This window comes from Eubalaena glacialis, chromosome 7 (genome assembly GCF_028564815.1).
Source record: "Eubalaena glacialis isolate mEubGla1 chromosome 7, mEubGla1.1.hap2.+ XY, whole genome shotgun sequence".
NCBI classification, from domain to species: domain Eukaryota; kingdom Metazoa; phylum Chordata; class Mammalia; order Artiodactyla; family Balaenidae; genus Eubalaena; species Eubalaena glacialis.
This window is the reverse complement of record NC_083722.1, coordinates 46,445,775-47,599,207: the sequence shown is the minus strand read 5'-3', so window position 1 is coordinate 47,599,207 and position 1,153,433 is coordinate 46,445,775. Positions and strand designations below refer to the sequence as shown.

The 1,153,433-nt window shown below is 36.9% G+C and overlaps 2 protein-coding genes and 4 pseudogenes across 2 annotated transcripts; 2 read left to right on the top strand and 4 right to left on the bottom strand.

The window, feature by feature from the left end:
* Positions 1 to 34,330: 34,330 nt before the first annotated feature.
* Positions 34,331 to 36,888, bottom strand: LOC133095289 (nucleolin-like; annotated as a pseudogene).
* Positions 36,889 to 96,600: 59,712 nt separating this feature from the next.
* LOC133094580 (malignant T-cell-amplified sequence 1-like) lies at positions 96,601 to 97,148 on the top strand (annotated as a pseudogene).
* A 235,046-nt stretch (positions 97,149 to 332,194) lies between these two features.
* On the bottom strand, positions 332,195 to 1,045,662 carry KHDRBS2 (KH RNA binding domain containing, signal transduction associated 2). Its single transcript, XM_061195202.1, has 9 exons — positions 1,045,488 to 1,045,662; positions 941,169 to 941,296; positions 818,457 to 818,573; positions 731,232 to 731,378; positions 630,115 to 630,242; positions 624,548 to 624,746; positions 400,220 to 400,302; positions 356,830 to 356,888; positions 332,195 to 332,292 (listed from the first exon to the last, which is right to left on the bottom strand). Exons 1-9 carry the CDS (start codon positions 1,045,576 to 1,045,578, stop codon positions 332,195 to 332,197), a joined length of 1,050 nt encoding a protein of 349 aa, XP_061051185.1. The 5' UTR covers positions 1,045,579 to 1,045,662.
* LOC133094896 (SS18-like protein 2) lies at positions 513,457 to 513,753 on the top strand (annotated as a pseudogene).
* LOC133094577 (CAP-Gly domain-containing linker protein 3-like) lies at positions 653,859 to 655,582 on the bottom strand (annotated as a pseudogene).
* Positions 1,007,097 to 1,008,380, bottom strand: LOC133094576 (rRNA methyltransferase 3, mitochondrial-like). The gene has a single exon (XM_061195201.1). It carries the CDS (start codon positions 1,008,378 to 1,008,380, stop codon positions 1,007,097 to 1,007,099), a length of 1,284 nt encoding a protein of 427 aa, XP_061051184.1.
* Positions 1,045,663 to 1,153,433: the final 107,771 nt, after the last annotated feature.

Sequence of the window (1,153,433 nt, the reverse complement as noted above, 5' to 3'; positions counted from 1 at the left end):
CAGCATGGCAATGGTTACTAATGTCATGGTCCATTGTGTCCACTGGATGTGCAATAAGAGAGTCAGAAACGCCAGGGGAATATGCTGCGTGATCCCACTGGAAATTGAAGCTTCCTGGGAATGTTTATTTCCTCTTTGGAAAGTGGAGAGTTGTGGCATCAGTGTTAACTGATAAACACTGTTATTGCCCATCTTCTCTTCATTGCACAATGGTCTTTGTGAGGACAAGTTATTTTCCATGAAACAAAACTTGGCTTCCAATTCCTGCCAGGTGCTCATCCCTCAGCAATTGTTAGTGAATAGGCCAACCACATGGGACGACTGGCCTCAAGCTAAGGTTCTGTTTTTCTCAACACAGAGGTAGGCAGATGGCAGGTCCAATGCAGCTTTTGTCAAAGCGGTGCTTTAAGACTAGGAAGCATTTCTGGTGTCTTAGGACACGCAGGTCCTCACTGGGATCCAAGATGTACATGAGGGACTGCCAGTCTCTTCTGGGACTTATGAGCCATGTTCATTTGAGGACAACTATATGCCGAAAGAAGGGCAGTGAAAGGCGTCTTTTGTTCAACCACTAGAATGCGGCAAGTTGAAACAACTCAAGTATCTCCTTTCTATGCGCACTTTGGAGGTGCAATAGAGTGACAGAAAGAGCAGGGTAAACTCTCTGTGGTTCCTTTTGAAAATAAGCCTTGAAGGGAAACTTTATTTTCCTCATTGGGATTTAGAGAGTTGCGAGCTCAGTTCTCCCTGATAAACACTGATGTTGCACACCTTCTCTTCATAGCACAATTGCCTTTGTGATGACACGTGAGTTTCTAAGAAAGCAACTTGGAGGTTGCCATTCCTTGGTAGGTGCTCATCGTTCGGTAGTATTCAGGGCATGGGCCAACCAAATGGGACCTCTAGCCTAACGCTAACTTTCAGGTTTTCTCATGAAAGTGGCAGGCATGCAACAGTTTCCATGCAGCCTTAGATCCTGTGGTTCTTCAACTCTAGGAATCAGTCAGGTCTCTTAGTCCTCGCGGGTCTGCACTAGGTTCCAAAACGTACTAAAAGAACTGCCTGTGTCTTCAGGGTGTTGTGGGCATTCCATCTTTGGGAACAACTATATGCCGAGTGATGGGCAGTGACGCACTTCATTGGTTAGACACCTAGATTGCGATAGCTTGAAAGCAACACAGTTATCAACGTTCCATGCCTCCCTTCATGCAAAGCGTGTCTGCATTCCTCAGGAAACCTGAGCTGGCCTGAAAAATACAATGAGCCTACCATTTCTTCTGGGAACTATTCCTTGAAGTCTGTCTACCTCACACGGCAACTACACTTCAGGTTCAGCTTCAAAGATTACAGGTTTTCCCTTAACTGCTAGGTGTTGGGGAGATACATTGTCACCTAGGCCTCACTAAGCCATGACCTTGATATCCTTACACCACAATCATGACTCTCAGCATGACAATGGTTACTAATGTCATGATCCATTGTGTCCACTGGATGTACAATAGAGAGTCAGAAACGACAGGGGAATATGCTGCGTGGTGCCACTGGAAATAGTAGCTTCCTGGGAATGTTTATTTCCCTCTTTGGAAAGTGGAGATTTATGGCCTCAGTGTTACCTGGTAAACACTGTTGTTGCCCATCTTCTCTTCATTGCACAATGGTCTTTGTGAGGACAAGTTATTTCCATGAAAAAAAACTTGGCTTTCAATTCCAGCTAGGTGCTCATCCCTCAGCAATTTTTACTGAATAGGTCAACCACATGGGATGACTAGCCTCAAGGTAACGTTCTGTTTTTCTCTTCACAGAGGTAGGCAGGCAGCAGGTTCCATGCAGCATTTTTCAAAGCTGTGCTTTAAGTGTAGGAAACATTTCTGGTGTCTTAGGATACGCAGGTCCGCACTAGGATCCAAGATGTACACGAGGGATTGCTAGGCTCCTCTGGGACTTGTGAGCAATGTTCAAGTGAGGACAACAATATGCCGAAAGAAGGGCAGTGAAGGGCTTCTTTTGTTAAACCGGTAGAATGCGGCAAGTTGAAACAACTCAAGTATCTCCGTTCTATGCCCTCCTTCATCAAAGCGCGTCTGCTTCGCTGAGGAAACCTCAGCTACCTTCAGAAAACAATGGCCCGCCATATTTTGGCTTACTCACACGTGACATTTCGGTACCTCAAACGGCAAGTAGTTTTTAGGTGAAGCCTCTAAAAATACACAGAGTCCCATAACTGCCGGGTATTCGGGAGTAGCAGAGACACCTAGCCCTCACTAGGCCATGAGTTTAGTAATCGTTTCTCTGCAATCACGAAACCCTGCAACACAATGTTTACTCATCCTAGAGTCCAGTGTGTCCCTTGGAGGTGCAATAGAGAGACAGAAACAGCAGAATAAATGCCCTGTGTTCCCTTTTGAAAATAAGGCTTGAGGGGAGACTTTATTTTCCTCATTAGGATTTAGAGAGTGGCGGGCTCAATTCTCCCTGAGAAACACTGTTGTTGCCCATCTTCTCATCATAGCACAATTGCCTTTGTGATGACAAGTGAGTTTCTAGGAAAGAAATTTGGAGGTTGCCATTCCTTGGTAGGTGCTCATCCTTCAGTAATCTTCAGGGAGTGGACCAACCACATGGGACCACTAGCCGCAAGCTAATGTTCAGGTTTTCTCATGACAGGGGTAGGCATGCAACAGATTCCATGGAGCCTTTGTCAACGTGGTTTTTGAACTCTATGAAACATGTCAGATCTCTTAGGACCTGCGTGTCTGCACTAGGATCCAAAACGTACAAAAAGGACTGCCTGTGTCTTCTGGGAGTGTGAGCAATGGACCGTTGAGAACAATAATATAAGGAGTGATGGGCACTGAAGGGCTTTGTTGATTAGAAGCCTAGATATCGATAGCTTGAGAAAACACAGTTATCCACGTTCCAAGCCTTCCTTCATGCAAAGCATGTCTGCATTGTTGAGGAACCAGAGATGCACTGAAAAATACAATTGGCCTACCATGCTTCTGGGAACTCATACGTGATGTCTGTCTATCTCCAGCGGCAACTATTCTTCAGTTCCAGCTTCAGAAATGACCGGGTTTCCCTTAACTGCTAGTTATTGGGGAGATACATTGTCACCTAGGCCTCACTCACCCATGACCTTGGTATCCTTTCACCACAATCACGACTCCCACACGGCAACGGTTACTAATGTCATGGTCCAGTGGGTCCACTGGATGTGCAATACAGAGTCAGAAAAGACAGGGGTATATGCTACATGGTCACGCTGGAAATTGAGGCCCTGGGGAAGTTTATTTTGCTCATTAGAAAGTAGAGCTTAGCGGCCCCAATGGTCCCTGCTAAACACTGTTGTTTCCCATCTTCTCTTCATTATCTAATGGTCTTTGTGAGGGCAAGTGATTTTCCAAGAAAGAAACTTCTTCAAGGTTGCAATTTCTTGGTAGTTGCTCATCCTTCAGAAATCTTCAGTGAATTGGCCAACCACATTGGACCCCTAGCCACAGCTAACATTCAGGTTTTCTCATGACAGAGGTAGGCATGCAACAGATTCCATGCAGCCTTAGTCCTTCATTAGATGTTGAAGGCATGTTCCATGCCTTCCTTCATGCAAATCATGTCTGCATTCTTGCAGAAACCTGAGCTGCACTGAAAAATACAATTAACCTACCATTGCTTCTGGGAACTAATCTGTGAAGTTTGCCTACCTCATGCGGCAACTACACTTCAGGTCCAGCTTCAAATATTACAGAGCTTTTCTTACCTGATAGGTATTCGGGAGATACATTGTCACCTAGGCCTCACTAAGCCATCACCTTGATATCCTTACACCACAATCACGACCCCCAGCATGGCAATGGTTACTAATGTCATGGTCCAGTGGGTCCACTGGATGTGCAATAGAGAGTCAGAAAGGAGAGGGGTATATGCTGCATGGTCACGCTGGAAATTGAGGCTCCTGGGGAAGTTTATTGTGCTCATTAGAGAGTGGAGGTTTGCGGCCTCAATGTTACCTACAAAACACTGATGTTGCCCATCTTCTCTTCATTGCACAATGGTCTATGTGAGGACAAGTGATTTTCCAAGAAAGAAACCTCAAGGTTGCAATTCCTTGGTAGTTGCTCATCCTTCAGAAATGTTCAATGAATGGGCAAAGCACATTGGACCCCTACCCTTATGCTAAAGTTTAGGTTTTCTCATGACAGAGGTAGGCATGCAACAGATTCCATGCAGCTTTAGTCCCTGTGGTTCTTCAACTCTAGGAAGCAATCAGGTCTCTTAGGCCTCGTAGGTCTGTACTAGGTTCCGAAACGTATTCAAAGGACCGCCTGTGACTTCGGGGAGTTGTGAGCAATCTACCTTTGGGAACAACTATATGCCGAGTGATGGGCAGTGATGGGCTTTGTCGGTTAGACACCTAGATTGTGATAGCTTGAAAGCAACACAGTTATCAACGTTCCATGCTGTCCATCATGCAAAGGGGGTCTGCTTCTTGAGGAAACCTGAGCTGCACTGAAAAATACAATGAGCCTACCATTGCTTCTGGGAACTAATCCATGAAGTCTGTCTACCTCACGTGGCAACTACACTTCAGGTCCAGCTTCAAAAATTACAGGGTTTCCCTTAACTGATAGGTATTGGGGAGATACATTGTCACCTACGCCTCACTAAGCCATGACCTTGATATCCTTACACCACACTCATGACTCCCAGCATGGCAATGGTTACTAATGTCATGGTCCATTGTGTCCACTGGATGTGCAATAGAGAGTCACCAACGACAGGGGAATATGTTGTGTGGTCCCACTGGAAATTGAAGCTTCCTGGGATTGTTTATTTTCCACATTGGAAAGTTGAGAGTTGTGGCCTCAATGTTACCTGGCAAAAACTGTTGCTGCCCATCTTCTCTTCATTGCACAATGGTATTTTTGAGGACAAGTTATTTTTCATGAAACAAAACTTGGCTTTCAATTCCAGCTAGGTGCTCCTCCCTCAAAATTGATAGTGAATAGGCCAACCACATGGGATGACTGTCCTCAAGCTAGTGTTCTCTTTTTCTCGTCACAGAGGTAAGCAGGCAGCAGGTTCAATGCCGTGCTTGTCAAAGTGGTGCTTTAAATCTAGGAAGCATTTCTGGTGTTTTAGGACATGCAGGTCCGCAGTAAGATCCAAGATGTACACGAGGGACTGCCAGTATCTTCCGGGACTTGTGAGCAATGTTCAGTGGAGGACAAGTATATGCCGAACGAAGGGCAGTGAAAGCCTTCTTTTGTTAAACCTCTAGAATGCGGCAAGTTGAAACAACTCAAGTGTCTCCGTTCTATGTGCTCCCTCGTCACAGTGCGTGTGCTTCCCTGAGGAAACCTCAGCTGCACTTAAAAAACCCTGGCCTTCCATATTTTGGCGTACTCACATGTGACGTCTCCCTACCTCAAACGGCAAGTAGTTTTTAGGTGAAGCCTCTAAAAATACACAGATTCCCATAGCTACCTGGTATTCAGGAGTAACAGAGTCACCTACACCTCACTAGGCCATGACTTTAGTAATCCTTTCTCTGCAATCACGAGGTCCTGCAACACAATGTTTACTCTTCATAGAGTCCAGTGTGTCCCTTCGAGGTGCAATAGAGAGACAGAAACAGCAGGGTAAATGCTCTGTGGTCCCATTTAAAAATAAGGTTTGAAGGGAAACTTTATTTTCCTCATTGGGATTTAGAGAGTGGCGGGCTCAATTTTCCCTGAGAAACACTGTTGTTGCACATCTTATCTTCATAGCACAATTGCCCTTGTGATGACAAGTTAGTTTCTAGGAAAGAAACGTGGAGGTTGCCATTCCTTTGTAGGTGCTCATCCTTCAGTAATCTTCAGGGAATGGGCCAACCACATGTTAACACTAGCCTCAAGCTAACGTTCAGATTTTCTCATGACAGAGGTAGGCATGCAACAGCTTCCATGGAGCCTTTGTCAACGTGGTTTTTGAACTCTAGGAAGCAATCAGGGCTCTTAGGCCTCGCGGGTCTGCACTAGGTTCTGAAATGAACTAAAAGGACCGCCTGTGTCTTTGGGGACTTGTGAGCAATCTACCGTTGGGAACAACTATATGCCGATTGATGGACAGTGAAGGGCTTCATCGGTTCGACACCAGATTGCGGTAGCTTGAAAGCAACACAGTTATCAATGTTCCATGCCTTCCTTCATGAAAAGCATGTGTGCATTCTTGCGGAAACCTGAGCTGCACTGAAAAATATAATTAGCCTACCATTGTTTCTGGGAACTAATCCGTGAAGTTTGTCTACCTCAAACGGCAACTACACTTCAGGTCCAGCTTCAAGAATTAATTCAAAAGTTAAGGGCTTCCCTTAACTGCTAGGTATTGGGGAGATACATTGTCACCTAGGCCTCACTAAGCCATCACCTTGATATCCTTACACCACAATCACGACTCCCAGCATGGCAATGGTTACTAATGTCATGGTCCAGTGGGTCCACTGGATGTGCAATAGAGTCAGAAAGGAGAGGGGTATACGCTGCATGGTCATGCTGGAAATTGAGGCTCCTGGGGAAGTTTAGTGTGCTCATTAGAGAGTGGAGTGTTGCGGCCTCAATGTTACCTGCTAAACACTGTTGTTTCCCATCTTGTCTTCATTGCCCAATCTTCTTTGTGAGGGCAAGTGATTTTCCAAGAAAGAAACTTCAAGATTGCAATTCCTTGGTGGTTGCTCATCCTTCAGCAATCTTCAGTAAATGGGCCAACCACATTTGACCCCTAGCCTCAAGTTAACATTCAGGTTGTCTCATGACAGAGGTGGGCGTGCAACAGAATACATGCAGCCTTAGTCAATGTGCTTCTTGAACTCTAGGAAGCATTTCAGGTCTCTTAGGACTCACGGGTCTGCACTAGGGTCTGAAACGTAAAAAAGGACGGCCTGTGTCTTCTGGAATTTGTGTGCAACAGACCATTGGGTACAACTAAATGCCAACTGATGGGAAGTGAAGAGCTTCGTTGTTTAAACACCTAGATTGCGACAGCATAATAACAACACAGTTATCACTGTTCTATGCATTCCTTCATGCAAAGCGTGTCTGCTTTTCTGAGGAAACCTGAGCTGAACTGAAAAATACAATTGGCCTACCCTTGCTTCTGGAAACTCATACATGATATCTGTGTACCTCAAGCAGCCAGTAGACTTTAGGTCCAGCTTCAAAAATTACGGGGTTTTATTTAAGTGCAATGTATTTGGGAGATACATTGTCACCTAGGCCTCACTGAGCCATGACCTTGCAATCCTTTCACTACAGTCCCGGCACCCTTCATTGCAAAGTTCACTCACTAAGGGGTCCAGTGCTCTAGTGAATGTCTAATAGGTAGTCAGAACCTGCAGGGTAATATGCTGTGCAGTCACAATGGAAATTGAGTTTATTTTCCTAATTGGAATGTAGAGAGTTGCGGCCTTAATATTACCTGATTAACACTGTAGTTGCCCATCTTTTCTTCATTGCCGATTAGCCTTTGTGAGGACAAGTGGGTATAGATGAAAGAAACCTTGGATTGCAATTCCTTGCTAGGTGCTCATCCCTCAGCATTCGTTAGTGAATTGGCCAAACACATGTGACCACCAACCTCATTATAACGTCCTGTTTTTCTCGTCACAGAGGTAGACATGCAGCAGGTTCAATGCAGCCTTTGTCAGAGTGGTGCTTTAACTCTAGGAAGCATTTCTGGTCTCTTAGGATGCTCGGGTCTGCACTAGGATTCGAGACGTAGACAATGGACTGGCAGTCTCTTTTGGGACTTGTTAGCAATAGACGGTTGGGAATAAGTATATACCGACTGAAGGGCAGTGAACGGCCTCGTTTGTTAAACAGCTAGAATGCAGTGACTTGAAACAACTATTTCCGTTCTATGCGCTCCTTCTTCCAAAGTGGGTCTTCTTCCCTGAGGAAACCTCAGCTGCACTGAAAAACACCCTGGCCTTCCATTCCTTGGGGGATGCATACGTGACATCACTCTACCTCAAGCAGTAACTAGTTTTCATGTCAAGCCTCAAAAGTACAGGGATTCCCTTATCTGCCAGGTATATGGGAGACACAGAGTCACCTAAGGCTCAGTAGGCCATGACCTAGTAATCCTTTCACCGTAATCATGACTACCTGCATCACAATGGTAACTCATCTTAGAGTACAGTGTGTCCCGTGGATGTCCAATAGAGAGTCAGACATGGCAGGAAAATATGCTGTGTGGTCACTTTTGAAACAGAATTGATGGGAAATTTTATTTTCCTCATTGGGATGTAGAGGTTACGGGCTCATTTCTACCTGATAAACACTGTTGTTGCACATCTTCTCTTCATAGCACAATTGCCTTTGTGAGGACAAGTGAGTTTCTATGAAAGAAACCTCAAGGTTGCCATTCCTTGGCAGGTGCTCATCCTTCAGCAATCTTCAGTGAATGGGCCAACCACATGTGACCACTAGCCGCAAGCTAACGTTCAGGTTTTCTCATGACAGAGGTAGGCATACAACAGGATCCATGCAGCCTTAGTCATTGTAGTTCTTTAACTCTAGGAAGCATTTTGGTCTCTTAGGACTAGCGGGATTGCATGAGGATCTGAGACTCACACGATGTACTGCCAGTCTCTTGGTGGACTTGTGAGCTATGGACCATTGGGAACAACTATATTCCGACTGAAGGGCAGTGAAGTGTTCATTGATTAAACACCTAGATTGCGACAGCTTGAAAACAACACAGTTATCACCGTTCTATGCATTCCTTCATACAAACCGTGTGTGCTTTTCTTAGGAAACCTAAGCGGAACATAAACTACAACGGGCCTACCACTTCTTCTGGGAACAGATAAGTGACGTCTGATTACCTCAAGCGGCTACCAGGATTTAGGTCCAGACTCAAAAATTGCAGGGTTTCCCTTAACTGCTTGGTATTCGAGAGACACATTGTCACTTAGGTCTCACTAGGCCATGAAACTGTAATACTTTCTCCACAATCACAACTCCCTGCATGGCAAAGTTTACTCACTAAAGGGTCTAGTGTGTTCCGTAAATGTCCAACCAGTAGTCAGAGACTGCAGCATAATATGCTGTGTGGTAATGATGTATATTGAGGCTTGATGGAAAAGTTTACTTTCCTCATTGGAAAGTAGAGTGTTGCAGCCTCAGTGCTATCTGATAAACACTGTAGTTGCACATCTTCTCTTCATTGCAGAATTTCCTTTGTGAGTGCAAGTGAGTTTCCATGAAAGAAACCTCGGGTTGCAATACCTTGTTTGACACTCATCCCTCAGCAATTGTGAGTGAACGGGCCTACCTCATGTGACCACTAGCTTCAAGCTGAAGTACAGTTTTTCTCTTCACAGAGGTAGGCATGCAGCAGGTTCCATGCCACTTTTGTCAAAGTGGTGCTTTAACTCTAGGAAACATGTCAGGTCTCCTAGGAAGCCAGGGTCTGCCCTAGGATCCAAGATGTACTTCATGGACCAGAAGTCTCTTCTGGGTTTTGTGAGCAATGGACCACTGGAACAACTATATTCTGAGTGATGGTCAGTGAAGGGCTTTGTTGGTTAAACACCTAGATTGCAACAGCTTGAAAAAGACACAGTTATCACCATTCTATGCAGTCCTTCATTGAAACCGGGTTTGCTTTTCTGAGGAAAACTGAGTGGCACGAAAAATAGAATGGACCTTCCACTTCTTCTGGGAACACATACGTGACGTCTATCTACCTCAATTGGCTAGTAGGCTTTAGGTCCAAACTCAAAAATTACAGGGTTTCCCTTAACTGCTAGGTATTCAGGAGATACATTGTCCCCTAGGCCACACTAGGCCATGAACTTGGTAATCATTTCATCAAAATCACGATTCCCTGCATCTCAAAGTTTACTCACTAAATGGTGTAGGGGGGTCCTGTGAATGTCCAATAGGTAGTTAGAAACTGCAGGGTAATATCCTGTGTGGACACGTTGGAAATTGAGGCTTGATGGGAAATTTTACATTCCTCATTGGCATGTAGAGTGTTGCGGCCTCAGTGTTACCTGACAAACACTGTCGTTGTCCATCTTCTCTTCATTGCAGAATTACCTTTGTGAGCGCAAGTGAGTTTCCATGAAAGAAACCTTGGGTTGCAATTCCTTGCTAGGTGCTCATCCCTCAGCAATCGTTAGTGAATGGGCCAACCACATGTGACCACTACCATGAAGATAACGTTCTTTTTTTCTCATCACAGAGGTAGGCATGCAGCAGGTTCAGTGCAGCCTTTGTCAAAGTGGTGCTTTAATTCTAGGAAGCATTTTTAGTCTGTTAGGAATTGCGGGTCTGTGCTAGGACTTGAGACATACACAATGGACCAGTAATCTCTTCTGGGAAATGTGCACAATGGACCTTTGGGAACAAGTATGTGCTGAGTGAAGGGCAGTGAAGGGCTTCGTTCGTTAAACAGCCAGAATGCGACAGCTTGAAACAACTCAGTTATCACCGTTCTTTGCGGTCCTTCATCCAAAACGGGTATGCTTCCCTGAGGAAACTTCAGCTGCACTGAAAAAACACTCACCGGCCATATTTTGGGTTACTCATACGTGACGTCTCTCTACCTCAAGCGGCAAGTAGTCTTTAGGTCAAGACTCACAAAATACAGGGATTCCCTTAACTGCCAGGTATTCGGGAGATACAGAGTCACCTGGCCTCACCAGGCCATGAACTTAGTAATCCTTTCACCACAATCACGACCCCCTGCATCGCAATGTTTACTGATTAAATAATCCATTGTATCCAGTGGATGCCCAATAGAGAGTCAGAAACGGCAGGGAAATATGCTGTGCGGTCACACTGGAAACTGAGGCTTGATGGGAAATTTTATTTTCCTCATTGGGATGTAGAGGGTTGCGGGCTCCACTCTACATGATAAACACTGTTGTTGCACATCTTCTTTTCATACCACAATTGCCTTTGTGAAGACAAGTGAGTTTCCAAAAAGGAATCTGGAGGTTGCAATTCCTTGGTCAGTGCTCATCCTTCAGCACTCTTCAGTGAATGGGCCAACCACATGTGACCTCAAACTAACGTTCAGGTTTTCTCATAACAGAGGTAGGCATGCAACAGGTTCATTGCAGCCTTAGTCAATGTGGTTCTTGAACTCTAGGAAGCATTTCAGGTCTCTTAGGACTTGCGGGTCTGCACTAGGATCCGAAACTTACAAAAAGGACTGCCTGTGTCTTCTGGGAGTTGTGAGCAATGGACTGTATGGAACAACTATATGCCAAGTGATGTGCAATGAAGGGTTTCGTGGTTAAACACCTAGATTGTGACAGCTTGAAAACAACACTGTTTTCACGGTTCTATGCATCCCTTCATGCAAAGCGTATCTGCTTTTCTGTGGAAACCTGAGCGGCACAAAATATACAATGGGCCCACCACTGCTTCTGGGAACCCAAACGTGACATCTGTCTACCCCAAGCGGCCACTAGACTTTAGGTCCACCCTAAAAATTACAGGGTTTCCCTTAACTGCTAGCTATTCAGGAGATACAGTCACCTAGACCTCACTAGGTCATGACCTTGTAATCCTTGCATCACAATCACAACTCCCTGCATCGCAAAGGTTACTCATTTAAGGGTCCAGTGTGTCCTGAGGATTTCCAATAGCCAGTCAGAAACTGCAGGGAAATATGCTGTGCATTCACATTGGAAATTGAGTCTTGATGGGAAACTAAATTGTCCTCATTGGAATGTAGAGTGTTGTGGTCTCAATTCTACCTGATAAACACTTTAGTTGCCCTTCTTATCTTGATTGCAGAATTGCCTTTGTGAGGAAAAGTGAGTTTCCATGAAAAAACCATGGGTTGCAATTCCTTGCTAGACGCTCCTCCCTCAGAAATCGTTAGTGAACAGGCCAACCACATGTGACCACTAGGCACAAGCTAACTTTCAGTTTTTCTCGTCACAGAGGTAGGCATGCAGCAGGTTCTTTTCAGCCTTTGTCAGAGTGGTGCTTTAACTCTAGGAAGCATTTCTGGTCTCTTAGGACTCGCGGGTCGGCACTAGGATCCGAGACGTACACAATGGACCACGTGTCTCTTCTGGGACTTGTAAACATGAACCGTTGGGAACAACTATATGCCTATGAAGGGTATTGAAGGACTTCATTCTTTAAACAGCTAGAATTCAACAGCTTGAAACAACTCAGTTATCACCGATCTATGTGTTGCTTTGTCCAAAGCTGGTCTACTTCCCTGTATAAACCTGAGCTGCACTGAAAACCCCTGGTCTGCTATTCCTTCTGAGATTCATACCTGATGTCTCTCTACCTCAATCGGCAACTAGTCGTTAGGTCAAGCCTCAAAAATTACAGGGATTCCCTTAACTGCCAGGTATTCCAGAGATATAGAATCACCTAGGCCATGACATTTGTAATCCTTTCACTGCAATCACGACTCCCTGCATCACAGTGTTTACTCAGTATAGAGTCCAGTGTAGTCCCATCGATCTCCAATAGAGAGTCAGAAACGGCGGGGAAATATGCTGTGTGGTCACGTTGGAAATAGAGGCTTAATGGGAAATTTTATTTTCTTCACTGGGATGTAGAGAGTTGTGGCCCAAATGCTACATGATAAACACTGTTGTTGCACATCTTCTCTTCATTGGAAAATTGGCTCTGTGAGCACAGTGAGTTTCCATGAAAGAAATCTCAATGTTGCATTCCCTTGCAAGGTGCTCATCCCTCAGCAATCATTAGAGAATGGCCCAACCACATGTGACCATTGGCCTTAAGCAAACTTCAGTTTTTCTCATCACAGATGTAGGCATGCAGCAGGTTCCATGGAGCTTTAGTCAATGCGGTGCTTTAACTCTAGGAAGCATTTCAATCGCTTAGGACTAGTGAGTCTGCATTAGGATCTGAGACGTACACAATGGACCGTCAGTCTCTTCTGGGACTTGTGAGCAATGGACCATTGGGAACAACTATATTCCGAGTGAAGGGTACTTAAGGGCTTCATTGGTTAAACACCTAGATTGCGACAGCTTGAAAACAACAGAGTATCACGTTCTATGCATTCCTTCATGCAAAGCATGTCTGCTTTTTGTGGAAACCTGAGTGGCACGAAAAATACAATGGGCCTATCTCTGCCTCTGGGAACTCATACGTGACATCTATCTACCTCAAGCGGCTACAAGGCTTTAGATCCAGACTCAAAAATTACAGGGTTTCCCTTAACTGCTAGGTATTCGGGAGATACATTGTCACCTAGGCCTCATTAGGTCATGACATTGTAATCATTGCACCACAATCACGACTCCCTGCATTGAAAAGTTTACTCATTTAAGGGTCTAGTGGGTCCTGTGAATATCTAATAGGTAGTCAGAAAGTGCAGGGTAATATGCTGTGCGGTCACGTTGGATAATGAGGCTTGAAGGGAAATTTTATGTTCCTCATTAGCATGTAAAGTGTTGCGGCCTCAATGCTACCTGATAAATACTGTAGTTGCCCATCTTCTCTTCATTGCAGAATTGCCTTTGTGAGGACAAGTGAGTTTCCATGAAAGAAACCTCGTGTTTCTTTGCTAGGTACTCCTTGCTAGGTGCTCATCCTTCAGCAATCTTCAGTGAACGGCCAACCACATGTGACCACTAGCTTCAAGCTAACATTCAGTTTTCTTGTCACAGAGGAAGTTATGCAGCAGGTTCAATGCAGCCTTTGTCAACATGGTGCTTTAACTGTAGGAAGCATTTTTGGTCTCTTAGGACTCGTGGGTCTGCACTAGGATCCAAGATGTACACAATAGACCTCCAGTCTCTTCTGGGACTTGTGAACAATGGACATTTGGGAACAACTATATGCCAATGAAGGGCAGGAAGGGCTTCGTTCATTAAACAGCTAGAATGTTTCAGCATGAAACAACTCAGTTATCTCCATCTATGTCCTCCTTCTTCCAAAGAGGGTGTGTTTCCCTGAGGAAACATGAGCTGCACTGAAAAAACACTGGCCTGCCATTCTTTGGGGGACTCATACGTGACATCACTCAACCTCAAGCGGAAACTACTCTTTAGGTCAATTCTCAAAAATTTCAGGGATTCCCTTAACTGCCAGGTATTCCGGACATACAGAGTCACTTAGGCCTCACTAGGCCATGACCTTAGTAACACTTTCACCGCAATCACGACTCCCTGCATTGCAATGTTTACTAATTAAAGGATCCAGTGGATATGCAATAAAGAGTCAGAAATGGCAGGGAAATATGCTGTGTGGGCACGTTGGAAATTGAAGCTTCATGGGAAAGTTTATTTTCCACATTGGAATGAAGAGAGTTGAGGGCTCAATTCTACCTGATAAGCACTGTTGTTGCAATCTTCTCTTCCATAGCACAATTGTCTTTGTGAGCACAAGTGAGTTTCAATGAAAGAAATCTCGAGGTTGCAATTCCTTGGTAGGTGTTCATTCTTCAGCAATCTTCAGTGAATGGGCCAACCACATATGACCACTAGCCTCAAGCTAACGTTCAGGTTTTCTCATGAGAGAGGTAGGCATGCAACAGGTTCCATGCAGCCTTAGTCAATGTGGTTCTTGAACTCTAGGAAGCATTTCAGGTCTCTTAGAAGTCGGGGATCTGCACTAGGATCCAAAACGTACAAAAGAACTGCCTGTATCTTCTGGGAGTAGTGAAAAATGGACTGTTGCAACCACTATAGGCCAAGGGATGAGCAATGAAGGACTTCGTTGGTTAAACACCTAGAATGTGACAGCTTGAAATCAACTCAGTTATCACCGTTCTATGCATTCCTACATGCAAATGATGTCTGCTTTTCTGAGGAAACCTGAGCTGCACTGAATAATACAATTGGCCTACCACTGCTTCTGGGAATTCATACGTGAAGTCTGTCTACCTCAAGTGGCAACTAGACTTTAGGTCCAGCTTCAAAAATTACAGGGTTTCCCTTAACTGATAGGTATTTGGGAGATACATTGTCACCTAAGCCTCACTAAACCATGACCTTGTAATCCTTTTACCACAATCACGACTCCCTGCATCACAAGTTTACTCACTAAAGGGTCTATTGGGTCCCGTGAATGTCCAATAGGTAGTCAGAAACTGTGGGGTAATATGATGTGCAATCACGTTGGAAATTAAGGCTTGATGGGACGTTTATTTTCCTCATTGGAATGTAGGGATTTGCCACCTAAATGTTACCTGATAAACACTGTAGTTGCCTATCTCTCTTCATTTACAATTGACTTTGTGAGGACAAGCGAGTTTTCATGAAAGAAACGTTGGGTTGCAATTCCTTGCTAGGTGCTCATCCCTCAGCAATCGTTAGTGAATGGGCCAACCACATGTGACCGCTAGCCTCAAGATAACGTTCTGTTTTTCTCGTCACAGAGGTAGGCATGCAGCAGGTTCAATGCAAAGTGGTGTTTTAATTCTAGGAAGCATTCCTCATCTCTTAGGACTCGCGGGTCTGCACTAGGATCCGAGATGTACACAATGGACCACCAGTCTCTTCTGGGACGTGTGAGCAATGGAACGTTGGGAACAACTATATGCCGAGTGATGGGTAGTGAAGGGCTTCATTCGCTAAACAGCTAGATTGTGACAGCTTGAAAACAACTCAATTATCACCGTTCTATGTCTTCCTTCATCCAAAGTGGGTCTGCTTAACTGAGGAAACCTCAGCTGCACTGAAAAATCCCTGGCCTGCCATCCCTTCTGATACTCATATGTGATGTCTCTCTACCTCAAGTGGCAACTAGTCTTTAGGTCCAGCCTAAAAAATTACAGAGATTCCCTTAACTGCTAGGTATTCGAGAGATTCAGTGTCACCTAGGCCCCACTATACCATGACCTTGGTAATCTTTTCACCACAATGACGACTCCCTGCATTGCAATATTTACTCATTAAAGGGTCCAGTGGGTCCCGTGGATGTCCAATAGAGAGTCAGAATTGGCAGGGAAATATGCTGTGTGGTCACGTTGGAAATTGAGGCTTAATGGGAAATTTTACTTTACTCATTGGAATGTAGAGAGTTGCGGGCTCAATGCTACCTGATAAACACTGTTGTTGCACATCTTCTCTTCATTGCAGAATTGCCTTTGTGAGGACAAGTGAATTTCCATGAAAGAAACCTCAAAGTTGCAATTCCTTGCTAGGTGCTCATCCCTCATTAATCGTTAGTGAATGGCCCAACAACATGTGACCACTAGCCTCAAGCAAAGTTCGGTTTTTCTCATCACAGAGGTAAGCATGAAGCAGGTTCCATGCAGTCTTAGTCAATGTGGTGCTTTAACTCTAGGAAGAGTTTCAGTTCTCTTAGGACTAGCGGGTCTGCACTAGGATCCGAGACCTGTACAATGGACTGCCAGTCTCTTCTTGGACTTGTGAACAATGGACTGTTGGGATCAACTGCCGAGTGAGGGGCAGTGAAGGGATTTGTTCGTTAGTTGAGTGTGGGGCAGGGCCTCTGCTTAGGACCTGTGTGGAAGGGGAGAGGCATCACATCGAAAGGAGGGCTTCTGGAGTGTGGGGTTCCGGAATTTGGAGCGAGGGCCCTGAGTGAGGGTGTGTGGGTGGGGTTTAGGCCCAGCTTATTGGAAGGGGTCTCTGAGTGTAGAGGTAGGGCCCTGGGTGGGGGTATAGGGGCAGCGCTTGGGCTCTGCACTTTAGGAGGAAGGCTCCAAGGGCAAAGGATTAAGCCCAGGAGCCCAGCAGGCTCCCCGGTGCCTAAGTTGACAGGGAAAGCACTGGCCGTGTTCCCTTCCGTTCCTTCGTGCCCCTGCCCCACTGTCTCTCCAAGGGTCTCCCCCGTTGCCGCTGGACCCCTAACCGTGGGTGGGTCCCGCTGGGTGTAGGAACTCCTCCCTTCCCCCAGCTACCCCTCAGGACTGTGGGTCCTGGAGGTCTGGCCTTTATTTTTGTTCCCCCTTTCCTCCCTCCCACTCCCTCAGGACCCGCATGGCTGGAAGGGGCCTCGGTGAGCAGAGGATCAAGCCCAGGATCTCAGCAGGTTCCTGGGGGCCCAAGTGGGCAGGGGAAACTTGGCCACGCTCCCTTTTGATCTTCTGCCCTCCCAATGATTCCCCAATTACCCCCCTTTTGGACGTGGGATCCCTTCCCCTCCCCCAGCCACCCTTCAGGGATGCCAGTCCCGTTCTTCCTCCACTTCTCCTCCCCCTTCACTCCCCCCATGCCCCACGTCCTACCAGATCACTGGGGGTTCCTCCTATCCCCTTAGGTGTCCGTGGTCCCCCACTGGTGCCTAGTAGATCCCCCACTGGTGCCCTAATTGTGAGGAGACGTGAACTCCGTATCCTCCTAGTATGCCATCTTGATTCCGCCCCCCAACATATTAGTTTTTTACTGCATATTGCTAAATGATGCTCCAAAAAAAAATGTTTTCATCCACATTTTTCCAAGAGTAGCATCTAAGAATGCTGACTACACTGTATCATCACCACCTTGACTTTAGCAATTTTTCTGAGTCCTTGCTAATTAGATATGCAAAACAATATGTTACTTTCAATTTTGGATGGAATGTTTATGGAGATTCCAACTAATGGAAAATTCTAAGGAGAATTTTCTTCTCTAAGGAGAAGTTTTTTTTTAATTTAATGCAAAATAAAAAATGTAATTTTATTTAAATGTAGATATTTTCTTCCCTGTAACATTATTTGGTGGGTTGAATATAGATGTGTGCCTGTTTTTACCTTCCTCTTGAGGTTTGAAACATCTGCCTGACACCCTGCTGCACCCACCTGGTACTTTGCTCTTGTCATTACCTGAAATGTTGTTTGTTGTGCTTTCCTTGTTGAGTATGTCTCTGTGCCTCTGGAATGTCAGGGACTGGTGTGTCATAGCTGAATCCCTGTTCCCTAGGACATAGTAGATGCTCAATCAGCATTTTGGAATGTATATGGCAGTCACATATACCCAAGGAGGTCAACTCTACCCAAGGAGGGGGTAAGGTGGAAGCAGGAGGCCAAAGCAAAGTGACTTGCACATGTTATAGTGTTGTCCAGAGCAATGTGTGCCTGGCATAAGCATGTAAGCAGACATTAAGGCAAGAAGTTTACAGAAGCTAGAAACTTGGTTCAAACAAGGGCTCAGCTTAAATGTCACCTCCACAGAGACACCTTCTCTGCCTATGCAATGTAAACTAACATCCTCCACTGCACTAAATCTCCCCAGCCATACCCACCTTGCTCCTTCATAGCATTCAGGGCCTCTTCCCCTATTTGGAACCTGACTATGGTTCCCCCCACCCACAGAAAAAGTCCTCACAGGACTGCAGATCTCCTCTCCCACCAGTGTCCTCTCTAGACCTACTCCATCCTCATTCCCTCTCTCCTGATTTCCCTGAGCCCTGCTCTTTTCTCCATAGCACGAAGCCCTTCTAACATGTTGTTTTATGTTTATTGTTTGTTTTCCTTTCATAGTGTGAGATCCACAGGAGCAGTAGCAGTTTTGGGGGGTTTTTTGGTACTTGTTTTTGCCTGTTTTATTTTTTTTTTCAGTGCCTACAACCTAGGTCAGTGTCGGGCTTATAGTAGAGACTTGATAAACAGCAAATGAACAACACTTGTCACTACATGAAATGTTCTTTGTAGTGTTTTCCTTGTTGGGTATGTCTCTGTGCCTCTGGAATGTCATGGACTGTGATGTGTCATAGTTGAATCCCTGTTCCCTAGGACATAGTGGATACTCAATCAGCATTTTGGAATGTACATGGCAGTCACTGTGCTTAACAGAAGGACCCAACGATGATAAAGCTTGCTACTGCCCTCAAGGGACCATTAAAAACAAGAAAACAGGCCCCAAATGGAGTTGCTTATGGTAAACTTCATGTCACCAAACTGAGACTTAACCTGAATACAGTTTTGGCTCCATCAGAAATGGAATTTTGAACCAGTCAATCAGGAACCTTCTCATCAGCACTAGTTAAGTAACCAGCATGATAGATCCTACCATCCCCTAAAGGAAAGTAACCTTGCAATAACCAACCCACTTTTTTGGCCAAGAACAAGAGACCAAGACCTTCAGCAGGTTGTCCTTCTGACCCCTTCACTCTAGACCTAGGACAATGCTCAATGACATGCAACTGTCCTCACTACACAGTGTTAACTTACCCAGTACACATTCACTGAGGCTCTACTGTGTGCCAGGTCTGCTCCAGTCCCCAGGGCCCAGCAGTGGATGAAGCAGGAGGAGGGAGGTCCCCATTCTCATTCAGCTGAGAGATGCATATTGGAGACAGAGGAAAATAAATGAATAAAGTGTACACAAAATGAGGTGGTGATGTGTACCATGGGGAAAAATAAAGTCAGGAAGGATATTTGAGCAAATTCCTAAAGGTGGTTAGCAGGCAACCAATGCAGAGGGCAGAGTGTTCCAGACTGAGAGAAGAGCAAGTGCAAATGTCCTGAGGCCACAGTACGCTGCAGGTAGAGAATGATAGTTTTTGTGCAGATTCTTAGTTTTCCTGCTAATCTGTGTTTTGCTTTTATTTTAAACCTTGGTTTCACTTTCCTAGCTAATTCATTTGAGTTGGGTCACCAATCTGTTGAATTCAGCAAATTCAGTTCCAGTAATTCAAAGTGGAGACAGAAGTGAATTTGGGTCAAGTCAGCACATTTTTACTGAGTGACCTCCCTGGGCCTGTAAATGTGTTAGGCACCAGGAGGCTGTGAAATGAACATGATGTGTCTTCACCTTGAGGACCACATAACAAACTTCCTCAACACCCTTCCCTCCATATCTCATCTGAGTTACAAGCTCCAACCCTCACTCTCTGTCATACCTTTGTCCTCTACATCCAGCTCCTCCCAGACATCTCTGACCTCAAGTTACCCAAGATTCTTAAAGTCACTGAGCTCCAATCTGAGTTCATCCTTTGCTCTTTTTCTTGCAGCCCCCATCAGTGAGGGAAGCCACTAGTGACCCCATCCTCAAGCTCCAAGGCACAGCCTCTGCCCACCCCACCCCTCCCATATATCCCACCCCATGAATCCACTGCTGCAGGACTCCCTGTCATCCTCTCCTTCCACCTTTTAACCACAGACTGAACATCCTCCTCCTCCTCTTCACAAACCCCCTTTGAGGTGAGAACAGTTGCAGATGGGAACACAGAGGTCGCACAGGCAGGTATTACTGGGAACAACAAGCATTATCCCAGGTCAGAGGACAGACAAGGGCTCCCTGAGCAGCCAGAACACAGGCTACTGCAGCAGAGATGCCCATACAGGGGATCAGGTAGGTATCACACTGCAGCTCCTCCCCACTGTTCCCCCAGTGCGTCCTACATTTCTATGCATTGACCTTGGAAGGCTGCCCCTCCTAGTGCTTTTTTAGAGGGATGCCTATTCATTCATTCACTTATTCACCATCATGTATTTGGTTCCTGCTCAGTTCCAAGCCCTGGCTAGATGATGGCTTGACCTTGAAGACCCAGTATAGATGTCTCCTCTTCCATGAAGACTTTAATGATTCCCATCCCTTCTTGCTGTCTCTGGCCTCACCTGGGATCAACCCACCCACCCCCACCCCCACCCCCAGTGCTGTGATGATGCTTTGATTACATCTCCAGCCTGTGAGCTCTGTGAGAACACTGGGCCAAATAGAGAAAGGTGCTCAGAAAAATGTAATGCTGCCTAAATGACTGAATAGTGAAAGGATTGAACAGGCCATCTATAGGTCAAATTCACCAAAGGTCTGTTTCTTCTCCCCCCTCCCTCCCTCCTTTCAGGGCCAGGAGCCTGAGGGACTTTTTATCTCTAAAACATTGATGAACCTCAAAAACATGACTGTTAAGTGTAAGAAGCCAGACATAAATGTTCACAACTACACAATCCACTTACTTGAGATTACACAGTGGGCACAACCATAGGGACAAAAACATACAGTTGCCAAGGGCTATGGGGAAGGTGGAATGGGAAGTTTAATTGGTACTAGGTTTTTGTGAGGTGATAAAATGTTCTGGATCACATAATGATGATGGTTGTACATCTTTGTAAATAGAATCACTAAATTGTACATTTCTCAAAGGGACAATTTTATGGTATGTAAATTATATCTCAAATTTTAAAATAGTGATTAATATTTTTTTTAAATAATATGAGAAATATATACTGAGTTTTATTTGGTTCTCACTCTACTAAGCTCTGTAGACATGAACAAAGACTCCCAAATGAGAACAAGAACTATTTTTTCAGAACTTCTCTATACAAGGGAGTCAGCCACCACAATTTGCATGAGGTGAGAGTCAGGGCAGACACAGGAGTGGGAAAGCTTTCTGGTGGCAAAAAAGGAAGGCATGTCCTGCTCAGAGCTTGTGATGTGGGGAAGCTAGAGGCAGGCTGACAGGAAGCAGGGCAGCCTACTTGATTGCTTAGAGAAACAGATTTGGCTTTCCCCTATTTTGTTCTAAATTGAAAATATTATAAATGAGGAAGCTGTCATTCATTGATCTCGTCCTGACACTTGGCGCCTATTGCTGCAGTGGTTGGGGTCTGGCTTTCCAGCTTGGTTGCTGCAGGTTGTGGGTCAGGACTCATGGGTTGTAGAGACAGGTTCCCCTGCTCTTAGGCAGATTTGGAAATATGATAACTCCTCTTTGATCATTTTCAATCAATCAGTCACTGTGTGGATAAACTTTATTCAGTTTTATCATCAATTACAAACAATTACAGTAATGTTCATCAACAATGGTAATTTTCATTACTATGTATCTCAGGATTTCTTATTTCACTAGTGTTTACATTGCAGTGAATCTGTTACAACAACAACAAAAATTCTCAGTTCACTGAAATTTGTTCTTGCCTTAACATGGTTGTCTGGCCACCTGTCGACCTTGTTGCAGAGGATGCCAGGTAACAACCACAGGGTGCAAAAGCTACTGGGACAGATCTGGGTCTCAGGACTAAGAAGACACACAGCCAACACTGGCACTCGTCCCCCTCCATGTCAACCATAGATTGCGTTTCTCACCCCGAACCACAGGTAGGTTCAGAGGACGTTGTGGGAGAGATCAAATTCCCTGGGAGAGCCTCCAACAACTGCACCCCACCCCAGTCGGCAGCCAGGTTCCGGTCTCCTCCCCATCATCACTGGATGGCCTATATCGGTCCCTGTTTCCCATTTGTTAGGTGCCTTGGACCCATGGGCCCCAGGTGGGACTATGGCCAGGCCCTGAGCAACCTACTCGCTTGCCTCAGACAATGTGTGTAAGTCACTCGCCTTTGGGGGGACCTGTGTTTGTGGTGGAAACCCAAGGCCTTGGCAGAGGTGAACAGAAGAGTGAGGATGGCCGGCATTCCCCACGTACATGCCAGTCAGATCTGTGGAGAGGATCTTGTCGGCAGAGATGTGTCCCATGACCCTGACTTGGCACCGAGGCCAGATCCACCCCTGTGACCACTTTGTGCAGAATCCAGAGAAACTAAAAAGTGGCTGACAGAGAATGCAGCACCAACACTGCAATGGCACAAGGGCCGACCTGGGCCCCCAAGTCAGCACTGATGCACCAGGCCACCTGCAGGCCAGGTCCCCTCCCCTCGATCCCCTGGGAAGAAGGGTGGGGAGTCCTGAGTTCACCCTGCAAGTGCCTCCTTCTTTTGGCCATCTAGACCAGGCCCCGCTCAGGGGAGAAACATAACCAGCAGGACCCATGGGGGAAGGCTGGCTTAAACCTGGAGCCTTCCAGGTACAAAGGATACTTAAGACCACCTCCAGCTGAGACTTGGAAAATGGGAAAGTACGGTCACATGGAGGACGACATCGGGTAGGGCACCCTCTTCTGATACCCCATAGCAGGCCCCGGAGGTCCCCACGGGCAGAAGGGCACCAGGGAGTGCTGGTCAACATCCCACCCCCTTCAAGACCACGTCACCCCTCTGCAGGGAGCTCAGCAGAGAGCTCACTCCACATAGCCCTGCACGTTCAATCTTGGGCGACAGCAGGACACGCAGACGACCCGGTCAGACAAGGACGTCACCGCCAGCGTCACCGGCCTTCCAGAATTCTGCCTTGGGCCGGCGGCTGAGTCTCAGCCCTCGAGAAGGTCGCCAAAGCTCCAGAGGGAAGGGATGATGTACAAGCGGCTGCTACGTGGCGCCTGACAACCGGCGCAAATGTTCACGGGACAGATCTTGATCCTCTGCCACCGAGGACGCAGCAGCGCCGGCCGTTCAAACGCCCGAGCTCGTCCAGGGGCGTCATCCTCGGAGCAACTCCCGGCTCGGCACCTCCGGCATGACACGACCCCGGCTGTAGAGGGAGGGGGGGCGCCTCTGGGAAGATCTGGGCGGGTGGCTGCCCTGTAGGAGATGGTTTCCCCACGGGATTCCTTGGCGAACGTGGAAAATTGTGCAGGGGGTTCGACTGTGTGAGCTGTAAACAGAAGCCAAGAAAGTACTTGTAGAAAACATGAATGAATCATTTTACTCTATAATTTCAGAGTGAATATCTTACCGAAGCATAAAAATCCAGGTCCAAAAGACATAAAGGAAACATGACCACCTAATTGATCTTCACATATTCCACAGGCAAAATCAAATGACAACAAAGTGGTGTGTGCGGAACATTTGTGCAAATAAATACATTTGTAATAAGAATATTGATGGGAGGGAGGGGCAAGATGGCGGAAGAGTAAGACGCGGAGATCACCTTCCTCCCCACAGATACATGAGAAATACATCTACACGTGGAACTGCTCCTACAGAACACCCACTGAACGCTGGCAGAAGACGTCAGACCTCCCAAAAGGCAAGAAAATCCCCACGTACTTGGGTAGGGCAAAAGAAAAAAGAAATAACAGAGACAAAAGAATAGGGACGGGACCTGCACCAGTGGGAGGGAGCTGTGAAGGAGGAAAGGTTTCCACACACTAGGAAGCCCCTTCGTGGGCAGAGACTGCGGGTAGCAGAGGGGGGAAGCTTCGGAGCCACGGAGGAGAGCGCAGCCACAGTGGTGCGGAGGGCAAAGCGGAGATTCCCGCACAGAGGAGCGGTGCCGACCAGCACTCACCAGCCCGAGAAGCTTGTCTGCTCAGCCGCCGGGGCGGGCGGGGCCTGGGAGCTGGGGCTCGGGCTTCGGTGCTAGCTGGGAGGGAGTCCGGGAAAAAGACTGCAGCTGCCAAAGAGGCAAGAGAATTTTTCTTGCCTCTTTGTTTCGCGGCGCGCAAGGAGAGGGGATCCAGAGCGCCGCCTAAATGAGCTCCAGAGACGGGCGCGAGCCGCGGCTATCAGCGCGGATCCCACAGCAACAGGGACGCAGAGGGAAAAACGGAGAGATTCCCACACAGAGGCTCGGCGCCGAGCAGCACTCACCAGCCCGAGAGGCTTGTCTGCTCACCCGGCGGGGCGGGCGGGGGCTGGGAGCTGAGGCGCGGGCTTCGGTCGGATCTCAGGGAGAGGACTGGGGTTGGCTGCGTGAACACAGCCTGAAGGGTCTAGCGCACCACAACTAGCCGGGAGGGTGCACAAGAAAAAGTCTGCAGCTGCCGAAGAGGCAGGAGACTTTTTCTTGCCTCTTTGTTTCGCGGCGTGCAAGGAGAGGGGATTCAGAGCGCCACTTAAACGAACTCCAGAGACGGGCGCGAGCCGCGGCTATCAGCGCGGACCCCAGAGACGGGCATGAGACGCTAAGGCTGCTGCTGCTGCCACCAAACAGCCTGTGGGCGAGCACAGGTCATTCTCCACACCGCCCCTCCCAGGAGCCTGTGCAGCCCGCCACGGCCAGGCTCCCGTAATCCGGGGACAACTTCCCCGGGAGAGCGCACGGCACGCCTCAGGCTGCTGCAACGTCACGCCGGCTTCTGCAGCCGCAGGCTCGCCCCGCCTCCTCCGTACCGCTCCCCCCCCCCGGCCTGACTGAGCCAGAGCCCCCGAATCAGCTGCTCCTTTAACCCCGTTCTGTCTGGGAGGGGAACAGACGCCCTCAGGGGACCTACATGCAGAGGCAGGTCCAAATCCAAAGCTGAACCCCGGGAGCTGTACGAACAAAGAAGAGAAAGGGAAATCTCTCCCAGCAGCCTCAGAAGCAGCGGATTAAAGCTCCACAAACAACTTGATGTGCCTGCATCTGTTGAATACCTGAATAGACAACGAATCATCCCAAATTTAGGAGATGGACTTTGGGAGCAGGATATATTAACTTTTCCCCTTTTCCTTTTTTTTGTGAGTGTAGATGTGTATGCTTCTGGGTGAGATTTTGTCTGTATAGCTTTGCTCTCACCGTTAGTCCTAGGGTTAGGTCCGTCCTTTTTTTTTTTTTTTTTTTTTGGCTTAAAAATTTTTTTTTTCCCTAATAAATGTTTTCTTAATAATTTTTTCCTTATTTTCTATTTTTAAAAAAATTTTTAATAAGTTTTTTCATATTTTTTATTTTAAAAAATTAAAAAATTTTTTTTCTTAATAAATTTTTTCTAAATAATTTTTTTCTTATTTTAGTATAAAAAATTAATAAATCTATTTTTAAAAATTAAAAAAAAATTTTTTTTCTTAATAAATTTACTCTTAATAATTTTTTTTCTTATTTTTTATTATAATTGCTTTATTTTATTTTATTTTATCCTCTTTTTTTCTTTCTTTCCATTTTTTCTCCCTTTTATTCTGAGCCGTGTGGATGAAAGGCTCTTGGTGCTCCAGCCAGGCATCAGGGCTGTGCCTCTGAGGTGGGAGAGCCAACTTCAGGACACTGGTCCACAAGAGACCTCCCAGCTCCACGTAATACCAAACGGCGAAAATCTCTCACAGATCTCCATCTCAACATCAAGACCCAGCTTCACTCAACGACCAGCAAGCTACAGTGCTGGACACCCTATGCCAAACAACTAGCAAGAGAGGAACACAGCCCCATCCATTAACAGAGAGGCTGCCTAAAATCATAATAAGGCCACAGACACCCCAAAACACACCACCAGACGTGGACGAACCCACCAGAAAGACAACATCCAGCCTCATCCACCAGAACACAGGCACTAGTTCCCTCCACCAGGAAACCTACACAACCCACGGAACCAACCTTAGCCACTGGGGACAGATACCAAAAACAACGGGAACTACGAACCTGCAGCCTGTGAAAAGGAGACCCCAAACACAGTAAGATAAGCAAAATGAGAAGACAGAAAAACACACAGCAGATGAAGGAGCAGGGTCAAAACACACCAGACCTAACAAATGAAGAGGAAATAGGTAGTCTACCTGAAAAAGAATTCAGAATAATGATAGTAAGGATGATCCAAAGTCTTGGAAATAGAATAGACAAAATGCAAGAAACATTTAACAAGGACGTAGAAGAACTAAAGAGGAACCAAGAAACGATGACAAGCACAATAAATGAAATTAAAAATACTCTAGATGGGATCAATAGCAGAATAACTGAGGCAGAAGAACGGATAAGTGACCTGGAAGATAAAATGGTGGAAATAACTACTGCAGACCAGAATAAAGAAAAAAGAATGAAAAGAACTGAGGACAGTCTCAGAGACCTCTGGGACAACATTAAATGCACCAACATTCGAATTATAGGGGTCCCAGAAGAAGAAGAGAAAAAGAAAGGGACTGAGAAAATATTTGAAGAGATTATAGTTGAAAACTTCCCTAATATGGGAAAGGAAATAGTTAATCAAGTCCTGGAAGCACAGAGAGTCCCATACAGGATAAATCCAAGGAGAAACACACCAAGACACATATTAATCAAACTATCAAAAATTAAATATAAAGAAAACATATTAAAAGCAGCAAGGGAAAAACAACAGATAACACACAAGGGCATCCCCATAAGGTTAACAGCTGATCTTTCAGCAGAAACGCTGCAAGCCAGAAGGGAGTGGCAGGATATACTTAAAGTGATGAAGGAGAAAAACCTACAACCAAGATTACTCTACCCAGCAAGGATCTCATTCAGATTTGATGGAGAAATTCAAACCTTTACAGACAAGCAAAAGCTGAGAGAGTTCAGCACCACCAAACCAGCTTTACAACAAATGCTAAAGGAACTTCTCTAGGCAAGAAACACAAGAGAAGGAAAACACCTACAATAACAAACCCAAAACATTTAAGAAAATGGGAATAGGAACATACATATCGATAATTACCTTAAATGTAAATGGATTAAATGCTCCCACCAAAAGACACAGACTGGCTGAATGGATACAAAAACAAGACCCATATATATGCTGTCTACAAGAGACCCACTTCAGACCTAGAGACACATACAGACTGAAAGTGAGGGGATGGAAAAACATATTCCATGCAAATGGAAATCAAAAGAAAGCTGGAGTAGCAATTCTCATATCAGACAAAATAGACTTTAAAATAAAGACAATTACAAGAGACAAAGACGGACACTATATAATGATCAAGGGATCGATCCAAGAGGAAGGTATAACAATTGTAAATATTTATGCACCCAACATAGGAGCACCTCAATACATAAGGCAAATACTAACAGCCATAGAAGGGGAAATCGACAGTAACACAATCATAGTAGGGGACTTTAACACCCCACTTTCACCAATGGACAGATCATCCAAAATGAAAATAAATAAGGAAACACAAGCCTTAAATGATACATTAAGCAAGATGGACTTAATTGATATTTATAGGACATTCCACCCAAAAACAACAGAATACACATTTTTCTCAAGTGCTCATGGAACATTCTCCAGGATAGATCATATCTTGGGTCACAAATCAAGCCTTGGTAAATTTAAAAAAATTGAAATCGTATCAAGTATCTTTTCTGACCACAACGCTATGAGACTAGATATCAATTACAGGAAAAGATCTGTAAAAAATACAAACACATGGAGGCTACACAATACACTACTTAATAACGAAGTGATCACTGAAGAAATCAAAGGGGAAATCAAAAAATACCTAGAAACAAATGACAATGGAGACACGACGATCCAAAACCTATGGGATGCAGCAAAAGCAGTTCTAAGAGGGAAGTTTATAGCAATACAAGCTTACATCAAGAAACAGGAAACATCTCGAATAAACAACCTAACCTTGCACCTAAAGCAATTAGAGAAAGAAGAACAAAAAAACCCCAAAGCTAGCAGAAGGAAAGAAATCATAAAGATCAGATCAGAAATAAATGAAAAAGAAATGAAGGAAACAATAGCAAAAATCAATGAAACTAAAAGCTGGTTCTTTGAGAAGATAAACAAAATTGATAAACCATTAGCCAGACTCATCAAGAGAAAAAAGGAGAAGACTCAAATTAATAGAATTAGAAATGAAAAAGGAGAAGTAACCACTGACACTGCAGAAATACAAACGATCATAAGAGATTACTACAAGCAACTCTATGCTAATAAAATGGACAACCTGGAAGAAATGGACAGATTCTTAGAAATGCACAACCTGCCGAGACTGAACCAGGAAGAAATAGAAAATATGAACAGACCAATCACAAGCACTGAAATTGAAACTGTGATTAAAAATCTTCCAACACACAAAAGCCCAGGACCAGATGGCTTCACAGGCGAATTCTATCAAACATTTAGAGAAGAGCTAACACCTATCCTTCTCAAACTCTTCCAAAATATTGCAGAGGGAGGAACACTCCCCAACTCATTCTACGAGGCCACCATCACCTTGATACCAAAACCAGACAAAGATGTCACGAAGAAAGAAAACTACAGGCCAATATCACTGATGAACATAGATGCAAAAATCCTCAACAAAATACTAGCAAACAGAATCCAACAGCACATTAAAAGGATCATACACCATGATCAAGTGGGGTTTATTCCAGGAATGCAAGGATTCTTCAATATACGCAAATCAATCAACGTGATACATCATATTAACAAATTGAAGGAGAAAAACCATATGATCATCTCAATAGATGCAGAGAAAGCTTTCGACAAAATTCAACACCCATTTATGATAAAAGTCCTGCAGAAAGTAGGCATAGAGGGAACTTTCCTCAACATAATAAAGGCCGTATATGACAAACCCACAGCCAACATTGTCCTCAATGGTGAAAAACTGAAACCATTTCCACTAAGATCAGGAACAAGACAAGGTTGCCCACTCTCACCACTATTATTCAACATAGTTTTGGAAGTGTTAGCCACAGCAATCAGAGACGAAAAAGAAATAAAAAGAATCCAAATCGGAAAAGAAGAAGTAAAGCTGTCACTGTTTGCAGATGACATGATACTATACATAGAGAATCCAAAAGATGCTACCAGAAAACTACTAGAGCTAATCAATGAATTTGGTAAAGTAGCAGGATACAAAATTAATGCACAGAAATCTCTTGCATTCCTGTATACTAATGATGAAAAATCTGAAAGTGAAATTAAGAAAACACTCCCGTTTACCACTGCAACAAAAAGAATAAAATACCTAGGAATAAACCTACCTAAGGAGACAAAAGACCTGTATGCAGAAAATTATAGGACACTGATGAAAGAAATTAAAGATGATACAAATAGATGGAGAGATATACCATGTTCTTGGATTGGAAGAATCAACATTGTGAAAATGACTCTGCTACCCAAAGCAATCTACAGATTCAATGCAATCCCTATCAAACTACCACTGGCATTTTTCACAGAACTAGAACAAAAAATTTCACAATTTGTATGGAAACACAAAAGACCCCGAATAGCCAAAGCAATCTTGAGAACGAAAAATGGAGCTGGAGGAATCAGGCTCCCTGACTTCAGACTATATTACAAAGCTACAGTAATCAAGACAGTTTGGTACTGGCACAAAAACAGAAATATAGATCAATGGAACAGGATAGAAAGCCCAGAGATAAGCCCACGCACATATGGTCACCTTATCTTTGATAAAGGAGGCAAGCATATACAGTGGAGAAAAGACAGCCTCTTCAATAAGTGGTGCTGGGAAAATTGGACAGGTACATGTAAAAGTATGAAATTAGAACAGTCCCTAACACCATACACAAAAATAAACTCAAAATGGATTAAAGACCTAAGTGTAAGGCCAGACACTATCAAACTCTTAGAGGAAAACATAGGCAGAACACTCTATGACATAAGTCACAGCAAGATCCTTTTTGACCCAGGTCCTAGAGAAATGGAAATAAAAACACAAATAAACAAATGGGACCTAATGAAACTTAAAAGCTTTTGCCCAGCAAAGGTAACCATAAACAAGACCAAAAGACAACCCTCAGAATGGGAGAAAATATTTGCAAATGAAGCAACTGACAAAGGATTAATCTCCAAGATTTACAAGCAGCTCATGCAGCTCAATAACAAAAAAACAAACAACCCAATCTAAAAATGGGCAGAAGACCTAAATAGACATTTCTCCAAAGAAGAGATACAGATTGCCAACAGACACATGAAAGAATGCTCAACATCATTAATCATTAGAGAAATGCAAATCAAAACTACAATGAGGTATCATCTCACACCAGTCAGAATGGCCATCATCAAAAAATCTAGAAACAATAAATGCTGGAGAGGGTGTGGAGAAAAGGGAACCCTCTTGCACTGTTGGTGGGAATGTAAATTGATACAGCCACTATGGAGAACAGTATGGAGGTTCCTTAAAAAACTAAAAATAGAACTACCATATGACCCAGCAATCCCACTACTGGGCATATACCCTGAGAAAACCATAATTCAGAAAGAGTCATGTACCAAAATATTCATTGCAGCTCTGTTTACAATAGCCAGGACATGGAAGCAACCTAGGTGTCCATCATCGGAGGAATGGATAAAGAAGATGTGGCACATATATACAATGGAATATTACTCAGCCATAAAAAGAAATGAAATGGAGGTGTTTGTAATGAGGTGGATGGAGTTAGAGTCTGTCATACAGAGTGAAGTAAGTCAGAAAGAGAAAAACAAATACAGTATGCTAACACATATATATGGAATCTAAGGGAAAAAAAAAAAAAGAGGTCATGAAGAACCTAGTGGCAAGATGGGAATAAAGACACAGACCTACTAGAGAATGGACTTGAGGATATGGGGAGGGGGAGGGGTGAGATGTGACAGGGTGAGAGAGTGTCATGGACATATATACACTACCAAATGTAAAATAGATAACTAGTGGGAAGCAGCTGCATAGCACAGGGAGATCAGCTCGGTGCTTTGTGACCACCTAGAGGGGTGGGATAGGGAGGGTGGGAGGGAGGGAGATGCAAGAGGGAAGAGATATGGCAACATATGTATATGTGTAATTGATTCACTTTGTTGTAAAGCAGAAGCTAGCACACCATTGTAAAGCAATTATACTTCAATAAAGATGTTTAAAAAAAAAAAGAATATTGATATCAGCAATACTTAATATAATAACAACATTTGGACATCATAGCTATTAAGAGGGACTAGGTAAGTAAATTTCTAGTACATTCACACAGTACAATACTATCAATTTCTGTTTTGGTTTATTGATGGTTTTTAAATGAGATATATATATGTGTATATATATATATACACACACACACACACACACACACACATATGCATTTATCTTTAAAAAAAACTTAAATTGAAAAGTAAAGAATTAGAATAGCTAAAGCAATTTTGAAAAACAAGAATAAAGTCTTCCCTATAGCCTGGTGCAGGAGCCAGAAAAACAAGTGTCTTCAGAAACAAAGATGGGCCACACCTCCCACTTTTCTGCCCCCTCCTATTAGAGTCTCCAGACAGGCAGCTGGCATCCCAGCCCTTCAACCTCTCTGCTCCACCCAGACCCAGAGACACCCACAGGCAACTAGAACCCTGAGTCTGCATGCCTGGGATCCCTGTGTCCACAGTCTCTTCCCTCATATCAGGGAATTCACTTGGTTTTTCCCAATCGTCCATGCCCAAGACTGCTAGCCCAAACCTACACCTGTGCAGCCCTTCTCTCCTTTAAGCATTGAGCTGATTTCCCAAGGGAAAATCATTCCCCTTGCAAAGCAGGTATGAGCCAAGGAGACAACTGGAAGTTCACACCTGGACCCATCATACAAACTTTGTGTGCACTCAAGTCCCAAAGACACAAGAGTGACAGAGGGTCCACTGTGTTGTTTGTATGGCATGGCCATTGCTTACTTGAAATATCCAGGCTCACTTAGCAACTCCAGGTGTTGCAGGAAGAAAAAAGAATTGCACACACACACACACACACACACACACACACATTTCCGGAGCTAATCCATACTCCTGCCAGGGCTGGCAGTGATGAGAGCAGAAAAGAGATCATTGTTGACACTTCTTGGGTCCCCAGGGCTGACAGATCCTGGTTGTTTTATTCATGTCACTGTGGGGGAGTGAGAGCTCGGAGTTTCCTTGTCAGTTGTTTGCTGTCCAGTACCCTACATTTTATTCTGTCTATTAGACCCTTTCTACTCAATACACAGCCACAATTAAGAAAATAATAGTCTGCATATATTGCATTCAATTTTCAAGTTTGAACAAAGGTTATGATTACAGAGGGAAACTGAGTTATTATGAAGAAGTTTGATAAGGAAATTTATCTTCTTTTGTAGCTATGCAAATGTTCAAATACAGTCTTTAAAAAGTTAATATTTTTAAAATTAGGGAAAGTAAATAATTCCTCATTACTCTTTCTTGCCCGAAACCCACCTCCACCCCAGCACCTTTCACACAGGATTCACCCTGGTCTCAAAACTTCTTTCACTCACTGCTATCACCTGTATTCACCACATGTCAAAGGCCATTGTAACATTTACAAGGTAAATTAGAGAATTTTTCTCTACTGAGCCTAAGAATTGTATTTTGTTTTAAATGAAAACCTCTACCATCTGTTCTGTGAAGTCACAGCTTAAAGTAGTCTGGAACAAGTGTGTGAATGACAGAAGAAGATTGTTTCCACATCAGTCCCTAACCTTCCATATGCCTAACAGGGTGGTGAGCATAACTGGCATTAATATTTCCTGGATGTAGTTGGAAGATCCAGGCCAAAAGGAGAAATCTGGCCCTTTGGCAAAAGATGGATCAATTCAGAAATGTGAGTGGGTACCTCTCACTCATCGTTTCATTGTCACACACTCAGCCATCACCTGTCCTCCTCTGTATTCTTGTGCAGGGACAGTTGAAAAACTGAGCAGATAAAGCTGAGGAAAGAGAAAACAACCATGAGAATCCAGTCTTTTAAAGCATTGCTAGATACACCAGGCATGAATCTCCAACCACGCCCCTGGGAGTTACCCTCCTCCCACCAAACCACAGGCATGCACAGATACGGTGAACTCTCTTCTCTCCAGGGTCAAAAGTAAGGCAGTGTTGGCTACTCTTCACATAATCAAGATAGTAATATTTCCATTTTACACATAAAAAATAAAAATTGCGGGGTGTTATACTTTGATTAGACCTATTTGCTCAAAATTCTTTCATTAATAGTAAATTCCTAGGATTTATACCAAGTCCCAAGAAACCCTCTCAATGATCACTTGGGGAGACTTGTCCCCACAGCAAGGACAGCACTGCCAAACGTTGCATTAAATAATTCTTGGTCAAATGCACCAGCATTTGTTCTCCAGTACCCACCCCAGTGCTTTAGAGTCCCCCACCCTCCCTCCCTGCCCCCACCATCTAAATGCACTTGCCCTCAGTCACCTTGGCTCTTCCACATGTGGGCATCAGGTGACATCAGAGCCTCAACCCTAGCTCTGCCCTCCATGGCCTTGGACATGTGACCAGGCCACTCTGATCTATTTAATGGAGGGTGAAACAATCCAAGGACTCATGTCTTTTTGGAGGGTCAGTGACTCTTGTCAGAGAAATAGGCACTAAAAATCCCTTGCACAGAAAAGAAGCAGGAGTATGTACCTCATAAGTCCACTGTTGGTAGCACAATTCCCATAGGGCAGACAAACTCATCAAATACAGAGTGAAGTTAATTTTGGGGTGAAATTTAGTTGACTCTTTCAGATACCTTAGTGAAATGGTAGATGGAGTTCTGTCCTACTAAATATCATTGGCAGAAACATTCTTCATTTCATGATTTTTGTATAAGAAAGTATTTGTAAACTGTCAAGTACTACCTAAGTCAATGTTAATCATCAACTACTGCATGGACACCTACTGATAATGTGTCAGGAACAGGGGTGGATCACAGTCATTTGATCCTGAAATCCTAAAAAGAGAAAACATTTCTGGAGTATTAATTGAGAACCTATGATTGAGATTTACCTGTATTTGCTCATTTAATCTTTACTACAACCCTGTTACTTACAGATTAGTTACCTTTTTTTTTTTTTTTTTTTTTTTTTAGAGTTTAGGACTTTTAATTTGTCCCAAAGTTGCTAAAGCAAAAATCATGATAAAACATTCTGCTTTCCTTTATAACCCACCAACGCAAAAAAAAAACAAAAACAAAAACAAAAAACCAAAACCAAAAAACTCCGTAGGAAAAAAATGGTTTTGTACATGGGAGGAAACAATATAAATTCAAAACTTACAGATAAGGGTTAGCTCTATCACTCATCTCTTTAAAAAGTTTTTACGAATATCCAGTCAACACCAACAGGGTTATCTCCTTTGAAATGTTATCTATACGGATTTCCAAGTAGACCACAGGGCTGTATACTGTCTTGGAATGTCCTCAGAAGGCTCCGTCATTGAGCAGGTAACAGAGTAAAAACCTCAGAGTCCTTTCTTTCAAATGGAAGAGGGAAAGACAGGGATAGAAGAAACTATTCAAATTTCATCTTCTTTCCTTGTGGCTTGTGGTCTCCTCCTCCTCCTCTGCCTCCTCGGAAGCCGCCTCGCCCTCCAAAGCCTCCCCGGCCTCTGCCACCAAATCCACCTCGGCCACCTCTGCCACCACCTCTGCCACCGAAGCCACCTCTGCCTCCTCCTCGGCCACCGAAGCCACCTTCACCCTTAGGCTTGGCCCAGTCCAAAGTAACTTTGTTTCCATCAATTTCACCATCTTCCATGGCCTCCTTGGCAGCTTTGGCCTCTTCCTCACTGTTGAAGTCTACAAAACCAAACCCCTTGGAGGATCCAGTCTCCCGGTCAGTGACTATCCTTGCACGAATAGAGCCATCAAACGACTCCTTTAATGTCTCTTCTGTAGTATCCTCAGACAGACCTTTGACAAACAGAGTTTTGGATGGCTGGCTTCTTGCATTAGGTGATCCCCTGGGTCCTTGCAACTCCAGCCTGATGGCTCTGCCCTCAATTTCCCTTTTATTACATGAATTTAAAGCTTCTTTAGCATCTTCAAATGACGCAAATTCTATAAATGCATACCCTTTAGATTTGCCATTCTGGTTCTGGGGCACTTTGATAAACGTTGCCTTCTCAAATACTTCCTGAAGAGTTTCTTCCGTTGCACTATAGGAGAGGTTGCTTAAAACCAGGGTTTTTGATTCACCACTCCAAGTGCTATTCTTTCCACCTCTATAGTCTTGACTTTGACCTTTCTCTCCGGTATAGTACAGGGAAATGGATCGCCCATCTATCTCTGTTCCCTGCTTTTCTTCCAAGGTTTTCTCTGCATCAGCTTCTGTCTTAAATTCAATATAAGCAATCCCTTTACTCTTTCCATCCTTGCTGACTAATCTGATCTCCACAGCATCTTCAAACACTTCTTTTAATTCTTCCTGAGTAACTTTATAAGGAAGATTTTTAGCCAAAAGTGTTCTCACATCTCGATCTTTCTTACTGTCTTTTCCCTTTGGTTTTTCTAGTTTAATTTCATTGCCAAAGACTTTTAAACCAGTGAGTTCCAAGGCTTTTTCCAGGTCTTCAGCAGATTCAAAATCCACGTAGCCAAACTTCCTAGACACACCAATTCTGACATCAACAACTGCAAGATCATTTTTAGCAAAAAGGTCACTGATACCCGTTTTCAATTCAGGAGCAGATTTACTGAAGTTCAGGTTTCCAACAAAAAGATTGAAAGATGTAGTTGGTTCTGTGGCTTCCACTTTCTGTTTCTTGGCTTCAGGAGCTGCTTTTTGTTTGGTCATTTCCTTCTTTCGTTTTCCAGGTGCTTCTTTGACAAGTTCTTCCTCCTCCTCGTCATCCTCTTCCTCCTCCTCGTCTTCATCCTCCTCCTCCTCGTCATCCTCCTCATCCTCATCGTCATCCTCTTCATCTTCATCTTCAGCAGTGCTCTTTGCCTTCACAGGAGCAGCTTTTGCTGGAGCTTTCTTTCCTTTGGCTGGTGCAGTCTCCGTAGCTTCTTCTTCAGAGTCATCCTCGTCATCCTCATCCTCCTCGTCGTCGTCTTCATCGTCATCTTCGTCCTCGTCATCCTCATCATCTGAGGCAGGAGCAGCAGTTGCTTTCATCACCGCTGGCTCGAATTCATCCTCCTCCTCCTCTTCATCATCCTCATCCTCCTCTTCACTGTCGTCTTCATCTTCCTCATCACTGTCTTCCTTCTTGGCATTCTTGCCGTTCTTTGCTCCCTTGGCTGGAGCGGCTGCTCCCTTCTTACCAGGGGTTGCTACCAATGCTTTGCCTGGTGTGGCTCCCTTTTTGCCAGGTGTTGCTACTGCTTTGGCAGGTGTAACCGTCTTCTTGGCTGGCATAGCGGCTGTCTTTTTGCCAGGGGTGACAACTGCTTTCTTTGCCGGTGTGGCAACTGCAACCTTTTTTGTTGGGAAACCATCATCTTCTTTGCTGGAGTTGTGGTAGCCTTTTTGCCTTTTTTCTGAGGAATAACAACCTCTTCTCCACTGCTATCATCCTCTTCATCTTCTGACATTTCCTCATCTTCACTATCTTCTTCTACCTCCTTTGGGGGAGGAGCCATTTTCTTGGGGTCACCTTGATTTTTACCGGCCTTTGCAAGCTTTACCATGATAGCTGCTATGACTGCGGAGTGTGTGCCGAGCGAGTGGCGCAGATGAGCCCAGAGGAAACGAAGCAACGTCGATGGCGGCCGCTGATCGCAGAGCTCGTACGCTTGGCTGCCAGCTAGAGCTCGAGACTGAGGCGAAAGCTAGTTACCTTTTAACAAGTGACATAAGTTGGGTTCATTGCTTATATGAGAAAATCATGTGGCTAGAAAATGACAGAGATGGAATTTAAACTTAGCTCAGCCTGTTTCTGAATCTCAAATTCCTAAATATTGAAGGTGGTGCCCAGACTCAAGTTTTACCTGGATTTGTCAGCTCTCATATGAGTAAATGGAATCCTCCCTCTTATCACAACCTTTCCCCTCCAGCCTCTTCACACAATGACTTCCATGCCCAGGTGCTCCCACCACAGGAATCCTCCAGTGTACTGACCCAACCTCTCAAATCAGCCCCACCTCTCCTGAGTTTTATGGATCAGTTTCACCCAGACGAACAATTCCAAGGCCCCTCTGACCTCTCAGCACACCTGATGATCAAGACCCAGATCACAGATGACCACAAATTTCTCCCCTTTTATGGCTGCATCTGTCATACATACATCACAATGGATTTAAAAAATATCTGGTATCCGACCAGGACATGATAATTAAATCATTCTCCCATGCTTTGTATATACTTCAGATGTTCCCCTTGTTTTTTGAATCCCTAAAATCCTCAACCTTCCCCCTCACTTTCAACAGTGGCCTCAAATCCTACTACGCGGATGAATTAGATAATCTGAAGAAATGTTTCAGCTCTCTGCCATGAAATCTACAAACATTCCCACATTTCCACCCATTGGTGACACCTTTCCTGTTTAAAATGAAAGTCATTTCTACCTCCGGATAAAAGTCCATTTTCTCAGATGTATCCCCTTCTCTCCTGCTCTCTGGAGAACGTTTTATTATTGATTGTGAACTGAAGCTCAACAAACGAATGGCAGTTACCAACAAACTGCCCATTCGTTCCTATCCATTCCTTTTAAACTTTTTCAGTTTCTTCATTCTTGAAATAAAAAATCTCTGAACAAATTTATCTCTAGTTCCTGCCCAATGTATTTCCTCCTTTCCAAAGTAAACTGAAAGAGCAGTGCAAGGTTAGTTATAATCTCCGAACTCCCCTCCCACAATTTGATTTACAAAGGGTAATCTCCCTGTTAATATTGATATGCATATTTATAAATCTTTTTTTTAATTTCTTTTTTTTAAACATCTTTATTGAAGTATAATTGCTTTACAATGGTGTGTTAGCTTCTGCTTTATAACAAAGTGAATCAGTTATACATATACATATGTTCCCATATCTCTTCCCTCTTGCATCTCCCTCCCTCCCACCCTCCCTATCCCACCCCTCTAGGTGGTCACAAAGCACCGAGCTGATCTCCCTGTGCTAAGCGGCTGCTTCCCACTAGCTATCTATTTTACATTTGGTAGTGTATATATGTCCATGACACTCTCTCACCCTGTCACATCTCACCCCTCCCCCTCCCCATATCCTCAAGTCCATTCTCTAGTAGGTCTGTGTCTTTATTCCCATCTTGCCACTAGGTTCTTCATGACCTTTTTTTTTTTTTCCTTAGATTCCATATATATGTGTTAGCATACTGTATTTGTTTTTCTCTTTCTGACTTACTTCACTCTGTATGACAGACTCTAACTCCATCCACCTCATTACAAACACCTCCATTTCATTTCTTTTTATGGCTGAGTAATATTCCATTGTATATATGTGCCACATCTTCTTTATCCATTCCTCCGATGATGGACACCTAGGTTGCTTCCATGTCCTGGCTATTGTAAACAGAGCTGCAATGAATATTTTGGTACATGACTCTTTCTGAATTATGGTTTTCTCAGGGTATATGCCCAGTAGTGGGATTGCTGGGTCGTATGGTAGTTCTATTTTTAGTTTTTTAAGGAACCTCCATACTGTTCTCCATAGTGGCTGTATCAATTTACATTCCCACCAACAGTGCAAGAGGGTTCCCTTTTCTCCACACCCTCTCCAGCATTTATTGTTTCTAGATTTTTTGATGATGGCCATTCTGACTGGTGTGAGATGATACCTCATTGTAGTTTTGATTTGCATTTCTCTAATGATTAACGATGTTGAGCATTCTTTCATGTGTCTGTTGGCAATCTGTATCTCTTCTTTGGAGAAATGTCTATTTAGGTCTTCTGCCCATTTTTGGATTGGGTTGTTTGTTTTTTTTGTTATTGAGCTGCATGAGCTGCTTGTAAATCTTGGAGATTAATCCTTTGTCAGTTGCTTCATTTGCAAATATATTCTCCCATTCTGAGGGTTGTCTTTTGGTCTTGTTTATGGTTTCCTTTGCTGTGCAAAAGCTTTTAAGTTTCATTAGGTCCCATTTGTTTATTTGTGTTTTTATTTCCATTTCTCTAGGACCTGGGTCAAAAAGGATCTTGCTGTGATTTATGTCATAGAGTGTTCTGCCTAGGTTTTCCTCTAAGAGTTTGATAGTGTCTGGCCTTACACTTAGGTCTTTAATCCATTTTGAGTTTATTTTTGTGTATGGTGTCAGGGAGTGTTCTAATTTCATACTTGTACATGTACCTGTCCAATTTTCCCAGCACCACTTATTGAAGAGGCTGTCTTTTCTCCACTGTATATGCTTGCCTCCTTTATCAAAGATAAGGTGACCATATGTGCGTGGGCTTATCTCTGGGTTTTCTATCCTGTTCCATTGATCTATATTTCTGTTTTTGTGCCAGTACCAAACTGTCTTGATTACTGTAGCTTTGTAATATAGTCTGAAGTCAGGGAGCCTGATTCCTCCAGCTCCATTTTTCGTTCTCAAGATTGCTTTGGCTATTCGGGGTCTTTTGTGTTTCCATACAAATTGTGAAATTTTTTGTTCTAGTTCTGTGAAAAATGCCAGTGGTAGTTTGATAGGGATTGCATTGAATCTGTAGATTGCTTTGGGTAGCAGAGTCATTTTCACAATGTTGATTCTTCCAATCCAAGAACATGGTATATCTCTCCATCTATTTGTATCATCTTTAATTTCTTTCATCAGTGTCCTATAATTTTCTGCATACAGGTCTTTTGTCTCCTTAGGTAGGTTTATTCCTAGATATTTTATTCTTTTTGTTGCAGTGGTAAACGGGAGTGTTTTCTTAATTTCACTTTCAGATTTTTCATCATTAGTGTATAGGAATGCAAGAGATTTCTGTGCATTAATTTTGTATCCTGCTACTTTACCAAATTCATTGATTAGCTCTAGTAGTTTTCTGGTAGCATCTTTAGGATTCTCTATGTATAGTATCATGGCATCTGCAAACAGTGACAGCTTTACTTCTTCTTTTCCGATTTGGATTCTTTTTATTTCTTTTTCTTCTCTGATTGCTGTGGCTAACACTTCCAAAACTATGTTGAATAATAGTGGTGAGAGTGGGCAACCTTGTCTTGTTCCTGATCTTAGTGGAAATGTTTCCAGTTTTTCACCATTGAGGACAATGTTGGCTGTGGGTTTGTCATATACGGCCTTTATTATGTTGAGGAAAGTTCCCTCTATGCCTACTTTCTGCAGGACTTTTATCATAAATGGGTGTTGAATTTTGTCAAATGCTTTCTCTGCATCTATTGAGATGATCATATGGTTTTTCTCCTTCAATTTGTTAATATGATGTATCACGTTGATTGATTTGCGTATATTGAAGAATCCTTGCATTCCTGGAATAAACCCCACTTGATCATGGTGTATAATCCTTTTAATGTGCTGTTGGATTCTGTTTGCTAGTATTTTGTTGAGGATTTTTGCATCTATGTTCATCAGTGATATTGGCCTGTAGTTTTCTTTCTTCGTGACATCTTTGTCTGGTTTTGGTATCAAGGTGATGGTGGCCTCGTAGAATGAGTTGGGGAGTGTTCCTCCCTCTGCAATATTTTGGAAGAGTTTGAGAAGGATAGGTGTTAGCTCTTCTCTAAATGTTTGATAGAATTCGCCTGTGAAGCCATCTGGTCCTGGGCTTTTGTGTGTTGGAAGATTTTTAATCACAGTTTCAATTTCAGTGCTTGTGATTGGTCTGTTCATATTTTCTATTTCTTCCTGGTTCAGTCTTGGCAGGTTGTGCATTTCTAAGAATCTGTCCATTTCTTCCAGGTTGTCCATTTTATTGGCATAGAGTTGCTTGTAGTAATCTCTCATGATCGTTTGTATTTCTGCAGTGTCAGTGGTTACTTCTCCTTTTTCATTTCTAATTCTATTAATTTGAGTCTTCTCCCTTTTTCTCTTGATGAGTCTGGCTAATGGTTTATCAATTTTGTTTATCTTCTCAAAGAATCAGCTTTTAGTTTCATTGATTTTTGCTATTGTTTCCTTCATTTCTTTTTCATTTATTTCTGATCTGATCTTTATGATTTCTTTCCTTCTGCTAGCTTTGGGGTTTTTTTGTTCTTCTTTCTCTAATTGCTTTAGGTGCAAGGTTAGGTTGTTTATTCGAGATGTTTCCTGTTTCTTGATGTAGGCTTGTATTGCTATAAACTTCCCTCTTAGAACTGCTTTTGCTGCATCCCATAGGTTTTGGATCGTCGTGTCTCCATTGTCATTTGTTTCTAGGTATTTTTTGATTTCCCCTTTGATTTCTTCAGTGATCACTTCGTTATTAAGTAGTGTATTGTGTAGCCTCCATGTGTTTGTATTTTTTACAGATCTTTTCCTGTAATTGATATCTAGTCTCATAGCGTTGTGGTCGGAAAAGATACTTGATATGATTTCAATTTTTTAAAATTTACCAAGGCTTGATTTGTGACCCAAGATATGATCTATCCTGGAGAATGTTCCATGAACACTTGCGAAAAATGTGTATTCTGTTGTTTTTGGGTGGAATGGCCTATAAATATCAATTAAGTCCATCTTGTTTAATGTATCATTTAAAGCTTGTGTTTCCTTATTTCTTTTCATTTTGGATGATCTGTCCATTGGTGAAAGTGGGGTGTTAAAGTCCCCTACTATGATTTTGTTACTGTCGATTTCCCCTTTTATGGCTGTTAGTATTTGCCTTATGTATTGAGGTGCTCCTATGTTGGGTGCATAAATATTTACAATTGTTATCCCTTCCTCTTGGATCGATCCCTTGATCATTATATAGTGTCCTTCTTTGTCTCTTGTAATAGTCTTTATTTTAAAGTCTATTTTGTCTGATATGAGAATTGCTACTCCAGCTTTCTTTTGATTTCCATTTGCATGGAATATCTTTTTCCATCCCCTCACTTTCAGTCTGTATGTGTCTCTAGGTCTGATATGCATATTTATAAATCTTGATAACATTACAGTTATCTCCTCATAATTAAATCCAATGAATATTTCTCATTTTTTAATTTGGAACTAAAGCAAAATTGGACTATGACCTCATTCAGGAACTTTATATTTCCTAGGACTCTGTGACATTGCAAACTCCCCACTGCCTTTAAACTAATCAATTCTTCCCAGTGTCCTGTGCAAGGTCCTCCTCAAGCAATACTACTTGAACACAAGGCTCCATCTTAGCCCTTCTTATCTTTTACTATACACTGTCTTCAAAAACTCATGTGAGGAATAAAGACGCAGATGTAGAGAATGGACTTGAGGACACGGGGAGGGCAAAGGGTAAGCTGGGATGAAGTGAAAGAGTAGCATTGACATATATACACTACCAAACATAAAATAGATAGCTAGTGGGAAGCAGCTGCATTGCACCCGAAGATCAGCTCGGTGCTTTGTGACCACCTAGAGTTGTGGGATAGGGACAGTGGTAGGGAGACACAAGGAGGGGGGGATATGGGGAATATATGTATACATATAGCTGATTCACTTTGTTATACAGCAGAAACTAACACAACATTGTAAAGCAATTATACTCCAATAAAGATGTTTAAAAAAGAAAAAGAAAAAGAAAAAAAGAAGAAAAGACTCATGTGATTACTCAATCTTACACTGTTACTTCCATGATAAAAATGATGTCTAAAAACTCATGTCTAGATTTGATTTCTGAAATATCATCTATACCTGAATGGGAAACAGGCACCTAAAATGAAATGTATATCCAACTGAAGCCAGTAACTTCCTCCCCAAATAAAAACTACTTCTCCTCTAGTCTCCAATCTTAGGTAGTGGCTCCATTATATTCAGGGTTCAATCTTTGACGTAACCTTTCAAAACTACACAAACACAATCAAGCATTGATTTTATCTCTACAGTGAGCACTATTATCTTTGTTCATTTCCACCCTGTTATCCACATACATACTTCTAGCTACATTTATACTGCTTTAGTTTCAGGTTATATGTCAATCTCTCAGAGATTCCTTCTTGAAGTTACTACCTAAGTAACTTTCCCCTCCCTCTTGTCTTGAATATAGTCTACAGGCAACACGTCTAATTTCTCACTATATCCTTATTCATCTGGATTTTTCTTTATTTATTTCCTGTATCCCCCACTGGACAAATTGCAGAAAAGTCAACTGCAGACTCATAAGGCAGGTTTCTCTTGACTGTTACATGTGAATTGTATATCCACAGAAATTCCATGTACACAATAACCTAACCTGCTCTCAGATGTCCTGTGACCAAGTCTTTAATAAAAAATCAATAAAATGATCATCATTAGATTAAAAATTATTTGACATGATGACTACTTTGGTTCCTCCTGGGGAAATTTTTCTCCAGCAATTACCAGAAACAAAATGGATTGGAAAACTGAGTTTGTGTCTTTATTGAGTTGCAGTCTCCACTCTCCTGACTTCAGAGCTTTATTCTCTCTCTCAAGCCAGGCATATAATTGTCTGTGGGCTCCATTTTAATAGATACAATAACCTCATCAGTTTTATAATCCTAAAGACAGACCTCTTTTAACCTGGATGCAAATCAAGATAAATCTAATCAAGGAATAAGTTCCTTAACACAGGCTTTTCCTTCTCAATTGGTTAACCACTCAGATACCTGTAAGAAAAATGTGGGAAATCCTTTAATCCTGGTAATATTCTAAAAGCCTCCAAAATCAACCTTGATGCCTTTGGCCAGAGACCTCACTGTTTTGTGGATTGTGGCCAGTTCTGGGAAGTACTGAAGAGAATTTGCAGCAAGAGAATCCATCTTCATATGAATGGGTTTAATCTACAGTCTGTCAGGCTGTGAGTTCAGTGTAGCTCTACATAAGGAGGAGTGTTTTTTGATGATATCATTCAAGGAAGATATTTTCAGGGTTATAAAATGTTCATATTTTAATACCAAGGTAAATAACACTTAAATTATAATGAATTATATGAAGTTTCCAAGGACACAGGAGAGAAAAGGTATTATTGGAGAAACTGGGCTTGGTCAAGAAAGAGAAGATTCTTTAACCTTATTATGTCCTTAGGAATAAACAATGGGTATGGGTTCAGGAATATTTGTAGATATTATGACAGTGAGCTGAAGAATTTCCTTAAATTATCTGATTTATCTATGTAGCAGAAAGTGATTCCTTTTGTGAAAAGTGAGGGAAATGCTGAGAATGTTTAAAAATGGAAAGATATGGAGAAGGCCTGAAATATTTGGAGGCATAGAATGACTTATTTATCTAGATATGATACAATGGCCAGGGATGTTTGAAAGATGTTGGAAGATTTGTGAATCTCATCAGATTTAAGATCCTAGTTAGTTTCAACTAGGGAAAAAGCAGGTATTTGAGTCATCCAGGAATGGAATCTTGATCAGCAGATGTGATAAAAGGTCAGAGAAATATGAAAATTGTTGGTCTTCATAATTATATGTTGAAGTTACTTAGTTTGATTACACTTGGCATAAAAATGAAGATAGGTTCGCATAGATGATTACGGGAGTGAGGTCAATGCACTGGAGGTTCTCTCAGCATTTGAGGTCACAGAAGAAACTGAATAACTTTGAATATTATAGGTTAATTATCTTAAAAACTCTATGATTTTTATTTCCTTATAAGTAAATTTGGGACACTAATACTTCCCTTATGAGAAGGAGTATCCAAAGCCTTCTTAGTTTTGACCCTGGAAAGCAAGATTTCTCCCCTTTTCTCTTATACCACGTTTGCAGGTGGGGTGGTTGTTCACTCCTAGGTAAAGGTTTACAGATTCATGACTATTAGGTCTGAAAACTGTAGATAAGACTCAAGTCTCATAACTTCCTTCATTTCCTCAGATTTGCCAGCTTAGAGTACACACTGTCTCTGAGAGAGAATACAGAGGGAAACAGCTAGCAGCTAAGTTCTTGGAAATGCATCCCGAAGTGACTGGGGACTTGCTCTTTCTCCTGAAATGATAACTATGTTTCCAGTGGATAAAAAGGTGTCACCTCTTGGACTGAGTCTTCTAAGTGTATCCAGGATCCATTCAAGGCTCTGAGCACTAGTCCTGTCGTCCTGCATCTCTGTGAGGATTGTGGGATGGGGCAACTGCTAATGCAGCAATAGTCTCCTTTCCAACATTTACAAGAAAGTGTTCCAGACTCCATGAAAGCTGTGCTTGTAAAGAGGGCTCATGAGAGGTTATATTTCTATCACCTTAGCCATGGTCATGAGGGGGATGTGACTCACTCCATAACCGAGTCTGTGATGCAGTGAGCTCTGTCATGTGATGGAGACAAGTGGAGAGATGAGTAAGAGCAGAAGTTCAAGGTCTGGTAGAGGAGATGGTGTGTCAGTAGGTGAGTTCAATCAGTCCAGGGTTACAGGTGCTGTCGGGAGAGCTGTGCTGTGCAAGATTGAGGGAGCAGGAGAAAGAGAAGAAGCACTTCTATAAGACTGGGCCCAAAGGGCAGTATTGAGTCAATTTTGCTTTTTTCCCCCAATTTTAATCTGTTTTCTTACAAAGCAGTTGAACGTTTTGAAAACTCTAAAAAGTATAAACAAAATACTCCCTAACTTTCTTTTTCCAAACCACCCATTTTCCCCTTTATAGGTAACATTTTTTCAAAAACTGGTAGCAATTTATAGGAATTTTTTTTTTGGTATATTGAGGAAAAGTATAGTAGGTAGAGTAAAATTTAGAAAATTCTGGTCATTTTTTGAAGCACTGGAAAGACCTGAACCCATCAAGAGTCTCCTATTACTCTGTAAGCACGGAGACAAGATGAAGCTACAGGAGAAACAATGATAATCAAAGCTGTGAGATCCCTGAGAATGTAGGAGGGAAAGAGACACTTCAACTTACTGGAAGGGTCAGTTGAGGATCATCCTATAGTTCGGCAGCCCGAGGACCATTGGCTTGTGAAGTTAAACCTGTCTGTCCTCACATCTGGTGATGAATGGATGATATCTGTTGAGGTTAGAGAGGCAGCAACTGCTGACCCCAAGTTATATATACAGTCTGTTCATTCACACAATATAGTGGGCATTGCATCAAGGTTCTCTGACTTTTTATTGAATAATACATATGTAGATTTTATTTATTAAATTTTGTTATGTACGAACAAACATGTTCCAACGTGTTTTGTTAGCTCAGTTAATAACTCAACTTGGTCAAGAGGTTATTAAACTATTTCACACATGAGAATAGTGAGGTTTATATTGGGAAATACCTTGCCCATAGTCACAGCTTATAAGCTGTAGTTTTAATTTAAATTAGTGGGGAGCAGGTACAAATTCCCAACTACAAATTTTATAATTGCCAGTCAAGAGCTTAGAACTTACATTCTTTTGTGGAACACCCAGGTTATCTCACACCACACCTCATGTGATATTCCTTTATAATGAAGGTTGTTGTGTACTCAGAGTGTGCATATCTCTGTGATGAATCTGAAAGGCATATGCCAATTCAGCCCAGAGGAACATTTGGCTTGACCTGAAACAGGGTTTGAGCTTTTGTTACACACATCTGCCTTTTCCCAGGGCTGTCATCTTCAGCCATCACCTCTGGACATTTGGGGGGGATGGGGCAGCCAGAACCAGAATGTCCGCTATGTTTATAGGAATCAGTAACCTTCAAGAGATGTGGCTGTGAACTTCACCCAGAACCGGGGTAATGCCAACTGCAGATTTCCTTGAGGGAATAGTTTCTCTGACATCTTGTTGAAGTCAGCGTAGAAATATTCCTCCATTAGTGTCATAAATCTTCGAACATATCAATTTTTATTAGTCTAGACTTCTGTATATTCCTTGGCTTTAGAGAAAAGGATGGTTGTCTTGTTATATTCGAGCTAAACTTTCACAAAACAGTTTATGAGGATGAACTCCAGTTGTCCATACTAGAAACATGATATTGGAGGAAAAGGAATTCAGCAGAACCACCTGACTGAAAGTAGAATTAAACATAAGTGCTGTCCCAGCAGAAATTTTTGAATAGTTTACACTTTGGAATGATATTGCCCTGAAGTCACACTGTACCCTGAGTTTCAAAAGGACAATTGCTTAAATGTAGCTCATGTATATAGTGTTTATAAATTAAAGAAGACCTAATACTTAATAAGAAAACTATACCAATAAGAGGTTACAAAATGGAAAATCTATGTGAATTCAGCAAAGTAAGAATCTATGTGAGTATAACTAACATGGTGGGGGGGTGTAAATTGAGACCGTCACTGAGGGAGCAACCTAGAATTCACAGGTAGAGAAATAAATAAATGAATATTATGTGAGCAAACTTTTAACAGCCTCTCCTTTCCTTGTCAATAGCAGAGACTTCACATTGGAGAAGAGCCCAATGAATGTAATGTATATGAGGAGATTTCACATAGAACTCAACTTTAACTCCACATGAGTTAACTCACACAGAACAGAAATCCTATGCTTGCAACCAATTTGGAGGAGCCTTTAGCCTTTATTCATCATTGAATAAACATAAGCTAATTTATACTGGAGAGAAACCAAGTAGATCTCATCAGTGTGGGAAGGTGTTTAGTCAAACCACTAACCTTAGATGACACGAGAGAACTCATCTGGAGTGAACCCCTGTAAATGTTATTAACGTGGGAAATAATTCAGCTGGAACCCTTGCATTTATATACACCAAAAAGTCACACTAAATAGAAATCTTATAAACATAGTGAATGTGGGAGACATTTAGGCAGAACATTAATTTTTTGTTGTTTTTTGTTTATTTTAAACTTTATTTTTTAAACATCTTTATTGGAGTATAATTGCTTTACATTGTTATGCTAGTTTCTGCTGTATAACAAAGTGAATCAGCTATATGTATACATATATCCCCATATCCCCTCCCTCTTGCGTCTCCCTCCCACCCTCCCTATCCCACCCCTCTAGGTGGTCACAAAGCACGGAGCTGATCTCCCTGTGCTATGCGGCTTCTTCCCACTAGCTAGCTATTTTACATTTGGTAGTGTATATATTAGGCAGACCATTAATTTTTATTCTCAGTAATTAACTCATATGTGTGAGAAGCCCTATATCTGGAAACACTGTAAAATCTGGTGCTTCAATTATTCTATTCCTTTAAATTTTTATTTAATATTCCTTCTTTTACCTTGAAAGAGAATTATAAATACATGTAATTTTTCACATCGGTGCTAGTCCTGGAGAATTGTGTGTACACAGGCAGGAAAATCCCAAGAGTTCAGTCAGGCAGTGGTTCAATCCCTACATTAGAATTTTGTAGCCAAAGTTGTTATTTTGTTGTTGTTGTTTGTTTGCTTCCCCACTGAGGAGAGTAGAACAGATAGATATATCAGGCCTGAGAAGGTGGAAGATCATTGCAGACATGGGGAGTCCCATTTTCAGATTATTTTAGAACAGCAGGGGCTATAAGTACCAATTCCTGGAAACATAAAACACTGCCTCTCAGGTATTTATTTGTAAGTCTACCTTCCAATGATCTCTTTGCTCTAGACAGATTATCCTAAAAAGGAAAGTGCTGGGAGAAAGATCAGCATAGAGAGAATGCTTATTTTGTAGAGTTAAATTTACAGGAGGGCTAGTTAAGGGAAAGGGTAGGGACTACATGACAAGTTCTGGCCACTCTTCAGATAAATTGCTTTTTCTTTGTTGGCCAAAACATTCATTCTAACCCTGAAGTCCATTGATGTCTGATGGGTTAAAACATGGTATTGTAGGGGTGTCTAAAGCACATGATGTTGCCTGCAACACATGTATGTATGCACACAACACACACACAAACATGCAAACAAAAGAGCGGCTATAGCATCCATCTGATCCTAAAGGAAAAATGTGACTCTGAAATCAATGGCATAAATGTGTCATTGGGAGAAAGATAATCTAAGTTACCTTATTCATTCATTTATCAAATTTTCAATTACTAACAAATATTTACTGAGAGCTTCCAATATTTCAGAACTTGGATTGTTATGAAGATTAAGTTATAAATAATACAGTGTTCTCTTCTCCATAGAATTCTACATTCTAATGCAATCAAAATACACCATAAAATAAAATTTCTGATATTAAAAATCAAACATACATAAGGGTTTACAAATTGTATAACTACAAAATGTTAACTTCTAGTTTAAAAGAAAAGTTGATACTAATGCAACATTGTAAATCAATTATACTCCAATAATAATTTTTTAAGAATCTGGAATCATAAACACCAAATTAAAAAAAGTTGATACTTTATAAAATAGATTTGATGTTCAAAACATTGTCATTATAGAACTTTGGAAGGCCAGAAAGTTTAAGAAAGACTGGGTTATTAAAATTATATTTAAATTAATTAAATATATTAAAATATGTTTTACATTTCATGTTATTACAAGATATTGAATATAGTGCCCTGTGTCATACAGTAGATCCTTGTCGTTTACCTATTATATGTATGTGTGTGTATATACATATATATATATATATACATATATATATATATAAACATCTGTCAAACCCATAGTCCTAATTTTTCCGTCCCCTAAAATGGAAAAGAATCTGAATATGTATATGTGTGTATATATATATATACACACACACACACACATATATATATGAATCACTTTGCTGTACAACGGAAACTAACATATTGTAAATCAACTATACTTCAACAACAAAAAATAGAAACCATCTAAAAAATTCTGTCTTAACATCTAGTGGAGTAAATATAAATATATGTAATTCAGATAATCAAAATATTTTGATATCCTCAATAATTTTTAACAGTTGCAAGAGTTCCTGAAACCAAAACTTTTGAGATCCACTGTTCAATTTTGTTTTTTAAAATTGGTATTATCTGTACTTTGTTATTTTGTTTTGGTTTTTGGTAACCTGTGTAATAAATGATACTAATTAGAGATAGGGAAATATTTTTATTTATAAGAGATTCTCCAAAATACAGAAAAAATTTTTAAGCAGATTTTCTTTTTATTTTAGAGAGTTTGTGCTATCTGCTCAATATACATTATTTATTTTTAGTGAATCAAAAATAAAACTCTTTCTAGAATTACATATATTCTGAACCCTTGAAAAACTATACTGGAAGATTTGGGAAGAGTAAGCTAGATTTCCATTCCTAACCGCCGAGATACCTGTTCACAGTATTATGCAATAAGTACTTTTAAAATTAATTGTTTCAGGTATAAAAAGGATAAAACATTTAGAACATTTAATGTAAACTACTGTTAATAGATTAAAAGATGAAATATTTTTTATTATCTCAATATTTACAGAAAATGGCACATGAAACAATTTAACATCCTTTCATAGTAACCAGAATAACAACATAAACCTCAGCAGACTAGAAATGAAAAGATACTTATTTAACTTGATAAAGACAAAGTCAAAAAACAAAACAAAATAAACATTATACAGGAAGGTGAAGTGTTTAAAACTTTTCTTTTAAAATTGGGAACATGAAAATAATGCCAACTGTCACTGCGCTGTTCAACGTTGTGTTAGGACACCCTTGTGTTAAGACAAGAAATGAAACTATCATGTATAAGAATTATAAAGGAGGAAACAAAATCATAATTAGCAGTAGATAATCATTAGGTGTTGATTCTTAATAAATATTCTGCACACCAAACCACATCCTCAGCAACTACTTCCAGAGAACCCAACCAGTGAAAATGGTTGCTTATTGTATTTTATGATATTTTCAAGCCACCTGGTTATGACATTCTTAAATACCCCTAATCCTACTGGCTTCCAAACTTCTTGTCTGACACTCCCTCTTCTGCCACCTTATACTCTTACCTATAGGTGTATCCAGGTTAAACATTATATTTTCCACAAAATCTCTATTTAATACCCCTAAATTTCCTTGTTGCATGATCTTCCACTCTGCTTCCAAAGTACTTTATTGTGATATGTAAGTTAAATTTATGAAGTAATAAAAATCAAATAAAATTTTAATTACCATAAAAAAATAAAATTAACTGCATTCCACAATACATTTTTGAAAATCAGTAAGTGTTTTTATTAGAAATGAAAAACTGTCATACATGTCTTTTAAAATTCAATTTATCATCCATTTTATTTGAGAAGTAATGTGGTATCATTTAATTAACTAATTAATTTACTTACTTATTTACTTATTTCTTTATTTTCTTCCAGTTTATTGAGATGACAACTGACATACAGCACTGTATACGTTTAAAGTGTACAGCATAATGATTTGACTTACATAGATTATGAAATGATTATCACAATAAGTTGAGTGAACATTCAGCATCTCATGTAAATACAAGATTAAAGGAATAGAAATATTTTTCTTGTGATTAGAACTCTTAGGATTTACTTTCATGACAACGTTCATATATAACACATAGAACTGTTAATTATATTTATCATGTTGTACATTACATCCTTAGTACATATTTATCTTAAAACTGGAAGTTTGTATCTTTTGACAACCTTAATTCAATCTCCCCACACCCCCACCCCCATGCTCTGTCTCTGGTAATCACAAATCTGATTTCTTTTTCTATAAGTTTGTTTGATTTTTTTGTTTTTGAAATACAACTGACCTACAACACTATGTTAGGTCCTGTTACACAACATAATAATTTGCTATTTCTATATATTTCAAAATGATCACCACAATATGTCTATACACCATACAAAGATATTATGTAGTTATTTACTATATTCTCCACACTGTACATACATAATCTATGTCTAATCTGTATACATAATCTATGTCTATATATGTGTTTATTTTAAGTTGCTGATCTCTTAAGTTCAAATACATTTTAACAACCTTGCATTTTTACCCCCCCAAGTTTACTGTTTTTGATATCATATTTTACACCTTTTTGTTTTCTGTATCCCTTAACAACTTATTGCATATATAGATACTTTTAATACTTTTCTCTTTTAACCTTTCTGCTAGCTTAATACATGGCTTATTTACTACTTTTACTGTATATCTGCCTTTACCAATGAGATTTTTCCTATAATAATTTTTATGTTTCTAGTTGTGGTCATTTCTTTTTTGCTAGAGAAGTCCCTTTAACATTTCTTGTAAAGCTGATTTGGTGGTGTTGAACTTTTTTAGCTTTTGCTTATCTTTGAAGCTTGTGATCCCTCCATCAAATCTGAATGAGAGGTTGCCAGGTAGAGTGTTTTGGGGTGAAGGTTTTTCCCTTTCATCACTTAAAATATATCATGACACTCCATTCTGGCCTGTATAGTTTCTGCTGAAAAGTCAGCTGATAGCTTTATGGGAATTCCCTTGTATGTTACTTGTTGCTTTTCCCTTGCTAATTTTAATATTCTCTCTTTATCTTTAATTTCTGCCATTTTAATTACAATGTGTCTTGATGTGGTCCTCTTTGGGTTGATCCCTCTTGAAACTCTGTGTTTCCTGGACCTGGATGTCTGTTTCCTTTCCCAAGTTAGGGAAGTTTTCAGTGGTTATGTCTTCAAATATGTTCTCTGCCCCTTACTCTCTCTCTTCTCCTTCTGGGCCCTCTATAATGTGAACCTTAGTACACCTGATGTTATCCCACCAGTCTCTTAAAACTGTCTTCATTTCTGTTTTTAGTTTTCTTTTTTCTGTTCAGCTTCAGTGATTTCCACTACTCTTCCAGCTTGCTGAGCCATTTCTCTGCATCATTTAATCTACTTTTGATTCCTTCTAATGTAATTTTCATTTCAGTTACTGTATTCTTCCTCTCTGTTTGGTGCTTCTTTATATTTTCTAACTTTCAAAAAACTTCTAAATTCTCACTCTGTTCATCAGATCTTCTTCTGAGTTCTTTAAACATCTTTATGATCATTACCTTGAACTCTCTATAAGGTAAATTGCTTATCTCTACTTCACTTAGTTCTTCTGGGGTTTTATCTTCTTCCTTTGTTTGGAAACTGTTTCTTTGTCACCTCATTTAACTTAATTTTCTGTTTTTATTTCTCTGTCTCTGGTTATGTTTTCTGACTTTGAAGAAGTGCACCCCAGCAGCACATTCCCCTCTGGTCACCAGAGCTATATGCTCTAGAGGTGCCCTCTATTTGGCCTGCTTGGGTCCTTCTGTTGTGATGGGCTGACTACGTGGGTGGCCTGGAAGGTGTGGCTGGCCTCCAGTCTGGCTGATTACCCAGCCCTGCCTTGTGTGGAGGCAGCCTGCCACTGGTTTTTGGGGCCCCAGGGAGCTTGAGGCTAGTGCTGACCTACTGGTGGGTGGAGCCAGATTCTAGAGTGGGTAGTTATGGGGCCAGGGGTCCCAGATCTAGTGTTGGCTTGCTGGTGTGCAGGACCAGTTCCTGACATGGCTGGCTGTGGGGTCTGGGGAATTCCAAAGCTGGTGTTGCTTCACTGGTGAGTGAAGCTGGATCTCACTGCTGGTGGCTGAGGGTTTTGAGGTGGTATCAGCCTCCTGGTGAGTGGCATTGCGGCCCAGGGATCCCAGAGCTGGTGCCTGTCCACTGGTATGTGAGGATGGGTCCTGGGTCTAGTGTCCACCCACTGGTGGATGGAGTCTCTGGCTGAAGGGTATGGTGATCCTGGAGCTGATGTTGGCTCACTGGTGGGCAGGGCTGAGGCCCAGAGGGTCCTGAGGCTAATGCTGGCTCACTGACAGGCAGAGCTGGGTCCCAGGTTCTCTGGTTACAGGGCCCAAGGGGTCCAGGATCTATTGCCTGTGCACTGGTATGTGGGGCCAAGTCCCAGGCCCTCTGGTAGGCAGGGCCATGTTTCAGGGCAGCAGTGGGCTCAGGAGGTCTTAAGAAAGGTGGGGCTGTGTCCCTGCCTGGCTAGTTGCTTGGCCTGAGACGTCCCATTACTGATGCTGAATGGCAATAGGTAGGGCCAGGTTAAGGCCAGGTCCTGAAGCTAATAAGGTTGAGGAAAATTTCCAAAATGGTGCTTGCTAACCACAGTGTCCATCTGGTAGAACAACTCCCCCAAATGGCTGCCTCCAGTGTCCATGTCCCCAGGGGAGCTCCAGTTGCCTCCTTTCTCTCTGGGAGTCTCTCCAAGATCAGCAAGTGTGTCTGACCTTGGCTCCTTTCAAATTATTGCTTCTTCCCTGGGTCCCAGAGTGTGTGAGATTTTTAGTGTACCCTTTAAGAATGGAGAATCTATTTGTCACAGCCCTCTGGCTCTCCCAAAAATAAGCTCCAATGGCCTCTAAAGCCAAACATCCTGGGGGCTTGTCTTTCTGGTGCAGGACCCCAGGGCTGGGTAACCCAATGTGGGACTCAGATACCTTACTTCTCTGCAATTGTGATTATCCTCACATTTGTGGGTCACCCACCTGCAGGTATGGGTCTTGACCATACAGCAACTCTGCCCCTCCTACCCCATCTCGTTGTGGTTTCCCCTTTGTATCTGTAGTTGTAGAAGTTGTAGAGATCTTTTCTTTTGGTCTTCCTGTTTTTCTCATCAATAGTTTCTCTGTCCATATTTGTAGTTCTGGTGTGCCTGTGGAAGGAGGTGAGCTCAGGGTCTTTCTACTGCACCAGCTTGGCCCTGCCTCTAGCTGGTACCATTTTAAAGCATGCTAGAGAAAAGGATCTCTATTTTGATCACTATATTGGGCTCCTAATTGCATTCTAATTTAATTTCCTCATATAAGTCAAAATACTCCAAAATAACACATTATTGCCATGTAAACTTGCATATCCCCAAATGTGCTATAGGCTACATACACTACTCATAAAATTTTAAATATAAATTTATAAATACATAAAAAATACAAAATGTATTTTCTGTGTGTTGTTATTATGCAATAATGGACTTTTAAGAATGTATATATGGTATACCATATATGGTATACCAGATGCAAGAATACCTGGTAGTTGCATAGAAATGCTTTGCATTTAGTAACAGAATATGATGTAATTTTAGTAATTGGTTATTTTTATAAGCATATGTAAATTATGTATTTATTATTTCATCAACGTGACCAGTTTTATAGTTTTCTTTACTCCAAGTGTAAATTAGAACTCATTAGTTTCTGATAGTTTTCTATCAATAAATTATTATTTTAAAACATTTCTATATTCAATTAACTTTGCAAAAGCTCCCACAGTCAAAAGAGATGTCTCCAAACCATACTTGAAACTAAATACTTTTATGGTTTATGATGTACCATTTTAAGGTCAGCAATATCTGGCTGTTTTTGTAGTTAAAGTTAATTCAGATAGGTGCTAGCTTTCGGTTACACTGAATTGTAATTATTTCTTAGATGAAAGAAGGCAGCAAGTGGATTCCACTCTCCAGTGCAGTAATATTTGCATATTTGGTGTCTTAAGGTCTATTATGATGCTACTGAGAGTAAAGTAACCAGTTTTACATTTACTCAAAAGAGCTTTATTTCAACAGGCAAATATCACTAAAATATAACCTGTATTTCAAGTAAAACTCACAGCATTTAGTGTTAAAAAATACCACTTTTCTAGAACAGGAGCTGGCAGATTTTACGAAGGGTCAGATAGCAAATATTTTAGACATTGCCATACAACTTCTGTTGTATCTACTCAACTCTGTCATTATATTTAAAAAGCAGCCACAGACAAAATGTAAATAAAAGAGCATAACTGTGTTCCAATAAAACTTTATTTATAGACACTGATATTTGAATGCCATATAATTCTCATGAGTCACAAAATAATATTATTTTTTTAACGTTTAAAAATTTTAGAAAACTATTCTTAGCTTGCATGTTCCACCAGCACAAGCTGTTGTCAGAATTTGGCCCATGGGTTGCAGAATGCTATGGTCTGTTCTATAGAGCAACAGTGAAACCATCCCTCCTTAAAGATCAGCATTCAAAAACAAGCTGATTGCACAAGACATGTGTCAGAAAATATAAAAATAAATAAATAAACCAAACAAAAATGACCAAAGTATGACCAAGGTCTGAAGGAATCAGGTCCTCACCAGGATTCCCACCACCTCTGCTCCTCCATGGCCACCTCTTTTTTGTGTTCCCACCCACCAAAAGTGAGTGAAGGTTTTCCAGACCTGGTGCTTACAGTCCTGCAGCATGCAGGGTGCCCATCTAGTTATGAGCAACATTTACTAGCTAGTTGGTCACAGTTCATTGACCATCAAGTCACCACTACGTACTGTGGCTCCCAAAGGGACAGAAAGCCACCTTTCCATCCCCACCAGTAGTTGGAGTCCAGCCAGTAAGAGTTCAGCTTCTCTGACTGCTAATGGGCATGTGCTCTGTGTACCCAAAGGGGGTTGGGGGCTGTGGCCTGCTCTTGAGCTCACAGTCAGCACCTGTGAATTACTCTGGCATTTCAAGTCATCAAACATCTTATTTTGACAGGGGACAGACAGCCTTCTACAAAATAATTTTATAGAACAAATTCTACCAGGATGGGAAATCTGGACCCTTTCACACCAGAAGAAAGGATCAAAGAAGGGGCACATTGGACCCGCAAGCAGGCAGAGCAAGAAGTTGAAGCACTCCTAGACATCACGGGACCCAGGCCAGGAGATCCAGATGGTGCCTATGCAAGCTGTGGCTCCAAAGGCTAAGGTTGCAGCTTGACCAGCAAGTCCAGGAAGGAGCAGTAGAACTCAAATCATGGCCCTCAGCCTGGGGCATCAATCACCAGTCAGAGCCCTTCTGCTCCAGGCTCCAGGTCATCAGAGTGCCTGCACTCAGGCACTCGAGCTGCTGCTATCACCTCAGGTGCTTGGCCCCAAAACTGGAAGAGTGGTAGGAACCCTGGAGCTAGTGTGAAGAGGAGCAGCATGGCTGCCAGGGTCAGGAGCTGCCCTGGGTAATTGGTGCACAGAGGAAGCCGAAGGGGCAGGGAACTCCACAGGTGATACTGTGGCTCCTCAGCCCAGCTGAAGGCCTTCCCCAAGGCCAGCTCAGCACCAGCTCCGCAGGGAATTGCACCCGCTTTTTGCACTTGGTTCAGACGCTGGCTGTATGCAAGTACTGTGTGGGGTCGCAGTTCCCCCAGCCCAGCCCCAGGGTATTTGCTGCCACTGCTGCAGGAGCTTGGTGCCTGCAAGATAGGTCAGCAGGCAGGGGAAGGAGAGTGCAGGACGTGACACTATTCCAGCAGCTCTTCTGTGCCTGAACGCGACTGCTTCATCTGGGAATGGAGACCAGGGCACGAGCTTTTCAAGGTCTCAGATGTGCATCACCATCATCATTATCCACCTCTCAGAGGAACCCAAGGGTGGGCAGCTCTAGCTCAGCAGTGTCAGGGTGTGAGAAGAGTCTCCCAACAATGTAGTACCTGTACTTCCAAATTCACCAGTTGGGCCCCCAGGGTCTCTATGACACCTTCTACCCTGGACTTTGTAGGGATTGCATAGCCCCAGCTCAAGAATCCTCATTGCAAGAGGGCTTTCGCTCAGTTTCCTTACCAGAGAAGCATGAAAACCTCCTGGTCAGGTGGCCATAGAGTGTGGAACACTACCCTCTCGTTCTCTTCCTTCCTCTGCCAACTTCAGGGCTCCCAGGCTCCAATTACAGAAGCATGACCTGATCCCACGTTCTTGTCTCTCAGAGCTTCTGAAAATCTGAAACCTGAGCTGCCAATCTCACTGGCAACTGAATAAAATGCACAGCGTGAGAGTTTTGAATTAAGTTTTATTTGGGGGCAAAATGGGGACTATAGCCTTGGAGAGAGCATTTCAGATAGCTCTGAGAAACTGCTCCAAAGAAGTAGGGTGAAAAGATCAAAATATATGTGATTTTGGTGAAGGGGGAGTACATGTAATCTCAAGCATATATTTTTTTTGCAGAAGGTTGCTGCTAGTCACGAGGAGCAGATGTCATCATGCAGGATTTTAGTGCTTTTCTAGATACTAGGAGATGCAAGAATTGGGCTCATAAAATCTTTTTCTGAAAATATGTAACTATCTAAAGACCTGTTCTGCCAGTTTTTCCCAGAGTACAGAGTGCTTCAATCTTGATCTCCATACTGAACTCCTTTCAGGGGGTGTTGAAGGTCAACAGCTGTAGTGGCTCATAATTTAATCCTTGTAGAGGTAGATGGCAAGTGCCAATTTGTAGTTGACAAGGCACTCCCTCCCTCACATGGTCATAAATGTGACCATGATTTGGGAGGCATTTCATGACCATTTCATCCCATGTTGTAAGGAATGCCCATTCCCAGGTCTGGCAAAGATTTTGTTGATAGGTCACTCAATGTGCTGTTACTGGACTTGGCCTTAACGGTAGCTGAAAGTCTCTGGACCACCTGTCTTACTAGTCTATTATGGTCCGGAAAAAATTCCCTCTTGTTGCATCTTCCCATATCTAGAGTTACACTATTACAATTATTGATCTTATACAGAACTATATATTTTTGTCAGAGGCTCAGTCACATATTTGGTAATGCAAGAAACAACAATCTTGCAGGCAAAATACAAATAGCATAGCTATCAGTATTAGTACAGTTATAAGTAAGAATCAAGCCAAGAACTTCCATTAGGTTCAGCCCAGTATATCCCCAGGTCTTCTGACTTAGTCTGTTCTGTACCAATCCTTATCTTACAGGGAAATTATTCAATATATATTGGCACTGTCCATAAGGTTCCCAGCCCAATCTCCTAATATTACTAGGCTGATTATCCTTAGTATGATTTAATTGTTCCCAACATACAGGAGCCTTTAAACTTAAATTACTATAGCCTGGTGTTAACCACATAAACCCATCCCATAATTGTGGAAGGTTTCCTTCTAATAAACGAGAGGTTACAGGGGTTTTTTTCAATTTCCACTTAATCCCTGTTTTCAAAATTCTTTTTTTTTAAAATTAGAGTATAGTTGCTTTACAATGTTGTGTTAGTTTCTGCTGTACAGCAAAGTGAATCAGCTATACATATACATATAGCCCCTCCTTTTTGCATTTCCTTCCCATTAAGGTCACCACAGAGCACTGAGCAGAGTTCCCTGTGCTATACAGTAGGTTCTCATTGTTATCTATTTTATACATAGTAGTGTATATATGTCAGTCCCAATCTCCCAATTCATCTTACCTCCCCTTTCCCCCCTTGGTGTTCATACATCTGTTCTCTATGTCTGTGTCTCTATTTCTGCTTTGCAAATAGGTTAATCTGTATCATATTTCTAGATTCCACATATATGCATTCATATATGATATTTATTTTTCTCTTTCTGGCTTACTTCACTCTGTATGACAGTCTCTAGTTTCATCCATGTCTCTGCAAATGGCACAATTTTGTTCCTTCTTATGGCTGAGCAATATTCCATTGCATATATGTACCACATCTTCTTTAGCCATTCCTCTGTTGATGGACATTTAGGTTGCTTCCATGTCCTGGCTATTGTAAATAGTGTTGCGATAAACATTGGGGTGCATGTATCTTTTGGAATTATGTTTTTCTCTGGCTATATGCCAAAGGAGTGGGTTTTTTTGATTGCAGCTTAGCTCATTGCTCTGACTGACCTTGAGTAACCTTAGAAGAAAATTCATATTTATGGCCAGGTGAGGAGATCCTAATTAGTAATATTAATAGTGGCTTGAACAAGACCATAATTTCTTTCTTCTAGAATAAATTTCCTAAGATCCAACCAGTTAGAGCTTTGGAATGCAGAAGTACACCAAGGTAACCCAGAAGTACTAGACACAGGCAACTGGCCACAAGCCCAACAATTGGATTGATTTTTAAAACTAGCATAAGACCGTGCCTATGAGAGAAAATCATTTGATTCATACACAAAGGTCCAAGAAGTCAAGAAAATATCATACAAGTCCAGGGTCTTGGGCCAGCTGTCTACTTCTGATGTCATCATCTTCTCATCTTGGTATGAGTATAGTTTGTCTTGTGTTTGAGCATTGTTTTAAGGTGAATTTGAGGTTAGCAGTCTTCTTTATAGACCAGTCCAGTGCAGGGGCCCTTTGTGAGTGGAAATTAATCCAAGAGTCAATTCCCTTCAGTTTCACCGTGCATTAGCTAGTTAAGGGTACCTGATAAGGGTCCTTCCATAGGTTGGAGATAGTCCTTTGAATTATGTTTTTTTCCAGTATGTCTAATCCCCTGGTTGCTGGTAGTGTGGTATCTGCTCTTCATCCAAAGACAGATTAGTGAGATAAGCTTCAGAAACAAACTTAGAGTATCCTTTTAAAAATTCAACTAAACTTTACATGAATATAACATAGCAGGAAGGAACTATCTGGGACGTGAGTCTTAGTAAATATAGACCTCCATTAACAAAACTGGAATTTAATATTCATTGAAACATAATCTTTTTTCTCTCTAAAATTATTCTCACTTCTACCAAATATAGCCAAATTAAGACTAATTTGTTTGCAAAATAAGTCTGGTCTCAATAAACTTGGCCTGATGATTTATATAAGTGTAATTGATCATATAGGCTTTTTTTAAAATAAATTTATTTATTTATTCATTTATTTTTGGCTGTGTTGGGTCTTCGTTTCTGCGCGAGGGCTTTCTCTAGTTGCGGCAAGCGGGGGCCACTCTTCATCGCGGTGCGCGGGCCTTTCACTGTCGTGGCCTCTCTTGTTGCGGGGCACAGGCTCCAGATGCGCAGGCTCAGTAGTTGTGGCTCACGGGCCTAGTTGCTCTGCGGCATTTGGGATCTTCCCAGACCAGGGCTCAAACCGATGTCCCCTGCATTGGCAGGCTGATTCCCAACCACTGGGCCACCAGGGAAGCCCCTAGGGTTTTTTTGGCTTTGCTGAAACTTTTATAAGGAGTCTCAGACTGAACTTTTAAAAGACTTCTCAGGGCTGGGAAAGTCATGCCAAGGGCTTGCCACAGATTTTGCCTAACACAGTTAGGTGAATTCCTCCCTTTTGAAGGTCTCCAAAATACCTTGAGATTCCTGCACCTGTTAGGAGGTGGCCTCCCTAATTTATTTGATAAAGTCACTGGGAACCTAAGAGTTTCCAATTTCTGGAGGAAGCAAACAGAGAGAAAAGATAAATATTTCAATTCTCCTTACAGTAATTTAGTAAATTACACCTTTGTAAGTCATAATCAGTTTGAGGGGAAGCACTTCTTTATACCTGGAGAACACAGTTTAAACCAGTAATTTTTCAGATAGAAACCATAAAAATTATAACCATATTCACCAGTTCATTCAGGCCTATGTAACTAATCCTTTTTGTTAACAATTTTATGAAGCCATCAGTTTCCTCATTAGATTAGATTTTTTCAGTTTCCTACTCAGTTCAGCATTATGGTCGGGAAGTCAAAAACTCATATTTTTTCCAAAAGTGCTTTCTATAACTCTGCATGAAGAGGAAGCATTTTTGCAAAGGTGTCAGAGTAAGACCATAACTGTATATAATGACAAAAGACTTAAAAATGCACGTTTAGAATGTGATTACAATGCAATTGACAAATAAACTTGGTTACTGTTGTGAAACACAACACTTTCAGCTAATAACTAGAATTATGACTGATAACATTTTACCAGGACACATCAAAATTTTAGGAACTCCATAAAATTTCGAGAATATCTGTATTAGTAACATTTACAATACAATATAGCCTAAGATTTATTACTCATTTGACAATACTTCCTATGTAATTTAACATACCAAATGAACCTAACTAGTGTAATATCTCTCTTTGGGATGTTTCAGGGGCCCTTTGAAGCACCCTGAAGTTAGCTAGAGGTCAAGAGGACTTCAGTAGAATTTGATTTAGAAAGTTTTGTCCAAAAAAATGTCAATAAAGTTTTAAAACCCTTGGTCAGATAGGGTCATAGGTCACTGTGAAACATTAATTATTTATTTAGCTGAAGTGACAATAAAAAATTTCAAAAGCAAGTACAGAACAGATCACTTAAAAGGTAAAGAAACTTAAAATCTGTTAGCAAAGGCAGTTCAACATTTTAAGAAAACTTGTCCTCCTAACAGAGAGAAAATCCAAATTCAAGTTTTGCACAAGCTTACTTTTAAAATTCATTTACTCAATTAAATTCATCTTAAACTTAGCCAGTCCTGACCGCACAGAAAATTCTTTTCTCAGGGTCCACTTCCCACAAACCTTCCATCACTTTCTGTATAATTTTTTTCCATTCAGAAACACCCAGGTCTTACTTTCTTTTCCTTTAATAAAATTCAATCCCATTCCTTATACCTTCTTTACTGAAAACACACATCCTACTTTCCTACTGTATACTGAAATGTTTCTTTTATTATTTCTTTTAGCTTTAATTATATGTTTAAATTAGAGTCTTCAACTCTTAAAAATATTAATTTCCAGTGAAAACTAAGAAGTAAGCAATTATGAATTGTCCTTTACATTAGCATTCTGCAGATTGGTGGACATAAATACCCTTGATAATTTCTAAAAACATGTGCTTTCTTATAGAAAATATCTCAGTATGGCACCAAACATATTTATTAATAGGTCTAAACCTTTAATTTCTCTGTAAATGGAAGGCAATGTTCAGTAATTAATGTTTCAATATCTTATTTGGAAATGACCTAGCCATTCAATAAACTTCCATCATTTAATTTAAATTTAACACAACTCTAAAATTTCACATTACCAAATATCAGAGAGATTATTTTTAAGTAGATATTCCTAAAACAATTATTCCTAAAGACTTCACCCAAAGCTCTTATCTCATTTACATTTAATTTACTTATAAAAAATTTATTGTACCAAGTTATTTTTCTAGTTGACAAATTTGCAACAGATATAACAAGATTTTATTTAACTTATATTAAACCTAGATGCAATAATAGTATTATACTTAATGTTGATGACTCTAAAGACATGTCTATATTAATTAGATCAACAAGCTTGAACATTAATACCAGATATTAATTTAATACTGAATATTTCCCAGATCAGGTGAATCTGAAATTAATTCTGGCCAGGTACCTTCCATATTTTTGAGAATTTACATAAATGCTTAATTTTCTTTAAGCCAATTAAGTAGAGCTCACTTGCAAAGTAATTTTGATAATACCATTCAAAGGTAAAAACAAAGATAATGCACACATAAACATAGAGACCGACACAATGAGAGATGTCATAGCTTCATTTTCTAAACCTAGTTATGAATCAGGTATCACAATATAAAACTCACTAGTTGTAAATAACAGTTGGATTAAGTTAAATTTAAAGATGTTTTTCCCTACTTTCTCCACCCCCCCACCACAGTATCAGGAATTGGAGATGGTATAGGTAAAATAAATGTTCCTAAGAGCCCTGTTCTCAAGGCACAGGGAGGGAAAATCAAATTCTTGTAGTAGGACTTGCTCCCTCGGGGTCAGAATTCTGAAAAATATTTTTTCCTTCAAGCTAGTTTTCTTTATCAGTTGGGAATTAAACAGTGTTGGTTAATCTTCAACTCGCACTGAGTACTTACTTGGTGCAATTAAATGTTCATAACTTTTGTAGTTATTCCCTTTTATTTCTTTTTTAATGGTTTTGAAAATTTGGTCAGCCAGTGTAACAAGAGCATTTGCATGTAATGCAGTACAACCTAGATTATGTCTTTTGACTAGAGTAGCCAAATCCTCATCTAAGCCTTCTAAAAAGGCAGAATTAAGCAAAGGATCATTTTGGTGGTTAGAGAATGATTCAGGTGTCAAACCAGAATGCTGTTTAAAAGTTTTTCAAACCTTTCATAATAGTCCAGAATAGATTCATCTGGTCTTTGCTTGCACTGCTGAATCTTTGTCAAGTCTACAGTTTTTGGAAAAGGCTCTGGGGTAAATTCAAGTAATTTCTGAGATAATTCCTTGCATTCAGTGTGAGCCTGTGGAATACATGATTCAAAATCCATTAAGGGGTGTTTCCCTTCTAATTTCTCTATCCATTCCCTTGCTTTGCTTTCAGAAACTAATAACTGTATTAATTGATATAGATCTGAAAACCCCAGCTCATAGCTCAGATGGCTAACTCAAATTCCTTAGCAAATCCCAATGGATTCTGACTTGGATCAGGAAAATCCTTAGCCAAGGCTCTAAGTCTCACTAGGGTCCAGGGTGTATACGTAAGCACCGAGGATGGTTCACCTCTTCCAGTAATAGGTTTCTCCTTAAAGGGAGCTATAATCACTTCTGTTTTTTTTAATCCTCCTTTACTGGGGAAGAGGGAGTAACAGGAGGCAGAAGAGTTGGAAGAGAAAAAGAGATAGCATCAGGGCCAGGCAATTCAGATAGAAGAGAATACGTGGGAGGAGCAGAGGGAGAGACAGAGTCAGTGCTAGTGACCTTTTTTAGTTCTGATATAGTTCCAAACAATTTTTTGTTCATTTCCTGCAAAGTTACTCTATCATTTCCTCTTTTAGAAGCTTCTGAATACCAATCAAAGTAAGCATTCCATTCAGTCTGTTTGATCTTACAGCAGGCTTTTGCTAGCTGTGCACACAAAATATCAATTTTGGAATGTCAAAAGAACCCCAATTTGGCCATTTTAGGTTGAGCTCTCCTTTAGTATAATTTACCAATTAAGTAGGTCCTTGCAAGTATGAGCTCTGTACATATTGTAAATGAATCTGGCTGGGGTGTTATTTGGAGGTTGTTTTTCTGACACTCCTCATGTCTCTGTTTGAGAAATCCTATTTCTCATTTTAACTTGAATTTGTCAGGTATAAAATTTACTAATGAAATTGTGTGGTGGGTCAGTGTGCTGCTTGTGAGCTTAACTCCTCTGGGTTTCACCCTAGAGTTGTTTCAGCCCCTCTTATTTGTCTCAGTTTCTCCCTTTGGTGGTCTAAGACCACCATAGTTGCTCAGATCACTGAATGGCCAATCCTTATGCATGCCCCTGGATGAGCAAGTGTTTAATTAATGAGTGGGTTTCCCTATGGGACAACTGTATGATATGAGGACTCTGTCTCCACCACTCCTGTAAATTTGTCAGTTGCCTGAGAAAATCGAAACCAACCAGGAGGAGTCTTGTCCATTTTCTTCTGAGCAAGGCTCTAATGTAATATCTTCACTTTTATCCCAACAAATTCTATTAAGGCAGCCGAATTGAGGAAAAGCATCAGATAAGCCTCTTACCTAACCACTCAGCTCAGACCATTCAGTCTCCTTTAACTGAGCAAACCCCAGTATCTTTCAATCAGCCCCACACCAGTATAGTGCAACTGGGGGACCAGGTACCTGTTACCACTGCCAAATAAAACTCAGGATCATCAACCAATATAGGAGATCCGAGAACCGGGAGAGACTCACCCAACTTCGTCTGGACTCTCCGAGGAGGCAGATGGGACCTCTGCTGGTACCAAGGCTCCTGTTCCTTGTAGAGTTCACAGAAGGAGAGAAGTCCACTCTGGGTCCCTTCATGGTCACCATAAACTGTCTACTGAAAAATATTGCACAGAATGAGAGATGTGTTAAGTTTTATTTCAGGCAAAATGAGGACTATAGCCCAGGTGACAGCATTTCAGACAGCTCTGAGAAACTGCTCCAAAAAGGTAGGTTGGGAAGGTCCGTATATATGTGATTTTGGTGAAGGGGGCGTACATGCAACCAAGCACATATTTTTGCATAAGGTCGCTGGTAGTAACGAGGAACAGATGTCATCATGAAGGATTTTAGTGCTTTTCTAGATACTAGGAGATGCAAGAATTGGGCTCATAAAATCTTCTCCTGAAAATATCTATCTATCTGAAGATCTGTTATGCCAGTTTTCCCTAGAACACAGAGTGCTTCATTCCTGATTTCCACCCTGAACTCCTTTCAGTGGGTGTTGAAGGTCAGCAGCTATAGTGGCTTATAATTTAATACCTGTAGAGGTAGATGGCAAGTGCCAATATGTAGTTGACACCACCCTTAGGAATCTTATTCTGGTGAAAATTAAAAACTAAACAATTATATACTTTACATTAGCATTCTGTAGATTGACAAACTTTTTGTAGTTTATAGAAACGTGCTTTCTTAGAAAATTTCTTAGTGTGGCACCAAACATGTTTACTAATTGTTCCAAATATTTTTAGTATCTCTGTAAATAGAAGTTCTTGTTCATTAATTAATGTTTCAGTATCTTTTTTGGGAATAATCTAGATAGTCAATGAATTTAACTTAACTCATTATTTAGCTTAATATAACAAAATTCTAAGAGTGTAAAATGTTACCAAAGAGATTTGGGAAATTATTTTTAAGTAGACTTCATAAAACATAATTGTTCTTAAAGAGTTCACCTAAGAACTCTTATCCCATTTACATTAAATTTACTTATGAAAATTTCATCATACCAAGTCATTTTTCTTGACAAGTTTTGTAACAGCAATAACATGAGCTTACTTGACTTTTAGTAAACCTAGGTAAAATAAAATTATTAAACTTAATGCTGACAATGCTAAAGACTTGTATGTATTAATTAAACCACAAACAAACTATATTTAATACTGAATATTTTCCAAGGTAAAGTGACCCTGAAATTTATTTGGGTTCTTTTCTTTTTTTTCCTTAACATCTTTATTGGAGTATAATTGCTTTACAATGGTGTGTTAGTTTCTGCTTTATAACAAAGTGAATCAGCTATACATATACATATATCCTCATAGCTCCTCCCACTTGTGTCTCCCTCCCACCCTCCCTATACCACCCCCCCAATCCCACCCCTCTAGGTGGTCATAAAGCACTGAGCTGATATCCCTGTGCTATGTGGCTGCTTCCCACTAGCTATCTATTTTACATTTGGTAGTATATATAAGTCCACGCCACTCCTCACTTCGTCCCAGCTTACACTTCCCCCTCCCCGTGTCCTCAAGTCGATTCTCTACGTCTGCGTCATGATTCCTGTCCTGCCCCTAGGTTCTTCATAACCATTTTGTTTGTTTGTTTTTTATATTCCATATATATGTGTTAGCATATGGTTTTGTTTTTTGCTTTCTGACTTACTTCACTCTGTATGACAGACTCTAGGTCCATCCACCTCACTACAAATAACTCAATTTTGTTTCTTTTTATGGCTGAGTAATATTCCATTGTATATATTTGCCACATCTTCTTTATCCATTCATCTGTCGATGGACACTTAGGTTGCGTCTGTGTCCTGTCTATTGTAAATAGAGCTGCAATGAAAAGTGTGATACATGACTCTTTTTGAATTATGGTTTTCTCAAGATATATGCCCAGTAGTGGGATTGCTGGGTCGTATGGTAGTTCTATTTTTAGTTTTTTAAGGAACCTCTATACTGTTCTCCATAGTGGCTGTATCAATTTACATTCCCACCAACAGTGCAAGAGGGTTTCCCTTTTCTCCATACCTTCTCCAGCATTTATGGTTTGTAGATTTTTTGATGATGGCCATTCTGACTGTTGTGAGGAGATACCTCATTGTAGCTTTGATTTGCATTTCTCTAATGATTAGTGATGTTGAACATTCTTTCATGTGTTTGTTGGCAATCTGTATATCTTCTTTGGAGAAATGTCTATTTAGGTCTTCTGCCCATTTTTGGATTGGGTTGTTTGTTTTTTTGATATTGAGCTGCATGAGCTATTTGTAGATTTTGGAGACTAATCCTTTGTCAGGTGCTTCATTTGCAAATATTTTCTCCCATTCTGAGGGTTGTCTTTTCATACTGTTTATGGTTTCCTATGCTTTGCAAAAGCTTTTAAGTTTCATTAGATCCCATTTGTTTATTTTTGTTTTTATTTCCATTTCTCTAGGAGGTGGGTCAAAAAGGATATTGTTGTGATGTATGTCAGAGAGTGTTCTCCTTATGTTTTCCTCTAAGAGTTTTATAGTGTCTGGCCTTACACTTAGGTCTTTAATCCATTTTGAGTTTATTTTTGTGTATGGTGTTAGGGAGAGTTCTAATGTCACTTTTTAACATGTAGCTGTCCAGTTTTCCCAGGACCACTTATTGAAGATGCTTTCTTTTCTCCATTGTATAATCTTGCCTCCTTTATCAAAAACAAGGTGACCATATGTGCATGGGTTTATCTCTGGGCTTTCTATCCTATTCCACTGATCTATATTTCTGTTTTTGTGCCAGTACCATACTGTCTTGATTACTGTAGCTTTGTAGTATAGTCTGAAGTCCAAGAGTCTGATTCCTCCAGCTCCGTTTTTCTTTCTCAAGATTGCTTTGGGTATTAGGAGTCTTTTGTGTTTTGATACAAATTGTGAAATGTTTTCTACTAGTTCTGTGAAAAACGCCATTGGTAGTTTGCTAGTGATTGCATTGAATCTGTAGATTGCTTTGGGTGTTATAGTCATTTTCACATTGTTGATACTTCTATTCCAAGAACATGGTATATCTCTCCATTTGTTTGTATTGTCTTTAATTATTTTCATCAGTGTCTTATAGTTTTCTGCATGCAGGTCTTTTGTCTCCTTAGGTAGGTTTATTCCTAGGTGTTTTATTCTTTTTGTTGCAATGGTAAATTAGAGTGTTTCCTCAATTCTTTTTCAGAGTTTTCATCATTAGTGCATAGGAATGAAAGAGATTTCTGTGCATTAATTTTGTATCCTGCTACTTTAACAAATTCATTGATTAGCTGTAGTAGTTTTCTGGTACAGTCTTTAGGGTTCTGTATGTATAGAGTATCATATCATCTGCAAACAGTGACAGCTTTACTTCTTCTTTTCCAATTTGGATTCCTTTTACTCCTTTTTTTTCTCTGATTGCTGTGGCTAAAACTTCCAAAACTATGTTGAATAATAGTGGTGAGAGTGGGCAACCATGTCTTATTCCTGATCTTAGTGGAAATGCTTTCAGTTTTTCACCATTGAGAACAATGTTGGCTGTGGGTTTGTCATATATGGCCTTTATAATGTTGAGGTAAGTTCCCTCTATGCTTACTTTCTGGAGGGTTTTTATCATAAATGGTGTTGAATTGTGTCAAAAGCTTTTTCTGCATCTATTGAGATTATCATATGGTTTTTATCCTTCAGTTTGTTAATATGGTGTATCACATTGATTTATTTGCATATATTGAAGAATCCTTGCATTCCTGGGATAAACCTCGCTTGATCATGGTGTATGAACCTTTAAATGTGCTGTTGGATTCTGTTTGCTAGTATTTTGTTGAGGATTTTTGCGTCTATATTCATCAGTGATATTGGCCTATAGTTTTCTGTCTTTGTGACATCTTTGTCTGGTTTTGGTATCAGGGTGATGGTGGTCTCATAGAATGGGTTTGGGGGTGTTCCTCCCTCTGTTATATTTTGGAAGAGTTTGAGAAGGATAGGTGTTAGCTCTTCTCTAAATGTTTGATAGAATTCGCCTGTGAAGCCATCTGGTCCTGGGCTTTTGTTTGTTGGAAGATTTTTAATCAGAGTCTCAATTCCAGTGCTTGTGATTCGTCTGTTTATATTTTCTATTTCTTCCTGGTTCAACCTCAGAAGGTTGTGGTTTTCTAAGAATTTGTCCATTTTCTTGGCATATAGTTGCTGGTAGTAATCTGTCATGATCCTTTGTATTTCTGCAGTGTCAGTTGTTACTTCTCCTTTTTCATTTCTAATTCTATTGATTTGAGTCTTCTTTTTTTTTCTTGATGAGTCTGGCTAACGGTTTATCAATTTTGTTTATCTTCTCAAATAACCAGCTTTTAGTTTTATTGATCTTTGCTATTGTTTCCCTCATTTCTTTCTCATTTATTTCTGATCTGATCTTTATGATTTCTTTCCTTCTGCTAACTTTGGACTATTTTTGTTCTTCTTTCTCTAATTGCTTTAGGTGTAAGGTTAGTTTGTTTATTTGAGATGTTTCTTATTTCTTGAGGTAGGATTTTACTGCTATAAACTTCCCTCTTAGAACTGGTTTTGCTGCATCCCAGAGGTTTTGGGTCCTCATGTTTTCATTGTCATTTGTTTGTATGTATTTTTTGATTTCCTCTTTGATTTCTTCAGTGATCTCTTGGTTATTAAGTAGTGTATTGTTTAGCCTCCATGTGTTTGTATTTTTTACATTTTTTTCCCTGTAATTGATATCTAGTCTCATAGCACTGTGGTTGGAAAAGATACTTGATATGATTTCAATTTTCTTAAATTTACCAAGCCTTGATTTGTGACCCAAGATATGATCTATGCTGGAGAATGTTCCATTAGCACTTGAGAAGAATGTGTATTCTGTTGTGTTTGGATGGAATGTCCTATAAATATCAATTAAGTCCATCTTGTTTAATGTGTCATTTAAAGCTTGTGTTTCCTTATTTTCATTTTGGATGATCTGTCCATTGGTGAAAGTGGGGTGTTAAAGTCCCCTACTATGATTGTGTTACTGTCAATTTCCCCTTTTATGACTGTTCACATTTGCCTTATGTATTTAGGTGCTCCTATGTTGAGTGCATAAATACAATTGTTATATCTTCTTTTTGGATTGATCTCTTGATCATTATATAGTGTCCTTCTTGGTCTCTTGTAATAGTCATTATTTTAAAGTCTATTTTTTCTGATATGAGAATTGCTACTCCAGCACTCTTTTGATTTCCATTAGTATGGAATATCTTTTTCCATCCCCTCACTTTCAGTGTGTATGTGTCCCCAGGTCTGAAGTGGGTCTCTTGTAGACAGCATATATATGGGTCTTGTTTTTGCATCCATTCAGTCAGTCTATGTCTTTTGGTTGGAGCATTTAATCCATTTACATTTAAAGTGGTTATCAATATGTGTGTTCCTGTTACCACATTCTTAATTGTTTTGGGTTTGTTATTGTAGGTCTTTCCCTTCTCTTGTGTTTCTTGCCTAGAGAATTTCCTTTAGCATTTGCTGTAAAGCCGGTTTGGTGATGCTGAATTCTCTTAGCTTTTGCTTCTCTGTAAAGGTTTTAATTTCTCCTTTGAATCTGAATGAGATCCTTGCTGGGTAGAGTAATCATGGTTGTAGGTTTTCCCCTTTCATCACTTTAAATATGTCCTGGCACTCCCTTCTGGCTTGCAGAGTTTCTGATGAAAGATCAGCTGTTAACCTTATGGGGATTCCTTTGTATGTTATTTGTTGTTTTTCCCTACTGCTTTTAATATCTTTTCTTTGTGTTTAATTTTTGATAGTTTTATTAATATGTGTCTTGCCATGTTTCTCCTTGCATTTATCCTGTATGGGACTCTCTGAGCTTCCTGGACTTATTGACTCTTTCCTTTCCCATATTAGGGAAATTTTCAACTATAATCTCTTCAAATATTTTCTCAGTCCCTTTCTTTTTCTCATCTTCTTCTTGGACCCCTATAATTTGAATGTTGGTGCATTTCATGTTGTTCCCGAGGTCTCTGAGACTGTCCTCAATTCTTTTCATTCTTTTTTCTTTATTCTGCTCTGCAGTATTTATTTCCACTACTTTATCTTCCAGGTCACTTATCCTTTCTTCTGCTTCAGTTATCCTGCTACTGATTCCTTCTAAAGAAGTTTTAATTTATTTTTTTATGTTGTTCATCATTGTTTGTTTGCTCTTTAGTTCTTCTAGGTCCCTGTTAAACGTTTCTTGTGTTTTCTCCATTCTATTTCCAAGATTTTGGATCATCTTTACTATCATTACTCTGAATTTTTTTCAGGTATACTGCCTATTTCCTGCTCATTTGTTTGGTCTGGTGGGTTTTTACCTTGCTCCTTCATCTGCTGTGTGTTTGTCTGTCTTCTCATTTTGCTTAACTTACTGTGATTGGGGTCTCCTTTTTGCAGGCTGCAGGTTCATAGTCCCCGGTTTTTTGGTGTCTGCCCCCAGTGGGTAAGGTTGGTTCAGTGGGTTGTGTAAGCTTCCTGGTGGAGGGGTCTAGTGCCTGTGTTCTGGTGGATAGGCTGGATCTTGTCTTTCTGGTTGGCAGGACTTGCCTGGTGGGGTGTTTTGGAGTGTCTGTGACCTTATTATGATTTTAGGCAGCCTCTCTGCTAGTGGGTGGGTTTGTGTTCCTGTCTTGCTAGTTGTTTGGCATAGGGTGTCCATCACTGTAGCTTGCTGGTCGTTGAGTGGAGCTGGGTCTTAGTTTTGAGATGGAGATCACTGGGAGAACTTTCACCTTTTGATATTACATGGAACCAGGAGGTCTCTGCTGGACCTATGTCCTGAACTTGGCTGTCCCACCTCAGAGGCACATGCCTGACACCCGACCGGAAAACCAAGACCCTGTCAGCCACATGGTTCAGAAGAAAAGGGAGAAAAAAATGAAAGAAAGAAAGAAAAAATAAAATGACATAAAATAAAGTTATTAAAATAAAATATTAAAAATTATTAAAAATAAAAAGTAATAAAAACATGAAAAAAAATAAAAGAAAGAAAGAAAAAAGAGAGCAACCAAACCAAAAAACCAATCCACCAATGATAAGAAGCACTAAAAACTATACTAAAAATAAAACGAAAAAATACAAAAACGGACAGTCAGAACCCTAGGGCAAATAGTAAAAGCAAAGCTATACAGACAAAATCATGCAAAGAAGCATACACATAACACTCACAAAAAGAGAAAAAGGAAAAAAAAATATATATATATCATTGCTCCCAAAGTCCACCACCTCAATTTTGTGATGATTAGTTGTCTATTCAGGTATTCCACAGACGCAGGGTACATCAAGTTGATTGTGGTGATTTAATCCGCTGCTCCTGAGGCTGCTGGGAGAAATTTCCCTTTCTCCTCTTTGTTCGCACAGCTTCTGGGGTTCAGCTTTGGATTTGGCCCCGCCTCTGCATGTAGGTCACCTGAAGGTATCTTTTCTTCACTCAGAGAGGACAGGGTTAAAGTAGCAGCTGATTAGGGGCCTCTGGCTCACTCAGGCCAGGGTAAGGGTGGGGCGTGGAAGGCAGGGGGAGCCTGTGGTGGCAGAGGCTGGTGTGACATTGCAACAGCCTGAGGCATGCCCTGTGTTCTCCCTGGGAAGTTGTCCCTGGATCATGGGAGCCTGGCAGTGGTGGGCTGCACAGGCTCCTGGGAGGGAATGTGTGGATAGTGACCTGTGCTTGCACACAGGTTTCTTGTTGGCTGCAGCAGCAGCCTTAGCATTTCATGCCCATCTCTGGGGTCCATGCTGATCGCCACAGCTCCCGCCCATCTCTGGAACTTGTTTAGGTGGTGCTCTGAATCCCCTCTCCTCACACAGCCTGAAACAATGGTCTCTTGCCTCTTAGGCAGGTCCAGACAGTTTCCCAGGACTCCTTCCCAGCTAGCTGTGGCACACTAGCCCCCTTCAGGCTGTGTTCACACAGTCAACCCCAGTCCTCTCCCTGGGATCTGACCTCCAAAGAATCCGGAGCCTCAGGTCCCATCCCCCACCCGTCCCGGCCTGCGGGTGAGCAGACAAACCTCTAGGGCTGGTGAGTGCTGGTCAGCACTGATCCTCTGTGTGGGAATCTCTCTGCTTTGCTCTCTGCACCCTTGTTGTTCCACTCTCCTCTGTGGCTCCAAAGCTTCCCCCACACCACCATCCCCCCACCCCCCCTTTCCACCAGTGAAGGGGCTTCCTAGTGTGTGGAAACTTTTCCTCCTTCGCAGTTCCCTCCTAGTGGTGCAGGGCCCATCCCTATTCTTTTGTCTCTGTTTTTTTCATTTTTCTTTTACCTTACCCAGGTAGGTTGGGCGTTTCTTGCCTTTGGGGAAGTCTGAGGTCTTCTGCATGTGTTTAGTAGGTGTTCTGTAGGAGTTCTTCCACATGTAGATGTATTTTTGATGTATTTGTAGGGAGGAAGATGATCTCCACGTCTTACTCTTCCACCATCTTGAAAGTCTCTCCAAATGTCAAATTCTAATTAAAGTTCTTTTGACCTCCTTTGGGGACCTACCATTGGGGTGCTTCAAAGGGCCCCTGGAACATCCTAAAGAGAGATCCTAAACTAATTGAGTTTATTTAGTATGATAAATTACATAGGAAACATTATCAAATGAGTACTAAATCTTCTTATGTTGTATTGAATGGGTAAATATTATTAATTCTAGTAATTATATGGAATTCCTGAAAATCTGGTATGTCGATAAAATATCATAAGTCATAATTCTAATTATTATAACTAAATTTCTTTGTCAATTGCATTGTGATCAGATGTTTAACCATGCCTTTTAAGTCTTTTATCATTCATAGACTGTTAAACTGATGCTTCACACAATTGCTTCATCTTCAAGAAGATTCATAGAAAAAACTTTTTGACAAGTACAGGTTTCTGGTAACTTTCATATCATACCACTGAATTGGGTAAACCTGATGGCTTTATAAAAATGTTAATTACATGAGATTGAGTAAACTGATGGATATGGTGATAATTTTTCAGTTTCGTTAATCTCTCACCTCACTTTATGTCCAGAAATCCCCAATGATAATTTTTTCACCTCCTGGCTTTTGAGTCTTGAACCCTGTGCTGCCTTCCATAATACCCATCTCCAGTTTCTCCAAGGGTTGCTCTTTACATCTATCGCACTCCCTTCACTCCAGGTCTTGGCAGCTTATGCACTGCTATGGACAGCCTATTGGGTTGACCATTATCCAGAAACCCACATTATAAACTTTGTAGTTACTCAGTCTCAAGGAATACAGCCCAGTGTAGGAAGACTTGTTATAGGACATAAGCTCTGTAGACAAGAGATCTCTCCTAAAGGGAATCCTGGTAACTGCTCTGCACTCATACAAATGCCCTCTCCTGGTAATAGGGGGTAGTGGGTGGCAAGGGCGCCTTGCACAAATAATTTATTTTGACCAGAAATGTCTGGTTAGGCAATGGGAGAGTAGAAGACGCTCAAAACCCCATTTGGTTCTAAGGGAATTCTGGGGACCCTCTGAACCCTTCAGGTTAAAGCCTCTTGGTGAATATTTGCAGAACACCAGATTCCATTTCTGGGAGAGCTCTTTTGTTCTCAGTTGCAGTTTGCTCAACATGGGAGGATCCCCTTCTAAGCCAGAAGGAACACCTCTGGAGTGTATCCTTAAGAAATGGAAAAATTTTAAGATAGGTGGGCTAAGAAAGAAAGACTTAAATTTTACTGTAACACTGCCTGGCCTTTATATAGGTTGAGAGATGGAAAAAAATGGCCTGAAATTGGGTCTCTAAGTTATAACACCATCTTGCAATTGGATCTTTACTGTCACAAGAATGGAAAATTGACTGAAGCTCCCTATGTTCAAGCCTTCATGGTCCTTTATCAAAATCCTTCTCTATGCCGCTCCTGTAATCAAAAGCCTGGGAAATCAGAAAACACTCTCGACATTTTAGATGATCCAGTTCTAACATTCCCCAACTCTCAGGGGGAAACCAAGCCTCCCCTGCTTTTCCAGAGCCACCTACTTCTCCAGATCCCTCTGACCAGTCCCAACCTCCACCTCCCTATGTCCCTTTATATCTTTCATTACCCCAGGAAGGAGAGACTAGTCCCTCTGGGATAACACATAGTGGAACTTCCTATCACCCAGGATCAGGAAAAATATGCACTCTTAAGGAAGTGGCAAATGGAGAAGGGACAATCAGAGTACATGTGTCCTTCTCTTTAACTCATTTAGCTCAATGCAAACAGAGACTGGGCCAATTTCTGAAGACGGTAGTATGTTTGCTGAAGGGTTTTAGGCCCTAATTCTAGCCTTTGATTTAACTTTGAAGGATGCCCAAATAGTACTATCTACTTGCTGTACTCCTGAGGAAAAACAGAATTTGGGCAGCAACCCAGGGGCACAGCGATCAGCTTGCCAGGGACCAACTCCAATGTTTTGTTATGGGTGCAGATGCAGTCCCAGATAAGGAGCTTCATTGGGATTATAATTCCCTGCAGGGAACAGAGGCCAGGAACCACATGATCCAATGTGTATTAGAAGGGATGAGAAAGCATATTAAAAAGCCAGTTAACTATGTAAGTTTAAAGGAGTGACCCAAGAAGAAAAAGAAAATCTAGTCCTCTTTCAGGAATGGCTTGTGGAGGCTTTTAGAAAATTTATTAACATTGATCCCTCTACTCCTGAGGGTCAGTTCCTGCTGGGACAACATTTTATCAGCTAGTTTGCCCCTGATACTAGGCAGAAACTCCAAAAATTACAATTAGGCCCATGAACCCCTATGCTCCAACTCCTAGTGGTGGCCTTTGGGGTATTTAATAACTGAGATCAAGCTGAGGAGGAAGAGAGAACCTAATGTGAAAACAGGCAGGCCAGAGCTCATGTTAAACTGATAGCCATTGCTGTCAGACATGCTTTGCAACCTTAGGGCAACCCAAGGTGGCCAAGAAAGTTTAACCATCCCCCTGAAAGTAAAAATCATCAAGGGGGAATGCTTCAAATGCAAGTCAACTGGCCACTGGGCCCATAAATGCCAGAAAGAGCCCCCCGGCCCACGCCCAGCTTGCAAACAAACAGGTCATTGAAAGTGGGAATGCCCTCAGTCCCAAAGGGAAAGGGGGACTCCTGCTCCTGAGACGGTCATGCTAGATGACTGAGGCAGCTTGGGGATTCTGGTGGCTCCCCCCGACTAGATGTCTATCTCCATTGAGTAGACCCTGGTGGTCCTTGACACTTGAAGTGGCAAGTAAGAAAATGATTTTTTAAATTGATACAAGAGCCAGTTAATCTGTACTGATCTCTCATGCTGGACCTCTTTCCTCCAAAACCTGTACAGTGACCAGTGTCAATGGAAAGCCTCACACATTACTTCACTGGGCCTCTCACTTACCAATTTGAACAAGGCTTGATCTCACATGCTTTTTTAGTTGTGCCTGAGTGTCCTACCCCAATACTGGGGAGAGACCTTCTTGGCTCCCTCTGGACCATGTTACAGTTAGGAGGCCCTGAGAATCCCCTTTTCTTGACTCTGACTAAGACAAATCAGCTGGAAGAACAAGGGTCTATTCCCAGCCATATTCTACATGCAGTAAACCCTGCAGTTTGAGACAAAGAAATCCCTGGGAAGACTATAGATGCCCAACTTTTAAAAATGAGCCTTAAGCCAGAAGCCACTTACCCTAACAAGAGACAATACCCCGTAAAGTTGGAAACAAAAAAGGGTTTACTCCTCATAGATAAATTCTTAAAACATGGCCTCTTGGTGCCCTTTCAGCCTCTGTGTCAATACTCCTATTTTGCCAGTTGTTATGCCAAATAGGGAATATCAAATGGTACAAGACCTTAGATCAGTAAATGATGTAGTGGTCCCTATACATACCCTTGTGGCCAATCCTTATAATATATTAGTCCAGGTTCCTGGAGATGCCAAATGGTTTACCATCCTTGACCTCAAGGATGCCTTCTTTTGCATCCCAGTTCATCCTTTATCACAGTATCTATTTGCCTCTGAGTGGACTAACACCCACTCGGGCCAAATACAACAAGATAGCTGGACAGTATTGCCTCAGGTGTTTCAGGACAGCATACACTTGTTTGCACAGGTCCTAGGAAAAGAACTAAGGGAAATACACCTAAAAGAAGGGGCTATTCTACAGTATGTAGATGATATATTAATATGTAGCCCCACCATGGAGGCCTCAGATCATAATACCATTAAAGTCCTAAATTTCCTTGGAGCCCAGGGCTACAGGGTCTCCCAGAAAGATACAAATCTAAAAACAACAAGTTAAATATCTGGGATGTATTATAAGCCCTGGAAGTAGACAAATACCTCCAGATACAAAACAAGCTATATTAGGCCTAAGCACCCCAAAGACAAAGGAACATCTTCGTACCTTCTTAAGAAAGGCAGAATTTTGCAGAATTTGGATTCCAGGATTGGGCTAATGGCTAAGCTCCTATCAGAAGTCACTAAAGGTCCAGATACAGAACAATTACTTTGGACTGGGAAACAAGAGAAGTGTTTTAATAATATCAAACAGGCCCTCACCAGAGCTCCTGATCTGGGTAGCCCCAATTTTAAAAAGCCATTCATCTTGTACCTAGCTGAAAAGCAGGGGACAACTCTGGGGGGTTCCTATACAGAAGCTAGAAGAAGTTACTCAACCTATAGGTTATTTTTCCAAACAACTAGATTCCATGGCCCAAGGTTGGACTAGCTGCCAGTGTTTTTTTAGTGGAAGAAGCTAACAAGCTTACCTTTGGACAGTCCAGACCCCTCATCAAGTTTTAGGGATTCTGGAGATTAAAGGCCACCACTGGCTAACTGGAAGCCACCTTACTAAGTACCAGGATTTGCTCCTTGACTCCCCAGAGGTAACCCTCAAAACTTGCCACACTCTCAACCCAGCTACACTGATGCCTGCTGAAAGCCCCAAACTAACACATTCCTGCCTCAAAACCCTTGACCAGGTTTGTGCATTTAAGCCTGATCTAACAGACCAGGCTATAGAAAACCCTGAGGAGGAATGGTTTACTGACAGCAGTAGTGTATAATTAACCACCAGTCCTTGTTATTCAATATGGGTGGGAAATTGAGAACTTGTTCCCTAGTTTGTTATTCCACAAGGTATAAAAAACTTTCTGACAGGATGTTTTCATTTTCTCATAACCTTTCTCTTTTCAGTTATACTGATTTATGTTATATTTCACCTAGTGCTCTATTGTCTTCCGTACTGTTGTAAATCTGTGACTAAGACTTTTTGTTCCAAAGAGACCTAGGACCAACAGGCTCAGACCTTCCATTTTAAAACTAGAAAAACATGTTACATTTTACTCTGAGATTTAACTTGGTTCCTTTCCTTTCTAAGCCATTTAGTGGAGATTGTTCTTCTTCTCCTTTTTGGTCCTTGTTTGTTTAACCTTTTGGTTAAGTTTGTGTCTTCTAGGCTCCAAAAGTTTCAAGTGAGGATCATGATGGCTCAAATAATTCAGCCCATTCCCGTGGATGGTGGCCCAGGTCCCTACAGGTCCTTGGAGCAGTGAGCAAGAGACTTCTACACCTTTAGGGTAGGCTAGGGTCTGCAGGCCCTATCCAGCAGGAAGAAGTTTCAGAAGAGACCTTTGGCCCCTTACCCCTTAAGAATAAGGGGTATAACATCCCTCGGGGGCGGGGAATGAAACAAGCTGGAACCTGGGACCTGGGATGCCTTGCTGAAGTGTTTGTACTTGGATAAATGTGTCCTCAAGCAACAAAATACAAAGAAAATATAAAGGACGAAAAATCACTTTGTGCATGTGCAGTTGGGACAAATTATGAACAATAAAATACAAAAAGACCAAAACCCCAACTGCAACTTCTGAGGAGCCAGGAGCAAAAAGAGGGTACTGGGAGCAAAAGCAGGGTACTGTTCATGCACCCTGCACATAGCACCACCAAGGAGGTGGGCAGACCACCTAAGCCACCTCTCTGGCCAGACCCCTGGACCCACCCCTACCCTCACCCCATATAAGGAACCAGCTTGCCCCCTCTCAGAGAGTGAACAAGGGACCCTGTTTCTTGTTTTTTCTCCCTCCTGTTGCAGCAGGAGCCCCAATAAAGCATTGCATGAATTTCTTGTCTGGGCTCTTATCAATTTCTATTTGTTAAGGAGGCCAAGAACCCAGGTCGGTAAAATTCTACTGTGAATTTTAGTTGCAGTCTTTGAACCAGGAGGCCATTATGTAGACCAGCCTTCCTTAAATGTATTTATTTTAAATCTCATGTCTACTTCTGCTAATAGAATATCCCCTTCCCCACTGCTTACGCCTCCTCCAATCATGTTACATACAGAAGGCTTTACCTGTAAAAGTAGGATATTTTTTCTACAGAGAACTATGGGTACATTTTCTTTATAGGAAAGGCCTTTTAAATCACTTTATTCCACTGGATATTTTCATAAAACAAATGAACAAAACAATAATTTCAACCTTTGGAACTAAAAGATAAATTCATAAACTTAGTCTTTCTGTTTGAATTTAAACTTGTTTGAATCCAGCAGGAACAGAAAGCTTCAGACTGTGTCTCTGTCTCTATTAGTGGCCCCAAATCACTCAGGTTCCCAGGCCCATAGCCTGAGAATCTCCTCCTAGACTCCCTCACCCCAGACTCCTCACATCCAAACAATCACTAAGTCCTATTGATGTGTCCCTCCTGATGACACAATTTGTCTTCTGAATCCCCTGACATGAAGCCACTTTCTCTCTCTCTCTCTGTCTCTCCCTTTCTAACTTTCATACTCTTTTGTTCCTAATGTTCATCCTATTGGGCTCCAGAGTCTTTGAGCCCCTGATCTATAGGGCATGTGATGCTTATTTTTCCAGTACGAGTTATCAAAAGGGAATGACTTCTACTCTGAAGATGTTTGTGGAAATGGCTCCACAAAGGAGACCCACAGTTTGGACCAAGTTCCTTTACCCAAGCTTTGGTTTGCTATGTGACCTTGAAAAAAGTAATATCTTTAGATGTTATACTAGGTGTTCTCTGCATTAGTTGGCCATTGCTTCATAACAAACTATCCTCAAACTCAGTAACTTAAAAAAAAAAAAAAACCAACCTGGTTATTTAGCATAGGTTAAAAGTTTGGCTAAAATTGACTGACACAAACCAGACTTGGTTGGGAGGCTCAGCTGGACGATTTTGTGCATCTGCAGGTCAGATCATCCAGGCCAGGCTCAACTGGAGCATCTCTCCCCACACGTCTCTTGTCCTCCTTGTCCAGCTAAAGCAAGTTCTTCTCAGGGTGATGTCGACTCTACTTTCTGTCCCAACTGTCACCCCCCCCAAGTGAACTCACCACCATCTCTTGCCTGAATTATAATGCCCAATTTTCCCTTTGCTCCCCAAAAGTTGGTCTCCTTCATCTCACCACCCAATCTGTTAAATGTGATCTTTTAAAAATACAAACCTAATCCGGCTTAAAACTTCAATAGTTTCTCATTTTCATGAGGGGCAAGGTCACAAGACCTTCCACAAATGGTCCCTACCTTTCTCTTCATCCTCGCCTACCAGCCATCCTGGATTTTAGTTCCTTGCTCTATATTTTCCCCCAATTCAAGGTTTTGCATATGCTCTTCCTGCTGTCTGGAGAACTCCTCTCCATATCCTTTGTTCAACCAACTCATCATTTTATCTTCATGTTAGATATCTCTTCTTCAGGGAAGCCTTCCCTAACCCTTCCCATCAGCTTCTAGAGCACCTGTATTTGCCCTCTGTAACATCTATCAGACTTGTCAGTTCTTATTTAATTTCCCTGCTGGACTTAAAACTGTGAAGACAGGGCTGCGTCTTGCTCATTGGTTTCTTCCTGGCACCTGGCACTTGTTGGTTCTCAGTCAATACTGAATGAATGAATTGAAAGATGAATGAAAGGGGTGTGGTGGAAAGGGCCTGCCTCTGCGATGATCCAGAGATGCTGCATATCTCCAGAGGATTTGGAGATTGGGTTATATAACCTCTAATGTTTGTCAACTCTGACAGGTTTTAATCTTTAGACTTAAGCACAGTCTATCCATTTTGCTCCTGGATTTGGGTTGACCATCAGTTTTACTGAGTGACTTGAGATGCTGCATGAGGCTATGAATGAGAGAGTTAAAAGTGACAGCTGTTTCATTGAAGGTAAGTACTTACCTAAAGCAATCTACATCATTTCTGTGATCTTATTTCAGTTCTATAGTTCAGAGAACAATAGCCATCAGAACAACATAGTCATGCACTTGGCTATATAGTTTCCTGAGTATTAAAGCACTATAGGTCGAATGTGGCTTTATTCAAAGCTTTCAACCTTGGGTCTTCTGAAATGGGGAATATCCAGGGCAAGACTCAGCCAGCCATACCTACACCTAAAATCTCTGAGAGGCTTAAGCCCCTGTTTGTGGTTTTATACGTGACAGAATTCTCATTTGTATCTGTCCACAGATTCCCAAATGCATAGTTAATGTTACCTGAGTCACAGAAATTAGCTCTATATTATCAAGGATTTGGACATGTTTAAACCCATTTCTGTAGTTTAATTAACATGAAGCAGCCACCTCTTAAAGGCCTGCAGAACAAGTTAAGTCTTCTTGGTCGACTGACTCCGTGACTAAAACCTGGGAGAAAGTCTCTAAGGGAACTGTTTTCCTGCTGGCCATTTGATACTTTGAGGGAAGAGGTTCAAATATAGGCTTGTGTTTCCAATTAGCACTTGCTTTAATTAATGAAGTATAAATCAAAGTTAAGATCCATTAGTATCTTTGTGGGAAACAGAGTCGTTACTGAATGACCACATATTCTACGGATGCAGTGTGGAAAGTGCCCCACAGTGCACACACCAAGGCTGAGAGAATCTACCCCATGACAGTCAGTTGAGGAGGAGATTACATTTCCCACATCACCAAGTTTATCATCCACTCAATGGTCATTCTCACAAAGCAGCCCCAAGACTGCTCATGGACGGTTTAGAGGGTAACAGAACCAGGGCCTACAAAGACCTGCACTAGTCCTGCAGGTGCATAGACTTTATCCAACAGCAAAAGCATCCTGATGTGAAAGTTGCATAGCCCAGTAGAATAACTACGTGTTTAATCTATTTTGAATATACCCTCACAACAAAAGCTACAAACTATGGATGAGCCAGCAAACACTATCTTTCAATGTGTGCATGAGAAGGATGTGAACCCAGATGGCTCATGCTTGACTCACATGACTGTGAGAATTAAAATGACATAGAGAGCTGTTCAGTAGCAGGTCAGCTACACATTCAGAGATATTTTAGTTTCTCTGAATATTTATATGAGCCTGTTCCAAACCTTAACACACAAATAACTAATTGACTTAGTAGTGCTTACAAAAGGAAACAAGAAATCACTCTGATAGTGTCTAGGTATCTCACAATCTCCCCAGAAGTCAAGTAAGTTATTCAGTACATTATTTGCATATGCTTTGAAAGAATGTGATTCCAGGTATAAAAGAATATAAATGATGTCTTTATTACTTTGGACATACTCAGAGAGCATAGTCTTCAGAAATGGCTAAACATTAAATGCACTTGGAGAACATATATATATAAATTATTGTGCGTCACCCCTCACTACTGGGTCAGAACCTGAGAAGAGGGAAGTGCCAAGAAATTTGTGTTTTTGAAAGTTTTTAAGAAACTTCCCAGATGATTCTCATGACCACTCAGGTTTTGGGATGCAGTATGAGGGCAGCACTTCTCCAACCTCAATGTGCAGTGGAATCACCTGGGGTATGTTAGACTGAAGATTCTGAGTCACACAGTCTGGGGTAAGGCATGAGATTCAGAGTATCCATGAGCCGCCTAGGTCAGGTCCTAGGTGAGGCCGGAAAATGGTGTGGGCAGAGGCGGAGATCAAGAAAAGCTTCATGGACCAGCTGATATCTGAGCTGGGTCTCCAAGGGTAAGTTATTGGTTAGGCAGGGCCCGGCTCTGAGTAAGACTCAAATACATGATGAATGAATGAATGAATGAATGAACATCTCCCCCAAAAAGAGCAAGCTGGGGCAGTCTGTCCAGGCCAAAGCTTGGAAACACAGGGCACACTGGGGGAACAGTGGAGGGAACAGTGAAGAGACGCTCTGGCATGACGTTTGCCTCACCCCCGTCATGGCTGTCTTGCTGACTCAATAGCATTTATTCTGGCTGCTGAGGAGCCCTTGTCTGTCCTCTGCTCTGGGACACTGCTCATTAACAACACCCAACTCAGTGTTCCCATGTGCAATTGCACTCACCTCGAGGGGGTTGTGTGAAGAAAGGAAGGTCAGTGTGCAGTTCAAGGATGAAAAGAGGAAGGAGAGGATGCTGGAAATTCCTACAACACTGGGGTCATGGGTTGGGAGCCTGGTGGGGTGGGTAAGACAGTTTTTGCAGCTCAAGGATCCAGCTGGTGGTGGCTTTCCTCACAGAGAGGGATATCAGCAAGAGAAGACCGTCATGGGTAAGGGCTGAACTCAGTTTGGGACAAGATGACTTTGAGAGACTTGGGAGACATGGGGCAGAGATGTCTGGGAGGAGCTGGAAGTAGAGGATAAAGGTGTAACAGAGGGTCAGGGTTGAAGCTTGTAACTCATATGAGATGTGGAGGGGTACAGTGGAAGGGATCTGAGGATGTTGAGAAAGTTGCTTAAGTGAGGTCCTCAAGGTGAAGACACATCAATGTTCATTTCACAGCCTCCTTGTGCCTAACACCTCCCGGCTCAGGGAGGTCACTCAGTAAACATTGACCCAAATTCACCTATATTTCTTTGAATCACTGGAATAGAATTTGCTGAATTCAACAGATTGGTCACCCCAACTCAAGTGAATTAGCTAGGAAAGTGAAATCAAGGTTTATAAATAAAAGCATATATAGAGACTCAAACAAAACTAAGACTCAGCATTAAAAACTAAGACTCTCAACCTCATAAAGTAAAAACTAAGCCCACTGTAGTAGTTATATATTTAGTTTTTTTAAGGAACCTCCATACTGTTCTCCATAATGGTCGTACCAATTTACATTCCCACCAAGAGTGTAGGAGGTTTCTCTTTTATCCACACCCTCTCCAGCATTTATTGTTTGTAGATATTTTGATGATGGCCATTCTGACTGGTGTGAGGTGATACCTCATTGTAGTTTTGATTTGCATTTCACTAATAATTAGAGATGTTGAGCATCTTTTCATGTGCTTTTTGGATATCTGTATGTCCTCTTTGGAAAAAATATCTATTTAGGTCTTCTGCCCATTTTTTGATTGGGTTGTTTTTTTGAAATTGAGCTGCATGTGCTGTTTGTATATTTTGGAGATTAATCCCCTGTCAGTTGCTTCATTTGCAAATATTTTCTCCCATTCTCTGGATTCTCTTTTCATTTATTTATGGTTTCCTCTGCTGTGCAAAAGCTTTTAAGTTTAATTATGTCCCATTTGTTTTGTTTTTTTTCTTATTAGTCATCAATTTTATACACATCAGTGTATACAAGTCAATCCCAATCGCCCAATTCATCACACAACCACCCCCACCACCCCACCGCTTTCCCCGCTTGGTGCCCAAACGTTCATTCTCTACATCTGTGTCTCAATTTCCATCCTGCAAACTGGTTCATCTGTACCATTTTTCTAGGTTCCACATATATGCGTCAATATACGATATGTGTTTTTCTCCTTCTGACATATTTCACTCTGTATGACAGTCTCTAGATCCATCCACGTCTCAACAAATGACCCAATTTCGTTCCTTTTTATGGCTAATATTCCATTGTATATATGTACTACATCTTCTTTATCCATTCATCTGTTGATGGGCATTTAGGTTGCTTCCATGACCTGGCTATTGTAAATAATGCTGCAATGAACATTGGGGTGCATGTGTCTTTTTGAATTATGGTTTTCTCTGCGTATATGCCCAGTAGTGGGATTGCTGGATCATATGATAATTCTATTTTTAGTTTTTTAAGGAACCTCCATACTGTTCTCCATAGTGGCTGTATCAATTTACATTCCGACCAACAGTGCAAGAGGGTTCCCTTTTCTCCACACTCTCTCCAGCATTTGTTGTTTGTAGGTTTTCTGATGATGCCCATTCTAACTGGTGTGAGGTGATACCTCATTGTAGTTTTGAATTGCATTTCTCTAATAATTAATGATGTTGAGCAGCTTTTCATGTGCTTCTTGGCCATCTGTATGTCTTCTTTGGAGAAATGTCTGTTTAGGTCTTCTGCTCATTTTTGGATTGGGTTGTTTGTTTTTTTTGATATTGAGCTGCATAAGCTATTTATATATTTTGGAGATTAATCCCTTGTCCGTTGATTTGTTTGCAAATATTTTCTCCCATTCTGAGGGTTGTCTTTTCATCTTATTTATGGTTTCCTTTGCTGTGCAAAAGCTTTGAAGTTTCATTAGGCCCCATTTGTTTATTTTTGTTTTTATTTCCATTACTCTAGGAGGTGGATCAAAAAAGATCTTGCTGTGATTTATGTCAGAGAGTGTTCTTCCTATGTTTTCCTCTAAGAGTTTTATAGTGTCCAGTCTTACATTTAGGTCTCTAATTAATTTTGAGTTTATTTTTGTGTATGGTGTTAGGGAGTGTTCTAATTTCATTCTTTTACATGTAGCTGTCCAGTTTTCCCAGTACCACTTACTGAAGAGGCTGTCTTTTCTCCATTGTATATCCTTGCCTCCTTTGTCATAGATTAGTTGACCATAGGTGCATGGGTTTATCTCTGGGCTTTCTAACTTGTTCCATTGACCTATGTTTCTGTTTTTGTGCCAGTACCATATTGTCTTGATTACTGTAGTTTTATAGCATAGTCTGAAGTCAGGGAGACTGATTCCTCCAACTCCGTTTTTTTCCCTCAAGACTGCTTTGGCTATTCGGGGTCTTTTGTGTCTCCATGCAAATTTTAAAAACTTTTGTTCTAGTTCCGTAAAAAATGCCATTGGTAATTTGATAGGGATTACATTGAATCTGTACATTGCTTTGGGTAGTATAGTCACTTTTCACAATATTGATTCTTCCAATCCAAGAACATGGTATATCTCTCCATCTGTTGGTATCATCTTTAATTTCTGTCATCAGTGTCTTATAGTTTTCTGCATACAGGTCTTTTGTATCTCAAGGTAGATTTATTCCTGGGTATTTTATTCGTTTTGTTGCAATGGTAAATGGGAGTGTTTCCTTAATTTCTCTTTCAGATTTTTCATCATTAGTGTGTAGGAATGCAAGAGATTTCTGTGCATTAATTTTGTATCCTGCAACTTTACCAAATTCATTGATTAGCTCTAGTAGTTTTTTGGTGGCCTCTTTAGGATTCTCTATGTATACTATCATGTCACCTGCAAACAGTGACAGTTTTACTTCTTCTTTTCCAATTTGTATTCCTTTTATTTCTTTTTCTTCTCTGATTGCCATAGCTAGGACTTCCAAAACTATTTTGAATAACAGTGGTAAGAGTGGACATCCTTGTCTTGTTCCTGATCTTAGAGGAAATGCTTTCAGTTTTTCACTGTTGAGAATGATGTTTGCTGTGGGTTTGTCGTATATGGCCTTTATTATGTTGAGGTAAGTTCCCTCTATGCTCACTTTCTGGAGAGTTTTTATCATAAATGGGTGTTGAATTTTGTCAAAACTTTTTCTGCATCTATTGAGATGATCATATGGCTTTTATTCTTAAATTTGTTAATATGATGTATCACATTGATTGATTTGCGTGTATTGAAGAATCCTTGCATCCCTGGGATAAATCCCACTTGATCATGGTGTATGATCCTTTTAATGTGTTGTTGGATTCTTTTTGCTAGTATTTTGTTGAGGATTTTTGTGTCTATATTCATCAGTGATATTGGTCTGTAATTTTCGTTTTGTGTAGTATCTTTGTCTGGTTTTGGTATTAGAGTTATGGTGACCTCATAGAATGAGTTTGTGAGTGTTCCTTCCTCTGAAAATTTTTGGAAGAGTTTGAGGAGGATTGGTGTTAGCTCTTCTCTAAATATTTGATAGAATTCACCTGTGAAGCCATCTGGTCCTGGACTTTTGTTTGTTGGAAGATTTTTAATCACAGTTTCAATTTATTACTTGTGATAAGTCTGATCATATTTTCTGTTTCTTCCTGGTTCAGTCTTGGAAGGTTATACCTTTCTAAGAATTTGTCCATTTCTTCCAGGTTGTCCATTTTATTGGCATAGAGTTGCTTGTAGTAGTCCCTTAGGATGCTTTGTATTTCTGCAGTGTCAGTGGTTACTTCTCCTTTTTCATTTCTAATTTTATTGATTTGAGTCCTCTCCCTCTTTTTCTTGATGAGTCTGGCTAATGGTTTATCAATTTTGTTTATCTTCTCAAAGAACCAGCTTTTAGTTTTATTGATCTTTGCTATTGTTTTCTTTGTTTCTATTTCATTTATTTCTGCTCTGATCTTTATGATTTCTTTCCTTCTGCTAACTTTGGGTTTTGTTTGTTCTTCTTTCTCTAGTTTATTTAGGTGTAAGGTTAGATTGTTTACTTGACATTTTTCTTGTTTCTTTAGGTAGGCTTGTATAGGTATAAACTTCCCTCTTAGAACTGCTTTTGCTGCATCCCATAGGTTTTGGGTCGTCGTGTTTTCATTGTCATTTGTCTCTAGGTATTTTTTGATTTCCTCTTTGATTTCTTCAGTGATCTCTTGGTTATTTAGTAACGTATTGTTTAGCCTCCATGTGTTTGTGTTTTTTACGTTTTTTCCCCTGTAATTCATTTCTAATCTCATAGCATTGTGGTCAGAAAAGATGCTTGGTATGATTTCAATTTTCTTAAATTTACTGAGGCTTGATTTGTGACCCAAGATGTGATCTATCCTGGAGAATGTTCTGTGCGCACTTGAGAAGAAAGTGTAATCTGCTGTTTTGGGATGGAATGTCCTATAAATATCAATTAAATCTAGCTGGTCTATTGTGTCATTTAAAGCTTCTGTTTCCTTATTTATTTTCATTTTGCATGATCTGTCCATTGGTGTAAGTGAGGTGTTAAAGTCCCCCATTATTATTGTGTTACTGTTAATTTCCTCTTTTATAGCTGTTAGCAGTTGCCTTATGTATTTAGGTGCTCCTATGTTGGGTGCATATATATTTATAATTGTTACATCTTCTTCTTGGATTGATCCCCTGATCATTAGGTAGTGTCCTTCCTTGTCTCTTGTAACATTCTTTATTTAAAGTCTATTTAATCTGATATGAGAATTGCTAGTCCAGCTTTCTTTTGATCTCCATTTGCATGGAATATCTTTTTCCATCCCCTCACTTTCAGTCTGTATGTGTCCCTAGTTCTGAGGTGGGTGTCTTGTAGACAGCATATATATGGGTCTTGTTTTTGTATCCATTCAGCAAGCCTGTGTCTTTTGGTTGGAGCATTTAATCCATTTATATTTAAGGTAATTATTGATATGTATGTTCCTATGACCATTTTCTTAATTGTTTTGGGTTTGTTTTTGTAGGTCCTTTTCTTCTCTTGTGTTTCCGACTTAGAGAAGTTCCTTTAGCATTTGTTATAGAGCTGGTTTCGTGGTGCTGAATTCTCTTAGCTTTTGCTTGTCTGTAAAGCTTTTGATTTCTCCATCAAATCTGAATGAGATCCTTGCCGGGTAGAGTAATCTTGGTTGTAGGTTCTTCCCTTCATCACTTTAAGTATATCATGCCACTCCCTTCTGGCTTATAGATTTTCTGCTGAGAAATCAGCTGTTAACCTTATAGGATTTCCCTTGTATGTTTTTTTCTTTTTTCCTTGCTGCTTTTAATAATTTTTCTTTGTCTTTTTTTTTGGCAATTTGATTACTATGTGTGTCGGCCTGTTTCTCCTTGGGTTTATCCTGTATGGGACTCTCTGCACTTCCTGGAATTGGGTGGCTATTTCCTTTCCCATGTTAGGGAAGTTTTCAACTCTAATCTCTTCAAATATTTTCTCTCTCTCTTCTCCTTCTGGGACCCCTATAATGCGAATGTTGTTGTGTTTAATGTTGTCCCAGAGGTCTCTTAGGCTGTCTCCATTTCTTTTCATTCTTTTTTCTTTATTCTGTTCCACAGCATTGAATTCCACCAATCTGTCTTCCAGGTCACTTATCCGTTCTTCTGCCTCAGTTATTCTGCTCTTGATTCCTTCTAGTGTAGTTTTCATTTCAGTTATTGTATTGTTCATCTCTGTTTGTTTGTTCTTTAATTCTTCTAGGTCTTTGTTAAACATTTCTTGCATCTTCTCGATCTTTACCTCCATTCCTTTTCCGAGGTCCTGGATCATCTTCACTATCATTATTCTGAATTCTTTTTCTGGAACATTGCATATCTCCACTTCATTTAGTTGTTTTTCTAGGGTTTTATCTTGTTCCTTCATCTGGTACATAGCCATCTGCCTTTTCATATTGTCTATCTTTCTGTGAATGTGGTTTTGTTCCACAGGCTGCAGGATTGTAGTTCTTCTTGCTTCTGCTGTCTGCACTCTCTCCCATTTGTTTATTTTTGTTTTTATTTTCATTACTCTAGGAGGTGGGTCAAAAAAGATCTTGCTGCGATTTTTATCAGAGAGTGTTCTCCCTATGTTTTCCTCTTAGAGTTTTATAGTATCCAGCCTTACATTTAGGTCTTTATTCCATTTTTAGTTTAGTTTTGTGTATAGTGTTAGAGAATGTTCTAATTTCATACTTTTACCTTGTAGCTGTCCAGTTTTCCCAGCACCACTTATTGAAGAGACTGTCTTTCCTCTATTGTATTTTGCTGCCTCTTTTGTCACAGATTAGTTGACCATAGGTGTATGGGTTTATCTCTGGGTTTTCTATCCTGTTCCATTGACCTATATTTCTTTTTTTGTGCCATTACCATACTGTTTTATGACTGTAGCTTTGTAGTATAGTCTGAAGTCAGGGATCCTGATTCCTCCATCTTCATATTTCTTTCTCAAGATTGCTTTGGCTATTCAGGGTCTTTTTTGTCTCCATACAAATAGTAATTTTTTTTGTTCTAATTCTGTGAAAAATGCCATTGGTTGTTTGATAAGGATTCCATTGAATCTGTAGATAGCTTTGGGTAGTATAGTCATTTTGACAATATTGGTTCTTATAGTCCAAGAACATGGTGTATCTTTCCATCTGTTTCTGTCATCTTCAATTTCTTTCATCAGCATCTTATAGTTTTCCGAGTACAGGTCTTTTGCTTCCTTAGGTGAGTTTATTCCTAGGTATTTGATTCTTTTTCATGTGATGGTAAATGGGATTGTTTCCTTAATTTCTCTTTCTGACGTTTTGTTGTTAGTGTATAGGAATGCAAGATATTCCTGTGTATTAATTCAGTTTCCTGTAACTTTACCAAATTCATTGATGAGCTCCAGTAGTTTTCTGACAGTGTTTTTAAGATTTTCTATGCATAGTATCATGTCATCTGCAAACAGTGACAGTTTTACTTTTTTTCTGATTTGGTTTCCTTTTATTTCTTTTTCTTCTCTGATTGCTGTGACAGGACTTCCAAGACTATGTTGAACAAAAGTGGCTACAGTGGGCATCCTTGTATTCTTCCTGATCTTAGAGGAAATACTTTCAGTTTTTCATCATTGAGAATGATGTTAGCTGTGGGTTTTGCATATATGACCTTTATTATGTTGAGGTAGGTTCCCTCTATGCCCACTTTCTGGAGAGTTTTTATTATAAATTGGTGTTGAATTTTGTCAGAAGCTTTTCCTCCATCTATTGTGAGGATCATATGGTTTTTATTCTTCAGTTTGTTAATGTGGAAATGTGGACCCCAATGTTCATTACAGCACTATTTACAATAGTGAAGAAATAGAAACAACCTAAATTTTTATCGATTGAACAATGGATAAAGAAGACATGGTATGTATATATATAATGTGCTATTACTCAGCCAGAAAAAAAGAATGAAATAATACCTTTTGCAGCAACATGGATGGACTAGAGATTATCACACTAACTGAAGTAAGTCAAACAGGGAAAGTCAAATATCACATGATATCATTTATATATGGAATCTATTAAAAATGATACAAATGAACATATTTACAAAACAGAAACAGACTCACAGATATAGAAATTAAACATGATTATCAAAAGAGAAACATGGGGGGAAATGATAAATTAAGAGATTGGGTTTAACCTATACACACTACTATATACCAAATGCATAACAACTAATAAGGACTTACTGTATAGCAAAGGGACCTCTACTCAATATTTTGTAATAACCTATATAGAAAAGAATCTGAAAAAGAATATATATATATATATATCTTATTCACTTTGTTGTATACATGAACCTAACACAGCACTGTAAATTAACTATACTCCAAAAATTTTTTTAAAAACATCAATAAAAAAAAACCCCCAAAGCAAAACAAAACTAAGCCCACAATGGCACTCAGGGCCTTTGCACTTGCTGTTTTCTCAGTCTGGAATAATCTGCCCACTGCATTTCTTGATTTCTAAACACATTCTGAAATTTGCTCTAATGTCCCTCCTGACTTTATTTTTCTCCATGGCACATAGCACTGCCTGACTTTGTGTACATTTTATGTTTTTCTCTGGTCCCTCATGAATCTGTCACCTGCATGAGAATGGGCACCTCCTTCCTCCTGCTTAACCACTGCTGTGTCCCAGTGTCTGGAAAGGGCCTGGCACATCGTAGGGCCTCAGTAAATATATGCTGGTTGAAGGAACACTGAGCGTGTAGTGGAGACAGCTGGATTCATCAAACATTGTCCCAGATCAAGAATGAAGGCATCAGAGGACAACATGCTGAAGGTCTTGGCTTCTTGTTCTGGAAATGTCTCATTGTTATTGCAAAGATGCAGCATCAGGCCCAGGAAAAGCAGCTGCTCTGTGTTTTGCACAGTCCTAAATATAATAACCCGCTACCTCCCACAGCTGGAATCAGAAGGCTGGGTGTGTTGTCCAAGGCTCTCAGAGACATTTTGCATCCTCCCATTTTCTTCTGTCATTTCCCTATGAAACTCTCATGTCTCAGGACACCTCTAACAAATACCCTTCATTTGGTGGGAGCTGGTGCTGAGCTGTCAATATTTCCAGCCTAGAATGACCATAGCCTGTGCTTTGGAACATGGAAAACCTTCCCCTCTATTCCCAGCCCAACCAAATCTCAACTGTTCCTCAGCTCCTGCAGCCCACAGATATTTTCCGAGTCTCATTCAGCAGACGTGCTCCCATAGGTGTTGGGTACTGAGGCTCCTCCAGTCACCATAATACACCCAACCCTACATGAAGAGTCCATGGTCCTCTGTGTGTGGAGGGGCCCCTCCCATGCACTTCTTCTGGGACTGTTGCTGGACCTCCTTCTTCCTTGAACCAGTGCAAGGAGCTTGACTTCTCCATGCCTGTGAGTGTGGAAGGGTAGGAGAGGACAAGTGGCTAAAAGAGTCCAGTCCATTCTGCATCATGTGAGCCCATGATCCTGGTGAGTGGAAGCAAAGTGGATAGTTGGAACATTGGGTCGGGGGGACTTGGCCTGCTTAGTGAGTCGGGATTTAGGGCATATTCAAATGGAGGCTGAACCTACTGGAAAATGTTGATGGTCAACAAACTCTTTCTGCATCTCCATATATAAACACTCTTACTTCTGGCAACAGGAGAAGGGCAAATTATGTTCCAGGAAACTCCTCTCTAACCTCTGGGGAACATTTTGACAGTGTCTATGAAGATGCAACAAACCTCTGCTTTGGTTAAGAAGACATTGGATGATTTGAATATTGGCTTCAAAGGTACATTTTGGTAATGTACTACAGTATTTCCAAATTAAATCCTATTTTATGATTTAGAACCTACTGTACTAAAAGGACTGATAAATTATTTAATTCAGGCATTGGTAAAAATAAAAGTTAAGAGCTGAACAGTTTTAACATCAATTTCTATTTTTATAAATTTTACATTTTAGTTTACAACTGGGGCATGCATATCTATTTATCTATCTACCTTTCTCCCTCTCCCTCTCTCTGTAGTTTTAAGACAGGTGTCACTATTTGATAGGTGCCAATTCTCCTGCAACATACAGACTTCATTCTTTAGGAGAAGTTATAATATTTGTTCATAACTGGGTAAGCAAGGAAGTGATGTATGGGTGGGCTGGGGTCAATGTGATGTGGTGAAAGAAGGTAGGGAGTTGGCCAGGGAGGCTGGGCCCTGGCCTCTGGGCTCCTGCTTTGCCTGGACACTTGGGGCACCCTGATTCACTATTGATGCAGTAACGGGGATCAAGAGGAGCAGTGTGAGCAGCCCTAGCTGATGTCTTCCATATACTTCTCTCCATTTACATCATGGGCAAGGAGTTCTCTCAAAGATCTTAAAAGTTCTGGATTCTTCTGTTTTCCTTAGTCTTCATTAGTCTTCTCGCCAAGGATGTCACTAACTTAATCAGTCTATGTATTATTAACATTAACATATATTATTGATATAAATGTTCTATTAATATAAAATAGCATATCATATTTTATATACTATTTTACATTTTGTATACATATATACATATTGTATTAAGTTGGTATAATAAATTAAATTAATAAATATAAATTAATTAATATAATAATGTTAATATGTATTACACCTGTGAGTCAGGCCTTTGCCTCATGTGTGGTCAGCTTCTGCCCAATGAGCCACAATTTCTTTGTCTGAAAAAATGAAGACTTGATGCCAAAGTGAAATGGGAGGAGGGGGCAGGCAGAGAAGACCTTGCAATTACAGTGATGACACCACAACTGAATCACTCACGTGAAACACGAAGTATGTTCTCAAGACCAACTTGAACTACAGAGTCTTAAGGTAGTGGATGCAAACCACCTCGCCCTCCCCATGTACCCCATCTGGAGGGGGGAGTGAAGAGGAGGAAGCATCCTTCAGGTATTTCTTCTCAGGACCCTCTCTGCCCTTCCCAGTCATTGTTTGAATGTTATGTTTTGCCATCTGGAGATCAATTTACTGCCCTACCACTGTTCTCCTCTTTCTTGTCTCTCTTTTATTTCCTTTCCTTGATTTTCTCAGGTCTGATGTCAGTCAGGCTCGGGCCCACAGCCAATCTTAAGAACCCTTCTTTCAAGTCAGCAAGCTGTCTATGTTGTCCATCTTCCTCCTTTCAGAGCCTGGCTGCTCAGTACCTTCTGTGACTGCAAAGTCTTTCCCTATTTTAAGTTTCCTCCCCTCCAGATCATCAGATCTGCAGGAAAACTAAGAGCATTTCTGAATTTACCTGAGTATGAGTGCTAGAGTGGATTAGAGGTTGTTAATGCTTTCCACTTAAACATGGGCAGTGAAATAAGAAAAACTCCCTTAATAAGATTATCATGATTAAATATATTCAAATTTGAGTGAGCCTATTCTCATATACTCAATTATCTATAATTTTACAATAAGAGAGTTCTAACTTCAGATCTGCAAAGATTGGCCATTGGGAAATTTATTAGATGTCATTTTTTCAGATGACACACTAAACAAAGGACTTAATGTAAAGAAACTTGCAAAATACCTAATTTGGTGAAAATTGTCCACCTACTTTTAAAGTGTTATTGTGTAACCATCTAGACAAATGTGAATTGCCAGAGGAAAGTCAAATAGAGACCTCTTTTTGTTCAGCCGAAAAGATGACAGTAAGAGGTAAGGTGAGGAAGCAGGCCCAGTGTGAGTGGTGGAATCAGGCAGTTTCAAACCTTATGGAGGAAGCAGTGGTGACAGCTTTGCCACTTCCTCCCCAGTGCTGGTCTCTAAGACCCCCACATGGGCAGGTTTTCTTGGTAAACTCAGGGTAATTGTATCTGCCATTCATTAGGCACTTCTTTAGCTTCACCCATGAGCTTCAAGGTTCACAAATTAGAGCCTCTGTCAATCACTAAGCTGTGCTTTGTGCTTTCCTCAACTGAGGCTTATTCTGGTGCTTACACTTCCCGAGTGTACAGGTTGACAGAGGTATTACTTGAGACTGGGCTGTGACATTCCTGTGTCTGCATATAGCAGGCATTCCAAGGAAATTTACTGGGGACCAGGAGGGCTAAATTGTACAAACATATACTCCTAAGCTGATTTGCATAGCTTGTGACTGCAGCATAGCTCCAAAGATCTCTCTCCCTGCAGTGGGCACTATAAGCTCTCACAGTTTGTTTTATCTGCATGCACTTTTTCCCTCTGATAATAACATTCATGAGAGAAATTGAATCATTTGGGTAGTAACTTTCAACAAGAGTTGTCTCAGTGCCACTCATCTCAACATGTTTATTCACTTTCTGCATAAATGTTTTAGTCAAATACTCTGTTTTAAAAAGTACAGAATTTACATGGTCTAAAATTAAAACTATTTGCTCTTTCTCTAGAAGAGCAATTTCTCCACCTGGACACTAAAGACATTCTGGGCTGGATGATATTTTGGTATGGAGGCTGTCTTATGAGTTGTGGGATGCTGAGCAACACACATGGTGTCTATCCACTAGCATATCCTCAGTTGTGATAACCCAAAATATCTCCAGACACTGCCACTTGTTCCTTGGGGGTGGTGGGTTAAGGCAGGATTGCCCCAGTTGAAAATCACTTCTTAAGTGACATCAGCAGATTGCAAGGAAAAGCAAAACTGTGACAGGTGGAAAAGCAGTGATGCAAGAGATTTTGGAGCTACACTGCTCCCCATTTAGCTGGCAACAAGAACCTCTTCATGGGCTAGGTGGAGTACCCATAGTGTCTGAAATAGATGGTGGTCCAGCTGCCAAAACTCTCACAGATGACACGATAGTAATTGCTAGTCACCACCGAAACAAGCAGAGGGGCTTCCAGGTAGAAAGAAAGCAGAAAAAGCTGAAAACCACACCCTGACCCAGGGTTTATTAGTCACAGTAGCCAAGCTCCAAGCTCTACACAAAGTTAGTCACCCACCCACGAGATGTCTGCTAGGCTGTGGGAGGTTAGGGATGCGAGGGAGACCTTAAAACCTGGTAGAGGAATTCAGGTGGATGCCTCTGAACTTTGAACCCCAGACTTTTCTGACCCCTCTGAGCCTACATTTGTTCAACCATCCCTATTAAGAACAGGTGCTGTCCCTCCATTCTCTTCTTGCAACTAGAATGATTGCTCCATCTCTTCATCTTTTCAACTTCCGCCCTGGAGAGAAATTGGTAACCACAAACAGCCCCCAAAAGTGCCGCAGTGTTCACATGAGTAGTCAAAGGAAGTAGTTGGAGGAGCGGAAGTAGTCAGATTTCCCTAGAGGCCCTAAACTGTGGCCAGCTATCTAACTTCCAGATAACAACAGCAGCTGCGACTATCCCTTTGGCATTCCAGGTGTAGGGGGTTTGCTGGGCCTTTACTAATTCTATTTTTCCCCATTCCCAACTCTTCCCTATCTTTATCCCTTCACCTTGAATCATGTTCAAGAAATGTAGTAAAAAAGAAAATGTGTCTAATTGCATCCAGTTTAAAACCTGTTATTAAAGGTCTTAAGAACCAGTAGAGCAATTCCTAGGCATTGAACCATGCCTTAATCAAATCACGCCTAAGGAGGATCTAGTTAAAGTAGTGGGATGCCATGTACATATAGAAATTCTTATGGTGAATGGAGAGTTACTTTATTTAGAAAAAGAGAAGGACCTTTTTATCCAACCCTAAGGTTACTTCACAAATAGAGACATAAAATCCCCTTCTTGCTACACCAGCAGGTTGATAAAGGAGCCATAAAGTTTGTACTCAGAGGAGCAGACATCGTGTGTCTAGGCTTAACTTCTCCAGGAGCTAAGCTTTACTCTGCTGCAGTAGATATGATTGTTGCAATCATGGCAGAAGGAAAATAGCTTGCTCTGTGTGTTGAAATCATGAAGATGTCTGCAGATGATACCGTGAAAGTCAACAAGGGAATTGACATTTAAAATATCCATTATTTAAGTGATGGGCTGTGGCATATGAAAACATATAAATAAGTCTCAGAAGGAATACACTTAGGCTCAATATGGATAGAGCACAGTATCTGTGTTTGTGTGATAGCATGAAGACAATACCTCTGTGATTATGCAGAATAAATTCAACAGATGCTAAAAAGAAAACAACAAGAAGTGTTGCCACCTTGCTTGGAGACAATGAAGATGTTTCTCTGCAAGACAATATCCTTTCCTTTAACACCTGTCCCTGTCTCCTCTCCTGACCAACAGGTTATAACTCTCCCAAAAGAGTTTCATGACCCAGCCAGAGTGTGCTAGTGGGAGCTGAGAGAAGACAAATGGGACTGAATTCTAAGGCTTGATGCAGGGCCAGACCACAAAGTTGAACAGGAGAGTTCACTGATTTGTGTGCTCTCCCAAGATACAAGATTTAACACCCTGGCACATTCCCCAGGAAATGATGTGACCTTGTTACTGATATGGCTCCAAGAAACATGGAGAAAGTGATGGCCTAGGCCAAGTGAAGCTGAAATGCCAGAATTACCATGGCTTACAGTGGAGGAGGAGGGACAAGAGGCCATGTGGAGTCGGTGGTATGTGCCAGAACAACGATCACAGGTCAGGTCCTTGGGGTTATGGAACAAGGCCATGTTGTCACATCAGAGGAGTATGTGCCTTTACAAAACCAACTGCTGGAGTTCTTATTGGGCCCTGGTAGAGAGAGAATGCCTGTCCATGGGACACCAAGCGACCATGCATTGGGAAAATACATCATGAGCTGAGTTCTATCAGAACCACCAAGCCATAAGGTCAGGAACCACCAGTGGCAGATACACTGTTGGAATCAGGCACAAACACCAGAGGGTACAGGCAGCTGCATGAGCAGGTGGCCCAGACCCCCAAGTTACCTACCCCTACTGCACTAGCACCCTGCCTGAGCCAACATCTACTGTTGTAGGGAGGATTCCTTATTAACAACCTTGGCTTATGGGTGGGCTGGTTAAATTTGTGGGTGTGCAAGCCAAAATTCAGATGTCAACTTCACTGGAGCCTCACTCAGCAGTGTCTGCAAAAGACAGTGATGAGAGAAAATGCTTCCCAATTGGGGATTTACCAGGTCATCAACCTTGTGTAGAAGAAGTGGGTCAGGGTTAAATACTTACTGACCCATGAGAGTTGTGAATTACATGGTTTGCCTTCAGAATTCTGGAAGTTTGGGAACAAGGTCTGAGCTACTGGTTTGTGGTTGGATGACCAGGAATGTGTGCAGATTGTTGTGTCATATTCATGTCCACCAGAGAGGTCCCAAGGTCCCAGAACAGAAGAGGAAATAAAGGACTATGTAGGACAGATGATGTTGGCCAGTCTTGGTCACAGGCCACCTCCGTGCTAACAGGATGGACACACGAGCCGAATGGCTACAGTGTGAAAGATGGAGCTCAACAATATGTGCTACTACTGATTAAGGCTGATTTAGCTACTGTCATTGCTGAATGTCCAGCCTGCATGCAAGACAACCATCCTGAGCCACCTGTAAGCATCACTCTGAGGAGACCAGCAAGATACTCACTTAGCTACAAGCTGACTATTTCACAGAAATAGACAATTACTCTGGGTTTGAGTTTGCCTTCCTGCTTGCAGGGACTCAGGCAGCACCACTCTCTGAGGCTTATGGAATGTTCCACTGGTATGAGTGCCACAGAGCACAGCACCAGACCAAAAGAGCCAACCCCACAACAAAGGAAGTGCAGGAGTGGGCTCTTGACCCAGGACCCTCTGACTGAGTCACACACAGCATCTTCAGTAGCTGACAAAGTGTTGGGATGGTCTGTGGTTTCGGTAGCCCCGGGTTGGAAGTATGCTCCATGAGGATGGGCATCGTCTTCTGATTCACAGTGTACACTCGGTACTGAGAATAACAATCTGGAGGCTCTCTGCAATTCAGCAATTTGAAAGCTAAAGCAATTTTCTCTGAAAATCATAACTAAACATCTAAACAGTGTCTCCCCACCCCAGACACTGACACAACAGGTCATGCATTATTTTGGAGGGGAGGAGGTTGAGGAGGTATGGGGGGTGAGTGTGTGAAGAATGGGGAGAGGAGGGGTTCAGTGTTTAGCAGCTCACAAATCCTGCTCCAGCTGCTGTTCTCAAGGGCTCTGCACCATCAGTGCTGCTGACCTCAGCACAGGGGGTCTCTCAAGGCTAAGGTTTGGGGCATGATAATTAACTCATTTAAATGAATGAACTCACTAACTTTCTCAGTGAGAGAGCCTGAGGATTGTTAAAAAGACCACACTGGGTTTTAATGATACAGAGTCAAAACAACATTCTAAGCAGACTTTTGGAATAGGAGGAGACAACCTACATGATGCTACTTCAGTTCTGCCACCTTTAAAGTATTGGAGGAAGTGACACATGATGGAAATGCATTTTCTATGCTCAGGTACTAATGACTCTTGAAAAGGTAACTGTTGAATTATCTCCACAGTATAGAGGAGGTGTTTTCAAATTCTGTCTCCCCAGGTGCCCTGGAGCAGATCCACTTTCATCTGCCTCATATGAACAAGGGGAAGTAGAAACTTTTCCACTGTTAACATCTGGAGATCTTTGAAGGAGTCGTGAAAATCAATGAAATAATGTAATGATTCTATAGAGTAACATTAAAAGGAATAAAAATGAAAACACATGAAGGTTCATATGTGCCCAATGCTACATATTAAATTTCAATTTCAGTTTCTTCTGAATTGTTTGTGAACTGAGTTGAAGGTTGTGTTGGGTATGACAGGGAAGGAAAGAGATAATATTGGCCACAGATTGTTTAATTATGTTCTAAAGACATAATTTTTAAAAAATGAAAATTATCTCCAATCATTAGAAAAACACTTACTAATTTACAAACATTGCCCCAAAGTTTAAAAATTCTTTAAGAGTAATAATCTAGGGGTTGTTTGGGGAAGATGAAGCAACAAGGGTCTGAAGTTTTAATAGCCAGTTCAGGGACACTTCTCAGCTGAGGTCTCCCTGCATGTGAATGTCTGGAATAGGACTGAGTGGGGAAGAGGTCAGGTTTTCAGGGCACATTTACTGGCTCACTTTGTTCTCTCCCCACACTTCTGCCTACTCAGAGCTCCCCTCTCACTCTTTCATGTTAGAGAGGGGAGACAGAGGAGGCTCCTCAAGCTTCTACACACAGAGAGGCAGCTACTGGCTCCTGCAGGCTTCAAAAGCCTAATGTTATAAACTGACTCATAATAACTTTGTTTTTATCATTAATGTGCTGGATATTTTTATTACAATTAATCTGAAAACTGGTTATTACCACCAATTTCAGTAATAGAATTAGCTGCAGGAGATACTTGACAGCCTAAAGTTTAACCTAAACTTCTGGTTTTCTACTTTTCTTTAAGAAACTTGTTACAATGAAGTTTTTGCCTCAAAATTTTAAGGAATTCAAGACAAGACTAGAATATGTTAAGATAGCACAGAAGCTGCCTGGTGACTGGGTTTTACTCACTTTAAATAAAATTCATATCTGAAAAATTAGAAACTTTCAATAATTATGTGGTTTTAGGTAAAGCTTTTTGCCCTGTTATGATATAGCAGTAGAAAACCCCAAAACAGGAAATGGTGATACCTCAAAGTCATGCTGTTTCATGAAAAAGCAAGTTGCAAAGTAACACATAGAATTTATTTAACAGAACTAAAAATGAATCTATATTATCTGTGTGTGTAAATAAATATATATTTGAAAAAAAATTAAGTTGGAGGAATTTATACAAATGACATAGGTATACCTTGACGAAAGAGAAATTTTACTTTTACTCATCATTATTTAGTTTTTTGTGTATTTGTAACTCTGGATGAACTTGAACGAGAGTGTACACTGTTCATATTTTTTAAAAAGCAACTTTACATGTGATTGTATAGAACTACCGTGTCATAAAGCCAGCCGATGTATTTCAGAGTCAAACAAATGGTAAGTTATGTGGAAGACAATGGATCTTTATTTAAGGATTAAATACAGACCATAGTCACAGCACAAATAGTGAAACTCTGGTTACACACTATTGTATACTCTAGTTTTTAGAACATTCCTTGAACACTCCCTGGGTTTAAGCCAGCCTTGAAATCAGTTATTTGCCCAAAGCAAGTCATAATTTATGCCAGGTTCATAAAAAACACGTTTTAAACTAATTTGGCTACGAGTATCTCTCAGGGGAAGAATACGTACATTTTATTCTCAAAATTTGTTTGGGCCTGTTCTATCATGGATTGTTTCATTAAAAACAAAACACCCAAACCAACATTAAAAAACACCACTTTTGCATACCTGAAAACATCCGCCATTTAGTGCTTTCTCTTTTTCTGTCATCTGTCAAACACCATATAAAATAAATAATAAAGTCGACCCCACAGAAGAAGATGAAGAAGATCTAGGAATAAGATAAAATATTCTGAAGAGGTTGGAATCAGGGCATTTAATCTTATCTGAATAAAATCTTGTGCACACATACATTTTATATGTGACTTCAGGGATGCCCCAGGAAACTGGAAGCTCCCTATGCCCCTCAGATTAATACCTTCTGGCCTGGGAGGTGAAAGAACACAAAGGTATTTCTACCATCCTCCTCATTCAGACCTCTGGTTCCATCATAGCCACACCCATGAGAAGGAAGATACCCACTCAGCACACACATACTGTCCCAACTTCACTGCAGTCATATGTGTTATAAGGAGCAGGCCTGCCAAACTGCGCCTCTGCTTCCTACCTCCTGCTGGGCATTGTGAGATGGCCCAGGAGATTTAGAAAAAGCACAAAGGAGAGCCCCAAGTCAGCAGAGCAGGCCCAAAGCACAAGGGAGTGAAGTAACAGGAAGCAAGACTCGGCCCAAGGAATGACACTTCTGATGGTCTTGTTGCTAACAGATGTGAGTGAAACCATCCTGCTTCCTGCTTACAACATCTCTGTATCTGCAGGCACATTCTGTTTGCCTGAAATGCAACTGCTTGTCAAAAGGTGGATCTCAACAAGTACGTCAAGAATACATCTACAAATGGAACTATTCTCACAGAGTATGCACTGAACTCTAGTGGAAGACCTCAGACACCTAAAATGATGAAAAATCCCCATACAACTGGGTAGGACAAAAGACAGAAAAAAGGAAAGAGGAAGTGGGAAGGGATCAGCACCTCTGGCAGGAAGCTGAAGGAAAGGAGAGGTTCCCACACTCAGAGAAGCCCCCTCATGGTGGGGAAAACAGGTGAGGCAGAGAAGGAGATCAGAGGGGAATGCAACAACCAGTCTGTGGAAGGCAAGACGAGTAAAATCTGCACACATGGTCTGTGCCACAGCCCTGCACATCCTAGTGTGTCTCCTCATGTGTCTCCTGGTGTGGAGTGGGGCTGGGTGCTGGGAAGTGGGGTTTGGAGGGCAGACCCAGGGATGGGACAGCTGTTGGCTGTGAAGAGACAGCCTGAAGGGACAGGAATAAGGAGCTCCACCACTGGAAAAGTTTGCAGAAAAAGCCTGGGCCACCATAGAGGCAAGGAGCCATTGGTGAGTGACGTGCAAGGAGTGGGGCCACCATTGTAACCACCTTCCCCACCAGCAGGTCCCTTCCTCCATGAGCACTGGGAGGGGCATCCATCTGAGCAGGCTTGTCCACCCCTCAAGCCAAAGCCTCCTCCATCCATGCAAGCTCTGGGGTCCTGAGCGCTGTTTCTGCCAAAGCCTACTTGGTAATCAGCCCTGGGCACCCCAGCCTGAGATGGGAATCTGCTAATGCTGGTGGGGGCTGAGTGCTAAAGCATGGAGTTAGGAGAGTGGACCCAAGGAGAGGAGAACTGTTGGCTGTGCGATAATGGCCTGAAGGGACAAGAGTGAGGAGCTCAACTGCACAGAGACAATCTGAGGGGTTGAGAGTGAGGGGCCCCATGGCCAGGAATGCTCTTGGAGGAAACGTAGTCTGCCTTGGAAATGAAGCACCATTGTTGAGTCGTACACAGGGGACAGGGCCACAATCACCGACTCCCTCCCCACATGCCAACGTCTGCCTCCACAGGGACTGGGAAGGACTCCCACCAGAGCGAGCATACCCCATTCTGTTGCAACTTCCTGATGGTCTCCGCTGCTGCAGGCACTAGAGAGGGATCCCATCAGAGTGAGTGTGCCTGTCCCAGTTGTGGCCACCTTATCCCTCCCTGGCCTGAGCAAGCAAGTGTGCCTCAGTCATCTGCTGCATTTGCCCCCTCTCACCTGGGTAGGGAACAGACTCCTGTGGGTGTCCCACAAGCAGAGTTGGGGCCAAAATCAAAACTGAGCCCCAGGAGCTGTGCGATTAAGGTATGGAAATCTCTCCATGCAGCTGCACAAGCTGGAGATTAAATCCCAGTGATCAGTTTGGTAAACCCTGCATTTGTGGAATATCTGAATACACAATAAGTGTTCCCACAGCTGATACCCATCTAACTTCAGCAGCTGTGGACTTTGGGGACAAGTACACTTGGGAATTGGGCCAGGTCAGAGTCTGAGCTGCCACCACAGTGCCCACAGCAGGTCTAGAGACCTACCTAGAGGTACTGGAGGGCCTCCTGGGGAGGCAGAGGTTGGCTGTGGCTCACTGTGGGGTTAAGGACACTGATAGCAGAGGCCCCAAGAAAATTTTGATTTTCTTTTGTTTTGTTCTGTTCTTGTTTTATTTTTTTATTATTTTTTATTTATATTTTCTGGCTTTAAAATTTTTTTTAATACATTTTTCTATTTATTTATTTTTTGTGTGTGTTTCCTTTTTGCTTTGTTTTGTTTTGTTTTTATCTTTTTTTATCATTTTTGTGTTTTATTTATTTAAGTTTCCTTTCTGTTTTTGTTTTTATTGTTTGTTTTCACTTTGGGGTTCTTTGTCTGTTTGGTTGGCTTCTCGTTTTCTATTTTCTTTGGGATTATTTTGCCTTTTTTTGGTTTGTTTTTGTTTGTTTAGTTTTGTTTTTATCATTTGTCTTGGGTTTTGTTTGTTTTCTTTTCCCTTTTTTTTTGGCTGTGCTGTGCAGCTTGCAGGGTCTTGGTTTTCCAGCCAGGGGTCGGACCTGAGCCCCCAAGGTGGGAGTACCATGTACAGGATTCTGGACCACCAGAGAATTCCCAGCCCCAGGGATTATTAACCAGCATGATCTCTCCTGGAAGTCTCCATCTCGACACAAAGACCCAGCACCACCCAACTGCCTGTAGGCTCCAGTGCTGGACGTCTCAAGCCAAACAACCAGCAAGACAGAAACACAGCCAAACCCATCAGCAGACAGGCTGCCTAAAGTTGTACTAAGCTCACAGACACCCCAAAACACACCCCCTGACACCGCCCTGCCCATCAGAGGGACAAGACTCAGCTCCACCTCCCAGAATGCAGGCACCAGTCCCTCCCACCAGGAAGCCTACACAAGCCCTTGGACCAACCTCACCCACCAGGGGTCGGACACCAGAAGCAAGAGGAATTACAACCCTGCAGCCTGCAGAAAGGAGACCATAAACACAGTAAGTTAGACAAAATGAGAAGACAGAAAAATATGTTGCAGATGAAGGAGCAAGATAAAAACCCACAAGACCAAATACATGAGAAGAAATAGGCAATCTACATGAAAAAGAATTCAGTGTAATGATAGTAAAGGTGATCCAAGATCTTGGAAATAGAATGGAGGCATGGATCAAAAAGATACAAGAAATATTTAACAAGGACCTAGAAGAGCTAAAGAACAAAAACAATAACTGAAATGAACAATACACTAGATGGAATCAATAGTAGAATAACTGAGACAAAAGAAAGGATAAGTGAGCTGGAAGACAGAATGGTGGAAATAACTGCCAAGGAGCAGAATAAAGAAAAAGAATGAAAAGAAATGGGGAAAGTCTCAGAGACCACTGGGACAACATTAAACGCACCAACATTTGAATTATAGGGGTCCCAGCAGAAGAAAAGAAAGGGAAAGGGCCTGAGAAAATATGTGAAGAGATTATAGTTGAAAAATTCCCTAACAACATGGGAAAGAAAATAGCCACCCAAGTCCAGGAAACACAGAGAGTCCCATATAGGATAAACACGCCAAAACACATATTAATCAAACTGACAAAAATTAAATTCAAAGAAAAATATTAAAAGCAGCAAAGGAAAAGCAACAAATAACATACAAAAGAATCATCATAAGGTTATCATCTGATTTTTCAGCAGAAACTCTGCAGGCTAGAAGGGAGTGGCATGATATATTTAAAGTGATGAAAGGGAAAAACCTACAACCAAGATTACTCTGCCCAGCAAGGATCTCATTCAGATTCGATGGAGAAATCAAAAGCTTTATGACAAGTAAAAGCTAAGAGAATTCAGCACCACAAACCAGCTTTCAACAAATGCCAAAGGAACTTCGTTAGGCGGGAAACACAAGAAAAGAAAAGACATACAAAAATAAACCCAAAACAATTAAGAAAATGACAATAGGAACATACATATCAATAATTACCTTAAATATAAATGGATTAAATGCTCCAACCAAAAGACACACACTGGTTGATTGGATACAAAAAGAAGACCTGTATAATATGCTGTATACAAGAGACCCACTTCAGACCTACAGACACATACACACTGAAAGTGAGGGGATGGAAAAATATTTCCATGCAAGTGGAAATCAAAAGAAAGCTGGAGTGGCAATACTCATATCAGACAAAATAGACTTTAAAATGAAGACTGTTATAAGAGACAAGGAAGAAGAGATGCTACATAATAATCAAGGGATCAATACAAGAAGAAGATATAACAACTGTAAATATTTATGCACCCAACATAGGGACACCTCAATACAGAAGGCAAATGCTAACAGCCATAAAAAAAGGGGAAATCGACAGCAACACAATAATAGTGGGGACATTAACATCCCACTAACACCAATGGACAGATCATCCAGACAGAAAATTAATGAGGAAACACAAGCCTTAAATGACACATTAGACCAGATTGACTTAGTTGTTATTTATAGGACATTTCACCTGAAAGCAGTAGAATACACTTTCTTCTCAAGTGCACATGGAACATTCTCCAGGATAGATCACATCTTGGGTCACAATCAAGCCTCGGTAAATTTAAGAAAATTGAAACCATATCAAGCATCTTTTCAGACCACAACACTATGAGATTAGAAATCAATTACAGGAAAAAAACTGTAAAAAATTACAAAAACGTGGAGGTTAAACAATATGCTACTAAATAACCAATGGATCACTGAAGAAATCAAAGAGGAAATCAAAAAATACCTAGAAACAAATGACAACAAAACACGACGACCCCAAACTTATGGGAAGCAGCAAAAGCAGTTCTGAGAAGGAAGTTTACAGCAATACATTCCTACCTCAATAAACAAGAAAAATCTCAAATAAACAACCTAACCTTACAGTTAAAGCAACTAGAGAAAGAAGAACAAACAAAACCCAAAGTTAGTAGAAAGAAAGAAATCGTAAAGATTAGAGCAGAAAGAAGTGAAATAGAAATGAAGAGATCAATTAAACTAAAAGCTGGTTCTTTGAGAGATAAACAAAATTGAGAAACCTTTAGCCAGATTCATCAATACTAAAAGGGAGAGGACTCAACTCAATCAAATTAAAAATGAAAAAGGAGAAGTTACAACTGACAGCACAGAAATACAGAGGATCATAAGAGACTACTACAAGCAACTCTATGCCAATAAAATGGACAACCTGGAAGAAATGGACAAGTTTTTAGAAAGGTACAACCTTCCAAGACTGAACCAGGAAGAAATAGAGAATATGAACAGACCAATCACAAGTAATGAAATTGAAACTGATTTAAAACTTCCAAAATAAAAAAGTCCAGGGCCAGATGACTTCACAAGTGAATTCTATCAAACATTTAGAGAAGAGTTAACACCTATCCTTCTGAAACTCTTCCAAAAAATTGCAGAGGAAGGAACACTCCCAAGCTTATTCTACGACGCCACCATCACGCTGATAAAAAAACCAGACAAAGATATTACAAAAAAAGAAAATTACAGGCCAATATCACTGATGAACATAGACACAGAAATCCTCAACAAAATACTAGCAAACCAAATCTAACAACACATTAAACGATCATACACCATCATCAAGTGGGATTTACCCCATTGATTTAAGGATTCTTCAATATACACAAATCAATCAATGTGATACACCATATTAACAAATTGAAGAATAAAAATCATATGATCATCTCAATAGATGCAGAAAAGTTTTTGGCAAAATTCAACACCTATATATGATAAAAACTCTCCAGAAGTTGGGCATAGAGAGAGCATACCTCAACATAATAAAGTCCATATATGACAAACCCACAGTGAAAAATTGAAAATATTTCCTCTAAGATAAGGAACAAGAGAAGGAGGTCGACCCTTGTCACTATTAGTCAACAGAGTTTTGGAGATCCTAGCCAGAGCAATCAGAGAAGAAGAAGAAATAAAAGGAATCCAAATTGGAAAGGAAGAAGTAAAACTGTCACTGTTTGCAGATGGCATGATACTATACATAGAAAATCCTAAAGATGCCACCAGAAAACTACTAGAGCTAATCAATGAATTTGGTAAAGTTGAAGGATACAAAATTAATGCACAGAAATCTCTTGCTTTCCTATACACTAACAATGAAACATCAGAAAGAGAAATTAAGGAAACAATCCCATTTACCATTGCAATGAAAAGAATAAAATAAACCTACCTAAGGAGGTGAAAGACCTGTACTCAGAAAACTATAAAATACTGATGAAAGAAATCAAAGACAACACAAACAGATGGAGAGATATACCATGTTCTTGGATTAGAAGAATCAATATTGTCAAAATGATTATACTTCCCAAAGCAGTCTACAGATTCAATGCAATCCTTATCAAAGTACCAAAAGTATTTTTCACAGAATTAGAACAAAAAATTTTATAAGTTGTATGAAACACAAAACACCCTGAATAGTCAAAACAATCTTGAGTTAGAAAAACAGAGCTGGAGGAATCAGGCTCTCTGACTTCAGAGTATACTACAAAGGTACGGTAATCAAAACAGTATGGTATGGAACAAAATCAGAAATATAGATCTCTGGAACAGGATAGAATTCCCAGAGAAAAACCCATGCACCTATGGTCAACTAATCTATGACAAAAGGGACAAGAATATACAGTGGAGGAAAGACAGTCTCTTCAATAAGTGGTGCTGGGAAAACTAGACAGCTATATGTAAAAGAATGAAATTAGAACACTCCCAAACACCATACATACGCCAAAAATAAACTCAAAATGGATTAAAGACCTAAAGGTAAGGACAGACACTATAAAAGTCTTTAAGGAAAACATAGGCAGAACACTCTCTGACATAAATTTCAGCAAGATCTTTTTTGACCCACCTCCTAGAGTAATGGAAATAAAAACAAAAGTAAACACATGGGACCTAATGAAACTTAAAAGCTCTGCACAGCAAAAGAAACCATAAACAAGATGAAAAGACAACCCTCAGAATGGGAAAAAATATTTGCAATTGAAGTAACTGACAAAGGATTAATATCCAAAATATACAAGCAGCTAATGCAGCTCAGTAACAAAAAAAACAAACAACCCAATCAAAAAATGGGCAGATGACTTAAATAGACATTTCTCCAGAGAAGACATACAGATTGACAACAAACAAATGAAAAGATGCTCACTATCACTAATTATTAGAGTCTTGATTTTAACAAATCAAAACTATAATGAGGTATCACCTCACACCAGTCAGAATGGTCATCATCAAAAAATCTACAAACAATAAGTGATGGAGAGGACATGGATAAAAGGGAACCCTCCTACATTGTTAGTGGGAATGTAAATTGATACAGCTGCTATGGAGAACAGTATGGGGGTTCCTTAAAAAACTAAAAATAGAACTACCATATGACCCAGCAAGACCATTCCTGGGCATATACTCAGAGAAAACTATAATTCAAAAAGGTACATGTACCATAATGTTCATTGCAGCACTACTTACAATAGCCAGGACATGTAAGCAACCTAAAAGTCCATCAACAGAGGACTGGATAAAGATGTGGTACATATATACAATGGAACATTGAAAAAAGGAACAAAATTGTGCCATTTGCAGTGACGTGGATGGACATAGAGACTGTCATACAGAGTGAAGTAAGTCAGAAAGAGAAAAACAAATATTGTATAATATTGTTTATGTGTGGAACCTAGAAATACGGTATAGATTAACTTATCTGCAAAGCAGAAATAGAGACACAGATGTAGAGAACAAATATATGGATACTAAGGGGGCTTGGGGGCTGGGATGAATTGGGCGATTGGGATTGACACATATACACTATTATGTATAAAATACATAATTAATGAGAACCTACTGTATAGCACAGGGAACTCTACTTGATGCTCTGTGGTAACCTAAAAAGAGTGGATATATGTACCCATATAGCTGACTCACTTTGCTTTGCAGCAGAAACTAACACAACATTGTAAAGCAACTATACTCTAATAAAAATTAATAAAAAGAAAAATCATAAAGAAGGTGAATCTCTTCTGTCATCCATAAATTGCCTTTTCCTGGATGTCACTCTTGTAGCCTATGACTATGTTGTTTATTGCACTGGCTGCTAATACTTCTACTAATGGAGATATAATTGCCAAGAGTTTGAAATCCCAGGGGTCTGTGAGGTCCCACCACCAATTAACTCCTAAGAGTCATCTCTGAATTAAGTGAAAATGCTCATTACAAACTCAGGTTTGAAGGACGCAGAATAAAATTAGAATCTTTAGAAAGTCTAATTTTAAAGGTATTTGCTTCCTTTAAAGTCTGATAAGAAAATTACCCTCTTGTTTATCTTAAGAATAAAGATGGAAAAGTACTTACTGAAAATAAGCTAAAAAGTTTGAGACTTTGAAGAATGGAATTAAAAGAGAATGGCTCTCATGCAGAGTACCTAGTCTGGATTTGAGAAGTTGAAAGGGAAAAGAACACTGTTTCAAGAAAATATCTTATTATTAGAGCTGGGACCATCTGTCATTTAGTCAAATTTCTTTTTTCCAAATGCAAGATTGACTTGTACAGACACACGGATACAACGATCATATCTTTGGATCTACAAAGGGGTGTCGTAGCCACCACTTCAGACCTTCACCTTGCAGGGCACTCAAGGTACTCAGGATTCTGTCCTATGCTTCCCTGGGAAGTGACTCCCATAAGGTCTATCCAATGGTCCTAGTTCTTCTATGTTTTCAAACAGTCCTTAAAATCACTCAAGACAACTCTCTTCTCTCTCACCACATAAAATGTCCCCTCATGTGTCACAAATAATTATCCTCCCATCCATATGAATTATCTAAATATTATCTCAATTGGTAATGAATGTACAGAGCCTTTGGATAGGGAAAAAAGGGAAAGAAATGTAAGGAATATGGATCAAGCTTAACTAATAACATTAGAAGTGGTAGATGTTCTTTGAGGGGAAAAACATAAAGAATTATGAATTAGAAAACTGTCTTCCAAAGTGAAATAAAGTGAGCAAAAGCTACCAGAAAATTCTCATGAGTGGACATTTTAGGGAAACTAGATAATCTTTGGTAAAACAGACTTGACTTTCATTCAGCTGGTAGAAATAGTGCTATAATTTTAATCTTTAGAGGTTTTTAAAAAAGTTAGTCTTGAAATCTCTGAGAAGGTTATAATACAAGTATAAGATTCAAGAACCTAAAAATATTAAATACTTTATTTTATATTGTGCCTCTCACCCCCTTCATTCTTGCTCAGGACCCTCTGTTTTCACAGTCAACCACTGTGGTTGGTTTCCCAGGTATCCTTCCGAAGTGTCTGTTTATGTATATACAAGCAAATATGAATATCTCTTTATCCTTCACTCCCCATTTAAAAACATGCATGGTAGTATACTAAGCACAATGTTTCATTATATCTTGTTTATATTCAGTTGACCGTACCTTGAGAAAAGTCCTCTATCAGATCACTGTTTCCTGCAAAACAGTCCACCGAGTGGATGATGCACTATAATGTACTTTACCAATTTAAATTGAAATAAACAGTAATATTCAATGACCTCTTGACATTACAAACAATGCTGCAACAGATAATCTTGAAGTATGTTATTCCATTGCTGGAAAATGTATAGGAAAAGTTTCTAAAGGATTTGTAACCTGAAATATTTCTAACTGAAATAGCATTTGATAAGATGTTACCAGTAAGATAGCATGTTACTAAATTCTTCTGATGAATCTAGCAATGATCATTTATCTTTCTTTTAAACTCAACCTGTCCTCTACCAGATTTCTCCCCGATCTGTGTTTTAAAACGTTCTCCAGTCTCTTATACCCTAGTAACTTAAATCTTAAATCTGCTCTTCTTCTTAATGCTGTCCTTCATTCTCATTCCCATCACAGCCTGACTTGGTCTGTGCCTGCTGTCTCCACTTCTCCCTTTGTCCATCATTGCTCAACGCACCCGAATGGAGATAGAATCAACATGGCTAAGTATCTTGTTGAGTATAGAAAAATGGACCATGGATGATCTTGAACCATTGAGCCAAGATGAGAGGAGACATCCACAGAGGAGTTTAAAGTAGCTGGGGAAGAAGGAGAAGAGGAGAATTTAGGTTTTATCTATGGTCACCATTCATGTGAAGATGCTACTGTGCCCTGACATAACAGCAGGAGAAGACAGGGTTGGAGACAAGTACTTGGGATAGTAGTCCAGAAATTACAGCTGAATTGATAGGCGGGGACTCCAAAGGGAAGAGTGAGGGAGAGTCTGCTGTGAACCTGCTGTGAATGCTGGGCAAAGACAAGCATGCGGCCAGGAGGCAGTAAAAAAGTAGGAAGGCAATAATAAGCTTCCCAAAGGAAGGAGAGATTGTCATGGTAATGATGATGTGTCTATAGCAGCATATGTCTCAGAGATGGAGGAGAATGGAAAAGAGGTAATGGGAGGGGAGATTAGAGGTCATTAAAAAGTCCTGCAAGTTGTTTCATGAGAGGCTTAAGTGCAGAAGCCAGACCATAGGATACAGTGAAGGACAGATAAAAACTGATAAATAAAAACCATACATGTTAAAACTGAGAGTTTTCATTTGTTTGTTTAAATGCTCTTTCAAGGAACATAGAAATGCAATTGCAAATGAGAAGACATTGATACTTAGGTGACGACTCACAAGAATAATTTCCCTGCCTTAAAAGAGATCCCATCAGGAACAATTCTGTGCAGAGGCAAGCAAGGAGGCCGCATGACACAGTGGTGGAGTCAGATGTGGTCAGGTGGAAACTCTGAGCCTCCTGGGGAGGAGGGTGTTTGTGCATATTACACATGTCATGTGCTGATAATGTCAAGTAGGAGCTATCTGAGTCTTTGAGAGTTACTTAACATGAATTGAAGTTTTAATTGGAGCTATATAAAGCATAATAAAACTGATTTCAGCAACATGGGGAAGGAATGTTGAGAGCGGGGTACACATCTTCCACCAGAACAAAGCCTGCTGCATTTGGAGAAGCCCCTTCTATTTCTGAACTGCACTTGCTATATAGTGTCTTTTTCTTTCTCTGCTTAAAATCCACATTTCTTAAACTCTCCAAACAGTCATACTCGTGGCTTTCTTCCATGGAAGTAGAATTTCTGGGCTAAGTATTCTATGCAGCCTTTCTACGTGAACTTCAGAAAAAGGTGAACATTCTGTTTGAGGTAATGATTCTGGAAATTTAAAACTGAATATATTTCAGCTCATATTGACCAAAAGTGCTGTACCTGGCCTTCAGCCTTCTGTGTCCTTAAGGTCCTGTGATCTCTCTAGTGCCTCAACCACTGCAGCATAACTGCTGGGACTCTCTGCTATTCCCCTATGTGGGCATGTGAAACTTAATGTGCACTATTAGGATAGAAATGCAATTGCAAGTGAGAAGACATTCTCAGGATCACAGACTGCCAGCAGTGATCTAGGTCCTGACTCCTCCCCTTTCCTCCTCTTCCTGCCATCATTTATGGCACTCACTCATTACTATAGAGCCACCATGTTGCTTCACCATCCAGATTTGTGCCAATCTCAAGACCTTTGTATGTTCTCTTCCCTGTGCCTAGAATGCCCTTGCCCTAGAACTTCAAATGGCTGATGTCTTCTGCTCATTTGGGTGGCAGCTCAGATGTTAGCCCCTCAGAGAAGACTTCTTGGACCACCCCATCTAACACTGGCCTTTCCCTATTACTATTTTACATTATCCTGATTTGTTTCCTTCATAGCATTTCTCAAAGCTATTTTTTATTAAATTTTTATTTATAGGTGTCTGTGTGCTCCACCAAGCAACAAGCAACAAGCAGCACAAGAGCAGGATCCCTTTCTGTCTCATTTATTAATGTGTCTCCAGTGATTATAATTCTCATATTCAATAAATAATAAGTATTTATTGAATAATGAATGGAAGGGACTTTAAAGTCCCTTTAATTCAAATCCATTGATTAGAAATGAGAAGGTAGACTGGTGGATAAAGATAGAGGAGGAGTAGGACATGGAATTTACCTTCTCCCCACAGATATATCAAAAATACATCTACATGTGGAATGACTCTCACAGAACATCTACTGAATGCTGGCAGAAGAGCTCAGACTTCCAAAAGGGCAGGAAAATCTCCACATAACTGGGTAGGAAAAAAGAAAAAAGAGAAAAAGAGTGAGAGAAAGGAAGCGGGATGGGACCTGTGCCCCTGGGAAGGAGCTGTGAAAGAGGAAAGTTCCCACATATGGGAAGTCCCCTCACTGGTGAGGAGATCAGCCAGGACAGAGGGGAAGCTTCAGAGCCTCAGAGGACTGTGCAGCAACAGGTTTGCAGAGGGCAATGCAGAGAGAGACCTGCACAGATGATCAGTGCTGACCAGCACTCCCCTGCCTGAGATGATTGTCTATTGAGGTGGGTGGGGCTTGGTGCTGAGGCTCGGGCTTGGGAGGTCAGACCCTAGGGAGAGGACTGGGGTTGGCTGTGCAGAGACAGCCTGAGAGAGCTAGGGTGTGGTGTGCCACAATGGAGGGAGTCTGGGAAGAAGCCTGGGACCACCAGAGAGGCAAAGCACAATTGTTGAGGAGCACACAAGGAGAAGGAAAGGCCCACCTTAGGAGCTTCTTTCTTCGTGCTATTGAGGAGGGCTCAAGCTGCTGCTGCCATCTCAGACTCCAGAGGAAAGTGTGGATCCCTGCTGCTACTGAGGGTCCTGTGAGGGGTTGCAGGTCACTGCCCCCAACTTTCCAGGAGCATGTGAGGCCTGCCAACACCAAGGGTCCTGCAACATGGTGTCAACCACTGCCCCTGCCACCCTGTGGGTGAGTAGGGCCCACCACCACTGCCGAGTGTCCTGAGACCTGGTGCCAAACACTGCCCTTGCCTCCTAGGGAGGACATGCAGCCAGCTGCCTGCTCTGAGAGACCTGCATTCAGGAGTCAAATGCTGCCCCCACTTTCCTGAGAGTGTGTGTGTGGGCCATGCACCTGCACACCACCTATCAAGAGGATAATGGCCAGCACACACTGAGGAAAGAGATGGCAAGCATCCAAACCAAAAACAGCCCTCACACCAAAAAAATATTAAACCCACAAAAGTTACACAGGGATGCCTCTAAGACTACAGTAGATATTTGTTTCTCCTAATGTCAAAGAGTAAGAGAAATGTAAGCAAAATAAAGAAGCAGAGGAACCACTCTCAGTGAAGAGACCAAGAGAATTCCCCTGAAGGAACAAACAATAATACAGACCTCTTCAGTCTAATAGACACTGACTTCAAAAAGGAGGTAATGAAAATACTCAAGGAATTAAGAAAGGCTATCAACAGAAATGCAGATTACTGTAAAAAGGAACTAGAAGCTATAAGGAGGAGCTAAGAAAAATTAGAAAATTCATTTGCTGAGATGAAATCTGAGCTCAAGGCAATGAATAGCAGAATGAATAATGCAGAAGAAAGAATAAGTGACCTGGAAGATAGAATAATGGAAAATACCCAATCAAAATAGCAGACAGAAAGCCAAACGAAAAAAAAAAATGAAAGCAATATAAGAGACATACAGGATAATATATAGTGGGCCAAACTATGCATAATAGGGATTCCAGAAAGAGAAGAAGGAGCAAAGGGGGTTGAAAATGCATTTGAAGAAATTATGGCCGAAAACTTCCCAAACCTAAAGAAGGAAACAGATATCCAGATACAGGAAGCAGAGAGGGTCCCAAACAAGATGAACCCAAATAGACATACACCAAGACATATCATAATAAAAATGGCAAAAGTTAAAGGTAAAGAGAGAATTCTAAAGGCAGCAAGAGAAAAACAAAGAGTTAATTACAAGGGAACCCCCATAAGGCTATCAGCTGTTTTCTCTACAGAAACACTGGAGGCCAGAAGGAAGTGGCAAAATACATTCAAAATTTTGAAAGAGAAAAGTCTGCAACCTAGAATACTCTACCCAGCAAGATTATCATTTAGAATAGGAGGAGAAATAAAGAATTTCTCAGACAAGCAAAAACTAAAAGAATACAAGCCTATCATAAACATATCTGAAAAGAAATATTGAAAAGTCATCTCTAAATAGAAAAGAAGCAAGAAGATATAAGGAGGAGGAAATCAAAATTGGAAAGTAAATCACTTAAATTAGCCAGTATACAGCTCAAAAAAAAAAAAAAAAAAAAAACCGAAAAACAAAAACCCTATTTAGGAAAGCAATGATAACCACAAGGAAGGGCAAAAGGATAAAAATGAAGATGTAAAAATGGACATCAAAATCATAGAATGGGGGGAATGAGAGTAATAAAATGCAGATTCTTTTTCTTTCTTTCTTTCTTTCTTTCTTTCTTCCTTCCTTCCTTCCTTCCTTCCTTCCTTCCTTCCTTCCTTCCTTCCTTCCTTCCTTCCTCTTTCTTTCTTTCTTTCTTTCTTTCTTTCTTTCTTTCTTTCTTTCTTTCTTTCTTTCTTTCTTTCTTTCTTTCTTTCTTTCTTCAATGTGTTTGAGCCTATATGACTATCAGCCTAAAGCAAGCAGATATAGGAAGGGGTTAACATACTTGAAAAACAGAGCAACCACAAATCAAAAACAACAGATTCACCAAAACCGAAAAGAAGAGAAGACAAGCATAAAATAAAAAGAGATCATCAAACCACAAAAAGAAAAACAAAAAGAAAGGAACAAAGAAGAAACAAAGAATCAACTGGAAAACAGGTTTGATACGGCAATAAATATATATGTATCAGTAATTACTTTAAATGTCAATGGACTGAATGCTCTAATCAAAAGACATAGAGTGGCAGACTGGATTAAAAAAAAAAAAAAGAGCCTACAGAATGCTTCCTACAAGAGACCCACCTTAGGGCAAAGGACACACATAGATTAAAAGTGAAGGGATGGAAAAAGATATTTCAGGCAAATGGAAATGACAAGAAAGTGGGAGTTGCAATACTCATATCAGACAAGATAAACTTTAAAGTAAAGACTATAAAGAAAGATAAAGAAGGACATTATATAATGATAAAAGGATCAATACAAGAAGAGGATTTTACACTCATCTACCCATATGCACCTAATATAGGAGCACCCAAATACATAAAACAAATACTAAAAGATATAAAGGGAGAAATTGTTGGGATTACAATAATAGTAGGAGAATTTAACACCCCAGTCACATTAATGAACAGGTCTTCCAGACAGAGAATCAATAAGGCAATAGAGATCTCAAATGATACAACAGAATGGTTAGATTTAATTGATATTTTCAGGACATTACATCAAAAAAAAAAAAAAAACCCAAAACAGAATACACATTCTTTTCAAGCACATATGGAATATTCTCTAGGATTGACCACATACTAGGGCACAAACTAACCTCAACACATTTAAGAGTATAGAACTTATTTCAAGCATCTTCTCTGACCACAATGGCATGAAACTATAAATTAACCATAGGAAAAGAAATGAGATTAAAAAAAAGACTACATGGAGACTAAGCAACATGCTACTAAAAAACCAATGGGTCAATGAGGAAATCAAACTGGAAATTAAAAATACCTTGAGACAAATGACAATGAAAACACAACCATATAAAAATCAGCAAAAGCAATTCTTAGAAGGAAGTTCATAACAATACAGGCCTTCATCAAAAAACAAAAAATATCTCAAGTAAACAACATAACCTACCACCTAAAAGAATTAGAAAAAGAAGAAGAAACAAAAGCTAAGGTCAGCAGAAAGAAGTAAATAAAGATCAGGGAGGAAATAAATAAAATCAAGATTAAAAATCAATAAAAAAAATCAATAAATCCAAGAGCTGGTTCTTTGAAAGGGTAAACAAAATTGACAAATCTCTGTCAAGGCTCACCAAGAAGAAAAGAGAGAAAACCCAAGTAAACAAAATAAGAAATTAAAAAGGAGAAATCTCATCTGATACCACAGATATATAAAAAACCATAAAAGAATACTATAAAGAACTATATGTCAGAAAATTTGACAACCTAGAAGAAATGGACAAGTTTCTAGAAACATACAGACCACCAAAATTGAATCAAGAAGAAATAGATGATTTGAACAGACTGATCACTAGCAGTGAAATAGAATCTGTAAAAACAAACAAACAAAACAAACTAACAAACAAAAAAACTCCCTACAAACAAAAGTCCAGGACCAGATGGCTTCACAGGCGAATTCTACAAAATATACAAAGAGGAACTTCCACCAATTTTTCTCAAACTCTTCCAAAAGATTGAAGAGGTGGGAACACACCCAAAGACATTCTATGAAGCTGCCATCACCCTGATACCAAAATGAGAAAAAGACACCACCAAAAAAGAAAATTACAGACCAATATCTTTGATGAATATAGATGTCAAAATTCTCAACAAAATATTAGCAAACTGAATCCAACAACACATAAAAATGATCATTCACCATGACCAAGTGAGATTCATCCCAAGTTCACAAGTATGGTACAACATTCACAAATCAATCAATGTAATACATCACATTAACAAAAAGAAAATACAATGGAATACTACTCAGTCATGAAAAAGGAATGAAATAATGCCATTTGCAGCAACACGGATGCAACTAGAGATTACCATACTAAATGAAGTAAGTCAAAAAGAGAAAGACAAATACCATATGATATCACTTATATGTGGAATCTAAAATATGGCACATGGGGGCTTCCCTGGTTGTCCAATGGTTAAGACTTCAAGCTTCTACTCCATTGGGGCACAGTTTCAATCCTTGGTTGGAGAACTAAGATCCTGTATGCCACATAGTGTGGCATAAATAAATAAATTAATTAATTAATTAAATGTGGCACAAAAGCCCCTATCTACAAAAAAGAAACAGAATCACAGACATAGAGAACAGACTTGTGATTGCCAAGGGGAAGGGGGGTGGAGGAAGGAATGACGGGGAGTTTGGGATTAGCAGATGTAAACTATTATATATAGGATGGATAAACAGCAAGGTCCTACTGTATAGCACAGGGAACTATATTCAATATCCTGTGATAAAGCATAATGGAAAAGAATATTAAAAAAATGTCTATGTGTGTAAAACTGAGTCACTTTGCTGTACAGCAGAGATTGGCACAATATTGTAAATCAACTGTACTTCAATTAAAAGAAGAGAAGAGAAAAGAAAAGAAAAAGAAAAGCAAAAAGAAAAGAAAATGAAAGAACAAGAGGGAAAAATAAAGAAATGAGAAATTAAATGAACTGCCAAGTGTCACCCAGGTGGCTACCTCAAGCCAATCCAGAGACAGTAAACTCTAGACTTCAGAGTAGAATCATCTACTAATGACTGAACAAGAAAATAAACCCTGAGATTCAGGAAAAAAATGGTGTCCACAATATAAACTGTGGGAAAATTTAGTGTGACTCACAAACCAACAGCTCTTATGAAAACAGGAGCAAATGTTGCTGCAGTGAACTGACAGTTCCTGAAGGATTCAGTTTCAGAGGTTCCTATGTCCTTATCCAAAATTTGTTGGCATAAAGTTCAGCTAGGAGAAAAATAAAGTATTTTAGTGTGCTTCCTGGTGTTTGTTTTTCTTTTAATATGTTCAAGAGGAAAACAAAACAAAATACCTTCAAACATGTGTGGTTAAATGATTTAAGATTATTGATACAAAAACGTATAATTTTCTCTAAAAATGAAATGTGACTCCCACTTTCAACTATAAAAGGAACAGTGTCTGGGCTCCCTCACCTACCATTGGTAATAGAAAGCTGAATAAAATGCATGAAACTGTTTTCAGGCACTGGACACCAGGCAGTGCAGGATTATGTTCCTAGATTGAAAGTCAACACACAAATCAGCTTAATGACCCATGTGGCATTCTGCCTTCTGGCTATTTCCACACTGCAGATGCAGGAAGGGGAAACCCAGATATAGCCCAGCAAAAATCTGAATTGATTACACAGACGACTTGGGGAGGCCCAGGAGGCTATAATTTGTGAAGCAAGGCATCAAAAAGAGGAAGCTACTCAGAGAGAAATTTCCACAGTTGCCTAATGATCCATTTGCGTCTTTGTTGACTACTAATCTGAGCACACACAGGTGAAATTCCACAAGGCTGGGCAGGAATAACTTTTGAGGAAAGAATAATTACTGAAGACCTGTAAATTGAACAATTCCCAAAGTTCATATACGGCTGGGAATCCTCACCAACAAGAGTGGAGAAACCTCCTTGAATATATAGGTCATTCAACTGAAACCCCAGAAAACACCATATTAGAGGTGGAACTAATCACAAACCTTATAATGAAGGATCCTGTAGAACTATACTAACAAAACTTCAAAATAAGCCTTGAAAGGCTTCAACTGATATGCAAGTAATAATTTCCTGCCAGAAAAAATAATCTATCATTTTTTAAAAACATACAACATAAAACAAGCAAAAGACACTTCTATCACCCAGGAAATTCCAAGTGTGTTAGGATTCCTGTGTCAGACACTAGGTCATATATATATATTTCTTATTATTTCATACCCACCTACAAAAATGAATATAAACCTCTTTATATGCACCACAAATACATTAGGATATTCAAGAAATTGACTACTTTCTGGAAAAATACAAATTCTCAAGACCAATATCTAAAGCAACTAAAACAAAAGAAAAAATAAGCAAGGAAGAATATAAAATAATGTTTTCTCAAGAATTACTTCTGCAATATTTTGTAATAACCTACATGGGAAAAAACCTGAAAAAGATGTATCATTTTGCTGTATACATAAAACTAACACAACATTGCAAATCAACTACAATTTAAAAAAATAAATTAAAAAGAAAGAATTACTTCTGAAAATCACGTATGGACTATGTAATTAAAGGAACAGCTGACTACAAAAGTAATGGATAGTTTCAGAGAGTCAAGAATAGAAGGAAATCTACATTTTGTGAAGATAATTTAACACTGCTTTAGAACTTGACATAGATGACACAAAACAAAAGCAAACATCAACTTTACTTGCTACTCTTAGCATCAAAATTGTATTTTGCTAAAATATGAATTAATAATATATGAATAGTTGAATGCTAAAGAACTTTTTCAGATATTATGAGATTTCTCAATGGTTAATGAAAAGGCACTTAAAACCCTTAAAAATATGACAGTTCACAGGGCAAGAATCATAAAACATAAAATAATTGATTTTCTACTTTCTAGAAAGTACTTAGAATATATATATTACATATAATATATATTATAGATATAATCTCATTCATAAAAGCAACTAAAATTTAAAATAAATATAACCTTTAAACAATATACAGCATGAAATAAATAGAAAACAAATCAAATTTACTGAGGACTATTTTTAAAAGATCAAAAAAAGAAGGAAGAAAATACCATGATTATGAGAACACCAAATATTATAGAGATAAGTATCTTTCTCAATTCTAACTCTAATAGAATTCCAATCAAAATCCCACTGTATTTTTGAGAAAGTGATTAAGGTTTAGCTGAAAGTCAAGCTATAATTTTCTTGAAAAGAATGCATGAAATGTACCTTACTAGTTATATATATATAACTATATAAAACTAAATAAAGAGTATGGTTCTAGCACAGAAAAAAAAAATTTAACTGGAATTAGCCTAAATGTAACTTCTAGGATGACAACATATATGATCAAGGCATTACAATCAGTATAAGCCATTATGAACCATTCACTAAGTGCTGATGAAAAACTGGGTAGTTTAAAAACAAAACTATTTATGTCTTCACTCAATACCATACACAAAAATGAATTTGATGTAAAGTTAAAGTGTTTAATAAAAGCATATAATCATATATGTGCATATATATATGCACATATATGATTATATGATTTCTAATGGGAAAACATGCATAAAAAGGATAGAAGAAAAATTAAAGGAAAAATTAACTACATAAAAATGGAAACCTTCAACAGGTTAATATTTGTATAGGTTAATATTTTTAACATTAAAACATTGATACAAATTGACTTAAACACAAAGAATAAAACAGATCTGTTACTCAAGCTTGTATCCTTTCAATGCATTACTCCCAAAATTACATATGAAAGAAATAAAATTACATATATATGTGTGTGTATATATATATATATATGGAGAGAGAGAGAGCGAGAGAGAAGAGTCAATAATATTTACATGTGAGTTTATTAGGAATGTGAATATATAAAAATGTTAATAGCTCTTTCTTGGTGATAGAGACATGCATAGTTCTTGTTTTCTTGGTACTTTATAAATTTTGACAATACATTACTCACATAATCAGAGCAAAATAATTATTTATGCCAAAGCAACCAAAATCTAGATGAAAATTTCTGGGATATTATTTTTAATTAGGTAAAGAGTTTTTGGTATTCCTTGGAATGCATTTATTTTAGAGTTGTTTAATCAAAAGTACGTTGATGATATTGTGAAGACAGTGTGGGTCTTAACCATAAGAAAAGTTCAAAAACTGGTTTTAACCATCTCAGATATTTATGGTCATTACTTTCTTTAGTTTAGAGAGCAGGGACTATAGTGACTACAGAATTATTAATCCTCCTTTATAGATTTTAACATTTCAAAATATTGTTCTCCACACCTATTGAACCTAATACTATGTTAGTATTATATAATAATATTCTACATTTAACTATACAAAAGCCTATTTTTTTTAGATTACATAATCTGAGAACTGAATTCAGTAAGAGAAACCTTTTCAAATGAACATGGAAGTCAAGGTAGTACTCCTTTTTTTCCATAATATGTTAAATTAATTATTTATAAATAATTATTAAAGTCCCTTTGCTCCAATTCCTTCAATTACAGTTCCTGATCTATAGGGATCACCAGATTTAAGGCTATATATGTTCATTCTTAGCCATCTTGGAGAAAGACATTAATATATTGTCAATGCTGCAATAAGGTTTTGCTCTAACATGCTTGACATATAGGGGAAAATTTGAATATATTCTGGATTTCACTTGCGTTTACATGTAATTTTGTCCAGAGAAACAGTTGGTGAATGAATGCACAATTGCACCCAACTGAACCTAACCACGCAGGAAAACACAAAACACACACTTCATGTACCTAAAGTAGCTACTCCATTCACATCAGGTATTACAGTTTTTGGGGGGCATTTCAAATCACCCTCTTCCCACTGCTTCACAATCATCCACAGCTGCAATCCTTCTGATACCTACATTAATCAGAAAACTGCAGGCCCTTTTCAGGATAAAGTGCCATATTTGTTGTAGTTAAATGTTTAACCATTTAACACATACAATTGTACTACCATTTTTATTAGGGTCTGTCTTAGTCAGTTTGGACTGCTGTATCAAATATACCATAGACTGGGTAGCTTTGACAACAAACTTTTATTTCTCACAGTTCTGGAGGCTGGGGACTCCAGGATTAAGAAGGCAGCACTTGTCTGGTGAGAGCTGCTTCCTGGATAGATACTCTCTGGGTGAAGAGCAGAGAAAGTGAGCTCTCTGGTGTCTTTTTATAAGGGCACTAATCCCATTCATTAGAGCTCCAACCCCCTGACCTAATTACTTCCCAAAGGCCCCACTTCCAAATAACACCACATTGAGGATTCAGCTTCAACATATTAATTTTCACAAGCATTCAGTCCATAGCAAGATATTATCCTAGTTTTTAAACGTACCAATGACAGAGTTTTTGCGTATTGGGTCCTACCCCATCTCCCCACAAGCCCTGTAGTTTTGGTTTCGTTGTTGTTGCTTTTTCATTTTAAAATAGATTTTAAGCAGGTTTTTCAGCTTTATTGTGGTATGATAGAGGAAAGTCCATACTGTTTTCCATAGTGGTTGCACCAATTTACATTCCCACCTACAGTGCACAAGAATTTCCTTTTTCTCCACATCTTTTGTCCTTTTAAGGACAGCCATTCTAACAGGTGTGAGGTGATATCTCACCATGGCTTTTTTAAAAATTGAAATCAGTTTATTTTGAAGAAAGAACATTTTTCTTTTCACTTCCAGAGATTCAAAACTTTAGGTATTATGCATGCAATTTTATTAAAGATTGATATTTATTTGATTAAGAATTGATAATTATTCACCTAGAAACTGTAAAAACTTACTTTTATTGAGAGAGTATGTTAATGAATGATTTTCTCTATATCCTGATAATTTTTTATAACCCTCTGTTGAATTTCTGATACAATTTATCTTTTGAGATAGAGGATAACAATGTGTAATTTGGTTCTACAGGATTAGTTTATTATTTTTCTTCTACATAGAAGCCTCAGTCACTGTGACTTTGATTTGCATTTCCCTGATGATTAGTGATGTTGAGCACCTTTTCATGTATTGTTGCCCATTTGAATGTCTTTGGGAAAATGTCTATTCAGTTTCTCTGCTCATTTTCTAATGAGATGGTTTTTGTTTTTGTTGTTGTTTTGCTATTGAGTCATGTAGGTTTTTTATATTTTTGCATATTAACCCTTTATTAGATATTGGCAAATATTTTCTCCCATTACATAGTTTGCCTTTTCATTTTACTGGTGGTTTCTTCTGCAGTGCAGAAGCTTTTTAGTTTGATGTGCTCCCACCTGTTTATTTTTGCTTTTGTTGTCTTTGCTTCTGGTGTCAAATCCAAAAAATCATGGCCAAGACCGATGTGAAGGAGCCTATGCCTTATGTTTTCTTGTAGGATTTTTATAGTTTCAGATCTTAAATTTGTCTTTAATCCACTTTGAGTTGATTTTTGCATATGACGTAAGATAAGGGTCCAGTTTCGTTCTTTTGCATATGGCTGTCAGTTTTTACAACACCATGTATTGAAGAGATTATCCTTTCCCCACTGAGTATTCTTGGTGAACTTGTCAAATTTTACTTGACAGTGAATGCAGGGGTTTATTACTAAGCTCTCATTTTTGTCCTCCTGATCTGTCTATTTTCATGCCAATACCATATTCTTTTGATTACTATAGCTTTGTATTATAGTTTGAGAGCAAGAAGTGTGAAGCCTCCAAACAAAGTTCTTTTTTCTCAGGATTGCTTTAGCTAGTTGGGGTCCTTTGGAGTTCCACACAAATTTTAGGAGTTTTATTTTTCTATTTTTGTGAATAATATCATTGGAATTTTGATAGGGATTACATTAAATCTTGATTGCTTTGGGGGAGTGGAAATTTTGCCAATACTCTTCCAATCTATAAACATGGAATATCTTACAGTTTATTTTGTAAACATTTGTACATAAATTTTTTTCAGCATCTCTGATTATTTTCTTCATGTAAATTCCTAGATGTAGAATTAATAGATCAAACACCACAAACATTTTACATTTTTAAAAAATTCATATTGCCAAATGATGTTCCAGAAAAAAAAGGACCATCTACATTTTTCCAAGAGTAGCATCTAAGAGTGCTGGTCTCTCTGTATCCTCACCACCTTTACTTTTGCAATTTTTCTGACAACTTGCTAGTTAGATATGCAAAACAACAACAAAAAAAAACTATGTTACTTTCACATCTGGATGAAATGTTTATGGGTATTCTGACTAATGGGGAATTCTCAGGTGTAGAATTCTAAATGTTTAGATGTGATTTTACTTAATTATAGATATTTCCTTCTTACAAAATTATTTGGGGTGGTTGAACAAATATGTGTGCCTGTGTTTATTTTCCTCCTGGAGTTTGAAGCCTCTGCCTGACACCCAATTGCTTCCCTTCAATACTTTACTTTTATTCTCTCACTTCCTTGTCCCTTCACCTCCCCTGGCCAGAGACACTCAGAGTTAGTACCACCATCAATTAGCTGGAGTTCCACCAGCAATTTGCAAGCAAGTCTAATGAAAAGCACTGACTAGCCCACTATTTTCAGCTAGTTCCTGAACTATGAATTAATGCAATTTTCCTTATGGACAAATTTTCGTAAAACATGAACTCTAAGTAGGGAGAGTGGATGATGATAGAGAACATTGAAAAAGAGGTGTGGCAGAGACATCCAGTTGGCTCCTAATAGCTTTGCCCACTTCCCTATTAGAGAAACCTAACACTAGATTTTTAAGTGAGAATGTGGCTACCCAAGACTACAGAAGTTCCCAGCCTCCTCTGCAGCTAGGTTATTTGTGTGACTAAGCTCTCCCTCTAGGATAGAAGGAAAGCAATTTGTGTAACTTCTAGAATATTTCCTACAAGGAAGAAGAAGGCCTTACTTTCTCTTTCTCCCTCTGTCCTACTTTGGAAATGTGAACTCTGGAGCTAGAGCTCTGTCATGGCCCATGTCCACCCTGGATGAGGCCAACCCCCCTAGGATGACAGAGCATCAAGGATGATAGAGAAGCTTCCTGTAAGTAGCTCTGCCAAACCAGCCTGGGCAGTCTGCCTCCAGATCAAAATATGACAGAGATGAAAATTTCTATTTGCCATAACTATGTGGGGGTTTTGGTTACAGCAACTGAACCTTAACCAGTACAGGAGTCTCTGAAGGGGCTTTTCTGTGTAGTGCCCTTGGATCAGGCTGCTCCAAGAAAACACAGTTCTCTGATATTTTCAGCTTTTCCATGTGGTGACTGCCAAGCTCAGCTGAAATCCACTCTACTCTTTAAGCAGTTCTATGAAAAATCTAAGGTGTGAAGATTAATTCTCTCACTAGATGTATCTGGAACTAAAAATATTTTCCAGGGATGTGGTCTTGTTCTTTCCTCCTACATTTGTGCACCCCACTCCTCTGTCTCCTAGAGACATAGCTTGCTTTGAAACATGCTGTGCTAACTCTTTCCCTGCTGATATCTACAGGTTCTAAATAAATAACTCAGGGCACAGACCATCTCATGTCTGTTGTAACTTGATTATTGCTAGAACGATTATTTTAGAAGTGATAAGTTCTCTGCTAAATGAGTACATTTATAAGCTTAATTTGAAAAAAGAAAAACAGAAAAATTCCAATCATAGTATAGAGCCAGAAAGTGAGACTTGGTTAAGCCTTGGCCTGAGTTCTCAGTTCAAATGCAAGTATTTAGGACTTCCCAGATGTATGGTCTCCTCCATGTAATTTCTCATATACTCTCCAGCCTTATGAAACCCACAATTTTATGGGGAAAAGAAGCTCTAATATACAAAAAAAGTTAAACTGATTGAGAACATTATTTTAAAAGTTGCATAGTTCATTTGTTCTTCATCTGTTCATGCTTAATTATCTACAGAGTGTCATTTCATTCAAGGCTGGTTTAAAATATAGTGTATTAATAGGAAATCTGAGGCATAGTAAGGCCAACAGATCAAGAGATGACTGCCATTGAAAAAAAAAGTTGATAACTTACAGTTCCGAAAAGTAGGGCACAGGCCACATCATAAGAGGACACATGGGAAAGTACCAGAATTGGTCAGGAGGAAGAGAAGGGAGGGGAATTTTGGACAAGCACCTTTATTTTGTTTTCCTGAGGAAAGAACAGTGGAGTGGAGTAAGTAGGTTCAGGGTTGACTAGTATGTATAGTTTCAGAACTCTGAGGCATAAGAGCTGTCCTTGGTTGTCTGGTACCTGGCTCTGGGTGATTATGGGAGAACAATAGTGGCCCAGATTGTGAGAGCCATAAAGGAAGTATCTGGGGGGATTGGCTCTGAATTGGTTGGTTTTTATTTGAAAAGCATGCCCTGGAGTGAGGTAAAAAGAAAGCAGGCAGCCAAGACAAGGTGACTCAGGCATGTCATATGTTTGTGATTGTCCAGTTCTCCAGAACTAGGCGTGTCCAGCCTATTCATGTAAGCAGATGTTAAGTCATCAAGTTTACAGAATCTAGAAACTTGGTTAATACAAGGTCTGAGCTTAAATGTCACCTCCTCAGAGACACATTCCCTTCCTATGCAGTCTACAGTGACAGCTTCTTCCACCCAAGTCTTCCCAGCCATTACCCGCTTCATTTTTTCATAACATTCAGGAACTTCCCCTGTTAGCACCCTGCTGTGGGTCACCCACCCAGAGGAATAATCCTCACAGAGGTCACAGACCTGCAAATCTCTCCCACCATTGTCCCCTCTCTCTGCCCACCCCAGCCCTACCCCCACCCCTGCTCTCTTGATTTCCCTGAGCCCTGCCTTTTTCTCCATAACATTAATCCCTTCTAACATGCTGTTATGCTTATTGTTTGTCTTCTCTCCACAGTGTCAGCTTTACAGGAGCAGCAAAGGGTTTTGTTGTTGTTTTTGTCTGTTTTATTCTCTGCAGTGCCTGCAGCCTAGGTCAGTGTTGGGCACATAGCAGAAGCTCAATAAACAGTGAATGAAAAACTCTTATCAGTACCTGAAATGTGGGGGTTTTTATGTGTGTTATTTCCTTGTTGGGTGAGTCTCTGTCTCCTCTGGAACCTTAGGGACTGTGATGTATCATTGCTGAAAGTCTGGCTCCTAGCACAGGCCTGGCACATAGTATATGCTGAGTCAGCATTTTGGGGACCAAATGTGCCAGTTACTGTGCTTAACACAAGAAACCAAAAATGATAAAACTTGTTGCTGCCCTCAAGGGACTGTTAAAAACAAGACAACTGCCTCCAAATGGAGTTGCTTAGGTTAAGAACCATGTCATCAAACTCAGACTTAAATGCAGTTGGGGCTCCCCCAGCAATGGAATCTTATACCAGTCAATCAGGAACCTTAGCAGCATTAGTTAAGTAATCTGCCTGATAGACCCCTGCAATCCCTTAATGAAAATTAACTTTGTAATAACCAACTTCCTTCTTTGCCTAGTACAGCTTCCTTGATTTTGCTCCCTTCTGCCTATAAAAGTCTTTCATTTGTACAGGTCTTCAAAGCTTCTTTCTATTGGATGCTGCCTGATTTCTAAATATTTAAATAAAGCCAATAAAATTTTAATCAGTTGGATTTTGTTTTGTTTTGTTTTATAGGACTTATAGTTTATTTTAAGATTATATTTTGCTTTTAAGAAATTATTATAGAATCAGTAGGGTTTATTATTGCTATGTAACAAACTATTACAAAACTTAGTGGTTTAAAATGTAATTTATTATTAGCTCTCATAGTTATGTGGATTGTTGGGCTTAGTTCCATGGTTCTTGCTCAGAGTTCTTCATGCTGCTGCAGTTGGATGGCAGCCGGGGCTGTGTCATCTGGAGGCTCCACCAGGCTACCTCACAGGGCTGGCAGGTGACACTGCTGGTTGTCTGGAGATCACCTTGCCATTGATCAGAGTGTGCACATGATGTCTCCATGTGGCTTGGTTTACTCACAGCAGAGCCTGTGTTTCCCAGGACCATGGCACATGAGCAAGAGTCTAAGTAAAGAAAGTGGCAGTTGCCAGTCCTCTTAAAAGTCAGGTCCAGTACTGGCCCAAAGTCATTTCTGCAATTCTCTATTGGTCAAAGCAGTCACAAGCCAGCACAGATGCAGGAGGCTGGAGAAAGAGACCCCTTGTCCCTCAGGGTGGGGTGTCTTATATATGAAGGGAAGGAATTGAAGGTGGCTGCCTTTTTTATATAAGCCACCACAAAGATTTTGTGATGAAAGCTACAATTTGGCAATAGATGCTGTGAGCCATTAGTCTAGCTATGCTCTGGGAGCTCACAGTCCAGAAGGGGAAGCACATGAAAAAAGATCATTCCAAAACCTTCCGTAAAGGAGGAAATGGTGTGGGACTTTTCCTCACTACACACACCTAGAAACTGGACACAATATATGAAACACCTTTTTTTTGGTCATTGGAAAACAGGCATCATAGGACAATGGGACTGGTAAGGACCATAAAGGGACAAGACTGGTATTTCTTTGGGGCCATGTTGCTGAGTGCCTTGGGAGTCTAACCAGTATTTGAGCTTTGTCTAATAGGCAAGAGAATCTCTGTGTTTTTCAGAGTGAGGGGAGCGGTGGCTAGGTAGGTAGCATAATCAGGACTCAGATTTGCAGGGTTCATATCTTAGGACCACAAAAAGATAAGAGGTTCCCAGTAGTCCCAGAAGAGGCCCACAGGAGGAATCTCTGTCCAGTCACAGAGGACCATGGAATTGGCATGTGAGATTTGGGTGGATCATGGTGTCTGGATGAGCCTCAGCATCTGACACCTAGTGGGTGCTCATCTGCTGAATGAAGACTCAGAAACCCTCCTGGAACTGTAGGAACTGAGAAGTGGGTGGAACTTGGATGGGCTGAGGGTGAAAAGAAGTGTTTTTCAATTTCTAGGGAGAGGAGTAAGGTCTTTCTTGTCTAGAAATGCTGATAGTTCAGTCCCAGCCTCCATCAAGTGGAGGGTATTGGTCAGAGGTGTCCTGACCATGGAGTTTCTCAGATCGATGAGAGGAGATATTAGGAAGATTTGAAATGCCTCTGAGACACTTGGACCTAACACCCACCCATGTGATCTCAGCTCCGGGAAGTAGCAGAATATTATTTAGGGCTGTTCCCAAATCAGGGCAGCAGCTGTTTTCCCTGGGTCTAATTTTGCATCATTACAATAACAATGAGACATTTCTAGAAGAACAAGGGACGAAGACTTTCAGCAGATTGTCCTTCTGAACTGATCTATGACACCCAGCTGTCCTCACTACAAACTCACTGTACACTTACCTGAGACCCTACTGTGTGCCAGGCCTGAGCCAGACACCAGAGGACAACAGTGAGTTAAACAGGTAGAGCTAGATCCTAATTCTCATGCAGATGACAGATTCATGGGGGAGACAGAATAAAAAAATGAAAAAAAAAATGTACACAAAGTCAGGAGGTGATATGTACCATAAATAAAAGTCAGGAAGGATGCTTGAGAAAATTCCTGAAGGAGTTTAGGAAGCAAAGATGTAGAGGGCACAGTGTTCCAGGCTGAGAGAACAGCAAGTGCAAAGGCACTGAGGTCACTGTAGGCTGCATTTTTGACAGTCTTAGTTTTTAGTCTGAATACAAGTCTTATGTTGAGTCTGTTTTTGCTTTTATTTGTAATCCTTGGTTTCATTTTCCTAGCTCCTTAACTTGAGCTTGGTCACAACAACCTGGTAAATTCTGCAAATTCTATTCCAGTGATTCAATGTAGAAACAGAGGTGAATTTGAGTCAAGTCAGCTCCTTGGACCCAGCACTTTGTTAGCAATTAGGAGGCTGTGGACTGAACACCCTTGATGACTGCAGTTAATAAACTTCCTCAATGTCCTCAGGCCCTTTCTACTTAACTTCCTCCCCATCTCACCTTCATTTCCTATGTGTAGCTCACTCAGACTTCTCTGCCCAAAATTCTCCGAAGCTTCTCAAAGTCAGTGGGTACCAAACTGAGTTCATCCCTTGCCTCCTCTTCTTAAAGTCCCTATCAATGAGGGAACCCATTTGTGGCCCCAACCACAAGCTCTAAGACATGACCTCTACCCCTCCCCACAACTCCCATGCAACCCACACCATGATCCCACTGCTTCAGGACTCTCTGTCATCCTCTCCTTCCTATCTTGGGCTACACAACAACCTCCCCCTCTTCAATAAGCCCCTTTGAGATGAGCATAATTACACATGGGATCACCAAGGCCACATAAGCAGGTGTTGCTGAGAATGACAAGCAGCATCCCAGAGCAGAAAACAGACAAGGGCTCCCTGAGCAGACAGAACACAGGACATTGTTGGCAAGACACCCATAAAAGGATTGGGGCAGGCATCATGCAGCAGCCCTTCCCCACTGATCCTCCAGTGTGTCCTGTGTTCCCAAGCTTTGGCATTGGAGGGCTGCCACTCCTTGTCTGTATTAGGGGGATGCCCATGCATTAATTCATGTATTCATTCACTCACTCATTCATTCATCTTGTATGTGGCTCCTGCTGGGTGTCGGTCTTTGGCTAGATGAGAACTCATCCTTGGAGACACTTCTCAGATGTCACCTCCATGAAGCCCTACTTGATCAACATCCCTTCTCCTGGCTACTTCTGGGATCCCTGTCCCCCAAAGTGGTATGATTGCTCTTTGATTACCTCTTCAGCCTGTCAGCTCTGTGAGGACACTGGCCCAGAGAAAGAAAGGATCTCAGAAAAAATGTGATGATGAATAAATAACTGAACAAATGAAAGAATTAAACACAAGCCATGTGTAGGTCAAATTCATCAAAGGTTAGTTTTCTCTTCCTCCTCCCTCTCTCCTTCCAGGACCAGGAGCCCAAGGGACCTCATTTCAACCTCACCTCATGTAGAACGCTAAGGATCTGAATGATTTTTATCTTTTGTTTAGTTTTACACTTTGAAGACATTTCATGACTGTACCCCTCAAAATTGAGAAAATTATCACTTGAAAGGCAAGGATTCTTTTGTGGTGTCTGAGCTAAGACAGGACAACTTGGGAACACAGGATACAGAGGAGGAGATGGCTTAGTGGCTGGGCCTCTATGCAGCAGGAAATAGGAAAACAGAAAAGGAGGAAGTTTCCACTGCCTTCCCCACCATGACATTCTTGTCCCTCTTTGTACTTAACCAATCTGATTGTGATAACCTGGGAATTAACATGTCTCCTGGTAGATGGTGTGACCTTAGGAAACAGCATTAGAGGCCTCCAGACCTCAGTTCTAAGCCCTCTGCATGACCTAGGACAAGTTGTCTGTGTCTTGGACCCTCTGTTCCTACCCCTAAGGAATGTGATAGCGATGCTGCATAATATGAGCATCCAGAGGTGGGGGAGGTTATGGGTGCCTGGCATTGGTCACTGTGAGATGCTGCAGGTCTGTTAAGTGCTGTCTCTGAAATCCCAGCCTGGAACATGACTGTGTTTGTGGAATATTTGAGTGAAGTAATGAAGGAGTCAATAATTGTCAGGGCAGCATTGAATTACAGAGGACTGGTCTTTCCTCCAGTCACTTCCAGCTGGTCAGGCCTTGTTGCCACTGGCCGTGTACCCTGAGCATACACAATCTCCTGGAAACTCAAAAGTCACAGCCTGATGACCTGGTCCTCAGAGGGCTGAAGGAAGTTTCAGGAACAGTTTGCCCACAGGAGGCTGGGGACCCCGGGGCTCTGAAGTGGGCTGGTGAGTGGAGCCTCACATGGCTGGGCTGCACAGCATGGGTTATTGGAGTACCTGGTCTGGGCTGCCATAATCTATGGCCACACAAACATGAAGGGACCTAGTAGCTTCTGAGCTCAGAAGCTAAAGCAGAGTTAAGCCTGGTTAATACTTGGTTGGGAGACCAACTGGAATACCAGGTGCTGTAGGCTTTTGCCAGTTTTTTTGCTTTTTGTCTCTCTCTCCCTTTGCCACTTCACCACCACATCCCCCCTTCTTGCACAGGTGCTCTATTCTTTGGCCACTGAGATGTGGCACACATTGGTGGAGTCCTGGTCAGGGTGGGTGGTGTGGGGGATTCTGAGAAAGGGCAGCATGGCTGGGCTGGTGTCCTCTGTGCTTGCTGGTAGCTCTGGGTTGGTTGGGAAAGTTGGGGTCCTGCAGGAAGGTAGTACTTTATGCCATGGAAATATATGCATAAAATGGGTCTAATGGAAATTTTTATACTCTGTGTATTTTCCACATTAAAAGAAATGGTAGTATGTTTGTCTGTGTGTCCATACCTTAATGACTTAGAAAGGAAAATTCTAAAGCCAGAGGAATGAATCACATGATAAAACATGGATGAGCCTCAAAAAAATAACACTGTGTAAGAAGTCTGACATAAATGGTCACAGTTGTATGAATCCAGTTACTTGAAATATACAGAATAGGCAAATCCATATGGACAAAGACCATGCATTTAGTTGCCCAGGGCTGTGGGAAATGTGGAATGGGAAGCAAAATTTTAATGGGTACTAGGTGTCTCTGTAGGGTGATAAAATGTTCTGGATCAGATAGTACTGATTGTTGGACAACTTCATAAATAGACTAAAAATCACTAAATTGTACACTTTTCAAAGGGAGAATTTTATGGCATATGATTTATATCTCAACTTAAAAATCAGTGATTAATAAATAAATGTTTTTTTAAATAACAGGGAAAACACATATTATTCTCAGTGCTTTGATTCCCACTCTACTAAGCTTTGTAGATGTGAACAAAGCCCCCCCACCCCAAATGAGAACAAGCACCGTTTATTCAGAACTTGCTCTATAGACAAAAGGAGTCAGCCACCACAGTTTGCATCAGGCTGAGACTCAGGGCAGACACAGGAGTGGGAAAGCTTTCTGGTGGAAAAAAAAACCAGGAAGGAGTGTTCTGCTCAGAGCTTGTGATGTGGGGAAGCTGGAGGCAGGCCGACAGGAAGAGGGCCATCCCATATGATTGCTTAAGGGAACATATTTGGCTTTCCCCCATTTGGTTTTAAATTGAAAGGACTAATAATGAGGAATCTGTGTGTCTCAGCACAGACTCAGCACTGACCCTTGGGGGTCTATTGCAGCAGAGGTTGTGGTCTGACTTTCCAGATTGGTTGCTGCAGGTTGTAGGTAAGGGCCTCATGGTTGAAGGGAGAGGTTTCCCAACTCCCAGATGGATTTAGAAAATTCTGCATTCCAAAACCCCTTTTCCGTCACCTTCATTCAATCAGATACTCTGTGGATAGAGAAACTTTAATCAGTGCTTTTAAAATTAACTGCAAACAATGGTAATTACAGTAATGTTGAGTAACAATGACAATGGTACTTTTCATTACTACAAATCTCATGATTTCTCATTTCACTAATGTCCACAATGTAGTGAATCTCACTTATGACAACAAAAAATTCTTTAATTCATTTAATTTTTTCATGCCCCAACACTGACTTGTGGCCATCTGGTTGACCTCGCCCCGACAACCAAGTGAAGCACAATTAGTGTAAACCTCAGCAGGATGAATCTGGATCACAAGCCATTGAAGGGCAACAGCCACCACCCTGAGACCCAGCTTTGACCCAGTCCAACATCCATCGAGTTTCTATGCCTGGGGCATCCTCCCATCCTCCCATGTGCTTGGAGGCCACTCCATGTCTCCAGAGAGAGACCAAATTCCCTGGTGAAACCTCCGACAACCGCGCCCCACCCAGGACCTCGGCTGGGCTAGGATGTCCTCCCAACCGTCATTGGGTGGCCCAGGCTGGTCTCAGTTTCCCAAAGAGTCAGAAACATTCGTGAGTGCCTACAGCTACTGAGCCCAGGCAGGACAGCGGCCGGGCCCCGAGTGCCCTACCCTTGCCCATAACAGTCTGTGTGGGTCACTTGCGGTGGCCAAACCTGTGTGTGTGGTCAAAACGCAAGTGCTGCATGGACAAAAAGAGAAGAGTGGGGACAAAGGGTACTCCCTGTGTATATGCCAGCCCAGTCTGTGGAGTTGATCTGGTCTGTGGAGCCCCCACGATCCTGCCTCAGCACCAGGCTCAGATCCGCCCCTGTGAATGCTTTGTGTGGAATCTGGAGAAACTAAAGTGGCCATGAAAGAATGCAGACCCACCACTGCCATGGCACGTGGGTGGACCTGGGCCTCCAAGTTGGCAAGGACTCACCGCCCGGATGCCTGTGGGCCAGGTCTTCTGGTCCTGTGGGAAACAGGACAGGGAGGCCTGGGGTCAGCCTCCGAGTGCTTCCTCATTTCGGCCATCCAAGCTGGTCCCCACTCCAGAGAGAAACTTGTAAAAATTTGGGGATCAGGACGAATGTGATCTAAGGGAGAACACTTGTGAAATCCTGGCATTGTTCATGTATATACTTGCCATTCCTCACCTCTAGGCGAGTGGGAAAAATTGAGAAAGTACGGCCACCGGGACGCCTGGAGGATGACATCGGACACGAACACCATGTCCTGTTACCCTGGTCAGTCCTGTGGGGAGAGGGGCACCAGAGCATGCTGGTCAACCCCCCCCCCGCACCCCAGACCACCCCAACCACCTGTGGGAAGCGCAGCGTGGGCCTCACACCACACAGAACTGCATGCCAGATCTTGGGCCAATAAATGACGCTCCCCGCGCCTGCGCGACTGCGATAGTTGCCATCACAGCTGCTGGCCTCCCAGAACTTTGCTTTGGGTTGGTGGCCGAGTCCCATTCTTTGCAAAGGTCGCCGGAGCTCCAGTGGGAAGGGGTGATAAAAAAGTGACCCCCCCCCCCAGAAGGCGCCGGACAACAGGCGCGAACGTCAGCCGGACGCATCCGGATCCCACGAGGGCGCAGCGCCTACAGCCTAAACGCCTGAGCTGGTTCCCGGCCGTTTATCCGCCTGCCTCTGACCTAGCTCACTCTGGTCATGGCAAGGCGCCACGTGATCCCGGCAGGAGATGGGGTGCTGGGAAGATCTGGGAGGGCAGCTGCCAAGAAGGACAGAGACTGACTAGGTGATTCCGAGGCCGGGGCATGCGCAGGTGCTGCCCAGAGCATGCTGGTGGTTTCCTGCTCCTCCGTGGACTTAGAAATTTTGCGGGGGCTTGGACGGCATGGACTGTAAAACTGAAGCCACAAAAATATTCGTATAAAACATGTATGAATAATTTTTATTCTGTAATTTCAGAGTGGAGTCCTTGTAAAGCATTTTTTTCACAGTCCAGAGCCATAAAATAATTGAACTTGACCACAGACTGATCTTACATATTCCGCAAGCAAAGTCAAATGATAACATACAGGTTTGTGGGGAACATTTGTGCAAATATATGTTTAATAAGAATATTGATATCAGCATTATTTAATATAATATCAGAACATTTGGAAATCATAGCCATTAAGAGGGACCAGTTAAATAAAGTCTAGTACATCCACACAATGCAATGCTCTCAATTTGTGTTTTGGTCACTGGTGTCTTTTAAATGATGTGAACCTATAGGTACTGACTTGGAAAGATTTTGATGATGAATTGTTAAATGATAGTAACAAGTTTTAGAACACCCAGTGGTGTTAACAAAAAAAAACAACAACAGTATATGCATTTATCTTTCAGAGAAACTTAGATAGAAAGGCAGAGGAATTAGAATAGCTAAAGCAATTTTGAAAAACAAGAATAAAGTCTTCCCTATATCCTGGGGTCTGGAGCCAGAAAGGAGAGTGTCTTCAAACACAAAGATGGGCCACACCTCCTGCTTTTCTGCCTCCTTCTATTACAGACCCCAGACAGGCAGCTGGCATCCCAGCCTCTCAACTTCTCTGTTCCACCCAGAGCTAACAGGGGGCTGGTGTAATCCTGATTCTGCAGAGCTGGGCTCCTCAGTCTCTTCCCTCATACTGAGAGCCCCAGTCATCTACACCAGGGGTTGCTGGCCCCAAACTGCATAGGTGCTGTCCTCTCCAAGAGCCTTGAACTGTTTTCCTAAGGGAAGGACATTCCTTTGGCACAGCAGGTGCAAACCAAGGGGACAACTGAACTTTTGCACCTGGACTTATCATACAAACATTGTGTGCAATCAACTCAACTACTGAAGACACAGACAGAGAGAGGTTTAGGCCCCTTAGCAGGGCATGTTCATTGCTTTCATGAAATATACAGGCTCTTTGAGCAACTCCAGAAGTGGAAGGAAGAAAGAAGAAGCACACACACACATACACACACAAGGGGGAGAGACTATAGCATCCATCTCATCCTAAAGGGAAAAGGTGACTCTGGAATCAACCACATAAATGTGTCATGCAGGGCAAAGAAATCATCTTATTCATTTATCAAATCTTAAATTATTAACAAATGTTTACTGAGAACCCCCTATATTTCAGAACCTGGATTGATATGAAAATTCATGTTTAAATAGTACAATGTCTTTACCTTCATAGAACTGTACATTCAAATGTAGTTAATTAAATTACCCTGTGACAAAAACAGACATACTGAACAATGTAACAGAATAGAGACCCCAGAAATAAATTCACACACCTACAGTCAATAAATCTTCAACAAAGGAGGCAAGAATATAAAATGGGAAAAGGATAGTCTCTTCAGCAAGTGGTGCTGGGAAAGATGGACAGCTGCATGTAAAGCAATGAAGTTAGAACACACCCTCACCATGCGCAAGAACTCAAAATGGCTTAAATACTTAAACATAAGACATAAAACTCCTAGAAGAGAGCACAGTCAAAACATTCTCTGACATAAATCATACCACTGTTTTCTTAAGTCAGTCTCGCAAGGCAATAGAAATAAAAACAAAAATAAACAAACGGGACCTAATCAAACTTACAAGCTTTTGCACAGCAAAGGAAACAAACAAACAAAAATAGACAACCTACAGAATGGGAGAAAATATTAGGAAAAATGGGACCAACAAAGTCCCATATTTCCAAAATATACAAACAGCTCATACAACTCAACAACAACAAAAAACAAACAGCCCAATCGAAAAATGTGCAGAAGACCTAAATAGACATTTCTTCAAAGACATACAGATGGCCAATAGGCACATGAAAAGAGGCTCAACATCACTAATTATTAGAGAAATGCAAATGAAAACTACAATGAGGTACCACCTCACACCAGTCAGAACGGCCATCATTAAAAATTCTACAAATAAATGCTGGCGTGGGTGTGGATAAAAGGGTGTGGATAAATTAGAATTACCATGTGATCCAGCAATCCCACTCTTAGACATATATCCAGACAAAACTATAATTCAAAAAGATACATGCACCCCTATGTTCATAGCAGCACTATTCACAATAGCCAAGACATGGAAACAGCCTAAATGTCCATCAACAGATGAATGGATAAAGAAGATGTGGTACATATATACAATGGAATACTACTCAGCCATAAAAAAATGAAATAATGCCATTTGCAGCAACATGGATGCAACTAAAGATTATCATACTAAGTGAACTCAGAAAGAGAAAGACAAATACCATATGATATCACATATGTGGAATCTAAAATGTGACACAAATGAGCCTATCTATGAAACAGAAACAGACTCACAGACATAGAGGACACACTTGTAGTCTCTGGGGAAAGGGATGGACTGGGAGTTTGGGTTTAGTAGATGCAAACTATTACATATAGAATGGATAAACAACAAGGTCCTACTGTATAGCACAGGGAACTATATTCAATAACCTGAGATAAACCATAATGGAAAAGAATATAAAAAAGAATGTGTGTATGTATGTGTGTGTGTGTGTGTGTATATATATATATATATATATATATATATACACACATATATATGTATATCACTTTGCAGTACAGCAGAAATTAACAGAACATTGTAAATCAACTATATGTCAATTAAAACAATCTAAAAAATTACCCTGAAAAATAAAATTTCTGACATTAAAAATCAAATGTAAATAAGGGTTTACATATTGTATAATTACGAAATCTTTGCTACTAGTTTACAAAGAAAAGTTGGCACTTTATAAAATAAAATTGACATTTCAAACGTTGTCAATTCATGATCTTTGATAAGTTATATATTTTCAGAAAGACTGTGTTATTAAAGATATGTCTAAAATTCTGAACATTGGTAAAGCTATTCTACAAGATTTGGGAGGAGTAAAACTAGATTTATTTTCTTAAGAGCCAGGTTTCCTGTTTTCTATATTATAAAATAAGTACTTTTAAAATGTTTGAATTCCAAAATAAACTTTTGAAAATCAATAATGGTTTTTACTAAAATAGAAAATCTGCTGCCCATGCCCCTTAAAATTTCATTTATCTTCAATTTTATTTGAGATTCAGTGGGGTACCATTTTAAAGAATACTATACAAGAGGATCTCTATTTTAATCATTATTTTGAGCTCCTAATCTCATTCTAACTCAATTTTAGATAATCCAAAACTATGGAAAATAACACAATATTGCCATATAAGCTAGAATTTCCCAAAATGTGCTATAGGCTATATATACTATTGATAAATTTGAAATAAAATGTATTTATAAATACATAAGAAAAATATAAAATTTTCTCTGTGTTGTTATTCTGCAAGAATGCACTTTTAAGAAAGAAATGGTATACCAGATGCGAGAATATCTGGAAGTTTCATGGAATGCTTTTTTATTTAATTACAGAAAATGATGTAACTCTGGAAATTGGTTATTTTTGTTATAAAGTTTTCATACTCATATTCAAATTATATATTCATTATGTCATCAATGTGACCAGTTCTATAGTTTGCTTCACTCCAAAGTGTAAATTGGAACTCATTAACTACTGATAGTTTTCTATCAATAAATTATTATTTTATAAAATTTACATATTCAATCAACTTTGGCAAACACTGCCACAATCAAAAGAGATGTCTCCAAACCAGGGTTCAAACTGAATAGTTTTATGGTTTATGATTCTCCATTTTGAGGCTCAGAAATACCTGGCAGTTTTTGTATTTGATGCTAATTCAGATAGGTGCTGGGCTTTGGGCAGACTGATTTGTGATTATTTACTGAACGAAAGAAGGCAACAGGTGGATTGCCCTCCCCAATAATAATTGCACATTTGGTGTCTTAGTGTTTTTTCTAATTGAGATTACTGAGGGTAGTGTAACCAGTTTTACGTTTACCCAAAAAAGGTTTATTTCAAATAGCAAAATTCACTAAAAGTTTACCTGCTTTTTAAGTAAAACTCTCAGCATGTAGTGTTTAAAAAAATACTACTTTTCTAAGCAGGGAATGGGAAACTTTTCTAAAGGGCTAGATAGTAAATATTTTAGACTTTGCCATACAACTTCTGTTGCATCTACACAATTCTGTTATTGTAGCAGGAAAGCAGCCATAGATAAAAGATAAATGAAGGAACATGGCTGTGTTCCAATAAAACTTTATTTATAGACACAAATTTGAATGTCATATAATTCTCATGTTTCCAAAAATAGCATTATTTTTGGAACTTTTTAACATTTAAAATTACAAAATCCACTCTTAGCTTGCAGGTCCTGCCAGCACAGGCTGTGAGCAGGATTTTGCCCATAGGTTGTAGGATGCCATGACCTGTTCTAGAGAGAAACAGTGAAACCAACCCTCCTTAAGACCAGCATTCCAAAACAAATTGATTGCTCTAGACGTGTGCCAGAAAATGTGAAAACTAAAACCAAAACAACACAAAATATGAAGGGCTGCCCAAGGTGTGAGGGAATCAAGTCCTCCTCCAGGATACCCACCAGCTCTGCTCATGCATGGCCACCTCATCTTGGCATCCCCAGACACCAGCAATGAGTGAAGGCTGTTCAGACCCTGTGCCCCCGACCTGCCACATGCAGAGTGCCCATTAGTAATGAGCAGCAGTTATTTGCTGGGCACAGTTTATCATCCATCAAGTCACCATTAACCACTGTGTCTCCAGAGGAACAGAAAGCTGCCTTTCCAGCCCCACCCCGGGGCTTGCAGTCCAGCCACTAAGAGTCCTGCTTCTCTGACTGTTAATGGCCAGTTGAGTCCAGCCGCTATTTTGTGCTCAGTGTACCCAAAGAAGTTTGGGGCTGTTTAGTGGCTCAGAGCCAATGATTATAGATTACTCTGGCATTTCAATTCACCAAACACATTTTGGCAGGAGACAGAATGCCTTCTACACAATAATTTTATATAACATTTTTTTTTTTTTTTTTGGTCCAGGATGGTAAATCTGGGCCCGTGCACATCAGAGATGAGGATGAAAAGGGCATGCGGGGAGCAGCGTGTAATTGACCCTGCGTTGTTGTCCCAGAATTGTCCTTGTGCGCAGCAGTACAGACAACTATGGACCTGGAGCCTACCTGTCTTCCAGCTCCTTGGGTGTCAGGCCCAAAAGCAGGCAGAGCTAGAAATGTAAGTGCTCCTGAATCCCCAGACTTAGGTCAGGCTCGGGCTGCAGCTCTGCTGACAAATCCTGGAAGGAGCGCCCCTCGGTGCAGGTGGAGTGCACTGCACGTCCTTGGCCTGGGACAGCCAACACAGGTCAGAGCCCTTGTGCTCCCTCCTCCAGGTCGCTGAAAGTGCACAAGCTCCCTGCATTCGCGTTGCCATCACAGGCGCTTGGCCCGGGAGCTGGAAGAGCAGCGGCCAAAGCCCTGGAGGGGGCTCAGGGAGGAGAGGGGCGGCCTCCAGGCCCACGAGCTGCTCTGGTCCTTGGCACGCAGGCGAAATGGCAGAGGCTCTCAAGCTTCACTGCGGCTCCTCAACCTCGCTGAAGGACTTCCCACTGGCCAGCTCAGCCCCAGCTTGGTCATGAACCTTCCTGCTTCTTGCACTTGGCGCAGCCCTCTGCTCTGTGGGCACGTCCTCCGCCTGCTCGCCGCTCTCGAGCTGATCCCATGTCCCTCTGGCGCTGCTGCAGGAACTCGGCGCCTGCAAGATGGGTTGGTGGGCAGGGAAAGGAGCTCGAGGGCGGTGGCGCTATTCCAGCAACTCTTCTTGCCCCCAGGATGCGGCCGTTTCTTCCTGGAACAGGGACCTGTTCCGGGCTCCATGCCTCAGACATCATCATCCTCATCAATCTCCACGCAGAAGAACCCAGGAGGAGGGCGTCAGCACCCACGGTGTCAGGATGTTAGAGGAGTCTCTGTAGCACTTAGGTCCAGATGCTTACAACCTCACATGTGCGCCCCTAGGGTCTCCATGACACCGTCCGCCCATGGACTTGTTGAGATCTCCCAGCCCGGGCTCCAGACGCCTCTGGAGTCTTAACTCCTTGGGCATTGAAGGAGCGATCCCACAGATGCTGTCTCAGTTTCTTGCCCAGAAGATGCAGCAAAATTGCCAGGCCATGCGGCCCTAGAGAGTGTAGTGCCTCCCTCTCGTTCTATTCCTTCCTTCCTAAACTTTAGGGCACTCTGGCTCCAAACCCAGAAACTTGACCCCAACCAGTGCAATGGCCCCTAGGCTTTTCTAAAAGTAGGTGGCCAGAACTGCAACCCCCACCTCCAGGATTCAGCTAAGTGACTTTTGAGCTTCAGAGAGTCTGAGGTGTTTTCAGGGCAGAGGAATGGACACCACCTAGGAACAACTGCCTGAGGCCACTGGCACCTGACTTGGAAAACATCCCTGCTCCTTGCACTTGTTCCATCCTGCATGCCCTAAAATAAATGTGGGATTTACTCATGACCTTTGTTTCTCCTTGACCTTAGTGAGTCAGGGCCTCCCTCTGTGGGCCCCAACACGCTGCTGTGTTGTGTTCTTTTGTTGAATGGACTCTAGATCAAAACATCACTAGATGTTAAAGAGGGCAGGGTACTTTCACAAATAACTCAAGTGGGAGCCTTAGCATCTCAGAAAAACCCATATTTACAGCTACATATGGCCAACCCAGCCCATCAGTCCTAATGTCTTGGTCTCCTCCTACATAAACCCTGCAGCAAGACAAGCTGTTCACTTGATTCTGTGCCTGTGTTCACTGGGGTCCTCTCTTGGCTCATCCCTGGGGTCCTCTCCTGGTTCATCCCTAGCTGTGCAGACCCCACCTGCCCTTCCCCACCTCCTCCTTCATGAAACTGGCCTGACAGGGTGTTACCCACATAGTGTGTTCTCCTTGATTCTTGCTGGTGAAAAATTAGGAAAACATTGCTCTAGATCCATCTCTTATGAACCACACTGCCCTCATTGTTTTATTATTTGTAACTTATATTTTAGTAGTTGATTATATTCTGAACTGTTGTGAAAAAAAATTTAATTGTGTAAAATAATGTTCTTTCAAGTGGTGCAGAAAGGTAGTGTGGTCGGCAGAAAAGTGGCCTCTCAAAATTGTCCAGGTCCTAATCCCCAGAGTGTATGAATATCTTAAGTCACATGGCAAAAGGGACTTGTGTGGGTGTGATTAAATTAAGGATCTTGACCTAGGGAGACTCTCCTAGATTATTTGTTTGGGTGCAAAGTAATCACAAGGGTCCTCGGAAGTGAAAGAGGAGGTTAAGAGCATCACAGTCGGATAAGGAGATGTGAGGACACAGACAAGTCAGGAGTGAAGTGGTTGCTGGCTGAGGCCTGGAGCCAAGGAATGTTGTAACCTCTAGAATCTGGTGAAGACAAGGAGCAGACCTTCCCCTGATCCTGCAGAAGGAACAGAGTCCTGCCAACACCTTGATGTCAGCACAACGAGACCCATTTTGGACTTCTGACTTCCAGAAATGTAAGAGAATGAACTTGTGGTAATTAGTTACATAAACAATCAGAAACTAATACAGTTAGGGAAATGCATCTTTTTTAAAAAGCAGGTTTATTGTAACACAGATAAGTAAAATTTCCTTGTATTGGGGAGTTAGAATGAGGAATGGTCACACTGATACTCTTTCCTCAGAAAATCAATTAAGAAGACCGTCTTCTGAGAAGAAAGAGGGGGAGCTGTGGGCAGATGGTATACTCGATGCATTGCAATAATCTATAAGGAAAAAGAATCTGAAAAAAAAAATCTGAATCACTTTGCTGTACACCTGAAACTAACACAACATTGTAAATCAACTATACTTCAATAAAAAAACAAAATATACTGAAAAATAAAATTTCTGATATTACAAATCAAACATACATATGGGTTTACAAATTGTATAACTACAAAATGTTTGTGACTAGTTTACAAAGAAAAGTTGACACTTTATAAAATAAAATTGATATCTAAAACATTGTCATTATAGAACTTTGTGAGTCCAGACATTTTTAGAAAAATTGGGCTGTTAAAATATATTTTAAATTATAGCTTATTAAAGGATATTGAATATAGTCCCCTGTGCTATACAGTAAATCCTTGTTGTTTATCTATTTCTTTTTACCATCTTTATTGGAGTATAATTGCTTTACAATGGTGTGTTACTTTCTGCTTTATAACAAACTGAATCAGCTGTACATATACATATATCCCCATATGTCCTCCCTCTTGCGTCTCCCTCCCACCTTCCCTATCCCACCCCTCTAGGTGGTCATAAAGCACCGAGCTGATCTCCCTGTACTATGTGGCTGCTTCCCACTAGCTATCTATTTTACATTTGGTAGTATATATGTCCATGCCACTCTCTCACTTCGTCCCAGCTTACCCTTCCCCCTCCTTGTGTCCTCAAGTTGATTCTCTAAGTCTGCGTCTTTATTCCTGTCCTGCCCCTAGGTTTTTCATAAACATATTTTTTTTTTACAATTCTATATATATGTGTTAGCATACAGTATTTGTTTTTCTCTTTCTGACTTACTTCACTCTGTGTGACAGACTCTGTGTCCATCCACCTCACCACAAAAAACTCAATTTCGTTTCTTTTTATGGCTGAGTAATATTCCATTGCATATATGTGCCACATCTTCTTCATCCATTCATCTGTCAATGGACAGTTAGGTTGCTTCCATGTCCTGGTTATTGTAAATAGAGCTGCAATGAACATTTTGGTACATGACTCTTTTTGAAATATGTTTTCTCAAGATATATGCCCAGTAGTGGGATTGCTAGGTCGAATGGTAGTTCTATTTTTAGTTTTTTAAGGAACCTTCATACTATTCTCCATAGTGGCTGTATCAATTTACATTGCCCCCAACAGTACAAGAGGGTTCCCTTTTCTCCACACCCTCTCCAACATTTATGGTTTGTAGATTTTTTGATGATGGCCATTCTGACTGGTGTGAGGAGATACCTCATTGTAGTTTTGATTTGTATTTCTCTAGTGATTAGTGATGTTGAACATTTTTCATGTGTTTGTTGGCAACCTGGATATCTTCTCTGGAGAAATGTCTATTTAGGTCTTCTGCCCATTTTTGGATTGGGTTGTTTGTTTTTTTTGATAATGAGCTACATGACCTGCTTGTATATTTGGAGATTAACCTTTGTCAGTTGCTTCATTTGCAAATATTTTCTCCCATTCTGAGGGTTGTCTTTTGGTCTTATTTATGGTTTCCTTTGCTTTGCAAAAGCCTTTAAGTTTCATAAGGTCTCATTTGTTTATTTTTGTTTTTATTTCCATTTCTCACGGAGGTGGGTCAAAAAGGATCTTGCTGTGATTTATGTCATAGAATGTTCTGCCTATGTGTTCCTCTACGAGTTTGATAGTGTCTGGCCTTACATTTAGGTCTTTAATCCATTTTGAGTTTATTTTTGTGTATAGTGTTAAGAAGTGTTCTAATATCATTCTTTTACATGTAGCTGTCCAGTTTTCCCAGCACCACTTACTGAAGATGCTGTCTTTTTTCCATTGTATATTCTTGCCTCCTTTATCAAAAATAAGGTGACTATACGTGCATGGGTTTATCTCTAGGCTTTTTATCCGGTTCCATTGATCTGTATTTCTGGTTTTGTGCCAGTACCATACTCTCTTGATTACTGTAGCTTGGTAGTATAGTCTGAAGTCCAGGAGCCTGATCTTCCAGCTCCGTTTTTCTTTCTCATGATTGCTTTGGCTGTTTGGGGTCTTTTGTGTTTCCATACAAATTGTGCAATTTTTTGTTCTAGTTCTGTGAAAAATGCCACTGGCAGTTTGATAGAGATTGCGTTGAATCTGTAGATTGCTTTGGGTAGTACAGTCACTTTCACAATGTTGATTCTTCCAATCCAAGAACATAGTATATCTCTACATCAGAGAGATACGTATCTCTTTAATTATATTAAAGAGATATGTATCATCATTAATTTCTTTCATCAGTGTCTTGTAGTTTTCTGCATACAGGTCTTTTGTTTCCTTAGGTAGGTTTATTCCTAGGTATTTTATTCTTTTTGTTGCAATGGTAAATGGGAGTTTTTCCTTAATTTCTCTTTCAGATTTTTCATCATTAGTGTATAGGAAAGCAAGAGATTTCTGTGCATTAATTTTGTATCCTGCTACTTTACCAAATTCATTGTTTAGCTCTAATAGTTTTCTGGTACAGTCTTTAGGATCTTCTATGTATAGTATCATGTCATCTGCAAATAGTGACAGCTGTACTTCTTCTTTTCCAATTTGGATTCCCTTTATTTCTTTTACTTCTCTGATTGCTGTGGCTAAAACTTCCAAAACTATGTTGAATAATAGTAGTGAGAGTGGGCAAACTTGTCTTGCTCCTGATCTTAGTGGAAATGGTTTCAGTTTTTCACCATTGAGGACGATGTTGGCTGTGGGTTTGTCATATATGGCCTTTATTATGTTGAGGTAAGTTCCCTCTATGCCTACTTTCTGGAGGATTTTTATCATAAATGGGTGTTGAATTTTGTCAAAAGCTTTTCTGCATCTATTGAGATGATCATATTGTTTTTCTCCTTCAATTTGTTAATATGGTGTAACACATTGATTGATCTGTGTATATTGAAGAATTCTTGCATTCCTGGGATAAATCCTACTTGATCATGGTGTATGATCCTTTAAATGTGCTGTTGGATTTGGTTTGCTAGTACTTTGTTGAGGAATTTTGCATTTATGTTCATCAGTTATATTGGCCTATAGTTTTCTTTCTTTGTGACATCTTTGTCTGGTTTTGGTATCAGGGTGATGGTGGCCTCGTAGAATGAGTTTGGGAGTGTTCCTCCCTCTGCTATATTTTGGAAGAGTTTGAGAAGGATCGGTGCTAACTCTTCTCTAAATGTTTGATAGAATTCGCCTGTGAAGCCATCTGGTCCTGGGCTTTTGTTTGTTGGAAGATTTTTGGTCACAGTTTCAATTTCAGTGCTTGTGATTGGTCTGTTTAAATTTTATGTTTCTTCCTGGTTCAGTCTCGGAAGGTGGTATTTTTCTAAGAATTTGTCCATTTCTTCCAGGTTGTTCATTTTATTGGCATAGAGTAGCTTGTAGTAAACTCTCATGATCCTTTGTATTTCTGCAGTGTCAGTTGTTACTTCTCCCTTTTCATTTCTAATTCTATTGATTTAAGTCTTCTCCCTTTTTTTCTTGATAAGTCTGGTTGATGGTTTATCAATTTTGTTTATCTTCTCAGAAAAACAGCTTTTAGTTCTATTGATCTTTGTTACTGTTTCCTTCATTTGTTTTTCATTTTTTTCTGATCTGATTTTTATTATTTCTTTCATTCTGTTAACATTGGGGTTTTTTGCTCTTCTTTCTCTAATTGCTTTAGGTGTAAGGTTAGGTTGTTTGTTTGAGATGTTTCTTGTTTCTTGAGGTAGGATTTTATTGCTATAAACTTCCTTCTTAGAACCGCTTTTGCTGCATCCCACAGGTTTTGGTTCGTCATGTTTTCATTGTCAATTGTCTAGGTATATTTTGATTTCCTCTTTGATTTCTTCAGTGATTTCTTGGTTATTAAGTAGTACATTGTTTAGCCTCTATGTGTTTGTATTTTTTACACATTTTTTCCTGTAATTGATATCTAGTCTCATAGTGTTGTGCTCGGAAAAGATACTTGATACGATTTCAATTTTCTTAAATTTACCAAGGCTTGATTTGTGACCCACGATATGATCTATGCTGGAGAATGTTCCATGAGCACTTGAGAAGAAAGTGTATTCTGTTGTTTTTGGATGGAATGTCCTTTAAATATCAATTAAGTCCTTCCTGTTTAATGTATCATTTAAAGCTTGTGTTTCCTTATTCATTTTCATTTTGGATGATCTGTCCATTGGTGAAAATGGGGTGTTAAAGTCCCCTACTATGATTGTGTTACTATGATTTCCCCTTTTATGGCTGTTCGCATTTGCCTTATGTATTGAGGTGCTCGTATATTGGGTGCATACATATTTACAATTGTTATATCTTCTTCTTGGATTGATCCCTTGATCATTATGTAGGGTCCTTCTTTGTCTCTTGTAATAGTCTTTATTTTAAAGTGTATTTTGTCTGATATGAGATATGCTACCCCCTGCTCTTTTGATTTCCCTTTGCATGGAATATCTTTTGCCATCCGCTCACTTTCAGTGTCCCTAGGTCTGAAGTGGGTCTCTTGTAGACAGCATATATAAGGATCTTGTTTTTGTATCTATACAGCCAGTCTATGTGTTTTGGTTGGAGCATTTAATCCTTTTACATTTGAGGTAATTATCGATATGTATCTTCCTATTACCATTTTCTTAATTGTTTTGGGTTTGTTATGGTAGGTCTTTTCTTTCTCTTGTGTTTCCCGCCTAGAGAAGTTCCTTTAGCATTTGTTGTAAAGCTGGTTTGGTGGTGCTGAATTCTCTTAGCTTTTGCTTGTCTGTAAAGATTTTAAATTCTCCATCAAATCTGAATGAGATCCTTGCTGGGTGGAGTAATCTTGGTTGTAGGTTTATCCCTTTCATCACTTTAAATATGTCCTGCCACTCCTTTCTGGCTTGCAGAGCTTTGCTGAAAGATCAGCTGTTAACCTTATGGGGATTCCCTTGTATATTATTTGTTGTTTTTCCCTTGGTGCTTTTACTATTTTTTCTGTGTATTTAATTTTTGATAGTTTGATTAATATATGCCTTGGTGTGTTTCTCCTTCGATTTATCTTGTATGGGACTCTCTGCACTTCCTGGACTTGATTACCTATTTCCTTTCCCATATTAGGGAAGTTTTCAACTATAATCTCCTCAAATATTTTCTCAGTCCCTTTCTTTTTCTCTTCTTCTTCTGGGTCCCCTATAATTCGAATGTTGGTTCTTTTAATGTTGTTCCAGAAGTCTCTGAGACTGTCCTCAATTCTTTTCATTCTTTTTTCTTTATTCTGCTCTGCAGTAAGTATTTCCACTATTTTATCTTACAGATTACTTATCCGTTTTTCTGCCTCAGTTATTCTGCTATTGATTCCTTCTAGAGTATTTTAAATTTTATTTATTGTGTTGTTCATCATTGTTTGTTTGCTCTTTAGTTCTTCTAGGTCCTTGTTAAACGTTTCTTGTATTTTCTCCAATTTTTTCCAAGGTTTTGGATCATCTTTACTATCATTACTCTGAATTCTTTTTCAGGTAGACTGCCTATTTCCTCTTCATTTGTTTGTTCTGGTGGGTTTTTACCTTGCTCCTTCATCTGCTGTGTGTTTCTCTGTCTTCTCATTTTGCTTAACTTACTGTGTTTGGGGTCTCCTTTTTGCAGGCTGCAGGTTCATAATTCTCCTTATTTTTGGTTTCTGCCCCCAGTGGCTAAGGTTGGTTCAGTGTGTTGTGTAGGTTTCCTGGTGGAGGGGACTAGTGCCTGTGTTCTGGTGGATGAGGTTGGATCTTGTCTTTCTGGTGGGCAGGACCACGTCTGGTGTGTTTTGTGGTGTCTTTGACCTTATTATGATTTTAGTTAGCCTCTCTGATAATGGGTGGGGTTGTGTTCCTGTCTTGGTAGTTGTTTGGCATTGGCTGTCCAGCACTGTAGCTTGCTGGTCATTGTGTGGTGCTGGGGCTTCCTGTTGAGATGGAGATCTCTGAGAGAGCTTTTGACATGTGATATTACGTGGAGCCAGGAGGTCTCTGGTTGCCCAGTATTCTGAACTCGGCTCTCCCACCTCTGAGACACAGGCCTGACACCCGGCCGGAGCACCAAGACCCTGTCAGCCACATGGCTCTGCAGAAAAGGGAGAAAAAAAGAAAGAAAGAAAAAAGTATAAAAGAAAATAAAGTTATTAAAATAAAAAATAATTATTAACAATAAAAAAATTAAAAAGTAAAATAAAAGGAAAGAAAGAAGAGAGAAACCAAACCAAAAAAACAAATCCACCAATGATAACAAGCTCTAAAGACTATACTAAAATGAACAAGCAAACAAACAAAAAAACGGACAGACAGAAGCCTATGACAATTGGTAAGAGCAAAGCTATACAGACAAAATCACACAAGAAAGCATACACATGCACACTCACAAAAAGAAAAAAAGGAAAACAAATATGTATCTATATTGTTGTTCCCGAAGTCCACCGCCTGAATTTTGGGAGGATTCACTGTCTATTCAGGTATTCCACAGATGCAGGGTACATCAAGTTGACTTTGGAGATTTAATCTGTTCCTCCTGAGGCTGCTGGGAGAGATTGCCCTTTCTCTTCTTTGTTCGCACAGCTCCTGGGTTTCAGCTTTGGATTTGGCCCCACCTCTGCATGTAGGTTGTCTGAGGGTGTCTGTTCTTTGCTCACACGGGATGGGGTTAAAGTAGCAGCTGATTATGGGGCTCTGGCTCACTCAGGCCAGGGGGAGGGAGGGGTATAGAATGCGAGGTGAGCCTTTGGCAGCAGAGGCTGACATGACGTTGCAACAGCCTGAGGCACGCCGTGTGTTCTCCCAGGGAAGTTTCCCTGGATCACGGGAGTCTGGCAGTGGCAGGCTGCACAGACTCCTGGGAGGGGAGGTGTGGATACTGACCTGTGCTTGCACACAGGCTTCTTGGTGGCTGCAGAAGCAGCCTTAGCATTTCATGACTGTCTCTGTGGTCCGCACTAATAGCCGTGGCTCGCACCCATCTATGGAGCTCGTTTACATGGTGCTCTGAATCCCCTCTCCTCATGCATCCTGAAACAATGGTCTTTTGCCTCTTAGGCAGGTCCAGACTTTTTCCTGGACTCCCTCCCCACTAGCTGTAGCACACTAGCCCCCTTCAGGCTGTGTTCACCCAGCCAACACCAGTCCTATCCCTGGGATCTGACCTCCGAAGAAGCAGGAGCCTCAGGTCCCAGCCCTCACCTGTCCCGACTGGCAGGTGATCAGACAAGCCTCTCAGGCTGGTGAGTGCTGGTCGGCACCAATCCTCTGTGCAGGAATCTCTCCACTTTGCCCTCTGCACCCCTGTTGCTGCACTCTCCTTTGTGGCTCTGAAGCTTCCCCCTCAGCGTCCCCCATCTCCACCAGTGAAGGGGCTTCTAGTGTGTGGAAACTTCTCCTCTTTCACAGCTCCCTCTGAGAGGTGCAGGTCCCGTCCCTATTTTTTGCTCTGTTTTTTCTTTTGCCCTACCCAGGTATGAGGGGAGCTTCTTGCCTTTTGGGAAGTCTGAGGTCTTCTGCCAGCATTTAGTAGGTGTTCTGTAGGAGTTGTTCCACATGTAGATGTATTTTGATGTATTTGTGGGGAAGAAGGTGATTTCCATGTGTTACTCTTCTGCCACCTTGAAGGTTTCTTTCCTGTTTATCTATTTTACATGTAGTGGTGTGTACATCTGTTAATCCCATACACCTAATTTATTCCTCCTCTATAATGTAAAATAATCTGTATATGTGTGTGTGTGTGTATTTATATACATATATGTACATATATATATATATGAATCGCTTTTCTGAGGAAAGAGGGGGAGCTATGAACAGATGCTAAATACCCTCCCCCGAGAACAGGAGGAGACTATGAGCATAGGAGCCTCAGGGGGCCAATCAGGGAGAAGATATAAGCCCAGGACCTTACTGAAGAGTTCTGAGGGCATCTGAGCTGGGAGAGGGAGATGTTGAAGAGGCTTTCCTGAGGTCTTTACATCTGCACCATAACCAGCAGCTGAGCACCGAGTGTCCAGATGAAAGTATGGAGGATGCCCACCAGGGAAGAAATGAAGTTATCCATGGGAATTAATTAATTAACTAATTAATTAAAGTATACTTATTTAAACTTAATTTTATTTCTCTCCCTTATTGTACTTAGTAGAAAGTGACAGCAGTATTTTATTTAATCTTAAATACAATTATGTATTTTTGATACCTCTTTATTAGAGTTTAACTGCTTTACAATGTTGTGTTAGTTTCTGCTGTACTACAGAGTGAATCAGCTATATGTATACATATATCAATATATCTCCTCCCTCTTCAGCCTCCCTCCCACCCTCCCTATCCCACCCCTCTAGGTCATCACAAGGGCACCAAGTTTATCTCCCTGTACTATGCAGCAGTTTCCCACTAGCCATCCATTTTACATTTGGTAGTGTATATATGTCAATGCTACTCTCTCACTACATCTCCACCTCCCCTTCCCCCACTGTGTCCTAAAGTCCATTCTCTATGTCTGTGTCTTTATTCCTGCCCTGCCACTAGGTTCATCAGTACCACTTTTCTAGATTCCATATATATGCGTTAGAATACGGTGTTTGTTTTTCTCTTTCTGACTTACTTCACTCTGTATGACAGTCTCTGGGTCCATGCACCTCACTACAAATAACTCAATTTCATTCTTTTTATGGCTGAGTAATACTCCATTGTATATATGTGCCACATCTTTATCCATTTAACTGTCAATGGATATTTAGGTTGCTTCCATGTCCTGGCTATTGTAAACAGTGCTGCAATGAACATTGTGGTACATGTCTCTTTTTGAATTATGGTTTTCTCAGGGCATATGCCCAGTAGTGAGATTTTTGGGTTTTATGGTAGTTCAATTTTTAGTGTTTTAAGGAATCTCAATACTGTTTTCCACAGTGGCTGTATTGATTTACATTCTCACCAACAGTGCAAGAGGGTTTCCCTTTATCCACACTCTCTCCAGCATTTAATGTTCCTAGATATTTTGATGATGGCCATTCTGACTGGTGTGAGGTGATACCTCATTGTAGTTTTGATTTTCATTTCTCTAATGATTACTGAGTTGAACATTCTTTCATGTGTTTGTTGGCAATCTGTATATCTTCTTTGGAGAAATGTCTATTTAGGTCTTCTGCCCATTTTGGATTGGGTTGTTTGTTTTTTTGATATTAAGCTGAATGAGCTGCTTGTAAATTTTGGAGATTAACCTTTGTCAGGTGCTTCATTTGCAAATATTTTCTCCCATTCTGAGGGTTGTCTTTTGGTCTTGTTTATGGTTTCCTTTTCTGTGCAAAAGCTTTTAAGTTTCATTAGGTCCCATTTGTTTATTTTTGTTTTTATTTTCATTTCTTTAGGAGGTGGGTCAAAAGGGATCTTGCTATGATTTATATCATAGAGTGTTCTGCCTAGGTTTTCCTCTAAGAGTTTGATAGTGTCTGGCCTTACACTTAGGTCTTTAATCCATTTTGAGTTTATTTTTGTGTATGGTGTCAGGGAGTGTTCTAATTTCATTCTTTTACATGTAGCTGTCCAGTTTTCCCAGCACCACTTATTGAAGAGGCTGTCTTTTCTCCCTTGTATATTCTTGCCCCCTTTATCAAAGATAAGGTGACCATATGTGCATGGGTTTATCTCTGGGCTTTCTATCCTGTTCCATTGATCTATATTTCTGTTTTTGTGCCAGTACCATACTGTCTTGATTACTTTAGCTTTGTAGTATAGTTTGAAGCCAGGGAGCCTCCAGCTTTGTCCTCCAGCTCTGTTTTTCTTTCTCAAGATTGCTTTGGCTATTGGAAGTCTTTTGTGTTTCCATACAAATTGTGAAATTTTTTGTTCTAGTTCTGTGAAAAATGCCATTGGTAATTTGATAGGGATTGCATTGAATCTGTAGATTGCTTTGGGTAGTATAGTCATTTTCACAATGTTGATTCTTCCAATCCAAGAACATAGTATATCTCTACATCTGAGAGATATGTATCTCTTTAATTATATTAAAGAGATATGTATCATCATTAATTTCTTTCATCAGTATCTTGTAGTTTTCTCCATACAGGTCTTTTGTCTCCTTAGGTAGGTTTATTCCTAAGTATTTTATTCTTTTTGTTGCAAGGGTAAATGGGAGTGTTTCCTTAATTTCTGTTTCAGATTTTCATCATTAGTGTATAGAAATGTAAGAGATTTCTGTGCATTAATTTTGTATCCTGTTACTTTATCAAATTCATTGATTAGCTCTAGTAGTTTTCTGGTAGCATCTTTAGGATTCTCTATGTATAGTATCATGTCATCTGCAAACAGTGACAGCTTTACTTCTTATTTTCTGATTTGGATTCTTTTTATGTCTTTTTGTTCTCTGATTGCTGTGGTTAAAACTTTCAAAGCTATGTTGCATAATTTTGGTGAGAGTGGGCACCCTTGTCTTGTTCCTGATCTTAGGTGTAAATGGTTTCAATTTTTCACCATTGAGAATGATTTTGGCTGTGGTTTTGTCATATATGTCCTTTATTATGTTGAGGTAGGTTCCCTCTATGCCCACTTTCTGGAGAGTTTTTTTTTTAAATCATAAATCACTGTTGAATTTTGTCAGATTTTTCTGCATCTATTGAGGTTATCATATGGTTTTTATCATTCAGTTTGTTAATATGGTGCATCACATTGATTGATTTGTGTATATTGAAGAATCCTTACATTCCTGGGATAAATCCCACTTGTTCATGGTGTATGAACCTTTTAATGTGCTGCTGGATTCTGTTTGCTAGTATTTTTTTTTAAGATTTTAAATTAATTAATTAATTAATTTTTCAATTTATGGCTGTGTTTGGTCTTCGTTTCTGTGTGAGGGCTTTCTCTAGTTGTGGCAAGTGGGGGCCACTCTTCATCGCGGTGCACGGGCCTCTCACTATCGTGGCCTCTCTTGTTGTGGAGCACAGGCTCCAGATGCACAGGCTCAGTAACTGTGGCTCACGGGCCTAGTTGCTCCGCGGCATGTGGGATCTTCCCAGACCAGGGCTCGAACCCGTGTCCCCTGCATTGGCAGGGAGATTCTCAACCACTGCGCCACCAGGGAAGCCCCCAGGGGTTTGTTTTTTTATAATTTAGTAGCCTATATGGTAAATATACCAAAATCTATCCTATGTATTGTTATTTAATATTTGGATGTTTCCTGCCCATTACTATTATGAAAATGGTTCACATGTGTCTGCTCTATGCCTTGGATAAGAATTAATAAAACCTAGGGAATATACAACTAGTTGTACAATATAATCACAATTTATATTCCCATTAACCAAGAATGACAATTCCTGTTATTCCACATCTGAGCCAATGTTTTTATTGCAATTTTAAAACATTTGCCCAATTGTGGAATGTGAAAAAGTGTTTGATTGTGATTTTAATTTGTATTTAATTTATTACCAGTGAAATTGAGCATCTTTTAAATCTTCATTGGATATCCATGTTTTACCTTCCATGAAATGCCTGTATATATTTTGACATTTTTTAATATTTATATGTGAAAATTCTTTATACTGATTGCACCTATAACCTACTTCATGTCTTTTCTTTTCCTTCTTTTTATGATGCCTTTCAGTGAGAAGTTCTTAATTACAACATAATCATATTTATCAACCTTTTTCTTTATGATTTCCATTTTGTGTAAATTTTTAAGAAGTTCTTCATTCTCTGACATCATAAGAACATTCTCTTATGTATGCTTCTAAAGATTTTATGTTTTTTTTTTTTGTCTTTCACCTTGAATTTGAATTTACCTGGAATTGATATTTATGCACTGTTTCTGAAGGAAAGCACCTCCTCCTCCAGCAAAGCCTTTGGGGAGAAGATGCTACACCACCTCTTCCTCACATCTCCCTTCACCCACAGCCCCCACTTGGGCTTAGGTTCCCACCTCTGGAGGGTGTAGGAGATACAAGAAAATGTAGATTAGAACAAATGGACAGAGAAAGAGGGGGGCTGATATTTTCCATGAGAGGTGTGGAAGTTTTCTCTAAGTAAGAGGCATTTGAGTAGAGACCATGAAGATAGTGAATAAATGAGACATTTATTTCTGAAGGAGTAGCACATTTCAACAAGCCAGAAAAAAAAGGAAATGCTCTGTGGCAGGAGGGTGCTCAGAGATTTCAAAAATGACAAGGAACCCAGTGTGGTCAGAGCATGTGCATGTGCATGTGCATGTGCATGAGGAGGAAAGGGACACCAGGATCCTAGTCTATTTTTACAAGCTTCTACCCTTCAGATTAGCCCAATTCCCCTACCTAATTGGAAAACTTCTTGTTTTTAAGAAAGCAACTTGAACATCCTTCTGACTCCTAGGTTGGGCAAGTGAATACTCCACTGCATTATGATGGTCTTTTACTTTCTGTTTCACCACTAAACGATCAGTTTCTTAAGGGACAGATTTTATCTTGTCTTATTTTCTTGTTCTTAGTGATTGGAATGGTCACTGCTCAATAAATATTGAATAATGAACAAATAAATGCAAATGAGTGATTGTAACATTTTCTTCTGACTTCCCTTTGGCCTAGTAGAAACTAGGTGGAGTAGGAGCCCAGAACCACTGATAAACAGAATCTAGACATGGTCACTTCTGCTTTTTGCCATGTATAAGAGTCTTAAGAATGAGTCTCAGGCCACAGCTTCCAGCCATGTCCCTTTATTGAGAATTAGTGACTGGCTGATTCTTTTTTTTAAAAATACACTTAATTAATTAATTTCTTTTTAAACATCTTTATTGGAGTATAATTGCTTTACAATGGTGTGTTAGTTTCTACTGTATAACAAAAAGAATCAGCTATACATATACATATACCCCCATATCTCCTCCCTCTTGCATCTCCTTCCCACCCTCTCTATCCCACCCCTCTAGGTGGTCACAAAGCACTGAGCTGATCTCCCTGTTCCATGTGGCTGATTCTTCTGTCTCTCTCTATTCTAGTCAGTGGGTGTTGGTGTTTGCAGGCTCTGTGGGCTGACCTCTTGCCTGGCTTGACTCTCCTCTGTCCCCTAAGCTGTCCCTGATTCACAGGTGCCTACCTGGTACAGGAAACTGAAAATCTGAAGTCACTACCTGCTGTGGTTTGGAACACAGGACCCGGTTAATTTGCATTTGCTTCAGCCAACAGTGGTGTCAACCTCTACCTATACAGAGGGGCTGGTCATGTTGCTCTGGTCAGCTTTATCTCACAGGCAACCTCCTGTCATTTCACTCTGCTTATTCCCTTGACTCATTGGGACATCCTACATGTCACAGCCACTGTTTTTCCTCACCCTAAATCAGGAAGTATGTAATTCTGCCTGATGCTGAGACTCTCTGAAGCAGTGAGTTATGTGTCCAGCCCTGGCCTCAAGGCCAGTGATGAGTAGCAAACTGGCCAGAATATTCATGTAGTCATAGTTGGCAGAGTGGGCAAAGGTGCTTGTGACCAGAGAAGTTATACGACATATGACCTAAGGACCAGGGTGGAGAGATGTTCCCTAGAGGTCCAGGATACCAAGAGCAGACCATAGCCTCAGAGAAGGAAAGCCTTCAAAGCAGATGGAGAGAAACAGTGAAAACTGGATCTTGAGTGTGAACAGAATGCAGTGAAGGCAAAACAAGAGGAAAGAAAGATAAGAAAAGAGAAGCAACACACAGAAAGGGCAGAGTACAAAGCACCTGTGGTGTGTATAGAAGAAGTCACATCAGAAAGAGACTGGAAGTGGAGAGGACAGAAGAGGGAGCACCCGGACAGCAGAGGTCATGCAAGTTTCCTGGCAGAGGAAGCCACACCCTCATCCAGTCTGCCACCTGTGGAGTAATGAAGGGTAAATTATTTGTGTACCAAGGCAGTATACTTCAGATTTAAATATACTTAAAAATTAATAATACTTAAAACTTAATAATACTTAATCCTTGATTAATGAAATTCTTAAGTAAGTCCATTGTTTTAAAAATTCCATAAAGTACTTACATTCAGATGATTCTTTTTTCCATAAAGATGTGAACATTGATGGACCTCGTGTCCTATCTGGTAATGTTTAGAATTAAAGACAGACTTAGGTTTGAATCTAAGCTCTGCCTCATGGTAACTGTGACTATGGCATGTCCCTTGCCCCACCTAAGCTTCAGTACCCTTATTTGTAAAATGGGACATGATAATATTGTCCTGATTATTAAATAAAAAATTGCATGTAAAATTCTGCAGTGCCTTGGATATGATAAGAATGTAGTCATCATACTTATTATTTATTTTATATTTTCAATGTGAAATTAGAGACACCTTTCTAAGGGCATCCTGACAACTGAACTGAGCACGTAAACGGATTGTCTTTACCTCACTGGGATGAATCCCTACAAGTAGTCTCACTCAATCTTTATTTTTATCAATCTTGGCTTGCATTCTTGGTTCTGTCTAGTTCCCCTCTCCTTCCCTCTTTTAGATGTTACCAATGTTGGTATCTTTCAAGTGTTGAGTTTTGTCTCCAGTTGTGGCCAATGTGAAATGTCAGTCCAGTGGGAATACCTGACCAAGATTAACAAAGGTAGGGGCTATCCATCTTGTAAACAGGGAGGTTTCAGATCTAGTTTACAGTTGATGACATATCTCAGACCATCGAAAAAGTAAAATGGAGTAACTATACTTCAGTTATCCAAATAGAGCCAGGTGGCCATTGTGAATGTGTTTTCAGATACTTGCCTGCATCACTGAGAAATTGAATTTTCAGAGCTATATCAAACTCAAGGACACCACTAGCCATTTTCCAAACAATATCTGCTAGCAGTTGCCAGCTGCGACCTTGTAGTTTCAAAATTCCCCACCTTCAAAGCTGTATATTCATTGTGAACTCAAACAAATCTTTGCTTAACAAGCATCTTTATGTCTTGCTACCTTCAATCCTAATTCTTGAAAAACAACTTATGTAGCCTTGTGTATTTTTGCCTTTGTAAACTTTTCCCATTTTGTAGCCTGACAAAACACAATTCAAGTGCTTCTTGAATCTGTATCTCTTGCTGCAGTCCTAACAAACCCTGAATAAATGCCTCTTTATTTCAACCACGTCTCCATTCTTGGAATTATTTGTTAATAGGGTGCTACTTTTTCTCTCTGCTGCCTGTAGCATTTTCACCATTCAGGGGGCAGAAGTTTACACTCCATTTCTTCACAGGACCCATACTAAACCATCATTCATGTAAAACCTAAAGATTCTTCAGCAGATCAATTTAACATTTAATATGTAGCTATTTCACAGGTCTTTTCTCATATTACTTATATAACTTGATGCTCTATACCTTGGCAAATCATCTGAATTTCTTTCAAAGTGTTACAAAAGCAAAATTCAACTGAGTAATTTTAAAGAGCTTATTGACTTTATTCCGTGATTCATGAATCTGGAACCATACAGTCTATCAAATAGAAATGAGCTCCAAGAGCTAAAGAAGGCAAGAGATTTTATAGGCAAAAGGAGTGGGAACAAAGAAGTTGCACTAGGCAAAAAGCTGGTTGGTAACTGCAAGTTTACTTTCCTTTAGGCGATGGTAGGGGCTTCTTGGGCAGATGACCTAACTAGTCCTGATCAGGAGATTCCTAACTGAATGGTTTAAGATTTAATTTCTGGGAAAGAGGAAACTGTATGTAAGTTAATTCTCAGTTTGGTGACATGACGCTTAACATAAGCAACCCTATTTTAGGCCTGTTTTCTTGTTTTTAACAGAGGGTAGTTATAGAAGATACATTTTTAAGACTACAGAAATTGACATTCAGACTTGAAACATTTCATATGGTGACTCAATGACAGAACAAATATTTGAACCAGCATTTGTTACCTTATCATTTTATTCTGGAAAATCTCAAATCTTCTCCTGGTTGATCTATAAATTACATCATTGATACACACACACTCTCTCTCTCATTGCAGTGCAGCAGCCCCTGCTTCCATCCATAAACTCTCTGATATTGGTGATCTCCTCTCATTCAACAGAGTGAGTGACATTCTCAGGTTAACCCTACATCTTGCTAGAAATTTGGAGGATGAACCATATTCTCACAGGTAAGACCAGAATGAAAAAAATAAAAAAATAAAAAAGTTTATCCACTTACTGATGGTGAATCCTTGAAAGTCTCAAAAAAGCCATTCTTGGTTATAATTGCTTACTATTGAACTTGCCCATTAGTGTTTCCTGGTTCAAATTGTTTTCTGCTATGATGAATTGATTATTAAGTGTTCCATCCAATGTACTTCACCATGTGCAGGATTTTCACTTTGGTTTTCTCATAATGATCAAGTAATGAGAAGATTAAACAAGCCTGCTTGATTTATTAAAGATTGATTCTATATAGGTTTTCTCATTAAATTTCAGCCACATAACTAAAACCTAAAATATGTAAAATAAAACCATAGTTCTGACATCACTGTTCTGTTTATTTCTATAGTTTAAAATAAATATCTTGATGAGAGCTTCCTTTTCAGCACATGCCATAATTGGAATGTTTGTTGCCATGGTGATGGGCTGTTGTGGCTCTTTATACCATAAGGGTCACAATTGGAGGTTAGCCTTTCTGAACAAAGAAAGAATTATCCAGGCCCGAAAGAAACACGTTATCCTACAAAAGTATATCCCATCTGTTCCTGGGAGACACTAATTTCCTGTGGTGATTAGCTTTATATACCAGTTGTATGGGTTTAGTTTAAAGTCAACCTTCTACCAATAAATAGATCCATTTTGTGTATGATGTCAAATTAGGTTGTTCTAAATTGTGAGACTGATCAGTCCCATTATCAATTTCCAAAGTGAATGGATGCCATCCTGTAAGTCTTCTGGGTTCATTGCCTGCTGCACCTGATCTATTACTGGTTGGGAGTATTTTTCTATGACATGGAACATAACACACAATGTAGTGATGGCTCTTAAAAAGAAATTATAATTTTGGGGAAATTTCAGAGTTGCCTCTGATATTACATCTATGAAAAAGTCAAACTCATACAAACAGAGAGTAGAAAAGTGGTTACCAGGGTTCTGGAGTGGAGGAAATAGGAAGAGGTTGGTAAAAGGGAAAAATGTTCAGCTATAAGATGAATAAGATCTGAGAATCTAATGTAAAACATGGTGATTATAGTTAATATGTTTTGTATAATTGAAATTCAATAAGAGGGAAATCCTAAATATTCTCATGAAAGAAAAGAAAGAGGAAGGAAGGAAGGAAGGAAGGAAGGAAGAAAGGAAGGAAAGAGAAATATGTGAGGTGATGAATGTTAATTAACTAGTTGGGGGAATCCTTTCACATTGCATACATATATCAAATCACCACAATGTACCTTTAAATATCTCACAATTTTATGTCAATTATACCTCAAAAAAGCTGAATTTTTAAAGAGATATTACATCCATGAAAAATGTAAGATTAATTGTGTTTAGCTTGATAACATTTAGGAACATAGAACATGAGTGATCAAAAAAATCTCCCTGGCTGATAGAATGTGGGCAAGTTTTATTCATTACTCAATTCTGAGTTGTCATGTTTACCAGGATTGTTGTCTTAATGCATAATTTATAAAGAAGCACACACTGGAAATGCTCCAATGGGTTTAATCCTAGTCTCTCAAAGTAAAAAGTTGTATTTAGAGATTACATACACTTTGTGTGGACTCCCTTGTTTACAATGGATTGTAAAAAGTTATAGTGAGATATCATACACTAATTTTCTCTGTTTTTCATTTTAGCATTTCCTTCAAGATGAGCCTTCCTCTAGTTAGTAAAAGGTATCCATGTTAGCTTGTAGCGAGTTAGGTTGTTATCATAAAAATGCAAATAAAAACAATCTGGTGTTCTGTTTTTTTAATATTTTCAAAATAGAATTTTTGAGTCCAGATTAGAAGTGGTTGTTTTGAAAGGCAATTTTTTCAATTTGAAAGAGTTGAAATTTACTGAATGAAGACAAGGCCCTAGAAAATAGGAATGATGGGACTCCAACAGAATAGTAGCACATTGGTAAACTACCAAGCAATAGGAGGAAAGAGGATGGAGAATGACACAGAACACCTTGTCCCAAGAGAGGAGACAGATTCATTTTTCCTAATGAGTGGGAGTGTTACAGAATCCAAGCTCAGTCTGCTTGCTGCACAACAGGCCAATAATTGGGAGATAAGGTGTTGAGGCAAGGAATAGTGACTTTATTCAGAAAGCTAGGCATCCAAGAAGGTGGCAGACTAATGTCCCAGAGTACCATCTTATCGGGGTCTGGATGCAAGTTTCTTTTATAAAACAGAGAGTGGGAGGAGATGAGGAAGTAAAGTAAAAAAGGCCATTAATCTTGCAAAATATCTCATGGCTTGACCTGCTTCAGGGAGGGGATGTGTTAATTTCTTCTTTTCTGCAGCCATTCGCAGATGGACAGGGTCAGATTATCTCCCTGTGAGCTGAACAAAGGCATTTTAGTTTAACATTCAGGCCATTATGTATGCTCAGGTTTCCCTGAGGCAGGCCATTATGTATGCTATGACTATAGACAACATCCTTTTAGTGATTATAATAACAAAAGCAACGAAAAGAAAAGATTAAAGTAAAAGAAACAGATCCAACATGGAGTCAGATTTTGCTCTTCCTTGTTACAATTCCCCACTCTCAATGTCCATTTCACAATCTTGTGGGAAAAGGGGCAGAGACCACTCTAACTGCTTCCTGCTGTGTAGGGGCGATGAGGGGTGATCATGGAATGGAATTGATCAGCCTTGGGCAGGGAATAATTCTTAGAATTTTTAGTAAATAGTGCAGCTCTCAATTATTTGAACCTGTTGCTGTGTTGTTCAGTAGAACAGGATTAAAGTAGATTGATCCACTCTTCTCCAGCTGTAAGGAAATTGCAATCTCAACACTTATCCTTTTTGAAGAGCAACCTTAAGCCTTCTAAGGGTTCACAAACCCACTGCTCCCTAAGACTCTCAGGAGTTGGGTCGTTTTTTTATGATGGTGGTGCAGCTTTAATCCCAGTGTGATGAATACAAGGTTTTATCCCAGCCAATTTGACAGATGAATGTGTGCTGAGTAATACCACATGTGGTCCTGTCCACCTTGCAGTCAGCTGGTGCTCAGGCCCTTGATCTCTCCAGGTTTTTTTTTTTTTTTTTTAAATCAGTGTTCAGGTGTTCTTTTTTTAAAATTTTATTTATTTATTTATTTTTATTTTTGGCTGTGTTGGGTCTTCGCCTCTGTGCGAAGGCCCTCTCTAGTTGCAGCAAGTGGGGGCCACTCTTCATCGTGGTGTGCGGGCCTCTCACTATCGTGGCCTCTCTTGTTGCAGAGCACAGGCTCCAGACGTGCAGGCTCAGTAGTTGTGGCTCATGGGCCCAGTTGCTCCACGGCATGTGGGATCCTCCCAGACCAGGGCTCGAACCCGTGTCCCCTGCATTGGCAGGCAGATTCTCAACCACTGCACCACCAGGGAAGCCCTCTCCAGGTTTTAAGGAGGACTCAATCTCCAGGTCGGAAAGGATGTAAGGCTACTTCAGTTGGACAGACAGACCCGCTGGAAGCAAACTCATTAACAAAGGTTAGTATAGTGCCCAAAGCTTTAACATAATTAGCAACAGCTAGGTCTTTCAGAGCATTTACTGATTTACCTGTCCAGGCAGACACCTGGATTGGCCTACCATACTATATTTCAAAGTGATTTAATTTAATCCTACTTCTGGGAGCCACTCTGGTCCGTGGCAAGGCAATTGGCAAGGCCTTATCCCAAGTTAAATTAGTTTCTTGACATATTTTAGCAATGCTCCTTTTCAATGTATGATTCATTTTCTCATTTCTTCCTGCTGATTGTGGTCTCAAGGATGAATGTAACTTCCAATTAATTTGCAGTGCTTTAGACACTTGTTGTGTTATGCTAGAGACAAAAGCAGGTCTGTTATCACTCTGAAGGGTGCTGTTAGATAGTCCAGACAGGGGAATAATTTCCTTAGGAGGACTTTAACCACTTTGGAGGCTTTTTCTGTCCAGGTGAGATATGCTTCTACCCATCCTGAAAAAGTGTTCACACACACCAGCAGGTATCTGAATTTTCCTGCAACACGAGGCATTTGAGTAAGGCCTATTTGTCCATCCTCTTTGGGACAGGGCCCTTTTTGCTGGGTCTCCATCTGGGGAGGCCTGACAGCAGTTTGGGGGTTATTTTTAACACAAATCATGCAATTCTGAGTGACTCACTGGATGGCCTTTTGTAAGTGAGGTCCCATTATATACTTCTGAATCCATTGCAGGGTGACGTCTCTCCAGTAATGGGTACTGTCATGAATGTGCTTCAGCACAGTGTCCAAGAGGGCCTTAAGAATCAAAACAGTTCCTTGTACATTATATTTCCAACCAGGTGAGTTATGGTCAAGAGTGAAATCCCACTCTTTGGCCCTCTCCTTGTCCTTTTCTGAAAACACTGGCTGATATTTTGACAAGTCAATCTGCAGAAGAAGTGACCCTATCATTGCTTGATAATCACCTTCCTTTGCTGCTTTCTTTGCAGCTTGGTCAGCTAACTGATTGCCCTTTATTATATGAGTCTCTCCTTTCTGGTGGCCTGGGCAGTGCATTATGGCCACTTGTGAGGGCTTATGGACTGCTTCTAATAGTGACAGGATTTCAGAAGCATGTTTTATATCTTTATTTTGAAGTGAGAATTCCCCTTTCTTTCCAGATTGCCCCAAGAGCATGTACCACAGAGAATGCATAGAGGGAGTCTGTGTATATATTTACTCACTTCCCTTCAGCAAGGAGCAGGGCTCTTGTCAGAGCAATGATTTCTGCCTTCTGAGCTGAGCTCCCTGGAGGCAGGGCTTTTGCTTCAAAAATTATTTTAAGTGTTACCACTGCATACCCAGCACGTTGCCTACCTTTGTCCATGAAGCTGCTTCCATCAGTGAAAATTCCATATCTGGCTCTGCCAAGGGTTGGTCCTTTAAGTCTCGTCTGCTAGAGTACACTAGCTCAATGATGTGGAGGCAGTCGTGCTCTGGGGATGGTGCAGCATCAATTGGGAGCAAAGTGGCTGGATTTAGGGCTGAAGTGACTTGAAGTCTTGCATTGGGATTGTCTAGGAGAATGACTTGGTACTTTCTCATTGTCCTGGAAGTCAGCCAATAGCCCCCTTTCTGTTCCAGCAAAGAAAGGACATGGTGAGGAATATACACACTGGTGGGTTGCCCCAGGGTAAATGTCTCAGCTTCCTGAAGTACATCACTAGTAGCTGCTACAGCTCAAAGGCAAGGGGGTCACCCCTTAACAGTCTGTTCTAGTTGTTTTGAGAAGTAGGCAACAAGTTGAGGGATATTACCCAGAGTTTGAATTAACACCCCAAGACTTATGCATTGTCTCTCATGTACATACATTTTGAAAGGTTTCTTTAAGTCCCGTAGTCCCCAAAGCTGGGGATGAAACTAACTTCATTTTTATTGTTTCAAAGGCTGTTTGGCCCTCTTTAGTCCAAATAAGGGGCTCAAGATTGTGTCCCTTCAGTGCCTCATAGAGGAGCTTTGTTATGAGCCCACAGTTTGGGATCAAAACCCGAAAGAACCCTGCCATTCCCAGAAAACCTCTCAGTTGTCTGTGGGTCCTGGGTGCTCCCAATCCTGCAATTGCCTGCTTTGTTTTAGGCAAAAGATCCTGCTGTCCTTGGGAGAGGACAAAGCCCAGATACATGACTTGCTGTTTGTAAATCTGAACCTTTTTCTGGGAAACCTTATATCCACAATTGGCCAAATAGTTCAGGGTTCTGATTGTATTTTGTAGACATTTATCATATGCAGGGCTCACTATGATCAAGTCGCCCACATATTGGACCAAAAGTCCTTTGTCCAATATTAACTTTCTAAGATCTCTAGCCAACATCTCCCCAAACAAAGTAGGGGAATTCTTAAATCCTTGAGGCAGGACTGTCCAACAATACTGTTGGACTGCCTGTGTTTCTGGGTCCTGCCATTCAAAGGCAAATAGCTGCTGTGTTTCTTCTGCAATAGGAATGCAGAAAAAAACATCTTTCAAGTCCAGGACTGAGAACTAGCTGTATTCTCCTGGAATAGTTGTGAACAGAGTGTATGGATTAGACACCACAGGGTGTACTCTTGGGTTACTTCATTAATAGCCTTCAAATTTGGACAAAACAATACTCTGCTGAGTTTGACTTTTTGACTGGGAGGATAGGGGTGTTATATGGGGACCTGCAAGATTTAATCAGTCCTATTTTCAAAAACTTCTCCAGAATTGGCTGAATTCACTTTTTGGCCTCTTGTCTCAGAGGATATTGTTTTAGATTAGGTGTCCCAGCATCCCTTTTTAATGGGATTTGTATTGGTCTTGCATTTTTGGCCTTCCCTGGAGTGCTGTCAGCCCACACTTTGGGCCTTACCTTTTTGTAGACCTCAGTGGGAAAGAGCTCTGGCTCCTTTTCTGGGGTTTCCATGAGCACCATTTGTAGGCTTAAAGTGTGCTCCGGTGGGACCCTGATGTCAAGCTGTTCTGGTGAAAAAGTTACTTGAACATTTAATTTACAAAGGAGATCTCATCTCAAAAGGGGGACTGGACACTCTGGCATATATAAGAAGCTATGTTTCAGGGTGAGGTCCCCTAGTTGGCATTCTAGAGGTTGTAAGAATGAACAGTTTTCTACTTCTTCAGAAACTCCTGTGACCAGGATAGACTGAGATAGTTTCTGTGCCACCTTGGTATTTACCACAATATGTGGCACCCGTATCTATTAGAAAGCCAATCAACTTGTTCTCCATTGTCAAAGTTACCCAGGGCTCCTGTGGAGAAATTAGAATTGGACGCCTCAAGTCCAAGGGAGTTCCTGGGCCTCTTCATTCACTATCAGAGTGTTCCTCTCTTTCTACCAAATGAGAGGTTCCTGTCTTCCTTCTATTATTCTACTTCCTATTTTTACTGTAAGGCAATCTTTTTTCCAATGCCCTTCCTCTTTGCAGTAAGCACATTGTTCCTTCCCCAATGGTGGCTTACCTTCCTTTAGGTTACTCGCTTTCCAGGAATTCAATGCTGCTGCCAGAAAAGCTGCCTTCCATTTTGCATCTTCTTGCTTCTGTTGTTGTTCCCTGTTTCTGAATACTTAAGCAACATGTAAAAGCACTTGAGAAGGGTTCATTCCAAATGCACCATCTAACTTCTGTAATTTTATACTTATATCTGGGGCACTTTGCCCAATTACGGTCATATTTACCATTCTTATGTTCTCAGGGGCCCCAGGGTCTGCATCTGTGTAGCACCTATAAGCTTGATAAATACTTTCTAGAAACTCTGATGGATTCTCATTTGGTTTTTGTTTTATCTCCTGAATTTTGTATAAGCTCTTTTGTCTAGGTACCCCCTTTTGAAGACCCACTGAGACAGATCTCTTATAATGTTCTAAAAGTGGCCTGCCTCCATTATTAGGATCTCCGTTAGGCTCAGCAATGAGGATTGCCAGATTTGTTTCTGGAGTTCCATTTGGACCCACTAGATGGAGCTGGTGCACTTCCTCTCTAGCCTTGTCAATGACCATCCTCCTTTCATACCCAGTAAGCATTATATTCATGAGTGTGAATGTCTGCCCAAGTGGGATGGTGAGTGGCAAATACGGAGGTGAAAAGTTCAGTCATATGGAGTGGGTTCTCTTGGTAAGCAGGGTTGTGGTTTTTCCAGGTAAGCAAATCTAAAATTGAGAATGGATTGTGCATCCATAGAAACCCAGTTGGTTGGCCATTTGCATTAAGGCTTCGTACAGGATATCAGTACAAGGGAAATTGCCCTGCTGTGGGAAGGGGCTCCCAGTCCAAACTGGGTGCCTTGTCAGGTCTTAGATGGTGATACTAAACCAGGTCCCTGAGCCCTGTGTGTTAACAGAGAAACTTCTATTCGATCCCCATGGGTAGGGGAAACAGGAGGTGGTGAAATGAGTGAATATGTTGGCGGCGTAGTGGGGGGACATTGGAACAATGGCTGGTGCAGCATGTTTGGCCAGTGGGAGAGTTGGATAGGCCAGAGGGGGTTTTAAGTTTTGAAGTAACATGTCCCCACTCTCATTTTATCCCTCTTCCCCTTGTAGAACAGGTTCCCCCTTGGGTTTCCTTTCAGACTGCTGCACCATAACATGGCAGCCCTCTCACTTCTTTTACTCCTGATGCAATAGCATAAATGCTTCTACATATGGAATCTCATCTCTTTCCCTTGCTCTTTTGCAAAACACTTCTAATTGTGAGATCATATAATAATTGAGTGAGCCATTCAGGGGTCATCGCTGTTCTGATCCTAACATATACTGAGTCCACACCCTATTACAATAGTACACTATCTTTTTCTTAGTCATAGGCTCATGGCTACGTTTTGCCCATTTATCTAATATACGCCCCAAAGGGCTTTCCTTTAGGATAGATGAAGTATTTCCCATTTTTATAAGTTTGATAACACTGAAACACAAAAGACTCAAACAAATTCCTACACAAAAAGCACAAATTCCAACATTGATGCACACAAAACAGAAGCCAACAACCTGGTTCCCAAATCAGGTAGAGTACAACAACAATTCCCCTCTCCAACAGGGCACCCCAATCAAACAAACTGGCTGGTCCCATAAAGGGAAAGCCCAAAATGAGGGGGGAATTTGTTCCTGCTTGTACACACCAGAGCGAATTACCCTACTAATCAAGTCCACCGACTCGCAGAAGTTTGTCAGTTCCTTGCTTCAACTGCCAAACACTGGGGTAGCTGGTGCCACTTCAGGGAAATTTGAAGGGAAGATACTCAGGACAAATGGTCCTGGCAGCTGCTAAAGCCTTGCCCCCAAGTTCCCTCATCTTGGCCAGTTAGCCTCAAACAGCAAGCCTCGTGGCTGGCTCGCCAAATTTGCGACCAAATTCAAGCTTGGTCTGCTCGCCACATGACAGGCCAATAATTGGGAGACAAGGTGTTGAGGCAAGGAATAGCAACTTTATTCAGAAAGCCAGGTGTCTGAGAAGATGACGGACTATTGTCCCAGAGTACCATCTTATTGGGGTCTGGATGCCAGTTTATTTTATAAAACAGAGAGGGGTAGGAGATGAGGAAGTAAAGTAAAAAGGCCATTAGTCTTGCAAAATATCTCCTGGCTTGACATGCATCAGGGAGGGGGTGTGTTAATTTCTTCTTTTCTGCAGCCATTCACAGATGTGCAGGGTCAGATGGTCTCCCTGTGAGTTGAACAAAGGCAATTTAGTTTAACATTCAGGCAGAGGGGCAGGGTTCCCTGAGGCAGGCCACTATGTATGCTTACAGCTATAGACAGCATCCTTTTAGTGATTATAATAACAAAAGCAACGAAAAGCAAAGATTAAAGAAACAGATCCAATATGGAGTCAGATTTTGCTCTACCCTGTTATAGGAGAATTATTCAAACTATTTTGGGGAAGGGGTGGGATTTCCAAGGTATTGGACCACTGCCCAATTTTGGCTCTTTATGGTCAGCCTCGGAACTGTCATGGTGCCTGTGGTTGTACCATTTAGCATGCTAATGTAGTACAATGAGTATATAATGAGGCTCAAGGTCTACAGAAATCAAATCTTCCACCATCTTGGGCTTAGTTGGTTCTAAAATTTTTGTTGTGTACTTTTTCTTTTCCTCCATGGCTGTGTCATTCTTTTAAGGGTTGTGCCCTGCCCCCTTCCTTCTTGACTTAAAACCTAGTTTTAATACCTAAACTAATGGCAGTTTTCACCTTCCCTAGAAATGTAATCTTAATCAACCAGTCTGAAATTTTCTAGCCAGCAACACTGAGTTAATCTGCTACTTGTCTCTCTCCATCTCCCAAAGGAAGAAAATAAAATCTGCATGATAAAACCCACCCCATTCCCTTCCCCAAAGAAGATGTCCTGGCCTATAAACAATTCTTTCTTTTCTTTTGCTAATAGTTTCCTTGACCCAACCTTCTTCATATAAAGATCTTCTATTATGTACAACCCCTCAGAGAACCCATGAAGTTGCTAGATGGGATGCTGTCTAATTCATGAATTTCTTAATAAAGCCAATTAGATCTTCAAATTTACTCAGTTAAATTTTGTTTTTTAATAGCTTCCAGAGAGCCATGTGCTGTTTCTCTTGTTTTTGAGACCCTGTCTAGACACCAGGAGAACAAACCTGGGTTATCAGCTGGATGATGAGGAAGATGGATTTGTCATTCCCTGTTGCTCCAGATGACAATTAGCCAATCCTCTGAAGCAGAATCACCTCTGCTGACCCACAGCTTATAAGTTTGTGTGAATGTATCAGTAAAGATAGGAGGACTGACCAGCTGAGTCTAGCTGAAAATACCAACTCACAGCATCATAAACTAAATAAGTGTTGTTGTTTTATTCCAATAATGTTTAGAGATTTTTATTTTTTGCTGCTTAGCAATAACAAACTGATAACTAGAGGTTGGATGCTGCCATAACAAAAGTCTAAAATATGTGCCATTGGCTTTAGGACCAAGCGTCAGGTTAAGTATGGAAAAGTGGTGGGGAAATTGATAGCAAAAACATAAAAAAAAAAAGCAAGTAAACTGTGATTAAGGGATGGAAAAATAATTGATATTGAAGACTGTAGAAAATAGGTGACACATTTTGTAGTACAAAACAACTGGCAAAAATGCTGTATAAAGTAATTTAGAAGATGGACAATATATACATTTTTGGATTTGGCCAAAGAAATACTCAGATCTTCAGAATGTTGAAAATGTCAGGTGGCAGGACCTGGGTTGTAAGATAAAATTGTTTCTCTTCTCCAGTCTCCAAAGATAGTAAAATTCCTCAAAATACAATGAGGTTTAAAGGTAAAGATCAAATTAAGGTGTGGCTGGAAGACTCTTTGATAAGACCTAGTAGAATTTTTTTTTGGTAGATCCTGTAAGCCAGATGAAAGAGCTTCTAGGAATCTTAAGGACATTATCACTCAGCAGACTGACATAGAATAGAAAAGTAACTATAAATAAGTCTAGAGCTGTACTGTCCAATATAACATCTATTCACCACATGTGATTTTTAAATTGAAATTAATAAAAAATGAGTAACACTTAAAAATCAGTTCCTCAGTTGCACTAGATGCATTTCAAGTGCTCAATAGACACATGTGGCTAAGGGTTTTTGTGTTGACAGTGGAGAATATTGAACATTTCTATCATAGAAACATATTGGATATTGCTGGTCTAAAAAAAGAAGTATGTCTCAAGCACAATTGTGAGTGTGCTTTTTTGAGCATGAAATGAAGTATAATCACATAATTAGGAATCATTCAAAGATTTTAACATATATATTATATTATGTATATATGAAAAAGTGTTAAAATCATAATATGTAAAGAACTTATACAACATAATAGAAAAAATCCAATTAAAAATGGGCAGAGGAACCAAATAGACATTTTTCAAAAAGACATACAAATGGCCAACAGGTACATGAAAACAGGCTCAAAATCACTAATCGTTAGGAAAATGCAAATCCCAAACCACAAAGAGGTATCACTTAACAACTGTCAGAATGGCTATTATCAAGAAGATTTCTTAAAAAATAACAAGTGTGGACAAGGGTGTGGACAAAAAAGAACACTTGCACACTGTTGGTGAGAATGTAAATTGATGCAGCTATCATGGAAAACAGTATGGAGGTTCCTCAAAAAAATAAAAATAGAACTACCATATGATCAATTCCACTACTAAGTACTTATGTGAAGAAATTGAAATCACTATGTCAAAAAGATATCTACACCCCCATGTACATTGCACCATTATTTACAATAGTAAAGACATGGAAACAGTCTAAGTATTCATCAATAGATGAATGGGTAAAGAAAATGTGGTATACAAGTACAAAGAAATATTATTCAGCTGTAAAAAAGAAGGAAATTCTGCCATTGCAACAAACATAGATAAACCCTGAAGACATTATGCTAAGTGAAATAAGTCAGACAGAGAAATACAAATACCATGAAATCTCACTTATATGTGGAATCTAAAACAACAACAGAGGAGGAGCTTCAAGATGGAGGAAGAGTAAGACACGGAGATCACCTTCCACCCCACAAATACATCTACATGGGAAATACATCTACATGAGAAATACATCTACATGTGGAATAACTCCTACAGGACACCTACTGAATGCTGGCAGAAGACCTCAGACCTCCCAAAGGCAAGAAACTCCCCACGTACCTGGGTAAGGCAAAAGAAAAAACAGAGACAAAAGAATAGGGATTGGACCTGCACCAGAGGGAGGGAGCTGTGAAGGAGGAAAGGTTTCCACGGACTAGAAGCCCCTTCATGGGCGGAGACTGCGGGTGGCAGAGGGGGGAAGCTTCGGAGCCACGGAGGAGAGCACAGCAAAAGGGGTTCAGAGGGCAAAGCGGAGAGATTCCCGCACAGAGGATCAGTGCCTACCAGCACTCACCAGCCCAAGCGGCTTGTCTGCTCACCCACCGGGACGGGTGGGGGCTGGGAGCTGAGACTCGAACTTCAGTCGGATCCCAGGGAGAGGACTGGGTTTGGCTGTGTGAACACAGCCTGAAGGGACTAGTGTGCCACAGCTAGCCGGGAGGGAGTCTGGGAAAGTCTGGAGCTGCCAAAGACGCAAGAGACTTTTTCTTGCCTCTTTGTTTCCTGGTGCGCGAGGAGAGGGGATTAAGAGCACCGCTTAAAGGAGCTCCAGAGATGGGCGTGAGCCGTGACTATCAGCACGGACTCCAGAAACGGGCATGAGACACTAAGGCTTCTGCTGCAGCCACCAAGAAACCTGTGTGTAAGCACAGGTCACTATCCACACCTCCCCTCCCAGGGGCCTGTGCAGCCCGCTACTGCCAGGGTCCCGTGATCCAGGGACAACTTCCCTGGGAGAAAGCACGGTGCGTCTCAGGCTGGTGCAACGTCACACTGGCCTCTGCCACCACAAGCTCAACCCGCATCCATACCCCTCCCTCCCGCCGGCCTGAGTGAGCCAGAGGCCCCTAATCAGCTGCTCCTTTAACTACGTCCTGTCTGAGCAAAGAACAGACGCCCTCAGGCAACGTACATGCAGAGGCAGGTCCAAATCCAAAGCTGAACCCCGGGAGCTGTGTGAACAAAGAAAAGAAAGGGAAATTTCTCCCAGCAGCCTCAGGAGCAGCGGATTAAATCTCCACAATCAACTTGATGTACCCTGCATCTGTGGAATACCTGAATAGACAACAAATCATCCTGAATTGAAGAGGTGGACTTTGGGAGCAACGATATATATATTTTTTCCCCTTTTTCTCTTATTGTGAGTGTGTATGTGTATGATTCTGTGTGTGATTTTGTCTGTGTAGCTTTGCTTTTACCATTTTTCCTAGGGTTCTGTCTGTCCGTTTTTTTTTTACTTAAAAATTTTTTTTTCTTAATAATTATTTTTTATTTTAATAATTTTATTTTACTTTATTTTACTTTATTTTATTTTATCTTCTTCTTTCATTCTTTCTTTTTTTCTCCCTTTTATTCTGAGCTGTGTGGAGAACAGGATCTTGGTGCTCCAGCCAGGGCTCCAGCCAGTGCTCCTCAGGGCTGTGCCACTGAGGTGGGAGAGCCAAGTTCAGGGCAGTGGTCCACAAGAGACCTCCCAGCTCCACGTAATATCAAATGGCAAAAATCTCCCAGAGATCTCCATCTCAATGCCAAAACCCAGCTCCACTCAACGACCAGCAAGCTACAGTGCAGGACACCCTATGCCAAACAACTAGCAAGTCAGGAGCACAACCCCATCCATTAGCACAGAGGCTGCCTAAAATCATAATAAGGCCACAGACACCCCAAAACATACCACCAGACATGGACCTGCCCACAAGAAAGACAAGATCCAGCCTCATCCACCAAAACAGAGGCACTAGTCCCCTCCAACAGGAAGCCTACACAACCCACTGAAAAAAGCTTAGCCACTGGGGAAAGACAACAAAAACTATGGAAACTACGAACCTGCAGCCAGAAAAAAGGAGACCCCAAACACAGTAAGTTAAGCAAAATGAGAAGACAGAGAATCACACAGCAGATGAAGGAGCAAGGCAAAAACCCACCAGACCTAACAAATGAAGAGGAAATAAGCAGTCTACCTGAAAAAGAATTCAGAATAATGATAGTAAAGATGATCCAAAATCTTGGAAATAGAATGGAGAAAATACAAGAAACGTTTAACAAGGACCTAGAAGAATAAAGAGCATAGAAACTGTGATGAACAACACAATAAATGAAATTTAAAATTCTCTAGAAGGGATCAATAACAGAATAACTGAGGCAGAAGAACGGATAAGTGACCTGGAAGATAAAATAGTGGAAATAACTACTGCAGAGCAGAAAAAAAAAAAAGATTGAAAAGAATTGAGGACAGTCTCAGACACCTCTGGGACAACAGTAAGTGCACCAACATTCGAATTATAGGGGTCCCAGAAGAAGAAGAGAAAAAGAAAGGGACTGAGAAAATATTTGAAGATATTATAGATGAAAACTTCCCTAATATGGGAAAGAAAATAGTTAATCAAGTCCAGGGAGCACAGAGAGTCCCATACAGGATAAATCCAAGGAAAAACACACTAAGACACATATTAATCAAACTATCAAAAATTAAATACACAGAAAAATATTAAAAGCAGCAAGGGAAAAACAACAAATAATACATAATGGAATCCCCCTAAGGTTAACAGCTGATCTTTCAGCAGAAACTCTGCAAGACAGAAGGGAGTGGCAGGACATACTTAAAGTGATGAAGGAGAAAATCCTACAACCAAGGTGACTCTACCCAGCAAGGACCTCATTCAGATTTGACGAAGAAATTAGAAGATTTATAGACAGGCAAAAGCTAAGAGAATTCAGCACCAAGTAAGCAGTTTTACAACAAATGCTAAAGGAACTTCTCTAGGCAGGAAACACAAGGGAAGGGAAAGATCTACAATAATAAACACAAAACAGTTGAGAAAATGGTAATAGAAACATACATATCAATAATTACCTCAAACGTAAATGGATTAAATGCTCCAACCGAAGGACATAGACTGGCTGAATGGATAAAAAAACAAGACCCGTATATATGCTGTCTACAAGAGACCCACTTCAGACCTAGGGACACATACAGACTGAAAGTGAGGGGATGGAACAAGATATTCCATGCAAATGGAAAACAAAAGAAAGCTGGAGTAGCAATTCTCTTAGCAGACAAAATAGACTTTAAAATAAAGACTATTACAAGAGACAAAGAAGGACCCTACATAATGATCAAGGGATCAATGCAAGAAGAAGATATAACAATCGTAAATATTTATGGACCGTACATAGGAGCATCTCAATACATAAGGCAAATACTAACAGTCATAAAAGGGGAAATCGACAGTAACACAAGCATAGAAGGGGACTTTAACACCCCACTTTCAACAATGGACAGATCATCCAAAATGAAAATAAATAAGGAAACACAAGCTTTAAATGATACATTAAACAAGATGGACTTAACTGATATTTAAAGGACATTCCATCCAAAAACAACAGAATACATTTTCTTCTCAAGTGCTCATGGAACATTCTCCAGGATAGATCATATCTTGGGTCACAAATCAACCCTTGGTAAATTTAAGAAAATTGAAATTGTATCAAGTATCTTTTCCAACCACAACACTATGAGACTAGATACCAATTACAGGAAAAAATCTGTAAGAAATACAAACACATGGAGACTAAAAAACACACTACTTAATAACAAAGAGATCACTGAAGAAATCAAAGGGGAAATCAAAAAATACCTAGCAAAAAAGACAATGAAAACACAATGACCCAAAACCTATGGGATGCAGCAAAAGCAGTTCTAAGAGGGAAGTTTATAGCAATATAATGTTACTTCAAGAAACAAGAAACATCTCAAATAAACAACCTAAACTTTCACTTAAAGCAGTTAGGAAAGAAGAACCAAAAAAACCCAAAGTTAGCAGAAGGAAAGAAATCATAAAGATCAGATCAGAAATAAATGAAAAAGAAATGAAGGAAATGATAGCAAAAATCAATAAAACTAAAAGCTGGTTCTTTGAGAAGATAAACGAAATTGATAAACCATTAGCCAGACTTATCAATAAAAAATGGGAGAAGACTTAAATCAGTAGAATTAGAAATGAAAAAGGAGAAGTAACAACTGACACTGCAGAAATACAAATGATCATGAAAGATTACTCCAAGCAACTATATGCCAATAAAATGGACAACCTGGAAGAAATGGACAAACTCTTAGTAATGCACAACCTTCTGAGATTGAACCAGGAGGAAATAGAAAATATGAACAGACCAATCACAAGCACTGAAATTGAAACTGTGATTAAAAATCTTCCAACAAACAAAAGCCCAGGACCAGATGGCTTCACAGGTGAATTCTGTCAAACATTTAGAGAAGAGCTAACACCTATCCTTCTCAAAATCTTCCAAAATATAGCAGAGGGAGGAAAACTCCCAAAATCATTCTACGAGGCCACCATCACTTTGATACCAAAACCAGACAAAGATGTCACAAAGAAAGAAAACTACAGGCCAATATCACTGATGAACATAGATGCAAACATCCTCAACAAAATACTAGCAAACAGAATCCAACAGCACATTAAAAGGATCATACACTATGATCAAGTGGGGTTTATCCCAGGAATGCAAGGATTCTTCAATATACGCAAATCAATCAACGTGATACACCATATTAACAAATTGAAGGAGAAAAACCATATGATCATCTCAATAGATGCAGAGAAAGCTTTCAGCAAAATTCAACACCCATTTATGATAAAAACCCTCCAGAAGGTAGGCATAGAGGGAACTTTCCTCAACATAATAAAGGCCGTATATGACAAACCCACAGCCAACATCGTCCACAATGGTGCAAAACTGAAACCATTTCCACTAAGATCAGGAGAAAGACAAGGTTGCCCACTCTCACCACTATTATTCAATATAGTTTTGGAAGTTCTAGCCACAGCAAACGGAGAGGAAAAAGAAATAAAAGGAATCCAAATCAGAAAAGAAGTAAAGCTGTCACTGTTTGCAGATGGCATGATACTATACATAGAGAATCCTAAAGATGCTACCAGAAAACTACTAGAGCTAATCAATGAATTTGGTAAAGTAGCAGGATACAAAATTAATGCACAGAAATCCTGCATTCCTATACACTAATGATGAAAAATCTGAAAGTGAAATTAAGAAAACACTCCCATTTACCATTGCAACAAAAAGAAGAAAATATCTAGGAATAAACCTACCTAAGGAGACAAAAGACCTGTATGCAGAAAATTATAAGACACTGATGAAAGAAATTAAAGATGATACAAATAGATGGAAAGATATACCATGTTCTTGGGTTGGAAGAATCAACATTGTGAAAATGACTACCAAAAGCAATCTACAGATTCAATGCAATCCCTATCAAACTACCAATGGCATTTTTCACAGAACTAGAAAAAAAAATTGCACAATTTGTATAGAAACACGAAAGACCCCTAATAGCCAAAGCTGTCTTGAGAAAGAAAAACGGAGCTGGAGGAATCAGGCTCCCAGACTTCAGACTATACTACAAAGCTACAGTAATCAACACAGTATGGTACTGGCACAAAAAACAGGAATATAGATCAATAGAATCAGATAGAAAGCCCAGAGATAAACCCATGCACATATGGTCACCTTATTTTTGATAAAAGAGGTGAGAATATACAATGGAGAAAGACAGCCTCTTCAATAAGTGGTGCTGGGAAAACTGGACAGCTACATGTAAAAGAATGAAATTAGAACACTCCCTAACACCATACACAAAAATAAACTCAAAATGGATTAAAGACCTAAATGTAAGGCCAGACACTGTAAAAGTCTTAGAGGAAAACATAGGCAGAACACTCTATGACATGAATCACAGCAATATCCTTTTGGACCCACTTCCTAGAGAAATGGAAATAAAAACAAAAATAAACAAATGAGACCTACTGAAACTTAGCCTTTGCACAGCAAAGGAAACTACAAACAAGACGAAAAGACAACCCTCAGAATGGGAGAAAATATTTGCAAAGGAATCAACGGACAAAGGATTAATTTCCTAAATATATAAACAGTTCATGCAGTTCAATATTTAAAAAAACAAACAACTCAATCCAAAAATGGGCAGAAGATCTAAATAGACATTTCTCCAAAGAAGACATACAGATGGCCAAGAAGCTCATGAAAAGATGCTTAACATCACTAATCATTAGAGAAATGCAAATCAAAACTACAATGAGGTATCTCACACCAGTCAGAATGGCCATCATCAAAAAATCTACAAACCATAAATGTTGGAGAGGGTGTGGAGAAAAGGGGACCCTCTTGCACTGTTGGTGGGAATGTAAATTGATACAGCCACTATGGACAACAGTATGGATGTTCCTTAAAAAACTAAAAATAGTGTTACCATATGACCTTGCAATCCCACTACTGGGCATATCCCCAGAGAAAACCATAATTCAAAAAGACACATGCACCCCATTGTTCATTGCAGCACTATTTACAAGCCAGGACATGGAAGCAACCTAAATGCCCATCGACAGACGAATGGATAATGAAGGTGTGATACATATATAGAATAAAATATTACTCAGCCATATAAAGGAATGAAATTGGGTCATTTGTAGAGACGTGGATGGACCTAGAGACTGTCATACAGAGTGAAGTAAGTCAGAAAGAGAAAAACAAATATCGTAGATTAACACATATATGTGGAACCTAGAAAAATGGTACAGATGAACTGGTTTGCAGGGCAGAAATTGAGACACAGATGTAGAGAACAAACATATGGTCACCAAGGGGAGAAAGTGGCAGTGGTGGTGGTGGTGGTGTGATGAATTGGGAGATTGGGATTGACATATATACACTAATAGGTATAAAATGGATAACTAGTAAGAACGTGTTGTATATATTTTTTAAAAAGTCCTTCTATAAATATCCTGTGTCCTAAATATTTTACACTAGTCATACAGAATTGCAATTTTTCTTTGGACACTCTATGTCCGTTTAAGACTAGCTTCTGAAATAAATACATGGTGTCCTGCTGGCTGTTTTTCAAACAATTTGAACAAGCGGCAAATCATCTACATATTGTATCAAAACTGACTTATGAGGAAAATCAAGGTCATCTAGATCAGTTTTTAATATGTGGGAGATGTAAGTGGGGCTTTCAGTATAGCCCTGTGACATTTTAGTCCATGTATATTGCCGTTCATTCCAAGTAAAGGCAAAAATATACTGATCATCAGGATGTACAGGTATACTAAAAAATGTGCTACAGAGGTCTGTCACAGAGAATTCACTGTTTTTAGGAATATAGGACAGTAAGTTATAGGGGTTTGACACTACAGAATGTCGAAGGATAATAATAGCATTGATAGATCTCAAGTCCTGTACAAATCTCCAACCTTTGCTATTTGGTTTTTTAACCAGCAAAATGGGAGTGTTACAAGGGCTGGTGCAAGGCACAATAAGCCCTTTCTCAATGTAAGCTGATATGAAAGGTTCTTATTCCTTCTATGGCCTCCTGCCTTAATGGATATTGATGAATATTGGGCAGGGACTTATCCTTATCTATAGTAATTTTCATGGGGGATGCAGAATGTATTCTTCCAATGTCAGTAGAATCAGGTGCCCATAATTCCTTCAGGTACTAAGCCTATCAGTTTGTCTTGTTCAGTGTCATCCTCATCATGAGTCACAAACATTATATGATGAAGGAAGTCTGTTTGATCCTTTAGAGCTAGAAACATTTCTCCCTTAGGAGTAAAGGAGATATGGCCTTCATAAGCTTCTAATAGGTCTCTACCTATCAGGTGAACAGGAGCACTTTCTACTAGAAAAAAAGATTGTCTTCCTTTAAGTTCCCCCTAAGTAGAGTTCTAAAGGTAATGATTTAAGAGCCTTAATAGGCACATTAGAAACCCCTACCATATGCACAGAAGTATTATTCTGAGGAAGAGAGCCCTTAATTTTGTTAGCTTTCAAAACTGAAAAGGTGGCCCTTGTGTCTATTAGGACTTTAATTGTTTCTCCTTGTATAATCATTTCTACTTCTCCCAGGGTATTAGAGAGGAGAAGAGGAAAGATTCCCCATGTTCTCCCAGAGCAGCCCTATTCTTGTTTAACTCAAAATTCCAGTCTAAAATCCAGTTTTCCTTCTAGTCTTCTCTTTCTTTTCTTACAGTTCATTTTCTGATGCCCTGGTTTTCTGCAATGGAAGCAAACTTTTTGTTTTTCTCTCAGTTGAGAATTAAATGGGGATCAGTTCACCTTCAACTGGTGTTGAGTACCTAATTGGCACAGCTGAAGGTTCATGATTTTTGTAGATACACCTTTTTCTTTCTTTTTAATGTTTTTGAAAAGTTGGTCAACCAGTGTAACAAGGGCATTTGTGTGTAACGTGAACCAACCTAGATTGTGTCTTTTGACCAGAGTGGCCAAATCCTTATCTAAGCCTTCTAAAAAGGCAGAGTTAAGTAAAGGATCATTTTAGTGGTTAGAGAATTCAAGTGTCAAGCCAGAATATTGCTTAAAAGTTTTTTTCAAATCTCTCATAATAGTCCAGAATTGATTCACCCAATCTTTGCTTGCACTGTTGAATCTTTGTCCAGTCGACAGTTTTTGGAAAAAGCTCTGGGATAAGTTTGAGTAATTTCTGAGCTAATTCCTTGCATTCAGTGCTAGCCTGTGGACTATGTGATTCAAAATCCATTAAGGGGTGCTTCCATCCTGCTTTCTCTGTCCAGTCCCTTGTTTTGCTTTCAGAAACTAATAGCTGTATTAGTTATAGATCTGAAAACCCGGGCTTGTATGTACGGATGGTTAACTCGAATTCCTTAACAAATCCCAATGGATCCTGACTTGGATCAGTAAATTCCTTAGCTACGGGTCTAAGTCTCACTAGGGTCCAGGGTGTATACGTAAGCACCGAGGAGGGTTCACCCCTCCCTGTAATAGGTTTCTCCTTAAAGGGAGCTATAATCACTTCTATTTTTTATTCCCCTTTGTTGGGGAAAGGGGAGCAGCAGGAGGTGGGAGAGTTGGAAGAGAAAAAGAGATAGCATCAGGGCCAGGCAATTCAGATAGAAGAGAATACGTGGGAGGAGCAGAGGGAGAGACAGAGTCAGTGCTAGTGACCTTTTTTAGTTCTGATATAGTTCCAAACAATTTTTTGTTCATTTCCTGCAAAGTTACTCTATCATTTCCTCTTTTAGAAACTTCTGAATACCAATCAAAGTAAGCATTCCATTCATCTGTTTTATCTTACAGCAGGCTTTTTCTAGCTGTGCACACAAAATGTCAATTTTGGAATGTCAAAAGAACCCCAATTTGGCCATTTTAGGTTGAGCTCTCCTTTAGTATAATTTACCAATTAAGTAGGTCCTTGCAAGTATGAGCTCCGTACGTATTGTACATGAATCTGGCTGGGGTGTTAGTCGGAGATTGGTTTTCTGACGCCCCTCGTTCCGTGTTTGAGAGATTTTATTTCCCATTTTTGAGTTGAATTTTTCAGGGATAAAATTTACTAGTGAAGTTGTGTGGTGGGCCAGTGTGCTGCTTGTGAGCTCAGCTCCTCTAGGCGTCACCCCAGAGTAATTTCAGCCCTCTTGTCTCAGTTTCTCCCCTTGGTGGTCTACGACCACCACGGGTGCTCAGATCACTGAATGGCCAATTCTTATCCACGACCCCTGGATGAGCAAGTGTTTTAATTAATGAGTGGGTTTCCATATGGGACCACGGCATGGCATGAGGACTCTGCCTCTGCCACTCCCTAAATTTCCCAGTCACCTGAGAAAGCCGTAACCAGCCAGGAGGAGTCGTGTCCCTTTTCTTCGGAGCAAAGCTCTCATGTAATATCTTCACTTTTATCCCGACAAATTCTATTAAGGCAGGCGAATTGAGGAAAAGCATCAGATCAGCCTTTTACCTAATCACTCAGCGAAGACCACTCAGTCTCCTACAACTGAGCAAACCCTGGTACCTTTCAACAAGCCCCCCCCCCCCAAGTATCTTTCACCTGGGTTGGTATTTCCCTGGTATCTTTCAACCAGCCCCCTTTCGGTATCTTTCAACTGGGTGGGTATTCTCTGGTATCTTTCAACCGCCCCCACCCCGAGTGTCTTTCAACTGGGAGGTCAGGTACCTGTTATACACCGCCAAATAAAACTCAGGATTATCAACCAAGATGGGAGACCCGAGAACCAGGAGAGACTTACCCAAATTTGCTGGACTCCCTGAGGAGGCGGGTGGGCACGAGGTACCTCTGCTGGTACCAAGGCTCCGGTTCCTCGTGGAGTTCAGGCGAAGGAGAGAAGTCCACTCTGGGTCACTTTGTCGGTCACCATAAAACTGTTGGCTTAAAAAAAAATTGCACAACATGAGAGTTGTGAGTTAAGTTTTATTTGAGGTAAAATGAGGACTGCAGCCTGGGAGACAGCATTTCAGATACCTCTGGGAAACTGCTCCAAAGAGGTAGGGGGGAAGGTCAATATATATGTGATTTTGGTAAAGGGGGAGTACATGCAATCAAGCACATATTTTTGCAGAAGGTCTCATGAGGGTTACTGCTAGTCATGAGGAACAGACATCACCATGGAGGAATTTAGTGCTTTTCTAGATATGAGCAGATGCAAGAATTGGGCTCATAAAATCAACTCCTGAAAATATCTAGCTATCTGAAGACTTATTCTGCCAGGTTTTCTCAGAGCACCGAGTGCCTCATTCCTGATTTCCACCCTGAATTCTTTTTTTTTTTTTAAACATCTTTATTGAAGTATAATTGCTTTACAATGGTGTGTTAGCTTCTGCTTTATAACAAAGTGAATCAGTTATACATATACATATGTTCCCATATCTCTTCCCTCTTGCATCTCCCTCCCTCCCACCCTCCCCATCCCACCCCTCTAGGTGGTCACAAAGCACCGAGCTGATCTCCCTGTGCTATGCGGCTGCTTCCCACTAGCTATCTATTTTACATTTGGTAGTGTATATATGTCCATGACACTCTCTCACTCTGTCACATCTCACCCCTCCCCCTCCCCATATCCTCAAGTCCATTCTCTAGTAGGTCTGTGTCTTTATTCCCATCTTGCCACTAGGTTCTTCATGACCTTTTTTTTTTTTTTTCTTAGATTCCATATATATGTGTTAGCATACTGTATTTCTTTTTCTCTTTCTGACTTACTTCACTCTGTATGACAGACTCTAACTCCATCCACCTCATTACAAATACCTCCATTTCATTTCTTTTTATGGCTGAGTAATATTCCATTGTATATATGTGCCACATCTTCTTTATCCATTCATCCGATGATGGACACCTAGGTTGCTTCCATGTCCTGGCTATTGTAAACAGAGCTGCAATGAATATTTTGGTACATGACTCTTTCTGAATTATGGTTTTCTCAGGGTATATGCCCAGTAGTGGGATTGTTGGGTCGTATGGTAGTTCTATTTTTAGTTTTTTAAGGAACCTCCATACTGTTCTCCATAGTGGCTGTATCAATTTACATTCCCACCAACAGTGCAAGAGGGTTCCCTTTTCTCCACACCCTCTCCAGCATTTATTGTTTCTAGATTTTTTGATGATGGCCATTCTGACCGGTGTGAGATGATACCTCATTGTAGTTTTGATTTGCATTTCTCTAATGATTAATGATGTTGAGCATTCTTTCATGTGTCTGTTGGCAATCTGTATATCTTCTTTGGAGAAATGTCTATTTAGGTCTTCTGCCCATTTTTGGATTGGGTTGTTTGTTTTTTTGTTATTGAGCTGCATGAGCTGCTTGTAAATCTTGGAGATTAATCCTTTGTCAGTTGCTTCATTTGCAAATATTTTCTCCCATTCTGAGGGTTGTCTTTTGGTCTTGTTTATGGTTTCCTTTGCTGTGCAAAAGCTTTTAAGTTTCATTAGGTCCCATTTGTTTATTTGTGTTTTTATTTCCATTTCTCTAGGAGCTGGGTCAAAAAGGATCTTGCTGTGATTTATGTCATAGAGTGTTCTGCCTAGGTTTTCCTCTAAGAGTTTCATAGTGTCTGGCCTTACACTTAGGTCTTTAATCCATTTTGAGTTTATTTTTGTGTATGGTGTCAGGGAGTGTTCTAATTTCATACTTCTACATGTACCTGTCCAATTTTCCCAGCACCACTTATTGAAGAGGCTGTCTTTTCTCCACTGTATATGCTTGCCTCCTTTATCAAAGATAAGGTGACCATATGTGCATGGGCTTATCTCTGGGCTTTCTATCTTGTTCCATTGATCTATATTTCTGTTTTTGTGCCAGTACCAAACTGTCTTGATTACTGTAGCTTTGTAATATAGTCTGAAGTCAGGGAGCCTGATTCCTCCAGCTCCATTTTTCGTTCTCAAGATTGCTTTGGCTATTCGGGGTCTTTTGTGTTTCCATACAAATTGTGAAATTTTTTGTTCTAGTTCTGTGAAAAATGCCAGTGGTAGTTTGATAGGGATTGCATTGAATCTGTAGATTGCTTTGGGTAGCAGAGTCATTTTCACAATGTTGATTCTTCCAATCCAAGAGCATGGTATATCTCTCCATCTATTTGTATCATCTTTAATTTCTTTCATCAGTGTCCTATAATTTTCTGCATACAGGTCTTTTGTCTCCTTAGGTAGGTTTATTCCTAGATATTTTATACTTCGAGTTGCAATGGTAAACGGGAGTGTTTTCTTAATTTCACTTTCAGATTTTTCATCATTAGTATACAGGAATGCAAGAGATTTCTGTGCATTAATTTTGTATCCTGCTACTTTACCAAATTCATTGATTAGCTCTAGCAGTTTTCTGGTAGCATCTTTTGGATTCTCTATGTATAGTATCATGTCATCTGCAAACAGTGACAGCTTTACTTCTTCTTTTCCGATTTGGATTCCTTTTATTTCTTTTTCTTCTCTGATTGCTGTGGCTAACACTTCCAAAACTATGTTGAATAATAGTGGTGAGAGTGGGCAACCTTGTCTTGTTCCTGATCTTAGTGGAAATGTTTTCAGTTTTTCACCATTGGGAAAATGTTGGCTGTGGGTTTGTCATATACGGCCTTTATTATGTTGAGGAAAGTTCCCTCTATGCCTACTTTCTGCAGGACTTTTACCATAAATGGGTGTTGAATTTTGTCAAAAGCTTTCTCTGCATCTATTGAGATGATCATATGGTTTTTCTCCTTCAATTTGTTAATATGATGTATCACGTTGATTGATTTGCGTATATTGAAGAATCCTTGCATTCTTGGAAAAAACCCCACTTGATCATGGTGTATAATCCTTTTAATGTGCTGTTGGATTCTGTTCCCTAGCATTTTGTTGAGGATTTTTGCATCTATGTTCATCAGTGATATTGGCCTGTAGTTTTCTTTCTTTGTGACATCTTTGTCTGGTTTTGGTATCAGGGTGATGGTGGCCTCGTAGAATGAGTTGGGGAGTGTTCCTCCCTCTGCAATATTTTGGAAGAGTTTGAGAAGGATAGGTGTTACCTGTTCTCTAAATGTTTGATAGAATTCGCCTGTGAAGCCATCTGGTCCTGGGCTTTTGTGTGTTGGAAGATTTTTAATCACAGTTTCAATTTCAGTGCTTGTGATTGGTCTGTTCATATTTTCTATTTCTTCCTGGTTCAGTCTTGGCAGGTGGTGCATTTCTAAGAATCTGTCCATTTCTTCCAGGTTGTCCATTATATTGGCATAGAGTTGCTTGTAGTAATCTCTCATGATCATTTGTATTTCTGCAGTGTCAGTGGTTACTTCTCCTTTTTCATTTCTAATTCTATTAATTTGAGTCTTCTCCCTTTTTCTCTTGATGAGTCTGGCTAATGGTTTATCAATTTTGTTTATCTTCTCAAAGAACCAGCTTTTAGTTTCATTGATTTTTGCTATTGTTTCCTTCATTTCTTTTTCATTTATTTCTGATCTGATCTTTATGATTTCTTTCCTTCTGCTAGCTTTGGGGTTTTTTTTGTTTTTCTTTCTCTAATTGCTCTAGGTGCAAGGTTAGGTTGTTTATTCGAGATGTTTCCTGTTTCTTGATGTAGGCTTGTATTGCTATAAACTTCCCTCTTAGAACTGCTTTTGCTGCATCCCATAGGTTTTGGATCGTCGTGTCTCCATTGTCATTTGTTTCTAGGTATTTTTTGATTTCCCCTTTGATTTCTTCAGTGATCACTTCGTTATTAAGTAGTGTATTGTGTAGCCTCCATGTGTTTGTATTTTTTACAGATCTTTTCCTGTAATTGATATCTAGTCTCATAGCGTTGTGGTTGGAAAAGATACTTGATACGATTTCAATTTTTTTAAATTTACCAAGGCTTGATTTGTGACCCAAGATATGATCTATCCTGGAGAATGTTCCATGAGCACTTGAGAAAAATGTGTATTCTGTTGTTTTTGGGTGGAATGTCCTATAAATATTAATTAAGTCCATCTTGTTTAATGTATCATTTAAAGCTTGTGTTTCCTTATTTATTTTCATTTTGGATGATCTGTCCATTGGTGAAAGTGGGGTGTTAAAGTCCCCTACTATGATTGTGTTACTGTCGATTTCCCCTTCTATGGCTGTTAGTATTTGCCTTATGTACTGAGGTGCTCCTATGTTGGGTGCATAAATATTTACAATTGTTATACCTTCCTCTTGGATCGATCCCTTGATCATTATAAAGTGTCCTTCTTTGTCTCTTGTAATTGTCTTTATTTTAAAGTCTATTTTGTCTGATACGAGAATTGCTACTCCAGCTTTCTTTTGATTTCCATTTGCATGGAATATCTTTTTCCATCCCCTCACTTTCAGTCTGTATGTGTCTCTAGGTCTGAAGTGGGTCTCTTGTAGACAGCATATATATGGGTCTTGTTTTTGTATCCATTCAGCCAGTCTGTGTCTTTTGGTGGGAGCATTTAATCCATTTACATTTAAGGTAATTATCGATATGTATGTTCCTATTCCCATTTTCTTAAATGTTTTGGGTTTGTTATTGCAGGTGTTTTCCTTCTCTTGTGTTTCTTGCCTAGAGAAGTTCCTTTAGCATTTGTTGTAAAGCTGGTTTGGTGGTGCTGAACTCTCTCAGCTTTTGCTTGTCTGTGAAGGTTTTAATTTCTCCATCAAATCTGAATGAGATCCTTGCTGGATAGAGTAATCTTGGTTGTAGGTTTATCTCCTTCATCACTTTAAGTATATCCTGCCACTCCCTTCTGGCTTGCAGAGTTTCTGCTGAAAGATCAGCTGTTAACCTTATGGGGATGCCCTTGTGTGTTATTTGTTGTTTTTCCCTTGCTGCTTTTAATATGTTTTCTTTATATTTAATTTTTGATAGTTTGATTAATATGTGTCTTGGTGTGTTTCTCCTTGGATTTATCCTGTATGGGACTCTCTGTGCTTCCAGGACTTGATTAACTATTTCCTTTCCCATATTAGGGAAGTTTTCAACTATAATCTCTTCAAATATTTTCTCAGTCCCTTTCTTTTTCTCTTCTTCTTCTGGGACCCCTATAATTCGAATGTTGGTGCATTTAATGTTGTCCCAGATGTCTCTGAGACTGTCCTCAGTTCTTTTCATTCTTTTTTCTTTATTCTGCTCTGCAGTAGTTATCTCCACTATTTTATCTTCCAGGTCACTTATCCGTTCTTCTGCCTCAGTTATTCTGCTATTGATCCCATCTAGAGTATTTTTAATTTCATTTATTGTGCTTTTCATCGTTGCTTGGTTCCTCTTTAGTTCTTCTACGTCCTTGTTAACTGTTTCTTGCATTTTGTCTATTCTATTTCCAAGATTTTGGATCATCCTTACTATCATTATTCTGAATTCTTTTTCAGGTAGACTACCTATTTCCTCTTCATTTGTTAGGTTTGGTGTGTTTTGACCCTGCTCCTTCATCTGCTGTGTGTTTTTCTGTCTTCTCATTTTGCTTATCTTACTGTGTTTGGGGTCTCCTTTTCACAGGCTGCAGGTTCGTAGTTCCCGTTGTTTTTGGTATCTGTCCCCAGTGGCTAAGGTTGGTTCCGTGGGTTGTGTAGGTTTCCTGGTGGAGGGAACTAGTGCCTGTGTTCTGGTGGATGAGGCTGGATGTTGTCTTTCTGGTGGGCTCGTCCACGTCTGGTGGTGTGTTTTGGGGTGTCTGTGGCCTTATTATGATTTTAGGCAGCCTCTCTGTTAATGGATGCGGCTGTGTTCCTGTCTTGCTAGTTGTTTGGCATAGGGTGTCCAGCACTGTAGCTTGCTGGTCGTTGAGTGAAGCTGGGTCTTGATGTTGAGATGGAGATCTGTGAGAGATTTTCGCCGTTTGGTATTACGTGGAGCTGGGAGGTCTCTTGTGGACCAGTGTCCTGAAGTTGGCTCTCCCACCTCAGAGGCACAGCCCTGATGCCTGGCTGGAGCACCAAGAGCCTTTCATCCACACGGCTCAGAATAAAAGGGAGAAAAAATGGAAAGAAAGAAAGAAAGAGGATAAAATAAAATAAAATAAAGCAATTATAATAAAAAATAAGAAAAAAAATTATTAAGAATAAATTTATTAAGAAAAAATTTTTTTAATTTTTAAAAATAGATTTATTAATTTTTTATACTAAAAAGAAGAAAAAAATTATTAAGAAAAAAGTATTAAGAAAAATTTTTTTAATTTTTTAAAATAAAAAATATGAAAAAACTTATTAAAAAATTTTTTTTAATTTTTTAAAAATAGAAAATAAGGAAAAAATCATTAAGAAAACATTTATTAGGGAAAAAAAATTTTTTTTAAGTAAAAAAAAAAAAAAAAACGGACGGACGTAACCCTAGGACTAACGGTGAGAGCAAAGCTATACAGACAAAATCTCACCCAGAAGCATACACATATACACTCACAAAAAAAGGAAAAGGGAAAAGTTAATATATCCTGCTCCCAAAGTCCACCTCCTAAATTTGGCATGATTCGTTGTCTATTCAGGTATTCAACAGATGCAGGCACATCAAGTTGTTTGTGGAGCTTTAATCCGCTGCTTCTGAGGCTGCTGGGAGAGATTTCCCTTTCTCTTCTTTGTTCGTACAGCTCCCGGGGTTCAGCTTTGGATTTGGACCCGCCTCTGCATGTAGGTCGCCGGAGGGCGTCTGTTCCCCGCCCAGACAGAACGGGGTTAAAGGAGCAGCTGATTCGGGGGCTCTGGCTCAGTCAGGCCGGTGGGAGGGAGCGGTACGGAGGAGGCGGGGCGAGCCTGCGGCTGCAGAAGCCGGCGTGACGTTGCAGAAGCCTGAGGCGCGCCGTGCGCTCTCCCGGGGAAGTTGTCCCCGGATTATGGGAGCCTGGCTGTGGCGGGCTGCACAGGCTCCCGGGAGGGGCGGTGTGGAGAATGACCTGTGCTCACCCACAGGCTTTTTGGTGGTGGCAGCAGCAGCCCTAGCGTCTCATGCCCGTCTCTGGGGTCCGCGCTGATAACCGCAGCTCGCGCCCATCTCTGGGGTCCGCGCTGATAGCCGCGGCTCGCGCCCATCTCTGGAGTTCGTTTAAGCGGCGCTCTGAATCCCCTCTCCTTGCGCGCTGTGAAACAAAGAGGCAAGAAAAAGTCTCTTGCCTCTTCGGCAGCTGCAGACTTTTTCTCGGGCTCCCTCCCGGCTAGCTGTGGTGCGCTAGTCCCTTCAGGCTGTGTTCACGCAGCCAACCCCAGTCCTCTCCCTGGGATCCGACCGAAGCCCGCGCCTCAGCTCCCAGCCCCTGCCCACCCCGGCGGGTGAGCAGACAAGCCTCTCGGGCTGGTGAGTGCTGCTCGGCGCCGAGCCTCTGTGCGGGAATCTCTCCGTTTTTCCCTCTGCGTCCCTGTTGCTGTGGGATCCGCGCTGATAGCCGCGGCTTGCGCCCGTCTCTGGAGCTCGTTTAGGCGGCGCTCTGAATCCCCTCTCCTCGCGTGCCGCGAAACAAAGAGGCAAGAAAAAGTCTCTTGCCTCTTCGGCAGCTGCAGTCTTTTTCCCGGACTCCCTCCCGGCTAGCACCAAAGCCCGAGCCTCAGCTCCCAGCCCCTGCCCGCCCCGGCGGCTGAGCAGACAAGCCTCTCGGGCTGGTGAGTGCTGGTCGGCACCGCTCCTCTGTGCGGGAATCTCTCCGCACCACTGTGGCTGCGCTCTCCTCCGTGGCTCTGAAGCTTCCCACCTCTACTACCCGCAGTCTCTGCCCACGAAGGGGCTTCCTAGTGTGTGGAAACCTTTCCTCCTTCACAGCTCCCTCCCACTGGTGCAGGTCCCGTCCCTATTCTTTTGTCTCTGTTATTTCTTTTTTCTTTTGCCTTACCCAAGTACGTGGGGAGTTTCTTGCCTTTTGGGAGGTCTGACGTCTTCTGCCAGCGTTCAGTGGGTGTTCTGTAGGAGCAGTTCCACGTGTAGATGTATTTCTACTGTATCTGTGGGAAGGAAGGTGATCTCCGCGTCTTACTCTTCCGCCATCTTGCCCCTCCCTCCCCTGAATTCTTTTCAGGGGATGTTGAAGGTCATCAGTTGTAGTGACACCTGATTTAATCCTTGTAGTGGTGGATGGCAAATGCCCATGACAACTGCCAATTTATAGTTGACATAAATTATTTAGCATGTTCTAAAATATTTAAGTGCTAATTATTTTTATACTTTGAGAATCTGAATTCAAAAGTTTTTATTTGAAATTTTAAGTGTGAAAAATATATTTTCACTAGACTGGCATGCAAATGCATGAAGAACGAGTAAATTCCTTCAATTAAGAGCTTAATGAGTTGAAATTCTTCTCTCTTTCCTCAACATACTAGAGATGAATAAACCAGTATATAAAATCTCAAGGATTTTATATAAAAATCCCTAACTTCTCAGGTTTCTTCAAGAATGCATTGTGAATTGGGAAAAAGACCTAGAGTCAATGGTAGTTGCTTGAGTGTACAAGTTTACCCCATCATCCATTAGCATCACTGTGGTTCCACACAGTGGACATCAAAATGAAACCTAGCAGAACCCTACGCCCTCCATCCCCACAGTTGACCAGAAATTTATGGCTCAGATAATATTCTGACCACAAGCGAGACCTGATGGCTACTTGCAACCCTGTGATCAAGACAATCATCTGTGAAAATGGCAGATCACCCCCTCCTCAGCACATAACCCTTTCCTCTTTTGGCCCTAGAGCCCTAGTTATACTTTAACCTCTAACCTCTACCCTAGCTAAATTCCAGGAACCTTAGGCTTCTGTATACTTTCCAAGGCCTTTGTTCTGCTTTGCTTAACGTGTTGATTCTTTTCATAGACTAAAGGAAGGGAAAATGGCAAGTATGCGATTAGAGGATAACCAGACCTTCCCTCTAGCAGTCTTGTGAGTAAGCTCTGTGACCAAGATAGCATCAGAAAAGAAGAACAATGTTACTGGCCAGTCTGCACACAGTGAAAGATAACAAAGACTCTGATCCCCTTCCCAAATGATTAACTGCGATTAACTTCCCCTTTCTCCATTTAAAAATTTTCATTGTCAAGCAGAATCTTCAGAGTTTGTTCTTGGACATGAGCTTGCCTTCTCCCCAGGTTGCTTGCCTCCTAAATAAACTAATCTTTCTTTTCCAACCAACACTTGGCTCTAGATTATTGGCTTTTGAGTGGCAAAGAGCTGAACCTGATTTTGGTAACAAAGAATGAGAATCTGGGAAGCCTGCAGGATGACTCTGGTTCTGCCTCCAATTAGCTGTGTGATACTAGAAAGTGAAATTTTTTGGGTCTCCAGTTCCTTCACAAACAGATGTCAGGATACAAGAGAAGGCTCCATTCTTGGCTGTGCTACTTATTGCTTGTTTGCCCTTGAACGGTCACTTAGCACTTAGCTTAGCCAGAGTTTCCTTGTCCATGAGATGCATAGAATAACAAAATTGTCTATCTTACAAGGTCATTTGGAGGATTAAATGAGAGAGCCTTATAAAAGGAAAACTTAGTGAAAAACTTAGTTGTATGAAAGGATACATAACTGGCGTAGAAGTATGTTAAAATCTAATCCTAGTCCAGTCCCAACCTTTCACTGAGGGTACACTCACCTGCTCTGTATTTCTAGTTTTGCATCTCTGAAAAGGGGATAAAAATCCTATATGTTTATCCCAAGATAAAGTCTAAGAAATTTGTCATAGGCCTGCAGAGATATTACTTGATATGCTCTTACAACATTATAGACTGGGAGGTAAGGAATAAAAATATATGTGTAGAGGAAAACATAGGCAGAACACTCTATGACATAAATCACAGCAAGATCCTTTTTGACCCAGCTCCTAGAGAAATGGAAATAAAAACACAAATAAACAAATGGGACCTAATGAAACTTAAAAGCTTTTGCACAGCAAAGGAAACCATAAACAAGACCAAAAGACAACCCTCAGAATGGGAGAAAATATTTGCAAATGAGGCAACCGACAAAGGATTAATCTCCAAGATTTACAAGCAGCTCATGCAGCTCAATAACAAAAAAACAAACAACCCAATCCAAAAATGGGCAGAAGACCTAAATAGACATTTCTCCAAAGAAGATATACAGATTGCCAACAGACACATGAAAGAATGCTCAACATCATTAATCATTAGAGAAATGCAAATCAAAACTACAATGAGGTATCATCTCACACCGGTCAGAATGGCCATCATCAAAAAATCTAGAAACAATAAATGCTGGAGAGGGTGTGGAGAAAAGGGAACACTCTTTCACTGTTGGTGGGAATGTAAATTGAAACAGCCACTATGGAGAACAGTATGGAGGTTCCTTAAAAAACTAAAAATAGAACTACCATACTACCCAGCAATCCCACTACTGGGCATATACCCTGAGAAAACCATAATTCAGAAAGAGTCATGTACCAAAATATTCATTGCAGCTCTGTTTACAATAGCCAGGACATGGAAGCAACCTAGGTGTCCATCATCGGATGAATGGATAAAGAAGATGTGGCACATATATACAATGGAATATTACTCAGCCATAAAAAGAAATGAAATGGAGGTATTTGTAATGAGGTGGATGGAGTTAGAGTCTGTCATACAGAGTGAAGTAAGTCAGAAAGAGAAAAAGAAATACAGTATGCTAACACATATATATGGAATCTAAGGAAAAAAAAAAAAAAGGTCATGAAGAACCTAGTGGCAAGACGGGAATAAAGACACAGACCTACTAGAGAATGGACTTGAGGATATGGGGAGGGGGAGGGGTGAGATGTGACAGAGTGAGAGAGTGTCATGGACATATATACACTACCAAATGTAAAATAGATAGCTAGTGGGAAGCAGCCGCATAGCACAGGGAGATCAGCTCTGTGCTTTGTGACCACCTAGAGGGGTGGGATAGGGAGGGTGGGAGGGAGGGAGATGCAAGAGGGAAGAGATATGGGAACATATGTATATGTATAACTGATTCACTTTGTTATAAAGCAGAAACTAACACACCATTGTAAAGCAATTATACTTCAATAAAGATGTTTAAAAATTAAAAATATATATATATGTGTAGGAACTAACATTGTATAATATTTTTAGAGTTTATAAACCACTGTTACAGTTATGATCACATTTGGACCTCACAATCTCCCTGTAAGGTAGGTATTGTTGAGCCCACTTCATCATGAAGGAACATCAGACTCAGAGAAAACGATGTGAAACTTTATCAAAGGCACAAAGCTAGTGAGAGGCAGAGATGAGACTTGAGAGAACCAGAAGCTTAATGGAGGTCTCTTTATTCCACATCTACATCCTTTCCCAGAGCAATGTAGGTTGGTAGACTGGGACCCTTGGGGGTCTCAGGACAGTGGTAAAGAGGATGAAAACAAACATTTTTGTAAGTTCAGAAATTATTGTTTTAGGCCACCATATTTTGGGGTGTCTTTTATTCAGCATTACCGTGGACATAGTTAACTGATACATTAGCAAATTACCATACCTAGTTCAAAATTCAGCTTAGACTTTATTTTCTCTAGGAAGACTTTTCTGAGACTCAGCTGGGCCAAGGATATCTCTCCGGCTCTCACACAGAACCTTATGCATATATAGAGCTCTGCACTTAATATATTATCATGACTTTCTTTCTCTATAAGCCTGCCTTCCCCAACAAACTGTCAGCTCCTCGAAGATAACAAAGGAAAGCTCAATATATGTTCATTTAATTTAATCAAACAAATATTTGTTGCATGAATAAATGAATAAATTTCCATTTTATCTCCCTGATAGATGAGTCACTTTTTCAATCAAGGCACCTATTCTAAAAAATAGGTCATGCATAGTAAACACAGAGGATGCGTGATGGCGTGAATTTTGACCAGAAGGACACATCATGTTAATTATGCTACAGATATTTTAGGGGCTCTCAGGCTTTAGTCCTGAAGAGTACTTAGATTGTAATAGATTCCTAGATTCTGCTCCATTGTCCAGCTATTATTGATGTTTAATTGCATAATATATTGAGGTTACATTGTTTTCTAAAAGGGATATCTTAGTTTGGATCCCATCTTTCCCTCGTCCATTTTTAGAGAGATCACCCCACTGTTAAATCGTACTTCCTGAATGTAGTTATTGCCCTGATGATTTCATAATTTGCTTATTGTATCAACCATGCTAGCCCCTGATGATGCTGGAGGCAGCAGTAAAACTATGACGACTGGTTGTTGTTAGGGTTACTTGACTGAGATAGGACCACGTAGCTCAAGAAAATTATTAAAGACAATTTAACAAGATAAATTGGAGACAATATTGCGCCAAACTTAGCCATATATATATGGCTAATTTTACATATATATATGTAAAATGAACCAATCTGCCAGGCTAATTTATCTGATAATATTCTAATTTATTCATATTTACATACTGCCTATTGTTCTATCAATTCACAGTCCACTGTAGTATGGAAGGAATCTAAAAATAATTGAATTAAAAGACTTGCCATCCCAAGACTAATTTAATACATGGCTTAAGCTACCTGATTAGGAAAAACTGCTTACCTTTAATTCCACTTCAGGCTTTCAATTACAAAATGTGTTTTTTTCTCTCTCGGGCAATATCTAAAGTCAATCCATCATTGGTTTCCTACTGAATAAAGACTAATGTTTTTCTGAAGAGATTGTTTTAAAACTTTCTCTGATGTTTATAGTGTGTGTCTTTGTTTTTCACATTACTGTAAACTTCAAAATAGTATAGACTGTACTGTAGGCTTCAAAATAGCACAATTCTCTTTCTTCTATCCCACACAGCTGACTAGTCTCCATGTCTCAGTAATTTTTTTTTTTTAACATCTTTATTGGAGTATAATTGCTTTACAATGGTGTGTTAGTTTCTGCTTTTTAACAAAGTGAATCAGTTATACATATACATATGTTCCCATATCTCTTCCCTCTTGCATCTCCCTCCCTCCCACCCTCCCTATCCCACCCCTCTAGGTGGTCACAAAGCACAGAGCTGATCTCCCTGTGCTATGCGGCTGCTTCCCACTAGTTATCTATTTTACATTTGGTAGTGTATATATGTCCATGCCACTCTCTTACTTTGTCACATCTTACCCTTCCCCCTCCCCATATCCTCAAGTCCATTCTCTAGTAGGTCTGTGTCTTTATTCCCGTCTTGCCACTAGGTTCTTCATGACTTTTTTTTTCCTTAGAGTCCATGTATATGTGTTAGCATACTGCATTTGTTTTTTTCTTTCTGACTTACTTCACTCTGTATGACAGTCTCTAACTCCATCCACCTCACTACAAATAACTCAATTTTGTTTCTTTTTATGGCTGAGTAATATTTCTCTCAGTAATTTTTTTAAACAACAGAAATAACCTCACAATTCTGGAGGCTAGAAACCCACAATCAAGGTCTCAGTAGAGTTAGTTTCTTCTGAGGTCTCTCTCCTTGACTTGCAGATGGCTGTTTGCTCTCTGTGTCTTCTAATGGTCCTACATGTGTGCATCTGTGCTCTAATCTCTTTTTTTTTATGTTTAAATTGAGTTACAATTAACATGCAACATTTTATTAGTTTCAGGTGTACAACAGAATGATGTAATTTGTATATATTGCAAAATGATCACCATAAGTCTGGTCAACAACTGAGACCATATATAATTACAGATTTTACATCTTGGTAATTTTTGTCTTCTAAGTATGTCTTCAGTTTCCTCCTTTATTGTTATCCCTGATACAATTGTCATAGTTAAAATTTATCACCTTTCCCTTGCAGTAATCTGTCACTCGATTTTTTGTGCCAGACTCAGTTTACATTCATTCCCACCACTGTATACTCACCTCTTTTCTGCTTTTCTCAAAGCTCAGCTCAGTTATCACATCCTCTAAAGAGCATCCTGGGCACCCCAGGTTGAATTGGGTGTTCCTCTGGGTTCCCATAAAAACCTCTTATGGATATTATTGTAGGTACCTAATTATAGTATAATGCCTCTACACTACAAATTCCTTGAAGACAGGATCACTCTTTAATTCCCTCTATATTTCCAACATAAATTTTTATTTCCAGCATCACTTTTCAATGTTGTTGAATTCTGTCTATGGTTTCTAATGGAATTAAGATAACGTTATCTGAGTCCTTATCTGCCTAATCTCAGTGTTGCTACCAGTAAAGGTGAGATATGTGAAAGTTCAAACGCCTCTGTAACAGTGAGCTAGAAGCTGTTCTCTTTTAAAAGTCTTTCTAAGATTGGGTAACTACAGCTGAAATGCATTTTAATGATCTAAAATGAAAATATTTCTTGAAAATCAAATATTTATCCATATAACATGGGTCATAATGTCACTTAGAAGATGTTACTACTTCAATATACAAATATATACAATATACTAGGAAAAATTAGAATGACACCTAATTGTTTCAACAAGACTTGCATATGAAATGTTTGATGAATAATTTGCCCCCTCCTTTTCCATTTAATTACATTTTCCATTTAATTCATAGTTCAATTAACTAAATAAAGTTGCGTCTTCAAATTCTGCTATTTTGCTATATTTTTATCTTTCATTTTGTCCTAAATTGAACAAAATCTTTTCTTATTTGATATCAGCATGTCTAACCTACAATTTCTACACTTAAGCTATATATACATATATATCTTCCCCTGATGGTTCCATACATCTTCCAGAGTGATTTACTACAACATATATCTGTCATGACTCAACCCTCCCTAAACATTTTCAGTGACTTCCCTGTGCCTACAGGATGCAGTTTACATTTTGGCCTGGCATTGCTGTACTTCAAATCTGTCTCAAGTTATCTTCACAATTTTATGTCCTGCCATTCTGTAGCACACACCTTATATGTGCTGCAGGAACTTTGGACCACATACACCCTCCCCTGGGTGTGCCATGACCTTTCACATGCTCACTTCTGCTTACTCATACTTCTCTGTCCAGAAAGTCGTTCCCCTGGTCTCCTTCTGTAAAAGTTCTGTTCATCATTCAGACTTGCTCCAACCTCTCTGAGGTGCCCCCTCCATTATCCCCTGCCAAGTAAATTTATTCTGTTTCCTATAACTTTTTGTTCTTTTCATTAGTCATGTATATTTCTACTTTCTCAGATCCATTGGGAGCCACTCAAGTGCAGTGAGACATCCTATCTGAAGTTTCCAATACTCAGTACAGATTACTGCTGGTAGCAAATATTCATTCAGTGTTTATAGCTTGACTAATCTCTCTACACATAATAACTTGGGTCATATATCTTATGGCTGTTTAATACACGTATGCAAATAATTGATTATAATTTGATTTTAAGTCGATTTTAAATGTATTATTTACAGAAAAAAACTGTTAATTTGGTGATCTCATGTTAAATAACAGTAACAAACATATCGAGCATGCCTATGTGTTAGGTGATTTGCTGAGTGCAGTAATACATTATCTCATTCAATTAATACAGACACTGCTTTCATCATTGGCTAGGATGAGAGAAGCTGTAAAGATGAAAGAGTGATTTTCAGAGGCACACTATTAACTGTTGCACTTGTTCCTAAACAGTGTGAACACCTGGATTAGTTCAAATGTGATGGGAAATATCTCAATATTTTTTCCATATTTGGTGGAGTTCAGAAGAGTTGGAAACCTAACTTAAAACATTTTCACCTACATTTAGTTCAAGTTTAGGAAATTTCATTGTAGTTTTTTCCAGATTGATGAGGTATAGATAAATACCAACAAAATTCTGTACAACTTTGAGGATGTTCCATTAGTAATTCAGCTTTATAATTTTACTTATGTAATCCCTGTGATACTGAGCATAACTAAATAATTTTTCTATAAAATGTTCAGATTTTTTTCTATTTCTATTTCTATATTAGTTTGTAGTTTGGGGTTTTTCTTTTGCTTACAATACATTTATTATAGAACAGAAATAAGTGATAAGAGAGAATATCATACACATAAAATGCTAAAATAAATTTTTTCAAAATGTTCCCATTGAAAATGTTCAATGTTTTCAAATGTGAAAGTTACAAGTGTAATAAAATGATTTAAGTCTGAAAGCAGACACTCAATGAAATTAAAAGGTTAGCCTGAGATTAGAGGATAAGTTGGCAGCAATACATTTCAAATTTTTTTTTTTTGGCAAAGAAAAAATCTTCTACTTTCAACTCTTTGAATGTGAGGAAAAAACAGCTATGAGTCTTGGGTTCAAGACTCAACAACAGTCTCAAAAGATTGTAATTTGCAATATGCAAGGTGGCACTGATTGTAACTTCCCACATCATTTCTAATTTACTGCCCAAGTGTGTTACGTAGACTACTGGTGGTTTTCAACAGTATGAAGCTAGTTCCCCCAAATCTGTCATACTCTGACTCCCTAAAGGCTCAGGCTGCATGTATGAAGTTTGGCATAGCCATTGCCTTTACCAGTAAATGCAGAGTATAGGAGGAGATGGTTCTCAACACTCCCTGTGCATGATTCTAGTGAATAACTGACTAGGATGATTCTAGTGAATAATTGACTAGCTTGGGAACTTCCTTCCACTGATTATTTACTTTTATGCACCCATATATCTTCATTAATGATTTTATTTCCTCTCAAACACTTGTCTCCAATTTTCCCTTTGTAAGTTACTTTCCCCTGGTTTTGAAGTTTTAGATGCACTCTTTCTCTACACATGCCAATGCTGACCACAAATTCCTATTGCAATAAAAGTTTTACTCTTTAAATTACTCTCACTATTGAAACATGACTCAATGTCATAAAGTTTCATATTGACATCATTAGTTTAGGGTATAAACAAATGGAAATTAACCTCCTGGTCAACTATTAAGACCCTTCATTAGAGAGTTTTTTGGTGTGATGATACTTATCAGTCTTCCCTTGCCAAGGACAAGTTTCTATTTATATAACTGAACTAAACAAGTCAACTAAAAATAGTTTGGCAGAGAAGGTTTGAGTTCTCACATTCCAAAATTATTTTTTAAAATGTTCAACAGCCAATGTATATTTAATTTTCTTTTCCTCTAATTTTGTTTCAGAAATGTCGACATAAAAATAATGAAGATTATTTTATGTATGCTTTTTAAAATTTTAAATATACTAGTGATCATTACAGATCTTATGTCATGATTTTTTGTTATGCACTGAATTTCTATGCTTATTGATTTCATTAAAGATTAATATTATTAGTGAAGAAATCAACACATGGTAATTTCTGAGTTTATTCTTCTTCACCTTTTTCTGATGATGGAAATTATGTTGTCAGGATTCAGTCAGTTATAAGAGTTTTTGTTTTTTGGTTTGGTTTCTGTTTTTTGGTAAGAAGTGGACTTATTTAGAGAGAAACACACTCCACAGATGGAGTGTGAGCCATCTCAGAAGGCAAGAGGCCTTGGGAGAAATACACTCCACAGACAGATTGTGGGCCATCTTGGAAGGTGAGAGGCCAGTTATAAGAGTTTTGAGAAATCATTGCAAGTTAATTTTCTTGACTGATTTATTTACTATCCTAGGATATTTGTCATTCAGATCAATTGCTTAATATGTGTTTCCATATTTTCCAAGCATTTTCTCAATTTTCTTTGTAAATAGCAATTTCAAATTCTTTAGTTCCTAATTGTATCTTCTTTGTTACACTTGCTAATGACCTATTTTTAAAAGAGTCATTTTTTCCCTACTATTTAAGAGTTGTTTCCCTGTTATTTTAAAGTTGTTATACTTTATTACAGGATTTAAATTATCCAATGTGTTTTGCTTTGGTTTGGTTTTTTTTTTTTTTTTTTTTTTTAATTTGTATGTTTAGCACAGTCCACAAGTAAAATTAGGTATTTGAGGGAAGTTTTTTTTTTTTTATTCTGTAAAAATCTCTTGTAGTTACAGTTCATCTACATCTTGTTAAATAAAATGAGAATTAAACTAATTCAACTGCCAAATTGTTAACTCACTCAGCTTTCATTTTAATCATATTTTATTATCAGTGAAAGAAAGATGGTTGACTCCAGCATCCATCCTCAAAGTCTTTCTTGCTAGTCCACCACCTCCATTGAAAAGTCAATCCTAAGTAATGACATTTTAATTCTTTAAAATTTACTTAGGTAATTTTTGTCTCAATGGATTTTTGTCTTTTGTATATTAATTTCTTTCTTTTGTAGCTGTGGTCCATATTTCTTAATTGTAACATTTGCATTCAAATATGTTCTAGTATAGTAAAAATTAAAACACTATATTCTAAATTTAATATATGTTTGTAAAATTATATTTTCCCCTTTGCTCCTCTTATGAGTGTCAAAGACTTATAAAGTCAGACACTCATTAAAGTGGTTAGGACAGATTTTAAACAGTAATAACTATTGCAATGGGGAAAGGTGTCCAGCATGAAATGAACTCAACTTCACTTTGGCCTTTTAAAGGGAGAATAAGGGAATAGAGAGGGGTGAGTGGGGGCTCAGTAGAGTCAGAGAACAGAAATATTACAAAAAATGGGAAGAGGAATTAGTCCATGTGACACCATCTGGGTTTATTAACTAGGGCTTCTGGATGAAAAATGTTGCCTGCCATATCAGTAAACAAAGGATTTTGCAGCCATCAAGCCATAAGTCACTGCAGCAGCCCTTGACAGTGCATCCTGAGGGGATTCAGGATGAAGAAAAGCAGGATACTGGCCCTAGGTAGTTAGGGTGCGTATCAAAGGAACGGTTTCAATGAGATCAAACTCTTTCATCTTCCCATACATATAAAAGCACTAAATTCATTAACTTCAGATGTCTGTTTTTCTTTAATTAACAGTAATATTTTGATGTTCTATCTGTTTTTTGCTGCAAAACCTCCTATATATCCCGGCTCCTCCTTTCCATTTTGGGAGGAGTCCCTCAGAGCTATCTGAGAGGCTGTCTTCTGGGCCTAAGTCCTCAGTTTGTCTTCCAAGTAAAACATAATTCTCAACTTTTGGGTTGCACATTTTCTTTCAGTCAACAGGCTTACTAAAGTTACGCTCCTACCACCCCACAGAGGCTGGAAGACAGGGGCCCTACTCTCAGGCATTGACTGGAACAAACTGCAAACTCTTTTGGCAGACTTGAGTTTTGTGAGGTAGGTAATTTAAGGGGCAGCTAGGATTTTCTTAGGGATGCAGTCTTCAGCTGTTAGAAACTCTGTTGGTGTTCAAGTTTTATAGACCAAGGTTGAGGTGTAGTAGAGAACTGGGCTCATAAGGGCTTGGTTAGAGTTTGATCAAGGAGAGAATCTTTGTCATGAATCTACATTATAGGGAGCAAGTTTGAATAATGTCTGATTTTCACTTCTGAAGAAATAGCCTCCAAAATTTCCTACTACTAAGTCCAGGGGTACTCAAAAAATAAGTTTTTGAGAAAGTTTGGAATAGTGTTAATGCTGATATAAAACATCAAACCCCACCAACACTCAGTAAGGAAACCAAGAGAATCCTTATTCATATTAATCTCTAACTCTAACCACCTGTGAATAAGGAGTTTAGAACCACTCTTGATTCTGGTAATTATCCAACTTTCAATTTCTGACCTACACTGACCAATCTGTATTACTGGCAAGACTTCTTCCCTCTTAGGGCCTGAAGTTAACCCCTTTTGGGCTGTGAGTCAAATACAATTCTCAGCTGGTGTTTTGCTGTTCACAAAGACATCTTCTCCATTTATATTTGCTCCAGTGATGTCCAGCATTGGCCCTTCCTCACCCTCCATCTCTTTCCTACCCTGCACCAGTTTCCACCTGATTTCTTCTGCTCATGTGCCCACATCTTCTGGCCTGAGTGCATTCCTACTGTCTCATCTGGAATATGCATTCCACTTCTCTCACAGCTTCTCTCAGAATTGACAGTTTTAATAAAAACAAACAAAAACCCCAAAATTAAAAACAAAGCTACTATCTGCCCTCATAGACCCCAACCCCAACCCATCAGCCAGTCTAAAGGCCCCTCCTCTTGTTAGGATCTTTTTTTTTTTTGCAGACACCACAGGAATACATAATTGTTTTGTCCAGCCATCACCAGAACCTGTGAGCCCCCTCATTTTCTCAGTCATTCACTCAACAAACACATACCAAAGAGATTCTTCAAGCCCAGCATTTATATGAGAATACAAACAGCCCCTTTCTCTTCTTTGTGTGACCACTGCCACCTTGAACTCGAATTTTTCAGGTTGGCACAAACCACAGTCCTGTTCACCAGAGTCTTGACAACACATTGGACACTCAGAGAGAAATCCTCTGTGGTGAGATGTGTTTCTGTACCTGCAGGTTTCACATCTTTGCCTGGTCTTGGCATTCTGCCACTTCTGTGGAGCTACTGCAGCTGCTGGATTGAGACTGATGGCCAGTTTTCTTCTCAGATTTCCTTCTGAAATCTATTTTCTTTTCTTAATTTCTCATATCTGTGCCCAGTTCAGCTAAGTCTCCTTTCATTCTCCTCACACTTGTCAGTGCTCTGCTGTTCCTCAGGAACAAGGGCTCTATGACAGTAGGAATGCACTGATGGCTGGTGAATGCCTGGATTCCATGGCCACATTCTCAATTTGCTTCCAAAATATGGAACCAGAAATGTTGGTTAGTCTGGTAGCTTAAAAAATACACATAGGCAGGAGGTGGCTTTCACTCTCCTCATTTTAGAGCTTTCAGTTTTCACTATTTATTTTGATCAAGGTTGCCTGTTAGTAAAGCTTGATGCTCTGGGTTCAATGCTTCTAACACAGAATCATAGTGATTTGTGGTGGGGCCAATCCTTCCCTGGCAGTGGAGAAGTGTGGTCTGTAAAATGTTCAACACCTATTTTATGGTAAATAGCATGACTCAGGTGGAAAACAGGGATAATATTTTGATTTGTTATTAATATCCTAGAATGGTTGTCAGGTGCATTATTTCCACATATAACATGGGGTGAAAAGTGAGGTAGGTGCATTTTAATGCACATACTAAATGTTAATGTTACTCTAAAATAAAAAGCACTGTTTGTGATGAAGAATAAAATAGTACAAGATGCAGCGGTTAATGCTACCTGGGATAGTGTATAATGTAATAAAGAGCTGACTCTTCATAGAAAATGCATTCTGCATTACAAAAACAAATCCAAAACAATTAACAAAATGGCAATAAGAACATGCAAATTGATAATTACCTTAAATGTAAATGGATTATAAAAAGAAATGAAATTGAGTTATTTGTAATGAAGTGGTTGGACTTAGAGTCTGTCATACAGAGTGATGTAAGTCAGAAACAGAAAAACAAACACCGTATGCTAACACATATATATGGAATCTGAAAAAAGAAAAAAAGGTTATGAAGAACCTAGGGGCAGGACAGGAATAAAGACACAGATGTAGAGAATGGACTTGAGGACATGGGAAGGGGGAAGGGTAAGCTGGGACGAAGTGAGACAGTGGCACGGACATATTTACACCGCCAAATGTAAAATAGATAGCTAGTGGGAAGCAGCCACATAGCACAGGGAGATCAGCTCAGTACCTTGTGACCACCTAGAGGGGTGGGATAGGGACGGTGGGAGGGAGATGCAAGAGGGAGGAGATATGGGGATACATGTATATGTATAACTGATTCACTTTGTTATAAAGCAGAAACTAACACAGCACTGTAAAGCAATTATACTTTAATAAAGATGTTAAAAAAAAAAAGAAGAGTTAGAAAAGAAGCAAAAAATTGAGAAGGACGAGAAGCATCAGAGGGAAGGAAAAAGAAAGGAAAGATTAAGAGAAAAGGAGAAAGAAACTAATATATTCATGGGGGTATTTGCTCCGTGCTTGTTAGGCAACATCGTATTTCTTTAACTAAATAAAGAAATTTAAAAGGACGTGGGAGACAGAAAAACCATGGCAGGTCATATTGTGGTGAGAATCCTCCAGCTTCATTTAGGCTGCACTTTTCCCCAGGTGTCTGGCTGAGGTGCGTCTCCTAGACAGCCGTGTTTGGTGATGCCATATATACACCCCTTTAATGAGATTTCATACTACCTACTTGAAGAGAGGGATCTTAAAATGCAGTAGGAAGGATTTATTAGTAATGTTGTAAATAAAATATGTTTCCTGTTGCTTGAATGGAAAAAAATGTAAATGGATTAAATGCTCCAACCAAAAGACATACACTGGCTGAATGGACACAAAAACAAGACCCATATATATGCTGTCTATAAGAGACCTACTTCAGATATATGGGCACATACAAATGAAAGTGAAGGGATGGAAAAAGGTATTCCATGCAAATAGAAATCAAAAGAAAGCTGGAGTAGCAATACTCATATCAGACAAAAAGGACTTTAAAATAAAGACTATTACAAGAGACAAAGAAGGACACTACATAATGATCAAGGGATCAATCCAAGAAGAAGATATAACAATTGTAATTATATATGCACTCAACATAGGGGCACCTCAATATATAAGGCCATAAAAGGAGAAATCAACAGTAACACAATAATATTGGGGGAATTTAACACCCCACTTTCATCAACGGACAGATCATCCAGACAGAAAATCAATAAGTAAACACAGGCCTTAAATGACACATTAGACCAGGTGGACTTAATTGATATTTATAGAGCAACCAAAAGCAGCAGAACACACATTCTTTTCAAGTGCACATGGAACATTCTCCAGGATTGATCACATGCTGGGCCACAGAATGAGTCTTGGTAAATTTAAGAAAATTGAAGTCATATCAAGCATCTTTTCTGACCACAAAACTAAGAGATTAGAAATAAATTACAGGAAAATAAAACCTATAAAAACACAAACACGTGGAGGCTAAACAATATGTTACTAAACAACAATTCAATCAGTGAAAAAATCAAGGAGAAAGTTAAAAATACCTAGAAACAGGTGAAAATGAAGGCACAATGATCCAAAACCTATGGGATGCAGCAAAAGAGGTTCTAAGAGGGAAGTTTGTAGCAATAAAATCTTACCTCAAGAAACAAAAAAATCTCAAAAAACAACCTAACCTTACACCTAAAGCAACTAGAGAAAGAAGAACAAAACCCAACGTTAGTAGAAGGAAAGAAATCATAAAGATCAGAGCAAAAATAAATGAAATAGAGATAAAGAAAACAATAGGGATCAATGAAATTGAAGTTTGTTCTTTGAAAAGATAAACAGAATTGATAAACCTTTAGCCAGACTCAACAGGAAAAAAAAGGGGAGAGGGCTCAAATCAATAAAATTAGAAATGAGGAAGGAGAAGTTACAACTGACACTGCAGAAATACAGAGGATCATAAGAGACTACTACAAGCAACTATACGCCAATAAAATGGACAACTTAGAAGAAGGCAAATTCTTAGAAAAGTACAATCTCACAAGACTGAGCCAGGAAGAAATAGAAAATATGAAGAGACAAATCACAATTGAAACTGTGATTCAGAAACTCCCAACAAAGAAAAGTTCAAGACCAGGTGGCTTCACAGGCGAATTCTATCAAACATTTTGAGAAGTGTTAACACCCATCCTTCTCAAACTATTTCAAAATTTGCAGAGGAAGGAACAATCCCAAACTAATTTGATGAGGCCAGCATCACCTTGATACCAAAACCAGACCAGAATACCACAAAAAAGAAAATTACCAGTCAATATCACTGATGAACATGGGTACAAATATCCTCAAAAACATACTAACAAACAGAACCCAACAATACATTAAAAGGATCATACAACACAATCAAGTGGGATTTATCCCAGGGATGCAAGGGTTTTTCTTTTTTTTTTAATTTATTTATTTTTGGCTGCATTGGGTCTTCATTGCTGTGCATGGGCTTTCTCTTGTTGGGGTGAGCGGGGGCTACTCTTCATTGTGGTGCATGGACTTCTCATTGCGGTGGCTTCTCTTGTTGTGGAGGCTCTAGGTGCACAGGCTTCAGTAGTTGTGGCTCATGGGCTCTAGAGTGCAGGCTCAGTAGTTGTAGTGCATGGGCTTTGTTGCTCCGCAGCATGTGGGATCTTCCTGGACCAAGGATCGAACCAGTGTGCCCTGCATTGGCAGGTGGATCCTTAACCACTGCACCACCAGGGAAGTCCTGCAAGGATTTTTCAATATCTGGAAATCAATCAGTGTGATACACCACATTAACAAATTGAAGAATAAAAACCACATGATAATCTCAATAGAAGCAAAAAACTCTTTTGACAAAATTCAACTCCCATTTATGATAAAAACTCTCCAGAAAGTGGTCATAGAGGGAGCATACCTCAACATAATAAAGGCCATATATGACAAACCTACAGCTAATACCATATTCAATGGTGAAAAGCTGAAAACATTTCCTCTAAGGTCAGAAACAAGGCAGGGATGTCTACTCTTGCCACTTTTATTCAACATAGATTTGGAAGTCCTAGCCATGACACTCAGAGGAAAAAAAGAAGTAAAAGAAATCCAAACTGGAAAAGAAGAAGTAAAACTGTCACTGTTTGCAGATAACATGATACTATACATAGAAAATCCTAAAGATGCTACTAGAAAACTACTAGAGCTCATCAATGATTTTGGTAAAGTTGCATGATACAAAATTATGCAGAACTCTCTTGCGTTTCTATATACTAACAAAAAAAGATTAGACAGAAATTAAGGAAACAATCCCATTTATCATTGCATCAAAAAGAATAAAATACCTAGCTAAGGAGGCAAAATACCTGTACTTAGAAAACTATAAGATGCTGATGAAAGAAATCAAAGATGACACAAACAGATGAAAAGATATACCATGCTTAGAGAGAATTCCACAGAGAATTCCAAAGAAGCCACCAGAAAACTACTAGAGCTACTCAATGAATTTGGTAAATTTGCAGGATACAAAATTAATGCACAGAAATCTCTTGCATTCCTATACACTAATGATGAAAAATCTGAAAGAGAAATTAAGGAAACACTCCCATTTAACATTGCAACAAAAACAATAAAATACCTAGGGATAAACCTACCAAGGGAGACAAAAGAACTGTATGCAGAAAACTATAAGAAAGAAATTAAAGATGATACCAACAGATGGAGAGATATACCATGTTCTTGGATTGGAAGAATCAATATTGTGAAAATGACTATACTACCCAAAACAATCTACAGATTCAATGAAACTCCTATCAAATTACCAATGGCATTTTTCACAGAACTAGAACAAAACTTTAAAAAATTTGCATGGAGACACCAAAGACCCCAAATATCAAAAGCAATCTTGAAAAAAAAAATTGGAGTTGGAGAAATTAGGCTTCCTGACTTCAAACTATACTACAAAGCTACAGTAAACAAAACAGTATGGTACTGGCACAAATACAGAAATATAGATCAATGGAACAGAAAGAAAATTTAGACCTAAACACACGCACCTACGGTCAACTAATCTATGACAAAACAGGCAAGAATATACAATGAAGAAAAGACAATCTCTTCAATAAGCATTTTGGGAAAACTGGACAGTTACATGTAAAATAATGAAATTAGAACATTCTTTAGCACCATACACAAAAATAAACTCAACATGGATTAGAAACCTAAATGTAAGACCAGATATTATAAAACTCTTAGAGGAAAACATAGGAAAAACACTCTTTGACATAATCCACAGCAAGATCTTTTTTGACCCACCTCCTAGAGTAAGGAGTAAGGTGGGTTTTAATAAAAACAAAAATAAACAAATGGGATCTAATAATGGAAATAAAAACAAAAATAAACAAATGGGACCTAATTAAACTCAAAAGCTTTTGCACTGCAAAGGAAACCATAAACAAAACCAGAAGACAACCCACAGAATGGGTGAAAATATTTGCAAATGATGTGACAGACAAGGGATTAATCTCCAAAATTTACAAACAGCTCATGCAGCTGAATATTAAAAAACAAACAATCCAATAAAAAAATGGACAGAAGACCTAGACATGTCTCCAAAGAAAACATACAGAGGGCCAAGAGGCACAAGAAAAAATGCTCAGCATCACTAATTATTAGAGAAATATAATGCAAAACTACAATGAGATATCACTTCACAACAGTCAGAATGGCCATCATCAAAAAGTCTACAAACAGGAGGCCCTGAACCAAGATGGTAGAGTAGAAGGATGTGCTCTCACTCCCTCTTGTGAGAACACCAGAATCACAACTAGCTGCTGGACAATCATCAACAGGAAGACACTGGAACTCACCAAAAAAGCTACCCCACATCCAAAGACAAAGGAGAAACCACAATGAGATGGTAGGAGGGGCGCAATCACAGTAAAATCAAATCCCATAATGGCTGGGGGTGTGACATACAGACTGGAGAACACTTATACCACAGAAGTCCACCAACTGGAGTGAAGGTTCTGAGCCCCATGTCAGGATTCCCAAACTGGGGGTCCGGCAATGGGAGGAGGAATTCCTAGAGAATCAGACTTTGAAGCCTAGTGGGATTGGTTTGCAGGACTTTGACAGGACTGGGGGAAACAGTGACTCCACTCTTGGAGGGCACACACAAAATAGTGTGTGCATCGAGATGCACGGGAAAGAGCAGTGACCCCAGGGGAGACTGAACCAGACCTATGTGTTAGTGTTGAAGGGTCTCCTGCAGAGGCAGGGGGAGGCTGTGGGTCACCAGGGGACAAGGACACTGGCAGCAGAAGTTCTGGGAAGTATTCCTTGGCGTGAGCCCTCCCAGAGTCTGCCATTAGCCACACCAAAGAGCCCAGGTAGGCTCCAGTGTTGAGCTGCTTCAGGCCAAACAACCAACAGGAAGGGAACCCAACCCCACCCATTAACAGTCAAGTGGATTAAAGTTTTACTGAGCTCTGTCCACCAGAGTAACAGTCAGTTCTACCCACCACCAGTCCCTCCCATCACGCCTCTTAGATAGCCTCATCCACCAGAGGGCAGACAGCAGAATCAAGAAGAATGACAATCCTGCAGCCTGTGGAACAAATCCACATTCACAGAAAGATAGACAAGATGAAAAGGCAGAGGGCTATGTACCAGATAAAGGAACAAGATAACACCCAGAAAAACAACTAAATGAAGTGGAGATAGGCAAACTTCCAGAAAAAGAATTCAGATTAATGATAGTGAAGATGATCCAGGACCTTGGAAAAAGAATGGAGGCAAAGATCGAGAAGATGCAAGAAATGTTTAACAAAGACCTAGAAGAATTAAAGAACAAATAAACAGAGATGAACAATACAATAACTGAAATGAGAACTACACTAGAAGGAATCAATAGCAGAATAATTGAGAGAGAAGAACGGATAAGTGACCTGGAAGACAGAATGGTGGAATTCACTGCTGTGGAATAGAATAAAGAAAAAAGAATGAAAAGAAATGAAGACAGCCTAAGAGACCTCTGGGACAACATTAAATGCAACAACATTTGCATTATGGGGGTCCCAGAAGGAGAAGAGAGAGAGAAAGGACCAGAGAAAATATTTGAAGAGATTATACTTGAAAGCTTCCCTAACATGGGAAAAGAAATAGCCACCCAAGTCCAAGAAGCGCAGAGAGTCCCATACAGGATAAACCCAAGGAGAAACATGCCGAGACACATAGTAATCAAATTGGCAAAAATTAAAGACAAAGAAAAATTATTGAAAGCAGCAAGGGAAAAACAACAAATAACATACAAGGGAACTCCCATAAGGTTAATAGCTGATTTCTCAGCAGAAATTCTACAAGCCAGAAGAGAGAGGCATAATATATTTAAAGTGATGAAAGGGAAGAAACTACAACCAAGATTACTGTACCCGGTAAGGATTTCATTCAGATTCGATGGAGATATCAAAACCTTTACAGACAAGCAAAAGCTAAGAGAATTCAGCACCACCAAACCAGCTCTAAAACAAATGGTAAAGGAACTTCTCTAAGTGGGAAACACAAGAGAAGAAAAGGACCTACAAAAACAAACCCAAAACAAGAAAATGGTCATAGGAACATACATATCGATAATTACCTTAAACATGAATGGATTAAATGCTCCAAGCAAAAACACAGGCTGCCTGAAAGGATACAAAAACAAGACCCATATATATGCTGTCTACAAGAGACCCACTTCAGGCCTAGGGACACATACAGACTGAAAGTGAGGGGATGGAAAAAGATAGTCCATGGAAATGGAAATCAAAAGAGAGCTGGAATAGCAATGCTCATATCAGATAAAATAGACTTTAAAATAAAGAATGTTACAAGAGACAAGAAAGGACACTACATAATGATCAAGGGATCAATCCAAGAAGAAGATATAACAATCATAAATATATATGCACCCTACTTCGGAGCACATCAATACATAAGGCAAATGCTAACAGCTATAAAAGAGGAAATCAACAGTAACACAATAATAGTGGGGGACATTAACACCTCACTTACACCAATGGACAGATCATCCAAACAGAAAATTAATATGGAAACACAAGCTTTAAATGACACAATAGACCAGATAGATTTAATTGATATTTATAGAACATTCCATCCCAAAATAGCAGGTTACACTTACTTCTCAAGTGCGCATGGAACATTTTCCAAAATAGATCACATCTGGGGTCACAAATCAAGCCTCAGTAAATTGAAGAAAATTGAAATCATATCAAGCATCTATTCTGACCACAATGTTATGAGATTAGAAATGAACTACAGGGAAAAAAACGTAAAACACACAAACACATGGAGGCTAAACAATACATTTCTAAATAACCAAGAGATCACTGAAGAAATCAAACAGGAATTCAAAAAATACCTAGACACAAATGACAATGAAAACACGATGATCCAAAACCTATGGGATGCACCAAAAGCAGTTCTGAGAGGGAAGTTATTAGCTATACAAGTCTACCTCAAGAAACAAGAAAAATCTCAAATAAATAATATAATCTTACACCTAAAGGAACTAGAGAAAGAAGAACAAATAAAACACAGAGTTAGCAGAAGGAAAGAAATCATAAAGATCAGAGCAGAAAGAAATGAAATAGAAACAAAGAAAACAATGGCAAAGATCAATAAAGCTAAAAGCTGGTTCTTTGAGAAGATAAACAAAATTGATAAACCATTAGCCAGACTCATCAAGAAAAAGAGGGAGAGGACTCAAATCAATAAAATTAGAAATGAAAAAGGAGAAGTTACAACAGACACTGCAGAAATACATAGCATCCTAAGAGATTACTACAAGAAACTCTATGCCAATAAAATGGACAACCTGGAAGAAATGGACAAATTCTTAGAAAGATATAACCTTCCAAGACTGAACCAGTAAGAAATAGAAAATATGAACAGACCAATCACAATTAATGAAATTGACACTGTGATTAAAAATCTTCCAACAAACAAAAGTCCAGGACCAGATGGTTTTACAGGTGAATTCTATCAAACATTTAGAGAAGAGCTAACACCGATCCTTCTCAAATTCTTCCAAAAAATTGCAGAGGAAGGAGCACTCCCAAACTCATTCTATGAGGCCACCATCACCCTGATACCAAAACCAGACAAAGATACTACAAAAAAAGAAAATTACAGACCAATATCATTCAGGAATATAGATGCAAAAATCCTCAACAAAATACTAGCAAACAGAATCCAACAACACATTAAAAGGACAATGCACCATGATCAAGTGGGATTTATCCCAGGGATGCAAGAATTCTTCAATATATGCAAATGAATCAATGTAATACACCATAATAACAAATTTAAGAATAAAAACCATATGATCATCTCAATAGATGCAGAAAAAGTTTTGACAAAATTCAACACCTATTTATGATAAAAACTCTCCAGAAAGTGGGCACAGGGGAAACCTACCTCAACATAATAAAGGCCATATACGACAAACCCACAGCAAGCATCATTCTCAATGGTGAAAAAGTGAAAGCATTTCCTCTCAGATCAGGAACAACACAAGGATGTCTACTCTCACCTCTATTATTCAACATAGTTTTGGAAGTCCTAGCCATGGCAATCAGAGAAGAAAAAGAAATAAAAGGAATACAGATTGGAAAAGAAGAAATAACACTGTCACTGTTTTCAGATGACATGATACTATACATAGAGAATTCCAAAGAAGCCACCAGAAAACTACTAGAGCTACTCAATGAATTTGGTAAAGTTGCAGGATACAAAATTAATGCACAGAAATCTCTTGCATTCCTATACACTAATGATGAAAAATCTGAAAGAGAAATTAAGGAAACACTCCCATTTTACATTGCAACAAAAACAATAAAATACCTAGGGATAAACCTACCAAGGGAGACAAAAGAACTGTATGCAGAAAACTATAAGACACTGATGAAAGAAATTAAAGATGATACCAACAGATGGAGAGATATACCATGTTCTTGGATTGGAAGAATCAATATTGTGAAAATGACTATACTACCCAAAGCAATCTACAGATTCAATGCAATCCCTATCAAATTGCCAATGGCATTTTTTATGGAACCAGAACAAAAAATCTTAAGATTTGTATAGAGACACAAAAGACCCTGAATAGCCAAAGTAGTCTTGAGGGAAAAAAACAGAGCTGGAGGAATCAGACTCTCTGACTTCAGACTATACTACAAAGCTATGGTACTGGTCCAAAAACAGAAACATAGATCAATGGAACAAGATAGAAGCCCAGAGATAAACCCACACACCTATGGTCAACTAATCTATGACAAAGGAGGCAAAGATATACAATGGAGAAAAGACAGTCTCTTCAATGAGTGGTGCTGTGAAAACCTGACAGTTACATGTAAAAGAATGAAATGAGAACACTCCCTAACACCATACACAAAAATAAACTCAAAATGGATTAGAGACCTAAATGTAAGACCAGACACTATAAAACTCTTAGAGGAAAATATAGGAAGAACACTCTTTGACATAAATCACAGCAAGATATTTTTTGATCCACCTCTTATAGTAATGGAAATAAAAACAAAAATAAACAAATGGGACCTAATGAAACTTCAAAACTTTTGCAAAGCAAAGGAAACCATAAACAAGATGAAAAGACAATCCTCAGAATGGGAGAAAATATTTGCAAATTAATCAATGGACAAAGGATTAATTTCCAAAATATATAAACAGCTCATGAAGCTCAATATTAAAAAAAACAAACAACCCAATCCAAAATGGGCAGAAGACCTAAATAGACATTTCTCCAAAGAAGACATACAGATGGCTGTGAAGCACATGAAAAGCTGCTCAACATCACTAATTATTAGAGAAATGCAAATCAAAACTGCAATGAGGTATCACCTCACACCAGTTAGATGGGAATCATCAGAAAATCTACAAACAACAAATGCTGGAGAGGGTGTGGAGAAAAGGGAAACCTCTTGCACTGTTTGTGGGAATGTAAGTTGATACAACCACTATAGAGAACAGTATGGAGGTTCCTTTAAAAACTAAAAATAAAATTACCATATGATCCAGCAATCCCACTACTGGGCATATACCCAGAGAAAACCATAATTCAAAAAGACACATGCACCCCAATGTTCATTTTAGCACGATTTACAATAGCCAGGTCATGGAAGCAACCTAAATGCCCATCGACAGATGAAAGGATAAAGAAGATGTGGTACATATATACAATGGAATATTACTCAGCCATAAAAAGGAACAAAATTGGGTCATTTGTTGAGATGTGGATGAATCTAGAGACTGTCATACAGAGTGAAGTAAGTCAGAAAGAGAAAAACAAATATCGTATATTAACACATGTATGTGGAACCTAGAAAAATGGTACAGATGAACCGGTTTGCAGGGCAGAAATTGAGACACAGATGTAGAGAACAAATGTATGGACACCAAGGGGGGAAAGCTGCGGGGGGGTGGGGGTGGTGGTGTGATGAATTGGGTGATTGGGATTGACATTTATACACTGATGTGTATATAATTGATGACTAATAAGAACCTGCTGTTTAAAATATAAATGAAATAAAATTCAAAAATTAAAAAAAAACAAAAAGAATGGAAGATGTCATTTACAGCAACATGTATGGACCTAGAGATTGTTTTTATAAGATTTTTTTTTTGATGTGGACTATTTTCAAATTCTTTATTGAATTTGTTACAATATTGCTTCTGTTTTATGTTTTGGTTTTTTGGCCGTGAGGCATATGGAATCTTAACTCCCCAACCAGGGATTTCACCCACACCTCCTGCATTGGAAGGCAAAGTCTTAACCCCTGGACTACCAGGGAAGTCCCGGATCTAGAGATTATTATACCAAGTGAAGTAAGTCAGAAAGAGAAAGTCAAATATCATATATCACATGTGGAATCTAAAATATGATACAAATGAACTTATTTTCAAAATAGAAACAGACCCACGGACATAGAAAACAAATTTATGGTTACCAAAGGGGAAAGGTGGTGAGGGATAAATTAGGAGTTTGGAATTAGCAGATACAAACTACTATATACAAAATAGATAACAACAAGGTCCTTCTGTATAGCACAGGGAACTATATTCAATATCTTGTAATAAACTGTAATGGAAAAGTATATGGAAAAAGAATACATGTACTGTATTCTGAATCACTTTGCTGTACATCAGAAACTAATACAACATTGTAAATTAACCATTTATTTTATTAACTTCAATTAAAAAAATAATGTAATCATCTAAAAAAAAAGTCTACAAACAATAAATGCTGGAGAGGTTGTGGATAAAAGGAAAACCTCTTACACTGTTGGTCAGAATGTTAATTGGTACAGCCACTATGGAGAACAGTATGGAGGTTCCTTAAAAAGCTAAAAATAGAGCTACAATATGATTCAGCAATCCCACTTCTTGGGCATATATTCAGAGAAAACCATGGTTCAAAAGGATACATGCATCCCAATGTTCATTGCAGCACTATTTACAAAAGCCAAGACATGGAAGCAACCTAAATGTCCATTGAAAGATGAATGGATAAAGAAGGTGTGGTACATATATACAATGGAATATTACTCAGTCGCTAAAAAGAATGAAATAATTCTATTTGCAGCAACATCAATGGACCTGGAAATTTTCATATTAAGTAAAATAAGTCAGACAGAGAAAGATAAATATCATATGATATCACTTATACGTGGAATCTTAAAAAAAAATGGTACAAGTGAACTGATTTATAACACAGTCACAGACTTAGAAAACAAATTTATGGTTACCAAAGGAGAAAGGTGGGGAGGGGGAGGGATAAACTGGGAGTTTGGGATTGACATATACACACTACTATATTTAAAATAGATAACCAAAAAGTACCTACTGTATAACACAGGGAACTCTACTTAATATTCTGTAATAACCTAAATGGGAAAAGAATTTGAAAAATAATAGATATATGTATATGTATAGCTAAGTCACTTTGCTGTACACCCAAAACTAACAAAACATTGTAAATCAACTAGATTCCAGTATAATAAAGAAAAAAGAAAATATATCCTGCTCTGAATGTTATCAGGAAAACTTGAACTAGCTCTGAAATCTATTGCCTTGATAAATATCTATGTCTGACTGGTATGACTATGTGTAATGGTCTAGTGGGAACTATGTGGATTGGGCAGGGTGAGTATTATTTTGACTGCCCAGACCCTCTGAGCCTTCCATTACCCACATGTTCCTTCATACCCACATGTTTGCTAAGAATTCCAGGTTTGTCAGTGATCAATGAGAGAAACCTGAACTGAATTCTTGGACCTAAGAAAGGCTCTCTCTCTATGATCTTAAGGAAGGATTATCTGTGAACAGAGTATGTGGTTCATGGCTAAATCCACTGTTGTCCAATAATCTTGACATGTTGGGCACACCTCAAGAATGTTGTGTGTGTGTGTGTGTGTGTGTGCATTAAGCCAATATGTCTGGTAAAGAATTTAGCCTTACCCAAAGAGAGGTATGGTCTTTTCTTTTGCCACCTGGGAGATAATCTCTGTCCTGTCTGATAAGAATGTCTTTTTATATCTGGGGGCCTTTGGCCATGCCAGGTAGTCTACCGATGTGATTTATGGTAGAGGGCTTTGGATCATGAGGTATCTGCTCCACCTTCAGTGGGGATAGAAATAAAAGTTCAGCCATATGGTTGATGTTTGACCATGTATTTCTGATGAAGTTCCAACTCTAAACAGCAAGGTCCATTTGGACTTTTTGGTTGGCAATATTCTGTGTGTGTTGCCACACATCAATACTGGGAAAGTTTATGCTGTTAGCAACTCAGCTGGGAAGAGAACAACTAGAAGCTCTGTATTTGGAATGCTCCTGGTCTCTGCCCCATATCTGTCTTCCTTTGGATGACATTAATCTGGATTCTTCTACTATAATAACATGTACTTAAGTATAACAGCTTTCACTGAGGTCTGTGAGTCCTAACAAATCATTGAACCTAAAAGTGCTCTTGGGGACACCCAATCTTGTAATTCTTATAATGCTGTAAATCTTGTAATCGTGTAACTTCACACAACCGTATTGTGCTTCTAAAACATTTTGACCTTCTTAGACCATGCCTGAATTGACATGCAGTGATAATATTTAAGCATCACATTGAAGAAGAACAGCTTTGTTCTTTATCCTGCATCTAGAGAAACTCTTGCCACGCTAGAAATTGCCCAGATACTTAGAGTCACTCTAGCTCCTGAAACTGCCAGCAACAATGTGGACAATCGTAAGACTAAGAGCACGTGATCCTCAGGCACTGAGTATGCTTCTCATTTTCTTTCCTTGGAGAGACAGCAACTAGGATTGGCTCTTGGATCTGAGGAGACCCAGGGAAGGTTTTCATTTTTCAGGGAAGAAAGATATTCTCACAAAAGAAAAGTTAGTGTTGAGAAAAACTTAATCTGAATAGTAAATGTATTGGTATTTTGTTGTACAGCTCAAGATATATCAATGGCAAAATAATTCAAATAATTTGTGCCTGACTTTTTTTTCTTATATGGAACTTACCAGAGAAACCAAGTTATGTTATGAAACAACCCATGAGATTTCTGCTTCAGTATTTTGTTCTAGCAAATTTTACAAATATCTTCACACTAAACCTGCTTTACCAAAACCTTTATTAATCTAGACAATCAAATTAAATTGGACCAATTTTTTTCTCCTTTAATCACGATGAAAAATGGCAAAAAGGAAAATATATAGCTTCAAACATTCCTTGATCTATGTTCTCAAATGATTTCTTCAGGGTTCAAGGTTCTTTGTTGTTGTTTTCCCATTTCTTGCCTCTGCCTCCCATCTCATTTATTCTCAGATTTCAAGTGGTGGCTCTCAACAGTCCTGAGCTCATATATTCTCATTCTAGTAGATGTGAAAACATGCTTCTTTTACAGTACTTTCAGAGCAAGCCTGTGCAGTCGACTGACCATGATTGGATCACATACCTATTCCTGAATCCATCCTATGAGCAGACAAATGCAGGGCAGACATGAGGCACACACCAACCATGGCACTGAAGATGGATTGGAAATGAGGGAGGTGTGACTTTCCATAAATAATGGAGAGTATTACAAAGAAAAAAAATGGAAATGAATGTAAGAGATTGTTTCCCTACCCCATCCCAAAGAAAAGAAAAAAATGTCCACAAATATCCAGAAAAAAACAATAAACTTTGTTTTCCAAATAGAGAGTATTATGGAAATTTACAACAACTTTTCCCACTATAGTTATTAGAGAAATCTACTTTACAGTGGAACTTGGAAAAAAAAATTTATTATCTACCTCCATGAAAATAACTTTATATAGTATGTTTTAAAACATCAAGTTTTTTATTATTTCAATTGTAAAAGCTTTCAAAGAATTACAGCATAAAACAATGCATAACAAATAATGTGTATTGCAACTGACACAACCCAAATTTACAAAACTGTGACAAGAACACAGTTGGATGAGTGAGGTTTAGTCAGACAGTCTGGGTTCATGTTCTGCTTCACCTGTTTTCTTGCTGAATGACCCTGGGCAAGTTACAAATCTCTCAGCAGTTTAGTTCTTCCATGTATAAAGGTGGGGGGCATCCATACCTATCCCGAGGGTGCACTGATATTATTAGATGTTAAGAAACTTAGTGCTAAGATTTGAATATCTTCTCTTCTTTTTTTCCCTGTTTTTCCTTTATTTTCTTTCCCGTTTTACCATTTTGTTTGTCCTTGCTGTTCCAAATCTGCCCTGATCTTCCCCTTTCCTAGTGACCAGAAATTCAGCTGACTAGAGGTTGGCTAAGTCAAAGAGGTCCATTATTTTGCAAATATTGTGTTATTCCTTCCCCAGATCTTCTACTAACCACGGAAAGTGGTAACACCCCTCATTGTACTCCTTTCTCCAGTCTAAGATATTTTATGTTTGTAGAAAAAAATTGTGAAAATCAGGATATTAAACAATTCCAGTGATAATTAAATGTGGTTAATTAAAGCAATGTGAAGAACTCACTTTATGGCTTATGTGTCTATTCAAGTCTCAAAACGTAATGTGCTCAGAGTAGATACTATAATTTGTCATAGAACCACTTAGTGTTTTTGTCGCAAAGGATCTGAATGATAATCGGATCCAAGTATCTCATTTTACAGATGAGAAAACTGAGACCCAGAGAAGTGAAGACACATGTTCCACATGGCAAATCTGTTAGGGCTATTGTTAAGAGATCTGAATCCTGATGGAGACAAGCATTTATTCCATAATCTTGGGAACATGACCTTTCTGGAAATAGCTGTTACCCACTTTTGGTTCCTTCTTGTTCTAAGTGATAATTGCTCTAACCATCACATTTTAGCCTCTCTTGAGCTGGGTCTTCTCATGAGCTGGTGGCCAGTAGCAGCATCTTTTCTGCCCTTCCGACCTCCCACTCATGGGCTCAAATTTCAGACAATTTGCCAGAGAATCTAGACAAATAGAAACTATAAGGCATACCTCAACTGGACCTGTTTATTCTGAAAATGTCCAAGGTCTAACAGATGGATGCAAGTTTTGCTCATGTGGTGTATGTATGACCCTTCCCTTTCCCCAAATAATGGCTTTCTACCTTTAACAGGTAACAAATAGTTGCCCATCTGATTATTATTAATTATTAGTAACTAATAATTACCTATATGATGCTGTTGCTGTACAGAATAATTGGAATAAATATGGAAGTACAGTACAATGAAAGCTCTCTGACACTGTTTGTTTTTAAAATTCATGCATTAATTTCTGCAGATCCTTCAGTCAAATCAATGTATAACATATGAGCTGTTTATATATGTTGGATATTAACCCATCATTAGTCATGTCATTTGCAAATATCTTCTCTAGTTCAGTAAGTTGTCTTTTTGTTTTGCCAATGGTTTCCTTTGCTGTGCTAAAGCTTTTACATTTAATTAGGTCCCATTTATTTATATTTGCTCTGTTTCCTTTAATTTAGGGGATGGACCCTCCAAAAAATATTGTGTGATTTATGTCAAAGACTGTCTGCCTATGTTTTCCTCTAGGAGTTTTATAGTAGCCAGTGTTACATTTAGGTCTTTGCTCCATTTTGAGTTTATTTTTGTGTATGGTGCTATAGACTGTACTAATTCAGTCTTTTACAAGTAGTTGTCCATTTTCCCCAGCACCACTTATTGAAGAGACTGCCTCTTCTCCATTGTATATTCTTGTCTCCTTTGTCATAGATTAATTCACCATAAGTGTGTGGGTTTATTTCTGGGCTCTCTATTCTGTTCCAATGATGTGTGTGTCTGTTTTTGTGCTAGTACCACACTATTTAGATTACTGTGGCACTGTAGTATAGTCTGAAGTCAGGAAACAAGATACCTCCAGCTCTGTCTTTCTTTCTCAAGATTGTTTGGGCTATTCAGGGTCTTTTGTGTTTCCATACAAATTTTAAAGTAATGTTCTAGTTCTGTGAAAAATACCCTTGGTGTTTTGATAGGGATTGCATCAAATCTGTAGATGGCCTTGGGTAATATGGTCATTTTAACAATATTGATTCTTCCAATCCAAGAATACAAAATATCCTTCCATCTGTTTTTGTCACCTACAATTTCTTTCATCAGAGTCTATTAATTTTCCTAGTACATGTCTCTTACCTCTTTAGGTAGGTTTATTCCTAGGTATTTTATTCTTTTTGATGTGATGGTAAATGGGATTGTTTCCTTAATTTCTCTTTCTGATAGTTCATTGTCAGTGTACAGAAATGCAAGAGATTTCTGTGTATTAAGTCAGTATCCTGCAACTTTACCAAATTCCTTGATGAGCTCCAGTAGTTTTCTGGTAGTGTTTTTAGGATTTTCTATGCATAGTATCATGTCATCTGCAAACAGTGACAGGTTTAATTCTTCCTTTCAAATTTGGATTCCTTTTATTTATTTTTCTTCTCTGATTGCTGTAGCTAGGATTTCCAAAACTATGTTGAATAAAAGTGGTGAGAGGACCATCCTTGTCTTGTTCCTGATCTTAGAGAAAATACTTTCAGCTTTTCACCATTGAGTATAATGTGAGCTGTGTGTTTTTCATATATGGCTTTTATTATGTTGAGGTATGTTCCCTCTATGACCCCTTTTGGAGAGTTTTTACCATAAATGAAAGCTGAATTTTGTCAAAAGCTTTTTTTTCATCTACTGAGATGATCATATGGTTTTTATTCTTCAATTTATTTAATGTGCTGTATTACACTGCTTCATTTGAAAATATTGAAAAATTCTTGCTTCCCTAGGATAAAACCCACTTGATCATAGTGTATGATCTTTTGGTTTATTGTTGGATTCAATTTGCTAAAATTTTGCTGAGAATTTTTGCATCCATATTCATCATGATATTGGCCTATAATTTTCTCTTTTGTGATATCTTTGTCTTGTTTTTTGGTATCAAGGTGATGCTGGCCACATAGAATGAGTCTGGAAGTGTGTTCCTTCCTCTGCAAGTTTTGGAATAGTTTTAGAAGGATAGGTGTCATCTCTTCTCTAAATGTTTGGTAGAATTCACCTATGAAGCCATCTGGTCCTGAACTTTTGTTTGTTGCCAGTTTTTAAATTGCTGAATCAATTTAATTGGTCTGTTCATATTTTCTATTTCTTCCTGGTTCAGTCTTGGGATATTGTGCCTTTCCAGGAATTTTTCCATTTCTTCTAGGTTGTCCATTTTACCAGCATGTAGTTGCTCATGGCAGTCTCTATATCATCTCACACCTGTCAGAACAGCTATCATCATAAAGAACACAAATAACAAACACTGGTGAGATGTAGAGAAAAGGGAACCCTTTTACACTTTTCATGGAAATGTAAATTGGTGCAGTCACTGTGGAAAACAGTATGGAGGTTAATCAAAAAACTAAAAATTGAACTACCATAATACCCAGCAATTCCAGTCCTGGGTATATACTCTAAATAAAAACACTAATTCTAACAAATATGTAAGTCCCAATGTTCATAGCAGCAGTATTTACCATAGTCAAGACATGGAAGCAACCTAAATGTCCATCAAAAAATGTATGGATAAAGAAAATGTAGCATACATACATATTTATATATATATATATATATATATATATATATATATATATATGTGTGTGTGTGTGTATGTATATGTATAACTCAGCCATAAAAAAGAATGGAATTTTGCCATTTTCAAGAACATGGATGGAGTTGAAGGGCATCATGGTAAGTGAAATTGCAGAAAGAGAAAGACAAATACTGTATGATATCACTTACATGTAGAATTAAAAAAAAATACAACAAACTAGTGAATAAATCAAAAAAGAAGCAGACTCACAGATATAGAGAACAAACTAGTGGTTACCAGTGGGGAGAAGGAAGGGGGAGGGACAATATAGGGGTAGAGGGAAAAAGGGTTATTGTGGGATTATATGAAATTATATGTGTGAAATTTTGAAAATTGTAAAGCACTATAGAATTTAAAGAATCTTTCATTTAATAAAGAAAAAAATGAACTGAGTTGAGAAATAGAGGAAACTTATATAAAGGTTCTGGAGTTGCTTTTAAGTCTTTTGTATCATCTATAATGAAAATTGACAAGAATTTTGAGAAGTAAATGTTTGTTGTTTAAGCCAAAATAGGAAAAAATGAATATTATGTTAAGTGAAATAAGCCAGACAGAAAGGAAAAATGATATGTTCCCACTTATATGTGGAATTTTAAAAAGTCAAATACATAGAAGCAGAGAGTAGAACAGTGGTTATCATGGGAGGGGAGGTGGAGGAAATAGAGAGATGTTGGTCAAAGGGTACAAAGTAACAGCTATGCAAGATGAATGTCAAGAGATCTAATGCACAGCATGACTGTGGTTAATAATACTGAGTTGAATACTGGAAATTTGCTATGAGAGTAGATTTCAGGTTCTCTCATCACACACACACACAATAAATGGTAACTATGTGAGAAGAAGATATGATATTTAGTTTGACTGTACTAATCATGTCACTATACATATAAAATCAACATGCTGTACACCTTAAATATATATATTTTATTAAAACTTTAAAAAAAAAAAAAAGACAAAATGAAACGCTGTTTTACATGCAAAAGAAAAGGGTGTGTAGAGTTTAGGCCCACTGCAAAGTTAGAAAGAACAGTCTCTAAGGTTGCCCTCACTTCTGACACCAAGTGCAAGCTCAGTGGATTCCCTAAATCACCCTCAGGTTTTATAATTCACTGGAGGAACTCACAAAAATCACTGAAAGCTGTTAAAAATCATGGTTATAATTTTATTACATGGTTCATTACAAGGAAGGGATATGGATTCAAATCAGCTAAGAGAGGAAGCACCTAGGACAGAATCCAGAAAATTTACTAAATATGGGGCTCCCGTTGCTTTCACTCCGTAGAATTATAGATGTGTTGCCTTTCCAGCAGTGGTGAATGACACTTTCCAATTCATTTTATGAGGCCAGCACTACCCTAATACCTAAAGCAGGCAACAATTTTATAAAAAAATAAAAATACAGACCAATATCTCATAAACATATGCAAAACTATTCAAAAAATATTAGTGAATCAAATCCAACTATGAATAAAAGAATTATACATTATGGCCAAGTGGGATTTATTTCTAGTATGCAAAGTTGATTCAATATTCAAACATCAATTACTGTAATCCATCATGTGAACAAGATAAAGAAGAAAAATCATATGATCATACGATTATATCTATTGATGAAGAAAAAGCATTTGACAAAATGCAACATCCATCTATTATACAAAATGTTAGCAAACTAGTAATAGAGGGTGACTTTCTCAATTTGATAAAGAACATCTACAAACATTGACAACTGGTGAGGAAGTGAAGCTACAGGAACACTCATTCACTGATGGTGGGAATGCAAAATGTTACAGCCACTTTGAAAGACAGTATTTGGTAGTCAAAAGAAAAAAAAACTAAACTAAACTAAACTGAATACACTTTTACCACATGATCCAGTAATCATGCTCCTAAGTGTTTACTCAAATGAACTGAAAACATGCCCACACAAAAACCCTCACATAAATGTTCATAGTAGCTTTACTCAGAATTGGCAAAAATTAGAAGTAACTAAGATGTTCTTCAGTGTGAAAGGATAAATAAATTGTAGTACCTCCATAACATGGAATATTAATAGGCACTAAAAAGAAATAAACTATCAAGACACAAAAGACATTCAGGAACCTAAAAAGCATATTGCTTAGTGAAAGAATCCAGTCTGTAAAGCCTGCATACTATATAATCCCAGCTATATGACATTCTGGGAAAGATAAAACTATAGAGATATTAAAAAGACTACTCTGTCAGGAGAGAGAGGAACGGTGAACAATTCTTTATGATGCTGTGATGGTGGATCCCTGTAATTATATATTTGTCAAAAACAGAATTTTCTGTACAACAGAGTGAAACCTAATGTAAACTATGCAGTTTAATTAGCAGCAATGTATTAACATTAGTTCATCTATGGTAACAAATGCACCATGGTAATGCAAGACCTTAATAACAGTAGAAACTGAACATAGGAGAAAGGAGGTATATGGTGACTCTCTGTATTATCTTCTTAATTTCTGTAAACTTAAAACTTCTCTAAAAAATAAAGTATATCAGTTTTTAAAAATTATGGGGATTGTAACTGTTGGTCTCAATTTTTGCCTAAATTGAAAATTTTTGTGTGTTTTTTTTTTTTTTTTAAGTAAGTAGAGGTCTTTCTGCATTGTTTAGTTGGTTTTACTTGGAAACTTCATGATGTAGAAGTGGACATTTTTAATGTGTTTAGTGATATTTTACAGAATATCTAATGATTTGTAATATGCATTTACTAACATTCATAATGAGGTCATCATTAGATCCCAAAGTAGCTACAGCAAGTATCATTGCCATATTGGCCACCAAGCATAATGATGAATGCCATAAAACCACAGAGATAATGCTAAATATCTGTCTTCAATAGCTTAGACAGCATTGTATTTACTTTATTATATTTAAATAAGGCAAAAACCAGTCCTACCACACCAGGATTTCTTTTAAACCTTAAAAAAACTAAATCTACAAACATGCCACATATATTCTTTAATCTATCCTCAATGTTTTATAATTCGCACACAATCAAGTATTAAACAGGAGAGCTGTAATCTTAGCCTGTGCATAGTATATAATATTTTAACATGGTTTCTCAAGAGGTTAAAAGTCTGGTCATGGATACATGTATATGTATGGCTGAATTCCTTTGCTGTGCACCTGAAACAATCACAACATTGTTAATTGGCTATACTCCAACATAAAATAAATTTTTTTTTAAAGTCTACAAATAGCAAGTGCTGGGGGAAAAAAAGCTGGTCATGAGAATTTAGTGTATTAAACCAAGCTTATCTTCAAAAGCCTAAACTTTAGCTTCTTCTTGAAAATCTGTTAAATAGAATCTTTAATTGAATCCAAATGTAAACCCTATAAATTTATTACTGTCTAAAAAATTGTGAATGGCAGTACCTGAAGAAATAAAATCTGCTTTCTTTCCAAAGGCAAAGACCACAGAAAAATCTACTCAATAAAGATTTAATGAATGCCTGCTATTGGGAAAGAATCATTTTAGAAGTTGTTTGGATTCCAATGTTTATTAGGTAAATCAATGGCAACAATGCAGTCACTTTAATTTTATATATAAATCGTCAAACTCTAAGCTTAATATCTAATAGCTACCAGATTGAGACAGGCACTGGGGAATTAAAAATAACAATAGTGACAATACTAGTAATGATACAGCTATCATTTGTTGAGAGCCTTCTCTGTGTCAGACACTGTATGAATATATTCCATCTTGTTTTATCCCATTTTTTACTTGAAAACTTTACCATATGCTTAGATAAATTAAGTATCTAATACAAATATTCAAATCTACTTGCAGAACAGGTAACTAAATTATCATGTTTCCCTCAAAAGGTCCTCAACTACATCATACTACTTCTCATACAAAGACATAGAAGATAAACTTGCTTTCCTTGAAAGGTCACAGGTAATAAGGTGATGTTGACATATAAATTGTTATAAAACAATGCAGCAATTGCTATGATGAAGGGACACCTGTAACATAATATGCAGCAAAGAAGGGAGCTTCTAACTTCCTCATGGGATCCATTCACAGAGGACATGATGACAGCCATCTTGAGTCGGAGGGTGAGTCAAGAGTAGCAAGGCATATGGGTAAAGAGAAGAGGAAAATTAAAGTATTGCATGAGGGAAGTGCATAGAGTTTAGTGAGGCTATTTCACAGAATGAACTTGTAGAACTGAAAAGGAACTATGCTAGACGAACAAGCAGTTTGAGATTATGAAGAAGATTAGGTATGAGTTGCTGAGAAGGTCACAACTGATTCTGTAAGCAACGGGAGAAATTGACACAGAGCAGTGAGCCAATTAAGCTCACATTGAGAAATAAGCAACTTAGAAGTGGTGACGGTAATGGGTAAGAACAGAGCATGACCAGAAACAGGAAAACCAGCTGCAGTATTCCAGGAAGGAAATAATGTAGACGAAATCAAGAGACCTATTGAAAAGGTATGCCCCCTGGTTCTGATTTGAGTAACCAAGTAGAGAGTGATATCACAGAGTCTGGGTATACTAGAAGTGGAGGAAGTTTTAGGAGTGGTGTGGTTATGGTGAGTTTAGTTTTAAACATGGTAAAATGATCAGAAGTCCATGGATGTCTGCAAAAGAGAAAATGATGTGTGGCATTACAAGCAATATAGGTAATAACTGAGTTTCTGACCTCAGTTGAAATAATCCAGAGTGAGTGGAGAATAAGAATATGAAGCAAAGGTCATGTGAAGACCCTGACTTTTAAGGAGAAGGAAATTATGATAAACTCACGGAGTACAATAATAAGGAGGTAAGACGAGGGAAGTGCTGTCATGGAAGCTGAGGATTTCAGACCAGCTCAGTAAAAAGACAAAACTGAGCCCTTTTTATGTTCCTGCTCTCTGCTGGGAAATGGATACCTGACAATGACGAAGACGTGGTTTCTGTTCTCAAGGAGCTCAGAGAATAGTGAAGGGGAGAAGATTAAGTAGGAAATGGACAGAAAGGAATCTTTGATTTGGCTGTTAAGTGATTGGTCACTGCATGGGAGAGCACCTTGGGGATGGTAGGCAAGTAGGCAAAGAGGTAAATGTGGAGTGTGTCAATGAGCTCATATGAGGGACATTAATTTCTAAGAAAAAAATTTGATTTGTTTTCCACCTATAGTTTCAGAATACTGGAATTAAGTTCTTGTCAACAGTGTGAGATAGGAGTTAGCTCCATTTTTTTCCTTTATGCAAACCCAAATATCCTAATACTGTTTATTAAAAAGACTGCTATTCCTTCATGCCTGCGAAATACCATCTTTGTCACAAAGTATTCAGATACACTGAATTTTCATATTATGTTCTATTTCACTGATATATTGGTTCATCCTTGCAATGAAGACCATAATATTTTGATTATTGTAGTTTTATCATAAGGCTTGGTAACCTGGATGAAGTCTTGCTATCTTATTCTTTTCCAAGTGTGTCTTGAATATTCTTCACCCTTCAAATATTCATAAACATGATAGAATCCACTAGAAAAATTCCACTAAATAATTGGAATTATGGTTAGGATTACTTGAATCTACACATCAGTTTGTAGAGAATTGACATATTACAATATTAAAAATACTAACGCATGAACTTGGTATGTTTATTCATTTATTCAAGTATTATTTAATTTCTCTTAGCTACATTTTAATGTTTTCTATATAAAAGTTTTGCATTTGTTAGACTTTCCCCTTGATATTTGGTATTTTTGACACTTCTGAAAATACATTTTTAAAATAAACTTTTATTGGAGTATAGTTGATTTACAATGTTTTGTTAGTTTCTGCTGTACAGCAAAGTGAATCAACTATACATATATATATAAATATCCACTCTTTTTTAGATTCTATTCCCATATAGGTCGTTACAGATTATTGGGTAGAGTTCCCTATGCAATACAGTAAGGTCTTATTAGTTATCTATTTTATATATATTTTATATATTTATATATATATTATATATATTTAATATAATGCGTATATGTCTATCCCAGTCTCCCAATTTATCCCTCCCCCCACCATTCACCCTTGGTAAGAATAAGTTTGTTTTCTACATCTGTGACGCTATTTCTGTTTTGTAAATAGGTTCATTTGTACCATTTATTTTTAGGTTCCACATATAAGCAATATCATATGATATTTGTCTTTCTCTGTATAATTTTACTCAGTATGACAATCTCTAGGTCCATCTGTGTCACTGCAAGTGGCATCATTTTGTTTTTTGTTTTTTTATGTCTGAGTAGTATTCCACTGTATTGATATACACAATCACATCTTTATCCATTTCTTCGTCAATGCACATTTAGGTTGCTTCCTTGTCCTGGCTATTGTAAATAGTGCTGCAATGAAAATTGGGGTACATGTATCTTTTTGAATTATGATTTTCTCTGAATATATACCCAGGAGTGTGACCAAAAAAATTCTCTTTCTGTTTCTTGCTTGTATACAGAAATGAAATTCATTTCCATATATTGAGCTTTAATCAAACCACTTTGATAAGCAAATAACTTTTGATTCTAATAATTAATATGAATTCTTATTGGATTTCCTATACACAGTCATCTATATGTAACATTAGTATCATTTCTGGGCTTTAATCTTATAATTGATCTTTATATACAGATGTAGATATGGACATAGAATTTAATCTGCATTACTTAATACCTCCAGTATACCACTGAATAGTAGCGGTGACAGTAAGCAAACTTTTGCTATTGCCAGTAACAGAAGAAATATGTTCAACATTTCATCTTTTTTATTCTTTTTCTTTTTTAAACACCTTTTTTTGAGTATAGTTGCTTTACAATGGTGTGTTAGTTTCTACTGAATAACAAAGTGACTCAGCTATACTTATACATATATCACCATACCCCTCCCTCTTGCATCTCCCTCCCACCCTCCCTATCCCACCCTGCTAGGTGGTCACAAAGCACCAAGCTGATCACCCAGTGCTATGCAGCTGCTTCCCACTAGCTATCTGTTTTACATTTGGCAGTGTATATATGTCCATGCCACTCTCTCACTTCGTCCCAGCTTACACTTCCCCCTCCTCATGTCCTCAGGTCCATTCTCTACATCTGCATCTTTATTCCTGCCCTGCCCCTAGGTTCTTCAGAATCTTTTTTTTTTTTAATTCCATATATATGTGTTAGCAGATGGTATTTCTTTTTCTCTTTCTGACTTATTCACTCTGTATGACAGACTCTAGGTCCATCCACCTCACTACAAATAACTCAGTTTTGTTTCTTTTTCTGGCTGAGTAATATTCTGTTGTATATATGTGCCACATCTTCTTTCTCCAATCATCTGTCGATGGACACTTAGGTTACTTCCATGTCCTGGCTATTGTAAATAGAGCTGCAATGAACATTTTGGTACATGACTCTTTTTGAATTATGGTTTTCTCAGGGCATATGCCCAGTAGTGGGATTGCTGGGTCATATGGTAATTCTATTTTTACTTTTTTAAGGAACTTCCATACTGTTCTCCATAGTGGCTGTATCAATTTACATTCCTACCAACAGTGCAACAGGGTTCCCTTTTCTCCACACCCTTTCAAGCATTTACTGTTTGTAGATTTTTTGATGATGGCCATTCTTACTGGTGTGAGGAGATACCACATTGTAGTTTTGATTTGCATTTCTCTAATGATTAGGGACATTGAGCATTCTTTCATGTGTTTGTTGGCAATCTGTATATCTTCTTTGGAGAAATGTCTATTTCAGTCTTCTCCCCATTTTTGGATTGGGTTGTGTGTTTTTTTGATATTGAGCTGCATGATTTACTTATATATTTTGGAGATTAATCCTTTGTCAGTTACTTCATTGCAAATATTTTCTCCTATTCTGAGGGTTGTCTTTTCATCCTGTTTACGGTTTCCTTTGCTGTGCAAAAGCTTTTAGGTTCCATTGTTTATTTTTGTTTTTATTTCCATTTCTCATGGAGGTGTGTCAAAAAGGATCTTGCTGTGATTTATGTCATGGAGTGTTCTGCCTATGTTTTCTTCTAAGAGTTTTACAGTGTCTGGCCTTACATTTAGGTCTTTAATCCATTTTGAGTTTATTTTTGTGTATGGTGTTAGGGAGTATTCTCATTTCATTCTTTTACATGTAGCTGTCCAGTTTTCCCAGCACCACTTATTGAAGAGGCTGTCTTTTCGCCATTGTACATTCTTGCCTCCTTTATCAAAAATAAGGTGAGCATATCAGTGTGGGTTTATCTCTGGGCTTTATATCCTGTTCCAATGATCTATATTTCTGTTTTTGTGCCAATACCATACTGTCTTGATTACTGGAACTTTGTAGTGTAGTCTGAACTCAGGGACCCTGATTCTTCCAGATCCGTTTTTCTTTCTCAAGGTTGCTTTGGCTATTCGGGGTCTTTTGTGTTTCCATACAAATTGTGAAATATTTTGTTCTAGTTCTGTGAAAAATGCCATTGGTAGTTTGATAGGGACTGCATTGGATCTGTAAATAGCTTTGGGTAGTATAGTCATTTTCACAATGTTGATTCTTCCAATCCAAGAACATGGTATATCTCTCCATCTGTTTGTATCATCTTTAATTTCTTTCATTGGTGTCTTATAGTTTTCTGCATACAGGTCTTTTGTCTCCTTAGGTAGGTTTATTCCTAGATATTTTATTCTTTTTGTTGCAATGGTAAATGGGACTGTTTTTTAATTTCTCTTTCAGATTTTTCATCATTAGGGTATAGGAATGCAAGAGATTTCTGTGCATTAATTGTGTACCCTGCTACTTTACCAAATTCATTGATTAGCTCTAGTAGTTTTCTGGTAGCATCTTTAGGATTCTCTCTATATAGTATCATGTCATTTGCAAACAGTGACAGTTTTACTTCTTCTTTTCCAATTTGGATTCCTTTTATTTCTTTTTCTTCTCTGACTGCTGTGGAAAAACTTCCAAAATTATGTTGAATAATAGTGGTGAGAATGGGCAACCTTGTCTTCTTCCAGATCTTAGAGGAAATGGTGAGGAAACGGTTTCAGATTTTCACCATTGAGAATGATGTTGGCTGTGGGTTTGTCATATATGGACTTTATTATGTTGAGGTAAGTTTCCTCTATGCCTACTTTCTGGAGGGTTTTTATCATAAATGGGTGTTGAATTTTGTCAAAAGCTTTTTCTGCATCTATTGAGATGATCATACGTTTTTCTCCTTCAAATTGTTAACATGGTTTATGACATTGATTGATTTGCATATATTGAAGAATCCTGGCATTCCTGGGATAAACCCCACTTGATCATGGTGTATGATCCTTTTAATGTGCTGTTGGATTCTGTTTGCTAGTATTTTGTTGAGGAGTTTTGCATCTATGTTCGTCAGTTATATTGGCCTGTTATTTTCCTTCTTTGTAACGTCTTTGTCTTGTTTTGGTATCAGGGTGATGGTGGCCTTGTGGAATGAGTTTGGGAGTGTTCCTCACTCTGCTATATTTTGGAAGAGTTTGAGAAGGATAGGTGTTAGCTCTTCTCTAAATATTTGATAGAATTAGGCTGTGAAGCCATCTGGGCCTGGGATTTTGTGTGTTGGAAGATTTTTAATCACAGTCTCAGTTTCAGTGCTTGTGATTGGTCTGTTTGTATTTTCTATTTCTTCCTGGTACAGTCTCGGAAAGTTGTGCTTTTCTAAGAATGTGTCCATTTCTTCCAGGTTGTCCATTTTATTGGCGTATAGTAGCTTGTAGTAATCTCTCATGATCCGTTGTATTTCTGCAGTGTCAGTTGTTACTTCTCTTTTTTTCATTTCCAATTCTACTGATTTGAGTCGTCTCCCTTTTTTTCTTGATGAGTCTGGCTAATGGTTTATCAATTTTGTTTATCTTCTCAAAGAACCAGCTTTTAGTTTTATTGATCTTTGCTATTGTTTCCTTCATTTCTTTTTCATTTATGTCTGATCTGATCTTTATGATTTCTTTCCTTCTGCTAACTTTGGGGGTTTTTTGTTCTTTCCTACCTGCTTTAGGTGAAAGGTTAGGTTGTTTATTTGAGATGTTTCTTGTTTCTTGAAGTAACATTATATTGCTATAAACTTCCCTCTTAGAACTTCTTTTGCTGCATCCCATAGGTTTTCGGTCATTGTGTTTTCATTGTCATTTGTTTCCAGGTATTTTTTGATTTCCTCTTTGATTTCTTCAGTGATCTCTTGGTTATTAGTATTGTATTGTTTAGCCTCCATGTGTTGGTATTTTCTACAGATTTTTTCCTGTAATTGATATCTAATCTCATAACATTGTGTGGGAAAATGCTTGATACGATTTCAAATTTCTTAAATTTACCAAGGCTTGATTTGTGACCCAAGATATGATCTATCCTGGAGAATGTTCCATGGGCACTTGAGAAGAAAGTGTGTTCTGTTGTTTTTGGATGGAATGTCCTATAAATATCAATTAAGTCCATCTTGTTTAATGTATCATTTAAAGCTTGTGTTTCCTTATTTATTTTCATTTTGGATGATCTGTCCAGTGGTGAAAATGGATTGTTAAAGTCCCCTACTATGATAGTATTACTGTCAATTTCCCCTTTTATGGCTGTTAGCATTTGCCTTATGTATTGAGCTGTTCCTATGTTGGGTGCATAAATTTTTATAACTGTTATATCTTCTTCTTGGATTGATCCCTTGATCATTATGTACTGTCCTTCTTTGTCTCTTGTAATAGTCTTTATTTTAAAGTCTATTTTGTCTGATATTAGAATTGCTACTCCAGCTTTCTTTTGATTTCCATTTGCATGGAATACCTTTTTCCATCCCCTCAATTTCCATCTGTATGTGTCCCTAGGTCTGAAGTGTGTCTCTTGTAAACAGCATATATGCAGGTCTTGTTTGTGTCCATTCAGCCAGTCTGGGTCTTGTTTTTGTATCCATTCAGCCAGTCTATATCTTTTGGTGGGAGCATTTATTCCATTTACTTTTAAGGTAATTATCGATATGTATGTTCCTATTACCATTTTCTTAATTGTTTTGGGTTTGTTATTGTAGGTCTTTTCCTTCTCTTGTGTTTCCTGCCTAGAGAAGTTCTTTTAGCATTTGTTGTAAAGCTGGTTTGGTGGTGCTGAATTCTGTTAGCTTTTGCTTGTCTGTAAAGATTTTATTTTCTCCATTGAATCTCAATGAGATCCTTGCTGGGTAGAGTAATCTTGGTTGTAGGTTTTTTCCCTTTCATCACTTTAAATATGTCCTGCCACTCCTTTCTGGCTTGTAGAGTTTCTGCTGAAAGATCAGCTGTTAACCTTATGGGGATTCCCTTGTATGTTATTTGTTGTTTCTCCCTTGCTGTTTTTAATATTTTTTTCTTTGTATTTAATTTTTGGTAGTTTTATTTATATGTGTCTTGGTGTGTTTCTCCTTGGATTTATCCTGTATGAGACTCTCTGTGCTTCCTGGACTTTATTGACTATTTCTTTTCCAGTATTAGGGAGGTTTTCAACTATAATCTCTTCAAATATTTTCTCAGTCCCTTTCTTTTTCTCTACTTCTTCTGGTACCGCTATAATTTGAATGTTGTTGTGTTTCTTGTTGTCTCAGAGGTCTCTGAGACTGTCCTCAATTCTTTTCATTCTTTTTTCTTTATTCTGCTCTGTGGTAGTTATTTCTACTATTTTATCTTCCAGGTCACTCATCCGTTCTCCTGCCTCAGTTATTCTGCTCTTGATTCCTTCTGGAGAATTTTTAATTTCATTTATTGTGTTGTTCATCATTGCTTGTTTGCTCTTTAGTTCTTCTCAGTCCTTGTTAAACGTTTCTTGTATTTTCTCCATTTTATTTCCAAGATTTTGGATCATCTTTACTATCATTACTCTGAATTCTTTTTCAGGTAGACTGCCTATTTCCTCTTCATTTGTTTTGTCTGGTGGGTGTTTACCTTGCTCCTTCATCTGCTGTGTGTTTACCTTGCTCCTTCATCTGCTGTGTGTTTACCTTGCTCCTTCATCTGCTGTGTGTTTCTCTGTATTCTCATTTTGCTTAACTTACTGTGTTTGGTGTCACCTTTTTACAGGCTGCATGGTCGTAGTTCCCGTTGTTTTTGCTGTCTGCCCCCAGTGGCTAATGTTGGTTCAGTGGGTTGTGTAGGCTTCCTGGTGGAGGGGACTGTTGCCTGTGTTCTGGTGGATGAGGCTAGATCTTGTCTTTCTGGTGGACAGTACCGTGTCTTGTGATATGTTTTTGGGTTTCTGTCACCTTATGATTTTAGGCAGTCTCTCTGCTAATGGGTGGGGTTTTGTTCCTGTCTTGCCAGTTGTTTGGCTTAGGGTGTCCATCACTGTAGCTTGCTGGTCCTTGAGTGGAGCTGGGTCTTAGCATTGAGATGGAGATCTCTGGGAGATCTTTCACCATTTGATATTATGTGGAGCTGGGAGGTTTCTGGTCAACAAATGTCCTGAACTCAGCTTTCCCACCTGTGAGGCACAGGCCTGACACCCGACTGCAGCACCAAGACCCTGTCACCCACACTGCTCAGAAGAAAATGGAGAAAAAAACAAAGAAAGAAAGAAAGAAAGAAAAAAATAAAATGAAATAAAATAAAAAGTTATTAAAAATATTTTTAAAATTATTTTTAAAAATTAAAAGTAATAAAAAAGAAAGAAAAAAGAATGAAAGAAAGAAGAGAGCAATGAATCGAAGAAGCAAATCCACCAATGATTACAAGTGCTAAAACCTGTACTAAAAAAAAAAAAAAAGGAAAATATACAGACAGACAGAACCCTAGGAAAAATGGTAAAAGCAAAGGTATACAGACAAAAATCACAAAAGAAGCATACACATACACACTCACAAAAAGAGAAAAACCTAAAAAAAAAGTCTATATATTTAAAAAAAAAAGGGAAGAGAGCAACCAAATCAATATATAAATCTACCAATGATAATAAACTCTAAATACTAAATTAATATAAACCTAAAACCGGAAACCAGTCAGTTGCATACAGCAACCCCCAAGTGTACAGTTGCTCCCAAAGTCCACCACCTCAATTTTGGGATGATTCATTGTCTATTCAGGTATTCCACAGATGTAGGGTACATCAAGTTGATTGTGGAGATTTAATCCACTTCTCCTAAGGCTGCTGGGAGAAATTTCCCTTTCTCCTCTTTGTTCGCACAGCTCGTGGGGTTCAGCTTTGGATTTGGCCCCGCCTCTGTGTTTAGGTCGCCTGAGGGCGTCTGTTCCTGCCCAGACAGTATGGGGTTAAAGGAGCAGCTGATTAGGGGGCTCTGGCTCACTCAGGCCAGGGGGGCAGGAGCAGTATGGAATGCTGGGCAAGCCTGTGGCAGCAGAGGCCAGCATGAAGTTGCAACAGCCTGAGGTGTGCCGTGTGTTCTCCCATGGAAGTTGTCCCTGGATCACGGGACCCTGGCATCGGGGGGCTGCACAGGCTCCCAGGAGGGTATGTGTGGATAGTGGCCTGTGCTTGCACACAGGCTTCTTGGTGCCTGCAGCAGCAACCTTATCATTTCATGCCCGTCTCTGATGTGGTGCTGATACCTGGGGCTCATGCCCATCTCTGGAGCTCATTTAGGTGGTTCTCTGATTCCCCTCTCCTCACGCACCCTGAAACAATGGTCTCTTTCCTCTTAGGCAGGTCCAAAGTTTTTCCCGGAATCCCTCCCGGCTAGCTGTAGTGCATTAGCCCCCTTCAGGCTGTGTTCACGCATTCAACCCCAGTCCTCTCCCTGGGATCTGACTCCAAAGCTGGAGCCTCAGCTCCCAGCCCCCACCCACCCCAGTGCATGAGCAGACAAGCCTCTCAGGCTGGTGAGTGCCAGTCGGCACCAATCCTCTGTGCAGGAATCTCTCTGCTTTGCCCTCTGCACCCCTGTTGCTGTGCTCTCCTCCATGGCTCCGAAGCTTACCCCCCGCCCCCAGTCTCTGCCAGTGAAGGGGCTTCCTCGTGTGTGGAAACTTTTCCTCCTTCACAGCTCCCTCCCTGAAGTGCAGGTCCCATCCCTATTCTTTTGTCTCTGTTTTTTCTTTTTTCTTTTGCCCTACCCAGGTATGTGAGGAGTTTCTTTCTTTTTGGGAAGCCTGAGGTCTTCTCTCAGAGTTCAGTAGGTGTTCTGCAGAAGTTGTTCCGCATGTAGATGTATTTCTGATGTATTTGTGTGGAGGAAGGTGATCTCCATGTCTTACTTCTCCACCATCTTGAAGGTCTCTCTACCCAAAGCAGGCATTTTAACCATTCATTGGAGCCTGAGAAAATTCAGTGGTACAACACTGCACTAGAGTTCCCTGTGTGTCTGACTCACTGCTTATGACTTTCTTTTTCTTCACAATGCTTCACATTGTAACATATGTGTTTCCTGCGACTTGTAAGAACATCTAGAGGAAGGTTCTGTGGAATGAAGTCTTTACATGCATACAGAAAAGCCAATTCATAGATTCTATTTTAATACTAGAGTTTTCCAGCATCAAAGCTGTCTTTAAACAAGGTTGTTCCTTTCTTATGTTCCCTGCATTACTATACTCTGGGAGTGAAACTAATTTTAGTGAGAATATATTATGCCATATTATGTCTTTCCAGTAACTTGTACCAAAAGACCATCCTTCTAATGGGAAACCAGACTTTCCCTCTAGCCTGAACCAGTGGTGAAGTTTTTGTTTGTGTTCAATGAGGTAGCCCTTTTGCTGAGTCACTGGAACCTGAGGCAATTCAGTGCCAAAACACCGTTATACAGTTCACCACTAGCATGACTAACTGAGTATCAGTTCTTTCAGTCATAGACCATGGAGTACCCAAAGTCTTTGAGTCACAGAGAGATGAAACGCTATATACTACAGTCTTTTTAAAGCTATATTTTCCCCATTTCAACCTGCCTTATAGACACAGTTGTTGACTTTCTTACCTTAACTGCATGCAGCAGACAATGAGCAAAACTTACTTTCATAGAAAAATCTGTGCCCTTACTATTTTGGTCTGGACCTTCTACCAAAGTTGAAGTATCTAATGGGGAAACAAAACTTTAAAAAGGTTCTGGTTTTCTGTTATAAAGCTAGGCACTTTACTGAGTCAACATGTCTTTAGAAAATCCAGTGCTAAGCCAGTTATACTATTCATCGGTGGCATGACTTATTGAGTACATTCTTTTTTTTTTTTTTTTTGTCTCAAAAACCTTGTGTAATCAATGTCTTTCTTATACCTAGTAAGGAACGTTGAATTACAGATGCTGTGTGTCACTTCTTTACAAGCAGACAGAAAAGACAAGGCCAACATGCCCATTTTTAAAGCTTAGATTTTCACATCCTCAAAGATGCCTTTCAAACACAATTGTTGCCAGTCTTACTTTCACTGCATTTGATAGTCTCTAAGTGGAACTACATGTACTATTAAAACTTGTGCCTACTCCATCTTTCTAGGAGCTTGTTCCAAACTTCTATATATCTAAAGACTTTACCTCTAGCCTGAAATAATGGTACAGTTTTTCTCTCTTTTAAAGCTAGATGTTTTAACCATTCATTGGAGCCTGAGAAAATTCAGTGGTAAAACACTGTACTAGTGTTCCTTATGTGCCTGATTCACTGAGTATGACTTCCTCCCCCTGGAAGCACACAATGTATCAACTGTGTTTCCTGTGCCTTGTAAGAAACATCTAGAGAAATATGCTTTGTGATCAAGTGTTTAAGCGTGGATAGACCGGTCAATTCATAGATTTTATTTTCAAAGCTAGAATATCCCAGTGTCAAATCTACCTTTAAAGTACAGTTGTTTCTGTCTAATGTTCACTGCATTGCTATGCACTTGTAGTGAAACTACTTACACTTAAGAGTGTTCTTTCCAGATATTTGGTAACTTGAATTTTTAGAGTTGTGCTAGGGTGGGTTGGATGATGTGGGTTCTTTTTAATATCTAAGTCATTTCCTGGTATAGTAGGATACTGAAATATTAAGTACTGAACATTGACTTTCTTTTTCAAAGAAGCTAAAGGTGTCTGGGGCTATGTTCAGTACCACACTGATGTTTTCTTAAAAAAGCACATGTTTTTAGAAATCATTATTGGTATTTATTTGCCAATGTAAAGAATGTTAATAGACAGTTTATAATTGCTTACTCTGTTTTTCACTAGAAATTAAGGCTTTTAAGAGTTGAGGATTGTAATCTAAATATGTAATTAAGGCTACTAAAATAATAAAGGAAATATTTCAGTATACAGCAGGAAAGTAGGACATATGTTTTGAATTTTTTAAAAAAAGGAGTTTTATACATGGTTGGGCTGAAATTAGATTAAACTTAATTAGGTAAATGGATTTTGTTATTAAAAGTAGGCTTATACAAGACTTGATTTGGTCCCTCTCTGCTATGAGAACAAGTTTACTTAAAATTCTGCTTTTGATAACAGATTATGTGAACTTCCTTGCCTTTAAGTGATCTGTATTTCCTTTTGAGATCTCTTCTCACATTGGTTAAGAAATATGTATCTTACAGTGACTTATGATCTTATTTTACCAAGTTTTTGAAAGTTCTTGACACATTTCCCAAATGTCAAATTTTAATTAAAGTTCTGTTGACCCCTGGGTGTCTTTGGGATGCTTTAGAGGGCCACTGAGGCATCTCAGAGAATCATACTTAACTAGTATTATTTGGTATGTTGAATCCCACAGAAAGCATTGTCAAATGAGTGATAAGCCTCTTCAAATTATATGGTATGGATAAATGTCACTACTATAGCTATTCTAGAAATTATATAAAATTTATGAAATTTTGATATGTCCTAGTATAATGGTATCAGTCATAAATCTGGTTGTCATCTTAAAATGTTGTATATCACAGCAACTTGATCAAGCCTCTTTGTCAACACATTGTAATCAGTTCTTTAACCTTGCCTTTTTGAGTCTTTAATAGACGGTTAAGCTGATGCTTTGCAAGTGCTTCATCTTCAAGAAGATTCATAGGAAGGACTTTTTGACAAGTGCATGTCTCTGATAAATTTCAGATTATATCACTAAACTGGGTAAGTAAACATCCTAATGGAAACCTGATGACTTCCTAAAAGGTTAACAAAAGGGTTGGTTACTGAGTGAAGTGGTGAATATGGTTATAATGTTTATGGTTTCTGTCTGGAATATTACTGGTTTTGATCTGTGTTTTCCAGCTATATGGAAGCTCTTCTCCTCAAGTTACTCATGACTTACAGCAATTTGATAAATTATACCTCTGTGAGTAAACTTGAAATATTTTTCTCTTCTCTCTGGCTGGTCCCTCCAGAAACTGGAGACTCATGGGTTCTGAGCAGCCTTATCAGGTGAATGGGGAAGACTGTTTCCTGGCATCTCAATATTTGGGGAACTGAGAATTCCACTGTGGCAGAATCTGATGGCAGGTTTTTGGCATGGATTTCCTGGCCTTGAGAGAGGCCTTCTGGGAATTCAGTCTGAGACGTCTGAAGAGTTCCACCACAGCCAGTTTGGAGAAGCCTATGTAGTCAATTGACCAGATTTATTTTACAAACAAATTAGTCTTGATGTGCTGTGTTTGTGGAGATGAAGGTAATGTTTTAGAGAAAAAAGATTATGTTTTAATAGACATTGAATTCTAGTTCTCCAGTTTTTGGAAGTCTGTATTTATGAAAATTATTGTGTTAGCCACACTTTTACCCTGATATTCAGTAGGAAAGGAAAATTATCTAGAGGAGTTGTCACAGAGTGTAAGCGGAGTTGTCACAGAATGTAACTACTCATGATGTATCACTGCCTTCTTTAAGTCTATTGCTAAAAGCACATGTACAGTGCTTGTGTGACAATTAGGTATAAGTGGTAAAATGTATGACTTACAAAGTGTTTCCCCATTAACATACCTCTGAACCTCTTGACACTATCTGATCAGTTTTCCCCCAATGTGAATATCTAGGCAAATATAAGGGAGGTCTAGCACCAAGGGACAAGATCTAGACCCAGGGCAAGCAGCTAAAATACCCTGGCATTGAAGGGCATATTTTGGTCTGTTAAATGATTTTTAATCAAAAGGGAAAATGATGGAAAAATCTGCATATATTTTGAGGTATGGTGAACTCGTTCTGGCTGATACATGGTTTAACTTGAATTTTACTGACCAGAGTGGCTTTTTTATGACTGTTTGAACATGCATTTTCCATCTGCTTTGGCCACTGAAGAGGGTATTACATTTGAAAGTCAAAAATGGAATAACTGTGGTTCAGACATCCAAGGTAAAACTAGGTGGCCATTGTGGATGTGATTTCAGATACATTCCTGTATTTCCGAGAACTTGAGTTTTCTGAGCTGTGTCATACTTTGGATGCCACCAGCCATTCTCAAAGCAATGTCTGCTGGCAGATGGCAGCTGCGACCTTATGACCTCAAGGTTTCCTCTTGTAACATTTAAATTTTTAAACAATAAAGTTGTTTTAGATTAGATGTCAGCAGAAAAAGATGTGTTGTGTCCAATAGCTCCTGTTATCCATATGTTAATACCAAATCAGAAGTTAAAACCTACTTAGATTAAAGTAGACAACTGGCTACCTGGCAACAAGTGTCCCTCAAAGTGCAAGGTCCAGACTGGTTTTCAGGCTTATTCTCCTGAATTCCTCAGGGGATGAAATCTTTAGTATACAAAACTCAGACCCAGGATTTGGAACTTGGAAATATTTCCCACTTGATGTCCACTCACCAAATCGAGGTAGGACTACACCCCCATTTCAGCAGGAAGTAGCCAGAGCAGTTGTTACCCCATTCCCTGAAAGAGTTGGGGAAGGATGAAACAGGATTGGAAGTTGAAACTGAGTCCCTCTAAAATCAAGTTCCTCTGCCAAGTTTATGATTAACCTCTCTATCCGAAACATTATTCCCCTTCTTGTCCAATACCTGTTCTCCTCAAGATTGGGGAGTATCAGAGAAAAGGAGGCATTGTAATAGGGAAGAAATCTGACTCCATATTAGATCTGTTCCTTTTACTTTAACCTTACTTTGACCTTTGTGCTCTGTTGCCTGTGCTTAGTCATGCTGGCTCTGTACCTTTTGTAAAAGAATGTTGCCTATAGCTTGAAATATACAGGAACATCATGACCTGAACGTGACCTGAGCTGAATAGAGAACATCATTTGTCTTGTTGGAGGTTTACACAGGAATGTCATGACCTGACCATGACCTGGTCCACATGGTCAACTGCAAGAACAAAGAATTTTACACTAATAAGTTTGAAACAACTAACTACACCCCTCTTTCACCTTGCCTTTAAAAGGGCTTTGCTGAAAGCCTTCAAGGAATTCAGGCTTTTTAAGGCATAAGCCACCTCTCTCCTTGCATGGCCCAGCAATAAACCTTCTCTGCTCCAAATTCAACATTTTGGTGTTGTTTAACCTCCCTGGGCATTGGACACACAGACTTGCATTCAATAACAATTCAGTATTGAGATATATTTAATTTCTGATAAAATAATATAGTTCACAGATTAAATGATCTAATTTAGTACATGGCATAGCTGTCTCATGGCAAGTGGTCAATCAATGTTTTTATTGTTAACATCATTGACATAACCTTCAAGAATCCAAAATAGCTTCATTAAAAGAGTTACTGCAAAAAGCTAGTAAAAAGTTAAAGAAAAAATGATAAAATGATAGGTCTGACTTGACTGCTACTGCTTCCCTCTTCCCTTTTAACCTGAATACCCATGTTTTACCAAGTCTCTGTCTGAAATTCTTTTCTACTGTGAAGAGGCTATTACTACACAGTAATCATTTAAAATAAAAATAAGTTTACAGACAAACCCATTAAAGTGTCTTTCACCCTTGGTCAAAATAACTTCTAATTGTCCCACATTGCATCCCCCTAAAAGACTATTATCAAAACGATGGTCCAAAGATAAATGACTCAAGTGGGACAATGGAAAAGAGATTGCCCTCAAAGTTCTTTGGCTTGCAAGTCTGTTAACCACTAGAATTGCATGCATCACAAAATGGATATTACTTGGGATCACTTAAAAATACAGTGTGGTATGCAGTTTACAGGAAGAAGGTAAGAAAGACTTTCTTACAGTTTTCTTAACACTACATTAGGCACATCACAAAATGTTTACCACCTGCATTCACAGAAGGAACACTACATAGAACTCAGTTAGCAATTAGCTTCTAAAGCACATTTGCTTATAAATCATGTTAAATGCTTCTCCAGGAGTATCACAGATGGGTATTGCTTGCATTCACAGAAAGAACACTGTATGGGATGCCGTGGAGGAGAGTGAAACTTGCCTCCCCCAAATGTCTCCTTGCATGTGGATTATTTTGAGCTGAAACTATCAAGGCCTAAAAAACTAAAAAAGAAACTGACTTTCCCCCAATTGCCAAAAGAATTTACATAGAGAACATGTTCCTGGAATAGAGATATCACCAGAGATATCTGCAAAGAATATGGATTAGGTATAGTGGAGGAAACTCAACAGGGCCTATAGATTAGAGTCCACTGTGTCCCATTGTCTCTGTTTGGCCCAGCAAACATTTATTTATCAAACATTTGCTTTTCGCTTCCATATTAGTTGCCTTCCTTCCTCTTTGAGGTCCTAGACACTGACCCCCAACATCTTCTTTTTTCTTTAGCTGAAAATGGTATTTAAGATACATTTTTTCAGCCATTTTGGTGAGTTACTCTCAGTTTTCCTGGATCTCTCTCTCCCATGTATACATGTTATTAAACTTTTGTGTGATTTTTCTCCTGTCAATGTCTCACGTCAATTTAATTCTTAGACCAGCCAGAAGAATATCCTTTATAGTTACTCTGGTGGGACCCATCATTACTAGCTAGACACTACTTGCACCAAAGCTGCTGCAGTTAAGAGATCCTGGGACACCTTATAAAAACCTTCAGGAGGTGATAATTCTTCTTTTTTTTTGGATGCACCATGTTTGAGGGGGATATTAGTTCCCCGACCAGGGATCGAGCCTGTGCCCCCTGCAGTGGAAGCACAGAGTCTTAACCACAGGACCACCGGGGAAGTCCCAGGAGGTGATAATTCTTACCATGTCAGTCAGTCTCCAGAACCTCTGCCTGCAAGGTTTGTCAAAAATGAAAGTGGTAAGATATTTTTTTTTCTTTTCTAAAATTATGTCATCAGGAGAAAATATTTGTGGTACTAGCTCCTTGAACTTGGAGACTCTTGGTTTGTTGATCTTTTTTCTCCCAGAGATGCTCACTGTTTTTCTTTGTCTCTGTCTTTTGTGTCCATTGTCATAAGGAGGGAAACCATTGGTCTGATTGGTTTTCCTTTTGTCTTGTTCTATATCTTGAGAGCCTGACTTGTTAACCAGTCTCTCTAGTCTCTGCCATCCAGAAGGTACACATACTGATGTAAATTTTACAGCCAGTCAAATAGACTGGAATTCAGAGCAGTCAATTTGTCTGGCCATGCCAACTCTCAAAGAAATATGTTATAAGGGGTCTCAGTCCTAAGGGATCTTCATTGTCTCAACTTTTCTTGCTTTATTAGTTATGCAACAAAGTCTTTACTTTCTTACACTATTTTTGGAAATGAGCCTTTGGATCATGGGGGTTATATCATCTGTGCCCTCACCAGGGATGCCTCTTGGGTCCATGGTACTAAGCCTGGAAACTTACCTCTGGGTCTTTCCATAAGTAGGTTTATTGGTTTGAGTCACTATTAATATCCTACTGGTCAATGGCCAGACAGTGGATCCTTTGAATTGAAAAAACTTCTAAATTGGTAAGAATTTTAGAGAGCACTCATAATAAACAGCTGTTTTACTAGTACTGATGGAAAGATCAAATTAAAAGGTAGATACAGAGAAATATAACAGCTTACCTTAAGAATGCCTGTAAATTAAAAAAAAAAAAAAAAGAAGTTTGGGAAACCTTATTGAATTTGTGGTCTCAGTTTCCCCTCAATGGGTCTATGGGTGCTAATAAAACCATTAGGTTAATTAACAAGAAAATAGGAAGAAAGTGAGTGGAAAGTCAAGAGATTCTTCTCAACAAAGTGGAAGTTCCAAAGGGTTATTTTTTAAAAAGGTAAATAAAGCAAATATTAAAAGTGGCAAAATAAAGAGGAATCGAAAAGGGAAGGATCACAGAACTTATCCCAAAAGGATGGAAATATTCAGATAGTTAAGAAATGAGATAAATAAAACAGACATTTATAAGGTTAAAACAATAGTTTTAATACAGCCATAACTATGATGGAGTGAGCCATCATTTGTCCCTCTAACGTTAAAAGGCCCCAGATGTCTGCTCTGTTTACCCCAGTTTAGAAAACATTTTAAAGTCAAAAGGAAAAATTACATTGGGAAATCTGACCAGCAATTGTGCAGTTGCAACATGTAGGCAAATTAATCAAGTTAAGGATTGACAAAGAGATCTGGGTCCCTTGGCTTGACACCTCACCTGGGACCCAAAGCCTTTTACACAGGACTGGGTAAAATGGCCAGGAGATTAAAAGAATAAGATTCTGGAACTCCTTGTAAGACTAAAACTTGTTGATGTGGCCTTAATGGATGCGATCATTAAGAGGTAAAAGAGTTAATAGAATTTAAGTGAAAATTTATAAGAAACTTGATGTATTTAAATGGGCTTTATAAATGATTGCATCTCTTTTTCCTGATTGTATTGTGGAAATGGACATTGGGGAATATTTCCCCTGCATGTATTGTAAGACAGAGTATGTAAATTCTACCTTCAGGCACCATTAATTGAACATGCTAAAGGAAGCAAATAGGGTTGCCTGAACCCAGGCAAATGTAAAAGTTGGGGGCTAATATGGGCAAGAGTGGAAGTTTTTTGTCCTTAAGTTGAATTGGTGTAGAGTTACTGTGTGTGCTCAGAAAGAGGGCCTCCATGTCCTGGCTATTGTAAATAGAGCTGCAATGAACATTGTGGTACATGATTCTTTTTGAATTATGGTTTTCTCAGGGTATATTCCCAGTAGTGGGATTGCTGGGTCATATGGTAGTTCTATTTTTACTTTTTTAAGGAACCTCCATACTGTTCTCCATAGTGGCTGTATCAGTTTACATTCTCACCAAGACATGGAAGCAACCTAAGTGTCCATCAACAGAAGAATGGATAAAGGAGATGTGGCACATATATACAATGGAATATTACTCAGCCATAAAAGGAAATGAAATTGAGTTATTTGTAGTGAGGTGGATGGACCTAGAGTCTGTCATACAGAGTGAATTAAGTCAGAAAGAGAAAAACAAATACCGTATGCTAACACATATATATGGAATTTGAAAAACAAAAAAAATGTTCATGAAGAACCTAGGGGCAAGATGGGAATAAAGACGCAGACCTACTAGAGAATGGACTTGAGGATATGGGGAGGGGGAATGGTAAGCTGGGACAAAGTGAGAGAGTGGCATGGACATATATACACTACCAAATGTAAAATTGATAGCTAGTGGGAAGCAACCACATAGCATAGGGAGATCAGCTCCGTGCTTTGTGACCACCTAGAGGGGTGGGATAGGGAGGGTGGGAAGGAGGGAAATGCAAGAGTGAAGAGATATGGGGATATATGTATATGTATAACTGATTCACTTTGTTATAAAGCAGAAACTAACACACCATTGTAAATCAATTATATTCTAATAAAGATGTTAAAAAAAAAAAGAAAGAGGGCCTTTGTTGAATGCCACATGCAAATTTTTTGAAGGCATGATACATTGAACCCGCGAAGTTCTAGAACACAGAAATCTAGTTGGAAATCTCCCTGACATAAAGAAGCAAATTAAAGAAAGTGTAGTTGGGCAGATCAATCTTTTGATATTATTTAGTTGGCAGCCCAGTTCTTTGGAGAATTGAAAGCAACTGTCTTTGTCTTCCAAATCTCTGCAAAATCAGAAATGTAAACACAGCCCACAATGGCCTAAGACTGAGACAGGTGGAACATGAAACCAAGTGGAAAAAAAGGACAGAAAGAGGTATTTTTAAAAGAACAACTGCTGGAAAGTCTCCTTCACCCAAAATACAATTCAAAGATTCCTTAATGGTTTATCAGGGACAAATACAAATCTTAAAAGTGTTTTCCACAAATAGTAAAATTCCTTAGCCATCTCAGTTGGTAAACGTAACTTATTCCAACTGTTACTTATAAGCTAGTGAGTTCTCTATTGCAATACCTGGTTCATGACAAGTTTTAAAATGAAAGCTGTGAGATCTCAGGTTATGTTTATCTGTATGTATGTATGTACATTATAGATATCACATTTTTCTACCTCTGGATAATATTACCAAAATTAATTTGTAAAAGAGCTCTGTTTAATTGGTTTAAGAGTACATGCTTATGAATTAAAAATTTTGAAACATAATAGAAACTAACTCAAATATTTCTCAAGTTCATGTGATGTAGGATTAATATTCAGTAAATAAAAGTAAATTTAAATTTATTGGTTAGGGACTTCCCTGGTGGCACAGTGGTTAAGAATCTGCCTGCCAATGCAGGGGATGCGGGTTCGATCTCTGGGCTGGGAAGATCCCACATGCTGCAGAGCAACTAAGCCCCTGTGCCACAACTATTGAGTCTATGCTCTAGAGCCTGCGAGCCACAACTATTGAGCCCATGTGCCACAACTATTGAGGCCTGCGTATTCTAGGACCCATGCTCTGCAACAAGGGAAGCCACTGCAATGAGAACCCTGCACACCACAATGAAGAGTAGCCCCCACTCGCCACAACTAGAGAAAGCCTGCACACAGCAACGAAGACCCAATGCAGCCAAAAATAATAATAATAATAAAAAGATAAAATAAATAAATTTATTGATTAAATTAAAATAAGCATGTCTTTAGAGTTATCAGCATTAAATATAAAACTTTTATTCTACCTACTTTTACCAAAAATCAAATAAGTTCAAGTTATCTCAAAGAGAGATATCAAGCTAATTAGGCTATTTGGTATTTTAAATTATACAGTATGCATTGTCAAATGAGTAATGATAAACCTTAGGTTACATTGTATGGGTAAATGGTATTACTATAAGTGTTCTGGAAATTATATGAAATTCTTAAAATGTGGATATGTCCTGACATAATGTTATCAGTCATAATTCTAGTTATAATCTTAAAAACTTGTAAATCACAGAAATAACCAAATTTATTTGTTAATTGCACTGTAATTAGATCCTTAACCATGCCATTTTAAGTTTTTTTCCATTTATGGACAGTTATTGTTTTACTCTGATGCTTTTGCAAAAATGCTTCATCTTCAAGAAGATTCATAGAAAGGACATTTTGACAAGTACAGAATTCTGATAACTTTCAGATTATACCACTGAAATGGGTAAGAAATGACAGAACTCTAATGGAAAACCTGGAGACTTCATAAGACTTCTAACAAAAGATCAGGTTCAACAAACTAATTACATGGGATGGAAGGAACTGATAAATATGATTATAATTTTTATGACTTTTTGTATGAGATACTGGCAATTTAACTTTTGTTTTCTAAATATTAAAATATATTTTTAAAATTCTTTACTCTTAAGCTATGATTTACAGCAATTTGGTAAATTATACCTTTGTAAGCATAATTGAAACACTTATCTTTTTTCCCCCTACCTGATCCCTCCAGCCTTTGGAAATTTTAGTGAGTATTCTTATTTTCATGGCAATATATTTACATAAGTTCACTAAGAACCTGTTTTCCTTGTAACAGGACACAATTGGAAACATTGATTATGTTACTGTTGTCTTGACTTGAATGTCATATTTGAGAGGAACATGCAGAGTCAGGTTAAGGAACTAGGGTTGATGTTATGGAGCCAAAAAACCCCTTGGAAACATAGGCTGGTATTTGTTTACAGCGTTCCCAGCAGCCTTGCCAGGTGATTTGTAAAGGTCGCTTCTTGGTAAATGCAATAAAACTCAGGATATTTTGGAGAACTCAAGAAAAAAGGAATTAACCCAAATCTATAGGTATTACAAGTGAGTCAGTTGGAAAGTTTTGCTCTCCTACAGCGTTAGCCATTAGCTTGCAAAATAATTTTGCTTAAAATTCTTGTTAAACACTTTACTTCCATGTATAATAAAACTGGGTATGGCTTGGATTCACTTATACAACACAGTATAGTATGACACTTACAAGTGGATTGTAAGAAATATTTTACTTCAAGTTTTGTTAACACGACCTGGACCATCACAGACTGGGTATTGCCTGTAGTCACAGAAAAAACACTGTATAGAATACAGTTAGCAATTAGGTTCTGAATAACATTTGCTTACTAGTATGGTTAAACACTTCTCTAGGTGCATAACAGTTTATTTTTTTTAAACATTATTAGGTACATAACAGGATGGGTATTGCCTGCATTTACAGAAAAAACACAGTATAGGATGCAGTTAGAAATTAGCTATTAAAAATTATTTGATTACAAGTCTTGCTAGACACTTTGGTTCCATGTATTTCAGAATAGGTATTGCATGTTTTCACTTGTAGACCACAGTGTAGTATGCAGTTTGCAAGTAGACTATAAGAACCATTTTACTTCAAGTTTTGTTAACACTTTACTAGGCCCATCACAGATGGGTATTGATGCATTCACAGAAAGAGCACTGCGTACAATGCCGTCAGCAATTTGCCTTTAAAACACCTTTTTCACATCTTGTTAAGCACTTCACTTACACATATCGCAGAATGGGTATGATTTAGATTCACTTATAGAACACAGTGTAGCATCCTGTTTAAAGATAGGTTAAAAGAAACATCTTATTTATTACGTCTTGATAAACATTTTACTACCATCATCACAGAATGGTTACCCTTGGGTTCACTCAATACAGTTTGCAACTACTTTGTAAGAAACATTTAAATAGAAGTCCTGTTAACAGTTAACTACATGTGTTGCAGAATAGATAAAGGCTGCATTCATTGAAAGAAGACTGTATTGAATGCAGTTTGCAACTAGCATGTAAGAAACATTTTCTTACACTGGAGAAAAACTTCACTATTCACATCATACAATGAGTATCACTTGCATTCCCAGAGAGGTCTGTGCAAAATGTAGTTAGCAATCAGCTTCTAAAAACATTTGCTTGCAAGTCTTGTTAAATACTTCACTTACACATATCACAGAATTATTATGGTTTAAATTCACTTGAACAGATTTTTAGAAATATTTTATTTCAAATCTTTTTAACATTTCACTATATGCATCACATAATGTCTATGACTTGGATTCACTTAAAAACACAGAGTAGAATGCAGTGTGCAACTAGAATGTAAGACATTTTATATCATATATGGTTTTTCACTACACACATAACAGTGTGTATTGCTTGCATTCATTTGAAGACACAAAATTTAGTATTCAGTTAAGTATATTAAGAAACATTTTACTGTAGGTCTTCTTAAATACCTCATTACAAGTAACACAGAATAAGCATCAGTGATTCTTATTCTGATTCCTATCCCTAAGAATAGGAATCAGTATAAAATGCACTTTGCACCTATATTGTAAGGAAAATTTATTCAAAAGTTTGTTAAACTCTTAATTACATGCCTCACAGAATGGGTATCTCTTGGATTCACTGAAAGGACATTGTGCAGAATTCATTTAGCAACCAACTTGTAAGATACATTTTGTTACAAATCTTGTTAAACACTTTACTACACACATCTCAAAATGGACATCACTTGGATTGACTGCAGGAGGCAGTTTGCAACTACCTTGTAAAAGACTTTTTATAGAAGTTTTCCAACACGTCACTACATGCATCACAGTATGTATATATAACACTTGCATTCACAGATAAAACACTGTAAAATGCAGCTAGCAACTAGCTTCTAAAATCATTTTATTAGTGGTCCTGTGAAACACTTCATTTTACACATAACAATGAATAGCACTTGCATTCACTTAAAGAACACAGTGTACTATTCCATTTGCTTGTAGATTCTAAGAAACACTTTCTTACAAGTATTGTTATTTTGCTACTCCAATCACAGAATGGTTACAGTTGCAGTCAGAAAGAACACGTGTAGAACTCACCAATTAGCTTCTAAAAATCATCTGCTTACAAGCTTATTAAACACTTCCATAAGCACATCACAGAATGGGTATCAATTGCATTCACAGAGAGATTATATGTAGAACACAGTAAGGAATTTATTTGTAAAAACTTTATATTAGAGGTTTTAAAAAATCTTTACTAAATGCAATAGGTACACTTCACACAAAATGGGTATCTCTTGGACTCATTGCAAGGATATTGTGCAGAACGCAGTTTGCAAACACCTTTTAAGAAACTCTCTATTCAAAGTTTTGTTAAATACTTCACTATACTAGGGGAGCAAAATTTGCCACCCCTAAATATCTTTTTAGCATGTGGATCATTTTGAGCTGAAAATAATCAGGGCCATCAAATCAAAAAGACATTTTTACCATCCCCCATCTGCCTAAAGAATTTAGGTATAGGACCTTTTCCAGGAAGGGACGTATCACCATAATTAACAATAGTTGAATTAGATATATAGACGGGGAGGAACCTAGCAAAGTCTGTATTAAAATTCTTCTGCGTTCCATTGTCTCTTCATGACCCAGCAAAAAAAGAACTGTTTACCAAATATTTTCTTTTCCAGCTCACATCAATTGCCTTCCTCCCCTTTGTGATGTTAAACCACTACAACTAACATCTTCTTTTGTCTTCAGCTGAAGATGATATCTAAGGTTAGGGTTTCAGCCATTTTGGAAATTTACCTAGTTTTCCTGGGTCTCTCCCATATATACAGGTTATTAAACTTTGGTTTTATTTTCTCCTGTTAATCTGTCTCATGTCAATTAAATTCTAAGACGAGCCAGAAGAACCTAGAAGGACAGAGGAAAATTTCTTCTTTTTCTACAATACACTCACCATAGAATGGGTATCACTTGCATTCTTAGAAAGAACACTGTGTAGAACACAGAATTTGGCTTATGAAATATTTGCAGTCTTATTAAAACTTTACTACACATCACAGAAAGGCACGCACTTGGAGTCACTGAAAAGACATTATGCTGAATGCAGTTTGAAAGTGTTATGTAAGAAACAATTTCTTAAAGGTCTTGTTAAATACTTCAAGCATCTCAGAATACGTATCACTTGGATTCACTGAAAGAAGCCAGTTGACAACAGAGTTTGCAATTAGTCTGTAGGAAACTATTTTATATATGTCCTGTAAAAGAGTTAGCTACACACTTTGCAGAGTACATATCATTTGCATTCACTGAAAGAACACTGTGTAGAAAGCATTTAATAACTAGCTTCAAAAAAATTTGATTAGAGACCTTTTAAACACTACACTACAAGCATCACACAATGGGTTTCATTTGATTTCACCTTAAGAACAGAGTAGAATGCAGTTTTCAACTAGTACAGAAAATTATATTGCAAGTGATATTAAACACTTCAGTACATGCATTACAGAATGAAAATCACTTGCATTCACAAAAAGAAAACTGTTGAAAATCTTTAGGAATCAGCTTTTAAAACCTTTTCTGAAATGTCTTGTTAAACCTTCTATTACATGCTTCACAGATAGGTATCACATGTATTCACTGAAAAAAAAATGTAAAAAATGCACTTAGTAACTAGCTTGAAAACATTTCATTAGAAGTGGTCTTAAACTCTTCACTGTATACACATCACAGAATGGGTATCACTATTATTCACTTAAATAACACAGTGTAGAATGGAATTTGCAAGTACTAGATTGTGAGGAACACTTTATCAGGAGTGTTGTTAAATTTCACCACATGCTTCACAGAGGGATTATTGCTTGGATTCACTGAAAGTACCCTGTTCAGAACCCAGTTTGCAATAGCTTTTAAAAACATTTTGTTAGAAGTTTTTTGGGTTTTTTTTGTTTTTTGGTTTGTTTTTTGACAGCTTACTTACACAGAATGAGTATTAAATAGATTTACATGAAGAACAGTGTAGAATGCAGTTTGTAAGTCCACTGTAAGAAACTTTTTATTACAAGTGCCATTAATCACTTTACTTACACAGAAAGAGTACCACTTGGATTCATTTAAAGTGCACGTTGTAAGAAATATTTTATTACAAGTTCTGCTAATCATTTTACTACCAATTAGCAGAATGGATGTTGCTTGGATTCACTTAAAGTACACAGTATAGAATACTATCTTCAAGAAGATTTAAGTAACATTTTATTACAAGTCCTATTAAGCACTTCACTACAGGAATCACTGAATGGGTTACCCTTAGATTCACTGAAAGACTGTGCAGAACACGTTTTGCAACTAGCTTATAGGGAATATTTCATTAGAAGTCTTGTTAAACCCTTCACTACTCACATATCAAAATAGTTTCAGTTTCACTGATAGAAAGAACACTGCATAGATCAAGGTTAACAATTAGCTTCTAAAAAAACATTTGCTTAAAGGTTTTGTTAAACACTTCACAGCACACTTCACAAAATGGGTATCCCTAGCATTGGCTAAAACAACAGCATATAGAACACAGGAAGCAACCAGCTTGTAAAAAGGTTTTATTAAGAAGTTTTTTTTTTAACTTCACTACATGTCTCAAGGAATGGGAACAGTTGGATTCACTAAAAGTACAATGTGCAGAATGCAGCTTGCAACTAACTTGTGTTAGTTTGGGGAACAAAATTTGCCACCCCAAAATGTTTCCTTGGCATGTGGATTATTTCAAGCTGAAAACAGTCAAAGTCCAAAAGATTCAGGAAGAAACTGTGACCAGTTTGTAGATAGAGGATTTTTTCCAAGAAGAGAACTATCACCACAGATAACTATAGTATGAACAAGGTTTGTGAACAGGGAGGAACGTAGTAAAGTCTGTTTGTTAAAAGTCTCATTATCTTCATATGGCCCAGCAAACATTTGTTTACCAAACTATTGCTGAGTTTTCCTGAGTCTCTCCCATGTTATTAAATTTGTTTGATTTTCTCCTGCTTACCTGTCTCATGTCAATTTTATTCTTACGCCAGGAAGAAGAACCTAGAGTGTAGAAGAAAATTTCTCCCAACACTTGTAAGAAATATTTATTTACAAACTTGTTAAACATTTTGCTACACATATCATAGAATGGGAATGACTTAGATTCACTTAAAAAACCCAGTGTAGAATGCAGTTTGTAAGTAGATTGTAAGAAACATTTTATAAGAAGTTCTGGTAAACACTTCTCAACATGCATCACAGAATAAATATCCCTTAGATTGAATTGAAGCACGCTGTGCAGAATGCAGTTTGAACTAGCCTGTAAGAAATATTATATTAGAAATTCTGCTAAATCTTTAATATACCCATCACAGAATGGGTATCCCTTGGATTAACAAAAGGACGTGGTGCAGAATTATGATTGCAACTAGCTTAAGAAATACATTTTTACAAGTCTTGTTAAACACAACATGTATCTCAGAATCAGTACTGTTTGGATTCACTGAAAGAACACTGTGTAGAAAACACTTTGCAACTAGTAATAAATATTTTGTTACTTACAAGACTTGTTACTTCACTGCACTCATTACGGAATTGGTATCATTTGCATTAAAGGACAGAACACTGTAAAACACATTTAGCAACTAACTTCTAAAACATTTTGTTAGAAGTCTTTTTTCCCCCTTATTTCTTTCCTCCCCCTACCCCCTGCCCTTCTGGCAACCAGCTGCCTATGTTTTCTTCTAGATGTTTATGGTTTCAGTTCTTACTTTTGAGTCTTTAATCCATTTTGAATTTATTTTTGTGCATGTTGTGAGAGAGTAGTTCTGTTTGATCTTTTGCATGTAACTGTCCAGTTTTCACACCACCATTTATTGAAGAGGCTGTCTTTTCCCAATTGTATATTGTATATTAAAGTCCCCTATTGTTATTGTGTTACTGTCAATTTCTCCTTTTATGTCTATTAATATTTGCTTTATGTATTTAGGTGTTCCTATATTGGGTGCATACATATTTACAATTGTTATATCTTCTTCTTTGATTAGTCCCTTAATCATTATGTAATTACTTTTTGATATCTTGTTATAGTCTTTATTTTAAAGTCTGTAAAGTTTCGTATGGAATATCTTTTACATCCCCTCATTTTTAGTCTGTGTGTGTCTTTAGATCTGAAGTGAGTCTCTTGTAGGCAGCATATAGACTTTTTTTGTAATCCATTCAATTATTCTATGTCTTTTGATTGGTGCATTTAGTCCATTTACATTTAAAGTAATTATTGATAAGTATGTTCTCATGGCCATTTTGTTAATGGTTTGAGGGTTGTTTTTGTTGTTCTTTTTTCTTTCTTTCTTCTTCTTTTGCTCTATTCCCTTGTGATTTGATGAGTATGTTTACTATTATGTTTTGATTCCTTTCTCTCTCTCTCTCTTTTTTATTTTTTTTGCTTTTTGTTTGTTTATCTATAATAGATTTTGATTTGTGGCCACTGTGAGTTTTATATACAGCAATAAATAAATATATATATATATACACACATATATATATTATGTGTATATAATGTATATTTGGTTATTTTAATTTGTTGATCTCTTAAACTCAAATACCTTTCAACAATCTTGCATTTTTACACCCCTTACAATGTTTACTGTTTTTGATGTCATATTTTACATCTTTTTGTTTTGTGTGTACCTTAACTGCCTATTTTGGATATAGATGATTTGACTCCTTTTTTTTCTTTTAACCTTCCTTCTAGCTTTATTAAACACTTTATTACCCACATCACACAATGGGTAACATTTGGTTTCACTTTAAGAACACAGTGTTTATTGTACTTTGCCAATAAATTGTAGAAAACATTTAATTAGATGACTTGGTAAAACATCACTATGCACAACACAGAATGATCATCAATTGCATTCACTGAAAGACCCTGCATAGAACAGTTTTCGACTATCTTGTAAGAAACATTTTATTAGAAGTCCTGTTAAACACTTCACTGCATGCATCACAGAACTGATATCACTGGTATTCACAGAAATAACACTGTGCAGAAAACAGCAATTCTCTTCTAATAAACCTTTGCTTACAAGTCCTGCTTAACACTTCATTACAAATATCACAGAATTGGTATGACTTGGAATCACTTAACACAGTGCAGAATGTATTTTGTGACAGGTTTCTAAAATATATTTTACTGCAAGTCTTTCTAAAGACTTGACTATACCCTTCATTGAATGGCTACTGTGTAATACCTGTAAGAAATGTTTTCCTAAAAGACTTGTTATATACTACATATATTTCAGTATGAGTATCCTTTGGATTCACTGTAAAAACCCTGTGCAGAATAACTATCTTGTAAGAAATATTTTCTTTCAAGTCTCTTTACTTTATGCACATCATAGAATGGGTATTGAGCACTCATTTAAGAACACAGTGTAAAAAAAATCTAAAAATTTGTATGGAGACACAAAAGACCCCGAATAGTCAAAGCAATCTTGAGAAAGAAAAACGGAGCTGGATGAATCTGGCTCCCTTACTTCAGACTATACTACAAAGCTATAGTCATCAAAGTTGTATGGTACTGGCACAAAAATAGAAAAGTAAATCAATGGAACAGGATAGAAGCCCAGAAATAAACCCACACAGCTATGGTCAATTAATCTATGACAAAGGAGGCAAGATTGTACAATGGAGGAAAGGCAGTCTCTTCAATAAATGATGCTAGGAATACTGGACAACTTCATGTAAAAAATGAAATTAGAACATTCTTTATTACCATACACAAAAATAAACTCAAAATGGATTAAAGACCTAAATGTGAGTCTGGACACTATAAATCTCTTAGAGGAAAACATAGGCAGAACACTCTCTGACATAAATCCCTGCAGTATCTTTTTGATCTGTTGCCCAGAGTAATAGAAATAAAAACAAAACTAAACAAGTGGGACCTAATTAAACTCAAAAGCTTTTGCACAGCAAAAGAAACCATCAACAAAATGGAAAGACAGCCCACAGAATGGGAGAAAATATTTGCAAATGATGTGACCAACAAGGGATCAGTGTCCAAAATTTACAAACAGCTCATGAAGCTTAATATCATCAAAACAAACAACCCAATCAAAAACTGGGCAGAAGAGCTAAACAGACATTTCTCCAAAGAAGACATACAGATGGCCAAGAGTCACATGAAATGATGTTCAACATCACTAATTATTAGATAAATGCAAATCAAAACTACAATGAGATATCACCCCACACCAGTCAAATGGCTATCATCAAAAGATCCACAAACAATAAATGCTGGAGAGAGTATGGAGAGAGGGGAAACCTCTTATGTTTTTGGTGGGAATGTAAACTGCTACAGCCACTGTGGAGAACAGTGCAAATGTTCTCTAAGAAACTAAAAATAGAGCTACCATATGATCCAGGAATCCCACTTCTGGACATATATCCAGAGAAAAACATGGTTCAAAAGGATACATGCACCCCAATGTTCATTGCAGCACTCTTTGCAATAGCCAACACATGGAAGCAACTTAAATGTCCATTGACAGAGAAATGGATAAAGAAGATGTGGTACATATATACAATGGAATATTACTCAGCCATTAAAAACAATGAAATAATGCCATTTGCAGCAACATGGATGGACCTAGAGGTTGCCATACTGAGTGAAGTAGGTCAGACAGAGAAAGACAAATATCGTGTGATATCGCTTACATGCAAAATCTAAAAAAGAATGATCCAAATGAACTTATTTACAGAACAGAAATAGACTCACAGACTTAGAGAATGACCTTATGGTTACCAGTGGGGAAGAGTGGGGGGAAGGGATATTTAGGGAGTTTGGGATTGACATGTACACAATACTATATTTATTAAAAATGGATAACCAACAAGGACCTACTGTATAGCACAGGGGAGTCTGCTCAATATTTTGTAACAACCTAAATGGGAAAAGAATTTGAAAAAGAATAGATACATGTATATGTATAACTAAATCACTTGCTGTACATCTGAAACTAATACAACACTGTTAACCAACTATACTCCAATATAAAATAAAAAGTTAAAAATGAACACAGTGTAGAATGCAGTTTGTATGTAGACTGTAAAAATATTTTGTTTTGTTAAACCTTTAAGTGCAGGCATCATAGAATGAGCATCACTTGGATTCAATAAAAGAACTCTGCACGGAATGCAGTTTATATCTAGCTTCTAAGAAACAGTTTATTAGAAGTCTGGTCATGCACTTCACTACATGAATCACAGAAGAGTTATTACTTGCATTCACAGATAGAACACTGTATAAAACACAGCAATTGTGTTAAAACATTTTATTTGAAGTCCTTAAAACATTTAACTACCTGCATTACACAATCAGTAACACTTGCTTTCATTTTAAGAAAACACTTTATAATGCAGTTTCCAAATAATTTGCAGGAAGAACTTAATTAGAAGACTTTTGAAACACTTCACTACATGTATCACAAATGGGTACCATTTGCATTCCCTGAAAGGACATAGTGCTGAATGTAGTTTGCAGCTAGCTTTTGAGAAACATTTTTTGTAAGTGTTGTTACTTCACTACATGTGTCACAGAATGGATATGACTTGGATTCACTTAACACAGTGTAAAATTCGATAATTAAAACATTTTATAAAAGTTTTTTAAACACTTAACTACAGGAGTCACAGAATGAATATTGCTTACATTCAATGATAGAACTTTATGTAAAACACACTTTGCAATTAGCTTGTAAGAAACATTTTATTAGAAGTCTTGTCCAGCACTTTACTATATGCATCAAAAAAGAAGTATCACTTGCCTTCACTGTGTAAAATGCAGTTAACAACTAGCTTCTAAAACATTTTATTAGAAGCCTTTTAAAAAGACTTTATTACTTGCATCACAGAAAGGGCATTACTTGTATTAATAGGCAAAATATTTATAAAATGCATTATTAGAAATCTTCTTAATCACTTCACTACATGCATCACTGAATGGGAAATATATTGGTTTCACATTAAGAATTATCTATATAATGCAGTTTGCAACTAGCCTGTAAGAAACATTTTATAAAGAGTCCTAATGAACACATGAGTCACAGAATGGGTATTGGTTGGATTCACTGAAAATATATTGGGGAGAATGCAGGAGGAAACTCGCTTGTAAGAAATATTTTGTTACAAATTATGTTAAACACTTCCCTGCACACGTCACAGAATAAGTATCACTTGGTTTCATTGAATAAAGCCTGTGCAGAATGCAGTTTTCAACTACCTTGTAAAAAAACATTTTATTAGAAGTCTTGGCAAATACATCACTACATGCATCAGAGAATGGGTATTACTTGCAGAGAGAAGACTGTGTAAAATACAGTTAACAACTAGCTTCTAAAAAAGTTATTAAAAGTCTCGTAAAATTCTTCATTACATGGTTTATAGATTGAGTACTGTTTGGATTCACTAAAAGTACCTTGTGAAGAATGAAATTTGCAACTTTCTGGTAAGAAACATAATCCAACCAGTCTTGTTAAACATTACATGTATTTGAGAATGGGCATCACTTAAACTCACTGTAAAAACGCTGTGCAGGATGCATTTTGCAACTACGTTGTTAGAAACATTTTCCCACATGTCTTGTTACTGTACTACACAATAACAGAATGGGCATTACCTAGATTCATTTAAAAACACAGCATAGAATGCAGTTTGCAAGTACATTGTAAGAAACATTTTATTAAAAGTTTTGTCAAACCCTTAATTAGAGGGATCACAGAATGGGTATAGCTTGGATTCAATGATTGAACTTTGTGCAGAACATAGCTTGCAACTAGCTTGTAAAAACATTTTATTAGAAGTCTTGTCAACACTTCAATTCATACATCACAAAATGGGTATAACTTGCATCCATAGAGAGAACACTGTGTAAAACTCAGCTACCAATCAGCTTCTAAAAACATCTTATAAGAGGACTTGTTAAACATGTCACTACATGCATTACACAATGGATGTCACTTTAATAGACTGAAAGAACATGTGTGCACCAGTTTGCAACTACCTTTTAAAATATTTTATTAGAAATCTCCTTAATCACTTCATTACATGCATCAAAAATGGGTATTTCTTGGATTCTCTGAAAGGACATTGTGCAGAATGCTGTTTGCAACTAGCTTGTGAGAAACATTTTCCTACAAGACTAGTTAGATTATTCTGGCGCATCACAGAATGGGTATTGTATCACCTGCATTCACAGAAGTACCATTGTATAGAATACAATTAGCAATGAGTTTCTAAAAAACATTAGCTTACAAGTCATGTTAAAATTTCAAAAACATGTATCAAAAAATAAGTATCGGTATGACTTGGATTCACTAAAAGAATACAGTGCTGTATGCAGTTTACAAACAGATTATAAGAAACATTTTTTTACAAGTCTTGATAAACATTTCATTACAGGCATCAAGGAATGGTTATCTCTTAGATTTACTAATAGAACCCAATGTAGAATCATTTTACAACTACCTTGTAAGAAACATTTTCATAGAAGTCCAGTTCACACTTCAGTACACCCACCATAGAATGAGTAATGCCTGCATTCACAGAAAGAAGCCTGTGTGTTATGCAGTTTGCAACCTGCTTGTAAGATATATATATATATATATATATGTTAACAAATGGGTTAAACACTTCACTTACACATATCTTAGAGTGTGTTACTTGCATTCACTTAAAAAGAAAAAAAACCTGTGCAGAATGCAGTTAGCAATTATATTCTAAAAACATTTTCTTACAAGTCTTTTTTTTTTAACATCTTTATTGGGATATAATTGCCTTACAATGGTGTGTTAGTTTCTGCTTTATAACGAAGCGAATCAGATATACATATGCATATATCCCCATATCTCCTCCTTCTCATGTCTCCCTCCCATCCTCTCTATCACTCCCCTCTATGTGGTCAAAAGCACCGAGCTAATCTCCATGTGCTACGCAGCTGCTTCCCACTAGCTAACTATTTTACATTTGGTAGTATATATAAGTCCATGCCACTCTCTCACTTTGGCCCAGCTTACCCTTCCCCCTCCCCGTGTCCTCAAGTTGATTCTCTAAGTCTGCGTCTTTATTTCTGTCCTGCCCCTAAACTTGTCTTTTTTTTTTTTTACATTCCATATATATGTGTTAGCATATGGTATTTGTTTTTCTCTTTCTGACTTGCTTCACTCTGTATGACAGACTCTAGGTCCATCCACCTCACTAAAAATAACTCATTTTCATTTCTTTTTATGGCTGAGTAATATTCCATTCTATATATATCCCACATCTTCTTTATCCATTCATCTGTTGATGGACACTTAGGTTGCTTCCATGTCCTGGCTATTGTAAATAGAGCTGCAATGAACATTGTGGTACATGACTCTTTTTGAAATATGGTTTTCTCAGGATATATGCCCAGTAGTGGTATTGCTGGGTCATATGGTAATTCTGTTTTTAGTTTTTTAAGGAACCTCCATACTGCTCTCCATAGGGGCTGTATCAATTTACATTCCCACCAACAGTGCAAGAGGGTTCCCTTTTCTCCACACCCTCTCCAGCATTTATTGTTTGTAGATTTTTTGATGATGGCCATTCTGACTAGTGTGAGGTGATACCTCATGGTAGTTTTGATTTGCATTTCTCTAATGATTAGTGGTGTTGAGCAATCTTTCATGTGTTTGTTGGCAATCTGTATATCTTCTTTAAAGAAATGTCTATTTAGGTCTTCTGCGCACGTTTGGATTGGCTGTTTGTTTTTTGTTTTGTTTTTAAAGCATTATTCATTTTAATTAATTAATTTATTTATTTATTTTTGGCTGTGTTGGGTCTTCATTTCTGTGCGAGGGCTCTCTCTAGTTGTGGCAAGCGGGGGCCACTCTTCATCGCAGTGCGTGGGTGGGCCTCTCACCATCGCGGCCTCTCGTTGTGGAGCACAGGCTCCAGACGCGCAGGCTCAGTAGTTGTGGCTCACAGGCCTAGTTGTTCCACGGCATGTGGGATCTTCCCAGACCAGGGCTCGAACCCGTGTCCCCTGCATTTGCAGGCAGATTCTCAACCACTGTGCCACCAGGGAAGCCCTGTTTTTTTGATATTCAGCTGCATGAGCTGCTTGTAAATATTATAAATGTTTTGTCAGTTGCTTCATTTGCAAATATTTTTTCCCATTCTGAGGGTTGTCTTTTCATCTTGTTTACAGTTTCCTTTGCTGTGCAAAAGCTTTTAAGTTTCAGTAGGTCTCATTTGTTTATCTTTGTTTTTAATTCCATTTCTCTAGGAGGTGGGTCAAAAAGATCTTGCTTTGATTCATGTCATACAGTGTTCTGCCTAAGTTTTCCTCTAAGACTTTTACAGTGTCTGTCCTTACATTTAGGTCTTTAATCCATTTTGAGTTTATTTTTGTGTATGCTGTTAGAGAGTGTTCTAATTTCATTCTTTTACATGTAGCTGTCCAGTTTTTCCAGCACCATGTATTGAAGAGGCTGTCTTTTCTCCATTGTATACTCTTGCCTCCTTTATCAAAAATAAGGTGACCATATGAGTGTGGGATTATCTCTGGACTTTCTATCCTGTTCTATTGATCTATATTTCTGTTTTTGTGCCAGTACCATACTGTCTTGATTACAAAGCTAGGGGACTAGCTTTGTAGTATAAGACTGGGAACCTGATTCCTCCAGCTCCGTTTTTCTTTCTCAAGATTGCTTTGGCTATTCGGGGTCTTTTGTGTTTCCCTACAAATTGTGCAATTTTTTGTTCTAGTTCTGTGAAAAATGCCATTGGTAGTTTGATAGGGATTGCATTGAATCTGTAGATTGTTTTGAGTAGTATAGTCATTTTCACAATGTTGATTCTTCCAATCCAAGAACACGGTAAATCTCTCCATCTGTTTGTGTCATCTTAAAATTCTTTCATCAGTGTCTTATAGTTTTCTGCATACAGGTCTTTTGTCTCCTTAGGTAGGTTTATTCCTAGGCATTTTATTGTTTTTGTTGCAATGGTAAATGGGAGTGTTTCCTTAATTTCTCTTTCAGATTTTTCATCATTAGTGTATAGGAATGTAAGAGATATCTGTGCATTAATTGTGTATCCTGCTACTTTACCAAATTCATTGATTAACTCTAGTAGTTTTCTGGTAGGATCTTTAGGATTCTCTATGTATAGTATCATGTCATCTGCAAACAGTGACAGCTTTACTTCTTCTTTTCCGATTTGGATTATTTTATTTCTTTTTCATCTCTGATTGCTGTGGCTAAAACTTCCAAAACTGTGTTGAATAATAGTAGTGAGAGTGGAAAACCTTGTCTTGTTCCTGGTCTTAGAAGAAATAGTGGGGAAATGGTTTCAGTTTTTCACCATTGAGAACGATGTTGACTGTGAGTTTGTCATATGTGGCCTTTATTTTGTTGAGGTAAGTTCCCTCTCTGCCTAGTTTCTGGAGGGTTTTTTATCATAAATGGGTGTTGAATTTTCTTGAAAGCTTTTTCTGCATCTATTGAGATGATCATATGGTTTTTCTCCTTCAGTTTGTTAATATGGTCTACCACATTGATTGATTTGTGTATATTGAAGAATCCTTGCATTCCTGGGATAAACCCCATTTGATCATGGTTTATGGTCCTTTTAAGGTGCTGTTGGATTCTGTTTGCTAGTATTTTGTTGAGGATTTTTGTGTCTATGTTCATCAGTGATATTGGCCTGTAGTTTTCTTTCTTTGTGACATCTTTGTCTGCTTTTGGTATGAGGGTGATGGTGGCCTTATGGAATGAGTTTGGGAATGCTCCTCCCTCTGCTGTATTTTGGAAGAGTTTGAGAAGGATTGGTGTTAGCTCTTCTCTAAATGTTTGGTAGAATTCACCTGTGAAGCCATCTGGGCCTGGGATTTTGTTTATTGGAAGATTTTTAATCACAGTCTCAATTTCAATGCTTGTGTTTGGTCTGTTTATATTTTCTATTTCCTCCTGGTTAAGTCTCAGAGGGGTGTGCTTTTCCAAAAATGTGTCCATTTCTCCAGGTTGTCCATTTTATTGGCATAGAGTTGCCTGTAGTAATCTCTCATGATCCTTTGTATTTCTGCAGTGTCAGTTGTTATTCCTCCTTTTTCATTTCTAATTCTATAGATTTGAGTCTTCTTACTTTTTTTCTTGATGAGTCTGGCTAATGGTTTATCAATTTTGTTTATCTTCTCAAAGAACAAGCTTTTAGTTTGATTAATCTTTGCTATAGTTTCCTTCATTTCTTTTTTATTTTTTTCTGATCTGATCTTTATGATTTCTTTCCTTCTGCTAACTCTGGAGTTTTTTTGTTCTTCTTTCTCTAATTGCTTTAGGTGTAAGGTTAGGTTGTTTATTTGAGATATTTCTTGTTTCCTAGGTAGGATTGTATTGCAATAAACTTCCCTCTTAGAACTGCTCTTGTTGCATCCCATACATTTTGGGTCGGCATGTTTTCATTGTCATTTGTTCCTAGGTATGTTCTGATTTCCTCTTTGATTTCATCAGTGATCTCTTGGTTATTTAGCAGTGTATTGTTTAGCCTCCATGTTTTGGTATTTTTTACAGTTTTCCTGTAATTGATATCTAGTCTCATAGCATTGAGGTCGGAAAAGATACTTCATACAATTTCAATTTTCTTAAATTTACCAAGGCTTGATTTGTGCCCCAAAGTATGATCTATCCTGGAGAATGTTCCTTGAGCACTTGAGGAGAAAGTGTATTCAGTTGTTTTTGGATGGAATGTCCTATAAATATCAATTAGGTCTATCTTGTTTAATGTATCATTTAAGGTTGTGTTTCCTTATTTATTTTCATTGTGGATGACCTGACCATTGGTGAAAGTGGAGTGTTAAAGTCTCCTACTATTATTGTGTTACTGTTGATTTCCCCTTTTATGGCTTTTAGCATTTGCCTTATGTATTGAGGTGCTCCTATGCTGAGTGCATAAATATTTATAATTGTTATATCTTCTTCTTGGATTGATCCCTTGATCATTATGGAGTGTTCTTCTTTGTCTCTTGTAATAGTATTTATTTTAAAGTCTATTTTGTCTGATATGCGATTTGCTACTCCAGCTTTCTTTTAATTTCTATTTGCATGGAGTATCTATTTCCATCCCCTCACTTTCAATCTGTATGTGTCTCTGGCTCTGAAGTGGGTCTCTTGTAGACAGCATATATACATGTCTTGTTTTTGTATCCATTCAGCCAGTCTATATCTTTTGGTTGGAACATTTAATCCATTTATATTTAAGGTAATTATTGATATGTAAGTTCCTATTACCAGTTTCTTAATTGTTTTAGGTTTGTTATTGTAGATCTTTTCCTTCTCTGTGTTTCCTGCCTAGAGTAGTTCGTTTAGCATTTGTTGTAAAGCTCGTTTAGTGGTGCTGAATTCTCTTAGCTTTTGCTTATGTGTAAAGGTTTTAATTTCTCTGTCTAATCTGAATGAGATCCTTGCTGTGTAGAGTAATCTTGGCTGTAGGTTTTTCCCTTTCATCACTTTAAATATGTCCTGCCACTCCCTTCTGGCTTGCAGAGTGTCTGCTGAAAAATCAGCTGTTAACATTATGGGGATTCCCTTGTATGTTATTTGCTGTTTTTCCCTTGGTGGTTTTGCTATTTTTTCCTTGTATTTAATTTTTGCTAGTTTGATTAATATGTGTCTTGGCATGTTTCTCCTTGGATTTATCCTGTATGGGACTCTCTGTGCTTCCTGGACTTGATTGACTATTTCCTTTCCCATATTAGGGAAGTTTTCAACTATAATCTCTTCAAATATTTTCTCAGTCCCTTTCTTTTTCTCTTCTTCTTCTGGGACCCCTATAATTCGAATGTTGGTGCATTTAATGTTGTCCCAGAGGTCTCTGAGACTGTCCTCAGTTCTTTTCATTCTTTTTTCTTTATTCTGCTCTGCGGTAGTTATTTCCACTCTTTTATCTTCCAGGTCACTTATCCCTTCTTCTGCCTCAGTTATTCTGCTATTGCTTCCTTCTAGAGAATTTTTAATTTCATTTATTGTGTTTCATCATTGTTTGTTTGCTCTTTAGTTCTTCTTGGTCCTTGTTAAACGTTTCTTGTATTTTCTCCATTCTATTTCCAAGATTTTTGATCATCTTTACTATCATTACTCTGAATTCTTTTTCAGGTAGACTGCCTATTTCCTCTTCATTTGTTTTGTCTGGTGTGTTTGTACCTTGCTCCTTCATCTGCTCTTTGTTTCTCTGTCTTCTCATTTTGCTTCACTTACTGTGTTTGGGTTCTCCTTTTCCCAGGCTGCAGGTTCATAGTTCTGATTGTTTTTGGTGACTGCCCCCAGTGGCTAAGGTTGGTTCAGTGGCTTGTGTTCGCTTCCTGGTGGAGGGGACTAGTGACTTTTTCTGGTGGATGAGGCTAGATCTTGTCTTTCTAGTGGACAGGACCATGTCCAGTGTGTGTTTTGGGGTGTCTGTGAAATTATTATGATTTGAGGCAGCCTCTCTGCTAATTGGTGGGCTTGTGTTCCTGTGTTGCTATTTGTTTGGCATAGGGTGTCCAGCACTGTAGCTTGCTGGCCGTTGAGTGGAGCTGGGTCTTAGCATTGAGATGGAGAACTCTGGGAGAACTTTCTCTGTTTGGTATTACATGGAGCTGGGAGGTCTCTGGTGGACCAACATCATAAACTCGGTTTTCCCACCTCAGAGGCACAGGTTTGACACCCGGCCAGAGCACCAAGACCTTGTCAGCCACATGGTTCAGAAAAAAAGGGAGAAAAAAAATAAAGAAAGGAAGAAAGAAAGATAAAATAAAGTTATTAAAATAAAAAAATTTAAAAAATTATTAAAAATTAAAAAGTAATAAAAACAGAAAGAAAGAAAGAATAGAGCACCCAAACCAAAAAGCCAAACCAAATCTACCAATGATAACAAGTGCTAAAAACTATACTAAAAAAAAAAAAAAAAAAAAAAAGGACAGACAGAACCCTAGGACAAATGGTAAAAGCAAAGCTAAACAGACAAAAATCACACAAAGAAGCATAGACATACACACTCACAAAAAGAGAAAAGGAAAAATATATATATATCTATATTTAAAAAAAAGGGAAGAGAGCAACAAAATCAATAAACAAATCTACCAATGATTATAAACTCTAAATACTAAACTACAATAAACATAAAACCAGAAACAAATTAGTTTCAGAAAGAAAACCCCAAGTCTACAGTTGTTCCCAAAGTCCACTGCCAAAATTTTGGGATGATTCGTTGTCTACTCAGGTATTCCAGAGATGTAGGGTACATCAAGTTGACTGTGGAGATTTAATCCGCTGCTCCTGAGGCTGCTGGGAGAAATTTCCCTTTCCCTTCTTTGTTTGCACAGCTCCTGGAGTTCAGCTTTGGATTTGGCCCTGCCTTTGTGTGTAGGTCGACTGAGGGCCTCTGTTCTTCACTCAGATAGGACAGGGTTAAAGTAGCAACTGATTAGGGGGATCTGGCTCATTCAGTCGAGGGGGAAGGAATGCAGGGCGATTCTGCAGTGGCAGAGGCCGGCGTGATGTTGCAACAGCCTGAGGTGTGCCAAGTGTTCTCCTGCTGAAGTTGTCCCTGGATCACGGGACCCTGGCATTGGCTGGCTCCACAGGCTCCTGGGAGAGGAGGTGTGGACAGTGACCTGTGCTTGCACACAGGCTTCTTGGTGGCTGCAGCAGCAGCCTTAGAATTTCATGTTCATCTTTGGTGTCCATGCTGATAGCCGTGGCTCGCGCCCATCTCTGGAGCTCATTTAGGTGGTGTTTTGAATCCCCTCTCCTCACACACCTGAAAGCAATGGTCTCTTGCTTCTTAGGCAGGTCCTGACTTTTTCCCAGACTCCCTCCCGGCTAGCTGTGGTGCACTAGCCCCCTTCATGTTGTGTTCTTGCAGCCAATCCCAGTTCTTTCCCTGTGTTCTGACCTCTGAAGCCCAAGCCTCATCTCCCAGCCCCCACCGGCCCCGGTGCATGAGCAGACAAACCTCTCAGGCTGGTGAGGGCTGGTTGGCACCAATCCTCTGTGCAGAAATCTCTCTGCTTTGCCCTCTGCACCCCTGTTGCTGCACTCTCCTCCATGGCTCCAAAGCTTCCCTCCCACCCAACCCCCTCTTTGCCAGTGATTCCTAGTGTGTGGAAACTTTTCCTCCTTCACAGCTCCCTCCCAGAGGTGCAGGTCTCATCCTTATTCTTTTGTCTCTGTTTTTTTCTTTTGCCCTACTCAGGTACGTGGGGAGTTTCTTGCTTTTTGGGAAGTCTGAGGTCTTCTGCCAGCATTCAGTAGGTGTTCTGTAGGAGTTATTCCACATGTAGATGTATTTCTGATGTATTTGTGGGGAGGAAGGTGATCTCCACATCTTACTCCTCTACCATCTTTTTTTTTTTTTTAACACACACACACTGTATTTTATTTTTACAAGAGATAAATAAACTGACACCAAGCATTATAAATGGATGACCACAACAAAAGCAACAATGATTGCAATTACCAAACACGAAACACACTCATACTATGTCATAATATTGACATTCAGTCCAGTAATCCTCCACTGTAACAGGTCCTTTACTCTGCAGTGAAAATTGATTTGTATATTTCTTGCCTCTGAGTCCTTGTGGGATTTTTTTTTTATTCAAACAAAAAGTCACAAAAATTATAATCATCCTCATCAGTTCACTCAGTCCCATGTAATTAATTGTTTTTTACCTTGCTCTTTTGTTAGCACTTTTATGAATTCATCATCCTCTACCATCTTGAAGGTCTCTCTCCTTACAAGGTTTGTTACACACTAAACTTACATTTGTCACAGCATGGTTATGTCTTAGATTCACTTAAAGAACACAGTGTGCTATGCAGTTTCTAAGTAGATTGTAAGAAACATTATTTTACAATCTTCTGAAACATTTATACCAGAATCACAGAATGAATATCACTTGGATTCACTGATAGAGCTCTGTGCAGAACAGTTTGCAGCTTCTTTGTAAGAAATATTTTAATACAAGTTTTGTTAATCTTCACTGCACACCTCAAAAAATGGGTATCACTTGTATTCACAGAAGGAAGCCTGTGCAGAATGCACTTTGCCAGTATCTTATTAGAGACATTTTCTTACAAGGCTTGTGAAAAAATCCAGTGAGTGCATCTCAGAATGGGTATTGTCTAATTTTACAGAAAGAAGCCTGTGAAGAATTCAGTTAGCAATTAGCTTCTAAAACACATTTGCTTACAATTCTTGTTAAACACTTCACTTACAAGAATCACATAATGGGTATGACATAGAATCATTTAAAGAGAAGAGTGGTCTGCAGTTTACAACTAGAGGATAAGGAACATTTTCTTACATGTTGTGTTAACACTTCACTAGGCCCATTACAGCATGGATATCTCTTGGATTTCTTCATAGAACCTATGCAGAAAGTTTACAAGAAACATTTTAAGAAAAATTCAGCTCCCACTTCAGTTCATGCACCACAGAATGAGTGTCTTGCATTCATAGAAAGAAGCCTGTGTAGAACACACTTTGCAGTTAGCTAATAGGAAACACTTTCTTAAAAGTCTTGTTAAACACTTCACTACACTCCTCTCAGAATGGGTATCACTTGGATTCACTGAAATTACATGGTTCAGCTTGTAGTTAGCATGTAACATCTAAAACATATTGTTAGAATTGTTATCAAACATATTCTACACTCATCATAAAACTGGGTATCACCTGTATTCACAAAAAATACCTCTGTGTATAATGCATTAGCAATTAGCTTAAAATTTTTTTTCTTAAACATTTTGTTAAACTCTTAACTGCGTTTATTACAGAATAGGTATATCTTGGAATCACTAAGTACCTTGGGTAGAAAGTACTTTGCAACTAGATTTTAGGAAATATTTGCTTATAAGTCTTGTTAAACACTTCTCTACTACATCACAGAATATATATCATTTGGATTCACTTAAAGAACACAGTGTAGAATGCAGCTTGCTGTTACACTGTTAAGTCCTGTCAAACACTTCACTACGTGGTTCATAGCATGGGTATTGATTGGATTTGCTAAAAAACACTGTGCTGAACGAAGTTTGCAACTAGCTTGTAAAAAACTTTTTCTTACAAGTCTTGCAAAAGACTTCACTACACAATTCACATAATAGCTATTGCTTGCATTCAGTCAAAGAACACTGGCTTGTAAGAAACATGTTTACTAAATTCTTATTATACATTTTACTACATGAACTACAGAAGACATATGGTTTCCATTCCCTGAAAGAACATTGTGCTGAATGAAGTTTGTAACTAGTTTATAAGTTTATTCATTACTGGATTTGTGAAACTGCTCAGTGTATGTATCATAGAATCAGTATTACTTTAATTCCCTGAAACAACACTGAGCTGAAAACAGCTTGAAAGTAACTTTTAAGAATCATCTTTATTACAAGTTGGTTAAGTGCTACACTACATGCATTATAGAATGAGTATAACTTCCATTCACTGAAAGTTAACTGTTGAATGCAGCTTGCAAGTAGCTTGTGTTAAACAAAAAAACACAGGTCCCAAATGGCATCTGTGCTAAAACTCATGATACCAAACTTAAACTTAATGCCTAACCTAACTAAAGTTTCAATCTTCACCAGAAACATAAACTTAATTAACCATTCTGGAATTTTTATGGTCAGCATTAATGAGGTAATCTGCCAAGTAGGCCCTCTCCATCCTCCAGAGGAAGAGGCAATCTGCATGACAAACCTATGCCCTTCCTTTCCCCTTAAAAAGATATCCTGGGCTAAAAATAAACCCTGTCTTTTGTTAATAGCCCCTACCCTCCTTCCTGTAAACATCTTTCTTTTTGTATAACCCTTTAGAACACCCTTCTGGATGGGATGCTGCTTGATTCATGGATCACCTAAAAAAGCCCATTAGATCTTCACATTTGCTTGGTTGATTTTTTTTTTTTTAACAGATTGGCAGCAGCAACAGATGCAAAGTGAACTTCTGATGGCATGTTAGGGCAACAAGAAACACAGTTCACTCTCTTTCTCACCATTTAGAGGGCTTTTGATATGTATCTCTCAGTTGAGCTCCACTGTTTTTGTGTCTAGTTCTTTATCTAACTGGCTTTTTAGACCACAATTCCCCAGTGTAGAACCCTAGTCCTTAGATCTGTCCCTGGATTCCATTTTCCATCTGTGTGGAATACTTCCCCTGATACCACATTGGGAACTGTTTGTGTGTCAGCTACAGTTTTTCAGCTGTGTGGAATCAGTCTTAAGTTCCTGTTCTTTGATGTCTGCTGGTTTAACCCTTTCCCCCAGTCCAAAGTTCCATGGGAACTGTTGGTGATTACCAGCCAAAGTTGGACTGGGTCCAACTTAAGAACCAAACTGGGTCCAGGATTGAATGGGGTTTCATTTGAGCTGGACTCAGCCCAGTGGGAGTTCTCAGTTGGATATTAAATAAGGGATAGCTGCTACTGGAAGTCTCGGATACACCTGGGAGCTGATTAGTTTGGCTCCAAGAATCCCAAAGGTCTAGCTAAAATAAAAGACACCCTTTATATCCAAAGAATTAAACACAACACCCCGGCACAACTGCTTATTTTATGTTTAGCAATTATAGTTGCAACTATCTAACAAGATGGCAAGATTTTGCTAAAAACAACCTAGAATTTCAGTGGCCCCTATGGGGATCAAATGAAAATTTTTTTTAAGAAGTGCACTTGAGAGTAAGAGATCCCAAATTGTAGAGACATGATAAATGGAATGCCTACTTTAATTGGTAGACAGACACTTACAAAAGGCAAAAGAGTCTAAAATAACTTCATTAAATGACACAAAAGGACTTAAAACAAAGCATGATAGGAATGATGTGACCCCTTCTGCCCCCCACCTGACTTTTTCACCTGAGTACTCATGTTTTACTAATTCTCTGTCTGGATTGCCTTTCTATTTTGAAGAGACTGTTACACAGTTAACACAGTTAAAATAAAACTACTCAAGGTTGCAGACAAACCTTTTCTGGTATTTTTCACTCCTTGGTTAAAGACTGAACTAGGAGTTATAGTTAAAGAACTTCCTAAAGCTAGGTAAGAAACTCAAAAGTTTTTTGAAGAGTTTAGCCTTGTTTTGGAGGCCTATGACCCCAGGCTGCTAGATCTTTGTCAGCTTGTGCACACATTACTAGGACCTGGGAGCTTAGAAATTCAGTGGAGAGGGAAGTCCATCACAATTAGTGGAGCTGAAGCAATTCACCTTGTTATCTACTTTTGGGAGAAGAAAAAGTAAGCCTGGTGTGAAAACATCACAAATCCTTGGGAAGAGGCCATGGCCTAGGACTGGAAATGGAAAGAATTAGAAGTAGTGAAGACAAGGAGGTCTGAAGTAGAAGTTTGTGGAAGATTTTTGTATCATAATACAATGCCAACAAGAAATCCACTGTGGAAGCACAGAATTATCAAGTAGACAAAATGATTTGGTTAATGACTTTAGCCATCCCAGAACTGGCATAATGGACATATGAACAAAGTAGTCACAGTAACAGAGACGGAGGCTGTACACTGGCCCTATAGCAGGGTTTCCCATTTACCAAGGCTGATCTGCCACCTCCGAAAGTTAAGCTCCCAGAAACAGATAACAAGTGAACACTTGTTGACAATTCAATTACACTGGGGTTGCTCCATGCTATAAGGGCCAGGATTTCATCTTCACAAAGATAGATACCAATTATGAGTATTGGTATTCTTATGGGTTTGACTTTCCTTTCCACAGAGTTTTAATCAGTACCACCATCTGGAGGTTTACTAAAAGTCTGATCCACAGGTATGGAATCCTTCATAACAGCATCCAACAGGAAAACCACTTCACAACAAATGCAGTATAGATAGGCCAATGACCCACTGATCTACTGATTGAATGACATCACTCACCATTCACAGGTAGCTGGTGTCACAAAATGTTGGAATAGCCTTCTAATGGTGTAGCTGGATCACTAACTTGATGCCAATACTGTGCAAAGATGGATTGCCATACTTCAGGAAATAATATACACACTAAGTCATAGGTCTAAACAGGAAGAATATATGGGCCCAAGAAGCAAGTGGTAGGAAATGAGTCATGACACTTACCATCTAGTATTACTCCTGATGATCCACTGTGGGACTTTGTGCTTTCCATTAGAGGTCCTAGTCTGAAAAGAGGCAAACTTTTGCTAAAGGAAACAGTAGAAGTCCCATTAAGCTACAACTACAGCTGTCACCTGGATAGTTTAGATTCTTCATGTCCAGAAACCACCAGGTAAGGGGAGGCATCACCATCTTTGCAAGAGTGATTGAATCTGATTTCCAGAATGAGGTAAGGCTGCTTTTGCCATAAGAGGGGCAGAAAGGAATACGTGTGGAATCCAGGTGATCCAGTTTGATACTTTGTGATATTCCCTTGTTTAATTTATATAGTGAGTGAACATATGCAGCAATCCTAGTTTGATAAACGTATGATTTCCTAGTGCTTAAACCCATCTGGAATGAGTTTTGAGAAACCTACACTTATCACTCAAAGACTGACTGTAGAGACAGGACTAAAATTTGTCCTCCTAATGTCCCAGTTTTAAAATTTCTCTCAGCAAGAGACATAGACAAAAATGATGGGATACTTCCTGAAAATCTCTGGAGGAGAGACTTTATGAGACATACAAAGGGTAGGCTGTGATGGCCATGGAGGTGTACACTCAGACATCCCTTCTAGAAAACCTGCTGCAAGAAGAATAGTTGGCAAATAACCTCTAGTTCCTACACATTTAAGATCCACCATAGTGTTCATGCTCTCCCTGGGCCTCCCCTGGCCTATAACTGAGCACAACAGAGGTACTAGATCTAGAAAATTCTTGCCTTTTGTAGCACTCTACTTATGGGAAATTTTTACTTTAGCACCGTACAGCTCTCCTACCCAGCTTGCTTTCTTCCTTCTCTCCTTTCACAGATGTCAGACATATATCAGAATCTGCAGGCTTTTTCTGCTCCTTCTTTTCCTCTTTATCCTCTGCAGTCATTTCTCCCAAAAAATAACTTATGCATCTAATTCTGTCTTGTCATCTGTTTCTTACAGGATTAAAGCCGAGACATCAGATAATGTCTGTGGAAGTTCAAATCATTGTGATTCAAACTAAGCACACAAAAATGTTTTAGGAGAATCAAGATGGCAGAGTAGGAGAACACTGGGCTCACCTCCAATCATGAACACATCAAAACTACAACTATATATAGAGTGACTCTCACTGAAATCAATCTGGGGACAAGGGAACAGCTCTTCTACAACAAAGGCGGTAAAGAAAGATCCACACAGAGTCTGATAGGAAAGGAGGAGAAATGATCTGGTCAGGACCCACACCACTATTGAATATCACAGGTGTAGCGATTCTCCCTGGGGAATGAGATGTTTGAGGCACAACTTAGGCATCCCAGCCTTGGGACCTGACACTGGGAGGGTGAGCACCCTTAACTGGTTTGAACACCAGTGGGGCTTACTGGAGAACTGTAAGAAACCAGACACTCTCTTGAAGAGCACATGCATACACTTGCTTACTCTCAGTCACAGTGCAGAAGCAGCAGATTGAAAATGGCCTTGGGCTCTGGCTGGCTTGCCAGGGCTGCCCCAGCATGGCCCCCAGCATGCATAGGGACCCTGCTCCAGGGCCTCTAGCTGCTGTACTGCTCCCCACCAAGGCAGAGGCTGCTGTTACCAATGAGAGTGTGTACACTTGGATAAAACAGGACTGGCTTAGACCCAGGCCCTGACCTTGACAAAGGGCAGTGGCAAGTATTGCCAGCTCATGCATCCCTGCACACCCTCCAGAGGGACTGAAGGTAGCTCCAGGGTGGAGATTACCATTACCAGAGGGCAGGTCCCTGTGCACATTTGGGAGAGAATGGGGCCAGCTCAGTGGTGGTGTGGCACCTAAATCCTCTGTCCCAGACCCAGCCTCTAACCAAGATGAACACACCAGGGAAAAAGTGAAAATAACACAGAAGTGCAGTACCAAGCCCTAAGGCCCTGTTCACATAGCAAACCAAGGTGGAGACTGCCATCATGCTTAGGAGAAACTCAACTCCCTCAAGGCATATGTTCTAGCCCTTTGCCCCACCCCCACCCTCACCCCTAATAGGACGGTGACAAGCATTGAGCACAGGAGAAGCCCCAGCTTCTACCTGACTGTGGCTCTAGCCCTTCCACTTCCAGCCTTACCTTCCACCAAAGCAGTGGCTGCTAGCACAACCAGGGAAAGATGCAGACTGTGTGCACTTCAGATCCAGCTCTCCCAGCAAAGCCACTGAGACATGAAAATGACATAGGGATGCTCCCATACAAGGATATGCCTTCATGGCTGGGAGAGGTAACTGCTTCACCTAATTTCATAGAGTAACATAAAATGAGAAAACAGAGGATTTCCTTCAAACAAAAGAACAAAAACAACAACAATGAAAAACCCTGAAAAAACAACTAATAAAACAGATAAATAATTTACCAGATAAAGAGTTCAAAACATTAGTAGTAAGAATGCTAGCTGAATTTGGGGAAAGAATATATAAATACAGCGAGATTTTAACAAGAAACTAGAAAATACAAAAAGAACCAGTCAGAGCTGAAGAATACAATAACTGAAATTGAAAATACACTAGAAGAGGACTCCCTGGTGGTCCAGTGGTTAAGACTCTGCCCTTTCACTGCAAGGGACACAGGTTCGATCCCTGGTCAAGGAACTAAGATCCCTCATGCTGCATGGTGTGAGAAAGAAAGAAAGAAAGAAAGAAAATTAAAAAAAAATAAGAAAATACACTAGAAGTAAATAACAGTAGACTAGGTGATACAGAAGAATGTATAACTGATCTGGAATATAGAATAATGGAAATTACCCAATCAGGAAGGCAAATAGAACAATTAAAAAATAAGAACAGTTTCAGGAACCTTTAGGACAACATCAAGCATACTAACATTCACATTATAGGGGTCCCAGAAGGAGAAGAGAGAGAGAAGGGAATCAAAAATGCATTTGATGAAATTATGGCTGAAAAACTCCTAAACCTGAAAAAGGAAACAGATATCAAGGTACAAAAAGCACAGAGTCCCAAACAAAATGAACCAAAAGAGACCCACAGCAAGACATGTCATAATTAAAATGGCAAAACTTATTGAAAACCACAAGGGAAGAGAGTAAAAGAAGAAAAAAAGAATGGAGAAGAATTATGAAAAACAACCAGAAAACAAATTTTTAAATGGCAATAAGTACATAACTATCAATAATCACTAAATCACTAAATTTAGTGGACTAAATTCTCCTATCAAAAAGATATATGGTGGCTGAGAGAATAAAAAACAAGACCCATCTAGGTGTTGCATACTAGAGACTCACTTCAGGGCAAAAGATACGCATAGACTGAAAGTGAGGGGATGAAAAAAGATATTCCATGCAAATGGAAATGAAAAGAAAGCTGGAGTAGCAATATTCATAACAGGCAAAGAAGACTTTAAAAGGAAGTCCATAGTAAAAGAGAAATAAGGGACTTTTTACTCGTTAACAAATATGCACCCAATACAGGAGCACCTAAATACACAAAGCAAATATTAACAGCCATAAAGGGAGAAATTGTCCATAACACAAAAATAGTAGGGGACACCCCACTTACATCAATTGACAGGTCATCCAGACAGAAAATCAATAAGGCAACACTGGTCTTAAATGACATAATAGACCAGTTAGATTTAATAGATATCTCAGGACATTCCATCCTAAAAAAGCAGAAGACACATTCTTCAACAGGGTATGTGTGATTTTTCACTTATTTGTTTGAATCCAAATTTTCGCACCTGAATCTCCAAAGTCAACAAAGGTTCACATTTCCCACTGTGCAACTAAGCCAAAAGTGCACTTGCAAGCATAACAGGGCAGCCTTCACTGTTTCTAAACAGGGAAGGAACCATGTCTCAAACATTATTTAAGCAATAGAACATTTTAGGCAGTTTACAATCCTTAATTAGGCATATCTTCTTATCTTACCCAGTGCCCATATATAATTGAAAACTAAATATTGGCATTCTTTAAGTTTCTTATTTTGTGGCAAAGAGAAGAAAAACAAGATTCCTACCTCAGTAATCAAAAATTATACACAATTCAGCATTCATTTAACAGAGAAGAAAATGGCTTTGGGAAGAAATAGCAATTTTGTGAGGAAAAAAAAAAACCTTAAGAAACATCAAATCCTAGAAGTGACTGCAGGGAGCTTTCTAAGCCTTTTGGGCAAATGGGTTCTGAGACATTAGGTCTACATTTATTTTAAAGAGGTTTGTATGTTCTGAGACAATACTGCAAAACTTGGTTGTTATAAAGCTGAATTTTAAAGTACAGCACATAAAATTTGTGAATAAAGATGAATATGCTTGAAAATAAAGATAAAGGGAATAGTGAAAACTTACTTCTCTGAAAAGTATTATCTAATAAATTTCAAATTTTTATATAAGATTCCATATTATTTTTACTCACAGTCAATAGAAATACATTTTCACAGATCTTGCTTTGTCAAATATAGTCTTGTAGTGGTTCCATATTTCTAAACCTGGGTTAATGATTTCTCTCAAATAGTACTTTCATTTACAGGTCTGTGGGTCAATACACATTAAAAATCACTCAGCAGGATTTTAAAAAATTAACTTCCATCAACTCAAAGGGATAGCAAAACTATATAGTGATATAATGGTCTATAAAATGAGATGGTGACTGAAACGTTCAGTTATTTTTACTTTCTTAATCTTGCCCCTTTAATTAGTGTTAAGCATTATATTGAGCTGGTAAGAAATCAGACTAGTAGAAAGAAACATAGACATGTACATACTTTAAAAACATGTTTATTTTCAAATTTTACAGATGTATGATACTCTCTGGTAAATAAAGATCATACATGGACAAAAGTTAATTTTAGCAGTAAAAGACAGAGCCAAAACAAAGGTGAATGACTGCTTTCTGGTGAAGGTCCCCAGCTCCAACTACTGAAGGTTCCAATGTCTTCCATGGTGAACATGATTGTCTTTAGAGGAAAGTACCTGGAATCAAACCAGAAGTACATGATTGAGAAAGGCTTTTTGGGGAATTTCTCACATGCAATAAAGGGTTGAATTGTGGCAACAGTGCTGTGTATGCTTACGGGTCAGAGTAAATTCGGAAATGACATCTAAAGTGAGGAAGTGTAGAATAGATTCCAATGCAGTGTGTTTTCTGTCTTAGGGGTCCTTGGGCATCAGGTGAGAGAACAAAGTGGCCAGGAGACAGTGGTAAGAGTGGTGAGCAGGAAACAGATTTCATCATATCACCAAGAGGGAAGAGCTGGAGCTCTATATATGGGGAATAAAACTGTCCCAAAGAATGACATCTTGGAGTTTGGTGCATGTTTCTAGGGCTGAGCTGAGTGATGAAGTCTTATGTCAGGATTCTGCATATACTGCCTATTTATCTCTTTTGATTTTGTGGCTTTTTAGACTCTTTAAGGAGAGGCAGTATTGCTTTAGAAACAAATTATTTTGATTCATGTTGGGATCCCCAAGTCACATCTCTTCCTTTCTTTGAAGAATATCTGAAGTTAAATTTGAGGTGGGACGAAAGATAAAGAAAGAGAAGGAGGGAAAGGCAGCATTTTTGGCATCAGAAGTACAATAATTCAGTAAATACCTAATTCAGTAAATGCCATTCATTCAACAGTCATTTTTGAGCATTTCCTACATGTCAATACTTTGGTAGACATTTGAGCTATAAAGATGAATAGAACATGTTTCTGCCCACAAGAAACTTATATCCTAATTGGGGATATGGACAAATAAGCAAAAAATGACAGTACGGTATGCTCCTTTCTCTGATGAATTTGCTGGAGGTACTCTGGAAGGGGAGGTGTACCTAACCAACCCACATAAGGGACAAGGGAGAAGAGTCAAAAGTATTTTTTAAAAAGGAGTGGCTGAGCCAAGTTTAATTATCAAATATATATGCTTGTGACCTTCTTTGTGTAGAGGGCTATCAATTGAGTTGTAACAAGTAATTATATCAATAGTATTCAAAGATGAGTTAGTATTGGGCCTTGAATGTCAAACTGGGGAAATTTGATTTGATAGAAATAGAAGATCATTTAAGTTTTAAAGCTGGGAGCAAAAATATGGCAGAAATTCTTTTAAGGCTTTCTGCCAGTAGGGTAATTAAGTGAAAGGGGAGTGGAGGTAGGGAGGTAAGCTGGTAACTTGTTTTGTCAACAACTTATGTGTGAGGATATGGCCTGAATCTAGGATGGTGGTTATGGGGAAAACACACATTGTCAGAATGTGAATCTGGATTCTGAGATTGTCTCAAATGTTTTTCCTCATGAATGGTCATTTGATTGAAACTAGAGGAGAAAAGAAAGCCATAAATCAATCAATAGGAACACCCAACTGCTAACTGGTTCAAAGTCTATGAAACTCTCTTGAGTGGTAAACACAGAATTTGAAAGAAACATGGAAATAGATCTAAATAGAGAAGAAGACAAAAATTGGTTCCCAGATGCAGGTATGTGTCAACTTAAATGCCCATTTACTCCTTTAACAGTGCCGCTGCAGTTTTTGTTTGTTTGTTTGAGCATTATGAAAATAATTTTCTAAAAGAAAATAGGAATAACTATGTTTCTTAAAACCTGGCACCAAATAATGTGAGTATGGCCAATAGAAATTTGTCAGTTAAAATAAATTTTAATATACCTAGTAACTGGTAGACATTATTTTAATACCAAATGACCTTTAGAAGAAAAGTGTGTTATGTGGCACTAAGGATAGTCCTAGTATGTGAATTAAGCCAAGTCAAAATAATCTATCATGATAAATATGGAGGAAAGGAGGAAGAAAATACTTAATGAGTACTTATGATATTCCAGACTTTGTGCTAGCTGCTCTACTGCAACAAACTATTTCTTGAATTAGAATGTGTATATATCATATTTTATATTTTTAGTTGGGAAAGTTAATGGTATGATATTAGTTTACACTAACAAATAAGATTATAGCATAAACAATTTTGAAAAATAGTTTAAAGTCAAATGTAAATGTTCAGATCAAATTGAAAACTTTTAGGCAATTGATTCTGAATGGCATATTCTTGACTATACAAATTTTTTACCTTAGTTGATGAGGATGTGAAATTTTGTTCTCCCTGTTGGTAGAGGGACCATTTTTCTGACAGGGCCATTTTTCTAAGGGATCGAACATCCCAAATTCATCGTTGCCACAAGAAAATGAACGAATCAGATACCTTACAATAATCATCTCCATATATGAAGGGCAATGTGCAATTGCACAAATATAAGTAAAAAGCAATATTCTTCTTCTTTAGACATTCTAATTTATATCTGAGTTACCTTTTTTTGAACTAATCATGATTTGGTGTAAATAAAAAAAAAAAAAGAACTAAGCAAAAGCTTACTTAGAACAAAATAAATTACCCTTTGATATCCAGTGCAGAAATCTAATATTTCAGAAAAACAGAACTTCACAAAAGTTTAATATATTAAGCATTGGACAAAGTGTGACCAATTTACTGAAGCAGAAAATGCACCACAGGTTTTTCAGTGTTTCTTTTTATTTCTTCCAAAAGCAGATAAATCATATTTACCAGCCAAAGAACAGAGCTGCTTCTAGACTTACTTATTTAGGGGAAAAGTGGGAAAGAAACAGAAAAAAAACAATAACTTTGATTGAGAAAAATACTCCCTAAATAAAATGTGGTGGGTTTTAAAAGATTTCATAGGAATGTCAAAATATGGGAAATATTTTATGAATTTATGTAAAGGAAACTAGTAATTAGTGTAGATGCTTCAGGCACTTTAGATGCTGTGAGGATATTGAACAGTTTATAAAAGCCTCATGTTCACCTTGCACTTTTCATAGGAAACTTCTAAGATTCTTATCAGGATTTTAAATATACTGGGAAAAGAATAGACAACATTACAATACAAAACCCCTATTCTGGCTTATGTATTCTCCTAGACTGTCAACTCCTGGAAAATGGGGAGCTCTGTCTTATACACCCTCATGTGCCCAGTCCCTTGCACTGCACTTAACACATAATGTATCAACAAATGTTTGCCAAATGTAAAAATGAGGAAAAAAATATTGGAGCCCATGGTCAAGTCTTTAAAGAGTATATATTAATGTATAGATTGAGATACTTTTAAATTAATCAAGTGTTTAACATAGATGAATATGGTCACTGATTATGTTTAAATATTTTTCCAAAAAGAACTTACATAAAACTCATTTTTATCACCTAACAGATGATAAAACGCTCTCTCACTTTGTCCCAGCTTACCTTTGGTAGTGTATATATGTCCATGCCACTCTCACTTCGTCCCAGCTTACCTTTTGATAAATGAACATCTGGATTATTGTAGCAGTCTCTTAACTTGTCTCACTTATTCAAGTTTCTTTTGATTATTATCCATTTTATATCTAATTGCTGAAAGAAAAAACCCCTCTTTTTAATTTCCACCATATTTAATTCCCTTTTATAAAAAACTAGAGTTTGATCATTTAATGAAATCAAAATTCTTGTATGCCTGAGATTATATTTTCTCCATCAATTTCCCAAGGTTCTCATTTATTCAGAACCAGTTAATCTCTTTTTACTTCACTGCATCTGTATTTTTCAAAAAATACATTTTAATTGCCTACCAAATGTAGTTATCTTAGAAATATAAGTTTAAGTATTTCTGAGATAAATATACTAGCCTGTTGGCAAACAAAGAATAGAAGGTCTCTGTGACTTCAGAAAATGCCCCTTTCTTGGATCCAGGTCAGGGGTGACTTTGGGCAAGAATGGAAGAAGATGTGGGTGTGAACAGGTCTCTCTGACGTTACCTCCTTTTCTCCCTATTTTTAATACCATATCATCTGTGCATGCAAGATTTTAATGTTCAAAGAGATAGTAAATCTTTTCAGAGCAAATGAACAGTGTAGTTCAAGAGTACATATTTTAACCCTTTAGATGGTGTTTTCAGGGGTTTTAGTATTACATTTGTATATCACATGAAATTGAATTATGTTCTGTCCTAACATTATATGTTCCAAATGGAGATAACATTAGATCAAAACTCTCAAAAGTTATAGGAAACGTGAAAAGACATTTAAAGTCTACTTGTGTGGTGAGAACCTCAATGTGGATAAAAGTCATTCAGCAGATAAGTAGTGAACACTTTCTCTGTACCAGGCCTTGGAATTTAAGTTGATTACTTTTCTTCAGCAAAATTATTTAAATTCCTTGATTCATAGTTTATATGTCACTGTAGTTATTTTGAGAATATCATCTTTGTCTTCACAACTCTGCAATATCAGTTACAACTTTCCAGTTCAAGGATTCCAGAGAATGGGGGCACATCTGCCAATCAGCTCTATTATGAAGTGTCCACTCTACTATGAGAAAACAATTTCAACAAAAATTTATGAGAACAAACACAGAAACAAGTTATAGAGTTTACTTCTTTTCTTGATTTTCCTCTTTCATCCCATGTTGGGAAAAACATATCTCACAAATATTTTCTCCAATTTCTGCCAAATTATGTCCTTAACCTAGAACCAGACCAAAAATAGACTATCTCATTTGTCCAAGTCATTCTTCTCAGAACTGTCATACTAACATTTCCAAACTGATACTTTTTTCATTTCACCTACATGTTAAAATGGCATCTCTATGAAATGAAAAACATTCTCTTTGTTTTATATTCAAGGACCTCTATAATTTGATTGCTTTTTACTTTATCAGTTTTTTCTCTACTAACCATCTCCTGATCACCACATGCTATGTGACCCTTGAACATAATTTATACTTATATTCTTGGCTTTCCATCTCCAGGTTAGCCCCTTTCTCATTATCTTCTCTATCCTTGAAGTATTCTCCTCTTCTACACTTACTCATATTAGCTGCCTGCCCCTCTGTGGACTTACTTTGGTTTCTCCAACTAGAAGTTATTTTCACTGGCAAAATGCACATGGGACTGTCCATCTAATACATTGGTTCAAAACTGCAGGTGATTTTTCACTGAGTCCTCAGGGGACATTTGGCAGTATGTGGAGATATTTTTGGTTGTCACAACTGGGGTGGTGCTATTGGCACTTAGTGAGTAGAGGTCAGGGATGCTGCTAAACATCCCGCAATAACGGGATGACTCCTTACCATTAAGAATTATCTGATACAAAATGTCAATAGTGCTGTTGTTGGAAAACGCTAACTTAATCCACTTTGACACCTCTATTCTAATCCTGCCTATTATTTTACTTGTATATGTATATGTTTAATTATCTGTACTAGAATATAAGACTCTGCAATACCAAGACCACATTTTATGCAAAATCATATTCCCTCAAAGGTTTAGTACAAGGTCTGGTATATGTGGGCACTCAAAAGTATTTAAAAATATCTATGCTATGGAATACCTGGATCACCATTTATTAAAGAATAAGTATGCAAGAAGAAAATACTTACCAATCAAACTGCATTAAGTTTGATGTATACTTTCTTGGAAGGGTTTGGTAATTCAGCTCTCATGTGAGGATATTTAATGATGAAAATCAATTAGCATTGTGCTGGTAGAGAGAAAATTTATGTGTCAATATACATTTATTGTTGATAGGCAACAAAACAGACATATTACAAAGTGTATTTTCATAGTAGATGAAAAACATGGATATACACACACGTACATGCATATATATATATATATATATCTTTAATAGAGTCATCTTCTATCTCTCTTATGGTAGATTTGTTGAGTTGTGGTTATTGTTTTATACTATGCTACAAACAATTATTCTTGGGTTATGAAGGTCTCTCAGTTGCTGGGTACTGTGTGTTGGTTAAATAAGCTCCAATTTGTTTATGTTCCTCTAAGTGGAGCATCTAATTTTTGGGCAAAATGAAACATTAGATTATCTTGCCAACTTGCTATAAATATTTGAAAATGATTGTTATTGAAATATATAAACAGTTAAGTTTTCTTATGAAGTGAGCTGATGCATTTTGCTTACTAGTAGAATATCTATGTTTATGTCATGTTCAACAGTCTCCTATATGTGGAAAAATGAATGGAGTTAGTTAGTGGCTCCCTGCTCTGAGGACAGTGTTCAAGCTACTCAGTCTACCATTCAAAATCCTTCCAAATCTGTCCCTACTTACCTGAATCTGTCTCACAAATGTGCTTCTTCAATTGAGTTATTTCACTTATAATCCCTTGAACGTATCTCTTACTTTCCTCACCTCTAAGGTTTATGTTATTTTTTTCCAAGTTTTTCTGTTATATAATGTACTCTCTTTCTTTACCCCTTTCCCAACTCAACTGCCTCTTGAATCACTTGTCACTGCAAACCATCCATCTCACATGCCAACTTCTCTAAAAACACTCCCTTCATCTTCCAAACCATACCTCTGCCTTTAAAACTATAGCATTTTATACCACTTAATTAACTTCTTTTGCAATGTTGTTGTGTATTATTATTTTTCTTTTTCCTCCAGATTGCAAAGTTTTAGCAGTAGAGACCATGATTTACTGACATCTTTGAATCACACTCAGCACCACCACACTGTCCTGTACATAGTAATTGTTCATTATACAGTAGTTGAACAAATGTTGAATGAACTGTGGTTTTGCTTTAGAAGTAGAAAATATTGTGGCCACCTGGTTATAAAATATGAAATTTGTTTTTCCAATAAACGTCAAGAAAACGAAAGGAGGACTGTTAAAGACATGATAACCAAAAGTGATGTGTGGACCTTGTTTGGATATTGGATACTGATTTGAACAAACTTACTGTAGAGGAATATCTTTGACATAATTGGAGAAATGTGTATATGGAATGGGTAATAGATGATATTAAGGATCTAGAGTATGACAAAAGTATGCTCATTATGTCAAAAATTGTTATCAGTTAGAAATGCATACTGAATTATTTACAAATGGCATGTTTGATATTTGATTTTAAATACTCTAATAAAAAGTATGAGAGATAATTTAAAATGTTGGCAAAATTTGGAAAAACACTGATCATGATTGAAGTAGAGTGATGGATACATAGTCTTCATTATACATATTATATAAAGAGATATTCAGTGGAAGTCTTTTTTTTTTTAAGTAATAAGTTTGAAGACATATAAAGTGCTATACGGAAATAACCTTTCAGTCATTCTTACAGTAGGAAAGTAATCTTTCAGTGATTTAATATATTAACTATAAGAGACTCTATTCACTTAAATAAATTTTCATTTTACAGTGTTTAACTCAACACTTAGAAACAATTCAACACGTAAAATATCACTTTAGTTGTACAATGTCCTACCCCCTTGTATTGCACAGAAGACTATTGGGTGCTTAGTGAGTCTGGCTTTTTCCACTTCTCTAGGAACCCATTTTTTATTATTCATAACTGTCTAGCTTGAAGGAAGTTAGAGTCAGCATAATAGCCAGCCACTGACCCAAAATATCTTACTCTCTTATCCTGAGAATGGCCAACAAATCTGTAAAAAGCAAAGAATACTTTTTGTTTTCTTTGCCAACTGAACTGGATCCACTCATTCTCAATGTCATGGAAGAGAAATAAGTGAAGAAAACTTTCCTTTAATAGACATACCAGGTATTAGGTAAATAGATATAGAAATTGTGGGCATGACCAAGTCATAAATACCAAAGAAAGATGGCAGTCATAGACAGAAAACAGATGGATTGGTGATTTTAATACTAGACTTTGCCATTGTCATCTTTCTCTCATACTTTTTCTTGTTTTTCCATCTTCGTTGCCATTTTCTTAAACAGGCTTCTCTTTACAACTCCTTCATGTGATGATTCAAAACTTCTGACCTTGGTTACCTCCATTAACATGCCCAAAACCACCCCCAAAAGCGTAAAATCTAAGTTATATTCTTGTGCGTGTTAAAGTGACACAAGCTCCAAAGAAGTCCTCTCCCATCCCAGCTTTCAATCACCCCGCCTTCCATTGTCAAAGGTGCACTTTCATTTCCTTGTGGGTTACTTCAACAGCTTTCCTATTGCTCTTTTTCTTCTATTTTTTTCTTTCTCCAATAAAGGTGCTTCCAGATTAGGTTTCCTAAAATATGGCACTTATCATACCACTCCCATGTTCAAGTTTTCAGTGGCTCACTACTTCCTATCAAATAAAGTCCATTCTTATTCACTCAGCATTTCAGGCCTCACAGTCTGTCTGGAGTTTACATTCTAATTGTGACTTCTTTTAAGCCCTTGAAAGTATAAACCAATGGATCTAATTTCACTTTCCTGAAAATACTCTATACTTTTGGATCTCCATTCTTTTAACTTATTAATGTTCCTATTATTTTCAAGCATCTCTTTACATACATTTCTACTTGAAACCCCTCCAATTCCTCTTTCATCATCCCTTAGCATAAAGTCTTTCCTGGTCCTTGTTAGAATCAACCTCTTTCTCTGTAAGGTTTGGCAGTGCTTCATGTGTATCTTTCCTGAGATGTTTCCTCTCACCAATTTTGCAACATGGTATGAGCTCCATTTATCCAATCAACCATAGCTTTTGAGAACACAACTTATCTATTTCATCTTTGCATCCCTAATCTTTGGCTCCCTAATCTCTGTACTTAGGATATGTTTAGTATACATTGGTTAAAGTGTTGGTAGAAATGATACTAAAGCTCTATGCAGAGACAATTAGAGATCAAGGCAAAACAGTGCTTTCACAAATTTAAAACATTATGTTTTTTATTTAAAAATTATTTTTTCTCATTTTTATTAGGAACTTCTTTTTTTTTAATTTTTATTTATTTATTTATTTTTATACAGCAGGTTCTTATTAGTTATCTATTTATACATATTAGTGTATATATGTCAATCCCAAATTCCAAATTCATCCCACCACCACCCCTCCCCCCACTTTCCCCCCTTGGTGTCCATACTTTTGTTCTCTACATCTGTGTCTCTATTTCTGCCCTGCAAACCCATTCATCTGTACCATTTTTCTAGATTCCACATATATGCATTAATATACGATACTTGTTTTTCTCTTTCTGACTTACTTCACTCTGTATGACAGTCTCTAGGTCCATCCAGGTCTCTACAAATGACCCAATTTCATTCCTTTTTATGGCTGAGTGATATTCCATTGTATATATGTACCACATCTTCTTTATCCATTCATCTGTCGATGGGCATCTAGGTTGATTCCATGACCTGGCTATTGTAAATAGTGCTGCAATGAACATTGGAGTGCATGTGTCTTTTTGAATTATGGTTTTCTCTGTGTATGTGTCCAGTAGTGGGATTGTTGGATCATATGGTAATTCTAGTTTTAGTTTTTTAAGGAACCTCCATACTGTTAACCACAGTGGCTATATCAGTTTATATTCCCACCAACAGTGTAAGAGGGTTCCCTTTTCCCCACATCTTCTCCAGCATTTGCTGTTGTCGATTTTCTGATGATGCCCATTCTAAACCAGTGTGAGGTGATACCTCACCGTAGTTTTGATTTGCATTTCTCTAATAATTAGTGATGTTGAGCAGCTTTTCATGTGCCTCTTGTCCATCTGTATGTCTTCTTTGGAGAAATGCCTATTTAAGACTTCTGCCCATTCTTTGATTGGGTTGTTGCTGCATGAGCTATTGATATATTTTGGATATTAATCTTTTATCCATTGATTCGTTTGCAAACATTTTCTCCCATTCTGAGGGTTGTCTTTTCATCTTGTTTATAGTTTCCTTTGCTGTGCAAAAGCTTTTTTAAGTTTCATTAGGTCCCATTTGTTTATTATTTTTTAATTTCCATTACTCCAGGAGGTGAGTCAAAAAAGGTCTTGCTGTAATTTAAGTCAAAGACTGTTCTTCCTATGTTTTCCTCTATGAGTTTTATAGTGTCCAATCTTACATTTAGGTCTTTAATCCATCTTTAGTTTATTTTTGTGTATAGTGTTAGGGAGTGTTCTAATTTCATTCTTTTACATGTAGCTGTCCAGTTTTCCAAGCACCACTTAATGAAGAGACTTTCTTTTTTCCATTGTATATCCTTGCCTAGTTTATCATAGATTAGTTGACCATAGGTGCATGAGTTTATCTCTGGCCTTCTATCCTGTTCCATTGATTTATATTTCTATTTTTGTGCCAGTACCATATTGTCTTGATTGCTGTAGCTTTGTAGTATAGTCTGAAGTCAGGGAGTCTGATTCCTCCAGCTCCGTTTTTTTCCCTCAATATTGCTTTTGTTATTTGGGATCTTTTGTGTTTCCATACAAATTTTAAGATTTTTTGTTCTAGTTCTGTAAAAAATGCCATTGGTAGTTTGATAGGGATTGCTTTGAATCTGTAGATTGCTTTGGGTAGAATAGTCATTTTCACAATATTGATTCTTCCAATCCAAGAACATGGTATATCTCTCCAACTGTTTGTGTCATCTTGGATATCTTTCATCAGTGTCTTATAGTTTTCTGAGTACAGGTCTTTTACCTCCTTAGGTAGGTTTATTCCTAGGTATTTTATTCTTTTTGTTGCAGTGGGGAATGGGAGTGTTTCCTTAATTTCTCTTTCTGATATTTCGTTGCTAGTGTATAGGAATGCAAGAGATTTCTGTGCATTAATTTTGTATCCTGCAATTTTACCAAATTCATTGATTCGCTCTAGTAGTTTTCTGGTGGCATGTTTAGGATTTTCTATGTATAGTATCATGTCATCTGCAAACAGCGAGAGTTTTACTTTTTCTTTTCCAATTTGTATTCCTTTTATTTCTTTTTCTCCTCTGATTGCCGTGGTAAGGACTTCCAAAACTACATTGAATAAATGTGGTGAGAGTGGACATCCTTGTCTTTTTCCTGATCTTAGAGGAAATGCTTTCAGTTTTTCACCATTGAGAATGATGTTTGCTGTGGGTTTCTCATATATGACCTTTATTATGTTGAGGTATGTTCCCTCTATGCGTACTTTCTGGAGAGTTTTTAGCATAAATGGGTGTTGAATTTTGTCAAAAGCTTTTTCTGCATTTATTGAGATAATCATATGGTTTTTATTCCTCAGTTTCTTAATATGGTGTATCACATTGATTGATTTGCATATGATAAAGAATCCTTGCATCTCTGGGATAAATCCCACTTGATCGTGGTGTACGAACCTTTTAGTGTGTTGTTGGATTATGTTCACTACTATTTTGTTGAGGATTTTTGCATCTATATTCATGAGTGATATTGGTCTGTAATTTTCTTTTTTGTAGTATCTTTGTCTGGTTTTTGTATCAGGGTGATGGTGGCCTCATAGAATGAGTTTGGGAATGTTCCTTCCACTGCAATATTTTGGAAGAGTTTGAGAAGGACGGGTGTTAGCTCTTCTCTAAATGTTTGATAGAATTCACCTGTGAAGCCATCTGGTCCTGGACTTTTGTTTGTTGGACGATTTTTAATCACAGTTTCAATTTCATTACTGTGATTGGTCTGTTCATATTTTCTTTTTCTTCCTGGTTCAGCCTTGGAAGGTTATACCTTTCTAAGAATTTGTCCATTTCTTCCAGGTTGTCCATTTTATTGGCATAGAGTTGCTTGTAGTAGTCTCTTAGGATGCTTTGTACTTCTGCGGTGTCTGTTGTAACTTCTCCTTTTTCATTTCTAATTTTATTGATTTGAGTCCTCTCCCTCCTTTCCTTGATGAGTCTTGCTAAAGGTTTATCAATTTTGTTTATCTTCTCAAAGAACCAGCTTTTAGTTTTATTGATCTTTGCTATTGTTTTCTTTGTCTCTATTTCATTTATTTCTGATCTGATCGTTATGATTTCTTTCCTTCTACTAACATTGGGTATTGTTTGTTCTTCTTTCTCTAGTTCCTTTAGGTGTAAGTTTAGATTGTTTATTTGAGATTTTCTTGTTTCTTGAGGTAACATTGTATTCCTATAAACTTCCCTCTTAGAACTGCTTTTGCTGCATCCCATAGGTTTTGGATCGTCGTGTTTTCCTTGCCATTTGTCTCAGGGTATGTTTTGATTTCCTCTTTGATTTCTTCAGTGATCTCTTCGTTATGTAGTAACGTATTGTTTAGCCTCCATGTGTTTGTGTTTTTTACATTTTTTCCCTGTAATTTATTTCTAATCTCATACTGTTGTGGTTGGCAAAGATGCTTGATATGGTTTCTAATTTCTTAAATTTACCAAGTCTTGATTTGTGACCCAAGATATCATGTATCCTGGTGAATGTTCCATGTGCAATTGAGAAGCAAGGGTAATCTGCTGTTTTTGGATGGAATGTCCTATAAATATCAATTAAATCTATCTGGTCTATTGTGTCATTTAAAGCTTGTGTTTCCATATTAATTTTCTGTCTGGATGATCTGCCTATTGGTGTAAGTGAGGTGTTAAAGTCCCCCATTATTATTGTGTTACTGTCCATTTCCTCTTTTATAGCTGTTAGCAGTTGCCTTATGTATTGAGGTGTCCCTATGTTGGGTGCATATATATTTATAATTGTTATATCTTCTTCTTGGAATGAAACCTTGATCATTATGCAGTGTGCTTCCTTGTATCTTGTAACATTCTTTATTGTAAAGTCTATTTTATCTGATATGAGTATTGTTACTCCAGCTTTCTTTTGATTTTCATTTGCATGGAATATCTTTTCCCATCCCCTCACTTTCAGTCTGTATCTGTCCTTAGGTCTGAAGTGGGTCTCTTGTAGACAGCATATATATGGGTCTTGTTTTTGTATCCATTCAGCAAGCCCGTGTCTTTTGGTTGGAGCTTTTAATCCATTCACATTTAAGGTAATTATCGATACGTATGTTCCTATGACCATTTTCTTAATTGTTTTGTGTTTTTTTTTGTAGGTCCTTTTCTTCACTTGTGTTTCCTACTTAAAGAAGTTCCTTTAACATTTGTTGTACAGCTGGTTTTGTGGTGCTGAATTCTCTTAGCTCTTGCTGGTCTGTAAAGCTTTTGATTTCTCTGTCGAATCTGAATGAGATCCTTGCCAGGTAGAGTAATCTTGGTTGTAGGTTCTTCCCTTTCATTGGTTTAAATATATCATGCCACTCCCTTCTGGCTTGTAGAGTTTCTGCTGAGAAATCAGCTGTTAACCTTATGGGAGTTCCCTTGTATGTTATTTGTTGTTTTTCCCTTGTTGCTTTTAATAATTTTTCTTTGTCTTTAATTTTTGTCAATTTGATTACTATGTGTCTCGGTGTGTTTCTCCTTGGGTTTTTCCTGCCTGGGACTCTCTGCACTTCCTGGACTTGGGTGGCTATTTCCTTTCCCATATTAACGACGTTTTCGACTATAATTTCTTCAAATATTTTCTCGGGTCCTTTCTTTCTCTCTTCTCCTTCTGGGACCACTATAATGAGAATGTTGGTGCGCTTAATGTTGTCCCAGAGGTCTCTTAGGCTGTCTTCCTTTCTTTTCATTCTTTTTTCTTTATTCTCTTCTGCAGCAGTGAATTCCACCATTCTGTCTTCCAGGTTGCTAATCTGTTTTTTGCCTCAGTTATTCTGCTATTGATTCCTTCTAGTGTATTTTTCATTTCATTTATTGTATTGTTCATCTCTGTTTGTTTGTTCTTTAATTCTTCTAGGTGTTTGTTCTTTAATTCTTCTAGGTCTTTGTTAAACATTTCTTGCATCTTCTTAATTGTTGCCTCCATTCTTCTTCTGAGGTCCTGGATCATCTTCACTATCATTATTCTGAGTTTTTTTTCTGGAAGTTTCCTATCTCCACTTCATTTATTTGTTTTTCTGGGGTTTCATCTTGTTCCTTCATCTGGTACATAGCCCTCTGCCTTTTCATCTTGTCTGTCTTTCTGTGAATGTGGTTTTTGTTCCACAGGCTGCAGGATTGTAGTTCTTGCTCCTGCTGTCTGCCCTCCAGTGGATGCGGCTATCTAAGAGGCTTGTGCAAGCTTCCTCATGGGAGGAACTAGTGGTAGGTAGAGCTTGGTGTTGCTCTGGTGGGCAGAGCTCAGTAAAACATTAATCTGCTTGTCTGCTGATGGGTGGGGCTGAGTTCCCTCCCTGTTGGTTGTTTTGCCTGAGGTGACCCAGCACTGGTGCCTGCAGCCTTTTTGATGAAGCTAATGGCGGGCTCTGGGAGGGCTCACACCAAGGAATACTTCCCAGAACTTCTGCTGCCAGTGTACTTGTCCCTGTGGTGAGCCACAGCCACCCCCTTCTTCTGCAGGATACCCTCCAACACTAGCAGGTAGGTCTGGTTCAGTCTCCTATGTGTTCACTGTTCCTTCCCCCTTGGTCTTTATGTACACACTACTTTGTGTGTGCCCTCCAAGAGTGGAGTCTCTGTTTCCCCCATCCAGTCAAAGTCCTGCAATCACATCCCTCTAGCCTTCAAAGTCTGTCTCTGGGAATTCCTCCTCCTGTTGCCAGACCCCCAGGTTGGCAAGCCTGACGTGGGGCTCAGAATGTTCACTTCAGTGGGTGGACTTCTGTGGTATAATTGTTCTCCAGTTTGTGAGTCACCCACCCAGCGGTCATGGGATTTGATTTTATTGTGATTGCGCCCCTCCTACCATCTCTTTGTGGCTTCTCCTTTGTCTTTGGATATGGGGTATCTTTCTTGATGATTTCCAGTGTCTTCCTGTTGATGATTGTTCATCACTTAGCTGTGATTCCGGTGCTCTCGCAATAGGGAGTGAGCGCTCATCCTTCTACTCCATTGTCTTGAACCAATCTCCAAAACATTATGGTTTTTAAATTCTAGTTATTAAATAAATTATCAGCATTTAATTAGGCATTAGGTTAGTGCATTCTTTACATTGTCACATTGTCTCAATTCAATAACTTTCTAGATGAGGAAAGTGAGACTTAAAGAGATTTGGTAACTTCTTTGTACATGATTTTTCTGGTTCAAATTCAGGTCTACTTGCAGTTAAACCTCATCACCTTTCTATTATTAAATGTTTCTGGGAAACCCTAAGGTTTAGAATACATAATCCAAGGACACCTCAAGAGACGAAAAACAGACTCAAACAGATGATACTCCCCTTCCCCATTCCCTCCTTCAATATCAGAAGCTTCTCTGGCTTTTTGTTTTTTGTTTTTGCAGTGAATGTTTTTATATTTTTATTTTTACCTACAAGGTGGGACACTCACTTTCTTATTTTCATTATTATCTGTTTTCTTATACCCAAGGATTTTACATATTTAATTTGCTTGAAGGTATTAAATATATAACCCTCACTTAATGTAACAAGTTGTATTTACTTCCCCAAAGTAGGCAAGTCATGAGCCTACATGCATATTTAATTCCATCATATTCTAATACATATGTTCTAATCCACTTTTGCAACTGTTCTCAGAACCAGTTTCTAAGTCTCTTAAGAAAATCAATTTTATTACTTGATAGTCTCAATTTCAACTTGCTCCAAAGTGTTTTGATACATTCCAGAAATTCTTCAACCCTAAAAGGATGAGAGCATCATGAGGATTCTTAAAACGTATTTCTTATTTATTTATTTTATTTGAGATATAATTGACATATGACATATTAGAATCAGGTAAACAACTTAGTATTCAATATTTGTATATATTGCAAAATGATCACAGCATGGTAACTATAATTAATAATACTGTATTGCATATTTGAAATTTGCTGAGAGTAAATCTTAAACGTTCTCATCACAAGAAAAAACCATAGCTATGTAAAATATAGTTCTTTAAACTTTAACTTTAAAGCCAACTCCAAAAAGAAATTTTAAAAATTATGTGGGTGATGCATGGCTCTTCATTGGTGGCCACTTAAAAGAGACCTCATTTGAATGTGTAAATTCTGGTGTGTGTGTGTGTATTCTGATATGTATACATATGTACATATGTATATATGTGTATATATATATTTGAAAAATATATAGTATTTTTAAAAGTTCATATTTCCCTGGTTACAGTTATATCATAAATATCAACTGACTATTTTATATCAGAAATTTAAAAAATGGTTTGAAAAAGGAAATTTCTTCTGGGCATAAGGGAAACAGGAATGTTTTCATGAAGGAAATGTGGTACTTGAGTAGGCAATGGAGCTTTGGCATAGGTGGATGAATAACCTTAGGATATTTCAAAGTTAAAGTTTTCCAAAGCATTTCCTGGAATGCTCTCCCCTTAAGATGCTATTACATGCAGAGGGTGGCAGAAGGGAGAGCTGTGATCAAATGTGTTGGGAAAACTACATCCCCTCCTGGACACTGATGGAGTGTATCAAAGGTTCAGAAACACTTGTCAGGAAAAAATGTTTAACTTTTTGTTTCCAATTCATTTGATAATGCATCACCCATATTTTCTTATATAACCTTTGATAACACCCCCAATATCCCATGTAAGCAGAACTGAGCTACTTAAGCTGAAGATTGTGATATTCCTTCCAATAAACATACATGTTTTTGTGCCTTGAACAATTTCCTGTGTTTTTATTCAACTTAATATTTACAAGTTGTATGATTATGGAAAGTTATTTGATCTCTCTGAGTCTCAGTCTCCTTATTGGTAAAATAGAGATAGCATAGTACCTATATCATAATACCTGACCTATTGAAAAGGTTTTGAGAGGACTGAATGAGTCAGTCCCTGCAAAGTGCTTAGCACCATGTTCAGTCACTCAATAATGGCAATGATATTGGGTGATTCCTGTAGACCAGCTAGGAAACAGTAATTCCATACAGTCATAATCTTTCCTTTCGGTAGTTTCCAGTTACAGGAATGTTACGTAAATGAGCACACAGAGCTGTAAATAGAGGTATTATTTCCTACAATGCACACTGAATAAGCTCCCAGAGCATCAAGTGCCTTGAAACAGTTTTTATTTAGAGGAGAAGGCAGGTGTCTTCAGGGCCAGAAGTGCACAGTGTCTGTGCCTCAGAGGATGACTATCCTTTTTCTCCTTTCTGTGGGTTAAAAAAAATACATGGACTTCTTCTCACCTCTGGAAGGTCATTTATTACTCAAGAAAACAAGAAATTTATGTGGGCATTATTCTGGGTATGCAAAAACTATAGTATTTGAAAAATTACAGAGAAATAATGCAAAACATATTATTGATTTGCCCATTATTAAGAAGATAATTATTCTGGTTTCTTGAATTTATAATGTTGTGGCCTTTGTAATCTGACATTCACATACATTCAGAAAAGTCCCCGAGGTTCCTTGGCAACCATAATTCCACCTTCACTTTCCAGAAAAACACACTTCATTTACCTATGCAACCGAAAGATTTATTAGGTATTTGGACTCTTTTTAAATTTTTTATCAAGAAAGAACAAGTAGAAAATGAGTATTAACATGTGCAACCTCTATTGCCTTTATAACCTGTACAGTTTTGGATCTAAGGATAAAATAAGAATGCTGAGAAATGATTGCAAAAGGATTCTGTAAATGGAAAATCATTATGAAATGTGTTTACTGATAGCAACAATAATAATTAGTGTGTGGGGATTTTCCTACTTAAGTCTTTAATTTTACTTGTGGGGATTTTCCTACTTAGGTCTATAATTTTACTTATTTTATATCAAAGGAGAGATCAACCTCAGTCAATATATTCACAAACAGATATCAATAAGTAAATAAAACACAATGTTTATGTAAGTTAATATGTAATTACTTACAGTTATATATAATCATAGATAATTACATAACATAAATACAGAATTCTGAAACATTTTTAACCATTGCTTCCTTCCATAGAAATGAATTCAGTTCAGTAGTCAGTTGTGACTCACAAGGGTTTTTTGGGGTTTTTTTTTTTAACATCTTTATTGGAGTATAATTGCTTTACAATGTTGTGTTAGTTTCTGCTGTATAACAAAGTGAATCAGCTATATGTATACATATATCCCCATATCCCCTCCCTCTTGTGCCTCCCTCCCACCCTCCCTATCCCACCCCTCTAGGTGGCCACAAAGCACCGAGCTCATCTCCCTGTGCTATGCAGCTACTTCCCACTAGCTATCTATTTTACATTTGGTAGTGTATATATGTCAATGCTACTCTCTCACTTCATCCCAGCTTACCCTTCCCCCTCATCGTGTCCTCAATTCCATCTTCTATGTCTGCGTCTTTATTCCTGTCCTGCCCCTAGATTCATCGGAACCATTTTTTTTTTAGATTCCATATATATGTGTTAGCATTCAGTATTCGTTTTTCTCTTTCTGATTTACTTCACTCTGTATGACAGACTCTAGGTCCATCCACCTCACTACAAATAACTCAATTTATTTTCTTTTTATGGCTGAGTAATGTTGCATTGTGTATATGTGCCACATCTTCTTTATCCATTCATCTGTCAATGGACACTTAGGTTGCTTCCATGTCCTGGCTATTGTAAATAGTGCTGCAATGAAAAACTGTTCTAAGACATACTTATTCAATTTAAAATTTTGAAATCAGGGTGCTTCTCATAATCAATGTCCAAAAATTGTTGCTGTTTCTCTTTTATACTGAAAAGCTTTCATGAATTTTGTTTCATAGTTAAAGAAGTAGAGGATGTTGTACCACCACATCTAGAGGACTTTTGTGGATGTAATTTTATATTACTTGATTGGCCTCCATGATCTTTTATACAGTCTATTTATTTTTTCTATGAAGTACTTATGAATGCTTATTCTACCTTGGTCATTAAGTTCTGTGATGTAGAGGTCACAGACATTTCTAATACTAGTTAGTCTTTTTTTCCAAAGGCCAAATTGTGAATGATGAATATGTATCTTAGTAAAAAAATATATGGAAACAATGATCTAACAACTCCATACATTCTTGAACCAGCCTTGTGCCCTTAAATGAATGTGAAAAGCTAAAGCACTGAAGTCACAAATAGAGAATTTAATGAGAATGGAAAATTGTCTCAGAGGTGACTCAGATTCAGATCTTATACAACGTGACCTAAAATGCCAGTATTTCTTTAAGTTTCTCTAAAGAAGTAAAACCACATTAATATAATGGTATTATAGGATATACTTTAAACTGGCCCAAAATATTGTGCCATCTTGAGTTTTTAATGGAACTACCTGCATTTCTAATTACTTGAAATGTTTTCACATTACTCCTTTATGTCTACATATGGGTCCTATGATACAATACATATGAGCCCTATGTCTTTACTTAGGGTAAGAGTTCAATTAACTTCAGATGGAGAAACAGGAACAGACAGCAGTACCATCATCATGAAATGAAAGACGCCAGGCACGGGAAGTCCTCTGTCACCACAACATGAGCATCACCCTTTTCACTCTAATACAGTCAGATTATGTGATTTGTTCCTTTGTTCAGTCATTATTTAGAACATATTTATTGCTATGTCAGGTGCTGTGGTAGATCCATGGAATTTAGAGATGAACACATGTTCTGCCTTCAAGGACAGCCCCCTGTGGAGACAGATGAATAATAACCAGATACAGTCAACAACGTGTGGTATAGCAATAATATAGAAAAACCACAGGAGCAGAAAGAAGTCAGTCATTCTAGCGCAGCGTGGCTTAGCAGGGGAGGAGGCAGGATTTTGTCCTAGAGGAAACAGTTTCTGGCCTTGTTGCTGAAAGCCCAGCCTCTGTTAACCGCTGCCCAATAGAAACGCAGAGACAGGGCTTTGGAGGAGTAGAAAAGAGTAGCTTTATTGCTTTGCCAGGCAAATGGGACCACGGCAGGCTAACACTCTCAAGACTGTGCCCCCCTTCCTGGGAAATAGGAAGGGGTCTTGTAGTTTCAGGGTGGAAAATAGGGCCGTAGATAAGGATCAGGGCTGATGTAGTCTTGCATTCTTCTTTCCTCCTGGAGACATTGAGATCGCCAGGGTTGGCGTCAGGTGGTTCCGGAACAGGTTCTGGTGGTCCCTGAGGTTATTGTTCCAAGACCTTCTTTCTGGAATGAAGAATGCTCACAAAGGACAGGAGTGTTAAGGAGTGTGCTTAGTTAGCTAGAGGGCAATCATTTTCAGAGTGCAATCAAGCAAGAAAGAAAGGGGGAGAAAACATCTGTAGGAGACCAGTTGAATGGGCGGAAAGAATAAGGGCTGAATAAGGGCTAACATAATGGCGGTGTCTCAACTAGTTTCTGCTACAGCCTGAGTGACAGAATACAAGAAGGAATTGACCAAGTGGTTACATTTGTATGTTTCCTACCCTTTACCAGATCTCATATTTTGTAACTTCAGATTTAGTTCTGGGCCCTCCTGCCTTATTTCTATATACTCCTCTTATAATAGTATCATTGAGTCTCATGGCCTTAATGCCATGTCTATGCTAATTATTTCCAGGTAGACTTCTGAAGGCAGATCTTCCCTTTGAGCTTCTCTAGGGGGTTGCAGGTAATTTTGCAAGGAGATGATAGATATGACAAGAGAGATAGGACAAGGTGGCATTAGCACACACAAACTTTACTGGGAACTGCTCTGACAGTTTCACAGATGAGGAAGTCCTTCACAGCAGGAGTCTGTCCAGAGAAGAAGGCTCAGGGCTGCTACTCAGAGGAAATGGAGTCAAGGGAAATCCCAAGACACAGGGTGCTGGAGAGGTGCTTCCGTGTGTGGGTGGTGTCACCCAGCAGCGCTGCAGGCAGTCTCTCTCAGTCAGAGAGCTCAGAGGGCAGCAGTGTCTTGGTGTCTTTATGGCTCTTTTAGAGCAAAGAAGATGGAATAAGCATGATTTTCATCATTAGGTATTTAAAAGGTATAGGAAGGAAACATCTATTGGGGTAAGAATTAAAGAAAAACTTTATTAAGAGGACATAACAAAATCCTAGAATCTTGACTTTCTACTATGCCTTTTGCTTTTTCTAATGCACCTATGACTATATTCCCCTTTCATACTTAATGTTATTTATGTGTACATTCTCTATTTTTCCCTTGCTCAGTCTTAATGAGAATTTATCCATTCTACATTAGAAGCAAAACTGCCTTAATTTGGATATGGTGGCAAAAATAATAATACAAAGAATAAGAATATGATTAGTTAACATTTATGAGTGTTTTTTACATGTGAGGCATTATGCTAAGGACTTTACATGTTCTAACTAATTTAATCCTAATAAGTTCAATGATTTAGGTACTATTATCATCTCCTTTTTACAAATGAAGAAATAGAAACAAAGCAAGATGACCTAACTCTCCTGTGATCTCAATGCTAGAAAACCGTAGAGCCGGGGCTTGAAACCAGGCAGTCCGGCTCACAGTCCTTGTCAATTCCTGCATTCTGCAGCTACTTCTATAGTTATGTCCCACTCTTTCTTTGTAGACATCAGAATTTTTATTTAGGAGAAAGACATGCACATGCTATAAATGTATTCTAAAGATTATGTTTGTGCTCATAGAGAATAAATAAAAGTAAATAGTAAAGCATCCAATTCATTTATTGCTACATTATTTGGAAATCATTAGCTTTTTGTTAAAATATCAGTAGTTTTTATTAGTGAGTAGCATCAACAATGGACAGCAGGGCTTCCCTGGTGGCGCAGTGGTTGAGAATCTGCCTGCTAATGCAGGGGACACGGGTTCGAGCCCTGGTCTGGGAAGATCCCACATGTCGCGGAGCAACTAGGCCCGTGAGCCACAACTACTGAGCCTGCACGTCTGGAGCCTGTGCTCCACAACAAGAGAGGCCGCGATAGTGAGAGGCCCGCGCACAGCGATGAAGAGTGGCCCCCACTTGCCGCAACTAGAGAAAGCCCTAGCACAGAAACGAAGACCCAACATAACAATCAATCAATCAATCAATCAATCTTTAAAAAAACAAAAACAAAAACAATGGACAGCAGAAAATGTCTTGCTTTCCTCTTTTTTCCTCTGTAGATAAAAACAAACTGAGAAATCTGAGAGCCTCTTTCTCATAGGAGACATTATAAACCTATGAAATTTTGGAGTAGAGACAAGAATATTGACTTAGTTCTCTCCTCTTTTCACTTTGTGGTCAGTAAACTTAAGATCTGATGTGACTAAGATTGGAAATAATTATTTGCTTTCATATCTTCATTTGGAAGTGAACATTCACATATTATTTATTCAACAAATATTTATGAGTACCTACGAGATATGTCAGGTTTTGTGTTACGTTTGGGTGTTAAGCGGTGAAGCAAGTCATGGAGAAGAAAATCTGTGGGGGTAAGAAAAAATGAAAATACAAAACACACATGTATGTACACTCACAAACATGGGTGTTTTTGTATATATTACTTGTACATATATATGCATATATTTTATATCTACTATATATTTTACAAATTTATGTAAATTTAACTTTATTTACCTCGTGTGCTTATTCTACACATACTTCCTATTGTACTAATTATCACAAGTACCATGAAGGAAATGAACAAGTTCAGTGACAGAGAACAAACTATGAATGGTGGGAGAAGTAGCTTAGGGACATTCCTGGTTCCTGGTCTAAAGAAAAGTGGCAAAGGATCTTGAGGTCTTTGTGTGCCCAGCCCACAGATTCTGGTATGGAATGAAGGAGCCATTCAGAGCTGTGTCCTATGTGGGTGACTAAATGCCCATAAGTCCAGCCGCACAGTGAGCACACCAGTGTTTTCATTCAATGAGGAGCTAAAAATATTAGCACAGATATTGATGAAATCAGGAAGACATTTAGTCCACAAGCCTACATTGTGAACATGCTGTGAGGAGATGGAAAAGAAAAAGTACCTCCCTCTGCCAAGCTCTGAGTCTAATTGGGTAGAATAAACAGCTGCCTGAGAAATGACACCAGAGTCAATGGACCAAAATGTGCAAAGAGAACCACTATAAATTGAATAAACAGAGCACAGTTGAGCTCCTTTTCAAAGGAAATTAGTTAGAGACACGGTATTTACTTAACTGACAGTGGAGGCAATGGGAATATACTTAGATGGACACTGAAAATAAGGGCTTAAATTTAGGAAGACAGACACAGAAAGAGGATGCAACTTCTAGTGAAGGAGAACATAAACAAGAGAAAGATTTGAGAAGTTTTGTTCTAAATTTGTTAAAGTGCTATGTTGGACTTCATGGGAAGAAACAGTACCAACCTCCTACAAACTTGCATCTTTATTAAGTGTTCTCATACATGTGTAACTGCATTTGGTGCTTTGTCTCAGTTTTAGACAATTCCTCAATCTCCTTTTCCAATTTATATATATCCATAATATTCTTAGCATTCTCTTCTTGGAGAATTCAAATCATTTCCCTAGCTATCAAAGTTGTTCAACAAAAGTGTAAGTACTTCCATATGTGGGGCACAAACACTAGGCATTTTGTGAAATAACCCCTGGCTGTTTTGTGTTAGTAAAATAATCCTAGTATAAAAAACAAAGCAAACCTTCCATTCCAAGATCCAAATATTAATTTTTTGTCCAGCATGAGAAGCCTTGGAACCTTCAGGGTGCTGTTCAGAAATGGTTAAATATGTTTTGAATAATTCCTAAGTACCAAGGAAGTTACAGAGCACTAGGTCTACAAAGATGAAACATAGTCCTTTCATTATAGAGCTTAAAGTCTAACTGGAGATAGAGACATAAATATATTTCACACAGATCCTTTTGGGGCATGAACAGGGGTCAAGTGAGTAGGAAAGTTCAGAGAACACTCCTGGAAAGATGGTTATTTGATTGAGAATTCATAGAAAAACAAAAGAAAATAGAAGGAAAAAGAAGATCATTTCAGGAAGGGGGAGCAGCACAGGCAATGCATTAAGACGGAGTGTAGGGAAACATGTGAAAAATATTTATAAAATATTATTTTTAGAAATTCAGCATTAAAGTATGTTTCAGAGTCCAAAATAAGTTAAACAAATGCATGGGCATATAACCCTAGCTTGATACTTTTGGATTAAGAGTATATTTATAGAGCTAATTTGAACTCCCTAAGACCAATTTAAGTTATGGAGTTGTTTTGTGACCCAAATTTACTTCCTTGAAAAGAAAGCAAAAGGGATATAATTTTAGAATGGTAACAACTCACAGATCCATATTCTAGTCCTATCATCACATACATGGAAACTATCTGGAGACTCTGTCATCCTTTGTGGCTTTCTAGGAAGGGTACTAATATCTGAGAGAACCACCACCCATAAGAGAATTTGAGGGGTGTGGCCTGAAGAAGGGGCAGGCTAGGCTAACAAGTGTAATGGCTGAGGGTCTTGTGACTCTGATGTTAGCAGAAACAAAGAAAATTACTTTTTCTCTGCCTCCATCTCAGAGATCTGGCCCAGAGCAGGCTCGAAGTAGAACGGTCATTTAACTAAAGGGGAAGAGCTACAAAGGGAACAGTGATTGCAGGAGTTCATGCTCCAGAAGGGCCTTTGAGACCTTTGTGATGGGTGCAGAGGAACTGCACTTTCAACAGTGTCACATGCCTGAGAATTCAGTTGAGCAGGTGGCCTGTGTTAGATCTTGGGCCAATCAGGGTCCAGCCAAGATGAACAGGATTCACCTGGAATACTTAAATGTTGGCTTCTCATGCAGGGAACTGATTAAAGCACAAAATGTGCTGAAAGGGATGGATGAAGCCAACCAGAGAAAAGTGAGGCAACCCAGAAATTAGCAACAGGGGCAAGCCATAACCAACCCCAAGCTGCAGGGACACAAGGACCAGGAGGTGCTACCGCAAAACAGGAGCCTTGGGTTACCTGATGACAGCTGCAACCGTGGCGGGCTCCAGGAGTGGGAAGTAGAGCATGGAAGAGACATAGCTGCTGCCTGAGAAGGCACAGGAAGCAAGCTGGCTGTTGGGAGAAACAGCCTGGCTCCCCCTTCCCCCCAGCCTTTAGTCTTGCACCATCGCCCCAACCCCCAGCCCCATCAGCAGAGCCAGCTTTGGGGGAGAGGAAGCCTCAGGGATCAGATCTCCCTCCCCATCATTGAGCCAGGGGATCCAAGTGCAAACCCACCCAAGACTCAATGACGAGAGATCACAGGACTATGTGGCTGAAGAAAGGAAGCCTGCACTCCAAAGACTGGGTTTCTTAGAAGTTTTGAGTGTAAGAAAATATATTTAAAACAGGTTTCCTCTCTTTTTCTGCAGTGCTTGGCTAGAAGGTCAACATAAAATGGGAACATCTGCATGTACACCTCAAAATTAGTTTTAATTTGACTGGAAACAATCATCAGAAAAGACAAACTAATTTTTTTCTCTAAAAGAAATTGCATTTTAATATTCTATTTTGCAAAACTTAGCCTACATGTAAGATTTTCTGTTTGTTGTGCTAGTGCATTCTACAAATCAGAAGATCTTTGAATTACCAAACAAAGGCTTATTTGCCTAAATTACCATGCTGGCTTGACACTGAGATGTGATTTGATTTGATTTGAGTCTTTGTACATTTAGTGACCTGTGGTATTTTGATAAATGCCGTTGCCTAAAACTATTCAGTAGGAGGTTTGGGCACCATCTGTGTTTGTTTCTCTAGGAGCAGTAACAGCCTAGAGAAAAATCTGATGCTCATTTCAAAGATGCAGTATAAACAAAATTCAAGATGATGCCTTTTACATAATTATTCCACCTTTCATTGCATAGTGCTTTATGCATTTCAAAGTGATTTGATGTGCTTTCATTTAACTGATCCTCACGAAATATTTAGAAGGTGGGTATGGGCTTCTAAAAGATATAAAAGCTCAACAAAGAAAATAACACAATTTAGGCAGCCTTTTATGCGAGGACTGTAAACAATCATATAGTCTCATCTCCTGTTAATACTAATAGAAAATACTTATTGAGCACCTTCTCTGTGCTGGGCATTTTCTAAAGTGCATCACATATATTAACTCATTTAATCAGCAGAACAATTCTATGAAGTAGGTATTATAATGTTCTCATTTTAAGGGTAGGAAGACTAAGACACAAGGAGGTTAATTGACGGCTAATAGCAATGTGAGCCTTGGCAGTCTAACAAAATACCATCTCTTTTAGGCAGTGTCTTTAAATATTTACCCAGCAAGCAATATTCTTAATTACAAAAACGTGTGTTTATATTAGGTCTCTTCTAAAATGTGCATGTAACTCAGTGGTTTGCTGGTTAACTGTCTCAGTGGCTCTCTACAAAAGAAAAATAGAAAGCCCTGATTTGCAGAATGCTATGGTCTGAATATTTGTGTCCCACCCCTGCTAAGTTTACTTATTGGAATTCTAATGCACAATCTGATGGTGTTAGAAGGTGGGGCCTGTGGGAGGTAATTTGGTCATGATGGTTGTACCTTCTTGAATGGGATTAGAGGTCCCACAGGGCTCCTTAGCCCCTTCCACCACATGAGGATACAAGAAGTTTGCAACCTGGAAGAGGGCCTGCACCTGACCATACTGGCACCTGATCTCAGCCTCCAGAACTGTGAGAAATAAATTTCCGTTGTTGATAAGCCACCTAGTCTCTGCTATTTTGTTGTAACAGCCCAAAGGGACCAAGACATCCCATTTGCCAATTTCTGTGGTATAAAATTCCCACCAGGGTCCACTTCAAGCTACCAAAGTGAGGTGACTGAAGGTCTGGTTGAGGAAAGATGCATGTATTTGGATGTCATGGACCTGTGGCTCCAGCACACCCCTGTCTAATGAAAATTACTGGTGTACTCAAGATGACATGTAGGCCATGAATGTGATGAGCCACCCTTGAAATATTATTAAAACATAAATTCATTTTACTTTCAGCTGTTTTGTGCAACTAAATGTGAATTAAACAGTTTAAGATATATTCAGTTTCAATCCTTATAAATAATTATGTAATCATATTTATTTTTGATATGTTTTTCACTGATGACAATCAGGCTTGTCTGGGATAAGGTGATCATGAGGCAGCTGGAGGGGCCAAAAAAGTGCAACAGTATGATGTCCAGTAGCTATATGACTTGAGCCAGGTACCAGACATTTTCAAAATCATAGTTCCTGAGTTCATTTTGCAGCCAGTATAGTTACTAAGAGTCCAGTTAGTAATTTGGAAGTCTTGAGTTTTGGTCCAACTAAGAATTCCACGTGTTTGTTATATTGATAGAATGTAGTCATATCAAGAGTTCATTCAATAGTTCCTTAGGGAAAAGTGGCCATTTGTTTAAGCACCTCCAGCTTAGAGCCATGTCAGCTGAACCATAACCAGTCAATGGGACAACCTGGACTTCTCCTGAATGGCACCAAGGCTGAGCTCACAGGCATCCTGTATTGTGACAGCTGCTTCTGCCCAAGCTCCCTCTTCTGGATGCTACTCCTGCTTTCTCTAATACCAGCATGAGTGTCTATCCTTATTACTAAAGCTGTCTCACACTAAACATATTTTACAAATACATGTCCATAACTAAACACTGTATGATGCCTTCCATTTTCTTCCCCTTTATTCTCCAAAACATGTATATGAATAATAGAATCAAAGTCTTCTGTCAACAGCTTACCATACTCTTTTCCCATCTGTGTTTTGTTTTCTGTCCATTCTTTCTTCTTCTTCTTATTTTTCCCCCTATGAAATTGTTTCCAAAATCATTTATAAAATTACACTGAGGAAATATGAATATCTTCTGACATTTTTTTCTATAACAACAATGGCACCAAGGAGATGTAATGCAGCAAGATATTCTTAGTGACTTTTCTGGCTGTCATGCCTTTACAATTCTATTAACAATCCAAACCAAAACAATGACAAAATTGGGCAAGCTGGGGAGGCCTTGCTCCTTCCCATTGACAGGTTGGTGACTTTGCTTGCTCCTCCCTCTGGAGAGACTGGTCTGAGGAGAGGGTTTTGCCAGCTGGTGTAGGCATACACATGGATGGAGAACTCCCCTGGTGTTAGGATGCTTGGAACTCTTTTGCCTTTTCCACTTTTCTTCTTTCTCTTCAGTCTTTTCATTGGGAAAGAAAAAGCCTAAAAGCTAATGGTTGTTGAAAGTCTTTGCCAGCTCATTGGTTCTGGATCAAGAAAGAAACAAAGAAAGCAAAACCTTTATAGGTAAAATTCTTGATCTTTCAAATGGAGGCTCTTGAAATCTGCCCCACAAACAAGGTGGAATGAATAAACCGAGTAAATCCTAATATTTAATTCATTCAACAAATATATGTTATTCATCTTCTAGATACCAATCCCTATGTTAAAGATCTAAGAATCCAAATTTGAATAAAACACCAAAAGGCAACTTGTAGTCTAAAATGCATTTACTAATTGTGATAAAATTTTTGAAATTAAGATATTAATGCTAATCTATAGAAATTTATGAGCTTTTAAGCAAGACTTTTACCTGAGTTTCATGTAACCATATCATGGATATATTACAAGATAATTGAACATTTCCAGGTATTTATTGTTATAAGTTTTATTATCTATTCTAGATCAATCCAATTAGGAATCTGAAATGTAGAAAAAATCCTTAAAGGCACTTTTTTATTTTGAGCTAAAAAGTAAAAGAAAAACGTCTGTTTCACCTACCTTCTGTCATATCTCATCTTTCATTCAAATCTCATCTTTTCTATGAAGCCATCTTTTAAAACCCAGCCCAAATGAACCTCTTCTTTTTTAATCTGCATAATTAACATATTAATGTTAATCCAGTGGTTGTTATTCATAGTGCATTTTGGAATCACCTGTGGAGTTTAAAATTATACATTTCCAGGCTCCAACCTTAGAAACTTATTTGGTCAACACATGTATGGTCCTGGCATCTATATTTTAAAAACACACCACACATAACATATTCTCAGTTAAAAAGCACTGTTCAAATTACACTCTACTATTTGGGATTTTATAATAGTACCTAATCTATATTTGTGCATTTATATTCTTATATCCCCACTGAACTGTGACCATTGTTTGGGTACAAGCACAGACTCATATTTGCTTTCTTCTCTGCAGCACACAGAACTTACTCTGCACTAGTGAGAATTTCCACACTACTTCTTTGAAAAAGTAGCCAAGAATTTCCTTTCAACAACCTCTATATGATACTATCACATCTGTTTTTCTATGCATGCTATTTATGCAGTGGTGGAACAAATTATATCATGACCAAACACTATTTATTCATTTACATTTAATATTGATTTTCAGAAAGGTTCCTAAATTAGGGCAAATGCTAGAGAGTCAGAGAAGGATACTTTCTCTAGCATAGTGGAGTTAAATTTACATTGGTTCAAATTCAGATTCTCTTATTTGTCTTATGGTGAGGAGAAAAACAAAAGAAAAAATAAAAATTTGTAAAATGCATTCCCCTAGTAAGCACTCAATACATGATAGCTAATATAAATATAAGGTGTCTCTGCTCCCAAGAATATCCCTCAGCATCCAAATTTTATGCCTTATATACTGATAATCAGTTACTCCCAGAGAATCTAATCTAGTTAGAGTTGGAGAGGCCTGCTGAAATTATTTAATCCCCCAGTCTTCATTTTAAATCTCCAAACCAATTTTGGGCTAAAGCAATTCATACACATTCATGGGGTACAGATGTTCTGTCTCACAGAGCTGTTTTAAGGGTCAGTGAGAGAACACAGGGAAAACCCCATTTACAGTGCCTGGCATAAACTAGTTACATAACAAACCATTATTATTATCACTAACTTAGTAATAGTAGTATGCTGAACTACAATCCAGCTGACTTTTAGTTCATTTTGGTACTCTTTTTCTGCCTCTTAAAATGAACAGTAGTTATAAAGTATGTTTATAACAACTAGGAAGTATAACAAATTAGAAGTATTGGTAATCTTTGAATGTATTAAGTAAAACCAAATTAATCATATCAACCAGCAAATAAGAAGATAGTATATCATCTTCTGGCATATGTTGTTATAGAATCAGACCTTCGTCTGGTGTCCGGTTTGCCTGCTATGGGAAGAAGCCATGCTATTTAACTCTATCCATGCTTTATCTCATTGTTTCCTCAACTGTGAAAACCTCTTTTACTGGGTTATTTCAAAGAATTCATTACACATGAAAGCATTTCAGTCTGACAAATAGCAAGCTTCCAATAAAGGTTATTTTATTAACATTTCATTATTATTTATAGATAAAGCTACCATAATTTGTCATCTCTACTGGGATACCTCTGAGAGTGAAAGGTGGTGTTATTAATAATTACACTGGGACAGGATGCATGGTCACCTTATCTACAATATATTTTCTAGCTCAGAACAAACTTCTAAAAGAGTGTTACATTATGCAGGAAGATTTACATGAGACTCTTTAGAAAGATGTTATGTCTGGGTCAGATTCAAGATGGGCACAAAATATGGTGCTGCCTCCTTCCAAACTCCTCTGAGACATAATGGAAGGAGGTGGGATAGTTCTATTGTATTTATAACTTAGCCTTTCCTTTTTATAGCTTAGTCTTTCCTAGGGTATCTTTAAAGGTCAGGTCTTGGGAGATACACTTTAATTTAAAAAAAATTAAGTACTTTCAATGAAAATTTCTGAAATCTTCTTTACAATTTCCTGCCTCACTAAACAAACTTACTATAATTTATACTTTCTAAATAAGTTATTTTTTTAATAAAAATATGTATAAAGAGGAAACAGAAACTTCTATTTTGAATCATCTGTATCACTGACCACTCATCCAACCATCTATTTACTTTTCCTTATTAATTTTTAGAACAAATTAGGCTTTTATGAGGGAACAAATATGCATGGTCTTCATCTATCATGTTCTTTTCCACTCTGCTCCATTCCAACCCATTTAATTCTACAAACATATATTTGGAAGCACACTATATATTGACCCTCTCTCCAATAAAACTAAGCTTTCCCTCTAATACAAAAATGGCATATTGGGAAGGATGACTATAATAACTTTTTAAACAAAGGCTCCATGAATATCTATCAGGTATGCTGGATGAAATTTCCTCTCTTCAGGAACTTTTTGTCTCCTACCACCCCTTATTATCAGAAATAGTGTGAATATTCATCACATTCTATCAAAAATATATTCTTATTATTTTTTTGTTTTTACTTTAATACAGAAATTCATAACCTCAAGTTCTTGTGATTAAGACATATGAAATCATGTGCATATAAGAATCAATACATTACTGCCATGTTGCTACAATGTAGAATAAAACTAAACGTTTCTCACTTGTTTGACATTAATTTAATGTCCCATTTATCTTCTATCAGATATAAAGAGATGCTTCATCCATTTAAGCATTTCTTTTTGGGTCCATAATGAAGTGTTCAGTACCTGTCTTGTAAACAGAGTGCATACATGAAATCACAAAGTGATAAGGGGACTCACCTCCACTGTCAAAAACATTGGACCTCCAAACAGTTAGTGTCAGAATTATTCCAGCTTTTGGTTTTTCTATCACACATCTTCACCTATATTCCCAGATGAGCAGAACAACTTTAAAGCATCATGCAATCACACATACAGGCATCTATTCCCATATGGAATATCAATTAGGTTCATGGCAAATTTGACAAGAGTAGCAGTTGTCAAACATACTCAAAAGAAAATAAATTATTCATCCAACTTCTTGTACTAAGTGCTTTCTATATTCTGGCTTAGAAAACCAGTTTAAGTAGTATTCTAGCTATGATTGGTCTCTCCTGATGAAGTATTTTATGAGATTGATGAAGATAATGACAAACATCAGTCACTGACATTAGCATAAGGCATGAGGCACACTACAATATTAATAAGCAGCTAAGCCACGACAGTCAAAATATGACTTCCTATACCCCAGGCAGGCTTCTGAGCACAGCTGTCTGCTATTCTGTGAAGTGTACATCTGGGCTCAGTCTGGTAGGAACACAGTTGATGGCATATTCATCATAAGACCTAATTGTTTTCGACCACAGGGTCCTTTATCAGCCAAAACCAAACAATCTTACTGCTTAGTGGTTGTTGAATTAATTTTATGTGCTACTTTTACACCCTGTATTATTTGATGGATAAACTCTAAGAAGCTATTTGAAAAATAGGTTTAATGGAACCTCAATTATTATTAAAAATTTCCAGGTTCTAGAGTAGCTCAAACTATCAACTAGGGAATATAGAACATACATAGATATTCAAAAATCTTCTATTTTCCTATAAGAATGACAAGTAAAATGTTTGGAAGGAAATGATCCATGTAGCTTGAGCCTTGCTGCCTTCAAATTGAAGATCAAAATAGGGTTAGAATAGAAATGACCCAGTCAAACCAAGTCAAAAGGTGAAACTTTGTTATACTAGAAAGGCTCAGCTTTTGTATTTCAATTGCTTTCTTAACTTTTAACTTCACACCTATCATATAAGACTTAGCAGAAAACACTATTTGTTTGAATGTATTAATTCAACACCCTTCCTTTGGTAGAAGTTTTGTAAAATTACTGAAAATATATTTTCACTGAAGGATTGTCATTTTTGAATTTTTGAGAAAAAAATGACTTCTGGCCTTTGTAGTTATTTGAATATAGCAGTATTATATTCCTTCACTATTTTTCATTCTAATATAAGAGCCCTGATGTCTCTGACACAAGGGCAATTAATTAGTAGTGTCCCTTATTGTCCCAAATTAGTTGGGTACCACTAGACACAAGAAAAAGAAAGAAAGGTTCAAAAAAAAAAAAAAAAAAGAATTGAGGAAATGAGAGACATTGCACATTTCCTATTGGAAATTAAGGGTCCTTTTATTCCATGCATGATATTTGCAAATGCTGATGTATATATTTTAATAGAGCTGTGGCTGTCCTCTCCTTCCTGTCCTACAGTTTAACATATCAACATGAGGTTCATAAGTAGGGATAAATGAGATAATAAGTTTAAAAAATGTCAACTGTTCTTGACAACTTCCCATTAAGAACAAGTGAGACACGACAAACTTGCCACCTGGTTGGTTGAAGTTTAAAGCTCACTGTTTTTGATTGTAAGGTGATGAATCTTTGATTTTTTAGCTTGTGATTCTTAAACACTCCTTCACTGAAATGTATGTAATTGAATTGGTTTGAACTTGATTATTATTGGTAATAAATAAAGGTGGCTCTATGGTGTAAAAGCACATTAAGAAACATTTTAGCAGAGCAATCGATTTATTTTCATTATCATTTAAAAATGTATCAGTACTTGATATTGTAACCAAATTTATTGCAACTTAACTGGATACATTTTTCTAATTCTACATATTGTTAGATACTAACTAATATTCTAATTAATGTCTAGTTTAATTTTGAAGCTACTGAGCATGTGACAGAAGTAACATGTGATGTAAAAATTTGAATGTGTTGGATGGGCTTTAGGTAGATAAATGATTATGAATGAAATAATAAATCCCAAATTTTACTTCCAATTAAAAATCCATATGGTATGTTTCCCAGTTATTTTATAGCTGATTTTCATATGTCAAAAATTCGAGTAGAGGAAAATATTTTTGGAAATAGAGCAGTAGGAATAAGTCTTTGGTGTTATTATGTTAATATAAGACATAAATCATTGGTGTTAAGTGCAGTCAGAACTATTACATGATACTTAAGTGTTTTGTGTTATACATATTTTCTGTTAACTCCATTATAAGGGTATATTTTGAAATGTGAGAGGAATTACATCACTTATAAATAATGCTTACATTCTCCACAAATGCTAAGTGGAGAAGAGAGTTGACAGCTTGTTGGGTAATTTTGGCAAAAGTCCTATTTTGGATGGCTTATCAGTTCAACAGATAATACTTATTTCTAAACTTCATTGTTTTAAAGCAGAAAATAAAATAAACTTTCTGAATTGCTCGATTAATAAAATTGGAGGCTGGGTAAGTATACAATATGGAAAATAAAAAATGTACACAAATTCAATTAAAGTCTGAAATAAGACTCATCTATTTACTTAAGTTCTGATAAGATCTGAATGTCTTTTGAAGGAACAAGTATACCCAGAATTAAAGATATTGTAAAACTGATATTTTATACAATATAAACAAGACTTTATTTTGTTATTTTTAAAATCCTCAAAGATGATTCATAGCTTATTTTGTACTCCAGTAATTTGATTTTGAAATTTAATTTCATCATAATACATAGTCATTGAAAAATTAACAGACTGTGCTTGTCCTAAAGTTCTGCTCTTAAATTCTGCTTTCTTGTCTATTTGTGAAGCCAAATCTGGCCTCTGTACCCGACACTGAATTAAATCTCAGAGACAGAGTTTTGGGTGAAGTAGACAAGAATAGCTTTATTGCTTTGTCAGGTAAAGGGGACCACAGCAGACTAATGCCCTCAAAACTGTGTCCCAACCCAGGGGGGTTTGTGAGGAATTTTATAGTCAAGGGGCGGGGTTGCTGATAAGGAACAGGATGCATGAAGGGCTCACATTCCTTCAATCCAGAGATATCTGGCATCAGGTGGTGATGGGCAAACTATGACCTTCTCTGGAATGAAGAGTGCTTCATCAAATAGTTAACATCTTCCATTTGGTGGGGGTTTTAATTCTGCAGAAGAGCTCAAACATACTGTTATGTATATCCCTTGAGGGGGGAACCAGGACCCTGCCCCCAAGACTGCAATATTGTTTCTTGACTGCTCCTCCTTTTTCTCCACCTCCCCTCCCTTCCCTGCTTAGCAACTGTTTGAACCTGCCCTTTGGAACTCAGGGAAGGGAACACAGAAAGGCTTTTTTGCCCAGGAGCTTCACAGGGTCCTGCTCTGTTTCAATACCCTCTTTTCTCTGATACTCCTCAATCTTAAAGAGAACAAGTGTTGGACAAGAAAAGGAATAATCATTTTGGATAGAGACATTAATCATAAACTCAGCAGAGGAACTTGGTTTCAGTGGACATAGTTTCAATTTCCCCCCATTTTTTTTTAACCTGCTCACGTCTTTCAGGGAATCGGGTAATGCTTGCTCTGGTTATTTCCTGCTGAAATGGGACGTAATCCTGGCTAAATTTGGGGAGAATGGATACTGAATTAGAAATATTTGAATCCCAAGTCCTGGATCTGAGTCTTATATGATTAAGGTCTCAATCTCTTGGTCCACCAATTTTGATGCAGCAGATCCAGTTAGAAGTGGTTGGAGAAATGACAACTGGAACTTTAAGAGACAAAATAAGTCTCATTCCCTTAGTAATTCAGGAGAATAAGCCTGAAACCTAGTCTGGACCCGGCACTTCAAGGTAGACTTGCAGCCAGGTAGCCAGTTGTTTAATTTTACCTGAGTAGGTTTTAACTTCTGATGTGGTATCAACATGTATAACAGGAGCTATTGGCCACTACACATCTCCTCTTTTTGTTAATATCTGATCTAAAGCAATTTTATTGTCTAAAAATTTAATAGCTGAGAGGAGACCTTGAAAATGTAAGGTTGCAGCTGCCATCGCCAGCAGACACTGCTTTGAGAATGGCTGGTGCTCTTCCCTGGCCTGACACAGCTCAGAAAATTCGAGTTCTCAGCAATACGGGAACGTGTCTGAAAATCCACAATGGCCACTTAGTTTTACCTTGGATGTCTGAACCACAGTTAACTCCATTTTTGAGTTTTAACTGCATTTCTCTCCTGAATGGCCAAAGCAGATGTCAATGTTAATGATTTCAGTGCTTTTCTGGATATGAGAAGATGCAAGAATTTGGGCTCATAAAATCTTTTCCTGAAAGTTTCTAACTACCTGAAGGCCTGTTGTTCCAGTTTTTCCCAAAGCACAGAGTGCCTCCTTCCAGATCTCCACCCTGAACTCCTTTCAGGTTGTGTTGGTCAGTGGCTGCAGTGACCATTGACTTAATCCTTGCAGAGGTAGATGACAAGTGCTAATTTTCAGTTAGCAGGACCCCTTCAGGGTCATAAATTTGACCATGGTGTGGGAGGCATTTCACGGCCATTTTGTCCCATGGTGCTAGGAATGCTCATTCCCAGGTCTGACAAAGATTTTATGGATAGGTCACTCAATGTGCTATTACTGGACTAGGCCTTTTTAACAGTAGCCAAAAGTCTCCAGACCACCTGTCTTACTAGTCTCTTATGGTCCAGGAAAATATTCCCTCTTGTTGCTTCTTCCCATATTTAGAGTTACACTATTACAGTCACTGATCTCATATGGAACTATATATCATCATTTTATCAGGGGCTCAGCACACATTTGGTAAAGCAAGAAACAGCAATTTTGTGAAACAGGCAATATAAAAAATAATATAACTAGCAGTGTTAGTAAGGTCATAAGAAAGAATTTAAGTCAAGAACTTACATTAGGTGCAGCCCAGTATATTCCAGGTCGTCTGACTTAGTCTGTTCTATACCAGTCCTTATCTTTAAGGGAAATTATATATTGGCATTGTCCATAAGGCACCCAGCTTGCTTTCCTACTGTTATGAGGCTGGTTATCCCTAGTATGGTTTAACTGTCCCCAACATAAGGGAGCCTTTAAATTTAACTGATCATAGACAAGTGTTAATCTCCTGGTTGCAGATCATGGAGCATCTGACATTCATCCATAGATAGATTGCTGAGTTAAGTTTCAGATACAATTTTAGAGTGTCCTTTCAATAATTCAATTAAACTTTGCAACAATATAACATAACAGCAAGGAACTATCTGGGAAGTAAGTCTTACTGAATACAGACCTCAATAAACAGAATTAGAATTTAACATCCACTGAAACATAATATTGTTCTCTCTAAAATTACCCTCATCTCCACCAATCACAGCTAATCAAACCTAATTTGTTTGCAAAATAAGTCTGGTTAATTGCCCATATAGGCTCTTCCACATTGGCTGTGGTGGAATTCCTGAGGAGTCTCAGACTGAATTCCCAATAGGCCTCTCAAGGCCATGAAAGCCATGCCAAAGACCTGCCATCAGGCTCTGCCTTGGTGGATTTTTTCTAGAGGTCCCCCAAATATCGAGATTCCTGCACATGCCAGGAGACAGTCTTTCCCATTCAACTGATAAGGCTTCTTGAAACCCAAGAGCCCCCAGTTTCTGGAGAGCCCAGGTAGAGAGAAAAGAAAAATGCTTTAATCTTACCCACAGGTGTAGTTTACCAAATTGCTATAAATCATAAGTAACTTGAGGGGAAGGGCTTCCCTATATCTGGAGAACACAGATCAAAACCAGTAACATTCCAGACAAAACCCATAAACATTATAACCATATTCACCAGTTCACTCAGTAACCAAATCTTTCGTTAACATTTAATGAAGCCATCAGGTTTTCCCTTAGGATGCTTTAATTTCTTACTCAGTTCCCCAGTATAATCTGAGATTTATCAGAGTACAACGATAATTGCCTATAAATCACAGAAAGACTTCAAAGGTCACAGTTAAACATTTGATCACAATGTAATTGACAAAAGAAACTTAGTTATTGCCATGACATACATTTTAAAATAACTACAATTATGACTGATAACATCTTATCAGAACATACTAGACTTTTAGGAATTCCATGCAATTTAACATGCTAATTAAATATTTCTCTTTGAGGTGCCTCAGGGGACTTCTAAAGCAACTCAAAGTTAGCTGGAGGTCAAAAGAACTGTTAGAATCCATGAAAGGATTTCAGAAGCAAATACAAGTCACTTAAAGGCAAAGAAACTTAACATCTGTTATCAGGGACCACTCAACATTTTAAGAAAACTTGTCTTCTTAAGTGATAAAAGCCAAATACAAGTTTTGCACCAGATTACTTTTAAAATTCATTTACTCAATTAAATTTATTCTAAACTTAGCCAGTCTCAACCATACACAAAACTCTTTTCTCAGGGTCCACTTCCCACAAATCTTCCATCACATTCTGCATCCATAGTAGCCTGTCCCCCATTTTTCCACCCCAAAACAAACAACTCCAAGACAGACTCACTTTCTTTTTCCTAAATGCAATACAGTTCCATTCCTCATACCTTCTTTTACTGAAAATATGCATCCTACTTTCCTTAAGAAACCATGAACTGTCTTCTGTATCAACACTCTGTAGATTGGTGAACATAAATACCAATAATTTCTTAAAAATATGTTCTTTCTCATAAAGAACATCTTAGGGTGGCACTGAACATATTCATCAATAGCCCTAAATACCCTTAATTTCTCTGCAAAGAGAAGCCAATGTTCAGTAATTAATGTTTCAGTATCTTATTTTATTTGGAAATGACCTACATATTTAATAAACTTCCATCATTTAACTTAATTTAACAACCCTAAATTTTAAGTTACCAAATATCTGGGTAGATTATTCTTAAGTAGACATTCTTAAAATAGTTATTCCTAAAGAGTTCACCCAAAAGTCCTTATCTCATTTGCATGTGATTTACCAATAAGAATTTCATCATATCAAGTTAATTATTTTTTTTTTCTTTCTGCTGACAAACTCTGCAACAGGAGTAACATAAACTTATTGAACTTCAGTAAACCTAGGTACAATATATATTAATTAAATCAACTAACAAGACACCTTTTAATAGCAGATATCAATTCAGTACTGAATATTTCCCAGATCATGTGGGCCTGAAACTCATTTCAGCAAGTTTCCTAAATAATTATATTAAATTTGTAACCACTTTTAAGTCAATTAAATAGAGTTCATTTACAAATTAACCTCAGCAATATTATCCAAGGCAAAGGTACACAACCCCACCCATCAACAGAGAGACTGCCTAAAATCATAATAAGGTCACAGACACCCCAAAACACACCACCGGACACTTTCCTGCCCACCAGAAAGACAAGATCCAGCCTCATCCACCAGAACACAGGCACCAGTCCCCTTAAACAGGAAGACTACACAAGCCAATGAACCAACCTTAGCCGCTGGGGGCAGATACCAAAAACAATGGGAAATATGAACCTGCAGCCTGCGAAAAGGAGACCCTAAACACAGTAAGTTAAAAAAAATGAGAATGCAGAGAAACACACAGCAGATGAAGAAGCAAGGTAAACACCCACCAGACAAAACAAATGAAGAAGAAATAGACAGTCTACCTGAAAAAGAATTCAGAGTAGTGATAGTAAAGATGATCCAAAATCTTAGAAATAGAATGGAGAAAACACAAGAAACATTTAACAAAGACCTAGAATAACTAAAGGTCAAACAAACAATGATGAAAACACAATAAATGAAATTAAAAATTCTTTAGAAGAATCAATAGCAGAATAACTGAGACAGAAGAATGGATAAGTGACCTGGAAGAGAAAATAGTGGAAATAACTACCACAGAGCAGAAGAAAAAAGAATGAAAAGAATTGAGGACAGTCTCAGAGATCCCTGGGACAACATGAAATGTACCAACATTCGAATTATAGGGGTCCCAGAAGAAGAGAAAACGAAATAGACTGAGAAAATACTTGAAGAGATTATACTTGAAGACTTCCCTAATATGGGAAAGGAAATAGTCAATCAAGTCCAGGAAGCGCAGAGAGTCACATACAGGATAAATCCAAGGAGAAACATGCCAAGACACATATGAATCAAACTATCAAAAATTAAATACAAAGAAAAAATACTAAAAGCAGGAAGGGAAAAACAGCAAATAATGTACAAGGGAATCCAAATAAGGTGAACAGCTGATCTTTCAGCAGAAACTCTGCAAGCCAGAAGTGAGTGGCAGGACATATTTAAAGTGATGAAAGGGAAAAACCTAGAACCAAGATTACTGTACCCAGCAAGGATCTCATTCAGATTCAACAGAGAAGTTAAAACCTTTAGAGATAAGCAAAAGCTAAGAGAATTCAGCACAACCAAACCAACTTTACAACAAATGTTAAAGGAACTTCTCTAGGCAGGAAGCACAAGACAAAGAAAAGACCTATAATAACAAACCCACAACAATTAAGAAAATGAAAATAGGAACATACATATCAATAATTACCTTAAATGTAAATGGATTAAATGCTCCAACCAAAAGAGATAGACTGGCTGAATGGATACAAAACCAAAACCCATATATATACTGTCTACAACAGACCCACTTCAGACCTAGAGACACACACAGACTAAAAGTGAGAGGATGGAAAAAGATATACCACGCAAATGGAAATCAAAAGAAAGCTGGAGTAGCAGTTCTCATATCAGACAAAATAGATTTTAAGATAAAGACTATTACCAGAGACAAAGAAGGACACTACATAATGATCAAGAGATCAATCCAAGAAGAAGATATAACAATTGGAAATATTTATGCACTCAACTTAGGAGCACCTAAATACATACGGCAAATGCTAACAGCCATAGAAGGGGAAATCGGCAGTAACACAATCATAGTAGGGGACTTTAACACCCCACTTTCACCGATAGACAGATCACCTAAAATGAAAATAAATAAGGAAACACAGCTTTAAATGATACAGTAAACTAGATGGACTTAATTGATATTAATAGGACATTCCATCCAAAAACAACAGAATACACTTTCTTCTCAAGTGCTCATGGAACATTCTCCAGGATAGATCATATTTTGGGTCACAAATCAAGCCTTGGTAAATTTAAGACAATTGAAATCGTATCAAGTATCTTTTGTTACCACAACGCTATGAGACTAGATATCAATTACAGGAAAAATCTGTAAAAAATACAAACACATGGAGGCTAAACAATACGCTATTAAATAACCAAGAGATCACTGAGGAAATCAAAAAATACCTAGAAACAAATGACAATGAAAACATGACGACCCAAAACCTATGGATGTAGCAAAACAGTTCTAAGAGGGAGGTTACAGCAATATAATCCTACCTCAAGAAACAAGAAGCATCTCAAATAAACAACCTAACCTTACACCTAAAGCAATTAGAGAAAGAAGAACAAAAAAACCCAAAATTAGCAGAAGGAAAGACATCATAAAGTTCAGACCAGAAATAAATGAAAAAGAATGAAGAAAGCAGTAGCAAAGATCAATAAATCTAAAAGCTGGTTCTTTGAGAAGATAAACAAAATTGATAAACCATTAGTCAGACTCATCAAGAAAAAAAGGGAGAAGACTCAAATCAGTAGAATCAGAAATGAAAAGGAGAAGTAACAACTGACACTGCACAAATACAAAGGATCATGAGAGATTACTACAAGCAACTATATGCCAGTAAAATGGACAACCTGGAGAAATGGACAAATTCTTAGAAAAACACAATCTTCCGAGCCTGGACCAGGAAGAAATAGAAAATATGAACAGACCAATCACAAGCACTGAAATTGAGACTGTGATTGAAAATCTTCTAACAAACAAAAGCCCAGCACCAGATGGCTTCACAGGCGAATTTTATCAAACATTTAGAGAATAGTTAACACCTATCCTTCTCAAACTCTTCCAAAATATAGCAGAGGGAGGAACACACCCAAACTCATTCTACGAGACCACCATCACCCTGATACCAAAACCAGACAAAGATATCACAAAGAAAGAGACTACAGCCCAATATCACTGATGAACATAGATGCAAAAATCCTCAGCAAAATACAAGCAAACAGAATCCAACAGCACATTAAAAGGATCATACACCATGATCAAGTGGGGTTTATCTCAGGAATGCAAGGATTCTTCAATATATGCAAATCAATGGGATAAACCATATTAACAAATTGAAGGAGAGAAACCATATGATCATCTCAATAGATGCAGAAAAGCTTTTGACAAAATTCAACACAAATTTATGATAAAAACCCTCCAGAAAGTAGGTATAGAGGGAACTTACATCAACATAATAAAGGCCATATATGACGAACCCACAGCCAGTATCGTTCTCAATAGTGAAATACTGAAAATATTTTCTCTAAGATCAAGAACAAGACAAGGTTGTCCACTCTCATAACTATTAGTCAACATAGTTTTGGAAGTTCCAGTCACAGCAATCAGAGAAGAAAAAGATATAAAAGGCATTCAAATCAGAAAAGAGGAAGTAAAGCTGTCACTGTTTGCAGATGACAGGATACTATGCATAGAGAATCTAAAGATGCTACCAGAAAACTACTAGAGCTAATCAATGAATTTGTAAAGTAGCAGGATACAAAATTAATGCACAGAAATCTCTTGCATTCCTATACTGTAATGATGAAAAATCTGAAAGAGAAATTAGGCAAACACTCCCATTTACCATTGCAACCAAGAGAATAAAATACCTAGGAATAAACCTACCTAAGGACACAAAAGACCTGTATGCAGAAAACTATAAGACACTGATGAAAGAAATTTAAGATGATACAAACAGATGGAGAGAATTACCATGTTCTTAGATTGGAAGAATCAACATTGTGAAAATGACTATACTACCCAAAGCAATCTACAGATTCAATGCCATCCCTATGAAACTACCAATGGCATTTTTCACAGAACTCGAACAAAAAATTTTACAATTTGTATGGAAACACAAAAGACCATGAATAGCCAAAGCAATCTTCAGAAAGAAAAATGGATCTGGAGGAATCAGGCTCCCAGACGTCAGACTATACTACACAGCTACAGTAATCAAGACAGTATGGTACTGGCACAAAAACAGACAGATAGATCAATGGAACAGGATAGAAAGCCCAGAGATAAACCCACACACATATAGTCACCTTATTTTTGATAAAGGAGGCAAGAATATACAATGGAGAAAGGACAGTGTCTTCAATAAGTGGTGCTGGGATAACTGGACAGCTACATGTAAAGGAATGATATTAGAACACTCCCTAACACCATACACAAAAATAAACTCAAAATGGATTAAAGACCTAAGTGTAAGGCCAGACACTATCAAACTCTTAGAGGAAAACATAGGCAGAACACTCTGTGACATCAATCACAGCAAGATCCGTTTTGATCCACCTCCTAGAGGAATGGAAATAAAAACAAAAATAAATAAATGGGACCTAATGAAACTTAAAAGCTTTTGCACAGCAAAGGAAACCATTAACCAGACAAAAAGACAACCCTCAGAATGGGAGAAAATATTTGCAAATGAAGCAACTGACAAAGGATTCATCTCCAAAATTTACAAGCAGCTCATGCAGCTCAATATCAAAAACACAAACAACCCAATACAAAAATGGGCAGAAGACCTAAATAGACATTTCTCCAAAGAAGATATACAGATTGCCTACAAACACATGCAAGGATGCTCAATGTCACTAATCATTAGAGAAATGCAAATGAAAACTACAATGAAGTATCACCTCACATTGGTCAGAATGTCCAGCATCAAAAATTCTACAAACAATAAATTCTGGAGAGGGTGTGGAGAAAAGGGAACCCTCTTGCACTGTTGGTGGGAATGTAAATTGATACAGCCGCTCTGGATAACAGTATGGAGATTCCTTAAATAACTAAAAATAGAACTACCATACGACCTAGCAATCCTGCTACTGGGCATATATCCTGAGAAACATAATTCAAAAAGAGTCATGTACCACAATGTTCATTGCAGCTCCATTTACAATAGCCAGGAGATGTAAGCAACCTAAGTGTCCATTGACAGATGAACGGATAAAGAAGATGTGGCACATATATACAATGCAATATAACTCAGCCATAAAAAGAAACGAAATTGAATTATTTGTAGTGAGGTGGATGGACCTATAGACTGTCGTACAGAGTGAAGTAAGTCAGAAAGAGAACAGCAAATACCGTATGCTAACACATATAAATGGAGACAAAAAAAAAAGTTTCTGAAGAACGTAGGAGCAAGACAAGAATAAAGACGCATACGTAGAGAATGGACTTGAGGACACGGGAAGGGGGAATGGTAAGCTGGGACAAAGTGAGAGTGGCATGGACATATATACACTACCAAATGTAAAATAGGTAGCTAGTGGGAAGCAGCCGCATAGCACAGGGAGGTCAGCTCGGTGCTTTGTGACCACCTAGAGGGGTGGTATAGGGAGGGTGGGAGGGAGACGCAAGAGGGAGGAGATATGGGGATATATGTATACGTATAGCTGATTCACTTTGTTATAAAGCAGAAACTAACACATCATTGTAAAGCAATTATACTCCAATAAAGTTGTTAAAAAAAAAGAAAGATCAACTGCTGATCTGTTTAATTTAGATTCAGATCATCTGGAATCTTTTCCTCAAAACAAGGTGCTTGGTGTCGAATTAGGAAATTTCAGTGACTTTTTTGGTCTTTGCAAACCAAGTCAAAATTCGATTTTGAAACTCGCATGGCATTTACAAATCTCAATTATCCAATATTCATAAAGTCCATTTTCTAAAAAAATTAAGATGGATGGATGATAATACGCTAATTCTTATCTAGTGGTGGAATAATTACCTATTTTTTTGTATTCAAGTTCTTAGAATCAGAGATGCTAAGGAACTGGAGTCACAATCTTGATGTATTATAAATAAAAATTAGAATGCTTCTATTGATTTTTCTTAATTTCAATCTATCCTCTTCCAACTAAAATCAGAAAAATCATTACTTCATTTCAATATTACCAATTTACTGTACACTTTTTTATCCATTAGGCTCCTGATTTTGAGTAATTTCATATGCATCACATACCAATATGCTGTTTTTTAAATTATTTAATATTATGGCATGTTTTTAGGAGAAGGCATCTAACTGTTAATTATTAAAGTTCTGAGTAAATATTTATATATATGTAAAAGTAAATCTCAAAAATTTTGGTTAAGTTAGAATGTGTTTTATTAAAAGATGCTTAATAATTACTTCACATGAGCAGTGTCCTCTCTCATACAACCCGATCTCTCTTCCACCACTGGACACGACCACTAACAAAAATGAGATGGTTAGTTATTTCGGAGAGGTTAATATTTCAGACCAAGTCATATGGTTTTGCACAAACCTCTTAACCCATCGAAGTTTTATTTCCTTATATTTAAAATAAGAATAGGAAAATTTGGTCTGTTTTCTTCATAGAGCTGTTGTGATAATTAAATCAATATTATCTTAATTTTTTTTAAATAGCAATGCATATAAAGGTAGGTAGATATGCATATGTATGTATGTACATATAATGTCATACACAATATTAGCATTTTACAAATAAATCAATATAATTTCCATATATCATAAATAGTACATAAGAAATATGATTAGAAAAATATGGAGGCAAATTGATATTTATTCATTTAGTTGTATTTGCTAAATGCCTCTCATCTATTTTGGATCAATATACTAGATTGATCCAAAGATTAAAAAGTTAAGCCTTTTCCTACGAGGGCTCCAATTTTTGCTACAAGAGAGGTAAAGCCTGACTGTTCTTTCCCAAAACATTTCTTGAACAACTTCAAACCAGGATGCTGCACTTGATGACAGTTTTTCTTTATGTGGCAGCTAACAATGCACTTAGCTCAGTGGACTATTTGGCATTCACTGAATATGTTTTAGCCGTAAATTGTCATAAGGCCACTTTCTTTTGAACCTATTTCGTTTAGTCACAGGCTCTCATTTCTAGTCTCATTTTCAGGTAAAAGTGTTTCCTTGAGGGATATAATTAACTGGTAGATTTAGAAATGGAAAACTATGTGGATTTGGTAAGTCATTTGGATATTACTAAAAATACAAAAACACCTTGGACTTAAATCCTGAAAGAATTAAAACGGTCTTCTCCTACTTCTGAGCAATCAAATCAACTCATGACCAAGTTTTACTTATTAGTAATTAACGTTTATGGTGTCCTATTTTAGATATCTCCCTAATAATCTCAATACAAGAAACAAACAATTCTTATTGAGAAAACATATGCTTCCAACAGGGTCTATTGTTTTACTCATAGTATAGTATACCAAACTACAGATTTCTTAAAATATAGGTTGAAAGACAGTATCTCTCAAACATCAATATGTTTGAGAGCAATGTGATAAAACTATTTTGGCATGCCCTTGAATTATAGATTTAGTAGTCCTATTTTTTAAATATCTCTGAACAATTCTAAAGCTCCATATATGTAATTTGTAATTTTCTAAAAGCACAAACTGGTACAAATTTTTGTTCTTTACTCAACATTGGACATGTAGAAATTTTCCTGAAGTGGTAAAAAAAAAAACTCTGCTGGTGGAAGTGAAGGGAAAATGCAATGGTCCACAAGAGTGACTGTTCTGAGACAGACAACAGACATTTCAGACACATGCAATAGCTAAGTATTCTGTATTTGCTGTAGAAGCAAGGCATGTTTTTAATTTCTAAAGTTATTGCCTTATGTGATAAATTGCACATGATTGTGACTTATGAGAATTTTCAGATGTCAAGACACTCCATTCTTTAAGGTTATAAGGGGTGGGTTATCTTTTGTTTTTCATGTTGTTACCTGTTTTGTCATAGCACTTCTAATGGGTCTTTCTCAGCCTTTCAGCTACATTTCTTTCTAAATCTATGTTTTCCTTATTCTCATGTTCACTTTCATTTTGGTAACCTATTATTAAGTTTAATAAAATATAAATACATTATACATTTAAATGGTATATATCCTCTATATAGGACAAGACATAGTAAAGGAAAACTACATTTTATTTTTGCAGTCACACAGATTGAGACAAACCAATACAATAGAGCATGCTGTTAGTAAACAAGTAAGTGGCCATGACTATTTTTCTAGACATATATTTTTCCAGTTTATTTTCATTTTTCATTGAAGTTTTATGTCAACCTTCATGAAGGCTACATTCTATACTTAGATACACATAACTTCCATTTAATCAATGGTAAGATGTGCAGATAAATATAGTCAGGCACAACCTATAGTCAAGGTTATTATGCAAGACACACTTTCTAGATTATTCAGGAAAAAGAGATATTCTGAATATTTTGGCTTATGCATATAGAGACATTCAGAAATTTATCATCAGACTTCAAATTTAGTACTGATCTTGGCAGTATTCATAGTAAAAGGGTTTATTCTAATTCCTTTTTACTAGCTTGATGAATGAATTACATATCTGCATTTTGGTTTCCTCTAAAATTTAGTTTACTACATAAAATGTGATCAAAGTCAGAAGGGACAGTAGAGTGTAGGAGTTGAGGATGAAGTCTCTGGGTTTAGAGTCCAAGCCATTGGCCAGTGTGACCTTGGGTGAGTTACTTTGCCTCTCAGGCTCAGTGTCCTCATTCAGAAAATGAGAAAGCCCTAGAACTTATATCATAGGGCTGTTGAGAAAATATATGAAGTAATTCCTAAAAATACAGTGTTTGACGTGTATTATGTATCCATTCCACTTTTGCAAATACCTCTTTATTCACATTATTCTTACTATTGAAACAGTTATACAAACATGGCTAGTCTTTTGTTTTTAGCTGTATTTCAATGTGAGCAATATATGTGCAACATTATTATAAGATTCTTGTGTATAAACATGTAATACATGTTATGAAGATACCCAATACATGCTTCCTTATGACTATAATGATGAGCATTTTTAAAACTGTGTTCTAAAGCCTACATTATCTGGTTTCAGTAAAGAATATTTTTAAAACGTCTAAGCTGCAAATTGATTTCAGTAATATGAATATATTTATGGATTAAACTAGCTTCTGTTTACACATTTGATACATACCATGAAGATACTTTAAAGTTAAAATTTTTAGTCAAGGAAAAATACCTTGGGAAAGAATATTAACTAAATTTGGGGAATATATACATATGATTTTTCTTTACATGCCTCACAGTTCTATGAGTAGGTACTATTTTTTTTTTTTTTTACCCATTTTACCTACAAGAAAACTGAAACTCAAAAAGTGAAAGTAAGTTTGCTTACACTCTAGAGCATGTGCTGTGGGTTAACATTTCATAGTGTAACAATACAACTTAAATTCTCCACACAAATCAACCTTATGGAAATGGGTCACTTTTTCACAAAAGAACAAAATTCATCTCACCTCTGAAAATTAAAATGGCACTTCTGGATAAAGCAGAATCTCACTGCAAATGAATAAATAAGTAACAAGCAGTTGAGGAATGGAGGAAGGAGAGAAGGGAAAGAAGATGAAGAAAATCAGAAGGAATACAAACCAACATATTAACAGAGTTATCTCTGAGGAGTAGGATTATAGAATTTTGATTTTTACATTACATATTTACATTATACAGTATAATTTTTTAACTCTGAATATGGATTAATTTTGTAACTTAAAAAAGGAGACAGTATTTAAAAAAAAAGAACCCCTTCCCCCAAATTACCAATTCACTGGCAATTCTGCCATATTGTAAGACAACCATTATTTGTACCTGAATGATTTACTCACAAGAAATGAAGAAAGGTCTTTAAGAAGTTAAACCAATTTGTACTTTGTTTGAGGTTGTCAGTAATTAAAGGGTTTCAGAGAAGTTTACCTGATAGATTACTTATTTTAAAAACTATTGCCTTAAAAGAAGGCAACATACCTAATATTTGTTCTAAATAAGTATTGGCCAATAAATACATTTATATTCTTAAACCTCCAACAAGAAAGTGGAAAGAAACAGTTTAAAAATTCAACATTAATTCCATTATGAAGATTATCTTTATGCAACATGTAAATATAATCTTCCCTGCTTAAGGACATTTAAAACTGGCTTCCTTCCAGTCACAGACACTATGAACTGATCTTTGTGAATTCCATTAAGAGGATTATTTATTTATTATTTTAAGGTTTATATTTTGGAATAGAGAACTTAGACTAATTGAAGACATTTTCTTACCTATTGCATCGCCTTATATATTACAGCTAAGAAATCAAGATTTTGTGACCAGTAGGTTATACATAAATGTTATTATTTTTCTGTTTTAATTAAATGTGATTTTGTTTTCTTTTCATACTTTATGGTTTACAATGAGCATGCATTGGTTTAATAATCAACACAACATTTTTTAATGTGGGGGCCCTGTTGTATAGATTGGACAGCACTCCCTTCCTTAGAGTCATCAATTAATTGTTTTTCTCTTTGTCTTCTCACATCCCATGTACCGTTGGGAAAATGACAGAGACTTTGAGAAGGAAGGGGTGAGATGATATCAGAAAAGGTTGAAAAATGTCCTGATGTCAAAAAAGGCAGGCTGTAAGGTCAGAATACAGGAAATGCAGTGCCCCTTTGTGAGGGCAGACAGAGACTGAGACAAGAGGGAGGGAACATTTTCCTGCTGGTGGAAGTCATCCTGAGAGGCATCAAGGTGACAGGAAAACCGTGTGTAGTGGTGACATTTGCTTCCAGAGAGGTTCTAAGAGGAGGATCCAAGAGTCTCCAAATTTCTCTTGGAAATAGATCATTCTCTATATCCCACTGTGAAGTATAAAATATGGTGAAACAGAAACTTGAACAAAATAAGTGTTTGGCAGTTTGTTACCAATTTTTAAGATGGCTCATTCTGTACTTGTTTTTGGTAAAGGCAGAGAAGCTAGCTATTGTTAAGACATCCAGTGGTGTATGAATCAGACAACCTCCTCTCCTATTTTCTCAATTTCTCTCACAGTAAAGTGTAAGAGACTGAGATATAAAACAGCATATCAAGCAGAGTGACCTTATTACCCACTGTAAATAATCTTTTGAGTACCAATTAATCAATTCTAAGTAAAGAGACTAGAAAATTAATCTTCATGATGGATATTGAAGACCCATGCCTGCCAGTCAACAAGAACAACTATCTTACTGTTAACTCAGATATTTTAATAGAAAACTAGAATGTCCAGGCAAATGCCACACATTATATTGACAACAGGAAATGCTTTGTTTTAAAATATTTAACATTGAGTGATAGCTTCACTCTGTGTTCTTAACACATGACTGCATGGTTTATACAAAGATATTTCTGATTTGAATTGACTCTCATACTTTAAAGCAGAGTTCTGATTTACAGACTGAAGAATAAAAGCTTGAAATTTCTTTTATGCTTATTTAACCACGTGAGGGTTTTTTTAACGTTAAAATATAACTTAGATTATAAATGAATCCATTTGTTCTACAAAAGACTCTAGCATTCACCTCTATTTTCTATGATGGAACTTTTGACAGAATGACAAATTTGAGGAAAGATCAAAGTAGATGAACTTCAAGCTAAAATATTTTATCATATATTTTTTTTTTTTAGTTAGGATTCATCAAGTTGTTGATGAATTTATGTTATGGCTACCTGAGATTTTAGATTCACTTTTTTTTTTTTAATACATCTTTATTGGAGTATAATTGCTTCACAGTGCTATGTTAGTTTCTGTTGTACAACAAAGTGAATCAGCCACATGCATTCATATATCCCCATATCCCCTCTCTCTTGAGCCTCCCTCCCACCCTCCCTATCCCACCCCTCTAGGTTGTTGCAAAGCACCGAGCTGATCTCCCTGTGCTATGAGTCAAATTCATTAAAAGTTGGAAATCATGATAGCATTTTGGAAAATGTATGGGTTATAAAATTTTGTTTTAAATATTGGTTTTCCTATATACTAGTAGTGTGACATTAGCTAAGCCTCTGAACTTCAACTTCTTCTTCTGTAAAACAGGGTTAACTGTACTTCCTTTGAAAGCTTGTTGTAAGGATTACAGGGGTTCCATGTATGTCTTTATGTGAAAATTCTAGTACCTTGCCTGGTAGGTATGCTCAGAAAACTGATGGCTTCATTATTATTATTGTTGTTATTATTCTTTGGCCTCATACAGAACACAAATAATGTAATCAGTTTTGTAAATTACCATTCAATTGGATATTTGCAATTATTCACTGCATAATTTTTTGCAGTAAAAATTAAACCTTTCAATGGAATCTGCAAGAGTGGCAAACAGATGAAGTTTTCAGTTAACAGTTTTTTGATATTGAAAAAATACTTGATATTCAACCAACTTGACAGATTACTGATCACTGTTTTCTATTCCCTTTAAAACCCCCAAAAGTAGACAAACTTCTATATTATATTAGCCAAGAGACAAAGAGATAAAGAAAATGCTATATAATTAAAGGGTTACATTTTTAAGGGACATTTGTGGTTTCAAAGTACAAGCCTATATACTTTTAAGTGAAAAACTAAAGAAACAAGTGTAATATTTTAATAATATAGTTTAAAAAGCAATTTACTTTAAAGGAATTCATGAAAACCTTTAACATGTCATTCTGTGACAAATTTATTTAAAAACTGTTAGTGCTTCAATTGTTATTAAGCTAAATGGCCTTAGTTCCATTAATATACTGAAAGTGAAAATCATCTAAATATTAAAAATAAGACCTAAAAGTAGTTAAAAGTACTATTTGGTCTCATAAATGGCATCAAACTGATTCTGATTTAATCATACTGGAGTGTAGTAAAACTTTTTTTGGACATATATAAGCAGGTATAAAGACTTTCTTACTCATTAATGTCTACTGTCCAAACTAGCGACCTTTGTTGAGTTCCCTGTTGTCATAGGATCATTATAGTATACCAAGAGCTACAGCATTATCTGAAAGAATGTCTGGAGTATGCACATGAATAACGTCAACTGTAATTTAAAAATCTTATACCATGTAACTTGCACAGATGAATGTCAGACATGAGAATAACTATACAGACACTGGCTCTAGAACTGGCATGGTACCTGTTTCTGCCATCTTTGGGAGCCAGCATTTTGAAATTAGTTAGAGGGGACATGATTTCATGAAGGGATCCAATGGGACCAGTGTCACTGACAAGAGAAGAAAGCTCCCTCCAGCTGGGCAAATGTTCACTGTTGGGGCCACACTGAACAGTTTTCATCCTATCAAAGGTTTCTGCTGAGAGGCCACTAACTTAGGGAAATTCTCATTCCCTGTTGCCAGAGAAACCTACTGTATTCACTTCTGATTATTTTATGCATTGGGAAAGTTATGTAATAAATGACTGCAATGTATACATAATTATATTTTTCTATACCTCAACTTGATTTCAATCTCAAGTCCCCATACTGTCAGTGGAGAAAAATTATCTCAACCAGTTCAGATTAATTTTGGTCACGGGTTCCCTTGTCAACTCAGGAATTTATTTTCCTCCTCTCTTTTTTTCTGGGTTGGATTTAAATTTTGGAGGTGTTGGTAGCAGGGAGCAGCTTATCTTCTCACCCCTCCACATATACATCTGCATTCTTGTTGGTCAGTGTTGGTCCAAGCTGATGCTACTGCTCCTTTCCCTGCCTTCCTGCAGAGGTGACTGTGAGTGGCTCTCTGCCACATCTGCTCCACTCGTGCCAGCATGGGAAAACATTCTATAGAAGCATTTTTCTACAGGATTGCACCTAGAACACACTGAGGTGGGGGAATTCAGTGAGGCCTCCCCAGGCTCCACTTTAGACAAATATTCCCTCTGTGTTCTAAACCTATGGGAGGCTCTTATTGGATAATCGATTTAGTGTACAGACTCAGACTCAAGACCACACTAATGTCTTACACTAATATCTTAGATATTGTTACCTCTTGAGCTTTCTTCTCAGCCTGAACAATGTTTATCTTGTGGATATATGGAGGCATGTGGACAGGAGTCTTTATTTATTTATTTTTGGATAGGAGTCTTTTAAATCTACTGTTTTATGTCCTACTCAGAACCTGCTCAAAATACAAGCTTTTGAAACTCAAAATCCCCTTTCTCACAAATCGTTGTTATTGAACTTCAAAAACTCTTAATTTAAACTCAATAGCCAAGAATGTTCTCTTCTCTTATTCAGCACTGGTGTTTCTGCTGTGATAGCCCTGCACTTAGTTAATGCATTGAAAGATCGAGTCTGAATGGTGAGAGACCCATGGGTTATAAAGCAACAATAACAGCAATGATAAAATAATTACAATGGACACAAAAACATATAGATTAATATATCAAAATAGTAACAAACTGTGACTGATTTCTCTGTCAATGCTATACAAGATCAAGCTTATTGTTTAAAAAGGATCAAAGGAGAATAGTAAGCAGGATACCTGGATTACAGGTTCTTTCTCCCCTTGGAGCCTGCTTCCTGAACTGTTTGGACTCCAAGACCTGACTCAGCCTGTTCTCTTCCCCAGGCAGCCCTCCCCTCCACCTCCATGCATAGGCTGCCCCTCTCAGTCCATGGTTCCCTCAGTCTCTGGCCTCCCTCTAGTCATGAGGAATATCCAGGCTCTCTCATCTCTCTCTTATGGCATTTGTTTAACTCTACACTGTATCAGGGATATCTATGTAGTGATAAGAGGACCAAACCTAGAAGGAGAAAACTTGGATTTTATCCCTGTTTCAAACATCCTGGCAAGACCATTTCAATTCTCAAGTCTGTCTGTGGATCTCATAACTGCCCTTGCATTGTTTTCAGTCTGAGGTTTATTGGCTAAAGTTTTCAACTCCTTGTGTATAGAAATCAAGTCTCAATTTCCAATAGTGCTTTGTACTTGGTAAATATTTGCTGAATCAAATAGAATGGCAGATGAGAAACAAAGAGTTTACTGATAAATCTAATGGGATAAATGGGGAAAATAATGGTAAGTTTATTTTAGTTGACTAAATAAATATCATCTTACTGACAGAGGGTAGGCAAGGGGTTGGTTATGGGGCTCCCTTTCCCATCCCCTCCATCTCAGTCAACAATTGTGATTTCCTTTTCTTATGTCTGCAGAATAAAAGTTTTAAGACTCTTTCTCTGCACAATTAAGAAGAGGTAATATATAGTAGTAATATAGGTAATATAGTAGTTCATTGCAAGGAAAAGGGCTGCAGATTAACTATGAATTCACCTTTCTGAATAAGCTCAGAAAGCCTTGCCAGGTAAATACCAAGTTAGATCATTTTCTTTAAAAGAAGATACAAATAACTCAGTTTCTAGACAACAATCTAAACCTTTTTAGTATTTCAACAAGTGGCATTTGGTGTTTTAGCTTACTACATAGCTTCATGTTGCTAAAGATTATCTATCTATGTCAAGATAAAAATAAGCTTACCTCTCTCATTCTTAGCCCATCACACCTGCTATTCAATTATGTGCTCTTTGCTTGTCGGTACCTGAAATAGTAAGAAAGAATAGAAAACAAATTAAATATAACTCAATAGCATTTTGTGAAAGGCAAATATTACAAATTTACTTGATGACAGACACACACTTCATAAAACTATTAGCATGCAACTCCAGCTGCAAAAACTGAACAACAATATGCCTAAACTGGTTAGCAGCAAAAAAGTAAACCAATTACATTGACAAAAGCCACCATAAACAAAAAAACTGTATTTAAAAGATGAACAGTTTTGGCATTCATCCCTACCATCGAGTCTTTCACTTTCTTTTTTCCATCAAAATTTAGCTTACGTTTGATGTTAGCAAGAATTGCATTACTATTATTGCTAATTTTAGTTCTGTTTATTACCTTGAGGGTTATATATTGTAAAATAATTTTGGTGCCTCTAGTTAATGTTAATTAGTTCTTTTAATAACCTATAGACCTATTTGTTATGTTTTTGTAGGTTTACTTTTTTAACTATCAGGAACTTAATAACTGAGAATATTTAACATTACTGTTGCATAGGCAAAATTACAGAGTTACTATTAGTGTTACCTGTTTAACGTTTAGTCATCCTTTGAGTCCTGCGACATATTTCCTTAACAATCATCAGCCATCAAGTCTGATAGTCTCAAAAGAATTATCAGCCCTCTAAACTGCCTTCAAGGGCGGTGATATTTAGCACTGAAAATTACAAATAAAGTTTTTGAGGTTGAATAGCAACAACTGGCCAGTGACACTGATGATTTGTTTGTCAAAACAAATTGTTATAAACTACGCAAATGAAGTCCACACACTCCTTTGAGTGAAAATAAAGTGAATCTACGCAATGCTTACATGTTGGATGGGATATTTAATGTGCGGGAAACTCAAAGGTTGAAGAACTAGGCATTTAGACAGTGGTAAGTGGTAATCTTACCTCTTTATACTCCATTACTCTTTCTCACGAGAGACAGGCTAATGCAAACAAGTCAACCAGAATTTGTGTTTAGCAAGATAAAGCTTAGAGGATAGTTTAAAATCCATTTATTATTCTAAATCCATTTTTTTCCATTAACATGTTATACATTAGTGTTTACTAACCATGATTCATGTAACAGTTTAGTTTGTTAACTTTTAAATTATTTAACAACCATAAGTTATTAATACACTTTTAAAGTATTACACAAATATCTTAAAACAGGTTTGGGTTCATTTTTGTAATTTTTAAATAGAAAACATTTTAGGCATCTCTTGAAAAAGAAATAAAGCAGGCATTTAAAGCTAGAAAACAAGTAATTCCAAATTTAGTTTTTACAAAAGTTTTCAGCTTTATTGACAAATTATGGCAAACATATTTGACAAATTGTGGTTTCCTATTTAGAGAAGCTTACACATGGAACTTTATGTGTGTGTTTTTTTCTTTTTTAACAAATACAGGTTAAAACACTAAACAAATTCAGTTAGCTACATACATACAGTAGCTGCTTGTTTTCAACCCCATTAAAACAGCATTTAAAATTAAATTTACAAACTTAATATCAAACAGCTTCATCTAACTAACAGATATTAAAAGACAGGTTAAAACATCTTATCTACAACTTTATTATAGCTAGTTCAAATATCATGTTACAGTTTTTTAGCAACCCTAAACAAAGTTTTTGCTAGTTGATTGAGACTCAAAATCTGTTAACAGATTCATGCTCTTTCTTTAAAAAGAAAGAAAGAAAAAAAAAAAAGATTACACACAACAATGAAAACAACCAAGAGAATATCATCCTACTGAATGGTTTATAGACAATGCTTGCCAATGTTTTTTTTAGTCTGTTTTATAAAATAATACTAATGTCAGTGTCACGCCAACAGTATCAGGGCAATACAAGAAATATATGGGAGCAATCATGAGCAGTTATCCCTAGAATAGGAACAAAGAAAAGGACTATTACTTGTCATGTTGCTGTTTATGTGGAGACCACAGGCTATGAATTGTCTTTGAGGTGAGGTCACAGGCGAGGAGAACCCTCAGTATCTACTATAGGGGTGCTCCCTGTATCCCCCTCGGGCTGACCTTGGTGGTGGTGCCTTCAGGCTGGAGCGGGTCATGGCCCATTCTTCTGGTGCTATGAACAAGAGAAAGACAATAGCATTCACTTGGCTTCACAGTTATCAAAAACAGTTATTTAAGATGCAATAGCCGAAAAGAGAATAAAAGATCTTAACACTGAAGGCTCTAGACTTACTACATTTTCCATATGGTGAGATCATACAAAAAAGTATATATTTTGAAATACAGCCACTTGGAATTGAACTTGCAGGGCATTTTTCAAAGCAGAGAAAGTTAAAGTCCATTTATTATGTGCTAAATAGAAAGAGGAGCATCAAGGTAAACCGCCCCTCCCTAATCCTTTGCACAGACTCCTAAAAGAAACTGGATATAGGAAACCAGTGGTTCTTAGCCCTTGATTAACATAGGAATCACCTGGGAATCTTGAACCCAAACCAAACCAAACCAAAAATGACTAATGCCTATTCTCTATCTCCCAAACCAAATGATTAGAAACTCTACAGGGTGAGACCTAGGGTTTGGTATTTTTTCAGTGCTTCCCTAGATGACTCAGGGTCCAACGTTGAGCTTCATTGTGCTAAACTATCCAAGTCAGTGAGAGAGAAGAAGATATTGAGTAAATTTTCAGTAGCAAAATCAGTAAAGAAAAATCTTCTATCAGTTTTTCGAAAAACAAGTTGAAAAATAAAGAGGTATTAGTACTCTAGGAAAATTCCTCATTTATCTGTTAATCTGACTTCCAGTAACCTCAATGCTCTGGGACCTGGCCAACAGACAAGAAACAAGCAGCCAACCTTTTGAGTGTTGTGGAAAATAGCTTTTTTAAAGTCTATGTACCCAAAAGGGAAATGTAGTGCTCCTTCAAAGGGCCAAGGGGTTTATGGTGACTTAAGTGGTTCCAGAAACTAGGTTATCTGGGTCTTTCAATCAGAAAGAATTCAGTTCTTCATTAGACAGCAGATTTTATGCATTGGGCTATGGAGGGAGGAAGTATGGATATAAGAAAAGGGATTACTAGAAATAGACACACTGACATTGATAGCTGATATACAAGATGGTGGTAATGGAAATAACTGGAAAATCACTTCAGATTGAGGCCACTGATATAGGGCATATGCCCCTGGATAGCTCAAGTGCCTCTAAGAATGTTTTTAGCAAAAACAATAAGAAAAATTTACATTGTACTTACTATACTATAAGGAAAGGAATAATCATCTATAATATAGAAAAATGAACAAAAGTTGGATCAATGTAGGGGAAAATAGCATTAAAGGGGTGAACATTAGGTTTCTGAGGATATCCTTCATTAGGATACCTTTATTACAAATGATATCTGATGAAAAATGAAAAATTACATCTCTTTCACTATTTAAGGTACATGCTTATGATTATTTCAATATATGATAGGACACAAAATAGAAGTGAGATCCTAAATAAATATGAGAATTGTTACCTTTGGTCAGAATACAGATTTACCTAGATCAGGGGTTGGCAAACTAAGGTCTTTGAGCCAAATTTGGCCAGCTGCCTGTTTTTGTAAATGAAGTTTTACTGGACTACAGCTATGCTTACTTATTAACATATTGTATGTGGCTGCCTTCACTCTACAAAGGAAGACTTGAGTAATTGTAACAGAGACCATACTGCCTGCAAAGCCTAAAGTATTTACACTCTGGGCTTTTACAAGAAAGCTTTACAGGACCTGCTCTAGATCATGTTGTCTTTTTTGGTGGGAGATTGTAGATGTTGGTCTTTTTCATGTGATCTCTTGAAGACAGCAATTTACCACCAAGCTGCTAGACTTTCTCAACAGAGACATTTTGGAGAAGAATTTTATGTATGTACTTGACTGGAAATAAAGAAAAGTTTCTTTGATGTACTGGAAGGGAAAATGGATCTTGTTTGCAAGCTAGAAAGTGCCTTGTCAGCCTTATAGAATATGAATTTTACACTTTGTCTATGAATAATCAAGAATATGTCAGTGCCCTCATCCTCTGGAGGTAAAATCTACCCCGTTTTATTACTTTTTTTTAGCAAAGGGAATGCACCACTTTTTGCTTCATTTGTTCTAGAGTGTTAAAGATCCCTGGGTTGCAATCTATGGGCTTTAGGAGCTGCAATAATATAGGTTTCAAGTTTTCCCAGGGGATGGAAGTCCTGGATTGTTTCTTAGATGCTGAATGTTCCTGCAAAACAGTGAAACAAGAGCAGGCAGAGTGACAGCCATACCTGCCACATTTACCCCCAGATTTGTCGGAACTTTTAAACTGGCATAATCTTGGGGACTTGCCACAGAGCAAATGTGTTTAATGAAAACTCACTGACTTGGTTTTATTTGACTTTATCTAAAACTCCAGGGCAGCAAATTGATGGACTAAAACCTTACATTTTTTGTTGACCAACATTAAAATGGGGAGTGACACTGTTCGCTGCTGTATCCCCAGCACCTGGAAAAATATGCAGTGCATAGCGGATCACATAATCCACTAAATGTGGGAACTAGGAGGCATAAAGAGCTTCCAGTGACAACCTTAAAAACACTAACAGTTGAGCTGAAGAAATTCAACATTAATTTTAAAAGCTCTATAAATAGGAATCTTATATACTTGTTATAAAGTCAGACTTCTTACTCACGAGGGTCAGTTAGCTAAGTATCAAAAGTATTTCACTATTAGATTCAATGAAACAATCATAGCGGAGTCCTATTACAAAAAAGTGTTAAAACATTTTCATTGCACAAAAATATGCTCTTTCATAATTCTCTACTGGTATGTGAATGAATACCATGCTCTTTCCTCCTTGCTGAAGGCTAGGAAAATGGGAAATACTATTAGCCCAGCATAATAGTGATACTGAGCAGGGCCCTGTGGGGCTCCTGTGCACAAAAGCCTTTTGTGTCCCCCATTTCTTTGACTACAAGAAATAGGCTTCATTCAGCCTCCATGGCCTTCACTGAGTTCCAAAGGGCAGATTCAAGCAGTTGTTAATTAGGGAAGGGAGAGGATGCAGAGACGAGGGTGAAATAGTCAAGAGAAACAATAGTGCAGCTTTGGGGCAAGGTCCTAGTTCCCCATCAAGGGATACACACAACAATATCTTTGAGCTGTTTTGCAGATACTGAAACCCCCACTAGGTGGAAGAAGTTAATGGTTAAAGATGGTATGCTGCCCACAAGCACATAGACCCCAGACCAGTTGGAACCTGAAGGTTTATGATGTTGACTCCTACTTACCTCACCACCAACCAATCAGAAGTATGTCCACAAGCTGATCACTCCCTCTTGGAACCATTACTATAAAACTTCTCATTACCCTCTCCAAGTTAGTACACACAGTTTTGAGGGCATCAGCCAGCTGTTGCCCCCTTTGCCTGGCAAAGTGATAAAGCTATTCTTTTCTACTTCACCCAAAACTCTGTCTCTGAGATTTAATTTGATGTTGGGGTACAGAGGCTGGATTCAGCTTCAGTAGTAACCAGAAAGGCAGCTAAAATGAATTTCTAACCAGGAAAAGTAAGTTTTAGATTTTCTAAGATTCCTTACCATTAGCAGAGGAAATCAAGGATTAATTTCACTTAATTCAGATCTTGGGCCCATTGTTTACATGTTCTCAATAATAATTGAGATCAGGGAAATACTATTTCTATTTGTGCCAAATTTCCTTGGTCTATATTTTTCCTAATATCATAATGTTTATATTTAGACACACATTTAGTCACCACATTACAATACAAACCAGATTCTCTCAGTGAAGTTATGGTCTTTGTATCTGGACTGGAGAGCACTGACTTGAATGTTTTTCCTTTGTCATGAATCATATAGTGTGCCATTGAGCCTTGTGTGGTCAGCTTCTGCTCACCAGAAGCTCTTGGATTACTTCAGAGATAGAAGTGATTCTTAGAAATCCAGAGGGATTCTAACTTGAGTCCATCATGGAACCTTGTACATAGGAATAGACAAATCATTATAAAGTCTTAATGATGGGAATTCTCTAAAATGTGAAGTTATAAAGGCCCAGGAATGGACTTAGAATTTATCTGTCTTCTTGGGCTTCGACTATTCAGCAGATAAAGTAGATTTAAATGTTTTAGGACTTCATACAAATTTTGGAGCCCTGGCCAAGTGTTTCTATTCCCATGAAGGACGTCATTAAAAAAATCATTACAAACAATAAGGTTTTTACTTTTGGAAAATGATAAAGGAAGTAAGATTTTCTCAATATCAGGATGATTGTCATCTGAGCGGCACTAGGTAGTCTACGCATGTAAACAGAGCAAATCAATACATTATTCCTTAGAGAAGGTGCAAAATAAATGTTTGTCAAGTTGGACATTACTGGAATGGTTTACAGAATTGTGGATCTGGAAAAAGCAAATGAAGATATGAAAAATAGAGTTCAACTGACTTGATTGAATTTCCATTTCTGGGTTTCCCAGTCCAGATTTTAATGTACCATATGGTATATGAATAGGAAGGAAAGGGGTCAAATAAAGCATTCATTAGATAACATTTTCTTGTTTTTTCTTCACTAAAGATCTCCTATATGCCAGTCCTTGTATTAAACCCTGCATATGAAGATAGTTTAAGGAGCCTTAAGGAGATCACAGGACAACACTAACATGAAATGTCATGGATTACAGCACAATTGTAATTGATATTTGAAGAAAATGCTGAGGAAAGCGTAGAGAAGGGAGCTACTAACTTCTATCATTCAGTTGAACTTGGATAGAACTCTAATACTGAATCATTTCAAAGAAGTAATTTTCTGAGCAAATATATGGCATAACTAAGAATTCAGGTACTGTTTAACCTATTTAAGAGAACTCACATTCTTTAAAAACTTTCCTGTATTAATTATTTTGTATCATCTGGCCTGGTTTTTTAAACTGGATTCTAAGATCTATGAAAGGAAAGACTTTCTACAGTGACAAAGAAGTAGTAAGGACACCATAAATATCTGTACGCTACATATAAATAAATGATGTTATTAACTAAAAAGGAATTTAAAAATCAGTTATGCAAAATAAGTAAAACAGGACTCATTCAGAAACACATTGTTAGAATTAGGTTATAGTGTTTTATATATTTGAAATATATCAATATTTCTTTTAAAAAATTATCCCATCTCTGGTTTTTTAAACTCAGACTGATTTTTTTTACCCAGTTGATTCAAGTTTTACAGAATGCATAGTGTGTAATCTCCATTACATGTTAATAAGCATCATTGAGGAACATTTTACTTTGATAAAAGGGTGTAAATTACCCAGGTAACTCTTCTTGTGCATTAAATGTTACTCTAGTGACTTATAAAGCTATTGCATCTCAAATACTCTGTTCTCAGCAGAATCAGGACTATTAAGTGGCATTTATTTCTCAATGTTCTCTCATTCCTGCCATGGGACTAGGTACTTTGGGGAGTATTCAGAGTGGGAAAGAAAAATCTTCATGATTTTTAAACTTGCAAAATGGTGTTCTCTGAGTGCCCCAGAGATACTATAAACATTGAGGTTGTTGGGGGGAAAAAAATGAAGCACAAGAACAAGGCACCAATTTATGCAAAGTTGGCATTATTTATCTGGAAAGTAAACTTTTAGTGCTTATCTGTCTCTCTGGAAGTAGGTTTAACATGCCACCTTCAAAATAAACTAACTTTAGAGAATAGTTCAGAAAGGACATAGGGTGTCATAAAGATTACCGAGGACATAGCTCTTATGCTCACACTTTGCTAGACCTAGATAGCTAGTTGTTTATATTTCTGAGATCTGAAAAAGAATCTCAAAAAAAATTTTTTAATCACACTACAACAAAAAAGGACAGCTCTTGCTATTTATTTTTCGTATACTGTAAACCAATTTGCAAAAAACACAACTATTGTAAGAAATCTAAATTAATCTCTACTATTACAAGCCACTAGTGTCTTTGGTTTTAATCATTTAAGAGCATTACAACAGGTTGATTAAAGTTCACACTGGCTCTGAGCCACTCAGTTTGTTGGGCTCAGTTAGGTTTCTCATTTCTTAGAGGGATATCTTTCTATTTAAAAGCATATTTCAAATATTTAAGTACGTGTTGCTTTATGGCTATTTATTCCCAAAGAGAATATGTTAGGTTAGATGTTTTGTAGTTGCTGTTGTAACTCACTAAAATAACAATGTCCATTTTTTTTAATTTTAAAATACTTATCCTACTAAAAAAATGAAGATACTTACTACCATTACACCTTCTAGGTGTCAAGCATAGTGCTAGGCATTTTATGTGTATTATTAGCTAATAAAATTTTCTTCCACGATGGATGCTAATGTTGTCTTCCTTTTAAAGATGAGAAAACTATAGCTCAGAAAGTTTAGTTGTTGGGAAAACCCAGAATTTTTATTTGTAATTGTCTCACCATCTTTCCACTACCCTTTTTATCTGAAAGAAGCTCCTGATTTCCACTCTCTTTTTCCTTTTCTTTTCTTGGCTAGAAAATAAGACCATTTATTTTACTCCCTTCTGATTATATAATAATTGGTGATTCCAGGACTTCTCTGGTGGGGCAGTGGATAAGAATCTGCTTACCAATGCAGGGGACATGTGTTCGATCCCTGGTCCTGGAAGATCCCATGTGCCACAGAGGTACTAAGCCTGTGCACCACAACTACTGAGCCTGCGTGCCTAGAGCCTGTGATCCACAAGAGAAGCCACCGTAAGGAGAAGCCCGAGCACCACAACGAAGACCCAACACAGCCAAAAATAAATAAAATTAAATCTTAAAAAAATAATAATAATAATTGGTGATTCCAACAACAAACAATTGATTAGCTAAATGAGGAGATTGTAGCTTTAATTTTGTTAGCAAAAATGTAGGCTGCTTGAAGTGAATTTGCTAAGGTGCAAATCTAGGTGTTTAAAGTGGAAGGCAGGGTTAACTGATCTGCTCTGAGCATTTTTAGATATTAATGGAATATTAGAACCTAATGGTTCAACAATTTCATCCACACAATTTGTATTGTCACTATATGTAATTGCAGAGTTTATTGTTTTAAGATGCAAAGGGTAAAACAGAATAGTACTGAAGGAGAAATATGGATGATCAACATTTCTTTTCAGAGATGAACATAATGAGTTATGTTCTAAGAAGAGTGAAATTTCAGTTCTCTATCATTTATGCTCTCTGGAAATTCAGGCAGCATCTGGGAAGCAATTACAGCTATTATCACTGTCACAAATTTTTAATTAGACATTCCCTGTTAGAAACAAGTAACACTTGAGATAACCCATTTAGAGAATAATAAAGGACTGTACTCCATTCCCAACTCTGGAGTTTTAAGACACACATGACAGGTACTCAGTAATTACTTATTGAATAAATTAATTAAATTTAAATATTTTACATCTTCATTTTGTACCCAGAAAGAAGCCATAGACCTCCCTCAGATGGATCCCTTCAGTTTGAATGGAAGTCCCATGAGTCCTATAGCCAGGCATGCTTTTGAGTTCTAGTTCTGCCTCTTTCTTGTTGAAAGGCCTCTTTGGCAAGTCAGCAAGTCTCTTCATCTACATACTGATGGCACATTTTAATTGTCAGAAACCATTCTGAGCTTCTGACATGCATATCTAAATGCCTGTGAGACATTTCCTCAAGTGTCTCAAACTCAACTTTTTTCAAAACTAAACATCTTTTCCTCCATGCTACTTAATACTCTAAGTTTCCTATTTCAGTGAATAATGCTATTACCTACAACTTACCTAGTTATACATCAAAAACCCTTGACATCTTCTCAATTTTGCTCAATAGATCTAAGCAATCATCAAGCTTTTTCTTTTCTTCCTTAATATGTGTTTCACTCACCCATTTCTTCCTATCTCCACTAACACTATTCCATGGCAAGCCATTATCCTCTTTGCCCAGAGTACTCAGCTACCTTGTTATCTTTTGTGTTTTTCCATGATTTTAAGCATATATACATATATATGTATGTATATATGTATATATATGCCATAATGTATATGTGTTCTATTGCACATATGCATATATAAGTATATATATATTCCCTACTGTGTGTGTGTGTATATACATATGTGTGTATGTATACATTCCCTACTCTTCTCCACCTTCTGGAGAGAGGAACTTGTCCAAATACAATTGATTAGGCCTGTTCAGTTGCTCTTGTAGCATACTCAAGATCAAGTCCAAATTTTTTAACAAGGAATTCCACACAAGGCCTAACATGGTCTGAACCTTGACTTCATTTTAGACAATTAGAGTTGATGACTTTGGTGATCATCTAAAGTACAAGTATTCTATGTTGTTTATTGAAAAAAAATTCTTGTGTTTCAAAATACAAGTAATGTTGCTGATAAATTTAAGACTTTAAAATCTTTTTCTCAAAAGGAAGGTCATCTTATTTTTGCATGGAAATGGGCCAATTAGGAGAAGGTACCAGTAAAACAAACCAGTTTAAGGTTTCAAGTACAAAGGCCCAAACTTTAGATACCTGTTAAATTTTGGCAAATGAATGATTTCACTTTGTTTAATATACTGAGAAAAAGGTTACATTTTCCCTAACAATGAGTAAATGCTTATGGATTAGATTTTTTGATCACTCACTATTTTGATTCATTTTAAGAATGATGATGATTTCTGGTAGTGCTCCCACAAGCCAGAGACAGGTTGGGTCTTTGGGACTTTTGAAGTGCTTCTCTTGGTTACTGGGGAACTTGTCCTAAATACCAAAATTTTCCTCGGAAGTGGTGAGATCCATTTTAGTCCTTGAAGATGTTCTTAGGTGAAGTCCCTAAGTGGCTTTTGAAAGTATGTATTTCCAATTGGCTATCTGGACCATGAAACTAATAAAATCTATCTCCAAAGTCCAAACTTAACATAAACAACAAATATGAATGTTTAAAATGTGGTACATATTGAAAATATAAATGGGTAAATTCAGAAAGACAGCTGAAAAATATATGAATAATCTATAATGAGGAACATTGTAGAAACTTTGAGAAAAAATTCTGAAATACATTTGTGGCCCAATAGTTCGTGCTTGATATTTCTCTATTAACTTAAATTCAGCACAATGGAATGTGTGTCTGTGGCCATGGCTGGTTTTTATAATATGAGAATTAAATCCTCTTCCAGTTTCTTTTTTTCAGTCTAGATATGGAAATCCTGGGGCCATTTTTCTTAACTTTACTGCATATTTATACATACCCTTGTTTAGTACCCCCAAACTTACTTCATGTATATACCTAATTTCCAAATAACAGTGCGGTTTTGCAATTTTATCTCCTGTGACTAAGATTAAGTTATTTGAATTACTGCTATTCTGTAAGCTCCAGGTGGGTTAAAAAAATGCCCAACAAACTTAAGGCTGTGCCAAGAAAGCATTCCAAGTAGTTTAACATGCAATGAGTGTTTTTTACAAGCTTGTATGTTCCCCGGTGAGGCCACCACGATTTGAAATAAGACTCACACTGTAATTTAAATATGCTGTGATTAGTATAACTCTCCTCTCTTTGGTGGTGGTGCTATTTTTTTTTATTTTATTTTTTAATTTATTTTTTTACTTTTTATTTTATATTGGAGCATAGTTGATTTACAATATTGTGTTAGTTTCAGGTGTACAGCAAAGTGATTCAGTTAAATGTATACATATATCTATTATTTTTCAAATTATTCTCCCATTTAGGTTGCTACATAATATTGATCAGAGTTCTCTTTGCTATACAGTACGTCCTTATTGGTCATCCATTTAAAATATAGCAATGTGTACATATTAATCCCAAACTCCCTAACGATCCCTCCCCCGCACCCATCCCTCTGGTAACCATAAGTTCACTCTCTAAGTCTATGAGTCTGTTTCTATTTTGTAAAAAATTCATTTTTATCATTTTTTTAGATTCTGCATATAAGTGATATCATACGATATTTCTCTTTCTCTGCTGGACTTACTTCACTCAATGTGACAATCTCTAGGTCCATCCATGTTGCTGCAAATGGCATTATGTCATTGTTTTTAATGGCTGAGTAATATTCCATTGAATATATGTACCACATCTTCTTTACCCATTTCTCTGTTGATGGATATTTAAGTTGCTTCCATGTCTTGGCTATTGTAAAGAGAGCTGCAGTGAACATTGGGGTACATATATCCTTTCAGACCATGTTTTCCTCTGGATACATGTCCAGGAGTGGGATTGCAGGGTCATATGGTAGTTGTATTTTTAGTTGCTTAAGGAACATCCATACTGTTTTCCATAGTGGCTGCATCAATTTACATTCCCACCAACAGTGTAGGAGGGTCCTCTTCTCTCCACACCCTCTCCAGCATTTGTTGTTTGTGGATCTTTTGATGATACCCATTCTGCTGGGGTGAGGTGATATCTCATTGCAGTTTTGATTTGCATTTCTCTAATAATTAGTGATATTGAACATCTTTTCATTTGCCTCTAGGCCTTCTGTATGTCTTCTTTGGAGAAATGTCTATTTAGGTCTTCTGCCAGTTTTTGATTGAGTTGTTTGTTTTTATGATATTAAGCTGCATGAGCTGTTTGTAAATTTTGGAGACAAATCCCTTGTCGGTCACATCATTTGCAAATATTTTCTCCCATTCTGTGGGTTGTCTTTTCATTTTGTTTATGGTTTCCTTTGCTGTGCAAAAGATTTTGAGTTTACTTAGGTCCCATTTGTTTATTTTTGTTTTTATTTCCATTACTCTGGGAGACAGATCAAAAAAGATATTGCTGTGATTTATGTCAGAGAGTGTTTTTCCAATGTTTTCCTCTAAGAGTTTTACAGTATCCGGTCTCACATTTAGGTCTTTAATCCATTTTGAGTTTATTTTTGTGTATGGTGTTAAAGAATGTTCTAATTTCATTTTTTACATATAGCTGTCCAATTCTCCCAGCACCATTTATTGAAGAGACTGTCTTTCCTCCATTGTATAGTCTTGCTTCCTTTGTTGTAGATTAATTTACCATAGGGCATGGGTTTATTTCTGGGCTTTCTTTCCTTTTCCATTTTGGTGCCAGTACCATACTGTTTTGATGACTATAGCTTTGTAGTATAGTCTGAAGTCAGGGAACCAGATTCATGCAGCTCCATTTTTCTTTCTCAAGATTGCTTTGGCTATTTGGGGTCTTTTGTGTCTCCATACAAATTTTAAGATTTTTTGTCCTAGTTCTGTGAGAAAATGTCACCGGTAATTTGATACGGATTGCATTGAATCTGTAGACTGCCTTGGGTCGAATAGTCATTTTGACAATACTGATTCTTCCAATCCAAAAACATGGTGTATCTTTCCATCTGTTTGTGCCATCTTCGATTTCTTTCATCAGTGTCTGATAGTTTTTGGAGTACAGGTCTTTTGTCTCCTTAGGCAAGTTTATTCCTACGTATTTTATTCTTTTTGATGTGATTCTTTTGTTTCCTATTGAAACAAACAATAGAATTGTTTCTTGAATTTCTCTTTCTGATCTTTTATTGCTTTTGTACAGAAATGCAACAGATATTTGCATATTAATTTTGTATCCTGCAACATTACCAAATTCATTGATGAGCTCTAGTAGTTTACTGGTAGCATCTTTAGGATTTTCTATGTATCGGATCATGTCATCTGCAAACAGTGACAGTTTTACTTCTTTTCCAATTTGGATTCCCTTTATTTCCTTTTCTTCTCTGATTGCCAGGGCTAGGACTTCCAAAACTATGTTGAATAAAAGTGGTGAGAGTGGACATCCTTGTCTTGTTCCTGATCTTGGAGGAAATGCTTTCAGCTTTTCACTGTTGAGTATGATGTTAGCTGTAGGTTTGTCATATGTGACCTTTATTACATTGAGGTAGGTCCCCTCTATGTCCACTTTCTGGAGTTTTTATCATACATGAGTGTTGAATTTTGCCAAAAGCTTTTTCTGACTCTATTAAGATGATCATATGGTTTTTATTCTTTGATTTGTTGATGTGGTGTATCACACTGATTTCTGGTTATTGTGAAATTCTTGCATCACTGAGATAAATCTCATTTTATCATGGTGTATGACCCTTTTAATGTATTGTTGGATTCAGACTGTTAGTACTTTGTTGATGATTTTTGTGTGTATGTTCATCAGTGATATTGGCATGTAATTTTCTTTTTTTGTGGTACCTTTGTCTGGCTTTGGTATCAGGGTAAAGGTGGCTCATAGAATGAGTTTAGGAGTTTTCCTTCTTCTGCAATTTTTTGGAACAGTTTCAGAAGGATGGGTGTTAACTCTTCTCTAAAAATTTGATAGAATTCCCCTGTGAAGCCATCTGGTCCTGGACTTTTGTTTGTTGGGAGTTTTTAAATCACAGTTTCAATTTCAGTGCTTGTGAATTGTCTGTTCATATATTCTCTTTCTTCCTGATTCAGTCTTGGGAGATTGTACCTTTCTAAGAATCTGTCCATTTCTTCCAGGTTGTCTGTTTTATTGGCATACAGTTGCTCATAGTATTCTCTTATAATCCTTTGTATTTCTGTGGTGTCTGTAGTAACTTCTCTTTTTTCATTTCTAATTTTATTGATTTGAGTCCTCTCCCTTTTTTCTTGATGAGTCTAGCTAAAAGTTTATCAATTTTCTTTACCTTTTCAAAGAACCAGCTTTTAGTTTCACTGATCTTTGTTACGTTTTCTTCACCTCAATTTATTTCTGCTCTGATCTTTATGATTTTTTTCCTTCTACTAACTTTAGTTTTTGTTTGTTCTTCTTTCTCTAGTTGCTTTAGGTGTAAGTTTAGGTTGTTTATTTGAGATTTTTCTTCTTTCCTGAGGTACGGTTTTATTGCTATAAACTTCCCTCTTAGAACTGCTTTTGCTGCATCCCAAAGGCTTTGGATTGTTGTACTTTCATTTTCATTTGTCGCCAGGTACTTTTTGATTTCCTCAGTGATACATTGTTGTTTAGTAGCATATTGTTTAACCTCCACGTGCTTGTGATTTTTACATTTTTTTATTGTAGTTTATTTCTAATCTTATAGCATTGTGGTCAGAAAAGTTGCTTGATATGATTTCAATTTTCTTAAATTTACCAAGGCTTGCTTTGTGACCCAGCATGTGGTCAATCCTGGAGAATGTTCCATGTGCATGTGAGATGAATGTGTATTCTGCTGCTTTTGGATGGAATGCTCTGTAAGTTAAGTCCATCTGGTCTAATGTGTCATTTAAGGTCTGTGCTTCCTTACTGACTTTCTGTCTGGATAATCTGTTCATTGTTGTAAGTTGGGTGTTAAAGTCCCCCACTATTACTGTGTTACTGTCAATTTCTCCTTTTATGGCTGTTAGTATTTGCATTATATATTGAGATGCTCTTATGTTGGGTGCATAGATATTTACAATTGTTATATCTCCTTCTTTCATTGATCCTTGATCATTATGTAGTGTCCTTCTTTGTCTCTTGTAATAGTCTTTATTTTAAAGTCTATTTTGTCTGATATGAGTATTGCTAGTCCAGCTTTCTTTAGATTTCTATTTGCATGGTATACATTTTTCCATCCCCTCACTTTCAGTCTGTATGTGTCCCTAGGCCTGAAGTTGGATCTCTTGTAGACAGCATATACACATGTCTTATTTTTGTATCCATTCAGCCAGTCTTTGTCTTTTGGTTGAAGAATTTAATCCATTTATATTTAAGGTAATTATCAATATGTATGTTCCTATTGCCATTTTAATTGTTCTGGGTTTGTTTCTGTAGGTCTTTTTTCTTTCCTTCCTCTCCTCTCTTGTGGTTTGATGACCATCTTTATTGTTGTGTTTGGGTTACTTTTTATTAGTGTGTGTGTATCTATTGTAGTTTTGGGGTTTGCTGTTCCCATGAGGTTTTGACATAGCAGTCTATATATGTACAAAGTTTTTTAAAGTTGCTGGTCTCTTTCCCACCTAGAGAATTTCCTTTAGCATTTGCTTCAATGCTGGTCTGGTGGTGCTGAATTCTCTTAGCTTTTGCTTATCTGTGGAGCTTTTGATTTTGCCATCAAATTTGAATTAGAGCCTTGCTGGCTAGAGTATTCTTGGTTGTAGGTTCTTCCCTTTCATCACTTTAAATATATCACCCCACTCCCTTCTTGTCTGCAGAGTTTCTGCTGAGAAATCAGCCAATAATCTCATGGGAGTTCCCTTATATGTTATTTGTTGTTTTTCCCTTGTTGCTTTTAATATTTTTCTATGTCTTTAATTTTTGTCAATTTGATTGCTATGTGTCTCGGCATATTCCTTCTTGGGTTTACCCTTCCTGGGACTCTCTGCTTCCTGGACTTGAGCAACAGTTTCCTTTCCCATGTTAGGTACATTTTCGGCTATTATCTCTTCAAGTATTTTCTCAGGACCTTTCTCTCTCTCTTTTCCTTCTGGGACCCCTATAATGTGAATATTGGTGTGTTTATTGTTGTCCCAGAGGTCTCTTAGACTGTCTTCATTTCTTTTCATTCCTTCTCCTTTATTCTGTTCCATGGCAGTGATTTCCACCATTCTGTCTTCCTAGTCACTTATCCGTTCTTCTGCCTAAGTTATCCTCCTATTGATTCCTTCTGGTGTATTTTTCATTTCAGTTATTGTATTGTTCATCTCTGTTTGTCTGTTCTTTAGTTCTTCTTGGTCTTTGTTAAATATTTCTTGAATCTTCTAGATCCTTGCCTCCATTCTTTTTCTGAGATCTTGAATCATCTTCACTGTCATCATTCTGAAATCTTTTTCTGGAAGTTTGCCTATCTCCTCTTCACTTAGTTGTTTTTCTGGGGTTTTATCCTGTTCCTTCATCTGGAACATATTCCTCTGCCATTTCATTTTTTCTAACTTTCTCTGATTGTGGCTTCCATTCTGCTGGCTGGAGGATTGTATTTCTTCTTGCTTCTATTGTCTGCCCTTTGGTGGATGAGGCTATTAAGAGGCTTGTGCAAGCTTCCTGATAGGAAGGACTGGGAGTGGGTAGAATTGGGTCTTGTCCCTCTGGGGGCAGGGCCCTGCTCAGTAAAACTTTAATCCACTTGTCTGCTCATGGATGGGGCTGTGTTCCCTCCCTGATAGTTGTTTGGCCTGAGGCAATCCAGCACTGGAGCATGCAGGCTGTTTGGTGAAGTTAATGGTGATCTCCAGGAGGGCTTACACCAATGAGTACTTCCCAGATCTGTTGCTGCCAGTGTCTTTGTCCCTGCAGTGAGCCACAGCCACCCCCCCACCTCTGCAGGAGACCTTCCAACACTAGCTGGTAGGTCTGGCCCAGTGTCTTATGGGGTCACTGCTTTCTTCCCCTGGGTCCTGGTGCACACAAGACTTTGTGTGTGCCCTCCAAGAGTGGAGTTTCTGTTTCCCCCAGTCCTGTGAAAGTCCTGAAATCAAACGCCACTGGCTTTCAAAGCCAGATTCTCTGGGGACTCCTCCTCCTGTTGCTGGACCCCCAGGCTGGGAAGACTGATGTGGGGCTCAGAACTTTCACTCCTGTGGGATAACTTCTGTGGTATGTTTTCTAGTTTGTGGGTTGCCCAACCAGTGGGTATGGGATTTGATCTTATTGTGATTGTGCCCCTCCTATCATCTTGTTGTGGCTTCTTATCTTTGGATGTAGGGTGTCTTTTTTTGGTAGGTTCCAGCATTTTTTTTGTCAATGGTTGTTCAGCAGTTAGTTGTGATTTTGGTGTTTTTGTAAGAAGAGGGTGAGCTCACATCCTTCTACTCCACCATCTTGAGCTAATCAGCTGGTGCTATTTATTTTTAAACTGTCTAGTCTGTTTAACCCCTACTCTGCACATTTTACATGTTATCATATTTAATAATAGCTTGATTCTATGTGTTCTATTGCATTTCTAATTATCACCCTTTGATTATCATCCCTTACAAATTGCATATGTAGTTTGAAATTTTAACTTATATTTTATTCTTGACTCTGCTGTACAATATCTTGCTACTGTAGACAAATAAAGGTAAGCTCTCAATATTTTAAATTAAATATGTAACTTTCTTCTCTCTTTGGAGTTAAAATCCCATCTAAATAAAAAGGAAATAAATAACCCAGTTAGAAAGATTTCCAAAAAAACAATGGCGAATGATAATTGGACACAATGTAGAAGCTTCTCTGACATGTGCCAAAAACAATACTTCAATTATTGTTCAATAAAATTCTGAATCGATCAAAACCTGCAGAATTCGGTCATAGACCTTTTCTTTTGAAATGCATGTAAGGGATTTATGAGAAATAATGCAAGGAAGAATAAGAATGATGATATAAAATAATATTTTATGATCCTCTTCTCAAAGAAGTCCAATAACGTCTTTAATTCAGTGAAGACAGTGGGCTTGGTGGCATACCTTTGTAGACAGAGACTGAACCTGTAGTTTCTGGATTTCCTTATACACGCCAACCCCCACCCCCACTCACAACATCTGTCATTTCTATACTTGATAATAGAAATGAGCCCAGATTGTATTCTCAGACCAACTACAAGTTTTGGGAGTTAAAAATACAAATCAGACTTTAAACTCAGCAGAATGCTACCTTGGCTGCTTGACCAGCTCTGGCTCCCTCTGATTTTGCCCCACAAGCCTCTGCTTGCTTTCTCAGATTGGTGCCCTCATCTCAACACCTGTGTGAAAACAATTTTGGCCACCTTTGTCCCTGGTTACCACAAGGTAACCTTTAAACTTTGGAATTTCCTAGAGTAATTGGAGTGTCTTGGTTATGAATGGTGGACTCCTCTGACCACACCTGACCTGATAGTTTATGCTAACAAGATGACTCAGGATGGAGGGTGGTCATGCTAGAAAGACCAACTATGAGATTAGAGGGTTTGGGCTTTTACCATGTGATACCAGCCCACCCTGGGGAGGATTGGAGGCTGGAGATAAGATGATCTAATCATTCATGCCTACATAATAAAACAATGATAAAAAAACTCTGGGCACTAAGATGTACATAAACTTCCCTGGTTGGCAATACTTTTGATTGCTACACATCAATGTTGCCTGGAGGATAACACTGCCCTGAAGGTTTTGAAAGCTTCACATTTGGGATCCTTCCAGACCTTGCCCTACGTGTCTCTCCCTTTGCTGCTTTTGCTCTCTATCTTATTGTTATAATAAAGTTAACTGTAAGTATATCACTTTCCTTAGTTCTATGAGTTATTCTGGCAAATTATCAAACCTAAGTAGGTAGTGGGAACCTCCAAATTTGTAGCCAGCTCGTCAGAAGTAAGGGTGACCTGGGGTAACCCAAACTTGTGTCTGTGTGTAAAGTAAGGACACTTTTGTGGAGAACTGTGCCCTTAACTGGCGAAGTTTGGCCTGATTCTGGGCACCCACTCTAGTCTCTTTGTTTGCTCTTCCTGATCTTCTCAACAACCTGAATCTTAGCTCTCTGCCCATGACTGGACCTATCCCTGCTGGAACTTCCAAACGCTGAAAGCCTCCTGGGTGTCTGTCAGTCCCCTGGGACTGAGGGGGCTGCCCCTGAAATCTTCCTCGACAATGACCAGACACCAGAGAGATTGACCTAATTTTTTTTTCTTCTTCTTGGCACATCTTACAACTGAGTTAAATGTTTGATAAGGTACCAGTATAAGTAATTTGTTCAAAATAAAAAGACATCAGTTATTAGTCATCAATAATTATAATTACATTTTCAACTGGCATAGTTTTTCAGTAATTCATATATATCAGTTCCCATTGAGTCATTCAATAAATTATGACATATTTGATAAATGAAGTGTAGCACATTTATTTCAGAACAATGTATCTTAGTCTTTTTTTTTTTAATCCATGCCCTCTTTTAATAAACATAAAATCTCCCTAAACTCTGGAAATTCTATGAAGGTACACTAAGGTGGCATAGCTCCTGTATATATATCTTCCTAGTTGGTGTATTTCCACGTTGGCAAGAAAATGTTCTCCCAGCTTTTAATTTTGTACTCTATACTTTGTGTTTCTTAAAAAAATTATTTTTGTACATTCAAAATACAAATCTATATCATATTGAATATATTTTTTGTACATGATCAGTTCATTCCAAGATTCTGACAATAAATCACTCAACTTTTGCCTCCCATTCAGTTAAAATGATTGTATTATTAACTAAGCAGAAAGTTAAGTAATGAAAGAACTTTCCTATGACTTGTTTTATTGGCTCATCAAGAGAGTTGTTAAATGCATGTGGATTATAATTTTTTGTGGACTTTCGATTGGGTGAATTTTAGACAAAATCAAATTTGAGATTTAACTGTTTAAACACACTTGTTCAAAAAGGCACTAAGTTTGTTCAAAAAAGGGCTAAATTTTATTTTCCATTATTTAAACTTATAGTTGTTTTTTTTTTAATGAATTTAAAATGCCTGGTTCTATAACACAATGTTTATTTATAAAATCTCCACTGTTCTAAAAGTACACTGTACATAACTTGTGTGTTGCCTTCAAGAATGCAGATGGCTGGCACAGTTTTGACCTTTCATATTAAGACTGTAGGCCGCTTATCAGCATGCTCCCATGTATCCATCTAAAACTTATTCTCAACCAGAGCATCCAGGAAGTTCACCCAGGAACTTTTAACTGATGCCTAGTTCTCATCTTCAAAGATTATGATAGAGCTGAATTGGGATGGTAACTGCACACTGGTATTTTTTCAAAATTCACCAGGTGATTTGAAATGTATAATTAAGGTTAAGAATCTCTGATCTAAAATACTGAAATGCCGGTTCCAGTATTACCTAAAATTGTTGAACTCAAGAGTGCATGATTCAAAATAAAATTGAAACCACTGTTAAGTACATCTAACTTCAAATGAGCAATGCAAGCAGTGAAGTGGTGGTGCCTTGCTCATTTTGGCTGTTTCTTGCTGAAGCAAGATGATCTGAATTTATTATCAAAACTAGCTGGATTAGATATCCATTTCATTGCAACCTCTGAAATAGTAAATAGCAGAAAATTAGCTTCTCCTTAAGGTAAGTTTACAACTGGATATTAAAATACTTCAGAAGCACAATTTCTTTAGTTCTTCTTTCATTAAAAATAAAGTTTAGGGCTTCCCTGGTGGCGCAGTGGTTGAGAATCTGCCTGCTAATGCAGGGACACGGGTTCTCACCCTGGTCTGGGAAGATCTCACATGCCGCAGAGCAACTAGGCCTGTGAGCCACAACTACTGAGCCTGTGCGTCTGGAGCTTGTGCTCCGCAACAAGAGAGGCCGCGACAGTGAGAGGCCCACGCACCGCGATGAAGAGTGGCCCCCGCTTGCCGCAACTAGAGAAAGCCCTAGCACAGAAACAAAGACCCAACACAGCCAAAAATAGATAAATAAATAAATAAGATTTCATTAAAAAAAATAAAAAAATAAAGTTTAAAAATCTATATTAAAAGTTAAATTGAATAAATCACAGTGATATTTTTCTCAATATTTCTCAATAACAACTTCGATATTAATCCTATGATAAATACTTTGTATACACTACTATTAAAAATGACTGATAAATTCTTGCCCATATTAAGAAAACTCATCTCCATTTGTAAAATTAATTTCCTCAAATTTCTATTTCTATTTACTATTGCAAATGAACTGTGTTTGCTCTTGAATAACATGGTGGCATGATTGCCAGGTAGCTTCATTTTCCTTTGCTGTTTTCACAGCTTAATCAAAGCAGGGCTTATTTTCACATGGGGATAATAATCATTCCAGCTCCTCATCACAAAATGAATGCATTTGTGTTCTGCAATCAACTTGAAGTGAGGCACTCAAATGCCCTAGAATAGGGTACAAAAATTCTTTTTGCTTTCATTCATTTCAAGACAGTGTATTAATATTACCCTCCTTGATTCCACACACCTGTCATCTAAAATGTCACTACAGAATAGACCCATAATTAGCTCTTCAGTTCATACATTAAATACATTTTAATAAACAGCTCTCTTCTCTGAGAAGAGAATATTACTGTCCATTCTTAGCTATCAATCTCAGATTAGAGGGTGTTTCTTATTTGAAGTATTGATAAGACAAGCTGATCTGTGCACCCTTATTGAATTATGAGCTATTCAGACTTATCCAAAACAATTATAATGACTCTGATAAGGTAGGAAATATTTTAAAACTGCAAAAACTGATTTGGGATTTCTGTAAGTCAAATATTCATGTTCCAAAAAGAAGTTTAAGTTATCAGAAATTTAATATTTAAATATTAATTTAATAATAATTTAACATCAATGAAATGTTTAATAATCATAATACATTAAATAATATAAGTAAATTATTATATATTATATTGTATATATGAAGTAAATATAATTGTATCGTATTTTCATACTAATATTTATTTAAAATACTTAATATTTAAAATTTTATATTTACATCATTGTAAGAAAATGGTTTAATATTCAATATTAAATTGTACAAAAATAACTTGAATAATTTAATTGCAATGAAGCCCAAAGGGATACATGATATTCACAGAAGTCAGCGTATTTGTTACTTCACCATGAATTATGGGCCCAAAAGAGATAAATACAATTTCAATCTGGTGACACATGAAACATGATGTATAAAGATTTAGATTGAAGTGTCACACTGAATGACTGGATTTTTACTTCTACTGGTTTATTTCAAACTATTTTTGAAGGAATCCTGAATGAGAGATTCCATCCATGAGTCTTTTGTAGGCAGGATACCGTTATTCTGGAGAGCATTCCCTGTTCCTCTCCCACAGCTCTTTCCTCAAGCCTGAGCAGCAGAGGAGGTTCTGGGACAGCTGATTGTGAGCCTCCTCACATACTGTCTAAGTCTGGGTGTTGTCAGGAAATTGAGAATTGGGGCTGTTTGTTTTATAAAAATACAGATCTGTATCCATGACACAACCAAAGTGTAGCAGAGAGGAATTAGTAATTCAAAATATAAGTGAATAAGCAGAGATGCAAGATTTACATTTTGGAGTAAATGTTATTAATTTAAAAGATTGTGCACAGTTCATTAAAGATAAGCTACAAATGGATACTTGTTAACACGTGAGGTATGGAAAATTAGTGAAAAACATCAATCTATAATTGACATGAGTGGGTCCTCAAATCACTGCTCCACATGCATATTTAAATGTTATCATCTGTCCATTTGGACGTGACAGGCTGAGCAACCTATGGAGCAAGAATCCTGAACTTAAAGTTCCCTTTACATAATCACCTAATACCAAAATCTGAGGGCATATAATGCATATTAATTTAATTAGGCTTTATGATGCTGAGCTCTTACTATTTCTCATCATTTGACTTAGTCCTTTTTCTATTTTCTGTATAGAATATGGGAACATGGACACTCCCCAAATTTAAACCTCATGACTATATGGATTGACATGCAAGCAGTTTCTTTATTTTCTGGTCATATAAAAGGAGTGTCCCTTTTCAAATATACATATTTATGGTTAATTATAATGGCACATATGAAAATATATTAAATTCTGCATTTTGTCAAGGTATTATCCTAATGATTAAGAACTGAAAAAAAAAAACTTATTTTATGGTGGAAAAATCTTATAGGAATTTTTATAAAGCAGTCTATATTGTGTTTTCTTTTTAAATAAGATGTGTATCATGATGGATTTAAAAATTGGTAAAATATATAACAAACAGTAAAGAATGAGTAAATATAGGAGTGTAATTTAAATTTCCTTTTTTAACCTAAATTTTCTATAGTGTATGTGTATTATTTTTAGAATAAGAAAAAAATAACATTTTTAGATTAATCATACCTATGTATCTACTTAGATTTCTTAACACTTGTGGCAAAAAAAAATTAAAAAATTCTAAAAATATATAATTACTTTCACATGTGCATCATTTAAAACAGTCGCTTTTGTTCAGAGTTCCTGACTGCATTCTGTGGCCCAGTGTAGCAGAGATGAGTCACAGTGAGCAGAGAGGATTATGGGGCAATGGAAGGGGCTCTGGGCTGCTGGTGGAAGGGGCCCTGACTTGTGAGCAGCCTCCTTGCTGAACTCCACTGTTTTCTATGAGCTGCACCATGAAAAAATGTTGCAACGTGTTGGTTAGATTTATTTGCCTCTGTCCCTGGAATGTCACCTCCTGACCCCAACAAAATAAATAAATAAATTCTTTCCTGAATAATTACCCTTCTGACATGAAAATCAAGAAGCGCTTTCCAAATCAGAATGCATAGAGGGCTGATATATCAACATTTACAAGCAAAGAATGAAACCATCTTGAATGTGAAGTGTATTCTTGAATTAATGCTTGCTCAATGATGCCAGAAAATGGCAACAGATCCTGGTGGCCAAAGAAAAAGTCAAGACCCTAAAGCGAAGTCTACTTGTAGGCATAAATGTGTCTAATCTTTCAACATTAAGAATATGGCCAATTTGGCTGAAATTTTAGGTAATAAAAGTTATTACTTAAAAATTCCTGCCTAATATAATTCTTACTCTGTCCAGACAGTCAAACCACTATCCACATTTTATTCATTACTTTATTGAAAAGATTTATCAACTGCTTTCTGTGTGCAGAGAATTGCTTGTTGGTAAATTTTAATTTAACCCAGAATGAAAGCTAGTGCTTATGAGCAGGTGTAGCTTATAAAGTGATAGAGGTTGTTTGTCTCTAGACTTGGCAGCAGCAGAAGAGCTAAACACCCAGGAAAGCACACAATAGGTAACAGAGGTGAGCCCAGCTCTCCTTATGATGACTCCTGCATCTCCATTAGAAGGTCTGAGAAGTAATAGTTTGTATTCACACATTTTTCCCTATTGCCTTAATTACATGGCATTAACATTTTAAATGTAAATAATTGAGAAATAGTTGGCCTACATGGGAAAAGAATCTAAAAAAAAAAAAGAGTGGATATATGTACATGTATAACTGATTCACTTTGCTGTACACCTGAAACTAATAAAACATTGTAAATCAACTATACTCCAATAAAAATTTTTAAAAAAAACAAGAAAGAATAAAGAAATATGACAACTAAATGCAATGTGGTACTCTGGATTGAACCGTGGGACAGAAAGAAAATATTGATGGGAAAAGTAGTAAAATCTAAATAAACTCTGGAGTTTAGTTAAAAAAATAAAAAAAGAAATCTCATACCCTGTTACCAACTATGCAGTCAGATATCATCAAACTCATCCCTGCCATTGATTTCAGTGCATGTAATTCTGTAAAGTAAAGCTCATAGGGGATTTTTCCTCAAATTTATGTGCCATGTGTAAAAAACAATGACTGTATTTTGCAAATAAAAATTCCATTTAAAAAAGTGATTTATAAATAATAATATATCTTCTCATTAGAATGTAAGCTTTAAGTGATTGTTCACTGCAGTATCTCCAGGATTGAGAACAATGACTTACATGTGTTAGCCATTAAATAAATATCTGTTACGTGAGTAATGTTCTCTGACCTTCTACTGAATCACATGGTTTATAGTCTGGCACAATTTTTATATGTAGGAATACGTTTCTCAACAGTAGACAGCAGGAAGCAGGGAGGGACAATATCTATCGTGTACACCATCATATTCCGGGAGACTGACAATACCTTTGTGCACAAAAGACAAAAGTGCATTTTTACTATAAAATGGAGATAAAATACTTCAAATTTCAATATATTATAAAGAAAAAAATAAGAAAATATATGTAGGTACTCAGCTTATGGATAGCAGTGATTGTGATGGTGGCTTATTTTTATGCTCCTACTTCTGAGTTGGCCTCATGAGAGTCACCAGAGAAGTGACTTGATTTGGTACCTCTGGTTCCAAGGAGGGTGCACTTCTTTTTCTCTGATGTCTGGACCTTCCCTTCCCTGTCCTGATGGAACACTACACCTTCATCATGTGGAGCCCTGAACACAGGCAAAGTTCATCATCTCCTTTACTGCTCCTCATAAAGAGGAACAGAGTGGCCTTGGTATTATTTTAATAAAAATCCAGGAAAAAAAAAAAAAATCCAGGACTGGGAACATTTAAATGAGTGTTATTTTTCAAGGCAGTCAACTGATGATACTGAACATATATTTTCAGGAACCAGAAACTACACTTCTAAGTGATGTACTATATTGATATATCATAGGCACTCAACAAATCTTACTGAATTGTTAACTTTAAGTGGTTTTTAAATTAAACAATGTAATTTTGAAATTAATTTTATAGACTGATATTTTTATTGACTATTAATTCTTATGAATCAATCATTATTTGGCACTTTCAGGAACTACACATGCTATAAAAATAACTTAAAAGTTACAATTTCTGCCCTTCAAAGTTTTTAAATCTTTTAACTGTATATTATTCTAATGATCATCGTGATAGCAGAAAGACAGCATTGCTGTCATATCAATGAGTCAGACAATGGACACAGTGAAACATGTAAGAAAGACACTATTCTTAATGTTCACTGTTTCTGTTGAAAGTTTTCTATGATTGTGATTAATTACTTTTGAAATTTTGATCAAAATGGATCTGTCCAATTTTCTGGCACTGGCTCTCTACATCAAACCTCACCCTGGAATTACATAAATCAATGTAGTCTGGACTTCTGTAAAAACTGGGGGGGGGGGAGAAAGATAGAAGTAATTTCTGAGTTGTCAGTGACTGATGGATGTTTTGATTTCACAGTTTTAGTAAAGTAAAGGTCTTACCGTAGCTGTCATAGGCATCCTCACTTACTCCATGACCATAGTCATAGTACTCAGGCACACTGCAATAGATTTAGACAGCGATCAATGTTACTGTATTCAGGAGGAATCAACCCAAAAACTCATATGGAATTTGAATGCAAAATGTGTGCTAAGGTAATATCCCAAAAATCTCTAGGCATAAATCACATATTTGAACATAAATAATAATAGAATAATATTCATCAAATAATAGAATTCAAAGAAGAATATTCAGTAAGAAAAATACAGGTTATTGACAAAGAGTGCTATGATTTTCTCACCCCACCTCAGTACTTTATCTTTATCCTCCATTACATAAATCAAATTTCCTCTAAAGCACAAGTATGATACTTCAAGAGAAGAGTTATAAAAGGCCTATTTCCAAGAAAAGTGCTACACAAGATGACAATCTAGTCAATTTGGTGTGGGTTTTAATGCAATTACCTTAAGAAATATACAATTTCATCTTCACTTCCAAACACTGAAATTATATTTATACTGCCTTCCAACTCTTCCACAGTATGTCCCTAGGCTTCTCAAATACATAAGCTATTTCTTCTCACTTAATATCTTGCTAGATGCTTAGCCTAATGTTACCAAGTCATAATTTTTAAAAACACTATACAAAAAGTGGAAATTATTTTAATTTAGCTTAGTATTTGGATAATTAATGCATATTTTAATTTTATTTAGGGATCTACAAATATTTGTGATACACTGTATTTTTCACTCAAATAAGCTCCTTCATTTAAAGTTCTCTGCCTCATCTATACAACGGAATATTACTCAGCCATAAAAAGAAATGAAATTGAGTTATTTGTAGTGAGGTGGATGGACCTAGAGTCTGTCATACAGAGTGAAGTAAGTCAGAAAGAGAAAAACAAATACCATATGCTAATACATATATATGGAATCTAAAACAAAAAAAAAAATGGTTTTGATGAACCTAGGGGCAGGACAGGAATAAAGACTCAGACATAGAGAATGGACTTGAGGACATGGGGCAGGGAAAGGGTAAGCTGGGACGAAGTGAGAGAGTAGCACTGATATATATACACTACCAAACGTAAAATAGATAGCTAGTGGGAAGCAGCTGCATCACATGAAGAGATCAACTTGGTGCTTTGTGACCACCTAGAGGTGTGGGATAAGGAGGGTGGGAGGGAGATGCAAGAGGGAGGGGATATGGGGATATATGTATACATTTAGCTGATTCACTTTGTTGTACAGCAGAAACTAACACAACATTGTAAAGCAATTATACTCCAATAAAGATGTTAAAAAAAAAAAGGAGATGCCTCCAATGGAATAAAAAGAAAATGTTCAAATTCTTTTACAAAGTAATTAAAACAATGAATCAAAACCTGACGAAACTGCAAAAAAAGAAAAGGATGGTTCAAATCAGAAACTGATCATATTATTGAGTTCACTGGACTATCTGAAAATAAGATGAAAAGATGCTTAGTTAAATTTCACATCCATTCTTCTTTTACTTTACTTTTATTTTTTTCTAGGTTTATTGAGGTATAATTGACAACTAAAAAATTTTCTAAATGTAAGTTTTACATCATGATGTTTTGATTATATATACATATATATGTTGTGAGATGATTACCAAAATTAAGCTAATTAACATAGAAAAATAAAGTTCTCTGCCTGAACCTTAATTTATAAGCTATATATTTACGTATATAATTTGTATATATAAATTTATAAATTATATCAAGATATACTAATTCCTCTAAGTATATAAAAGTGTGGCAAGAAAACGACTTGATATCAAATACCAAATTTCATAAGGGCTGAGGGTGGGTGATAGATGACAAGGCGTTAGGTTGGAAGGAAGAAAGAAAGGCCTAAAATTATTTGGTTGTTGTTATCCTTCAAGGCAATCCCATAGGTCTCATTATATTAAATACTTGAGATTTCATTGATAGTAAGGAAGGAGAAGCAAAAAATAAAATAAAAGTCTGTATATTAGAGATGAAAAGAGAGATGGACAGAAGTTTGGCTATTTTTATCTTTCTGGGAGGCAATTGATAATGCACTAATTCAATTTCAGTGTAATGTAGCTGGGATAAAAAAAGATAACCTAGATTTCATTGCCTAGGATAATTATATACAAATTCTCTAAGAAAAATGTGGTAGTAAGTTTTTCTCCCCATCTTTCTAAGACTTGAGATTGTAGAAGTCTAAAGTCATTGGCTGGTGGCTGGATGTTTATCTTAATAGAAATGATGCAACTCAGTTGAGAACCCTCACATATGTATAGCAAAGTCCTGAAAGTTTTTTCACTGATTTCCGGGATGATCAAGAATTGGCCGTCATGAGAATGTGATTAACAAGCAGCATTCCCATGTATCAGGATGAAGAGAAAATGAGGGCACTGAGAGCAGCTGTTCCCTGCCTTCCTCACAATCAGTAAATTTCTCATGAGTAAGCTTGATTATGTTTCCCAAAGTGTGTTGTATGAAGACCAGTAGCAACAAACACTATCTAGTAGCATTACTATGTTTCTAAATGGATTTCAATTTTGATTTCAATTGATGAAGCTGAGAGGGAAAAAGAACAGTAGTGACAGAGACCATGACAGAGAAGCTGAGTTATTGTCTACCATAAATGATACATACACACCAAGAGGGAATTTTAACTTTCAAAACTCTAAAAGGGGAAAATGAAACATACAAGACATTTGTAAAATAATGGATAATGTAAAATAATGGAAGAATAATGGATAACAATCTTAATGGACTCTTCCAGAGTCCATACCTTTGCTTATCCAAATATTACTTCTCATTTCTCCCAGAAGAAAATATTTTACGTGGACAAATGGCCACACTGTGAGTGAAATATACTCCTCAGCCACACTTGCAGCTAGCTTTTCCCTTGTGGCTGTGTCAGGAAACACGGGATGTGCACAGAAGTGAGGGTATCAACCTTGAGTTCATTTCCAAATGAAGAACAAGCTCCTCATCTTGGACTTGTTCACAGTCACCTCCTCAGATGGTAAAATGCACTCAAAGTGATGATCTAGTATCTACCATGCAAATACACATAATGCTAGGAAGTCCTGCACTGCAGCACGGGAGGAACTTGTGTCTAAATGATCACATTGGAACAGACTTACTCTAAATCACTGCCTACCTCAGGGATTGTTATGAGGGAAAGAATAACTTTTTCTCTTTTTTGAGCCACTGATTTTTGAATCTCTGTTACAACAATATAGTCAAAAATAAAAATAAGTATGTAGGAGTGTAGAACTGCCATTAAAAATCTCAAAATATGGGCTATTAGTTCACTGAGAGGGTGGAAAGTGTAAGGAAAAAAAATACTGTAGGATGGAAAGCTGATGACCCTTGTTATGCCATCACCAGTGAAAACCTGAATGGCAGGCTATAAGCCTAGATATATTTTGGCACTACGGGAAAAAGCTGGACAAAGCCCAACTGTTGATAATCCTTGCTGCTTTTTTAAAAGGTTTAAAGAATTTATGAGGTCAAATAAGAATGGGCCATTTTTCCAGAAGAAACAAAATTGAGTAGAGCTTTGCTAAGGGAAGTTATCTCTACCTAATTTATGTGTTAGTTCTATAATTTAAAAATGAGAGAAGGTTAAGAAATTTAGGGCTTAACAGGATTAGAGAAGTCAACTGTTTCTGTATTCCAATAGCAAGAGACAATGAGTGTTGCTCAAAGATGCCCTTACATCTTCCCATTAGACTTTGCTACCATATACAATCCCAGGGGCAACCCTCGGGTCCTCAGACATGTTGCAAAAATTGTGAAGTCCCAATGAGGGCATGCTCTACTTTAATCATTTCAGTTATGCCCAGAGATAAGACCATTTATCCATAAGGATAAGGAAGGACCTTCTGCTAAATCTGGCTTAACTCCCAGAAAAGAGAACCAAGGTTGCCAGATGCACTCACCAAAAAACTTATTTCAATGTTGTTGCTTAGATGCCTCTTAACCTCTGCTTAGCAGGATTTTGTAATTGTTATTGCCTGTGGAGTGTTTCCCAAAGGACCTTTCTATTGTAGTTATTCTGTTCCTTTTACACTAATTTATATTGCATATTTTGTATGGGGAAGAAAGTCAAGAACAAGAAAGATATTCTGTCTATCATTTTATAGGTTGTGAGACTTCAAAGAACCATATGAAGACCTAATCTTCCCAGACTCCAGATTTTGATCTGGTTGCAGTAATTGGAATTGAACTTGGATTTTCTCTCTTAGGCAGAAGGTAGGTATTTTTTTATGTTTGTTTGAATGAGAAGATGGGTATTCACTCATATTTGGATGATGAGAAGGTTGGGCCACAGAAGACTTCAAGCTGTTCCAAAATCCATTTGGCTCTTCTTTCAATAAGAGAGACTGACAATCTCAAGACTACATTTCCTAGTCTTCCTTACATTTGAGTGTGGCCATGTGCAGAGTTATGTATACAAATTCTTCATGATTTGCATAAAATTAAATTCACTGTCCTCTACTTCTTTTCAGCTTTCATGTAACTGGCTGCAAACGTCAATGATTGGAGCCACTTTGGAAGACATTAACGATGGTGTAATGGACGGTATCTTAGTATTTCCCAAAATTTATTTGTTGAAATCTCAATCCCCATTGTGATGGTATTAAGAGATGAGACATTTGGGAATTAAATTAGATCTTGAGGGTGGAGCCCTAATAAATGGATTAGTGCTCTTAAAAAGGGGGACCCCCCCCCCCAGAGAGCTCTCTTGCTCTCTTTCTACCATGTGAAGATACTAGAAGACAGCAGTCTGCAACCCAGAAGAAGGCTTCACCAGAACCCAACCATGCTGGCACCTGACCTGGGACTCCCAGCCTCCAAAACTATAGGAAATAAATTTCTCTTGTTTATAAGCCACCCAGTCTATGGTATCATGTTATAGCAGCCTGAACTAAGACAGGTGGCATTCCACTAGCCTGGAAGCCTGAACGGTGTCATGGAGCAAAGCCCACCTACCTGCCTTGCTTTATTATGTGTGAAGGAGATAAATGTTTCTCTTGTTTGGGCCACTGAATTGTGGATCTCCTTATAATGGAAGCTTAGCCCATATCCCAAATAATAGAGTTGGCAATTAAAACAATCCCTTGAAGATGAACAGTTATTCAGTAAATATTTGTTCAGTGAATAAATGATTAAATAAAAGAATTCAAAATAATAGAACATTTTGCTAAAATATCATTATAAAATTTTGTGTATGCTTCAGAAGTGATGTCTACTTACATCAACAACAATGGGAACAGTAAAGAAGAAAAACAAGCCACAGGTACAATAGCCAAGATATGGAAGCAACCTAAATGTCCATTAACAGATGAATAGATAAAGAAGATATGGTATATCTATGCAATGAAATACTACTCAGCCATAGAAAAGAATGAAATTTTGCCATTTGCAACAACATGAATGGACCTGGAGGGTATTATGCTTAGTGAAATAAGTCAGACAAAGACAAATACTATGTTTTCACTTATATGTGGACTCTTAAAAATTTTTTAAAAAAACAAACAAATACAACAAAACATGAACATACTCACAGATACAGAGAACAATCTAGTGGTTACCAGAGAGGAGAAGCATAGGGGTATAGGCAACATCAGTGAAGATGATTAAGAGGTACAAACAGATGTAAAATAAGTGTAAAATAAGTTACAAGAATGTAGTGTTCAGAAGATGGAATACAGTCAATATTTTATAACAACTTAAATGGAGTATAATCTATTAAAATATTGAATTACTATGCTATATATAAATTGAAATTAATATTGTAAGTCAAATATAATTCAATAAAAAAAGAAAAATAATCACTCTTATTTTCTGATATGAATGAAATTCAGGTTAAAAGTTTAAAAATATTGTAACTGACCTATGCATGTGTAATTTTTATATTATATTATTTTTCAATTTTAAAAGCATATATGACTTGGCTAGAAAAAGTAAACTATGGTATTAGCTCTATGACTTTCATTTCATTATTTCGGAAATCCATATTGCATTACTTTTGTTTTAATTTATCATGTTATTTAATTATGTTACATACAAGTTAAAAGTGGACAAATGAATTCAAACACAACAAGGTTATTTAATTTGAATGGACATTATTATTCCATCTTATATTTTAGAAACTATAGCAATCAAGGTTTGTAAACACACTGTTACAATTAGGGAGGTGTTAATTAAAATTATGACAATTATTGGTGGTTTGGAATATAATTACTCTGGTTGCTAGAATGGATATAATTTTCCTAGGAACTGGTGTATATATATAAAATCAGGATAGAACACGTTAGCTGCATTAACTCATTAATCCATGTCTAGTTATTTGTAAAAAATTCTACACAACATTTTGGCTTTTTGACATCAAGACTTAGACACTAATAAACATTTGGAAAAAATAAATAAAAGTTTTGGCATAAAAAAATACCAGATTAATTAATTAATGGTTGATTGTAAAATTTGAAAAAATCAGAGATGGAAATTTTCAGTTCTTTTTTGGAAGAAGAGCATTTTACCTTAAATAGGTTATGTTAGCAGTTTACTAAGACAACTAATTAAATGGAAATGAACACAATAGAAAAAATTAGGATGAAATTTGGTTTCTAGGAAACCAAATAATACCTTCACCATAATCAAGCTATTTTTGAAGCAAGTGAGTCCACCTGTGCCATGTTGACACTGTCATTTCCATCATGCTTCTCATCCAGCACTTGGTGCTCATGTTCCTGTGGTCAGAGCACTGATGCTGGGACAGACCTGTTCACAGGTCGGTCAGACTAACGAAGTTTGTAAATGAAATCTTTTAGATGTTCAATTATTGCAAAAAGAGATATTGGCAGTAATATAAATGAGATCTCTGTTCCATAGGATGTGTTCATATAATCAAACCAGTTAGACCTGTAAAGTGGGGGGGGGGGAAACATAGGAGGCAATTTGTTAAAAAGCAACAATTTGCTTAATTTTTTTAACTATCTACTTTGGTAGGATATAAAAATTATCAGAGATGATTAAACACTTTACAAATACACCAGAGATGGTTTTGGCCTGGTAAGATTAAAACTCTCACATTCATAGTTCCCAGTTTATTTTGTTTACTCATTGTGTCCTTCATTTCAACCTTTTTCTGATTCTTGACTAAGCTGTAGATTTTGGGGTATGAAAGTAGGACAAATGGATGAGTGTGAGTTTCAATTAAAGCTTTATTGATTATTTTCTGAATTGAGGAGAAGTAAAAACTACAAAATAATATTTCAGATGAAAGGATAAAGGGATTTAATTAAGGTATTAATATGAAGGAAACATAACTACCCAACTATTCTTAACACTTAAGTGGGTTCTCTTAATGTTTGTTCTCTTAAGCATTTACTCTGCAACTTTGTTATATTGTGCATTTACACTGTATTTCCAGAGGTATTTGTTAAGTAAAGATAAATTTACAGCCCAGCCCCCACCCTCAAATTGCAAATTGATAGTTCATTTTTAAAATCCATTTATATGATGATCAAATCCTTCTGTTAAATTTCATAAGTCTTCATGAAAGTTCCATTTACAAAGCTGGGAATCTAGTGTGTAGATTAATGAGGGCAACACACAGGTTCATGAATCAGTTCTCACCACCAATGACAACCTCCCTCAGTGTTATTCAGGACATTAACCAAACATTGGTGGGAAGGAGGCATGAGAGACCCTTCACCAAACAGCTCAAGACTCCACAACTTTCTTCAATGTCATGTAACCTACTAATTCTCATAGCTGTTCCCAGATCTTCCCTGGGGGGGGGGGGGCGGGGGACATCTCCTATTATTTCCAGCACTGAAGGTGAAGCTTACCAAAATAGGATCAACTTTATGCTTTCATTAGAGAATATGACCTATTTGCAAATAGGTTCTTAAAAATGATTTTCATTTGTCCATATTTTCTAGAACAAACCTTACCTTCCCACAGAAACTAGCTGCATTGTCTCTCCTCTCTCACTTCTCAATATATTCTTTCATTTTCATTATTCCTGGCTACACATGTAACAGTACAATAACCACTAAAAAACACAGCAGCTACATATAGATATTCAGTCTATTTTGTAAAACACTAAAAATCAAACAGGTGGCACTGAAGCAGCCCTCATGGAAATTACAATCAAGCAGAAAAGCAATTAAACAAGAGATAAGGAGTAACTCATTAATTTTTTTTTCATTCATCAAACCTAGAAAAGAAAGAGAAATTAACTACTCAAGTGAAATGGAATGAAGAAGACTGACAGGTATGGCATCAGCACCAATCAAGGCTCAGAGGCAAGAAAAAGCATGGCCTGAGCAGCTACTCCTTCAGAGCGGGAGGGGGTGAGTGTGAGCGAGACAGGGCTCAACAACAGATTTGAGAAAGAGGCAGGGGTCACATCTTGAAGGACCTTTATTAGTCATGGTCAGGAGTTTGGATTTTACCTTACAAGGCATTGAAGACAAGGAATGATTTAAGAAGGAGACAGGAGGAGCTTCAAGATGGCAGAGGAGATCACCTTCCTCCCCACAAATACATCAGAAATACATCTACATGTGGAACAATTCCTACAGAACATCTACTGAATGCTGGCAGAAGACCTCAGACCTCCCAAAAGGCAACAAACTCCCCACGTACCTGGGTAGGGCAAAAGAAAAAAGAAAAAACAGAGACAAAAGAGTAGGGATGGGACCTGCACCATTGGGAGGGAGCTGTAAAGGAGGAAAGTTTTCCACACACTAGGAAGCCCCTTTGTGGGTGGAGACTGTGGGTGGAGGAGGGGGGAAGCTCCGGAGCCATGGAACAGAGGGCAGCAACAGGGGTGCAGAGGGCAAAGCCGAGAGATTCCCACATAGAGGATCTGTGCTGACCAGCACTCACCAGCCCGAGAGGCTAGTCTGCTCACCCGCCGGGACGAGTTGGAGGTGGGAGCTGAGGCTCGGGCTTTGGAGGTCAGATCCCAGCGAGAGGACTGGGGTTGGCTGCGTGAACACAGCCTGAAGAGGGCTAGTGCACCACGGCTAGCCGGGAGGGAGTCTGGAAAAAGATCTGGAACTGCCAAAGAGGCAAGAGACTTTTTCTTCCCTCTTTGTTTCCTGGTGCGCTAGGAGAGGGGATTAAGAGTGCTGCTTAAAGGAGCTCCAGAGATGGGAGCAAGCCACAGCTATCAGTGCAGACCACAGAGACGGGCATGAGATGCTAAGGCTGCTGCTGCAGCCACCAAAAAGTCTGTGTGCAAGCACAGGTCACTATCCACACCTCTTCTCCCGGGAGCCTGTGGAACCCGCCAATGCCAGGGTCCCATGATCCAGTGACAACTTCCTTGGGAGAACACACAGCACACCTCAGGCTGGTGCAACGTCATGCCAGCCTCTGCCATCACAGGCTCACCTCGCACTCTGTAACCCTCCTTCTCCCTGGCCTGAGTGAGCCAGAGCCCCCAAACCAGATGCTTCTTTAACCTCATCCTGTCTGAGTGAAGAACAGATGCCCTCAGGCGACCTACATGCAGAGGCAATGCCAAATCCAAGGCTGAATCTCAGGAACAGTGCGAACAAAGAAGAGAAAGGGAAATCTCTCCCAGCAGCCTCAGGAACAGTGGATTAAATCCCCACAGTCAACTTGATGTATGCTGCATCTGTGGAATACCTGAATAGACAACGAATCATCCCAAATTGAGGAGGTAGACTTTGGGACCAACAATATATATATATATTTTCCCTTTTTCCCTTTTTGTGAGTGTGTATACATATGCTTCTGTGTGTGATTTTGTCTGTATAACTTTGCTTTTACCGTTTGTCCTAGGGTTCTGTCTGTACGTTTTGTTTTTTATTTTAGAATAGTTTTCAGTGCCTGTTACCATTGGTGGATTTGTTTTTTGGTTTGGTTGTTCTCTTCATTCTTTCTTTCTTTTTTTTAAATTACTGAAAACAATTTTTTTTAATAATTATTTTTTGTTTTTTATTTTAATAACTTTTCTATTTTATTTTATTTTATCTTTTTCTTTCTTTCTTTTTTGTTCCTTTTATTCTGAGCCGTGTGGATGACAGGCTCTTGGTGCTCCAGCCAGGCATCAGGGCTGTGCCTCTGAGGTGAGAGAGCCAAGCTCAGGACATTGGTCCACCAGAAACCTCACAGCTCCACGTAATATCAAACGGAGAAAATCTCCCAGAGATCTCCATCTCAATGCCAAGACCCAGCTCCACTCAACGACCAGCAAGCTACAGTGCTGGACACCCTATGCCAAACAACTAGCAAGACAGGAACACAACCCAACCTATGAGCAGAGAGGTTGCCTAAAATCATCATAAGGTCACAGACACCCCAAAACACACCACCAGACGTGGACCTGCCCACCAGAAAGACAAGATCTAGCCTCATCTGCCAGAACACAGGCACTAGTCCCCTCCACCAGGAAGCCTACACAACCCACTGAACTAACCTTAGCCACTAGGGGCAGACACGAAAAACAATGGGAACTACGAACCTGCAGCCTGCAAAACGGAGACCCCAAACACAGTAAGTTAAGCAAAGTGAGAAGACAGAGAAACACACAGCAGATGAAGGAGCAGGTAAAAACCCACGAGACCTAACAAATGAAGAGGAAATAGGCAGTCTACCTGAAAAATGATTCAGAATAATGTTAGTAAAGATGATCGAAAATCTTGGAAATAGAGTGGAGAAAATACAAGGAACGTTTAACAAGGACCTAGAAGAACTAAAGAGCAAACAAGCAATCATTAACAACACAATAAATGAAATTAAAAATTCTCTAAAAGGGATCAATAACAGAATAACTGAGGCAGACGAACGGATAAGTGAGCTGGAAGATAAAATAGTGGAAATAACTACTGCAGAGCAGAATAAATAAAAAAGAATGAAAAGAATTGAGGACAGTCTCAGAGAACTCTGGGACAATATTAAATGCACCAACATTAGAATTATAGGGGTCCCAGAAGAAGAAGAGAAAAAGAAAGGGACTGAGAAAATATTTGAAGAGAGTATAGTTGAAAACTTCCCTAATATGGGAAAGGAAATAGTTAATCAGGTCCAGGAAGCATAAATAGTCCCTTACAGGATAAATCCAAGGAGAAACACACCAAGACACATATTAATCAAACTATCAAAAATTAAATACAAAGAAAAAATAGTAAAAGCAGTAAGGAAAAAGCAAAGAATAACAAACAATGGAATCCCGATAAGCTTAACAGCTGATTTTTCAGCAGAAACTCTGCAAGCCAGAAGGGCCTGGTAGGACATATTTAAAGTGATGAAAGGGAAAAACCTACAACCAAGATTACTCTACAAAGCAAGGATCTCATTCAGATTTGACAGAGAAATTAAAACCTTTACAGACAAGGAAAACCTAAGAGAATTCAGCATAACCAAACCAGCTTTACAACAAATGCTAAAGGAACTTCTCTAGGCAGGAAACGCAAGAGAAGGAAAAGACCTACAATAACAAACCCAAAACAATTAAGAAAATGGTATTAGGAACATACATATTGATAATTACCTTAAATGTAAATGGATTGAACGCTCCAACCAAAAGACATCGACTGGCTGAATGGATACAAAAACAAGACCCGTATATATGCTGTCTACAAGAGACCCACTTCAGACCTAGGGACACATACAGACTGAAAGTGAAGGAATGGAACAAGATATTCCATGCAAATTGAAATCAAAAGAAAGCTGGAGTAGCAATTCTCTTATCAGACAAAATAGACTTTAAAACAAAGACTATTACAAGAGACAAAGAAGGACACTATATAATGATCAAGGGATCAAGACAAGAAGAAGATATAAAAAATGTAAATATTTATACACCCAACATAGGAACACCTAAATACATAAGGCAAATACTAACAGCCATAAAAGGGGAAATCGACAGTAACAAAATCATAGTAGGGGGCTTTAAAGCCCCACTTTCACCAATGGACAGATCATCCAAAATGAAAAGAAATAAGGAAACACAAGCTTTAAATGACACATTAAACAAGATGGACTTAATTGATATTTATGGGACATTCCATCCAAAAACAACAGAATACACTTTCTTCTCAAGTGCTCATGGAACATTCTCCAGGATAGAACATATCTTGGGTCACATATAAAGCCTTGGTAAATTTAAGAAAATTGAAGTCATATCAAGTATCTTTTCTGACCACAATGCTATGAGACTAGATATCAATTACAGGAAAAAATCTGTAAAAAATAAAAACACGAGGAGGCTAAACAATACACTACTTAACCAAGAGATCACTGAAGAAATTAAACGGAAAATCCAAAAATACCTGGAAACAAATGATAATGAAAACATGATGAACCAAAACCTATGGGATGCAGCAAAAGCAGTTCTAAGAGGGAAGTTTAAAGCAATACAATCCTACCTTAAGAAATAAGAAACATCTCAAATAAACAACCTAAACTTACACCTAAAGCAACTAGAGAAAGAAGAAAAAACCCCAAAGTTACCAGAAGGAAAGAAATCATAAAGATCAGATCAGAAATAAATGAAAAAGAAATGAAGGAAATGATAGCAAAGATCAATAAAACCAAAAGATGGTTCTTTGAGAAGATAAACAAAATTGATAAACAATCAGCCAGACTCATCAAGAAAAAACGGGAGAAGACTCAAATCAATAGAATTAGAAATGAAAAAGGAGAAGTAACAACTGACACTGCAGAAATACAAAGAACCATGAGAGATTACTACAAGCAACTCTATGCCAATAATGGACAACCTGGAAGAAATGAACACATTCTTAGAAATGCACAACATTCCGACACTGAACCAGGAAGAAATAGAAAATATAAACACACCAATCACAAGCACTGAAATTGAAACTGTGATTAAAAATCTTTCAGCAAACAAAAGCCCAGTACCAGATGGCTTCACAGGCAAATTCTATCAAACATTTAGAGAAAAGTTAACACCTATCCGTCTCAAACTCTTCCAAAATATAGCAGAGGGAGGAACACTCCCAAACTCATTCTGCGAGGCCACCATCACCCTGACACCAAAACAAGACAAAGATGTCACAAAAAAAGAATACTACAGACCAATAACACTGATGAACATACATGCAAAAATCCTCAACAAAATAGTAGGAAACAGAATCCAACAACACATTAAAAGGATCATACACCATGATCAAGTGGGGTTTATTCCAGGTATGCAAGTATTCTTCAATATACGCAAATCAATCAATGTGATACACCATATTAACAAATTGAAGGAGAAAAACCATATGATCATCTCAATAGATGCAGAGAAAGCTTTCAACAAAATTCAACACCCATTTATGATAAAAACCCTCCAGAAAGTAGGCATAGAGGGAACTTACCTCAACACAATAAAGGCTATATATGACAAACCCACAGCCAACATCGTCCTCAATGGTGAAAAACTGAAACCATTTCCACTAAGATCAGGAACAAGACAAGGTTGCCCACTCTCACCACTATTATTCAACATAGTTTTGGAAGTTTTAGCCACAGCAATCAGAGAAGAAAAAGAAATAAAATGAATCCAATCGGAAAAGAAGAAGTGAAGCTGTCAATGTTTGCAGATGACATGATACTATACATAGAGAATCCTAAAAATGCTACCAGAAAACTACTAGAGCTAATCAATGAATTTGGTAAAGTAGCAGGATACAAAATTAATGCACAGAAGTCTCTTGCATTCCTATTCACTAATGAAAAATTTGAGAGTGAAATTAAAAAAACACTCCTATTTATCATTGCAACAAAAAGAATAAGATACCTAGGAATAAACCTACCTAAGGAGACAAAAGACCTGTATGCAGAAAATTATAAGACACTAATGAAAGAAATTAAAGATGGTACAAATAGATGGAAAGATATACCATGTTCTTGGGTTGGAAGAATCAACATTGTGAAAATGACTATACTACCCAAAGCAATCTACAGATTTAATGCAATCCCTATCAAACAACACTGGCATTTTTCACAGAACTAGAACAGAAAATTTCACAATTTATATGGAAACACAAAAGACCCCGAATAGCCAAAGCAATCTTGATAAAGAAAAACGGAGCTGGAGGAATCAGGCTCCCAGACTTCAAACTATACTACAAAGCTACAGTAATCAAGACAGTATGGTACTGGCACAAAAACAGAACTATAGATCAATGGAACACGATAGAAAGCCGAGAGATAAACCCACACACATATGGTCACCTATCTTTGATAAAGGAGGCAAGAATATACAATAGAGAAAAGACAATGTCTTCTATAAGTGGTGCTGGGAAAACTGGACAAGTACATGTAAAAGTGTGAAATAGAACACTCCCTAACACCATACACAAAAATAAACTCAAAATGTACTAAAGACCTAAATGTTAAGACCAGACACTATAAAACTCTTAGAGGAAAACATAGGCAGAACACTCTATGACATAAATCACAGCAAATCCTTTTTGACCCAGCTCCTAGAGAAATGGAAATAAAAACAAAAATAAACAAATGGGACCTAATGAAACTGAAAAGCTTTTGCACAGCAAAGGAAACCATAAACAAGACGAAAAGACAACCCTCAGAATAGGAAAAATATTTGCAAATGAAGCAACTGACAAAGGATTAATCTCCAAAATTTACAAGCAGCTCATGCAGCTCAATATCAAAAACACAAACAACCCAATACAAAAATGGGCAGAAGACCTAAATAGACATTTCTCCAAAGAAGATATACAGATTGCCAACAAACACATGAAAGAATGCTCAACATCATTAATCATTAGAGAAATGCAAATCAAAACTACAATGCGGTATCATCTCACACCAGTCAGAATGGCCATCATCAAAAAATCTACAGACAATAAATGCTGGAGAGGGTGTGGAGAAAAGGGAACCCTCATACACTGTTGGTGGGAATGTAAATTTATACAGCCACTATGGAGAACCGTATGGAGGTTCCTTAAAAAACTAAAAATAGAACTACCATACGACCCAGCAATCCCACTACTGGGCATATACCCTGAGAAAACCATAATTCAAAAAGAGTCATGTACCACAATGTTCATTGCAGCTCTATTTACAATAGCCAGGACATGGAAGCAACCTTAGTGTCCATAGACAGATGAATGGATAAAGTAGATGTGGCACATATATACAATGCAATATTACTCAGCCATGAAAAGAAACGAAATTGAGTTATTTGTAGTGAGGTGGATGGACCTAGAGTCTGTCATACAGAGTGAAGTAAGTCAGAAAGAGGAAAACAAATACTGTATGCTAACACATATATATGGAATCTTAAAAACAAAAAAAAAGTTCATGAAGAACCTAGGGAGAAGACGGGAATAAAGATGCAGACCTACTAGAGAATGGACTTGAGCACCCGAGGAGGGGGAAGTGTAAGCTGGGACAAAGTGAGAGAGTGGTAGTGTATATATGGACATATATACACTACCAAGTGTAAAATAGATAGCTAATGGGAAGCAGTTGCATAGCACAGGGAAATCAGCTTGGTGCTTTGTGACCAGCTGGAAGGGTGGGATAGGGAGGGTGGGAGGGAGGGAGACGAAGAGGGAAGAGATATGCGGATATATGTATATGTATAACTGATTCACTTTGTTATAAAGCAGAAACTAACACACCATTGTAAAGCAATTATACTCCAATAAAAATGTTAAGAAAAAAAAGAAAAAAGACAGACATAAGTATATTTTGCCTTAAACAAATCCTTCTGTTGGTGGTGTCTTTTGTTTTAGTTGCAGTATCATCAGCACCACCTACAGTATCAAGCACATAGTAGGTACTCAACAAATAATTATTGGATAAATGAATGCCTGTAGAATGGATATTTCTCTTCACAATTGCTGTCTCCCTTGTGTTTTTCCATCTCTATTTCCTTTATATCCACGAGCTTGGGCTTTTTTGTTACATTAAAACATGTGTGAGAAATTCAGATATTAGGATAAATTATTTGAACATAATTCACAATTTATTTCATTTCATTAGATGTCACATTCAGTATCTGCAATCTGCAGTCTGAACTGCTAAATGCCTAGTTTTTTTTTTTTTTCTTACAACTTTGTAGAGATTAAAAGGAAAGAAAAGAGGATAATTACAGGTTAACTTCAGTCAGCAGTTTAAAAAAGTATTTTGGAATATTTGGTGGATCTTGAGAGCAATACGTAAATTAAATTGGATGTTTTGGAGACCCAAACTCAAATGCATAGATTATAAAGTAGCATGATTTGCTTAATTCCCTTTTTTGCTAATGTTTTAATAACATTTGCAGTGAAAGACAGAATCAGCATCTATTAAATGCTATCAATATTTCTTTATTGATTTAAATCTTCTTTTCTACTTCCTCACCGCTTCCATAACCTGATTTTTAGAACTGAGACATTTAAAATGGAAACGGGCCTTAAACAAGAAATTAGATCATTTGTCTCTTTGAAATTCTTCTCCTACCTCTCCCTCCCAGAAGCAATAATGACTCTAATAACCATAAAAATATACATCTAATACATTTGTAACACTTAATACATTCCAAATACTGCTAGGAGTTTACATACCTTGTCATATTTAATCATCACAACAATTTCTGAGTTGGTGGTATTGGGCAAAATACAGAATAGGAAATCTAGGTTTATCTGATTAAGTTACTTGTCCTAAGCTAACCAGGTCTTTGGGGGTACAGTTGGAATTTGAACCTTGGTGTATCTGATGACAGATCTCATGTCCATTATATCTATTCAAATAATCATTTTCAACTTTATCTACATAATACCAGACAAAAAGAAAGGAAATAATTTACTTCACATCATTTTGATCTTGAATTAACTGTGATTAGGAAGATCAGATGAGCTATGAGCACCCCTCTACATTTACCTGTCCTTCTTCTCAGAAAAATCCCAGCTATGGTCAAGAACAAGAGCCTGACCCAGGCACACTAAATTCTTGATGCTCTCTTCATCCCCTCCTCAATTATTTCCTCCTCTAAGAAGCCTTCTCAGATCCCAAATAACCCTACAATGTGTTCTCACAACTCTATTTACCTCTCACATATAGCACTGTCATTTTTGCAATTTTACTTTTATATGTGCTTTTATTTACTTGTCTGTCTTCCCAATTAAGATATGATTTCCAATATTCAGGGCTATTTGGAATATTATGTATTTACAGGGAGTAACCCAGTGCCTGACTCATAGTAAATGCTCTAGAAATGTTGGCCAAATGAGTGAATTGATGTCTTGGAACTGATGAGCTTTATCTTCATTCCAATTTAAACAACTACCTTCTAACAGGTAGGCATCATCCAACAATCCATTGCATTGGTTACCATCAATCATTCCCTGTGTACTCACCCCTCGACTCCCCTTTCTATTTTTGACATAACTTCGATTAGAGTTTATCTATCTATCTATCTATCTATCTATCTATCTATCTATCTATCTATCTATCTATCTATCTATTATCTATCTGTATACCTAAAGGTTTCGAGAGGTTTGTATCAGGAAAAGTAGATTCGGTGTTTACTTAGAAAACTTCTAGGTAGCAGAATAAAAGATTCTACTCACCTACAAAAGAATAGAACACAGGTCAGGGGGCCTTAGATATGATGACTTTAAGCCATGCTAGTCAGTATGAGCCTGGGGTTTTAAAGTATAGAGATTTTGAGTTTATTATTCTTCTTTTCAACTTCTCATGGGACTGAGGATCAAAAAGTTTGCCTTCTATTTACCTAGAAAATTGTGACTCATGAAATCATTCAATAAATATTTATTGAGCACCAGTACCATCCTGGGGATACAAAGAGGAAAGTTACATTAACAAATGACTTAGATATGTTGGAATAATAAATATAAGCACTGCAAGAAAGTATGAATAGATCAACACTGTGGATATTTTCAACCTACTTTCTCTCCATTTATCCAAAAAAATCTACTGAGAACCTATCATGTACCAGGTGCTGTTCTAAGTGCTAAGGAATACAGCAGTGAACAAAATAGACAAAGAGGCCTGCCCTCATGGAGTTCAGAAGTAAAATAAAGGCTAAGTTAAATAATTACAAGTGCCAAGGAGAAAAGACTAAAGTGGAAGAAGAACATCAAGTATTTGAATAAGGGATAGAATTATAGTTAAAGTGGTCAAAAAAGGCTTTACTGATACATCAACATTGAACAAACACCTGAAGGAGATAAAGGAGCAAGACAGAAATTTAGGGGAAGAGCATCTCAAACAATAGGAAAATATAAAGACCATGAAGTAGGTGTGTGCTTAGGGCATTTGAGGAATGGCAAGGCAGCCAGTGTGTCAGGGCAGAGGCAAGTTTCAGGAGATGAGGTGGGAAGGAACAGGTCCATACCCGCCCCTATATGTGGTCCTTCCTAAGGCTGTCTCCTAAGCTCACTTCCTTGCTTTCTACATTCTTCACTTTTACTTCAGATCCATTCCCAGGACTCCACTGATCACAAACTAAATAATGTCTATAAAGAAATTCCTAATATAAAAACAGCGATTGTTAGAATCTCCACATTAACATCAAGTAGCACGACTGTTTTAAAGTATTAGTTATAATATTGTAAAGGTTAAGATGTACATTTTCATCCAAATATTAAAAGCTAAATGTTTAATTTATATGTAAAGTAACATAGTGATTTAGAGAAGGCATTATTTGAAAGCAACCAAATGTGCTTGAATTTTGATAACAAACTGTATAAATGAGTGATGGTCTTGGAACTCACTGTCATGAGTAATACTATAAGTAAATAGGAGTGAAGACATAATATTTATTGCATTGCTACCAACTAATTTCAAGAGTTTAAAAATGAAATACTCTTAATTATTAGAACAGATGTATATAAAACACAGTTTGATACATTCAGTCATAAGGCAAAAGAAAGCATAGAAAAGAAAACATACACCACATGAAACTGAAAATTATGAGTGAATTCATATATAGTTCAAAACTCTTAATCTCATATTTTTAGAATTAAAATCACAGGTACCAATATCATTGGAGTTAGTAAGAGATTTAAATATGAAAATTGTAGAGTTTAAATTACTTAGCCACCATTATGTGTACATATTTTATACATTTCATTTTCCATTCAAGAATTTTTCGACTTAGAAATTGGCCTTCATTCTGAGGACAACAGGAGAATTAAAACATACAAATTAACCTTTCTGATACTAGAAATTTGTGTTCACAAATATGACTCTTTTCTTTGTTGTGAATTCACTATCAAAACTTGGTATAAATATAAACCATATCAAACCCTTAAACTCTTCTGCATAACTTTTATTTCATACATTTCTAGTACAGAAATAATCAAAAAAGATTTTTCAATGAAACTCAAAATATTTTTATTCAAAAATTGAAACATGTTGATCATTTTGTGTGTGTGCTCAAAAACATTAAATGAAATATGTTCCTTTTTGTATGTCTGTGTTTCAGCTAAAATGCAAATACCCTTTTCCACATTCTAATATCATTCTAATTTTCACAGATTTCTAACATGGGGAAAGATCAATGTCTTAGATACTATATTTCTAAAATATCTTTGAAAATCCATCAAGATTCCATAAATAGTTTTAAGTATCTTTGAAATTTCCATTGTGTTATTTATTTGTTTATTCATTACATTCAACCAATAGTGTTACACAGAAAGCACTATTATAAAGCAGCCATGTTTGTGTATAAATATAGTATAAATTTGTGTCTTCTAAAATTAATCAGTAAACTAAATACATTAAACATAGATGTATAACACATAGATAGATAACACAAAAAAGCTCTGCAGTTGTTTTTCTGACCAGTTTGTTTTAAGAAAGTCAAAGCTATAAGTATGCCACTCAAAGGTAACCCATCATGAGACAGAAAAAGTCACCATTTCAAGAGTATAGAAGAGTAAGGTATCCATTCTCTGATCCATTTGGAGGAAAATCAGTATGTCTTATCAAAAATGATACAGAATACAGAAAAATAAGATATTTGAACTTCAAACTGAGAGCTGCTATTTTTCGTTCTTATTGAGTGTGTCATATTGGACAAGTCAGTTAATCTCTTTGAACTCCAGTTTTTTCACCTTTATGGCAATAATGATATTTACCTCAAGTATTAATAAGAACCTGTGACAGCCCCATGATAAGTGCCTAGTACATAGCAGGTGCTCAGTAAATACTAATACTGTGTGGTTGTCCAATCAATGAAGGCATAGACATAAAGCTCCTCTTTTTCATATTCGTAAATGTTACACTGCTGATAGAGATTCCATCTTCTTCAAATATGCTGAAACAGGAAATAGCCACATATACCCTCTTAAGTTTCAATTGATGGTATTTAATGTTCACAGAGTAAAATATAGGATGATTATTCATGAAGGAAGTGACATATTTGTTCTGCTCGTAGGTTAAGATAGATGATATATATAAGGCATCTAGTGTAGAATTATGATCAGTTTTGTAATGATCCTTTATAGAAAATGGATCTTTATAGATCTTTTATAGATCCTTTATAGAAAATGAATCTTTTGAGAGTGCAGCCTCATGCCCCAAATGAGAGAGAAAAACATTTAGATATTCTTTTATTTTCATGATTCCGCTCTGTGCATAAATTTGTGCAAATGGTCTTTTTTATAAACACTCTTTAATCATTTCTTTTTCTAATTCAGCTTATATTTTTGCTTACTTTGACCCTTTATTACATAAATGAGGGGTGAGAAATTTTGTAAAAAAAAATTAATCTTCTGTTTTATTGTGTGGAATTATCATTAGAACATAGCAATTATTTTCTATAACTAAGACCTTCAACTGACTAATTAATTCGGCTCAGTGGTACATGATATTAATAAATGAACTGTTATATTCTTTTGGTACAAATACACAGAAGCTATGGAACCCTAGCTTGAAATGGACATAATTTTCACTGTATACACGTATGTTTTGGTTGAATCATACTTTGTGAATATCAGTAAGATTTCAGTCCTGTAAAAATCAGTATAATTTCTAATTATTTCAATTCTTAATCTAGTTGACTGAGACTGAATTCATTGGTGTAAGCTGCACTATGGTTATGCATTAACGGTAATTTATATTCTTCTCCACTCAAATCACAAATGAAATAGTACTTGTTTTGTGTAATGTTCCAGGACAACTTGTTACTTATTAAAGGGTTATTTTCATGCACCAGACCTTGGAAATTCAAATAAGTAAAAGAATCTGGGGAAAGACTATATGAATTGATAACAAGGATTCTACTTTTACAAGTCTTTTCTTTACATGAGGAAGCAAGGCCACATTAATCCAGAAACTCTAAGCGTATAACATAAGTCAGGTGCTGTCTCCATGCACCATCAGTGTGGCATGCTTTAAATTAAATTGTAATTATGTATTTTCATGTCTTCCTATTCTCTAATTCTTAGACTGTATGTGAATGTTAATTCCTTAGCACAGCACACAAGTCCATTTTCTATCTATGTTCTAATGATCTATGCAGCCTGTTCCCTATTACCATGTCCCATAATCTGACATGGTGGAGTGTCTCCCAAAGTCACAAATCTTTTCAGGACTCCATGCCCCTGACCAGGATTATCCTTCTATCTAGATGAAAATTCCTCTACTCCTTCACATAGGAAAGTATTCATCCTCTTCCTGGGATCCAGTTCAACAGTCAACATCTTATTAAAGCTTTACTCAAACTCCCAGGCAAGGTGTCAGCCCTCTCCAATTGCCTTCTGTAAGACCTTGCTCACATCTTCATGTAGAACAACTCTCATTGTGCCAGAACTCCTTTTTTTATCAAATCTCTCTGTTTCTTCCTCTAGCACTATGGTTCTCAATATCTAGTGTGCATAAGCATCACAAGGATACTGTGCTAAAAATGTACAGTATGAGCATATTATGAGCCCCATTCTTCATATTCTGAATCAGCTGGCCTCAGCAGGGGCCCAGAAATCTGTTATTTCACTTATAGGTGTTTCTGATGCAGAAGTCCAGGGTCACACTTTGTAAACAAACAAAGAAACAAACAAAAAAAAAACTACACTAATTGTGAATAAATCAACGTCTGAACAATGTTATTTGTTCTGAATACATAGTTCCAGAAGAGTAATGTTTAATGACTGTTCATTGAATAAATGAATGAGTAGTTTTAAAATACTACATAATTTCTTTGTGAATAATTTGTAAGGTACTTGACAATACAGCCATGTAGTTTCGTGACTATGTCTACAATTGTTCTCATGGAGTTTTAATTAGTGGTCAATGTCAACTTAAAGTGTTACTGAATTTTTGTCCTTGGCACCGTATGTTTTTCCAAATTTTTTTTGAAAAGTACTTAATAAAGAAATACAAGGTGTGCTAGGAAGTATAACTAATATGCTGGCTTTAAGAATTAGTATTCAAAAAAGTAGCTAAAAATCAACAACAGAAGGCTAAAAGCAAGGTGAACAGTCTCAGAGATCAATGTACATTTCTGCATTTATTTAAAAAAATTAATTCCAAAGATGCAGGATGGTGTTAGAACTGGCTCAACAACAGTTCATTTAGAAAGAACCTAGGTTTTTAGTTGAAAACAAATTCAATAAAACCCAGTAATGTGACATAGCCACTTAGGAAAGCCACATGGTGAGACGATGTTGAAGAGCTTTAAAGCAAGAAGCACAGGATATAATAACATCATTTCTTGGTACCAGTCAACTCTCATCTAATAAAATGTACCTCAAGATCACTGTGCCACACTTTAAGATGAACACTTGGACAACAAGAATGTTTTCAGAAGAGAACAACTAGGGTATTTGGTGAAATGAGAATCATGATACACAAAGAACAATTGAGGAAACCATGCCTGTGTGGTGGGCATTCACCCTGGATACTGGCGTGTTACTGGTACAATAATATTGCTTAACAAACAATCACAAAATGTTAGCTTTACACAAAAATAAGCAATTATTTAGCTCTTGTGTTTTGGCTTGGCTGGAGGTTTGCTGCCCCTAGGCTGGGCTTGTTGGGGGCTCTGTTCCAAGTTGTGTGTGGCGCTGGGCTTTGCCTCCCTGAGGTCTGGGCTGTGTGTGTTCACTCTGGAGCTCAGACTAAGGGCACAGCAGTTACCTGGGGAAGCTCTTCTATCGCAACAACAAGAGGGCAAGTGGGAAACACACAGTCCTCTTAAGGTCTAGGCTTAGAAAGGTCATTATTCTACTAGTCAAAGTGAGATACATGATGGTGAGGAATCAGAAAAACATATTCTGCCACTTTTTTGAGAAGGCCTGAAAAACCACACAGCAAAGGGTGTGAACACAGGAGGTGTGAAGAACTGTAGTCAAGAATGCACTCTGCTACACCCTGGATTGGATATCATTAGAGGAACGTTATCTTCATAAAGAAAGGCTGAAATGTGGAAGAAAGCTAGATTCACTATGTGTAGCTTCACAAAGCCAATTAGTGATGAATGAATATAAATAGAGATTACAGGATAGGAGATGTTACTTCAGTTTAAGAGTTTCCTAATAAGCTGAAATGTTTAAAAACAGGGAGATAAAGGGGAACAATATGGCATTAGTATAAGGGCCCAGTCTTTGGAATTGGACAGGAATCAGTTCAAAACTTGGATCTTTTGACTATTAAGCTATAAAGTCCTGGGAAAGGTAAACATTCTGAGTCTTAGTTTCTTTATTTACAACATGAAGATAAAACTATCCACCTCATTCACTAATATTTATGAAGTACCTAATATAGGCATCTGCATATAGCAACTGCTCTGTATTGTGGCTATTATTATTATTATTAGAGTCTTACTATCTTTAGAAATGGTCAAGTGTTCCTTGACTAGCCCTCTGGACTCCTCTCTTGCCTCTTTCCCACATCTCCTATAATTCAATATTACTAAATATTATACAACATAAGAATACAAGTCCAAAATTACACTTGAATTCTAAATCCAAGAGCTTTGACATCAAAATTTTTTTTCTTTAATTGGGTGTGTGAAATCATTAGGTAACAAAATTCTGACCTAAAATAAGAAGCTATTTGTAGTCATTTATATCCTGCTAAGTTTAGTTATTCATATTTCAATACAATAATATATTTTTGGCCTAGATGTCACTGGGGGTGATATGAAATATATAGTACATGCACTGTATTGCCTTTTTAAAATACAAACAATTCTGAATATGAAACATCTGGTTCACAGTATTGCAACTATAGGATTGTGAACCTGTATTTAGGTGCACCAAATTGTTTACTATTCTACTTCCAGCACCTAGAAAACAGCAAGTCCTTAATAAACACTAATTTAATGAAACAGTAAAATAAGATATTGCAAATACTATACTAATTATGAAAAATGAATAATATCTATATCTTATTTTAACTCTATTTCACATGCATCTGAGATAAATTCTATTCCCTTTTCTGAAGTCCTTCCAGGATCAAAAGTGTTTTGTTTTTGGTGTTCCCACCCTTATAACTTAAAGTTCACAGATCCACATTTTTTTATCTTGACCATGGTATTACAAGAAAAATATCTCCCTTCTTTCATTACTAGTGTGCAAGTGCAAAAGATCAAGACCTGGAAGGTTTTTGTTTTTGTTTTTGTTTTTGTTAGGTGCAAATTGACTAAGAAACCAAAGAAAGCAATGAAAGAACACAAAGGTTTTACAGGAAAGGGACAAAATAGCAACAAATGGAGAACCTACTGACCGCAAACGACCAAATCAGCCTGATGCGGGAAAAGGATGACCATAATTTTCTCCAAAGATGACTAACTTCTAGATTTGATGACAACCTCAAATTCTATCCAAATACAATTCTTTTCTTATTTCTATGTGCCATATCCAGGCTTTCCTGTTCCCTTTCTATCATATTAGCTAAATGCCCTGCCACTCCCAACTATTTTATAATCTCACCTGAAGGACATGTGATCCTTTACTAATAAATCATATTTTCATTTCTTTGTCTTTGCACACAAGGATACACTTGCCTGGATAAAATTTATTTCCCTGGTTAAATGGCAGCTTGGCATCAGTTTTTCTGAGAAGATTTTTGATACTTTTTCTTAAGCCTACACTTATATGGCCTCCTATGTACTCTCAAACCCTCTGGCACATCCTTCTAGCATAGTACTCATTACATGTTATGCATTTATTTGCATGTCTGTCTTCCCTAATTGTCTCCAAATAGACCACTCCTGGATTTTAGAACATCTGTGAACAGACCATATAGTGCTCTCAGATAGCCGTTCTGAAGGACTCCATGTTACCGTGCCCTTGGAAGCATTTTCTGGATATGACTTCTTCTCTATCTTGATTATTTAGCATAGAGCAGAATTTAGAAAACATGGCCATGGCTACCTAACACTAGTCTCTAAAGTGTTTAATTTAAAAACATTAGTTGTCAGCATGTAAAAATTAGGAAAAAATGATGTGTCAAGCTATATTTTCTGAAAATGGCCACAATAAAATTTTTCATCCTTGAACCATGCCAGTAACCATTGTATGGTGATGTCTAATACCCCTTCTCTTGAATCTGGCTGGACTTGTGACTTGCTTGTAACTAACAATTAACAAACAAGGATGAGGCTAAGTCATGAAAGGCAATGTAACTTCTATTTTGTTCTTTGGGATACTCATATACGCTGCTCTGAACTGCCATGCTATGAGGAAGCCTATGTGACGTGGAGAGCACTAAACATGAGTATTCCAAACAGCAGTTCCAATTAAGATATCAACTGACATCTAGCATCAACTGCTAGGAGAAGAACCTCCAGATGATTCCAGCTCCCAGCCATTGAATTAACCTTACCTTTTTAGACTTCCCAGCTGAGGCCCCAGACATAGGAAAGTAGAAAAGGTCACACTTATTGTGCTTTTTTAACTTTCCTGATGCGTAAAATCCTCAAGCATAATGAAGATGGTTAACTTGTACCACTTGGTTTTGAGGTGGTTTGTTATGCAGGAATAGTAACAAGAAAAGCTAGATTTCCAGATTTTCTTTGGGGGAAAAAAAAAAACACTACTAGGCCCTTTACCGTACGTGGACTACATGGCTACAATATCCTAAAGTTGAGCAGAAGATAGTTGCTTTAGTCAGAGCACACACTTTCCAGTTTACTGCAGGCTTATTGTAATACCTTGATAGTTACATACATTCATGAACATTCCTGACCCCTTAAGTATGTTGATTAACTATCTGTTAAATATATTTCTTTCTTTTGGTGGAACTAAATTCTTTATCTACCATGGAAGTCAGAATTTCATGTTGGGGTCTTTAACTCACTTTAACACTAGGCCTTTTGCAACACGTCAGGTCCTTCAAGAGTCTTAGGTGATCTAATACTACCCATTTCTGAAGCTCTGATTGTATGTGATTTGCCTAATAATTTCCTGTTTCCTGTTGAGGGGTGTCTACAGATCTAAACGAATTTACTGAGGAGAAATACTGTCATGTCCTGATCTCAGTAAATGATTGAGCAGGTTTCAGTTACTAACTGGACACTTCTTTAAGTTCTTTTTTTAATGTATTAAAAAAAATTCTTTATCGAATTTGTTACAATATTGCTTCTGTTTTATGTTTTAGTTTTTTGCTGTGAGGTGTGTGGGATCTTAGCTCCCCGATCAGGGATGGAACCTGCACCCCCTGCACTGGAAGGTGAAGTCTTAACCACTGGACCACCAGGGAAGTCTCCCTTAAGTTCTATTGGGAAACTTGTCATTCAAATGACCAGGGAAAATGATTTTTCTAACTCTTCTTATTAGAGTCTTACAAAATGTACCTTAATGTATATTTTTATTTTTTACTTATTTATTTTTAATATCTTTATTGGAGTATAATTGTTTTACAATGGTGTCTTAGTTTCTGTTTATAACAGAGTGAATCAGCTATACATATACATATAAACCCATATCTCCTCCCTCTTGAGTCTCCCTCCCACCCTCCCTATCCCACCCACCTAAGTGGTCACAAAGCATAGAGCTGATCTCCCTGTTCTATGCAGCTATGCGGCTCTGTGGCTGCTCCCCACTAGCTATCTATTTTACATTGGATAGTGTATATATCTCCATGCCACTTTATCACTTCATCCCAGTTTACCCTTCCCACTCCCCATGTCCTCAAGTCCATTCTCTACGCCTGCGTCTTTATTCCTGTCCTGCCCCTAGGTTCAACAGAAGCATTATTACTTTTTTTTTTTTTTAGATTCCATAAAAATGTATTAGCATATGGTATTTGTTTTTTTCTTTCTGACTTACTTCACTCAGTATGACAGACTCTAGGTCCATCCACCTCACTACAAATAACTCAATTTCGTTTCTGTTTATGGCTGAGTAATATTGCATTGTATATATGTGCCACACCTTCTTTATCCATTCGGGAGATTAATCCTTTGTCAGTTGCTTCATTTGCAAATATTTTTTACCATTCTGAGGGTTGTCTTTTCGTATTGTTTATGTTTTCCTTTGTTGTGCAAAAACTTTTAAGTTTCATTAGGTCCCATTTGTTTATTTTTGTTTTTATTTCCATTTCTCTAGGAGGTGGGTCAAAAGGATCTTGCTGTGATTCACGTCATGGAGAGTTCTGCCTATTTTTGCTCTAAGAGTTTTACAGTGTCTGACCTTACATTTAAGTCTTTAATCCATTTTGAGTTTACTTTTGTGTACGGTGTTAGGGAGTGTTCTAATTTCATTCTTTTACATGTAGCTGTCCAGTTTTCCCAGCACCACTTATTGAAGAGGCTGTCTTTTCTCCATTGTATATTCTTGCCTCTTTTATCAAAAATGAGGTGACCGGGCTTCCCTGGTGGCGCGGTGGTTGAGAATCTGCCTGCCAATGCAGGGGACATGGGTTCAAGCTCTGGTCTGGGAAGATCCCACATGCCATGGAGCAACCTGGCCCGTGGGCCACAATTACTGAGCCTGCACATCTGGAGCCTGTGCTCCGCAACAGGAGAGGCCGCGATAGTGAGAGGCCCGCAGACCGCAATGAAGAGTGGCCCCCTCTTGCCACAACTAGAGAAAGCCCTCGCACAGAAATGAAGACCCAACACAGCCATAAATAAATAAATAAATAAATAAATAAAATTTTTTTTTAAAAGTAGCTTGTTTAAGAAAAAAAAATGAGGTGACCATATGTGCCTGGGATTATCTCTGGGCTTTCTATGCTGTTCCATTGATCTATCTGTCTGTTTTTGTGCCAGTACCATACTGTCTTGAATACTGTAGCTTTGTAGTATAGTCTGAAGTCTGGGAGCATGATTCTTCCAGCTCTGTCTTTCTTTTGCAAGATTGCTTTGGCTATTAGGGGTCTTTTGTGTTTCCATACAAATTGTGCAATTTTTTGTTCTAGTTCTGTGAAAAATGCCAGTGGTAGTTTGATAGGGATTGCATTGAATCTGTAGATTGCTTTGGGTAGCAGAGTCATTTTCACAATGTTGATTCTTCCAATCCAAGAACATGGTAAATCTCTCCATCTGTTTGTATCATCTTAAATTTCTTTCATCAGTGTCTTATACTTTTCTGCATACAGGTCTTTTGTCTACTTAGGTAGGTTTATTCCTAGGTATTTTATTCTTTTGTTGCAATGGTAAATGGGAGTTTCCTTAATTTTTCTTTCAGATTTTTCATCATTAGGGTATAGTAATGCAAGAGATTTCTGTGCATTAATTTTGTATCCTGCTAGTTTACCAAATTCATTGATTAGCTCTAGTAGTTTTCTGGTAGCAACTTTAGGATTCTCTCTATATAGTATCATGTCATCTGCAAACAGTTACAGCTTTACTTCTTCTTTTCCAATTTTGATTACTTTTATTTCTTTTTCTTCTCTGATTGCTGTGGCTAAAACTTCGAAACTATGTTGAATATTAATAGTGAGAGTGGGCAACCTTGTCTTGTTCCTGATCTTAGAGGAAATGGTTTCAGTTTTTCACCATTGAGGATGATGTTGGCTGTGGGTTTGCCATACATGGCCTTTATTATGGTGAGGTAAGTTCCCTCTATGCCTACTTTCTGAAGGGTTTTTATCATAAATGGTGTTGAACTGTGTCAAAAGCTTGTTCTGCATCTATTGACATGATCATATGGTTTTTCTCCTTCAATTTGTTAATATGTGCATCACATTGATTGATTTCCGTATATTGAAGAATCCTTGTATTCCTGAGATAAATCCCACTTGATCATGGTGTATGATCCTTTTAATGTGCTGTTGGATTCTGTTTGCTAGTATTTGGTTGAGGAGTTTTGCATCTATGTTCATCAGTGATATTGACCTGTAGTTTTCTTTCTTCGTGGCATCTTTGTCTGGTTTCCGTATCAGGGTGATGTTGGCCTCGTAGAAGGAGTTTGGAAGTATTCCTCTCCCTTCTATATTTTGGAAGAGTTTGAGAAGGATAGGTGTTAAGCTTCACTACATGTATGATAGAATTTGCCTTTGAAGCTATCTGGTCCTGGGCTTTTGTTGTTGAAAGATTTTCAATCACAGTCTCAATTTCAGTGCTTATGATTGGTCTGTTTATATTTTCTATTTCTTCCTGGTTCAGTCTTGGAAGTTTGTGTTTTTCTAAGAATTTGTCCATGTCTTCCATATTGTCCATTTTATTGGCGTATAATTGCTTGTAGTAATCTCTCATGATCCTTTGTATTTCCGTAGTGTCAGTTTTTACTTTTCCTTTTTCATTTCTAATTCTATTGATATGAGTCTTCTCTCTTTTTTTCTTGATGAGTCTGGCTGATGGTTTATCAATTTTGTTTATCTTCTCAAAGAACCAGCTTTTAGTTTTTTTGATCTTTGTTATTTGTTTCCTTCATTTCTGTTTCATTTATTTCTGATCTGCTCTTTATGATTTCTTTCCTTTTGCTAACTTCAGGGTTTTATTGTTCTTCTTTCTCTAGTTGCTTTAGGTGTAAGGCTAGGTTGTCTATTTGAGATGTTTCTTGTTTCTTGAGGTAGGATTGTATTGCTATAAACTTCCCTCTTAGAACTGCTTTTGCTGCATCCCATAGGTTTTGGGTTGTTGTGTTTTCATTGTCATTTTTTTCTAGGCATTTTTGATTTCCTCTTTATTTCTTCAGTGATCTCTTGGTTATTTAGTAGTGTATTGTTTAGCATCCATGTGTTTGTATATTTACAGATTTTTTTCCTGTAATTGTATCTAGTCCCATAGCATTGTGGTTGGAAAAGATACTTGATATGATTTCAATTCTCTTAAATTTTCAAAGGCTTGATTTGTGACCCAAGATATGATCATCTATCCTGGAGAATGTTCCATGAGCACTTGAGAAGAAAGTGTATTCTGTTGTTTATAGATGAAATGTCCTATAAATATCAATTAAGTCCATCTTGCTTAATGTGTCATTTAAAGCTTGTGTTTCCTTATTTATTTTCATTTTGGATTATCTGTCCATTGGTGAAAGTGGGGTATTAAAGTTCCCCTACTATGATTGTATTACTGTCAATTTCCCTTTATGGCTGTTAGCATTTGCCTTATGTATTGTGGTGGTCATATGTTGAGTGCATAAATATTTACAAGTGTGATATCTTCATCTTGGATTGATCCCTTGATCATTATGTAGTGTCCTTCTTTGTCTCTTGTAATAGTCTTTATTTTAAATCTATTTTGTCTGATATGAGAATTGGTACTCCAGCTTTCTTTGATTTCCTTTAGCATGGAATATCTTTTTCCATCCCCTCACTTTCAGTGTGTATGTCTCCCTAGGTCTCAAGTGGGTCTCTTGTAGACAGAATATATATGGGTCTTTTTTGGTATCCATCCAACCAGTCTACGCCCTTTGCTTGGAGCATTTAATCCATTTACAGTTAAGGTAGTTATCTATATGTATGGTCCTATTACCATTTTCTTAATTGTTCTGGGTTTGTTATTGTAGGTCTTTTCCTTCTCTTGTGTTTCCTGCCTACAGAAGTTACTTTAGGATTTGTTGTAAAGCTGGTTTGGTGGTGCTGAATTCTCTTAGCTTTTGCTTCTCTGTAAAGATTTTAATTTCTCCATCAAATCTGAATGAGATTCTTGCTCAGAAGAGTAATCTTGGTTGTAGGTTTTTCTCTTTCATCCACTTTAAATATGTCCTGCCACTCCCTTCTGGCTTGCAGAGTTTCTGCTGAAATATCAGCTGTTAAGCTTATTGGGATTCCATTGTTTGTTATTTGTTGCTTTTTCCTTGCTGCTTTTACTCTTTTTCTTTGTATTTAATTTTTGATAGTTTGATTAATATGTGTCTTGGTGTGTTTCTCCTTGGATTTATCCTGTATGGGACTCTCTGTGCTTCCTGGACTTGATTGACTATTTCCTTACCCATATTAGGGAAGTTTTAACTATAATCTCTTCAAATATTTTCTCAGTCCCTTTCTTTTTTTCTCTTCTTCTGGGACCCCTGTAATTCAAATGTTAGTGTGTTTAATGTAGTCCCAGAAGTCTCTGAGACTGTAGTCCATTCTTTTCCTTCTTATTTCTTTATTCTGCTCTGTGGTAGCTATTTCCACTATTTTATCTTCCAGGTCACTTATTTGGTCGTCTGCCTCAGTTATTCTGCTATTGATTCCTTCTAGAGAATTTTAAATTTCTTTTATTCTGTTGTTCATCATTGTTTGTTTGCTCTTTAGTTCTTTAGGTCCTTGTTAAACATTTCTTGCATTTTCTTCATTCTATTTCCAAGATTTGGATCATCTTTACTATCATTACTCTGAATTCCTTGTCAGGTAGACTGCCTATTTACTCTTCATTTGTTTAATGTGATGGGATTTTACCTTGCTCCTTCATCTGCTGTGTGTTTCTTACTCATCTCATTTTGCTTAACTTATTGTGTTTGGGGTCTCCGTTTCACAGGCTGCAGGTTTGTAGTTCCTGTTGTTTTTGGTGTCTGCCCCCAGTGGCTATGGTTGGTTCAGTAAGTTGTGTAGGTTTCCTTGTTGAGGGGACTGGTGCCTGTGTTCTGGTGGATGAGGCTGGATCTTGTTTTTCTGGTAGGCCAGACTGCATCCAGTGGTGTGTTTTGGGGTGCCTGTGACCTTATTATGATTTTAGGCAGCCTCTCTGTTAATGGGTGTGGTTGTGCTCCTGTCTTGCTCGTTGTTTGGTATAGGGTGTCCAGCACTATAGCTTGCTGGTCGTTGAGTGGAGCTGGGTCTTAACATTGAGATGGAGGTCTCTGGGAGACCTTTTGCCATTTGATATTTCATGGAGTTAGGAGGTCTCTGGTGGACCGATGTCCTGAACTCAGCTCTCCCACCTCAGAGGCACAGGTCTGACACCTGGCTGGAGCACCAAGACCCTGTCAGCCACATGGCTCAGAAGGAAACGGAGAAAAAAAGAAAGAAAGAAAAAAATAAAATAAAGTAAAATAAACTTATTAAAATAAAAATTTAAAAATTATTAAAAATAAAAAAAATTAAAAGAAAGAAAGAAAGAAGAGAACAACCAAGCCAGTAAACAAATCCACCAATGATAAAAAGTGCTTAAAAATTTACTAAAACAAAAAAAAGAACAAACAAAAAAACCGACAGACAGCACCCTAGGACAAATGCTAAAGCAAAGGTATACAGACAAAATCCCACAAAGAAGCAGACACATACACCCTCACAAAAAATAGAAAAAGGAAAAAAATGTATATATCTATATATATAAAAAAAAGGAGAGCAACCAAATCAATAAACAAATCTACCAATGATAATAAACTCTAAATACTAAACTAAGATTAACTTAAAACCAGAACAAATTACATGCAGAAAGCAAACCCCAAGTCTACAATTGCTCCCAGAGTCCACCGTCTTGATTTTGGGATGATTCGTTGTCTATTCAGGTATTCCAGAGATGCAGGGTACATTAAGTTGACTGTGGAGATTTAATCCACTTCTCCTGAGGCTGCTGGGAGAAATTTCCCTTTCTCTTATTTCTTCGCACAGCTCCTGTGGTTCAGCTTTGGATTTGGCCCCACCTATGTGTGTAGGTCACCTGAGGGTGTCTGTTCCCACCCAGACAGGATGCATTTAAAGGAGCAGCTGATTAGGGGGCTCTGGGTCACTCATGACCCAGGGAGAGGGAGGGGCACGGAATGCAGGGCTAGCCTGCTGTGGCACAGGCCAGTGTGACATTGCAACAGCCTGAGGTGTGCTGTGTGTTCTCCCGGGGAAGTTGTCCCTGGATCACGGGACCCTGACAGTGGCGGGCTACACAGGCTCCCAGGAGGGGAGGTGTGGATAGTGACCTGTCCTTGCACACAGGTTTCTTGGTGGCTGCAGCAGCAGCCTTAGCATTTCATGCCTGTCTCTGATGTCTGTCCTGGTAGCCGCAGCTCCCGTCCATCTCTGGAGCTAGTTTAGGCAGTGCTCTGAATCCCCTCTCCGCACGCACCCTGAAACAATGGTCTCTTGCTTCTTAGGCAGTTCCAAACTTTTTCCCGGACTCCCTCCTGGCTAGGTGTGGTGCACTAGCCCCCTTCAGGCTGTGTTCACCCAGCCAACACCAGTCCTCTCCCTGGAATCTGACCTCCAAAGCCGGATCCCCAGCTCCCAGCCCCCACCTGCCCTGGCAGGTGAGTAGACAAGCCTCTCAGGCTGGTGAGTGCTGGTAAGCACTGATCCTCTGTGCGGGAATCTCTCCACTTTGCTCTCTGCACCCCTGTTGCTGCACTCTCCTCCGTGGCTCCCCCTCCACCACCCCCCATCTCCACCAGTGAAGGGGCTTCCTAGTGTGTGGAAATTTTTCCTCCTTCGCAGCTTCCTCCCAGAGGTGTAGGTCCATCCCTATTCTTTTGTTTCTGTTTTTTCTTTTTTCTTTTGCCCTACTCAGGTACGTGGGCAGTTTCTTGCTTTTTGGGAAGTCTGAGGTCTTCTGCCAGCATTCAGTAGGTGTTCTGTAGGATTTGTTCCACATGTAGATGTATTTCTGATGTATTTGTGGGAAGAAAAGTGATCTCCACCTCTTACTCCTCAGCCATCATGAAGGTCTCCCCTTAATGTATATTTTTAAATACAAGTTGACTATTTAGGCAAGCAATTAAGATGTCATCAAAATTAACCTTAAATTAACAAAGGATCAACAAATACAATGAATGCCTAATGAATAATTTGAAGAAACCCATTGTTTCTTTCTAAAACTAACAGTTATCTTAGATACTTAAAACAAGTATGTCAAATGAGAATAACAAAAGAATAGTGTGTATCAAGAGCTGAATTCCCACTCTGTTAAGGTATCTTCAAACAATACCAAATCCACTATTTGTGCAGAGGTCTGTGGATGTGTGAGAAAGCCACAAACTGAACTAGTATATTAACTGTGGGAAAATATCTCACATCCAATAACCATCTGTAAATTCAATCTCATCATTGACTATAGCTTGAGACATAAGAGAATTGAATTACAAAATGAGGGTGAATCACTTTATAGCAAGTTGTGACACTTAAATGAATAGGACAAGATGTTTTATTACAACTTTTATTAAATTACTGGGTAACTGCAGTGCCTTATATGTAAGTTTTCATTAGAAGTGTTTTTGTAGACTCTTAGTATCAAATACAAGGGCTCACATTAAACTTATCGCCTAAAATAAATAGTTAAGTAATTTCCTTTTTTTTTTTTCCTGCCTAGACGTATCCTTTGGTCAGAGCCCTTTGAAAAGCATGCAGATAACTCACTACATTCCTGTTACATTATATTATATCCCCTCTGGATTGTTCAGGTATATAACAAGTCTGTTGAATCAATAAATCTATTTAGATTTTTCAGACAGTATTTATTAGTCTTTAAGTCTGAGGCCTCTGGAGTTAACAAATGTGATTTTGAAGCCAACGTTTACTACTTGAATGAACATGAGAAAGTCATTTAATATTTTTAAGCTTCAATTTTTCTCTGCCTCAAATGTTATTGCAAGGATTAAATGAGATAAATATCCTAAACAATTAGCATAGCAGCCAGCACAAAACTAATGCTAGTTACCATGAAATCATTAGGGCCAAGCAGCCTCTGAACAACAGAGCAGTGGTCCCCACTGTGGGGGCTCTGATCCTCAAGGAGCTAATTTGTGCCAGGGTGTCCAAGAAGTTATCTCTTCACAAATATATATTTATATTTTCATGTATATTGTAACTTTTTTTAGTATAAATGTTTTCTCATTAATAAAATACAAATTAATTTAAAAGCACTGCTGTTTCCATAGCAAATGTATGTCATTTTTTATATCTTCAAGCAACTGACACTAATATGTACAATGACTGGTCGCTGAGGTTTGATAATTATTTTGGATGTTGTGCAGGACCTCTTTCCATTTGCCTTCCCACTTCCACCCTTTTCTCCAGCCTGCTCTGTACCTGGGATGACTAACGGCAACTCCTTCTACTCAGTTTCTTGTCCTTTGCCTCCTAATGGGTTCAACCAATGGGAACAAAGTGAGGTCCGGGTATTAACTCCTGAAATTCCTCTTTGTGGGCTGGCCTCCGCTACGATTCTGTTTCAAAGGAGAGGCCTCTTTCTCTGTCAGAAGGCCTCTCTGACAGCTTTCTATCTTCCTTCCATTCCTAGTTTTTGGTGATAAACACATTGCCCCAGGGATACTAGCCCTGCGCACTACATTTTCCCTTGTGGTTTCCTTATACTCTGAAAAGAGTTCCATTATTAAACTCTCTTCAAATTATCTTAATTTAAGAGTCTCATTTTTCACCTGCTGTGTAGACCCTGACAATTACAGATATTCCAAGAGAGTCTTCATTCTAGAAAACTTTGGGAACTACTGCCTTATATACGAGACGGACCTTTATCTTTCCTCCCCTAGCACATTCCTCCATTAACCTAGAGAAGAGAGGATTATTTTCCAGGTTGTGTGAGTCACACACCTGATTCATGTTTTGAGGGAAGTGAAGCCTTCCTTTTTGATATTTGCCTATTACAAATCTGCAGTTAGAAATTTACTTTGGAAAATTACAAATTCATATTTCACATCCAAGTTAAAATCCTGTAAGAATCAAAGATCAGAATTGGTCTTTTGACTTCCATTTGCAATATTACTATTTGTCTCTAAGTAGATGAAAGTCACTTTTTTCTACGTTTATGATTTGGATTGGTGTAGAGTCTTGCATTGAAAAGAAACAATTTGTTGGTAAAGGCTTGAGAATTTATGTGATTTTAGAAGATTGATCTCTGAAAATGTTAATGAATTTGAGCAGTACATAAAAAAATAGGATATCAGAACATGAACAGAATTTAATATTTGGTCCAATTAAAGGTGTTGATCACAGAATGTAACTCGTCATAAGCCAAAGACTGCCCTGCAATTTGAAAGTTGCATAATAAACTCATCAGTCTATTTCTTTACTTTTTCTCCTCATAGACACAGAGCAAGAGAAAAAGATGGTCAGAGACACCTCATATCATTGTCATCTTTACCAGTCCTTAATGTGTCATTTAGTTGAGCTGCCTCCTAAGGAATTTTAAGCAAAATCCCTTTTCTGATCCATTTGAAATTTTCCACAACTATCAACACCTTACAAGACAACTGGGGATTAATTAAAGTTGTTATAGTTTCTGAACTCTAGGTGAACCTTTGTAGGGTTGTTACCTTGTGAACTTCCTTTAGACTCTCTATTAAAGATGAAATAATTATTCCATTTAGGCACCTGTCAGATCCTACTTTATAATTTCCACAAATTCTGTATTCACTTGTGCTGACAAACTAGTCATTTAAAGTCCCTTTTATCTAAACCTTTTTCCTTTTATCTCAGTTCTGCTAAGTCACACAAAACCTATTGGTTTACCTTCAAGTTTCTAAATCAGCATTTCTTCTGATTTGACCACTTCAATGTCGAAATAATACTCACATTGTTTGTAAATGATGGAGACGTTTTATGTTCACATATTTCTCTTTATTTCACTTCTTTAAAAGCTTTCTCCATTTCCCTCCATAAGTCCAAATAATACTTTAAAAAGTCCAATTAAAGAACCATCACTTGAAAAAGAAAAAATTCTATACTGATTCTTGTAGAAAATAAACGTTCTCTCACTTCTAATTCCTAATACTTGATTACTCTATAGTAGTTGTTTTACTTAATTTAAATATACATGCAGCTTGCATATATGACTCCTCCACCAACAAATTATTAGGAGAAAATGTTAAAATATATTTAAAAATTGAAAAATATGTATTGTGACTGTATGGTGAGCATACTCTCTAGCACAAGTAATCATTTAATCAGTGCTTATTTAACTAAACTGTTATTTTTATCTTCTGTTGTCATAGTTGGATCAATAGAAGTAATCTAAAAGTAGATATTTAATTCATTATATAATAAATTTTCTCAGTGTTTATCCATTTCTATTACAAATCAGTATTATATTTAAACATTTTTCCTCACAGAGTTTTCTGAAATAATAGTGCTAACTTCATTCATTCATTAATGCATTCATTTATTTTTTATTCATTTATTCAATAAATATTGAGAACCTCTTGCATACCAGACAGTATCCTAGTATTGAGTATATGTTTTTACCAAAATAGGCATCTTATAATTATTATAATATAGAGTATTAGTATTATTGTAACTAACTTCATGACCTTCTTTCTTTATCCCTTCTGCTTTAGCACTAAGATACCTCAGAAATAAATATATATTTTGTCAGTAAAAATGATACATAAAATTCTGAATATTGTATTCTCTTTGAGCAATGAGGCTCTTATTTTTTTATCCCCATCATGTAGTACATATTAGGTCTGACATTCATGCAGTCAATGATCATCTGTTCAGCACATACCCTATGAAAGCCTCAATGTCAGGTGCTGTGAGGGACATGAGGGTGTATCAGACTAGGATTCTGGGCAAGTTAAGGATGACAAGGGACGTATACACAAATGATCCCAACACAAGGCAGAAAAAGAAAGTGCCATAGAGAAATAAAGATATGATGCCGTTGGAATTCAGGGTAGAAACAGATTATTCACAAATATAGGATTAAGGAAAGACTTTCAGAAGAGTTGGTTTTTAAGGTGGGTTTAGGAGGATGGGAAGAATTTAGCCACAGAAAATTGAATGGATAAGAAAGGGAAAAGAGAAGGTAGCAGAGTGCATAGAAAATATACTTTTACATATAAATTATACTTCATTAAATCAAGATAAAATGGGTTTTCCATATTATTCTATATCACCATTAAATTTTATACATAATTATGTTCAATTATCCTAGTATTCACTTTTCAAATATTCAAGATAAGTTATTGTAATCCCCAATTTTTTCTTAGGGTGAATCAAACCCAATTAATCTAACCAGAATAAAGATGCAGAAAATTCCTCACTTTCAGAAAATTATTCCCAAATCTCTACAAATTGAATGTAGCTCTAAAGCTATATCAAGAAATGATTTTACTCTATTCTAGCAGTGCTTGTAGAGTGTGATAATTGTGTTTCTGCCGAATAGTTTCTGAAGCAAGTTACAAAACTTTATTATCACTATTTTTATGCACTAATATACAATGATGAGATAGAAATTTGATTGAAAATATTAGCAAATGTTTTAAATACATAGCCAATTTGCATACAGTACTCTATTAGTGTCTGTGATGTGATGCAAAACTTTCCTGCATCCTAAGTAACTGTGCTGTGTTCCAATATGTAACTGGAACACTTAAGAGAGCAGAAGCTCTTGGCTTATGATGTCTTTTTTATTTACCCTACTACAAAGTAACCAAAGACTCAAAGTAAAATGTTCATTTCCATAATGATATCTTAATTTATGCTGAGCTTTAAAGGTGTCTGTTCACATGAGTTTTTTTTTTTTTTTTTCTAATTGCCTAGGTTTCCCTAAATAGAATTCCCTTTCACCCCTTCCACTATGCTGTCCCTCAGGCCATGAAAAAATCACACTCATGCAATATGACATGTAGATGTCCTACACTCCATAATGACCTTAAAGTGGTTTCTTTCTTTGCCAGTTCCCTCCTCCAAATATTACTTAATGCATTCAAATCTCTTTGGGTGGCAATAAGTTGATCAGTAAATGGTCAATGCTATGATTTTGTTTTTGTGACAATTAGTCCTATTGGTTTCTGAGAATCACATATAGGGGAGAATCATTTAACTAATTATCACATGGATTCCTTTCCTATGAACTGTGTAACTTATTTTCAGGAAAAATACTTAGGCAATTGATTTTTCTAAAGATGTATTTGTTTTATGCCAACTTTATTCATAATAACAAAATATAGTAATAACTCAAATGTCCTTCAACTGGTGAATGAGGAAACTGTGGTACATCCATACAATGAAATGCTACACCATAATAAAAAGGAACAGAATACTAATACACACAACATGAATAGATATGGAATGCATAAGAAGCCAGACTGAAAATGCTACACTTTGTAATGCTTCTACTTATATGACATTCTAGAAAAGGCAAAACTGTAGTGACAAAAAGTGAATCATGGTTCCCAGGGCCTGGGGTGGAGAAAAAGTTGACTCTAAAGGGCAATAAGGAAACATTTGGGGCTGATTAAATAGCCCTATATCATATTTTTGGTGGTGGTTACATGATAGTTTGTATTGGCCAAACTTATACAACTGTATCCTAAATGGGCAAATTTTACCATATGTAAATTATACTTCAATAAATCTAACTTTTAAAAAGTAAAAATTCATTAATATCACAAATTCTGAGTCTATATAAATTTATCCAATAATCTCTGAGATCCATCAAGAAAGGAAAGAAAATTTTTTTTTGCTTTTTTCATTTGTAATTCGCTTTTATCTTTGATGATCCTCCCCCACCATTTCCTTCATACCATATTTTATGAAAACATTTTGCTTCTATATAAGGATTGCAGGTGGTTTGAACTCAAAAGTGAGGAAGAATGGCTTGGAGAAATATGATTTTTATAGACTGAATGTTTGTGTCCTCCCAAATTTCATATATTGAGTTTGTAGTTCACTTAAAAAATTTTTTTTTTATTTTCTACTGGAGTAGAGTTGATTAACAACATTGTGTTATTTTCAGGTGTACAGCAAAGTGATTCAGTTATACATATACTTATATCTATTCTTTTTCAAACTCTTTTCTCATTTAGCTTATTGCAGAATATTAAGCAGAGTTCCCTGTGCTATACAGCCTTGTTGGTTATCCATTTTAAATATTACAGTGTATACATATCAACCCCAAACTCCCAATTTGTCCCTCCCACCCGTCCCCCCTGGTAACCGTAAGTTCATTCTCTAAGTCTGTGAGTCTGTTTCTGTTTTGTAAATAAGTTTGTTTGTATCACTTTTTTTAGATTCTGCATATAAGCGATATCATATGATATTTGTCTTTCTCTGTCTGACATACTTCACTTAGTATGATAATCTCCAGGTCTATCCATGTTGATGCAAATGACATTATTTCTTTCTTTTTAATGGCTGAGTAATATTCCATTGTGTATATGTACCATACCTTCTTTATCTATTCATCTGTCATTGGACATTTAGGTTGATTCCATGTCTTGGCTATTGTAAACAGTGCTGCCATGAATATTGGGTTGCAAGTATCCTTTCAAACCATGGTTTTCACTAGATATATGCCCAGGAGTGTTGCTGGATCATATGGTAGCTCTATTTTTAGTTTCTTAAGGAACTTCCATAATGTTATAGTGGCTTCACCAATTTACATTCCCACCACAAGTGTAGGAGGGTTCCCTTTTCTCCACACCCTCTCCAGCATTTATTGTTTGTAGACTTTTTGATGATGGCCATTCTGACCTGTGTGAAGTGATACCTCATTGTAGTTTTTTTTTTTTTTAATTAATTTATTTATTTATTTATTTATTTTTGGCTGTGTTGGGTCTTCGTTTTTCTGTGTGAGGGCTTTCTCTAGTTGCGGCAAGTGGGGGCCACTCTTCATCGCAGTGTGTGGGTCTCTCACTATCGTGGCCTCTCTTGTTGCAGAGCACAGGCTCCAGATGCGCAGGCTCAGTAGTTGTGGCTCATGGGCCTAGTTGCTCTGCAGCATGTGGGATCTTCCCAGACCAGGGCTCGAACCCGTGTCCCCTGCATTGGCAGGCAGATTCTCAACCACTGTGCCACCAGGGAAGCCCCCTCATTGTAGTTTTGATATGCATTTCTCTAATAATTAGTGATGTTGAGCATCTTTTCATTTGCCTGTTGGCCATTTGTATGTCTTCTTTGGAGAAATGTCTATTTAGGTTTTCTGCCCATTTTTTAATTGGGTTGTTTGTTTTTTTGATATTGAGCTGCATGAGCTGTTTGCAAATTTTGGAGCTTAATCCCTTGTTGCTCACTTCATTTGCAAATATTTTCTCCCATTCTGTGGGTTGTTGTTTCATTTTGTTTATGGTTTCTTTTGCTGTATAAAAGCTTTTAAGTTTCATTAGGTACCATTTGTTTATTCTTGTTTTTATTTCCCTTACTCTAGGAAATAGATGGAAAAAGATATTCCTGTGATTTATGTCATATAGTGTTCTGCCTATATTTTCCCCTAAGAGTTTTATAGTATCTGGTCTTACATTTATGTCTTTGATCCATTTTGAGTTTATTTTTGTGTATGGTGTTAAAGAATGTTCTAATTTCATTCTTTTACATGTAGCTGTCCAGTTTTCCCAGCACCATTTACTGAAGAGACTGTCTTTTCTCCATTTTCTCCATAGTCTTGCCTCCTTAGTTGTAGATTAATTGACCATAGGTGCATGGATTTATTTCTGGGCTTTTTATCCTGTTCTATTGATCTATGTTTCAGTTTTTGTGCCAGTACTATCCTGTTTTGATGACTGTAGCTTTGTAGTATAATCTGAAGTCACACAACCTGATTCCTCCAGCTCGATTTTTCTTTCTCAAGATTGCTTTGGCTATTTGAGGTCTTTTGTGTCTCCATACAAATTTTAAGATTTTTTTTAATATTGATTCTTCCAATCCAAGAACATGGTATATCTTTCCATCTGTTTGTGTCATCATCAATTTCTTTCATCAGCCTCTTATAGTTTTCTGAGTACAGGTCTTTTGCCTCCTTTGGTAGGTTTATTCCTAGGCAATTTATTCTTTTTGATTCAATGATAAGTGGGATTGTTTCTTTAATTTCTCTTTCTGATCTTTCATTCTTAGTGTATAGAAATGCAACAGATTTCTGTGTATTAATTTTGTATCCTGCAACATTACCAAATTCATTGATGAGTTCTAGTAGTTTACTGGTAGCATCTTTAGGATTTTCTATATATCTGATCATGTCATCTGCAAACAGTGACAGTTTTACTTCTTTTCCAGTTTGGATTCCCTTTTCTTCTCTGATTGCCAGGGCTAGGACTTCCAAAACTATGTTGAATAAAAATGGTGAGAGTGGACATTCTTGTCTTGTTCCTGATCTTGGAGGAAATGCTTTCAGCTTTTCACCATTGAGTATGATGTTAGCTGTAGGTTTGTCATATATGGCCTTTATTATGTTGAGGTAGGTTCCTTCTATGCCCACGTTCTGGAGAGTTATTATCATAAATGGATGTTGAATTTTGTCAAAAGCTTTTTCTGCATCTATTGAGATGATCATATGGTTTTTATTCCTTAATTTGTTAATATGGTGTATCACATTGATTGATTTGTGTATACTGAAGATTCCTTGCATTCCTGGGATATACCCCACTTGATCATGGTGTATGATTCTTTTAATGTATTGTTGGATTTGCTTTGCTAGTATTTTGTAGAGGATTTTTGCATCTATGTCCATCAGTGATATTGGCCTGTAATTTTCTTTTTTTGTGGTATCTTTGTCTGGTTTTGGTATCAGAGTGATGGTGGCCTCCAGAATGAGTTTGGGAGTGATCCTTCCTCTGAGATTTTTTGGAATAGTTTCAGAAGGATAGGTGTTAACTGTTCTCTAAATGTTTGATAGAATTTGCCTGTGAAGCTGTCTGGTCCTGGACTTTTGTTTGTTGGAAGTTTTTAAATCACAGTTAAAAAAGGAAAGGAATTCTTGATTCCATATGTTTTAAGAATTTTCTTCTTTTCAGAGCACCAATAACATTTCCCTAGCTTTTGTTTTAAAAATGAAAATTACGTTTCTGGGGAAAAAATCCACACTGAACAAGTGCCTTGTTTTTATTGTTATCTTAATTATGAATTCACTAAAATAATCTCTAAAAATAACAGTATTTTTATTAAATACAAGCTTGTTCAATGAGTTGATTGGTTATGATAATCATCTAGTCTTAAAAGAACACACTACTATTTCATTATTAGCAATTGCAAGATTATTATATTTTACCTCTCACAGTCTAGTAAGCAACTGAATAATTCAGAAGGACAATGAATAAACCCAGTGCTAGAAACTTTCACATAATGTAACTGATATTCAGATACAAGAAACAAAATAGCAGAATTAGAAATCATCCTGAGAAGGATGTGTTAAACAACGTATACCTTACCTTTGTGCTTGAGTGGCATAGCTATTGTCATAAGTCTCATATGTCTGGTCATCGTATTCACCCCCATAGCCATCATCATAACCCTGAGGCAGAAAGTGGTAGAAAGATGGATTAGCAATCAATTTAAGTAACTATGATCTGTTTTTGATTAATGAGATCTTATATAAGGTGACCTTAATTTAGTTTTTATGTGTGGTTACTCTGCATCATATTTTACTAGATTAACAATTTCCATACAACATTGAATAAAATTTCATCTATCAGATTTTAATATTTAATCATTAAACTCAGCATATCATTGAAGTAGCAATACCTACTGCTGGATTTATTTAGAATTTTGAGCAATACTAATGAAAACAATTTTAAAATTTCAAAATATAGTTTTTTGAAAAACTATGAGTAGATAAGAATAATTATGATAACCTAATGGTGATACTAATCTATTTGTTACAAACCTACTGGGATTTTTTTCTTCCTTAATAATAATCATAACCATAATAAGATTGTAACTAAAATCTGGATTCCTCAGTAAAGAAGATGTAGTAATTATTGTTTGAAAAAAAGAAAGGGAAAAAGTAAAGAAGAAAAGAAGGAAGAAAGAAAGAAAAGGGAAAAGGAAGGAAGAGAGGAAGGAAAAGGAAAAATAACTGAAATAGACTTTTTACTTTGTTGTGCATTCTATGGCTTTTAAATCTCATGAGTAAAATTATGTTGTGTGGTGGTTTAATTATCTGACTAAATTCATGCTAACAAAGTTAATGCAGATTTGTGATTCTAGAATGTGCAAGCAAGGTAGCAAATATACATTCCAGTTATACATTGCTCTATGAGTGATTTAGTTTTATTTCCCTTTGTGGTCATCAACTTTATTCTACATCATAGCCATCCATCTTGATTACTCTCACCTTCTGAGAAAACCTTTAGCTTTTCTGCTTCTGGATCTTTGCTGCTGTATTGCTTTCCTTGGAATGTACTTCCATCCCACCCTACCAATTCTATAACTCCATTTCAGTCTGGAGGCTTGCAAATCTCTCTCCTTATTGTGTTCAGAAATTTAAACAGAAAAAAGTGCAGATGTGAAAGTTTCCACATTAATTTTGACTAAGACTTTTGAGTCCATTTAATCTGAAGACAAATATTTTTCATCAACTTAAGGAAGTTTTAAAAATATTACTTCTTTATTACTTCCACATCTGGTTTACCCATTATATAATGCTATTTTGAGATTTTCTGTCTAACCTCATTTTCTTGTATTTTTCCATTAATGATTTCCATTTCATCATATTTTTGCTCTGCAGTATGGAACAGTTTCTCCATTTGATCTTTGAATGTTCTAATTAAGTTTCTATTGATTTTTTAAAAAAATAATCTAAAGTTAATTTTTGTATATGAAAATATTGGATACAGATTATTTTAAAATAGTACTGAAAGGTTTATGTCCAAAAATCAGCAGCTACTTGTCTTGTCCCTCTCCAACTTCCAGTTCTCATTTAGCATTTTTATCTATTATTTTAGTAGTATTTTAGCATTTATTTTTGTGTTATTAAGTAATATGTTTAAATTTATGTTGTTTGATTTATGAATTTTAGTGGTCTTTCTATTGACTGGCCATTCATGTTGTGAAGGATTTAGTTCTATTGTAGACTCCTCCCAATATGTCTCCCTGTAACTGTCTTCCTAATATAGTTTCATCATAATTTTTCATTAACTAGTAAATGTCTACCTTGTTACTGAGTAATAAATAATTATTATTCATAAATAATCAAAATAGATTAGTATAATTCTGTTTTATTTTCATATCTTTTTGTTTCTCCTAAAGTTAGTAGGAGTTAGTGCTCATTCACTTTATTATTTTTTTGGTTTTCTATATTAGAATTATTTGTCTTCTATTGTCCCAATAGTTATCCTAATCTATCAATAATATTTCCAAATATTCCAAAACATCAGATAATCTCTCACTTCCTTTTGTGCTTCACAGAGACCAACTCCCACAGGAGTTGGTCTAGACTGGTCTAGACTGCTGAACTCCTAGGCCTGAAGGCAGAGTAGTTTTCTCAAACCTCCCACCCACCACTGTTTGCGTGGAATTCCCTTTTACCAAATTCCGTCTTCTGCTTGTTCTCATTTCTTCCTGAAACATCTCTTCCAGTAAACTCTATTAAGAGGTATATTGGAGAGAAATATTTACATTCTCTCTCTCTCTCTCTCTCTCTCTCTCCTCTTTAGCTTCACTCTCCCTCCATACCTAGATTTTATATTTTACCTTTATGGATGAAGAATTTAAATTATATGGAAAAGTTAAATAATAGTACAATGAATTCATCTACTCTTCATCTACATATGCCAATTTTGTCCCACCTACATTATCTCACTATATATATGTATGTATAAATATATGTGTGTGTGTATGTATATATATTCTAAGCCGTGTGTAAGTCTGCTCCAGAAATATATTTCATCACTAAATAGCTCAACTTGCATCTCCTGAGTATAAGGATATGCTCCTACATAGATACAATATTATTACTCCCTCAAAAAAGCTCACAATAATTTCATAATATCATTTACTGCGAAGTCCATAGTTAAAGTTCTGTTATTGTCAAAAACAGGACTTTTATAGCTATTTTTTTAATTAATTAATTAATTTATTTTTGGCCGTGTTGGGTCTTCGTTGCTGCACGCTGGCTTTCTCTGGTTGTGGTGAGTGGGAGCTACTCTTGGTTGTGGTGCGTAGACTTCTCACTGTGGTGGCTTCTCTTGTTGTGGAGCACGGGCTCTAGGTGCACGGGCTTCAGTGGTTGTAGCTCATGGCCTCTAGAGTACAGGCTCAGTAGTTGTGGCGAAGGGCTTCGTTGCTCTGTGGCATGTGGGATCTTCCTTGACCAGGGCTCGAACCTGTGTCCCCTGCATTGGCAGGCGGATTCTTAACCACTGAGCCACCAGGGAAGCCCCTATTTTTTTAAAATCAGAATCCAATCAAGATTCATGCATTGCATTTAATCATTATATCTGTTTAGTCTTTTTGGAACTAGCATAGTCTTCCAGCCTTTTATTGCTTTTCATAACACTAACTTTTTGAGTAGTCTAGACCAGTCTTTTTGCAGACTGTCCCACATTCTGAATTTGTCTGATTATTCTCATAATTACATTCCCACTGAATAGTTTTGAAAGAACACTACATATGTGATATTGTGCTGAACATTTACAAATTGTAAAATTCTAGCTCCACATGACTGATTGGTTGAGTATAACAGTTTAGGCTGAAAATTATTTTCAATCAAAATTTTGAGGGCTTTGATTCAATGTTTTCTATCATTACATACCTTTGGTCTTGAGAATTCCTGCTACTTGTATGTGACCTAGTTTTGTTTTGTCTCATTTTATTTTTTCCGTTTCTAGATGTTTTTACATTTTTTCTCTGATGTTTTGAAACTTCCCAATGCTGTGCCCATGTGTGTGCATTTCCTTTTATTCCTTGTGCTGGGTACTTAATAAGCTCTCTCCTTCTGGAAGCTTATACTCTCCATTTCTGGGAAGTGCTTCATTTTTCTTCTCACTTTCTAGAACTCTCACTAGTGAGATGTTGGATCTTCTGGATTGGTGCATTAATTTTATCTTTATGTCCTATGTGATATCTCTTATTTTTTATTTTACTAATGGGAGAATTCTATAAATTCATCTTCCAACCAGTCTATAAAATATCCACACATATGTTCTAATAACTATTAGGGTGTGGAGAGGAGATTTCCTTGTATCAGCATCCTATCCTCATCCCAAGGCCTCATCTCCTCTCGGGTAGAAGAAGAGTTAACATAGCAGTTAGAATTCTCAGTGCTGCAACTGGCAGTGCCTGTTCCCAGCTCTCTTTCCTGGTCGTCCACCTGGCTCTGTAACTGGGGGATTAATGATATTTGCCACACCTGTCTCTTTTCTAACACCCAGGCTATTGTTCCTCTGCCAAGTTTGTAAAAATTTAGCTTCATTCATCTCCACGTCCTACTCAGGACTCAAGAGTTCTAACTTCCAACAGGAGGCAAGCAAGTTTTGTTTTGTCTTGTTCCTTTTTTTTTTTTTTTTTTGCTGTGTGTTTGTGTTCTATAGCAAAGGGATAGAATAGCCATGGGGTGGCAGGTGCAGGTCTTTGAGACCTTCAGCCTCCTGAATTCCCTTCCTTTCTCCTATTTCTATCTGTTAAAATGCTACTGGTTTCTAAAGGCCATTTACATTACATGATTTCAGGAAGATTTTCCTGCTTCTACCAAGCATAAGGTAACCCTCTGCCCTCTGAATTTAATAGCCTGTTGTTTTCTTCTCACTGCTACCCAGAATGTCTAAACATATACCATATTTATTTTTCTATAATTTTCTCTTTTTAAATGTATGCTCCTGAAAAGCAAGTTAGTCCCTTTTTGGTGCCTTGTGGTGCTTAGCATAGTGTATTCCATAGAGTATTCATTCAATAAATATGTATTGAATTGTTAAATTAGTACAAAGGAGACTATTCTCATCCAGTGTAGATATGGATTGACTCAAATCAATCACCACTAAAAGGGGAATATTACAAATGATGAGTAGAGAGTAGTATTATCTCTATTTATGAAGAATAGCTTTACCGTTTGGTCTGTGGAAGACTATTATATTTTCTTTCCTCATTTACACTTTCACTTTTCAAAAATATTAACACAGAAAATCCACAGAATAGATAGAAATCTTTCCTGACAACCCATAATTTCCTAAAGCATATAGTGAAGTTGTCCATAAATACTTGTACTTTTGTAAAAGAGAAAGTAAATGTGGATACTTATACTTAATCTATTATTGTTTACTACAAGTTGATGTAAATATTTATGCGGTTTTCTTAGGACAGGTAAAAATATAGATCATGTTGGTGATGTTCTAAGATAAATCACTAAAATAGATATGCTTCCAAAATGACCAGTCAGTATCTGCAAGAGATTCAAATTAAATAAGGGTATTCAACTAAAATCTCAAAATATAAAAGATCAAAAATTCTAAAAATTTTTCCCACTTTTGCTCCATTGTTTCTGCTGTTTCTTTTGAAGAAATTACCCAGCCTATTAACACATTTGTACTAATAAATTAAGACTATTTTAGAAGTTACTTATCCTATCACAGTCTCAAAGAAGAATTTCCTAAAGAATAAAGGGTACATCTGATGTCCCAGTAAAGGAAAAACCTCCCTCTACAACTAAAAGCTTTAACTCTATTTCCTTCTAGCTGAAGACAGATGATTTGGCATCTCTCACAAAAAAGAAAATGCTCAAGGAGATAAGATTCATTGCTTTTGGGGACATGAAGAATATCCCTTTTACCTAGAATTTCTTCATATTTGTGAAGTTATAAATTCTTTAGTTTTCTATATTTGCGCCGAATAAAAGCAGATCCTCATTGGATTCTTTAGGAAACACAATCTTGGCTATTTTCCAGATCTTCACCAGGTCCTGTGCAATTTACATTAAGGTACAATATAAAATGTAGACCTGACATGAAGGCGTGAGAAATAATGAAAGAAGAGGACAAGTTCTCTGCACTGTCCTGTGAATTTTAGATCACTTTATACATCTGAGTACTGGGCACAGCAACATACAGGATACATGCATATTACTATAAACACGTGTTTTACAAATCCAGCCCTTTTCAAAGCTACTTTGGAAAATGTATTTCTAGGCGCAAATATGCCTACTAATTTTTTTAATTTAAGGAGGTCATTTTGATCTAAACATCCCTTCCTGAACTATAATTTCTGCACAAATTTTGGGTTTTCAAAAGTAAATAATATTGGCTCAACAATAAGCTTAAAATAATAGTAATTCATCAGTTATAAATATTAACCACTGAATTACCTATTATTCCTAGCAATAGAGACAAAAGAAGAATAAGACATAATTCCTGTCTTTTAGACATTCTCAACCAGTGATGTTTGAAAAAATTGTATGCACGTGTATGTATGTGTGTGTATAATGTTATTATAAATTTTAGTGACATAAAGCACAGTATTTACAAATAAAAACAAATACATTTATTTTATATTTAAATAAAATTTATATTTCATTTACATTAAAAATAAAATTTATAGCACTCAATTTAAAGATAAAATATAGAATTTATTGTAACTTCTGTACAAATATAACTTCAGTGTGACTTGCTGTTTCTTGAAAAATTCACTATCAATTTTTGTAATTCTGTTGTTACAATAACACCACTATAAATCACAGCACAGATAAGATAAATAGTTGATTACTCTTTGATTCATCAAAGACAGCCCTGTATTGATGAACATGTATAAATCTGACATTAATGTCACTTGAAATTTTCATTTATGTTGACAAGCAAAATGAAAAGGAAACCTCAAATACACATGTCAGAACTTTACTCGTTTGCCATTTTTGTGAGCAACTTTGTTCTGAATTGGACAATGGTTTTTACACACTAGAAGAATATTTCCTCAATTTTGTGTTCTGGTCACAACATAAAGGCTACAGACATAACAGACTTTTAAGTTAAATCTGCTTTATTAACATTTTCTCCATCGTTTTCTTGTCTACATAATCACTATAACAAACAATCAAGTCCTGGCTTTTAGCATTTGCCAATATCTGTGGTGTAAATACTCTTTCTATGGCTGATTTCAAGATAGCAACATGATATCCTTAAAAACAAATTTAGGAAGAGGTAAACAGTAGCACACCATATATTATTTCTGCCATACAGAACAACAGACATAACCTTAAGCATAGAGTGTAATGAAACAATTAGATAATAATGAGTTTTTAAATATTAACCCTTTTTCTTTAATATAATTTATTTAATTTTAAGCTTATAAAATTTAATTTTTAATAATGGCTGTGTTTAACAACCAATTCATGAAATTCCTGGAAATTTTACAAGGGATCTTGCGAGCCAGCACAAGTCAGCTCTAGCACACCACTGCTCTCGGCTTACTGGAGGAGAGCAACAGGTATATAAAAAAAATTGAAATAGAAGTGGAAAGTGCTTCAATAGATTATATAATAGGGGCTATGAGATCACATTGGAAGGAATTCATAAATCTGTCAGGATTTTAGGTGGAAATTCTCAGGGAAGGCCTTATTTGATATGGTTATTTGTGGATAAATATATTTTCTAGAGGGACAAGTGAGTAGTGTCAGAGCATTCCAATTTCCAAGTGTGAATGCATGGCAACATGAAAGAAAACACTGTTTGGTGAACCACTAACGGATCTAACTAAAACACAAATGCCTAAGAAATGGTAGGCAGTTGGGCTTAAGAAGTAGGTAGGAATCAGGTCTGAAGTGCTTCCTATGACACAGTAAGGATTTTATTTTTATCCTATAAGCAAGAAAGCCATGGAAATATTTCAAGCAGTGGAATGACAATACATAGATCTATCTGCATTTTGTTACATTCATTTGACTCTTAAAAAATTCCAAGTCTTTTGGGACTAGGCTCCATTTTTTCCCTCTACTTTCTTGACTAGGTTAATCATAGTTACTAGAAAACCCCTGGATGATAACGCTAATGTCTGAATCACTTGTGTCTTTATTTTTCCTCTTGGTTTCCTCATGCCTTATAATTTTATTTACTGAATTCTTGATATTGTCTATGGAAATTTGTGAAGTGTTTTGCCTGATAATATTTTCTTCCAAAGAGGATTAAGTGTTCCCCTGGCAGGCAGTTAGGATAGCAGCAGATAACCTTGATGTCATGGAGAGATGGTTTTAGGCAATTGGATAGAGAAGTTTGAAGCTTAGGCAGTCTGGGCTAGAGATATAGCTCTGGAAGTGATCAACATAAAGATGACAGTTGAAATTACAACCACTGTTCAGGGTGTCTACTGAGAAGAGAAATTTAGGCTACACCATGCTCTACATGAAGCCAGTGTTACGAGAGCCCCCCTTCCCATGTTTAATTGGCCTTTATCTCACTAGGAAATGAAGGCACAAGCTGTAATAAATATAATCCTGTTTTCTTCAAGAAGATCCCACTTTAAAAAGAAAATCAATCTTGAATTTATAAAAAGATGATATTTCTCTAAAGGCCTGTTGTAAAATCCCCATGCCAGTGTATGTTTTGAACATTAACCTGTAAGAATCTCTGGCTGTTCCTGGGTATACATTACCACCCCACAGATACCGATCAAAAATTCTTCCAAAAATGGAAAATTAAACAGAATATGTATTAAATTTCCTCTAGATATGGAGTTTTTCTAATCAACATGCATTTATAAAGTTTTTGAAGATTTCATGTAACTAAGAGAATCATCACACAAAATAGTTCAGAACATTTCTTACCATATATTTTGGAAAATGCACGTTTCCAAAATATTATGTTACTGAGAGTTTGGCTAACTGCTATTGTACTGGATTTACCTATATTAAAAGTTAAGTTGGATCATATAAAATTGTCATTTTTGTAGGTACAAAAAATATGTATTTGAACTGTAGTTAAACCTAATGCTAACACTAGAAACTATAAAACTGACATGTTTTTGTCAACTAAAGAGAAGCAAAAATATCTTGTGATGCTAATAAGTTATTGTGGCTTTCAGAAGAAAATCTTTTTTGAAATTTAAATAATATGAAATGTCATCCTGACTCTGCTTTGTGCCCACAGTTTCTTCAAAGACTTTTCAATTTAATAGGCCTTGGTGACAGGTTTAGAATTTGGTCGTTATTTTCATTTTGGGCTTTATTTCTGTAAAAGGTCAGTGGGTATTAAAAGAAAATAAAAGAAAATAATGTGAAATTTTCTAATAAAATTGAGAATTCAGTGGGTATTAAAAGAAAATAAATGAAAATAATGTGAAATTTTCTAATATAATTGAGAGAAAAAGAAAATAAAGTCGAACATGCAATCAAGAACCATAAAATTTTCCAGAATTAAGTAATTTAATTATGAGGGTCAAGATCATAAATTTGTCACCAAACTCTAAAATTCTAGGCACAGAAGCAATTTGCAAATGCTGCCCTTTAATGTTATTGAATATAATTAACAGGTCATATGAGAACTTGACGTTTAACTTTCTTTATGAAGTGTGGTTAATTCTTATAAGCATATGTTCCTTTCTGGATGAGTTAAACCATAAAATGCATAGCATGTCCACTTCATATATATTTCTTGTTATTACAAAAGCACTTCATGGTAATAATTCAAATTAAAAAACATATCATGGAATATTAAAATAAAAACTATACATGAAATGCCAATATTTTAATAGTCAATATTCTCTTAGGATGTAAATGATCAGTGTTTATGACACGTATCTGATTGATCATGGATTTTTATACTTTCTCATGTTTCTTTTCTTAAAGGTTTTATTTTTATGTGAATATCTCCCTACATTTTTATCATACATTCTCTGCTTGATATACGGATGCGTTTCTTATAAAATAGAATGATTTTAATAGTATCTCCCATCTCTTTTTTCCACTAAAAGAATAGCTTCCTATTATGGATTGCTGGCTTGTGTGGAACAGCGTGGCAATGGATAACCGCCCCCCCCACCACAGCTTTTGTTACTGATGCAGCTTGCTCACTCTCTGTGGGAAATCATTATCTGTTCAAAACCATCCTAAGCCTGAATGTGTCCACACAGCGAATGGGGAAACACTACACCTAATAGTCTAGCTTTACAATGTGGCAATACTTAATTTTCTGAAAGTTTTATATGGAAAACAATAAATAAGTCTCTAATAAATGGGGAATGTATTCTATTATAGCTTCATCTGCTATGAGGTTGCAGATATGTGTTTTATATTGCTATTTTAGGCTACAAGAAACCAAAGCATGAAAAGTTATTAACATCATCATAGCTATCTCATTCAACCTGTGCATGGCAGGGATAAATTAGAAAAACAAAACAAAACAAAACAAAATAAAAAAGAATCCAGTAATTCAACTTCCCATAATGACTCCTGCCACACTTCTTGGTAATATTATTTTTGTTGCTGAAACAGGGATTTTATAGTTTGTGCAAGACTATGATGGCATGATGTATCTATTTAATATTTTTCAATATTTCTTTCCCAAAGTATCTTTAGTGACACTTTTCAGTTAGAAGGCAATTTAAGAATCCATCATTTACGTTCATAAATAAAACAATTTTGGCATTTTGTTTTACATAATTATCATTTTCTAATAAATTATGCATCAGGCAAATGCATATCAAAATGAAATAATAATTTCATATAAACCAGTTGAGTAATCTTCATTCTTACAATGGTTTTTCTCCCTGTTATATGGTACCATATATAACAAAAATTCCTTTATTGTCCTGAGAGGAAGGCATTTCTGATCTCTTTGCAATTTCTATGATTAGAAAATACTAAGATATGACAATGCCCTTTATTCATCTTTAACCTTTTGACTTACAAGTGAAAAACATGAGTTGTCTTTTAAAACTTGGTCCTGCACTGAGTCATGACAGCATTACTAATTTTATTTTTCTGGAATGTTTTATTTCAGTAGTGCTTAGTTTCATGGAGAAAATGTAAGTATTCCAGTTAACTATGCCATTAATAATGGCGTTAACATTGTTTGAATAGGAAGGGGGTCTCATTGCTAAATTAGGTTTAGTTCTGATTTTTAATATTCTTCTTTTGAAACTATTCTCTCCTACTCTAGCCAGGGCCTGCTTTATTTGTTTGTTTGTTTGTTTTCACATAGCTCAGGCTCTCCCATGGAGCTGGTGACTCAGGGCTTCCTCTGAAACCAGCAGCCCTGGAGGCAGGCCGTATGAGCATGGAGGGGTCCTTCATCTCTACTGCAACCACACAAGCTATAGTTTAAGTTTACATGAGACTTATTTGAAAAATTTAGTCTAAAAATGTTATAAATGTGTTGGTGTACAGCATTCAGCATTATTAAACAATTTTACATGTTCTATTATTAAAACTACCAAATGTAAGCTATTGAGGCCAGAAATATCAGTTTGCCATATAAAACCCCAAATTTCCATCAAAAGATAATTCAAATTGCCATATTATTCTATTAACTATTCATTTTCTCTGTGGTGATTCATTTCTTTCCAAATTTAATATTGTGTTGGCTTATAATGTTATAGCTCTTATTGTATTTCCTACGTGGAGGCTTCATACTTACTAGGGCCGTGCAGTCCGATAGATCTTTCTGTGATGATGGAAGTTTCCATGCTCTGTGCTGTCACTGGTCAGACGTGGCTTTTGAGCACTTAAATGTGGTTAGGGTAACTGAGGAACTGAATTTTTAATTTAATTTAATTGATTTAAATTTAAATTTAAGTAGCCACATGTGGCTGTTGGCTACATGGATGCTGAAGCACTTGTGAATAAACATATATGAAATACTCAGATTTTTCACATGTCTTTTTTTTCAGTTTGAGACAGGCTGGGACCTGGGACCCTTTGTTTGCACCTGGACAAACCTCTCCTCAAGCAACAAAATACAAAGAAACTGTACGGGACTAAAAGTAACTGCATGCATGTGCAGTTGGGCAAATTATGGACAAAAAGATACAAAAAGACTAAAAATACTCAACTGCCACTTCTGAAGAGCCAGGAGAAAAAAAAGGGTGTTGGGAGCAAAAGCAGGGTACTACACATGCCCCCTGCACACAACACCACCTAAGGGGTGGGCAAACCACCTAAGCAATCCCTCCAGCTCAACCCCTGGACACACCCCTACCCTCACCCCATATAAGGAACAAGCTCACTGCCCCGCCCAGCGAGTGAACAAGCAAGGGAACCTGTTGTTTGTTCTCGCTTCCCCCTTCTGCAGGAGGGCCCCCAATAAAGCCTTGTCTGAATTTCTTGTCTGGCTTCTAGCCAATTTCTATTGCTTGGGGAAGGCCAACAACCCTGTTTGGTATCAGATTTATGGCACCCAATGTGGGGCAGTTGTCCCCTTCTTGGGAGAGGATCTGGGTACCTCCAGGACCACCAAATACAGCTTCCCCATGGGTGACAAATGACCACCTGAACCTCTTGTTTCAGTGTCACTGGACTTGGTAAGTCTGCCTTCCTGCTCCCTGGGGACCTTAGTACCCTCATTCAGACAACACTTTCCCCTCCCCCTTGTCTTTTCCCTCTCCTGAAATCTCTCCACTTCTCTCTCTGTCCTCTTCTCTCTCTGTCCTCTCCTTCTGAGAGACTGGACATTGGCAGCTAAAGCCTCACTCCTCTCAGCTTGTGAGACCATGCTCCCTCTGGCCGGCAATGGCTCCCCTTGATAGGTGACAGAGGTGGGAGAGGCGTGCCTCACACCGTGCAGACCCTGGTCCAGCAGCCTCTCCCTGACAGGAGATTTATGAGAGTGATAGAGGGTTAAACCTCATATCATGAACTGGCTGGATGTCCTATCATCCCAGTATTCTCACCTGTATTTTCCTTCTGTCTCTTTCTCTTTTTCAGTCTTTTCTGTCCCTCCCCCCTTCCCCCTCCCTGGATCCTTATACCTAAAGTTTCTGCCAAAATTGTGGGCATGGTGGAGCATTTAAACCTTGAAATACAAATGCAGCGCACTTTCCCTGAGATTCCAGGCTTGGCTTACTTGGTGGGATTTTAAAGAACAAAAAAGAAAAGAAAGGAGCTTGCGTTTTTCCCTCCTCTGCTTTTGCAGTGTAACTATTCTTTCTGCCTGAGCTCTAGGGTCTTGCATCTGTCTCTTCTGCCTTTACAGTGTAACTATTCTGCCTGGGCTCTCAGGAACTACCTGATTCATCTGTAGTCTCCCAGACCAAGGAAAAAAAGGGGCCGTTTTAAATTCAAGTGGGAAACTATGAGGTCTCTGGTTCTGTCTGTCTTTATGGAAAAATTAACTTGCAAATGATCTGTATTTAATTGGCTTAAGGAAATGGAGTGCTTATACACATTCTCAGAAATATAAAGGAGGCTCACCAAAATACATTTTGGGTTAATGTGATCTGGGAAATATGCAATATCTAATTAATCTCTGGTATTAGAGATAGCTTAAGCTTGTGGGTTTAATTAATGCAAACCTGTCTTTAGAGTCATCAACATTAAGTATAATACTTTTATTGTACATATGGTTACTGAAAGTCAATAAGTGCATATTGTTTCAGTTATAAAATCTGTTAATATGGAAAATAACCTGATATGATTAAACTTTTAAGTAAATATTACTGAGATAAGAGCGTTTTGGTAAACTCTATAGGAATAATTATGTTTTGGAAATGTCCATTTAAATGGTCTCTCCAAATTTTGGTAACTTAAAACTAAATTAAGTTAAATGATAGGAATTCATTGAATATCCAGGCCATTTCAAATAAGATAAAATATTGGGAACATTAATTGCTAAACAGGTCTAAATTTACCTACTTTTGTCTTCTTGTGAGAGAGAAACTAAAGCTGTTTGGTGTCACCTTGAGATGTTCTCTACCAATTTATAGAATGCTAATGTAAATGACAGTTCATGGTTGCTTAAGGAAAGTAGGATGTGTGTTTTCAGAAAGAAATGTATGAGGAATGGAAATATATTTTGTTAATGGAAAAAGGGTGAGTTTGTTCCAAAGCTGGTTATTTCTGAATGGAAAGAATAAGGGACTTTCTGGCTACAGAAAGTTGCAGAAGGTTTGTGGAAGAGGAACATTGAGAAAAGAATTTTGTATGTGGTCAGGACTTTCTAAGGTTGGATTAAATTTAATTAGGTAAATGGATTTTATTATGAGTAGGCTGATGCAGGACTGGATTTGGTTTCTCTCTCTCAAAAGAGAACAAAGTTTTCCCGGAATGCTGTTTTTGATAACAGATTGTATGAGTTTCTGTGCCTTTAAGTGATCTGTATTTATTTTTGAAATCTTTTTTTTTCACCTTAGTCTAGGAATAATTGTTTCACAGCCACCTATGATTCTATCTGACCAGGTGTTTGTAAAGCTTTTTGAAATTTTTGACAGACATCCCAAATATCAAATTCTAATTAAAGTTCTTTTGACCCCCCCAACTAACTTTGGGGTGCTTCCAAGGGCCCTTGGAGAATCCCAAAGAGAGATCCTAAACTAATTGGGTTCATTTTGTATGTTAAATTACATGGGGAACATTGTCCAAACTCGCTGTTCCTTGTGTCAGATGGAATCATCAGGCTTTCCCCAATTTTTATCACAGCCACCAAACAAAAAGGAGATAGGGTTTTGGGTTCTTCTGTTGTCTAGTCTCTCACCTTACTCTATGCACAAAAAATCCCCTGTGGGAATACTCCTATCTCTAGGCCCTCAGGTCCTGACCCCTGTGGCATTTTCCATTGTGCCCAACTCCAATTCCTCCAGGAGTTCCTTTTTGCACCTCTAGGACCCCCTTCACTCTAGGCCTTGGCAGCCCATACCTCATTACAGACTACCTATTGGGCTGGCCACTTCCAAGCAGCCCACATCCTAGGCTTCACAGATGCTCAATCTCGAGGAATACACCCCAACATAGGAAAAATTGTTATAGGACATAAGCTTTATGGACACCAGATCTCCGTCAAAGAGAGTCCTGTCAATGCACTGGCACTGGTTCAAACATCCCCTATCGGGGCCCCCTTGTGCGAGGGACTGGGTCAACCAGAGATGTCTGGTTAGGCAATGGGAGAATAGAGGGCCCTCAAAATCCCATTAGGTAAGATGAGAATTCGGAGGACACTCTAATCCTCTTCTGACAAAAGCCTCCTAGTAAATGTCTCTGGGATGACAAACTTCATTTCTAGGAGTGCTCTTGGTTGCAGGTTACTCAACATAGGAGGATCCTCTTCTAAGCCAGAAGAAACACCTCTGGAATATATTCTTAAAAATTGGAAATTTTAAAAAATAGAAGGGCTGAAAAGAGAAAATTTTTAACTCTACTCTAACACTGCCTGGCCTTTATGTAAGTTGGGGGATAGAGAAAAATGGCCTGAAAATGGGTCTCTAAATTACAATACCATCTTGCAATTGGATCTTTACTCTCATAAGATGAGAAAATGGACTGAGGTTCCCTATGTCCAAGACTTCACAGTCCTTTACCAAAACCCCACTCTATGAGGCTCCTGTAATCAAAAGCCAGGGTAATCAGAAAACACTCCCAACATTTTAGATGATCTCCTTCTAATCTTCCCCAATTTTCAGGGAGGGGGGAAATCAAGTTTCCCCTGCTTCTCCAGAGCAACCTGATTCTTCAGAGCCACCTACTTCCCTGGAGGCACCTACTTCTTCAGATCCCTCTGACCAATCCCAAATTCCACCTCCCTATGTCCCTTTATACCCTCCATTACCCTAGGAGGGAGACACAGGTCTCTCCAGGGTAACTCATAGTGGAACTTCCTATCACCCAGGATCAGGAAAAATAGGCCCTCTTAGGGAAGTGGCAAATGGTGAAGGGACAATTAGAGTACATGTGCCCTTCTCTTTAACTGATTTAGCCCAAAGCAAAAGAGACTGGGCCAATTTTCTGAAGACTGTAGTATGTTTGCTGAAGGGTTTCAGGCCTTAATTCAGGCCTTTGATTTAACTTGGAAGGATGTCCAAATAGTCCTGTCTACTTGCTGTAACCCTGAGGAAAAACAGATTTGGGGCAGCAGCCCAGGGGCATGGTAGCCAGCTTGCCAATCTCAACATTTTGTTAAGGGTGGAGACGCAGTCCCAAATCAGGAGCCTTGTTGTAATTATAATTCTTGGGATGGAACAGAAGGTAGGAAGCACATGATCCAATGTGTATTAGAAGGGATGAGAAAGTGTATCAAAAAGCCAAAGGGTAAAGGAGTGACCCAAGAAGAAAAAGAAAATCCAGCCCTCTTTCAGGGATGGCTTGTGCAGGCTTTTTGAAAATTTACTAACATTGAACCATCCACTCCCCAGGGTCAATCCCTGCTGGGAAAACGTTTTATCAGCCAGTCTACCCCTGATATTAGGTGGAAACTCCAAAAGTTACAATTAGGCTCACAAACCCCAATGCCCCAACTTCTAGAGGTGGCCTTTGGGGTATTTAATAATCGAGATCTAGCTGAGGAGAAAGAGAGAACCTGACATGAAAACAAGCAGGCCAGGGCTCAAGCTAAACTCATGGCCGTAGATGTCAGCCATGCCTTGAAACCTCAGGATAACCCAAGGGGGCCAAGGAAGTTTAACCATCTGCCTGGAGGTAAAGCCAGCAAGGGGGGATGCTTCAAATGTAAGTCAACTGGCCACTGGGTCCAAAAGTGCCAAAAAGAGCCCTCTGGCCCATGCCCAGTCTGCAAACAAACTGCTCATTGGAAGTGGGAATGCCCTCCGTCCTGAAGGGGAAGGGGGGGTCCCGATTCCGAGATGGCCATGTTGGATGACTGAGGTGGCTAGGGGATTCTGGTGGCTCCCCCCCATGAGATGTCTATCTCCATCAAGGAGCCCTGCATGGTCCTTGACGTGGCAGGTGAGAAAACAATTTTTTTAATTGATATGGGAGCCACTTACTCTTTCCTGGTCTCTCATGCTGGGCCTCTTTTCTCCAAAAGCTGTACTGTGACTGGTGTCAACAGAAAGCCTCGCAGCCATTTCCTCACTGGGCCTCTCACTTGCCAATTTGAACAGCGTTTGATCTCACATGGCTTTTTGGTTGTGCCTGAGTGTCCTATCCCACTACTGGGGAGAGACCTTCTGGGCTCCCTTGGAACCACATTACAATTAGGAGGCCCCAAGAAGTCCCTTTTCTTGACTCTGACCAAGACAAATCAGCTGAAAGAACAAGGGTCTATTCCCAACCATATTCTACACACAGTAAACCCGGCAGTTTGGGACAAAGGAATCCCTGGGAAGGCTATAAATGCCTAACCTGTAAAAATTAGCCTTAAGCCAGAAGTCACTTATCCTAACAAGAGACAGTACCCCATAAGGTTGGAAGGAAAAAAAGTTTGCAACCTCTCATAGATAAATTCGTAAAACATAGTCCCTTAGTGCCCTGTCAGTCTCCATGCAATAACCCCTATTCTGCCGGTTATTAAGCCAAATGGGAAATATCGAATGGTACAAGACCTTAAATCAGTAAATGATGCAGTGGTCCCTATACATACCCTTGTGGTCAGTCCTTATAATATATTAGTCCAGATTCCTGGAGATGCCAAATGTTTTACTGTGCTTGACCTCAGGATGCCTTCTTTTGCATCCCAGTTCATCACTCATCACAGTATCTGTTTGCCTTCGAGTGGACTAACCCCTGCTATGGCCAAATGCAACAATATATCTGGACGGTATTGCCCCCAGGTGTTTTAAGACAGCCCACACTTGTTCGTCCGGGCCCTAGGAAAAGAGCTAAGGGAGGGAGGGGCAAGATGGCGGAAGAGTAAGACGCGGAGATCACCTTCCTCCCCACAGATACATGAGAAATACATCTACACGTGGAACTGCTCCTACAGAACACCCACTGAACGCTGGCAGAAGACGTCAGACCTCCCAAAAGGCAAGAAAATCCCCACGTACTTGGGTAGGGCAAAAGAAAAAAGAAATAACAGAGACAAAAGAATAGGGACGGGACCTGCACCAGTGGGAGGGAGCTGTGAAGGAGGAAAGGTTTCCAAACACTAGGAAGCCCCTTCGTGGGCAGAGACTGCGGGTAGCAGAGGGGGGAAGCTTCGGAGCCACGGAGGAGAGCGCACCCACATTGGTGCGGAGGGCAAAGCGGAGATTCCCGCACAGAGGAGCGGTGCCGACCAGCACTCACCAGCCCGAGAGGCTTGTTTGCTCAGCCGCCGGGGCGGGCGGGGCCTGGGAGCTGGGGCTCGGGCTTCGGTGCTAGCCGGGAGGGAGTCCGGGAAAAAGACTGCAGCTGCCAAAGAGGCAAGAGAATTTTTCTTGCCTCTTTGTTTCGCGGCGCGCAAGGAGAGGGGATTCAGAGCGCCGCCTAAACGAGCTCCACAGACGGGCGCGAGCCACGGCTATCAGCGCGGATCCCACAGCAACAGGGACGCAGAGGGAAAAACGGAGAGATTCCCGCACAGAGGCTCGGCGCCGAGCAGCACTCACCAGCCCGAGAGGCTTGTCTGCTCACCCGCCGGGGCGGGCGGGGGCTGGGAGCTGAGGCGCGGGCTTCGGTCGGATCCCAGGGAGAGGACTGGGGTTGGCTGCGTGAACACAGCCTGAAGGGTCTAGCGCACCACAACTAGCCGGGAGGGTGCACGAGAAAAAGTCTGCAGCTGCCGAAGAGGCAGGAGACTTTTTCTTGCCTCTTTGTTTCGCGGCGTGCAAGGAGAGGGGATTCAGAGCGCCACTTAAACGAACTCCAGAGACGGGCGCGAGCCGCGGCTATCAGCGCGGACCCCAGAGACGGGCATGAGACGCTAAGGCTGCTGCTGCCGCCACCAAACAGCCTGTGGGCGAGCACAGGTCATTCTCCACACCGCCCCTCCCGGGAGCCTGTGCAGCCCGCCACGGCCAGGCTCCCGTAATCCGGGGACAACTTCCCCGGGAGAGCGCACGGCGCGCCTCAGGCTGCTACAACGTCACGCCGGCTTCTGCCGCCGCAGGCTCGCCCCGCCTCCTCCGTACCGCTCCCTCCCCCCGGCCTGACTGAGCCAGAGCCCCCGAATCAGCTGCTCCTTTAACCCCGTTCTGTCTGGGCGGGGAACAGACGCCCTCAGGGGACCTACATGCAGAGGCGGGTCCAAATCCAAAGCTGAACCCCGGGAGCTGTACGAACAAAGAAGAGAAAGGGAAATCTCTCCCAGCAGCCTCAGAAGCAGCGGATTAAAGCTCCACAAACAACTTGATGTGCCTGCATCTGTTGAATACCTGAATAGACAACGAATCATCCCAAATTTAGGAGATGGACTTTGGGAGCAGGATATATTAACTTTTCCCCTTTTCCTTTTTTTTGTGAGTGTAGATGTATATGCTTCTGGGTGAGATTTTGTCTGTATAGCTTTGCTCTCACCGTTAGTCCTAGGGTTAGGTCCGTCCGTTTTTTTTTTTTTTTTGGCTTAAAATTTTTTTTTTCCGTAATAAATGTTTTCTTAATAATTTTTTCCTTATTTTCTATTTTTAAAAAAATTTTTAATAAGTTTATTCATATTTTTTATTTTAAAAAATTAAAAAAATTTTTTTTTAATAAATTTTTTCTAAATAATTTTTTCTTATTTTTAGTATAAAAAATTAATAAATCTATTTTTAAAAATTAAAAAAAATTTTTTTTCTTAATAAATTTACTCTTAATAATTTTTTTTCTTATTTTTTATTATAATTGCTTTATTTTATTTTATTTTATCCTCTTTTTTCTTTCTTTCCATTTTTTCTCCCTTTTATTCTGAGCCGTGTGGATGAAAGGCTCTTGGTGCTCCAGCCAGGCATCAGGGCTGTGCCTCTGAGGTGGGAGAGCCAACTTCAGGACACTGGTCCACAAGAGACCTCCCAGCTCCACGTAATACCAAACGGCGAAAATCTCTCACAGATCTCCATCTCAACATCAAGACCCAGCTTCACTCAACGACCAGCAAGCTACAGTGCTGGACACCCTATGCCAAACAACTAGCAAGACAGGAACACAGCCGCATCCATTAACAGAGAGGCTGCCTAAAATCATAATAAGGCCACAGACACCCCAAAACACACCACCAGACGTGGACGAACCCACCAGAAAGACAACATACAGCCTCATCCACCAGAACACAGGCACTAGTTCCCTCCACCAGGAAACCTACACAACCCACTGAACCAACCTTAGCCACTGGGGAGAGATACCAAAAACAACGGGAACTACGAACCTGCAGCCTGTGAAAAGGAGACCCCAAACACAGTAAGATAAGCAAAATGAGAAGACAGAAAAACACACAGCAGATGAAGGAGCAGGGTCAAAACACACCAGACCTAACAAATGAAGAGGAAATAGGTAGTCTACCTGAAAAAGAATTCAGAATAATGATAGTAAGGATGATCCAAAGTCTTGGAAATAGAATAGACAAAATGCAAGAAACATTTAACAAGGACGTAGAAGAACTAAAGAGGAACCAAAAAACGATGACAAGCACAATAAATGAAATTAAAAATACTCTAGATGGGATCAATAGCAGAATAACTGAGGCAGAAGAACGGATAAGTGACCTGGAAGATAAAATGGTGGAAATAACTACTGCAGGCCAGAATAAAGAAAAAAGAATGAAAAGAACTGAGGACAGTCTCAGAGACCTCTGGGACAACATTAAACGCACCAACATTCATTATAGGGGTCCCAGAAGAAGAAGAGAAAAAGAAAGGGACTGAGAAAATATTTGAAGAGATTATAGTTGAAAACTTCCCTAATATGGGAAAGGAAATAGTTAATCAAGTCCTGGAAGCACAGAGAGTCCCATACAGGATAAATCCAAGGAGAAACACACCAAGACACATATTAATCAAACTATCAAAAATTAAATATAAAGAAAACATATTAAAAGCAGCAAGGGAAAAACAACAGATAACACACAAGGGCATCCCCATAAGGTTAACAGCTGATCTTTCAGCAGAAACGCTGCAAGCCAGAAGGGAGTGGCAGGATATACTTAAAGTGATGAAGGAGAAAAACCTACAACCAAGATTACTCTACCCAGCAAGGATCTCATTCAGATTTGATGGAGAAATTAAAACCTTTACAGACAAGCAAAAGCTGAGAGAGTTCAGCACCACCAAACCAGCTTTACAACAAATGCTAAAGGAACTTCTCTAGGCAAGAAACACAAGAGAAGGAAAACACCTACAATAACAAACCCAAAACATTTAAGAAAATGGGAATAGGAACATACATATCGATAATTACCTTAAATGTAAATGGATTAAATGCTCCCACCAAAAGACACAGACTGGCTGAATGGATACACAAACAAGACCCATATATATGCTGTCTACAAGAGACCCACTTCAGACCTAGAGACACATACAGACTGAAAGTGAGGGGATGGAAAAAGATATTCCATGCAAATGGAAATCAAAAGAAAGCTGGAGTAGCAATTCTCATATCAGACAAAATAGACTTTAAAATAAAGACAATTACAAGAGACAAAGACGGACACTATATAATGATCAAGGGATCGATCCAAGAGGAAGGTATAACAATTGTAAATATTTATGCACCCAACATAGGAGCACCTCAATACATAAGGCAAATACTAACAGCCATAAAAGGGGAAATCGACAGTAACACAATCATAGTAGGGGACTTTAACACCCCACTTTCACCAATGGACAGATCATCCAAAATGAAAATAAATAAGGAAACACAAGCTTTAAATGATACATTAAACAAGATGGACTTAATTGATATTTATAGGACATTCCACCCAAAAACAACAGAATACACATTTTTCTCAAGTGCTCATGGAACATTCTCCATGATAGATCATATCTTGGGTCACAAATCAAGCCTCGGTAAATTTAAAAAAATTGAAATCGTATCAAGTATCTTTTCCGACCACAACGCTATGAGACTAGATATCAATTACAGGAAAAGATCTGTAAAAAATACAAACACATGGAGGCTACACAATACACTACTTAATAACGAAGTGATCACTGAAGAAATCAAAGGGGAAATCAAAAAATACCTAGAAACAAATGACAATGGAGACACGACGATCCAAAACCTATGGGATGCAGCAAAAGCAGTTCTAAGAGGGAAGTTTATAGCAATACAAGCCTACATCAAGAAACAGGAAACATCTCGAATAAACAACCTAACCTTGCACCTAAAGCAATTAGAGAAAGAAGAACAAAAAAACCCCAAAGCTAGCAGAAGGAAAGAAATCATAAAGATCAGATCAGAAATAAATGAAAAAGAAATGAAGGAAACAATAGCAAAAATCAATGAAACTAAAAGCTGGTTCTTTGAGAAGATAAACAAAATTGATAAACCATTAGCCAGACTCATCAAGAGAAAAAAGGAGAAGACTCAAATTAATAGAATTAGAAATGAAAAAGGAGAAGTAACCACTGACACTGCAGAAATACAAACGATCATAAGAGATTACTACAAGCAACTCTATGCTAATAAAATGGACAACCTGGAAGAAATGGACAGATTCTTAGAAATGCACAACCTGCCGAGACTGAACCAGGAAGAAATAGAAAATATGAACAGACCAATCACAAGCACTGAAATTGAAACTGTGATTAAAAATCTTCCAACACACAAAAGCCCAGGACCAGATGGCTTCACAGGCGAATTCTATCAAACATTTAGAGAAGAGCTAACACCTATCCTTCTCAAACTCTTCCAAAATATTGCAGAGGGAGGAACACTCCCCAACTCATTCTACGAGGCCACCATCACCCTGATACCAAAACCAGGCAAAGATGTCACAAAGAAAGAAAACTACAGGCCAATATCACTGATGAACATAGATGCAAAAATCCTCAACAAAATACTAGCAAACAGAATCCAACAGCACATTAAAAGGATCATACACCATGATCAAGTGGGGTTTATTCCAGGAATGCAAGGATTCTTCAATATACGCAAATCAATCAACGTGATACATCATATTAACAAATTGAAGGAGAAAAACCATATGATCATCTCAATAGATGCAGAGAAAGCTTTCGACAAAATTCAACACCCATTTATGATAAAAGTCCTGCAGAAAGTAGGCATAGAGGGAACTTTCCTCAACATAATAAAGGCCGTATATGACAAACCCACAGCCAACATTGTCCTCAATGGTGAAAAACTGAAACCATTTCCACTAAGATCAGGAACAAGACAAGGTTGCCCACTCTCACCACTATTATTCAACATAGTTTTGGAAGTGTTAGCCACAGCAATCAGAGACGAAAAAGAAATAAAAGGAATCCAAATCGGAAAAGAAGAAGTAAAGCTGTCACTGTTTGCAGATGACATGATACTATACATAGAGAATCCAAAAGATGCTACCAGAAAACTACTAGAGCTAATCAATGAATTTGGTAAAGTAGCAGGATACAAAATTAATGCACAGAAATCTCTTGCATTCCTGTATACTAATGATGAAAAATCTGAAAGTGAAATTAAGAAAACACTCCCGTTTACCATTGCAACAAAAAGAATAAAATACCTAGGAATAAACCTACCTAAGGAGACAAAAGACCCGTATGCAGAAAATTATAGGACACTGATGAAAGAAATTAAAGATGATACAAATAGATGGAGAGATATACCATGTTCTTGGATTGGAAGAATAAACATTGTGAAAATGACTCTGCTACCCAAAGCAATCTACAGATTCAATGCAATCCCTATCAAACTACCACTGCATTTTTCACAGAACTAGAACAAAAAATTTCACAATTTGTATGGAAACACAAAAGACCCCGAATAGCCAAAGCAATCTTGAGAACGAAAAATGGAGCTGGAGGAATCAGGCTCCCTGACTTCAGACTATATTACAAAGCTACAGTAATCAAGACAGTTTGGTACTGGCACAAAAACAGAAATATAGATCAATGGAACAGGATAGAAAGCCCAGAGATAAGCCCACGCACATATGGTCACCTTATCTTTGATAAAGGAGGCAAGCATATACAGTGGAGAAAAGACAGCCTCTTCAATAAGTGGTGCTGGGAAAATTGGACAGGTACATGTAAAAGTATGAAATTAGAACACTCCCTAACACCATACACAAAAATAAACTCAAAATGGATTAAAGACCTAAGTGTAAGGCCAGACACTATCAAACTCTTAGAGGAAAACATAGGCAGAACACTGTATGACATAAGTCACAGCAAGATCCTTTTTGACCCAGGTCCTAGAGAAATGGAAATAAAAACACAAATAAACAAATGGGACCTAATGAAACTTAAAAGCTTTTGCACAGCAAAGGAAACCATAAACAAGACCAAAAGACAACCCTCAGAATGGGAGAAAATATTTGCAAATGAAGCAACGGACAAAGGATTAATCTCCAAGATTTACAAGCAGCTCATGCAGCTCAATAACAAAAAAACAAACAACCCAATCCAAAAATGGGCAGAAGACCTAAATAGACATTTCTCCAAAGAAGAGATACAGATTGCCAACAGACACATGAAAGAATGCTCAACATCATTAATCATTAGAGAAATGCAAATCAAAACTACAATGAGGTATCATCTCACACCGGTCAGAATGGCCATCATCAAAAAATCTAGAAACAATAAATGCTGGAGAGGGTGTGGAGAAAAGGGAACACTCTTGCACTGTTGGTGGGAATGTAAATTGATACAGCCACTATGGAGAACAGTATGGAGGTTCCTTAAAAAACTAAAAATAGAACTACCATATGACCCAGCAATCCCACTACTGGGCATATACCCTGAGAAAACCATAATTCAGAAAGAGTCATGTACCAAAATATTCATTGCAGCTCTGTTTACAATAGCCAGGACATGGAAGCAACCTAGGTGTCCATCATCGGATGAATGGATAAAGAAGATGTGGCACATATATACAATGGAATATTACTCAGCCATAAAAAGAAATGAAATGGAGGTGTTTGTAATGAGGTGGATGGAGTTAGAGTCTGTCATACAGAGTGAAGTAAGTCAGAAAGAGAAAAACAAATACAGTATGCTAACACATATATATGGAATCTAAGGGAAAAAAAAAAAAAAAAAGAGGTCATGAAGAACCTAGTGGCAAGATGGGAATAAAGACACAGACCTACTAGAGAATGGACTTGAGGATATGGGGAGGGGGAGGGGTGAGATGTGACAGGGTGAGAGAGTGGCATGGACATATATACACTACCAAATGTAAAATAGATAACTAGTGGGAAGCAGCCGCATAGCACAGGGAGATCAGCTCGGTGCTTTGTGACCACCTAGAGGGGTGGGATAGGGAGGGTGGGAGGGAGGGAGATGCAAGAGGGAAGAGATATGGCAACATATGTATATGTGTAACTGATTCACTTTGTTGTAAAGCAGAAGCTAGCACACCATTGTAAAGCAATTATACTTCAATAAAGATGTTTAAAAAAAAAAAAAAAAAAAAGAGCTAAGGGAAATACACCTAAAAGAAGGGCCATTCTACAATATGTAGACATATTAATATGTAGTCCCACCATGGAGGCCTCAGATCAGAATACCATTCAAGTCCTTAATTTCCTTGGGGCCCAGGGCTACAGGGTCTCCCAGAAAAAAAAAAAAAAAAAAGCACAAATCTCAAAACAACAAGTTATATATCTGGGATATATTATAAACCCTGGAAGTAGACAGTTATCGCCAGATAGAAAACAAGCTATATTAGGCCTAAGCTCCCCAAAGACAAAATAAAACTTTATACTTTCTTAGGCATGGCAGGATTTTGCAGAATTTGGATTCCAGGATTCAGACTAATGGCTAAGCTTCTATACAAAGCCACTAAAGGCCCAAATACAGAACAATTACTTTGGACTGGAAAACAAGAAAAGGCTTTTAATAATATCAAACAGGCCCTCACCAGAGCTCCTGCTCTGGGTCTCCCCAATTTAAAAAAAAGCCATTTGTGTTGTACATAGCTGAAGAACAGGGAACAGTTCTGGGGGTCCTTGTACAAAAGCTAGGAGAAGTTCCTCAGCCTATAGTCTATTTTTCCAAACAACTAGATTCCGTGGCCTGAGGTTGGCCTGGCTGCCTCTGGGCAGTAGCTGCCACTGCTTTATTAGTGGAAGAAGCTAACAAGCTTACCTTTAAATAGCTGCTGAAGTCCAGACCCCTCATCAAGTACAAGGGATTTGGAGATTAAAGGTTAACTGGAGGCTGCCTTACTAAGTACTAGGCTTTACTCCTTGACTGTCCAGAGGTAACCCTCAAAACTTGCCACACCCTCAACCCAGCTATAGTAATGCCCACAGAAAGCCCAGAACTAACACATTCCTGTCTTGAAACCCTTGACCTGGTTTATGCCTGCAGGCCTGATCAAACAGACCAGGCCATAGAAAACACTGAGGAAGAGATGGCAGTAGTTTTGTTAAAGATGGAGTCAGGAGGTCAGGGTGTGCTATTGTGAGTGTTCATAGTGTTATGGAAGAAAAACCTTTGCCACCCAACACTTTAGCCTAGAGGGTTGAGCTAACAGCCCTAACTTGAGCCTTAACCTTAGGGAAAGGAAAATTATAAATATATATATAGACTCAAAATATGCCTTCCTTGTTTTACATGCCCATGGAGCTGTCTGGAAAGAAAGAGGAGCTTAAAATGCAAAAATTCCCCTTTAAAATATGGGCTGAGATTTTACATCTCATAGAAGTGGCTCAAAAACCAGAACTAGTAGCAGTCATTCACTGCCATGTGCACCAAAAGGAAAATTCTCAAATTACCCAAGAGGACAACAGGGCAGATGGAGAGGCAAAGAAAGTAGCCCTGATGCACATACCATGTAGAAACCAACATTGACAAAATTCAACAACAAGCCACTTGGCTTCAGCAGACAATTAATCACCAATCCTCGCTAATCAATATGGGCAGGGAATTGAAAATGGTTCTCTAGTTTGTTTTCTTGGAACCCACAAGGTTTAAAAAACTTTCTGACAGGAGGTTTTCATTTTCTTATTACCCTTTTCTTTTCAGTCATACTGATTTATGCCATATTTTTTCTAATACTGCGTTGTCTTCCCTACTGTTGTAAACTTGTGATAAGACTTTTTGGTCCAAGAAGGAGACCTGGGACAAATAGGTCCAGACCTTTCATTCTGAAAATAGAGAAACATATTAAACTTTAACCCTGAGATGAACAAAAATATATACCAAAGCAGAATGGCTTCTTGGCAGGAGTAACATCGCCTCCCCTGTCTTGTCAACAGTTAAGGAAGCCCTCCCAAAGTTAACCTGGTTCCTTCTCTTTCTAGGCCCTTTAATGGTTATTGTTGTTAGTCTTTTTTTTTTTTGGCTGTGTGGCACAGCTTGTGGGATCTTAGTTCCCCAATCAAGTACAGAACCCGGGCTCCCTGCAGTGGAAGCACGGAATCCTAACCACAGGACTGCCAGGGAAGTCCCTTTAATGGCTGCTGCTGTTCTTCTCCTTTCTAGCCATTGTTTTTAACCTTTTTATTGAGTTTGTGTCTTCTAGGGGCTCCAACAGTTTGAAGTAAGGCTCGTGATGACTCAAGGAATTCAGCCCATTCCAGCGGAGAGTGGCCCAGGTCCCTACAGGTCCTTGGGACAGTCAGCAAGGTACTTCTACACCTCTGGGACAGGCTAGGGTCTATGACCCCTGTCCAGCAGGAAGAAGTGTCAGAAGAAGAGACCTTCAGCCCCTTACTCCTTAAGAATACGGGTGTAGAGCCTCTCAGGGGGGAATGAGACAGTCTGGGACCTGGGACCCTTTGCTGCAGTGCTTGCACCTGGACACACCTCTCCTCGAGCAACAAAATACAAAGAAACTGTATGGGACTAAAAATAACTGCGTGCATGTGCAGTTGGGACAAATTCTAGACAAAAGATACCAAGAGACCAAAAAACCCAACTGCCACTTCTGAAGAGCTGAGAGCAAAAGCAGGGTACAGCACATGCCCTCTGCACACAACACCACCTAAGGGGTGGGAAAACCACCTAAGCTACCCCTCCGGGCTGACCCCTGAACACACCCCTACCTTCACCCCATATAAGGGACAAGCTTGCCCCCTCAAGGAGCAAGAAAGCAGGGGAACCTATTGTTTGTTGTCACTCCCCCTGATGCAGCAGGGGCCCCAATAAAGACTTGTCTGAATTTCTTGTCTGGCCTCTAGTCAATTTCTATTGATTGGGGAAGGCCAAGAACCCTGATCGGTATCAAGTTCATAACTTAACCATAGATAGAGAAAAAAAACAAAGGACTTAGATTTCATAAATGATGTCATTTTGAGAGCAAAAGGAATATGTATTTTGAATCTGCCATCCACTCCCCCTTTATCTTTGTCCCCTTGTGGGAAATTACCTTTGATTTTTTCTTTTGTGATTTTGAGTGATGTTGCTTTCCAATGAATGGGAAGGACTGGGAGCCTGGAAGGCATTTTCTGTAGACTACTTCCTTGAGAGTATTTGAAAATACAATGAAGAAACCATTAATGTCACAATAAGCTTTAACAGTTCTGAGAAAATGCCAGTATGCAAACGTCCAAACAACAGTAATGAACAATGAAATTAGGTAAAATAAAAAATACTTCTTGACTCCGCACTTATCCTTCTTATTATCATTTTAAAGAATCAACAAAGGACCCATATGCCGGAATCTTTGATGATTTAAAAACTGCTATTTTAAAGTAGAATCTTATGTTGTCAGTTCTGCTCTATTCCTTATTGTTTTTTTATAATCTAACAAGTGACCTCTGGGCTTTATGCTTAAGGAGGCTTTCAACACTCACAAAAATTGATCATGAAGAGTTATTTTAAGAATATACAAGATTGCTGTGTGGAAAAGGGTAGAAGACACCAGAAACATTTTATGTGTGATTTTATCCTTTTTTTTTTTAAAGAACAACAACAACATACAACATTATTGTCACAAGGAGTAACTTAAATATAGGAAGAAGAAAAGAGGGACTTAAAAAAGCCTCACAAGAGATGAAAGGTCAGTGTTTCAAAGTCTGTGGTATCCTTAAATCTGAGGTCAATGAATAAAGACTTACTTTTGTTCCAGTGACAAATGCTAACAGAAATGAAAGAAGCAGAATGACGGTGGTGAGGCTTATACACAGTCAATACAGAGAAGCACAAAGGGAACAAGCCACAGTCTACAGGTTCAGGCTCTTTCTGCTTGGATTTCCATTAACCTTCCTTGGTTAAGACTCTTCTAGCATGCAGTACACTGTGGGCTTTGTCTTTCTGAACTTATGCTGTTCTTCACTGTCAGTTACGCCACTCACCTTGCTAATCCACCAGTGGTATTCTGCTCACCATCTCTACCTCACCTCTTTGGAAAGCAATCAAGTGTCCCCAGACAAATCCCTCTTGTGATTCTAGCTCTATCGCTCCTTTCTAAGCTGTTAATGTTTCGGTATTTCCCTCTCTCATATTTTCCTTGTTCACCAAAAGGTAACTGCGTCTCTTCTTCTCATTTACGATCAAAAGAGGAAAAAAAAAAAACTAAGAGGCAATAAATCGTTACAGGGATAGTCCAATTTGCCAAATGTTATAGTTCTTTCCAGGGTCAAATTCCTATGTTTCTGATTTTATCTTGAGTAGCATTGCATATAAATTGTGTAATAATATGTCTGTATCAAGATCAAGGTAAACAATGATATTAATTATAATGTTTTTGCTATTATAACCATATACAACCCAAAATATACAAATATATAATTTTACATTATGTCATAGTATAGTAAACTAATTTTGAGTGACATATTCTGGGACCTGTGCAAACACTTTACATAGATTATTCCATTTATTGTTAGGAGGCAGCCCTAAAGATGCAATAAACACACCATTCATGTCCTTCTTCACTCTGTCCCCCTGTCTCTCTCTGTCTCTTCCTTTGTCTTCTGCTCTTTCAATTTCTCATCTCTCTTTGTCTTTCAGGCATCTCCACTCAGCAGAGAACATACCCACCAGCTGCTCTATGGTCACATTACTTAGCTAATTGGCTAACCAAAGAGAGAAGAAAGTTTCTCTCTCAGCTTCAGCTTTCAAACTCCCAAAGAAGAACTGTGATCAGCATACATCACATGGTCCTCTTTGTACCTTTCATTATTGCAGGGGGAGGGGGTAAGGGGTCATGACTTGAATGATTTGACACCCCGCAAACTACATGAGCACTTCTCAGAAAGAAGAGGGTGATATTTTGGACAGGTAAAACTGTCCAGTAAAATGGATATAAACATCTTTAAGCAGAGAAAAAATTGTAACTCATGGTCAGCCCCACAGTCAATAATGGTTATGCTAAACAAGCTATGGATTTTTTGCTTATATGTGTGTAGTGTTGGGACTTTTATTTTCTTCCCCAGGATTATATGGAAAGAGAAGAAAGTATGGAGACAGGAGGGAGGATGGTGATAGAGCAGACATGCAGAAAAGGCTTCCAGTCTGTGATCTAGCCCTACACTTAACATGTTGTAAAATGGTGTGGTAGGCTGCTAATGCCCAGAGAGATGTCCATGTCCTAATCCCAGGAATCTGTACATGTTCCTTCATTTGGAAAGAGGACTTTGCAGAAGTAATTAAGTATCTTTGAGATCAGGAGATTGTCCTTCATTATCTGAGTGGACCCTAAATACCATCACAAGTGCTTGATAGAGACAGAGGGAAATCACAAACACACACACACAAAGCAGAATATGATGTGAGCAAGGATGCAGAGACTGGAGTGATGCAGTCACAGACTGAGGAATGCTGGCGGCCACCAGAAGCTGGAAGAAGCAAGGAAAGATTCCCCCCCAGAGTTTCTGGAGGAAATGAAACCCTGCAGACTTCTGGCCTCTAGAACTCTTGAGAGAATGAAGTCCTATTGTTTGAAAACACCAAATCTACAAACTACCTTCCACAGGACATTGCTCATGGTTTTTACAAATCTTTGTAACTGATCATTGGAAGACTCTTTTCTTCAATGTCTCACCTGTTGTTAATAATCCCATACAGTTTGTTTTTCATCTTACATTTTGTAATTATCATATCTAGAAGTTTGATTTATGTCTTTTCTTGTATCTTTCATGTCTCCACCTTACATTTTAAACAACTATAATTTAGTTATAACAATTGTTTTAGTGTCCTTATTTACAATTCTAATGTGTCAATTATGGGTAAGTTTTGATTAGTTATTCTCTTTTATTATGTGTCATGTTTTCCTACTTCTTTGCATACTTGGTATTTTGATTGGATGCCATGCATTGTGAATTTCACATTTTTAGATATTATGTATTTTTGTTTTTATGTAAATGTTCCAGAGCTTTGTTCTGGGATTTTAACTATATTAAAACCATTTCTTTTTCTTTCCTCTTGCTTCTAGTATTTGTTAGGTGGGACCAGAGAAGTGCTCAGCGTAGGGCTAATTATTCCACATTACTAAGTAAGATCTTTGCATGTACTCTACTCAATGTCCCATGAATAATAAATGATGTTTTCCAGTATGCAAATTGGGAACAGGCACTATTCTTGTCCTGTTTCAATGTTGACACTATTACCACTGATGCTTTTTTTTTTTCTTTTTGTCCACATTGCACGCCATGCGGGATCTTAGTTCCCCAACCAGAGGTTGAACACAAACCCAGGACCTCAGCAGTGAAAGCATGGAGTACAAACCACTGGACTGCCAGGGAATTCCCAATCACTGATGCTTTTAGGTGGTGATCTTCTTCCCAAACTCAGGTATTTCTTCACACATACATGCTAATAAATATCCTGTGGATTCTAGAATTCTCTGTGCATCTCTCTCCTGTCCAGTACTACTACAATCTCTGGCTGCCTTGGTCCCTCCAAACTTTCAGCTCTGTCTTCTCAGTTCTGGGAGTTTTCTGAGTTCCCCTGAGTCCCTTCTCACCATGTCACAGCCTGGAAACACTCTTGAGGCTGTGAACCAGGGCAAGTCAGGACTCAGCTTATTTTTTCTCTATTTCTCAAAGATCACTGTCCTTCACTCCCTAATGTCCAGTGTCATGAAACTGTTGTTTCATATATTTTGTGTGCTTTTTGTTGTTTTAGATGAAAAAGTAAATGCAGTTCATGCACACTCCAGCTGGTCATGAGCATGTGCTACCTGAACTACATTCTGCTTGTAAGTAGAATCTTGTATCTCTCTCTTTCACAAGATCATGAGTTTTGACAGGTAGATTCTTTGTGGGTTTTCATCTTAATCTCTGCCCCTCATTGTTAACACAGTGTTTTGTATATATTAAGCATTTAATTAATATTTGCTGACTTTTGAACAGCTAAACAAAGCTCCAAATTGGGATTTGTTGAATGTTGTAATGTTTCCATAAATTAGAAAGATGGAAATTTAGCTTCCCCCACCCCTTAGCCTCATTTTATAACTATGGCAGATATGGCCCACAAGGGTTAATATCCTTTCTAATACTACTTAGAGTCCAACATAAAATGCAGTCCTGTGTTTGACTTTAAGGAAATTACTTAATCAGCCTGTGGTGGATGGTTTACATCCATCTATAAAATGGATATAATAATAGTGGCTGTAAATAAATGACTGTTGTGTGGCTAAGATGAAGACTCAGTTTGTGGGTAATAGAGTACCCTCAGCAACTTTCTAAAATATTAATGAAAACAATAATTTTGCATATAAATAGTTTGAGCAAAGGATTCAAATGCTTTCAAAGAATTCAAAGGAAAAAGCATAAGAGAATAGTCACTATTTCTTGTTCAAATGGAAAACACAACTTTCTTAACTAAATATCTGCTGTATATGCAGGTCAGCAATGTTTATAACTATGATGATGATATAACCAGCACAGCTAACATTGCTACCCCAAAAGACTCATACTCCCACACTGCTGTATCCATTTTTTGTGTGTAACTCCATCCGTTATGTGCTTCTTAAAAACACAAAAGTTAAAATGCTATGCCCATTCCTCTCATATAGTACTTTTCTAAATACATCACAAAAAAGCAGTTTTAATAATAATTCTTACCTTCTTTCAGCTCATAATTTAAAATATTATAAAAATATTATTAAGGGGCTTCCCTGGTGGCGCAGTGGTTGAGAGTCTGCCTGCCGATGCAGGGGACACGGGTTCGAGCCCTGGTCTGGGAGGGTCCCACATGCCGCGGAGCAGCTGGGCCCGTGTGCCACGACTGCTGAGCCTGCGCGTCTGGAGCCTGTGCTCCGCAACAGGAGAGGCCGCGGTGGTGAGAGGCCCGCGCACCGCGATGAGGAGTGGCCCCCGCTTGCCGCAACTAGAGAAAGCCCTCGCACAGAAACAAAGACCCAACACAGCCAAATAAATAAATAAATAAGTGAAATTCTTTAAAAAAAAAAAATACACTGCATTTAAAAAAAATATATTATTAAAATGGACTTACTGTCCTAATTCTCTTTTTTCAGGTTTTTTTTTTTTTTTTTAGAGATAGATAAGAATTTTGTTTAGTCTGCTAGTATTTACAGGTACCCCAAAAGTTAGCCAGCTCTCCTTCTAAGTACAGATGAAGTCACTAAGCCACTTGCTCCAAGGTAGTAACTTTGGCATTTCTAAAACACCAAACTATTTTGGAAAGTATAAGAGCTCTTTCATTTCCCCTGGTAGTACACTTCAGCCTCAAGTTATGATAAACAGGCAGACAACAAATTAATGGGCATTATAATGTTAGGATTTGGCTAATCAGCAAAAATTAAATGAACACAAGCAGCCTAAAGGAAGCAGAATGTGTGCAAAGGATTGTCATTTCAGCTTTAATTAACTTTGTCTTCACACAGATCATGCTGTTTTTTAAACCTGGCCAAACTCTTTTAAAGGTCTGAAGCTTTGGGCTGGCTCTAAATGGCAAACCTGATTTACTGGAGAAGATTTCAGTTCACTTGTACTTGTTTACTTATTCAGAAAATAAGTTGAAAAAAAAATAACATGCACATACATTTTTAAAAAGTCCTAATGTTGAACTTCATCTAAAAAAAAGATGAGCTATTTAAAATGCATGTTATATTATTTTTAATTGGAAAATTCAATTATACATGGTTTGCTTAAACATTCTGAAGTTATTATAGGTGAGAGAAACTCAATAAATTTATACTTGTTTTTCTGAAGGCATTTGTATTGTTCCCTTAGAAAAAGTTTGTAAACAAGTGTGGAAACAACAGAGAATAAGGCCTCAAACTGTTCTTGATACCAGTAAACCAGTACTCTGGAGAGGACGATTTCTGAAGGAAAAGTCATTACTCACAGAATAGAAAATCATAACTTTTAGGACTATCTTATGACACTCCTGGTTTTAACTTATTTGATATATGGAAATAAGGAATCACGGAAATTTATGGAAAAGCAATAATTTGGCAGAGCACCTCCACAATAAGTATAAAATCTAACTATGTTGACAGATATAACACAAATACTTACCAAGTGACACCTTGGGAAGTGCCATGGAGAAACGCTTGAGTAGTTTTAAAATTTTCTTTGATAATTGAGGAGCAAAGATTATTGTTTTGGATCATATGTTATTTATTGTTAATATTAAAGATAATTTGGTGGTGAGATTCAGACAAATGGGGTTGAAAGGTGCAAGAAATGAAATTTGCAGCAGCTTTGCTTTCAGAATATTTTTCCTAGGTGTATTTTTACAGTGGACCAGTTTCATATGCTGTCAGAGAATAGCTACTTCTGTTGTCTTTTAGGGAAGGCTTTCCAGAGAAACTGCTTTTAAGCTTTAAAATGTGTGGCCAGTGAAAAGATGAAATGTCCGTATGATGCAATAAGGATGCAGATTAGAGAAAGATGTTGTCAATCACAGTGGCTGGCCTGCTTTGGGATTAATCAGGCTGGTTAGTTTTGAATTTAACTGACATTTTGACTGTTACGTATTTTAGAAAACAAGTACATGTCTGCTTAGCAATTCCTATAAACACCTATTTGACTTTTGTGCCACTGACACAACAGTATTTGTTTATGTTTCTATTATAATAATAACATGCTGGTGATACCAGCTTATAAAATTCTAATGGTTCATTTTAATCTGTAAGATTTTGTATATTCCAACTAAGTGGTATATATAAAAGTGTCCCTGAATACCTAAAAAACAATTTTTCAAATCATTACATTAAGGTATTTGGAACTATTTGTCTGAAGACTAACACTGTAAGTGTCAAATAAATATTACCTAGCACAGATTCTTTCAACCTGTTGATGGAAATTCTATGAAATAAATGCATATTTAAATGGAACTATCATCGCACATGCAGATTACAAAAAGTTTGGAAGATTAGCATGATGTACTAGAAAACTATGACTTTAAAGGCAGATTAACTGTTTGAAGTTTGGTTGTAACATGGTTCCATTTTGCCAAATGGTGATACATTGTATTTTGGTGGGGGGACCTCACTCACTACTTTTTAGATTCAGGTGGAAACCTTACACCATTTTATGATTATCCTTCCAAGATAAGTGCAGATTAGAATTTCTACACACAACTGGGTGGATAGAGACTGTCTTTTTGTTCATACTTCTACATCATAGTCCAGGTGTGCCTTGGTTTGCTTAAAAAATTTCAAAAACTTAAAACCTACATTAAATTTAATTTTCAAAACACTACATTAAATATAATTAATAAAAAGAGTAATTTAACTTTTTTAAAGTTTGTAATTTAACTTTTTTAAATTACAAAAGTTATTTCTCAGTTGTCAACAAGAGTACAGAGAATTTAAAATGGTGATCTCATTGGTTTTAAAATTTGACTGAACTAAAGAGAATTTAGAAGGAATCTAATTTCTTTTAAATTCAAAGTATATATGTTTCATTCTCCTCTGAAAGTGAAAGGGTCATATTGCTGAAACTCTCCTTTCTTCAGTGTCTTTGGTTGTTTTTATTTATAATGAAGATAAATGCTCCTATAAAGAGCATGCTATATGTAACCATTTTTATAGTTTGATATATTTCATTTTAGGTTGATGTTAAATGGAGGTCAACCTAAAATATTTATGATTTAAAAACTATACTGGGTTTGATAAAATATAAATTTCTAGCTTTATTTTTAGAAGAGGACCTGAATAAAGGGAGGAAGAGTGTATTTTGCCATGCTGCACTGTTAACCCACTGACAAAGATGGGTTAGAAGCTGTTGACAACACAGAAAGAGAGTAATGAAGTTGTTTTGCTTCTTTTGCAAATAAACACTGAAGCAGAGAATGCTGAGAAACCATGGGAAACTATTTTTTAAAGTTTATTCTATTACTTACTCAATTGGGAAAGAACAGAATGGAATTATAAAGTGACACACAATGAAAGTATCCAGAGAGATACATGTGCAGAGGAAAAGAAATTACCTAGGATGTCTATGCTTTCTCGTGATAGAAACCTCAAAGGAAATACCCTATTCAATTTGGGAAAGAGCATCACAACATATGTTTGGTATCTTTCTGAGATTTCAGCTTTCTTATATTAAGGGAATGAAATATAATAACACACAGCTGTAAAAAGAAAGGTTGTATTTAAATTTTATATCAACTGCCATATTGTTTAATACAAGTCATTTGCCAGTGTATGTCTTTGAGACAATGAATAACTATTAACATATTGAATATACTAACACCAGCTCCAAAAGTCAGATTTTTGAAGATTTCTTTAACTTCATGGACACAGGGCCTGGCACTAAGGCAGCTGGGTTAAGTTGGTACTGCCTATTGTGCCTGGGACAATGCGAGGTGGTTTCTCATCCTTCATCTCATGTGTAACGTCCTATCATAACTTGATGAAACAAGTTATTTCTTCCCTCAAATTACAGCTGAAGAAATTTAGAGAAGTGGTGATAATTTACCCCAGACCACACAGCTGGGTAATCTGACAGTGAATTCAAATGTCTCTCCAAACAGAGTGAATATGACTTACAGAAGAGAATATTATAAAATAAAATGGGCAGCTAAAAATAAAACATGAAAAACCAGATTCTATGGTTGGAGATGTCATATCTCTAAAGGACAGTTTTCTAAAGTCAGACACAGCACAGGCGACACCTCTTTGCCGAGACACAGCCCTACCTGCAACAAGTTGCTTTTCTGTGTGTTCCTTCACTCCACTGTCAGTCCTAAATGAAACACTCCACCCCCTCATGTCAAGAGGCATTAGATTATATTTTTGATCTCTTTGTTCAATCAGCTTAAAGGACAAGATGTCAGAAAGATTGGCTATTGACTGGAAGCCCAAACCTTCTGCCTTGATTTCAGACCTTTAGCAGTTTGGTTCCACTTATTTTTGTAACTGCACTTCCCAGTGCTCTGCTCACCAACAATCTACCACTCATTTCCTGACTAACTCCTATTAGTATCAGATTCATTTCCACATTGATGTTTCCATTCCCCCTGTTAAGCTCATTACCCACATGTGCTCCAGCTTCTAACCGCTTTAAGAAGGAGAAAGGGGGTGCTTAGTTTACTTGGCAGTTGGGATATTGGTAGACATATTCTCAAGCACAACTTCAGCATCTAAAAATATCTACCCATCCATCAACAAGAGTAGAACAAATTCCTCTGTTTAATAACACTAATTTAAATATATAAATGTAATGTGAGAATTCTTTTTAATTTATTTTTTATTGAAGTATAGTTGATTTACAATGTTGTGTTAATTGAGAATATTTTATTTTAGTGACACGAAAAATATTTATATAATCTTTCTTGAGTTCACTTCCTAGCACCCCACCCACTAATATCTCACTAATATCTAAAATCCCCCAACTCAGAACTCTCCTCCATGGGGACCATAAGAATTAGACTATGGTGTGGCATAATATAATAGTAAAAGCTAGAAATCTGTCTTAATAAATATGTAGCAATAGGGACTTCCCTGGTGGCCCAGTGGTTAAGAATCTGCCTGCCAATGCAGGGACACGGGTTCAATCCTTGGTCCAGGAAGATCCCACATACCGCAGAGCAGCTAAACCCGTGCACCACAGCTACTGAGCCTGCGCTCTAGAGCCCATGAGCCACAACTACTGAGCCAGTGTGCCAAAACTACTGAAGCCCACCTGCCTAGAGCCCGTTCTCTGCAACAAGAGAAGCCACCTCAATGAGAAGCCCACGCACTGCAACAAAGAATAGCCCCTGCACAGCAATGAAGACCCAACGCAGCCAAAAAAAATAAATAAAATATAAATTTATAAAATAAAATAAAATAAATGTAGCAATAATATAAGGATGAAGACAGTATGGGAACACCTGAATTAAAAGGGCTGAATTTTAGATGAGACAATTTTAACTAGCATCACAAGAAGAAAAAAACAGGGTAATCTGTAGAAGATAGTGGCAAACAATAATTTTTTTTAAAAAACATTTATTTATTTATTTATTTGTATGTTTATTTATTTATTACATATTTGGCTGTGCCGGTTCAGGTCTTAGTTGCAGCACATGGGATCTTTAGTTGTGGCATGCAGACTCTTAGTTGCAGCATGCATGTGGGATCTAGTTCCCTGACCAGGAATCGAACCCAGGCCCCCAGCACTGGGAGCGCAGAGTCTTAACCACTGGACCACCAGGGAAGTCTCCAAACAATACTTATCTTGAATGGATTAAATTGGGAAATAAATTAAAGAGTAATTGACAACAACATTTTACCAAAAAGTTTGTAAAATGCTTTATTTTTTAAACCACACAATGGCAGTGCAAATGACAAGTGAATTAGACTTAAAATTCATATTAATACTAATAAAAACTAACATTCAATGGATATGATGTTCCAGGCCCATTGTTTAACTATCATATTTTACATTAACTATCATAATTTATTTTGACTGTAACCCCAAGATGTAGGTACATCCCCATTTTACTCATCATAAAACTGAGGCAACAAAGTCCAAAGCTACACAGCTAGAATGTGTGCAAGCTAGGAATTAAATCCACGTCTGTCTGACTCTAAAGCTGATTGCTTAGTGTTCATAGACAAAACCCAATTATAAAATTCTATTGAGAAGAAACTCACCAAATTGTAGAACTTTATTTCCTCTCCTGGGTTACATTTCAGTACACTTACTCCCTGTACATCTTATAATAAGAGACAACATGTTAGAGGTGTTTTTAAATGCATGATGTAGCCTCAGCCCATTTTAATCTATAAAATAGAGAATTTTATTTAATCAATGTGATGGAACCTGTTATGAACTGACTTTAAATCCTCTTAGTGTCCCACTATGGAAACTTTTTCACATCAGGGAAAAAAATTAATTTTATCCAGGGAACACATACATGATACTGAGCACTAAGAATTCCTGTGTGCCTAATTTAAGAATTTTGGACCAATGTTGGGAGGGGCACATTGAAGGATGTATCTCCAGGAAGGGAAATTAGAAAGTGTTTTTTGGTTGGTTGGCTGGTTGGTTTGCCTGGTTTTTTGTTTTGTTTTTATTTGTTTAATTTTTTAGAGTTGAAAATACAGAGTCTCTATCACATATTAGGAAATCAAAGTCTCTGGCTACTATTGGTTGTGCTGTTTGTCTGATAATATTTGGGCCAGTTGGGTTGGGTATTGTATAGATAACAAGCTGCCTCTGCTTGTTTTTCCAGGAAGTGGTCTTGCTGTCTAAACAAAGCATCAATTAATCACTGTTTTGGCAGGATTCAGATTTGTACCTCTGTCATCAGGTTGGGTGGCCATGCCAGAATTTTTCACCTCATGAGTTTCAGATAAATCAACTGATTTTAGTTGCTAGTTTTATTCTGTTATATACTATGAAAGGCCATTTCTGAAGAGCCCCAGTATAAGCTTTCTGCACTAGAATCTTTGTTTTTTTAGTGCCAGGGGAATTATGTGAGAGTTTAATATAATTTATAAAAATTTAGATAAATCCAATTCTCAAAAAGATATTATTTAAAGTTCAGATAAAGTTCTTTCCTCCATTCAGAAAATTCGTGTTGACCACCAACATGGCAGCACTGGCACTCAAAATTGTGTATTAGTAGATATTGCTGCATTATAAACACCACAGAATTTCAGTAGATACAACAATAAGCACGTGTTTCACTCAGTGTCCATAAGCTATCTGCATGTGGGCTGCTCTGGTGGGCATGGCTGGGTTTACCCCAAGCTGAGGTTTGTGTCCACATGTCTCTCATCTTCCTTGGCCCAGAGGGCTATTCAGGCCGTATTCTTCTCATGGAAATGGCAGAAGCATAAGAGAAGGTAAGCACATTGCATGCCTTTTCTTACTATATTTCCACTATATCACATTGGCCAAAGCAAGTCACATGGCCAGGGCCATAGTCAAAAGATGGAGAAGTATACTCTGTCCTCTACACTGTGGCAAAAATATGGATGTATAATGCTACTACAGGTGAGTGAAGATTGAATACATAACTTGAGAGAGAAATGAAATTTCTACAAAATAAAAATAACTTTGTTGGAGAGAATAAAGATCCTCAACCTTCATCGTCATACAATTTGTTTGTAATCAACTTCTTCCTATCACTCATTTCCTGTTCATTCTGACACCTGGCTCTTTCTCCTAGAATGTTTTGCTTCCTCTTCTTAACTTGATATATTTTTACTCATTTTTTAAGCTCAACATATGCATCATCCTTTATTAGCAAGTAAATTCTGACTGTTCTGGTTGAGGTCAGGTACACATGCATGCTCCCCAGCACAGCACTTACCATGCTGCACTGTGATGATACATATGTCAGACTCCCCAGAAGGCTGAGAGCTCCTTTAAATCTTTTGATTCTAACATTGCATCTAGGATGTAGCAAGAGCTCATTATACATTTATTGAATGAAGACAAAAAATGAAAACAAAAGAAGAAAAGACTAAACGAGTCTCTGCCTTCAAACTTCTGTCCTATGCTCTAAAAATACGTATTTTCTCAGTAGTTTTATGCAAGTGAATTTGATTTAAGAAACTTATATTCTTGCTGAAATGAAGTAACATAACTATTACATTCCATTTACTGTTATCACCTTTTAAACAATGCAACATGTATTTATTCTCTAAAACTAATTGCATTTTTGTTGTACATACAACTATGTGTAAGAGATCAATAGGAGTAGGCATTACATATACAAGTTTGGGCTTGGTTACTAATCATATGCAAACAACTGAATTGCTACACTGGAAAAAAAATACAACATTTAATTATTATGAGTGGCTGTTAAGGACTACTTGATAATATCAGGCATCACTCTTTTAAATTATAAAATGGGAATCATTGAAGCAATTAAATCAAAGTACTCAAAACTCATTAAAGAAGTATGAAAACAAACCTTAGAATGACTCTATCAAGTAAGTTTCTTTTATTCAGTAAACAAAAACAAAACAAAACAAAACAAAACCTGATATTAAATCTAGCAATAAGTATAGATTTCCCAGCTAGGAATAATTTTTGAAAATAGTTATCTAAACCAGAATTACGTTAGTATTTAGTCCCAGAGATTTACTAAAATATGAATCATGGGAGGGAAGTAATGGTACCAGGTGTGAACGTCGGTCTGGAGACATTCAAGATGGTGGAGTAAGACAGGAGATCAACGTCCTCACCACAAATACATCACAAATACATCTACATGTTGAACAACTCCTACAGAACACCTACTGAACACTGGCAGAATACTTCAGACTTCCCAAAACATATATTTTTTTTTCCTTTTTCTCTTTTTGTGAGAGTGAATGTCTATGCTTCTGTGTGTGATTTTGTATAGCTTTGCTTTTATCATTTGTCCTAGCATTCGGCCTGTCCGTCTTTTTTTTTGTTGTTCTTTTAGTATAGTCTTTAGTGCTTGTTATCATTGATGGACTTGTTTTTTGGTTTAGTTGCTCTCTTCCTCCTTTCTTTTTTATTACTGCTTAATTTTTTTTAATAATTATTTTATTTTTTATTTTAATAACTATTTTATTTTATTACTTTCCATCTTTCTTTCTTTCTTTTTCTTTCTTTCTTTCATTCTTTTTCTTTTTCTCTCTTTTCTTCTGAGCCTTGTGGCTGACAGGGTCTTGGTCCTCCAGCCATGTCAGGCCTGTGCCCCTGAGGTGGGAGAGCTGACTTCAGGATATTGGACTACCAGAGACTTCCCAGTTCCAAGTACTATCAAATGGCTAATGCTATCCCAGATATTTCCATCTCAACGCTAAGACCCAGCTCCACTCAACAATCAGCAAGCTACAGTGCTGGACACCCTATGCCAAACAAATAGCAACACAGGAACAAAACCCCAACAATTAGCAGAGAGGCTGCCTAAAATCATAATGAGGTCATAGACACCCCAACACACATCACCAGACGTGGTCCTGTCCACCAGAAAGACAAGATCCAGCCTAATCCACCAGAACACAGGCACTAGTCCCCTCAACCAGGAAACCTACACAACCCACTGAATCAACCTTAACACTGGGGGCAGACACCAAAAACAATGGGAACTACGAACTTGCAGCCTGCAAAAAGGAGACCCCATACACAGTACGTTGAGCAAGATGAGAAGACAGAGAAACATACAGCAGATGAACGAGCAAGGAAAAACCCATGAGACCAAATAAATGAAGAGGAAATAGGCAGTCTACCTGAAAAAGAATTCAGAGTAATGATAGTAAAGATGATTCAAAACCTTGGAAATAGAGTGGAGAAAATACAAGAAACACTTAATAAGGACCTAGAAGAACTAGAAAGCAAACAAACAATGATGAACAACACAATAAAAGAAATAAAAGAAAGTCCAGGAAGTGCAGAGAGTCCCATAGAGAATAAATCCAAGGAGAAACAAGCCAAGAGATATTAATCAAACTATCAAAAATTAAATACAAGTAAAAAATATTAAAAGCAGCAAGGGAAAAACAACAAATAACATACAAGGGAATCCCCATAAGGTTAACAGCTGATCATTCAGCGGAAACTCTGCAAGCCAAAAGGGAGTGACAGGACATATTTAAGGTGATGAAAGAGAACAAGCTACAACCAAGATTACTCTACCCAGCAAGGATCTCATTCAGATTCAACAGAGAAATTAAAACCTTTAGAGACAACCAAAAACTAAGAGAATTCAACAACACCAAACCAGCTTTACAACAAATGCTGAAAGAACTTCCCTAGGCAGGAAAAACAAGAGAAGGAAAAGATCTACAATAACAAACCAAAAATAATTAAGTAAATGGTAATAGGAATATACATATCGATAACTACATTAAATGTAAATGGATTAAATGCTGCAAGCAAAAGACATAGACTGGATGGATGGATACAAAAACAAGACCCACATATATGCTGTCTACAAAAGACCGACTTCAGACCTAGAGACACATACAGACTGAAAGTAAGGGAGTGGAAAAAGATATTCCATGCAAATGGAAAGCAAAACAAAGCTGGAGTAGCAAGTCTCATATCAGGCAAAATAGACTTTAAAATAAAGACTATTACAAGAGACAAAGAAGGACACTACATAATGATCAAGGGATCAATCCAAGAAGAAGATATAACAATTGGAAATATTTATGCATGCAACAGAGGAGCACCTCAATACATAAGGCAAATGCTAACAGCCATAAAAGGGGAAATCGACAGTAACACAATCATAGTAGTGGACTTTAACACCCCACTTTCACCAATGGACAGATCATCCAAAATGAAAATAAATAAGGAAACACAAGCTTTAAATGACACATTAAACAAGATGGACTTAATTGATATTTATAGGACACTTCACCCAAAACAACAGAATACCTTTTCTTCTCAAGTGTTCATGGGAAATTCTCCAGGATAGATCATATCTTGGGTCACAAATCTAGCCTTGGTAAATTTAAGAAAAATGAAATTGTATCAAGTATCTTTTGAGACCACAACACTATGAGACCAGATATCAGTTACAGGAAAAAATCTGTAAAAAATACAAACACATGGAGGCTATACAATACACTACTAAATAACCAAGAGATCACTGAAGAAATCAAAGAGGAAATCAAAAACTACCTAGAAACAAATGACAATAAAAACATGACAACCCAAAACCTATGGGATGCAGCAAAAGCAGTTCTAAGAGGGAAGTTTATAGCAATACAGTCCTCCCTCAAGAAACAAGAAACATCTCAAATAAACAACCTAACCTTACACCTAAAGCAATTAGAGAAAGAAGAACAATAAAACCCAGAAGTTAGCAGAAGGAAAGAAATCATAAAGAGCAGATCGGAAATAAATGAAACATTAATGAAGGAAACAATAGCAAAGATCAATAGAACTAAAAGCTGGTTCTTTCAGAAGATAAACAAAATTGATAAACCATTAGCCAGACTCATCAAAAAAAAAAGGAAGAAGACTCAAATCAATAGAAATAGAAATGAAAAAGGAGAAGTAACAAATGACACTGCAGAAATACAAAGGATCATGAGAGATTACTACAAGCAACTGTATGCCAATAAAATGCACAACCTGTAAGAAATGGACAAATTCTGAGAAAAGCACAACCTTCTGAGACAGAACCAGAAAGAAATAGAAAATATAAACAGACCAATCACAAGTACTGAAATTGAAACTATGATTAAAAATCTTCCAACAAAAAAAGCCCAGGACCAGATGCCTTCACAGGTGAATTCTATCAAACATTTAGAGAGGGGTTAACACCTATCCTTATCAAACTCTTCCAAAATATAACAGAGGGAGGAACACTCCGAAACTCATTCTACGAGGCCCCCATCACCCTGATACCAAAACCAGACAGAGATGTCACAACAAAAGAAAACTAGAGGCCAATATCACTGATGAACATAGCTGCAAAAATCCTAAACAAAATACTTGCAAACAGAATCCAACAGCACATTAAAAGGATCATACACCATGATCAAGTGGGATTTATCTCACATATGGAAGGATTCTTCAAAATACGTAAATCAATCAATGTGGTAGACCACATTAACAAACTGAAAGATAAAAACCATATGATCATCTCACTATATGCAGAAAAAGCTTTTGACAAAATTCAACACCAATTTATGATAAAAAACCCTCCAAAAGTAGGCATAGAGGGAACCTACCTCAACATAATAAAGGCTATATATTACAAACCCACAGCCAACATCATTCTCAATGGTGAAAAACTGAAACCATTTCCTCTAAGATCAGGAACAAGACAAGTTTGTCCACTCTCACCACTATTATTCCATATAGTTTTTGAAGTTTTAGCCACAGGAATCAGAGAAGAAAAAGAAATAAAAGGAATCCAAATCAGAAACGAAGAAGTAAAGCTGTCACTGTTTGCAGATGAGAGGATATTATACATAGAGAATCCTAAAGATGCTACAAGAACCTCTTGCAAGGTTCCTTAAAAAACTAAAACTGGAACCACCATAAGACCCAGCAATCCTACTACTGGGTATATACCCTGAGAAAACTGTAATTCAAAAAGAGTCTTGTACCACAATGTTCATTGCATCTCTGTTTACAATAGCCAGGACATGGAAGCAACCTAAGTTGCTTTATCCATTCATTGACAGATGAATGGATAAAGAAAATGTGGCACGTATATACAATGGAATATTTCTCAACCATAAAAAGAAACAAAATTGAGTTATTTGTAGTGAGGTGGATGGACCTAGAGTCTGTCATACAGAGTGAAGTAAGTAAAAAACTGGAAAACAAATACCATATGCTCACACATATATATGGAATCTGAAAAAAAAAGAAATGGTTCTGAAGAACCTAGGAGCTGGGCAGGAATAAAGACACAGATGTAGAGAATGGACTGGAGGACACGGGGAGGGGGAAGGGTAAGCTGTGACAAAGTGAGAGGGTGGCATGTACATTTATACACTACCAAATGTGAAATAGATAGCTAGTGGGAAACAGCCACATAGCACAGGGAGATCAGCTCAGTGCTACGTGACCACCTACAGGGGTGGGATAGAGAGGGTAGGAGGGAGACGCAAGGGGGAGGAGATATGGGGATATATGTATATGTATAGCTGACTCACTTTGTTCTAAAGCAGAAACTAATACACCATTATTAAGCAGTTATAGTTCAATAAAGATGTTAAAAATAAATAAATAAATAAAATTTATATGGAGAAAAAAATAATTTAAAAAATTAAAAATAAATAAAAATAAATATACTTTCACAGCACCATCCAGATATGTTTGACCAAATACCTGGATACTATGGCCTAGCCAAGTTGACACATACTATTAACCCTCACAATAGCTGAGCCATAAAAATTAAATACCGTTGGCCACATTGGGAGAGAAAATTGTGCTGAATAGGAAGGAAAGATTTGTTAGAAAATGCTTAACATTTCAGAACAAAACTTTAACCATGGTGATGCCTCTGATTTACCATAATTAAAACTATGTCTTAGGTATTATATTTCAATTGTTCTTTTCTCCTAAGAATCTTGAATTTACCCCAGTGTAGTCATACCAAATGTGTATTGCTCTTTGTTTTAAAGGTCATTAAAATGAGTATATTGCTTATAAAAAAAAAATATGAATCATGTAATTTAAAACCATATATATGTAACCCTAAAGATTTTCAGTGTTTTAGCAATCTTAGCTTCATGTTCTTTGTCATAGCTTCTTATTAAGAATTTGAAAAGTATTTATTACTTTAATCATTATAGTAATCAAATAATAACTTTAAAATTATCTATTTCATTTAATGACTTTATCAACAAATGCACATTGTCATTCAAGTAATTCTATGAAGATTATTTCTGTTCAATTATTTTGAAGTAATAAAATTTAAAAAATCTATACCAAGAGTATACATGTGTGAAAAATAACTCAAAATATAAGTGAGTTTTTTTTTATTACAATATGATTCCTTTCATCACATACCAATTTTGTTTTATGAATTGATTTAATCTAGAATTTAGCATGGTGTGTGTGGTACATCTTTCAGGTAATAAATGGTGTGAGTATTTAACACAATTAAATGGGTATATATTAATTGTTTCACATTAATACTTTTCATATAACTTTTGTTGAATATATTAGGTTGAACCATATGAAGTTGACAGTATCTGTTGAGTTTTTTCACCTACAAAAATGACAATTTTACATGGTTTAACCTATAAAAATGTGTATTATTAACAGAACACTTTACGTGTATGTATATCCATACAGGAATGTTACTGTTTCATTTTTTAATTATTACCAATATCAGGATTTTTAAATTATTATAAATTTTATAAGCTTTAAAAATATATGCATCAACAGGCAATCAAAGAAAATAAACTATAAATGCATGTAAGAGATGCTACTCTAAATCTAATATTCAAAGAAAGACAAATTTTAAAAAATGAGAAATCATTTTTATTTGTCTTTCACATCAACAAAAATTGCAAACAGCTTTTACTATTCACGATGTAGGAAAAGTAATATTCCTTTTCTTCGACTGTGGAAGTACAAATTTGTATAACCATTTTAAAGAGTTGTTTGGCAACATTTATCAAAATTTAATATTGTGCATACCCTAGGCATACATACACCTAGATATATCTATTTCACAACTTTTATTAAGGTGAAAGTGCAATTGGACACTTTTTTGGAAAAATAAAATTTGTGTATATGTGTATACATAAAAAATTCAGAAAGATGTAAAAACTGTTAAAACTAATGTTCTATGGCATTAGTATAGGGAAGAAATTTTCTTTTTTAAATTATATATTCCAACCAAAAGAGAAAATATTAGGATCATTTAGTTTCTTACTTTTCTGTGTATGTTTAAAAAAAGTTGTCTATATTAAAATTGCTTTAGAACATTAAAAAAATTTTACCCATCCACCAGCTTCATAGGCAAAAAGGGAAAAGAAGGGTATATATTTTGTGACTATATAATAGCAGTAACAGTATGGACTGAGCTTCCATTATCTGATGTGTTGAACCTGTTTCTCTTCTCTCAATTTTATTCAGTTGAACATATTCAGGTAGATACAACCACTAATTACTTATATTTGTTCTCCTGCTGGCTGTATTGATAAAATCAAACAAATGCACACAGACAGACACACATTTGGAATGAGTACTTTGCCACAGAATTGTTTAGCACAGAAATAGGAAATTATTTTGATTTATCTTAATTCCACAATAAAAAAAATCCCAATAAAATTTTTTTTTTATTTTTTAAAGCCTGAAACATTTATATTAACATATTTCCATATAAAAAACCCAAAGAAAGTTTAGTATTAGTTGTTTTTTCTGTTTGTTTGTTTGTTTTTTTATACTGCAGGTTCTTATTAGTCATCAATTTTATACACATCAGTGTATACATGTCAATCCCAATCGCCCAATTCAGCACACCACCGTCCCCACCCCACCATGGTTTTCCCCCCTTGGTGTCCATATGTTTGTTCTCTACATCTGTGTCTCAACTTCTGCCCTGCAAACTGGTTCATCTGTACCATTTTTCTAGGTTCCATATACATGTGTTAATATATGATATTTGTTTTTCTCTTTCTGACTTACTTCACTCTGTATGACAGTCTCTAGATCCATCCACGTCTCAACAAATGATTCAATTTTTTTGCTTTTTATGGTTGAGTAATATTCCATTGTATATATATACCACATCTTCTTTATCCATTCGTCTGTTGATGGGCATTAAGGTTGCTTCCATGACCTGGCTATTATAAATAGTGCTGCAATGAACATTGGGGTGCATGTGTCTTTTTGAATTATGGTTTTCTCTGGGTATATGCCCAGTAGTGGGATTGCAGGATCATATGGTAATTCTATTTTTAGTTTTTTAAGGAACCTCCATACCGTTCTGCATAGTGGCTGTATCAATTTATATTCCCACCAACAGTGCAAGTGGGTTCCCTTTTCTCCACACCCTCTCCAGCATTTGTTGTTTGTACATTTTCTGATGATGCCCATTCTACCTGGTGTGAGGTGATACCCCATTGTAGTTTTGATTTGCATATCTCTAATAATTAGTGATATTGAGCAGCTTTTCATGTGCTTCTTGGCCATCTGTATGTCTTCTTTAGAGAAATGTCTATTTAGGTCTTCTGCTCATTTTTGGATTGGGTTGTTTGATTCTTTAATATTGAACTGCATGAGCTGTTTATACATTTTGGAGATTAATCCTTTGTCCATTGATTTGTTTGAGAATATTTTCTCCCATTCTGAGGGTTGTCTTTTCGTCTTGTTTTTGGTTTCCTTTGCTGTGCAAAAACTTTGAAGTTTCATTAGGTCCCATTTTTTTATTTTTGTTATTTCCATTAATCTAGGAGGTGGATCAAAAAAGATCTTGCTGTGATTTATGTCATAGAGTGTTTTTCCTATGTTTTCCTCTAAGAGTTTGATAGTGTCTGGCCTTACACTTAGGTCTTTAATCCATTTTGAGTTTATTTTTGTGTATGGTGTTAGGGAATGTTCTAATTTCATACTTTTACATGTACCTGTCCAGTTTTCCCAGCACCACTTATTGAAGAGGCTGTCTTTTCTCCACTGTATATGCTTGCCTCCTTTATCAAAGATAAGGTGACCATATGTGCGTGGGTTTATCTCTGGGCTTTCTATCCTGTTCCATTGATCTATGTTTCTGTTTTTGTGCCAGTACCAAACTGTCTTGATTACTGTAGCTTTGTAATGTAGTCTGAATTCAGGGAGCCTGATCGCTCCAGCTCCATTTTTCGTTCTCAAGATTGCTTTGGCTATTCAGGGTCTTTTGTGTTTCCATACAAATTGTGAAATTTTATGTTCTAGTTCTGTGAAAAATGCCATTGGAAGTTTGATAGGGATTGCATTGAATCTGTAGATTGCTTTGGTTAGTATAGTCATTTTCACAATATTGATTCTTCCAATCCAAGAACATGGTATATCTCTCCATCTGTTGGTATCATCTTTAATTTCTTTCATCACTGTCTTATAGTTTTCTGCATACAGGTCTTTTGTCTCCCTAGGTAGGTTTATTCCTAGGTATTTTATTCCTTTTGTTGCAATGGTAAATGGGAGTGTTTCCATAATTTCTCTTTCAGATTTTTCATCATTAGTGTATAGAAACGCAAGAGACTTCTGTGCATTAATTTTGTATCCTGCAACTTTACTAAATTCATTGATTAGCTCTAGTAGTTTTCTGGTGGCATTTTTAGCATTCTCTATGTATACTATCATGTCATCTGCAAACAGTGACAGTTTTACTTCTTCTTTTCCAATTTGTATTCCTTTTATTTCTTTTCCTTCTCTGATTGCCGGGGCTAGGACTTCCAAAACTATGTTGAATAATAGTGGTGAGAGTGGACATCCTTGTTTCCTTCCTGTACTTAGAGGAAATGCTTTCAGTTTTTCACCATTGAGAATGATGTTTGCTGTGGGTTTGTCCTATATGGCCTTTATCATGTTGAGGTAGGCTCCCTCTATGCCCACTTTCTGGAGAGTTTTTATCATAAATGGGTGTTGAAATTTGCCAAAAGCTTTTTCTGCATCTATTGAGATGATCATATGGTTTTTATTCCTTAATTTGTTAATATGGTGTATCACATTGATTGATTTTCATATATTGAAGAATCCTTGCATCCCTGGGAAAAATCCCACTTGATCATGGTGTATGATCCTTTTAATGTGTTGTTGGATTCTGTTTGCTAGTATTTTGTTGAGCATTTTTGCATGTATATTCATCAGTAATATTGGTCTGTAATTTACTTTTTTTGTAGTGTCTTTGTCTGCTTTTGATATCAGGGTGATGGTGGCCTCATAGAATGTGTTCAGGAGTGTTCCTTCTTCTGCAATTTTTTGGAAGAGCTTGAGAAGGAAGGGTTTTAGCTCTTCTCTAAATGTTTGATAGAATTCACCTGTGAAGCCATCTGGTCCTGGACTTTTGTTTGTTGGAAGATTTTTAATCACAGTTTCAATTTCATTACTTGTGATTGGTCTGTTCATATTTTCTGTTTCTTCCTGGTTCAGTCTTGGAAGGTTATACCGTTCTAAGAATTTGTCCATTTCTTCCAGGTTGTCCATTTTATTGGCATAGAGTTGCTTGTAGTAGTCTCTTAGGATGCTTTGTATTTCTGCAGTGTCTGTTGTAACTTCTCATTTTTCATTTCTAATTTTATTGATTTGAGTCTTCTCCCTCTTTTTCTTGATGTGTCTGACTAATGGTTTATCAATTTTGTTTATCTTCTCAAAGAACCAGCTTTTAGTTTTATTGATCTTTGCTCTTGTTTTCTTTGTTTCTATTTCATTTATTTCTGCTCTGATCTTTATGATTTCTTTCCTTCTGCTAACTTTGGGTTTTGTTTGTTCTTCTTCTCTAGTTCCTTTAGGTGTAAGGTTAGATTGTTTACTTGAGATTTTTCTTGTTTCTTGAGGTAGGCTTTTATAGCTATAAACTTCCCTCTTAGAACTGCTTTTGCTGCATCCCATAGGTTTTGGATCATCGTGTTTTCATTGTCATTTGTCTCTAGGTATTTTTTGATTTCCTCTTTGATTTCTTAAGTGATCTCTTGGTTATTTAGTAATGGATTCTTTAGCCTCCATGTGTTTGTGTTTTTTACGTTTTTTTCCCATAATTCACGTCTAATCTCATAGCGTTGTGGTCAGAAAACATGCTTGATATGATTTCAATTATCTTAAATTTACTGAGGCTTGATTTGTGACCCAAGATGTGATCTATCCTGGAGAATGTTCTGTGCACACTCGAGAAGAAAGTGTAATCTGCTGTTTTTGGATGCAATGTCCTATAAATATCAATTAAATCTATCTGGTCTATTATGTCATTTAAAGCTTCTGTTTCCTTATTTATTTTCATTTTGGATGATCTGTCCATTGGTGTAAGTGAGGTGTTAAAGTCCCCCGCTATTATTGTGTTACTGTCCATTTCCTCTTTTATAGCTGTTAACAGTTGCCTTATGTATTGAGGTGTTCCTATGTTGGGTGCATATATATTTATAATTGTTATATCTTCTTCTTCGATTGATCCCTTGATCATTATGTAGTGTCTTCCTTGTCTCTTGTTACATTGTTTATTTTAAGATCTATTTTATCTGATATGAGTATAGCTACTCCAGCTTTCTTTTGATTTCCATTTGCATGGAATATCTTTTTCCATCCCCTCACTTTCAGTCTGTATGTGTCCCTAGTTCTGAGGTGGGTGTCTTCTAGACAGCATGTATATGGGTCTTGTTTTTGTATCCATTCAGCAAGCCTGTGTCTTTTGGTTGGAGCTTTTAATCCATTCACATTTAAGGTAATTATCGATATGTATGTTCCTATGATCATTTTGTTAATTGTTTTGGGTTTGTTTTTGTAGATTCTTTTCTTCTCTTGTGTCTCCCACTTAGAGAAGTTCCTTTAGCATTTGTTGTAGAGATGGTTTGATGGTGCTGAATTCTCTTAGGTTTGCTTGTCTGTAAAGATTTTGATTTCTCCATCGAATCTGAATGAGATCCTTGCTGGGTAGCGTAATCTTGGTTGTAGTTTTTTCCTTTTCATCACTGTAAGTATATCATGCCACTTCCTTCTGGCTTGTAGAATTTTTGCTGAGAAAGCAGCTGTTAACCTTATGGGAGTTCCCTTGTATGTTATTTGTCGTTTTTCCCTTGCTGCTTTCAATAATTTTTCTTTTTCTTTAATTTTTGCCAATTTGATTACTATGTGTCTCGGCAGGTTTCTCCTTGGGTTTATCCTGTATGGGACTCGCTGCGCTTCCTGGACTTGGGTGGCTATTTCCTTTCCCATGTTTGGGAAGTTTTTGACTATAATCTCTTCAAATATTTTCTCCGGTCCTTTCTCTCTCTCTTCTCCTTCTGGGACCCCTATAATGCGAATATTGTTGCATTTAATATTATCCCAGAGGTCTCTTAAGCTGTCTTCATTTCTTTTCATTCTTTTTTCTTTATTCTGTTCCGCATCAGTGAATTCCACCATTCTGTCTTCCAGGTCACTTATCCGTTCTTCTGCCTCAGTTATTCTGCTATTGATTCCTTCTAGTGTAGTTTTCATTTCAGTTATTGTATTGTTCATCTCTGTCTGTTCTTTAATTCTTCTAGGTCTTTGTTAAACATTTCTTCCATCTTCTCGATCTTTGCCTCCATTGTTTTTCTGAGGTCCTGGATCATCTTCACTATCATTATTCTGAATGCTTTTTCTGGAAGGTTGCCTATCTCCACTTCATTTAGTTGTTTTTCTGGGGTTTTATCTTGTTCCTTCATCTGGTACATAGCCCTCTGCCTTTTCATCTTGTCTATCTTTCTGTGAATGTTGTTTGTGTTCCACAGGCTGCAGGATTGTAGTTCTTCTTGCTTCTGCTCTCTGCCCTCTGGTCCCAATAAAAATTTTAAACAAATTTCATTACTCACATTTTCTTTACATAAATCTGTATACATTTATATATAATGGGTATATATATATATATATATATATATATATATATATATATATATCAAGCAAGCTATTTTCCTTTTTTTTTTTTGCAAAGAAATAAAGGTTTAATTGGGGTCTGATAAATTCAATTCAAGTTGGAGTCAAAAATGTATTCCAAGGAGGAGAGATATGTCAGGAGTTTATAAAGGCAAAAAACTGCAACACTGAAAATCTTCTTTTAAAAGTTGGTGCTGGCAAGCCAATGCTATGCTTATCTGTATATGGTTGGTTGCTAAATGTTATCACTAGAGGGAGGTGGAATTCCAGTACTGTGACAAGTTGCAGGTGTTCTTGAGTGTCCTTGGCATTGTTTTTCTTCCAGTGTTATTGAGATATAATTGACATACAGTACTTTTTAAGTTTAAGGTGTGCAGCGTGATGATTAGACTTACATACATCATCAAATGCATTGTCTAGTGAGTATTCATCATCAAATATAGATGCAAGATTAAATAGATAGAAAAAAAATTTTCCTCGTGATGAGAACTCCTAGCATTTGCTCTCTTAACAACTCTCATATATAACACACAGCAGTGTTAATTATATGTCTCATGTTGTACATTACATCCTGAGTACTTATTTATCTTTTAAATGGAGGTTTATACTTTTTGACTACTTTCCTCAAATTCCCCATCCAGCCACCTCTTGCCTCTAGTAACCACAAATCTGGTCACTTCTCCTATGAATTTGTTTGTTTGTTTGTCTTTGAAGTATAATTGACCTACAACACTAGGTTACTTCTTGATACACAGCATAGTGAGTCAATATTTCTATACATTTCAAAATGACCACAATGATAACTCTAGTTATGATATGTCACCATACAAAGTTATTACATAGTTATTGACTATTTATATTCTCCACACTGTACATTTATACCCATGACTCACTTATTTTGCAACTGGAAGTTTGTACCTCTGAAATCTTCCTCACCTATTTCTTTCTTCCTCTCATCCCCCTCCCCTCTGACAACACCTGTTGCTTCTCTGTGTCTGTAACACTGTTTCTCTCATGTTTGTTCATTTGTTTTGTTTTGTATTTGTCTTTCTCCATCTGACTTATTTTACTTAGCATAGTGTCCTATAGGTCCTTCCATGTTATTGAAATGGCAAGATTTCATTTTTTATGGCTAATATTTCATTGTATATCTATACAACATTTTCTTTATCCATTCATCTACTGATGGGCACTTAGGTTGCTTCTGTATCTTGAGTATTATAAATAATGCTGCAATGAACATAGGAGTGCATATATCTTTTCAAATTAGCATTTTCAGGAGTGGAAAGAATAGACAGAATGGTAGGCGTTTTTTTTTAAAATATTTTGGGGAACCTTCATACTGTATTCCACAGTGGCTACACCAATTTACTTTCCCACCAACAGTGCATGAGGGTTCATTTTCTCCACATCCTCACAAACACTTGTTATTTTATGTATTTTTGATAATAGCCATTCTGACAGATGTGAGATGATATCTCTTGTGCTTTTGATTAGAATTTTCCTGATGATTAGAGATGGAGGGCATCTTTTCATGTGCCTGTTGACCATCTGTATGTCTTCTTTGGAAAAATATGTCTATTCAGAAGCTATGCCTATTTTTTAATCAGTTTTTTTTTTTGATGTTAACTTGTATGAGTTCTTTGTATATTTTGAATATTAACCCCTTATCAGATATATCAATTGTAAATATATTCTCCAATTTAGTAGGTGGCCTTCTCATTTTGCTGATAGTTTCCTTCAGTGTGCAAAAGCTTTTTAGTTTGATTTAGTCTCATTTGTTTATTTTTGCTTTTGTTTCCATTGCCTGAGACATACAAAAAACAATATTACTGATACTGAAGTCAAAGAGTTTTCTGCTTATGTTTACTTCTAGAAGTTACATGGTTTCAGGTCTTACTTTTAAGCTTTTAATCCATTCTGAGTATACTTTTGTGTATGGTGTGAGAGAGCACTCCAGTTTCATTCTTTTGTATGTAGCTGTCTAGTTTCCCCAACACCATTTATTGAAGAGGCTCTCTTATCCTGATTGTATATTCTTGCCTCCTTTGTTTTAGATTAATTACCCAAATAAGTGTGGATACATTTCTTGGCTCTCAATTCTGTTCCATTAACCTATGTGCCTTTGTTCCAGTGGCATGATGTGTGGATTACTTTTGCTTTGTAGTATTGTCTGAAATCTGGGAGCATGGTAAATCCAGCTTTGTTCTTCTTTCTCAAGATTGCTTTGGCTTTTCAAGGTCTTCTGTGTGCTATACAAATTTTGAGTTTTTTTGCTCTAGATCAGCAAAAAATGCCATTGTAATTTGATGGGGCTTGCATTGAATCTGTAGATTGCCTTGGACAGTATGGACATTTTAACAATATTAATTCTTCCAATCCATGAACAATCCATGGTATATATTTCCAACTGTTTATGTCATCTTCAGTTTCCTCCATCAATGTCTTATAGTTTTCTGACTACAGGAATTTTACCTCATTAGTTAGATTTATTTCTAAGTATTTTGTTCTTTTTGATTTAATTGTAAATGGGATTGCTTACTTAATTTCTCTTTCTGTCAGTTCATTGTTGGTGTATAGAAATGCAACAGATTTCTTTATTTCACTCTTGTATCCTACAGATTTACTGAATTTATTGAGTTCTAGTAGAATTTTGGTAGTGTCTTTATGCTTTTCTATGTATAGTATCACATCAACTGCAAACAGTGACAGTTTTACTTCTTCCTTTCCAATTGGATAAAATTTATTCCTTTTTCTTATCTAATTGCTGTGGCTAGGCCTACTAATACTATGTTGAATAAAACTGATGAGATTTGGCAAACTTGTCTTGCTCCTAATCTTAGAGGAAATGCTTTCAGCTTTTCACCATTGAGTATGATGTTAGCTGTGGGTTTGATATATATGGCCTTTATTTCATTGAGGTATATTCCATCTATGCCTACTTGTTGAGAGTTTTTATCATAAATGGATGTTGAATTTTGTCAAAAGCTTTTTATACATCTATTAAGATGATCATATGATTTTTATTCTTCAATTTGTTAACGTGATGTGTAACATTCATTGATTTGCACATATTGACCCATCCTTGCATCCCTGGGATAAATCCCACTTCATCATGCTGTATGATCCTTTAATGTATTGTTGGAGTCAGTTTGTTAATATTTTGTTGATTTTTGCATCCATGTTCATCAGTGATATTGGCCTATAATTTACTTTTTTTGTGATATCTTTGTCTGGTTTTAAAATCAGGGTGATGTTTGTCTCATAGAAAGAGTTCAGAAGTATTCCTGCCTCTGAAATATTTTGGAATAATTTGAGAAAAATAGATGTTAACTCTTGTGTAAATGTTTGGTAGAATTCACATGTGAAGCCATCTGGTTCTGGATTTTGTTTGTTGGGAGCTTTTTTTTTTAATTACTGATTCAATTTTGGTACTGGTAATTGGTGTGTTCATATTTTCTAGTTCTTCCTGGTTAATCTTGTGAGGTTGTACATTTCAAAGAATTTGTCCATTGCTTCTAGGTTATCTACTTTATTGGTGTATAACTGTTTGTAGTAATATCTTATGATCTTTGTATTTCTCTCCTGTTGGTTGTAACATCTTTATGATCATTACCCTGAACTCTATGTCAGGTAGTTTTCTATCTCCACTTCACTTAGTTCTTCTTCTGGGGTTTTATCTTGTTCCTTTGTTTGGAAGATATTCCTCTGTGGCCTCATTTTGCCTAAATTGCTTTTTTTTATTTCTATGTGTTTGGTAAGTTGGTTATGTTTTCTGACCTTAGAGAAGAGGCCTTTTATGGGAGACACCCTATGCTTCCCAACAGTGCACTCCCCTCTGGTCACCAAAACTGTATGCTCTAGGGGTGCCCCCTGTGAGGGCTGTGTGTGTCCTTTAGTTTTGGCAGACAGACTACTATGGGCAGTCTGCTAGGAGTGGCTGGTCCCCAGTCTGGTTGGTTAACAGCCCTTGCCTTGTGTGCATGTTGCTGGCCACTGATGGGCAGGGCCAGGTCATGAGGAGGCAGGCTTAGAGGTGTTTAAGATAGTAGGCCTGCTAGTGGGTGGGGCTCTCTCTCCACCTGTCTCATTCCTTAGCCTGAGTCATCCCAGTACTTGTTCTGACAGAATGGTGGGAGGACATCGGTCCTGGCACCAATGAGCTAGAAGGAGGATTCCAAAATGGTGCTTGCCAGCACCAGTGTCCTTGTGGCAGAATGAGATCTACAAAATAGTTCCCGCCAGTGTCTGTGTCCCCACAGTGAGCTCCATTGCCTCTTGCCTCTGCAGGAGACTCTCCAAGATCAGCAGGTGTGTTTTACCCTGGGTCCTGGAGCATGTATGGGATTATGTATGCACCCTTTAAGAGTAGAGTCTCTATTTCCCACAGCTCTCTGGTTCTTCAGGAAGTTGAACTCCCTGGCCTTCAAAGCCCAACATTCTGGGGGCCTGACTTCCCAGTACAGGACCCCCAGGCTGCAGAGCCCAAGGTGGGGCTGAGACTCCTCATTCCTAGGGGAGAACCTGTGCAATTCTAATTATCCTCCCATTTGTGGGTCTCCCACCTGAGAGTATTGATCTTGACTATACCATGAATCTGCCCCTCCTACCATCTCATTGTGGTTCCTTATTTATATCATTAGTTGCAGAACATTTTTTCTGCTAGTCTTCTGGTCTGTCTCATCAATAGTTGCTCTGTAAATAGAAAATTTGGTGTGCACATGAGAGGAGTTGAACTCAAGGTCTTCCTACTCTGCCATCTTGACCACTCCTTCCCTGTTATAATTATTCTTAAATATTCCTAAAAATATACTATTTTAGTGCATATAGTTGTGGTGTAATTAGGAATGTACAATGATTTATTTTACCAGCCCTTTTTTATTAAACATTTAGTTTGTTTTCAACATTTGGTTATTATAATAATTCTATAAACAACATCTGTGAATATAAATCTTTGATCTTACCTCTCATTATCTCCTTAGGATAGATTTCTACAAATGAAATTAATTGTCAAAGAGTGGATTTAGTATAAAATTATGACTGAAATTATATGTGATACCATGATCATTGTTTCAAATCTCGTGTAATTTTTGAGAATAGTACATGACAGATGCTATTACGGACAATGAATAATTTACCCATTTTAGTTCTTGTCATTTTTTCATTACAGATGAAAAACATGGATTTTCTTTAGAAAGTGATTGTTCAGCTTTTATATGCCTCTCATTAAAAAAAAAGAAAAAGGTAGTATATTAAGCACTACATCCTCCCTCTTATTAAAGTTTTTTGGTTTTTGTTTTATTGATTTGCTTATTTTGTAAATTGGTCTGATGTATTATCAATCCAAAAAGCTCATATTCTTCACGAATGTCAAAGTTTTAACCTGTATTCTGGACTGATGCCAGGCTTTCTTCCAATCAGTTTCATTTGGGAAATTTACTCATATATTCCTCAGAAATTTCCAGTGTAATGCTACTTTTTCTGTAAGGGTATGAGTTTTTTAAAGCAGACTAGATTTTAAGAAGTAAAGGTTTACCATAATCTGAGTTCAGTTCAGGAATCTGGCAAAGTAAGTTTGTCCCCTAAAACTGCATGCCTCTAAGAAGTTGCTTTTTGTATAGTTCTGAATAACAAAACATTGGTGTGCACAGTACCTCATATTTTAACATTGTTAGAGACACTCTAATCTATTATCCAAGTACAGTATTTTAGTAATATTGCATTCATATATTTGTTGGATATTTTTCCAGGTGTATTCCAAATCAATGCTGGCTAAAAATTTGTGTAGTTTTCTATTTACAGTTATAAGCAAAATAGTGAACTCATAATATATATTAAAACAAAATCTTATACTAAATATTGTTGGGAAAGAAAACCTTACTGACTTTCATGTTCTGATATATTTGTTGTTTTTGACTCTGGCTTATGTCGTGTATGACCAAAGAAAAAATATTGGGGAACACAACCTACTGTAAACTTGAAAAGAGGGATCAAGATGGCAGAATAGGAGGACATGGAGCTCACCTGTCCCAACAAACACATCAAAAATACATCTACATTTGGAAAAATTCTCACAGAAAACTAACTGGAAACTAGTAGAAGACCTCCTATACAACTAAAGCTGCAAGAAAGATGTCCACGTAAATGGGTAGAAAGGAAAACAAAAAGGACATAAGGTCAGGACCAGCATCCCTGGGAATGATCTGTAAAGAGGAGAAGGTCCATATGGGCAGACCCTCATCTGGGGAGCCCACTTGCCTGCTGGGAAATCTGCTGGGGCAGATTGAGGGGCTGGAGAAACCTAGATTCTACTCCTGAGGAGTGTGTGGGTGCCAACTTGCTATCTCAATTAGGGCGGGGAGACCTGTGCTGGTGCCTGCTACCTTGCTGCACTTCCCAATCTGAAGGGGTTGACACCCCAGCCCTGCTCACTCCACACCACAGCCTGGCCCAAGATCAGGGCAGAGATTTGGTCTAGCTATGAAGACAGACTGGGGCACCTGGAGTGTGATCAGGGTGGAACCACGGAAACCATTGTCAGCACATGCATGGGAGCAGAGAATTGAACCAGACAGACATTATCCATGAGAAAAGTGGGCAGAACCACAAGAATGTGCAGTGGATAAGCAATGAATCTCAGGCAGACAGGCCCTGGGAGAAGACTTGGTCTAGCTGCATGGAGACAGCCTGGGAGTGTGTGGTCAGGGGGAGTTATGAAGCCCATCAGTGTGCACATAACAGTGGCAGCTCTAGCCATGGAGCCCATTGTAAGCTTGCACATGTCAGAGGTGTGTCTCTGGTAGACAGGCCCTGGGTGGGAGAGTGTGGTGAATCATTTCCCAGTGGGAGCACCCCAGATCCATCCACTCCACATCGGAGCTTGGTGTTGGCTCTGTGGCAGACAGGTCCTGGGAGAAGTTTGCCACAGAGGCAGTCCAGGTCCCAAGCAGCAGCATAGCCACCTTGATTCCTGTAGCCATTGTGCCTCATCCCCAGCCTGAGCCTTGCAGTAGGTTTGGGATGAACACAAAGGAGAATGGGATGCGACCTTGTGTTGCTTCTGGGTGGAACTGTGGATGCCCGCATGGGTGGCACATAGGTTCACTGTGTCTGCATGTGCTTCACTTGTTTCAGCTGTCACTTCCTTAGGGACAGGGCATGCACTCAGTGACAATGGAGTTTGATCAACCCAACTCTTGGGGCTTCTACTCCAACAACTGGAGAGAAGACCCCGACCCCAACAGGGCTGTGACAGCCATGGATCAAAGGGAAAAGCCCATCTCACATCCAGCACAGGCTCTGGACACCACAACATCAATCACACTCCCTATCAAGGAGATAATGGCTACTACACTCTGAGGAAAAACATGGCTGGCATCCAAAACCAAACCAGCCCTCACACTAAAAATATTGGATACACACAGTCTACACAGGGATGTTCCCCCATAAAATCACCATTTCAAGACCACAGTCGATAACTGTTCCTCCTAAATTCATAGAGACAGAGAAAGTTAAGTAAAATGAAAAAGCAGAAGAACTACTTCCAATTAAAGAACAAGAAAAATCCTCTGAAAAAACAAATAATGAAACAGACCTCACCAGTTTACTTGACCGCAAGTTCAAAAAGGAGGTAATAATAATGCTAAAGGAATTAAGAAAGATTATCTATAGAAGTGCAGATCACTGTAACAAGGAACTAGAAATTATAAAGATGAACCAATCAAAATGAGACAATTTAATTGCTGAGATAAAAACCAAACTAGAAACAATGAATGGCAGACTAAATCACACAGAAGAACAATGAACTCATCTGGAATGTAGAATAAAGGAAATCACCCACACAGAAAAGCATGCAAAAATACCAATAAAAGAAAAAAAAAAAGAAAACAACATTCAAGATCTATGGGATAATATATATTGTGCCAACTGACACATTATAAGAGGCTCCAGAAGGAAAAGGGAGAGAAAAGGGGATTCAAAATGTATTTGAAGAAATTATGGCTGAAAACTTCCCAAACCTAAATCAGGAAACAGATATTCAGGTACAGGAAGCACAAAAGGCCCCAAACAAGATGAACCCCAAAAGACCCACACCAAGAAATATCATAATGAAAATGGCAAATCTTAAAAATAAGGAGAAGATTCTAAAGGCAGCAAGAGAAAAACAAAGACTCAGTCACAAGGCAACTCCCATAAGGCTACAGCTATTTCCTCTGCAGAGATTTTCAGGCCAGGAGATTTTCAGGAGTGGCCTGATGTATTCAAAGTCATGAAAGGGAAAAATCTGCAACCTGGGATATTCTACTCAGTTAGATTATCAGAATAGAAGGACAGATAAAGAATTTCTCAGACAAGCAAAAACTAAAATAATTCAGCAATACTAAGCCTACCTTTAAAGAAATATTGAAGGATCTTCTCTGAATAGAAAAGAAGCAACAATCCATAAGAAAGGGAACATCTCAGTAAGAAAGGCAAACATATAAAAGGACTGAAGAGCACTTTAAAAAGCCAGTAAACAGATTAAAACACAATAAAAATTGTAAAAGCGATTATAAGTAAAATTAATAGCAAAAGGATAAGCATGAGGATGTAAAATAGGACATCAATATCACAAAATGTGGGGGAGGGAATATAAAAATGTAGGTCATTTAGAATGTGTTTGAACTTGTCTGATTATCAGTTTAAAGCAAGTAGATACAATTATGGGTCAACATTTTTGGACTCCACAAATCAAAAACAGCAATAGAGTCACACACACACATAAAAATTATCAGACCATTAAAAAAAAGAAGAAATGAAGCAAAAAGAACTACAAAACAACTGGAAAACAAGCTTTAAAATGACAATAAGTACATACCCATCAATGATTACTTTAAATGTCAAAGGACTTATGGAATAAATGCTCCAATCAAAAGACATAGAGTGGCAGATTGGATTAAAAAAAACAAAAAGTTACAATATTCTGCCTACAAGAGACTCATTTCAGGATGAAAGAAACACACAGATTGAAAGTGTGGGGATGGAAAGAGATTTTTTTTCATGCAAATGGAAATGAGAAGAAAGCAGGGATAGCAACACACATATCAGACAAAATAGACTTTAAAACAATGACCATAAAGAAAGACAAAGAAAGACATTGTATAATGATAAGGGGATCAATACAAGAAGAGGATATTACACTCCTTAGCATATATGCACACAATATAGGAGCACCTGAATATGTAAAACAAATACTAACATACACAAAGGGAAAAATGGACAAGAGTACAATAATAATAGGAGACTTTAACACTCCACTGACATCAATGGTCAGATCTTCCAGACAGAAAATAAATATGGCAACAAAGGTCCTAAATGACTCAATAGACCAGTTGGACTTAATTGACATCTATAGGATACTATATCCAAAAAAAACCCCATAGAATACACATTATTTTCAGGTGCACATGGAACATTTTCTAAGATAGACCACATACTATGTCACAAACCAAACCTCAACAAATTTAAGAGGATAGAAATTATTTCAAGCATCTTTTCTGACCACAGTGTTATGAAACTGTAAAACAACCACAGAAAGAAAAACAGGAAAAGAACGAACACATGTAGACTAAACAATACATTATTAAAACACCAGGGAGTCAATGATGAAATCAAAGAAGAAATCAGAAAATACCTCAAGACAAATGAAAATGAAAACACAACCTTACAAAATCTATGGGATACAGTGGGGGACCTTCAAGATGGCGGAGGAGTAAGACATAGAGATCACCTTCCTCTCCACAAATACATCGAAAATACATCTACATGTGGAACAACTCCTACAGAATACCTACTGAATGCTGGCAGAAGACCTCAGACTTCCCAAAAGGCAAAAAACTCCCCACCTACCTGGGTAGAGCAAAAGAAAAAAGAAAAAAACAGAGACAGAAGAGTAGGGACGGGACCTGCACTTTGGGGAGGGAGCCGTGAAGGAGGAAAACTTTCCACACTAGGAAGCCCCTTCACTGGTGGAGATGGGGGTGGGTGGGGGGAAGCTTCGGAGCCATGGAGGAGAGTGCAGCAATAGGGATGCAGAGGACAAAGCGGAGAGATTCCCACACAGAGGATCGGTGCTGACCAGCACTCACCAGCCTGAGAGGCTTGTCTACTCATCCACTGGGGAGAGTGGGGGTTGGGAACTGAGGATCGGGCTTTGGAGGTCAGATCCCAGGGAGAGGACTGGGGTGGGCTGCATAAACAAGCCTGAAGGGAGCTAGTGTGCTACAGCTAGCCAGGAGGGAGTCTGGGAAAAAGTCTGGAACTGCCTAAGAAGCAAGAGAGCATTGTTTTGGGGTGCGTGAGGAGAAGGGTATCAGAGAACTGCTTAAACAAGCAGAGATTTAAACATCCAGAGATGGGCGTGAGCCACAGCTATCAGTGCGGACACCAGAAATGTGCATAAGATACTAAGGCTGCTGCTGCAGCCACCAAGAGGCCTGTGTGCAAGCACAGGTTACACCACATCTCCCCTTCCAGGAGCCTGCACAGCCCACCACTGCCAGGATCCTGTGATCCAGGGACAACTTACCCAGGAGAACACAAGGTGCACCTCAGGCTGTTGCAATGTCATGTCAGCCTCTGCTACCGCAGGCTCGCCCTGCAGTCCGTAGCCCTCCCTCCCACTGGCCTAAGTGAGCCAGAGCCCCTTAATCAGTCTCTCCTTTAACCCCTTCCTGTCTGGGTGAAGAACAGACGCCAGAGGGTGACCTACATGCAGAGGCAGGGCCCAATACAAAGCTGGACCCCAGGAGCTGTGCACACAAAGAAAAGAAAGGGAAATTTCTCTGAGCAGCCTCAGGAGCTGCGGATTAAATCTCCACAATAAATTTGATGTACCCTGCATGTGTGGAATACCTGAATAGACAACGAATCATCCCAAAATTAAGGTGGTAGACTTTGGGAGCAACTGTAGACATGCGGTTTGCTTTCTGCATCTATTTGTTTCTGGTTTTATGTTTATCTTTGCTTCGTATTTAGAGCTTATTATAATTGATAGAATTGTTTATTGATTTTGTTGCTCTGTTTATATATATATATACTTTTTTCATTTTTTTTTTGTGAGTGTGTGTGCATGCTTCTTCGTGTGATTTTGTCTGTATAGGTTTGCTTTTACTATTTGTCCTAGAGTTCTGTCTGTGCTTTTATTGTCTTTTTTTTAGTATAGCTTTATAGTGCTTGTTATAATTGGTGGATTTGTTTATTGGTTTTGTTCCTCCCTTCTTCCTTCCTTTTTTTAATTACTTTTTTATTTTTAATAATACTTTTTTATTTTAATAACTTTATTTTATTTTATTTTTCTTTCTTTCCCTCTTTTTATTTTCTCCTTTTCTTCTGAGCCGTGTGGCTGACAGAGTCTTGGTGCTCTGGCTGGGTGTCAGGCCTGAGCCTCTGAAGAGCAAGAGCTGAGTTCTGACATTGGTCTATCAGAGACCTCCTGACCCCACATGATAACAATTGGTGAGTGCTCTCCCAGAGGAACTCCATCTCAGCACTAATACCCAGCTCCACTCAATGACCAGCAAGCTCCAGTGCTGGAAATGCCATGCCAAACAACCAGCAAGATGGGAACACAACCCCACCCATTAGCAGAGAGGCTGCCTAAAATCATAATTAGTTCACAGAAACCCCAAAACACAGCACCAGACACAGTCTTGCCCACCATAAAGACAAGATGGAGGCTCATCCACCAGAACACAAACACCAGTTCCTGCCACCAGGAAGCCTACACAAGCGACTGAACCAACCTTACCCACTGGGGGCAGACACCCAAAACAACGGGAACTACGAACCTGCAACCTGTGAAAAGGAGACCCAAAACACAGTAATTTAAGCAAAATGAAAAGACAGAGAAATACACAGCAGATGAAGGAGCAAGGAAAAACCCACCAGACCAAACAAATGAAGAGGAAATAGGCAGTCTACCTGAAAAAGAATTCAGAGTAATGATAGTAAAGATGATTTAAAATCTAGGAAATAGAAGGGAGAAAATAAAAGAAATGTTTAACAAGGACCTAAAAGAACTAAAGAGAAAACAAACAATGATGAACAACATAATAAATGAAATTAAAAATTCTCTAGAAGGAATCAATAGCAGAATAAATGAGGCAGAACAAGGGATAAGTGACCTGGAAGATAAAATAATGGAAATAACTACAGCAGAACAGAATAAATAAAAAATTATGAAAAGAATTGAGGACAGTCTCAGAAAGCTCTGGGAAAACATTAAATGCATCAACATTTGAATTTTAAGGGTCCCAGAAGAAGAAAAAAAGAAAGGGACTGAGAAAATATTTGAAGAGATTATAGTTGAAAACTTCCCTAACTTGGGAAAAGAAATAATCATTCAATACCAGGAAGTGCAGAGAGTCCCATACAGGATAAATCGAAGGAGAAAACGCCATGACACATATTAATCAAACTATCAAATATTAAATACAAAGAAAAAACAGTAAAAGCAGCAAGGGAAAAGCAACAAACAACCTACAAGGGAATCCCAATAAGGTTAAAAGCTAAACTTTCAGCAGAAACTCTACAACCCAGATGGGTGTGGCAGGACATATTTAATGTGATGAAAGTGCAAAATCTAAAACCAAGATTACACTACCCAGCAAGAATCTCATTCAGATTCGATGGAGAAATTAAAACTTTACATACAAGAAAAAGCTAAGAGAACTCAGCACCACCAAACCACATTTACAACAAATCTCAAGGAATTTCTCTAGGCAGGAAACACAAGAGAAGGAGAAGACCAACAATAACAAACCCAAAGCAATTAAGAAAATGGTAATATGAACATACATATTGATAACTATCTTAAATGTAAATGGATTAAATGCTCCAACCAAAAGGCATAGACTGGCTGGATGGATACAAAAACAAGACCGTATATATGCTGTATACAAGGGACCCACTTCAGACCTAGGGACATATACAGACTGAAAGTGAGGGGACGAAAAAAGATATTTTATGCAAATGGAAATCAAAAAAAGCTTGAGTAGTAGTTCTCATATCAGACAAAATAGACTTTAAAATAAAGACAAGAGGCAAAGAAGGACACTACATAATGATTAAAGGATCAATCCAAGAAGAAGATAGAACAATTGTAAATATTTATGCACCCAACAGAGGCGCACCTCAATACACAAGGCAAATGCTAACAGCCATAAAAGGGGAAATCGACAGTACCACAATATTAGTTGGGGACTTTAACACCCTACTTTCATCAATGGACAGATCATCCACAATAAAAATAAATAAGGAAACACAAGCTGTAAATGACACATTAAACAAGAGGGACATAATTGATATTTATAGGACATTACACCCAAAATCAACAGAATATACTTTCTTCTCAAGTGCTCATGGAATATTTTCCAGGATAGATCATGTCTAGGGTCACAAATCAAGCCTTGGTAAATTTAAGAAAATTGAAATTGTATCAAGTATATTTTCCAACCACAACACTATGAGACTAAATATCAATTACAGGAAAAAGTCTCTAAAAAATACCAACTCATGGAGGCTAAACAAAACGCTATTAAATAACCAAGAGACCACTGAAGAAATCAAAGAGGAAATAAAAAAATACCTAGAAACAAATGACAATGAAAACACGATGACCTAAAACTTTTGCGATGCAGCAAAAGCATTTCTAAGAGGGAAGTTTATAGCAATACAATACTACCTCAAGAAACAAGAAATATCTCAAATAAACAACCTAACCTTACACCTAAAGCAATTAGAGAAAGAAGAACAAAAAAACACAAAATTTAGCAGAAGGAAAGAAATCATAAAGTTCAGATCAGAAATAAATGATAAAAAATGAAGGAAACAATACCAAAGATCAATAAAACGAAAAGCTGGTCCTTTGAGAAGATACCATATTGATAAATGATTAGCCAGACACATCAAGAAAAAAGGGAACAGATTCAAATCACCAGAATTAGAAATGAAAAAGGAGAAGTAACAACTTACACTGCAAAAATACAAAGGATCATGAGAGATGACTACAAGCAACTATATGCCAATAAAATGGACAATGTGGAAGAAATGAACAAATTCTTAGGAAAGCACAACCTTCCTAGACTGAAACAGGAAGAAATAGAAAATATAAACAGACCAATCACAAGCACTGAAATTGAAACTATGATTAAACATCTTCCAACAAAAAAAGCCCAGGACCAGATGGCTTCACAGGTGAATTCTATCAAACATTTAGAGAGGGGTTAACACCTATCCTTATCAAACTCTTCCAAAATATAGCAGAGGGTGGAACACTCCCAAAAACATTCCACGAGGCCACCATCACCCTGACACTAAAACTAGACAAAGATGTCACAAAGAAAACTACAGACCAATATCAGTGTTGAACATAGATGCAAAAATCGTCAACAAAATACTAGCAAAAAGATTTCAACAGCACATTAAAAGGATCATACACCATGATCAAGTGGGTTTTATCCCATGAATGCAAGGAGTCTTCATTGTACACAAATCAATCAATGTGATAAATCATATTGACAAATTGAAGGATAAAAGCCATATGATAATCTCAATAGATGCAGAAAAATCTTTGAACAAAATTCAACACACATTTATGATAAAACCCCCCAGAAAGTTGGTGTATAGGGAACTTACCTCAACATAATAAAGGCCATATATGAGACACCCACAACCAACATCATTCTAAATGGTGAAAAACTGAAACCATTTCCACTGAGATCAGGAACAACACAAGGTTGCCCACTCTCACCACTATTATTCAATGTAGTTTTGGAAGTTTTAGCCACAGCCATCAGAGAAGGAAAAGAAATAAAAGGAATCTAAATCAGAAAAGAAGTAAGAAAACTGTCACTGTTTGCAGATGACATGATGCTATACATAGAGAATCCTAAAGACTCTACCAGCAAACAACTAGAGCTAATCAGGGAATTTGGTAAAGTAGCAGGATACAAAATACATGCACAGAAATATCTTGAATTCCTATACACTAATGATGAAATATCTGAAAGAGAAATTAAGGAAACACTCCCATTTACCATTGCAACAAAAAGAATAAAATACCTAGGAATAAACCTACCTAAGTAGACAAAAGACCTGTATGCAGAAAACTACAAGACATTGATGAAAGAAGTTAAAAATGATACAAATAGTTGGAGAGATATACCATGTTCTTGGATTGGAAGAATCAACATTGTGAAAATGACTATACTACCCAAAGCAGTCTAGATACAATGCAATCCCTATCAAACCACCAATGACATTTTTCACAGAACTAGAACAAAAAATTTCACAATTTGTATGGTAACACAAAAGATCCCGAATAGTCAAAGCAATCTTGAGAAAGAAAAACGGAGCTGGAACAATCAAGCTCCCTGTCTTTGGACTATGCTACAAAGCTACAGTAATCAAGACAGTATGGTACTCGCACAAAAACAGAAATATAGATCAATGGAACAGGATACAAAGCCCAGAGATAAATCCACACACATATGGTCACCTTATCTTTGATAAAGGAGGAAAGAATATACAATGGTGAAAAGATAGCCTCTTCAATAATTAGTGCTGGGAAAACTGGAGAGCTGCGTGTAAAAGAATGAAGTTAGAACACTACGTGTCACCGTACACAAAAATAAGCTCAAAATGGATTAAAGACCTAAATGTAAGACCAGACACTCTAAAACTCTTAGAGGAAAACATAGGCAGAACACTTTATGACATACATCACAGCAGGATCCTTTTTGACCCACCTCCTAGAGAAATGGAAATATAAACAAAAATAAACAAATGGGACCTAATGAAACTTAAAAGCTTTTGCATAGCAAAGGAAACCATAAACAAGACGAAAACACAGCCCTGAGAATGGGAGAAAATATTTACAAACAAAGCAACTGACAAAGGATTAACCTCCAAAATATACAAGCAGCTCATGCAGCTCAATAGCAAAAAAACAAAGAACCCAATAAAAAAATGGGCAAAGACCTAAATAGACATTTCTCCAAAGAAGATACCCAGATTGCCAACAAACACATGAAAGGATGCTCAGCATCACTAATCATTAGAGAAATGCAAATCAAAACTACAGTGAGGTATCACTTCACACTGGTCAGAATGGCCATCATCAAAAAATCTACAAACAATAAATGCTGGAGAAGGTGTGGAGAAAAGGGAACCCTCTTGCACTGTTGGTGGGAATGTAAATTGATACAGCCACTGTGGAGAACAGTTTGGAGGTTCCTTAAAAAACTAAAAAAGAGCTACCATATGACCCAGCAATCCCACTACTGGGCATATACCCTGGGAAAACCATAATTCAAAAAAAGTCATGTACCACAATGTTCAATGCAGCTCTATTTACAGTAGCCAGGATATGGAAGCAACCTAAGTGTCCATCGACAGATGAATGGATAAAGAAGATGTGGCACATATATACAATGGAATATTACTCAGCCATAAAAAGAAATGAAATTGAGTTATTAGTAGTGAGGTGGATGGACCTAGAGACTTGACATACATAGTGAAGTAAGTCAGAAAAAGTAAAATATATACCATATGCTACTACATATATATGGAATCCAAAAAAAAAAAAAAAAGGTTCTGAACAAACTAGGGGCAGGACAGGAATAAAGACGCAGATATAGAGAATGGACTTAAGGACACAGGAGGGGGAAGTGTAAGCTGGGATGAAGTGAGAGAGTGGCATGGACATATATACACTACCAAATGTAAAATAGATAGCTAGTGGGAAGCAGCCCCATAGCACTGCTATGAGATCAGCTCAGTGCTTTGTGTCCACCTAGAGGAGGGGATAGGGAGGGTGGGAGGAAGCTGCAAGAGGGAGGGAATATGAGGATATATGTATACGTATATCTGCTTCACTTTGTTATACAGCAGAAACTAATACAACATTATAAAGCAATTATACTCCAAAAAAGAAGTTAAAAAAAAAATCTATGGGATACAGCAAATCCATTCTAAAAGGGAAGTTCATAGCAATACAGGCCTTCCTCAGGAAACAAAAAGAATGTCAAATAAACAACCTAAACTACCACCTAAGAGAATAAGAAAGAGAGGAGTTAACACAGTGGAGGAGTAGGAGGATGTAGAATTCATCTCTCTCCACACATCCATCAAGAATACATCTACAGATGCAACAATTCTCACAGAACACTGGCTGAACACTAGCTGAAGACCTTGGACACCAGAAAGGACTATAAAGATCCCTGCATAACTGGGTTAGGATGAAAAAAAGAAGGTAGAAGTTGTAGGTGAGGAAGTGGGACGGGACCTACACCCCAGGGCAGGGAAGGTGAAGCAGAGGAGAGATTTGCCAATTTGTGGAAACCCCCTCTCTGTCAGGGAAATCGATTGTGACAGAAGGGAAGCATTTGAGGTAGTCAGAAGAGGGTGAAGCAGCCGATCTGTGGGAGATGGGGCAGAGTGAGAAATACACATATGGTCTGTACTGTGGTCCTACATGTCCTAGACTGGGACGTGTGTTCACAGGTTTGCAAGGGAGCTGGGAGCTGGAGTGTGGGGATTTGAGAACAGGCCTGCAGTAAAAACTGCTTTTGGCTGTGGGGAAAGGGACTGAGGGGACAGGAGGGTGGAAATCTGTAGCAGGGAATGCCTATAGAGGACGACCTGACTGCCACGGAAGCAGGCCCTATAGCTGAGTCACACACAGGGAGAGGAGCCACTATTGTAGCCTCTCTCTCCCCACATGTCAGCACCTGCCGATGACAATAAAAGAAGCCCTCTCATGGCTGGCTTTCATGTGCCAGCTGCCAAGCAATAGAAAAAGCCCCCTCAGGCTGGCTCTCACACGCCAGTCACCCAACAATAGAAAAAGCCCTCTCAGGGCTGGCACTCACATGCCTGTTGCTGGGTGCTGGAAACAGCCCAGCCAGGGCTGGCCCTCATGCACCTTACACCAGACACCAGAAAAGGCCCTCACTAGTGCCATATCTCTTACATCCAAGGCTGCCAGTTTCCCTGCGCATTTGGTGCCACCAGGGCTCCCACCATCCAAGCAGTCATGCCACCTCTGCGCCCTGTCCTCACTGGGGCAAACTCAAGAACTCCAAGGCAGCCTCAGGACTAGAATCCTGTGGGTGGACCACACGGAGAGGTGGGGATAAAACCAAAGCTGAACCCCAGTAACAGGGAGACTAAGGAAGAGGATTGAAAATCTTTCCATCAGCTGCACAAGCTCCAGATTAAATCCCTGTGATCAGCTAGACCCTGAGTCTATGGAATATCTGAGTAGACAATGAGTGTTCCCACAAATGAAAATGGTCTTGCTTTGGCAGCTGTGGACTTTGGGGGCAAGCACACGCAGGAATTGGGCCACATCAGAGTCTGAGTGGTGCCCCAGGGCCCACAGCAGGTCCAGAGACCAGCCCAGAAGCAGAGGAAGACCACTTGGGGAGGCAGAGGTGGGCTGTGGCTCACGGCGTGTGCAAAGACACTTACAGCTGAGACCCCAGGGAAACATAATTATAACTATTAATTTTATTGTTTTTTGATTCATTTTGTTGTTGGTTCTGGCTTTTTGTTTGTTTTGTTTTTTGTTGTTTTAGTATTTTTTTTATTTGGTCTTTTGGGATGTTCATGTTTTATCACATTTTTTATTCTTTTTTTTATATATTTCTCTTTTTACATTGTTTTTCTGTTGTTCTGTATTCTTTTCCCTTATTTTTTCTTGAACATATTTTAAAATTCTTTTATATTTCCATTTCTAATTTGCTTTTCTGTTGGTCTGTGTTATTTCCCTTTTTATTTTATTTTTTTAAATCATTTATATCAGTTGTTCTGTTTCCCTGCTTTATTCTTCAGTTGCCACACTGCTTTGGTTTTGTTTTTAGGTTTTGTGTCTCTGTTAGTTTTGATTCCAATTGTTTGATTTCATTTTTGCATTCTTCTGTTTGTCTGGTTGTTCTCTTGCTTTTTGTTTTATTTGGTTCAGTTTTTTTTTTTTCTTTTGCATGTGTGTGTGTTTCCTTGTTTCTGTTTTTGTTTGTCTGATTTTACTTTTTACCATTTTTCTGGGGTTTTGTTAGTCTTTTTTTTTTTTTTAATCCCCTTTATTGCTGGGACAAGTGACTTGTGGGGTCTTGGTTCCTCGACTGAAAGTTGGGTCTGAGGCTCTGGGGTGGGAGCACCAAGTCCAGGATGCTGGACCTCTAGAGAATTCCTGACCCCAGGGAAGATTAATTGCTGAGAGCTCTCATGGAGGCCTCTACCTGAATCCTAGACCTGGGTCCACACAAATGCCTGCAGCTCCCAGCACTGGACACCTCACACCAAACAACAAATAAGACAGGAACAAAACCCAACCATGAGCACACAGAATACCTAAAGTCATACTAAGCTCACAGACATCCCAAAACAAACCACCTGACACAGCCCTGTTCATCATAGGGAAAAGACTCAGCTCAACCCACCAGAAAACAGGCACCAGTCCCTCCCATCAGGAAGCCTATGCAAGCCACTGGACTAACCTCACCACTAGGGGCAGAGAACAGATGCAAGAGGAACTACAACCCTGCAGCCTAGGGAAAGGAGACCTCAAATACTGTAAATTAAACAAAATAAGAAGACAGAGAAATATCTTGCAGGCAAAGAAGCAAGATAAAAACCCACAAGACCAAATAAATGAAGAGGAAATAGGCAAACTACCTTAAAAAGAATTCAGAGAAATGATAGTAAAGATGATCTAAAATCTCAGAAATAGAATAGAGAAAATACAAAAACTGTTTCACAACGAACTAAAGAGCAAACAAACAGTAATGAACAACACACAACTGAAATTAAAAATACTTTAGAAAGAATCATTGCAGAATAACTGAGGCAGAAAAAAGGATAAGTGAGCTGGAAGATAGAATGGTGGAAGTTACTGCCACAGAGAAGAATAAAGAAAAAAGAATGAAAAGAATGGAGGAGAGTCTCAGAGACCTCCAGGAAAACAATAAGTGCACCAGCATTCAAATTATAGGCGTCCCAGAAGAAGAAGAAAAAAAGAAAGGGTCTGAGAAAATATGTCAAGAGATTCTAGTCGAAAAGTTCCCCATTATGGGAAAGGAACTAGTCAATCAAGTACAGGAAGTGAAGAGAGTTGCATACAGGATAAACCCTAGGAGAAACACACTGAGACACATATTAATCAAACTAACAAAAATTAAAAATAAAGAAAAATATTAAAAGCAGCAAGGGAAAAGCAACAAATAACATACAAGGGAATCACCATAAGGTTAACAGCTGATCTTTCAGCAGAAACTTTGCAGGCCAGAAGGGAGTGGCAGGATATATTTAAAGTGATGAAAGGGAAAAACTTACAACCACGATTACTCTAACCAGCAATGATCTCATTCAGATTCAATGTTGAAATAGAAATCAAAAGCTTTACAGACAAGGAAAAATTAAGAGAATTCAACAATACCAAACCAGCTTTACAACAAATGCTAAAGGAAACTTCTCTAGGCAGGAAACACAAGAGAAAGGAAAGACCTATAAAAACAACCACAAAACAATTAAGAGAATGCAAATAGGAACATACATATCAATAATTACCTGAAATGTAAATGGATTAAATGCTCCAACCAAAAGACTTAGACTGGCTGAATGGTTACAAACACAAGACCCATATATATTCTGTCTACAAGAAACCCACTTCAGTCCTAGAGACACATACAGACAGAAAGTGAAGGGATGGAAAAACATATACCATGCTAATGGAAATCAAAAGAAAGCTGGAGTAGCAATACTCATACCAGAAAAAATAGGCATTAAAATAAAGACTATAACAAGAGACAAGGAAGGATACTACATAATAATCAAGGGATCAATCCAAGAAGAAGATATAACAATTGTAAATATCTATGCACCCAACATAAGAGCACCTCAATACATGAGGCAATGCTAACAGCCATAAAAGGGAAAATAGACAGTAACACAATAATACTAGGGGAATTAAACATCCCATTTACATCAATGGACAGATCATCCAAACAGAAAAGAAATAAGGAAACAAAAGCTTTAAAAGACACATTAGACCAGACAGACTTAATTGATATTTATAGGGCATTCCCTCCAATAACAACAGAATACAATTTCTTCTCAAGTGCACATGGAACATTTTTCAGGATAGATCACATCTTGGGTCACAAATTAAGCCTCAGTAAATTTAAGAAAATTGAAATTGTATCAAGCTTCTTTTCCAACCACAACACTATGAGACTAGATATCAATTACAGGGAAAAAAAAAATGTAAAAAATATAAACACATGGAGGCAAAACAATACACTACTAAATAACCAAGAGATCACTGAAGAAATCAAAGAGGAAATCAAAAAATACCTAGAAAAAAATGCCAATGAAAACACGATGACCCAAAACCTATGGGATGCAGCAAAAGCAGTTCTAAGAGGGAAGTTTATAGCAACACAATCCTACCTCAAGAAACAAGAAACATCTCAAATAAACAACCTAACCTTACACCTAAAGCAATTAGAGAAAGAAAAACAAAAAACCCAAAGTTAGCAGAAAGAAAGAACTCATAAAGATCAGATGAGAAATAAATGAAAAAGAAATGAAGGAAACAGTAGCAAAGATCAGTAAAACAAAAATCTGGTTATTTGAGAAGGTTAACAAAATTGATAAACCATTAGCCAGACTCATTAGGGAAAAAAAGGGAGAACACCCAATCCAACAGAATTAGAAATGAAAAAGTAGACGTAACAACTGGCACTGCAGAAATACAAAGGATCATGAGACTACTACAAGCAACTATATGCCAAAAAAAGGACAACCTGGAAGAAATGGACAAATTCTTAGAACAGTGCAACCTTCCAAAAGTGAACCAGAAAGAAATATAAAGTTTGAACAGACCAATCATAAACACTGAAATTGAAACTATGATTACAAATCTTCCAACAAACAAAAGCCCAGGGCCATATGTCTTCACAGGCGAATTCTATCAAACAGTTAGGGAAGAGCTAATACCTATCCTTCTCAAACTCTTCCAAAATATAGCAGAGGGAGGAACACTCCCAAACTCATTCTATGAGGCCACCATCACCCTGACACCAAAACCAGACAAAGATGTCTCAAAAAAAGTAAATTACAGGTCAATATCACTGATGAACATAGATGCAAAAATCCTCAACAAAATACTAGCAAACAAAATCCAACAGCACATTAAAAGGATCATGCACCATGATCAAGTGGGGTTTATTCCAGAAATGCAAGGATTCTTCAATATACGCAAATCAATCAACCTGATACATCATATTAACAAATTGAAGGAGAAAAACCATATGATCATCTCAATAGATGCAGAGAAAGCTTTCGACAAAATTCAACACCATTTATGATAAAAGCCCTGCAGAAAGTAGGCATAGAGGGAACTTTCCTCAACATAATAAAGGCCGTATATGACAAACCCACAGCCAACATCGTCCTCAATGGTGAAAAACTGAAACCATTTCCACTAAGATCAGGAGCAAGACAAGGGTGCCCACTCTCACCACTATTATTCCACATAGTTTTGGAAGTTTTAGCCATGGCAATCATAGAAGAAAAAGAAATAAAAAGAATCCAAATTGGAAAAGAAGTAAAACTGTCACTGTTTGCAGATGACATGATACTATACATGGAAAATCCTACAGATACCACCAGAAAACTGTGAAGGTTAATCAATGACTTTGGTAAAGTAACAGGATACAAAATTAATATACAGAAATCTCTTACATCTGTACACTTACAATGAACTATCAGAAAGAGAAATGAAGGAAACACTCCCATTTACCACTGAAACAAAAAGAATAAAATACTTAGGATTAAACCTACCTAAGGAGACAAAAGATCTGTATGCAGAAAACTATAAGACACTGATGAAAGAAATCAAAGACGATACAAACAGATGGAGAAATATACCATGTTCTTGGATGGGATGAATCAACACTGTGAAAATGGTCATACTACCCAAAGCAATCTACAGATTCAATGCAATCCCTATCAAACTACCAATGGCATTTTTCACAGAACTAGAACAAGAAATTTTACAATTTGTATGGAAACACAAAAGACCCCAAATAGCCAAAGCAATCTTGAGAAAGAAAAACGCAGCTGGAGGAATCAGGCTCCCTGACATCAGATTATACTATGAAGTTACAGTAGTTGGAACAGTATCATACTCACACAAAAACAGAAATATAGATCAATGGAACAGGATAGAAAGCCAAGAGATAAACCCACACATATGTGGCCACCTTGTCTTTGACAAAGGAGGCAAGAATATACAATGAAGACAGTGTCTTCAATAAGTGGTCCTGGGAAAACTGGAGAGCTGCATGTAAAAGAATGAAATTAGAACACTCCCTACACACCATACACAAAAAGAAACTCAAAATGGATTAAAGACCTAAATGTAAGGCCAGACACTATAAAACTCTTAGAGGAAAACATAGCAGAACACTCTATGACATAAATCACAAGATCCTTTTTGACCCACCTCCTAGAGTAATGGAAATAAAACCAAAAGGAAACAAATGGGACCTAATGAAACTTAAAAGCTTTTGCACAGCAAAGGAAACCATACACAAGATGAAAAGACAACCCTCAGAATGGGAGAAAATTTTTGCAAACGAAGCAACTAACAAAGGATTAATTTCCAAAATATGCAAGCAGCTCATGCAGCTCAATATCAAAAAACAAACAACCTAATCCCAAAATGGACAGAAGACCTAAATAGACATTTCTCCAAAGAAGATACACAGATTGCCAAGAAACACATGAAAATATACTCAACATCACCAATCATTAGAGAAATGCAAATCAAAACTGCAATGAGGTATCACCTCATACCAGTCAGAATGGCCATCATCAAAAAATCTACAAGCAGTAAATTTCAGAGAGAGTGTAGAGAAAAGGGAACCCTTTTGCAGTGTTGGTGGGAATGTATATTGATACAGCCAGTGTGGAGAACAGTATGGAGGTTTTTTAAAAAACTAAAATAGCACTACCATATGACCCAGCAATCCCACTACCGGACATATACCCTGAGAAAACCATAATTCTAAAAGATTCATGTACCACACTGTTCGTTGCAGCTCTATTTACAATAACCAGGATATGGAAGCAACCTAAATGTCCATTGACAGATGAATGGATAAAAAAGATGTGGTATATTCCATATACCATGGAATATTACTCAGCCATAAAAAGATATATAATTGAGTTATTTGTAGTGAGGTGGATGTACCTAGAGTCTGTCATACAGAGTGAAGTAAGTCGAGTACCATATGCTAATGTATATGTATGGAATCAAAAAACGGTATTGATGAATGTAGTGGCAGGGCAGAAATAAACACACAGACACAGAGAATGGACTTGAGGACACAGCGAGGAAGGGAAAGCTGGGACGGAGTGAGAGAGTAACATTGACATATATACACTACCAAATGTTAAATGGATGGCTAGTGGGAAGCTGTTGCATAGCACATGGAGATCAGCTCCATACTTTGTGACAACCTTGAGGGGTGGGATAGGGAGTGTGGGAGGGAGGTTCAAGTGGGAGAGGATATGTGGATATATGTAAACATATAGCTGATTCACTTTGTTGTACAGCAGAAACTAACACAACATTGTAAGGCAATTATACTCCAGTAAAGATGTAAAAAAAAAAAAAAATAAAGAGGTATTTTATGAAGCTAAAAAAAAAGAAAAAGAAGAATTAGAAAGAGAAGAACAAACACACCCAAAGCCAGCAGAAGGAAGAAAATAATAAAGATCAGAGAGGAAATAAAAAAGAAATGAAAAATAACAAAATAAATAATCAAGAAATCCAAGAGTTGGATGTTTGAAAAGATAAATGAAATTGACAAACATTTGGCCAGGCTCACTAGGAAGAAAAGACAGAAGATCCAAGTAAACAAGATAAGAAATGAAAGAGGGGAAATAACAACTAATACTGCAGAAATTTTTTTAAAAAAGCATTAGAGAATACTTTGAACAGTTATATGCCAAAAAAATTGGAGAACCTAGAAGAATGGAGAAGTTTCTAGAAACATACAGCCTGCTAAAACTGAGTCAAGGTGAAACAGATAATTTCAACAGACTTATCACTAGAAGTGAAATTAAATCTGTATTTTTTTTTAAAGTTCCCTGTATACAAAAGTGTGGTACCAGATGGCTTCAGTGGGGAATTCTACCAAACTTTCAAAGAAGAATTAATACTGATCCTGCTCAAACTATTCCAAAGAATTGAAGAAGAGGGAACACTCCCAAATTCATTCTATAAAGCCATCATCACCATGATACAAAAGCCAGACAAGGACACTACCAATAAGAAAATTACAGACCAATATACTGATGAATAAAGATGCCAAAATTCTCAAAAAATATTAGCAAACAGAATCCAACAACACATAAAAACTATCATACACCATGATCATGTTGGATTCATTCCAGGGTCAGAAGGATGGTTCAACATATGCAAATCAATCACAGTGATCCACCACACTAAAAAAGGGAAAGGCAGAAACCATATGATGATCTCGTTAGATGCAGAAAAAGCATTTGACAAAATTCAACACTTATTCATGATAAAAACTCTCACCAAAGTGGGTACAGAGGGAACATATCTTAACATAATAAAAGGCATTTACAACAAATCCACAAGTCAACATGATATGCAACAGTGAAAAGCTGAAAGCCCTTCCACTAAATTCAGAAACAAGACAAGGATGCCCACTCTTACCACTTCCATGCAAATAGTAATGGAAATCCTAGCCACAGCAATCAGACAAGAAAATGAAATAAAAGTTATCCAAACTGGAAGGGAAGATATTAAAATGGTCACTATTTGCAGATGACATGATACTCTATATAGAGAGTTCCAAAGTCTCCAGGCAAAAATTGTTAGAACTAATAAATAAATTCAGCAAGGTAGTAGGATACAAGATTAATGTGTAGAAATTTGTTTCATTTCTTTACACTAATAACAAAATATTGGAAAGAGAAAGTAAACAAAAAAAATCTCATTTAAAACCACACACACAAAAGAAAATACCTAGGAGGAAACATAACTAAAGTGAAAGACCTGTACCCTGAAAACTTACGGAACTTAACATCTTATGGAAAAACCTGAACGAACATTTTGGCCAGCCCAATATAAAACACAGATAAAGGAAATTGAAGATGATTCAAAGAAATTGAAATATATCCCATGCTCTTGTATTTGAAGAATTCATACTTTAAAATAATAATAATACCCAAAACAATCTACAGATTTAATGCAATCTCTATCAAAATACCCATGACATTTTTCACAGAAGTAGAACAAATAATCTTAACATTTATATGGAACTACGAAAAACAGAATTGCCAAAGCAATCCTGAGGAAAAAGAACAAAGCTGGAGGCATTAACCTTCCAGACTTCAGACTATATCACAAAGCTACAGTTATCAAAACTGCACAGAATTGGCATGAAAACAAGCATATAGATCTATGGAACAGAATAGAGAGCCCAGAAATAAACTCACACTCCTACAGTCAATTAATCTACTACAAAGAAGGCAAGAATATTCAATGGAAAATGATGTCATACCTTATATTTAGGTCTTTAAAACATTTTGAGTTTACTTTTGTATATGATATGAGGGAGTGTTCTAATTTCATTGGTTTATATGTAGGTGTCCACCTTTCCCAACACACCTTGTTGAAGAGATTGTCATTAAAACATTATCTGACATAAATCATTTCAATATTTTCTTAGATCAATCTCCCAAGGCAAAAGGAAGAAAAGCAAAAATAAACAAATGGGAGCTAATCAACACAAAAGCTTGTGCACAGCCAAGGAAACCATAAACAAAATGAAAACCAATATACAGAAAGAGAGAAAATATTTGCAAGTGATGCACCTGACTAGGGGTTAATATCCAAACTATACAAAGAGCTCATACATCTCGACATCAAAAAAAGAAAAAGAAAAAAAAAAAAAGAACCCAATCAAAAAATGGGCAGAAGAACTAAATAGACATTTTCCCAAAGACATACAGATGGACAACAGGCACATGAAAGTATGGTCAACATCACTAATTATTAGAGACATGCAAATCAAAACCACAATGAGGTATCACCTCACACTGGTCAGAATGGCCATCATCAAAACAATCTACAAATAATAAATGCTGGAGAGGAAGTGGAGAAAAGGGAACCCTCCAAGTGTTTTGGTGGGAATGTAAGTTGGTGCATCCACTATGGAAAACAGTATGGAGGTTCCTTTAAAAAACTTAAAATAAAGCTACCATAAGATTCAGCAATCCCACTCCTGGGTATGTATCCAGAAAAGATAAAAATCTAATTTGAAAAGATACATGCACCCCGATGTTCATAGCAGCACTCTTTACAATAGCCAAGACAAGGAAGCAACCAAGTGCCTGTCAAGAGATAATTGTTTTAAGAAAAAGTGGTATATGTATACTATAGAATATTACTCAGCCATAAAATAAGAATGAAATATTGCCTTTTGCAGCAATATTGATGGACCTAGAGAATATTATACTTACTGAAGTAGGTCAGAGAAAGACAAATATTATATGATATCACTTATATATGGAATCTAAAAAATAATATAAATGAATCTATATACAAAACAGAAATGGACTCACAGACATAGAAAACAAACTTATGATTACCAAAGGGGAAAGTGGGGGAGGAATAAGTTAGGAGTATTGGATTAACAGGTACAAACTATTACAATTAGAATAACTACATTCAATATCTTATATTAACCTATAATGGAAAGTAATCTCTTTCTCTCTCTCTCTAAAACTTGATATAAAAAGTATTATACATATATAAAACTTAATCACTTTGCTATGCACCTGAAACTTACTCAGTATTGTAAAACAATTATACATCAATTAAAAATAAAACAGTAAAATCCTACTACTTACAGCTGTTAGATGAGATTCAAGTATTATTTCTAGTCATTATCATTTGAAACAAATCTTTTGCCTAATACCTTTGTATTTTAACGAGAGTGGGAGAATAGTTTTTTTTTTTTTCCTGTGCTGGAGCTCAAATGTTGCTTTATTTTACTGTGAAAAATATCAGCATGAGAACAATTTTTTGGTATACATTTGACATCTGTGTGATATTTAAGTAGTATCTCAAACACATTTCTATTTTGCTTTTGTAAAAGAGTCTTGCATACTTTATGCAAATACAATATTCCCTTGTTCTAAAAAATAGACAGTACATATCTAATTAAGTAAAACTCTATTATAGATTAAATTCAGATGGGATAATTTTATTTAAATTTAAATATCCCAATTTATTTTTTTTTCATAACCTTGCATGCTGATTCTAGGAGAATAATTTTCAGTTAGAAGTTTTACTAAAATCAAATTGCCTGGAGTTAATACAAAATATCCCATTCCTAATAAGCAAAATGTTCATAGATTATATCTGTAGAGATCATATATCATGATGTTTGAAAAGATGCACGTGAAATTTTCCCTTAAATATATTTTTACATATTAAACACAATATACATGCAAAATTTGTGAAGATAAATTAGAGATGCAGCAAGTTGAATTTAAGAGTGGTGTTTCTAAACTCAGAATTCTTGGTTCAAGTCACAGATACCACTTAGTTACTCAGCAAGTTCTTAATCTCTCTATGCCTCAGTCTTCCTAGCTGCAAAGTGGTTAGGGAGTAGTGTTTTTTTTTTTTTTTTTTTTTGTAAGTTATATAAACAGAACAGTGCTGGGCGTCTAATAATCTTCAATAAATTATGTTACCATATTAGTAGTAACTTATTTTGAAAAGTTGCATATTCAGTTATTAGTTAATATTTGTTGAAAACCCAAAGTATAGAGTATTGTAGATATCAGCAATTTACAAAGATACACTGAAAAGGCAAATCTTGAGTATGTAAGATTGAAAAGGGTAGTAGGAGAAACGCATGGGCATAGTGAGAAATTAGATAAAGTTATTAAAGCAACTGTCAGTGAAGGCAAAATTCAAAATTATATAACACAGGCATTTTATTAAATATGAAAGATTAAGGAAATGAATTTAAAAAGTGAAACTGCTAAGCACACAAACATGGAAAGAAGGAAAATACAGTGTCTTAGTATTTTGAAAGGAATTATCTGTATAGGCAGGTAACATATGTTTTGAAGACCTATGTATGATGATTAGACAAAAGAAAACTCAAAAGAATCAAATAAATTAGAGACCCTGGAAATTATGTTTCTAACATTTTATTTTGACACACAAAGGCAGGCTTTTGGACTGCTCTTATAGGAATGGTGCTGGTTTGCTATAATTTCTTTACTCTTAAATGTGATGAGGAGAATAATTTTCAAGATAGTTCTTTGGGGTTAGAGTTTCAGTTTACTTAGTTAATGGATGCATGATCACATCTACATCAGTAACCAGTGAAAATTTACTTAAACACATTTATCTCACATGTATCTGATAAAGGCACCATTATGCTTATTTTATTGTGGAGGAAACAAACTTGTTTTCTTCATGTGCTCAAAGCCCCAAAGTGGCGAAAGAAATATTCTGAAATCCTGTCCAACTTCTAAGTTGATCCTTTTTCTCTGGAAATCACACTATCTCTATAAAACTTGAGGGAAGACATTGGATAGCATAGATACCATAGGGAATTAGAAAGGAAAGGGAAAAGGAAAACATTGACGGTTTTATAAACAGTGTTCATTTGAAACAAATGCATAGATAAAAAAGCAGGTGGTGGAGGCACATTTTTTTTGAAACTCTGAAGAGAGAAGGAGAGTGTTAAGACAAACAAACAAAAAATGCAGCCAACAAAATATTTTAGTCATCATCCACTTCCATAAAACAAAAAGAGTAGGTCCCATTGTTAATTAAGAGTTGTAAACTTCCATGAGATTATTACAAAGTTAATTGAAATTCTTGAGAAATGATATTTTAGAAAGAGGGAGTATGAATAATTATCTATCATTAATGTTGGTCTGGGTATTACTGAATTGATTCAGGCCTATATCAATACCTTTTGTAAAATCAATGGCATTTCATATTCAGAACAAGACTATAGATTTTACTGACCAAAGTGAGTAATGCACTTTCCATATTAAGGGTGCTTTCAAAAAATATCTTTATTAGAAACAAAATAGAAATACTTGTAAAAGTAAAATACTACCAGGATTCCCTCAAGAGGTGCTCTTTATCTTTTCCTCTTATTATTTTGAAGTTTTTTGCCCTTTAGTTTCATCAAGATTTCTAATCCATTATATTTGAAAGATGCTTAGATGAGTGAAATGTAAAGCAGCAATTGCTAAAGAAATTAATCAAAGCTCTCATAATACCCCTTACTTGTGCTAAGAAAAAAAAAAAAAAGGCAGAAACAGACAACAACAGCCTGAACCAGCAAGAATATTTTTTTTAAAGTTTTTTTGATGTTGACCATTTTTAAAGTCTTTATTGAATTTATTACAATATTGCTTCTGTTTTATGTTTTGGTTTTTTGGCCAGGAGGCATGTGGGATCTTAGCTCCCTGACCAGGGATCAAACCCACACCCCCTGCATTGGAAGGCAAAGTCTTAACCACTGGACCCCCAGGGAAGTCCCAAAAATAATTCTTCAACAGCAATTCAACTTAAAAAAAACTCTTCTTCTGCACTGTTCCACCTAGTCCTCAAAATAACTCCAAATTAATAATTTGAATTTTTTCCTTTAATCTCTTCTTCAGATGAGTTCATTCATTGATTTTTAAATTAAACTATTCTGTGTTCTTGGGATAAACCTAATTTTTCCATGGTACATTTTATTTTAAGTTACTATTATCATTGCTACATAGTTTACTGATATTTTGTTTAGGATTTTTTGCATCTGTGCTCCTCATGTCAACAGTCTTCAGTAATTTACCTTTCATGCATTGTCCTTTTCAGGTTTTGGTGTCCAAGTTATGCAGCTTCAAAAGATAAATTCTTGAATAGTTTCTGAATTTCTATATTCTGGAATAGTTTGTGTAAACATTGACATTTGTTCTTTGAATGTTTCATATAAAACACCAGAGGAGGCATTATATTAGAGAATTTTCTCAGCAGCTTTCTACCAACTGGTGCTCTTGCAATGCTTTTTTTTTTTTTTTTTTTTGGTCGCATGGCATGTGGGATCTTAGTTCCCCAACCTGGACCAGGGATCAACACTGGACCACGAGGGAAGTCCCTATTTTTAGTTCTTGAGCCAATTTTGTCACATTATACTTTTCTGGGAATTTGTCATTAATGTAAAATTTGATATTTACTGACATGGAAGTTGTCAATAATATACTTTTTTATTGGCATATTTGTGAGTTTTGGTAATTTGTGAATTTTCTCTTTTTTTATTCATTATTTAAATCAGAGACTTGCCAAATTTATTACCCCCCCCCCTTTTCTTTTAAAAGGATTAATTTCTGGCTTTTTTGTTTTCTTTTGAGCCTCTCTCCCAAATGTTTCTACTTCATCAATCTGTTCTTCTTCTACATTTTATCTTGGGAATATTTTTCTTTCCTTTCTCTCTATTTTTTTTTTTAATGTTTGCTTGTTCCATTAAATTTTAGCCTATACTCTTTACTAATATGTTTTTAAGGTTCTACGTTTCTTTCTAAATACTGCTTTAATTACATCCCCAAGTTTTAATTTGTAGCATTTTCATTATCACTGTCAATGAATTATAAATATATTTTTTAATTTTTATGATTTCTTCCTTGAAACATGGATAAATCAAACACATTTCATATTGTTTTGTAGATTAAATATAGTGATTTCAGAGAAAATTCTCTGTAGGTTCAGAGTTCTTTGAAGTAGAATGGATTTGTTTTAAAATCTTTTTGCAATAAATTTTTGTATATAATCTCATGTGTCTAAAAATAATGTAATTCTGCAGTGGTTGAATGTAATGCAAAAATTTTTAAATCATTACAACTTACAGGTGTATTGATGCTTTTATTAAGTTACCCTGTCTCTAGTAGTTTTTTTTTTAACCTGTCATTCTGCTCAGATGTTAACATAACTGTGTTTTCTTTAATAAAAACAACTTATATATATTTCCATCCTTTCCCTTTATGATATTTGTCTTTTAGTCCACTTATAATTATTATAATTATTAATATATTTGAATTTAATTTCTACCATCCTATATTGTTTCTTGATTTGTGTTCTGTGTGTTCTTTTTTCTTCTATGTTAAATCTGCAAAAACATTTTTTTCTCATTCCATGTTTTACTCTCTACTAGTTTGGAAATTAAATTGCCTGCTTCTAGTTATAAAGTATTTAATTTGTCATAGTGTACTTAATTCATCAAAGTCTAAAGTTAATAACTGTATAAATTTCTTTAAAAATTGCACATAAAAAATTTTGTTTCTGTCCACTGGTCCAATGTCCTGATGCATATGATACTCATTTAACTCATTTATATAAAAATTTATATTTAGATTTAAACATTATACATTATTTTTATTCACATAAGATATTATGTCTTACATAGTAAAATTTATTTGCCCTCTTTTTAAAGCATATTTTAATATTTTAACCATTCTTGAAATTAATTTCCATCTGGAATCATTTTTTAATATTATTCCAAAATTTTATTTAATGAGGATCTGCTAGTGGATATATTGATTAGTTTTCTTTGTCTGATAATTTGGATCTCACATTTAAAAGATTAAATTTGAAATTTTATACAGTATATATAGGGCATATAGTTCTATACTGACTGTTTTTTACTTTTGGCACTTTGAAAGTATCATTCCTGTCACCTCACTTGCATTGTTTCTGATGAAAAATCAGAATGAAAACAACTAATTAGAAAATGTAGTAAAAATTTAAAATACTCTTCCCATATCTATAAGCTATAATCTATAGCAAGGAGTAAGTATGAATGTAGTATAGAAAATTCTAAATGAAAAAATATATAATGTTCCTGAATATAAATATTCAATATCATAAAGATGTCTGTCCTCCTTAAATTAATCTATAAATAAAATATGATTTTAATCAAAATTCTAAAAGGTTTGCATGTATCTGTAGGTAGATCCTGAAATTTGCACGGTGGTATAAACAGACAATAATAGCCAAGAAAATTTTGAAGAAGATTAAGAAGAGTAGTGTGGGGTTTTCTCTACTTATTTTCAATATTTATTACAAAATTTGGGTGATTGATGTCTTTGAATTTTTATAGGGATAAAAAGACCTGAATACATTTTTTCTGAAATAATGAAGGCTATCATATTCTACTATCATAGAAGCCATGAATGTGAGATTGTTCAAAAGGAAGTGAAGGAAAAAGAACCAATGACATAGTCTAGTGGCTAAGAATATGGAATTTGGAATAAGTGAGAATCTCAATTTTTGCCACTTTTAACTGTGACCTCAATTTTGTTCCTCATTTGGAAAATGAAATTATTAATAAGGTTGCTCTAAGATTAAATAATATTTAAAATCCCACTTTCTGGAACATAGAAAATACTAGTATTTCATAATTTCACTAATTTACTGGGATCCCCATAATTTGGCTTTTTATTATTTCAGAAGTGGTGTTAGACAAATAAGTAAGCTTGAAACATGTTATTCAACTCTTTTCCACTAGAATAAATAGAGAGTTGGCTTTCTTTGCAGGGTCTGAAGAATTTTCAAAATATGTAATAATTTTTAAATGTAACCTATAGCATTCAACATATATCTTTCAGTGTTTCATTTATTCAACAAATATTAACTGAGTTCCTATTATCAGCCAAGCATGATTCAAATGATGAAACTTGGTATTAAACAAAGCAAGCATAATTTTATACTTACAAAACTTGCTTTTGAGTCTATTCCTCCTAAAGTTTGAATTAAAACAACATTGTAAATCAACTATACTCCAATAAAAATTTTAAAAAAGAAGATGAATTGGTGTATATTTATAGTGAAATACTACTCAGCTATAAAAAAGTGAAATAATGCCATTTGATATCACTCATCTGTGGAATCTAATTTTTAAAAATGATATAAATGAACTCATTTACAAAACAGAAAGACTCACAGATTTTGAAAACAAACTTATGGTTACCAAAGGGGAAACATGGAGTGGGGGATAAATTAGGAGCTTGGGATTAACATACACCCACGACTATATATAAAATAGATAACCAATAAGGACCTACTGTGTAGCATAGGGAAGTCTACTCAATATGCTGTATAACCTACATGGGAAAAGAATCTGAAAAAGAATGAATATACCTATCTGTGTAACTGAATCACTTTGCTGTACACCTGAAACTAACACAACATTGTAAATCAACTATACTCCAATAAAATTTAAAAAAATAGAAGTCATTAGTGAGCAGTTTTATATACACAAGTAAAATAGTTTTATAATTTAAAAAATAATATTGTGTATAATGACAAAAGAATCCAGACAAATGCTTAAGGAATTTGAAAAAATTTTAATACATAGCATGGCTATAGTTTGGGTTATGTACAAGATTACCTTTATACTTAGAAAGCATATTGGTTTTATTTAAAAGGGGCCAATGTAATCAATTGCCATAGACTTTTAAAAAATATACCTTAACACCGTATATTGTATGCTGCAGTAATAGTTTATAAGAACAGATGGTCACATTTGAAAATATGTCATGGAGTATGAGGACTTCCCATTATTTAATGAGAATCCTTCATTACTCTATAAAATGCAGATAATGACCTTGAATTTCCAAATTACCTATATTTTATGTTTCCATATAAACATATATGCAATATAAATATGCAGAAGAAAATCACTGAAGCTTTCTAAATCATATAAGTGATAATAAAGAATAAAACTAAGAAGTTGGTTTTTATAGAAAGAAGCTACTGCTTTAATATTACATCAGATGAATTCATAAACTGTAAAGTAAGAGAAAATTAAAAATAGCACAAGGGGGGGACCTTCAAGATGGCAGAGGAGTAAGACATGGAGATCACCTTCCTCCCCACAAATACATCAAAAATACATCTACATGTGGAACAACTCCTACAGAACACCTACTGTATGTTGGCAGAAGACCTCAGACTTCCCAAAAGGCAAGAAAATCCCTACATAACTGAGCAGGGCAAAAGAAAAAAGAAAAAACAGAGACCAAACAATAGGGACGGGACCTGTACCTCTGGGAGGGAGCTGTGAAGGAGGAAAAGTTTTCACACACTAGGAAGCCCCTTCACTGGCAGAGACAGGGGGTGGGTGGGGGAGGGGGGAAGCTTCAGAGCCATAGAGGAGAGCTCAGAAACAGGGGTGCAGAGGGCAAAGTGGAGAGATTCCCACACAGAGGATCAGTGCCGACCAACACTCACTAGCCTGAGATGCTTTTCTGCTCACCCACCAGGGTGGGTGGGGGCTGGGAGCTGAGGCTCATGCTTCGGAGGTCAGATCCCAGGGAGAGGACTGGGGTTGACTGCGTGAAGACAGCCTGAAGGGGGCTAGTGCACCACAGCTAGCTGGGAGGGAGTCCAGGAAAAACTCTGGACCTGCCTTAGAGGCAAGAGACCATTGTTTCAGGGTGCAAGAGGAGAGGGGATTCCTTCCCTGTCTGCCCACAGAAGGCAGAGCACCGCCTAAACAAGCTCCAGAGATGGGCACAAGCCACAGTTATCAGCTCAGACAAAGAGAGGGGCATGAAACCCTAAAGCTGCTGCTGCAGCCACCAAGAATCCTGTGTGCAAGAACAGATCACTATGTACACACCCCCTTGCCCCCAGGAGCCTGTGCAGTCCACCACTGCCAGGGTCCCATGACCCAGGGACAACTTTGTCAGGAGAACACATGTGCTCCTCAGGCTGTTGAAATGTCAGGCCAACCTCTGCCACCACAGGCTTGACCCACATTCCAATTATAACTACCATAACCCTCCCTCCCTGCGGCCTGAGTAAGCCAGAGCCCCCTAATCAGACGCTGCTTTAACCACCTTCTGTCTGGGTGGGGAACAGATACCTAGGGCAACCTACATGCATGGGTGGGTCCCAAACCAAATCTGAACCCCAGGAGCTGTGAGAACAAAGAAGAGAAAGGGAAATTTCTCTGTGCAGCCTCAGGAACAGGGAATTAAATCCCCACAATCAACTTGATGTACCCTGCATCTGTGGAATACCTGAATAGACAACAAATCATCCAAAAATTGAGGTGGTGGACTTTGGGAGCAACTGTAGACTTGGGTTTTGCTGTCTGTGACTGATTTATTTCTGATTTGTATGTTTATTTCCGTGTAGTTTCTAGTGCTTGTTACATTGGTGGATTTGTTTATTGATTTGATGGCTCTCTTCTTTTATTTGTTTTAATTATTAATAATTTTTATTTTCTTATTTTAATAATATATTTTAATATTTTTAAAATTAATTTTTATTTATAATTATTTTTTCTTTCTTTATCTCTCCCTTTCTTCTGAGCTGTGTGGCTGACAGGGTCTTGGTTACTCTGGCGGGGTGTCAGGCCTGAGTTCTGAGGTAGGAGAGCCGAATTCAGGACATTGGACCACCAGAGACCTCCTGGCCCCACATAATATCAGTCAGCAAGAGTTCTCCCAGACATCTCCATCTCAATGCTAAGACCCAGCTCCACCCAATGGCCAGCAAGCTACAGTGTTGGAAGCCACATGCCAAACAACTAGCACGACAGGAACACAACCCCACCCAATAGTAGAGAGGCTGCATAAAATCATAATAAGGTCACAGACACCCCAAAACACACCACTGGACTCAGTTCTGCCTACCAGAAAGAGAAGATCAAGTCCCACCTAACAGAACAGAGGCACCAGTCCCCTCCAAAAGGAAGCCTGCACAAACCACTGAACTAACCTCACCCACTGGGGGCAGACACCAAAAGCAACAGGAACTACAAAACTGCAGCCTGCAAAAAGGAGACCCCAAACACAGTAAGTTAAAAAAAATGAGAAGACAGAGAAATATGTAACAGATCGAGAAGCAAGGTAAAAACCCACAAGGCCAAAAAAATGAAGAAGAAATAGGCAGTCTACCTGAAAATAATTCAGAGTAATGATAGTAAAGATGAAACAAAATCTTAGAAATAAAATGGAGAAAATACAAAAAACGTTTAACAAGGAGCGAGAAGAACTAAAGAGCAAACGAACAATCATGAACAACATAATAAAAGAAATTAAAAATTCTCTAGAAGGAATCAATAGCAGAATAACTGTGGCAGAAAATGGATAAGTGACCTGGAAAATAAAGTAGTGGAAATGACTGCCACAGAGCAGTATAAAGAAAAAAGAATGAAAAGTATTGTGGACAGTCTCAGAGACCTCTGGGACAAAATTAAATGCACCAACATTTGAATTAAAGTGGTCCCAGAGAAGAAGAGAAAAAGAAGGGACTGAGAAAATATTTGAAGACATTATAGTTGAAAACTTCCCTAACATGGGAAAGGAAATAGTCAATCAAATCCAGGAAGTGCAGAGAGACCTATACAGGATAAATCAAAGGAGAAACATGCCAAGACATATTAATCAAACTATTAAAAATTAAATACAAAGAAAAAACTATTAAAAGCAGCAAGGGAAAAGCAACAAATAACATACAATGGAATCACCATAAGGCTAACAGCTGATCTTTCAAAAGAAACTCTGCAAGCCAGAAGGAAGTGGCAGGATATATTTAAAGTGATGAAAGGGAAAAACCTACAACCAAGATTACTCTACCCAGCAAGGATCTCATTCAGATTCGACAGAGAAATTAAAACCTTTACAGACAAGGAAAAGCTAAGAAAATTCAGCTCCACCAAACCAGCTTTACAACAAATCCTAAAGGAACTTCTCTAGGCAGGAAAAAAAGAGAAGGAAAAGACTTACAATAACAAACCCAAAACAATTAAGAAAATGGTAAGAGGAACACACATATTGATCACTACCTTAAACATAAATCGATTAAATGCTCCAACCAAAAGGCATAGACTGGCTGGATGGATACAAAAACAAGACCCATATATATGCTGTCTACAAGGGACCCACTTCAGACCTAGGGACATATACAGACTGAAAGTGAGGGGATGGAAAAAGATATTTTATGCAAATGGAAATCAAAAAAAGCTTGAGTAGTAATTCTCATATCAGACAAAATAGACTTTAAAATAAAGACAAGAGACAAAGGACACTACATAATGATCAAAGGATCAATCCAAGAAGAAGATATAACAATTGTAAATATTTATGTACACAACATAGGAGTGCGTCAATACATAAGGCAAATGCTAACAGCCATAAAAGGGGAAATTGACAGTAACACAATCATAGTAGGGGACTTTAACTCCCCACTTTCACAGATGGACAGGTCATCCTAAATGAAAATAAATAAGGAAACACAAGCTTTAAATGACACATTAAACAAAATGGACTTAATTGATATTTATGGGACATTCCATCCAAAAACAACAGAATACACTTTATTCTCAAGTGCTCATGGAACGTTCTCCAGGATAGATCATATCTTGGGTCACAAATCAAGCCTTGGTAAATTTAAGAAAATTGAAATCATAGCAAGTATTTTTCTGACCTCAAGGCTATGAGACTAGATATCAATTACAGGGAAAAAAATCTGTGAAATATACAAACACGTGGAGACTAAACAATACACTACTAAATAACCAAGAGACCACTGAAGAAATCAAAGAGGAAATAAAAAAATACCTAGAAAAAAATGACAGTGAAAATATGATGACTCAAAACCTATGGGATGCAGCAAAAGCAGTTCTAAGAGGGAAGTTTATAGCAATACGATCCTACCTCAAGAAACAAGAAAAATCTCAAAAAAACAACCTAACCTTACACCTAAAGCAATTAGAGGAAGAAGACCAAATAAAACACAAAGTTAGCAGAAGGAAAGAAAGCATAAACATCAGATCAGAAATAAATGCAGAAGAAATGAAGGAAACAATAGCAAAGATCAATAAAACTAAAAGCTGGTTCTTTGAGAAGATAAACAAAACTGATAGACCATTAGCCAGACTAATCAAGAAAAAAAGGGAGAAGACTCAAATCAACAGAATTAGAAATGCAAAAAGAAAAGTAACAACTGACACTACAGAAATACAAAAGATCATGAGGCACTACTACAAGCAACTATATGCCAATAAAATGGACAACCTGGAAGAAATGGAAAAAATCTTAGAAAAGCACCAACTTCCGAAACTGAACCAGGAAGAAATAGGAAATATAAACAGACCAATCACAGCACTGAAATTGAAACTGTGACTAAAATTTTTCCAACAAACAAAACCCCAGGACCAGATGGCTTCACAGGCGAATTCTACCAAACAATTAGAGAAGAGCTAACACCTATCTTTCTCAAACTCTTCCAAAATATAGCAGAGGGAAGAACACTCCCAAACACATTCTATGAGGCCACCATCACTGTGATACAAAAACCAGACAAGGATGTCACAAAAAAAGAAAACTACAGGCCAAAATCACTGATAAACATACATGCAAAAATCCTCAACAAATACTATGCTCAAGTGGGGTTTATCCCAGGAATGCAAGGATTCCCCAATTTACATAAGTCAATCAAATTGATAAACCATATTAACAAACTGAAGGATAAAAAACATATGACCATCTCAATAGATGCAGAAAGAGCTTTCAACAAAATTCAACACTGATTTATGATTAAAATCCTCATGGAAGTAGGCATAGAGGGAACTTACCTCAACATAATAAAGGCCATATACGACACACACACAGCAAACATCATTCTCAATGGTGAAAAATTGAAAGCATTCCCTCTAAGATCAAGAACAAGACAAGGATGCCCACTCTCAACATTATTATTCAACATAGTTTTGGAAGTCCTATCCACAGCAATCAGAGAAGAAAAAGAAATAAAAGGAATACAAATTGGAAAAGAAGAATTAAAAATGTCACTGTTTGCAGATGACATGATATTATACATAGAGAATCCTAAAGATGCCACCAGAAAACTACTAGAGCTAATCAATGAATTTGGTAAAGTAGCAGGATACAAAATTAATGCACAGAAATCTCTTGTATTCCTATACACTAATAATGAAAAATCTGAAAGAGAAATTAACAAAACACTCCCATTTACCACTGCAACAAAAAGAATAAAAGACCTAGGATTAAACCTACATAAGGAGACAAAAGACCTATATGCAGAGAACTGTAAGATACTGATGAAAGAAATTAAAGATGATACAAACAGATGGTGAGATATACCATGTTCCTAGATTGGAAGAATCAACATTGTGAAAATGACTATACTACCCACAGCAATCTACAGATTCAATGCAATCCCTGTCAAACTACCAATGGCATTTTTCACAGAAGTAGAACAAAAAATTTCACAATTTGTATGGAAACACAAAAGACCTCGAATACCCAAAGCAATCATGAGAAAGAAAAATGGAGCTGGAGGAATCAGGCTCCCTGCCTTCAGACTATACTACAAAGCTACACTAATCTAGATAGTATGGTACTCACACAAAAACAGAAATATAGATCAATGGAACAGGATAGAAAGCCCAGAGATAAACCCACACCCATATGGCCACCTTATCTTTGATAAAGGAGGGAAGAATATACAATGGAGAAAAAACAGCCTCTTCTATAAGTGGTGCTGGGAAAACTACAAAGCTACATGTAAAAGAATGAAATTAGAACATTTCCCAACACCATACACAAAAAGAAACTCAAAATGGATTAAAGACCTAAATGTAAAGCCAGGCAGTATAAAATTCTTAGAGGAAACTACAGGAAGAACACTCTTTGACATTAATCACAGCAAGATCTTTTTTGACCCACCTCATAAAGAAATGGAAATAAAAACAAAAATAAAGAAATGGAACCTAATAAAACTTAAAATCTTCTGCACAGCAAAGGAAACCATAAACAAGACAGAAAGACAACCCTCAGAATGGGAGAAAATATTTGCAAATGAAGCAACTGACAAAGGATTAATCTCCAAAATGTACAAGCAGCTCATGCAGCTGACTATCAAAAAAATAAACAGTCCAATGCAAAAATGGGCAGAAGACCTAAATAGACATTTCTCCAAAGAAAATATACAGATTGCCAACAAACATATGAAAGGATCCTCAACATCACTAATCATTAGAGAAATGCAAATCAAAACTAGAATGAGTTATCACCTCATACCTGTTAGAAGGCCATCATCAAAAAATCTACAAACAATAAACGCTGTAGAGGGTGTGGAGAAAGGGGAACCCTCTTGCACAGTTGGTAGGAACGCAAATTGATACAGCCACTGTGGAGAACAGTATGGAGGGTCCTTAAGAAACTAAAATAGAACTACTACACGACCCAGCAATCCCACTACTGGGCATATACCCTGAGAAAGCCATAATTCAAAAAGAGTCATTCACCACAATGTTCATTGCAGCTCTATTTACAATAGCCAGGACATGGAAGCAACCTAAGTGTCCATCGACAGATGAATGGATAAAGAAGATGTGGCACATATACACAATAGAATATCCCCGCACCTTTAAAATAAATGAAATTGGGTTATTTGTAGCGAGGTGTATGGACCTAGAGACTGTCATACAGAGTGAAGTAAGTCAGAAAGAGTAAAATGTATACCATATGGTAACACATATATATGGAATATAGAAGAAGAAAAAAATGGTTCTGAAGAACTTAGGGGCAGGACAGGAATAAGATGCCAACATAGAAAATGGACTTGAGGACCTGGGGAGGGGGAAGAGTAAGCTGGGACGAAGTGAGAGAGTGGCATGGACATATATACACTACCAAATGTAAAATAGATAGCTAGTGGGAAGCAGCCACATAGCATAGTGAGATCAGCTCGGTGCTTTGTGTCCACCTATAGGCTCAGTGCCGTTTATTGCAAGAAATGAAAGAAGCATGAGCATGACTCTTTATAAAGAAAAATGGTAACTGATCTTTAAGGTTCAATCATGTTCCTTCCACACACATATTAAGGCACTTGGCAAGCACTGGACATGTTCCCAAAATATACTGTGCTCTTTCCTTTCCACTGCTGCTCTCTGAACTGTCATGGTTCATTTTAGGAAATGCCAAGTCCCTCCCTCATTTGTTAAACCTCATATGCATTATCTAACATTGCCCCGTTTTAACATAATTTTATCCTAAGTAAGAACAGCTCAATGACCTCACAAAATAATCTGATGATAGCATGTCAGTAATGGACACACACACACACATACGTAACTACTTAAGATAAAAGTGCCTAAATTGGTAGAGGAGATTTCAGTCTTTTCCCTGAAATAAGAAATATCTCATGCCTTGAGTAGGGAAAATAATTCCAGGCAAAGTGTTCATTTTTTAAAATTGAAATATAGCATTGTGTAAGTTTAGGGTGTGCAACATGTTGATTTGATACATTTATATATTGCAGTATGATCACCTCCTTAGCATTAGTTGGCACCCCCATATCATCAAATAATTATCATTTCTTTTTTGTGGTGGGAAAAATTAATATCTAGTCTCTTAGCAACTTTGAAGTTTATAACAGAGTACTGTTGACTATGATTATTATGCTCTGCATTGGCTCCCCAGGACTTACTTATCTACTACTTCTCAGTTTGTCCCCTTAAACAACCCATCCTCAATTCCCCCACCCCCAGCCTCTGGTAACCACCATTCAGCTCTCTGTTCTTATGAGTTTGGCTCTCTTGATTATACATATTAAGTGATATCATACAGTGTATGTCTTTCTCTGTGTGACATCTCACTTAGCATGAAGTCCTCAAGGTCTATCCATGTTGTTACAAGTGGCAGGATTTCCTTTTTTCTTGTGACTGAATAATATTCCATTGTGTAAATATACCACAACTTTCTAATCCATTCATTCATTGATGGACACTTAGGTTATTTTCATGTCTTTATTGTAAATAATGCTGCAATAAACAAGGGAGTGTATATAGCTCTTCAAACTTCTGTTTTCATTTCCTTTGGATATATAGCCAGAAGTGGAACTGTTGGATCATATGGTAGTTTTATTTTTAATTTTTTTGAGGAATCTGTATACTGTTTTCCATAGTGGCTGAACCAATTTACATTCCCACCAACAATGCTGCCCAAGTGTTCCCTTTTCTCCACATCCTTGCCAACACTTGTTAACTCTTCTCTTCGTGATGACTGCCATTCTAACAGGTGTGAGATAATATCTCACTGTGTTACATGTTGGCCATTTGGATGTCTTCTTTGGAAAAATGCCTATTTAGTTCCTCTGCCCATTTTTAAAAACCAGATTGCTTATTTTATTGTTATTGAATGGTATGAGATCTTTATATACTTTCTATATTAACCCCTTATCCAATACACGTTTTGCAAATATTTTCTCCCATTCTGTAGGTTGCTGTTTCATGTTTGTAGGTTGCTGCTTCTTCATAGTGCCTTTTGCTATGAAGAAGTTTTTAATTTTGATGAAGTCTCACTTGTTGAGTTTTGCTTTTGTTGCCTGAGTTTTCGGTGTCATATCTGAAAAATAATTGCCAGTCCAATGTCAAGGATTTTCTTCACTGTTTTCTTCTAGGAGTTTCATGGTATCAGGTCTTATGTTCAAGTCTTTAATCCATTTTGAATTATGTTTTGTGAGTGGTGTAAGATGGGGGTCCAATTTCATTTTTTTGTGTGTGGTTATCCAGTTTTCCCAACACCATTTGTTGAAGAGACTCTCCTTTCCCCACTGAGTGTTTTTTTGGCTTTTCATTTGTTGAACATACATGTGGGGGTTTAATTCTTGACTCTTTATTCTGTTCCATTGGCCTTAAGGTCTACTTTTATCCTGTACCATATTGTTTTAATTACTATAGATTTGTAGTATACTAGTTTGAAATCAGGAAGTATGATGCCTCTGGCCTTGTTTTTTCTCAGGATTGCTTTGGCTTATTTGGGATCTTTTGTGTTTCTATACAAAATTTAAGATTGTGTTTTCTATATCTGTGTTAAATGCTATTGGAATTTTGATAGGGATTGTATCAAATCAATAGATGGTTTTGGGTAGAATGGACACTTTACAATATTAATTCTTCTGATCCATGAACACGGTATATTTTTCCATTTGTTTGCATCTTTTCAATTTCTTACATCAAGGTCTTGTAGATTTTATTGCATAGATCTTTTATTCATTGGTTAAATGAGATCTTAAGTATTTTATTGCTTTTGATGCTGTTGTGAATGATCGATGAGATACATTTATTTATTTAATTTTTGCTGTTCCTTTGTTAGTGTATAAAACCACCACTGATTTCTGTATGTTGATTTTTATATCCAGCAACTTTACTGATTCATTGATTAGTTCCAAGTGTTCTGGTTGAGTCTTTAGGATTTTCCATATATAAGATCACATTATTGCAAATAATCACAATTTTACTTCTTGCTTTTCAATTTGGATTCCTTTTATTTCTTTTTTTCCCCTAACTGCTCTACCTAAGACTTCCAGTACTATGTTGAATAAGAGTGGGCATCCTGATCTTATTCCTGATCTTAGAGAAAAAGATTTGAATTTTTCACCATTGAATATAATGTTAGCTGTAGATTTGTCATATATGGCCTTTATTATGTTGAGGTATGTTCTTTCTATACCCAATTTGTTGAGGGTCTTAATCATGAAAGAATATTTTATTTTGCCAAATGTTTTTTTTCTGTATCTGTGGAGATGATCATATGATTTTCATCCTTTATTATTAATGTGGTATATCATGTTGATTGATTTGCATATTTTGAACCATCCTTGCATCCAGGGATAAGTCTCCCTTGGCCATGATGTATAACCCTTTTAATGTGTTGTTGAATTAGGTCTGCTAATATTTCTGAGAATGTTTCATATTCATCAGGGATATTGGTCTATATTTTTATTGTAGTGTCCTTATCTGGATTTGGTATCAGGATAATCTGGCCTCACAAAATTAGTTTGGAAGTGCTCCTTCCTCTTCAATTTTGGAAGGGGTTGAGAGGGATTGGTGTTAATTCTTCTTTAAACACTTGGTAGAATTCACCAGTTAAGCTACCTAGGCTTTTCTGTGTTGAGAGGTTTTTGATTACTGATTCAATCCCCTTCTTATTATTTGCTTATTGTGCTTTTCCTTTTCTTCTTGATTCAGTCTTGGTAGGTTGTATGTTTCTAGAAATTTATCCATTTCTTCTAGGTTATCCAATTTTTTGGCATATAAATATTCACAATAGTCTCTTAAGATTCTATGTATTTCTGCCCCCTCCCCCTTCTGGGTATCTGGAAACCTTGGGCCCAGGAGCCAATGCTTGCAAGGGATGTGGGCCCAGGCAGCTGCAGGAAGCCAAGGATAAAGCATTATATTTAGTCTTCATGTCTCCATAGGCTCCTCTTGGCTGTGACAATTTCTCACACTTTCCTCATTTTTGAAAACCTCGACAATGTTGAGGAGTACTACCCAGTTCTAAAGGTTCAGAGTCTTCTGCTTCAGTTGACAGAAAGGGAAAGAGACAGTGGAGGAGTCACTTCAGATTAATAAAAACCACATATTAGAGGTAAAGATCAAGATTCTCCATATGAATAGTCAATTATTTCTCTGCTGTTAGTTGAAAAGACTTTCCTTCCCCCCATTGAATTGAATTTTTGCCCTTGTCAGAAGTCTTTAGAACATATAAGGGAGCTGTCCATGCTTTTGTATTTCTGGTATGGAGCGAAGGAGATCTCCTCTAGCACCCAGGGCTAAGGCAACATTTCCGATTTGAATATTCCATTGGTCAGGCTGCTGCAGGTGGCCTGGCTTTAGGAAGACCTGCCGGTGGCAGACAGAGTCTTGGTTCTCCAGCCGGGTGTCAGGCCTGAGCCTCTGAGGTGGCAGAGCTGAGTTGAGGACATTGGTCCACCAGAGACTACCCAGCACCACGTAATATCAAACGGCAAAAACTCTCTAAGAGATCCCATTCTCAAAGCTAAGACCAGGCTCACTCAATGACCAGCAAGGTACAGTGCTGGACACCCTATGCCAAACAACTAGCAAGACAGGAACACAACCCCACGCATCAGCAGAGTGGCTGACTAAAATCATAATAAGTTCACAGACAGCCCAAAACACACCACCAGACGTGGTCCTGCCCACCACAAAGACAAGATGCAGCCTCATCCACCAGAACACAGGCACCAGTCCCCTCGAGCAGGAATCATACACAACCCACTGAACCAACCATACCCGCTGGGGGCAGACACCAAAAACAACAGGAATTATGAACGTGCAGCCTGCAGAAAGGAGACCCCAAACACAGTAAGTTAAGCAAAATGAGAAGACAGAAAAACACACAGCAGATGAAGGAGCAAGGTAAAACCCATCAGACCAAACAAATGAAGAGGAAATAGGCAGTCTATCTGAAAAAGAATTCAGAGTAATGATAGTAAAGATAATCTAAAATCTCAGAAATAGAATGGAGAAAATACAAGAAACGTTTAACAAGGACCTAAAAGAACTAAAGAGCAAACAAACAATGATGAACAACACAATAAATGAAATTAAAAATTCGCTATCAGGAATCAATAGCAGAATAACTGAGGCAGAAAAGGGATAAGTGACCTGGAAGATAAAATAGTGGAAATAACTAATGCAGGGTAGAATAAATGAAAAATAATTAAAAGAATTCAGGACAGTCTCAGAGACCTCTGGGACAACATTAAACGCACCAACATTCGAATTATAAGGGTCCCAGAAAAAGGAAAGGGTCTGAGAAAATACTTGAAGAGATTATACTTGAAAACTTCCCTAATATGGGAAAGGAAATAGTCAATCAAGTCCAGGAAGTGCAGAGAGTCCCAGACAGGGTAAATCCAAGGAGAAACATAACAAGACACATATTAATCAAACTATCAAAAATTAAATACAAAGAAAAATAATAAAAGCAGCAAAGGAAAAGCAATAAATAACCTACAAGGGAATCCCCATAAGGTTAACAGCTGACTTTTCAGAAGAAACTCTGCAATCCAGAAGGGAGTGGCAGGACATATTTAAAGTGATGAAAGGGAAAACACTACAATGAAGATTACTCTAAACAGCAAGGATCTCAGTCAGATTCGATGGAGAAATGAAAACATTTACAGACAAGCAAAAGCTAAGAGAAATCAGCACCACCCAACCAGCTTTACAACAAATGCTAAAGGAACTTCTCTAGGTGGGAAACACAAGAGAAGGAAAATGTCTACAATAACAAACCCCAAACAATTAGGAAAATGTTCATAGGAACACACATATTGGTAACTGCCTTAAATGTAAATGGATTAAATGCTCCAACCAAAAGACACAGACTGGCTGAATGGGTAAAAAAACAAGACCCATATATATGCTGTCTACAAGAGACCCATTTCAGACCTAGGGACACATACAGACTGAAAGTGAGGGGATAGAAAAAGATATTCCATACAAATGGAAATCAAAAGAAAGCTGGAGTAGAAATTCTCATATCAGACAAAATAGACTTTAAAATAAAGACTACAAGAGACTAAGAAGGACACTACATAATGATCAAGGGATCAATCCAAGAAGATATAACAATTGTAAATATTTATGTACACAACATAGGAGTGCATCAATACATAAGGTAAATGTTAACAGCCATAAAAGGGGAAATCGACAGTAACACAATCATAGTAGGGGACTTTAACACCCCACTTTCATCACTGGAGAGATCATTCAAAATGAAAATAAAAAATGAAACAAAAGCTTTAAATGACACATTATATAAGATGGACTTAATTGATATTTATAGGATATTCCATCCAAAAACAACAGAATACACTCTCTACTCAGGTGCTCATGGGACATTCTCCAGGATAGATCATACTTTGGGTCACAAATCAAGCCTTGGTAAATTTAAGAAAATTGAAATCACATGAAGTATCTTTTGTAACCATAATGCTATGAGACTAGATATCAATTACAGGGAAAAAAATCTGTGAAATATACAAACACGTGGAGACTAAACAATACACTACTAAATAACCAAGAGACCACTGAAGAAATCAAAGAGGAAATAAAAAAATACCTAGAAAAAAATGACAATGAAAAAACGACAACTCAAAACCTATGGGATGCAGCAAAAGCAGTTCTAAGAGGGAAGTTTATAGCAATACAATCCTACCTCAAGAAACAGGAAACAGCTCGAATAAACAACCTAATCTTACACCTAAAGCAATTGGAGAAAGAACAAAACAACCCAGAGTTAGCAGAAGGAAAGAACTCAAAAAGATCAGATCAGAAATAAATGAGAGGAGAAGGGGCAAGATGGCGGAAGAGTAAGACGCGGAGATCACCTTCCTTCCCACAGATACATCAGAAATACATCTACACGTGGAACTGCTCCTATAGAACACCCACTGAATGCTGACAGAAGACGTCAGACCTCCCAAAAGGCAAGAAACTCCCCACGTACCTGGGTAGGACAAAAGAAAAAAGAAATAACAGAGACAAAAGAATAGGGGCGGGACCTGCACCAGTGGGAGGGAGCTGTGAAGGAGGAAAGGTTTCCACACACTAGGAAGCCCCTTCGCAGGCGGAGACTGCGGGTGGCAGAGGGGGGAAGCTTCAGAGCCACGGAGGAGAGTGCAGCCACAGGGGTACGGAGGGCAAAGTGGAGAGATTCCCACACAGATGATGGGCACCGAGCAGCACTCACCAGCCTGAGAGGCTTGTCTGCTCACCCGCCGGGGTGGGCGGGGGCTGGGAGCTGAGGCTCGGGCTTCGGTCAGATCCCAGGGAGAGGACTGAGGTTGGCAGCATGAACACAGCCTGAAGGGGTTAGTGCACCACAGCTAGCCGGGAGGGAGTCCGGGAAAAAGTCTGCAGCTGAGGAAGAGGCAAGACTTTTTCTTGCCTCTTTGTTTCGTGGTGCGCAAGGAGAGGGGATTCAGAGCACCGCCTAAACGAGCTCCAGAGACGGGCGCAAGCCGCTGCTATCAGCGCGGACCTCAGAGATGGGCACGAGACACTAAGGCTGCTGCTGCCGCCACCAAGAAGCCTGTGTGTGAGCAAAGGTCACTATCCACACGACCCCTCCTGGGAGCCTGTGCAGCCTGCCACTGCCAGGCTCCCGTGATCCAGGGACAACTTCCCCGGGAGAACGAACAGCGCGCCTCAGGCTGCTGCAACGTCACGCTGGCCTCTGCCGCTGCAGGGTCGCCCCGCATCCGTACCCTTCCCGACCCCGCGCCTGAGTGAGCCAGAGCCCCCAAAGCAGCTGCTCCTTTAACCCCGTCCTGTGTGAGCGAAGAACAGACACGCTCAGGCGACCTACACGCAGAGGTGGGTCCAAATCCAAAGCTGAACCCTGGGAGTTGTACGAACAGAGAAGAGAAAGGGAAATCTCTCCCAGCAGCCTCAGAAGCAGCGGATTAAAGCTCCACAAACAAATTGATGTACCTGCATCTGTTGAATACCTGAATAGACAACAAATCATCCCAAATTCAGGAGGTGGACTTTGGGAGCAGGATATATTAATTTTTCCCCTTTTCCTTTTCTTGTGAGTGTATATGTGTATGCTTCTGGGTGAGATTTTGTCTGTATACATTTGCTTTCACCATTTGTCCTAGGGTTCGGTCCATCCGTTTTTTTTTTTTTCCTTAAAAATATTTTTTCTTAATAATTTTTTCTTATTTTTTATTTTAAAAAAATTTTTAAAAATTTTTTCTTAATAATTTTTTTTATTTTAAAAAATTAAAAAAAATTTTTTTCTTAATAAATTTTTTCTTAATAATTTTTTTCTTACTTTTTATTATAATAGCTTTATTTTATTTTATTTTATTTTATTTTATCCTCTTTCTTTCTTTCTTTCTATTTTTTTCTCCCTTTTATTCTGAGCCGTGTGGATGAAAGGCTCTTGGTGCTCCAGCCAGGCATCAGGGCTATGCCTCTGAGGTGGGAAAGCCAACTTAAGGACACTGGTCCACAAGAGACCTCCCAGCTCCACGTAATACCAAATGGTGAAAATCTCTCAGAGATCTCCATCTCGGCATCAAGACCCAGCTTCACTCAACGACCAGCAAGCTACAGTGCTGGACACCCTACGCCAAACAACTAGCAAGACAGGAACACAGCCCCATCCATTAGCAGAGAGGCTGCCAAAAACCATAATAAGGCCACAGACACCCCAAAACACACCACCAGACGTGGACGTGCCCACCAGAAAGACAAGATCCAGCCTCATCCATCAGAACACAGGCACTAGTCCCCTCCACTAGGAAGCCTACACAACCCACTGAACCAACCTTAGCCACTGGGGACAGATACCAAAAACGATGGGAACTACGAACCTGCAGCCTGTGAAAAGGAGACCTCAAATACCGTAAGATAAGCAAAATGAGAAGACAGGAAAACACACAGCAGATGAAGGAGTAGGGTCAAAACACACCAGACCTAACAAATGAAGAGGGAATAGGCAGTCTACCTGAAAAAGAATTCAGAATAATGATAGTAAAGATGATCCAAAATCTTGAAAATAGAATAGACAAAATGCAAGAAACATTTAACAAGGACGTAGAAGAACTAAAGAGGAACCAAGCAACAATGAAAAACACAATAAATGAGATTAAAAATACTCTAGAAGGGATCAATAGCAGAATAACTGAGGCAGAAGAACGGAAAAGTGACCTGGAAGATAAAATAGTGGAAATAACTACTGCAGAGCAGAATAAAGAAAAAAGAATGAAGAGAACTGAGGACAGTCTCAGAGACCTCTGGGACAACATGAAACGCACTAAGATTCGAATTATAGGGGTCCCAGAAGAAGAAGAGAAAAAGAAAGGGACTGAGAAAATATTTGAAGAGATTATAGTTGAAAACTTCCCTAATATGGGAAAGGAAATAGTTAATCAAGTCCTGGAAGCACAGAGAGTGCCATACAGGATAAATCCAAGGAAAAACACGCCAAGATGTATATTAATCAAACTATCAAAAATTAAATATAGAGAAAACATATTAAAAGCAGCAAGGGAAAAACAACAAATAACACACAAGGGAATCCCCATAAGGTTAACAGCTGATCTTTCAGCAGAAACTCTGCAAGCCAGAAGGGCCTGGTAGGACATATTTAAAGTGATGAAGGAGAAAAAAACAATCAAGATTACTCTACCCAGCAAGGATCTCATTCAGATTTGATGGAGAAATTAAAACCTTTACAGACAAGCAAAAGCTGAGAGAGTTCAGCACCACCAAACCAGCTTTACAACAAATGTTAAAGGAACTTCTCTAGGCAAGAAACACAAGAGAAGGAAAACACCTACAATAACAAACCCAAAACATTTAAGAAAATGGGAATAGGAACATACATATCGATAATTACCTTAAATGTAAATGGATTGAACGCTCCAACCAAAAGACATCGACTGGCTGAATGGATACAAAAACAAGACCCGTATATATGCTGTCTACAAGAGACCCACTTCAGACCTAGGGACACATACAGACTGAAAGTGAGGGGATGGAAAAAGATATTCCATGCAAATGGAAATCCAAAGAAAGCTGGAGTAGCAATTCTCATATCAGACAAAATAGACTCTAAAATAAAGACTATTACAAGAGACAAAGAAGGACACTACATAATGATCCAGGGATCGATCCAAGAAAAAGGTATAACAATTGTAAATACTTATGCACCCAACATAGGAGCACCTCAATACATAAGGCAAATGCTAACAGCCATAAAAGGGGAAATCGACAGTAACACAATCATAGTAGGGGACTTTAACACCCCACTTTCACCATTGGACAGATCATCCAAAATGAAAATAAATAAGGAAACACAAGCTTTAAATGATACATTAAACAAGATGGACTTAATTGATATTTATAGGACATTCAACCCAGAAACAACAGGAGACACATTTTTCTCAAGTGCTCATGGAACATTCTCCAGGATAGATCATATCTTGGGTCACAAATCAAGCCTTGGTAAATTTAAAAAAATTGAAATCGTATCAAGTATCTTTTCTGACCATAACGCTATGAGACTAGATATCAATTACAGGAAACAATCTGTAAAACATACAAACACATGGAGGCTACACAATACACTACTTAATACCAAAGTGATCACTGAAGAAATCCAAGGGGAAATCAAAAAATACCTAGAAACAAATGACAATGGAGACACGACGATCCAAAACCTATGGGATGCAGCAAAAGCAGTTCTAAGAGGGAAGTTTATAGCAATACAAGCCTACATGAAGAAACAGGAAACATCTCGAATAAACAACCTAACCTTGCACCTAAAGCAATTAGAGAAAGAAGAACAAAAAAACCCCAAAGCTAGCAGAAGGAAAGAAATCATAAAGATCAGAGCAGAAATAAATGTAAAAGAAATGAAGGAGACAATAGCAAAGATCAATGAAACTAAAAGCTGGTTCTTTGAGAAGATAAACAAAATTGATAAACCATTAGCCAGACTCATCAAGAGAAAAAGGGAGAAGACTCAAATCAATAGAAGTAGAAATGAAAAAGGAGAAGTAACAACTGACACTGCAGAAATGCAAACGATCATGAGAGATTACTACAAGAAACTCTATGCCAATAAAATGGACAACCTGGAAGAAATGGACAAATTCTTAGAAATGCACAACCTGCCGAGAGTGAACCAGGAAGAAATAGAAAATATGAACAGACCAATCACAAGCACTGAAATTGAAACTGTGATTAAAAATCTTCCAACAAACAAAAGCCCAGGACCAGATGGCTTCACAGGCGAATTCTATCAAACATTTAGAGAAGAGCTAACACCTATCCTTCTCAAACTCTTCCAAAATATTGCAGAGGGAGGAACACTCCCCAACTCATTCTACGAGGCCCCCGTCACCCTGATACCAAAACCAAAGATGTCACAAAGAAAGAAAACTACAGGCCAATATCACTGATGAATATAGATGCAAAAATCCTCAACAAAATATGAGGAAACAGAATCCAACACCACATTAAAAGGATCATACACCATGATCAAGTGGGGTTTATTCCAGGAATGCAAGGATTCTTCAACATACGCAAATCAATCAACGTGATACATCATATTAACAAATTGAAGGAGAAAAACCATATGATCATCTCAATAGATGCAGAGAAATCTTTCAACAAAATTCAACACCGATTTATGATAAAAGCCCTGCAGAAAGTAAGCATAGAGGGAACTTTCCTCAACATAATAAAGGCCATGTATGACAAACCCACAGCCAACATTGTCCTCAATGGTGAAAAACTGAAACCATTTCCACTAAGACCAGGAACAAGACAAGGTTGCCCACTCTCACCACTATTATTCAACATAGATTTGTAAGTGTTAGCCACAGCAATCAGAGAAGAAAAAGAAATAAAAGGAATCCAAATTGGAAAAGAAGAAGTAAAGCTGTCACTGTTTGCAGATGACATGATACTATACACAGAGAATCCTAAAGATGCTACCAGAAAACTACTAGAGCTAATCAATGAATTTGGTAAAGTAGCAGGATACAAAATTAATGCACAGAAACCTCTTGCATTCCTATACACTAATGATGAAAAATCTGAAAGTGAAATTAAGAAAACACTCCTGTTTACCATTGCAACAAAAAGAATAAAATATCTAGGAATAAACCTACCTAAGAGGACAAAAGACTTGTATGCAGAAAATTATAAGACACTGATGAAAGAAATTAAAGATGATACAAATAGCTGGAGAGATATACCATGTTCTTGGATTGGAAGAATCAACATTGTGAAAATGACTCTACTACCCAAAGCAATCTACACATTCAATGCAATCCCTATCAAACATCCAATGGCATTTTTCACAGAACTAGAATATAAAATTTCACAATTTGTATGGAAACACTAAAGACCCTGAATAGCCAAAGCAATCTTGAGAACGAAAAATGGAGCTGGAGCGATCAGGCTCCCTGAATTCAGACTACATTACAAAGCTACAGTAATCAAGACATTTTGGTACTGACACAAAAACAGAAACATAGATCAATGGAACAGGATAGAAAGCCCAGAGATAAACCCACGCACATATGGTCACCTTATCTTTGATAAAGGAGGCAAGCATATACAGTGGAGAAAAGACAGCCTCTTCAATAAGTGGTGCTGGGAAAACTGGACAGGTACATGTAAAAGTATGAAATTAGAACATTCCCTAACACCATACACAAAAATAAACTCAAAATGGATTAAAGACCTAAGTGTAAGGCCAGACACTGTCAAACTCTTAGAGGAAAACATAGGCAGAACACTCTATGACATAAATCACAACAAGATCCTTTTTGACCCACCTCCTAGAGAAATGGAAATAAAAACACAAATAAACAAATGGGACCTAATGAAACTGAAAAGCTTTTGCACAGCAAAGGAAACCATAAACAAGACCAAAAGACAACCCTCAGAATGGGAGAAAATATTTGCAAATGAAGCAACTGACAAAGGATTAATCTCCAAGATTTACAAGCAACTCATACAGCTCAATAACAAAAAAACAAACAACCCAATCCAAAAATGGGCAGAAGACCTAAATAGACATTTCTCCAAAGAAGATATACAGATTGCCAACAGACACATGAAAGAATGCTCAACATCATTAATCATTAGAGAAATGCAAATCAAAACTACAATGAGATATCATCTCACACCAGTCAGAATGGCCATCATCAAAAAATCTAGAAACAATAAATGCTGGAGAGGGTGTGGAGAAAAGGGAACACTCATGCACTGTTGGTGGGAATGTAAATTGATACGGCCACTATGGGGAACAGTATGGAGGTTCCTTAAAAAACTAAAAATAGAACTACCATACGACCCAGCAATCCCACTACTGGGTATATACCCTGAGAAAACCATAATTCAAAAAGAGTCATGTACCAAAATGTTCATTGCAGCTCTATTTACAATAGCCAGGACATGGAAGCAACCTAAGTGTCCATCATCGGATGAATGGATAAAGAAGATGTGGCACATATATACAATGGAATATTACTCAGCCCTAAAAAGAAACTAAATGGAGTTATTTGTAATGAAGTGGATGGAGTTAGAGTCTGTCATACAGAATGAAGTAACTCAGAAAGAGAAAAACAAATACAGTATGCTAACACATATATATGGAACCTAAGGGAAAAAAAAAAAAAAGGTCATGAAGAACCTAGTGGCAAGACGGGAATAAAGACACAGACCTACTAGAGAATGGACTTGAGGATATGGTGAGGGGGAGGGGTAAGATGTGACAGGGTGAGAGAGTGGCATGGACATATATACACTACCAAATGTAAAATAGCTAGTGGGAAGCAGCCGCGTAGCACAGGGAGATCAGCTCAGTGCTTTGTGACCACCTAGAGGGGTGGGATAGGGAGGGTAGGAGGGAGAGAGATGCAAGAGGGAAGAGATATGGAACATATGTATATGTATAACTGATTCAGTTTGTTATAAAGCAGAAACTAACACACCATTGTAAAGCAATTATACTCCAATAAAGTTGTTTAAAAAAAAAAGAAAAATAAATGAGAAAGAAATGAAGGAAACAAGAGCAAAGATCAATAAATCTAAAACTTGTTCTCTGAGAAGATAAACAAAACTGATAAAGCACTAGTCAGACACATCAAGAAAATAAGGGAGAAGACTCAAATCAATAGAATTAGAAATGAAAAAGTAGAACTAACAACTGACACTGCAGAAATACAAAGGATCATGAGAGATTACTACAAGCACTATATGCCAATAAAATGCACAACTTGGAAGAAATGGACAAATTCATGGAAAAGCACAACCTCCCAAGACTGAGACAGGAAGAAATAGAAAATATAAACAGACCAGTCACAAGCACAGAAATTGAGACTGTGATTAAAAATCTTCCAAAAAATAAAGCCCAGGACCAGATGGCTTCATAGCAAATTCTATCAAGAATTTAGAGAAGAGCTAACACCTATCCTTCTGAAATTCTTCCAAAATATAGCAGACGAAGGAAAACTCCCAAACTCATTCAACAAGGCCACCATCACCCTGATACCAAAATCAGACAAAGATGTCACAAAAAAAGAAAACTACAGGCCAATATCACTGATGAACATAGATGCAAAAATCCAACAGCACAAGAAAATAGTAGCAAACAGAATCCAACAGCACATTAAAAGGATCATACATGATCAATTGGGGTTTATCCCAGGAATGCAAGGATTCTTCAATACATGCAAATCAATCAATGTGATACACCATGTTAACAAGTTGAAGGAGAAAAACCATGTGATCATCTCAATAGATGCAGAGAAAGCTTTCGACAAAATTCAACACCCATTTATGATAAAAGCCCTGTAGAAAGTAGGCATAGAGGGAACTTTCCTCAACATAATAAAGGCCATATATGACAAACCCACAGCCAACATGGTCCTCAATGGTGAAAAACTGAAATCATTTCCACTAAGATCAGGAACAAGACAAGGTTGCCCACTTATTCAACATAGTTTTGGAATTTTTAGCCACAACAATCAGAGAAGAAAAAGAAATAAAAGGACTCCAAATTGGAAAGGAAGAAGTAAAGCTGTAACTGTTTTCAGATGACAGGATACTATACATAGGAATCCCAAGATGCTACCTGAAAACTACTAGAGCTAATCAATGAATTTGGTAAAGTAGCAGGATACCAAATTAATGCACAGAAATCTCTTGCATTCCTATACACTAATGATGAAAAATCTGAAAAAGATATTAAGGAGTCACTCCCATTTACCACTGCAACAAAAAGAATAAAAGACCTAGGAATAAACCTACCTAAACAGCCAAAAGACCTGTATGCAGAAAAGTATAAGACACTGATGAAAGAAATTAAAGGTGATACAAACAGTTGGAGAGATATTCCATTTTCTTGGATTGGAAGAATCAACATTGTGAAAATGACTTTACTACCCAAAGCATCTATACATTCAATGCAATCCCTATCAAACTACCAATGGCATTTTTCACAGAAGTAGAACAAAAAATTTCACAATTTGTATGGAAACACAAAAGACCCCGAATAGCCAAAGCAATCTTGAGAAAGAAAAAGGAGCTTGAGGAATCAGGCTACCGCACTTCAGACTATACTATAAAGCTACAGTAATCAAGACATTATGGTACTGGCACAAAAACAGAAACATAGACCAAGGGATTACAATAGAAAGCCCAGAGAAAAACCCACACACATATGTTCACTGTATCTTTGATAAAGGAGGCAAGAATATTCAGTGTAGAAAAGACAGCCTCTTCAATAAGTGGTGCTGGGAAAACTGGACAGCTACATGTAAAAGAATGAAATTAGAACATTCCCTAACACCATACCCAAAAATAAACTCAAAATGGATTAAGACCTAAATGTAAGGCCAGACACTATAAAACTCTTACAGGAACACCTTGGGAGAACACTCTATGACATACATCACAGCAAGATCCTTTTTGACCCACCTCCTAGAGAAATGGAAATAAAAATAAAAATAAACAGATGGACCTAATGAAACTTAAACGCTTTTGCACAGCAAAGGAAACCATAAACAAGACCAAAAGACAACCCTCAGAATGGGATAAAATATTTGCAAACGAAGCAAGCGATAAAGGATTAATCTCCAAAATATACTAGCTGTTCATGCAGCTCAATATCAAAAAAATGAACAACCCAATCCAAAAATGAGCAGAAGTCCTAAATAGACATTTCTCCAAATAAGATATACAGATTGCCAACAAACACATGAAAGGATGCTCAACATCATTAATCATTAGAGAAATGCAAATCAAAACTACAATGAGGTATCACCTCACACCATTCAGAATGGCCATCATCAAAAAATCTACAAACAATAAAGGCTGGAGTGGGTGTAGAGAAAAGGGAACCCTCTTGCACTGTTGGTGGGAATGTAAATTGACACAGCCACTATGGAAAACAGTATGGAGGGTCCTTAAAAAACTAAAAATAGAACAACCATATGACCCAGCCATCCCACTACTGGACATATACCCTGAGAAAACCATAATTCAAAAAGAGCCATGTACCACAATGTTCATTGCAGCTCTATTTATAATAGCCAGGACATGGAACAATTTATGTGTCCATCGACAGTTGAATGGATAAAGAAGACGTGGCACATATATACAATGAAATATTACTCAGCCTTAAAAAGAAACGAAATTGAGTTATTTGTAGTGAGGTGGATGGACTTGGAGTCTGTCATACAGAGTGAAGTAAATCAGAAAGAGAAAAACAAGTACCGTATGTTAACACATATATATGGAATCTTTAAAAAAAATTTTTTTTTCCTGAAGAACCTAGGGGTAGGACAGGAGTAAAGCTGCATACTTAGAAAATGGACTTGAGGACACGGGGAGGGGGAAGGTTAAGCTGGGACGAAGTGATAGAGTGGCATGGACATATATACACTACCAAATATAAAATAGATAGCTAGTGGGAAGCAGCCGCATAGCACAGGGAGATCAGCTTGTGCTTTGTGTCCACCTAGAGGAGTGGGATAGGGAGGGTGGGAGGGAGACGCAAGAGGGAGGTGATATGGGGATATATGTTTATGTATAGCTGATTCACTTTTTTTTTTAATAGACTTTTACTTTTTTTTTTTAAAGTATTTGTTTATTTATTTATTTATGGCTGTGTTGGATCTTCGTTTCTGTGCGAGGGCTTTCTCTAGTTGTGGCAAGCGGGGGCCACTCTTTATCGCGGTGCGCGGGCCTCTCACTATCGCGGCCTCTCTTGTTGTGGAGCACAGGCTCCAGACGCGCAGGCTCAGTAATTGTGGCTCACGGGCCCAGCTGCTCCGCGGCACGTGGGATCTTCCCAGACCAGGGCTCGAACCAGTGTCCCCTGCATTGGCAGGCAGACTCTCAACCACTGTGCCACCAGGGAAGCCCTGATTCACTTTTTTATACAGCAGAAACTAACACACCATTGTAAATCAATTATACTGCAATAAAGATGTTTAAAAAAAAAGATTCTATGTGTTTCTGTAGTAACAGTTGTAATGCCTCCTCTTTCATTTCTGATTTTATTGTAGTCTTCTCTTTTTTTCTTAGTTTAGCTAAAGGTTTGTCAATTTTGATTTTATTTTTATAAAAAACAACAGCTCTTAGATTTGTTGATTTTTTTCTATTGCTTTTTCTGGTCTCTATTTCATTTATTTCTGCTCAGATATTTGTTATTTTATTCCGTCTGCTAACTTAGGGGTTCGTTTGTTCTTTTGTTTCTAGTTCCTTGAGGTGTGAAGTTAGATTTTTTAATCTGAGATCTATTTTCTAATTACATGCATTTATCACTGTATACTTCCCTCTCAAAACTGCTGTTTGAGACAAAAACTTATGGGTTTTGTATACTGTGTTTCCACTTTCATTGGTTTTGAGATTTTTAAATTTTTGGTTTTGATTTTTTTCCTTAATTCATTGGTTGTTCAGGAGAGTGTTAATTTCAACATATTTGTAGATTTTCCATCTTTCTTCTTCTTGTTGATTTCTAGTTTCAATCCATTGTAACTGGAAAAGATACTTGATATGATTTCAATTTTCTTTAATTTCATAAGACTTGTTTCATGCCTTATTTTATGGTCAATCCTGGGGAATGTTCCAAGTGCACTTGAGAAAAAACTGTATTCTGCTTTTGTCGGATGGATTGTTCTAAAAATGTCTGTTGAATCCATTTGGTCCAATGTATGGTTCAAGACCATCGTTTCCTTGTTGATTTTTTGTCTGGAAATGATGTATCCATTGTTGATAATGGGTATTAAAGTCCCCTACTCTTACTATATCTTTGTTTTTTTCTCCCTTCACATCTGTTAGTGTTTACTTAGCATGTTTAGGTGCTCCTATGTTGGATGTATATATATTTACAACTGTTATATCTTATTGATGGATTGACCCCTTTATATTATATGATGACCTTCTTTGTCTCTTTTTACAGTTTTTGGCTTAAAGCTTAATTTTTCTGATATACGTATTACTATCCCTGCTTTCTTTGGGTTTTCACTTGCATGGAATTTTTTTTTTCACCCATTTCTTTGAGCCTATAAGTGAGTCTTTTGTAGGAATTTTATATTTGGGTTTTGTTTATTATTCCATCCAGCTGCTTTGTGCATTTTGATTGGTGAATTCAATCCATTTACATTGAGTTTCTATTGATATGGGAGGACTTACAAATGCCATTTTATTAATTGTTTTGTATTTTCATTGTTTCATATTTTCCCTCTGTTTCTGCCTGTCTTTGTAAATTGGTGATTTTCTGTGCTGGTATGATGTTTTTTCTTCCTTTATCTTCTATTCATCTGTTCTAGGTTTTTGCTTTGTGTTACCATGAGGCTTACAGAAGATATCTTATAGATTAAACAGTCCATTGTAAGCTGGTAGCAACTTAACTTCGACTGTCTATAAAAGCTTTACCCATTTAGCTGCTGGTCAGCTCTGGTCTAGATGCTCACAGGTCTGCAGGGCCTGAGGCCAGGTTCTAACCTGTCAGTGACCTTCATACTGGACTGGCTGAGAGGCAAGGCAGAAGTTAATCAGGAGACAATCCAGCAGCTCCTGGAGGAGAATGACTAGCTGTATCATGATACTAGCTGTATCATGATCTGCTGTATCATGGAGTATCAGAACAAGGGTCTGGTGAATGAGTGTGTCCAGTACCAGTGTGTGTTACACAAAAACCTCATTTATTTGGCTACCATCACAGATGCCAATCCAACCAGTGCTTCAAAAGCAATGGAATAATCTTCCAGTTGGCTGTTATGAGGAGTAATTGAATGTAATCTATTTCTTATGAAATGGGAACAAGATCTTTACCAACTCAACTGCTTAGAACGTGAATGGAATGTCTGTGGCTCTCAGCATAAATATTTATTTTAATAATTAAGTGGATTCCCTCAATTAAGTTGACTCCAGGTGCCCTCCTTCCTGAAATAAGTGTGTTTGGATAGCAAAGACATCACAGGCATCCTCAAGTCTACCTTTTTAGTTTCAACCTGAAGAGGAAACTGAGCAAGTATTGAGCAAGCCTCTTGACTGACACTTTGTCAAATGGACATGTAACTGTACTCCCTTCTATCAGTTTGTGGTTGTAGACCCCCAGACTGCTCTTTTCAGGTTGCTTTGGCTTGCCTTTCCACAAAATAAAAAAAGCTTCACCCTTTTCACCCTTTTACTCTGTCCCCCCCCCTTTTTTTTTTGATGTCTTATTTACCTCTTTTATATTATGTATTCATTAACACATTATAGTAGCTATAATAACTTTGAATACTCTTTTCTTTTGACCTTATACTACAGCTAAGTGGCCATTGTATTACAGATTTAGAGTTTTCTACATCTGACTGTATGTTTATCTTTACCTGTGTGTTATAAACTTTCTTATATTTTCATGTTGCATATTAACATTGTTTGATTTCAGCTTGAATGACTCCTTTTAGCATGTTTTGCAGGCAGGTCTAGTGGTGATGAACTCCCTCGGCTTTTGTTTATCTAGAAAAGACTTTATTTCTCCTTCATATCTGAAGGATAATTTAGTGAAATAGTGTATTCTTAGCTGGTAAATTTTTTTCTTTTTTTCTGTTCTTTGAATATGTTATTCCTCTTTCTCCAGGCCTGTAGGGTTTCTGTTGAGAAATCCACTGATAGCCTAATGGGGGCTCCTTTGTAGGTTACAAGATTTTTTTTTAGTATTTTGCATTTATCCTTGATTTTTGACAGTTTCATTATAACCTGTCTTGGAGAAGGTCTTTCTGCATTGAGATAATAGGGTGATCTACTGGCTTTGTAAATTAAGATGGCCAATTCTCTTCCCAGGTTTAGGAATTTAACAGGTATGATTTCTTTAAATACATTTTCTGTTCACTTCTCCATCGTTTCTCCTTCTGAAATCCCAATTATTCTAATGTTTTTAATTTTGATGAAATTCCATATATCATTTAGGCTTTTTTATCCTTTTTCATTCTTTTTTCTTTTTTTCTCTTCTAACTGGATTATTTCAAAACCCCTGCCCTCTGTTTCACTTATTCTTTCTACCCTTTGCTCCGCTCTACTTCAGATTCTCTTTATTGCATATTTTACTTTATTCATTGAGTTCTTCAACTCCAGAATCTCTGGTTCTTTTTTATGATTTCTATATCTTTGGGAAAATCTCATTTCAATCATGTATTTTTCCCCAAGATTTCATTGTACTGTCTTTCTGAGTTTTCTAATAGCTCATTGAGTTTCTACAACACAGTTATTTTGAATTCTATCAGTGACATTACAAAGTTAGCATCTTTGAGTTTGTTTATTGGAGAAATATTATTTTCTCTTTGTGATGGCATGTTTCCTTAATTTTAAACATTCTTCATAGTTTTGTGCTGCTACTTTCACATCTGAAGTAGCTGACCCCCTCTTAAATCTTTGCTTGTTGCCTTCAGATGGGGTATTCTATTTGGTGGTGTCTTTATTATATGGGGTTGTACTGTATTATATAGTGTGTTGGTACACCTGTTCTACTATACTTTCTCTCTCTTTTGGCAAGATCCTTAAGTTTTTATAACTTCTCTCGGTCTTACAAGTCACCAGGCAAGCTACTGCAGACCTCTCTTATGTTTCAGAAGATGGTTTCTCCCTTGCCCACAGATCATGGTCTGTTTCCAGTTGCACTCTCTGTCTACAGGAGCTCTTTTGCTGCTGCACTCAGGAAAGTAGGCTAAGAGCCAGCAGCTGAATAGGGGGAAGGGCAGTGTTAGCCACCTGAACCTTGCCCACAGGCCTGTGGAGTCAGTGGGGTGGTACCAGGCATGGTACTCCCAGAGGATCATGGGTGGATGTCTTGCTGAGTACAGTCAGCAGGAAGCAAGTCCCTTATCTGCCTCTTTCCAGATCTCCTCCCTCCCCCCAGTCATGGAGGTCCCACCTCAATACTCTTGGTACTGCTGGAAGGAAGTGGTTTTCTCCAGCTGTGTCCTGCACACTGCAATAGCCAGGCAATCACTGACTGTTCTCCTCTTCCTCTGCCGGAGAGGTCAGTGCTGCTAGAGAGCAGTCCAGTGCAGTTTCCCTGGGCGAGGGCAGCACTGGGAATGTTTCTCTTACTACTGCCTCCCCTGTGACCAAACTCACATATTATTTCCTCCAGGGGTGTGCTGGAATCTCCCCTAAGGAAGGCTGGATTTCTGCAAATTCTCCATCATGTGTGGGTATCTGCTCAGGTCAGCACACTCCAGGTTTTTATTTTCCCCAACCTGGATGAGAGGGCTCTGGACATATTCACTCTCTCCCCTGTTTCCACACTTTGTACTGAGGTCTGTCTGCTTATTACTGGATGCATAAGTGAGTGAGACTCCTCCCAGGTCCCTTGGCATATATATGGTTCTAGATCCCACAACACCCACAAGGACACTTTTGTTTGTTAAAAAAAGGGGGATAAAAAGGAAAAATGTCTTACATTGCCATGATGCTAATGTCATTCTCCAGAGTGGTCATTCTGACGCATCCCTACCACACTATTACAAGCCTATGTGCACAGCTCATTTTGCATATGAGTAGAAACATACAAATGCAGAAACAAAGATCCCTGTAAAATGTGAATTATTTCATCTTTATGTTTTCGAGCATGAAGGTGCTTAATCTGTTCTCTTATTACCAAAACAGCAAAGAAGATACAAGGTCACACTTTGTATCAGTGAAATTTGTTTAAAGCCATGTAACATCATTAGAAAAGAGTGATTAATTATGTATGGTTAGTTTGGTCAGAGAATAGTATAGTTAGTCCATAAGTATAAAACATAAATTTTTTCAGTATGAATGCATTTTATTTTGTCTGTTACAGTAATCTTAAAAAAACTACAGAACTTTATGATATTAGAATGAGTTCTAAATTGTAAATTTTACAGTTCTTCTACTTGGTACTGCAATCATGATAAAAACAAATAATTATCTTTTCTTTCTTATTATGTTAATGTATTGGGCAATGAAGCATTTTAGCTTATTTAATATTTAAAAGATAAAATTGGAAACTATACTTTTATGGTTTTCAGTTATTATTCTGTAGTTTTATCTTAAACAAAAAACTCTATACATTTTGTAGTATTATATACCTGCAGTGTATATAGACATATACTAATGTATGTATAAGACCAAAAAAAAGGTATTCAATATATTTGTTTAATAGTCAATAACTATAATGTTAAACTGTTAAAATTCACTGAAAATGAATAGAAGGATGAATTGACGATGAAGACTGATACCTTACTCTCAATTTTTGTGGAATATTTGAAGCCATCAATAATAGAGTCAAAGGACAAAGTGGAAAACTAATCTGTACCTGAAACGTTTTCTATGAGACTTGGTATTCTTTTACTGGGCTTTGCAGCATCTATCATGAATTACGGTACAGTAAGTTTTTAACACTACAGTATTTTGTTCCCAAAGTATCTTTTCTAAGACACTATACATTTTTTTAAAAAGCATTAAATAAGCAGTCGGAGATATAAGGAGTCATAGATATAAGCTATAGAAATGTTCCTTTTTCCTTTCTTTTCAACATTTTGAATATCTTGAGGGCTTTTCATTGCAGATTCCCACTGCTCTAACCTAAAAAAAAATACTTTTATTTCTAAGCTTACTAAGTATTTTTCTTTTTCATGGTTCATGGTTTTATGAATAATGTATATATTAAATAAGATAATCAAGAGAGAGTACTATCATTATGACATCTTAAAGAAACAAAGCAATGACTTAGAATTTCCAACATGAAATCAAACATTTTTTAAGGCACATAATCACAAAACCTCTTTTGGTTGATTATCTTTCCATTAATTCCCTTCCAGTTAGAGTTTCTCAAATAAATCTCTTGACATATAAATCCAAAGTGTTCATCAGCACTACTATGATTCAATATCTTTATACTTTTATATCCATTCAGGCATGGAATGTACTAATATAATCTTAGAAGGAAAAAATAGTTGAATAGGCAGTAAAGATGGTTTTAGTATATAATCCTTATTTTGTTCATCCCTCTACTTCCATCTCCTTCTCCTTTCAACACTTTATAATTCCGTTGTGGCTCAATACTACTATGAAAATGTTATTTATGAGTGTTGATTATTGCCTGTGGAAGTTATAAAGTAGTAAGTTATGTGTATTAATCAAAACATATCAGTATCTAAGTTATGTGTATGCCAATATATACACACACACCTCCAAGTAATAAGATTTCCTTTATAATTTACCTATAAGAACGACGGCAAAAGGGCATTTTTAATATCCTGAACTCAAGTTCAGAATTGTGCTGATGCTGCTTGGACTTGTCCTAAAGAACTAGGACAAGTTCTTTATCCTAAGTCTCTAAGTTCTTTATCTTTTGAGATAAGAAACAGAGTTCTTGGTCCCTGATTAACCTTGGCATAAACCTTTTACAAAGGGAATGATTAAGAGGTTAATTTAATGTTTTTGTGATTCAAATCCTATTCAGATGAACTGCACACAACTACATATTGTATTGTTAGAATAGAAAGTCAAGTGATCTTGTCTAAAAATATGTTTTAAAGGCAGTTTCTCTCACCATTAACACAAGGAACTTCAGTGAGGTGATCACAACTGCTCCTTCCCACTGGGTCTTTTCTCCCCAGTTCCTTCCCCATAAGCAGCAAAGTAAATGCTACCTGTGTCTCAGAATCCTTATGTTCAAAATTAACCTGGTTCTACACTGGACAGTTATGGAATAGTAGTGTAGGCTGTACTGCATTTCCCTCCTTTAACATTAGTTTTAATTGGAAAAATTCTTACTCTGATGTGCTGCTTTCAGGACCCTTCTGATTCTGGACCTTTCTCAAATTAACAACTGGATCTACTACTTTCTTCAGATATGGGGCCCGTCCTGGCTGTAGGTAGGGGACAGAGCTCTCATGTGTCCACCCTTGTTGCTGACCTAGGCATCTCTGTCCCATATCCTGGTATGGAAGTTCATTTTTTAAATTGTTCACCCTTAGGATTGGGACACCATCTTTTTCTTGCCAGTCCCTCACACTTGGACAGCACTCCTGCTTCTAAACACCTGTAACTATGGCCCTGCTTCCTGATGCAGATTGCTTTCATGGATATCTAAATATCATGAGCTCCTAGATTCTGTGTTGCCATAGCACACTCAGCTGCCTGTTAGGACATCCTGGGTGCATGTGCTGGATTTCCTTCATGTCAACTACTTGTCTGCAGGAGTGCATCTATTTAATAATTTAATAATTTCAGAGCATGTTTGCTCTGCCAGGACATTTCCTGGGAATGATAGGCATTTTTTTTATCCTTAAGGAGTTCAAATGCTACTTGGAGAACAAAATATGTTAAAAGCAGATGGTCCTAAAAGAATACAAGTGTTCCCGAATTAAGATGGGATAGAAGAAAGGAGGAAATGGCAGTAGAGCTTGCTAGAGGAGGTGACCGCACTTATGTTGACCATTAATGATTATTATTTAAAACAATGTCCAGTGGAATTATATCTGCCTCCATGTTTCTCTACTTACACTGATAATTCAGAGACATTATATCTGATAAAGAAAGAACACCAATGAGCAGCTCTTTAGTCTTATTCAATTTGGCTGCATTTCAGCCAAAATTGATTTAAGGTGTCACTGCTCCGCCTCTTCTCTTGGTGATGATAACTGTGATGACAACAATGGTGATGATGATGAGTGTTCGTATATTCCAAGAAGTTTTCTAAATGGCTTTATAGCCTTCCATACCAGATCCCAATTGGTCCTTGGAGTGGGTAGGATTTTAAGATGGCCTCTGATTCCTGGTTGCTGGTGTACACAAAACTTCTCCCAATATTCAATCAAACACTAATCTTGGTACTGCCATGAAGGGATTTTGCAGCTGTAATTAAGGTTTCAAATCAGCTGACATTAAGATAGGGGTATTATTCAGGTGGGCCTGAATTAATCATATGAGTCCTTTTTAAATCTGATCACAGACACAGGAAGCCAGAGAGATCCAAAGCATGAAGAGGATTCACTGCTGGCTTTGAGGAGCCACATGGTAAGGAAGTGGGTGACCTCCAGGATCTGAGAGTGACTCCTGGATGACCATCAGCAAGGAATCAAGGGCCTCAGACTCTACTCAACTGAAAAACTAAATTCTTCCATGACCACATGAGCTTGAAAGAGGACTCTGAGCTCCAAATGAGATCAAAGCCTGGCTGATACCATGGTTTTAGACTTGTGAGACTCTGAACAAAAAACATAGTTGAACCCATCCAGGCTTCTGAGCTACAGAACTGTGAGATAAGAAATGGGTATTGTTTGTTTGTTCTTATTCTTTATTAGGGTATAGTTGTTTTACAATTTTGTGATAGTTTCTACTGTACAGAGAAGTAGAGTTCCCTGTGCTCTACAGCAGGTTCTCATTAGTTATCTATTTTATACATATTAGTGTATGTATGTCAATCCCAATCTCCCGATTCATTCCACCCCCTTTTTCCCACCTTGGTGTCCATACATTTGTTCTCTACATCTGTGTCTCTATTTCTGCCTTGCAAACAGGTTCACCTGTACCATTTTCCTAGATTCCACATATATGCATTAATATGATATTTGTTTTTCTCTTTCTGACTTACTTCATTCTGTATGACAATCTCTAGGTCCACGTGTACAATCCATGTCTCTACAAATGACCCAATTTCATTCCTTTTTATGGCTGAGTAATATTCCATTATATATATGTACCACATCTTCTTTATTCATTCATTTGTCGATGCACATTTTGGTTGCTTCCATGACCTGGCTATTGTAAATAGTACAATAGTACTATTACTATTGGATATTAACAGCTGATCTTTCAGCAGAAACTCTGCAAGCCAGAAGGGAGTGGCAGGACATATTTAAAGTGGATGAAAGAGAAAAACCTACAACTGAGATTACTCTACCCAGCAAGAATCTCATTCAGATTTGATGGAGAAATTAAAACCTTTACAGAGAAGCAAAAGCTAAGAGAACTCAGCACCACCAAACCAGCTTTACAACAAATCCTAAAGTAACTTCTGTAGGCAGGAAACACAAGAGAAGGAAAAGACCTACAATAACAAACCCAGAACAATTAGGAAAATGGTAATAGGAACACACATATCGATAACTGCCTTAAATGTAAATGGATTAAATGCTCCAACCAAAAGACATAGACTGGCTGAATGGATACAAAAACAAGACCCATATATATGCTGTCTACAAGACACCCACTTCAGACCTAAGGACACATACAGAAAGAAAGTGAGGGGATGGAAAAAGTTATTCCATGCAAATGGAAATCAAAAGAAAGCTGGAGTAGCAATTCTCATATCAGACAAAATAGACTTTAAAAAAAGGACTATTACAAGAGACAAAGAAGGATACTACATAATGATCAAGGGATGAATCCAAGAAGAAGATATAACAATTGTAAATATTTATGCACGCAACATAGGAGCACCTCAATACATAAGGCAAATGCTAACAGCCAAAAAAGGGAAAATCAACAGTAACACAATCATAGTAGTGTAATTAAATACCCATTTACACCAATGGACAGATCATTCAAACAGAAAAGAAAAAAGGAAACACAAGGTTTAAATGACACATTAGAACAGATAGACTTAATTGATATTTATAGGACATTCCATCCAAAAACAGCAGAATACACTTTCTTCTCAAGTGCTCATGGAACATTCTCCAGGATAGATCATATCTAGGGTCACAAATCAAGCCTTGGTAAATTTAAGAAAATTGAAATTGTATTGAGTATCTTTTCCGACCACAATGTTGTGGGACTAGATATCAAATACAGTATAAAATCTGTAAAAAATACAAACACATGGAGGCTAAACAATACACTACTAAACAACCAAGAGATCACTGAAGAAATCACAGAGGAAATAAAAAAAATCCATAGAAACAAATGACAATGAAAACACGACGACTCAAAACCTATGGGATGCAGCAAAAGCAGTTCTAAGAGGGAAGTTTATAGCAATACAATCTTACCTCAAGAAACAAGAAACATCTCAAGTAAACAATCTAGCCTTACACCTAAAGCAATTAGAGAAAGAAGAACAAAAAAACCCCCAAAGTTAGCAGAAAGAAAGAAATCATAAAGTTCAGATCAGAAATAAATGATAAAAAATGAAGGAAACAATACCAAAGATCAATAAAACGAAAAGCTGGTCCTTTGAGAAGATACCATATTGATAAATGATTAGCTAGACACATCAAGAAAAAAGGGAGCAGACTCAAATCACCAGAATTAGAAATGAAAAAGGAGAAGTAACAACTTACACTGCAAAAATACAAAGGATCATGAGAGATGACTACAAGCAACTATATGCCAATAAAATGGACAATGTGGAAGAAATAAACAAATTCTTAGGAAAGCACAACCTTCCTACACTGAAACAGGAAGAAATAGAAAATATAAACAGACCAATCACAAGCACTGAAATTGAAACTGTGATTTAAAATCTTCCAACAAACAGAAGCCCAGGGCCAGATGGCTTCACAGCCGAATTCTATCAAACATTTAGAGAAGAGCTAACACCTATTCTTCTCAAACTCTTCCAAAATATAGCAGACGAAGGAAAACTCCCTCACTCATTCTATGAGGCCACCATCACCCTGATACCAAAACCAGATAAAGATGTCACAGAGAAAACAAGATGCCAATATCACTGATGAGCAAAGATGCAAAAATCCTCAACAAAATACTAGCAAACAGAATCCAACAGCACATTAAAAGGATCAGACACCATGATCAAGTGGGGTTTTTCCCAGGAATGCAAGTTTTCTTCAATATACACAAATCAATCAATGTGATAGACCATATAAACAAACTGAAAGATAAGACCCATATGATCATCTTAAGATATGCAGAAAAAGCTTTTGACTAAATTCAACACCAATTTATGATAAAAACATTCCAGAAAGTAGGCATAGAGGGAACCTACCTCAACATAGTAAAAGTCACATATGACAAACCCACCACCAACATCGTTCTGAAAGGTGAAAAACTGAAACCATTTCCACTAAGATCAGGAACAAGACAAGGTGGCCTACTCTCACCACTATTATTCAACATAGTTTTGGAAGTTTTAGCTATGACACTCAGAAAAGAAAAAGAAATGAAAGGAATCCAAATCAGAAAAGAAGAATTAAAACTGTCACTGTTTGCATATGACATGATACTATATAGAGAGAGCCCTAAACATGCTAGCAGAAAACTTCTACAGCTAATCAATGAATTTGGTAAAGTAGCAGGATGCAAAATTAATGCACAGAAATCTCTTGCATTCCTATACACTAAAAATGAAAAATCTGAAAGAGAAATTAACAAAACACTCCCATTTACCACTGCATCAAAAAGGATAAAATACCTAGGAATAAACCTCCTAAGGAGACAGAAAACCTGTATGCAGAAAACTATAAGACACTGATGAAAGAAATTAAAGATGATACAAACAGATGGAGAGATATTCCATGTCCTTGGATTGGAAGAATCAACATTGTGAAAATGACTTTACTACCCAAAGCATCTATACATTCAATGCAATCCCTATCAAACTACCAAAGGCGTTTATCACAGAAGTAGAACAAAAAATTTCACAGTTTGTATGGAAACACAAAAGACCCCGAATAGCCAAGGCAATACTGAGAAAGAAAAACGGAGCTGGAGGAATCAGACTCCCTGACATCGGACTATACTACAAAGCTACAGTAATCTAGATAGTATGGTACTCACACAAAAACAGAAATATAGATCAATGGAACAGGATAGAAAGCCCAGAGATATACCCATGCACATATGGTCACCGTATCTTTGATAAAGGAGGCAAGAATATACAGTGTAGAAAAGACAGCCTCTTCAATAAGTGGTGCTGGGAAAACTGGACAGCTACATGTAAAAGAATGAAATTAGAGTGCTCCTTAACACCATACACAAAAATAAAGTGAAAATGGATTAAAGAACTAAATGTAAGGCCAGACGCTATAAAATTCTTAGAGTAAACTATAGGGAAAGCACTCTTTGACATAAATCACAGCAAGATCCTTTTTGACTCACCTCACAGAGAAATGGAAATAAAAACAAAGATAAACAAATGGGACATAACCTAATGCAACTTAAAAGCTTTTGCACAGCAAAGGAAACCATAAACAAGATGAAAAGACAACCCTCAGAATAGGAGAAAATATTTGCAAACGAAGCAACTGACAAAGGATTAATCTCCAAAATATACAAACAGCTTGTGCAGGTCAGTATCAAAAAAACAAACAACAGAATCCAAAAATGGACAGAAGACCTAAACAGACATTTCTCCAAAGAAGATATACAGATTGGCAACAAACACATGAAAGAATGCTCAACATCACTAATCATTAAAGAAATGCAAATCAAATCTACATTGAGGTATCCCCTCACACCAGTCAGAATGGCCATCATCAAAAAATCTACAAGCAATAAATGCCTGAGAAGGTGTGGAGAAAAGGGAACACTCTTGCATTGTTGGTGGGAATGTAAATTGATACAGCCACTATGGAGAACAGTATGGAGGTCCTTAATAAACTAAAAATAGAACTACCATATGACACAGCAATCCCACTACTGGGCATATTACCCTAGGAAACCATAATTCAAAAGATTCATGTACTGCAATGTTCATTGCAGCTCTATTTACAATAGCCAGGACATGGAAGCAACATAAGTGTCCATCGACAGATGAATGGATAAAGAAGATGTGGCAAATATATGCAATGGAATATTACTCAGCCATGAAAAGAAACGAAATTGAGTTATTTGTAGTGAGGTGGATGGACCTAGAGACTGTCACACAGAGTGAAGTAAGTCAGAAAGAGAAAAACAAATACTGTATGCTAACACATATATATGGAATCTAAAAAAAAAAAATGGTTCTGAAGAAACTAGGGTCAAGACAGGAATAAGATGCCAACATAGAGAATGGACTTGAGGACACAGGGAGGGGGATGGGTAAGCTGGGACGAAGTGAGAGGGTGGCATGGACATATATACACTACCAAATGTAAAATAGATAGCTAGTGGGAAGCAGCTGCACAGCACAGGGAGATCAGCTTGGTGCTTTGTGTCCACTTAAAGAGGTGGGATAGGGAGGGCGGGAGGGAGACTCAAGAGGGAGGAGATATGGGGATATATGTATAGATATAGCTGATTCAGTTTGTTATACAGCAGCAACTAACACAACATTGTAAAGCAATTATACTCCAATAAAGATGTTAGAAAACAAAAGAATCAAGCTTATTCCCAGCACCCCTTCCAGAGAGGCCCTGAATACCTAAAACATCCTTGCAAGGAACAATATTAAAAACCTGCTAACCCTGGAGCTACAATGCTGATTTAGACACACTACCTATTATCAAAAATACTACAGACAATAAATGCTTGAGAGGGTGTGGAGAAAAGGGAACCCTCCTGCACTGTTGGTGGGAAAGTAAATTTGATACAGCCACTATGGAGAACAGTGTGGAGGTTCCTTAGAAAACTAAAAATAGAATTACCATATGATCCAGCAATCCCACTACTGGGCATATACTCAGAGAAAACCATAACTCACAAAGACACATGCACCCCAATGTTCATTGCAGCACTATTTACAATAGCCAGGTCATGGAAACAACCTAAATTCCCATCAACAGATGAATGGATAAAGAAGATGTGGTACTTATATACATTGGAATATTACTCAGCCATAAAAAGGAATGAAATTGGGTCATTTGTAGAGACGTTGATGGACCTAGAGATTGTCATACAGAGTGAAGTAAGTCAGAAAGAGAAAAACAAATATTGTATATTAATGCATATATGTGGAATATAGAAAATGGTACAGATGAACCTGTTTGCGAGGCAGAAATAGAGACACAGATGTAGAGAACAAATGTATGGACACCAAGGGGGAAAATGGGAGTGGGATGAATTGAGAGATTGGGATTGACATACAAACACTAATATGTGTAAAATAGATAACTAATGAGAACCTGCTGTATAGCACAGGGGACTCCACTTTGCTGTACAGTAGAAACAAACACAACATTTTAAAACAACTATACCCCAATTAAAAAAAAATACTACAGACTCATATATGTTTATACTTTCAAGCTTGGACAAATAAAGCTGAATAATTATAATAGCAGCCACTTAATTGTGCTTACTATATGCCAGGCACCTGCTCATGGTAATTGTACACGTATCATCTCATTTAGTCTTCATAACAACATTATTGCATAGGCATAACTACATCCCGTTTTAGATAATGAGGCAGTGTGGTTCAATTTGTGCATGGTCATGCTGGTAGTTAGTGCTGGAGCTGGGAACACAAACCCAAGTAATCAGGCTTCAGAAACTGTGCTCTAACCACTGATGCTGACAGAATTTATTTTCCAAAGATGTTTGCAACAATATTTCATATCCAACTTGTTTTTCTTACAAAGCACTATTGGCGTACTTCCCCTTAGCCTATGCTACTTTTTCTTAAATCTGAGCAAGTTTGGGACTAAGTTAGAAATGACACTATAATATTCAAGGCCATGTAATAAAGCTTTCCTGATCCTCTGTTGAGCTATACACTTTTGGAGCCCTGAGCTGCCATGTAAACAGTCTGACATCCCTGGGGTCAACACGGTGTGAAGAAGCCCAATTTCATCAAGATGAGAGACCATGAGTCTTCCTGAAGATGGAGAGATGCCCAGGAAGCCTCCAGTGGCTTCAGTATCTGCACTACTGTAGCTCCAGCCACCATCTGAATTCAAACATATGTGAGGCCTGAGGCAGAACTGCCTGGCCCAACCATTCCCAAATTTCTGACCCCAAAAGCCTGAGAAAATGAAACAATTGTTGTTTGAAGACATAACATTTAAGGTGACTCGTTATATATCAATAATGACTGAAACACTCTTTCTATAGAAGATAAGTGGACTCAGTTAAAAATGAAGCCCCTGTAATTACTATATATACTACTTAAAAATGTGTTTTAATTGTAAGTTTACATCTTGGTATATGTACTGGTTTCTCAAATAGAAATAGTCTTACTATGATATCAATTTTAAATTAATAGTATTAAAAATTTTTATTTTATATTGGAGTATATTTGATTAACAATGTTGTGTTAGTTTCAGGTGTACAGCAAAGTAATTCAGTTATACACATACATGTATCTATTCTTTTCCCATTTAGGTTGTTACAGAATATTGAGCAGAGTTCCCTGTGCTATACAGTAGGTCCTTGTTGGTATAAGTAGTGTGTAAAACTTGTGTGGAGACACAAAATACCCTGAGTAGCCAAAAGCAATCTTGAGAAAGAAAAATGGAGTTGGAGGAATCAGGCTCCCTAACTTCAGACTATACTACAAAGCTATAGTCATCAAAACAGTATGGTATGGACACAAAAACATAAATATAAATCAATGGAACAGGATAGAAAGCCCAGAAATAAACACATGTACCTATGGCTAATTAATCTATGACAAAGGAGACAAGACTATACAATGGAGAAAAGACAGTCTCTTCAATAAATGGTGCTGGGAAAACTGGACAGCTGCATGTGAAAGAATAAAATTAGAACACTCCCTAACACCATACACAAAAATAAACTCAAAATAGATTAAACACCTAAATGTAAGACCTGATACTATAAAACTCTTAGAGGAAAACATAGGCAGATCACACTTTGACATAAACTGCAGCAACACCTCTTTCAATCCGTCTCCTAGAGTAGAGGAAATAAAAACAAAAATAAACAAATAGGACCCAATTAAACTCAGAATCTTTTTGCATGGAAAAGGCAACCATAAACAAAATGAAAAGACAACCCACAGAATGGGAGAAGATATTTGGATGTGACTGACAAGGGATTAATATCCAAAGTTTACAAACAGCTTATGCAGTTCAATATAAAAAAAAAAAAAAAAACCCAATCAAAAAATGGGCAGAAGGCCTAAATAGACATTTCTCCAAAGAAGACATACAGTTGGCCAACAGGCACATGAAAAGATGCTCAACATTGCTAATTATTAGAAAAAATCAAATAAAAAAAAACTACAATGAGATATCACCTCACATGGGTCAGAATTACCATTATCAAAAAGTCTACAAACAATAAATGCTGGAGAGGGTGTGGAGAAAGAGGAAACCTCCTACACTGTTGGTGGGAATGTGACTTGGTAAAGCCATCATGGAGTTTCCTTAAGAAACTAAAATAGAGGTACCATATGATCTAGCAATCCCACTCCTGGGCATATATCTGGAGAAAAACATGGTTCAAAAGGATACGTGCACCCCAATGTTCATAGCAGCACTATTTACAATAGCCAAGACATGGAAACAACCTAAATGTCCATCAATGGAGGAATGGATAAAATAGATGTGGTACATATATGCAGTGGAATATTAATCAGCCATAAAAAAAGAATGAAATAATGCCATTTGCAGCAACATGGTTGGACCTGGAGATTATCATGCTAAGTGAAGTAAGTCAGACAGAGAAAGACAAATATGATATTGCTTATATGCAGAATCTAAAAAAAAAAGATACAAATGAATTTATTTATAAAACAGAAACAGACTCACAGACCAAAGGGGAAAGGTGGGGGGGAGGGATATGATATCATTTGAATCTCAAAAGTTGGTTTGGTCTAATTTCCAGTTTTGTTTTGTCATCTATAGTAGCTAGATTCTAACAGTTCCAAATTTTAAAATAAATATAATTTACCTACTTGCTTTCCTATGTCAAATCATTTATTCAGGATGAAAGTACTCTATATACCTGAAAAATATCTCTTTTTTGTGAAACATATTCTATTTTATGAATAAGATACCACAGATCACTATAAATAATCCAGCCAGAAGACTCCTACTGGATAACAATATTAAATCAAGTGTCCTATTAAGGGGAGATATGAAGAACAAATTAAATTCCCATTCAGTCACTCAAATAAAGAAACTGCTTGAATGCTCACCCAGTAGGCATCATCACATCACTCTGTGGGCATCTTATTTGAGAAGGAATATCCCACTGGCAAACCTATTTACTTCATGACTTTAAATATATATGTCAAATAAATTGTGGGAACATGAGTAGTTTGATTCATCTTAAATATTTGAGGATAGAAATCTTTCCAGGGGACAATCACATTAAGTACCTAGTTTTGGTGTATGCCTGGTAGAAAGATACAGAGAGTGATATTAATACATTAATATGAACTTGGAGTATTCTAATGGGCCCTAAAATAAAATATACCACTGAGATTTTACATGATGTTAGTTATAAACATGAAACAACATCCAGAATTCTAGTTCTAGTTCCATTAAACAAGTTTTTATACTAGAAGTCAATGTAATTACAATGAAATGGAACTTCAGCATTATGTTTCTAAAGAAGTACTGACCAAAGGGCAAATGTGATTTCTCTCAGTGACATGATCTATTTTCTCCTAAATGTAACTGTAAAATGGCACCAAAGGAGCCATTGTCAGATTCAGATCTTTGGAGTGTGTGTGCTCATTAAGGATAAAACACTGAACAAACATAAATGAGAAATGCATTCTTTGCAAGATTATGTTGGATATGAATTACAGTCTAAATTTCTATATTTCAGTTAGTGTAACTCTAACTAGAGGAAAAATAGGATATTTTAGGGTTCGAAATGAGGTAAGAGATTACAGGAATGTGAAAAAATATCCAGACTGCCATTTTAAGCTCTTTTTCTAATTAAATTCTATTTTTTCTCTTTTGATGTTATCTATATAGATTCAAGCAACATTACAAATTGCTCTTTTCTAAAAGGAATGAAGGAAAGAAAAAGTAGAAAATTAAATATAATTTAATTAAATTTAGCATAAAAACAACTTGTTAAATGCAACATCTATTTCTTCATTTCCAGGACTGAAATAAAAATAACCTTTTAATAATGATTTCCTGAATATGTTTCTTATCTAAGTTATAGCTAGTAGATTCCACTGGGAAAAAAAGGTAAACTATCAAGCAACTGTGTCACATTTAATCACTAGCCTCCGTTTACTATATTTGCAGAAGTCAAAATGTACTAATAACAGACAAATGTTCTGTAGTCCCTTCATGTAGTTGGTGGCAGAGCAGGCATAATAAATCAATAGAGCAAATTGTCACAGAGGTAATGTGGCTTCTGTTGTTCTGCTTTTCATTAAAGACAGTGGCAATTGAAGAAAAGCTATTACTGCATCCAGAATTTTTAATGAAGTTTGCTACCAATTAGTTTACTGCCCAAGTATATGCTTTGACATTTGCTTAGCTAGAAACTTGGATAACTTTTCATGCAAAAGAATATTACTACACATAAGCCTGAAATACTTAGCTATTCTAATGTCTGAGCCAGTTATAGAATAACTACCTGCAAAATATCTTAAGAAAACATTGACCATCAAACTCCACTTACTTCTGAGCTGATGTCAAATGAGTAAAGAAACTTAAAGCCAATGTTATATTGATATCTGAACTAATAAGGTTTGCACACACACAAAAAAATTTTTAAGCTTTGCAAACCAATCTCAGGTTAAACTTTTGTACCCAGAAAATGTCAGCCTCAATACATTGTCTGACAAATGTGATGGAGCTTCTTTGACACATTCTCATAAAGACCCTACTCTGATACCTGCATCTTTCCAAATAATTGTATCAATTTTTACACTGTAACTAGGATTTTAGCTGTATAAATCATGGGGGAAATGCTGGTGTGTTGGTCATTGAATACTTTTAGTTTTATCATTATAAAGAAAGATTTGTAATGTAAAGAAAATTTTGTAAAATATCATACAGAAAAATCTATAACTTACAGGTCTCAAAAAATCATGCTAAAATGAATACTAATGCTCATATACATGAGATTTTAGATAGATTATTAAAAAGATACTGTTTATTACACATTTAAATAAAACATAAAGACATGGCAAAAATACTGACTAAAGAAGAAAAAAACCTTCTAAAACATTTAGAGTGTTTGAGAGTTAGATAAAATAAGCTACTTCAGAGGTTGCTTTGTGGAAGAGGGGCTGGAAGAAGTTGCTGCTGCAGGCAGGTTGGCTTTAGGAAGACCAGACATGCAGAACAACAAAAAACTTGAGTAGCCTGACATGGATGTTTCCAGCTGAGGTTGAACAAGGTGATGCTCTGCCTTCTTATTTTACCTCTCATATGGTAAATAATTTTACCATCTAAATTTATATTCCTGAGAGACCTTCAAGATGGTGGAGGAGTAAGACGTGGAGATCATCTTCCTCCCCACAAATATATCAAAAATACATCTACATGTGGAACAAATCTTACAGAACACCTACTGAATGCTGGCAGAAGACCTCAGACTTCCCAAAAGGCAAGAAACTCCCCATGTACATGGGTAGGGCAAAGGAAAAAAAAACAGAGACAAAAGAATAGGGACGGGACCTGCATCTCTGGGAGGGATCTGTGAAGGACGAAAAGTTTTGACACACTAGGGAGCAGGGGGTGGGTGGAAGGGAAGCTTTGGAGCCACGGAGGAGAGCACAGCAACAGGGGTGCAGAGGGAAAAGCGGAGAGATTCCCACAGAGAGGATTGGTGCTGACAAGTGCTCACCAACCTGAGAAGCTTGTCTGCTCACCCACCAGGGTGGGTGGGGGGTGGGAGCTGAGGCTCAGGCTTCAGAGGTCAGACCACAGTGAGAGGTCTGGGGTTGGCTGCATGAAGACAGCCCGAAGGGGGCTAGTGTGCCACAGCTAGCCGGGAGGGAGTCTGGGAAAACGTTTGGACTTGCTGGAGAGGCAAGAGAACATTGTTTCAGGGTGCTCGAAGAGAGGGGATTCCTGCTCCGTGTGCCCACAGAAGACAGAACACCACCTAAACAAGCTCCAGAGACAGGCGTGAGCCATGGCTATCAGCTCAGACCTCAGAGATGGGCATGAACTGCTAATGCTGCCGCTGCTGCCACCAAGAATCCTGTGTGCAAACGCAGGTCACTACCCACATCCCCTGGGAGCCTGTGCAGCACGCCACTGCCAGGGTCCTGTGATCCAGGGACAACTTCCCCGGGAGAACACATGGCCCACGTCAGGCTGTTGCAATGTCATGCTGGCCTCTGAAGCTGTAGGCTCGACCCACATTCCAATTCTGACTACCATACCCCTACCTCTCCCCAGTGTGAGTGAGTAAGAGAGCCCTAATAGACTGCTACTTTAACCCCCTCCTGTCTGGGTGGGGAAGAGATGCCTGAGGGTGGCCAACATGCAGAGGTGAGGCCAAAACCAAAGCTCAACCCCAGGAGCTGTGCAAACAAAGAAGAGAAAGGTAAATTTCTCCATGCAGCCTCAGGAGCAGCAGATTAAATCCCCACAATCAAATTGATAAACCCTGCAGCTGTGGAATATCTGAATAGACAACAAATGTTCCCAAAATTGAGATGGTGGACTTTGGGAGCAATTGTAGAATTGGGGTTTGCTTTCTGTATCTAATTTGTTTCTGATCTTATGTTTATCTTAGTTTAGTATTTAGAGTTTATTATCATTGGTATACTTGTTTATTGATTTGGTTGCTCTCTTCCTTTTTTTTAATGTATAGATATATATATATTTTTCCTTTTTCTCTTTTTGTGAGTGTGTATGTGTATGTTTCTTTGTGTGATTTTGTCTGTTTAGGTTTGCTTTTACCATTTGTCGTAGGGTTCTGTTTGTTCGTGTTTTTGTGGTGGTGTTGTTTGTTTTTTCTTTTTATGAGTGCATGTATGTTTCATTGTGTGATTTTGTCTGTTTAGCTTTGCTTTTGCCATTTGGTTTGGGGTTCTATCTGTCTTTTTTTCCCCTTCTTTTTCTTCCAAGCCGTGTGGCTGGCAGGGTCTTTGTGCTCCAGCTGGGTGTCGGGCCTGAGGCTCTGAGGTGGCGGAACCAAGTCCACGACTTTGGGCAATCAGAGACATCCCAGCTCCAAAGAATATCAATCAGCAAGAGCTCTGCAGACATCTCTGTCTCAGCACTAAGATCCAGTTCCACCCAATGGCCAGGAAGGTCCAGTGCTGGATGCCCCATGTCAAACAACCAGCAAGACAGGAACACAACCCACCCATTAGCAGAGAGGCTGCCTAAAGCCATAGTAAGTCCACAGACACCCCCAAACACAGCACCAGAGGTGGCCCTTCCCACCAGAAGGACAGGATCCAGCCCCACTCACCAGACAACAGGCACCAGCCCCCTCCAATAGGAAGCCTACAAAAGAAACTGAACCAACCTCACCCACTGGGTGCAGACACCAAATACAGTGGGAACTACAAACCTGCAGCCTGCAAAAAGGAGACCCCAAACACAGTAAGTTAAACAAAATGAGAAGACAGAGAAATAAGCAGCAGATGAAGGAGCAAGGTAAAAACCCACCAGACCAAACAAATGAAGAGGAAATAGGCAGTCTACCTGAAAAAGAATTCAGAGTAATGATAGTAAAGATGATCCCAAATCTCCGAAATAGAATGGAGAGAGTACAAGAAACGTTTAACAAGGACCTAGAAGAACTAAAGAGCAAACAATGATGAAAAAGACAATAAATGAAATTAAAAAATACTCTAGAAGGAATCAATAGAATAACTGAGGCAGAAGAATGGATAAGTGACCTGGAAGATAAAATAGTGGAAATAACTGCTGCAGAGCCGAATAAAGAAAAAGAATGAAAAGAATTGAGGACAATCTCAGAGACTTCTGGGACAACATTAAATGCACCAACATTCAAATTATAGGGGTCCCAGAAGAAGAACTGAAAAAGAAAGGGACTGAGAAAATATTTGAAGAGATTATAGTCAAAAACTTCCCTAACATGGGAAAGGAAATAGTCAGTCAAGTCCAGGAAGCACAGAGAGTCCCATACAGGATAAATCCAGGGAGAAACATGCCAAAACACATATTAATCAAACTATCAAAAATTAAATACAAAGAAAAAAATATTAAAAGCAGCAAGTGAAAAGCAACAAATAACATACAAAGGAATGCTCAGAAGGTTAAGAGGTGAACTTTTTGCAGAAACAATGCAAGCCAGAAGGGAGTGACAGGACATATTTAAAGTGATGAAAGGGAAAAACCTACAACCAAGATTACTCTTCCTAGAAAGGATTTCATTCAGATTTGACAGAGAAATCAAAAGCTTTACAGGCAGGCAAAAGTTAAGAGAATTCAGCACCACCAAACCAGATTTACAACAAATGTTAAAGGAACTTCTCTAGGTGAGAAACACAAGAGAAGAAAAAGACCCACAAAAACAAACCAAAAACAAATGGTAATTGGAACATACATATCAATAATTAGCTTAAATGTAAATGGAGTAAATGCTCCAACCAAAAGACACAGACTGGCTGAATGGATACAAAATAAGACCCGTTTATATGCTGTCTACAAGAGACCCACTTCAGACCTAGGGACACATACAGACTGAAAGTGAGGGGATGGAAAAAGGTATTCCATGCATGCAAATCAAAAGAAAGCTTAACTAGCAATACTCATATCAGACAAAATAGAGTTTTAAGTAAAGACGATTACAAGAGATAAAGAAGGACACTACAAAATGATCAAGGGATCAATCAAAGAGGAAGATATAACAATTGTAAATATATATGTATGCAACATAGGAGCACCTCAATACATAGGCAAATGCTAACAGCCATAAGAGGGAAAATTGACAGTAACAAAATAATAGTAGGGGACTTTAACACCCCACTTTCACCAATAGACAGATCATTCAAAATGAAAATAAATAAAGAAACACAAGCTTTAAATGACACAATAGACCAGATAGACTTAATTGATATTTATAGGACATTCCATCCAAAAACAACAGAATAACTTTCTTCTCAAGTGTTCATGGAACATTCTCCAGGATAGATCATATCTTGGGTCACAAATCAAGCCTCAGTAAATTTAAGAAAATTGAAATCACATCAAGTATCTTTTTCGACCACAATGCTATGAGACTAGATATCAGTTACAGGAAAAAAACTGTAAAAAATACAAACAAATGGAAGCTAAACAATATGCTACTAAATAACCAAGAGATCACGGAAGATATCAAAGAGGAAATCAAAAAATACCTAGAAACAAATGACAATGAAAACATGACCACCCAAAACCTATAGGATGCAGCAAAAGCAGTTCTAAGAGGGAAGATTATAGCAATACAATCCTACCTCAAGAAACAAGAAAAATCTCAAATAAACAACGTAACATTATGCCTAAAGCAATTAGAGAAAGAAGAACCAAATTCCCAAAGTTAGCAGAAGGAAAGAAATCACAAAGATGAAATGAGAAATAAATGAAAAAGAAATGAAGAAAATAATACCAATGATCAATAAAACTAAAAGCTGGTTCCTAGAAAAGGTAAACAAAATTGATAAACCATTAACCAGACTCATCAGGAAAAAAGGGAGAAGATTCAAATCAACAGAATTAGAAATGAAAAAGGAGAAGTAAAAACTGGCACTGCAGAAATGCAAAGGATCATGAGAGACTACTACAAGCAACTATATGCCAAAAACATGGACAACCAGGAAGAAATGGAAAAATTCTTAGAAAAATACAATCTCCAATACTGAATTAGAAAGAAATAGAAAATTTGAATAGAGCAATCACAAGCATTGAAATTGAAACTGTGATTAAAAAGCTTCCAACAAAAAAAAGCCCAGGGCAAGATGTCTTCACAGGTGAATTCTATCAAACAGTTAGGGAAAAGCTAATACCTATCCTTCTCAAACTCTTCCAAAATACAGCAGAGGGAGGAACACTCCCAAACTCATTCTACGAGGCCACATTCACCCTGACACCAAAACCAGACAAAGATGTCACAAAAAAAGTAAATTACAGGTCAATATCACTGATGAACATAGATGCAAAAATCCTCAACAAAATACTAGCAAACAAAATCCAACAGCACATTAAAAGGATCATGCACCATGATCAAGTGGGGTTAATCCCAGGAATGCAAGATTTCTTCAATATACACAAATCAATCAATGTGATACACCATATTAACACACTGAAGGATAAAAACCATATGATCATCTCAATAGATGCAGAAAAAGCTTTTGAGAAAATTCAACACCTATTTATTATATAGACTCTGCAGAAAGTGGTCATAGAGGGACCCTACCTCAACATAATAAAAGCTATACATGACAAAACCACAGACATCATTCTCAATGGTGAAAAACTGAAACCATTTCCTCTGAGATCAGGAAAAAGTCAAGGTTGCCCACTCTCATCACTATTATTCAACATAGTTTTGGAAGTTTTCGCCACAGCAATCAGAGAAGAAAAAGAAATAAAAGGAATCCATATCAGAAAAGAAGAAGGAAAGCTGTCACTGTTTGCAGATGACATGATACTATACATAGAGAATCCTAAAGATGCTACCAGAAAACTCCTAGAGCTAATGAGGGAATTTGGTAAAGTAGCAGGATACAAAATTAATGCACAGAAATCCCTTGTACTCCTATACACTAAAAATGAAAAATCTGAAAGAGAAATTAAGGAAACACTCCCATTTACCATTGCAACAAAAAGAATAAAATACCTAGGAATAAACTTACCTAAGGAGAGAAAAGACCTGTATGCAGTAAACTATAAGACACTGATGAAAGAAATTAAAGATGGTACAAACAGATGGAGAGATAAACCATGTTCTTGAATTGGAAGAATCAACATTGTGAAAATGACTATATTACCCAAAGCAATCTACATATTCAATGCAATGCCTATCAAACTACCAATGGCATTTTTCACAGAACTAGAACAAAATATTTCACAGTTTGTATGGAAACAAAAAAGACCCTCAATAGCCAAAGCAATCTTGAGAAAGAAAAACGGAGCTGGAGGAATCAGGCTCCCAGACTTCAGATTTTACTACAAAGCTACAGTAATCAAGACAACAGAGTAGTTGCACAAAAACAGAAATATAGATCAATGGAACAGGATAGAAAGCCCAGAGATAAACCCACGCACATATGGTCACCTTATTTTTGATAAAGGAGGCAAGAATATACAATGGAGAAAAGACAGCCTCTTCAATAAGTAGTGATGGGAACACTGGACAGCTACATGTAAAAGAATGAAATTAGAGCACTCCTTAACACCATACACAAAAATAAAGAGAAAATGGATTAAAGAACTAAATGTAAGGCCAGACACTGTAAAACTCTTAGAGGAAAACATAGGCAGAAGACTCTATGACATAAATCACAGCAAGATCCTTTTTGACCCACCTCACAGAGAAATGGAAATAAAAACACAAATAAACAAATGGGACCTAATGAAACTTAAAAGCTTTTGCACAGCAAAGGAAACCATAAACAAGATGAAAAGACAATCCTCAGAATGGGAGAAAATATTTGCAAATGAAGCAACTGACAAAGAATCTCCAAAATTTACAAGCAACTCATGCAGCTCAATGTGAAAAAGACAAACAACCCAATCCAAAAATGGGCAGAAGACCTAAATAGACATTTCTCCAAAGAAGATATACAGATTGTCAACAAACACATGAAATGATGCTCAACATCAGCAATCATTAGAGAAATGCAAATCAAAACTACAATGAGGTATCACCTCACACCATTCAGAATGGCCATCATCAAAAAATCTACAAAAAATAAATGCTGGAGAGAGTGTGGAGAACAGGGAACACTCTTGCACTGTTGGTGGGAATGTAAATTGATACAGCCACTGTGAAAAACAGTATGGAGGGTCCTTAAAAAACTAAAAATAGAACTACCATATGACCCAGCCATCCCACTACTGTGCATATACCCTGAGAAAACCATAATTCAAAAAGAGTCATGTACCAAAATGTTCATTGCAGCTCTATTTACAATAGCCAGGACATGGAAGCAACCTAAGTGTCCATCATCAGATGAATGGATAAAGAAGATGTGGCACATATATACAATGGAATATTACTCAGCCATAAAAAGGAATGAAATTGAGTTATTTGTAGTGAGGTGGATGGACCTAGAGACTATCATACAGAGTGAGGTAAGTCAGAAAGAGAAAAATAAATACCATATGCTAACACCTATATATGGAATCTAAAAAAAAAAAAAAAAAAAAAAAAGGTTCTGGAATACCTAGGGGCAGGACCGGAATAAAGACACAGAGGTAGAGAATGGACTTGAGGACACGGGGAGGGTGAAGGGCAAGCTGGGATGAAGTGAGAGTGGCATGGACTTATATATACTACCAAATGTAAAATAGCTAGCTAGTAGGAAGCAGCCGCATAGCACAGGGAGATCAGCTCGGTGTTTTTTGACCACCTAGAGGGGTGGGATAGGGAGGGTGGGAGGGAGACACAGAGGGAGGAGATATGGGGATATATGTAGATGTATAGCTTATTCACTTTGTTATAAAGCAGAAACTATGACACCATTGTAAAGCAATTATACTGCAATAAAAATGTTAAAAAAAAATCTGACATCGTTTGCAATCAATAGGGTTTAAATCCCTGGTAAAACATTTTATGCCTATCATCAAATATCATATGTGCATATAAATGTACTTGGGTGAATTTTGTTTATAATCCAATGTTAATGTAAAAGGAAATGAGAAAGAAGTGAAAATTACAAGAAAATAAAATCCGGAAATAAATGAAGAATTTAGAACCGAAAAGACGTCATATTTTGAGAATGGCATAAAGGAGGAAACAAAAGATGATCCAAGATGAGTAGGCTGGAGTTACTTAAGTTAATGAGGCAGTTACTACTCAGATGAAATACTCTTTCACTGTGTGACAATATTTTGCTTATAATTATCCTTGCCATTATATTATGAAAGCCTATGATTAGTAGGCATTCAACTGTAGTCAAGCAAAATTAGGTTCATTAAGCTTGTTGTTGCAAGGGTCACTACATATCTAGGCAAACCACTGAACTGGCAAGTATTAGAATTTGTAAACTAAGGAATTACTAAAACCACATGAGTGTGAGAAGTTAGTTTTCAGTCATTTTTGTATCTGAATGAGCTGATTTAAAAGAATTTGATCTTGTATAGTTTGTCTTCCATGTCATTATTTGGTACAGTTTAATCTGTTTTGAAAATCATAATTCAAACTTTCAAGGTGGTTTCTATTTGAATTCTTAGTCCCTTGCTCATCACCTAGCTACAAGCAGAACTGCTTTTACTTTATTAATGAAAGAAAGCACTGAATTTATTTAATTTTTTATGGAGATCTGGCTGAAAATTTACACGAGCAGACCTTCAAGTTCCATTCAAATGAGAGTTTCTATGATTCTTTGAAGCCTGTGGCAAAATATGTCAAATGGATTCTTCAGGGTGAAACTGTTGTTTACTTATTCAACAAAAATCAGAACTTTGAACTGCTATTGCTTTCTATAATAATATAACAATCCACCATGATTGAAATTAAAATAAATGACTACACTCCAGTCCATAGGCTAAAGTAAATGAGAACTATTAAAAATTGTATGCATAATGCTAGTACAATTTAGCCTTACCTAAAATTTGGAATTATAAGTATTTGTTCAAGAGACTGTGGTGGAGAGTGAGCATAAATAACATGATGAAGCCTCCAAGTGCCATTAGTTGCCTGTAAGTAGCTAATTACTTTAACTTGTAATTTTAACAAAGGTTATGGATTCTTGCTGATATATTCATATATTTACAGTGGCCTCATGACTTATTCTGCATTTGCAAGAGGTTGCCTGGGATTATCCCCAGGGTCAATGGCCATGGACATGAGAGAAAGTGTCTGGTCCCCAGGGTGACCAATTCCATGACCTTGGTGTTACTAGAAGACTGGTGTGGACTTGATATCCATAAACACTTCTGTCTCTGAAGTAATTATTGAGGGAAATTTTTTTCTCTTGCTTTTAATGAGAAAACGTGAAATCAATCTACTCAACATGTAAATGAGTTCTGCACTCTCACTTTAGGGGCCTTCTTTCTCCTTGGTCAGTTTACATAAATTCTAGGCTTTGTAAGACTTGCCCTGGATACCCACCCTGAAACCTTATCTGATGATAACCAGCACCTTGAAAATTCCTGCTAAATGTATTTTTAATATGTTCTAGTGGAATATTTGTTCATCAGAATCAATAAACCAAACACAGATTTTATTATAGGAAGGACTTTTCAACCATGCTCTTCAATTAAGCAGAGCTCTCACAAATATTGAAACTTCCTCAGTGAACCAAAATCTCACCTTCCCCCACTTAAATTCAAGATGATGAAATAATGTATCTTTCAGACTTCTTATCACTTGCCATAACAATAAATGAATTTCAGTTAAATAATTATACTTAAAGCTTCTGATTTGGAAAACACTCCCACAAAACAGTTGTTGTGGGTTGAATTTTGTTCCCTCAAAAGATATGTTGAAAATCTCACCCCTGGAACCTGAAAATGTGACCTTATTTGGAAACAGGGTCTTTGCAGATGTCATCAATGTAAGATGACGTCATTAGGGTAGGAACTATTCCAATATGGTTATAAGAGAATCCACAGGGAGAATTGCATGTGTCCACAGAAGAAGAGATAGAAGTGATGTGGCTGCAAGCCAAGGAAAGCCAAGGACTTACAGGCACCGCCAGAAGCTAGGAAGAGGTGAGGAAGGATTCTTGCCAGAGTCTCAGAGGAAGCGCAGCCCTGCTGACACCTTGATTTCAGACTTCTAGACTCCAGAACTATGAGAGAATAAATTTCTATTGTATAGGGCACCCAGTTTGGGGTATAAAAAAATTTGCCAAAGAAAGACTAGTTTGCTCTTGAAGAATAAATCTATTAAAATGTGGAATGCCATGATCTTATTTAATGAAATATAATTAACTCACCATATTCATAAGCAAAAACATTTAGAATCCTCCCACATGAATTTTTAATACTAATATTTTTATGTGCAAATATTCTTCTTCAATCTATGGAAGTTGTCCTAATTTAATCACATATTTTCTACAACTGATATCAGCTAGAAGTTAGTAGATTTCAATTATCATGCTACTACTTAAGACAATTTACCTGATATTTCTGTTTAATGTAACGAAAACCAGCATTACTGATGACGGTGGTCAAGTTTTTTAAAAAGACACTTATTTTGGTGAACGATAAGATGAAAATCAGGGCTTTATGATTTTATCATGCCTGTGTAGCAGCCTAGAACTATTTTCATGCACATTAGCCTTCTTTATCCCCTACTTGTCACTTCTGTTGTCAAATATTGCATTAAATGCATTGTGATAGCACAGAAGAAGAATGACAATTACAGAAATTCTAAGCACTATATTAAAAATTTCACAGTGTGTCAAATATCCACTGGTATATAGACTTTTTTTTTTTTTGCTATAGAAAAAATCTAAATAGGTCTTCTGGAAGAAAAAAAAATACATCTGATTTGAAAAATAAAAAGCTATGTTTTTAGATAATAATAAATACATATGGTTTGGGGGAAACTTCAGTTTAGAAAACCTCTTTATTTTTACCAGGAACTGTGGCTTTCCATATATACTAGTACCAAGTCAAAGCTGTGGTTTTGTGCACAACACCCTGAAAGCTCACCCTACTAACCTTTACATAGACTACAAGACACTGGTGCATAATAAGTATGGCCTCCACTTAATGAAGCTAGATCTTTATATTTTTAACACTCATTTGGAAAACCAATTAACTCTAGCTCTGTTGAACAAATTGAATAGGAAATAAATCAAATGTTAAAACATTGGTGATGAACCAGACTTTCTGTAATTAGATTGCTGATATGCCTAAGGCTGGAGTTCTATATTTTGATTGACACCTTCCACAGACTAAAGGTATTAATTTTTTTTTTAATACACTGCTGCTATGCCCCATCGTGGAACCCAGAGACCTGAATTACAGGAAAAGAAAATTCCTAAAAATGCCACACAATTTACAACAGGAATTTCACTTACTATTTCATAATCATCTTGCCAAGATAATATCTACTGTGATAATTAATGTGCAACTGTTCTCATATCAGTACCAATTCAGAAATGACATTTTGCTGCCTGGTTTAAAAGACATCCCCATTGTTAAAATCAGAATATTAGGCAGGGAAATCATGTTGAAGTAAAAGAACGAGACAGCAGGCAACAGAAAGATAAGGGATGAAGAAAAGGATGAAAGAAAGAAGGATTTGGGGGACACTTAAGAAGGTGTTAAAAATTGGCATAAGATGAGAAGGAGAAGGATGACTAAACAGAGAAGTGGAAGTTCCAACAGTAAGAACCAGCGAATGTGAACTCTGCACTGCTCTTGAGAGTGTGAGTAACCAGCATCCAGCAGATGGAGGACCACAGTCTCTGGATGGGTGTATATGGCTTGGGCTAAATGCATATGGTTTTATCAGGGTCTAGATGAAATACACTTCAAAACTGTATACCTAATTTTGCTGGTGTTCCATCTTCACCAGACGATTTTGACACTGGACAATGGAAATGATGTGATGATCATTGAAAATGTGTGCCTCCTTTTGTAAAGTACTAAATTGACACTTATATGTTCAGTCCTTTATTGTGGGTTTTGTTACTCTAAGCTACTTCTCTAGAACATGGGAAGTAATAGAAGGGTAGTAAAACTGGGCTTCTAGATGCACAAAGTGAGCAAAATAAGCATAAAACATTGTACCATGCAGTGTTGTCTCCTTCTAATAATTTTTCCTGTTTGTTTTAGCAATTGTTGTCTGAGATAATGTCTCTATAGTCTCAAAGAAAATATACATCATTACATATGTTACTATGAATTCCTTTACTAAACCCCATAAGGTTTGGGAAAATCTATAATATCCTTCATAGTAAATTTAGTACATAATTGAATTAACTACTTCCTCTAAATTTCTCCCTTAATTTTTCCCAATATCTTTTTCTTTTAAAGATGTTTATTTTAGCTCTAATATTTTAATGCATTTTAACAATTGAGAAACCTTTAGCCCTTTTCTAAGCCAGGCAGTATTTAATTTGTAAAATGTAAAATGATGGTTTCATTCATACAAATGATCTGAGGGAAACAAATGTAATCGATGAGGCCATTAGAGGGCATAAGGTAATAAAGAATTGAAGGCAGACTTTTCTCATCCTGTTTTCATGGGTAATTTAAATAAAAACTTTTAAATATTAATTCTTCAAAATATTGTCTAATACAGTGTAACTTAAGCAAATAAAACAAAATCCTGGAGCTCACTTTGTCCCTACTGTGATTTTCTTCCTCTTTCTCTCTCCTTCTTGAGAGATATCCAAAATTCTGGGTTTGATATGTCTCCTCTTCCATGCTTATGCTAGATACAGATATATCTATAAATAATATCAACATTGTGTTTTCAACATTTTGTTTTGGTTTTCCTGATTAGTAACTGAGGGCACTGTTTTTCTGTGGATTAAATGAGATCCACAAACACTCTTCTTTATTCCAAGTAGGACTTCACAGTAAATTTGATTCCTGCCTGTCAGTACTATTTTTGGTATTAGGAAAAGCAAAGCTTCTACTCCCCTAGGACTTAGGTGAAGAAATATAGGAAAATAAACAAATGAACATGATATTTACTGATGAGGTAAATAAGCAGGCTGGTGAGGGAAGATATTTCTGAGGGGCTGACTTCCAACTGAGACCAAATGATAAGGAGGAGATGGTCAAGCTAAGATCTAGGAATGAACACTCATGGTAAAGGAAACAGCAGGAGCCAAAGTCCTGAAGAATGAACAAATGTGAGCTTTTAAAGAAACAGAAAGCATTCCCAAACCCCTCTGAAGTACATTCCATTTTATCATTTATTTTCAGGTGAGGTGCAGGAAGGTTCATTAACTTGCCCAAGCTAGAAAATGGTAAATCATAGAAAATGCAAGCCTAAACAATCCACCTCCAGAAACTTGCAATTAATATACATACAGCTAATAGGCTGAGCAAGCAAGATAATTAATGGACACTTGTAGGAAAGGTAGCAGACGGCCTTGATTTGCTGGGAAAGGATGTTGTGTTTTGTTTGTTTGTTTGTTTTTTCAAATTGCAAGGGGAAGACATTGAAGAGTTATAAGCAATTGAGCTATATCTGATTTAGGTTTGAGAAGAATGATTCCTGCTTCTGGGAAAAATTAATTATTGGAACAGGTTAGAAGTGAAAGCCATTAGAAGACTTTTATGGAATTGTAGGCAAGAAGTGATGATGGCTCAGATCAGGCTACACAGATGGGTGTGGAGGGAGATGGGGAGGTTCAGGATGTTTTGTAAATGTAACCAACACAACCTTCTGATAGATTTGATGTGGGAGGTGAAAAAAAAGAAAATATATGGAGACTACATTTTTGGCTTGAGAAATGGGTGAATGAAGTTACTATACAGAACATGAAGAATACTGGAAAAAGGATAGGTTTGACAGGGCTTGAGGTTGTAGAAGAGAAATTCTAAATTAGCTATTTTGACCAGGAAGCTAGAGTAACAAATCTGGATCTTGGGGAGTGTTTAATTTTGGAAAATCAATTTAGGTTTGATGAAAGAGAAACTATTTAGAGGGTCAAACCAATCCATGCTTCCTGTCAGGAGTTATTTTTGCCCTTATGGACTCTCTGGCATTCACATTTGTATCTGTAACTGTTTGGGTAGAAATTTGTGTATCACAAACTTATACAATCCATTTATGCAGAGGGATGATCTTTCTTTCTTTCTTCATTGAAGTATACTTGCTTTAAAATGTTGTGTTAGTTTCAGGTGTACAGCATAGTGGTTCAGTATTTTTGCAGATAATATTCCATTATAGGTTATTATAAGATAATAGGTGTAATTCCCTGTGCTATACAGTAAATCATTGTTGCTTATCTATTTTATATATAGCAGTTTGTATATGTTAATCCCACACTCTTAATTTTTTTCTCCCCCATCTTTTTTCCCTTTGGAAACCACAAGTTTATGTTCTATATCTGAGTATAATTCTGTTTTGTATATTCATTTATTTGTATTACTTTTTAGATTCAACATACAAGTGATATCATATATTTGTCTTTGTCTGGCTTATTTCACTTAGTATGATAACCTCAAGGTCCATCCATGTTGCTGCAAATGGCAGTACTTCATTCTTTTTTTATGGATGAATAATAATCCTTTGCATATATATTCCACATCTTCTTATTCCAGTTGCCTGTTCATTGGCACTTGGGTTGCTCCCATGTCTTGGCCATTGTAAACAGTGCTGCTATGAACATTGGGGCATGTGTCTTTTCAAATTAGAGGTTTCATTTTGTCCAGATATAGACCCAGCTGTGGAGTTGCTGGACATTATGGCAGTTCCATTTTTAGTTTTTTAAAGAATCCATAATGTTTTCCATAGTGGCTGCACCAATTTACATTCTCACCACAGTGTACAAGGGTTCCTTTTTCTCCACACTCTCTCCAGCATTTATTTTTTTGTAGATTTTTTTTTTTTTGTAGATGTTTTGATGATGGCAATTCTGACCCATGTAAGTTGATACCTCATTGTAGTTTTGATCTGCATTTCTCTAAGAATTAGCAATGCTGAGCATCTTTTTATGTGCCTGTTAGCCATCTGTATGTCTTCTTTGGGAAAATGTCTAGTCAAGTCTTCTGCCCATTTTTTTGATTGGATTGTTTGTTTGTTTGTTTTTTGATATTGGGTTTTGTTAGCCATTTGTATATTTTGGATATTAACCCCATGTCTATTGCATCATTTGCAAATGTTTTCTCCCATTCCATAGAGTTGTCTCTTCATTTTGTTAATGGCTTCCTTTGCTATGTAATAGTTTTTAAGTTTAATTAAACCCTTTTTGTTTATTTTTGGTCTTATTTCTTTTGCCTTAGGAGACATATCCAAAATAATATTGCTACAATTTATGTCAAAGGCTGATCTGCCTATGTTCTCTCCTAGGAGTTTTATGGTTTCAGTTCTTACATTTAAGTCTTTAAACCCCTTTGAGTTTATTTTGGTATATGGTGGGAGGGAATGTTCTAATATCATTGTTTTGCATGTAGCTGGCCTGGTTTCCCAGCACCACTTATTGAAGAGACTGTGTTTTCTTCATTGTTATTCTTGCCTCCTTTATCATAGATTAATTGACCATAGATGCATGGGTTTATTTCTGGACTGTCTATTCTGTTCCATTGATCTATGTCTGTTTTTGGGCCAATATCATGCTGTGTTGATTACTGTAGCTTTGTAGCATGGTCTGAAGTCTGGGAGCATTATACCTCCAGGTTTGTTCTTTTTTCTCAGAATTTCTTTGGCAATTCTGGGTCTTTTGTGGTTCCATATAAATATTAAGACTATTTGTTCTAGTTCTGTAAAAAATGTCATGGATATTTTGATAGAAATTGCATTAAGTCTGTAGATTGTTTTGGGTAGTGTGGCCATTTTAATAACATTAATTCTTCCAATCCAAGAGCATGGGATATCTTTCCAATTCTTTGAATTGGCTCTCTGAGTGTACCAGGTTGGTAATGAATTCTTACAGAGAATTGCTCTCCCATTCAGACTCTATCTTCATCCTCCAAGCTATGACATGGGCTTTAATCCCAACCTGCAATGTTCCCTTTCCTATCATCTAAGAGATCAGTATCTCTTTCTATGTATCCATGAGAGCTTGTGTTATTTCCATTGCAATCCTTGAAGCAGTCTACTATAATTAGCTGTTTGTGTAACTCTGTATTCCACCAGTTGGTCAGCTGCATGAGGACAGGCACTATTCCTATTTATTTTTTAACTTTTTCACTGTTGTATCTCTGGTGCCTGAAATCATGCCTAAGTTAAAATATATGTGCTGAATGGGTTTACTGAGCTGAGGTAGATTCTAAGCCTCTAATGAGTCAGCAGTTGCAGTTGGCAAAGGGGCAATGAGGATGGATTAGCCATGTCTGCCATGGATAAGAAGGTAGCACTAGTGAGACGTACACCACACAGTTGCCATCCCATAGCTCTCACTAAGGGTTCCTACCAGCTCCCTAGGGAGAAGAAATTAGGAATTTATATTAGAATCCTCCATGAGTGGGACTTCCATGGTGGTGCAGTGGATAAGACTCTGCGCTCCCAATGCAGGGGGCCCGGCTTCGATCCCTGGTCAGGGAACTAGATCCCACATGCATGCCGCAACTAAGAGTTCACATGCCACAACTAAGGAGCCTGCCTGCCACAACTAAGGAACCCGCCCGCCACAACTAACACCCAGTGCTACCAAATAAATAAATAAATAAATATTTAAAAAAAAGAATCCTCCATGAGTTGTACATAACTTTTGATATTAAGCTAAACTATTTTAAATAATTTTTGATAAAGCATGTGAGTTCAGTCTTCATCATTGTTATTCTTTATAAAATTCTTATTTTAAAAACACTTTTCTAGATGTAGAGATTGGTTAGAACTTCTCTGATGGTTACACATAACAGCCCAATGCCCCAAGAGAGCAAACTCAGAAACAGAATGATGTCCCTTCCAAAATGTTGTCCTAACAAAGGTATTTCTCTCAGAATGTGATGCACAGTAGAAGCAAACTAATTAAATGATTGTATTCATCAATGGGTAATTGTGTCAAAATGGTTTTCCATTACCTCTTTCCCTGACTAATGAGAGGTACCTATGAAAAGACACTTCCTCATGACACAGTTTGCTTCCAGAGTATTTATATGTGCTTTAGTTGACTTCGTGTTGGATGTAACTGTTCCAATACAAAAATAAGTGGCTACTACAAAATCTGGAGATTACAAATTAAAACTGAGAAATTTGGGGTTAGGAAAACATGTATATGGGTCTCTTAATGAAGAAATGGTGCCTGAAATAACATGTTCCAAAATGTCAGATCTGTAATCCAATTTAAATATGTAGATATGTTTACTTTCAATCCTTTCTTAATTTGGTGATATGAAAAGCATTTAGTTTTATCTTGAAAGTTTTCCCAGAAGGCTTTTTTCTTCCTTATTTTAATAATACAAGAAATGCATGACTTTAAAAGTCCAAAGAGTATTTTAAGAGCATCAAGCACATGGGTTTATGGCAATAAAGTTCTGAATTGAGAAAAGCTTATGCTCCTATTTTTACTTATCTTGTCTAAGCAACTATTGAAAGCATAGGACTCCACTTCATACTAAAATCTGAGCACTGGAAGATATGCATTTTAGAAATTCTACTTTCAGATATATCAGGAAAATTAAGGTGCCTGAAAATTCATACAACAGATGTAACTGGGAAGGAGATCTGATTTTGAGTTTTAATAGTAAGACATTAAATCCTTTATTTTTTTTTTCTCATTAATATTAAATACTTTAAATTTTGATTGTTTACCAATATATATCTTTAAAGTTATATTCAAATAAAATCACATTTTATGATAAAAATAGCTTTCTAACATCATTACTAAATGGAACAATTGGGATAATTTCAGTTCAATTACATTCAAAATGGATTCTAATACATCTCTATAATTCAACTAACTTAATATATAGCTTTTAAATTAGTGTTTGTTATTGCATACAATGTTGTAAATGCATTAATGAAAATAATGGAAACATTATAAAGTATTGAAGGTTGCAAGATATATTATCAAACCATTCCAGATGGATAAAATAGTAATTTTATGTGCTACAAATGGCAAAATGCTAATAAAAACAATTGTATTTCCTTGAGCCAAATCATTACTAAAGCTCTGCAAGCAAGATTTAAATATATCATTTTAATGGTGCTGATTATCTTTAGATTTGTAGCTTCTCCCTAATGATAAGAACAATATGCATGACATCTTTCAATAATAATTATAAAAATACTACTAATTATTACTAACATATATTAAGTGGTATGCCAGGCCCAGCACTAAGTACTTTATATTCATAATTTAATCTAATTCTCACAATAACCATATAAGATAGGCACTATTATTTAACGTATTTTTCTTTGAATTTTATTTTATTTATTTTTTTATACAGCAGTTTCTTATTAGTTATCTATTTTATACATATTAGTGTTTATATGTCAATCCCAATCTCCCAATTCATCCCACCACCACCCCCACCCCCACCCTGCTTCCCCCCCCTTCATCTCCATACGTTTGTTCTCTGCATCTGTGTCTCTATTTCTGCCTTGCAAACTGGTTGATTTGTACCATTTTTCTAGATTCCATATATATGTGTTAATAGACAATATTTGTTTTTCTCTTTCTGACTTACTTCACTCTGTATGACAGTCTCTAGGTCCATCCATTATGTTTGTTTTAAGTGATACTATGATGTGGTCCAAATTCGTTGTTAGATTGTCTGCAAATGACTGCTTATGTAAATTGCTAGACCTTTACTGGAAACCTACACTTCCTAAAAATAAATTTACTACCTATTTTTAAAATGAGGTTGATGCATTAATCATAGTCATGTCATTCAAATGGTTGATTGTCCACTTTGCCAATATCAAAACTGGGCAGATTTATTGTGCTGGGGATTTTAAATCTATAATTTCATAGCTCTTATTTGGAAAAAATTCATACAGACTCATTAATTTATTATAAATTTAAATCAGTGTTCACTTTAATATTCATTTTATTTTAGTTGAAATCATAGGATAAATTATTTCATTAGCCAAGAGCATGTGGAAACGGATATAACTTATGTTCTGAAAATTGAATTTATTTATATTAAAAGGGTATTTTTATAAAATGTCATTGAGGTCTTTAAAAATTATATTTGTCAATAATTTTCAGATGACAATGCTAGTGCTTTCTTTCTTATGAAAATCAACGAATTATCAACCTAAAATAGTGTTTCCATAGTGGGAAACACATTCTGAGTCTTTGGGATTGACGACATACATGTTGGATTTGGTCATATTAATAGCTTCTATACCTCTGAAAATTATGAAAAGGGGAATGCTCACTGGTAAAGGCAAAAACAATAAAGGTAGAATAGCATCCACATACAAACTACTAGGAAGGTTAAAAGACAAAAGTAGTAAAATCATCTGTATCCATAATCAGTCAGGGGATACACAAAAAAATTAGATGTAAAATATGATATCAAAACCAGTAATTGTGAGAGGAGGAGAGTAGAGGATGTTTAAAATGCATTTGAAATTAAGAGACCAGCAACTTAAAGCAATAATGTATATGTATATACTGCTATATCAAAACCTCATGGTAACTGTAAATGAAAAATCTATAATCAATACACACACAAATAAGAAAAAGGAATCTAAACCGAACACTAAAGAAAGTCAACAAATCACAAAAGAAGAGAACGAAAGGGGAAAGGAAGAAAAAACCCACAAAAACAATCCCAAAACAATTAACAAATTGGTAATAAGAACATACATATCGATAATTACTTTAAATACAGATGGATTAAATGCTCCAGCCAAGAGGCATACACTGGTTGAATAGATACAAAAACAAGACCTGTATATATACTATCTAGGAGATACCCACTTCAAATCTAGAGACACATACAGACTGAAAGTGAGAGGATGGAAAAAGGTATTCCATGACAATGGAAATCAAAAGAAAGCTGGAGTAGTAAGACTTATATCAGAAAAAAAGTAGACTTTAAAATAAAGACTGTTACAAGAGACAAAAAAGGACACTACATAATGATCAAGAGATCAATCCAAGAAGAAGATATAACAATTGTAAATATATATGCATCCAACATAGGAGCACCTCAATATATAAGGCAAATGTTAACAGACATAAGAAATTGACACAATAATAGTGGGGGAATTTAACACCCCACTTACATCAATGGACAGATCATCCAGACCAAATAAATAAATAAATAAATAAGGACACACAAGCCTTAAATGATATGTTAGACCAGATGGACTTAATTGATATTTATAGAGCATTCCATCCAAAAGCACTGAACACACATTCTTCTCAAGTGCACATGGAACATTATCCAGGAGAGATCATGTGCTGGGCACAAAGCAGCCTCAATAAATTTAAGGGAACTGAAATAATATCAAGCATCTTTTCTGACCACAGTGCCATGAGATTAGAAATCAACTACAAGGGGAAAAAAAAAGGCAAAAACCACAAACACATGGAGGCCAAACAATGTGATACTAAACAACCAATGGATCACTGAAGAAATCAAAGAGGAAATCAAAAATACCAAGAGACAAATGAAAATGAAAACAATGATCCCAAAGTTATGGGATGCAGCAAAAGCAGTTCTAAGAGAGAAGTTTATAGCAATACAAGCTTACCTTAGGAAACAAGAAAAATCTCAAATAAACAAACTAACCTTACACCTAAAGCAACTAGAGAAAGAAGAACAAAAAATAACCCAAAGTAGAAGTTAAGAAATCATAAAAATCAGAGCAAAAATAAATAAAATAGAGATAAAAAAGTAGAAAAGATCAATGAAACTAAAAGTTGGTTCTTTGAAAAGGTAAACAAAATTGATAAACCTTTAGCCAGATTCATCAAGAAAAAAAGAGAGAGGGCCCAAATCAACAAAATCCGAAATGAAAAAGGAAAGGTTACAACTGACACCACAGAAATACAAAGGACTCTAAGAGACTACTATGAGCAACTATATGTGAATAAAATGGACAACATAGAAGAATTGGACAAATTCTTAGAAAGGAACCATCTCCCAAGACTGAAGCAGGAAGAATTAGAACATATGAACAGACCAATTACCAGCACTGAAATTGAATCAGTAATTTAAAAACCCCAAACAAACAAAAGTCCAGGACCAGATGGCTTCACAGGTGAATTCTACCAAACATTTAGAGAAGAGTTAACACCTATCCTTCTGAAACTATTCCAAGCAATTGCAGAGGAAGGAACACTTCCCAACTCATTCTATGAGGCCACCATCACTCTGATATCAAAATCAGAAAAAGATACTACAAAAAAGAAAGAAAGAAAGAAAGAAAATTACAGGCCAATGTCACTGATGAACATAGATGCAAAAATCCTCAACAAAATACTAGCAAACTCACTGCAACAATACATTAAAAGTATCATACACCATGACCAAGTGGAATTTATCCCAGGGATGCAAAGACTTTTCAATATTTGCAAATCAACCAGTGTGATACAACACATCAACAAATTGAAGAATAAAAACCTTATTAATTTATTTATTTTATTTATTTATTTTTGACTGTGTTGGGTCTTTGTTGCTGCGTGCAGTCTTTCTCTAGTTGTGTCAAGCAGGGGCTGCTCTTCATTCTGCTATACAGGCTTCTCACTGCAGTGGTTTCTCTTGTTGCAGAGCACAGTCTCTAGGCTTTGCGGTGCACAGGCTTTGTTGCTCCATGGCATGTGGGATCTTCCTGGACCAGGGCTCGAACCCGTGTCCCCTGCATTGGCAGGCGGATTCTTAACCACTGCACCACCAGGGAAGCCCCGAAGAATAAAAACCTTATGATCATCTCAATAGATACAAAAAAATAGCTTTTGATATAATTCAACACCCATTTATCATAAAAACTCACCAGAAAGTGGTCATAGAGGGAACATAACTCAACATAATAAAGGCCATATATGACAAACCCACAGCTAACATCATAATCAATGGTGAAAAGCTGAAAGCACTTCTTCTAAGACCAGGAACAAGACAAGGATGTCCACTCTCACTACTTTTATTCAACATAGATTTGGAAGTCCTAGCCATAGAAATAAAAGGAGACAAAGAAATAATAGGAATCCAAATTGGAAAATAAGTAGTAAGACAGTCACTGTTTGCAGGAGACATGATACTATACATAGAAAATCTTAAAGATGGTACCAGAAAATACTAGAGGTCATCAATTAATTCAGTAAAGTTGCAGGATACAAAATTAATACACATAAATCTGTTGCATTTCTCTACTCTAACAACAAAATATCAGAAAGAGAATTTAATGAAACAATCCCATTTACCATTGTATTAAAAAAGAATAAAATGCCTAGGAATAAACCTACCTAAGGAGGCAAAAGAACTGTACTCTGAATACTGTAAGATGCTGATGAAAGAAATTGAATATGGTACAATCAGGTGGAAAGATATACAGTGGTCTTGAACTGGAAGAATCAATATTTTTAAAATGACCATACCACCCAAAGCAATCTACAGATTCAATGCAATCCCTATCAAATTACCAATGACATTTTCACAGAACTAGAACAGAAATTTTTAAATTTGAATGGAAACACAAAAGACCCTGAAAAGCCAAAGCAATCTTGAGAAAGAAAAGTGGAGCTGGAGGAATCAGGCTCCCTGACTTCAGACTATACTACAAAGCTACAGTCATCAAAACAGTATGGTACTGCACAAAAACAGAATTATAGATAAATGGAACTGGATAGAAAGCCCTGAAATAAACCCACTGACTTATGGTCAATTAATCTATGAAAAGGAGGTAAGACTATATAATGGAGAAAATACAGTTTCTTCAATAAGTGGTGCTGGGAAAAGTAGACAGCTACATGTAAAAGAATAAAATTAGAACATTCTCTAACACCTTATACAAAAATAAACTCAAAGTGGATTAAAGACCTAAATGCAAGACTGGATACTATAAAACTCCCAGATGAAAACATAGGCAGAACACTCTTTGACATAAATTGCAGCAATATTTTTTAGGATCCATCTCCTAGAGTAATGAAAATAAAAACAAAAATAAAAAAATAAGACCTCATTAATTATAAAAGCATTGGCATTGCAAAAGAAACCATCAACAAAACAAAAAGACAACCTAAGAAAAGGGAGAAAATAATTGCAAATAATGCGAACACCAAGGTATTGATTTCCAAAATATAAAAACAACTCATACAGCTCAATATCAAAAAAAAAAAAAAAAATCAAAAAATGGGCAGAACATCTAAATAGACATTTCTCCAAGGACAACATACAGGTGGCCAACAGGCACATGAGAAAATGCTCAACATGACTAATTATTAGAAAAATGTAACCAAAACTACAATGAGGTATCACCTCATGTGGTCAGAATGGCCATCGTCAAAATGTCTACAAATAATATATACTGGAGACGGTGTGGAGAAAAGTGAACCCTCCTACACTGTGGGCAGGAATGTTAATTGATACCACCACTATGGAAAACAGTATGGGGGTTTCTTTAATAACTAAAAATAGAACTACCATATGATCCAGCAGTCCCACTCCTGGGCATATATTTGGAAAAACCATAATTTGAAAAAATACATGTACTCCAGTGTTCATTGCAGCATTATTTACAATAGCCAGGACATGAAAGCAACCCAAATGCCCATTGACAGATGAATGGATAAAGAAGATGTGGTACCTATATACAATGGACTATTACTCAGTCATGAAAAAAAATGAAATAATGCCATTTGCAGCAACATGGATGGACCTAGCAATTATCATACTAAGTGACAGAGAAAGACAAATATCATGATATCACTTATAAGTGGAATCTAAAAAAAAGTACAAATGAACTTATTTACAACACAGAAATAAACTCACAGACTTAGAAAACAAATTTATAGTTAGTAAAGAGAAAAGAGGGGGAAGGGGTAAACTAGGAGTTTGGGGTTAACATATACACACTACTATATATAAAATAAACAACAAGGACCTACTTTATAGTACAGGGAACTATACTCAATATCTTGTAATAACCTATAAGGGAAAAGAAACTGAAAAAGAATATATATATATATATATATATATATATATATATATATATATATATATATATATATAACTGAATCACTTCACTGTACACCTGAAACCAACACAACATTGTAACTCAATTATACTTCAATAAAAAATATTAAAAAATACAGTTTGAAAGCTAAAAACAAAAAGCTGTCATACCTTTGCGTCTAATCACACTTAATCCTCCAATGTGCCTCTAAAATCTGTAGCTCTGACAAACAGCAACTGATTTGTGCGAACTTACATCAGAATATTCTTGAATAGTTTTTGTACTTGGTTTGACTGTGAGTAGAAAATGCATCTTCTCTAAAGTTCCTACAAACAAGTCATTATGGTAGAGAGGGTTGCGAAAATTCATGGTCAAAAAATCACCACCTCTGATCTGTTGATATGGTCATCCATTTAAAATTTATTTGTACTGGGAGTTTGGTCATGGAACAAGTCCCCCATAAAAGTGGTGACACACTGTGGGGTTTAGGAGCATGGACACTGGAGCCCAGAGCTGTTTAAGGGGCAGCTCCACCACCTCCTGTCTGTGTGAACTTGGCAAGCACTTCATTTCTTTGGGTCTTAGTGTCCTCAGATACTGAATGAGGACACGTCGCATTACCATATGAGGATTAAATTAAATAAGTCAGTATTTGCAAAAAATTTTAGAGCAGCACCAGTCACATAATAAGCACTGTAAAATCAATTGTAAATTACATTTTAAAGAAATAGTGCTAGATTAGGATGTCACTAATTAAAAGATTTCTCTCCCTTCCAAAAATAGGAGACAGGACATCCTTAACCTGACAAAATAATGTAAAAAGCATGCAAACAATGAAAGAGGGATTTTTTTCCCAAATGTTCTGCTTCTTTCCCAAATGATCCTAACTTATCTTCAGACTTGGCTCCAATCTTCATATAAAGAATTCTGGCATTTTTAGGGTTATTCTGACAGTTATTTTTGTTTGCCTTCCCATACCACTACTTTTGCCTTCTTCATTCTGTTCTGTGCCCCAGGAGGCTGACCTCTACAGGCTGTGTCTCTCAGGCTTTCTTGCCACCTGGTTTTCTCTTGGGTTAGGCCCAGGGGAGGCACTCACAAGAAATCAGAGGACAGAAAGAGAAAGAAATGAGGATGTTCATCCCCATACCCTGCTCTCTTCTGCTGGACCCAGGTTTGACAGTGGCTCCTGTAGGAAGCCCCTTTCACATTGTGTGACTGCTTTCATAGATTCCATCACAGTGTCTTCTATTTGCCCCTTCAGGGTAGGGTTTTAAAGACTTCAAGCTGTTACACACTGAACCCTTGGCTGCTTCACCATCCCTAGTTGAAGTAGTCCCTTCATTGTGTTCTCTTGAATTACCTCTGTGAGTGCGTCATCTGGCCAATACTGGCAACCTGGCCCATACAGGCAGTATTCATACATTAGTTATAAATTTTCCCTTTCTAGCTTTTAAAGAAATTCTTGTTGAATTTTCAAAGTAATTGAACAATCTGCATCGAAATGCTTATTTACATAAAAATTCAGTGGTTCTTTGTGGTGATATTTTCTACCTTTTTACAACATTTAACTTAAAATTTGGAAAGTTTTTTGAAAGCAGAATAATTTCATAATTTTTCTAGTGTGAGTCACAGAACCCAAAGTAATTCTAAAAGTCTTTACTTAGAAAAATAGAATCAAGGAAAGATAAATTGAAGAAGCTTAGAAATCAAAAAGATCAGATGAAAGAAAATACAGTAACTGTATTTATTAAAATGTGTTTACCTATGGGTCTATTAAGCACTGTGGCAAACAAAGTTGTATAGTTATATTATAGGTAAGGTCAGAAGCAAAGTAGAAAATGGTCCACATAAAACTTTGGAGGCTAGAAGGGAGTGGCATGATGTATTCATAGTTGTGAAAGGGAAAAACCTGGAACCTAGGGTATGGTACCCAAAAAGAATATAATTTAAAATAGAGAGATAAAAAAATTTTTCAGACAAAGAAAAACTAAAAGAATTTAGCAATACTAAACCTACCTTAAACGAAATATTGAAGGATCTTCTCTCTATAGAAAAGAAGAATCTATAGGAAAGAGAACATCTCAATAGGAAGGGCAAATATATAAAAGGATTGAAGAGCACTTTAAAAAGCCAGTAAACAGATTAAAACAATAAAAAATTGTAAAAGTGATTATAAGTACAATTAACAGCAAAAGAATAAGCATGGGGATGTAAAATAGTACATCAAAATCACAAAATGTGGGGGAGGAAATATAAAAATGTAGGTCTTTTAGAATATGTTTGAACTTGTCTGACCATCAGTTTAAAATAAGTATATATAGTATAGGTCAACATACTTGGACTCCACAAATAAAAATCAACAAGCGATTCACACACACACACACACACACACACACACACAAAACCAGAAAAAGGAATTCAAGCATACTCCAAAAGAAAATTATCAGACCACAAAAGAAAAACAGAAGAAATGAACAAAGAAGAACTACAAAAACAACTGGAAAACAAGCTTTAAAATGACAATAAGTACATACCCATCAATAATTACTTTAAATGTCAGTGGACTAATGGAATAAATGCTCCAATCAAAAGACATAGAGTAGCAAATTGGATTAAAAAAAACAAGAAGCTACAATATTCTGCCTACAAGAGACTCACTTCAGAGCAAAAGACACACACAGATTGAAAGTGTGGGGATGGAAAGAGATTTTTTCATGCAAATGGAAATGAGAAGAAAGTGGGGATAGCAACACACATATCAGACAAAATAGACTTTAAAACAAAGGCCATAAAGGAAGACAAAGAAGGACATTGTATAATGATAAAGGGACCAATAAAAGAAGAGGATATTACACTCGTTAGCATATATGCACCCAATATAGGAGCACTTGAGTATATATAAAACAAATACTAACAGATGTAAAGGGAGAAATGGACAATAGTACAATAATAATAGGAGACTTTAACACCCCACTGACATCAATGGACAGATCTTCCAGACAGAAAATCAATACGGTCACCAAGGTCCTAAATGACACAATAGGCCAGTTGGACTTAATGGATATTTACAGGATACTACATCCAAAAAAACCCTCAGAATGCACATTATTTTCAGGTGCACATGGAACATTCTCTAGGATAAGACCACATACTAGGGTAACAAACCAATTCTCAAAAAATTTAAGAAGATAGAAATTATTTCAAGCAACTTTTCTGACCACAATGGTATGAAACTGCAAATCAACCACAGAAAGAGAAACAGGAAGACAACAAACACTTGAAGACTAAACAACATGCTACTAAAATACCAGGGGGTCAATGATGATATCAAAGAAGAAATCAGAAAATACCTCAAGACAAACGAAAATGAAATCACAACCTTACAAAATCTATGGGATACAGCAAAGCAGTTCTAAAAGGGAAGTTCATAGCAATACAGTCCTTCTTCAAGAAACAAGAAAAACCTCAAATAAACAACCTAACCTACCACCTAAAAGAATTAGAAAGGGAAGCACAAACAAAACACAGAGTCAGCAGTAGGGAAATAATAAAGAACAGAGAGGAAATAAATAAAATAGAGATCAAAAATTACAATAGAAATGATCAAGAAAATCAAGAGCTGGTTCTTTGAAAAGATAAGCAAAATAGACAAACCTCTAGCCAGGCTCACCAGAAAAGAAAGAGAGAAGACCCAAGTAAATAAGATAAGAAATGAAAGAGAGGAAATAACAACCAATACGGCAGAAATACAAAAAATCATTAGAGAATACTATGAACATTTACATGCCAAAAAATTTGACAACCTAGAAGAAATGGAGAAGTTTCTAGAAACATACAGCTTGCCAACACTGAGTCAAGAAGAAACAGATACTTTTAACAGACTGATCTCTAGAATCTGTAATAAAAAATTAATTAATTAAAAAGAAAAAAAAAAGTTGCTCCAAACAAAAGTGCAGGTGTAGATGGCCTCACTGAGGAATTCTACCAAACATACAAAGAACTAATACCTATCCTGCTCAGATTATTCCAAAGAAGTGAAGAAGAGGGAACACTTTCAAATTCATTCTATGAAGTCACCATAACCATGATACCCAAACCAGACAAAGACATTACCAAAAAAGAAAATTACAGGCCAATGTCTTTGATGAATATAAATGCAAAAATTCTCAATGAATCATTAGCAAACAGAATCCAACAATGCCTAAAAAAGATCACACATTATGATCAGGTTGGATTCATCCCAGGGTCACAAGGATGGTTCAAGGTACACAAATCAATCAATGTGATACACCACACTAACAAAAGGAAAGACAAAAACCATATGATCATCTCGTTAGATGCAGAAAAAGCATTTGACAAAATTCAACATCTACTCATGATAAAAAACTTCTCATCAAAGTGGGTATAGAGGGAACATATCTCAACATAATAAAAGCCATTTACAATAGTACCACAGAGAACATACTATTCAATGGTGAAAAGCTGAAAGCCTTTCCACTAAATTCAGGAACAAGACAAGGGTGCCCACTTTCATCACTTCTATTCAAATAGTTTGGAAGTCCTAGGCACAGCAATCAGACAACAGAAATAAATAAAAGTTATCCAAATTAGAAAGGGAGATGTTAAAACTGTCACTATTTGCAGATGACAGGATATTCTATGTAGAGAACCCTGAAGTTTCCACACAAAAAACTATTAGAACTAATAAATGAATTCAGCAAGGTAACAGGATACAAGATTAATATGCAGAACTCTGTTGCATTATTTTACACTAATAATGAAATAGAAAGAGAAAGTTAAAAAAATCCCATTTAAAATTGCATAAAAAATAAAATAAAATACCAAGGAATAAACTTAACCAAGGAGTTGAAAGACCTATATGCTGAAAACTTTAAAATATTGATAAAGGAAATTGAAGATGATCCCAAGAAATGGAAAGACATCTCATGTTCTTGGATTGGAATAATTAATATTGTTAAAATAACCATAATACCCAAATTTAATGTAATTAAAAATTTAATGATTTAAAGATTACAGATTTAATGCAATCCCTAGCAAAATACCCATGACATTTTTCACAGAACTAGAACAAATAATCCTAAAATTTATATGGAACAACAAAAGACCCAGAATTGCCAAAGTAATCCTGAGGAAAAAGAACAAACCTGGAGGTATAACACTCCCAGACTTCATACTATACTACAAATCTACAGCAATCCAAACAACACAGAACTGGCACAAAAACAGACATATAGATTGATGGAATAGAAGAGAGAGCCCAGAAATAAACTTACACAACTACAGTCCATTAATCTATGACAAAAGTGGAAGAATATACCATGGAGAAAAGACAGTCTCTTTAACAAGTGGTGTTGGGAAAGCTGGCAGCTGCATGTAAATCAATGAAATTAGAATACTCCCTAACATCATAGAGGAAAGTAAATTCAAAATGGTTTAAAGACATAAATATAAGACATGACACCATAAAACTCCTGGAAGAGAACACAGGCAAAACATTTTCTGACATAAATCATAGCAGTATATTCTTAGTTCAGTCTCCCAAGGCAGAAGAAAGAAAAGCAAAAATAAACAAATGGGACCTAATCAAACATAAAACTTCTGCACATCAAAGAAAACCATCAACAAAACAAAAAGACAACTTAAGGACTGAGAGAAAATATGTGCTAATGATGCAATCAACAAGGGATTAATATCCAAACTATACAAACAGCTCATAAAACTCAGTATCAAAAATAAAAAATAAAAAAATGGGCAGAAGACCTAAATAGACATTTTTCCAAAGCCATATAGATGGCTAACAGGCATATGAAAAGATGTTTAGCAGTGCTAATTATTAAAGAAATGCAAGTCAAAACTACAATGAGGTATCACCTCACACTGGTCAGAATGGCCATCATCAAATCGTCTAAATATAATAAATGCTGGAGAGGGTGTGGAGAAAAGGGAACCCTCTTACACTGTTGGAGGGACTGCAAATTGTTGCAGCCACTATGGAGAACAGCATGGAGTTTCTTCAAAAACCTAAAAGTACACCTACCATATGATCCAGCAATCCCACTCCTGGGTGTACATCCAGAAAAAATGAAAACTCTAATTTGAAAAGATGCATCATCCTAGTGTTCATATTATTTACAATTGCCAAGACATGGAAGCAACCAAAGTCCCCATCAATAGACAACTGGCTTAAGAATAAGTGGTATGTGTGTATATATATATATAATGGAATATTATTCAGTCATAAAAAATAATGAAATATTGCCATTTGCAGCAACATTGATAGACCTAGAGAATATTAGTGAAGTGAGTCAGACAGAGAAAGACAAATATTATATGGTATCATTTATCTGTGTTATCTACAAAAGAATACAAATGAATCTATCTACAGAACAGAAACAGACTCACAGACATAGAAAAAAAACTTATGGTTACCAAAGGGGAAAGGGAAGTGCGTATGGACAAATTAGGAGTATGAGATTAACAGAAACATGCTATTGTTCATAAAATAGATAAACAAGAGTGACTTACTGTATATCACAGGAAATTATATCAATATCTTATAATAACCTAAAATTATATCAATATCAATATCAGGAAAACATAGGCAGAACATTCTATGACATAAATCACAGCAAGATCCTTTTTGACCCAGCTCCTAGAGAAATGGAAATAAAAACACAAATAAACAAATGGGACCTAATGAAACTTAAAAGCATTTGCACAGCAAAGGAAACCATAAACAAGACCAAAAGACAACCCTCAGAATGGGAGAAAATATTTGCAAATGAAGCAACTGACAAAGGATTAATCTCCAAGATTTACAAGCAGCTCATGCAGCTCAATAATGAAAAAACAAACAACCCAATCCAAAAATGGGCAGAAGACCTAAATAGACATTTCTCCAAAGTAGATATACAGATTGCCAACAGACACATGAAAGAATGCTCAACATCATTAATCATTAGAGAAATGCAAATCAAAACTACAATGAGATATCATCTCACACCGGTCAGATTGGCCATCATCAAAAAATCTAGAAACAATAAATGCTGGAGAGGGTGTGGAGAAAAGGGAACATTCTTGCACTGTTGGTGGGAATGTAAATTGATACAGCCACTATGGAGAACAGTATGTAGGTTCCTTAAAAAACTAAAAATAGAACTACCATACGACCCAGCAATCCCACTACTGGGCATATACCCTGAGAAAACCATAGTTCAAAAAGAGTCATGTACCAAAATGTTCATTGCAGCTCTATTTACAATAGCCAGGACATGGAAGCAACCTAAGTGTCCATCATCGGATGAATGGATAAAGAAGATGTGGCACATATATACAATGGAATATTACTCAGCCATAAAAAGAAATGAAATGGAGGTATTTGTAATGAGGTGGATGGAGTTAGAGTCTGTCATACAGAGTGAAGTAAGTCAGAAAGAGAAAAACAAATACAGTATGCTAACACATATATATGGAATCTAAGGGGGAAAAAAGGCCATGAAGAACCTAGTGGCAAGACGGGAATAAAGACACAGACCTACTAGAGAATGGACTTGAGGATATGGGGAGGGGGAAGGGTGAGATGTTACAGGGTGAGAGAGTGTCATGGACATATATACACTACTAGATGTACAATAGATAGCTAGTGGGAAGCAGCCGCATAGCACAGGGAGATCAGCTCGGTGCTTTGTGACCACCTAGAGGGGTGGGATGGGTAGGGTGGGAGGGAGGGAGATGCAAGAGGGAAGAGATATGGGAACATATGTATATGTATAACTGATTCACTTTGTTATAAAGCAGAAACTAACACACCATTGTAAAGCAATTATACTTCAATAAAGATGTTTTAAAAAAATATATCAATATCAATTCAATATCAATATCAATTATATCAATATCAAAATTATATCAATATCTTATAACCTAAAATATCTTATAATAACCTATCAATATCTTAAAATAACCTTATAATAATCTGAAAAAATATATATATCTATAAGTGTGCACTTTGCTATACACCTTAAACTAACACAGTATTGTAAATCAACTAAAATTCAAAAATAGAAAATGATCCCTATAAACTTACATACCAAATCATTTTAGCAAGAGTCCATAGCAATGCATCAATTTACAACTGGAGTCATACATGATATACTCAATGTTTAGTTCAATTAAAAATGGTCAGAGCAAACATTCAACCCATAGTTTGGGATCTTAGAGAGATTTCAGCCAGAGTGAAAGAAAAAAAAGCTGCTGGGACTGGATGAGCCCAGCTGGGCAGCAACGTGGAAGTTAGGACCCAAATTTTAACATCTGCTTTAATCTCTTATTTCCTATGCCCACTCACAAATTCCAGAGAAATTTCAAGGGGATTTCTTACAATTTCTACCTAAGTTGACTCCTAGTCTGAATCTGCTCTGGGTAAGTGGGGGAAAAAAAAGACATGTTTATGCTGCATATAGATAACATCTTAAGAAGCTTGAAGGACAAGAAATATGGAATATATGCAATGAGAAACCATACTTCCAAGTCCTTTCTAATTAAATTCTTGAAGCAGATAATACAAGAAGCTTGAGTGTATATTTGTGAGTGTGGAGCCAGTTCTTAGGATATAGGAATGTGGACTCCACCTCAGCCTAGTCAGGTTTTGAGTAGTTTTTTTTTCCTGCTTAGGGAAAGTCCACAGTGAAGTACAGGAATGATATACTGAGAGCAATAATTTCAGGAGTTGTTGTTAGAGATCTGCTCTAACACCTATACAAGTCCTCTCCAAATTTGTCCTTCCTCAACTCACTTTTTGAAAGGAAATTGAAAGGAATAATTGGTGAGCAATAGAGAATTTTGGCAGCCTATCTGCAATTTTTCCCTAAAGTGATGGAGAGAGATGTGAATGCTGAAATCTCCATTTATTATTGAATTCTGCATTTCTGTATCCTGTACAGAATTTATTTTTTGAAGCTTTTAATTCTGTTCCCTTTCTCTTCTTGTTGACATAGAAGCTGACAGTACAGCCTTTCTCATCAGTCTGTCTGCTTTAACTTGGCACTTGTGGCTCTGGCTTCTCATTTGCAGGTCTAATGTCATGACATGGGTCCCCGTTAAAGCTTGCTTGCCATTCAACCTCTGAGCCAAAGGGTAAATAGGAGTTGAAATATATGCTTATTAATTAGTGACAATATACTCTAAAGGCTTGTTATTAGTTTCATTTCATTTCATTAGTTTGTTTCATTTCATTAAATAAATCTAAGGTAGTTATAAGATAGATCATAATTTTATGTACCATTAAGGAAGAAAAAAAATGCTCCAACTCTTGACTCTAAGATGAACCTCTTTTCCAGAGATATTAGAACATGAAAAATATGCATCTGAAAATTTGAGCAAAACTGTAGTTGGATCAGATATTTTTTTTTCTTAACATACTTAAAAAATGCACTGAACACAATGACAGGTCAGAGGTTCAGTGATTTCCCTCTTTTTAAATTTGGTAAACCTCTTTTATTAGCCTAAGGCTCCTTAAACCGTTGTATGACATGTTCTGGAGTTTCTATACTGAATGAATTCTTAGCCTTAAAGAACATCTAGCAATATCATTTTGCTGTTTTAATTCTGGAAGATTATCAAATTACTGGCTTGTAATTAATATCTTACTACATTACAGACTAAAAAAACACAAATAATGAACAAAAGTGACATACCTATTTACATTTAACTTATCACCAGTTGTGCAATTCCTGAAGGCAAAAAGAAGGAAAAATATGTGTGTGTACATTAGGGATTAGAATGTACCCCTAGTTTTAATTTACAAAATATTATAGGTTTCTACCAATTATTATTTATTTTGTTTCCTTCATCTATACTGACTTAAGAGACCCTTGAAGGGTATCCTGAGATCCTAGCCAATATTTCTGATATTTTCCAAAGAGAAGTTGAATTCCAAGCAACTGATTAATCCAAGAAACTTTGTAATATAACTCAATTAGAAGTTGGGAGATTCCTGTATTTTTACGAATGTAATTAATAGATCAGTGCACATTAAATGTATATAATATGGTCAATAGATTTATCTATAATTTCTCAAATATCTTTTTAAATCTTATAGTGTTGATATAGTTTTGTTAACAAAAAATTCCTTATTGTCAAACCCAAATGAAATTTTATAGCTATTCAAAATACATCAAAATAAAATAACTTAAGGAATAATTTAATTAAATAATAATTTTCCATACAATTTCCAAGGGCAATCTTAATCATAATTAACTATAAACATATTCTAAGCATAATTAGGGATAATAAGTCATTATATGAAGTGAATATATTTGTACACTAATAAAGTGGGAAAATATTAAATGTTTTTAATTATTTCTAAATATTATGAATAGATACTTCACTCAGGGCTGGCTTTAGAAATAAGGCCACTTAAATCATGATTTGGAGTGTGGCATGAATGCCTTCTTATTTAAAAGTCTCCTCCCTCTTGTCTTCTTTGTGTGTCTTAAATCCTCAAATAGCTTCAAAAATGTTAATAATATGATAAAGTAAATAATGGCTACAATTTGACATCAGGAAATCTGAATTCAGCTGCCATTTCTGCATTGGAAAACCTCCAGTTTTGTTTTTCTCAAACCAGATAATCAGAATACTCATCTCAAAGTATTGCTAGGAGGAACAGAGGAGAAAACGTTTACAAGAGCCTGTTTTAAACTGCAAAGTGTCATGTTCAGCAACTAGCACTTTGTAAGAGATTAGGGGCAGCTGATGATAACCAAGCTCCATTAGAATGATTCCAATCGAGAAAGACAGTCATGAACTGGCTGCTGCTGACCCTTGGTATATTTGCAACCTAAAAGACCTGTGGGACAGAATGGGAGTCCCACAGTCTTCTGTAGCTAAATGGGTTTGTATGATTGAATCGTAACATTTTTGGATTTAAATCTATAGCAAAGAATATAATTCTTAAATGTTTTTGAAGATCAGATTTAGGTTCCATATTTTTATCTTTAAAATAGCAATTTGAAATTAATAGCAATTTAAAATTAGTAAATTAGGAAATAGTAAGTTGAAATTAAATTTTGTTCATAATAAATTATAAACATCTAGATCAGATATATGCAATATATGCTGATCCTCATTTATATACACTAGTCACAACTTGACAGTTTCTTTTTGTTACCACTTTCCAATAGAGCACCATCTCTTCTTTAATATTTCAATGGATTTACCAGAATAGATGCTTAAAGGACAAAATGGGCAGGCCGTTTGTATTAGATATCTCGGTATACCTATGAAATTACAGTTTGTGGGGCTATTATTGACATTAGTATGAATGATGCCTGTAGCACAGCCACGAAAATTTGTTACCAATGCTTTCTGGCCTGAGAGACATTTTTTACATTATCTACATTCTTTATCCTGGAGTCTTTTCAAAGCTCTTACTGTTGATTAAATTCTAGGCCAGGCAATTGCTAACATCTCCAAAATGTAATATTTCTGAAATAGCTTTGAAAATGCTATTTCATTCACACATTCTGGAAGAGCTTCCTTTTCTATATAATACCATATGTTCAGCTTCTATCATATATTCCCAATTCAAAAAACCTACTGTCTTATGATATGTCATATCAATCAACAAGGTATTTATTTGGAAGACATTTGGTCGTGAACTATAACATTCCTTCCAGAGACAAATTAAATGAAACCCAGCATACAGCTCTCCATCATTTGTCATTGGAGGTAGTTGGACAAGGCAGGCTTTAATGACTTGAAAAGCTCTTCCAAGGGCAAGTGCAGCTCTAAACATTTTGGTGTGAAAAACACTATGGTTACACTGAATTTGTGCCCAGTTTCTCTCCAGTAAAATATATTTCTGGGACTTTTTGAGAAAACCTATTGAAAGAACAGAATATCCTGAGCAACTCTCAATTTCTTTAAAATTAAAAATAAAACTCTCTCTCCATCTCTCTCTTTCTTCTGGCCTCCCTCCCTCCCTCTCTATTTTTCTTTCTCACCTCCCTCTTTTCCTCTACTCTTCATTTGAACTTTTTCAAATGATTGTTACAAGTGTTTCTATACAACAACCATTGTTTGGCTGAAGATTATACATGGACATAAAATAGAAATGGACAAACATCTGATAAATACCGATGACTTGATCTATACCTGTTGGTAGATTTTATAAATGGAAAATCATTTTACTTTTCTGTGCAGGCAAGCTTTTGCTTATACTGCCACTAACCTCAGGAGTATTTCTGTTTTGCTTTTGTTTACCAATCATATTATTTCTGTATATATTACTAAACATTAATAGCTTTGAAAAAAGAAATGCTCTTGTGGTAGAATTAATCAAACAAAGATTATGTGCAACCAAATGTATTCTCCTAGATTTTGGAACTGAAAAGTTTTTTTGATATTGTTATTTAAAAACAAAAATATGTGCTTAATCAGCATATGAAATATAAGATACAATGAAACTACATAATGAAGAGAACATGTGAAAGTAATCACTTAGCATCATAAAACTAATTAACAACAGAGAGGATGAGATTTTTTCACCTTTGGTAATTCTGATTCTGTTTTAATTTTCTTTATCATAATTGCTGTAAATATATTCTCCAAAGTTAATTCCTTTTGGTTTAAGGGCATCTCTTGTATTTGCATTCTTTATGTCTATTACTCTAGATGCAAATACAAAGATGTTACTATGTTAACATCTTAGCAGATGAGAATCATAAGGTAGAGTTGGCTTCTCAGGATTGTTAGTAGAGTTTACCATTCAATTCTTCTTATTAGGAAGAGTATACTGAAAACAAGTCTAGTTGATTCAATCTCAGTGCATATGTGTCTTTTTGTAAAAAAATTTAATAGAAAAAGTACAATTCTATTCTATGTTTACTTATAAATTTTATTCATATTTACTTATCACAATTACTTATCACATATTCCTTCCTTCCTTCCTCCATCTCTCAGTCTCTCTCCCTCTTTTTTTCAGTCTTCCTTCCTTTCTTTCAAACATTAAGCTCCCACAATCAGGAAAGCAAAGGGATGCAAAGTGCCTCTTTATTTAACAAGGCCTCTAACTGGAATTCTTTCTGCCAGAATAATGCCTTCACTATCACAGATTTTACTCTCATCAGATTTTTAAATTTGCCAATTTGATTAGGAAAGTGAGAAAAGCTTGAGCTTCATCTTTCGAATATTTGAGATTTTAAGTCTGTAGAGATACAGCCAAAATATACTGCTGACATTTTGTTTAAGGCAGATGGAGATAACAACTTCAGACTGTATCAGTTGCAGAAGGTTCTCTAAAAACACTCCTTTTATGCCTGCCTGTTACTTCCATATTAAACGTTTCTTATTAAAGTGTTTTAGATGCAAGAGCAGTGAGGTGTAAGAAGAGTCATTGAGTAAGTGTCAGGGTCTTTTACTAATCAGTTTTGGTGTGAACCCTGGACACAGCTCATTAATCACCGTGCTGCATTTCTCCCATGGCACAGAGACACTACCATCAGCTAAGCCCTCTCACAGTGTCATTACCAGGATCTACTGAGATAATGAATATGCAAAAGCTTTGAACGGGACAGCCAACTGTAGGAAGACAAGGACTTATTATTTCAATAAGAGTATACATGTGTGTAGATTGTATGTGTACATGTAAACCACATCCCCCCTTAGAATAAAATAACATTTGTATTGACATCATTTCTAGATTCCAAAAATATAGATGTAAATGTCAGTCACTGCACGTAATATATATAATACTTCTAAGACAAACCCTATTAGGAACAGTTAATGCACTAAGAAAATTAAGAATATACTGCAGGCTTATCAATGAATTAGTCAGTTTTGCAAATCTAATGACCATCATTTATTTCCTAAGCCCTTCATGCACATACTGAGAACTTGTTTATCTCATTATTTTTTTCCCAGAATGACAACATTGATTGTGAGCAACCATCTATGTTAATCTGTGCCCAGTTCTAAAGTGGTCATCCTGAGGTTCATGAAGGATTCAGTGCTACACACAAGGTCACCTGACTCAGTGAGAGTAGAGCTGGAATGATAATGTCTTCTGATTCTGAATTTCTTTTTCCTTTTCACCATCTTTCATATGGAATCAGAACTGTTTAGGGGATTAGGTGTTTGCCCGATAATATCAGCTAGCATCATCTATTCTCTGCCACCATTTTGTTTGATGCACAGTGGCAGTTCAAACTACTCTGGAATCTTCTTCTCTCTGTGTAGCTGTTTTGGTAGGCAATGTAGGATCTTAGCTCATGCGTTCCATACATATTCCCAGATTTCCCTTACACACAGAGTCCACATAAGGCCAAGTTTTGTATTTTTTCTGCATGAGACCTGGATGCATCTTGGATGGAAGCATGCACCACACATGTTGACAAAATGACAGGAAGATCAGACAGCCTGACTTTTTTTTCACTTTATGAAATTTTTCATGTTTTATTATCTATCTACTCAGATAAAATTAGGTAGGACACATTTTTAATGCTTCCAATAAATAAGAAAAATGTGCCTGCAGCATGAAAAATCCTGTGACTGCCTTATTTGCAAAAGATGAATCTGATTTATATTCAGACATCAGTGCTATAACTAACTAGAGAAATAAAATAGATGTCTATGACCTCTCTTCAATTATTTAGTAAGGATGAAGTGTCAATTGGCTAAAAATAATGATACTGTAGCTATATTTAGTGTTACACCTATTAGATAGAAATTCAAGATGGAATGTGCATATATACACACAAATACATAAAATAGATTAATAGCACCAAAGTTTAAGCAATCACCATATTACTTTTAGGAGACCAAAGTATTTATACTTTAATTAGTTGGTGTTGACAAGAGGCTTAAAATTCTTCTATCATATTATGCAGATAGAATTCTATTTTTTCTTTAAATATTTATATATTAGAAAATACATTATTGAAGTTTAAGAATTTACCTATTGAGCAGTAGTAGCAGAATGCATTCATCCATGACACAGTCCCACTAGACCAGGGATATAAGGAGTCTTACAAAGATCTTAAATGTATAATAAGGTGGACTAAAGCAGATGGATGGAGAGTACCATTCTGGGTTTACCCTAAATGCAGGAACTTTTGTGTCCCATACACATTACCAGATTTTCCTCACGCACAGACTCCGTGTAAGGCAAGTGTAGTATTTTTGAAACTTTCTTGTATCATTGGATTGTAACTTTTAAGTTGCAATAAGAAAATATAATTCACAAATCAGAACATGCTTTATTCTATCACTAACTAAAGACAAAGCATTAGTATTTGAGTGTCACATAACTATTCAACATGTCCAACATTGTTCCACATTTTGGTAGCTACTGAAATAATAGGGAATGTGTGGAATATAACTTTAACACAGGATTCTGCATGCCTTCCTGCCTCTGTTGTCACCAAACTTTTTTCCTCTAGAGACCACCCCTTCCTTAAGCACCAACAGCTAAGACACCAGTTAGCTACTCTTTCGGTGGAGGAGAGGGTCACAATAAAACCCAAAATCAAAGGCAATGAATCCATGACTCTGGAGTGAAGAAAGCAGCCAGACTTAGTGTAAGATAGAAACAAGAGTGAATATTCCTGCCCTGTTTCCTCTTTCCTTCAATGTTGTGATCATATGATTGGTGGGAACATGTGAGGAGTGACCATATTGGCAGGGATGACTCCTGACTCAATTATTAGTAGGGTCACGTGCCATTTTTCACCAGCACTAGAGACCATATGGAAACTGTGTTAGTGACCAGTTATAACTAGTTTTTTCTTCTGGTTGGACAACAAGTTAACAGCTTGCCTGATGTACAGGAACACCCATTCTGACCAATTTCTGTGAAAAACCCTCATTCAACAACTCAGACAATCTATAGCACCTGTCTACTATCTAAACCACACATGGAGGTGAAGAACCTGGACACCCTTAGGAGTAGAATGAAGCAGATGCCCTGTCAGCTGACCATGGAGGGGAGAACTCCCATTAATCCTAGATAATGGCAAAAAGATCCTCTTCTGGTACAAGAGTCAGAAAAAATTTAAACACAGTATACTTTTCTTTAGAACTAAGGAAAGGGAAGAAGAACAATTTGCAAAAGGCAGAAAGGACTCACACTAATTTGACCATATTTTTTTCTCCCTGTATGTGGTTTTTTCCATAAGAATTAATGACAGATGGTCTTGGTTCAGTGTTGACATGTAATACTTCTATTAAGTTACACTTGTATTTGAGTAATGCCTGTCAAAGATACAAAAAATTAAAGAAAGGACTATCATATGACTCATAAACAAAGGACATGATATTTGTCTTATTCTTAATGTTATTCCATATATCTTTGAAATGTTTCTTCTATATACAATTTACCTCAAAAATAATTATATATACCATTGTCATAATACAATAATGAAAACACCTTATTGTTTCTTCTAAGAAATCAAAGCTATTTAACTTATATTTATTTCTTCATCTGTAGATGGTGTAGAATGCAGGAAAGATATAAAGGAGACACTAAAACCTAGAATGATTTGTGATTTATTCCGGCTTCTGTGATTGCTTTTAAATAGAAATATACCTGAATCCACCTACTTTTCACCATCTCCATCATCACCACAGCAAGCCAAGCTACTACCATCTTTCACTTGGACTACTATCATGGGTTCATAACTGGTCCCTATTTCTTCCCTTGCTTACCTCCAATTCATTTTCTATGCTGCAATTAGGGTGGTCTTTTAAAAATCCAAATGTGTTCATATATTCTCTTGATTCAAAGTTTTCTTATTGCATAAGGTAAAAACAACAGCAACAACAAAAACTTCAACGTGAATAAAACTGGCTGACTAATCTAGCTCTGCCTACCTCCCCAGGTTCATTTCTCACCACTCTCCTCCAGGCTTACAATGTTCCAGCAACTCTAGATTTCTTTTAATAGACCAACCCTTGCCGACCTGAGGGATCTTGCAGATGCCTTTCCTTTATCTGGAATGGTGTTCCCATTGCTATAAATGGCTAATTTTTCATATCCTCCAGATCTCATCTTAAAGCCCTTTCCTCAGGGAAAAAAAAAGAAAGCTTCACTGAGTTTCCAGTCTAAAAGAGTCACTCATATTGTCTCATAGCAATATCTATCTTTCTTACATAGCAATTGGATTATAATTTGTAGTTATGTGTTTATTTCTGTGATTATCTATGTGATTTCCCTATCACCTCACTCTACTTTGTGACCATTTTCTACTTGCTTTGCATTGGATACCCTGTGCCTAGCAAGGGCATGGCTAGAAACAAAGGAATAAATATAACTATTTGTAAGAGAGTGAATAAATGACTGAAGAGATGGACAAGTGGATGAATGGACAGAGCCCAGGGCTAACATCTAAGGAGGTGAAAGTGTTTAATCATCAAGTGTACATGGTCCATTGTTGTTGAGGTTTAAATCTCAGCTTTGAGGTGGAGTCAAGATGGCAGCAGGGGAGAACATGGAGTACACATCTCCCCACAGCTGGGGCACCTGCCAGATGATGGTGGGGGACCTTGATGCCCAAGGAGATGGGAGGAACCCCCAAGTGACCAGGTAGGATGTGGGGGGAGTGAGGGGGGAGGAGAAGGTGGGGGCCAGAAAGGACTGGTGCCCCTGAGAGGTGGCTGGGAGGGGGCAGGGTTCCCACTCCTGGAGGGACCTTCCAGGGGGCTTGGAGGATCAAGGTGGAGTGCGCCTAGTGTTTCCCCTGCCCAATCAGCTCCAGGAAGCCTGCAGGGCTCCTGGACCAGGTCCTCTGCCCTCCGAGGCCCCCTACAGGCTGTGTTGGTCATGGGGCATAGGAGGGAGGCAGTGGGGGGGGAGAAGAGGAGAGGCAGGTGGGAGGGGCCCTCCAGGATCAGAGGATCAGGGGAGGCGTGGAGGGCGGGAAACTTGCTGGGCCCCTGGACCTGGTCCTCCATTCTCTGGGGCCCCCTCCGGCCTTGTGGGTCCTAGGAGTGTGGGAGAGAGGGAGGAGGGGAAAAGAAGAAGAGAGGCAGACTGTGGGAGTGGGACCCTCCAGGATCAGAGGATCAGGGGGGAATGCACCTAGCATTTCCCCTGCCCACATGGGTCCAGTGAGCCTGCTGGGGTCCTGGGCCTGGGCCTCCACCCTCCAAGGCCAGAGGCACTCGTGGGCTGCTCCTGCTGGAGCCTAAGCTCCTGTTGAGCCTAAGCCCCATCCCTCATGTCCCCAGGGCCTTTTTAAACCCTGTGGGTCCTAAGCATAGGCCACAACCACAGCCTAAAACCCGTCCCTGCCTAAGCCTGCCCTTTTCTAGCTTTTTTTTTCTCCTCTTTTTTACCTTGTGGTTCTGTTTTACCTTCCGATTGTTGTTTCATCTATATTTTTATTTTTTTAATTCTTTCTAACATATCTGTTGGTTTTCTAATCCTATTTTATTTTTTACTTTTTGTTATTGTTCTATTCCTTTTTTTTCCTCTGCCACCCTGCATGGCTTATGGGATCTTGGTTCTCGAGCTGGGGGTCAGGCCAGAGCTCCTGCGGTAGGACTAACAGAGAACCTTGGACCCCAGGGAATATTCATCAGACTGAGGTCTCCCGGAGGTCCTCATCTCAGCACTAAGACACAGCTCTACCCAACAGCCTACAAACTCCTGTGTTGGAAGCCTCAGGCCAAACAACCAGTAAGACAGGAACACAAACCCACCCATTAAAAAATAAATAAAAATGACACAACAAAAAAATATATCACAGATGAAGGAGCAAGGTAAAAATCTACAAGACCAAATAAATGAAGAGGAAATAGGCAACCTACCTGAAAAAGAATTCGGAATAATGATAGTAAAGATGATCCAGAATCTCGGAAATTGAATGGAGGCACGGATTGAGAAAATACAAAAATGTTTAACAAAGATCTAGAAGAACTAAAGAACAAACAAATGGAGATGAACAACACAATAATTGAAATGAAAAATACACTAGAAGGAATCAATAACAGAATAACTGAGGCAGAAAAATGAATAAGTGAGCTGGAAGACAGAATGGTGGAAATAACTGCCGAGGAGCAGAATAAAGAAAAAAGAATGAAAAGAATTGAAGATAATCTCAGAGACCTCTGGGACAACATTAAAAGCACCAACATTCAAATTATAGGGGCCCCAGAAGAAGAAGAGAAAAAGAAATGTTCTGAGAAAATATTTGAAGAGATTAAAGTTGAAAACTTCCCTAACATGGAAAAAGGAAATAGCCGTCCAAGTCCAGGAAGTGCAGAGAGTCCCATACAGGATAAACCCTAGGAGAAACACACCAGGACACATATTAATCAAACTAATAAAAATTAAATTCAAAAAAAAGAATTTAAAAGAAGCAAGGGAAAAGCAAAAAAAAACATGCCATGAAATCCCCATAAAGTTATCAGCTGATTTTTCAGCAGAAACTGCAGGCCAGAAGGGAGCAGCAGGATATACTAAAGTGATGAAAGAGAAAAACCTACAACCAAGATTACTCTACCCAGCAAGGATATAATTTAGATTCGATGGAAAAATCAAAACCTTTACAGACAAGCAAAAGCTAAGAGAATTCAGCACCACCAAACCAGCTTTACAACAAATGCTAAAGGAACTTCTCTAGGTGAGAAACACAAGAGAAGAAAAAGACGCACAAAAACAAACCCAAAACAATTAAGAAAATGGTAACAGGAACTTACATATCAATTTTAACCTTGAATGTAAATGGATTAAATGCTCCAACCAAAAGACACAAACTGGCTGAATGGATACAAAAACCAGACCCATATATATGTTGTCTACAGAGACCCACTTCAGACCTAGGGAAACATACAGAATGAAAGTGAAGGGATGGAAAAAGATATTCCATGCAAATGGAAATCAAAAGAAAGCTGGATTTTGCTGTGATTTATGCCATAAGAGTGTTCTTCCTATGTTTTCCTCTGAGAGTTTTATAGTGTCTGGCCTTACATTTAGGTCTTTAATCCATTTTGAGTTTATTTTTGTGTATGGTGTTAGGAAGTGTTCTAATTTCACTCTTTTACATGTAGCTATCCAGTTTCCCCAGCACCACTTATTGAAGAGGCTGTCTTTTCTCCACTGTATATTCTTGCCTCTTTTATCAAAGATAAGTTGACCATATGTGCATGGGTTTATCTCTGGGCTCTCTATGCTGTTCCATTGATCTATATTTCTGTTTTTGGTGGGATAGGTAGGGTGGGAGGGAGACACAAGAGGGAGGGGATATGGGGATATGTGTATACGTATAGCTGATTCACTTTGTTATACAGCAGAAACTAACACACCATTGTAAAGCAATTATACTCCAGTAAAGATGTTAAAAAAAAAAAGAAAAAAAAAAAAGAAACTTGGAGTTGCAATACTCATATCAGATAAAATAGACTTTGAAATAAAGACTGTTACAAGAGATAAGGAAGGACACTACATAATAATCAAGGGATCAACCCAAGAAGAAGATATAACAGTTGCAAATATATATGCACGCAACATAGGAGAACCTCAATACATGAGGCAAATGCTAGCAACCATAAAAGGTGAAATTGACAGTAACACAATAATAGTGGGGGACTTTAACACCCCAGTTACACCAATGGACAGATCATCCAAACAGAAAATAAATAGGGAAAAATAAGCTTTAAATGACACAATAGACCAGATAGATTTAATAGATATTTATAAGTCATTCCACCCGAAAGTGGCAGAATACACTTTCTTCTCAAGTGCACATGGAACATTCTCCAGGATAGAAAACATCCTGCGACACAAATCAAGCCTCAGAAAATTTAAGAAAATTGAAATCATATCAAGCATCTTTTCTGACCACAACACTACGAGAATGGAAATCAGTTATAGGAAAAAAACAGTAAAAAACACAAATACATGGAGGCTAAACAGTGTGCTACTACATAAACAAGAGATCACTGAAGAAATCAAAAAAGAAATAAAAAAATACATAGAAACAAATGACAATGAAAACCCGACAACCCAAAACATATGGGACACAGCAAAAGCAGTTCTAAGAGGGAAGTTTATAGCAATTCAGTCTCACCTCAAGGAACAAGTAAAATCTCAAATAAACAATCTAACCTTATGCCTAAAGCAACTAGAGAAAGAAGAACAAAGAAAACTCAAACTCAGTAGAAAGAAAGGAATCATAAAGATCAGAGCAGAAGTAAATGAAATAGAAACAAAGAAAACAATAGCAAAGATCAATAAAACTAAAAGTTGGTTCTTTGAGAATATAAACAAAATTGAGAAACATTTAGCCAGACTCATCAAGAAAAAAAGGGAGAGGACGCATATCAATCAAATTAAAAATGAAAAAGGAGAAATCACAGCTGACACTGCAGAAATACAAGGGATTATAAGAGTCTAGTACAAACAACTATATGCCAATAAAATGGACAACCACGAAGAAATGCACAAATTCTTGGAAAGGTACAATTTTCAAAGACTGAAACTGGAAGAATTAGAAAATATAAACAGACCTATCACAATAATGAAATGGAAACTGTAACTAAAAATCTTCCAGCAAACCAGGATGAGATGACTTCACAGGCGAATTCTATCAAACATGTAGAGAAGAGCTAACATCTATCCTTCTCAAACTCTTCCAAAAAATTGCAGAGAGAGGAACACTCTTAAATCTGTTTTATGAAGCCACAGTCACCCTGATACCAAAACCAGACACAGACACTGCCAACAAAGAAAATTACAGACCAATATCACTGATGAACATAGATGCAAAAATCCTCAACAAAATACTAGCAAACAGAATCCAACAACACATTAAAAGGATCATAAACCATGATCAAGTGGGATTTACCCCAGGAATGCAAAGATTCATCAATATATGTAAATCAATCAATGTGATACAACATATTAACAAATTAAGGTATAAAAACCATATGATCATCTCATAGATGCAGAAAAAGCTTTTGACAAAATTCAACACCCATTTATTATAAAAACTCTCCAAAAAATGGGCATAGAGGGAACCTACTTCAACATAATAAAGGCCATATATGACAAACCCACAACAAACATCATACTCAATGGTAAAAACCTGAAAGCATTTCCACTAAGATCAGGAACAAGACAAGGATGTCCACTCTCACCACTCTTATTCAGCATAGTTTTGGAAGGCCTAGCCACAGCAATCAGAGAAGAAAAAGAAATAAAAAGAATACAATTTGGAAAAGAAGAAGTAAAACTACCACTGCTTGCAGAAAGCATGATACTATAAATAGAAAATCCTAAAGATGCCACCAGAAAACTATTAGACTAATCAATGAATTTTGTAAGGTTACAGGATACAAAATTAATGCACAGATATCTCTTGCATTCCTATACACTAACAACGCAAAATCAGAAAGAGAAATTAAGGAAACAATCCCATTTACCATCGCAACAAAAAGAATAAAATACCTAGGAATAAACCTACCTAAGGAGGCAAAAGACTTGTACTCAGAAAACTATAAAACACTGATGAAAGAAATCAAAGATGACATAAACAGATGGAGAAATATACTATGTTCTTGGATTGGAAGAATCAATATTGTGAAAATGACCATACTACCCAAAGCAATCTACAGGTTAAATGCAATCCCTATCAAACTACCAATGGCATTCTTCACAGAATTAGACTAAAAAATTTTACAATTTGTATGGAAACACAAAAGACCCTGAATCGCCAAAGCAGTCTTTTTTTTTGTCTTCCTGTGACTGGTTTATTTTACTTAGCATAATGTCTTCAAGGTTCGTCCATGTTGTTGCATACTGCAGATGTTCTTTTTTAAGTTTGTATAGTATTCCATTGTAAGTTTATACCATATTTTATTTTTTCTTTTTTTTTTTAACATCTTTATTGGAGTATAATTGCATTACAATGGTGTGTTAGTTTCTGCTTTATAACAAAGTGAATCAGTTATACATATACATATATCCCCATATCTCTTCCCTCTTGCATCTCCCTCCTTCCTACCCTCTCTATCCCACCCCTCTAGGTGGTCACAAAGCACCAAGCTGCTCCCTGTGCTATGCGGCTGCTTCCCACTAGCTATTGGTTTTACATTTGGTAGTGTATATATGAACATGCCACTCTCTCACTTTGTCCCAGCTTACCCTTCCCCCTCCCCGTGTTCTCAAGTCCATTCTCTAATAGGTCTGCGTCTTTATTCCTGTCCTGCCCCTAAGTTCTTCATAACCTTTTTTTTAGATTCCATATATATGTTTTAGCATACGGTATTTGTTTTTCTCCCAAAGCAATCTTGAGAAAGAAAAACGGGGCTGAAGGAATCAGGGTCCCTGACTTCAAACTACACTACAAAGTACAGCAATCTAGACAGTGTGGTACTGGCACAAAAACAGAAATATAGATCAATGGAACAGGATAGAAAGCCCAGAGATAAACCCACACACATATGGTCACCTAATTTATGACAAAGGAGGCAAGAACATACAATGGAGAAAAGGCAGCCTCTTCAATAAGTGGTGCTGGGGAAACTGGACAGCTACATGTAAAAGAATGAAATTAGAATACTCCCTAACACCATATACAAAAATAAACTCAAAATGGATTAAAGACCTAAATGTAAGACCAGACACTATAAAACTCTTAGAGGAAAACATAGGAAAAACACTCTTTGACATCAACTACAGCAAGATCTTTTTTGACCCACCTCCTAGAGTAATGAAAATAAAAACAAAAATAAACAAATGGGACCTAATGAAACTTAAAAGTTTTTGCATAGCAAAGGAAACCATAAACAAGACGAAAAGACAACTCTTAGAATGGGAGAAAATATTTGTAAATGAAGAAATGGACAAAGGATTAATCTCAAATATATACAAACAGCTCATGGAGCTGAATACCAAAAAAACAAACAACCCAATTAAAAAATGGGCAGAAGACCTAAGTAGACATTTCAACGAAAGAAGACATACAGATGGCCAGGAGGCATGTCAAAAGATGCTCAACATCATTAATTATTAGAGAAATGCAAATCAAAACTACAGTGAGGTATCACCTGACACCGGTCAGAATGGCCATCATCAAAAAATCTACAAACAGTAAATGCTGGAGAGGATGTGGAGGAAAGGGAACCCTTTTGCAGTGTTGGTGGGAATGTAAATTGATACAGCCACTATGGAGAACAGTATGGAGGTCCTTAATAAACTAAAAATAGAACTACCATATGACACAGCAATCCCACTACTGGACATATACCCTGAGAAAACCATAGTTCAAAAGGACACATATACCCCAGTGCTCATTGCAGCACTATTTACAATAGCCAGGAGATGGAAACAACCTAAATGTCCAACGATAGATGAATGGATAAAGAAGATGTGGTACATATATACAATGGAATATTACTCAGCCATGAAAAGGAATGAAATTGGGTCATTTGTAGAGATGTGGATGGACCTAGAGTCTGCCATACAGAGTGAAGTAAGCCAGAAAGAGAAAAACAAATATCATATGTTAATGCATATATGTGGAATCTAGAAAAATGGTACAGATGAACCTATTTGTAGGGCAGGAATAGAGACATAAATGTAGAGAATGGACATGTGGACACAGGGCGGTAAGGGGAGGGTGGGAGGAATTGGGAGATTAGGTTTGACATAAATACACTACAATGTGTAAAATAGATAGCTAGTGGGAACCTGCTGTATAGCACAGGGAGATCAGCTCAGTGCTCTGTGATGACCTAGATGGGTGGGATGGGGGGGTGGGAGGGAGGTCCAAGAGGGAGGCGACATAGGTATACATATAGCTGATTCACTTCATTGTACAGCAGAAACTAACACAACATTGTAAAGCAATTATACTCCAATAAAAACAAATAAATAAATAAATAAATCCCAGCTTAGCTATTTATTTTCTTTGTGAGATTGGACAAGTTAATAAACTTTCTAAGTCTTTTTTTTTTTTCTTTTAGTTTATGATTTTGGATTTACTGTGATAGTAAAATTGAAATGATTTGTTGAATGAGAAAGTTAGCCAAGAGATAAAAGTAACAAAGATATAGAAAAAAACTGATATATTAGTAAGTTACTGAAAGTCAGTGAAAGATCAAGAACACAGGTGTTTGGATAGTCTTACAGTAGAAAGAAGCAAAAATATTGCCTTAAAGGAGGACGCAGCATATCATATGGATCTTGAAAGAAGGAGGTAAGTGTGGATGATGAAGAACATGGAGAAGGAAAGAAGTGTAGAAATTCATTACTGATGCTTCTAGTTTTGCCATTTCTCCTCTGCTGGAGAGAATATTTATTTAAGAATGAAAATATCCACATATTGTTTGTGCATTAATTTTAAACAAATATTTTCAGTGAAAAAAATCTATCCAGGTTTGTGTTATCTTTACATAGTAATATTTGTCCTCAATTATTACTAGGGCAAGAAAAAACAAATATCGTGAGTAGAAACAAAGGGCCATTTTCACTGAACTTTCAAATGAGTGTTGCAACACTGTTTTCAATTCAAATCGGTAGAAACTTGAACAAAAAAACCTAAATTTACATTGCAAAATGACATTAAAATAGCTTATATTTAAGTATATAATGTTTGTTATGTCAAACTAGTAGCAAGGGATCTTTTTTTTTTCTACAGTGTTACAAATAATGACTTTTGACATCGTAAAAGTAGACAGTAGAAATATGATTTTGTTTGGTTGCTTGCAATATCTCAGTTCATGTAGTACAAGATTCAACTGTAACACACAGTCCAGTACCTTTAAATAAAAGCAATATTCTGTTAAAAATTGATGTAGCAAAAAATAGTTAAAGCTACCATCAGTTCTTTGGACATGTGCTTCCTAAAAACAAACAAAAAACAAAAAAAAAAGGAAAGGGGGAACAGTTTGAAGCTTAAAATCCTCTGCAACAAAAACAAGGAGCTAATAGATAATGATAAATACATGAGCTGATTCTAACCAGTTTATGCTGAGCTGGCTTTCTCGCAGAAGTCCTGGGCACTAAGAGAGACAAAAACAATGATGGGTGCTCACAGAGACGGAGGGAGAAGTCACCTTCTCATCCGAGGTGGCAAGGCTGGTCTGGTCATACTGGCAGCTTCTGCTCCCACCTCATTCCATCGTGAACCCTCAGCGTTGGCACCCCAGCTGAGCTCATTAAGCTCAGAGGTTTGACCCAGGGAGAAATGAAATTCTCATCCTGCTTCTTTGTGGGAGGAGAAAAACAGCTAACTCTGTCTAAGCTCCCATCTTTCATTGCCTGATGACATAGAAAATGATCTTTATAAACTGAAACAGACATGCAGCCCAAACAATAGTCCTCAGTGACTCTTGGGGACCATCTGTTTCATATGGGTTTATTATATTCTGGAATTAAATTTGAGAGTTAAAATTTTTATCAAAATAAATCTGAATTTGTGCCTTATAGTAGCCCTTAAAACAACTTACGGTCCAAAATCTCAGGGCATCTGAGTTCTGCTAGTACTAATCACAAGAAATGGTAGTTTTCTTATTTTTAAGGTAAACCAAGCATCTAAACAAGCTTTCACTGGAACTAACCAGTTTCAGTTTTGAATTTTTTTCTAGCTTACTCTCCCTTACTGCTATTTAAAAACTCTGAAAATAGGTAATAAAATAAATGCACAGGCATCGTTTTGCATGGTTTCTAGCAGGATCCATGTCTTTAAATTTATCTCTTTCCCTATAATGGTGGTTTTCATATGGAAACTATTCAGTAAATACTTCTTAAATACATTTATAACACAAAAGAATTGAACCTTTAAAATTTTCATTATTATGTTTAAAATAAAGCAGCAGATTAGTTATAGATAGTAAACAAGATCAAGAAGATTAATTTGGCTTTACAAAGATTAATGTTGCTCTCTGATTTTGTAAACAACCTCATTAATAAATATTTATTGTGTCCTTACTGATGACAGGCCCGGGTCTTGGTACTATGGATTAAACTCTTGCTATTTCCATGCACTCTGCTGGGACAGGATTGACTGCATCTTTCCAAATGAGCCCCACACTTGCATCTTCCTGGGAACAGTATGAATCATTTACAACAGTTAGCACTGAAAAGCACAGTTGATGTGGTAGCATTTATTATAAAACATACTCATTTGAAGTGGTAATTATTCTGCTACCAGGGCACAACCCTTTATAAAATCACTTAAACAGTTTTTTTATGAAGATGGAACTTTAATTTTTTCAGCAGCTATCAAGTGCAATGCTTGAGTACCTTTCCTCATTTGTTTTTCATCATGTATCACTACCCAGAAGCAATCATTAGCTAATTTGCTGATTTATGGTTGCAGTTTATGAGCTTTAAACAGTGCTAAACCATTTTTGTTTCTTCCTCAGTGCATTGGCAGGTGAAGAATGTCCATCCTTTATATTCTTGGCTGTGTAAAGAAAATTCACCTCACCCTATGTGTTCTTGGCTTCTATGACATCTGAAATTGCTGTCTTATTACTTTCCTGCTTGATCTTAACCAAAAGCAGTGTTTACCTAGCCACCAATGTTAAAGCTGCTAAGGTATTTCGTGCTGCCACCTATGACAAAACAAAGTCAGAACACCAGGTTAGCACAGGAATCTAACAGCTATTACTTATGCAGTTTTCTAGTGACATACATACTGAAAAGAAAAATTGGTTACCACTGTGCAGGGGGACAGGGCCTGGCATCCAAGCTGTGTGAGGCATGGTTTCGTTATTCAATGAGACACAAACATTCACATTTAACACTTGTTTTGAATAATGACAGTCTACATTACCTTTGCATGTGTGACCCAAATTTCACAGTAAAGAGGGGAGAGATTTTGAATGCTTCCTGATATTGACCTGGTGATTGTGTCTTACATGTCTAAAGAGCTAAAAAGACCACAGTGTGAAACAGCATAAGCATGCTTCCAAATTTGCTGACAAAATACACATATTAGCTGGACAATTTCGGTGCTGGCAAGGATGCGGAGTAATTGGAACCCTCAGACATTGCTGGTGGGAATATAAAATGGTGCAGCTGCTTTGGAAAACAGTTTGGCAGCTGCTCAAAAGAGTTAAACACAGTTATAATATGACCCAGAATATACCCAGATAATCGAAATCATATGTTCACACAAAAATTTGTACACAGATGTTCATAGCAGCTTTATTCGTAGTATGTGAAAAGTGGAAACAACCCAAATTTCCATCAACTGAAGAATGGATAAACAAATTGTGGTATATCATTACAATGAAATATTGTTCAGACGTAAAAAGGAATAAACTACTGATACACAGTACAAACAGCATGAACCTTGAAAACACTATACTGAGTGAAAAAGTCAGACACGAAAGGCCACAGATTACATAATTCCATTGTTATGAAATGTTCAGAATCAGCAAATCCATAGAGACAAAAAGTAGATCAGTGTGGGCCAAGGGCTGGGGGAAGAGCAGGTGGAGAATGACTAATAACGGACACAGAGTTTCTTTTTGTAGCGAGAAAAATGTTCTGGAATGAGGTTGTGCACAGCTCTGTGAATATACTAACATCCACTGAATCATCACTTTAAAAGGATGAAAGGTATGGCATTTGTATTATATCTAAAAAACTTCACTTATTATTATTGACATCTCCATGTGATATGCATCTTCTTATTAGACATTATTAGGCCATTATATTTTCCACAAGCAAATAGAAAGCTTATTTGGATGACTTTCTTTTAAGAAGAGTTTCAATTATAATAACCATGGTTCTACATTTTTATCAAAAAGCCCAGGATTTATTTTTTAATATATAATTGTCAGTGTATCAAATTATCATTTGACCTATCATATTTAATATTTTCACTTCTCTTTTCATTGAATGAACCCTTAATTCTCTTTTTTAAAAAATTTCTTTAATGTGTTTAATGTGTCAATCTTTTCTGTTTCAAATAATGAGAATTAAGCCATTGTTAATATTCACACTGGTTTAAAATCTGAGCTGTTTTTGAATTTCTCCTATTGCCTTTGGGTAAGGGGATGAAGGAAGGGAATGATGCCATTTCTAATTTGTGATTCTACTTCTAAAAGTCTACTGGATATAGAGTGCTATCCCTCAGACAAAAATAAATAAAGGCTTGAAATCACCATATTTATCAAAATCTTTTCCATGATTTCAGATACTTTATTACCTTTCACTTGGACTATAAAAATGATCTCAACTAGCATCAGCAGACTCTGGCCCCACCTCTCTCATTTATCATCACATTTAATCCTCACCAAAGCACCTTCTGTTACAGTGTTCCTCTCCTCTAAAACCTTCAGTAAATACCACTTTCCTATTGATCCTACTGGTGTTTCAACTCCTCTTCTCACCTTAAATTCTACTAATTCCTGTATGTACCTTACACTCCAGCCAAATAGTTTCCTTCCTATTTCCTATTTTCTCACACATTTTTGCCAGGATCCTTGGATTTCCCACTGCCTGGAATGATTTCACTTCATTTACCCTTATTGATACTCTATCCACTTCTTAAGGCTATAATCAATCACATGTAACAGGGAAATCTCCTAAGAGCAGGAAATTTGTCTTGTTCCCTAGTTTAACCCCGGTGACCAGAACACTGCCTGCACAAAGTAGAAATTCAAACAATAAATTAGCAAATAAGTAAAAATAAATTTACACTTAAATGAAGGAATGAATAGCTTCTGTATACCTTCCTGATATCCCAATTCTCTCTCCTTCTAAAATCATGTAAACCTTTTTCATTGTACTCAATATCCTGTTGTACATTTATTTGAGTATTTATCTTTATATTCCTTGTCTCTTATTCATTTCTGCATTTTATTATATCTCACCTTAAAGCTTAGTCTCTGTTCAGTCAATACTGGCTGAATTAAATCAATCAACAGAGCCCAATATCCCCACTTTGGAAACTGTATCTGCTTTGCATTTTTCCCCGGCAGGCTGGTTTACATAAATATTACATGCTTAGAAAGAGAAAAAATTTACTTAACAATGAACAAGGAAAATTCTCGGAATTTTAATTATTTAGTTTTTATTTAAAAAGATACACATCATGATATTTTCGGGGGAGAAATTTTGAATTTTTATAGAATGTGTCTTTTTTTAATTTTTAATTTTTATTTATTTATTTATTTTTGGCCAAGCCACACGGCTTATGGGATCTTAGTTCCCCAACCCAAGATTGAACCTGCGCCCTCAGCAGTGAAAGTTCAGGGTCCTAACCACTGGACCACCAGGGAATTCCCAGAATGTGCCTTTTAAAAATAAGTATACTGACATATGAGCCCATGTAAATAAAATCATTCAAAACACTTGTGGCTTTTAAAGGCAAACATGGATATTAAAAGCATTTTCCTACTTTACCAATAGTCTGATGTCAAAGATTATCATTTCCCAATTCTGATTCACCTCTGAGATCAGAGTTGATCCCAATGGAATTTTAGAACATTTCTCACTAACTGCTACTGGGAGGTTGTGATGATGGTGGACATGGGGAGACTAAATCTGAGAAAGCCTCTCTATCTACCAATCTCTCAAAGAAACATAGTATTTCATAGAAGATGTGCACCCTCATTTCCCTACTATTACTTTAATTACCATATTTAGACAAAGGCAATATAGACCAAATTACAGACTATGGATCAAATTACATTCTGAATGAAGACTATTTTGTATATCAATTTATAAGTCAATTTCTGATATAATGGAGACTCTAAACCACAGTTGCTACCCTTATTTACCCCAAAGTGGCTACAATTTCCATAGAATAAGTCATATAGACATGTTGCATACATGTGTACTGACTTCCTGGTTGGTCACAGTGCATGACTGGTGTCTACCTCTTGGCAATGAGGTCAGAAAAATCTGACCTGAGCTGGGTTTTGCTCTATTTTAAATATTTCTCTATTTGAGTATATTTCCATATGAGAAACTATAGTTAAAACTTTAAAATATTAAGAATAAATTATTTGCAAATACAGTTTTCTCTATCCACTAAGAAGTCCTGTAATAATTAGAGATTTATAATTCAATTCTCAAAATTAGAAGATATTCCTTGTAGGCTTTAAATTGTTGCATGAAGTAATGACTCCAAAAATAAACACTGCAGAATCTGGTGGTTCTAAAAATATAAGATAGAGCCCTTGCAGAAAAATATACCTGATAAGCATAATTTATTACATAATAACAGTAAAAGATCTTTTACATTGCATTTATAATAAATTTTCCTTCAGTGCCTTTTAAAAATAGAAACCAATGTTATAGGTATATCTCATTTTATTCTTTTATTTTATTGAGCTTTCCAGATATTGTGTATTTTACAAATTGAAGGTTTGTGGCAACCCTGCGTTGAACAAGTCTATCAACACCGTTTTTCCGACAACACTATTTTTTATTTAAGGTCTGTACATTGTTTTCTTAGATAGAATTCTATTGCACACTTCAGAGACTATAATATAAACATAACTTTTATATGTGCTGGGAAACCAAAAATTTCATGTGACTCTCTTTATTGTGGCATATGCTTTATTGTGGTGTTCAGGAACCAAACCCACAATATTTCTGAGCCGTACCTATATTTTGTTCAAGAAAATGATAGTTATGACAATTCATGTATGATGGTTTTCAGTGTTGTAAAGACAGAGAATAAATAAATTATAACTATCATAAATTTTCCTGAGAAATGTACTTTTGTCATAAATTTACTGAGTAAAAATTTTATTTTATGTAAAATGTATTGTGGTCATTTAATACAAACCACAAACATTTACCTACCTGGAGAAAGTGGTTCTAATTTTATTCTGGGTATGCTCAATCCCTTATATAAAATGGTGTAGTATTTGCATATAACCAAGGCACATCCTCCTATATAATTTAAATTATCTCTAGTTTACTTATAATACCTAATACAATGTAAATGCTATGTAAACAGTTGCCAATGCATACTAAATTCAAGTTTTGCTTTTTGGAACTTTCTGAAATTATTTTTTTTCAAATATTTTCGATCCTCAGTTGATTGAATCCCCAGAAGAGGAAACTGCAGATAAGGAGGGCTGAATAAAATTTAGAAAACTTGTGATTATAAGCACTTTCTCCTCTCTTTGAAATGTATATAAATCCTTTTGAAGACTAGATAGGCCTTTTGTCAGCTTTATGACCTGAAGATGTCTTTTTCAAAGACTTGGAAGCCATCTCTTTGAAATGCAAGCATCAAGATAGATAACACCCTTACCTCCCAGTTTCTGTTGGGAGGTAGGAGCCTAAATTTGGTAGGGGCCTTGCTCCAGGTTGTAAAACTACTTCCTGTCATAAATATATGGGTTTTTTTCTCCTCTGGATAAAGCCAATTAGCCAATACAGATGGTTACCCCAATAACCAGATAAAGTTAGGATGAACTCTGTGTGACGAATGATGCTGTCAAATCCTCTTACTTGAGGACTAGCTATTGTCCATCTTGAAAATGTATGTGGAATGGGTTGTATTGGTTGTATATAAAAGGGTAAGATTACTTTCTGGTTTTATATTCTTTTAGTGGTTTGCCTGTGTTGCACATATCATTCTTGTTTAATGCTTATTCAATAATAAAACTATTTTCTTTCTCTACTACGTTTGTGGAGAGGATTTCTGGATTGGGAGAAGATTTTGCTTTTAATTATATTTCCCCAACAATTTGTAAGTTATTTACATATATAGGTATGTTATTTCAGAACAATGAATATAATCAATTAATTGTATTTTACAGGTTAGAATATATTTGATAAAATTCTTTAAAAATGATTGCTTCTGCTTAATGTTATAAACTGATGTTATTGTTGTTAAACTGAGAAATCACTGCCTTTCCATAATTGATATTTGTTATATACTTTTGCATTTCTCTTCTCCTTGGTTTCCTCACTGGCACACTTTTGGTAATCTCTAATCCCTTAGTGAAACATCTGTTACCATACTAACTCCTAAAGTTCAGTTTAGAAAGTAATTGCTTACATATCATTATGTGCCTGACTATACACAGGGACTGTGGGTACAAGACAAGGCAAGGTGGTCATAGGGAAGTGGCTTCAGGAAACTGCCTTTTAAACAAGCCTCTTAATTCTGATGCAGGTGATCTGGAGCTCACACTTTATGAAACACCATTTTTGAAACTGACTACCCTGCTTCTATTTCCTTCCACATCCAAACTCCAAAAGCTTAACATATCTATAGAAAATTGCTTAATATATATACAAGTGAACAAGCAGGTCACAATATTATATGCACAACATTGTATAAAACTCCCCATATAGAAATGAAGATAGAAGGAAATCCACCAAAAATTATATACTGAGAGAGATAGAAGTATATTTTCTTTTTACCAGATTCCATGAGTCTCATACGTCTTATCTGTTCTTCAGTGTCACCTCTTTAAGGAATTTCCCTGATCACCAAGACCTGAAATCCCTGGCCCACTTCAGAATCCTACCATCACTCATTCATATATCTTTTATTGCATTTATTATAATACATTGTATACCTATTTATTTCCCTTTTATACTGTAAACTATTTGCAGACAGGGAAATTTTCTTATTTATATTTTCAGCCTATGTTGAGATGAAAAGTAGACACACATATATAATTTTGAATACTTAAGTAAAGGTATCTGCACACAAATTTGCATTTAAGCATTTCATTGCCAGAAAGATTATTCAAAACTTAGAAAAAAAGCAAAGAGATGGGCAGCATCATCTTTAAACATCACATAGGAGCAACAGCTACCCAAGGATTGTCCAGGGAGGAATTTGGTTCCTCTCATTGTTACTCTTCATTAAAGGTCCCAGACTTTGCTTGCTAATTTGTATTCAATAGATTTCCTCCAGTAGAGATGCAAATTATTTCTGTCTGGTGGAACAGATAACTATAATGATTGATGGCCTGTTAGATACTAACCAGTTTGTATCTAACTAACGATTTGTATACTATCTTAACATTTCTTCATTAAATTACCTATAAGTACCCTAATTTCCTAAATGCTCCTTGAGCCAATCACAGTATCACTGCTTCCCTTGTTAATTAATGGGTTAAATAGAATCTTTGACACAGATTTCTGTAATATTTGCCTGAGAGTAATGATTTTACCTCTTTGAAAATTGAGCTTTAACAGTAATACTTTTTTCTATTAAAAGAACTATTTCTGTTTTCAAACATCACTTAGAAGTTATTTACATGTTAATAAAATCAGGCTATTTTGAAATAATTTCCTTAAAAAAATAAACTAAAAAGTATACAAACTTAAATTTTATTCAAACTAAAAATCTCTTTAATGTGCTCTAAAATTGAGAATTTAGCATCCTTCTTAGGATTATCAATAATGGGCTTATTTTAATCACCTAATTGCCAAGTCTAAGATAACGTACCTGCCCTCAGCGTTGACTTTGGACGTCAATGTCCTGACAAGTAGTGTTCCTCAGAGAAATGAGGTATTTTTTTAAACTAAATCTTTCCCAAAGACACAGAAGGAGCTTTCAATGAGATTCATAAAATGTTATTAATTGGCACATCGTTGTAAATCAACTATACTTCAGCTAAAAAATGCAAATATGAATCATAGACCATGATTATCATCTTCAGAATTTTATAGTGGATAAAGATCTCTTAAGCGTCCCCTTGTGCTTAAAGGTTTATTAGAACTAATCTTAACCTTACGGCAGAAACAGGGACGAGCATGCTGCAATGCTTTCGCTGTGGTAGGACCTACGACTCACTGGCTGAGGTGGCAGTGCTTGTACCCACGGGCCATCTTAATGTAAATAAATTTACTAGCATCTCAGTTAATTTAGTCTGTCTGAACTTTGAAAAACAAAAGAATGTTCAGATATGAATGCTTCCTAAAATCAAAGCTCATCAGCAGGGCAGGGTAGGCTTTGTCACCCAGAGACCTCAGTCAAATCTAGGCCTTGACGCTTACTAACTCTTCATCCTTGAGCAACCTTCAGAGCCTCAATCTCCTAACAGGACGGATGCAGATACAAACCTGCATTTCATATCATCAACTCACTAGCACAGAGTTCCTGTCAGTCCAGCTTATGCAGTTGCTGAGGGCAGGCTGAGGCAATGCTCCTTAAGGGAGTGTGGGGGCTCTGGAGGGGGGGAGCTAAGAGGACCCAGGACAGCAGGGATGCTTTAGAACTTTGCCTTTCCACCATATCATTGTTGTCACAGCCACCATAGCCAAAGGGTTTTGTTATATCCTCCAGGCCTGTTCTTGTTGGAGAAGGTTGTAAATAACTTGTCTAAGAATCAGAAAATGTTTCCTGAATAGTCCTCTTGCCCTGTCTGCTGGCTACAACATGGTTGAGAACCTCAAGGTTACCTTCCTAGGCTGTTCCGAGAGTCTTCCAGCTGGTGGCTCATTTCCATTTTTTCTCTAATCCAGCCTACCTTCAACAATGTTGTTAGGATTAACTATCCATGAAACAAATATTATTTAAACTTCTTTGTCTAGAAACCTCTTCAAGAAAACTGAGCAAAAAGTATCCCCTACTTGCTTTACAATGTAAATCCCATCTTTCAGCATTTGGATATTATAAGCTGAATTATTTCTCCACAAAATTCATATGTTGAAGTCCTAACCTGGCCCAGTACCTCAGAATGTGAATGTTTTTGGATACAGGGCCTTTCAAGAGGTAATTTAGGTGAAACAAGGTCATGGGTGTGACCCTTATCCAATATGACTGGTGATCTTATAAGAAAAGATTAGGATACAGACAACACCCAGACTGAGGGGTGAACATGTGTGGACATGGAGAAGAGGTGACCATCTACAAGCCAAGGAGAGAGGCCTCAGAGAAAGCCAAACCTGCTGACAACTCAGTCTTAGATTTTCAGCCTCCAGAACTGTGAGAAAATAAAATTCCTGTTGTTTAAGCCACCCAGTCTGTGGTATTTTGTTAGGGAAATCCTAAGCAAACTAATACACATGTCTTAAAAAATATTCACTAAGTTTTGTCCCTTATGTACTACTGCATAAATGAATTGGATTGCAGTATGTGTTTGACAGATAGGCAAAGGATATTAATACACAATTTATTGAAGAAGAACTGAAATTAGTATATAATTGTAAGAAAATATCTACTTTCTGTATTAATCAAAGAAATGTAAATCAGAATAACACTGATTTTGTCACCCATCAAACAAAGATTGTTTTCCTTTTAATTATTTCTGATAATACCCAGTGTGATTAAAGAAGAAGGTCAAATCCATTACTGGTAGAAGTTTTATTTGCTAGAACTTTTATGGAAAGTGATTGAGAAAATTTTATAAAGAGATTTAAAAAAACATAAAATGGACTGTGGCCCAGCAATTCCATTTCTCCTAAATGATTCATGGAAGTAATCTCAAAAATCGAATGCGTGTGTGTGTGTGTGTGTGTGTGTGTGTGTGTGTGTATGGGGTTATGTTTACTTTTCTTTATTGAAATATCATTTATAAAGAAAAATTAAAAGCCACTCACAAATGTGACCATGGTATATTAAGGATCACTTTCATCTTAACTCTGCCTGCCACACCTAATCACTTAAGCAAAAACCTACTGGAATGCCAAGGCCCTGTTCCCTCCATCCTTGTACCCATGCACATGCACACACACACACACAGGCACACACATTTTTGGGGGTACTTATCTGTTAGGATCCTGCCCTTGAGCTGTGAGCTCCTGGCTGTGACCACATCTTGCCTTGCCGTTGGCCTTTACAGAGCTGGTAGTGTTTGATGGTTTTATGTTCTTTGGCTGTGGGTTCCGCCCTCCTCTATAGATTCAGCCTTCATATCCTCTGCTTCTCAGGCTGTATGTTGTTCCAGTGAGTTCTTACTACAGCCATCTAGAGTCTATCCCCATATCTGGTCACTGAGTTTGTTGCCTAACAAAGTTATTCTTACAACTTCACACTTTATAACCTTTACATTTACTTCCCATATACTTTAACAACTTATAGCCATTAAAATTTATGTGTTAAGACTATGTAATACCATAGAAAAATAATTTAAAAGTTGAGTAAATATAATAACAATTATGTGACTAAAAGCCTAGTCATTGGAAAAAGACGCAAAGGAAATAAACTAAAATATTAACAATGATTTTTGTCTCCTACTTTCTTTCATCCTGCATCAGTTGGGAATATAAAAATGTCTTGAAAAGCAATGGCTACTCAGGGAACTTCATATACATATATATGTGTATATATATCTCAAATGTAAACCAATATATACACTGATCTATATATCAAATATACATCAAGTATATGTGTGTGTATATATATAAATGCCAATTGATATAAATCTGCAGCAACAGTAGCAACACTTCATATTTGCTGAATTTTTTCTCTATATCCAGTAGGATTAGGTTCAGCGGCAGGAAACATAAAGCCCCAGAGATATTTTAAATATTGCTCTTTTGCCTAAAAGTCAAGGTGGATGGTTTAGGTTTGATGTGGTTTTCTAAATGTCAGCCCCTTCTATTATTGCTGCAGGACTTTGACCCCAAGGTCTACTAGGGGTGGCATCTGCTTTTCTGAGAGCTGGCTGAATGAAATGGAGAAGAAGAGACAAAGATCTCATATACTGTCTTAAGAAAGATTTTTAGAAACTCCCATAGAATATTCTATACTGGCCAGAACCTATTCACAGGTTTCCCCCTACCTGCAAGGATGTCCACGGTCCCAGCTAGCTATCTCTTCTATGAAACACAGAGAAGAGTTATTGAAAAGAAAACTCAGCATTTCTGGCACAGTCTCAATAATTCTGCAAATTTCAAAGTATAATTGTTGAATTCAAGTTGTGGAATATTCTTCTCTCCATGGCAATTTTACTATATGCTCTAATTTTTCTTCTGCCTCCTTATTCTATTAATATCACCTTTGGCTTATAGCATCTTGATTTGAATTTGTTAATTATTTTAGAATTTTATTCATTTTCTTTTCTCCTTCTTTAAAGTATGCCTTTTGTAACTTAAATATTTGCTCAGAACCAGACATATATGGCTGAGTTTTGGTTGTTGCTGTTTTCTCCTGAAACCTGGGGAAAGCACTTGGTCCACACAGGCACTCAGGACTCTGGGGACAGCATTTCATACATTGTCCCAACCCCCCTTTCCTTTGGTGGGATGTCCCTGAGGTGTCTTCCACGTGGCCCTGTAGAGGGCGCCAGTGAGAATGAGCCACAATAGTAACCAGTTCGCAACACACCTTTTATGGCTTTGTGTCCTCTTTTCTTTCAATCAGCCTACTCCTTAAATTTTGGTTATTGGGTAAACTACCTACACCTATATCCTCGTAAATAAACCATCTGTAGCCAACTCCTTGTTTCCAGCTCTGGTTTTGTCAGAACAAAAATTAAGAACAATATTACCATTCTCGTGTTCAGTCTGAGCTACATCTGAGGTTTCTGTCCACCACCTTCCAGTCTCACTGCCTTTTCCCTTCTCTTGTGTATAGTGAGTTTTTACCCAGTTAATTTTTCCCATCTCTCTCATGTTTGATGTTAAATTTTCACTTTGTATTTTAACTCTCTATTTAGCATTTTAATTTCTCTGTACCTCTCCTTCCTGGCCCTTTATTACACTCATGATCCACGCTGGGATACCTGACACTCATGTTCACACCTTAGTGTCTGATCTTCACCGCTAGTGCGGTGAAGAGCAGATGACGCTGATTCAACCGAAAGCTGGTGGTTGGCGTATTGCCCTGCTAATAACAGAAACAAAGCCACCTTCATTTTTACTTCTTTGTGATCGTCATAAAGGGCAGACGACTGAGTCTGAAGGAAGTTCCCCACTCTTTATAAATGTTTTTAAATGCCTCCTGGTTTTAATTTACCGGAAAATAGAAGTATATTGTGGGGTATGATGAAAAGCCCATGTTACATTCACTTTATTTTGACAGATAATTGTGAACTATTTCTTATTTTAGAGGTAACTTTTATTTTGAAGAGTTTCCTTTCCTTCTTATGTTAGAAGATCGATCTAGAAGATTCCTTCCCAGGTTATTGAGTTAGTGTGTTGTTTTGTGAAACCATCATTTTTTCCTTGTGCTTTTCCCTAGGTGTATACATGTATTTTCTGCTGATACTTCAAGAGCAGTGCCTTTTAAGACTTGCAGGTGCTTGAAGAGGTCCAAGCACACTCCTGGGATTTCTGAGTGAGGCCAGCAGTACAATGCAGTGTTTGTTCATCCTTCTGTGTTTTTGCAGTTTTTCTGTCCAGAATATGAGAACAATCATGAGAGGCAATAACCTGGTCTCCTTCAAATATTGTGCTGATGAGCACAGCTCTAATTTTGCTTTGGGATACATTTAATAATACAATTTAGTAATGATAATATTGTCAAATAGACTTTCATTAAGTGACTAGCCTTCCTGGAGTTGACTCCCCCACCTTATTTTTCTTTAAGACTCATGGATTCCAGTAACTTTCTAATTATGTCTTTCAGAAATACATGGAAAATGTATGCTAGATGAGTCTTGGATATAATAGCACACTCATTTCAACTTATGAAGTGAAATACATAAATTGACTAAAAAGAATTTGAAAATATAACTTTCACTATATAGGTTAAAAGAATGATTAAAATTTTCTCTTAAATTTCCATCACTTTTTCATGGTGTCCCTTTTTGTATGTCATCATTTAACTATAACTATAGCTTAAAAATTGTCACAAATGATCAACTAGCATTCATGATAAAGAATAGGCACTCATAGTGAAGAAAGAAAAACAAATCAAGGCTGCATAACAATCTGATTTTCCTCTGGAGCCTGACAGAATCTATAATCAATCTTTCCATGGATAAAGGAAAACACAACCATTTATTACACATTTAAAATAAATAACAATTGAAATTGTCACAGCACCTTTAAGAAAAAGCCATGTTAGTAACATACTGCAGGTAGTTTACCCAATACCAGAGTGAACCCCAGCAACTTATATACATGGAGCTTCCCTTCATAGCTTTTGGAATTGATTGAATGGTATGATCTCATAAACCTCAAGCAGGGCAATGCTGACGAGATTATAAATCATTTGTGGCGACTCCTGCTCTCTGTAATACTTTGAAATTCTTGGTGTCTGATAACCTCTTTTACTAAAAATAGTACAACATGACATGGAGATTTTACTGTCAGAAAATAGCACACGTCTATGTATATGACAATTCTATTCAACTTGCTAAATGTATTATTTAACTTTGTACTATGTTAAGTCTTATTATGATACAGTATGTCATATTTTAATATATCAAATCATATCATACCATATTATATTATAGTTGTATAAATCTGAAAAATTCCAGAGTCAACCAGTACTCATAGGTCAAGTAACATGTACTGACTGTGCAGAATTAAATGCACTCAAGATTGGCATCATGGCATGGGTTTAAACTAGCCATATTGCCAAATAACCAGACTTATTTTGTTGATTTTTCTATCTCTGAAACAACCGAATGAGCACTTCAGAAGCATTTATTCCTACTTGGTATTTTACATTCCCTTAATAGACATTTGTATTTGAGAAACTTAATATTTCACTTCCAAGAATCTTCCTTTCCATTAAAAAAACAAAAAAAGATATGATGTAATACAACAGTTTTGTTTCTTTATAATCTGTAAAGGCTAAATTTACTCATAAGGGAATATATGATTCAATATTGAATCTTATTATTTCACTTTCTATTTTTATTAATTTTGTAAAAATTACTAACTTTGTAATATTATATATAATGGCTAGTTTCTACGTAAGAGCTGTATATTGACCAGATTCTCTAAGAACCTATGCAAGTGACATAATCTATTTGATCAATACTCAACTCATCATATATATTGTAATGTATACATTTAAAATTATGTATAGATGTGGATAAAGACTTTTAAAAAAAGGAAAAATGAAATTTATTTCCTTCTGGATACTGGATACTATGGATGAGAAATTCAGTAAAAGCTTTTTAATATTTTAGACCTAAACATGAGGGACAAAATATATTTTAAAATATTTTAAAATTATATAAGTGAGTAGATATAAAAATAAAGGAGCCTCAAATGGTTAGAAAATGTGATTTCAGAAAAGTTAAAAAGCTCTGTGGCCAAAGGTATGGAGGCAACCTAAGTGCCCATCAACAGGTGAATGAATAAAGAAGATGTGGTACATATATGCAATGGAATACTTCTCAGCCATAAAAAAGAATGAAATTTTGCCATTTGCAGCAACATGGATGGACTTGGAGGGCATTATGTTGAGTGAAATAAGTCAGACAGAGAAAGACAAATAGTGTATGACATCACTTATATGTGGAATCTAAAAAAAATATAACAAACTAGTGAGTAAAAAATAAAAGATGCAAACTCACAGATATACAGAACAAACCTGATGGTTACCAGTGGGGGAGGGAAGGGGATCAGGGCAATTTAGGGGTAGGGGGAAAAAAGGTTTTATTATGGGATTATATGAAATCATGTGTGTGAAACTTTTGAAAATTGTAAAGCACAAAAGAATTTAAAGACTTTTTCATTCATATTAAAAACAAACAAACAAACCACTATGGCCAAACTTTTTCCTTGGACAATCTACTTACACATGCTGCCTAATGCTTGATTTTCAAAAGCCTGCATGCATGCCTGGGGTAGGAGATATAGTACCTTTTAGGACTAGAAAGGTAAAAATCAGGTAAAAAAACTGAAAAATTTTTAGGACTCCTTTTAGGATGACACATTAGTTGGTAGGTAAGGGAAAAAGAAATCATCTAACAGAGAAAACCAATGCAAATACCTTCCTGAAATGATGTTATCTCTGAGTGAAAGTGAAAAAAAATTTGCCATTCATATGGGATTTGGGCTATATTCATAATATCAATTGGCCCAAAGCCCTTCAGTCCAAAAATTTGGTTAACTCGTCCTGTTTGGCAGTGCTCCCAGAAGCCTGGGAAACATCTTTGGCCTCAGTGTAGTTCCAAGGGTTCTGAGCTCACACTTCATCAAATGCATGAGAGAATAAGCCATCGTGAGTATGAATCAACACAGACATCAAAGAGCAGAATGATCTTCAGAAAGACTTCAGGTATCAGATTTGCAGAAAGGGTGTATGTGTGTTCAATACGTTTACATAGATAGAAGAGGGTAACTGAGAAGTAGAAGGCAATAGAATCTGACTGGATTGAAATATAGAATGTTTATAAGTTAAAGATATAATTACTAAAATAAATCAAATAACATTAAATGAAGTAAACTCAAAGAAATATCTGTGAACTTACACAGATTCATGCAAATGAGAGGAATAAGGGACAATATTTAAGAGCCACAGTAAAAAAGAATGAGAAAATTCCATATATTATAATCAGTGTTTGAAAATGACATAACAAATGGAATAAGAAAAGGACATTTTTGAAATTACAAGAGCTTCTAGAATTGTTGAAAAAATCTAGTCCACACATTGTAAGTCTAAAAAATCTAAAGTAGAATACATAAAAATAAATCCACATTTAGACACTGCAGGGTAAAAACAGTAGTACATCAAAAATGAAGAGAACATCTTAAAAGCAACCAGAGAGAAAGAGATTCCCTACCAGTCAAGGCTGACTTCTGAATAACAACTATGGAAGCAAGCTGAATATCTTCAACATAATGAGAGAAAATATTTGGCAACACAGAATTCTATGTCAAGTGAAAGTATCTTTCAGTGAACAAGGGTAAAATAAAAACATTTTAGACAGATAAAAACTGAGAGAAGTACTACTAATAGATTGACAAAATTAGCTTCTAAAGAATATATTTTAGACAGAAGGAAATTTATATTTTAGACAAAAGTTTTGAGATCAAGAAAACATGAAAAATTCAGAAGTAAACTGATAAATTACTGGAAAGTAACATAGGATTTGAGAGGGACATTGGAATTAGTTAATTCTGCATTCCTTGTGTTATTCAGGAGGAGTTTTAAAACATTGAGAGACTGTATATTTTATTAAGTTAAATGTAATGCACACAGCTCCAAATTTCTAGGCCCAAAGACTCTTCAGACAAATTATTAGAAATAGGAAAAAGTTTTGTATTATTGCTGGAAATTATGTTACTATACAAGATTTAATTAAATTGCTATACAATAAAAAATCATTTAGAATAATTTAAAATTTAAAAATTTAACATGTATTATATAAGCCTAAAAGATGGTAAAGACTAATATAGAAAAACATAAAACTTTTTGAAGGAAATTAGGGCAAAGTTAAATAAATGGAGAGATATGCCATGTACCGAGATAGGAAACTCAGTCTCATAAAGATGTTAATTCTTTCCCAAATAATATATCAATCCTATTTATATGAAGGAAAACAGGCTCAAAGGAATCTAAGATGGTCCTGAAGAGGGAACAAGAGGACTTGGATGACTACATGTTAGGACTCAATGAAAAAGTTATGAAAATAAATTGGTGTTGTATAGGCTTGCAGAAAGAAAATTAGGAACCAGAGAACTTGGAAAAGGATCTGCCCATATGTATACACAAGCCTGACACATGATAGCGTCGGTATTGCACACATGTAGGCAAAGAACAGACTGCTCAATATATTGCACTGATTTAATTGGTGATCATGAAGGGGAAAAAATCCTCTTTACATACCATACATAAAATCTGTTGCTGGGCAATCGATTTGAAAGAAAAACAATATCATTTTTAAAAGAAAGCTTATGGGAAGATTTTTACTATCTCAGAGTAGGAAGGATTTCTTATATAAAACACAAAAATTATATTCTGTAAAAGGAAAACTAATAAATTCTACCACATTCAAATAATAACCTATATTCACCAAACATCATAAAAGAGAATGAAAAGATAAACCACAAACCAGGGGATGATTTAAAGAATAAATATAAATGACAAAAGGCTACTAACTTATATATAGAGAGAGAATTCTTACAAATAAATGCAAAAGACAACCCAAGAGAGGCAAAAATCATGCAAACATTACCCAAAAGAGAAAATAGCAAGTCAATAAATATACAAAAATATAACAAATCTCATTAGTAGTCATAAAAATGAAAATTAAAACCATAATAAAATCTGATTTCATTTTTGATTAGTTGGCAAGAATGTGGAATAATAAGGACTCTAATAGTATACTGGGTAATTTATCTCAAAAAGTTGAACGTTCCCTATGCCACAGCTCCAGGAAACAAGCATAAGAATGTTCATAAAAGCAAAAAATGAGAAACTATCCAAATGTTTATACATGGTAAAATGAATTTTTAAAATTCTGGTATATTCATCAGTGAAAATGAACCTGTATCAATATAAATATACCTTAAAATTAAGAATATGCATAGTCTGTGTATAAAGTTTAAAAAGAAACAAAACTAAACAATACATTTTTTAATACATAAGTGAATAAGTGACAAAGGAAAAGCAAGGTAATGATTATCATTCAGTTCAGCCTAGTACATGTGAAGGGGGTATGACTGGATAGAGATGCATGTGGAGCTTGTAATGTTTCATTGTTTCAGTCTCTGTGTTTTATGTGTATTTATTTTATGAATAATGTTATTCTTTAAACTACACATTAATGATAAAAACTCATATGCATAAAAATTTTCACAGAAATAAAGAAAAATAAAAGCAGTTTAGGATAATGGGATTATTGCATTTTTAATTTTTGAAAACTGCCTTTGATTTTATAATGCTGTCTTTATATTAAATACCAGAGGAATTGATTCATTTGTGTGATATTTTTTCAGATAAGAAATAGTGGGGCTTCCCTGGTGGCACAGTGGTTGAGAATCTGCCTGCCAATGCAGGGGACACGGGTTCGAGCCCTGGTCTGGGAAGATCCCACGTGCCGCGGAGCAACTGGGCCCGTGAGCCACAACTACTGAGCCTGCGCGTCTGGAGCCTGTGCTCCGCAACAAGAGAGGCCGCGACAGTGAGAGGCCCGCGCACCGCGATGAAGAGTGGCCCCCGCTCGCCGCAACTACAGAAAGCCCTCGCACAGAAACGAAGACCCAACACAGCCAAAAATAAATAAATAAATAAATAAATTTATTTAAAAAAAAAGAAATAGTAACTAACATTCATTACATGTATACAGGAAACATAACTTTAAAAATAAATGTCTTCACCAAAAATAAATGCTGATAAGTAATATTTTCTAAGAAATCTAATAATTGAACCCTTTTCCACAAAGTGCTTCATTTAAAACATTTGTCAATATCCCATATAAGAATTCATACTGATTAAACAGAATAGCTGGCAAAACAAACAAAAAAGTAGTCTCTAATTTACATCAGGAATTAATTGATGTGATTTAGCCCCCTTCTACCTAAATGTCTATACTTTTTATTTTCCTCCTTCTCCACCCAAACCAGTAATTACTACTAAGAAATACTTTACCTAATCAGTAACTGGTCTAAATATTTGTTCGGTTGCCTCTTTATTATTTATACCTGCACCACAACATTGACTCTGCTAGAGAAAATGGTGTCTTACAAGTATAGCTCAACACCAGTGACAGGATGAGCACCTCATCTAGATGCATCTGAAGATCTCAGGGATGAGAGTCAAACACCCTCTGAACAATCGAAGAAACTTGGTAGAGGGCAGCCTAGATGTATATGGCCCAGCCTTTTCCACCACACCTATTCCCAAGTCAGTCCTAGAGTCCAGTCAGAACTCCTGATGCCACAGTTTAAAAGCCTCTTGGGATTTTTACATCATTTTATCCCCTCTCTGGGGTTTCACATCTCTTTTCAACTGACTGGCTAGATTGATAAAAGTCATTCGTTTAATTGATTTTTTTTAATTGACCACTTATTATTTGCAAGTAGTGTAGGAAATAAATGAGAATAAGCCCTACACTGTCCTCAATGGGGCTTACAATCTAGCAGAAGAGATGCGCAAGTATGTAATTAATTATATTAAAGGCAGATCGAAACAAGCATCACTTTTTAAGGTGCTAGTTAAAGGAATGCTGGTGTGAATTCTGAGTTGAGAACCTGAAAGTTTGAGTAGACCTTGTCATGTGTAAATGTTTGTGTGTGTGTGTGTGTGTGTGTGTTTGAAAGGTAGAAAGAATTACATACAGAGTAAATGCAGGAGGTGTGAAAATGCATATTGTGTTCTGGGGCAGTAAATAGATCGGGATGAAGCTAGGGTTTATAGAATCAAGATGCAGGGGAAAATGAAGCAGGAAGTCAATCTTACAACGAAATCCCAGATCCAGGGTAAACAAAAACACCTTATCATATAAGCCTGTAACAGGTGCCAATAAGTAAAGTCCTTCCAATCTGTTTCACTCAGACCCCACTCTTGCTTGAAGGTGACGCTCTTCAGAAATTTGCAATCTACACTGTCAGGACTGATTCAGGCTTAACTTTGAGAAATTGGTTGCAATTACATCTCTATAGCTGCCTGTCCTTCACAGACCACAGGGAGCCTTGAACAAGGAACTTTCCACTTTTCCACAAAGTATTACTTCTCTCCTTCCATTGACTTGTGTCATGACTATTACATGTGCCATAAAATCAAGCTTCTAACAGGCATCAAGTACAAATATGAATTTTTCACCCTCTCTTGTCAACTTGATAATTATTTTAATCTCCACGCCCATAATAGATTCTATATTACTTTATTTCTGAAGTCAAACTAGCCTATTTTGTTATAATTCTCCAAATTTAAATTTAATTAAAATCATCTTATTGTGCTTATTTATTAGGTTATTATATTCTTTTAAAAATCATTTGCTGCATGATTCTGTGTTTTCCTGCTGATCCTCTGTTAAGATGGAATAATCTTAAAAGACTCAGGTCTATTCCCCTCAGATTAAAAAAAATGCCAGAAAGGAAGACATTATTTATTTATTTGTTTGTACATGTGGAGTACCCTAGAGCAGGAGCAGGTGACAAATAAATGACCAACTTGAAAGATTAGGTTTGTAAGCTGTTCCAATTTCTCACTTTATGGCCTCAGAACTATTGCCTTGAAATTCAGTTGTCCCCTCTCTGCCTTACTGATTGCTGAAGTCTCCAAGTGGCCTTAATGTAAAATCTAAGGTTCTAAATTTTATAACAAGATCAATTTCCACAACATTTTTATTGCCAAATACATTTTTTAAAGGATGCATTAAATTTGAGTCTGTCTGAGGTACAATGGCGAACAGGTTCTTTCAGGATAAAACAAGTAGTGCACTTGTATGAATATTTATCTGACTGCAGCTTACAATACTGGATTATTACAAATAGCGGGGACATAGCACCACCAGTGAGGTGACACAGGAGAATTTATCATCAGGAGTAGGTAGCTTTATAGAATATTGGTATTACTGTACCTACATTCTTCTAAAAAATATTTGGATCGAAGCTCATTTATCATTTAACAAGACACTCACCTGCACAGTGTCTCCATGTCCCCACCTTCAGAAACTGCTGAAAATGAGATTTTTTTCTTTAGTGGTATTTAGCTGTTGTTGTGAGCTTTTTGGCAGTGTGCTACATCACACTTGCATCTTTAAAAGGGCAGGAGGGGCTTGAAATGAAATTAATTTTATGCAAACCACCATCTCTGAGAACTGATGGAGTAAATTCTATATGGTTTGATGTAATATCTTACACCTCCTCTTTGGCGTGCAGCTCCTATGAGAACAGGAGTGGCCTCAGGTAATTCACATAAACTAAAACTCCAGGATCTTCTTTTTGCCACCATTGCAGAAATATGTTTCTTGTAAATTTGGTTCTGACATTTGTCATGGGATAAATACAAAATGCATTGGATGCTATACATTAAGCCCATGGGCCAAATCAGCCCTGCCACCTATTTTTGTAAGTTTTATTGGAACACAGAAGTCACTCTCACTCATTTGTGTGCTGTGCATGGCTGCTTTTGTGCTACAACAGCAAAATTGAGTAGTTGTGACAGATACTGTGTTTCTCGCAAACCAAAAATGGTTACTTTCTGGCCCTTTATAATTAGAGCTTGCTGACCCCTGAGTTGGACCAGCTCTATTGTGTACTGTCTAGATGTCCCAGTGGTTCTGGCTGAAGGACCTGAAGGAACAGAAAGAAAGGTAGGGAGCCAGAAGGAATGCAAATGCCTAGAAAATACACTGGGATAAAGACAGTTCCACAATCCCTAAACATTGAAATGTTCTCCTCAGAGTAGAAACAAAACATAATGGATGTGATGTGGAAGAGGAAGGGGGTCTTTATTAGTCATCAGAAAGTGCTGTCTTTCCTTCCCTCCCCTTCCTCACCCACATCACTTCCTCCCTCAGACTGAGCCCTGTTCCTCCCCTCAGAGGTCACTGATCGCCAGCCCACACCACCCCCAGAGGGGCTGCAGAGGCTCTGCAGAGAACTGACCTCTGACACATAATAAAGATTAAGCTACTAAACAGAACTAAACAAAACAGAAAACTCGATATAGGTCTGGGCAAGATGGCGGAAGAGTAAGACGCGGAGATCACCTTCCTTCCCACAGATACAGTAGAAATACATCTACACGTGGAACTGCTCCTACAGAACATCCACTGAATGCTGGCAGAAGACGTCAGACCTCCCAAAAGGCAAGAAAATCCCCACGTACTTGGATAGGGCAAAAGAAAAAAGAAATAACAGAGACAAAAGAATAGGGACGGGACCTGCACCAGTGGGAGGGAGCTGTGAAGGAGGAAAGGTTTCCACACACTAGGAAGCCCCTTCGCGGGCAGAGACTGCAGGTGGCAGAGGGGGGAAGCTTCGGAGCCACAGAGGCAAGCGCAGCAACAGGGGTGCAGAGGGCAAAGGGGAGAGATTCCCGCACAGAGGATCGGCGCCGAGCAGCACTCACCAGCCTAAGAGGCTTGTCTGCTCAGCCGCCAGGGCGGGCGGGGGCTGGGAGCTGAGGCTCGGGCTTCGGTGCTAGCTGGGAGGGAGTCCGGGAAAAAGACTGCAGCTGCTGAAGAGGCAAGAGACTTTTTCTTGCCTCTTTGTTTCGCGGCGCGCAAGGAGAGGGGATTCAGAGCACCGCCTAAACAGCTCCAGAGACGGGCGCGAGCCGCAGCTATCAGCGCGGATCCCACAGCAACAGGGGCGCAGAGGGAAAAACGGAGAGATTCCCGCACAGAGGCTCGGCACCGAGCAGCACTCACCAGCCCGAGAGGCTTGTCTGCTCACCCTCCGGGGCGGGCGGGGGCTGGGAGCTGAGGCTCGGTCTTCGGTCGGATCGCAGGGAGAGGACTGGGGTTGGCGGCGTGAACACAGCCTGAAGGGGCTAGCGCACCACAGCTGGCCGGGAGGGAGCCTGAGAAAAAGTCTGCAGCTGCCGAAGAGGCAAGAGACTTTTTCTTGCCTCTTTGTTTCGCGGTGCGCAAGGAGAGGGGATTCAGAGCACCGCTTAAACGAACACCAGAGACGGGCGCGAGCCGCGGCTATCAACGCGGACCCCAGAGGCGGGCGCGAGCCGCGGTTATCAGCGCGGATCCCAGAGACGGGCATGAGACGCTAAGGCTGCTGCTGCCGCCACCAAAAAGCCTGTGTGCGAGCACAGGTCACTCTGCACACCGCCCCTCCCGGGAGCCAGTGCAGCCCGCCACGGCCAGGCTCCCGTGATCCGGGTACAACTTCCCCGGGAGAACGCACAGCGCGCCTCAGGCTGCTGCAACGTCACGCTGGCTTCTGCTGCCGCAGGCTCGCCCGCCTCCTCCATACCGCTCCCTCCCCGCGCCTGACTGAGCCAGAGCCCCCAAATCAGCTGCTCCTTTAACTCCGTTCTGTCTGGGCGGGGAACACACGCCCTCAGGCAACCTACATGCAGAGGCAGGTCCAAATCCAAAGCTGAACCCCGGGAGCTGTACGAACAAAGAAGAGAAAGGGAAATCTCTCCCAGCAGCCTCAGAAGCAGCGGATTAAAGCTCCACAAACAACTTGATGTGCCTGCATCTGTTGAATACCTGAATAGACAACGAATCATCCCAAATTCAGGAGGTGGACTTTGGGAGCAGGATATATTAATTTTTCCCCTTTTCCTTTTTTTGTGAGTGTATATGTGTATGCTTCTGGGTGAGATTTTGTCTGTATAGATTTGCTCTCACCGTTAGTCCTAGGGTTAGGTCCATCTGTTTTTGTTTTTTTTTTTACTTAAAAAGTTTCTTTTTCCCTAATAAATGTTTTCTTAATAATTTTTTCCTTATTTCCTATTTTTAAAAATTAAAAAAAAATTTTTAATAAGTTTTTTCATATTTTTTATTTTAAAAAATTAAAAAATTTTTTTCTTAATAATTTTTTTCATAATAATTTTTTTCTTATATTATAAAAAATTAATAAATCTATTTTTAAAAATTAAAAAAATTTTTTTCTTAATAAATTTATTCTTAATATTTTTTTTCTTATTTTCTCTTATAATAGCTTTATTTTATTTTATTTTATCCTCTTTCTTTCTTTCTTTCTATTTCTTCTCCCTTTTATTCTGAACTGTGTGGATGAAAGGCTCTTGGTGCTCCAGCCAGGCATCAGGGCTGTGCCTCTGAGGTGGGAGAGCCAACTTCAGGACACTGGTCCACAAGAGACCTCCCAGCTCCACGTAATACCAAATGGCGAAAATCTCTCAGAGATCTCCATCTCAACATCAAGACCCAGCTTCACTCAACGACCAGCAAGCTACAGTGCTGGACACCCTATGCCAAACAACTAGCAAGACAGGAACACAGCCCCATCCATTAACAGAGAGGCTGCCTAAAATCATAATAAGGCCACAGACACCCCAAAACACACCACCAGACGTGGACGTGCCCACCAGAAAGACAAGATCCAGCCTCATCCACCAGAACACAGGCACTAGTCCCCTCCACCAGGAAGCCTACACAACCCACTGAACCAACCTTAGCCACTGGGGACAGATACCAAAAACAACGGGAACTACGAACCTGCAGCCTGTGAAAAGGAGACCCCAAACACAGTAAGATAAGCAAAATGAGAAGACAAAAAAACACACAGCAGGTGAAGGAGCAGGGTCAAAACACACCAGACCTAACAAATGAAGAGGAAATAGGCAGTCTACCTGAATTATTCAATATATTCATTATATTCAATAAAGATGATCCAAAATCTTGGAAATAGAATAGACAAAATGCAAGAAACATTTAACAAGGACGTGGAAAAACTAAAGAGGAACCAAGCAACGATGAAAAACACAATAAATGAAATTAAAAATACTCCAGATGGGATCAATAGCAGAATAACTGAGGCAGAAGAACGGATAAGTGACCTGGAAGATAAAATAGTGGAAATAACTACTGCAGATCAGAATAAAGAAAAAAGAATGAAAAGAACTGAGGACAGTCTCAGATACATCTGGGACAACATTAAACGCACCAACATTCGAATCATAGGGGTCCCAGAAGAAGAAGAGAAAAAGAAAGGGACTGAGAAAATATTTGAAGAGATTATAGTTGAAAACTTCCCTAATATGGGAAAGGAAATAGTTAATCAAGTCCTGGAAGCACAAAGAGTCCCATACAGGATAAATCCAAGGAGAAACACACCAAGACACATATTAATCAAACTATCAAAAATTAAATATAAAGAAAACATATTAAAAGCAGCAAGGGAAAAACAACAAATAACACACAAGGGAATCCCCTTAAGGTTAACAGCTGATCTTTCAGCAGAAACGCTGCAAGCCAGAAGGGAATGGCAGGATATACTTAAAGTGATGAAGGAGAAAAACCTACAACCAAGGTTACTCTACCCAGCAAGGATCTCATTCAGATTTGATGGAGCAATTAAAACCTTTACAGACAAGCAAAAGCTGAGAGAGTTCAGCACCACCAAACCAGCTTTATAACAAATGCTAAAGGAACTTCTCTAGGCAAGAAACACAAGAGAAGGAAAACACCTACAATAACAAACCCAAAACATTTAAGAAAATGGGAATAGGAAAATACATATCGATAATTACCTTAAATGTAAATGGATTAAATGCTCCCACCAAAAGACACAGACTGGCTGAATGGATACAAAAACAAGACCCATACATATGCTGTCTACAAGAGACCCACTTCAGACCTAGAGACACATACAGACTGAAAGTGAGGGGATGGAAAAAGATATTCCTTGCAAATGGAAATCAAAAGAAAGCTGGAGTAGCAATTCTCATATCAGACAAAATAGACTTTAAAATAAAGACTATTACAAGAGACAAAGAAGGACACTATATAATGATCAAGGGATCAATCCAAGAGGAAGGTATAACAATTGTAAATATTTATGCACCCAACATAGGAGCACCTCAATACATAAGGCAAATACTAACAGCCATAAAAGGGGAAATCGACAGTAACACAATCATAGTAGGGAACTTTAACACCCCACTTTCACCAATGGACAGATCATCCAAAATGAAAATAAATAAGGAACACAAGCTTTAAATGATACATTAAACAAGATGGACTTAATTGATATTTATAGGACATTCTACCCAAAAACAACAGAATACACATTTTTCTCAAGTGCTCATGGAACATTCTCCAGGATAGATCATATCTTGGGTCATAAATCAAGCCTTGGTAAATTTAAAAAAATTGAAATCGTATCAAGTATCTTCTCCGACCACAACACTATGAGACTAGATATCAATTACAGGAAAAGATCTGTAAAAAATACAAACACATGGAGGCTACACAATACACTACTTAATAACAAAGTGATCACTGAAGAAATCAAAGGGCAAATCAAAAATACCTAGAAACAAATGACAATGGGGACACGACGGCCCAAAACCTATGGGATGCAGCAAAAGCAGTTCTAAGAGGGAAGTTTATAGCAATACAAGCCTACATCAAGAAACAGGAAACATCTCGAATAAACAACCTAACCTTGCACCTAAAGCAATTAGAGAAAGAAGAACAAAAAAACCTCAAAGCTAGCAGAAGGAAAGAAATCATAAAGATCAGATCAGAAATAAATGAAAAAGAAATGAAGGAAACAATAGCAAAAATCAATGAAACTAAAAGCTGGTTCTTTGAGAAGATAAACAAAATTGATAAACCATTAGCCAGACTCATCAAGAGAAAAAGGGAGAAGACTCAAATCAATAGAATTAGAAATGAAAAAGGAGAAGTAACCACTGACACTGCAGAAATACAAACGATCATGAGAGATTACTACAAGCAACTCTATGCTAATAAAATGGACAACCTGGAAGAAATGGACAGATTCTTAGAAATGCAGAACCTGCCGAGACTGAACGAGGAAGAAATAGAAAATATGAACAGACCAATCACAAGCACTGAAATTGAAACTGTGATTAAAAATCTTCCAACACACAAAAGCCCAGGACCAGATGGCTTCACAGGCGAATTCTATCAAACTTTTAGAGAAGAGCTAACACCTATCCTTCTCAAACTCTTCCAAAATATTGCAGAGGGAGGAACACTCCCCAACTCATTCTACGAGGCCACCATCACCCTGATACCAAAACCAGACAAAGATGTCACAAAGAAAGAAAACTACAGGCCAATATCACTGATGAACATAGATGCAAAAATCCTCAACAAAATACTAGCAAACAGAATCCAACAGCATATTAAAAGGATTATACACCATGATCAAGTGGGGTTTATTCCAGGAATGCAAGGATTCTTCAATATACGCAAATCAATCAACGTGATACATCATATTAACAAATTGAAGGAGAAAAACCATATGATCATCTCAATAGATGCAGAGAAAGCTTTCGACAAAATTCAACACCCATTTATGATAAAAGCCCTGCAGAAAGTAGGCATAGAGGGAACTTTCCTCAACATAATAAAGGCCGTATATGACAAACCCACAGCCAACATTGTCCTCAATGGTGAAAAACTGAAACCATTTCCACTAAAATCAGGAACAAGACAAGGTTACCCACTCTCACCACTATTATTCAACATAGTTTTGGAAGTGTTAGCCACAGCAATCAGAGAAGAAAAAGAAATAAAAGGAATCCAAATCGGAAAAGAAGAAGTAAAGCTGTCACTGTTTGCAGATGCCATGATACTATACATAGAGAATCCTAAAGATGCTACCAGAAAACTACTAGAGCTAATCAATGAATTTGGTAAAGTAGCAGGATACAAAATTAATGCACAGAAATCTCTTGCATTCCTATACACTAATGATGAAAAATCTGAAAGTGAAATTAAGAAAACACTCCCGTTTACCATTGCAACAAAAAGAATAAAATATCTAGGAATAAACCTACCTAAGGAGACAAAAGACCTGTATACAGAAAATTATAGGACAGTGATTAAAGAAATTAAAGATAATACAAATAGATGGAGAGATATACCATGTTCTTGGATTGGAAGAATCAACATTGTGAAAATGACTCTGCTACCCAAAGCAATCTACAGATTCAATGCAATCCCTATCAAACTACCACTGGCATTTTTCACAGAACTAGAACAAAAAATTTCACAATTTGTATGGAAACACAAAAGACCCCGAATAGCCAAAGCAATCTTGAGAATGAAAAATGGAGCTGGAGGAATCAGGCTCCCTGACTTCAGACTATATTACAAAGCTACAGTAATCAAGACAGTTTGGTACTGGCACAAAAACAGAAATATAGATCAATGGAACAGGATAGAAAGCCCAGAGATAAGCCCACGCACATATGGTCACCTTATCTTTGATAAAGGAGGCAAGCATATACAGTGGAGAAAAGACAGCCTCTTCAATAAGTGGTGCTGGGAAAATTGGACAGGTACATGTAAAAGTATGAAATTAGAACACTCCCTGACACCATACACAAAAATAAACTCAAAATGGATTAAAGACCTAAGTGTAAGGCCAGACACTATCAAACTCTTAGAGGAAAACATAGGCAGAACACTCTATGACATAAATCACAGCAAGATCCTTTTTGACCCAGCTCCTAGAGAAATGGAAATAAAAACACAAATAAACAAATGGGACCTAATGAAACTTAAAAGCTTTTGCACAGCAAAGGAAACCATAAACAAGACCAAAAGACAACCCTCAGAATGGGAGAAAATATTTGCAAATGAAGCAACTGACAAAGGATTAATCTCCAAGATTTACAAGCAGCTCATGCAGCTCAATAACAAAAACACGAACAACCCAATCCAAAAATGGGCAGAAGACCTAAATAGACATTTCTCCAAAGAAGATATACAGATTGCCAACAGACACAGGAAAGAATGCTCAACATCATTAATCGTTAGAGAAATACAAATCAAAACTACAATGAGGTATCATCTCACACCAGTCAGAATGGCCATCATCAAAAAATCTAGAAACAATAAATGCTGGAGAGGGTGTGGAGAAAAGAGAACACTCTTGCACTGTTGGTGGGAATGTAAATTGATACAGCCACTATGGAGAACAGTATGGAGGTTCCTTAAAAAACTAAAAATAGAACTACCATACGACCCAGCAATCCCACTACTGGGCATATACCCTGAGAAAACCATAATTCAGAAAGAGTCATGTACCAAAATATTCATTGCAGCTCTGTTTACAATAGCCAGGACATGGAAGCAACCTAGGTGTCCATCATCGGATGAATGGATAAAGACGATGTGGCACATATATACAATGGAATATTACTCAGCCATAAAAAGAAATGAAATGGAGGTATTTGTAATGAGGTGGATGGAGTTAGAGTCTGTCATACAGAGTGAAGTAAGTCAGAAAGAGAAAAAGAGATACAGTATGCTAACACATATATATGGAATCTAAGGGGAAAAAAAAAAAAAAGGTCATGAAGAACCTAGTGGCAAGATGGGAATAAAGACACAGACCTACTAGAGAATGGACTTGAGGATATGGGGAAGGGGAGGGGTAAGTTGTGACAGGGTGAGAGAGTGTCATGGACATATATACACTACCAAATGTAAAATAGATAGCTAGTGGGAAGCAGCCGCATAGCACAGGGAGATCAGCTCGGTGCTTTGTGACCACCTAGAGGGGTGGGATAGGGAGGGTGGGAGGGAGGGAGATGCAAGGGGGAAGAGATATGGGAACATATGTATATGTATAACTGATTCACTTTGTTATAAAGCAGAAACTAACACACCACTGTAAAAATAAAAAATAAAATAAACAATGTTATACATGTCAAAAAAAAAAAAAAGAAAGATGACATCCATTTTTTAAATCAATGCAAATGTTTAAAATAAAAGATTAAATTGTGCCTGGCAAAAAAAAAAAAAAAACAGAAAACTCTTTCCCCACTATTATGCAACCAGAGCAGGGGCTAAAATTGTCTTTGACAGATGGGTGCTCTAAAAAGAATTAGTGTAAAAACCGTGGTGTTATAGTAATGTTATGTTTAAAACATCACTTTAGAAAGTGGTTCAAGCATTTGGCTGAAATGAAATCTGTAGTCATTATAGGACTACATTATATTATTTTACTTATAGTAAAAAAATGAATATCATTTTTCTTTTCTAAATCTCTTTTCTAAATATCATTTAAAGATTGTGGTTTTCATAAACAACTGTCTAAAATGTGTCCTAACTGAAGCTTTTATCACAATGTAGATAAATTGGAAAGCAAGATTTATAGTAAAAAAGGGTGACAAAAAATAATATTGAGGGTGGGGAAATGGGAAGATGTTGGTCAAAGGGAATAAACTCCCACCTAGAAGATAAATAAGATTTATGGTCACTATAATTAACAATACTGTGTTATATACTTGAAAGCTGTTAAGAAAGTAGATCTTAAATGTTATCACCATACACATAGAAATATTGTAATTACGTGAAAGGATAGAAGTGTTAACTAACCTTATTGTGGCAATTATTTTGCAATATATACTGTATCTAATCATCACATTGTACACCTTATACTTGCATACGTTTTATGTCAATAATATCTCAATAAGGCTGGAAGAGAAACTAATTGCCATATTTATAAATTTTGAAGAGACATTTTCTATAATAAACTACTTTCAAGGTGAAAAAAGGAAAAGAGAAATAATATTGAATAACATTTTATTTTTGGATTACCTAAAATGGTTTGCAAGACTGAAATTCTGGAATTAGTTCCAGAGTTCCTAATTATTTACTATGTCTTTCATTGTCCCCTCTTTTCTATTCCACTCCTGTTGAGATCATGACATAAAGCTTTTCTTGGTGCTTCCTGCCTCTGGTGTCTGCCTGCCTCAGTCCCTGCCGATGTGCACAGCCACATTAATCCTCGGATGTCTCAGAAATGGTCAAGCAGTCCCCACTAACAATCAACTTAAATACTACATTTTCTTCCATGTGAGGCATTTTCTTCCATGTGAGGCACATTTCCCAAATGTGAGGCATTTTTCTCACAACTCATTTTATTATTTTGCTCCAACTCATGATCAAGCCTTCCCTCCTCGCCCCATCCCCCACAAGTCCTTTATTTTATTTGTTCACTATAGTCCCGGTGGATTTACTAGGTGGTTTTTTGAAGTATTTCACTCATTTCTTTTCCATTGGTATCATTTGTAACTAATTTTTCAAATGATTTTTTTTTTTGCTAGCTTACCCAGAGACATCAGAGCAAGGTGAGATGGATTGGAGCCAGAAGGTTTGAAATCCCAGCTCTGTTTCTGATTACCTGGATGATGTTGGTCCAGCTACTCAATCTCTCCCTGCATGTAAGCTTTTATTTCTAAGAAAGTAATAGTACCTAACTCATAGAGGTGCCAAGAGGGTAACTTGAGTCTATGCATGTAGAGTACTTAGGGAAGTACCTGCTGTGTATTAAGTACAATGTTATAGCTTGGAGAGTATGAGCACTACCCTTGTACTTCTATGAACCCTTGCACTGTTGCTTACTGGCCATGTAACTTTGGGAATACTACCCACCCTCTTTAAACCTCAGTTTCTTCAACTGTAAAATGGGAATAATACCAACCTAATAAGATTGTTGTAAAAATTCAATATTGAAGATGAAAAATTTTGCGTAGTGTCTGGCTCATAATAAGTACTTAATTATATTAGTTGTTTCTTCTGTGAGTATCATCATTATTTATTGCCATCATTGGGCTTTTTTGCTACTTTTAGTATTCTATAGTTCCAAAGAACTTGAGGATGTGCCTAACTGCCCTAGTCTTTTCTATCCTACTACTATAAAGTTGAAGATTATTGGTCACGTTCCCCCCTAAATTTTTTAATTTGCACTATATCAAATAGATAGCATTAGAACTAATCAGTTCTTCAAACTTTCTGAGTGGAAGAAAAGCAAATAAAAAATTACAGGTATGTTTAGTTAATGGGATTTCCAGCAGGTGTCATAACTACTTTAAACCCAGTTTGTGAAGTAAGTCAGGAAAATATTAGCATATTTCTCACAATGAAGTCTTGAGTTCACTCTCACAAATTATACTCTGCCCTGAACCTGTGAGTTTTGGGGGTTTTTTTGTCCAGGTGTGTTATCTGTTGCCCTTTTAAAGCCAGAAGCTTTGCCTTTTACCTATTCATATCCAAAAAAGATGTTAATTTTGAAGACAGAGCTGTCTGGCTCTGCTGTCAGACAGGTGACTGATGGATTTCTCTAATCCTCTGACCCCACAATTCCCTAATGGAAAAGCAAGGATTATACCTCTTACCCTTTATTATTGTTGTGAGATTAGGTATCTAAAAGTCCTAAAATACAACAGCCACTTATTAAAGGTAACTATATTTTTTTATCTCTCATTGCCTCTTCCTGTGGAAATTCACATAATATAAATGGGCATTCAGTAAATGATAAGTTAAATTGAATCAAATAGCACAATACATTTTAATAGACTAAGAATTATAAAGATGCTGATAACTGGATTGGCTACATAAATTTAGAATTTTTCTCTCTTGCTTGTTCATTTATTTTATTCATGGTCAAAATCTCATTTGAAAATGAAACACAGTTAATAGCAAGTAAGCTCATAAAACTAAAGTACTTCATCTTCTAATAAAATTAGGACGTTGGAATTTTATTCTTCAGGCAACAGGGAGAGATTGATGTTTTCTAACAAAGAAGTGACATGATGAATTTAGTATTTTAGGAAAACAAACCTGAATTTAGCATTTAAAACAAAACCAAGAAACAAAAGATGAGTGTATATTTTTTGATGTTCAACTAAATAGAAGGAGACAAATCAGGAGGAACCCTAACTGGGGAGACACTGATGAATGGTTTAGATGTGTGGGTGTAGGAAGAGAGGTAATGTCTGAATGGAAAAGTCCACAAATAGTTGGAGCCTCTCAAACAAGTAGGTCCATAGCGACAGTCAAGGTTTAAGATAGTTTTGGAGATGAAAATTGAAAATGTGATGTTATTATAGCCTTGTAAGGCGCTTAGAATAGAAAAAGGGGAATACAGCTAGATGAAACTTGGTAGTTTGGGAAGAAATTTTAATGGAGATTTTTTTAATGGAGGAAGGGGCTTTGGTAGATTTAGTTTGGAATGATATTTGCTGCCTAAGTTACATATGAAAACTATCATACAATATGGTTTCATTTAAAGGGAAATACAGTTTCCCATCTTCAATAATGAAGAGAAATTACCTTAATTCAAATAATGAGATTATTAAAATTTATTGCAAAGAACATTTGTAGCTTCCCCAGTAAAAGCCTTTAGCTCATATGACAAAAACTAATCACAAAAATCTGTAACTGATGGAAAGATTTAGCAGCCACTACTTTCCACTGAATGAAGAATCCATAATGGAAGATAGCTAAAATATGGACAAGGACTTAATGCAATGTAACCATTTCTATTTGGAATATAATAGGAATGGTTACACTGGAAAAATGTTACATCCAAAAAACCATTATTTGGAAAAGACATTGAAAATCAAACTACCCATGCAAGTCGTATTTAATTAAGTTTTCTTTGACAGAAAATTATGAGAGAGGTGTTGGCAAAACACATAAAACAATGTTTTTCAACCAGCAAAAGAAAAAATGAATTTTGGGATTCTTAGGTATGCTTAGGTATTTGTCACCCTATACTGGGTCTTAATTTTTCAGTGGGCATATAATAGGCAAACTCATAATCAACTCAGAAGAAAAAAATGATATAGAAACTATTAACTTGTACCCAGCACAGCCTTTTAAGAACATACCTGTAGAAATAAAGTAATGCTTAACTCACTTTCATTATTAATCCTTAGGCCATGCTGTATATAAACCATAGATAAAAAAAACCTAATATATACTAATAATGTAAAAAACAAGAGAATGGTAGATCTCCTTAAGGCTGAGGTGGCAGTTTTTGCTCTCTTCCCCCTTGTCTATAGCAGACACTACAAAAAGATCACAGCTGCAGAGCCTGGAGGAAACTTCAAAATACATTGTGATATAATATTTTCCATCAGCTAAAATTCACCTTAAAAAAGCTTCAGAGAGAAAACCTATGTTCATCCTTGTAAGTGTTAAAAAAAGACCTTAGTCATCATGGTAATTATAAGGTACAGATTTGGATACAATCGTAAGTGTGTGGCCAATAGAAGAACCTGCACCTGTTATAAAATGGCTTAAACATGTAAAACACAATGCTAGAAGAAGGATGGCTTAATCAAGCTTCGACTTTAGAAGAAAAATACACACAATTTTAAAAGACAGCATCTTATATTATTTGGGCACATAATTTAATATTTTAATAGTGTTTAAATACCACTAACTTTCTATGAACATTTGAACCACAGTAGTATTATGCCCATTCTATAGTTTCAGAAAGTATTTCATTAACCTTACATGTTTTGGTTATTGTAAATATTAGTTACATTTCACAAAACAAAATCCTACAACGCATTCTGGTAAATTAGTCTCTGCTAAGAGGAGACTTGAGCATGAAACTTAAACAAGAACGTTTAATGGAATACAAATATCAATCTAGAAACTCTAATAAAAATCTCCCTTCGCTGGGTGAAGGCTCTTAGCTTTTACACAGAAAACCACCACATGTGGCGCCCCTCGAAATGCATTATAGATCAGGCTCATAATCTTTCCTTCCACAAAAATGGCACAAGAATTGATTTCAATTATCATTTAATACTTATTTCCCTCTCCTGTCAAAAAAATGTTCCATACACATGAAACTGAAGGTTGGCAGCCTGAATTCATTTATGGAACTTTTAAGGACTATTGAATTACGGTGAATTTTCTAGTTCTCTCATTGTTACTGGGAGGATGCCTCAGAGTCTGAAATATATGGTAGGATGTGCTACAGTGCCAGCAGGCTTAGTAAGACCGATGGGAAGAAAAGCTTCTCAACAATTTGTCAAAATGAATTTTATAAATTAGGTTAATATGACTGATTATGCATGACCAGCACCTCTCCTGTAGAACTGAGCTGACATCTCTCTTTGCTTTGTTTGCCCCCATACAAGTCCCTGTCTGGGTATGAACTGTTGGAAAAACCACAAGGTAATTTAAAAATAAATTAGACCTATGTCTTTCGAAACTAGAAACTATTTTGCGTGTCTGAGGGTTTTGTTTTTGGTTTGTTTGTTTGTTTTCATGCTATACCAACACATAAGATGCAAGAGAGTATTTATGATGTTGTCAGTATGTTTTCATACAGTGTGATGTTCTGGTGGGCACTTCCAGAAGTTGTGTGCCTTTACTTGCACATTCAATTCTCCCACAAAACTTTTGTTAAAAGGACAGCATTTCCACAAAGGAACAGCATACTTATCAACAGTACCAGCATGGTTGTAACTAAGGACAGCAGAACAGACTTGCGGTACTAGAAACTAAGGTTACACAGTTCTTTCTTTAAGAAATACCCCACTGGACCCCTCCAGCCCTATATATACACTTTCCTATAAATGTTGCCATTGTTTTCCTCTATGGGATCCAGAGTTTATGGGTTTGAAGATTATATAATTTTGCATTCTATCTTTAAGAAAAAGGTTACAAAATTATTAATATAAGTTAAGCATGAGAGCGAATATTTATTTTGAACGAGAAAAGCAATCATGACCAATTGCAAAATTTTAAAAGCTGAAAATACTACAGATATCACAAATTCCAGAAAATAATATAGTAGTCTTATTAACTGCCTGATATACCCCTAAACAACTTTTCCCTACTTTTTGAAGCACAGTTTTTTATCACCTCTAATATGACAATGATTTTATAATATTTTCTATAGAGAGGTGAAGAAATTCAGTTTTTTCCCTCTAGCATGGCTGATAGAAAAACATTGTTAACACTGATAGTTTTGAACATTTCTTTCAGTTTCACATCTCAATGCTGGTTAGTTATAGACTGTTAGAATTGTCACATTTGGGGAAGCCCCTATCAAATTTCTTTCACAGTTGAGCTAAATGACATAGAAGAGTTTTTGACAGAACATTTCCAGCCCCAAACCATTCAGTTCCGGTTCCTCCAACACTAAGCACGCGTCCCAGCACCAGTGCTGAGGGCACAACTAAACAGCAGACTCAGATCTCCGTCCATGAATACATCGGATGAGCCGGGAAGAGTATCCCCGGAGTTACATCTACAACGCAATGTTAGCAGTGCCTAACTCATACAAGTAAAACTAGTCGACTAAACCCAAACTTAAAAGAATCTCCAACACAAACTCCACTTGGCACGCTCTCACAAACAGCCTTATCCACTCCAACACGACCCCACCCGTGGGAAAGTGTGACAGGTAGGCAAGTGATCGCAACTGATAGCACGTAAAACACCTTACTTTTGCAACAAAGGAACATGACTGTGTGAGCACTTCCCCGCGCCTGTAAGGCCAGTTCTTCCAGCACGGCTCTCCCTCCTCCTGTCCCCCGCGCACCCACCCCCACACGACACACCTCTGCCTGAGCCTGGGCTGCCTGTCCCGACTCCTCCCTCATCCACTTGACAGCAGACCTTAGTGTTTCCATCTTCAGTGTTACCTTTGCCTTGATTCTTCCAGTCGCTTTCCTGTGCTCATAGCCAAGGCCACCTCTCACTAAGTTTCACCATTGTCGTCGAATCCCTAAATCCACCCTAACCAACTGAGAATTATAAAATTCCCCCAAACCTTAGTTTATCCTCTGCTTAAAAACCTTCATGTGGCTCTTTATTATACAATCAGTGGCATTATAACCTCAGCCTTCGAGCGCATCTGTAACCCCAATTATTTCCCCTGCTATTTTAAATGAACTCTTTCCCCAAATTATTTTCCTGTATTCTTTGGGTTTGCTTTGAAAAGTCCCTCTTCTTGCCTTCCCCTTTATCATTCCTTTTTGCATGGAGCATCCTTCCTCTTCTCTCTACTTCTCAAAGTAATACTTATTCATCTTGGTCTGCTGTTGTTTTGCTTACCGTCTTAGAGGTTTTTCTAAATACCCATAGTCGTGAAAATAATTATCTTTGCTGGAGAAGGTATAGTCTCTATTTGACACAATATATGCTATGTTGTACCTTCATTCAGTTATTGTTTACATAGAATGTGTATATGTATGAAACTGTGCATGTGTATAACATCTTTCCAACAATATCATAGGTTTAATTTATTTGCTATTACCAAGCACATTACTTAGAACTGCAAACATAAGATAAATGTAAGAAACAGTTTCTGCCTATAGGATGTCTAAATCTTGTAAGTGGGAGAAGATAAGAGTGACAATTAATTATAATAGAGTAAGATAAGAGCCCCACACAGCAATTACATATTATATGTTAATTGTTAGACTCTTTGACCCTCCCACTAGACGCCATGCTTTTGAAAGTAGAGGCAGTGTCTCTTGAATCACAGTTTTTATTTTTCCGGCACCTAGTGTCTAGACGTATTGAGTTCTCTATAGTTGTAGTTGCTCGTGTAGGGGCTGGGAGATGTCCTAAATATTGCTGAGGGGATTCAAACACTGACTGATGATCTGGATTTAAGGTATGAAGTACAAATGACCTGTACACATGTGTTTGAGTTCTTTGTGAGACAAGTACTATGTAGAATAAAAAACTGGGTACGAGCCTCAATCTACTATAACTGGTTGGTAGTGTTATCATGAGATTAGTGACGGGAACCTAGTAGGTATTCAAAAGTTTAAGTTTACTTTACATATTATCCACTGATAGAGCTTTATATTTTGTTGTGTGGGAGCTTTTTAAAAATCTATTCCACAACTCTACTTCAATCATGGTGATGGAGCTGAAAAAAGTAAATGTACTCTTCTTAGCAGAAAGTCAGTGAAGAGAAGCTTTAAAATATTTAAAGTCTGGATTAGGACATGTAACAAACTAAACTTCACATTTTTTAAAAGATTCAACTAACGCTAAAGATGATTTTAAGCAGCAGTCTCATTGACGGTGAGCTGTTTCAGGCCGGGCAAGCAGCCACGAGAAGATCTGATCACCTGTAGACAGTCCACGTGGTCAGAGCCTCAGCAGGGAAGGAAGAAAAGTCTGAAGAGTGAATTGCCCCGTAGTGTCATTTATAATAAAGGGAATCTTGTCTAAGTAATTTTATCTGAAAGTTAAGAACCCCTTGATATTTTCACAATCAACTCAGCATGGTGCTGTTATTTTGCTACTGAGACACTTACATTTTTGTTTTTCTTACCCCTTACAGAGGAATGAATTGTTTAAAATTAGAGCAGAGAGCAGCGGCCCTAGTGTTCATCTGGGTTTGGATGGAGACGTCAAAGACTGCTGTCAGAACTTATCAGCCACATGTCCAACTTTGTATGTACTTATTGGATTGTTTATAGAAAAAATTAAAATATGACAGGTTTTAATAAAATGAGGCATAAGTTTTTAAAAGACAGTATCTACTTTTTCCTGTTACCAACAGTATGTTATTGTAGGTATATTTAGGATCTCTGTCAAGTTCATAATATTTTTCTCCTCTGGAAACTAATGCCTCTCCATATGGTCCTTGGGGCTGGTTACCCAGGAACCATGCTTATGTTGTGTGAATGTCACGCCTACACCACCCACATCACTGGTAGCTGATGAGTCTGTAGATCCCAGATCTGATTTCTAGAGACTCCTGGGCTACAGTCATAGACACCTGGCAAGCCCGAATGAACACAATTCTCCCACCTGGGGATCCAGATTAGGGCTGAGAGATGGCCAGCCAGTCAGTATCTGTAGGTGAGGAGAACTGGACTTGGATGTGTAAACTTGGTAGCACCACGTGCTGAGTCATGTTGATCAGCGAAGCCAAATATCCAGTCTGTATGTTAAAGTGGAATGAAAACATATGCAAAAAAACCAGAGAGGAAATGTGGGGAGGGATTCTAGTGCCTCAGTTTAGCTATTTCTTAAGGCCTGATGGCATTCCTATTACTGGACTTCATGATGCCTAATAAAGGAAATTTTTACATGTTGAGATGTGGGGAAGTCATTCTGGCTTATACATGAGTTAACTTGAATTATATTCTAACTAGAATAGCCTGTTTGTGGCCTATCAAACATACATTGTATATCTGCTTTAATTATTAAAGAAAAGGGTGCACTGACCAGAAGTAAAGAATGTCCATGTTAAAAATAAAGACTAAATGCCTCCCTTCCTGGGACGCCAGTGCTGGTCCTCCTTTGATGATAAGACTCCCTTCCCAGGTGCCAGGGCCATATTGACTTGCTGTGTACATGCTGATCTGTTTTTCTGAAACCTTGAAGGAAAGTATCCCTGACTTGTTTGATGTCCTTTGCTCTGACAATGCATAAAACTGTGCTGAAAACCCTGCTTCTCTGGAGCAGTTTCTCAGAGTAAGCTGGGAAGCTGGCTTCTGGGTTATAGTCCTCAGTTTGGCTCAAATAAAACTCTTTTCTATTCCTGTTATAGATTGTTTATTGATTTTCATTGACAGAGCTCCCCCCCAGGTTTGTTTACTTATTTATTTACTGCTAAAAGAAGATGACATAGCTTCTCCTATTTGCAAATAATGATGCCCAATTAATTCACAAAAAGTAGCTAAATGTCTGTGACTTCAATGGGTCCATAGCTTATCCCAGGGAGAAATTTAAGAGTATAATACATGATGAAATTTTGTGTAATAGTTATTTCTTATTGACTGTCTATAATGTTCGGGGTACTTATGCATGCTTATGTTTTAAGTGCTTATGGATGCTTATTTCTAACATTCATTGCAGTCTCGTGAGGCTGAAATGATTATCGCCATTATATAGAAGAGGAAATCCAAGCCGCAGAGTGTTATAAATTACACAGCTAGTGACACATTTCAAACTGTGGGGTGCTGCTTTCTGTTTCGAAAGTCAGGTGGTGTCCACCCAGCAACACAACAGACTTTCCTGAAGGCCAAACTTTCCACCCCCCCTGTCTGCGTCACTCCGTACTCCTCATTTCAACAAATAGCATCTCAGTTTTACCTGGTTATTCAGTCCAAGGTTCAGTTTAACCTTCGCTTCACAAAAACTTCACAAAATTATCTTTTACTCTTTTCTTTTTTCCTACCTCCTCCATCTATCCCATCATCAAATCCTACTAGATCATTTCCACTGTTCACTCAGAATAGACCTCTTCTTACCCCTCTAAGCCTCTCGTTTTGTCGATGGGGATGCCGCCAGTCTCCTTATTTCAATTCTTGTGCCCACCTCACCACATATTCTGTTCTCTGCAATGTATGCAGAAGAAACCTTTTAAAAAATAAATCTGCTCATGTCACTTTCCTGCCCCAAACTCTCCAATAGCAACATGAATTGGCCTGTCCATCCCTTGACCTCATCTGGTCCCCCTCACACACTCTCTCCAGCCCTGATGTCTTCCTTGCTGATCCCCAAACACTTCAAGCATGTCCCTCCTCAGTGCCTTTCTGCTTGCTGCTTCCTTAACCAGGGATGCCTTTGTATAGAGGCAGCCCCTTGACCTAGATTCTACCTTTAGTTAGACACTTGCTGGAGCCTCTAGGTCAGAGAGACCTTCCCTAACAGCTCTTTTGATAGTGGTGCCCTCCTGCCACCTCCCTCTGGAGCCCTTATCTCTACCTGATGTTACTTTATTCATTTCTTTATATATGTTTGTTCCTGTCTTCTCCCACTAAAATGTAAGCATTATGAAAGTAAATATTTGATCTGTTTTGTTCACAGCTACATCTCTAGGACCATCAGAGCAGTGCCTGAAATAAGATAGAGGCTCAGTAAAGGATTGAGTGAATGAATTAAAGGGATTGGATACTTTAAATCTAAGTTTTAAAAATCAGATTTACATGGCTTTGCATTTTCTTTTACTTACTATAAGAACCACGCTCCTCTTAAATTTTCCCATTCAGAATATACCCTTTTTCAGAATATACCCATACTTCCATAAACTCTTTATTCCTTTGTAGCTTACTGTTTTTTGCCTTGCAGTCCTTGATCTATTCATTATAAATTGGAATGCATGTGAAAGATTACAGTGTTTTTGGAGCTACATGAAAAACTGCAATGTTTTCCCAATCTTGTTCTCTTTCACTGTGCCCTATAAGCCCTGTAAATCCTTTGATCAATAACAATGTTGACCTCTATTTCTCTCTCTTTTAATTTTTGAAATAAAGATTTGACTGTTTAGGCTTCTGTTTGGAAGACAAATACACCATACTGGCAAAGCACATAAAGATGGTAGACCTAGTTCCTCAGAGATAAAAAACAAAAAGAAAAACGAAAAACAATCCCACCATCCCTGTTGTGGATTATTCATTCATTCATTTAACAAGCACTTATTTCCTACACAGTACGTCTCACGAAGAGATGGTAGAACCAGGACCAGGGTCTGTGTTTTCAGATCTGTGGCCTTGTTCAGAAGGTAGAATATGTTTTCTGCTGCAGATGTTGCAATTTTCAGACTAAGATTTTAAATACTGATACCTGATGTTGTACAAGATATGTGAGATGAACACATTCCCCCTTTTCCCACAGAAATGGATTTTTAAACTTAATTTTTTTTTTTATCAAACGGGAATAAACTTTTATTAAACGTATACAACACCAGGGTCACAAAACGGGAGTTAGCACTGAAATATAAACTAGAAGCATGAAACCAAACTCACGTGTGGTTCAGAAATTATCGACTGCAGATTTTCCAAGGGAGGAGAAAGGATTTTTTTGCATGAGACTTGAAAAATGTAGATAGGAGCAAATACACAAATGCATGAAGTTAAAACAGGCCATTTCCGTGTTTTTACGACTTGTTCTATCCTGAGATTCTGTCGCGCAAGTTTTCCATATTTGATAAAAAGGCAACACGCCCTGGACACACCGGCCTATCCTCTCGTGGACCCTAACCTTGGTCTTGGAACTTATCTCCTCACTGCTGAGCATTTTACAGAGACCATGATTTTCAGATACACAGACGTGCGTACGAAGTAGATGCGAACAGCATCAGCCTTTCAGGTTTACTAGCAGCTTTGAGGTTTTGGCGACCCGGAAGCATTTCGGCTCAGAATATGAATTTTTCGCGACGCTAAGCACACGTGGGGGACCGCGCGGCGGACCGAGTTTTGTCGATTCCTCGCTGGGCTCGGCCCTGGAGCCAACGAGCCCGGACGCGGCGAGGCCTCTCGGCCGTCCTTCGGGGGCCGCCGCGCACCGCCCGCCTGGGAACCTGGGCCGCCGAGCACGGGTCGGGGAGAACCGGGGCCGGGAACTGCGGCCGCCGCCACCCAGGACGGGCCGGGAGCCGGAACCACCCAGCACGGGCCGGGAAGGCCGGAGGGACGGCCGGTCGGCCGGCGTCCGCGGGGCGCGCTGGGCCAGGGTGGAGGCCCCAACTACATGAGGATGTTGTGCGCCTCCATGCTCCGGTTCTGGTTGCTCGAGCGCACCACCGCCACCCGCAGCGGCGACGACGGCATGGCGGCTGCCGCACGGTCCGCGACTCCCGCTTCCGGACTCTCACCCAGCCGCGCCGCTTCCGCGCGAGCAAGATTAAACTTAATATTTTTTCTTCACTCTTACAGATATGTCAGTGTTTCATATTTAATCAGTAACATTCCTAAAAACTAACTTGCTTTAAGCATTAATGTGTTCTTAGTGACACCTATCAACCATTTTCACTTCAAGATTACATTTTGCTTGGTTATTAACCAGTCCATAAAACATTTATATGTTTTGAATGCACAGAATGTGACAGTAACTGTCCTTGAAGAGTTTATATTAGTAATCATTCACAGAGGACATTTGAGAGGACAGCATGTCTATGGATGGTTGAATGAAACAAACACCTAGATTAGGGGACAGGCACCCTGGAGAGGTTAAAGGCAAAATGAATCTGTTTCATAGGACAATGATCTGGCTTGCATCAATTCAATTGAACATTTAGAGTGGACTTAGTATGGTTATACAAGTGAATAGAAAACTGCCCCTTTTTACAATTTTCACAATCTAGTAGGAGAAATGGATACAGGGACGAGAATATATGACCAGTGGAAAGCTAACAACCTGGATGAAAGAGGTCAAAGGGAGTATAATGTGATACAGAGGACTGGAAAGGGAGGAGGTGCTTAGAGACACTGCACTTCTGTTCATTCAATATTTTTTGAGTTCTGAATTCTTACCTGCCAATTCCATATCTTTCATATAGTGAGAGAGTAGGATATTTAAATGAAAAACCAACCACATGGCCTTAAATTATTAACAAAATTTATAATATAATCACATTATATTTGTCAAATACTTCTGAGTTATGTTAATCTTTATCATGTCCCAGGATAATCTTCTAAATACATGACTATTCACATTATGTTCATAATTATTTCCATTTTGAAATTGATTGAGTCTTCTAAAGATAAGAAAACCTCAGGATAGTTTGTTTCTTAAAATCTAAGCTATTTAACTGGTAATAACAACAATGATGGCACCTGTACGATGAAAGCTTTTCTCAAAATGCCCTCATTTAAATGCACTGCTAAATTCTGTTGCAAATGACATTTGTTTTCTGCAGCAAACATTATCTGCTATATTCGTGGTATATGAATGTCTTGGAAGTTTAGCTTATTCCCCAACAAACTTAACTCCTCCTAATAACTGACTTCTCAAGAGTACTTACATACTCTTCATACCCCTCGTGGGCTGGAGGAGGGGGTGCCCTGTATCCTGGCACAGTGGGTGATCCCCGTGCTCGCGGGGTAGGGACGCCTCTCGCTACAGGGGGCACTGGAAGAGCACCACGGGTCACAGTGGTCCCTCGAGGGGTGAGAACGCCTCGTCCAGGTGGTGGGGGAGGAGGAATGGCACCCCCACGGCCCCTAGGAGAAACAGGTCACATACAGATGAGGAACAAGTGATGAGAGCAGGCAAAGCTCTCATCTTATAGCCTCTATACAATGGGAAGAAAACCACATTTATTTCTGCATGTCTGAGTGTTGTGAGTGTGTGTGTTTAATGGAGATTCTTTAGGGTATATAGCATTTTGACCTCCACAGAATAAGTTTTGTAAATATTGGTTATGACTTAGTTATCATAAAAACCATGTAAAATAATTTGATATTTTCTTTTATAGCACTAAAAATTCAAAGCAAAGCAAACAGAAATCAACCCACTCTGATTTTTATCCCAAATTTACCAAAAAAGTCTCAAATGAGAGCAGTGTCTAGTACATGACTCACTGTACCATCCATAGCTGCTAATTGTCAATGTCTCCTCCATGCTGGAGGTTATTGACAGTGATGGGCAATTTTTCACTTACAAGAAAAAAATCTGTTAGCACTTCGATAAAATGTGGAACTCTAACCATCATGATATCATTCTGCTTATTATAGTAACTTAAGTTTGAGGTCATTGTCACTGATTTATCATTATGCGTGTAACTCCCTGAACTGGTACAGTCCCTGATACAATTTATTTCCTGTGGTAACTATGGTGCTAGTGAAATACATGAGGGCTCTGCAATAAAAATAACACACTGAGTACTTGGTACTGCAGCGCTTGACACAAAAGTAACTTGTACTAAAAGTGTAAGATCAAATGGTTGCAGTAAACTCTTATGGTATTCTGAGGCCTTTGGAAAGGTTGGGTGTTTGTCTAAAGTTTTTGGGCAAAAGCATGGTTATTTCACTTTTTATTATGTCTGAAAGTTTGGCCTCTAGAAAGCACTGCTTTCAGCAAGAACGCTAAAGCTTTGGGGGAAATAATGATCACGGAATGTGAACCATCACACTGTTTGGCTGCACCCACAGATGGGGTTGTAGGTTATGCTTTCTGCTATGAGGAGCAGTCAGCTGGCTCTTGCAGAAAATGAGCTTGATGAGTGAACAATAAGAATGCTGGTAAAGCTTTTAAAAGTTTTAAATAGATTATAGAGATGATGAATAGAGAAATTATTAGAGAACTTACTGTGAGTCTAATGTACAGAGAATGCTCTCCTGCACTGGGAGACCCTAGAAGGCCCAGTGCCCACTTCAATCACAATATAACTGAGACCACAATATTCTACATTAGCATGATAATATAAAAGCTGATCTATAAGATGGATATAAAGAGTAATTTTACCTTCGCTGGACCTCCAAGCACCTTATATACAGGGTGTGCATACATCCAGGTTTGCCCAGAATAGTTCAGAATTACAACTGTTGTCCTAGTTTAGCATTTTAATACTTTCAAATGTGTCCCTGTGTGGGTGGTAAATTATATGTCACCTAACTTTAAACTATATTCACAAGTTATATCTATACCACTGAATAATCACAGGTGAGTGTTATAACTCCCTGAGCCTAAGGTAGATTATTTTTCTAATGGGTAAAATAAGATTTCTGAATCTGTAGCAATTCTTCCTGCTTTAAAATTATATGATGCTCAAATCAAATCTAATTTCTCATCCCATTCCTTCATCAACTGTCTCCCAGAGAGAGCCCTGGAAAATCTGTCTCTTGAATCTGACTCATTACCTCCTACACATTACATCCCTTCCCTGGAATATTAACCCTATATCTCTCTTCAACTCAAGTCCTCAATTCAACTCAAGATTCACATCACCTATTTAGAACGTAGTGTCCCTGGCTGAATCCACACTACAATGTTCTTTCCTTTATTTTTCTGACTTCTTGAAAGTTTTCTGTCCTTAATTCTTCACCTCCTGCTCATTCCTGAATCAAATGCAATCTAGTTATTGCTTTCTCCTCTTTATTGAAAATACTCTTGACTGGTATCACCAGAAGCCCACTGGTTTCTAAATCCACTGGAAATCATTCCCCATTCCACTGTAACTGTTATATTTATCACTATGGGTTACTATCTGGAAAATGCCTTCTTTGAACTTTTATGACTCTGCTTTTCTGCATATTTCTTCCTCCCTCCTTTATATTCTTCAGGCTCATTCACTGACATCTACTCCTGGACCCACCTTGGAATGTGGCTATCCCCATTTTCTGCCCCCCACCCTCCTTCTGTGCCTCACGGTGCACCCCTGCAGTCTCTAACTCTGATGGCTGTTATCTCTTTCCTTCCTACCACACACCACACCCTGGATCATGTCTCCTTAACTGGTCTGCATGTTAGAGTCACCTAAAGACCTTTGAAAACCTCCAGACTCCAGACCATACCCCAGGCCGATTAAGTCACAGTCTCTAGCAGCAGTGAGCTTTCAGTGATTCCAATGTGCAGACCAGTTTGGGAACCACTGCCTTACATGTGTCATCTAACTTAAAAATCTTGACAACCTTGTCATGTAGCCATTTCTAAGCTATTTTAAAGGTTGAGAACCAAGTCACGGAAAGTACAAGTCACCTTCCCAAGGTCACACTGGCAATCCATAGACCTAGGATTAATTATATTCTTCATTAAATTTGGTCCTTCACCTAATTTTAGTGGATGATGTCATTAACCTCTAACCAGGGCAGACATCAGAGAGTTATACTGTCTAGGACCACTCTCTTGTCTCCAACATCTAATTGGGCACTAATTTGTATAAATTCTAATCTCTAATCTAGTCCTTTATCTCTCTAACACTCCAAGTGGTATTCATTTCTGCGTTGGATAATGAACTTGTATTCTCCCTGGCTTCCTTGCCACACACCTCTCTGTCTTTCTCGCTTTGCTCTAATTCTTCTCTATCGCTCACAGTGGTGACTGAGTAGTCTTTCTTGGAAACAAATATGATTAGTCCCCTCTTTAACAAGCTCCATTAGATTCTATCTATGTATTAGTTCTCATTGTAGTAAACAAAACCTTCAGAATCTGCCTCAAATGTTTTATTTTCCACTGTTTACTCTCATTCAACATGTAGCAGTGATGTGTGTGAAGATCTTAATTCTTCAATTACGTAATATAAATTATTATAATATATAGATGTAATGCTTTGTTTTCTGGTATGCATTATTATTGGAAGATTAGATAGTTTTCATAAATATGCTTGTTAAAACATAAATTCCTTTAATTAAAGAAATTTTCAACAAATTAAAGTTTTAAAAATATACCAGCTACCGTTCTTTTTGAATTTAAGTGTAACTGAATAACTTTAAAAAGTCACAATTTCATAAATATGTACAAATCAGCATCCATTAACACATGTGTTCAAGAACTTTCTGATCAATATGATCTTCTGTTTTGTGAAGCTATTTTCTTATTCTTATTTAATTGCAGATATATTTTATCATGTGGTTTGAAACAGAAGACAACAGAGTTCTGCTACATTTACTTTTATTAATGTTAATACATTAATTACATCAAGATAGCATTGAAAGTGAGGTTTAATTTTCAATATTAATTTTTTTTTAACATATGCAATATCAGATTGTATGATATATGGAATGTTAAAAAGCAAAAGCTTTCAATCAAATTTTTCTTCTAAGATATTTAAAAATCTAGATCATAATGCACTATTCTTTATTAAATAATTAAAGAGATTAATATTTTACATTAAACTTCACTGAAATTGAAATCTTATATGGTCCACTCAAATATGACAAATGTATTATTACCTTAAGGAACACCAATAACAAAACAAAGTCCTTTAATATGATGATTTTGTAGTCTCAAAAGCAGGTTAATGCATTATTTTTTTAAATGGTCCCTATTCCAAGGAATATAGAATAGAAAAAACTTGTTGCCTCTATAGTCATTCAATACATACTTAGGTTACACCATATAAAACTGCCAAAATTACCATTTTTTGAACTACAAAAGTGACAATTTCATTATTAAAACCCTATGATTTAATCAATTTAAGATTCCCTGCAATGATGTCATTTCACAACCCATCATGATGAAGTTAATATAAATGTTTTGTAAAAGGCTGATTCCATTAAAAAAAGTCCATAAAAATGTTATGTCACATTAATTTTTAGCAATAAACTAATGTTCCTAGGTAGCATTAGAAAGCTCATATAAAAACTTTTTTTTAAAGAAAAAAATGTGAAAATAATCACTGAAACATTTTCAGAAGTTCTTCCTTTAATCAAAGTAATTTCTATAATTGCCACATTTTACCTTTAGATAATCAATTATTTCCTTGATATTTTATTTGAAAATTGATCATTCTTAACTTCTTTTCTGATAGTGTAAAATTTTTTGAGGTGTCTGTGACTTAAATGTTAAAAACAGTGATGTTTTGAAAGGTGGTGAAAATATTTGGGGAGTAATTTTAAAAACAAATTGAATCCACAAAGTATCTTAGAATCTCTTAAGATGGTTTCTATGCAATATATGAAATAGTATTCTAAATCTAAGCCGTTTAGAGATTTGAAGGCCAACTATAACAGGATAAAGAGAATGACAGAATTACACAGTCTGTGTGTGAAGGCTGGGAGTATTTTTCACTTCACCTCTTTGCAAAACAATGCTTTCTGTTGAAAGCTTAGCAAATGTAGAATCCTACAAAAGAAATTCTGTTGCAGAAAAATTCCAATTTCTTTGCAAAATGAACAATATCAAATAAAATCTTCTCTGATGACATTGCAGAGTCAAATATAACTAAGCTTTAAATATTCTTACCATCATCCATGTAAGAAATGTACTTCTGTCTTTCTGGCCTGGTGGTGTGTATATATATATATTATGTGTGTGTGTATATATATAATACACACACACATAATATATATATAATCTACTTATCTATATAAATATCTATATATCTACCTACCTACCTATATCTATCATTATCCTCATCTATCTGTCTACCTATCTGGCAAGACTGTATCAATTCATGGGCCATTTAAGGCATAGATAATATTTGTAATTTTCTCTTCATTCAAGGTCATCCTGGTTCAAAGATGCATATGATTGAACCATCTGCATGCCCTAATCCTGGGGACAAAACCAAAAAGTAGAAACTCTTAGGTTTGTTCCTCTTATTTTCTTAGGAAGTTGTTAAGAGCTCAAACTCTGAAGTCTGGAGTCAGACTGCCTGTGTGTCTTCAGGCATATTGCTTACACATTTATCAGTTGCTCACCTGTAAATAATGCTTAACCCTACTATGGAGGACTTGATGAGTTAATAATCTATATAAAGCTCTTACGAGCTATATAAGCATCTGTTGTTATTGCTTTTGTGGTGGTGGTGGTTATTGTTGCTGATATTGTTGTTGTTTTTTCCTAGCTGTGATCATGACACAGAACAGGCCAGCAAAGTATTGCCATCCTTATTGGCTGTTAATTTATTTAAAGTAAGAACAAATGTACCTTGAAGGAGTTGTGGGAGCTATTCTGATCCCTCTGCCTCTAATACCTCTGCCACGACCAGAGTCCTCTGAGCCATTTAAGTAAGATAATTCACGTAGTTGTTCTTGACGAATTTCATCGTTGTAGTCCTAGAAGAAAAAACATGACCTGATGAGCTAAATGGAGCATGGATTTCTTAGAACTGAACAAACACAGTAAGAAAGGAAATTTTTCACTTATTTTCTGGTATACAAAAATCTAAAATGAGGTAAAAGTAAATATACTTTAAGTTCCTAGTTTTATACAGAGAAACTGAAGTTGCTTCTTTTACCAAGGAAGTACTCAGCAGGAAATCAGATGAGATTTGCTGGGATATCACTTTATATGTTAGCTAGAAAAGGAAAGATAACAGTATAGAACAAGATCTTGGAAGGTACCAAGGTCATGGTTGCTAATAAGAGGATTACTGAAAAACAACTTTACTGGTATAAGTATGTGTAGATTGTTAATGACTGCATAATACTCAAATAGTCCCTGATGCATAAACTGAAAAGGGGCAATCCCAAGGACCAAAGTAGATACTGTGTTAAAATAATTAAAAAGTGTGAATAAATATCAGTTTCAGACAACTGGGAAGCTATGCAATCCAACTAAAAAACTTGAGGGGCAATGTTTAAAAATAAATAATTTTCTATGTGTTCTAGCATTGGGCTGATGGAGAATGACAGCCATAGCAGAAGGCAAACTTCACAGTAACAGCCAGAGATTTGGTCAAAGTCAAAGAGACGATCTCTATCCTTCATCAGTGGAAATGTATCAGTCATTTCAATAGGACCAAAGAGTGGATCTGAGTCACTGAAGATGAATGCTATCTTCAAAAAACAAGTGTCAGTCTTACCTGTTTCTCTTTTTACTAACACACACATGAATGCACACACACACACCCTAGTAGAACAGTACAAAACTGAGTAATTGGTATTTTTGCCTAATGGGCAATCCAAGTAAATTCTTTTTCAGTAAAGATGTGTTTATGTGAAAGCCATGAGCTGTCTAGGAGTTGAGATGAGAAATATTTGTAGAAATATCTGGGTTAACATAAATGATGTCTGAGGTCTGGTAGTGGACACTTGAGCCAGGTTAGCTCTGCACTTGTGAGTTATAGTAACAGCACATGGAAACCGTGCACTCACCTGCAGAGCCTAGTCTAGAAGATGGAAGGGATGCATTCAGCCTACAAGCATTTCTAAAGCAAAGCTTTACCTCATGGTCCAAAAACTGCCTTGTTCACAAGCAAACGTAGTAGTCACTCCAAAGCACTTACTTTTTATTTTTAACATGTTGCTTTCACATTTATCCTGTTCAGCACCTGATTATAGTGGTAATGGGCTCAAGAAAGTTGATTGACAGAAGAGCTATAGTAGAAAATGATACTTTTTAACAATTACTCAATTTATACCTCTTAATTTTCACATTCAAGCAACAACCAAACTGAAGAATAAGCATGTCTACTATTTTATTAGGTACAGGGAATGTGATGAATTGCTACTTCTGACTGAACTGAGCAGCCGCCATCAAAATGAAAAATTAATTCCATAATTTTCCCATGTAATATTCCTAATTTGAAAGCAGATCTTTGCAGCTTCTTATCTAAGAAAAATCTATGGACTCCCAAAGGTCTTTATGAATTATAAAAAGAGATAGATTCTCATTTTTGGCAACATTGAGGGTTGAGATATAAATTAACAAATAGCAGATTAATTCATACATGTAAAATTTACTTTAGAGAATATCTTTATGCCAGAATTAGAAAATATATTATTGTGGATATTAACATGAATATTTGACACTACAGGTTAAGTTAGTTCTTACTGTAAGCAAAACACTACTGTTAGTATATAATCAAGTTTCTTATGAGCTCAGCTAGATATACTCTGTTTTAAGAACTGGATCATCTTCCAGGGTTGTGGTGGTGAAGTGAATGCAGAGCTCTAAATGCAGGTGTAACTGACTTAGAATATGAGTTGCTCTGTTCTGAAATCATATTGCTCCCAAGGGCATGGTACCCAAGAGCAACTCCCAGTCAATGACCAAATGTGGTTGAAATGCTAAAATAGGCCCATTCTTGGGAGTCACAGTTCTCCTCTGCCTGTGCCTCAAGGATTCCTAGACAGCTGGGATGAATTTCCCTTTAATACCATTGCTTCTGGGCTGTCTATGACTTCTCTTTCCTTTGGCTCAGATATTCTAGTGTGAGGGCTCTCCAGTCTTCCTTGGCTCCCTCCTTATTTTATTTATTTATTTATTTAGTTTTTGGTCACAAGATCATTTTTCCTAATGAACTCCTTGCATGTTTAATCTCAATTAATCCTGTTTCTGGGAGGACCCAAACTAACACACAGAATGTTGACAAAATCAAGTTCCTAAAGTTACAAGCTGAGAGCTTTTGTAAATCCATTGATGTTAATGCTGGTGGAACCTATTCTGTTCAACATACCTTATACTCTGATTAATTGGAGTATTTGCCATTCTTTTACTTTAAAATGATTACATACAGATTAAACATGGAACTGATTACTGACTAGCAAAAAGGGTAGTAATCAATGTTTATTTTAAGAAAGTAAATTGTATGTTGCCCAATTTTCTAAATCACTTCACTTAATAAACATGTATGAAAGAGTCAGACATAGAGTGAACAAACACAAGGCATGTTTTGGGCTTTGGCTGACATAGATGAATTGTGGAAAGAGGGAGAAGGCTGGCTAGTGTGTACATGTGTGTGGTGAAGTGAGAGAGAGAAAGAGAGGTTGGGCAACCACAAGCTGTTCAAGAGTGCCTTAGTGGAAATTATACTGTATGACTTGGGAAGGTAGGAATAAAAGAAGTTTTAAATGCAGAAATGGCTAGAAGTATAATGACACCATTAACCAAAGAAAGAAAGGAATGAAAAAAGTTTAGAGGTAGAGAATTTATATTTTGTCTTGATAATCTTAAGTTTAAAATGCCAAGGAGACATTAAAGTTTATCTTAGAAATTCCAATCTAGGTCAGGGGAGTAAATCTGAATGTCATTTGCACACACTTGTGATAAATGAAACATGGAGATTGCCTAAGAGAATAGTAAAATAATGTAGTGACAAACATTTTCTAATCATACTTCATACTTTTAATGCAGATTTATATCACTGAAGAAAATCAGTTGACTTATTACAATATTATGATCATTAAATGACCAGGTCTTTAATAAACTCAAGTTTTTCTGATTAGACAACTAAAATATATATACCACTGTATTTATAGTAATGAAGACTCTAACTGTCTCAAATAAATACAAAAGAATTTTAAATGCCCAAATGTAGAAATACTGAAACTCTAAGTATTCTCTAGACTGAGTATATCCTGTGTATTATTTTTATGATATAAATATAATTTTCTAACCCCCCCAATTTTTAATTGCATATTATATGCTTATATCCAGCTCTTCATTAAGCACAGATCTAACTTTGAATTAATCTTTCATCACTAAGACATGAGTCCAGATGAAACTAGAACATCCTGTTGAACATTTAATTGTGGCATATGTTGCTGATGCTTCAGTTACATAGAATCTTAAAAATACTCGTAAACAAAATATTCCAAGATTGCCTTGTAAATGTGATCTTATTAGAAATATAATACAGCCTGAGTTGGAGACTAGATGGTGGAGTAGAATGACTTGAGCTCACCTCCTCTCAAGAAAACACCAACATCACAACTAAATGCTGAACAACCATCGACAAAGAAGACTGGAACCTACCAAAAAAAGATATTCTACATCCAAAAACAAAGAAGAAGCCACAATGAGATGGTAGGAGAGGCACATGTGTGATATAATCAAATCCAATATCCACTGGGTGGGTGACCCACAAACTGAAAAATAATTATATCACAGAGGTTCTCCCACAGTAGTGAGCATTCTGAGCCCCACATCAGGCTCCCCAGCCTGGGGGTCTGGCATTAGGAGAAGGAGCTCCCAGAGCATTTGGCTTTGAAGGCCAGCAGGGCTTGATCTCAGGAGCTCCACTGGACTTGTGGAAACAGGGACTCCACTCTTGGAGGGCCCACACAAGTTCTCGTGCACACTACCCAGGGAAAAAGCAGTGAATTCATAGGAACCTGGGCCAGACCTACCTGCTGGTCTTGAAGGGTCTCCTGGGGAGGTGGGGGGAGCAGCTGTGGCTCACTGTAGGAACAAGGACACTAGTGGCAGAGGTGCCAGGGAGTACTAATTGGCATGAGCCCTTCTGGAGGCTGCCATTTTGATGCCAAGATCTGGACTCACCCAACAGACTGTAGGCTCCAGTCCTGGGATGCCTCAGGCCAAACAACCAACAGGGCAGAAACACAGACCCACCCATCATCAGACAGGCTGCTGAAAGTCTTACTGATCCCACAGCTGCCTGTAAACACACCACTTGACACAGCCCTGCCAACCAGAGGGACAAGACCCAGCTCCACTCACCAGTGGGCAGGCACAAGTGAGTGGAGGAAGGAAGGAAGCCTGCACAAGCATCTAGGCCAGCCTCACCCATCAGGGGCAGATAGAAGAAGCAAGAGAAACTAGAGCCCTGCATCCTGTGGAACAGAGACCACGAACACAGGCAAAATGAGACGGCAGAGAAATATGTTCCAGACGAAGGAACAAAATAAAACCCCAGAAGAACAACTAAATGAAATGGAGATAGGCAATTACCTGAAAAATAATTCAGAGTAATGAAAGCAAAGATGACCCAAGATCTTGGAAAAAGAATGGTGGCACAGACTGAGAAGATGAAGAAATGTTTAAAAAAGACCTAGAGGATATAAAGAACAAACAGTGTTGAAGAATACAATAACTGGGACTTCCCTGGTGGTGCAGTGGTTAAGAATCCGCCTGTAAACGCAGGGGACATGGGTTCAAGCCCTGGTCCAGGAAGATCCCACATGCCATGGAGCAACTAAGCATGTGTGCCACAACTACTGAGCCTACACTCTAGAGCCTGCATGCCACAACTACTGAAACTCACATGCCTAGAGTCCACGCTCCACAACAAGAGAAACCACTGCAATGAGACGCCCACATGCCGCAATGAAGAGTAACCCCCACTTGCTGCAACTAGAGAAAGCCCACATGCAGCAGTGAAGACCCAATGCAGCCAAAGATAAATAAATAAATAAACATTTTAAAAACACAATACAATAACTGAAATGAAATATACACTAGAAGGAATCAGTAGCAGAATAAATGAGGCAGAAGAGCAGATAAGTGACTTGGAAGACAGAACGGTGGAATTCACTGCTGCAGAACAGAATAAAGAAAAAAGAATGAAAAGAAATGGAGACAGCCTAAGAGACCTCTGGGACAATGTTAAATGCAACAACACTCGCATTATAGGGGTCCCAGAAGGAGAAGAGAGAGAGAAAGGACCCGAGAAAATATTTGAAGAGATTATAGTCAACAACTTCCCTAACGTGGGAAAGGAAATAGTCAATCAAGTCCGGGAAGCGCAGAGAGTCTCATACAGGATAAACACAAGGAGGAACACACCAAGACACATATTAATCAAATTGACAAAAATTAAAGACAAAGAGAAAATATTAAAAGCAACAAGGGAAAAGTAATAAATAACATACAAGGGTTATCAGCTGACTGTTCAGCAGAAACTCTGCAGGCCAGAGAGGAGTGGCATGATATATTTGAAGTGATGAAAGGGAAAAACCTACAACCAAGAATACTCGACCCAGCAAGGTTTTTGTTCAGATTTGATGGAGAAATCAAAAGCTTTACAATGAACAAAAGTTAAGAGAATTCAGCACCACCAAACCAGCTTTACAACAAATCCTAAAGGAAATTCTCTAAGCTGAAAAGAAAAGGCCACAACTAGAATCAAGAAAATTATGAATAGGAAAGCTCACCAGTAAAGGCAAATATAAAGTAAAGGTAGGAAATCAACCATACACAAATATGATATCAAAACCAGCAATAGTGAGAAGAGGAGAGTACAAATTCAGGATATTGGAAATCATTGGAAATTAAGAGACCAGCAACTTATAACAATTTTGTAAAGCAATCTTTTATATATACTGTTATATAAAAACCTTATGGAAACTGCAAACCAAAAAACTACAATAGATACACACAGAAAAAAAGAAAAAAGACAACCTAAACACAACACTAAAGATAGTCATCAAATCACAAGAGAAGAGAACAAAGGAGGAAGGAAAGAAAAAAGACCCACAAAAACAAATTCAAAACAACTAAATAAATGGAAATAGGAACATACATATTGATAATTACCTTAAATGTAAATGGATTAAATGCTCCAACCAAAAGGCACAAGCTGGCTGAATGGATACAAAAACAAGACCCATATATATGCTGTCTACAAGAGACCCACTACAGATCTAGGGACACATACAGACTGAAAGTGAAGGGATGGAAAAGAGCTATTCCATGCAAGTGGAAATCAAAAGAAAGCTGCAGTAGCAATGCTCATATCAGACAAAATAGACTTTAAAATAAAGACTGTTACAAGAGACAAAAAAGGACACTAAATAATGATCAAGGGATAAATCCAAGAAGAAGATATAACAAGTGTAAATATATATGCACCCAGCATAGGAACACCTCAATATATAAGGCGAATGCTAACAGCCATAAAAGGAGAAATTGACAGTAACACAATAATAGTGGGAGACTTTAACACCCCACTTACATCAATGGACAGATCATCCAGACAGAAAATCAATAAGGAAACAGAGGTCTTAAATGACACATTAGATCAGATGGACTTAATTGTTACTTATAGAACATTCATTCAAAAGCAGCAGAATACACATTCTTATTGAGTGCACATGGAACATTCTCCAGGATAGATCACATGCTGGGTCACAAAGCAAGCCTTTTAAAATTTAAGACAACTGAAATCGTACCAAGCATCTTTTCTGACAACAGCACTATGATTTTAGAAAGCAACTACAGGAATTAAACTTTATGAAGCACAAACACATGGAGGCTAAACAATATGCTACTAAATAACCAATGGATCACATAAGAAATCAAAGAGGAAATTTAAAAATACCTAGAGACAAGTGATAACAAAAACAAGTTAATATGAAACCTATGAGACACAGCAAAAGCAGTTCTAAGAGGGAAGTTTATAGCAATACAAGCTTACCTTAGGAAACAAGATAAATTTCAAGTAAATAACCTAACCTTACACCTAAAGCAACTAGAGAAAGAAGAACAAGCAAAACCCATAGTTAGTAGAAGGAAAGAAATTGTAAAGACCTGATCAGATATAAAAGAAGTAGAGATGAAGAAAACAGTAGAAAAGATCAATGAAATTAAAAGTGGGCTCTTTGAAAAGATAAACAAAATTGATAAACCTTTAGCCAAAGCCATCACGAAAAAAAGGGAGAGGGCTAAAATCAATAAAATTAGAAATAAAACCAATCCAAAAATGGGCAGAAGACCTAAATAGACATTTCTCCAAAGAAGACATACAGATGGCCAAGAAACACAAGAAAAGCTGCTCAACATTACTAATTATTAGAGAAATGCAAATCAAAACTACAATGAGGCATCACCTCACACCAGTTAGAATGGGCATCATCAGAAAATCTAAAAAACAACAAATGCTGGAGAGGGTGTGGAGAAAAGGGAACCCTCTTGCACTGTTGGTGGGAATGTAAATTGATACAGCCACTATGGAGCACAGTATGGAGGTTCTTTAAAAAACTAAAAATATAATTACCATATGACCCAGCAATCCCACTACTGGGCATATACCCAGAGAAAACCATAATTCAAAAAGACACATGCACCCCAATGTTCATTGCAGCACTATTTACAATAGCCAGGTCATGGAAGCAACCTAAATGCCCATCGACAGATGAATGGATAAAGAAGTTGTGGTGCATACATACAATGGAATATTACTCAGCCATAAAAAGGAATGAAATTGAGTCATTTGTTGAGACGTGGATGGATCTAAGGAATGTCATACAGAGTGAAGTAAGTCAGAAAGAGAAAAACAAATATCGTATATTAACGCATGTATGTGGAACCTAGAAAAATGGTACAGATGAACTGGTTTGCAGGGCAGAAGATGAGACACAGATGTAGGGAACAAACGTATGGACACCAAGGGGGGTGTGGGGATGGTGGTGTGCTGAATTGGGCAATTGGGACTGACATGTATACACTGATGTGTATAAAATTGATGACTAATAAGAACCTGCAGTATAAAAAAACAAACAAACAGAAACTAATACTAAACTTTCTTTGGGTTATTTGTATGGAAATATGTTAATATAAATGTTTCAGACATTACATGAAATTTCTAAAAATCTTATATGTTCTGGTATAATGTTATAAGTCATAATTCTATTTATTACTTTAAAATGGATATCTCAGAAATAACTAAATTTCCTTGTCAATTGCATTATTACGAACTTTCATCAAATCTTTAACCGTGGTCATTTTTAAGTCTTTGGTCATTTACAGACAGTTCTGGGAGTACTCTGATGCTTTTGCAAAAATGTTCCTATGAAAGGGTTTCATCTTCAAGGAATTCATGGAAAAGACTCTGACAAGTACAGGTTTCTGGTAACTGACTATACTGCTGAACTGAATGAGTAAGCATTTTCAGAACTCTAATGGAAAACTGATGAATTCATAAAAGTGCTAACAAAAGATCAAGATGAAAAAAAAATTAATTACATGGGACTGAGTGAACTGATGAGGATGATTATAATTTTTGTGACTTTCTGTTTGAATAAAAAAAAAAATCCCACAAGGGCTCAGAGGCAAAAAATACACAAATCAATTTTCACTGCAAAGTAAAGGAGCTGTTACAGTGGAGGATTACTGGACTGAATGTCAATATTATGACATAGTATGAGTGTGTTTCGTGTTTGGTAATTGCAATCATTGTTGCTTTTGTTGTGGTCATTCATTTACAATACTTGGTGTCAGTTTATTTATCTCCTGTAAAAATAAAATACAGTGTGTGTGTGTGAAAAAAAATAATAAAAAAATAAATGATTCCCAAAAAGTTGTACTTCGTGCAACTACCGAATTTCAGACAACAAGCTAGAATCCATCTTCTAACTCAGATAAAAGTTCTGGATATATATATACATATATGAACATATTTATATATATATAAATAGGTGGTTGAGGGAGTATCTAACAATACTTACAAAAACAAATCTATCCTGTAACTGCATTTGCTTCAAAATAATGTGAAGGAAGAAGGATATAGATGAAAACAAGAGTGGCCAAATAGCTGGAAGATACTATGACCAGGTGATAAATACAATGGGGTAATTTTTATTATATGCTCTTATTTTGATGTATGTTTGAAGTATCCCATAATAAAAATTTAAAAACAAACAAACAAAAAAGAAGTTACAACTGACACCACAGAAGTATGAAGGATCATGAGACTACTACAAGCAACTGTATGCCAATAAAATGGACAACCTAGAAGAAATGGACCAATTCTTAGAAAGTTACAATTTCCCAAGACTGAACTAGGAAGAAATAGATAATGTGAACAGATGAATCACCAGTACTGAAATTGAAACTGTGATTTAAAAACTCCCAACAAACAAAAGTCCAGGACCAGGTGACTTCACAGGTGAATTCTATCAAACTTTTAGAGAAGAGTTAACATCTATCCTTCTGTAACTGTTCCACAAAATCACAGAGGAAGAAACATTCCCAAACTCATTCTATGAGGCCACAATCAACCTGATACAAAAACCATACAAAGGTACCACAAAAAAGAAATTTACAGGCCAATAGCAAAAATCCTCAACAAAATACTAGCAAACCAAATCTAACAATACATTAAAAAGATGATACATCATGATCAAGAAGGATTTATCTCAGGGATGCAAGGATTTTTCAATAACCGCAAATCAATCAGTGTGATACACCACATCAACAAACTGAAAAATAAAAAACAAATGATCATCTCAATAGAGGCACAAAAGGCTTTTGATAAAATTCAACACCCATTTATAATAAAAACTCCAGAAAGAAGACATTAGGGTATCCTACATCAACATAATAAAGGCCATATATTACAAACTTACAGCTAACACCATGCTCAATGGTGGAAAGCTGGAAGCATTTCCTCTAAGATCAAGTACAAGACAAGGATGTCCACTCTTACCACTTTTATTCAACATAGTTTTGGAAGTCCTAGCCCTGCCAATCAGAGAAGAAAAAGAAATAAAGGGAATCCATATTGGAAAAGAAGAAGTAAAACTGTCACTGTTTGCAGATGACATGATACAATACATTAGAAAATCCTAAAGATACCACCAGAAAATGAAAACTCATCAATGAATTTGGTAAAGTTGCAGGATACAAAATTAATACACAGAAATCTGTTGCATTTCTATACACTAACAATGAAAGATCAGAAAGAGAAGGTAATGAAACAATCCCATTCATCATTGCATCAAAAAGAATAAAATACCTAGGAATAAAATTACTTAAGGAGGCAACAGACCTTTATTCTGAAAACTATAAGATGCTAATGAAAGAAATCAAAGATGACAGAAACAGGTGGAAAGATATACTATATTCTTGGATTGGAAGAATCAATATTGTCCAAATGACCATACTACCTAAGGCAGTCTACATATTCAATGCAATCCCCATCAAATTACCAATGGCAATTTTGTTGATTTAGAAAAAAAATCTTAAAATTTGTATGGAAACTCAAAAGACCCTGAATAGCCAAAGCAATCTTGAGAAAGAAAAACAGAGCTGGAGGAATCAGGCTCCCTGACTTCAGATATAATACAAAGCTACAGTCATCAAAAGAGTATGGGTCAAGACGATGGAGTGGAGGACACGGAGCTTGTGTCTCCCCACCATTAGGGCACCTACCAGACGCTGGTGGGGAACCTTGACACCCAAGGAGACAGGAGGAACCCCAGAGCAACTGGGTAGGACATGGGGGGTAGTTAGGGGAGAGGAGAAGTGGAGGTCAGATGGGACCAGTGCCTCTGAGGGATGGCTGGGAGAGGGGACGTGTTCCCATGTCTAGAGGGACACCCTGGGGCTCAGAAGATCGGAAGGAGAACAGCTAGCATTTCCCCTGCCCAATCAGGCCTCGGAAAGCCTGCTGGGATATCAGTCTGGGTCCTCCACCTTCCAGGACCCCCTCCAGCTGCATTTGTCCTAGAGGTGTAGGAGGGGAGAAGAAGAGGAGAGGCGAATGGGGAAGGGCCCTCCGGGATTGGAGGATCAGGGAGAACACAACTAGCATTTCCCCTGCCCACTTGGGTCCTGGGGATCTTGCTGGACTCCCATGCTGGATCCTCTGACCTCCGAGGACCCCTCCAGCCACTTAGGACCTAGGCACATAGGAGGGAGGGAGGAGGGAGGAAGAGGGGCAGAGGTGAATGGACAGGGACCCTCCAGGACTGGAGGGTCAGGGGAAGCACAGCTGGTATTTCCCCCACCCACTTGGGCCCCAGGAAGCCTGCTGGGCTCCCAGGTTGGGTCCTCCACCCTCCAAGGCCCCCTACAGCTGCGTTGGCCCTGAGGGTGTGGGGGGTGGGGAGAAGAGGAGAGGCAGATGGGGAGGGTCCCTATAGGACTAGAGGATCAGGGGAGGTAAGGCTGGCGTTTCCCCCACCCACTCAGGCCCTAGGAAGCCTGCTGCATTTCTGGGCCTTGTCCCCCACCTTCTGGGGCCCCCTCTGGCTGTGTGGGTCCTAGGTGAGTAGGAGGAGGGAGGCAGGGGGAGAAGAGGAGAGGTGAATGGGGAGGGACCCTCCAGAATTGGAGGATCTGGGGGAACATGCCTAGCATTTCCCCCACCCACTCAGGCCCAGGGAGCCTGCTGGGGTCCTGGGCCTGTCCTCTGCCCTTCAAGGCCAGAGGCACCCTGGGCCACTCTGGCCATGCTGAGCCTAAGCCCTGCACCCCACCCTCCCAAGGTCCTTTTCCGTCCACATGGGTCCTAAGCCTAGACCCTGCCCACCACTTAAACCCCACCCCGCCTCAGCCCTGCTCCCCACAGCCAAGGCCTTTTCCAGCTTTTTGTTTTGTTTTGTTTTCTCATTTTTGCTACTGTGGTTCTGTTTTAACTTCCAATTCTTCCAGTTGTTGTTTCATCTGTATTTTTATTTTTTCTAACATAGCTGTTAGTTTTCTAATCTTATTTTATTTTTTACTCTTTGTTATTGTTCTGCTCCATTTTTTCTTTTTTTTTTTTTATTGCCACCGCGTGTGGCTTGCAGGATCTTGGTTTGCGAACCAGGGGTTGGGCCAGAGCTCCTGTGGTGGGAGTTCTGAGTCTGAAGCACTGGATTAACAGAGAAACTCAGACCCCAGGGAATATTCATTGGAGTGAGGTTTCCTGGAGGTCCTCACCTCAGCACCAAGACCCAGCTCTACACAACAGCCTACAAACTCCAGTGCTGGAAGCCTCAGGCCAAACAACTAGCAAGACAGGAACACAACCTCACCATCAAAAAAAAAAAAAAAAAAAATGAGATGACAAAAAATATGTTACAGATGAAGGAGCAAGGAAAAAACCTACAAGACCAAATAAATGAAGAGGAAATAGGCAACCTATCTGAAAAAGAATTCAGAGTAATGATAGTAAAGATGATCCAGAATCTCAGAAATAGAATAGAGGCATGGATTAAGAAAATACAAGAAATGTTTAACAAAGATCTAGAAGACCTAAAGAACAAACAAACGGAGATGAACAACACAATAACTGAAATGAAAAATACACTAGAAGAAATCAATAAGAGAATAACTGAGGCAGAAGAACGAATAAGTGAGCTGGAAGACAAAATGGTGGAAATACCTGTCAAGGAACATAATTAAAAAAAAAAAAAATGAAAAGAGTTGAAGACAATCTCAGAGACCTCTGGGACAACACTAAATGCACCAACATTTGAATTATAGGAGTCCCAGAAGAAGAAAAGTAAAAGAAGTGTTCTGAAAAAATATTCAAAGAGATTATAGTTGAAAACTTTCTTAACATGGGAAAGGAAATAGCCACCCAAGTCCAGGAAGTGCAGAGAGTCCCCAGGATAAACCCTAGGAGAAACACACCAAGACACATATTAATCAAACTAACAAAACTTAAGTTTAAAGAAAAAATATTAAAAGCAGCAAGGGAAAAGCAAAAAATAACATACAAAAGAATCTCTAAAAGGTTATCAGCTGATTTTTCAGAAGAAACTGCAGGCCAGTAGGGAGCAGCAGGATATACTAAAAGTGATGAAAGAGAAAAACCTACAACCAAGATTACTCTACCCAGCAAGGATCTAATTCAGATTCAACAGAGAAATCAAAAGCTTTACAGACAAGCAAAAGCTAAGAGAATTCAGCACCACCAAACCAGCTTTACAACAAATGCTGAAGGAACTTCTCTAGGCTGGAGACACAAGAGAAGGAAAAGACCAATGAAAACAAACTCAAAACAATTAAGAAAATGCTAATAGGAACATACATATCAATAATTACCTTAAATGTAAATGGATTAAATGCTCCAACCCAAAGACACAGACTGGCTGAATGGATACAAAAACAAGACTCATATATATGTTGTCTACAAGAGACCCACTTCAGACCTAGGGACACATACAGACTGAAAGTGAAGGGATAGAAAAAGATATTCCATGCAAAAGGAAATCAAAAGAAAGCTGGAGTAGCAATACTCATATCAGATAAAATAGACTTTGAAATAAAGAATGTTACAAGAGATAAGGAAGGACACTACATAATGATCCAGGGATCAACCTAAGAAGAAGATATAACAATTGTAAATATTTATGCACCCAGCATAGGAGCAGCTCAATACATGATGCAAATGCTAACAACCATGAAAGGGGAAATCAACAGTAACACAATAATAGTAGAGGGTTTAACACCCCACTTACACTAATGGACAGATCATCCAAACTGAAAATAAATAGGGAAAAATAAGTTTTAAATGACACAATAGAGCAAACAGATTTAATTGATATTTATAGGACATTCCACCTGAAAGTGGTGGAATACACTTTCTTCTCAAGTGCACATGGAACATTCTCCAGGATAGATCACATCTTGGGTCACAAATCAAGCCTCAGAAAATTTAAGAAAATTGAATTTTTATCAAGCATCTTTTCTGACCACAACGCTATGAGATTAGAAATCAATAACAGGAAAAAAACTGTAAAAAACACAAATACATGGAGGCTAAACAGTGTGCTACTAAATAACCAAGAGATCACTTAAGATATCAAAGAAGAAATTTAAAAAATACATGAAAACACTTGACAGTGAAAACCCAATGATCAAAAACATATGGGACACAGCAAAAGTAGTTCTAAGAGGGAAGTTTATAGCAATTCAATCTCACCTCAAGAAACAAGAAAAATCTCAAAAAAACAATCTAAATTTATGCCTAAAGCAACTAGAGAAAGAAGAACAAAGAAAACCCAAACTCAGTTAAAGGAAAGGAATCATAAAGATCAGAGCAGAAGTAAATGAAATAGAAACAAAGAAAACAATAGCAAAGATCAATAAAACTAAAAGTTGGTTCTTTGAGAAGATAAACAAAATTTATAAACCTTTAGCCAGACTTATCAAGAAAAAAAGGGAGAGGATGTAAATCAATAAAATTAGAAATGAAAAAGGAGAAATCACAACTGACACAGCAGAAATACAAATGATTTTAAGAGACTAGTACAAACTACTATCTGCCGGTAAAATGGACAACCACGAAGAAACAGACAAATTCTTGGGAAGGTACAATTTTCCAAGACTGAACCAGGAAGAATTAGAAAATATAAACGGAACTATCACAAGTAATGAAATTGAAACTCTAATCTAAAATCTTCCAACAAACGAAAGTCCAGGACCAGATGGCTTCACAGGCGAATTCTAACAACCATTTAGAGAAGAGCTAACACCTGTCCTTCTCAAACTCTTCCATAAAATAGCAGAGGGAGGAACACTCCCAAATTCATTCTATGAGGCCACCATCACTCTGATACCAAAACCAGCCAAAGATACCACAAAGAAAAGAAAATTACAGACCAATATCACTGATGAACATACATACAAAAATTCTCAACAAAATACTAGCAAACAAAATCCAATGACACATTAAAAGGATCATACACCATGATCAAGTGGGATTTATAACAGGAATGCAAAGAATCTTCAATATACACAAATCAATCAATATGATACACCATATTAACAAATTAAGCAATGAAAACCATATGATCATCTCAATAGATGCAGAAAAAGCTTTTTACAAAATTCAACAGTCATTTAATAAAATCACTCCAGAAAATGTGCATAGAGGGAACCTGTGCCCATATATGACAAAGCTACAGTAAATATCTTTCTCAATGGTGAAAAACTGAAAGCATTTCCACTAAGATCAGGAAGAAGAGAAGGATGTCCACTCTCACCACTCTTCTTCAACATAGGTTTGGGAGTCCTAGCCATGGCAATCAGAGAAGAAAAAGAAATAAAAGGAATATAAATTGGAAAAGAAAAAGTAAAACTGTCACTGTTTGCAGATGACATGATAACTATATATAGAAAATTCTAGGACTTCCCTGGTGGTGCAGTGGTTAAGAATCCACCTGCCAATACAGGGGACATGGGTTTGATCCCTGTTCCGGGAAGTTCCAACATGCTGCAAAGCAACAAAGCCTGTGTGCCACAACTACTGAGCCCGCCTGCCACAACTGTTGAAGCCCATGCACCTAGAGCCTGTGCTCCGCAACAAGAGAAGCCACTATAATGAGAAGCCCTCAGACTGCAACAAAGAGTAGCGCTATTTACAATAGCCAGGACATGAAAACAACTAAATGCCCAAGGAGAGATGAATGTATAAAGAAGATGTGGTATATATATCCAATGGAATATTACTCAGCCATAAAAAGGAACTAAACTGGGTCATCTGTAGAGATGAGGATGGACTTAGAGTCTGTCATACAGAGTGAAGTAAGCCAGAAAGAGAAAAACAAATATCATATATTAATGCATATATGTGGAATCTAGAAAAATAGTACAGATGAACCTATTTGCTGGGCAGGAATAGAGACGTAGACGTAGAGAACGGACATGTGGACACAGAGAGTGAAGGGGAGGGTGGGATGAACTGAGAGATTAGGTTTGACATAAATACACTACAATGTGTAAAAAAGGTAGCTAGTGGGAACCTGCTGTATAGAACAGGGAGCTCTGTGCTCTGTGACGACATAGATGGGTGGGATGGGGGCAGTGGGAGGGAGGTCCAAGAGGGAGGGGATATAGGTATACATATAGCTGATTCACTTCATTGTACAGAAGAAACTAACACAACATTGTAAAGCAATTATACGCCATTAAAATTTTTTTTTAAAAATCTACAAACAAGAACTGCTGGAGAGGGTGTGGAAAAAAAGTAATCCTCCTACACTGTTGGTGGTAATATAAATTGGTACATCCACTATGGAGAACAGTATGGTGGTCCCTTAAAAAGCTAAAAATAGAGCTATCATATGATCCAGGAATTCCACTCCTGAGTATATATCCGGAGAAGACCATACTTTGAAAAGATACATGCACCCTGATGTTCATTGCAGCACTTGTTACAATAGCCAAGACATGGAAGCAACCTAAATGTCTGTCGGCAGATGAATGGATAAAAAAGATATGGTACGTATATACAGTGGAATATTACTCAGCCATAAAAAGAATGAAATAATGTCATTTGCAGCAACATGGATGGACCTAGAGATTATCATACTAAGTGAACTAAGTCAGACAGAGAAAGACAAATATCATATGATATCCCTTATATGTGGAATCTAAAAAAATGGCACAAATGAATTATTTATGAAACAGATGAGACTCACAGACGCAGAACACAAACTTATGGTTACCAAAGGGGAAAGGTGGTGGGGGAGGGATAAATTAGGGGTTTGGGGTTAACACATACACACTACTATACATAAAATTGATAATCAACAAGGACCTGCTATATAGCATAGGGAACTCTATTCAATATTCTGTAATAACCTAAATGGGAAAAGAATCTGAAAAAGAACAGATATACATATATGTATAACTGGATCACTTTTCTGTACACCTGAAATGAACACAACATTGTGAATCAACTATACTCCAATATAAAATAAAACTTGAAAATAAATATATACTACATATTAGTTGACTTGAGTACTACTGAGTTCTAAGATTTTGGAGTCATAAAATAATTATGCATATGAATGGGTAGTTATAGTTTTATGGCATTTATAATTTTTATGCTTAATTTACTAAAACAGATATTCATTGAGAAGTAAAAATATAAGTTCAGAAGTAGTAATAATAATCATTTGTATTTTTCTGATACTATTTTATTATTATTTTATTTACCACTTTAATGTTAAAAGACCCTTGAGGGATAAAGAGATGCAGATAGAGAAATAATCACATAAGCTTGTGAAAACTTTCATAAGGGACAAAGACAGGTAAAGTTATAACAATTCAGGGTGAATAAATGTGAAAAAATTAAATTCCAGTCATTTAAAGTAAATAAATAATAAAAGACAACTTAATATACATGTTTAATTTGTATGCAAAACTGGATTATTCCGAAGTTTTTATAATAAGGCCAATCCATAGTATGAAGACAATGTTCTTGTCAAAAAAATAAGTTACACTTATGCATAAATTTTAATATTATTTTAGATAGGATTTGAAATTACTGGGATTCTGCACTTCAAATAATAAAGAATGCTTTACTACTTTGGGGTATACTTGCAGTGAATAAGACATACACACATTAATTTACTCCTTACATTGCAAGTTGAGTTATAAATTTATGTTAGAAGTGCTGATTGGTTTGATCTGCAGGTTTGGCTTTAGATAGAAGGACAGTGAATCTTATAGGAGCTTATCAACGCTTACATAACACATGCACATCATACAAAGATGTTTTAAGAATTAATCCAAATTTTAATTTTATTTTTCCTGTGATGTCCAAAAATTGTCTTTTTTGCTACCAAAATCAGTTTTTAAAATTTGCTATCTTGAAATAACAACAAAGATATTCACAGCACTGTTATATGTTCCTTTTGCTCAGGGTGATGCAAATTGTCCCTATGAAACAATTTCCATGAAATTCATGAGTGCTCCTTTTTGCACCTCCAACAAGGCTCTCCCACTGTGCCAGCATATGGTGTAAACAGTATACACAAAATCTCAGAGCAGACAGATGTTTGGATGTTCCTAGAAAGGACTCATGCTCATAGTCTGCATGTTTAATGTATATGCATAATTCCCCAGTTGTATACACTCATGTCCATTTGTTATGATGGCATTTTGCCCAAATACAAATTGGGACGATTATTTCACTTGTGTATAGATATAGCCTATCTACACCTACATTTCACTTGTGTAGATATAGCCTATCTACACCATGCCAGGTAATGACAGATGAGATAGGTTACCTGGGGGCACAGCAAGGGACCATTTTCCTGCCAAATTCCCTCCTTGGAGACTCTGATGGGCACTGGTGCTGCACATTTAAAACTGTGATTATAACCACTGGTAACATGTGAACCTGTATTTGGCTCTACAAATGCCAGGGCTGTCAGACGACATCAGGGGAGAATGAAATGCAGACTGTAACCCATCTGGACAAAAAGTCCTGGGACTTCCTCAGCCCCTACAAATAGTTAGGTTAGGACACTTTGACCAGCATAATAAACAAGAAAGTATGGGAGGTAATGGGTCTTGTGCCAATATCAAATCTGTAGCCGAATTGGAAAGGGTAGGAAGCTATTTCAGAAAACAACTAGTGCTGTGCTAGACACGCTATTATTTAGCAAAACATCTTAGGCTATTAGATAACAGCTCTTAGCAAACACAAGGTGAGATTTAACCAGCCCAGGGTAGGGACCAGAAAAATTCATTAGGAAAATGTGGTCAAAGAACAGTTAATTAATATTTACTAAAAATCTGCTCAATGTATTACTCTGCATAAGGTCTGTATAAAGGCTTTATAAAGCATATTTATCAAAGGAGATTGAATATCACGAAGTAAAAATGTTGTGGACTTGAACTACTAGTGATGGTGACTTGTTACTCCAGACTGTTTTCTCTTCTTTAACCATTATTAAAGTCATATTGCACACTATGTAAAAATCACCAAAGAATAAGATAGCAACTATATAGATTTTATGTAGATATTCTGCAGGATTATTGGGAGGGTGTATATTCTATCTTGTTCTATTTTACCTTAGTAAACATTAGCCACTGATATATGAGGTCTAGGAACCAAGACCTTTTGAATGAGCATGAAAGACTCATGTGTTTAGTCTTATGCCTTTGCCAATCCTAGCTTATAAAGTCAGCCACTACCTCAGGCTAGATTTAGGGTGTTAGATAAATATTTATATAAAACTAAATGAGAGACTTTGGCTGTTATTCTAAAAATACCAAGTTCCATTTGTTTAGGTAGAGTCAAAGTGACTAAATTTTCTTCAGGAAATTTTCTTGGCAACTTACTGTGCACATGATATAGAAGCACTATCTGCATTTTAAGTTGAAATAGGCATTACAGTAAGTCCCCTACATACGAACATGCAAGTTGTGAACCTTCAAAGATTCGAATGTACGTTCGCATGTCCGATCACGTAAGTTAAGTCACGTTTCTGGCGTACATTGTCACGTGTATGCATCCTCTACAAGTGGTTGTGCTTTTGTGTACTTTACTGTACAGTACTGTACAGAGTACAGTATCTTTATTTCAAGCCCAGGATGTCTGGAAGTAAGCGTAAAAACAGCAGTGATGTAGCCGTTACTGCTAAGAAGCGCCAAGTGATAATGATGGAAACAAAAGTTAAAATCATTGAGAGAGTGGAGTGAGGTGAAAAGTAAGTGTCGCTTCTTCTCATAACATGAATCATTCAACCATCAGCATAATTCTAAAGAACAAGAACAACATCATGGAACATGTGAAATCTGCTGTGCCGATGATGTCAACAATAATATTGAAGAAGTGTGGAAAAATGTTGGAGGAGATGCAGAAACTTCTCAGTGTGTGGATGCAGGATCAGGATCAGCATCCAGTCCTGCTCAGCTTAATGATGATTCAAGAGAAACCTGAAAGCCTTTATGAAGACTTGAAAAAGAAACATGGCAAAGAATCAGAGGTACATCTTTTAAAGCCAGTCATGGCTGGTTTCACTGATTCAAGGCTAGAACCAACCTTCACAACGTAAAAGTAAGTGGCGAGGCAGCAGGTACATATATGGTAGATGCCCAGGAATTTCCTGAAATGCTTTGAGAAATTATTGATGAAGGTGCATATTTACCCCGGCATGTTCTTAAAGTGGATGACACACGACTGTACTGGAAGAGGATGCCAGACGAAAGTTACATCTGTAAGGAAGAAAAGTTGATGCCAGGCTATAAAGCAGCAAAGGATAGGCTAACTCTGTTGTTTGGTGGCAATGCTTCTGGCGATATGAAGCTGAAGCCTCTCTTAGTTTACCATTCAGAGAACCCAAGAGCCCTTAAAAACATACCCAATTGCTCTCTTCCTGTTGTGTGGAAGAGTAACCCCAAAGCCTGGGTTACACAGGCCATTTTCCAGGACTGGTTTTTCCACCAATTTATCCTGGAGGTAGAGAAATATTGCTTGGAGAAGGATGTCCCATTCAACATTCTTTTGCTGTTTGACAGTGCTCCGGGCCACCCCCCCATTCATGGACAACTTTCATTCCAACGTCAAATAGTGCATCTGCCACCTAATACTACATCGTTCATCCAACTATGGACCAGGGATTTAGAGCGACTTTCAAGAAATATGATTTACATCACACTTTTTGTCAGGCAGTAAAGGTGAGTGATGAATCAGGAACAACCTTGCAACAATTTTGGAAGGACTATAACATCTACAAGGCCATAAAAAACATTGACTTTGCTTGGCGTGAGGTTACAGTCATCACCATGAATGGGGTTTGGAAGAACATTTGACGACAGTTTGTTCATGATTATCGTGGATTTGAGAAGATGGGTAAGGATTCCAAAGAGGTCTTCAGCAATTCAGTCACCCTCAGCGAGAAGCTGGAGCTAGATCTGCAAGAGGATGACTTCACTGAACTCCTTGCTGTGCAACATGAGGAGGTTACTAATGAAGACCTGATGGAATTGGAGGTCGACAGAAAGGATGAAGAGAGACAACAGGTAGAAGAAGTAACTGAAGAACTGAAGAGATTCACAACACAGGAAATGGCAAGGGGATTTTCTTTATTTGAGGAGGCACTGTTAGTTTTTGAGGCACAGGACCTGAACGTAGAATGGTACACGAAGTTTGCAGCAGCCATTCAGAACACGATCCAGTGCTACAGTGTCATCTATGAGGAGAAAAAAAGAGCTACTACCCAGTGATAGCTACTACTATCATTACATCATTTTTCAAGAGGGCAGATAGAATTGAATCCAGCAAGGAACCAGAACCTGTGCCATCAACATCAGCCATGAGTGAAATTTCAGCTTGTCCTCCATCTCCTATTGCTGATGATCCTTCAGCTCTACCATCTCCCACCTCCTCTCCCTCTTCCATTCAGTAACTCTTCTTGCCTGTTCACTGGATGTCAGCCCCTGTATGCCAGCTATTGTACTATCTACTGAACTTTTCAAGGTACTATACTGTAAGATTGAAAATGTTTTATTTTATGTTTGTTTGTTTATGTATTATTTGTGTGAAAAGTATTATAAACCTGTCACAGTACAGTACTATATAGCTGACTGTGTTAGCTGGGTACCTAGGCTAAATTTATTGGACTTATAAACAAATTGGACTTACACTCTCAGAGTGGAACTGGTTCATATGTAGGGGACTTACTGTAATTTAATACTTTGGCATATAATATATACCTTAATTTACAAGTATGAAAAATGAACTCTTGGTTAACACAGAACTGATGATAGTTATTGGTACTGATACATTGACCTAAGGGGCCCAAATTCTTAACAAAGAAATCATCATGATAAGGATATGTTTAAAGGAGAGTGCAAATTCTGTGCATGAATAAGGTTGATAGAACATGGACTACTTGGGTGATTTTTATCAATAATCTTGCAATTCCAGTCCTTCCCTGGACATTAAAAATTTATATATTCAAAAGAGTAAAGCATCTAACCAGCTGGAGTTTTAAAAGTGCCTAAAGAAGTTTTCTTAAAATAAATCATCCATTTACTTATTAAATGTATTTTATTTATTTATTTATTTTTTGCCACAGAAACGTCTTTATTGAAGGGAGTAGGGGTCATGCTGAGTTTGGAGACATGCAGTGAAGGGACAGTCGTGAGCTGTCCTTGGTTTCAGGGTCTGCCCTGGACCCCCTAGGTCTTCAGGATCTCCATCAGGCTCTTAGTCTGGCCAGGGTGCTGTGAGGTGCTTCAGGGCCAGTAACTTAGGTTTGGTGTTTTGGACCTGTGACCAGAATGTACATTGAAATGGGGGGTCCAGGATTTGGGATCCCCTCAAGGCCTTGGTGCCCCTCATGTATTAGAGATGTAGGCTTGAAGATCGGGGGCATTGGGGCTGGGCCTCTTGGAATTTTGGTGTCTAAAGATCCATGGACTCAGGGCATTGAAGTCCTCTGGTTTACAGGGATGAGAATTCCTGTTTGTTGTCCCCTAGTGCCTATGAATAGGGTTTGAGGTGCCCCGGGGGCCCGGGATGCATAACCGGACCACAGTCTCTTCCATCCCAGGCACAAGGACCTCCATGACTGGGGTTTCCTAGAGGCTTGGATTTTTTTAAATTTGGGATTCCTGGGGGATTTGGGGTTTACATGATTTGGGGGTCCTGGGAGTTAGGGTTTTGGAGCCTGTAGGACTTGGGGACACAGAAAAGTCTGGGACATGTACTCTGGGGTTTGGGATCCTCAGAGTCCTAGAATGGGGCCTCCAAATTTTGGGGTCCCCCAAAGGGGGAAATAATTACTTAAAAAATAGAGAATTTTCTGGGAGCCTGGCCAGCACAGGTGCTGTGGGCTGCATGGGGTGGGCTTCATACAAGGTACTGGGGGTTTCATGAGGGTGCAGAGGACAGGAAGACTTGGGGGTCCTGTAATTAGCACTTCCAGGGCTGTTTTGGTGCCTGTAATTTGGAGGTGAGAGTGGGCTGGTTAATGTAGGTCTCTTCTTGAGGGGTAAGAGGAGGGTGTTTTGTTAATGGAGGGAGTCTCTGATTGCAGTGTAAGGGTTTGGGGGTGACCGTGGGGGTCAAAATATCTTGAGGGGACTGATGTTAAATGTGGGTCTGTTACTCTGTTGCTCTGGAGGTGTTTCTTCAAGGGGACTTGATGGGGGCGTGGGGGGAAGCTTTGTTAATAGGGAAGCGTTCTGATCCAGTGACTCAGGAATGTTCTGCTGTAGAGCATTATGTAGAGAAAGTTACTGTCATTTGGGGTGATGTGGAAATCTGTTATTGGGGGGTCTGATCTGAGGGGTTGGGACTAGCCTAAAGGTACTACACTCAGGGAATCTCTTTCTGGGTAACATAGGGTCTATATTTGGGGGGTTATCATGGGGGAATCTGTTAATAATGGGGCCTTAGTGATCGAGGGCTGGCTAATGGGGTCTCTCTTCTGGATATGTTACTGGGAAACTCTATCTCAAGTGACTAGGGGGCTCCTTGTGTCAGGAGATGCTAGAGGGGGCTCTGTGTCTCTGTGGAATGTCCAGAGCCTCTAAGATTGCATCTCCGCCCTCAGGATCCAGGGAAACCAGCAGCAGAAGAGCAACCTGGAGATGGAGCTCTCTGATGCGATGTTCTTTGGAGTCCAGACTGTTGTGAAGGTGTTTTGGTCTGCATCATTGTCATTTGATTCACTTTTGGTTCCGACACTGTCCCTGGGGGGTCAGTGGATACACCAGTCCTCTGAATTCCAGATGCTGGTGCAAAGACTCTATGCCAAGGGGGGCAGGTGAAGTACCAGACAACGAAGACAGAGCCATCGTGCTTGCTGATGGTCTAGCTGGATGCCATACCAGTAACCTGGGACAAAGTCTGGCTTCCCGCAGAAGCGCACAATCCCTTGCTTCTGGCCTGTGATGAGGACTTGGTCTCCAACCTCAGCCTTGGCTCCCTCACGCTGCTGCAGGCCATCCAGAGTCAGAGCTGACGGGGGCCCCTTCTTACCTTTGTGTTCCCTGAGGTCTTTGCCAGTGACTCGGGAGAAGTCCATCCAGGGAGTCCGAGGTGTGGAGGTGACGGATGAGGAAGGTGCGCCCACTGCATTGGAGATATTGGACAAAGAGGCAAAGAGACCCTGCTTGGGAGGGCAGATGAAGTACCAGACACCCCCAACACTGCCATCATTCTTGCCCTCAGGTTCATCAAGCTGCATGCCCACCCACTGGCCATGGGCGAACTCTGAGGTCCCGCAGAACCGCAGCTGCGGGTCTTCTGGCCATCCAGTAGCATACAGTCTCCCAGGTGCAGGCCCAGTGTGCTGAGCATGGCATTGCCTGGGACGTTGTCATAGTTAGGTAGCGTGACCCTAGGGAGGGCGCAGGAGAACGGCACAGCCTCCTCCAGTAGCGTGCACAGCTCCTTGGCCACCAGCGCCCCTCGGCCTTGTCCAGGGATATGTTCATGGGACAACTCCTCTGGGACCACCTCCGCTGGCACGGGTCCCTTTCGGTTCCGAAGCGCCGGGTTGGCGCCATGTTCCAGCAAATTATTTGGCCGCGCCCAGGCATGGGTTGGAAGCAGCGATGTGCAGGGCTGAGCCGTGGCTGAAGTCACTGCACTTGGCTCACCACTCGGGGCCGTACACCCTTCAGTAGCATGTGCACGAGACCGGGCACGTCGAAATAGGCTGAGTAGTGAAGCATGTTCATGTTGGTCCAGCAGCTGCACAGGGTCACGTCTGCGCCCAGCGCCAGCAGCTGCTGCAAGAGGCGCACAGCCACCGCGGGGAACTCGACTCCGTGGGCCCCAGCCTTGGACGTATAATGGAGCAGTGTCATGTTAGGTCAGCCCATCAGGTGTCAGCCTCGTCGCAGAATCTCATTGCCAATGACATCGATCTTGTACTGGACTTGGGGCACCCGCTGGTGCACAATGGCGAATAACTCAGCGATGGTGGTCTGCGGGTCAAACAGAATCTCTTGAAAGGCAGGGTCGTTGGGGTCAAAGAAGGTGAAGGCGTAGTCCTGGGGGTGGGGGGCTGGTGCTGAGGAGTAGGCTTCTGCCAGCGCTCCTGGGTGGGGCTGGGGGGCTCTGGGACAGGCTCATAGTCCTCCTAGTCTTCTTCCTCCGCCCTGAGCGGTGGGGCCATGGGGGTGGAACCTGTCTTAGTCATGGTCCTTGGTGGCCCTAAGGGGGCAGGTGCAGAGTTGGGGGTGGCCTTCAGGCAAATCCTCGGGTGAATGGGGCTGAAGACCAAAGCTGAAACCGGGGAAACTGGAGTAACTGGGTGTCAGTGTCTGGGGAAGTGATGGGGAAGAAAGAGACAGAGAGAAGGGGACGAGGCACAGACGCAGATGGGAGATGGGGTGGAGAGGGCTATTCAATGTATTTTTGAGCAGCAAGTAGTGCCAGGCACTGAGGTAAGTGCTGAGGACACAGTACAGAAAAGACCTGAACCAGTGGAGCGTAAGTGAGTGTAGATACTGCATCCCTATACTTGTTCAGGAAATGTTAGATAGAGCAAACAACTTTCAGCAACATACCTGGGCAAGGACAGAGGCCTTCTTAAAACCCTCTGAGTCGCTGTTCACCCAATTCAACTTTGATTCCTTCTGTTGGTTTAAAAAATTGTTTATTGCCAATATTATGCTAATGTTTTATTGGCTGCTTCTCTTTTGTTATATTTTCTAGTTTGTTTTATTTTTATATTCTGCATATAAGTGATATCGTACAGTATTTGTCTTTCTCTGTCTGACTTATTTCACTAAACGTAATACTGTCCAAGTCCATCAACGTTGCATGTATATTTTCAACTAGTGTTTTTGTTACTTTTGGATATGTGCCCAGGAGTGGAATTGCTAGATCATATGGTAGCTCTATTTTTAGTTTTTTGAGAAACCTCCATACTGTTTTTTCCACAGTGGCTGCACCAATTTACATTCCCACCAACAGTGTACAAGGGTTCCCTTTTCTCCACATCACCGCCAACATTTGTTATTTGTGTTCTTTCTGATGATAGCCATTCTGACAGGTGTGAGGTTATATCTCATGGTGGTTTTGATTTGCACTTCCCTGAAGATGAATGATGTTGATAATCTTTTCATGTGCCTGTTGACCATCTGTATGTCTTCTTTGGAAAAATGTCTATTCAGTTCTTCTGCCCATTTTTTAATCTGGTTGTTTGTTTTCTTGTTGTAGAGTTGTATGAGTTGTTTAAATATTTTGGATATTAACCCCTTATTTGTCATATCATTTGCAAATATTTTCTCCCATTCAGTAGGTTTTTGTTTTTGTGGCTGCTACTTTAAAATTTTGTTTTATTAAAAAATGTTGAACTCTAAAATGAAAAAAAAGTATTAACTGAGGAAAGCTATGTAAATATCTCATGAGAAAATCTCTCCTAGAAGTTCTCCTTTGTTTTCTCCCAAATGAAAATGCTGTGATGATTTCTTCTGAGTTATCTTTTAGTCAGGAAACAACAACCCACTCAGTCATGATAATTTTTTAAAAGTTATTTGAAAAGAGTATAAAATATGCTTTGCCTGCCTTTTGAAAAAATGTTATACTTTTATTGGGCTTGCAGCTTCTAGCTACCTCCACTATAATCACAAAAACTCGTTGCATAGTATTCTTCCTGAATATTTAATCATATTAGAATAGAGTAGTCCTTAAACATAATTAAAGTGCTACTTTTTCAAACACTGTATTAGAGGCGAGCAGAATTGTTTGCCAGATGGGAAAGGTGAATCTGGCACAGAAGATGAGCAAAGGTGAGCTGGAATGAGAGTATGCAGCTACGGTGAAGGATGCTGAGTGAAAATTCCAGCTACTGAATACTTAAGAAAGGAAAAGAAGAGACAGTTGATAAAAAACCATGGTCAGTAACTGAAGAAATGGACGTGTTGTGGTATATGAGTGCAACACAGTAAAAGAAGTATTTGAAAAAAATATGTCAAAATATGATGTGAAAGTTTCTAAGTAGCCTCATGAAATAAATCAGAATTGCAAAGTGAAAGAACACAGATTTAGAGTTTGAAGACCTGGGTGCTGTCCTTTATTCCTTTCCTTGCTTCATTGTTTTTGCCTCAATGGGAACCGCCTGTTGGATTGTTCAGCTGGGTTTCCCTTTCTCAATTTGGTAAGGTCTTTCAAATGGATGGTAAATGGTGTTTGCCTATCTGCAAGGTGGATTTTTTTCAGCATTCAAAAAGTTCTTGTGCTGGAGCCTCTTTGTCAGGGGCAAACCTCTAAGCAAGGAAGACTTGGATTGCTCTGGTGGGCATGCAGGGGGTGGCAGGCTGGGCTGACCCTCTGAAGGGGGAACGGGACATCTCTCTGTTCTCAGGCTTCCCCCAGGACTCAATCCCACAGGACATCTGTATAGCTATCCTCAAGGGCACTAGAGTCAACTGCATCAGGCAGCCCATCTCTCCTTCCTCCACAAAATGAACATACACAGCAAGTAGTCAGAGTCAATCCAATTCTGCATGTTGCTGAAGGGATTCACTGCAGGAAGCCACCAGATTCTCTCAGCCATCAGGGCATTGATGGTCCTTTTCTAAGGCTCCTTTCCGTGCTTGGGTTTCCACCCTCCCTAACGCTGCATCTCAAAGGTTAAAAGTAATGCCTGCTTTCTTGGAATCACGTCCAACATCAGGTAGCTTAAGACCCTTCAGCCTCCCTACCAAGATGCTTGTGTCTGTCAAGTCCTTTCATCAAAGACATGGAAGAAGCATTGGGTTGGCCAAAAAGTTCATTTGGGTTTTTCTGTAACATCTCAGGGAAAACCCCAAACGAACTTTTGGCCAACCCAGTAGTATCAAGAATTGGCATTCAGGTCATAATTTTTCCCCAGCCCCCTTCACCACTCATTTAAAACATTTATTCTGCAAACGCTGGTTGGGAGAAGGTAAATATTTAATTGTTCTATAAGAAAATGCTCTAGGATCCATTAGCATTAAGTCTGTTCTCTGTGATGAAGGTTATCCTTTGATTTGTTTTTATCCCAATGAGAGAAATTGTAGGCTCTCAAGAGGTGGAGATCAGCCAAAGGAACTTCAGTTTTCCTTTAGTACCTGTGAAATGCAGGGTAAGGCAACACCTGGATACTATCTACAATGCTCCTGTCCTTTGCCTGAAAATGGGCTTTTTACTTTGTTCTAAAGATCCAGAGTACCAGCAAGGCTCATAGAACTCAGTGCTGGGGACAGAAGGCGGTTGTTTCTACTGAAACTGTACAAACATAATATGGCCAGGGCCAGGAAGAGAGCATTTGGCACTCTCTTACTGCTTTTCTCGGTGAAGAAATAGATTATTATTAAATATATTAACATTATATAGATTAAATAATCAAATATGCTTATTTGTTATATATTTGTTCCAGGTTCTAAGAATACAGTAAACAAGAGAGCCCTTATTGAGCTTAGATACTAATGTGGGGAAAGAGATTAAAAAAAAAAAAAAAAGCAAAGAAAGGAATAAACAAGCTCATTTCAGACAGTAATATGCTATGAAGAAAGGAATCAGGGCAACAGCACTGAGGGCCTGGGGAAGCAGATTTAGAGGGGACGTCAGCCACAGTCTCTCTGAAGAGGTAACAAAGGACTGAGATCTGAATGAGAAGGAGCCTGGAGCACTGGTCTTCCAGGAGCCGGAACATAAGGCAATGAGCCAGGAAGGAGTTGAGCCTTTTTAAGGGACAGAGACAATGTCAGTGCATATATATCATGACCTTAGTGAACAGCAGAGAGAATGATTTTAGGTCAGATAAGCAGGCAGGGGCTGAATCATAGTGGTTCTTCTTGGCTTTATTCTAAACATAATAGAAGGCCTAGGTAGTATTTATCTGGACAGTGAAATAACCAGTTTTATATCTTAAAGGGAATATTAGGGACATAATAAGGAAAATAGATTAAAATAGAACTAGACTGGAAACGGGACAGGGTTGGGACAGTGTTGAGCAGTGCACGTACCAGTGTTGTCGTCTGTGCTGCCACAGTGAGAGGGGAGGAGAGTGAGCATGGACTCAAGGGTGATGCCTAGATTTCTGACTGTGCAAAGGATTTAATCGTGGTGTTGTCACTGAGATGGGAAAGATAGTGAATGTGAGTTTCCTTCTTGTCTCTGTTCTTAAAAAGGAAAGCACCCTGCTTAAGAAAAAATTTAAAAAGACAAAGGACAAAGACAATCATAAAAAGGAAAATAAATACCTTTACATGAAGGTACCTAGGGATCAAAAATGAAGAGGTAGAAATTTGTTAGTTTGAGGTGAAAGAGAACAATCCAGGAAGATTTCCATGTAAAAAGTGATGAAGCCATGACAGAAAATTGATAGGGTTAGGGAAGAGCTAATAATCCAGTTTTCCTAAAGCATCACGTCTGAGGTGGACAGTAGACAGTGTGTGGATGGAACGCAGATTGGGACGCAGGGCTTGTGTTCTCAAGACAGTGAGCGCTCACAGAATGACCTCACCAAGCATCGGCTTTGGAGAGACACTCAGGTATGTGGACGAGGGATCGGAGTCAGGGGGATGCTACTTAGCTGTTCTACTAAAACCTGATCACGGTAAGATCTTTCATAGCAGTCCAGACGTGAGACAAGAAAGGTTGAATGAGGGCACAATTCAACTTTTGCTTTTAACTAGTTTTTGTCCCTTTTAACAAGTCATTCCTGGCCTTATTTTCACATCTGGAAAATGAATAGGTAGTTGCAATCCAACTTGTGGAAAATGAACAACTTGATTAAAAAATGGACAAAATATATGAAAGACACTACACAAAAGAAGATATACAGGTTGCAAAGAAGCATATGAAAAGGTGATCAACAACTTGTGCCATTAAGCAAATGGAAAGTAAAATAATGAGATATGACCACACACCGATTAGAAAGGCAAAAATTCAAAACACTGACAACACCAAATGATAGCAAGGCTATGAAGCAGCAGAAACTCTTATTTATTGTTGGTGGGAATGCAAAATATGGTACAGCCACTTCAGAAGACAGTTTGGTAGTACCTTACAAAACTAAATATACTAATCGTACAATCCAGCAATCATGCTCCTTGGTATTTACCCAAAGAGGTTGAAAATTAGTACAAATGTTTAGAGAAGCTGTATTCATAATTACCAAAATTTGGAGGCAACAAAGAAGTCCTTCAGTGGGTGAATGGGTAAATAAACTGGTATATCCTGACAGTCGAATATTATTCAGCGATTAAAAATGGAGGTTCCTTTAAAAACTAAAAATAGAACTACCATAAGACCCAGCAATCCCACTACTGGGCATATACCCTGAGAAAACCATAATTCAAAAAGAGTCATGTACCAAAATGTTCATTGCAGCTCTATTTACAATAGCCAGGACATGGAACCAACCTAAGCGTCCATCATCAGATGAATGGATAAAGAAGATGTGGCACATATATACAATGGAATATTACTCAGCCATAAAAAGAAATGAAATGAAGTTATTTGTAGTGAGGTGGATGGACCTAGAGTCTGTCATACAGAGTGAAGTAAGTCAGAAAGAGAAAAAGAAATACAGTATGCTAACACATATATATGGAATCTAAGGGAAAAAAAAAAAAAGGTCATGAAGAACCTAGTGGCAAGACAGGAATAAAGACACAGACCTACTAGAGAATGGACTTGAGGATATGGGGAGGGGGAAGGGTAAGATGTGACAAAGCGAGAGAGTGGCATGGACATATATACACTACCAAACGTAAAATAGATAGCCAGTGGGAAGCAACCACATAGCACAGGGAGATCAGCTCTGTGCTTTGTGACCACCTAGAGGGGTGGGATAGGGAGGGTGGGAGGGAGGGAGATGCAAGAGGGAAGAGATATGGGAACATATGTATATGTATAACTGATTCACTTTGTTATAAAGCAGAAACTAACACACCTTTGTAAAGCAATTATACTTCAAGAAAGATGTTAAAAAAAACAAACAAAAAAAACTGTGAGCTACCAAGCCATGAATAGACATGGAGTAAACTTAAATATATATTACTAAGTGAGACAAACCAATCTAAATAGATAGTATATGATTCCAATTACATGACATTCTGAAAAAGGCAAAACTATGGAGACGGTAAAAGAATCAATTGTAGCCAAAGGCAGTGGGGAGGGAGGGATGAATAGGTGGAGCACAGAGGATTTTTAGGGCAGTGAAACTGTTCTGTATGAAACAATAATGGTGGATACATGTCTTACTCATTCAGGCTGCTATCACAGAATACTGAGTGGCCTATAAACAACAGAAATTTATTTGTCACAGTTCTATAAGTTAAATCCAAGATCAAGGAGCTGGCATATTCAGTGTCTGGTGAGGGTCTACTTCTTGGTTCATAGATAAGCTTCTTTTTCTCTGTGTCCTCAGATGGCAGAAGGGGTAAGGGATCTCTCTGAGGTCTCAAATAAGGGCTCAAATTTCATTTTATGAGGGCTCCACCCTCAAGATTTAATCACATCAAAGGCCCCTACCTCCTAATACCATCACCTTGGTGGTTAGGGTTTCAACATATGTATTTTAGGGGGACTCTATAGGAGTACATGTCACTATGACTTTGTCAAAACTCTTAGACAATATCCCCCACCAAAAGTGAGCCCTAATATAAACTATAGACTTTGGGTGATAATGATGCTTCAATGTAGGTTCATTAATTGTAACATCTGGTGGGGGATGGTGACAATGTGGGAGGCTATGCTTGGTGGGTGGGGGGCAGAAGGTGGATGAGAAATCTGTGTACCTTCCTCTCACTTTTGTTGTGAACCTAAAACTGCTGTAAAAAATAAAGTTTATTTACAAAGGCAACCAGGATATGGCATGATGCTATGAAATAAAGACCATTTTAATCAAATTGAAACAGCTCATGCAAGCTTAACAAATTCTGGTGCTAGATAAGTATGTCTTTGCTCATCAGAGGTAGGAGGTTGCTAAAACCTCCTCTGTCTGGGCTGCCTGGTCCTATTCATGGCTCCCCAGTGAGTGATGAGGGTGGAAGCTCTATTACCCCCATTTATAGACTCACGGGTTAAGTGATGAATGTGAGGCAAATCACAAGCAGGAATTTAGTGGTAGAAAACATTTTAAATGCCTCATATTTCTCATCTTTATCCCAGTTAATTACTCCTTTTTTATTTCCCTCTTGTCTGAGATCCTGTCAGCCTAGGCCTACTCAGAAATTAAGCATGCTGGAATCAAACGAGCATAGATTTCTGAATCAGAGCTCCAAGTCCCTTAGTCTACTTACATTATTATAGGCTGTATGGGGGATGTCCTTCCAAATCCATGTGTTCTTTTTGAAAACAGAAAAGGCAGTCAAAGAATATCATTCTGCCCTTGTTGCTAAACTGGTATTATTGCTGTTGCTGTTGGTGGCGGTGATGAAGTTGAGTTTTTGACATGTGTGTAAAGTGTGTCACTAGTAGCTGTCTGACTAAGGAATTGAGACTAGGGAAGCAAATGATTAGATAAATGTAGGCATCAGTTAGGCAGCTTTCTAGGCCTAAAGACAGGCATTCTGAGCTCTAGTTTGGATTCTGTCTGTGTGGAATTACAAAAATCAATTTTCCTCTGTCTACTACCTATTTTTTTATCCCTAAGTGGAGTAACAGAAAATCTGACACCACTTCTGGAGATTTGAAGAAAACTCAAACTACTCTAGGTAGTGTGCCTCTAGGTAACCACATTTTCATGCATGTGTGTCTGTTATGTCTGTTATGTGTACATTAGAAAGAGAACAAAAACTGAGGGCAAAGGATCAGGTAAAGGGAAAAGCAGAACATAGAGCAGCCTGGTATTCATATGAAATATGTTATTGTGCAGAAACTTTAAAACATACAGAAGACATCTAAAGGAGTCAGGAGAGGGTTAGCAAAAGCAACAGAAGTGTGACTCAGGGCACAGAGAAATGGGGTTGAGTAGCTCACATTATAACAAAATGGGCAATAAATGACAGCATAGTCATTGTCGGTATGTTGGAAATTGACTTACAAAGCTTGATGAGATCTAAGTTCACAGTGTGAATAGATAAAACTGCTTGTCAAAATTATTCATGTAAACCACCTAGCTCATAAGATCTTTTTTTATCAATTCTTATGAACTGGCTAGTTTTGGCATAACTTCTATTTGTAAAATCATGACTACAACATGATCTTTCATTAATGTCACCCTTCTGAAAGGTAGTCTTTTGTCTAATTTCCTCATTTCAAATTATTTCCAGCCATGTTCACTGGCTTAAAATCTAAAAAAGAATAACCACCAAATAGTCACACCTTTCCAAAGTTTGAAAACCACTGGTTTATGTATGAGATAAGAAGAAAAGACCTACCCTCTGTCTGCAGGAACTGTAAGATCCAGTACTTTCACATGGGGCCCAGCACTGGCTGTTTCAGAGGATAAGGGGGTGAAATATCACTTTAGTGCCTTTCTCTCCCCTTTTACAATTCTAAGAGTAGTGTGAGAAAATCTATTTTTATGTATTTGACTTGGAATAAAAATAATTTCCTACTTTAAAAAAATAATACAAGACATCAAGAGCTTAAAGGAGATATAACACATGATTGTGGCATTACTGTACAATGGTAGGATTTAGATTGTTTAATTTCATGATAAAAAAAATTTAGGGGCCATGCCAATTTTCTGAAGAGTTAAGTTTTAAAACTGTGAGCAAAGAATAAAATTATTTGTATAGACCTCTGGAGACACTATGTCATGTAGCAATTATGAATGTGAATGTGTGGTCCCATTGCCTGGGTCAGATTCAGGCATTGGTGCTTATTATCTGTGTGGCTTAATGTAAGCATTCAAGGCCATGAATTTTCTTATTGATAAAATGAAATTAACAATAGTAATAAACAAAACAGCATGGCTGGCTGGATGATTAAATAAATAAACATATGTAAATTGCTTAAGATAATGCCTCACACACAGGGAGCACATGTTAAATGTTAGTTATTGTTTTTCCCATGCAGATTACAGGATCTCCAATTCTGATATATTACCTATTTGAAATCATCAGGCAAGTCTGTTATATCCACCCTATTTTCTTTGAAGAATTTTAGCTAAAAGAGAAATCTTCAAGTGTTAAATGTACATGAATACATTTTATCCCATAGTTTTCTAAAGTAGTAAAGACTCTCAGGACAATACTAAATTATGAAATATGAAAAACTTGCTATTGACTATCCTTGAAAGGTTAAGACCTTGGGTGAAAATGTGTTACAGGAAAACTCTGATTTGATGAATTAAGGAAGATTCAGAACCATGGATCAGTGTTGGGCTGCTTTTTTTGTACAGTACATTTAACCAGCAGTCAAGTCTGAAGCCAGCTTTGACTGAATATCTGGAAAAGATATAATCCTAAAAAGTCTACAGCTAGAGCATATTTAGACTTAGTGATCATAATATCATTGGTATGAAATGAAGGTCTATGGAAGAACAATAAAACAAAAATACTGACTTTTAAAAGAAGGTTTTGTAGAAATGCAACTGGAAAGAGAAAAGTGAAATGCTTGTGATGAAATAGAATACTCATGTAAATCACTCCATAAAAGCAAAAATTAATAAAATATCAACATAAGCCAAAATATTCAGGGAGTGTGAGGAGGGACATTACCCATCTTAAAATCAGATAATTTTTAATATAAAAGAAAACTAAAAAGGCCAAAAAATTTTAAAGAAAAGAAATACTTAAGACAAACGTTTTAAATTCAATTCATTTAGAAGAGATGTATAAATAAGGAAAACATAAGATATCAGTTCATTTGTTCAAATCAGTAGTCTCACTTTAAATTACATGGTAATATACTTGGTCAGTGAGCAACACAGGTCAAAGTTAGAGGATATGTTGAGGTTCTTCTAAATGTTCCTGCCATTTCTAGTGCCTTACTTTCATAACAAACATTAAATTGTACCCATCTGCAGGTGTTCTTATATCATTTATCTACTAAGTAACTTCTCTTGCAATTCTATAGAACAGTATATTCTATAAACTTCCCAAGTTTCATTACATACATATTAAAGTGGACTTCCTTATTGATTTTCTTTCAATATGTGTGTAAATATTTTAGCAAATTATATTGGACACTGATTGGCAACATTCTTGGGATTTTCAAATTGTTCTTAATTTTTTTTAATTTTGAAAGCAATACTTGCTTAGTACAAAAAGTAATATGATACAAAGATAAGTAATGAAAAAGTTAATAACCTTTTCATGACATCTCTCCAGCACACCCTCCTGAAGGTTAAAAAAATAGGATGGTGTTTATTCTTTCACTTTTTTCACTGTTCTTTTATTTTTTCTGTTAAAAAAAGGATTATAGTATTCCTGTTGCTTGGCGAGCTTCTCTTTTAACTGAACAATATATCATGGCCAGTCCTCATGGTCAATGAGACAGAACTCACTCTTTCTAGTAGCTAATTATTTTTCCATAGCATATGTATAATTTACTGATACAGTTGACCTTTCTATTTATGGAAGTTTAAAAGCAGTCTGCTGCTTTGTGACTACAACTATGATTATTATTCTATTACATGGTCTTTATGCTGAAGTTAGATTCTCTGAAAAGGATTATTGTGTCAAATGATGTGGATTTTTTTTTTATTGCCAGACTTTCCAAAATGGTTTGTATTAATTCACAGTTCTACTAACAGGATATTAAAGTGCTTATTCCCCATAACTTTGCTAACAATAGTAAGTCATCATTTTTTAATTTGCCATCTATATGGGTAAAAAATTGTATCTCACGGTGAATATCTTCTTATTAGTCATCTGAATCTCCTTTCTGAATACCCTCTTCACTTTTCTATCAGTTTATTTGTAAATTTTAAGACTCTATTTGTAAGAACTTCTGTTTCAAAGCATGATGGGATAGCTGGGAGCAAATTTACCCTCCTGTCTGACAAAAACAAAAAAGTGGGAAATAATTTTTAAAAACTCCACCATTTTCAAAGTTGTGGAATGAAGGCAACTCAGGATCATCATCTTTGAGTGATGGGAAACAAATGAGGTAAGCCCTATGATTTACTGCCTTGAGAAAGTCTCCAAGCCATGACATAGGGAAGAAAAATTCAGTCAGAGCCCAGAAAACTTCCTGAGTTGCAGAGACATTGTTGAGGCTCCACGGAGACCAAAGTGGTTAGACAGAGTTCCCAGGAAAGAGTAATGAAGAGCTGCAAAATTAGACAATTCTGCAAATCTAAAGAGGATCCATTTTGAACATTCAACAGAGTCCTTTTCATTGCCTGTGTGAGAGGAAACTACCCAGGACCAAGAAAAAAGCAACACCAGAAAAGACTAGAAGAAGCTGTTGATGTTGCTCACAGGGGCCAGAAGTGGAGACTGATCAACTACACTGGAAAGTTTCTAATCATGGGAATGCTGGGTCAGGTGCTCAGAGGGTCTTTCATCAGTGTGGGGAATGACTAGCCCTGGATTAAACAGCTCTCTGTCATTGTCTGACAAATCTTAAAAGCAAGACACAGTAGGATCAACCTGTTTACAAATAACAACCACATTCCAGAATAAAGTTCAACAATATATAGTAATAAAAACATAAAAATTCACAATGTCTAGCAACAATCTAAAATTACCAGGCAAGCAAAGAAGCAATAAGATATGATCAATAATCAGGAGAAAAATCAATGAATTGAAACTGATCCAGAACTGTTACAAATGTTAGAATTAGCTGTCAAAGGTATTAAAATAGCTATTAAAACTATCCCATTTAATGAAACAGTTAAGTAGACCTAGTGGGGAGGCCTAAATTGAATTTCTAGAGATGAAAATCACAACGGGTGAAATGACAACTACACTGGATAGGATCATAACAGATTAGATCCTGCAGAAAAAAGATGAATGAACTTGAAAACATGGCAACAGAAACTGTCTAAAATAAACACCAGAGATAAATAAGAATTAGAAAAAAATGAACAGAAAAAGAGAAAACACGAGTTACTAATATCAGAATCAAGAGAGGTAATATCAGTACAGATCTTACAGATATTAAACATAATAAGGAAATATTATGACCAACTTTATGGCAATAAATTCAACAACCTAGATAAAGTGGATAAATTCTTTGAAAGACAAAAGCTGCCAAAGTTCACTCAAGATGATATAGATAATACAGATAATAATTTTTCTTCTCACAAAGAAAAATTCATTCTTGGATGACGTCATTGATGAAATTAACCAAGTGTTTACAAAAGAAATATTACTAGTTCTCCCCAAAGTCTTTCAGAGATATGAAGAGCATGGGATATTTGTCTGACCAAAAAATAAAGTAAACCTCAGCAAAATAAGAATAGAAGCAAACTTTCTTAACCTGATAAAAAAGATCTCTGTAAAACCTACAACTAATATCATATTAATGATGAAAGACTGAATTATTCTGCCTCAGATCAGGGAAAAGGCAAGTCTGCTCGCATCCCTACTACCTAACACAATATTGGAAGTTCTGACTAATGAAACAGGACAAGGAAAAAAAAAAAAGGCATCCAAATTGGATAAAATGTTTTTGTTCACAGATGACATATTTGTCTATGTAAGGAATCTAATGGAATTTACTAAAAAGTTAGTAGAAGCCATTAATGAACAAACTCAGGAATTCTGTAAGATATAAAATACATGTAAAATAAATTATATTTTATGTACTCACAATGAATAATTAGAAATTAAAAATATAAAAACATATCCTTTATAATAGCATCAAAATATGAAATAGAGATACTCTTGTAAAAGATGGAAAAGACCTTTACATTGAAATTTATAAAGATGGTGAGAGAAATTAAGGAAAATCTAAATAAATGGAGAGATAAACCATGTCATGGGTTGGAAGGCTCAATAGTGTTACATGGTCTATTCTCCTCAAATTGGCTTATTTCTTTAATGAGATCTAATTTATAATGTCATTCTGGGGACAGTAAGTGTGATGGGGATAGGTGGGAGGAAGAGATTTTTTACAAAGAGCCATAGGAAACCTTTGGAGTGACGGAGATACTAATTATTTTGAGTGCAGTGATTGTTTCACAGATGTATACATATACCAAAATGTCAAATTGTCCACTTTAAGTAGGTACAATTTTTTTTAACAATCATATTATATTTGATAAAAATTTTAGATATTTCTTTTTTATTATGAATTTTAATCCTTAAACTGTAATGAACATTATAATTTTTGAAGTCTAACAATGTCTTCAGATTTTATTTACATCTTTCATTTTATTGTTATATAGATAAATATGTCTAGTCAGATAAACATCTTTTATTCATAAAATCTAGGACTCGAGTTGTATTAAAATGTCAAAAACTAAGGTTATGTAAATATTATCTTATATTCTATTTAATATTATTTATGTTAATTTAGATTTTATTTAATTTAGAATTTATTAGTTTATTAATTTATTAATTCTAATTAGATAAAGATATGTTAATTATACATCATTTATTATAAGTAATGGTTGCACAGAAATACATGTTAACTTAAAACGTGGAACATAATAGTTAAGCTTAATTATCCTTACATTTCTTTTTTTTTTAATCAATTAAATCATTTATTCAGTATTTATTGAGAGGCTCTAATGTATCAGTATAGGAATTCAGGAGCGAACTAAATTGACAAAAATCTTCGCCTGAAGTGAGCTAAAATTTTGGTGTTGGGGAGTGATGGGCAAAAAATAAAAAAGTAAAAAAATAATATTTGATGAAGTGCCGTATTAAATATTAAATATGTGATGATATTGCTATATTAAGAATATGTGGAGAGGCCGCAACAGTGAGAGGCCCGCGCACCGCGATGAGGAGTGGCCCCCGCTTGCTGCAACTGGAGAAAGCCCTCGCACAGAAACGAAGACCCAACACAGCCAAAAATAAATAAATAAATAAATTAAAAAAAAAAAAGAATATGTGATGATATGTGCTATATGAAAAAATATAACAAGAAAAAGAACTAGAAAATGCTGGAGAAGGTGGTAGTGATCTCAATATTTAAACAGGGTCAACTCAGGAAAAGTCTTCTGAAGTTACTTGTGAGCTAAGACTTACGGGGGTGAATGGAGAGATCTGGGGGAAGAGCTTTAGGGAAGTGGAGAGAGCAAAGGCAGAGGTTTTGTGGTGGGTGTATGCCCGCCCTGTTTGTGAACATCAGTAAAGCCAGTGTGGCTAGAGCTCTCAGTAAGCTAGGAGTCATTGGGGATTTTTAAACAGAAGAGTGCCAAGACATGACATATGATTCAAAGGGATCACTAGATGTGCTGTGCTGAGAATAGGCAATAAGCAGGATGGAGGCCCACAGAGGACTTGGCAGAGCAGTTAGAGGCTTGTTTACTGTAGCCTAGCAATATGGTACCCAGAAAAATCAGGCACATGGGAAAGAAGCCAAACAAGGAGGAACACCTCTTTCCATGTGTTCAATACCACTCAGTGTTTTTCTGTATAATCGCAATTAGACCACTCTACTGACCTCCATACTGGTAACTGGGTAGGGTGGTCATTAACAGAATGGACTAAATAAACCACGGCCATAATAGGGGCTTGGGTTTAAAACTGCTAATAGTAACATTAAGCCATTTAATCCTTTCACTTAAATTAACATCTTTTTAATAAAATGATGCCTCAAACAACATTCAGGCTTGTAATTGAGTTGGTTGATATTAACAAATACTTGCAAAATTAGTTCAGTAGAAGAGTGACCACTAAGATTTCCAACTAAAGGTAGAACAGTTGAATGGTGCTGCTTCACAGGTATGTGTTGTATGCAGTCGTTTGCAACATGCTTTAAATAACTACTTAAGAGTGATTATGTCATCCAATTTATGTTGTTATTTGTACAATCCATGCTTTCTGAAAAGAGAAACAGGATTAAAAATTAGTGCCATTGAAGTGTTAAGGAATAATAACTAATTTGTAAAAATGTATTGAGCACGTATTATGTGCCAATAGTGATGAGATTTCTTGCAGTTACAAAGATAAATATTATCTTTTCTTCAAGGAATTCATAGTTTTGTGGAGTAATAAAATTTCTAATAGGGATAAGCACATGAATATTACTCAGAATATTTATTGAGCACTCACTGTGTGCTGGGCATTTTGTTTTGCATGTATTATATCTTCAATTTTACATACCTATAAAGTAGGCAGTAATGTTATTGCCATTTTAAGAATGAGAAAACTGACACAGATTAAATGACATGTCTATACACACAGAGAGTATAAATAATTATGAAAATTTTTTCATATAGAAATAATTATAAAAAGTGTCTTGGTGTTATAAAAATGTACTGTGGGTTTATAGATGGAGGTCCAAGGGTATGCGGGAAGCATAGCAGAAAAAGAAAGTAATGTGTGGTTCTGATTCTGGGTGACAGAAAAGAGGCCACATGACAAAAAGAACCATAAATGCAAAGGGACATGTATTTTTTTTAAAAAAAAGAACTGTGTGAGAGGCATTAATCTTTGCTGGTATGGGGGTGGGTAAGCTTAGGAGGAACAGGGCCTGAGTTTGGTAAGTAGTTTGAAAGCAGATTGTGAAAGTACCTTTCTTAGGAATTTGAAACTGATCGTGTAGACAGGGGAGTTTCTAAGAGTTTTTAAGTAGAATACAAGTGCTTTAGAAAGACAGTGCAGTGAAAGAGCATAGAATCCTCTCCTGAGTTAGTAACTGTATAATATGATGACAGTGGAAAGCAACCAAGGGAAAGTTTGGAGAACAAGTTTGGAAACACAAACCAGGAGACTGATGCCACCAGACAAAGGCTCAAGTCCAGATCTGTGCACTCAAGGGCTGCAGCAAACTCTGGTATGATCTGGGTCAGAGACCATCTTTGAGGGGTCTCATGAGGCAGCCAGGATTTGGGATTATTGGTCATGGAAGTTCTTGGTAAAAGGTGGATGGGCACTGAGTCTGTGAGTCTGAAACTCAGGAGAGAATTCGAAGCAAGATGTTTTGGTGTCATCAGCAAACTGGTGGGATCAGTCAGGAGAGTGAAGAATGTTGTACAGGAAGAACAGCTGGATTCTTCTTCTTATTTTTTAAAGTCATCTCCCATGTCTGTATAATGGAAAGTTGTGGGACAGAATTTCAAACCAGTCTCTGGCTTCCTGACTTCATTCATCACCTCCTTCATCCTTAGCATCCATCATCTTTTTCCAGGAGCAGTATCTAGTTGACCCAATGTAGCTCAAAAGAAGCTGCCTAAGATTTGGAATATGATAGACTTTACATTACTGACTTTGTCATGAATAACTGGGCAAACAGGAAAATGTGCTTAAAGTTTAGAGAAAACAACAAGAAAAAGAACAACAAAAATAATAAAAATATAGCCTACCTTATAGAGTCTTTAGGAAGATAAGTAATAATAAACATAAAGCACTAAGTAGGCACATGAAAGGTCTGTAGACTTACTTTACAGTAACTATGGAATAACTACTATATGCTAAATATTGAGGTTATAGTTACAAGCAAGTCACCTTTTTTACCCTGAAGAAACATAAAAATCTCAATTATAAGCTGCTTTACAAAACATTAAAGAAGTTATATCAATTTTACTCATTAAAATTTGAGAATTATACTCAACTGGGTACTGACAACTTTAGAAGAGTACTGCCTGTTACTCAGAGTATTATAAAGAATAGAAAACATCTCCTTCTTTTAAGTCTCCAAGCCAACTATCTCAGGGCTATCACATTTTAAAATAAATATAATTATGATGTTCTCCCACCTCAAAAGCAAAAGTTAAGAATTGTTTGCCCGAACTGCCCAATCTGTCCTGTTAACACTCTAACAATTTGGTGGTCCAAGGGTGACCACATTCATAATCCATCACTTTGAAAACACAGGTTGATTCAACTCACAATAAATAGATGAAAATATGCTGTAAAGCATAAACTGTATGATGTACATCTGTTGCTCAGATATGGAATAACACAAGGATGAGATATTTATTTCATATATTACAGCTGAGTTTTGCAATTAGCTATAAAATCGTAGCATGTGATAGTTCTGTATCTACAAATAAAATAGGCAATGAGAGCAAATAATTATTAGGATTTGTTTCACAGATGTAGAGATTGACACCATTGACCTTTCCCCTCTGAGCTCTGCCCAATCTTGGATACTCCCTACGCCAAGTGCTTTCCAGCATCAAAGGAGATGCTGGCAGGGTTCTACTCACTGCTTGAACAGGTGAGCGAACCATGTTCTTGTGTTTATCTCAGTGTATAAAATGCGAAAATTTCCACAGAAAAGTGGAAGTTTCCTATAGTAAACAGTGTGATTGTTACCAATTTACATTTTATTGCCTATTCAAATTCAGTATATAATACAGCAATTCTTTTTGGCTTCTATATTCAAATTTATACTTAGTAATTGTAGTCTCTGGAACTTATTTAGTGTAAAGTGTCAAGCAAAGCTGAATGAATTCTCTGGACTTCCCTGGTGGCACAGTGGTTAAGAATCCACCTGTCAATTCAGGGGACGCGGGTTCGAGCCCTGTTCTGGAAAGATCCCACATGCCGCGGCGCAACTAAGACCATGTGCCACAACTACTGAGCCTGCGCTCTGGAGCCTGGGATCCACAACTACTGAGCCCGCATGCTACAACTACTGAAGCCCGTGAGCCTTGAGCCCATGATCCGCAACAAGAGAAGACACTGCAGTGAGAAGCCTGTGCACTGCAACGAAAAGTAGCCCCCACTTGCCACAACTAGAGAAAGCCCGCACACAGCAATGAAGACCCAACACAGCCAATAAAAAAATAAATAAATAAGTAAATTTATTTTAAAAATATAAAATTGCTATGTGGAGACAGGTTAGTGAAGAGGAAATATGAGTCTGCTATTTGTATAATTCTCTATCTGTTGAGGCATGAGTATTTTAAATTCTGAACTATTCATACTGTTATTCACAATGGCCAAATATCTCATACAATTACTTCATTTATTTTATTTAATCTGACTTTACTCACAATATACTTTCTAGCATATCTTAAGATCATATAAACATAATAAATATGCATTTTAGTGGGGGGCTACAATATGACATGGATTTAACAGAGGACTACATGCAGGTCATTATATTTTTGTACTGAAGGAAGAACAATTATTCAAACAGGCACATATATTTTGTTAGTTTCTATCATACTTGATATTTCTACCCATATTTTATGGCAAAGGTAATTTATGATCTATACCATATTTATAACTGAAAAATAGATTTCATGATGCTTTAGAAAGATTATAAAACTAGGATTGTTTGTTGGGCCATAAAATCGATTTTCTGTCTGATTCTCTTTTCCATGTTACCACTATTTTTAAAGACTACTGGCAACTCTTTGGTAGTGAAATGTGAAAGTAAATAGTACTACTTATTACAAAATATTGTATTTTAACAATTGCATAAAAATTACAAGTCTGCTACAAGCAAATATATTTCCTCTAAAGATGGCTGAAAAAGGATCCAAATAAGGCAATGATCCTTTTTCAATCTATGGGAAGGTTGGATACAGTGCATTTTTGCTCCTGTGTGGTTCTCTATGTCACCAGAAAATAGAGTGGGAAGAGGTGCTAATATAGGAAGCCATAAAGAAAATAATCATAGGGGGTTAGAAATTAGAGCTTAGGAGTTTATCATTTTATTAGAATAACATGTGTCAGCTCTGTGCTTAAGTATGTAACAACTTTCCCATCTGTCATCAAATTATACCTTAGTGAATGTTGATGTTTTATCATATGTAGTTTTAATAGTTAATATACAAATTTATGTATTGGCCAACATTATTCTTTCTGTCTGTTTGTTTTTATCTAGGAGGTATTATTTTTTAAATATTCTAGAAAAATCATATTTTGGCCATCCTCACTAAATCAAACTTTTACAAAGTAATGTAAATTCTAAGTGCCAATAACATTTAATTTCTGTTGTGGTTTGGATGTCTTATACATCATTTTGCAATATCCAATTGTACTTGTTATTTTTAAAAGTGTTGAAAGTAAGTTTTAAAATTAATCTTAAATGTTAAAAATATGTACCCTATTGATGTCATATTTTATCTGACTCGAGTGATTGTAAAGTTTTTTCTTTCAAGTAATTATCAGAAAAAAAAACTTTGGAAGAAGATTTTAATTTTACTGTAGTTACAGCTTACAAGCAAGTCCTTCAGATTGATTCCTCATAGCTGTCTTTAACATGTGTGGCTCTAGGCCAATATCAAAAGCTAACATCAGTTTTTCTACCTGCATGAATTTGGCTTAGAAAACATTTTACCTAATTTCTATCACTTAGTTATGTTAATAGCAATATAGCATGAGTCTGCCCAAAGACCATTTTCTACCATCTGGATACCTGAGGGTTATTAACACCCTCTCAATCATTCACATTCAACTTATTGAGAGTGAGGTACGGGGAAGATTTCAGCAAGTTGGAATGCGTCACAAGGAGAGAGAAAATTACTCACTCAAAATGGATTAATTTGTCAAGACTCCTTGATGTTGCTAAGTTCTTGCATGTTATCATGAAATATAACAAAACCACATTGTGAAAACAAATTTGATGACAAGCAGAAAACTAACAGTCTAAAAATAATATAACTGTCCTTTAACAAATATTTAAACACATTAACCTACATTTACTATAAATAGATATATCTTCAAAATTGTTGGATGAAGCTGTTATTTGTATTAACGTTTTGCATGAATTTAAACATCATTTCTCTGGGTTTTTTGGTCTTCTCATCCACTAAACAAAGATCAAGATTATTTGATTTCTTAACCCTCTCTTCCCCAAATCTAACATCCTATAGCTTGACATTTTTATTTGTAAAGACAATGAACACAGAAGTGTTGAGAAACATCCAGGTTCTTATAATTGGCAATTCTTATAGGAAATGCTAAAAGAAAGTAATTTCAACATTGTGTACCAATGTGGACTTTCTGGATGAATTGGCAGGTGATAATGGACTCCATAAAACCCCTAAAGGAAGATGACTAGTGACTGTAAGTTTAATGAGAATATGTATAGAGAGAAAAAAAAGGAGAATCATAATGAAAGCAAGTAAAGGGGAAGTTAACTTAAGCAAGTTATTTCATGAGTTGCCTGGAGGAAGCTAAGTACCAGGCTTCAGTAGTTTTGCTTCATTTCAGTGTTAAACTTAAAAAGATCAAAGAAAGATCATTCAAAATTAACACATGCAATTTTCTCAGGTGGATAGAAATAATCTTCTGACAACTTTTGTTTCAAAGAAGCTACTCTTTTGCATATCTGAAATACATACCTCTCAATTTTACATAATAATATGAATCACCAAAGAATTCAATCCTACTGCACACAAACAAAAAAATATTTTTCTTTATAATGGTAAAAATATACTCTAAAAATTACTAAAAGTTTTGCCTAAAATACCACCCATATGGATCTTCATTGGAAATCACTATAAGAAAATACGGTTTGATTCCTTTATATATTATCATATAACAGGGGTAAAGTTTGATATAAAGCTTATGATCACAGATACATAAGCCTTTGATAGTCATTTGTTGAAACTTTCAAGTAACTGAACTTTTTATAAAGGTTGAAAGTTTTATAAAGGCCAAAATAATAATACTACCCCAAAAAACAAAAAAATCTGAATGTTGGACTTAAAAACTTTTACTTGGACAAGGATCTATATATCTATGAGGATATATATATAAATAGATACATAGATTTTATATAAAAATCAAAGAAGTTGATTCAAGCGTTTTTATATGCTCACCTTTCTAGTAATAGTTTTAAATATTAAAATTTCATGCTTTTGAGAGAGCATTGCAGACTAACCAATTCTTGAATCTTACAAAGAAGTGAGATATCCCATCGGTATAAGCCATCATAGAATATATACTGGTCACAATTGCTTCTCAAGGACATACAGAAACATATCTAACAAGTACCACCTAATTAAAGAGGAAGGTTCTCTTTTCTTTATAAATTGTGCAGTTCTGCATAGAATGGACCTATTTATTGAAATTTATTATTGACTTTACAAAGGTAATTTTTCTTGATTAATAGAAAGCTGATTAAGAATCCCAGAATTTATTGTCTTGGAAAATAAAATAATTTTAATTTCAAGTTGCCAAACGCTGTGTTTCCATATATACATATATATGGAAATGCCCTCAGAATTCCCAAATTGGGTGACAGAAACTTGGAATTCAGTAATTCTTTCAGATTTACTGTGGCAAACATTCAAGAGATTGAGAAAAAGCATAGAAGATTGAGTAAACTCTCATGGGCATATCATATCTCTCTTTCTTTTGTTTCCTAAGACCATATTTTTTCATTAAAGGAATGTAGGTAGACTCTTGAAAACTGAGGTTAATGAACAGACCTCTGAAGAGAGGACATGAGATAATAAATGTTGCCTGAGATTCATGATCCCTGGAACTAAGCAAAAATCAGTGGATTTTGAATGAGAGATGTTTATAACGGTTATTTATCCTTCTTTTTCCTATTGCCATTGTCAGTCTCACCTCTGTCAATTTTGTTCTCAACTAGCAATAGGACAAGAGAGGAAGGTAGATAATGGTTGAGAAGTATCCAGGTAGCAGAAGATTAACTCTGTGGGGATCAGCAAAGAAAAAAGGTGAGAGAAAGTGCAGGGGCAACTGGAGAAAGGGAGATTATATGTCTAAACAGGGAGTTCTTCAGAGGCTGTTCTTGCACAACACATTGTGTTGGAGACTGTCAGAATAGCCAGGAATGATTAATATTTTATTACCTAAAAATATACATTCACAGAATATGATACCTGAGGTTTTACAATACCATAATAGTAATTAGCACATTATTCTGCAAAGTGGGGGCAAATTCCCTGAGTAAAATTGTTTGCTTCAATGTTGCTAAATCCTCAATATTATTCATATTCTGAACAATGCATTAAGATTGAATGAACCATGATACACCACATTAGAAAAACAGAGGATAAAAACAATATGATATCTCAATATATACAGAAAGAGCATTTGACAAAATTCAACACCCATTTATGATAAAAACTCTCAATAAAGTGTGTATAGAGGGAACATATAATTATGTTTAACACAATAAAGGCCATATATGACAAACCCACAGCTAACATCATACTCAATGGTGAAAACCTAAAGCTCTTCCTTTAAGATCCAGCGCAAGACAAAGATGTCCACTCTTGCTGTTTCTATTCAACATAGTATTGGCAGTCCTAGCCATGGTAATTAGATGAGAAAAGAAATAAAAGTCATCCAAATTGGAAAGGAAGAAGTAAAACTGTCACTATTAGCAGATGATACTACATATATGAGAAACCTTAAAGATTGCACCAAAAAAGCTACTAGAACTAATAAATGAATTCAGTAAATTTGCAGGACACAAAACTAATATACAATCTGTTGCATTTATATACACTAATAACAAATTGTCAGAAAGAGAGATTAAGAAAATAATCCCATTTATAATTGCATCAGTAAGAATAAAATAACTAGGAATAAATTTAATCAAGGAGGTGTAAGGCTTATAGTATGAAAACTAAGAAATTGATTAAAGAAATTAAAGACAACAAAAATAAACAGAAAGTTATACCATGTTCATGGATAGAAAAATTAGCAATGTTAAAACATCCATACTACCCAAAGCAATCTACAGATTCAATGCCATCCCTATCAAAATACCAATGGCATTTTTCACAGAACTGGAAAAACTAATCCTAAAATTTGTATGGAATCACCAAAGACCCCAAATGGCCAAAACAATCTTGAGAAAGAACAAAACTGGAGGTGTCACACTCCTTGACTTCAAACTATACTACAAAGTTATATAGTAATCAAAACAGTATGGGACTGGCACAAAACAGATACATATATCAATGGTGAATAGAGAGCCCAGACATAAACCCAGGCTCATATGGACAATCAATCTATGACAAAGGAGGCAAGACTATACAATACAATGGGGAAAAGAAAATTTCTTCAGAAAATGGTGTTGGGAAAACTGGACAGCTACATGCAAAAGAATGAATCTGAATCACTATCTTACACCATATGCAAAAGTAAACTCAAGATGGATTAGAAACTTGAATGTAAGACCTGAAAATATAGAACTACAAGGAGAAAACATAAGCAGTAAGCACTCTGACATTAGTCTTAACAATATTTTTTTGGCTCTGTCTCCTCAGGCAAGGGAAACAAAAGCAAAAATAAGCAAATGGGACCTAATCAAACTAAAAAGCTTTTGCACAGTGAAGGAAACTGTGGGAAGCATGCAGTCTTAGCCAGAGGTAACTCCTGGAGGAGACAGTATGTTTCTCACAGAAAGCAAAGCCTTTACCCTTGACTTGGAATGCACTCTTTTTCCCAGGCCTGAGGAATGTAAAAGAGATTAGCAAAGCTATCTCAAGCCAGGAGACCTCAGGGAGCTGAGAGTCTTGGTTGTTCCTTATGGCTGGGGGCTGTGTGTGTGCCTGGTTAAGTGAAGATAATGTTCAAGGATAGTTGTTGTAAACTTGTTGACATCCATGGTGGTGACTGAACTGAGACGATAAGCAATTCTATGGGTTCATTGTTTAATAATGAGTTCCTCTTCTGTCTATATTAGATTCAGTAAATTCTAAATAAAGTGCCTTGCAACTATCAGTTGTTTTGGTCCTTCTGACCCCATACTCGAGGTGCTATTCAGTCCCTCACCCCTCTCTGTCAGGACCTGGAAGACCCCCTGCAGTGGCTGGACCATCGCAGGAAACAATCAATGAAACAAAAAGGCTGCCTATGAATGAGAAAACATATTTGCAAATGATATACCCAATAAGGGATTAGTATCCAGAATATATAAAGAAATCATACAACTCATCAACAAAAAACAATCTGATTAGAATATGGGTAGAGGACTTACATAGACATTTTTCCAAAGAAGACATAGAGATGGCCAACAGGCACATGAAAAGATGCTCAACATCACTCATTATTAGGAAAATGCAAATAAAAATCACAATAAAATATTAACTCACCCCTGTCAGAATGGCTATTATCAAAAAGACAAATATAAGTGTTGGTGAGGATATGGAGAAAAGGAACCCTCCTTCACTGCTGGTAGGAAAGTAAGTAGTGCAGCCACTATAGAAAACAGTATGGAGGGTCCTCAAAAAATTAAAAATAGAACTGCCACATGATCCAGCAATTCCACTCCTGGGTATTTAACCAAAGAAAACAAAAACACTAATTCAAAAAGATATATGCACCCTTATATTCATTGCAGCATTATTTACAATAGCCAAGGTATGGAAGCAGTCTTAGTTCCTATCAATAGATGGTTGGATAAAGGAAGTTTTATATATATATATATATATAATGGAATATTACTCAGCCATAAAAAAGAATGAAATCTTGGCATTTGTAACAACATGGACGGACCTAGAGGGTATTTTGCTAAGTAAAATAAGTCAGACAGAGAAAGACAAATATTGTATGATTTCACTTACACATGGACTCTAAAAATCAAGCAAGTGAACAAACATAACTAAACAGAAATAGAGTCATAGATACAGAGAACAAACAGGTGATTGTCAGAGGGGAGGGGGATTGGGAGGAAAGAAAGATGTGAGGCAGATTATAGATTATAGATGATGGATGTTAACTAAACCTATTGTGGTAATCATTTCATGATGTATGTAGGTCAAATAGTTATACTGTACACCTTAAACTTATACAGTGTTGTATGTCAATTACATCTCAATATAACTGTGAAAAATGTTTGATATTATAAGAAGGTAATAGAAAGGTCTGTGATAATAGTGTATTGATAAATAAATGTTCCCCCAAGATGAATGTATTACCCATATTAAACACCTATATGGAACAATATAGATCATAAAAATGCACACAAGAAAATTTTCTTGCTAAAGTTTATTTTTAATAGTAATAGTTTATTAATTATAAATAACTTTCACTAAACATCTCAAAACTATAAAACCATATTTTTTAAATGAGTATATTTCATGAAAATAAAACAGGATTGCCTTATTTGGAATATTCTTTGCTAAAATTTTACAAACATTATTTTCACAAGAAATAATTATGTTCAAATATTTATTGTACTGAATAATGTGCTAAACTAGCCAGAAGACAGAATGTACACCACTTCTTGTTCCCTGTCAGCTTCTCCATTCCTTCAAGCTTTGTTTATATTTTGTAGCAAGATACCACATATTTTTGATTGCATACCCAAGTACACACAGAAATATTTGCAAGTTAAATTTTATTTATTTAGAAGCATTTTCTTTGCAATGTGTTTCTCTTTGTTCCCTGGATACCTAATTTCCATGGATTTAATTTTAAATGTCTTTCCTTGATTTTAATTTTCTTTCTCAATATCAAAAAAACAATCCAGTTAAAAAATGGGCGCAAGACCTAAATAGACACTTCACCAAGGAAGACATACAGATGGGTAAGAGGTACCTGAAAAGATGCTCGACATCAGTAACTATTAGAGAAATGTAAATCAAAACTACAATGAGGTATCACCTCACGCTGGTTAGAATGGCCATTATCAAAAAATCTAGAAACAATAAATGCTGGAAAGGGTGTGGTGAAAAGGGAACCCTCCTGCCCTGTTGGTGGGAATGTACATTGATACAACCACTATGGAAAACAGTATGGAGGTTCCTTTAAAAAAACTAAAAATAGAACTACCATATGACCCAGCAATTCCACTACTGGTCATATACCCTGAGAAAACCATAATTCAAGAAGAGACATGTATCACAATGTTCATTGCAGAACTATTTACAATAGCCAGGATGTGGAACCAACCTAAATGTCCATCCACAGATGAATGGATAAAGAAGATGTGGCACATATATATAATGGAATATTACTCAGCCATAAAAAGAAATGAAATTGAGTTATTTGTAGTGAGGTGGATGGACCTAGAGTCTGTCATACAGAGTGAAGTCAGAAAGAGAAAAACAAATACCATATGCTAACGCATATATATGGAATCTAAAAAAAAAAAGGTACTGATGAACCTAGTTGCAGGGCAGGAATAAAGAGGTAGACATAGAGAATGGACTTGAGGACATGGGGTGGGAGGGGGAAGTTGGGGCTAAGTGAGAGTAGCATCAACATATATACACTACTGAATGTAATATAGTTGGATGGTGGGAAGCAACAGCATAGCACAGGGAGATCAGCTCAGTGCTTTGCGGTGACCTAGAGGGGTGGGATAGGGTGGATGGGAGGGAGGCTCAAGAGGGAGGGGCTATGAGGACATGTTTATGCATATGGCTGATTTGCTTTGTTGTGCAACAGAAATTAACACAGTATTGTGAAGCAATTATACTTCAATGAAGATCTATTAAAAAAAAATTAAGCCAAATAATACCTTTCAAAATAAACAGAAATATGTTAGGTGTAAATAAAAAGAATTGATACTATCAAGCATAAAACATGAAAAGACAAGATAGGATTCCTAGAATCGTTAACATAATACATGCAATCCATTTATGATCCATAATAATAACCAGTTATTTATACAAAAATGACTTTTCACTTAGAAAAGGACTAAAATTGCACACAGAATGGTACAATGTAGGTAATTAAAGAACTGGTAAATCTGCCTGTAGAAATCACATTAATGCTTTATATGTGTGTGAGTGCTTAAGCATACAGGTACACACCAACAGAGAGAAAGAGACAGAGAGAGAGAGGAGAGATGATGCTGGCTAATCCTTTTACAAAGGTACTAGGAAAAAAACCAGGCAGATAAAATAACCAGACATAGATTATCAGATACAATTCAGAAATATACTTACAGATCACAGAATCAATGCTCTCTACTACATTTAAAACAACTAGACATTATAAACATGTTTATACAACACCTCTGTACTTATTATAACTTAGGTCCACACTGATGTCCACTAGATTAACCACTTAGCTTAAATTCCATTAACATTATCATAATAGAAAAATATCACATATAAAAATGCATGGACTCCACATTTTAAGAATTACCTCTTTGCCCCTCTCCTTTCATGTTTTAAGATAGAACAGTAAAGATAAAAACTGGTTCTTAAGAGCAAAATGAGGTAAAGCCTCAGATCACCCATGATGCCATCTAGGACTAATTCTTTCTCAGTTGCTTTCAAATAGTGCAGAAGATTGTACTAAAGTCAAACCTACCCTAAAATGCTTTAAGCCAATTTTTTTAACTTAAAGAGAAAAAAAATAAATACTGTGAATCAAACCCTAACAAGAACAAAACATTCACTTAGATGGTTCACATGAACAGATTTTAATGAAAAGGCTATTTGGAGATGCATGGGCTGGAGAGGATAAGCCATTCTGAATCCAGCAACACAGCAAGACATGACCATCTCTGGTACTGAAGGAACAGGGGAGGAAGTAGCTACAGGGATGTTGAAACCATGGAGCGGGTACTTCCCAGTGGATATTTAGTCCTGGGTGCATGTAGGTACTAGTAGACACATAGCTCCAGAGCAAGGAGGACAAATGGGTGAAACATCCAGACCTCTCACTGCCACCTTCTGCACCCCTGCTATTGCCTCTCCCTGGCCAAACTCGGGCACCCCACCTAAGCCAGAGAGCTAGGAAGTTAGATAGGTACAAGATTCAGCCTTCCTAGTCTTAAAACAGAGAAGAAAAGAAAGGTGAATGCATGTGAGGTGGGCAAATGGATAAAAATCCAACAGAGATACCCAGTCTTTTAAAATTGTATTCCTTTTTCACCCTAGAATTATATATCAAACCAAATTAAAGGGGATCAAAAATCAAGGATGTTTATGGTTTCCTTTGCTGTGCAAAAGCTTTTAAGTTTCATTAGGTTCCATTTGTTTATTTGTGTTTTTATTTCCATTTCTCTAGGAGGTGGGTCAAAAAGGATCTTGCTGTGATTTATGTCATAGAGTGTTCTGTCTATGTTTTCCTCTAAGAGTTTGGTAGTGTCTGGCCTTACATTTAGGTCTTTAATCCATTTTGAGTTTATTTTTGTGTATGGTGTCAGGGAGTGTTCTAATTTCATACTTTTACATGTAGCTGTCCAGTTTTCCCAGCACCACTTATTGAAGAGGCTGTCTTTTCTCCACTGTATATTCTTGGCTCCTTTATCAAATATAAGGTGACCATATATGCGTGGGTTTATCTCTGAGCTTTCTATCCTGTTCCATTGATCTATATTTCTGTTTTTGTGCCGGTACCATACTGTCTTGATTACTGTAGCTTTGTAGTATAGTCTGAAGTCAGGGACCCTGATTCTTCCAGTTCCGTTTTTCTTTCTCAAGATTGTTTTGGCTATTTGAGGTCTTTTGCATTTCCATATAAATTGTGAAATTTTTTGTTCTAGATCTGTGAAAAATGCCAGTGGTAGTTTGATAAGGATTGCATTGAATCTGTAGATTGCTTTGGGTAGTATAGTCATTTTCACAATGTTGATTCTTCCAATCCAAGAACATGGTACATCTCTCCATCCATTTGTGTCATCTTTAATTTCTTTCATCAGTGTCCTATAATTTTCTGCATACAGGTCTTTTGTCTCCTTAGGTAGGTTTATTCCTAGATATTTTATTCTTTTTGTTGCAATGGTAAATGGGAGTGTTTTCTTAATTTCATTTTCAGATTTTTCATCATTAGTGTATAGGAATGCAAGAGATTTCTGTGCATTAATTTTGTATCCTGCTACTTTACCAAATTCATTGATTAGCTCTAGTAGTTTTCTGGTAGCATCTTTAGGATTCTCTATGTATAGTACCGTGTCATCTGCAAACAGTGACAGCTTTACTTCTTCTTTTCCCCTCAGAATGGGAGAAAATTTTTTCAAATGAAGCAACTGACAAAGGATTAATCTCCAATATTTACAAGCAGCTCATGCAGCTCAATATCAAAAAATCAAACAAGCCAATCCAAAAATGGGCAGAAGATGTAAATAGACATTTCTCCAAAGAAGGTATACAGATTGCCAACAAATACATGAAAGAATGCTCAACATCATTAATCATTAGAGAAATGCAAATCAAAACTACAATGAGATATCATCTCACACCAGTCAGAATGGCCATCATCAAAAAATCTACAGACAATAAATGCTGGAGAGGGTGTGGAGAAAAGGGAACACTCATGCACTGTTGGTGGGAATGTAAATTGATACAGCCACTATGGAGAACAGTATGGAGGTTCCTTAAAAAACTAAAAATAGAACTACCATACGACCCAGCAATCCCACTACTGGGCATATACCCTGAGAAAACCATAATTCAAAAAGAGTCATGTACCAAAATGTTCATTGCAGCTCTATTTACAATAGCCAGGACATAGAAGCAACCTAAGTGTCCATCAACAGATGAATGGATAAAGAAGATGTGGCACATATATACAATGGAATATTACTCAGCCATAAAAAGAAAGGAAATTGAGTTATTTGCAGTGAGGTGGATGGACCTAGAGTCTGTCATACAGAGTGAAGTATGTCAGAAAGAGAAAAACAAATACCATATGCTAACACATATATATGGAATCTAAGAAAAAAAAAAAGAAAAGGTCATGAAGAACCTAGGGGCCAGACGGGAATAAAGACACAGTCCTACTAGATAATGGACTTGAGGATATGGGGAGGGGGAAGGGTAAGCTGTGACAAAGTGAGAGAGTGGCATGGACATGTATACACTACCAAACATAAAATAGATAGCTAGTGGGAAGCAGCCGCATAGCACAGGAAGATCAGCTCGGTGCTTTGTGACCACCTAGAGGGGTGGGATAGGGAGGGTGGGAGGGAGGGAGACGCAAGAGGGAAGAGATATGGGAACATATGTATATGTATAACTGATTCACTTTGTTATAAAGCAGAAACTAACACACTATTGTAAAGCAATTATATTCCAATAAAGATGTTAAAAAAAAAAAAAAGAAAAATCAAGGATGATTTCACCAAAACTTCTAGCTAAAACTCTATGTCAGTCTTTGTGGGTTAAAACTTACCCACTGACATTAGACAGCTGACAGTCATCTATTTCCTACTACAATCTAATATAAGACATCTGCAAAATTGAGTTAGGTGCTCACGTGTCAGTTAATGGGGATTGGCAAAGGAAATATCGACAGAGCTCAATTTGGAAAAGGCTGCACAAGGTAATCCAATCTCACTATTAGCAACACTGCACAATTCATTTCTCACTCCCAGGACACAGACATCGACAATTCTTCTGATGGATTCAGTTCCTGACACAGTCCCAGAAAAAGTGAAAAGCTCACAAAATACTTGTTGAATTAAGTTCTGTAGTATGAGGCAGAGAGATTGTGAATGAACAAGTGAGCTTTTCAGTAAGGGGCAAAACATGAGTGGAAAGTGAAGGGAGAATGTAACATTTGACTGTGACATTTGACTTTGCAGCCAAGAGTCCCTAATGGACAAAAAAACATTGCAGTCCAGGACAGTGTTGGTCACACATCAAGAGCGAATCAGAAATCCAACCTGGTGAGTTTTGACAAACATTTTAAATAAAGAATGAAATAAAGAATGAAGAGGGAAAATGTGAATTTTTGGTGTACAGTGCAAACAGTAAGCATATGTATTATGGAAATTTTATTTCATGTTAGTATACATGAGTATCCTAAATCACAATATGTAATGCATATTGCATAGAAATGCAGAGAAATAATTTTCTAGTAATTCACCTAAGAACAATATTAAAGAAAACAAAGGCTCTGAAGGCTTGCGCTTGGTTAAATTTTATACTGCAAATATACTTGGGAAGAAACTATTCTGGGAAGGCAAATGACTATAAGAAACACTAATTATATAAAATCCAAGCAAATATCAGGACATTTGTACAGATAAATGATATATGTAGCTAGCTAAATAGTCTTTGAGACAACTTTTAAAAAATATTTATTCATTATTCTACCTGTGTGATTTGTATCATTGTATTTTTTTTTAATTTTATTTATTTATTTATTTAGTTTTAGCTGTGTTGGGTCTTCGTTTCTGTGCGCGGGCTTTCTCTAGTTGCGGCAAGCGGGGGCTACTCTTCATCGCGGAGCGCGGGCCTCTCACTATCGCGGCTTCTCTTGTTGCGGAGCACAGGCTTCAGACGCGCAGGCTCAGTAGTTGTGGCTCACGGGCCCAGTTGCTCCGCGGCCTGTGGGATCTTCCCATACCAGGGCTCGAACCCGTGTCCCCTGCATTGGCAGGCAGATTCTCAACCACTGCACCACCAGGGAAGCCCTGTATCATTGTATTTTTATAACCAGTAACATTGAAAGAGTGATTTAAAATCCATAGTTCTCTTTTTTAGCTGAAGAAAATACTAGTCAATGTTAAAAATATATTTATACTTTTGCCATTTGATTGCCATTTCTTTAAGTTACAGAAGTGTCATCCTGGCAATTAAAGAAGAGAATGGATGAGTCTAGCATATCCAACCATCTATGCATCTCTGAGCAATTTCCCAAACTTTGTCATCCAATTAATTTTTTTGTAAAATGGAGATTCTAATTCTTGCCATAAAGTGTCACTGTGAGGATTAAGTTAGAGATAATGCATGATAAGCAGTTCATATATCACACATTATAAGCCCTCACAAAAAGGTGGTTGTGGTGTTAGTGTTGATAGTGGTGGTGAGAATAACAGTGTAGCAAGCCCTCATGCCCCGCTTTTCATGGTTCCATGAGGAAAGTCCTCAGTAAGAAGAAAATTCCTGGTCTTTCCACCCTCCACCACCTTGAGAGGTACAGTGACTTAGCTGATTTGTGAGACAGAGCTAGACTGTGGCTCAACCCTTTCTTCTTTCCCTCTTTTGAGAGCCAGCCTTCCTCCAGGGGACAGCCTCACCTCTCCACATGGCCAGCAGCATATTCCTCAGGGGAAGTATGGGATTGTCCTACTGCCCCACAGAATACGTGGTAATTCTGTTTAATTAGGGGTGAATATTATCAAGCCCTTTCGGCTGAAGATTTCAAGCCACACAATTTGTCTTAAATAAAGCTGGTGGTATTTTAGCTTGCAACTTGATTCTCAATCTGTTTTGAACTCAGGAGGAGGAGAGAGGGAGGTTTATTTGCCCCCTATATCCCTAAAAGTCACATTGATTAATATTCCTGTGTTCTTTGTACTATATATTTTATGTTTTTAAAAGTGGACACACACATATTTAATTAAGTAAATGAACTTTGTTATTGAGGGTGGGCTGCTGCAGCTCTGTATTTTATTGTTCTCTCTCTTTTAAGAGAACAAAGTTTTGGAAAGTTGAATTACTTTTCATAATAGGTTGTGAGTTTCTTTGCCTTCTAATGATCTGTCTTTGCCTTAAAAATCTTCTATTGTCATGATGGTTGAATGAATAAGTATTGTTTCACATTGACCTATAATTCTATTTGACTATGTGTTTTAAGCATTTTGATATGTTTGACAAACTTCCCCATGTCAAATTCTAAATAAATTTCTTTTGACCTCCAAAAAAAAAAAAAAAAAAAAAATGTGGACACACGGAATGACCTTCCCTTAGTGAAAGACATTGTCTCAAATAGGAAAGTTGAGATCAGTCTGTTAGGAATCTATAGGTAATATTTCACAATTATGCAGTCCAATGTTTTTGTATATTTATATTAAATTATTTAGACTACATCTTAAAAGAATAATCCATACCCCCAACAATTTATTTACATTCTCAGGTATAAATATTTTTCAGGTTTAACTATATCTTTCTAAAGGCAAAAATGCCTATAAATTGTTTTATCAACCATTCTTCTACCTCATGTTTTAAACTTGAAATAGAAATGGTAATATTACCTATAGCTAGTTTTTTTTTTTAATTAATTTATTTTTATTTATTTTTGGCTGCGCTGGGTCTTTGTAGCTGCACGATATTTCTCTAGTTGCGGCAAGCTAGGGCTACTCTTCATTGCGATGTGCAGTCTTCTCATTGCAGTGGCTTCTTTTGTTGCAGAGCATGTGCTCTAGGCATGTAGGCTTCAGTAGTTGTGGCACACAGGCTCAGTAGTTGTGGCTCACAGGGTCTAGAGCGCAGGCTCAGTAGTTGTGATGAACGGGCTTAGTTGCTCTGCACTATGTGGGATCTTCCCAGACCAGGGCTTGAACCCATGTCCCCTGCATTGGCAGGCGGATTCTTAACCACTGCACCACCAGGGAAGCCCTATAGCTAGTTTAATTTTTAAAAGGACAATTTCTTGAATTGTTAAAAAAAAACCCTCAATTTCTTGAGTTAGCAGAAGGTTTATCAACACAATATTCAAAACCAGAATGTAGTGTTCTATTACAGCTGAACATCCAGAAAGGAATCAAACACACTGGTGGTTGTTAATGTTGTTATTTCTTTAAAAATAAGAAGCCTAATAACAGAATCAGCAGGAAGGTGGGTGGCTGTGTGACTGAAAACTCTTGTATCTTGGAGAATAGCTGTCTTTGGCAAGCTCATTGGATGACAGCTGATATACTGTCAGGAAAGACTCTCTGTGTGAAAATTCTATTTTGTTGTATCTTAATTCTCTTCCCTTGGATGCAGTACATCTCCAAGAGTTGAATGGCTTGCTATTTAACAGTAAATGCTGATGTTGAAAATTCAATATATTGCTCTGGTGTAAATGATCGTATAGTAATCACTACTGATATCATCAACTTCCTTCTGAAACAGATGCTAGGAAATGAATTTACAGAATTAAGATAGTAGAGTGTTTAAAAGCTCAGTAAAAGTTTACATCCAGATGTTCCAAAACTCTTAATCCTAGATATTTTTCTCCATATAGATAGAGCTACCATCTGTTCCCCTGATCAATCAATGATGTTGATGCAGTTCTGAATTCTGTGTTAATATACTTCACACTGTTAGGAAAGTGCATATTCTCTATGAAGCTGTCTCATCTTTATTTATTTCAGCTTTTGGTTTATTCCCCTCTCTGGGATAGGATCATTTGTCTTTACAAGACTTAAAGTATATAAGACAAGACATCCCTTGAGGATTTTAAGTGATATTTCCTTTAAGTTGATTTTCCCTTGAGGTGAGGCTGAATGTCACTGCTCCTTAGAGAAGGGAAGGAATCTGAGTTCCACTGTCATTTTTTTTGTACCATTGTAGTTCTTTGTTTATGGATATATAAGCTTAAATATGCTGGGTACTCAGGTTAATTCTAGTGATGTTTATAATGAAATCTCACTAATATTGCCAGGCACAAATTTGGGATGACTGAAGTAACAATTATCACAGGCATACACAAAGGCCCAGAGGTAAGCTGTCCATGTCTTTTGGGTTTTTCCCCCAGACAAGCATAAGGCATGAGGTGGCACGGAGATTTGTAGCAAATTCATGCTATTTCTGCTTTGTTCTATGCACTTTTATCTGAAAGTACAAAACTGTAAGCATTATTCAAAAATGGGCAAAAGTGAGTAAGAGAAACTTTGTTTTATATCAATTAACCTGTACTGGGGGCAGTTTTTCATACTAAGAAAATTACTGTAGACAAAGTGTCTTTGCTGCCCTAAAAATGTAGACTTGAAATTGAAAAATGGTTCCATGTGCAAACAGGAATTAAATCCCTTTGGAGAAGAGGGCTTTGGAGGGACTTTAACAAGGATCTCCAAAATATTGGGGGGTGAGGGAGTGACTGGATAATTTATAGTTATCAATCTACCAATCACTTTAATTGACATGCAAAACAGCACATTTTAGTTTTTAAAAATTAACTTTTTTTTCTGTACTAGCATTGTACTAAAAATGGTCTAATATTGCTTTTTTTTTCATCAAAGCATTTCTTAAGAAGATACTTGAAAACTTGCTTCCTAACATAATGCTCAAGAATACAGGGCATTTGTACAACATCCTGCCTTGCCCACTCACCAGTTCCTTCACTGTATTAGCTTCTGAGGAGGGTACTTTAAGACATTCAAAGGTAGGATTAGAAAATCAGCATACAGCGTAAATTACTGAATACCTTTACAGGATGCACCAATCTTGGGTTAGTGGCCATAAAGTGACCTTTACAGAGCTATCTATAGCCATGTTTAAAATGCACAATTTAACCTGAAAGTGAATAAAAGGTGTTTACCACATCAGTGTCTATATGAGTAATCCTTCACTCCCTTATTGAGGATTTTTTTTTTTTGGCATACCATCAGAGAAGTTAAAAATACACATTAGAGAGGCTCTATAATTATAGTTTTTGCAGTTCAAATAGCCTTGCTAAAGTGAAGTAAAACATTACCTCTATAATCAAAGAAAACTGTTCCTTAGACCAATTCTGTTTACCAGAATTCTGTAATTATACCCAACACATTGCATTGGAGAGTTCCAACAATGCTATATTATACTATAATGGTATAGTTATAGTATAATAGTATAATTGACTGCCATCAATGTTTTTGATGATTATGACTAAGGCAAAATTCATAAGACTCCATAAACATTTTCCAGTTCATTTTTATTAACAACTAATCATAAAAATATATAAGCAGAGCATTTGTTCTATTTTTTCACTTTTGAGTGATGACTTAAATTATTTTTAAAGCATTAATTATGAGAGCTTTTCAGTTAAAAACACTGTATTGCAGAGGCAAACTGGGAGATACACAAGTCAGAAGCACAGTGAGGGTTACCTGACTAGGGACAATGGGGTCAATACATTGAAGACAGGAATCATAAAACATTTCTGAATTTTCTACCTAATCTTTTTTCTATCATCTTACTATGATAATTTTTTTTTTTAATTTTCTCAATTTGGACTTTCAAGACTATTCATTGCATGCACTGAACACAAATTCAAAGTTAATAATTACTGTTTCAATATTATTTTTATAAGTTCATAGACTATTCCATGAGATTTTTTTTTTTTTACTCTCTTCTGATGTTTCATTATTAGTGTAAAGAAATGCAACAGATTTCTGTATATTAATCTTGTATCCTGCTACCTTGCTGAATTCATTTATTAGTTCTAATCATTTTTGTGTGGAGGTTTTAGAGTTCTCTACATAGAGTATCATGCCATCTGCAAATAGTGACAGTTTTACCTCTTGCCTTCCAATTTGGATGCCCTTCATTTCTTTTTCTTGTCTGATTGATGTGGCTAGGACTTCCAATATTAGGTTGAGTAGAAGTACTGAGAGTGCGCCTCTGCCCATTTTTTAAACAGGTTGTTTGTTTTTTGTTGTTGTTGAATTGTATGAATTTTTTTTTAATTTTTTTAACATCTTTATTGGAGTATAATTGCTTTACAATGGTGTGTTAGTGTCTGTCTAATAACAAAGTGAATCAGCTATACTTACACATATATCTCCATATCTTTTCCCTCTTGTGTCTCCCTCCCTCCCACATTCCTTAACCCGCCCCTCTAGGTGGTCACAACGCACTGAGGTGATCTCCCTGTGCTATGCAGCTGCTTCCCACCAGCTATTGGTTTTACATTTGGTAGTATATATATGTCCATGCCACTCTCTCACTTTTTCCCAGCTTACCCTTCCCCCTCCTGTGTCCTCAAGTCCATTCTCCAGTAGGTCTGTGTCTTTATTCCCGTCCTGCCCTAGGTTCTTCATGACCTTTTTTTTTTATATTCCATATATATGTGTCAGCATACGGTATTTGTTTTTCTTTTTCTGACTTACTTCACTCTGTATGACAGACTCTAGGTCCATCCACCTCACTGCAAATAACTCAATTTCCTTTCTTTTTATGGCTGAGTAATAGTTCATTGTATATATGTGCCATATCTCTTTATCCATTCATCTGTCGATGGACAATTAGGTTGGTTCCATGTCCTGGCTATTGTAAATAGAGCTGCAATGAACATTTTGGTACATGACTCTTTTTGAATTATGGTTTTCTCAGGGTATATGCCCAGTAGTGGGATTGCTGGGTCGTATGGTAGTTCTATTTTTAGTTTTTTAAGGAACCTCCATACTGTTCTCCATAGTGGCTGTATCAATTTACATTCCCACCAACAGTGCAAGAGTGTTCCTTTTTCTCCACACCCTCTCCAGCATTTATTGTCTGTAGATTTTTTGATGATGGCCATTCTGACGGGTGTGAGATGATATCTCATTGTAGTTTTGATTTGCATTTCTCTAGTGATTAATGAGGTTAAGCATTCTTTCATGTGTTTGTTGGTAATCTGTATATCTTCTTTGGAGAAATGTCTATTTACATCTTCTGCCCTTTTTGGATTGGCTTGTTTGATTTTTTGATATTGAGCTGCATGAGCTACTTGTATATTTTGGAGATTAATCCTTTGTCAGTTGCTTCATTTGCAAATATTTTCTCCCATTCTGAGGGTTGTCTGTTAGTCTTGTTTATGGTTTCCTTTGCTGTGCAAAAGCTTTTAAGTTTCATTAGGTCCCATTTGTTTATTTTTGTTTTTATTTCCATTTCTCTAGGAGGTGGGTCAAAAAGGTTCTTGCTGTGATTTATGTCATAGAGTGTTCTGCCTATGTTTTCCTCGAAGAGTTTGATAGTGTCTGGCCTTACATTTAGGTCTTTAATCCATTTTGAGTTTATTTTTGTGTATGGTGTTAGGAAGTGTTCTAATTTCATTCTTTTACATGTAGCTGTCCAGTTTTCCCAGCACCACTTACTGAAGAGGCTGTCTTTTCTCCATTGTATATTCTTGCCTCCATTATCAAAAATAAGGTGACCATATGTGCTTGGGTTCATCTCTGGGCTTTCTCTCCTGTTCCATTGATCTATATTTCTGTTTTTGTGCCAGTACCGTACTGTTTTGATTACTATAGATTTGTAGTATAGTCTGAAGTCAGGGATCCTGATTCCTCCAGCTCTGTTTTTCTTTCTCGAGATTGCTTTGGCTATTTGGGATTTTTTGTGTTTCCATACATTGTGAAATTTTTTGTTCTACTTCTGTGAAAAATGCCATTGGTAGTTTGATAGGGATTGAACTGAATCTGTAGGTTGCTTTGGGTAGTATAGTCATTTTCACAATGTTGATTCTTCCAATCTAAGAACATGGTATATCTCTCCACATATTTGTATCATCTTTAGTTTCTTTCATCAGTGTCTTATAGTTCTCTGCATACAGGTCTTTTGTCTCCTTAGGTAGGTTTATTCCTAGGTATTTTATTCTTTTTATTGCAGTGGTAAATAGGAGTGTTTTGTTAATTTCTCTTTCAGATTTTTCATTTTTAGTGTATAGGAATGCAAGAGATTTCTGTGCATTAATTTTGTATCCTGCTACTTTACCAAATTCATTATTTAGTTCTAGTACTTTTCTGGTACAGTCTTTAGGATTCTCTATTCATAGTATCATGTCATCTGCAAACAGTGACAGCTTTACTTCTCCTTTCCTGATTTGGATTCTTTTTATTTCTTTTTCTTCTCTGATTGCCGTGGCTAAAACTTCCAAAACAGTGTTGAATAATAGTGGTGAGAGTGGGCAACCTTGTCTTTTTCCTGATCTTAGTGGAAATGGTTTCAGTTTTTCACCATTGAGGATGATGTTTGCTATGGGTTTGTCATATATGGTCTTTATTATGTTGAGGTAAGTTCCCTGTATGCCTACTTTCTGGAGGGTTTTTATCATAAATGAGTGTTGAATTTTGTCAAAAGTTTTTTCTGCATCTATTGAAATGATCATATGGTTTTTATTCTTCAATTTGTTAATATGTTGTATCACATTGATTGATTTGCATATATTGAAGAATCCTTGCATTCCTGGGATAAACCTCACTTGATCATGGTGTACGATCCTTTTTAATGTGCTGTTGGATTCTGTTTGCTAGTATTTTGTTGAGGATTTTTGCATCTATGTTCATCAGTGATATTGGCCTATAGTTTTATTTCTTTGTGACATCTTTGTCTGGTTTTGGTATCAGGGTGATGGTGGCCTCGCAGAATGGGTTTGGGAGTGTTCCTCCCTCTGCTGTATTTTGGAAGAGTTTGAGAAGGATAGGCGTTAGCTCTTCTCTTAATGTTTGATAGAATTCACCTGTAAAGCCATCTGGTCCTGGGCTTTTGTTTGTTGGAAGGTTTTAATCACAGTCTCAATTTCAGTGCTTGTGATTTGTCTGTTTATATTTTCTATATCTTCCTGGTTCAGTCTCGGAATGTTGTGCTTTTCTAAGAATTTGTCCATTTCTTCCAGGTTGTCCATTTTATTGGCGTATAGTTGCTTGTAGTAATCTCTCATGATCCTTTGTATTTCTGCAGTGTCAGTTGTTACTTCTCCTTTTTCATTTCTAATTCTATTGATTTGAGTCTTCTCCCTTTTTTCTTGATGAGTCTGGCTAATGGTTTATCAATTTTGCTTATCTTCTCAAAGAACCAGCTTTTAGTTTTATTGATCTTTGCTATTGTTTCTGTCATTTCTTTTTCATTTATTTCTGGTCTGATATTTATGATTTCTTTCCTTCTGCTAACTTTCGGGTTTTTTTGTTCTTCTTTCTTTAACTGCTTTAGGTGTAAGTTTAGTTTGTTTATTTGAGATGTTTCTTCTTTCTTAAGGTAAGATTGTATTGCCATAATCTTCCCTCTTAGAACTGCTTTTGCTGCATCTCAGAGGTTTTGGGCCATCGTGTTTTCATTGTCATTTGTTTCTAGGTGTTTTTTAATTTCCTCTTTGATTTCTTCAGTGATCTCTTGGTTATTAAGTCGTGCATTGCTTAGCCTCCAAGTGTTTGTATTTTTTACAGATTTTTTCATGTAATTGATATCTAGGCTCATAGCGTTGTGGTCGGAAAAGATACTTGGTAAAATTTCACTTTTCTTAAATTTACCAAGGATTGATTTGTGACCCAAGATATGATCTATCTTGGAAAATGTTCCATGAGCACTTGAGAAGAAAGTGTATTCTGTTGTGTTTGGATGGAATGTACTATAAATATCAATTAAGTCCATCTTGTTTAATGTATCATTTAAAACTTGTGTTTCCTTTTTTATTTTCATTTTGGATGATCTGTCCATTGTTGAAAGTGGGGTGTTAAAGTCCCCTACAATGATTGTGTTACTCTCGATTTCCCCTTTTATGGCTGTTAGTATTTGCCTTATGTATTGAGGTCGTCCTGTGTTGGGTGCATAAATATTTACAACTGTTACATCTTCTTCTTGGATTGATCCCTTGATCATTATGTAGCGTCCTTCTTTGTCTCCTGTAATAGTCTTTGTTGTAAAGTCTCTTTTGTCTGTTATGAGAGTTGCTACTCCAGCTTTCTTTTGATTTCCATTTGCATGGAATATCTTTTTCCATCCCCTCACTTTCAGTCTGTATGTGTCCCAAGGTCTGAAGTGAGTCTCTTGTAGACTGCATATATACGGGTCTTATTTTTATATCCATTCAGCCAGTCTATGTCTTTTGGTTGGAGAATATAATCCGTTTACATTTAAGGTAATTATTAATATTTTCTCAGTCCCTTTCTTTTTCTCTTTTTCTTCTGGGACTCCAATAATTCAAATGTTGGTGCATTTAATATTGTCCTAGAGGTCTCTCAGGCTGTCCTCAAATCTGTTCATTCTTTTTTCTTTATTCTTCTCTGCAGAAGTTATTTCCACTATTTTATCTTCCAGGTCACTTATCTGTTCTTCTGCCTCAGTTATTCTGCTCTCAATTCCTTCTAGAGAATTTTTAATTTCATTTATTGTGTTGTTCATCATTGTTTGTTTGCTCTTTAGTTCTTCTAGGTCCTTGTTAAACGTTTCTTGTATTTTCTCCATTCTGTTTCCAAGATTTTGGATCATCTTTACTATCATTATTCTGAATTCCTTTTCAGGTAGACTGCTTATTTCCTCTTCATTTGTTAGGTCTGGCGCATTTTTTACCTTGCTCCTTCATCTGCTGTGTGTTTCTCTGTCTTCTCATTTTGCTTAAATTACTGTGTTTGGGGTCTCCTTTTCGCAGGCTGCAGGTTTGTAGTTCCCATTGTTTTTGGTGTCTGTCCCCAGTGGCTAAGGTTTGTTCAGTGTGTTGTGTAGGCTTCCTGGTGGAGGGGACTAGTGCCTGTGTTCTGGTGGATGAGGCTGGATCTTGTCTTTCTGGTGGGCATGTCCACATCTGGTGGTGTGTTTTGGGGTGTCTGTGACCTTATTATGATTTTAGGCAGCCTCTCTGTTAATGGGTGGGGTCGTGTTCCTGTCTTGCTAGTTGTTTGGCATAGGGTGTCCAGCACTGTAGCTTGCTGGTCGTTGAGTGGAGCTGGGTCTTGGCATTGAGATGGAGATCTCTGGGAGATTTTCGCAGTTTGATATTACATGGAGCTGGAAGGTCTCTGGTGTACCAATGTCCTGATCTCAGCTCTCCCCCCTCAGAGGCACAGCCCTGACTCCCGGCTGGAGCACCAAGACCCTGTCATCCACACGGAAAAAGAGAAAACGGGGAAAAATATATATATCGTTGCTCCCAAAGTCCACCACCTCAATTTGGGATGATTCATTGTCTATTCAGGTATTCCACAGATGCAGGGTATATCAAGTTGATTGTGGAAATTTAATCCGGTGCTTCTGAGGCTGCTGGGAGAGATTTCCCTTTCTCTTTTTTGTTCCCACAGCTTTGGAAGAAGCTGGTGTTCAGCTTTGGATTTGGCCCCGCCTCTGTGTGTAGGTTGCCTGAGGGCATCTGTTCCTGCTCAGACAGGACGGGGTTAAAGGAGCAGTTGATTAGGGGGCTCTGGCTCATTCAGGCCGGGTGGAGGGAGGGGTACGGAATGCGGGGTGAGCCTGTGGCAGCAGAGGCCCGCATGACATTGCAACAGCCTGAGGCACCATGTGTTCTCCCTGGGAAGTTGTCCCTGAATCATGGGACCCTGGCAGTGGTGGGCTGCACAGCTCCCAGGAGGGGAGGTGCGGATAGTGACCTGTGCTTGCACACAGGCTTCTTGGTGGCTGTAGCAGCAGCCTTAGCATTTCATACCCATCTCTTGGGTCCACGCTGATAGCCGTGGCTCACACCTGTCTCTTGAGCTCGTTTAAGCGCCGCTCTTAATTCCCTCTCCTTGCGCACTGCAAAACAAAGAGGCAAGAAAAAGTCTTTCGCCTCTTTGGCAGCTCCAGATCGTTTTCTAGACACACTCCTGGCTAGCTGTGGTGCACTAGCCCCCTTCACGCTGTGTTCACACAGCCAACCCCAGTCTTCTCCCTGGGATCCGACCTCTGAAGCCAGAGCCTCAGCTCCCAGCCCTAACCCGTCCCAGTGGGTGAGCAGACAAGCCTCTCGGGCTGGTGAGTGCTGGTCGGCACCGATCCTCTGTGCGGGAATCTCTCTGCTTTGCCCTCCGAACCCCTGTTGCTGCGCTCTCCTCCATAGCTCCGAAGCTTCCCCCCTCCTCCACCTGCAGTCTCTGCCCGTGAAGGGGCTTCCTAGTGTGTGGAAACCTTTCCCCCTTCACAGCTCCCTCCCACTGGTGCAGGTCCCGTCCCTATTCTTTCGTCTCTGTTTTTTCCTTTTTCTTTTGCCCTACCCAGGTACGTGGGGAGATTCTTGCCTTTTGGGAGGTCTGAGGTCTTCTGCCAGCATCCAATAGGTGTTCTGTAGGGGTTGTTCCACATGTAGATGTATTTCTGATGTATTTGTGGGGAGGAAGGTGATCTCCACATCTTACTTTTCTGCCGTCTTGAAGCTCCCTCCTGCATGAATTCTTTATATATTTTGGATATTGACCCTTTATTGGATATATGATTTGCAAATATCTCCTCATTCATTTGGTTGTCTTTTCATTTTCTTGATGGTTTCCTTTGCTCTGCAAAAGCTTTTAGCTTGATGTCATCCCATTTGCTCATTTTTTTTTTGTTCCTTTGCCTGAGGAGACATACCTTGAAAGATATTGCTAAGATCAATGTCAAAGAACATACTGCACATGTTTTCTTCTATGGCTTTAGGTCTCATATTCAAATATTTAATCCATTTTGGGTTGATTTCTGTGTATGGTGTGAGATAGTCTTCTAGTTCCTTTTCCTTTTTTTTTCTTTTTTTTTTGCATGTAGTTGTTCAGTTTTCCCAACACCATTTATTGAAGAGACTATCTATTCTCCATTGTATGGTTTTTGCTCCACTGTCATAAATTAATTGTCCATGTATGTGTAAGTTTATTTCTTGGTTCCCATTTCTGCTCCATTGTGGAAAACAGTATGGAGGTTCCTCAAAAAATTAAGAATAAAACTACTCTATGACCCAGATATCCCACTTCTGGGTATTTATCTGAAGAATACTTAAACACTAATTCAAAAAGATGTATACACTCCTATGCTGCATTCTTTACAGTAGCCAAGATATGGAAACAACCTATATGTCTATCAACAGATGAATAGATCAAGAAGATATGATATATATAATTGAATATTACTCAGCCATAAAAAGATGAAATCTTCCATTTGCTACAACATGGATGGACCTTGAGGGTATTGTGGTAAGTGAAAAAAGTCTGAACTAGAAAGACTAATGCCATATGATTTCACTCATACATGGACTATCAAAAACAAACCAAAAAACAAAATAAATGAATAAAATAAAACAAACTAAAACAAACATGTAGATACAAAGTAGAGAGTAGTAGTGGTTACTAGAGGGGAAGGGGCAGGGGGTAGGACAAAATGGGTAAAATGATCAACAGTATGGTGACAGATGGAAACTAAATTTTTAGTGGTGAGCACACTGTAGTGTATACAGAAGCAGATTTATAATGTATACATGAAACATATAATGTTGTAAACCAATGTTACCTCAGTATAAAATAAAATAAATAATGACGTAGACTCAAAGTTAAAAAAAAAAAACCTGTTCATATCTGGTTTTATAACTTAGAAAATTTCCAAAATGTGTTATATATTTCATTCAATATGAAATCTTATATTTATCTAGTATTTTCAAAACATTTTCATATATATTAGGTAACTGGAGATTCACCATTGCTCAGTGAAAGGTAGGAAAGTTATTATCATTTCTGTTTTATTCTTCCAGTTTTATTGAGATATAATTGACATACAGCACTGTGTAAGTCTAAGGTGTACAACATAATTTGACTACATGCATCATGAAATGATTATCACAGTAAGTTTAGTGAAAATCCATCATCTTGTATAGGTACAACATTAAAGAAATAGAAGCAATTTTTTTTTTCTTGTGATGAGAAGTCTTAGGATTTACTCTCCTAACTTTCATATATAACATAGAACAATGTTAATTATCATGTTGTACATTATATCCCTAGTACGTATTTATCTCATAACTGGAAGATTGTACCTTTGACCGCTTTCACCCAATTTCCCCTCCCTCCACTTCCCTGTCTCTGGTAAACACAAATATAGTCTCTTTGTGTATGAGTCTTTGTTTGTTTGTTTCCTTATGAAGTATAATTGACATTCAACACTATGTTAGTTCCTGTTACACATTACTTCTGTTTTAAAGGTGAGGAAATCACAGCTTAAGTGATACCATTCAGACTCCATATATTCTTACTTTGACCAATCCAGTGTGACTTTTCAAACAATTTTGTGGGTTTTAAAAAATACAGTAAATGCGTGGTATACATATTGAGAAGCATTAGAAAAATAAAAGTTGGGATGCAAGTATTTTTGCAATTGTCCCTATCCCTCCTCTACACATGCACTAATACATGCTGACATAGAACCATCTAAATTTAAAAAGGTCCATTGAAATTTTGGGATATCATTACAATTTAAAAAATTGTGTTATGCCAGCTCAGCTTTGACAGAAAGTGTAGAATTTCACTTAATATTGCTAGCTTTTTGACAGAGCTGCTTTTGTGTCTGATGACAATGATGTCCTTCAGCTGCCAACAGAAAAAACAGGCTACTAGAACAATTAAGTACTGTTCTCAGCCATAAAATTGTAAAAAATGAAGCTCCCTCTTTGTGTTCATGAAATTCATTCTTCTATAGGAATACGAAAGGCATATGACCCACCCATGTTGTAGAAATCAAAACATATTATGGATATTATTGGAGAGATATAGTGACACAAACTCTGTGCCTTCTTATAAGATACAAGTGCTGGTAGAGATAGAACAAATTTAAAGGCTGAGTCAGGAAGAGTGAGGGGAAGGGCATGGGCCACAAGCAAATAAAACCCAAGCAAGATACCACAGTTAACTCTACAGCTAGCAGAGAGGAAAGAAAGCTCTGAACAACTAACTTAAAGAAGGCCTACAACAAGTTTCTAGATTGAAAAAAATGGGCCAGGAAAGGAAACAGATGGCGATGGAAACACCACAGTGAATAAACAAGACATCAGGACAAAGTTGCCACAAAATCAAGGTCTGTCGAACAGTAACAGAGAAATATTCTGGTAGAGAGAGGCTCCACAAGCATTTAGAGAGAGTGAGTGCCATCAGACAAAACACTGAGAAACAGATTTCAGTGGTGCATCACTGTTTTCAGAAATACCTGCCAAGTTCTGGCACTGTCTTAAGTGATCACTTTTAATTTTAGTTTGAGAACTCAGCCCATAGGGGAGTGTGTGTGTGCATGTGTGCATGTGTGTGAATAGATAGATATATAAATAATAATGTAAATAATAAGCACTAGTATTTACTGAATACTTTTACATGCCCAACACCTATCTAAATGCTCAGAAAGATCCTATGAGGTCAGCCCTATAATTATCCTCAATTTACAGAGGATGAAGAACAGTTATCCTTCACCCACAGTCATGAAGTTAGCTTCACCCACAGTCATGGCCAGTAAGCAAAGGAGCAAGGGTTTGAAGGTGGGCAGTCCAGAATTCATGCTCTTAACATGCTCTTATTATATGTTGAAAGCATAGCACACATGTATGGGAACACAAAAGACCTTGAATAAACAAAGCAATCTTGAGAAAGAAAAACAGAGCTGAAAGAATCAGGCTCCCTGACTTCAGACTATACTACAAAGCTACAGTATATCAAAACAGTATGGTACTGGCACAGAAACAGAAATATAGATCAATGGAACAGGATAGAAAGCCCAGAGATAAACCCATGCACATATGGTCACCTTATCTTTGATAAAGGAGGCAAGCATATACAGTGGAGAAAAGACAGCCTCTTCAATAAGTGGTGCTGGGAAAACTGCACAGCTACATGTAAAAGGATGAAATTAGAACAATCTCTAACACCATACACAAAAATAAACTCAAAATGGGTTAAAGACATAAATGTAAAACTGGATACTATAAAACTCCTAGAGGAAAACATAGGCAGAACACTCTTTGACACAAATTGCAGCAATATCTTTTTTGATCCATCTTCTAGAGTAATGGAAATAAAAACAAAAACAAACGAATGGGACCTACCTAATTAAACCTAAAAGCTTTTGCATAGCAAAGGAAACCATAAACAAAACAAAAAGACAACCTACAGAATGGGAGAAAATAATTGCAAGTGATGTGACCGAAAGGGATTACTCTCCTAAATATACAAACAGCTCACACAACTCAATATCAAAAAACAAAAAACCCAAACAAAAAATGGGCAGAAGACCTAGACATTCCTCCAGAGAAGACATACAGATAACCAGAAGGCACATGAAAAGGGTGTTCAGCATCACTAATTATTAGAGAAATGCAAATCAAAACTACAATGAGGTATCACCTCACACGGTCAGAAAGACCATTATCAAAATGTATACAAATAGTAACTGCTGGAGAGGGTGTGGAGAAAAGGGAACCCTCCTCCGCTGTTGGTGGGAATATAAATTGGTGCATCTACTATGGAGAACAGTATGGAGGTTCCGTAAAAAACCTAAAATATTTATTTATTTATTTATCTATTTTAAAATTGAAGTATAGATGATTTACATTGTTGTGTTAATTTCTGCTGTACAGCAAAGCGATTCAGTTATACATACATATACATTCTTTTTATATATTCTTTTCAATTATGATTTATAATAGGATATTGAATATAATTCCCTGTGCTATACAGTAGGACTTTTGTTTATCCATCCTATATATAATAGCTTACATCTGCTAAACCCAACCTCCCACTCCAACCCTCCCCCAACTCCCTCCTGCTTGTTAATCACCAGTTGCTGCAAATGGCAGCAACATGGATGGACAATTTAGGCTGTTTCCATGTCTTGGCTACTGTGAATAGTACTGCTATGAACATAGGGATGCGTGTATCTTTTTGAATTATCGTTTTGTCTGGTCATGTGCCCAGGAGTGGGATTGCTGGATCATATAGTAATTCCATTTTTAGTTAAAAAACTACAAATAGACAGATGAGTGGATAAAGAAGATGTGGTATATACATACAATGGAATATTACTCAGACATAACAAAAGAATAAAATAATGCCATTTGCAACAACATGGATGGACCTAGAGATGATCATATTAAGTGAAGTAATCCAGATAAAGATAAACATCATATGATATCCTTATATGAATCTAAAAAAAATGATACAAATGAACTTATTTACAAAACAGAAATAGACCCACAGACATATAAAACAAACTATGGTTATCAAAGGAGAAGCAGGGGAGGGATAAATTAGGAGTTTGTGATTAACATATACACACTACTATATATAAAATAGATAACCAACAAGGACCTACTGTATAACACAGATAACTATATTTTGTAATGACCTATAAGGGAAAAGAATCTGGAAAAGAACAGATATACACATATACTTATAACTGAATCTCTTTGCTGTATGCCTGAAACTAACACAATATTGTAAATCAACTATACTCCAATAAAAACAAAAGAATAGCCCACATTATATGTAAATTTTTCCAGTATATGTAATTCTGATTCTCATGAATCTACGTTAATGACTTTTACTGTGTAACATTAACTAGTACATTTAGAGGCCGTCATAGGATGTAAACTGTGGAACATATGATTCACTGACCAAATTGGAATCAGAAGAGCTTGTCTCTTGCACTTGGTTGATCTCAGGGGCAGAGTAGTGACATGGTGTGCAGTCGTCCCCCCACCCCCCACCAGCACTCCTGCACTTTCTCTAGGCTACGCAACACTACAACCGTTATTAGAGCCACAGAAAGGGCTCAGGGACAGACCATAGCACTCCACTCAGCCCCTTCCACTCTCTTCACACATACACTGAGGGAAGTCCACCAGGGGTTAATAAGGGTAGCATTTAAAAACATCAAAAAAACATGGGACCAGTAAGTCCACCATGGTCCACACACCCCTTTGTCTTTGGTTGCAAACAGAAGTCCACTCCACCAATCTCCTGCTTCTTCACACATTAGCTGTGTGCAGAAACCTCTACAACGCTCTGGTCTCAGTTCAACACATTTTACAGTTCAAAACAACACGTCATCTGATTGTTGTGAGGTCTGAGTTAAGCACCTTACACAGAGCAAGCATTCAGGAGCTGTTAGATCTTTTTGCCGTCGTCATTATTACTGTAAACTACCCCAGCCCCCACCCTCACTCCTGATGTCTTTATGGTTTTTGTCCCTAATTCAGCCTCTGACTTCTATATTCACACCTAAGCCATTTTGCCTTGTTCTCTGTATGCAGTTTCCATGTGCAAAAAAAGCCACAGCTGAACAAAATACCCTGTATTCTCTTGGACAAAAGTTCCATTTTCTTAACTGAAATCTGGCTCCCTTTCTCTGCAATCCAGTTAGTGTAGGATATTTCTGCACATGTTGCATCTGTCAGGGTCACAAAGAGGAGTAGGTGTCCTCCATCCTCAGCAGTGTTGCATCCAACAATTAGGTTGCTGTTTGGTGGGTTAAAAATGCCCACACTCTTAAGGAGAAGGCCATTTGGCCACATTTTTTCATATGCTGTTTTCATAAGCCTTGTAGATGTATTCATTCATGACTTTAAAGTTTGGCCTAGTCCAACAAAACATTCACTAATGCAAAAGATTTCAAATAGCCATATGACAATCTAACCACAGTGCTCTCTACTTCTGTTCCACTTCAACACACATTCTTATGGTTACACTCTTGACCTTGTATTATTCCATTCACTTGTTAAATACTCCATTTAAGCTCCATCATTCCTGTTTACAAGTTTGTTCCTATTCTGTCTTAGGTGTTCTTACTTCTACAGCATTGTTCTTTTCTTAAAATTTAAAACCCTATTCTAATTTCTTCTCTTTATTGTAACCCTACTGCCTTCTGCTTTACTCCCTCCTCTGTTGAACTTTGACCCCATGATCTGTAATTCAAACCATGACCTTGACAATGCTTTCAACTTTCTTGGTTCTTGTCTCTACCTCAAATCCACCTAACACAAACCCAACTCTGGGCCAGTACAAATCTCTACCCCTTAGCATCCACACTCAGGTTGCTGTGGCAGCTGGAAGGACAGACAGAGCTACAGAAAGACACACTTCAACATCAATGGTGCCACAATAACCTCACCTAATGCCACCCAACAGCATCTGGTTCTTCAAATGTTTTAGGGTTTTCCTAGTATCTCCTACTGTCCACAAGTATTTCAAGTTTTTTACAACTCCCCAGTCTTCTGACCCAACATCTCTGCCTTTACACTTAACAGGTAATACACACTGCCTCCTACTTCACAGGGAGTTATTGGATGAGATCCTTAAGAATGGAAATATTGATTTGGATTAAAAATATAACAGCTTACTGTTAGTAACCACATCACTTGCCAATGCTTTCAACTACCTGCATTTAAGGACTGCCTATTGAAAATCATATTTAAAGCTATCACTAGTTTCTTTAAATATTTAATCTTAAATGTCACAAAATTTCAGTTAATGCAAATAAGAAATATTGACTTGCAAAACTTCTTGAATTTAAATTTTATGGATACATCAGACATAAGTAAATCAAATTTGGTAGCTCTTAATAAAGTCAGACAATAAATGAAATGGAAAAACACAGATTTCTTTTGGCATTAACAGGCAGTAAAATGATCCACCACACACTGCCAAGCTGCAGAGTTCTGTTGACCATTTCTGAAATGTGGTATGTAGTTTGTGGCAACCATCTGCTGAAATCTCTTTACTTCCTGTCATTCAGCTCACATAAAATTAAAATACCGATAGAAACAATTTCTGCAGGGAAATTGGAAAAGTCAATGGGAAAGTCAATAAGGGTTTCAAGAGATTATACAGTCTATTTTCTTGATATTTCTACTATTCTTATATAACAGAATTAAGAATAAAATGTAACAGAAAGTAGACTCTGCCAAGTGCAAGCAAAAATGTGAGGACAGTTATGGGTTAGGTCAAATGTAGTACAGTATAAGATTCACCACAGAAATCAAGTCTGCTTTCAATGGCAGCTCTAATAGTAGGAAAATTAAAATAAAAAGGTAAACCTTAGCTCTATAATAAAAAACTATGTGTAAATGTCACGGTTAGGAACTTCTCGACTCCCCACCTCTGTGCTCACATATTCCAGCTTGGTATAGGTTTTCCCTTTTCAGTTGATTCAAGACTTAGTTCCCATTTCATTTAAAAAACACCAAACATAAGAATCCCTTGTCTCAGAAAACACTATGTCACTATCAAGATTGGTTGATAAATGTAGAGAACAGAATGAACGCTTAATTTTGTGACTCTGTTATCAAGTGTTTTTCTGCACCCTGCAGGCCCCTGACTTGGCTTCACGGCTCTCTGCGATGATCCCAGGGCTCAGAAGCATCCTCTTTATAGCCTCCATTAATGCATTTTTTTGTCTAAGCTGATCTCCTGGTCTCTGAAACCTACTTTCCTGCTTGGATCTAGAGTTCCTATTCTCTCTCACTTAGTCTGGTTATCTTTCCTGACCATCGGTGGCCCTTAACTCTATAAACCCTGGATATCTTCCAGTCCTTCTGCCCCGGTCTCTTCAGACCTGTATCCTTCTACTGATACTGGAACAACTAGCAAGAACTACCCATTCCAGAAAGGATTTATGGTAGCGTCACTCAAAAACTATTGCAATAGCCCAGGATAATCAGCAGACACCAACTAAATTCTATATCGGGTTAAGACAAAAAAATCTGTAACTTAAAGTTATACTTTCAGTTCATTTACAACTGGGCAAATGGTGCATGCATGCAAACTAATATAACTGATTCTATTAATCTGTCAATTATTATTTCATGCTGAAAATGCTAATTTAGAGGAAGAACATATTAATATATATATTGGACATATAACATTGGGCAACATTCTTAGAGATGGTCTTTATAATTTTGAAAGTAGTTTGACTGTTTATTATAAGTAAAATTCAGAGTCAGAATAATGTGGGTAAACTTCCACTGAATATGTGTTTTTAAAAAGAAACAAATAAATATTTGCTAAAAAACTTAAGATCTTTATAAGCCAATGTTTCCTGAAAAAAATCATCTGCACACCATGATAATTGTTACGTCGTGAAAGAATACCCTATAAAAGGAAAAGTGAAATCTTTGGAAATTGGTTGTGGTTCACTATTACAAAATGTTAAAGCATAATTATCTAAAGGATATTAAAAAGACCATAAGCATTGATCACATTCTATTCGTTTTTGGAAAAATTACAAATAAGCATATTAAGATACTTTTCTAATTTATATTTGTGAAGCAGCATGGGGAAAATTGCATTTAAGCAGGGAGTTTTTATAATCAAGTAACTGATTGCTAATAATCACAATTATGTGCAGTTTGAGGTTTTCAACAGCATTGCTGTGGTCAAATTAAGTGGGATAATTCAGAAGCAATATACACATTGAACCTCAGACCAATAAAAACATGACTAGCTTACACTGATGTGTTTTATAAAGTAAATATAAAAGGTCAGAGCTGCAACAGTTCAGCAAGAAGCAGTATGCCTCCATCAAATCACAACAACAGCAAAATTCAGCTACAGGTAAACTATTCTAAACATTTAAATAAATTTGCTGTGTGAAAATGACCAATTTTCTTCCTTCTATAGAAGTTTATTTTTGATAAGGGTTATATATATTTGAGAGCAAATTTTGAGTCAAAAGACTTGACCTCAATGAGGTAAAGAGCAGAAAAAACACGTTGAGAGATTCTGGCTCAAGTCAGATGGGATCAGCAGGCTCTCCATTGTCTCTCCCTGTGCCGTGTGTGAAGCAGTTATTTAAGGACTCCAGAAAGCATCATGCATGTTGGGGGAGAATGTGAAATGACACTGAACTGGTGGGGGAGTTTTCTGCTTTTTTAACCTTCCATTATCCCCCAGCCTGGACTCAAGTCAGTCCATAACTTGGAAGTGGGCACTGTCACGGTTAAAGAGAAACCTGAGGGGAATTTTCCTTATGGGTTCTCAAGCAGGTGAACATTATATTAATGCTGCATCAACAGCCCTACAACAAATTTTCATTCAATGATTCTTTGGCAATTATTTACTGAGTGCATATCATGAGCCAGGCATTTCTCTTGTCTCTGGTGACAGTCAATAAATAAAACAGACAGGGATCACTGGATCTTGCATTCTAGTAAAGGAAGACAGATAATAAACAATAGACCCAATAATTAAGCAAATTATAATGTGGTTTAGAAGGTGACAAGTTCTTTATAAAAAGATAAGACAATACAGCAGGGTAAGGGGATCAGGAGAGCCAGCAGGGGAAGCAAGATGACGTTTCAAGAAGGGTTTTGGGAAGATTCATTGGAAAAAGTAAAACATCTGAACATAGATTTGCAAAACATGAGGAAGTCTGTGATGCTGAAATAAGGGGAGTGGGTTTCAAAAAGAAGAACAGCATGAACAAAGGTAAAGAGCAAAGGTTAGAGTGGCTGAGGCAGAGGGAACAGGGAAATCACAGAGCATGAGGTCAAGAGGGTCCTAAAGGCCATAATAAATTCTTAACTTTGACTCAGCTCGAAGCAGGGGCCACTGTAGGGCTTTGAGCGCAGGATTCATATTAACTGCTGACAGTTTAAAATGGATCATTCTGGCTGCTATGTTGAAAATAGACTATGTGGAGGCCATAGAATAAATACAATAACTACAATAGCAATTTTATAGGGCTTTCTTATAAAATATTACTCTGTGATCATACACAAATATGTGTGTATATGTATATACATATATACATATGTGTGTGTATGTGTGTGTGTATGTTCTTTGCTGAGAAACTACTAGGGACTCTGATCCATGGAAAACACTCCAGGAATAGTAATTTATGACTTTATTTATGATCTAAAGACCAGATTGTCTATATCTTATAGACAATCTTCAGTAAACATTATGTCTCACAACTAAGCTTTGATAGAAATTGGGCAGGATCAGGCAGAATCTGAAGGGCAGGTCTGTTGTGTTGCCAGTCAAAGGTATAACCATATGTTTTGAAAGTTTACAGTTAAGTTCAAAAAAGCTGGTCTATGTACTAACTGACGGAGGGCTAGTTTGGGTTATCACTGATTTACAGAAGAATTGGTAGGGATGATAAATGGCAGTAAAAAGAAATAAGGGGTCTCCTTAGGATGCCTGTCTTGGTAGAAAGAAACATGACCTCAAGTCTCAATCAGCTTGTGAGGAGGCAGTAACTGCGGGCACCTCCAAGACTATCCTAAGGAAACTGCTGTTATAACACAGATGACATAACACACATGCCCCCAGTTCTGTGCACCACTGCAGTCGTTCCTAATCCGTGGGCTGCAGGCCCCAGGAGGTCAGATTTTTTGTGGGAGGTGCCAAGCTTTTGCAAAGGTGTCTGTTTATCTACATTTGCTTGTAAATTTTAGTTTTCAATTACTGTAAAAGTACAACTACTACATTGGGAAAATCTAGTAAATTACCCAAAGTTAAATATGTCTATGATATGGGGGTCTATTTTTATCATCAGAAAATAATAAGTTATTTATGATAAATATTATGGGTATATGCCAAAAATTATTGATGTTCATCTCTGTTTTATGACAAAAAATAATGCCAGTTATTTAGGCCAGGTAACTCTTAGGTTGTGACAATAAAATAAGATGCTAATTTTATGAAAATCAGATGCATAACTGTTGTTTTGGAGACAGGTATGATTAAAGAGAAAAGATTCTCAATGGTAAACATATTTGTTAATCAATCTGTTCTTATTTCTTACAAAGATAGCAGCAGACTCGTTGATTATCAAATACCACTTGAGTTGGTTGCTACTTAATAGTGAAATAAAGCATGGCAGTAAACATGCTTGAAGGGGACACTGATGCAGTCAAATATGTGCACAAGTAGAGAGTGTCCCATGTCAATCTGCTTTACCTAAGACTATGTCCTGAGCATGAGATGAGATGGTCTAAGTGATGCTAAATCATGGCAGTTAGTGTTGTGTAATATGTTATGAATCTAAGAGAACACCTGAGAATACAGAAATTTCAGGATGAGATAAATACAATTGTTGTAAGGACTCACTTTCCATAAGCAAAGATACTTATATAATATTTTCTGAAGTGTGCTGAGAATAAGCGAGATAATTTCCTAAACAAAGGGATACTTGGTCAAATAAATATTGCAAATAGGGTTAAAAAGTTAGTGAAGCTTCGGGACCCCTCAGAGCCTTTAAAATGGTAATTTGGGTGTGAATCTCTAAGAAGGAAACACTGAAGGCAGCATTTTCTAAACTTAAGTGACCAAAGGGCCCTTCTAACTTTTTCTTTTCCCATATACCACTGTGTAGAATGAATGTTTCACAAAATATTTTGCAAAATGGTGTTCTAACCTCTTAAATTAAGAGAGTTCCCTAATGTAGTCTGCTTGGGGCACACAGCCTGCAGAATCTTACAGGCCCCCCCTCATCCTCCACATTTTGATGTGAAAGCCTGTATATGAGCCTTGATAAATCCAAGTGAAAGGTTTCTTCTTGATAACCACACTTGTGATCTATAAGTTAGAATAATTTTTTAGCAATATGTTAAAAAGTAAGCCTGAGAAAACTTTGTTTCCTCCAGACAGCTTTTAAGAATCTCATACTTTGCCCTATGGAATGGCCAATTTTATTTTTTTCAGTTGACTTTATGAAATGTAATGTTATCTAAAGACAGACTATGATCCAGATCCAGAAATGTACTCCTTTCCCTCTGAACACACTGCAACACAAAATGCCAAACCTCCTTGTACTGCAGTTCATTACCACATGGATCCATTTATAGAAAAAAATCAAGAGTGAACCTGAAAGGTCTATTACTTAGGGTTCACTGTATCAAAATTGGTGTTATAAAGGGGTAACACTGCTCTTTAGAAACCCACACATATCATATATACATATGTTGTTGTACAAGAATTTCTGGTAAACATAAAAATTCAGTTAAACATTTTTAACCTTTCACATTGCAAGAGGCTACTTCCATCAATCAATATTTACTGAGGCAGACAGTGCATTTAGGGGTATCAGGCAGCACAGGGCTTGTAAAGTATAATCTAACTCTGATTTCTGACTTCAGGGAGCTGGGTTTCCAGGGGAAAGGGGACATATACATGTGCAAATAATACATCCACTGTCACTTGCACTTCTCTCCAGCATATTAGACCTGCGCTAGCATATTGATCAAATTTTAATTTCTGAAAGTAGACTGACTATTTCTAAAAGATAAAATTTTTTTCTTCCTTGAAATTATCAACCTATTATTAGTTGTTGTGATTGGATTTTTGAAATTTTTTAAAAGTAACTTCTGAGGAACAATTAGCTAATGTGATTTATAGACATTGTGTTACCTAAAAAAATAAATTAAGCAATCATTGTGTTGGTCCAGCTTTCAAGTGATTTTGATATAAATAACAGATGAATTAGCTACATAGCAGTGGCAGAAAAATGCTTCAAAAGAAAACCACTTGAGCAGATTTCTACACAGGTGTTTAGGCAAAAATAGAGTCTGTCAACAGGATAAAAAAATCTTTAGTCAAATATGTGTACATTTTGTTCTACACATGAGTAAACATCTGGATACCTAGACATATTTAGATATTTTAATGTTTAACTTTATATTGCATTATATTATAAGTAATTCAGGAATATCAATGGGTAACTGCAGAGAATTTGTTAAACGCAGCACTTGGCTGAGGAGTGTAAGTTAAGACTTGTTGCTCTTTGGTAAAGGGGAGTTTGATATTTACTACCTAGAACTGAGATGGAAAAAATATAGGGAAAATGCTGAAATCAGATGATAAGAGCTCAGAGGGTTTTTCCATACCCTTCTGTGAGGGCTTAGGGTTCACCATGTGCTAGCAGCCAGGTTCAGGTTCACGGCCCTTGAAACATCTGCCCCCAGACCAATCATGCCCTTATGCCTGTGGAGCCTTGAAGGGCTTAAGAGGAGGCAAGAGGGCCCACATTCCAGGCTGCTGCAGTGTGGCCTGGAGCCAGACTTGGGAGGAGCACAGGAGGACATCAGGCCTCCTGCTCTTTTCCTATTTCTGAGTATTTACACTCAGATAATAAAAGTCAAGAGGGATTTGGAGAGATGTTTAGTTTTCAGGTCAACATTATTTTCTGAAGTTACCTTTGCCCCTGTAACCCCATCCTTGATTCATGTAAGTAGAGGCCACAAAGCAAGGGGGGATGGATGTTTTCCAGATTGGTTGGATATGAGTTGTGGAAAATCTAATATCCTAATAATATCCTAAAAACAGTCACTCCGGTCACCAATACATGGAAACATTTCTTTCATTATAATATTATACAATTATTTTTATTCCCAAAGAACCAGAAATAAGTAATAGGTACAATTTAAATTATGGATGTTCTGGACTGCGGGAAAACTTTCCTATTATAGAGAATGTTAAGGCATTTTCTTGCGAGGAGAGTAGAGAGCAATGGGGTTCCCAATATTCTGAGGGATAATGTTTAGAGAATCACTTCCAATGATGTGGAGGTTTGAGTGACTGCAATAAAGTAATCTAAAGTGTAATAGACAACCCACAGTCAAGTTTCTTCACTCGTGTATATTTTTATAGTGAACTACATTTCCTGATTTTATTACTCAGATAAGAAGTTTAGGGTCAGTTGGCAACAGTCAGTAAAACTTCACATTTATGCAGCGTATACAGAATTTTACTCCTGCTCAAAGTCTTATGATTGATGTTGAGGGAAAATAAATCTCTGGATAAAGTACTTTCTAAATGTAATAACTTGATAGAGCATTTGTATCCTGCTTAAAATGAAATTTGGAAGTGAAAATTGTGCTGAAAGGTAATGAATTACAGTTTGGTAGTAAAATTACCTCATCATAAGGTAAAATATTCATTCATTTAAGAAGATAACTGTAAGAAAACCTACATTTCTATTATAATTACCTTCAGGAAGTTTGAGGCAAAATGACTTGTGCTTTTCAATATAAATCATTTAATTTTCTAATATAGAACAAATTCAACATTTTAATGGGGTTTTAGTCATGTATTTTTATAATTCCTTTTCCCATACTAAGTATTTGATGTTTCTAGCATAAGACCCTTAAACTTGGATCCGTGATGTGGATCCCCTGGACTTTTGTGTAAAATATTAAGGTGACTGTGCCTTTTTCTGGGCAGAGTACCTGGAGGTTTCATCTGTTTCTAAAGTGACCTCAAAGTGAACAGTGATCTACCTAGCAGAAGAAAACAAGAATGACACCGAATCTTAAGGAGCCAAAGTCTTTATGATTTCATAGGATGTGACAGCCCAATTTTTTATTTTTATGGTCTATAAATAACATAAAGTTTGGTTTTTTTCCAGCTTTATTGAGGTATATTTGACAAATAAAATTGTAAGATATACAAAGTATACAATGTGATGCTTTGATATATGTGTACATTGTGAAAGAATTCCCCCCAACTGAGTTGTTTTACATCCATCACCTCACATATTTACCTTTTTTTTTTTTTCCAAGTCTTAATATTGTGCCTAGCTGCATATGTGCATACTTTATAAGCATTCTAACCCTGACTTCATCTTTTTGGAAGGTGGATTTTGTGAGACCTAAGAGGCCATGAAACCACTGGAATAAGGTGAATATTCCTGGTTCAGACATTTTATTGTTTTCTTGCCTCTCCCTGTCCTGTATTTAAAAGAAACATCTCCCTAAATAGTAGCATAATCAGGTGTTTATTCATTCATATATTTATAATTTCTAAAAATCAAGCTAATTTAAGCAACACTAAGAATATATTTGGGAGATTTATCAAATAATTCCTGATACATATTTATTAAATGGATGGCATAGTGTTATGAACTAAGGTCTATCAAAATTATGTATTTTCAATTGGAATACATTTTAAAGGAATGTAGGATTTGTGCTATTTCTTTTAAAATTTAAGAACTATCCTGGTAGGAGGAGAAGATGGCGGAAGAGTAAGACGCGGAGATCACCTTCCTTCCCACAGATACATTAGAAATACATCTACACGTGGAACTGCTCCTACAGAACACCCACTGAATGCTGGCAGAAGACGTCAGACCTCCCAAAACGCAAGAAACTCCCCACGTACTTGGGTAGGGCAAAAGAAAAAAGAAATAACAGAGACAAAAGAATAGGGATGGGACCTGCACCAGTGGGAGGGAGCTGTGAAGGAGGAAAGGTTTCCACACACTAGGAAGCCCCTTCGCGGGCGGAGACTGCGGATGGTGGAGGGGGGAAGCTTCGGAGCCACGGAGGAGAGCACAGCCACAGGGGTGCGGAGGGCAAAGCGGAGAGATTCCCGCACAGAGGATTGGTGCCGACCAGCACTCACCAGCCCAAGAGGCTTGTCTGCTTACCCGCCGGGGCGGGCGGGGCTGGGAGCTGAGGCTCGGGCTTCGGTCGGATCGCAGGGAGAGGACTGGGGTTGGTGGCGTGAACACAGCCTGAAGGGGCTAGCGTACCACAGCTAGCCGGGAGGGAGTCCGGGAAAAAGTATGCAGCTGCTGAAGAGGCAAGAGACTTTTTCTTGCCTCTTTGTTTCATGGTGCGCAAGGAGAGGGGATACAGAGCGCCGCCTAAATGAGCTCCAGAGACGGGCGCAAGCCGCGGCTATCAGCGCGGATCCCAGAGACGGGCATGAGACGCTAAGGCTGCTGCTGCCGCCACCAAGAAGCCTGTGTGCAAGCACAGGTCAGTATCCACACCGTCCCTCCCGGGAGCCTGTGCAGCCCGCCACTGCCAGGTTCCCGTGATCCAGGGACAACTTCCCCGGGAGAACGCACGGCGCGCCTCAGGCTGCTGCAACGTCACGCCGGCCTCTGCAGCTGCAGGCTCGCCCCGCATCCGTACCCCTCCCTCCCCCCGGCCTGAGTGAGCCACAGGCCCCGAATCAGCTACTCCTTTAACCCTGTCCTGTGTGAGCGAAGAACAGACGCCCTCAGGCGACCTACATGCAGAGGTGGGTCCAAATCCAAAGCTGAACCCCAGGAGCTGTACGAACAAAGAAGAGAAAGGGAAATATCTCCCAGCAGCATCAGAAGCAGCGGATTAAAGCTCCACAAACAACTTGATGTACCTGCATCTGTTAAATACCTGAATAGACAACGAATCATCCCAAATTCAGGAGGTGGACTTTGGGAGCAGGATATATTAATTTTTCCCCTTTTCCTTTTTTTGTGAGTGTATATGTGTATGCTTCTGGGTGAGCTTTTGTCTGTATAGCTTTGCTTTCACCATTTGTCCTAGGGTTCGGTCCGCCCTTTTTTTTTTTTTCTTTTTTTTACTTAAAAAAATTTTTTTTCTTAATAAATTTTCTCTTAATAATTTTTTCCTTATTTTTTATTTTAAAAAATTAAAAAATTATTTTCTTAATCAGTTTTTATTTTTATTTTAAAAATATTAAAATTTTTTTCTTAATAAATTTTTTCTTATTTTTTATTATAAAAATTAATAAAGTTATTTTTAAAAATTAAAAAAAATTTTTTACTAATAAATTTTTCCTAATAATTTTTTTTCTTATTTTTTATTATAATAGCTTTATTTTATTTTATTTTATTTTATTTTATTCTCTTTCTTTCTTTCTTTCTATTTTTTCTCCCTTTTATTCTGAGCCGTGTGGATGAAAGGATCTTGATGCTCCAGCCAGGCATCAGGGCTGTGCCTCTGAGGTGGGAGAGCCAACTTCAGGACACTGGTCCACAAGAGACCTCCCAGCTCCACGTAATACCAAATGGTGAAAATCTCTCAGAGATCTCCATCTCAACATCAAGACCCAGCTTCACTCAACGACCAGCAAGCTACAGTGCTGGATACCCTATGCCAAACAACTAGAAAGACAGGAACACAGCCCCATCCATTAGCAGAGAGGCTGCCTAAAATCATAAGGCCACAGACACCCCAAAACACACCACCAGATGTGGACATGCCCACCAGAAAGACAAGATCCAGCCTCATCCACCAGAACACAGGCACTAGTCCCCTCCACCAGGAAGCCTACACAACCCACTGAACCATCCTTAGCCACTGGGGAGAGATACCAAAAACAACGGGAACTACAAACCTGCAGCCTGCGAAAAGGAGACCCCAAACACAGTAAGATAAACAAAATGAGAAGACAGAGAAACACACAACAGATGAAGGAACAAGGTAAAAACACACCAGACCTAACAAATGAAGAGGAAATAGGTAGTCTACCTGAAAAAGAATTCAGAATAATGCTAGTAAAGATGATCCAAAATCTTGGAAATAGAATAGACAAAATGCAAGAAACATTTAACAAGGACCTAGAAGAACTAAAGAGGAACCAAGCAATGATGAAAAACACAATAAATGAAATTGAAAATACTCTAGACGGGATCAATAGCAGAATAACTGAGGCAGAAGAACAGATAAGTGACCTGGAAGATAAAATAGTGGAAATAACTACTGCAGAGCAGAACAAAGAAAAAAGAATGAAAAGAACTGAGGACAGTCTCAGAGACCTCTGGGACAACATTAAACGCACCTACATTCGAATTATAGGGGTCCCAGAAGAAGAAGAGAAAAAGAAAGGAACTGAGAAAATATTTGAAGAGACTATAGTTGAAAACTTCCCTAATATGGGAAAGGAAATAGTTAATCAAGTCCTGGAAGCACAGAGAGTCCCATACAGGATAAATCCAAGGAGAAACACGCCAAGACCACAACGTTATGAGACTAGTTATCAATTACAGGAAAAGATCTGTAAAAAATACAAACACATGGAGGCTACACAATACACTACTTAATAACGAAGTGATCACTGAAGAAATCCAAGGGGAAATCAAAAAATACCTAGAAAAAAATGACAATGGAGTCACGACGACCCAAAACCTATGGGATGCAGCAAAAGCAGTTCTAAGATGGAAGTTTATAGCAATACAAGCCTACATCAAGAAACAGGAAAGATCTCGAATAAACAACCTAACCTTGCACCTAAAGCAATTAGAGAAAGAAGAACAAAAAAGCTCCAAAGCTAGCAGAAGGAAAGAAATCATAAAGATCAGATCAGAAATAAATGAAAAAGAAATGAAGGAGACAATAGCAAAGAGCATTAAAACTAAAAGCTGGTTCTTTGAGAAGATAAACAAAATTGATAGACCATTAGCCAGACTCATCAAAAGAAAAAGGGAGAAGACTCAAATCAATAGAATTAGAAATGAAAAAGGAGAAGTAACAACTGACACTGCAGAAATACAAATGATCATGAGAGATTACTACAAGCAACTCTATGCCAATAAAATGGACAACTTGGAAGAAATGGACAGATTCTTAGAAATGCACAACCTGCTGAGACTGAACCAGGAAGAAATAGAAAATATGAACAGACCAATCACAAGCACTGAAATTGAAACTGTGGTTAAAAATCTTCCAACAAACAAAAGCCCAGCACCAGATGGCTTCACAGGCGAATTCTATCAAACATTTAGAGAAGAGCTAACACCTATCCTTCTCAAACTCTTCCAAAATATTGCAGAGAGAGGAACACTCCCCAACTCATTCTATGAGGCCACCATCACCCTGATACCAAAACCAGACAAAGATGTCACAAAGAAAGAAAACTACAGGCCAATATCACTGATGAACATAGATGCAAAAATCCTCAACAAAATACTAGCAAACAGAATCCAACAGCACATTAAAAGGATCATACACCATGATCAAGTGGGGTTTATTCCAGAAATGCAAGGATTCTTCAATATACGCAAATCAATCAACATGATACATCATATCAACAAATTGAAGAAGAAAAACCATATGATCATCTCAATAGATGCAGAGAAAGCTTTTGACAAAATTCAACACCCATTTATGATAAAAGCCCTGCAGAAAGTAGGCATAGAGGGAACTTTCCTCAACATAATAAAGGCCATATATGACAAACCCACAGCCAACATTGTCCTCAATGGTGAAAAACTGAAACCATTTCCACTAAGACCAGGAACAAGACAAGGTTGCCCACTCTCACCACTATTATTCAACATAGTTTTGGAAGTGTTAGCCACAGCAATCAGAGAAGAAAAAGAAATAAAAGGAATCCAAATCAGAAAAGAAGAAGTAAAGCTGTCACTGTTGGCAGATGCCATGATACTATACATAGAGAATCCTAAAGATGCTACCAGAAAACTACTAGAGCTAATCAATGAATTTGGTAAAGTAGCAGGATACAAAATTAATGCACAGAAGTCTCTTGCATTCCTATACACTAATGATGAAAAATCTGAAAGTGAAATTAAGAAAACACTCCCGTTTACCATTGCAACTCGAAGAATAAAATATCTAGGAATAAACCTACCTAAGGAGACAAAAGACCTGTATGCAGAAAAGTATAAGACACTGATGAAAGAAATTAAAGATGATACAAATAGATGGAGAGATATACCATGTTCTTGGATTGGAAGAATCAACATTGTGAAAATGACTCTACTACCCAAAGCAATCTACAGATTCAATGCAATCCCTATCAAACTACCACTGGCATTTTTCACAGAACTAGAACAAAAAATTTCACAATTTGTATGGAAACACAAAAGACCCTGAATAGCCAAAGCAATCTTGAGAAAGAAAAATGGAGCTGGAGGAATCAGGCTCCCTGACTTCAGACTATATTACAAAGCTACAGTAATCAAGACAGTTTGGTACTGGCACAAAAACAGAAACATAGATCAATGGAACAGGATAGAAAGCCCAGAGATAAACCCATGCACATATGGTCACCTTATCTTTGATAAAGGAGGCAAGCATATACAGTGGAGAAAAGACAGCCTCTTCAATAAGTGGTGCTGGGAAAACTGGACAGGTACATGTAAAAGTATGAAATTAGAACACTCCCTGACACCATACACAAAAATAAACTCAAAATGGATTAAAGACCTAAGTGTAAGGCCAGACACTATCAAACTCTTAGAGGAAAACATAAGCAGAACACTCTATGACATAAATTACAGCAAGATCCGTTTGACCCACCTCCTAGAGAAATGGAAATAAAAACAAAAATAAACAAATGGGACCTAATGAAATTTAAATGTTTTGCACAGCAAAGGAAACCATAAACAAGACCAAAAGACAACCCTCAGAATGGGTGAAAATATTTGCAAATGAAGCAACTGACAAAGGATTAATCTCCAAGATTTACAAGCAGCTCATGCAGCTCAATAACAAAAAAACAAACAACCCAATCCAAAAATGGGCAGAAGACCTAAATAGACATTTCTCCAAAGAAGATATACAGACTGCCAACAGGCACATGAAAGAATGCTCAACATCATTAATCATTAGAGAAATGCAAATCAAAACTACAAAGAGATATCATCTCACACCAGTCAGAATGGCCATCATCAAAAAATCTAGAAACAATAAATGCTGGAGAGGGTGTGGAGAAAAGGGAACACTCTTGCACTGTTGGTGGGAATGTAAACTGATACAGTAACTATGGAGAACAGTATGGAGGTTCCTTAAAAAACTAAAAATAGAACTACCATATGACTCAGCAAGCCCACTACTGTGAATATACCCTGAGAAATCCATAATTCAAAAAGAGTCATGTACCAAAATGTTCATTGCAGCTCTATTTACAATAGCCAAGACATGGAAGCAACCTAAGTGTCCATCATCGTATGAATGGATAAAGAAGATGTGGCACATATATACAATGGAATATTACTCAGCCATAAAAAGAAATGAAATGGAGGTACTTGTAGTGAGGTGGGTGGACCTAGAGTCTGTCATACAGAGTGAAGTAAGTCAGAAAGAGAAAAACAAATACAGTATGCTAACACATATATATGGACTCTAAGGAAAAAAAAAAAAAGGTCATGAAGAACCTAGTGGCAAGACGGGAATAAAGACACAGACCTACTAGAGAATGGACTTGGGGATATGGGGAGGGGGAAGGGTAAGATGTGACAGAGTGAGAGAGTGGCATGGACATATATACACTACTAAATGTAAAATAGATAGCTAGTGGGAAGCAGTCGCATAGCACAGGGAGATCAGCTCGGTGATTTGTGACCACCTAGAGGGGTGGGATAGGGAGGGTGGGAGGGAGGGAGATGCAAGAGGGAAGAGATATGGGAACATATGTATACGTATAACTGATTCAGTTTGTTATAAAGCAGAAACTAACACACCATTGTAAAGCAATTTTACTCGAATAAAGATGTTAAAAAAAAAAAAAACTATCCTGTTCAGTTAAAGTCATACAAATATAGCAACACATATGAAGTTATAATTGTAATTTTGTGCTATGTTTGAATTATTAGACTACTGTAGGATTTGTCTCCCCTATGTTTACAAGAAATCAATAGATAAATGCCTCCACTGAAATTTAAGAAAAGAAGGAAGAAAGGGAGAAAAAAGTGAAGAAAGGAATACCTTATGGTTAACAGTGTATCAGTGAAATATGAGGCTGAAAAAGATTAGATTTTATTTGAAAGTGCTTTGATATTTAAGTCAATTTTCCAAGCTGTGCTCTTTGAATCAGTAATCACAGATACATGTAGAATGAGAATAAGGGGCACAGTGAGAGTCACAGCGGAAAGGAGATCCAAGGGGCAGAGAGAGAGGGAGTGTCATCCTGAAGGAAAAACAAGCTTGGGAGGGGGTCAGGAAGCCTGAGGGAGCAGAAGTGGGGGGAGGAGGGGCGTGGTCGGTAAATGAGACATGGAGAAGTGGCCAGGCACACAGAGAGGCAGGGCGTTTTCATGTTCGAGGTACTTCTGGGATTCCCTTCGGTGCCCGGGACCACCCAGGATGCAGTTCTTTGTGAGGCCTTATCACTGTTTTTCCTGATTAGGATTTCCTCGAGAATCTGCCTCCAGCCTCAGTCTCCGACTCTCAATCTCTCTCTCCCCCACCCCCATTTGTTTACTTATTTGTAAATGGTTTTATGATCTAATCTAAATGAATCACTTCTCAAAGGGTCTAAATTAAACAGAACAGCCCTCCCCATAGTGAACATTGGTTAAATCTGTAACTTCGTTTACTCAGGTAAGAGGACCCTTCATGAAGCAGCGGAATGGTAATTTCAAACAGCACTTTGTTTTTATTCCTGAGAATAACCAGTGGTATATATTCGTTATTTTGGCAGTCCCTAAGGGAAACTCTAAACAAAATAGGGAAAGAGATCATTATTAAGAGAAATCTCTGCCAAACATCAGGATTTGAAGATAGACTTAAAAATTGCCGTGTAATATTAGCATTTTTACAACAGCAAATTATTAGCTTCTGGTAATTATTTATCATATTGATCTTGGTAAATACCAAATGGTAAATACCAAATGAAAATATGCAAAGGTAGTATTTCCTATGTTTTATTTAAATCTAGTTTATGTCACTTATCAACAGATTTGTAATTAAATACAGATGTTTAACCAGATCAAATCTTAGACATTCTATTCTGCTTTTATTATGCAAAGTGAGAAAGCCCTGGGCTGTCACGTCAGGTGGGCCTTGCTGCGCAGGATGCTTGTGTAGCTACAGCTGGTGCTCAGCCTTGGTCTCCTCATCTATGTGATGAGCACTGCACATCCTTCTCAGACTTGTGAGGGTACCAAAAGGTAATGCCTATAAGCCACCCACCATATTGCCTAACGGGTCAGAGATTCTAAACCAACACACTGTCCCTTCCCTAAAGAAAAATCTACAGGTGGAAGGTATACAAAGAGAGCAGAAATAAACCACTAGCATTCTAACTTTTCTAGTGAAAAACATATTAAAGTGAATTTCACCCTCAGAATCAGCTATTAATGGCAAATAGGAATTGTTACTGAGAAATTTATCACTTACATGAATGCTCTGAATTCCCAAATAGGTTATCATAATAATTCTGCCATTAGGGAAACACCTCCATTAGAACTCGTGCATATCAAATTGGCAACATGTATACAAAACATATGGAAACAACTGTGTATCTAGTCTTTACAGAGGTAGATGTTCATGGAATGTTATGCTTTTTCTCTGTGGAAAGTTTTATTATTTTATTTTAAATACATAATTTGTCACAAAATAAAGTACTTATCTTAGAAGTGTTGCATGATACACAAAGTTAAAATTTAAAAGCTATGGTATCTATAAACTTACTTTGGATGCTTTTTTCCACATGCTAAGTAAAAAGTGATTTCATTAAACTAAACTAACTGTGGAAGACAGTAATTCTGGGAAGATAGTGACCTAAATGCAGCTCCCTTCTCTTTCTTTACCAGCTTTAAAGTAGCAACATATTTTGGGGGAAATAAATGCTGACATCCTCAGAAGCTTATGTGTACGTCAGGCCTTGAAACCTCTGAGAGACTTAGCTAACAGAATTGACTGGACTGGCCTTTTATCACCTGTGGGCTGAGTGAGTACGTGAAACCCGGTGTTGGAAAACTCAGAATGGTCATGGTGGAGTGGATATTTGGGAAAGAGTTTGGCTTGCACAGATCTAAACTTCATCCAAGTGGAAAGCTGCTACAGACCCACTGGAGTATGTCTATTCTCCCTGACGGGGAGGCCAAGAAGGACCAGAATGGGTAAGCCTTCAAGTCCGTGAAAGTGATGGGAGACTGGAGAACAAGACGGCATTTTTTAGGTTCTCCCCACGTTTTTGGTGGCCTGGAACACATGACTAAAATGATAAGAAGATAGAAACTGTTAGAAAAAGATTATTTGAAGAAAGATCCAGGAGACTTGCCAGAAGTAATAGGAGTTACAAAAGAAGGAAAAAAGGAAAACATATAGAGAAAATATACAAATAATGGGGAGAGGATTGTCCTGAAAGAAAGACTTAACACTGCCAGTGGAAAGAGCTCACCAACGGCCCCATGGGCAAATGAGGAAAGGGCAGGGCCTGCGCGGATCCTGGTGAAATCCTTCAACGCTGGGGACAGGTGCAGTAAACTTACACGTGCTCAGAGAGTAAGGACAAAGCTCACCTGCAGTGCTGGGAACAGGAGGAAGGCAGACCTGCAGCCAGAGGTACTGAGAGAAGGGAAAGCACTGCGCTGTGAGAAGCTGAACTGCTCCCTGAGCTCACTTGGCTGAGAGGAAGACAAGTAATATTTGATGATCAACAACAATTCCGTAGCCTATCATCCAAATAGCCCATCAGAGGAAAGTACGTGAAGTACAACTCCAACCAACCAACCGAACTAACCAGGTTATTACAGGGCGAGTTTTACAGCCCATCTTTCTCCAATTTCTTAACATCTTCTACCCCACCTGCCAAGACCATCCACAAAGTTCCAGGAGTACCAGACCCTGCGGGGTGGAGACAGTGGCAGGAGCTGAATGAGCAGCTCACAGCTCCTTCACCACCGCTACGCCCCAAGCCATAAATTCAGGGATGAGGGGAGCTTTGAACTGGATTTGAACTTGAAATCATAAATTGGAACTGACTGGACTTAAAACCTACATTGTGTAAATTAAGATTCTTCTTAAAGGAGAATGAGCATAAAGCTATGTGATTTGCTCAAACTGTTAGCAATGAATAAGGGAGAAGGACAGTGGTTATAGAAAAATAAAACCAATTCCAGTTTGTACCATATTGAGTACAGACTATCTAGTAAGCCATTTGTACTCGTATTTTAAGGAATTGTATATGCATCCTTACATACACTACGTAGAGAGATTGGGTAGAATAGGCAGAGAAAGGGACAAAAAGCAAGAATTAGACATGAGATAGAAGATAGATTTCTTGGAGGAATGAGGACTCTTCCAAGTTCCCTGGATATCTAGGTTGAATACTGTCTGGAGGAATCAAACATTTCCCATTGTAGCTTGCTGAAAGAAGCTTCAGAACAGCAAAATGAGATCAGTTAATCAAGGAAGGGCAATTCAAAATAAGCTTACATTGTATCTTGTGGAACTGCAAGATAAGCTCTTTAAAAAGTAAGAACTAATTGCAAAAACAGAAAGTTGAAGACACATTTCAGGAATACATAATTTTGTGAAAATAATCAGTTTTAAAATATGGTATTCTCTGTAAGTTTTTCTTGTTGCGTGAAAATATATGTTTTCAATATGAAATAGTGGGTCATCAACACTGTCAAGAAGCTAATCAAAACACTCTCTTTCTCTGCCTCCCCACCAACTTCTCTCTTTTCACTTTCTGTCTCAGTGAATAACTCACCATTGTCTGTATGGCAGTAGTCTTTGTCAACAGTTGATTTTTCTTGACTCTAGAAATAACACTTTCTGTTTGATCAGTGTTGCCTGATCTATCATCACTATTGTCCATACTGTCCTCATTCTCCAATCTGGTCTCCCATTTCCAACTCTCTCTGCAATATTTCTCCATAATATTTATCTTTTAAGTCTTGAAAACAATTTTCTGGTTCTTAAATTCTACAAGGGCAGTGGCTGATGTAATACAAATTGCTAGAATTGTGTTTGGCATACATTTGTTGCTCAGAAATATTCCTTGAATTTAAACAAACTGTTTGCCTTGTACCATTTATGTTACTTATTTAAACAAACCTTTCCTCTTTCATTAATTAGCGCTATTTATTTTACTTATTTGAATGATTTACTCAGTTAAAATTTATATATTTTGTTTAACAGATTCTGATTATTGAGCTACTTTTCTGCCTTGTTCCCTTTCTTTGGACCAAATTCTTCAGTAATCATGAGTCTTTTTGTCCATCTATAAAAGTGTTTTCAGGGTCAGTGTTGACATGTGTTTATTATGTACTTATGCATTTGGCAGGATTAGCATTCAGTAAAGTTTTGAATATAATATACATTCTATTGATCCTCTAAGACTTTCCTTAACACTAAAATCCTATAAAATTAAGAGGTGAGATTCTCCCCTTGGAGATCAAACCTGTATCCTTAGGAACTACAATCTGTAACAACAAAGATAACTTTTTAGGAATGCTGCTAAGCCTTCATGTTAATGACTACATATGGAATGACAAAAGCAGTTCTTTTGATTATAACGTCAGTTAATGCAGAAGAAGTAACTCATCAAAATGAAATCAAGGTGCTAGTAGAAATGGGAGAATAATGCTCAGCATCTAAAAGCAATCAAGGCTCATGAAGAGTAGCCTTAGAGAATTCAGAACAGTGGCATCAAATGAGACCAGAGATAATTAATGATAAATTGTTTCTTAAATAGAAAGCAGATGATCACATCCTGACCCTAGATTCATAAAGTGAACTTTTGATTATCTGTGCTGGAGAGGAGTAAGACAACACTTGTATTAGGGTTTGTAGAAAAATCACACTCACAGAATCCACTGCTTCTTTCTTCTGTCTTTCAGGTTATGTCAATCAATTAACAATGCTAAAGTGGCCTTCGGTGTCAATAATAATAATAATAATAATGTCATATTATTATTAATTATTATTATTAGCTCTATTCTAAGAACTAGTAATAATTTTAATTCTTTTAAAGTCATTGGCCTGTATTATCTATTACAACTTATCAGATAAGAAGAAGTACTCAATATTAGATGATTATAAAATTTTGCAAGTAGAATCAGAATATGATCATAGTGCTATAGCAATACAGGAAACATTTCTGTGCAAGTAATAATTACACAAATGCATGGCTTGTGCTTAGTGCTCTTAGCTACCACACTATTAGACTATAGTTAATTATGGGAAAGAAAAGGGAATTCACTGGTTTTGAAGATAGAAATCAGAGGAAACTCTTGACAACATTTTAACAACCACCACAACAATGAAGGAATGACATTCAGGTTCTGTTTCCCCCTCTGCATTGGATGTTATTGTTTTACTCTGTACCTGATCACTCTCTTGCCTGCCGGATGTTGTTGCCTTACATTGTGAACTCCTGCCATCCCCAAACAAAATGTATCTGCCATGCCCCAACTTGTGGTCTTTTTTTTTTAATTTTTAAAAAAATTATTTATTTATATTTTTTTGGCTGCGTTGGGTCTTCACTGCTGTGCGCAGTCTTTCTCTAGTTGCCACGAGTGGGGGCTACTCTTCATTGCAGTGCACAGGCTTCTCACTGTGGTGGCTTCTCTTGTTTTGGAGCATGAGCTCTAGGTGCGTGGGCTCAGTAGTTGTGGCATGCGTAACTTGTGGTCTTGACACTTATCAATATTGCTTTTGCTGGCTGGTGGGTTTTTATTTAATACATTGTTTTCCTTATATTCTTTTCACCTGCATAAAAGCCACCGACCAAATTTTCACTTTTTAATCAAATCATAGCATGAATTTCTATACATTTATATTACATCTATTTCTAAACATTCTTATGTTTATAATCTTCTAAAACATTATAAAATTTTTTTCAGTGCATGAAAGTCTAGATCTTCTTCCATCTCCAAGACTGAAAATATCCTGCTTTTCTTTTCTATTTTCCTTATATCTACTTACTTTCCTGTATGATTGCTGTTAGCAGTCAGTGTCATTTTCCCATTTCAAAGCTAGGATTACAGTCTTTGAACAGTCTTTGAAGAACAGAAAGCAAGAATGTCCTCTATTTGCTTTTACCATAAGGAGGAAAAGAGTTTTACTTTTCCTCCGTAGTCACACTCTTGGTAGGTTTCTTATATAGGTTTCTAATATTTCAAACTTGAAATTATATAATATGCCTTAATTGGCCCATTTCAAGAATCACATCTGTGTCCAAGATATTTATCGAATCTAATGCAGAAGAGAAATAACCTGGAATGAACCATTATTTTCTGTGTTGAATTGACTTAAAGTCGTGTATGTGAGACTGATAGGACTAACAAAGGACACAGACACTGACACACACAAACACACACACACACAGATATAAAACTTTACATAAGTATAAAAGTTATATATATATGTGTGTGTGTGTGAGTATTCACGCCACTTTTGGTGTTACTATAATTGACATAAAAATGCTTCAAACAGCATGTTTTCCTTTCTGGCATTTAGGAGGAACTAAACATGGGGGGTTGGGACTGTCCCTCTGGATTTGCTAGTTTTCTATAGGAAAGTGTTTTTGTTGAGATCTGATACACGCACACACACATCTTTTCTTTAAATGGTACAGACCTCTAGTGACGATCATTAGAGACAACTCAGGCAGGACAAATACTACTTTTCCTGTTCAATAGACTCTGATAATCACACAGTGCTGGGTCACATGCCCCCCTGGGAAAGTCTGAGGCCATCCATGGCAGAGTTGGTAGAAATGAGTGTTGTGATCTCTTAATTCTGTCAGTAATTAACTCTTAAGGAGGTAACAAAGTAATCTATTTGTTACTGTGACCTAAATCTAATTTCTTGTTTGTGTGGAAACTCCTCTGTTCATCTTTTTTTACTAAAGGATGTACAAATTCACATTCAATGGGCAGAATTTTGCTGAAGGCTTCATAAGTCCTGATTATGAGATAGTGTATTTTGTTTTAATCATGAGTTAATCATTCAGCATTAGTAAAACTTACTAATTCAACTTAATTGCAGGTGAGAGTCAGCCAATTTAGGAAAATTAAATATAGCCATTATTTTAAGGTAATCTGCTGACTAGGGTTGGAAAAAGGGAAGTTGTATTTGGGGATACCAGGGAGTCCCATTCACAAACTATGATGTATTAATAAATGTCGTCCCTAACATTGTGCAAGGCACAGTCTGCACAGCCTTCCGTGGCAGTCCTAGTGCTTGAACTATAAAAAAAAGGAGTGTTACAAAATATAATAATGACAATACTTGTTTACCTTTACAGCTTATAAAGGGAAGAGAAGGGCATTCACATTATTAGTTTAGGGTTTTATAGCCCTTTTGTCATTATTTGTCAAATAATTTATTTGACACTCCTAATCTGTATTTGCAAGACAAATTAGCTAATATAAGGAAAACTTTAATATAGCACCTTCTCAAAGCATTAAAGATTTAAAATTACCAGCATTCACCAGCAATCCCACTACTGGGCATATACCCTGAGAAAACCATAATTCAAAAAGAGTCATGTACCACAATGTTCATTGCAGCTCTATTTACAATAGCCAGGACATGGAAGCAACCTAAGTGTCCATCGACAGGTGAATGGATAAAGAAGATGTGGCACATATATACAATGGAATATTACTCGGCCATAAAAAGAAACGAAATTGAGTTATTTGTAGTGAGGTGGAAGGACCCAGAGTCTGTCATACAGAGTAAAGTAAGTCAGAAAGAGTAAAACAAATACCGTGTGCTAACACATATATATGGAATCTAAAAAAAAAAAAAAGGTTCTGAAGAACCTAAGGGCAGGACAGGAATAAAGATGCAGATGTAGAGAATGGACTTGAGGACATGGGGAGGGGGAAGGGTAAGCTGGGACGAAGTGAGAGAGTGGCATGGACATATATACACTACCAAATGTAAAACCGATAGCTAGTGGGAAGCAGCCGCATAGCACAGGGAGATCAGCTCGGTGCTTTGTGACCACCTGGGGGGGGGATAGGGAGGGTGGGAGGGAGGGAGACGCAAGAGGGAAGAGATATGGGAACATATGTATATGTATAACTGATTCACTTTGTTATAAAGCAGAAACTAACACACCATTGTAAAGCAATTTTACTCCAATAAAGATGTTTAAAATAAATAAATTAAATTAAATTAGCAGGGTTCAAGTTATTGATGTTTTATTGACCTGCCACTCTACTTGTTTTGATAGGACTGAATGGAAACCATCAAGCTGGAAATTTTTCCCATGGCAATAATCATTCGTCTTAACAAATCACTTGAAGTACTAAAATTGTATTGTTTTCCAACATCTGACATCATTCAGACATTTCATGAGGAGTTGTATGTTCTACTGTCGGCAGTCTTAGACGATCACAGCCCATTGTAGGACAAGTTGGGTAGATGGTGGATAACATAGAGGAAGATGAATGTTCTAACCATGGAAAGACGCTTCATTGTGTAGAGGAATTAGATGTCAGTGGACCTCCGTACTATTCGACATTAGCTTTCTACGTTGTTCTAGTTTGCCTCTTACTTGGTATAGTTCTTCACCTGTGATGTTTGTAAATATTAATATCCTGATATGTGAGCATTTCTATGGACTTTAATATAAATGTCAAAATAAACCTGAATTACTAAGTGATTTCATATAAAAGAAAAAGAACTGACAGTTAATTTTTGCCCCTTGTGGTTCTGGTGATGAATGAAGCTGCCATCCTTTGCTTGGTGCTGAGGCCAGCAAGGCAAATGGGAAAAATTTACCAAGTAGAACGGCATTCATTGACTGTAAAATTTACTAATTCAACATTGAGAGTTATCAGAGTATTTATTTTTTAAAAACTTATTCATTCATAGCAAAAAGTATTTATTAAATGCTTCCTATGTGCTTGGCATAGTTCAAAGTGGGAGAATAAAGCAGTGAAATGATACAATAATCCCTGTCCTCATGACACATATTTTACAGGGAAACCAACAATAAATAAGTAAATATATATATATATAGTACATATGAAGCTGTTAAGAGCTATGAGGAAAATAAATAAGTGAAGAGGGTCAGGGCATGATGGGACAGTGAATCACAGTGTTAAATCGGGTGTCTGGTGGTATCGTGGACAAAATATAGTAGGGCTGTACAAATATAAGGAGGTTACTTTAGACTGTGCAGTGAGGGAAGAATTTCCTGCAATGCTACTATGTGAGTTGCGACCCGAATGACAAGGAGATGGCTGTGTCAATATTTTGGAGAAGAATCTTCAAAGGCCCTTAGTGAAGAGGGAGCCTGGGGTGTTTGATGCACAGTGAGGAGCTGTTGGATGGGCAGAGATAAAACCAAGGGGCAGCAGGAACAGGTCACACTGGTCAAAGGAAGGTTTTCCATTTTCTGTCTCCATCTATATCTGTTTAGGGAGAGCATCTTGATTGTAGGGTACTATTCTCCAGACCTCACCCAGATGAGGTTTTAATGCCCTGCATCATCCCCAGACACTCCCTCAGTCAGTCTATCAAACAAATACTTATTGTGCCAGGTATGACTCTAAATGACGGGAATACGAGAGACACTGCCAGCCCTGCCCTCATAGAGCATATATTTCAGTGGAGAAGATATAAATGAAATGATTACAAGTATCAAGGGGTCTAAGAAGTAAGCGAGATGTATTACTGGTATTTATAATAAAATAGGGTTAACCTAGCGTACAGCCTAGGTCTAAAATCTATGTAGTGAGATAGTATTTCATCTTACGTATTTCACCTCAAAAAGTCATTCCAAGATTTTATCTACTATAATAATAAGATAGATTTAAAACACCAATTTACTTATATATAATATATATAATAAAAAATATATATAGTGCTTTATAATTTTCTATGTCCTTTCATATGCCTTACCCCATTTAATATTCACAATACTTATGACAGAGGTCAGTCTATTATTATTACCTTCTTTTTAAAGATGAATAAGCTAAAGTTCTGAGAATTTAACTGACTTGTCTACAATCACAAAATGAGTTAGTAATGTAGGCAGTCCTAGCCTTTTTCTATACCACCTAGATCACCAGAGGTCTGGTCTGAGCTAAACATAGTAAAACTGTTTACCCAACAGCACCAGGCATTTAGTTCAGAAGCAAAAGGAAGAGAGGACATAGCATTCTCATTCTTAAGAAACATGGGATCTATTTAGGGAAGTGTTCAGATAAGTACCAGATAATAAATTGTGCAGAAATTCTGTGTGCATATAAAGTTATGGAATAATCAGAGTGGTATGGGATTATTCTATAACATTGTCTCTACAGAAATTTTAAAACTGGGTATATAAATAGATTATGTGGTTAGATTTTGACGCTTTTCCATTCTGAAATTCTCTGGGTTTTCTCCCCATTCTCAAAATCACTGCCAATCAATGAATCTTACCCACCATTTCCTCTGAGTTTATTGCTTAGTTTAGAAATCTACAGTGTTTCTTCATTGCACAGATTAATCTTAGCTATTCTCTCTTTCTCTGTCCACTGAAGACGCCTGCCAGGGCAATCCAGAAAACTTTACTCAGCATTCTCTTCTAATTATCTTATTCCCAGCTCCAAGGCTGATGCCAAGATTTTTATTCAAGTAACCTCTTCCTGGAATGCTAAATTGTCGACCTTTAGGAAAGCTTCATTCATTTAACCTTCCTCTATTTCTTAGAAAATCAGTAGACAATTCCATTCAGTATGCAACTCTGAATTTGCTCCCTTACTATATGAGCATTCTCTGTTTCCCTCATATAGTGCAATGAGTTTATTTTTCCAGTTTTTGTGTGATGTCAACAAATGTCTAGTTTTATTAGTATTGATTATTTTACATTATGTTTTATAATGAGCCAGCACCTGACATACTATTGCATAAAATACATTTGATATTTTCAAACACTATTGTTGTCTTGTTACACATATTACGTTTAATCTTTTTCCCCTTCCACTCTACCTGAAGATATTCTCTACTAATTAAAACTTATGAACAATACATGTCAACTACCAAGTAAATAAGACACAAGAGAAAAGTATACAACTTCAGTTACATATTTGTGTTTATGTGTTAACTGTCTTATTCTTCATGGCTACAAACAGGTGCATGGCATGCAGTGTACTGAAGACAAATGCTGCTTCCAAACCACCATTATGTGGCACCAGGTCCTGTGCTAAGTGCTTTTGTATTCTTTTTAATTTTTATTTTCATATCAACTCTGCAGATAATTAGTCTGCAATATGTTTCTTTTCTAAAAAGCCAGTGAAAATCAAAGGCACATTTTTTAATAGAAACTGATGAGAAACATCTTTGTAAAAATGAAAAGCACTTACGGGAACCAGAAATTTTTTGATCTCTTCCAATGCATGACTCATACGTGAATAAGCTTCCCCAGGTGGAGCAAATACTTCAATTAATACATGAAGTTCATCACTCAAGTGTGCATATTTGGCTTCCCCACTCTTCCTTAGTTCTTCTTCCTGTGAAAAAGGTTATTTTTAGAAATACAAATCCACTCATTTTGCATTGATTTAACATTTACTGAGAAGATGACAGAGGGCATAATCTAAGCAAATTTTCCCTTAGTAGAAACCCTTTGAGAAATAAAAATCTGGTACAAGGCATTTTTGAGTGTTTGAATGATTCTTTAAAAAAAAATCTGGCATTTGTTTTTCTCTTTCTGACTTACTTCACTCTGTATGACAGACTCTGGGTCCATCCACCTCACTACAAATAACTCAATTTTGTTTCTTTTTTTGGCTGAGTAATATTCCATTGTAACAAATACCGTATGCTAACACATATATATGGAACCTAAAAAAAAAATGGTTCTGATGAACGTAGGGGCAGGACAGGAATAAAGACACAGACGTAGAGAATGGACTTGAGGACACAGGGAGGGGGCAGTGTAAGCTGGGACGAAGTGAGAGAGTAGCATTGACATATATACACTACCAAACGTAAAATAGATAGCTAGTGGGAAGCAACTGCATAGCACAGGGAGATCAGCTCAATGCTTTGAGACAACCTAGAGGTGGGGATATGGGGATATAAGTATATGTATAGCTGATCCACTTTGTTATACAGCAGAAACTAACACAACATTGTAAAGCAATTATACTCCAATAAAGATGTTAAAAAAAAATCTGGCATGATTATCATCTACACCACATTTTAATCAGCTGAATAAAAATGCTGAATCCCTGAAAAGAAGTGCCAGAAATGCCATTAACTTCTCAGTGGACTCCACTGGAAGGAAAGGATTGTTTTTGTGCCTGACAAGTAATCATTTGCAGATAATAAAACTAAGATGACCACTGCTCTTTAAGAGAACCAGGATTTTCTAGATACTTTTTGAGAAGTGGTGAAAAGGTTACTCATTCCCCATGAAAGTGAGCAAAACCGAGGCTTCTCTCCCAGCCTCATGCCCACAGGCGTAGGTCATCATCCGGTTCCTATCCGCCACTTCGCTATCTTGGCCGCCTCACTTTGGTCAGTATAGAGGAGTATATTAAAGGGATGGCTGTTAAGCATTATGTTGGCCTTGATTCTGCGTGAGCTACATACCCTCAGATTTTTTGTTAGTACTGCACCCAAGTCATTACTGAGGCCTGATTAATTCAGTTCAGATGCTGAGCAGATCAGCATCTGATCCATGTACTTTGCTCACGTGTGTTAGGTGTTTTACACACATCTCCAATCTCAAAATAACCTGGAACAGTATTCACATAATTCAGATTAGGAAATTGAGTTTAAAAGACTTTAAGTAACCTCAGCGAAGTTGGGATTCAAACCCAGCTCATTTTGCAACCAGATTTGCATTTGGATTTCAAGGAAGCAAAATTCAGTTAAAAATTAATATAAATAATATTAATTATATTTTACCTTTCTTGACTCTCCTCTTCCCAAACTAGCAATTGTTTCACTAAATTTCAAAGGATAAAAATTTTTAAAGTAATTTTTAGTTTTATGTGTGGATGAAATTGGAAGTGTAACATGAATACACCTAAACTGGATAAACAAAAGCAAATTTGCTATCTATTTCATATGAGTTAACTGTATGACCCATGTTAAAGTGTTTATCTGATTAGAAATGCCCATCATTTCAACACATGGAGGATCCATAAAAGAGATGGAAAGGCCTGCTTGTTTTGCTGTGCCTCCCTCACCTACTCAAATCTCTCTCACAGCAATAGTCAGTCCGGGAATACACTCTTACTTTCCTAGGCATACATTCTCTATCTAACTAGAGTTTTTACTTTTATTAAAAAGGTTTCTCTTAATGTCCAATTCTGATACTTCCTCAGCTGGTTTTCTGCTGGTTATTAAGGGCTACTTACTAGCCAAATTTAATAAGGTCTGCCACTGGATGTGTGGCATTGAGATCAGAATTATAACACTTGACTTCAGACTCTCAAAATGAGCCAGATGAGATATCTTTGCAGTAGAACCAATAGGCTGTTGTTCATGAAAAATGCAGCTTTCTATTTAAAAACACATTTTCCTTTTTCCCAACATCCACCCCCCCCAATCAAACTTTATATAAGCGTATGAGGAAACTGAAGTCTTCAGAGATTAATCAACTTCTTTAAGGTCAAGAGTGAGTCAGGACTGGAGCCAGGACTCAGTGCAGTAGGGGACAGCTCTGATAAAGACTTCAGAGAACCAAAGTTACCACAGCGGAACCTCCCATGAGCTACTGCTGGTTATTTTCAAAACCAGACTCATACCTTCAAAGGTGCTGTATTTGCCCTTGCTCCTAGGGATGACTTCTGACAAAGCAAAATTTCCCAAGCTTTAGTTTCTTCATATGTGAAGTTAAGATAATAGTATGTACCTCAAAGAATTTTGTGAGTTTTGAGAAAATTGAAGAATATTTTGTATACTAAAAAATGCCATATGAATTTAATATAATAATGGTAATAAATATTATTTCCAATTTCTCAAGTAGTATTTTAAAATAATGTTTGTCTTTTTCAACAGGGACCAAAATAAATGTGGCTCAAACAAGAAGAAGGGTTATTTCTCTTTAACGCAAGAGTCTGTGGCTACAGGCGGCTGGAGGAGCAGTTGGTCTTTCTCCGCATCCTTCTCCAGCCCCTAAGATGTTCCTCTCATATGTGTTGATGAAGGAGGCTGTCTATCACAACTTCTGGATTCCACTCCGTGGAAAAAAGGAAGTGTGGACAGCAAAAAGTTTCCTTTCAAGGACATGTACCAGAGGCTTCATATATCAACTCTGCTGACGTGTCTTTGGCAAGAGCGTGGTCACATGGTGGCCCTGGATGCAATGGAGGCTCTGTATGTGGATTCAGACCGAGCAGCCATGAGGCCACCTAAAATGAGAGGGCTTCGTTTATGACAGAAAACAGTGAGAATGGATACTGCTTGATTACGAGCTGTCTTTGTCATTCAGTCCTCATTCAGGGAGAGCTAAAATGACACTTGATTATTATATCTAATTTTGATGAATAGCTAGCCAGTGTCTGCCAGAATATTCAGATTTTATTTTCAAAAACAATACTTTACACCTGGTTGGATTTATAATATAAAGCTCCAAGTTGCATTTGAATATAAGCAGACATCACAGCCATCCTGAAAAGCACAAGGGCTTGGACACCAGTAAGTATATTTATAGTAATTTAATACAGTCTCTTGAGGTATTTCTTGAACAAGAGTTCCAAATATATTATTGGAAAAACGTTTATCTTTGTAATAAATGCATTACCTAGTAAGTCAATTATGAACTGAGTGGTAGTGTTTTCATGTTTCTGCCCCATCATATCTTGCATGTTTCGTAACAAAGATCATGTGCCCTGGAAGCTTACACTAGTTAGAACAGGCACACAATAGCAAGAAGAGTAAAGAAAAAGATTAAGAAATTTAGAAATGCTAGAAAAATCTTAGGTGTAAACTGAAATGAATCATTCCAAAGTTAACACTAGGAACATTGGATCTCCATCTAATAAAGACATGGAAAAGGGAAGAGAGAATAAATCAAAAGAATGTAAGATGCACACACCAGAAGGTGAATCTACTTGACGTGATTCAAAATTCCATTTTAAAAGACTGGACACTCAGTAGATTTTATTTAGTCTTCCATGTATAAGGCATATGTATTCCACTGAGGGCATTTACTTTAGCCACTGACCTTCAGAGGATAATTCGTGATGTTTAGCTATTACAAAGGAATCACAAGCTAATTATTTTAAGTAAAATTATTAGTTGCTAAACATTAGAAATTGTTTACACAAGGTCATTAGGGAATAACAAATCCGGTGTTACATATCCCCAAATACTCTAACCCACACTAACCTTAAGGTAAACTATAAGTAAAACATATCAGTTTTTATCACTAATTTTTTAGAGAATAGCACGGCACTAAAGAGAGTCTAATTTGAATTGTATTCATGTATTTAATTGTTAAAAGGATTTTAAAGGAAACTTTCTCTTAGGAATTATCATTTGTATTTTGTCTTCTACAAAAGAATATTTCTGACTTGGAAATAATTTGACAGCTGGAGAAATTTCCTCTTAATTCAAAATAACATGTTCAATGAAGAAAACTTCGAAAAAAATCTCAACAATTACAAATGTATTTTTTTACTCAACAATCATACAATTCAAGATATACTGTTAGCACTTTCAGTATATTTTCTTCAAGTCACTTTTTAAAACAATACCAGTAATGGAATAGAAGTCATAATTTTGGTATTACTTCTTAGGTTATAGGTACGCAGAGTACTTTCCATGGATTATCTAATTTTATCTGCATAATTATATGCTAGATAATATTGTTCCCCTCATTTTACTGATGAGGGGACTATGGCACAGAGAGAGAAACATATCCAGAGTTATACAGACTATGAATCAGAGAATAGGATCCAGTTAATCTCATAACGAAGGTCAAGTTCTTAATCAGTATAGGTGTATTGCCGGTACAGGTACTTCAGTGTAAGTAAACATTTTATACATCCATATACCATGGATATCTCTAGTTTCTAGAAGACACTACACTTTCCTGGTATCCAGTCCTATGTAGCACTGTGCCCTGCACTGTGCCCTAGAGCAGGTTACAGGTCTTTTTTTTTTTTTTTTTAAGTTTATTTATTTATTTATGGCTGTGTTGGGTCTTCGTTTCTGTGCGAGGGCTTTCTCTAGTTGTGGCAAGCGGGGGCCACTCTTCATCGCGGTGCGCGGGCCTCTCACTATCGCGGCCTCTCTTGTTGCGGAGCACAGGCTCCAGACGCGCAGGCTCAGTAATTGTGGGTCACGGGCCCAGCTGCTCCGCGACACGTGGGATCTTCCCGGACCAGGGCTCAAACCCGTGTCCCCTGCATTGGAAGGCAGATTCTCAAGCACTGTGCCACCAGGGAAGCCCCAGGTTACAGGTCTTGATCCACCAAGCACGTATGCCGTGAATTTCCTTTCCCTCCCCCAAAGATTCTGCTTCCTTGGTAACTGTGTGTCATTAGTGCTGGGCGAAACTATTATTTTCAAGGTTCTCACTCACCTCCTATTTTATGAAGAGCTTACCTAAAAATGCTAGTGATCTCACATCACTAACTCTGTGTCTGTAACTCCCTAACTCTGTGTCTGTAACTGCCAGTTCCAAAGAAGGCATTCATCTAAAGTTTTTAAGGTTGAGCTCAGATTAGTTTACACAATTTCGCATGGATATTGATGTTGTATCCCTAAAACAGATGTGCTTCAGGATGGGTCATTTTCTATTTTCTTGAACAGTTTGCCCAACAGCAAGGGCAGGATGGTTAGGACCCGCCACCCCCAATTCTATTCTGGGGTAGACACTCAAGTCAACTCACAACTAGGTAGTTTATCTTAGTTCAGATGACTCAAGACAAATTCCCCAAAATAGGACACAGGATTAGATGTCCTCTTGTGCTTTGGTGAAGCCATTTGGTTCCTGGATTTGCCAACTGCAAATTTTAACATAAAACTCAAAATTTCTTAAAACATCCAATAAGATCCACTCTAAAAATCATTTATGGGTGACACTGACTTCATTTAAAATATCAGAGGGGCAGAAAGCAAAGAGGTCACATTGTATCATTGTTATGATAATCTCATTACAGACAGCTCAAAAAAAATCCTCCTTCTCTTCTCCCCAAGCCCTTCCCTGCTTCATTACACAATTTTAATTTTTTCTCTTCTGTCTCTAATTTTTGTTATTACTCTGTCCTCCGACCTGGAATTTCCTAGGGAATTTCAAGTTATTTTCACCTCTATTAAACAGAGTAATTTAGTTACTGAGTGCTAATTCCCAAGCTTATATGTCCAGCTCATTATGGAGCTCAATGAAATAAAGGGGGCGACAGTTATTTGGCCCTACTATCCTTAGAAGTCTCAGTGGTGATCATTATTTGTTACTTGGAATGACCCTTTAAAATCACATAAACACACACACAAATAGAGTGCTGTTTAAAGTGGGATTTTAGTGAAAGAAAATGTTTACATTTTGTCAAATTAAGAAGAACAGTCACCTGCTTTGGGTAATTTTTTTAGAATATGCTATAAATTGTTCATAATTTGATGTAGACCATGTATTCCTCCTTTGTGCTACTCCAGATTTTGTTTTGTCCTTCCATAGTCTCCTGAAAGTCACCAACACCAACAGCAGAGAGAACACCTAAGTAATTGAGTTGACGTCCTACTCACCATTTCTTTAATTGAAGTATAGTTGATAGAAAATATTATATTTTCAGGTGTACAATATAGTGATTTAATATTTTTATAGGTTATACTCCATTTAAAGTTATTACAAAATAATAGTTATATTTCCCTGTTGTGTACAATATATCCTTATTGCTTATTTATTTTATACATAGTAGTTTGTGTCTCTTTATCCCATACCCCTATCTCACCCCTGCCCCTGTCCCTTCCCCCAATTGTAGCCACTAGTTTATTCTCTATATCTGTATGTTTCTGTTTTGTTATATACATTCATATCTACATTCATGTGTTTCATTTTTTAGGTTCCACATATAAGTGATATGAGTATTTGGCTTTCTCTGCCTGACTTATTTCACTAAGCATGGTACTCTCTAGGGTCATCCACAGTGTTGCAAAAGGCAGTTTCATTATTTTTATGGCCATGTAATATTCCATTATATATACCACATCTTCTTTATCCATTCATCTATTGATGACACTTAGGTTGCTTCCATGTCTTGGCTATTGTAAATAATGCTGCTATGAACACTGGGATACATGTATCTTTTCTAATTAGTGTTTCCATTTTCTTTTGATATATACCCAGGAGTGGAATTGCTGAATCATATGGTAGTTTTATTTTTAACTTTCTGAGGAAACTTCATACTGTTTTCCATAGCGGTTGCACCAATTTATAGTCATACCAACAGTGTACAAGGGTTCTACTTTGTCATCTTCACCAACATTAGTTATTTGTTGACTTTTTGATGATAGCCATTCTGACAGGTGTGAAGTGATACCTCATTGTGGTTTTGATTTGAATTTCTCTGATGATTGGTGATATTGAGCATTTTTTCATGTGCCTATAGGCCATCTGTATATCTTCTTTGGAAAAGAGTCTATTCAGATCTTCTGCCATTTTTAATTGAGTTCTTTGGGGTTTTTTTTTTTATATTGAGTTGTGTGAACTGGTTATAAATTTTGGATATTAACCCCTTATCCGTCATATCATTTGCAAATATTTTCTCCCATTCAGTAGATTGTCTTTTCAATTGACAGTGGGTTCCTTTGCTGTACAAGTTTTAAGTTTGATTGGGTCCCATTTGTTTCATTTTGCTTTTATTTCTTTTGCCTTAGGAGACAGATCCAAAAACTATTGCTACAATTTATGTCAAAGAGTGTTCTGCTTATGTTCTCTTCTGGGAGTTTTATGGGTTCTGATATTATATTTAGGTTTTTAGTCCATTTTGAGTTTATTTTTGTATATGGTGCGAGGAATTGTCCTAATTTCAATTTTATATATGAAGCTGTCCAGTTTTCCTGGCATCACTTATTGAAGAGGCTGTCCTTTCTCCATTGTATATTCTTGCCTCTTTTGTTGTAGATTAATAGATCATAAGTGCATGGGTTTAGTCCTGGGCTCTCTATTCTGTTCCATTGCTCTGTGTCTGGTTTTGTGCCAGTACTATGTTGTTTTGATTACTATAGCTTCATGGCATAGTCTGAAGTCAGGAAATATAATACCTCTAGCTTGTTCTTTTTTCTCAAGTTTGCTATGGCAATTTGGTTTTATGGTTCCATATAAATTTTAGGATTATTTGTTCTAGATCTGTGAAAAATGCCATGGGTATTTTGATAGGGATTTCATTAAATCTGTAGATTGCTTTGGGTAGTATGGACATTTCAACAATATTAATTCTTCCTATCCAAGAAGATGTGGTATCTTTACATTTCTTTGTATTATTTTCAAATTCCTTCATCAATATTTTATAATTTTCAGAGTATAGGTATTTCACTTTTTTCGTTAAATATATTCTCAGGTATTTTATTCTTTATAGTGTGACTGTAAATAGGACTATTTCCTTAATTTCTCTTTCTGAGAGTTCATTTTTAGTGTACAAAAAAGCAACAGACGTGTATATCAATATTTTATCCTGCAACCTTAGTGAATTCATTTATTAGATCTAATAGTTTTTTGGTGGAGACTTTAGAGTTTTCTATATATAGCATCATGTCATCTGCAAATAGTGACGTTTTTACTTCTTCCCTTCCAATCTGAATGCCTCTTATTTCTTTTTCTTGTCTGACTGCTGTGACTAGAATTCCAATGCTATGTTAAATACAAGTGGTGAGAGTGGGCCACTCTCATCACTTGTTCCTTGTCTTGTTCCTTGTCTTGTCTTGTGCCTGATTTTAGAGGAAAGTTTTCAGCTTTTCACCATTGAGTGTGATGTTAGCTATGGGTTTGTTAAAAATGGTTTTTATTATGTTGAGATATGTTCACTCTATACCAACTTTGATTACAGATTTTATCATGATTGGATGTTGAATTTTGTCAAATGCTTTTTTTGTGTCTACTGAGATGATGTGATTTTTATCCTTCCTTTCGTTAATGTGGTGTATCACACTGATTGATTTGTAAATAATGAATCATCCTTGTATCCCTGGAATAAATCCCACATGATTATGGTGTATGATCCCTTTTATATAGTGTTGGAGTTGGGTTGCTAACATTTTGTTGAGGATTTTTGCTTCTCTATTCATCAGAGATACTGGCTTGTAATTTTCTTTAATTTTTGTAGTGTATCTGGTTTTGGTATCAGGGTAATGGTGGCCTTGTAGAACGAATTTGGGAGTGCTCCATCTTCTTCAGTTTTTTGGAATAGTTTGAGAAAGATAGATATTAGCTCTTATTTATATGTTTGGTAGAATTCCCCTGTGAAGCCATCAGTCCTCGGCTTTTTTTTGCTGGAATTTTTTTTATTACAAAATCGATTTCACTACTAAGTGACTGTTCTGTTCAGATTGTCTATTATTTCTTCCTGATTCAGTCTTGGAAGGTCGTATGTGTCTAGAAATGTGTCCATTTCTTCTAGGTTGTCCAATTTGTTGGCATATAACTGTTTGCAATATTCTCTTATGATTTTTTTTTTTGTATCTCTATGGTATCAGTTGTTATTTCTCCTCTTTCATATTTTGTTTATTTGAGTCCTCTCTCTTCTTCTTGGTGAGACTGGCTAGAGGTTTATAAATTGTTTATCTTTTCAAAGAAACAGCTCTTGGTTTCACTGATTTTTTAAATTGTTTTTTAGTCTCTATTTTAATGATTTCCTCTCTGATCTTTATTTTTTCTTTCCTTCTGCTGATTTGGGACTTTTTTTTTTTTGTTCTTTTACTAATCCCTTTAAGGAAGTTTAGGTTGTTTATTTCAGATTTTTCTTGTTTCTTGAGGTAAGCCTGTATCTCTATGAATGTCCCTATTAGAACTGCCTTTGTTGTATCCCATAGATTTTGGAAAGTTGTGTTTCCATTTGCATTTGTCTCCAGGTATTTTCTGATTATCGCTTTAATTTCTTCATTGACCCACTGGTTTTTAGTAGCATGTTGTTTAGTCTCTTTGTGTTTATGCTTTTCCCATTTTTCTTCCAATAATTGATCTCTAATTTCATACCATTGTGGTAAAAAAAAAAAAGGCTTTATATAATTTCTATCTTCTTAAATTTGTTGAGACTCACTTTTTGGCCTAGCATGTGATCTATACTGGAGAGCATTCCACGTGCACTTGAAAAGAATGTATATTCTGCTGTTTTTGGATGGAATGTCCTATAGGTATCTGTTAAGTCCAACTGGTTTGTTGTGTTATTTAACACCACTGTTGCCTTATTGATTTTATGTCTAGATGATCTGTACATCAGTATAAGTGGGGTGATAAAGTCCCCTACTATTATTGCATTGTTGTCAATTTCTCACTTTATGTCTGTTAATGATTGCTTTATATATTTACGTGCTCCTGTATTGAGTGCATATGTGTTAATGAGTATAATACCCTTTTCCTGTATTGATCCCTTCATCATTCTAAATATAATGACCTTCTTTGTATTTTGTATAGACTTTGTTTTAAAGTCTATTTTGTCTGGTATGAGTATTGCTACCTCCACTTTCTTATTGTTTCCTTTTTCATGGAATATCTTTCATGTAAACTCCCTCACTTTCAGTCAGTATGTGTCTTTAAATCTGAAATGAGTCTCTTGCAAGAAGCATGTAGATGGATTATGTTTTTTTATCCAATGAGCCACCCTATGTCTTGGTGTGGATCTATTTGGGTTCATCTTGTTTGGGACTCTCTGTGCTTCCTGTACCTGGATATCTGTCTCCTTTAGGCTTTGGAAGTTTTCAGCCATAATTTCATTAAACACATTTTCGAACCCTTTCTCTCTTCTCTTTCTGGGACTCACATGATGCAAATGCTGGTACACATTTTATTATCCCAAAGATCCTTTAAATTTTTTTTCATTTTAAAAAATTTGTCTTTTACTGTTCTGATTGGGTGATTTCCATTATTTTATATTCCAGATCACTTATGCATTCTTCTGTGTCACCTAGTCTGCTATTCATGCCTTCTACTGTGTTTTTCATTTCAGTTATTATATTCTTCAGTTCTGACTTGTTCTTTTTTATATGTTCTAGTTCCCTGTTAAAATTCTTGTTGTGTTTATCTATTCTTTTCTTTAATTCAGTTATTATTCTTATTACTAATACTTTGAACTCTTTATCTGATAAATCTTTTATTTCTGTTTCTTTAGTTATTTTTCAGGGGTTTTCTCTTGCCCTTTCAATTGAGACAAATTCCTCTGTCTTCTCATTTTGTTTATCTTTCTCTATCTCTATGAATTCAGGTGAAACAGTTACCTATTGTGGTCTTGAAGGGGTGTCCTTAAGTGGGAGTGTCCCTATACAGTCTTGTTTGTGCCCAGTGACTTTGTTAAGAGAGCTGGATTTGACATGAATACAAGTCACGTCTTTCCTTGGGTAGTGGTGGCAGCTATGAACTTGGTAGGAGGTGGGCCTGGAGATGGAGGGGCTAGGGCCAGAGCCAGGTGTGAACTGAGACTTCCCCTCTGCTTAGTGGCTATCTTTGCCCTATTGTAGGCATGGTCATGTCCCAAGCTACTGGAGCAGAAACCCTGAGGGTCAAGTCCAGGCCAGCTCAGTTCCCTTTAAGTGTTTGCTCTTCCCCTTCCCAGCATCAGTACCCTCACCCCAGAGGGGAACGGTGCTGAAGCAAGAGGCACTGGTGTGGGTATTTGGCAAAGGCGGGGGCACAAGGTGTGGTGGTCTGACCACCAGAGCTCTTATCTGCCTCTGATGCACCATCTGTGCAATCTCCAGTAATGGTTGGCCCCTCCCTGCTCAGATGCTGCTTAGGGTTTGATCTGCTACAGCATCTCACGGCCAAGCTTAACCTCAGTCATGGCAGCCTTGTTCCAGTGTGGAGCTGTAATATGAAGCAAACAGTGCTGGAGTGTTCACTTGGCTCATCCTGGGGTGCACACCAGGGCAGTCATGATTCAAGGTTTTGATTTGCCCTCTCTGCCCTGCTCTGGGAGCAAGCAACCATTCACGTCCTCCTCACGAACAGAGTCCAGGCTTCCCTCAGCCATCCTTAGTCCCACCAGCCCTCCAGTCAACCAAGGTACTTATCTTCCCTGTGTCAGACTCCTGGGCTGGGATGCCCAGTCTGTGGCTCTTACCACTCACTCCCCAGGGCAGGTGTCCACCCATGTTATCTCCATTTTCCTCTGAGTCCCCTCCCAGCAACACCAGTCCTGACCTGATTACTTCTTTTCCCTTCCTAGCCAATTATGTATCTATCTTTCTTACAGCCTTATTTGTATAGCAGTATTTATGCCAGTTTTCAGTGAGAATTGTTTCACATGTAGATATATCTTTCATGTGTTTGTCGGGGGAGGTGAGCTTTGCATCTTCTTACTCCCCCATCTTGATCTGAGTTCTCTACTCATCATTTTGTAAGCACCTATGTGTTCATCTTAATGTATACATAGTAAGTGATGCTATATACATGTTGTTTTTTCTTAAATAGCTAATTACAGGAAAAGTAGTCTTTACTCTCACCCACTTAACTGACTCACTAGATTTATAAAATATTTACTCCCAGATAAATATTTAAGATAATGTCCAAGATAACCTGACTGTTATCCAGTGGTATTTGTTCCCAAGGTTGTTCATAACTGTTGTATTTTTTACTGTTAATGCACTTTATAATATTTTTTATAATTTCCCTTTAACCTTTATTTTCATTATCAAAAAACTTCCAGACCAAAAACATGTAGGTTAAGAGAGATTTTACTGTATCATAAATTGCTTATGTAATTACATTAATTCCTTCATTATGTTTTTTTCACAATATTTTGTCCCTTGATCCATTATAGTGTCATCATTCTATTTCATAATTTATCCTTATGCATGTCTGTTTTATCATTTTCTCATCCCTCAAAATTATTTTTTATATACAAGTATATCAGATAGGACATGTGGAAGATACTGAATAAACTCTTGATGAATGAATTACCCAAGGGTGAAAGTCACGCTGCATTTTTCTTCTATCATAGCACCATATCTTTACTCTACTGTCATGCTAAGGTTTTTTTTTAATGGTCAACAATTTACTGTCCTGAGACCTTGGATTGGAATGAACTAATATGATTTTCTTTTTAGCTTAGGAAAAATGTTTCCAAATTATTATTACATTCAATATGTCTCATTAAATGAATAACAATGTATAGATCATATATATGAGTATTCAGTGATAATTTATTTTGTAATCAAGTAATGATGTAATTGCAGTTTGCACCACATCCAGTATTTGTTCTGTGATTATAAGAACCAACACAGTCTGTATAAGTAAAACAACAAAAGCTTGTAACTCAGTGCTGCTCATGAACAAGGTAGAATAAGCTACCTTTTTGACAGTGACCCATCCTATCTAGTCCCTCCTGTGGCTTGCCACCTTATTGGATAATGTGATTAGCAGTTGCATTAGTTATTATTAGGCTATTCCAACTCTTTGCACCCAGGACTCAGCCTGAGCAACCTTTAAAGTGGAGTCCAGACAACAACTGCCACCATCTTAGAGACTGGGATTTTTTTTGTATTACTCTCTATGTATAGGGGAAAATATTTCAAAAATCCTATGAACAAATACCATCCAGTGCTTTCCTGTACATACTCTTCTGTAGCCCTGGGTCCAGGAAAACACCTTGGACCAGGTTGTAGAAGGTGCTGAGTGTAATGGCTCTTCTAGTCATGGCTCCACTCCTAACTGCAAACTCAGCAGTTTGCTCTTGTGGCCCCAGTTTCTTTGGGGTCTCATGGACCACCTTGGACCTTTCCCACTTCATTCAACCACATCAGCTCAACTTAGACCTGTTTATGTACAGAAATTACAGATATGAGAATGTTCCACAAGCTCACCAAACCAAAAACAACAGAGGACATTAGATGTGATGCCACGTGAGGTTTCTCATGGCTTTAAAATGTCACGTGACTTCCCTTCACAGGCGTCCTCATCCTGCCAGTCATAACTTTGGTATCAGAAAATGTTACTTTCCAAAAAGAGTGTCTTCTAAAGTATATTATTAAGAAAACTCAAAATTCAAAATGGCAACTATTCATTTTAATCTTTGAGCATCTACAATGAGGCTACTACTGCATATTTTACACATATTATGTCATATACTCTTCATAGGTTCCTTAGGTGGGCGTTGGAAGCAGCAGAGAGCAGTGAAAAGTGAAAAAGGGTTTTAGAGTCAGAGAGATCTAGATTTGAGTTAACAGCCCTGATATTCATTATCTGCAGTATTTGAAGAAAGTTACTCATTTTTTGAGATTCAGTTTTTCAGTTTACAAAAAAGGGAACTCTAGATCTCTCATGTAAAGAGGAAATGAGGTAGTGTGTATAAATTGCCTGTACAGTGCCTGGCACACTATAAACACTCAAAAAGCTAAAGCTTTTCTCTCAAAGGAGCGAAGGAACTTGGCTGCAGTTAAGTAAGGGATTTAAATTTGCTGTGTCAACTCCAAAGCCACACTCTCACATTAATTGATATTTATTGTGAATATTAAATTCACTTGACAGAATATAATTACAAAAGTTTCAAATTACATATTGCTTTGATATAACCAACAATGCATTAGTTCGATGGTGGTTTACTTATTATTAAGTTAGTTTAAATGTACAACTTTACTCCAAGAGATCGTATATTTGAAAATTACTCTAAGCCAAAGAGCTCACGTGTTTCAGAAGAAGAAAAAATTAAAATCACCATGTGTACTTTCTTGAATTTTAACTTTCAAATGAATCATAAATTTATTGTCAGATAGACCATATAAGCTTTAAAGGGCACATTTCATATTAGCTTTGACAGGCCAGATTCTGATTGTGACAACCAGGGTTAAAATCCCAGCTCTTCCCCTCAATACTGTATAAATTTGGGCAAGTGACCTCACTATTTTGAGCTTCTGATTCCTCAACGGTAAAATGATGATACTAATAACAATAATAACACTAGTCAAATATGACTATTGCCAAATATTATTACGTTAAATATCTAAGGTTCAAAGCAATGTAAAAATTAAATATGAACTAAAAAATTCAATGTATTCAGAGATCCCAATTATTCTCCCAGGAGCTCTTCCAGTGCCATGAATAAGCTAAATAATAAAAAGAAATGTTGAAAACACATAATAGAGAGTACATGCAAGTTTTACACTTTGGTTTTTACTTTAACAATTATTCTTGTCATATTTTATCCTAAGAGTTATACTTTATTAGAGTACTTTTTGCAGGTTTTTTCCTCTTAATGTCCCAGGGAACTTTCTTTTAACATAAATCCTCTTCAGAAAAAAAAAAAAATGTCTATTGTCTGCACAGCTTTCTCGATCAAGAAATTCAAATAGAAACACATTTATTATTTGTACCTTGGACTGAATGGGATTTGTCTGAATCACGAATTTAAAAGCATTTTTAAATACACATATGTGGGAATTCTTTTTATGTACATTCTTTTGTCCAAAATTTATCCTCACAAAGGGATTTTGTACAAATGCATCTACATAAGTATGTGGTAGAGAAGCAACAGCTGATCCCGAAGAGCCTCTCAGGTTCCTGTCGCCTTCACCTGCAACTCCCTGCTCTCCTGGGCTGAATGGGCAAGAACTCTCCCAGGTTACAGAATCCATGCCCCAAAGAGTCTGCTCTGGAGGGTAATCTTGTCAGAGCTCCACACCCAATGTAACACTTTCTAGATTCATGAAGAGTGAAGGACCAGAAGCATCAATGGGACTAAGAATAGTATTTTAAAAAGTAGTTCAGGATTTTGAAATCAGAGAGGTAGATAGTGCCAAAGAGAAGATTCTTTATGCTTAAATTTGGAAGTTGAGGGTTTACTAGAGGGTATGACTCTCAGTTCAGGACAATCAAATCATTTACTCTAGGGAACATCAAGGATGGTCTGACTTTTCAAACTCTGAAGAGGTTTTGTCCAAAACAATGAGGAGGGTCTCAATACAATAAAAGGTCTATTTCACTATTCAAGGGAATAAAGGTCATCAATCTTGATGTAATGAAACTTACAGGAAGGCTTGATCACAGGTCAAACTCCTGAATTTACAAATAAAGGACATTTAATTTAAAAGCCATTTGCTTAATAACTAAGATACAAACATTTATTTTATGGGCATAGAATGATCTGGGAAAGCAGTTACCTAAATATGCTTCTCTAGCATCTGCCTTTCCAAATCCACTGTTACGGGGACATGAAAGCACTTGTAGAGCGGCGTTGGAGACCAGTGGTGAGACACAGAAAGAGGGGAGTGGATCCCGGGAAGAGCCTGGTGTCAGAGATCTGGACTTCGTGGAGGAAGGACATGTGAGTGTAATGGTTCTCCCTGACCTCAACAGCTGAGAAGTAACCAAGAAGTAGGTTCTGCATGCTTTGCTTTGAGGCTGGAAGAAATCCTGGAAACCAGGGATCAGCGGCCCACAGGGGTGGTAATCACTCTGTCTTCCACTCACTATTTAAAGGACTTCATCACTGTCTGATTTTGACAACCATATCTAAGTTGACAAATAAAAATAACATGCAATACTTGCAGCCATAGACAGGAAAGCCAGGCAGAACATCTGAACACATGTCACTGAACACAAGTCAACTGAATTGCAGGAAGAGAAAGTGGAACACTTGAATAAACACATTTTGGTCAACAGTTGAGGAAATAAAATGCAGGCACAAATATTTCATGGTTTAAAAAGACGTGATTTCCAAGGTAAAAACAAATACAAATTAAAAGTGAGACAATTCTTCCCATTGAAAATAAGGGAAGAGATTTCCCTCACTCCTTTTTCTCAGAGCATTTGCTTTATTTATTTATTTATTTATTTATTTATTTATTATTTTTTCAGAGCATTTACTTTTGAAAACTTGTAAGTACTTTCTCCTCTCTTTGAAAAGTACATAAATTCTTTGGAAGACATAAGATAGGCCTTTTGTACGCTTTATGATCTAGGAATGTCTTTCTCAAGGATGTGGATGCACCTTTGAAACGCAAGCATCAAGACAGATAACACCCGGGACTTCCCTGGTGGCACAGTGATTAAGAATCTGTCTGCCAATGCAGGGGACACGGGTTCGAGCCCTGGTACAGGGAGATCCCACATGCCGCAGAGCAACTAAGCCAGTGCGTCACAACTACTGAGCCTGCACTCTAGAGCCTGTGAGCCACAACTATTGAGCCCACGTGCCACAATTTCTGAAGCCCGTGTGCCTAGAGCCCATGCTCCACAACAAGAGAAACCACTGCAATGAGAAGCCCGCGCACCGCAACGAAGAGTAGCGCCTGCTCGCTGCAACTAGAGAAAGCCCACATGCAGCAACGAAGACCCAACGCAGCCCCCCCAAAAATAATAAATAAATTAAATAAATTTATATATAATAAAAGATAGATAACACCTCTACCTCCCAGTTTCTGTGGGGGGGTAGGAGCCTAACTTTGGTGGGGGCCTTGCTCCAAGTTGCAAAATTACCTCCTGTCATAAAGATATATGAAGTTTGTTTTCTCCTTGGATGAAGCCAACCAGGTGAAGTTAGGTTTCACTCTGTGTGACAGTGCTGTTGAGCAAGACCTCTTACTTGAGGATTACTTATTGTTTACTTTGAGAACAAGTATGTAATAGTTTGTATCTGCTTGGCTATTAAAGGGTGACATTTCTTCCTGTCTTTTCATCTCTTAGTGAATGGCCCATGATGCCCATCACATTCAGATTTAATGCTTATTCAATAACAAAACTATCTTCTTCTCTAGAAAAAGAATCCTTTTTGTAGAATGATTCTGGGCTGGGAGAAGATTTTTTGTTATTAATTATATTCCCCCAATACTCCTTGTAACAGATGTTGTTGATACTCTGCCCATATCCACTTGCTTTATTATCTTCATGCAACCAGCATTCATTTATCTTCTTGCCAGAGGCTTGGTCTGGCCTTGAGGGATAGCGCTGCTTAAGCACAGAGCAGGGGGGAAATACCAGGGAGTCAACCCTCTAAGGAGCAGTTCTCAACTAGTGACTGGGGAGAGTTGGCTTATTAACACCCCAGCCTGCTCCATCCTTAGATGGGGTGACAGGCATGTTCTCCTTTCTTAGAGTTGCTTAGGTTCAGTTGCTTAAGATCAACTGCTGGGCTTCAGCTGCTTCAAACGAAGCTTATCGGTTGCACTAAAGCAACTGCTCTGTGCATAAGCAGAAATATGCCTTTAACCTGTTTGAGAATGAATGTTATATGGGTTTCCTTCATTTTCTTATTTTACTTCCTCACTCCTCTACCAAGGTTTCCAGAGATTTCCTTCCACATAAACTTCACATAACTAAATCTTTCCAAAGCATCCTCTTCCAGGGGAACTCAAAGCAAAACAATTCAGTAGAATAAATTAAGGAGAGAATGATTGAAATCAGAACTTTTGTACAAAAAGATTAAATGCAAAGAAAAGTACAAGAATAGATAAAGATCATGAAGGAAATATCAGCAACATGGAGGATAGATCCAGGAAAGCTGATATGTAAATAATAAGAATTGCAAAAGGAGAAAACAGAACATAAGGTACAAAAATAAACAAATAATAGAAGAAAAATTTTTGTAGCCTGCATAATATAAGAGCTCACCTAATTCTATCCTGAACTGAAGAGAAAAAGAGCCATACTGAGGTATATCTCAGGAAAATCCCTGAATTTTAACAAAATAAAAGCAAGCAAGTGAACAAATGAACAACAACAAAAAACTCTTACAAGCCTCTAGAACTTGATCTACAAAGGGAAAAAACACAACTGGCAATGAACTTCTCATCTATAATGTTTCAAATTTATCAGTAGAAACAAGGATAATATGTTTGCCAGCAAGTATGTACCAGGCCCTGTGCCAAGTGCATCTTTTTGTTTACTACCCCAGAAATGACCCAGGGCCTTCTGGAGCCCTTCTGGAACACCAAGAACTGCCTGACTTCACAGCTTCCAGGGCCATGGATGCTGATGATGTCATAAGGTGACAATTCATTATTTTAACTATTCCACTATAAATTATGGGATTTATTATGCTCTTCCAAGAAATAAAATGTTTAGACTACCTGGAATTGGTCTGTTGAAAATTTTTCACCAATGAAAAAGAAAAGACCTATTTCTAAGAAGGCTCAGTAGTCTAGAATTCATGAGAACTTAAACTGTCCTGAGTGTATGCTGACTAAAGCAAAAAGCAAAACAAAGGATTCTTAGCAAGACATGGGTAAAGATGGAAAGTATTGTACAAATCACTTTACTTGGCATGTGGATTCTTAGGGTACCTGTATCCTGTTTCCCATTTTAAGAAGAGGCATTCTCAAGGATGAAAAGGCTTAAATAAAACCTGGACAGGCATCTTTTGAATTGGAATAGGGCCCTGGAAGAAAAGTGTGCTGAAAAGAAACCTATGAATAAATTAAGAAGTGAAGACAACTAGTGAGCTGGTAAGGCGATCTCAATACAGTCACCTTTCACCCAGTAGATATGGCCAGAGATGCTTCTGAGCCCTATGATGCTGAAAGGGCAAGTCCTCACTGCCAGCCAATGATGAAAAAGCAAGTACTAGTGAATCCCAGTTGGCAGGGAGCAACAAGCCAAATGCCTGGTTCTGAAAGAAACCAGAGGGGTATTATCAATTTGGGGGAGGTCATCATACACAACCATTTGTGTTTGTAGAGGAGACAGTAATAGGATACCAAACAGCTCTGACAAGGGTGCTGAAGCCAGAGGAGAAAAAAATAATAACAACAACAACAGAAAGGCCATGAAAGCTGCTGAAGATGTTCAGCAGACTCTAGAGATGCTGCTCTCCCCCCCAACTCCCTGGAAGGCAAGGCAGCACACAGGCCAACTTGGCCCTTGAAGATAGGGTATGGAAGGCTTTACTTTGGACAAATGCGTTATGCTGTTCATCAAGCAGCCAGACTGAGAAGCAAACACCACTAGGACCTATAAAGTGGCTAACCAGCGACTAGAATACACCTGGTATCAGCGTGAAAGGGCATCCAAATTTACAACATGGACTCAAGGCCAATGAATACCATGAACAGAAGAATATATATTGTTGCCACTAAAAAAGTTTTCCAGATTATACTAGTTCCTGCTTACAAGCCTCTGCTGATAAATTATTTACCTAAAATTCAACAATTTCAACATGGCATTGCAGGGCTTTTTAGTCTGGTGCTGGCTGAGCTCACCAGCTTCATCTTCTGCATGCCCTCTGCAGACACTGTTTTCCACTCACTAGAAAATCCTCACCTTTCTTTGAAATCATCACTTGCTTTCAAACCCCTGTGGACCTTTGTTCTTCTTGCAAGGTTCAGAACAAACGTATTCATCCAGACTCCACACAGACGGCAACACGGAAATGATTGCTCAACAGAACCTTAATTGTGACACCTTCTAAATATGATTATATCATAAATATTTGGTATTATATTACTAATATTGATAGTATCCTCCATCAGAACATTTGGTTTCATGGCTCCTCTAACACAAAGTGTTTTTCTGTAGGCATCGTGTGTGTGTATGTGTGTGTGTGTGTGATCGTAGGTGGGGGGATGGATTAGGGCAGAGTATACATAAGTGTGCTTCTTAGATCATATCTAAATCTTAATAAAATGTATAATCTCTATATACTTTTATATTAATTGTTTTAGTCAAATAAACGGTTAAGTTTTCTTTTCTGTTACCTGATAATAAATACTTTCCAAGGGGGGTAGGGGACATAGGAATTTGATCTTTTAGATGTTGTAATGTCTTATCATACCTTCATTTTCCCTTTCTGTCCTTCACATTGTTTTAGCAAAAATATACTTCATAATGTCTAAGAGGAAAGTTGTTTTTATACTCTTGACAAAAGGATGGGAAGAGTAGGGATATTTTTATATTCTTCAAAGAATTCAATTACATGGAAAGACTACACTTGTAGTAAGTGAATGCTAACTGTATAAACCTTTTTTCTGATGAGTTCATCTCTGCTTCATTTTTATAGACTTACAGAATGTTCTGTCAGTACTGGAAAATACAAACCCACTACCAGAGCCTCCCGGAAGATGTAAGAGTCAGAGCACAGTGGAGGGAGGGTGTACATGTGCCCTCTGCAACTAACTTCCAAGTGCTGCTGTTAACCAGGAATTTGAACTTGAGCATATGGCACTGGAGCTACTACCAAACTTCCCTTGGATGTGGAAAACCTTTTTGCAATTTTTTTCTTAAAGTCTGTGAAATTGATGTTTTTGGAAAAATTATAAAGAAGAGTAAGGAGCTAAGGACCTGGACTTGGACTGCTCATGACACTTTATATTGATCGGTGCACATTCTGCCTCATATCACCCAGAAAATGCCATTTCATGGAGAGGAAGTTTTCCCTCACAAACCCTGATAATTGTTATTTTCAAGGTAACATCTGAAAACCTTTCAGAACTACCTACTTAAGTTTAAGTGGCTTTAGACTCACTCTTTCTTTACCTCAGGGCAACAAGCATCTTTGGATGCTGCATAAACAGAAAAGTGGAATTATAATAGTTTGAAGAACTAGTGTTTGTCCTATAGCACTGATAGAGGATGGATATAAAAATATGAATAGAATCTGCAAAGTTTTATTCCAACCTCTTCTCAGTGCAGACCCCTCCCTGCCCCTGCTAGCCCAAGAGCAAGCATGTCCATGGTTGTGGAGTCAGCAAGGATGAAACATCTAGAGGACACAGGTCAAGGGCAGGGGGGCTACAATGGCACTCCACTCTTTCAACCACACACACACACAGTATATACATATATATAGTCTGAAGTGAGAGTATATATTTAGCTGTCTTGCCCTTGGTGCTAACATTGCTAGTTAAGAATCTTTGCGGGGGGGAAAAAAGAAGAACATATATTGACTATCCACAAGATGCTGGGACTATACCAGGGATTTCCCGACCTGTGATCTATTTAAGGCTCATTATAGGTTAACATTACCGGCATCTCAACTTATAAGGAAACGAAGGACTATTTCAATAAGGCAGACAACATTTTAGAAAATGGATTGACTCAGACACTTGGCTCCATCATCACTGTCAAGCCCACAGCTGATGATCATCTTATCCCATATCACAAAATAAGGCTGGATTCTGACCTGGTTTCTTTTGCTGTTTACCTCACTGCCAGCTGTTAGAGGAACTAGCCAGCAGGAATGCAGAGGCTTTGGGTGCAGCAAGAAACTCTCCTTCGGGAACTCAAGGAAAGGTACCAGGTCAGTTACAAGTTCCCTGCTCTCAGCAGTCACCAGAATTCTAATAAGACCTCAATTCTCGAAGGAAGATTTCTGCCAAGAGGGACAATGCAAGGGTTCAGTCACCCCAATCTTCAAGGCCCTGTTTGGGATGAGAGTGGACACTGAGATAGAATTCACCTCTCAAAGCACGACAGAGGCTGACTCTGGCAAGAGGAAATCGAATCATCATTTAAGAATCCTTTATTATTCCCCTTTTGAAACAAACTGGATTTTTCTGAAAAATAAATATCAAGAAAGATTGCATTGGTGGTTCTGCTCTAAATAGTCACTAACATACATATTCATTTATTTAAGTAATAAATATTTAAAATACATCTTCATGTGAAGGCTCTGTGCTAAGAGTTTGGGGGCAGATCCCAATCTCAGAGAGTTAATAGTTTCCATGGAGAGAGAAGGCATCTACACTTAATAAATTCTGGTAAGTGACAGAGATAGAAGAAAAGTTATAGGAGTTTATTCCTGGACACGGGGATTCATTCAGCAATGTTTACTGGCCTTCCACCGTGGGAGCTCTAGTCCAACATGGGGACACAGAAGTAACCAAAGCCAATCTGCCCTCTGAGCTCACATTCTAGTGGAAGGGGACAGATAATGAAAGGATGAAAAATGTATATGTATATTTCACATCATAAATGCAATAAAAGAAACAAAAGAGAAGGGTGGGAGGAGTCAGGAAGGGCAGAGTATTATCTGGGTAGGGTGGTCAGGGGACTTCTCCAAGCTTGGTGCTGATGGCACAGAGCTGGAGGGGGTGTGGGGTATAGGAGCAAAGTGAAGAGCCAGAGCAAGTGCTGCAGGCAGGAAATGTTGGCACATCTGAGGAGCAGAGAGAGAGCCAGGGTAGCCTGAATGTAGAGAATGAAGTGGAAAGTAAAGGCAAACGAGGTCTGAGGTAGAAGATGTAAGCAACAAGTACAGGGCCTCAGAGACTATGGGGAATAAGAATAAGGAGAGATGTTTTTTCAGTGGATATGTGTGTGTTGTCTCTTTAGGGAAGGAGAGGCTTTGTCCCTGAATTTTGTGAAAGTAGCCAGATATATTGCAAAAGCTGCAATTCATTGAGAAGATTAGAACAGTAAAGTCTGTTCAGTTTTCAAGTGATAAAATTGCTAACATAACATTTAAAAACATTAGAAAAAGAGTACTTCAGACTAGAAGTGACTAGTTTTGCTTTACTTTTCAACATATTTAATGTCTACTTTTATAGCCTACAAAGCATTATGGAACAGCCATTGATTGAGCTGTGTTTTAAAGGATGGCTGGGATTTGAAAATGAGAAGGGCTCACAGACCCAAGGGGAAGGAGTGTCATGAATGTGATCTCACATACCTGTTTGCCTTAGAAAGCCCAGGCTCACCACTGTCTTCACCCAATAATTTATAGCACCTCCTTTCACTCTCCAGAGCATTCAAGTTTGGGCAATACATTAGATTAGATGGTCCACCTTAGGACTCACAGCAAAGGCCTGGAGGCAGGTGTGCAAGAGGCAGCGTGACCTGATGTGGAGAGTCAGGCCCTGTGGTCACGGCCGGGGACTGGACTTCACTTCTCTCATCCAGGCTGGGACATGAGGGTATGTGAGGAGGGTCATATCAGTTAGTGCCGCGTTTTGGAGGAAAAAATTCAGCAGGCAGTTTATGAAATGCTGGATCTGCCTGGTTTTAAGTTGACTTATAATCCTTCTCCCCAACAATTAACAATCTGTAAATAGAGGGGTGCCTTCAATTCACATCTTTCAAACTCTCATGTTACATGGGGCTTTATAAGTTGCTTTATTTCAAATTAAATTGTCTGTGGAAGATACATTACTCTATAAAGACTTCCATCAATGCATGCTAGCTTGAGATACTTATAGGTCACCTAACAATAAGGGTCAAAAAATAAAGGAGACAAATAAATCGAGCACACGTGTAATTATTTCTGGAGATATGATCTCACAGTTGGCTATGTAAACAGTCTTTTAAAGATCATGTTTAAATGCAATGCTATCATGTTTAATTTCCTTAGAGGGCAAAGGTAAAAAATGTTTTAATGCGTTATAAAAGGCTATCTGTCATTTGGGATAAAATTTCCTATTAGAGCATCATATAGAAATTCAAAAAGTGTTGTATCACAAATAATTTACATGAGAATGAAAATGATGAGCTAAGGAAAGCAGTTTTGACATACTGATGTCAAAACTCTGATTAAAGACTTTAAACATATAAAATGAGTAGGAACTATGTCTCTGTATGCAATTTAGTTTTATGCTACAAGTGAATATTTGGCTATTTTAAGGTATATTCCTAAGTTTTTATAATCAAGTTTGCTAAATATCTTCCCCCTCCCCCCCGGAGGAAAACTAGGTATTCACTTTATGTTTTGGATTATATTAGAAAACTAGGTATTCCCTTTATGTTTTGGATTATATTATATCAAGGAATGGTTAGTAGGGAGCAAAATGGAAATGCTTGACCTCTGTAAAAGCAAATTATTCAAATTCAGGACACCCCTGTTTCTTAACAAGTTCTCTAGATCAAGTGGAAAGCTAGAATTTTAAACTTCTATCTACTGCTATTTTTGCTCTCTTGAGTCACACAGAATTTAGTATCTCTTTATTATGTAGTCTTTGAATTATTAAATAAATAAAATTTTATTGTATTGCTAATATTCTTCCTAAAGTGTAGCTTGTAAAACTGTCTACATTTTTTAAAAAGTGTTATTTTATCACAGAGAAAAAAAGAAAAAATATTAAAAGAGCAAGGGAAAAGCGACAAATAACATACAAGGGAATCTCCATAAGGTTAACAGCTGATCTTTCAGCAGAAACTCTGCAAGCCAGAAGGGAGTGGCAGGACATATTTAAAGTGATGAAAGAGAGAAACCTACAACCAAGAGTACTCTACCCAGCAAGGATCTCATTCAGAATTGATGGAGAAATTAAAATCTTTAGAGACAAGCAAAAGCTGAGAGAGTTCAGCACCACCAAACCAGCTTTACAACAAATGCTAAAGGAACTTCTCTAGGCAATAAACACAAGAGGAGGAAAATACCTACAAAAACAAACCCAAAACAAGTAATAAAATGGTAATATGGACATACATATTGATAATTACCTCAAATGTAAATGGATTAAATGCTCCAACTAAAAAACATAGAATGGCTGAATGGATACAAAAATAAGACCTGTACATATGCTGTCTACAAGAGACCCACTTCAGACCTAGGGACACATACAGACTGAAAGTGAGGGGATGGAAAAAGGTATTCCATGCAAATGGAAATCAAAAGAAAACTGGAGTAGCAATTCTCATATAAGACAAAATAGACTTTAAAATAAAGACTATTACAAGAGAAAAAGAAGGACACTACATAATGACCAAAGGATCAATCAAAGGAGAAGATATAACAACTGAAAATATATATGCACCCAACATAGGAGCACCTCAATATATAAAGCAAATGCTAACAGCCATAAAAGAGGAAATTGACAGTAACACAATCATAGTAGGGGACTTTAACACCCCACTTTGACCAGTGGACAGATCATCCAAAATGAAAATAAATAAGGAAACAAAAGCTTTAAATGACACATTGAACAAGATGGACTTAATTGATATTTATACAACAGTCCCTCCAGAGACAACAGAATACACTTTATTCTCAAGTGCTCATGGAACATTCTCCAGGATAGATCATATCTTGGGTCACAAATCAAGCCTTGGTAAACTTCAGAAAATTGAAATTGTGTCAAGTATCTTTTCTAACCACAGCACTATGAGACAAGATATCAATTACAGGAAAAAATCAGTAAAAAAATACAAACACATGGAGGCTAAATAGTACACTACTAAATAACCAAGAGATCACTGAAGAAATCAAAGAGGAAATTAAAAAATACCTAGAAACAAATGACAATGAAAACACGACGACCCAAAGCCTATGGGATACAGCAAAAGCAGTGTTAAGAGGGAAGTTTATAGCAATATGATCCTACCTCAAGGAACAAGAAAACACTCAAGTAAACAACCTAACCTTACACCTAAAGCAATTATAGAAAGAAGAATAAAATACCCCGAAGTTAGCAGAAGGAAAGAAATCATAAAGATCAGATCAGAAATAAATGAAAAAGAAATGAAGGAAACAATAGCATGATCAACAAAACTAAAACATGGTTCTTTGAGAAGATAAACAAAATTGATAAACCATTAGCCAGACTCATCAGGAAAAAAAGAGAGAAGACTCAAATCAACAGAATTAGAAATGAAAAAGGAAAAGTAACAACTGACACTGCAAAAACACAAAGGATCATGACATATTACTACAAGCAACTCTATGCCAATAAATTGGACAACCTGGAATATATGGACAAATTCTCAGAAAAGCACAACCTTCCAAGACTGAACCAGGAAGAAATAGAAAATATAAACAGATTAATCACAAGCACTGAAATTGAAACTGTGGTTAAAAATCTTCCAACAAACAAAAGCCCAGGACCAGATGGCTTCACAGACGAATTCTATCAAACATTTAGAGAAGAGCAAACACCTATTTTTCTCAAACTCTTCCAAAATATAGCAGAGGGAGGAACACTCCCAAACTCATTCGACAAGACCACCATCACCCTGATACCAAAACCAGAGAAAGATGTCACAAAAAAAGAAAACTACAGGCCAATATCACTGGTGAGCACAGATGCAAAAATACTAGCAAACAGAATCCAACAGCACATTAAAGGACCATACACCATGATCAAGTGGGGTTTATCCCAGGAATGTAAGGATTCTTCAATATACACAAATCAATCAGTGTTATACACCATATTAACAAATTGAGGGATAAAAACCATATGATAATCTCAATAGATGCATAAAAAGCTTTCGACACAATTCCACACCCATTTATGATAAAAAAAAACTCTCCAGAAAGTAGGCATAGAGGGAACTTACCTCAACATAATAAAGGCCATGTATGATACACCCACAGCCAACATCGTTCTCAATGTTGAAAAACTGAAACCATTTCCACTAAGACCAGGAAGAAGACAAAGTTGCCCACTCTCACCATATTATTCAACATAGTTTTGGAAGTGTTACCACAGCAATCAGAGAAGAAAAAGAAATAAAAGGAATCCAAATCGGAAAAGAAGTAAAGCTGTCACTGTTTGCAGATGACATGATACTATACATAGAGAATCCTGAAGATGCTACCAAAAAACTACTAGAGCTAATCAATGAATCTGGTAAAGTAGCAGGATACAAAATTAATGCACAGAAATCTCTTGCATTTTTATACACTAATGATGAAAAATCTGAAAGAGAAATTAAGAAAACACTCCCATTTACCATTGCAACAAAAAGAATAAAATACCTAGTAATAACCCTACTTAAGGAGACAAAAGACCTGTAAGCAGAATATTATAAGACAGTGATGAAAGAAATTAAAGATGATACAAACAGTTGGAGAGATATACCATGTTCTTGGATAGGAAGAATCAACATTGTGAAAATGACTATACTACCTAAAGCAATCTACAGATTCAACACAATCCCAATCAAACTACCAATGGTATTTTTCACAGAACTAGAACAAAAAATTACACAATTTGTATGGAAGCACGAAAGACCCCGAATAGTCAAAACAATCTTGAGAAAGAAAAATGGAGCTGGAGGAATCAGGCTCCCTGTCTTCAGGCTACACTACAAAGCTACAGTAATCAAGACAGTATGGTACTGGCACAAAAACAGAAATATAGATAAATGGAATAGGATAGAAAGCCCAGAGATAAATCCATGTACATATGGTCACCTTATCTTTGATAAAGGAGGCAAGAATATACAATGGAGAAAAGACAGCCTCTTCAATAAGTGGTGCTGGGAAAACTGGACAGCTATATGTAAAAGAATGAAATTAGAAATTAGAATACTCCTTAACACCATACACAAAAATAAACTCAAAATGGATTAAAGACCTAAATGTAAAGCCAGACACTATCAAACTCTTAGAGGAAAACATAGGCAGAACACTCTATGACATAAATTACAGCAAGATCCTTTTTGACCCACCTTCTAGAGAAATGGAAATAAAAACAAAAATACACAAATGGAACCTAATGAAACTTAAAAGCTTTTGCATAGCAAAGGAAACCATAAACAAGATGAAAAGACAACCCTCAGAATGGGAGAAAATATTTGCAAATGAAGCAACTGACAAAGGATTAATCTCCAAGTTTTACAAGCAGCTCACACAGCTCAATATTAAAAAAACAAACAACCCAATCTAAAAATGGGCAGAAGACCTAAACAGACATTTCTCCAAAGAACATATACAGATTGCCAACAAACACATGAAAGGATGCTCAACATCACTAATCATTAGAGAAATGCAAGTCAAAACTACAATGAGTTATCACCTCACACCAGTCAGAATGGCCATCATCTACAAAAAAAAATCTACAAAATTAAATGCTGGAGAGGGTGTGGGGAAAAGGGAATCCTCTTGCACTGTTGGTGGGAATGTAAATTGGTACAGCCACTATGGAGAACAGTATGGTAGTTCCTTAAAAAACTAAAAATAGATCTACCATATGACCCAGCAATCCCACTACTGGGCATATACCCTGAGATAACCATAATTCAAAAAGATTCATGTAACATAATGTTCATTGCAGCACTATTTATAATTGCCAGGACATGGAAGCAACCTAGGTGTCCATCGACAGACGAATGGATAAAGAAGATGTTACACATATATACAATGGAATATTACTCAGCTATAAAAAGAAACGATATTGAGTTATTTGTAGTGAGATGGATGGACCTAGATTCTGTCATGCAGAGTGAAGTAAGTCAGAAAGAGAAAAACAGGTACCGTATGCTAACTCATATATGGAATCTAAAAAAAAAAAAAATGGTTCTGAGGAACCTAGGGGCAGGACAGGAATAAAGACGTAGACATAGAGAATGGACTTGAGGACACAGGGAGGGGGAAGTGTAAGCTGGGACGAAGTAAGAGAGTACCATTGACATATATACACTATCAAATGTAATATACATAGCTAATGGGAAGCAGCTGCACAGCACAGGGAGATCATCTCGGTGCTTTGTGACCACCTAGATGGGTGGGATAGGGAGGGTGGAAGGGAGACACAAGAGGGAGGGAATATGAGGATATATGTATACATATAGCTGATTTACTTTGTTATACAGCAGAAACTAACACAACATTGTAAAGCAATTTTACTCCAATAAAGTTGTTTTTAAAAAGTGTTATTTTATCGCAGTAGAGGGAAAATAATTATCATTCTATTGGCTCTGGGTGAAAAGGTATGTAAATACCAGATAAGACAGGTAGTCCTACCATTGACCCCTCTTTAACTTGTAGTTAACAGAGACCTCCAGAACAATCTCACATGTGTTGCTGAATGGTCACAAGTAACATCATTGACATTTTGTAATTAGCTGTAAAAAATTTTAATCAAAAGAATCAATCAAATACAGCCCATTATTCAAGTTTTATCTGCACATGTCTGTCCCAAACATTTCTCTGCAAGTTCTATCTCTTGCACATTTGGTGAGCATGATATCGACATTCCCGTCTAAGTCCTCTGATGAAATTATCTTGCCTCAGTTTAGGACTTCTTCCAATTTAACACCAATCCATTAGATTAGCACATTGAGGGTTCAACAATCTATGAATCCTCTTAACCCTCAACAAAGCCCTTTAAGGTATAATGAGAGGCAACATATGTCACTGACTCTGGAGAATATTCTCTCAAGGACTTCTCCCCACTAACTCCCAGAGCAGGGTATATGTTCTTTTCCTAAGCTACAATGACAGTCATGCTCCAAAGATGGACAGCATTCTTCCACAAGATTAGTTCAGAATTACAGAAGAGACAAATGATGATAGCACATTCAGAAAGCATTAACTGTTCCTAAAAATATCTAAGAAGAATGCTCTGGACACAGAAGTTGGAGCCCCAAATCGACTAGGATCATGTTTGACAGAGTAACTCAGTTTGGAGATACAGTAATCATAATTAATTTAAAAACTGAATTATAGGTATAAATTAACATAAAACAATTTATTGTGTACACAGTGGTACTAGAAACAAAACATATTTACTCTTCAATATATTTAGTTAAATTAAAAACTTGCATGAAGAGATTCATTGAAAACTTCAAAGTATTCTGAAAGATCACGCACGAGTGAAAAAACAAGTCATTAAAGCAGTTTAACACAGTTTGAAAGAATGAAAAGCAATTGGATTAATTCATTGAATAAGTACTTCAATCAACCATTTTGTAATCATACTTCATTGACAACTTTTACCTGTAATATATTGTTGCTATTGAAACAGTGTACAAGCCCCTCTGTCCTTGTCATGTTGCAGCAAACATAGAAATAAGGTTTTTGGTTTTTTTTCTTTTCTGACAAACAAGGAAAATAAAGGAACCATGGGCAGGCTATGGAAACAACATAAACTGGCCTGAAAGAGTTAATCAATACTAGATTTATTTTAACTGTTACTAGTCTGTAGTGTCTGTAACTAGATTTGTCCTTCACAAAGCTAACCTCTAACACTCCGTAACACTATGTGAATTACATCATGCACCTACCACTCCCTAACTGTGTCAATTACATCCTGCCCCTAACATTCTCTGATCCCATGTGAATTACATCCTGCACCTCGTGTTTACACTCCCTGTACTCCCTTGTAGCAAATCACCCTTTGTAGTGCTCTGCATTTCAGAAAGAAGGTTGCAGGCCGATAACCCAGAGATGAATGGACCCAAATACCAGGCTGCCAGGCCCAATTACTTGGCTGTCTGACACCAACTGTGACTGTTTTGAAAACATGCAAGAGGAAGAAAAATGCAAGACCTTCACTACTTTGATACGTATCACCTACCCCAGACTTTGAGCTCCACCTGTAAGACCTCTCCTGATTCCCCAGGGAATGGGGCACAGTTCTTGAGGTGCTAGCCTACTGTATTCCCTCTTTGCCTGGTAAAATATAAAGCTATTCTCTCTTTTCCTCCAAAACTCTGTCTCCATATCTCCATATTTCTATTTGGCATTGATGCACATACAGCCAAGATTTTTGGCATCACTATTTCTTACACTCCTGAAAGATTCTAGTCAAAAGTTTCTGGAAGGCTTCCAATTTCCTCCAGCAAATATTGATTTTTTTTGGTCAGAGGATCTATATTTTTGTTTTAAATAATACTCAATTTCTTCTCTACGTTATGGACAAAACCAAATTGGCCAAACATGCCAAATTTGACAGAGGGTTTCCTTCCCAGAATGAAAAACAAATTTCTTTATTGACCTTTATTTTTTGAGGTCATGGTATCAAACCAAACTACATTTATAAAATTTCCAGAAAACACAGTTTTGGTCTTCTTTTCTGGCATGTTTTTAAAATATATTATGTTTGTCTTCACTTTTGTGCTTTCCAAATTTATGCCAAGAATTAAACAGTCCACCTTGATTATAAAAATATAAAAATAAAAATTTAGGTCCATTCAGAATTGATCTGCAGACTACAGGATAAAATGGACATCCTTTTCCTCCTCTTGAACTTTCCTACTTCAAAATTCACCTCAAATTCATATCAATTTCTATATGTTCATCTAAGTATAACTATATCATATATAAACATATGTGTGTACATATTTATCTTTTAACTGCATCTAACCAGCTTTAGGCTTAGTCATATTTCCAGAATCTATGTTTTTTTGACTACATCTTCTCATCTATTTTGTTTCTGAACTTACATTTATGCATTTGTACCGACTAAAATTCTTTCTTGCACTAAGGCAAATTATAGATCAATTTGAAAGTATTCATTAAATTAAAAAAAAACAAAACTAAACTAATCTTATAACTTGACCTGGTAAGTGATCTGACACCTTTACATTAGTATAAATGTCTGGCCACCAATTTCCATAGTTAACTTTTCTATTATATCTAGATCAACCACCTCCCAGCCAAATAAAAGCATTCTTAAGTGATTTTTTAAAAAGTGCCTTCAGAAATGCAATATTTTCTTTCTGTATTAGCAAACAAGCACTCTCATAAAGATTCCAATTAAATTTGCATAGTTACTGGAATTGACATTTGTTATGTGTGGAACCTCTTCTATAACTTAAAATGTGGCCAAGCACCATTATTATGAGCAACAATGTTGATGTAATTTAAAGGTATTTTCATTATAACCCTTTCCTTTATACACATGTTGTGTTTATGAGCCCAAAGGAATGGCCCTTCTAAATCTTACTACTGGTCTTTAAAGTGCTTAAAATTACAATTTTTTTATTATACCATATATTACATGGATTTCAGTCAACCAACTCAAATCAGATAATAAATCATTAGCCCAAGAAGGCTTTGGTAATACTAGAACAAACTGAATTTTAAAGCCAGTTAAAAACAATAAACCTATTAAATCAATGAAAGCTACATTTTCTTTTCAAAGTTGTTTTTTTGTTTGTTTTTTTTTTTTTGTTTTTTTCTGCCCATTGATTTCACTGTGGTGTCTATTTGACAAAAACTTTATACCAATAAAATAAAAAATGTTAGATCTTTATTATTAAAAACAAAATTAAAAATTAGATGTCCCTTATATTATGGTAGAAATCAAAGGACATTAAGTAATTATTTTCACATAAATGACAAACACAAAAGCAAGATGAACACCAATAAAACTTTAGCTAATGGAGAGATGATATAAATCTAAGTTGTAATAGAGGTAAAATGCAAATAAAAGCTAAAAAATTTAAAATATCTATAAAGGAAGCAGTTTTTAATTCTCACTAAAATATATGTTCTATGATTATAAGGTTCATGACCATTTTATTCCACACCTATTTAGTCATTGTATAGCATGGCTTCTGTGCAAATTAATACTTTAAAATATTTTTAGTAAGTAAATACATCATTTGGACCTTATGACTCAGTCCAGAAAGTTACATTTATGGAAGATGTGTTTGCAAAATGAGATATGCAACTTTGAAAGTCCACTTTTACTGGCATAAATACTGAATATTAAGAATTAAGAATTGGAAAAAAATGTGCCATTTTTAGAAAATAGTAGGACTTATGGATCTGAGATTAAATACCTAACAAATCTTAAGATTCAGTATGACTTATAACAAAAAAATAAATTTAAGAAAATAAATTTAGTTTTATCAAACTGCAATAAATTACATCAACTTATTGGGTTTCAATTGACACTTTAAAAATGAAATAGAATGAAGTACAATCGAATAATAATATCAAAGAGCATGCCAGATTTGATAAAGTTTGATAAGTTAAAAAAAAGTACACACACACACTTAGTATAATTTGATAAAACTTGTTTCAATTATATATTATTATATTAGTTTCTTATGACTGGTGTAACACATTACCACAAACTTAGTGGCTTAAAATAACACAAATTTATTCTCATAAGGTTCTTGATGCCAGAAATCTTAAATCAATGTGTCAGCAGGGCTGCATTCCCTCTGGAGACTTCAGGGGAGAAATGTTTTCCTGCCTTTCCTATGTTCTAGAGGCTGCTTGCTTTCCTTGGCTTGTCTCCTTCTTCTGTCTTTAAAGCGTATCACTCCAACCTCTGATTCTATCTTCACGTCCTCATTCCACGTCTAAATTCACTTTTGTTAACTCTTAGTCCCCTATCTCTCCCTTATTTGGACCCTTGTGATTACACTGGGTCCACTTGGATATCTAGCATATTCCCATCATCTCAAGATCCTTAATTATATTTGCAAAGTCTCCTTTAAAATGTAAGGTAACATGTTTACAGGTTCTGGGATTAAGATGTGGACATCTTTGGGAGGCATTTGCTACCATTTCCCCAGTTACCCAGCCATCATAAACTTCATTAATTGATCTCAATTTTTCCTGCTAAACTCAAATGCAACCTCAGAATCCTCAATACAGATTTCAAAAAAGTATTAGCTTCATTAGATTTGGAATGGAGATGCAAAACCTTTTACCATTCCCCATAATTACACTATTGCTAAAAGAATGAGCAACAGTGGGCTCTAGAATTAAATGGAAAGGCTACTTACTACAAATTTGATATTGAACAATGCAATGATAGGAAAGGAAGAGGAAACTATCAAATCAAGCATCCTACAGATTTATGAGATTTAATCAGTGTCTTTGTAAAAGGTCAAATATAAGTCTAACAATTTTCAAGTGGTTCAAGTTCGGGAAAGCATGGTCTTTCAATAGCAAAAATAAAAGTAAATTTGGCTAGTATGAAAAACTGGTACCGTTAAATCTGTCTAAACTTCAGTGGAAGCATATTCAATTGACATAAGAGGAATACATTTTTTTAAAAAGAAAAAAATCAAGGGGAATTTTGACTGGAAAAGTAACATCTATGCGTGAAGAATGATATATGGTGTTTGAGAGGCAAACTTTCTTTTTGGTTTCAGTCAGAATACAATTGGAGTAGTTTACTGTGTGTGTGTTTTTTTTTAACATCTTTACTGGAGTATAATTGCTTTACACTGGTGTGTTAGTTTCTGCTTTATAACAAATTGAATCAGCTATACATATACATATATCCCCATATCTCCTCCCTCTTACATCTCCCTCCCACCCTCCCTATCCCACCCCTCTAGGTGGTCACAAAGCACCAAGCTGATCTCCCTGTGCTCTGTGGCTGCTTCCCACTAGCTATCTATTTTACATTTGGTAGTATATGTAAGTCCATGCCACTCTCTCACTTCGTCCCAGCTTACCCTTCCCCTTCCCTGTGTCCTCAAGGCCATTCTCAATGTCTGCGTCTTTATTCTTCTCCTGCCCCTAAGTTCTTCAGAAGCATTTTTTTTTTTTTTTTTTTAGATTCCATATATATGTGTTAGCATACGGTATTTGTTTTTCTCTTTCTGACTTACTTCACTCTGTATGACAGACTCTAGGTCCATTCACCTCACTACAAATAACTCAATGTCATTTTTTTTTATGGCTGAGTAATATTCCATTGTATATATGTGCCACATCTTCTTTATCCATTCATCTGTCAATGGACACTTAGGTTGCTTCCAGGTCCTGGCTATTGTAAATAGAGCTGCAATGAACATTGTGGTACATGACTCTTTTTGAATTATGGTTTTCTCAGGGTATATGCCCAGTAGTGGGATTGCTGGGTCGTATGGCAGTTCTGTTCTTAGTTTTTTAAGGAACCTCCACACTGTTCTCCATAGTGGCTGTATCAATTTACATTCCCACTAACAGTGCAAGAGGGTTCCCTTTTCTCCACACCTTCTCCAGCATTTATTGTTTGTAGATTTTTTGATGATGGCCATTCTGACCCGTGTGAGGTGATACCTCATTGTAGTATTGATTTGCATTTCTCTAATGATTAGTGATGCTGAGCATCCTTTCATGTGTTTGTTGGCAATCTGTATATCTTCTTTGGAGAAATGTCTATTTAGGTCTTCTGCTCATTTTTGGATTGTGTTGTTTGTTTTTTTGATATTGAGCTGCATGAGCTGCTTGTATATTTTGGAGATTAATCCTTTGTCAGTTGCTTCATCTGCAAATATTTTCTCCCATTCTGAGGGTTGTCTTTTCGTCTTGTTTATGGTTTCCTTTGCTGTGCAAAAGCTTTTAAGTTTCATTAGGTCCCATTTGTTGATTTTTGTTGTTATTTCCATTTCTCTAGGAGGTGGGTCAAAAAGGATCTTGCTGTGATTTTGTCATAGAGTGTTCTGCCTATGTTTTCCTCTAAGAGTTTTATAGTGTCTGGCCTTACATTTAGGTCTTTAATCCATTTTGGGTTTATTTTTGTTTTGGTCACCATACTTGAGAAGGACAATTTAAATGATCAGTGAAATGTAAAAGTAGATGAGCAACTCAAGGGCAAAGTCCTTAAAGAACATGCAAATTAGGCTTCAGCCTAATTAGTGAAGTTAATGGGTCAGTAACCTCTGATTTAAAGTATAAAAACAATCAGAGGTACCCAGAGTTTCAACAAAGTAGATAAACACACTATTTTCTATGAATGGAGGGTCACTAAGGAAATCTATTTCTTAAGTTGAGGATATAAAATTTTTTTATATATTGGGGCTCCTCTTACTGTGACATTATGGTTAGAAACACTGAATATATTAGAAAAAATTAAACACATTTCAAAATAACACATAATTTTGAGAGAGTAGTACAAAAAGGCAAACTTGAAATTGCCCAGAGTGGAAAAAAATTACAGAAAACCGAGATTCCCAACAGTAACAACAAAGCAAGACTCAGTAGTAGCAATTAAATTTTGGTGAATACGTTCACTTCTGAATGTAATGCAAGTCATTCATAAACTGTCTCACATTACTTTAAAATTTGGCCTTTCCATGAAACATGGCCATTGGGATCCATGCAAACATTAATGACACATACAGAAGATGAACTAAAATGACACTGGGGTGAACAAATGTCAGAGGTGAAAAGTTTTTGGATTGTTAACACATCTATTTCATCCTTAGGTTGAAGAGAGATGGCTTGAGAAATTATTTAAAAGAAGCAAGTGAACTTGTGAAGTAGAACAAAAAGAAAATTAAATTTTACCACGTTATGGCACTGTACTAACTTTAGATGAAGCATAGGAGGTGTAATGCTCCCTGAGCTCTGTAAGGTGTTTACCCAACAGAACATTTGCCTTCAGTAATCAGAAAATTAAGACTATGGAAACCGTTCATTTTTGCTACTAAGTTTCCTTTATTGGCATTAAGAAGCTTAGTCACCACAGTGATTTTTTTTTTAATTTAACTGAAGGTGTTTGATATTTTTCTTCATGAGTCCCCCAAATTTTCTAGTATTAAAAGATGGATCATGTGTAAAAGAAAATGATTCTATCGGGTGTGAGTGCTCTTCTTTGTTCATTGCTATTACTAGAAATAATGAATAAAGTAAGAACTAAGATATTTTAAAATATCTGTTACTCAGTTGGCATTGATGAATTTTTCTGATAAAAATGTATCTTCAAATATACTAATTAAATACCATAAATACCTGTCTTTTCTACCATTTCTGTCTATAATAATTACTATGATAATAGGGGTTATAAAATTAGCTTTATCTAATTTCCTCTTTTATAGAAACATCTCTATTTTAACCTATTAAATAATACATCTTTTATTTTGTTTTGAAATAAATTATTTATCTGAAAATTTAAATTATAATATATAATTAAACAATGTAACAATCATTAAAATTATTTTAAAATTGTATTGATTCAGTAACAATTGCAAAGAAGGAAATATAAATTGCTATTATAAAAGTCTCATTTAATTTATGTTCTTTTTGTGTGTTATATAATACTTTAGTCAGACACAAAGAAATTACATTATAAATAAAATTTCTTATAATTTAATTTTCCTGTTAGTTTTTTTATATCCTATATATTATATTAAAATATGAGATTCTATAAAATATTTTTAAGATAATAACTTATGTAAGAAGAAAAATCGAGACAAGTAAAATTTTGTAACAAAACCATTTTGAGAATTTAGTATATGTGCTACATCCTATCACCTACTCACATGTAAACGTTTTCATGGATAAACCTAAGGTATACAAAATCTTCTCCCTTTACTTTTTGGCTAAATTACACTCATTTTTCACTGATTTTCTAACTTATTTTCCATTGTATGTAGTCATACTGTAAATTAAGACAAGAGTCCTTGCCTATCTTAATAACACTGTCTCCAAGTGGGGGTTTCCTCCAAGTATTTGTGAATTAAAAAAAAAAAATTATCAAATGTATTAAAATATAAAGATGATAACAACAAAGCAAAATCATGTTAAAAAAGAAATTCCCCCAATCCAAAAGGAATAAAAAAATTAAGAAAATGAATGTGATGGAACACTTGATAGTTTTACTAGGGTACTAGCCATCTTACCCATCATATTATCATTCTAAATAGTCTTTGGATGTTAGAAATTTGCTTACTTTGATGATATGAAGGATAACATACTAATTTAAAATAAAATACAACTCTGGAGAGAGTAATTATTCCAGATGTTGTCAGTGAATAAAATAATAGTGGTTCAGGTAGGTTCACTGAGCTAACATGTATATCTATTAATATGGATTATCTACAATACAACGTTCATAGTACTAGCCCTATTCTCCTCTGACCTGACTTCTCTATAAAAAATTATATTAAATTTTTTCATGTAACTATGGAAATAGATGTAATGGAGAGCATTGATTTAAAATCAACTATAAGAAAATCACAACTTAGTAAATGTTGATGGAATTAATGTTTGCTGATGTTCTTCCCAATTTACAACAATCTATCAGTTGTTATATGTAGGATGTGTTCGTAGCAAAATATATCACTATTTGTTCCTACAATACCACCCTTTTATAATTTTTTAAGTTAAGTCAACATTACCAATGTAGAATTATTATGAATATTAGACAACATAGAGCTACTTCTAACACAATTAATAAACTTTGTAACCACATAAATGGAGTTTATATGGTGGAAAAGGAAAAAAAAATCACTTATCCAATTAAAATATAATTCTTATTAGTTAAATCAAAACAGTTTGAGTAGAAAGTCTTTCACATCCATGGTTGAGAATTGTGTCTGTCTTTTTCTTTAATTTAAGCAAAGGCAAAACACTTTCATTTTCAAAATTCACTTAAGGGATTTGAAGGTCTGATTACAGTTTCTTAATGTTATTGGTGCATAAATCTGATAGTAATGGGGATTAATCAGTAGGGCTTTGTCTGCAAATATAGTAAATTTTTTTTAAAGCAAATATCTTGTTTATTGATTTCTCACCTCCTTTATATCGAGTTTGAAAATGACTTAAGGGTGGTAAAATCACTTTGGAGATTCTTCATGAACAGTTTAGTTGCTTATATTAAAACTGGGTGGAGGTGGGGGGATTACAAGACATCACTTTTTTCAACTATGCGTCCTCAGTTGAAACATTAAGTAAATTGTTTTTGAATCCACTCTTCTTCCTAATTAACAAAAGTTACATTTGTAAAAAGGGCTACATCAATGAAGATAATAAGTTATATATTCAAATATAACTTCCACACATTGACATTATTGTTATTATTAACCTTTTCATTTGTATTACTATTTCTACTACTACCATCATCATTTTGAAGCGACTACAATAATCTACACTTTTTATAAAAGGGAACATTATAATTTACTTCTACTATGAAAAAATAAAACCAAATCATCCCAATACGCTTTGGCAGTATGAAGGGTTAGTTATTTTGAAGAACTGTCTCCCTAAAACATGAATTGTCCTCATAGAAATAACAACAGGCATAATTTTCAATACATTTATATGCTTAGTAGAAAGGAGGAAAACTCTTTAATTACCAAGAACTTAATTCAATTAAATATTGAAAACATACAAAAAATAAGCTATTGCAAGTGAGTTTGAAAAAATACATATAAAAACAACAGTTTTTAGATCTATTGTCAATAAGAATATAAAATAACTATATTTTGTAATATCCTAAATATAAAATATGAAGATAAAAAGAAAACCATACATACGGGTTAAAAAATAAACAATGATAAAGCAGATTTAAAAATCGCAAAATAGAACTTTTAGAAATAAAAAAGTAAAATTGCTAAAATTTAAAACTCAATTGATAAAGCAATCTAAAGATGAGACACAGCAGACTTCCCTGGTGGCGCAGTAGTTAAGAATCTGCCTGCCAATGCAGGGGACATCGGTTTGAGCCATGGTCCGGGAAGATCTCACATGCCACACAGCAACTAAGCCCGTGTGCCACCACTACTGAGCCTGCCCTCTAGAGCCCATGAACCACAACTACTGAGCCCATGTGCCACAACTACTGAAGCCTGTGTGCCTAGAGCCTTTGTTCCATAACAAGAGAAGCCACTGCAATGAGGAGCCCGCGCACTGCAACGAAGAGTAACCCCCAGTTGCCGCAACTAGAGAAAGCCTGTGCACAGCAACAAAGACCCAATGCAGCCAATAAATAAATACATAAATGTTCCTTTAAAAACAAAAAAAGATGAGACATAGCTTAAGAAATAAGTAGATACTGAAGAAATTAACCTAAATGCAGCACAGAGACACAAGGAAATGAAAAAAGAAGAGCTTTTTATCATAGCTGCAACCCGAGGGACAGGCTTTCAATTAAACACACACCTAAGGGCTGACTGCAAACTTTCCTGAGACCTCAGAGTGGAGGTACTCTCTTTGCGTTTTCCCTCTGCTACACACGAGTGCCAGGATCTCTTAGAGGGAAGCTCTTACACATGTCTGGAGCCCCATATTTTATGAGTGGTGTGTGTTTTTTTTGTAGCTGCTTCCCAGGGAATACCTCTTGATTGCCTGGCTCTAGTGGTCAGGGGTCCCTATGATCTTGGGTCCCACAGGACTATAACAATTGAAGAGACAGTTCTTGGTTGGCTGCCACCCCAGGGCACTGCACAGACAGCAGCCTGAAACACACCCCCAGCCTTTCTGTGAAAGAGAACTACTTGCCTGTCCTGGAGCTTAGGTCTGAAGGGCAGGCTTCAGCTTTAACACACATCTAGAGGCTAAGGGGGTGTCCTCCAGGAACACAGGCCAGAGGATGCCATCTTTGTGCTCTCCATCTGCCTCACTACAGCTAAGTAGTATCTTCCGAAAAGGAGCTCACACACTTGTCTGCTGCCCCAATTTTAGTGACTGTCACCCAGGGGATATCAAATATTTGCATTCTTTAAAAGCTGCTGCCTGAGGATCTGGCTTCCAATCAGCTTAAATCTGGGTGCTGACTGAGATCCTACGCTTTGGCACACTGACTGTCTTAGCATACCCTCAACTACTGGGAGATATTAAAGTTAAATAGGCTGTTTGGATAATCACATAGGTTTGAGAGACAACCAAGAGCTAAAGCAGGGTTGAATGATAAGATTCATCTTCTATACAAGACCAATCCTACAAACCTGGCTGTTTCATTTAATGCATAGAAACAAACACAGGAAGTCAATAAATATAAAGAAAGAAGATATGTTCCAAATGAAAGAATAAGATAAAACCTCAAAAAAGCCTTAATTAAATGGAGACAAGTAATTTACCTCATAAAAAATTAAAAGTAATAGTCATAAAGATGCTCATGAAATTGGGAGATGAACACAGTGAGAACTTTAACAAAGAGATTAAAAATACAAGAAAGTAGCAGACAGAAGTCACAGAGCTAAAGAATACAATTACTGAAATGAAAAATACACTAGAGGGGTCAACAGCAGACTAGATGAAGCAAGAGAAAGGATCAGCGAACTAAAAGGCAGGGCAGAAGAACTCACCCAATTAGAGCAGCAAAAAGAAAAGGAATATTTTTTAAAGTAAAGATAACTTAAGAGACCTATGGGACAACATCAAGTAAACTAACATTTGCATTATAGGAGTCCTAGAAGGAAAAGAGAGAGAGAAAGGGGCAGAAAACTTATTTAAAGAAACAATGTCTGAAAACTTCTCTAAACTGGGGAAGAAAACAGACATCTAGATCCAGGAAGTCCAGAGAGTTCTAAACAAGATGAATCCAAACAGGTCCACATCAAGACACAGTATAAAAAAAATCTCAAAAGTTAAAGACAAGGAGAAAAATCTTAAAAGTTGCAAGAAAAAGCAACTTGTTACATACAAGAGAACTCCCATCATACTACCAGCAGATTTTTTAGCAAAAGCTTTGGAAGCCAGATAGAAGTGGCATGATATATTCAAAGTGCCAACAGGAAACAAAACAAAACAAAAAACTTCCAACCAAAAAATACTCTACTTGACAAAGTTACTCAGATTTGAAGGAAAGATAGTTTTCTTGACAAGCAAAATCTGAAGGAGTTCATCACCATTAAACTATTCTTACAAGCAGTGTTAAAGAAACTTTTTTGGGTTGAAAAGAAAAGGGGCTAATTAGTAACAAGAAAACATATGGAAGTATAAATCCCACTGAAAAAGGTAAATATATAGTTAAAGTAGTAAAAATATCTCTAATTACAATAATAAGTTAAAGGGTATCAAGATAAAAAAATGTAACATCAAAAACATAAAATGGGGGGGGAGAAAACTGTAGAGCTTTAGACTGAGTATGGACAATATACATATAAGACCATTATAAATATAAGTTTATAATATATAAAAGCTTCATGGTAACCACAAGGCAAACACTAAGATAATGAGAAAGGAATCTAAGCATACCAATAAAGAAGTCATCAAAACACAAAAAGAGCAAGAGAATAAGAAAGGAAAAGAGGACATACAAAACTGCCAGAAAACATTTAACAAAATGGCAATAAGTACACACTTATCAATAATTACTTTACATGTAAATAGACTAATTCTCTAATCTGAATACATAGAATGGCTGAATAGGTTTAAAAAAAAACCAAACAAGATGCAGATATTATGCTGCCTACAAGAGATTCACTTCACACATAAGAACACATATAGACTGAAAGAGAAGGGATGAAAAAAGATATTCCATGCAAATGGAAAGCAAAAGAAATCTGTGATGGTTATATTTATACCAGGCAAAGTAGACTTTAAAACAAAGACTTTAATGAGAGACAAAGAAGGGCATTACATTGTGATAAAGGGGTCAATCCAACAAAAGATTTGTAAATATTTATGCACCCAACATAGAAGCACCAAAATGTATGAAGCAAATATTAACAGACCTAAAGGAGAAATAGACAGCAACGTAATGCTATTAGGTTACCTTAATATTCCACTTATATCAGTGGATGGCCAGACATAAAATCAATATGAAACACTGGCCTTAAATTACATGTTAGAACAGATGAACTTAACTGACATACACCGAGCATTTTGTCCAAAAGCAACAGAATACACATTCTTCTCAAGTGCACATGGAAGGTTCTCCAGGATAGATCATAGTCATGCCACAAAACAAGCCTTAACAAATTTACGAAGATTGAGATCATATCAATACTCTTTTCCAACAAAAGCAGTATGAAACTAGAAATCAATTACAAGAAGAAAACTGAAACATTTCACAAATATGTAAAGATTAAACAAAATGCTACTGAACAAACAAATGGCTCAATGAAGAAATCAAAAGAGAAATAAAAAAATACCTTGAGACAAATGAAAATGGAAATACTACATACCAACTAAGAGGAAAGTTCATAGCAATAAATGCCTACCTCAAGAAACAAGAAAAATAACAACCTAACTCTATACCTCAAGGAATTAGAAAAAGATGAATAAACAAAGCCCAAAGTCAGTAGAAGGAAGGAAATAACAAAAAGCAGAGCAGAAGTAAATGAAATACAGGCTAAAAAGACAATAGAAAAGATCAGTGAAACTAAGATCTGGTTCCCTGAAAATATCAATGAATCAACAAGCCTTTAGCCAGAAGCAGAAAGAGAGAGAGAGAGAGAGAGAGAGAGGACTCAAATAAATAAAATCAGAAATGAAAGAGAAGACATTACAACTGACATCGCATAAATACAAAGGATCATTATAGACTATTATGAACAATTTTACAACAAATTGGACAACCTGAAAGAAATGGATAAATTCTTAGAAACATATAACCATCAAAGACTGAATCATGAAGAAACAGAAAATCTGAACAGACTGATTACCAGTAAGGAGATTAAATCAGTTATCAAAAACCTCCCAACAAACAGAGAAGTCTGGTACCAGAGAGCTTCACTGGAGAATTCTACCAAATGTTCAAAGAAGAGTTAATATCAATCTTTCTCAAACACTTTCAAAAAACAGACAAGGAGGGAAAACACTTCCAAACTCACTTTAGGAGGCCAGCATTACCCTGATACCAAAATTAGACAAGGACACCACAAGAAAATAAGATTATAGGCTAATATTCCTGAGAACATGGATGCAAAAATCCTCAAGAAAATATTAGCAAGTTGAATTCACCATTAACAGGATCATAAACCATGATCAAGTTTGATTTATTCCAGGGATACAAGAAATGTACCTCAACATGAAAAAGGCCATATACGAAAACTCACAGATAACATCCTCAATGGTGAAAAGCTAAAAGCTTTCCCTCTAAGATCCAGAATAAGATAAGGATGTCCATGCTTGCCATTTTCAGTCAACATAGTATTGAAGTCCTCGCCTCAGCAATTAGACAAGACAGGCATCCAAATTTGAAAGGAAGAAATAAAACTATCATTATTTGCAGATGACATAATATATAGAGAAAACCCTAAAGACTCCACCAGAAAACTATTAGAATTAATAAATGAATTCAGTAAAGTTGCAGGATACAAAATCAGTATACAGAAATCTGTTGCATTTCTATACATTAATAGCAAACTATCAGAAAGATAAATCAAGAAAACAATCCCATTTATAATTACATCAAAAAGAATAAAATATCTGGGAATAACTTTAAACTAAGGAGGTGAAAGATCCAAATCCTGAAAACTATAAGACACTGATGAAAAAAACTGAAGGAGACATAAATAAGTGGAAAGATATTCTATGCTCATGAATTGGAAGAGTTAATATTCTTATAATATTACTATTGTAATACTGCTTTCCTACCCAAAGCAATCTGCAGATTCAATGCAATCCCTAATGAAAATTCCAATGGCATTTTTCACAGAAATAGAACAAAAAATCCTAAAATTTGTGTGGAAGACAAAAACCCCAAATAAGCAAAGCAATCTTGAGAAAGAAGAATAAAGCTGGAGGTATCATGTTCCTTTATTTCAAACAATATTACAAAGCTATATTAATCATAAAAGTATGGTATTGACATAAAAATAGACACACAGATCAATGGAACAGAATATAGAGCCCAGAAATAAGTCCCCATATTAACTTATGACACAGGAGCCAAGTATATACAATGAGGAGAAGACAGTCTCTTCAATAAATGGTGTTGGGAAAACTAGACAACCACATGCAAATGAATGAAACTAAAGCACTATCTTATACCACACACAAAAATTAAAACAAATGGATTAAAGACTTGAATATGAAACCTGAAATCATAAAACTCCTAGAGGAAAACATAGGGAGTATGCTCCTTTACATCAGTCTTTGCAATGATATTTTGGATCTGATTCCAAACGCGAAGGCAACAGAAGCAAAAATAAATTTAAGTGGGACTACATCAAACTAAAAAGCTTCTGCACAGCAAAGAAACCCATCAGCAAAATAAAAAAAATAACCTACCAAATGGGAGAAAATATTTGCAAATCATATAGGTGATAAGGGATTAATATCCAGATTATATAAATTACTCATAGCACTCAATAACAATAAACCAAACAATACAACTTAAAAATGGGCAGGAGATCTGAACAGATATTTTTCCAAAGAGGACATATAGATGGCTACGGGTATATGAAAAGATGCTCAACATTACTAATCATCAAGAAAGTGCAAATAAATACTACAAAGGAGCAACATTTCACACCTGTCAGAATTGCTCTTATCAAAAAGACAAGAAATAACAAGTCTTGATGAGGATGTGGAGAAAAGGGAATCCTTGTGTACTGTTGGTGGGAATGTAAATTGGTGCAGCCACTGTGGAAAACAATATGGAGTTTTCTCAAAAAATTAAAAATGTAACTACAATATGATCCAGTACTTTCACTGCTGGGTATTTTTCTGACAAAACTAAAAATACTAAGGTGAAAAGTTATTGCATAGGGGTGCAATATATGCACACCTATGTTCATTACAGCATTATTTACAATAACCAATATATATGGAAGCAAGAATGAATGGATTAAAAAATATGAAAGACAACATATGCTCTCACTTATATGTGAAATCAAAAAAAAAAAAAAAAAAAAAAAAACCTCATAGATACAAGGAACAGGTTGCCAGAGGTGAAGGAATGGGCCAAATGGGTGAAGGGAATCAAAAGGTACAAATTTTCAGTTGTAAAATAAATAAATCATGGGGATATGATGTGCAGCATGGTGACTATAGTTATTAATACTGTATTGAATATTTGAAAGTTGCTAAGAGAGTACAGCTTAGAAGTTCTTATAACAAGAAAAATAATCTGCAACTATGTGTAGTGATGGATGTTAACTAGACTTATTGTGGTGATCATTTCACAATATATGCAAATATTGAATCATTAGGTTGTACACCTGAAGCTAATATAATGCTCTATGTTAATTACACTTCAATTAAAAAAAAACGATGAGACACATCTTAAGAAATAACCAGACACTGAAGAAATTATCCCAAATACAACAAAGAGATGAAAAATTTGAAAGCAGGATTAAGAGAAATGGAGTACAGAGTGAGACAGTCTAGCCCACATCTGATTGTAGTGTCCAAAGGAGAAAAAAGAATGAGGAAGAAGAAACATTCAAAAGGTTGATAATATCTTAGATATAATTCAGGAGTCAAAATGAATCATATGCAAGATAAATAAAAGATGTCCACTCTAAATATACAGTAGTGAAACTAAAGAAGAGAGAAAAAAAGCTTCTGGAAAGTAGCCAGAGCGGGATAAAAGATTATTACTTCTGCACAAACTACAGCTAGATCAACACATACTTCTTAAAGGTAACGATGGAAGCCAGAGAGAAATGTAATAACAACTTTGAAATTCTGAGAGTAAAAAGTGGTCAACCTAAAATTATGCACGCAAAAAATTATCTTGCGTAAAGGTAATCAAGGTAAACATTTTCAGGTGAATGAAAACTAAGCCTCCACCAATAATGTTTCCAAGGAAATTGCTGAAAATATACTTCAAGAAGTAGGAAATGATCTTAAAATGAAGGCCAGAGATGCAAGGAGGAATGAGCAGAAATATGTAAACATATTGGTAAATCTAATCAAACATTACAACAATGACAACAATAATAATAATGCCTAAAAGATGGTTTAGAACACCCTCCCCCGTCCCCCCCCACAGAACTAAAATACTGGAACCTGTAAAATATAGATTCAGCAGGCAATATTGAAGTGTCCTTAATTCCTTTGATTGTTTATGAATGGAGTTAAAATATTAACTTTATCTGTTAAGTGGGCATAATAAACATTTCAAAGGTAACTAATAGAGTTTGATATAGAGTATATAATTTTCAAATACATTTTGGAAAAATTGAATAATAAAAAATTCCTAGTTGAAATTTAAAAGAAGACAAAAAAGGAATGAAGTGAAATAAGGGAAAACAAATCAAGATAACTACGAATAATGATAGAAGGGTTTAAACATACAATAAACATAAATAATATAAAACCCCAAATTACAAGGCAGGAATTGTCAGATTGTGTTAAACAAAAAAAAATCCAGCTTTGTGATATTACAAGAAACCCAACCAAAATATTGCAATACAATAACATTGAAAGAAAAAAAAAACATGGAAAGGGTTATGAAAGGCAATGTTAATCAAAATAAAACTTGTATATCTATAGGAATATAAGACAAAATAGAGGTTATTTCTTTGATAGATAGGCTAGTTTTCTGCTGCCATTTCCTCCACTATAGCCATGGGAATTGGGAACCTCCTTACCAAGAAAGATGAAAAAGGCATTAAATTTGTACAATAAGATATTTTAAGAGAGAGACTACATTCACATAACATTCTTTACAGTATACTGTCGTAATTGTTCTATTTTATTATTAGTTATTGTTAATCTCTTACTGTTCCTGCTTTATAAACTAAACTTTACCATAGGCATGTATGTGTTGGAAAAAACATAGTATATACAGGGTTTGGTACAGTTTCAGGCCTCCACTAGGGGTCTTGGAGTGTATCCCCTACAGATAAGGGGGAACTACTATAGTTTCTCTTTTAGTATTTTGTCCAGATTTTATAATTATATCTGCAGGACAGGTAGATTCAAAGAGTCAGAGGAAGATTGTTTTGTTGTTTACAACTCTAATTTTTTTTGTCATGTACATACTTTACATGTTTTTAAAAAATTCATGAATTTTCTTCTCTGCCTAACTCATCAGTTGTATGAAAATTGATGCCACAGACCACATTTTATATATGCTTATGGTCTCATGAAATTTTAATTTGTTGAATTATTTATTACCTTTCAAAAATAGAAAGTGAAACATATAATTAACATTCTGTAGAAAACCATTAAAACATACAGCTATGTTAATAAGGAACAAACACACACTACATCTTCAACTCTTTAGGAAATATCAACTAAAATTCACTGCAGGTAAGTTTAGTGGCTGAAAACTGAATGCTCAATCAGTGGTGACGCTTTTCTTTAAGTCAAACCTTTAATATCATACATTAAAAATAAAAAATTTGCCAATTTATGTCTTCATATATTTATCATATTCCTAAAAACATATTTGATGCTGGAGAAACAATGAAACTAAAATATACATGTTGTGCTAACTCTACTGTGCAATGACAAAATCCAGTAGAGAATACCTGCAAAAGTAAATACCAGGCAGAAATAAATTCCTAATTTTGCATTAACAAATGCCAAGCATTGACTATAAATAGACACGGAGCTCTTCAAATGAGATAGTTGAAAAAATTATACATTCTGATTGAAATATCATACAATTTTACTATTTGTTTCATCACAAAAGTTCTCATTTAAGACAATATTGCTTACATTTAGGGTCACCTAAAGCAAATAAAATATAGATTTTTAGCTAGATTTTTATTGCACTTGCCTTAGCAAGGTATAATAAAATGTGTCAAATGCTTCCGTTTTTCCACTTAAAAGGAATGTTTTTTAAGCTTGAGTAACTTACCTTATATATTTTAGACTAACTTGCTTATTGGAAATGAGGATAGTTATAGTAACTATCTCACCAGAAATTTTGTAAGGAGTAAAAGAAATATGTGTACAGAATTTACAATAGTGCTCAATAGTTAACTGTTATGGTTATCCTTATCTTTATTACAAGTCTATAAATTTGAACTATAATCAATACAGAGCGGAATTGCATTTCTAAATAGCATATGGTGCCTGACTTAGGAATGGAATCATCAAATGTTAAGCCCCTAAAATTGAAACTGATAAAAACGAGCCTACCTTCTATGGAGTGTTTTGCTGAAAACATTCCTTTTCCCTCAGATGCAATCATAAAATGTACATGCTACACAAAATATGATACTGAAATCTTGAAATTTTAAATTTCCCAGTTTAAAGTAATGAATTTCCATTCTGATTTACCAAACTTTTTGTATCAGCATAGAGGGCTATACTGACAAGACTTATAGTAAATTAAGAACACACCTCTGCACTTAAACACACCTGATTTTAAGTCCCAGATCTGCCATCCAGTAGTTATAACTTGACATGTGACAAGTTAATGTTTCAAAAATCCTCAAATTCCTTCTCTGTAAAATAGGGCAATGATTCCCACCTCATCGCTCTCTTGTAAGGAGTAAAGGATACGCCTACACAATTACCTAAGTGCAATATTAAAGATTCGTTATCATAATTATTCACAACCTGGGAAAATAGATAAAACTGGAATACCTCTGTAATAAAACTGCAGAGTTAACATTCTCTGACTAGCAGCCACCTATCCCATAAGGCCAAGCCTAAAAAAGGGAATATATCTCTCTTCTTTCACACATTAAATACAGCTGCTTCTTTCTGACGAGTTGCTATATGATACATACATCTAAAACATAACCTTTGTCATTTAGAAGCTTACAGCTTTACTTTAAAAATTATGTAAAATGAATGAGTGACAAAATAAAATTATAACGAGGAAACTACTATGTGACAGTACCTTTAAGTGAACAGAAATGTATAGGAGGTAAAAATCAAAGTAGGTAGAATGCTGTACAAGGCTTAATGGAGACATTAGGAATTGCAGTGGTCTGGAAGGCCTGGTATGGTGAGCAGTGGGACATGGAAGGTCAGGAATGTTACTTCCTAAACCATCACCTGCAAAGCTGTCATTTTGGAGACTTTGACTTCACATAATTTTTCCCTAAAAGCAGTCCAGATCAATTGCATTAATCATTGTGCGTTACAATAGAACTCATGACCTCATAGAATGAGAAAGTAGAATTTTCTTAATCTTATGTGTAATTAACTTTATATTAAATCTAACAGTCCCTAGACCTCTTTTAAAAAATAATCAAAGTCCTTCTTGAAAATTAATATATATCTAATATAGCTGATTCTTAAGCTTATGCAAAAAAGTGAAATATTTTATTAACAAATGTATATATAAAATTTGATTGATAATTGTAAATCAACACAAAGGAAGACATGACAAAGGACAAAGATGAACAAATATTTTTACTAGTTTTCATTAAGTATTAATACATGAGTTCTGTTAAACTATTACACAGCACATACCACAAATAACTGTATTTTTGAAATTCACCTTTTTAAAACTAATGAAGAAAAACCTATAAACAAAGAAAATGGAGTATTTAACTCCACCTCCAGTGTTCCAAAAATAAATCCACCTGCCCCTGTTATTATAGATTCTCACTTTAAGGTTCTGTGTTTTTGATTTACCCATGCAGTTCTTCACTTTGTGGCTTCCAGTCAAGAGTTCATTATTAGATAATAAGCCAGCATATAAGGAAAGTAATGTTTTGATAATTTACAGTTTCTCCTAAAAATGTGCAACTAGGCTGGTGTGAAGGAAATGATTGCAATTGATCATAACAGGATGCCGAACTCAAGGAGCACCTAGAATGCAGAACGAGTCAGGTGGAAATGGATTTATCTTCCTGCAATGCTGACCAAACCTGTCATGAAAAATCAAGTGACACTATTGACAAACACAGACACTATACTAAGAATCAACATTACAAAGCAATGACACAATACACATGAAAATAAACACTGAAAGTAAATAATTATGTAGCTTAGTGACATTCAACCAGTAACAAGCATTTCATGATAGAGTGTTTTTTAGTGATTTTCCAGATACAAAGTAAATTTATTTCTATTCATATTAAAATTAATATCCAATAAACTATATCTTGAAATAATTAAAATTAATTTTTCTGTCAATCTCCAAAATCTTCCTATGACTCATATCATCCTGCTATATTAATAGGAGATGAGATAATTGATAACTTTTTACTTTAACACTGAAGTCCATTCAATCGTGTGGAAAGGGATAGTGACAGTGAGGAGAGCTCGCTAATTAATCTATAAGTAAGGTTCTTGTCCTCTAGAAACAAATGGATAATATTTATTCACTTAATTATGTGCTAGTCACAAGGCTAGGTCTGATTAATCCAATAATACATATGAGATGGCCCCTGTTTTTCAGGGTAAGAAACATATAAGTATGTGACACAATCACACTCTTGCATATAATAATATAAGGGTACTATCAATTGTAAGGCCCACCTATGTTTAATGCACCACTAAAAAAGAAAAATATGCTGCAGTTGAACCTCAAAACATTGCTTTCTTCTTCCTCAGAATTTTTATTTTATATTATTGACAGAGCCCTTTTAGATTTATTTAGACAGATTTGTTTTAATCAGATTTGTACAAATGCAAAAATTTCAATATTAACAAAATAAAGTGGTTAAGGTATTCCCAAAACTTTTTCACATTCAGAGATGAATTTTCTGAATAACTTTTCAACTCAGAATCATTGTAATCTGTTTTTTTCCCCATAAGTATCAGTTAGCTTTTGCTGAATAACAAACTGCACAAAACTCAAAGGCATACAACAGTAAACCTTTGCTGCCTGTGCATCTGTAGTCAGCTGGGTGCTGGCTAGTTGACTTGGCTGATATTGGTTAGGTTTACTTAGATGTCTGGGGTCAGCTGGCTACTGGCTGGTAGAGATTGGCTTTGGGTGTGTGTGTGTCATCTCCAGATGTCTCATCTTCCCTCAGGCTACACTAGGAAAGTTCTCACATTGATGGTGTATATGCAAGAGAACAGCTCCTCTTATTTGTAGTGAGGTGGATGGACCTAGAGTCTGTCATACAGAGTGAAGTAAGTCAGAAAGAGAAAAACAAATACTGTATGCTGACACATATATATATGGAATGTAAAAAAAAAAAAAAAAGGTCATGAAGAACCTAGGGGCAGGACGGGAATAAAGACGCAGACCTACTAGAGAATGGACTTGAGGACACGGGGAGGGGGAAGGGTAAGCTGGGACAAAGTGAGAGAGTGGCATGGACATATATACACTACCAAATGTAAAATAGATAACTAGTGGGAAGCAGCCGCATAGCACAGGGAGATCAGCTTGGTGCTTTGTGACCACCTAGAAGGGTGGGATAGGGAGGGCGGGAGGGAGATGCAAGAGGGAGGAGATATGGGGATATATGTATATGTACAGCTGATTCACTTTGTTATACAGCAAAAACTAACACACCACTGTAAAGCAATTATACTCCAATAAAGATAAAGATGTTAAAAAAAATAAATAAATCCGACAAAAAAAAAAAAAGAGAACAGCTCCTTTTCAAGCCTCTGTTTGCATCATGTACACTAATTCTCCACTAGTCAAAACAAGGGTCCAGTGCTAAGCTGGGGGCAGGCTAACACCCCCACCATGGGAAGGCACTGCAGAGTGACATCGCAGAGGGAGTGCATGCAGAGAAGGGGAAGAACAGGGGCCATCGATGTGTCTATCCCACCACATGGTGTGCTCATTGTGCCATCAGGAATGTTTGATGACTCAGCATTTCCTAAAAGACTGCTTCGCTGCTGTCCCCAGGGCTTTCTTCCAAACACGCATTCTGCAAGTTTTGAAGCCCATGGATAATAACAACTATATCATGACTGCTGCTTGCTTTTTCATGACTGTAATATTCATCAATTAGAAATGTGGAAATGTGAATATGCATGTTAAAAATCAATGAAATATGGTGATACAATACTCCCTAAATAATACTTCATGTGGGAAAATCCTTTTATTATATAGTACTAGGAAAGTATTTGTCCCCCTTGAAGAATTGTTTTCTCCTTTTTGACCAAAAGAATTATGCCAAATATATTACTGGATACTCAGTTCCACATTTGGTCCAGTGACAGTGACACCAATAATACTCTTGACTCACACACTTGCTCCTTTAGCTTCCTGGTCTTGATTTCTTATTTTTATTAGAAGTTACATTTTAAGACTGTTGTAATGACTAAATTTGGTAACAGACTTCCCAAGCACTTGTAGCAATGCCTGACACATATTAAGTGCTCAGTAAATATTAGTTATATATCATTTATTACTATTTGTTTTAGTTAATTATTTGCATTCCCTTCATAAACTTTCTCAAATGTATTATGAGAAAATGAGTTCAGCAAATATAAAGTTGTTAGAACTGTTTCTAAGAGTAGCACAGATTTAAAATGATGTAGCAACAGATTTAGGACAATATTTACATAAACATAAAGGAAGAAAGTGGTAGGGGATATTCACATAAAATAAGAAAATAGAAAATGACATCTAATAAATGTTTCTTGACTTGAACAAGGAACTGACTTGTCCCCAGATCTTTGGGCTCATATAACATTTCTATTCCAAACTCTTCTTTCTGGCTTAAACATCCTACTTGACCTCAGCCTTGCTAATGTCCTGACCTCATCTTGTAACACTTCCCTCTTTACCCACTACATTCAAGGAAAACTTAAGTGTCTCAGACACACCAAGCATGTACCTTCCTTTTTGGTCTTTGCTTTAGCTCTTCCTCTACCTGGAACGGTCTGTTCCTGACCCTCAGCTGCTGACTCCTTCTTATGAGTCAGGCTGGTATCTCACCCTTCAGTGCCAAACCTCAGAGAGGTCTTTCCTAAAGACCTTTCCCCTAAATAGAGCATCCCTATCACATCACCTGACTTCCATTACCTACATGAGCACTTACCACAACTTGATGTGCTTTCTAGTCCATTTGCTTGCTTGTCTATTTTCTTTTGCTTCCAACACCTCTAAATAGAAGTAAGTTCAGTGAAAGCGGGGAAGTTGTTTGTTCTGTCCTGGTAATGTCTCCAGCATCTACATTCCAGAGTATTAGTGGAACACAGTAAGTTCTCTATAAATATCCACTAAAGAAATGAAGGATGGTGTTGTGGAAGGAGGATCCCAAAATGATGCATTTAGTACAATTTAAAATCAGAGCAAAGCCTATTTATCTATGTTATTAATAATTTAGTAGTAGTATTATAAAAATTAGTATAGTCCTACCACTTACTAGTTGGTGGCCATGGTTAACTTTCTAAACCCTTCTAAGGCTCAGTTTTCACATGTTGTGTAATGGGAACATTTCACACAGGGTTCTGAGGATTAAACTGGATTATACACACATAGCATAGTCCCTGACACAGAAAAAACAAATGATAGACATTAGTTACTGTTATTATTACAGTATTTAAGGAATAGACTTAAAGATTAATGTAATAAACTTGTTTTGTAAAATATAACATATTAATATAGTTTAGAAGGAATTAATTTAAACATTACAAATGAAACATTTGATGAATAGTAGTGGACTAAAATAGAAAACAGATCTGCGTAGATGTAGAGATAACCAAAGAAGAATGTTGTAATGATGGGGTGTAGAAACGGGGTTTCGGATGGGAGGACAGGTTGAAAGCATACCAAGGAAGCAAAAAAGAGAAAAATTTGGGGCCAAAAATTTGTACATTAAAGATGAATTGTTTTCATTTAAAGATATATTGGTTAGTTTTCAACTCAAAGTAGATACTTAAATAATCTGGATAATTCAGGTTAAAACATCAATTTCATAATAGAACTATTTTAAAGAGAAATAAAAAACATGATCTAAACATTCAGCAATTGAAAGTATTTTTAAAACATTAATTTGTTTAGGGAAGAGTTCTAGTTTTGAATATAATTAAAAAGCTATAGCTCATATAGTGAATGTTAATAATAGTTTCAATTAATTAAAGCCATAATAGAATCAAGTGTTTATTTTGAGTGAAAATTACTTTTATCACATACATATCTTAATTTTAAATTGTCAATAGGACCCTATCTATATTTATAGATAGATGATTGATAGATAGATACACACATAGATGGCAAATTTCAGCAGCTTCATTATCAGCATTCCAGATGGTTTACTGCAAAGTGGTTCTTAAGCAGGTGGTAGCTACATCACTGGTTCTCTAGAAGGGTCAGATACCCCAGTGAGGAGCAAGCAGCCAGAACAATGCCCAGCTCACTGCAGGACTGTCCTGGTGAAACTGCCACTGCTGTCCACCACCCAGCCCTGACCACACTCACAAGGGATCGCCAGAGTCCTTCCACAGCCAACCCCCAGGTCAGAGCCCTCACCCCACCCCTGCAGGTCATCCACCTCCTGCCCACAGCTGCCCCCATGCCTAGCTCCAGGGTGGATCTGACTGGAGGAACTGAGCTCACTGCTGCAAGGGAGTCTGTGAAAGACTGGTTGACTTTTCAGCCTCCAGACAGAAGGGGCTTGAATAGGGTGTAGAGTGAGTCAACATGCCGCCTGTCATATATTGACAATCTGTGTCTTAAAAAAATTTTTTAACATTAACAGCAAGAAGCCAAACTCCTGTTAGCCTATACTTAACACCTACAAAACACCTGAGGCTCCTCCAGTAAAATTTGTCTTCCTCTTTCCTCACCAAAATATTTCTGAGATTCAAGAGATGCATTACATTTTTAACCAATGTTTGAAGTTCAAAGTCACCACCGAAGAAGCTGCTTGGAGTCATTTTTACCCCGTCTCTGATGACAGGGGCCTCGTGTGTTGCCCCAGCTACTTCAAATGTCCGAACTTCTCAGGATTCTAACAACGACAATGATGACACGACTTTTATTATGAACTGACCCTCAGATAGACGTTGTTCTAAGCACTTTTACAAATGTTATCTTGTCTACACCCTACAGTAACTCAGTGTGGTTGGCAGTCTCTGCTGGCAGCGCTCTGCTTATCGCTGGGCACCTTCCCACGGTATCACCAAGCTGGAACCGCCCCCATTTGCATGAGCACAAAATACTAAAGATGCCACCAAAGCTCACTGATGCAGCAAGTGGCAGAGTAAGGTTTCAAAACCAGGAGCAGTCCAGGGAGGCAGCAGGTCCCATGAGAAGGAATAAAGGACTCCATGGCTGGCCTACTGCCCAGGTTATAGAGCTGTCACGTGGGCCCAGAGCCGCACTACAGAGTTTTGATTGAAAGATCTGGAAAAATAAGTGGATTGTTGCAGTGAGATATAAATGAAACTGATGATTAATACTTTAAAGAAAATACTGTTAAAACATGGGATTAAATGCATGGTGTGTGTACTAATTGCAAATGTACTTTAATAAAACAAGTATTACTTATATCTCCATATAATTCTTAGGTGATATCTCCACTCTCAATGAGTTCTATACAGTTTTTTTTCCCAGTTTTCAATATATTCATTTCCAGTATGTTTAATAAGGATCAATTATACTTAATTTCTTCCTTATAGTTTCTCATAAATAAAGGATAAATGTACTAGAAGATCTTGCTTCATGTCCTTGTAGGGATAGAAGGGGGTTTTCCTTCTGGATAGGCTTTTTTATTCAATCTTTTAATTGGGGTTTTAATTTTATCAAAGGAAGCCTACAATTTGTCAAAATGCAAGCTCCAAATTGTTCTGTGAATAACTGTATGACAGTTAAGTTTCCTGGATGTCTAGACTGTTTCCTTTTGAACATTTATAATATTATTGGCTAGAGAGAGTACGAGTGACAGAATAAAAGGGAAAAAAAGACAATTTAATTCATATGGTAATTGAAAGACCTAAAATTGTAATTTATGTAACATGAAATCTAACTAATTTTACTAGCATAACAAAGGTGAACTGAATAATCCCTTATTCTTAACTGATATTCAGTACTTAATTTGGATTCTAAAATTACTTCTTTCCTGAATGGAAAAATCTTAGATTTTAATTCTGTCTAGTCATACAATACATGAAATATTTTCATTTGAATGTAACTATTTTTGGTAGCTGGTCATAAAACTGTCATACGTTTACTGAATTACATAAATCACATGGTACAAGAAAATAATGAGAATCTGGTTTCATTTAGGAAGATTCTTAATAATACATAAAGATGTATCTGCAAATCTACTCTCCTTTAGTCTCCCAATCTCAGTTTTCTTACTGTGAACTTCTGTTTTGGCAGAACACACCTAGAATGTACTCCACGAAGGCTAGAAATGTTTATGACGACACATCATCACAGCCATGAGACGCACGCAGGGTGGACCATGCTGGACACAGACTCAACAAGGGCACATTTAAGTGATTCTTTTCCGTTTTCTGTGTCTTTCAAACTTACATAATTGACTAATTATTATATAACTAATTCAATGATATTTAAAGCTGCTAAAATTATAGATTAATACACACATAGAATGCCTATGAGAACATTACAGAGTTAGAAAATTGTCCTGTTTATGCAATTGGATGTATACAAAGTCACTGAGGCCTAGTGGTTTAAAAAATATTTTTAAAGTCACGCAACTTGAAATCTCTAGAGTTCACCTAGACCCCACATCTTGGTCCACTTAGCTTTGCAAGATGTAAAGGAAAAGTGGTGCAAGCTTGGGCACATGGATTATGTCGGTTGCAGTGTTTTCACACCCTGTCCCACTTTACTTTAACCAGCCCTATGTAGTCCACATTCTTCTGGTAAAAAACGTCTTATCAAAATCAGGATAGTTCATAATCAGTCTTTCATCCAAAGGTCCTGTGATCTCCCTTCTAATGCAGTGACAATTTCCAGAGCTGCAGACAAAACCTGGAAAGCTTTGTGTCCCCACTCACCTGCCACACCTCCAGCTTCATGGTCAGGTACTCGGACACACACGAGGAGCCCACACAGATGGCAAAAACATCAGTTCCATCTAGTTTTAAAATGCTTGAAAACATAGGGAAAGCCTTTATATTTTTCAACCCTCCTGATGACAGCCAGAACTATTATCCATAGGTCAGAAAATTAGATGGATTTCATGTCATTTCTGAGTTTATCTTAAGGCAAGTACAATTAGCATTCCCTCTTTTTCTAAATTTTAATTTTATATTGGATTCAGTTATACATATACATGTATCTATTCTTTTTCAAATTCTCTTCCCAGTTAGGTTATTACAGAATATTGAGCAGAGTTCCCTGTGCTATACAGTGAGTGCTTGTTGGTTATCTATTTTAAATATAGCAGTGGGTACATGTCAATCCCAAACTCCCAATCTGTCCCTCCCCCTCCGCCTACCCTCTTGAATCACACAGGCTAAACTGTTAGGCTTTCTCTCTTGCTCTGATGATTTCAATGATTTCATTCTTGTGGCAGCAAAGGTTGACAGTGTCATTTATGCTTAGTCATTAGCCGAGGTCCCCCAAGGCGGTCATCCCTCAACCAGGTTTAGACTTTCAAGTATGTCTGTAAGTCAATCATTAATATAAATAGCCAGACCCAGAAAGGAAGAACACAAATAGTGACAACTCAAGAGTCTTTCTCAAGAAGGATCTTTTCTTTTTCTTTCCCCCTTCCCCCACCCCCAGATATTTTAGTTTCCAGTGGTTTTACTGGCTTATATTGGGGAATTTCAACTTACAACCCAAGGGTATATTTAATGGTAGAATGAAGTAGAGGTTATCAAATTCAACCATTTTTAAACATTTCATCACATTAATAATTTCTGGAAATAATTTGGGAGGCTCAGTTATTTGTATCCATGTGCTGCTGTAGAAAATTTACTCCTGGTCATACTAGCAGAAATATAAGAGCATTGAACATATTGTTGCCTATATACTAAGGGTTTAGAAAATACTTGTAACTGATGGCTTTGGCAAAGGCCCAATAAACTACCTGGGTGAGAAGAAGATATATATTTATATATAATTATATATATAGAATGTTCACACTATAAACATATATATTATACCTAACAGGGAATGTCTGATCAAGAGCAACATTTAAAGTACTTAAGGGCCAGTAGAGCATGGGTAATGAGCAATCAGTGATGTGTACTCACTAAATGCTCCTGGACACTGAGTAATCCAGACACTCTGGTCATAAACGGTGGCCAGAAGTGTGTTCTCAGTAAATGTCAGCCTTGGTCTAAGGCAGTGTCTCTGACCCCAACATTATATGAATTCAGAGTAGAGCCTTCCTTTCTCTTACTCACATTTTACTACTTGAAAGAATTTGTCGCAATAAGAAATATTCAACAAATCACAACAAAACAATCATGTGAAAACAACTGTATATTGGTGGAACCAATTTACCTGTTTTTTTCTATCAAATAATTTCCATTCTCTAATCTCATCTCACTTTCTAACACTGATTTCTTTTTTATAAGGTACAGTAAATGAACCAAACTAACACACAAAAGCAAAGCCAACAGCAAAGCATTTCCCTAATCTTGCAGTTGATGGACCACACCTAGAAGTTCTGCCCAAAGTCACATGACAGTGGTGATTGTCAGCAGCACCTTGGAAACTTATAGGAGGGTACAAACTGCTCTAGACAGAAACTGATTACATGACAAAGAAGAATGATCCCCCAAGACTTGCCACCAAAACATGACACAGTCTATAAGAAGTATTATAAAGTTTTAACTATGAGCACAACATTTCATAGTGGAAATGTAAATCTGAAATGGAATTTTAAAATCTTCTTCCACAATCCTCAAAATTCAAACAAGACTGTTATATGAGGGGGGAAAAAACTACCCATTTATTGTCTCGGAACTACCTCTTTAAAAACTCTGAAATAGAGACTAATGAGAGGAAATGTCATAGAAAAATGTTATATTCTGATAAGTGGTATCTCTATCTAGCAACAAGAGTGGCACAAACTGAAAAATCACTATCAAATGGGATTTTTTTTTTTACCAGAAGGAAAATCCATATAAATCAGTATTAAAATCTGCTTTGTGTAGAGTATAACATTTTTCTTCTACAAAGTAAATAAGTGGAAAAATAGCAAACACTTCCTAAGTGTTAGAATGTTCAGAACATTAATCTGATTTGAGTTATATAATTATAGAGGGCAAAATCATAGCTATTTTTAATACACCAATTTGCTTCTTACAAATATGATATTAAAACTTCTCTACTGCAAGTTATGAAAAGGCATGATTTTATTCTAGTACTTATTAATCCTAAAAATGAATCTATATAAGTCTAGTGCTCAGTTCCACTAGAAACATCATGGTTACAACAACTGAAAATAAATACCACTACAAATCAGCATCTTCAATGACTATAATGTTATATATATTAAAATGGATTATTTGTTACTGTCTATTTAATATAAATTAGCTTTTTGTGTCTTCATCCTTAAAGTTCAGTAGTGTCAGAGATAAAAATTTTTGTCGATTGGTGGAAGGAACTTATATATAGTTGATATTTAAAAAATAATATATACATGGTCCAAAAATTATAACTCAGTAGCCTAATATTTTACAGATCATTTTTGGGACATTGACGTCTTAACAATATTGAGTTTTTTTACCCACAGACACAGTATATTTTTTGATTTATTTATGTTTTCCTTAATTTCTCTGAGCAATGTAATTTTCAATATACAGCTCCTTCAAGATTTAGTCCTAAGTATTTTTAATTTATGATACTATTGTAAAAAATATGGTTTACTAAGTTAAATATCTGAATTGTTTTTTGCAAGAATACAGAAAATGACTTTTGTATATTGTGTATCTTGAAATCTTGCTAACTTATTTGTTTTAGTTGATTTTTAAAAAAAATATTCCAATAGATTTTCTCAAAGCCAATCAATCATGTTGTCCTTAAATACAGTTTTACTTCTTCCTTTCCAATCTGGATGCCTTTAATTCAATAGTCTTGACCTACTGCATTGGCCAGAACCTCCTACACAATGTTGAATAGAAGTGGTGGGAGCAGACATCCTATCTTGTTCCTAACTTGGTAGAAAGTATTCAGTCTTTCAGGATTAAGTATAATGTTAACTCCAGGTTTTAGATAGAAGTCTTTCATAAGTTTGAGAATGTTTGCTTCTATTCCAACTTTTAGTAGGAATAGAAGTATTTTTAGAAGGAATGAGTGTTGGATTTTGTTAATGCTTTTTATGGATCTATTGAGATTATCATATGTATGTGTCCTATTAATGTCTTTTTCTGGTTTTAGTATCAGGGTAATGCTGGCCTCACAGCATGGATAGGGAAATATTCCTTTATCTTCAATATTCTGACAGATTTAGTGTAGAATTGATATTATATTTTTTCTTATTTGATTAGTAGAATTCACCAGTGAAGCCATTTGGGCACAGAGTTTTGGGGGAAAGCTTTTTAGTAAAAAGTAAAATTCCTTAGTTGATAAAGGGCTATCAGGCTATTTAACCTTTTTATTGCATTATAATCAACATACAATAATATATTAGTTCCAGGTGTACAACATAGTGAATTGATATTTTTATACATTATGAAATGATCACCACAATAAGACCAGTTACTGTACATCACCATACAAAGTTGTTATGATATTATTGACTGTATTCCCTCTGTGTACATTACATCCCTGTGACATTTATTTTGTTGATGGAAGATTGTACCTATTAATTCCTTTCAACTATTTTATTCATCCCCCACCCCCTCCACTCTGACAACTTCCAGTTTGTTCTCTGTATCTATGAATCTGTTTCTCTTTTGTTTCAAGTGTTCACTTGTTTAGTTCTTTAGATCTCACATATAAGTGAAATCATATGGTTTTTGTTTTTCTCTGTCTGACTTATTTCACTTAGCATAATGCTCTCAAGGGTTATCCATGTTGCAAATGGCAGGATTTCCTTCTTTTTTTGTAGCTGAATAATATTCATGTATACATATATATGTTATATATGTATATATGTTGCATTTTCTTTATCCATTCATCCATCCATAGATACTTAATGCTGTTTCCAAATCTTGGATATTGTAAATAATGTGGCAATGAACATGGAGGTGCAAATATCACTTAGAGATACAGATTTTCTCTCCTTTGGATACACACCCAGAATTTGAATTCCTGGATCATATGGTAGTTCCGTTTTTAATTTTTTGAGAAAACTCCATACCGTTTTCCATAGTGGCTGAATCAATTTACAATCCCAAGAAGAGTCCACGAGGGAGGATTCCCTTTTCTCCACATCCTCACCAACACTTGTCCTTTCTTGTCTTTTTGATAACGGCCATCCCAACAGGTGTGAAGTTGTATCTCACTGTGGTTTTGATTTGCATTTCCCTGATGATTAGTAATGTTGAGCACCTTTTTATGTGCCTGTTGGCCATCTGGATGTCTTCTTTGGAAAAACGTCTATTCATGTCCTCTGCCCTTTTTGATATGGAGTTATATGAGATTTTTATATATTTTGGACATCAACCCCTTATATTGTTTGAAAATACCTTCTCAGATTCAATAGGTTGCCTTTTCATTTTGGGTTTATTTTTGCACACAGTGTGAGAAAATGTTCTACTTTCACTTTTTTACATGTAGCTGTCCAGTTTTTCCAGCACCACTTATTGAAGAAACCTGTCTTTTCTCTACTGTATAGTCTTGCCTCCTTTGTTGTAGACTAATGGGCCATAAGTGTGTGGGTTTATTTCTGGGCTCTCTATTCTGTTTCATTTATCTGTATGTCTGTTTTTGTGCCAGTACCATGCTGTTTTGATTACTGTAGGTTTGTAGCATAGTCTGAAGCCAGAAAGCATGATACATCCAGCTTTGCTCTTTTTTCTCAAGATTGTTTTGGCAATTTGGGGTCTATTGTGGTTCCATATAAATTTTAGGATTATTTGTTCTAGATCTGTGAAAAATGTCATAGGTAAAGTCCTTTTCTTCCTTCTTTAACCCATGCAGCATTCAAAGGTGTGCTATTTAATGGTCAAATATTTGGGACTTTTTCCAGAAATTTTTCATTATTGATTTCTAACTTAATTCCATTTTGGTCAAATAACATCCTTTTAACACTTGAATCTTTGTAAGTTTATTGAGAATTGTTTTATGAGCAGAATATGGTGTATTGTTTATTTATTTTTTGGTAAATGTCCTGTGTATACTTGAGAGAAGAATGTATATTCTGCTGTTAGTAGGGAGAAATGTTTCTATAAATGTTAATTAGGTCAATTCTTTCTGACTGTCTGTATGTTCTAGCATACTAATATATTCTGTAAATTACTGAAAGGGCATTTCTCGACTGTGGATTTGTCCATTTCTCATTGAACTAGCAACAGTTTTTGCTTTATGTATTTTTGAAAGTGTGTGATTAGGTGCATAAAGTTTAGAATTGTTATGTCCTCTTGATGAATTGACCCCTTTATTATTAAAAAATGACTACCTTTATCCTTGATAATATTATTTTATATGAAATCTAAGTTATCTGATATTAACATAGCCACTCCAGGCTTCTTTTGATTGATGTTAGCATATCTTTCCCCATTCTTTTACTTTTAACTGTTTGTTTTTCATTTTTAAAGTGTGTTTCTTGCAAAAATTATATAGTTGGGACCTGTGTTTTTATCCAACTTGACAATCTCTACCTTTTAATTGGGGTGTTTAGACCATTTACATTAGTGTGAATATTGATATGCTTAGGTTTAAATCTATCATATTAATAGTTTTCTATTTATCCCATCTGTTATTTTTCCCTTTCACTTCTTTTTCTTCCTACATTAGGATTAATTGATTATTTGTTTTTGATTCTATCTTACATCTTTGGTTGGCTTATTGGACCTAACTCTATTTTATTACTTTTGTGGTTGCTTTGGGGTATACAGTATACATATTTAACATCAGAATCTGCTCTTGAGTTACATTATACATTCCATGACTTCTTGAGCATGTCACACCAATATGTGCTACTATCTAGAGTGCTGATTGCTTACTAAATCATTTCATGTGTTATTTCAGTGAAATGATTTGCAAACTATGTTTAAATTTTTCACTCATTCCTTGGATGTTGTTATATGGATTGAAGTAGATTGGAGCTTGAGTAAGTGCATATAATCAGAAGGATAATTCCTAAAACACAAAATATTATATAAAATTGATTTAGTGGTATATTAAGGGTCATATAATTATATTTTTCCTTAGCAAAACTTCTTTATTAATTACTTATGGCCAGTGGACTGAAAAACTTTATTGAAGGGATTTATCACTCTCTACCTCTATATATTTATTCTCTTTTTTAGTCATGGTCTCAGTAGTGTATACAAATATGATTACATGAGTGTACTGTCACTTTAAATAAAGATAGAGCTACTCGTTTACATAGGAGCTGACTGAAAATGGAGAATGCAGTCAAAAGATTTGGATAATTCTGAATATGAAGATAAATTCATTTTATTTATATCAAATTTAATGGCTATTCACTGCATAAGCCAAAGTGGTCGCACATATCTTCTTCCTCCCGTACATTCTATTTTTAAACTGACAAGTTGTTTTTGTTGAACTGTCAGATTCTATGTCCAGTTAACATATTAGAATTTACTTTATCTGTTCTGGGAAAATGAATCCCTTGAGCCAGTGCTTATTTCACTGTCTAATTTAGAACACTGTTTATAGTCATCAAAATGACCATTTGCTTATATTGTCTTCTGGTCTTTCTTAATCATATTCTTAAAATGAAATTTTGCCCTTCCAATTTTCTCAGGAAAATCAAAGATACTTCAATAACATTGCCAAATTTGGATTTATAACTAAAGTCATGTGAAATTAAAGAATAATCTTTCATGTATGCAAACTCCCTCTTTAAAAAAGAAAAAACTTTATATCATCTACTGACTACTGATACTAATTAATTTGTAAAGAAATTTAATGTGCTTTTTCAAAATTAAAAGAGAATATATGCATTAAGGAAAACAAGAATACTAGAAAAATATACAATTCACCTCAATATTACCAATTATTTTAAAATAATTTAATTTGAAAGATAAAAATGCACCTTGCCAACACTGAAATAAGAAGACCCAGAAAATTCACCCATAATTTCTCTATGAAGAATAGTATCCCACAACTTATAAGAAAATAAAATGCAGCACTGAAGAATTTATGATTTACACTGTATATATAGAAGATGTGAGGTTCTCAATCTATTGAAAGAGCATGTGTGTGACAGGAAAATGAGTCATGACCAATAGCAGTCATCTACTTGCCAACCAAAGTCATACTTATTAATGTGACCAAAATGATGTCACCTTAAATGCATTACTATACTACCCTTTCATTTTGAAGGTTAAAATGTAGATGCAAACAAGTGAAATTCTAAAATGGGTTAACATAGCACATCATATAATTCCTTTAAGAGTCATTTTAGTCCTATTGATAGTACAGAGATAAAATTAGAGTCTCTGGAAGGAAAAGGAAGTTTTTCAAATGGATTTAAGGGAAATAACAATAAAATCTTCTGAAGAAAGGAGGGCTCTTGAAGGAAACAGATAAATGATACTCAGAAAAGAGTAAGACAAATACTCTATGAGGAAAACCAAAATTTATTCATGTGCTACATCAGGTTTGAAAAACTTCTCAATCAATTTGTTAGGGTTTCACATTGGAAACAGATTGCCCATTGGGGTTGGTAAAGAAATTTCTCTTCCTGAAATAAAAATGTTTAATTAGCCAACTGCAGTGGGAATTTATTGTATTCTAAAATATCCTCAGGTTTGCCAAAGGCAAAAGGCCTATTTGATTTAATCAATCTGTCTGTATTCAAATAGTAAATTTAGAGAATATGTTTATTTTGCTGTGTTTCAATTTCTAGGTAACCGCAAGTTAGCACAGTTTATTGATCATGTTAGTAGGTGAAGAAATTCTGGGTGAATTATTTGTATACTGTATCAAAAAAAAAACAAAAATAATTAAGATTATAAAGACAACAAATTATTTTTTATTTGTTGCTTTCTTTATTTTCAGTTGTAATTTTTCATTAGAATTTTTTGCTATTTTAACTATTTGCTATCTTAATTAATTTTATTATCTTCTTTGGATTATTACCTCAGCTTCTAACTTCTAATTCAACATAAGCAACAACCAAACTTCAACAGAAAGTCCAATACAAGAAATTTATGGCTTCTTCCTTCATCAATGTAATCTTTCTATAGTATATGCATGATATAAAAATTTCTCCTATGAGATAATGCTTGTTTTATTGCAGAAATCAAGTTCTTTGGTTTTTGTTGTTTTTCTGTCATCTCATCATGTCATATGATAACAACAACAACAAAATATATTAACCTATGAACTGGGGGGAAATATCTGCAAACTATGCCACCAATAAGGGATTAATTTCCAAAATATACAAACAGCTCATACAGCTCAATATCAAAAAGCAAATAAACAAACAAAAACAAAACCCAAACAATCAAATAAAAAAATAGGCAGAGGACCTAAATAGACATTTCTCCAAAGAAGACATACAGATGGCCAACAAGCACATGAAAAGATGCTCATCATTGATAATTATTAGAGAAACGCATATCAAAATTACAGTGAGGTATCACCTCACACCAGTCAGAATGGCCATCATTAAAAAGTCTACGAATAATAAATGCTGGAGAGGGTGTGGATAAAAGTGAACCCTCCTACACTGTTGATAGGAGTGTAAATTGGTGCAGACACTATGGAAAACAGTATGGAGGTTTCATAAGAAACTAAAAATAGAGTTATCATATGATCCAGCAAACCCACTCCTGGGCATATATCCAAAGAAGATGAAAAAATACATGCACCCTGATGTTCACAGCAGCACTATTTACAATAGCCAAGACACGGAAACAACTTAAATGTCCATCGATAAAGAAGATGTGGTATGTTTATACAATGGAATATTACTCAGCCATAAAGAAGAATAAGATAATGCCATTTGCAGCAACATGGATGGACCTGGAGATTATCATACTAAGTGAAGCAAATCAGAAAGAGAAAGACAAATATCATATGATATCATTTATATGTGGAATCTAGAAAAATAGTACAAATGAACTTATTTACAAAACAGAAACAGACTCACAGACATAGAAAACAAATGTATGGTCCTAAATAAGTAAAGATTTGATGTTTTTAAGAGACTAAAGAGATATTATGTTTATTATAATATATTTACCACTACAGTAAAGTAACAACAAAAACTGTCAAAGGAAATAAATTTATGGTTTCCACAACATTTTGCACCATTATGTAAACTAAGTTTTCATCAGCAATATTTACAATGTGAATGAAGGGAGTAAGACTACAATCCTAGTAAGTTTGAGAATATTTTATACAATTATTATTCTTTGAATATCCGAATTTTTAAATTCTTAAAATATAAATACAGCTGAAAACAAAGAACAAGATTTTTTCACCTTACATTCCATTGTACTTTAAAATATACCATTACTTTTTTAGCATCTATGTAGTTGTTTGCATCTTTAAGGCATCAGACCATTATTTTCTAAAGTTTGTTGATCACATACCTCTCTAATTTGTTGAACATGCACTCTTTATGTAAGAAAATACAAAGATGCTATACATGTATATAATTTGAATTAACATATTACTTTAGAAAAAATTAATATCATCCTCATAAAAATTCAAAACAGAATTTATAGTATTTACCTTCCACTCCACCCATTGATCATCTCATTTAAATGTTAAGGTCTGTACAGGGACCATGAATATTAGTGTAGTAGTAGTAGTAATTATAGTATTGACATGTGATTGTAATGCACAAAGGAACTAGATCTTAATGTTCTAGGACAAAAAATGAATATTATTAACAATTTATCAACACTATTCTTAAACATTTACTTGGAAAATATGCGTTTTATTTTTTTATAACATCGTTTCCATTCAATTTCTGAGCACATGCAAGGTAGCTGAAGCACAGACTGTGAAAATTCCTCTGAATAATTTTTTAAGGAAACCATAAATTATTACAATTTTGCCATTTCTAAGCCAAATTCATAACTTTAAAATTAAAATGATTCACTATAGATACATGTTGAAAGTAAAATATACTACTATAGAAATTTATCAAGATAAAATAATTTATAGACATCAGTCTTTTAAAAAGATATATCATTAATCTTTAACAATGATATTACAGTCAAAAAGATCTTGCTTAGTTATCTAAATCCTGTTCATCATCTTTTTGGATTATCAAAGAATCTAATTTCTCTGGGTTCTAAAGAACTGCTGCTTGGAACTTTTATTTTTTCATCATTCTATTTGATTGTAGCCCTGTAATGTAATTTAATGTAAATGCTGTCTCAATTGTGGCAATGTAAAATTTCTTGTAACAGTAACCCACTAAAGTATATTAAAAGTATTTATCATGATCCTCACGAGGAACAATAACACAACAAATAGAAACCTGGGACACCATCAGTACAAATAATTCAGAAACTCTCTCTCCATCCGTCTAGATGTAAAGAAAGCCAGAACAATAACAATTAAACTAAAGAATAAATAAAAATTTATTTTACAAATAACAATGAAGTATTAAAACTTAATCATTTTCATATCTAATAATCAGAAGAAAATCAATCTAATGAGCAAATTTCTCTAAATTTGCCAATATTGTCAATATCATGTACTTAGTAAAACTGGAATTAAATTTGATGGGTGCTTGTCTCAGTCTTACATTCTAAGAGACAGTCTGTCAATGGCATACAATTTTTCTAAAATACTGTCTCAGACATCATTTTTCAATTTTGCGTGTTTCCCTCAATCACTATTTACTCAAATTAAATATTATCAATTGTTTACAAGTTTGCTCTTCCTAACTTTTAATATACCATGAAAGTGCCTTTAAAGATATTGGTGTCTTTTCATCTCTGAGAGTATTTTATGAAATACTCTTTTTAACTATTTTTTAACTTAGAAATTGCTTTATAACCTTATTTTGGGATAAAGAAAAATTGTTTTTCCATATAGCTACATTACTTTTCTTAAAAAGTATATCTCTATTTTAGCACATATTCCTAAAGAATAGAAACTTAACAAAAAACATAACCCCAATACAATTATCATCTATAAAAATCATCAATAAAACTTCTATTTAACAAGTATCAAGTTAGTATTCATTTATCCAACTATAATTTTTTACACTTTGTTCCTTAATATGAGGATTGAAATTAGGTGCATGCATTGTGATTGGTTCAAATGTTTCCTAAGTCTCTTTCATTTCCAGGTTGCCTCTCAAGATCTTTTACTTCCTCACACTTCTGTTCTTGTAGGAGATGCCAAGACACTTCTTCCCTGCAGGCTTGTGACAGTACAGCTTTTATTATATCACTGTTGTGCTGCTTAACATGTTTTTTCCTCTCTTGTACTTTCCATTAAAATAATATCGAAAGCCTAGATAAAAAACAGACTCAACTTTCTAGCTAGTATTTTTCATTAGGTGGCATTGTATGCTTCTACCATGGAATGAAGAATATTTGATGTATTTCAATTCACTGGAATTATTGTCCTTAATGATGCTCAAATTGTGCAGAGGGAACCATTGAAGTTGGCTCCTGAGACCTACAGACCTAATCCTGAAGAAAACAGATTTCCTAATTTCTATTATGATGAGTGTTTTGAGCTCAAAATTTATATTTAATTATTTATATTTACACTCCACCTTTCTTATGTAAATGATAGAAATGCATTCAGACTTTTTTCAACTGTGCTTTACCACTTAGCAATGCGCCATGGAGATAACTCAATAAACACGTTACATTTGGCCTCTGTAGTAAATTACTCAGAAATGATTTATGGGAACAATATTCCCATGGTTCTTGCTTATTACTAACAATTGAAGGCTTTTATGTATAAAAGTCAGTATGGCTGAATAAAAATTCCTGGTTCACATTATCTTTCTTTAAGTATCTTATATAAGTTATTTGATTCTCTCTGGCAAAAACCATTGCTGAGATAGTCTGTTTTTTTTTTTTTTTTTTTTTTTTTGCCCCCTTATAAGTTATTTGGTATTTTTACCTGCATGCTAAAAGACTTTATTTTAAGTTTGTTTTTATTAGAATATGTCTAATACATTATGGTCAATTTTCCTAAGTTCATGGTGAGCACTTTCTATATATGTAGCTTCAAGTCTTGCTTTAAGTTCTGGGAAATTTTAAAATTTTATTCCATTATGGCTTTTTACTCTGTTCCTTGGTTTTGTTTGTTTGTTTGTCTTTGAGAACTCCTATTATACATATGGTGGATTTCCTTGCTTGTATTCTATACACATCATCCTCTCAAATTCTAATCATCTCTTTCTCCACTTATATTTGAATTTAAGACATTACCATTTGTCTTTAGTTGCATTTTTATTTCTCTTAATTTACTCTTTATTTCTGAAATTCATTTTACATTTATTTATATTTCTTTCATTGGTCCTATTACCTTTCTTTATGAATTTCTCTTTTCCCCAATTAAATCAATTTGAGGTTTTCTGAGTTATTTCATACTTCTTTTTTTTAGCTTGCCATTAAATATGAGATTACATGTTTTGTTTTGTGTGCATGTCTTTCTGTTTCACTTTCATTTTGAAGCATCATCATCCTTTCCTTAAAATAACATCATATGAAATTTAGCCAAAGTCTTTTTCTGTTGCTAATTTTTAAGTGAAATGAGTCTTTCTTTACTTTTTAGTAAGTGGGGTAAGGACGACCACTCCCCCTTTTGTTACTTTTCCAAAGGGATAATAAATATAGTCTCTTGCTTTCTTAGATATGCCTTCTCTCTCAATGGCCCATTTAATTTCAATATTCCATTTATTTTGCCCCTGTTTTTTCTCCTTGGCTCAGTTTGGGTCAATTCCCAGAAGTTTCATTGTCTAGCTCTGCCTTAGAATTTCAAGAGTTCATAGGACCTAGACTTTTCCAGGTTGTTCAGATCTTGAAGTGAACCCAGTGATTTTACCCATAAATTGAGGTCTAAAAACATGGCGTGGTTTCAGCTTCTGTTCTTAGATTTACCTGAAATAATATTGTTATTTTGGGATGTTCCTGTTCTTGTGCCATCAGATACCACACTGCCTTTTTTCTGCTTTTCCCACACAAATGCTGATAGCACAAGGATCTGGTAGCTTTCATTGATTTATCCCCATCCACTTGTATTTTGGGGTTTGTGAAGGGTAACTGTCAGTTTTGGTATAGATGGTCATTTGTTTGTGAGTATTTTGGTTTTTCTACCTTATTTGACCTCTTTTTTATTTGTTTTCTCTTTACATATATTACTTATCTCCTTTAATATCCACATACCTCAAGGAGAATTTAAACTTTTAGTGTGTATTTTTGTCTTCTTCTAAAATTAACTGCTGAATGACCAGCACATATGAAAAGTCTTTCCATATCAGAAGTACTCTCTCTCTCTCTCTATTTTATTTTCACTTTATATATATATATAAAGTGAAAATAAAATAGTGAATAGCCTAGAATACCAGATACCACAGAAAAGTCTAGTACACTAGAGCTTAAGAAATAACTACTTGCTTTGGAAATAAGTAGCCCACTGAATACTTTTCTTTCTCTTGCAATATGAATGCAGTGAGGGTTCAAAGCTGACTGTGTAGGTAGAATGTGTTGAAGAACATTAGTAAGTTCATAAAACCATAGGAAAAACTGTAGCTTGTATTTTTAGTGCCAATTATATTCAATAAGTACCTATCTTAAAATTAAGTAATCAGAGAAATATGGATGTAAATGTAATATATATTTTATTTTTTAAAATACTGTACAAAACTGCAAATTTGAAACAAAACTGAGCTGTGCATGGCAAAATCTGGATAAGACTTAAATCTATTTTCAATTCTTCTTTGGACAGGGTATTTCAATGAAAATATTTGAGAACCCAATACCTTAAAGTGTAACCTGTATGTATGTGGACAGATTTGACCGTTTGCTGACTGTACGGTTAACCTGAAAATGAACTGCTTGTTTTATGTGGACTCTATGTGCCTACTTATGTAGTAACTGTAATATTCTTTTGGTTATTATATGATTAGTTATGCAATGTAAAAATCTACATTTACTCTAGAGCCACTAATTTCCACATATGTTTAGATTCACCATATATCTTTGGTCAAATCTTCCAGTCACATACTTTTAACATACTTTTTAAAAAATATCAGAGCACATTTGAATGCTTGTGGGTATGCGTGCACAATGTCAAACTAGTGATGCTTATTGGCAACTTATTTTCTTAAAGGCGTCAGCAAATAACCTGCTTAAATAAATCAATGTTCAACTCTCAACTGATCAGTTTGGCAGATGTGAAAATTTGCTTGTCAACACATGGGACAATCCACAAGATCCTTTGCCTTAGGGTATTAACAGCATGTCTTCAAGATAACTAAGATTGAGAAATGATGACTTTTTATTTTTCTCTTGTGTTTTGAAGTTACTTTTTCTGAACTATAACTAGAATTCTGTTAAAATATTTGGACAAACAATAAAAATTGTAAGATTTTTATGTGCATATGGATCTGGCAAATTATGTCCTTAAACCAATGAGTTAGAAAATCCTAAAACGTTAACCATAGTCACTAATAGTATAATTCCACTAAGTATGCATAATAGTCCCTTATATTTTAGAAATTTTATATATTAACCAAACATAATTTTTGATAACACCTAATTGAATAATGTTAAAAATATAAAAATACATAACCAAATTTTAGTAACAGGTGCAATAAAATATTAGGGATAGTGATAATACTCATTTTCCAACATTAATATGATCAACTGGCATGCATTACTTGACATTTGGGGAAGAGGAGTTTTTTTGTTGTTATATTTTAACACGATGATGTATAGCACTGAAGAAAACCTTCAAATAACTTTTAAGATACACCCAATTTATCTAACATCCTCTATGAAACTGTTTTAAAAAATGTAGCAAATATTTTCTAATCAAATAAACTATGCTGTCATCTACTATAATGTCCCCCAAATTCATGAATAAGTAACATTATAAGGAAACATAACTAGATTTAGAAATTAACTTGTAACTCCATGCAATATGCCATAGAAGACAAACACTCCCCCGATTAACTATCTAAGTACATCTGTCCTCCATCACATAAAAGAGCTGAGTTGTTAATCTGCATCAGAACAACAAACACAGCACAAGGGAGAAAAAAATCAGAACTCTAAGTAGCAAAGATAAAACAGAAGTGAGTATGGCATATTAACAGACTTGTGCATTTTCATAATAAATCAATCTCCTGGGTTTTCCCTAGTAAAGAAATCATATGAGATATTAAACTAATAGATTACAATGACATAGATAAAATTCTATTAATATTATACATAGGTTTTGTATTTTTATTTATTTCTAAGTGAATATGTATATGTAGATATAAAATACTTTAGTAAGAAAATTCTTTGAGTGAGAGAGAAACACAGATATTATCTTCTGGAATAAATCCTTCAATTTCCATTAGAGGAAAATACTCCTTAGAGTCACAAGAAAAAATAAACATTGAACTTAAGGACTAGAGTTAATTTTACAGCAGAGGAGAAAAGAGAAGGCAGAATTTTTTCTGGAACAGCCACAAGAGATCCACCACTAACCTGTCAGCTGAGAAATGGGAAATCTGCTCTCACATCAGATGGGTGGGAGGAAAGAAGCCTTTCCGTATCCCCACTCTGATGCACCAGCAATGAAACAGGGATCTTGCAGCATCTGTTCAAAGTCTGTTGTAATCCTTTGGTGAGTATTCCCTTAGAACAATATAATTTTCTAAAGTATCAACTCTAGAGTGCAATTCTTCAGAGAAGGTTAAATTTTCTTCTCAGTTATCGAGTTTTGAAAATGCCACTGCTAATTACATGGAAATATTAGACACTTCATGAATCAATTTGGTAGAACTATTTAAACTGATGCAGATGGCTTCATTTATCTAACAAATCTAATCTCTCTGGTTAGGGAATCAGAATCTCCAATTTGCTTCTGAAATTTGGTATCCTAACTTAGGGCCTTGCTGGAAAAATATTCTCTCAAAACTTAATTTAGAAATGATTATTTCCAGAATAAAAAATGAATAATAAAAAAATTATTTCATATAAATAATAGTTGTTACTAATGGCAAGTAAACCACACCAAAAAATCAAAGAGTAAATATACAACCAATATATTAGGAGTACTTCTAATTTTCTAAAAAATGTATAATCCTGTGAAAAATATACTGTACTACATTAATGAAAAAGATGATATTAAAGTCCTGTGCTTTAAGTTTTTATGAATAATTCCCAAATTTTCTATTGTGAAATTATATATCCATGCAAAGACTTATATGTGAATCTTCATATCAGCCTTATTTATAATACCCCAAACTATAAACAATCTAAATTACCATCAAAAAAAGAATGGATAAACAAATTGGTGTAGCCACACATTGGAAAATTCTCAGTGATGTAAAAGAGCAAATTCTTGATACAGGCAACAACATGGATAATCCTCAAAAAGCATTATTTTCAGTGAAAGAATGCGGGAGCAAGTCTATACACTGTATAAATCAATTCATGAAATTCTAGGAAAAGGCTAGCTGATAGTAACAGAAAGCAGATCATTGGTGACCAGAGACCAGAGGTGCAGTGGGGCCCAAAGGAAATTTTTGGTGTGACAAAAATGTTATCTTGACTGTGATAATACAAGCGTGACTACATATACATTTGTATGCTTAAAAGTAGTAGATTTCCATGTACGTAAGTTACATTTTCATAAAAGTAAGGCAAAAAAAGTATAATGATCTAGCCCTGGTGGTTTTAATAAAACCAATGGTTAAGGAAAATGTCTGAACTAAAATGACATTTTTGGCTTATAATTTTAACAATAATTTATAGGAATGTGGAAGAAATTCTCCATTACATGGGCAGTTAAATACACTGTGATCAATTTCCTAACCTATAAAGCTCTATAGGAATGAAGAAATGAGAAACACTCTCTCCTCCTAAAAAGGAAGCTCTGGGCGCCAGATTCTGGAAGATTTCCCAGGGGAGTCCAGACTGCCCCTCATCCTCCCCTGAGGACGGGGCTAGAGCTTCCCAGTGGTGACCTCACTTTTTGCACGTGTTGTCACTAAATGCAGACGACCCACCAAACCCCAGAGTACAGGCTGCTGACTCGGCATCCCAAGCACAGCGTGTTCCTCTCTCCTTTGCACTGGAATGCACACAGGGAGTGATAAACAAGACAGAGGATGGATCGTGGCGTTTTCATAAATAAAGTATATCGAAACTATTCAGTTTTATAGAGGCCAGATCCTGAGAAAGAACCATGTTCAAATCAATCATCTATATCCTACAGGTAATTTTATGTTATTTAAAGTAATTCGGATATATTTTCTACTTATTTATTTTGGATGTAATAGTTTAAGAAAACATAATAAAGTCTATTTTTTCCAATGATATGGTTCCTTGATACTAACATGCTAGTTATAGCAAGATATATTAATGAAATTGGTCCTCACGTTTATGTTCTCTTTTTTACATCTAGTAATTAAATATTTCCTTGCAATTTTCCAGCAATCTCAGGCAAATTACTGTCTCTTGGGCAATGATATATCTAGGCTATAAAAATGAGTGAGTTAAACTAGTATCTGTATCTTCACTGCCAACTTTAAGACTCAATGAGCTGATGTACAATGTGCATGTGCACCTACGACACGGAAGACCGGTTATACCTCCGACTGGCTGAATGGAACTAACACGGCCTCACAGTCATCATTACATTTTTAAGGGTTAATCAAGTTTAATTATTTTGTCCCAAATTATTACGTTAAAGCCATAGAATTACCAGCAAAACATCGTTTTGCCTTACTCATTTTATGAATCTTGCTTAAGACAAATGAAAATCATAGTAAAAGTGTCCACATACTTTCTTTTGGATTATTATTGCTATTATTATTATTAAATAAAGTGTGGATAAAAAGTTTTAATCTAAAACGTATAGAATAAGAATCTTGAAAATATTAACTCAGCACAATGAGTTAATCTATATCTGCTCAGTTGATGGCTACTATCTTATTCTTTCCCATTTGTACTCCTGGATTGTAGGGGTGACTACAAATTAAATAGTTAATTTAAATAGTTTTATTTAAGTAAATGCTATAATGGTGGTGGTGCTGAGGAAGTAAACATCTCTCACATATTCTAGTAATATTCAAGAAAACAGAAATGAGAGTTGTTCAGGATTCAAATGCTGGAGAAATTATTCTGACTTTTCATTTATTTTGGCTTAAAAATAATTTTTAAAGGTAGTTAAATGAAAAGAAGAAAATTAAGAAAGACTGGGGAAAACATTCAAAATGCTTTAGAAGTGCCAAATGATGGAAATAAAATATTTTTCAAAATACGCAAACATAAAAAAGGGAAGAGAAAAAAAGAAAACAATAAGCCTACTATTGAGAAAGAGGAAGCAGGAAATAGAGGGCATTATAAGCTTAGAAATGTAAATATTAAAGCTTTTGGAGACATTCCAAATTCTCTTAATCATGGGCCATGTTTTGTTTCCTTTTTTTTTAACCCAGTAGCAATGCTAGAATTGTAGATGTTAGCAATTATATTCCTATAGGTTAGGGGTGCCTCCTCTGGTGTAAACCACAGGGAAGAACACGGGCACACCAGTTTACAGTCTATCTCAAAACTCTGACCTCAAAAAGCAACAAAATTAAACATTAGTATTTTCAAAGTTTAAGCAAATGCTCCATTTGAACAAAAAATATACAAAGCAATACATATCTTTGCAGATAACATTTAAAAAATAAATACATTTATAAGGAGCGTAGGTGATTTGTGATAATTAGATATTAAGAAAAATTACATGAAAGTGTTTCATTTATTGACATTAGGTATGCTTGCTCCTGAAACTAGCTTAAGTGCTGGTGACAGAGAATGTCTTGTGACTGCATCCCTGCAAGTGTACAAAACATTGTCTTGGCTGCAAAAAGTCCATGGTACAATTGATTGTGTTCATAGCAAAATATTGTGAAATAAAATTCATATTTTATGGCAAGACAAGAAAAATTTAAACATAAAAAATGTTCTCTGCCCTTTGGTCTCCTCTCTCCCCTGTACTGTGCATTGTATATCTACATTAGGCATTGACCAGATCTCCCCCATCATCAGAAATACCTGCTCAACCATAAAGAACAACATTTCCCCAGCACCAAAGAGACAACTGAAAATATAATATTCCTTCTTAGGTTTGTGGTGTGACCCACCACAATAATGCTTAGATCTGAATTGTGTGTACTCTGTAAATAATACGTCATTTAATGTACAGCCCTCTGTCTCAGAAACCTAATATATCTGTGTTTTGACCTCTAATGGGCGGAACAGTTCTTGGAGCTTTCTGAGATGTTGTCCCTGGGTTATAATTCTCAATTTGGCGCTAATAAAATTTTCCATTTCTTTCTTATATTGATTGATTAATTTTTCATCAACAATATATAATTTCTTTTGTATCCTTGGCATTTCATTTTCCTTAGTCTTTTTGACTTCCTTAGACTTTTTGAACCGATACACACAGGAGACAAAAGTGAGCTCAGGAATATTGTTATTCGTTAGACTGAGGAGCTGGTGACTTCTTTGTCTTTCTGTGAGCTCTATCGCATCGGTAACTACAGCCAGAAAACAGAGCTCTCTACTATTTTATTGTTCAAACAAGTTTTCTGGTATTCATGACAATTCTACTCAGATAAGGAATATTCAGATATTTATGACTGATAAAATTACTGTTCAACTTTTGAATGACTTAGGAAGTTCAAAAACTAACAAGGAGAGAGAATACTAAGTCAAATAAACATCACAGCAATTAATGAAATTCAGAACCTGAATTAGTGCCAATAGTGCACTTAAGTGCAGCATGTCTCTCTAGCATGCCCACTCTGGGCCCATTATCCTCTCAACTCTATCTCCAGATTCCCCAAGCTGTGCTAGAACAAGTTGTCCAAGTTTCTCTTCAAAGAACATGGCTTGTATTGGGGTCAAGTTTCAAAAACTTAAAACAAACATTTAACAGCATCTTTCTAAAAACATGCAAATAACAACAACAACCTTTTCATCAAAGGCTTTTCTAAGAGATTAAATATGATTATGATTTGACTTTTTAGGTAACCATTACCACTTGGTTTGCTATTAAAATTACTCATACAATTAAAAATGTGTTATGTCTTACAATGAGCAAAATAAAACCATTTAGGAAATTTTTCTTTCTTATATCCAATTTATTAAAGCAATGATATATTCATCTGGGTCTACTACCTTGGTTACTAGGTATGTGGGCAAAGCAGAGATAGGGTCCAATGTGAAAAAGTAAAGTGAATATTGATATTTAAAATATATTTATACATATAACAAAAAACCCAGTTTACCCATTTCTCACCATACAGGGAGATAGACCACTAAATATATAATATATATATAGCACTAAATAATATAAAGTATACTAATAATATATAAATGTATACCAGGACACAGAATCACCCTAGAATTCTGCTGAGAAATTCTTATCTAATATAGGAAATTAGTAAAAAAGAAATAACGTCAAAGGGTACAGATATTGCAGGTAATCATAATGATGCATAATGATGCATCCATTTGCATAACTTGATCCCATGTCTAAATTCTACCATTTATAAAAAATATAGGAAATGAATGAGAAAGCAACAAACTCAGTTAAGGTTCTCAGCACAAAAATGTCAATGGTCCTTTTCTTGGCTAAGACAAATCTTCAATGATTCAACCTGGTCAAAAAGAGGGACTAAGAAAGAAAACTGTCCTAATCTTGGTCTGGGGCAATACTTTCAGTAGGGTGCAATTTACTTCCCCTTCTGAGAACCATCTAGCATCACTGATAAAATGCCAGAGCACTTGCTTTGTCAGGTTGTAATAAAATTAAGAAGGCTTACAGAGAAATTAGAATTACCTACCCAATTAACTTTATCTGGTTTTATTAAACCAGGTATTCAAAAGTGCAAAGGCCTTAAACCAGCTTTATGACTAGCCTAATACTTTTTAACTAGAACATTCTGTTTTTGTGTCTGGTCCCTCATAAAATGCCCCTACCAAGAAGAAATCACTAAATTGGCTTTCTTGGAAGCCTTTTCCTTTACTGGCAACTTTGAGATAAAACACTAATATGCTTGAACAAATTCAAAATAAATTGCAAGTAAAAGCAAACAAAACAAAGAAAAAGATTAAAAAAAAAAAAAAACAGGTGAAAAACCAAACAAACAAACCCACACAAAAACTCAGAAATTATCAAAGTCTGTAATAATTGCCATGAGAGGACAGTAGAAACACAACAAGAGAACAAATCTAGTATTTGGAAAATGGCTAACAGAGTTGAAAATCATTTAATTTTATATATAAAGTAGCACGAATGTGTTTCAGTTATCTAGTGTTGCATAACTAACCATTTTATTTTTGTGCATGGATTCTGTGGGTGAGGGATTTAGACAGAGCACAATGGGGATAACTTGTATCTGCTTCCAGATTCTGGGGCTGCAGACAGGAGGACTCGGGCCGCAGTGACCGCTGCCGTCATCTGTTGGGCGCCTTATGTGCACCTCCAGGGCCTGGACCACGATGAGGCAAAGGCTGAGCTCCTCTGGGACTTCCCACTGGCACCTGCAAGGCAGACTCAGGATTGTCAGCATCCTTACCAGGCAGCTTAGAGCTCCAAGAGGGGGTGTTCTTGCAAATGAGGCAGGGGGAGCACTGAATCCCCTTCCGCTCAGAAATCCGGATACAACCCCTCCTCTGTGGTTACAAGCAGGTCACTAAAACACCCAGGCTCAGGGGGAAGAGAATTAGACCCTATGCATCTCTCTCTAAAAGCAGTGTCAAAGATTTTGCAGCCATCTTTAGAACAGCCACAGAATGTGGAATTTTAAATATTCCCTTTCTATATGGAGTAAATCTCATTTGAATTTTGGTTGTAATATTTTGAGGTGGAGAGTACAGCTCAAGACAAAAAGATAGGCCTTCCTCAGTAGTAGAAAACATACATATCATTATAATTCTGGTTTATAAAATGTGAAATGTCTAGAAATTTCTCTGTCTTCATACATTCTATTTTTAAATAGCTTAATACATTTTTAAAAATCCTGCAGCATGGTGTGAGAAATTTTGATTCTGTGATTCCCTCATTTCACTCCTCGTGGGAAGCAAGTGTTGTCCCAATAACAAGTGACAAGTGACAATGGAGGGAAAATGATTGCACTAGTAACATTAAAAATGTATAATCCTTGGTTTATGGCTGAGACATTAGGTCCTTGAAAGTTTTCAAATAGCAGGTCTTAACTACAAAAATTATAAAATAAATCTATAAATTGGTCTAGTTGTGAATAAAGTTCACCTAGATGAAATTAACAATTCAAAATAATATATAACTTTGATTCACAGTACATAAAACATCACCACATCAGGCTCTGTCATTCCAGGGTGGACAAAGAATGTCAACTGCCATATCAGTAAACAAAGGATGTGCGGCCATCAAGCCATCAGCCACTGCAGCCGCCCCCGACTGTGCATCCTGATGGGACTCAGGATGGAAAAAACAGGATATTGGCCCTAGATAGTTAAGGTGCATATCAAAGGAATAATTTCATTGAGCCCAGACTCTTGTATCTTTCCATACATAGACGATTGATAAATTTATTAACTTGAGAGGTCTGGTTTTACTTTAGTTAACAGTAATCTTTTGATGTTCCAACTACCTGGTTTTTGTTGCAAAAACTCCCACATAGCCTGGCTCCTCCCTTACCTCTTCAGAATGGTCCCTCAGAGATGTCTGAAAGGCTGACTCCCGGGCTTAAGTCCTCAGTTTGTCCACTGAATAAAACATAATTCTCAACTTTTAGGTTGTGCAATTTTTTTTTCAGTCAATACCAGCTTATGAAGAATTGAACCTGGACAGATTTATGGCTTTTTTTTTCATTCCAAGATCAAAGCACAGTACAGTGAATGACAGACTATTTATATATAGGAGAGTTGAAGATGTTAATATGAAAATATTATTTCTCACTAACATCATGATACAGTTCACTCTTCAACTCAAATCTAACTATTTTAATTGTTTGGTCACTTGGAATCCAAAATAGGTTGAAATAACCTTGTATTGGTTACCATTGAAACACAAGTTTCATTGCGTCCTCACAAAATAGGTATTTGTAATGCAATGTTCCTTCTCACATATGCTACTGTTCAGGGGAGGCTTTTAGTCTGGTTCTCCAACTTCTCAGAATTCAGATCAGAGAAACAGAAGAATACAGAGAATAAATACAAAATAAAATTGCACCTATCTATAACTTATGATACATTCCTTGTCCTTCACACACTCAAGTGATATTTAAGCAAAGTATGCATATTCCTCTATCTCTGTTTGGAAGCCAAGATGGGCTAGACATTCTTTTCTTCGGAAAGGAGGCTGAGAAAGAAATGTTGTTGATTTACTGTGCAGTTTATTAGGGGCAGAGCTAAAATTAAAATCACAGTGTCCAGACTCTTGATTTTGTGGGATTACAAACTGCTTTGTTGTTGAGGATATTACCAAGTTGAAAGAGGAGTTTACAGTCCCGGCCTGGCTGACAAGCAGTGAGCATGGTGTCACCCCTGTACTGTAGGATTTGAGGTTTGATGTGAGGCTCAGCCCAGAAGCCAAACAGGGGAAGGACACTGGGCCCGGGGTTCGCACCCACATTGCCCACCAGGCAAGCAGCACCACTTTGAAGGTTTTAGTTGATTTTATTGTTGATGAAAATCAATCTTGCCGTGAAATCCAAAAGGATTTACTAAAGTAACCATCACCAAACACAGAAGATAGAGTATAAAATAGAAACTGCTCATGGTATTAGCACATCAAAGAGAGAAAGGCTTGCCTTCAGAATGATCACACATTTTCAAATAAAACTCTACCAAACAGCACTTCACTTTAAAAATATAATCACTAGCATGTTTTAAGATCACACCCCGTAATTTCAACAAAGCTTATTAATAAAAATGCCAAAATATCTTTCATTACAACAAAATTTATTGGCAACCTGGTCATTTGTGATTTCCACTTAAGGACACTGAAGACCTATGCAAGAAATTTGTTTTCCTCCTGTTTCCTCACTTACCTGCATGTGTTCAGGCTTTGATTTTCCTTAACCTCTCCTAACCGTTTTTCCTGGCGATAACATGTTTGTTTCTCACTCTTTTCAAAGATAAGCGTTTAGAACCACTGCCTCCTCTGTTCTCCCTCACCAATCTCTGCCATCAGTATCACTAAAAATAGCAGCACTCTATCCGAAGCACCATGGTTCCCCTCAAGATTTCACAGAAGCAACTGCTGGTGAGGCTGGCAGCCGTGTGGTTACTGAGAACAGGCCATATGCTGCTTGGAGGACTCAGACTTCAAAGAAATTTCTGAACTGCCATTTAATTTCCTGAAGTATTTTGAAATATTGCAAATATACTATATATTTTTACTTTCTAGATTTCTCTGAGAATACCTTTTATCATCACAATTGAAAAGTTATCTTCTATTCAAGAATTCCTGGATTTTTTTTTTTTTTTTTTATAATGTGAGTTGACATATTCTGGGATCTGACCAGTATGGGAATGAAATATAAGGTAGGGTTTTGCTACTGGATATTATTGCATTTTGTTTTGTTTTTGTTTTTGTTTCCTTCCTCTGCTTATAGAGTTATTGGCTAGGTGTAACTAAACTAAAATGAGTGTTTCTCTGCCAGAGTCAAAAACAAAATAACACAAATAAAAACATTAAACTTGTTAGAATATTCTTACTACTCTAGACCACAAGAACTGTTTTCCATATCATTCTTTCCACCTACTAATTCAAAGATTTATACTTTCTTAAGTTTTTTTTTTTTTAAGGAAGTGTGAGATCAGGATGTTTAATTTAATTAAAAGTTCTGTGAAGGCTTGAGTCATGTCTAATATTATCTTCCATGAAGCCTAATATTTCACCTGTAGTTGAGCATGCAGCAGAGATGGAAGAAATATTCTTGCATAGTTATTTTGTCCTGACTTAGGTAACTATCCAAATATCTCCTTTTATCATAAAGAAAAGCTCAAGTTTAAGACATACATTGTGTAGCACCTTAACAGCATAACCAATACAGAAAAACGATCTGCATTATTTCCTAGAAAGTTGAGGCAAGCTAGTCACTGCAAACAAGGCTATTAAACAAACACATTTGTCTACAAAGGCAGGTGCCTGACGCTGGGCCTGAGGAGCAGGCTGTGGGCTCAGGCTTTGCTGGTGGGCACAGAAGGGGCACCTAGTGATGCTTCAGGCATTTATTTATTTTTTCATTCAATAGAATGTGAAAAACAGACTTGCAGTTTTGTGTTGACCTCCTTAATGCCTGCTGATATAAACTTTAAATAAACACAACTAACCTTTGTAGGCTTGAGCTACCAAGTACCACTCAATTGAATATGTGCTGTTTTTCGTTTCCTATTTCTATGAGATTTGCTTTTGAACAAACACAAGACAAAAAGAGAAGGTATCCTTAAATCTTGAGAATCCATGGCTCATAGTGTATTCACTGGGGCCCTAAAAGTCAGCAAAGGTATTTCTCTTATTCTTTCAATTTCTCTCTCTCTCTCTTTCTCTGTATATGTGTTTATATTGTACTTCATATATAGGTAAGTATATAAATGCCATACATGTAGGTAAATAAATAATACATATATATTTCATTCATATATGTATACACACCTGTGTGTATAAATATACACATACATTTACATATTTGTACATGTGTGTTTGGACAACTATATTTCAATGCCTATTAGACATTCACATAGACATGTTGAGTGTGTAGTTGAACACATCAATCTAGAACCTGCGGGAGAGACTGGGAGCTGGATGTACACAGATTGAATGAGATCATGAAGGGAAGAAAGAAGTCTGAAGACCAAGTCCTGGGCTTGGAGGTCTGCAGGAAGAAGAGGATCCAGTCACAGGAACTGAGGAGGAGACAATGAAGAATGAATGAGAGTGGACCTGCACTGTTGGTGGGAATGTAAATTGGTGCAGCCACTATGGAAAACAGTATGGTGTTTCTTCAAAACATTAAAAACAGAACTATCATATGATGCAGGAATTCCACTCCTGGGTATTTTTCCAAAGAAAACAAAAACACTAATTCAAAAATATACATGCACCTTAATGTTCATAGCAGCATTATTGAGCAACAACCAAGATATGGGAAGCAACCTAAGTGCTCATCAATAGATGAATAGATAAAGATGTGGTATATAGATATAGATATAGATATATAGTGTAATATTACTCAGCTATTAAAAAAATGAAATCTTGCCATTTGTAACAACATGGATGGACCTAGAGGGTATTATGCTAAGTAAAATAGACAGAGATAGACAAATACCATATGATTTCACTTACATACGGAATCTAAAAATCAAAACAAATGAACAAACATAACAAACAGAAACAGAGTCGTAGATACAGAGAACAAACAGGCAGATGCCAGAGAGCAGGGAGGGGAGAGTGGAGAGAAATAGGTGAGGGAGATAAAGAGGCACAAACTTCCAGTTATAAAATAAATGAGTCACAGGTATGAAATGTACAGTGTGGGGAATATAGTCAATAATTATGTCATATCTTTGTGTGGTGACAGATGGTAACTTATGGTTGTGATCATTTTGAAATGTATAGAAATATGGAATTTCTATGTTGTGTCCCAGGAACTAACAGTGTTTCAGGTCAATTATACTTCAAAAACAAACAAAACAAACACCTAGAAAAATAGATCAGATTTGTGGTTACCAGAGGCACAGGGTTGGAGGAGGAAGAACTGTAGGAAGGTGGTCATAGGTACAGACTCCCAGTTGTAAGACAAATAAGTACTGAGGATGAAATGTTCAACATGATGACTGTAGCTAATAACACTGCTGTATGATACATAGGAATGTGAAGAGCATTAATCCTAAGAGTTCTCACCACAAGGAAAAAATAATTTTTCTTTATCTCCTATTTTATATCTATGAGATGATGAATGCTCACTTAACTTATTGTGATCATTATATCATGATGTATGTAAGTCAAATCATTATCCTGTACACCTTAAACTTATACAGTCTCGTATGTCAATTGTACCTCAATAAAACTGAAAGGGGAAAAAAAAAGGCAAGATTAGGAGATTTTAAAAAGAAGTGATACAATTAGCCAATAAATGCATGCAACAGTCAACGTTATTAATAAATTAAAATTTTAAATTTAAAAAAAGAATGGATGAGAGCAACTGATTGCAAATAACATTCTCAAATAATTTTTCTATGAAGGCCAGCAAAGAAATTGGGTGGTAGCTAAATGGGAATAAGTATGGTTATAAACAAAAATATGGCTACAGTTGCCAGGATAGTTATAAAGACACAGATTCTCCTTCAGAGCCATCACACTTGCATTCTCTCTCATTCTGATTTTTCTTGGGTTAGTTCCTTCTCATAATCCAGTTCTCTACTTAATCATCATACCAAACCACTACTCCCATCATTAACCTCTTTTCCCTTCCTCTGTTTTATTTTAATCCATAACAATTATCAACGCCTGAAAGTAGAAAATTTATTTATTCACTTATTTATTGTCTGTCTCTCCCACTGGAATGTAAACTCCAGGAGGAAATTTTTTTCTCACATTCATTACTGTGAACTAGAACTGCAATGACACATAGTGTGACACATAATGTATTATTTGTAAATAATTACAAATATTTTTATAATTAATGCAGGAATATATGCCTGTGTCACTCTATAAATACACACAGACACATATATACACTTCCACTGCAGAATCAGATGAGTTTTACTTATTTGCTAGAAATATAAAATCACATAAAATATTCCTTTCTGTTCAGGTCACGTGGCAGAGAAGCAAAATAGCAGCATAGCAATAAATGTTTTACCTAGGATTTATTTTTATTTTAAGCAAGTGTTTACTAAGGTAAATTTTTCACACCCGTGTCTGTGGTTTTATTTCAGCCACATTGTCCTTAGCAGTTAAAGTCTTATCTACATTCTAAAAAGCATATTTTATAGTGGAATACATTATTATTGATGTTGTTGCTATTAAATGTTTTCATTTTTTAAAGGAGCAATGAAAATACTCAAAGCAGAAACAAACACGATGGATCACCCAAAAAGTAATCAATATAGAAACAGGACTTTAAGTAACGGGTAATATCAGTAAATTAAACCTAATGGAAACTTAATAGAACCAAATTTTTTTCTTGCTAGATTTTCAAATACTTATGCTGGTACCTAACATGCTCACAGGAAAAAAAGAATCCAATATGAACAGGAAAAAATGTCCAAATACATGGGAATGAAAAATATACACCTATTTGCTTTAAAAAAAATATGGAGAGACTACACAGTGACTCTGGGTATGCAAAGCTGACTAGGATATTTCTCTGGCCCATGGAAGCTAACAGTTTAATGAGAGAAACAGAAAATTTCAATAAAATATGTTTTATGTTTTATGGTTAAGTAAGCCTATCACAAGGGTTCAGAAGACCCTGTCTAATCTAAATCTTAAAGAATGTGTGAGAGAATAAAAGCATGAAAAATGAAGTTTCTGTTGTAAGTCTTTGAGATATCTGGAGAACATATAACAAAAAAAAAAATTAAAGAATATATGAAAGTACAGACATAGATATTTTTTGAATAAATCTCTATAAATAGTTATTTTAACACAGAATACTAACACAGAGAAAATTGCTATCACTTTATGAAATGGGAAAATGATGTAGTTCAGATGCAAAATAAATCACATCAAATATCCAAGTTGATAATAGTTTTTAGCTTATTTTTCTTTGGGGATCAGGTGAGTTAATATCACTGAAGCATTTCAAAAAATAAGTGAAATTCTCTTAGATTTGCAGATAAGTATTTGAAATTGCTTCAGGTAAGAGGATCTGAGTGAAACAGAGCAGAGAGATAAAATGAGGGAATGATACAGTGGATGGGATCAGGCGATACAGCTGAAGAAAAAACAGGGATCCAGTCAGGGAATTAAGGAAAATGAGCACACACGTATAGAAACATCCTACGGAGGACACAGAAAAAAATGAAAAGATTTGACAGCAACCTACACAGAGGACTGAAAAGAATAAAAATACAGAATTACATGTTTTGGGAGAAAAAGACCAGTAATTGATTTTTATGAAAATAGAGGAGACATCAGAAAGTGCAACAGAGTAGTCCCAAAGGGTAAAATTCATGGGAAATAATTGGAGGACAGCTCATATGTGCTTGTAAATGTGGCCATCCTGTTACAGGTAACTCCCTGTGTGTGTTAAGTATCAAATTCAAAGTTCATACCTTTGCTTTATCTCTCATTGATCCTTTGCCCAGGATAGACATTTTAGCACCTGTTTCTTCCTGTAGCCTCTTCAAGGAGTTTCCTCTTGGTCCAAGCAATTTCCCCACAAAATTGAACTAGGAAACAAAATCAATAGAATGTCTGTTTTAAGTAGAGAAAAGTAATAATTTACACCAAGCATAACTGATGGGCTATGGGTTTTTCAATCTTTACCATGGAGAAGAGAGTTATGCCATTCACATACCCAAACACACACACACACACACACACAGAGAAAACCATCTCAGACCTCTAAGATCAGATCCACTTTTAAAAAGACGTTTCTTTCCAAAGGAATGCCAAGTCAGCAATATTTTGAACATATCATTTACTCATATAATCACATAGATAAATAAATTACTCAAGAATGAAATTAGGGAGAAGCACTAGGGTTTACAAAATTTTTAAAGGCTTTTTCTCTCCAATCAGATTATTGAAATAAAAAACAATTTTAACATGTCTATGCACATTCAAAATTGCAAAAGTTAATATTTTAAATTTTTTTAAAAGTAAAATTTAATTTTTATGTTTGATAAGTATTGTCTATGCCCATAACATTCCATTCCAAATTTCATGATTGGAAATAAAGAGATTCAACTGTTCTTCAATCTTACCTTCTCTATGTTAAAGAGTTGTTCTAAGGATCAGCAAATAAAAGATGTGAACACATACAGAAAAGTTTAAAATGCTAGATAGAGTATATATACAAAACTGTTTGCCTAAATGGAAAATTCTGGGGGTGGGGGGACCTATCTAATTTGTTTAATAATCCTAAAATATGGTTAAAAACAAGGGAACTAAAAACAGTTATCAGAGTATGTTGCCAGCTACTAAAGGAACAGCACCACACCAAATGACTCAGGCAATCACTCACTCATTAATTTTAAAAATACAAAAGGCTTAAATTGCACTAACAACTATGTTGGGCACATGAAACAGGGAAAAGTAAAATTAGGTAACTGTCTTCTAAATCAGAGTTATTCTATTTTTTAAACCCGTGATCCCAGAGTAAGAAATAAACCACATTTAATGGTAAAAGATTAAATGCTTTTCCCCTAAATCCAGGATAAAGTCAAGATACCTGTTCTTACCACATCTATTCAGTGCTGTACTGGAGTGTGGATTGCCATATCTATAGGCAAGTAAGGTAAACAGAACAATATAAAGTTCAGAAAGACCATGCTTAGATGGTCAAACTGATTTTCAACAAAAGTGCCACATACATAATAAAGGCCACATATGACAAACCCACACCTAATAACATCATATTTAAAGGTGAAAAGCTGAAATCATTCCCTCTAAGATGAGGATGCCCACTCTCACCACTTTTATTCAACCTAGTTTTGGAAGTCCCAGCCACAGCAACCAGAGAAGAAAAGGAAATAGAAAGAATCCAAATTGGAAAGGAAAAAGTAAAACTGTCACTGTTTCCAGATGACATGATACTATACATAGAAAATCCTAAAGATGCCACCAGAAAACTACTAGAGCTCAACAATGAATTCCGTAAAGTTAAAGGATAACAAAATTAATATACAGAAATCTTTGCATTTCTATACACTAACAATGAAATATCAGAAAGAGAAATTAAGGGAACAATCCCATTTACCATTGCATTCTTCCTGGTTCAGTCTTGGGAGATTGTACACAACTCTCTTGTGGTTTAAGCCACTAAGTTTGTGGTAATTGTTACAGCAACAGTAGAAAACTAATATACTAAGGAAAAAAGAAACTGTCTAATGTAGAGCATAACAGCCTCTCCATAACAAGAACAGTGAAATTGCTTTGTACACCGTAGCAAAAAAATAAATACAGATGGATTATAGACTTAGGTCTGAAAGGCAAATTTTAGAATTTCCTTATAAGAGAAATTATAAGGAAATAATATCTAAGAGTTCTAAAACAAGATGTAAATATATGCTAAGAGTAAAATAAAAGCTTGATTAAATTAAGAATATCTGTTCATTAAAATATACCATAAGAAAGGCAAAAAATATAAGTCACAAATTTGGAGACTATTTACATTATATGTTAACAATAAATCATTAGTTTACAATCCTAAGTATAAAACTGTAAGGAAAAGACAAACAAAAGATAATAGGTATAATCATGAAGAAGGAAGAGAACGGCCAAAGAAAAAGTGTGAATATTCAACCTTATTAACAGTTAAACAAAAATCAAATTAAGACCACAGTGAAATCCCATTTTACACACACTATGGTGGTAGAAATACGGAGTCAGAAACCAAACACTGACCAGAATGTGGAGCCACAGAGACTCATATACACTGCTTGTAGGACTGTAAGTACAACCCTGCTGGCATTGTCCTGTAAATCTGTAAATGCATTTAACCCATGCCTCAGCATACCCATTCCCAGGTATATTCTCTAGAGAAATCTTAGCATGTGTACAAGAATGTTCAAAGTCTCAAGGCTTGTAGGAACAAAAATAACTGGGGAAAAACATCAATTCAGTGGTGGTGTGCCCTCACCTGGACACCACACCAACGCGTGTCCACACCTCAGACACGTGCACAGGACTCCTTACGATGTGCTTCCTTTGGTGCTGGATTCTGCCAGTGACAGAAGGTTGCATGAAATTTAGAAGGTGAACATGAACTGCAGTCCATTACTCCTGGCAAATCACGGTGGTCAGACATGGCTGCTTACTGACCTCCACATGAGTCCTACTCTGTTGATGTGGCAGCCCCACAGACCGCTGCACAGGCCCAGTCCCAGGTCCTGGCAGGCGTGGGGCTCAGATCTTCACGTCCCCTGGTGGCAACCTTCCTAATGTCCCTTCCCCCGTCTTCCAAGAGTCATGTCAGTCCTGAATTACACATTATAACTATTATGTAGAGAGTGGATTCTATTTTCCCATCAGAACCATGACTGATACAAATGAATAAGTACATTGTCACATACCCATAGTGGAATATTTACAGCAGTGAACATAAATTACCCATAATTATATGAAATCTCATTAACAAATTCTAGAAATAAAACTTTGAGTGAAAAATTCAAGCTCTAGACATATGACACTGTTTTTATAAAACTCAACAAGCAAAGTTCAATAATATTTTAATTATGAATATATGCATGAGTAGTACATCCAATTTTTAAATAACAGGTGTAATAATAAACACAAACTTCAAGATCTTAGTAACTCTGGGAATGGATAGTAGGGAATGTGATCAAAGGGAAACAAACAGGTCGTGTCAAAGCAATAGGTAATATTTTAGAGTGTAACTTAGAGGTTCATGAGTGTTCATTTTATTTTTTCACACTCTACTCGAAAATTATACATATACTTTGAATCCGTGGACTATTGTATAACTTTTAAAAGAAATCAAATAGAGCAATCCAGTTGAGTAAAATTTGATTGAACTTCTAGTACTCTGTTACAGAACCTTCTTGTCCCTTTGCAGGTAGTAGCAAAACTTCAAATTCAAAAATACCAAAGCACTCAAAGTGATGTCTCCATTGGGATGCTTTTGACTCTGAAAGGAAGAGGTAGCATTTCAGGCAGTCTTGGCTGAAGACAGGTTATTGACAAAATATATACATAGTCCCAACTCTCAGAAGTTTGTCCTCTGCATTGATTATTGTGACACATTTTTCAACATCTCTTTCAATACAGTAGCTTTATTTTTAACCAATGTCCAATTTGAAACCAAATTGTCCTGAAGCTGTAAGAGAGACATCCCCTTTAATTCTTTCACAAACTCTACTTTTTGGAATAGAACACAAACATCCAACAGAATGAATATGTTGTATAATCAGGGATTTAATTTCACAAACTAACAGAAAATATGTTTCTTGATTAACATTAATTATGTAACTTTTTAAAGCAATCAGTCCTTCTTTTAATGTGTTTTTATAATTTGTAAATGTACAATCTACCATTTGCTTTTGGTAAAAAGTATTTTTTTAAATTTTTAATCATAGTTGAAATTTCCTGAAGTGATTTCATCTCTTCCCTAATATCTGGGGTTTTTAGAGCCAACACTGGGGACTGGCTCAGAGGACTTTTTTAATACACAACTATTATTTGGATAAGTAAAAATGCTCCAACATCAGTGAATATGTAGAGCACAATGCTTACGAGCGTGGTTCTGAAGCCCGATTTCGTGGGTTTGTAAATTCACTAGCTGTACCAATTTGGCTATATTGCTTACATTCCCCTAAGCTTCATTTTTCTTATCTGTAAATAGAGATAATAAAAATAATAATACATGCACAATAAGAGCTCGACAAATATAGGCTGTTATTATTACATTATTATTGTTTCGGTAGATTGTAATTGTACCTGACACCTCTAGTGAAGTTCGACTTTGGTAATCCTTAATTCTTATATTATTTTTATATTGTTAATATTTTATTTTTTGTATTTATTATGTATTATATTGTTTTAACTATTGATCTCTATTACTTGCTACAATCAACCTTTTTTGAAGGTTCACCATGTACCAAGCACACTCTGCTGAGTCCCCCACGTGGATGAGCTCATAGCGCATGCACGTGGGGTGGCAAGAAGGGGCTGCCTACACCACAACCAGGGCGCCTCCTTCTAAACTCCCACAAAGAACACTGCCAGCCCACCTCTCTCCCTCTTCCTTGCTCAAGTGGACTTGTTTTCAGGAAAGACTGGACACCATCTCTGTTCGAGATTTTAACACATCAGAAGTAATCGTGAAGCTGATCACATATTTTTGAACTTGTGCTTAGGTTTTGGAAATTTATTTTTACATTAGTTCTGAAAATAGCCAGTAGAAAAGTTGTGTTCTGACAAGACATTATCATTCCTCTGCTTTCAGTCTATGTGCAGTCCCCCTTCAAACAAAGCCAAGTGACATAATCATGACAGGTGTATGGTCAGTTCGCTGACGACAGTTGGTCCTAACCTTTTTGTTAGAGCAAATCTCTTTCGTACACAGAAAATAACTCAAGAACTACACAACAATGCCTTCAATATTTAGCTGCAATTTGGTAACTTGGGAATCTCTAGAGTCTTAAGACTCAATAGAGTGAACACTCAATAGTGTTTTCAGTATGTAAAATATCTTCAAATAATTTCAAAGTATTTTATCCACATGTGTTTTAAGAAAATTAAATTTGTGTATGTAATATTCATTTATGATTAATGTTGAAGTCATTAAGCTGTTGTTTTGTAATAATTTTATATTCAAAAATTCTTTTGTGGGCTTCCCTGGTGGCGCAGTGGTTGAGAATCTGCCTGCTAATGCAGGGGACACGGGTTCGAGCTCTGGTCTGGGAGGATCCCACATGCCGCGGAGCAGCTGGGCCCGTGAGCCACAACTACTGAGCCTGCGCGTCTGGAGCCTGTGCTCCACAACAAGAGAGGCCGCGAGAGCGAGAGGCCCGCGCACCGCGATGAAGAGTGGCCCCCGCTTGCCGCAACTAGAGAAAGCCCTCGCACAGAAACGAAGACCCAACACAGTCAAAAATAAATTAAAAAAAAAAAAATTCTTTTGAGCATTTTTATCAGATTTTTATTTTTTTTTCCAAAAGCAAAAATTTAAACTGTGTCGAGTAAAATTAATAGAAAGAACATATTTCAGTGAGTTTGTAAAGTGACAAAACATAATTTGGGGCAAAGCAAGTGTTTATCATAAAACTAGGGACACTTTAAGAAAAATATTTTAGGAACATTTTTAACAGAGTGAATCCAAGAACAGTTTTAAATCAGGTGAACATAAATTTAATAATATTGGGCATACATATTTCAAAATTTACCAATTAAACCAGGATACCCTAGAATGTCTTATCTATAGACTCTCATTTGCTCTTTCTTTATTATTAATATATTTCCTCATGATTAATAATATCTGACCAATACTTGGATGAAATAAACCTGTTCACAAGTGGCATTTTTCTAGTCACCTGTTTATAAACTAATTCCAGCAACTCCATTCCTTCTCAACTAAGAGAGGTGCTGCACCTCATCTAGTTTGCCCCTTTGTGGGCACCATGCCTACACCTGCTTTGGGACAAAGGGCAGTGCTGACCATCTGGCCACTTGTGAAGAGTCTCCTGATGCCACCCCTGCTCTTTCTTCTTCTTTCATAGGACACAGCTGGACTTGAATGCCCTCACCTCCTGATCCTCAAATTCCTCTTGTCCTCATCTGTTCATACCTGAACACTATTTTTATCTCCATCCTAATCCTGATTCGGGGATGAATCCCCTTCTTAACTGGTAAGACTTCACAGAGCTGCTGTTCTGCGCTTTGGGAACTCAGCATTAAATCAGTGTTTACTAGTCCATCCTTGTGCTTGCTGCTGTTAAAAAAAAGTAAAGCAATTGGGGGCAGACTGCACAAAGAGAGATAACAGTTGCAGATCAAAAAATAGCCTTCTTGTATAAATAGACAGGAAGAGACAACATTTCAGGTACTCACCACAGCAATCATCAAAGAACATTGGTAATCAAGGGAATAGAGATTTATTCAATCACAAAAATATCAAGCTATGTCTGTAGAATTAAATAACACCATTTGGAATTTACAGAGGACTCTATCAAAGAAAACTACTTTCAATTTAACAAAATAGACAATGATGAGTATTCAAGAATATTGGGAAGAAAAATAAGAATGTTTTATAGAAGTGGTGAGAGTGGGCATCCTTGTCTTGTTCCAGATTTTAGCGGAAAGGCTTTCAACTTTTCACCATTGAGTATTATATTGGCGGTGGGTTTGTCATAAATAGCTTTTACTATTTTGAGATATGTTCCCTCTATCCCCACTTTGGTAAGAGTTTTTGTCATGAATGGATGTTGAATTCTGTCAAATGTTTTTCTGCATCTATTGAGATGATCATGTGGTTTTTGACTTTTCTTTTGTTAATGTGATGTATCACATTGATTGATCTGCATATGTTGAACTGTCCTTGTGAACTTGGGATGAATAACACGTGGTCATGGTGTATGACTTTTTTTTATGTGTTGTTGGATTTGGTTTGCTAATATTTTGTTGAGAATTTTTCCATCTATAGTCATCAAAGATATTGGCCTGTAATTTTCTTTTTTGGTGGTGTCTTTGTCTGGTTTTGGTATCAGGGTGATGGTGGCTTCATAGAATGTCCTTGGTAGTGCTCCCTCCTATTCAACTTTCTGGGAGAGTTTGAGAAGGATCAGTATAAGTTCTTCTTTGTATGTTTGGTAGAATTCATCTGTGAAGCTGTCTGGTCTTGGACTTTTGTTTGTAGGGATTTTTAAAATTACAGATTCTATTTCAGTTCTAGTGATTGTTCTGTTCAAATTATCTATTTCTTCTTGATTCAATTTTGTTGGGCTGTATGTTTCTGGCAACTTGTCCATTTCTTCTAGGTTGTCAAATTTGTTGGCATATAATTGTTCATAGTATTCCCTTATTTTTTTGTAATTCTGTGTTATCAGTTGTTATGTCTCCTTTTTCGTTTCTTATTTTGTTTGTGTTCTCCCTCTTTTCTTCTTGGTGAGCCTGGCCAGAGTCTTGTCAATCATATTTATCAGACAAGAAAAACAAATAAAAGGTATCCAAATTGGAAGGGAAGAGGTAAAATTGTCATTATATGAAATGGTATGATACTATATATAGAAAACCCTAAAGACTCCACACAAAAACTATTAGAACTGATAAACGAATTCAGCAAGGTAGCAGGATACAAGGTTAACATACAGAAATCATTTGCGTTTATTTACACTAACAATGAAATATCAGAAAGGGAATGTAAAAAACAATACCTTTTAAAATTGCAACACAAAAAATAAAATAGTTAGGAATAAACCTCCCCAAGGAAGTGAAAGACTTATACACTGAGAACTAAAAAACATTAATAAAGGAAACTGAAGATGATTCAAAGAAATGAAGATATATGACATGCTCTTGGATTAGAAGAATTAATATTGTTAAAATGACCATACTACCCAAAGCTATCTACAGATTTAATATGAGCCCTATCAAATTACCCATGACCTTTTTCACAGAACTAGAACCAATAATACTAAAGTTCATATGGAACTATAAAAGACCCAGAATTGCTAAGGCAATCCTGAAGAAAAAGAACAAAGCAGGAGGCATAGCCATTACAGACTTCAGACAATACTACAAAGCTACAGTAATCAAAACAGTGTGGTATTGGCACAGAAACAGACATACAGATCAATGGAACAGAATAGAGAGCCCAGAAATAAACCCACACACCTACAGTCAATTAATCTTTGACAAAGGAGGCAAGAATATACAATGGGAAAAAGTCTCTTCAGCAAGTGGTGTTGGGAAAGTTGGACAGCTGCATGTAAATCAATGAAATTAGAACATGCCCTCTCACCATACACAAAAATAAACTCAAAATGACTTAAAGACTTAAACATAAGACATGGCACCATAAAACTCTTAGAAGAGAACATAGGCATAACATTCTCTGACATAAATAATACAAATGGTTTCTTAGGTCAGTCTCCCAAGGCAATAGAAATAAAACCAAAAATAAACAAATGGGACCTAATCAACTTACAAGCTTCTGCACAGCAAAAGAAACCATAAACAAAGTGAAAAGACAACCTAAAGAATGGGAGAAAATATTTGCAAATGATGCAACTGACAAAGGCTTAATTTCCAAAATATACAAACAGCTCATACGAGTAGATAACAAAAAAACAAACAACCCAATAAAAAAATGGGCAGAAGACCTAAAGAGACATTTCTCCAAAGAAGAAATACAGATGTCCAATAAGCACATGAAAAGATGCTCAACATCATTAATTGTTAGAGAAATGCAAATGAAAACTACAATGAGGTACCACCTAACACCATTCAGAATGGCCATCATTAAAAAGTCTACAAACAGCAAATGCTGGAGAGGGTGTGAAGAAAAGGTGACCCTCCTACACTGTTGGTGGGAATGTAAGTTGGTACAGCCACTGTGGAAAACAGTATGGATGTTCCTCAGAAAACTAAAAATAGAATTACCATATGATCCAGCAATCCCACTCCTGTGCATATCCAGACAAAACTATAATTCAAAAACATACATGCACCCCTATGTTCATAGCAGCACTATTCACAATAGCCAAGACATTTGGAAACAAACTAAATGTACATCAACAGATGAATGGATAAAGAAGATGGGGTACATATGTAAAATGGAATACTACTCAGCCATAAAAAAGAAGGAAATAATGCTATTTGCAGCAACATGGATGCAACTAGAGATTATCATACTAAGTGGAGTAAGTCAGAAAGAGAAAGACAAATACCATATGATATCACTTATATGTGGAATCTAAAATATGACACAAATGAACCTATTTATGAAACAGAAACAGAATCAGCGACAAAGTGAATAGACTGGTGGTTGCCAAGGGGGAGAGGGTGGGAGAGGTAAGAGTGGGAGTTTGGGATTAGCAAATGCAAACTAGTATTACAGAATGGATAAACAATAAGGTCCTACTGTATAGCACAGGGAACTATATTCAAAATCCTGTGATAAACCATAACGGAAAAGAATATGAAAGAGAATATATACACGCATACATTCTCTTTCATATTCAATTACTCTTGCTTGTCATAAGATCAAACAATCCCATTTCAGAAGGAAGTACTTGAATTTGAAGGAAGCATACACAGCTGGAGAAAAGGAATCCATCTATATCAACTATAAACACGTGGGTCCTTTAATATGTGTTGGTGGGGTTTACCTTGTGCTTCATCAGTATTTGTCTCAAGTTTCAAAATAACATGATGTATGTTAAAGTCACACCATAGTTTACATAATGGTTTGGGTTTCATAGAAATGGCAAAAAAACTTGAGAACATGCTGATAAAAACTGAACATGAATTTTTAAAATGTAAACACATACAATTAATGTCCCATTAGTTCTGCTATAAATAATCCTTCAATATGTTTGAGCACTTGTATGTGCAAATCATAGTCTCCTTTCATAGACAACTAAAGTGCATTTGGTCATGTTTTAAATGTTTTTCATCCTGTGTGGAGTGTCTGGAAATGTCTCCTGAGCCCATCTTTCCCATATTTATACAACTCTAAGGGCACCTTCCCCAAGCTCAAGGTATTTTTATTTGAAAAGATTCATTTAAAACTCTATTATTTAGTGAAAAGTATCAACATTAATAGCCCAAATCATAATCACTACTACGATTCAAACCCAAACCCTAATTTGTTCAGCGTGTACAACTGCCAATAAAAACTGTTTCTAGAGCATCACACAGATGAGACTGCCATAGAGTCATGATGACTAAATGTTTTCTCAGCACAGTGACACGTAGGTACATAATTCTTCTTTCATCCAAATCTTTGCACATTTAATTACTTAACAGATACTTCTTTGACCTTTTAAATAGTCACAAAAATAACAGCTTAATACTTGCTATATTCTTATATTTCAGAATTTAAAAAATCTTTAAATAAACCACAGTGGCGCCATTGTATAGAATCCTGAAAGTGTCACATATGTCTCTTACAAACTGCATTTACATGTCCAAAGTAGTGATGTTTGTTCTTTACAAGTCTTCTTCTTCTCCACACAATGTCATGAAGTCAGTATATGAGCTTATGATTGATGAGGACATAATCATTCAAGAAGAATTTATTGAACATCTACTATATGCCAGGCACGAGGAATGGAGAAGGGCATAAAACAAAGTTCCTTGACCCTATGAAGCCTACATTCCATTCTAATTACACATTTATTTTCAACTTAAACATAGTTAAATAGCCAACTGTTTTTCAGTTTCTGGGCTGGTATCTAGTGTTTTCAAGGTTTAGGCTGCCTAAAAATCACCTATTGTATTGCTTAGTATTTTACTGTATACAACATAATTCCAACCATCCTAAAAGGATATGCCTTAATTCCTAAGGTTAGATATTAATTCAGTAGTAGAGTGAAGAAAAAAGTTAATTTTTTTTCATTTACTCATTAAATACCATCACTTTGATCAACATTAGTTAAAGGATTGGATGCTGTGAGCAGACTCCTCAGGGTGTACCCTAAAAAGAGTCCCCCTAAAACTGAGTTCCCTTACCGAGTTTGTGGTTAATCTCCATCCAAAACTTTATTTCCTTGCTTGTCCCCTCTGACCTCAGTCCTGTGCTCAATGACCACTAATCATCCAGCATCAGGTGACTAAAATTGCTGTTGTATCATCACATTTCATCATTAATGTACAAACTCGGGTTGCTTCTCCAGGGCAAGATGAGCTCACAGACTCCCAGACCATGGACCACCTGGCCAGAGAATCATATATCAGAGACATCCTGACTCTTGAAACTGAGATTAAGTTATTAAGAAATGAAACAGACGGGACTTCGCTGGTGGCACAGTGGTTAAGAATCCGCCTGCCAACGCAGGGGACACCGGTTCAAGCCCTGGCCGGGAAGATCCCACCTGCCTCGGAGCAGCTAAGCCAGTGTGCCACAACCCCTGAGCCTGCGCTCTAGAGCCTGCAAACCACAACTACTGGGCCCGAGTACCACAACTACTGAAGCCCATGCACCTAGAGCCCATGCTCCACAACAAAGAGAAGCTACCACAATGAGAAGCCTGTGCAACACAAGGAAGAGTATCCCCCACTCGCCACAACTAGAGAAAGCCCACACAGAGCAACGAAAACTCAACGCAGCCATAAATAAATAAATAAATAAATAAATAAATAAATAAATAAATAAATAAATAAATAAATAAATAAAATGAAACAAAAAGGTCACAAGATGATGAGTAATCCCAGCTTCTTTGTTCTTCCCCTTTAAACACCATACAGACATGATTGTTACCTTCAGTTTGACTCAGTTACCTTCAGAATTGTCCTAATTGACCAAGTTGATGTCTGGCAGCTCAATACATAGTAGGTACTCTATTAAATAAATTGAAGGAAGAAATGAATTGTTGAGTGAATAAGTGATAATCTAGCGAGAGAAATAATACGTCACAAAATAATGTAAGATTGGGGCACAAATGGAATACATGAGGAAGGCACAATATCAATAGGTATAGTCTCTCCTCTAATTAAAAAAAATAATAAAATGTTTGTTTCTCTAAGTATCAATACTTTTACAACATAAGGGATAAAGCATTTGACCATACATACATAATTATGTCTAACATAATTACAATGGCATTTTTTGTTGTTTTCAGCAAAATGACTCAGTAAATGCTGGAAGAATATTTACATGATGCCTCCTTTGTAAAATTACCTAAAGTAGTCTACAGCAGTTTTGCAATTCACTCTGACCACATAATGCCTTGGCATATTTTATGAACATAAAGCAGCCTAAATGTGAATTCCAAGTGACTGAAGTTTAGAAATTTCTGACCATGCTTTTGAATCCAATGATGACAATAATAAAATAATATACAAGTAATGAACAATGTTATAAAAAATGTTATTTTGAGGAGTATGTGTGTGGTTTCTTTTATCAAGTTTCTTAACATATTTATCAGAGGTTCACAGGTTTATCAGAGATTTAGAATTTATTTATATTATTAAACATGTAAAGTGGTTTTGATTACTTAAATTATCAAGTTTTAAAACCCACAAATATGATTTCATCCCTAGGTAGGTGAAGAATTTTTAACAATTTTCTCCAAAACAAAGATTAAAACTGATGATTATTTGACTTTTAAAAGTAAAGTATCTTAATTTATAATTTACTCTTTATCAGAGGAAACAAAAAAAGGATCATTTCTTATGATTTAACATTTCTTAAAATGTTATCATTTATACCATAAGAAATTTAACATTTCTTAAAAAGTTATCATTTATACCATAGAAGTCATGACAGGAATTGAAAGGAAAGTTTACTAAATTCATGAAAGTGTGCATGAGATGTAATAATTATTCTATACCTAAGATCTAATATTTTGAAGAAAATTATACCACAGAAAATATATTTAATGTACTTTAGTTTCTACTTCCGTGGTATTAAAAGGTTTTAAAGTGCTTTGATGCAAAATGGCAAATGACATACTTTAGAAGCAGTCAATATTTTTTGCATTTGCTATTAAAAGGGAACATTTTTGTATGTCATTGTTGAGAGACTAGCTCATGGAGAAAAAGCCAGCTATATTTTTTAACCAATTTCTTCTCAAAATCTTTATCATCATATCTTACTTCCCCATAGGCAAACTGCATTCTCAACTGACTTGCAAGAGGATGATAATCCATGTGGCAAAGCCTGTAGTAAAATTCTGCCCAGCACATCTGAACATAATTGCTTTAAATCATGAACTAATAAGCACAAGCAGTGATTCACTACAATCCAGAACAGTCTGTCCACTGTGAAGAAAGTAGATCTTGGGTTTTCCTGTGTAAGGATATATGTTTCACTATACTTTTATTTAGTATGCTATGTTTTTTCTCTCTTGTTTTAAATAGAAGGTGGATATTTTAATAAATTTGATATACTATTATTTACAGATTAACCCATTAACCATTCATGTAGAATATGACCATTAAAAAAGGATGGCTTTACTCTTCAATAAGTGGTGCTGGGAAAACTGGACAACTACATGTAAAAGAATGAACTTAGAACATTCTCTAACACCATATACAAAAATAAATTCAAAATGAATTAAAGACCTAAGTATAAGACCAGAAACCGTAAAACTCCTAGAGGAAAACATAGGCAGAACACTCTTTGACATAAATTGCAGCAATATGTTTTTGGATCCATCTCCTAAAGCAAATGAAATAAAAGCAAAAATAAACAAATGAGATCTCATTAAACTTAAAAGCTTTTGCACAGCAAAGGAAATGATTAAACAAAATGAAGAGACAACCTACTGAACAGGAGAAAATATTTGCAAATGACATGACCAATAAGGGGTTAAATATCCAGCATAGATAAACAGCTCATACAACTCAACATCAAAAAAACAAACAACCCAATTAAAAATGGACAAAAGAACTGAATAGATATTTTTCCAAAGAGGAAATGCAGATGGCCAACAGGCACATGAGAAGATGCTTAACATCACTAATCATCAGGGAAATGCAAATCAAAACTGCAATGAGATATCACCTCACATCTGTCAGAATGGCCATCATCTAAAAGAATACAAATAACAAATTTTGGTGAAAATATGGAGAAAAGGGAACCCCTGTACACTGCTGGTGGGAATGTAAATGGTGCAGCCACTTTGGAAAACAGTAGGGAGTTTTCTCAAAAAACCTAAAAATAGAAGCACCATATGACTCAGCAATTCCACTCCTTGGTATATATCAAAAAAAAAAAAAAAAAAAACTAAAACACTAATTTGAAAGGATACATGCACCCCAATGTTCATAGCAGCATTATTTACAATAGCCAAGATATGGAAGCAACATAAGTGCCCATCAACAGACGAATGGATAAAGAAGATGTGCCATATATATATATATATATATATATATATATATATATATATATGCAATGGAATACTACTCAGCCATAAAAAAGAATGACATTTTGCCACTTGCAGCAACATGGATGGACTTGGAGGGTGTTATGCTAAGTGAAGTAAGTCAGACAGAGAAAGACAAATATTGTATGACATCACTTATATGTGGAATCTAAAAAATACAACAAACTAGTGAATATAACAAAAAAGAAGCAGACTCACAGATATAGAGAATGAACCAGTGGTTACCAGTGGGAGAGGCAAGGCAGGAGGGGAAATATAAGGGTAGGGGATTAAGAGGTGCAAACGACTATGTATAAAATAAGCTACAAGGATATATTGTACAACACAGGGAATACAGCCAATATTTTATAACAACTATAAATGGAATATAACCTTTAAAAATTGTGCATCACTGTATTGTATACATGTAACTTATAAAATATTGAACATCAATTATATTTCAATAAAAAAATGGAAAAAAATAAATAATATAAATAAATAAGGATAAAAATTCCTAAATTGATAAGACTAAAATGCATATAATTTTATATTTTTCCTTAATTACTTTGTGTGATTATATTTTCTTATATTGGTTTATTACTAGCTTGTAAAGGTTTCCCACTTGAATATGCAAATGTTAAAGTGCCAAAGTTGAATGCTGAATAGAAAAAAGGAACATGCAAAAAAGGATGGCTTTATTTAAATCAATAATCACCAGAATAAGAGTTAGAAATCTTGTAGGCATGCTAAATGCTTTATATTAATTATCTTATTTAATTTTTAGGCCAAACCTCTGAGGAAGTGCTATTTTACAGACAGTGCTGGCATGGAGTTGTTAAATAATGAACCCAGGCTCTGGTGGAATAATATCAAAGGACATTTCAAAGACATTTATTCTATTGGCATGAGGGTTCAAGAAAATATGGTCTTTGTAATTATGGGCATTAATTTAGAGATAGCATATAGATTTTATAGATGTATAACTGAGCCAAAAGTCCTGTAATGTAGCATCCAAGATACTGTTTCTTTCAATCAAGTATGGAATAAACCTTAAGCAGTGACTTGATGGTTATACTTTGTTGGAATAACCTGTACTGAGATGCTGTCCATTACCTATTGTTCTGGATGTTCTGCACGTGTCCATTCAGATCCCCTGCCTCTCCTTCTCTATCCTGTGCTGTGCCCCCAAGCTTCTCTGTGGAGCCAGGTGTCTCCATGCTCCTTCCCTTTGGCATCTGGTTAGATTTGCTCAATAAGATACAACTCAAGTAACTGCAGGGTAGGACAGAGAAATTGGAGTGCTTACTTTCCTGGCTTCCTCCTTGCTGCGCATTGGTTTGGCAGTGACTCTGTTCCTCTGTTATTGGACACAGCTCCTGTCTGGTGGCTCCTCTGTAGCTGAATGTCTCTTTCCTTAGCCCTTTAGTCTTTGGAGTAGCAAGGCTCCTCACTGTTACTATCCCTGGACATCTCACCATTCCTTGTTAGCTTCCCTTAACACGGACCACACTTTGTAAACATCCCCTTCAATAATCTCCTGTCAACCACCACCTTTGAGTGTGCACCTTTGAGTGTGTTTCTTTTGAGAATCTGATCAAATGTAAAGTTGATGTATTTTTCAAACCTATGCCTAAACGAGGCTTTCAGTTAATAGATGACTACGTCACATTTATCCAGAGATGTGCTAAGGAATAAAGCAAAATAATTGAAAAAAGAATGTAAAAATAGAGTTCCCTAGGGCAAAAGAAGAACTTAAATGAGATCATATCCAGTTGGAGAAGTTTGGAAAAGATTCTAGAAAAACGTAAGGCTTCATGCTTGAAGAGCAGGGAGGATTAAAATGTTTTCCTAATATTGTACAATGAGCAAAAATATTTTTCTTGTATATTGAAATTGTATCTAAACAGTAAATTTAAAAATTTTGAAAAACATGAGCTATCAAAGAGAGAAGTTCGAGGGAACAAAAATTTACTGAAGCTTCTTAAATGGAACTATGTAAAACTAGAACTGAGTAAGAAAGAATGAAATTGGGAATGAAATTAGAGATCAAGGAAAGGAAAGACTTTACAAAATCAGCTAAATGTATTAAATGGTAAAGTGTTTCAACAAGTTATTCAAGCTAGAACATATTTTTATATAAATATCGTCATTACTAATAATGCAAGACCATACAATCAAAGTTTTCCTTTGTTTTTTCATTTATCTCTTCTTATTTGTAGCCACTATCAGGATGTTTATTCCTAAGATTTTAGATGTTTATAAATTTTCATATACTTTTTAGGAGGAAATGAAGAAAAATAAATTTTAGATTATATATTTAAAGTTACTTATAATTTCTCCTTTTTTATGTAGAATCAGATATAAGTATCTAGTATAAGCCAAATGTCAAGAATAAATAGAAACTGCTATTGCCATTGTTGGAAATAAATAACTCAAGAAATTAAATTTCAATATTTCCATAAATCACAAACACCAGAGGGTATTCATCTAATAATTTAGAATGAAACAAAATAGTTCTATGACCAATGCGAATTAATCATTTACCATTAAAACAGCTACTAAAGGAGGTGACTGAATCAAAGTCAGACTCATCTCTTAAGTGGAAGCTAATGGAATTCCAGGACTGGAGCTGGATTGCTGCCTGTCAATCTGACTTCTTCTCTAAGAAAAGTTACTAAATAAATCATGAAAGATTGTTAAAATCAATCTTCAGACAAAGAAAAGGGAAAAAATATCCCTAGTTTATTGAGGAAGTTAATATAATGTGTGTGTGTGTGTTAATAACCCAATTTACTGCATATAGAAGAAACACTGCTAGGGATATTTTGCATTTTTAATTATAAGAAGCGTGTCTGTCCTGGTTTGGGTTAGAAAAAAAAAAAAAGAAAGATAAAGGATAAACATTAAGAATTTCTGGTGAATACACTTCTCCCTCTTTTCTCTATGTTGGAAACTCCTTTGGGGGGACTATTTCATATTATGTCATTACCACATCTACCTTTGCACATTTGAATTATACAGGGGTAAGCACTTGACCTAATCCATGCCAGTCATGGCTCTTTCTTGGGATTTTTTTTAGGCTGAAGTTGGGTAGGAGATCCTCTAGTGAGAGTTCTAAATATGAAACTCAGAGCTAAGAGTAGCCAAGGTAGAAGAACAGTGAACCCACATGCTGCTTGAGTCCTACCTACTAGTTGTTCCTGAGGCCCAGCTTGATCCTTCCATGTCCTAAAATTTGAATGTTCAATCCTTCCCTCAAGTAGGCAAGACACCCTCAGAATCCTCCTATTAAATCTCCTTATGATGAAGCTAGTCCAAGTTGAATTTCTGTCACTTGAAATCAAAAGAAGCCAGAAAAAAATGTAGATTCCCAGTGGTAAACTATTTATTATACAGAGGCTTATATTTTATAGGCTTGAAATGATCTATCACCAAAGTACTTCACACATTAGTTGTTTGCCAAATTTAACATTGCCCTATTGGAGACTATTAGGAAGATAAAAATGGATATCATCAAGAAAGATATAGAAATAATAATGTAATCATGGACCAAATTCCATGCTAAATAGAACTCATTCTTATTTGCCATATGTTAGAGAAGGATATAAAGCAAATATTTTGCTATTCCTTTCTTGTACTTCTCCAGGTAGTACAGATTTCTGTGTGGCTATATTGTCCCATACGGTGCAAATCTAAAGAGACTGGACAATGGGAGTTGCAAAGGCTTCCTATCTACTTCTGGTATCTATTTAAATAATGCTTGGCTGAAAGAGTGGGGAGGATGATTTGTGAAAAAGAGGAGGAAAATGAAGCAGATGATTTGAGGTCTGCTCACCTTCATGGACTGGCTTTTAGCTTTTGAAGAACAAGAGACCACATACAAAAAACAGAGATTTTTGGAGAATCAACATTACCCAACGATGCTGGAGAGTTCTGGTGATAAAGCTCCACAAGATATGGTGACAGACATTTTCCCACATCTGGATGGAATAAAGCAGAGCTCCATGATGGAGTCAGTAAAGAAAAAAGACACGACACTTTGCTGCATGCACCCAGGAGAGAACCCTGTTGTGAGTAACATTTTCCCGGAGAAACAACAGAGAGACAGGAGAATTTTCAGATCTGAACTCAGAGCCCAATTCTGGAAATATGAAAGATGTTTATATGAGTGTCTCCAACACATGGTTAAAATGGCAAGAAATAGAAGGGGTAGTATTCACTTAAAGGTTTCTCTGGAATCAACATAATTATTCTGGGCTAATAACAAAGACTGAAAAAGTGCATGAAATTATTCATGTTGCATCATTAATGACAAATGTGTTTTCTATAAATAGTATTAATGAAGTATTGTGTGGATTTATCATGATTTCTCACATTTCTCAAAATATCCTTCAGCTGAGAAAAGCACTCCTATTAAATGGTTCATTAAATTTATTTCATCCATCACAGAAACATGATTTTTATGACAAATTAAACTACAACTATTTTCCCTTTTCATTCAAGAAAGATAACTGATTCAGTGAGTTCTGAATTCTTTTATCACGTGTAAATTAACACTAGTGCTTATAAAAATCACTACAGCAAAACATTTAAGTACATACACATGAAGCTCAAACAACTAACAATAAAATGGGATCATAAAATGATCTGCATATTATGAAGTTTCTAGAAATTTAAAATTTAGGTATTACTCTATTCTTTAGGATTCTGAAGTACTCTCCAGTACCTAGCCATCCTGTATTAAAGACCTATTAGGTGTGATATAGTAAAAATATTATGGTGCTTAAGAAATAGTCATGTTATTTATTTGAGACACAAAAAGTCATGAGGCTTGCTAGGGAAAACTGTGTTAGCCAGATATGATGAAGCTCTGAAATAAGGCAATGAAGAATGTGGATAGGAAAAAATGGCACATATTCAGTGGATGAATAAGAGAGAACATAAAAGGCACAAGAAAGAAGGCTGAGGGTCATCACAGTGCTGTGGGATAGGGGTAAAAGTGGAAGAGAAGTGGTATCAAAGGGAATTGAAAAGGAATGGGAAGGAGGGGAAGAGTTATGCTATGTAAACAAAAAGAGCTTCAAAAAGGGGGAAAGTTAATGGAAATACATGCTACAGAAAATCCCAGTTCCTTTACATTTAATACACAATTAAAATTACTGAATCTATAGAAGTAAACAAACTTATGCTTACCAAAGGGGAAAGGAAGGATTGAAGGGGTAAATTAGGAGTATGGAATATGGGATTAACAAGCATAAAATAGATAAGCAACAAGGATTTACTGTATAGCACAGGGAAATATATTCAATATCTTGTAATAACCTATAATGGAAATAATCTGAAAAAATACATAAATATATATAACTGAATCATTTTGCTGTACACCTGAAACTAACAATACTGTAAATGAACTACACTTTGACTTTTTTAAAAAATAAAGGATTTAATATAATAAGTGAAATAAAATCTCATATTAAACACAATCAAAGTGCTGTGAAGCCCACTGAACCTAGCTCTTAGGAAACTAAGGTAGATACTGAGGAATGTACTTTCAGTAGAATAATGAGAGGTAAAGGCCTTGAATATGGCAATGAGTTGGATATAAATAGAAAATGAGGGGTAGAGTTAGAGTTAGGGTTACCCTAAGGCTGCATGGTCATGGAATGGTATTACATATTGAAAATGCATGCAAGGGGAACATTGAAAAGGAGGGTTGTGAAGGAAAAAAGAATATATTTTAATAAAGTTTGGGTCAGAAATAAGGAAAAGAAATAAAATCTGATGGTGTCTATTTTCTTTGGGAATTAGTGAAAAATGTGATCCATTAATAGCTGAAAGGAGTGGTTACAGGGCTTTTGAAGACTCATGATGATTTAGAATTTGCTATGGATAATTTGAAAAGATACTAAATGGAGATAAATAGAAGAATTATCAACACATTAAAAACTCAACCCTTGATGTTTGAAAGAGTTTGGAAATTATGTCTCTAATGGTGTCTGTCAACCACATTTGCCAATTTTCAGTGATGCTTGATAGATATAGATATAAATATAGACAGATATATAGATAAAGAAGCATGAACATTAGCTTAAAATAAAAATGGAACTTTGATAGGGATTGTTCAGAAAAAAAGGGCAAGAAACTAGAGAAACGACAGCACTACTGCATATTTCAAAGTGATGGATTAATCCCAGGATTCTGACTACATAGAAAGGGAGTTTGAGAAATAAAAAATAGAAAGGAGTGGAGAGACTTGAAGATTTGATCTAGCTGAAGAAAATATTTAATGAAGTGAAACAGTGGGAGATGTAAAGTTATAGAGAATGTGTAGGAGAAAATTGAGAAATTTGGGTTTTAGATATAAGAGATAAAGCAGAGAATTTTGAGGAGGTGGAGGCAGTGGTGGTGGCCTAGTGTTGAAATCTCCTTTGATGCTCTGCTAAATACACACTGGACAACTAGATGCAAATCCTAAACCACTAGGAAACACTCACAGCAAAACTAGGTAACATAAATTCTCCAAGAACCACAGCACGTAAATGACTGTGACCTGTCTGGGGTCAGCATCTGTTCAGGATGAGGAAGAGAGGAGCAACCCTGAAAACAGGAGAACCCCCAAATAGTCAAATCGTCAAAATACAGGTGGAAAACATGGCAGGCCAATTTGAGATCGAGTCGAAAATGAGCTTTTCCCAGTCCAATAACAGGTGGGTATAGGGCATCCACTGTAAGTTCTGAGGAGTATTTGTAGCCCCTATAACCTCTCAAAATTGACCAGTCAGGGATTCCTTTCAGGAGAGAGTATCACACTGAGGAAACATTACCAAGAATGGAATCAGCATTAGAACAGAAAAGTGACAGTACAAACAAAAAAAGAAAAGTTAAAAGATAGAGAAGGAATGAAAGCTAGGAAATCACAAAAGCAATATATCATATTGTTTTACTGGGTAAAAAAAAACAGAATAGGGACTGTGAATTTAGAAAACATGCATGAACCATGTCTCTCTCTAAAAGATAAGAAATATATGAATTCACATATAAATGAGCAACAGAAAAGGACCAGAGTCAAATCTCATGCAGTTATTATGACTCAAAAAGAGAATACAGATCCATATAAGGTTCCTACAAATGATAAAAGCATGCCAAAAACATATGGTCACAAAACATATCAAAATTGTATTTTACTATTTCAAATAACCTAAAAGACCTTAATAAAATCATATTAGAGTTGACAATAAATCAGAATTAGAAAAATACAAAAATAAGAAAAGAATAAAGAAAGAATTAGAAATAAAAGAGAAAAATTTTATATTTAGACTTATCTGGAAAGAACAAAAAGATGAATTAACACAATAGATAATGCCTTAAGAAAAATAAAAGGTAAAGATGAAACACTTAAAATAGATCACAAAGAATTGAAAAATGAGATAAAATAAAACAACAGAAAGTGGTAAATATTGAAGATACATAAAGATTCAAATGGAATGATAAGGTTCCCTGAAGAACAAAACCAAAGCAATAGAATGGAGTAAATATTAAAAATTGTAATTCTAGAAAATTTTTCTAAGATAAAAGCAAGTAAAGCTACTACATATTAGAAGTGCATGCCATGTGCCTGAGAATATCAACCCAAAACAATCAATATTAAAATGTCTTAATAAAATTACAGAACTTTAAAAAAAAATCCTTTGGCCATCTAGTCAAGAGCAATGTATAAGGGAAGGACAATGAGATTATCATGAAGCTTTTCAACAGCAACACTTTATACCAGAAGACAATATAGTAACATATTTAAGATACTAAAAAAAATGAGCCAAGGATTTAATATCTAGCAAAATTTTCAAGCATAAAGGCCATTATCACAGGTTATCAAAATGTAAGAACTTAACATGTAAGCACTTCCTGAAAAACCCATGGCGAAGTAATTTTGGATAACCAAAATGAAGAATGAGTCATTGATAAGAATTGGTAGTGAGTATTAAATAGATAGTTACATGTAGAACTTGGTTCTCCACAAGAGTTAAGAGAGCAGAAAGTAAACTGTGTAATGGCTGTATCCTCTGACGATGTAGGTGTAGTACAACTATTTCAAAATATGTTGGGATCAGGAAAGAGCATATGATTTCTTTTTATTTATTTGTTACTATTTGCAATAATCAAACTGGCAGGTAGTATTAGAATTGTTATCCTAAGACTATTGCATATGTCATTTGGGATAAAGCAAGTAAGTCCGTCTGGGGTGTATTAGTCTTGCATTGTTACATAACAAACTACCACAGAAGTATAGAGGCTTAAAACAAAGCCTTTATTATCTCAGTTTCTGTGGACAGAAGTCCAGGCATGACAACTGGATCCTCTGTTTAGGGGCTCATAAGACTACAATTATTTGGCCACAGCTGGGCTCTAATCTTGAAGGCTTGACTAGGGAAGGAGCCTCTTACACAGTCCCGTGGTCAGCAGCAGCAGTCAATTCTTTGCAGCTATAAAACTGGTAATTTTTTTTTTTGCTGTCAGCCAGAAGGCACCCTCTGCTTCTAGAGGACGCCTCCGTTCCTAGAAACCACCCAGGGTTCCTTGCCTCCTGGCTTCCTCAACATGGTCACTTATTTAATCAAGCCTGTAAGAGAGTCTCTAAAGCAAGCCTGCTAAGAAGACTGCATCTTACGTTACAAGACGCAATCGCAGAAGCGAAGCCCCACCACCTTTGCTGTGTATATTGATTACAAACAAGTCTCACAGTCAAGGCAAAGAGGATGCACAGCAGAAGGCAGGGTCACTGGGGGTCATGTTAAAATCTGTCCACCATACGGGATGCTCCTGAAGAATCAAGCTTTGTGTGTGGATATTATCTTGATGTAACATAGAAGTTAAGCAAAGATCCCACAGTCCTGGCTTGAGTTGAGGGTATCAGTGGAAACTCATGAGATGTTCACACCAGGTAGTCTGTGCTCTGTCCAGTGTTCAGTGTTTGTCTATTAAAAAGTCCCAGAAATGATAATCAACATATGGGTATCCCCGGCACCAAGAATGTTGTGTTGTACATCATCTTCCACTAAAATAAATCAGAGCTTATTGGACAAATAGCATGTTTTGGGGTGGAAAATCAACAAGATGGGTATAGAACACTGTAATTCTTGTAATAGTAGATAATGGGGAAGTTTACAACAGCTACTAAGGTGATGTCCAAAGAACTCAGAAAGCAACTTATAAACCAAACAAAACTCTCCCTGGCCTAAAATGGAATAATCTGAGCTTCAGTGGGGTGAAAACTGTAATGTATTGAAACCCTTCAAGTATATTTTAATCCAAGAGTCCATAAAGATATTTTAAAATAAATGAATTTGCCGACTTTGACAAATGATAGGGAATCAATTCCTTATCTTGAAAACTGTTATAAAAATGAAAGAATGAAGCACTTATTCTGTAAAATTGTGGATAAGTAGAATCATTTATTTATAATATAATTCCAGTTAATAATAAAAAGCATTGATAGATTTAACAAATTACCTATTTGCATCCCCCAGTGAATTAACAGATTCAGGCATTGGGTACCAACAACTGCTGACATCACAAAAACAAGGAGCCATACCACCACACTGCACAGCAGGTACTGACCTGCCGAAGGGTTTACAACTGAGTCTGGTAAAATTCCTACATCTAACCATCAATGAGCAAAAGTAAGGAAGTCAGAGGAATGTGTAGACTGTACCAGAAGCATGTAAGCAACAAAACTCAGCTGTGAGAAACTACAGATGAAATAGTCCTCCTCAACAATTAAATTATAAGAAAAAGACAGGGAGAAAACCTTGCCCATTAATTTGAGTGATAAAACTATAAAGAATTACAAGAAAGTAATAAGTATAAAATAAAGAAAAATTACTACAAAATTCAGAATAGTGGTTAATATGGTGGAAGGTAGGTGATTCTGATTGGAATGTGATATGTGAACAGATTCTAGCAAAATTCTATTTCTCAAGCTGAGTGGTAAGTACAAGGTTTCAGTAACAATAATTCACTGAGCAATATATGTGTTTTGTGTAGTTTTCCATATCTACATTTTATTTAACTCTTTACAGTGATTATGTTTGTGAATGTGTATATATGAGTTCAATAAAAAAATGGGGAGCAGTTCCAGGTTTAGCCATGAGTTCTGGGGTAGAGTAAACAGGGGTGATCAAGGAACCTGGCAGCCTCCTGTTGGCTGAAGTGCCATGTGGATGGAAATGGCTCCCAGAATAGTGGAAGCCTGTGGTGGGCAGGACAGAACTCCTCTAGGGGGAAACATATGGGAGACGTCTAGCGTTAGGAGGTGATGGTATAAGAGGTGAAGAAGTGACAGTCAATCAAAGACAACAACAAAAACAACAGCAAAACAAGAACAACCAGAAAATCCTTTTTTGAATAATTTGAGATTTGAGCGGATATCAAGAGGAACTATTTAAAGAAATATCTCCTTAACTGTACTCAAGAAATTAATCCTTGGGGGCAAGATGGCGGAAGAGTAAGACGCGGAGATCACCTTCCTTCCCACAGATACAGTAGAAATACATCTACACGTGGAACTGCTCCTACAGAACACCCACTGAACGCTGGCAGAAGACGTCAGACCTCCCAAAAGGCAAGAAAATCCCACGTACTTGGGTAGGGCAAAAGAAAAAAGAAATAACAGAGACAAAAGAATAGGGATGGGACCTGCACCAGTGGGAGGGAGCTGTGAAGGAGGAAATGTTTCCACACACTAGGAAGCCCCTTCGCGGGCAGAGACTGCAGGTGGCAGAGGGGGGAAGCTTCAGAGCCACGGAGGAGAGCGCAGCCACAGGGGTGCGGAGGGCAAAGCGGAGAGATTCCCGCATGGAGGATCAGTGCCGAGCAGCACTCACCAGCCCGAGAGGCTTGTCTGCTCAGCCGCCGGGGCGGGCGGGGGCTGGGAGCTGAGGCTTGGGCTTCGGTGCTAGCCGGGAGGGAGTCCGGGAAAAAGTCTGCAGCTGCCAAAGAGGCAAGAGACTTTTTCTTGCCTCTTTGTTTCACGGCGCGCAAGGAGAGGGGATTCAGAGCACCGCCTAAACGAGCTCCAGAGACGGGCGCGAGCCGTGGCTATCAGCATGGATCCCAGAGCAACAGGGGCGCAGAGGGAAAAACGGAGAGATTCCCGCACAGAGGCTCGGCGCCGAGCAGCACTCACCAGCCCGAGAGGCTTGCCTGCTCACCCGCCGGGGCGTTCGGGGGCTGGGAGCTGAGGCTCGGGCTTCGGTCGGATCCCAGGGAGAGGACTGGGGTTGGCGGCGTGAACACAGCCTGAAGGGGGCTAGTGCGCCACAGCTAGCCGGGAGGGAGACCGGGAAAAAGTCTGCAGCTGCCGAAGAGGCAAGAGACTTTTTCTTGCCTCTTTGTTTTGCGGTGCGCAAGGAGAGGGGATTCAGACCTCCGCCTAAACGAACTCCAGAGACGGGCGCGAGCCGCGGCTATCAGCGCGGACCCAGAGGCGGGCGTGAGCCGCGGCTATCAGCGCGGACCCCAGAGACAGGCATGAGACGCTAAGGCTGCTGCTGCCGCCACCAAAAAGCCTGTGTGCGCGCACAGGTCACTCTCCACACCGCCCCTCCCAGGAGCCAGTGCAGCCCGCCACGGCCAGGCTCCCGTGATCCAGGGACAACTTCCCCGGGAGAACGCACGGCGCGCCTCAGGCTGCTGCAACGTCACTCCGGCCTCTGCCGCCACAGGCTCGCCCCGCCTCCTCCGTACCGCTTCCTCCCCCCCGGCCTGACTGAGCCAGAGCCCCCGAATCAGCTGCTCCTTTAACTCCGTTCTGTCTGGGCGGGGAACAGACGCCCTCAGGCGACCTACACGCAGAGGCGGGTCCAAATCCAAAGCTGAACCCCGGGAGCTGTACGAACAAAGAAGAGAAAGGGAAATCTCTCCCAGCAGCCTCAGAAGCAGCGGATTAAAGCTCCACAAACAACTTGATGTGCCTGCATCTGTTGAATACCTGAATAGACAACGAATCATCCCAAATTTAGGAGGTGGACTTAGGGAGCAGGATATATTAATTTTCCCCCCTTTCCTTTTTTTGTGAGTGTATATGTGTATGCTTCTGGGTGAGATTTTGTCTGTATAGCTTTTCTCTCACCGTTAGTCCTAGGGTTAGGTCCATCCGTTTTTTTTTTGTTTTTGTTTTTACTTAAAAACATTTTTTTCCCAAATAAATGTTTTCTTAATAATTTTTTCCTTATTTTCTATTTTTAAAAAATTAAAAAATTTTTTTAATAAGTTTTTTCATATTTTTTATTTAAAAAAATTTTTTTCTTAATAAATTTTTTCTTATTTTTTATTATAAAAAATTAATAAATCTATTTTTAAAAATTAAAAAAAAATTTCTTAGTAAATTTATTCTTAATAATTTTTTTCTTATTTTTTATTATAATAGCTTTATTTTATTTTATTTTATCCTCTTTCTTTCTTTCTTTCTATTTTTTCTCCCTTTTATTCTGAGCCATGTGGATGAAAGGCTCTTGGTGCTCCAGCCAGGCATCAGGGCTGTGCCTCTGAGGTGGGAGAGCCAACTTCAGGACCCTGGTCCACAAGAGACCTCCCAGCTCCACATAATACCAAATGGCAAAAATCTCTCAGAGATCTCCATCACAACATCAAGACCCAGCTTCACTCAACGACCAGCAAGCTACAGTGCTGGACACCCTATGCCAAACAACTAGCAAGACAGGAACACAGCCCCATCCATTAACAGAGAGGCTGCCTAAAATCATAATAAGGCCACAGACACCCCAAAACACACCACCAGATGTGGACATTCCCACCAGAAAGACAAGATCCAGCCTCATCCACCAGAACACAGGCACTAGTTCCCTCCACCAGGAAACCTACACAACCCACTGAACCAACCTTAGCCACTGGGGACAGATACCAAAAACAACGGGAACTACGAACCTGCAGCCTGTGAAAAGGAGACCCCAAACACAGTAAGATAAGCAAAATGAGAAGACAGAAAAACACACAGCAGATGAAGGAGCAGGGTCAAAACACACCAAACCTAACAAATGAAGAGGAAATAGGTAGTCTACCTGAAAAAGAATTCAGAATAATGATAGTAAGGATGATCCAAAATCTTGGAAATAGAATAGACAAAATGCAAGAAACAGTTAACAAGGACGTAGAAGAACTAAAGAGGAACCAAGCAACAATGAAAAGCACAATAAATGAAATTAAAAATACTCTAGATGGGATCAATAGCAGAATAACTGAGGCAGAAGAACGGATAAGTGACCTGGAAGATAAAATGGTGGAAATAACTACTGCAGAGCAGAATAAAGAAAAAAGAATGAAAAGAACTGAGGACAGTCTCAGAGACCTCTGGGACAACATTAAACACACCAACATTCGAATTATAGGGGTCCCAGAAGAAGAAGAGAAAAAGAAAGGGACTGAGAAAATATTTGAAGAGATTATAGTTGAAAACTTCCCTAATATGGGAAAGGAAATAGTTAATCAAGTCCTGGAAGCACAGAGAGTCCCATACAGGATAAATCCAAGGAGAAACACACCAAGACACATATTAATCAAACTATCAAAAATTAAATATAAAGAAAACATATTAAAAGCAGCAAGGGAAAAACAACAAATAACACACAAGGGCATTCCCATAAGGTTAACAGCTGATCTTTCAGCAGAAACTCTGCAAGCCAGAAGGGAGTGGCAGGATATACTTAAAGTGATGAAGGAGAAAAACCTACAACCAAGATTACTCTACCCAGCAAGGATCTCATTCAGATTTGATGGAGAAATTAAAACCTTTACAGACAAGCAAAAGCTGAGAGAGTTCAGCACCACCAAACCAGCTTTACAACAAATGCTAAAGGAACTTCTCTAGGCAAGAAACACAAGAGAAGGAAAACACCTACAATAACAAACCCAAAACATTTAAGAAAATGGGAATAGGAACATACATATCGATAATTACCTTAAATGTAAATGGATTAAATGCTCCCACCAAAAGACAAAGACTGGCTGAATGGTTACAAAAACAAGACCCATATATATGCTGTCTACAAGAGACCCACTTCAGACCTAGGGACACATACAGACTGAAAGTGAGGGGATGGAAAAAGATATTCCATGCAAATGGAAATCAAAAGAAAGCTGGAGTAGCAATTCTCATATCAGACAAAATAGACTTTAAAATAAAGACTATTACAAGAGACAAAGAAGGACAGTATATAATGATCAAGGGATTGATCCAAGAGGAAGGTATAACAATTGTAAATATTTATGCACCCAACATAGGAGCACCTCAATACATAAGGCAAATACTAACAGCCATCAAAGGGGAAATCAACAGTAACACAATCATAGTAGGGGACTTTAACACCCCACTTTCACCAATGGACAGATCATCCAAAATGAAAATAAATAAGGAAACACAAGCTTTAAATGATACATTAAACAAGATGGACTTAATTGATATTTATAAGACATTCCACCCAAAAACAACAGAATACACATTTTTCTCAAGTGCTCATGGAACATTCTCCAGGATAGATCATATCTTGGGTCACAAATCAAGCCTTGGTAAATTTAAAAAAATTGAAATCGTATCAAGTATCTTTTCCAACCACAACGCTATGAGACTAGATATCAATTACAGGAAAAGATCTGTAAAAAATACAAACACATGGAGGCTACACAATACATTACTTAATAACGAAGTGATCACTGAAGAAATCAAAGGGGAAATCAAAAAATACCTAGAAACAAATGACAATGGAGACATGACGACCCAAAACCTATGGGATGCAGCAAAAGCAGTTCTAAGAGGGAAGTTTATAGCAATACAAGCCTACCTCAAAAAACAGGAAATATCTCGAATAAACAACCTAACCTTGCACCTAAAGCAATTAGAGAAAGAAGAACAAAAAAAACTCCAAAGCTAGCAGAAGGAAAGAAATCATAAAGATCAGATCAGAAATAAATGAAAAAGAAATGAAGGAAACAATAGCAAAAATCAATGAAACTAAAAGCTGGTTCTTTGAGAAGATAAACAAAATTGATAAACCATTAGCCAGACTCATCAAGAGAAAAAGGGAGAAGACTCAAATCAATAGAATTAGAAATGAAAAAGGAGAAGTAACCACTGACACTGCAGAAATACAAACGATCATGAGAGATTACTACAAGCAACTCTATGCCAATAAAATGGACAACCTGGAAGAAATGGACAGATTCTTAGAAAAGCACAACCTGCCGAGACTGAACCAGGAAGAAATAGAAAATATGAACAGACCAATCACAAGCACTGAAATTGAAACTGTGATTAAAAATCTTCCAACACACAAAAGCCCAGGACCAGATGGCTTCACAGGCGAATTCTGTCAAACATTTAGAGAAGAGCTAACATCTATCCTTCTCAAACTCTTCCAAAATATTGCAGAGGGAGGAACACTCCCCAACTCATTCTATGAGGCCACCATCACCCTGATACCAAAACCAGACAAAGATGTCACAAAGAAAGAAAACTACAGGCCAATATCACTGATGAACATAGATGCAAAAATCCTCAACAAAATACTAGCAAAAAGAATCCAACAGCACATTAAAAGGATTATACACCATGATCAAGTGGGGTTTATTCCAGGAATGCAAGGATTCTTCAATATATGCAAATCAATCAACGTGATACATCATATTAACAAATTGAAGGAGAAAAACCATATGATCATCTCAATAGATGCAGAGAAAGCTTTCGACAAAATTCAACACCCATTTATGATAAAAGCCCTGCAGAAAGTAGGCATAGAGGGAACTTTCCTCAACATAATAAAGGCCATATATGACAAACCCACAGCCAACATTGTCCTCAATGGTGAAAAACTGAAACCATTTCCATTATCATCAGGAACAAGACAAGGTTGTCCACTCTCACCACTATTATTCAACATAGTTTTGGAAGTGTTAGCCACAGCAATCAGAGAAGAAAAAGAAATAAAAGGAATCCAAATCGGAAAAGAAGTAAAGCTGTCACTGTTTGCAGATGACATGATACTATACATAGAGAATCCTAAAGATGCTACCAGAAAACTACTAGAGCTAATCAATGAATTTGGTAAAGTAGCAGGATACAAAATTAATGCACAGAAATATCTTGCATTCCTATATACGAAGGATGAAAAATCTGAAAGTGAAATTAAGAAAACACTCCCATTTACCATTGCAACAAAAAGAATAAAATATCTAGGAATAAACCTACCTAAGGAGACAAAAGACCTGTATGCAGAAAAGTATAAGACACTGATGAAAGAAATTAAAGATGATACAAATAGATGGAGAGATATACCATGTTCTTGGATTGGAAGAATCAACATTGTGAAAATGACTCTACTACCCAAAGCAATCTACAGATTCAATGCAATCCCTATCAAACTACCACTGGCATTTTTCACAGAACTAGAACAAAAAATTTCACAATTTGTATGGAAACACAAAAGACCCCAAATAGCCAAAGCAATCTTGAGAACGAAAAATGGAGCTGGAGGAATCAGGCTCCCTGACTTCAGACTATATTACAAAGCTACAGTAATCAAGACAGTTTGGTACTGGCACAAAAACAGAAATATAGATCAATGGAACAGGATAGAAAGCCCAGAGATAAGCCCACACACATATGGTCACCTTATCTTTGATAAAGGAGGCAAGCATATACAGTGGAGAAAAGACAGCCTCTTCAATAAGTGGTGCTGGGAAAATTGGACAGGTACATGTAAAAGTATGAAATTAGAACACTCCCTGACACCATACACAAAAATAAACTCAAAATGGATTAAAGACCTAAGTGTAAGGCCAGACACTATCAAACTCTTAGAGGAAAACATAGGCAGAACACTCTATGACACAAATCACAGCAAGATCTTTTTTGACCCAGCTCCTAGAGAAATGGAAATAAAAACAAAAATAAACAAATGGGACCTAATGAAACTTAAAAGCTTTTGCACAGCAAAGGAAACCATAAACAAGACCAAAAGACAACCCTCAGAATGGGAGAAAATATTTGCAAATGAAGCAACTGACAAAGGATTAATCTCCAAGATTTACAAGCAGCTCATGCAGCTCAATAACAAAAAAACAAACAACGCAATCCAAAAATGGGCAGAAGACCTAAATAGACATTTCTCCAAAGAAGATTGCCAACAGACACATGAAAGAATGTTCAACATCATTAATCATTAGAGAAATGCAAATCAAAACTACAATGAGATATCATCTCACACCGGTCAGAATGGCCATCATCAAAAAATCTAGAAACAATAAATGCTGGAGAGGGTGTGGAGAAAAGGGAACACTCTTGCACTTTTGGTGGGAATGTAAATTGATACAGCCACTATGGAGAACAGTATGGAGGTTCCTTAAAAAACTACAAATAGAACTACCATACGACCCAGCAATCTCACTACTGAGCATATACCCTGAGAAAACCATAATTCAGAAAGAGTCATGTACCAAAATATTCATTGCAGGTCTGTTTACAATAGCCAGGACATGGAAGCAACCTAGGTGTCCATCATCGGATGAATGGATAAAGAAGATGTGGCACATATATACAATGGAATATTACTCAGCCATAAAAAGAAATGAAATGGAGGTATTTGTAATGAGGTGGATGGAGTTAGAGTCTGTCATACAGAGTGAAGTAAGTCAGAAAGAGAAAAAGAAATACAGTATGCTAACACATATATATGGAATCTAAGGGAAAAAAAAATCATGAAGAACCTAGTGGCAAGACTGGAATAAAGACACAGACCTACTAGAGAATGGACTTGAGGATATGGGGAGGGGGAGGGGTGAGATGTGACAGGGTGAGAGAGTGGCATGGACATATATACACTACCAAATGTAAAATAGATAGCTAGTGGGAAGCAACCGCATAGCACAGGGAGATCAGCTCGGTGCTTTGTGACCACCTAGAGGGGTGGGATAGGGAGGGTGGGAGGGAGGGAGATGCAAGAGGGAAGAGATATGGGAACATATGTATATGTATAACTGATTCACTTTGTTATAAAGCAGAAACTAACACACCATTGTAAAGCAATTATACTTCAATAAAGATGTTTAAAAAAAAAAAAAGAAAGAAATCCTTGAAAAAGTTAGAGATTTAAATTTTTTTTTAAATGAAGTATAGTTGATTTACAATGTTATATTAGTTTCTGGGGTACAGCAAAGTGATTCAATTATATACATATATACATGTTCTTTTTCATAATCCCTTCCATCATGGCCCACTACAGGATATTGAATATGGTTCCCTGTGCTATACAGTAAGACCTTGTTGTTTATCTACTTTTCTACTTTAATTTTTTATTTTATATTGGCTTATAGTTGATTTACAATGTTGTGTTAGTTTCAGGTGTACAGCAAAGTGATTCAGTTATATGTATACATATATCCATTCTTTTTCAGATTCTTTTCCCTTATAGGCGTTACAGAATGTTGAGTATAGTTCCCTGTGCTATACAGTAGCTCCTTGTCAACTATCTATTTTATATATAGTAGTGTGTATATGTTAATTCCAAACTCCTAATTTATCCCTCCCCTCCCATGTTTCCCCTTTGGTAACCATAAGTTTCTTTTTGAAGTCTATGAGACTGTTTCTGTTTTGTAAATAAGTTAATTTGTATCATTTTTTTAGATTCCACATATAAATGATATTATATAATATTTGTCTTTCTCTGTCTGACTTACTTCACTTAGTATGTTAATCTCTAGATGCATCCATCTTGCTGCAAATGGCATTATTTCATTCTTTTTATGGCTGAATAATATTCCATTGTATAAATATACCACATCTTTATCCATTCATCTGTCGACGGACACTTAAGTTGCTTCCATGTCTTGGCTATTGTGAATAGTGCTGCAATGAACATCGGGGTGCATGTAACTTTTCACATTATGGTTTTCTCCAGGTATATGCCCAGGAGTGGGATTGCAGGATCATATGGTAGCTCTATATTTAGTTTTTTAAGGAACCTCCATACTTTTCTCCATAGTGTTTGTATCAATTTACATTCCCACTAACAGTGTAGGAGGGTTCTGAGAAGGTTAGGGATTTTTAATGAGATCATATACTTCTCATAGTTGCTAATTTTAAGGTCTCAAGTGTGGTTGGTTCTAAAGATAGTTATTGTTCATTTATCTCAAGAAAGCAAAAGAAGTTTACAATCATTATCAACTAATAGATATTAGTCAACAACTCTGTGCTTGGCAGTGTGAGCGCATTACATTGGCAGATAATTCGATGGCAAAGCACACCTCCTTTTGGTGCATAAATTGTGCAATGAGCAGGACTGTGTTTGCCAGTGAACCCCATGAATGCAGGAAAGCTACTGCTCAACATTTACTGAGTGCCAGTCCGGCCCTGCGTGATGCTCCAAAGAGACCTGAATATGTTTTTGTGCCAGAGAGAAGAGAGGCACCAGTTTTATTAACCAAGAGTCTGATTTGAAAAGAAATAGAAGTTACTAAAATAGAATGCACATTACAAATGTTAGCCTGCATTTAAATGGACATTTTCTCCAAGGAACTCAAAGTTCTAGGTTACTGACTTCAATTTTATTTCAAACTCACATAAATGAAGGGAAAACATCAGGTACATGATTTTAGCAAGTGTCACAAAGAATGCTGACCAATGAGCACTTTAAGTATCACTCAGTAGGGTTAGAATGGCAGGTTCTCCTATGAGAAATAAAGTTACCACAGGCATAATATCATTCCCATAACCTACAGGTGACACAGTAATTGGGGATGGCAGACATGTCACATCCTTCACTGCAACCCAGTTGCTGCACTGCTGGGGGGAAAGTAACTGCAGAAACATGTGGGTACCTGTTTGGGCGCATGGAGAGCCCAGCACCATCTAAAAGGACAGGCACGACCTTAGCCCTGATCTCATTGACCAGTGCAGTTAAGTTTACTATTGGGGTGGAGACCTTATAAGTGTGTTTGTAAAACCTTGGAGCTAGAATTGAACTCAGCGGTCACTGAGTTCATACACATAGATGCTAATCATGTAATTGTATCATAACACTCTACACTTTTTAGTTAGGTTGTATAACATACATAAAGAATTATAATTTTTCTAATAATTTTAGCATGAAACATCAATAATTATTTAATCACCTTGCTGCTACTCAAAAGAGAAATAAAAGTAATAGAATTTGAAAGTGTAATTCCCTCGGCATTTAATAGAAAGTTATCAAATTAATTTACTTAGATAAGTCACTCATTCCATGGTAATAGAAGTTGTTGACATTTTTCATTTTCTTTCCAGCATACTATGTCTTTCTAAAATTACTTAATAGCCCATATGATTGTAATTCATGGTTGCAAGTCAGCTGTCAGAATTACCAATTAATAATTGATACTAATTTTTCATCAGAAAAAGTACCAAGATTTACACATCATCTCAGAGTACAGAGGTGAAAATTACACATGCTGGAGCCAGATGACTTGATGACTTGGGTCCAATTCTAACTCTGCTTCTTTAGTCCTTGAACAAATCACTTATGCCCCCAACACACACACACACACACACACACACACACACACACACACAGCCATTTCTTCACCCAGAGCTCAAGGTTAATAATAACACTGTGGTTTGTTATGAGGATTAGATGTAAAAAATTAAGAACAGTGCTTTCCAATGCACACTACATATTAATTACAATTGTTATCTAGGTTCTGGATTAATGAAATCTCAGTAAATCAAGAAGCCCCTAGGTATGTACAGGGGTAAGTTGTGTAGAGAGCCCACTGCAAAGACAGCATCAAATTACCCTCCTTGATGGCAAGGCCTGTGGTTGCTGCCCTCAGGTCATGTCCAATCACACATTCCTAAAGTCTTGCTTCCTGTGTTCTCTGGGGTTTTTTGCTTTTCATTTGTTTGTTTTCTTTTTTGCGGGGCCACTCTGATTCCAACAGTCCTGTACTGCTCCCAGGACCTGAGGCTGCCTTGTTCATTCCCCACAGGTCAGACTCAATGGATTTGGGGTTTGGCCTTTGACACCTCACTGCATAACTCACCCAAATGGCATTTGTAACCACAAAAAGGACTGTAGAATCATATTCTTGAGAATGATTTGATGAACACAACCTGGAAATAGATAATAACTTAAAGGAAATTAAACATCTCCGAATAGGTGATCAGCTTCCAGTGTTTTATTTCATCTCACTGACATTGGAAAGTATGGTCATGACTGAGTCAAAATGTTACACAAAGCAACTTCACTAGATATTAAAGTTTCCTATAAAGTTGGTATGGTAAGAACTAATGTATGTTATTTATTTTGTTTTATTTCCCCTCTGGCTTCTGCCCATGGGAAAAACAGATATTTCATGCTAATCAAAAATGCTTACCTGACGGGGGTATAGAGGAATTATCTGTACTTTCTGTTCAGTTTTACTGTGAACCTAAAATTGTTCTAAAACATAAAGTTTATTAATTAAAAAAATTATCTACCTGATTCAAGGGAACATAATATTACATTGCAATTCTGCCTCTCTTATTACGTGTTTTCCTAAAACCTTCTTTCTCTGGAACAGATATGAATTTATAAATGACCTTTATCTTAATCACTCTTCTCTGACCGTAATTTATAGGCAAAAGTGAAAAATGCATTGGAAGGGCAAGACAATCATTTAATTTCCATTGCAGAAAAAGAAATTCTACTTTTAGGACCAATTAGCAGTTAATATGTAAGACATATGAATGCTGGATAAGGATAAAATGAAGAATGCCCACTTTCCTCCCTCTAGTTTTCATTCAGGTATTAGTTTAGATAAAACCACTTTGGACCATCAGGCAGGTTAATTTTGAAAGGATTGATGGCACTATTTGGAGAGTCGGAGTTTCTACATGAATGGATAAGCTTCAGGAAATTCTCTATAAACACCATTCCTCCCATCTAAGCTTTCAATAGGCATTAAATATCAATAAGTTTGAGGTTTTACTATCTGACAGAACCCTGGAATTCAAGTAGTCTAGGTTGCTAAGGGCAGATCCACATTTTTTAAAGCTGAGAATAAACTGATATTCTCTTATTTAAAGACAGAAAAATGAATACGCTGATAAGGACCCAAGTCTGAAGATATGACCAGCTAACTTCTATATGGAAGTTGATGGAGAAAGAAAGTAAATACTACATTTCAATACCGCAACTGACACTCTGAAATTCTAGGCCATAGAGTCCTGGTTTTCTCCAAGGTACCCCAGCCATCACCATGGAGGATGAGGAGAAATAAATGGAAAAATTATGTTTACATGACTCTTTCTGCCAGGAGAGAATTGGGCCAATTATACAATTTTCTCTTAAGGTCCCTAATAAATTTCTGTCAACAAAACAACAAAGATATAATAGGAATACAAGAAAATGAATATGTATCTGGTATCTACAGTGTATGTAGTGTATGTGGGTATTGGGTGTGGTAGGGGGAGAAAGGGTACCTGTTCAAATCATCAGAAACAGAGTCCAGTCATTAAAGTTCAAATTCAAAAGAAGATAAGCTAAACACTTCTGCTTTGCCCATCTGAAAATTATAATTTCATCTGCACCACTCCTCCTTCCTCCACACCAAAACAAAACAAAACTCTTCATACAGATCATGACACTAAAGAGAATTATTATTTAAGATTCTAGAAAAAACGAAGGTTTATATTAAGTTTCCACATAGGCAAATATTAATTATTGCTTCAATACCTTTTAAAAGCCTAGGAAAAGTTAGTGAATATCACAAACAAGTGTATACTTTTCCTAAAAGACTCCTCCTCAGGGTCATCATGAGTATTATACCATCAATAACAGAACAGACATGCTCAGTGCTTGCCTGTTCCTCACATAAGGTATTATCTCAAAAGGCCAGATTTACAAAACTTTGAAAGAAGTTTACACTCATAAAATGGAATATGAATTAATACAATAAGCTCAGAATTTGTAGGAAGGGAAGTTTAGAGAATTTTCATATTTACAACAGAATAAACTATTAGTCTGGACATTCTTTCATTCTATTGAGTGAAAACACTCAATAACAGGTCATTTTGTCTATGTCAATGATTTTAAATTACCATCTATGTGCTGATGACCACAAACTTACATTTTCAGTAGAGTCTTCTATTCTGAACTCCAAGTATGAATTTCCCTTTGCCAATGGCCATCTCCAACTTTCATTTTCAAGAGTCTAAATTCAGCATATCTAAACCAGAACTCATAAGCAGCTGAAAATGCTTCTTTTCCAATAATCTATAATGCAGTAAAATGCCTTACAACCCACATACCATGTAGTTGTGAAGGTCCAAACCTACAAATCCTTCCTGAAATATCTATTTTGCAGCAATATTCAATCCTGCTGATTTTTTCTCTTATATACTTCTAACCTCCTTTCACTTTTATCCATCTCCACCGTCACCGCCCTAACCCAAGAACCACCATCTCTTCCTGGCACACTGGATTGGCCTGCTAGCCAGTTTTATCACGTTCATTCTCTCCCTTTTAAAATCTGTAACACACATGGCTTTCAGTGTGACTACCTTTTAAAGAATAAATATCACTCCCCTACAAACAATCTCCAAAAGTATGATAAGAATGGAGACTTCAATCCTTAATCCCACCTACGAGGGCCACAGTCCCCCTCGTCTGTCTCTAACCTCTCGCCCTTCACTGTTCTTTGCTCTCCAGCCACACCAGCCATTGTCCAGTTCCCACGCACCTTCTAGTTTCAGGACCCCCACTGCTGTTTCTATCTGGCCACCTCACCCCTCCTAGGCTTTGCAGGCTTATATCATTCTCACATTTCAGACCTCAGTTCAAATCTCACTTTCCCACAGAAGTTCTATCTGACTTTCTAGATGAGACTAGGTCCTGGTGATAAAATCCATCAAAACCCCTATAACTAAATATTTCTATAACTATTTGACTACTGTCATTATCGCCTATAAGAATATAAAATATCTGAGGGCATGAATTTTATTTTGCTCACCCAGCCTTCTACCTCTGTTGCATAACAGGCGCAAAATAAATATTTGTCCTCTAAAGAAACAGATGAAGGCTATTGTGTCACAGCTGTAGATTCTTAAAAAGACTAACATATTGATGAGGATGGGAATGTACCACTCAGAGCAGTCTTCTAATAGGCTCACAGGCAGAAAATCTATCTCTAGTGCCTGGAAGAGTATGGATTTAAAAATCATTTTTACAGCAAAAAGAGAACTATAGCTCATTCATAATGTGGCCTTGAGCTTGAAAGTTTCAGGTAGTTGATCAGGCAGTTGATTTTTATTTATAATGTAGGAAAAATAAAACATACAAGGTATGGGGCTTCCCTGGTGGTGCAGTGGTTGAGAATCTGCCTGCTAATGCAGGGGACACGGGTTCGAGCCCTGGTCTGGGAGGATCCCACATGCCGCGGAGCAACTGGGCCCGTGAGCCACAACTGCTGAACCTGCGCATCTGGAGCCCGTGCCCCGCAATGGGAGGGGCCGCGATAGTGAGAGGCCTGCGCACCACGATGAACAGTGTCTCCCGCACCACGATGAAGAGTGGCCCCCGCTTGCCGCAACTAGAGAAAGCCCTCGCATGAAACGAAGACCCAACACAGCTAAAAATAAATAAATAAATAAAGTAGCTATTAATTAAAAAAAAAAAACATACAAGGTATGAAAACTTAAGTTCCCACAATCAAAATCATCAAATTTATACCTAATATAACCCTGTCCTAAAAGTTATCACCCTACCCAGATTCAATGACCAGTTCAGGTAATACTACAAAATGCCAACAAGCACATGCCTCGCAAGGCAATGGACTCAGAGGAAGGGAGTGAACTTGAAGCAGACTACACGGGCTTTCTAGGCAATTGTGAGGTCTTGGGCTTTTATGAAGTGAATCAGAGACTTCTGCAGGTTTTGAGCAGAGGAAAGAAACACTCCACTCTAAAAGATCACTTTGACTGCTGTGTTGTGAATAGATGTAGACGTACAGGAAAAGAGCAAGGAGATGAATTAAGAGACCATTGCAAGAATCCTGACGAGGAGCAGAGAGTTCAGACAAGGCTGGTGGCCATAGGGAAATGGTCAGATTCCTCATGTGGACTAAAGGTAGAGCTAGTGGGATTTCTGGACTGACCAATGTGGGATGTGAGAGAAAGAGTGATCAAAGTTGTTCCAGGCTGAGCAAATGGAAGAATAAAGAGTAAAGGAAATTTTGGGGTTGAGTAGAAGATCGTGAATTCAGTTTTGGACAGATTAACTGAGGGGATGTTCATTTTCATACATAAAAATGTATAAAAAATTCATACATTTCATACATTAAGGACCTAAAACTCAATGCAAGGGCCACATGGCTTTTCTTTTTTGTTTCTGTATTATTTTTTATTCCACGTATCTTTAAAAAGTCAAAGAAACAATCATATTGATATAACTTGATGTTCTTACACTCCTTAAAGGCACACACAAGCATTACAACCCTGCCATGAGGTTTACTCATATTAATGGAATGTTTTCCCTGAGTCCAAAAGGCCTGAAATACGAGCAAATGCACTAGTGATGTCATTGTCCCAGGTTCTCAGCAACATTAAAATAACTAAATCTAATGTTGCCTACACTTAATTTTCTAATTACGTTTATAAAATAATAGTAAAGCACTATATTCTAATAGTAATTATTTAATAGGTCCTAAAAATGTAGGATCCTTTAACCTTATCAATTAATAAATCCACAAACTTTGAATATAATTAAAGGGATTCTCCAAAACCCATTGCAATATTTAAATACCTATAACTGAGTGGTTAATATGTTATATATGTTCCTATTTAATTTTTATTTTTAGAGATTACATCATTAAACAATAGATTATTTAAAAATAAGTATATATTGGTTTGATTCGAATGTTTCCAAAATAAATAAAATAATTGAAACAAATAGTAATATAAAGATATCAGTTAACAGAATAACAACCAAACACAAATGCAGAGATAACACAAGTGTAAAATAATACTTGCCCATTTGAACTAAATTTATTCAGCCAATAACTTTAACCTTTTCTAGTATAATTTAATGAGATTGTACACAGAGATAAACTACTAATAATAGTGTCTGGTCTTCTATGAGAAAAAAACCCAAAACTACTCACTTCCAACCATTGAAAGAAATGTAATTTTGAAATATGCCATGTAAGGTCAACTTAAACCAGTAAAACTGAGCAAACTTTGAGTGGTTGCGTAATATACGATACATCAAAATGAGCTATGCAAATGAAAATGCTATACGGGTTTTGGTGTCTCAAATAGGAGTTTTCTTACGTACCGAACAAGATGATTTTAGATGGGAAAGCCCCGTGAAAAATTAAAGTTAAAGAAGGTGGCTTTTCAAGTTCCAGGCAAGACAGAGAAACCAGGATTGGATTTACTCTCCTGACTGAAACTACCAAAAATAAATTAGAAAAAGTATATGAAGGGGGAAAAAAACTTTTTAAGATATCACTTATTGGGTAATAAAGGAAAGATCCCTGAGAAATAGGAAATAAATTAGGTGAAGCCCAAGTATTTCCTAGTTTACTGCTTGCCAGGGTCTTAGGGAGTGAGGTAAGAAGGGAATCCAGGCAGAATGTAATGCATTCCCTGAGTGTAAGAGACAAAGCTGAGAGTCCAGGGAGACCAAAGCAGCTAGAATTCACAGGAGAGTGCTGGAGAAGAGAAGCCTGTACTACAAGAGAGCATTAAGCTCTGCAGAGCATCCCCTCAAGATTCAGCATATTACTGATTAGCAAATGAATGCCAGGAAATCACCTAAGGTGAGGAAAACAAACACCTGAAAGGATTAAAGGGAACAGTGCCCAACACTGACACAGGGCTGGGAATAGTGCTTGTTGCCATGAGTCAGCTTGGAAAAACTAAAAATTCACACGTATTGGGTATAGTACCCAGGAAGATTGTGCCTCAGCAGTGGAGAATAATTAGCCCTAAACTGAGCACTGCTCCAAGACACACCATTAAAGCAAAACCTGAAAGAATCAGACTGTCTCCAAATAACTCAACTGCAGCTCAGAAAAAAAGCTTCAGGATATTTATAGCAATACAAAAATATCCAAAACCCAACAAAATTAAATTTATAATCTGGCATCCAACCAAAAATTACCAAGCATGCAAAGAAGCAAGAAAACATGATCCATTATGAGGAGAACTATCAATCAAATGAAATGGACCCAAAACTAATACAGATGATGGAATCAACAGACAAGGACATGAAAACAGTTAATCCACGTGTTCAAAAATTTAGATATAGAAGATTTTAAGAAGACCCAAAGAACTTCGAGAGATGAAAGCTAAAATACCTGGGATGAAAAATACACTGGATGGGATGAGTGACAGATTAAACACCACAGAGCAAGAAATTAGTGAACTTGAAGACATAGCAATAGAAATGACAGTAATCCTCCATTTTTCACGGTTTCACTTTCCCCAGTTTCAGTTACCTGCAGTCAAATGCAGTCTGAAAATTAAATGGAAAATTACAGAAATAAACAATTCATAAGCATTAAATTGCATGCCATTCTGAGTAGTGTAATTACTCAATCCTACCCACGACGTGAATCATCTCTTTGTCCAGCATATCCAAGCTGTATACACTACCTGCCCTTTAATTACTTAGTAGTCATCTTGGTTATCAGATTGACTGTCATGATACTGCAGTGCTTGTGTTCAAGTAAGACTTATTTTACTTAATAATGACCTCAAATCACAAGAATAGTGATGCTGGTAATCCAAATATGCCAGAGAAGCCTTAAAGTACTTCCTTTAAGTGAAAAGGTGAAAATCAACTTAATAAGGAAAAAAAAAAGTCGTATGCTAAAGTTGCTAAGATCTACGGTAAGAATGTATCCTCTATCTGTGAAATTGTGAAGAAGGAAAAAGAATTCATGCTATTTTTGCTGTTATACCTCAAACTGCAGAAGTTATGGCCACAGTGCATAAGTGCTTAAATTAAGATGGAAAAGGTCTTAAATATGTACAAAAAGATTTTTGAGAGAGAGACCACCCTCACATAACTTTCATTACAACATATTTTTATAACTGTTCTATTTTATTATAGTTTTTGTTGTTAATCTCTTACTATGTCTAATTTATAAATTAAACTGTATCATAGGTATGTATGTACCTATGCAGTTTCAGGCATCCACAGGGCATCTTGGAATGTTTCCCCCTGGCAGATAAAGGAGGGCTACTGTATCTAAAATGAAACACAGCAAGAAAAAATTAAAAATAAATTAAAAGAGTATCAGTGAACTATGAGATAACTTCTAGAGCCCAAATATTTATGTAACTGAAGTACCCAAGGTGGACAAAAAAAATTTGAAGGTATTATTTTTCCAAATCCATTAAAAGTATAAGCCCAAAAGGCAAGAAGTTCATTGCTCACCAAACACCAGAAACATGGAGAAAACTACACCAAGGTACAACAAAATTGAATTGCTCAAACCAGTGATAAAGAGAAAATTTTAAAGCAGTCAGACAATTAAAAAATGTTGGAGCAAACAATAAGGATAACAGCACATTTCTCATCAGAAATAAATCAAGTGAGGAGAAAGTGAAACAAGACTTTCAAAGTCTTGAATAAAAACAAAACTGACAACCTAGAATTCTATACAAAGTGAAGTATTTCCTAAGAATGTAGGTGAAATAAAGTCATTTCTGACATACTGAAAATGTTCATCAACAGAAATGTTGATATTACCAGAGCTATAAAGGATGGCCTCCAGGCAAAAGAAAAATGGTACCATGGGGAAATATAGGTCTACATAAAGAAATGAGGAGCATTGGGGATCGTATCCATATGGGAAAATACAGAAGATCTTTATTATTTAAATCACTTTAAAAAAAAATTGATTGCCTAAACAAAAATACTAATGGTTCAAAAATCAGTAAGAAACTAGAAGACTTGAACAAAGCTACCAACCACTTCAACCTAACTGACGTCTTTTGAACACTCTATCCAACAGCAGCACATATTCTTTCCAAGTATACATGGAAAATTTACCAAGATAGACCATGGTGTGACCATTTTTCAAGTCTCATTAAACTTAAAATGATTCAAGTCATTCAAAGTATGTTCTCTAACCACAATGGAATTAAACTGTTTATCAGTAACAGAAAGACATTTTGATTATCCCCAATATTTGAAAAATAAATAACACACTTCTATATAACATATGGGTCAAAATATAATCCAAAGAGAAAAAAGAAAGTATTCCTAACTAAATGAAATGAAAATAAAAACTCAACAAATCTAGATCTGTGGGGTCTCACCAAAGCAACCCTTCAGGGGAAGTGATGTCAGTATGTGCCTATAGTAAAACAGAATGGTCTCAAAGCAACAACCTCAGGTTCCGGCTTAAGAAACTGGAAAAAGAACAAATTACACCCAAAGTAAACAGCAGGAAAAATGTCAGAGTGGAATTAAATAAAATAAAAAGGAAAAGATCATAATAATAGAAAAAAATCAATGAAACAAAGATGTGGTTCTGTTTGAAGATCAATAAAAGTGATAAACCTACAGATACACTGGTCAGGAAAAGAGGAAGTAGGTACAAATTATAAATTGAAGGAATAAAAGAAGTGACATCATTACAGAATCTAGAGATATTTAAAGGAAAATAAAGAAATATAAACAGTGTTGTGCCTATAAATTTGACAATGTAGAAGAAATGGACAAATTCCTTTAAAATAATCTCATCAAGAAGAACGTGATAATTTGTATAGTCTTGTATCAACTGAAGAAAAGTATTTTTTAGCTAAAATTTTTTTCTAAAAAATAAAACCCTAAGTCAAGATGGTTTCACTGGAGAATTCTATCAAACATTTATGGAAGAAATAATACTGATTATACACAAACTCATCCAGAAAACTGAAGAAAGGCAAAAATATTTCCAACTCATTCCATCAGGCCAGCATTACCCTGATCCCATAAATAGACAACAATATTATAAGAAAACTCAGATCAATATGCCTCATGAACATAAATTCAAAACTTGTAAACAATATTTTAGCTAATAGGAATGAACAATATATTTTTAAAAATAACTAACAGCTTTTTACCCCAGAAATGCAAGGCTGTTTTAACATTTGAAAATGAATCAATGTAATTAATCATAGCAATAATCTAAAAAAGAGAAACTATGTAATCATTCCAATCATCTCATCAAGATGAAAAAATATTTGAGTAAATCCAACATCCATTCCTGGTAAAATAATGATCACCAAATTAGGAAGAGGAGAAAATTCCTCAGTCATCTAAAGGGAATCTTCCAAAATTCTACAGCTAATATAACACTTAGTGGAGTAAGAGGTAATGTACAGGATGTCTGATTTCACCACTTCTACTCTATCTTGTCCAGGAGGTTCTAGCCAGTGAAATCAGGTTAATAAAAAGAAAGACATTCAGATTTGAAAACAGAAGTAAAACATTTTGTACAGAGATGATATGACCAATTGTGTAGAAAGTCCAATGGAATCTACAAAATAGCTACCAATAGGTGAGATTAGCAAGGTTACAGGATTTAAGATCATTATACAAAAATTTGCATTTGTATAGTGGCAATGAACAATAGAAAACTGAAATTAAAAATACCACTTAAAATTGCATCCAAAACCATAAATACTAAGATGTAAATTTGACAAAATACATAGAGAACTACAAAATATTGCTGAGGAAAAATAAAGAAGGTTTACATAAATGGAAAGATGTATTGTGTTCAAAACTCAGAAGACCCAATATTTTTAAGATGTTAATTTTCCCAAATCTATATCATCTACATTCATCTACAGATTCAACATAATCCCAATCAAAACCCCAGCAAGCTTTTTTTTTCTGGAAATTCAAAGGAACTGGAATATCCAAAACAACTTTGAAAAAGAAGAACAAAGTCAGACGGAAAAGACTATTTATTTTGAGGCTTACGATATAGATGCCAAGATAGACAAATCAAGAGAACAAAATAGAGAGTTTAGGAACAAATCTACACATATATAGACAACTGCTTTTTCAAAAAGGTTTAAGGTCAATTTAGTGGAGCAAGGATAGTCTTTTCAACAAAAGGTGCTGGAAACATTTGATATCTATTTGCAAAAAAATGGAGGGAAGGAGGGAGGGAGGAAAGTAAGGAGGAGGGAAGTGAGGGAGAAAGGAAGAAAGGAAAAGAGAAGAAAAAAGAATTTCTATCTAAACTTTATATCACATATAGGAATTAACTAAAAATGGATCATATACCTGATGTTAAACTTAAGACTTTAAAACTTTTAGAGGAAAACATAATGAGAAAATCTGTGACCTTGGTTTAAGAAAATATTTCTTAGATATAAAACCAAAACAAAACAATGATGCATAGATAAATTAGATTTCATCAAAATTAAAATTTCTGCTCTTCAGAAGAAACTAATGTAAGAGGATAAAAAGATAAGTCAGAGACTGAGAGAAAATATATTCAAAGCATATATCTAATAAAGAACTTATATACAGTATATGCAAAGAAAGTTCAATATTCAATAATAAGAAAGCAATACAATTTAAATAACAGGAAAAAAATCTGAACAGATGGCCATCTAAAAGATATACAGATGACAAATTAGCATGTGAAAAGATGTTCTATATCATCAGTCACTGTGGAATTGTAAATTAAAACCACAGTGTGATGCTACTACTCACTGAGTAGAATGGTTAAAATTAAAAGGAATGACCATACCAAGTGTTGGTGATGACGTGGAGGAACTCCTGTATACTGCTGATGGAAATATAAAATGATACAATCACTCTGGAAAATAATTTAATGGTTTCTTAAAATGCCAACGTATAGCTTCCATACAACTCAGACATTCAAATCTTAGTTAATTACCCAAAAGAAATCAATGTCTGTGCCCATACAAAGATTTCACACTAATGTTCAAAGCAGCTGTATTTGTAATAACCAAACCTGGACAGCCCAGATGTTCATCAATAAGTCATGACTTACTATTACATAATAGAAGATGGGTGAATTTCAAAATAATTATTTTGAGTGAAAGAAGTCAAAAAGAAGACTTCCCACCCCAAAGTTCACATACTGTATGATTCCATGTATGTACATTTTGAGGATGTACTAACTAATGTAGAGTAACTGAAAACAGAACAGGAGTTGCCTACAGACAAAGTGAGCAGTGAGGGGTGGGAGTGAAGGGCCACAATGGAATGTTATGAACAAGAGAATGTGGGGGTTGAAGGTCATTATCTTGATTTTAGTGATGGTTTCACTGGTGTATACATATGTAAAAACTGAACAAGTTGTACATGTTATACATGTACAGTTTATTGTAGGTATGTCAATTTTACCTCAATAAAACTGTTAAAAATAAAAGAGAAAAATGTAGAGCACATTTTAACAGCTTACTGAACTAATATTTTTATGATAAAATTTAGAACTTGCTTCTAATATAGTAGATCTTTATAATAATGCCATTAAGTATATGAAGTACGTATTTATGTCTTCTGTGATGATAAAGAACTGTAGCAGTTGCTTACAACTTGGGAAGACCAAGTTCAGGATCAGATCAGCTGTTGCAATTTAATTCTATTGTAGTTTCATACAGTATAATTTGTGGATATTTTATGCTTCTTTTAGAAGTTAAAGTATCTATTTACACACCTAGAATTTACAGACAGATCTATGTTTATTACCATTTTAGTAAAAAATGTGTAATGTATGAACACTTCCTTTAAATATAGATAATAGCATTTAAATATGCGGAATATTGGATCTTTTTTTAGATTCTGAAATTAGTATACTACTATCAAACCTACATGAACTACGTCTGCATAGAATTAGTTCATTCATTCATTAAATATTTTTGAATGTCTGTTCTATGTGTTGCCTCTGTCATGGTATAACTTATATAAAATCATTTAATGGTGAGGTCCAACAAGTATTCTGTGAAATTGGACAGTGTGCTTAAGAAATTTAGAAACTTCAGATATCATACCTAATTTTCCTTTGGTAAATTAGATGATTTATTACAGTGGTTCTCAACTGGAGAGTTTGTTCATAAACAGAGTTCTGGAGGTCAACCACGGAGATTCTGACTTTGGAGGCCTGAGTTTATAGGGTATTTGCATTTCTAATACGTTTCCAGGTGAAGCTGATGCTGCTGGCCCAGGAACCATACTTTGAGAAGCACTGATTTATCAGAAATTACTTTATAATTGCCATGTGAATAATTAAGTATACAGTTTAAACCTGTGGAGTAATAAAGGCTAGGTGCCTCGATAGAAAGAAAGAAATATTACTTAGAAAACACCTATTATTCACTTTAAATCTCATCTCATATATTGTATCATGATTATAAATGTGAGAGACTTTAGTTAAAACTGAGCCAGCAGTACCAAATTTTGTCATTTACACTTCCAATATTTCTTCACAATATTGGGGAAAAAATTCTATAATTCCCAAATCTGATAGATTTCCCCATAATGGGAGAAATAAATTATAGAAACTTCGATGGGTCAAATAATTTTACTGTATGTTTGATCATTTTTGTGGCTTGAGTCATCTCTATCTCTACCTAAGAATATTAAAATATCACAGTGGTGCAACAGAACCAGAAGAAACCCTTTGGACACAAAAGATTCAGGCAACACTAAATAAACAGGGCATCTCCACTGGGATTTATACATCAGCAGATATGTTCACTGAGTCCCCATGAGGAGGAGAGGAACTTAAATAGAAGGCAGGAACTTAAATAGAAAAAGGTAATAAAATCAACTCCATGTCTTACACAATGATCCTTTCCAAAAATGAAAAGAATTATATAATGAAAGGATGGTAGCAAAACCTAACAAGATGCTAAATTACTTTGTAAGCTTCCTGTGTATTTTATCTCACTCATATAGAACTACTTTGTGGTGACAAACAAGAATGACTGTCCACCAGAAAAATCAGCAGATTCTATGCCTTTAGCAAAGTAGTGCAATATATTTTTAGAATAACAGAGTAGCCCATGCTTCAAAATTATCTTTAGCCAGAGATCTTCTCTGGAATTCTCATGTAAGTGGAAATATTTCACAGAAAAACTAAAACATGAGCCAAAGTTGTGATGGCTATCTCTATATCCAGCCATTCGTCCATCTATCCACACACCCACCTACCTATATAGTTAGTTATCATTTCTTCTTAAGTACTATTTATTTCTTATGCATGGCATATAAAAATGCTTTGAGATTATTTGGTTAAAGTCAACAAAGCTGTCCAGTGGATGGATTGCCCCAAATATATCATTTGGGATTTAATACAATAGAATTGTGCCACTACAAGAATGGTACCTTACACACTAAATCTAGGAGAATCTTTAAATTAGGAATGGACATTTTTTAAGCACACGCAATATTCAAGCTCTGTTTGAACAAATGCTTCATGGAATACATTAACTTCTATATAAACTCAGGGCAGCCAAGATCTAATACATAATGAATCCCTGAGCAACCTGAATTACAAAATATTAATTTGGAAAAATGGTTTTAGGGATATACATTTAAGCTTAATGTTAAATATTAAAAAAAGTATGATAAAATTTTTGCTTCATTTTGCTCTAAACTCTTTCAGATCATCATGGCAAGTTGTTTTTATGTGGAGATAAAAAATATAGCCATCCTGTCATATTTCTGCAAATGCTGTTTTTAAAAAAGATTACACAGCTTCTGTGCTCATAACTGAGTAATATTGTAGACATTTGACCCTCTCTAGAGACTTTTTAAAATGTGTGAAACACTTTAGATATTTGGTATTTAACAGCTGAGAAAAGCTACCTGACAAGTTAGCAGCAAGGATCAGAGATCTGGCAAAATATATTCACTAACAGGGAACTTGCAAATCCCAAACTCCAACATGATCACAATTTAAACAACTGGTAATGACTCCTACTCTGTGGAGCATCATGCCTGAATAAGACATCCCTCATCCTGTCCCCCATTGTGGGAGCTGTGGATTTAGTGCCATATGCCAAGGGTCCCCTTCCCCTCCCTGTATAGGCATACAGACCTTGGCTCCCACTGGAGATTCTGCAGTGGCCCCTGAACTGACTCTAACCCCTCTCAGCCATGGTGCAGGAGCCTCTGGAAAACACTGTTTTAGACAAACCCACAGACGAAAGAGCCTTTGTGGAAGTACAGGTGTTTCAGCAGAGAAGTTCCAGCACACCACTGAAGAAAAGAAATACAATTCTATTGCACTGGAGTGGGTAGGAGAAACAGTTTGAATTTACCTGCATCACCCCTCCAAGGCGGCACAGCTCAGGACCAAGAGAGAACTTATTACCCCATGATTTCTCCCATGAAGGGAAATGACAGTGTGAGTGAGCAGCTGACTTCTCCAGCTGTGCAGGACGCTGCCAGAGAAGCCCATTTCTCTTACCTCATCCAGAGTACTGAACTATGAGCTGGATTACTGGGGGCAGAACGAAGCTGAGAGAGTGACAGAAGGGCTCTAGGAGGGTATTAAAGGGATGTGGATCCTATCAACTGTGTCATGGATTCCATCAAGACTCTGCCCACAGGTCACTGGGGATGCTTCACTTGCAGAGCCCCCTAAATGGCCCTCTGCACATCTTGCCCACACACACACCCACATCATGGCTGGCTCCCTGTACCCACTTCCAGCAGTGGTGGTCAGAGAGATTTGACAGATGGCTAGTGAAGAAGTGCAGAAAGCCGGCCTGGATCTGCAGGCCAGGGAGACACCACACCCTTGAACACTAGCACCACCTGTGGGAAAAGAAAAGGAGGCCATCAGCACCAGGTCTATTGTATTGCAAGATCAACAGAAGACATACAAGCTAAAGAATTCTACCACAAAGGGAGCAAGAAAAGTGGAACAAGTGTATCCAGAGAACAACTGAGAAAGCCTCAGAATCTCTGGCAAGATTGATGGAAGAAATTTCTCTCCCAAAAGGCTGTTAGTAAAGATTAGGAGGGAGGTGACTACTACTTCAAATGAAAAGCCAGCAATGCAAGATTTCAAGAAACATAAAAAAATCAAGGAAACATGACACACCAAAGGATCACAATAATCCTCTAGTAACCAATCTGAAAGACATAGATATCTGCAATTTACCTGATAACGAATTTAAAATAGCTGTTTAACAAAACTCAATTAGCTAACAAAAACAGGAAAACAATACATGCACAAAATGAGATGTTTAGCAGAAAGATAGAAATCATAAAAAAGAACCAAATAAAAATTTTGGAGCTGAAGAACACAATGAATGAAATGAAAAATGCAACAGAGAGAGTGGTAGGGGAGGGGGAACTAGAGGAAGGTGGTCAAAAGGTACAGACTTCCAATTATAGATAAATAACTCCTAGGGATGCAATGTACAACATGATAAATATAAACACTGTTTTATGTTAGATATGACAGTTGTTATCCTAAGAGCTCTCATCACAAGGAAAATTTTTTCTATTTCCTGAATTTTGTATCTATATGAAATGATAGCTTTTCACTAAACTTACTGTGATAATCATTTTATGATGTATGTTAATAAAGTCATTATGCCACACACAAATTTATACAGTACTGTATGGCAATTATATCTTAATAAAAGTGGAAGAAAAAAAGAATTTTCCCATCTAACCAATAAAAAAAATGCAATAGAGAACATCAACATCATAATGGATGCAGCAGAAGAAAGAATCTATGATTTAGAGGATAGAAACTTTGAAATTATCCAGCCAGAGGAGAACAAAGGAATAAGAATGAAAAAGAGTAAACAAAGCCTATATGAACTATGGTATATAAAGAATTTGAGAATTGTTGGACGTCCAGAAGAATAGAGGCCAGGGAGTGCAGAAAGATTATCTAATGAAATAATGGCTGAGAACTTCCCAAATCTGAGGAGAAATTTAGACATCCAAGTTCATGAAGCTCATAGGTCAACAAATGAAATCAACTGAAAGAGATCCTCTCTAAGAAACATTCAAATAAGAATTGTCAAAAATCAAAGACAAAGAGAGAATCTTAAAAACAGCAAAAGAAAAGAAGCTTGTAACTTAAAAAGGCTATCAGTAGATTTCTGAGCAGAAAACTTACAGACCTGGAGAATGTAGGATAATATATTCAAAGTGCTGAAAGGAAAAACTGCCATCCAAGAATACTTTATCCAGCAAAGTTATCCTTCAGAAATGAAGAAGAGATAAAGACTTTCCCAGAGAAAAGCTGAAAGAGTTCATCACCACTAGACATGCACTACAAAAAATGCTAAAAAGGAGTTATTCAAGATGAAAGGAAAGGATGCAAATTAGTAACATGAAAATATAGGGAAAATATGCCACACTGATAAAGGTAACTAAGTAGCAAAATTCAGAATACAATATATTGTAATATGGTAGTGTCAACCACTTAAATCTAGTATAAAGTTTGAAGGAAAAGAGTATTAAATATATCCACAGCTACAATAATTTGTTAATGAATACAAAATATTTTTCAAAAGGTAAATTGTGACATTAAAAACATAAAGGGGGGAGTAAAAGAGTAGTTAAATTAAGATGTTATCAGCATAAAATAGACTGTAATATCTATAAATTGTTTATATAAGCCTCATGGTAACCACAAAGCAAAAATTTACAGTAGACATAGAAATGACCAAAAGAAGGTACTCCAAGAATACCACTATGGAAAATTATCAGTTCACAAAGAAAGGCAGCAAGAGAGAAAAGAAGGAACAAGGGAGCTATAAAATGGTCAGAAAACAATGATATGACATTAGTAAGTCCATAGCATATCAATAAATACTCTGAATATAAATGGATTGAATTCCCAGATCAAAAAACATAGAGTGGCTGGATGGATATTTTTAAAAAGACATGATTATATGAAGTCTACCAGAGACTCACTTCAACTTTAAGGAACACATAGGATCAAAATGAATGTGTGAAAAAACATATTCTAAGCAAGTGGAAATTAAAAGAGTGCAAAGGTAGCTATACTTATATAAGGTAAAACAGACTTTAAGCCAAAAACAGTAACAAGAGACAAAGAAGGTCATTATACACTGAAAATAGGGTCAATAATCAAGAAGCTTTTACAACTATAAATATCAATATATATGTACCCAACATCAAAGTACCTAAACATATTAATCAAATACTAACAGATCTGAAGGGAGAAATAAACAACAATAAAATAAGAGTAGGAGACTTTAATATACCAATTTGAACAGTGCCTGGGCCATCCAGGCACAAAATCCACAAGGAAACAATGGGTTTGAACCAGGCTTTTAACCAAATGGCCCTAACAATGTATACAGAACATTCCATCCAGCAGCTGCAGAATACACATTCTTTTCAAGTCCACAGGAAACATCCTGCAGAATAGATCAATGATAGGTAACAAAATAAGTCTTAGCAAATTTAAGAAGACTGAAATCATACCAAGTATGTTTTCTGACCACAATATTATAAACTAGAAATTAATAATAGAAGAAAAGCTAAAAATTCACAAATACATGGAAATTAACACACACACACACACATCTGAACAATAGATAGGTAAAAGAAGAAATCAAAAGGGAAATCAAAAATATCTAGAAATAAATGACAATGAAAACACAACATACCAATGGGATGTAGCAAAAGCAGTTCTAAGAAATAAGGTTATAGCAATAAACACCTACATTAAGAAAAAGGAAAGATCTCAGAAAAGCCCCTAACTTCATATCCAAAGAAACTAGAAAAAGAATAACAACAAAAATCCCAAAAAGACCAGAAGAAAGGAAATAGCAAACATCGAAGCAGAAATAAATGAAATAGAGAGCAAAAAACTAATAGATAAGATTGATAAAACTAAGAGCTATTTTTTTAAGATAAAAAATTTTGACAAACTTTTAGCTAGATTAAGCAAGAAAAGGAAGAATACTGAAATAAAAACAGATATGAAAAACATACAAGATATATCAATATTATAACCTTACCCACAGAAACACTAATGATCATAAGAGACTACTATGACAATGATACACCAACAAAATGGATAACCTAGAAGAAATGGACAAATTCCTAGAAAAATACAAGCTACCAAATTGAATCATGAAAAAATAGAAAATCTAAAAAAACAATTACTAGTAAGGAGATTGAGTCAGTAATCAAAAACCTCTCAACACAGAAAATCCCAGGACCAGATGGTTTCTCTGGTGAATTCTACCACACATTTAAAGAAGAATTAATGTCAATCCTTCTCAACTCTTCCAAAAATTTGAAGAGGAGGGAACACTTCCAAACTCACTTCAGGTAAGACATTAGAGAAAAAGAAAATTACAGCCCAATACACCTGGTGAATATAAATTCAAAAATTCTCAAAAATATAAGCAAACTGATTTCAGCATTAAATTAAAAGGATCATACACCATGATCAAATTGGATTTATCCCTGGTATGCAAGAGTGGTTCAGCATATGCAAATCAATCAATGTGATACACCACATTAACAAAATAAAGGATAAAAATATATGATCATCTCAATAGATGCAGAAAAATCTTTTGCTGAAACTCAACATTCATTTGTGATAAACACTCTCAACAAAATGGGTATAAAGGGAATGTACCTCAGCATAATAAAGGCCACATATGACAAGCTCACAGCTAACATCATACTCAACAGTGAAAGGTTGAAAGCTTTTCCTCTAAGATCAGGAACATGACAAGGATACCCACTCTTAACACTTCTATTCAACATAGTACTTGAAGTACTAGTCAGAGCAATTAGGCAAGAAAAAGAAATAAAAGACATCCAAATTTGAAAGGAAGAAATAAAACTGTCTCTGTTAGTATAGGACATGATCTCATATATGGACAACCCTAAAGACTCCACCAAAACAACTGTTAAAACTAATAAATGAATTCAGTAAAGTTGAAGCCTACAAAAATCAATATACAGAAATCTGTTGTTTCTATACACTAATAACAAACTATCAGAAAGAGAAATTAAGAAAACAATCTCATTTACAATTGCATCAAAAAGAATAAAATACCTAGTAATAAACTTTAACGAAGGAGGTGAAAACCTGTATTATGAAAACTATAAGACGCAGATGAAAAAAACTGAAGATAAGAAACAGGTGGAAAGAGATACTGTTTTCATGGATTGGAAGAAATAATAATGTTAATATGTACATACTACCCAAATCAATCTACAGATTTAATGCAATCCCTATCAAATTACCAATGGCATTTTTGACAAAACTGGAGTAAACAATCCTAAAGTTGGTATGGAATTACTAAAGACCCTGAATAGCCAAAGCAACCTTAAGAAAGAAGAACAAAGCTGGATGCATCACAATCCCTGATATCAAACTATACTACAAAGCTGTAGTAATGAAGAGTATGGGACTGGCATAAAAATACACACAAAGACCAATGGAACAGAACCAAATGCCCAGAAATAAACCCTTCCATAAACGGTCAACTAATATTTGACAGGGGAGCCAAAAATACTCAGTGAGGAAAGGTTAGTCTCTTCAATAAATGATGATGAAAAAATTGGATAATTACATGCAGAAGAATGAAGTTGGACCCGTACCTTACATCATACACAAAAATTAACTAAAAAATGTATTGAAGTCTTAACATACAACCTGAAACCATAAAACACCTGAAGAAAACATACAGGGTAAACAACTTGATTTTGATCTTGGCAATTATTTTTTGAACTGACACCAAAAGTAAAGGCAACAAAAGCAAAAATAAACAAGTGGGACTACATCAAACTACAAGGCTTATGCACAGCAAAAGAAATAATCAACAAAGTGAAAAGGGAACCTACAGAATGGGAGAAAATATTTGCAAATCATATATCTTTTAAGGGATTAATATTCAAATTGTATAAAGAACTCATCCAACTCAACAGCAAAAAAACAACAAAAAAGAATTCTATTTAAAAAAATGGGCAGAGGACCTAAACAGACATTTTTCCAAAGAAGACATCCAAATGGCCAACAGGTATATGAAAAGATGCTCAACATCACTAATCATCAAAGAAATGCTAATCAAAGCCACTGTGAGATACCATCTCACACCTGTTAGAATGATTTATCACAAAAAGGCAAGAAATAGAAAGTATTGATAAGGATATGGAGAAAAGAAACCCTTGTGCACTGTTGATGGGAGTGTAAATTGGTGCAGACACGAAAAACAGTATGGACGTTCCTCAAAAAATAAAAATAGAACTAGTGATCTAACTCTGGTTATATATCCAAAGGAAATGAAACCAGGATATTTAAGAGATATCTGCACTCCCATGTTCACTGTAGCATTATTCACAATAGCCAAGATATAGAAACAAGCTAAGTGTCCATTCAGGAATGATTAGATAAATATGTGATACACACACATGCACACACAAACACATAACTGAATATTATTCAGCCATGAGAAATAAGGAAACCCTTCCATTTGTGACAACATGGATGAACCTGGAGGGCATTATGTTAAGTGAAATAAGTGAGCCAGAGAAAGACAAGAACTGTATGACATCAATTATATGTGGAATCTAAAAAAGCTCAACTCATAAAAACAGAGGAGAATGGTGGTTGCCAGGGGCTGGGGGTGCGGAAATGGGGAGATGTCAGTCAAAGAGCACAAACTTCCAGTTATAAAAGAATAAGTTCTGGGGATTTAATGTTCAGCATGGTGCTTATAATTAACAATACTGTATTAAATATCTGAAAGTTGCCAAAGAGTGTAGATCTTAAATTTTCTCACCACAAAAAAGAAACAATAATTGTGTGAAGTGATGGAAGTGTTAACCAATGCTACCGTGATAATCATTTTGAAAAATATAAGTGCATCAAATCAAAATGTTGTACACCTTAAACTTACACAATGTTATATGTCATATATATCTAAATAAATCTGGATAAAAAACAAATGAAAAAAACTTTTAAAGATTCCAACTCTGTGGAATTAATGAGGGCCCATAAAGTGCTTCAGTGACCAAATCAAATGTTACTTGCAAGAAGCATTTACTTTCCATAAAGGAAAATAAATAATGAGTTAGTAAGGTTTTTTTTCTTCCATTGTGAGTTGATTAAAGTGAAAAATAGCATGTTTTCATGACCTACTTCTACAATGTAATAGTTTTGTGATGATGAGCATGTCACTAAACTTTTCTGAGCCTATTTTTTTCTTTATTTGAGAAATAAGATGACAATAGTATCAATCATAAAGTGTATTAAATTAAAAGCCTACAACTCTGTATAAATATTATTCATCACCTAATTATATTATTATCTAAATGATGCAAGTTGTAAGTCTTGGTATTATTGATAATGACAATGACACCTTACATTTAATATGCATTATCATCATATATCAGTCATTGTTCTAAGCATTTTACCATTTTAACTTCATTAACAATCTTATTATGTCAATTTTCAGACAAGGAATGAAGGGAGTTGAACTACTGCACATTGGATCCAGAATCTGAATTCTCAACCACTTCAATCTTACTAATCCTAATTAAACAAACAAAAAACCTACAATAAGTCCATCATGATTGCAACATGTCATTATATTAATTTTTTGAAAAAAAATGTTAAAATTTGAAAAAAATCTTAATATTGAGGAAACACTGCATTCAATATTTAGCAATTTCCAGATCTATAATCCTTTTACATAGATAAATGTTTAATAGAGAATATTCATATATGCCTTTTGAAAATATTTCTCAGTTGTCAATCTATTTGCAATCATTAATTATGGGAGTGGTTCCATCGGAGTATTAAAATAATTCTGAATTACCACAGTTTCTCCCTTCTTTTAAAAATATCCACAAATAGATGTAAATTATGCATTCCAAAATTAATGTTCTGACTGCAGTCTGATTTACTTCAAAAGTCTGTTTTACTCCAAGTAAGAATGAGTTTGAGTAAAAAACACAATTAATTTTTATGTTAAGGGTATCCACAACATGAGGTCACAGAGAAGAGGGTCAAAGGCTACCATGTTGATATTCTGCTGAGCACCTGACACACAAATGGTCCCACTCACACCAGGCTTACTACTCCCAATGTCATAATTAGAATGTGCTGCTGGGTGCAGCTGCTACTGTTATCTCGATTTTCAGACAGATTTATTGAAGCTTAGAGAGGGTAAGCAACTTCTCCAACGTCAGAAAGCCAAATGGCAAAGGTAAGATGAAAGCCAAACTCCACAGTCTTAAGCACCTCCGTGAGCTTAGTTAATCTTACAGTTGTGAAATAGTCTTTCACTAAAAATAGAATAGCAGAATCAGCCAGAGGAAAAAGAAGCTATCTGTTTATATATGTATTGGCTTGCTTTCTGCAAGTGACTGGTCAACTTTCAAAACTGCAGAGAAATTATTTTTTTAATTCGCAAATTTCGTATTTTGTGAGGCTATTTCCAGGCTCCAATGATACAGTCAATCTGTCCTTACCCTTTATTCTCTTAAAACACCAGCGTCCACTACCGGTGAATGGCACACATTTTAAGCAAGGGCAGCTTCATCAGCATCATCAAACTATCCGAGGATAAACTCTAAATTTTTAAGTTTTCTAAAACATGCTACGAATTTATCCTGAACCTTTAAATTCTTTCTTTTTAGAAAACAGTATAGCCAGACCCCTAATGCCTTAGAATTATTGATGCCATAATATTTTTTACATTGCACACCACTCAATAAATTACATTTGCTTAAAGTTGTGTTTAACTCTTTAAGGAGCATTAGGCCACAAAAAAGAACGTTTGAACCTTATCAGTGATAGCACCTCCCAATGCCCTGCATTTTATACGCTTGCGTTCGGGCATGCAAATCCCACGGTGTTATTTGACAACACCCCGTAGTCTCCATCCTGTGGGCATTTATAAACACTGTTCCTTTTGTTATTGTTGTTATGTTCTATTTCGTTGGCAGATTTGCATTTATTAATTAAAATACAAACCAAGACATTATGTTCTTTGTAAAACAATTGCCCTTTTGAGTCTTGATAAGATGCGGGGTAGATAAAATATCACACGAATTCATTGATTTTTGTACGTGCCCTTTGGAGTGTGTGTGTGTTTAAACTGCTTTGGCAAAGGTTACAAGTGATTTCCAAATTGCTAAATTTGATGGACACTTTTCTGTTCTCATCTTACCTGACTGTTTGTAAAGAGTTGGAGATTCTAAATATCAGTATCTCCAGGGATGAGCATGGCCACCTGAGTGACTTTGTTCACTTCCTTGGCTTCAAGTGTCACACAGTAAGTGTTTACCTGGAACCTCAATCCTGAGCACCAATATCAAGCAATTTGCAACTTCCTATAAGATAGAAGTTGCCCATGACTCCGCATTACCTGTAAGAGAAAGTCCAAGCTTTTTAGAGATGAATACATGGCTCTTGTGTGACTTGGTGGTCATCCCCCACTCTCTCAAGTATTTCTCTGAACTTACACCACTTGGAACTCTGTGCTGTGAGCCAAAAAACACTTGGAGTTTCTCAGTATGCAAACCTGTTTCATGCCTTATTCACATCTTTCCTTTTTCCTGGAATGTCTTTCTCTTAATTCCATAAAAACTTGCTCAATTTAAGGATCAATTCTATTACAAAATCTTTCCTGACCCCTACTCCTCATCATGGTCTCTTCTGTGCCTGGCAGCCACCATACTGGACTGCACTGTAAGTCTGCATGTGCCCCCTTGTTTCAAAGCAGGCAACTCTTTAAGCTCAGAGATTGGACTTTTTTCTCTCTCAGAGCATGTTTTTCAGTATTACATATAGATGTTCAGTAATTATAAAGAATAATGGCCACTGTGTTTAAATCTAGCACTGACATTTGATATGTGATATCCACATAAGCTTTGATATCCATAAAGGATTTGATTTGGTTAAAAATGGTTTTGTGTAAGTCTAGTCTGTTAGCCATAAATGCATTTGTCTTTATAGTTTCTTTTGCATCACTCCTCTCCTCTGATTCATAAACTTTCTATTCACAGTTCAAGAGTATTTAATATTACCCTAACATTGACAACAATCACATAAGGTACTTTGATAAACCAGTCACTATTTACAGACCTCTGGCATATTTTGCCTCCTTCCTAAGAATAATACCTCTTCTATGAAAAACTCTTCTCTTCTCCCACATCACAAAGTTTTCCATTCTTCATGGAGCTAAACAGATTCCCTCACCTTCTCTTATCTTTTTTGGAATCCCTGAGGCTGCTCTTTTGCTATTTTTTCCATCAAAGAGAAAATCTGCCAAACTAGCTTTGGGACCCTGATTTCTTTAACTTTATAAATGGGTTTCCCTGGCCTAACAACTAGGGAATATGCACAGCCTTTACACCTTGAGTTCCCTGTTCCTATCCCTTCCCTTTTGTCCCTTTTGGCAAATTAGCCTTCCTCTGCATGACTGAATGAGCGAGTCATGAAATAGTGCTGGGGCATCTTTCACAATATGGTGAGGAGATGTATGGTAATTGGGGACCTATTAACTCTAAACAGAGGGGTTTCATTTGGTGGGGTTTAGAGTAGAGGGAGGGTAAGAAGGGAGTCACCTTATTCTGATGCAATTAAAGATGCAAAACCTAAGGTACTGAAATAGAATGAAAACATATGCATAATGACATGTATATGCTGGAAATGTTTCTAAAATAGAAATATTCGTGCTACCAGTGTTCCTTCGACTTGTGTATTGAACCTCCCCTTGGAACATGGTTTTTCAAAAGAAATAAAAAACAAACCTTTAACATTATTTGTTTTTATTTTTACTTTTTGTAATTTTTTTTGGAGTGTGAGAACATGTCAGTTCTACTCTTAGCAAATTTCAATTATCTAATACAGTGTTAGCAACTAATCACTAGGCTTTGCATTAGATCCTCAGAACTTACTTATAGCTGAAAGTTTGTATCCTTTTACCAATTTCTCCCTTATTTCCCCCACCCACCAGCCTCTGGAAACCACTTTTCTGCTCTCTGTATCTATGAGTTTGACTTTTTTTTTAAGGTTCCACCTAGAAGTGATACCATGCAGTATTTGTTTTTCTCTGTCTGGCTAATTTCACTTAGCATGATGCCCTTGAGGTCCATTCATACTGTTGCACATAGGAGGATTTTCTACTTTCTCATGGTTGAATAATATTCAATTGTGTACATATACCACATCTTCTTTATTCATTCATCCTTATACAGATACTTAGGCTTTTTTCATATGTTGGCTATTGTGAATAAATGCTGCAATGTGGGAAGGCAGCTATCTCTTCCATATCCTGATTTCATTCCCTTTGAATAAATATCCAGAAGTGGAATTGCTGGATCATATAGTAGTTCTATTTGTAACTTTTTAAGGACACTCCATACTGCTTTCCATATCGGCAGAACCAATTTACATTCCCACCAACAATGCACAAGTGTTCCTTTTTTTCCACATCCTCACCAACACTTGTTATCTCTTGCCTTTTTCATGATAGCCCTTCTAAAACAAGTGTGAGCTGATATCTCACTGTGGTTTGATTTGCATTTCTCTGGTGATTAGTGATGTTGAGCATCTTTTATGTACCTGTTGGCCATATGCATATCTCCTTTAGAAAAAAATGTCTATTCAGATGCTCTACCCAGTTTTTTTTTTCATTTTTTAAAATTATTTTCTTTTCTTTACAGAGCTTCTTAGCTTGATGTAGTCCCACTTATATATGTTTCCTTTGTTGCCTTTCTTTTTGGTGTCAAATCCAGAAAGTTATTGCCAAGATAGATGTCAAGTTGCTTACCCCGTATGTTTTCTTCTAGGAGTTTTATGGTTTCAGGTTTTATGTTCAAGTCATTAATCCCATTTGAGTTGATTTTTGTTTATGGTGTGAGATAGAGGTCCAGTTTCATTCTTTTGCATATGGTTATCCAGTTTTCCCAACACCATTCATTTATTGAAGAAACTTCTTTCCTCATTATAAATTATTGGCATCTTTGTCATAAATTAACTGACCATATATCCATGGGTTTATTTCTGAGATCTTTATTCTGTTCCTTTGAATGACATGTCTGTTTACATGTCAATACCACATTATTTTGATTACTATAGCTTTTTAATACAGTTTGAAATCTGGAAGTATGATGCCTCTAGCTTTGTTCTTTCTCAAGATTGCCTTGGCTAGTTGGGGTCTTGCACAGTCTATGAATTTTAGCAAATATGTAATGACAGGTATCCATCATTATAGTATTATATGGAGTATTTTCACTGTCCTAAAAATCCTCTGTGCTCCACCTATTCATCCTTCCCTCTCCTCCACCAACTCCTGGAAACTATTGATCTTGTTGTTGCCTCCATAGTTTTGCCTTTTCCAGAATGTCATATAGCTGGAATCATACAGATGTCAGATTGGATTCTTTCACTTAGTAACATGTATTTACGTTTCTTCCAATTTTTTTCATGGCTTGATAGCTCATTTTTTTTTAGCACTAAATAGTATTCAATTGTCTACCTGTACCACAATTTATTTATCCATTTACTTAGTGAAGGCCATCCTGGTTGCTTCCACATTTTGACAATTATGAATAAAGCTGCTACCAACCTCCATGTGCAGGTTTTTGTGTGGACATAAGTTTTCAACCCCTTTAGGTAAATGACAAGGAGTGTGATTACTGTATTGTATGGTAGGAGGATGTTCAGTTTTGAAAGATTGTCAAACTGTCTTCCAAAGTGACTGTGCTCTCTAACATTATTAAACTCACCCTTATGCATCAAAACATTTTTAAGCACTTGAGAGACAAATGAAGCACTTAAAACTGACCAATTTATCTCTGAATGGTCAAATAAAAATTCTTACTCTAAAACCTCACTAATATATTAGTAGGTTACAAACTGATGGTCTAAAATATATGCAATTTGAAAAGAACTGAAGTTTTATTATACTAAGGTTTCTTCCATTTCATAAATTAAGATGCAAATGGGAATGACTCTTAGGTAAGTCTTTCTTATTTTATGTCAAATTTGCTGTGTTGTAATTTCTACTAATTTGTTCTACTTTTGCCCTCTGAGGTCATACAAGACAAATCTACCCTGTTTTCAATTATCTAAAAGATTTTTACTAGTAAGAAGGTTATTTTTATTTTAAGCCTAATATTTCCAGTTTCCTCATAACATTTCAAGATCCCTTGAACACTCTGGTTATGATTTTCTGTAAAGTCTCTCATTCACTAATCGATTCATTGACTGATTAATTCATTTATTCAATCTGCAATTATTACATGCCTAGGCTCTGCCAGGCCCCATGGGTTGTACTGAGAAGCCACTGAAAATAGTTAATCACTAACATTTTTTTAAAAAGCAAAAAAACAAAAACAAAAAAAAACAGTTTCTCTCTTATCTCCTCCCCACCTTTTATAGAATTAGCAACTTTTTCTTTGATTCTTTTATATCAGCTTACATAAGTCTGACCTATAACCAGTAACTTCTCTGCATTTAAATGCTTACAAATCTATTCTCTCCTGTTAGTCTACAGTTTCCCTCAGGGTAGGGACACTGTAGACAGTTAAGTATTTACATTGAGTTGTGGTTAAGGGGGCGAACTCATGAGCCAAACTAGGTTCAAATCATGCTCTGCTCCCTACTCCCTGAAGGACCCTGGGCAAACAACCCTGTGCTCCCATCTCCCCAGCTGTTAAATGAGGATGTGATCAGTGCTTCACAGGGCTGTGTGGGGATTCCTGTTACTGCACGTCGTTTCAATCTACTTCCTTTGGCCTTGTAGTTGGTAAAAAGATTTCTGTGATTCTGTATATAGATGGATTATGAAACCAATTATTCACTGTGTAAGATTGTCTCTTTAGTGATGTGTTTTATGGACTATTTTAGTGGAAATGCAGGAGAGATGATTTTTAGGAGTTAGACACTACTTAAGGCAAAGACTGCAAATTTCTCTTAAATATTGCCCTTTATAAAGAATGAAGTATCATAGTTTATTAAAATAATAACTACCTTTCAAATTTGTTTGATAAATGAACTGCATTAATTTTTTCAATCAGCTTGATGAATTTAAGATTTATATCTTTCTAAATATATCTCTAATGTAGATTTTTATCAGCATGACAGAATTAATAACTTCCTCCAGATGAAAATAATTATAAGGACACATTAAGAACATCAATGTTTTAAAACCACATCCCAGCCAACAAACAATTATATAATATAAAACTTAATATAAAATTAAAGACAAATTTGAAGTAGTTATAGTCTGCTTACATACCTAACAAGATCATAATTACTTTATATTATATAATTATTACATAATAAGACAAAAGAGTTTCAGAAAATAACTTATCCTTTATAGATATGATAAATATGATGTGTGTGACTATCACATCATGATAAATAGGGCCTTTTTTTAATTCATGAAGTTGGATGTCAAACTCAACTGAAAAATGTGTGTCATATTCAATGTATTTATTCCAAGGCCTGATAAAATTACTCTACTTTGCTGCAGATGGATAAAATAACAACCACTTTTCTATGTTTTATGGATTAAAATAGTTTGAAATGATGGCTGTAAATTTCCTATGTTTACAACTTTATTAAAACCCCACAATAAGTTATATACTTGATTAAAGATTTATGGAAGACACATTGCACTTCATTCTTAGTAGGCAACTGTCACAATTTCATGGGGGACTTCTCAAATATTGAAGTACGGTGACAGCATCCATTACAGCTACAGAAAGGAAAGTTCCAATGCGGAAAAAAAATGCAGTCATAAAAAACATAACACAGGATCAAAAAATAATAAGTCATTAGACACTGAATACATAAACCAACTACATTTTTGCTGCACTGGGTTAAGTTTAAATAGCAGTAAAAGAGAGCCATTAATGAAGAAGGTCTAAATCTTTTTAATGAATTAAATATCTTAACCTCTTCCAAATTTAAAAAGAACACAACTCAATTAAAAATATTATTTAAATATGTCAACTAAAGAAACAGTGAACAAAGAATGCTCTTAAATGAGCTTTCTAGAACTGTGCTACCCAATATGATGGCCACTAGTCACATGTGACTATTTAAATTTAAATTCATTGAAATTAAGTAGCATTAGAAATTCAGTTCCTCATTCACACTAGCCCTATTTCAAGTGCTCAAAAGCCACGCATAGCTAGTGACTAATAAATGTGACAGCACAGACAGAACATTTCCATAATCACAGGAAGTTCTATTGGACAATGGGCATTCTAGAGTTTTAGGGAAACACTACCCTGGAGAGTTGGGAATATAGAACTCAATTATTATTATCACCTGAAGTCAATGTTCCAGATGTTTACTATGATATTTCAAAACAGAAAAATTAGCTGAGATTCTTTGTATGTAATTAGTTGAAAAACACCTGTCCATTTTAATACTGGACACATCTGTCCATAACTACTAAATCCAGGTATAAAGAAACTAGCTTCATCACTTATGCTCATCATTGTTTAATGCCAAAATGCTTAGAAGAGTTACAACTCTGTCCATTAAAATTAACAAACAAAAAACCAAAAACACATGGTATTATTACTTTCACAGCCCTTGGCATGAAGAGGTAAACTAGGAATACAGGGCCATAACCATGGTGAAATCATTCCCTTTATATAACTAGACACATGTGATTAGTGAGAAAACTGAGAGGTAGTGAGGTTGGGAAATTATTCGTAGTTTGCTGCAGTTCACTAAGAATGGTCAAAGGTCAGTTACATAGTGAGGTATTCTAGAGCCTGGGCTCATAACCAGATACCCGAGCCATGCACTGAGGTATATAATTTGAGGCAAGTTACTTAAATTCTCTATTCATCAGTTCTTGATCTGTAAAAAGAGGGTAACAATGATATATTCTTCATTATGACTTTTATGAAGATACCAGCTAATTGAGGACATAACAAATGTTAATTAGTAGTGGTATTTATAAATGTAATGAGATTAGTGTTATTAATATTATTATTTACAGAAAAAGACCTGGGCTTGTTTTAAGATACAGGTTTCTAAAATTTATCCTATATACTAGAATCAAAATTCTTGCTGACGGAGTTTACTTTAATTAATTAATTTTTTATTTCATTTTTTTAATTATTTTTTTTGATTGGGGTATAGTTGTTTCACAAAGTTGTGTTAGTTTCTACTGTACAGTGAAGTGGAGTAACCTGTGCTACGCAGCAGGCTCTTATTAGTTATCTATTTTATACATATTAGTGTATATAGGTCAATCCCAATCTCCCAATTCATCCCCACCCCCCGCTTTCTCCCCTTGGTGTCCATACTTTGTTCTCTACATCAGTGTCTCTATTTTTGCCTTGCAAACCGGTTCATCTGTACCATTTTTCTAGATTCCACATATATGCATTAATATATGATATTTGTTTTTCTCTTTCTGACATACTTCACTCTATATGACAGTCTTTAGGTCCATCCATGTCTCTACAAATGACCCAGTTCAGTTCATTTTTATGGCTGAGTAATATTGCATTGTATATATGTACCAAATCTTCTTTATCCATTCGTCTGTCGATGGCCATTTAGGTTGCTTCCATGACCTGGCTATTGTAAACAGTGCTGCAATGAACACTGGGGTGCATGTCTCTTTTGGAATTATGGTTTTCTCTGGGTATATGCCCAGTACTGGGATTGCTGGGTCATATGGTAATACTATTTTTAGCTTTTTAAGGAACCTCCATACTGTTCTTCACAGTGGCTGTATCAATTTACATTCCTAACAACAGTGAAAGAGGGTTCCCTTTCCTCCACACCCTCTCCAGCATTTATTGTTTGTAGATTTTCTGATGATTCCTATTCTAACTGGTGGGAGGTGATACCTCATTGTAGTTTTGATTTGCATTTCTCTAATAATTAGTGATGTTGAGCATCTTTTCATGTGCCTCTTGGCCATATGTGTGTCTTCTTTGCAGAAATGTTTAGGTCTTCCACCCATTTTTTGATTAGGTTGTTTGTTTTTTTTTGACATTGAGCTGCATGAGCTGTTTGTATATTTTGGAGATTAATCTCTTGTCATTTGCTTCATTTGCAAATATTTTTTTCCATTCTGAGGGTTGCTTTTTTGTCTCACTAATGGTTTCCGTTGCTGTGCAAAAGCTTTTAAGTTTCATTAGGTCCCATTTGTTTATTTTTGTTTTTATTTCCATTTCTCTAGCAGGTGGGTCAAAAAAGATCTTGCTGGGATTATATCAAAGAGTGTTCTTCCTATGTTTTCCTCTAAGAGTTTTATAGTGTCCAGTCTTACATTTAGGTCTTTAATCCATTTTGAGTTTATTTTTGAGTATGGTGTTAGGGAGTGTTCTGATTTCAGTCTTTTACATGTAGCTGTCCAGGTTTCACAGCACCACTTATTGAAGAGACTGTCTTTACTCCATTGTATACCCGTGCCTCCTTTGTCATAGATTAGTTGACTATAGGTGCATGGGTTTCTCTCTGGGCTTTCTATCCTGTTCCATTGATATATATTTCTGTTTTTGTGCCAGTATTATATTGTCTTCATTACTGTAGCTTTGTAGTATAGTCTGAAGTCAGGGAGTCTGATTCCTCCAGTTCCATTTTTTTTTTTTTTTCAAGATTACTTTGGCTATTTGGGATCTTTTGTGTTTCCATGAAATTTTTAAGATTTTTTGTTCTAGTTCTGTAAAAAATACCATTGGTAATTTGATAGAGATTGCACTGACTCTGTAGATTGCTTGGGGTAGTACAGTCATTTTCACAATATTGATTCTTACAATCCAAGAACATGGTATATCTCTCCATCTGTTTGTGTCATCTTTGATTTCTTTCATCAGTGTCTTACAGTTTTCTGAGTACAGGTCTTTTACCTCCTTAGGTAGATTTATTCCTAGGTATTTTATTCGTTTTGTTGCAATGGTGAATGGGGTTGTTTCCTTAATTTCTCTTTCTGAGCTTTCATTGTTAATATACAGGAATGCAAGAGGTATCTCTGAATTAATTTTGTATCCTGTAACTTTACCAAATTCATTGATTAGCTCTAGTGGTTTTCTGGTGGCATCTTTAGGACTTTCTATGTATAGTATCATGTCATCTGCAAACAGTGACAGTTTTATTTCTTCTTTTCCAATTCGTATCGGTTTTATTTCATTTTTTTCTCTGATTGCCAAGGCTAGGACTTCCAAAACTATGTTGAATAATAGTGGCAAGAGTGGACAGCCTTGTCTTGTTCCTGATCTTAGAGGAAATGCTGTCAGATTTTCACCATTGAGAATGATGTTTGCTGTGGGTTTGTCATATATGGACTTCTTATGTTGAGGTAGGTTCCCTCTATGCCGATCTTCTGGAGAGTTTTTATCATAAATCGATGTTGAATTTTGCCTACAGCTTTTTCTGCATTTATTGAGATGATCATATGGTTTTTATTTTTCAATTTCTTAATATGGTATATCACATTGATTGATTTGCATATATTGAAGAATTCTTGCATCCCTGGGGTAAATCCCACTTGATCATGGTGCATGATCCTTTTAATGTGTTGTTGGATCTGGTTTGCTAGTATTTTGTTGAGAATTTTTGCATCTATATTCATCAGTGATGTTGGTCTGTATTTTTCTTTTTTAATAGTATGTTTGTCTGGTTTTGGTATCAGGGTGATGGTGGCCTTGTAGAATGAGTTTGGGAGTGTTGCTTCCTTGGCAATTTTTTGGAAGAGTTTGAGAAGGATGGGTGTTAGCTCTTCTCTAAATGTTTGATAGAATTCACCTGTGAAGCCATCTGGTCCTGGACTTTTGTTTGTTGGAAGGTTTTTAATCACAGTTTCAATTTCAGTGCTTGTGATTGGTCTGTTCATATTTTCTATTTCTTCTTGGTTCATTCTTGGAAGGTTATACCTTTCTAAGAATTTGTCCATTTCTTCCAGGTTGCCCATTTTATTGGCATATAGTTGCTTTTAGTAGTCTCTTATGATGCTTTGTATTTCTGTGGTGTCCATTGTAACTTCTTATTCACTTCTAATTTTATTGATTTGACTCTTCTCTCTTTTACTTGATGAGTCTGGCTAAAGGTTTATCAATTTTGTTTATCTTCTCAAAGAACCAGCTATTAGTTTTACTGATCATAGCTATTGTTTTCTTTGTTTCTATTTCATTTATTTCTGCTCTGATCTTTATGATTTCTTTCCTTCTACTAACTTTGGGTTTTGTTTGTTCTTATTTCTCTAGTTCCTTTAGGTGTAAGGTTAGATTGTTTGAGATTTTTCTTGTTTTTTGAGGTAGGATTGTATTGTTAAAATCTTCTCTTAGAAGAATTTTTGCTGCATCCTATAGAGAGAGTGGCATGGACATATATACACTACCAAATGTAAAATTGATAGCTAGTGGGAAGCAGCCGCATAGCACAGGGAGATCAGCTCGGTGCTTTGTGACCACATAGAGGGGTGGGATAGGGATGGTGGGAGGGAGGGAGACACAAGAAGGAAGAGACATGGGAATATATGTATATGTATAGCTGATTCACTTTGTTATAAAGCAGAAACTAACACACCATTGTAAAGCAATTATACTCCAATTAAAGAAAAAAAAACTTTCCTCTTAGAAGCGCTTTTGCTGCATCCCATAGGCTTTAGATCATTGTAGGGTTTTTTTTTGTCATTTGTCTCAAGGTATTTTTTTGATTTCCTCTTTGATTTCTTCAGTGATCTCTTGGTTATTCAGTAATGTATTGTTTAGCCTCCATGTGTTTGTGTTTTTACATTTTTTTTGTGTGTAATTTATTTCTAATCTCATAGTGTTGTGGTCAGAAAAGATGTTTGATACAATTTCAATTTTCTTAAATTTACTGAGGCTTGATTTGTGACCCAAGATGTGATCTATCCTTGAGAAAGTTCCATGTGCACTTGAGAAGAAAGTGTAATCTGCTGTTTTTGGATGGAATGTCCTATAAATATCAATTAAATCCATCTGATCTATTGTGTCATTTAAAGCTTTTGTTTCCTTATTAATTTTCTGTCTGGATGATCTGTCCATTGGAGCAAGTGAAGCGTTAAAGTCCCCCATTATTATTGTGTTACTGTCGATTTCCTCTTTTATAGCTGTTAGTATTTGCCATATGTATTGAGGTGATCCTATGTTGGGTGCATATATATCTATAATTGTTATATCTTCCTCTTGGATTGATCCCTTGATCATTATGTAGTGTCCTTGTCTCTTGTAACATTCTTTATTTTAAAATCTATTTTATCCAATATGAGTATTGTTACTCCAGCTTTCTTTAGATTTCCATTTGCATGGAATATCTTTTTCCATCCCCTCACTTTCAATCTGTATGTGTCCCTAGGTCTGAAGTGGGTCTCTTGTAGACAGCATATATATGAGTCTTGTTTTTGTACCCACTCAGCCAGACTGTGTATTTTGGTTGGAGTGTTTAATCCAGTCACATTTAAGGTAATTATTGATATGTATGTTCCTGTCACCATTTTCTTAATTGTTTTGGGTTTGTTTTTGTAGGTCTTTTTCTTTTCTTGTGTTTCACACTTAGAGAAGTTCCCTTAGCATTTGTTGTAGAGATGGTTTGGTGGTGCTAAATTCTCTTAGCTTTTGCTTTTTTGTAAAGCTTTTGATTTCTCTGTCAAATCTGAAGGTGATCCTTGTTGGGTAGAGTATACTTGGTTGTAGCTTCTTCCCTTTCATCACTTTAAATACATCGTGCCACTCCCTCTGGCTTGCAGAGTTCCTGTGGAGAAATCAGCTGTTAATCTTAAGAGAGTTCCCTTGTATTTTATTTGTCATTTTTCCCTTGTTGCTTTTAATAATTTTTCTTTGTCTTTAATTTTTGTCAATTTGATTACTATGTGTCTTGGCGTGTTTCTCCTTGGGTTTATCCCACCTGGGACTCTCTGCGTTTCCTGGATTTGCATAGCTATTTCCTTTCCCATGTTAGGGAAGATTTCGACTTTAATCTCTTCAAATATTTTCTCAGGTCCTTTCTCGCTCTCTTCTCCTTCTGGGACCCCTATAATGCAAATGTTGGTGCGTTTAATGTTGTCCTCGAGGTCTCTTAGGCTGTCTTCATGCCTTTTCATTCTTTTTCTTTATTCTGTTCTGTGGCAGTGATTGCCACCATTCTGTCTTCCAGGTCACTTATCCGTTCTTCTGACTCAGTTATCCTGCTATTGATTCCTTCTTGTGTTTTTTTCATTTCAGTTATTGTATTGTTCCTATCTGTTTGTTTGTTCTTTAATTATTCTAGGTCTTTGTTAAACATTTCTGACATCTTCTTGATCTTTGCCTCCATTCTTTTTCTGAGGTTCTGGATCATCTTCACTATAATTATTCTAAATTCTTTTTCTGGCAGGTTGCCTATCTCCACTTTGTTTAGTTATTTTTCTGAGGTTTTATCTTGTTCCTTCATCTGGGACATAGTTCTCTGCCTTTTCATTTTGTCTATCTTTCTGCGATTGTGGTTTTTGTTCCACAGGCTGCAGGATTGTAGTTCTTCTTGCTTCTGCTGTCTTCCCTCTGGTGGATGAGGCTACCTAAAAGGCTTGTGCAAGCTTCCTGATGGGAAGGACTGGTAGTGGGTAGAGCTGGGTGTTGCTCTGGTGGGCAGAGCTCAGTAAAACTTTAATCCACTTGTCTGTTGATGGGTGGTGATGAGTTCCCTCCCTGTTGGTTTTTTGGCTTTAGGCAACCCAGCACTGGAGCTTACATGCTCTTTGGTGGGGCTAATGGTGAACTCTGGGAGGGCTGATGAGTACTTCCCAGAACTTCTGCTGCCAGTGTTCTTGTCCCCATGGTGAGCCACAGCCACCCCTTGCCTCTGCAGGAGACCCTCTAACACTAGCAGGTAGGTCTGGTTCAGTCTCCTATGGGGTCACTGCTCCTTCCTCCTGGGTCCTGGTGCGCACACTACTTTGTGTGTGACCTCCAAGTGTGGAGTTTCTGTTTTGCCCAGTCTTGTTGAAGTCCTGCAATCAAATCCTGCTGGCTTTCAAAGTCTGATTCTTTGGGGATTCCTCCTCCTGTTGCTGGACCCCTAGGTTATGAAGCCTGATGTGGGGCTCAGAGCCTTCACTCCAGTGGATAGACCTTCACTCCAGTGAGTGGACTTCTGTGGTATAATTGTTCTCCAGTTTGTGAGTCACCCACCCAGCAGGTATGGGATTTGATTTTATTGTGATCGCACCCCTCCTACCATCTCACTGTGACTTCTCTTTTGTCTTTGGATGTGGGGTATCTCACTGGAACTGTGAGTTCCAGTGTCTTCCTGTTGATGACTGTTCAGCAGTTAGTTGTGATTCCAGTTCTTTCTCAAGAGGGAGTCTGATGGAGCTTACTAATCAATATGTTTTACAAATTCACCAAGTAATCCTCCTATATACCAACATTTGAGAAACTTTAAGACCAGAAAGACTGCACACTTTGGAGTTAGGAGTTGTCTGGTTTTGGTATCAGGGTGATGCACACTTCAGAGTTTGAATCTAGACACTGCCTTTTCCTGAAGCCTCAGTTTCCTCATCTGTAAAATGGTAGAATAATATTTACTTCATTAGATCATCATAGGGGTTATTATTACTTAGGATCCTAACAAGATCCACTGAAATTGTGATAATTCAAAGAGGGCTTACTTGCAAAAGGGCTATTTAAAAATATAAAAGTAGCATATAGGGGTGGCACAAGTGAGTCTCTGCATGGAGCCTGTAGTACCCTGGAAGCTCTACCTCCATCAGGTCTGAAGGGAGGAGGGAGCAGAGTTGAGCAGGAGAGGGAGGGCTGCAGAGCAGGCTTCCATGAGAGGAACAAAGCCATCCTGAGGAAATGTCACAGAGAAAAACCAAGACAGTAGTGATCCTCACCTTCTTCTCCATCCTCCCCCTGCTTCTGATTTCCTGTTGGCGTCCTGAATGGTGGAATCCAACAGGAAGCCAGAAGCCATAGAAGGCTGTTGATGTGGTCTATGTCCACCAGTCTTTCATAGCAGAGAAGAGGGAGGAGACCAGTCAAGAGTGGGGATGGAGAAGTTAAACAGGAGACCTATGTCATACATACAAGATGTCCAGTACATTATCTCAGCTTCTATAAACAGCTTACTCTTTTTAAGGTGGATTATGTTCTGAATGAGTGCTTGGAAGATTCTAATGATGCAAATCACACCTGTTCATTAATGAGACACTGGGGATAAGCTGAAGTAGACATGTGAATAGAAATCAGTGAAATGATCCAGCTTATTTTGGTGAATGACATTTCTAATAACTAGCTAATATTCTTGAAATGTTTGTAAAAGTCTTACATTTTTAACAGTAATTTTCATATCACTAAATAATCAATAATAGTTCAAAATAACCCTGTAAGGTAGGTAGAAATTCATCTCCACTATTTAATTATGAGAAAACTGAGATTTTAATTGGCTGATGAATACATGAGAGAGACAGGATTCAGACTCAAATTTTCACTGCTGCTTTAAAGCTTCTTTCCTTTGCTTTAAATCATTAATCTATTTGTCATCTAAAATCATTCTTATAACAAAATATACAAGTGAATATATCAAGTAGAACATTCCTTATTTTCTCATCACTGAGCAAATATCTTAATGTTATGATTATCAAAGTGTGGTCCCTAAACAAAGCTGCTGAATCAGCGCCACTGGGGAACTTGTTAGAAATGCACATTCTTGGCCCTCCCCCAGGCCTACTGAATCAGAAATTCTAAGGGTGGAGCCCAGGCATCTGTCCAAGCTCCCCAGGTGGTTCTGATGCAGCTAGTCTGAGAGCAACTCTTTCAGTGGAGTACTTTTAATCAACTGCAGGCAGCCACCATAGTTGAAACCTGAGTATGTGAAAAATCCAGAAGGTACTAATGGGGACTCTTCTACAGTTTTAGCCCGATTTAAGATGCTAAATCTGGCACCATGTTAACTTATTCAACGTTATGTTTCTGTTTCAAGAAAGATAACTAGTAGAAACATAAAACACAGTAGTATTATTTTCATTATGCCAACTATTGTAATGTGTTTAAAAAGGACCAAGTTTCTTATTCTCTTCCCTTCTAATGGGTTTTAGAGATTTTCCATAAATTCCTGCATCAAGACCAGAAATCATGCATCTTAACATGAGATGAAAATAGTTTTGAACCAGATTAACATGGCCTGCTTTGGTCTGATTTGCTCATGAAAAGTAATTTAGTATCTAAGGTATGGATCAACATTTTATTTTCTGTAAAGGGCCAGACAGCAAATATTTGGGGCTTTTCAGATCACATGGTCTCTTGGAATTACTCAACTCTTGTTGTAACACAAAATAGCTGTAGATAATACATAAACAAATGGGTATGGTTATACTCTAATAAAACTTTACCAAAACAGGCCATGAATTTGATACATGGGCCATAGTTCGTCACCGCTTGTGGACTAAATCTCATGACAATACGTGAAAATGGAACTAAGGCAGCTGAAAGATTTTATTCAAATCATATAGCTTAATAAGAGGGAGTTTCACTAAATGATTCCCAATTAGGAGATATGCTCCTTTAAGTATGAGGAACTCATTATAACTAAAGATTCAGCACCATTCCATTACTATATAAATATGTTTAATCCATTATAATGTATTCAAGATTACCTTAATTTTGTATGAGTACTGCATAAGTAATAGTGTTTGCTTTTGCTTAGGTAGTAGAATTGATTTGATGATGTTAAGGCTTTGATTTTTTTCTCCCCTAGGAAAAAAACATTAGAAAAACAATTACAGTGTAAGACTATCACTAATGTTAAAATGTCATTGAGTGGTTACCACAGTGAAAAACCACAATCATGTGAGATTTCTGGCTCCTGCCTGGCAAATGGTTGCCAGGCACTTTAAAAGCACAGCAATATAGACACAGAGTCTTTTAGTCTGTTCCCTGAGGCAAAGCTCATAGCTCTTTGGTGACACGTGTAAGAACTTACTAATGGCACCGGCAAAGTCGGCCTGGCCTTCCTATTTGAAATGTGCTCCTTTCCTTCCCCACTGTCTGGCTGGAGCCCCTGGATGCTAAACCTCACCTCATAGACTTTCAGGTCTTTCTAAAATCAATGTAATGCTCAGATTTTGTGACTGATTGTTTCATCTTCTAGATTTCTGGCATCTAAAGCAGACAATCTTCCGGGGATTAACTCATGTTAAACATGTTAGCCAGGTATAAATCAAAAAGCACTGCAAGATTTATATTAAATGACAACTGATATTTGGCCTCAGGGTCAGTGAACAACAGAGAGTGATGGAGACTTGGGCAGACCGGAGGGGGCACAGCCTATCTAAGGAAAGAGTCACTATGTCTCACCAACTGATTAGTGACCTCAGGCTACAAAAGCCCAGTAGTATTCTCTTTTCCAATTTTTTCATAAAATAAAATTTTAATTCAATAGGTTTTCTATGTGAAATACCCAGGTTGAAATGCTGCCCGCTAATTCCTGTTTCTTAAATACTATGAGGATTGAACATGCACTTCATGAGCTGCCACTTTAGAAACACAGACCTAAGGTTTAATAAAGTATTTTAAATGTTTGGATTCATATCCTGATGTTCCCATAGCTAAATGTGCAGTTTCCTCTAAGCAGTACAATTGTTGTTCAATGGGATTTATTCAGCTGGGATCTTCAAAACACATTGAATATCTACAATGTGTTGTCCTGCCATGTTTGTCGCCCTGCATGCTGGTTTTGCTGCCATGTTCACCTGCTCATGTCCTGTTCCCTCACTGGCCAGGCCCACAGTTGACAGACTTGTGGGCTGACACTTCTATGACCTAGGAGCACAACCATGATTGATCACCATGTTCTGAACAAGACTTAGAGCCAAAGCAATAGCATGCAAAAGCACTCAATAACCTTCTGTCTGCTTGACTCCAAATACTGTATGCATAAAGGTTATCGTAGCCTCTTCTCCAGCCATCTAGGTGATTTTGACAAGCTCCAATTATTCTGTAATTGCATCCGTTTTTCAACAGTTGTGCCCTTGGAATGAATTTGCTCTTTTGACTAATCAGATAACTAGAAGATGCAGCACCACTTCTGCAATAAAACCAATATTGATAAGAGTCTGCAATAAAACCAATATTAAAAGATCCATATTTCAGGAGAAAATTAGACTATCAACTGTGATTTATGTGAAATTCTTGTTATTTGTAAAGCAAGTGGGCCTCTAAATTTCTACTTATGCAAAATTCAACCAAAAATGTTATCTCTTACTACTTTCACCAATTCAAAGGCTAATAAAAAAAAAAAGTGATTCTAGAGTGAGTTGCTCATATTGCATTTGCACTTAATCCTAAAATAGCAGTCTGTTGCCAAACAAAAGAAATAGCAGGATAACTGAAGCTTGTCAAGACCATCTAGGAGGTTGATTAAACCTAGAAATGGTTCTGTGTGAAATTGACTGTAAACTAGAATTTATGAACCCATTATACTTTGCAGATATGACTGATACAGATTACTCCCTCAAGAAAAATTTAAGGAAAATGGAGATATGTCACCAAAAACTATATGTGTTGTCATTACAACAAAGTATAAGGTCAAATATAAACAAACCTGCATAGTTGATGTTTTATCTTAACAACCTGAAAGCATGTTTTTACAAGAAGAGTGCAAAATTGGATATTAAATTATTCCAAGGCAGTGCATAAAATGGCCACTCGCAAGTCATAAGTAATTGTTTGCTGTGCACTTTTCCCTCAGAAAATGCAATGCTGCTCTTTTAATCCTGAAAAAGACAGTGCTAAAAACAAATTGACTTTTTTTAAAGATGGAAAACTTAGTATTTAAAATCTTTAGATTTTATTACTTTTAAAAAATCCTTGACAAGAATTTTCAAAAACAATATTTCACTAGATGCCACTAGAAAGGCAATAGAGAGAATATATATTACTTTATAAAAATGACTTTGTTAATTTGAGTTTAAAAGTTTTTTATCATTTATATATATTGACAAGTCTGGAAGAAATATAACTAAATTCTGAGGCTACACTTTATTGCCCCATCTCCTAAGATTGATTCAATCTATGTAGTTCTCATTCTACAGTACAATGTACACTTAATCAGAGTGATTAGAAACTGATGAGAACAATGACAAGGTCATTGACTTTTATTTATTTATTTTTTATTAAAGTTTAGTTGATTTATAATATTGCATTAGTTTCAGGTGTACAGCATAGTGATTCAATATTTTTGCAGATTATATTCCATTATAGATTATTACAAATGAATGACGTTTAAACCATTAGAGTAACATGACATACGTCAAACCACTCACTAAATAACAATCACAGTGAGGGCTGCCATTAGCCCAGTTCCTCTGCGGATGGTTTATGCTCTGCCTCTGCCCCTAATGCTAGTTCCACCTCTCAACTTTGCCATGTGGGATTTCACATTTGCAACAGCTATCTTCCCCTGGCTCATCATATTTACTTTCAAATATTCATTTAGAATATTTTAAGTGTCTGGATATAAATAAAAAATAACCCAAACTCCATGGTCTATTCATCTTATTCCATAATTATAAACACACAAAATTTCCAGAAAATTTTTTTCTTTAAATCTTTTCTTCCATATTTTTCTTAAGCTCCTAGCTTTCTGTAGTTTCCATAAAGAATTCCCAATCTCTTAATAATATGTAAAAATGATACAATATTTAGAAATAAACAAGGTGAAATAATTGATATAGTTTCTGGTCTGTAGCAGTCACACAATGAAAAATATTTATATGCAGGAAATGAAAAGGGATGAGGTAGGAAAGATGGGTAGCATACAAATAATGGGAAACATCCTACATGATATGAAGAAGCTCAGATATTGCAAGCAGATTTCCATTTTAGATAAATAATTCTGGCAGCTGAGCAGAGAATACATTTGTGGGGCAAGACTAGAAGCAGGGACAGTTGGGAGACTTCTTTAATAAACATGGAAAGAAATGACATAAAATTCTGGGTAGTTAGAGTTCTTCATCAAAAGTCCATTAATGGGACTCATAGAATTCACAAGCCCTCTGAAATATATATATAACTCCTTGTGCTTCTGTAATATACACGTTACCATCCACTCATTTATCTTGTCAGGACAAAATGTCCATATATATCAATAGAATCTCAAACAGATGTACAAATTAAAACCAAAAACATTAAGGACCACTAGTAGTGTAAAGTGTCAGATGCTACGTATTAAGAATGAAACCCTGACAAACACTGATATTTAAGGGGCAGATAGAGGGAAAAAAGGCAAACAGGAAACCCATAAAAGTATTAAGGAGAAACTGGTAAATGCAGTGTTTTAGAATTGAAGGAAATATAAAGTTTTAAAAAGTAGATTGAGCTTAACTGTGTACAATGGAGCATGGAAGTCTTGCATAGGAAGAAATTCTATTGGTGTTTAAAATTAGAATGATGCTGAGGATCTAAGGGAACAGTTTTGAAAGAACAGTGATTTACAATCAGGGAAGATACTGTTACATCGGGGACATTGGAAATTTGAATTTGACAATCAGTGTTTTCTGATTGTCAGAACTACTGAAGTTTAATTCACAGGATCAAGGAATGCAAAACATTTTCAAAAGTGTGGAACAGTCTTGAATAAGGCAGAAATGAGCATGAAAGTCAGAATGAGGTGAACAGGGAAATTAATGGCAGTATAGAACTGAACACAGTGGGAATAGAATTATTTTATAAAGCTAAACAAGAAAGAGGGGAAAGATATTAGACAGCAGTTAGGTGTATACTTCCTTTTTAAAATGGAAGAGATTAGATATCTATATTGACTAAGAGGGAAAGGCCCATAGAAAATGTGATACTGACAAATAATAATAACAAAACAAGGCTCTAGAGGAGATTAATGGATGATGTGAGAATTGGCAAAAAAAAAAAAAAAAATTGTGATTTGAAATTAGGCAGGGAAGAATAAACTTCACCCTATGTGACAGAGGAAGGAGTCGGCCTTCGGTTTTAGAGAAGGGGATAGATGAGGAAGATCCTGCCTGATGGCACTGGTTTTCTCAACAAAACAGGACTGCAGTTCAGTCCAGTGGATGCTTCTAATGTTTCTTCTATTTACTGTTGCAAGTCTCCTTTTCCCCAAAATATCTTTTTCTTATGCATAACCATTTTTAGTATTTTTAAAGAATTGTATCATAGGCTTCATGATAATTGTATTTTATATAGCCAGTCTTGATATAAATATGCAAACAATCTCTTTTTTTTTTACTTATTTGTTTGTTTTATGAGCACATAAAACATAATCCCATGCATTACTCTGGCACATGTTAACAGATAGGGTAGGTGGATTTCCTTTGGTGCCTTTCATTTACGTGGGCACTAAAATAATTCTACCCTTAGATCTTAAGTTAGAAGCAAAGCTGATGTGCAAAGCTCTCAGTTAAATTTATTGTAGCTAAAGCATGTTTTCCAGTGTGATTTCCCTGGGCTAAAATTTTTGCCTTTCCTAATGCTTTATCAAACAATACATGGAGTGGGAAATACCCCTGAGTAATTTTACGTAGTCCATATTTAACTCATCAAAAGTAGAGAAAGAAAAATGACAACCACCAATCCTAGGGCTCTTTGCATCTCTACTACCTTCCTCTTCTGTAGAACTTCTACACTTTTCTTCTGATTGTACTCAATTTGCAGGAATTACAGAAAGAATAGTATGGATGAGGGCAAGCAAGAGGGGTTGATCTGTCAAGATATTGTAAGATAGCAGTGGGTAAACGTAGCTAGGTTTCCAGTTGGCAAAGGCCAAGGTCTACACAAAGAGGATATAAAATTAGAATATGATTTTTGAAAAAATTGCTGCCTTCCTCCTGTTTAGTTGTTGTTTTGTTTTAGGCTTCTATTTGTGCTTTGATGGGTAAAATGTGTCTTGTTGCCTGAAAGATTGCTGGTTAACATTCCCTGAGTGTACCATTTTGCAACCTTGCATCTCTTGGGATCTGTTTACCTGGATTTCCATGAGAACATCAATAAGCAGCTGTCTCAGGCTGGCCTGCCCCAAATGCCGACTCTGAGACAAAAGGTGCAGTGTGAGTGGGCCATCTGGGAGGGGATTCCAGGATGCACTAGGGAAGTGAGGAAGTGAGAAAAGGAAGTGAAGAAGGCCAAGAAAAGGCCTAACTCATCAGGTTACTGCTGTGAGCAACTGCGGCTCAATCCCCTTGGGACTTCTGTGAAACAGTGTAGACCATCCCTCAGGGTTATCCACCCAAGAAGTGAAGAAACTAGGTAATTGTCCCCAACACCTTTTGTCATTGGCAAGGGACTGCTACCAAAGTCATTAATCCCTTGGCACCTCTGACATGATCTGTGTCTGGACTGAGAGAAAGGCCTCAAGTAGCTATTTGAAGATTCTTCAAGTAGGACAACGTTGGCACGTACTGGATGGAGTGTAATCACCTGCTCTTGGATGGTCATATATCTGAAATGTTTGGTGTTGTATGGCAGGTATTATCATCTCATTCTTACATTTTGCCATTCTATCTATGTAGTCACGTAGTTTTAGCTAGTCAGGTAGTCAAAAGTATATACTATTGTTTATTTGGTGTTTTCCCTACAGATAAGCTTTTTTTTTTTTTTTTTAACTATGAACATTACAAAGGTTCAGCTTTCAAAACAAGAAAAAATATTCCACCTAGAACAGAGACAGTAAAAGTTCACCCTTTTTGTAGAGTAGGTAGTGATTATATTTTATTACCATTATTACTATCGTATGGGGGTAAGCTAATTTGTGCTTAAAATATTAATTTCAAACTTTAGACCTCAGATCTTAGCCTCAAATTGCAAAGGCAATTCTATCTGTATTTTAAAACATCCAAAAATATGTCTCTGAACATATCTGTTCTAATTGACCTAAAATTACTCTTTGATTTAAACTCCAATCATCTAAACCTGCATATGCTCTACAAGAATCCAGATTAATTTAGAGGATACAAGTCTCAGGAAGTAGCCTCATTCCAAAGAAATTTTTGGTAGAGTGAACTCTTTAATACTAGTGTCCATAAACACTATTAGCTCTTCTAAGTACCTAACCAAGGTGTTTGTTTTATATATAAATATGGGTGTATTTTCCATCAAAAATGTGGAATATAATTATTTTTAAGTAAATATCAGTACCGCTGTAAACTTAAGTAAACATCTAGAACACCACAATGGAATAAGCAACAAGAATGTTTGAAGAAATTTCAAGTTAAGAGGAAATAGGACTACTTTACGTCAGGATAAACTATGCCCATGAACTTAGGAAGGAATAGATGGATGCTAAAGCTTCTATCAGCTATATGTTTATACTTTTTAAAAGAACTGTATTCTGAAGTTCTGTAACGAAATATCTACATATTACAAACAAGCAGGTGGTGAAATGCATCTAGGAAAACGTTATATATACAGAGAGAGAGAGACAGAGACAGAGAGACAGAGAGGGTAAATTCCCAGTTTCAATGCACTTTCTTATTAGGAGGTGATTTTGAGCAATTCTCGATCGTATAACAGTCATTCTTGTCTGGTAAGTTTCAGGGTACTATTCTTTTCCCTCTATTTTCGAATGACAGGTTTAGAACAGAATGTAATATTCCAAGAGTCTGATTAATGCAGAATAGAATTACTGTCTCACTTATTCTGAAAAGCTTGCTGCTTTTAAAGCTGTCACACATTATGGATTTATATAGACAGTACTTCTGACATCTCTATTGGGAACAAAATACATGTCCTTATAGTTATCCCTTTTTAAGATACAAAACATAGATCTTAATTCAATTAGTCAATACAACTGCCATCGAAAAAGCCAACAACAAAGTGTGGTGAGCCTACTCTTAGTGCCTCATATGAACCAGTGATAAAGTAACACACGTATGTCCACCGCACACCACTAAACATGTCTTTCAAAACTGACAATTAAAACCAGGTACAGGGGCTTCCCTCGTGGCGCAGTGGTTGAGAATCTGCCTGCTATTGCAGGGGACATGGGTTCGAGCCCTGGTCTGGGAGGATCCGACATGCCGCGGAGCAACTGGGCCCGTGAGCCACAACTACTGAGACTGTGCGTCTGGAGCCTGTGCTCCGCAACAAGAGAGGCCACAATAGTGAGAGGCCCACGCACCGCGATGAAGAGTGGCCCCCGCTTGCCGCAACTAGAGAAAGCCCTAGCACAGAAAGGAAGACCCAACATAGCAATCAATCAATCAATCAATCAATCAATAAATCTTTAAAAAAAAAAAAAAAAACCAGGTACATTATTTCAACCAGGTATCAATCCTCTTAGTTACTTTTACGTGTGTCCTATATTTCTCTATTATATCATGAAGGAATTAGTAAAATGCCTCTCATAAAACAAGAATGTTAAGTCTACCATATTTTCCTGCCTAAAAAGTTAGCTTGACATGATTTACATTTAGAAACCCATGCTGGTTATTTCTAATTATACTTTTTTCCTGTTTTAGATATTAGCAAAATATGCATTTTTAAACAATAAATCCTTTCAAGGTAGCATTCAGGACTGATATCAGGTCAACCAGTTAGTAGTTTTATAAAAAGCATCCTCTAATGTTTTATGAAAATTAGTAGGCATTTACCCATCTTGAATCCCTCAGAACTCTTAATACTTATGTCTCTTTCTCCAACAAACACTGATGGTGGCTCAGCAGTCTTATCTGCAAGCTTCCCTGATATCTGGATATGTATTTTCTATGTTCTAGGGGACAATGTTCATGTGAAATGGCTACATGCTCTTTAAGATTTACTGTTATTTGGATCTGAGTTTCATCTTACCAATCAATATTTACTCTCATTTTTTTGAAAGACACTACCTGATTTAGTTTGGAGGATTTAAGAACAGCTTCTTTGGAAAAATACCATTTAACCTAATATCTCACGGATAAGCAGTTTTTAGGTATGGTAAGTAACATGAAAAGAATATCCCAATAAGAAGATGCAGGGTATGTTAGGCTCTGAGATGAGATTGCATGTAACCGAATGTGCAGTGCATGAAGAACAATGTAAGGGAAGCGGCATGTCCTTGAAGTTAGGAAGGGAGACCAGGTAACATACCTTGTGGAGCACTAAGGATATTTCCTATCTGATGGGAAGCCATCAGATTGTTTTAAGCAGTATTCATGATTGGATTTATATTTTTAAAAGATCACCTGAATACTACCTGAAAATTGGATGAGAATGGGGGCAAGACTGGAAGCTGGGAGCACAGCTGTTGCATTAGTAAAAATTAGAAGATTAGTACAAATAAGATGTCAGAATGGGTGGAGAGAAATGGATAAATTTGACTATATTGAAGAAGTATAATTTAACTATATTGAAGAACCCACTGCGAGGGTTCAGAAAGAAGAGGGTGTCAAGAATAAAATCCAAATATCTGGATTATGCAACTGGAAGGCTAGAAGTGCCATAACCAGAAGTAATAAATATGGAGGAAGGCTATTTGTGTAGGGTAGTGCTGTGCATATTGTGTTTGAGATGATTGAGGGACATACAAAAAGAGATGAGACTCAAACAATAGAATCAATTTTTCTATAGTCTATGCAAGTGGTATTTTTGGCCATGACAATAAACATAATGCGATGTGTTGGAGAGAGCAGAGACAGAAAAAAGTTGAACTTCAAGGGTTTCAACAGGGATATTCAATTACACGGAATAATTATTACAGTGCAGGACATATTAGTTATATCACTAATGTTAATTAATGACATACTAATACTGAATATAAAAATCCATATGCAGTTTTTAAATAACAAAATGAAAATCAGTTATCTTTTTGGTATCTACTGTTACAGCCTAAATGTGATAATGTGGCTGCCTGAATGTTTACAAAAAGTTCCATGTAAGGTACTGTGTAACCTACTGTTTACATTTAAAAATACATTGTCATGAACTTTCTCTGTCAACAAATACAGAACTATAGTATTATTTTGATAAGTTTATAATTTTTCTTTTGAGAGCTATATCATAATTTATCAAATTTCCTAAACATCTTGGCTATTCATATTTTTTATTTTAAAAAAGATTGTGATGAACACCTTTATACATCCACCTATTTGCCATTGTTTAATTATGTTCTTTTTCTCATTAAAAATCTTTTAAATGTATCAGTGCGGCCCATCAAAAAGTGTTCCAGTTAGCATTTCTACCAACCATACACAAATATACTACTGTATATATTTTACCAAACCTGGGTTTTAACTTTCATTTTGCTGTTGCCAACTTAATTAAAATTTGAGTTCTCTTTAGTTTGCATTACTTTCATTGTTAATAAGGCTAAGCACTTGTTTCATCTACTTACAGGTATTAGTATGTTTTCCAATTGCCTGAATGGCTCTTGTAGTGGTCATTAGAGGTGCTAAGAAATAGTCTAGCTCCTTCTAGGCATACACTGTACACACTGACTCCTGGGGAGCTAGGCTGGGTCTTGTGTGGCACTTCAGTCAATTAACTATGAACAGAAGAAATGTCACTACCAGGCAGAAGCTTTTAGAGCCAGTGTGTGATTCACTGTGTGCCTTCCTCCTGCCCTGGTGATCATGGGATTGTGGGTCACATGGAACCCCTGTCAGTTTGAGTTCATGAGTGACCATAAGCAACCCCACCCCCCACCCCCCCACTGGCCTACCAATAATAGATAGGTAATAGGAAGAAAAATAAGCTTCGATGTATTATCACACTGGGATTAGGGAGTTGTTCATTCCTGCATCATAATGTAGTTTATATTAATTTGTATTTCTTTCTGTTTTCAACTATGGATTTCATTTTTATTACTGATTTGTAAGAGTTCCTTTCATATGTTAAAGTATTTTTATTTCTATTTTGTTTATATCGTTACTATTTTAATGCAGAAATCCTCAAAACATTCTTTTTTCATTATGAGATCTGACCTTAAGATTCTTGGAGGTCTTCACTCTACTAAAATATTCAATCTAGAACTAGAAAATATACAATTTTTTGTATTTAAATTTTCAATACACTAAGTTATACTGGAATAAGGTATGAGACAAAATAACTATTTCTACTGCAGCTACGTTATTTGTTAAATAAAATATTTCTTACAAAGAATTTGACATGCCAAATTTTCACATCGTAAATTCTCACACATACTTGGGTCTATTTCTCCACTTTTCTAGACTGATCCATCAGTGTATGAAACAAGCACCATAGGTTTTTATTTTTAACTATTTTTTTAGAGTGTATTAGATTTACCATAAAATTGAGAGGGAGGTACAGAGATTTCCTATATACCCCCTGCCTCACACATGCATAGCCTCTCCCATTGTCAACATTCCCACCAGATGGTATGCTTGTTTCAACAGATAAACCTACACATCGTAATCACCCAAAGTCCATGGTTTACAGTTCACTCTTGTATACATTCTATGGGTTCTGACAAACATAATGACATGAATCACTCATTAGCGTATAATATAGAGTACTTTCACTGCCCTAAAAATCCTCTGTACTCTGCCTAATCATCCCTCCCACCCAGCTCCTTCAACCACTGATCTATTTCCTATCTTCACAGTTTTGCATTTTCCAGGATGTCATGTAGTTGGAATCATACAGCATGAAGCCTTTTCAGATTGGTTTATTTCACTAATATACATTTGTTTCCTCCATCTCTTTTCATAACTTGATAGCTTATTTCTTTGTAGTGCTGAGTAATATTCCATTGTCTAGACATACCACAGCTTATCCATTCATCTACCAAAGAACATCTTGGTTACTTCCAAGTTTTGTCAATTATGAATAAAACTTCTATAAACATCTGTGTGCAGGTTTTTGTGTGGATTTAAGTTTTCAGCTCCTTTGGGTAAATATCAAGGAACATGACACTTGGAGCATACGGTAAGAAAACACCAAACTATCTTCCAAAGTGGCCATACCATTTTGCATTCCCATCAGCAAGTGAGTGATACCGTTGCTCCACATCTTCTATAGCAGTGCATGTTGTCAGTGTTCTTGATTCTGGCCACTCTAATAGATGTGTTGTAGGATTTTTAATTGTTGTTTTAATTTGCATTTCTATGATGACATATGATGTGAATCATTTTTTCATATGTTTACTTGGCATCTGTTTATCTTCTCTGTTGAGATCTCTTTAAGGTCCTCGTCCATGTTTTAAATGGGTTGCTTTCTTATTCTTAAGTTTTAAGTGTTATTTTTATATTTCAGATTTATCAGATGTGTCTTTTACAATATTTTCTCCCATTTTGTAACTTGTCTTCTAAGTCTCTTGATACTGTCTTTCACAGAGTAGTTTTTAATTTTATTGAGGTCTAGCTTACTAATTATTTCTTTCATGGATCATGCTTTGGTGTCTTTTCTTAAAAGTCATCACCATACCCAAGGTCATCTAAATTTTTTCCTATGTTATCTTCTAGGATTTTTATAGTTCTGCATTTTATATTTTTAGTTAATTTTTGTGAAGGGTGTATGGTCTGTGTCTAGATTCATTTTTCTGGATGTGGACATCCAGTTTTACCAGCACCATTTGTTGAAGAGAGTATCTTTGCTCCATTGTATTGCCTTTGCTCCTGTCAAAGGTCAGTTGACTATATTTATGGGGATCTATTTCTGGTTTCTCTATGCTATTCAGTTGACCTATTTGTCTAACCTTTTGTCAAAACCACACTGTCCTGATCAATGTAGTTTTATAGTAAGTCTTGAAGTCAGGTAGTATCAGTCTTCCAACTTTGTTCTTCTCTTTCAATATTGTGTTGGCTTTTCTGAGTCTTTTGCCTCTCCATATAAACTTTAGAAAAAGTTGTAGATATCCATAAAATAACTTGCTGGGATTTAGATTGAGATTGTATTGAACCTATAAATTGAGTTGGGAAGGGCTGACATCTTGACAATATTGAGTCTTCCTATCCATGAATGTGGATTATCTTTCAATTTATTTATTTCACCTTATTTGATTTTGTTCATGAGAGTCTTGTAGTTTTCCTCATAGAGATGTTGTATTTTGTTAAATTTATACCTAAATATTTACTTTTGGGAGGTGGTAATGTACATGGTATTGCATTTTTAATTCTAAATTCCACTTGTTCATTATTGGTAGATAGGTATGCAACTGACTTTTGTATATTAATCTTGTATCTTGCAGTCTTCCTCTAATTGCTTGCTAAAGAGTTTTTTTTGTCAATGCTTCTGGATTTTCTACATAATCACCAATAGATGATTATGATATCTGTGAATAAAGACAATTTTATGTCTTTCTTCCCAATCTGTATACCTTCTATTTTCTTTTCTTGCCTTAGTCCATTAACAAGGACTTCTAGTACAGCTTTGAAAAGGAGTGATGAGAGGGGACATCCTCACCGTGTACCTCATCTCACTGAGTTTTTAATCATGAGTGGTTATTGGCTTTTGTCAAAATTTATTAATTTGATCATGTAATTTTTCATTTTTAGTATGGTGATATAATGGATTACATTAACTGATTTTCAAATGCTGAACCAGCCTTGCACACCTAAGATAACTCCCATTGGACCATAGTGTATAATTCCTTTTATGTTTTTTTTGGATTTGATTTGCTAATAATTTGTTAAGGATTTTTACATCTATGTTCACAACAGATACTGGTCTGTAATTTTCCTTTCTTGTAATGTCTTTGTCTGGCTTTTGTATTAGGTCATGCTGGCCTCATAGAATGAGTTAGGAAGTAGTCTCTCTGCTTCTATCTTCTGAAAGAGATTGTAGTCTTAGTTATAATTTTTTTCAAACAGGTTTATTGAGGTATATTTACATACCATAAAATTCACCCATTTAATGTATACAATTTAATCATTTCTAGTACATTTGTAGTCTTGTGTGATCATCACCATCCTCCTTCTCCTCTTTATCCCATCACTCCACCCTGCACTCTTCTAACTAGTATTTAATTCTTCCCAAATGAAATTGGTTTGTGGAGGACACATGTATTAGTTTGCTAGGGCTTCCATAACAAAGTACCACAGACTGGGTGGTTTAAACAACAGAAATTTATCTTCTCACAGTTCTGGAGGCCAGAAGTCCAAGATCATGTTGTTGTCAGGATTGGTTTCTTCTGAGGCCTCTGTCCTTGGTTTACAGTAAGCCACATTCTCACTGCCCTCACAGGGCCAATAAACCTCTATGTGCATAAATCTCTGGCAACTCTTGTTAATTGAAATTTACTCTTCTTATAGGGACACCAGTCAGACTGAATTAGAGCCCACCCTAATGGTCTTTGTAACTTAATCACCTCTTTAGGGTCCTCTCTCCAAACACAGCCCCCAACTTACAATGGTTCAATATATGACTTTCTGACTCTACAATGTTGTGAAAGTGACATGCATTCAGTAGAAACCATACTTCAGATTTTAAATTCTGCTCTTTTCCTAGGCTATTGATATAAAATCCACCCATTTTATATTCTCATGATGCTGGGCAGTGGTAGCGAGCTGGAGCTCCCAGTCAGGTACATGGTCAGGGTAAACAATGGATACACTTTATAACCATTCTGAACCAAGACAACCACTCTGTTTTTTTACTTTCAGCACAGTATTCAATAAATAACATAAGATAGTCAACACTTTACTATAAAATAGGCTTTGCTTAGATGCTTTTGCCCAAGTGTAGGCTAATGTAAGTGTTCTGAGTATGTTTAAGGCAGGCTGGGCTAAGCTATGATGTTCAGCAGGTTAGATGTAGTAAATGCATTTTCAACATATGATATTTTCATCATATGATGCTTTGGTTTATTGGAACGTAACCCCATTGTAAGTTGACAAAGATCTGTAGTCACATCTGAGATAATTAGGGTTAGGGCTTCAACATATAACTTTGGAGGAGACACAATTCAGCCCATAGCAACAAATATTATTTCCTTTGAACAAAACACCTCCTACTACTCAAGATAATAAAGGCCATATATGACAAACCCACAGCAAACATCATACTCAATGGTAAAAAACTGAAAACATTTCCTCTAAGATCAGGAAGAAGACAAGGAGGTCCACTCTTGCCACTATTATTCAACACAGTCTTGGAAGTCCTAGGCAATCAGAGAAGAAAAAGAAATAAAAGGAATACAAACTGGAAAGAAGAAGTTAAACTGTCACTGTTCAGTAATCAAGACAGTATGGTACTGGCACAAAAACAGAAATATAGATCAATGGAACAGGATAGAAAGCCCAGAGATAAACCCACACACATATGGTCACCTTATCTTTGATAAAGGAGGCAAGAATATACAGTGGAGAAAAGACAGCCTCTTCAATAAGTGGTGCTGGGAAAACTGGACAGCTACATGTAAAAGAAATTAGAACACTCCCTAACACCATACACAAAAATAAACTCAAAATGGATTAAAGACCTAAATGTAAGGCCAGACACTATTAAAGTCTTAGAGGAAAACATAGGCAGAACACTCCATGACATAAATCACAGCAAGATCCTTTTTGACCCACCTCCTAGAGAAATGGAAATTAAAAAAAAATAAACAAATAGGACCTAATGAAACTTAAAAGCTTTTACACAGCAAAGGAAACCATAAACAAGACGAAAAGACAACCCTCAGAATGGGAGAAAATATTTACAAATGAAGCGACTGACAAAGGATTAATCTCCAAAATTTACAAACAGCTCATGCAGCTCAATATCATAAAAACAAACAACCCAAACCAAAAATGGGCAGAAGACCTAAATAGACATTTCTCCAAAGAAGATATACAGATTGCCAACAAACACATGAAAGAATGCTCAACAACATTAATCATTAGAAAACTACAATGAGATATCATCTCACACCGGTCAGAATGGCCATCATCATAAAATCTACAAACAATAAAGCTGGAGAGGGTGTGGAGAAAAGGGAACCCTCTTGCACTGTTGGTGGGAATGTAAATTGATACAGCCACTATGGAGAACAGTATGGAGGTTCCTTAAAAAACTAAAAATGGAACTACCATACAACCCAGCAATCCCACTACTGGGTATATACCCTGAGAAAACCATAATTCAAAAAGAGTCATGTACCACAATGTTAATTGCAGCTCTATTTACAATAGCCAGGATATGGAAGCAACCTAAGTGTCCATCAACAGATGAATGGATAAAGAAGATGTGGCACATATGTACAATGGAATATTACTCAGTCATAAAAAGAAACAAAATTGAGTTATTTATAGTGAGGTGGATGGACCTAGAGTCTGTCATACAGAGTGAAGTAAGTCAGAAAGAGAAAAACAAATACTGTATGCTAACACATATATATGGAATCTAAGGAAAAAAAAAAAAGGTCCTGAAGAACCTAGGGGCAAGACAAGTATAAAGACGCAGAACTACTAGAGAATAGACTTGAGGATATGGGGAGGGGGAAGGGTAAGCTGGGACTAAGTGAGAGTGGCATGGACATATATACACTACCAAATGTAAAATAGATAGCTAGTGAGAAGCAGCCACATAGCACAGGCAGATCAGCTCGGTTCTTTGTGACCACCTAGAGAGGTGGGATAGGGAGGGTGGGAGGGAGGGAGTTGCAAAAGAGAAGAGATATGGGGATATATGTTTATGTATAACTGATTCACTTTGTTATAAAGCAGAAACTAACACACCATTGTAAAGCAATTATACTCCAATAAAGATGTTAAAAAAACAAAAAAAACAAAAAAACTGTCACTGCAGATGACATGATGCTACACATAGAAAATCCTAAAGATGCTACCAGAAAACTACTAGAGCTCACCAATGAATTAGGTAAAGTTGCAGGATACAAAATTAATATACAGAAAGCTCTTGCATTCCTATATACTAACAACAAAAGATCAGAAAGAGAAATTAAGGAAACAATCCCATTTATCATTGCATCAAAAAATAAAATAAAATAGATAGGAATAAACCTACCTAAGGAGGCCAAAACCTGTACTCAGAAAACTATAAGATACTGATGAAAATAATCAAAGTTGACACAAACAGATGGAGAGATATACCACGTTCTTGGATAGGAAGAATCAATATTGTGAAAATGATTATACTACCCAAAGCAATCTACAGATTCAATGCAATCCCTATCAAATTACCAATGGCATTTTTTACAGAACTAGAACAAAAAAGTTCACAAATTGTATGGAACCACAAAAGACCCCAAGTAGCCAAAGCAACCTTGAGAAAGAAAAAACGCAGCAAGAGGAATCAGGCTCCCTGACATCAGATTATACTACAAAGCTACAGTAATCAAAACAGTATGGTACTGGAACAAAAAGGGAAATATAGATCAATGGAACAAGATAGAAAGTCCAGAGACAAACGCATGCACCTATGGTCACCTAATCTATGACAAAGGAGGCACGAATATACAATAGAGAAAAGACAGTCTCTTCAATAAGTGGTGCTGGGAAAACTGGACAGTACATGTAAAAGAGTGAAATTAGAACACCTCCTAACACCATACACACAAAAAAACTCAAAATGGATTAAAGACCTAAATGTAAGGCCAGAAACTCTTAGAAGAAAACATAGGCAGAACACTATTTGATATAAATTTCAGCAAGATTTTTTTTGATCTACCTCCTAGAGTAATGAAAATAACAAAAATAAACAAATGGGTCTAATTAAACTTAAAACCTTTTGCACAGCAAAGGAAACCATAAACAAAACAAAAAGACAACCCTGAGAATGGGAGAAAATATTTGCAAATGAAGCAACTGACAAGGGATTAGTCTCCAAAATATAGAAACAGCTCATGCCACTCAATATCAAAAAAATATACAACCCAATCAAAAAATGGGTGGGAGATCTAAATAAACATTTCTCTGAAGAAGACATACAGATGGCCAAACAGCACATGAAAAGATGCTCAACATCACTAATTATTAAAGAAATCAAAACTACTATGAGGGGCTTCCCTGGTGGCTCAGTGGTTGAGAATCTGCCTGCCAATGCAGGGGACACGGGTTCGAGCCCTGGTCTGGGAAGATCTCACATGCTGCGGGGCAACTGGGCCCGTGAGCCACAACTACTGAGCCTGCGCGTCTGGAGCCTGTGCTCTGCAACAAGAGAGGCCGCAATAGTGAGAGGCCCGCACACCGCGATGAAGAGTGGCCCCCGCTCGCCGCAACTAGAGAAAGCCCTCGCACAGAAACGAAGACCCAACACAGCCAAAAATAATAAATAAATAAATTAATTAAAAAAAACAAAAAACTACAATGAGGTGTCACCTCACACCAGTCAGAATGGCCATCATCAAAAAATCTACAAACAGTAAATGCTGGAGAGGGTGTGGAGAAAAGGGAACCCTCCTACACTTTTGGTGGGAATGTAAATTGGTACAACCACTGTAGGGAACAGTATGGAGGTTCCTCAAAAAACTAAAAATAAAACTACCATTTGACACAGCAAATCCCACTCCTCGCCATATACCCAGAGAAAACCATAATTTGAAAAGATGCATGCACCCCAATGTTCACTGTAGCACTATTTACAATAGCCAAGACATGGAAACAATAAATGTCTATCAACAGAGGAATGGATAAAGAAGTTGTGGTACATATATACAATGGAATATTACTCAGTCATAAAAAAGAACAAAATAATGCCATTTGTATCAACATGGGTGGACCTAGAGACTTTCATATAGTGAAGTAAGACAGACAGAGAAAGACAAATATCATATGATATCCCTTATATGTAGAATCTACAAAAAGGGTACAACTGAACTTATTTACAAAACAGAAGTAGAATCACAGATGTAGAAAACAAACTTATGGTTACCAGTGTGTGAGGGGGGAGAGATAAATTGGGAGATTGGGATTGACATATAGACACTACTGTATAAAAAATAGATAACTAACAAGGTCCTACAGTATAGCACAGGGAACTCAATACACTGTAATGGCCTATATGGGAAAAGAATCTAAAAAAGAGTGGATATATGTATATGTATAACTGATTCACTTTGCTGTACATCTGAAACTAATATGTAAATCAACTATACTCCAATAAAAATTAAAATTAGAAAAAAGGAAACTCCTACTTACCATGCAGCATCTATGGTGCAGTGTTCTCTCTCTTTTCCCTTCCTAGTTTATCCTTTCCCTCTCCAGGCTCTCACATCTGGGACCTTCCTCTCACTGTACTGCTTTTGGTTTTGGAGAGTCAATTTTGCATTATTTCTTCCATCCTATTCAGAAACTCATCTTCCCTTCAGTTTCCATATTTTTAAGCCAGAAAAGGATATTCAAATGGGGTTTGGTAGTAATTATGTTGATGAAATAATGAAACCGGTGCCTGTTTTTTCTGGGTTTCTACCACATCTCTGTTCTCAGATATTCCATATGCATACTTCTCCCCTTGAAAATTATCATGTAACTTCTCCTTTATTTGACCCACAAGGCAAAATTGCATGGCTACTATCCTCAGAGAGTCATTGATTATTATGAATTAATACTTCCCAGAAAAAGAAAAAAGTCCTCTGAAGTTTTTAAACTTTCCTCATTATCTCACAGTTTCCAAAATCTCTCCCTAAATTCTTAGGTCATCCAAAGTTGTACCTTGGATGACCAGTGTCCCAAATCACCTAAACAAAACAAAACTTTGAAGAAATCACTGCTTGCTGCCTGTTTTCTCAGCTATTCCTTACTTCATTAAGTCTTGCCTTTAAGTAACTACTTTATAAATAGATTTTAAAAGAAGAAAATAAAAAGGTTTAAAGCTTCCCTTACATGCTTTTTTCAACTTGGAAGTACGGCTTATACATAAGTTTCTACAGACTTGATTCACATTCCTGTAAAATATATCCTCTATTACAATGCTTTCATTTTACTGCCAATGTCTCTTATCCACAGGGTAATCAATTGTTATCCTTAAAAAAAAGTAAAGGGGGCACATGCACCAAAACTCCATTTATGTGTCAACATGTGTGAAGTGACCAAAAGAAAGCTGTCTGCTAAATCATAATTACACCTTTCACAAGTATTTCCAAATTGATTACTGTAATTCAGCATGGGACTAAGCACAGCACTGTGCCCCTGTAGCAGACAAGCACAATTTATCTCCTCTGTACCAGCCCCTATTCAAGGGTTAAGAAAAATGACATGTCTACACATCTATGACAATGCTAACTTTTTCAAATATCAGCAGACAAATTCACATGCAGATACAAAATTTTTTGTATAATGATTAAGCATAGCGTTCTCCACTGGTTAAGGGCCCCCAGCCTTTTACTAGTGAATTTGGGCATGTTCCCACCGTAAAAGGCTACATTTTTATGCACAAGTGCACACCCCAAGCAGTTATATTTACACTCGACTATTGAGTCTCTTCCTATTAAAAATGCTTTACAACATAAGACCTACAAAAGGACAGTCACAAGACCATATGCACACTTATCTAGCCCTCAGATTGGTTCCTCTTCAGCGATTACACTTTGGGTGTCTGTCAGTTATTCTTGCCTATGGAGTTGTCTAGTCCCGTGAGTTTAGAGGTTTGCACTATGTTGCCTCAACTTCCCAAGAACAATCGATCCTAGCGATTCAAAGACTTTGGAGATGGCCCAATCTGAAGTAAGCATGATTTTTTTTCTACCTCTTCCCAGAAAAGTTGTACTAAGCAGAAGATCTTCCTTAAATCTGCCAAAAATAGCAGTATGTTTAGTAAGCTAGTATTTTCTTATCTTATAAATTACATTGTATTTTCTAAAAAGAGAGAGAAAGAGAAAATATCCCACTTCCCATAAGTCACTGGTCATTGGATGTTGCTTAATTTCACTTTGTTCAGTTCCATCAGGGTTTCTTATTTTTTCAACTAGGTACGGCTGTAGCTGTGACTCTTTCAGGACACCACAAAAAAAGCTGCTACTCAAAGGTCTTTTACAGTAATACTATGTTAAAAGAGGGATGCATAATAACAAAGAACTCAAATAATTCTCAAACCCTAGGAAGTGCCAACGTTTCTGAGAGGGTCTCAGGATAATATGGAAAGTGCAGTGTCTGGAGGAGAGATGATAAATGTAATGATTAATCACTTACAGTGTCCTGTTAAGAAGGGGTGTGTCTGTGTGTGATAATGCTGATAGCATCTTTTTTCTTTACACCAAGGGTTCTTTGCTTTTCCCTATTCCTGGTGTCTGAGGAGGTCAAACATCTGGTGACTAAGTAATTCATTTCAGCACTAAAAGCCTGCATGTGAAAGGCTAACACAAAGCTCTTACAAGTGTTACCATTGTGGAACTAGGAGAAAATAAACAAGGACAGACAGGCTCCACAGCATATAAAGAAAACGTTAAATGTTCTGAAGAAAGCAAACTGGAATTGTAATTACTATTCATTCATGGCAAATGGGTTTAGATACATTTTTTATATTAACATTTACAGAACAGACTGACTTCATAAATTGACTTTGGAAATTAATAAAAAGTTGTTTGTAACTGGATTATCTTGGGGCATATTTTTTGATTATAGCCAATATACAAAAAAACCAACATCCTGGTGTCCTTTTTTTAAACAGTCTATTCTCTGACCATAGACTAAACCTCTAGTTCTCATCATTTACCAATATAAACAGCAAGGCCCATGACATGGACATAAATTAATCCACCAAGGCACAGCTCACTGCCCCTTATGAGCATGGACCCTGCTCAGCACTAAGAGGAAGGAGGTAAAGGGCATCCTTAGCCTTGAGAAGCCCACAAGTCCTGGAGACAAGAAACTGTACGTTAACAGAGGTTCACAGTGCATGCAATGTGGTAAGTGTGACAACATAAGTAAGCACAGGGGCCATTGTGAGAACTAAAAAAGGTAAATCCTCTCTTTTCAGTCAAAGTTGCTTTAACATCACAGCACCAACAGGCCTCTGGGTGTTCACTTGTGACATCCAGAAGAATCTTACCCCTTCATCACTGCCTCTCCCCTGTCCCTCCCTCTGCACATGTTAATTCACCAATGTCTTAAATCCCTTTCAGACCCTCTGAGGAGCCTTTGCTTACTCTGGAGTCCAGCACTGGGGCTACCTTCCATGCTTCCAACCCCCTGCAGCTCACCTGCGGTCCACACTGTGCTGTAGGGTCTGCTTACCTGTCTATTTCCCAAGCTGAAAGCTCTTTCAAGGAAAAGTATTTAAAAAACAAGTATTACTACTGGTATTTGTAGTTCCACTGTCTAACGTAGTACATGGCAAAAGTAATTTTCTTGACAAATATTTATTAAATACATTAACTTATGGGGAATATAACTGATATAATACAAATAAAGCACTTTCTAAGAATTCAACAAACATTGGTTCTTGTAAAGCTAAGTATAACATGGTGCAGCATGTAAGAACTTACTGAATAAGTAATAGTAAAAAAAGAAAAAAAAGATTAAAAATATAACCTCCATTAAAGGTACACCAGAAACACTGTGATAAAGGCAACCTACCACCAGCACTTTCATCCCTACAGGCCTGTTAAGTTAGATAAAGCTGTGTTCTAACCTTTTACATCTAACATGTCCTAGCACTGATGGTAAGCAATCTATCTAACTCAACTGAATTCAATTTTTCTCTTTCACATGTAAAGTGAAGTTATAGTGTTTACAACATAAATTGTTAAAAAGACTGAATGAGACAACAGATGAGAAGCATTTAGCTCTGTGGCTGGCATGCAGTCCATCCTGAATCCACACTAATCTTCCTTTCTCCACTCCATATCCATGGTAGAAACAGCTCCCCCCTGGGGTTGGGGCAGCATCTTCAACCGCTGCCTAGAAAAGGGGAAACAGTACATTGAAACCAGCTATGCTGGCCTGCTTCATTTGAGGCCACCTTCCAGGCTCACATGTAGGGGAGTAAATGTGGCTGGTCAGCAATGGCCCTGGCGATATGTGTGCTGCCACCATGTGGCAGTTGATACAGAGATCATGCTTGGAAGATGTTTAAAAATTCTTTAGAAATTATAGCACACATTGGGAGCTTGCTTACCAGTCTAGAAGTTGTGTTAAATGTTTGATATGCATTTTCTCATTTAATTTATAACTAAAAAAAAGAAAAGCAAAGCCTGTAAGGTTGGTGCTACTTTTTCCCTGTCTTAGAGATGGGCACAGGTCACTGACATGGGAAGGGCAGCCCCTTGCCTGCATCTGTGCTAGAGTGATATTTGCATTCAGAGCAGTCCCATTTCAGTACCTAAACACCAAACCATAAGCTGCCCTTTCTTTCCAAATGATGTTCCACTAAGGATTGAAATCTGAATTATTTAGAAAAGTATTTGCTCTAAATAAACAATTTTCAAAGCACCCAAATAAAAAATGCTGGTTCCTTTCTCTTCACTTACTTGGGTATTTTGCTTCAGTGTATAAGCTGCTTTTCTCGCAAGGAGTTTGTTAGTCCTTTAGGATCTAGGGCTGGTCTTAGAAGTCTTTCTATTCCCAGAACCCAGTTTTTTTTTGTTTTTTTTTTTTAATAAAGGAGACATCAAATCAGTGTGTTAATGATTTTAATTTATAGTTCTGTAAGCAACTGACAGATCTCTATCTTATTCTTACATCAGATAAAGATAATTCATCTTTATAATTCATTCATGCTTGATCTTAATTTGGTCTCAATTTTCCTAGAACAATTTTTCAGCTTCACTGGGTAACTTTCATTCTGCCCCCACCCCCCGTCCCCTGCAGTGATTTCACCTGCATCTTTCCTTACAAGGCAGCAGGGGAGGGGAGGGAGCACAGATGGGCTCTGGACTCAGACCCTCACATTCTGGTTTAGCTACACAGTATTGATGGAATCCCAAGATACTTAATTAATTTCCCTTAGCCTGGGTTTTCTCATCTCTAAATTGGGTATAAGAACTTACTATCTTAACACAACATTGTAAATCAACTCTACTTCCATTAAAAAAAATACTAATAGCTAAAATTTAAAAAAAATGGAACTTACTATGTCAGACTTGCCCCTTATTATACAGTCAATAGATACTTTCCCTTCATCTAGCACAAAAAACAAATAGAATTCACATACTGCCTCATAAAACCCATCTATTTCTCTGTTTCACAATCACAGTCCCAGAATTAATCTTTTTCTCTCTGGGAATATTACTGAAATACTGCTTTTTAAAAAAATAAACAATAGGGTTGCTTCTAGATTTAAGATTTTCTTCTCCAGTGATGAACAGGGCTTCCTTTAGAAATTATCTTAAACAAGAAGAAAAAGATTTCTAAGGTCATAGAAAAGAAAAATGCTATTTGGTCTTCTCCAGGCCTATATAATCTAAGATGGACAATGACACACATCTTGGAGACACAAGTCATCTAAACAAACACTGAAGAAAGTGACAGCAGGACACTCATGCTGACGGGGGGAGAACTGAAGTCCCAGTTAGCACAAGAAGATGGATTGTGCATGTGCATGCACATATTTAAAATATATCAAATATATTTTATGCCACAAATATTAATCATATGGGTAAAAAGAAGAGATGAAAACTGTGTACAACTGTAGAGAGCAGCTAATATAAACATGTGGACTGGGGCCAAGTGCCTGGGTTTGAGATCTACAGCCATATCTTGATAGCTATGTGATTAGGCAACATATTTTCCTTCTCTATGCCTTGTGTCCTCATCTGTTAAATGGGAATAATAATAAGACTTACCACACGGGATTTCTGTGAGGCTTAATTGAGACAACACAAGTTAAAGCAGTTAGCACAGTGCCTGGCACTCAATAAGAATTCACTAAATGTTAGTTCTCATGCATATTAAAACAAATGGAGTTGAGTATCTTGCTTTAGAAAGGCATTATTTTATTTACTTAATAATCTGTTGACTCCCAAGAAAATATATAAATGACATAAAAACTCTTCTTAGTGTGATATACGACTACTCAATCAAGTTATTTAAAAAGTCAAAGATGTAGCATTTTCATCAGAGACTGTCTAAAATATAATTAGAAATGATGATGGAAAATCCATAATAAAGTCCTGACCTCAGTTCCTCTCTGTATTCACTGATTCCTTTGCCATCTGCCTGCTTGAACAGAATGGCTGTGAGTGGTACCGGGGCTGTCCTCCACACGTTACTTCTGGGGAATGACTGAGAAGTAACATGTGCATGATAAGCAACCTCAAGGAATGTAACTCAGATCTGAGATAAACAAATTAATATCTTCAGCCCACAACAAGTTATTTAAACTGCATATTTAGAGCCCATGAACATAGCAGGGTAAAAGTAAAAAGCCCTGGGTCCACCCAGTAGCATGGGGCTTGGGCTCACTAGTGATTATGTATGTGAATGAAGGGTTTGGCAGGGAAACCCTGGACTGGGAAACGGGATTTCACTGTTTATAGCTCACTCGATATGATAAACATTAAACTTCACATTTTAAGGTCCTGTCTCAAAGATGAGTTTCACTCTCTTACAAGTCTTAAATTCATTACCACAAACTATGAATGAACTGAACATTAGGGAATTACCTGCTTAGTGTTTTAAACAGAACACAATGAAACTTCAAATCGAAATTTGCTTGTCCAATTCTAAAGCTGAGCAAATGATGAAAGTCCTTAATGCCTGTTTATTGTTTAAAAAAAATCTGCTTAGTAATAAAAAATGAGTATAGAGAGTCATATTTTGGGAGTCTATACATATTTCATCTCAAATAGCAAAAGAGCACTTTCTTTTTGCGTTGTGCTATGGTTGGTGCTGTGATAAAATCGTAATGCAAGGCTCTGAGAAAAGCACAGGATAAGAACCACGCACAATTCTGTGTTTACCTTATTTAATCCTCACAACAGCCAATGAGATAGATATTCTCCTTTTTTTTTTAATTGAAGTATAGTTTAGTTACAATATTATATTAGTTTTGGGTATAGAGCATGTAATTTGATATCCTATAGATTATACTGCATATAAAGTTACTATGAAATATTGACTATATTCCCCATGCTGAACATTACATTCTTGGAATTTATTTGTCTTACACCCAGTAGTTTGTCCTTCTTAATCCCCTTGACCAATTTCCACCACCACTCCCCCCGCCCCACTCTGGTAACGACTAGTTTGTTCTCTGTATCTTGTGAGTCTGTTTCTGTTTTGTTATAGTTGTTTGTTTTATTTTTTAGATTCCACACATAAGTGAACACATTACAGTTCCCCTTTTTAAAAGAGGATGCGTTTAAAGAGAAATGATGTAAATGTTCATTCTAATATTTATTTTTGTTGATATTATTTTAAAACATGGGAGAAATTAATAAAAGATGATCGGTGTTTTCTCCAAGGGCCATACTTACATCACAATGTGCTGGGCAGAGCATCCGGGAACTGAGAGCAGCTGCTGTCACACCCACTCAGCCCTCCTTTGGCACAATTACAACCTGTCCTCTTGAACCATGAGGATAGGCTCAGGGAGATTCTTTTGCAACCACCAGAAGTCCTCCATCCAGACTGCACCTGAAGCATTGATACCATAACTTTACAGGCAACAACCTCAAATTTCTCCCAGGCATCCTGCTTCATCATATCCCCACCCAACTGCCCTCAAGTCACAAAACAGACCTTTCTTAAGGAGTTTGGGGTACAAGAGTCCTGGGCATTTGGCTTCTTTTTTTCCCTAGCAGAAGTTTCCTTTATCACTGGGTTGGTCATCTTGGTGGTAAAATGACCACAGCACTTCCTGGACAAGACAAAATGGGTGAAGCCAAGTAGGCACTGAGAGGCTGCATCAGAGACTTTTGCACAGTCAAGTGCAAGGTCAGGGACGGTTGGCAGAGAGGTGGGACATACATGCCTGGGCTCCAGGACATGCCACCCCTCACGGCACTGGAATTCTGCCCGTGTTCTCTCCTGCTATTGCCCTCTTCCATTCCCATTTTCTCCTGCCTTATTTCATCTGTTGCGTTGCTTTCTAACCTAGGTCTGAATAGAAGAAAAGGGGAATGAAAAGCCCTGAAACTATTTCACCAAAGTGACCTTATAGGACTTCTAACCAGAATATTTTGAGAATATATCAAAATTTAATTTAAAAATAGCAAATACAAGCCCTGGTGTTTAGCCTGTATATTAAAAAGAAGCAGGGTTCTGACTTACATGTTCTCTCAATCTCTGCTAATTTTCTCTTTGTAGAAGGTTCATTTCTTAGTATCCCCTCAGTTTCTCCTATCCATCTTAATAAGTGAAGGAAAACAAAGACAAAAAAAATAGAATTAAGGGTTCATAGGAAAGGGGTTAAAATAAAATCATGGGAACAAAAAACATAAAATGGTAAGTGTATCACAAATAATGTTGAGGAGAAGAATGTCAAATGAAGGTTCACTGTTTCAAAAGTACAAGACCACACACCTTTATTTTATTTCTATTTTGGTTATATAACCACACAAACTTTGAGTTTTGAGGATTAATCCTGCCACAAATATACAAGAGATAGAAGCAGGATGATGGCAGGATTCAAGGGAAAGTGAACTATTCAAATCATACAAGAAGTAGCATGGAGACTGGATTTAGGCATTGGAGAAACTCTGAAAGTTCTTATGCAGGAGAATGACATTGTCTAAAAATACTTACTCAAAATCCTTTGTGAAGAATGCATCAGAGAGTGAAAGACTGAATTCTGCAAAACACATCAGAAGGCTCTTGTAGGAATGGATGTCAAGGCTGACGGTAGCCTGAAAGAAAGGGTGGCAGGGGGGCTGGGGAAACATGAATGTATTTGAACTGTGTTTAGGAGGTAAGAATATACAAGATTTGGTGACTGGAAAGTCAAAGCAAGAGTTGAAGATGCTACCCAAATTTCTATCTTTGCAACAAGGAGGATGGGTGTGTCATTCCTTGAAACAGGAGCAAAAGAGTGAGAGCAGATTCTAATGAAAAGAGCATTAGTTTTTGTCTTGCTGAGGTTGGGTTGTCTCCGGAATATTCAGGTGAAGCTGTCAAATAATGAATACATAAATCTGGAGATCAAGAAAAGATATCTGATGAAGTTAAGGATTGGAAGTCATCAGTAAAAGCATGGTCCTGAAGATCGTGGGGCAGGAAACTGTCAGAGAACAGGATGGAGCCATAGAGGGGACCTGGGTGGAGACCACAAGGTCTGCATGTCCTGCCTCATTTGCAGAATTCAAGGCCACTAGGTCTGGCTCTCTTCCCTACACTGCCCAGAGTAGCAAAATGCACATGCATCATTTTATTCAGCTTCATTGCTAAGTTATTATTTTTCCTTAATGCATGAACACTGTTCACATAATAGAAAACAATTTTCCTCATATGGTTGTTTTTAGAAGCACAGAACAAGCTCTTCCCAGATCTGTCTTCCACAGTTTACAGAAAGATGAGAGTTCAAGTAAGTCATTTGCAAGGATGGAAATGGAGAAAAATAGAGATAGTTTCTGCATAATATTTCCATTTTTGTGAAGATTAGAGTGCTGTATCCCACTGGTGTGTATTGGAGGAAAATCCTGTCATAATTTCAGAGGACATAATGGGCTCAACCTTCTTTGCACACGTGTGAAATATGGTTGCAGCAATTTCTCTGTCTACTTAGACAACATATTGGTTGGCAGCAAAATGTTGTATGTTAATTTAATGCCTTTCCCCATACATTTCCCAGGGTATAGCCAGAAACAATTCTATACATACTAAACAATAAAAAGTTCTTAATAATGCCATCAACACAATTATATCTGATAGCTGAGGTACAGAATCACTGCGTGTAAAGATTTTAATAATTTCAAACCATCTGTGACACGAATATAAAAATGACAAACATTTGAAAAATGTTTCCCAAGTTCCAATAAACTATGTGCTTTTTTTGAGTCTTATACTATAATTTTTTTATCAACTCCAAAGTTACACATTTTAATAGTCAATTTCAGAGAGAATTTTTGAAGACTACATTGAATCTTACAATAAAACATTTCTTTAACTAGTTCAGTAGATTCAGATTGACCTAAAGCAAGATCAAATAATGGGATACATGATCAAATGTTGATAATAAAGTCAACTGCACAATTAGTATGAAACTGTAAAATCAAAAACTATTTCAAGACTTTGAAATTAGACCCCAAAAGATAACCAAAACTTGCAAAAGTTTTCATAAATCTGAGCATTTTTTTTTAATTTGAGAAAATTCAGGTGGGCCACTTCATAAATTAAATTTTCCTCATTACAACTTTACCTTAAAATATAAATTCCACTTTTGACCTAACATTAGTATTCTATTTAAATTGCAATGAATCAGAGTGTAGAAAGGGAAATACTCTTCTAAGCATTTTGCTAGATTCTATTGCTGAATTCATAAAACAAAACAAAAAATGTTATCAGTTCTTTTGGCAACGAAAGTTACCCTTCCAAATGTTTATTTTGCAACTTTTTATGACACCATGAAATTGACAATTTTCCCATTAGGTTAAATATAATACCTTACTCTAAAAGAAGAAAATAAAAATGAGGTAAGCTAAGCCCAACACGGGTTATGATTTCTAATTTCATATTATACAGGCTATCATACTAATGAAGCAAAGTTACTATTGGCACAAGTAATAATGAAGAATTCTGTGAGGCTTCAGCACTTGCTGCATAGTTCTGGAACCATGTGCCAAACATCCAAGTAACTGAAACACAGAGCTCTTCACTCTCAGTTAGTTAGTACATGAAATTAAAAATAGACTAGCAACAGCTCTAGCTCTAATTTCTACTTCTCAGAGATGTGTCTTCAGATGGCAACACAGGAAGTAAACAAAATATATTGTCGGGGGTGTATTCACATGTTTTAACATAATGTGGTATATAACTATGAGTAAAAAATCTAATATGTAAAATACAATATGGTTTATTTAAACATTCATTTGATAATTTAATATTACACGTAAAATATTCATTTTTCAATTTATGACATTTCACAAATTTCAATCTCAAATCCCAAACACTGAATAAGGAGGAGGGGTATACATTAAGAATGCTTTAGAATTGTATTTAAATAAACAAGGATGAAATTTACCTTGTAAATAAACATTGTAGATATTGAAGATAACTTTCATGCCTAAGCTTTCTCTTTTTCTTCAATCTTGGTTCATTATTAAGTGTCTATGTAACTTTGAACAATTTAATTTTATCTGTGCCTAAATTTCCTCCTCTGTATAGTACATATTCTACAGAATATTAAGTGGCATATATCAGGTAATAATATAAATCACAGAAAATACTGTTTGACACATAGTAGTCAACAAATAAAAACTTGTATTACCACCAATATAATTGTAATCCCCTTCCAATCACCTTATCTCTATTTTTATTAATGTATTTATTGTTCTCCCTTTCAGGAATGAAGTTACAGAACTCTCAGGGAAATAAGTCGATCTCTCTGTTTTATCACACATACACAGAGCCTGGCAAAGGGTAGGTGCTTCCACACCAAAGAAGAGTATTATTAAGTGGAACAAAAGAAGAAACTGATAATTACTCAGTGTTTATACCTATACAAGCTTCCACTGTGTGCTGATATTATGCCAACTGTGAACACATATTCTCACGTATTCCTGATGAAACCTCCAAGCATATGATAACACTCATGTTGCAGCTGAAAAACTTTGATGATGAAAGCAATAATGGAGATTCCCATGGTCATAGGTAAATAAAAGTAAACCTGTGACTCACACTTAGGTCTATCTGGGTCAAAATTCTATTATTTTCCCATTATATTATACTGTCTCCTCACAGCAATCTTTAGCATCTCAAGAAATTCTACATCTTAATATATCCATACAGATTTCTTTCCAGAAACAGAGAAACGCTACAGAAGAAGCAACCAGGCCTGAAAATTACCAAGATGAAAAAACAACCATATAAATAAAGGTTTCTCTATTGAGAGGACTTGACAGTAAGATAAATATTACCCTGATCCTACCCTCTGCACCACTCAACTCTACACCCCAAATAATACCCAAGCTCTCTTTCTCTTCTCTGCTATGTTTTTCAAATAATGGTCTAGCTTTTCTATAACCTTGCCTCCTTTTCGTGTCTTAGCCTCTAAAATTTAACAAAAATTGTTAAAGACGATCTAACACAGTCCCAAAGCTTCTGGATTCATCCTAGTATGAAGCCACTTTAGAACAACTGTTTAAATCTATTTCAGGACTCCCTGAGACCAGTGAAAGCATCTTTTTAATTTTACATTTATGAGTCAAATAAGTGACTACCACATAGATCCAATGCATATATCCTGAATGACAATGAATTGACAGGAATTAATATTTAGAACAATGATGTGGAGGCCTTGTAGGCTCTTTTGTAAAAGGTCAAATAATGTTTAATATACTGCACTTACTAAAAATGGATAATTAACTAATAAAACATGATATTCAGAAATAACTTGAAAGTAATTTGAGTTAACCTTTTAACTTCATTTTAATTAGAAAATATGCTAAAGCGAAGTAACCGATTATCTAGGCATTAGAATTGAGTAATATTTTCACTGTAAGTGCTTTCTTCTTGTACTTGGACTCTCTGCTAAGATTAGCACTGAGGCTGGGATGAGAACAGTGATACAGGAGTCTCTTCCAGAGGACTTGTGATGTCACTGCAACCATTGTGATGGGTCCCCTGAAAATTCTGTAAGAAGAGGCAACAGGTGAGAACAGGGAGGTCCTTGTTCTGGATCACTCTACAGTAACTGCATTTCCTCCAGCAAGAGTGTCTTCGAGCAGAAGCTGTGTAATTACTCTATATCCACTTGGCAAATATTTATTAACCATCTACCTAACTGTGTGCCAGGCATAGTTCTAGGTGGCTGGGACACATGACTGATCGAGAAAGACGAGACTTGGCATTTTGCAGTTGACATTCTAGTGTGGAAAAACCATAAAAATAACAATTAAGAAAATTATGAAATACACTAGAAGGTGATACATGCTATGAAAAAAAGCTAGAGAAGGGTAAAGGGACTGTGAGTCCCTGGGTAGGGAGAGGTGAAGGCTTGTGTAGAAGCAGATCAGTTAGGAGGCCATCACAGTGGTCCAGGCAAGAGAAGATGAGGACCCAGGCCAGAGTAATAGCAATGGAGAGAGTGTGAGCTCTTTGACTGTCGGTGTATTTTGAGGATGTGTGGGAGAAAGAGAGGAGTCAAGGAGGACTCCACAGTTTCCGACCTGACCAAGTAAAAGGATGGTATTGCCAACAACTGAGACAGGTAGGTGACAGGTGAAGGACACGCAGGGTGAGAAGAATACCAACTGAACCTGGGCTCTCTAGACATCCACGTGGTGATGTCAAGTAGGCAGCTCCATATAGAAGTCTTGGAGAGCAGTTCTGGCTGGATCGTTGGCCATATAAAGCCATTCCCACATAAAGCTATGCCACAGAGGACTAAGGGGGTGTGAGTGCAGACAGAGCAGAGCACTGTGGACAATCCTAGGGACTCCAACATGAAGTTGTGTGGAAAAGCACAAAACAGCAGAGGAGGCTGAGAAATGGAACCACTTTTCTAACAGGAGAAAAATATAAATTATGGTGTCCAGAAACCAAACGAAGACAACGTGTCAATGATAGTTCAAGCAAGACCATGGTTCAAGTGTTTCAAGTGGGTTCTCTAGTGACACAGAAGGCAGAACCAGGACTAATAGCAACTTTAAGGGATAAAGATCATATTTCAATGAGAAAAAGAAATTGAACAGCAATGTCTAATTATTAGATTCAACTGTATTATGATGCAGTGAACTTTCTTTTTAATAACTAGAGGTATTCGTAGACAGGCTGATGAGTATCACAGATATTGTAGAAATGATTCCTAAATTGAGTAGAAGATTAGACCATAGAAACTATGAGATATACTCCAACTAATGAGCCTATCATTTCTGCCTCACTTAACACCAGAGGAGAAAGACATCTGCTTTTCCATCTGTGAACCTTTGCAATCTTAGCTGTCTGTGTCCAAAATTATCTCAATGTCTCTTCATATAAAATAAAGTGAATCACAACAATGGTTTAATTCAAAGAAGAGAGGCTCTGGTGTTAGCAGACCTGAGCTCCAGCTTTAACACTATCACTGAAATATTGTGTGGCTTTAGGAAAGTTCCTTAAATGTTTTTAAACCATAGTCTCTCCTTCAGAACTCACCCAGTGTTCTTGAGGGAATAAAACCATTCACTGTGCTTTGCTGGGTGTTTCATATACAGTGGGTACTCACAAAAACCTTAATTCTCTAGGCGTGAGGTCCCAGACTGAAGGACTATCTTATGATGCTTTAGTTATTCCTCTAAACTTGAGTTTTAGGCTATACTCTTCACTTAAGCACTATATCTACACATAAACCAGAAAAAGGAGTGTATGATCTGTTTCATAAAAATAATATTTTCATCTGTTTTTTAAGTTCATACTAGATTTTGATGAGTCATGCTTGGGGTCAAATTTTCTATTGTATGTTTTAAGATGTCATTTGCTCACAGTGTAATAATAGAACCACACAGTATAAACAGGTAAAGACAACAGGCCGTGAAATCAGAGTTGCTGGATAGGAATCCTGATCAGCTGTTTCCTAATAATGTGATTTTGGCACATGAGTGCTTCTGAAACTCAGTTTGTCTGTAAAATGGGAAGGATAGAATTACTAGGGTTTTTGTGACAATTAAATGATTTAGTATATGTAAAAAATATACAGTGTCTGATATATATAAAAACATTCCATAATCCTTAGTTTTTATTATTTGTTTCTCTATCTAGGAAAAAGATTTTAAGTAGAAACAATGTTTTTCCTATTTTAAATGTTTTCAATTAGCCCAAACTATTTTAAAAATATCTTTATTACTAGGAAAATAACATGTTAGTATAACTAATTCAGAGAGCACAAAAGAGGCTGCAATGGAAAAGGGCCTCCTACTGTTTCCTTATTATCTATCTCTATCTGTCTATCATCTTATATATATAAGTATACATATTTAATATAAATATATCCCTTTTATGCTCAAGAAATAAATTAAAATCTTTTATACTTTCACTTAACAGCATATATCTGTGCAAATATATTAATTCTAAAATAAATTGCTAGATATCCAACTGATTCCAAAAGTCTGTGCCTTTGTGATTTTCATTGATTTTGCAAAACTGCTCCCTAAAATGGTTGCATCTCCATGCTCTGAACAGCAGTTTACAGAGTGTATTATTCCCCCATACTCTAACACCATTAGTATTGGTTATAATCAAACTTTTTTCGTCAGTCTGCTAGAGGAGAGAAGCATTTCAAATTCATCTTAACTTGATTTTTCTGATAAGTGAGGTTCAGGGTTTTTTCTATTTGCTTTAAACAGTATATGTGTGACAACTGTGTTGGTATCATTGGCTTCTTCTTCAATTAGAAAAAGTGGGACCATTACATATAAATAAAATGAACTGTCTGTCATGTGTTTCAAATATTTCTCAAATAGCCATGCCAGTTTAGCATTTTGATTGTGACTTTTTATTTTGGTAATCATCATCATTATTTTTGCTTATACAGAAGTTTTAGTTTTATGGTGTAAAATATTTTAATCATTTACTTATGGCTTCAAGTATTTTCCATCTTTCTTAGAAATGTTTTCCCCTCAAATATTATAAAATAAATTTCTCATAATTTATTCCAGTACTTTTTTTTAAATTTAATCTTAGACCCAGTTGAGATTTGCGCTGGTGCAAAAGATGGGTTAGGGATTTAGTCTTTATTTTCTTTTGCCCTAAATGCCTCACTAGTTCCCTAACAATTAATGAATAAAAATTTCTTCACACTGATTTCAAATATACACTCATTATATATGTTCATGTCATTTCATGAGGAATGGAAAATTGATGTTACCAAATGCCTGATTTGATCCTGAAATTTGGTAATTTTTAAAAAATGTTTTAAAGTACTAAACCAGTCTTGCATTCCTGTAATAAAACTACATTTGTGTGTAATTTATTTTGCTTGTAATGTGCTATTGAAATCGTTTGGTAATATTTTTGTAACATTATTTTTATTGCAATAAAATATATACAACATAAAATTTACCATTTTAACTATTTTTAAATGTGGAATTGAGTGGCATTAAGTACATTCACAATGTGCAACCATCACCACATCCATTTCCAGAATTTTTCATCATCCCAAAGAGAAACTCTATATCTATTAAACAATAACTCTCCATTCTTCTCTCTCCACAGCCCCGGGTAACCTCAATTCCACTTTCTGTACCTATGAATGTGCCTGTTCTAAGTACCTTTCATAAGTGGAATCATACAATATTTGTTCTTTTGTGTCTGGCTTATTCTCCTTATTAACATGATGTTTTCAATATTCATCCATGTTGTAACATGCATCCAAATTTCATTGTTCCTTACAGCCAAATAATATTCCACTGTGTGTATACACCACATTTAGTTTATCTGTGCATCAGCTGAGGACATCTGAGTTGTTTCTGTATTTTGGCAATTGTGAATAATGGTGCTTTGAATACTGATACACAACATTTGGTAATATTTTTAAAGTTTTTGCATTGATATTCATAATTGAATTGTAGTGTTTATTTTTGTGATATACTTGTGAAATCCATGTATTTTAAGAAAATTACTTATAAAATGGTAGAAATCTAAATGTTACACAAATTTCTTTTAACAATTACTTAAATTTGGAAAAGTAAATAAAAGTCACTCACACTTTTTCTACATGATTCTAAATTTCTTTCAAAAAGGTGGTTGTAGTCAGGTCTTAACTTAGCATTATAAGTAACAATAATCCCTTCTCTAGACCTTTCTGGAGGTGGGGAGGAGATGTATTAATTTCTATTTCCTGTATCCTTTCCAGAGGAAGTTTTTTTCCTGCTATTCTCAAGGTATATTATAGTGCTTGAATTTATATCAAATTAATTTGGTTCCATATGTCAATATGTCCTTCGAGGTCAGTAATAATATGGGAATCCATTCAACTGATAATGTTGTGCCTCTCGATTTTAATAGTGATCTTTCTCCTCTACTCTCTTGAAGATGTATCTATATAAAAATCCATTTCTACTGCAACAACAAAATAAACAGCAGAAGGGCCATCTATGCTCTAATGGGTGTAGAGAAACTTATTGAAGGCTCACTGAATTAAACAAACAAATGAACAAACAAGTAAATAAAGAATGGCAAGATTAAAGAAGGGATGTGAGGTAGAAGATCTTTTGGCTCTCAAAGGACCCTTGAGCAAGGATACATGTTTGGACACATTTCAAAAGGCACTAGCATTTTAATGATCCATTTGAAGTAGTTCCCAGTATTTCAATTGAAGGTGAGTGTGAAATAAACTGGTGGGACAGAAACAGCAGGTTAAAACAGACTGAAGATCCCTTAGGGGGTCTAGACCTAGAAAAGAAGGTGAGATCATTTTGGGAAGTGTGAGCACACATTTTGCAAGGGTGTGCTGAACTCCTGAAAAAGGATGGGGAGAGAAACACATACAATTCAGGATTAGGAACATATGGGTCATTGGAGACAAAAAAAAGTTTAAGTGCTAAATGGAAAAATACTATTTAAATACATGGGATGGGCATTAATAAAAAAAAGTCATTGGAAAAGATAAGTACTAGACAGAATACCTCGGCAAATTTCTAAATTTTTCTGGAAAACATGGTTATTTCAGGTGCCACTCTATCAAAGAGAATGCATTGTACAAGCACTTTGGAATTATTTTCTTTCTCGTAAAAAATGTGACATTTCTAGGAGTGTCATTATTTTCCCAATTGAGATTTAAATTCACAGGTGAGAGATTAGGAAACAGATATGAATGAAACTGAAATCACAAAGCCCATCAAATCCTCTTTTCCATTTCCTTTAGAAAAATAAAAAGCAAGCCATGCTATGAAGTGGTCTCTGGTAAAGATAAAACAAGCTTAATATATAAGCTACAGAGTGACTTTTAGAAAACCACATTGCTTAGAAAAATAGATGTTTCCAAGATTGTAAGTGGTAATGCTGGCTTTGAAGTGTCATAGTTTCCACAGTTAGTAACCGTGGGTCTCTATTAACCATTCTTTTTTTTTTTTAACATCTTTATTGGAGTATAATTGCTTTACAATGTTGTGTTAGTTTCTGCTGTATAACAAAGTGAATCAGCTTTACGTATACATATAACACCATATCCCCACCCTCTTGTAGCTCCCTCCCACCCTCCCTATCCGACCCCTCTAGGTAGTCATAAAGCACCAAGCTGATATCCCTGTGCTATGTGGTTGCTTCCCACTTGCTATCTGTTTTATATTTGGTAGTGTATATATGTCAATGCCACTCTCTCACTTCGTCCCAGCTTACCCTTCCCCTCCACGTGTCCTCAAGTCCATTCTCTATGTCTGCGTCTTTATTCTTGTCCTGCCCCTAGGTTCTTCAGAACCTTTTTTTTTTTTTTTTTAGATTCCACATATAAGTGTTAGCATATGGTATTTGTTTTTCTCTTTCTGACTTACTTCACTCTGTATGACAGACTCTAGGTCCATCCACCTCACTATAAATAACTCAATTTTGTTTCCTTTTATGGCTGAGTAATATTCCATTGTATGTATGTGCCACTTCCTCTTTATCCATTCATCTGTCGATGGACACTTAGGTTGCTTCCATGTCCTGGCTATTGTAAATACTGCTGCAATGAACATTGTGGTACATGATTCTTTTTGAATTATGGTTTTCTCAGGGTATATGTCCAGTAGTGGGATTGCTGGGTCATATGGTAGTTCTAGTTTTAGTTTTTTAAGGAACCTCCATACTGTTCTCCATAGTGGCTGTATCAATTTATATTCGACCAAGAGTGCAGGAGGGTTCCCTTTTCTCCCCACCCTTTCCAGCATTTATTGTTCATAGATTTTTTGATGATGGTCATTCTGACCGGTGTGAGGTGATACCTCATTGTGCTTTTGATTTGCAATTTCTCTAATGATTAGTGATGTTGAGCATCTTTTCATGTGTTTGTTGGCAATCTGTATATCTTCTTCGGAGAAGTGTCTATTTAGGTCTTCTGCCCATTTTCGGATTGGGTTGTTTGTTTTTTGATATTGAGCTGCATGAACTGCTTGTATATTTTGGAGATTAATACTTTGTCAGTTGCTTTGTTTGCAAATATTTTCTCCCATTCTGAGGGTTGTCTTTTCATCTTGTTTATGGTTCCCTTGCTGTGCAAAAGATTTTAAGTTTCATTAGGTCCCATTTGCTTATTTTTGTTTTTATTTCCATTGCTCTAGGAGGTGGGTCAAAAAGGATCTTGCTGTGATTTATGTCATAGAGTGTTCTGCCTATGTTTTCCTCTAAGAGTTTTATGGTGTCTGACCTTACATTTAGGTCTTTAATCCATTTTGAGTTTATTTTTGTGTATGGTGTTAGGACATGTTCTAATTTCATTCTTTTACATGTAGCTGCCCAGCACCACTTAATGAAGAGGCTGTCGTTTCTCCATTGTATATTCTTGCCTCCTTTATCAAAGATAAGGTGACCATATGTATGTGGGTTTATCTCTGGGCTTTCTATCCTTTTCAATTGATCTATATTTCTGTTTTTCTGCCAGTACCATACTGTCTTGACTACTGTAGCTTTGTAGTATACTCTGAAGTCAGGGAGCCTGATTCCTCCAGCTCCGTTTTTCTTTCTCAATATTGGTTTGGCTATTCGGCGTCTTTTGTGTTTCCCTATAAATTGTGAATTTTTTTGTTCTAGTTCTGTGAGAAATGCCACTGGTAGTTTGATAGGGACTGCACTGAATCTGTAGATTGCTTTGGGTAGTATAGTCATTTTCACAATGTTGATTCTTCCTATCCAAGAACATGGTATATCTCTCCATCTGTTTGTATCATCTTTAATTTCTTTCATCGGTGTCTTATAGTTTTCTGCATACAGGTATGTTGCCTCCTTAGGTAGGATTATTCCTAGGTATTCTATTCTTTTTATTGCAATGGTAAATGGGAGTGTTTCCTTAATTTCTATTTCTGACTTTTCGTTGTTAATGTATAGGAATGCAAGAGATTTCTGTGCATTAATTTTGTATCCTGCAAATTTACCAAATTCATTGATTACCTCTAGTAGTTTTCTTGTGGCCACTTTAGGATTTTCTAAGTATAGTATCATGTCATCTGCAAACAGTGACAGTTTTACTGCTTCTTTTCCAATTTGGATTGCTTTTATTTCTTTTTCTTCTCTGAATGCCATAGCTAGGACTTCCAAAACTACGTGAATAAAAGTGGTGAGAGTGGACATCCTTGTTTTGTTCCTGATTTTAGAGGAAAAAGCTTTCAGTTTTTCACCACTGAGAATGATGTTGGCAGTGGGTTTGTCATATATGGTTTTTATTAGGTTGAGGTCGGTTCCCTCTATGCCCACTTTCTGGAGAGTTTTGATCATAAATGGGTGTTGAATTTTGTCGAAAGCTTTTTCTGCATCTATTGAGATGATCAAATGGTTTTTATTCTTCAATTTGTTAATATGGTGTAGCACAGTGATTGATTTGCATATATTGAAGAATTCTTGCATTCCTGGGATAAACCCCACTTGATCATCATATATGATCTATTTAATGTGCTGTTGGATTCTGTTTGTTAGTATTTTGTTGAGGATTTTTGCATTTCTCTTCATCAGTGATATTGGTCTATAATTTTCTTTTTCTGTGACATCTTTGTCTGGTTTTGGTATCAGGGTGATGGTGACCTTGTAGAATGAGTTTGGGAGTGTTCCTCCCTTGCTATATTTTGGAAGAGTTTGAGAAAGATAGGTGTTAGCTCTTCACTAAATGTTTGATAGAATTCACCTGTGAAGCCATCTGGCTCTGGGCTTTTGTTGGAAGACTTGTAATCACAGTTTCAATTTCAGTGCTTTTGATTGATCTGTTCATAGTTTCTATTTCTTCCTGGTTCAGTCCTTGAAGGTTGTACATTTCTAAGAATTTGTCCATATCTTCCAGGTTGTCCATTTTATTGTCATATAGTTGCTTGTAGTCATCTTTCATGATCCTTTGTATTTCTGCAGTGTCATTTGTTACTTCTCCTTTTTCATTTCTCATTCTGTTGATTTGAGTCTTCTCCCTTGTTTTTGTGATGAGTCTGCAATGGTTTATCAATTTTGTTTTCTTATCAAAGAACCAGCTTTTAGTTTTATTGATCTTTGCTATTGTTTCCGTCATTTCTTTTTCATTGATTTCTGATCTGATTTTTATGATTTCTTTCCTTCTGCTAATTTTGGGGTTTTTTCTTTTTGTTCTTATTTCTCTAATTGCTTTAGGTGTAAGGTTAGGTTGTTTATTTGAGATTTTTCTTGTCTTTTGAGGTAGGATTGTATTGCTATAACTTCCCTACTAGAACGGCTTTTGCTGAATCCCATTGGTTTTGGGTAGTCATGTTTTCATTGTCATTTGTTTCTAGGTATTTTTTGATTTCCTCTTTGATTTCTTCAATGATCTCTTGGTTATTTAGTATCGTATTGTTTAGCCTACATGTGCTTGTATTTTTCACAGTTGTTTTCCCTGTAACTGATATCTAGTCTCAGTGTTGTGGTCAGAAAAGATGCTTTATACGATTTCAATTTCCTTAAACTTACCAAGGCTTGATTTGTGACCCAAGATGTGATCTCTCGTGGAGAATGTTCCATGTGCATTTGAGAAGAAAGTGTACTCTGTTGTTTTTGGATGGAATGTCCTGTAAATATCAATCAAGTCCATTTGTTCTAATGTGTCATTTAAAGCTTTTGTTTCCTTATTTGTTTTCATTTTTGATGATTTGTCTATTGGTGTAAATGGGGTATTAAAGTCCCCACTATTTTTGTATTACTGTTGATTTCCCCTTTTATGGCTGTTAGCATTTGCCTTATGTATTGAGGTGCTCCTATGTTGGGTGCATAAATATTTACAATCGTTATATCTTCTTCTTGGATTGATCCCTTGATCATTACGTAGTGTCCTTTGTTGTCTCTTGTAACAGTCTTTATTTCAAAGTCTCTTTTGTCTGATATGATAATTGCTGCTCCAGCTTTCTTTTGGTTTCCATTTTCATGGAGTATCTTTTTCCATCCCCACACTTTCAGCTCGTATGTGTCCCTAGGTCTGAAGTGGGTCTCTTGTAGACAGCGCATATATGGGTCTTGTTTTTGTATCCATTCAGCCAGTCTGACTTTTGGTTGGAGCATTTAATCCATTTACATTTAAGGTAGTTATTGATATGTATGTTCTTTTTATTTTCTTAATTTTTGGGGTTTGTTTTTGTAGATCTTTTCCTTCTCTTGCGTTTCCTGCCTAGAGAAGTTCCTTTAGCATTTGTTGTAAAGCTGGTTTGGTGGTGCTGAATTCTCTTAGCTTTTGCTTGTCTGTAAAGCTTTTGATTTCTCCATCGAATCTGAATGAGATCCTTGCCAGGTAGAGGAATCTTGGTTATAGGTTTTTCCCTTTCATCACTTTAAATATATCCTGCCATTCCCCTCTGGCCTACAGAGCTTCTGCTGAAAGATCAGCTGTTATCCTTATGTGGATTCCCTTGTATATTATTTGTTGCTTTTCCCTTGCTGCTTTCAGTATTTTTTCATTTTGTTTAATTTTTGTTAGTTTGATTAATATGTGCCTTGGCGTGTTTCTCCTTGGGTTTATCCTGTATGGGACTCTCTTCACTTCCTGAACTTGACTGATTATTTCCTTTCCCGTGTTGGGAAAGTTTTCAACTATAATCTCTTCAAATATTTTCTCAGACCCTTTCTTTTTAAATTATTCTTCTGGGACGCCTATAATTCAAAGGTTGGTGTGCTTAATATTGTCGCAGAGGTCTCTGAGACTGTCCTCAATTCTTTTCATTCTTTTTTCTTTATTCTGCTCTGCAGCAGTGATTTCCACCATTCTATCTTCCAGCTCACTTACCCGTTCTTCTACCTCAGTTATTCTGCTATTGATTCCTTCTAGAGTATTTTTAATTTCAGTTACTGTGTTGTTCATTACTGTTTGTTCACTCTTTAGTTCTTCTTGTTCGTGTTAAACGTTTCTTGTATTTTCTCTATTCTACTTCCGAGATTTTGGTTCATATTTACTCTCTTTAGTAGTTTGCCTATTTCCTCTTCATTTATTTGGTGTTGTGGGTTTTATTCTTGCTCCTTTGCCTGCAAGGTATTTCCCTGTCTTCTCATGTTGTCTAATTTACAGTATTTGAGGTATACTATCCCTCAGCTGCAGGGTTGTAGTTCCTCTTGCTTCTGTTCTCTGCCCCCAGTAGTGAGGTTGGTCCAGTGGCTTGCCTAGGCTTCCTGATGGGAGGGACTGGTGCCTGCGTTCTAGTGGATGGAGCTGAGCCTTTTCCCTCTGATGAGCAGGGCTGTGTCAGGTGGTATGTTTTGGGGTGTCCATGAGCTTAGTATGACTTTAGGTCGTCTGTATGCTGATGCATGGTTTTGTGTTCCTGTCTTGTTTGTTGTTTGGTGGGAGGCGTCCAGCCCTGGGAGCTGCAGGCAGTTGGGTGGAGCTGGGTCTTGAACTCAGATAGAGGTCTCCGTGAAAGCACTCGGTGATTAATCTTCCCTAGGGCAGGGAATTCTCTCTTGGTCCAGTGTCCTGGACTCAGTGCTTTCACCCTGGAGCCTCAGGCCCAACTTCCAGTCAGGGAACCAAGACCCTGCAAGTCACTCATCCTGGCAATAAAGGTGATTAAAAAAATTTTTTTTAAAGACTAACAAAACCCCAGACAAATGGTAAAAAGTAAAATCAAACAAACAAAAACAGAAACAAGGAAACACACACACACACAAAAGAAACAGAGCCAAATAAAACAAAAAGCAAGAGACCAACCAGACAAACGAACCCAAGAACGAAATCAAACCATTAAAAAGAAAAGTAACAAAAACACAAAACCAGAAAACCAAACCAAAGCAGAGTGCCAATTGAAGAATGAAGCAAAGAAACAAAACAAAGCGACAAAAACGATTTAAAAAAAAAAAAGAAAAAGGGGAAAGAAGACAGAACAACAGAAAAGCAACATAGAAACAGAAATGTAAAAAAATAAAATAAAAAATATATTAAAGTAAAAGAAAGGAAAAAAAGAAAGACAAACAAGGCCCCAGACAAATGGTAAAAACAGAATCAAACAATCAACAACAGAAACAAGGAAACACACACACATGCAAAAGAAACAAAATCAGAACCAAACAAAACCAGAAACAAAACAAAACAGAAACAAAAAAAGCAAGAGATCAGAGAAACTGAAGAACCTAAAAACGAAATCAAACAATTAGAATCAAAACTAACAAAAACACAAAACCTAAAAACAAAACCAAAGAAGTGTGCCAACTGAAGAATAAAGCAAAGAAACAGAACAAACCAATAAAAATAATTTTTAAGTAAGGGAAAAAACACAGAACAACAGAAAAGGAAAGTAGAAATGGAATTTTTTTTAAAAATACAAAATATATGAAAGAAAAAGAAGGGAAAAAATGAGGGAAAAGAACACAGAACAACATAAAAGAAAAGTGAAAACAGAAATATATAAAAAAATTTAGGGGTGTCCTTGGTGGCGCAGTGGTTGGGAATCTGCCTGCCAATGCAGGGGACACGGGTTCGAGCCCTGGTCTGGGAAGATCCCACATGCCGCGGAGCAACTAGGCCTGTGAGCCACAACTACTGAGCCTGCGCGTCTGGAGCCTGTGCTCCGCAACAAGAGAGGTCACGATAGTGAGAGGCCCACGCACCGCGATGAAGAGTGGCCCCCGCTTGCCACAACTAGAGAAAGCCCTCGCACAGAAACGAAGACCCAACACAGCCAAAAATAAATAAATAAGTTAATTAATTTTAAAAAAATTAAAAAATGTTATAAAACGTGAAGATCCCCCCCAAAATAAACTTAAAAAAAAGAAAAAAAAAGAGAAAAAGCCAGAACCAAGAAGAGAATGAATCAAAACATAATAAAAGTAATAGTAATAATTATGTTTCCCTGGGATCTCAGCTGTTAAGTGTCCTTGCACACACCACGAGCCACAGCCCACCTCTGCCTCCCCAGGAGGCCCTCCTCTGCCTCTGGGCTGGTCTCTGGACCTGCTGTGGGCCCTGTGGGGACCACTCAGACTCTGATGTGGCCCAATTCCTGTGTGTGCTTGTCCCCAAAGTCCACAGCTGCCAGAGATAGTCTGTTTTCATTTGTGGGAACACTCATTGTCTACTCAGATATTGGATAGACATAGGGTCTAGCTGATCATGGGGATTTAATCTGCAGTTTGTACAGCTCATGGAAAGTTTTTCAACCCTCTTTCTTAGTCGCCCCATCCCTGGGGTTCAGCTTTGGTTTTATCCCCACCTCTCTGTGTAGTCCACCCACAGGAGTCTGGTCTTGAGGATGTCTTGGAGCTCGTGGGTCTGCCCCAGTGAGGACCAGGCGGAGAGGTGGTATGACTGCTTGGATGGCAGGAGCCCTGGTGGTGCCAAATGTGCAGGGAAGCCAGTGACCACAGGCGCAAGAGATATGGCCCTAGCGAGGGCCTTTTCTGGCACCCAGCGTAAGGCACGTGAGGGCTGGCCCTGGCCGGGCTATTTTTGGTGCCCGGCAGCAGGCATGCGAGGGCCGGCCCTGAGAGGGCTTCTTTTATTGTCCGCCGGCAGGTGCCAGCATGAGGGGAGAGAGAGGCTACAATAGTGGCTCCTCCCCGTGTGTGACTCAGCAGTAGCGCCTGCTTCCATGGCAGTCCGGTCTTCCTCTGTAGGCATTCCCTGCTGCGGATTTCCTCCCTCCCGTCCCCTCAGTCTGTCTTCCCACAGCCAACAGCAGTTCTCGCCCCAGGCCTGTTCTCTAATCCCCATGCTCCAGCTCCCAGCCCCCTTGCACACCTGTGAACACACGTCCCAGTCCGGGGCACGTAGGGCCGCAGTATGCACTCTCTGTGTAGTTCTGACTCTGTTGCATCTGCCACAGATCAGCCGCTTCACCCTCTTCCAACAGCCTCAAATGCTTCCCTTCTGTCCCAATTGATTTCCCTGTCAGAGAGGGGTTTCCCCGAATCCGGGAATCTCTCCTCTGCTTCAGCTTCCCAACCGCGGGGTGCAGGTCCTGTCCCCCTTCCTCTCCTCCTCCTTCTACCTTCTTTTTTTTGTCATACCCAGTTATGCAAGGATGTTTATAGTCCTTTCTGTTGTCCAAGGTCTTCTGCTAGCATTCAGCCAGTGTTCTGTGAGAACTGTTGCATCTATAGTTGTATTCCTGATGCATCCGTGGAGAGAGATGAACTCCACGTCCTCCTACTCCTCTGCCATCTTAACTCATCATCCTATTAACCATTCTTAAATGCGCTGATAATTACTTACAAAGTTAGAAAAAATAACAGGTTTCGGTTTTCATCTTTCAAAATACAGAGAAGGAAACAAGATTTGTGGGAGGACATGCCAGGATGCGGAGAGTGCTTCCAACCAGGCACAGAAGGCAGCCCCTCTCTCTGGGACCCAGCAGGCGAAGACAAAGTATAGAGCAAGTGTGGTGCTTTTGAACATATTTTGGAACTTTAATTTTCTGCATTAATCTACATAAGGAATTGATTTCAAAAGCAGCACAGGGGGACATGGCTGCATTTGATCTTAAAAGGGGCCAAATTTGGGGGGCCGATTTATGCTCCTGGCAATTTATTGCTTTAAAAAGTTGGCAGTAACTTGGGTTGAGAAATAAAAAGTGGGCCTTGGGGCAAATTTAATTGAAGAAAATGTCTGATGTATTTCAGAGGATTCTAAAGGCAACATCAAAAAGGTATTTTTAAAAGACACTAAGAGGTTGAATTGCCCAGATGGACAAATAGGTACGATAGCAACAGGCAGGTCTCCAGCAGGTGGAGGCAGTACTGCCCCATCCTCTGACCCTCATCACTGTGCCCATGCTTGTGATGGGCATCCTTCTGCATGGATGCCTGCTTGTGATAGTCATCCTTCTAGCAGAACAAAACAGAACACAGCAGCCAACATTATGAGTATCTTAGTTTCTTATGTCCTGTAAGGCATATGTCCTGTAAGGCCTTATGTCCTTTGTCGAGGACCAAGAAATTTTGGCATTCTTTGTTCTGCTTCTTGCAAGGATGAAGACTGTCTTCATTAATATCAAATTTATGCCCCAAGCTACAGTTCTCTTCTTTTTCTGTATATGTAATCTCCTAGCACATCAACACTAAATCATAATGCCCTAATACACTTTCAAAAGCAACTAAACTCAATACACATATTTCCAACACTACAAACAACTCAATATAAGAAGCCATGATCAAATTCACATGTGCAAAGTTTACAGACAAAAACAGTGAGTTACAACCACCACTTGCCTGTTAGAGACTGTAAACTGATTCTGATTATAATATGCATAAGAGTTGGAAGTATCCAAATTTGAAAAAAATAAATGTATATTGGACTATAAAGTGCCGTGTGTGTGGATTCAGGGAGAAAGAACTAATGTTAAAGGTGGTGAGTTTTCCACACTAATCTCAGGATTATAGAGGAACATACTGACCACGTTACCTCCTTAGAGATTTGACCATCAAGACATAATTGCTCTGATTCTAAAACATTTGCAAATGTAAACAATAGATATACAAAGTCTATTTATTTACTAATCTTGTTACAAACAAAAAAACAAAAAAATGAAAACAAACAAAAACTGTCCATTAAAATAATTTAATATGGCTTTTCCCCTCCAAATTAAGTGATTTACCACAAAACACTAGATAAATCATTCTTAATGTGTGTGAAAAGTATTCTTATATTTTCTATAATTTAAATCTTAAACTTCTCTCAGTTCCTTGAATTACTCAATTAAGTCAGCAAATTAACTTGAATTAGAGACTAATTGAAACAAAATCTGTCCGAAAAAGGTCAAGTAATAAAATCAGGATGAGGTCATTTCCTCAAGAATTCCCATAATTCTGTATTACTCTTTGTTGGAGAGGATGATGTCATCACCACATGGACTGTCAGTCCACACAGCAGGCATCAAGGGCAGGGACAGCCATGGGAGAAGACGTGGGAGGCAGGCCTTTCCCCAATGGACCCTTGGAGGGTGCATCACTTTTTATTTTAAAAGAGTAAACCTTGAACCCATACTGTTGTGTCCTGCTCAACAGTTCACAGGATCATACCACACTACACGTGTTACAGCTCACAAATGCACAGCAAATACGGCTCAAGATTAGAGATTATAATCTTAACACCACAGATATTCAGTCAGCAGGAGAGAAACACTTTTGAAATTAAATATTGTTTTCAAAACGTTGATTTTAATTTTATTGTTATAGTATAAAAACAAGCAAAAACAAATGTAGTTCAACTTGATAGATGATTGTGTTTCTCAGTATTCTTTTTCTGTAAAAGGGCTCTAAGAGTTCTCTGTGTGTGATAATTAGATGTATGAAATGCACATCACCATAATAAATAAAGCAGTTTGGCATTATGTTCACTATATTCATAAAAATGGTACATTTTATAAGGCATAAATTGTTATTTGATAATACTCCATAAAACTATTAATCATTAGGAGCTATCGGTTTTAACTTTCTTCCACACTTTACATGAAAAAGTCATGCAAAATGTGAGCATTTTTAGTCAAGTTAAAAATGTAATTGTTCACAAAACATGAAGAATTTAAAATAACAGCAGCCTCGTGAAGCATTCCATCTAGAGCAAAGATTATTTCTTTGAGCAATTCACAATTAGTTGTGAATTTTTTATGAGCAAGTCATAATTAGTTACCACATCTGTAAAATAGAAGTTTTATATATTCTGTGATTTCCAAGATTAGTCTCAGCTTAAGCATTCTGTGATTCTAAAAATTCAAGGGGGTACAATAATTTGCTAGTGAGACATGGTTTATTTCAATATGAATAATAGGTGGTTTTGTTGTTTAAAAATCTTCCTATAAATTATGAAATTAAATCTCACACAAAAATTAGACACCATAAAATATTCTTGTTTCAGTAGTCATCATTATGAATCAAGTGTAAACTACTACTGTAATATTCAGCATAACATCATTCACACCATCACTTGGAGAGCTATCAGGACTTGAACTGCCAACACAACTTGGTCAGAGATATAGAGCTGCATTTTACTGAGAAGCAGATACTGAGTCTATCACGAGCTTTCTCATATCCAAAGAATAGACAAGCATTTTTCTGAGAAAAAGTATCAAGTTATGTAATACTTAAATATATGATTTAAAGAAGGAACCTGTATTCCATCTAGACTCTAACAGTTTAATTAACCAGGTTCCTTAAAAAAGACACAATGCCCCATCATATTTCTACCATATTTCATTACTAAGTAAAACTTTTCATGTACATTTCTATGACAGCTCAATTTAATATTTTAAAACATAATTGTAAAGTAAATTTCATAAAACTTAAATTATAAATATATATCTATTGAATGTACCTATCTTGCAATAGTGTAAGTCTAGCTCAAAATAAACACAAAAACCCAAAACGTGTATGCCCAAAAAACCTCATCTGAAAGTTAAATTTTATGGTTTGATGTGCTGTAACAGCTTATCCTGTTTGAAATAATTATAAACACAACCTTCTACTTAATTGTATTTACTAAACTTTATCATATTAGAAGACAATTGGTAAACTACAGCATTTATTTCTGTAATCTTTATTATTAGGAAAATTATATGGTCTTTGCTTCAGATACACTCTTCAGAAAGTTAATTACCAGCTTAAATCTTTGAGTTTCCATTTTTTTTTTTGCTTAGGTAATTTACTTGAAGAAAAAAGAAAAAGAAACTGCTTTTAACCATTGGAATTTATGAATATAAGTAATGAAACCATGCTATTGAAATGTTATATTTTATAATCATGATTCTGCTGATAAAAATATCACATGATGACAAAGTGTCTAGTGAAAAAGAATTTTCAAGAAAATACTATCATAATCATTATATAAATGGACTCTGAATATAGAAGACTAGAGATTACAATCCAAGGGTCTAATAAAGACTATATTACCTTCCTAAATATAATAATTCTCTGCTGTTTGGCTAATGCTGTATATTGACAGTAGCATTAATTCTACTCCCTTTTGTAATAAGAATATGCATTTTAACATGAACCAAAACATTACTGAGTGTGCATATTTGAAAAATCAAATTGTCAAACTATTTACATGTTAAATAAATGATTAAAATATCTAGTTATGCTTCCCATATTCACAGAATAAAAATACAGCCATCAGTTGAAAATTATTGTACTTTCAAAGAGTTTTCCTTTTTCTATGTCAGTATCATATATTTGTATATATTAATAAAATGAAGCTTTACACATTTATTTCATGAAAGACAATGAATAAAACATCGTCTTATTTTTATCAATTTTTTCTTAATTCTATGAGAACAAAGCATATATTGCAGTACCTTTGGATACTGTTTGACAGGAATCAATACCCTTTCTGAGAGCTTTATGTTTTTGTTGCTGATGACATCAAGATATTTCTTTTCTTCATCTTCCTTTTTTCCATCAGAACCTTGAAATTTTTCAATTTCTGAAAAAAATTCACAAGAAAAACATTAAATAAAATGAGAAGTCATCATAAATACACTGACTATTCTTATCACTCCCCTTCTTAAATAAGATTTTGAAGAACCTTGATAAAAGAACTGAAAGCTATGCTACTGTACTGTCTGTACAATGATCTATATCAACTAAAACCAAAAAGCAATGACTGAAGATACGACTGTCTTCTGTGAAACAAAGGATGCATTTAATTAACTTTTAACATCTTCAAACAAAATTTGAGAAAGAATATTCCCTTTCATTGTTTAAAATATCTAAGCAAACATAAATTTCCTAGGAGCAATGAATAGAACAAATATATTTTAAGGTTAAATGTTTTGTTTTTAGTCAGAATTGTTCCTAAGGAAAAATAATTGAAAATAGAAATCATCCATTATCTAAAACAGGGTAGTAGAGATAAACAGTATGTTATTTTATATTCCAACAAACTTAAATCCAATTAAAAAGGGGGGTCACAGAAAAGTCACATAAAGAATTAAATCTGTAAATGCTATCATTCATATTCATCAACATGAAATTACCTACATAGATGTTTAAGAGGAAATACTAATTTATCCTTATGAGAATCTTCCCAAAATGAATATTATTTATTTATTTATTAATTTTTGTCTGCATTGGGTCTTCATTGTTGTGTGTGGGCTTTCTCTAGTTGTGGCGAATGGGGGCTACTCTTCATTGTGGTGCATGGGCTTCTCTTGTGGTGCGCAGGCTTCTCTTGTTGCGGAGCATGGGCTCTAGGTGCGTGGGCTTCAGTAGTTGTGGCATACAGGCTCAGTAGTTGTGGCTTGCGGGCTCTAGAGCGCAGCCTCAGTAGTTCTGGTGCATGGGCTTAGTTGCTCTGTGGCATGTGGGATCTTCCCAGATGAGGGCTCTAACCCATGTCCCCTGCACTGGCAGGCAGATTCTTAACCATTGCGCCACCAGGGAAGTCCTGAATATTTTTTAAGCAAATGTACACTATTTATCCTTCCTTCCTTTTTAAAATTAATTTATTTGCCACAGATATACAAAGGATCATAAGAGACTACTACAAGCAACTATAGGCTAATAAAATGAACAACCTGGAAGAAATGGACAAATTCTTAGAAAGGTACAATCTCCCAAGACTGAATCCGGAAGAAATAGAAAAAATGAACAAAAATTGAATTCGTGATTTAAAAACTCTCAACAAACAAAAGTCCAGGACCAGATAGCTTCACAGGTGAAGTCTATGAAATATTGAGAGAAGAGCTAACACCCATCCTTCTGAAAGTATTCCAAAAAACTGCAGAGGAAGGAACACACCCAAGCTCCATCGCCTTGGTACCAAAACCAGACAAAGATACCACAAAAAAAGAAAATTATAGGCCAATATTACTGATGAACATGAAAATTCCTCAACAAAATATTAGCAATCTGAATCCAACAAAACATTAAAAGGATCATACACCATGATCAAGTGTGATTTATCCTGGGGATGTGAGAATTTTTCAATATCCACAAATCAATCAGTGTGATACACCACATCAACAAACTGAAGAATAAAAATGATATGATCATTTCAACAGATGCAGACAAGACTTTTGAAAAAATTCAACACCCATTTATGATAAAAACTCTCCAGAAAGTTATACAGGGAACATACCTCAACATAATAAAGGCCATATATGACAAGCCTATAGCTAACATCATACTCAATGGTGAAAAGCTGAAAGCAGTTCTTCTAGGATCAGGAACAAGACAAGGATGTCCACTCTTGTCACTTTTATTCAACATAGTCTTGGAAATCCTAGCCATGGAAATAATAGAAGAAAAAGAAATAAAAAGAATCCAAATTGGAAAAGACGAAGTGAAACTGTCACTGTTTGCAGATGACATGATACTATACATAGAAAATCCTAAAGATGCTTCCAGAAAACTACTAGAACTCATCAATGAATTTGGTAAAGTTGCAGGATACAAAATTAATACACAGAAATCTTTTGCATTTCTATACACTAGCAATGAAAGATCAGAAAGAGAAATTCAAGAAACAATCCCATTTACCATCTAATCAAAAACAAAAAATACCTAGGAACAAACCTACCTAAGGAGACAAAAGACCTGTACTCCAAAAACAGATGCTGATGAAAGAAATAAAAGACGACACAAACAGATGAAAAGGTATACCATGTTCTTGGATTGGAAGAACATGGTATTATTATATTGTCAAAATGACTATAATAGCCAAGGCAATGTACAGATTCAATGCAATCCCTATTGGTTTATCTTTGTCACTCTGTCATAGAAATAAATTAAATTTGTCTGACATTATTTGCTCTCTACAAAACTACCACTTAGGCATTTTTAGACATTTGAAATTTGATCACTTGATGATTAATTCCAACAACTTTTCCATCAAGAAATGGGGCTGGATGAAATACCATTTCCACTGCTTTTTCTGTTAATTTCTATACTTTCCTTTAAAAACTTCTTTTCTTTTTTTTTCTTTTAATTGGGGTATAGTTGCTTGACAATATTTTGTTAGTTTCTGCTGTATAGCGAAGTGAATCAGCTATATGCATACATATATCCCCTCCTTTTTGGATTTCCTTCCCATTTAGGTCACCACAGAACATCGAGTAGAGTTCGATGCTATACAGCATTATTCTCATTAGTTATCTAATTTATACATAGTAGTGTATATATGTCAATCTCAATCCCCCAATGCATCCCATCCCCCTTTCCCCCCTTGGAGTCCATACGTTTGTTCTTTATGTCTGTGTCTCTATTTCTGCTTTGCAAACACGTTCATCTGTGCCATTTTTCTAGATTCCACATATATGCATTAATATACAATATTTGTCTTTTTGTGTCTGACTTACTTCACTCTGTATGACAGTCTCTAGGTCCATCCACATCTCTACAAATGACCCAATTTTCTTCCTTTTAATGGCTGAGTAATTTTCCATTGTATATATGTACCACATCTTCTTTATCCATTCATCTGTGGATGGACATTTAAGTTGCTTCCATGTCCTATTGTAAATAGTGCTGCAATGAACACTGGGGTGCAGGTGTCTTTTTCAATTATAGATTTCTCAGGGTATATGCCCAGTAGTGGGATTGCTGGGTCATGTGGTAGTTCTATTTTTAGTTTTTTAAGGAACCTCCATACTGTTCTCCATATTGGCTATATCAATTTACATTCCCACCAACAGTGCAAGAGGGTTCCCTTTTCTCCACATCCTCTCCAGTATTTATTATTTGTGGATATTTTGATGATGGCCATTCTGACCAGTGTGAAGCCATTGTAGTTCTGATTTGCATTTCTCTAGTAATTAATGATGTTGAGCATCTTTTCATGTGCCTCTTGGCCATCTTTATGTTTTCCTTAAATTTTTTTATATTTATTTTGCCCTTCTGATAGTTTCAGGGAATTATCTTGTCTTCCCTGATGTATCTATTAATATATGACTAATAGATCAGTCATTGCACTTCTCGACTGTATAGTCACAAAGTGGTATATACCAAACTTGCCTGGTTTTAAAACCATGGAAAATAATGCATTTTGTAAAATTTTAAAGTAATTCTTTTTTTACTTCATAATTAATGCATATTCATTGTGGAATGTTCAGACAATATAGGTATCCATAAAAATGGAAAGGCACTGATTATCATCCAGCAATAACTGATCAGTTTTTTATAGAGATGTTGAGTCATTTTATATAGTTACTTGTTTATACAGTCTCTATTTAAATTTGGCTTCCATATTATTGGAAAAACATAATACACAAAAGAAAGCTTAATTTTGTTAAAAAATGTTAAACTACAAAGATTTTAATATTTTTGTTTTTCTTTCACTGTTTATGTGTTAAGATATAGATAGATAGATATTTAGATAGGTAGATAGATTCAAGGATTTATTTTAGCATTCATTAACTTAGTTTTAGTGGCTATCACCACAGTACACCATAGGATTATGTGGAGATTACAACAGAGTTAAATGTTGGTATGCCTGTATGCACCTTGCACAACTTAACTCATTGGTTTAAGTCAGATGGAAGGTATAGTAAGAAGGTATTCTCTTTATTATGGTAAAAACTACATAACATTATTTATCATTTTAATCATTTTTAAGTGTATAGCTCAGTAGTGATAAGTACATTCACATTATTGTGCAACAGATCTCCATAACTTCTTCATCTTACAAAACTAAAACTCTAGACAATTCATTAAGAAGACATAATAATGATAAATATATATATACCTAAAAAGGAGCACCAAAATATATAAACAATTATTAACAGACATAAAGGAAGAAATTGACAGCAACACAATAATAGTAAGGAAATTTAACACCCCACTTACATCAATGGATAGATCATCCAGACAGAAAGTCAACAAGGAAAGAGTGACCTTAGATGAAACATTAGACCCCATGGATTTGATAGATTTGTACAGCACATTCCATCCAAATACAGCAGAATACACACTCTTGTCAAGGACACATGAAACTTTCTCAAGGATAGACCATATGCTGGGACTCAAAACAAGTCTCAATAAATTAAAGAGGACTGAAATCAGATCAAACTTCTTTTCCAATGAAAATGCTATGAAAGTACAAATCAACTACAAGAAGAAAACTGTAAAAATCACAAATATGTGGAGACTGAACAACATGCTACTGTACAACTACTGGGTCAATGAAGAAATCAAAGGAGAAATTAAAAAGTACCTGGAGACAAATGAAAATGAAAATGTGACATACCAAAAATCTATGAAATACAGAAAAGGTGTACTAAGAGGGAAGTTCACAGCAATACAGACCTACCTCAAAAAACAAGAAAAAGCTCAAATAAACAATCTTTACACTTAAAGGAAATTAAAAAAGGAGAACACATGAAAAGATGCTCAACATCACTAATTATTAGAGAAATGTAAATCAAAACTACAGTGAAGTATCACCTCACACAGGTCAGAATGGCCATCATCAAAAAATCACCATCTGCGTTGACAACCATCCGCATCGACCACCTTTCACCTTTTCAGACATTGAGCCCAAACTACCTTTCTGAGTTCTAAAACTTCTGACTTGACATTTCCACCCTAAAATTTCCAAGACACTTGAAACTCTAACTGAATTCACCTTAACTCTAAAGCCTATTCTTTCTGGTCACCCTAGAACAAGAAGAACACGGATCTTAGCCATTACCCATGAGCTGCTGCCTGGCCCTCCTCACTGTGCAGGCAACAGTCACTAAGTCCCCTTGGTCCCACTGGGGCCCCTCAACCCCAGCCTCCACTCAGGGGCTCTCCACTACTCCAGACCCTTTCCATCCACTTCCACCTGTGGCAGCAGACTTTAAACTAGTTTCCTTGAAGACCATGCATGACTTATCTTTCACATCCCAGCTAGCTTTTTAAAACACAGATCTGAGCCTTACACATTCCCCTTTTGTATAGCAGTATGGTATTTTTGTCGTGTTTATTCCCTGGCTCTACTGAGCATTCAGATTTTCTTTGTTGGTTGAATGAGTGTCACTGCACTGACAAGTACCTGCTTCTTGCTGCCTGAAGGTTAAATTCTTAATTTTTTTCCTGTCACTAGTAATCAATCAGCCATTCCTTTCTCATCTCTGGCCACAGTCTAGTGTTGTCTCACAGCATTCCGTCCTTGCTCAGACCCTAAGCAGACTGCATGCTTCCAAAGTCCTTAGTTTGCCACTCCTGATCCCTCCTGTGTCCTCTGATCGGTGGAGGGCTACTCTCCTGTTTTTAAAAGCTTGAACACTCATCTTGCACGACTATCCCATCCTGGGTCTCCCTTAACACTTTGTACTTTTTAAATACAGCACTTTTAATCACTTTGTACTGTTCTATTTACAACTGTTTACCACCATTAAACTGTGACCTCCTTGAGGCCAGGGACCATATCACATTTATTATTTTTTTTTATTCCCAGCACCCATTACAATAAATGATCAACTATAAACTCAAAATCGAACTACTCATCAGACTGTCCAAATAAGTTTTTCTAGAAAAAATGTCTCTTGGTATTTAAGTCAAAAACTTCATACAATATATGTGACTGTCAATAAAATGATTTTTAGATCATTGCTTACATGGGAAAACTCTTATTTATTTCCACAAAACACAACATTTAAAAATTCATATTTATTCCCACAAAATGCAATACAATAATTTTTAAAATCTGGAGTGGTTTTAATCTCATGTTTGAATGTACATGTTTGAAAGCCTAAGGGAAAAGGGACTGACATCTAAAAGAGGGGATGAGCATTCAAAACAACTACTTTTTACACCCTTATTGTTTAGTAAACATTAGGCGATATTTTAAGCATTTTACAACCAAACATGATCTCATTACTATATGTTGCTGTTTAGCTATAATTTTGGTTGTAGTTTAGAAAGTTGGCTGAAACTTTTGAGTTGACATGTAATGCATATAATTTTTCATATAAAATATTGAAAAATAAGCTCTCAAGATGGTCTTTTTTACTCAATATATTTGATTTTTTTCCAGTGAATTACTAATGTTACGTGGGAGCAGTCTGAAGTCATTAATAATTTACTTCTGATTTTCTCATATTCATATTCAACTATATTTCTAAAGCATGAGTAGAACGTATGTCCTATGTTTGTGGGAAAAAATGAGAGACTTTACTCTTGCCAAAGGTATCTTGGGATATACCATCTTAATAAAAAGAAAACAACACATTTAAAATCAGCTGCTCAAGCTGCACTGTTTGGTTCAAATTAAAATACTTTTTCTGAGCCTACTTTTACTGTGATAATTATCTAAATCAGAATATATTCACCATTTTGACTACTTTTACAGAAATACTACACCCAGGTGTGCTTAAATTGGTTTTCATTTATTTTCAAGATGTTTAAAAGCCTAATTACATCAGGCACTCCTTGTGTTTAATTTTCCTGAATTGAATAAACGTGGGCTATTATTCACTGGAGTTAAAAATTCCTAACATGTCAACAGAAAAAAGCATTTAAATAGAACTGAGTATGACCTGCTTCACATTCATCTGCTCCAGGGCACAGTTTCTTCATCCAATACTTTCATCACTTAGCAAATGTTACAGAGAGTGTCTTACTGTGTGTAAGTCACTGGGAGGGAGAAGAAGTAACACTCTGTGCTCAAGTGCTAACTATCCAGTGGCTTATGATTCCAAGTATCACAGTGAATAGTTTATTTTATTGTTGTTCATACCATTCCTAATGTCTTACCTATATATTTCAATAAGCCATACTTATGTAAACCAAATTCAGAAGTTTATTAAATACATTTGCAGTATCTATGAATGGCACAAATAATAAACTGGGAACTGATCTTCCTTAGGAGCATTGATCTTGCTGAATAATATATGCAAATGGTACCCAATTATGACACTGGTATATAGAAGAAATTCCGAGATTCCATATATGCATATATATACATATATATATATATGTTGGATTGTTTTGAAATGAGCTAGGATATAATTTATGGGCTTGGTGTTTGTAGTGATTTCCAATCTTTAGAAAAAATTTACCAAACTTTTCCCTTTACCTCAGTCATCTTTACCCAACTAATTAAGAGGGAAACTCCTATAATGAATCAAGGGCAAATAATCAAGGGCTATATTAGAAAATAAAATTTCTACAGTAGTTAAAGATGATGTTTTTTTTTAGCTTCTTGGATCCATTCTACTTTCCATTTGTTCTTCCTATTCCTCTTTTTAGTTATCCTCATGCAGCTCTGATAAAACAGACTGGCCATATCTTATGAAGGGCCTCTGATCACCATGGCGTGGTGCTGAACAAATTCACACAAAGACCTGTCTCTGGCTGCTCTTCTTTAGATGCAGTGAGAAAAGTTTTATTCTTTGAGTCTGCCTTCCTCTGCCTCTCCTCGCCAATAAAGCAGTAAATCCTTGAGGAATGAAACCATCCCTGGACCTAAGAGAAAGGGGCCAGTGTCTGGTTGCTACTCAGCCTGAATTTCATCTCAAGGTAGGTTTGATTCCATAGGTCTCACAAACGGCATAGCTTGTCATGATAAACTATAGAATTCTATCTCTATGGACTTGCCTCTTCTGAACTTTCCACACAAATGGAATCACACACCATGTGGCCTGTTGTGCCTCACTTGTTTCACTTAGCATATCGTTCTTGAGGTTCATTCATGTTGTAGCATGTATCGGTACTTCATTCCTTTTTACAGCCAAATAATATTCTACTGTATGTATACATCTTACTTTTTTTACCCCATTCATCAGCTGATGGGAATTTAGGTTGTTTCTACATTTTTGATAAAATACCTAGTGTTGTTTTGAGCATTTGTGTACCAGTTTTTGTGTGGATATTTGTTTTTAGTTCTCTTGAATAGATTCCTAGGGGTGGAATTAACTCAGTCATACAGTTTCTATATGCTTAACATTCTGAACAATCGCCAAACTGCTCTCCAAAGTTACTGAATCATATTAACATCCAACACTTGTTATTGTCTATCTTATTTTAGCCATCTTAGTGTGTATGAAGTTGTATCTCATTCGGATTTTGATTTGCACTTTTAATAACTAACTATGTTGACATCTTTTAATGTGATTACTGGTAATTTGCATATATTCTATGGAGAAATGTGCACTCTAATCCATTGCCTATTTTTAATTAAATTAATAGTCTTTTCATATTGAGTTGTAAGATTTCCTTACATTCTTGGATACAAGTCCCTTATCACACAGTAATTTGCAAATATTTTCTCCTATTCTGTGTTTTCTTTTCACTTCCTTGATGGTATCATTTGTACCACAGAAGTTTTGATTTTTATGTAGTACAATTTTTCTCTTTTTTTGTCACCTAACTTTTATGTCATATCTAAGAAACGATTGCCTAACTCATGGTCAAAAAGATTTATTCCCATAGAATTTTATAATTTCAGTTCTTACATTTAGGTCTCTGATCTATGTTGAATTAATTTTCTGTATATGTTGTGAGGTAGGGGTCCAACTTCATTTTGCTGCATGTAGATATCCACTTGCCCCACCACCATTTATCAAAAGGACTATTGTTCCACACTGAATGTTCTTGGCACCCTTCTTAAGAATCTATAGTGTGAAGATCTATTTCTGCATTTTCAAATCTATTCTATTATCTGTCTATCCTTATGTCAATACCACATTGTCAATACTACGCTGTCTTGATTACGTCAGTTTGTAGTAAATTTTGAAATCAGGAAGTATGAGTTTTCCAAATTTGTACATCTTTTTCATGACTGTTTTGACTATTTAGGTCTCTTGGATTCCCATATGAATTTTTGGATTAGTTTGCCAGTGTATGAAAGAAAGCAGCTGGAATTTTGATAAGAATTGCAAAGAATTTGTATGTCAATCAAGGAATTTTGTCATCTTAATAATATTTAGTCTTTCAAATCATAGACATGGGATGCATTTCCCTCTGTTTAGGTCTCCTTTAATGTCTTTCAAGAACGCTTTGTAATTTCATACATTCCTTAGACTTCTTTTGTCAAGCTCAATCCTAAATAATTTATTCTTTTTGATGCTACTGTAAATGGATTTATTTTCTTAATTTCATTTTGGATCATTCATCTCTGACACAGAAATACAATTTATTTGTGTATAATCTTGTGTCCTGTAACCTTGCTGTATTTTTTTTATTAGTTCTAATATTTTCGTGTAGATGCCTCAGGATTTTCTACATCAATTACATTTTGATATTTACATTCTCTTAACAATCTTTGTTTCCCACCACACATTCTTTAGAAGAGAGTATCACTACATTATTCTTCCAAATCAGTAACGTTTTTAATAAAATAAATTTAAGAAAGAAGACTGAATCAGAAATTTCTTAGTCACCAAACAAAAGTTCTCCCCTAGAAAAATAAATACATTTTGTTATAGAGCACAGATTATATTTTTATCCTAGTAAAATTGAAATTATTATTGTGAAACAATGACAGCACTCTGAAAATCTTTTCTGAGCTAAAGAAAGAAAAAAATGCCCTTGGGCAATGGATATTCAATAAATCTTCACTGAATGAATATAAAAATGAATGGCATGTATAAAAATATATAAAGTGTGCACAGTCCAACTAAGAAAAATCCATGAATTCTCATCCCCAGAGGAAAGTCTTAGTACAGAAAAGGGTGCCTGAGCACTGATTCCCTGGTTTAGGCTGGACAGTACAGCCACTTAGCTCTATTGCATATGAACAAATTGGGGGGGAAAAGAACAGGACTGAACATTAGAAACTATTTTTAATTTAAATTAATGAAATAATTGGGAACAATGCTTTGCATGTTGTTAAGCTGACTGTGTCTAAAAATATTACAACAGAGATCGAATAAGCATCTGTCATGGATTCTACAAAGTGATCTTCCATTCTAGGTAGGGGAGTGGACCAAGTGACCTCAAAGCTCCATGTAGGATCTATAATTATATAAATAAAAAGAACTCAAGTCTTTAATGAAAAGTGAATATTGTTTTCATAAAATGAAATTTGGAACGTCTGTCTAGACCAACCCTTACCATTTGCAGGGCCTGTAGTAATTGTGCAAATAGGAGCCCTTATACCATAAGGCTAAATATTTAAAAGTTATAAACCAAGTTAACAAAGAGTTAAATAAAACAAGTTCTATTCTTCTACAATGACAAATAGCCTTCCAACTTAATATTGGTATTAGTATTCATTAGTTCCTAATCAGTAGACTTACACTTAGGTGAAAGACCTGCTGGAATTTAGATGCCTCAGACTCCTTCAAGTTCTGTGCGAGAACAGATGGCATGGGAAGAGCCAGGTTACTCTCTGCTCTATCCAGTACCACAAGGTGAAGCCCACATCTGTGTGGACATCCATCCCACACGACCAAATTGCACAGAGCCATATCTTAGAATTCCTTAGGTCTGGGGTGGGCACATCTGTGGTATAGTCTGTCCTTAGAAAGATGGACACTCAGCCCACACCACCAAGCTCCACCATACATCCCCTGCACACACTCTTTAGGCTCGGGGTATGCACCCTGTGGCGTGGTCTGTCTATGGGAAGAGAGACACCCAGCCCACACTACCAAGCTCCAGCCATACATCCCCTGAATGTAGCCATTCCTTGGAAACCTAGATTTTCATACACTAGCAATGAGGTCTGCCTTCAGGAAGATAGTCCCAAGAAATATATTTAAATAGGCCCTAGAAGTGGGTATGGGGTCAAATGGGCAGGGATTTGGGTGTTTCAGGTGTGTCTAGAATATGTTCTAGAAAATGGGGGTGGGGGTGTCAACTCTACATGGGCACAACAATTTGGTCCTATGAGGCTCCTTGCCACAGGGGGAGGTACAGCCAGAGGAGAACCACAGGGGGCTTCCACAGAGCAAAGCACTCAGAGCAGGGCCCCTCTGGCCCAGGGTTAATTAAGATGGAACCATGTTGGTCATTCTATAATCTACTTTGTCCTCTTGCATTTTACCAAGCAGGATAAAAATCACAATGACAAAAGAATTTGTACAATAATTAGAGCAACTACTTAAGCTTTTAATCTTATGAGAAAAATTCAAAACAAAGATTCAGAACATGAACATTTCAATCAAAAATAAGGTATTAGATGATAATAAATGAATTTGTCATATACAGGTAATTTCAAGGTCCCTTGGATATGTAAGCTAAATTAACAGTCTTATGTTTTCCCTAAAATGCCATCACAATCTGAGGCAAATGTGATAAAGATATACACCATAATATCAAGTTACAACTTATATACTCTATTGTGAACATAGATCAAACAGTATTTCTAAAAACCTGTATTTTCCTGTGGTACAATCAAATCAGCATGAATTCTAACTGGTATCATACACAATACATGTCCAATCATTTACAGGAACTGTTCCTTAATATTACTCTGAGAACACTGCTTCTAAGAAAATGGGTCCAGAAGGAGTTTACTATTCTAGTAAGACATGTATAGCCAATTCGACTATTTATCACACTAAGCATTAAAAATGAGCTTTCTTGAGCCCCATCTTTCAGACTAATAAACATGAAAGCAGGGCAGAAATAGAGACACAGATGTAGTGAACATACATATGGACACCAAGGGGGGAAAGTAGCGGGGTGGTGGTGGTGGTGTGATGAATTGGGAGATTGGGATTGACATATATACACTAATATGTATAAAATGGATAACTAATAAGAACCTGCTGTATAAAAAATAAATAAAATAAAATTCAAAAAAAAAAAAAGAAAGAAAAGAAAGCTCTCTAGTGTGTCTAGTAAGGACAAAGTACATGAATTTATAAATACAGATTTTAGAGTAGAGATAAAACTTCTAAAGCTTATATAAACAGATGAAAGAAGTTTATATAAAAATAGAACAGAAAAGGTATAATTAAAATGTGGCAGATGTGGCAGACTGTTGAAAGACATTTTGAAAGTTGTAAGAAAGGGTTGTGAATGTTAAGATGCTTAGAACAAAAGTGTGCAGTTCATATTAAAATGTCCAAGATACTTTAAGACATCACATAAATGGTATCTAGCTAGTATAAATAATAGAACACAATGAACTACACGTAGAAAAATTCATGCCTTTAACAAAACTGAATTAATTTTTGAATCAAACTTTCACTTTTGCTTTGGACAAATGGATTAGAAGAATAAAACATTTTATCCTATAACCTTAAAACACTAGTTACTATCATAAAGTCATTTGTGCTTTAACGCCTTAAGCTAGTGGAGAGAAGACTATTTCTATAAAAGACAGCCAATGTTCAGCAATATCAATGTTCACACATTTCAAAGTTATGCACTTTCATAAAATTAAAGACATAAATGTTTCAAGGATGTGTAATCTATCTTCTTGATTTTAGAAATATTTTTTCTTATAGATATCCAAGAAGTCATCTTTAAATAACCCTTTGGGTCAAAAACTCTACATAGTTACTTAAAGGCACATGCAATAAGTATTTGTTATTTAAGATGTATATTCCAGCAATATGTGAAAGTAACTTTACTTAAAAATAAATCCATACTAAGTAGTATAGGGCTTGTGTTTATTCCAATTATACACTTCACACTAGTACATGCATTTGATTATAGCTGGAAATACTATTATAATACAGTTACACCATTTCCCAAATATCAGTGAATAAGAATTTTGCCTTTAAATTTTCAGAAACTGTGTTCTTCAGATTCTCATACCAACTTTGACTAATAATTGACCACTCAATTCAACTTCATAATCTGTGGGTACCTCAAAAGCATAGAAATGTGGCAACTCCCCTGATCTTTTATCTCTTTATCCCTTTATATGAAAGACATTACTCAGTCTTTCCAGTGTCCTTTCAAAATATTTTCAGGATACAAATATACATGCAAGTATATTCAAGTATGATATATCCATATTCAAGTATGAGATAAGAAGCGTTATGCTACATAATACAATCACAGATACATAGAAATAGATATACGATTGATACACAGACACATAATAGAGAGAGATGGATGGATGGATGGATGGACAGATGGCATTGTTTCCCTACTGAATTCCTGTCCTCACTTCATATGTAGACACACTGCTGTTGGTCTGTCTTCTCCACATCCAGACATGCAAGGCAGTGTGTTGGCATATGCACCACTTAACAAGTCAAGGCTATAAACTTCCACCTAATGATATTTAACTATGTATCCACCTACCCACACATACATAAAACATCTATACTATATATGTAATAAATATGTTATCAGTAGAAAAAGAATAACATACAAGTAAGCAAAGCAGAATGGAAAAAGATTAAATAATCCCACAGTTGCTACAGTCAAACTTTTATCTATGCATCCACATTTCAAACAAGATTTTGTATATTCAACAAACATTGATTATCTATTATGTGACAGACGTTGTTCAAGGTGATTGGGACATATCAGTGAATAAAAACAAATTAAAGGACTCTGTAAGCCATACTATAAATTTAGACTATCTAAATTTATATATATATATATACATATATATATATAAACACATTAATAACAAAAATTTAATTATTTTAAATGGCTAAACATAATGCCATCTCTATAGTCTGAGGAGCATTCCGTGCAAAGATTATTGTAAAAGATACTGGAGTTTCGACAGGAGGAAGTAGAAAAGGCAAAAAGTGTTTTCAACATCTCTCTCAGGGTAGGAAGAGCAAAAAGTGTTTTCAACATCTCTTACCCCTGCCACTCTCCTTTCCTGATATGTGAGAAAAAGTTAAAAGGGAAGATTTGAAGACAAGAATCAAAGACAGAGTAAGACAGAGGCAGATCATGTATTTTGTGAAAGTGGATGAGCTTCATTTTCGGTGATTTACAGAGCATTCCTCAAAGTATGGTATATGGTCCTACACACCCCATATGTACATGTAATGCATGTACATATACACACATTCACACACTCACTAACTACCACTGTACCATCAGATATTGAGAATACTACACAAAGTGCTATTTAGAGCTAATATCTCATAAGCAAGAAATACTGAAAATAGTTTGGCTTTTATTTATCTGTTAAGAAAAATTATTATCAAAGAACCTCAGACCACCCACTTTATTGGGTGGAACAGTAGAAAATAGAGATGATATTCCTAATAATTCTCTGGTTAAATAATAAATTCCTGATAAACACTTAACAGGTGCTAGTCACTATAGAAAACTTAAAGCATATTATTTTAGTATTCTTAAAATCATCAGCGAATAGATTATCTCTTTTCTAGAAATGTTATATTTCTTCACATGCTTCCAATTAAGAAATATTCACAAGACAAATTACTTTATCAGAGAAACATGAACAGGCATGGTTAACTTAACACTGATCCACAAACAACAACATAATCACCGATTTGTTTCAATGATTTTAAAGATGAGGTTAAGAAACTCTGCCAGAATTAGTCTCTCAAATAAAGACAGAGGAGAAAGTCAGGAACAGGTACAGGTCACAAAGCCACTGAACTTTTCTTAACAATACTCTAAAGCAGGGGTCCCCCGAACCCCAGTCCGCAGACTGGTACCAGTCCTCGGTCTGTTAGGAACCAGGCCACACAGCACGAGGTGAGCGGTGGGAGAGCAAGCAAAGCTTCATCTCCCACTCCCCATCACTTGCATTACCGCCCAAACCATTCACCCACCTCCCCGGTCCATGGAAAAATTGTCTTCCATGAAACTGGTCCCTGGTGCCAAAAAAGGTTGGAGACCACTGCTCTCAAGTACTACCAAGTTCCATCTACAATGAATACTCAAAAAGAAAAAAAAAACACTTGCAAATTTCAAACCCAACCTAAATTCTTTCTCTCTTTCTCTAAATACACATATGCACAAACACACACAGTTCTAAAAGATACTCTTCAGTTTAACTCTTATATTGGGGTAACTCCAAAAAACAAACTTATGTCATAAATTAAGCATCTGAATCCTTGTAAACATCAGTTAGTTGTTATCAAAACAGATAATGTGTATTCCTCATCAAATAAAATCATCCCGGAACATTAAATTATTTTAAAAGAAAATACTATATATTGGGTTGGCCAAAAAGTGCCTTCGGTTTTAAAGTAAAAATAAAAGACACATTTTTCATTTTCACCAAGAACTTTATTGAACAGCGTATTCACCCTTTTGTTCCACTAGATTCTGCCATTTTTCAGGCAACTTCATAATGCCATCTTCCCAAAACTTTTTATCTTTTTGAGCAAAGAACTGTTCCAGTTGCCTTTTACAGTCTTCCAGGGAATTGAAATTCTTTCTATTAAGAGAATTTTGTAAAGACCTAAATAAATGGAAATTCGAAGGTGCAGTGTCTGGTGAATACGGCAGATGCATCAGAACTTCCTAGCCAAGCTGTAACAGTTTTTGCTTGGTCATAAAGAAACATGCAGTATTACGTTATTCTGATGGAAGATTATGCATTTTCTGTTGACTAATTCCAGGTGCTTTTCGTCCCGTGCTGCTTTCAGTTGGTCTAACTGGGAGCAGTACTTGTTGGAATTAATTGTTTGGTTTTCCTGAAGGAGCTCATGATAGAGGACTCCCTTCCAACCCCACCATATACACAGCATCACCTTCTTTGGATGAAGACTGGCCTTTGGTGTGGTTGGTGGTGGTTCAGTTCGCTTGCCCCACGATCTCTTCTGTTCCACATTATTGTACAGTATCCACTTTTCATCACCCGTCATAATTTGTTTTAAAAACGGAACGTTTTCATTACATTTAAGTAGAGAATCACATGCAGAAATACGGTCAAGAAGTTTTTTTTCACTTAACTTATGTAGAACCCAAACATCAAAGCGATTCACATAACCAAGCTGGTGCAAATGATTTTCAACGCTTGATTTGTACATTTTGAGTATGTTGGCTATCTCTTGCGTGGTATAACGCTGATTGTTCTCAATTAATGTCTCGATTTGATCACTATCAACTGTGGAGCATCGTTCAGCGAGAAATCTCCAGCACGAAACTTCGCAAACCACTTTTGACATGTTCGATCAGTCACAGCACCTTCTCCATATACTGCACAAACCTTTTTTGCATTTCAGTTGCATTTTTACCTTTCTTGAAATAATAAAGCATAATATGGTGAAAATGTTTTCTTCCATCTTCAACATTAAAATGGCTACACAAAAATTCACCAATTTTGATAAGTCTCTTTTTATATGCTTGCTGATATGACAGCTGTCACGTACACTCTAACAAAATTGTTTTGAATGAAGTTAAAAACAACTAAGTGCTACAAGAGCCATCTTATGGGGAAAAAACGAACAAACTTTTTGGCCAACCCAATATATAAAATTATCAAGGGAAGAACTAACCCTTGATAGAACAGATTTAATAGAATCATACAGAAAAAAGAAGCCAGATTGTAGTCATAATATTTCAGAGATGAAACGAGACTGGGAAATAATATCCTTTTTGTAATAGAAAATAAATGCCTTAAACTTCTTATTCTACTGCATGTGTGTTTGTTTTCATAAATAGGTTTTAGGCCAAGAGACACGAGTAATGATGAAACACTTTGGTATTTAATATAAGAATAAAATGTATTTAGAAAATAAGTATCAACTGTGAGATTCTGTCCACAGCAAACTGGACAGCCTTGCCTTCTATCCCTTGCAGATCTTTCTCTCTGAAAGCTCAAATTCTGTTTTTTGCCTTTTGATGTTTCACTTGTTTACTTTGAGATTTGATTTATACTGCAGAAAATGCATCCATGGCAAAATTTCCTTGTGCAAAAAATACTACTGTTGGACTGTTGATATGCTTTATTTTTTTAACTCCACTATATACATTTTATACCATTCCGCCACATGCAGAAAAGGATTATATATCACATTAGAAGCATCACTCATGATTGTAGAAATGCAGGTATGAAATTTTAATATATTATGGGATCTTTTCATACCAAATAGGATTGTGACCTCCAGCAACATCTGCCCAACAACGGTTCCACAAACAACTGTGCCTTATTATTTGAAATTAACATCCCTTGCCGTGACTATTTCCAATTTCATTCTGGCACTCTAGAAAGCTGTAATAATATGACATTTCAGAGAATAAAACTTTCTGAAAATGGTAACTTTGGTAAATTATAAACCCATACAAATGTTGACTGGTGGTAACGGTTGGGTAAGGTCATACAGAACAGTCCTCCCTCAGGTAACAAAAAATTAACCCTGAGCATAACAAAGAGAAGCAGCTAACTGAAGGCACTGAAGAAGGACCAGAAGCACGCCTGGAAATGGTGACATCATTTTCACTCACATCCCTTTAACCAGAATTCATTCACAGGACTGCAGCTTATCTGAAAGGGAGATGCAGAAAGGTAGTTTTCTCTTTTTGTCTGAGTGCCCAGAAAGAGAAAACTGGCTGAGCAGCAAGTCTCTGCCACTCTCAGATTTCACCCACAGCAGCAAAATTTAGCTGGACAATAGGTACTGGTCACATATACTTTCCTCCCACCCCTCACAAATCACAATAATCAATTTCCACTTATTTTCATTCAGTTCCATTTCTTCCAAACTTGAAGGGCTTAAAGCTTTCATCACTTTCATCAACAACCCCCCAAATACTATTTTACCTTTAAATACCAAAAACCTTCAGAAAAGCTGACTTTCAAGTACTAGGATCACTGTACATAAAAACATCTACACTGCTACATAAAATATTCAATGACAATTTGGAATCATTCAACAAAAGGTTGAACAATGTGATCAAGAATAAAGTTGAGTGATACTTTTAAATAAAACTATTGACACAATGATTTATTCTGTGGACCTTTAAAATCCCTCAACATATCTAATCTGTTTTATCATAAAACTTAAAATTCTTATGAAATACACAGAAATGTTTGTATGTAATAAAAGCAGTAGATCATTTAAAGGTTAGGAAATGAAAAGGGCTGAAAACACACCATAAGCATTTAAAATATATTTACTCAAAAGGTCTCTGGGAGACTGAAGTTCCGTAAATTACTATAATGATGCAGTGCGATGATGGTGGTCTTGGGAAGCAAAGCAAAAGTAACATAGCTAAGGCTTGATCTACTTTCTTCCAAGAATTTGAACATATTTCTTTTTCTTCCTTCTTTCCTTTTTCTTATTCAGCACTTGCACTTTTTCTCCCAGTGGTAGAAGAGGAGGTTTCAAGCAGAACAAAGCATATCTGAGTAGACTTAAAGCCTGGATCCCTAAGCCTTGGCCGGATATAAGAAGCCTGAAGTCTGCACCTGGACACATTTGTCCAGACAGCTTTAGTTTTTAGTCCCTGGAGAGCCAAGTGCTATTATTAAAATCAGGGACCTAAAACCTGTGACAGTGGTTATAGGGGCTGAAATCAAGAGTAGGTGGACTAACAGACTATGGAAACTATATGTCCTGAAGGTCTTCATATCTTCTCAAAAAGAGATCATCTGATTTAAAAAAAATAAGGTGTCAAAGAACAAAATTTAAGACTATGTTCTTGTTATCTTCAACATCTCTCCTACACTGTTATTTATTCTGAACATGTAATCAATTCAAAGAGAATAACACACATACTTAAATAATGCAGAAGAAGAAATGTTTCTATGCCTTTTTCAAAAGAGAGGTGAGACTCTCTCACAAACCTAACATCACATGCTAAATGATAGTGAGATTATTTTTGATCAATCAACCCTATATTCAAAGGAGCAGAAAAAATAAAGCTTAAAAAAATAAAGGAGCCTTTAATAACTGGTTTCTGGTTTTTATATTCTGAGGATTTTTTGAATTTTTGATGTCATGTCACATTATTCTCAATTAATATTTCTGACTTAGAAGTAAAATTTTAATATATTTAAACATTTATCGTGCACTTACTAAATCCCAGATGCTGTGGTAGGCTCTGTGGATACACATATTAACAGTATTCAGTCTTTATTATTGAAGAGCTATTTCCAAACACATAATTGTAATACAATGTGGTAAATGTGATAAGAGGAATTAGTGAAGTACCAAGAGAGCAGAGAACAAAAAATGAGCTAGAGTATTTGGATATAGGCTCATAAGTAAAATGACATTTAAGTTACATTTTCTAGAAGAGTGACCAACTGATGTCTTGATTAGACAGTTTGATTCTAAAAGAATGTGTCATATTGTCCAAAATATGTAACATGGAAATATAACTTGCTTCCCATAATCATAAGGACTTATTTTTTAAAAGCCAAAGGAAAAAAATATAGTAACATAGAAGCATAAAGTATCAAAATATAGAATCTGGAAAGTTTAAGTAAATGAAGTTTTAAAATGTATTACTGATTGGTATTGGGAGAGGGATTCTGCTTTTACAAATAGCAGACTGGATAACTTGAATCAATCCTCCTACCGGATTTAAGACTTACAAAATCTTAAAAGTCTAACGAGAGAGAGAAGAATTTCTAGGCCCACATCCAACAGAAGGGTGAAATCTGAAGCGGTCGGTCTAGGATTTAGGTTTGCTTTGGCCCTTGGGGCATCTGCCAACACAGAAGAGACCACACAGGAACCAGGCTGATTGTCTCTTGAGCTACATGGACAAAATGTGGAATCAGGGTGGGTAAAGGGGAAAAGGAGTAAGGGAACACTCAAAGAATGGGTGGAAGCCAGGACACTAGTCATCTGAGGAGTCCAGAAATACCTCAGGCCCCAAAATATGACTAACATGATTTCTGAATCTCTAGTATCCTGGGCACCTGACAGAGAAAAGGAATATCTTCTTTGGAATAAGACATCATCATCCTAGAAAAATACTGATTTCTTCAAGTAATTTTTAAATAACAACATCCAGCAACAAATAAAATCATGTACACAGATAAAGACAATATGAACAGAACACAAACTACAGAAATAGGCACAGACTCATAAGAAGTACAGCAATGAAAATTATAAGAAATAGACAAATATTCAATATTTATGGAGATGAAATCTGGAACTAAAAAATTCAGACAAGAATTGGTAATATTTAAAAATTTCAAAGAGAATATTCAGAATACAAATATTCAATAATAAAATACAGAAGGAAGCATGAGGGAAAAAAAGAAAAATTATATGAGAGTATAAGAGATATAAAAAGCAGAAGGAAGGGTTTAATATAAATTTAATTGAAGTACCAGTGAGAAAAGAGAAAATGAAGTAAAAGCAAAAAATGAAGAAATAATGGCTAAGAGGTTTCCAAAACAGATGATACACATCAACCCACACATTCAATATTCCTATCAATCCCAAGAAAGATAAATAAAAATAAACTTATATCTGATTATGTCAACATGAAGTAGCAAAATTAAAGATAAAGAGAATATAGTATAAGTAATTAGAGAAAAAAAGATGTACTGGAGGGGAGCATGAGATAAACTGACAGATAAGTTCTCAAAAACAGCAATGCAGGTCAGAGCACAGCTGAATTATGTCTCCAAATATGTGAAGGAAAATAACTAGCAACCTATAATTCTATACCAAATTAAAATATATCTTCCAAAAATGAAGGTAACATAAAGACCAATCAGTCGAAACCAAACTGAGTATTTGCAAACACAAGCGACTGAAATATTGAGTATTCTTCAGAAGAAAAATGACCTCAGGTGAAAGTGCAAACATGAAATGACAAAAGCAGAGCAGCACAAATAGTAGCTACAGGGGGAAATCCAAATGACTCATCATCTTTACAAAATGATAACGAGATATTACTGTGGATTTTATATAAATATAAATAAATATATGTAGACATGAATACACATATATAAACAGGCAATATATACACACACAAACACACACGCACACATCTATATACACTTATTTATATATACACATATGTAAAATACATGTGTGCACACATACATGAATAACTCATACAATAAAAGTGGCATATAAGCTCAGAGGGATAAATGGATTTGAAGTGTTCTAAGAAACTTATGTTCAAGAGAAGAGTGGAATTAGCAATTAACATTAGACTATGCTAATCATCCAACTTTAAAAATTATATATTGCAGTTTCTAGAGCAATGGAAGAAAGAACACCATAAGAATATATAGGTTTCCAACACAGTAAAAAGGGAATAATAAAATAATCAAGGAAAAATAATTTATGAAAAAATATAGTGACTTCAAAGAAGGAAGACATATAGAAAGCATTTAGATTATAATAGATTTCAAAGCAAATATATTGGTGATTACTTTTAATAGAAATGAAATTAAAGCTCCAATTTAAAGAAGAAGATTGTTGGATTAGAAAGAAACACAATTATTTGCTGTTTATAAAAAACACAAATTAAGGAAACAGAACAGTGGAAATAAAGAGATGTATGTATGAAGACATACTACACACACCCTAAAAGAAAAGAAAGCTGGAATAGCCTTGCTAATATCACAAAGGCACATAAGAAAAACTAGATTAAAAGTCATTTCATTGTGATGATAGGCTTAATCAGAAAGATAAAAAGCTCCTAAATTAATAAACACTTAATTGCATGGCCTCAACATAGACAAAGCAAAAACTGATAGTGCTATATATAAGAGAAAACAGAAAAATCCACTATCACAGCTGCAGTTAAACTTGATTCATCTCAATAACTGACAGATCAATAAGAAAAAAAAAAAGAGAATCAGTACTTTGAGCAAAATAGTTACAAACTTAAACTTATGGGCATATAAAACACTAATTTATATTGATGTTGCTAAAAGAATATGCTATTCAACCACACACTAAAAGTTCACAAATTTACAGAATTGACCCTTTACTGGGCTAAAAACTAATTTTTACAAATTTTAACAAATAGAAATAATACAGTTTGCAGTCTATTACTATAATATAATTAAGTTAGAAACAACAAAATAATAAAATAACTAGAAATCCCTGCATATTTGGAAATTAAGAAATATACTTCATAAGCCATTGACTAAAGATTTCACAATGGAGATTAGAAAACATTTTCAACTGAATAATAAAAAATGTAAAATTTGAAACTGTGTGAGAGGTAGTAGAAATGGGTTTGCTTCTCATAACATTAGTACTTTGCAAATATGCATGGCTGTGGTATGCATGCATGTGTGCACATTCTGGTGTGTGTGTGTGTGTGAAAGGTGTAGGTATGCATGTGAATATGACTTTCTAAACATAACTCTTTCATCTGGTATTCACATGAAGAAATGGCTAAATGTTCCCTAATATTGTTAAAAACAGTGTGTAGGACTCACTGAGAGACTGAATATCATTTTTCAACATGGCACCATTCTATGGATTTTAAAAATTATTTTGACATACACAATTTTCTCCTTACATGCTGACATTAGAATTTATCTCTACATAATATTTAATCATGAGTCAGTCCAATCCATCTCTGAGATTACATATGAAGTAAAGAGTGTAGTGTGTAAAGAAAAAAGTTTTTGAAGTGTACAGTGTTTAGGAATGGAATCATGGCTTAAGTTTTTACTGTTAGTGTCTAAAAATCAGCTATGTACCATTTTGTGACATAGTATCTGAGTTATAATGCCAAAGAATGAAATGATAAAATAATTCACTACCCAAATATCAACAGAAGAAAAATTTGCATACTCAAAGATACCCAGGAGGATTAACCAAGATGGCGGAGTAGAAGGACGTGCTCTCACTCCCTCTTGCGAGAGCACCAGAATCACAACTGGCTGCTGGACAATCATCGACAGGAAGACACTGGACTTCACCAAGGAGGATACCCCACATCCAAGGACAGAGGAGAAGCCACAGTGAGATGGTAGGAGGGGCGCAATCAGAGTAAAATCAAATCCCATAACTGCTGGGTGGGTGACTCACAGACTGGCGAGCACTTATACCACAGAAGTCCACCCACTGGAGTGAATGTTCTGAGCCCCACGTCAGGTTTCCGAACCTGGGAGTCCGGCAACGGGAGGAGGAATTCATAGAGAATCAGACGTTGAAGCCTAGTGGGAATTGATTGCAGGACTTCGACAGGACTGGGGGAAACAGAGACCCCACTCTTGGAGGGTGCACACAAAATAGTTTGTGCATCGGGACCCAGGGGAAGGAGCAGTGACCCTGGGGGAGACTGAACCAGACATAACTGCTGGTGTTGGGGGGTCTCCTACAGAGGCGGGGGCTGGCTCTGTTTCACCGTGGGGACAAGGACACTGGCAGTGGAGGTTCTGGGAAGTACTCCTTGGCGTGAGCCCTCCCAGAGTCTGCCATTAGCCCCACCAAAGAGCCCGGGTAGCCTCCAGTGTTGGGTTGCCTCAGGCAAAACAACCAACAGGGAGGGAACCCAGCCCCACCCATCAACAGTCAAGTGGATTAAAGTTTTACGGAGCTCTGACCACCACAGCAACAGTCAGCTCTACCCACCTCCAGAGCCTCCCATCAAGCCTCTTAGATAGCCTCAACCACCAGAGGGCAGACAGCAGAAGCAAGAAAAACTACAGTCCTGCAGCCTGTGGAACAGAAACCACATTTACAGAAAGATAGACAAGATGAAAAGGCAGAGGGCTATATACCAGATGAAGGAACAAGAAAAAACCCCAGAAAAACAACTAAATGAAGTGGAGATAGGCAACCTTCCAGAAAAAGAATTCAGAATAATGATAGTGAAGATGATCCAGGACCTTGGAATAAGAATGGAGGCAAAGATTGAGAAGTTGCAAGAAATGATTAACAAAGACCTAGAAGAATTAAAGAACAAACAAACAGAGTTGACCAATACAATAACTGAAATGAAAACTACGCTAGAAGGAATCAATAGTAGAATAACTGAGGCAGAAGAACGGATAAGTGACCTGGAAGACAGAATGGTGGAATTCACTGCTGCGGAACAGACTAAAGAAAAAAGAATGAAAAGAAATGAAGACAGCCTAAGAGACCTCTGGGACAACATTAAACGCAACAACATTCGCATTATAGGGGTCCCAGAAGGAGAAGAGAGAGAGAAAGGACCAGAGAAAATATTTGAAGAGATTATAGTCGAAAACTTCCCTAACATGGGAAAGGAAATAGCCACCCAAGTCCAGGAAGCGCAGACAGTCCCATACAGGATAAACCCAAGGAGAAGCACGCCAAGACACATAGTAATCAAAGTGGCAAAAATTAAAGACAAAGAAAAATTTTGAAAGCAGCAAGGGAAAAACGACAAATAACATACAAGGGAACTCCCATAAGGTTAACAGCTGATTTCTCAGCAGAAACTCTACAAGCCAGAAGGGAGTGGCATGATATACTTAAAGTGATGAAAGGGAAGAACCTACAACCAAGATTACTCTACCCGGCAAGGATCTCATTTAGATTTGATGGAGAAATCAAAAGCTTTACAGACAAGCAAAAGCTAAGAGAATTCAGCACCACCAAACCAGCTCTACAACAAATGTTAAAGGAACTTCTCTAAATGGGAAACACAAGAGAAGAAAAGGACCTACAAAAACAAACCCAAAACAATTAAGAAAATGGTCATAGGAACATACATATCGATAATTACCTTAAATGTGAATGGATTAAATGCTCCAGCCAAAAGACACAGGCTTGCTGAATGGATACAAAAACAAGACCCATATATATGTTGTCTACAAGAGACCCACTTTAGACCTAGGGACACATACAGACTGAAAGTGAGGGGATGGAAAAAGATATTCCATGCAAATGGAAATCAAAAGAAAGCTGGAGTAGCTATACTCATATCAGATAAAATAGACTTTAAAATAAAGAATGTTACAAGAGACAAGGAAGGACAGTACATAATGATCGAGGGATCAATCCAAGAAGAAGATATAACAATTATAAATATATATGCACCCAACATAGGGGCACCTCAGTACATAAGGCAACTGCTAACAGCTATAAAAGAGGAAATTGACAGTAACACAATAATAGTGGGGGACTTTAACACCTCACTTACACCAATGGACAGATCATTCAAAATGAAAATAAATAAGGAAACAGAAGCTTTAAATGACACAATAGACCAGATAGATTTAATTGGTATTTATAGGACATTTCATCCAAAAACAGCAGATTACACATTCTTCTCAAGTGCGCACAGAACATTCTCCAGGATAGATCACATCTTGGTTCACAAATCAAGCCTCAGTAAATTTAAGAAAACTGAAATCATATCAAGCATCTTTTCTGACCACAACGCTATGAGATTAGAAATGAATTACAGGGGAAAAAACGTAAAAAACACAAACACATGGAAGCTAAACAATACGTTACTAAATAACCAAGAGATCACTGAAGAAATCAAAGAGGAAATCAAAAAATAACTAGAGACAAATGACAATGAAAACACGACAACCCAAAACCTATGGGATGCAGCAAAAGCAGTTCTAAGAGGGAAGTTTATAGCTATACAAGCCTACCTAAAGAAACAAGAAAAATCTCAAGTAAACAATCTAACCTTACACCTAAAGAAACTAGAGAAAGAAGAACAAACAAAACCCAAAGTTAGCAGAAGGAAAGAAATCATAAAGATCAGAGCAGAAATAAATGAAATAGAAACAAAGAAAACAATAGCAAAGATCAATAAAACTAAAAGCTGGTTCTTTGAGAAGATAAACAAAATTGATAAGCCATTAGCCAGACTCATCAAGAAAAAGAGGGAGAGGACTCAAATCAATAAAATCAGAAATGAAAAAGGAGAAGTTATAACAGACAGTGCAGAAATACAAAGCATCCTAAGAGACTACTACAAGCAACTTTATGCCAATAAAATGGACAACCTGGAAGAAATGGACAAATTCTTAGAAAGGTATAACCTTCCAAGACTGAACCAGGAAGAAGCAGAAAATATGAGCAGACCAATCACAAGTAATGAAATTGAAACTGTGATTAAAAATCTTCCAACAAACAAAAGTCCAGGACCAGATGGCTTCACAGGTGAATTCTATCAAACATTTAGAGAAGAGCTAACACCTATCCTTCTCAAACTCTTCCAAAAAATTGCAGAGGAAGGAACACTCCCAAACTCATTCTATGAGGCCACCATCACCCTGATACCAAAACCAGACAAAGACACTACAAAAAAAGAAAGTTACAGACCAATATCACTGATGAATATAGATGCAAAAATCCTAAACAAAATACTAGCAAACAGAATCCAACAACACATTAAAAGGATCATACACCACAATCAAGTGGGATTTATCCCAGGGATGCAAGGATTCTTCAATATACGCAAATCAATCAATGTGATACACCATATTAACAAATTGAAGAATAAAAACCATATGATCATCTCAATAGATGCAGAGAAAGCTTTCGACAAAATTCAACACCCATTTATGATAAAAACTCTCCAGAAAGTGGGCATAGAGGGAACCTACCTCAACATAATAAAGGCCATATATGACAAACCCACAGCAAACATCATTCTCAACGGTGAAAAACTGAAAGCATTTCCTCTAAGATCAGGAACGAGACAAGGATGTCCACTGTCACCACTATTATTCAACATAGTTTTGGAAGTCCTAGCCATGGCAATCAGAGAAGAAAAAGAAATAAAAGGAATACAAATTGGAAAAGAAGAAGTAAAACTGTCACTGTTTGCAGATGACATGATACTATACATAGAGAATCCTAAAACTGCCACCAGAAAACTACTAGAGCTAATCAATGAATTTGGTAAAGTTGCAGGATACAAAATTAATGCACAGAAATCTCTTGCATTCCTATACACTAATGATGAAAAATCTGAAAGAGAAATTATGGAAACACTCCCATTTACCATTGAAACAAAAAGAATAAAATACCTAGGAATAAACCTACCTAGGGAGACAAAAGACCTGTATGCAGAAAACTATAAGACACTGATGAAAGAAATTAAAGATGATACCAACAGATGGAGAGATATACCATGTTCTTGGATTGGAAGAATCAACATTGTGAAAATGACTATACTACCCAGAGCAATCTACAGATTCAATGCAATCCCTATCAAATTACCAATGGCATTTTTTACGGAGCTAGAACAAATCATCTTAAAATTTGTATGGAGACACAAAAGACCCCGAATAGCCAAAGCAATCTTGAGGGAAAAAAACGGAGCTGGAGGAATCAGACTCCCTGACTTCAGACTATACTACAAAGCTACAGTAATCAAGACAATATGGTACTGGCACAAAAACAGAAACATAGATCAATGGAACAAGATAGAAAGCCCAGAGATAAACCCACGCACCTATGGTCAACTAATCTATGACAAAGGAGGCAAAGATATACAATGGAGAAAAGACAGTCTCTTCAATAAGTGGTGCTGGGAAAACTGGACAGCTACATGTAAAAGAATGAAATTAGAATACTCCCTAACACCATACACAAAAATAAACTCAAAATGGATTAGAGACCTAAATGTAAGACTGGACACTATAAAACTCTTAGAGGAAAACATAGGAAGAACACTCTTTGACATAAATCACAGCAAGATCTTTTTTGATCCACCTCCTAGAGTAATGGAAATAAAAACAAAAATAAACAAATGGGACCTAATGAAACTTCAAAGCTTTTGCACAGCAAAGGAAACCATAAACAAGACGAAAAGACAACCCTCAGAATGGGAGAAAATATTTGCAAACGAATCAACGGACAAAGGATTAATCTCCAAAATATATAAACAGCTCATTCAGCTCAATATTAAAGAAACAAACAACCAAATCCAAAAATGGGCAGAAGACCTAAATAGACATTTCTCCAAAGAAGACATACAGACGGCCATGAAGCACATGAAAAGATGCTCAACATCACTAATTATTAGAGAAATGCAAATCAAAACTACAATGAGGTATCACCTCACACCAGTTAGAATGGGCATCATCAGAAAATCTACAAACAACAAATGCTGGAGAGGGTGTGGAGAAAAGGGAACCCTCTTGCACTGTTGGTGGGAATGTAAATTGATACAGCCACTATGGAGAACAATATGGAGGTTCCTTAAAAAACTAAAAATAGAATTACCATATGACCCAGCAATCCCACTACTGGGCATATACCCAGAGAAAACCGTAATTCAAAAAGACACATGCACCCGAATGTTCATTGCAGCACTATTTACAATAGCCAGGTCATGGAAGCAACCTAAATGCCCATCAACAGACGAATGGATAAAGAAGTTGTGGTACATATATACAATGGAATATTACTCAGCCATAAAAGGGAACAAAATTGAGTCATTTGTTGAGACGTGGATGGATCTAGAGACTGTCATACAGAGTGAAGTAAGTCAGAAAGAGAAAAACAAATATCGTACATTAACGCATGTATGTGGAACCTAGAAAAATGGTACAGATGAGCCGGTTTGCAGGGCAGAAGTTGAGACACAGATGTAGAGAACAGACATATGGACACCAAGGGGGGAAAACTGCGGTGGGGCGGGGATGGTGGTGTGCTGAATTGGGCGATTGGGATTGACATGTATACACTGATGTGTATAAAATGGATGACTAATAAGAACCTGCAGTATAAACAAACAAACAAAACAACTAATACTAAACTTTCATTGGGTTATTTGTATGGAAATATGTTAATATAAATGTTTCAGACATTACATGAAATTTCTAAAAATCTTATATGTTCTGGTATAATGTTATGTCATAATCCTAGTTATTACTTTAAAATGTATATCTCAGAAATAACTAATTTTCTTGTCAACTGCATTATTATGAACTTTCATCAAATCTTTAACCGTGGTCATTTTTAAGTCTTTTGTCATTTACAGACAGTTCTGGGTGTACTCTGATGCTTTCGTAAATATGTTCCTATAAAAGGGTTTCATCTTCAGGAAATTCATGGAAAAGACTCTGACAAGTACAGGTTTCTGGTACCGGACTGTACTGCTGAACTGAATGAATAAGCATTTTCAGAACTCTAATGAAAAACTGATGAGCTCATAAAAGTGCTAACAAAAGATCAAGATGAAAAAAAAAAATTAATTACATGGGACTGAGTGAACTGATGAGGATGAGTATAATTTTTGTGACTTTCTGGTTGAATTTAAAAAAAGAAAAAATCCCACAAGGACTCAGAGGCAAAGAATATACAAATCAATTTTCACTGCAAAGTAAAGGAGCTGTTACAGTGGAGGATTACTGGACTGAATGTCAATATTATGACATAGTATGAGTGTGTTTCATGTTTGGTAATTGCAATCATTGTTGCTTTTGTTGTGGTCATCCATGTACAATGCTTGGTGTCAGTCTATCTCTTGTAAAAATAAAATACAGTGTGTGTGTGAAAAAAAAAAAAAAAAAGATACCCATATCTGATATATCACTATAAAAACAACATTTCCTGGTGGCTTGCCCATCACCTCCATTTGTGCTATTCTTATTCTTGGTTTTGATACTCTCTTTAATACTGGCAAATCTAGTAATTCTCAGTTGAGGGTGATTTTACCGCACCCCCAGAGGTATTTTTTCCTTCATAACTGAGACTGATGCCACCAAATCCAGTAGAAGACAGGCAACCTGCTAAATGTTCTATAATACATAGAACAGACTCACCTAGCCCAAAAAGTCAATAGTACCACACTGAGAAACCCTCATCTAATCTGATCAATTCAGCAGGGTTTTCTCACCCCTCTGATCTCTGTGTGACATTCATTGTGTTGTTTTCTTTCATGTTTTCGAGACTGGATGGAGATCATCCTTAAAATAAGGAATTAAAATTTTAAATTTGTCAAAACTTTAAGGTATAAAGATTAGGATATACTTATTGTCTGTAGACTCCATATAATTTTACTTATATACAATTTTATTTTATGATATAATTTTATAATTATTATTCACACTTCCATGAAAGAATCTTTTAATCATATATTTGATTAGGAGAGGAAATATGATTACTCTGTCAATTTGGAATATGTTCATTTAAATAGGGATTTAAATTTTTTTTTCATATTTTACACATTGGCATTAGAAACCTAATGATCTTCATGAGACCTGGAGATGTCCTTTATGTATGCCTAGAGACCATGATTCTGAAATTGGTATGTTGGCAGAGGACAAACTCACTCCTCGCTGAAAATCTGGATGCATCTGTGTCCTTCAATATGAAGACCTGAAAGAGCCTAGTTTGCTTTATCTTCATATATTACATTAATTTCAATTCCCCTTTTATTTTTGGCAAGTCTATAAATTATTAAAGCAAAAATGTTTCATAAGACAACATAAAATGGTTTTTGGTCAATTTTGAAGCTAATTTAGCAGGAAATTAAATGACAAATACAACAGCAGATAAAAGAAGCCCAAGAATGAAATATCTGCAAAGTTCACACACCATTAAGTGACTCGCAGATTCTCTAAATTGGTAAAGTTGTTAGAATTAAAACATAAGGAAATTGTTAAAAAAAAAAAAAACAACAACTGAAACTCCAAGATTCAGCTGGGATTTCCAGTTTGTAATAGGCAACTATCTTTCTTCTTAAGAAAGATCGTTTTGAATAACTATAGCCATATAGCACTGTAATGACCATCACTGAATTTAGAGCCAGATCAAATCCTAGCTCTGCCACATTAAAGCAAATTAAGAACATTTACTATGAAGAAAGTGATTAGAATAGCTCCTAGCACTTAAAAGAAATTCCTAATCATTATATTTTAATCAGTGTATAAATATTATATTTACTCAATTCACTATCCTCCAAAACTTTCTGAAAATAAAGGAAAAGAAAGATCAACTCAGAATCCAGAGGTCAATTAAAAACTCAAACTACTATATTTCAGTTTGACTAAATCAGGCAATACTGCTACAATCCGATATTTAACAACTATACATGTTAAGGGCCTGATAGGTTTGATTATTTTGCTTTTCTGAATAGCCCAATACCCTAACCACCATACAATCAGCAGCTCATACAAATGTGTGATGACTGTAATTGACTGGGAGTTGTGTCAAAGGAAATCAAAATGCTGTTCTAAGTCACAGAATAATCCAGGCTCCACACGGACAAAGGTTCATAGCCCAGTCAGTTTGGGAGGTCCAAACATAAGCACAAATTAAAAATTTCCCCACCAATATCAAACATGCCAAGAATATTCAACAGTAAGAAAAATGAAATCACCAACTGTATTTAGCATCCAGCCTAATAAATTATGTATATCTAGGTGCACCTGAAAACTAATTGGCAAATGTTATAAAATATTGCTTGTAATATATTTTAATTTCCAAGGAACACCTTTAATATCTTTCACTTTTCCTTTTGTTTTTGCTTTCTAAAGAACTGGCTTTCTCTGGGAGCATTTCCTGGCTGTGTTTCTTTGAGAAAAGGTGGATTGAATGGCTGACCTAGTGCTGATGGACTCAGGATGCCATCCGTCCTGATTGCCTCTTGATCGACTCTTATGGCGCACCATTAAAATATTACTTATAAACATTAATCCATCATTGTTCATAGTAACAAATTAATACACAGTTCCCTAGATTCATATGTTTTAAATATTTTGTCTTTCTAATGTATTCCTTTGCTGTATTCTGTGAAGGTGATTACACTATTGAATGTGGGTTACACTGTCATTTTTATTTATGAAGAAAAGAAATTATTGGGTCAAATCATTATTCCTAGAAAGGAGAGAATGGTTTGATTTTTACTTAAATTTCAAACTGACATGAACAGTACAGGAACTATAACATTGTAATTCAGAGCATTTGTGTGGATCTAGACTGTAAGTACCATGAAGAAAAGAACTGTATCTATCTCGCTAAGACCTCTATTTTCAGTGCTCAAAATAGTACCCGGTAAATTTTGTCACTTAATAAGTACCTGTTGAATAAGTAAATAAGTCTAATTGTCCAGTCTGCATGTAACTGAGAAGAATTTTCATCAGACGAAATCTCAGTATGTGTCGAGGGAAAGGATTACAAGCAAACCCCCTTTAATTGAGCTTCGTGTCCAGCAAGTTTATTGATGTCATTTTTCCAACAGTATTTACTCACTTCCTCTGAGTCACATTTTGGTAATTCTCACAATATTTCAAATTTTTCTTTATTTTTATATTTGTTATGGTGATCTGCAATCAGTGGTCTTTGACATTACTAGTCTAATTGTTTTGGGACATCATGAACCACATCCATTTAAGATGGTGAAATTAATTGATAAATGTTGTGTGTGTTCTGACTGCACCACTGACTGGTCCCCTGTCTCTCTCCCTCTCCTCGGACCTCCCTATTCTGAGACACACAACAATATTGCAATTAGGCCAATTAATAACCCTACAATGGTCTCCAAGTATTCAAGTGAAAGGAATAGTTGCATGTCTCTCACTTTAAATGAAAAGTTATAACTAAGCTTATTGAGGAAGGCATGTTGAAAGCAGAGATAGGCCAAAAGCTAGGGAAAACAGTTAGCCAAACTGTGAATGCAAAAAAGTTCTTTCAGGAAACTAAAGTGCTACTCCAGTGAATACATGAATAATAAAGAAGTGAAACAGCCTTGCTGCTGAATCGGAGAAAGTTTTAGTAGTCTAGGTAGAAGATCAAACCAGCCACAACATTCCATTAAGCCAAAGCCTTATCCAGAGCAAGGCCCTAACTCTCTTCAATTCTATGAAGGCTGAGAGAGGTGAGGAAGCTGCAGAAGAAAAGTCTGAATCTAGCAGAGATTGGTTCATGTGGTTTAAGGAGAGAAGCTGTCTCCATGACATAAAAGTGCAAGGTGAAGCAGCAAGTACTAATGTAGAAGATGCAGCAAGTTGTCCAGAAGATAATTCCTAAGATAATTCATGAAGGTGTCTGCACCAAACAACAGACTTTCAATGTAAATGAAAACGGTTTCTCTTGGAAGAAGATGCCATCTAGGACTTTCATAGCTGGGGAGGAGAAGTCAATGCCCAGTTTCAAAGCTTCAAAGGACAGGCTGACTCTCTTGTTAGGGGCTCATGCAGCTGGTGACTTCAAGTTGAAGCCAATGCTCATTTAAAAAATCCTAGGGCCCTTCAGAATTATGCTAAATCTACTCTTTCTGTGTTTTATAAATGGAACAACAAAGCCTACATGACAGCACATCTGTTTACAACATGGTTTACTGAATACTTTGAGCCCACTGTTTAGACCTACTGCTTAGAAAAAAAGAATTCTTTCAAAATGTTAGTGTTCATTGACAATGAACCGGGGAACTCAAGAGCTCTGATGGAGATGTAGTGAGATTCATTCATGTCATTTTCATGTCTGCTAATGCAATATTTATCCTGCAGCCCATGAATCAAGGTTTAATTTCAACTGTCGAGTCTTATTATTTAAGAAAAACATTTCATAATGCTATAGCTGCCACAGATGGTGATTCCTCTGATGGATCTGGGCAAAGTGAATTGACATCCTTCTGGAAAGGATTCACCACTCTGGAAGCCATTAAGAACATCCGTGATTCACAGGAAGAGGTCAAAACATCAACATTAACAGGAGTTGGGAAGAAGTTGATTCCAGCCTTCATGGATGACTTTGAGGGGTTCAAGACTTCAGTGGAGGAAGTAATTGCAGATGTGGTGGAAACAGCAAGAGAACTAGAATTCCAAGTGGAGCCAGAAGTTGTAACTTAATTGCTTCAATCTCGTGATAAAACTTGAACAGATGAGGAGGTGCTTCTTATGGATGAGCAAAGAAAGTGATTTCTTAAGATGGAATCTACTCCTGTGAAGACGTCATTTAGACTGCTGAAATGACAACAAAGGATTTGGAATATTACATAAGCTTAGTTGATAAAGCAGTGGCAGGTTTTGAGAAGATTTACTCCAATTTTGAAAGATTTTTCTACTGTGGGTAAAATGTTGCAGAGAAATCATTCATGAAAGGAAGAGGCAATCAATATGGCAAACTTTACTGTTGTCTTATTTTAACAAATTGCAGCAACCATCCCAACCTTCAGCAAGCACCACCCTAATCAGTCAGCAGCCATCAACATGGAGGCAAGAACCTCCACCAGCAAAAAGATTAGGACTTGCTGAAGGCTCAGGTAGCAGTAAAGTATTTTTTATAATTAAGTGTACATTTTTTTAGAGATAACACTATTGCCCACTTAATAGACTACAGTATAGTATAAACATAACTTATCTGCACTAGGAAACCAAAACATTCATTTCACACACTTTACTGTGATATTTGCTTTATTGTGGTAGTCTGGATCTGAACCCACAGTATCTCAAAGGTATGCAGGTATATTCTTTTGACCAAGCCATTGCCCAATTATGCAATTAAGGAAAGTGAGTTCAAAACAGGAAAATGTACCAGTCACTTTCGAACTGAAACAAAACATAATCTGAAACACACACACACACACACACACACACACACCCCTGAAATTTATACAAACTTACTTGAAATAGGCACACATAACTGAAACCTGCACACCAGAATCCCAAAGACTACACTGTGCTCAATATTTTATCTAAATGTACCTCCTCAGACTGAGCCAGGAAAATAGATTCCTATTTTCTTTTGCTCTGTTTTTTTTCTGTTACTCTGTTTTTTATTCTGAAACTTTTTCTATCAAAATGTCTTATAAGAATCAGTTAGGTTGGAAGAATTTATGTCATTAAAACATACTACCCAAGGAAATCTACAGATTCAGTGCAATCCCTATCAAATTATCAATGGCATTTTCACAGAACTAGAACAAATAATTTTTAAATTTGTGTGTAAACACAAAAGATCCCAAATAGCCAAAGCAATCTTGAGAAAGAAAAATGGAGTGGAGGAATCAAGTTCCCTGATTTCAGACTATACTACAAGGTTACAGTCATCAAAGCAGTATGGTATTGGCACAAAAACAGATACATAGATCAATGGAACAGGATAGAGAATAGAAACAAACCTATGCACCTATGGTCCATTAATCTATGAAAAAGGAGGCAGGAATATACAATGGAGAAAAGACAGCCTCTTCAATAAGTGGTGCTGGGAAAACTGGACAGTTACATGTAAAAAAATGAGATTAGAACATTCTCTAACACCATATACAAAAATAAACTCAAAATGGATTTAAGACCTAAACGTAAGACCAGATACTATAAAACTATAAAACTCCTAGAGAAAAACACAGACAGAATGCTCTCTGATACAAATTGCAGCAATATTTTTTTTTGGAGTCATCTCCTAGATTAATGGAAACAAAAGCAAAAATAAACAAATGAGACCTAATTAAACTTAAAAGTTTCTGCACAGCAAAGGAAACCATAAACAAAACAAAAAGACAACCTACAGAATGGAAGAAAATATTTGCAAACCATGCAATCAATAAGGAATTAATTTCCAAAATATACAAATAGCTCATATAGCTTAGTATCAAAAAATACCAAACCCAATCAAAAAATGGGCAGAAGATCTAAATACACATTTTCCCAAAGCCGTACAGATGGCTAACAGGTGCATGAAGAGATGTTTAGGATTGCTAATTATTAGAGCAATGCAAATCAAAACTACCATGAAGTATCACCTCATACCAGTCAGAATGGCCATCATAAAAAATCTACAAACAATAAATGCTGGAGAGGATGTGGAGAAAAGGGAATCCTCCTACATTGTTGGTGGGAATACAGCCACTATGGAGAACTAACATGGAATTAGCATATGATCCAGCAATCCCACTCCTGGGCACATATCCGGAGAAAACTCTAATTCGAGAAGATACATGCACCTGAATGATCATAGCAGCACTATTTACAATAGCCAAGATATGGAAGCAACCTAAGTGTCCACCAACAGATGAATTGTTAAAGAAGATGTGAGATAGATAGATTAGATAGATAGATAGAAGATAGATGTATATATATATATATGTGTGTACATATGTATATATATATATGTATACATGCACACACAATGGAATATTACTCAGCCATAAAATAGAATGAAATAATGCTATTTGCAGCAACATGGATGGATCTAGAGACTATCATACTAAGTGAAGTAAGTCAAAGACAAATATTACATGATATCACTTATATGTGGAATCTAAAAAATAGTACAAATGAACTTATTTACAAAACAGAAATAGACTCACAGACATAGAAAACAAACTTACGGTTACCAAAGGGGAAGAGGGGGATAAACTGGAAGTTTGGGATTAACACACACACACTACTATATATAAAACAGATAAACAAGGACCTACTGTATAGCACAGGGAACTATATTCAATATCTTGTAATAACCTATAATGGAAAGAATCTGAAAAATATTCTTATATATATATACATATATATATGTATATATATATATATAAACTGAATCACTTTGCTGTACACCTAAACACAATTTTGTATATCAACTATACTTCAATAAAAAAGAAACTAAAAAAATTAAAAGAATCAATTAGGTTGGTTTTAGCTTATAGTAACAGAAAACAAACTCAAATGAGTTTCAATAAGGAAATTGAGTATTTGACATATTAAGATATCAAGAATTAAAGCAAGCCAGCAGGGACTAGAGTCTACCAAGAAAGCAGAACTAGGTCACAGAGAACTTAATTTTCCCTGCTTTGCCACCCAACCAAAGAGAAACACTTAACAGCCCTGGCTCCTTGCCACATCTTACATAAAGAGAAAGAAACCCCTCTGGGAACCATGACCATAATCCTTTCTTTCAGTTTTATTGGAATATATTAGGTTGCCCACAGTTGCTAGGAAAGTGTCATATGATAACTGATTTAGATTAACTGAGATCCAGCCTTGAAGCTAGTGAGAAGAGTGGCTTCCTCATAAACGCAGAACTATGTGAAGGAGGCTCAGATACCAGAGCAAGTTCTGGCTTCTCCTGGAAAGAAGACATAATGGGCTAGAGGCAACATCCCCACCCCCACAGTCTCCTCCTCAGTCCCTCCACCTGTTATTGTCTCAATGTTTCTAGACTCCTGAAAGTCTAAAATGGGAACTTAATAGTTTCTCCAAAAGCTATCAATATCACAGAAACTGAAGATTCATTTTTTCATATCCAATCAATACAGTTAGCTGTTAAGTTTTTAACACTTAAAAGAAACTTAATATATGGTGTCTTTAAGAACAGCATTGTTTTAAAAAATCTAGTCAACAGCAGTGACATATGACCAGAATCTAGCTTCCAGGTTGATAACTGCCTATAATCATCATGAAGTCAAGTCCTGTTGGATCTCCATGGGATCCTCAAAACACAGCACCTTTCTTCCATGCTCAGTTACAATCAAGAGGAGCACTAAATAAAGATGATAAAAAAAGATCAAAATACCACCTTTTTTGATGGGGCCAGGTTGGAGAATTCAGTTTGAGTCTGTTAGATAAATGTGCTTGTTAACCTACATGGAGCTTCACAAAGAGATCCATCCCATGGGAAATCGATCTGGATGAAACAAGGGTGGATGGGCTGAGCATTCACAGGTTTATGAACCAGATCCGTGAGTCCACTTCCAGAGGCGGAGTCCACAGAGGTCCAGGGTTACACCACAGACTACCAGCAACGACAGCTGTTCCCTACCATGTATACACTTCGTTATGCAGTGATCGCCAGGATAAAAACTTAGTTGGAAACATGTCAAATTATAATGCTGTACACCTGAAACTTACATAATTTTTAAAAAGTAAGTTGGAGATAAGTATTTTATATATAAGGAATTCACCGTGGATTAGATTATGTTCTAATGAACAAAACAAAGAATTCAATCATGACTCACACCATATACATGTAATCATTGTAAATATTTAAAGACAGGTTTATCTCTTATATGACTATATAATTTTGGAGGCAGTTGGGTTTTTTTTAGAAATTATATATGTATTTCAAATCTCTAATTTTATGAATATAAAATAGTGCATAAAACGCAGTTAAGTTAAATGTCTGGCTCAAAATAGTTTGACTGATAAATAGCAACATTAAGATTAGAGTCCCAGGTCACCAATCTCCTAAACTAGCTCCTATGGTTTGGAGAAAAAAGGTTCCAGATACAGACTGGATATGAATCCCAGTTTGCTACATACTAATTGGGTAACCTTGGGCAAGAGATTGTACTTCCCATAGGTCCTATTTCTCCCTGCGTGAAATATAGGTTTATTACTAACTACAACATACTTCTCTTGTGAAGACTAAGAAACTTGCATACGTAGAAGTCAATACAAGTGAATCAAATAATGTATTAATTCAGCAAACAAATATTTACTGAGCACTTTTTATATGCCATGTACTGGGGACACAATGAAACACTTTTTAATTTAAAAACATTGTGTTAAAGTGAAAAGTGCTAGTTTCTAAAGTCTAACTCAATAGCCACATTCTGTTCGATAGAAAAAATAGACATTAATGTCATCAAAATCTTCAATGCTCCTTTGGCACCAACTGTCCCCTTCCCTGACCTGACACAAGAATGTTGTGTCTATTTTGTTTTATCCTTTTTTTCTCATTTCTCACTTTTAGAAAAGTCATAGATTTGCCTTTAGAAAAAAAAGAACAAAGTCTTTTTTGGTTATGAATCTCAAATGAATATGTTGGTACAGTTATTTTCAACCTACTCCAAAAAAAGTCATTTTTTGTGTCTTGATTTTAGTTCTTACATATTTTCTCAGAAGATATAGTGTCATTTTAATAAAGGAAAAGCACTTCATTAGACATAATATTTTTAGGTCATCACCTAAGAAAGGAACAAAATGAATAAGTTGATTAAATTACAAAAAAAAAATTGTCTGGAAAGTTTGGAAGTTTCTTCTAAAGTTACAAAGACACTCCATGGTACTTACCCAAGTAAAATGAAAACTTACGTTCAAACAAACACCTATAAGAAAATATCTAGAGTGATTTATTCACTATTGCAGAAAACCGGACAAAATGTAGGCAAATGAATAAACAGGCTGTGATGCATCCATATCATGGAACACAACTCAGCAAGAGAAAGGAACAAACTACCGATTCATGCAAAACAGGGATGGAACTTAAATGTGTTTTTCTAAATGAAAGAAACCAGAACCCAAAAGCTAATGCTGTATGTTCAACTTAGATGATATTCTCGACGACACAGAACTATAGGAATCAGTGTTTTACATGGTTTAAAATCAATTAAAAATGAAAAATTTAAAATCTCATACAAAGAAACAAATATGCCTCATACGATATCAAATTTAATAACATAAACATAACCACACATAGAAATAATTCAAGCTACTTTAGATACAGTGTTCTCATAATCTGCCTTTCTTAGATATACAGTAGGAATAAAAAGAACTGCCAAGGGTCGTCCTAAAATTAGAAGTAAAACCCAGAAATGAATCCGGGTGGTCTTGAAACAAAAAGGGCAGCTTTACTGTTTGCAGGTTTGCAAACTGGGGATGTATAGCCTTGGGCTGTAGGTAAGTACCTCCCTGGAGGTGAAGAGGCGGTGGGGCGTTTAAAGTCAAAACCCCAGAAGCCACCACTGGAAGACTCTAAGGGGGTGGGCGGTGACCTTAACAGCCTGGTCGCAAGTCCTCACGGTGGGCTGTTACCCCGCTTTTTGTTGGGGATTTCCAAGCAGGAATCCTGGCAGAGGCAAGAGTTGCCGTGGCTTCCTCTGTGGGGTTTTTTGTTTTGTTTTGAGGGCACAGAGCAGTGATGAAGCCCAGGTCTGCCCTCGTTGCAGGGCTGCATCTTGGTCTGGGCCCGGTTTTCTATCAATGTGCTCTTTCCTCAAGGGTATTTTCCTTTATTGTCACACAAGTAATTTTAACTTTGATTAGTAGGGCTTTTAAAATTAGTAGACAGTGACATGAGTGTAGAAATTCTGCAACTAGTTCATATACACTTAAGTACAGAGCAAATGAGTACACATACTGATGTTTGGGGAACCAGAACTTTCACTGTGGGAGGAGGCAGACGCAGGCATGAAATGGGGGAACGGGGTGTGAACTCTGAATTGTTGGATTTGAATTACAACTGTGAAAATGATCTCCTGTTATTTCAATACACATAGACACACATGTATATATTCAAATATGTGTCTGATGCAGACATGTGTATGTATACATGTGTGCATTTCACAGCTATGTACCCTAAAAGTCACCCCAGTAACAATGAACAGACCCATCACCCTGAATTTTATTTCTAAAATAAATTAGAGAAAATCCTAATATTTTTAGAGAAATGTTTGATTCCAGGGTTCTAGTGGATAAAGTACAAAAAGTGAGCCACAAATGTCTTCTAGTGCACATGGCTCCTACTGGCCAAACTCGGGACGACTTGAATAGAAAGAGAACAATGGAAGGAACTGAGTATAAAATGGGAAACAGAAATTATTCATGAAATCACAAAAATATCCAAATACAAGTTTAAGAGGGAAGGGAAAGCTCTTATTTAAAGAAGATTGCAAGTTACTAAATGTAGAAAAAAATGACAGAATTATAAAATAGCCAAAGTAATAAAAGATTTATGCAATGATCATCAATGCATGCTAAGACCATCGGGTAAAAGATTTGTAGTAATAGGATATGTATATATACAGTCCCAAACTACAGCCCCAGAGATTACTTATGAATTACAGTGGGGAAATATTATTTTAAATTAATATATCTGCAACACCTTAATCAAGTGAAGAAACTTAGCAGAAGCAATAATGGGACAAATTGAAATCATGTGCCTTCTACTGTGAAACCACGGAAAACTCACATCTCCTATGTAGTATTTTGCCAAAAAATTTAACCTGTATCTAATCATAAGTAGACCATCCAAACAACATAAGGATACAATAAGATAACTGAAATGAACTGTTAAACAAATTCAGTGTTATGAAAGACAAAGAAGGCAAGGGGACTCAGAATAAAGGGGGTTAAAGAGACATTTCAACCAAATGAAATACATGAGCCTTGATTCCATCCTGACTCTTTTAAAATAAACTGTATGAATTACATACTATTGAATCAATGTTGAGTTTCTCTGTGTTGATAGTGGTACTGCTGTGTAGAATGTCCTTGCTCTCAGCAGTACATGCTGCAGTGGTGAGGGGAGGGTAATTGTCTTGAGGTCAGTAACTTACCTTCAAATAGTTCACAAAAACACTTATACCCACACACGTTCTAACACACATATTCAGAGCACAAATCCAGATGACAGGTATATTTTTTCAACTTTTTAAACATATTATTTTAGAATAGATTTAGTGTAGAAAAGGTGTGAAGGTAGGACAGCTCCTACATATCATACACCAAGTTTCGCTCATTTTTTAAACTAACTTCTTCTGTTAGTGTAACACATTTGTCACCATTAATGCACCAAAACTGATTCACTATTATCAACTAAAATCCATGCTTTGATTCCTTAGTTTTTGCCTAATGTCCTTTTTCTGTTTCAGGATCCCATCCAGGACAGTACATTACATTTAGTTGTCGGTCTCCTTAGGCTTCTCCTGGTTGTGCTATTTTCTCAGATTTTCTTTCCTTCCTTGATGACCTTGACAGTTTTGAGAGGTAATAGTCAGATGTTTTGTAAAATACCCCCAATTGGCATTTGCCTGATGTTTTCCTCATGATTAGAGTGGGGTGATATGTGTTAGGGTGAAATGACATTCTCATCACCTTATAACAAGAATACATACTATCAACAGAACTTACCTCGACTGATGTTGACCCTGATTACCCAGCTGAGGTAGCACCTGTCAGATTTCTTCACTGGGAAATCACTTTTCCTCCCTCCATACTGTGCTCTTTGGAAGGAAGTTATCATTCACAGCCCACACTTAAGAGAGGAGTTTGCTTCACCTCTTTCCTCCTTAAGGGCCAAGTATCTGCACAAACTATTTGGAATTCTCTTGCACAGGACATTCGTGTGTTTTCCCCATTTAATTATTTATCAATTATGTCAGTGTGGACTCACAGATATTTATTTTATATTTGGGGTTATAATCCAACACTGCTTCATTTATTTCTTTACTCAAATTGCTCCAGATTGCTGTTGGGAGTTCCCTCAATGGGCTCCTGTGTCATTTTGACATATTCCTGTCATTGTGGGCTTTTTTTAAAAAGAACTTCCTTACTTTCTTGAACTACAAGATGCTCAGGCTCACCTGCTATATATCCTGCCCCAGTCCTACAACAAGCAATTTCTCCAAGGACCCTGGTTTCTTTTATAATAAGCAGAAATGTATTAAAAAGCAGAATCTGGGTACTGAGTATGCTCACACTCCTGGGGTGTCACTTCTTCTAGGCTCAGCAGACAGAGCAAGGAAATACATGTGTGTATATTAATCGTGTATATACAACACATATAAAGCCATATACAATGGAATATTACTCAGCCAAATAAAGAACAAAATAGTGCCATCTGCAGCAACATGGGTGGACCTAGAGATTATCATACTAAGTGAAGTAAGTCAGACAGAGAAAGACAAGTGCCCTACAATATCACTTATATGTGGAATCTAAAATATGGCACAAAGGAACTTATTTATGAAACAGAAACAGAATCACGGTCATAGAGAACAGACTGGTGGTTGCCAAGGGGAAGGGGGCTGGGGGTAGGGATGGATTGGGAGTTTGGGATTAGCAGATGCAAACTATTATATATAGTATGGATAAACAACAAGGTCCTACTGTATACCACAAGAAACTATATTCAATATCCTGTGAGAAACGATAATGGAAAAGAATATTTAAAAAAGAATATATATATGTATGATTGAATCACTCTGCTGTGCAGCAGAAATTAGCACAACATTGTAAATCAACTATAGTTCAATAAAAAATGTTTTAAAAGCCATCTATGTAATCTAACAGAATGTAACATCATATATACTATACCAAACATGAGTTCATACTATGGCTTCACCTGAATCTGTTGCTCTGGGATCATCCTGGCCATCTCCCCTCTCGTGTCTGCAGCCTCTCATCCAACAGCGAGCATCATGGTCTCATCCCCCACACACACACTGACCCCACAGTCCGATCCCGGCACACAACTGGTTTCAGAAGTGTGAACCTGTCTCCATCACACACCTTCATCGAGAGAACACAGCACTCGTGTACAGTTGCTTCTGCCTTCGATCTTATAGGCTGCACTTGTGTCCAGTTACTTAGATCAGCACCTTTTCCCCTATACGGGTGTTTTTCTTGCTGTGTCTTTCTGTAGGTTTGACGTATTTCAGAATAAAAAATTGTTGAAAGGATAAAGTAAAATCATCTTATTTCAGAAAATTTATAAAATAATAAAACCATAGGAACATGTTGCTAAGGGCCCTACCAGAGTCTTTGAAAAGAACATATAAAAGACAGACCCTGAAGCTTAAGCTTTGTTAACTTCTTAGTATCTTCATGGTAACTTTATGAGGAAAAACTAAAGATGAAGATGAGACTACACATCACATAGGATGCAAAAGAAGATGCTCATCAAGAATTAATAGAAAACCCCAATAACTTTTTTTTCCTTTTTTTTTTTCCCCCCTATGACAAAAGTATAAGGTCATATATTTGAAATAAGAAGCTCTGGATAAATTTTAGGAAAGTGCTGAAGGCACTAAATAGTTCATCTGAAAATAGAAGGAAAAAATAAAATAAACTGGTTACTAAGTAAACCAGCTGAGGTTGGAAAATATATTTACACCTGTACTAGTCCACACAATTCTGTGTGATTTTCTTCTAACAGTGCTGTTATCACGAATATGAATGTCGAAGGCAGGTATCTGTTAACCAGAGAGGCAGCATGCCATCGTGGTTAAGAGCACAATCTCAGTCCCACCATTAACTAAGAGTGTAACTTTAGATAAATTACTAAAATACTGTGTGTCTAATTTTTACTTGCAAATGGGGATGATGAAACGTTTGTTATGGTGTCTGGCACGTAGTTATTGCTCAAAAAGTGTTAGCAATCATTATCATGATTATTTATCAATAGAACCTCAGATTTGGGAGCCAAGTGCAGCAGAAAGACAAAAACAGCCCTGACTACCAAAATTTTTAGTCACGTTATTCTTTTTTCTTGATGATCCCTTCTTCCCCACTTACTGAAATTAAAAATCAGAATACATTTTTGAGCAGGGCTTCTCCACTCCTGACGTTCTGGGACAGTAGTATTTTGTTGTGGTTCTGGCATATTTAGCAGCATCCCCGGGCTCTACCTACCAGGTGCCAGTAGCAACCACCCCACCCCACCCGCCCACCCCCGCTGGGACGAATAAAAAGTCTCCAGACACAGTCAATGGCCCCTGGAGGGAACAGCACCCCCAGCTGAGAACCAAACCTCTAGAGGAATGGTAGTTACTGAATTTAAATAGGAGATAATACAGCAAAGAAGAAAAGTCTTTGTTAAAAAGAGCTTTTTTTCTAGGAGTTAACAGACGAAATTTTATTCCAAAACAGAGTCAACCTCCATAGCACTGAAGAAAAAAGAAAACTACGTCTCTTTTATAAATCACATCCTCACAAGTAGAGAACCGAACAGTGCACTCTCTCTCAGAACCAGTGCTTTTCTTGTTTCTTTAAAGACATCTGCCCTTATGGCATCGACACGATTTAAAATCCAATCCAAAGCCGGCCTGCATGTTCGCTTACAGGACATGCCTCTTTGCTTTTATACACTTTGTCAGGTGCCACAACCGTAACCCTCACAGAATGATGAAAGATCTGTAAGAAAAAGTGTGTGTACTCAGATCATTTTTTCAGAAACGCCTTTCCATTCTGTGAGCTATGCCTCAGTTCAGTCCCCAAGTCTGAAAGTAAAGGGAAGTGACACAGTGGCCGAAATACAAGATGCAGTGCTATCTGCGGGGGCACGGACAAGTGGCTCTAGCAATACACATCTATATACAGCTTAATTTTTTAAAGAAAATTTTAGTGTTTTTTAAGGTAGGAAACATTCAGTTTCTATGCGCTTCTACAATGGTCAGAGAATTCTTGGTAAAGATTGACATGATGCAGTTACATGTACTTGTGGATCAACTTCAAATTTATATGTAAATATTACTCTAATATAGTAGTCTTTAAGACTCAGTAGCCTCAACATAGAAACCTAACGTGAAGACAATCCGGCTGCGAGTCGGGCTTGAAAACCAACTGCAAAAGTGAGAGGTGATTATACTGAGAGGTCCACCCTCCAGAGTGGTCTTCTTAGATTTCACCTTTACTCTGAAGTGTAAGAAAAGCACAATGTTCAGCAGACTTGAAAATAAGACAGAATAACTATCTGAAAAATAAAATTAAAAAAACACGCATTCTAATGGCATAGAAAAAATTTTACCTACCAGGAACAGAAGTGCTATAATAAGGGACTAATGGCAAAGTATGGACTTTGGGGTCAGACTCTGTGGGTTCAGACCTCACCTCTCAATGCATAATCCTTTTGGTCTTTGTATATAAAATAAAGATACCATTGCTGACCTCGCCAGACTGCTGGGAGGATGGGTTAGGAGGTAAGCAAAATGCCAGGTATGTAAAATACTTGACACAACAGACGTTCACCAAATGGTAGTTGTGAGTCTAGCAGATGAAGGAAGTCTCCTATGCACAGTGTACTAAGAATCCATTACAGTTTTTTGAATGCCTTTTTCGAGTTTTTGAAAGTATCCCATGTATTCTTTTCCCCTTTAATCAATTAGTGTGATAAATTATATGAATCGTAATTTCTAATTTATGAATCACACTGTCATTCCTGGAACAAAACAGAAACAAAACATTCTTTGTTCCTGTCACCTGCTATTTTTCTTTTAATTGGGATATAGTTGCTTTACAATGTTGTCTTAGGTTCTGCTGTACAATGAAGAGAATCAGCTATATGTATACATATATCCCCTCCCTCTTCGACCTCCCTCCCACCCCCATCCCACCCATCTAGGTCACCAGAGAGCACCAAGCTGAGCTCCTTGTGCTATACAGCAGGTTCCCAAGCCTATCTGTATTACACATGGTAGTGTGTATATTTCAATCCCAATCTCCCAACTCATCCCACCTCCCCTTCCCCCCCGCCTTGTCCGCATGTCCATATTCTATGTCTGCGTCTCTATTCCTGCCTCACAAATAGGTTCATCTGTACCATTTCCCTAGATTCCGCATATATGCGTTAATATACAATATTTGTTTTGCTCTTTCTGACTTACTTCACTCTGTGTGACAGATTCTAGGTCCGTCCACATCTTTACAAGTGACCCAATTTCATTCCTTTTTATGGCTGAGTAATATTCTATTGTATATATCAATATGCACCACATCTTCTTTATCCATTCATCTGTCGATGGACACTTAGGTTGCTTCCATGTCCTGGCTATTCTAATTAGTGCTGCAAAAATATTGGGGTGCATGTGTCCTTTTCAATTATGGTTTTCTCTGGTTATATACCCAGTACTGGGACTGCTGTGTCATATGGTAGTTCTATTTTTAGTTTTCTAAGGAACTGCCATACTGTTCTCTATAGTGGCAGTATCAATTTACATTCCCACAAAGAGTGGAAGAGGATTCCCTGTTGGCCACACCGTCTCCAGCATTTAATGTTTATAGATTTTCTGATGATGCCCATTCTAACCGGTGTGAGGTGAGACTTCACTGTAGTTTTGATTAGCATTTCTCTTATTATTAGTAATGTTGAGCATCTTTTGATGTGCCACTTTGCCATCTGTATGTCTTCTTTGGTGAAATGACTATTTAGGACTTCTGACCATTTTTGATTGGGTTGTTTGTTTTTCTCATGTTGAGTTGCATGAGCTGTATGCATATTTTGGGCATTAATCTCTCATCAGTTGCTTCATTTGCAAATATTTTCTCCCCTTCTGAGGGTTTTCTTTTCCTCTCATTTATGGTTTTCTTTACTGTGCAAAAGCTATTAAGTTTAATTAAGTCCCAGTTGTTTATTTTTGTTTTCATTTTCATTATTTTAGGAGGTGGGTCAAAAAAGATCTTGCTGTGATTTCTCTCAAAGAGTGCTCTTCCTATGTTTCCTCTGTTTTATAGTGTCTGATTTTACATTTAGGTCTTTAATCCATTTTGAGTTTATTTTTGTGTATGGTGTTATGAAGTATTCTAATTTCATTCTTTTACATGGAGCTGTCCAGTTTTGGCAGCACCACTTATTGAAGAGGCTGTCTTTTCTTCATTGTATATTCTTGCCTCCTTTATCAAAGATAAGGTGACCATATGTGCGTGGGTTTATCTCTGGGCTTTCCATCCTGTTCCACTGATCTATATTTCTGTTTCTGTGTCAGTACCATACTGTCTTGATGACTGTAGCTTTGTAGTATAGTCTGAAGTCAGGGAGCTCGATTCCTCCAGCTCTGTTTTTCTTTCTCAAGATTGCTTTGGCTATTCGGGGTCTTTTGTGTTTCCATACAAATTGTAAAAATTTTCCTTCTAATTCTGTGAAAAATGGCATTGGTAATTTGATAGGGACTGCCCTGAATCGGTAGATTGTTTTGGGTAGTATAGTCATTTTCATAATACTGATTCTTCCAATCCAACAACGTGGTATATCTCTCCATCTGTTTGTGTCATTTTTTATTTCTTTCATCAGTGTTTTATAGTTTTCTGAATACAGGTGTTTTACCTCCTTAGGTAGGTTTATTCCTAGGTATTTTATTCTTTTTGTTGCAGTGGTGTATGGGATTGTTTCTTGAATTTCTCTTTCTGACCTTTCATTGTTAGTGTATAGAAATTCATGAGATTGCTGTGCATTAATTTTGTATCCTGCAACTTTACCAAATTCATTGATTGGCTACAGAAATTTTCTGGTAGCATCTTTAGGATCTTCTATGTATAATATCATGTCATCTGCAAACAGTGACAGTTTTACTTCTTTTCCAATTTGGATTCCTTTTCTTTCTTTTTCTTCTCTGATTGCCACAGCTAGGACTTCCAAACCTATGTTCAATAATAGTGATGAGAGTGGACATCCTTGTCTTATTCCTGATTTTAGAGATAATGCTTTCAGCTTTTCACCATTGACCTGTTGGCTGTAGGTTTGTATTATATGGCCTTTATTATGTTGAGGTATGTTTCCTCTATGCCCACATTCTGGATAGTTTTTATCATAAATGGGTGTTGAATTTTGTCAAAAGCTTTTTCTGCATCTATTGAGATGATCATATAGCTTTTATTCTTTAATTTGTCAATATGGTGTTATCACATTGATTGATTTGCATATATTGAAGAATCCTTGCATGCCTGGGATAAGTCCCACTTGATCATGCTGTATGATCCTTTTAATGTGTTGTTGGATTCAGTTTGCTAGAATTTTGTTGAGGATTTCTGCAACAATGTTCATCAGTGATATTGGCCTGTAATTTTCTTTTTTTCTGACATCTTTGTCTGGTTTTGGTATCAGGGTGATTGTGCCTTTGTAGAATGAGCTTGGGAGTGCTCCTTGCTCTGTAAGTTTCTGGAAGAATTTGAGAAGGATGGGTGTTAGCTCTTCTCTAAATGTTTGATAGAATTCACCTGTGAAGCCATTTCATCCTGGACTTTTGTTTGTTAGGAGTTTTTTAATCACGGTTTCAATTTCATTACTTGTGACTGGTCTGTTCATATTTTCTATTTCTTCTGGTTCAATCTTGGAAGGTTGTAGCTTTCTAAAAATTTGTCCATTTCTTCCAGGTTGTCCATTTTATTGGCATATAGCTGCTTGTAGTAGTCACTTATGATCCTTTGTATTTCTGCAGTGTCAGTTGTAATTGCTCCTTTTTCACTTTTAATGTTATTGATTTGAATATTCTCCCGTTTTTCGTCCTGATGAGTCTGATTTATCAATTTTGTTTATCTTCTCAAAGAACCAGCTTTTAGTTTAATTGATTTTTGCTATTGTTTTCTTCCTTTCTATTTCATTTAATCATGCTCCGATTTTTATGATTTCTTTCTATATACTAACTTTCACTTTTGTTTGTTCTTCTTTCTCTAGTTGCTTTAGGTGTAAGATTAGGTTGTTTATTTGAGATTTTTCTTGTTTCTTGAGGTAGGATTGTATTGCTATAAACTTCCCTGTTAGAACTGCTTTTGTTGCATCCCATATGCTTTGGGTCATCATGTTTCCATTGTCATTTGTTCCTAGGTATTGTTTCATTTCATCTTTGATTTCTTCAGTGATCTCTTGGTTATTTAGTACCATATTGTTTAGCCTCCAGGTGTTTGTATCTTTTACAGTTTGTTTTTTCATTAATTGATATCTAGTCTTATAGTGTTGTGGTCAGAAAAGATACTTGATACGATTTCAATTTTCTTAAATTTACCAAGGCTCGATTTGTGAAACAAGAAGTGATCTATCCTGGAGAATGTTCCATATGCACTTGAGAAGAAAGTGTATTCTGTTGTTTTTGGATGAAATGTCTTAGAAATATCAATTAAGTATATTGGTCTTTTGTGTCATTTAAAGCTTGTGTTTCCTTATTTATTTTCTGCCTGAATGATCTGTCCATTGGTGTATGTGGGGTGTTAAAGTCCCTCATTATTACTGTGTTACTGTCAATTTCCCCTTTTATGGCTGTTAGCATTTGCCTCATGTACTGAAGTGCTCCTATGTTGGGTGCATAAATATTTACAGTTGTTATATCTTCTTCTTGGATTGATCCCTTGATCATTATGTAGTGTCCTTCCTTGTCTCTTGTAAGTCTTTACTTTAAAGTCTAGTTTATCTGATATGAGAATTGCTACTCCAGCTTTCTTTTGATTTCCATTTGCATGGAATATCTTTTTCCGTCCCCTCACTCTCAGTCTGTATGTGTTTCTAGGTCTGAAGTGGGTGTCTTGTAGACAGTATATACACAGATTTTGTTTTTGTATCCATTCAGCCAGTCTGTGTCTTTTTTTTTTTTTTTTTTTTTTTAATTTTTGGCTGTGTTGGGTCTTCGTTTCTGCGCGAGGGCTTCCCCTAGCCGCGGCAAGCGGGGGCCACTCTTCATCGCGGTGCGCGGGCCTCTCACTATTGCGGCCTCTCTTGTTGCGGAGCACAGGCTCCAGATGCGCAGGCTCAGTAGCTGTGGCTCACGGGCCCAGTTGCTCCGTGGCATGTGGGATCCTCCCAGACCAGGGCTCGAACCCGTGTCCCCTGCATTGGCAGGCAGATTCTCAACCACTGCGCCACCAGGGAAGCCCCAGTCTGTGTCTTTTGATTGGAACATTTAATCCATTTACATTTAAGGTAGTTATCAATATGTATGTTCCTATTACCTTCTTCCTTATTGTTTTGGGTTAGTTTTTGTAGGTCTTTTTCTTCTCTTGTGTTCCCGCCTAAAGAAGTTCCTTTAGCATTTGTTGTAAAGCTGGTTTGGCAGTGCTGAATTCTCTTAGATTTTGCTTGTCTGTAAAACTTGATTTCTCCATCAAATCTGGATGAGATCCTTCCTGGGTAATCTTGGTTGTAGGTTCTTCTGTTTCCTTACTTTAAATATATCCTACCACTCCCTTCTGGCCTGCAGAGTTTCTGTTGAAAAATCAGCTAATGACCTTATGGGGATTCCCTTGTATGTTATTTTTTGTTTCCCTTGATGCTTTTAACATTTTTTCTTTGAATTTAATTTTTGTTAGTTTGATTAATATGTGTCTCGGCATGTTTCTCCTTGGATTTATTCTGTATGGGACTCTCTGCACTTCCTGACTTGATTGACTATTTCCTTTCCCATGTTAGGGAACTTTTCAAGTATAATCTCTTCAAATATTTTCTCAGACCCTTTCTTTTTCAATTCTTCTTCTGGGATGCATATAATCCAAATGTTGGTGTGCTTAATGTTGTCCCAGAGGTCTCTCAGATTGTCCTCATTTCTTTTCATTCTTTTTTCTTTTTTCTGCTCTTCAGCAGTTATTTCCACCATTCTATCTTCCAGGTCACTTATTAGTTCTTCTGTCTCAGATATTCTGCTATTGATTCCTTCTGGTGTAGTTTTCGTTTCCATTATTTTGCTGTTCAACACTGTTTGTTCTTTAGTTCTTCTAGGTCCTTGTTAAACATTATTCATATTTTCTCGCTCTATGCCTCCATTCTATTTCTGATATTTTGGATCATCTTTACTATCATTACTCTGAATTCTTTTTCAGGTAGGTTGCCTATTTCCTCTTCATTTATTTGGTCTTCTAGATTTTTACCTTGCTCCTTTATCTGTAATGTATTTTTTGTCATCTTTTTTTTTTTTTTTGGGTGGGAGGGGCTGTGTTACTGGTGGGGTTGTGTCGCTAGTTGTTTGGCCCTAGGCATCCAGCACTGGATTTTGCAGGCAGTTGGGTGAAGCCAGGTCTTGGTATCGAGATGAGGACCTCTGGGAGACCTTCATATACCAGGAATATTAATATTCCCTGGGACCTGAAGTTCTCTGTTAGTCCAGGAGCTTGGACTCGGCGCTCCCACCACAGGACCTCAGACGCAATCCCAGGCCTGAGAACCAAGACCCGGCAAGCCACATGACACAGCAAAATAAAAAAAAAGCAACAAACAGAAAAGAGCTGAATAACAAACAATAAAAAACAAAATAAGAAGCGACCTTCAAGATGGTGGAGGAGTAAGACGTTGAGATCACCTTCCTCCCCATAAGTACATCAAGAATACATCTGCATGTGGAACAACTCCTACAGAACACCTACTGAACGCTGGCAGAAGACCTCAGACTTCCAAATAGGCCAGAAAATCCCCACAAACCTGGGTAGGGCAAAAGAAAACATAAAAAAGAGAGAGACAAAGGAATAGGGACTAGACCTGTGCCTCTGGGGGGAGCTATGAAGGAGGTAAAGTTTCCATACACTAGGAAGCCCCCTCACTGGCTCAGAAGGGGAGGGGGGAGCTTTGGAGCCACAGAAAAGAGTGCAGCAATATGGGTGTAGAGGGGAAAGCAGAGATTTCCACACAGAGAATCAGTGCTGACCAGCACTCACCAGCCTGAGATGCTTGTCTGCTCCCCTGCCAGGGCAGGTGAAGGCTGCGAGCTGAGGCTCAGGCTTCAGAGCTCAGAGCCCAGGTAGAGGACTGGGGTTGGCTATGTGAAGACAGCCTGAAAGGGGCTAGTGTGCCACAGCTAGCAGGGAGGGAGTCCAGGAAAAAGTCTGGACCTGCCTAAGAGGCAAGAGACCATTGTTTCGGGGTGCGCAATGAGCGGTGCTTCCTGATCCATTTGCCCACAGACAACAGAGCACCACCTAAGCAAGCTCCAGAGATGGGCGCAAGCTGCGGCTATCATCTCAGACCCCAGAGGCAGGCACGGACCTCTACCGCTACCACTGCCACCGCTGCCACAAAGGGTCCTGTGTGCAAGTGCAGGTCAGTACCCACACCCTCTTGGGAGTTTGTGCAGCAAGCTACCGCCAGGGTCCTGTGATCCAGGGCCAACTTCCCCAGGAGAACACAAAGCATGTCTCAGGCTGTTGCAACTTCATGCCGGCCTCTGCCACCGCAGACACTCCCAGTTGTGACTACCATACCCCTCCCTCTCCCCGGCCTGAGTAAGAAAGCCCTAATCAGCCATTGTTTTAAACCCTTCCTGTCTGGTTAGGGAACAGATGCCTTGTAGGGTGGTCTACAAGCAGAGGTGGGGCCAAAACCAAAGCTGAACCCCAGGAGCTGTGTGAACAAAGAAGAGAAAGGGAAATGTCTCCGTGCAGCCTCAGGAGCAGTGGATTAAATCCCTGAAGTTGGCTTGGTAAACTCTGCATCTGTGGAATACCTGAACAGACAACGATTGTTCCCAAAGTTGAGGCAGTGGACTTTGGGGGCAACTGTGGACTTGGAGTTCGCTTTCTGTGTTTGATTTGTTTTTGGTTTTATGTTTATCTTTTAGTTTAGTTTTTAGTGTTTGTTTTCATTTGTGGGTTTCTTTATTGGTTTGGTTGCTCTCTTCCTTTTTTTTTTTTTCTTTTTGTGAGTGTGTCTGTGTATGTTTCTTTGTGTGATTTTGTCTGTTCAGTTTTGCTTTTACCATTTGGTTTAGGGTTCTGTCTGTTCGGTTTTTTTTCTTCCTTTTCTTCTGTGTTGTGCAGCTGGCAGGGTCTTTGTGCTCCAGCCAGGTGTAGGGCCTGAGCCCCCAAGGTGGGAGAGCTGAGTCCAGGACGTTGGACCACCAGAGGCCTACCCGCCCCGTGTAATATTAATCAGCAAGAGCTCTCTCAGAGATCTCTGTCTCAACGCTAAGACCCAGCTCCACCCAAAGGACAGCAACCTCCAGTGCTGGACGCCCCATGCCAACAACTACCAAGACAAGAACACAACCCCACGCATTAGCAGACAGGATGCCTAAACTCATACTGATTTCACAGACACCCCAAAACACAGCAACAGACGTGGCCCTGCCCACCAGTGGGACAAGATCCAGCCCCACCCACCAGAACACACACACCAGTCACCCCCACCAGGAAGTCTACACAAGCCACCAAATCAACCTCACCCATTGGGGGCAGACACCAGAAGTAAGAGGAACTACGAACCTGCAGGCTGCGAAAAGAAGACCCCAAACACAGTAAGTTAAACAAAATGGGAAGACAGAGAAATATGCAGCACATGAACGATCAAGGTAAAAACCCACTAGACCAAGCAAATGAAGAGGAAATAGGTAGTCTACCTGAAAAAGAATTAAGAGTAATGATAGTAAAGATGATCCAAAATCTTGGAAATAGAATGGAGAAAATACGAGAAATATTTAACAAGGACCTAGAAGAACTAAAGAGCAAACAAACAATGATGAACAAAACAATAAATGAAATTAAAAATACTCTAGAAGGAATCAATAGCAGAATAACAGTCAGAAGAATGGATAAGTGACCTGGAAGACAGAAAGAAAATAACTGCTGCAGAGCAGAATAAAAAAAAAAATAGAATGAGAAGAATTGAGGACAGTCTCAGAGACCTCTGGGACAACATTAAGCACACCAACATTCAAATTATAGGGGTCCCAGAAGAAGAAGAGAAAAGGAAAGGGTCTGAGAAAATAAGAGATTATACTCAAAAACTTCCCTAACTTGGGACAGGAAATAGTCAATAGAGTCCAGAAAGTGCAGAGACTTCCATACAGGATAAACCCAAGGAGAAACATGCCAAGACACATATTAATAAAACTATCAAAACTTAAATACAAAGAAAAAATACTAAAAGCAGCAAGGGAAAATCAACAAATAACATACAAGGGAATCCCCAGAAAGTTAACAGCTGCTCTTTCAGCAGAAACTCGGCAAGCCAGAAAGGAGTAGCAGGACATATTTAAACTTGTGAAAGGGAAAAACCTACAACCAAGATTACTCTACCCTGCAAGGATCTCATTCAGATTTGACAGAGAAATCAAGTTTTACAGACATGCAAAAATTAAGAGAATTCAGCACCACCAAACCAGCTTTACCACAAATGCTGAAGGAACTTCTCTAGGCAGAAAACATAAGAGAAGAAAAAGACCTACAAAAAGAAGCCCAAAACAATTAAGAGAATGGTAATAGGAACATACATATCGATAACTACCTTAAATGTAAATGGATTAAATGCTCCAACCAAAAGACACAGACTGGCTGAGTGAATATGAAAACAAGACCCATATATATGCTGTCTACAAGAGACCCATTTCAGACCTAGGGACACATACAGACTAAAAGTGAGGGGATGGAAAAAGATATTCCATGCAAATGGAAATCAAAAGAAAGCTGGAGTACCAATTCTCATATTAGACAAAATAGGACACAAGAGACAAAGAAGGACACTACATAATGATCAAAGGATCAATCCAAGAAGAAAATATATCAGTGAATTTGGTAAAGTAGCAGGATACAAAATTAATGCACAGAAATCTCTTGCATTCCTATACACTAACAATGAAGAATCTGAAAAAGAAATTAAGGAAACACTCCCATTTACCATTGCAACAAAAAGAATAAAATACCTAGGAATAAACCTACCTAAGGACACAAAAGACCTGTACTCAGAAAACTATAAGATGCTGATGAAAGAAATCAAAGATGACACAAACAGATGGAGAGATATACCATGTTCTTGGATTGAAAGAATCAACATTGTGAAAATGACTATACTACCCAAAGCAATCTACAGATTCAGTGCAGTCCCTATCAAACTACCAATGGCATTTTTCACAGAACTAGAACAAAAAATTTTACACTCTGTATGGGAACACAAAAGACCCCAAAGCAATCTTGAGAAGGAAAAACGGAGCTGGAGGAATCAGGCTCCCTGACTTCTGACTATACTACAAAGCTACAGTAATCAAGACAGTATGGTACTGGCACAAAAACAGAAATATAGATCAGCAGAACAGGATAGAAAGCCCAGAGATAAACCCACGCACATATGGTCACCTTATCTTTGACAAAGGAGGCAAGAATATAGAATGGAGAAAAGACAGCCTCTTCAATAAGTGGTGCTGGGAAAACTGGACAGCTACATGTAAAAGAATGAAATTAGAACCCTTCCTCACACCATACACAAAAATAAACTCAAAATGGATTAAAGACCTAAATGTAAGGCCAGACACTATCAAACTCTTAGAGGAAAACATAGGCAGAACACTCTACGACATAAATCACAGCAAGATCCTTTTTGACCCACCTCCTAGAGTAATGGAAATAAAAACAAAAATAAACAAATGGGACCTAATGAAACTTAAAAGCTTTTGCACAGCAAAGGAAACCAAAAACAAGACGAAAAGAAAACACTCAGAATGGGAGAAAATATTTGCAAACAAAGCAACTGACAGAGGATTAATCTCCAAAGTATTCAAGCAGCTCATGCAGCTCAATATCAAAAAAACAAAGAACCCAATCAAAAAATGGGCAGGCCTAAATAGACATTTCTCCAAAGAAGATATACAGATTGCCAACAAACACATGAAAGGATGCTCAACATCACTAATCATTAGAGAAATGCAAATCAAAACTACAATGAGGTATCACCTCACATCAGTCAGAATGGACATCATCAAAAAATCTACAAACAATAAATGCTGGAGAAAGTGTGGAGAAAAGGGAACCCTCTTGCACTGTTGGTGGGAATGTAAATTGATACTGCCACTATGGAGAACAGTGTTGAGATTCCTTAAAAAACTAAAATTAGAACTACCATATGACCCAGCAATCCCACTACTGGGCATATGCCCTGAGAAAACCATAATTCAAAAAGAGACATGTACCACAATGTTCGTTGCAGCACTATTTACAATAGCCAGGACATGGAAGCAACCTAAATGTTCAACAATAGATGAATGGATAAAGAATATGTGGCACATATATACAACAGAATATTACTCAGTCACAAAAAGAAACAAAACTGAGTTATTTGTAGTGAGTTGGATGGATCTAGAGTCTGTCATACAGAGTGAAGTCAGAAAGAGAAAAACAAATACCGTACGCTAAAGCATATATACGGAATCTAAAAAAAAAAAAAAAAAAAAGGTTCTGATGAACCTAATGGTAGGACAGGAATAAACAAGCAGACATAGAGAATGGACTTGAAGACACAGGGCAGGGGTGGGAGGGTAAGCTGGGACGAAATGAGAGAGTAGCATTGACATATATACACGACCAAATGTAAAATAGCTAGCTGGTGGTAAGCAGCTGCATAGCACAGGTAGATCAGCTCGGTTGTTTGTGACCACCTAGAAGGGTGGGATAGGGAGGGTGGGAGGGAGGCACAAGAGGGAGGGGATATGGGGATATATGTATACATATAGCTGATTAACTTTGTTGTACAGCAGAAACTAACACACCATTGTAAAGCAATTATACTCCAATAAAGATGTTAAAAGAAAAAAAAAAAAGCTAAAAGGCAAGACAAGCTTTTGTTTCACATTCTTTTACATGGGTAAGACTTTTCTATTTTCCTTTAGATTCCTCTCTTGACTTCTGAAGTTACTCCACATACAACTTTAAGAGAAAAGAGAAACTATTAGTTATTTACCTTCAGCATTTATTCATGACTTCATTCCAAAAATATTTACTGACCTCTAACTAAGTGCCATGTGGAGACTAAGCCCTGGACAAGGAGATGGAATATGAAGAAAGCAGCTCCTGCAGAGGAGAAGCTTTACAAATCCAGATGTACGTAAAGGTTTCCAGTACAGAGTGGTATGTTCTGAGCTTGTATACTGATTGTTAAAATGGCGAATGCATCTGTACTGATTAACAAGTAGACAAAAAGATTATTTAAAACCTTGCAGAGTCAGGATACAAGCCCAAAATGCCTGGAAGAGCTCACACTGTTAACCAATATAATACTCAGCCTCTCATTGGTCCTGAAGTTCCACCTAATTAAACCTTACATTCCACTGAATAATTTTTGTGTCTTTATCTATAACTAGACATTGAATATGAGTCTCATATATTTTGTAAGGCTTAGAAATAATTTGGATGTAATTGATTTAGTTCAACAAAAACACCATGAACAATATCATTGCTGCTGAGAGAAATTTTCCAGTAATTAAGGTTACAAGTCACTTAATAATGACCAATTTGAGGGAAGAGTCTGATCCTATGTCAAATCATGACCCAGGGAAGGTATCCTTTAGCTTGGGAAAGCTGCTTTAAATAACAGATGACATCAAAACATTTTAAAATTAAAAAAACAAATAAAAATAAACAAAATAAAATTAGAAAAATAAAAATACATTAGAAAAAATAATAAAAATGAAACAACAAAACACAATGACCACAGCAAATAAAAAAAGAAAAAAGAAAAGAATAAAAATTAAAGTTTAAAAAAATGAAAATAAATAAAAATCAAAAAATTTAAAAAAAAAATTCCCTGGTGCCTCCACTCTCAGTGTCCTTGCCCCCATGGTGAGCTACAGCCTACCCCCACCTCCCCAGCAGGCCTCCAATACCTCTAGGTAGGTATCTGGAGCCACTGTGTCAGCCCCACCTCTGTGTGTGTTCCTTTCACCAATGTCTGTTCCTGAAGCTGGCCCAGAGCACACGTGCCCATTCAGGCCAGCTGGGGTGCAGGCCTCTACAGGCTTGCCCGCAGGGGCCAGCAAAGCGAGAGGAAGCCTTGGAGGGGGGTGGCGCTCAGCCTGCCTGGACCCACGCGGCCAGAGGAGGCCCTGGGGGGGCGGGGCTCAGGCTGGGGGACCCACACAGCAGGAAGAGGCCTGGGGGGGTGGTTGGGGCTCAGGCCCAGGACCCACGCAGCTGGAGGGGGCCCAGGGGTGGGGGTTCAGTCCCGGGACCACAGCAGGCTCACTGGGGGTCGAGCTGGTGGGGGAGACTCTGGCCACATTCCCCTCTGGTCCCTCAATCCCCTGAAGGTCCCTCTCCATCTCTGCCAATCCCCCCGCAGTGAGTGGGACCCTCCCAGTGTGGGAACCCCACCCCACCCCCAGCCAGCCCTCAGGGGCACTGGTCCCGTCCCACTTCCACTTTTCCTTCCCCCTCCTTTTCCCCCCCATGCCCTACCTGGTCACGTGGGGATTCCTCCCATCCCCTTAGGTGTCCATGGTCCCCCACCAGCACCTTGTAGGTGTCCTAGTTGTGAGGAGACGTGAACTCCACATCCTCCTACTCTGTCATCTCAAGTCCCAGGAATCCCCTCACCTGCTACTTTTAAAAAGATGGGTTTTCCATCTAAATTTATACATGAAATTATCCTTTTGGTTTGCTTTACCAGTTTCTTGTGTTGGGTTTTGCTAGCTAGCATAGATACAAGTTGAAATATTTCCATACTTTTCTATGTTAGGAATGTCTTTATATATATAACTTATGCTTTATTTTATATATAAACTTTTGCTCTTTATTCTATATATATAATATAATATATATAAAATATAAAATATGTATACAATATATATAAAATAAAGAGCATAAGTTCAAGGAAAGTTGGATTGGATTAGTCTATTTTTAAATGGCTCCTTCCATTGTTAAGCAGCTGTGGTTTTTAAAAAGAATTTAAAAGCATTTGAAATCCAGCTGCCTGATACATCTCCGCAAAGACTCAATCTGTCTTAAAAATCAAAGGCAGAGAAAGCAGTGAGGGAAGGGTAACATGTCAACACTATGGTAATAAAGGAAGCACAGAGGCATTGTTAAGTGGTGATTAAAAGACTATTTTGAGAATAAATTAAAGACAATGAGCTGGACCTCAGGGGAAGCATAGCTCAGGTATAAAGAAGAAATATGTTGCACTGGAAACATAGTCAATATTTTATAACTTTGCATGGTGTGTAATCTATAAAAATAATGAATCACCATGTTGTATACCTGAAACTAATATAATATTGTAAGTCAACTGTATTCTAATATTTTTTTTTTCAAAAAGAAAGACATGTTTTTTTCTTACAGCCAACATCTAAGTGGGTAGGTGAACTGAGTGGCCATGTTATCAATCCAGTGTCCCACTGTAGATTGATTAGTAGAAATAGACTAAACAACAGATTTCATCTGTTTCTGAAGATCTCCATTACAGATCTCTGAACTGGGCCTACTTGCATACAAACCCCATGTCTCTGAATGTGATCTCTATGGAACGCGGCAGTTGGCACTTGCCTTGCCATGTTTCAGCCCTCGCACCTGGATCTGTCTGTGCCTATTCAGTGGACTAACGGGCAAAGCCAGCCAGACAATATCTGCACCTCACAGCCTTGGGTCTGCGGTCCCCTGGGCCACATGGCCCAGTCCAACCCTTGCTCACACCAAGGAAGTAAAGGTGACTTTCTGCTCAGGAGGCGATGGGAATTATGGCATTTTATGAGTTCTAAGGCTTCTTCCCAAGATCCTCATGTACTAGAAAACTAAAAACAGCCAACATATTCATGCAGCTGGAAGGGTTTCTGAGGACTGATTACCAAATATCTGAACACAGGGTGGGAAGGGCAATTCAGAAATGTTCCTCATCCTGTTACTGTTTACAAGAAGGCTGTGTCCTCTTTGTTTTTGTCATTCTTGGTTACTTTTAAACACATATTTTTTTGTTGATTTTCTAGCATTTTAATCTCATAAATGTCATCTCTGTGGCCCAGATATCTTAAAAAGGAAATTCTAATTGAATGTTCTAATCCTATGCAGGTTTCACAAAGAAAATCTTAGCCTCACTGCTCTAAAAGACACTTTATTGAATATTGTTTTCAGTGTAGTTCCTCTCAATTCAAAACTGTGGCCAAACTCTTTAGAAAACTCAACATCAAATAATTACATTTGATTTCATTTCTGTTTCTACTTTAAGCACTTTCAGTTGAAAGCAAAGCTCTGTCCTAAATATATGTGATTATTGAAATAACTGCTGGCAAGAATCAGCTCAATGTCTATTTACATCTTAAGAGTCAGTCTATATTTTAAATACAAACTAGAAATTATGTGCCAATACCTCTCTGTTGAGAAGAATTTCTAGAAATATGACAGTCACAACATTCACATACACATATACACATAGATGGACTGACTCATGGCTAAAAAATATGCTCTAATTGGAGACTTTACAAATCTTAGTATAATTAATTATTTGATACATAAAGATAAGTGTTAAAATTGCCACCATAAGCTATTATTAACCTGTCTGATCTGTAAAAACAAGTTTCACCAAAGTGGAGGAATGAATATTACAATAAAGGGTTCTTGTTATAGTGAACTGCCTGCAAAAGAGGACAAGGGAGTGTAACACCCAGAGGACCAGGACAAAGAATCATTGCCAGGCTCAACAGATCCATGATATGGACAAGAACTTTTTTGATTATTCAGCAAGTTACATAAGCTCTCTGGAGTGATGTGATTTGGCACCTTCGAAAACTTACTCTCTCAGCTAAAATAAACTGGAGAAACCTGTATAAGAAAAACCTCTACTCCCCTCTCTTTTCTACCCTAAACAGTTCATTTTTCAAGTGTGGCTTCCCAGATTTTCTTATCAGCTGGACTGGAATGATGTGTAACAAGAATTCTGTTCTTGTTCTTTGCAATCTACAGCATACAACTTTAAATATCCTGTTTTACAAAGTAAGAAACTTTTCAGTGCATTGTACATAGGGCATTTAATCAAAGTCAGCTTTCAGAAGAAAGATGTAGAGCCATTTTCAAATGCTGACAAAGTAGGAAAAGAAAAATGAACCCTCATGTATCTTTAATGAAGCTTTCTGGGGAACTATATCTATACATATCTTAGTGACTTCTGATTTTTGAAATATTGTTCCTAACTTGGTAAAGCAAAATATTATACTGTCATGTCCCCCTCAAATGATTTCAATTTTAATCAAATATAAAGCATTTTTTTAAGTAAAAGAAACATAATTGATCAGGCAAGTCATAAGAAGTGGCAACACTAGATAATTGACTGATGGAGAATTAAGTTTTTCTGAGGAAATTTGTAGACCACTGAGTACTAGGCCAAAAGATTTGGTTGAGATAACTAAAAAAAACAAAAAAAACCCCAACTCTTTATAAAGATGAAGGCTGGCTATCAATTGCCAAACACATTCATACACAGAAACTATCTCCTGGGAGAGAAGGGAGAGAGATTTCCTCTAAAAGCTTAGGAAACAGCCACATGGCAGCATTGTGCTGAACATTTCTGGTACATTTTAAAATCGACCCACTAGGGCCAAAACTCTACTATGAAGTTTAGGTTCTATTTCCATGAATATTACAGTACTGATTACACCAAAAAGAGCATATGCTTACATTTCAAATCATTAACACAAACAAGAAATTTCTATCTTTGAAAGGGAAAAGAGAAAATTTTATAGAATTATACTAAAATAATATGGAATATCTTAGAGAAATCAACTGCACTAAATATTTTACAAATATTATATTATGCATAACAGAGTTATTTAGAATGCAGACTACTGGGGTCTGCAAGCCTGGATTCTAGACCTTGCTGTTCTACTCACTAACTTTACCCTACGTTCTCCATACCTCAAAGTCCTCATTTGAAAAATAAAGCAAAGGATTATTCCTATTTCACAGAGCAATTCCCACTATGAAAACAGACAAAAGGTATAAGCACTATGCATAGTAATTGGTACAAAATCAGTGCTTAAAAAATTTCAGCTAATACCACTAAATAAATAATTGTAGTCAATTACAATACCATCATTCCTTTTGTCAATAAAGAGGCTGTAGGTAAGGTATTAATTCCTATTTGAAGGACTCCACAGAGAATAACTCCATTTTTCAAATTCAGTAAAGTTTCAGTGAAGATGAAGAAAAGCTTTCCTACAGTGTTGTAAAATGAGTCTTCCGTTATATTTTCTCTAATGGACTATTATCCTGAAACGAATACACAACTTCAAATCTCAGTGTCTAAATTATTTTCAGATAGAACTGCTAACTGGGAAATAAGTTACACAAAATTAATAATTCTCAGTTATTGGCCTGCATTAGAGCTGTTAGCTTCACTTTGTAGCTGGTTTGTAGTCACAGGACAAAGTTAATCAGATTACCATAAATTATGGTTGCATCTATGCTACCTTCCATTATCTCTATGATTTTATTTTTTTAAAAAGGTAGTTACTAACACAAGGGCATGTGTAATTGATAGAATTAGCTAAAACTACTAATACAAAGAAGGAAATTTTTTTAAACATGGACCAAGCAAGATGTTTGCTCCAGTCTCATTTTTATTTATGGCATTATATCTTCAACTTCAAGGAACTGATACAGAGCTCAACTGAATTGCTTGATTTTAGTTTGAGGAAAACCCCAAAGGGCAAAAGACATACTACAAAATAATCACAAAGTAAGCACGCTGTACCACAGGGGAAACGAACACAGGAGAACTGAAATCTACTGAATAGACCATAAGGAGTGTTTGGAAGAGAGTGGGGGCGTGTAAATTTGAGGACTTGGGATAGAGAGAGAAGACAGAACAAAACCAGCTTCACTGCTGGCATTCGTGAATGTAACATTTTTGGATAAATAATCCTTTACATTTGAACATGTACATTTAGCAGAAAATGTTTGTAGAAAAATTGAGACATCAATCTTTTATAACTCCGTGCTGAAAAATCTGTTTTAAAAGATTAAAAGGTGGAGGTATAGATGAATCAAGAGTGGCCAAGTGCTGAAGTTGGGTAACGGATGTTAGAGATTCAGTACATGATGCTCTCTATACCTTTGTATATGCTGGAAATTTTTCATAATATAAAGTGAAATATGCAAAAAGATCAAAGGCTTCATAAAATAAAACAAACAAACCCAAATGCTTCCCATCGCCCATCACTGTCAGAGAGAATAAAAGAGGGAAGGAAGGAAAGAAGAAAGAAAGGAAGAAAGCTTTAAACATGTCCATTCAGCCATTTTTATATAAATTTTCTAAAGTAACTGATAGGTTAAATGTATAAAATTTCTCAGTGAAAATGTTCCACTATTGCTTAATTGCCATAATTATTTATATATGCACATGTCACTACACATTGATTTGTAGTCACAATGATCAAAAATACAGGACATCCATATATCCTTAAGGGAGATCTCAACCTGGATGCCTCCCTCAGCAGATTCAGTAAAGCACACCATAAAGTACATTGGGAAAAGCACTGAGGGCCACCTCAACCTGAAAGTTACTTTTTTTTTTTTTCATGCTGAAAAGGCATGAGCCTCTTTTTATTTTTTTATTTTTTTAAATCTTTATTGGAGTATAATTGCTTTACAATGGTGTGTTTGTTAGTTTCTGCGAGCCTCTTTTTAGTGACGTGTTTCTTTAGCACTTTTCCAAGGTGTTGGGAGACTGTCAATAGAGTGGTATGGTTCTCTGGTGTCCACCGCCCCCAATTTCGCCTGCTGGTGTGACAGGCATTATAGCTGTGAAGCTGGCAGAGGGCCCCAGCCTTTGTGGGCTCAACACAGCATAAAGGCTGTGGGCTTTTCTACTTTTTAAAAGCTGATGGGGGATGGAGAGTCTCAAGAACATTCTGGGGGCCACTGTCACCCAACATCTGTGCGGGGCCCTGGGCAGCCCCAGAGCAGAGTGGGACACCAGAGCAGCTTCTGGCCAGTCAGCCTGAGAGAGCACAGCCAACCAAAGAGAGTGTTCCTTTAAAAACCCCTCCCCTCAAACATAACAAAGCAATCCCACCGGGGCACCACTTGGGGCACGGTCATGCATGACCTTTTGGTCTTACCAGGGAGCTGGGCGAGCCAAGGGGGGAGGGAGGGGTCCATGGTTCGTCTTGGGCATGCTGCAACTCATTGGACCTCCCTGTGATGAGCAGCTGAAGGGCTCCCAAGGAACCCCAACCATGACAGGGGCCACTGTATGGAAGGGACGTGGTGACACTACACTGCTAGTGTCTTTGTCCTCAACTCCAACCATATTCGTTGTGGTTGTAAAAGCACTGCTTGAACTAGGTCCCATACTCTAGTTCCCACCATCCCACCTCACACACACACAGTGACTTACACACACAGCGATTACCATCTGCCTTTGCCCTCGTGTCCCTGGCTACATCCCGCTGGCACTTGGTAAGTAAGGATCCAGCTTGCCCTGGTCCCCTGGGGGTTTGAGAGAAGAACAGCAGGGTCTTGCTGCAGAGTTGTGGGCTCAAGGGCCCCAAGCTCTCATCCTCAGAACCTCAGCCTCTCCCCTCACAGGAGCCTCTGTTCACACAGCCTCCAGGAACAGTGGCATTTTCCTAACAGTTCTGTTTATGCAGGATGGGGGATTAATGTAAACAACTAAGTCATTACATTTAACCAAAAGTGTTATACAAAGTAGGACTAACAGCAGGAAGCTAGTAAAAAAGGTACAGCTTTGCTGACAGATGCAGGATTAAGCTGAAGATTTAAGAACTGTTTCCTCCTTTTCTGAACCAAGTTCTCAAAAAGATATCTGCAGAGGTGCTAAGAAGGTGTAATACCACCTGATGAATTCAGCTCTTTCACCAGAAATGGGGGAAAAAAATTGTGTCATACGTAAACAGTGTTTAAGTCATGGCCTGAATTAACAATCACAGAGATTAACACAGCCAAGCCAAAAGAAGAGCCAGCTACTGAACGCCATCACCTGTAGCCCTCAGCTTCCTGGGTCATTAATCTCTTAGCAATGTCCCCATCACTAGGCCAAAGATGAAAAGACAGGCATTGAGACCCACTGACCACACTGATATAAAACGTTTTAATGTAATCTGCTGGTCTACACTTCACAGGGGTTTAATTTCCATTGACCAATGATCACAGGAGTGAGTGACCAAGGCCGGCCTCTAACCAGCGCTCCATGACTGCAGAGCACCCACAGCTGTGGAGGGAGGGGTCCTCCCTACCCAAGGTGATGCCCTCAGCAACTTTCTGGGCACAAAGATGCTCCTTGGTGGACAATTTTTAAAAACATACAGCCATGAGGAGCATTTACTTATGTTGTCTCTCTCTCACCCACACACACATGTACATATACACACATATATAAAAGTCGGTGGGAAGATGGAGATCTCAGGAGGAATTTTGACCTTTGTTATTTTTGAGGCTAAGCAGAAAGTCAGGGAAGTTCTTATTTTTCCAATAACCACAGAGACAACCTAAAACTGAGGACTGGCTTCCACATCCCCTCTCAGTGGTAACTCCCGTCCCTGCTCAAGTGTTCCGCCCTCACCTGCAGTTGTCTTTTCCCTTCAAAGAGCAGGATGCTCGCAGCCATGGCCGAGTTCAGGCTGTCCACACCGGGCACGATAGGGATCAGCAGCCTCCCGCCCCCCGTGCTCTCAGCCAACTGCAGCGACTCCAGGCTCACGCCGCTGGTCTCCCCACCTATCACCACAGCTGCAGGTGCCTCTGTCCAGTCTGAGTCGTAACTCTGGGCCTCAAGTTCAGGGAGCCAGCCTTTATTGGCTGCACTTTCTAGATTCTCTTCCTCCTCCTCATACTTGTGAAACGTTAGGGGTCGTCGGTCACATACCCAGCCGTAGTCACTGGCCTTATTAGACATCTGGGCCTGGGCCTGGGCCTGGGCCTGCGTGTAAAGGCCACAGTTGTCAGCCACGTAGACGCAGGTGTCAGTGGGCAGGTAGTTGGGCACTGCTTCCCAGTCCAGGCTGTTGATGATGGGCACTTGGAAATGTGCGCCCATACCTGCCCGCAGCACTCTGGGTTCCCAGGCATCCACACAGCCTTTGGTGAGTAACACTTTGCTGCAGCCTACGCCAGCAGCAGATCGCAGAATTGTCCCCAGGTTCCCAGGGTCGCGGAGATTGTCACAAATCAACAATATGGGCAGTGTGTGGTGAAGCTGAGTCTCTGGGTATGTCATCTTAACGTGGTCAGGTCTGGCAAAAATCCCCATTATTCCTTGTGGTGTTACTAGGTCGGACCAATCCTTGATATCCTCAAATTTCACCTTAATGAGGCTAACACCTTTCAGCTTCTCAATGGGCAGCTCCTTTATGTATTCCAGACGGCTAAAGAAGAAAACTTTGGGCACAGCACCAGCCTTGAGAGCATCTGCAATCAGCCTATGACCTTCCAACAGGACCTTCCCTTGCTTTTCCCAAAATGGCCTGGACTTAACTACTGTCATCACACTGCTCAGCCTTTTGTCTCCAGGGAAAGCCTTATCATAGCGAAGCCCCGACTCTTCCCAGGTGCTGGGGGTCTGGGATGGGGGCACCTGACACGACTGCTTCAGTCGCTGCTTGCGGGGACCGGCCTCTGCCGCCGCCTTCCGAGGCTGCTTCCCGGGACCGGGCTTCCGTTCCACGACCTGACCTAATGGAAACACCACTTTCACGGGGCTGCGCCGCAGCGCCCAGACCCAGCGCCGCGCGTCGAGTTCCCAAGCCTGCACCACCGGCAGCAACGGTCGCGTGGCCCAACACGCGTGCTCCCCCAGCGCCGCCATCTTCCCCTCGAAATTTACTTTTAATGTCAGTTTCTAAGGAAATACACCGAACACTACATTTGTCATAAAACACACATAGTAATGCACTAAAATCTTATTTAAATAATGATATAGTTAACAGATACTCTAATTTTTCAAAAGCAACCATGCAATATTGGAAAAATATTAATTTGTGTATTTGTCTCATCCCTCAACTTAAATAAATATATTATAAAAATAAGAGTATATGACAATCACCTATTTAGGAAATATATATTACAATAAAATAAAACCAAAGTTTCATTTTCACTTCACACCCCCCTACAGTTTGTGGGAAGCAGGCTGACATTTAACCCAAATTGAAAATTGCCATCTTGTTGTCCATGTACAAACCAATACATTACACATGTTCTATTTCTCTATCAAGAGCTTATTTTCCATGTGGAATAATTCAGAAATGTGGCTTTCAAATTTATGAAAAGAACATGCTCTTCCACTCTCTATTAATGATTATGTCCACGCTGCACATTTCCATAAAAAAGCCTTGCCTCAAATAAATATGATAAATTTATTTAATTAAAGTTCACATTCAAAGAGGCAGTCTCCTCTGATGTTCAGAAGTTCCACTGAGGTACCAAGTTTACTCACATGTTGTCTTTTAATGACCTTTTTATTAACTATAGCACTCTATTCTTGCACTGAGGACTAGGATTAAATTAGAAGAAAATACTTCTGTTATTGCTTAAGATAATAAATGGAATGGTTCCAGAGGCAAAGGTCTGCCACCAGAAAACCTTCAAAAGTCAACCCCAGGGAATATAAAATGCACACTGATTCTCCTGTCCGATGAATAAAGGTTTAGTTATAAAAGAGGCCAAAGTACTTCTTCTAGATCAGCAACTGTTGATGAAACACTGTAATTATAAAGCACACTCAGACTTGTTTGGGCATGTACATAATGTCCTCTCTTGGTGATACCCTCTGTAAACAAAACCATAAAATGCAAACTTCAGAACACAACTAGCCTTAATTTATCTAAGTATAATTAGACAAGTGTCTTATAATTTCATTTAAATAGATAATTTCTAATGAGGAATTCTATAACTTAATTTAGGAAATATATAAAAACTGATTTCAAATGTGGAAAAATAGAGTTCATATAGGAAGGGAGGGAGGGAGGGAAACCGAGCAGAACCCTGTGGGGCTCCTGGGCACAAAAGCCTTTCTGTGTTCTCCATTTTCTTGATTACAGGAAATAGGCTTCATTCAGCCTCCATGACCTTCCCTGAGGTCCAAGGAGCAGGTTCAAACAGTTGCTAATCAGGGAAGGGAGGGGATGCAGAGAAAAGGGAGGAACAGTTAAGAGAAACAATAGTGCAGCCTTGGGGCAGGGTCCTGGTTCCCCCTCAAGGGATACACATAACAATATCTTTGAGCTGTTTTGCAGATACTGATACCCCCACCAGGTGGGAGAAGTTAACTATGCTGCCCACGAGCACAAATACCCCAGATGGCTGGAACCAGAAGGTTGATGATGCTGACTCCCACTTACCTCACCACCAGCCAATCAGAAGAGTGTCCACGAGCTGACCACGCCCTGTACCTTGAACACTGTAAGACTCCTCACTAACCCCTCTGGGGCAGAACATACAGTCTTGAGGGCATTAGCCCGCCGTGGCCCCCTTTGCCTGGCAAGGCAATAAAGCTATTCTTTTCTACTTCGCCCAAAACTCTGTCTCTGAGATTCAATTCGGTACTGATGTACAGAGGCCGAATTTCGGCTATAGGATGGTGGACAGAAAAAAGGAGGATGAGGTCTCTGGCTTTCTGTAGCATGCTGAAGCATGGCTGGTATATGTGGAGGTACTGCTAGACTTGGAAAATGATCATTTTTTAATCATCATAGTAAAGATTTTATCAGACGTGAGTTATCAATGGATGTTAAATCTAGAGGGACCCTGAAGTGTGTCAGCCACAGACTGCTTATTGGCTGCAAGGGAGAAAAAAATAATTGTACAGTAAACAAGGAAGATTCCATTTTTAAGTCAGGGCTGGTGGCACTGTATTCTTCAAAATGTCAGTCATAAAAGACAAAGACAGGCTATGGAAATGTTCTGGATAAAGGAGGCTGAAGAGACAGACCTCTTCAACTGAACACCTAACCCTCAACTGGACCCTGTCCTGGAGGAGGAAAGGCTATAAAGAACATTACTGTGTCCACAGAGACAAGTATATGAAGAATGACAGATGACATAAAAGCACTACATCGAATTTCAATTATTGAGGTTGACAACCGAACTGTAGTTATGGAACAGAATGTCCCTAATCCAGGATAATATGCAGTAAACTATGTAGGGGTAAAGAGACATGATACATGTTAAAAACATGTGAATTTGCATAAAGGGTATACTTATGTTTCTTGTACTATTTTCATTTTTACAACTCCCCTATTAAGTTTGAAATTATTTTAAAATAGAATGTTAATAGAACACATGGCACATGGATTGGCATTTGCTTTGTGCATTTTTTTCATTAAACAAACAAAAGAAGCATTTACCAAGTGCTCCAGCTTAATAACTATTTGCTCATTTAATTCTTAAGACAGACCTTTGATATATGTATCTTCTTTTCACAAATAAGGAAACTAAGGCACAGACAGGCTTGCAACTGCAATGTAGCTCATAAGTGACAAGCCTAGATTCAAACCTAGAGAGTCTTGAGTCCAAAGTTCCTACTCTTATGACAAGTCTATGTTTCATTGAGTAATAGAATATTAGGTCAGTAGAAATAGCCAAGGAAGCTCAGGGATTTTAAAAAACACAGATGCCAATGAAGTAATACAATTAATCCTCACAGATGGGTTAGAGGATGCCTACTTCATAACAACTCCAGGTACTAAAACCCTTACCTACATAAACACTTAACACTTTAAATTGATGAAATCACACATTATGGAAATCATTTTCAAAACCAAAAAAATAGATGTTTCCTGCACCCATGCAGGGCATCACCTTTTTACTTAAAATTCACAATTATTAAGAAAGAAAACAGTAAATGTAGTTTAAAAGGGAAGAGAATAAAAATATTTAAATTTGTGAGAATATTAAGATTCCTATGGAAGACTAAACATTCAAAGTAATTTAAATTCCGATTCCATTACCATTTATAATATCTCAAAGTGGGACATTGTGAACATCGCTGAATAGCTTACCTGTTACCAAGGAGGAGGACACTCTTGGCTCAGCACCTCACATAATAATACTTATCAACTGAATTCATAAGAGGAGAGGTGTAATAAATGTCTTAGAAATGTGTTCATCCCCTCAGGTTTTGATATTTCTAATAGGCTCTGACAAACAATAAAGATCATATTCATTGCTTGATGCCACCACACAATGCTGAGTCCCAGACACCCTCTGGGGAGTGTCACAGGGTCGGGTTCGCAGCTGCGCTTCCTGCTTTCAGGGCAACTCTGCTCCCATCGTAGCATCATGCCAGCCAGAGACATGGCTGCTCCTCTCTGTTCATCCCTTAAAAGAATCCCGCCTCTTTAAATAAAACTTTTCCTGACTATTTCAGACTCAAATGCTTTCATTCATTTATTAATAAATACCAACTTCTAGTATGCCTTCTCATTACTTTGAACAAATTATTTAAATCTTATTGTAGAAATTGGAATTTTTTTACCAGTTTTATCATTTCCAACCAAACTGATTATAAACTCTTTGAGACCAGGGCCTACGTAAGATATCTTTGCATTAATCATAGTGCCTAATAGCCTCTGGATGAATCAATTCAATATTTATTCACCGATTTTATTTTTGATTTGTCCCAAAGTTTCATATAGAAAGTTAAAATGACTTTAAACACTGTTTGACAATACTACGGATGACTTAAAAGAAAACAAATGGCGAGAATGTTCCTGTTCTCTCTGGTTAAAATATTCAGTTTCTTAAAAACCCAGTTCAAAGGAAGGCCTCATAAAATGTTCCAGATATAAAGAACGAACTTGTGGTTTCCAAGGGGGAGGGGTGGGGGAGGAATGGATTGGGAGTTTGGGATTAGCAGACGCAAACTATTATATATAGGATGGATAAACAAGGCCCTACTGTATAGCACAGGGAACTATATTCAATATCCTGTGATAAACCATAATGGAAAAGAATATGAAAAAGAATATATATATATATATATATATGTATAACTGAATCACTTTCTTCAATAAAATTTTAGAAAATAAAAATAAAAAAAAATAAAATGTTCCAGTTACCCTTTGTCTTCCCATGGTTGGGCTGTTGATACTTTGAATCTCTATACTTAAAGTATGAAATAATAACAACAAACCAAAAAGTGTACATAAAATATGATCACAACTATAAAAAAAAATGATAAAGCAACTAGAATGGCACATGTAAACATATTATGAGTAACAGTCTTAAAATGGAACCTTGGGTGGTTTTTCTGTTTAATTTTTTAATTTAATTTTTATTTTATATTGGAGTATAGTTGATTTACAATGTTGTGTTAGTTACGGGTGTAGAGAAAAGTGGTTCAGCTATACATATATCCATTCTTCTTCAGATTCTTTTCCCATATAGGTTATTACAGAATATTGAGTAGAGTTTCATGTACTATACAGTAGGTCCTTGTTGATTATCTATTTTATATATAGTAGTGTGTATATGTTAATCCCAAACTCCTAATTTATCCCTCCCTCCAACATTTCCCCTTTGGCAACCATAAGTTTCTTTTCCATGTCTGTAAATCTGTTTGTTTTGTAAATAAGTTCATTTGTATCATTTTTTTTTTAGATTCCACATATAAGTGATATCATATGATATATGTCTTTCTCTGTCTGGCTTACTTCATTTAATATGATAATCTCTAGTTCCATCCATGTTGCTGCAAATGACATTATTTCCTTTTTTATGGCTGAGTAATATTCCATTGTATATATTTGTACCACATCTTTATCCCTTCATCTGTCCGTGGACATTTTCATGGCTTCCTCCCCTTATCTAAAAATATTAAATATATATATATTTATATATACACCATAAACAGCATATATAACATTATGCTCTTTTTTTTAATGGTTTAATGGCTGTTGATTCTTGTATGTTTTATGTACCCCAAAGTTCATTATGAGATTTTTGAGGCCAGTGAATATATTCTAGTTTTCTTTCCATGACACCATTCCCAGGATTGTTTGGCACACAGCACTGCTTTCAAGTAGCAAGACTATCTTCACATTTTAACCAGGAGGTTTTTTACTTTATGTATGCTTACACATGAAATATACATCATTTATGCACATTCACACAAAATAATGGACACACAAAAATATGAGATAGTTACCATTGTTCTCCTGCCCCTCCACTGGAAAGAGCTGGCGGAGCCAAAGTGGGGTCATTGTACCCTTCTCTGGGAATTTTTTGTTTTGGGGATCAGAAAAATTATTAAGGTAATCTCTCTCTCTCTCTCTATGTCTCTATCTCTGTCTCTCTCTCTCTCTCTCTCTCCCTCTTGAATAAAACTGCAGGATGTACAGCTTGAAAGCTGTTTGACACTCAGGTTCCATTTCCTTAAAAAAATTATCTATAATATGGATAAATAAAATTGACACACAGAAGAAGGAAAAGGAAGAGGAGGAGGAGGAAGAAGAGAAAAATAATCCTATTATCACCTTAATTTATTTGTAGTAATTCTTACAAATAAGATATCTTGTACTAATTTGTAATTATTGTAGTTTGTGTCCCTGGAGTCCATATTTTCACCCAATCCTGACACCCAAATGCCTTCCCACCTTTTCTTAAACTATTTTAAATGACTTGAAAGCTAGACTTATAAACTACTGCAATTAGCATTATTTTTCTGAGATAATAAAACTTTGCTCTTTCTGGTTAACTGTGGGCATGTTTTTTCCTGCACACACATCGCCCTGGGACCGGATCCCAGAGGTTCCGTGTGGCACATCCTCCTGCCAGTAAGCACCTGTGCAGAACAGCACAGGTAAGAAGCCCAACCCTCAACACAAGCACTGACCCAAAGCACCACTGTCACAGAAACGCACACCTGGGAGGTAAGAGGTGCAAGAGGAACCCAAACATGGCATTACCTCCTTGCAAAAGGGTGAGAAAATGAAACAAATGTGGAAAATCTACTACATTATAACTTTTACAGTTTTGTTCCAGTTGCCGATCAGGCATTTGATGTCCTGTTACCTTGGAGGGCAGTGGGCTCAGACTCAAATATACTGAGTTCTGCCTCTTCACCAGCTCCAGGATGACAGACACATTTTGTAACCTTTCGAAACTGCATCCAATCATTCATTCCACAAATATTTGTAGGCTTAGCATATGCCAAGTACTTTTCCAGATACAGAGCAAGAAAGAATTCTGCAGTCATGGAATTTACAATGCATCAAATGAGACAACATGGCAGTAAGGATAGACATAAGTTAATAGTTTAAGTTCGTGACAAATGTTTTCAATAGCAGAAAAGATGGGAATGGGACAGAGGAGGGTCAGGCAGGAGACTCCCTGATTTAAGCTGGCCCTGGACAGCCACTCTGAGCTGAGGCAAGAGTGAGGAAAGGGAGTGCAGAGCTCTGGGGGCAAAGCTCCCCAGAAAAGTAAATAGGGCAAAGGTCCTAAGACAGGAAAGAACCAACAGCTGCTCAAGGAAGAGAAAGGAAACCAGTGCTGCTGGACAATCATGAGCTGTGGAACAAACGTGGTGTAAAGTTAGACGAGAGGAGGACAGGGCCAGAGAGGCTGTGACTCAGCTGCTGCAGTTCCTTCCACAGCCACGTGCCTGAAGACTCTGAAAGCAGCTGGATTACAGAGGGACCATGAAAGGGCAGTCATAACACTACCATCAAATTATTGTTAAACTGATAATGCGTGTAAAGTGTTAACAGACTACTTGGTGTACTGTAAGTCCTAAATAACTGTTAGGACTTACAATAACAAAACAATAACAACAAGTTATTGTTGTTATTTTCCCCACGAATTCTCAAGTCTGCATAGTGAGTCATGACCTAATCCTGAGACTCAAAGCGAAGGTCAACTCCACTCAACGCCATGCAGATGTAATTGCTGCACAAGGCACTTTATAAAATAAGAACAATAAACAGGCAGTTTCCAAATGGCAAACGGATCATCTTCAAGTCCTCTCATACATCCATAACTGGAAACCTAGAATGCACATTCTCATAGAAATGATGAATGTTAATTATTTTCCAAGGTAGCCCAGAGAGTTCTATTTAATCTAGAAGGTGTTAATACTTCCAGGCTATAGTTTTGGTCTGGGAGTCAGAGGTCCATATGATATGTAAGAGGAAAATAAGCAGAAAAGGCCACCGTTTCCTGGGTGCTAAATGAGTACCAACATTATTCTAACTGGTGATTGATATAAGCTTATTTAACATCATGAAATAGATACTATTTGTGTATCCATGTTACAGATAAGACACTAAGAAAGGCAGGTCAACAACCAGGCCATGCACTCAGCCACTGCAGGGCAGGGAGTCAAAACCGGGCACTTCAAGCCAAGCTTGCTTTCTTTTAAACCCTCTTAACAACCATGCCATAGTTCATTTACTCTTATTCCTCATGCTTTAAAAAAAAAAATCCTGTAGAAACAATCATTGTTTGCCTGTGAATTCTTATCAAGCTCTTTTTGGAGTGTATTCCTATATCCTGGTATATACAGGGCATCCTACTATACTATCCCAGGTAAATCCATCCTACAAACTTTTATACAACATGGTTAAATTAAATTGGTAAACTGAATCTTTAATAAAATCCTGCACTGACAGATTAAAAAACTGAAGAAGACTCTTAGACTTTCAACAGCAGCTACAGGGGGCACCTCTGGCTGGGTAACCAGAGGGAACCGTCTGTTACTGTTTGGCCCAGTTTCTTACCTGCATCTACTTTTGAAGAACTTAATTTATTTTTTCTCCACAACTGCCAGAGGGGCAGCAATGCTAATCCAGCAGTCAGGGGAAGGGGCCAAAGCAGTCATTTCTGTGCACTCAGGATGCACAAGAGGAGAAGCAATATGGATATAAGGACGGAAAATACTGGATTCAGATAAATTGGGCAACTGTAGCCTAGTTATTTATGTTCTTTAACTCTCAGTCTCCCCAGATGGGGCTAGGAAAGTATCCACCTAACGAGGCTGTTGTGCAGATGAGTAATAACAAGGTTGTGGGGAGGGGAAGCAGCAGCTACTTCACTAGACGTGTCCCATGCGTCATGCGCTTTATCAGTGATACAGACGGACCTACCCTCAGAACTACCACAAGTGTCAGGTCAAGTATAATTTCCATTTTACAGAAGAGAAAATGAGACATGCAGAATGATAAGAACTTTCTCCAAGGTTACAGAGTGTAAGCAGAGCCACTGGGATCTGAACACCGGCGTCTGGATCTCAGTCCCAATCTCAACCACTAGGTGTAGCACTCTCCTCCACAAAGAGCACCAACAAAGTGCATCTCCCCATCACCAACCCTCCTGTCGGGCTATTAGATGGCTTAAGGAAATGTGAAGCACTAGAACACTGACCTGCACATAACCAATGTTTCATATGCTAATTGCCTTCTCTGTTTTGCAAATAGTGTATTATCTGTTTGGATCTATTAAAACTATCAAAGGTCAGAATATTTGAAATAAATATGAAAGCAGATAAATTTTATAGAAATGTGAGGCAATTAACCCTCCTACAATAGACATTTGAATCTGTTACTACCAATTCTTATTTGTCCTTTAATAAATCATATTTATTTTGAAAACTCACTGTGAATATTAAGTTAGTGCCAGAAAACCTTCAGGCAGTTTATCCTCCTCAACCCTCGGCTTATTTCCCCACTAAATAAGAGCAGGACCACATTTTTCTTGCTGACGAGCAAGCATATTCTGCATATTCCCCCTCTTTTCCTGACCTGCTCAAGAGTTTCAAACCTCTTACTCAACCTGGTCTCTAACAAGCTTTTTTTTTTGAAACAGTTAAGCCATGGAGCAAGCATCTTGCTTCTTCCCAGAAGCTTAACTCACACCCATCTCCCAGTCTTTACCTGATTACAAGAAACTTTTCTGCTCTGTAATCCCTGGGACGACCTGGCTTGGCCTCAAGCCTAAGGCAGGTTTAACTGGTTAGCAAATAATTTATGGACATGAGTGGTGTTCCCACTGGTGGCCCTGGGCAGGTGGCTCTGCTCTCCCACGTCCCATCAGGGTAACCTCTCAGGTAAGGCAGCATCCTGGACGGTACCAGTGTGAGGGCAGAAATGGATCTTAGGTGATCAGGTTCAATGTCTCCTTTCAGAGGAGAAAAGGAGCAATGGGGAAGTGGATCTTTTTTCAAGGTCCCAGGTACCAAAGCACAGCCCAGGAGAGAAGCAGTCTCTGCTCCAACAGATGAGGAAGGGGACCTGGATGTGTTTCAAGCACCAGCTCAAAGCTTGAATATCTACGAATACTTTTCTGATTCTAAAAAAAATACACGGTCACTAGAAAATTTGGGAATTACTAAAAATATAACGAAAATAAACATGGATAATTCCAGTATTCAGAGAGAACTTCTGGTGTACACAGTCCAATATTTATGTCAGGGGCACACTGCCTATGAAGTCTAATTTCCAAGGCAGCTCGAAGGGGTCAACATCACACAAGGGAGTCTGCTACCTGTCAGTGTGGGTGAGTGACCGGGCTGCCCAGCTGCCCTCAGGAAGACCCTGCAGTGCTTGGCAGGGAACCGGGGCTGCACTGTCCAGAGGGTCTGAGGTGCAGGCCGAGTGTGGCCTCTCTGGCCTGGGCTCCAACGTCAATGAGATGCAAACACTGCTATGGATCTTGCAAAGCTCCGTTTGAGGCTCAAAGTAATATGAACCTTAATCTTATAAAAACTCAGATTTACATACATTGTGCTTCTGGAAAAAAGGGAAGAATGACTTTCTCATCAAATACAATTCTTGGTCCCATTACCCAAATCTGATTGTCAGAGGAGCCTGAGCTAAGCTGTGTGTTTAGACTGAATGTAACTCAGTGGTGGCCACCTTCTACCTCTTGCTAAGACACACCAACCACACTGTTTGTCATTTCCAGTGCTTCAAAGAAAATGAAGATGCTACCCTGCCCTCACGCAGTTATCCACCCAGCCCTTAATCTCTGCTTCTCTTCTCCTGTCCAGAGAAAAGGTATCTGGCCTTTTCATCTGAAATGGCCAGCGACCCCTTCTAAGACTGACTTGGAAACTATATTCTACAGGAAATTCATTTTAAAAACAGTCTCAACCTCTCTGTGGCAAAACTGATCATGTGAAAAGTTCTCCTCAATTTTTAGGTCTGAGCATTTCCACTTCTATTGCTTTACCACCTTTATTTTAATTATAATGAGTCAGCATAATACCTAAATAAATTTTTCAGAACCAGACAAAATTAAGAAATACTTTATGAGAAAAAGTAATTTAGTGACAATTCATAACAGAGTTAGTGTAGCTTTTGTTTTCCAGTATCCTATTTTAAGGACTTTATTTCCTTTTCTCACAACCAGAGTTCTCTCCTCCTGAAAGCTAGACACTGGCAATACATCTAATTCTAGGCTACAAAACAGAAACACTTGCTCTTATTAGTCCATACTGCTAGCTTTTCATGTGAAAAATAGAAGAGATTCCAAATTAATGTGCTGAAGTTATTTAAGTAGCAGTGTTTAAGTAGATTTAAACACATTAATAATTTTGCTCTTGACTTAAGATCTATAATTGCTCCTTTTTACTAAAAGAATAAATGTTCAACTCATTAAGGCATAAATTTTTAATGACTTTGTCCCTGTCAGCTTCTCTGGTCTCACCTGTTCCACAGGTGCCTCTATGCTCCAGCTCCACGGACCTGCTCACCAGTTCTAAGCTGGAAGATCAGAATTAGCAGCAGCAGCAGTTTTTCCATTTGATCGAAGCCCACCTGTCTCAATGAGTCGCAACTAGTTAGCTCCGTTTTACAGTATGAGAAACGTGTTACTAAAATGATACCAAAAGTCATTATGCACAATGAGTTACAACTAAGGAAATGTATGTATGTTCTACACAATGCTACTAATGCAGCTAAAAGTGAGGAGGCCTCAGAAGAAGAAAGATGAATGAACCATTTTCCATTACTGCAGATTTAGACAGCAAGTGTTCTTAAAGCAGAAAGCAAGCAATTTTCTTTGTTACCATTTTAAATAAATCAGATGAGACTGCAAGAAATAACATTTTAAAATCTTATATTACCCATCTACACCACAGGTAATTTCCTAATAGTATAAGAATTTCTGGATTTTGTATTTTAATCCAATAAATATTAATTCTAAGATCTTTATTGCTATCTTGTACATGGAGTACTAAATAGCTTATAAATTGGATAATTCTGAAAACGCTTATGTGGCAATGAGATTTTTCTCTACCCCTAAACAGCCAAAACAATCTTGAGAAAAAAGTACAAAGCTGAAGGTACCATGCTCCCTGATTTCAAAGTAAACTACAGAGCTACAGTAATCAAAACAGTATGATACTGGCACAACAAACAGACACATAAATCAATGGAACTGAATAGAGAGTCCAGAAATGAAGCCACATTAAAATAGTCAATTAATCTACAACAAAGGAGGCAAGAATACATGACGGGGAAAAGGCAGCCTCTTCAATAAATAGTGTTGAGAAAACTGGACAGCTACATGCAAAAGAATCAACCTGGACTACTCTCTCATACCACGCACACAAATAAACTCAAAATGGATTAAAGATTTAAATGTAAAACCTGAAACCATAAAACTTCTAGAAGAACACACAGGCAATACGCTCTTTCCCTTGGTCTTAGCAGTATTTTTTTTTTGGCTCTGTCTCCTCAGGCAAGGGATTTTTCCAAAGAAGACATACACATGGTCAACAGGTACATGAAAAGATACTCAGCATCACTAATCATCAGGTAAATGCAAATCAAAACCACCATGAGATACCACCTCACACCTTTCATAATGGCCGTCATCAAAAAGTCTACAGATAACGAATGTTGGCGAGGATGTGGAGAAAAGGGAACCCTTGTGCACTGATGGTGGGAATGTAAATTGGTGCAGCCACTGTGGAAAACAGTATGGAGGGTCTTCAAAAAATTAAAAATAGAAATACCATATGATCCAGAAATTCGACTCCTGGATATTTACCTGAAAAAATCAAAAACACTCATTTGAAAAGATATATGGACCCCTATGTTCATAGTAGCATTATTTACAATAGCCAAGATATGAAAGCAACATAAGTGTCCATCAATAGATGAATGGATAAAGAAGAAGTGGCATAAATACACAATGGAATATTATTTATTCATAAAAAATATGTAATTTTGCCATTTGGGACAACATGGATGGACCTAGAGGGTATCATGCTATGTGAAATAAGTTCAGACAGAGAAAGACAAATACTGTATGATTTCATTTATATGTGGAATTAAAAAAAAAAAAAACAAATGAATGAATATAGCAAAATGGAAACAAGGTCATAGATACAGAGAACAAACAGGTAGCTGCAAGAGGGGAGGGAGGTGGGGAAAGAGAGAAATTGGTGATGGAGATTAGGGGGCACAAACTTCCAGTTACAAAATAAATGAGTCACAGGTATGAAATGTACAGAGTGGGGAATATAGTCAGTAATTACTTAATACCTTCGTATGGTGACAGATGGTAACTAGACTCACCTTGGTCATCATTTTTAAATATACAGAAACATTGAATCACTACATCATGTAACAGGAGCTTGCAGGTCAATTATACTTCAAAAGCAAACAAACAAACTCACAGAAAAAGAGATCAAATTTGTGGTTACCAGAGGAACAGGGTAGGCAGAGGGGGAACTGGATGAAGGTGATCAAAGTTATAAGATAAATAAATACTAGGGATGTAATGTACAACATGATACATATAAATAACACTGCTGTATGTTATATATGAAAATTTTTGAGAGTAAATCCTAAGAGTTCTCATGAAAAGAAAAAATTTTTTTTCTATTTATCTTTGTACTTATATGAGATGATCGTTCACTAAACTAACTGTGATAATCATTTCACAATGAATGTAAGTCAAACCATTATGCTGTACACCTTAAACTTATACAGTGCTGAATGTCAATCATATCTCAACAAAACAAGGGGGGAAAAAGAGATCAAAATTTGACCATGAGTGTAAACATAAAAATTATATGAAAGAGGGACTTCCTTAGCAGTCCAGTGTTTGAGACTTTGCCTTCCAATGCAGGGGGTGTGGGCTTGATCCCTGGTCAGGGAGCTAAGATCCCACATGCCTCATGGCCAAAAAACCAAAACATAAAACAGAAGCAATATTGTAACAAATTCAAAAAAGACTTTAAAAAAACGGTCCACATCAAAAAAAAAATTATATGAAAGAAACCTGATATTCATACAATGCCATACACTGTATTTGCCAAGAAATTGCAAAGAAAGGGCTCATTAGTAACAGAATTTTATATCTGCATCTTCTACAACACTTGTGGTAAGTATATTTTCTTCAACCTAATTTTTAAAAGCACATTAAATGAAATGAAATTTCCATTGGAAAAAGATCTAATCTACTTTCTACAGTAATTTTATAACATTTCTTACAAATGTATAATTCAGCACAAGATGTAGAATGTTTTTTATGCTTAAAAATGCACAATCTCTTTTAGGTATTTTTAGGATTTAGAAGGCTGTTGTAATATCAACTCTTCTTTTCCATTACACAAATTATCAATTATATTTATTGAAAATATTTTTTAAAACAAGAGTTGCTGCATTTTATCTCAACCAACCATTACTCATACATGACTAAGGTCCACTGCAGTGAAAGCAACATGTATTTTTGTTTAACAAAATGATAATGTCTTAATTCCAACTAGAATAATTAATACCAATTGTTTTCATATTTTAGCATTTAAAAATATAACTGCATCTTTCAAACCACTGCAAATACACACATATTTTTTTCAACTACTCTCTATAACGTAACTTTACAAGTGTATATAACTAATGGTTTCTTTAACTTGTGAAACAAGATTTCTTTAAATAATAATATCTATTGTTATCTTAACTACCACTCATATTCAATACTTTACAAAGATTTGCACCAAGCCTTGAGTGAAATGGCCTTCCCTCATTGGTTTTACATCCTGCCTATAGAGTAACATTTATAATGAATTCATGCACTAAGCTGAGTTGTTCAAAACTGCTCAAGTCGGAAATTAATTTCAGAGATATAATCTGAACCCTCAGGATGAAAATCACAGGACATCACTGTCCTTCTTACTACATATAAAAGCACCAAGGGAAGCTTTCTTCTCAAAAAGTACACTCAGATACATAGTTACATACATAATGCAATCAGAAAACATCACCATGATATTATTCCTCACTTAAAGTAAACCTGACTTCATATGACAACTTAATTGGATATCCAGATGAAGAAATGGAAAGATGTTAACAATATGTATTCTCTAAAATCACCTACAATCAGGGTGTAGAATGGTGTGTGCTCACCCCTTCTTACGAGAACACTGGAATCACAACCAACTGCTGAACAACTGTCAAAAAAAAAATGCTGGAACCTACCAAAAAAGATACCCTACATCCAAAGACAAAGGAGAAGCCACAATGAGACAGTAGGAGGGGCACAATAGCAATAAAATCAAATCCTATACCTGCTGGGTGGGCAACCCACAAACTGGAAAACAATTATACCACAGAAGTTCTCCCACTGGAGTGGACGTTCTGAGCCCCATGTTGGGCTTTCGAGTCTGGGAGTCTGGCAATGGGAGGAGGAGTCCCCAGAGAAATTGGCTGTGAAGGCCAGAGGGGTTTGCTCACAGGACTTCTACAGGACTGGGGCAAACAGAAACTCCACTCTTGAAGGGTGCACACAAAGTCTCGTGCGCACCAGGATCCAGAGGAAGAAAGCAGTGACCCCATAAGAGACTGGGCCAGACCTACCTGCTAGTGTTGGAGGGTCTCCTGCAGAGGCTGGGGGCAGCTGTGGCTCACTGGGGGGGCAAAGACACTGGCAGCAGCAGTTCTGGGAAGTACTCATTGGAGTGAGCCCTCCCGGAGGCCACCATTAGCCCCACAAAACAGCCTGTATGTTCCAGTGCTGGATCGCCTCAGGCCAAACAACTAACAGGGAAGGAACACAGCCCCACCCATGACCAGACAAGTGGATTAAAGTTTTACTGACCATGGTCCTGCCCACCAAAGGGACAAGACCCAGCTCTACCCACGACCAGTACCTCCCATGAGGAAGTTTGCACAAGCCTCTTAGATAGCCTCATCCACCAAAGGGCAGACAGCAGAAACAAGAAGAACTACAATCCTGCAGCCTGCAGAAGGGAAACCAAAATCACAGAAAGGTAGACAAAATGAAATGGCAGAGGATTATGTCCCAGATGAAGGAACAAGATTAAACCCAAAAAAACAACTAAGTGAAGAGGAGATAGCCAACCTTCCAGAAAAAGGATTCAGAATAATGAGAGTGAAGATGATCCAGGATCTCAGAAAAAGAATGGAGACAAGGGCTGAGAAGATGCAAGAAATGTTTAACAAAGAACTAGAAGAACTGAAGAACAGACAAATGGAAATGAACAATACAATAACTGAAATGAAAAATTCTCTAGAAAGAATCAGTAGCAGAATAACTGAGGCAAAAGAATGGATAAGTGACCGGGAAGACAGAATGGTGGAAATCACTGCCACAGAACAAACTAAAGGAAAAAGAATGAAAAGAAATGAAGACAGTCTAAGAGACCTCTGGGACAGCATTAACTTCACCAACATTTGCATTATAGGGGTCCCAGAAGGAGAAGAGACAGAGAAAGGACCTGAGAAAACATTTGAAGAGATAATAGCTGAAGACTTCCCTAACATGGGAAAGGAACCTGTCACCCAAATCCAGGAAGTGCAGAGAGACCCAGGAAGGATAAACCCAAGGAGGAACACACAAAGACAGACAGTAATCAAACTGATAAAAATTAAAGACAAAGAAACAATATTAAAAGCAACAAGGGAAAAATGACAAATAACGTACAAGGGAACTCCCATAAGGTTATCAACTGATTTCTCAGCAGAAACTCTGCAGGCCAGAAGGGAGAAGCATGATATATTTAAAGTGATGAAAAGGAAGAAGCTGCAAGCAAGAATATTCTACCCAGCAAGGCTCTCATTCAGATTTGATGAAGAAATCAAAAGCTTTACAGACAAGCAAAAGCTAAAAGAATTCAGCACCACCAGACCAGCTTTTCAACAAATACTAAAGGAACTCCTCTAAGTGGGAAAGAGACCAGCAATGTAAAACAACGTTGTACATATATAGACTGCTATATCAAAACCTCATGGGAACAGCAAACCCAAAAACTACAATAGATACACATACAAAAAACAAAAAGCAACCCAAACACAACACTAAAGATGGTCATCAAACCACAAGATAAGAGAACACAAGAGGAAGGCAAGGAAGAAGACCTACAAAAGCAAACCCAAACCAATTAAGAAAATGGCAATAGGAACTTACATATCGATAATTACCTTAAATGTAAATGGATTAAATGCTCCAACCAAAGATATACACTGGCTGAATGGATACAAAAACAAGACCCATATATATGTTGTCTACAAGGGAACCATTTCATACGTAGGGACACATATAGACCAAAAGTGAGGAGATGGAAGAAGGTATTCCATGCAAATGGAAATCAAAAGAAAGCTGGAGTAGCAATACTCAAATCAGACAATAGACTTTAAAATAAAGGCTGTTATAAGAGACAAAGAAGGACACTACATAATGATCAAGGAATCAATTCAAGAAGAAGATATAACAATTGTAAATACATATGTACCAACATAGGAGCACTGCAATATATAAGGCAAATACTAACAGCCATAGAGGGAGAAACACAATAACAGTGGGGGATTTTAACACTCCATTTTCATCAAAGGACAGATCATCCAGACAGAAAATCAATAAGGAAATTCAGGTATTAAACGACACACTAGACCAGCTGGACTTAATTGATATTTATAGAGCATTCCATCCAAAAGCAGCAGAATACACATTCTTCTCAAGTGCATATGGAACTTTCTTCAGGACTGACCACATGCTGGGCCACAAAGCAAGCCTCAGTAAATTAAAGAAAATTGAAATCATATCAAGCATATTTCCTGACCACAATGCTATGAGATTAGAAATAAACTATAAGAAAAAAACTGTAAAAACACAAACACGTGGAGGTTAAACAGTATGCTACTAAACAACAAATGGATCACTGAAGAAATCAAGAGGAAATCAAAAAATACCTACAGACAAATGAAAATGAAAGCACAATGATTCAAAACCTATGGGACACAGCAAAAGCAGTTCTAAGAGGGAAGTTTATAGCAATACAATCTCACCCCAGGAAACAAGAAAAATCTCAAATAAACAACCTAACCTTACACCTAAAGCAACTAGAGAAAGAAGAACAAACCAAACCTAAAGTTAGTAGAAGGAAAGAAATCATAAAGATCAGATCAGAAATAAATGAAAAAGAAATGAAGGAAACAATAGCAAAGATCAATAAAACTAAAAGCTGGTTCTTTAAGAAGGTAAACAAAATTGATAAACCATTAGCCAAACTCATCAGGAAAAAAAGGGAGAAGACTCAAATCAGTGGAATTAGAAATGAAAAAGGAGAAGTAACAACTGACACCACAGAAATACAAAGGACCATAAGAGACTAGTACAAGCAACTGTATGCCAACAAAATGGATGCCCTGGAAGAAATGGACAGATTGTTAGAAAGGTACAATCTCCAAAGACTGAACCAGGAAGAAATAGAAAATATGAACAGACCAATCACAAGCACTGAAATTGAACCTGTGATTAAAAAACTTCCAACAAACAGAAGTCCAGGACCCAATGGCGTCACAGATGAATTCTATTAAATATTTAGAGAAGAGCTAACACCTATTCTTCTGAAATTGTTCAAAAAAATTGCAGAGGAAGGAAAACTCCCAAATTCATTCTATGAGGCCACCACCACACTGACACCAAAACCAGACAGAGATACCACACAAAAAAAGAAATTACAGGCCAATATCACTGACAAATATACATGCAAAAATCCTCAACAAAATACTAGCAATCCGAATCCAACAATACATTAAAAGGACCATACACCATGATCAAGTGGGATTTATCCCAAGGATGAAAGGATTTTTCAATAACCACAAATCAATCAGTGTGATACACCACATCAATAAATTGAAAAATAAAAACCATATAATCATCTCAATAGCTGCAGAAAAAGCTTTTGATAAAATTCACCACCTATTTATGATAAAAACTCTCCAGAAAGTAGGCATAGAGGGGACCTACCTTAACACAATAAAGACCATATAAAACAAACCTACAGCTAACATCATACTCAATGGTGAAAAGCTGAAAGCACTTCCTGTAGGATCAGGAACAAGACAAGGATGTCCACTCTTGCCACTTTTATTCAACATACTTTTGGAAGTCCTAGATATGGCAATTAGAGAAGAAAAAGAAGTAAAAGGAATGCAAATTGGAAAAGAAGAAGTTAAACTGTCACTGTTTGCAGATTACATGCTATTGTATACAGAAAAGCCTAAAGATGCGACCAGAAAACTACTAGAGCTCATCAATGAATTTGGTAAAGTTGCAGGATACAAAATTAATACACAGAAATCTGGTGCATTTCTTTACACTAACAATGAAAGCTCAGAAAGAGAAATTCAAGAAACAATCCCATTTACCATTGCATCAAAAAGAATAAAATACCTAAGAATAAACCTACCTTAGGAGGCAAAAGACCTGTACTCAGAAAACTATAAGACACTGATGAAAGAAATCAAAGATGACACAAAACAGTTGGAGAGATATACCATGTTCTTGGATTGCAAGATTCAATACTGTGAAAATGACTATAGTACCCAAAGCAATCTACAGATTCAGTGCAATCCCTATCAAATTACCAATGGCATTTTTTACAGAATTAGAACAAAAAATCTTAAAATTTGTATGGAGACAAAAAAGACCCCGAATAGCCAAAACAATCTTGAGGGAAAAAAATGGAGCTGGAGGAATAATACTCCCTGACTTCAGACTATACTACAAAGCTACAGTGATCAAGACAATATGGTACTGGCACAAAAACAGAAATATAGATAAATGGAACAGGATAGAAAGCTCAGAGATAAACCCACGCACCTATGGTCAACTAATCTATGACAAACGTGGCGAAGATATACCATGGAGAAAAGACAGCCTCTTCAATAAGTGGTGCTGGGAAAACTGGACAGCTATATGTAAAAGAATGAAATTAGAACACTCCTTAACACCATACACAAAAATAAACTCAAAATGGATTAAAGACCTAAATGTAACACCGGTCACTATAAAACTCTTAGAGGAAAACATAGGAAGAACACTCTTGGACATAAATCACAGCAAGATCTTTTTTGATCCACCTCCTCGAGAAATGGAAATAAAAACAAAAATAAACAAATGGGACCTAATGAAACTTCAAAGCTTTTGCACAGCAAAGGAAACTATACACAAGATGAAAAGACAACCCTCAGAATGGGAGAAAATATTTGCAAATGAATCAATGGACAAAGGATTAATCTCCAAAATACATAAACAGCTCATGCAGCTCAATATTAAAGAAACGAACAACCCAATCCAAAAATGGACAGAAGACCTAAATAGACATTTCTCCAAGGAAGACATACAGATGGCCAAGAGGCACATGAAAAGCTGCTCATCATCACTAATTATTAGAGAAATGCAAATCAAAACTACAATGAGGTATCACCTCACACCAGTTAGAATGGGCATCATCAGAAAATCTAAAAACAACAAATGCTGGAGAGGGCGTGGAGAAAAGGAACCCTCTTGCACTGTTGGTAGGAATGTAAATTGATACAGCTACTATGGAGAACAGTATGGAAGTTCCTTAAAAAACTAAAATTAGAACTACAATATGACCCAGCAATCCCACTACTGGGCATACACCCAGAGAAAACCATAATTCAAAAAGAGTCATGCACTTGTTAGAATTAATTATTCCCAGACTTCAACATAGACTTACAGAAGCAAATATCCAGAATTAGAACCTGGGAACCTGCTTTTCTTACAGTTTCCCTGTAAGAATCTTAACATCAGTTTACTGAATGCTGCTAGTCTGTCTTTGCAAGAATACAAGATACAAAAATATACATAAACTTCTATAAGTGGCCACAAAGTGACCATTTCTATATTTCTCAATCCCGAGTTAATTTCTGCAACAACCCCCATTTCACAGTCTAGTGAAAAGTTGGTCTCCCCAATCAGATAAATTTAAATATGGGTTTGTTATTAGTTGCTGATAATTAAATTATTAATTTTTGAGAGAAATTACACAGTAATGATATATTCAAAAGGAAATCCATGAAAGATAAGAGACAGATACAGAAGTATTATGGGTGAAAAGAGATAATGTTAGATCTGTGTTTAAAAAGTGGACAGAGACTAAATTACATAAGCTTGACACAATGCTGTATGTTTTCAAACTGTATACATTAAGGTTTATTATACTACATTCCTTACTTTTATCAATGTTTGAACTTTTCTGAAATATACTTTATAAAGCACTAAGATTGTTGGTAGTAGAGGTATCTGTTCTTACACTTCTTCTTGGTTCAGCAACAGACTATGCTTTCCAGCCCTACTGCAGTTTAGGGATGCCCATATAATTAAATTCCTAACAATGAAATATGAGCAAAAGTGATCTTTGTTGTGTTTCTGGTCTAGGACTTTAAAAAGTCTCCTTCTTATTTATTCTCTTTCACTTTTTTCCCTGCTAGAACCTGGGTGTGGTGAGCCAATCTCAACAAGACACCCTCCATGGCAACACCCTATGATGCTGTTGGAGCCCCCAAAGGAATGACTGGGTTTTGACTGAATGATTGGAAAAGAGTCATCCTCAAGTCTTAAAAAAAACCCCAAAACTTTGAATGGTTATGTGAATAAGAAATAAACTAATTTTGTGTTAAGCCATTATACTTTTGAGTCATTTTTATAGCAGTTTAGCCTATCCTAATGAATATCATGAGAATTTGTTGTGTATGATTTTCTGAAAACAAAATAAAGCTAATTTAAAGGTTGCTTAGAACACATACCCCATGTACCAGGTAAGAGCTATGAACTGTAGGGAGTTAGCATGGGTTGCATAGAACTCTTCAAGACAGCTTGCTAAGGGGAGGAGAAACCTCAATAGAAAGCACCTAGAGGTGTACCTCCAGATATCTAGGCATCAACCAAGGAGTTGAAAACAACAAGCCAGAATAAAGATACATGTTAATTATTGAACTCAAGTTGTCTTTATCACTAGAAGTGCCTAAAAATCTCTTTTATTATTTGAGAATCATCAGAAGAATATAGAATGCACCCTAGTTTTCTTCTAGAAAGACAGGGAAAAATACATCTTGCAGAATAAGATAAATGGAGAGTGATAGAAAAGGTTCAGGTTCTTTTCTCATTATTTTCTGTGCGCCCTACTTGTTCAACAAAATAGTGTACTCACACTGAACTTCATATTTTTATGTTTGCTTATATCATTTTGCTTAAATTATGTGTAAAAACTATATTTTCTAAAATAGGAAATAAGGTTAAATTAAAAAAAAAAAAAAAAAGAGTCATGCACCCCAATGTTCATTGCAGCACTATTTACAATAGCCAGGTCATGGAAGCAACCTAAATGCCCACTGACAGACGAATGGATAAAGAAGATGTGGTACATATATACAATGGAATATTACTCAGCCATAAAAAGGAATGAAATTGGGTCATCTATAGAGACGTTGACGGACCTAGAGACTTTCATACAGAGTGAAGTAAGTCAGAAAGAGATAAACAAATATCGTATATTAACGCATATATGTGGAATCTAGAAAAATGGTACAGATGAACCAGTTTACAAGGCAAAAACAGAGACACAGATGTAGAGAACAAATGTATGGACACCAAAGGGGGAAAGCACAGGGTAGGGGGGTGATGGTGGTGGGATGAATTTGGAGATTGGGATTGACATATATACACTAATATGTATAAAATAGATAACTAATAAGAACCTGCTATATAAGGAAGGAAGGGAGGGAGGGAGGGAAGAAGGAAGGAAGGAAGGAAGGAAGGAAGGAAAGGAGGGAGGGAGGGAGGGAGGGAGGGAAGAAGGAAAAAAAAAGATTGCTATTATCCTAAGATCAGTTCTGTTTTCCCTTAGTCAAAGTTATTTTGGTTGCAAATAACATAAACAATCAGAGCCACCTTAAATAATTATCAGAAAAGTGTGTATCTTGGAAAAATCCTGGGGCTTCTCAAGGAAGTAAGGTTAGCTGGGGCCCTGGAAAGACCTCCTTGGAATGGCCTCAGTCTGTGTATCTGTTTTGTTCTGAAGAACACTTACAACCTCAGAGTCTACTTTTCCCCTGTACCAGGAACCAACCCAAACTGGGTGACCTCTTTCCTTTAATGCCAATTTCTCACCAGAAAAAGTCGGGTGGCTGCTCTGATCCCTTTGGCAGCAGCCAAGTGAACAAGGGTGAGTAATTCAGTGCCCTGAAGAAGCGGGTCAGGGTTTTAAGAGAATATGGGTCAAAACAAACTTAGGGAATCCTGTGAAACATCAATTATATGATATCAGTCATCAGGAACTAGAAAGTGAATTGCATCTAAGAAAGTTGTACTTATTTTTTCATTTCTAATTGGAAGTGGTCAAAATGAGCTACTGACAGTAAACATCAGACACTTCAGAGACTTTTTTTCTCTCCTTATTCACCTAATGTGGATCTTAAAACTAATATTGTGAAAGTCTGATACATATATAAAAAAGACATTTTCTTTCAGGGATTTAAATATATCTATAAACTATTATTTAACATAAATCATACACTCTAACATTTCATGTTCAGACAAATTTCAAAAGCAGTTTTCCTTTATGGTAAATAAAGAAATATTGTCCGATACTATGAAATTTTTAAAATATGAGATAAAATTGATATTCATAAATCATCTAATCCAAACTTCCATTTCCAAGGAAGTATCAACATATATCTTTTGAGAAAAACAAAATAGTTATTCTTCCTTTTCTCAATTTTCTATAGGAGGTTTTAAATACCCCCATAGGAACAGACTTCAGTACTTCACAAGGCTATCTCACTTGATGGCATGTAAATTCATTTTACTTCTTGTCCAGATCCAAACAGAAATTGTCCACTACATCCCTATTTCTAAAACCCAGAGCACAACCATTTTCCTTCAGGGAGTAGCCTTCCCCCAAGAATTACCTTGTCAGAATCCAGCACTGATGTACTGTGTCAGTCTGGATCATTGTTAAATCTTCTTTTTGGCTATTAGTGTTGACACGATGGGCACCTGCGTGTTTACGAAATCATAGTGGTATGGTACCTGTGCTTTAGGGATTAATCTAAAGTCACCAGTCACTTATGCCCTCGGGCAGTTTCCAAATCTATGTCACATTTCAGGGTAATTGCGATGCTGGCTCTTAATATGCCACTGATGATCAAGAGGTATCAATGGGCTATCACTGTGGATGGAGATGTTGGTCCCAGTTGTTCGTCTGCAGGTGTACCTATTTTACCCAGGGTAGGTTTGTCAATTCTGTACAGTGTATTGTTTCTGTACAATATATTTTTTACCTGCAAAAATAGAAAAAGCATATAACCTACTATCTAAAATTATATGGTCTTTTTTTAAATAAAATGTTTAATGCATCTATTTTACCCACTATTTTGTGATTCTAGAACCTACTTTGCTTGTGAGGACAGGGCAATTGTTCAAATTTTACTAGATATCACTACTGCTGAGTAGCAGCAAGTACCTTACTTCTTTATTGAAAGAATGCTGTCCTTGTCAGAGTCAGTAAACTTCAAGGCCTCTGGGATGGCTAGTCTCCTCCTCAGTTACAGTAAGGAAAGGGTATTCATAATGTTCTTAAAAGATTATGTTCTAAATTCTGAGGAAATGGCAAAAAATTCATATAGCTATATATAATTTTAAAGCACAGTCCAAGAACATGTCATGCTTAATCATTCTAAGGCAGCCATTGTTCCCTTTGTATTGTAATAAACATACTGAGGGTCAATATTGCAGACATTTCACATATACTTAGACACTATGATCTTTATTTCTCTATATTTTATGTGCTTAAACACTATACTATATCTTTTAACACTTTAAACATGATAATGAGCAAAAGAAAATCTTTTCAGTAAATGATACTGGATATTCAAATCTTAAAAAAAAATAAGAACTTTGACCCTATCTTGACACCATATACAAAAGTTACCTCTAGATGTGTCATAAACCTATACTTAAAAGCTAAAACCATAAAGCCTCTAGAAAAAAATATTGAGAAGACCCTTTGTGACTTTGAGGTAGGCAAAGATTTCCTAGGGAGGACACAACACTAAAGTATAAGAAAAAAAACAATGAATTAGACTTCAGAAAAAAATTAACTTCTGCTCTTCAAAAGACACTTAAGAAAATTAAAAGCTAAGCCACATATTGGGAGAAAATATTTGCAATATGTATACTTCACAAAGGATGCAAATCCAGAATATACAAATTACTCCACCAACAATAAAAAGACCAACAATCCAATTAAAAGTTTGTCAATATTCTAACCAATTGTTTCAAGTAAGATAACAGATACAAATGGCCAAAAAGCATTTGAAAACATGTTCAACATCATTAATCATCAAGGAATTGCATATTAAAAGGGGAAAGGGGGGGATAAATTAGGAGTTTGGGATTAACATATACACACTACTATGTATGAAATAGATAACCAACAAGGACCTACTGTATAGCACAGGGAACTATACTCAGTATCTTGTAATAACCTATAATAGAAAAAAAATCTGAAAAAAAAAATAAAAATAACTGAATCACTTTGCTGTACATCAGAAACGAACACAACATTGTAAATCAACTATAACTCAATAAAAAAATAAAATTTAAAAAAGATTCAAACAAACAAACAAACAAAAACTACAATAAGTTACCACTTGAAATACTAGAATAGCTGTTGTTAAGACTGAGAACTTCAGGTACTGGCAAGCAAGTAGAACCACCAGAGTTTTCATACAATGTTGGTGAGAGATAAAACAATGCAACCACTTTAGGAAATTATTTTGCAATCCCATATAATATAAATAAGGTTTACCATATATATACACACACACACACACACACATACACATTCTAAGACCCAGCAATTCTGTTTTATGTAAAGAGAATGCATGTCCACAAAAATCTTGCACATGAACATTCATAGCAGCCTATTCATAATAAGCATAATAAGCTATCCCTGAAAAAAGCCCAGATGTCCATTCACAAGAGACTGGATAATCAAATTGTGAGATATTGATACAATGGAACATTACTCAGCAAGGAAAAATAAACTATTGATAACTGTAGCAACATGGATAACTTTCAAGACTATGTTGAACTTAAGAAGAAGGAAGAGTGCATACTCTTTGAGCTTCTGAGTCTTTCCTAATCCCGCATCTATCGCATGCACCTACTTTTTTCTTTGAGGGTTCTTAGGACTTGTTGTCACATGTGACTTTGTTGACCACTGCCACCTTCTTGATACATTTTCCCCATGAGTTTGTGATTCTACAGTCAATGTAGAAATTTACTGCCTCCATTCTGATCAGTGATCCACAGTGAGCATGAGATGGGCACCAGAATGTGCTGGACATTTAGATCCTTTAAGCTTGTATTATGAGCATTTCTCCACACTAAGTGACATTGTAGTGTGAAAAGATGTATGTATTATCTTTCCAAGATTTGTTTTGGCATTGGAGGAAATATTAACTATGTTGGATCTGAAAGAAGACATTTGCATATGCAAAACTTTATTTTAAGGTTAAGCATTACTTTATGAAACACTTATTTGTGTGTGTGTGTGTGTGTGGTATTTCTTACCCTGGAATGTGACAAAAATTATTTGAGAGCTACTGTTATAATAGAAAGAACACAGTAGGTGATGTCAAAACACTAGTGTTTGATTCCTAGATCTGCCATTTGGCTGCTTTGTGACTCTGGGCCAATTTCTAAATCTGTTTGAGCCTTTGCTTCCTCATCTATGATACAGGCTCTTGTCAACTATACCACGGATCAATCATCAATCATCTCATGAATCCTCTGCAAGTTTACCTGCAGTATTTATCCAACAGCAGAAATCAATGAAGAGTCTTTTCTTTACTCCACTTTGTTTTTTTAAAAAAAATTGAGGCAAATCTTATGAATAGTGAAATGCAGTTTTTAGGTTTACAATTTGATGAGTTGTGATAACTGTATAAGCTGTATATGCAGGGCTCTTGACAAGAATAGAGGACATTTCCATCAGCCCAGAGACTCTCCTTATACAGCTTTACCATGACTCTGCATTCCTTTGGCAACCACTATTCTGATTTCTATTATCATAAATCACTTTTTTCTTCAACTTTATATAAATGTTCTTTTAGATTGTGCAGTTTTTACAGTCGACAAGTCTAAACTTCTTAACATAGTTTACAAGACATGTGTGATAAGCGTTTACCATTCTCTTTAGACCCACTTTTCTACATGCTTTCTCTTTTACTGTATTTTCCAAGCATATTTAATCTGTTGGGTTCCTGGACCCAATTCCAACGACCCCTTTCTTGTGCTTCAGATGACAGTTGCAAGTCCAGGCTGTTACTTGTACTTCTAACCTACTGGTTGTAAACCAGAGGTTCACAGGGCACCCCCCCTCTCCTTGGGGACAATTAATTTGCTAGAGAAGCTCACAGAACTCAGAGAAGCATCTTACTAGAACATCTGTTTATTACAGTGATACACTCAGGAACGGCCGGGTGGAAGAGATGCACAGAGCAGGTCTGGAAAAGAGCGCAGAGCTTCCAAGCCTTTTCGGAGCTCAGCATTCTCCCTAGATCTCCACGTGCTACCAATCTGGAAGAAATATGAATCCAGTCCTTCTATGTTATTATCAAGGTTTCATTACATAGGCATGGTTGATTAAATCACTGGCGACTGGCAACTGATTCAAGCTCTAGCCCCTCTCCCCAAAGGTCTGTGGGGTGGGAAGGAGAGGTAGACTGAAAGTTCCTACCCTCTAATTACCAGTTGGGTCCCCTGGCAACCAGCCCCCATCTTTAAGTTACCCAGGGGCTTTTCAAAAAGTCACCTTATTTATATTACAAAAGGCACCTTTACAGCTCTCTTCACTTAGGAAATACCAAGAATTTTAGGAGCTCTGGCCAGAAACAGGTAAGATGATCAAATATATATATATATATATATCTTATTGTAAATCATAATATCACACTTAACTTCTACCTATTCAAAAAAATGTTCTCTTTCCTTTCAGGCTTTGGAGATGTTCGCTGTATCCATGTATGATTCTCCCAGATTATAACCCCTTCTTCACTGAATCTCCACCATATCCTACTTCTGTGTTAGATCTCAACTAACATGGCCCTTCCCACTGAGGCCGCCCATGATCTCTGTGGGCTCCTAAAGCATCAACTATTTGCCTTGTCGTTGCATTTCTCAGATCCTATGGAGATTGCGTATTTAATTGCCTGTAACTCTGTCCTCTCCTCCACCTAAAAGTAGGTCTCAGATAGTAATACAGAGTACAGATAATAGCAACCAATTGGACCAAGTCTGTACTGTTTCTCATTTATCACCTGTTTCGTATATGCTTCACACATACACACACACACACACACACACACACACACACACACACAGTCTGCTCATTTTACTCAAAGAGAAACCATTTGGCTTATTGTACTTCATTCCAAATACTTATCACCTCATCTAATTCCATTAAATGGCTTTTAATTATCATAACGCTTTCTTCTACCAGATTTCCCTTATATGGATATGATATAATTTCCAATCTTTCACTAATTTCAGAATACTAGCTTATTACAGAGACATCTATCCTCATGAAGTCCATTCCAAAACAATCGCATATAATAAATTGCCATCTGCCTCAGCACATCAAATGACTTTCATCTTCACACAATTCCTTAAAGGCCCCCTCTTGCACCAGATCTTAGATGGATAAAAAGGCAGCTTCTAGTTTTTGGCTTCTAAGAAGAAAAACAGACTATGTGGAGATATGGATGATACTTAATTCAATTTAACACTCACATTTACATGCCTAAATATACAGTTAGAACTGTATTCTGTTATGTATTCATGTTACTGTTTTCATTTTATAGTCTTCTTTTATACAATGAGTATATTGCTACACATAAATCAAATTTCTAAAAATCCAATTCCTTAAATTTCCTAAAGAAAATTATTTTAAAGGAAACAAATTCTCTAGTAACAGATATTTAACCCTCCTAAAAGTTTTTCAAAGCAAGATCTTGGTATTTCCTTAAACAAGTCATATTCTACAATACTGTTTAGTGTTTCAACGTTTAATGGTTGCTTTTGAGACTTTCACATTATAGTTGGACATTTACTTAACCTCTGATTTATTACTTAAAAAATCCAAATGGATTAGGCTATCCTCTAATCTGCCTCTTTATCTTTCCCATAATATAGGGACAATATTACCTGCCTTTTTGGATATAATGTAAGGACGTGACCCACAGTATATGTTCAAGAAAAGCAGCTATTACTCTAGTCATCCGTTTCTTCTCAAAATGAACAGATTTCTTCTCCTTCAGCCTCTACTGAGTTTCCATCACTGAGGCTCTGTCTCCTGAGTTGCATCAGGGTCTATCATTTTCTAACATACAATGAACCTGCTAAAAATAGCTATACCCGAGAGAAAACATGTTCATTCTGCTTTTCTATTAGAAGGTAAAATCTAATCTTCAATGTTTTGAAGGAAATGGGCATCAATTGTGCCATTCCTGATAAAAGTGTAATAATACAGACCAATCTGTTTCAAAGTCATTAAATCCTAAAGCCTCATTACCTATAGATAACATTTGAATCAGGCCATGCTGGTGAAACCGGTTCTCAGTTTCTGACCACATGTGAACTCTACTCAACTCCCAAATTTTAAACAAAACTGACACTCCCTCAAGACACAAGAGAGGACCTATGGTTGTTCTTCCTTCCTAGAAGAATTTGGCAAATGTAAGCAGTTCTCTTAAAAAAAAACATGGAAAGAAAAAGTCTCAGCAAATCACACAAAGTTCTCCAATCCCTCTTTTGGATCCAAAAAAAGAAAAAAAAGTGTTCTCCTGCTCTTCACCATCTCACCACTAAACTCCCTCAGAAACAACAGTCGATGCAAGACACTGAAAATGTAGGCTCCCTCGATAATCCTGAACCCAATTCTGTACTAAGGTAAATTTCCCCATTTATAAATGTATTTGCCTTTTATATACTATACTTATTTAAAGACGCTGTGGAAGAATTCATCCAATACTTGCATTCAGGAACATATTTCAGAAGTGAATGATGACCACCACGCTGATCTCCTCAAAGTACTTTGTATGTTAATATCTGACCTTCCTGCAAAGCCTGCCTGAAGCAGTGTCTCTCCCACGGGAGAGAGGATGCTGTAACCAGTACACCTGCCTCTGGGTAAGAAAGCCTGGGTTTCAGCTTTATAATTTATTTTCTGTGTGATCTGAGATAAATTAACTTCTCTAATTCTTAATTTTTCTCATTTGTAAGATAGGGTAATGCTAGTAACTATCTCATAGGATTGGCGAGTGGATGCATTGTGGTAGGCGTGTCAGCATCCAGTACACTGCGTGACAAAGAGTATCTCCTCACCAATGTTGACAAAGTGACCATGAGAATGAAGATCTACAATCACCGTGACCTCCTCGGAATCTCTGTGACACCAGCAGTCTGTAAACCCCAGCAGCTCTTACCATGCACTGTTATTTATATCTTATGTATACTGTTAAAAACTAATAAATTAAACATCTGATACCTCTTCATACACCAATAACACATACTGAGGACCAGTGTTACCAACTCACATTCAAGGGCACGTGCGATCACATAGTCAAGGGTCATTGAGTCCCTGCCCCACAGGACTCATCCCCCAAACTGTAGCTAAACTATAAGTGCATCTATAGTAAAGGACCGAAAATTTTGTCATTCAGGTGTTCTTGAATGTTTATTATCTCTCTCTACTGCAAAAATTTTTTGGAAGTAGTGCTCCTGAGGGTAAGGTAAGCAATGGAGGATACGCTACAAATGATTTGCTTCCCAAAACAGTTAAAAATAATTGTGCAACAAGATACTTGGCTGTGACCTCTCAACTTTTTGACAAATAAAACATGCAATTATTTCAGAACTCTCCACTGGAGAAAATGAAGAAGTCATATAACATGGGTATCTGCTAACATTCCTTTGGAAGATCAGCTATTAACCAGTACTCTATTATTTTTAAAAAATATATATTTCTATATCATACTTATTTTATTGAAATTCACCATTTAAAGAAACCAACTGGTGTCAGGATATAATTCCGATTAAGCTACATTTCTTATAATCTGTATTCAGACAAGAAAAGGGATCAAATCAAATGTTCAAACAAATAAGGACATAGGAAAGGCTGGTGACACTAGAGAGTCATCTCCAAGGGTTTCTAAAAACCATCTCTAAAACTTCCCTCCTTCTACAGCTGCCATGGGAACACAGAGCTCCAATCTAGATTGTATACTTAATAGAAACCAAAAATTTTGATCAGATATTGTGTCCATTATCCAGATGGATTTATCCTGGTCATGCTCATTCTTACATAATTAGTTAATGAAATATTAATGCACAAGACTGAACCTGCCTTCAAAAGAAAATCTTATAAAGAAATAAATTAAAACACAAATGAATGGAGACTGGATATTATATATAAAATAAACACAGAAGACTTTGCGGAAGGGGGCAGGAAGAAGGCAGGCTGGCTGGGTACCATGTGACTCAGGCAGTGGTTTTGCTAGTTTTTCTTGTGTTTCATATATGCCAAAGTGGGAGCTGGAAAGGTTGGAAACCCAGGAACATCAACAGAAGGAGACCAAAAAAAGGCTCAAGCAAAGCCTGCTCTCTCCGGCCACAGGACTAGAAAGAGGGCAACCTTGCAAGACAGAAAACTTTTAGACAACAAACATCCTTCCCCAGCCAAACAACACAGAAAACAAAACCAACCCCAAAAACCGGTGTCTCATGCTCACCCCCATCAAGAAAAATTAAATAGGGAGCCTGGACGTCCAGCCTCCCTCCACTGTGAAGGGGCACCCCTTCCCTCTCGGGGGAGGCAGGGGGACTGAATAGGCAACAGCGCTTCCATACCACCAGCAGTGGGGACAGAGGCCACGTGGAGACCCGGATGTCCACCCTCAGGAGCAGGACCAATGCATCCTCTCCCCTCCAAGCCAGGGGGTGTCAGAGAATCTTTCACTCCTGCTGGAACTCCTCCCCACCCCTCTTGATGTCACTAAAGACCACACGGGAACAGCAACAAGGGGCCCCTCCCTCCCTCCCCTAGGCGCCTGGGGGAGCCTGGACTCTCCCTGCCCCAGAAGCATCCAGGCAGGCAGCACCCCCTCCTTCTGCTGGCCTGCTGTCAGAGGTGGCCTGCCTATGACAATAGCATTTAAAGGTGTGACATGGTCATACTCTGATCTTGAATGAACCACTCTGACAGGGTGTGTGTGTTGGGGTGGGGAGGAGAGAGAGGGAGGATGGTGAGCACTGGTAAGAGAGACAGAAGAGAAAAACCAACAGTGTGTAGTGCTTGTAAACCAAGGGAGAAGCCAAGAAATTGGGAGAACAATAGTGGAAAGTGCAGCCAAGCGCCCTGATGAGAGGTCAGACACATTTTACTGGATTTGGCAATTAGATGATTCTCACAGGAGCCTCTGGTTTCAAGACAATGATGAGGACTGCAGCGAGATGGAGGACCTGTGGAAGGTAAACTGAGAAAGTGAGCAGCTGTATGGACTCATGGCATCAGAAACTTGAAGGAAACAAAGGAGAAAAATTGTCAAGAGAGGTTATTTTTATTACTTTCAGCAAGTGAAACAAGTATTCTATTTTTTTTAAGTGATTCTGATTGAATCATGTTTACAGGCTGCTCCAAGGAAAGCTGGGGAGGAAGACGTTGGAACTACTGAAGAAAGGATACAATAATAGGCCAGACCTGGAGGGGATGATGGGTGCTGGGATTAAGGATGCTGTGAACAAGTCAGCCTTGAACAAAAAAATTAATTTCACCTTCTGGGAATGAAAGGAGTATGGAATTTTTTAAGTGGTAGGAGGCTGAAGAACTTCAGAAGACAGAGATCCACTTCCCTTGATGAAAAGGAGGATGAAGCCAGCTGCCCAGAGTGACGGACATGTGGCCTGATGAGGAGGCCAAGCAGGTGTGGAATGAGCCTCGAGAGACCCAGGTCCTGGGCTAACCAGGCTCAAGTCAGACACGGGCAAGCGACCGACCACTGACGGAGGGAACACGATATTTTAAAATCTCTCGTTGGAATCATCTTTTATAAGATTGATAATTTATTTCATAATTTGGTGTATGAGTTCAAATTTCACTCAGCAGTGATTCAGAGAGTTAAGTCAGTGCTCATTTTATTACAAAATCAAGCTTCAAGTTGAGGTCAAGTCCACAATGCCATTAAAACATTAAGGAAAGTCTTAAAAGCATCATCTTATATTTGTAGAATTTCTGCTTATGTTTTTGTTTTAGTTGTACAAAAATTCCTATTTTAAAATACAGCTTACATAGTCACAAACAGCATTTTTTAACTTTAAAAGAACCCTGGCTGGTGGATATTCGTTTTGCTGTTTTACAGGTGAAGAAACTGAGAATCAGAAAGGAAATAAATGAAATATCCTTTATTTCACAGTTGGCAGGGGTGTCAACACTCCATCCCAAGTGTTTTGTTTGCTAAAGCAGAATTTCTCCACTATATGATAAATGTGTTTTAACTGCAGATCAAAGATACCTTTAACTTAGTTTTAGGTTTTTTTTGCCAATTTTTGTTTTTATTTAAGAAACATAAATAAGATTATCCCAAATTTATTGGGAGAGATAAGAGATTACATCAATCAAAGGAAAAGTCACATGAATACTATTTTTTATCAGAAGTTGGTTTTAGACATTATACCAATACCTTTCTTTAACTTAAGAACTCACCATGTTTTATGGAAAATATTTCAAGGAATACATTCTGAGTTTAAAAATGATCCTTACTGAAAATCTAAATGTAGTTAAATCACTACACTCAGCATTTGTGATAAATTATTAATCCATGTTCCTCTCATTCATCCACACCTGCAAACAGGCCAATCCTAGATGGAAGGGCAAGCTTTTCACCAAAATTTGAAAAAAGCACCCAGAGTTTTTTAAAAATCACTTGAACTGTTGGGATATTTGGCAATATTTGACTTCATCATATGATGAGTCAATCAAAACAATGATGAATCTACCAATATTTGTGAAGAATTCAGGTTAGGAAATCTTGCCAGCCAGAGAACCCAAAACTCTCTCAATTGGACAAGAATTTATTAATCCTCTTAAAGGTATGGAATCGCCATAATTGAATCTATAAATTTGAACAGATCTATGTCAGCAGACAGGCATGCTTTACTGCAAACAAGAATATTTCCATGCATATACATTTTTAGCTCCCAAGCCTTGAAAATGGTTCAGTAAACGTAAAAACATAAATCTGTCCCCAGTGCCCAAAATAATGTTTATGCTTCAAATTGCATTATAATGCAATAAATGTATTATTAATCATTAAACTAAGAAAGAATGAAAAAAGTTTCCAAAATATTCAGCCACTGATTTTGGTATTCTGAATACACAAACACCACTCCTTTGCATCAGCAGTAGTCCCAGACTTCATTAGAATTACAAAGAAATCTAGCCCAACTCCTCAATTTGAGAGACAAGGAAACTGGCCCAGGGAAGGGAAATTTACCAAGATTCAGTTTAGGCAAAAGTGGAATTAAAATCCAGGTATCTGGATTCACAGTTTAGTGCACTTCCCAGGAGGATCACAGATATAAATAACCTCGTCTAATTTCATCTAGCAAGCAAATTCAGAGGCTGAGTGGAACTTCAAGGATCATGCTGAATTTGCTGTTTTATCATACTCCAAAGCACCTTCCATACAAATAGGTAATTAAACAATATTATAATCACAGAAGAAAATTCTTTTAACTACTCAAACATATTATACTCTTCTAACCACAGTATTCAAGATTTTTCTAAGTAACAACACAATACATAAAATGTTTGGGCTCTTCCTTTAACTTTCTCAGAATCATTCCTACTGAAAGTACACAGCAGGAACAAGTGAAATAACAAACTACAACAAAAATAACAAAATAACCAACAAACTAGCACTTTTAACCCTATGGCCTTCAATTCTAAGTGAAGTAGTCACAATTGAGCACTGATTTGCATCTACCACCAATCAAAAAAGCAAAATAAATCACTGTGAAAGCTCATTGGTTTACATCACTGCCCTTGTATGTATTAGCTTCCAGAAAATCATTCCGAAGAACTGAAGCATCTGGATCATTTTTATTACTCACTCAGTCTTGAGATGATCTGCACAGTGCTGGCTGAAATGTACTTCACTGAGCACCTTCTTTCCAAATGAACATCTGTGTCAGGTTTATTTATAGCTGCTGCCTTCAATCAGTACATTTCCAGGGGTGAGAAATAAAATTATCTCAACAACACTCTCCTATAGAGATCTGAAACAAGACTTAAGAATCTAGGCAGATGGCCTTTGAAAAGATAATGAAAGATCTATAATGTAAAATGTATGTTAAGGTTTATTAGAGATTCAAAAGGACACTCTTCAATAAGCACATATAAAGAGCCTCAGGTACAATTAGAGAATTTAAGTCTTGTGTCTCTTTTGGCCTATCTCTTTATATACTCAAGATTATTATCATCACCTCCTCCATCCTCTTTTCCTCATTATGATTCCTCTGAAATTTGGACACCTCTCTCTGTTTCTTACTTAGATGTTTTTCTCTCTATTTAGGAGCTTTTTCCTCCTAATTCTTTACAAAAGCAGAACATGCTTCCCCCTACTGGGAAAAAATTAAATTACAAAGTACATAGGAACATGTTCCTAAGTATCAAGAAACGAAGTTCCTGAGAGAAAAAAAAATGTTAAGGAACCAGGTGCACAGCCTTCTCTGACTGTTTTACCAGCTGCAGAAATACTTGCACTCTCTATTTAGGGCTCCTCACACGCATTGCTGTAGTTTGGCAGTTTTCAGTACACTAACTCTCATTAATGACTGATGAATTAATCAAGTCTGCTGTCCCCAAAAGAAGTCCAATTAGCAGGTCTGAGAAAATGATCAATTTGTAACTTTTTTCCATTTTAAAGCATTATCAGCTAAATGAAGACACTTCTGGAAAATATATTGAAGTAAATGATTTAAGAAGACTTTTAACCGCATTTTTAATCATTTTGAACAATCTTAATCATTTATTTACCCATTAATTTACAATATTCCTATTATTTTTATGTAGTTATCTTTATTTTTTAATAGAGTAGAGGGAGAGTTTAATTTTTTAGTTGACTTTCATTTTCAACTTCAGGTTCTATTTATTTTTTTTCATTCAGTAACCAAGAAAGTAGTAAGCATGATTGCATTTTCTGTCCTAAATCCTCTATAAAACCAACTTGTTCCCTGAAAAACAGTTTAGTTGTTTCACACATTCAATATTTCAATTATAAAGCTTTTCTTAATTACTTAGTATACAAAATAGAAAAACACCTGACACTTTATTGTCGTAAATAATAATCCATGAATAAAACATTTAAATAAACCTAATGACTATTTGACTCATACATTGAGGATTAGAATTTTTCTTTCCATGTACAACTAAATCTCGAAAAAGAAAACATTTCCTTTAATGCTTAAGGGCTGAGGAAGAGAAAGTTGTTACTTTTAGTTTTACTATAGGTAAGTTCATAAGAACCTAAGCTACAAAACTGCATTGTAGTCAATTTGATGATGAAGCAGTTTATTATTAATGAGGCATTCATCAAGAAAAAAAAAATCTAGAGTTGTTTTAAAAAAGACAGGTTTAGACTGCTACAGATATCTTGAGTACCTTTAGCAGTTAGACAGCATTATTTCAAGATAAATGAAGTAATTTGGTTAATACTTCTGTCATACAAAAGTTCATATTCGTGTGTGTGTGTGTGTGTGTGTGTTTAAACGACCTTTCAAAAGAACGCAAAAGACAAGACATTTCTGTTCCTCTGGGAATGAAATCTCTTTTAACATTACAGGTACACAAAAGAAAATGCACACTTGGTAAAACAGTTGATCAATTGTGGAGCGTTCCCAGGGGTCAGCATCTCCCAGAGCACGCAATCATCACACTTCAAATAAACTGATAAGCACGTTAGCCTCTTCCACGTTCACAAACATAAAAGAACACGCAGAATTTAATCTAGGTTAATTCTAAGACTTTCCATAGGAAAGACTGTAATTAGACTAAAGAACATCAAAATCGCTTCCCAAGCAGAAGAAAGAAAAAGAACAAAAAAGAAAGAAAAGGAAAGAAAGAAAGAAAGAAAGAAAGAAAGAAAGAAAGAAAGAAAGAAAGAAAGAAAGAAAGAAAGAAAGAAAGAAAGAAAGAAAATGAAATGCTGATTTGTAGCTAAGAAGCTCTTAAAACACTACATTGATCACCATTCACTCGAAATTGATTTCCCTTCCCTCTGCGGAGTGAAAATATCCCAGTGGACCGCGTAGCTCCTCACGTCTCTCCATCAAAGATCCTAACCGGGCACGTCTCCACCGCCACAGAGCTCGCAGCTCCGGGCTCCCCAAATTCCGCTGCGGAGGGAGGGAGGGAGCATCCGCCGCCCGAGGACCTGCTCTGTCCGCAGCTCTGGGTCGAGCACCTTAGGGGACAGTCTCCGCGAAGGAGACGGGCGTCCTCCCCAACTCCGCTCCCCGAACCCCGCCGCGGTGACAGGGGCCAGCTGTCTGTGTCCACCTGGGGAGCAAGTCCTACCTTCGGCTAGCAGGCGCGAGGCGTGCACAAAAGATGGATCCAGGCTATCTTTTTCTGCCATCAGCTCAGGCAAGTATTTCTCCTCTTCCATAGCGCGGACTTCGGACCGACCCCGGCAAGGCGCAGGGCTCCGCGCGCTCGGACGCAGGTCGCCGGCAGCCCTGCTCGCCCGCCGCCCGCCGCCCGCCGCCCGCCGCCCGCCTCCCGCCTCCCTCCGCCGCGGCCCGGGGTCTGGCGCCCTCTCCGGTCCCGCGCCGCGCCCGCCCCCGCCGTCGGGCTGCGCGGCCCCGCGCCCCCCGACCCGTACTGCCTCAGTCCCTCGCTCGCGCCCAGCCCGGTTCGTACTAGCAGCCTGAACTGGAGAGGCGGGCGCAGGGCGCGTCCCGCCTCTGCCCAACGCTGATTGGAGAGGGTGCCGCGAGAGGCGGGACCCCGCGAGACCGCGGGCCCTCACTGGACCTCGCCGCAAGTCGGGTCGCCTGAGTGGCAGGAGGCAGCAGGAGAAGGGAGGGGAGCGCGGAAGGTGCAAGCGCTTTCTTCTGGCAGCCAGAGCCCTCCCTGGTTATTAGGCATGCCCAGTTGTGTGGAGCCCTCCTTGTCTTCTGCTGTGGTGCCGAGAGAGAGCGGGAAAATCACCGGTTGAACAGAGAAGCTAGGGTCCAAGACGGGAGGGCAGATGGGGATGAGGAGGGCGCGCGGAGGGGATGGGAGAGCACCGGGGAAAGCCTCGGGAAGGTAGATGGGACTTTACCTGCGTCACTAAGGCACAGGTGTCTCCTCTCCGTCCTGCAGCTCAGACACACTCCAGTGTGCAGGAATCAGCTGTGCATCCGGCCTGGAAATATAATGAAGACTGCATGTGATCGGCGGCTGGTATTTCCAATGAGCCTGACCTACATCGTAGGGACGCAGTAGAATGTTCATTGATAAACAAAAAAAGCGGCTCCCGGGCTGTATTGTTGCACAGCAACACGCCTCCCCTGTACAATCATTGGGGTATTGACGTAGTTCTGTTTGTCCTCCATCCGTGCCTCCTCCCCCAATCCCTATCTATGGGAGGGATTCTGGGAGGGGGCTGAATTTTAAAACTAAAAAGCAACATAATCAGTAAGTTTGTGAAGGAATTAGGAAAACATGTGGAAGAAGGAAGAGACTAGGAAACAGGTAACTACGGTTGCTCCAATTTCCCCCTTTCTCCTTTATTTAGGATGTGACAGTCTCTTTCACCAGGTGTTGCTGCCGGGCTACTTTGTATCTATTCCACTTCTGTTTTAAAGGAGAGTTAAACCCTCCGGTATCACCAACACTGCCCATCCTTCTTTTACAAATGGGGCATGAAAATGCAGCTTCCGTGCTTCAAATACTACAGAACAATCTATCTACCGTCTCTTTTCATAAACAATCATTTTCCAATTCACCTCTCCCCCACCATTTTTGTTTGTGGAAAAAATGGAGGCTAACTTTCCTACAAATAAAGCATGCTGAAACTTTTCCAAGTTCTCTTACTGTATTAAAATTTTTCTTATTTATTTTTCAAGATAAGGTTGGAGATTATCTCTTACTTATATAATTTTTTAAAAATTTAACATGCCTTGACATCCATTATCTCAATTTGTCCTTACGGAAGCAGTCTGAAAAACAAAGGCATAAGTATTACTTTCTTTGTTTTATAGTTGTGGAAACTAAGGCAGAGACAGAGAAGCTCAGTGACCCAGAAGTAACAAATATGACCTCATTTGGCACTAGTCACCTTCACCCCACCCAGAAGCTGTCTATGCTACCACGTGACCAATGGGAAGGGACTATGTCACTAACACATGTGATAGGAATGTTAAAAGTTCATGAAATAAGCTGTGAGAACCATGACTCATTGATAATTTTGTTTTTTGACTGTAGGAAAAAAATCACATTTCTTCAGGAATTTTTTTTTAATAAAGAGCTTTCCTATATAAAAAATATAACACTTTAAAATGATCTGTGTTCCCTACAATGTTGTTACCCTAGGCCTATAAGAGTATCTTGTGATGGGGGGGTAGCCAAAATGTGTGAACATGGTCAAAAGGTACAAGCTTCCAGTTATAAAATACGTAAGTCCTAGGGATGTCATATATAGCATGATGACTACAGTTAATAATACCGTATTGCATAGTTAAAAGTTGATAAGAGAGGAGATCTTAAGTTCTCATCACACAAAAAAAATTTAGCATTAAACTATTTAATGCTAAAGTTGATATTAAAATTCAAGTCTGTTAGGTACCATTTACACTGCTTTAGCCTACCTTTTTGTGCATTAAATATTTAATTTATTTATGCATGTATGCATTCAATAATGTTTACTGAATATTGAAAAGAGCCTAGGGAGAAATTGAAGAAAAATTGGTGAATGAGCTACAGGCATTCATGCTCTGTCATCATAGAGATGATTTTCAAATGGGGAAAGACAAAACCAAATACACAAGATAACAGGTAATTGCTGGCTGCAATAAAGGCCAAGAGGGAACCAAGCAAGGAGTTAAGGAAGAGAATAAGGGAAGGTCTCATTTTTTTGCCAGGATAGACATGCAGTCTTGCTCAGGAGTTGGCATTTAAAGCAAAATCTAGTGGAAAGGAAGGAGCTATCTGTGTAAAATGAACAGAGAAAGGCATTCCAGGCAGCTGGGTTTGCCCATGCGAAAGCCATGTGATCTGAAAGAGCTTGGCTTTTTCCTGGAACTGACTAGCCTACCAAGCCTTTTAATCTAAAGCATACGGTGCTGATGGGGGACATGCACAAATCCAGTTTCATGAATCAAAAAAATGCAGTAACTCTTGTTCTGTCCAGCAACAGCATTTACATTATCCATTCACAGTCCTGTTTTCCACAGTCCTGTTTTCCAGTGATTAAAGGTGCACTAAGGAGATACCATGGAGAGCTGTCCAAGGGGTGACTTTATCATACAGTGTCTCTGGATATCCAGGTCATTAATAAATATGGTAAGCTAGCTAACTTTTACTTTTCTTACTTATTATCAGGAAATATTTATAATTTTATTTTCTCAGGTAAGCACTCAGCAAAGCCTAAAATGCATTCTAACAGAAAAAAAAAAGTGCATTTATGTATCTTTAAAAAATTAAAAGAAAATGAATGTTAATCTAATCTTTAGGATAGTTTGTATATTTAACACATGATGGACATTATAGAATAAAAGTATAGAAGCTACATTGGCCCTTAATAATCAATATGCTTCAGAACTGACTCACAAATACTGCTTATTTCCAAACAGGATATGGCTGAATAAAGGCAGATTCTCCAAGTGCCCTACACATACACTTATCCAGCATCAAATTCATGTGTTTTCAGTAGATGACTCTATGTCACTGTATGTTCTCCATTTACTTCACATATAAATATTTAATAGGTGCCACAACTGTTTAGTGGATTTTCTCAGCGCAACCTTAATAATGCAAAAATTTAATAAACATAAATGTAAATAAATTGAGAGGCTTCTATAGATCATGTTGAATTGAGAGTATTATGTGCCTATACATGAATAAATTATAATTACTGGTAAGACTACCTCCTCTTCTAATGGTGTAAATAACTTAACCAAACTCACCACTGAATTGATTCATATATCGTAGATAAAGATTTATCTTATTTTAAACATGAGTTCTAGTCCTGAAAGGCTTTTTTTCAATGGCATTCCATTTACTGCACTATAATTTCAACAACGGGATATTATGGAAAATTTTGCACCAACCAAATTTGGTTTTGAAGGATGAATAAGGCATGCACTGTAGAATATGTCCTGTAGTTAATTCAGTACTTTCACAAACACTTATAGGTAAGACCATGCTGCAGGGCATTTAATCAGGCTTATCTTTGCACACTAATAAAAAAATACCCAAACTGTATTATCAAGTAAAACATGCAGTTTCTATTTCAGAGTTCTCATCAACTTTAGGGATACCACACTAACCTACTTACTCAAAGGATTAGTAGAACTCACAATGAGAACTATGGGTTAATAAAATTGTAGCAGCCCAATAATTTATGTAATGACTCTAGGACAGAGTATAATGAAGGACCAAAATACTGACTCATTTTCACCTACTGAAGAGCTTGACAGAGCCCATTACACGGAAGTTGCTGCTTTAATATTTCTATTAATTTCAGTCATAACTTCCATGATATGTTTTAGGGTTGCAAGGAGGGAAGGGAATGGAGAGTTGGCTCTGTTGACAACCAAGAAGTAGTAGCATGTGCAATAAAAAATCTATCGTATATAGTGTGTTCAGAGCCAAAACTGATGCTATATGCTAATATACCACAGCACAAAATGAATATTCTCCACTCAAAGCTGGCCTATATATCTGTGTGTGTGTGTGTGTGTGTGTGTGTGTGTGTGTATGAAAAAAGTGTTTTCTGATTGCAAAGCTTTAAAATTAGCATATTGTATGGGATTTAAGCTGATACAACTGTATAATTAAAGGGCAGAAGAAGAGAGACAAAGGAACTGATATTTGTTGAAAGCTTACTACTGTGTTTGGAATACTGCTATTCTGAATCCTCACAAATGTAAGCTCTTCTTAATTCTAAAGTGACCTAACAATTCAAACCATTTCTGATGTTGAAATTATCTCTATTTGGAAAACTGACCAGTTCATCTTGTTGTATCTCTGTGGACAGTCACTGCACTGACACACTTGTGCTGGCCTTGACAGCACCCGAGGAGCAGTCACTGTGTTTTGGGGAAGGGAAAGGAAGCTTTTGTTCCAAGGTGAAATTTATTGACTGTCTTCTTAAAGTTAAATCTTTGAATTGTTGAATTGTAGCTCATTTTTGATTCGTTCTGGAGATCAATATATTAAGGTAAAAAAATCACATCAGTAAAATATTTTTCATACACAGCAAATAAAGATCTGATGTCTGTTGTATTTAGTATAAAATAAATAGATGAAGACTAAGAGATGGTTTAATAAAAACAGTCTTCAAGTACACTAAAACTTCTGCCACAGACATAAGGTATAAGCAATTGTTTTATATCATGATTAAAACAAGGGAAAAAAGAGTGGATTCAATTTCAGTTGGAGGGATTTTTAAAAAAACACTCATAGAAAGGATATTGAAATAGTACTTTAAGAGAATATCATTCCGTTCAAGTTTTTAAAATACTGCAGATGCTTGTTTGGTGTAATTTTTTTAATCATCCTGGTCTCTCATATTAAACGATATTACCATACAGGAAACATTCATTATGAAATCCTACTGTATAAAATAGTTCTTATAAAGCAGGTGTGAGCCATTTGAAAAGAATGATAATGAAATCAGAAAACACAGTTCCAGAGCCGAGATTTCATCAGCCCAACACAGGAGAGACAACAAATAAAAAAATCAAAGACACAGACATTGTGTAAGATGTTGGGTGGTATCATGACCACTCAACCAGGAAGGAGCTAATAAGTATTGTGAAAAGTATCTCAATACATGGCAACTAAACACAAAGTGTAATCCTAGATTGGATCCTGGACAAGATTTTGTTTTTATTTTATATTTATTTTTTACCATAAAGGACAGTGATGGGATAATTGGCAAAATGTGAATAAGGTCTATTCTTTTAGTTTACAGATTTTGCTAATGGTATTGTGATTATACAAGTGAATGTCTGTGTTTTGAACATAAAGTATTTAAGGGATAAAAGGGCATCGTGTATGTAACTTTCAAATAATTAAGGAAAAATGTATGTACATACATGTATATACAGAAAAAGGGAGAAGGAGAGACAAAGATAGAGAGAGAAAAAATGATAAAGTGATAGAGCAAATGAGGTAAAATATTAACATTTGAAGAAATTGGATGAAGGGTATGTTGGAATTTTATCTATTATTTTAACACTTTTCTGAAAATCTGAAATTACTTCAAAATAAAATAAAAAAAAAAACACAGAAAAATCTAGATATGGGGCTTCCCTAATGGGGCAGTGATTAAGAGTCCGCCTGCCAATGCAGGGGACACAGGTTTGAGCCCTGGTTCAGGAAGACGCCACATGCTGTCGAGCAACTAAGCCCATGCTCCACAACTACTGAGCCTGCGCTCTAGAGCCCGCGAGCCACAACTACTGAAGCCCATGCACCTAGATCCCGTGCTCTGCAAAGAAGAGTAGCCCCCACTCGCGGCAACTAGAGAAAGCCCATGTGCAGCAACAAAGACCCAATGCAGCCAAAAATAAATAAATAAAAGTAAATGAGTTTATTAAAAAATATCATTAAATTACCCCTAAATAGCGGGCATTAAAAAAAAAAATCTAGATATGACCAAAAATAACCTCAAAGTATCTTATCCAAACCCCAGTTTACTAGCTAGCCATGGACAGCCATACTTACATCATGTAGCCTTTGTCATAGCATGAATTGAATTAATTAATTTGGCCACAAATTACCAAACTTTTTAAGCAACTTTACAAATCTCACTAAAAGTTCAAAACACTTATGTGTGAATTACCTGCTTATTTCTTTCCAAAGAAAAGTAATACAATAATTATGTTGGCTCAATTATTCCTTTTAAAATAACAGTTGTAGAAATTTACTACACAATTAGCCATTTTTAAAGAATTAGTCAATGAAGAATTGTCTTCTTTTTAGGTGAAAATAATTTTTATGTATGATATGACCATTACATCAAAAAAGTATTCATTTCCTGGGGGCAGGGTAATGGCTTTCAAAGGCTTTTTCCTGTCTTAAAATTCTCTGATAAGTCCTCCATAAAAAGAAAAATTATTTCTACAAAGCAGCCAAATGGAAATGTGACTGAACTCAAAATATATAATATTCTCACATGAATACTAATAATCTTTCATTAAAAATAAAATATAGCTCAGCTAAAAGGATTGGCAGTGCACTGTTTCACCAATGTCTATAAAGTGTTCTTTGGCATAGGTTAAAAAAAAAAGGGACTGAAGTCTCAAAGACAGCTTGTAGAAAGTAAAATGAGGATAAATTTAAATTTCCTGCAAGGCAAACCAAAAGAACACGTGAGACCAGATTGATAAATGCAACAAAAAAACTGATAAAAATCCAAATGGTATACCAACATCATATGAAAAAAAATCTTTAAATAAAATTAAAGACGGGGATAGCTAAGAGCACTAAGAACAATCTAATGTTATTCAGGATGAATATTGGCTTCAATTAGTTTTTTATAGTCATTACTGAAGATAAAAGTGTCACTTGGTGAAAGGCAAAACATGACTATTGACAATGGAACACAAAGCAAGTTTAAGAGAGATGTTTAGGATTGACAAACTTTCATAAGGTATGCAGGTATTCAACCAATTGGATTGATTTCTAGGAAAAGTAAGTGATTTTATATTCAGCAGAATACTTTCATGTTCATTACTGTACAGGCAAAAGGTCTTTTAAAGTATTTTACTTCCTTACAAACAATTATAGTAGCAGACAGGGCACTTTATAAGACATTCATGAATTTAATCCCTATATTTCTGTTCCTGGACTTGCAGAGAAGTCTGTTAGTCTTGACCCATAAGCATGATTCCAAAAGGTATGCAGAATATTTTCTTGGGAGGCAGTATCTAAACATGATTTATAAAATTTCGATTTACCTGTTTCATTTTCACTTGGAGAGTTGAATCCAGTGGATTTGGATTTCAAAACAATATTTTAAGATCAATTCTGATTGTTTTCACAGGTAAGAGCAAATTATTCACTCAGTGAATATTGAACTGAATGTACTTTTTTCTGAACTGTAACTGTGAGACCAAAAAATGGAAAAATGACTAAGAGGAAGATAAAAGGCAAACCAGCAAGCATTCCATAAAGGTTAGCATCCCTGGGTTTTTGAAAGAATTTATACTTTCTATCTTCTTTCCTTAATCCCTTCCTTTTTTCCTTTTCATTTTTTCTTGCTAATACTTATTGGGCATCTACTGTGTACCGGGCATTGTACACTGAGAAAAAAGAAACATAGTCTCCACCCTTATAGATCTTTTAGACCAAGGGTCCCCAACCCTGGGGACGCAAACCAGTACTGGGTCTGCAGCCTGTTAGGAACCAGGCCACACAGCAGGAGGTGAGCGGTGGGAGAGCGAAGGAAGCTCCATCTGCCGCTCACCTCACCACCACTCCCCATCGCTCACAGTACCACCTGAACCATCCCTCCCTTCCCCCCCCCGCCCCGCCCCCTCCCATCCATGGAAAAATTGTCTTCCACGAAACTGGTCCCTGGTGCCAAAAAGGTTGGGGACCACTGTTTTAGACTAGTGGATAAGGTAGAGAGAAATCAAGAAAAATAACAAATACATAAATGTCATTGGTAATTAGTGTCATCAAGGACAAAAGTGGGTTCTCTGAGAGAGAGGAACAAGGGGGTGATGGAAGGAGGCAACTTTAATTGGATTTTCAGAGAAAATCTATCCAGAGAAGTGATACTAGAGTAAAGCCTGAAAGATAAGGCGTTATCAGGGGAGGAATGGAATTAGAAGCCTCTGAGCAGAGAACACAGTGTGTGCTAAGGCAGCAGTCCCCAACCTTTTTGGCACCAGGGACCGGTTTAGTGGAAGACAATTTTTCCACGGACGTTGTTGTGGGGGACGGTTCAGGCGGTAATGTGAGCGATGGGGAGCGGCAGATGAAGCTTTGCTGGCTTGCCCGCCACTCACCTCCTGCTGTGCAGCACAGTTCCTAACAGGCTGCAGACCAATACCCCACTGAGGCCCGGGGTTGGGGACCCCTGTGCTAAGGCACACTGTGTGGGAGGTACTTTAGTACATACCTAGATACCTGGGAGCATAGTTGGAGCATCCTACAGCCTTATGTTGGGGGGAGACAAGAACCAGATAGAAGCAACCGCAGCTATTAGCTGATCACATTGACTTCAAGACATTTTCCAGGCCCCCTTGGAACTAGTGACCTGTGGGATTAATTTCTGGCCAATGTAGCACAAATTGAAGTGTCATGTGTACTTTTAGGTAGTCTGTAAAGAAAAGGGGGGTGTCCTTCTGCCCTCTGTCCTCAGACTGCTGCTAGCCTGGCTGGAGCTCTGACCTTCCTCATGGACCAGGAGCTGGAGGATTGCACCTACATGGTGCACAGAAAGCAACTGGGCTCTGTGGCAGCTTCGTAGAACTTGTGGCAGCTCTGGGCTACTTAACTCTATGTTTCTTTTATCTTAGGGAGGAAACAACTGACTTTTTAAAAACACTGGTTACTTTGGGTGTTTCTGTTATTGCAGCCAATACCTCATCCAGGAGATTGATATAACAGTTCAAATGGGAGATGACAGTGGCTTGTTCTATAATGGCAGTGGATGCAGAGAGAAAAGGAAATATTCAAGGTATATTCTGGAGGCAGAGAACAAAACGGCTTAGCAGTAGACTGGATACGGCAAGGTGAGGGGACTAGAAATGTCACCACTAATCCAGACAAGTGCATGAGAAACCACTTGGTAGATGGTGTCACCATCCCTGAGTGGGATGAAGCGAGGGGGGCAAATAAAAACTTCACTTTGGATACATTTCAGAAGTAGTAAGTTCTTCCTTCATGTTTATTTTAAATCTGTGCTAAAGTCATCAACCTATATATATATACATATAATACACAGACACATACATATACCTTCAGAAATGAACATATTTGTTAAATGCATTATAAAATTCATAATTATTTATAATTTTACCAGTAGATCTATAGCCAGTTTAGGAATTCTCACTGAACCTGGGTTTTTTTTTTTTTTTTCTCTTTATGTTACTCATAAGTAGATTAAGTTGCTGTACAAACGTGTCATTTTCTTTTGGTTGTTATATATTCTAGAGAGGGAAAAAAAAGACAAGATGACCTATATTTAGACCAGTAACTTCTCTCATTTTTCTCTAAGGGGAATACTAATGTTTTTGAAGGCTAGTGATTTACAATGTTATCTAACTCAGACCTTAGTCATAGAGCTTGTCATCATCATTTTCCAGATGGGTAACTCAGAGAAGTTAAGTAATGTCACCAACGTTACATAGCCAGAAAAAAAGCAGAACAAGAATTCGAAGCTAAATCTGCCAAATCCCAAGGCCTGAGTCCTTACTACTAAAAAGTGCTTCATTTTTGTATGTGAATCCTATAAATAAAGCCAAACAAATTCCAAGATTCTATCAATGCTAATTAGCTATAATGATGAAAATTACTTTTGCAAATATATTTACATATTTATTCACACATATTCATGTATATATACTCTGCAAAGTTTCCGATAAAGAACAATATATAAAGAGTTCAACTAGAGTAGAACTTTTCATGAGAAGCCCTATATCTCTGGTAGCCTCTGGCATTGATTAAATTGAAGTTTAAAAAAATCATAATTTTATTCCATCTTTAAACAGGCCATTATCGAAGCATAATGCCTTTTAAATGAGTTGAAAAAAAGCCCATAGGCAGTACAGAGTAGTAAAATCAGGAGTGACAGTCTAGTGCATTATATTTAAATGAGAAGTAAGAGGAGTAAATAAAAGGGCGCTGCCAATTCCAGCCAAGAGAGATGACAGTGCATCTCCTGGGGAGAGGCTGTAATACATTTTTATAGAAAAAATAATAATTTAGTGATATAGAGAGTTCTTTCCCCTAGATTCCTTCTTTTTAAAGTGTCCTGCTTTTCTTTAGCATGTCAATTGCTCAGTGTCCTGGAGTTCAGGTATTGTGAGATATATATAGATATATATAGATAGATATATAGATATATATATAGTGTAAACCATCATGCAAACTGCTTGTCCTAAGTATTAGATGCAAATGTAAAGAGGTTATATCAAAACACAAACTATATCTCTCTTACAGTCATTGGAAACTCATTATATGAAAGGATTTGCACTAAGTGATGAGTGGATACAAAAGAGAAATTAATTGTTCGTTACTTTAAAGAGTTCATATCCCAGTGAAAGCAATAAACATACACACACACAACTGTATTCAAGTGAAGGCTGTCAGTATGTGTATGCTGTATCTCTAAGTCGACAAAAACAAGCTTCACTGTTCATGAACTTACTTGGTATATAGTTCACTGCTAATGGTTGTGTGAGAATAATACACAAAAATTTAATATCAAATAAATTATGTATCTTTATATGTGGTCTTCACATTGCACTCAGTTGGCATATTTGTACATTGTATATTGAAAACCCAATCATTTTAACTCTAAATGAGGTCCTTTTGAGACAGGCTGGGACCTGGGACTTGGGACACTTTGCTGCAGTGTTTGCACCTGAACAAAAGTGTCCTCAAGCAACAAAATACAAAGAAACTATAAGGGACTAAAAATGACTGCATGCATGCTCAGTTGGGGCAAATTATGAACAACAAAATACAAAAAGACCAAAAAAAAAACTAAACCCAACTACCAATTCTGAAGAGCTGGGAGCAAACGCAGGGTGTGGGGAGCAAAAGCAGGGTACTGCGCATGCCGCCTGCACACAACACCACCAAAGAGGTGGGCAAACCACCTAAGCCACCCCTCTGGCCCGACCCCTGGACACACCCCTACCCTCACCCCATGTAAGGAACCTGCTCGCTCCCCTTGGGGAGTGAGCAAGGGAACCCGAACTTGTTCTCACTTCCCCCTGTTGCAGCAGGGGCCCCAATAAAGCCTTGCCTGAATTTCTTGCCAGGCCTCTGATCAATTTCTATTGGTTAAGGAGGCCAAGAACCCTGGTCCAGCAGACTCCTGAACAATTAGAGCAACACTTTACCCACCCTCCTCCCATTCTGTACTTTTCCTTCCCAATGATGTTTTCTAACTTATTTTGGGTTCCATCAGGCCATCCCCCTCCTATTCTACCCTCTATTTTGAATTAGGAAACTACACACTTTCTGTGACAGGTAGCCTTTTTTCATCTGCACCTTCCTTGCTGTGTCCATATTAATTAATTGAGAGGCAAGTTCCAGGCTTTGTTCTCACTAGTATTGAGGGAATAAGAGAGGCCTATGGCTTGATACCTGGGGATTCTGCGTTTCCCTCTTGAACAAAGGTTACTTAGCATCCCTTACCCTCTCCCAAATTTAACCCCTGATTTATCCAATCTTGACCCCAAACTTCCAGATAGACATTTTTATTTTGTAAGCTTGAAGTTACATTACTGTTTGGTAATAATTGTAGTCTTTTTCTTAGTACAGTTGTTTCTCCATGTTCTCATTTTTGCTATTAATGTATCTTATTAATACTTTTTTTTAAAAAAACAGCAAGCATTTATTTCCCACAGTTCTGGAGGCTGGAATTCTAAGATCAAGGTGCCAGCAGATCTTGTGTCTGGTGAGGTGCTTTTTCTGAAAATAGGTACATCTTACAGGAACTTATTATTTTGATCAAAACAGAAATTACGATATTTTTCAAGTAAACAGAATTAGAGTTCACTGCTATCTTTTGGTATATTTTAATGCATTGGGAATAAAAGCAAACTTTGAGAGACACCTGTAAAAGTACAATTAATGTACATAGGCATTCCTTTTAAGTATGACAGCTATTTAAGTTTGATAGATTTTTTTAAATGTTTTTCTAATTGTCTGACATTTAGATATATTTTCTTTCTAGTTCTAAAGAAAATATTCCTAATTGGAAATACAGAAATTCATTTTAAATTCTCAATAAAAAGTAATTTTCACTTTAAAATTAAATCCTGTATCACATACAACATGTAGTTTATAGTTAAAATTTTAATACAGTAGACTGATAGTAATATATCCTTATGTGTTAATATAAAACATAATATCCTGGGAGGCTTAAGTATATAAAATAATTATGTTTACTGTATGAAGGTAGATAAAAGCTTTATTAAAGCAGAACACTGTAGTCCCACACTTTCAAATAAGTTAAGGTCAATTTACAGGTCAGATAAAAAAAATTTTATTTCACAGAGAAAGTTTCTAGAATATCAGCAAACAAATTCTACTTTTTCTAGTTACAAAAATATAAGTTCAGAATAATTCTATGGGAAAATATATTTTACCAAATGTGGCACAAGGAAATTTCACAATCTGAATAAAGGATAGTCAGGTAAGAGGATGAAAATGATTTGAAGAATTACCTCCTGAAATTTCCAGTCTGAGGGTGTTATACAAGTGAGTTCAATCCCCTTTCCTAGAGCAGCATTATTCATATTCTGTACCACATATTTCACAGTAAGAAATAGGGCACTGCCATCATTTTAAGGATATTAGTGAACCAAAACTTTCTTTTTAACACCCCGATTCCAGTTGTAGACAAAAATGTAAAAATCATAAGTTAAATATAAGCAAATATGCTCATCACTATATTAAAATATTTTCTATTCATCAAGTGAGATTAATTCTCAGGCATGCAAAGGTAGTATAATAAGAGAAAATATAAATCTGTGTTTAAGAGAGCATTTGAAGACTAGCTCAGCTACTTAATGGATATTTAACTCTGTCAAGTTAATGAAACTTGCCATGCCTCACTTTCCTGATCCATGACATAGGGCTAACGTTATGTATCTCAGACAAGTGTTGTGAACATTTAGGTTGGTTAATACTGTTAAACACTTAAGACAGTGTCTGGAAAATTGTAAGAGTTCAATATTTGTTTAGTAGTAGTAGTAGTAGTAGTAGTAGTGATTACTACAGTTATATTTTTAGAAAAAGGATTAATAGTAATTCAACACAATGGAAAAAATAACAAATTGGAAAAAATAAACAAATATAAGCTGGAGAGGCATTACATAAAATGCAATACCTATTACTGAAAACTTAAAAAACAACAGTTAATTTACTTAACTTGAGAGAGAATATAAAGTTTAATGATTTATATAATATTGTTTTTGTAATTTTATAGTCATTTATTCCAACACCCTCATTTATCCACTTCCCCTGCCCACAAGGCACTGTGTTTTAAATACCTGTATATAGATAGAGGGGTGGAGCGTTTAGGAATCCAGCACATCACCTCTGCCCACATTCCGCTGACCCACAGACTCAGCCACATGCCCCATTTAATAATAGGGAGAATAATAAAATAGTGTGACCAAGAGGAAAATGGTATTGGTGAGCACATATGAGTGTCTTAGCCACACACCTACTGATGCACATTTAGGATGTTTTCAATATCTTATTAATATAAACAGGGTACGTTAAGTCATTTTTTATGTATATGAACATATCTCTAATGTAATTTCCTATCAGCAGAAAATAGATATTTAAAATATTGAGAGATATTTCCAAATGAGCCTCCATTTCTTTTTTTTTTAATAACGATTTTTTATTTTTTTTTAGAGCAGTTTTAGTTCACAGCAAAATTGAGAGGAGGGAACACAGATTTCCCATACACCCAGTGCCCCCACACATGTAGAGCCTCCCCCATTATCAACATCCCCATCACAGTGCTACCTTTGTTACAATTGATGAACCTACGCTGACACATTATAATCACCCAAATTCCATAGTTTACATTACAGTTCAGTATTGGTGTTGTACACTCTGTGTATTTGGACAAATGTATAACTACGTGAATCCATCATTATAGTATCATGGAGTGTTTTCACTGCCCTAAAAATCCTATGTGCTCTGCCTAATCATCCCTCCCACCCAGCTCCTGGCAACCACTGATTTTTTATTGTCTCCACAGCTTTGCCTTTTCTAGCATGTCATATAGTTGGAATCACATAGTATGTAGCCTTTCAGACTGGGTTCTTTCACTTAGTAACATGCATTTAAGTTTTCTCCATGTCTCTTCATAACTTGATAATTCATTCCCTTGTAGTGCTCAATAATATTTCATCATCTGGTTGTATTATGGTTTATCCATTCACCTAGTGAAGGACATCTTGGTTACTTTTAAGTTTTGTCAATTATGAATAAAAACTATAAATATCTGTGTGCAGTTTTTTGTGTTGACTTAAGTTTTCAACTCCTTGGGTATATATCAAGAAACATGATTGCTGGATCGTATCATAAGAGTGCATTTAGTTTGTAAGAAACCACCAAACTATCTTCCAGGTGGTTGTACCATTTTGCATTCCCATCAGCAATGAAGGAGGGTTTCTGTTGCTCCACATTCTTGAAAGCAGTTGGTATTGTCAGTGTTCCAGATCTGAGCCATTCTAAAAAGTATCCTCCATTCCTCTATTACTGTTTTATGCTCCCACCAGTAATGTATCAAGTTCCTGTTTCTTCATACTTTCATGAAGACAGTGTGTTGTCAAGCTTTTGGATTTTTGCTAATTTAATTGTAGATGAACCGTTATATCACTGTTATTTGAATTTGTGTTTATTTTATTATGAAATAGATTGAGCATCTAGGTATTTATGAAAATTTTTCATTTCCTTCTCTATGAACTACATTCATGTCAACTGGTGATGGTAAAAAGATGCTGATAGTGTTTTTTATGTATTCATAGATATACTTTATATATTAAAGAAAATGCCAACTGTGTTAGGAGATTCAAATACTTTCACAGTTGTTAATGGTTGTTTTATATTTTAACTTTTATTGATGTATAATCTACATAGAAAAAGTTTTACAAATCTTAATGTACAGGCAAATAAATTTTCACAAACTGAACACACATGTAAAACCAACATCTAGAGCAAACAACAAAACTGTAGTAGAATCTCAGACAAATCTTTTTAAATTATCTTCCTGTCTCTAATCAATTTCCAAGGCTAACCATAATTCTTTTTTCTAATATTATAGAGTAGTATGCAAGTTTTAAAAATTTAAATCAAACAATTTTTATATCTCGTTCCTTATGTTTGCAATATATTTACAATATTGTTTCTAATATTATGTTTTTAAATGTCCTCCATGTTTTGTGTAACAATTGATCAATCATTCTTATTTCTGTATAATATTGCATTATTTAAATATACCAAGTTCCCTTTTTTTATATTTATTTTTGGCTGTGTTGGGTCTTCGTTTCTGTGCGAGGGCTTTCTCCAGTTGCGGCAAGTGGGGGCCACTCTTCATCGCGGTGCGCGGGCCTCTCACTATCGCGGCCTCTCCCTTTGCAGAGCACAGGCTCCAGATGCGCAGGCTCAGCAATTGTGGCTCACGGGCCTAGTTGCTCCGCGGCATGTGGGATCTTCCCAGACCAGGGCTCGAACCCGTGTCCCCTGCATTGGCAGGCAGATTCTCAACCACTGCGCCACCAGGGAAGCCCCCCAAGTTCCCTTCTTGATGGATATTTGGGGAGTTCAGCTTGAGGCTACTAAAAATTGTTCTGCTATTACCATTCTTTTGATTGTCTTTTGGTGAATGTATGTACGTATTTCTGGAAAGTCCCTGTACTGGGTTCTAGCCAATCTCTGCCACAGTCTGTGAACAGTCCTCCTGGTGTGGGGACTTGTCAGGAGATACTCCCACCTATGTCCCAGGGATCCTGAAAGTGCCCTGTAACAGGTTCCTGCTCCCTCACAGCCAAGTCCACGGGCAGTCCTGCCAGCACAGGGACCCAGTGGAAGATGCTCACACCTACGCCTCAGGAGACCCTGACGAACTCTACGCTAGGTTCCAACCCCTCCAGTCATGGTCAAGGAGCAGTCCAGCCCACCCAGGTACCTGGCAGGAGACACATCCGTCCATGCCTCCAGAGCCAAGTCTGCAGACCTTAGTCCTGGCTGTGGAAACCAGGGCCAGGTTTTCTAGCCCAGCTTATCCAAGGCCCAGGGCCCAAAATGTATATGGAACTCATATGACTCAGTGGCAAAAACAAACAATCTGATTAAAAACTGGAAACAGGATCTAAATAGACATTTTTTCAAAGAAGACATACAGATGGCCAACAGGTACATGAAGAGATGCTCAACATCACTCATCATCAGGATAATGCCAATCAAAACCACAGTGAGACATCACCTCACACCTGTCAGAATGGCTATTACCAAAAAACAAGAAATAATGTCACTGAACCATGTTTGTTGCCTGACTCACAGCAAGCCAAAACGCTGAGACACCAAGGTTTGCAACAAAGAGAGCATTCGAATATTTGAAAGGCAGCCAAGCGAGGAGATTGGAGAACAAATCTCAAAACTGCTTCCTGAAGGCAAGGAGCTCAGTGTATTTATGGGATGACAAATAAGAATCAGGGCAGTCTGAAGCGGGAGTGTGGGGAGCCTGGGGAAAGGGGATTGGAAACAGGTGTGGTGATGGTCATTTTGTGCAGGTGTAACTAAGCTACAGGCCTCTGATGGCAAAAGGTCCTGGAGCACATGCCCAGTTGGAGGGTGGGCGGTCCCATCCAGTCTTAACTGGCTCAGCTCAAACTAGATACAGCTAAGCCAAGTTCCCAGAAAATAACTTAGACAAAGATCTTATTGTTTAGGCTCCGTGCAGCCTGGTGGATAGGCAAGTCTTAAAACCTTGATTAGCGAAAGCAGGTGGAATGGATTTAACCCACAACTACCAGTTTCAACACTGGTTTCAACAACCAGTGTTGGTGAGGGTGTGGAGAAAAGGGAACCCTATGCACTGTTGGTGGGAATGTAAGTTGGTGCAGTCGCTGTGAAAAAGAGTATGGAGGTTCCCCAAAACATTAAAAATAGAGCTATCATAAGACCCAGCAATTCCACTTTTCAGTATAAATCAAAGGGAATAAAAATAGTATATTGAAGAGATATCTACACCCCCCACGTTCATTTCAGCATTATTCACCTTAGTTAAGGCATGGAAAGAATGTCTTCTTAAATATAAAATATATTTAAATTATATATTAAAATATAAAATATATATAATGTAATACTATTCAGCCTTTTTAAGGAAGGAAATCCTGCCATTTGAGACAATATGGATGGGCCTTGAGGGCATTATGCTGAGTGAGATAAGTCCAACAGAGAAAGACAGGTGCTGTATGATCACATTTACACAGAGAATCTAAAAAAAGCCAAACGCATGGAAAAGGAGACTAGAATAGTGGTATGGGCTTGGGGTAGGGAAAATTAGGAGATGTTGGTCAAAGGGAAAAACTTAGAGTTATAAGATGAATAATTTCTGGGGATGTAATAGCTGTGTGACTATGGTTAACAATACTGTTATATATTTGAAAGTTGCTGAGAGAGCAAATGGTAAATGTTCTCACCACCCACAAAATAATTATGTGAGGTGAGAGATGTGTTAACTAGTGCTATTGTGGTCATCACTGTGCAAAATATATGTGTTTCAAATTGTCACAACTTTATCTTATATGATGTTATGTGTCATGTATAATTCAATAAAGCTGAAGAAATAAAAAACAAATAAAAAATGAGCACACACTCTGATTTAATCTGATCCTGTGAAATTTATTTATGGTAACATTATTTAGCTTATGGTTCTTTGGTAAGATTCCATGTATTCTTACAAAATTTGTGAATGCTTATTGTTGGTTTCGGTATTCTATAAATATTATGTCAAGTTTGTTCAAGTCATTTGTATTCTTACTATTTTTCTTATCAGTTTGTTCTATAAGCTCTTGGGAGAGTTATGTTACAATTCTCACTAAGATTGTGGATAATTACCTTTATATTTTTAGTTCTATTTTTCCTCTATGTTTTGAATCATTAAATTATTGTATGAATATAAATTTATGATTTATTTATCTACCTGATTGATCAATAGTATCTTATCACACATTTAAATGTTTCTTTGTGAAACTATTTTTCTCTAGCTAAAAATTCCATCAGTATTTCTTTTAATGCAAATCATCTATATGTGTTTATTTGAAACTATTTATTGTCTTTATTCTTAAAAGATACGTCAGTGAATATGGTACTCAACATTGGCGGGGTTCTTTCCCCTGGCACTTCAAATATGTTATTTCAATGTTTTTGTTGTTGTTGTTTTACATCAACTTTATTGAAGTAAAATTTACATACAAGCAAATTCGCTCATTTTGAATGTAGTTTGATAAGTTTATTGCCTTTTCTAAAATTTTATATGCATTGAATTATAAATTACATAATTCACTGTATTTTATTTCTCCAGATCAACATAGAATTTGTTCATATAATTGGATATATCAGTACTTTATTCCTTTCTTTGCTCCTACTTCCTTATACCACAATTTGGTTACCCATTCACCTGTTGTAGGATGCTTGGGTTATTTCCAGTACTTTACTATTATGAATAAAGCTGGTATGAGATCCATGTACAAGTTTTTATGTCAACATGTATTTTCATTTCTATAGGATATATTCCTACAAGTAGAATTTCTCATAAAACGGTAAGCTTTTAACTTTGTAAGAGAATGGCAAAGCATTTAAAAAAGTGGTTTGTACAATTTTACATTCCTGCCAGCTATGTATGAGAATTCTAGGTGCTCCAAATCCTTGTCAAAACTTGATATTGTCATTCTTTTTAATCTTAGCCATTTTAATGAAAGGGTAGTAGCATTGTATGTACTTAAATTTACATTTCCTGTTAACAAATGAGGTTGAGCATTTTTATATGTTTATAGGCCACTTGTGTACCTTTGTTTGTGAAGTGTGTGTTCAAAGTTTTGTTCATATTATTGATTTTAGAGCTTTATTTTTTCTAATATAAACATTGAAGTTATAAATACTACAAAGCAGTGCTCTAATTGAATCTCACTGAATAGTATCACTGCTAATTGTGTATACTGAGTTGTCATTTTCATTTAATTCCTATTATTTATAACTTACTTCAAATTCTACTCATGAATTATAAAGAAGTGTGTTATTTACATTCCAAATATTTGAAGATTATTGGGATATTTTTCTGCTATTGATTTCTAAATTGATTTTGTTATGATAGAGAATGTACTATGATGCAAATCATATTAAATTTGTTGAGGCACATTTTATTTCTAAGCATAAGTTCTATCTCTGTTAATATTCCCTGGGTTGTTGTTGGGTGGATTGGGATGTGTGCTATATATGTGATATTGGAGATATATATTACATCTAGGTGTGATAAATGGATATCTATCCTCTATCTATCTATCATCTATCTACCTATCTATTTATCTATACAGATATGATAACTGGATATCTATGAGATGATAGCTAGCTAGATAGATAGATAAATGGGAAGGAAATGTGATACATTAAGCTCTATAAATTATTCTTCAGATACTTCGAAGTTTAATTGTTCAATTTCATACACATTTAGGGTTTTCATAGCCTGTTGATAAGTTGACTCCTTTATCATTATCATTATGAAATGATAATGCAGTGTTGCTGCTATAGATGTCTTATGATTAAGGTTTTCATAGTTTCACTTTCAGCATTTTTTAATTTTAAAGTTGGGTTACTTATAGACAGCATAAAGTTGGGTCTTATGATTTTATTGTCTCTGACAATTGGAATAATTACACCATTTATGTTTAATTTAATCATCAATATATTTGGGCTTATATCTACCTTCTTGCTAGTCCTTTTCTGTTTTTCCATATTCTTTTTTTTCCCTTTCCCTGCTTATTTTTTTCTTCTTCTACACTTTGTCAGGTGGTTCTGGAGCACTGTTAAATCTGGGACTACTTATTCTCCATTTCCGGGGTGAGACTTCCTGAGTACTGTACCCAATATCCTATAAATTATGAGTTTTTTTTTCAGTCTGGTTGGTTGGAATGAGCACTGTTATTGGTCCTCCTGGATGTGGGGCACTGATCCCTTTAATACTTCCAGATGGTTCTTTCCCCAGCCCCTGGGTATTCTCCTCACATGTGTGGGTTATTCGGCTTTCTGTTGAAGACTTGAGGGGGACCCTCTGCAGGTCTCCTCTCAGTGCTCTGCCTTGTGAAGTCTAGTGTCCTTGATGTCTCCACACTGTCACCTCCATCTCCAGTGGCTGCTCTCCCTGTGCCTTGGCTTAGAAGCTCCCTCAAAGGAGTCAAAATGTTGGAGTAATCACAGAATTCACCTTTTTTGTTTTCTATCTCTTGGGGATCATTGTTCATCACTACCTGATTTTTCATTTTTCAATTTTTTATTGTTTTAGCAGCAGGATAAATCTACTCCCTCTTTCTTCATCTTGGTGGAAAGCAGAATTCTACAATTAAAATTTTAAAATTAAAAACTGAATATACCCATTTCAGTCAGTGTCCCAACAGAAGTGGACGGCAAACAAATTAGAAAAATTTAAAGAATGTTTACATTCAAAGGGGTTATTTACAGAGATTTGGTGGCATATGAGGAGGCCACAGTAAACAGTGTAACAATCCTAGGCCAGTAACAGCAGAGCTGTCACTAACCCTAGTCCCTTGGGGGAGGATCTGGCTGAGAAGGCTTCCTGGAGATACACTGACCTCACTCTCTTCCATCCTCCTTTCTTCTGCCTATGGGATAAATCTAAACCAGAGGCCAAAGGCAAGGGAGAGTGTGGAGCAGTTTGCACAGGTCAGCTTCTCAGAGTACAGAGCGAAGTGGCTTTGCAAGGGCACTGAGAGAGTCTAGCAGAGATGCTGACAGGCATCCCTCGGTCCACGCGGTCGTGAGCCCTGGTGACCGCGTTTGACTCTCCTGTCTCTCACCTCCCCGTTCCAGGTGGCCACCGATTCTGTAGATTCTACATTTAATATGTTACATATATATTGCTTCCTCTTCAACATACTACTGCCACCGTCTTAATTAATGCTGTCACTGTGCTTCCTAACGCTTTGTCATAACCTCCTGAATACTCCCTGTTTCCCAGCTCTATTCTGTCAGTCCATCCAATTCTTTAGAAATAATGGGATTGTTTTTCTCTTTTTAATTCAAATCTGATCACCTGCCATTTCCCACCTTTACATTTTCCAGTTGTTCAAACTTTTCAATGTGGGTTTCAAACGATCCATTTTCTGGCTTCTATCATTGTCACCATCTTAAGCAAGAGGAAGTCATAATAAAATTTAAAAAAAATTAAAGCTCTTTGGTTTCTTTTAATTCCCTATTTCCTTGTCCTTTGAATGTCATCAATATTTTGTTACAATTGTTACTATGTTACCATTTCTCCACAGTGGTGAACTGGTGTTCTATCTCAACCAAGTGATGCCTCTTTAGCGCTCATTAAACTAAGAATTACTTCTATTAATCTTATATTATTTCTGTTGATAAAAGACTGCTTTTTATGTAAGGTATGCCTCATATCAAATTCAAATGTGAACTAGTTTCTCATTCTTAAAGTATTCAGAATCGATACTTAACTCACTTTAATTCAATTTCACTTAATTCACTAGTGAACCATGAATTAATTCAGTTTCTAATCCAATTTTTATTTTATGTGCACAATTAAACACTTTATATAGTACCTTAACATTTTAAAATCTTGGCTGCAGAGAATACATTTGAGCCATTTTTCTGTATCTCAAATAAATACCCAGGAATATTGTTCCAATGACACTTCATTTACCGACATCATTCCAGGACTGTAGAAACCATTTGCCGTGTTCAGAAGGGAACAGAGGACTCGGTGAACAGTGATGGTAAAAAGCAATGTGAACATACAGGCCCAGCTTCTTATCACCTCTCCCCATTGCAGTTCCTTCTTCACTAAAATTCCACCCCTCGCAATGTTACTCTCATCTTTACATTCTGTTCCCTCTGAAGTTTAGTCATTTCTGGACTGTCTGGGTTTTCATCTGAGTGCACCACTTATTACACTTATTAGATTGTGACCTTGAACAATTCTTCTTTGGATCTCAGTTTCCTCATCTTTAAAATGTGAATAATAACTCCTACCTCAGGGCAATTTTGTGAGAAATGACTGAGTTAATGCATTAAATGCTTAGAGCAGGGTTTGGAATCTAGGAAGCAATCTACAATGTTGTTATTATTATTAAATCAAATATAGATTCTCACTCTGTCCTTCCTCCTCTCTAAGGCCAGCCTGTTAACCTGATCTGTGCTCTTGCTGCTCATCAATTTACACCTCATCCAGTGTCTCACTCTCATCAACTGTCAAAATTCTGGTCCTGGGTTGAGGAGGACCTGGGCAACCAAGTTTATCACCTGAAGGCAGGAATGGAGGGACCCTGACAAAACTGCAGGTTGGTCTCTCCTGTTTCCTTCTCAGGGCAGGGAATCCCATGTATCTTTTCTATGTGTGGGCTCAATTCAGTGGCTGTCATAGGGTATGTACCAGCAAATATGAACGAAAGATTGAAAAAATTAATATAAAAGACAAAGGATTAGTCACAAGCAATAGGACAGATATTTAGTTAATAGAACTTGGGCCTAAAGTCAGTAGGAGTAATATATGGTTGATTTTAGGCTGACTTACTGAGCTGCAGAGCTAGAACACTTCTTAATTTGCCTACTTAAAATAGGAAGGGGCAAAGCATTGCTATCCCCAATTAGAGCCATGATAAAATAAGAGAGCAAGGGCTAAAAGCCTGGAAGTTCATTTCAATATAAATGACCTTTAAAAAATATTATATAGTATAAAGATCTTGTTGATTTGCTGGTGAAGAGAAGTACTCACTGACCCCTCTGATCAATGTTTGTTATATGCAGGTGTGGGTATTATTTACAAAAAAAACGTAATCATATGATATAGAAAATAGTTTTATAAAAATTAAAGTGTATATTGTTAAATTGAAAGAAAGCCTGTAGAAGATAGAAAACGAACAAGAGATTCATGTTCAGGAGGAAGTTGTGATCATTAAGTAAGAAGATAGCTTTTTATTGTAAAAAAATGGTAACATTTGGAGCTATTTGAATCATTATCTTCCTAGTCAAATAGACTCATTTTCATTACAAGCAGCTGCATTTGAATATTAACATAATATTTTTTTAGAATTGTCATTATATTAGTTACTTTCTCCTCTCATCTGCAATTTGGCATTTAATTACTGTATGTATATGCTTATACTAATTAAAATATATAATTTAATTGTATTATATATTTAATTAATATGTATGCACATATATATATCTTACCTCTATAAAATACACTATTTAATAAAATTAACAATATAGTACAAAAATTGACTGTGTGTGTGTACACACATGCACACACACACACACACCTCCACCTTATTTATTAAAAATCTACATCCAACATTAACTGTTTCTATGCAATTTTTTGTGGTATTATATGGTAAAATGTTTCTTAACTGTTGTAGTGTCTAAGTGTTTGGATAAAAGTAAGAAAATCATGTTGACTGGGTTCACTAGGATTGACTGTACCTTCCTTCAGGTGGGTCTCATTGCTGCAGATCAATATTTTCATTCATTTTTGTTGGATTCTTATCTCCTTCCCCATAGAAGGTACTGTAAACTTGTTCCCTTCTCCCTCAGTCATGAGCTTACTCTTTCTTCTTTAACCCCAGAAGATGGCTTTGTTGGCAATTTATTGGAAAATTAAGCCATCCGGTGTGAGTTTCACATATTTCTGTTTTTCCCTCAAAATATCTCCGGCCTAACACTCTTTGTACTGCCACAGAACATCCTGGTAGCATCACCCACTAATTGCACTTTTCCTCCAGCCTACAACTGACATTGCCCAGGACCGTACCAGGATAGGGCTGCATCACTGCCCTGCCCTTCCTGCCTTGGAGCCTCTATGCCACTTATGACTCCAGCCTCCTTTAAATGTTACCATTTCTTTTGGCCTTGCTGCTCTTCACCTCTGCTCAGTTATTTCCCACATCAGACACCTTTCCCTCACCCTTCTATCAGCTCAGTCTAATTCAGTATATCATTCATTAGCTGTTTAATTAATCATTGTGTAAAATAAAGATGGAAATGACTAGTAAGGCCAAGTTCTGGTGTTAAGGAATTCGTTCTCTGATAAATTGAATAGTACCCCGGCACAAGTGACTACCATGAAACTGAGTTAAGGGATTTTAGTGATGCAGAGACCAAGTACAACAGGGGCCCAAGAGACAGAATGTCCCACTACAAAGGTTTTATCAGGAACATATTAATCATTATGATTTCACTTCAAAATGTCTTTAAAGACTTAGGAGGAAATCAATAGGGTGGCAATCAAGATAGAAGGAACTACAGGCACTGAGCCATGGTATCGGAAAAATTACAGAGATTGTTTAGGAATTGTTAGGTGGGAAAAACAGAAAGTAATAAGGAGAAAACTGCAGATTATGGACAAAACATGAAAGTTCTGGAATTGCAGAGAGGAGAGTTTTACCTAACTGTGTAGGCAATAGACAGCCATGATGAGTTCTAAGAGAGGCTGACATACTTGGAGTTTCACATTATCACAAAAGTTTTCTGACAGCAAGTTTAGGATAAATCAGTGTTGAGAGTGACTGTGCCAGAGGACAGGATGCAGGCAGGAGTCTGTTTAAATGTCTCTGTGGAAGGCAGGTGAGCACATGTGTAAGATTTGGGTATCTGGAGCTGGGCTGTTGTCACTCAACTCCTGACACTGATGTCAGCAGGTGAGAAGACCTCGGTCCTTGTCTTCTTTGGAGAAAGAATTTCACAAAGAGCTATTATAAAGCAGTCACAGAGTTTATTGGAAGCACAGTACGTGCAAAGAGAACAAAAAAGCAGTCTATTTAGAGCAGGAGCAAAGCAGCAAGACACACCCAGAGAAGAGTGCAGGAGTCCTCCCTAATGAGGGGCACACCAGAGAGGTGATTTAAATCACTTATATGGGGGCAGTTTTTCTGGGTCTTTGTTTTCCTCTGGCCAATCATCTTGCTTCACTTACCACATCTGACCTGACCCAGGGCCCTTTCCGACATGCGCACGCATCTTTTAGCCAAGCTGGATACCAGTGAGGGGGCCTCTGGGAGATTGACAGAACTTATTATGAGCTAGTGTCCCCTCCCTTTTTGACCTCCAAGGAGGCTTTTTGCACATGTGTAGTTTGGGAGGTCTCTGTGACCTCAAGAATGGAAGATGTGGTCATCTTATCTTTTTACTCCAGCAGAGCTCAGCTCCTCTATGCTCCTGCCATTAACTTTGTCCTTGAAGTGTTGGGGGAAACAAACTCCAATTTACTCCACTTGACAAACTCCAGCTGCTCAGCCCAGGGGCCCATCTACCTCTTACCTCAACTCCATTGTTTATTACTTGGTGACTTTAAGCAAATTATTAAATCTCTTTGAGGACCACTTTCCTCATATGGAAAAGAGAAACCACACCAGTACCTCCCTTTTGGACTAGTTGAGGATTGCAGATGGTAAGTCACCTCACTCACCAAATAGTCACAGCTGTTGTCATCACCAACAGTGTAATTAAACCATGGTGGGAGGAGGGAAACTAAAAGCAGAATGCAGAACTAAAAGCCATTTTGGAGGTAACTGAGGATTTTTTAACTTATCAAGTGGAAATAAGAAAGAGTCAGAGATGTCTCAGAGGTCTCATTCTGGATAAGTCAGAGACTGCTCATGCCATTAATCAAAACACACAAGTCACCAGGAGTTGCTGCTTTTGTAGCCAAAGCAATAAATTTGGGTTTGCTCCTGCTGATTTCAAGGTACAAGTAGGTCACACAGGTAGAGCAGTTATTATGCAGTTGAAAATGCATTTTACAAATCAGGGATAGAAATACAAATCCTAGAATTGCACAGACAGGCTGAAATCTTGAGAGGGAAGAAAACCTCTCCCAGAATAAATAACAGTTTCAGGAGCGAAGGAATCACACCACAACCACCCCCAAGTCTTCCCTCTGAACTGTGAGCTCACACAGGTTTTGTGAGCAAATCCTCTTGGTTTCCCTGAGGTGGGGCCACCACTGTCTGCACATCTGCTTTAGTTTGTTAATTCATAAGTCATTTTTCTCTTAATGCCAAAACCCCCAGCCACCTGCATCTGCGTGACTGTGTTTGCACAAAGCATTTGGAGGAAATGAGGACGCCTTTCTTGATTCGATGTCAATGGACCCGCTCTCATGATTCACTGCCCCTCCCCGACACTCAGAGTTGGACCAGGAAATCACTCACATGGACTGTGCTATATGCAGAACCTCTTTTCTTATGATGAATATTTTCCTAGGGGATTCTGAAGTCCATACTATAATTTTTAATTCATCAATTCAAATAGACATCCTGGGCCCAGTGGAATTTTCCCAGTTTTTTCTGTTTCCTGTTTCATACTCTTCTTTCTGGGAGTAAGCTCCCAGATCACTTCCATACTCTGAAAAATTACTTATTTTGACATCATAGCTGCCCAGGTCTAAGGATTGTTCTTTTTTGTTCCCAGAGGTGTTTCCTCAGGACTGCAGGCTGCCCCCTCCTGTCTAGTTTACTGCCCTGGAAGTAGCCTCTGCAATAAATGTGGTTTGTGAAATTGAATGCTGAACAACATTATTCCAGAAGCTCTATTTGGGACTCTTTGTAGTTGAGAAATTAGCAACTCAGAGACCAGCTGCAAACTGTGTTAGCCTGGGTGAGAGGCAAAAGCAGTAATATGAGGCTGAAAACCTTAAAAAAAAAAAAAAAGACACAAGAAAATTAATATTTTGGGACCTTATATTTCTAAGAGATTTACTTAGCTATTTCTAAATATGATGGACCCCAAACAGAGATTTTACATGTCCCCTTGGTATCTGTCTGAGATATTCAAGTCATGGTTAAAAATTTTCCTTATATTTAATAAATTTGTTATTTTTGCTTTATACAATTCCAGCAAGCATTTGTGTGAATATGAAGACGTTGGTGTATTGACAATCATAACTCTTTTTTTTTCTACACTAAATAAAAATTTGGTTCATTTGGTTCATTTTCTTCCTAGCCCCAAAGTGAGGTATTTGACCCAAGGGTAGAATGCGGTCAACCTTTGCCGTGGGCGTTGTGAATGCGGAGCTCAGGGTCCTGTGCACAGAATGACCTCTAGAGGGTCACCAGCACCTGAGGCTCCACGCAAACCTCAGCCATAGATGCAAACACCACAGGAACACACAACGCACCACTGCCAGGGTTGTGCTTAGTTCACTTTCGGAAAGTAAAGTTCTGTGCACCAATACCAGCTTTTCCTTGTATTGTACTGTTTGCTTGTCTTGAGATTTGAGGAAAAAGAAAAGGGGGAAGTTTTTCCAGACTCTAAAGAACGCCCCAGGAGTAGCGGAGTGAATCACAGCACACAACTGTGTATAAACCAGATACAGCCTTGGAATCCAAAAATATTTGATTTAGGGTTTAAAAAATTTTTTATAGTCAGTTCTATTGGAAGTGGGTGAAAGACAAAGAATCAATTTACATTATGTTTAGCAAATGTCAAAACATCTGGTCAAATAAAACTTTTAAGTAATTTCATAAGCTTTATTTTAACTTCATTATAAAATATTTCTTTTGTTTTTGTCTCCAAGTGTATAATTCAATTTTCTACACAGAATTGTGACTCAATAAATGCTATAATGTAGTGATATACCCTTGATACATACTAATATAGGAGATGATATAAACTGCAAAATTATCTGTATTAATATTTTTATAATTTTGATGTTGTACAGATATTTATTGTCTATTTTATGTCAGATATTTACAAGGCCTTGAGTATACAATACTGAAAAAACAAACATCAATCCTTGACTTCTTGGAATGGTAGTCTAATGTGCAATTCTTGTGTGCGTTTATTCTGTGGAGTGATCTGTGGAGGGAAGTAAATTTTGCTATAGGAGCTTAGCCCAGAGAAGCCAAATCTACACCAGTAGATCAATCACAGTTCTCAGTATTAAGAAACACACTGTTCACTGGGGAAAGCAATGCATAATAAAAGTTGAATAAAACTTAGCTTTTCAATAGGATTTTACTATTTACAAGATGATTTTCAATTATGACTTTAAAGGAAAGGAAAAGATTTGTACAGATATATAGCTGTATATATAGCTGTATATCGCTAACCATTAATGGTTACATTATTTTATAATGGTTACTTATAAATAGATTCAATTTATTTTTAGTTGGAATACTGTACTTTTTATAATCTAAAGTCATACCTCTAACTTTTTGAATCTAGTAATTCATTGCTTTCAATTCAATTTACTAAACATTTATTCAACACTTTCTACCTGCCAGGCACGTAGTCAGTGCTGAGACTACAAATATACCAAAGGCATGCATTTTACTTTTAAGGAACTAACAATTTAATATGTACATGACCTTCTAAATGTTTCTAAGAGTTATTGGTTTCAGTAATAAATATTTAGCCAATCCTAAAATACAGTGCTAAAATTAAATTTTAATTTATAATGTTTAATGACCCAGTGAAAATAGTAAATTCATATTGTTTGTTACAATTAGATTGTAGGCAAAGAAAAAAGACCCATAGTGATAAATTTTGTAAATGTAATTAATTTAGTTTACTTATTTCAATAACAGATTTAGAAATTACTAGAGCACCTAAAGATTGTCATCTATTTATTGACTATAAGCTAATTATTAATGAAGCTTACAGTTGAGTGCTGCAGCTCTCACTTATTAATATTCAACTGTGAAAGAGCAACAAAGGTTAAAAAACATGAACACTAATTAACTAATCACTTGAAGATTACCTTATGAAGCTCTCCCTAAACTTCAGTATATCATTGACAGTTCCATAATCACAGTAAATCTCTTCAAGTTATAGAAAGCCTAATATCAATGCTGGATTTTGGCATTAGTAGTTTAAAGAGGACTGTATCTGGGGATTTTAAAAAATTAAATGAGGTATTAGGGAATTCCATGCCTTGGTAAGATTCTGGTTATTTATGTGTCTCCTCTGATAGTTGCCCTAGGACACCTTTCCTTAGGTTATTGCTTTAATAGAACCCTAAGATATGGAAACAGAAAATATCAGTTGCAGTGAAGGTATGGGGGTCTTGCCAGCCAGTAATGGGTACAGCATACATCTCCCTCCAAACCTGTTCTACCTGCTACAGGGAACAACTGTGGTACCATGGACAGAGCACAAGGCATGTACTCAAAAAGTTATTGCTTATTTACTTAGTAAACTTTGACACATGAATTAGCCAACTTGCAAAATATTAAAATAGTGTAATAGCTATTTTGCCTAGATTACAGGGCTGTTGTGAAGATTAAATGAGCTCGGTTATGTAACTGCAGGTGGAAATCTATCAAATGTTATACAAATGCAAAGCTTTATTATTATTTCTCTTCTCATGGAAACCTCATTGGTGCTTTGTAGCTAGTGTTGATTTAATATTACCTCAGCCATAGTCTCAATACGTGCTCCACAAAAATTAATGCAGACCTTTTAGTAACAACTTGCATTACATTTATTTCCACTCTAATACTATGCATCATATAGATAATAGGAGCCTGGCAATGCAGTAAAACCTGTCAACTTATATGCTGAGCCATCCTTTACATCTAAGATGTATGCCAGCATCTCCAGGGCTGAGGTAGGGAGGTAAGAAATGTACCTTTAAAAAGTCCCACTCCCTGCCATCACCATACCCCAACCCAGGGCCATATCATGGAAGTAATAGTGCTGATCTGCCTTTGGATCCGTTCTATTCTCTTAGTATGACCAGTCCTCACTCCACAAATATATGGCAGAAGCCAATCCACTTCAGGTCTGCCTTTGTATCATCTCTGTTTTGGAATTAGTAGCTAAAGGGTTAAACTTGCAAGATAATTTTGTCTGAGTCTAGTTAGCTCATAGCATATTTCTAAATTACCCAAATTTCAGTCTTTCCAGTCATCTGTATTCCTTATTTGGGCTTCCACCAGGCACCAGGTGCTGTTTTGAATCTTTTCCGTGAGCACCTAAGAAACCCATGGGGGCGAGGGGTGGGGGTCAAAAACCGCAATGCTAATGATGTTATAATGATATTACAATGTAGCCAAGGTTACTAGTGGGTAACTGGAGACCCCTTCTGCGCATGTGTCAGGCTGGGAAATCCTCTCCACCACAGAAATGAGGGACTGTGGTTGGCTGCTTTTGTCCTTCATCCAAACAGGGCAAATCATTTCTTTCGGTAGTTTATCTCAGAAGGAGTGCATGAAACCGGCTGCAGCAGGTTAACCTGAGGCCTATCTATATCCTACCTCATTTTGCAGCATGAAAGTTTTAATTTTGATGGAATTCAATTTATCTAATTTTTTTTTTCCATTTGTTGTTTGTACGTGTGTTGTTATGCCTAGGAACTCTTTGCCAAAATCCAAGGTCATGCAGATTTGTTCTTATGTTCTGAGAGTTTTATAGTTTCAGCATTTAATTCTTATTTTCTCTTGCTGGGATACTCTTCCCTTGTCTTGTAGTCAGCTCTTTAATTCTTCAGTCTTGTCTCAAAAGTCATGTCTTCAGAAAGGTATTCCCTGACCACTTCTCTCTCCACATATTTCTCTATCACAACCATTATTGTTGTCTTCATAGCAGCTTCCATAATCAGAAATCACACCATTTATTCTTTCATTCATTCACTATTAATTTGCTTACTTACCCTCTTAGTTATTGTCAGTTTCTGGCCACTAGGATATAATCTCCCAAAGTACTGTGTTACTCCTGAGTTAATAGTGCTCAATAAATAATACACTAATGAATAGCAAGTGATAAAAAGGAAAAGTGGTACAGGATTCCAGATAAGAGACAGGAAAACATTCCTGGTGAGTCTAATAGTGAATAGCTGAGTCCATGGCTTGCGTTGATATATTCCTCTCTTAGTCAGATATTTCAATGTTGGATTCTACCTGTATGCACATGTCAGGGTCAGTCACTGGGATCAGGATCCAAACACAAGTTCAGGAAAAAAAGAAATATGTAAGTAGCAGAGATCATGATACAACAGGTCTGCATTTTCTTAGATTAATTTTGTAACAGTTAAAAAAATTAAGTTGATTAGAAAGTTAAAAAATGATATCCAGAAAATGAGGCTGATATTTAAAGATCACCTTGAGACTATTGATCTAGTCACAAAAGGTCAACTATTTGAATACACAAGTGATTTACACAAATTAAGTGCATTTAAATGCATTACAACCTGAAATGATTTCCACATTTTAATGTGTATGCCCCTAGAATTTTAATTAAAAAATAAACTATAATGAAACTGATCTTTGGACACCAAATCTTGTTTTTTTCTGAGAACTTGAGAAGTCCTCCAGCTTTCAGAAATGTGACTGTGAATACTTTTCTTTGACCTCCTCCCACAGAATTATTCCATCCTGCAAGGATATTAATATCCAGGTTTTTAATATCCAGGATTAATATCCATCCTTGAGATTTTGGAATTATTTTTTATTATATTTATTGCATCCTGCCTGTACACCTCTCCATCCAGTATCAATTTAGGTATTTGGTTTTCCTTCTGTTTCCACCACAATATTTGCTGAATCATTTTTAGCTTTACTTCAAAAACTACCAGCCTAGCTCCCACATCAGCTGGATTTCTACATATTTCAGCCAGTATTTCTGTCTCTAGATTTTCTCCACTACAGTCTCTTCCTCTCACTCTCACCTGAAACATCTTTTAGAAACATCTTTTCATTGCTTTCCTTCATCATCAAGGGCCTAGCATCGCTCTTCCTTGGATAGAATTTGAAGCTCTGCTGTGAATTAAGCCCAATTTTTCTTTCTCTGCTAATAAAGGTTAATGACTTTACCATCTGCTGGACATGCCACTGACCTTGGAGAGATAGCAGTAAGCAGTCCTAAAGTAGGATCTTAGTTCCCTGCCCAGGAATTGAACCTGGGTAGCCTGGATGAAAACCAGGAATCCTAGCCACTAGACCACCAGGGGCGAGATGCTAGAAGCAAAGCTGCCCTGGATCTTGCCTCAATTTGAAAACAAGAATGTTTCAAGGAGGTAAAAACTGTAAAAACAGGTACAAAGTTTATTATTAGAGACACAGCACAACATGTGGGAGAGCACACAGAGAAACAGTTTATTTATTTAAGACAGAGCAAGGCAGAAATACACACCAAGAGAGAAGAGGTGTGGGCATCCTCTCTAATGAGGACAAGTGCAGTAAAGAGGTGGTTAAATCATTTATATGGGGCAGTTCTTCCAGGTCTTTGTTCTCCTCTGGCCAATTATCTTGCTTCTTTCCCACACCTGACCTGTCCTAGGGCCCTACCTGATATGTGTGCACATCTTTTTGCCAAGATGGATTCCAGCACAGAGGCATAGGGGAGATTGAGAACACATTTTATGGGGTAGCACCCCCTCCTTTTCTAACCTCTGAAGAGCCTTCCTGCACGTGTCCAGTTGGGAGGTTTCCTTTACCTCAGGAGTGACAGATGTGGTCATCTTATCTCTTTACACCAGCAGAGCTCAGCTCCTGCCATTAACTTTGTCCTTGGCGTGTCCAGGGAAAACAAAGCTCCAATTTATTCTGCTTGACGAACTCCAGCTGCTCAGCCCAGGGGCTCATCTACCTCCTATGTCACCAGAACCAATCCTCCTCTGCCCATTCTATCTCCTCAATCTAAAACAACCCTGTCCTTTCCTCTACAGTCTAAACCCCACTTTGTTTTTATGACTTTTGCCAGTTCAGGTCTTCCCCAGCCTCTATCCTTACTTCTGTGCAGCTGGGACCACAGGTATCTTAATTGAAAGGCTCAGTCTCCTTCTCACCACTGATCCAATCCTAAAAAGAGTGTTTTTTAAACAAATGTTTAAATCGCATCAGTTTCAAAACAGCATAAAGCAAAGAATAGGAGATATTTAAGCATGTTTTTATGTGGAAGAACGAACAGAAACTAGAAAAGAAAGCAATTAAGCTTACAGGTGAGAGACTGTGGGAGAGGAGACAGAAGTAATAAAGAAGTGGGGGGTGGCCATGGTGGTGATGGTCAACAGAGAGAGGGAGAGAGGATACATTCTCCACCGTGGTTAAACAAGAAAGGGGACTATGCGTGTTTCCATTAAGAGAGACTTGAGGCTGTGAGAAAGTTACAGAAGTTTTTGTCAAGGCTGTAAAGCTTAGAAACCCTGATGTGAGAAATGCAAAAAGTAGTAAAGTGGAGAAGATTATGTGTATCAGGCCGAAATGGAAAATATCATTAGGGTGTGCCAATCTCTGGAAGTCTCTGAAATTATGTTTGCCACATTGATTATGGAGAGAGACAAAACTTTACTTTACTCTTATTGACTCGGTGCTCCTGGACAAGCAAGGTCACTGGACTAGACTCAGTGTCCTCATCTGCTAATTGGGTCTTTGTGAGGGGGGTGAAGTAGTGGATGTGAAGCACATAGCACAAAGGCACGTGGCTGATACACAACGGATTTTGCTGCCATTATTAATCAGCCAATTTGTCTGAAATACTGACAATTCCCTGAAACATTTGCAGAGTTATTTTGGTGAGAACCAGAGGAATCCAGAAAACATAATTATAAATATATTAAGGAAAAAATTTCCCACTTGACAAGAGATGGACAAATAAGAAGGGTACATAACTTGAGTTTATGCTTTTGCAGTATGTTTAAAGCTGACTCAGTCCTCTTCATTCTAATTGCCATTTCTTGGTAATTTTATGTGTAGGAGTCTTTCATTTATAGTATTATTTTTCAGAGAAAATATTTGTTAAAATGTTTGTTGAAATTCTAAATTTCTTGAATTAAAAAGAAAAAAATGTATGCAGGACATATTCATGACCAATGGCTCACGGGCAACATGTCAAGCCAAGAAAGAGGAGTTAATTTTTAAAGCAAGTGGTTTTGAAATTTTATTATATTGGGGTCCTGTGATTCAATAGACCATGGGAATTATCAACAAGGATATCAGAAAAATAAAATTAATAGTTTATGTCTCACAGAGAGGAACACTACAAGTTGATAAATAAGTTCTGGGGATTATCCAAATGCTGAAAGCAGCGTGCTGAGGCTCAAACTTAGTTCTAATGTTACCAAAACCACTACAGTAAGATGCATCAATTTGTTCAAAATAAATGCAATAAACAGAAGATACAGTAGGTATTGGAAGAGAGGGACCCTAGAGACAGGAGACTCAACAGGGCAGCCATGCTCTGGGCTGAAATAATGAATCCTCAAATGTCTGGAGAAAATGGCTTCATTATTTTAGCACTTGAAAAATATATCTCTCCAGCCAGTCCGTGTCTATTCTGGCCCTGAAAGTCTACCAGAGCTAATCAGGAAGTGGTCGTGTTTGCTTGTGAGATTTAAAGAGAATATTTTTAATGACACAGGTTTTCTACCGACACTGAAGTAGATGGACAGTGGGGATGAGTTTTTGACCATGACCACAAAACCCAAGAGCGTGTCTGGTTTCTTGCAGCCCAGCCTGGCAACGCGCCCTCCCAAACCCGGCCAGGCCTGCACAGACCCTCTCACCTCCTGCCTGGCCTGTAGAAACCCTCATGGGACATTGGCCAGCATGGCCACCCTAGACCAACAGGCAGTGGAAGTCAATTCTGAGGCACTCAGAATATAGGATTCTTCAGAAGGTCTTGCGGCATTGACCACCTGTCAGTCCAGGCATTTGCCTCCTCAGGGCACATGTGCTTGGATTCTCACCTCTTCCCTTTTACTCGCCTGTCCCTCACTCTTCCTGCTAAGATTACATTCCCCATAAACCACACACGGGCCACTCTCTCAGGCTCTGCTTTGTGGGGACCTAGGCTAAGAGACAACAGTTGTTTCTGCCTTTGTTGTAATAGTTAAAACAATTTTTTTTCTTTTTCAGAAACTGATCAAAGTCTGTTTGCCCAGATGTACAGCCTTACTACATATTTTCTCTGATTGGTTTATCTGTTTGTTCAAAATGGCAAATGATAGGAAATAAAGTTAATTTAAGCTTACTCTAGGAGGAGAAAACTGAAAACCAGCACCAGTGTCTTCCTTTCTGTGAATACAAATTTCACCCATCATGCACTGTGATGGTTAGTTTTATGTGTCATGTTGTTATAGTTCCCAGTTACACAACTGCACACAGGTCTGGGTGTTGCTGTGAAAGTATTTTGCAAATATGGTTAACATCTACAATCAGCTGACCCCAAGTAAAGGAGATAATTCTGGACAATGTGGGTGGGCTCCATCCAATCATTTGAAAGCAAGAACTAAGCTTTCCCAAAGATGAAATTCTGCCTCAAGGCTGTAGCATCAACTCCTGCTCAAGAAATTACAGCCTGCCTACCACCCTGTTTCAGACTTGCCAGCCCCCATAGTTACGTAAGCCTATTCCTTGAACTAATGCTCTCTCGTTATGCATAGGTATGTGTGTATATGTATATAAGCATATATATATATATATGTGTAGGTATATTTATTATCTTACTTGTTCTGCTTCCCTGGAGAACCCTGACTGATAGATCATGTAATATTCTAAAATTAACATATTGTATAATACATAATATGAAGAAAAATTTTGCCATCAAGATCATATTTACATTGAATAAATAAAGGGGAAAGAAAATGCAAATCTTTCTTACATATGAATTCAAAATCATACGTGTAAATACACTCCCCTCCAGGAGGGTGGGATGGACTTAATAACTCACTTTCAAACGATTGAGGAAGGAAAGGGAAGAGCAGTGGCTTTAAAGTGGGGAAACCTCGCAGACACTGCCTCGACCAAGTGATGAAGTCCAGCACCATGAGTGGTATTGTGTAGTTAGTACGTACCCCCAATGCGATGTGACAAGAAAAGCACCTTACCTCTGTGTTGTTCTTTTCCCAAAGACTATAACCCCAGGCTAAGCATAGGAAAAACATCAGACAAACCTAGACTGGGGGACATTCCACAGGATACAAAGACAGGGCTCATCAAAACTGCCACAGCCTTGCCACAGACCAGAGGGTAGTGGGGAGATATAATAATTAAATGCACTGCGGTACCTTGAATTTAATCCTGGTAAAGAAAGAGGACATTAATGAAACAACTGGTAAAATCCAAATAAAGTCTGGAGTTTAGTTAATAGTAATGTACTAATATGGTTTCTTAGTTCTGACAAAAGCACCATAGAAATGTAAGATGTTAAAATGGGGGACAGTGGGTGTGAGGTATACAGGAACTAATTTTACTACCTTTGCAACTTTTCTGTAAATCTAAAATTATCCCAAAATAAAAATTTGCTTTAAAAAGAGAAAATATTTACTTATATTCACTGTGTCGTAAGTCATGACAATATATAATAATTCTAAGAAACATTGTTTTAAATTATGAAGGCCTTCCTTTTTTTAGCTGTTTTATTTTTTTATTTTTAATTTTTTTAATTTTTAATTTTTAAAATTTATTTGGTTGCACCGGGTCTTAGTTGCGGCAGGTGGGCTCCTTAGTTGCAGCACATGCACCCTTAGTTGTGGCCCACTGGCTCTTTAGTTGTGCTATGCAAACTCTTAGTTGCAGCATGCATGTGGGATCTAGTTCCCTGACCGGGGATCGAACCCAGGTCCCCCGCAGTGGGAGCGCAGAGTCTTATCCTCTGTGCCACCAGGGAAGTCCCTTAAGAAGCATCTCTGACATAAATGTTTTGAAATTTTTTCAGAGGTTAAAATATTGTTATTTAACAAGAAAGACACTAGTGTTTAATAATCATGAAAGTTACAATATGCATACAGAGAGGAGAACCTTCATATAAGAGACAAATTTGACATTAGCTGAGTTATAATTTCTCAGCATTTAGCAGAAAGATTCTAAAGACATTAAAATCGCAGAGAAGAATATCATATGATTTTTCTGCTTTCATTTCATCTCACTTTACTCTGTAAGATAAGTTTTAAATCGAAATTTTATGAATGATCATATAAATACTGTTATATTATTCATAATAACAAAAATGATCTATAAACAAATCTGATATTTTTTTACGTATTTGTGTTAAGTTTTGGTTACTTACAACATATTGAGAATAAATATCTATCTTGATATCAGAAACAGGTTATTTGAAATAAAGTTACAAAAGCATAAAATTTAATAAAATAGTAGTCTCTACATTTACATCATTGCTATTTTAACATGCATTGGCAAAATATTATGTTCCATGAGGGAACTAAATATATTTTTGGAACATTTGCTTTTTATTTTATATCTTTATAAGACAGTAAGAAAAATAGCACATTTTTGGTTAAATAATATCGATCTGGCTCAGTTCATTTCATATTTGACTCATAATGTTACCAAAATGTGTAGAAATAGTATATAAATAAATGACATGATGAAAAATCATTTCTGTTTGACTATCTTCTAAATTCACTAAGACCAGATTCTACATCCACCCTCTGTCTTTTCTTGAGACAGAAGAAACAAGACCTTACTTGTTTCCTAATTAATACCTTTTGTCTGCTTTTCTTGTTTAGGGCAACATGACTAATGAAAATGATTGCAACTCTAGACTGCCTTGGAGTAAGGGGTGGATCTGGGACTTTGCTATGTGCAACAGGTGTATACTGAGAACAAAATTCCAGGAAAACAGTTTCTTTAATAAAGAAGAACGTCTTAGCCATCCTGTGTCCTTTGTTCTCTGCCCTTTTCCCTTTTCTATGCCTGGGACATTGAACCAAGTTCTCGAGGTAGATCAGTCATCTTGAATCACTGAGACAAATGCACATGTTTGGGAAAGTAGAACAAGAAGCTTGAATAAATCAGAATCTTTGCTTATTTACTTAGGCAATTTATACAACTCTGGACAGCCTACTTGAAAATTTCTTATAACTGATAAATATAAACCATTATTTTGTCAAAATACTATTGTTAAATTTCTGTTGCATGCAAATGCATCCTGTATACCATCTTCTGTGCCAGAAATTTATTATAGATTGTATTCTCATTCTTAGTTTGAAATTATAGCCCACTTGGTTATTGAATCTCTTGATCATCCAAAAGGTAGGGAAAAGTTTTGTAGCATCTTTCACTGTGATTGGTAATTTGAGAACTATAGTGGCAATTCCTCTCCAACACATACAAACCACCTGTGCCATTTCAGTGCTTTCTCTTGGTTAAAGAATAATTTCATTTGACATGGAAATTTTCAAAATTATCACCTACTTCTTAACAGTGTTTATTTATTGGTATATGTAACTGCATTTTGTCTCCCTTCTATATAATGTTGTTGTTATACATTCTTTAGTTCTTTTTTTACATAACATTTTTACATTTGGATACCTATTCTGTAATTATATAATTTCATGCAATCACAACAGTTGTATATCCTCTGATAAAACATAGTTTTTTATATGCTATTCATTCTTCTTAATTATTTTATATATTCTTAGGAAGAAGTTATAGAGTGTATTCTATTCTCTGTTTTACCTAATGTTACATATTTCCACGTTTGTTGTTCAGGATGAAGTTTGGCTGAATAAGGCAAAAAAATCTGTTCCACAAAAATGGCATAAATATGATGAAAATCTCTCATGTTGAGAAAGCCTGGATATAGGCAGTCCAGATATATTATGGTAGCTTTATGTTGACATCAGAGTAAAGTCTCTGTAGTAGACAGTATCTGTAGTAAAGAATTTGGCAAGAGAGAGGTCTGGCTTTTTTCTTTGGCTCCTGGTAGGTAATTTCTAAGCAGTCAGAATACTCTGCCTGATAGAAATGCCTTTGTTTGTCTCAGGATCTTGGACCAGTCATATGCGATAATGTGATTTAGACTGAGATATTTGTGCCATACAAATAAGGATATGATTTAGGTTGGGGACCTTGGGTCAGACCAGATATGAACACAGTGATGTGGGGGCATTGGGTCATGTGCTATCAGTGGACTTCCAAAAGAATTGGGGCCTGAAGTCAGCCACATGGGTGTTCAACAAAGTTTACATCATCCAGTCCTTGTTAATACTCTGACACCAAGGCTCTGGTGAACTTCCTGGTTGGAATACCCCATGCATCTGGTCACACATCACAGCTGGGAGGGCAATACCATCTACAACTCCATCAGGAGAGGACAAAATACTGGCAGCTGGAAGCCCAGGTGTTTGGAACTTGCCTGGGGTCTGTCCTGTGTGCCTCTTCCTTGTGCTGATTTTAATCCATACACTTTAACTGTAATATACCATAACCATGAGCTTTCAGTGAGGTTTGGGACTCCTTCTGGCAAAGTATCTAGCCAAAGAGTGATCTTGGAGACCCCTGCATTTGTAACTGGTGTTGGAAGTGATGGTGTTCTTGTGGCCTGGTCTCTCCAACTTGGCAGGGACCCAACTCCTATTTTTTGTTCTATCCAAACACAAGGCTTCTATCTTCTAGGTTACTTTAGGCACCAAGATGTCTGCTGGTATCCCAGAAATTATATCATCATTGAAGACTGAAAGGATCATAAAGGTATAATTGTAAGTAGCTGTCCCTCCAAGCTTAAGTAAACTTGCCCTAAGCATCTTCCCCCAAATTCCTAACAGCATGTCTAGTTACCACTCTGGCTGGAACTTAAATCACATGGCCACATTTAACTGCAATGCAATTTGGGAAGTCTTGATTCAGTGACAATGTACTTAGTAAAAAATTAAAATTCTGTTACTTAAGAAAGAGGGAAACATGAAGTTTGGATTAGAGAACTACTGTATACATAATGTAACATAAACTATACATGTAAATAAACTCTTTGCAGAAAAAAATATTGTTAATATCATTTTGATTCTGGAAATAAAATATTTGAATATTGGATAGCTGGTTTTAAAAACAAATTATGTGAAGGTACCTAAGAAAAATAAAAACATAATGTCCACATGGACTCATATATAAACCATCATGTTCATGATAGCCAAAAACTTGAAACAATTCAAATGTCTATTGGTGAATATATGTTTTTAAAATATAGTAAATCCACACAATGGAATACTATTCATCAATGAAAAGGAACTAACCACGGACACATAATATAACATAGGTAGATCTCAAATCTTTATGCTGAGTCAAAGAAACCAGACAAAAAAAATCACACAATGAATGATTCCATTTATATGAAATGCCCAGAGAAAGGAAAAGCATTGAGACAGAAAGCAAATAGCAGACTCAAAAGGGCATAAAGAAACTTTTTGGGTAATGGACATATCCTAAAGTTGGATGGTGATAATGATTACCACGATTTAATAAATTTACCAAAACACCTTGAATAGTATTCTTATAATGAATGTACCTTACTGTATGTAAATTTTTACCTCAATAAAATTATTTTAAAATAAATAAGTTTTGTGAGCTTCCAGGGAAGATGTGTCAGAGAACTGCCCTAGCAAAAGTATAGCTGTGTGAATGTGTTTTGTAGTATCTGATGCAGTGATTCTTAAATGTAGCCTAAGGACCCCTCTTCTTTAGTATTTTATAATGAAGTTTGGTACAGATGTTCTTGTACTCCACCCCAGCACTCTAGGTTGGAGCTAGATAAATTTAAGTTCAGTGAGTTCTTCAAGCGATTATTTTTTCACACTATCATTTATAAATGAGTCCCTGGTCAAAAGAGATAGGTAATTCAGGTTAATGACATCAGACATTAAGGATTTGGATGAGGGATAAATGGAGAATGGATATTTTTAAGCTCAACCAGGATTTCATTTTTATAACATGATGCCATTATTTGTGTCAAACATTTAAAGAAAATCATATTTTTTTCACAATAATAGAAATAAATTTCTCTCAAGTTTCAAAATGAAAATACCTTATGAAATAATACACTATAAGCTTACAGCATAAGGTAAAGGCCTCACACACAGTAAATGTTTTTGATTTAATGGAGAAAGGTTGAGAAAAGGAAAGAAGGAATTTGGGTGGGACTGGGTGGGATTTAATTATAACAAATCAAAGGGAAGTTTCTTAAGTTGTTGATATAGTTGTCTCTTTAAATATCAGAATATAATTCAAAGATTCTAAAAGTAGAAAAACAAATTAAGAACAATACAAATTAACACTAATTTTGTCTGTGCTCAAGGGAAAAATATGTAGTGTAGTTTCAGAATAGAAGCTTAGTTTAATCAAGGTTAAGAGTAAGTATTGATGTTGTTTTAGGACTAGGTATATAATCTATAATCTTCAAAAATCAGAAAAAGTGCATCCACTTTTGGAGAGAAACTTGCCAGTTCAAAGAGGGAAGACAGAACAAATTTTAAAATATGATAACTGTGATCTACTCATGCATGACTTGACGGATAATGGTAGTTTAGAAAGTGATAAAAAGTGAGTTAGGGAGTTAAAAAGCTTTGGGAAGCAAATAATTCTTCCTCAAAGAAAATCAGTGACAAATGGGATTGCTATTTTTTCCATAGAAAATTCCATGTCATTCTGGAGAACAGAGCAAATGACAAGCAATTCCTTAAGACTGAAAATTCATCTGTTAAAAAGTTCTTTGCTTGAAAATGCAATTAGTGAAAGGTTAATTATTACCTCAAAATGGTACAGAGAAAGTTCAAGTGTTCAGGGAAGGCACCTAAAATGATCTAGATTCCAATACTTCATGACTATAAGAACTTGGACAAATAAGTTTATTCCTTTGTTTTTACTTCTTCATTCTGTAAAATGGGGCTGGTAATACTAGCTAATTCAAATGATTTGGTGAGGGTAAAATCGGAAGATAGATGCAAAGTACTTGGTGCAAGCCTTCAACAAATGTTATTATATAGTATTATATATTATGATATATAATATATATGATATACATATTATGTTATTATATTTATATGTTATTATATATTATATTACATATGTCTATATTATATGTAATTATTATTATACTTATCATGACTGCTGTTCTAAAAGGTCATATATTTTTAAGATGTCTAACTCAAAAGAAAAAGCAGCCATAGTGTTTTTAGTTATCAAATCCTAAGAGATTAGAAATACTGTTCTTTCCTTGGTGCAGGTTGAGAATGGTTTTCTTTCAGCAGACTTGGACTGTCAGTTGTGCCCAGCCCAGCTGATTCATGCTGCCCTCTGCTTTTTAATCACGCTTTCTTCTCTGCTTGGAATTTCCATTCTTCCAGCATCTCCCCTCTCTTCTAACTGCCTAGATTTCCCTTGTTTTCTTACAGTTTTTTCTCACTAAAAGCCATCTCTAGCCCTACTGTCACAGGTAAGTGCTCCTCTTCAGGGTTCCTGTGACAATTTTGTGTAAAATTACCATGTTTCATCACACTCTTTTTAACAGTGATTATGTCAGCCTACTTTCTTAAGGCAGAGGCTGCTGTTATATCTGTGTATGACACTGCCCAGAATAGAGACTGGTTTATCATAAGCGCTTGGTAAATATTATTTGGATTTGATTGGCTTGAATCAGTGTGTGGAATCTGTTAAAGCTGTGATACAAGTTGAAAATATTAATAGGTTCAAGGAGAATTTGAAAAATACATAGAAGACTGACTTACAATGACTTACAAGAAATGAATAAAGTAGCATATATTTATTTAAATATTATTTTCATGAAGAATATTGCCCTCCAGGCAAACATCCCTGCCATCAAGTGTGCTTGGAACATTTGATTAGATAAACCATGCGTCTTTCTCATCTTGGTATTTCTTAAGTCTGACATACACTTTGTGCTCCTTTATTTTCTCTCTACTAATTTCTCGTTCATTAGCCAAAATCAGTAATAATCAAACAAAAGTACCTAGGATTAAATAACCCTTTGATTCTTTATAAAATAAAAGTTTGCTTCAATAATGTTTTATTGTGTCCAAAATTATTCTTGTTGGTAATTGAAACTTGTAAAAGTTTCAGTTCCTCCATAATTTGAAATGTGTCCAACAAAACATAAAACATACAAAATGATTCATTACTCAAAGGGTTTTTACTTTTAGTACAGCCATAATTCGTTTTATTGGGCTTCGCAGATATTGCTTTTTTTTTTTTTTTACAAGTTGAAGGTTTGTGGCAACCCTCCCTAAAGCAAGTCTATTGGTATCATTTTTCTAACAGCATTTCTCACTTCATGTTTCTGTGTCACATTTTGGTAATTTTTCCAATATTTAAAACTTTTTCATTATTATTATATTTGTTATGGTGCACTGTGATCAGTGATCTTTGATGTTACTGGTGTAATTGTTTTGGGATGTCATGAACAACACCCATATAAGATAATGCACTTAAGGAATGCTGTGTGTGTTCTGACTGCTCCACCAACAGGCCATTCCCCCATCTTTCTCCCTCTCCTTGGGCCTCCCTATTGCCAAAGACACAACAGTATTAAAATCAGGCCAATTAATAACCCTACAATGGCCTCTAAGTGTTCAAATGAAAGGAAGAGTTTCACATTTCTCACTTTAAATCAAAAGCTAGCAATAATTAAGCTTAGTGAGGAAAGCATGTCAAAAGCCAAGACAGGCTGAAAGCTAGGCCTGTACCAAACAGTTAGCCAAGCTGTGAATGCAAAGGAAAAGTTCTTGAAGGAAATTAAAAGTGCTACTTCAGTGAACATATGAATGATAAGAAAATTAAACAACCTTATTGTTGATATGGAGAAAGTTTTAGTGTCTAGATAGACGATCACACCAGCCACAATATTCCCTTAAGCCAAAGCCTAACCCAGAACAAGGCCCTAACTGCCTTCAATTCCATGAAGGTTGAGAGAGGTGAGGAAACTGCAGAAGTTTGAAGTGAGCAGAAAAAGAAGTCATCTCCATAACATAAATGTGCAAGGTGAAGCAGTAAGTGCTGATGTAGAAGATGCAGCAAGTTATCCAGAAGATCTAGTGAAGGTAATTCATGAAGGTGGCTCCACTAAACAACAGATTTTCAATGTAGGTGAGAAAGGTTTCTGTTGGAAGAAGATGCCATCTAGGACTTTCATAACTGGAGAGGAGAAGTCAATGCCTGGCTTCAAAACTTCAAAGGACAGGTTGATTCTCTCACTGTGGCTAATGCAGCTGGTGACTTCAAGTTGAAGTTAATGCTCATTTACCATCCTGAAAATCCCAGGGCCCTTCAGAGTTATGCTAATTCTACTCTTCCTCTGTTCTATAAATGGAACAACAAAGCATAGAGGACAGCTCATCTGTTTACAACATGGTTTACTGAATATTTTGAGCTCCCTCTTGAGACCTACTGCTCAGAAAAAAGAATGTTTTCAAAATATTACTGCTCATTGAAAATGAACCTGGTCACCCAAGAGCTCTGATGGAGATCTACAACTAGATTCATGTTGTTTTCATTGTCTAATAACGCAACATCCATTCCATAGCCCCTGGATCAAAGAGTAATTTTTTACTTTCAGGTATTATTATTTCAGAAATACATTTTTTAAGGCTACAGCTGCCATAGACAGTGATTCCTCTGATGGATTTGGGCAAAGTAAAACCTTCTGGAAAGAATTCATTATTCTAGATGCCATGAAGAACATTCATAATTCATGGGAGGAGGTCAAAATATCAACATTAACAGGAATTTGGAAGAAGGTGATTCCAACCCTCATGGATGACTTTAAGGGATTCAAGACTTCAGTGGAGGAGGTAACTGCAGATGTGGTGGAGACAGCAAGAGAACTAGAATTAGAAGTGGAGCCTGAAGATGTGACTGAATTGCTGCAATCCCAGGATAAAGCTTTAATGGATGAGGAGCTGCTTTTTATGAATGAGCAAAGAAAGTGGTTTCTTGAGATGGAATCTACTCACATGAAGATTGCTGAAATGACAACAAAGTATTTAGAATATTACATAAGTTTGATTGATAAAGCAGCAACAGGGTTTGAGAGGACTGACTCCAACTTTGAAAGAAGTTCTACTGTGGGTAAAATGCTAACACACAGAATTGCATGGTACAGAGAAATCATTCATGAAAGGAAGAGTCAATTGATGTGGTAAACTTTATTGTTGTAAACTTTATTTTAAGAAATTGCCACCCCAACTTTCAGCAACCACCACTCTAATCAGTCAGCAGCCATTGACACTGAGGCAAGAACTTCCACCAGCAAAAAGATGATGACTTGCTGAAGGCTCAGGTGATGGTTAGCATTTTTAAGTAATGAAGTATTTTTAAATTAAAGTATGTACATTTTTTAGACATAAAGCTATTGCATACTTTATAGTCTACAATATAGTGTAAATATAACTCTTGTATGCACTGGGAAACCAAAAAAAATCACGTAACTTGCTTTATTGCAATATTTGCTTTATTACAGTGGTCTGGAACAGAACCCACAATATCTCCGAGCTTACTAAGCCTGTACTAATTTGCATAGCAAACCCCAGTTTTCCTCCTTTCTTTATAAAAATTCTTTCTGGAGCATTTTCCATTTAATTGATGTTCAAAATTTTAATTTATATTACCTTCAATCCAATTAGTATATATTTATTGATTAAGGCAAAAGTAACTGCAATGTGGTCCTGCTTTTATGTAATATCCAACCTAGAGAGAAAGGCGTTTATTCACTGACATAATATTGTATCCTAAACAACCGCCGCCCCCCCCCGCCAAAGGATTTGAAGTGTTCTTAATGGAAAACATCTGTACCAAAAAAAACAATAATAATAATAAATAGCAATTGAAATAGTTTCAAGGCAAGGGGAAGAGAAGAAAGCAATGAAATATGATGCAAGAGGAGAATGAAATAATACCATAATATACTAGGTGGTGTTGGAACACAAAATAGGAAATAGTTGCTTCAAGGTAGGAAGAGATGAGGGAAGACTTCTTGGAAGAGGTGGGGTTTGAATCTGAATTCGATGGACAAGAAAATATTTATAAATGGATAAAGGCATGTCAGGTCAAGGGAATAGCTACAAAATCACAAAATTCTATGAAATGAGTATTTTGGTGATGTGAGTGTGTAGGGTACATGGGAGGGATGTTGGGAAAGGTGACGACTGGATTCACATACTAAGAAATTTTGGACTTTGCCCTAAAAAAGTTTAGGGCAAGTTTAGGGCAAGGGGGAAACAAAAATTTTGAGCAGAATGTGACATGAAAACTCAGGTGGTTTTAAGTAGAAAGAACTGGATGAAGAAAGAAGAGCTACGTAAATATTGTAACAGTCAAGGTAAGAAAACATGAATCAGAACTAGGTCATTGGCGATATTCTTTAAGAGTAGAACTGCATTTTTTATATTTCATAAAACCTAACAAAATGTCTTGCATAAAATTAGTGCTTAAAGATTATTTGTTGATAGAAGGATGTAATTGTAAGTAAACTCACCCAGCTCTTTATTCTCTTTTCAGTGTATGGTAGGACTTACTTCATGATGTTATGAATTAACTTCTAGTATCTTCCTATTTTCAGGAATAATAATTGATTCCTGGAAAATTGAATAGATTAACTTGTATACATTATTGAAAGAATGTGGGCTGCCAATATGAATTTGAATACAAAATTTAGATTGTTAACTCAAAAAGCTGAAAGTATCCTATATAGAGAAGTAATTTACTTCAGTTGCTCGATTTTGAAAAAGACAAACTATCCAAAGGAATAATGTCAATAATATAATATATTTCAAGAAACGAAGATTGTTAGACTTATTTGTTGCCAAATGTACAAAATGTAAGAATCACATTGCAGAATAACTGATTGCAAGGAATTTTTTCTGAGTATATCATATAATACTATTTCCATTTTATCTATTTTTTACCTATCCTATCCGTTATTAAACAAACCAACAAACTTCGTAATACAGAAAACGCAAGTATTTGTTTTGAGTTCCAGTCTCAAGGCTGAGTTAACCTTGCTGTTAGATGTTTGATTTGAAAGATTATTCTCTGGAATTCCCGAAACTACTAGGAGCAGCCATGCAGACCTCACCTCGTGGTTTGGACGACTTCCTTAGTCTGCCTCCTTACTGCCAATAGCACCCATTTGCCCACTGTAGATAAGATAAACTGGGATTTTAGTTTGGATATTGGTGAACAGAAGCTGTCAGCAAGAATTTGAGCAGTTCAGCACTCCCAAAATGTAATATTTCCCCTTCTTCCTAGCCCTCATTATCTGTACTTACCACATCCACTCACAGGCATCTGCGGCCCAGTTCAGAAGCAGGCTCTCTCTGCCTCCTGTGAAGTTTAGAAGCTGTACAAATATCACCTACACTTTTCCTAATACTCCCGGCATAATCTCTTCAACCAAGAACTTTTGAGAGCTCATTATTTAAGAAAAGTATATTTTATTTATTTTCAACCTTTATATTTTCAACCTTTTATCTTCTCTTCTAATTTTGTTTTTCTTCCTATTTTATCAAGATTGTGGCTCTAAATTATTTTGTGCTACAAGGAGCTCTTTACGATAAAGATTAAAGGCAAATATGAAAAAGCCCAATATTGAACTGGCCCTTCAGTAGGGAACACAAAGTGTACATGTTACATCATATACATGGAAGTAATTACATTGAAGTTGAAAAGTGGGAAATCCCTTGTCAATGAAAACCTGAACTTGCATATTAAGTTTCTGGGTAGGGGGGCAGACCGTGGAGATTATTAATCAGAGCAATGTGCTTTCAGCTTTTCTTAAAAAATAAACAGAACCCTTAAGCTAAACTATTCCTCTTTAAAAAAGGCTCAATTGCTTTGTTTCATTATCTGAAAGCCACCATTAATATTCAAGTTGGCTTTGGATAAAAGATGAATGCTGTGTTATTTTTAGAAATATAATTTCTCAGTGGAAAGGTTCTTAGGAGCCTAGAAGCTAAGGCTGACTCTGGCAGGTCTGCAAACACACCTATCTGCCTCGTACAAGCTGCAGCCTGAAGGCGGCGGGGTGGGGGGGTACATTCTGTTACGTTTCAAAATTCCAGCATCATGAAAGTGGTTAAAGACCAAGTGTAGAGTTATTTTACATTCAAGAACTTGATATAAAGACACACTCAAGAATACATGTAGTATATTTTATTTCAAATATAAAATTATGAAGGATGAAGTGTTCATATACTTGGATACATCAATGTCCCCTGTTTTCTCTTAGTCTCTTTCAAGTGATTCACAAACTATAACAAATGGAGAGCTTATACTGATCTATGGAGAATTGAAAGCAACAGCAAATTTAATTCAGGATATAGCTTAAATTTATGGCAAGTATTGCCAAATATAAGGGATAATGCTACCAAGTTTCTCATTGTCTGTTTTTTTTTCTGCCTCTAATTAAATGCCACTCAAATTTGGGGAAAAATAATTCCTAAGATATAGTGGCCTTTTGTCTTGCTACATTTCTCTTTTAGATTGAATTTTCCTTTGTATGTAAATATAGATAGGATTGTTTAAATTATTACAGCTCAGGGAAAGACTAATAAGATGTGTCTGTTCAGTTAGACTCTGAAAATTACTTTGAAATGATCAAGAAATAGAGCAATAAAATTAGTTTTCAATCCAATCAAAGTACAATAAATATTACCTAATATAGAATATAGGGAAATTTAAATTATTTATCCAAAGATTGCAAACAAAAAAAAGAAATATTTATTTAAAATTGCTTTGCCATGATTACTTGAAAGTCACCATTAATGTTTAAGCTTACTCTGCATAAAAGAGGAATGCCGTATTGTTTCAGAAAATACATTTTCTAAAAGACCTTTTTGGGACATATTTACGATGGATTTTTATTTTCTGATATACTGTATATAAGTAATATATATACATATAATATATATATACATATTATGTACACACACACATACGCACACTAGGAAGAAGTAAAGGCCATTAGTGTCCACAAAGAATATGAAAATGTCCTAATAGGTGTAGATGCCTGAATATATTTACTGATAAAAGGAATTTTATCAAAATCTATGACTTAACAGCCTATAAATGAATGGCAGTTGCCTAAAGATAAGTGCAGGGTCCTTACTCTTCATAATTTGATTTTTGAGGAAAGCGTTCATACACACAGGTGTAGGTCAATTGACATTCCCCTCTGTGTTACTACAGCACTCATATGTTTAAATTTTGGTCTTAATTTTGCCTAAATCCCCGTTTGCAACACTTCAAATGTTTTCTTTTAAATTTTTGCTATTTCTCCAATGAGATTTATGCATAATTAGTAAATAATATTGATATTTTTTAGACTTTGTTAGAATATTTATTTACACTCACACTTGAATCACTTTTGTTGTCATTCAGCTAATTTTCAGGTTGGTTGTTTCAGAGTCTTCCAAATGCCTGACTTAACCCTGTGTAATAGGAGAACATATTTTATTTTGGTGTTCTGTCCTTAGCTTGCCCCTATTTTCCTCAAAATCATAATGATACCAGGGCTTTTGATCTTTCCTGACTTCTGGGGGCTGCTCTCACACTCTCTCATTCACCCGCTGCCTTTTCTCTGGTTTCTCTTTTGCCTTTAAAATTGCACAAGGTCTCAATTCAGATTTAAAATATCTTTGCTTGACTCACAGATGATTTGTGTTATTTTTCTCTTTTTTCTTTTCATCTCAAACTTCTGGAAAGAATAATCTAAAAACTCAGACATCCTTTACACATACCATTTCATCCTTGATCTTCTCTAATGTGGATTTTGTGCATGTAACTGAATCCAAATTGCTCTCTTGCCAATTTTAGTGTTTTTGTCTCAATTTTCACTTTTTAAAGTTCTCTGACTTATGGGACAATATACTCTCATGGTTCTCTCCCTACCCCTATGAGAGAAACTTCTATGTTAATTGTTCACCTGACCTTAAATATTAAATGATATTTGGTATTCTCCAAAGGTTAATCTTTAGACCTACACATTTAATAAATTTTCTTTCCTGGGGAATTCAATCATCATCATGGAATTAATGCTATTTTTTATCTCTCAAACTTCTTTTTTTTATACTGTCAGGGATTCATCTGCTAAGATTATCATCATTTGTGATATACTTGTTTACTTGGAAAACCTAAGATCATCAAGTTAAAAAAAGCTATGTAAAACAATGGGAGAATTTGGTGAGGTGTGTGTTGACAAGAATGATGGGCCATTTACAATAGTGATGACAGACTTTTTGGAAAGAAATATAAAGCTAAACATCAACTTCACCTCTATAACCAAATAAATTCCAGATGGATCAGGTTGAATATAATAATGAACCCATGACTTCTAGAAGCAAGTCTGGATAAATTTATTTGTGACGTTAGAGTGGTGAAAAACAAAATCAGAAAAATTATAAGATACATGATAAATGAATCAACAATTACCTTGTAAGGGAGTTTACAAGTAGTTATGAAAATCAATGTTATACAAGTCAATAAGAAAACAAAAGGGAGCAAAGTAAATGTATAGGCAATGCACTGAAAGAGAAATAGAAACACAAATGTTAAATGAATAAATACGAAAAAATGTTCAATCTCGTAACTAAAGAAACAAGCTACTAGTTTCTATCAATCATAAATAATACCTGATTCTGGCAAAGGTGTGTGTGTATGATGGGGGAACATTTTTGTGGGTTTGTGATAGTGTAAAGTACTATAAAAGTTTTCAGGGGTAATTTGAGCTTATCTATAAAAATTAAAAATTTGCATCATTTTGATACAACTGTTTCACTATTAGGAGTTTAATTATAGACATGTATGTATGCATACATAAGATACATCTATAAAGGTAGTATTAGCAAGAAGAACCATAAATTTTCAACAAAAAAGCATCAGTCAAATTAAATCTATTGTATCTGAATAATAATTTTTAATCTAAATAGAGTGTATTTTCTAATATAGAAAGAACTCTAAAATAAAAAACTTTAAAATGATTATTAAATTAAAAACAAGATATAAATCACACATATTAGTTTGAGTCACATAAAACTGCTGGTCAACAATTATTTCATATGTTTCAAATGTTTCAAATTAATATGTTTCATATTCACATGTTTCAAATTAATATACTCCTATGTATAACAAAATGTAATATAACACAAGAAATTCTTAAAGTGGCTATGTCTGGAAGAGAAAATGGGTGTGGCTTTGAGATAGAGAGCGTTTTACCTGTTATTTGCTAAATTTTCTAATTATATGGACTTTTAACTTTCATTTTAACAAATTAATATAAATTGCCTGGTGATGGGTTTATAGATAATTTTGCTGTTTCCTTTTATGACTCTGTGTATGTGCATATATGTATATATATATATATTTTTAGTATTAAATATTGTTTTTAAAATAATTTTTGCTACTAGAAAACTGCCACGGTCACTGGAATTCCAAACCAGTTACTCATTTTGAATATTGACTTTTCCACCAAAAGATTTGTTAGCAAGCTTTACTAGTGTATTTAAATATCATTTTATTGTCATTGAACATATTTGAAAGAAATATGCATGTAATCTTATTTTTAAGCCTTTGAGTTATCTAGTTTAATGGGAAATAAATAGCTTTATTAAAAAGTAAACATTAAAATATCTATTAAAATTACAGGTGGATTTGAACTGACATACTAATAAAAAGGAATTTTCCTGTGTGTGATGCTTTTAAAAGGGATATAGTAAACACTAATCTGTAATGTGGGGAGAATGCGTTATTATTAGGGAAGTATTACACTACACCACGGATTTTCTTATCTGACTTCTTGTTTAACTAGAGACTGAATTACGAATACTTGAAAGTTAACTCCCCCACTTAATACATAAATGCTATTTAAATGTTTACAATCTATCATTGCTATTATCTATTTACCATTTGTATCAGAATCAATTCAAATCAGTAATTTTATATGTTTTGACTAAAGATGAATTAGGGCATGGTGACAGTATGCCTAAGGCAACAGAATATTTTTATAAATATATTTTAATTATTAGCCTCTCTTTTATCCAGATTTTTACTTAACAAGTCATGTAGAAGAGAGCTTACTAATCTTTGAAACTTCCCATTCTTGTCAGAAAGCAGTTCTATATCAGATGGATCTCACCTGTTATGGACTGAACTGTGTCGCCCAAAATCTGTATGTAGAAACCCAAGCCCCCAATGTGACTGTGTATGGAGATAGGGCCTTTACGGATTATTTCAGGTTAAATGAGGTCAAAAGGATGGGGTCCTAATCCGATTGTACTGGGGTACTTATAAGAAGAGGAAGCAACCCTGGGAATCTCTCTCTCTCCAAGCACACAGAGGAAAGGCCATGTGAGGCACAGTAAGAAGGCAGCTCCTCAAGCCAGGAAGAGCGGTCTCACCAGAAACCAGCCCTGCTGGCACCTTCATCTTGGACCTCAAGAGCCTCAGAATTATGAGACGATAAATGTCTGTTTTTTAAACCAACCATTGTGTGATATTTTGTAATAGCAGGCTGAGCAGACTGAGACAACGCCACAATTTTTTGTTTATAGTCAAGTAGTCATGGATATTGTTACTTGTCCAAGAGGGAGGAGATATATGTATACATATAGCTGATTTACTTTGTTGTACAGCAGAGACCAACACAACATTGTAAAGCAATTATACTCCAATAAAAAAAAATTTTTTTAAGTAATAAAAGAAAAATAAAAGCACAATTTTTACCACCTTATCTTTGATTTTAGAATTTTTATGAAAGTTTGTAGTATAGTAGTTGGGCCTACAAAAAGTCCATTATTTTCCAAGAACTGGTAAATCCTCATTTCAGAACTGATTATGTCCAAAGCCACCTAATCAATTGTTTCTTAAGGTACAAACTAAAGTGCAGGTCAGGCCTAAAATAGAGCCTGCAAAATGGACCATTCCAGGTCATCATTGTCCCAGATAATGTAGCAAGGACTAAAGATGGTCTGAGGTCCAGTCTGCTCTGTGATGATAACAGCTGGCATTTGTTTCCCAAGACTCCCAAGGTTGCATCGAACTGCATGTAGGATCCCAGAATAATCTTGCCCACCCTGTGTTCTAAAAGCCCAGTACTTTGTCAGCTTTTCATCCTAAAAGCAGCTGCCTGCCACTCTTCTTTAAACCCAAGGCACCACCATCTCATCTCTATGCCCAGTAGGATCTGAGATTTTGCTAAGCTTACTTTCTATACTGTAATTGGTTATTTTGGGAAAAAAGAGTACAATGTACAAAAGGAACATAGCAATTTTTTTGTGTGTATATTGGACATATTATTAAATATCTTATGCTTCTTAATCAATAGAAACATTCCCAGTAAAGTTTCTTTTTAAAAATTTTTAATTTTCTATTGGAGTATAGTTGATTTACAATGTTGTGTTAGTTTCAGGTGTACAGCTAAGTGATTCAGCTATATGTATACATATATCCATTCTTTTTCAGATTCTTTTCCAGTATAGGTTATTACAGAGTATTCAGTATAGTTCCCTGTGTTATACAGTAGGTCCTTATTGATTATCTATTTTATATATAGTAGTGTGTATATGTTTAAAGTTTCTTATACCATAACAATTTGGGGATCATTTTTGCTTAAAATAAAGTGATTATCCCGTATTTTACATACTCATGGCAGAGAGATCATACATGTATGGGATATTTATAGAGTCATAGTATTCCCAAACAAAACATTAGAAATCTGGCGGATTATTTCAGTGTCTTGAAGAAATGTAATTTTGAAATGTGTCTAGTGTTATCTAGGGCATGGATTATTTACAGTATCCCAAAGTCAGCAATAAAGATGGATATAAATATAAAAATTAAGACATTCTTAAATTCCAGTACTTTGGCTTCTATCTCTACTGAACTTCGTTGCAGAGTTTGGTTACTGATTTCAAAGATCTTTTAATCAATCTTCACTTCATGTTTCTCAGTATTTATATCATTGCATTTTCCCCCACTTCTTCTGTCTTGACACTCTTTTCTCTCTCGTCTTGTGTGACAGTGTTTTCTCCTGATGCCTGGGGGCCTCTCTGTCAACTGTTTTTCTTGTTTCCAGTGTCTCTTCTTTATCACTAAATTCATCCTGGGCTTATCTCTGCTTCGCTTATCTTTTGCTTCTTTCCTACTCATTTTCTCCTATCTTCCCTGCACATTCACGCCTGCCAAGTCTGTCTTCTGACCCCTGTATCTCCCCCAGGTTCAAGGCCGTGCACCCCTCTTCCCAGATGTTTTCTCAGCACGTCAAACTCGGTGAGGGCAAAACGAGGGCATTTGGTCCTTCCCAAATCTGTCAAGGTTCCTTTTTCTCTCTTCTGCTCAGAGCGTCACTAGCGAGACGCATGCGCAGACGCGCCCAGTGAGCCCGCCTATCCCCGTTCCCCAAGTAACCTCGCCTGCAAGTCCTGTTCAGTATACTCCTCTTCTTCAAATACATCCCTACTTCTCCATTTCTTTTGCGTAAGACTTAGTAATTCTCAGTTGAAATATTGTTACCACTTCTTGTCTGACTGATGTCTTCACTTCCATTCTCTTTTCCTCCTTAGTCTCTCATATTTAACATTATCTTGGTTAAAAATATGATGCTGTATTTTCTGATACAATCTTGGGATATATGAACTGGTTAATTATCTTTGTACCTCCTCAACACTTGGAATCTTCTCTTGAGGAGGAAATACACATTCCGAAATGTTAGAAAATTTGAAATATATCAACATTTTTTTATCCAGACAACAGAATAACTGCTATGGGGGCTGTCTTTAAATATTTGAAAAATATGTAGAGCTTGTAGTCAGTATTAGTGCAGCATATCTGTTCAGAGCAGGGCCTAGAAGGTTCTGTTTCTACCCCATTTACACCTGAGGAGATTTAAGCTTGAAGAAGTTAATGAATTCTCCACAGTCCGAGTTCTATTAAGATGTAAGACAAGGATTGTAAACAAATCACTCTAATTTCAAAGCCCTGACTCGTATCCGATATTCTGTAATCGTGTTACTTAATAGATCTCCATTGGAGGAACTGAGATGCTATATTGAGGAAGATTGTAGGCGGGGCAGGCTTATTAGGAAAAATCAGAAGTTCAGATTTAGATTCATTAAGTTTATAAGTCTTTATAGCCATTAGGAAAAAACTCTGTCAATAAAAATGAATACCATAATGTGGTTATACTTATAATATTACCTTTTTACTTAATTTATCACAGAATAAAACCTCTAGACAATGGGAAAAGCTGAAACAATTACATATGGACTACAGCAAACTCTGAAATGAGAGTGCTCAGTACAAACAATGAAGAGTTAAGAGGAGGGCATAGTACCCATGAATAAGATGAAAAATTAAACACAGTTAATTTTTAAACCCTATAGGTATAAAATTGTTGGGGAAATAAAGGAGCTTAAAAATCTAGGGGGTCCTCATGAAAAGATGCTCAACATGACTAATTATTAGGGAAATACAAATCAAACACACAATGAGATACCACCCCATACCCATTAGGAAGACTACTAATGGCTACTATGAAAAAAACAGAAAATAAGAATTGTCGGCAAGGATGCTGAGGAATTAGAACCCTTGTGCACTGTTAGTGGGAATATAAAATGGTGCAGCCACTGTGGAAAAGTATGGCTGTTCCTCAAACAACTAGAAAATAGAATTTCCATATGATCCAGCAATTTGACTTCTAAATATACATTCAAAATAATTGAAAGCAGGGTCTCAACAAGATAATTTGACATCATCCATGCATCACTATTCACAATAGCTCAAAGGTGGTAGCAACCCACATGTCCATCAATGGATAAATAGATATAGAAAATGTGATATACACATACAATGGAATATTATTCAGCCATAAAGAAGCGGGAAATTCTGACACATGTTGAAAGTGGATGAACCTTGAGGATATTATGGTAAGTGAAATAAGCCAGTTACAAAAACACAAATACTATGTGATTCCACTTATTTGAGGTCCCTAGAGTAGTCATTCATAGAGACAAAAGTATTGGGTGGGCCAAAAGCTTCATTCAGCTTTTTCCATAAGATGGCTCTAGTAGCACTTAGTAGTCTTTAACTTCATTCAAAACAATTTTATTAGATTGTATGTGACAGCTGTCATATCCGTGTGCATTTAAAAAACATCAAAATTGGTGAATTTTTGTGTAACCATTTTAATATTGAATATGGAAGAAAAAAGCAACATTTTTGCCATATTGTGGTTTATTATTTCAAGAAAGGTAAAAACGCAAGTGAAAATGCAATAAAAGATTTGTGCAGTGTATGGAGAAGGTGCTGTGACTGATTGAACGTGTCAAAAGTGGTTTGCAAAGTTTCATACTGGAGATTTCTCACTGGACGATGCTGCATGGTCCGATAGACCAGTTGAAGTTGATAGCTATCAAACCAAAACAATAATTGAGAACAATCAATGTCATACCACTCAGGACATAGCCGCCATACTCAAAAATATCCAAATCAAGCACTGAAAATCATTTGCACCAGCTTGGTTATGTGAATCGCTTTGATGTTTCGGTTCCACATAAGAAGTGAAAAAAACCTTCTTGACCATATTTCCACATGTGATTCTCTACTGAAACGTAATGAAAACGTTCCATTTTTAAACAAACTGTAACAGGTAATGAAAAGTGGATACTGTACAATAATGTGGAATGGAAGAGATCGTGGGGCAAGCGAAATGAACCACCACCAACTACACCAAAGGCTGGTCTTCATGCAAAGAAGGTGGTGTTGTGTCTGGTGGGATTGGAATGGAGTCCTCTATTATGAGTTCCTTCTGGAAAAAACAAACGATTAATTCCAATAAGTACTGCTGCCAATTAGACCAAATGAAAGTGGCACTCGACGAAAAGCATCCAGAATTAGTCAACAGAAAATGCATAATCTTCCATCAGGATAACACAAGACTGCATGTTTCTTTCATGACCAGGCAAAAACTGCTACAGCTTCGCTGGGAATTCTGATTCATTCACTGTGTTCCCCAGACATTGCACCTTCGGATTTCCATTGATTTCAGTCTTTACAAAATTCTCTTAATGGAAAAAATTTCAATTCCCTGAAAGACTGTAAAAGGCACCTGGAAGGGTTCTTTGCTCAAAAAGATAAAAAGTTTGGGGAGATGGAATTATGAAGTTGCCTGAAAAATGTCAGAAGGTAGTAGAACAAAAGGGTGAATACGTTGGTCAATAAAGTTCTTGGTGAAAATGAAAAATGTGTCTTTTTTTACTTAAAAAACCTAACGCACTTTTTGGCCCGCCCTATAGAATGATGGTTGCCAGGTGCTGGGGAGGTGGGAATTTGAAGTTATTTTTTAATGGATATAGAGTTTTTAGTTTTATAAGATGAAAAGCGTTTTTGAGGTAGATGGCAGTGATCATTGTATAACAATATGAATGTATTTAGTAACACTGAACTGTACAGTTAAAAATGATTAAAACGGTAAATTTTATGTTTTGTATATTCTATTATACTAAAAAAGAAATGGAAAAAATGTAGTGTGTCCTAAATGAAGAAATTCAGCATTGTCAGGCTCAAGACATTTCTTGCCATATCAAATTCATTCCTTATGAATCAGTTTTTTGTCACTCAGTTGACAAATCAACCAAAGCAATTTGTGTGTATGGACCCAGACCTAACTTGTGAGTAAAAACTAGATTATATTGAATTTTCCTATAAAGTAAAAAATGAATGTACTAAATTATGACTTTCATCGTGGGAGATTTTTTTTTCTATTTTAAGCTAATTAAGCAAAATGGTCTTTTTAATTCAACAGACAGGGCTTCCCTGGTGGCACAGTGGTTAAGAATCCACCTACCATTGCAGGGGACACGTGTTCAAGCCCTGGTCCGGGAAGATCCCACGTGCCGCGGAGCAACTAAGCCTGTACACTACAACTACTGATCCTGCACTTTAGAGCCCACGAGCCACAGCTACTGAGCCCACGTGTCACAAATACTGAAGCCCGCGTGCCTAGAGCCCGTGCTCTGCAACAGGAGAAGCCACTGCAATGAGAAACCCGCACACCACAACAAAGAGTAACCCCAACTCGCCACAACTAGAGAAAGCCTGCACGCAGCAACAAAGACCCAATACAGCCAAAATTAAATAAATAAAATAAATAAAGAAAAATAAAGTTCAACTGACATATGTACTTAAAGGTATAAATAACATTCTCTAGACTTTTTTATAACCAACTGTAATTATACTTTTAGAAAGTTCTTGTAAGATTTTCATAACTAATAACCATAGTCTTCCTCACGTGATCCAGTGTATTTTTTTTCTGAGCTCTTCTGAAGTCTAGTTGTGTGGGTGTATTAAGATACATATGCATGCACTTCTGGGAGAAAAAATGACAGTTACATGAAAGAGCAGAAAACTGGAGATACTCTAATTATCTTCCTATTCCTTTCCAGGAACAGTGTATGTGATGGCTCATCACTTCTGAGAGACCCAGAGGTAAAAGCACCAGACAGTTTAAAAGAGCTGTGGTACATTCTCCAGGCACCTAAAAGATTTATTATGTGCAAATTTCCATTAGCGCTAATGAGAGTTATTATAGATGATTCATACTTTAAAGATAATAAAATAAAATTTGGTTTCTATTTTGCCCACCTTGAATGAATCGCTCCTTTTGTTTTGCAAAATTCATATGAAAAGATGAGGAATAAACATCAACAATTGAAATATCTCAAAAATAACTGTGAATGGTGCTCTTTCTGGTTGATCAATTTCAAATGTCAGTTTTTGAATTCTCAGCAGTGTGCCCCTGGACTCCTTCCTCATTTCTGCCAGGGCACAGTTAGGCAGTGAAGGCCAATTTTAATATTAGGTTGATATGCTGCTATTACTAGTCATATAATACATGACAAAGGAGTTTTTGTTGTTGTTACCTGAATTTTGAGTCTAACTAAAAGCAGAGTATCATCTAGCAATCATATTATCTATTGGGAACCTTCAAGGTACTGAACTAGATTGGGATGAAAATGTTCATCTTTTCTTTGAAAAGCCTGTGGTTTCATAGTAAAAAAAGGTAGGTTGATACAGGAACACAGCTTTCCCCAATCCCTTCCCCCAATATTGCCTCACATCCTATGGCTTTCCTCCTTTGAGTCAGATAGGACTTCGAAGATTCATCTTAATGCTGATATTCTGTAGTTTATGATAATATAACCCTGAAAAATGATGTTGAAGTGGTAGAAAATTGATTGCATGTAGATTTACATTTAAGGCCAATTTAAACACGGATCCTCTGGAATATGCTTACTAATTTTGGTGACTCATTTCCATTTTATTTTGATTTAAAAAAATTTTCTTGCATAAAGTAGGCTACATTCTTCTATTATTTTATTATGTTAGTTCACAGAATGGAACTCATGTCCATTTAATTTACATTGTTTCAGTGAATATTTCAATCTCAGGACTAAACAAATCTCTAGGATTTTTGCTTATATGATGGCATAACACCAAGTTTATAGCTTTGTTGAGGAGCTTACACACGGCCTTTGTCTACGTGCAAATGAGCAGAGAAGCTTTTCAGAAAACCAATCATTCTCACAGGCTGCAATTTCCAACATTTCTTAACAAAATCTTAAGTAATGGTTCAAAATGCATGCTGATCTTGATGACATATGCAAAGATGAGTAAAATCAATTTTAGCCCAACAGGTACAGGTCGAAGTTTTAGATCAGTAGCTGGTGTACCAAGCAGACGTGGCTTTTTGCAAATTTTCTGCTCTGAGAAAAGCATTTGTGAGTTAACTGTCTGGTTTCAAGTGAAGTTCATAAAAAGTCAAAGAAATAAACTTAGAGATAAACAAAAAAGAAATAATGTGTGCACCATCAAAACAAGTTATACTGGTTTTCAAGTGTGGAGATTAAAATGCCCAGTAAGGATTGAATTATACTCTTGGATTTGGCTTGAATATGCAAGATACACTTACATGTTTCATCAGTATTTATATCTATATCTTAATGGTGACTGAGACGAAGTTCTTATTAGAAATAATTCGATGCAATTCAACAAATATTTCTGAACACTTTGTATTTTCCAGATATGGTGCTGGACATATACAGATGAATGACAGAATGTCTGCCATAAAAGAGCTCATTATTAAGAATGAAGTAGAATATAGACATAGTCACACATGTGCACGCTGTGTGTGCATGTATGCACACATGTGGTTAATGAATGTATGGATTTATAAAACGAAGTGTAGAAAGCACGAGGAATAAAGTGGAAACTTTAAAAGAGGAAAGTGGGGAGTCAAATGGGATGGTGTGGATAAAACCCTCCTATTTTATAGGATACACTTGACAACTCTACCCTTCTTATAAAACTCTCTTATTTTTTTCAGCAGCAGATCACACTGGCTACTCCTTTTAGACTCCTTTTCCAGCTATGTTACTTCTACACACAATCTAAATGTTGGCGTGCATGGATGGTTTCAAGAGATTTTGAGAATTTTTAAGATTGTCTCTGAGTTGATTCACAGTAGTTTTAATACTGCTAAATCTTACTTCACTTGTTTTGCAGTGAATTTGTATATGTTTATTTAAATGTCTATTTTAAGAGTGATTCACACTTCAGTCCTTAAGAAATTCTCAAATATTAACTTGATTGAGCTTATTAATGAATTTGTGACTAAATATATTGAAAAGTAGAAAATCACTCTTTCATTTGAAAGTCCCAATATTGAATATATGTCCAGGACTGGTCATTGAAAATACAGACACTTCTTATTCCCAAACCAGGGATTGGTAAAACAATCAGGAAAACACTAGATTTTGGCTGCCAGAGTGAAATGGCTCATAAAAAATGAAGAATAAAATAAATATAAAAATAACAAAACAAATTGCTTGGCTAAAACATCTCGGAAATCTTCAAAAAGTTCATTAAAACTATCCATTTCAACAAAATATCTTTAAACTTTATGAATAAGTAATGTTTTCCAGTAAATTGCTAAATTTGGCAAATTGACCATTCAGTATATTGATCATTCAGCATATTTATGAATTATTTTTAAAGATTCAGTCATTTTGTAACTGATGCATGTTTTCTCATGAGCAAATTGAACTAAAATCATGCATTCATTATACCTTCATTGGAATATCATGAATGGTCCTAACTAGTCTTTCCTCCTCCTCCTCTCCTCCCCCTCCTCCCTTCCCCCTCCTCTACCACCATCCACCTCCTCCTCCTCCTTCTTCTGGGCATTCTACCAGTTCTCTCTGTTTATGGCAATCACTTTAAAATGCTATGATGTGGTAATACATATATACAATGGAATATTACTCAGCCATAAAAAGGAATGAAACTGGGCCATGGATGGACCTAGAGACTGTCATACAGAATGAAGTAAGTCATAAAGAGAAAAACAAATATTGTATATTGACACATATATGTGGAATCTGAAAAAATTAGTATATACAATCTTATTTACAAAGCAGAAATAGAGATACAGATGTAGAGAACAAACGTATGAATACCAAGGGGGGGGGATGAATTGAGAGATTGGGATTGACATATATACACTATTGATACTATGTATAAAATAGATAACTAATGAGAACCTACTGTATAGCACAGGGAACTCTTCTCAATACTCTCTGGTGACCTAAATGAGAAGGAAATCCAAAAAAGAGGGGATAGATGTATAGATGATTCACTTTGCTTACAGTATAAACTAACACAATATTGTAAAGCAACTATACTCCAATAAAAAAATTGCTATGATCACCATATCATTGCCCATTAATGGAGCCCAATTTACACAGTAAAATATAATCTCCTCCTCAGAAGCCTTCAGTCTCTTGGTGATTTGACTCCTGACTACATCTTCAACTTCACCTTATGCTGCTCTTTCCCTGTTTACCACATCTTAGTCACCTGGGTTTTTATCCCACTCCAGAAAAGATAAAATATTTTCTGTCCAGGGTCTTTGCATTGTTTTCTCTGCCTTAAAATTTATTTTCCTGATTCTTCATTTGGCCCCTTTTAATCTAAAGTATTACTCCCAGCAATCCCACTCCTGGGTATATACTCGAAGAAAACAAAAAGGCTAATTCAAAAAAATATACAGACCCCAATGCTCATAGCAGTATTATTTACAATTGCCAAGACATGGAAGCAACCTAAGTGTCCATCAACAGATGAATGGATATAGAAGATATGGTACATATATACAATGGAATACTACTCAGCCATAAAATAAAGAATGAAATTTTGCCATTTGCAGCAACATGGATGGACTTAGACAGCATTTTGCTAAGTGAAATAAGTCAGGCAGAGAAAGACAAATATTGTATGATATCACTTATCTGTGGAATCTAAAAAATACAATAAAACTAGTAAATATAACAGAAAAGAAGCAGACTCACAGATATAGAGAACAAACCAGTGGTTACCAGTGGGGAGAGAGAAAGGGGGAGCGGTGATATAGGGGTAGGGGATTAAAAGATACAAACTATTATGTATAAAATAAGTTACAAGGATACATTGTACAACTCAGAGTATTTATTAATTCAATGTTATCAACCTGGAGAAATTGCTCAAGGTGTGTACTATAGGATTATGTATTGGTTTTATTCTATTTAACTTTTTTAAAAGTAAAAATATTTCTAAAGATATATAAAGCATTCAGTCAATGCTACAAAGCAGGATGGATTGGTAAAATATTCACTGACAGGATTAGAAGAAAAGTAAATGAAATTAGGCTAGAATAATGAGCTTAAACAGGGCAGATAAAGTTTATTAAGAATAGGTATAAAATTTTGTACTTATATTTGCAATTTAAAACATAGATATTAGGTGAGAACCGGTGATGCTTCAGTGGAATTTAAGCATAACCAGAAGTCACTCTCTTGTGGTTGTGAAGTTGAAAGTGGAAGGTGAAAAAGAACTTATACTAATAGAAACAGAGAGATTAGTTCCATCCTAATGCTCACGAGTCCAACCACGTAAGGTATAGTGTATCTAACCATGGGCTCCACATTCTGAATATGAAATTGAGACAAAAGCTTATCTAGAAGGTAAAAAGGCCTAGGAACTGTTCTTTAAAAAATAGTTACATGAAACTGTAAACTAAAAGACTAAGCTGGCACATAATATGAAAAGAAAGTTTGGAGGATTGATAATCTTTAGGTTTTATCCCAAAGGTAAATTTTCTGATTTTATTATAACTAAAAATTACCTTTAAAATGTTAAGCAAAGAAATAAGAGTATTAGCAGTGATCCCATGAGGAATCGGGGTCTTGTGATGACAAAAGCTGTCATTTATGAAGCATTTATGTGCCATGCACTATGGAAGACAGTTTACATGTGTTATCTCATATCACTCACACAGAAAATTTTGGAAAAATGGATATTATTGTCCTTATCATATAATTAGGAAATTGTGAAACAAAATCATTTAATAATTTTCCCCACAGTTCAGAGTAAGAAAATAGACTTATTGATATTTGAGCCCAAATCTGTTGGACTCTCCAGTCCATAGTCTTTCCAAAATAAAAGGTTGTCTTTCAGCTTATTTACATTTTATTTATATTTTATGTCATTATAATGACTGTGGGTTACTCTGATGAAGAGAAATGTGTTTAAGCTAAAACAATTAAAATTCACAAAATAGTGGGTTATGTTGAGAGCTTTGAAATAAAAGCAGAAAATGGCTTGCAAATGGACAAAGAAAATTTTTTGAAGAAAAAATGTATTTTTCCTCTTAAAATGGTTATATTCATTTGTCTTGATTTCATACATTTTCTGTAGTGATTAAGGGAGTGTTTCTCATATCTAGAGTAAAATAAATATGGTCTTGTGTTCTTGCAGAAGATAGTTTCAACTTCAGAATTCATGCCGTCCTCAGAAACCATGAGATAAGCCTACTATTAAATTAACAGCACTCAGGTTTTTAAAATCTTTGTCAAAAATTTCCACTATTTGATTCTTACAAAATCCTTCTCCATTTCAGAGGTAACAGAAAATCAGAAAATTAAAGTGAGGCCACAGAGGATGCAAGTGGCAGAATGAGCCTATAGTCTGATACTTCCGACTCGAAATTGTTATACACCACATAAACTCAACACTGTAAAGGAAGGGAAGTGTGTATAAAATAACACAAAATGTGGTACACCATAAAAGCAACATTATTGACAGGAATTTATCAACAGTAACAGTAATGATGCTGAGATTTTGAGTCTTAGGAGGTAGTCAGTCCAGTCCATGGTTGGTGCCCTTGTCCAGTTGAATATTCTCAAAACCCTACATGATCAAAAATGGAAAATCTATGTCATTTTCAAGGCCATCTTTATTTTACTCATCTTTTTATTTTACTCATCTTTTTATTTTACTAGTAATTATATTCTAGGAAGAGAAATAAAACTTTAGCCATGTTTCTACCTGAAAGAAATTCTGTACTGTCTTTTTATACAGATTGGTTTTTTTACAGCTAAATTGAGCTAATTTATCACCAAGGCTGTGGTGAAAATGTGCCCTTTATAGAAACATGGTTTAAAACTTTAAGTGAGTAAATATAGTTTTATATAACAAATATCCTAATAAATGTGATTTCTTATAACTAACATCCTCTACAGGTTACAAATCAATAATTCTTGACAATTTTAAGACTAACGCTTTCAACATTCCAGGAAAATTCTTTGCCATGATTAACAAATGGACTTACATGGAAACTCAAATTTATGATTCCCAGATACAGAATGTATTTAAATTTAACTTAAAATTTAAGGTAAAAGTAAATATATCTAACCTCTTTTTAAACCGTTCTTCAACAAAATTAACTGTCTAGCTGGTGGGTTGCCCACTCAAATCATCTATGTCAAAAGTCTACTATTCTTTTAAGGATTTTATTAACCAATGATAAGTTATACTTCCTAGTCATGGCCAAATTAAAGAACATAGGAATCGTAATTCTGTCTCTCCACACCTGAAACTAGTCTCTTAAATTTAATTCTAAGATACTCCTGGGAAGTGGTTGAGCATTAATTGGAGATAGATGTATTTGAGAGTAAGAAAAATGTCTTAGCAAATTATTTTTAAGGTTTCAGTTTGAATGTATATATGCAAAGAATGTGAGTATATACCTTCATATGATGTCTAATTATCCTATTACTTCCCCTGTGTCCTCACTGTTTTTTCCCTTTATTCTTCACTGTTGCCAAGAGTACCATGTAAAAATTAACTTTGGGTAGAAAAAAATAATTTAAAGAATTAAATCATCTGATTTAAAAAGTCAAAATCAAAACTCTCCTCTTTCCTTTGATTCTGTACTTCTCTTTAAAAGGATCTTACTTTAATAAATGTTTAGGGATTGTTATTCAATAATGAGTCTGAAGTCCATCAAAGTGGGAGAGTGCATCACAGCATAAGAACTTTATTGGAGATGAAAAAATAAAAAATGATTATTGAATGTTATTATTTTGGCAAAATATCATTAAACAGCATGCCATTCAAGAAACAGAGAACAGAATAAAGCCAGCATGTTCCCAGAAAGGGTAACTGGCAAAGTACGACACCAACAGAGCAAAATTCTCTTTGGCGGAGCTACTGGCCCCAGCGTGGCTGTAGTGTGCGATTTGTAATTTGACAGTAAGGCGTAGATTTTCGCAAATGTGAAATGTCAGTCCTTCCACCAGGTCACAGTGAAAGCAGCGTAAACTCTTAGATGCAACCAACAGCTGTGTCACCACTGAGATGCATCTTAGGTAAATAGTATGTCACATTAAAACAGATTCAGGGATCATGCCGTTTGCTCAAGTCAATGAGCAGTAGGGGTATCACAAGGCTAGTGTCTGCCATTAACAAGACGAGTCCCGGCTATTGTAAATAGAGCTGCAATGAACATTGTGGTACATGACTCTTTTTGAATTATGCTTTTCTCAGGGTATATGCCCAGTAGTGAGATTGCTGGGTCTATGGTAGTTCTATTTTTAGTTTTTTAAGGAACCTCCATAGTGGCTGTATCAATTTACATTTCCACCAACAGTGCAAGAGGGTTCCCTTTTCTCCACACCCTCTCCAGCATTTATTGTTTGTAGATTCTTTGATGATGGCCATTCTGACAGGTGTGAGATGATATTTCATTGTAGTTTTGATTTGCATTTCTCTAATGATTAATGATGTTTAGCATTCTTTCATGTGTTTGTTGGCAATGTGTATAAAGCAGAAACTAACACACCACTGTAAAGCAATTATACTCCAATAAAGATGTTAAAAAACAACAACAACAACAAAAAACACGACGAGTCCCCACAAATCCTGAGCCAGGGAGATCTTTGGGACATTCAATTCTGCTGCAGTCAAAGAAAGTCAGTGTAAAAATGGATTACTGCTTTATGCAAAACTGAGAACAGCCAAAATCGTGGTAGAAAGATAAAATTCTATGAGGACATGCCTAAGCATAATTTCAAGAAACAGGGCATAACCAATCGTTGCTGGGAAACCATAGCAACAGTAAGACCAAGCTGGCATGTTAGTGATCTGAGCTGGGATGGTTCTTGTGAAAGGAGGAAGCTGAACTGGAAGCAGGATCAAGCCTGTAAACATCAAAATGAGCACACTTTCTCTCTTATAGAAAGGAAAGTAGTCTTGTTGGTTACAATATTCTAATAGATGACAGCAACAGTAGAACTGTCATTAAATAAGAATCATACTGGAGCCTCCTATACCTTTAGAATCCATGTATCAGGACTACCTTATAATGAAATAATTTTGGCAATTCAGTAATTTATTCCTCTTGGATGCCCTTTGAGAAAAAAAATTTTTTTATCAAAAACAATAATAAAGCATACTAGAACAAGGCTCTAATATATATGATCTAAGTTAAATTGCAAAGAATTTTATTTGGTGATCTACATTTAGAAATTCAGGATGTACAAAAAGTGCTATAAGTGACAGCTTTTTCAAATGGAACATGGAGATTCAAAAATATAAGTCTTCTGTCAAAAATGGAACATAACATTTTCTCCATATAAATCCTGAGAACACAAGGAACATATAAACATGCAGAAATGGAAACACTAGGATTCATTTTATATTTTTGCAAAGGAAAATACTTTCTAATTTTCTTCTTTTCCTTAGATACCTACTATAAGGTATCTAATCTGTAGCATAAGGTAAAAAGAACCACTGACCACTAATAAGATGTAAGGTGTTCTCTATATTTCTTCCCATTATTACTGTCTTGAATATTTATAAAGCTGAACTACACATTTTCCTGCATGAATTAGCTGTAACTCTCCAGTCATATTTCAGCCAAGTAAATACATCTTTAAGGAAAGACCTTTAAAGAAGGAAAAAAATGGGATTTTAAAGCCAAATTTTAAGTACAGCTCCCTAGATAGTATTTTATTTGAGACACTTTGCTCTGCTATAACATAGAAAATCCCTTTGAAGATGAGCATTTGTATGAATTGCAGCTAGGTCCATACTTGTTTCCAACAGGATAAAAGAAATTTTGTAAAATTTTGTGAAAACCTGATCATATTAGTTTAAAAAAATCACTATTTAAAAAAGTACTATTAAAAAATCTTAACTGGTACTAAAAAGTAATTATAAATGCAGATCTAAACTTGACAATATGAAGATATTTTTACTTTCTTTGTGTCCATTGACTCCTCTCAAATAAAATAAAAAGAACAAAATATAGACAAAGAAAACTTTCTTTAATGAAATCAAAAAGAGATCATAACCTCAAAGCATAAATTATATTAAAAACACTGTCAAGTATGCTGAAATTAGCACCAAAATATAGAGGGATATGAAGAGCTTACCTGTACTTCCTTAGATATGAGGAGGCAAGAGGGGGTTAAGAAGTCCCTAATCATATACATCAGGTTTCTAAGAGGTGTGTCCAGTGGCTCTAACACAGAGACGGATGGTCATAGAGGAAATATGGGTTTTGCCTCAGTTTGGCACATTATAAATGCAGCGGAAATTAGAACTGAAGGAGAGACTATAACAGCCATCAGGTTTTAACATTTGAGACAGTTATTTACTGAAGGAGACTGCCAAAATGAATTGCAACAATGGAGGGGGAAAAACAGTTATCATAACATGAAGACTCCATGAATGAAGGGGCTTTATTATGTGTCATATCAACCAGCTGAATATAAACAACCCAGAGTGGCCATGTCTTAAAGGATAATGGGCAGAAGAGACTTAGTGCTCCAGACAACAATCCTGAACTAAAGTTGTAGCTGTCACCAGATGTGTGCCCTCCATACTACTGTTCAGGAAGTGGCTGGCTTGAGTCACAGATGGGTAATAATAAGGAAGGAACCACCATGGCATATGTATATATAAATATGTATATATCTATATCTATATATCTATATCTATCTATATGGATATGACTAAAAGTCAAGGGATGGAGAATGGGAAATCAATACAATTAAGGTGAAGAATATGGTAAATCTAAAGAGAAAGAATTTAGTTAATATAGTTCTCCTTAGTTTTTATGTAATAACACACAGCGCATTTTCCATAAAGAATGGATCCTACAACTGCAACAACAGCAACAACTAAATGCAACAACAAAAAAAAAATAGAAGAGAGTAGCTTGAGATAAAAGGCAAGGAATTGCAATTAAGGAGAGGCAGAGCTGAAGGTGGCTTAGACTAATATATTAATGGCACATAGAGTAAAAAGATGTACATTTGACCCTTGAACATGGGTTTGAACTGCACAGTTCCACTCATCTGTGGATTTTTTCAATAGTAAATACTACAGTGCTACACAATGGATGTGGAAACCATGTATACAGAAGGTTGGCTGTAAGTTATACATGGATTTTTGGCTGTGCAGAGTGTTGGCCACCCCTAACCCTGCACTGTTCAAGGGTCAACTGTATTTAGACTAGAGATAGATATTGGATGAGAAATGAGCAGAATTTTAATTGATCCAAAATATTTTACAAAAGAGTAAGGTGAATCCTGTCGACTGTTCATAGCATCCATTTCTCTGGTCCTCCTGATGTCATAATGCTGCTTTGATTCCTATATTTCTCTGTTCCCCAACTAGCCCATCTGACATCCTGGAAGCTGGCTCCATTTTCACTTTAATACTGATACCAATTAGTCATAATCAATTACGTTAGTACTTTACTCCTTGCCAGATACAGGATTCCAGTTTTAAACAAATCAGTACTTGACATTTTCCTGATTAAAGGTATTGGTCCTTTAATGTGATCACATGACAAAATTTGGTCCAATCATACTAAATTAAAAGACATTTTCAGATAAGAAAATAAATTCATCTTCCACAGGGTGTGAATATCTTGTGTATGTTGATTAGGCAGTTAAATAAATGAGTCTGTTTTAATATTAAGGTTAAATATATTAGACCAAAAATCAATTTCTTATATGTATCTTGTATGTTGAATAAGATGAACATATAGGATTGATTTGTAAAAGGAACTTTGTTTTATTTCCAGTATCCTTTTACTCATATACTATGACCTTCCTAATTAATGTTAGACAATAGAAAAACCAGTAGTTATTTAAGACCCAGCACAGTCTTTAATTTAAATTTAACTTTATCAGTTAGATAAATTCACTCCTTTCCTCCCTCACGCCTCTGCTGGCCCTTTGATGTGGGTTGGAGGGTGCCTCCCACTTTTCCTTCTCCCTCTAAGCCCACTAACTGTGGTTTCAAACCAGGTCCCATAAGGAAGAGGGAGCTGAATTAAGTGGGAAGGAATGTTCTTACACAGGTTGATAAGTTTCTAAGATGGATTTGTGTTCTCTGAGTCTGATGTATATTTAAAGATGACTTTTTTTCCTCGTGGATACTTTCAAAGTTTCTTTAGGGCCCTGCTTGTGATGTCTGACTGCACATAATGGAATGCAGGGTATGCATTTCCTGCATCCTCCTTCATAATTTCACTCCACTCCTTCCTAAGTTGCCTCTCCTTCTCTGGAAACCTTCTTAGAGGGTGGAAATTGGCCTCGGGTTATCTTTCCTTCCTCACTCACCTCTGATCCATGGAAAACTCTCAGGTATTTTCTCTGGACAATTTCCAGGAGCCAGGCAATTCCAGTGCAGCAGTATCTCCCTTCTCCTCCCTCACTCTGTAGTCAACCAAGTCTTCTTACATTTGCAATCAGGCCCTAGACGGAATCAGGCACCAGTACACTTGGCCCCACTAACTTCACCAAACATATATTAAACTCTTAGAATTAATGAAAGTACCATTTCTCAGATTCAGGAAACCCAACAAATATCAATCAGGAAAAATAAAAAGAAAGACATAGCTAGATAGCTCATGGCGAAACTGTTGATTATCTCTTTCTTATGTCTGTACTTTTGTCTCAATATCCTATGTGCCGTATAATTTCTTCAGATATAACTTCCAGATAACTAATTCTCTTTCAATGGTGTTTAATTAAAGTAGTAGCATAAGAGTGAAGGGTACATCTCTGAGGCCAACATGGTTGCATTAAATTCTAAATCTTCTGTTTACCAATCACACAATTTGGGGGCAAACCCTTGACTTTCCTGGTTTTACCTTTTCTTATTGTTTCTGGCCTTAGAAATGTTTTCCTTCTTTTTCTTCCAATTCAGCTTTTCATAGATTAGATAGATAGATAGATAGATAGATAGATAGATGACAGAGCTGGAGATTGGTATTTAAAATTTCGGTAGTGGGAAGACCTAAAGATATATAAGAAAATAAATAATATGATTAGAATCACACAGAAGAAACATTTACCTGAAAGCAGTGTGCTGCCTGCACTGGTGTCTGGCCATCTTCTAAATGGTGACTTCAATTAGCATATAGTCTATGCTAAGGAATATTTAAAAATTCAGACAAGAGGTATTAGGAACTTATTATGTTAGTAAGGATAGGACTGGAAATGGGATGAGTCATTTAAAGAAGATTTTTGCATTAAAAAATGCATATAAGGATGGAGGGGCCAAATATTAAGATTTGGTACAAAAGAACCTAAGAAAGAAAATGTGCTTAGTTTGGGCACATTATGTTTGAAGTCCCAAGATGATAGTCAGGATAGTGTGTCCAGTATGGCATTATATGTGTAGATTTTTAGCTCAGAATGAGATAAAAGACACACAGAAATAACAGCTAACCCTGTGAAGGAGGAGAGTGTCAAGAGGGAAAAGTCATAGTCAAAGATGACAGGCATATGCCAAGAAGTTAGTGATGCTTAAGCTTTTGAGCTCATCACTTGCATGGACCCCTTCCAAGGCCATGGACAGGTCCCTAGGAATATCTTCACATGGTCACATTTTTTGGAAAATTTGTAAAACTCAACTTTTTTGTTTTTTTCTTTAAAGATGGCTCCCCTCCCCAATTCTCAATGTGCCATACCTTACCAAACATATATCTGCTTATCTTAGTTTCCATTCTCTTGAGAGCAGAAGACAAAAACTAATGCAGGTCATTTATTTGGAAGATGAGCCCAGGAAGCAGGAAAGAGGGAATAGGAAATGTTGGGCAGGGAAGAAGGAAAAGCATTATCAAGGTCATTGTTGTAAATAATAGGATTCAGTTCCACCAGGACTTGCAAGAAACATAAAAATTATCTCCTAGAATTCTCCACCTAAAAGCCAGAGGCTAGAGTATTTAGCTACTAGTTCCTATAACCCTCTCAACCATTGGTAGAGGATAGCTCCCAGAGGGTAACTCTTGCTGAATTTCTGGGCTGCTTCCTGAGTTAACTACCCAGTTCTGGGAATGCCTGAAGCAGAATGCTGAAAGACAGGCACATGAAGGGGACAGCAACAGCCAGGATGAGTCTGAAGATGTTCTGAACTGTCTCTGAGAGGTGGACTGAGGGCAGGGAACACATTCATGAGGGAAGTCCACGTCAATCCCCTGGATCAGAGCATAAATGCTAGAATGCCCTTCTGTTGGGTGCGAGAGAAGGAGAATAACAAGAAAATGGGAAGAGCTAAATCAAAACAATGTTAGAGAAGCAAAGCAAAGAAAGAATGTCAGAAGGAAGTCTGATCAAATATGACATTTTTGAGGGTACTCAGGAATTATATGTTTAAAAACTATTGAATGGGGTTAATGAGAGAAGATAATTGACTTTACAGAGAAATTTCATTGAAAAGTGGGACAGAAAGGCACATTAAAAGACATAATTACTTTCTTTTCCAGCATTTCTAAGACCTGATCCTTTTCCAGAAAATCCTCCCACTCAAGCACCTCTGTTTCTGTGAGCTTTGAGTGAGTTAATACATGTGTAAGGGGATTACAACTATGTCTAGCCCATCGTGGGCAATATGGAACTGTTTTCTGTTATTATTTTTATTATTTAGAAGACTTTAAAGACATTGTGAACAATGTAATAAATCAAGTAGAGGTCAATTTAAAGATGGTTAAGAAAATAGCAGGTTCTTCTTGAGTCAAAGAAGATTATTTTATGGTGATATTAAGAGTGCTTGGGAGCTTAGGATGACAAACTCCACACACACCCCAACACACACACACACACACACACACACACACGATGATCAGGGAAATCCAGGTTCTAGGGACAGAAGCCAAGGTCTGGAAGAGGCTCAGAGATTACAATAGTAGGGATAGGGAAGGGTAAATGCTGCTTATAGCTGGTCAAAAATCAGGTAGGCAGTTAGTTAAGAGGTGGAGCTATGAATATTGTCTTCAGAGCAGAATTGTAAAAGTGGAGATATTAGAAGTAGAACAATTCTAACATCCATAGGCATAGGTGTAGCTGGACCTGATATCCAAGTGGAAAGAACATTTCAGAATTAACATAATGATAACATAATATTATACTTTACAGAGATTGGTTCAAGATGGTGGAGTAGAAGGACGTGCACTCATTCCCTCTTGCGAGAGCACCAGAATCACAACTAACTGCTGAACAATCAATGACAGGAAGACACTGGAACTCACCAAAAAGATACCCCACATCCAAAGACAAAGGAGAAGCCACAATGAGATGGTAAGAGGGGCACAATCACAATAAAGTCAAATCCCATAAAAGCTGGGTTGGTGACTCACAAACTGGAGAACAATTATACCACAGAAGTCCACCAACTGGAGAGAAGGTTCTGAGCCCCACATCAGGCTTCCCAACCTGGGGGTCTAGCAATGGGAGGAGGAATTCCCAGAGAATCAGACTTCGAAGGCTAGCAGGATTTGATTGCAGGACTTCAACAGAACTGGGGGAAACAGAGACTCCACTCTTGGAGGGCACACACAAAGTAGTGTGTACACCAGGACCCAGGGGGAAGGAGCAGTGACCACATAGGAGACTGAATCAGACCTACCTGCTAGTGTTGAAGGGTCTCCTGCAGAGGTGGGGGTGGCTGTAACTCACCATGGGGACAAGGACACAGGCAGCAGAAGTTCTGCAAAGTACTCCTTGGTGTGAGCCCTCTTGGAGTCCACCATTAGCCCCACTAAGGAGCCTGTGGGCTCCAGTGCTGGATCTCCTCAGGCCAAAAAACCAAAATGGAGGGAACCCAGCAGCACCCACCAGCAGACAAGCAGATTAAAGTTTTACTGAACTCTGCCTGCCAGAGCAACACCCAGCTCTACACACAACCAGTCCCTCCCATTAGGAAGCTTGCACAAACCTCTTAGATAGCCTCATCCACCAGAGGGCAGATGGCAGAAGCAAGAAGAACTACATTCCTGCATCCTGTGGAACAAAAACCACATTCACAGAAAGACAAACAAAATGAAAAGGCACAGGACTATGCCCCAGATGAAGGAACAAGATAAAACCCCAGAAGAACAAATAAATGAAGTGGAGATAGGCAACCTTCAAGAAAAAGAATTCAGAATAATGATAGTGAAGATGATCCAGGACCTCAGAAAAAGAATGGAGGCAAAGATGGAGAAGATGCAGGAAATGTTTAACAAAGACCTAGAAGAATTAAAGAATAAACAAACAGAGATGAACAATACAATAACTGAAATTAAAACTACACTAGAAGGAATCAATAGCAGAATAATGAGGCAGAAGAACGGATAAGTGACCTGAAAGACAGAATGACGGAATTTACTGCCACAGAAAAGAATAAAGAAAAAAGAATGAAAAGAAGAGAAGACAGCTTAAGAGACTTCTGGGACAACATTAAATGCAACAACATTCAGATTATAGGGGTACCAGAGGAGAAGAGAGAGGGAAAGGACCCGAGAAATTAATTGAAGAGATTATAGAAAAAAATTTCCCTAACATGGGAAAGGAAATAGCCACCCAAGTCCAGGAAGCACAGCAAGTCCCATACAGGATAAACCGAAGGAGAAATATGCCGAGACACATAGTAATCAAATTGGCAAAAATTAAAGACAAAGAAAAATTACTGAAAGCAGCAAGGGAAAAATGAAAAATAACATACAAGAGAACTCCCATAAGGTTAACAGCTGATTTCTCAGCAGAAACTCTACAAGCCAGAAGGGAGTGGCATGATATACTTAAAGTGATGAAAGGGAAGAACCTACAACCAAGATTACTCTACCCAGCAAGGATCTAATTCAGATTTGATGGAGAAATCGAAAGCTTTACAGACAAGCAAAAGCTAAGAGAATTCAGCACCACCAAACCAGCTCTACAACAAAGGCTAAAGGAACTTCTTTAAGTGGGAAACACAAGAGAAGAAAAGGACCTACAAAAACAAACCTAAAACAATTAAGAAATGGTAATAGGAACATAATATTGATAATTACCTTAAACGTGAATGGATTAAATGCTCCAACCAAAAGACACAGGCTTGCTGAGTAGATACAAAAGCATGATTCATGTATATGCTGTCTACAAGAGACCCAATTCAGGCCTAGGGACACATACAGACTGAAAGTGAGGGGATGAAAAAAGATATTCCATGCAAATGGAAATCAAAAGAAAGCTGGAGTAGAAATACTCATTATCAGATAAAATAGACTTTAAAGAATGTTACAAGAGACAAGGAATGATCAAGGGGATCATTCCAAGAAGATATAACAATTGTAAATATATATGCACCCAACATAGGAGCACCTCAATACATAAGGCAAATGCTAACAGCTATAAAAGAGGAAACGACAGTAACACAATACTGGTGGGGGACTTTAACACCTGACTTACACCAATGGACAGATCATCTAGACAGAAAATTAATAAGGAAACAAAAGCTTTAAATGACACAAGAGACCAGATAGATTTCAATGTTATTCACAGGACATTCCATCCAAAAACAGCAGATTGCACTTTCCTCTCAAGTACACATGGAACATTCTCCAGGATAGATCACATCTTGCATCACAAATGAAGCCTTGGTAAATTTAAGAAAATTGAAATCATATCAGGCATCTATTCTGACTAAAACGTTATGAGATTAGAAATAAATTACAGGGAATAAAAAGTAAAAAATACAAACACATGGAGGCTAAACAATATAGTACTAAATAACCAAGAGATTGCTGAAGAAATCAAAGAGGAAATCAAAAAATACCTAGAGACAAATGACAATGAAAACATGACAATCCAAAACCTATGGGATTGCAGCAAAATCAGTTCTAAGAGGGAAGTTTATAGCAATGCAATCTTACCTTAAGAAACAAGAAAAATGTCAATTAAACAATCTAAACTTATACCTAAAGGAACTAGAGAAAGAAGAACAAACTAAACCCAAAGGTAGCAGAAATCATAAAAATCAGAACAAAAATAAATGAAACAGAAACAAAGAAAACAAGAGCAAAGATCAATAAAACTAAAAGCTGGTTCTTTGAGAAGATAAACAAAATTGATAAACATTTAGCCAGACTCATCAAGAAAAAGAGGGAGAGGATTCAAATCAATAAAATTAGAAATGAAAAAGGAGAAGTTACAGCTGACACTGCACAAATACAAAGCATCCTAAGAGACTACTACAAGCAACTCTATGCCAATAAAATGGACAACCTGGAAGAAATGGACAAATTCTTAGAAAGGTATAACCTTCCAAGACTGAACCAGGAAGAAATAGAAAATATGAACAGACCAATCACAAGTAATGAAATTGAAACTGTGATTAAGAATCTTCCAACAAACAAAGGTCCAGGACCTGATGGCTTCACAGGTGAATTCTATCAAATTACAGAGGAAGGAACACTCCCAAACTCATTCTATGAGGCCACCATCACCCTGATACTAAAACCAGACAAAGATACTACAAAAAAAGAAAATTACAGACCAATATCACTGATGAATATGGATGCAAAAATCCTCAACAAAATACTAGCAAAAAGAATCCAACAGCACATTAAAAGGATCATACACCATGATCATGTGGGATTTATCTGAGAGATGCAAGGATTCTTCAATATATGCTAATCAATCAATGTGATACACTATATTAACAAACTGAAGAATAAAAACCGTATGATCATCTCAATAGATGCAGAAAAAGCTTTTGACAAAATTCAACACCCATTTATGATCAAAACTCTCCAGAAAGTAGGCATAGAGGGAACCTATTTCAACGTAATAAAGGCCATATACAACAAGCCTACAGCAAACATCATTCTCAACAGTGAAAAACTGAAAGCATTTCCTCTAAGATCAGGAACAAGACAAGGATGTCCACTCTCACTGCTATTATTCAACATAGTTTTGGAAGTCCTAGCCACAGCAATCAGAGAAGAAAAAGAAATAAAAGGAACACAAATTGGAAAAGAAGAAGTAAAACTGTCACTCTCTGCAGATGACATGATACTATACATAGAGAATCCTAAAGATGCCACCAGAAAACTACTAGAGCTAATCAATGAATTTGGTAAAGTAGCAGGATACAAAATTAATGCACAGAAATCTCTTGCATTCCTATACACTAATGATGAAAAATCTGAAAGAGAAATTATGGAAACACTCCCATTTACCATTGCAACAAAAAGGAAAGAATACCTAGGAATAAACCTACCTAGGGAGATAAAAGACCTGTATGCAGAAAACTATAACATACTGATGAAAGAAATTAAAGATGATACCAACAGATGGAGAGATAAACCATGTTCTTGGTTTGGAAGAATCAATATTGTGAAAATGACTATACTACCCAAAGCAATCTACAGATTCAATGCAATCCCTATCAAATTACCAATGGCATTTTTTACAGAACTAGAACAAAAAATCTTCAAATTTGTATGGAGACACAAAGACTCTGAATAGACAAAGCAGTATGGAGGGAAAAAACGGAGCTGGAGGAATCAGACTCCCTGACTTCAGACTATACTACAAAGCTACAATAATCATGACAATATGGTACTGGCACAAAAACAGAAATATAGATCAATGGAACAGGATAGAAAGCCCAGAGATAAACCCACGCACCTATGGTCCACTAATCTATGACAAAGGTGGCAAGGATATACAATGGAGGAAAGACAATCTCTTCAATAAGTGGTGCTGGGAAAACTGGACAGCTACATGTAAAAGAATGAAATTAGAACACTCCCTAACACCATACACAAAAATAAACTCAAAATGGATTAGAGACCTAAATGTAAGACCAGGCACTATAAAACTCTTAGAGGAAAACATAGGAAGAACACTCTTTGACATAAATCACAGCAAGATCTTTTTTGGTCCACCTCCTACAGTAATGGAAATAAAGACAAAAATAAACAAACGGGACCTAATGAAACTTCAAAGCTTTTGCACAGCAAAGGAAACCATAAACAAGATGAAAAGACAACCCTCAGAATGGGAGAAAATATTTGCAAATGAATCAATGGACAAAGGATTAATCTCCAAAATATATAAGCAGCTCATGCAGCTCAATATTAAAAAACAAACAACCCAATCTAAAAAGAGCAGAAGACCTAAATAGACATTTCTCCAAAGAAGACATACAGATGGCCAAGAAGCACGTGAAAAGCTGCTCAACCTCACTAATAATTAGAGAAATTCAAATCAAAACTACAATGAGGTATCACCTCACACTGGTTAGAATGGACATCATCAGAAAATCTACAAATAACAAATGCTGGAGAGGGTGTGGAGAAAAGGGAAACCTCTTGCACTGTTGGTGGGAATGTAAATTGATACAGCCACTATGGAGAACATTATGGATGTTCCTTAAAGAACTAAAAATAGAATTACCATATGACCCAGCTATCCTACTGCTGGGCATATACCCAGAGAAAACCATAATGCAAAGAGACACAAGCACCCCAGTGTTCGTTGCAGCACTATTTACAGTAGCTAGGTCATGGAAGCAACCTAAATGCCCATCGACAGACGAATGGATAAAGAAGTTGTGGTACATATATATAATGGAATACTACTCACCCATAAAAAGGAACGAAATTGGGTCATTTGTAGAGACGTGGATGCATGTAGAGACTGTCATACAGAGTGAAGTAAGTCAAATAGAGAAAAACAAATATTGTATATTAATGCATATATGTGGAACCTAGAAAATGGTACAAATGAACCGGTTTGCAGAGTAGAAATTGAGACACAGAAGTAGAGAAAAAAAGTATGGACACCAAGGGGGGAAAGTGGCAGGGGGTGTGGGTGTGTTGAATTGGGAGATTGGGATTGACATGTGTACACTGATGTGTATAAAATGGATGACTAATAAGAAAATAAATAAATAAATAAACATTAAAAAAAAAAAAGAAATGAGATCAGACAGATGAAACATTACTGGCTTTGAAGTTGAAGAAAGGAAGCCACAAGCCAAGGAATAGGATCAGCCTCTAGAAGCTGGAAAAGACAAGGAAAAGGATTCTCCCTAGTGCCTCCTGGAAAGAACACAGCCTTGCCAAATACCTTTATTAAGCCCAGTGAGACCCATTGAACTTCTGACCTTCAGACCTGTGAGGTTACCTTCATTTCACTTTCAAATATTTAGGGAATTCTTATTTGAAAGGAAAATGACTATAGGTGTCCTGTTTTTATTCCACAATGTCAGTGACAGACTAGGTATGTTGAAATTTACTGCTTTCAATAAAACCCGATAATTTAAAAAATTGTGCCATGGAAATACTTAAAGGATTCATAAAAGGGCTATGCAATCACTATGTTTTCTTATTTCCTTAAAATTCTTGACTGGTAAAGAAATAGCTCATGCTTAGTTTTATACATTGATAAAGTATGTTTATAGATTTTCATATTGTCAGTGACAGAGTTCTTCATTTTAAACAAAAATCATGACAAAATGCTTCTCGTTTTTTAACCACTGGCTTGTATCAGCCCTAGGCTAACATAGGTTTTAATTTTTTTAAACCAGCTTGATGTGTAATAGGTAAAAGTGATTTCTGATGATACATGGTAGTATTTACTGTCTCCTTATTATCCAAACACTTCACTGGGGTTATTTCTTTTTAGTTCTCTAGCATGTCTTCTCAGTGTTCGTTGCCCAGACTTCTATATTTGCTTCCTTAGAATTTGCCTTGTCATTTACATTATCCTATGAAATCTCTCTTTTAGCCACAAATACATTTAGTATCTATACACTGATGACCCTCAAAAATGCACCTGACTCAGCACTTTCTCCTGAGACCTAGCCTTTATATCTCTCTTTTCACACCTGAACGTAGGTGAGAGTCAGTCGGGTCTAACTGAACGTGCCCACAAGAGCATGACCTTTGCACTTAACGGTGAAGATCTTTATTCGACCTGTGGTTTCCCACCTTAACAAGAACATCAGTGTCCTTGTGATTCAAATTAGAAACCTGAGAGACACCTTGACTTTCCATTTTCCCTCCCTGCCATCCCCTTCTGCTCCATTTTCTGAATCACTAAATCCTGAGTACCTCCTAATCCATCTATGACTCTTAGACCTCGCTGTAATTGTCCTCGTCTTAAGGGCACAATCCCTTATCAGCTTTTGCAACAGTTCTCTATTCATTATTTGTATTCACACTTGACACATCACCCCCATAGTCTTCTCTCAATATCCTGAGTGATGGTTATTACATGAACAATCTGTTAATCATTCTCCTGTTTAAAATCTCTACATTAATTTATTTTTAAATTATTGTGAAATACAGCTAGCATACTAAAGTGTATAAAACCTGAAATAGAGGTAAAGGGCAACAATAAAATAAACAGCTGTGTACCTACAACCAAGTCACGGCATCAAACATTAAATGCAGCTTCCAGCATCCACTCCCTGACCACTTACTTTTTTCCCTCCTCCTCAAATCAACCACCATCTTGAAACCTATACCCGTTCCTCCCACATTTTCTATCTCCTTCATTATCCAATTATGCATCCGTAATTAAAATTCTATCAAGTATTGTGTACTTTAGACACCATATAACTGGGAATCATGTTGTGTTTATCTTCTAAGACAGACTTCCTTCACTCCAAATTATGCTTCTGAGAATCATGCATTAATATGCATGAGCTTTTATTTTATTTTTTCTGTTTTATTGAATATTCCACTATGATTTATCCATTCTAGATTGATGTACATTCTGATTGTTTTCAGTATTTTGCTATCATGACCATGGTTACTCTTGACTCTTGTAAATGTCCTGGTACACTTGTGCGAGAGATTTTCTAAGTTACGTGCTCGATAGTGTAGGTCCTGCATTGTAGAGAATGGCTGTGCTTCCCAAACAACATTACACCTTAGAATCACCTGGGGAGCTTCCAAAACTCCCAACGCCCACGTCTCATCAATTAAATCAGACTGGCTAGAGGTGGAGCCAGGAACCAGAAGCTTATAAAGATCTCTGGATGATTCCTTCGTGCACCATTTTGGGAGCCACAAGGCTAAGGGTGAATTTTACGAGGTAATGCCAAAAATGCTTTTCAAATAGGTCATATTCCATTCTTCAACTCCAGCGGCAGTGGGTGAGTGTTTCTGGTATTCTATATCTTCAACAAAGTTTTATATTATCTGGTTTAAAAAATTTTGTCAAGCAGTAGATGAGAAATAGCACTTACATGGGGTTTTACTTTGTATCTCCCTTGGTTTCTTATGAGGTTGAACGTTTAACTCTTATGTGGGCCATTTCTGTTTTTTAATCTGTAAAAATTCTTTTCAGGTTTCTGCTTGAAATTGTATAGGTTTATTTTTCTATCTTTGATTTGGTAGAAAACATTTGTATTTTATTGAAAATCTTTTGATATTTATGCATTTTTTTCTGGCTATCAGAGTTCTGTCCTATTCCTAGCTTGTTAAATGCCCTCCCTTTCCAAATTTTGAACTTTATCAATTTTGTGGAGACAGGAGCATTTGTTGTGTTGATTACAATGTTTTTCCCCCTCAAATCTCAATGGAGTCTAACATTTTTAAATTGAACTATCCATGTGTTCTTTGAATAAGACTTCTGTGTCTGTCATATTATTATTTCAATGTACAGCTAAATTCAATTTGCTAATATTTGGTAAACTTGCATCCATTATTTTGAAAAAAATAAAAATTAAAAAAAAATAATTTTGGTGTTTTGCTAATTACAGGTGGACAGTTGTTTTCCTGATGTAACACTGAATATTTTGTTATGGTCTCAAAAATGGTCACCCAGTGAATGATGTCTTCCAGTATTTATACTCCTGTGTAGACAACTCCCTTTGAATTAGGACTGGCAATATGACTAAATTTTTACCAAAAAAGTACAGAACAATTGATGCTGTGTCATAAGAAGCCTAGCCACTTCTGCTGAGGTCTTAGAACACTTGCTCCGGGGGGATGTCAGCCCACTGTAGGAGGTCTGACCACCTTGGCCACCATGCTGTACGTGAGCCCAGGGTGGTCTCATGGAGAGAGGGAGACTCCTAGCTGAGTTCACTCAACCCACAAAATTGTGAGAGGTAATAAAATGTTTCAAGCCACAAAATTTTGAGCTGGTTTATTATGCAGCAGTAGATAACTAGCATAAAATTAGTTCACCTCCTTTTGGTATTTATTTTGTTTTTGAAAAGTTTTTTTTACTAACCTAATTGATATTATTTTATAGATAAAACAGAATGAATGGTGCAAGAATTAGCCAACTACAAAGTTTGAGGGTACAGACCACGTAAGACCATCCTCAAGTGCATGTTCGGGAGTCCTTAAAAGCACTCTCAATTTTGAAAATTTGCTAGAAGTACTCACAGAACTCTGATGTTATGCTTGTGGTTACAACGTATTTCAGGAAAAGAATACAGATTAAAGGCATCCAAGGGAAGAAAGGTAAACTCCAGGAGGGTTCCAAACACAGAGCTTCCAAATGTCCTTTCCTCATGGAGTATAGACCATGGTAATGATCTTGGAAACAACATATGACAACACACATGGAGTACTTCCAGCCAGGGAAGTTCACCTAAGTTGTAATGTCCAGAGTTTTTATTGGGGTTCCATTACATAAGCCTGGTAGACTGTCCAAGTGGCTTACTTCAGTCTTACGTAATCAGTCTCCAGCTCCTTAGGAGGTTAGCAGATCCCTCAAGACCCATAGTCCCCAACTTGTATCACATTTAGGGTTTAGGCTTTGAGCCACACCAACAATCATATTGGTAATATCTGGTTGGCCCAAGGCCTCCAGGCAAAGATACTCTTATCAGACATGACATTTCAGGGACTTAGAGATTATCTCCCAAAAGCCAAGGACATCTTTGGGGAAAGGTTAAACTCTTTTCTATACAAAGAGTGTTCTAGCTTTAGCGTTTTAGCAGAATTTTCCAATACATTCTATTAAACTGCTGCCTCAAAGATAAACACACTGCACTATATCTGCATAACCCCAACCCTAACCATCGATTCACTTCTTTTCCTTCTCCTCCTGCCTAATTGTAGGACACAATAATTTCCAAATATTCTGAAGATCATGGAACAACTTCTCATATACTGCCCTTAGGCATCAGAAACAGTATGATGGTGTTTGATGCTCATAGTTTTAAGAGAGTAGGTTATTCTGAAGGTAATAAAAGATCTAGTAAGTATCTATTTGTTATAATGCATTCTAAGATAACTCATGCCTAGAGTTGCCAGATTTAAGAATTAAAAATATGATTCCAATTTAAATTTGAATTTCAGAAAAATGATCAATTTTTACAAGTATTTCCAAATATTACATACATACTTATCCTAAAAAATTATTCCTTGCTCATCTGAAAATCAAATTTAAATGGGTGTCTTGTATTTTATCTGGAAACCCTGCTTTCAGCAATTCTTTCAACTCAGTGATCATGAACTAAGAAAATACATAATCATTGATTTTAACTTAAAAATAAAAACTAAGGTATATAAAAATGTTAAACTAAATATATATATATAAGTGTTATTTATTACACCAAATGTGAAAAAAAAGTAAACTCACTACAGAGTTGGTTATCCCCTCAAAGTTTTAAATTAACTATTCAATATGGCTAATTTCAACACTAATTCATGGTTTCTACTATGATTTCTTAATGCCTAAATAAATAAGAAAATGTCAACATGTGATGAGTTCAAAAGTTGCCTGTATTTTGAGTATCTCACAGCTGATCTTATTTTTCCTGTACTCTCCTAAAGTACCCAAACAAATGAAGCTTTAGAAATTTACCTGATGATTTAGAGCTTTGATATCAAACAATACTCATGGCTAAGTCTGTGAGCTAAGCTCTAGCCATATTAAGGGTTTGATTTAAAATGATGCATAATTAACCATAGCTTATTTAATAACATTACGCTATGTTTTGACAACCAAATAGTGAAACTTCACTGTGCTCAACTTCTATTTTATTGGAATCAACAGACAGAAACCAAAAATAATTGTTACATGCCCTCTGATAGTACCAATTAGTTAACATCATAAAGAAAAAGCTGTAAACAAGAACAGTGTTCCAGCCTGAGTCATGAATTATAAATTTAAAAATTGATTTTCTTATGCTTCTCCATTGACTTGAACCTTAAAAACATGTCATTGATTAAACAGGTCCTATATTGTATATGATGATGGGAAAGAAACCCGAAAAGACAGAAACAACAAAAAATATAGCAATCCATTTATCTTAACAAGAACTATTGGTAAAGGAATCTACTTATTCACCAGTTTTCTAACCAATCCAATTATTGGAACTCATCCATTATACTAAGCCATAATATATGGCAAGTTCCAAGAGATTTTGTGAAGGCAGGGAAAATCTTAAGAGGTAAGAGTGAACTGTAAATTAGTCTATTTTTGTCTCTGAAAAAATTATAGATACAATACTTCCTGTGAAAAATGTGGTTTTCCATTATTTTCTCCCTTTATACTCATGTCATGTACTCACTCATTCACTTATTCATCATTTTAAATATAGATTGGATTCTTAGTACAATACCACACAGAATGCTATGTGCTGACTATTGTGAGATGGACAAGTAACAATACCTTCTTTCAATGAACTCATGAACTAGTAAAGAAAAATAGATGAGAAAATCTATTATTGTAACAAAATGTGCTAAAAGCAAGAAATGCATAGTGAGAATAGAGAAGGATAATTTTTCTCAGCCTCTCTGTATGTTGGTGAAAGGAAGTACATTAGAAAACATTTCCACCAGAAATCCAAAGCTAAGTAATCATCCTATATTCCTATTGAAAACTATTTTCCTAAATATCTACAGTGGAAGAGAATATTGGTGTGTAGAACCCAAACATGAGATGGGATAAAGGTGAGGGAAGTGAAAAAATATAGATGGCTGTTAGAAATTCCACCCCAGATCTCAAAATATATTATGTGGGGCATAAAACCTTTAAAAGTAGGCTAAAATGTAGATCATGACTTGAGCAAGCAAAGCAATATCTTGCATATGAGTTCTAAACTACTCAATCTGGAGATAAAAATATTTAAAACTCATACATCTTAAATTCTTCTCTCATTGGCTTATATCCAATAATATCTTTTTCATTTATTCAGTTAAAAATTCAAATCATAGCAAAAGATAGAAATTTTGTCTCTAAAAACCATCCAAATTTCTTCTGAGTGTTAATTCTTGCAAACTCTTCAAATTAGCTCCAAAATTTGTCCTCAACTAATATACTCAAAATACATGGGTAATTCCATTTTAAAGATCCACAGAGTGTTTTCATTGTATTATTCTGGAGTTCTGCTTAGTTAGTGACCTTTATTTTACGCTGTTAAAATCCTAAGTCTGGGTTGTCCTATGCAATATTATGCATGGGGAGCAAGTGGACATGAAATATATTTATCCTTTTCACAATCTCTGCTTCAGCCTTTTTTTATTATTTGAAGAAGGACAAAGATTGTAGGCAGATCATTGGCTTCTTTTCAAGTTCAGGATATGGACAAGTGTGTTTGTGGGTCAAGACGCAGAAATTAATGTAGACTTCAGTCTGGATGGTCTTATGCAAACTGCATTTAAACAGCAATGTGGAGTCAGAGCAGTGAGAGTGAGTGAGCAGATAATTGGATAGTATTCCTTCTTTTGAAATTATGCTCAATTACTTGAATTTAGTTTTGTAAGTTATGGGAAGAATCTTATTATCACAAACCAAGAGAATCTTCAACTTTTTTTCAGGTATATAACTACTTTATACAAAATATTTTATGCCATATATTTCAAAACTAACTGTATGTTTCTAACAAATATTATTCAAAACTAAACTGATATATATATATATATATATATATATATATATATATATATTTACATATATCCAAGAACTACATATAAAAATCAACTTTCTTTTTTTATTTGGGGTTTATTGCAACTACTCATTTTAGTAGGTTCACAGAGTTCTAAATTCAAGATAATCTATGAAAAGAAGACTGAAACTTTTCAGGAGCTATAATGGCTTGTAATACCATTAAATGGAAGCTGGTATTACCTTTCATAAAATTTGTGAAGTCCAAATAATTACAGACATAATATTTACTAATCAAGCAGTTGTAACTATAGTGATATGGTATGATTTGAGCTTATTTTTTCCTGTCTGAACATAAAGTTTGTAATTATGCACATGTTTTTATAACTGGCAAAAAAGTTTACAACTAAACAAGATTTGAGTTAAATGTATTAATAAAATTAATAAAAAGAAACTCTCAGCATTTGCTGTCACGATTATGTAAACAAAGAATGTTGCACATCATTCAAGTTCTACAAGGAACAAGCCTTCAGCCACTGCAGTTGCCCACTGACAGTACACCCTGAGAGGAATTCAGGATGGAGAAAAAACAGGAAACATTCTGTGCTTTGGCTATACTGGCCCTAGATAAGATGCATATCTAAGGAATAATTTCAATGAGCCCAGACTCTTGCATCTTCCCATACATAGAAAAGCACTAAAATCATTAACCTGAGGTGTATGTCCTTTCTGATTAGCAGTAATCTTTTGGTATTCAACTACATGTTTTTTTCCCAGCAAAAAACTCATATATATATCCTGGCTCCTCCCTTACCACCTCAGAGCTACCTGAGAAGCTTATTCCCAGGCTATATTCCACAGTGTGGTCCTTGAATAAAATTTAACTCACAACTTTTATGTTGTGCATTTTTCTTTCAGTCGACAATTAGCAACAGAATTTGTGTGGTACATGTATGTAGGGGAGGAAAAATAATCTTCTTTCTACCCTTCTAGATTCTTGGCTGAGATCACTCCCCACCCCTGGTAATAAAAGATAGATTAACAGGAGAAAAAACCCAGAAATTTAATAACATGTATATGTGGGGAGGGGAAGAAATTCTCCTCTACCCTTATACATTCTTCTGGCTGGTCTAAGAATTAATTGATTGAGACAGATTAACAGAAAAAAACCAAACAAAACTTAATAACACACATACATGGGAGAAACCCAGGAAAACTGGGTAACTCACCAAAATGGCTGAAGCCCTCACCTTAAATACCATCTTCAGTTAAAGAGAAAGAGGAAGCTGGGGTAGTGGTTTGGGACTTCAGAGCAGAGGAAGACAATTGACATGAAGGTGAAAAAGCAAATGTTTGGTGACAAATATTCCCTGGGTCAGACAGAGACAATGGTACCCAGAGTGGACTCTGATCTCGAAGAGTTCCCCCCACCACACCCAGCCCATATTCTTTTCATGTATCTCTGGCAATAGCTCTATTCAAGGAACAGACCCTCTATTTAAATTCTGTTAGGCAGCTAAGGGGTAGGCCAAAAAAAAAAAAGACTTCTTGGGTCTTCTGTTTTTTAAAAATAATCAGCCTAAATAAGTCATCATGACAAAGAAACACATTTTGGAGTGGCAAATTTTGCTCCCTTACAACATTAGAGAACAATAGCTAGGAGTAAAATGAACAACATGAAACATGAATTACTGAAATTTTGAAACTGAGCAGGGCAGGACACTGCAGGGCTCTCCTGGGTACAAAAGCCCCTCCATGTCCCCTGCTTCTTGCTAGTAGAGAAAAAAGGCTTCAGTCTCCTAGGCCTTCCCCAAGTTGCAAAGAACAGGTTCAAGCAGTGAATGATTATGACAATATGGTCACAGGACTCCTAGTTCCTCCTGAAGTGAGGTAGATAACAACTTGATGCATACCTTTGAGTTGTTCTGCAGAAACTAAGACCCCCCACCCAGTGGAGGATGGTGACTACATGCTGACCACAAGCATGTAGACACCAGAATGGTAGGAATTGGAAGGTTGAGATTCCAGAAACATCACCCTATTACCTCAATTAGAAGAAGGTCCATGAGCTGTTCACACATCCTATGACCCTTTCCCTTAACAGTGTCCCTAAAAACCCTTGTCTAGAAGCCACTAGGGAGTTTTGAGTCTTTTCAGCACAAGCCACCCATTCTCCTTGCTTGGTTCTTACAATAAACATTTTTTTTGCTACAAACTGACTTTTTGATTTGTTTGTCTTCCTTGTGCATCAGGCACATAACTTCAGTTTGACAATAATTTTAGTGCAAAGAGCAAAATATTAGAAACAACATATATTTTTCAAAAACTTTTAGAAGCCTTATGAAAGAAAAATGTAAACATTGGTTTAATGTTTAAGAAATGGTTCCTGAATATGAACAGATGGTTTTAATAAGCAGTGATAGTAACAGTACTACTTACTAATGAGACCAATAACCATTTTTTAAAGTTGTTTACTGATAGGCATTTTAGGCATTTTAAGTATATTTTTCTAACACCCACAGTAACATGATAAAATACATATATATATATTTTATTTTATGAAAAAGTCATTAAAGTTAAATATGTATCTCAAGATTACAAAACTAGTTGATATGATATATGTATATCTATAGCTGATTCACTTTGTTATAAAGCAGAAACACACCATTGTAAAGAAATTATACTCCAATAAAGATGTTAAAAAAAAAAACTGGTTGATAACATAAAATCAACATATGAGTTTAAATTTTATTATTTTTCAATATATCTACAATGTACCTATGGAATGTAACCCCTCCCCCCCCCAAAAAAACAACTACAACATGTTGAGTAGCTTCAATGTTTCAGGTTCTTTTAGGTTCTTGGCATTTGTTATCTCTCTGACTCAAAACACAACTCTATGACCATTTTGCCTTCATTCGACAAATGAGAAAACTATACATCAGAGTTTGAATAACTTAATCATATTTATTTGAAAAGCATGTACTTTTGTTTTAAAAATATGTACATCCCTCTACTACACTTTGCCTATTTTAATAAAATTATTTACTTTAGGTCTTGAAAAGGTAGAAAATTCACATCCATAAAGAAAAGTGACCTGAGATACACACACATACACACACACACACACACACACACACATACACACACACACATACACATTTGCATGTACATTTTAGGAATTTATATTTGGTAATTTCAATCTTTTTTCTGTGCTCATTTTTTGCTATTTCATGTATTTTTACATTATTACCATTGCAAAATCAAAACCATTTGACTGATTTTCACCTATCTTTCTTTTACTCTGAATATGATAATCATATTGTTTATTCATTTATTTCTTAATTCATTTAAATGTTTATTCATATATTTAATCACATTTTTAATATTTCTTCAAATAACTCAAAATACTCTTTCATAAGTCTCATGAGAGCTGTATTCTGTATGATTAATATGTTAAGAGATCTAGTGGAAAGTTGGACAACATAAATTAACATATGGGAAACCATAAAAAAGTCAAATGGAAACAGCAGGTAATTCTTTTAAATTTCTAGTTATTTTGGAAATTACCTAAAATGAAGCACAAAATGGAAAATAAGTGAGATAAAAAGAACAGAAAAACAAAAGCCATGGAACAGTACCAAATAGTCCAACATATATGGAAGAAAAGGGTGAGAATAGAAGAAAATCTTGAAGTTAACCAGAGAAAAAATCAACAAATATCATTATGAGAGCAGACCTCTCATCTGAAATTATGAAAAACAATAGAAAATGAGGCAACATCTTTAAGATAATGGGAAGGGGGTCCTTTTCAACCCAGAAGTGTATGGTCACCAAAACCACCTTCAAAATGAAGGTGTAATAAATTTTTCAGGCAAACAAGAACATATTATCGTAAGACCTTAATAAAAGGAATGTTAAAGGAATTTTTTCAGACAAAAGAAATATGTTCCCAAATGGAAATTTTAATCCACAGTAAGAAATAACCACAGGGTATGATAAAAATGTGTGATATACCAAAACCCTCAAATTTTTGTATTTTTGAGCTCTTTACAAGATAATTGAGTATCTAAATGAAAATAATAATTTATTATAGGGATAATAACATATGTAGACACAAAATGTTTGACAACAGAAGCAAAAGGAATAGAAGAAAGGAAATGTAAAATCCTCTTCAAAGACTCTTACACTATACATAAAGTGGTAAAAATTTTCTTGAATGGAGGTTTAGGTGAACAATATTTCAACCCCGAAATATCTCTTTGGCATATGGATTATTTTGAGCTGAAAACAATCAAGGCCCAAAAGAAAGAAACTTTGACCTTCCCACTAACTGCCTAAAGAATGTACACAGAAGGCCTGTACAGGAAGGAAGCTATCACCATAGATGAGCTAGGTGTGTAGACAGGGAGGAACCTAACAAAGTCTGTTTGTTAAAATTCCTTTCTGTGTCCCATTGTCTCTGCAGGGCCCAGCAGACATTTGTTTACCAAACCTTTGCTTTTCCACCTCCATGTGAATTACCTTCCTCTCCTCTGACGTCTCAAACCACTACCCCAACATCTTCTTTCTCTTTGCCTGAAGATGGTATTTAAGGTGAGGATATCAGCTATTTTGACAAGTTACTCAGTTTTCCTGGTCTCTCCCATGTATACATATTATTAAACTTTTGTTTGATTTTTTTCTTATCTGTCTCATGTCAGTTTAATTCTTAGACCAGCCAGAAGAACATAGAAAGGTAGAGGAAAATTTCTTCCTCCCCCACTGAGGTTGCAGTAAGTTGTAGACATATTTTGTGAACCCTAGATCAACACTAAAAATTGCCAAAAATTATTACCAATAAACCAATATTTGAAGAAAAAATAATTAAAAATAAATCAATTAAGGAAGGAAAAGAAGAAATATAGAAAGAAAAATAACTAGTTGGACAACTAAAAGGAAAAATATTGACATTATTTTGATAGTTTCATTAAATATGAAACTCTAAACTGAATGAAAGGCAAGGATTGTCAAATTTATAAGCTAAACCCAGCTGTTTGCTGTCTATATGAATTCCACTTTATATGTATACAAGCATAGATATGTTAAAAGTAAGCCACAGGGATTATGGAACATACCATAGACTCCCATTCTATGTGTAATAATACTTTAGCTCCATTCACACTTAAGAATATTTAACAAAAAATCTAGTTTTATGTGGTAATCACACTTTAAATATTTATCTTTTCAATTTCTGCAAGAAATTGCAAATTCCTACAAGAAATTTATTCTCTTGCAAAACAAACCAGAAGAGCTCTCTACTTGGAGACATCAGTGTAGAAAAGCATACAGATGAAGTACCTGACTGAAGTAAAACAGATAAATAAAAATTACATTAATGTGAGACTCACAAGGCCCTTCTCTTGCTCTTCTTCTATAACTCAAGCAGCCTGATAAATCACTATTCAACCCATACCCACCTTACCAAAAAATAAAGTTTTCTCTTGGGGAGAAGAATATGTTCCAGAAGAATATTTTTGCTCAAGAAAAAGCTCTAATTACTCTGTAACTAAGGCACACTAACCAACATATTTATCAATCAAGAAGCATTTTCTGTATTTATACATACTCTATAAATAGAAATACTACTTAAAATTTTAGTGCTTCCCTCTGAAATAAAAGTAGAGAATCAAGGATCACCAGATTTGGAAAGTCCTTCAACACACACACACAAAAATCAAAACAAACAGTAAGAGAAAATAAATTTGGAAAATATAAATTCAATGCACAGAGTTGAAGAAAACTTCAAAGATACTATTGTGAATATCCTTAGAGAAATAGTACTTCTCTAAAAAAGAAAAACATATAAAATGAGAACAATAAGAGGGTAATAATGTATTTTTGAAAGTTATTCCTGAGATATTAAAAATTAAATATTAAATAGAAGAGTTTGAAGAAAATTTCCAGGAAGTCTCCCCAAAAGAAAATACTGAGTATAAAAATAAACAAAATTAGGGGTAAATAAAAAGAAGTTCAATATCAAAATAGTTGTGATAAGAAAAGACATATAAGAAAATGGTGGGTAGGAAAATATCAAAAAATAAATTGTACAAGAACATTTTTCAGAACTGAAAGTGTTCCTAGAATGTACAGAGTAGTAATGAAAATCCATATCAAAGGCACATCATCATAAAATTTTACAACAATAGCAATAAATAAAGGAAAATCTAAAACCTCCAAGCAGGAAAAAAGTTTGGGTCATATAAAAAAAAAAATGGGAATAAGAATGGCATCTACATTGTCAACAGATACTTTGGGTGAAAAATTGGGAGATACTACCCTCAAAATTCTGAGGGAAAATAATTTTCACTCTAGAAATCTATAGTGTGTTAAAGCATTATTCAAATATGAATTTAAAATTAATAAATTCTACAGATTCAAGAACTCAAGAAATATGCCTTTCACCTACCATTCAGTAAAGACAGAGAAAACTATGTAAATGAAAAACAGAGAAAACCAAATACATGGTTTTAAAGAAAAAGAAACAAATTTTTTTTATATTATTCAGTTCAACTGAAATTCAACTGAATTTACTATATGAAAGATGTTCATATAGTAAAATAATAAATATTGACTATTTAAACAAAAATATAATACAACTGTATTTAGACTATTGGGATGTAGGGTAGAGAGCAAAGGGTTTTAACGGGTATAGGGTAGCTGAATTTCCTATAATTATTGAAGAAAAAAATCAGTAGAATCTAGCTAAAATTGACAAATAAGAAATATTGGTATCCAAGATGGAGAGATATACTATGTTCTTGGATTGGAAGAATCAACATTGTTAAAATGACTATACTACCCAAAGCAATCTACAGATTCAATGCAATCCCTATCAACTACCACTGACATTTTTCACAGAACTAGAACAAAAAATTTCACAATATGTGTGGAAACACAAAAGACCCCAAATAGCCAAAGCAATCTTGAGAAAGAAAAACGGAGCTGGAGGAATCAGACTCCCTGACTTCAGACTATACTACAAAGCTACAGTAATCAAGACAGTATGGTACTGGCACACAAAAAAATATATAGATCAATGGAACAGGATTGAAAGCCCAGAGATTAACCCATACACATATGGTCACCTTATTTTTGATAAAGGAGGCAAGAATATGCAATGGAGAAAGGACAGCCTCTTCAATAAGTGGTGTTGGGAAAACTGGACAGCTATATGTAAAAGAATGAAATTAGAACACTTCCTAACACCATACACAAAAATAAACTCAAAATGGATTACAGACATAAATGTAAGACCAGACACTATAAAACTCTTAGAGGAAAACATAGGCAGAACACTCTATGACATAAATCACAGCAAGATCCTTTTTGACCCACCTCCTAGACAAATGGAAATAACAACAAAAATCAACAAATGGGACCTAATGAAACTTAAAAGCTTTTGTACAGCAAAGGAAACCATAAACAAGACGAAAAGACAACCCTCAGAATGGGAGAAAATGTTTGCAAATGAAGCAACTGACAAAAGATTAATCTCCAAAACATACAAGCAACTCATGCAGCTCAATATCAAAAAAACAAAAAACCCAATCCAAAAATGGGCAGAAGACCTAAACAGACATTTCTCCAAAGAAGATATACAGATTGCCAACAAACACATGAAAGAATGCTCAACATCATTAATCATTAGAGAAATGCGAATTAAAACTACAATGAGCTATCACCTCACACCAGTCAGAATGACCATCATCAAAAAATCTACAAACAATAAATGCTGGAGAGGGTGTGGACAAAAGGGCACCCTCTTGCACTGCTGGTGGGAATGTAAATTGATACAGCCACTATGGAGAACAGTATGGAGGTTCCTTAAAAAACTAGAACTAGAACTACCATATGACCCAGCAATCCCACTACTGGGCATATACCCTGAAAAACCATAATTCAAAAAGAATCATATACCACAATGTTCACTGCAGCACTATTTACAATAGCCAGGACCTAGAAGCAACCTAAGTTTCCATCAACAGATGAATGGATAAAGAAGATGTGGCACATATATACAATGCAATATTACTCAGCCATAAAAAGAAATGAAATTGAGTTATTTGTAGTGAGGTGGATGGACCTAGAATCTGTCACACAGAGTGAAGTAAGTCAGAAAGAGAAAAACAAATACCGTATGCTAACACATATATATGGAATAAAAAAAAAAAAATGGTTCTGAAGAACCTAGGGGCAGGATGGGAAAAAAGACGCAGACCTACTAGAGAATGGACTTGAGGACACGGGGAGGGGGAAGGGTAAGCTGGGACAAAGTGAGAGAGTGGCATGGACATATACATACTACCAAATGTAAAACCAATAGCTATTGGGAAGCAGCTGCATAGCACAGGGAGATCAGCTCAGTGCTTTGTGATCACCTAGAGGGGTGGGATAGGGAGGGTGGGAGTGAGGGAGATGCAAGAGGGAAGAGATATGGGGATATATGTATATGTATAGCTGATTCACTTTGTTATAAAGCAAAAACTAACACACCATTGTAAAGCAATTATACTCCAATAAAGATGTTAAAAGAATAAATTAAAAAGAAATAAATTAATTAATTAATTTTAAAAAAAGAAATATTCGTATCCAAATTATTTAGACAGAAACTGTTGGTAGTATCTGGTTTTGAAAATTATTACACAAGTCTGATAAAAATAAAAAATGATTAAAAACAAAAGAGTTAGGAAATTGATAGCTTTGTGCATTTTTATCGAACTTGTCAACTATCAGAATATGCAGAAGGTTAGCTGTCAGTAAGCCATTTTTAATGCTGGAAGAGATATTCCCTGCTGATTTATAGGGAGAACCAGGTTGATAAAACCTTGGCTGGAACTAGAGTGGGATGAGTGAGGCATTGCCTCTGGCTCAGAATTTAGGGTGGTGACGAAAAACTCAGTAATCAAAATAATTTTAATGCAATATTTGTTAAAATCAAAATTAAGCCAAAATCCATGGTGGAAAAATATCAATATTTTTAATAAAGACAGGATGCAAATCTTTACTTGCCTTAGTTGGCCACACTCACTCTCACTCAACTCACCTTAATTCCTGCCCTGGATAAATCTAAACTAAACTGTCCTATTTCTTCCCTGAGAGAGGGTCTGCTTTCCAAAGACAGTAGCACTTCATTTTCTCTTCTATGGGAAAAGGGATTTTATTGAGGTGAAGGGAGGGGAAACAATTTTCTATTTAAAAATTTTAAAATAATACTCTGTTTTCAGCCCAGTTTTTCATTACCTGCTCATGGTCTGGAGCCTCTCTTTGAGTTTGTCAGTTAAAATGGTATATTGGTTAGGATAAAAACTAAACTGCTTTAACAAAGACTCTCCAAAATACATTCTTTTAAATAAAGAGAAATTAATTTCTTTCTTAACATAAAGACCAGGGGCCTGTGGGTAGCACAAGGCCTATCCTCACATTATCCGTAGAGCCCCAGCTATTGGACTGACTTTGCTACACTTGCCATGTAAATTGTGTCTTGGGGCAAGGCACTCCTTTAGTTGTTGCCACTTTCCTGCCAATATAAAAAGGGAAAGAAGAAATAGAATACAATCATTTTTCTTTTTAAGAGTTTGACCCTGGAGTTTTACACATCAGATTCTGCTCATCCAGTCACCTGGGTGTATTCAGGGGAAGCTGGGATGGTTAACTGTAGCTGAGCCACATTCCTTGCTAAGAATTGGAGGCTGAATGTCAGTGTCTCCAGTTAGAAAAAAGAAGAAAGGCAGAATGGATACTGGGGGAGATTAGCAGCTTCTGCTACAAATTGTCCCTTCTTTGGATGTATTGTCTTCTGCATATTGTTCTACATACGATTTCTTTCCATTTGCTTCACTAGTCAACACTCTTCCATCAGCTTTTCTTTTTCCGGAAGTTTGATAGAAATCTCACTGAATAATATCTCTCATTTACTTTTTGTTATGAATATATATCTTTAAAAATTATACCTCCCTGTCATTATATTGAATTCTCGTTATGAAGAAGAAACACATATCCCCAGACTTTAAGCTTGAATTGGTAACTATCATTTTTAACAGCATATGTAAAACTTTCTTAAAACTCATATTTATGAAAAAATATGTTTAGTATGTTACAACTTAAGTGTTTCTACCGTAAGGAACAATGAATGGAACTAAAAGCCTTGTGTTAATAATGATGTCTTTGTATGTTCATTACAGAAAAATGAAAATTTTTCATATGTACCTGTTGTATATGTCCCTTGGTGTGTATGAATGGGAAGAGCTGGGGGAGTTAGAAAATTCAGGAAGCTGATTTGACCAAACGTTGTGCTGTTGATGAAATTATCCCATGTCTAAGTATTATCCTACCTACACTTGACTCTGGAATCCTGGAATGGAGAAAGAGTGAAATTAAAATATTTTAGCAGTTTTTTACACTAAAGGTACGGTTAGGTAATGGTTATAAACAGCAATCTTTATTTTTTTAGAGAGTTTTGTCTGTAGGATTTTTCTAGAGAGGTGTACATTTTTAATAACACTTTCATATACCCTCTCATCACAATCAGAAGTATTTATCACAGTACTTAACTTTAAGATGCTTCATTATACTAACAAAGAGTTTGGTATAGATCATTTCTTTATTCTCACCAAATAAATTACAAGACAGTTTAATAATATTATCACTTTATTTTTTGAAGAGATAAAGAAAAGGGCACAGAGCTGTTAAATATATTACAGATGATTACAAGGTCAACGTAAGGAATTATACCAAGGTTCTTCCACAGGGAACATTGCCTCAAGCAGAGGAATGATAAATTCCCTTCCTACAAAAAGCAAACTTTATATTTCAGCCGTCCATCCATGACTCACTGACTGGGGGCCATGTGTGCCACTGTTTGCTTTATATAGGTCCCAGCTAGTAAGCTTTTCATTTAAATTGTTATACTTCTCAGCCCTATAATTTCCAATTTGTTCTTATTATAGTTTCCATTCCTCTATGGTTATGTATTATTTGTATCTCATCATTAGCATATTATTTAATTCTCTGAACATATTTATGACAGCTGCTTTGATGCTTTTGTGAGCTAAAATCAACACTGGAGTCCAATCAATTTCTATTGAATCCTTTTATTTTCATGAATTTTGGTTACACTTTCTTATTTCTTCACAGGCTTACTAATTTTTGGTTGAAAACTGAACATTATAGATAAGACATAGCAGTCTTATCTACAATGGGTTTTGTGTTATTCTTCCAAGGGATTTTATTTTTATTGACTTGCCTGAACTTAAATGTAAAACTATCTCCTTTACAGTATATAATCATTCATGTGTATATATACATATACATATATACATATGCATATATGTATATATACATATATATGTATAATATATAAGCTTATATATATATGTGTGTGTGTGTATATATATATATATATATATATATATATACTCCCACTTTATATATTTGTCCCTGGAGGGGTTTCCTTTGCGTAGTTCAGTTTACTGGTCAGCCAGTGATTTGGATAGAGGCTAAGAGGCTAGGATCAGACATCTAGAGCCTGTAAGACTCCCATCCCCTGCCACCTGAGCTGTGTAGGTTGCATAGTGTATTGTATAATGCAGCAGCAAAGATGCTGCAAGCTCCATAGTCTCAGTGCTGGTTCATGTCAGCCAGACCTCCAGGGAAGGGAGTGGGGGCTGGAGACTGAGTTCAACCCTATGGGCAATCAATCAATTAATCAATCAGGGATAGGTACTATTCTTTATTTTTGGTACTTTGGTAATTTTATATAATAAAAAATTTAAAAATTCATTGTTCATAGTTTCCCATTTGTATTAGGAAGATCCAAATGAACACAAAGTTTAAGTGAACTATTATTTATTTACTCATTCTATTACTTTAAAATAGTAATCAGTATTTTGGTAGATAACAACGGTAAGGGAAGCACTATGAAATTGTCATTAGTTGATTTTGGTTAGTTTCTATAAATTTTCTTTTGTTTTCCTAGATCATATTTATTTAATGTTAGATTTTTTGGTCAATTTGTTTTATTTCCTCACCATATCAGCTTTTTCCTGAGCATCTTTAATCAATCAATTCTATTTACACTTCTTTGGAGTGATCAGATTACTCTGAATAAACACAAAGGAGTAACTAGATTATCTGAAAGGCCTAATATGAAGATAAAGAAAAACTCCTTCAAGAGAAAAATCCCCAGGCTTTGGGGCTTTGTTAGTAGACATCTGTCCTGTATCACTTAGCACCTGCAGAGGTGGCTGTGTGGGCACCAGCGGTCATCAAGTGGACGACAATGAGTGAGTGGGGCCTGAAACGTCTTCTCTGGTCAGTAGATCAACAGAGCTCATCATGAACATTGCAGTAGAGACTGGTCTTAATGTGAGTTGTGCATCGTGCATTGAATCACCTGGGGAACTTTCTTGGACTTCACTGCAGATCTTTTGAGACAGTAGATGCAGAGTGGCAGGCATAGGTGCTTTAAAAACCTTCCAAGGGGCTTTTGACATGCATCACAATTTATGAACACCTGACTTAAGGATATTACCCACATTTGCTGACTGAAAACTACCTCTATGTTCCCCTTTTAAAAAAATATAACAATGGGGGATTTGTTTCATTCTAATGGTTACATATGTTTTAAAATAAGATGACTTTTAGCTTATTGATTATATATTCATGTATAGTAATTGACAACATAGTTAAAAGCCCTGTTGCTCTTACCATAATTTTCTTTTCATTTATTATCTCATGTAAATCCTCACATATAGATAACCTTAAATAAAGAAATCAATCTGCTCCATCACATACACACACACACACACACAGACACAGACACACACACAGACACACATGCACATTTTTGCACATCATTTCTAAAAAATCTGCAATTTCAATTTCACCTTTCAAAACTTCCCTTCTGCCTTCTGTCAAATTTCACTATCCATGGGCCTTTTCAACCTGATTATCTATCTAGTCTGAAAAGAATAGGAGCTGTAATTTCTGGTATGGAAACTGGACTTGGCTATGTTTCTCAATAGCTATTTAATTCATACTTCAAGGAAAGTTGTACCTGAGTGAGAAAATATTCTGCCTTATAAAATATGGCTTTTTCACAAGCAGAGAAAGGTATGTCTTTTGATACTAAAGGCAACACAGTAGAAAGCATTTTGGAACATGATTTCAGCAATCTTCTAGATTTGACTTTGTCACCAACTCTGTGACCATAGGCAAGACTGTTTTTTTTTTTCTATAAACTTTGTTGTCTTCTTATAAATGATGAGGAATTAATTAAATGTTGTCTCCAATCCCATTATCTCTATGAATTTACTCATTTATTCATGTCAGGACCAGTCTGCCTCTGCATTTCTACTTTGTATCAGCAGAATTTGCCCTAGTTCATTCTGATGTAACTTTGGGTCAATCTGATCAAAAATAATTCTTCTATATACAGTAGTGTAGAATAATCAGTTTAAGTGATTATTTGCAAGACTTCTTGATAGAATATAAGTCCCCAGGGTCTGAACATGGGAAGAAATACTTTGCTGATAGGAAAAAAATATCAGTTTTTCTGGAGAGAGGGCACAAATATGAGGGGTGTGATGGAAATATGAGGAGTGTGTAGTCAGTAATATCACAGAAGATTATTTTGCTCTATAATTTGATTTTCATGATTTCAAAACCTTCAGAAAATTTACTAAGTGAGCAAATTTACTGAGAGTGTATTTTTATGGAGCCAACAGAGGAGTCAACTTCCCAAACAGAATGATATTAGTAACATATCAATATGTTACTGATATGCTGGTTATAAAACTAAACATTGTAAAGGTCTCTGCTTCCAAATTTCACACTGTGGTACCTTCAGAATTCAACTTAGGAGCAGAGACCAACTGAGAAAAAGGTAGAAACACCCGTCAACTTTTGAATTGTGAATCACTGGATCTATTTCAACCAGAAAGTTGTGCAGATGTTTATTTATTATGTCTTCCCAGCCCCTCTGATCCGTGAACTTGTCAGATTCTGTTAGTTTACTCTCTTCTAACCTTTCTCCTTTCCTGTCATCTTTATATAGCCAATCAATACAGAAACTTCAAGAAAACAAACTGCAAGAAAACCACTGAAGGTGCATAAAGAGGGGATAGAGTGGTGACTATATTGTTTTCTGAGAAGAGTTAAATCTTTATAAGCAAAGAAAAGCTGAGTAAAATATGAATAAACATGCATATATTTTTATGATGTACTTCAAACATGTGGAACATTAGAGAGAACAGTATATTCAGTGTATAGTACCCAACTCTGGCAATTAACACATGGCCAGTCATGTCTTATCTGTACACACTTTCTCTTCCCTCATCCCAGACAAATTTGCAGGACATTTGAGATATCACATCATTTTATCTGAAAATATTTCAGAGTCTATCTCTAAATTCAAAGATTTGTAATTATTTTATCACAAAGTATTAAGATACTTTTCTAAGTATCATCAGTGTTCACATTTCCACAATTGTCTTATATTTTTTTTAGATTTTGTCAACCAAGTATACACAAATTGTGATGGCTGATATAAGGGAATATACCTCTTAACTTTTTTTAACCTGAACCTTATAATTTTAAAATCTGTAATCTATAATTGTTTCCTCTTGTTTAATTCCATTGGCTAAAGTCTTCAACTAGATGTTAAATAGTAAGACAGAGAATTGATATTTTTTTTATCTTTTTGTTGACTTAGCAAGAAAGTTTCTGTTACTTCCTCACTAAGTAACATGCTAGCAACTACACTGAGTGATGCACATTTTACTATGTTAAGGGAATATCCATAAAATCCTATTTTATGCATGACAACATAAATGGGTGTTGATTTTAATCAAATGCCTTTTCTAGTATCTATGAAGATAATCCCATGATTTGGTTTCCCTAAATTGTTCTATAATATTCAAAACAGTCTCAATCAAAGTGCCAAGATGATTATTGTGGAACTTGACAAATAGTAGAAATTTTTCAGAAAAAATTAACTTATGAAAGGAGTCACTTAGATGCTGGAAAAGAAGAATAATCAAGTGGGACAATTAAACTCTAGAAGATGTTGAAATTGATTTAAAAACAGAATAATTAAAACAATTTCTATCTAATAGGACTAGTTGGGTTGTGGATAGGAACTGAATGGGAAAATACAGAAACAAATTAAAGTCAGTTTGGGAATTTACCTTATAATAAGGTTAGCATTTTCTCAGTTGACAGAAGATGATTTAAAAAAAATTTGTGTTGGAGCAACTGGTTAGATGTTTTGAAAAAAGTCTAATTATTGGGTTGTATATATTCAATAATCTTTTTCATACTGATTGTTGTTAATGATATTTTGCACACATTAATATTTTTCACACTAATTAGTTGAAAATCTAATTCAGGGAATGTTTGGGAGGATTCTAACAACATAAAGAACTGAGGACTAAAGAATGCTTTGTTGTTGTTGTTTTTTTTTAAGAGCATGAGAGAGTAAAGTAAGGTAACAAAATAAAAAAGTTTGGCATGATATTCAAGTTAACACAAAACTATACAAATACCCCTTAGGAATGTCCAACTGATTAGGTTCTGGTCCTTGTGAGACTAATAATATAATGAAGAAAGTAATGGGTAGAGGACCACTTGGAGGAAGAAATGAGATAGAAGCAGAATTGGGGTGGCATTAGGAAAAAAATTGTACAGTGAACTATAAATTAGGTGATGAAGAAATGCATTTGGGATCTAAACAAATAAAAAAAAAAAAGCCCTGAAATGAGCAGAAAAATGTTAAGACTTAGAGGTTAAGGAGGCAGATCTATTTATTTTATTGCTCCCTGATTTAGCTAGAGTCAATGTAAATAAGTTAAACATTCCTGTGACAATGTTGTCTCTTGTTCTACTTGGGAGTGAGGATAGGTAGAAAGAGAAAGCTCTGGGCTTGTGTTATAGTTATGCCTTTGCTGTGTAACAAGACACACCAAAAACTTAACTGCTTAAAGCAACAACCATTTATTAGCTCATGATTCTGTGGGATGGCAATTTGGGATGGGCTCAGCTGGACAGTTCTGCTCATCTCAGTTCAGGTAATTTACACTTCTGTGTAGACTGCCAATCTGTATGTTCACCATCTTAAGACATTTTAAAGAGAGTATGAGAAACAATATCTATCAATATCAGGCTATTATCGATATCTCCTCCTCTTCCTCCTTCCCCTTCAATGTTCTTCCTCCAGAGACTTTTTCTTTTGTCTGTTTCATTTTGTTAGTTTTGATTGGTTAATTTTTGTTTTTATTTATTTATTTACTTATTTGTTTGGAAACAGAATGTGCTTGTTTGGTACGTTATACTTAAAGATGAATTTTAGAAAATAAAATTTGTATGGGTTTATATAATATTCCAGACATCTCTTTGATAATACTATTTAATCAGTGTAACATGGGATAAATAGACTTTTAAAAAGACTTTGTTTCTGATACTGAACTTTAGTTATTTTTTTAATATTAAAATATATGTAATTCTACCATTGTACATATTAAGACTATTTGGTGTGGTTGAATAGGACCTTAAAAATTAAATTATCTGGCTTCATTAAATAGAGAGAGTCAGACAATGGTAAAGGAGTAGAGTGTTTTCCAAGTGATTCAATTGGCAACGAGATTGATACTAGGGCACCATTTGTTCTAAACCACAATGCCTCACAAAATTAACTAACTTTATAAATTTTGAGGGCACCACTTTCACAAAGTGTGACCAATCATAAGGTGAGAATTCTAATTGTAACACCTTGGAATTTTCAGAAATTTTAAGTAATTCTTCTTAATTTCTCATCATTACCTAATAAATTATTACAGATTTATCCTGATTACTCATGTTCTATTTTAATATACGTGTGTGTTTTAAACTATTGTAGGTATGGCCTATAATTCATTCTAATTCCTCCTCAAAAGTCATCTGACGGTATAAAAATTTTAATAAATGAATGTATGTGTTGTCACATAATAAAAGGTAAAGTACTTTTGGCTGGTGTATTTTGTCACAAGATGAACTGGGGTGAGGAATATCAAAGATATCTTTGATAGCTAGAAGTTTGCATCAGGTACACCAGAGGTACTGAGAGAATGTAGGACATGTATATAAGTTCAAGAAGGAAGCTAACACTGTCATAGACAACTTGAGGTAGGAGATAGATGGGCTCCAGGTTAGACATTTACAACTGGCCTTCTGTTTACATTTCATGGGGCAGGAAAAAGTGGGCTTCAGGCCGGACACTTACAACTAGCCTCCTGTTTGCATTTCCTGAGACAGGACATAGGTGGGCTTCAGGTTAGATGTTTAAAATCAGCCTCCTGTTTGCTCTCCAAAATGGAAACAATGATAGCCACATGGTAAATAGCCAAGCTTTGTCTCTTGTGGAGGCCTTAAGGTAAGAGTCATGGCCAGATCAAAGAGGGGCAAAACCTTGTTTGAGTAAAGGATCAAGGGATCTCCACTCCCCACCTCATTGGGGCAAGGGAGACACTACACATGAGCAGAAAGGCTCCTTGGGCATCAAATGTCAGGGGACAACTCCAGGCCATGGTGACTCTTGCTTCTCCCAGATGGCTTCACGTCAGGGTCCATCGTGGCTGAGAGGTGTGTGTGCACCTAAGGGGAAGGTCCTGAGACAGATTAGCCAGGGGGGACAAAGCAAGATGATTGGACAGAAGGGAGACAAAGACCCAGAAAACTGCCCCCTTATAAAGGATTTAAACTTCCCAAAGACGCAACTCTCTCTCTCTCTCTGAGTTTGCCCATGCATCTTTCTGCATGTACTTTGCTTTTCCAATAAACTTTTTACTTTTCTCTTTACCTTCTGCCTCCTCACCTGAATTCTTTCCTGACAAGGCAGGCAAGAACTAGGGGTCCAGGCCCTAGCTGCTGTCCCCTGTGGTCTAGTGGTTAGGACTCCCGGTCTGGGGAACCAAGATCTTGCTTCCAGCTACTGCTCGCTGCTGCTTGCTGCAAGCTGCTGTGTGCATCTGAAGTCAATCTGATTGCATTAAAAGTATGCTCTGGGGGCTTCCCTGGTGGCGCAGTGGTTGAGAATCTGCCTGCCAATGCAGGGGACACGGGTTCGAGTCCTGGTCTGGGAGGATCCCACATGCCGCGGAGCAACTGGGCCCGTGAGCCACAATTACGGAGCCTGCGCGTCTGGAGCCTGTGCTCCGCAACAAGAGAGGCCGCGATAGTGAGAGGCCCGCACACCGCGATGAAGAGTGGCCCCCGCTTGCCACAACTGGAGAAAGCCCTCGCACAGAAATGAAGACCCAACACAGCCATAAATAAATAAAAATTAAAAAAATAAAAATTTAAAAAAAGTAAAAGCTTTCATTGATTAAAAAAAAAAAAAAAAGTATGCTCTGGGTCTGAATGTTGGCAAATAGTGGTATTGTTGATACATTCATATGCACTAGCTTTGAAATAATTACCTTTAACTGATGCCTGTTGTAATGCAACAGAAAATTTTAATTCAGGTGAATATGTTGGTAAACCTCTTCATTCAATACACACACACACAAATGGACTAGTGGTAGACCCTCCCTGACACATCAGCTGTGCAAACCAGGATACATGCAATCTTTAACTTGGCAAAAGTTATACAGTTCATCACTGGAAGTTGAGACTCCATTAGCAATGTGATCGCTAAGAGAGGAAATGATCCACTTAGCTCTGTGGCTTAAGTGTTTCCTTTTGTTCATAAATTTAGCTGCTTAGACTCCTAGACTTCTGAGCAAAGAAATTATTGGGAAATGCTTCTGTTGTGGAAAAGAAAAGTAGTCACTAAAATGAGTGCATTTATTTAACTTCATATTGTTTTAAAGGAGAAATTCAGTTTATTTTATTGTAAGATTCCTGTTAAATACCAATCAAAATTTCTTCACTGACTTTGTCTTCAAAGAAATGGACAAAATCAGAATTAGATGTTTTAGACAAATGAGGGACTTTGGATTTTAAGAAGCACAGTAAATTCTTTGTAACTTCTTTTATTAAAATGATCAAATGGAACTTAGAAGTGTTCTCATTCAAAATTCAAGAGGAGCATGAACACATTAGATCTTAGTTCTTTCTAATTAAAATCAGTGTTTCAGCATTTTAAATATTAGCTCTTACTTGTACAGATAATCAAAATTATTAAATTCTGTGCTGGCTTGGTACACCCCTCCAGCTGAGTAGATCCCAGCATAAACATTGCCCCATGATTCTCCCAATTCCTACTCTTCATTGATTGTGTACATATGTGTATTTGAGTATATTTTAATGTACAAGTACATTTTAATCCCTGGCAAGTGAAGTCTACACATCACCAGTATATGTGGATTAGAAAACTCCAGTCCTGTAAAATATGGGGTCACATTACTGAAAGGTTAGAGAAATAGAAAAGTAGGCTGTGAATGAAGATTGCAAATATTATCATATTCAACTTTGCTTTATTTGTGTTTGTTTTGCTTTTGTTCTTTTGTGAAGGGAGTCACCAAACTTTTCCTATAAAGGGACAGATAGTAAATATTTTTGGCTTTATTGGCCACACATTTACAACTACTTAAGTTTGTTGTTCTAATACGAATGCAGCCATAGACAATGTCTAGATAAATGGGTGCAGCTGTTATCCAATAAAACTTTATTTATGGGCACTGAAATTTTAATTTCATGTAATTTTCATGTGGCATAAAACATTCTTTTTTTTGATTATGTTTAAACCAATTTTAAAAATGTAAAAAATGTTCTTGGCCAGTGGGCAATGAAAAATCAGGCAGTAGTCAGGAACTGGCTTTCAGAGAATATTTTGCCCAACGCTACTGAAGACTAGTGTCCTTCTTTCTCACAGCTTTGGGGTAAAGTCACTACAAATGTATAGCTAATTTAAAAGATAGTTATAAATAAGAACTTTCCTGGCGGTCCAGTGGTTAAGACTCCTCGCTTCCACTGAAGGGTTCGATCCCTGGTCAGGGGACTAAGATCTCGCATGCCGCATGGCATGACCAAAACAAACAAAAAAAAGAATAAATGATAGTTATAAATAGATAGTAATAAATATCTATTTGTAATATATCCTTACCTGTGTATACTTATTCACTCATTCAAGATATATGTATTAATTATCTTCCTTACGCAAAGCATGTATTGGATACAAGAAATGATACAAAGAGTACGACACAATTTCTAACTTTAAGAGGCATAAAATCTATCAGAAGTTTCGAGTTCTACTCTACATAAAAAATTATAATACAAGACCACTTGGGACAACTACCAAAGTTGAGAGATATATAAGGACCATTACCCTCAGGAGATGATTGCTGACATCTTAGCAAGTGTTTTTATGACATAGAGTGCCTTTGGCTGACTCAGTGGATGGAAGTATGTTTACAAGCAGATGGTAGAGAATTAAGAAGATGAGATAAACTCCAGGTAAAGAAAGGCAGAATTATCAGCCAACATATTACAGATAGGTAAACTTTTTTTTTTTGCTTTTGAGAATAGAGATAGTTGCCTAAGTAATTTACAGAGGGGAAATTCTCTAGTTCCAAAAGAAATATTGTTCTCTTTAAGGTACAATTAATCCAATAATAATTTTCATCTCTACCATGTATCTCTCACTGGGTTCTCTTCCAGGGTTACAAAATTTAATAACACATTGTTTCTGTCTTTGAGAGTTTTGCAATCCAGTGGAGGGTTGTAAACAGTAAACCAATAATTTTATCATGGCATAAGGAGTAGTAGAATATTATGTTATATAAAATGATAAGGGAACATTGCAGATATTGATATCTGATTCATTCTAATGGGGGGTGGAGTGGTGAGGGAAGACTCTACAGAGGTTGTAGTGTTGTTTTCTGAAATTAATGACATTAGGAATTTTCAAAGAAGAGATGAGGTAAAGGGAAAATAGAGTGCCAAAGGACAGTAACTAAACCCACAGAGATATAAAGAAACAAGCTATGTTTTCCAGGGTAGAGAGGCACAAGGGAAGGGAAGAAAGAGGGTGTTAGTAGGAGGTGAATTTAGAAATTCATCCCCAAACTCATAATTAATTAGGCAATGTTAATGTTTCAGAGCATGTTTGTCAACTGGTAGTTTACATCATTTGAATTAAACTTTTGCTTTTTAAAAAAAAATTTATTGAAATATAGTTGATTTATAATGTTGTGTTAGTTTCAGGTGTACAGTAAAGTGATTCAGTTATACATATATATAGTAAATATATATATATGCTTTTTATACAGTCTCTCTCATTATAGGTTATTACAAGATATTGTGTATAGTTCCCTGTGCTATATAGTAGGTCCTTGTTGGTTATCTATTTTACGTATGGTAGTGTGTATATTTTAATCCCAAACTCCACATTTATCCCTCTCCCCTGCTCCACTTTGGTAACCATAAGTTTGTTTTCTATGCCAGGGAGTCTATTTCCGTTTTGTAAATAAGTTCATTTGTATCATTTTTTTTAGATTCCACATATAAGTGGTATCATATGATATTTGTCTTTCTTTGGCTTACTTACTTCACTTAGTATGATAATCTATAGGTCCATCCATGTTGTTGCAAATGGCATTATTTCATTCTTTTTCATGGCTGAATAACATTCCATTGTATATATGTACCACATCTTCTTTATCCATTCCTCTGTCGATGGACACCTAGGTTTCTTCCATGCCCTGGCTATTATAAACAGTGCTGCAATGAACATGGGGTGCATGCATCTTTTTGAATTATGGTTTCATCCAGATATATGCTCAGGAGTGGGATTGCTGGATCATATCGTAGCTCTATTTTTAGTTTTTAAAGGAACCTCCATATTGTTCTCCATAGTGGCTGTATCAATTTACATTCCCACCAACAGTGTAGGAGGGTTCCCTTCTCTCCACACACTCTCCAGCATTTATTACTTGTAGACTTTTTCTCTAAGACCACACACAAAAGTAGACTCAAAATGGGTTACAGATGTAAGACCAGATACTATAAAACTCCTGGATGAAAATATAGGCAGAACACTCTTTGACATAACTTGCAGCAATATATTTTTGGATCTCCCAGAGTAATGGAAATAAAAGCAG

Coding starts and splice junctions, on each gene's coding strand:
- LOC133094576 (XM_061195201.1), bottom strand. CDS start 1,008,380: ATGGCGGCGCTGGGGGAGCACGCGTGTTGGGCCACGCGACCGTTGCTG.
- KHDRBS2 (XM_061195202.1), bottom strand. CDS start 1,045,578: ATGGAAGAGGAGAAATACTTGCCTGAGCTGATGGCAGAAAAAGATAGC. Junction 624,747..630,114: donor GCTCCCACAACTCCTTCAAG/GTACATTTGTTC, acceptor TGTTTCTCCTAG/GGGCCGTGGGGGTGCCATTC. Junction 356,889..400,219: donor TATGCCACTCAAGCACAAAG/GTAAGGTATACG, acceptor AATCTATTGCAG/TGTGCCTGAGTACTATGACT.